The 1,083,725-nt window shown below is 46.5% G+C and overlaps 60 protein-coding genes, 5 long non-coding RNA genes and 1 other non-coding gene across 107 annotated transcripts; 29 read left to right on the plus strand and 37 right to left on the minus strand.

Annotated features, from left to right (window-relative positions):
- Positions 1-15,159: 15,159 nt before the first annotated feature.
- On the minus strand, positions 15,160-19,590 carry LOC135398234 (tetraspanin-33-like). The gene is made up of 5 exons (XM_064629657.1): positions 19,153-19,590; positions 18,514-18,863; positions 17,423-17,641; positions 15,842-16,157; positions 15,160-15,678 (listed from the first exon to the last, which is right to left on the minus strand). The coding sequence occupies exons 1-5, from the start codon at positions 19,445-19,447 to the stop codon at positions 15,560-15,562; spliced, it is 1,299 nt and encodes a 432-aa protein (XP_064485727.1). The 5' UTR covers positions 19,448-19,590; the 3' UTR covers positions 15,160-15,559.
- Positions 19,591-21,237: 1,647 nt separating this feature from the next.
- On the plus strand, positions 21,238-26,897 carry LOC135398235 (tetraspanin-33-like). Its single transcript, XM_064629658.1, has 5 exons — positions 21,238-21,726; positions 21,830-22,176; positions 23,859-24,074; positions 25,321-25,603; positions 26,703-26,897. The coding sequence occupies exons 1-5, from the start codon at positions 21,366-21,368 to the stop codon at positions 26,825-26,827; spliced, it is 1,332 nt and encodes a 443-aa protein (XP_064485728.1). The 5' UTR covers positions 21,238-21,365; the 3' UTR covers positions 26,828-26,897.
- Positions 26,898-27,605: 708 nt separating this feature from the next.
- On the minus strand, positions 27,606-31,962 carry LOC135398236 (chitinase-3-like protein 1). The gene is made up of 5 exons (XM_064629659.1): positions 31,663-31,962; positions 31,333-31,605; positions 29,152-29,685; positions 28,816-29,087; positions 27,606-28,700 (listed from the first exon to the last, which is right to left on the minus strand). The coding sequence occupies exons 1-5, from the start codon at positions 31,897-31,899 to the stop codon at positions 28,229-28,231; spliced, it is 1,788 nt and encodes a 595-aa protein (XP_064485729.1). The 5' UTR covers positions 31,900-31,962; the 3' UTR covers positions 27,606-28,228.
- An 18,232-nt stretch (positions 31,963-50,194) lies between these two features.
- Positions 50,195-55,708, plus strand: LOC135398700 (uncharacterized). The gene is made up of 6 exons (XM_064630085.1): positions 50,195-50,627; positions 50,758-50,773; positions 52,309-52,451; positions 53,311-53,346; positions 53,411-53,460; positions 55,439-55,708. Exons 1-6 carry the CDS (start codon positions 50,195-50,197, stop codon positions 55,532-55,534), a joined length of 774 nt encoding a protein of 257 aa, XP_064486155.1. The 3' UTR covers positions 55,535-55,708.
- Positions 55,709-57,353: 1,645 nt separating this feature from the next.
- LOC135397102 (poly [ADP-ribose] polymerase tankyrase-like) lies at positions 57,354-96,833 on the minus strand. Of its 4 annotated transcripts, none has more exons than XM_064628444.1 (37): positions 96,531-96,833; positions 95,035-95,248; positions 91,695-91,972; positions 90,374-90,496; positions 90,122-90,286; positions 88,594-88,674; positions 88,359-88,494; positions 87,618-87,729; positions 84,110-84,370; positions 82,741-82,878; positions 81,932-82,051; positions 81,257-81,679; positions 81,037-81,184; positions 80,105-80,313; positions 79,805-79,913; positions 78,224-78,348; positions 78,043-78,129; positions 77,680-77,952; positions 76,355-76,642; positions 75,086-75,243; positions 74,899-75,023; positions 73,474-73,835; positions 72,714-72,790; positions 71,865-72,012; positions 70,611-71,080; positions 67,514-67,784; positions 66,187-66,259; positions 65,683-66,112; positions 64,677-64,773; positions 64,313-64,482; positions 64,075-64,216; positions 62,290-62,469; positions 62,028-62,211; positions 61,739-61,846; positions 59,052-59,320; positions 58,866-58,992; positions 57,354-57,591 (listed from the first exon to the last, which is right to left on the minus strand). In XM_064628444.1, exons 2-37 carry the CDS (start codon positions 95,241-95,243, stop codon positions 57,464-57,466), a joined length of 6,804 nt encoding a protein of 2,267 aa, XP_064484514.1. In that variant the 5' UTR covers positions 95,244-95,248; positions 96,531-96,833; the 3' UTR covers positions 57,354-57,463. The 4 variants fall into 4 exon arrangements, with proteins under 4 accessions (XP_064484514.1, XP_064484515.1, XP_064484512.1 ...); XM_064628445.1 differs by having other exon boundaries at positions 90,164-90,286; positions 91,695-91,975; XM_064628442.1 differs by having other exon boundaries at positions 91,695-91,975.
- A 13-nt stretch (positions 96,834-96,846) lies between these two features.
- LOC135397104 (cyclin-dependent kinase 20-like) lies at positions 96,847-99,040 on the plus strand. Its single transcript, XM_064628446.1, has 9 exons — positions 96,847-97,479; positions 97,570-97,606; positions 97,698-97,883; positions 97,942-98,057; positions 98,171-98,233; positions 98,296-98,347; positions 98,432-98,503; positions 98,582-98,740; positions 98,859-99,040. Exons 1-9 carry the CDS (start codon positions 97,283-97,285, stop codon positions 98,937-98,939), a joined length of 963 nt encoding a protein of 320 aa, XP_064484516.1. The 5' UTR covers positions 96,847-97,282; the 3' UTR covers positions 98,940-99,040.
- Positions 99,041-102,071: 3,031 nt separating this feature from the next.
- On the minus strand, positions 102,072-128,850 carry LOC135397105 (protein lin-52 homolog). 6 transcript variants are annotated; one of them, XM_064628448.1, is made up of 6 exons: positions 128,778-128,850; positions 128,452-128,562; positions 128,353-128,387; positions 128,232-128,289; positions 128,031-128,114; positions 102,072-102,623 (listed from the first exon to the last, which is right to left on the minus strand). In XM_064628448.1, exons 1-6 carry the CDS (start codon positions 128,794-128,796, stop codon positions 102,469-102,471), a joined length of 462 nt encoding a protein of 153 aa, XP_064484518.1. In that variant the 5' UTR covers positions 128,797-128,850; the 3' UTR covers positions 102,072-102,468. The 6 variants fall into 6 exon arrangements, with proteins under 6 accessions (XP_064484518.1, XP_064484523.1, XP_064484517.1 ...); XM_064628453.1 differs by lacking the exon at positions 128,031-128,114; XM_064628447.1 differs by having other exon boundaries at positions 128,232-128,387.
- Positions 115,515-127,860, plus strand: LOC135397458 (uncharacterized). Its single transcript, XM_064629062.1, has 5 exons — positions 115,515-115,538; positions 119,326-119,551; positions 119,612-119,862; positions 120,097-122,793; positions 126,650-127,860. The coding sequence occupies exons 1-5, from the start codon at positions 115,515-115,517 to the stop codon at positions 127,643-127,645; spliced, it is 4,194 nt and encodes a 1,397-aa protein (XP_064485132.1). The 3' UTR covers positions 127,646-127,860.
- Positions 128,851-129,165: 315 nt separating the features above from the next.
- LOC135397106 (probable methylmalonate-semialdehyde/malonate-semialdehyde dehydrogenase [acylating], mitochondrial) lies at positions 129,166-133,785 on the plus strand. Its single transcript, XM_064628454.1, has 15 exons — positions 129,166-129,269; positions 129,940-129,984; positions 130,148-130,222; positions 130,297-130,458; positions 130,974-131,052; positions 131,118-131,272; positions 131,341-131,488; positions 131,570-131,634; positions 132,060-132,116; positions 132,192-132,251; positions 132,613-132,742; positions 132,942-133,123; positions 133,189-133,368; positions 133,458-133,556; positions 133,641-133,785. Exons 1-15 carry the CDS (start codon positions 129,234-129,236, stop codon positions 133,740-133,742), a joined length of 1,575 nt encoding a protein of 524 aa, XP_064484524.1. The 5' UTR covers positions 129,166-129,233; the 3' UTR covers positions 133,743-133,785.
- Positions 133,786-134,219: 434 nt separating this feature from the next.
- Positions 134,220-137,099, plus strand: LOC135397109 (splicing regulator SDE2-like). Its single transcript, XM_064628458.1, has 6 exons — positions 134,220-134,411; positions 134,521-134,638; positions 134,702-134,813; positions 134,881-135,050; positions 135,502-135,671; positions 136,913-137,099. The coding sequence occupies exons 1-6, from the start codon at positions 134,289-134,291 to the stop codon at positions 137,039-137,041; spliced, it is 822 nt and encodes a 273-aa protein (XP_064484528.1). The 5' UTR covers positions 134,220-134,288; the 3' UTR covers positions 137,042-137,099.
- On the minus strand, positions 137,058-139,402 carry LOC135397108 (uncharacterized). Of its 2 annotated transcripts, none has more exons than XM_064628457.1 (8): positions 139,213-139,402; positions 139,092-139,131; positions 138,962-139,035; positions 138,640-138,888; positions 138,513-138,576; positions 137,976-138,330; positions 137,462-137,622; positions 137,058-137,291 (listed from the first exon to the last, which is right to left on the minus strand). In XM_064628457.1, coding segments are annotated over exons 1-8 (969 nt in total). In that variant the 5' UTR covers positions 139,238-139,402; the 3' UTR covers positions 137,058-137,290. The 2 variants fall into 2 exon arrangements, with proteins under 2 accessions (XP_064484527.1, XP_064484526.1); XM_064628456.1 differs by having other exon boundaries at positions 137,472-137,622; positions 139,213-139,401.
- Positions 139,403-139,407: 5 nt separating this feature from the next.
- LOC135397107 (leukocyte elastase inhibitor A-like) lies at positions 139,408-142,894 on the plus strand. Its single transcript, XM_064628455.1, has 4 exons — positions 139,408-139,823; positions 140,405-140,915; positions 141,583-141,715; positions 142,602-142,894. The coding sequence occupies exons 1-4, from the start codon at positions 139,569-139,571 to the stop codon at positions 142,873-142,875; spliced, it is 1,173 nt and encodes a 390-aa protein (XP_064484525.1). The 5' UTR covers positions 139,408-139,568; the 3' UTR covers positions 142,876-142,894.
- Positions 142,895-143,631: 737 nt separating this feature from the next.
- LOC135397110 (uncharacterized) lies at positions 143,632-145,722 on the minus strand. Its single transcript, XR_010423592.1, has 2 exons — positions 145,634-145,722; positions 143,632-144,032 (listed from the first exon to the last, which is right to left on the minus strand). It is a non-coding gene; the product is annotated as an uncharacterized LOC135397110 (long non-coding RNA).
- Positions 145,723-145,758: 36 nt separating this feature from the next.
- On the minus strand, positions 145,759-149,719 carry LOC135398702 (crossover junction endonuclease MUS81-like). Its single transcript, XM_064630086.1, has 12 exons — positions 149,483-149,719; positions 149,273-149,345; positions 149,056-149,205; positions 148,825-148,976; positions 148,559-148,624; positions 148,402-148,490; positions 148,193-148,323; positions 147,417-147,483; positions 147,075-147,297; positions 146,682-146,894; positions 145,949-146,053; positions 145,759-145,890 (listed from the first exon to the last, which is right to left on the minus strand). Exons 1-12 carry the CDS (start codon positions 149,621-149,623, stop codon positions 145,759-145,761), a joined length of 1,542 nt encoding a protein of 513 aa, XP_064486156.1. The 5' UTR covers positions 149,624-149,719.
- Positions 149,720-152,405: 2,686 nt separating this feature from the next.
- Positions 152,406-154,148, plus strand: LOC135397113 (ataxin-3-like). Its single transcript, XM_064628462.1, has 6 exons — positions 152,406-152,831; positions 152,923-153,087; positions 153,284-153,420; positions 153,523-153,677; positions 153,740-153,880; positions 153,939-154,148. The coding sequence occupies exons 1-6, from the start codon at positions 152,808-152,810 to the stop codon at positions 154,028-154,030; spliced, it is 714 nt and encodes a 237-aa protein (XP_064484532.1). The 5' UTR covers positions 152,406-152,807; the 3' UTR covers positions 154,031-154,148.
- A 285-nt stretch (positions 154,149-154,433) lies between these two features.
- Positions 154,434-154,796, minus strand: LOC135398703 (transcription initiation factor TFIID subunit 10-like). The gene has a single exon (XM_064630087.1). It carries the CDS (start codon positions 154,794-154,796, stop codon positions 154,434-154,436), a length of 363 nt encoding a protein of 120 aa, XP_064486157.1.
- Positions 154,797-155,133: 337 nt separating this feature from the next.
- Positions 155,134-158,699, plus strand: LOC135397112 (galactosylgalactosylxylosylprotein 3-beta-glucuronosyltransferase I-like). Its single transcript, XM_064628461.1, has 6 exons — positions 155,134-155,328; positions 155,715-155,805; positions 155,897-155,967; positions 156,030-156,185; positions 156,408-156,692; positions 156,768-158,699. Exons 1-6 carry the CDS (start codon positions 155,320-155,322, stop codon positions 157,146-157,148), a joined length of 993 nt encoding a protein of 330 aa, XP_064484531.1. The 5' UTR covers positions 155,134-155,319; the 3' UTR covers positions 157,149-158,699.
- LOC135397111 (bifunctional lysine-specific demethylase and histidyl-hydroxylase NO66-like) lies at positions 157,742-166,514 on the minus strand. The gene is made up of 17 exons (XM_064628460.1): positions 166,425-166,514; positions 166,111-166,221; positions 165,930-166,013; positions 165,767-165,851; positions 165,567-165,660; positions 165,403-165,502; positions 165,203-165,316; positions 164,967-165,073; positions 164,101-164,208; positions 163,926-163,960; positions 163,708-163,802; positions 161,189-161,272; positions 161,030-161,134; positions 160,826-160,970; positions 159,751-159,865; positions 159,467-159,653; positions 157,742-158,784 (listed from the first exon to the last, which is right to left on the minus strand). Exons 1-17 carry the CDS (start codon positions 166,470-166,472, stop codon positions 158,704-158,706), a joined length of 1,698 nt encoding a protein of 565 aa, XP_064484530.1. The 5' UTR covers positions 166,473-166,514; the 3' UTR covers positions 157,742-158,703.
- A 2,271-nt stretch (positions 166,515-168,785) lies between these two features.
- LOC135398704 (homeobox protein unc-42-like) lies at positions 168,786-183,369 on the minus strand (the record flags this gene model as incomplete). Its single annotated transcript, XM_064630088.1, has 3 exons — positions 168,786-169,730; positions 171,596-171,780; positions 183,130-183,369. Coding segments are annotated over 3 exons (585 nt in total), but the record flags the coding sequence as incomplete, so codon positions are not given.
- LOC135399349 (U2 spliceosomal RNA) lies at positions 170,478-170,670 on the plus strand. The gene has a single exon (XR_010424243.1). It is a non-coding gene; the product is annotated as a U2 spliceosomal RNA (small nuclear RNA).
- A 30,860-nt stretch (positions 183,370-214,229) lies between the features above and the next one.
- Positions 214,230-218,776, minus strand: LOC135397114 (uncharacterized). 2 transcript variants are annotated; one of them, XM_064628463.1, is made up of 4 exons: positions 218,650-218,776; positions 217,763-218,131; positions 216,541-216,666; positions 214,230-214,843 (listed from the first exon to the last, which is right to left on the minus strand). In XM_064628463.1, exons 1-4 carry the CDS (start codon positions 218,661-218,663, stop codon positions 214,624-214,626), a joined length of 729 nt encoding a protein of 242 aa, XP_064484533.1. In that variant the 5' UTR covers positions 218,664-218,776; the 3' UTR covers positions 214,230-214,623. The 2 variants fall into 2 exon arrangements, with proteins under 2 accessions (XP_064484533.1, XP_064484534.1); XM_064628464.1 differs by having other exon boundaries at positions 218,390-218,776.
- A 170-nt stretch (positions 218,777-218,946) lies between these two features.
- LOC135397117 (peptidyl-prolyl cis-trans isomerase sig-7-like) lies at positions 218,947-220,822 on the plus strand. The gene has a single exon (XM_064628466.1). It carries the CDS (start codon positions 219,041-219,043, stop codon positions 220,496-220,498), a length of 1,458 nt encoding a protein of 485 aa, XP_064484536.1. The 5' UTR covers positions 218,947-219,040; the 3' UTR covers positions 220,499-220,822.
- Positions 220,491-232,211, minus strand: LOC135397120 (serum response factor homolog). Its single transcript, XM_064628469.1, has 5 exons — positions 231,723-232,211; positions 230,637-230,912; positions 224,105-224,207; positions 223,880-224,044; positions 220,491-221,372 (listed from the first exon to the last, which is right to left on the minus strand). The coding sequence occupies exons 1-5, from the start codon at positions 232,014-232,016 to the stop codon at positions 221,212-221,214; spliced, it is 999 nt and encodes a 332-aa protein (XP_064484539.1). The 5' UTR covers positions 232,017-232,211; the 3' UTR covers positions 220,491-221,211.
- Positions 232,212-233,301: 1,090 nt separating this feature from the next.
- LOC135397121 (uncharacterized) lies at positions 233,302-235,524 on the minus strand. Its single transcript, XM_064628470.1, has 4 exons — positions 235,383-235,524; positions 234,832-235,025; positions 234,685-234,741; positions 233,302-233,474 (listed from the first exon to the last, which is right to left on the minus strand). Exons 1-4 carry the CDS (start codon positions 235,427-235,429, stop codon positions 233,449-233,451), a joined length of 324 nt encoding a protein of 107 aa, XP_064484540.1. The 5' UTR covers positions 235,430-235,524; the 3' UTR covers positions 233,302-233,448.
- A 34-nt stretch (positions 235,525-235,558) lies between these two features.
- LOC135397119 (uncharacterized) lies at positions 235,559-241,286 on the plus strand. The gene is made up of 6 exons (XM_064628468.1): positions 235,559-235,944; positions 236,081-236,186; positions 236,257-236,354; positions 236,699-236,971; positions 237,851-238,115; positions 240,912-241,286. The coding sequence occupies exons 1-6, from the start codon at positions 235,822-235,824 to the stop codon at positions 241,130-241,132; spliced, it is 1,086 nt and encodes a 361-aa protein (XP_064484538.1). The 5' UTR covers positions 235,559-235,821; the 3' UTR covers positions 241,133-241,286.
- Positions 240,843-261,161, minus strand: LOC135397115 (thyroid receptor-interacting protein 11-like). Its single transcript, XM_064628465.1, has 17 exons — positions 260,943-261,161; positions 260,491-260,567; positions 256,478-256,576; positions 254,945-255,121; positions 250,273-250,338; positions 249,518-249,682; positions 248,828-249,449; positions 247,802-248,193; positions 247,206-247,724; positions 246,993-247,114; positions 246,581-246,744; positions 246,399-246,502; positions 245,897-245,996; positions 242,734-242,815; positions 242,556-242,670; positions 242,338-242,469; positions 240,843-241,921 (listed from the first exon to the last, which is right to left on the minus strand). Exons 1-17 carry the CDS (start codon positions 261,034-261,036, stop codon positions 241,631-241,633), a joined length of 3,321 nt encoding a protein of 1,106 aa, XP_064484535.1. The 5' UTR covers positions 261,037-261,161; the 3' UTR covers positions 240,843-241,630.
- A 176-nt stretch (positions 261,162-261,337) lies between these two features.
- Positions 261,338-265,448, plus strand: LOC135397118 (mitochondrial import inner membrane translocase subunit TIM50-like). The gene is made up of 10 exons (XM_064628467.1): positions 261,338-261,748; positions 262,026-262,057; positions 262,132-262,153; positions 262,282-262,340; positions 262,401-262,520; positions 262,611-262,718; positions 264,637-264,735; positions 264,821-264,977; positions 265,118-265,221; positions 265,291-265,448. Exons 1-10 carry the CDS (start codon positions 261,355-261,357, stop codon positions 265,384-265,386), a joined length of 1,191 nt encoding a protein of 396 aa, XP_064484537.1. The 5' UTR covers positions 261,338-261,354; the 3' UTR covers positions 265,387-265,448.
- Positions 265,449-266,192: 744 nt separating this feature from the next.
- LOC135397124 (protein PALS1-like) lies at positions 266,193-294,064 on the minus strand. Of its 6 annotated transcripts, none has more exons than XM_064628483.1 (15): positions 293,639-294,064; positions 293,411-293,572; positions 285,364-285,678; positions 281,528-281,688; positions 278,959-279,207; positions 278,363-278,576; positions 277,003-277,208; positions 275,912-276,151; positions 274,690-274,765; positions 273,095-273,273; positions 271,661-271,848; positions 269,117-269,259; positions 268,376-268,540; positions 268,094-268,296; positions 266,193-268,015 (listed from the first exon to the last, which is right to left on the minus strand). In XM_064628483.1, the coding sequence occupies exons 1-15, from the start codon at positions 294,033-294,035 to the stop codon at positions 267,716-267,718; spliced, it is 3,198 nt and encodes a 1,065-aa protein (XP_064484553.1). In that variant the 5' UTR covers positions 294,036-294,064; the 3' UTR covers positions 266,193-267,715. The 6 variants fall into 6 exon arrangements, with proteins under 6 accessions (XP_064484553.1, XP_064484549.1, XP_064484550.1 ...); XM_064628479.1 differs by having other exon boundaries at positions 269,117-269,273; positions 271,660-271,848; XM_064628480.1 differs by having other exon boundaries at positions 293,402-293,572.
- LOC135397127 (uncharacterized) lies at positions 289,449-292,699 on the plus strand. Its single transcript, XM_064628484.1, has 4 exons — positions 289,449-290,983; positions 291,057-291,282; positions 291,369-291,785; positions 292,316-292,699. The coding sequence occupies exons 1-4, from the start codon at positions 289,614-289,616 to the stop codon at positions 292,589-292,591; spliced, it is 2,289 nt and encodes a 762-aa protein (XP_064484554.1). The 5' UTR covers positions 289,449-289,613; the 3' UTR covers positions 292,592-292,699.
- Positions 294,065-297,777: 3,713 nt separating the features above from the next.
- On the plus strand, positions 297,778-307,105 carry LOC135397128 (uncharacterized). 4 transcript variants are annotated; one of them, XM_064628488.1, is made up of 11 exons: positions 297,951-297,989; positions 298,068-298,103; positions 301,463-301,687; positions 302,168-302,206; positions 302,276-302,323; positions 302,382-302,582; positions 303,292-303,527; positions 303,620-303,717; positions 304,183-304,444; positions 304,501-304,617; positions 306,482-307,105. In XM_064628488.1, exons 3-11 carry the CDS (start codon positions 301,657-301,659, stop codon positions 306,650-306,652), a joined length of 1,203 nt encoding a protein of 400 aa, XP_064484558.1. In that variant the 5' UTR covers positions 297,951-297,989; positions 298,068-298,103; positions 301,463-301,656; the 3' UTR covers positions 306,653-307,105. The 4 variants fall into 4 exon arrangements, with proteins under 4 accessions (XP_064484556.1, XP_064484555.1, XP_064484558.1 ...); XM_064628487.1 differs by having other exon boundaries at positions 297,953-297,989; positions 302,273-302,323; XM_064628486.1 differs by lacking the exon at positions 301,463-301,687 and having other exon boundaries at positions 297,778-297,989.
- A 1,784-nt stretch (positions 307,106-308,889) lies between these two features.
- LOC135397122 (muscle-specific protein 300 kDa-like) lies at positions 308,890-485,945 on the minus strand. Of its 7 annotated transcripts, none has more exons than XM_064628475.1 (165): positions 485,855-485,945; positions 478,320-478,565; positions 475,768-476,171; positions 440,514-440,575; positions 440,127-440,222; positions 438,059-438,142; positions 435,819-435,911; positions 435,191-435,411; positions 434,437-434,633; positions 433,072-433,463; positions 431,634-431,942; positions 431,202-431,453; positions 430,649-430,772; positions 430,327-430,532; positions 430,078-430,233; positions 429,846-430,007; positions 429,328-429,450; positions 429,064-429,264; positions 428,377-428,526; positions 428,155-428,307; positions 427,360-427,656; positions 425,956-426,155; positions 425,786-425,897; positions 424,377-424,601; positions 424,110-424,205; positions 423,613-423,789; positions 423,392-423,538; positions 422,218-422,529; positions 421,098-421,424; positions 420,871-421,023; positions 420,228-420,389; positions 420,008-420,121; positions 419,664-419,870; positions 419,375-419,602; positions 418,480-418,710; positions 418,214-418,396; positions 417,219-417,437; positions 417,018-417,125; positions 416,532-416,864; positions 415,515-415,832; positions 414,871-415,001; positions 414,612-414,801; positions 409,783-410,109; positions 409,097-409,249; positions 408,847-409,011; positions 408,368-408,585; positions 408,168-408,276; positions 407,889-408,029; positions 407,652-407,813; positions 407,179-407,505; positions 406,912-407,055; positions 406,627-406,791; positions 406,441-406,559; positions 405,739-405,940; positions 405,504-405,656; positions 405,201-405,365; positions 404,737-405,060; positions 404,361-404,513; positions 404,100-404,252; positions 403,877-403,978; positions 403,590-403,814; positions 403,354-403,506; positions 403,102-403,266; positions 402,708-403,031; positions 402,023-402,097; positions 401,321-401,473; positions 401,076-401,243; positions 400,643-400,969; positions 400,386-400,532; positions 400,111-400,275; positions 399,482-399,622; positions 399,204-399,386; positions 398,992-399,141; positions 398,737-398,901; positions 398,453-398,680; positions 398,219-398,317; positions 397,960-398,112; positions 397,737-397,901; positions 397,449-397,629; positions 397,190-397,338; positions 396,937-397,089; positions 396,711-396,875; positions 396,426-396,596; positions 396,191-396,364; positions 395,913-396,050; positions 395,650-395,814; positions 395,229-395,558; positions 394,721-395,074; positions 393,739-394,641; positions 392,753-392,905; positions 392,500-392,664; positions 392,078-392,407; positions 391,821-391,973; positions 391,593-391,760; positions 390,608-390,787; positions 390,378-390,536; positions 389,168-389,341; positions 388,921-389,097; positions 388,451-388,576; positions 388,211-388,375; positions 387,986-388,104; positions 387,699-387,906; positions 387,131-387,457; positions 386,930-387,053; positions 385,777-386,107; positions 384,840-385,026; positions 382,906-383,194; positions 382,497-382,813; positions 382,079-382,396; positions 381,339-381,962; positions 377,497-377,651; positions 369,422-369,596; positions 368,428-368,736; positions 367,390-367,539; positions 367,128-367,307; positions 365,734-366,042; positions 365,428-365,625; positions 364,796-364,927; positions 362,473-363,735; positions 361,546-361,657; positions 338,075-361,221; positions 337,793-337,966; positions 336,890-337,504; positions 336,625-336,798; positions 335,859-336,467; positions 335,597-335,770; positions 334,828-335,451; positions 334,549-334,722; positions 332,948-334,132; positions 332,671-332,844; positions 332,429-332,572; positions 332,068-332,343; positions 331,841-331,987; positions 331,355-331,603; positions 329,685-329,897; positions 329,531-329,629; positions 329,290-329,442; positions 329,047-329,205; positions 328,644-328,940; positions 328,256-328,555; positions 327,874-328,182; positions 327,404-327,745; positions 324,617-324,889; positions 324,394-324,527; positions 323,671-324,019; positions 323,525-323,593; positions 322,452-323,039; positions 318,342-318,638; positions 316,928-317,197; positions 316,600-316,760; positions 314,891-315,053; positions 314,619-314,806; positions 314,382-314,538; positions 313,307-313,612; positions 313,114-313,227; positions 312,486-312,548; positions 312,351-312,393; positions 312,181-312,272; positions 311,978-312,068; positions 311,662-311,870; positions 311,435-311,560; positions 311,134-311,346; positions 310,747-311,004; positions 310,220-310,269; positions 308,890-310,079 (listed from the first exon to the last, which is right to left on the minus strand). In XM_064628475.1, exons 2-165 carry the CDS (start codon positions 478,502-478,504, stop codon positions 309,860-309,862), a joined length of 59,340 nt encoding a protein of 19,779 aa, XP_064484545.1. In that variant the 5' UTR covers positions 478,505-478,565; positions 485,855-485,945; the 3' UTR covers positions 308,890-309,859. The 7 variants fall into 7 exon arrangements, with proteins under 7 accessions (XP_064484545.1, XP_064484544.1, XP_064484542.1 ...); XM_064628474.1 differs by having other exon boundaries at positions 332,948-334,014; positions 334,114-334,132; positions 338,075-361,657; XM_064628472.1 differs by having other exon boundaries at positions 331,364-331,603; positions 338,075-361,657.
- On the plus strand, positions 377,681-378,514 carry LOC135397129 (uncharacterized). The gene is made up of 2 exons (XR_010423596.1): positions 377,681-378,309; positions 378,379-378,514. It is a non-coding gene; the product is annotated as an uncharacterized LOC135397129 (long non-coding RNA).
- On the plus strand, positions 401,562-402,003 carry LOC135397130 (uncharacterized). The gene is made up of 3 exons (XR_010423597.1): positions 401,562-401,615; positions 401,719-401,799; positions 401,867-402,003. It is a non-coding gene; the product is annotated as an uncharacterized LOC135397130 (long non-coding RNA).
- A 668-nt stretch (positions 485,946-486,613) lies between the features above and the next one.
- Positions 486,614-494,869, minus strand: LOC135397131 (DNA mismatch repair protein Msh3-like). 2 transcript variants are annotated; one of them, XM_064628490.1, is made up of 19 exons: positions 494,809-494,869; positions 494,346-494,617; positions 493,829-494,172; positions 493,655-493,755; positions 491,400-491,560; positions 491,110-491,319; positions 490,830-491,024; positions 490,154-490,286; positions 489,902-490,089; positions 489,579-489,747; positions 489,456-489,520; positions 489,258-489,374; positions 488,820-488,927; positions 488,332-488,443; positions 488,083-488,237; positions 487,789-487,975; positions 487,592-487,703; positions 486,832-486,982; positions 486,614-486,734 (listed from the first exon to the last, which is right to left on the minus strand). In XM_064628490.1, the coding sequence occupies exons 1-19, from the start codon at positions 494,833-494,835 to the stop codon at positions 486,731-486,733; spliced, it is 2,811 nt and encodes a 936-aa protein (XP_064484560.1). In that variant the 5' UTR covers positions 494,836-494,869; the 3' UTR covers positions 486,614-486,730. The 2 variants fall into 2 exon arrangements, with proteins under 2 accessions (XP_064484560.1, XP_064484559.1); XM_064628489.1 differs by having other exon boundaries at positions 488,083-488,270.
- A 4,045-nt stretch (positions 494,870-498,914) lies between these two features.
- Positions 498,915-529,180, minus strand: LOC135397138 (two pore potassium channel protein sup-9-like). Its single transcript, XM_064628504.1, has 5 exons — positions 528,679-529,180; positions 501,554-502,241; positions 501,061-501,271; positions 499,400-499,544; positions 498,915-499,339 (listed from the first exon to the last, which is right to left on the minus strand). The coding sequence occupies exons 1-3, from the start codon at positions 528,959-528,961 to the stop codon at positions 501,163-501,165; spliced, it is 1,080 nt and encodes a 359-aa protein (XP_064484574.1). The 5' UTR covers positions 528,962-529,180; the 3' UTR covers positions 498,915-499,339; positions 499,400-499,544; positions 501,061-501,162.
- Positions 529,181-536,652: 7,472 nt separating this feature from the next.
- On the minus strand, positions 536,653-537,865 carry LOC135398237 (progestin and adipoQ receptor family member 3-like). The gene has a single exon (XM_064629660.1). The coding sequence runs from the start codon at positions 537,625-537,627 to the stop codon at positions 536,800-536,802; it is 828 nt and encodes a 275-aa protein (XP_064485730.1). The 5' UTR covers positions 537,628-537,865; the 3' UTR covers positions 536,653-536,799.
- Positions 537,866-539,016: 1,151 nt separating this feature from the next.
- Positions 539,017-541,469, plus strand: LOC135398239 (prolyl 4-hydroxylase subunit alpha-1-like). Its single transcript, XM_064629661.1, has 2 exons — positions 539,017-540,261; positions 540,745-541,469. The coding sequence occupies exons 1-2, from the start codon at positions 539,056-539,058 to the stop codon at positions 541,231-541,233; spliced, it is 1,695 nt and encodes a 564-aa protein (XP_064485731.1). The 5' UTR covers positions 539,017-539,055; the 3' UTR covers positions 541,234-541,469.
- Positions 541,470-542,676: 1,207 nt separating this feature from the next.
- On the minus strand, positions 542,677-543,729 carry LOC135398240 (progestin and adipoQ receptor family member 3-like). The gene has a single exon (XM_064629662.1). It carries the CDS (start codon positions 543,569-543,571, stop codon positions 542,744-542,746), a length of 828 nt encoding a protein of 275 aa, XP_064485732.1. The 5' UTR covers positions 543,572-543,729; the 3' UTR covers positions 542,677-542,743.
- A 4,982-nt stretch (positions 543,730-548,711) lies between these two features.
- On the minus strand, positions 548,712-564,811 carry LOC135397460 (uncharacterized). Its single transcript, XM_064629063.1, has 6 exons — positions 563,651-564,811; positions 563,110-563,579; positions 555,630-555,798; positions 555,499-555,582; positions 551,063-552,151; positions 548,712-549,328 (listed from the first exon to the last, which is right to left on the minus strand). Exons 1-6 carry the CDS (start codon positions 564,722-564,724, stop codon positions 548,840-548,842), a joined length of 3,375 nt encoding a protein of 1,124 aa, XP_064485133.1. The 5' UTR covers positions 564,725-564,811; the 3' UTR covers positions 548,712-548,839.
- Positions 555,307-557,746, plus strand: LOC135397133 (prolyl 4-hydroxylase subunit alpha-2-like). The gene is made up of 2 exons (XM_064628491.1): positions 555,307-556,446; positions 557,111-557,746. Exons 1-2 carry the CDS (start codon positions 555,319-555,321, stop codon positions 557,594-557,596), a joined length of 1,614 nt encoding a protein of 537 aa, XP_064484561.1. The 5' UTR covers positions 555,307-555,318; the 3' UTR covers positions 557,597-557,746.
- On the minus strand, positions 559,443-561,246 carry LOC135397134 (prolyl 4-hydroxylase subunit alpha-2-like). Its single transcript, XM_064628492.1, has 2 exons — positions 560,142-561,246; positions 559,443-559,957 (listed from the first exon to the last, which is right to left on the minus strand). The coding sequence occupies exons 1-2, from the start codon at positions 561,195-561,197 to the stop codon at positions 559,469-559,471; spliced, it is 1,545 nt and encodes a 514-aa protein (XP_064484562.1). The 5' UTR covers positions 561,198-561,246; the 3' UTR covers positions 559,443-559,468.
- A 5,514-nt stretch (positions 564,812-570,325) lies between the features above and the next one.
- On the minus strand, positions 570,326-761,766 carry LOC135397135 (sodium/calcium exchanger 1-like). 7 transcript variants are annotated; one of them, XM_064628494.1, is made up of 13 exons: positions 746,384-746,643; positions 746,239-746,287; positions 658,142-658,185; positions 623,626-624,719; positions 622,202-622,982; positions 584,847-584,938; positions 581,617-581,661; positions 579,332-579,474; positions 578,332-578,431; positions 577,056-577,121; positions 576,551-576,670; positions 575,502-575,660; positions 570,326-573,801 (listed from the first exon to the last, which is right to left on the minus strand). In XM_064628494.1, the coding sequence occupies exons 4-13, from the start codon at positions 624,596-624,598 to the stop codon at positions 573,425-573,427; spliced, it is 2,856 nt and encodes a 951-aa protein (XP_064484564.1). In that variant the 5' UTR covers positions 624,599-624,719; positions 658,142-658,185; positions 746,239-746,287; positions 746,384-746,643; the 3' UTR covers positions 570,326-573,424. The 7 variants fall into 7 exon arrangements, with proteins under 7 accessions (XP_064484564.1, XP_064484566.1, XP_064484563.1 ...); XM_064628496.1 differs by lacking the exons at positions 746,239-746,287; positions 746,384-746,643 and adding an exon at positions 761,495-761,766; XM_064628493.1 differs by having other exon boundaries at positions 746,239-746,643.
- On the plus strand, positions 714,675-754,108 carry LOC135397137 (carbohydrate sulfotransferase 4-like). 3 transcript variants are annotated; one of them, XM_064628500.1, is made up of 7 exons: positions 714,675-714,799; positions 750,060-750,164; positions 750,577-750,841; positions 751,594-751,918; positions 752,274-752,410; positions 752,473-752,709; positions 753,675-754,108. In XM_064628500.1, exons 1-7 carry the CDS (start codon positions 714,688-714,690, stop codon positions 753,919-753,921), a joined length of 1,428 nt encoding a protein of 475 aa, XP_064484570.1. In that variant the 5' UTR covers positions 714,675-714,687; the 3' UTR covers positions 753,922-754,108. The 3 variants fall into 3 exon arrangements, with proteins under 3 accessions (XP_064484570.1, XP_064484571.1, XP_064484573.1); XM_064628501.1 differs by lacking the exon at positions 714,675-714,799 and adding an exon at positions 748,734-749,004; XM_064628503.1 differs by lacking the exon at positions 714,675-714,799 and adding an exon at positions 748,949-749,004 and having other exon boundaries at positions 750,064-750,164.
- Positions 761,767-762,195: 429 nt separating the features above from the next.
- Positions 762,196-830,197, minus strand: LOC135397139 (putative epidermal cell surface receptor). Of its 2 annotated transcripts, XM_064628505.1 has the most exons (25): positions 829,733-830,197; positions 790,001-790,143; positions 789,688-789,793; positions 783,353-783,516; positions 783,122-783,257; positions 780,884-781,120; positions 780,203-780,376; positions 779,992-780,117; positions 779,319-779,656; positions 778,473-778,713; positions 777,449-777,700; positions 776,535-776,650; positions 776,225-776,453; positions 775,156-775,404; positions 774,087-774,353; positions 772,860-773,102; positions 771,741-771,983; positions 770,451-770,699; positions 768,080-768,394; positions 767,330-767,531; positions 766,805-766,947; positions 766,496-766,706; positions 765,268-765,407; positions 764,902-765,110; positions 762,196-763,013 (listed from the first exon to the last, which is right to left on the minus strand). In XM_064628505.1, the coding sequence occupies exons 1-25, from the start codon at positions 830,082-830,084 to the stop codon at positions 762,963-762,965; spliced, it is 5,136 nt and encodes a 1,711-aa protein (XP_064484575.1). In that variant the 5' UTR covers positions 830,085-830,197; the 3' UTR covers positions 762,196-762,962. The 2 variants fall into 2 exon arrangements, with proteins under 2 accessions (XP_064484575.1, XP_064484576.1); XM_064628506.1 differs by lacking the exon at positions 770,451-770,699.
- Positions 767,990-778,725, plus strand: LOC135397140 (uncharacterized). The gene is made up of 4 exons (XR_010423599.1): positions 767,990-768,188; positions 775,138-775,432; positions 776,190-776,312; positions 778,698-778,725. It is a non-coding gene; the product is annotated as an uncharacterized LOC135397140 (long non-coding RNA).
- Positions 830,198-831,041: 844 nt separating the features above from the next.
- LOC135397142 (actin-related protein 10-like) lies at positions 831,042-838,641 on the minus strand. Its single transcript, XM_064628508.1, has 13 exons — positions 838,483-838,641; positions 838,137-838,209; positions 837,970-838,049; positions 837,778-837,886; positions 837,600-837,707; positions 837,112-837,179; positions 836,971-837,050; positions 836,474-836,509; positions 836,003-836,091; positions 835,704-835,780; positions 835,534-835,615; positions 833,763-833,964; positions 831,042-831,262 (listed from the first exon to the last, which is right to left on the minus strand). The coding sequence occupies exons 1-13, from the start codon at positions 838,557-838,559 to the stop codon at positions 831,120-831,122; spliced, it is 1,224 nt and encodes a 407-aa protein (XP_064484578.1). The 5' UTR covers positions 838,560-838,641; the 3' UTR covers positions 831,042-831,119.
- A 73-nt stretch (positions 838,642-838,714) lies between these two features.
- LOC135397141 (uncharacterized) lies at positions 838,715-842,653 on the plus strand. Its single transcript, XM_064628507.1, has 2 exons — positions 838,715-840,084; positions 841,103-842,653. The coding sequence occupies exons 1-2, from the start codon at positions 839,362-839,364 to the stop codon at positions 841,685-841,687; spliced, it is 1,308 nt and encodes a 435-aa protein (XP_064484577.1). The 5' UTR covers positions 838,715-839,361; the 3' UTR covers positions 841,688-842,653.
- Positions 842,654-843,051: 398 nt separating this feature from the next.
- Positions 843,052-870,661, minus strand: LOC135397143 (ATP-dependent RNA helicase TDRD9-like). The gene is made up of 37 exons (XM_064628509.1): positions 870,166-870,661; positions 870,035-870,095; positions 869,501-869,710; positions 868,094-868,315; positions 866,516-866,638; positions 866,368-866,448; positions 865,410-865,568; positions 864,902-865,005; positions 864,734-864,789; positions 864,157-864,214; positions 863,980-864,064; positions 863,686-863,743; positions 862,688-862,792; positions 862,488-862,585; positions 860,858-860,989; positions 860,627-860,789; positions 859,495-859,558; positions 859,317-859,380; positions 859,131-859,235; positions 858,101-858,214; positions 857,884-857,988; positions 853,390-853,493; positions 852,894-852,971; positions 852,687-852,809; positions 852,007-852,094; positions 851,822-851,929; positions 849,463-849,570; positions 849,267-849,368; positions 849,079-849,201; positions 848,524-848,658; positions 848,305-848,442; positions 846,648-846,718; positions 846,372-846,578; positions 845,490-845,628; positions 845,307-845,428; positions 844,223-844,438; positions 843,052-843,598 (listed from the first exon to the last, which is right to left on the minus strand). Exons 1-37 carry the CDS (start codon positions 870,321-870,323, stop codon positions 843,436-843,438), a joined length of 4,350 nt encoding a protein of 1,449 aa, XP_064484579.1. The 5' UTR covers positions 870,324-870,661; the 3' UTR covers positions 843,052-843,435.
- A 14,335-nt stretch (positions 870,662-884,996) lies between these two features.
- LOC135397145 (BTB/POZ domain-containing protein 6-A-like) lies at positions 884,997-890,509 on the plus strand. Of its 3 annotated transcripts, none has more exons than XM_064628510.1 (4): positions 884,997-885,328; positions 887,568-887,718; positions 889,244-889,512; positions 889,790-890,509. In XM_064628510.1, exons 2-4 carry the CDS (start codon positions 887,701-887,703, stop codon positions 890,373-890,375), a joined length of 873 nt encoding a protein of 290 aa, XP_064484580.1. In that variant the 5' UTR covers positions 884,997-885,328; positions 887,568-887,700; the 3' UTR covers positions 890,376-890,509. The 3 variants fall into 3 exon arrangements, with proteins under 3 accessions (XP_064484580.1, XP_064484581.1, XP_064484582.1); XM_064628511.1 differs by having other exon boundaries at positions 884,997-885,324; XM_064628512.1 differs by lacking the exon at positions 884,997-885,328 and adding an exon at positions 885,848-886,382.
- Positions 888,697-892,078, minus strand: LOC135397146 (uncharacterized). Of its 4 annotated transcripts, XR_010423603.1 has the most exons (4): positions 891,989-892,078; positions 889,878-891,182; positions 889,325-889,536; positions 888,697-888,993 (listed from the first exon to the last, which is right to left on the minus strand). It is a non-coding gene; the product is annotated as an uncharacterized LOC135397146 (long non-coding RNA). The 4 variants fall into 4 exon arrangements; XR_010423604.1 differs by lacking the exon at positions 889,325-889,536 and having other exon boundaries at positions 891,141-891,182; XR_010423602.1 differs by lacking the exon at positions 891,989-892,078 and having other exon boundaries at positions 889,325-889,487; positions 889,878-891,982.
- A 5,595-nt stretch (positions 892,079-897,673) lies between these two features.
- Positions 897,674-916,625, plus strand: LOC135397147 (uncharacterized). The gene is made up of 11 exons (XM_064628513.1): positions 897,674-897,895; positions 898,271-898,322; positions 898,384-898,422; positions 898,544-898,585; positions 904,092-904,238; positions 908,297-908,472; positions 909,153-909,362; positions 913,143-913,261; positions 913,876-913,987; positions 915,846-916,121; positions 916,418-916,625. The coding sequence occupies exons 2-11, from the start codon at positions 898,313-898,315 to the stop codon at positions 916,577-916,579; spliced, it is 1,293 nt and encodes a 430-aa protein (XP_064484583.1). The 5' UTR covers positions 897,674-897,895; positions 898,271-898,312; the 3' UTR covers positions 916,580-916,625.
- Positions 916,626-917,482: 857 nt separating this feature from the next.
- LOC135398241 (uncharacterized) lies at positions 917,483-932,505 on the plus strand. The gene is made up of 5 exons (XM_064629663.1): positions 917,483-917,549; positions 923,541-923,676; positions 925,853-925,998; positions 926,723-926,855; positions 932,217-932,505. Exons 1-5 carry the CDS (start codon positions 917,504-917,506, stop codon positions 932,461-932,463), a joined length of 708 nt encoding a protein of 235 aa, XP_064485733.1. The 5' UTR covers positions 917,483-917,503; the 3' UTR covers positions 932,464-932,505.
- An 11,131-nt stretch (positions 932,506-943,636) lies between these two features.
- On the plus strand, positions 943,637-951,217 carry LOC135397149 (uncharacterized). The gene is made up of 5 exons (XM_064628514.1): positions 943,637-943,746; positions 947,834-947,975; positions 949,770-949,915; positions 950,224-950,353; positions 950,766-951,217. Exons 1-5 carry the CDS (start codon positions 943,641-943,643, stop codon positions 951,010-951,012), a joined length of 771 nt encoding a protein of 256 aa, XP_064484584.1. The 5' UTR covers positions 943,637-943,640; the 3' UTR covers positions 951,013-951,217.
- A 3,486-nt stretch (positions 951,218-954,703) lies between these two features.
- LOC135398705 (lysosomal alpha-glucosidase-like) lies at positions 954,704-957,730 on the plus strand. The gene has a single exon (XM_064630090.1). The coding sequence runs from the start codon at positions 954,704-954,706 to the stop codon at positions 957,728-957,730; it is 3,027 nt and encodes a 1,008-aa protein (XP_064486160.1).
- A 5,818-nt stretch (positions 957,731-963,548) lies between these two features.
- Positions 963,549-981,411, plus strand: LOC135397150 (mucin-6-like). 2 transcript variants are annotated; one of them, XM_064628515.1, is made up of 13 exons: positions 963,549-963,679; positions 964,696-964,808; positions 964,870-964,921; positions 964,994-965,023; positions 965,394-965,435; positions 966,283-966,811; positions 967,928-968,454; positions 975,315-975,841; positions 978,269-978,484; positions 978,705-978,823; positions 979,326-979,440; positions 979,634-979,900; positions 981,236-981,411. In XM_064628515.1, exons 7-13 carry the CDS (start codon positions 968,379-968,381, stop codon positions 981,389-981,391), a joined length of 1,476 nt encoding a protein of 491 aa, XP_064484585.1. In that variant the 5' UTR covers positions 963,549-963,679; positions 964,696-964,808; positions 964,870-964,921; positions 964,994-965,023; positions 965,394-965,435; positions 966,283-966,811; positions 967,928-968,378; the 3' UTR covers positions 981,392-981,411. The 2 variants fall into 2 exon arrangements, with proteins under 2 accessions (XP_064484585.1, XP_064484586.1); XM_064628516.1 differs by lacking the exon at positions 963,549-963,679 and adding an exon at positions 964,388-964,638.
- A 3,869-nt stretch (positions 981,412-985,280) lies between these two features.
- LOC135398706 (uncharacterized) lies at positions 985,281-986,358 on the minus strand. Its single transcript, XM_064630091.1, has 2 exons — positions 986,354-986,358; positions 985,281-985,982 (listed from the first exon to the last, which is right to left on the minus strand). The coding sequence occupies exons 1-2, from the start codon at positions 986,356-986,358 to the stop codon at positions 985,427-985,429; spliced, it is 561 nt and encodes a 186-aa protein (XP_064486161.1). The 3' UTR covers positions 985,281-985,426.
- A 6,282-nt stretch (positions 986,359-992,640) lies between these two features.
- On the minus strand, positions 992,641-998,401 carry LOC135397151 (uncharacterized). Its single transcript, XM_064628517.1, has 8 exons — positions 998,159-998,401; positions 997,958-997,998; positions 997,599-997,680; positions 996,203-996,231; positions 995,934-995,988; positions 993,283-993,326; positions 993,114-993,207; positions 992,641-992,815 (listed from the first exon to the last, which is right to left on the minus strand). The coding sequence occupies exons 1-8, from the start codon at positions 998,193-998,195 to the stop codon at positions 992,688-992,690; spliced, it is 510 nt and encodes a 169-aa protein (XP_064484587.1). The 5' UTR covers positions 998,196-998,401; the 3' UTR covers positions 992,641-992,687.
- Positions 998,402-1,000,049: 1,648 nt separating this feature from the next.
- On the minus strand, positions 1,000,050-1,002,112 carry LOC135398242 (uncharacterized). The gene is made up of 8 exons (XM_064629665.1): positions 1,001,971-1,002,112; positions 1,001,158-1,001,201; positions 1,000,987-1,001,074; positions 1,000,856-1,000,884; positions 1,000,727-1,000,784; positions 1,000,595-1,000,638; positions 1,000,378-1,000,471; positions 1,000,050-1,000,272 (listed from the first exon to the last, which is right to left on the minus strand). The coding sequence occupies exons 1-8, from the start codon at positions 1,002,005-1,002,007 to the stop codon at positions 1,000,154-1,000,156; spliced, it is 513 nt and encodes a 170-aa protein (XP_064485735.1). The 5' UTR covers positions 1,002,008-1,002,112; the 3' UTR covers positions 1,000,050-1,000,153.
- Positions 1,002,113-1,003,214: 1,102 nt separating this feature from the next.
- LOC135397153 (uncharacterized) lies at positions 1,003,215-1,019,909 on the minus strand. The gene is made up of 10 exons (XM_064628519.1): positions 1,019,660-1,019,909; positions 1,018,770-1,018,940; positions 1,015,777-1,015,867; positions 1,006,705-1,006,748; positions 1,006,507-1,006,594; positions 1,004,865-1,004,893; positions 1,004,405-1,004,462; positions 1,004,291-1,004,334; positions 1,004,136-1,004,229; positions 1,003,215-1,003,435 (listed from the first exon to the last, which is right to left on the minus strand). The coding sequence occupies exons 3-10, from the start codon at positions 1,015,790-1,015,792 to the stop codon at positions 1,003,317-1,003,319; spliced, it is 492 nt and encodes a 163-aa protein (XP_064484589.1). The 5' UTR covers positions 1,015,793-1,015,867; positions 1,018,770-1,018,940; positions 1,019,660-1,019,909; the 3' UTR covers positions 1,003,215-1,003,316.
- LOC135397152 (chymotrypsinogen B-like) lies at positions 1,009,743-1,018,976 on the plus strand. Its single transcript, XM_064628518.1, has 8 exons — positions 1,009,743-1,009,847; positions 1,010,382-1,010,418; positions 1,010,814-1,010,893; positions 1,010,979-1,011,062; positions 1,011,933-1,012,051; positions 1,012,433-1,012,677; positions 1,017,647-1,017,789; positions 1,018,781-1,018,976. The coding sequence occupies exons 1-8, from the start codon at positions 1,009,782-1,009,784 to the stop codon at positions 1,018,946-1,018,948; spliced, it is 942 nt and encodes a 313-aa protein (XP_064484588.1). The 5' UTR covers positions 1,009,743-1,009,781; the 3' UTR covers positions 1,018,949-1,018,976.
- A 345-nt stretch (positions 1,019,910-1,020,254) lies between the features above and the next one.
- LOC135398243 (uncharacterized) lies at positions 1,020,255-1,022,933 on the minus strand. The gene is made up of 5 exons (XM_064629666.1): positions 1,022,727-1,022,933; positions 1,021,998-1,022,133; positions 1,021,720-1,021,865; positions 1,021,490-1,021,622; positions 1,020,255-1,020,898 (listed from the first exon to the last, which is right to left on the minus strand). The coding sequence occupies exons 1-5, from the start codon at positions 1,022,827-1,022,829 to the stop codon at positions 1,020,634-1,020,636; spliced, it is 783 nt and encodes a 260-aa protein (XP_064485736.1). The 5' UTR covers positions 1,022,830-1,022,933; the 3' UTR covers positions 1,020,255-1,020,633.
- A 1,556-nt stretch (positions 1,022,934-1,024,489) lies between these two features.
- Positions 1,024,490-1,034,274, minus strand: LOC135398244 (uncharacterized). The gene is made up of 5 exons (XM_064629667.1): positions 1,034,116-1,034,274; positions 1,031,825-1,031,963; positions 1,031,605-1,031,750; positions 1,029,968-1,030,100; positions 1,024,490-1,025,198 (listed from the first exon to the last, which is right to left on the minus strand). Exons 1-5 carry the CDS (start codon positions 1,034,159-1,034,161, stop codon positions 1,024,931-1,024,933), a joined length of 732 nt encoding a protein of 243 aa, XP_064485737.1. The 5' UTR covers positions 1,034,162-1,034,274; the 3' UTR covers positions 1,024,490-1,024,930.
- Positions 1,034,275-1,037,000: 2,726 nt separating this feature from the next.
- LOC135398245 (uncharacterized) lies at positions 1,037,001-1,040,558 on the minus strand. The gene is made up of 5 exons (XM_064629668.1): positions 1,040,210-1,040,558; positions 1,039,445-1,039,580; positions 1,039,206-1,039,351; positions 1,038,374-1,038,506; positions 1,037,001-1,037,643 (listed from the first exon to the last, which is right to left on the minus strand). The coding sequence occupies exons 1-5, from the start codon at positions 1,040,307-1,040,309 to the stop codon at positions 1,037,391-1,037,393; spliced, it is 768 nt and encodes a 255-aa protein (XP_064485738.1). The 5' UTR covers positions 1,040,310-1,040,558; the 3' UTR covers positions 1,037,001-1,037,390.
- Positions 1,040,559-1,041,517: 959 nt separating this feature from the next.
- On the minus strand, positions 1,041,518-1,051,959 carry LOC135398246 (uncharacterized). Of its 2 annotated transcripts, XM_064629670.1 has the most exons (9): positions 1,051,880-1,051,959; positions 1,050,768-1,050,903; positions 1,049,656-1,049,801; positions 1,047,655-1,047,787; positions 1,047,017-1,047,583; positions 1,046,801-1,046,933; positions 1,044,336-1,044,481; positions 1,044,131-1,044,263; positions 1,041,518-1,041,888 (listed from the first exon to the last, which is right to left on the minus strand). In XM_064629670.1, the coding sequence occupies exons 1-5, from the start codon at positions 1,051,923-1,051,925 to the stop codon at positions 1,047,316-1,047,318; spliced, it is 729 nt and encodes a 242-aa protein (XP_064485740.1). In that variant the 5' UTR covers positions 1,051,926-1,051,959; the 3' UTR covers positions 1,041,518-1,041,888; positions 1,044,131-1,044,263; positions 1,044,336-1,044,481; positions 1,046,801-1,046,933; positions 1,047,017-1,047,315. The 2 variants fall into 2 exon arrangements, with proteins under 2 accessions (XP_064485740.1, XP_064485739.1); XM_064629669.1 differs by lacking the exons at positions 1,047,655-1,047,787; positions 1,049,656-1,049,801; positions 1,050,768-1,050,903; positions 1,051,880-1,051,959 and having other exon boundaries at positions 1,047,017-1,047,309.
- A 15,418-nt stretch (positions 1,051,960-1,067,377) lies between these two features.
- On the minus strand, positions 1,067,378-1,072,956 carry LOC135398247 (uncharacterized). The gene is made up of 5 exons (XM_064629671.1): positions 1,072,731-1,072,956; positions 1,069,175-1,069,310; positions 1,068,919-1,069,064; positions 1,068,475-1,068,607; positions 1,067,378-1,068,411 (listed from the first exon to the last, which is right to left on the minus strand). The coding sequence occupies exons 1-5, from the start codon at positions 1,072,774-1,072,776 to the stop codon at positions 1,068,159-1,068,161; spliced, it is 714 nt and encodes a 237-aa protein (XP_064485741.1). The 5' UTR covers positions 1,072,777-1,072,956; the 3' UTR covers positions 1,067,378-1,068,158.
- A 1,952-nt stretch (positions 1,072,957-1,074,908) lies between these two features.
- On the minus strand, positions 1,074,909-1,080,259 carry LOC135398249 (uncharacterized). The gene is made up of 5 exons (XM_064629672.1): positions 1,080,174-1,080,259; positions 1,078,725-1,078,860; positions 1,078,087-1,078,232; positions 1,077,118-1,077,250; positions 1,074,909-1,075,320 (listed from the first exon to the last, which is right to left on the minus strand). Exons 1-5 carry the CDS (start codon positions 1,080,217-1,080,219, stop codon positions 1,075,074-1,075,076), a joined length of 708 nt encoding a protein of 235 aa, XP_064485742.1. The 5' UTR covers positions 1,080,220-1,080,259; the 3' UTR covers positions 1,074,909-1,075,073.
- Positions 1,080,260-1,083,725: the final 3,466 nt, after the last annotated feature.

The following is a 1,083,725-nucleotide window of genomic DNA, read 5'->3' on the forward strand; positions in this document are numbered from 1 at the left end:
TTGGAAACAAAGAACCTCACTTTGGGGTGTCTACGTTGATTTATCCAAAGCGTTTGACACGATTAATCGTAATATACTCTTCGAGCCAAATTAAACCACTACGCACTTTAAAAACTGAACTTCACCTCATAGCACGCTTTGCGCCAACCATTGCCACGAATGATAGGGTTCTCGCTTCTGATTCGAAGAGAGAGGGGGGCGTACGCCTTTTTGTGTCAATTTGGATACATGATAATTGACACAAAAAGGCGTACGCCTCCCTCTCTCCTCGAATCAAAAGCGAGAACCCTATCATTCGTGGCAATGGTTGGCGCAGAGCGTGCTATGAGGTGAAGTTCAGTTTTTAGAGTGCGGGGTCCGCGGTTCCACCCTTCTTCTCTTTCAGTCCAACTTAGCTCATCGCTACCAGTTTGTCCCTAATAACGCTTTCGCTTCGGAGCCGCTCTGCATTACAACGGGGGTTCCTCAGGGCAGCATTCTCGGACCTCTTTTATTCCTCATCTACATAAATGACATCACTGCACTGCACCTAAACATTGTTCTTTATGCGAAGGATTTATCTCCCCTAGCTACTGGAGATATCACTGACTGGGCTGACCATAACCAGTTGTCCATAAATGCTGAGAAAACTGTCGCCACCTTGTTTGTTCCACGCGGGCAATATGTCACCTCAACTATGGATTTGTACGTGGGAGGGTCAAAAATACGATTCGCTGAATGCATTAGCCAGGTTCTCGGCGCATTAAGTAAGCTAAAATACATATTGCCCAGCTGGTGCAAACTTATGCTTTACCAGACACCAATCCATTTTGCACCGAAATGGTGTTGACATACACACAATATCCATTCGTGATTTAAAAAGAACATTTAAAGGAAACGAGCTAATGTTTTTATGGGAAACCCTATAAATAAATCGTGCACAATCGGTTATTACTTCATACTTATTTGTTTATAGGCTCTCTCTTCCCATGAGCACATCACCCTTCTAGTGACACTGTGTTCTTCGCAATTGTTATAGTACTAGCACTCGTAGATATATGAACTCTTAAATATGTAGTGCATATATGTTCAATGATGCATAGGCTATTGCATATGAATGTACACGGTTGCTGCTACTGTAGAAGATCCGAGGCACTCCTCAAGCCCTTCGGCTTTTAGCCTCGACTCCTCCCATCTACTGATGGAAACAAAACGTTTACGTATGTATGTAAGGTGGGGCAAGACGCGGCATTTTTTGCTCAACGCCATCTGTCTCAGGAACGCGTTGCTCCATGCGCTTGAAACTTCACTCATACGTGGCTCAGCATGTCCGCTTTATTGCACGTGAGAACTGTCCAAATTGTAGTATGCGTTGAAGAGAAAAAAGTCTTACTTCTGACTGAAATGTAAAGATTCGCCAAAAAAGGTGCAATTTTCTGTAGTCCGTTTTCTTGTCATCTCTGCAGCAGCATTTCGCAGGCTTATTCAGCCAATGTAAGTCAACATTCAATTTGTTTATTCATTCATCTTATCAAAACGGGCTAAAAATTGGGCCAGTTCGGTTTTTCAGCATCATGATTAAAAACGTTAAAACCCCAGCGCCAGGGAGCTAAAAAGACAGACACAGACGCATTGCACTTACTGACGAACCAAGAACTTCATTATGTTTCAATCCCGCTTAAACATGATCTTCTCGTATTCAGCTCCGCTTTCTTCTCAAGTCAAGAGTAAAGGCGAAGATCAGGCGCACCTCCACCAAACTGTGAGAGCTTTATTCGATAGGTCAGATCGCCAGGGATGCTGATCAGCAAAAACGAGCGAATCTCGCGCCGCGGGCTACAGGGCACCAGTCGACAATAGCGATGCGTCTGCATCTAATTCATTCTCACAATATTAATTTACAAATTTCTGTCTCATCTTGCCCCACCTTACACTACAGCTCTCGCTGTAAAACAAGGCGCGAGCTTCACTACTGGGTGGATATCGTGACGTCACAGGCTGACAGCCGACGGAATGAGCGTTTATAGTGGTTCTACTTACCTCGATACGACTGTATCTTTTGCAGCGACCAAAGATATTCCATCCAGAGTGTTTGCAATATGCAGTTCCATAGACCGGAGTCGTTACTACGGTTAACAAAAACGCACTGATTACAGCCTTCAATGGCACGTGGCCTTTCAAAGGCCTTCAGAGGCCGCTGCCTCAAGTATGATCGCCATTATCACGCCTTCAGTCATCACTTTTTGTTTCTCTCATAATGATCCCTTCGTGACGCTGTAACATCTTAACAGCAGAAATGCCAATGAGAATCAATGGAAGACTGTATAGGGGGTCTCCGGTGTCGAATGGGGGGTCCCGAGGGAACGAGGAGGAGTGGGGGTTCTACCTAATGCGTAATAAGGAGAAGGAACGCAGACTGTCGCTGCAAAGCGTACCCTGAACTCACAGCTCCGCCACATGATGTACGCCTGTATACAAGGTACGTGGACGTATGAGAGGTATTCTCCATTACTGACGGAAAAATTAATAATCCTAATAATAATGAGTGGTTCATTTAATAATTCATAAATAGTTAAATAATAAAGAGCCTGATAGATCTAGTACATAAATCAACATTGCCCTAGGTGTCGACATAACCTTTTTATCATGTCGGCCACCTAGGGCCATTCCATATTTTCAATAACCATATTTAAAAGAGCACTGAGGTAACCCCACAATTTCTTTTTCGCTTTTTCTTGGTGCAGAGTGTTGTTCAGCGTTGGTGACCTACAGAGCGAGCGTGAGTGCTCTGTTCCGCGCACCTTTGAGAAATCTTTCTCCTCGTGGAAAGAGCGCATCGCAGAAAAAGACACCGTCGTGACGTAGGCTACTCCCCTCATGTGACCAGTTACGTACAACGGCACAGATCAAGCATATACAAGCGCCGCGTGAGCTGCGAAGAAAAAACAAAGAAACAAGGCACGGAGCCTTCACCACGTCACGAGAGCATCGTGTCGGGCGTCCGCGGCTGCATTCTCCTACCATTTTTTACCATTTTTGCATTCTCCTACCATTGTGCTGTTTGGGGTTTTCCGACATACTTTCCAGGCGAATGTCTGCAAAGTTCTCCCTGAAGTCTGCCCAGGACGCGTACTAACCCCCTCTCCCCCAGTCCTTCCTGCTGTCCTCTCTCCATCTGTTCACGTCTGTACGCCGCTCATAGCCACGGTTGCTTCGCGGTGCTAACACGGAATATAAAAGAAAAAAAGAAACAAAAAGGGTTCGTCGGCGGCTAAAGATTTTTTAGAGTTCACCGCTCGAACATTCGTCTTCGCTTCCAAACACCAGCCTTACCATAGACAAAAACAGGCATCTCCGAAAGTCTACCATAGGCCAGACTAGTCCTTAGAAGGGACGTTCATAAGGCAAGAGCGCGTTTAGTAAAATAAATTTATTGCATTTCCTTGTCTTTTTTTCTTTGTAGGTATATATCTACAATCGTCGAAGATCGGATGGTGCAACATTCGTCGTGCCTGTACTTACCGAATTGTAAGGATGCCACGAATACCAGGACGAACGCGACCAGAACGGAAATCATGTCTGTTTCGGACTGCTGTGAGCGCAGTTTAGAGAAGTGTGATACATGTTTCGATTACGGTTTGAATATAATGTCAAAGGCGAGATGTGGCGACTTACACTTGCGATATCCTGCCAAAACAGTAAACATCCGGTAAACATTAAATGAGATCTTGGAAGCCTATTTTCTTCGAGAAGGATTTAATACCATGCGGAAGCAGAAGAATACGAAGGTCAATTAGACTATCGACGGCGTTGTGATATACATATGTCACCCACATGTATCACGAAATAATATAGTAATTGGACGCAGCACTGTGGTTTACGTCTGCTGTTATTACAACTATGATAAATAGCACAACGTATATTTCAGAAGTAATGGCAAAGGACAGTGTAGGGCTCAAAAAACAGACGTTGCCCCAGCTCGACATAGAGAAGCCTACTATACAGCGTGTCCCAGAAAAGGTGTCATTGAATTATAGTAGAAAAAACTGCACCACCTGGAGTCATGCGGTCAATAGCATTTGTTCTTACTGGGTTTTTGCCACCTCCTGATGCGAATGTCGTGTAACGTAAGTTTAATTATGTAAATTTTTGCGAGCTTAAGTCGGAAATTTACCAAGTAAGGGTCACTTTTTTACCCCACCAATGTGAAGAGCGTGTCTAATTTACTCAAATTAATGAAAATTGACAGGGATATTCAGGAGCTCTCCCAACGGAAAAAATAGCCGAACGGAGCTCCCACAGGGTAGCGCACGGTGAATTTTTCAGCGCAATCTTTGTCAGTCCGACGAAAGGAGGTTGGAAACCCAGCCCACCGCGGCATCGCAGGAAGAGATAACACAGGCATGGCTTATCGCATCCGACTTTCGTTAGGATAATGCTTTCCCTTTCCCAAGTTTAGGAACTGCTACTTTTTCTACTATCGCTTGTGGGATGGCTTTGGAACCTCTTTGACAACGGTTCCAGTTGACAGCTCCAGACAGCAGTAACGTCAGTGGAACGCTTGGTCAATGCTTCTCGTTCGTTAGCACTGATCCAATACTACCCTGCAGATATGGTATTGTGGAGTACCATAGCTGTGGGGCATGTGGGGTACCACTGATGCTCGTACGCTCTAAAAACAGAACTTCACCGCATAGCACGCTGTGCGCCAACCATTGCCACGAATGATAGGGTTATCATTTCTGATTCGAAGAGAGAGCTGGGCGTACGCATTTTTGTGGCAATTTGGATATATGAAAATTGCCACAAAAAGGATTACGCCCCCCCCCCTCTCTTCGAATCAGAAGCGATATTCCCATCATTCCTGGCAACGGTTGGAGCACTGAGTGCTATGAGGTGAAGTTCTGTTTTTGGCTATAGTCGTGACGATGCCCACTTGAGTGCGGCCAACAACGGCAAGCTACCTCGACCCCCCCCCCCCCTCTGTTTTTAGAGTGTACACTCTTAAAAATGACTTCACCGCAAAGCACGCCTTTAGCCAACCGTAATCTGGAATGATATCGTTATCTGCCCTGATCTGTTGAAAACGAGAGGCGTGTGCCTTTTTTGTGACAATTACCGTGTATTCACACGAGCGCCTTTTCTGACTGCGCAGCGACTGAAGGAGGAGAAGGAGGTATCAGCGTAATCACCCAATCATCCAACCATTCGGTCGCGGGCGGGGCTTATCGTACAGCAGAATCTAGGAAGCGCGCACATTCTTATCTTATTTTTGGCGAGATATGAAAGAGCCTTGTGCAACGTCACTGCGCTCGGCAGCTCCGTCCGTCAGAAAGAACCACGCGGATAGTTTGTTCGCGGGGCACAGAATCTGACGGCTGACGCGCAGAGCCTTCCGGGAGGACGAAAAAAAAGAAAAGAAGAAGCCACCTTTTGTTGCCAATGTGACAAGCTCTTTTGTTTTATCTAATACACCTGGTAGAGCAACGCTCGATTTGTGGAAACTTGCCGATGAGCAATACCGAAATGTACAATGGAAACATGCCATGTGAGAACAGATCGCTTTTGAAATAAAAAAGAGACACCTGGATGCCGAAGCAACAGTATGTATGTGCACCAAAGCACGTTTTGGGTCCCCATATTCGCGGCGTAGTCGTTGTATCAGTTAAGAATGCGTTAATTATTAATAACGAGTTGGCTGCATGCTCGCATTCCAAACCAAAAGGTATCGGCTCAGGATGCTGGTAGTTTCGTTTAAAAACGAGCAAATGTGTGAGCAGTATGTCGTACGCCAGGCAAGCCAAAGGGGCTCAAAATTTAATCCACGAGCCGGCCACTGCGGAGGTCGCGCATATTCATAGTGGTCTTGCATCATAAATTAACCGTGTAATGCTATAATATTTTAGGGCTGTAATTACACAAGCTTACAGGTAGCACCCTGTGTTCACCATCACGTCTTGCAGTGCACTCGCGGGAGGCCACCGTGTGCCATTGTGTCCTTACAAGCATCAACGACGACGAACAGTTGTAATAAACGGAGCCAGTTTTCCTCGGTTCCACTATTTTTGCGTGTTTCCATCCATCGCGCGGCCACAAAGTTTGGGAACTGCCACATCGCTTCAAAGTAACGTGTTTTAAATCTGGATAAAGCTAGTGCTAAAAATGCAACATATTGACGAACTTACGTTATAGCGTCTCGCTTTGCCATAGAATTATTTCGTAATTATTCACTGGGGGAGCTTCTTATATAACGCGATATGCAAAAAGTGCGAATTCGTAAATTTCGTTTTGTCCCATAATTTTATATGTATGTATGGGACGGTAACGTGCCCCCCCCCCCCCCCCCCAAAAGAGAAAAAGAAAGGAAAAGATCAGGAAAGATCCTAAGGGTTGTTTGAGTGGGAGAGGATTATTTCGAAGAGAAGTTCTTTTCCCGTTCTAATTGCACTACCAACGGTGCGGGTTTATGGTGGTGAACTTTACCTGGCTATGCCACCGGTATATGCGATGAGCGTTTTACAGCAATGAGTAGTATACGAAGGCAGTAGACACAAAAACATGGCCTGTCCAACGCCTAAAGCAATGGGGCCAATGAAACGCAGTAATTGGAAGCTCCCAGAGGAGGGCATCGTACCTGAATCATCCCATTTCTGCACTCTAAAAACTGAACTTCAGGGCATAGCAGGCTATGCTCCAACCATGGCCACGAGCGATAGGGTCATCGCTTCTGATTCAAAGAGAGAGGAGGGCGAACGGTTTTTTGTGTCACTTATCATATATCCGAATTGACACAAGGGAGGGGGGTTATGGCAGGATCGGCTCGCCGTTGTTTTCCACACAGGAGTGGGCGTCGTCACGACTTTAGCAAAAAGAAGAAAAGAAGCAAGCCGGATGGACGATAGAGGTGCGTAGAGGGTGCATGAGTTCGTCGGGGGGAGCAAACTGTTAGATGGGTCTTGGCAAGACCTGCCCTCTGCAGAAAGAGGACAAGGTTTCTTGCTTCAGCAGAACGTGCGGCAGAACTCCTATACACACACACACACACACACACACACACACACACACACCACTGAGACAAAAAGGTGTACGCTCCACTGTGTCTTCCAATCAGAAGTGAGCCAGGGCTATTATTCGCGGCAATGGTTGGCGCAGAGTGTGCTATGCGATGAAGCTGTTTTTACTGTGTTCTAAAGGTACGACCTTTTCGCCACAGCCGTCTCTGCTTTACATCACACTCATCACCGTCACACTGCTGCGGCGTCACGGTAGAAAACGAAGACACACAGCCTTCATAGCACTCTCTTCTACACTCTTTCCCGCTCAGGCTTATTTACGAACGCTTTATGCATTTAGTGGCATGTTTAAGCGCACATAATTCGAAGGAACCTGTTGCAGATGGGTTACGGAAAAACGATCACTGGCTAGTATAATGTCCTGCATATTCATCTCTATACTCTCCTTATGCGCCTTGCTATGCGGAGCAGAATGTATTCAAAGGCGGCCGCATACTTTCTCAAAACCTTGCGGTAGGCACATGGGTCCTCGTCTCGTAGCTCCCGTAGAAGGCTATTTTGCAGACCGTGCTCTTTCCTCAACACTCATTCTTTCGTCCTTATCTACCTTACCACTTCTTTTCATGGCAGCATTCACTATCATCAATGAGAACAGCAAAAGCCACCAATTTTCGCTTTATTTCGTCCATTGCGTACCAAGCGCCGTGCACATAAAATAATGCTGCAACCTTCAACCGCAGGGCGAACGTTATCCCCGGCATCTGAGCTGACAGCACATTGGAACACTATCTGTGTAGGCATTCCAGAGGGGCGTAGCCTCAGCGGATTATCATTTACCCTCTCGCTCCTTCAGTCGCTGCGCCGTCAGAAAACACGCTCGTGCGAATACACGGTTATGAACAGCATAAGTGTCACAAAAAAGGCGTACGCCTCTCGTTTTCAACAGATCAGGGCAGGTAACGATATCATTCCAGATTATGGTTGGCTAAGAGCGTGCTATGCGGTGAAGTTCATTTTTAAGAGTGTAGAATCCATGTCCACAGGCGGGAAAGAAAGATCGTATCTCGTTACGGCCAATAATCCTTTAATCCCCAAGTGTTACGGCCAAAATCTCAATACGGCCGAAGGTGTCTCCGTAGGACCAAAGGTAGTCTGATTTCGGCCGAAGGTGTCTCATCAGGGCCAAAAATCAAGATGTCTTTTGTAACCTATATTGATATGCAATGTTATGCAAAGCTATGCGAACGGAAGGTACAGAGCTCGCGAAGACCCACCTCGTCGTGTAGCCGAACATAGACGCAAAGACGAATGTCTGCCCAGTTCCCCATGAAGTCGGCCCAGGACGCACACTAACCTCCTTGTCCTCCCCTCCTTCCAGTTGTCCTCTCTCCATCTGTCGTTCTCTGTATACGCCGCTCATAGTGACAGTTGCTTCGCGGCGTTAACACGTAATTTAAAAAAAAAAACATTATCCTTCGCATGAACAGAACGAGAGATAAGCCGTACTACTCCTGGGTACGGCAGTAGCCCTCGCGCCAGTATACACGCATTAATGCAGATGAATACGGTTCGAGCGTATATCCGTCTTTCAAACGGCCGCTGTCACTCCAGGGGTGCTCATACACACACAAAGAAGATGCTCGTAGAAGTATACAACTGGCCTGCTCGATGGGCACATCTGGAGAGCCCATTTAGCGATTCTAGGAACCTCGCTTCCTAGGAACGTCACAACACTCAGGCCGGCAAAAGCTGTAAAAGATCACGGGAGTCGCCCACACTAAGTTCCTCGTGCAGCGAATAATGACGCAACGGCGGTTGGTAAAGGCGCACGGATCAGTACGGCCGAAAGTCCCATTGCGGCCATTAACCCTTTAATCCCCAAGAGTCTGATTGGGGCCTCAATCTGAACACGGCCAAGGGCAGTCTCATTTCGGCTGAACACAAGCTGGGATGACCATCCTCTTGTTTCTCCCAAGCTTGTGCCAAACCCACCTTGCAAACTGGCGATACGCAGTGTATCTGTATTATCTACACAGAAGTATGTAAACTATAGTTTAGGCAAATAGCTAACAAGTCACAGGGTGTGTGCACACGAGCTCCAGTGGCATTTCCACTGCAGTTATCTGCAGACATCCTGTATATTAAACTACACATTGTATATTTAGATACCAAAATTTTCACCTTTCACTGAATCAAATCAAATCAGTAAAAGCCTAAGCGCAGGGCCAAACATAAAAAAGGGGACTCAGGACACGGCACACTGTCAATTGCACAGCTTTAGCTGCCTATGTTGCCTTTACCCAGTTCAAAGTTGTGCCGTCTTTTTGTGTTGTCCTGCGCTGGAGTTTATAGTGGCTTTAATGCAGGGCCAAAGCAATTTTGAGCGCCCAAATTTTAACATCGTTCGACAAGAACGCACGTGCCTTGTGACTCATAGGTTCGCCCTGCAGGGGAATCCGAGAAAAGGTCCCCGGAGAAAACGTCCCCGGAGGAGTCTCTCCCGTGGAGTTATACTTTATCGCTCGAATCAGTGTCCATTAGAGCGCGAATTTTCACGTCATTTTTGTATTGTTGACATGGGACTGATTCGAAGAGTTCCGCAGAGATGTAGCAAGTGGTTGAAGAAGAAACAGAGAGAGAAGAAAAAAGAGCAGAGTGGAGAACTTTCAGCTACCTACTTCGGCACCCAGGAACTCGACACCATGTATATTTTCATGATTTAGATTTTAAAGTGCACTTTTATCTTTGGAATTTTTCGAGGCCTTATTTTTAAACTATTTATTTCAGCGTTATCTCTCGGGTCGGACATATGTTCGCTTCTCGCTGTTAGCTCTATCCGCTGAACCAGATCCCAACGGCAGGACGCTGCCCCGTCAGGTGTGTTGGCCATTGCCACAAACAGCATCATCAGTCATCCTGAAATTAGTGGACCAGCTTCGACATGTCATCCGAAACCTATGACCAGGGCATATTATCGCGGGCAGAACATACATCTTTTTCCTGTATTTGTATGAATAGCGTGTCCGCCCATTTCATCGAACGTTGTTTCATCGACGACATTTCATCGAACGCCTTTTCGTCAAACGCCATTTCATCGACGCCTGACCAAGGTTAGGTCAGCAGAGCCTTTTACGTATTTCACACGTTGGGGAGACTGACCAAGGTTAGGTTAGGAGAGCCTTTTACGTATTTTACACGTTGCCGCAAGAAAAAGCGGCGGCCACCGATTCGATGAAACGGCGTTCGATGAATCGGCGTAGGGGACCTTCTTTCCTTTCTTCAGCGCTGGCCGATGTTCGACGGAGGCTCTCCCTACTTCTCTGCTGCGCCTGCGCGCTCCTTCTGTTCGCGGCCTCTTTCCAACGAACAAGCTCTCTCTGTGAAACTCTGTGAACAAACAAGTCCCGACGCTGTCTGGCTTCTTGAACGTCTGACACATTTTTTCGACGGCTCAGTATTTCATTTCAGTTTGCTTATCCGTTTATCCTCAGATGTGGATCGTTGTGTGGATTGCAAGGGCGGATTCTACGGTGGATTGTGGTGGATTGTTATGTCGAGCCCAGTGTTATACGCATGCAATGTGGTTGCCGCCGTATGTGGCAGGAGTACGGATTCATTTCGAATACCTAATACAGTGTTGCCCGTAATCTTTAATTGTAATTTTCTAATTAATTGCACCGTCGATTGGAATGAAACTTGCGCAGTTTTTGTCCAGGTGGCTTGGACTATCGAATAGCCACACTAAATGACATTTGATCGGTGCTGCTTTACAGCACCTTTAAACTGGGTGGACGTCGTGACGTCACAGGCTGACAGTCGAGCTTTTCTGGTGGTTCTACTTACCTTGACTCGACTGTATCTTTTGCGCGCGACCAAAAATATCCCATCCAGGGTAATTGCAATCTACAGCTCCATGGGCCGGAGTCGTTACTACGGTTAATAAAAACGCACTGATTACAGACACTGATTACATGATAAATGCCTTCAAAGACCGCTGCCGCGGGTATTATCATCACCATTTTCACATCTTCACTCATTACTTTTTCTCAGGATCTCTTCCTCAGGTCAAGCGGCAATATCATAACTGGAGTAATGTCAATGAGAACCAATGGAAAACTGAATAGGATATCTTCATGTCAGTTGGCGGTCCCGAGGGAAAGAAGGAGTGCGTAATCAAGGAAAGGGAACGCGGAACATTGCGTTGGTGCTGCTGCGCACGAGCAAAACAAAAAGAGCTTCGCGTATTGCGCAGAACCACCACGCTATCCCTTACGTACGCTAATGCGACAGAGTACGTTATACTAAAACTCACTAATAACGCCAAAAGTCCGACACGCATTAGTGGAGTAGCATGGCAAGAGCAGACGCACGATGTTGAGAGTATGCTGGAATTCCCTCTCCGGAAATCAGAAAAAACGTCTCTCGGACAAGGCCAATCAGAGAGCAGCCGTGAGCCTTTAGCGGCAGGCAGCCACGCAGGCGTGCAGGTCCGAGGGCGTCTGCAGGGTGCGGAAAGTGTGTGATCGGCATGTGGAATGCCACCTCTGGGTTAGTGTCGGACGTGTTCGTACAGCCAGGAGCGTAATACCGTGTTCCACGCGGCATAGTCGTGTTAGAACTCGCACTGGTAGGCGAAAGTCAATGTATTTAACGATGAGTTTTCACTTAGTATATTGCGGTGTGAACGCGAAGCAGACGAGCTCGGAAACAATGGCCTGCACTGCGCTCCAATGCGTGTGCCGTGCTTACGTAGTCATGATGTTACTATCGCTGGGGCTTCCCTAGCTGCGGAGGAAGTGAGAATGGTTTATTTAATATGTAAGCTGTTTTCGGAAGAGAAACTTTGCCAAGTAGACTGTGAAGCAGTGCCGAACACTACCGTGTCGGTCTCATACACACGTTTCCGGATGCTATTGTCCCATGAATGTATACCATTGTCGGTCAAAAAATGAAAACACAGGCCTTCCAGAAAGTCTGCCATAGACTATTCACAGACACTAGTCACAGACTATTCCTTAGGAGAGACATTCATACGACAAGAGCACGTGTGATAAAGTGGGATTTACTGCACTTCCTGGTCCTTGCTCCTTGTAGGTGTGGATCTACGACCTTCGAAGGTATGAAGTTGCAACAATCATCGAACCTTTACTTACCGAATTGTAACGATGCCACGAAGACCAGGACGAAATTGACCATGTTGTAAACCATGCCGGGTTCGGACTGCTGCGAGCACAGTTTAGAGAAGTGCGATATATAGGGTGTTGATTTCTAGCCTTCATAGAATTTGTATACAAAAAAAGCTATGAGAGCAGCATAGATGTCGTTTTTGCATTTGAGTTCCACGGTCAGGCGGACATCCTCTCGAAGAAAGTACGCAACTACAAGATAACTAATTACCTAAAATGCATAAATTAACGTTTTCAATTAGGGAATTTCGGGCCAAAGCAAGATGGCATCTTGAGAGACTATCCTAGTTGCGCGCCGTTTCACGTTTAACAAATCCTGAAACACGCACGTGGGTTAAAATATCCATCTCCGAATTTTTATATCCAAATGAGCCCGAAACCGCGGCGACCGGGAACGCGCGGAGCACAGTGCTCATTTCACGTCAGAGGGCCACGTGATTTGGAGTGATGGAGATGATTGGAGTAGGTTCTGGTCAGCTGACCAGATAAACCACTTTCCGGCCCAGATAAGCCTCCGTCGGCGAGAGTAATGCGCCCCTCAGGCGCGCTCTTTCGGTTTCGGATCATTTGCATATCAGAATTCGGGGATAGATATTTTAACGCCCGTACGTGTTTCAGGTTTGTTTTTGTTTTTGTTTTTTTAAACGTGGAATGGCATTCAACGAGGGTAGTCTCTCAATCTGCTATCTCTCTTTTGACCTAAATTCCCTAATTAAAGAGTGAGTTAATGAATTTCAGGTAATTAGTCATATGGTACAGTCGACCCCCGTTTATCCGGACTTCATTTATCCGGATCCCGCGGTATCCGGACAAAAGGCACGGGAACGGATTTTCCTCCATGTATTTTGTTCTCGTTTATCCGGACTTCAGCTTCCGGACTCGGACAAGAATTCCAGGGAACGAAAGTCGAAAATTCTTGTAATCCAGCTTCAGTTATCCGGACTACGGTGAGTAAGAGGAGACGCTGACCCCGCTTCGTCACCCTTTTCGCTGTGTTGGGGTTGTTCCCGTTACACGTCAGGGACCTACATTCCTCCATAGGGGAGACAACTGTGGGCGATGACCCCCTTTCCTCTTTGTGTGCGTTGGGTCAGGTTGACCACTACAGTCATTTGGAAATATCTCGAGCAACTGTCCGGTTCTAGAGGGGAAAACTACAACCCGAGGGCCTGCTGCTTACGGTCCGTAGGCGGATGAAGACATTCCCCTAGCTGAGCTGCGATCCCTGATGCAGAGGTTCACTGCGACTGCCGTACATGATGCTCCGATTTCTGACTATGTTGACGTTGATAAGGATGATGACGCGTGTGCAGCTATGACTGATGACGGTGTGATTGCTGCTGTTGCCTCCGATGATGTGCAGCAAGACGGTGCCGATGACATCAGTGAGAAACAAGGCTCCGACATTGACACTTTGCGTCCGCACTGACATTCTTCGAGCAGCGCAACAGCGTGGCTCAACTCCATGCAATTTGCAAAAGTTTGCAGGAATCGAGTGCCCACACTACTATGTAACAGCTGTCATTGACGAGATTTCTGTGTTTTAATTAAACCTTGCTCTGTAGGACGTTTCTATTCGGTCGTTTCATTTATCCGGATGCCCCGGTATCCGGACGATTTTGCCGGGAACGGCACCGTCCGGATAAACGGGGGTCGACTGTAGTTATATACTCTCTTCCAGAGGATGTCCGCCAGGCCGTAGAACTCAAATGCAAAAACATCTATGCTGCTCTCATAGCTTTTTTTTTAATTGTGTAAAGGCTAAAACTAAACGCCCTGTATATTTGCATTGTTGTTTGAATATAATGTCAAAGGCAAGATGTGACAACTCACATTTGCAGTACTCTGCCATCCGTTAAACACTAAATAACCTATTGGGAGAGTATTCTGTACGAGAACGATTAAATACTATGCGAGTACAGAAAAATACGGAGGCCAAGTTGACAATAGACGAGTTCAGAAAATCCCGGTGTTCTTTGCGCACGCATTGCATCCTGTAGAGGAGAAATCGGAACGGCTTGGAGGCCACCCGTTTCTCTCGTATTAGTAAACTCCCACAGTTCAATGCGACGCTAAGCACTCTGGGATTTTCTGAACTCGTCTACTCGTCTGAACGTTCGACGGCGTTGTGATAGACGTCGCCCGCACGTATCACGAAATAAGATAGTAATTTGACTCAGATGTGTGGTTTACGTCTGCTGTCATTACAGCAGTGATAGATGCCACAGCGTGTTTTTCAGAAGTAATGGCATAGAGCAGTGTAGAGCACAGCTTGTGTTAATCGTCATCACACTGTCACAGACATCAGCTGGACATCGAGGAACCTACTATATACCACACTATGATACAGGGAACGTGTAGAAATGGGTGAGGCGAGCTTAGACGTGGCACAAATAGCAAATTATTTTAATGCCAACAGACGGGAGGCTGTAGACAGCAGTAACGTCAGTGGAATGCTTGGCATTGCTTCTCGTTCGTTATAGCCTGTCAGCATCAGCTTTGCAAGATTCATTTATCTACTTAACAATACTTCCCCGTAGATAAGGTACTGTGGGCTACCACTTATGCTCATAAATCCCGCCCACAGAGCCGGGAAAGTAACGTTTAGTATGACGTATGACCAAGCAAGCTTCACTACACCTTCTGTTCGTTGAAAGTCTCTTCGGGTCAATGAGGAGTCAAAGGTAGACAACAAGCAACATGCAATAATGCAACATTCATCAAGGCTATACTTACTGAACTGCGAACATACCAGGACGAACTCGACCAGACTAAACGCCCCGACTAAATGCCCCGTCTAAATGCCCCAATCGTAATCATGAAAATAAGGTTGTTTGCTCGAACAGAATAGCAGTCACATCTGGCTCGCTTTACTGTGGATATAGTTCCGAGAAGAGCTAAACGAAATAAGCATAGCGTTACAATAACAATACAATACATTGTTTGGATACAATGTAAAAGGCTCCACAAGATGTTGCCAAATGATATAGTGTCACGCATTCAACCGTAAAAGACGTGTTGGGACAATAGTTTTCGGCATGGAATCGTCTTTGTGGCAGACACTGAAGAAATTTCATGTGCCGTTTTGGACGAGCGTAAGGTTGCCACGTGGCAGGTATTTCACTGGCAAGGCCGGTTATTTTGCTTCTCTTGCCGGTTGAAAGGCAATACCGGTATTTTACAGCAGAAGGAATTTTACGGGGAAATTTCGTCAAAATTCCTGGGGTTCGTGTTTTTTTGACGTAGTAGTAGAACACATCGCACACACAGGTCAAGAGCTCAAATTGTATTCTGAATAGTTCCGAAGAGATACGTTGTGACTAAAGATTCATTACCACGCGTACGCGTGACATTAGTAATTTGACAAGGATTTCTCCAGAACTATCGATCTCTGTGCACAGCATAATAATTGGCATAAGGACCGCCTTGTCTTGCCGGCCCTGTAGGTCGTTGTAGTGCCACGTATCTTGGAACAGGTGACTGTCGCACTAAATCTGGACCTGCACATGGTGTACCACCATTAGTGGTGTCCCCCAACCGATACACAATCTGTCATGGTACAGGTGATGATGATGTGAAAAAGAAAAGGGGATGTGAGCAAGGATACAAACAAGCTAATAATAAAATGCTTCTACGGTCGGACTTGAAGCATGACGGCAATACCTCGTTTAGACGTCATCTTCCTCTGTTTCGCGTACACGCCTTTGAGTATCAGGACCGGATCCTTCTGAAGCCCAGCTTCCTCCATCTCCCGCAGCTCCTGGTAGCGTCGTGCCATGCGGGCTTGTCCCTCGTACACGGTCTTGTAGTACCGATTGTAGATGCGCTGAAGAGACCTCAGTTGTTTGTAGACATTGATTGACACGCTGTGCAGGACAATGAGAGTCAAGTCTAACAGGACGAAGCAGCAGACGATGGTGAGGAGGTTGCTGTACACAAAGTAGTACACTGCGTCTGCACATCCCGTGGTGTGGATCACCTGCGTGCAATACGCTAGTGAATCACATAATTCTATATATAGCTTTGGTTCGTTAGCAGCAAAAGAAGACCTAACGACGCCAAACGCGTTGTAATGCAAGCCTGTGAAGGGTACAGTTCAATTTCCCTGTAATTGATTGTTCACAAGTCCATGTTGCTGGTCTACTAATATAATTGTTAAACATGTCATCGTGGCCAAGATAGACGACCTGAGCCCCTATGTCATTGATTACGTAACGCCGCCGCGCAAAGCATGCTAGTGGGCACTATCAGCTTTATCAGCCTATCAGCCGACGCGTTTTTCTCGCTTCTTGTCCACCACAGCAAAATTAGGGTTCTTCATCTTCGGGTTAAACCCGATTGTTCACATTAGTCCCCCCCCCCAGAAGATTTCCGGTAAAACCCGATATCTACCCATAATCTTTCAACTTGTCGTTCTAGGTATACCATCGGAAAAGTATAATATCAGCAAAGAGAGCTACTTGTGACAACCTATTTGTCCTCTTTTTATAATCTCATCCTGCAGGAGTCAAAGACGAGTTTTTGTGGAGCGCGGGCAAGTGTTTGAATACCGCGGTCGTTCACTGCCCCAGTTCCGAGTGGAAATATAAAAATTCTTGTTTATCGTCCCAGTGTCACAATAGTGGCTTGTTTGATATGCCTTTTGTTTCACCCGAGACTTCCCTGATGACATAACAAACAGGGATCATAGCGCCCGTTTTCTGGCCGAATTCTCGTGTGTAAATAGCACCCGATTTCCGCACCTCCGAGTTTGAAAAATCGTAAAACACGAAAACGAAGAACCCTAAGCAAAATATAACCTCGAACCGGTCTTTTTCGTCAAGTCACATGTTTGTAAACAGAGGGTCGTCTATAGCAGTTTTTGGTAGCTACAATAACACCACCTAGACACATAAGCTTCTTGCTCATTCACCAGATGGAAATATGGAGTCGTGATGTTGTCTGCTTCAGCCAATGACAGCAGTCGATTTCAAACACAAGCTTCTTCTGGCTACCAGCGGCAGCCCATGTGGCTAGTGGCGCCTCGTTTCCATAGCTACGGCCACCGAAAGCACGATCGTGATTGGTGAATTCTTAACGACTACGTCACGTTGTTCAAGCGATCCGGCCTGATCCGGCTCTTTTTGTCTCGGTATCATTGGCTAGACTCAGTCGCTGCTGCAGCACCGCGCAGTTATAGCTTACATGAACCAATGAAAGATGTACATGACAAGAATGACATGACATACAAAGGTGTATGTATACCTTCCACGCGTCCTGTTCAGTAAGCAGAAGCACTCCTTGTCCACAGAGCTTCCCCGATGTCGCAGTAATATTCTGGCGGCAGCAAGAGAATGGAACACTGCAACGCTCCATGCTGGGGTTATCAACAGTGCAACGGAAATATGGGTTGGCGTTCCAGTCTCGATAGGAGCTCTCAGTGAGGCCACAGCACTTGAAGCCCTGCTGCAGATCGTCTACCACCTACAGAGACAGTCAAACTATGCGCATCCAAACCAAAGGCTACAGGAAAGCATCAACATGAGTCTGATATTGACGCACTTTGGCAGGACTTGAAAGCTTCAGAGGACACCAATATTTTATTGGATGTAGTTCCGTATCGGGACCACTCGTTTTTAAAAATTTGTGAAAACGTTAGGAAGGTAAATATTACATAGAAGTGGAAGAAGGTCATATACTGAATCTAAAAATGCAAGAATTATAAAATTCTGTGGACTAGACGTTTTTTTATATGGATTTCAACAACCCCATCTGATTCACTTTTAGCGCAGGAGAAACATAGGAATGCTAAGCCTAACCGACTCGAAACTTACCATCTTGCAAGAGGTAGGGTCGTTGAATTGGGCTAAATCACATCACTTTAGTGAGGTTAGTCTAGGTTAGGTTCTACAGATTGGGAGGAGTCTGGGGGCGGCACCCCCCAGGCACGCACTAGGGGGTGCTGGCGTCGAGACTCTGCCTCGGGTTAGATCAGAAGGTCCTCAGTAAAGATGGCGGATCGCCTTCAAGAAACGAGCTATAAAATTCAATTTTCGTACGTTTCACGCAATATGCGAGGGTCATTCCTGTTTAATTTCGGTACTAATTAGCTCCTCTTTCACGTCAAAGGGTTTGATTTTTGCTTGTATTCTTTTTTGTAAGAAAAAGCCAGTGGTCCCGATACGGAACTACATTCATTTTATTTTCTTCTTACATCATTTCTTGATGCAAACACGCGTACCTCTCTAAAGTATCATGCTTTTACTAAAAAAAATATATCTAGTGCCACTTGTGCCCCTAACGTCGTCTGTAGAAAGTATGTTGCTGCTGTTCTGAAGACAAAGACATGACAGTACCTTCTGGAAATCTGGATCCTCCCTGTAGTTCGTTATGTAGTCTTCCGTCACGTGTGTCTTGACGTACTGCCTAGCAACGTTAGGCAAGAAGGCAACGGCTACAACGAGGAGCGCTCCAAGGATGACGACCGCGAACAAGATGCGGTTGTAGATGTAGAGGAGCGTGGTGTTCTGCCGGAGAGCCCCGACCAGGCCCAGGGTACCCAGTGCAAAAATTAGGAAGGACATAATGAGTACCACGATGTCCAGATGCAGAAGGATCATGACGAAGTAGGTGCGGGACGAAGCGGTTGGGGATGGTTCTCGTGAAAGAGCAACATAGAGGGCTCCGCAGAACACAGCACCCGAAACTGTGCATTAGAAAAGGTAAGTGAGGGGGCTGCGATGTAATCTCTTGTAACGAAAGTCTAAATCGTGCATGCGGGAATACATGGTACTCTATTCCTCGCAATTTCAGGGTACATGTGAACCAGTGACTGCAGCCCCTGTGGGCACCACAAGGGATGCAGCCAATGGTCCACAATAGTTTTGGTCCATTGGTCCACAGGCCAATGGTCCACAATGGTTTTGTACGAGACTGTGTTGTTACCTGGGTCTTAAACAAGGCACGAAGGAAGTATTTGACAACATAGCTCGTACCTATCATGAGGATGCAGTTGAACACCTGCAAAGGCACCAGTAAGTAGGGGTGGATATCTAGGATGATTGTCGAAGATAATTCCTTCCCAGTATCGCTGTCTTTTGTCCGGCGTGAACTTGATGATTTTGTGCTAGTTGTTGAATACTGAGAAGGTGGGACCTTTAGCATAGCTCCCGCGGGCCTTGCAGATGGATTGTACGGTAGTCGACCGGCGGGAGCGCGAACCTGTGGGGCGTATCCTGGTGCATAAATGTTGGCAACCTGCACCGGGTTGTCACTGCGAGGTCTTGCCATGAGGATGGCTGGTGTTGACCAATGTGAACGCGGCAAAGAACACAGCTGTGAAATTACGCCTGACGAGCAATGGAAAGAGCTGGAAAGAGCGCGACAGCGCGAGCGGGTGTCACGGTCCTGTTGTGTCTAAACAGTACCAACTGCGCAGTCCCTCTGAGCATGCGCTGAACGCGCGTCATACAAGATGCGTATGGTATGTTCTCCTGCAAGGCCACTAGTTTACCACTACTTTGAATTTTCTACTGTCTCCGTCGCGGCGCATTGAAAGAATCATCACAAAATTCTGCTGCGAGGTATTCGTGCACGTACGCGGCCGTCTCCTGACTGCCCGCACTATCCGTGTGATGAGACAATGGACCACTTCTTTCTCCACTGCCTCTTTTTATTCGAGCATCTGGCTCCAATTATTTTTAACCAACCCCTTCCAAGTATTTTCCGTTCCCTTATAGAATTCTGTCTTTTGGTCTCGCATCGTAGACTGTTCTGTTCCATCAGCAGCCTTCCATGCGGTCGTATATCATTCATCTCGTCTTTTAATCTGCAATATTATCCCTTCATCCTCTCTTGCGTCCACCCATTGATCATGGCCTATTACATCCGGCTGACGCAAGTCTGGAAGGGACCATCTGCCAGAGACTGGGGAAGTAGAGGAATAGTTGACCTGCCTCCATTAGAACCGTCATTCCTGCATTAGTGCGTTCTTCTTGTGTCTTATCTCAGATTTCATCTCCCCCATGCGAAGCTCTTGCTCTTCGCAATGCTCCCTCGTAGCACGCCACGCCACGCCTTTCCTCTTGCGTTTTGCTTCACGGCTCTTTCCCTCGGATCTTACACCTAGCATTGGTCCGACATACCTCAACTTCCTTAGTAGATCCTGGCCAATCGCCCTTAGCGGATAACGGACACTAGAGCCCTGCGCGGATGAGATTTTTGGCATCCGCATCCGACCCGCATCCGCGCACACGTTATCCGCGTCCGATCCGCATCCGCAGCATGCACAACAGTTTACATCCGCATCCGATCCGCTGAACAAAACGCACCATCCGCATCCGATCCGCAAGATCCTCACGTTTCGAATGACGCGTAAATACCGCATGTTGGTATAATTTCGGATGTCTCCGTGCTCTCACGGAAGGACTCTCGACGACAAGCAAAGTAAAACCTTTCAACAACCGTTCAACAAACGCGATATGGAGAGACTTCTGGAACGCGTGGAACGCTATCTCGCCGGTGCTCGCGTGGTTCGAGACGCCAGAATGCCTCTTCTCCCGTCTTGTCCGTGCACGGTCAAAGGTGTACCCAAGCATGCGCTCGCTCTCGGCGCGCAATACCAATAAATTGCTGGTGGAAAGATTACAGCACGCGGTATATCCGCATCCGATCCGCTGCTTTCGCAACCGCATCCGATCCGCATCCGACGTCAAGCCTTCCGCATCCGATCCGCACACCGCAGAAAGTGCTAAATTTTCATCCGAATCCGCAAGTATCTTGCGGATATCCGCGGATATCCGCTTCCATCCGCGGATGGTGCAGGGCTCTAACGGACACTGCTCCGAGGACGAAGAAGAAGAAGCCATTCCTCAAGATAGACCTGCCTTAGTCCACATCATTACCGCACGGACATAGACAAACATCTCTCGCCCCTTTTGTCCTGGCCAATCTCCCTTAGTGGCTCACGGCCATTATCTCATTGGTAAAGAAGAAGAAGTAGTGCACGCGCTGTGGAACAGCCTTCACAGCCATAGTAGCTCACCATAGCCATAGTAGCCATAGTGGCTCACGGCCATCATCTGATTGGTTCAGGTTCAGGGGCGCCTAAACCCATTGGTAGAAGAAGACGACGACGAAAGAAGACGGAACCCTTGCATCGCAGTATCCCGCCTCGCCTGCTTGGTCCATAGAAAATATCTGTCGAACCATGTCACTACGTGGAGACGTCCACAGCCCGCGTCCACGAACAATCACAGTTCCAGGCGTTCCGTTCCAACAACGCGGCATCGACGCACAGCGCACAAGAGGACCCACCATCAGACATCCTGCTGTAACAACGGACAACCTGCATTACGAGCAGGCTGCGGCGTTCCCCGGTCACGGCATCAGGTCAGGTCCTCCACAAGTTCTGGCGCCGACGTCGAATCCTGGAGCACCGGAGGGGACGTCGTCGCTGCTGTCAGAACATAGAGTGCTTGACCAGAACGATCTGTCGTCCACTGTCATTCTAGGCATGAATCCAATGTATGTCTTACCTCTGGAGATCTGCAACTGTCTCTTCATGGGTGGTACGTACGCATGATCGCATAATCTGAGAAGGACCTATGTGAGTTTACATCAGTTCGATGGCGTTAATACATCTTGTTCATACATGTACACATCTACTCGCAGTGTCTGCCGTAATATTCTGCCTCGCTTTCTACGTTCTTTTGGCGAAGGAATCCACCGAAACGTCATCACGTACCTACGTCATCATGGTACTCATGCATCTGGACATCGTGGTGCTCATCTTATCAGCGATCGTCTTCGCCATCGCCGCCACCGGCCTCATAGGTTGTGTGAGACAGCACGTCACGTTACTCAACGTCTACAGCGTCCTGCTGCTAGTGGCAATTGTTGTCCTCTGCCTCCTTACTGTGGCTGTAGCGACCTTGCCCAATGTTGCCAGGAGCTATTTCAAGAAACACGTGACTGAAGACTACATCGTCAACTACAGGGAGAGTGCTGACTTTAAAAAGGCAAGCTACGATTTTGCTATGCTGCTCTCAACGCAGGCATTTGTAGCGCGATGCTTGAACTCAATCACCACTGATCAGTTCGAGCAACGTTGTACCGCTGCAACAAGGGCCGATCCAATGCACAGTGAGAGGTTTTCATATTGCACGTCGTATAGCGCTGCTCTCATCCGCCTGCATCGTCCCCATAAATTTTAGGAGACAAAACGCCTCTGTAGTAACGTAAAATGCATGACAAAAAAGATTTTGGAGTCTCAGTGGTGATTGAATTGTTCATTGCACAGAAATACTAATGCAATGTGCATTCTTGTACGGTCACGCGTGGTGTCTATACACCGTGCGAGAGCAATTTTGCAAATGCGGGCCACGGTGAAGTTTCAGGACTTCTCATAGCACTTCTGGCAGGCTACGTGCATTCGCGATTGCTTGTATCGTTGATCACAAGACTGCCACGCACTTTTCGAGAATCCTAGACTGCATCGATGGCATATCACGAACTTTCATCGAGTCGAAGAACGCGTCCAATTACCATTCAGTTTGACCGTCGTTCATTTAAAGGACCTTTCAAACGCCCATGTGAGAACGGTATATGTCTGGAAGCCCTGGTTTGCCAACTATACGGCACTCCGTTCGCGAACCAACACTAAAACCAGGGATGTTACCGGAAATACAAGCGAGAAACAGTTTCTACCTGAGTTCCATTGGAAACGAAAATAGAAGCAGACAAAAACATTTTCGAAACAGAAACAGAATAAGAATTCAAAGGTCAGCAACCATAACCGAATCGTATGTTCTGACCTCAGTTATTCCTGAATGGGCAACCAGATAAATTTATCCCTTCGGTATATTCACAACGTATTGCAGCCAATTTACAACCAAACGCATGACAAATGTGAGTGTTCATAACCGTTATGCAGGTGCGGTTCGTACTTCACATCCGGCTGTGAAGGTGCATTCCGGACGAGACAGTCCAATGCAATCCATGTCAAGCTGTATAATCTAGACAGTCGGCATCAGGCGCACTTATATTACGTCTATATTAAAATATGTGTGCGCGAGGAAGGCCACAAACCGCGTTGCCTCCGTCAGAACAGCCGAATTCGATTCGGAAACGGAAACTGAACCGGAAACAGAAATAGCTTAGAAACGAGGTATCTACTTCAAGAGCAGAAACAGAGACCGACACCAAAATTCGATCAGAAACGGAAACAGGAACAATGAGCTCAGATCTTCGGATATCAGAAACGGAAACATTATTATTTTCGGTAACATCCCCTGGCAAAAACAGCGGGTGCATGCTAAGGGAAAGTCTCTTGAAGCACTCCTACCTCAACACCTGAAATTCGGTTGGCAAACTACGATCCTACCTTTTGCACAGCACAAAATCGCTTACGTATCTATGGTTGCGTTGTCTGAATAGAGAGTTTTCATGGATCGTACGCTATCGCCGTTGCGTACGGAGGGGATAGCGTTCGTGGTTCCGCGCACGCTCACACCCAGAAAGACCTATCCCATTCTCACCGAAACTCAGTAAAACTCACTAATCTATCGTAGCGTACTACTATACCAGTTACTAGCATACTGGCATACTAGCATACTAGCATACTGGTATACTGGTATACTAGTATGCCAGTATGCTAGTATGCCAGTATGTTAGTAGCGTACTAGTATACTCTCCCTTCCAGGGTGTGGACGAACTACAGATGGGATTCAAATGCTGCGGCCTGACAGAAAAGTCGTACCAGGACTGGAACGACAATCCCTACTTCCACTGCAGCGAAAACAACCCTAGCGTCGACCGATGCAGCGTCCCGGATTCTTGTTGCAGACGGGAAAATCGCACAGTTAAAAGGCTGTGCGGTCGCTCTGTCCTGTTGCTAATGAGGAAGGACGCCATTGAAGTATGTTGAATATAGCAAATTGAATTTTTTTTTAGATTATGCAGTCATACTGTGCATGTGGCGACGAACAAGTTATGGGACGAATGAATTAGTCAATTTAAACAAAAGCGAAAAACTAGAGAGAACACAGCGGGATAACCTCATTAAAAAGGGTCATATTTCTATCGAGTTCATGACATGGTTCACGGTTCAACCTTATACGACACACCCCATATTTGTGTGCCAGGTATCGGTACAGGTTACCGTTTTGTACGGTGACTCACATCTTTAAAGGGACTATCGCATCCGGGAACGTATGTATGATACCGATAGGATAATGTTCGTCACCGTTTCAGAGTCAATTTTGCCAAATTTCTCTTCCGAAAACAGCTTATATACTAAGTAAACGAGTTTTAAAGGTCCGCATTCCATCTGCAGCCAACACGATGATGACGTAAGCCAGGCACACGAATGGGAGCGCAGCGCAGGCGATTGTCTCCGAGATCGTCTGCTTGGCGTTCGTATCGCACTACTACGTGAAAAGTCCTCGGTAAATATGGCCGACCTTCAGTTACCAGTGTGAGTGCAGACGTAACCATGTTACGTAAAACACGGCGTTCGACACTAACCAGAAACAACATTCCGCGAGCCGGTAACAGAGAAGACGCTGTCCCCTAGCATTCCGCCTCGCTCGCCCGCCCGCCTATCGGTCGGTTGCCAAGGCTACCAAGGTCCCTCCGGCCGCTCCGTGATTGGTATTCTCTATGTCAAAGGGCGCACAGTGATTGGCCTCGTCCGTGTGACATTTCTAGAGAGGGAATCCCGGAGTGCGTCGTCTGCTCTTGCGAAGTTTTATATTACACTACACAGGAACAACGCTCCCAATTCGCGTCGAGTTTTCGGCGTTATTATCAGTGATGAACGCGGAGTAAAACAGCACTGCAGTTTCGGAATCGACCGGAACGGATGTGATAGTCCCTTTAATCGAACGCTCGTTAACTTTGGACAGAGATCGGAGGTTGCTAAAACTTCAAGTTAACACTCAGTTCTTTTTTACAAACGTTAGTTTGCGACGCGATGACTGTTTCAGTGACAATAATTCCGTCTAGTCAAGCAGAGTTAAACGCTAAATTCAAGTTAAGGGATCGTTGATCTCCGTTCAAATGTTAATCGGCGTTGGTAAAACCGGGCCTATATAACGCAGCGACCGCATATTTCCTCTCTCTGTAATGCCTAATGACGTCATTCTGGTTTCTCTCTGCAACAGGTCGTCTACGACGTCGGCTGTGCAGACGCCGTGTACGACTACGTGTCTGGCAACATGTTCACCATCGTCTGCGTTTTGATAATCTTCAATTTGATGCTCATACTCATGTACAACATGAGTTCAAAACTGAGTTCCGACATCAGAGAACTGTCCCATATTTACGACCACTACTACGCTGCTCTCTATGAGGGTCAGAAGCACATGGCCAGACACCATCCCAGCCTGTTCGAGGTGAAAGAGGGCGGGAGAAAAGAACTTCATGGGCCTGGTCGTTATTACAACGGTATGTATGGGTTACCATACTCCTAGTCCCGGAAAACGTAAGAACTACAGTTACGTGCAGGTATACCTCCGCCAGCGGAGAATGTAGTCCGCTTACGAGAAGATGGCGGACACTAGGCAGAGGGGGAAGCTAATTCATTTGCAGTGTTAACGCGAATGTTTTACGTGTTTAGCTCATATTGATCTAGCAACAGTCTGAAGCATATGGACATATTACTCTGTTGCTCGGACCCCTGTCATGTGCCTAGCTTAGCCAATTACCGATGTCTTCAGATTTGTGGGCGCAGATGTAGGAGTTAACTTGTCCCGAGGTACACTGGGTGCTTTCACGTAAGCGCAGATGTCTAGGACATTACACCGCGTACAACCCGTACCAAATGCAGGCATGAAGAAAGACTGACGTCACTGAAAAGGTTAGCCAGCTGTAGGATTCGAACCCACAACTTCGGGATTGCCGGTCCAGGGCACTACCAATTGAGCTAAGCTAATGCGCCCCTCCAACCAGTTCCAAGGTTGCGTCATCTGAAGAGACAAACAACACCCACTCACTCACTCGTACCACTTTCACTCTTATGTGATTTCACACTCGCGCGCACACTCATACGACGGGGCGACGTAAACGACATCTGTTGAACACGATGGAAATTGATGTTCTGAGGCTGGAACACAGAAGAAAGGACAAACAATGAATGAAGAAAGACGGAAGTCACTGAAAAGGTTAGCCAGCTTTTCAGTGACTTCCTTCGTTCTTCATTCATTGTTCTTAGGAACTTGATGCATCAGGCGAGGTAAGGTGAGGCCTAAGCTAAGGCGCTTGAGGCCTAAGGATGGTGAGGCGGAAGTGCATCACCATCTATACGCCGTTCAGATAAGTCACCGTGTGGAGCTGTAACGCGCATGTCACATGCTGGAAGTGCTGGAAGGCGCAATCATTTCTTGTACCACGAACGCAGGTCACCATCCTACGTAGAATCTCTACAGTGAGAAGAGAACACGATTACGCGTTCCGTTCCATATTGACATGTCTCTTGCATTCCGCTAATTAGAACGCGTAGTTTATTTCATGCATAGCATTATATGCACCGTTTATTTATATGCAGATCCAATCCGACCAGGTGGACACATAACACTCCTTCCAGCGCAGCATCAAGTCGCCGTCAGGCCATCGTCAGTTCCAGGCTCCGGGCCTGCAGCACAAGTTGCCATCCATAGGAGACAACCATAACCTATCTCCAAGTCGCGTCCCTTCCTATAATATCCGTCGATTTCTACAAATGAATCCCTCGAATTTTGTACTCGCACTTATATCTTTGGAATCCTGTCAGTGCGGCATAATCAAAGATTGTGAACTCTCAAACTCAAATGTCATTTCTAAATTTAGTTTAGTTTTCCATTTATGTTGCGTGTACGTGTCCAACGATACAGCCGATTGACGCGGTAACCTGAACGATATTAAAGGTATGGTCACCCATAATCATCCTATCCACAGAGGTCATTTTTATTACAAAGGCCATGGACGGACTTCACATTGCCACGGATGGACGGATTCCTGACAGTCAGTCTCGTAGGGGTTTGAGCTCCTCAGCTTGCACGGACCTCGGCTCAGCTCAGTCCTCAGTGTGTCCTCAGTAGGTTATAGTATATACGGTAGACCCGAGCTACTGTCCTCAACGGTGCTCCGTCGTTTAGCTCCGGCAAAGCTACCGAAGACCACACTGAGGAGTTTTATTCAACGTTTGTGTGAGCGGGCCATTATCCGCATGACTTAGATGCAAAACACGAGCAGGTGTAGTTGATGTGCTGATGATGCAACCTCGAATGGCATGTCTTTCGTTTTCTCATCTGCACTGGAACTTTTCAGACTCTGTTTACGCATAAGCACTGCTTTATAGGGCTACGGTTTTCTAGACCGGATTATGCTGCCCGCAGCGCATTTTCTGCACAATAATTTCGAACCCTAGATTCCTTCTCTGCGCAACAGATATCCAGTACACTGTTTTATAACTGTATAAAGATGCTTACAAATGCTGTGTATGCTACGTTGTTTCTGCGGAAGGACAGTACGGGGGCATGTCAAGCTACAATGATGTGGTCTTCTTCCCAGACCCGTGAGTATATACATTCAAATAGGTACCTTAGTCTTTTGGTCTTAGAACCTACAAGGGTTGCGTGCAAAAGAGCGAGAGACCTTTGAATTTTGATCCTGCTTTAATTCTCGTAATAAATTGTTAGCGAAAACAACATTTGGACATTTTTAGCGAAAAAAAATGCGCAGATCGAGCCATTAATTTCAGCACAACATTGGTAGGGGAAAAAAGCCACCACTAAATGACCAAGAGGTTTACCTTTTTAGCCAAAAATAAAATGCGCAAATCAAGCTATAATTAAGCACATAATCAGCAGAAACTGCGCTTTAATTGCAGCGTTAAATTATCATCTCTTCCCGAAAGGTACATCAGGAACGATAGAATACGGTAAGAAATTCCGTAACTTTATAGCTTTTGTGAATCCGTGTTTACTGAACAAATTCTACCAAGCGTGGACAAAAAATTCCTCCGTGCCGTCTTCTTATATAATTTATACACTTTATCATTCTGCCAATCATGTTATTTTGGGTCACCAAAAATCAGCACGGGTTGCTGACGACCCTCTCAAACACCGCCTTGGTCAACGGAAAGTCGCCGTGACCGCACGTCCCCGTGAAGTCGTCCCAGTCGGAGTCCCATACGCCGAGGCAGTTGATCCCGGACGCCCTTTCGATGTCGCAAGCGAAATGTGGGAGGTCTGGCAACGCTGGGTATGCGGTCCACGTGTCCCCGCATACAGCCGCCTCCCCGTACTCGGTGCGCAAATGCGAACAGTTGTTGGCAACCATGTGGCAGCGTTCGTAGTACGCCAGTTGGCCTCGAACCCTCGTGATGGATCCTTGTAAACCCGGGCCTATGGACAGGGGCTCAGTTTCGCTGGGAGATGCGTTTCGTTGTAGCTGGAAAGTGAGCGCTCGTGCTGGCAGTAGGAGGCATGTCTTCTGCCGGAACGTCTCTGTCAGGTTGGATGTAAAGGTGGACACGTCGTCTATGGTGCCATTGGAGTAATATCTGAATGGGAGATACAAGGGGTACTCATAATGCCACAACAAGAATGTATTCCCAAGACACTCCTGGTTACCTAACATATACTAGTCCAAAACGGGACGTCACCAAAGAAGTTCACCTGAATGCGTGGGGCGTGTAGTCCTGCTCTGAATAGTGACGTGGTACAAGTATGATGGAGTCCAACACGGTTGCGATTGCGTCAAGGTCGAAGTAAGAGTACACAACGGGATCTTGCTCGATGACCAGTCCCAGGCGATGGCTCCCGTCTGCTAGGCCACGGCTGACTTCTTTCACGAGCTGGTTGAGCGCATACGTCATATTTGCTGGTGGAGATTTCCAGTACAGATATATGCCCGAGAAGTTGTTTCTCTCACACCAGGTGATAGCATTCTGTAATGTTAAAGAATTCGATAGACGCTATACTGATAACTAGGATCTCAGTTTTGATTCCTACCTTAATGAATGCTTTTCGCACTTTCCGGCGATGAAGCAAGCCGTCGAACAATCCATCATCCCCTGATGTTCCGCCTAAGATGGCGAACGGTCGCCCCCCAGCGTTTGCAGACGTCAGACTGCTGAATAGGCGGTAGGATGCAGGGTTGCCAGTCTGCGCTACGATAGTATAGTGGCTGGAGAGGCTGAGGCAGCAGTACAGGACGACGTGGCAGTAGATGGTAGGACGATGAAACAGGAGCAAGCCGTACTCGCTACCCAGAACGACGTGATGTTCGCTGCGGCTCTGGTAGACGCACACGGACCTGCGACTGCTATTGGAGTGGTCGGTATCAGTGGCGTTCTCTTCATGATTAATCGGTGTCCGCGATGCGTTCGAGATGGTGCTGGGCAGCCCGGTGCTTGTGGTGGTCTGCTTCTCTTCAGCAGTTTCGAGTGTCGTGTGGGTGGTTTCATGACTTGTCGTCATAGGAGAGTCGTGGGCAGTGGTAGGTGTGTCGGCCGTCGGGCCACTCGCTGGATAGAAGTCCCATGGCTGTAATGTATATCACTGCTTATAACAGGGTAGTTTATGCAGCATGGTGCATTACACGCGAGAGCGAGGAGAATATAACGAAGCAGACGACAAAAGCGAAACTACACGGAAACTTTGTCGTCTGCTTAGGATGTGGCGTACACACAAACTAGCTGGAGGACTAACTCCATCACACTTGAAGCCCGAGTCTAAGCGGGGCAAACAAACAGGAGTCTCAAGCATCTTGGCGTTCAATTTAGTATACTTATAGACAACTGCTTAGCATACTTAATTGCAGGTAGCAAGTGAGAGAGAACAGTAGCAGAGTTTTACAATGGGGAACCCAGCGCTTTGGAGCACCAATTGTGTGGTTTATGGCAGAGCATCTAGCTTTAGCAAGCATATGCAGTGCAAGCCTATAACAACCAATAGTCATAGTAGATATTCCTGTGATCACCAGCAGCACAAGCCTGAGCGATGATGCACTTCAGTCACAAGATGGACATAGAACTCCAAAAGTACGTATCACGAGAGAAATGCAGTGCTAAAGAAACTGTTTAGGAACGCTAAAACAAAAATACGTCAGCACGACACAAATTTTCATTCCGCAAAACTTTAGCGCTTTATTCCCAAGTTTTCCCATTTAGTATGCGGGGACGTTCAATCACAATTCGCAGACGACGGTGGTTCTTCTCCATGGCCACGACCGCTGAAAGCACGTTCGTGATTGGCTGCGGCCGTTGAAAACACGATCCTCATTGGCGGACTCTTAATTTCTACGTCCCATCAACGAGCGCGCAGGCTTTCTGTATCTAGGTGGTGTTGGGCGAACGCCGAGATGCGGCGCGACGAAGGGCTCGGAACGGAAGCGGAAGTAAGCGGGAGCGCTATGACGTAGAGCCATATAGAACGTCACTTCCCGGCTATTTCATGGAGCTGCTCGGCACCGCTTCACGCACGGTCGGCGGGGGCCTCGAAAATGGGACATTTTAAAATCTCGGTAGCATAAAGAAATAATAGGATGTGGGCCATTGCATACGAAGTGCAATGACGAAGTGCATACGAGAAGGACGTACATTCCCTCACAGAGAAGTGGTATCCGTGGAGTTTCTAAAAACCCTTTCAATGAATCTTCGAAACTGAAAAAAGGAAAAGCTCGTTCGTTTGTTTTCAATCCTCCTTCAAAAGAAAATCTCAGGAAGGCTTTCCTCCACTTCAGTACATCAAGATTACATTAATCAATAATTAGACAATTTTGCGTCTCCGCGCAACAACTTTAGATGCACACGATGGAAGCTGATGTTATGAGGCTGGAACACAGGAGAAAGGACAACGCACAAGTACCGAGTGTGTAGGGACAATAAAAGAAGGAAGTCACCGAACAGGTTAGCAAGCTGTAGGGCTCGAACCCACATCTTCCGGATTGCCGGTCCAGGGCTCTACCAATTGAGCTAAGCTAACACGCCTCCCCAACGACTTCCAAAGGTTATGGCATTTGAAGGGACAAACCACATCCACTCTTTCACTCATGATGGTGATGATTAGGTTTTTTTTTTATCTTTTGTTTTTTTTTTGCGCATCGACAACTATGGCCTCACTCACTCAGCTTCCAACCTTATCTGCTTACCTTCCCGGAGAGTGGCACTGTGTTCACGTATATGCCCTTACCACGTAATATGGATCCGAACGGGACGTATATTCAGTAGTGGTCGTTTCACGTGGACGAGACCTTGTGAGCCCGAAGACGGTGATGATGACCATCGTGGTCACAAGGAGCAGTAGAAGGGTCATCGTGCTACATTCCGTAGTGCACTTATCGTCGTACGGGCTCCGATTAGGTCCGCTACTGAGGAGTTCGCCCACACTACTGCTCTTCTCCGTCCACTGGCTCTGGTACACGTTTCGCAAGGGCGCGGCAGCAACCGGTTGCTTTTGGAGCATCTGCAAGAGACCATCCAACCTTGTCTAGGTTTAAGAGGATTCGGCAAAGGTCCCCACCTGCTTAAAGGGATCCTGTTGTTTCCTCTGGGCTTCAGCCTGGCCTGTCACATTGTCCTCCGCCACTGTTGTCTGGGAGGGCGGCACTGCACCTTTGGTTTCAAAGCTTTCGATGTCGCCCGAATACTTGTGATATTTCGTCGACACTGAGTAGCGGTAGAACTTCTTTCCAAAGTTAGGCACCAGCCGGGAGATGAAGTCTCTGAAGGTAGTCTTCGAAGTACCTTTGTCTGCCATGACGCGCCTTCTGGTTGTTCTGGTCTGCCAGCGGGTCTACTCGATGAGGACGTAGCAGTGGAATTGCACGATTCGCGCGTGTGAGGGTAGGAACTACTTCTTCTTCACGTGCGTCCACACGAGCCACATTCTTCAGAGCACTCCAATGAAGGATGCGCAAAATGTCATAGCTTTCTGCCGCTAAGTAGATGTCAAAGCTGATGTCTTTTGTGCTCTTCTAACCATCGTGAATATCCCGCGGTTCAGCCACAAGATAGGCCGTAGCAGACGACAGGGCCGACGGTGTCGTCTGCTATGCAGGGCGACACAGATTTTTCATTAAAAAACTATAAGGGCTATAGACATGCTGTTTTCACTTCTATCATCTCTTGGCCGACGCACGTTCTTGGCCATGTTGCTCGACCGTCAAATGATTAATTACTTAAAAATATTTTATTCACTTTTTAATTATAAAAGCTAAGTAGTTGTCCCAATGACAACATCTGTTCCTTTCGGTGACCTCATATCGTAGCCGTTTTCAGAACAAAAATCCGTTCGGTAGATCGCCCGCAAAAAATTCGTGAAGGAACACCATTTTTTCCTTTTTTTTTCTTCATGGCGCATCTTCGGAGACCCGTCTTTCCTTTGCCCCCAATCTGAGAGGGTGAAAGAGCACACTGTCCCCTCTTGCGTCCTGGAAAAGGATTAACAGAAAATGCAACACAAGATAAGGGCAGTTCCGACAGCGTCACCCAATACATGTGCTTTTGTTTGTAAGGAAAACGCTGTCACGGCGCACCATGCGGAGCACCATGTGACGGCGTTTTTCCTCCCCTGCATACAGAGGAAAGGAAAACGGGAGCGCTACTACTTGAGCGTCGAAAAACGACCACCAGATCGCCTTATTTCCAGGCCCTCCCCTCGTGCTATAACTGTCTCGATGTTTTTTCTGAAAACGGCAATGTTACCAGTGACCCCAAGGGACTCGATCTCCCCATTGGGTCAACAGCCTACCTTTCATTATTAAAAAGTTAATTAGCGAAAGTTAATTAATGCATGCCACACAAGCTTGCTTGTGCCCTCTTAAGGCGTGCCTTTAGACGTGGAGTGCATCGCCATTGGTTAAAACTGGGAAAAAGTGATTTTTCTATTTCTAAAAATTGCTTCTATAGTTATGGTGGACACCCTGTATATGACTTGCAGAGACCACACTTGTGACCGGGACGCCAAACACCGTGAACTCCCAGCCTTCCGGCCGTTATTTTTGCCCCCCCCCCCCTGCACCCCTCTAGACGCCGGCCCTGTGATGGAGTCTCATAGGTGGACTATCGCAACGACCGCGACACGCTGCTACCAGCGCTGTTTATGACCGAAAATGGCGCGGCGTCCGCCGCCGTCCCAACCCTCTCAACAACGACGAAGGAGGGGGAGGGGGAGAACGCGCATGCAGGTACCTAGCTAGCTGCGAATAAAGTCCGTACGACCATAATACGACCAAATACGCTCTGCAAGTAACTGAGCGTTCTGCGCATATCTCCTCTCCTGGTTACTCCACTCGGGAAGCCCCATTGGCTACGGCAGCGCCCTCCCTCTTCCCTCTCACTGCCTCCTCTCATACGCAGAGACGCACTTGCACAGCGTATAAAGTGGTACAACCGCCATGAAAGGTCCAAGGTCGAAGCGGCACGATGAAGGGATTCGCTGCGAGATCGACCTATAGGAAGCGACACTGTCACCATTCTAGTGTGGATAACACGTGGGCCTATGTTCGGAGTTGATGGTTCTTTTCCGTAATTCTTGCGTATATTCACGGGAAGATCAATTGTGCCGCGATGGTACGATACTGTGCGGCTCCCCAATGCTCCACCTACTGCACTGAACGCGGAATAAACGTGTAAAAGCAGACAACGCGTCCACACTGTGGTAGTTCTCTGTTCTCCGCAGCGCGCCGACACCGTTCGATCTCGGAGCGGATAGCGGTACGTTTCCCAATTCAGGAACTTTGGCCGTCAAAAATGCGCAGCGCTACGTGTCATGTGAGCAGAAAAGCGCTTTGATAGGAACGCAGTGGTCGAGCTAACAAGCGCTGCGTTGATACGGCATTCCTGCCGTGTTTGTGCTCGTGAGTGCATAGCTCAGTTGGCTCAGCGCTTCACTACTGTACAGAAAGACCCTGGTTCGAAGCAGTATCCCTCTGTGTGTAAGCAATAAGCAAGCAAAGGTGTAGGCGTGGGATAGCGCTAATGGGCAAGAAGGGGTGTGAATGGGCGAGATAAAAATGGGGGGGGGGGGTGTAACGGGCGAGGAAATAGCCTAGAACGGTGCTTAAGATAGGATAGTCGAGTTGCAGGGGGTGTAGCCTGTGGGGCGTATTCAGTAAGCCCCAACGTATCCCCTACCGACCCCCTGGTCTGAGGTTCGTCCCGCGGTGCCCTTTTCACAATGCCACTCGTATGCCACGATCTTCTCAAGAAAAACTCTCGATATTTTTCTGCTGCGTCTACAACATATCTAGTCAACCAGTTTCGACAGTTTTGCGTGACAACATGAGAGGTTTGCGGACTGATTGTGTTTCTATTCTGCAAAGTGGAAGAAAATCTTAGTGAAGTTAGGCGAGAGCGCTCTCTATGTTGCATGTGGAATTGCATAGGTAGAGGAACCTTGGAAATTCGGCCTCTGAATGCGGACTATTTTCAGAAACAAGCTAAAAGTGCGCAGAATCGGGAACAACTATGAACATATACTCGGTAGAAGATGGAATTGCAGGGGTATAGAAGAACCCTGCAATTTTGGCCTCCGTAAACATCCTTGTTTTTTAATTTTCAGCGAGAAAATGCTCAGAATGAAGTAGAATTATGCACCTATACTCCGAAGAAGGTGCTCTCTATTTTAAAGGATGAATTGCAGGGAAGAACCCAAATCGAAATGAAAGTAAGAACAGGTTAGGTTTACCTTTTTTGCCCGTCTTGGCGAAAAAATAAAAGCGCTCCGATCGAGCCGAAATTGAGCACAGATAATCAACAGGAACTGCCCTTTAATTTCAGCAGGAGAGTGGGTTTGAAATGACACCTTCGAATTTTAGCCTTAAAAAACACCAAGGGGTTAGGCTTACCTTTTTTTCCCATTTTTGGCGAAAAAATAAAAGTGATCCGATGGAACCGAAATTCAGCACAGAGGATCAGCAGGAACTGCCCTTTAAAGTCAGCAAGGTAAGTGGGTTAGAAATGACACCTTTGAATTTTGGCCTTAAAAAACACCGAAGGGTTAGGATTACCGTTTTTGCCAGTTTTGGCGAAGAAATAAAAGTGCTCCGATCGAACCGAAATTCGGCAGAGATAATCAGCAGGAACTGCCCTTTAATTTCAGCAGGTAAGTGGGTTAGAAATGAGACCTTCGAATTTTGTCCTCAAAAAACACCAAGGGGTTAGGCTTACCTTTTTTTCCCATTCTTGGCGAAAAAATAAAAGTGCTCCGATGGAGCCGAAATTGAGCACAGATGATCAGCAGGAACTGCCCTTTAATTTAAGCAAGAAAGTGGGTTCGAAATCAGACCTGCGAATTTTGGCATGAGAAAACACCAAAGGGTTAGGCTTACCTTTTTCCCCATTTTTGGCGAAAAAAATCAAAGTGCTCCGATCGACCCGAAATGGAGCACAGATAATCAGCAAGAACTGCCTTTAATTCCATCAGGTAAGTGTGTTCGAAATCAGACCTTCGCCTTCACCTTCACCTGCTTCAAAGAAACAAGACTTATATGTTATCGTAAACACCTAGTTGCATTGAAAGGCCGCACAGTGCTTTCATTGGCGAGTCTCTCACCCTGAAGGAAGGACATCACTTTCTATGTGACATTAATAAGGATAAGTAATGAGGATAAACTAGGCTGTGAGAACTACAGAATATACGGAGTACGCGGCTGCCGTACTATGATCTCAAATAAGAATTGTCAGTTGCTCTGTGGGGATAAATCATGGAAATTAGAAGAAAAAGCCCCGCTTGGGGGTTCAGGAGGCTATGCAGCGAGCGCCATCTGTTATGCCAAGAATTAATCTTCGCGATAGAGGCCAGGGGTTGCGTTGATAACCCTCAGTTGATAAGGAATTGGTGACACGGTTGTGCTCGTGGGTGGGTATAGCTCAGTGGGTTCGGCGTTTGCCTTCTGCACAGAAAGACCCTGGTTCGAAACAGGATCTCTCTGAGTAAGGTTCGGGGGTAGAAACTGGTTAAATGTGAGGGTTAGATGTAAAGGAGGGGTAATTGGGGGACAGGAAGAAGGAACCTAGGAGAGAGGGTGGGTCCGATAGGAGGAGGTGCGGCGGGAGTGCTCGCGAGGAGGCCCCGAGGGTGTGTTACGTGACCCTCGGGGCCACCGATGACCGGGTCCCCCCCCGGTTAGTTGCCTCATCCGGTAACTGGCCGCGGCGTCATTTCAGGGATTCTCACCACGGTTATGAAACCTGGTCGGCTCTTTCTTTCGCTGCAGAACCAGAAGAGACTGGACGCATAAAAGGACCAGACTACCTGTGTTTCTGGCTGCGGCGGTGTGAACTTGTCATGTACCGACTTCCCCAACTTCGGACCCTCAGTGACCAGACTACCGTTGTCTCCAGAGAAGCTTGCGAGAGCTGAATTCCAACATATCTTGGACATCAGTATCGCTCGTCTTTCCTCTGGAAGTATTTTGGCTGGCCGTATTGCTCCGCCTGACCACCAGATTCGACCACTTGCAGCACGATATAGTTGGCCTATTGCCACATACTGTTCTCCATCACTGTTCTCCATCCACCGTTGTCCTCCTCTGTACCTGCCACCGTTCTCCTCCAGCGATCCTGTGCTGTGTTCGGACAAGTTGGTCACACCCCATTGACCTCGGATTGGGACGTCAATACACCTGGATTTTCATCGATCGACCCGAAACTGAGAAAACACCAAAAAATACTCACACACAAAACACACCAAGGGGTTACGTGATGATCAGCAGGAGCTGCCCTTTAATTTCAGCAGGAAAGTAGGTTCGAAATCAGACCTTCGAATTTTGGAACGAAAAAACACCAAGGGCTTCCCTTTTTTCCCAGCCAAAAATTAAGTGCTCAGATCGAGCTAAAATTGCGCATAGATACTCAGCAGGAGCTGCCCTTTAATTTTAGCCCAAAATTTGTGCAGAAATAGGACTCTCGATTTTTGACCCGAAAAAACCCCAAGGGGTTAGGCGTACCTTTTTTTCCAGCCAAAAATTAAAAGTGCTCAGATCGAGCTAAAAATGCGCATAGATACTCAGCAGGAGCTGCCCTTTAATTTTAGCCCAAAATTTGTGCAGAAATAGGACTTTCGATTTTTGACCCGAAAAAACCCCAAGGGCTTACCTTTTTTTCCAGCCAAAAATTAAAAGTGCTCAGATCGAGCTAAAAATGCGCACAGATACTCAGTAGGAGCTGCCCTTTAATTTCAGCAGGAAAGTAGGTTCGAAATCAGACCTTCGATTTTTGACCCGAAAAAACCCCAAGGGGTTAGGCTTACCTTTTTTTCCAGCCAAAAATTAAAAGTGCTGAGATCGAGCTAAAAATGCGCATAGATACTCAGCAGGAGCTGCCCTTTAATTTCAGCAGGAAAGTAGGTTCGAAACCAGACCTTCGATTTTTGACCCGAAAAAACCCCAAGGGGTTAGGCTTACCTTTTTTTCCAGCCAAAAATTAAAAGTGCTCAGATCGAGCTAAAAATGCGCATAGATACTCAGCAGGACCTGCCCTTTAATTTTAGCCCAAAATTTGTGCAGAAATAGGACTTTCGATTTTTGACCCGAAAAAACCCCAAGGGGTTAGGCTTACCTTTTTTCCAGCCAAAAATTAAAAGTGCTCAGATCGAGCTAAAAATGCGCATAGATACTCAGCAGGAGCTGCCCTTTAATTTTAGCCCAAAATTTGTGCAGAAATAGGACTTTCGATTTTTGACCCGAAAAAACCCCAAGGGGTTAGGCTTACCTTTTTTTCCAGCCAAAAATTAAAAGTGCTCAGATCGAACTAAAAATGCGCACAGATACTCAGTAGGAATGGCCCTTTAATTTTAGCCCAAAATTTGTGCAGAAATAGGACTTTCGATTTTTGACCCGAAAAAACCCCAAGAGGCTTACCTTTTTTTCCAGCCAAAAATTAAAAGTGCTCAGATCGAGCTAAAAATGCGCATAGATACTCAGCAGGAGCTGCCCTTTAATTTTAGTCCAAAATTTGTGCAGAAATAGGACTCTCGATTTTTGACCCGAAAAACCCCAAGGGGTTAGGCTTACCTTTTTTTCCAGCCAAAAATTAAAAGTGCTCAGATCGAGCTAAAAATGCGCATAGATACTCAGCAGGAGCTGCCCTTTAATTTTAGCCCAAAATTTGTGCAGAAATAGGACTTTCGATTTTTGACCCGAAAAAACCCCAAGGGGTTAGGCTTACCTTTTTTTCCAGCCAAAAATTAAAAGTGCTCAGATCGAACTAAAAATGCGCACAGATACTCAGTAGGAATGGCCCTTTAATTTTAGCCCAAAATTTGTGCAGAAATAGGACTTTCGATTTTTGACCCGAAAAAACCCCAAGAGGCTTACCTTTTTTTCCAGCCAAAAATTAAAAGTGCTCAAATCGAGCTAAAAATGCGCATAGATACTCAGCAGGAGCTGCCCTTTAATTTTAGTCCAAAATTTGTGCAGAAATAGGACTCTCGATTTTTGACCCGAAAAACCCCAAGAGGCTTACCTTTTTTTCCAGCCAAAAATTAAAAGTGCTCAGATCGAGCTAAAAATGCGCATAGATACTCAGCAGGAGCTGCCCTTTAATTTTAGCCCAAAATTTGTGCAGAAATAGGACTCTCGATTTTTCACCCGAAAAAACCCCAGGGTTTTTTTTTTCAGCCAAAAATTAAAAGTGCTCAGATCGAGCTAAAAATGCGCATAGATACTCAGCAGGAGCTGCCCTTTAATTTTAGCCCAAAATTTGTGCAGAAGTAGGACTTTCGATTTTTGACCCGAAAAAACCCCAAGGGGTTAGGCTTACCTTTTTTTCCAGCCAAAAATTAAAAGTGCTCAGATCGAGCTAAAAATGCGCATAGATACTCAGCAGGAGCTGCCCTTTAATTTTAGCCCAAAATTTGTGCAGAAATAGGACTTTCGATTTTTGACCCGAAAAAACCCCAAGGGGTTAGGCTTACCTTTTTTTCCAGCCAAAAATTAAAAGTGCTCAGATCGAACTAAAAATGCGCACAGATACTCAGCAGGAGCTGCCCTTTAATTTCAGCAGGAAAGTAGGTTCGAAATCAGACCTTCGATTTTTGACCCGAAAAAACCCCAAGGGCTTACCTTTTTTTCCAGCCAAAAATTAAAAGTGCTCAGATCGAGCTAAAAATGCGAACAGATACTCAGCAGGAGCTGTAGGAAAGTAGGTTCGAAATCAGACCTTCGATTTTTGACCCGAAAAAACCCCAAGGGGTTAGGCTTACCTTTTTTCCAGCCAAAAATTAAAAGTGCTCAGATCGAGCTAAAAATGCGCATAGATACTCAGCAGGAGCTGCCCTTTAATTTTAGCCCAAAATTTGTGCAGAAATAGGACTTTCGATTTTTGGCCCGAAAAAACCCGAAGGGGTTAGGCTTACCTTTTTTTCCAGCCAAAAATTAAAAGTGCTCAGATCGAGCTAAAAATGCGCATAGATACTCAGTAGGAGCTGCCCTTTAATTTCAGCAGGAAAGTAGGTTCGAAATCAGACCTTCGATTTTTGACCCGAAAAAACCCCAAGGGGTTAGGCTTACCTTTTTTTCCAGCCAAAAATTAAAAGTGCTCAGATCGAGCTAAAAATGCGCATAGATACTCAGCAGGAGCTGCCCTTTAATTTTAGCCCAAAATTTGTGCAGAAATAGGACTCTCGATTTTTCACCCGAAAAAACCCCAGGGTTTTTTTTTTCAGCCAAAAATTAAAAGTGCTCAGATCGAGCTAAAAATGCGCATAGATACTCAGCAGGAGCTGCCCTTTAATTTTAGCCCAAAATTTGTGCAGAAATAGGACTCTCGATTTTTCACCCGAAAAAACCCCAGGGTTTTTTTTTTCAGCCAAAAATTAAAAGTGCTCAGATCGAGCTAAAAATGCGCATAGATACTCAGTAGGAGCTGCCCTTTAATTTCAGCAGGAAAGTAGGTTCGAAATCAGACCTTCGATTTTTGACCCGAAAAAACCCCAAGGGGTTAGGCTTACCTTTTTTTCCAGCCAAAAATTAAAAGTGCTCAGATCGAGCTAAAAATGCGCATAGATACTCAGCAGGAGCTGCCCTTTAATTTTAGCCCAAAATTTGTGCAGAAATAGGACTTTCGATTTTTGACCCGAAAAAACCCCAAGGGGTTAGGCTTACCTTTTTTTCCAGCCAAAAATTAAAAGTGCTCAGATCGAGCTAAAAATGCGCATACATACTCAGTAGGAGCTGCCCTTTAATTTCAGCAGGAAAGTAGGTTCGAAATCAGACCTTCGATTTTTGACCCGAAAAAACCCCAAGGGCTTACCTTTTTTTCCAGCCAAAAATTAAAAGTGCTCAGATCGAGCTAAAAATGCGAACAGATACTCAGCAGGAGCTGTAGGAAAGTAGGTTCGAAATCAGACCTTCGATTTTTGACCCGAAAAAACCCCAAGGGGTTAGGCTTACCTTTTTTCCAGCCAAAAATTAAAAGTGCTCAGATCGAGCTAAAAATGCGCATAGATACTCAGCAGGAGCTGCCCTTTAATTTTAGCCCAAAATTTGTGCAGAAATAGGACTTTCGATTTTTGACCCGAAAAAACCCGAAGGGGTTAGGCTTACCTTTTTTTCCAGCCAAAAATTAAAAGTGCTCAGATCGAGCTAAAAATGCGCATAGATACTCAGTAGGAGCTGCCCTTTAATTTCAGCAGGAAAGTAGGTTCGAAATCAGACCTTCGATTTTTGACCCGAAAAAACCCCAAGGGGTTAGGCTTACCTTTTTTTCCAGCCAAAAATTAAAAGTGCTCAGATCGAGCTAAAAATGCGCATAGATACTCAGCAGGAGCTGCCCTTTAATTTTAGCCCAAAATTTGTGCAGAAATAGGACTCTCGATTTTTCACCCGAAAAAACCCCAGGGTTTTTTTTTTCAGCCAAAAATTAAAAGTGCTCAGATCGAGCTAAAAATGCGCATAGATACTCAGCAGGAGCTGCCCTTTAATTTTAGCCCAAAATTTGTGCAGAAATAGGACTCTCGATTTTTCACCCGAAAAAACCCCAGGGTTTTTTTTTTCAGCCAAAAATTAAAAGTGCTCAGATCGAGCTAAAAATGCGCATAGATACTCAGTAGGAGCTGCCCTTTAATTTCAGCAGGAAAGTAGGTTCGAAATCAGACCTTCGATTTTTGACCCGAAAAAACCCCAAGGGGTTAGGCTTACCTTTTTTTCCAGCCAAAAATTAAAAGTGCTCAGATCGAACTAAAAATGCGAACAGATACTCAGCAGGAGCTGCCCTTTAATTTCAGCCCAAAATTTATGCAGAAACAGGACCTTCGATTTTTGACCCGAAAAAACCCCACTTACCTTTTTTTCCAGCCAAAAATTAGAAGTGCTCAGATCGAACTAAAATTGCGCACAGATACTCAGCAGGAATCGCCCTTTAAATTTAGCAGGTAAGTGGGCCAGCAGCAAGCCTACCCATTTCTAAACCCTTATGCTCATTTTCTCTTTATGGCATAGCATAGTGGCCGCTGCCAATGGCATCAGCTGCAATGGGTGTCTTGAAGGGATGGTACGACGAAGTCTCGAAGAAGTCTACTAATCGGAAACCTTACTTACCATTGAGTGGCAAATGCGAAGAAAGGACAACAAAGACAGTCTTTACTTTGTCCACTTTTATTTACATAATATAGAACGAAATATGTCCGGATTACAAACATCCGCTTGGTCCTTGGTCAGACATCTAGTCTTGATGAGTATAATAGAAAGGACTTAGATGTGTTCTCATATCCGAGAGCTATGGCTAGCATGTCAACACCTAACTGCCGTGTCACGTGCTATAACTAGAGTGCTCAATCACTTGCTATCTGTTGGATATTGGGACACGAGCCGTTCAACCAAGGTACGGCTATGCTCTCAGAAAAATGAGCAATGTCGGACACGGGTAAGCTGTCAAGTACAAGATCGACACATTCAAAGAGCTAGATTATTAAATCGTATATTTGTGCCCATTAGGACTAACATGGTGGCATATACGGGAAATCACAAGTACAGACTTTTCAGTGAATTAGCACAGGCAATGCAGACCCTCTAGAAAATTAGACTCTTGCGATTAATATTTTGCTATAATGTTTTTAATTTTGAATATATTAACTTTCTGATTAGTTTTCGAAGAACCTACTTTGCAGACACCTAGGAAGATCGCGAAGAAAAAAAGATGGCGGGTGGGAAGGGAGGGGATGCTAGAGGAAGTTACGAGAACCCCGGGGACTTTGTGTGTGCACACCTTTCATCTAGGGTCAAAGATAGGATAGGTGCCTGCAAAGCAGAAAACAAGCGCAACAGCAACAGCCTCGAATTTAGAAGGGTCAGCAAAATCTGTGCAAGCTAGCAGTTATACAAACCTACGTTGTTCCCGTCTAAATTTATACAATGCTAAGGCGGCGACTACTCTAACGGAAGCGCGCTGTGTTCCGATGATGGAGGGTCCAGCTTGGGGGCCACGGGGGTGGTCAGCCAGCCAGAGAGTAGGACCGAAGCCTATTGAGGAAGAATTGGAATTAACGCTTTGGCGAGTGGAAAAAGAAATCGTTGATCGCGAGGTAACAGCTAGGTTTTTATCGAGCTAGTCATGGAAAAAGAAGAGCGAGCAACGCACAAAGACTGCTTCGTCAATGCTAAAAAAAAGAACAATGAACTGAACTTCAGAGTATAACAGTAGACTAGTGGTCTTACTCAGTGGGGAATAGGGCATGAAATATTTGAGCTCAATTACTGAGACTGGAATAGGGCCCTAGGTTGCACTGTTGGTAGTTGACTTAATTTGCACAACTACCACACGCAGGAGTAATTCCAGCCCCATTTGCGATGTCTTAGAATTTATTTGGTGTGCTAGGGGAGTAAACATCGTCGTCATTGATCCACAATTTACTTTTTTTAGAGTGCTTGTAAAATTGGGGGTGTTACATTCACGGTATTGTTGTTTCCTCGTATCGGAAGCGAAACTATAAGATGAAGGATCCAAGACAATTCAACCGTCCGATTACAAGACTAACGCGAGGCTCTGAAATCGGAATACATCGAGTAATTAATGAACCACGATAGCTCGAAAGAGATGCGGCTCGTCACGAAAAACTCTGTTCGCATGTAGTACAGGCCACGGAAAGGCCCAGGCACGGAACACGCGAGCGGTGTATTTTCTCAATCTGCGCGGCACCCTAGCGGCAGGCGGACTTGTTCACCCGTTCAGAGGGGTGGATGATTGCGCCGGCAGAGACACCAATAGACCTCTACCCGAGAAACGTCGAACAGACAGACAGTTGTAGACAGACAAATCGAAACAAATCGGAAGGGGAGGGCCCGGTTCCACGAATGGGCTCTTGTTCGCTGCCTCCTACTGAAAGAAAAGTAGGACCGAAGGTCGAGTCCATTTCAGGGACCATCGGAATCCCCTCAAGACAGTGACTTCGTGCGCGACCTTGTCCGCCCCTCCCCCCCCCCCCCTCTAGATTCGAGCGTAGTTCAACTCTCGCCAAATTGGTGGCGCTGTCGAACAGTATGACGTCATTTGTCTAGAAACAGGAAGAGGTATATTCAAACCACTTTTCGAGCACATTACGATACTACCGCGGTGTGTCGCTACGAGCGCACTCGCTCACCCCTCTGAACGAGTAAACGAGCCCATTTCCGCTCGCCGGTGGGGTGTCGCGCACCGAGGAGATAATACACCGCTCGCATGTTCCTTAAACTTTTGTCAGGACGTCTACCATTTTTACTTTGAACACCGGCACGAACAGTCTTTCGCATGACTGCCCCAGTGGGGATAGGAAGGCAGGCCACGTGACCTCACCTTGGAAGGAGATCTTCGCGGAGACATTGCAGGCCTAGCGGAGTCCCGGATGTTCCAACGGGCTGTAGTCAGACCAGGCCAGAAGAAACTGCCGGAGGTCCCGCGGGAACTTCACAGGTCAGGAAAAAGCAGCGGCTTGGAACGGTCAGCACCCACCGGAACCTGAAACTAAAGAACTTGTGAAAGCAGGGGGGCCCCCCTATTCTCGTCAAAGTAATTGACCTCGATTACTTTGGCGTGAAGAACAGAAGTGAATGTCATGCGTCGTCAACCAATAGTCGATCTCTTGATCCTGCAGTCTTCGTGATAAAGTAGGCAAAGAACGAAAGAGTGCTGGATCAAGTGCTCCACTATTGGTTGAGGGCGTGCGACATTCATCTCTGTTCTTCACGTAGTGACCAATGACAGGCGGCACACGACGTAATCGAGGTGGATTACTTTGACGAGAATAGGGCCCCAGAATGCACAAAGAGAAGCAGGTGCGCACGTTGCAAATTCGTAACTGGCGTAAAAAATAAAAATTTGAAGCCTCCCTTGCAACGTTTTAGAGCAAGTTCGATGCAATCATTTAATAACAAAAATAAAATTGTGCTGATCTCAGGAACTTCAAATAAACGTTTACCTTGTCTTACCGTTTCCATTGCAGTTTTTCCACAGCCGAAAATTTAAATGCTCTCATACCTTACCATGGCCTTTGCACGTTTCTAATGTCGTATCTGAAAGCTAAAAAAGCGTCAGTGCTGCGGAACTGCGCAGGGCATATACTTACTGTTTTACACACGAGCGTGACAAATGAAAGCCATACACGGTATGGTACAATGTACACTTATTGCGAATTCGTACGACGAAGGTCGGCATTGACGCGCAAGTGGGTCTTAAAAAGGCCACCTCGAAAATGCTGAGCAAGCGAAACAGCGGGGGAAAAAAACACGTTGCAACTGTAAACAAGATGTACTTTGCGTACAAATTCACAGTTGTGACAGAATAGCGCGTTTGTCTGTGGGAGCACACGTTCGCATGGGCGCCCACAGCGCATATCGTATACGAAGAAAAGCAGAACTTCTCAACTACTTTTACAAGTCGGCGGGTTCTTGGGTAGCGGCTACGCAAGTCGGTATGTATGACTATAGTATACGTATTGAATACATGAGTACACATTACGTCCCCCCTTTTCGTAGAAGGTTGCAAAGCCCCACGACCCTGAAGTTCTAATGGAGAATCCAGGGAAGCAGAGTGCAACGATGAACAATCATTTAAGTTGAAATCAGGTACAGTTTATGGCGTGCAGTGGTTTATCCAGAATCGTGAGCACGAGGTGGGTGTTCCAAAATGGGGAGGGAAGACTTATTAGGACGGTAGACTATAAAAAGCTGAGTCAAAGGGTCTTCCACTAGGGGTGCACAGGAAAGAAAGGCAAGGGGGTTGTAGGATATCTGGATAAATCACTTGTAGTATGGCGAGAGCTTAAACTATTATGTCTCGTAGAGCTTAAACTATTATGTCTCGTAGAGCTTAAACTATTATGTCTCGTAGAGCTTAAACTATTATGTCTCGTAGAGCTTAAACTATTATGTCTCGTAGAGCTTAAACTATTATGTCTCGTAGAGCTTAAACTATTATGTCTCGTAGAGCTTAAACTATTATGTCTCGTAGAGCTTAAACTATTATGTCTCGTAGAGCTTCTTTAGAAACAGTAGAGGCAAACGCCAACAAGCAATCGTACTTTTTACTCAAAAGCGGAAGCCATGGTTTTCAAATTATTAGACTGAGGCCCTACATTTGGGCAGCACATCACACGGAAAACACTCTGGTCTCGGCATTAAGTCTTACTTAAACGAATCATGCGCCCAGGGTCTGTACCTCTACAGGGTCCCCTTACCTTGCAATGTGCAAGACTTTATGAAACCTTTAATTCCCTGTCTATTTTCACCGCTCCGCATCCAAAGGCGAACACCCGGACTACGATTGCCTAAGGCTAGCGCCCGTCCCTTCCTCACAGCTGATGATGATGATGGTTTTACGTTTTTGGATACAATAACATCGGAGTCCTCACAGCTGAGACTCTCGCCGCTTTTCACAACACCACTCACCTTTGACCACCCAAGCGTACGAGGCCCACAATGCAATCGTAAGCCCTCCCAACCCGGCCCTGTGTACCATAGCGCACCCAGAGTCTGCTGAATACGACCGATTCAGCAGAAAGTGAGTGCGTGTGTGTGTGAGGCGTCGGCATTGGAGGGCAGCGGTGAAGACGCGCGACGAAAGCTGAACTATCAGAGGGATGCAAGACATCGCGGTGGGTCCAGTGTGGTGTAGGGTGAACATAGTGTGAACAATGTTAACACTCGTCAATTCCCATCGTGGCCAACAGGGAAACAATTTGAACTGGTGGCAAAACCAGTAGAGGGCGACAACCGCCACGCGCCTAAGCTCCACCCATTGCAACGCGCTTAAGTCTACAGCTATAGAGACCAGAGCAAGTCTTGGACTTCGCGTGCCAGCGTGCCAAGGGTTGTATACGACATCTCATAGTAGCCAGTACGCAAAGTGGGAACGCGGCACGTTTTATCGCAAAATTCATCCTGATCGCTAATCTTCTGCTGAAAAGGTGACGTACGGTACAGTGGTCATACTAAACACGAGTGACGTCTTGGTCAGAGACGTGGAGCTGCTTGCAGCACAACCGCCGTTAATGAACAACTGGAAGACGACGACGTCGAAGTTCCGATAAGGGTCAAGGCGATGTGGAGTAGATAACCTAACAAGACTGCATTGATTAGAAGAGGATGAACGTTACGTGTCAGGCTAGGTGTTAAGACCTGAAGACTGATGGGGGAACGGACAGTAAATAGTCCGCACGCCAGAAAGACAGGTCCTGGCGTCTGTTTGGTCTCTGACCAAGCGCAGTTGCTAGACAATGCAAGGCTAGATCTGCGATAAAGTTTTGCGTGCAGCTTAGAATGTTCCCACATCGGAAGACCGACGGAATTTTGGAACGGTGACGGTTGCGGAGTATTAAAATCTGTGGGCTACTACGAAATGGTCGTGTCTATCCTGACAAGAATAAGCTAGCTCACTGACGAAATAAAAACTTGCTAAACCCTCGATTTAAAAAAAAAATTGAAGCTATAGCGCGAATCCAACTCAATGACTTTCTACACAGCGATAAGAGGCAGGTAACTATCGAACTTGCTATGAAGCAAGATGGAGTTTTTATGGCGCACACGCAACCAAGGGGGGATCAGTTAAGGGCTCAGTAGAGAATTACGACGTCACGAAGTCAGACTAAGTGTCGTGAAAGCTTGCATCAAACGACACGGTGCACCTATACCCTTTGGCACGCTGGAGACAAGAGAACTTCCCCCTGCTCTTACGGTTCCTCGACCAAGCCGAAATCCACACCCGTCTACAGGCCACGACGTTAATTCTAACCGGTATTCAGTAACAGCATTTCACCAGCTCCCTTGAGGGTGCGAGGAACCAGTCCGTGTTTGGCTATGAAAGAACTTAACCCCGCCTGACCGTCACCGGCGATCCATCGTAGGCAGAGTAGCTCCAACGACGTCACTGCGTAGTCTCCAAGGTACACACACAACACATCCAGCGAAGATGTCGCACACGCACACACTGACACACACACAGCACATCCAGCGAAGAACCACGTGGTAGCACACGCAGAAGACAAACAGAGAATCCTGAAAAAGACCAAGACTTTAGGCACTCCGAAAATTCCTTCAGCATTTGTACCGCTATGCCAAACAGGTGACCTCGGGAACGCTAAGTTGAAGTTACGATACGACATTCGTCAACACTTTGAAATAGGGACAGTTTTCTTTTTCCGACAGGCAAACGGTCAAAACACGCCGCGAAATTCTAGTAAAAGGCACCGCCAACAACCCAGTCCAGGACTGCCACACCCCCTTGAAGACTTGAGAAACGTTCGGGAAGAACAAAAGCGGGCATCAACTTACCAGGCGACAGCAGGAGAAAGAAGCCTAACGTCGGATGCGGCGCTTGATATACCCAGGGGTGTTCGACGTCACCAGCCTCTGAGACAAATTACGGTGATCGGTTAGGAATACGACGTGAGTCGGCCGAAGATGCAAAGTAAGGGGGCGTCTACGAGGGATTGAAGGAAAATTTTGAAGAAAAAAAAAAAGGAGGAACTGTTAGCGTTATCACGCGCGACGATCGGGCCATCGCAAGCGAGAGAAATGCTATCAGGACATGACTGTACCAATGTGTGTGTGCGTGTGTTAATTAATAATTGGGTGTTTACGTCGCGAGACAACTGAGGTGTGCGTGTGTGTTTCGCTTGGTAGCAATCTTGATAGCACATGGGAAAGCGTATGATGAAAACCAACTATGACGCGACATCTGCTAACAGGGAAAGCGGGCAGTCAGTTGGTCCACTTGAGTAATGCGTGACAGCGGTACAGCTCGAGACAAAGGTTCACGGAACACCGAGGTGTCGCATTTCTTCATTGGAGCGACGCCCTAGAAGCAAACAGGAGTTGCCACACATACTAAGGGATGGACTGAATTGCCGGTCGCCAGTTTCTTATTCGATATCTTCCTCACAGGTAGCAGGAGGCCGCTGCGATGAAGAAATACGCCCGCGTCGTACTCCGTAAACTTTTGTCCCAAGCTGTATTAGCGTGCGTTTCGAGAGCGTCGTATACAAACAGGAGCGAATCCAGGCGCTGACTTTGTGTGTGTGAGGGGGGGGGGGGGGATATAATGTTTAGCTTGATGATTGGGGCGATCCCCCTCGCCCCTGTATCCGCCACTGGGGACAACTAGCACTTTTTGAAACCGTAGAGGAGCATCTGAACTAAGGAGCGTTAACTTACATTCCTTGAAGCATGTCCAACGACTGTGATTCCCTCAGTGGACCTGAGCCTACATTCCTTTTCTTTTTTCTTTTTTTCCCGGAGGTGTACATGTGCTTTATAGCCAGTGGCATGAATTCCTGCTGAACGAGGGCACATAAGGGGGTAAGGAGACTTGCCGGTTCTGAGTTTGCTCCCTGGGGCTGCTCATCGTCGGCATTTGGAATGGTCACCGAGCCCGGTTAGTCAAACGGTTATTCACGCTGGAAACTATAGTAATTCGGAAGAACTATTGCTTCATATTACAATGTCAGTAACGTGGACTCGTCAAAAAAAAAAGTCAATGTAGAAAGTTTTGAATCGTCCCACACAGGCCGCGGCGTTCCGTTCTTCAGGTTCTAAAGGAGTCTAAAGGAAGAGGTTCTAAAGGAATATACCAGCGGCATGGCCGACGAGCGTCCCGGAGGTCGTGCTGAAGACTGGCAGGTGGTGGGTTCGAAGCCTACCGCCGGCTGTGCTGTCTTAGGCTTCCCCTGGGTTTTCCGAAGACTTTCCAGACGAATGTCGACACACAGATCCCTCTGAAGTCGGCCCAGGACGCATACTAACCCCCCGTCCCCCACTCCTTCCTGCTGTCCTCTCTCCATCTGCCCACATCTGTACGCCGCTCATAGCCACAGTTGCTTCGCAGGGCCAACACGGAATAAAAAAAAAACTAGTCACAGGCGAAGAAATGCGACTCTTCGCTGCTGTCCAAGGATTGTTAAATAAATGTGTCTCTCACTCTTTGAAGGAACGCGTTAAAATTCCAGCGGTGGTATAAGTCTGTAACCAACCATAACCATAACCATATCTGTCTGTAACCATAAGTCTGGTAGAAGTAACCAACCTCGGGCGCTTCTCAACTACCTCTGAGATACCGGTCTCCCAACAGCCTTTGTCGATAGGACGGCGGAAGACCTCTCACCCCGCATCACCTGTCTCTGACTACCTACTAAGGAACTCTTTACCAAGAAATAGCAAGCCGTCCGTTTATTATTATTAGGCCGTCCTTTCCTGCTGACTTTTCCCGCCAAAATAAATAGATTCACCCCTCCATATACAGACAACACCCTCAATATGCGGACGAACAAAATTACTACAAATCATTCATAAACTGTTGTTTATAAGAGTTACAAGGGCTAATGATAGGCGAGCACGCAGCTTCATTGTACTGTAGGCGACACGGTTGTCTATATTTACTAGAATTTCGCGGCATGTTTTGACCGTTTGCCTGTCGGAAAAAGAAAACTGTCCCTATTTCAAACTGTTGACGAATGTCATGTGGTAACTTCGACTTAGCGCTCCTGGGGTCACCTGTTTGGCATAGCGGGACAAACACTGAAGTAATTGCCTGCCCAATATTGATCTCTTCGTGAATGTCGGAAGGTGGAGAATGATATCTGTTCCATGCGGTCACGGTACTCTATAATAGATGAATGGAATAAAAGTGAAATAAAGTTGTTGTTGTTGGATGAAACAGCTGTGCGCCACTATTTTGAAGAAGAAGAAGCCAACTTTCTTTGCTGGACAAAGGCCATCTTTTGCTTGGACGACGACGAGGAAGAAGGAAGGCCACAGAGAGGGAGGTTGAAGAAGCCCTGGCCCGATCCGTGGCCAATTGCCTCGTGCTATGCGCCACTGCGGAGAAAGACGAAGAAGAAGAAGAAGCCCTGGCCGATCTCCCTTGGGGCTAATGGCCATTCTCCGTGGGACGAAGAAGAAGAAGAAGAAGAAGAAGCGATGTCACGCTCGGAAGGGCCCACACTGCAAAGACGTGCTTCTATAGCTCTTTTTGGAAATGAAGAAACGGAACATGAATCTGCGCCTCATGGCTCAGCTGGTAACGTTCCATCGCATTGTTGTATCGTTAAGAATGTTCCGCACTTAAGGCTTTAGCTCTCTTTAGTTTAGCAATTTACTTCAGTTGTTTGATTTCGTTCGATTTAATTGAGCTTTTCTGTATCATCCAGGCAAACGACGAACTATGTAAGTAGACACATATGGAATGCAGTCAGATTAAGCAATTGGAAGCCCACGCCAGTGGCGTAGCAGATGGGGGGGACAGGGGATGGGGAATGGCACGCATTGTAACGGGATCGACCCCAAAGGGGATGCAAGAGCAGTGTCAAAAGGTGTGTCTCGAAGGTAATGCTGAAGACAACAATGCTTGTCGGCATGGAATCTTACCAACGGCTTCCCTTGAGGTTTTCGCTAGGATTTTCCTGCAGACCTTACAGGGAGATGTGGGCACGGTTTCCCTGAAGTGGGCACGGGAGACGCCATACCTTCCGTCATGTTTCCCCTTCTGGCCCACCGAGGGAAACTCAAGACCTCGTTGAAGAGACTAAAGAGGTGTACGGAGGGGGCCTACCACATGGTCTGGGAGAGGGACACTCTCTACGAAAGCACAGCCTTTCATACCGAGTCATTTCTCACTTCTTTACCTCAGACCTGGAAATCATTGACGTGACGTCATTTCCAGTAGGTGAAAAAAAAAGGAAGAGGGCTCCGCACGCCATTTGAGCCAGCTGGGCCTTACCGACCTTCAGAGGGGAGTTTAATCGAGTTAAGTCTAGCGTTACTCGATTTTGTTTTGGAATGTCAGGTACTGACGTCGAGTAACTCGACCCGGTTTTGAAACGCCGCTCCGAGTAGAATGCTACTCCCGAGTTAACAGGTGGTTTTGGGAACGCACGTGGCCCTCTGACGTGAAACGAGCGCATATTCCTCGCGTTCGCCGCGGTTTCAGTTTCCGCTCACTTGCATGTCAAAATTCGGGGATGCATGTTTTAACGCACGTGCGTGCTTCAGGAATTTGTTAAACTTGAAATGGCTCGCAACTAGGATAGTCTCTCAATCTGCTATCTAGCTTTTGCCCGAAGTTCCCCTACAGGTACAAAATTAAAACGTTAACGAATTTTAGACAGTAGACGAGTTCAGAAAATCCCAGTGCTCTTTGCGCACGCATTGCATCCTGGGCGTTTGCTGAGCCGGGGAACGGAGAATGGTCCTTCACGTTTCGGTTTCGCTGACCTTGACACGTCGTGGACAATGGACTGGTAGGGGAGAAATCTGAACCGTTTGGAGGCCCACCCGTTTCTTTCGTATTAGTAAACTCCCACAGTTCAAAGCGGCGCTAAGCACTCTGGGATTTTCTGAACTCGTCTATTAGTGGTCTTGTACAGTGGCACACTTTCTTCGAGAGGATGTCCATCTGGCCGTAGAACTCAACTGCAAAAATGACATCCATGCTGCCCTAGTAGCGTTTTTTATAAAAATTCTGTAATGGCCAAAAATGACACCACCATTCACTGTTTGCTGCATTGAAATGCCTTTCACTTACCCTGTTGAGTGGTGCAGCTTTCTGAACGCATCCCAATACCTACGTGACACATATGACGCCAGGTTGGACACGAGAGGCATCTGACGTTGAACTTGCGATGGGTACCATAGCGTACATGTTTCAACTCTGGCGCACTCTGTAGTTTACCTGCTGCGTGTACATTGCGATTTTCATGCAGCACCTTTGACGAAGTGAAAGCGGGAACTCGGTTGCCGGAACCCCTCATGTCACCCCTTTCTCCTGCCTGGCTTGTCATGGTGGTGGCGTCTCTGTTCATTATTATTTGCGTCGTGCTTTCCCTCTCCTACTGGTACAAAAAAAGTGAGACCACATCTTGCATCCTGTATGTGTACGTATACTATGTGGGACCCTCTTCGTGTCCCACTGGTTTCCTGAAACGCCACCTATATAAGGAAATCCCGTGGTCGTTAACAGTCCGCCAATGGACCGCGTCTTCAGCGGCCGTAGCTATGGACGCGAGCCGATATCAGCCGCATGGGTGCCACTCGTAGCGCCAGGAAGCCCATGTTTGAAGTCGTCCGTGGCGATTGGCTGAATCCAGGCTTCATATGTCCACGTGGCGAAGGAGTGAGTGAAGGCACTAAGCAAGCCTTCTGTATCCACAGTGAACCCTCGTCATTATGACCATGGTCATAATGCATCAAATTTTGGTCATAATACGGAACTGTCATATTAACGGGGGGATTTGCAGAGGTTTCACTGCATTGTTCCCCAGGAGTATGGTCGTAAAACGGGTGTCATATTATCGGGTGTCATATTAACGAGGGTTCACTGTATGTGGTGCTTGTTTCCCGGGCTTGCCCCACCCGTGTCACCCAGGCCAAGAGAACGTTGGGTTGCCGACGTGTTCGTTCACCACAGTTCCAAGTGCCGTACATCCTGCCTGGAGCACCAAGTCCGGGCATGTCTCCCCTTGTGGCTCACCGAGGGAAACTGCGAATGCAATGCAGCCTCGCGGCTGGAGATACGAAGCAAGTTCAAAGTGTAGCGGAATTAAATCTGTTGCCGTGGCAAGCTGTGGGGTTGCTTGTTCTCTTGGCCTGGGTGACACCGGTGGGACAGGGCCAGAACCCAGTGGGACACAGATGGGTTCCCACGACTGTCCAATATGTACTGCAACTAGCATAAGCCCATAATAATAGTACTGCGTCTTCATCAGGCTCCAGTGATTTGCAGAAGACCTCAACTTACATCCGTAAGTTATGACGACAAAGAGGTGCTTCGGTGAAACTTACGATGCTGAATTTTTAAACGGGCAGATAAAGTGACGTTTCCACAGATTCCCCTCGAAAGCGCCGCCACGGCTACGGTGAGTGATCTTTCACTAGTATGTGGTTTCCCAAACCCTGTGGTGATCTGACTGAGGACCACCTTCCGAGACTGTTACGACACCAGATTCAGGCACAAAGTCACACCCATAGCTCAAAATAAGCCAGAGCCTCGGTAGTTGACCCCCTTCCCCGTTTGTCTTTGGTGCTGCTGTTTTTTTTTTTTTTTTTTTCCTTTCTCTTCCTGTCGTCGTTCAAGATTTCTCCTCAAAGTACAGGGTTTCGGTAAATTACTACATTTCTCCCCAGTACTGTAAAAAGTGCAACTGGTGCGGCACACATTTTAAACAATTACCATGACGTGTGGAGCATATACCAATGCATTTTTGGTGGTTCCAGATTTCTTTTCGTTATATTCAGGAAAAGAAAACTCTCTCGTAAAGAGAGTCTATTCCACAGTTTTCCTTGGGAATCACTGGTGTTTGGAAATGAAATTGCACATAAGGTGAAATGAAAGATCACGGTTTGCTCTAAAATTGTAAAAAGAGAAGCAGCGGATTAAATACGGCAACAAGGATCATGCTGCAATGATTGTGCAGGCTGGCTACTGGAAGTGTCACTGGAAATTTTGAAATTAGGTCAGCGACTTTTCAAACCCACCACAATTTGATAAATTGTGCTAGTTTTCAGATTTCATGGTAGGCATCGTTTGGTTTAAAGGAGGTAAGAACTCCTATCTGCATGTACTTAGTTACGGGTTTAATCGATGTAATATTGTTCTTCTACGCTTCGTAATTCTATTTACAATTTATCGATCAATTCTTCTCCTTCATAACTTGCGCAGCGTTAATACAAAAACGCACTCTCTTTCGTATTCGGGCGAGTATACGCACCGCCGTCCAGATACCTCTATCCATCGTTACATCATCTGAAGAACGGTATCACCCAATCAGACGCCAACGCGGAGGTAGACATAACGTTCTGCTCTCTCTCCCCTCTCTAACCCTCTTCAAGATGAACTTCACTACATGGCACGCTCCTAGCCAACCATCATCCCGAATGACAACGTTCTCGTCTCCGATTTGTTGAAAACGGGAGGCGTAGCCCATTTTGTAGCCGTGCATAATATATACATAATAGGCTCCGCCTCTCGTTATGAACAAATCATGGGCGAGAACGCTGCCATTCGTGAAGATGGTTGGCTAGGAGCGTGCTATGTGCTGAAGATACGCACCTATCAAATTCACCTATACGAAAGGTGTCACAGACAACACGTTGAAATCCCCGTTTGTCGGCGGGCTCGCTTGATACAGTTGATACCTCCTTTAAGCTAGAGCTGCGCGAACATTCGAAATTCGAAATTTTCAAATCTTTTTCGAACAGCACTGATGCGTACAGTATCACTACCGCCATTCTGTAAGTGGGCTTCGCCTCCTGACGTCCACGAGTTAGGTGAAGCCCACTCCACATTACTGCCATTGTTCTTTTGGTGTGTGGCTCAGTTCTCTCATCCATCCTGCAAGTCTGCTCATTGTCAGCACTGTACTCTGGGCATTGCAGGTTCCAGTAAGTGTACCCCCAACTTTGAGAGTTGTGTTCAGTAACAGATAGAAATAATGTGCAGTTTCTAAAAAAAAGTACAGTAAATTCACAATGTAAACATAGAAACAAGGAGGCGCACGCAAAGCAGGCTGCACGGAACATGTTGACTGACTCTCAGTGGAGTTCACCCCACTAATGCAGTCTACCATACACAACACAGAGGGGGCCCTTCTCTCACGATATGTTATGTTGGTTGAAAAGGCTCACATTTTTGTAGCAGAACATCATCTAATGAGATCAAAACACCAAAAAATATTTCACCCCAAGGTACTCGAAATTATTCGAATTGGGCCTTGGGCCTAGCTTGATGTTTAACATCCCTGCACTTTTGTGCTATATAGACATTCAAATTTTGCACAGCCTTTTTTGTAAACTCCTTTCACATGCACCTCATATTTATCTCGTCCTTATTTGCAGGATGCAAATTCTAGCACCCGAACACCAGCTTTCCAAACCTTCTTGCATCAACTGGCAGAAGAGACTTCAGAGCCCATAAGAAGAGACAACCGATGACATTTCAATTTCATTTTACGTTCACCACATCCATGTCCACAAAAATACCTACGATTGCAGAATGAACACTGTGACACCATCAGTGACTGCTGCAAAGAATCCACTTCTCAAGCTACGACTTCTTCTAAGACATATCCTCTTGTAGTTAATAATAAATATATATAGTAGTATCTATCCGCGATAGTATCTCATATATAGGGTTACGACTTTTCGGGGGGTTTCTTTTTGCAAAAATCTAAGGTTGTTTATCTGCATTTTTAAATTTTAAGAAAATTCCGGGTTTTAGGGGGTTCCCGAGGATTGGAACAGCACGAGGAATGGGTTGCTGGAGCTTATCGGGGGAAATCAGAATCGAGCATTAAAAACAACGAAACATCGCTGAACATGTTGTTTCGAAGCGAGATGCTCAGAAATTCTGCGGGACGCTTTGCCACCGCTAACGTTGAAAGTCACCCGGCAGATCCAATCACTAGGTTTTCTCTGGCACTTGAAGACACCCCTAATTCCCAGTGTTGCCAATGGACTCATTCACTTTTCAATGCAATAGTGGTCCTCCAATAGAGGTTCGGTGAAGGCTACCGCGCAATGACCTGTTTGCAGTGGTGAGCTATACTGGGCTGTCTCTATGGGGCTCAGTCAGAATTCTCCTCATGTACTGCATTCAGTTCATTCCATTCAGTTCTGAAACGGGAAACAGTCAGACCATGCGAGCCCAGGGCCGTTTAAGAAAAAATCTCGGGTCTGTCGCATAAATCCGAAAATGTTTACCAAAGTTTATCGGAAAAAAACTGAAAAGTCGGAACCCTACTTACATGCAGAGTGTGAGAAGATTTTCCGGACACATTTCGAAACGTTACTAAACATTTTACATAATAACAAACACAATGCAAATTTTCACAGTGCTGTAGCTCTGTCAAAAGTTTTATTTTAAGGTTTAATTTAGTTTAATTACTCCTCAACGTTCTACCGTCAATACGATAGGACTTACGAGCTGCAGAAAATCATGGGCCCATACATTTTCATTGGCCCATACGGCCGTCATGAGGCCCTCTCCGTTTCGTGCTGCATCAGGTGTTGGTGCGCCGCGTCCAAACCCGAAACTGACGTGTCGCGCCGTCCTGAGTGTGCGGGGTCAGTGTGTTCACCACAGTGTTTTATGGAAACACTACGATTGCGTTGAGGTTGCGTTGAGGTTGAGCGCACTTCAACGTGATGTCCGTTCAGACGAATGCACAACTGGAGCCCCTTGCAGTACTCCCCAAACGTACACAACAAAGCAGATGTAATGGGCCGAAATTGGAAAGCGCAGACAAGTGTACAAAGCAGACGACAGTGTCGTCTCCTAAGAGGACCGAGCGTCATTGCAAATTTTTTACGTATCGCTTGATTGTGCTCGGGCTGCAATGGTGTATTACATTTTTTACTGGGCATAAAAACTCCAAAGCAACATATTTAGTATCATTTTATTATATCTTCGACATTCGTTTTGGCATTGAATGTGGTGCTTCAACACCCGACGCAGCATGAAACGGACAGGGTCTAAGCCTAACGACGTCTGTATACGCCACTGAAAATGCACGGGGTCGGATTTTCTGCACATTGTAATTCCTATCATACTGACAGTAACTTCTGACAGAACTACAGCACTGCGTCAATTTGCACTGTGAATGTTACTATGTACAATTTTTAATAACGTTTTGAAATGTGTCCGGAAATCTCCTCATATCCTGTAATACAGCATTGCAGCTCCTGCATTAGAGCCTGGACATATTTCCTGAACACGTGGCTCCGAGGAAGTGATTCGGGTTTACGCACCAGAAAAAGGAGACCATGTTTTATTTTCATTTTCTGCATGGGGTGAGGGTGTGGGGATGAGGGTTGTATCAAACGTGCTTTCAGCTGTACATACGAGGATCAATGTGAGTCGTCTCAGTCCTCAAACTGCACCAAGTAGCGTATGCACACCTGGTCAGCCTTGTGCACCACATAACGGTGGAACGGTCGTCGGCCAGGGCGGGGCTCCGCTTCGTCCGTCGGCCCCAGGGGGACGTTGCAGCCTGGGACACGGATGATTGTGTTACGCACTCGTAACTGCTACATGCACACATGTACAGGGTTAGTCTAGCAAACGTTGCACATTTTGATCGCATCGTAAAAATAGAAGACTGGTTTTATCCAACACCAAAACTTTGCAGACTGGTAGCCATTTGTCTGAAGCTTTGTTGGAAATTTTTGTGAGCATTATGGTCGTGTAGAACAAAAATTAAAAATCGAGCAAAATTTCACTCTATGCATTTTCTATGGCCTATCTCACTCAAAAGTCGCCATTTTCTGCTGTGTGCACTTCATTTTCATTTCACCACACACAGGTGGCACCGGCATACAGAACAAGACCGGAACAAGAGGATTGGTGCATAACATCAGAATCGGCGTGTCACATCATTGCAGGCAGCGCTACCTGTGTTAAGTGATGTGAATGTGAAGCAGACACAAGAAAAAATGGCGGTGTTTGTGTGGGATAGGCCATTGAAAAGGCATGGTGCGAGATTTTGCTTTATTTTTAATTTTCTTTCTGCATGACCATAGCGCTTACAAAAAATTCGAATGAAACTTCAGATAAATGGCTATCAGTCCGCAAAGTTTGGGACGGACCAAACCTAGTCTTGTATTTTTACAACGCGATCGAAATGTGTAACGTTTGCTAGAATAACCCTGTAGGTGTCAACGCTTCTTAGGTGTGCTCCAATCCCTGTGCAAAATCGCTTCAAGAGTGGCTCTATCAACGCACGCCTACCTACTCACTCGATCAGTGCGTAGCGTACATTACTTCAATGTGCGAATTGTATCCGACGTATGTACAGCTCTCGTCAACCTTATTAATAACGCTGGAAAAAAATATGGTCTCGTTTTCCCGAGCGCAATTACAGCAATCCTTGGGGCCTATAAGGAAATCGTAATTGAACAAAATTATTACATTAGTTTTAACGTGAGGATTTCGTTCACTGAATATTACCCCAGTGGCCCCCAGAGTGGCTGCTGTCATGCTCGGAAATGAGACCCAATTTTTTGTGTGTGTTATTAAGGCTGACTGGAGCTGTACTTCAATGTGTTTGCACTCCCAAGACTTGGTACACAGAACGTCCCCTACCCCTATTACGCCTTATTATGAATACACAAGACCAAGGAACAATTATCCAACTTCAATACTTGGGATAAACCTCAATCTGCGGCACGACGTAAAAATTCTGAAGTAAAAATTATACACAAACAAATACATGTATTGAATTTGCGGCATTTGAAGCGCAATTTGAAGCTATGCAACGTGACTTACTGTGCCAGGACACCGTGCCCAGAGGGTGCGGCTGCCAGCGGCCGAGGAACTTGACGCTCTCACAGCCAGGGGCAGGGCAGCCTCCCTCTCGGTCTCCCTCCACTTCCTTTGTCTGACCCAAGGCCACCTACGAGAGGTTCAGAACATTCCCAAAGGTTCACAGACTCACCAAAGGGCCTCCCTTACCTGACACAACAACATGTACTTGCTCGAATCCTGCCCCTGCTCGGAGATGCAGTGGGCACGCGCAGCCTCGAACCGATCCGCCAGTGCTATGCCCTGCCCAGCGGGCCGAGGGCGCAGGCCGCTGGCGAACACGCCCAGGAGGTCAGCAGCGCCGAGGCCGTGCCATAGGAGCCAGTGGTTGGGGAGCTCGCACGACGAGAGGCGTTGTGCCTCGCCCTCGCGCGACACCCTGAATATCGTCTTCACCTTTGGCGCCCTCACCTGCGAGGCTGTACGACGGAACGTTTTGAGACAGAATGAAATGACCTTTTCAAGGGGACCCCCTCAAAATTGTCACATGGCTGCTTCACTTTATAGTAGAGCTGCGCAAATATTCGAAATTTCGAATACGAATATCTGATGCTATTCACCAGCCATGGCCAGTAGTTAACTACATGTAGTTAAACTACTAGTTAAACTACCTGATTGTAGTTAAAAAGTAGTTAACTACTTGCAGAAATGTAGTGGCAACTACTAGTTAAAGTACTATTTCGAGTAGTTAACTACAGTAGTTAGGTTACTGCAGGCGCCAACTACTTCCGATTTTGCCGCAAGCTTTACGGCAGGATTGCGCTTCCGACTTTTACCTTGAGCTACATGTTTGATGAGAACGGAGGTGCAGAGCAATTGAGTCGTGCATGTGTACTAAATCTTCACTTTTATCACTGCTTGTGACTCATATTTATCTATAACTATCTCCACCGAAAAATAGTTGAACTACTAGTTAAACTACTCCTACTAGTTAACTACTAACTAAGCTACTAACTAGCTACTAACTAGTTAACTCCTAACTAGTTAAACTACTAGTTAAACTAAGTAGTTAGTAATTATAGTTAAACTACTGTAGAAGTAGTTAGTGGCCATCATTGCTATTCACAACCTATTTTCACGCCATCTTGTTTACCATCCCCATTTGAGGATCAAAGACGGCTAACATCATCCTCCCCGTGGGATAGAGAAGCGTGTATGATTGTTGCACGATAGTCCATGTATTGTCCACCAGAGCATCCCGAGGATGTCACGGTGAGCTCAAGGCCGTCAACTGCTGCTTGCAAACGAAAGGAACATTTCACCCACGCACGATAGATGGCATCGTGCGCTAAAGTGCGCAGTGCACCCGCACGTGGGTGGCATGGCGCGGAAACAAGATGGCGCATGCTCGCTCTTGGTACTCAATGTCGATACTCTGAAGCGTAGCTTATTTAGCGACTCTAATTACATATGCTAGTCGAGTCTTGGGTAAAGCCCGCCTCACAGTTTTTACAGTATTCTGTCAGTTGAAGAATGTTAAAGGGTTGGGGTCAAGGTCCACTTGGCAGAAGTGACAACAAAATTATAAAACACCGAAGCTTTCCTCTTATGGTTACAAGCTTTCATGCAGTGGACTGCATTTCGTCTACAAAAACAACAGCATTGGAGTTACAAATATATATACACTCTGATGACACACGTGAACATACGAAAAGGGAGAGGGTAAAAGATATAAAGTAACAGAGGGATGACAAATACCACGTGGCTGGAAAAAGGGGAAAAACAGTCAGTCACTAAAGTCCACAAGTTCTGTGACCTCATGGTCAACACTGTACTCTGGGAACTGCAGGTCCCAGTAAATATACTCCTAACTTTCATAATTATGTTCAGTAACCGACGGAAATATGTGCAGTTTCTAAAAAAAAAGTACAGCAAATTCACAATGTAAACACAGAAATGAGGAGATGCACACAAAGTAGGCTGCATGGAACATGTTTACTAACTCGCAATGCAGTTCATCCCACTAATGCAGTCTACGATACACAACACAGAGGGAACCTTCTCTCATGATATGTTATGCAGGGTGAAAAGGCTCACAAGTTTGGAGCAGAACATCATCTAATGAGCGCAACACCGCAAAAATATTTCACCACGAGGTATTCCAAATTATTCTAATTGGGCCTTTTCTGATTATTCAAATTCGATTCGCCCTCCGAATTATTAGGATTCAATTCGCAATGAAAATTTTCTTATTCTCACACCTCTACTTTGTGAGCTTGTGGCTCAATCATGAACCTGACTAAGAAACTTCGGACTTCGATCCATCCAGAAGAACAGTCACAAAATGTATAGAGCCTGAAGTTTTAGGGTTTTACCCGATTCTTCCCCGAATTTGCACCCCGAATTGAAGGTCCACACTTTAGGGTGAAACCCGATTTTTACCCGGCAAATTCCCCTCACTGGGATGTCTGTAGGAATGCATTAACTTACTTGTTTGGCAGCAAATGCAGTTACATCACCGTTTGTACCAAACCATTACAGTTAGTTTGAGCAACTGAGCCCGATTTCTCCCAGAATTTAGCGTACCGGGAGTTTTTTCACCCAAATTCGCACGAATTTAGTGCAAGCTTGTTTACCCGATTTTTACCCCCCCGAATTTAGAAAAAAATATTTCCCGAAAACTTCAGGCTCTAAAAATGTATTATCGAAAAGGTCACTGTTCCCCGCAGGAGTCCGAATAATCGTCGTCCCAAAAATCAGACAGCCACCGTATTCGTATCCGATTCATATTTGAAAATTTCAACATTCGCACACCTCTACTTTCTAGCTATCAGCACGGAGCCAAGACGGAGCATGCAGCAACTTCACGTGCAGACGTCCCATTAATGCAAACCTACCAGAGTTGTGTATGTACTGAAGCAGAGTCTGTGCTTCCGGAGTATGTGTTGGAAGTGCTTGGATGTGGCACGGGAGGCTGCGATACACATAGTCCAACGGATGCATCGCTACAAAAGGACAATGAGCAAATGAACATCGTGGAGGAGCGTCAATGAGCAAATGAACTGAGCATAAGAACATCGTGGAAGAGCGTCAATGAGCAAATGAACTGAGCATAAGAACATTGTGGAGGAGCGTCAATGAGCAAATGAACCATGTTGTGGAGGAGCGTCAATGAGCGTAACATACCCTGGGAAGATTTCTGATTGTAGGCCGCAACCACAAGCTCTCCAGCCGTCTGGAGATGGGACAGGTGATGGAGCAGGGACAGCTGGTCGTTGACGTCTCTCACTTCGAACAGGGGCTCCAACAGCTCCCCCCTGTGGCCGTGCACGCCCACCAGGTGGTAGTAGCCCTCGCTCTTTTCCACTATCTGCGACGCGAAAAAAAAAGACTCCAGTCGAGACAAGTCGAGACTCGGAGGAACATCGACGGATCGGCTGGCACTGACCCGCATGAGCAGCTCGCAGAGCCTGGTTCCTTTGAGCGAGGATTTTTCTAGCACTAATTGGTGAACGTCTTCTAGGAGGGCCTGCGCCGTGGCCAGGGCCTCGCCCGACAGCGATCCAGGCCACACTTCTTCCCTCGCCCCTCGTGACAGGGCCGCTTTCCGTAGCATCTCGTCGTCCACCTGGCGAGAAAGGCAAAAGCATTCTTGGGATGGAAGATGTACGCGCCAGTTTGGGAACGAGGCTAAAGAGTGGGGGCGAACGCGCTCGTGGCGATAACAAAAGCGCGCAGCGTCGGGATATTGACGCTAACCGAAAGCTTGTTGCGGCGCATGTAGATGTAGAGAGTAGGTAATCTATGTACGGTCGCCGTTCGATTTTTCGGACTCCGCGGGGACCGCGCAAAAGTCCGAATAATCGAGCAGTCCGAAAAACGAATTTCGCTTCAAAATGAACTTTACTAAGCACTAGTAGGCTGCAAAAATTTGTCGATGCTTTCCTAACGCGCTTCCAGCTCAACATCGGCTTCTATTTCCCCCGAAGCGACATTTCGTCGCCGTACACTGACAGAGGCACCGCCGTCATCAAGTTCGCAAGTCGGCTTCACCTAACGCATGCGTGCTTTAGGCGAAGTTAGCTTTACAGCACTGTCGCACGATTCGCGGGCGTACAGCACGTGCTGGGCCTTTTGAATCAAGCCGTTGGCTTAAAAAGAACGTGCAAACGCGTTGCAACAGACCTCTTATACTCAGAGGAATGGAAAATTAACAATCGTTGCCTTTTTTTTTTTTGCTCAATATTTTAGTTGGTTGATTTCTTTAGATACGAATTTCTGTCACCCCAAGAGAGAAATTCGCTGGTTGGGCAAACAGAGTCCGAAATTTTGGACGGTCTTATACATCAACCCTGTGGGACCTGCGGCCGTTCCGCGAACGAGTTTCAATAATCGAGCATGTCCGAAGAATCTGGGTTCGAAACAACCACGCTGGCGACTGTAGTCGTCATGGGTCGGAGCATGTTGAATCTCTTTACTCCACCCTGCGCTCTAGTGTCGTTCCCATGTATTGCTGACAGAGCCTGAAGTTTTTGCGTTTAACTCCCGAATCTGCTTCCCCGAATTGAAGGTTGCCTCTTTATGGTGAAACCCGATTTTTACCCGGCAAATTGCCCAGACTGAAATTTCTGTAGGAATGCACACTAGGTCGTTTGACAGCAAGCACAATTACATCCAAGTAACGTAATGGTTTCGGCACGTCAGTAAGAACCAGCCATAGTTATAAGTGCAACAAGACAGGACAGAGAGAATTGGACACGGACAGTAGCTAACTTCCAACTAATTTTTATTATAATAAAAACTTCTTCCAACTAATTTTTATTACAATAAAAATTACTTCCAACTAATTTTTATTATAATAATGGGACATTATTATAATAAAAATGCTGACTAATTTTCCAACTAATTTCTAATTTCTACTAACTTCCAACTAATTTTTATTATAATAAAAATTAGTTGGAAGTTAGCTACTGTTCGTGTCCAATTCTTTCTGTCCATGTTTTGTTGCACTTATAACCATGGCGGACAATTAAATCACTGTTTGCACCAAACCAGTACAGTTCATTTGAGTAAAAGAACCCTATTTCTCCCGAATTCGCACGAATTTAGAACACAAGTTGATTTCCCCGATTTTTACCCCCCCCCCCTCTCCAATTCGGGGGAAAAAAATATATCCCGAAAACTTCAGGCTCCACTCATGCGTTATACCGAGACGTAAAAAAGAACTCCGTACCAAACTATGCAGCAATGCCTGCAGTTGCGGGGGCAGAGACGAAGCTGGCCCGTCCGGCGGTGCTGGCAACAACGGAGGCTTCCGCGTCTGAGGCCTGCTCAGCTGCACGGGACGGAACTTTTTCGGCTGGCACTTGAGGCTGCTGCGGAATTACGGAGCCAGGCGGCAATGAGAAAAAAAAACACGGCACGAAACACAAAAACCGACGCAACCTCAGGAAAAAACGCCGAGCACTTACTGCGCCCCGTCCTGCCAGGTGTTGCCGGTCTTGGAGCGGAAGAGGCGGCAGAACTCTCGGGACGCCTCCTGCGTGGAGGCGAAGGGGCTCCTGCGGTACTGACCCCGGTCCCCAACACGGCCCCAGCGGGTGAACAGCATCACGAGTCCGTTGTCTTTCCGTCGCAGCACCTGGAGCAGTGACGTATCGCCTTGTCTGTCATCCGAAGCCCTACACTACAGGTTTTCCCGGCGATTTTAATCAGAGTGCCAGCTAAATTAATCCGTGCCCAATAAAGTTTGCATGGCACACGGATTAATCTAGCTGGCACTCGGATTAAAATCGTCGGGAAAACCTGTAGACCTTTTGGTGGAACTTCTCTCACCTGCATCTTGTAGAAAGAGTACAGGGCAGTCGCATCTGGGTCCACCGCCGTTAACAGCACGTCGTACGGTGGTCCGTCGTCTTGCGCTACCACTTCCCTGCACACGAAGCGGTGGCCGTCAATGAAGGAAAGCTCTGTCCTAGAATACGAGCTATCGAATGTTAACGCGGTCATCTTTTAAATGCGAGAGCATTTCTTCGACCCACTATTGAGGCCTCGGTGTAGCAGCATCACCAAGGCCTCAATAGTGGGTTGAAGAAATGCTGTCGCATTTAAAAGATGACTCACGACAAAAGTCACGTCACGCTGGTACGGCCACAGCGCAGGGACTGCTCTTCGTCCGCTGTAATGCTATCGCATTTCGTACGCGTTTGGCAGTGAGCCAAAGGGTACAGTGAATTTTTCTGTCTCGTGTTCTCTGTTCACACGGAAGTGCCCCTACGGAATAAATATTGCGTATTCAGAACCCGAATTCGTGCCGTTGCAGATCGTATTCTCCCAAAAAAGCTGTTTCTCTACGAGACGCGGAAGTAAAACAAAATTGATTTCTAGTTTTCGGAAGTTGCGATGCCACAGTGTCCACAGTCTGCGAAAACGTCTGGCAACATTGCTCCTCCAAGGTCAATTCCTGTCTCCTCAACACAGCTGCTGGCAATCTTCCAGTGCACGGAGATAAGCAAGGTGTGCACGCTGATGCTAGGAGACACCAGAGCTCTCGATGACACCACCTATTCTTCGACAATCCCGAACTATGATCCTTTGCAAACTCTTTCAAAAGTTCGTGGAAGTATGTAATTGTTCATTGACAGCATTGATGTTTCGCTTCCTTTGAGTCCTTGAACAAGGTTGATAAAGAAAACAAATTATAAAAAAATAGCCCTTTTTTTTTTTACTCCAGAATGGCACTTCAAGAATGCACTGCTTAATTTTTTGTCCCTCCTTCAACAGCATATTATGTCGGAAGTATTCTATACAAATAAATTGAATTAACGCATCGAGGGCTCACCAAGGCTCCTTTCCTGCCCACTCATCTGGCACTGGAAGTACCGCCGCCGGTTCCGGCAGGGCAGACAGCACCGTTCGACAGTCCTCGCGGAACGCGGGCTGGGGCGCGGGCGGGAGGGAGTCCTCGGCAAGCGGCAATCCGTGCACTGCCACTTTGGGCAGCTGGTCGCGAGGTAACCGCAGCAGGGCCTGCAGTGCGAGGGAGAGGCTCTCCACACCCCTCGCTGCTGCCAGCTGCAGGGGTGTGACTCCGTTCAAGTCAGGGGTGTCGAGAGGAGCTCCTGCATGCGCCAGTAGTTGCAGCATTCCGGGCCACCAGTAAGTGCAGTCGGGCAGTGGCGCCACCGCGTGGTGAACCGCCGTCCAGCCGTAGATGTCGCGGTGCGTCAGGTCGACCGCGCTCGTCTTCTTGAAACCTGTCCGCTTACCATCTGTTGAGATAAGTAAGATAAGATAAGTTTAGTCATACTGTCCGCGAGTACGACCGAGCTGTACGGTTGCGTACCACCGTAGGGGTCTGTGTCCCTGTCCGGGTCGTAGCCACCATTCAGCAGCATCTTTGCCATGCGCATGTCATTCTGGAAGGGACAAGCAGATCTGGCTCGTAAATATACATAGGGCCCTGTGTGTTGGGGTAAAACCCGGAGAAACCTGTTTTTATCCCCCCCCCCCCCAATTTGTATCATCATCACTTGGGGGGAAAACCCAAAAATGAACTTGCAAGGCGCCAATTCGGTCGCCAATACGGGCACTTCAGAATGCTGAGCTTTCGACGCTCAGAACAGCTGCTCTGCATCTCATGTTCATCTAAAATGCAAGAAGCACTTTTTTTAAATTGCGCAATCGGAAAATCTGCATTTTTTTTTTCACCAATTTTTTTACCACCAATACCGGCTCTCGAGAATGCTAAGCATAGGACACTCAGCACAGCTGCTCCGCATCTCATGTTCATCTAAAATGCAAGAAGCATTTTTTTTTAATTTTGCAATCGGAAAATCTGCATTTTTTTTTTCACCAATTTTTTTACCACCAATACGGGCTCTCGAGAATGCTAAGCATTGGACACTCAACACAGCTGCTCCGCATTTCATGGTCATCTAAAATGCAAGAAGCACATTTTTTAAATTTTGCAATCGGAAAATCTGCATTTTTTTTCCACCAATTTTTTTACCACCAATACGGGCTCTCGAGAATGCTAAGCATTGGACGCTCAGCACAGCTGCTCTGCATCTCATGTTCATCTAAAATGCGAGAAGCACTTTATTTTTAAATTTTCCACCTGAAAATCTGCTTTTTTTAGTGTTTTATGGCTCCGGTAATAAAACCCATTGAACACCCCCCCCCTCTCCTCCCATTAAAAAAACATAAAACCTGAAAACACAGGGCCCTGCAAATACAAGTTCAACCTCGATATAGCTAATGGCAATTTAGTGGAATTCTCTATTTAACGCAAGATTTCTGTTTCACGTACGCTTCTTGCAGCCAATGCGTTCGGCACTCGATTTAACGAAGTGCCTTCGTTCTGCATGTTCTATTTATCGAAGCCTGCTGCACAAGAAGCCACACACAAAAAAAACAGCATTGCAGCACCGCATGCAATCGCATGCGCCGGTCCCCAAGTAAGAAAGAGAGAGGGGTGAGGGAGGGACAGTGCCTCACAACGTGTGAGCGAGAGAGGAGTAACGTCAACGTCACAGCGTGGCCTTATTTGTTGTTGACGCTGTCACGTGGAATGACGTAATCAGCAGATTGGGCATTCCATCTCATCCTTATCTCATTGCTTTTGCTACTCCACTTTCATGGAATGGAACTTCCACCAGAAAGGCACCTACCAACTTGACTGCATACATGAGAGCAGTACGTTGCTGCCCGTCCGAGAAGTTCGGGTTAACGCCGGCCCTCAGCAGCATCTTCACCACGGCGTAGTTCCTTTTGCACACTGCCAAGATAAGGGGCGAAAGGCGGGCCGCGGTGGCGCCCTCTACGTGCAGACGGTCGTCTTCCGAAAGGCACACCGTTCCAGGGAACTCCAGGTTTCGTAACGGGTAGCACGTGAGCAGGTCGGCAGATGCTCCGGCAGCCACGAGGGAGAGACACCATTCCCTGCACAGGTTCACAGACATCAAGGTGTACTTTTCACAGGTACTAGTGTACCACCATCGTATTCTCGTACAAAACGAGACTACGTTATTCTAGTGATGTCATTAACTTTTTGCGAACTCGTAAGGTTCGACGAACCTTCGAATTTCTTGTCAGTTTCGCGAAGGTTCGCAAAAGTTCGCAGCTGAATTTAGCTGATTTTTTAGCTGCTTTTTGACTTTGAGCGAAACGGACCAAAAAGTAAAAAAATCGAGCAATAATGAATGGTTAGGTGCGCCCTCCTGTGAGAGGTACATATTTCTGCCCACATGAGCAAGGCTGCGATAGACTGATGGTATAGTTGCATTTATTTATGCTGTGAGCTACAACAGAGAAAGCGGTTTCCTTTGCCAGTAAAATAGATGCTAGTAAAATAGGAATGCTAGGTGGCACCGTGGTACAAGTTTCTGTTGCTAGAAAAGTACAAATCGAAGGAAAGCTAACTGATTTATCGTACATACCGTACAGGAGGACATATTGTCTGATGTGATTAAGCCTAATTAGGCCTTGAGTGGCGTACGTTGGACTGTTTACGTTTCCGGGCAAGTCACGCCAGCGCATGTGCAGTGAAGTCGAACTTTTGCGAACTTTCGCGAATTTTTCTGAGAAAAGTTCGAAAGTGTTGAACTTTCGCGAACTCGAACTTTGCCAGGTTCGTGACATCACTACGTTATTCACAAAAATTGAGCCTCGATATGGCATGTGCATTTCAACTGGATGAGGGCTGCGCGAATAGTAAAAATGTTGAATACAAATTGAATAAAAGTACAGTCGCCGACCGATTTTTCGGACAAAATCGGTCCGAATTATCGAGCAGTCCGAATAGCTTGTTTATGGGCGCTTGTGCATAACCTCTCAGTGGTGCGCGCGTGCGTAAACTCCACCTCCGCGCGCGGTGAGGCGCGCCGTCAGCTAAGGCGATGAGAAAAAATTAACGAAAAAAAAGAAAACGCATATTTTTGGAGTCAGAAAAATCGGTTGGCGACCGTATTGCAAACATTTGACTTCGAATATCGAATCGAATAATCACTTCAAAGGGCCCCGTTTACTGCAATGTGCACATACGGCACACACAGCCACATTTTTATAATGATAAAAATGTGTAGGGAAGTATCAACCTATGAAAGGATTAGGGAAAAGGTTGCCACTCCCAGAAGACGACTGACACTGCCACAGTTTCAGGTGTCCAGTGCTGGACAAAAAGTTTACGGAACACGCCCGGCAGCGAATGGATGACTCGGTTACGTAGGCACACGTCTATAAGTCCGTGCGGTCCCATTCGCTGCTAGTGCGCCACTCCGAGGAAGGAAGGCGCCGGAGCGAGTTCCGTAAAACTTTTGTTCAGCACCGTACCACACTCACTGTAAAAGTTTCTCAAGGGCAAAAAGTGTATTTTGGTACAGTGTGACTGTACCACATTATGGACTGACGCCAAGTTGCGCACCGCATGCTTAGCAGCAACATCTTGAGCTTGTGGTGACGTTTATCACAAGGCCGTGAGTGACACCGAACGCAAGTCGCGATACACGCCGGCGGATGCGTGTGTCGTTGCACCCCCTGGGGGACGCAAAAAAAACCTCTACCGCGCAGGATGGCACAGCACTTCCATCACCGTTCCAGCTATCTTTTGCCTCAAAGCTTCTGCGGCTCTCTGGCACTGGAAGGACTGAAGGTACTTTTGGGGTTACTTTTGGGGTTACTTTTGGGGTTACTTTTGGGGTTACTTTTGAGGTTACTTTTGAGGTTACTTTTGAGGTTACTTTTGAGGTTACTTTCACTTTACAACAAACGTGATGGGTGGGAACACTGCTTATCATGTTCACAGACTACTGCTTTTGACCAACTTGCTTGAGATACTGGCAAAGGTATCTTTCAATATGGTTGTGCAGCGCAGATGCGGTACTTTGCTGGAGTTTGGAGAATTTCATGGCAAGCACTTCGGTCAGCACCGGCAAGAAGAACGTCTTTGCGTAAATTTACACGCAAGACACACAAACATAATTTCGGGCCTCTGCACAAATCTTGCTTTTTTCTCGTACCGCGAACATTTTAAAAAATCAGTACGCGTTATAATTAGGGCCTGACTTTTTCGGGTTTTATTTTTGGCCAAATTCGGGGGGTAAATATCGGGTGATATTTTTCATTTGAAAATTCGGGTGTCTTCGGGTTAAATCCCGTTACGGCATATTCTGTCGTCAGGAATTCGGGTGTATTCGGGTGATTTTTTTTTTAAATAAAAATATGTCTTAACATGGAACTAATGTTTAGCAATGTTATCAAACTTTATTTTAATGCACGCTTATGAGTGTGCCACGCGACCCGGATGTTTTCGGGTAGATTCGGGTTAAACCCGAATTTTTTACAGATTCCGTTCGGGGGTAAATATCTGGCGGAGACGGGTTTAACCCTAAAAAGTCAGGCCCTACTTATGATGTTCACAGGCTACTGCTTTTGACCAACTTGCTCGACAGACTGGCAAAGGTATCTTTCAATATGGTCGTGCAGCGCAGATGCGGTACTTTGCTGGAGTTTGGAGAACTTGACGGCAAGCACTTCTGTCATTACTGGCAAGAAGGTCTTTGCGTAAATTTACACGCAAGACACACAAACATAATTTCGGGCCTCTGCGCAAATCTTGCTCTTTCTCGTACCGCAAACATTTTTAAAAAATCGGTACGCGCTCTAATCGGGTCAATACGGTACCACGTACACAGGGCACCCAATCTTCCATGCTGCGGAAGATAAAAACAAAGACGTCGAAGTCTCAAAATGGCACGAGGAGACACGTACTGTATCGGCTGCGGCAGGGACGCCTCTCCGAGTCGCCAGAAGATTGCCGAAAAGGGCGTCCTCAGCGAGCGGTCGGGATCCGTACACGCCGAGGCGACCATGCCCATCTTGTCCGAAAAGAACTGACACAGCGTGTGGTTCCAGTTGATCGCGGCATACGTGAGCACTGAGCAACCGTGTTCGTCCCTTGCCATCACCGGCACCCCTTTGTCCACGAGGGCCTGAGCCACCCGCAGTTGAAGGTCCGGCTGCACACCACTGGACGCCTCTCGTGCCAGCAGGTGCAGCATCGTCTGCTTGTCGCTGTACAGGGTCCAGCCGTGCTTCACCCGGCCAATTAGCCGCAGGGCTAGTTCGTACGAAGCCGTCTTGAGAGCCGCTTCCAGGGCCAGGTTGACTGTCTTGCCCGTCGCTTCCAGTTGGTCCAGCATTAACTGCAGGACGCTCGGCCAGCCCCTGCGGATGGCTTCCTGCGGGAAAGGACGGTCCGGTTGATACTCGCGCTCTTTGCGTGAATTTGACGAGATAAAGGAAGCGTAAAATGGGTAGAGCCCGAAGTTTTGGGGTTTAACCCGACTCGTCCACGAATTTTTGCACCCCGAATTGAAGGCTGCCTCTTTAGGGTGAAACCCGATTTTTACCCGGCAAATTGCCCTCACTGAGATGTCTGTAGGAATGCACACTAACTTGTTTGGCACCAAACGCAGTTACATTACCGTTTTGTACCAAACCAGTACAGTTAATTTGAGTAACTGAGCCCGATTTCTCTCCGAATTTAGCATACTGGAAGTTTTTCCACCCGAATTCACATTAATTTAGTGCAAATGTTTATTTACCCAATTTTTACCACCCCCCGAATTAAGAAAAAATATTTCACAAAAAACTTCCAAGCTTTACAAAATGAGGCGCACACGAAAAGAAAACTTCACGCCGATGAGCACTGCTTTAATGGCGTTACAGCACTTCCACTGCAAATGTAAAGGTTTATTTACTGCAAATCTTTATTTATTTATTGTTATTTACAAATTTACAAATTACAAAATGTACAAATTGCTATTTATTTACTCGGTTTTTACCCCCCGAATTTAGCAAAAAATATTTCCCAAAAACTTCAGGCTGTAAAAATGAGGCGCACACGAAAAGAAAACTTCACGCTCATGAGCACTGCTTTGACGGCGTTACTGCATTTCTACTGCGTCATATTTTGCATATTACTGCAACATATTTTTGTCGGGAGCAAGAGGGGGCTCTCACCTGGAGAACTGTTGTAGCGGTGGGCTTCGTGGAACTTTGAACGTGCCTCCACTGCCAGTGTGCAGTCTGCTCAGGAGATTTCTCGCCTGAAATGGGTTGCAGCTCGGATGTGGCGCTGGCTCCTTGTTGTAGGAGAACCAGACAGCAGCTGCACGAAGTAAATGCAATTGAGGTTCCACAGAAGGGAGAAAAAAAAGGATTGGACTAGCAAACCCATCATGCCCTTATGCATAATCACTGGGGATATCCAAATCTAGGTTTTTTAGAACACCACAGCTAATAACTGTGTACTCGATTTGAATTATGAATTGAATATGAAATTCTGAATATTGAATTGATTTAAATGTGGAATATGGAAAGCCACAAGAGAAGGGGGGGGGGATATGTTTATTAAGAAAAAGAAAGGAAAGGTCAGTCAGACGAAGGTCGGCTTGCTATTCCAAACAGAAAAAAAAGGAAAAGAAGGGAAGAAGGAAAGAAAAGGGGACAAAAATTAAAGGAACAGAAGAAAAACAGGAAGAAAAGCGTCCATTCACAAGAGAAGGTATACAGCAGAGAGTGTATTGTATTAATCGTACATTTAGTTGCTTGCATTTTAGTTGCTTGCGTTTAACTGCCTCATTTAACTGATGTTATTAATTTCATTGCTTGTATGTTTAACTGCTTCGTATAATACTATGTTTATGCGAGATACATACATAGTTTGGTCACATAACTATTTGCTTCGGATATTTATCTATTTGCACAATATTGATTCTAGTCTTAAAATTGCTATTTCCACAGCCCTAAATAACAACCAGTGTTTAAGATTCATGCTTCTAAAACTTCCAACTTCCAAATATAACTTACCTGAGATGACCACGCAGGAGGGCAAGTCCAAGCGGCGTGTTGCCGTCCGCATCTCTTACGTCCGTAGACCTCATCTTCTGTAATGACATGTTTCTCAAGGGTTAGATATACTACTACAGACACCGTAAGATCATAGTTAGAGCCTGAAGCCGTAGGGTTTAACCCGATTCTTCCCCGAATTTGCAACCCCCGATTGAACGTTGCCTCTTTAGGGTGAAACCCGATTTTTACCCGTCGAATTGCCCTCACTGAGACGTCTGTAAGAATGCACACTAACTTGTTTGGCAGAAAATGCAGTTACTTCACCGTCTGTTCCAAACCAGCACTGCCAGTTTGAGTAACTGAGCCACATTTCTTCCTGAATGCAGTCAACCTCCTTTACAACGAAACTCAGGGGACAGCAAAAAAAATTCGCAGTAAAGGTATTTTCGTTAAAAAGGATGTCCATTATTGGACCTATAGGGCTCCAGCGGGACCGCAAAAAAATTTGCTGTAGTGGTATTTTCGTTAAAAAGGTGTTCGCTATAAAGGAGTTTGACTGTATAGCATACTGGATTTTCCACACAAATTTGCACTAATTTTGAGCACACGTTTATTTACCCGATTTTTACACCTCCCTCGAATTTAGAAAAAAAATATTTCCCGAAAACTTCAAACTCTAATCATAGTCTGCCGTGAAGTCCTCAGAGCACAACGATATCAGTTCAACAGGCACTTGCAGTCGAGAAGATGTTACTGTACCGAGCACAAAAGTTCGTACCTGAGCAAGCTGCAACGTGCACCCTGGCGCACCGCAGAGCGCCGCCCAGTGCAACGGGGTCCTCCCGAGCTCGTCCTGAACCTCCGCGCCTGGAGACAGTACCGGAACAACTTCGACGGGGTCTCCGTCCGCGTCTTCTTGCCCCACAAAGGCGTAATGGAGCGGAACGCGTCCCTGGACATCATGCGCCTCTGGCTTCGACCCACGCTGCACGAGGAGCTCTTCGACAGAAGCGGTGGCGCACCCAGAAGGGGCAGTCGAGTGTGCTTCCGCGGCGGAGTGAAGTGGAGTGCGTCCGGCAGCATTTGCAGCGTTGGCATCAGCTCCAGCATCCAACAGAGCACGTGCTGTGTCCAGGGAGTCTTGAATGACAAGACAGAGTGAGGTTACGTGTCGTTTTTTTTTTTTCTTTTTCTTTTTTCCTTTCTTTAGGGGATGTGCAACATAGTGAAAGGATATAAATAGTACAAAAATGAGGGGGGAGACTGACCAATGAGGCAAAAACATGGGGTATTGAAAGGAAAGGGGACAATCAGTGAATAGAGCCTGAACTTTTAGGGTTTAACCAGATTCTTTACCGAATTTCCACCCCGAATTGGAGGTTGCCTCTTTAGGGTGAAACCCAATTTTTATCCGGCAAATTCCCCTCACTAAGACGTCTGTAGGAATGCACACTAACTTGTTTGCAGCAAATGTGGTTACATCACCGTTTGTACCAAACCAGTACAGTGGGTTCGAGTAACTGAGCCCGATTTCTCTCCGAATGTAGCATACGGCAAGTTTTTTCATGCGAATTTGCATGAATTTAGTGCACATGTTTATTTACCCGATTTTTACCCCTCGAATTTAGAAAAAAATATTTCCTCAAAATTTCAGGCTCTACTTATAACTTATAAGCAGAGCCCGAAGTGAGGGCAATTTGCTGGGTGAAAATCCCGATGAATCCGGGTAAAGATCCCCCCCCCCAAATTCAGAAAAAAAAACTTCAGGCTCTATCAATGAAGCAGTGTATCGGGTAACTGCAGTTTGCACATTTGTGGTGTTCTTCACGAATCTACCCATAACTGTAATTTTTCACAACGAATTTGCAAAAAAGAAAAGAAAGAAAGAAAAGAGCCTCTAGGATAAACTTCTGGCCAGTTCTTAGGCTGTGAACGTACACAAAATGTACACAAAATTCTGACAGGAATACAACAAAATACAGCAATGCTTGCATGCAATGACAGTGGTAACCAAAACTGTAACGTATTCAGACAGTCCTCCGAAAGATTGAAATCAAGCATAAGTTGAGAAGCCGTCGGAGTTTATTTATTTATTTTTTTCTTCTTGTTCTTCTTTATTGTCACCGTGACGCTTTTTTGTCCCACACCGGCGACACTCTCGTAGAAACACCTATTTCAAGGAGCAAAACGTCCGTGCCCTCACCTGGATGCTGTAGCTGCCGACCAGCCACATAATGCAGGGGCGTATCGCCGGTCGTTGGATGCGAACACGCGGGGGAGGCCTTGTGTTTCAGCAGAAGACGCACAAAGTCTCCGGACAGGCCCTTCCTGCGGATGAGGTGAAACTGCTCTACAACGAGGCCTTCAGTCATCGCGGAGACGTTACTCACATGGTGACGTAAACGAGGGGCTTCAATGCGAGCCCTCTGTCGAAGAGCGGCAAGTTTGCGGACGCGCCAGCAGCCAAGAGGGCTTGTACGGTTCCGTGGTTTGCGGCAATCAGGGCCCTTCCCAGGGCAGTGCAGCCTGCCGCGTCCACTGCATCAACCTATAGGCCAGATTGCAGAACATAAGACCAGGGCTGATACTCCTAAATGAGTGCAGAGGGCCACCCAAAAATTTTCTAGATTAAGATGTCCGATGAAAGTGTGTGTGTCATTTTACCGGTTAGCACGAAAGATTTTGATGTGTGCAATTTGTTTCCCAGGAAAAAAAAAACTCACAACCCCCCCCCCCCCCCCCCCAACGTGGCTCCGCACGTTCACCCTTAACTCGCCACTGTGGGCGTAACAAGCAGAAGTATGATGCCACGTCACCGATGACGTTATAAGGAGAACTCGTTCTGATTCGCTGGTCAGTGGGGGTCAGTGCCCTGTCCCTCTGCCGCCGTAAACCAGTTTTGCCAGTTCCGCCGGAGAAATGGGGACAGAAGGAAAGGCCGAATCATGACCGAGCCAGGAGCAATGCTTTTTCAGAACCCCGAACAGCCGAGTAGCAGACGACAGCTGAGTAGCGGGCAGCATTCCTCTGGAGCAATCAGCGAGCGTGACCCTGTAGCGTCAGCGCGAGGTCCCAGGCAGATCGAAGGCTAGTACTGCTCTCCACCGCTGTTGCGCACGGTCGCCTTTTGCGGCGCACTTTAAATTCAATTTCTGCGATAATTATGGCTCTGTGGTGTGAATTACTTCTCATGGTGCATCTTACTGGCTTACTTAACAGTTTTACAGGAAGAGAACAGGGTGTTAAAAATAACTTCCGCGCTACTTTAATTTGCTAATTACCCTGCAGACAGATCAGCGGTGATCAAACCTGATCAGGCATGCATTGCGCGACGTCAGCTTGCCAGCGACAGTCAACCCACAGAGGGAGACACGGGAGAGGGAGGCAACCGACATAAAGTGCAATTTCTGCCGCAAGTGCAAGTTATGCATGACCCGCATTACAGATTGCCTCATTACTAGTGACCTAGATAAGGCCATTCACGTGAGTTTTGCCACATTGCTAGTGCATTGAGGTTTGACCGCACGGGATTCAAAATTAGCTTGTTGTGACTGTAGAACTCTTGTAGTACAGTGGACTCCCACTAAATGAAACTCGGTTAACACAACTCTCCCACATCTACTTACTCCCCATTATGGCTTCCAATAAAGGGTGCTCACCTGCGGGTGCCACGTTAACACTAGCTCGACAGCTTCTTCACTTGGAGCCTGTGCGGCAAGATGCAGGGCAGTTTCCTTATTTGATGTTACAGACGTGTCTGCCTTGTGCTCTTCCACGAGACGACGGACAAACGCCAACGTCTGCTTGGCCACTTTGACACTGCGTGTGCATGCAACAGAGGCCATTGCAGCTAGGAGGGGCGTACGCCCAGAGGCGTCGAGAGCCTCCACGGCCTCTTTCGCCAGGGGAGGCGTCTCCTTCTGTACAGGTTCCTCTCCAGTCGATTCCTGCAGTGAGGCAACAAAATCATTGGCCACGATAAAACGTTGCTCCGTGTATATTTCCAATGGGACATTGCAGCGTAGCAGAGTTGTGTCGCCCTACCACTGGGGGGTGCAACCTATGCAGGAGCTAAAGCGAAATCTGGTACGCCTAGTGGTAGCTAGACGCAACTGTGCCGTGACCGCCGTGCTGATTTCTGCGTAGGAAAATCGGAAGGCACAGAGAGCAACGTTTGCGTGGGTAACTTTTTTTTGTTACATAGAGTTTTAGTCACTACAATTTTTTGTTTTTTATTGTGCAAATGCGCAGTAACGCGCGCCATTGAAAGTTCTTACGTTGTGCAGGGAACGCCTGACAAGCGTAAGTGTGGGGCTATTTTTTTGCAAGTGCCGTAATTTCACGCGTATTAGCCATGGCTTATGCGCGATTTTTTTTTCTCACGGGTGCTCTGCAGCTTATCCACCGGTGCGGCTTATCTGATGACTATTTTACCCTGGTATTTTCCCCATACGCCGGTTTTAACGAAAGTGCCGACAGCGTCTCTGGAACAGCACTGCACTGCCAATGCACGAACAGTGCGTAACAGGCACGGGTCCACATTCGAGTAGATTGATCCTCCTGGTGCAATCCCCCAAGCAGCTTTAACAAAAGTGGTGACACTGATTCGCGTCTTCTGGAAGACCACTGACCCATCAATCCACGAAAAACGCCCAACAAGGGCACAATCCGATCTTGGTAGAACTCTAGAACTGACCTCCTTTGTTGTACACTATGCCGATCTCGGAGTATGGACTACAGGGTTTATGGCCTTCATAATGGTCTTCTTTGTCGCACAAATCAGTCGTCTTGTATTGCCCGTGGCTTATCTGAGAGTGCGGCTTATCTGCCACAAAATTTTCAAAATGTTCCTAGAAACATGGCCTGCGGCTTATCTGCGGTGCGGCTTATACGCGTGAAATTAAGGTGTCAGAGTGCAGCAAAGGTTCAGCCCCTTTCGGGACAAAAGAAAACGACTCTCAATAGTTCGTGCAGACGTCCGTACCTGCTTGCGTTTTCCACAGAGCGCGTCGAGGACTGGCCCCACGTCTTGGTGCCGGGACAGACGCACCAGAGCATGAAGTATGGCGCCCCAACTTGTCTCGTCCGTCGGCACCACTCCCTGGGTCAGCAGCGGACCCAGCATCCCCAGCGCGCCCCTGCGTAGCGCCAGGTCTAGGGGCGTTTCCAGATCTCTGTTGCAGGCGTCCGTGCTGCACCCGCTGCTCACGAGGAGGGACGTTGCCTGCTCCAGGAGCTTCGAACGCTCCTGCCACAGCTGAGGGAGAGGAGGGACTTTCCATTTAACCGTACCCTCCGAATGATCCCCCCCCCCCAACGCCAACGTCCCGTTTTCCATCCCGCTTACCTTCTCGAAAGAAGCATCTGCACGCTGCGCAACCTCGTCCTTGTTTCGCTCCCAGAATTCTGCGTCCACCATCACCAGGTGGTGGAGCTGCGGGCACAAATGCATCCCCTTTCCGTATATAGCAACTACAACACGAAAAAAAAAAAAAAAAAAGGAGGAGAGCAAGGAATGGCCAACTGACCGCATTATTCCCGTGGCTGTCCTGACGAGCCGCATGTGCGTCATGCTTCTCCAAGAGGAACTGCAGCCGAGACAGCACCGAAGCGTCCGTGCCCGCCCGCACCGTCCGCATGACGAGAGTGCGCCCTGGATGCCGTAAGTCGGTGGCATTAAAGATTCAGTGGCGATATAGCGGCAAACGCGAGAGAAATGCGTTAGAATTAAGCGCCTTTTCCGGTCTATACTTCATACCTGCCAACTTGGGAACATCCAAATTAGGGAGATTTCAAAAGCAAGGGGGGGGTCGGAGAACGCCGATGTTGGGTGGCTTTTATTTCCATATATAACAGGAGCACACTTCACCCCAGAAGGCTCATCGGGCACAAGTTTTGCAGCAACAGACTTTGCCCTCTCCGAGAAACTATCTGGGTGTCAAGCTGTACGACACTTTCTCAAAAGAACATGAGGACACAAAACTATGTCTCTGTTGTCTTTGCGAGGTCGAGGTTCTCTTTGCGAGGTACGCAAGGTCGAAACAGCTAGTGCAAAGGCACCTTTGTTGCCTGAAAACATGGAGGAAATGCCCGGAAACTAGAAGTGCTAGAACTAGAACCATGACCAGAACCCCTGAACTCCGTATCACAGAGGAAGCGAGTGATGCCGATGGCGATTGGGCTGGTATTGGATGGACGTTTTCGTCTATGTGCCCAGAGAAAAAGCAGGCGTTTGAGATATAGAGAGGGAAACTGCATTTTCCGGGAGATTTGCTTCTCGGCCGTACAATCGTACAAACCGGTCCGAATCCGGGAATCTCCCGGATGAATCGGGAGAGTTGGCAGGTATGATACTTGACTTCCGGTTGTTCACCTCCGGTCTATACTTGACATCCGGTTCGGCAATTTCAATTACTACATGTAAGTCCACTTAATTAACCCTTACTTGGCCTCAATTACTTTCAATCGCCCTTTAATTATCTAATGTAACTATAGGTTACCTGAGGTCATCTTGATTTTCATTTAATTTCCTTCAGCTAAGCTTACTTGCTTTAATTACCCTCAATTTCCCTTTAATTGACATTAATTACGTAAAAAATTACAATTAATTACCTGCGGTTACCCTCGGTAATCTTTAACCTCATTAAATCCTCCTAATTGCACACATCTTACATTCATTACCTTTATACTCAACTTTCTTACTTTAATTACCTCTAATTAACTTTAATTGCTCTTACTTCTTACTCTTAATTACCTTCAATTACTTCAATTACATATCATTTACCTCCATGTACATTTACCCTCTTATATACCCTTTACATGTCCACTTACACCTCTGCCACGGTGAGGCTCCACCATCTCATACATGGAAACACACACACACACACATACATACATACATTTTCGTTGACACTCCTAATGCTAACATATTAAAAACTATTTAACTACACGTTACAGCTAAGCTAGCTACATGAACCACTTAACATGGGCCGGGCACTTTATTTTTTTATAAATTCAGTCACAGAAGCTCATAGTGAAGCTCATAGTTGTGGGTGTGATTTGCAATTTACGCGGTGGTGCACTCAATCTTCAGAAACAAAGTGTCTCACCTTCTAAATCCGGAGCATCAACGTCGACCTTCACATTTGAAGGCTGGTCCAGCAGAAACTCTGCGATGCCGAGGTGTCCCTTCAAAAGCGCTGCCCATACTGGAGTCAACTGTACAACCATAAACGGGGTGATATAGTTTTTAAAAAAAATTTAATACGCAATAATGCCGCGTTTTTTGGGTTGAAGGTCGACTGCGCAACCTCGATATACAGGCAAAATATCAAATACTCCAGATACACTTGCACGGCCCCCCGAAGAGTCTAACCCGTGCGGAATTTGTGCCCGGCAAACCGACTCACCTGTCGTTTGTTTGGTCGATGGAGAGCAGCTCCCCCTTCGACGAGGGCACGCAGGCAAAAGATCCAACCGTAGGCTGCAGCATAGTGGACAGCAGTGTTGCCAGCTGAATCCGCCGCATCGGGGTCGGCTCCCAGACGCAGCAGCAGAGAGCAGACGTGCGTCTGACTGTTGGCTATGGCGCGCAACAGTGCTGTGCAGTTTGACTCATCTGGAATACGAATTTCTTACTCTTAGTCGAAACTGCTCAGCGAAAGATTCAAAGTCTTTCTGCCGCTATTAAACAGTCTCGTAAAAAACTTCCTTTCGGTACCAAATGTACCCTACCCGGGTAACTTAATTATAGCCACATTTTACAGTTATTTACTAAAAATTGTACCTAGCTACTTATAACTAGCGCCTGATGTCTTAGGGTTTAACCCGATTCTTCCCCAAATTTGCACCCCGAATTGAAGGTTGCCTTTAAGGGTGAAACCAGATTTTCACCCAGCAAATTGCCCTTGCTTCAGGCTCTACTTATAAGTAGAGCCTGAAGTTTTGGGTATGTAATTTTTTCTAAATTCGGGGAGTAAAAATCAGGTAAATAAACATGTGCACTAAATTCATGCAAATTCGGGTGGAAAAACTTCCAGTATGCTAAATTCGGGGAGAAATCGGGCTCAGATACTCAAACTAACTGTACTGGTTGACAAACAACAAATGGTGATGTAACTGCATATGCTGCCAAACAAGTTAGTGTGCATTCCTACAGACATCTCAGTGAGGGCAATTTGCAGGGTAAAAATCGGGTTTCGCCCTAATGAGGCAACCTTCAATCCGGGGTGCAAATTCGGGAGAGAATCGGGTTAAACCCTAAAACTTCAGGCTCTACTTATAACCCAGTTACTACCCAAGACCTATTTGTTGGTACTGCACATGGAAGGAGGTACCTTACCTCGAGCATCGAGCGTGGCACCAGCATCGGCAAGGGCACGGACCACTTCTAAGTGTCCATGCTCCGCCGCCAACATGAGCGCCGTCACTTTCCCCTTGGCAGCGCATTCCACGTCGGCACCCTCACGTAGCAGGGAACGTACCACCTCCTGAAATGACCTTTCACCCGTCAGCGGACGACCATTCCAACGTCAAAATCAAATTCAAAACGCCTCACGAACCAGCGCTCCGCGGCAGGCAGCCAGGTGCAGCGCGGTACGCCCGCGACGGTCCACAAGGTCGGCGGACCCTTTCGGCATCCGCTTCAACAGCAACTCGATGTTCTCGTGGCGACCGGCATCAGCCGCCGAATGCAGAGCCGTGAACCCTCGATTGTCACACGCCGTCGGCTTTGAGCCGCGCGACAGCAGCAGCTCCAGCGGAGCCGACCCGTCGCACGCGGCCGCATAGTGCGTCGGGGAGCAGCCGTCGTCGTCTCTGACTTCGAGCGCCACATTCCCCACTACAGCCGCTAATAAGTGGGCCAGGTAGGCTGGCCTAGGGTTGATTGAGGAGCAGTGGATGGGCGTCACGCCGTTGTGCGCTTTGTGGAGAACGGCGGAAGAATCGAACTGCCCCAGTGGTTCTGTCGTGTTCAGTAGAACCTGTAAGTGGATAGCAGCACGTTAATATACCACACGTCCCAATAATTTTTTACAAACACAATCAATTAAAAAATTCAATTAAATATTAGATATTAAATACTAAACACAATTAAATATTAAATATTAGATCTTAAGTATTACACACAATTAAATATTAGATATCAGATATTAAATATTAAACAGAATTAAATATTAGATATTAAATATTAAACACAACTAAATATATATATTTTTTTAAAAACACTATCTTACATCTTTATGAAGAGTCGTGTAGCCATATTTCCGTGCGTCGTCTCGCGACAACATTGCCCCTGCAAGGTGACGATGCCCGCAGCGTAGAGCCACGACAGCAATGTCCACGTCGTCCCTGGCCTAAACATAAAGACACGAGCATTTTATTTTCTGCAGAAGTTTTTTTTTTTAATTATCTATTAGTTATAGGTAGAGCCTGAAGTTTTCAGGAATTCATTTTTCTTTTAATTCGGGGGTAAAAATCGGATAAATAAACGTGCGCACTAAATTCATCCAAATTCGGGTGAAAAAAAACTTCCAGTATGCTAAATTCGGGAAGAAACAGGGATCATTTGCTCAAACTGTAGTGGTTTGGTACAAACGGTGATGTCACTGCATTTGCTGCCAAACAAGTAAGTTAGTGCATTCCTGCAGACATCCCAGTGAGGGGAGTTTGCCGGGTAAAAATCGGCTTTCATCCTAAAGAGTCAACCTTCAATTCGGGGAAGAATCGGGTAAAACCCTAAAACTTCTGGCTCTATTTATAGGTCCTACTGCCCTTGTCAGCATACCTAATGTGCCCTACTAAAAGACACTGCAGCCCGATGCACCTACGGCTAACAGTTTCCCAATATTACAGTGTTCACAGCAAGAGATTTCTTTTGCTCTAACATTTCCTTAACTGTATACTCTGCTAACACACTAAAGTTTAAAAGGTTAAAGTCTCTAGTGCTACAGCTACGTGCAAAGCAAAACTTCAGCACTGAATTCTAAATTTCATCATTCCTTCGTGCTTCTTTCTTTTGTATTCTGACATAGCAGAAACCTACCTGAATTTTGCTCTCTCTCCTGCATTGCAGAAGCAAGTCCAAGGTATCGTGCGAAACACCATGTCGCAGAGCCAGCTCCAAGGTGCGCTGCTGCTCTGCCACTTCTTCTGGCACTATTCCCAGGTACAATTCGGCATCCTGAAGTGTCAACAGTACACATGAGTCCATTTATCCCATCTATGTTGTTCCGGCCTCAAAAAGAAAAAAAGGGGGGGAACTGGTGTACCGAAGAGGGGAGCAAAGAAAGGGGGGGGGGGGGGGGTGAGGTTTCGAGCGAAGGCTCTTCTTCAGACTAGAGGGGCGGAATGTTTGGATTTTCGTTCTCCAGCCTCAGAACATCAGTTGTCTCATGTTCGACAGTTGCCGCTTGCGTCGATCCCGTCGTATGATTGTGCGTATGAATGAGCAAAAATGTAAGAGTGAAAGCGGGGATGGGTGAGAGAGAGTGGTTGATGTGTCCCTTCAGATGATGCGCCCTTGGAAATCGCTGGGGAGGTGTGTTAGCTTAGATCAATTGGTAGAGCCCCTGGACTGTAATCCAGAAGATGTGGGTTCGAGTCCTACAGTGTGCTAACCTTTTCAGTGACTTCCATCTTTCATCGTTATTGTTCTTTTAATATTCCGTCTCTCATATTTTCGTTTCCTCTTTCTCTACGAGACAGTCATGGAAGCCACCCGGGCAATGTTACAACGCAACACGGTATGGCTGTGTGAATAGCCATTTTAAAATTGGAGCTGATGTGCAGCGAATAGTTACACATTCGAAGCGAATACAAAGCAAATAGTTATGTAATGGAACAAATATGCAGGAAATACATACATATTGAAACCGAATACACATAAGTACATATACGGCATACGGCATGGTACAGTATAGTTATAGGCTCCAACTTTCTGTGGTGGAAAATTAATTTTAACTACTTTGTGTATATATAAATACATTTATTTATTCATCTATTGACACCCCAAAGGCCCTAGAAGGGCATGGGGGAGGGCATAGAGGCATTGCGTGCACAACAACATACATGACACAACTTGATACCAATCAAGCACACAATCACACAAAACACAGCAAATATGTCACAAGTGCATACGGATCTTTGTAGGAAGCAGTGCTTTGTTTTATACCTTCTCTCGCAGCGCTTTTGGGCTTATGATTGGGAATAACTGCTCCAAATCAAGAATTTAATATTCAATTCAGAATTTACATCCAATGCACTTTTTTGCATTCTTCCTAACTCTTTTCTTTCTTCTGATTCCTTCTAATACTCTCCTCCAAGATCTGACTCTTAAGCAGACTTTAAAAAAACCAGAATATTCGCGCAGATCTACCACAAAAGGGGGATCCATCAAAGCAAGGATTCCTCACCGCTAGCAGCGGCCCATTCCCGACGCCGCTCTGCGCCACCATCTTTGCCGCGTCGTGCACCGTGCTTCCGCTGACAGCCCCCGTCAGTCCCCCGACGAGGCCGCAGCTGTACTCCAGCTCCTCCCTCAGCAGCGCGTTGGCCGGCGGGTGTCCTGCCTGCGTCCAGTCGCGCAACAGCAGGCGCATCGCCCCGTGGTCCTCGCGCAGGACAGCGTAGTCCAGCGCAGTGAGTTTCAAGTTGGGACTCCGTGCAGCCCACACCTACAAAATCGGGTTGAAGAATCTTTGTCACGAAGCAGAAGATGAGGATGCTGAGACTTCTATAGTACTGTGCTAGATCGGCGCCTCCTAGACAAAAGGGGCTTGCTTCCTCTCCCTACTTCGCTACAAGTGTACCCAACTAACTTACAGGGTGTCCCAACAAATGTGTGCCCAAGACACTCTTTGCAAATGAAAACAACCCAATGTCATTAAGAGTCAGGTATCGCAGCTTCCAGTATTTGTGCCTAATTAATGGATTAGATAAGGCTAGTTAGGTACTAAAGTGGATTTTTAAGTTGGTTTAAGAGCTTATAAAATACTGGTTACACAGCAGAGGCATCAATTGGACAGTTATAGATAGACCCTGAAGTTTTAGGGTTAAACCCGATTTTTCCCCGAATTTGCACCCCGAATCGAGGTTCACCGGTTTAGGGTTAAACCCGATTTCTACCCGCAAAACTGCACCTAAGCTAGGCACCTCACGGCAATGACATACTAATTTTTCACAAAATACACGGTTGATCTCAACGTCTGATACTCTGGATAGGCTGTACAATGAACGTTTGTTCGGCAATAGAGCCTGATTTATCCCCAAATTCAGTCTGATGGTAATTTTTCCGCCCGAATTTGCACGAATTTTCGACATCAAGTGATTGACCTGAATTTTACCCCCCGAATCTGGAAAAAAATAAAACCCGAAAACTTCAGGGTCTAGTTATAGAGCACAGATTCTGATCTGATTAATTAATTAGGTACAATGAAAAATACTGGCAACTAGGAAACATGGCTTGCAAACAGCATTCAGTAGGGTGCTCTGCCTTTTTAAAAATCTAGGCTCATGTTAGTTCAGACTAGAGCACTGCACAGGCTCGGGCTTACCCGAAAGTCTGAGCTCGGATATAACCAGTATGGGCTCGGGCCGGGCCCATACATTGTCGGGCCAAGGTCGGTATCGAGCCAGTGTTACCCCGCTGTTAGTTAGCCACAATCAAATTTTACAGCCCGCTACACTGGGCAGCCTGTAAATATCTCAGGCTCAGGCCGAAGTGGGGCCAGGAAACCTAGAAGTGCTTCAGGAAAAATTTTGGGCCAGGTACGGTAATTCAAAGGAAGTCCTGGCTCGGTCCGGGCCTGAGCCGAAGAATGCGGCTGGTGCAGTGCTCCAGATAGGATACCCTGTGAAGTTGACCACGTTTTCCACAACTATAGCTTCTGAAAGCATGGCTGTGACTGAAGCAACTCCCAAGGTTTACGTCACCCAGGTGTAGGAAACTATCGGGCCCTGTTCAGCCTAGATGCCACTGACTCGATGCACAGGTGTTACTCTAGGGACCACAGCAACATGAATAAGGCCCTGGTTTTTCTGCTGCCGCAAATGTCAAATTCTGCATCAGTGAATCAGAAATTCTTGCAATTTTCCACGCAATGTGCTTGTACATCTAAGCTGATGGAGATATACGAACACAAAATCTTTATTAACTCGCATGACATAGCATTAAAGTGTCTACAAATCCAAAATAGAGTTATAGCTAAGCATTACATGGTACTTTGTTCCTGCTTTAACACTGGCGTAACATAGTTAACACTGTAACAGCAGAAAAGCAACTGGATGCTTTCGTCGAATTCCTCAGTACCATACTATATACAGTAGAATCTCGATGATACGATCACGGATGATACGAATTTCGGGATGATACGAATTCTTTTCCGGTCCCGGCCAGAATGCCTATTCTTCCCATGTATTAGAGTTCGGATGATACGAACGCGTTATCTTGCCTTTACGGATGATACGAATGAGCCGAAGATGCGACAGAGGTCGTTCCCCTGTGACGCGAGAGCGTGCGAGTCATGCTGCCGCGTCTTTCGAAAAGGGAGGGCGATCCTCACCACGAACTCCCTTACATCATGTAGCGCAATGCAAGCAATGACTTTCCTTTTGGTGGTGGTGGTGGAGATAAGATCAAAGCGATTGAACGGCCCGGAACCTTATCAACTTATCTCTGTTTTGACCTTTTTACCCCTCTCGCAACAATAAACCGCAAAGCTGCGTGACATTGCTCTGGCGGAAAACAGCGACAGAACCCAAGAACACGTGGAGGGAACATATCGGGACAACTTGTGGCAACATTACGCGTCACCATTCCGCAAGTCGGCTACACCTAACGCCTGCTTGCTTTAGGAGAAGCTCGCTTTAGATCACTGTAGCGCGACTCGCGGGTGAAAAGCACGTGCTACGTCTCTTGAATCATCTCGCGTGTTTGGGCAGCATTCGCCAAAAACTGAGACACAAAAGCGTTACAACCGTCCTCTTTCATTGACAGTCACTGTCTATTTTCTTGCCTCAATTTTCATTTTGGTTTAATTCGTTTGATACGAATTTTTTCCGCGACCCCGTGAGATTCGTATCATCGAGATTCTACTGTACTAACATTTGCACCCTTGTTTCCCAAAGTAAGAAGATTTAGCCATCGCACGCATCACCGTGAGGAACCCGCTAGATGGGATATCACTAGAGCCCGAAGTTTTAGGGTTTAACCCGTTTCTTTCCCCGAATTGAAGGTTGCCTCTTTAGGTTGAAACCAGATTTTTATCAGACAAATTGCCCTCGCTGAAACGTCTGTAGGAATGCACACTAGCTTGTTTTGTAGCACGCAATTACATCACCGTTTGTACCATACCAGTACAGTTTGTTTAAGTAACAGAGCCAGATTTCTGCCCGAATTTAGTATACTGGAAGTTTTTCCACCCGAATTTGCATGAATTTAGAGTACATGTTGATTTCCCCAATTTTTAACCACCAAACTGTGAAAAAGAAAAAAAAATTCCCGAAAACTTCAGGCTCTACATATCACCGGTGAGAGCAAAAGGGAAGTCATAAAGACAGGATTAATGTGAGTTTAACCAGTGTTGCCAACATGAGATGCATGGAACACGTTTATTTTGCTCTCAGTTAGGTGGCGCAGAAAAGGATGTCATGAGCCGCACGTACATCCATCTCTAGCACGAAAACTTTGTTCTTCGGTCAAGATTCGTAGTTCCACAAAATCCCATACAAAACTCCAAATTCCGCGACACATCCTTAATTCCACGCATCTTCGTGGATGCGCGGAAAAGTCGGGGCCTTAAACATGAACCTCTGCTGTCTTTCAACCTAGCTCTTTCACGTATTCTGTAATTCTGCAGAAACAGGTAATGTCGCCAAGCCTGTGAAACTGTTCAAATGAGAAGTTAACCAATGGCCACTCACCGTGCAGGTATTGTCCTTGAGTAACGACTTGAGCTGAGCGTGGTCAGCCAGCAACACTGCACGGATCAGCAATTTGCTTTGAACCACTGATGATATGGACGGCACTTCGGTTCTGGAATGTAACAGCACATCTTTACTTCAGCTACCAACATAAACAGGGATGAATGTTTCGTGCTCTACACAGTCGAGCCATGCAGAACCCATCTCTCCCAAGTACAAAGCATGTGTAATCAATAGAGCCCGAAGTTTTCGGGAAATATTTTTTTCTAAATTCGGGGAGTAAAAATCGGGTAAATAAACATGTGCTCTAAATTTGCGCGAATTCGGGTGAAAAAAAACTTCCTCTGTGCAAATTTCGGGGTGAAATCGGGCTCAGTTACTCAAACTAACTGAACTGGTTCAGTACAGATGGTGATGTAAGTGTGTTTGCTGCCAAACATGTTAGTTTGCATTCCTACGGACGTCTCGGTGAGGGCAATTTGCCGGGTAAAATTCGTGTTTCACCCTAAAGAGGCAACCTTCCATTCGGGGTGCAAATTCGGGGAAGAATCGGGTAAAACCCTAAAACTTCAGGCTCTAGTAATCAATCATAATCAATAAGAACTAGCTAGCTCAGTTCCAAGACTTGTTTTGTGATTGAGTGCTGTGCAAGTGATCTTGTTCAGAGAGTGACCGGAAAGCACACCCATACATCAATTTGATGTACTTCCCAAGTTATATTTAGAACAGCGAGCAACATACTCTGACTCGAAGAAGGTCTCCTTCTCTAGAAGGGTTACTTTTGGATTTGGCTTGGGTGCAGAGCCCCTCCCGGAAGAAGCAGACGACGAGGCTTTCCTAGATCCTTTTGGGCGGCCACGAGGCTTGGGAACTTCCTCTGCGTTGGGAACCGAAACATGTGCAGCCCAGTCGACAATGACGACTTCCAACTATTCTAGCGTAGTCGCTCGGAGAGAGAGAGAAAAAAAAATCCTACCCATCGAGGAGTCAGGCGAGGAGTGTCCAGCCGCGGCCTCGGCAGCCTCTTCCTCTTCTTGACCCACGAATGATACGTCCACTGGGCATAAAGGGTAAACAGAGGTGTGCGCGATATCGTGAGGTCGGCAACTTCAGCTGCGAGTGCTAGTTACTACAATGTGGCCAGCATTTTTACCTCAAAGCGGCCGAGAATACTCGCAAAGAGACACTAATGCATAGCACAGAGCAGCTCCCTTTCTTCTGATCGCATAATGGAAATGCAACTCACTCAAAACAGGCTTCTCGGAACATGCCGTTAGTAGTCAGCAGCCACATTTTGAGAGCGAGCCCAGGCGCCTACGGACTATGGGCTGGACTATGGACTATGGGACTCATGCGCAGTATGACATGCGGACGAGGCAGGGATCGGCTACCGCATGCAGCACTGGATCTCGACAATGACACACAAAAAAAAAGAAAAGGGTGGATTCCAGAACTCACAACACACAGCCTGCGGCACTCTAGACACGTTCTCAGTGCATAAAGCTGCGTTCAGGGATGGATCACGAGAACAAAAAACAATATGATTGCAATGCTGCTGCAACAAAGGGAACATGAAGCAGTAGCAGAAAATTGGATAGAGTCTACATGTAAGGAAACGGCAGAATCGCACGAAGGAAAATATGGATGAAAAAAAAAAAAGAACTTGTTTCAGTTCCCCAGGGCCCTACATAAAAGCCTGGTATGTCATAATTAGATACAGATACCCACAGATACCCATTTTAAAGACCTACACCCCTGTCACACGGGCATATCAACTGTCATGGAAATGAATGACGATTACCTGAACGGTCATTGGCCTTTGCTACACGGGCACTTGTGGTTACGGTGATTGCATGTGGTTAACATTCGGAAATTTACTCTTCTACTCTCGGCACCATGCACTGGCACGGTATCAATGCCATGCACGGTCGTACGAAAGTGCAAGGTAAATTTGTGGTTACACATAATGAACAATTTAAACACTATTAAAATTCCAAAATCGTCTCTACCTTACATTTTCCGTCACTATAGATGCCCTTTTCCCACTAAAATTTCTGTAGATGGATGATAAAGGGACAGGGAGAGACAGATGCACATAGTGCCCTCTTGTGTGTAACATGGCAACCTCTCGAGAAACATTGGATCGGGCTATGTGGCAGCGGCGTATTGTCAACGGTGATTGAGATGTTCAGCGCATTGTCAACATTGGCAGCGCACTGTCATTGTCAACAGCAGCACTGTTAACAGCAACATTGTCAACAGCACATTGTCATTGTCAACACTGCCAGCAGCGCATTGTCAACTGTGATTGAGATCTGAACTGTGATTGAGATCACATTATTCCCTCCTCAAGAAAACAAAATGGAACCACCACAGCCTCAGCATGGGCAGGCACTGTGCACACAACGGCGAGCCAACAGCTACGAGGACAGGAGGGAGGCAACCACTACTGCGTGGCAAGCAACAGCAGGGAGGGAGGGGCAAGCCAGGGGCATAGTACCCACCTCCGTCCATGGTTAGTTGGCGAGGGTCTGGAATAGCCATACCATTCTCAACGCTGAGTGCTCTCTGCAGGATGTTGAGGGTTCGCTTGTGCTCCTCGTCTGGCAGCAGGTAGCGTCCGCGATCCACTCGACGCATCCGCAGGTTTGTCAGGACGCACTCGAAGTCTGAGACGACAAAAGTAAATCTCCGTAAATCCGTCTACATAAATAAAATCTGTCTCACAGCACAAATGCGAGGGCCGAACAGCTTACCCGTGTTGTCGTAAAAGTCGGGAGCATAGATGTCTTGCTCGCTGTCGTTGTTCATCCACTGGATCTTGAAGCGGCGACTGCTCTTGTAGACGTTTTGTGCTGTACGGCACACGTAGAAACTACCTGTAAACCAGAAAAAAATAAATTTTGCTGTAATGCACCGGCACTGCTACGGTATACTAGTGCACCGTAAAAGCGCAAAATCTAAAGGCTAGTGCATCATCATCAGTGCACCGCATTTATCAGTCAGGAAGCCCCCGTTGCTTCTCAATGAGGTCTAGCAGGCACATTAGGCGGAGGCAGTAACAATAAAAGTAAACATCATATTTAAAAACTCTATGAAAAAAAAAAAGGAGACAACTATGTAAAACAACCTAACAAAGTTGACACTGTTAAAAGAGTGGTCAAACACACTTATGCACAAGGCTTAGTAGGTGGCACAGTCCATCGGAAATGTCAGCATTTTCTTAATTTCCACAATTTATCGGAACAGAGTCTGGCCAAATAGCAATTCTGATACGGTTTTAAGCTTGTAATACAACCTCCAATGCACGGCTTAACTCCAAACCAACCTTTTTGTATTTTATTACAAGTGCAATACAATGCCTTGAGGAAATCATGCTCAACTTTAGCCATACAGATCTCTTTTAAATTTTCCTTTTTGCCAATCTGTATCGATGACTGGAATACACTCCCACAGAATACAGCAGACAGTACAGTCGTAAATAACGTCGTAAATGCTCTAATAGGTGCTCATTATTTGTTTCACTGCCAATTTTATAGACTTGTGTTGCACTATGTGCTGAAAGTGTGCTTTAGATTATTATGATTTATTATTTTATTATTATTTATTATTATTTTATTAGATTATTTAGATGATTATTTAAATTATGTAATGTTGTCGTAGTACTGTAGCTAAAATGATGTACAGTGCAGGACTAAAGTTTACGGAACACGCTCCGGCGGATTCCTTCCTCGGAGTGACACGCCAGCAGCGAATGGGACCGTACGGACCTACAGACTAGTGTCTAGGTAACTCAGTCACCCGTTTGCAAGTCCGTACAGTACCATTCGCTGATAGCGTGTCACTCCGAGGTAGGAATGCGCCGGAGCGTGTTCCGCAAACTTTTCTCCGGCATTGTACTTGTGCCGTCATTCACGCGTCCGTGTATCTCTTGTCTGCCACCTGCTTGGGCCCAGGTGGGCTGGCAGTATTGTTTAAATTTTTAAAAAATCAACTGCGTACAAAATTAAACTCTAGCATCATTGTTTTTATCAAACTTCACCGTCAACTACGTGATCAGCATCGAAAAGGCCTCACCATTTTCATTCCTCACCGCCAGGAACTCTCCCTTCTGGAACAGCACCAGCTTGTCGTCTTGAGGTGGCGCCGATCGGCCCGAACGCATTATGGGAGGGTGCATGCTTGGTGGGGACTGGAACGGCTGGTACTGCAGCCTCAGGCGCTTGCTGGCCCTGCCGCTGTCTGCATTGGATTGCGGAGACGACGACGACGACGGCGAGGGCGAGGGGGATTCCGAGGCCCCTGCCGCTCCCCGTTTGCGGCCGCTGCCGCGTTGGCCAGGTGTGCGGGCCCCACTGCTAATTTAAATGCATTGGGGAATCTGTCACCAGGGCGGCGAAATTACGTACGTACGGCAAGCCGCATTGTAATAACCACACGTTTCTGGGCGAGCCGAGCGAAAACAAGAACGGCTTCGAATAACCCGGATGTCTCGGAACGGTGAGAACTACGAGAGCTGACGAGTAGAGGTTTCGTAGAGGTAAGTAAATTAGCCATTCACAACCAGAGGTCAGCACTTGTGCCTCCTGCTCACTCACAGCTCAGCTCCCTCCATTTGTTCACTCATGCTTAGGTTTCTTTTCGGGTTAAACCCAATTTTTCACGATAGTTCCCCCCCGAACAAGTTCTCAAGAATTCGGGTAAAACCCGATATCTACCCGGAATCCTCGCGGTCCCTCAACTTGTCGTTCTAGGTGGACCTTCGGAAAAGTGAATCATAATATTGGCAAAGAGAGCTATTTGTGACAACCTATTTGTCCTCCGCTTATGATCCCCTCCTGCAGGAGTCAAAGACGAGCTTTTGTGGAGCTCGGGCAAGTGTTTGAATACGCGGTCATTCGCTGTCCCAGTTCCGAGCGGAAATATAAAGGTTACTGTTTCTCGTCCCAGTGCCACAGCAGTGGCTTGTTTCATACGCCTTTCGTTTCACCCGAAGATTCCCCGGTGACGTACCAAACAGAGATCATAGCGCCCGATTTCTTAGCGAATTCTCGTGGGTAAATAGCATCCAATTTTTCCTACCGCATTTGAAAGAACACAGAACACAAAAACAAAGAATCCTACTCACGCTGAACTCATCTGCCACACTGAGCATGAATGAGCATGCCCGTGAGTGAGTTTTGCCGGGGTGAGATGTTTGAATTCGAAACTAAGGGATGCGAGCTTGATCCCCAGTTGGAAGAGAAAGTTCTCCTGAATTGGGGAGGGGTTGCTCAGGAGTAAGGGACAAGTAGGACTGAACGATGGTACAGTACGGCACACTTTCGAGCTGACAAAACCTCAGCCAAAGAATGTGTTCTAGATTCTCTAGGTTCAGTACACGAAACCTCAGAGAAAAATACCAGATGAACGGGCTTTATTTACCCAGTGTTGCAATGCTCAGTCTACATTTTCTCTAGCAGAGGGGTTAAAATTATCCTAAATTTTTAGCTTCTTAGATGTGACTTATGATATGCAAATGCACCAACATTGAACAACAGACGCAGACACACTAGTATGAAAGATGGAAGTCACTGAAAAGGTTAGCCAGCTGTAGGGATCGAACCCACATGTTCTGGATTGCCGGTCCAGGGCTCTACCAATTGAGCTAAGATAACACGCCTCTCCAGCGACTTTCGGGGTGCGTCATCTGAAGGGACGACAAACCAACCACTCACTCTCACTCACCCTCCTTTCACTCTTACATTTTTGCTCACTCATACACACATTCATACGACGGGAATCGACGCAAGCGGCACCTGTTGAACAAGTCCAGTCCAACAAGTCCAGTTTATGCATGGTCCATTGTGTTCTGCACCACCATTCACGAACTCACAACACAACACAACTTTTTGTAGCGATATAAGGCACTGATGCACCTTTTTGTGTAACCTAAGTAGATTTGGCTGTCACTGATACTTTCACATAGTTATGCTGCTGAAAAGCCGGCACATGTAGAGCGGTGACATAGACAGCCCTCCTAAGTGACATGTAGCAGATATAGCAAGGACAATGGGGAACTCCAGAGGTGTTGCCTGTCTCTACAATCACTATTAATCTCATGCCAATCAGAAGACTGGGAGAAAGGTTAGAGGGGTTAGAGAAAAACACGCAAGTGCCAATGTCAAACGTAGTAGACGTTATAGATGTTACATAGGCTTCCTTCCCGTCACTGGCACTGGCGGTCTGCACAATTTGCTCGCTACTGTCTACTCTGCAGCTTTGATCCTGCTGTTATCATTAACCTAATACCGTACATCCGCAGTACTGCGCAATAGCACACTTCCTGCTCACCAAGCTGCATGCATTTATCTGTTAAAGATCAGCGTACGCCATGAGAATCTGACAGACACAAGTAAATGCCACAAATGCTCAAAAGGAGCATCATCCTTAGTTTTTAAGTCGGTACACTCCAAACATTACATGAAAACCATTTTGGTAGGTTGGGATTTTGAACAAATTTTGTAACTGACTTTCATGAAAGAGCTTGCTGTGAATCATGGGAGAGGTGATGCATCTATTGCGTGTTAAAAGAATGTGACAAGCTGAAGTTCGGGGCCCACGTTATCTAAATGGTACATGCACGTGCGCATTGAACATGCAACACGTGCTATTGGTAGCAGCATTGTGCGTCGTACCCTATCACGTTCCAAAAAGTCCTCCACTTTTGGCAGCACCAGCCAGGGACACCACAGGGCAACAAACAGTGCTATCTTAAACTAGGATAAGATAATTTCTCCATGAGCATTTCCATGCATTAGCCCTCTAGACGCTTTTGTCGGTCTCGTACCGCTGACAATAACCAATTATTAGTTTCGGTCGAGGAGAGGATTCAAACACCGTTAACTGTAGTCTTGGGACAGTAAACCACAGGGAAGACAGGATTCAAGAGAAGAACACCACAGGGCACTTTCAATGGAGCTCTACCGAAGAATGGGATCAACTAAGTGTGCTGAAACACAGAGCAGGAACTTTGAAACCTAACCAGGCAGGAGTAACATTAGGTCAGGCAGGGCAATACGTCGCACATTAGACAAAAAGATAAAAGAGCATAAAATTGTACGCTGTCAAGTTACGCTGATGCGGTAACTTTTTTTTTTTAGTTCTGCAAATTTTTGCCACTTCCACGATCACCCTCAGAGCTCGGCGACAACTTATCTAGTCGTTCAGCTTTGACACACATCCGCAGTGTAGCTGCTGGTCCTAAAACTTGATTTGAAAGATAGGCAACACTCCTAAAAGTAGTACATGCGTTGTCTCGCATTATTTTTTGGTGCTGCGTAGGAATAAGTCCTAAAGGTACGCCTTTCAAGGTACCATTCTTAACAATGGCATTTTAACGCACCCCATTGATTTGTGACCATTGTCGTACACTCACCTAGGGGGCGTCCACGTGGACGCACGAGTTGCCCTTGTGGTGGCGGGAGGCGCAGAGTCTGGTGTAGCTGCCGCCGCTCCCTTGGTTCGCTCCGTTCCTCCACCAGGGCCCCCTTTCTTCTCGGTAGCTGGCGTATGATTGGCTTTCACTGGTGACGGGGTGTGCTCTTCGTCGCTGCACCCGTTGGTTTGGGCCTCGACTGCAGCCATTTTTCCTGCGTATTCATCGTTCACGTTGCAGATGTCACCTGTCACCCTTCATGCAACGCATGTTCTTTTTCGATATATATATATGTCATTATCGTAGATAGATTTGGACAGAACTTAAGTTTGAAGACAAACTTCCTGGTGTTTAGCACTTCCTCAGCTATGCTTTTGGGGCAGCTGCTATTCTCAGCACAGTCCTGCACCTAAAAAGTTTATTTCTTTTTTCTTTCTTTTTTTTTATGCTTCAGGTGCGCTTCAATGCCTTGCATATTGCCCAACAGTAACACAAACATGAACAAATATACAAATGAACGTGATTGTGAATTGCCCCATTATTCAGTACGCATTGTAACAGAATCGTTATACTGCAAAAAATAATAATAAGTAGAATCGAGCAGTAGTAGAAAATAGTAGAAGTATGAAAATTAAAGGGAAAAAATGTCCGTCTCGTCAGACATGACATGTCGTGGCATTTATTTCGCCATAACTGACGACAGCCTTCACACTTCCGCGTACGTCCTCAAAGCTATCGGTACGAAGGTGAAAGCAGACGACGGACACGTTTTCAGTGGATTTTACCAAGGACGGTCCCGAGAGCGTTGAACTTCCAAAGAAGTTATTTCCAAACGGTCATCACGTAACTTTTCTCCTCTGTTGCGTTTCTTCAACCATAACGTGTAACTTCGTCTTTAGACAACACTGTTCGCAACAGCCGAACATCGTCTGCTGAAGTATGTTACGAACGCTGCTCGTGCCCAGCGGCGCGTGCTCTACCGACAAAAACGACGATGAGTGAAGCATGCGGGAATGCTTCAAGGACGACGATTTTTTTTTTTTTACTGCAAAGCGTCCTTTTAAGACACCAAGCTCTGCGTTACATCAAAATTCATCAGCGCGAAATAACTAGCAGAGGAGCTCGCTGCGAAATGAAAACGCAGAGGACTCCCGTCAATCAGCCCGATGAAATGCAGCTCGCTTCAAATCGATAGCACAACCGGCGCTTTTACGGACTCTTGTCAACAACTCGAATCGCGTTCACAGCACGGCCCATCACGGTTCAAACTACGGCGCGTTCGAAGCTGTAACGCGAGCCAAAGATAAAATCCGAAGGATGCGACACACAACACCCGCTGCTCAGCAACAAAAAGCACTCCCGGGAGCGGCAGATTTCACGTAGTACGCGGCGGCAGAAAACCCCCCCACCGCGCGCGCGCGTCGGCAGCATGCAGCTGTTTTGCACGCCAACAATGAACGAACATTGCATTATCAAACGTTACAACGAGATCTCACCTTGCACGTGAAGGAATCGCGATGATGAGCAAGAGTGTTCTACGACGAGTAGACCGCTGTCCGTTCCTCAGAGCGGCCTAACTCGTCGGCCATCTTAGATGGAATTTTTGCGGGCGGCTTGCGTTTGGTGCCGAAAGGCACAGTCACTGCGATGCACCTGTGTACGACGAAATCGCGACGTCACTCGTTGTGTATTCCAAACGGCAAAGATACGTTCACAGATGCAGGATTTGACGGACGCTAAACTGTAAACTTGACACTTCCAGCGGTCCCCGGCTGGACGCTAGACAGCAAACAAACCAAGATGGCTTCCATTCATTGATTGGTTAAAATGAAGCCGCCGTCTTGTGTTGGTGGCGACATCTATCCTAGCGGTTTGTCGACGAGCGCGCGAATGCTGACTGCTGCATTTATTTTCCTTTTTATTATTATCATTATTATTTTGTTATTCGAGGTTTACTGTTCCGTAAGGAGGAAACACGGGAACGTGGGAATGGAATACCGTTGCTGTTTTCTGAGTTCATGTGTTCTCCGTGAACAAAAATGACTTCGACATTTGCTTTTTGCAACTCTTTGACCCAGATGGTGGGAAATATTAACCCTATGAGCACGGCATTATTACACCGCCGTTCCAGATTGTACCGCAACACACCAAAGTGCATTGTCCACACAAAAAGCACGCGCTGCTCGCTTTACTTTACGTACAAAGTCGCAGAAGTGATTGGGTAATAGGTAATAGTGCTCAAGTTACCATGACAACGAACTTATACAAACTCCGAAAACAAACTTCTACTGTGTCGAAAAGGATGGACGATTATCAGATTATGGGATGGATCGGGGAGGGAGCTCATGGTATCGTCCTCAAGGCGAAATGTAATCACACCAATCGCACTTTAGCCTTGAAAAAGATACCGGTCACTGCTGACAGTTTCTCTAGGTCGCTGCTCAGGTAATAGGATAATAGCTATCATTTTTAAGCGGGTTTCTGCTAGCGTATCACTATTGCACGTTTTAAAATCGACTTTTATCACCACTGCAGAGAAGTAATGGCGTTACAGCATCTGAGACACAAGAATGTAAGGCTCGCCAGCTTTTATTAAAGCAAAAAAAAAAAAAAAAATTCTGCCAACCAAACGATTTCTGCGAACAAAAACTTGTGAAACCCAGGTTGCCAGACTTGAGCGTGTTATCGCCGGAAGCGGTGCCCTGCTGCTAGCCATGGAGTTTGTCAGTGGACATTTGGGCCAACTAATTTATGGAATGCCACCTCTGGCCCAAGCCCAGATCAAAGGCCACTTGGTCATGCTTCTTCAAGGCATGGAACACTGCCATACACAGGGCATTCTCCACAGGGTAAGCCTCGTGTGATGCCTTGTGGAATGTCTGCCAGCAAATTGTCACTGGAACGCAGGACTTGAAGCCGAGCAACCTTCTTGTCGACAGCCGGGGATGCCTGAAGATTGCAGACTTTGGCTTGGCTTGTCTCATTCCTCAGGGAGGAGTTCGCAGCCATCGTGTCGCTACGAGGTACGCCTTTGTTCTTGGAAAGACTGCTCATGGGAGAATGTTTTCTGTAGCATCTGTAGCAGTGTTTGTAACACTATGTGATATATCTACATCGGATGCATTTGGTTCTCTAGGTGGTACCGAGCACCAGAGTTGCTCTATGGAGCCCAGCAGTACGGTATTGGAGTTGACCTCTGGTAAGAAGAAGTTCAAGTTTTAACCATTGTTAGTTTACTGAAGTGTAAATGTGTTCTTTCAGGTCCATAGGGTGCATCTATGCAGAGATGTTGGGGCGCAGACCATTATTCAAGGTTGTGTAATTACGAACATGAGCCTTGTGTCCAAAACATGCTGACTGTAATAACGAGTGGTTCTTAAAACAACTTGTCTCGCAGGGTGAAAGTGACATCGAACAACTATGCCTCGTGGTCAAAGCTATGGGTACTCCTACCGTAGACATGTGGCCCGTAAAGTACCATTCCAAGTACCCTAGTGTACAAGAGGTACCGAGCAATGCTTGTCGACACACTCTGAATTTCTTACAGGGTTTCAAGGACCTGCCAGACTTCAAGAAAATTCGATTCGCACCGCAACAAGCGCAACCTCTGAGCGAATTTCTTCCGGACTGCCAAGGACAACATACCTTAAGCCTCCTTAGCCGATTCCTAGTCTACAACCCAGATCAACGCATCACCTGCGCAGAGGTTTATGACCTTTCATCAACGCTGTCGAATTAACGTTTATATTTTTTTGCATGACACAGCCTGAAATACAATCAAAATAAGAATATAAGATTTATCTTATTATGTGTATCTCCCACAGGCCCTGAAACACCCCTACCTGTTCAGCGAACCCATGCCAACAGGTCCATCTCTGTACAGCACATCATCCGAGACAATATGATGCATTTTTGAGCATGCGAACAATATGTGTGCAGACGGCAGTCAGTTCTTCATAATAAATTGAATTCAAAATGTATTTTAAAAATTGCTATTAATTGTGATCTACAGACACTTTCCTCAATGTTGTATCTACTTCAAAATCGTGTAAAGTGACCTTCATATATTAAATTGTAAGTTATGTTTGTTTATAAGCAAAAAAAGTTATGTTATGTACTTTATATGAACATATGTGGTATGGAATTGATAACAGAAATGCATACATGCATTACATTCTGGATAAGGGTCATCACCATTGATTATGTCATGACGGGTATTCAATCAAACCATCAAGACGTAGTCATCGTTTGCTGCACGACCACTTGAGAGTTCCACCATGTCGAGGTTGACATATCGGTTGATCACAGGCCGCAAAACTTACTCTCCGTACCTCATTACGTTGTGTAATCGGAGGTTTTAAAAGTACCGCTGACGGAATATACCTTCCCGTTGGACGTGGTTTAACAACCGTAGTCGGCTTCGACGCCGCCATAGTTTCAACAGTAGGCTTGCGTTCGACAACTGGGTTCGCAACGCTCTGTTTTGCTGCAGAAGATGTAGTCTGTCTGCTATAGTTCACGTGAGGACGGCTTCTCATTTCTGCTACAGCTTGCCGCACCCTCTGACGTACTTGTAATCCTTGGAGGTTGTTGGGATCGCGGCTGATTGAGTCGAGCATGCTGTGAAGCTGCAACCCGCGTCTGTTATGGGCGTCGAGTTCCAAAGAAGCGTGTAACTTTGCTCGATGGCGAGATATGTCTTGAAGCAGACGGCGGACTTCGTTGACGTAGCTGGACTGGAACTGTTCTCTGCTGCTGCGCAAAGTTTCCGTCCTTCTCATGGCTGCAGTCGTTAGTGGGACATCATTAGGTGATTGTAGAAAATGCGTCGAAATTACGCACAAACAATAAGCAACCTTTCAAACGGACGCCATAGTTAGAATGGGCTTGGATTGGCTTGGATAAAGAAGCTAAATATTGGATTGCACAACGTGGCCGACAGCAGATGAAATCTGTCTAGGCGCGCGAAAACTAAAACGTCGTGGTTTACATTACCGCACAGTACCTCCCCTCCAGTGCTTCCCAGGTACAGCGGGCGGTCGTAAAGGGGCTCAGGAACTGGAGAAAAAGAGAAAAGGGGACTGCGACAGCTCCCGCTGATGTTGCTTCCCGAATTTTGGGCAGTGTTGGCAAGGAAGTATATACTTCTTCCCTTCGCCACGGCATACTTGTGCGAACTTGGCTTACTCCACCCCGAGACTGGGAGGTGACAAGGGTTCGAATCCCCGCACCAGCTGTCTGAGGTTTTCCATGGGTTTTCAGCAGGACTTTCCAGACGACCGTCGGCACAGTTCCTCCTGAAGTCGGCCCAGGACGCACACTAAAACCCCCTGTCCTCCACTCCTTCCTGCTGTCCCCTCTCCATCTGTTCACATCTGTACGTCGCTCATAGCCACAGTTGCTTCGCGGCGCTAACACGTAACTTAAAAAGAAAGGATTGGCTTACTCCGATGGCGTCGTTGAAAACAAAGTACAAGTCGTAGCTCAAACCGGAGCTACTAGCCGGAACTGAGACATGCTGTGCCCCTGGTGTCGTTTTGACAAACTGCAAACAAGCTCACTTTGAATCATTACAAACAGTCATACTTGCTGGCATGTGGCATGACAGACGGTGCAGAAAACAATGCTCTCAGCCTTCTTCTTCTTCTTTTTTTTTTTTTTTTATTTCCTAAAGCGCACGTGTCGCAGCCTCCTATCCAGGCTTATGAGGATACACTGGCGACTTCAAACTCCTTTCATTTCACACTACGCTGTCATGCTACAAAATGCATGAAAAACGATCCTGGAACAAATAACCGAGTATTTCGCCCGCGTTCTTTGACAAAGTGGAAAGTTCAACGGCCTCGTAAACTACCAGAACGGCGACGAAGCAAGCGACATGAAACGTGCGTCCTTCATTTTTTTTTTTTTTTTTCATTGAATCCCAATAGATGTCGTAAACTACGTTGTACAAATATCATTTACGGGCCCTCGTGGCCGATGCACGTCACCGTAATGGAATGAATGGTGCTTCGACATCTGTTTCTACAACTACACCGATCACATGGGGTCGACCCCCGACAGGTAGTTTTCTTGGACTACCCAATCCTAGAGCAAGAGCACACCCCTTCCCTCTCCTGTGCCACCATCATCTCTCCTCTCCCTCTTTCACCCCCTCTTCCCCTTCCCCAGGATGCACCGAGACGCCTCTACAGAGCAGGCTGACCGCACTTCCGCCTACATCACCCCCCTCCCCCCCCCCCCCCCACACACACCGACCAGGCAGCGGTAGAGATCCGCTCCTTTCCACACCAATGTCGGCACAGTTCCCCCTGAAGTCGGCCCAGGACGCATGCTAACCCCCTGTACCCAAGGGCGGATTTAAGGGGGACTGGGGGCGACCGCCTCCCATACGGCTGTGTTCCCTATGTAAAAACCCTATCTCCTGCACCTGGATGATGCTGTGCCGCAAAGCACGAAATTTCCTTTAGACACCCCCCCCCCCCTGACAGGCCCTTAAATCCGCCCCTGCCTGTACCCGAACCCCTTCCTCTCTCCATCTGTCCATATCTGTACGCCGCACATAGCCACAGTTGCTTCGCAGCGCTAACACGGAATTTAAAAAAAAAATCTGCTCCTGTCCCGATTTGGCTGGAAGACTTTTGATTCATAATTTCGACACTGGTCGTGAGGTTTTCCTTTTTTTTTCTCTCTCTCTCCCTCAATGTCGCACTCTGCAAGTGTGATTTACGAGTCACCGCTATGGGCAATTCGCACAAGACGTCGTCCCCACTGATGGCAATAAATTTGCTTATCCTTGGAATAAGGCGTGGTAGAACTGCAGAAATGAAACAGAGCCAGTGTCGCGGTTACAAATATTCAACTGCCATAATCTCCCCCGTTGGGCAATAAAACTTTGTGCCGCCTCAAGAAATCGTTTTATTGCGGATGGCGCCTGCGGTACTGCACTTTGGACTTCAATATTCACAAAAAAATAATAATAAAATAAAAATAATAAAATAGAAAAGGAAGGAGAAGAAGAAGAGCATCTAGACTGATAGATTTCAATCGTTTAATACAAATACAAAAGGACGCCACAAAACGGGGCCTAACAAAAACGGCGTCTGCTCCAAAAATCGCACAAAAACACGTGACACCGTCCAAGCCAATAGGGCTTCGTAACATGATGTCACAAAGTAATTGGGCCCATAGCGTTCTTCTTCATAGACATTGAGCTCTATGCCTGTAGGAGAATGAGATCACTTCATGCTACATGGCCCTCCGGCAACCATGGGTAAGCAGACGATAAACCGAAGTACCGTCCGTAGCCAAGATAATCCATGTCCACACTTGTTCGTCTGCTAAGCGTCCGCATATGAATATGTATATGTATTCAAGGTGGCAGTGGATTTGATAAACACGATCTATGTACACAAGGTGGGGGAGATGAGCAAATCAGTCGGGCCTCCTCGAATCTTGAGGCGTGTCGTCGTAGTGGACCATATTACTGAAGTCGTCGCTAAGCCTCCGCAGGATGGCACCCACTTGAGCCCACCGGACTCGCTGTTGAACCTGCACTTCTGCCAGTGGCACTACATCTGGTACCGAACCTGAAAGTAAAAACAACAAAGCGCATTTGAGCAACGAATACAACTGTGTGGTTTGGTAACCATAAGTGCGAGTAATCGGAATAAAATTACGAATCACGCGACACCCCCTGCAGCAGTTTCGTGACGGATGAGGACGAAAGACTGGATTCTGTATCCCCCTCTGCTTTCCTTTTTATTTACCTTGGTTCGGTGGGGGAGCACGTGAACAGATCCACTCCCTTACCCTATTATCACACGCTTTTATGATGGTTACCCCTGCCTCCAACCCCCATCCCCCCTCGAGCAGCTCCACTACAAAATTTAGGTCAGCGACTCTTTACTACCAAGGTCACACCTGTTTACTCTAGATGGCATCATAAAGCGCTGTAGCGACAGCAACCCCACACATACGCGTCCTCTCCACACCCCTTCCTCCTTATAAACTGGTCCTCGGAACAACGCCCCCCCGAAAAAAGAGACACCAGCTTGACCTTTTCACCCTTACAGAACCACTTTCAAAAACGAAGAACACACAAACTACCTTCGCAAGACAGCTCCACAACCAACCACACCTAACAAACCAGCACCCACAACATCAGATCACGTGACATATCCTTAACCCCTCCTTCTCTCTCTCGCTGTATATACACGCTTCATTAGAGAAAGCGCCACGACCGGCAATCAAGCTGTCCTCTCTCCCCCCTTCCCTCTTTCAGCCATCTCACTTGTTACACTAAGGGCACATACACACAGATTCTATGTTTTGACCGGTTTCTGCACAGGCTGTGCAGGGCGTGCATCGAGAGCAAGCTACCCCAGAGGCTAGAAGCTACCCTATCACCCTCATGTCGCAGTTTGAGGGGCATCAGGCAAGGCGCGTGCAGGGCGAAAGCAAGCAAGGCAACCCTGTCGCAGGGCCTCCGTGATCTTGGGGCAACAACCTCTTCCTCTGTGCCCTTTCCCCTACGTCCCCTCGCCCGTTCGCGACTCGGGGCAGCGCCCCCTGGCAGGCATCGCCCGCTCGCTGCTTTTTCTCGTCTGCTTCCCAAACAAAAAGAGCAGACGACACGCGAAATGCCATAACGAGCAAAAGCGATTTCACGCCGGCATCATCAACATGGTGGTGGTGTATGTCGGATGATGATTGCTGCCTTTTCCTTTTTTATATCCGCTGCCAAATTCAGAGAGCGAGGTCAAGATTTTTTTTTTGTTTGTTTGGAGCGTCTCTATCAGAAGTTGTGCATGTCGGGGCGCGTTTTCCGGGCGATATCCGATAGCCTCGATAAGGAGTCTGTGGGGGGTGGGTGGAGGTAAGAAGGTTGGGACTTTACAAAGTGTCGGTGCGCCCAATCTCAATGTCAATAGAGAAACAACACCTATGTGAACATGCAGTGTAGTGAGTTTTTACTTTTTTTATCGGCATCCACAGAATACTAATTGTGTTACACCAGTTTCCAATACCTTCGGGATGAAACTACGGAAACAAGACGGAATAAAAATGAATAAAGAAATGCGCGCCATCTGTATACCATTTAGAAACCTCGCTATCGTTACACTTCGAGCGTAAGAAAAAAAAAAATCGGTCCGGAGAGAGGGGGACGGGACACACCAATGCGACCTCCCCCAGCACCCGGCAAGTACTGCTAACCTGTCCCATTGCACAATCGGGGCTTAAAAAGCGCGGGCAAAGAGATCCCCTCTCTCCTTCTTTCACCTCCCCCGAGAGGATAGTGAACAAAGTACACCCGCCCCGTATACGCAAAGTTTTTTTTTTTTTTAAAGAAAAATCGAACGTATCTTACAAATTTTACTCTTGCGACGAAAAGTTTCTCGAGCTGATGCAATATCTTAGACGCAAAGACGCCGCACTTGCTGTACGACCGGAAATCGCGGCGACAAAAAAAGCCGCGCGCGACCAAGATTCTCGCTAAAAAACTTGAACATCCCGTTCTTTCTCGAATGGCATAAAAGGGTATCAAGAAACCAGATTAAATTACGCGGAATCGCTTAAAAACTAGAGCGACGGGATATGGATGTGGGTCAGAGAAATGTGCGACATATTTTTATACCTCTAGTTCCAGACATTTGTCAGCAGCAAAAATACAGATGATGGCTCAATATTAGGTCAATGCAAAAAAAAAAAAACAAAAAAAAAACATATCTGCATTTTAGACCTCCTATCGCCACGCAGAGTTGACATCCTCTCACCACTGTTTCCATTGTTTATCTCTTCCAATGTCACTTGCTGAGCTTCGGTCGCGCTCACCGCAAATACTGATAACGTATCTGGACATAGGCCAATGTTATTCTAGATACGTCACCTCACGAATAGGGCAAAATCTCTCTGACACACTGACATTCGTTGTATACGGAACCTCCGAAGCCCATATTTTAGTATTAACGACTTCAAAAAGAAAAAAAATATGTTTGCCGCTTCGGACACTATGGTGGAATTGTTGCCGCCTTGAATAACGTGTATTATGTAAACATAATGTGTTTTGCGAAAATATTAAATAAAGAAAAGAAATCGATTATCGAACATTTTTGGGTGAAGAGCAACATACACGGTGATCTCATCAACCTTCCGGTGTTAGGACCATCGTGTTAACGACCTCCCGTATGATGCCCCACGCGACATGTCCGCGCATGTTTCGTGTTGCGTCATGCTATGTGTGACATGCATATGACATGGCGCGAACTGCTTTTGACGTACGCGAGGGAACACAAACGAGCACAGCACATCCATTGTTGCTGTCATAGAATAAGCAAAGGCCAAAAAAGTGAGCTACTCTAGCCGCTTACAATATCACAACCCTAATTCCCATACTATCACACTTTGCCTCGCTAACCACATCGTCGAAAGCGTCGTCCACACTGGTCTCTACAACCTTGACCCTTCATGCAGTTAACCCATCTCGAACTCTAATCAACGCCAACAGACTGTCTGACGGCGCACGGCTCGGCGTGCTTGCAGACAACCGATGAGCCCGTCGACAAAACAACACACAGTATGCATGTACCTCACAAGGGAGAGTTGGAACTGTCGTCTGCAAGGCGAATGCAAAGCAGAAACTCACCCCCACCTCCATTCGTGTCCAAGGCGTCCCCTGGCCAGGTTTGCGTGGCGACTTCTGCTCGGACATCGTGTTCTACCGCCGTGCCATCCCACTGACGACCGATGACAACCACATCATTATCAGTCCCTGAAGGCTCAGGTTCGAAATCAAAGAAAGCTCGCGTGAAAAAGGCAGGCGACGCCTCGTATCCAGAGTCCGCATCACTTGGATGCTGTTGATGTAGAGGTTCGCTGAGTCGGAGGAGGATCGGCAGCGCTTCGTCGTCGTCTTCAACCGACGCCATGCCTCACGTCGTCCGTCAACAAAAGGCGACTTCTCCGCTCCGGGTCACCGTAGTCCAGTCACCTATACACGGCACTGCTTCCGTACGGTGTTAAACCTCAAAGTGTCGAGCTACCGACGCGCGCTGCTCCTCGGCCGACAATAACAACAACAGACGACGGCGCTGAGAGGAGGATGCCCGCGCCTGCCTCCTCCCCCTTCGTGGTCGCCGTGACGTCACTGCCGCAGCGCCTGTTGCGTCGTCTGCTTTCTGGACGGTGATCTTTCGGTGTCTCGTCCGGTTTTCTGGCTTGCCCGGTTTCTGCTAGGCGTCGGATGGGCACGAGACAACGGTGCATTATCTTCTGTTAGAGCAGAAATGAGTTTGATGACTTGGAGAGATAGTGCTTCAGATAGACGTTGCTCCCTGCAATTTGGTGTTTCTTTTTAAGCACGACCTGACATGAGTTTAGACTTTTGAACTACAATCGCACACTTTTGTACATTCTGCACCCCTGTGTGCCAAAGCACGGTCTCATTCAGAAGTATTGATAACAAGGGCATCCCACCAGGTATAATTTTGCCAAACACCGTCTGTTTTTAAAACACCTTCACCTTTTTATTTATTTTTTTCGGTCAAGCCAGAGGCATTCAATCAAACCTCGTCGAACCCATAATTAGCGTTTTCTGACAACCCACGTGCGACGGGTTCTCACGTTGTCAACTGAAAACAGTTGCACCGAGCGAACACCCCTAACCAACAAACCTCCTGACACCTGATCGATTGATGTCCTGTCAAAAGTGTGCAAACGCACGCGTACAAACACAGCAGAGAACAAAACCGTGACCACCTGTCTAAAGTGACAGGGTACAGACAAAACGACATCTGCAGTAAACAGTAAGCAGCTCGAATCAAGGAAAACAAAACACAAATCCTATTTAATGACACACAGGGCTGAGCGAAACTGTCAAATAGATGATGTCAGAAAAATTGACGAGGCCCGCGCGACGTGTCGTCTGCTGGAATTTAGATGCGTCGTCTGCGACATGATTTTTCTCTCTAATAACTACGAAATAGAGCTCGCGGTGAAAGCAGAAACTCTTCCTGCTCGCGTGGCTTCTGCGATGATTTGCTTTTCTTATACTCGTATTTATATTTTTGCACGTCGAGGCATCGCGAGACGCGGTCTTCGCAGGTGCGCCTTGATGGCAGGGCGGGAAATTTTTCCCCCCCACATGAGGTCTCCCCTCTCCCATCTCGGTCGGGTCTCCTGTAGCACGCGTCGTTCTCCGCAAACAATCCCCTTTCTTTCGACTGCTTTCGACGACGCGCTTTTGTATCTTGAGCATTCGGCAGCTCCCACGTCTGGCGAAAGAAATCGCTTCCTTCCGCCCGAGAAATGGAGCTTTTTCGAAATCGGTTTTCCCGAGCAGACGACGAGTTTCCTTTTTTGCGCAATGGGTCCGTTAGGTGGAGTTCGTGTTGTGATGCGTCTCCGATCGCGGAGAGATTACATATTGTTCGTATTTTCCAAGCTGCGTCGTTTTTCATGAAGTGAGCGACTTCTAGGGGGTTTTCTAAAGAGATAATGTAATGCAAACGTAAATGTTTGCGTTCGTTTTCACGGCGACGGATATTTTGTATACACCGTTGAAGAAAATTTCATCACATATCGTGCGCCTGCTTTCTTCAAGTGTTGTGCTACATAATGCCGGATAAGATGAATGACAAAGTATCAGTATCCAATAACACATTGCGGGAATAACCACAGACAGAAAGAGGCTAAAAAAATAACCGCCTCCACAACTGTTTTGAACAAATGGGAGAGGCGTTTCTTTTTTCTTTTTTTCGATGCTGCAACTTGTTCAAAACGGTGTACCTTCCATAGATCGAGAAGTTACCCGTCAGAAAGCACTCGTTACGGGTTAAGTTACCGCGTGAAAAATGTAACTAAGGTAGTAACGAAGTTCTTCAGCCTGAAATGTAACTCGCAGCTACGGAGTTACTTAAAAAAAAAAAAGAAGAATTGGTTACTTCCAACGGTTACTTCGGACACAAAATAGCACTACACAGGTGCAGCGCGCATGAACAGTTGAGTTAGACCTTGAGTTCCCTGCGGAGGAGTGCAACACGCTTATATCGTTCTCGTTTATGTCCAACAATTCGAACGCTTTGCATCTTACTCCCTGTGGGCGCACAATGGTTCAGCTTCATTTCAATGGCAGCGGTTCTTACTTCCTGAATAGAATACTGTCATTCATTGAATATCACGTTTTATGGCATAAAATACCATGAAAGAACCGGAGAGCAAGAAGGCAAACATGTGGACGTGAGTGAAAAGCGAATTAAAAGTAACTTGAAACTTAGCTTAAGTTACTTTGGCAAAGTTACCTGAAAGAGAAACGAGTTCCTCTGAAAGTTACCACGGCGCAAAAGTACCGAGTTAAGATACAAGTTACCAAAAAAAAAAAGGAACTTAGTTACAGTAACGAGTTACTTGTAACGAGTCACCTCGAACTCTGGTACCTTCCATAAGCGCTGCGCGTGATTCAACATGGTATGAACACGTACAAACTCAGCCGAACACACACACACACACACAGTCGCGTGCACGCTCTCGCCTAGGAAAAGACAACTGGGCCGAATGTAACGAGAACTCAACAACAATTTACATTGAACGACGCCTTCGCAGCGCTGTGATGGTTCCATCTACGCAACCTGCTGACCAAACCGCGTACGCTTCGGCTGGAACGTTGGATCACGTTTGCGTCACGTGCGCTTTGACGCGCAGTGGCAGCATACGAGACAGCAGGAATTCTGGAAAATCCGAGGTTTAACACTTCTTCCATTCAATACGCCTATTCTCTTCTTTCTTTTAGTCGAAGAAGGGGCGCTCGACAACATGGTTCCCAAAGGAATATAATTTTGTTTTCCCTCAAAGTGATGTCCGTTGGCCATAAGGGGCAAGGGCATGTCTGCGTAGCCACGATGTTGACACATATGTCGCTGTTTTTTAGGTTTCATAATCTCCTGCACATTTTGCTTGCGAATGTGTGTCGGTCCTTTTTGAAAAACAGAAGCGCAGCACAATTTGTACAGAAAACATGTGCCCGATATTCTTCCATCACTAGGGTCTTTTTTTTTAAACAAACTCTACAGATATAGTATCGTCCCTGCAAGCTATGTTGCCTTTTCCACTTTCGGGCGCCATCTTTCTCTCTGCGCGATCTCGTGTTCGATAATGTTATCACGGGCACACCCGAGTGAGAACATATATCTGAACACGACTCATTTAATGATATCGGTTGTCTCATGACGCATACCCAATAGTGAAACTGATCGTGTATTACAAAAATACCCCGGGTATTATGCCAGTCACTCCCCGCTATCTGTCAGTATTTCTCAAGGTTCACAAACAAACCATGAAAAATACTCGGCTACTGTAGGCATTAATAGGTTCAAAATCAATTCAAGCGCCTTCTGCCAACGCGGAGTCACGTTCGGTAATCGTGTTCGATAAATAATGAATTCGTTTATCCGAAAGGTGTGACAGGCTCCCTAACAAACGCTATCCGACGCTCCTCAAACTACGCACTTGAAATCCCAAACACCAAGTCTTGTGCAACAACCAAAAACCTTCATCCAACTTCCCGTTAGAGTATACCGCGCGCTTGTCTATACGATGCTGGCAGCAAAACCGAAACAAAACACAGCGCATGGTCAGCTTGATTATTCCCTTCCGCGTTTTTTTACACTTCTGCGGACGTATGTTTGCAGCTTACTAGCAGTTAGTTCTGCTAGACAGCGTTGCGTTGATAGTAACAGATCCTCCTTTCCTGTTTTCTCCTTAACGTGCCAACAATAATGGTTAGCTTTTTTTCTTTTCTGTCTTGTTTTTCAGGCTGAAACGCTACTCGGTCGTGAGCTGAGCATCGAGAGTGAAAGCCGGGCAGAAGTACAAGGTCACATCAACGACATCAGCGACGCAGAGCGTGAAAAAGGAAGAAAAACGAACGGTCGCCTGCCGCGGCGCCTAGCGACAGCCGCCAAATCGCACTGATTGGAGGAGGGTGGCGAGGGTGGACGAGGTCCCGTTCTAACACGGGAAGGATGGAGGGGAGATGCACGCACCTGCGCGCTGGACGACAGCAGACGACAGTGTATGGATATGGAAGCAGAAACAGATGGAGATAGAGAGAAGGGAGAGCGGCTTTTATTTGCTTTCTTTTCTTCCGCTCATGCGACAACTTTGAAGGGATAATATGAGAGGGGGTGTAGTGGAGCAGGAGTTGTGTTTCGATAGCACTTTGTGTGTACTTATGTTTGGGAGCAGTTAATTGGTCGTCTGCTTAATTATTTTATGGCGTTTTAAGATGGCAGACGATGTCGTTCCCGAAAAATAATGTTCTGGAAGAAGTGTGGTTATGTTATGAGGGAGTTTCTAGATGAGATGCTAGTTTGGTGTTTATGTATTAGATGATGAGATGAGAAGGGTTGTTGTTGTTCGAGATGTTGTTGCTATGGTGGATGTTTGCGGATCATGTGTCGTCTGCTTGATTGATTGTGGAAGTTCTTAATTTGCAAGACATGGTTGCAGCGATATTTTGATATTGGATACGCTGTGAAAAGTGCAAAGATAAAATTCTGACAATCCGTACTATGTGCACTATGTAAACAATGTAAATTAAAAAAGATAACAAAAACACGAAGTTCTAAATCGCGTAAGTAGTCGCCTTCGTTTAATCATCTGACATCGTAAAATACGAACTCCAAAATAAAAATCCGAAACAAGAAGACCATGAAACACACAAAAGTATACCGTGATGAACCCCGTAAATCCGTGAAGCGGAAAAGGGAAAAAAAAAAGTAGCATGTGAGGTACAAGGTCAAAAATATAGGTTTACTCCGGAATCAAACAAAAGTAACTACAAGAAAAAAAGAAACCGTGCCTTTGCTTGTTTGAGCGTGTCCCGGTGAGCACTGGAAACTACGATGGGGCCTAGGGGGAACCTATTGGGGGGTCTTCTACCTTATTCAAGGATAACTTCCGCTACTTTTGCTAGTTGAAGAGGCAACCCCTCCCCTGATGCGAGGGATGAGTCATGGAGGGGGGGATGACTGCACCTGTTTTCACCTGCCCGAAGGCAGTGGGGTGAACTTTGGGAACCTGTGCGGTGTGGGTTACTCTTGGCCGCTTTGCTTTGTTGTACCCCGTTTCCGGCGATGTTTTGGTCAAGTTCACAAACAAAAACTTGTTTTGCCGCTTCGGAACACTAGTATGAATCATCCCATGGTGTACAGCATCGAAATTTGTGAAGCTTTCAAGGACTATGCCACATGTGAAGGAACGCCGGGATTATAGTAATTGCAACTACAGGACAGCAATATTTCGTTACTACTACGGTAACTGGGGCAGCAAGGAAATTCGGTACCCATAAAACAACTATGACAATAATAATAACAACAACAACAAAACGTGATTATAAGATCGTTTCGTGACCACGATGGCTTATACCGTGGTGACAACCTGCAATGAAATGTATGTATACGGTTTAATGGCAACAACAGATTATTGCGCCGAGTGCATAGTCATTACTGATAATGGAAAATTAAATTAAAATTAAAGATATGAATGGAATCGACAGTGTCGGGCCTGAAGACTCCAATACCTGCAGACTCGGAAAATGCACTGGCTAATAAAAAGCAGGATAATGAACGAACAAAGAAATAAATGAACATCTATAGGGAAAGAGAAGACGTCCATGGCACAAGTCTAATAAATAAATAGTTTCTTATTTAAATTAACTAAACTAATTAATTGAATTAATACTCAACAAATACTTCAATAAAAACTTTGCGAAATCCCAGCAAAAGAAATCCATGCTAGAGGATAAATTAATGAAATCGAGGCCTAAAAAAGGGCCGCGCGCCCAGGGAGAAAGAGTAGAATAAAGAGGGAGAGAGAGTGAGGAATAAAGTAGATATCACAATATGTCCCCGATGCCACATGCATATTCACTGTCGTTTTTGCGTTTTAGAGATTCGTGCTTGCAAAAACATTAAGAGAAAGTCCCCTTCTTTCTCAGTAGAATGACTCTTTGTTCTCCAGTTTTCTGACGGAGGAAGAAATGATCCTGCAAAAGGCGTTTTCTACGGATTGGGTTGGGTTGGACCCCCTGTGGACCTTCCAGGGGGAATGACACAGCCACGCGTTCTTTGCTGCCTATATGACTCTGTACCTCTAATGGACCTAGGTCTATACCTGTGATCCATAAATAACACGGTGGATAAAAAAATAAATAAAAAAAAGATCGTGAAATATAAAATGAACACTTTGTACTTTGAACTTTTTGTCTTTCTTTCTGGAAGGTATTCGGGACTGACAGGATGTAATAAGAACGGGAGAGAAGGCAGTGATCCCTCCTTTCCATACTGCTGTTTCGATTTTTTTTAATGTTTCACCGAACCTATAAAAAATCGTATTAAAAAATCTATTTGTCGGAACATCATGGTGTCAACGCTGTTTATCACGGGGGAGATTTTGCCATTATTTCTGAGCGCTTTTATCAAATTCAATTCGCGCGAAACTTAATTTTCCCAATTGAAACCAGAAATCTGCCAGGTCATGCTCCGCCGACAATGTTCGCGCTTCAAAAACGACGTTTTTCGCTTTTTTTTTTTTTTTTTTCAGCTATATTACCAAAAGTAGCAGGGAATGTATTGTACGATGCAGTGGGGTAAATCCGACGTGGGCGTTCTGTTTCTGTAAAAAATAAAAATTAAATTTAAAAAAAACGTGACGTTGACTTCGCAAATTTTGGAGCACAATTAGGAAAATTCTGTTCAGACAAGTAGATTTTTTAATATGATTTTTTTTTCAAGTTCAGTGAAACACCCTGTATATCGTTACAGAAAAATAGCGTGACATCAATTGAATAGTCACAGTATCGCAGTTTAGAAAATTCACGCAAGTTATAATGTCAACAGAACAAACAAACAAAAAAAAAACATCGTCTCTTCGTGCACTTTGAGCGCGTTTCTACTGTTCGTATGGAAACAGGAAACGCATTGTTCAAAACACCAGGTGACCCGAGAATGTGTTTTTACATTTCGTTAACTTCCGGAGAAGACTGGGGAAAAGAACTGCAAAAGTACTGAGTACCTTATCCATAGTATCTTTAACAGCCTTAGCGCATTTTTTTTTAATTGGACATCTATAACCGTAACTCACAGCATTTAAAAGTACAAACTTCAACAACCCTGCTGACTCCGCAGTACCATATGCCTATACGATCTCGCCCATGTGCTGCCACAGCAGGGTACCGAGATGCACCGCAAGGGGTCGTGCAAAGCAGTTCCCCAGACAGCTTCATGCGTATAACGTGATCTGGCCATCAGGGCGCGCGTGAGGTCCTCGCTGTCATTTGAGAAGACCGAAACCATTATCAGCTTTGCAATTCTCCAACTGCCACACGGTGCACTGCATGGTACATACATCAGGTTGCTCACCCCCTTTAGGTCGTCATGGGCTACTATTGTTGTACTGTAATGGTCACGTTATGGTCAGTCAATAAGCACTGTCCTCTGTTATGGCCAGTCACTTCGGACTCCGATGCTGCACCCTGGCGGCAGTAGCCTGGGTAATTAAATTAAGGTAATACAGCGAACCCTCGTTAATATGACCCCCGATAATCTGACATACGTGCTTTACGACCATACTCTTGCGGAACAATGCTGTGAAACCCCTGCAAATCTCCCCCGTTAATATGACAATTCCGCATTATGACCAAAATTTTCGGGAACGACCATGGTCATAATAACGAGGGTTCACTGTAATCGAATCCGGGTAATTAAGTGCGCGAGCAACCAGCATTCTATGCATCGATAGTTACGATTCGGCAAAATGTAATTAAAGAAAGAGGGAATATATATGCTTTTGTCTCGCTCGTTCCCATTCGACAAGACGTAAAATTAATTTTCATAATAAAGTAATAAAATTAATACGGATAATACGGGGGTTCTGACGTCACACGCAGGGCAGGTAACTGGTGTCTTTTTTCGTTAGCGTTTCCATTTCCGTTACTGCAATAATAGTAGTGAGTTTCAGTATAACGTACGCTGTCGCCTTTGCCTACGTAAGGGGAAGGGTAAGCCAGGGAAGGGTAACGGACGTATTTTCGTTACTGTTTCCATTTCCGTTACTTTCGTTTCCGTTATCCGTTTCCTGTACCAGCCTTTCAATTTCGTTTCCGTTACTGTTTCCGGTAGTGGAAAGGCTGTTACAGAGGTGGCGGGAGGACAGCCAGTCCGGCTCTCTCAGCACCCTGTTTTGCCCAAGTGCTGCTTCGGTGTCACGCCTAAACACTACACAAGCAATTTTACGTCGTTGGCCGGTGCGCACATCTTGCAAGATTTTTTTTTTTTTTTTTTAATGTAGGAACATGTCTTCTGTCTTCACTCGCTCTGAGTCCAGCAACTCATCAAGATGGGCGTAACCTACATCCAATGTCGCATTCATAAGCTGATACTCTCAGTAGTAAATAATACTGCCAAAGTCACGGTGAAATGAAAAAAAAAAAAAAAATACAGACTAAAAAAATAAATAATTAAATATCGTAGGCTGTCATCCTCGTGCTATGGTGGAGTGATATCATGAAGTTATGAGGACTGGGACGATGTAAGCGAGGGATGCACTTTCTGGATCCAATATTGCGCTTTGTTTCCATGCTCACGTGTAGTATTTAGAGCACTACAGGGAATGGAGTCATCAAAATACAAACATAAAATAAAAAAAATCATTGAAATGTCATCGCACAACAGGAATAGCCATTAACCGAATTCAATACCGGACGATAATTTTCGTTTCCGTTTTCTGTTTCCGGTAATGGAGGACTGTGGTATATGCGTTTCCGTTTCCGTTATCGTTACCATCTCCAGTTTCGGTAATATACCGTTTCTATTTCCGTTACCGTTGCCGTTACCCTTCCCTGGATATAGCGTTGTGGTTCTGCGCACTGCGCAAAGCAGTGCTTGAGGCTTGCGCGTGCGCAGAACTTACGCACGTAAATGCGATAGCGTACGACGCACTAAAACTCTCTGTTTCCGTTTCCGTTATCCGTTTTCGTTTCTGATGCCAGCTTTTCCATTTCGTTTCCGCTGCTGTTCCGGCAATGGAATGGTTCTTACAGTGCTGCGGGGGTGGGCCCTTTGAACTCTGTCAACACCCAGTTTTGCCCAAATGCTGCTTCGCGGTGTCATGCGTACACACTATACAGAAGTAATTTCCCCATCGGTTTGATGCGTACATCTTGCAGGATCTCAAAACGAAATCTGTAGAAACATATGTGATCAGTGTTGTGCTCAAACTCTGAGCACAGTAACTCAATGTGGACGCGACCAGTGACCAGACCTCCTTCCCATGTCGCATTCACAGGCGGACGTTCTCAGTAGTGAACAATAGTGCCATAGACACGGCGAAATAAAACTAATAATAAATAAATAAAAATCGTAGGCTTGTGTCTTCGTTTTATATGTCGTGGAGTCTGTTGTGTATAGATCGCATGTGTCGGCGTCATGAGTTATGTGCACTTGGACGAGGTATGTGGAATAAGCGACGAGTGCACCCTCGAGATCCAATTTGGCGCTCATCCATGCTCTCGTGTAGTATTTCACATATATGACGGCGAATGGAGTCACCAAGATATATATTTAAAAAAAAAAGTAAGAAATGAATAAGGAAGCATTTGTATGTCATTGCACAGAAGGAATATAGCCACTACGAGAATTCAGTAAACCGGGCGATCGTTTCCGTTATCGTTACCGTCTCCAATTTCGGTAGTGTACCGTTTCTGTTCGGGGGCGGATTTAGGGGGAGAGGGTTCGGACCCCCTCAATTGCAGTCGTGACAGAGCTTCCATTGACCTTGGTGGTGGTGTAATAACATGCTGTCCAAGGCAGCCCCCCCCCCCCTCAGAAAAATCCTGGACCCGCGCCTCTGTTTCCGTTACCATTACCGTTCCCTACGTCACAGTACTGGCTATGGGCCTTAGCTCAAATGCCAAATGGGAAGAGAAAACATTGGACAACTGAAACCACTAAAGCCACCTACATCTTCTACGAGATCGACATGTACGGGACGACACCGTCACCTCTCTAGAGTGGATGACACGCCGGCCGATGTTCGGAGTTGATGGTTCTTTTCCGTAATTGTAGTGTATATTCACCGGAAGATCATTTGTGCCGCGATGGTACGATACTGTTCGGTTTCCCAATGCTCCACCTACTGCACTGAACGCGGAATAAACGTGTAAAAGCAGACGACGCGAGAAAGCTATCCACACTGCGGTAGTTTATCGTTTCTCCGCAGCGCGCCGACACCGCTCGATCTCGGAGCGAATAGTTGTGGCACCCTCGGAAGTTGGGAGCGCGTAAGATGACTCAGCATTTTACGAGATTGCGTTTTCGTGACCTTCGAACTATGGTTGTTATTTCCAGTAACCGCACAGAAGTTCCATGTGTTTCAGTATACACCGTCCCACCTGTCAGTCTCTCAGTGATAACTATTATCACTTATCACGATGATCACGCGCGACGCCACAGCGACTGATCCTCGGTGTCTCGGAAAAGAAGGTTCAAAGACCGCCACCCCTTCCAAGCCAACCGTGTTTACTGACAACAGACGCACGGCGGCGCTTATCACGTTAAACGATAGGGGGAACAAGGTCAGGCGACATCGTTATCTCCCATTGAAGAGATGTATGGGCAGGACAGGGCAGGGCAGGGGCGTCTAGGCAGTTCGTTGAGATTTTTTGCAGTTCATTCCGTTGGGATTGGAGTTTTTTTTTTTTTCAGTGAAGCGCAACAAAGGGAACAGCCCCCCCCCCCCCCCCCCGCCAATGCTGAATTGATCATATACACTCTTTAGGAAACAGAACTTCACCACTTCACCACATAGCACGCTCCTATAATTACAGCCATTAGAGAAACAAGTAAATGACGCTAGACGTGTTTGAAATTCAAAATTACAGATTAAGATGCATCAATCAATATAATCAATCATCGTTCCGACATCGTTCACTGTCTTGATTTGTTTAAAGGGAAGCGAACACCTTTTTGTTATACTTATGCAGTTTTGCTATATGCAGTTTTGCATATCATAACCATGCCCGCGCTCCGCACTTTCCATAAATTAGGAGCGATAAGGGCTTGATGGGACGGGGCACTAAATAAGCGCTGCGATTGGCCCTCAATAATACCAGTCAAGTGCCCTACTAATTCAGCCACACTGGTACTGCACTGCGATTGGACTTCACGGAGCGAAAAACAGAGCCCGTGACCAATCACAGGGCGGCGGTGCATTTATCACGTAATAACGAAAAGTTGAACATTGGGCCTGAGAAGACGTCGTGAGCGGTACGACGGTTTTTGGAAAGATACACCGGTATCGGTGGTTTGTTCATCAAGGCCACCAAGTTCCGTATAACGTCAACCAATTGTAGGGAATATAGACAAAAATGGTTTCTTGAAATAGAGGTTACGCAGCACGTAAGATGAATCACGACTCAGCTGAGCATTCGTTATCGCTCGGATGCATTAACCTACCGAGATAAGATAATAATAATATGATATCATCAGACATGAAGTAGAGTGTACCCATAGCATAGATAACAGAAATATGATTTTTGTCAGGAAGAAAGACGCGAGAATCGAGATGACTGACAACTGGTTCACGAGTTTGTGATTCGTGCCGCGAAACAACTGTGATCATATGAGAAGAGTTGTCACGAATTAAATTAATTTCGTTCGCGCGAGTTTGTTTCACACCACTGATCGAGCCTCGATGTCTGTCCATGTGATTAGGTCAACCCAATTGTAGGTTGGGATGCCTACAGCGAAATAGTTTTCCACGTACGGACCAAAACGTGTGCTCCCTCGCACGACTTTAGTCAAATCAATCAATTATCATCAGCCAATTAATCTTTTATCTTCCTTTTCCCCGTTCGAATTCCCACTGATAGACAGCGAAGAGCACTGGATATATACGAAGCAGACGACGACATATTTCAACTTTGCGACCTCACCAACTTGCGACATTGCGGGAAGCAGCGAAGTGGACTGGGTCAACGTGGGTCACTATCGCAACAGTGCTTTCGGTGGCCGTAGCTGTGGATACGGGCCGCCATCAACCGCATGGGCAGCCAATGGTAGCCACTGGTAACCACTAGTATAGTTCACCATAACACTCGCGTGCATGTGTTTCAAATCATCTGCGGCGGCTATACATGAAACCAGACTTGTATACGTATCTTGAGTACGTACTCAAAATACAGTATTCTGAATATTTTTTCCCGGTATTTTGGTACTCTACTCAATACTTTTTTGCGTCAAGTATTTTTAAAGTATTTAAAATACTTTTTCCGTTATTTGCTACTCAGTACTCAAAGTACTTTCCTTCCTCGTCCAGCCGTATCCAGCACACTTCCCCAGCCGTGTCCACATTTCCTTTCTTTCTTTTTTTTTTTTGTGAATTCGCGCATCTGTCATTTATCCTCCTATAAAATAGACTGGTCCCAGGCTCGGCCTTGCTTGTCAATAGTCCGACCCCTTCGTCAGAAAGCGATTCCTATTCATATTGCCAGGTGAATTCCCAGGGGATTAGGTACAAGAGAATCCCGGCATTTATTTCCTTGGTCACCAAAGCAATAAACACGCGCCAGAAGTTGAAAGACCCGAGCTGACATACAGGAGGGATTACGAAGTTTTGGGTCAGAACGTCAGAACATATCACCAATGCATAATGTAAAAACCCCGAGACTAGGGAACACGAAGGGACAGACACAACACGAAGTCTCATTTGATTGAGACTTTGTGTTGTGTCTGTCCCTTCGTGTTCCCTAGTCTCGGGGTTTTTACATTATGCATCATCTTCACCAGCTCGCTTGCTTCCTAGCCATTTTTTCATTGTCATATCACCAATGTTTACTTGAGTTCACCAAAGTTCACCAAACATCACTTGACGCAAAGACTTTGCAAATGAAAGATATGCTGAAGCATGGCAGATGAAGTTTATTCCTTTCATTTGTACGGCCACGTTCAGAACACGCGTTTCACTTACTGCTAACACTAAAGTACTTTAGAGAGTATCTTAAATACTTCTTAAAGTATTTAGTGCTATATTCAAATTACTTTCCAGTTTTGAGTATTTTGTACTCTATTTTAAATACTTTTTACGTGGAGTAGTTAGTATCTTATTTTAAACACTTTTGCGCAGTATTTTGTACATGTCTTCCTGAAGCAGACGACATATTGACTTTTTTTCGTTCACATATATGGCGAAGGAGAGACTGCTGGGTGACTTTGATTGGCTATATACGTCCGCACCCAGCTTCCCAGCGCGGCTTCTTTTTCGTCCGATCGCTTCGGCTATGAAGATAACTACAACCCTCTTGGTGACAAAAATGGAGAAGAAAACAAAAACGCAGTCACGGAGGATCCTCACGTGCAACGGCTGCGCTGGGGTCCGGACCCCGACGCGTTTCTTGAGCTTCGAGGCTTTCAACTGCGGCGGAGCTGCCTTCCGTTCTACGCCACCCTTTGTTGTGTGACGCTCGGTAACTGGCAGTGCACTTGACGGTGCGACGTCCCCGGATTACATGTCCATTGTCCTGCAGGTCTGTCATGGGCAGTGCTGTACGTGTGGCGCCCTCTCTGGCGCGTACGTCTTCTCTACGCCCGCTGCCCTCTGAGCATAGCGGGACATGTCACCGCACGCGACTCCTACGGCCGCTTCACAGTCCGAGCAGTTACCAGAAGTCGTCTGCGACTTCCCGCTGGACCTCGACTACCGGCTCGAGAAGTCAACGTAACCGCCTTCGAGCACCAAGGAACAGTCTTTGTTTGGGACGAAGATGGCGGCTTTCAGGTAACGCAGACGATCGCGCGTTTAATTTTGGTGGTTCTGTGATGGGTGTTGCACTGCACGATGAAAAATCAAAACCCGAGACGGAGGAACACACGGACGATCACAACAAATTATCGATGCTATGACACGTGTGCGTCGTCTAGCGGTGCAGACTGCGTTTATTTCGTATTTTTTTATGTAATGTGAAATAAACGGGCGTGAAAATGTTTTTTTTCGCTCTCTCCTGCACTATAGGAACAGCGTGGCTTGGAAAACCTCAAACTATCCTGTAAAAGCATCGTCGTCTGGCCCGGCTGGACGTCACAAGAGAGGTCTCAGCTCATAACACTCCATGGCAACAACGTCCCTATACTGCCAAAGAGGACAGGCGTCCCTATGTACAAAGCCTTCAAGAGTCGCCTGGGAAGACCTCAGTACGTTCTTCTCTTTATCGGCACCTTTCTCCACTTCTTAAGGTCGCGGCTCCTGAGCTTCTTACACGCCAGCGCAGTCATCCTCGTAGCCACGTTTCTGGATCTGTTCACTCAAGCACGCGCCAGGAGACTCGCAAGGTCTTACGTCGATCGCGTCGCCAGAGCGCAAGTCCGGGTCGTTGGTCTGGGCGCTGCTCCCGAAATCATTCCAGCAACCATGTTGGTACCTGGAGACAGATACGAGATCACGTCGGGCCTCGTTCCTTGCGATAGTGTCCTAGTCTCAGGGTCTTGCTTTGTGACTCCCCACCCTCTGTTGGCAGGACAAGCACCGTTACGCCGTGAGGCGCTGACGTCGAGGGAAGACGTCCTCGATTGCGATCCATCTGGGCCTCACCGTCAAAGTATGCTACTTTGCGGATGTGATATCTTACCCGCAGGACTTGAGGCCTCTGTCCCGCCGATTGCTGTGGCATTAAGGACGGGTGCGGCAACGGAACTGTCACGTACACTGAATCGACGTCTACATCCACGTCCAATGCCCATGACCGCTTTGAGAAGACTGCGAGCTATCGCAACCATAGTATCGTTCATTGCTGCCATAATAGTCGGGACGGTCTTATTCCTGTGGCTCGGCCAACCGCACAGCTTTACCTGGGACGAGGTCTTACTGCGTGCACTAAGCACAGCTGCGGTTGTGATACCACCTTCGCTTCCTCTGGCGTCTAAGATACTTTCTCAACGTGCCAGAAATGCTGTACCTGAAATTCAGTGTCCTTACGAAGCGACTGTCATACCGCTTTGGGGACTAACGACGACGGTGTGTTTGGACGCGCCTGGTACAGTGGCTCCCTCCGGGGAACGCTTATTCGGCGCTGTGCCGACGCTGTCTTGCGAGGCTCTAGGGCCAGTGGTTCGTCCAATAACTGCTCTTACACCGAGCGAGCCACTGCGAAGAGCCGCTGCACTGTGTCCCGATTTGTACCCTTTGGAAGACGGGGAACGGGCTCTAGGCGCGCCGTTAGACGTTGGAGCTTTCGCCGGTTCCCGCGCCGACCTCCTTGGGTCGCTGGACGAAGTGAAGCTACGAGAAGCTGAACCAGGCGATGACGTCCGATTGAGGCCGCTGTTAAACCCATTCTGGAGCACGCTCAGGCTCCGCGAGTTGGCGGCTGCTGCTGCGGCTGACGAAACTGCGGCGTGTTGTACACTGCGGCACTTATCGTTATCGCAAGTTGAAGAAACAGAGGAGGACATATCTCTGCCGGCGCCTCTCGGAAGAGAAGACACTCCCATACCGCGACCCCCTGTAAAGGCTTCTTTTCTAGCTCCAGCACCCGACGTTCCCGATATCTCATTATCCCCAACAGGAGACTACCAAGAACCTCAGCAGGACATAGTCGTTTCCAAAGAGGAAGTCATTGTCAAGAAAGCAGTCACCGTTACCAGACCAAGGCGTCGGAGGCTTTGCATCTTGTTTCGGGCACTGGCATCCGTTATCGGAAGCAGTCTAGGCAACTGCCTCAAGTACCTAATTCGCGTAAGCGACCCACACGACCCTCCTCCGGCAAGTTTGACACCTACCTTGCAATCTCCGTCCCTCTCATCCAGACAAACCTCACCAAAACCACCTTCGATATCACCACATACACCAGCTCCTTCTGAAGAATTGCCTTCCCAATCGTCACCAATCAATCAACAACTTACCCAGACGCAACCCCAGCCAGACGTCGGTCGCCCTGACCACCTCATCGTCACCCACCGCTTCACTTCCACCACAAACCAGCCCTGGAAGTGTGCAGTTTACCGGCAGCACGGGAGCCCAGTGCTACACGTCGTTACACTTGGAGACCCATTCGCCCTGCCCGATTTATGCCATTGTTCTCCTTCATCCCTACCAGGGACCGTTGCTTCCTTACGAGAACGTGGTCTCGCTGTAGCAGGAGTAGCAGAGGGTCAACCGAACGCAGACCCTAGCCTACCCCCGGAAGACGGTACCCTTCACCCTTCCGGTCTCCTTCTATTTGCCCCTCCAAGGCCTAGCCAAGACACTCTCGACACGATCAACGCCATGTTTGGAGCTGGCCTACGAGTGGTCCTTGTCAGCAGCCAAGACCTGTTCAGAAGCATCGCCTTGGCAGAGTCCTCAGGCATCGTACGACCAGATGAAGCACTGATGGTCATCGCGGCTAGGCCTCCAATATCCGCAGATCGGTGCGCGAGAATCGATATCAGACCCGCTTCTGGAGACATTATCCCAGAGAAGGTTCCAAGGATCCATTATGCCTTGACTATGGCAACACTAGACGTGCTTGTGCAAGACTACCCGGACCTTCTCGAGACAGTGAGGACGGATATAAGCGTGTATGCCGCTGCGGGTCCGAATGACGCCGCGAGGGCTGTGAGGGTTCTTGGTACGCGCGCTGCGGTGGTTGCAGGTGGTCCTCCTCTGTCTCAAGCGGTACGATGGGCTCCTGGTGCAAGCCTGGCGATTGCCCCGGAGCACGGCGGCGCAGAGGTGAGGGCAAATGTTTCCAAAGTGGAGCAACTAGCAAGACATGAAGTAGCAAAAGGTGTGTCGAGACAGAGGAACATACAGAGACTGCAGAGCAGGTTCTCATCCGTCGTTAGTATCTGTCTGGGCCGACATTCGTCTGAACAGTCTGCCGGAAAAGCCAGGGAAAACCTCAGACATCACAGTCGGTGGTAGGATTCGAACCCACCCACTCTCAGTCATCAGCACGACCTTGGCTATACCACCGATGAGCCACGCTGCTGATGGAATCTCGGCTGTGTTCGAGAACCTGTTACGTCGTCTTTGTATGTTCGTTTGTCTCGGGGGTTTCGTTCCAATCATGTTTCACCAGCTAGCCTAGCGTTTTGTGTCTCGTCCGTGTGTGTGTGTCGTACCCTCTGAAATCGTGTTATAAGTGTGGAAGGAACGACCGGTCTTCAAACGAAAACGGAGTCGAGAGTGAATGGGGCACAATTGTATGCTTCTTGTATACAAGTGTTTTCTAGGGACAGTTTATGTATACGGGCACGCTTGGGAGTATATGAGGGGGTTTCACAAGCATGCACCTGCATTTAAAAAGCGAATGTATCCAAATGAATGTTGCTAGCAGTCATCCATCATATAGTCGCCAGCACTGTTTTTCATTACGCCTTTAATTAATTAGGGGATGGGTATCAACTAGGAAACTGTAGAGCGACTTGACAAGCATCCGAGGTGTTTTCTAGTATGTCATTTGTTTTTTAATAACGGCACAAAAAGAAAGCCAGTGAAGAAAACAAGTGACAGCGCCCCTCCGCGCGCAGTGATTGCAGCGCGCGCTACCGCGGACATGGTCGACATGTTGACGGAACAGGCTTTGTAATATTGCAGTCCAGTTATTCAATGCACAAAGTCACACTTGTCTCTGGAGCGCACTGCTTTTGTAACAACATTTACAAAAAAACGAAAAAGCTAGATAGGCAGAGCGCGGCGCCAGACGGGGCATTTTCCCGCGGAGGGCAGACAGTTATACCATGGGAACAGGTACGCTTCGTACCTTCCAATGAAAACGCGCACACGTCGTTTTCTACGATGATATGTATTACACAGCGTTTTTTTATTCGTGCATATTATATATATATATAACGGCTATGAGAGCAGTATAGATAGCACAGGGGTGCATCCAATGTATTGCTCCGTAGACGAAAGCGTGCTGGGCGAACACAATGCATCCTGGACAGGTCCTGATCGCACGTCACAGCAAACGTCAAGGCACACGTGACCTTAAAGATGGCGGCGCCCGTGGTCGGCGGCCAAACCGCTTGTAAACAATGCGGTTGTTGTTTCTGGACGACGTTTTGGATGTTTTTCGATCACGGTAATTATTTTTATCCAGTAAAACGCGCAGTTTTACACATAAAGCCTCGTATTGTTGACAACTTCCAAAGATGTGATGACCGCGCGTTAAGACTTACCGAGCCGATACTAAGGTGAAATGGGCTACCATGTTGTGGAAGAAGCACCGCATAGTTTACGCTGGCAAAATATGGTCATCTCTTGGTGTTATGACGGTGAAAATATGTTGGTAAGCGGCAAAACGACATGTAAACAAACTGCCATGACCTCAAAATGACGTTTTCTATGACGTGCGACCAGGGCAAGATGGCAGTTTTGCCAAAAGCCCCCGCTTGAGGGTAGTTACAACAATGGCGGGTTTGTGTCACCCCTGTGGTATGTAGCTACTAGATGTATAATTACCTAAAATTAATTATAACTCTTCAATTAGTGGTTTTCGGGCAAAAGTAAGACTGTATAAAATGGGAGACACTCCGCGTTGAAACGAGCACGTGCGTTAAAAAATATCCGTCGCCGAACACTGCTATGCAAATGAGCCGAAACCAAAACCACGCGCCTCAGGAGCGCATGACGTTCGCTGTCGGCGGCTTATCTGGTCCGCCAAGCGTGCCGCCATGTTACACGCAAGGGTTGTCTGCCTATAGTATGGCGACATGTGTGGTCCGTAAACCGATTGATCAGCACCCATTCTCATCGCTCCTTATGCGCGCGGTTTCGGTTCGTTCGCGTAGCAAACCTTGGCAAACCGTGCTCGTTCCAATATTTTTTTTTCTTAAAAAGAGAATGTCCGCCTGGCTGTATAACTTACCTGCAAGAACGGAATCTATGCTGCTCTCATAGCTTGGTATACAGGTTGTGACAAAAGTTTACGGAAAGCGCGAGCGGTGTGTTTTGTCCCCGGCGCAACGCTCGAGCGGCCAGCGGAACCGGACGACTTCACATGTTCAGGGGGTAAGTGAATTGGGGTGCCTCAATACTAGCTCCCTCTGCATAGGGTGAAGACAACCGCGTCGTTTGTTATGAATTTCCGCCATACTGACTCCCACGTACAGCTAGCTCACGATACGCTCAGAAAAGTGAGGCGGTACGCTTAGCGACACACTGCATTTTAGAGTTGAGTAAATTCGCTGCAAAGGAGGTTTGAAAACGTTTGTGAAATCGGTACACAGCATTGCATGGTAAGCGTGGGAGTCAATATGGCGGCTTGGCGATATTCGCTTGTACCACGGCTTCTACAAAGGGTGACTCCACCCTACACAGAGGAGCTAATATTCAGGCACCCAGGCACCCTAAGGTGAATGCGCTGGTTGCGACACACCGCGGTAATTTCGGTATCGCTTGAATGTGCTTGCGAAGTGGGTTGCATAGGTGTCGCTACCGGCGCAGTCCTCTCCCGCCCCTCTGAAAGAGTGAACGAGCCCGCTTCCGCCCGCTACTAGGGTGTCGCACTCAGAACAAAAATATACCCCAGAGCCGTTTATTAGGAGAGTTTGGCCATTGGGAGGAGCCTCTCTCAAAGCTCACCACTTGACGTCACACGATGGGAGGCGCCAAGGCCAATGGCACCATTTTGGATCAGAGCTTTCGCCTTGATATCTCCCATTGCTCCATCTTGGAGCAGAAGCACAGCCTTGAAATTCCTCCGTGCCGCCACGGCTCGCCTTTCATCCCGTTCAAGTGGGCGGAGCGATGACGTCTCTGACGTCACAACGACTCCGAGCGGCAAGAGATCACAGAATGGCAAAACTCTCCTCATAAACGGCTCTGACATACCCAAAACATATGCGCCCTCTGGTTAGCGCACGGAGCCTATAAGGCTCCATGCTTATAAGCCCCGGGATACTAATCGCACGTTCCCTCAATGCCCGTCTTTGACGTCATGTCTGCTACCCAATAGTGAGGCGTGCGCTTTCTCTCTCTCTCTTTGCCGATGTATCTCTGACAAAGCGCAGTCGTGGTGGTGGTGAGATTGCTTGCCGTAGCTGGCCGCTCGCCCTTCTCCTTCGCCGTAGCAGACGATTCTCGGCAACCAATAAAACACCTCTATGAACTGACGTCATAACACTCCCCTGAAGGAGCTGGGACAGATCGCCGCAGCTCCGCGCGCTCTTGTAAACTAATTTTCTCAAGAAATGCGCGCCTCCCGAAGGAAATATTTTGCACGATAGTTCCTGAAGGTAGTAGTCCATATCGTGCTGTAAAAGTACACGTTCGAAGTGGCTTCCATACTACATTGAAACAACGGACCAAGAGTGCCATCACCTTCCGAGCAGACTGGAGCATATGCCAAGATTCCGAAAGCCTACAGGCCAGCGTACTGCGTTATTTTCGGAGCCTGTCGGGGCATTCTCATGGTCGTTAGTCCCAAGTACCCTTCTAATGTATGTACGTATAGTCAATTTCACTCCCACGCCTTCCAAGAAGAAACAATGTAACCAATAGGCTCAGACTTTCCGACTAGTGTGTTTCATTTCCCATGCAGAAATCTCTCCCATTCACCCACTGTCTTTCCTTCTTCTTCCAGGAACTCCCATCTCTTGCAGCACCCCTGGTGTCCACAACTATCCGCTCCATCCTCAACCTTTTACGTGTGGGCCGTGCCACCCTGGAAACCCGTGTGGCTTGCATTCGGTTTCTCCTTGTCGTCGGCAGCTGCCGCGCTGTCACGGAGCTCCTGTTGGGGACTGAACTGGCCGCACTGACTGACTCTCAGGCCGCCTACCTGGATACGACTACGTCTCTCGTCTCCCTCCTCCTCACGTCTCCTCGGCCACCATTGAGTCTCTCTTCCAGCCCCGTTGTGCCAGACCCTTGGCAGGTAGCAATCGCTGCCTTCGCACATTGTCTTGCCTGCGTTACATGTCAGGCGTCTTTAATGATCCATCTTCGCTACTTTCTGGAAGTGGACCATGATCCATACATCACCCGCTTCGAGTCTGCTTCCGCCCTTTTTGGACTCTCCGGTTACCAAACCTGCTTCCTGGCCATCTGGGCTCTCGGAGGACCTCCGAGACGCAGCACAGTTACCAGCCGCCACATCGTGTGCCTAACGACAGCTGTGGTCTTCCATACGGCGGTGATCCTGGCGCCAGTTGCTGTAATAAGCAGTCTCATTTCTCCGCCCTGGCTTCCAAACGGGTCTCGAATGAGGCAAGCCATGCTCATATGGGCTGCCGTATCGCTGCTGCTAGGTGCTACGCTGGAGCTCGTGATTTTACCAGGATCCTGGTTACGTCGTCTGCGAAGAGACTTTGTTGCAGACGACAACGTAACAGGAAAGAAGGCCGCAGAGACACGTCGTGTGCCTCTCTTTGGAACTCACGGACGCAAAGGAGGGTTTGAGGAAGAAGTCATGAGGGAACGACAAAAAGGGCGTGTGGATGGAAGAAAAGTAGGTTTTAATGTAAATAGAGAAGTTCCAGTCAGCGGGCTCCAGTCTCCTTCCGCAGGACATCCAAGAATCGACCGCGGGTCATCTCCTGTGCTGAAGGGAAAGCATACGCGCCAGGTCACGTGCTGACATCTGACATATGTTACAGCGTTGATGTCTGCGAAAGCATGCCAGGCATGTGCGCACGGATGGCAAAGTAGTACATGTCCAAACCAAGTGTCAGCATGTGTGTTAGAGACAGAGGCAATGGAAGCATGGATGACAGCATAGCATAGCATATAGCAGCAGTAACAACAGGGGGGGATACTGCATGTAGCTTTGAAGTCCATAAATTATACCAGATATTATGTAGTTGTTGCGGCTTAATCCAAGCATTTACTTGCAAACATTTCTGCCGCTTCCGTTCCGTGAGGATTCATGCCAGTCTCGTATTGAACATGTTCAACCGTAACAGCTTGTGACGTTATTACACCTCCACGTAAAGGATCCTCTAGTCAACAAAACATAGCCTTACCCTCCTCGATACCGAGTTTGTAAGCCAAGTTTTGAAGATCCTTGACTTTCTCCAGGAGTGCGGCTGCCGTTAAACTGCCTAGTTCTGTCAAACCGTAGAAACAGTACACTACACGTAAGCGAAAGCATATTGCCAAAGTGCAAACGTCTTTGCCTTGATCAAACATGCGGCAAATGAAAACTCGTGACATGCTGCACTTACCTTGCAACATGATCATGCCTTCACTGTCCAAGGCCCACTTTGGTTTAGTGTTGTGAACCTGATTGAAACAATCACTGTCATCCATAGGTTTCAACTTGACGTTCTTTATGTTTGCGCTCACCGAAAGCAGCGTGGCGAATTCTGATACCCCAGGCACTGCAGGAAACGAAGATACATAAACTCAGTTCAAAGTTTGAGAAACTTGTGCCCGTTTACGTACTCGGTTCGGGCCATAGGTCAGGGGATAATCTTCCATCGAGTTGTTCATTGCTCAGTAAAATACTGTCTGAGGTCATGTTGTCGCTCGGCGTATCTTGTGTTGCTGGTTCGTCTGCAGAAAGTAAAAGGAAGGTATTTACAACCAGTGGGGCAGAAAACACCACGCATATGAATTATTCGGCATACAAAGATGTAAAAAAAATACTGCCTCGTTTTAAATAGGTGATTTATTGAACAACATGCGAGTAAAACATTCCTAGATTGGCTTTAATGTTCGAAGTAGATCAAAATTTTCAAACAGTGCTCTTCTGCGAAAAGCAAACTTGCCTCCATTTGACGCCGCCATCTTGGTCGCCTCATTTGTGACGTCATCGGGTCATCGATACAAAAGTTAGCAAAAGGTGAGCACCACTGCATTACTTCAAACAAAAACGTATTTTTCAGAAAAAAAATAGTACTTATGTGAGTGCAAGGAAGATTACGTTTAGAATAAAACACCGGAAAAAAAAAGAAGAAAAACACCAGTACAATTTTTGTAGCATCCAATTTCAGTTTCGGTTTCGTTTACACAGCAAGAAATGAGCATATTGAAGTTTAATTAAACGGTTTCGTAGACGTTCCCCGGGCACGAAATTCACGTACACGAACTGCTGTGTTGGTTAAAACGTAATACGGTTTAAATGCTTGCTGTAAAAGGTAGCAACGTCATCAACTCTTCCACACGTGATTTGATTGGATTGATTAAGCTCGCCAAGAGTTGGCGCACTCCGCAAAGCCGCAAGCATGGCTGCTCGTCTGTGCTCCTCAGCGAAGTTTTTGGTAATAGATCTTCTGCTTTTATATGTATGCTTGATTTTGCATGATGCTTTGGATTGTCCCCTATTACAGGAGTGTTCATTTTTCTGCGCATTAACAGTGTAAACGTTTGCTGCTGTACTCTAAATCAGTCAATGATCTGGCCCTGCTTATGTACAGAGGGTGCCGATTTTGAAATTAAGTCGCACTTCTTTCGAGATGTCTGTCAGCGTTTGTGAAGCCGTGTGCACGACTGTCCGGGAAAGTTAGTTCAGTACAATTTTGCACGTTTGCTTATTTCTTTTGTACGACTGTACACCGGACAAATTTAAATATGCGTGCCGTCAAATTGGGATGAAAGAAAGAAAAAAATCGCAATTTTCGACAATAAAAAGCACATGTTCGGAAAATGACGTTGGGACAACGCAGAAACCGAAATATGAGGGGCCATAGATGAACCCATTCAGCTGTCGCATGTCGTGTACCCGGTGCGATCGCTTACGTCATAGGCATCTTGTTACAGAGACTGGTGACCTTGAATCGGTCCTTTCCGCTTATTTCTTTTGAAGTCTAGCCAACGACATGTCATGAGCACTGTAAATAAAATGGGAAAAGAGTACTGTCAGCACATGCATTGTAGTATGTGAACATCACACATCATCTGTCTTAACAACACATCCGCATTTTATTCCAGATTCCAGCCCGGCACCTAACCCGCAGCTATGCCTCCACAAGCGTAGTAAGCGCGTCATTAAATCCTCTGATCAGTCTTATCAGTCAGACCATACACTTTCTTTATAACTCCCTATCTCTATGAGCCTTATCAATGTCTGGTGTGCAACATGTACTCCCTTCTTTTTGCTGGTATCTGTTGAAATGTGATTTCAACTGTTGCTTTGTAGCCAACCACAAAAATGTTCATCAATGGACAGTTTGTAGACTCAAAGACAACAGCGTGGATTGATCTCAGAAATCCTGTAAGTGACATGTTCGAATATTTCTAGTTTTCCTTCTTATATTTCTTGCTTCCCATTGGTGGTTGTTTCTGTAGGCAACCAATGAGCTGGTAACACGGGTTCCAAAATGCACAGACGAGGAGATGCAGACGGCAGTGAGTGTTGCCAAGGAGGCGTTCAAGTCCTGGTCGCGGACCTCCATCCTCGCGCGACAGCAGTCAATGTTCAAGCTGCAGCAACTTATCAAAGAAAACATGGTGTGGATCATGTTTCTTGACATCTGGTTTTGACGATTCGCCGTGTTGCCACGTGCATATATTGTCTCGATGTCTGCTTCGGCCAGTCATCAAACACAGACTTTCTATGGCTACCAGTGGCTGCCCAAGTGGCTGATGGCTGCTAATCCTCATAGCAATGGCTGCCAAAAGCATTCCATTATTGGTGGACTCTTAACAACTATGTCACGGTATTTAAGAAATCAGGCTTTGTTAGTCAATGACGTTTTTCTAGGAGATTGTGGCTACGGGTCTCTATAATAGTTACTAATTTTAAATTAAAAATAGCTGAAAGTGTATTTACGGAAAATAGAAGTCAAAGACGCGACAACAAGCAGACGACAGTGTTGCACAGAATGGATTGGGTGTTGTCTTGTCTTGACTACTTGCTACATTATGGAGCATAGTTGTGAAAACTTTACAAAAAAAGTTTATACAATATTCATTTATGGTTATAATAATGGTTTCGTAAACTTTTATGCTCATTGCATTTGCAGAAACGTCTGGCAGCTAACATAACGGAAGAACAAGGAAAAACGTTAGCAGACGCGGAAGGCGACGTCTTACGAGGACTTCGTAAGTGTGCCATATAAGACAAACGTGAAAAGAGTGTTTAAAAAAAACTCGTTTTACACATTCAGAGGTTGTCGAGCATGCTTGCGGTGTAGCATCCCTCCAGCTGGGCGAAACTCTACCATCAGTCTCGCGTGACATGGACACAATGTCGTACCGTGTTCCTCTAGGGGTCTGTGCAGGAATTACACCGTTCAACTTCCCGGCCATGATTCCACTCTGGGTTTGTAGTCTAACTTACTTTTACCGAAAAACTGGAGTAACATTACGACCGGGGTGTCTGGTACGCAGATGTTTCCACTCGCGTTGGTCTGCGGAAACACAATGATCATCAAGCCCTCGGAACGTGACCCTGGCGCTACTCTCATCCTCATGGAACTCCTGAAGCAGTGCGACGTTCCTGATGGCGTCGTTAACGTCATTCATGGCCAGCACGAAGGTCTGTCGTGTCCCCGAGAGACAATCATGTGAATGTTTGCTGTCTGAATTTTTGTTCTGTAACGTCTCATTAATGTTGCAGCTGTAAGGTTCATCTGCGACCATCCCGACATCAGGGCCATCTCCTTTGTGGGCTCTGACACTGCTGTAAGTTCTGCTATGTATTATTCTGAGTAATATTGTGCGTTACACTAAAGAGAAACATTTATCAGACAACTATCACAGTATGTATTAACGTTCATTATTCGGTGCAGCTTCTTTAATATTTTGCTTAATACCAATGCACAAACAGTATGGAACTTAAAGCTTGGCATTTGCAAACAGATTGGAATATTGAAAAATATACGCATCCTGATGTATGCAGGTCATAACAACGGTATTGATAGCACTGATAGTAGTACTTAGAGGGCAACTATAAAGATCATCGAAAGAAGTGTCTGACCATAAGCTAGTCAAACTCTGAAGAACCAATCTCGTGTTCGAACCATTGACTGTAATATCGATAGTACAATCAATAACCTTGTGTCTCTCAAGCCAGGACGTGTTTAAACCACTCGTCTTATCATTTCCAGGGAAAGTTTATCTACGAGCGTGGCTCAAAGAATGGCAAGCGCGTGCAGTGTAACATGGTATGTGCTCCTTTTTATCTCCCTTAATGCTATAGTCTCGTGCCGCATTGTTTATCTATGCTTATCATTTGACAGGGAGCCAAAAACCACGGAGTGGTGATGCCAGACGCAAACAAAGAGTACACCTTGAACCAGGTAAGTTGACCTTTGACTAGGGCCTTTCCTTTTCAGGTTATCCATTTCTCAAAATTATGTGAACAGTACCTAATGACTGGAGAAGCTCAAGTCTTTCTTGAAACTATTCTACAGCTCTGGGTTCTTCAAGGTTGTTTTTATCTTAGACTAGCAGGTAACAGCACCGAAACTTAGTTTGAGAGCTCATACAGTCGTTACCCGTTTTTCACATTTGTTACAACATTTTTGAGAAAATGGGTGTAGCGTAACCTTCATAAAATTTCTTTGGGAAACATCTGACCCCGCTCAGAAACAGGGTCCCTGCCCGTCGATTGTCTTCTGCAACGCCCATAGAAACAGTGTTCTTGATTGTGTGTTACAGCTCGCTGGAGCTGCGTTTGGAGCAGCTGGTCAACGCTGTATGGCGCTGTCGACCGCAGTCTTTGTCGGCGAAGCCAGAAAGTGGATCCCCGAACTGGTTGAGAGGGCAAAGAAACTCAAGGTCACTGCTGGTGGGTTCGACAATTCACATTGTTGCAAAAGCAGCAAAAGGTTGCACAGAAACACTAACTCGAACCATAAATATCAAAGTTTTATTTGCCAGCTTCAAATTATCCGCTTATCTTAAAACTTAAATCTGAAGCGATACGTAACTTTGAATGCAACACCCTCCAGTACGTTTACGTGACGTTTATCTCGTTGAACGTGAAGGCCACGAGCCGGGAGCAGACCTCGGACCCGTAATCTCGCCCGAAGCAAAGAACCGCATCTGTGACCTGGTTGAAAGCGGAGTCAAGGAAGGAGCTAAGCTGCTCCTTGATGGGAGGGACATTAAGGTTCCTGGTTACGAAAAAGGGAACTTCGTCGGCCCAACCATCCTGGACGGGGTTCAGGTAGGGTTCCCACGCGCGACACAAAGGCGAAAGTTCAACAGGCGTGGACTTCTCTCTCTTTCCAGCCTTCCATGAGGTGCTACCAAGAAGAGATCTTCGGTCCAGTCCTCCTGACCATGGGAGCCGATACACTGGACGACGCCATACAGGTGATCAACGACAACCCGTACGGAAATGGAACTGCAATCTTTACCACAAACGGAGCCACCGCACGCAAGTACACGCAGGAGATCGATGTTGGACAGGTGAGTCGCATGTGCATGAGGAGACTCTTTTGTTTTAGGTTTACTTGATTGGTCAACTTTTATGGAATCATGAACTTCTTCCTTCTCAGGTGGGAGTCAACGTTCCCATCCCCGTGCCTCTACCCATGTTTTCGTTCACTGGGTCTCGAGGCTCCTTCCTCGGAGACGCCAACTTCTATGGAAAGGCTGTAAGCACTTTATTCTATTTGCGGAATAATGTTGGTCTTTGGTTCATTGTTGAAATTCCTTTTTTTGTTGTTGTTGTTATGCAGGGCCTGAACTTCTACACCCAACTGAAGACAGTGACGCAGCTATGGAGACAACAGGACTCAACGGATTCTCGTACCGCAACCGCCATGCCAGTCATACGCTAAACATCCCCTCATCTGTTAATAAATACATCTTGTTAGTTTTTCACTGTGATTTTTTTGTCTTTTACTGTATGACTGTGCTCTGAAAGAGTGCATGATATACAAGGGTGTTTGCTCTAACGTGTCCATAAATTATATTTAAAGCGAGCGATAAAAGAAAAGCATGTGGTACTTTTCTGCTACTTGAGTAAGAAACAGGTACTGCTTTACTAGTAGCACCCGTTTCCTCGTCAAGTAGCTGAAAAGTAGCGCTCGTTTCTCTGTTATCGCTCGCTTTAAATAAAATTTCTGGACACGTTAGAGCGAATACCCTGTATACAATAGGCATAGCAGCACCACGCATAATCCCAAGAAGGAAAGGTATTCAATAAAAACCAGAGCAGTACAATGTAAAAACTACACGAGTTTCATGGGCGAAAATTTAATTTGCGGCAACCGCAAGCTCTGCATCAATATCAATACTGCCCCATCGACATCGTCATCGCGCTGACGTCATCCACGTTGTGTTTTCGCAATCGCGTCTTGTGCTTCCGGCTTGCAGTCGCAATCATGCAAGTTTTAGTAACTTCCCTGTTTTCTGGGCGGACCCTGTGTTTCCAAACCAACGCAGACGACAACACAGCGACGAGCATCACGGTCGGACACATAAAAGACCTTTATGCAACCAGAGAGGTAAGGCCACTGGGTAAGGCCTATCGCATCTTTGCCGTCTCAAAGCCGAGGTCATCAATCCTATTGTCACGACCGTGGTGCTAGAACATTCCTTCCAACCGTATTTCAGGGCATCCAAGCAGAGAATTTCAAGCTAACACGTCACGGAAAGGTCCTGTCAGAAGACGATGCTGTCTTTCCTCAAGACACTTTACGCGCAGTATCATCCTTGCCTGGAGGCAAAGGAGGTTCGTTTCCGTCGTAAAACCCGAAGGCTACGCTAACTGACACAAAGTTGTTCTCATATATAGGATTCGGGTCTATGCTACGAGCCATTGGTGCTCAGATTGAGAAGACCACCAACCGCGAAGCCTGCAGGGACTTGAGTGGACGACGACTGAGAGATATCAACGAAGAGGCGAGGTAAACGCTTCGTAATACGCACAAAGTGGTAGCGACCCGCATATAACGATATTGTCGTACCATTCAGGTTAAAACGATGGATGGCTCAGCAAGAAGAACGGGAGAGAGAGCGTACAGAGCGTCGCAAGGCAAAACTAGAGCGACTCAAAGAGACACCGCAGCATAAGTTCGAAGACAGGGACTACCACAAGAAGCGCGAAGAACTGCCACAGCAAATAGCAGACGCTGTATCTGAGGGTAAGCAGAAAGATCGCGGTGATGTATTTAACCGAGTCACGTGAAAGTTGTGAGTACTTTGAAAAGCTGGCTAGTCACAACTGCATTTCCTCGATTTTTATATTTTTTACACACGTACCACACAACTTAGTTGCTCTGCAGTATCAAAATCCGAGTAAACGCAACATTCAGAACTTTATTTTAGCGCTTGTACTGCAAACTACAATTGTATCACATCCTCGTGATATTTAAATAGTTTTCTAAAGTTACCATCACTTTAGTTCCCCCCCCCCAATTCGTATTCCACATTAAAAAGTCATGTAATAGGACTGCTGGAAGGAATGCCCATATGATCATCTGTCCAAGTAACTGAACTAGTTATGTTTTACATTTATACTGACCCAGAGTGATTTTAAGGTTTCACTACTATGTGGAACACTATAATGCGAACAATATCACAATTATATCGTAGGCCTCACCAAAGGTGGCCCATCGGGACTTAAGCGACCCGCGAAGCCCGCAAAGCCCCTGCCGGCAAAGAAAGGGCTCTGGATAGATCCTGACCTGGGTTCCCTCTCGGAGTCTTCATCCGGCGACGAAGACACAAGTGAAGGCAGCTCAGCTTCCCGGCCGAGCAGAGAGGTAAGCACTGGGTGGCCCCAGCTATCATCTACGTATGCAGGCTTTTCTTTGGGAGTCGTAGAAGAATGCAGACGTTACAGCATATCTTATTACGTGCACTCTCGCACTGAAACATACCGGGTAGCGACCCGAAAAGGCTGAGCTGGGACACCATGTTGTGCGCAGCAGTTTTTGAGTTGTGTACGTATAGAGCTGCGTAGGCATTTCAGTCCTGGTGAATTCAGGAGTGATTGAGCATTGAGGCGAGTGGGTCAGTAGCGCTTCCATCCGGATCAAGCTGTTGTGCTCAAAAGTTTTGATTTTGTATCGGCTATTGGGAATTATGTTCCCAAAAGGGTGTAGCCCCGACAGAGTTTTACTTGTGCACAGTGTAACGTTACAAGATTTCTGTTAGGCCTGTACATTTACCGCTCGGAAAGACTCTTTGTAGAGTACCCTGATGGATATTAGTTGGGGCTGTGCGAATATTCGATGTTTGCACCGAATAACGGTACTGCGCTATTCGTATTCGAACGGAATAACATTTTATTGAATGCTCAAATATATTCGAAATTCCGCAGGCTGGCTTCAACTCATGCCTCTGAGCGTTTCGTGAAGCTTACCTGCACTTTTGTGCATGCAAACTTGGATATAACCTGCAGGTTGGCTTTGCATCAGGCCTAGTTTACACTTCTCACAGTGCTGTCGGGTTGCAGGCATGGTTTAAAAGTGTGACTTGACGGATCACTGAAAATTGCCACTTTTGAGAAATACTGTAGCAGCGTATTGGCAGGGAAGTTTAAGTTGGTTTAATTATTTTGAACTTTAGCTGGACCAGCTGTGTCACCATAGAAAGAGGGATTCTATCACACGGTCGACTGCGTTAAGTCTGGGCACTAGATTTCATCAGGGATCACAATTTTCGGGAGAATTCTAGCAGAAATGTATTCGTCAATGAAATATGTGAAACACACATTAAAGGTAGCATTGCCCTTAACAAGTGATAGTAAGTTTGAGTTTCCTGGTGTAGCATAGTTTGCAGTCAGAGTCTTACAAACTACAGCTGTGCACCTGGTTCCATTGCTTCTTCTTTTGCTTACTATTCAGCAATAAGCACACACTTGTGCGTGGTATTCGACATTATTCGATTCGCATTTGATTCGAATCTAAAAATCACTATTCGCACAGCCCTAATATTAGTGCATACCTTGTATAGCTGTTACGGTGGTGGTAACTGATCATAGCGGGAAATTTTGTGGCAGGATTCCGCCGACGAGACCCGTGAAAGTAAGGACGAATCGAGTACCGACAAAGACGACCTCAATGCTGCTCCAACAACAACAATGAAAGAACCTACGCTGCAAACTGCAGCTACTCCACTTGCAACATGAGCCACAGACAGAAGTGTGCAAATTGTAAAAGTTGTAAATAAACTTAAGTTCAATTCCACTACAGCTTCTGAACTGGCTACGAAAAAACAAAAAAGAAAGAGCTTCCGAAAAACAACATGAGCTGCCGACAAAAATGTCCGAAACGTAAAAGTTGCAAGGGCAGGGCTTCTGAACTGGCCGCAACATCTCCAAGGTCACTAATGGTGCTTAGATTTCTTTTTGTAGTTTTCAAAAATGACTTCCAGGATATCTGTAATTGAGAAAATAAAAGGAAGTGAAAGCCCAGCCACATATCCAAGCTTACACTCTGTTATGCAGAACTACTGTGGGTATCAGATCCGGACAAAGTACCAGTTAGAGTCGTCTCTCTTCTGATACTCAAAAACTCAACACAAAATGTTTTTTGCCATAGAGACTCACTATGACTTGCCTTGTGGCCGATGTTCCGGCCAAACCACCCGAGGCTGAGAGATATTTTCTACATCGACGTCGGGCCGTGCAGCTGCAACTGCCTTTTGCATGAATGTCAACTTTTTCTTGGAGTACTGCGTTGAATTCTCAGCTTCTCCTTGCACCAGTGCCTAATGAAAACATTCATCCAGCCATACAGTATGGGTACTTTAAAGGGACAGAGGGCACCCTAGATAAATAACTGAAGGTTTGTAGCACAAAGCTATGTAGTTCCTAATAACTCTTATTGATCTGGTTAATGACTGTGGCCCTTTTCAGGTCAGGGAGGTGGCCACATTGACACTGCTTTACTGGCTTTGGCATTAGTCGATGCAGTTTTGTGCGGAACTCTTACTATATTTCATACAAGCAACTGTCGCAGAGAGTATATCTCTTTGCCATCACCATGAAATGTTTAATTTAAAGCTAAAAAAAAATAAGAAGAAAGCTACTGTTCTCCTAATAGAATAAGCAGAGTGCTCACATTTTCAAGACTGACATTCTCCTTGAGTGACAGTGCAGATGTTCCGGCAGGTAAAGTGGCACAGTCCAGTTTGCTTACGTCCGTACGAGTTTTCGTATTGCTTGATTTGTTTCCCGTGTTGCTTGGCAACAACCCTGCACTCCTTTTCAAGGAAGCATTGGCGACATCTTTGAGCGCGGTTGATGCTGAATGTCGCTTGTGGTCTTTTGACCTCTTAGAGACATTTTGTTCTTGATGCTCTAGCTTAGCAGAAGTGCATTCTGACATCTGTTTCCTGCTTTTACTCCCTCTACGTCCTGGACGAGGATTAGGATCTGAGTGAGATTCGTCCAAGCTTGGAACTTGTGGAGGATCTCTGTGACAAATTTGACGTCTTGAGCGTACACGACCAGATATCTATTGCTAAAGGTTTATGCGAGACACTAAATTAAAATATTCTAGAAATGAAATTAGAGTTGAGATTCTTGATAAGCCATTGGCTACAGCGCAAGTGTGCAGTGAAAATTTCAGAAAATCCAGAAGAGATAAACCAGTTGCCTTTCAAACAGCGACTGTAGTGCCGGACTTGTAGCATTGTCCATTTCAATGGGCTGTAATGCTCCTGAAAAAGTATTCAGGCTTTAACATACAAGTGCTGTAGGTCCTTTCTCTGAACAAACCTCACCAACTGCATGTGGAAGAGCTTCGTTGAAGAGCTGAGATTCGTGCAAGATGCGTGGCGGTTCCACGGCATCGATTGGCAGAGCTCCTAGTAAAGTCGTGGAGTTTTTAGGCTGTGAGCTGGACGTATCTGGGCTATCGTCGTCCTCAATATAATCTAATTCATGATCGACAGCTCCCAAAATATCGCTGGCCACGTCGGCCTCTGTCGTCTCTCCACTTTCGCGCACTGTTTCGATGCTTTCGGTATCCCCTGGCAAGAAAACGTGGCACGTTTTTGCCTCGTACAGGCCTACTGTTAATCAACAACGCGGAAAGTGGCTTACAGCCTTGTCCACTGTCCCCTGTCTTCGGGTTTTTCTTTGCAGAAGCTCGTATTTTTCTAGCGTGAGCTTCAAACCTGCATTAATAACGTCGTGAATATCCTGGTCCTCCCCTTTTCAACGTAACACATACACGCTGAAGCCGGACACTTCTGGCATGGGACTGTCATTTCCTGCAAGATGCGGACAAGCCACAAAACATGAACTCCGAGACCTGTCATGCTCTCCAATTAAAGCAAGAACGTGACACGCACCTTGCCGTAGACGTCTGCCATACATATCCTCGTCGTGAATAGTGATGGCACGAGATATTCCAGTTTTCACTTAACAAAGGGAAAGTCAGTCAAAAGTGCTGACTCTACAACGCAGACGTAAATCGAAATCAGACCCAACAGCAGCAGAACACCACCTCCAACAGGAAATGACAACGTCGTGACGTCACGCGATCAGCTGGCAGAGAATGGACAACTTCCGGTGTTCTGTCACGGGCCGGCCTGCCGGTTTCTAGCGTGAGTTCGAAAAGTGGCGATCAGCACGGCTAAAGGCAGAAGAAAGCGGCGTTAACCGGGGCTACCGTGCGGAGCCCCGCGGTTTTTAAACATCGTCAGCCATGAGTCGGCCGGGTTCCCCCCTTGAAGCGCCGAAACAGGAGCATACTTACCCAGAGCATGACTTCCCGGTGAACCTATTCAAGGCTATGGAAAGTGTCCGGGGTGGATGCAACGTCCTGCTGTCACCCTTCAGCATTGCTCAGGCTCTGACCTTGATTGTAGTTGGATCGCAGGGACCGACGCACGATCAAATTCTGAAGATACTTGGCGAAGCGGACGAGGCTTCTTTGAACAAGAAATTCGACGCCGCTAAGGTACGCTTTCATTTCACGCGTTAATTTTCTTCCGCAAAATGCGTTCATGAAATTCACATTTTGTTAGCTCCCTTTCCAAAAAGAAAAAAAATCCACGATGATCTTTTATAAGGCATATAATTTTCGTTGCTCGTAGCACAAACTTGGTAAAAAGGAATCGGGGCAAAGCATATTGAAAGCGTTAAAAAGCAGGTGCAGGGGAACAAAGTGAGACAACACTACAGCACTAAACTGCAAAAACAATGAAATTTAATCCGAACAAAGCCGCACCCCTGCATACACCCCTGCACTGGTTTTTTAACGCTTTAATCGTGGACTACAAAATAGCTCGACTTCTTAATGCTTTTAAAGAAGAATCTTCTTCTTGTGCACTTAAAGTGCCGCAGCAGACTAAAAAAATTTTTTTGATATATATATATATTTTATTTTGTATTATAAATCAACTCCACTGAAAAACGTAGTACCACTTTGAAAGCATGCCTCGTGTATTTGTGAGGCACATTTGCATATGCTCTCTGGGCCAGGCAAGGTATGGGGCTGATAACGGTACACCCTTTGCAACGTCTAATTTTCCAAAATAGCCGGATGTACTTGGACACAAAATCCAGTTTCTGCTCGGCAACCGCCTGTATGCTCGTCCTCCGCACTCTGTCCTGAGCACATACGCGAAAGCCATCCAGTCCGTCCATGGCGACAGCTCCGAACTCACCCCCGAAAACAAGAAGAACGTCACAAACGTCAACGCCTGGGTCAGCGGCATCACGAAGCGCCGGCTCAGCAAGGCCGTCACAGAGAGCAGCTCGCTGCCCGACCTCTTGGTCATCAACGCGGTGTACTTCCGCGGCGTCTGGGCCAGCAGGTTCGAACGGGAGCTCGTGTTCAAGTCTCCCTTCTACGTGAAGGGCGACGAGACCGTGACGGTCGACATGATGTTCTCCAGACGCGACACGCCATTTCTCTCCGCGAAGGAGTTCGACTGCCAGGTCCTGGAACTGCCGTACGACGGAAACAACTGCAGCATGGTCCTGTTCCTGCCCAATCTGCGGGACGGACTGCACCACATGATGTCGCAGATTACGTCGGAAAATTTAGGTGGGCGCCCATTCTCTGAATTTCGCTTCGTGTCTGTACTGTCCGTACGTAAAAGCCGAAGTAATGCGTAACATAATACTGGTAGGTACGGCGTTGGAGCAAAGTTTACGGAACACGCTCCGGCGTATTCCTTCCTCAGAGTGAGCCGCGAATCGTACCGTACGGACTTGCAAACAGGTGACTGGGATACCTATGCACGTGTCTGTAAGTCCATAGGGTCCGTACCATCCCATTCGCCGCTAGGGCATCACTCTGAGGAAGGAATGCGCCGGAGCATGTTCCGTAAACTTTTGTCCAGCACTGCACCAAAACCGAGTGTCACTGGTGTACTTTAGTGCTAATCTTTCCCCAAGTCTGTATCTCACAAAACAAGGCACGTACTATTCACATAAAGTAAAATGTGATTGGAGAATGACAGTCTATAAGAGTAACCGAACTGCATACGTTTAATTGGTAACCCGCGGATTGCGTGTCAATGTGTTACTATGTGTAATACACAAAAGTATTAGCGTTGTGTGTAATATCTCAGAACCTAAATCTCTTACTTATTATAGTATTATAATACTGATTTCCGGCAGGCGTTATTGTATCGCAAAAATGGCTGTTACCTCCCAATCGGAGTAGCATGTGATGTTTTGACAGGCGTATGTATTTGCGCATGCATCAGGTAAGGCCTTGTCTAACCTCCGAAAGAAGGACAAGGTCGAAGTCTTTCTGCCAAAGTTTCACTTCAGCCAGCAGCACGAGATGGCCGCGGAACTCAACAAGTTGGGGATTACAGACGCCTTCGATCCTGTCAAGTGAGTAGCAGATTTTATGCTACATTAACTTTGGACCAATGTACCTATATTAGCGATCAGTACTTCGGGAAGAACTCAACGTGAGGAAAGCTACACAACGTTACGAACATCAGTCTCTCGAGTGTGCATCAATGTGCATCATAATTAGGGGCTGACATTTTCGGGTTATATTTTCCAGCAAAATCTGGGGGTACATGTCGGGTTATATTTTGCTTCGGTAATTCGGGTATAATCGGGTTGAACCGAACCAGATTTAGGTTAAATCGGGTTGGATCAGGCGTAAATCTTCGGCTTAATCAGCATAATACAGACGACACACCAGTAGACACAGAGCATCAATATTTAGTCTATGCATCTAAGAAGCAGCAGGGTGTCTGTTTCGACAGTTTGTATTAGCATATTTATGCTGTTACAACACAGTTTCCAAAGTTGTGTGTTAGTTGCGATAACTTCGGATTCCCCTGGTCCAGCAGTTTTCGGGGTAATACCGGTTTAAACCCTGTTTTTCCTGATTTCAATCGGGAGGTAAATATCGAGCATAATCGGGAATAACCCTAAAAAGTCGGGCCCTAATCATAGTCACTTCGAGTAGAACCCAAAAGGGGGAACTCTCCAAAAGTTAACGAAAGGAAAGTTAGGTAGCAAGCGAGCTGGTGGCGACGATCCATGACTTGAAAACCCGAGACAAGGTAGGTCTGTTGTCGTCCTCTACCTCGTCTCGGGTTTTCGAGTCACGGATCTCCAAAAGCGGAAATTCGGCCACACATACAGGCGCAGGAGATTTTACCGTTTTACAGCCGACATGACGTGACGTGACGTGAAAACACAACGGCGTAAGTACGTGCTGTAAAAAAAAAAAGATTCCTTCTGTCATCCCCCTATACAGAGCAGATCTGTCAAAGATGCTGAAGACCCCCACCGGCTCGGCGATAGGTCAACTGGTGCACGACGTGGCGCTGGAGATCGACGAGGACGGCACAGAAATCCTCGCGGCACACGCGGGCAAGGTACAGAGGAAGTCGACCATCTGCGGCCCAGAGTTCAGGGTAGACCACCCGTTCCTCTTTGTCCTGGTGACCAGGCCGGGCAACGTGGTCCTCTTCATGGGCGCCATCTGGAGGCCACCGCCTGCTATGCCCAGCGATTCGGAGATCTCATAAAAGTCATGTCCTTGTGGTTCTCGCACGTTCTCTTCACTCTCGGCGACCGCTTAGCCAACGCAACTTTGGGCATGTGTTATGGCGTACGATTAATATTTTTAGCATTTTGGTTAGATACACGAAAAAGAGGATTTATTTTATTATTTTATTTATTAGGATTTTATTATTATCTATAGCGTACAATTAATATTTTTAGCATTTTGGTTAGATATACGAAAAAGAGGATTTATTTTATTATTATTTATAGCGTACAATTAATATTTTTAGCATTTTGGTTAGATATGAAAAAGAGGATTTATTTTAGTATTTTATTATTATTTAGGATTTATTTAGTTATTTTACGGTCTATCCTCCTCCTATTTCTGGACTATATTTGCGACTTAACCGAACATACAACAATGTACAGCATAAATAGAGCCTGAAGTTTTCGGGAAATATTTTTTTTCTATATTCGGGGAGTAAAAATCTGGTGAATAGACTAAAAATAAACTAAATTCGTACGAATTCGGGTGAAAAAAACTTCCTATGCGCAAAATTCAGGGTGAAATCAGGCTCAGTTACTCAAACTAACTAAACTGGTTCAGTACAGATGGTGATGTAAGTGCGTTTGGCAGCAAACAGTTTGCCGGGTAAAAATCTGGTTTCACCCTAAAGAGGCAACCTTCAATTCGGGGAAGAATCTGGTTAAACCCTAAAACTTAATGCTCTAAACATAAAGGGGAGATGAGTAGAATAAGAAAGAACAGAGGCTACCTGGCATGCTAATGATTTCCATGTTTATGGAGGAAACATAGCTGGAACCACAAACGTTTTTTTGTTTCATGAAGACTTTGCGAAAGAGAGTACCCTGTGTGCAGCACAAATATGACAGAAAAAAAAAAGAAGTATTTGAAAACAATAAAGTTGGAAATTTGGAGCCAGTGCTGAGCATACCAGTTCACAGAATATGCACCCATTCACGTTTGCTGAACGGATTCTTGAGACTGCCCTCACAAGCACTTTACCAGCGGATCACTTTCACACGTCTACAGAGTAGTTTACACATTTACAGGAGTGGTTTGCAAGTCTTTGTTCTCAAATTGCTCCAGCTCATGCTTGGTCACACAGCCCTGCCATAGAGTTGAACCAGCTGTCTCGCTGTGCTTATTCCGAGGCTTCTGCAAGAGGCAACGAACATTTAGCAACTTCTGCAACAACTGAAATAACACTATGGCAGGCTTAGTTCCTCTTATGCATGACACGTTTACTCATCTATAGAGGGTGTCCCGTTTGAGCACTCTGCGCAAGTGAAGTCGGCTAAATGTTGTTCGCCGTCGTAGTCGCCAATATTGTTTTCACTGTGGCCAATTGATTTATTAGCCAAGTTTTATTGGCTTTTTTTTTTAGTCCAGAATAAAAAGCCACGCAAAGTATACCTTGTTGGAAACACCAGACTCGGGTGTTTGTTGAGGCACTTTACAACTTTCTAATCGATGGACCTCAAATCGTACTTATTTAGAAAACTGGCCAATTACTCTTATCTAATTCATTAATTAGGCACATTGAAAAACAATACTGCAAACTAGGACACACGACTGCTAACAACATTCATTCGCGTAGAGGACTCACTCTTTTTGACGTAGAATTTATGCCTTTCCGATTATTTGTGCGGGTGACACTTAAGAAATTTCATTAGGGTTAAATTAGTAGAATTATTATATTGAAATGAATTTTAGTTATTAAATAATGAACTGTCAATTGATTTTAACATAATATAATCAATGAATTCAATTAAGTATTGCCAAAGTAAATTCTACACTCAAAACCAAGAGAGGGCTCCCTCCCAAATTTTTTTCTTATCTTTGTGACACTGAGAGTTTGTTACAAGTAGAGCCACACTGTCCGTAGCAGATGAATTTTCAGTTGAGAAGCGAGGCCGTGTAGCTGCTTACTAGGGCGTTGATAGTATTGTGCCAGAGAGGTAGTACTGCTGCTTTTTAGAGGTGTTTTTGTGAACTTAATTGTGCAGTGACAGGACACGGTACAGCAAAAATATTCTGCATGGTTGATTCCAGATAGACCTTCTTCCTCATTTAAAGTACCTATGGTGATTTCCAAATGTGCACCCAATGTACCAAAATATACACCACGCATACTTTGCGTGTAATATATATGTAGGGCCTGACTTTTTCCGGTTTTATTTTTGGCCAAATTCGGGGGGTAAATATCGGGTGGAATTTTTCATTTGAAAATTCGGGTGTATTCGGGATAAATCCCGTTACGGCATATTCTGTCGTCAGGAATTCGGGTGTATTCGGGTGATTTTTTTGTTTGTTTAATAAAAATTTGTCTTAACATGGAACTAATGTTTAGCAATGTTATCAAACTTTATTTTAATGCACGCTTATGAGTGTGCCATGCAACCCGGATGTTTTCGGGTAGATTCGGGTTAAACCCGAATTTTACAGATTTCATTCGGGTTAAATCCCGTTACGGCATATTCTGTCGTCAGGAATTCGGGTGATTTTTTTTAAAATAAGAATTTGTCTTGACATGGAACTAATGTTTAGCAATGTTATCAAACTTTATTTTTATAATGCACGCTTATGAGTGTGCCACGCGACCTGGATGTTTTCGGGTAGATTCGGGTTAAACCCAAATTTTACAGATTTCGTTCGGGGGGGGGGGGGGGGGGGGTAAATATCAGGCGGATACGGGTTTAGCCCAAAAAAGTCAGGCCCTGTATATATATATGGAAGAGACAAACACTGAGACGTGCCTGTTGTTTGGTCCCTTCAGAGCAGCCAACTCCTTCTCCGCCTTGCCCTTTTCAGACGGCGCAAACGTGTCGAGGTATTGGATGAAGCTGTAAAGTGGAGTCATCTTTAGGAGTTCTTCAGGACGTTACCTTTCGTAATTCAGTGTCACGTGCCTATGAGGAGTGGGATGCGCTCGCAGGATGCAGGTGGCCTTCTCCAAAGAGACTCCCTTCAGCTGCAGGAGGTGCTTGCCAAACATTTCACGTACGCTCAGGTCCTGCAGTTACGTCTCCGTGTTAGGCTTAGAGGGGGCAAATTGGTGTTCAAATACGTGCTTTGTTCTTAACGGAGGATGAGCTGAACTCTTGGAAGGTGATGCAGTGGTTGGGCAGGGGGTTCTCCAACAGTTCCTCTCGGCTGCAAGAATATAATGTCCGTCCCTGCGGATGGAACATAATTTTAACTCACTAAACACCTGCGTTCACTAATGCTTTGCAGTAAAATGAAATGTACAAAGTCTCTCTGGAACGATTGTCCCACTTTTGCAGGAACCACGTTGATATCGTGTGACCCCATTTTCAGAATTACGGCACGCAGAAAATATGCTACTGCGAGAGAAGTGTTTTCTCTCTCTCACTCAGTCCCCAAACGATATGCAATTGCACTCTTTACGGAAAGGTACGAGACGTACCTGTTCCCATGGCAACTGTCTCCTCCTCTGCAGGAAAATACCGTGGTACTACATGGTTGCCATCGCATTCTATCTAGCTTTGGAAAGTTATTTTTTTTAATGTTAAAGCAACATTTTGTAAATGTTATTACAAAAGAAGGAAGCATATGCTCCAAGAGACAACAACAACAACAGCAGCTTTATTGTTGCACGATGAATGGAGAGTTTTATCTCTGGTGGACAAGTGTAGCTTTATGTATGCAACATATGGACTGCAACGGTACAAATGAATACACGCAGTTAGGGGTTGTTTCTGGTGCCCCTTTAAGTATATGGCTCGCTGTACATGACTCACAGCGTACATGTAACGTAACAAAAAAACAATAACGCGTACGTACCGCGTACGTTTCTCGTAGAATACTGGTCACCAAGGTGAGATAAGCGATGGTGTCCTTCTGGCAGCGTGTCACCTTGATCAGAAATCCGTCCGAGATCTGCGTGCTCGCAAGGGCCTGCTGCAAAGTGGACTCCGGAAGTCCGCTGCTGCCGGGACTTCCAAATTCTTCCAGTAGATAAACCACGTTCTGCGCTCCGCAAGTCCTCAGTCTCACCTGGATCCAACACAAAATCCAATCCAATCCAATCCAAAGCAAATAAGTGGACAGCTGAGAGCTGCGCTCCGCAAGTCCTCAGTCTCACCTGGAACCAATACAAAATCCAATCCAAGCCAATCCAATCCAAATAAGTGGACAGCTGAAAGAAAAAAAAAACGTATTTCCCCCACTTTGTACCTTTTGTTCCCTGAAGCGGCCATCTTTGATGCTGGAAGCCAGATCGTCCGTACGCTTGCGTTCCACCACGGGCCCCACCATCAACTCTCGACACGTTGGACCGTGTTGCCCGACTTCCTTTGCCATCCACGCAAAGTCCCCCACGCTGAGTCGGCGGACTTCGTGCTCGACGCCCATCCTCCGGAGCTCCCGTTCCACCTCAGCCTTTCGACGGGATTCCGGCCTGTTTGCGATCAAGGCGGACTCATTGTCGATGCTATTTCTTGTGACGCGGTAACGTTCTTCGAATCATCCTTGTTTTCGGAAAGAATCGCAGAAATAGCTTCTCGTGCCCACGCTTACCCCGAAATAGCTTCACAGCAGTCCACGATGAGAACGACCTCGAAATTTTGCAGAACTATGCGGTTTACTGAAACGTACCAAACAATTTTTTTTTTCAAAACTTACGTCCCTTTTACACTTTTTTGACAACGTACGACGATTAGAGCCTGAAGTTTTAGGGTTTTACCTGATTCTTCCCCGAATTTGCACCCCGAATTGAAGGTTGCCTCTTTAGGGTGAAACCCGATTTTTACCCGGCAAATTGCCCTCACTTTGATGTCTGTAGGAATGCACTAACTTACTTGTTTGGCAGAAAAATGCAGTTACATCACCGTTTGTACCAAACCGCTACAGATAGTTTGAATAACTGAGCCCGATTTCTACCCGAATTTAGCGTACTGGAAGTTTTTTCACCCGAATTTGCATGAATTTAGTGCACACGTTTATTTACCCGATTTTTACCCGCCGAATGTGGGAAAAAATATTTCCCGAAAACTTCAGGCTCTAACGATGATTTCTATGAAAGCACGACACTCCGTTGAAAGAAGAAAAGGCGTCTCGTCACCTGTTGTCTGGGAGTTATCTTTCTATACCATTAACATTTCTCACACGTTGGGTTCATTAAAATACTCGCACAGAATTTTATGCACATTCTACTTACTGATATCGATCACTGCCTATCCAGTGTACGTGTGATTTAGTTATGTGAAGCGCACGAATACAAGACAGGGTTGCAGCGGGGATTAAAAGGGAAATTATAATGTATAGAGAAGAAAACGCGCAACGTGAATACTCACTCGGTGCGGGAGGAACGTCGTCGTCCGATTGGCTAGAGTTGGTCGCAAGATTCGGGTCGTCCGAAGAGGTGCCTTGACTGGTGGCTGCCAACTTCAACGCAAGCTCACGACCCTCGTCCGTTAAGACGTGTCTGCAAGACCATTTATGAGTCTTAGTACTCCAGGACTTTTTCACTTTGTAAACGTTGCAGCACCTAGCTGGCTTTTACCTGTGAGGCCTTCCTTCTCTGTGTACGAGACCTTTGCTTAGCAACGTAGCCATCGATGACCAAGCAGTGTAATAAGAATCCCCCTGTGGCTATAGATTTATGTTAATTACAATCAACTTAACATTTTTCTCTAACCATAAGGTATGGTGGCACTTACCACTGTAAACGAAGTATCACACAGTGGTTGTGCTGCGACTATGAGATCTGCCTTTGTACACCCGTTCTGTTTGAAACATTTAAGCATGCACATTTTAGTTCATTCTGATACGAGATACAGAAACCGTACCAAAGGTAAGAAAAGGAAACATAATCCGAAAATTGGTTTCGTCGACTGCCAGAAACAGACAAACCGCAACATTTTCTCATTTACCTCTACAAAATGTTTTGTTAAGATTATGATTAATATTGAAAATATTTTTGCACCTGATTAGGATGTTGTAATAAAGCAATCAACATCGCGTGAGGTCCGCTCCGCGGCAGGGGTACGTAAGCACGTCTGCCTTTGGTGTTACCACCTTTAGCAGACGTGGTTCTTGCTGTCTTGGGTTGTTTCTTTGAGGTAGAGTCTGAGCTTTCTGGCGATTGAAAGGGGGCAGAGTATGTGAGTGAAAGAGCAATAAACATAAAATACGAAAGCGGTGAGATTACACTGACCCTGAGACACATTTTGGTTACTGCTTCCGCTCGCCTGACTCCCACATGCCGAAGCAGACGACATTTCTTCGTCGTCGTGCAAAGCGAAACCCGGATTCTCCCTTCGGTACTTAGCCAGTCGCTGGTCGAGCATTTCACAGATTTTATCGCCTTTAGAAAAGCAACATTATTCCAGAAATTAGTTTCACTTGCAGCTCCAAGTACTTCTGTGCCTTACCGAAAAACTCTAGCATCTTCGCTTCTTTGCCTGTCTTAAGAACAAGCGGGTACTTCTTGAGCGACCTGAGAGCCTATGGCAGTACGATAAGAATAAAGCGAAAACCTGACGTCAATATAGTCACGGTCTTTTCTCATGGCGCTGTAAAACACTTGGGTCTCATGTTCATGTCAGAGCAGCAACCGATTTCTAACACGTAATCAACCATACCCGAGCGTATGTGTGTTGTGTTTTCGAATTGCTTGCTGCAGCTTGATCTTTCCATTCTTGTAGCCACTTCGCAAATAAAGGGTTCGGATCTGGTACCACCTTCTTCACACGCTTTCTTTGGGGTCCTATGCTTTCTGCCATGCTCGCCGCTTAGTAATCAAAACATTTACAGAAGTAAATGACTGTCAATCTAGCGCCACATTATTCTGACACAGACTTGGATCGGATACGTCTGTGGCTACAGTATAGGATATGGCTATACGTTCTGCTAGCGAGGGCGCGAGGGAACGCGCGCACATCGATCAGCACTTTTGCTTCCCGTCTCTATTCTTATGGAACAACAATAAGCTTAATATATATTTTATTTCGACGCGAATAAATATAGAGATGTACAAATAAATATTTTGTCGCAACAGAATAGTGCAGCGGTAGTTCTTCGTTGTCCATTTAAAAAGCTGAGCATATATCACAGATGTGGTCTTGTGCTACAGAAGGAACAATTTGATCTTCATCGAAGTTCGAATTGAATTCTGTCATCATTGTGATAGGTATCGTAGGCAGTTCGGGGACTAAACCATCATCGCCGCAAAAGAGGCTCCATATGTCGACGTCGTTGTCCAAAATATCAATGTCAGGCACAACCAGATCCTCGGGTTCCCTCTTTTGTTCTTCGTTTACAATGCCTAAATCGAACGAAGTGTTCAAAGCATCTTCAAATGTGCCAAGGTATACGTCTTGAACGAATGTCATCCTGCCGTCCATTTCTGCCGTCACCTGGAAGACTTCAAGGGATGCCTCAGGAGCTTCAAAGTTCAATTGGTCGTCACTAAGCATTGTGTTTTCTTCTGGTCTTCTCTTGATATGATGCACCAAAAGATGTTTAGGAAAAGTAAAATACCTTGAACGGGCTATTAGTTTTTGACAGTAGACGCACGGATCGCATTCGGCAAAGCAGACGACAATTTTGCGCTGATTTCGCGCGCTGATCGCATACGTCTTCCCTGATTGGTTAAAATTCACGTAAGTCTGATTGGCCAGTGGTTCGCGCCTTATACATACGTCATCACATTGTACAACATAATTTTTTACCATGAAAAAGAACAAACACTACAAAACAGAAAAACACATATTCAACACGTAATAATTACACAATAAAAAGCATGCAAATAATTTGACACGACTTTGTCATGGCTGCAGCGCAATCCAGAATCCAATCCAATAAGTAACAGTTCATTCTGGTAAGTGTAAGTGAAGGTGACATGAAATTCTCACGTTATTTACCATTAGCACGTTATTTGTGGAGCAAATAACAGCACTTCACGTAAACATCGTGCAGGTCTATTGCCTATTTTAGCAGCAGGGCACGATGCATCTCCCCAAATATTGAAAACTCGCATCATCCTTCTCTCGTCTGCTTGAATAGTGAAAAACACGATACATATCAAAAGAAAGAAATACGTATCATGCTCTATCGAACTTGTCGAGATGTTTCTAAACATAGACAACTAATTCATTTACAATTTATCAATTGGTTTTCAGTGCATGGAAGTGAGGGAGATACCAAAGCAAGGCAACCCTTGGCTCCTTCGGTTGTGGCGCTACAAAGTCACGATCATCTTTCCTGTCTGCACCGCCTTTCTGATCTACGCCGACTACAATCAGACGCGTAAGTGGAAAGCGAGGAACGCACAGCAACGAGCCGCTGAGTAACACTAAGGTCAGGATACAAGTGAGCTTTTCACACAAAAGCTTGGTGTTGAGTTCCGTAACTTGAGTGCACGTTTTCTTGTTGTTGTTTTTTTGCAGGCAAACATGTCATCGGCAGTGGTTCGGATGTGCTGGCACCTACGCCACACACCTATTCTCATTATTCCCATGGGCTTCGGTTGGTACTTGGATCGACTGGAGACCCTCCACATGACACGGTTCCGCGGCAAAAGCAAACTCTATGGACGTGAATACGGACCAGACGAGCAGCCCCCTTGGCCCTAGTTTCCCTCAGAGAGTTTTGTGTGTTTAGTTTCAAGTAAAAATTGCAGATGACAGCCTGGAGTCATGCTTCCTCACGCTAGGATCTCCGACTTGCAGGATTCTGATTCTGATTAGAGTCAGAGGGGTGTTTCGTTGTCTCGTACCACATTTTTCTGATACTAGTTATCTAGGTGCTAGGATCACTGTAAGTCAATCTCTGTTAGGAGCATGATTTTAGAGTGCAGGAAAATGCGCCTTGTAAAAACTGTAAGCAGGTTTGGATGTTTCATGCGAGCCGTAGTCTCAACATTTTACTGGGTGACTGTTCTGCAGAGCACTGGAGTCTGCTTATGCTGAATAACATTTGGTGTATGATGTAGATGAGCATGAATCTTCACTGATTCTATAATACAATTTATGATACCATCAGGAGGAGGATAGAAGGGTATAAGGGTGAAAGAAAGGATCTGAAGGTGATAGTGGTACAGGAGAGGGAGGGATGTGCAGTCCTTGCTCTGGGATTCGAGTTGTCCTAGAGGTACTGACCACCGGGAAAACGTCTAAGCATCCCTCAGCAGATTTCACGATAGATTTCTTCGAGATATTCTCTGTACCAACAGTAACGGCGAGGATACTGTCGAAGTTGCTGAAAGATATTCGTCGAATGACGTTTAGCGTAAAATTGTGGAGTAAACAAAAGATAAGCGGTATGACCGAGGGATTTGTGCGGAGTTTTTCATTTCCGAAGATGAATGGCTGAGGTTTGGACTTTAGACCACCACATGTGGACGCGTGGACACATTGCAAGAAACGCTGACTCACTGCCCTTGTGAAAATAGACATCCTGTGAACGTAATAAGTTTGTACACACAAAAGGCCAAATAATGCAAATATCACGCGGAAACACGAAAAATCGCTGCAAAAAATCTGCGGAGTGCGCCCCCAGGCGGCCATTTTGTGCGACTCCACACATACATACACCGGCAAACAAAATTGAGATGTTGCGATTGCCTCATGTTTCTTATATCTGGTGAAATTTTCTGGTGACGTTATTCTCACTCTCTGTGTTAAAGACAGAACAACGAGGGCTACGACCAGCAGCGTCGCTAACCGCAAAATAACGCTGTCCCCCCGCCTCCAATGCCAAATAAGTCATCTCTCTCCTGCCCAAACCCATTCGACGGCTGTCATCGCTTATTAATTACGCAAAGAACGAAGAACCCTCACTGACTGCGACCGACAGAATACCTTCGTTGATCATCTTCGGTGAAATGTGTCGAGAGTGATGTGACTGACAGGATAACGCAAGTCGCGAAACGCCTTTCTGGGCCAGCGACTTCGAAAAATAAGGAAGATGGAGACTATTTTTCACGAGAAGGTATGGGCGTGGTTGAGAAAGGCTTGTATTGATCTCTCCATATCGATAGCTCGATACACATTGTACCATTAAAAACGTGTCTTAAATGCAGCAAGAAGGTTCGTTATGCGCCCAGCACTGCCTGAATGGACTTCTACAGGGCGAGTACTTCACCGCGGTTGATCTTGCAACGCTCGCTCAGCAGATAGACGAACAAGAACGTGAAACCATGGCAGAAGGTGGTGTACACAGCGAAGACTACCGGCGTTTCTTACACGTGCGTTACACTTGATCGTAATCTCGTTCTTACATTTTTGAAGTGCAGATAATGACAGATCTTCCGATGTTTCTCTTTTTATGTCGTCTGCTAGTTTAATAGTTCCTGCATTTTTGTCGTCTGCCAGAATGTGCCCGTTCCGCTCCCGTCGTCTGCTTGTTTCATAATTCCTGTTTCCATGTCTTCTGCAAGGTAGCAGCCTTCCAGCAACCTGGATGACAGTGGCTACTTTTCCGTACAAGTGATCGCAAGTGCACTCAAAGTATGGGGATTGGAGCTGGTTCCGTACAGCAGCAGCGATCCAGTAGCACAAGCTGCACAACGTGATCCGACGCAAGTCTCATTGCAAATTACGTCAACCTTTAGCCAATCAACATTGCAGGCGTAGGTGCAGTGACGTTACCTATAAACCTTTTTTTTTTATTTTTACTGCAGGAAACAGAAAGCATACATCTGCAACTACAAGGAGCATTGGTTTACAGTCCGCAGACTTGGCAACCAGTGGGTCAACCTTAATTCCTTGTTATCAGGCCCAGAACTGATATCGAGCACCTACTTATCCATGTTTCTGGTGCAGCTACAGCAAGAAGGTACAGTGTGATAGCAAACATTGTTATTCACTCCCATCCTAATTTTGGGTGTGACTCCATAGGCTATTCCATTTTCGTTGTGGTGGGGGTCCTGCCAGAATGTGAGGCAGACAGCGCCCTTGACATGCACATGGCTGCAGATGAGGAGGAACGCCAGCTACAAGAGGCTCTTCAACAGAGCTTGCAACTGCCCTCAAGTTCAGGTAAATTATTTAACGGTAACAGCAGTGTTGTTTACGCGTCATACAATCTCTTTTGCAGGCGAATCATTATCATCCCAGTCCCAAAGCGTGCCCGAGATGTCAGAAGAGGAAATGCTGCAGGCTGCATTGCGGATGTCCCTGGAATCTTGACGTCTGCCTAACAATTAACCCGTAGTGCTTCCAAAATACTTCTGGGTTCACATATTATTTCAGACTTTCCCAGTGCAGAGTCTTTATTTTCGACATGCTTATAAATTTTTGCACAATACATCCACTCTGGTCTCTTGAAATGTTAGTTTTTTGACGCAGACACGGTGTAGATACTACGCATGTCCACTCGAGAGAGCTGATAGAACCGCGGCTAGCTGGCGGAGATCCATAGCATAGTAAACCCCCCGAAGTTGAGGGAAACACGAAGAACGTATCGTGTCATTCTTCGAGTTTACCTCAAGCTTGGGAGGTTTTACTAAGCCAAGTATGTCCACATACTGTACACGGACTCAGACATTATGGCGCCTTACATTTTCTTCGAGCACAGCAACGGTTAAGTGGTTCACACAAAGTAGTACGGCTTCTTCACATTGATGCCGTGCTCGAGCAAGGCGGGGCTCAAATCCTCCATGGTAAGGGTGTACCGCTTGTCTTTGGTGGCCTTTTTGCTCTGACCGGCCCCGCGCATCTTGCAGTGTTGTAGAGCGTCGTTGGCAATGTCCGAGATAAACTTCTGCGCCGCGATCGATATCAGTCTCACCACACGAGGATCACTGGCTTCGAAACCTGCACGGTTGAGAAAATGTGACGTGACCGCATCGGGAATCGTAGGAGAGTAGTCTTCTAGTTGTAGAAGCAGGTCTGCCAAGGATTGTGAAGAACCACTGTTGGCCGCTGCACTGTTTTGGGATGACGATTCAGCCATTATTAAGCCTTTTCAACGAAAAATCACAACGCGATTGAAACGTGTTTGCTAACGCTCACAACAGAACAACAAGGGAACAACAACGCGGTCAGGTTGGCATTGGCTTGGATCTGGCTCGTTGCAGAAACACAAAAACAAAAAAAAAAAAAAAAAAAAAAAACACTAATTCTTGTCACCACCTGCTGGTGCAACTTGGAAACTCAACAGATGCAGACGATGGGAACACGAACAAAACTCCACCTTTAAAAATATTTGGACAAAATGGTGAGGGACCGGAAAAGCTCGAGACGAGCGTTTTTTCGCATATTGTTTTCATTTTTTCACGTTCCCTACTTTGGCGTTTCAGAGCCGCATCGGTGTCGCCATCAGCGCGTCTCGCTAAGCCTAACTAAAACGCGAACTTTGGCATTTGTTTTCAAACGATGTTTCCGTCGAATTATACCTGACCCTGTTGAAACATCATTAAAGCCATGCCATGCTGGGATCTTAAGAAAATCACCCCTGCACGAAGCATCGCGCAAAAATGTCCTTGGTAAGTTGTCACAAACGTGAAACACTCCGTTGGAAATCAGTTGCGGCGAAGGGAAAACCTTCCGAAAATATCATTACGAAGGTAATCAACTTCAGATGGCGATAGCTATATTGAACAAGTAACGTTGAACGAAGGAGCTCTCATGTTCAGATTAAGGCGACATGTAGCGTGGTCGAAGGAAAGAGCTGAAGGAGGAGACAAGCTACCTGACACCGTCTAAAGTATCCACACCTGCTTAGTCAGGATTCCTGTTTTTGTATTTTTATGAAACAGCGGTGGGGGGAATCGACACCCGCCTGTTGCCTCCTCAACGTATACTCTCCATGCTGCACATGACATGTGCTTCTGCCATATTCATGCATTGGAAACCTTGGCGTTTCTCACAGTTCATGTGCAGAACAAGACAAAGAAAATTCCTGGCTAAGATCGGACTGTCTGCCTGTGGGATCCTGACACTGATATGGGTCACCAAATACTGTATGTTCTGTTTTGGAGTTATGGATAGCTATTCTGATAAGTATAAAAGATATGATGGAAGTGTCTTTGAAGTGTTTCAGTTTGATTACAGACTTGGCCGGACACTACCCACAGGAATCGTGGGTAAACCGTCAAAGGTGGAACGGGTGTCTGCGTACTGTGGTACGTACTCTCTATGCGTGCCCACTGCCCATTTGTAAAACAATGTTCTAACGTGTCTACAGGTCAACCGGGCACGGAAACAGGACCCAGGTTGTGCGGAAGACATCTGGAGAAACTTGGGTGCGGATGATCTCCCAGTTATTTATGTGATCACGCCCACCTATGCCCGCCCCGTACAGAAAGCAGAACTCACGAGGCTCTCCTATACTTTTGCTTTGGTAAATTACTTTAATAGCATTGTACAGTATTTCATTGAACCGGTCGCCAGCGGTGCAGGAAAGTGTTCCATGACATGTACGATTTCAGCTCTTCGCATTTCAGCTTCAGTACCACATTTAAAATGGGCTTCAGCGCAACAAGAAGAATGTGTTTCCTTGAAACCACATCAGCAGTACAACATCAACAGCTTATTCAACACATTTGTAATCCCTCTCTCGCAGGTGCCAAATTTACACTGGATCGTGGTTGAAGATGCGTCCCAGAGCTCAACGTTGGTAAAAGGCGTGCTGGAACGAAGCGGGATGCCGTACACTCTCCTCAACACTTTGACGCCACCCGACATAAAGCCGAGACCCAACGATCCGTCGTGGGTTCGGCCCCGCGGCGTTGCTCAGCGTAATGCCGCGCTGCGCTGGCTCCGCAGTCACGCGGAAACGTTGGACCCACGAGCTGTCGTTTATTTTGCAGACGACGATAACACGTACGACGTTCGTCTCTTTGAAGAGGTACGCTTTTGGAATATATACTTTGTTCTACGGTCAAATAGCGGAAATGTGAGAAAGGTTTTCCCCCTCCCCCAGATGCGCTTCACGCGTCGCGTGTCTGTCTGGCCCGTCGGACTTGTCGGCGGTCTCTACGTGGAGCGTCCGGTGCTGGGGAGCAACGGCTCCGTAGTCGGCTGGAATTCCGTCTGGAGACCGCAGCGACCGTACCCCATCGACATGGCCGGATTCGCCGTGTCGCTACGGCTTCTTCTGCATCAAATCGAGGCAGAGTTCACGGTGCAAGTTTCACGCGGCTATCAGGAGTCGCACCTCATTGGCCAGTTGGTGTCTGGACTCAGTGAGCTCGAACCCAAAGCTCAAAATGAGGTGCTCGTGTGGCATACAAGGACAGAGAAGCCAAAGCTGAAGCAGGAGGCTAAGCTCAAGGTGCCTTCAAACTTTGGGATTGAAGTTTAGAACGTGTTATGAAACCCGTCTTGTGTAAGCCAAGACCTATTGTGGGTGTGCCATTACGGGTTAGGTCACAAGCACAGCTGTGTGAAGATCCTCTGTGTAGCTTTCCTCGTGTGGTTTCAGGTTTTACTTTGTTTTTTAATTGGTGGAAGGCAAATACTTAAGTGTTATTTCAGGAGCTGTAAAAAAAAAAGGGTCGAATCGTGCAATATTGGGTGGAAGAGTAGATTTTGGGCCTGACAAAAAGAAAGCTGTGCTGAATGTGCACTGCCTAGCATTTTCTGATGCCTTTATTGGTATAGATGAATTCACACTTTGCGAGTTTGTTTTTGAAATTTTTTTGGTCCTACTTAAGGTCTATACTTAACGTACTTGTCAACTTTGTTACTGTTCCTGCTTTTGCAGCTTGATTGATGAGTTGCACTAGAGCTCTGCACGGGCCAGCTTTTCCAGGCCCGAAAAATGGCCCGACCGGACCCAAAAATTCAGCAAATAGAGCTCGGCCTAGGATTTCCAGCCGTGACTTACGCGTCTCTAGAGCTTATCAAACAAATTTCTACGTAGATTTATAAGAAGAGAAGACAAGGCCACAAACATACAACAACTGGTGGTTTAACGCTGCAACAGCACGAGATCAAAGTAAATACAGAACGCACATCGTCACACTACAAGTTTTTGCGGAGGTAGAGGACGTTGTCGACAAACTCCTGCTCCCGATCCCTACCCCTGTCACTAAGCTTTGCGAACGTGATTGTGAAAGATACGAGGATTCAAGAAGAATGTGACGAGGCTTTGAGAAGGTTCGAGAGTGTCGACATCATATGTGTAATGCAGTGTCCTTTGCTTGTTTTTGCAAATATATGCGCAGGAATGATGCAAGCGTGTGATGGTATAAACTAATATAGTCCTGCATTGTGTGGAATTAGCTGCGTGACCCAGCCGAGCCAGGCTCTCGGAAACATGTTTGTCGGCCCAGGATCGCCCCGGAGCACAGAGCCAATAAGAAGCCCGCTACTTGCAGTTGCACTATGTAATTTGACTCAAAACTGACATCCATCATTTGCACAGCAGAGGATATTTCACCTGAGATGTGCCTCAACATTTGGTTAATTTGGGCAAAATCTCTTCATTGTCGCTGCAGCATCCTGGGGCATAAAGCACTCAGTGCCTTATTAATGCAGGGTTGCAAAAATATAACCAGGACAGCACAGAGATTGTCTGGCTATGTCGGCTAGTAACCATTAGTTACGCTACATGTAGGCTGTTGTACATATTGAGTGCCAGCAGGTGTCAAACTAGTCTTCCGTACATCCGTACTCGTTGAACATCATCTCGCATATTTCATATATGTGTATTCACACGTTGTTGTACAGCATCATGTGTAGTAGACAGCTTTACAAAGAATGAATGAATTAAAATAGCATTCCTATTGTGGTTTACACCGTCAAAACGCCAAAAGGAAATGTTTGTATATATCCTCATTTACTTTTACGGTTGAATGACTGAAATTATTTCTGTTACCTTTTGAAATAAAATACTGTGATACAGTTATGGCGCCTTAGTCGGAGTCTTCGTAGCTTTCAAGTGGCGTTCTGGTACGTAGGATACCTTTCTCGTAGAGCATGGATGCCACCTCGATCTAAAATGGGGTACAAAGCACGGATGGTGTTACGTGAAATGCACACTGTCTATGTAGCTAGCTAGACTCTTTCATTAACATTATTATAACTTATTTTTTAATAAGAATATTTTTGTCACAATTATTTCTATTTTTATATATTTTTCCACTAATATTTTTTCGCGGTTATTTTTATTTTTATATATTATTCTACAAATATTCTTTCATAATTATTTTTATTTCTTTATATTTTTTCCGCAAATATTTTTTCACAATTATTTTATTTTTATATACACAATTACATAACACATATACATAATTACAGGACGAACACATTTCTAGCAAACTCGTACGGCTAAAACAGGAAATCTTTTCTTTCCTAAACAAAGGGCTCGAGGTTTGCACAGTTGCTTTGTATGTGACAATGTGCAGTAATACCATACTGTATGCTGTACACCAGCACAGTAATACTGTAGTTGCCCTGTTATATGGGCAGTCTTCAATGGCCATTGAACATGCATGTAGCGCCACCGAGTGTGAAACGTGTAAACCATTCAAATACATACCATTGGATCCAATGGTCCCTGATAGGTTGACAGGTTCTACACTTGGTGGCGCTACACGATTGTTCAATGGCAATTCGTTTCAATAATCATTGACGACAGCTTGTATGACGGGTACAGTTTGTAACTTATTTACGTACCCTTTGTAGCTGCTCTTGCAGTGGTAGATCATCAATCCTGAGGTACTGTGGGTACGCGTGGAAGAGAGCCTCAATTGCGGGGGCGCTCTCTGCACCAGCTTCGAACCAGATGGGCTCGCGTTCGTGGTAGACTCGAGAGTTGTCAAACGAATGGTATACTCGAACTGAGTCTTCTTCCATGACCAGTCTGAAATAATTTGAATGAATAATTTTGAATAAAATGAAATAATAGGCTACATATCTATAGTACATTACGTGTCCGATTTTGGGTCTTTTCTACTAACCTTACGGCAGTTTTGCGGAGCAGCCTGACTTCCGCATCTGGGTCCAGTTCCTGGGCATTGACCACGCGTCCATCTTCCCAAAGCTCACCTTCGTGGATGCTGCAGCGCTTGTCGTCTGTTCGCGATAAGGAAGTCGGACAACAATGCTGTACTCCAGAAAAGGTGTTGGCAATAATTACTGATATTTTCTATTAGAATCTAAATGTACTGCTTGCGACAGACTTGTCTGGTATCTCCAGCCCCCATAAAAGCGGGTTACCGAACTAAGTTGCTGTGCGACCGTGGCCTTCACGTCACTTCCGTTCCCCTGGTGGCGGTGGGGCTGTGCAACGCCACCAGACGAGAGAGATGGCGATCCGGTAGCTGCGCGTCGTCTGCAAGGTCCAAATGCGTCGATGGGGCAGCGCATTCCTCGCTTATGTTTCAAAAACAGTAAACAGGAACAAAAGAAAACAGGTTACAATTCCCATTCCACTCTGCATTCCGAGGAAAGCGCTGCCCAGTCGACGCATTTGGAGCTAGCAGATGGCGCACGGTTATCGGATTGCCACCTCTCCCGTCTGGTGGCGCTGCGCAGCCCCGTCGCCACCAGGGGAACGGAAGTGACGCAAGCGCATTTATGAGATACCTCTGGGTCTGCTCCCATGGGCTTCCTGGTAACTCAGAATAGTGGGCACGGTGTGGCATTTATTTTGCAAATTTTTATGCCACTTCGCAACCCACAAATACAAATCCCGCAGCAGAGTCCCCTGGTGGAAGCCATGCAGACAGGAAAGCCAATTCTCACAGGTTTGTTGTCTGCAAATATTTTACGTGGCTCCTCTTAGAAGCATGCAAATCTGCTCAGAGTATGTCACCTTCGACCAGTGTTTCCGCAACATGACCAGCCTACAGGCATGTGGGCACACTACATTATGACTCGAAGGTGTCATGCACCAGCATAAGCCAATCACTGAAGTCTTTCGATTTGTGGGCGGAGTCGACCCGTAGGAATTAACTCGTCCCAGAGTACAGATTCCACTAAGATGAAAACAGCACTAACTGACCTCGTAAAATTCCTCTCACTTTCACTCACCGTCAGAAAGCACAGGCGGGAGGGAATCGTGGACGTAACCCTTTGCCATCTGATCGGCCGCTGCATCGATAGGGCAATACGTGATGACCTTTTCCATGAGACAGCGTACCTTCCGTAAAAATGCGTCTCTTGATGGATTTTCGTCCTGCAGAATGTCAAGGTCATCCGTACGTAATTCGGAACACACAGACGACGTTAACTCACGAGGTCGGAGTTGGCAACCCCCACCGAATGAAGGTAGTCCCTCGGAAGCGACCGTCGAAATTCTACGTCGTCTTCTATGGCAAGCTGCAGAGCTCGCGGAAGCATCTGCGGAAGATTCTGTCTGAACAACGGGAGCCCGGCAGAGTTAACGTAGTATACCTTCTCGAAAAGATCACCCCACGTATTCTTCTGGCAGGTGGACACAGTGATGTGCAGGGAGTGGATCGCGTCCGTTGTCTTCGCCTGCAAGAGTTCCGGAGTGTTCCAGTTTTTAATTTATAATCTCCGCATTAGTACAGTGCAATCCCGTTAACTTGAACTCGAAGAGGACCCGCATAGTCGTTCGAACAGGGCGGAGCTCAAACTTAAAGGGGCACTAAAATGCAAAAGCAACTTGCTCTCAAATGAGAGTCCGTTTTTCAATTTAGTACGATTCAAACAAAATTAGTTCACACAACGCTACCGTTTAGAAGAAAAATGCAATGAAAACACACCCGTCTTTGGCGGCAACGAATAGGATCCCCGAAAGGGAAAGATTGGCGGCGTCCAATGAGACAGCAGGAGAAGTGCGCGCGTACCTATCGTGGACGTGTGGATTTGGAACGGGTCCGATCGTAGTGTTCAGTATATTCATTTATTTATTTTATTTATTTATTTATTTATTTTACCCCAAGGGCCCTTGCGGGCATTACATGGGGGGTGGGAAAAACAGTTACAGTATACACACAGTTACAATTGAGAAACATAAATGCAGTATATAAGATATAAACAAAATACTGAACATTTGCATGATGAAAGAGAAAATAAAAAATAAAAAAAAAGAAAAGGAAAGAAAAAGAGGACGTAATACAAAGGAGTTAGTACACCAATGAACAACCCGAACATACTTAATACAATTTGCAAGTAATCTAAAAGAGAAAAGCAAAAACAAACAAAAAAATCAGTTTAGCGGACGTATCATGTTCAAAAGTGAGTGGTGGTCGTGGGTGGTGGCTATATGTCCTGGTAGATTATTCCAAATGACTATGGTGGAACAAAAGAATGACTTTGGAGAATGCGTTTGTGTTACAGTGAACAGTGTGTTACATATGTGTGGCATGATGCACATTGCTGCATTTTTCAATGCCGATTCACTGAATTGTAACCCATGACAGTTCTCACGAATGTTCCACTGACAACATTTATCTTCACTTCCTTCGGACAGCGACGCCAGTCCGCTTCGCAACGCGCACTATGTTTTTCACCGGGACCACTCCATGGTGTGGCAAGCACAGCATGGACTAAAAACACCGATGCACAAACTGAAGCGACATTCACTGCTTCGTATCGACGCAAGAAAGAGTCCGGTATAATTTTGATTGTAGCTTCGTAACGAAATCAGAGTTTCGAATTATGATAACAAGCACGAAATTAACATAGCGTGTAACGTAATTTGAAGTGAACTTGTTTTTGCATTTTAGTTACCCTTTAAGGGTGCCCTGCGCAGCGTGATATCAGAAATAGAAGACTCATTGATCGCAAAGTATTTAAGTACAGGCGAACATCTAAACATCTAAGAGTAGCAAATAATATGTTATACGTCGTTGCGCACATTCATACGTTCAAATTAACGGGTGTTTTCTCCCACTGAAATACACGACTTTGAGGGGGACCCGAGCATCCGTTCGAATTATCCGGAAGCTCAAATTAACAGATTTCAAATTAACGGGATTGCACTGTCACGTATACTGCGAAAAAGGATTTTTCGAGAAGCATGCACACAGGGTGCCCAATATTAGAGCACTGCACAGGCTCTGGCTTACCCGAAAGCCTCCGGATAAAGCCTCCTTTTTGTGGGCCTGGGCTGGGCTCGGGCTTCATATAATGGGCCCGGGCCGGACCCGGGCCTACACCGGACAGAAGCCCGCGTTATGCCACTTTTATCTAGCTGCGGTCACATTTTATAGGCCTGTACACCGGGCAGGACTGGATAGCCTAAAAATTCTTCAGGCTTGGGCCAGGCCCAGATCAGGTATAGATGACCTGCACCCCTACGTCATTGATTACGTAACGCCACCGCGCAACACATGCCGGTGGCCACTATCAGCTCTATCAGCCGACGCATTTTTCCAGCTTCTTGCCCACCACAGCAAAATATAACCTCGAACCGGTCTCCTCGTGACGTCACGTATTTGCAAACAGAGGGTTGTCTATTAAGTTGTTGGGCGGCTCGGGCGGGTAAGTCCAAAGAAGGCCGGGCTGGCACCGAGCCCGGGCCTGAATATTCGCCCGGTGCAGCGCTCTACCCCATACATAGAGCCTGAAGTTTTAGGGTTTTGCCCGATTCTTCCCCGAATTGAAGGTTGCCTCTTTAGGGTGAAACCCGATTTTTACTCAGCAAATTGCCCTCACTGGGATGTCTGTTGGAATGCACTAACTTATTTGTTTGGCAGAACAATGCAGTTACATTACCGTTTCTACCAAACCGCTACAGTTAGTTTGAATAACTGAGCCCGATTTCTCCCCGAATTTAGCATACTGGAAGTTTTTTCCCCCGAATTTGCACGAATTTAGTGCACACGTTTATTTACCCAATTTTTACCCCCCGAATGTAGGAAAAAATATTTCCCGAAAACTCCAGGCTCTACCCGTACACAAGCTCCCCCGAGATACTCTGGTACAGACTGAGGTGAAACTACCTGGTGGATGATGCCCCGCGGAAAATAGAGTAGATCCCCGGGCTCGAGGACAGCCGTCAGGATGGGTTCCCCGACTTCGCCGGCAGATAGGTTGCCTACGCAACAGCAATGAGAATAACACAAAAAAAGAAATAACAGCTTTCAGGTTCCCGAGATGACAGAGGGAGGCCAATTCGCGACCAAACTACAGCCGCGACAATAAAAAAAGTATAACTCACTGCTTGAATAGCGCGGGAGTTCCTCCGATGGTGTTCTGAAAGCGTAACGTATTTTGTTATTACGTTATTTGTTACGTTTGTTAAGTTATTACGGCAAGGGTGCCCACTCCGAGGCTAGGCCGTCACTGCCGTAAAACCGTTCATGCAACAGTGCAGGTATTAACGGAACACGTACCTCGGGGCATAGAGCTTCCATTCTTTCTTTCCTTCGAGTTGCAGAACAAACGCCTCGATGTCGTCGTAGTGAGGTGCAAAACCTTGCGAGCCCGCTGGTGTGAGGTATCTGCAAAAGAGGGAACCTCAGTCATTCTGCCAAAATTTCAGTCTTTACTTGTCTTTCTAAAGAACGTTTACACAATTTAAATGTATTCATTCCTGAAGTGCATTAGTGATATTCTCGAAGACTTTCATTAACGGGTTCAAACTTTTTTTTTCTTTTTTTGCAGAAGATTGTGTGTTACTTTATGATGATTCTTTGTTTGTATAAAGTATTGAATGTAACGTGAGTGGGTCAGGGCCTAGTCAAGCCACATGGCTTTTTCGCCCTGATTTCCAACACCTTGATTGTGAAATAAATTTATCTATCTACTTTATATTATTAATTTAAAAGATGAGGAAGAGTTTTTGATAGTCTTTTGATGAAATTTGTAGATGGCACAATGCTGGCACAATGGCACATGATGCTGAATTCATTGCGGTGCTAGACTGAACACAATATATGGTACTTTTTGTTTGGTTTACAAAAAAAAACTAGCAATACATTAGGAATAGGGAAACAATAAGAATATAGCAAATAAGGTGGCATGAACATTTCACTGGACATGTTTTAATGGCCTTCGAGACAATTTATTGACAGAACCGACACCAAAACCTTGAACCGGCAAAATGTTTAATTTACCTTTGAAAAATATAAGTTGTTCAGGGGGGGAAACAGTATAGTAAAAGCTTGTTAGTACAGACTCTCTTAACTCGAGATCCCAGGAAATTAAAAATTACTAAGCTTTAGCTTGAGGCTTTTCATACAAACGCACCGTTACTTACACATTCGCACCAACAAAACTGCCGAAGAACTCCTGGAGCTGCGAACAGAGACGCCAAACCCCACGGCTGTAGGTCTGTGGGTTCAGCAGTCGTATGGAGCAACCCCTCTATTAAAATATCACAAAACGAATGTGTACAATTCAACCATCAAGCTTTCAAACAAAAACAGCCTGTGCTAATCGTTGCAAGCAACTGGTTAATGTGTTTAAACAACTGTTATAATCATTTCACCAGACCTGAAAGGCATCCCAGACAGCCGCCGCATGTGCTCGACCTTCTGGATTATGTGTTTCCCTCTTGTCGTTCTCGTACGTTGTGACGTCAACGTTCTCGGTGAAATAAAGTACTTTCTGGAAGTGTCAACCCGTGCTCAAAGTTTGCCAATTTTAATCTCAGCTGTTGAATGAAAGCAGTTCAACGAAGACAAAAGGCTTACCTCCCGCAGAACCTTGTCAAAATAGGAACAGCTGAAAAGGTTCTTGTAATACTTTGCATTGTGTCGCTTCAAGAGCATCGGTTTCTTCTCCCAGAGTTCGCTGTGTCATAAGGAAAATGAAAATTGCGTACATTTGAAGAAAAAAAATGCGCATTTTTACGCACTTGAAAAATTGCTCCTTTTTGATGGGGTCGATGAGCCAGGCAAAGCGACGCTCTGAATGTTTTAGACCATCGTCTGTTTCGTGTTCTTCGTCATCTGTCACGAAGAAAACACAGGGTTTGTGGATTTACAAACGATTTCTGTTCATTTTTATCGAAGACTATTGTTGTGGACCAGAAAGCCCTGGTTCATCACAACCCACCTGAAGCCTGATGGACGTTCAGGCGGCTTGGCGACCTGCTAAAATCTACTTCCGTAAAAGAGTTCGTACACTCAGAGTTCCGTTTCTGCAAAACAGAAACCGAATATATGTGACAGGGTTTCTAAGGGGTTAATGTGAGGCTTTGTGACAGAGCATATCTTACAGCTTTTTTCTTTGGCCCATTCCTTGTTGTCCTCTTCTCAGTCAATGACTTCGTCGTGACGTTTGTGACATCGCCATTGATTAGCTTTAAAAAGTAAAATAGAGATAAGTTTTCGCTTTCGAACGTACTTCCGCGCGTACGTAAGTTCCACTTCCCGAAACCTATCTATCTTGTTACTTACAGTTTCCTTGAACTGTTTAGGCAATGACAACCTTTTCGATCGTGAAGCTTTGTTCACTTTTCCTGATGGTGTCCGCTCTGTGGCAACTTGTGTGAGTGCTTCTGCTGCCTTCTACCGTTTGTAAAAAGATGAAACTTTTACTCAAAGGCAACGGAGCAACTAGACACGCACAAAGTCTACCGAAAACAGCACTCGTGAACGTGCAGGTTTGTAGATCTCGCATTTGCAGACGTTCCAGAGATCGACACTTTTACAATCAGCAAAGCGAAACGTAAACATGCCTATTGTAAGTGATAACGTTGATGAGAACTTACCTTCTTCTTCTTGAAGACAGAAAATGCAGACTTCTTACCCGGTTTCATAACCACGTGTGAAGCACCGCAACTTCAAAACAAGACAGAAAACCGAAAAGGCTCACGGGATTACTTTTGCGCAGTGTTCCGAAACTAACGGTGACCATCTCAACAGCAGAGTGCTTCTTTCGGTTTCAGTTTCGCGTTCCTCGCCATTGAAATTTATTGATAATGGGTTTAAGTGTCGTAATGCTATGGTAATGGCCATAGTAATACACATGAAATCGTCTTTGAATGCTAGATAAGATATTGTCTATTTTCTGTTCATTTTTCAATGTTAATTGAGAAATTAAGATTGTCCCACCTGTTGCAGAAAACGGCCTTCCAAAAGCAGACGATGAAGCAGACAAGATGAGTAGAGTAGACTGACCGCCGTATTCTTGAACAAGCCTCGACTCGACGCTCCGCCTCGACTCCAACGAGTGGAGGAAAGTGGCGCTGCGCTGCTCCACTCGAAGAGCCCATGCGTTTCATGAACCCGCTTCGGGGATTCCTCCGCCAAGGCGCTCCTCGAGAAACAGTCCTCGAATAAAGCTGTAGTCTCGTCCCCAGCCGTCTTTCGGGACCACTCGAAAATGTTAATTATCGCGCTTAAAACACACTTATGGCACGAAAAATAAATGTAATTCTTTACTTTATTTCGACCAACGTGCATTACAAATACAAACACAAAGGTCTGCAAGTGTTTGAAGAAGGGTGCAGGTGTTTCGAACAGGGAAACAGACTGATAGGTTTCCTAGTTTTCTGGTCTGGCAATTACAACCACAACGGCAGCAGCTAGCTTAATGGTCACCTCGTATCAAATAATATGAAAGATGATGTCACTGCTTGTCACTCTTCTATTATGTTACAATATGTGGCGTGAATGACTGTTTGTTAGCGGATGGGTACGTTTACCCAACGCCTTGAGGGTAGCTATAAACAATCAAACAAACAAAACAGATTTTACAACAACATCCCGAGCAAAGAATCGGGGAGACCATTCTTGGGGAGTCACCGCGAGCATGTCGTACGAACTTTTATGGCCCTCAATCGCGCTCTGCCTAAACGGTGGAGCCTGTTATCCCACCCAACAAACGGAATTCGTACTATTGGAACAACAACTGCAAAAAAAAGAAAACGAGAGGAAAAAAAAAACATGAATGGAAGATTTGTTGAGCCGTTTAGGTGATAGCTGGAGCAGGGGTTGGGCCAGCTTGATACAGTATAAAGATTACGGAAAAACATTGAGGAGGCAGATCAGATGTTTATTTTTTTAGATCTACAGTCAATGCATTGTTTCTTTTTTTGCACCACTTTTTGCGTGAAAACATCCTTCAAATACACCTTCTTTGTGCTAAATAGCGCGACAGAAGGAAAATTTATTACACCTTGTCTTGAAAAGTGTGCTTGCGAGAAGGTGTGGGATTTTTTCCACAACGCGGCACACCGTCGTTTCTGACACATTCACAATGTCTCCCGTGGCAGTTCGAAAAGTCCTAACGCCATAAAATCACATGTCGACGGGCAGCTGTAGCACAGGAGGTAGAGGCAGCCCACGATTGCACACATTTTCCTCCACTGGCAATGTATCCAAAAGGCTTCGTACGGTTTTCTTCATGAAGCGGTACCGTATACCATATGAGGAACTCGTGATCATCAAAATGGTCAAAAGGAGTTTGATGGCCCCTTATTGAACGTTGTCGCCCAGTGGTAATGTTCTCAGCACCCAGTTAAATGCCATCGTGGCACAAAACGCAGTCGATAGACGCAGCGAACGACCCGTCTTCCGCCATGACACCAGCCAAACTCGAGTTGAGGAGCGTTCTCAAGGTAGCACCGATGTTACCTCGAGATTTTGGAGGAATGCACGGAGGAATTCCTCAACTCGAGGGGCGTTTCGAGTCAAGGTCGATTTATGAAGCGCAAAACCGCCCTCGAGGAGCAGCTCGAGTCGAGTTTCGAGTCGAGGCTCGTTCAAGAATACGGCGGTGAGGGAAGTGAGAAAATAAACGGAAGACAATGATATTGATATGCTTTTATTGAAGCACTGACGGAGGGCATACACGTCTAGACAAATTCGTTTCGGTTGCAATGAATTATTATTTACAGCAGCACGCGCGCAATGAAAAAACAAAAATCTTTGTTCGCGTCATCACGAAAATTGGGAAGGGGGATGTCAGCACATAGCAGCACCATGGCCGTGATGAGAATCGTGAAAACATGTCCTCCTTCTGTGAGCAGTCTTCTCGTGCGAGCAACTCCCCAAGGTGGAGACCCACCTCAATATGTACACTTTGCGAGCAATTCCGACCGAAACTATCGCGCAACGAGATTTTCGCGTTCAATATTGCACCCGTTCGCTGTCGCTCGTGATTTGTTTCGCTGTTTTGGCGACGCGCTTGCACATGGAAGTAAGGCTTTTTACTTCGCTCGATATGTGACAAGCTGATACTATGCCTGCCGACTTCACGATACTATAGTCAACAACATGCAGCCCTGTTCACTTCAAATTACATACACATTAGGCGTCGCTCATCTTACAGTCCCCGCCCCACACAAATTACTGTTAACTTCTTTATACCGGGTATGTACGCGAGTGACATTCCCCCAGAAGACTCCAGCCGAAGATGAGCAAAACGTAATAACTTTCTGCTGGCACGTAATCGGCTAACGTGTGAGTACCCTGCGGCTCAGCCACAAGACAGTCCGTAGCAGACGACAGGGCACATGGTGTCGTCTGCTATGTGGGCAGCACGCCCGTCCGTCCCGTAATGTCTTTTTTTTTTTTTTTACTTTTCTTCCACTAGAATATTCCGCGGGAATGTCGTTCGTGTGAGCATAGGGTTAATTTCATTCGGTCCACACCCAACGTATAGAATTTTCTATGTCACTTCACACGAGCAAGCCTTCGCCAAAAATAAACTTCGCATTAACCGAGTCTCGCATTAGCGAAACCTCCGATTAACTCCCCGTCTCGTCTGCTACGCGGAGTCACAGCTGCGACCGAGAGAGTCCCTCCATTCGCTGTTGTCGACGATGAGGGTATTATGTTGGCCGTATTCCCTGCTGGTCGTGGTGGTGGGGACGTTGCCGTCACGGAAGGAGACCGCACCCCGGACGTCGCACTAGGACTGGTACTGGAGCACTGGAGCGGCGGCGGCGTGGGACCCGCCATTCACACGCAGGGCCGAGAAGCTACGATTGTACCAGTCGTCGTCTAGGCCAGAACCCGCGGACGTCTGCGGGTGGGCGAAGGGTTGCGGGGACGCACCGTATGGTGGGTACCTGGGAGGAATTGGACGTGTTATGGAGAAAATCGTTGTCTGTACTCTCACTAAAGGGGGGATTTGAAAATAAGAAAAGCAAAAGAACGCACACCCTATATGTATAAATAGGTTACGCATATTTCTGTTTTTATGTTTGAAAAAGAAGTTGTTTGTTTCGTTGTCAGTGTTGGCATACACAATGAGGTTTGTGCAGTGACGTCACGTTTGGTCACGTGACATGGGAAAAACAAACAGTAGGAGGGCATGCCGTTAGCTGTATCATGCTGCTGCCTCATTCGGTCCACAATATGGCGCCTCTGACTCATCGCCATGGCCGTGTTTTCCCATGTCAAACGGCTCAAAGGTTACGCGTGACGTCATATGCACGAGCCTCATTATGCAAGAAAAACAACAACAACAAAGAAACAAGCGCTAAGGTGAACTACAAGCACGTCGAGCGCCCGTCTGTCATAGTTCCGGTTTTGGTCCGGAATGCGCACACGGGCAGCGGAGGGGTCGGTGGGGAGTGGGCGACAGCGTGAATAAGCTGGGATACTGCAAATTATGCGGTAAATCCACTTAGGTAATTTTGTATTGCCGAAACTTGAATTACAAACATGTGTTGTGGAACATGACGCTTGCCAGCGTAGCAAATCATACGTGAGATAGGTTCGATAAACAAAATAGTTCGACATACATTGTTCAAGACACCGTACTGTTATACTTCAGTGACGGGAAGGGCCCTGAAACCGCAGGTTTTTCGGGTATCGCTTCTCGGCCTTTTGGCTAAGATCATATGTGTAGTTTCTGTTCTTATCAGCCTAATATCTGATACGGGTTCCATCGGAACCTGCGATATTAACGCTATTTTTGTAACGCGACAGTGTGTACGAGGCTAGCCTCGCCACTGTCACGGGTTGTCTTGGCATAGCACTGCAGCCAAGTACAGTCCACTAGAAATGAATCAAAAAGCAGAAATAAAGGTTTAAGAATGTACTGGTGATTCAGTTAACAAAAACGGAAACAGTCACAGATGGCGCTGCCCGTTTTGCAAGTTGTTGTCTATTTGTCGTCGCTGCTTTGAATATAAAACCTGTTAAATTAAAGTCCCATGTCGATCTTGCTCACTGACTTCTACACTATTAGTTCTATACTAATGACTCTAATACTAGTATATACTACGTGGGTTGCGCATACAGCGCCCTCTTCAAAGGAGAGGAGTTTCGTCCAATTGGTCAACATCCGAGCGACGTCACATCCTGTTCTACATATCGTCTGCTCTACTTTCGCGGCTGCTGGGCCTAGCTACGGGACGGGACCTTGGTATTGCAATTTTCAGCAACCGTACACTTGCGACGATGAATGGGATTGCATGTCTCAATTTGGTATTGCATTCAATAGTCATCTGCTGTAAAGAAGTTCTGATAGCTTGATAGGCTTTAACGACGTGACGTAGTCAAGTCTGCCAATCACGACGTGCTTTCAGCGGCCGTTGCCACACTCTTAAAAATGAACTTCACCACATAGCACGCTCCTAGCCAACCATCACCCCGAATGACAACGTTCTCGCCCCTGATTTGTTGAAAACGGGAGGAGGAGCCTATTTTGTGCCGTGCATAATGGACACAAAATAGGCTCCTCCTCCCGTTTTCAACAAATCAGGGGCGAGAACGTTGTCATTCGGGGTGATGGTTGGCTAGGAGCGTGCTATGTGGTGAAGTTCATTTTTAAGAGTGCACGGGGACGAGCAGCATGGGCAGCCACAGAAAGCCTAGTTTATATATGTCCACGTGCGAAGGAGTGAGAGGAGGCAAAAATGAGGCTTTCTGTGTCTAGAAGTGACGTTGGCGGTAGTGTATACAGAGTGACTTGAGCTCGGTATACCTTGCAGGCGCGTAGGCTGTAGGGTAAGCAGCCGCCCTGTGTGCCGCGGGTCCATACATGGCTGCCGCTGGTGAACGCATCATGCCATTGCAGGCCGCGGCCGGCAGCACCGAGGGCGCCGCCAGGGCCTTCTGAAGCTGCTTCTCTTGCTTGCGGTACTTGGCACGACGGTTCTGAAACCACACCTGAAAGCAACATATCATCAGGGTCGCCGGGCAGTAATAGTGTACGTCCAAACACTGGTAAAGTGGGCAGGGAGCATCTTTACAAGATGCACTGTCATTGGCTATTAGTAGTGCTACAAAACCGATCGCAGCAGTCGTTTGGTGACCAGAAATGGTGAGGGGAGTGGTAAAGGATTCGGTTTTTGTATCCATCGCTGCCCTACACTCTTAAAAATGAACTTCACCGCATAGCTCGCGCCTAGCCAACCATCATCTCCAATGATATCGTTATCTTCCCTGATTAGTTGAAAACGGCAGGCGTACGCCTTTTTTGTGACAATTATCAACAGCATAAGTGTCACAAAAAAAGGCGTATACGCCTCCCGTTTTCAACAAATCAGGGAAGATAACGATATCATTTGAGATGATGGTTGGCTAGGAGCGTGCTATGCGGTGAAGTTCATTTTTAAGAGTGTACATGTGGATGTGTAAGGGGAACACTTCAACAGATGGCATGCGTACACCGTTTTGTGACGTTCTGAAACAAAGTAATGAAAAGGCAAATAGGGTGTATTCACACGACGTCAAGCGAACACGTTTGACTGCCATGGTGGTGTGTTCACTCTTTCGGCGTAGCTGCCGAGATTATCAGCGTTTGCTAGAAAACGAAGCCTAGAATGGTGTTTCGAAATCCGGTCGCTTCAGTACCCTTGTTTTATAAAAAAACAAAACAAAAAGCTTCGTAATTGTTCTTATAACGTTTTCTTTTAAGAAAAATGGTTGCCGCATCGAAAGAAATCGCACAGTTTGTCATCTTTCAATGCTGCTCGCACGAAAGGTGACCATCAGTGGGAGGAGCGTAGGTGAGGTGACGTAGGTGAGTAAACTCTATAGGCCCTACTGTCGCCACAAATCGGGAGTCAAAATGGCGTCGCTCTGATTTTCAGTGCAGCCTTGGAACGTTGTACAAAGATGTGGCTGTCTTACATACACTCTTAAAAATGAACTTTACCGCATAGCATGCTCCTAGCCAACCATCGTCAAGAAAGATATCGTTATCTACCCTGATTTGTTGAAAACGGTAGGCATACGCCTTTTTTGTGACACTTATGCTGTTCATAATTGTCACAAAAAAGGCGTACGCCTCCCGTTTTCAACAAATCAGGGCAGATAACGATATCTTTCTTGACGATGGTTGGCTAGATGCGTGCTATGCGGTGAAGTTCATTTCTAAGAGTGTAGTATTCGTTACTATGCGAAGCAATACGATAGTATCCAAAGAGACCAGCAGGACAAACATTATCATCATCACGGAAGCAACATTCCACCTTATGCACGACAGCTATCTTCTGGCATACATAAGCAAACATCAAGTCGACAACATCGTCTTCACCGCAATTCCAGCCCTTCCCCAAACACACACACAAACACAAACAGATTATCCCAACAACAACAGAGTCCAGCAACAGAGTCACCGGTACACACCGCCCGACGGTTTTACGCATCAAACAGAGTCTGCTGCTCCCGCACACGAAGGCGGAGCTCCTTTAGGCTCCGCCTACAGCGCTAGCCCCGCCCTCTTCTTTCGTCACGCCCACTTCGCTCTCCTTTTTCTCCCCCTCCCGGCTTCTTTCTCTCCCGTTTCGGGAATTGAATTTGGGAGTCTGCCGGGGAAAGCTAATGGGAAAGTACAGGAGAGAAACGTCTTGGCGTGCTCTCTCTGTGTACTCGACGGTGCCGACTCCATTAAGGGCGGCCATCTTGGATGGAAGACTGGGTGGAGGATGGGGAGAAAGTGCCTCGCGGCACTCGCATCTCTTTCTCTGTCTGCGCGCCGCCGGTAGTAGTGCAGATGCATGACGCAGCAGCATCTAACGCAGTAGCAAACACTGTGGCAGCGGCGGCGGCTTTTCTCTGTATGACGTCGTCTTCTGTCTGTGGCTTTCTTTTACTGCGTAGTGGCTGGATAAAGTGTGGTTTTAGGGTAGTTTCTTTCAGCGTTGGTGGTTTTTAGCGCGCAAAATAAAAAAATAAAAAAGAGAGAGAAAAGACGAACCGTGATGTTAGAAAAGACTTGAGCATTTTAGCTCGAAAAATTTTTTACATTTTCCTTCTTTTTTAATTTTCTTGGTACGTATAGTAATGTGGTACGCATAGTAGGAATAGATGGCGAAGCGTACGCCTTTTTAGGACAATTCGCATAAGGGCGTACGTGTCACAAAATGGCGTACGTTTCCTGTGTTCAATAAGAACAGTCTCATTTGGCATGATTGTTCGTTTGGAGCGTGCTATTCTGTGAAGTTTTGAAGCAAATTTCTCGTGGTGCTCGTGGCAGCGTTCAGAGTGACAAAATATGGTGAACGTGCTCTGTGCAAATGCTTATCGAAGTATGTTTATCATAGTCTTTTGGTGACAAACGACACACAAATCAAATCTGTTCGCGTCTTGTCCTCATATACTCAAGGAAATATGCTATACCTATACAACCCTGCTATACCTACAACCTACCGCTTTTCCCTGACTTATTTCATGTACGCTGTCGTATTTGACAAACTCTGCAAATAGAAACTCGCTTTATCGATCACAAAGCGAACAAGTCAGACGTTCATGTTTGCAGTACTTTACAACGAATATAAGGCAAGCAAGCGTGACCTCATATGCGCAGAGCGTAGTTGGAAGCGACACTGGAAAGTCTTCGGAAAACCCAGGGAAAACCTCGGACAGCACAGCCGGTGACAGGAGTCTAACCCGTCACCTCCCAGTCTCGGCTTGGAAAGCGATCATCCTAACCACTATGACACGAGAGCTGGTAAATCAGGAATCAAATGTAGCCACAATTTTCGTATCAAACGTCAGAGTTATTCGGTCTGGAAAAGTAATTAAAAAAATACAACACATGACAACGGTTAGCATCGCGTTTTCGCCCCCATTTTCAGTGTTTCAGAGCACAGAAACAGCACACCTTCCGAAGCGCAAGTCGCGACAGTATATACTACGTCTAGGAGTAATAGCTTGGTGGTTTGTAGCATAGTATCCATTCCAAAGAATTCAATTTTCGCAGCGGATCGATTTTTTTTCTCTCTTTTTTTTTTTTTTCGTGTGGACGGCGCCGTTGTGGCAGGTAAACGAACTAAGTGAGGCACAGCTTTTTTCTTGGGAGCTTTCAAGCCTAACGTCATACACGAAGGCCTAGATAATAGCACACACAGTGTGCCGCTATTTACGTTTTTCTTTTTTTTCTTTTTTATAATCGTGTCTGCATTCGGTAATGTAGGGTCGATATCGTGAGGCTATATACGATCGTCTGCAAGGCGACGAAGCGGCGACGTATACTTTAGCAGACGACATTGAAATTTTATTGAAACGTTGCGCAGGTGGGACGCGGCAGTCAAAACCTGTGGCTGTGTCACACGTCCTCGTTCAGCGCGTCTTCCACCTTACTGTCTGCACGACCGTTAGCAGTTGTCTGGGCTTCCTAAAATGCACACCACTTCTCGGATAGCAATTAGCGAAGCTCGTACTAAACTCGTCCGTCATTCGTTCATTCCCTTCATCATTTCCGCTGCACACCCAAAGCAGGGCTAAAGAGAGCAGGTTATCATGATCGCACGCACACACACACAAAAAAAAAGCACGCTACCTGTAAAGCTACTTTTGCCTCGGCATCGGTACTAAGGCGACAGAGTAAACTTTACAGGAGAGACAGACGGGAGCAGGTTACACCTGTAAAGCGTACTTTGCCGCGTTACTACCTCTATTGCTGGGAAAGTAGCTTTACAGGGACCTCTCTTTTTTCTTTTTTTTTTTTGTGTGTGGTGTGTTCTGGGTGAGAACATCGGAATCTATCCAACATCAAAATGTATAGTTTCGCACGGTTGTTTCGTTTTGTACCAAACAATACATCTTGTAGAACTGCATATGCTCACGTATCTGAGATGGGGGGTCTCATCCTAAATAATGTATAGTATTACGTGCATACGTATCTTTATTGTACACGATTATCGTAGCTCCAATGGAAGATTACGAAACACAATCTCGCCCAGGTTGTCGTTTTGCTATTCAAGTGTCGCTTTTGCTTTTCTGTCAGCGGGTTTCTTTAGCGTCACGTGATTAAGGTATATACATATACATGACGTCTTACCTGCAGCTGACACGTCACTAAGTCACGTGGTGTGAAACGTCACTGAGTCACGTGGTGTCATCACCTCGACAAGAAAATGAAAACCTCTCTACTTGACACGGCAGGGACTTCTAAACACTATAAAAACAAAACTTCCCCATGCACATAAGACGTGTTCTCCCACAATATCTCTCCCGATTCGAGAAGGGACCAGCAGGGGTAACGCCCCTTGAGGACAATTAATGCGCGTGTATCCAAACTTTCACAAAAAGCTGTATGCTTCCCATCTTAAGGAAATCACCAAAGATAACTATGTATATCATGCTGCACGACGGCTATGCTGCGGAGTCCCGTTTTTAGGGTGTATATGGACTGTACGTCTAGGGAGATTTCACCTACGTCACATTGTGACGTGGCAGTGACGTGGCACGCTCCTAAGATCCTCGCACCGGTGGTCACTTTTCATGCTAGTGCCATTGAAAGATGACAAACTGCGCTATTTTTCAATGTGGCAACCATACACTCTTAGAAATGAACTTCACCACATAGCATGCTCCTAGCCAACCATCATCCCGAATGACAACGTTCTCGCCCCTGCTTTGTTGAAAATGGGAGGCGGAGACTATTCTGTGCCCTGCATAATGAGTTTTCGTGCATGATGAGTGCATAAAGTAGTTTTCGTAGAAGAAAATGTGAGAACGACAATGACGAAGTGTCTTCGGGATAAAAGAACGGTACGGAAGCGACCGGATTTCGAAACACCATTCAGGGCTTCGTTTTCGAGCAAACGCTAGAGAATCTCTGCAGCTGTGCCGAAGAAGTGACCACCACGATGGGGGCCAAACGCGTTCGTTTCACGTCATGTGAAAACACCCTATAGGAATTAGACTCGATTGAATTGTAAAATAATTGTTCAGTTGTTGCAGCCGTGTTCCTATATTCTTCTCTATCTTTGATGTCTTATGTGAAGCGCCTGAGACGCCGCTATGCGTATAGGCCTGAGGCTCTCTTCTTTAGCCATCGCCTGCGCAGCGGATTCAGAAGCTGCGTACATGGCATTAGACCCACAAGCGGCTCCACGTACCACTGGATTCATGTAGCAGTCACATGGTAATACGACTTCTTTTTTTTTTTTTTCTGCCACGTCAGATACAGAAATAGGTAAGATATTTTAACAATCGTTTCAGTATTCATTGCTCAATGCGTGAGCGGAATGTCTAGTATAGTGCATATGCAGGGCGTTTCACCTATACGGTGTGTGCTATTAAACGTAACTTCTGTAAAAAAAAAATTAAAAATCGACTTGTCCGAAAAAGATACGGTCGACGGTATTTATCTTCCGGGTACTTTTGCAACGACCTGCGTCGGTTTTAATTCACTTTTTTTTTTTTTTTTGCGGTAAGTTTAATTTTCAGAATTGAACCCGAAATTTTGCCAAGTGAAGGCAACGTATTGTTATACCAGAAATAGACACCCCATGTAGGGCGGTTCAACCCAGTCAAAGACACGTTTTCTGTTACATTGGCAATTAACAGCTGAAAAAAAAAAAGAACACGAAAATCGTCTTTCTGTGACGTGCAAAGTGGCAACCTGTGCCCTCATGAAGCGCTGTGAGAAGGAGCCTTGCTCTACCCCATCACCTCCCCTCTCAGTGTCACACTACAGCCGTTGCCGCTGATAATAGCCCAATTACTGAAGGCAAAGGGCACAGAAGCCGGACATCCAAAGGTCGCACTGTCGCACAAATGTCGCACTGTCACGCAAACACAAAGGAATTGCGGACAGAGACGGAAGAAAGACAGATAGAAGAGATTGGCGTATTTCCTATACACGGGCTGTCAATTTCTGGCAAAATAACGTTGACTTCACTTTGCAATATTTCGAGTTCAATTCTGAAAATTTAAATAAAAAAAAAGACAATAATAACTGATGTAAGTCGAACCGGACAAGCATTTTTTTTTTCTTTTTACAGGAATTAATAACACGTTATAGGTGAAACACCCTGCATAGTGAGTTCTTCTTCCCTTTCATTCCATTTTGTTTTTCCTCGTTATTTTCCCGCGTTTGACGGACGTTTTCCTGCGTCATTTCGCTCCGAATAAACACATATTGCCTTCAAACTCATGAAGGGGGGGGGGGATGGAAGTCACTCGTCACGCATATCATAGACAACATATTCACCGTCACATCATAGAGAATGATGGTATGGCCTATGATGTGACGTCATATTGAAATTGATGTTGCGTGATGGTCCATGATGCGATGCGATGTTGAATGATTATGCTTTGAAGTTGATAGCTTGCGACGTTGATGCGATGGGCTGTGACCTGCGCGTAAGTCCTTCGTGATGATGAATTTCTAGAAGTTTGCCGAAAACAATGCTCTATATAGGAGACACCCACAGACGCGTTTCGTTCACATCCGCAGATCTAACCGTTTGGTACCCGGTTGTCTCCTATACTGTTTCATTGGGTGAAGCTCGAATGCTGCACGGTGACATTTAAGGAACGACTGGATTCTAATGTTTCACCTGTGCGACTCTGATTTCTAATGTACGTAGAATGCTGAATGAATTCCACATCGCGCTTGTGGCGGAGTCACTTCTGCGCAAGACAATAGAGAAAGTTTGTTCACACACCGCTCAGAAACGGCGTAAAATGTCGTAAAAACAGAAGCACTGGCGTGTTCTCCTTGCTTTACCCTCGTCAATGACACATTTTGTAGAATTCCAGGACTATCCGTTGATTTGTATTGAGCCCGAATTCGCAAACATTTCAGTGTGCGACACTCTATCGAGATGGCAGCCCATGTTCGAGACGCGCCAAACTTTATTTTATTAAAAATCAACGGCTCAACCTTTTTTCCCCCTAAAAAATACGTCATTGACTAGAGAAAAGCCAAGAGAACACGCCAGTACCAATCTTAAGACGATAGTTTCGAGCGTTTACATGTCTTGTGCGAACGAAAATCGCCCATAGATTTCTGAAGAAGTGATTCCCCCTTAACCAGCGTAAAGAAAACCGTATACAAGAAACTGTCCGAATGCTCTATAGGGCCCTTGTCCAGTCCACTTCATCAGGGAAGGGGGCCTGAATGCTCCGGCAGATTTTCTGCCAGGGACATATTGTAGGAAGTACACGAGACGAATCCAGAGACGAATCCACAATTATCCGAATCCGAATCCGAATCCAAGGAAGTCTCTGTGAATCCACGAATATTGCGAATCTCGAAGGCTTTCGAATCTTTTCTTTAAAAAATAGTGTAAAAAACCCGAGGGGAAAAAACACTACTACTGAAAATTGTTTTCAAGCAGAATTTCATATATCTTTGTTTAACGAAAAACAAATTAAATATAATAGTTCACTTTCAGGAGAAAAACAATATAACTCTATTATATACTTCTTAAATGTAATTTATTTAACACGTTGTTAATCGACTACACGAAGTAAATAAACTCTCGAGTCTGAATTATTTCCTTAAAACTAAGGAACAATCAAAAGCAAAAGCGTGTTACTTTTAAACTTGCGATGTAAGAGTTCCTGCCTCGTCGCCTCTTTCAGTCCAGAGCAATGTAAACAAACAAACAAACAAGAAAACACCCGGCGGCCAATCAAGCTTCCGGCGGACACCGGGAGCGCCATGCAACAACAACAAAAAAAAAGTGGTTAGTGGATTTGAACGATTCGATTTGCCGTTTTGGGCACTAGGATTTGGAGTCCCGAATCTCGAACCCCAGCCTAGGATTCGAGGATTCGGTCGGCCTATAAGAGGAAGTATAGACGGCACACTTTTCCATAGTTTTCATCCCTCCACGACTCTCTGCAATACATGGGTGACGAACTTTACGTCTGCAATCGTCCAAATGTTAGTGTGTTCATGTAGTGTGTTCATGTGTTCATGTAGCACTTTATAGAAGCATGCAGATGTAGCTAAATTTAGGTTCTGCATCACACGTACATGCTGTAATCTATATATGCATAAACATGATACCGAGCTCGGCTACACTGTTAAAAATGAACTTCACCGCATAGCACGCTCTTAGCCAACCATCATCTCGAATGATATCGTTATCTGCAATGATTTGTTGAAAACGGGAGGCGTACGCTTCTTTTTGTGACAATTATGAACAGGTTAAGTATTACAAAAAGGCGTATGCCTCCCGTTTTCAATAAATCAGGGAAGATAACGATATCATTCGAGATGATGGTTGGCTAGGAGCGTGCTGTCCCTGAAGTTTATTTTTAAGAAAAAAAAAATGAAAGCTTTCAGTTTTGGTTCATGCGTGGCACAGTGGTTCACCATCATTTTTAAGAGTGTAGTATTTACACAGTTTGCCCCTCTAATACTTTACTCATACAAGTACACTCTAAGGACAGAGCTTCACCGCATAGCACGCTCTGCGCCAAACATTGTTGCGAATGATAAGTTGTCGCTTGTGATTCGAGGATGGGGGGAGGGGGGGGGCCGTACGCCTTTTTGTGGCAATTTGGATGTATGATAATGCCTGATGGCCTAATGATAACGAGGGCGTACGCCCTCGTCTCTCTTCGAATCAGAAGTGATATAACCCTATCGTTCGTGGCCATGGTTGGCGCAGAGCGTGCTATGCGGTGAAGTTCTGCTTCTAGAGTGTAAGGATCCATTTTGTGAACACGTGAAGAGACAATAGAGAGTTTTTCCGCATCGTGCACTCTTGCCTTTGCGTACGTGAGGGGTAATAGCGTTGGTGGAGCTGCGCAAAACATAAAGAGAGCTTCGCGCAGTGCACAGAATCAACAACGCTATATCCCTTACGTTACGCGAAGGCGGTACACTCTTAGAAATGAACTTCACCACATAGCACGCTCCTAGCCAACCATAATCTCGAATGGTATCGTTATCTGCCCTGATTTGCTGAAAACGGGAGGCGTACGCCTTTTTTGTGACACTTATGATAATTGTCACAAAAAAGGCGTACGCCTCCCGTTTTCAACAAATCAGGGCAGATAACGATATCATTCGAGATTATGGTTGGCTAGGAGCGTGCTATGTGGTGAAGTTCATTTTTAAGAGTGTAGCGTACAAACGCGCTAAAACTCACTAACGACAGTCAAGAAAAACCAGGAATCCAGCCTCTGTCATTGAGTGCGCAACGGAAGGACCACAGGTAAAAGTATGAAGATCACAGCGTTATCTAGATTATCGCGTTGAACTGTCCGCACGTTATTCAAGATGATTAGGAACATACCCCACTTCGTATCCGTAAATCCCTGTCACGTGAAAAAAACCCACGCGGATACCTCTACGTGGGCGTATCGCTACGCACAACGCACGCGTTTAACCGGGAGGTCTTTTCGACTTGGCTGCCGTCTCTGCACCAGTTCAAGCAGGGCAGCACATCCGTAATTGATATCTTTTTCAGCGCCCTGTGAACTTTCGTATTCGCTTTGTAAAATTGAGCCCCTATACACTCTTAGAAATGAGCTTCACCGCATAGCACGCTCCTAGCCAACCTCCAATGATATCGTTATCTGTCCTGATTTGCTGAAAACGGGAGGCGTACGCCTTCTTTGTGACAATTATGAACCGCATAAGTGTCACAAAAAAGGCGTACGCCTACCGTTTTGAACAAATCAGGGCACATAGCGATATCATTCGAGTTGATTGTTGGCTAGGAGCGTGCTATGCGGTGAAGTTCATTTTTAAGAGTGTACTTCTGGACGCGTTCGCTACCAGCCTTCACTTGCTCGCATAGGAGGTGCGGTCATAAGGGCATCTAGGAGGGGGGGGATTACGCATGTCCTGCCCCTCCCCTCAATTCCTGTCGATCTATAAGTTTCAATCGACTGTAGGTAGTGCAGTAGGATGCTGTCCAAGGCAGGACCCCCCCCCAGAAAAATCCTAGATCCGCCACTGGATGCTGCAAGAATGTAACTTCACACTCTTAGAAATGAACTTCACCGCATAGCACGCTCCTAGCCAACCACCATCTCGAATGATATATACTTATCTGCCCTGATTTGTTGAAAACGGGAGGCGTACGGCTTTTTCGTGACAATAAGGAACAGGTTAAGTGTCACAAAAAAGGTGTACGCCTCCTGTTTTCAACAAATCAGGGCAGCTAACGATATCATTCGAGATGATGGTTAGCTAAGAACGTGCTATGCAGTGAAGTTCATTTCTAAGAGTGTGTATACACCGAGCAAAGACGAACATCGTGTAAACGACGTCACCGTCTTTCCAAAATAGTTGCAACACTATACTTAAGTATTACTATGGAAAGTATTAAAGTACTATTAAATGAAAGGCGAGCACTTAAAAACGAAAACGTACAATGCGGGCACAAGGAACAGCACGGTAGCGAGGACGCACACTCTAAATACAGAACTTCACCGCGTAACACGCTGTGCTCCAACCATTGCCACGAATGATAGGGTTATCACTTCTGATTCGAGGAGTGAGGGGGGCGTACGCCTTTTTGTGGCAATTTTCATATAACCAAATTGCCACAAAAAGGCGTACGCCCCATTCTCTCTTCGAATCCGGAGCGATAACCCTATCATTCGTGGCAATGGTTGGAGCACAGCGTGCTATGCGGTGAAGTTCTGTTTTTAGAGTGCAGAGTGCGGTGCTGTACGGACGAGAAGGCCTCGCTACACTCGCTCGTTCGTCTAAGACGCGACCCCAGGGGAGTTGAAGCTGCACGATCACGCGGCACCACCGTTAAAAGGCGAGTGCGGACAACATTGATGGTATCCGCGTCCACATTGTATCCGCGCATTTAAGATCCGTTACCGCATCCGTACCCGAACGGATATTGAGTAATCCGGAGTTGTAGTTGTAGAAAACATCCACACGACCAAAATTGGAAATAATGAAAACTTTTTTATAAACTGAGAATTACTGCATCCATTATGAAACACAGCAGCGCACATGCTTTTTACACATGTAACGTAAACTAGACCTGTATATACTGACTTCTAACGACTTGTCTTCAAAGCGACCAAGTTGATTTACATCGTTATTGCAGAGAGGCGTTCAACTGTTCAGTAAAATGCAACTAACGGCGCAGCAATGTACAGGATGAGATGGCACGCATCGACACCACTTTGGACATCGTGAAACTTTCCAGAACCGCCATATCGAAGAGACTCGACTACTCGTAGATCAATATGGCGCATGGCTATACATAGTTCGATATATCGAAATCCTAGCACCCCTTGTTAAGCGAACACACGTTTAAGTGAACCTGGACAGCAATGGCCTCTTACCTGAATACGTGCCTCGTTGAGCTTCGTGATCCTCGCCAACTCTTCCCTGCAGTAAATGTCCGGATAGTGACTTTTGGCGAACGCAGCTTCGAGCTCTTGAAGCTGCTCTTGCGTGAACGTCGTCCTGTGTCGTCTGCGAGCGGGCGTCGCGGGACAGGAAGCCGCCCCGCTAGCCGTCGTCGTGTGCCCCACACCGGAAGTCGCGAGGGCGTGAAGACCCGACGACGACAACGACGTCCCAACGGCGCTCGAGGAGCCAGAGTGTAAGAGCGGGCTCGTGCCTGGTTCGACTTTCAACTTCTTGAAGGCACCCTCTGCGTCATACAGTGTCACGTGATGAGGCTTGCGTCGCAATCATTGGTTGTCGGGGATTATCACAGGAAAATCGTCGTGTAAAGGCATAGACACCGAGAGTGGTAGAAAAAGAATCCATTCAATCCGTCCAGCCATGCAGAAGCGCCTTTAGCGATTCGAACGAGAAAGGCCTAACGTTTCGCGTATAGAATGGTATAGAAAATCCAGCGGATCGGCAAGGAAATGTTAAGGGAAGTGCCTCAGCACGAGACCCGCCGAGATTTCGAACAGGAATTACTGTTCTTCTTCTAGAACTAACGTTCCTTTGTACGTTCCAGAAGTCATACGGGCACATAGAGACACCGCTTGAGAACAAGCAAGCTCTGCAAAGAGGGTGATATCCAAAGAAGGTTTAAATCCCTTCGCCATTCTAAGCTCAGTTTCCACTAGGTCCTTCCAAACCCTATTGTAGACTTTATCCTCAGCCGTTCAAGAAGAAGACTTCGGCCACATTTCTAAGCCTAACACGTAGAAGATACCATCACTTCACCACTCTCATAGAACTATAGAACCGAACCTTTCAGCCGCACACGTTTTTTTACACATCACCACCACGTGATTAACGATAGCCACTCGACGTGTGTCTCCATCACCACCACCTTCGCCGCACTATACTCGAAGACACCTCGAAGCGTCCGGTCCGGTCTTTCTGGCGCCTGGACATGGAGTGCTAACGCTTTCCCGTAACCGCTTTATATTCCCTCGTTCGTGAAAACCCAATCACCTCCTATAACAAGCCACCATTAGGCTTCGTAAAGAAAGAAAATTAAATTTGATTCATCGACTCAATTGGCCCTAATGGCATTACCTCCACCCTTTATCAATAATCGCATCGATCCAAACATGGCGCCCGCCCGGCTGTCTCACCTGCAACATGCTGCGACGCGGCGTACAAGGCGAAGTCGTCGGGTCCACCTTTCCGCTTTTCGGAGGTCGACGTCGACGTCAAGACGTCCTGACTCGAGGTCGTCAGCAACGGCAGGCGAGTCGGGGGGTCATTCTCCGCCGACCCGCTGCCCCAAAGTTGGAACCGTCCGTCCAGTGTTCCGGGCGTCACGACCAGGGATAACGACTAGTGACTAACGAAGTTAGCGCTCCAACGCCAAATGGATCTCGACGCAGCTTATAAGGCAAGACTGGAAGCTTCAGCGAGCACCGGGTTCGAGCTCCGCCCAGGAACGCCTACGGAGTCGCTGATTGGTGGAACCAACCGTGTGGCAAGGAAATCGATATCTTGCCCATTTTGCAGGGGTCAGTCGCCCCCTTGGGGCTCTGATGATGGCGCTCTGGAGGAGTGAGGGGAGGCGAGGAGGGGGGGGAGAGCGCAGTCCCCCTTCCAACGTAAATTTCCGCGTAGTAATTTGGGGGGTGTAGATTGAATTTACGACGAAGGCGTACGATGGGTCCGGGGCCGTAGAGTAGCCAGCACACGACGGTGTTGAAGGTATGACGGTAGGATCTCTTCTCTTCCAAGAAGGTCTTCGCAAGGGTCGCCGTTGAGGTCTTCTTTGATTGGGAGGTAAGTGTGGGAGGGCTGTCCTCGGCGGCGTTCTTTGTTTACTTTGCGGTACCTTCTGGTGATGGTCGTGTTTAGCGAAAGATAGTAGACTGTTAATGATAGTTGTGTTTTTTGTTTTTGTTTTGAATAGCTGCTTGGGTGCGATCTTTCTTGGAACAGCAGTGTATCTAGTTTCGTTTCTTTTTTTCTTAAACACTTTCGCATAGTTTGAGTACGAGCGGAACAGATATGTCCCTTCAAGAAGTCGTCAGCAATCAATGTGACAGATCACACATACTGCACATCTCATCCTATATCAACCTATATCCGATATCATCCTATATCAACTATTTTCCAAAGAAGCGCGTCAGGTCCCTGTAAAGCGCGCTTCACACGACTAACTTGTGCTACGCGGCAGAGACCACGTCACAGGCACATTCTTCTGAGAGCGTAGCTTTGTGGTTTATGTTCAGATTGTTCTTTTTTTTTTTTTTTACGCAACTCTTTAAGGCAGGACAAGTTCAATGCATTCAGCTAATTCTGCCTAACACGAAAAGCTAGTTTGTAACGGGTTATACTGCGTTTTCGGGTTGAAAGCGCTCAGTTCACGAATGGAGCGTGCCAAGAAGGCTGGTTGTGAGCCGTTATTCTCCACTATCACCAGATGTCGCTTCTGAAAGAAATTCTCGATAAAATTTTCGTACCAATGACAAATAAATTTACGTCAAATAATACACGATATAGTAGAATACATTTATGTAAATTTAAAATGTACGATTTTTCCCTCGGTTTCATTGAACAGAATAAGAAACAACGTTTCTCATACAACATCTTGATTTGTGGCAGACGACACTTGTAGCAGACGACAAGAAGATGTTGTCCACTATTGGAGGACACGTTCTCGTCTGCTCAGACTCAAAGCAACAAACTTCGCCGCATAACACGTTCACGGCCTATTTGAGTTCTTTTTTTTTTCTCTCTCTCTCTCTTTTTTTTTTCGATTTCAACTTGATCTCTCTGATAGTAAGAAGTAGGTCTCGTCCCCTCGACAGTGCAGAAGACAAAGTGATGTAACTCTAACGCAGTGATTTGTCTCACGTGCGCCATGTAGTGAAGCGCAGTGTAGTGTTCCATCAAGCATCACCACCGCCTCTTTTTGGCAGCACACAGCAATCTGGCCTCGGAGGATTATGAAGCGCATCGTCCTAATTATACGCAATGTGTTTATTATGCAAAACACGTAATGCTACGCCTGAAAACTGCGGCTTATTTGCGAAACAAGGCTCGCTAGGGGCAGAACTGCGGCTTATACGCCGGTGCATTTTATCTGGTGGACCTCCCTATCGCGACGATCTGAGTTGTCCCCTGTACCGCGGGGAGTTTCCACTTATCGCAGCCACTTAAAATATCAAAGCACCCACTGGCGATCAAATGATAGGAGGGCGGGTGCATGGGGTTAGCATGGGGGTTATTTGTTGATTAATATCGTGCCGAGCGGCTTGGCACCTTATATTCAATAAAGCTCTATTCAAGAAAACCTGCTGATAAGACGAGGTGTCTTTATGGTCTCGGAAGTAACTAATGGGGTGTAGAGTGGAGAGGATCTCTCACCTTCAATCACCAATATAAGAGCAATGTAAACAGTCTACGTAAGAAATAGAGTACAGCGAACATAGCTGGTAGCACACGAAACGAGATTTTGTTCAAGAGTACAAGAAATCCTGTTCTGAATTCCGCTTCCGCGTCCTTCACTGGAATATCGCCAGATGGCGCAGTGAAAGCCAACTGTGACGTCAACAAGACATCCTCTAGGAAACCCTGTACTAGCTTAGTCCTGGTACATAAATTGTGTCCACCCAGGTAGATGCAGATAACTACTACGCTGTAGCTTCGTTTGCTTCCCTGCGAACTCCCTATTAGAAGCTGCAGGATGGGCCTGTGGTGAAATTTCGCTACGAGATCTCAGTTATGCATTGTATTGGCATCGGTGTGGTAGACCAGTCATAATGATTCTATTGTGTATTGGCACTAAAACTGAAAGCCCCTTTCGCGAGAGGACCTTTACCAGGAGTGGAGTGATTACATCACGTGCGTATTGTTATCAAGAACGGGGACATTCATATCGAGGCACCACCTTCCTATTGAAGCCTGGAGGGTAGACCAGAGCGCAGTGTCTGACCACCGAGAAGGTCCCTTTACACGTATTTCAAACCTAGCCTATATAGGAGAGCAACACGAACATTGCGATGTGTTGCACTGGCATCAAAGCTGAAGCCTGACCATGGTTCCTTATAACGTCCCAAACAGACCTCACGAACACAAGCTGCATATCAGCTCTCGTCCAGTAATTACGCCTTATCGGAGATTGATACACGCGCTAGTTTTCTGCGTGCTAGGGAAATGTCACTGGGGAATCAGCTAGCGGTCATCGTCATGTATGACCAATGACATTCCATCAACATCTGCAGCGGCGCCTTCTAAAAACACCACAGCCGGACAACTCACAAGGCGCAAGAACTCACAACGGACACCTATCGTGCAACGTATATGTGAAAACGCTGTAAGCGTTCATGGAATGGAAGGATGGCATGAGACAGCTCCAGCTGGAGACTTGCGGCGCCGGGAACCCAGACATGCAGCCTGCAGTGATACCCCGCCAGGCGAACTTCGCTGGCACCGCTGTGACTGCGGGACCCAAACAGCACTTCCTTGATGGTGGTCTAGAAATCACGGACAAGTGGCAAGTCATGGCAGTCATGGCAAGTGGACACGTAAGCGCCGCACTGTGCCTATATACACATGGAGCAAAATGACCACGAGGTATCTATACAGCTTGGCCGAGGCACGGGACTTCCATAGACACCTAGCGCAGCATACCCCAGAAAGTACTGAACTAACGCACGCAGGCTGGGTGATCGGAAGCACGCAGGGCTTCAAAGAGAACGCGCGACTGTAGAGGAAGGCACTTTTCTGGAACGGCTTGCTAGCTCACATCGATCAGTAGGGATGCTATAGAGATGCAAAATTTCCCGGAAAATTCGAATTTTTTTTTTAAATTGGAAAACAACGAAGATTTCACTCTTGCGCGAGTTAGATTAATTAGCGAATAAAACGGAACAGATCATATCAATTATAAATGTTTTATTTGTTTAGCACACAAAATGTAGAAAGTTTAGCGCAAGGCATGACAGGAATTAGCAAACACGTGAAGCAGCTATGTGGAGATGCAAAACGTCCTGTAATTTTGACTTACTGAAATGGAAGAATGGCTTTCTCGGATTTCCTCTCCGAGCGCCGAGCACTCCTGGCATGGGTGTAGCACACTCTCAAATAAAACACGCCAAAGAAGTGCTTAGTCAGGAAGAAGTCACTTATAGTCAAGAAAAAGTGCACGCTTAGTCAGGATTTTATAACCGCATGCCAATATAGTGGCCTCGTTTTCTGAACGGATCCTTACACAAGCAGACAAGAACTCCATTCCACGTGCCAGAGCATACCATTCCATACCTATGGAGGTGGCCCCTTTTTACGTATTCCATCTCTAACCTACATACTGGAGAACAAGTCCACCCCAACAGAGATTGCTGTGCGTACCCGCCAGACCATGCGACCAATCCAGAACCCAGGAAGAGTCGCTTAGGAGGCTATAGTACGGTCCTAGCTCTGCGACTAGAACATGGTCCCCCCACTCGCCTTGAGCATAATGAAAAATACGTGCGGAAAGCAACCACCGGTGATAGCACTCTATATAGGATTCCATACATGCTCTGCTCACGTCCCAGGTGCGCACAAACACCAGTACGGATGGCCAGAAGGAACACGCCTGAAGGAACGTTAAGCGACATCGGGTAAGCCGCAGTTGAAAGTGAATTTCCGTAACCAGCAAAGCCAACTGCTTCTGCTCGATCCGTACGACAGACAAAGGGTCCAAAAACCTCACTGTGGCCCAGTCAATGAAAGGCAGGACATAGAGTGCCTGTGTCCGGCTCTAACGGTGTACTGGGGTGTGAAATCGCAAAAAGGCATTCTCCGTGGTCTCAGATGCCCCACATGCTGGACAGTGGTCAAGGCGGCAAATGTTCAAGCGCGACCACGCGGGAAGCACACAGCCAGCCAGCGTTGCTGGAGACTTAGCGTATGGAACATCTAACCAACCGGAATCCAGCATCACTTAGAGGGCCCCTGGGAAAGGACTGGACCCGTGCCACGTTTAGTGACCTAAGTGCCGCCCATAAAAGTATCTTATATTTCCCAACGAGATGTCAGCTTCAGGGAATGTACTGCATACACGCGGTGATCTGCGATTATACATTGCCTACAAAACGATTGCTAGCTTTGACCCTCTGGCGTCATGATCTTGATGTTGAAATTGACCAATAAGAGCTGGCGTGAAGGTATCTTGCCCAAATCGTGGACGACGTCGTAGATCATTCCAGTCCTGAATCGATGGAAGTCTCCGCGAGGGCTGGGCTCCTTTCGCCCGGTCAGCCTGACGAGCTGTCTGTGCAAGGTATAATGGAGCGTTTAATTCGCAACAAAGTCGAATGGTAGTTGGAGTCGCACAGGCACTCCATGGCTGGTTTCCGGAAGTCCTGCTGCGCAATGGACTGCATACTCGACTTGACTACAAGCGTTGAAGAGGAGATAAATCTGGAAGTAAATGGATGTACAGATGTGTCCTGAGCCCACCGGTTTCTTTGCGTCATTTGAGATCGCTCGCTCTGGTGAAACATCAAGTCCTAAGCCTCAAGAGCATCATTGCATCATCATCAAGAGCGTCAATTGCATGTCCGCAAGACATGCAATTCCCCCCCTCCCCCCATATTCCACCTATCCCAGTTCTTCATAACCTTGCGGCGTTGTCGGAAAGGATGCTAGAAAGTCCGTTGGCTAAGAGCATCAAGATCTGCCTTGGTGTCCCCAGAGCGTCCAATGCAGCTGTTGCAGGTGAGTCCAAACAGCCCAGACTGCTTTTCGTCGGCACCCGCTGTCAAGGGCTATCTCGACACGAGGCTCTTCGAGGATTCATCGAGCCGTCATGCCGACCCGTGCTTACGTCCTCTGCCATAATTGCCTTAGCGCTACAACCTTCTCCGGACATTGGTACTGCATCGACTTTCGAGAGTTCAAGTGTTGTACTTGCACATAACTTCATTTTCGTATCTCACGTCTCATGTTTCGCGTGTAATGGGGTAGTGTACTGCTCTCCAGCGGTGAATCACCCCAGGCCATAGTCATGATCTATTTGTTGTTGTTGTTGTCCATGGGGGGGGCAAGGCCTTTCTTGCCTCCCCTCTCGGTATGCCCATGATCCCAGTGTATACGGCACCGGGAGTTCTCCGCCGTGGTGCAATTTTTCCGGTGACATTGGTGCGGACACAAACATTTGAAACTTTGGGGGTGGGTTCTGCTGTTGAGCTATTGGTCTGTATTACCTCATTTCCGTGTTTGTAATCGTTTCTGTCCGGTCAAATCATCACCACCATCACCATCATCGCCGTTCCAACAGTTTTTCACCAATGTAACTGGCGCAAGTGATGCGCAGTTGCTGGCCCCACACACTGGTGGAGCCGAAATCTCCATTTTATTTTTCCTAACAAATCAATAACGCGATTATACAATTCAAGAGGCACGGCTGCAGTACCCCTGCTCCGCGGCCCGGGGCTCTGGAGAGCCAGAAGAAACCAAACGGAGCGCCCTAAAAATAGTTTGGCACACGTGGGATCGATGTTCCGGTGAAAGCGATGCTGCAAAGCTTGTTCGGAGCTGTAGTGTTCGTCAGAGGGCAAGCACACCATGCCCGACAGCGTGACATAATCTGCGCCCTCGACATCGAAACAACGCATATATACAACAGATATACAAGTCACATGCGACTCAGGTACCATCAAGCATGCAACCGGGCTCGAACAGAGACAGACGAGTCAACAGATGCTCCAAATTGGAGGGGGGGGGGGGGTGATATATTTATTAGAACAAAAATAAAAAGGAAGAAAGGAAGAGTCAGCCAAACAGGACGTCGGCTTGCTATTACGCAAAGAAAAAAGAAAAAGAAACAAAACAAGAATAAATTAAATAAAACGAGAAGAAAATAATTAGGAAAATGATAAACTAACAAACGGTGAAACAAGGTTGAGATAGATTAAGGACAAAGATGACCCTAAAAAAAAAAAAAAAAAAGATGACGTTAATGCGTTGAGGGTGAAAGTCAACATGTTACCGCTGTGCTATATCGAGAGCAGCACCTAAATACACGAATCCAGTTGTCTTATTGGGCTACACCCCTAGATCACACCTATAATCACACAAGGTCACACCAATCATTTTTCGTTACGGGCACTGAAAGCCAACCACAGGGGCCAACGGACCACGCGCAATACCGTTATCATACCGGTCACAGAACGTTTTCCAGACGTGGCCTGGTGACGTGGTGATTTTATCATTCGCCGGTGTGTGGGGTAGCTTCCATTTCACTAGCAGCGCTCAGAGTAGGAAAGCACGCCACACAGAGCGCTACTTTCAACACTTTGATGCATACACATTCAAACCACGGTTTTTGTGTACGCAGTAGGTAATCACTGCCCCTTCCTGTCAAAATGACGTAAGGGTAGCTTCAATGTCACGAAGATTTAAGCTTCCAGCTCGAAGTTCTGCTGGAGTCGCACAGCGTCAGCGTGTTTTCAGAGTAAAAGAAAATTGAACTAAGAGATCTGGGCAGTTGTCACCAAATGCCGTGCTGTGTACTTACCACGTTGAATGGTGCGTGGCTGTGATGAAATTATAAACTCATAATGTGAAAAGACTTTCATTAAAGTCACGGTTTCGTTTCAAACTAGAAGGAAGCGACTACATGCGTATACAGGGTGTCCCAGAAAACGTGTCATTGAATTATAATAAAAAAACTACGCCACCTGGAATCATGCGGTCACGAGCATTTGTTCTTATTAGGTTTTTGCCACCTCCTAATATGAATGTCATGTACTCCAAGTTTAATTATGTAAATATTTGCGAACTGAACTCAGAAATTTGCCAAGTAAAGGTAACTTTTTTACCCCACCAATATGAAGAGCGTGCCGAATTCACTCAAATTCATGATAATTCACAGTGATATTCACGAGCTATCCCATCGGAAAAAATAGCCGAATATCATGCTTTTCGGAGCATCGGACCATAGCGCGCGATGACTTTTTGAGCGCAATCGCTCTCAGTGCGACGAAAGGAGGTTCCGAAGCCAGCCCACAGAGTGATAGTAGAAAAAGTAACAGTTCCTAAAATTGGGAGAGGGAAAGCATTATCCCAGCGAAAGTCGGACGTGATAAGCCGTGCCGGTGTTATCTCTTTCTGCGACACCGGGGTGGGCTGGGTTTCTAACCTCCTTTCGTCGGACTGACAAAGATTGCGCTGAAAAATTCATCGTGCGCTATTCTGTGGCACCTCCGTAGAGCATGATGTTCGGCTATTTTTTCCGATGGGATAGCGCCTGAATATCCCTGTCAGTTATCATTAATTTCACTAAATTAGACACGCTCTTCACATTGGTGGAGTAAAAAAGTGACCTTTACTAGGCAAATCTCCGACTTAAGGTCGCAAAAATTTACATAATTAAACTTACGTTATACGACATTCACATGAGGAGGTGGCAAAAACCCAGTAAGAACAAATGCCATTGACCGCATGACTCTATGTGGTGTAGTTTTTTTTATTATAATTCAATGACACGTTTTCTGGGACACCCTGTATGATCCCCAGGATGTAGAAGATTGCTGCGTAAAATTCGGCCTGTACATATCGTTGTATGAATACCATATCTGAAATTTTGCTTGTTATCTTCGTTATCTGAAACGTCAAATTGACCGCGTTGTAACGGAGCATTTCGCGCGGCAAAACATCACGATTTCAAAGCGCGCGCCGAACAAAACCGAAACATGCACGAAGTGTCACGAAATCTACACTTCGCCACAAGAAACGTGCGTGCGAAGTATTTGTTAAAGTTACTTGCTTGTCTGAGCGACAGACGTTCCCGCAGGCGAACTGGTCTTGGTCGTCGTTTCTACCAGAGTTTATAAAACTCTTGTTTTGCTCCAATTAAGCGAAACTAAAATTTCAGACTGGATTTTCGAAGTCCCAGCGTGGGTAACGTTACCTCTCAACTTGAAAGCCAACACACGTGTCACCCGCTTTCCCTATCAACAACCCAAGCAGCACAACATTTTGGCCCAATATTGTTCCACTATTGGCAATTCCGGCACAATATTGGACCAATATTGAACAAATATTGGCCCTGTATTGCCAATATTGGACCAATATTGGCCAAGATGTTGTGCTGCTTGGAAAGGCTTCCGTAATCTCCGGTTCCATTTGTTTCCTATGTCGTCCTCTAACCTTGGTGCTTTCATATATATCCCATCACACCCACAATACCTAGAATGTAAGGACATATTTGCTCGTCTGCTTTATTTGTTATTTTTATGCTCCCATTAAACGCGTGTTTAGGCATATCGACCCGTTTGTCCAATATAGGATCTGCCACGACCTAACGGAATTTCGTAAACCACGTGGTTTACGAAATTCTGTTAGGTTTACACGGTTTTTCTTCGCCGATAGAAAGCGTTGTGGCTCATATGGGGACGTCATTCGTCCTCTGACACTGGTGACTGGTGAAAATGTTAGTGAAAATTTCCGGAGCTATTATCCCCCGGCAGGTCAAATGAAATTTATCGTTAAGTCATCATACCACGGCGATTAGCAAGGAAGCCACTACGTACTGACAGTGTATTCTCGAAACAGACGAGAGTCTGCGATGGCGTCAGCACCAAGAAGCGATGAGACAGCTCATTCTATCACTTCTCTTTCAATTACCATGTCATTTTCCTTTTTGGATGCTCTTCCCCCCGAAAATCCCCTTTATTGCAGAGGGCAGGTAATTGAATTTCACGCACTCCTGCTACCCACGTCGTCATGTTAACCGGAAACCAGACGACGCACGCTGTATTCGCCCATGCTGAGCGTCCTGTAGGTGGAGCTGGCTGTCATCGTGAACGACTTCAAATTTGTGCGCATGCGCGTGCAGGTCCTCTACGGCTGGCTTACAAACTGTAGGCATCACTTTGTGTTGTGTTTCGTTCTTCCTCCGTTTTATGCTTTCGAAAAGGCACAGACGGTTACGATTGTGTAACGTGAATTTCAGCGGTAGCTGTTGTGTGTGGATGGACAAAACGACACGGCTTTCTGTCCAAAACGAACATACAAGAGAAGTAAATTGGGCGCCCATGTCTTTTCGTGCACCCCTAACCGTGGAGAGCTATCCTGCAGCGCGGCCACAGTGTACTCCGTAGCAGACGACAGGAAAAAAGACGTTGTCGTCTGCTAAACGCGCAGTACGCCAATCACGGTATTCCTGCACCATGCGAATGCATAACATAACATGCGGCGGAAATTCTATCCCACGCGCAGTTATTTGTGTTTTCTTCTTCTTTTTTTTTCATCCACTAGAGTATTCCGAAGGGATGTCACCCATGCGAATACATGATATATAACATCGATATCTTCGAAGATACAGTTCGTACCAAAGATGAATGCATCTTGGTACAGCGGGCAGACGAGCGCGGAATATCCGCAACTTCGGCAATGCAGCGAATCGTAGAAAGAACCTAAAGGCTCTCTTGGAAACCATGATTTAAAAAAGCAAAGTATTTTGGATCACATCTTGAAAAGTTGCAGAGTGTAGCAGAATACATGACTGCGAATAATTTCCACCACCTTCGGTAAAAAAAGACAAAAGAAGGGCAAATAGACCCCCCCCCCCCCCCCCCCCCCCACGTCCATAAAGACAAACCACGTTTCTTGCAGAGTAGCACAGAAGCCCGCTGATGCGACTTCCTTTAAAGCGTGCTTCACTGCAGTTGTACGCTTCCTGCAGTGAAGCCCACTTTAGGTTCGTCCAGAGTCACCATCCGAGAAATCGTATTGGGTATAACACTGACCACTTTTTTTTTTTCTGTGCTGCTGGGCTGCAACACTTTGCGTAGATACATGTCTTGTGGTTCATCTACCAGCATATAAAACATGGCACCACGACATTCCACCACGTGTCTTTGTTCTAGAAATATCGCGAGGCTACAATAGTCTGTACGTTTCACTCGTATGTTTCGCGCTTGCGTGAGAGGCTCTGAATCGCATCACGTTTTTGCAGACGTGTCCACGGATTCTTACGCAGTCATCGCTCATTAGAAATTGTAACTGCAATGAAACTGAGTTCAGAAGGAAACTAAATTTACCTTGCGATATCAGTGAGTAAGAACTTATAACACAGTTAAAATAGAAAACAGCGGTGAACTTCACTTCTACACTATGATATAGCGCCTCGAAATCACCACCTACATACATCTTCACCTAACGAAGTACCGCTTCCAGCATCATACTTTCGACCCGATATCCCTCTACGCAAACACTCTTCTGCACGATACATCTCCATTAACAGGCCCACCAAAAACCGCGACAGAGCAGGTGCCTTTTAACGCAACACACGCTCACAGAGGGCGACACGGTCGCATTAAGCGCGCACACGTGCATCTGTCAACAGATGTCGCGTGCCGGCAATTACACCACGGGAGGTCCCCCACATAGGCGAGGGGACCCCCACGGTGACCACTTCTAATGACTACATCATTTGCATGTGTGAGCAGCGTGTACATTCGGGGCGAAGTGACGCAGCAGGCGGCGGCGCCACCCCGCGGTAGCAAAGAGCAGAGAGCCCCGGATGCGCTCCTCGCGCCCTCCGCGGGGTGCTGCGCGTACTATGCCAACCTGTCGTCTGCTTCATTCTGTATGCATGGCTCGATGCTCACGTCTCCATTATGGGCAATGAAGAAAAGCATGATGATGTAGGAGCGGAGGACCCAGTGTACGCTTGATAGATTTGGATGAAGGGAGGCTGTGGAGAGTGTATCTTCTGCGGGCTCGAGTGCATTAGGCTTAGCGTGCTGTTCTTTCGTTTGTGACTGCGACATGGCGCTGTTTTATGTCTTTTTTTTTTTTTATCTGGTGGTGCATTCGTGTTTATGGTTATGGCGGCTAATCAAAGCGTCTTCTGGCACAGCTACAAAGGCGTAGAAAGACAGTAAATAAGTCTTGTTCCATGGAACATCAGATTGGAACATTTAAAATTCAGCTGTATATGACGCAACGTCCCGTGAGCAGACACACAATGTTAACGCAAGCTTCCCTTTCCCAGGGAAGGCCAAACATGTCGGTGTGAACCCCTGACTTCCGTATATCCCCCGATTCCTCGAAATCGTACAAGTAATGAGGATTAAAGGGTAGGGAGAAGTCCAGTAAGCGAGCCTTTGAGAATTCGTAATCGGACAACAAACATGTCGAATTTTACAGTCCAACGAAAAGTCGTCGACACTCTACAAACAGAATTCGGCACGGTAAAACATCAATACTGGCGCGCGCCATTGGGTACTGGAGGTCCCGTTATTGTAGAGCAGTAATAAGGACATACAAGGTTCTGGTATGTCGAGATCCTCGAAAAAAAAAAAAAAGACAAACACAGGAAGCCCGAAAGAAAACGTGCACGTAGACAATTTGACAGAAACGTATCCCATCGGCGGAGAAACAAATGCCGAACTACATGCAAACCAATGCGTCAACAAATAAATGAGTTACTAATCTCACTAAATTTCTAAAACCCACTCATGTCGTGGATAGAATGGAACGAAGAAGTTGTCACGCTACGGTGCCGGAGTATCGGGAGTGGCGTACTGCGCATGCAGACGACACCGTCAGCGTCTTTTCCTGTCGTCTGCTACGGAATACCTTGTGGCTGTCGCAGGATATTCCCCACAGTTAGCAGTGTGGCAGTGTAGGTGAAGACACGAGGTGGAGCCAACACCACCTAGATATAGGAAGCCTGCTTACTCAATGGCATGACGTAACAACTAAGAGTCAGCCCATTAGGATCGTGTTTTCAACGGCCGTAGCCAATCACGAACGTGCTTCCAGCGGTCGATGGAGACTAGCCACAGCCAACCGCATGGGCTGCCACTGTCGCCTGCAAGTAAACGTCCCCGCGTACTAAATGGGAAAACAAAATAAAGCGCGAAACGGTCACATATTTTCTTTCGTAGACTAATTTTCTGAAAGCAGTTTTAGTGTACAGGTTCAAATTTGCGAAGTTAGCGGCAAGTTCTTAAATTCGGCGAATCGCGGTACCAGACGAATTCTGACTATATGTCATGTGTCCACGTAGGGAAGGAGGGCGAGGGGGCATTAAGGAGACCTTCTGTGTCTAGGTGGCGTTTGTTGAGCGCTCGCGATCACGTGACAGCAGAAAGTTATGACGTTTTTCGCATCTTTCGCTGTAGCATTGAAGGGAATGTCCAACAGAACCTAGGTAGAGAAAGCCTGCGCATTGCCTCATCTCCCTCTTTCAAATAAGAGTCAGAATTTGTCAACTACTGCGCTTCATCGTCCTGCGAATTCCAGAACCCGCAAATGATTGCAGACCTAATATTTAGACAAAAAGTGCAAGACGCTTTCCAGAAAATCAGTTTTTTTTAGAAAGATTGGCACCGTTTTACGCTTTATTTCCAAGTTTTCCCATTTAGTACGCGGGGACGTTTAGTCACAACTCGCAGACGACGGTGGTTCGTTTGCATGGCCACGACCGCTGAAAGCACGTTCATGATTGGCTACGGCCGTTGAAAACACAATCCTCATTGGCTGACTCTTAATTGTTACGTCACGTCGACGAGCAAGCAGGCTTTCTCTATCTTGGTGGTGTTGGAATGACGCACCGTGTAATCACACAAAAGCAATTTTCCCCAGAACAAGCATGCCTGGGGAAGATGCGTACAACGTCATAGCTTTACGCTGCCACGTGAGCGCGTGCGCTCGACGTCAGGTCTTTTCGTACTCTTCTAATATACCATGGGAAATATCGTGCGGCTCGCCCAAGCTATTCCGTAGCAGACGACAGGGACGATGGTGTCGTCTGCTATATGCACAGTGCATCACTTCCGGTATTTCGGCACGGTGCGGATGCTCAACATGAGACGCGATGGTACTACTTCCACCACAAGTTTTTATTTTCATTTTTTTGTTTCCTTCCACTATATTCGAGAGACATACCTCATCCCATCCGTGCCACAGCTTTATTTGACACACTCTCTGGAAGGTTTCCCCGCAACGTCAACCCCAAATGAAGCAGAACGGATCAGCGATCACAAGAACACACGCACGACGTTTCCCCAAACAGCATGAAAGGATGGGCTCCCTCCCCACCTTGCCTCCACCAATGATCTCCTCTTGTGGACTAACTCCTCCCCTGGGGGGAGGAGCCCACTCTTGCGTGATCCCACGAGGATACCGACAACAATGGAATGCGATTCGTAAACAGCAACCCTGAACGAATACGGTATACGAACGTAACAGCGCGCGTTGACCCAAGTCTGACAAACTGCATTAAGAGTATTGTTTCAGCAACGCGCAGTGCCACGTATCAGGCGTAACATTTGTCACGTGATTTGTGAGGATGCTCATGATATTGAAACAGAACTTCATCACCATAGCACATTCCTACTCTCTAAAAACACAACTTCACTGCATATATTGCCACGAACGATAGGGTTATCGCTTCTGATTCGAAGAGAGAGGGTGGCATACGCCTTTTTGTGCCAATCTGGACAGTCATGTTTAGATGTCCGGAAAACTCGTTATCCGGACTACTTTCGCGGGAACCAGGGATGGGCATAAATACATTTTTGAGTATTTAAATATAGATACAAAATACTTTGTTGAAAGGGGTATTTAAATACTCTTCGTAAATACTTTTCAACATGAGTATTTAAATACAAAATATAAATACAGTATTTAAATACCGCAACTACTACCATAAATACTGTGAGGAAAATGTCATCTGGAATTACAGAAATAACGATGATCATAACGACAAATCAGCAACGAACAATAGCATTTATTTGTTAGACTTTCATGGTGATTTTAACATTAGAAGTTTCTCGAAGACAGCATCTTTTAGGCATATTCTGTTCGGCCGTACAATCAAATTCGTAAAGGAGAACAGCATCTCCACAAGTGCCGATGAAAAAATGCTTGAATTAAATTTGACGAAGATGCTTCGTACAACACGGTAATTGGGTAGCCGCGACCGTCTGTCCGCAACAACAGTGAAAAACTTGCCATCTAAAATGGTTTGTCGCATGCGCATGCTAGCGCAAACACGGCATAACTGCGCCCCAAACATGCCCTTCTTCCCGAAAGGTTTCTTGTTTGCTCTAACCTGTCCAGAAATTATATTTAAAGCAAGCGATACAAGAAAAGCAAGAGGTACTTTTCTGCTACTTGAGTAAGAAACAGGTACATCCTCACTAGTAGCTCGTGTTTCATAGTCAAGTAGCTGAAAAGTAGCGTTGGTTTCTCTTTTATCGCTCGCTTTAAATAAAATATCTGGTCACGTTAGAGCAAACACCCTGTGTACTGTATTTAGGTGTATTTATAAAGTATTTACAAGAATAAATACCAAAAAATTGGTATTTAAATATAATTATAAATACATTTTTCGAGTCTGTATTTAAATACAAAATATAAATACACGTATTTATATTTTAAATAGTATTTTAATTATAATGTATTTAAATACTGCCCATCCCTGGCGGGAACGAACCTGCCCCAGCAGCACAATGTACTGAAAGTCGAGTGCAATAGGGGTGGACGGGTAGGTGGAAGGCCTTGAACAGACTCGTAAAACTAAAGAACATTGATAAGGCACATACCGTCCACCCCCACTGGACTTTCAGTACATTGTGCTGCTTGGGTGCTACCACTGAATTTTGTCTCGGTTATCCGTAATTCGTTATCTGTATCCGTACAGCAAGTATACAGGAACCAATCTTCCAGGACCTATAGGTCATTCTGATTCGCTTATCCGGAAAAGTGTCAACGTCTCTTGTCGCTGCTATTGCTGTGTTCGCATTGTTCCAGAAAAATGTCACATCTCACTGGGACATTTTGTACTGTTTGAGTACCCTTTCTTCAAAGGTCACTCCCTTTTGGTGTGTGCGGACACACAGTATAGAGATGGTAGACGATAAACGGAAGAGGTACCCTGTACCCACAGAGCACAAGAAATCAAGAAATCCACATGTGACCGTCAATGTCCAGGCCATGCGAAAGTATCGCCTGTCTTTTGGCCTATGCCAGTGACATTTGCAAAAATGCAAAAACATGAGCGCGAGCCCAACTTTCTGAGACATTACCCTTCTATAAACAGAATTAAGAGTTCGAGGTAACTGGTTACTGTAACCTTTTTTTTTTTTTTTTGGAACTTGTAACTTAACACGGTACTTTTGCGCCGTGGTAACTTTCGGAGGAACTCGTTTCCTTTTCAGGTAACTTTGCCAAAGTAACTTAAGCTAAGTTCCAAGTTACTTTTAACTCGCTTTTCACTCACGTCCGCTTATTTTCTTGCTTTCTCTCCGGTTCGTTCATGGCATTTTATGCCACAAAGCGTGATATTCAATCAATGACAGTAGTATGTTGTGGAAGTATTGTGGACAATTGAGGAAGTAAGGACCGCTGCCATTGAAATGAAGCTGAACCATTGTGCGCCCACAGGGAGTAAGATGCAAAGCGTTCGAATTGTTGGATATAAAGGAAAACTATCTAAGCGTGTTGCACTCCTCCGCAGGCAACTCAACGGCGAACTCAACTGCTCACGCGCGCTGCACCTGCGTAGCGCTATTTTGTGTCCGAAATAACTTGGAAGTAACTCGTTCTTTTTTAAGTAACTCCGTAACTGCGAGTTACATTTCAGGCTGAAGAACTTCGTTATTAACTTAGTTACATTTTTCACACGGTAACTTAACTCGTAACGAGTTCTTTTTGACGGGTAACTTCTCGATCTATGTAGGTGACGCAGCGGGTGCCGTGGCTGTGACCAAAAAATCTGTCACACGCGTGCCCACTAATTTCAGGCAGCTCACTTCGCACGATTTTTTAAGAAACCATCTTTTCCTTGTTTCCTTTTCTGGAGCTTATAAAGAGGACTCCCAAATTTTTCGGGTTTCCCCGGAAATTCGCTTGGTTCCGGTTATCCGGAAACTCGTCGTCCGGACAAAAAGGGACGACTCCCGAGGTGTCCGGATAATCGAGACACGACAATTGACCTCTCCCTGTTTGTAAACAGATGACGTCATTGTGTTCGACAGCGCCACCAATTTGGTAGAGTTGAACTACGCTCGAAGAACAAGGTCGCGCCACCACGGTCTTGAGGGGATTACGATGGTCCCAGAAAGGAAGGCGACCTTCGGTCCTACTTTCATTTCAGTATAGGAGGTAGCCAGCAATTGCCCATTCGTGGAACCCAGCCCTCCCCTCCCGATTTGTTTCGGTTTCAGTCTGTCTACCAACGTCATAATGACATTTCTTGGGTGGTGGTCTATTGACATCCCTCCAACCAACACCACGCAACATTGTGGTCACGTGCCAATAAAGTGATGGGACGATACACATTCCTATCCCGATTTCGTTTCTTTCCTTTTTTTTTTTTTTTTACGTGACCTTGCACGGGAGAAAAATATAGCTCCACTTTTGCATGCCATATAAAAGATTGTACTATACCTCGAGATAACCACAAATCAAACGCCCGAGTCATCGGACCTCCGATTATATACGTTCCAGTGGTCGGATTCACAAAGAGCTCGTGCGACGGAATATGTCGTATCTCCGTCGTACTGGAAAGTTACGACGAAGTGTAGATTCACGAAGGGCGCGCGTCGCAAAATCTTCGCAGCTTACGGCGGAATCCTGCGAGAGCTCCCGAGCAGTCTTACGAAGAAAGATGGCGGCGTTATTTGGCAGCGGTGGATTTGGAGACGGCAAACGAAGACTCCGTACTACGCGCCAACGCATTGCACTTTGCCACAGAACCTTCGAGACCATCCCCGAAGTGACATTTAGGCACTTTTTTGCTTGGTAACCTTCAACATATGCTTCAACTTTGTGCTCCGTAAAATCGGGTCGCAGGGATTTTTCGAGCATCCCCTACACCCCGCTAGGACACCCCCAACACCCCTCCAAATTGTCTGCGAGAAAGGCAAAAGAAGCCATAAAAGTTACAAAACTGGGTGCCACACACCGCTTACAAAACACCCTCCCCCACCCCCTCCCCGAGACGAACATACTGGGAATATATTTGCTGTGTTACCGAACGCGTTTCGCCTGTGATTGCATGGCATCCATTATGGCTACCGAAAGACCGAGAGCACGTGCAGTAACAAAACATTTGGGGACGAACAACTTCGTCTTCTTCTAACGGGACGACTCTTATTGGTGAGATAACAAATTTTCGTCATCGTTACCATAGCGAAAACATAGTCTCGCACCCTTTGGCTGTTTCTCTCCGAGATGCACGTGACAGGAAGCGAGCAACTTCCTCTTCCCCGTCAAAGGGGGTACCCTCTCCACTACGATAGCTTTGTGAATCGCGCTTACGACGCCGTCGTATACGCGCGTCGCAGGCTACGACGTCTTAGCGCATCTTAGCGTAACTTACGATCGCGTTTGTGAATCCGACCCCAGAACCTTTTGTAGAACTCAACTCGTCAATGTCAGAGCATCTTCAAAGTTCGGCATTGAGGAGACATGGCTTGGTATTAGAGCCCTGCACGGGCCGACTTTTCCGGGCCCGGCCCGGGCGCATCGAAAAATGGCCCGACCCGGGCCTGGACCTTCATGCGGCCCGGCCCGGCCCGGCCGGGTGACTCAGCGCGTAGATCTCGGCCTAGTATTTCCAGACGTGACGTAGGCGTTTCTAGCGCTTATCGCACAAATTTATAAGGAAATTTATAGTGCCACGAATCATCTTCGAGAAACTTCCAGGGCAGGCAGGAAACCGTACATCTCATCCCGGCGCATGCTGAAGAAGAAAGAAGCTTCCAGTACTTCCAGACACATCGCCTGCTCTCTGGCAAACGCACGTGCTGTTTCTAGACCTTTCGGCGCGACGCTTAAATGCTTGTGCGCTCCAGGCTGGAGCATTCTTTCTTTGGACTCAGTTGTGTCCAGAGAGCTATCACTCTTGTGCTTTTGCTACCAAGTAGTTCAGCAAACCGTTTGCTGTTTATTCGACGACTCGCCGGCCCATTTCGCTTCGTGACAACAGGAACACAAGACACGGCCACAGCCATACAAGAACTGTCGGTTTGACACCACAACAGCACGAGACCGGTCAACGTTACACTACCAAGTTTTTGTGGATGTATAGACGGTTCTGTCGACAAACTCCTCCCAATCCTTACCCCTCTCAGCAAGCTTTGCGAACATGTTTGTGAAATACGTGAGGAGTCAGGAGCAATGTAAAGTGGCTTTCAGAATGTTCTAGAGGCTCGAATCATATACGCATAATGCAGTGTCCCTTGCTTGTTTTTGCAAATGCGATGCACAGGAATGACGCAAGCACATGATGATATGAACTACGTGTAATAGTCCTCCATTGCGTGGAATTAGCTGCGTGACCCGGTCCAGCCTGACTCTCGGAAACATGTTTGTCGTCCCGGTCCCGGCCCGCGGTGTTTGCGTATATTGTCGGCCCGGGCCGGCCGGAAGCACACAGCCAATAACAAAAGCCCGGCCCAGTCCGCGGGCCGGGTCGGGGGCCCGGGCCTGTGCAGGGCTCTAGCTGGTATACATAGTAGCTGCTAAGACCTCTCGTTGAGTGAGCTGCCTGGAGTCTCGGTAAGAAGCCGCACAACGCCCATGTGTTGCATACTTGAATGTCACACTTCCATTGAGGATGGGACAAGACGCAATGCTCGCCCACATCCGTAGGAAGAGAAATGTGTATTGTCACCAAGTATAGGGAAGAAGAGAGAAAACCAAACCATGTCTTGTCACCATGTATTGTCATCAGTGTACGAGAGCGTCACAGGGGCTGACTCCCTAAAATGTCTCAAAGGGACCTATACTATAACATAATCTGAATGCCCAGCTTTGGCCAGAACGTATATATATCTGCTCAGGGGTTGATGTACGTGCTATAGTTGTCCGTAGCATTGAAGGTGCGCAAGCGCTCGATGTCACCAGCCGCCGCACGAACTCCACCGCACCTTTTAAAAATGTCTCTCTCTGTAAATATCTCTGCGGATACCGGCGTCAACGAGTTGGATATCACCTCTGTTACGCTACGGGTGTTTTCCTCGTGCAGCGCTCCACAGCGCGGGATACGCATCCAAGAGTGGCGGAATGTTGCGTACGTGCCAACGGCACAATCTACATGGCCACCTAATGGTCAAGCACGTTAGTACCACCGGCATCTTCAAATAGGACCGCGACGACGTCTGCCACCGCCTATGGCAAAGTGCACAGCTCCGAGCACTGCACTCTCTCTGCGAAGGGCTCGGCGAATCCCTGCTATAGGACAAGATTTAGCACTTCTGCTAGTACGGACGTGCCAAAGACATTGTTGGGGTTTCCAATGTGGCTAAACAAACTTAAACTAAAGGAAAGCTGAAATGTATCACTAGATTATCTTAGAACAATCCAAAGGCACAGGCAAAATTACACCAAATAAGCCATAGGTAGCCAACAACTTTTCTTTGGGCAACAGGCAAAAGAAAGTCAAACCAAAAAAATGTCAAAGATGGTCTGTAGATTTTGTTTTGGCAACCGGCCAAAGAAAGTCAAACCAAAAAACAGCCAAAGGTAGTCTATAGATTTTGTTTGGGCACTGGTCCAAAGAAAGTCAAAGTCAAAAGAAATACCAAACAACCAAAAGGATGTCCAAACAATGTCAATTGACAGGCAAAGTTCATTTTCATAAGGGGCCACCCTGTGCTGCAATGCAGCGGGAAATCCACACGTCTGGTAATTGATCTGGACTGCCAGATGAAGGAACCATTACCTATCGCGATGCGGGACGGGAGGCAGGAAGAGAAACTGAATGACACTCCGCTGAATCCGGGGCACGCCAACCAGGACCTCAACTCCGTGCCACAGCGTATCGGGCACAAGGCAGTGATAAAACGCACGCTCCGCATGCAGTTTCGTGACAAGCGCGGAATGGACAGGAAGGAGTGGCAACTCCGAACCGAGACAGACGGTCCCGAAGCGGTAAAACGCCGTGTGCCGGGCGCCATTGTAGGCTAGCTCGACGGGCCTCCGCGGTGACAAGACGAAAAGCAACCTGCTGGGAAACGCCAAGATACCACAGCCGCCGGAGGCATGAGGAGTAGCTCCAAGAGGGACTTGTACAGGCGATTGACAGACCACGTAGATGCGTTCACCAGGGTAGGATTCACGCAGGCGTCACATGGAGGAGACATACTCTTTAAGGTGAGCTGCGACAAACTCAGATCGAGGCCTATACCCAGCGAAAAAGCAGTAAAAGAAACCTTGTTATAGAAACCTTATAAGGACCCAGGAGGTACTGCGACAGATCATGCGTAAGGGTGCTACGGCTCCAAGAGTGCATCAAAAATGAGATACGCGCATAGTACGCCGAATTTAGATAGCAAGTGATGAATTTAGGAAAACGAGCGCGTCAACGATGGAAGATGGAAGTCACTGAAAAGGTTAGCCAGCTGTAGGGCTCGAATGTATTTGTCCTTTCTATTTTGTTCCAGCCTATCAGAACGTCAGTTCTCTCACGAGCGCGTCAAGTTTAGCGGAATTGAGCAGAAAACGGAAGGCAACCAGTGATTTCCCCAGAAATTCACTACGGGGGGGGGGGGGGGGTGCCGAGCTTTCAACGGGGGGTCATTGTCGGTGGAGGTTCCACTTACGGAATTTTTCTTAGACACGGAAATAATCATGGCACAATGGTGACATTTCTGCACAGCTTTCCCGGTTTATTCGTACATGTTACTTTAGCACACAGTACATTAGAATAGAGATTCATTGTGAACGGCATTTCAACATTAAGATGCATAATCACACGACCGACAAACATAAGGGACCACCATCTTGTCAACCAACACCTAGCAGTCAACGGTGAAAACCTTAGAATACCTCGCTTGGTTGAGTTGGGCGCAAATGGCTCTTGATGATCCACATTGAGTTTGCGTGCCCGCGCGCATTTTTGCTCGTACATACGCGCAATATATGCATAGCACAGTCACTTTCAAATGATTTTGGACAAATGCATGGTACGATCATTTACATGACTGTGGTCCTACAGCCCAAGTTTGAGAGTACGGGATGTAATTCGCTGCGCCGGACTCACTACCGGAACGTGTTGGTGGCCGAGCTGGGTGGGGTCACATGAGAAATTTCAGGGGGGTGTTGCAAAAATGCAGGGAGGGTGTACACCCCCCCTGAGGGGGGTGTAGGGAAATCCCTGAAACGCATGGCAGCCCCCGTGTGGTCACGCTTTTTTTGAGCGAGTCCGACCCTCCTGCTGTCAAAAGCTTTTGTCTGGTCGAACGAGGCTAATACCGCTGTTAGCTGTCTCAGCTTAATTAACCATTGGATGGCGTCACGAATGGCCATCCTGTGGAAGACCGATGACCTGCTTATCTGAAAAGGTTTTATGCACAACGATTACTTCGGTGTCACAGATGAAAATCAATCGCCGCCTATTTACACGAGGGTGGCACGCTGCCTATATGTGTGTGTATTGGCATCGAGACGGAAGAACAGTCACAAGGACTGGCTCCCATATAACTATCTCAACAAGCTATAGGACTAAAACTAGAACTAGTGCAATACCAACACCTGCTTGTGAAATCACGTCACGTTAAGGATTGCTGTTCGTGCTTGTGTCGCCGTGCAACAGACCAAGACTACGGAGAGTTGCGTATACGGGATAACGGCACGAAGGAAAGTAATGCTTATGGCGAATTCGGGTGGTCATTTCGGAGCAACTTTTTTTGCCAGATCTCGAGCTGTCATGTTCGCTTGGTCAAAATGAAGCAAATCTCGCATGTTCGTGTGGCGCTTTCCGAGCGCTCGGAATTTGCTAGCTAGCACTTTTTTTGCCTGGTCTCAAAACGATCGAGCAGCAGGATGCTCAACTGTATCCGGTGTCGTCACATCCGCACTACAACGGTGGCGCGTGCCCTCATTGGCCCGCATGTTGAAATCACGTGGTTTAGCAGACGACAGAACTCGAAGACTTGTGACCGCGACGCCCCTAGCGTGATCCAAGTACCTAAAACCGCTAGATTCCTAGCAATCATGTTCGGTGGCAACGGTCACGTGATCCAGCTCGGTCGCCGACCTAGCAATTTCCGAGCGATCGGCCGTTTTGCTACGAAATGACCACCCGAATTCGCTATTAGTAGCGGACAACGTACCTTCCATGCGTTTCTTCGAATAGCACAGACGAAGTTAGCCAGCGTCTTCCGAACTCCACAGCACCAAGGACTGCTCTCTCCCTGTGTATAGAACTCTGCGAACACCCGCTCGAACGAGGCTTAGAACGTGTGACGGTCCCTGAGCGCGACCGCCGTGTACCGCTGGTAGTTTATCCCTAAGAGAATGAACTGCCGTCTATCCCGGATTGGAACGGGGAGGTTGAAGGAGCGTTTGAATGGTGCTCCAGCGAGTCTGTGGAACCCCATACAGCTCCTCAACTCTGTGCCACAAGACGTCGGGAACGGCACACTCATGAAAAGCGTGCTGCGCAGTTTCAGTGTGTATTGGCATCGACGCGGAAGACCAGTCACAAGGACTGGCTCCCATATAACTATATCTCAACAAGCTAGGACAGCAGTTTTAGTTGTATTGTCATCAAGCAGGAGAGGAGTTTTTCTTGGGAAAAATGTGTATTGTCATCGAGCAGGAGGAGGAGGTGTACCTATGGAGGTACAGGCTCGGTATGGAGTTTGTTTGGGAAACATCGTGTGTATTCGCATTGTCAACCGTAGGATGGGACAAGCTAGATTCAACAGTATATGGTTACCTAATCCACAGAAAATGTCCGGGAATGCGCTGCTACCTTCGTGACTTCTTCAGCTCTTAGTTTAGACGGTGTGTTGCACACAGCATTGGTCCTCGCACGCGGCCCAACCGCAAACGCCCATATGGATACACAAGACCTTCTTGAATCTCACAGGCTTTCTGTGACTGCCCAAGCGGTTAATTGTTATAGGTCGCGTCGTTCGTTAGCAATCATGCTGTGTATGTACAATGTAGTTTCATTGAAGCAGGTTGTATCGGATGCAGCTTATGGCTTCATGTTGTCGCAGACATTACGTGATGGAAAGGACGCCTCTCGGTATCTGCTGCTTGCAGAAGGGGCGAAACGGTTGGCAGTCCTGCATTCGAGACCGTGTCAAATCTAGCTATACATATTTAGAGCGTCTTTCAATAATAAACGCTGGAGTGGGATGTTATTGTGCGCAATTCGAGATGAAACTGTGCGTTGCGATATTGTGCAATTTGTGTTTTTTTTTATCATTCTTTCACTATGATCAGACAATTCCAACAAATGCCCGTTCAGCCGAAATATGAATAGAAATATATCAGCGGTTAAATTCGCGGGCTCAATAATTCGCGAATTTGTGAGGAGCCAGGATCAGGCAATTATTTGCGGAAACTTAAATTCGCGGTACTGTACCGTCTCTACCTTACTTATACCTTGAACTTCTAGGAACAAGTTAACGAAAGGTATCACAACTGTGGAATAACCCGTTGCATTTGTCTTCCTTTTGAGCCCGGGGGAAGAAAAGTGGGGGAAGTTATTTATTTACGCGTGAAAAGTAAAAAAAAAAAAAAAAACTAGCCATAGACACATTCTCAGGGGTCTAGATCTTCTGACCTGTAAATGCAAAACGGACGTAGCCGGTCTAAAATAAACATAGAACAAGAAAATTCAAAAATGCAGATTGTCTCATCTTGCCCAAACCCTCGGGGCAAAACGAGGCGTTGCGTCGGGCAAGACGAGACACGCCGTGGTAATAAGCTATACAAATTAGTTTTTGCATTGCGAGCGGACAATATCAAGCCCGTGGGCCCCTGCACAAGCCCCTTGAGCTTACCTCCTACAGGACGTGCAAATGAAACCACCGAGAACCCGGATATTTTGCTCTACCGTCCTTTGGAAGCAAGGCATCGCCAGTCTGATGTGTCGCTGGTCGGTCGCTTCTGCTTTGCTGGAAATATCCTAGGAAACGCAAAAATTTGCCGGATAATCCTAGACTATATGCAAAAAAAAAAAAAAAAGAAATGTCTGAGGAACAAGCTTAAAGCCAACAAATAGTTGACCTGTCCGTTTCTAAATTATATTAAATTGTCGCGTCTTGCCCCGTGCATTATAATCGGATGCATTAATTTTTTTCTGTTCAACACCGGATAAGGATAGCCAAGAGTGTCCATATTTTGCATATATCTAGATGAATGAATACAGAAATAGGGCGTGAACTTACGTTGACAGAATAAGTCTGCGAAACGCTGCTGCGCAGATAATAAGAAAAAGGACTACAGAAAATCGCGCCTCTTTGGCGGGTCTCCACATTCGTGGCAGAAGTAACTGATTTTGTTTTCTCTTCAGCGCATACGCCAATCCGGACAATTCTCACGTGCAATAAAGCGGACATGCAGAGCCACCTGTGGGTGAAGTTTGAAGCGCATGGAGCAACGCGGCTCTGAGACAGGCGGCGTCGAGCAAAAAATGTCGCGTCTCGCCCCGTGTCTCATCTTGCCCCACCTCGCCCTACTTGTTGAGTTTGTCCCTCTAAGGCATCGGCTTTTTTGTGAATTACTTGTTGAACTCACTTTTCTTTTCTTGTCTGGGTGTTTTAATTTTATTTCTTTTTTTCATATACCGGCACGGATAATTTTGTACAAACAACGAGAAAATGAGGAAAAGGAAGCTCTGCATTGCACCTCACACACACACACTCTCCCGCTTTTAATTAAAGCAAGTGGCATGTCAGAAAGCAACGCGAAGAGCTCGTAAATAAGCAGTCTCTGTTGTCTTGTCTGAAAGCATGCCTTTCACCTAGGGTTGCCACCTTTCGTAGTGAAAAATATCGGATGAGGGAGAGGAGGAAAGGCTCGCGGGAAAGGGAAGTGGGTGAGGGGTGGAAGAGCACAAACAGAAAACAGAGAGATAGAGAGAGAGCTCAAGATGATACGAGGAAACATATGTTCCTGTGTGTAATAATATTAATGAATAACTAAGGAAAAGACTGGTGACTGCGGAGTTGGGTCGGTCTATGCTCCAGATTTATTCGAGCTGTAGTGGAATGTTGAAGGGAAAACCCCGCAAAAGCCCATATGAAAGGTCTTGAGTCACAAATACCGGCAAAAGGCTGCCGGTATCGCCTTCCTACCGGCAACCGGCAGAGCGAGCAAATAACCGGCCGTGCCGGTATAGTACCGGCCTGGTGGCAACCCTACTTTCACCCCAAAGACTAGCACCAGGGTCAGTTTGCATAAAAGTTGAGCTCGTCTCATATACTCAATCTCCTTTGCTGGGCACTGAGCACGCGCAGCGAAGCCTAGTAAGAATGAGACTGACTCATACTCCTCTATTATGCAAACGGCCCAGATCCCTTCGCACTGAACAGTTGGATATAACTAGGGTTTGTGGTTTTCGGCATTTATTTTCAACCCATTTCGGGGGGTGTTTATCGGCATTTATATTGGGGACTATAAATCGGATTTTTTCGGCATCTATATTCCGCCCAAAAAATAAATGCCCGAATGCGGGCATCTGTTTATTTCGCATGAAGGAGAGCCTATTTTGCGGGCGAAGTAACAACGAACCGAAAATAAGTGAATTGATTCATGGTTTCATTAACAATGTCTTTTATTGCCTGTGCCAAACCAGCAAACAATGAGACTACCTCTTATTGTAATAGATGCAAGCGTACATCATCATGCTCGCATCTGTCATAGCGGCTCGCTCGTTGCGATTAATAACACGCAGTTTAGAGAACGCGCGCTCAACATTAGCGTTAGAAACAGGAATAGCCAGTATGCTTAAGGCGCACTGCAATAACAAAGGCCATGTGCCGGAAGGGGTCGTCCAAAACTGAATAGGAGATATATCCACCTGAGGGGCAGGGCATGCAGCATATTCGAAAAACTCGCGCTTTATATCATCCATACGAGATTCATCAACAGAGCTGAGGTCATCCTCCTATAAGCGCTTACGAACAACGAAACAAGGGCACAGCCTGAAGATAATGCCACGCACGAGAAATAGTCGACAAAGGGAGATTCCAAGGGGATTTCCCTTTGCGGTTCCAGGAATGGCAGCTGTCAGGATACGAGAGATTCGTATTTTTTCGGAATATTCCGAATCTGAAAAAAATCATTCGGGGGGTGTTTTACGGCATTTTTCGGAAAATGCCGAAAACCACGAACCCTAGATATAACTTAAGTCGTGAAATAGTAACAGTTTGCACACTAGACTAGGAGAACGCACGTAAATGCAAGTTCTCATTTCATCTGTTTCAGTCCTCCGTATTTATGAGTCAGTTGTAAACTAAGCTTTGCAACTAGCACTTGAAAAAAAAAAAAAGTCCGTTAAATATTTATAAAAACAGCGATCAAAACGTAGCTACCCTCCTCACTTTGTGCGACCACAGAATGTCAGCGATAAAAACTAAACTGGAAGAAGTATTACAAAGTACTCAGCCTAGTACATCACTTGCACACATGCAGTACGATGCGCTGTAGTAAGGTATACGCACGATGCAAGGCACTTGGTACTTCAGGGCCCATTTATAGTTTATAGCATATACTTTCGCAAATTGAGGCATCAACAAGCCTCATGACGAGTAATGTGCTTGTCATTTTACGCACACTTTTAGGCTACGGCTCTACGGCTGCCCCTCCTCCGAACGGTTCTGCTCTGAAGCGTGCAGAATGAACTTCGTATAATCAACAACAGAGCAGATATGCACCAATATTCCGCAACAGCTTCTTCTTCTTTCTTCAGACTCCCATACGAAGAATGAAAAGTAAAATAAAATGAGAAAAGGCAGCGATGCTCGCTCTGCATGCAGAGCGCGAGTTGGCGAGAGCCTCCCGCCACCCTTTTCTTCGCAGACGACTTTTTCAGCGCAGAAGACGCTCGTCGTGCCATCTTGTGTAGAGAGTAGCTACGATCGGTCGAAACAAAATTGCAGACGGAAAGCAGAAGCAACGCTGTTAGAAAGCATTATTACATACAGAAGAGCAAAGGCTTAGCTTCCGAACAACTGGGACTTTGTACAGCACGGGGCTACGGGTCTGTGTATCGACCGAGCACCGGTGCTGGATGATGGGCGGGGAAACTTTTAACGCGATTCCGCCGTTGCCACGGAGACGATCGAGCGTCTGCTACAAGGAACGATGGCAGAAGATGCTCCGGAACAAAGGCCACGCGAAACTAGAGATGCGAATCCTCGAAAAAAAGAAAAAAAATAGATAAGAGAAAAGTTATAGCAAAAAAAAGTTTCTTTTCGTTTTTTTCCTCAGCGTCGGAAAAATTGCGCAGTTTCCAATCTTGAAAATAACTAAAAAATATCAAGTATAGGCAAAATACGATGCATAAGGAAGGCCAACAATGCCTGTTTAGTCGTTCTAGTGAATTATTCTACGGTCTATTGTACTGTATATTTTGCATTTTTATTTATATGGTCAACGATCAAACTCTCATGAAACTTAGACAATTAAAAATGAAAAGTTAGTTTATCTCTTAATTTTTTCTTCTTCTGCTAATTCTTCCTCAAAAGAAAATCTGAGAAAGCCGTCGTCTCCCTCAATTTGTCAAAATTACCGGGAATTTTGCATCGCCATGTAAACAAATTTATGCGTTTGCTACTTCTAGTCCTTCGCGCTAATGGTTAGATTGGCTTAAACTTGTTGTATTTCGTATTTGTGTGCTAAACAAATAAAATATCAATAAAAGTTTGGTGATGATGATGGAACTGCTTGCCGTAAGACGGCCACGCTCACGCGGGCAACGTCACGTCTATCCAACACAACCTAGATTGAGAAAGCCTCCACACTCGTCGACGTGACGTAACAACTAAGAGCCAGCCAATCAGGATCGTGTTTCCGGTGGCCGTAGCCAATTACGAACGTGCTTTCAGCAGTCGTAGCCATGGAGACGAACCGCCGTCGCCTGCGAGTAGCGAGTGAACGTCCCCGTGTACAAACGGGAAAAACTTTAAAATAAAGCGCAAGACAGTCCCATATATCTTTCTCAAAAGCGTGTTGCACTTTTTATCCACAGATTTAAGTCTGCGGGTTCAAAAGTTAGGTGCGATCATTTGCGAGTTCTTGAATTCATAGAACGGCGAATCGCAGCTGTAGCAGACGAATTCTGACTTTATATGTCCACGTGGCGAAAGAGGGAGAGGAGGCAGTAAGCAGGCCTTCTGTTTCTAGGTGGCGTTGCGTCTATCGCAGGGGGAGTGGAACTATAGTGCCATTTCATTCCTCGTGGACCACTGACCACGCTATTAAAAATCCCACGCGAAAGTATGTCGTGTTTGACTGTTATTCGATGGAACACATGACAAGAGCAGACAGACGACCGGATGTTGAGAATATGTCGGAATTCCCTCTTTGGAAAAACGAGAAAAACGTCACTCCCTAAGGACCAATGATTGCGCCACCGTGATAAAAGGAATGCAGAGGGGCGCGATTCCTCCTCTCCCCTCACCTCCGCGCTCTCACTCCTCCGCTTAGGGAGTGACGTCACACCGCCGGGGCGTCTGAAGCCGTGCTGATCTTTAAAATTCGTTTATTTAATATCTAAGCTCTTTTCGAACGAAAAAAATTGCCGGGTAGATTGTCGGTCTGTATCGGTTTCATAGATGGTCTTCCAGATGCGACCTGAGGAAAGCCCAGGGAAAATACCCAGGGCAGCACTGCCATTGAAAATTTATATAACACTATGACGTGTCGAATCGAATTCGTGCAAGAGTGATATTTTGTCTTTTTTCGATTTTTGTAACAAAAAATCGGAAAAAATAAGACAACCAGCATGAACTACAGGTTTTCCCGGCAATTTTAATCCAAGTGCCAGCTAAATTAATCCATGCCCCATAAAGTTCGCATGGCACATGGATTAATTTCGATGGCGCTTCGATTAAAATCGTCGGGAAAACCTGTAGAATCACTGCTTCCCAGATTCTACTCAGACTGACAAGTAGTTCCCAAACTCGAGAAATAGTTGCTGCAAAGCTTTGGTGACGTGCGCTACAGTTGCCACCAGTGATGTGACACTCTTTGCTCGTGTCAACCCCCACAATCACAACATGCTTTTCCACACTGACGAAATTCCTCAGACTCTAAAAAAGCGCAATTTATTGATACGAAGAAAATTTAAATTAGTTTATCAGGTAGATCAGCCTACCCTACGGCATTATCTACAGCATAGATCGTGCTCTGAAGCACAACACAAGCACGCCAAGCAAGCCATCATGCTCGATTTGAAAGTCCCTCCCTTCGACAGCCCACAAACACACCCTCAGCAGAAGTTGAGGGATTACCAAGCCACTTACCAGCTTCAAATGAAACAAACACACCGTTATTTCACCCAGCTTCAAATCAAACAAATAGAATGATATTTCACCAGACTCCAGTACGCTGCATCTAATTCAACAGTGTGCCGCAATATTCGCTTTCGTACAACTTTGCTTCACCAGGAACGTTTCTACTGCAGGTCTTTCCATACTCTACAGATACGGTCCAGTTGCCTGCACTGGAAGCAGAAAGGCCAGCAGATGTCCTACACTGGCACCCAGGACACAGGGTGTTGGCCACTGTTGCCAGGGGCGATCCCAGTCCAAAGGCAGGGCGGCAGCCCCGGCCCACGCCCCTGCCACGGCAAACATGGCAGCACGCGTCAAGACGCGCGTTCGATGGTCCGCATTTGGGCCGCCTGGCAAGGCGCACCTGCCAGAGAAAATAAAGAGGGGACCAAAAAGTGTGTTGGCTAATTGCTGGATGTAGGGGTACTATTTTGGGGGTCAGTGCAGATATGTGCCTTTCTCAACATTGCATGTTTTTAGCTCCAAGGAGCCTAGTAGATATAGTTTGTTGCACCATGGCCAAAACTCTATTGCATGCTAAAACATCGGAGGGAAAAAAAAAGAATGATTTCTCTGTGTGTCATATTTGGTGAGCAAACCTCATTGGTTCCTGAAAGCACATGACTTCATGGACGCAGACGTTAATCATGACGACACATTCAGATGAGTTTTGCCAGGGATTTTACTAGGATTTTGATATCGTGGGTCTCCTGTAGGGGTGTGTGTAACACCACCGTTTGCTGTTTTGGCCTTTCTGGCAGGCATTTGGGGAGGGGTGTCACGAGAACTTCGGGGAGTATTAGCGGTGTGGGACAGGGTGGTGGAAAAATCAGAGTTTCCCTGTTTGCTGTGCCGATTTTCTATGCATCTATTACTCCCTTCACTGTAAAAGTTAAAATGCAGATCCACATCAATGCACATTACTGCGATTTGTATTTATCCAGCTTAACTTGGGGCAAAGTGTTTGAACAACCCTCAACAGAAATATCAACACGAAAGGTGTAACGTTCTGCAACGCACTGACACTTCTACCTCAGTTTTGTTGCCAGGTTGCAGGCCCTCATTACAGTGCAAGTGTGTCAGCATTGTAAAGAACAGGGATCGGAACCAATATTTTTTTCGGTGCACTTCGGGTTCAGGCATACACGTTCCGTTTGGGTTTAGCTCCGCTAAACCGAAATTATCAGCTTCGACCGGTTCAGGTATATTGGTACGGTTCGGGTTCGGCTCAGGGAGAACCCCACCCACAAAAACAGAAAAGCGGTCGGGACATTTACAGCGACTGGAGCAGTTACATTTTGCGGTCCTGGTTCAACCGGTTCATAGGCAGTAATTGTGCTACGTGACAAACACAAGACAAGTAATAAACACATTTATTATTCACCCAATATTTTACTGTATTGTACTCTTGTGGTCTTCTGCTGAAAATGAGAAGTGCCTTTTGGCAGAGCCCAGTCAGGACCCTCTTTTGCTCCGGCAAAAAACTGTCGTCACAAAAGTCACAACTTTAACTCGCATCTGGCATCGTACAAAAAATAAACAAACAAACAAACAAAAAAAAAGGTAAGTCGGTGATACAATTATTTCATCTCTGAACCGATTCTTGAACCGGTAACTGCATCAAATTTTTTCTGTTCAGGACAAGCAAAAGATTGTTCGGGTTCAGTTCAGTTCGACAGAGAATAGCGTGTTTTTTTTTTCGGTTTTCGGTTCGCGTCCAGTTCCGGTTCCGATCCCTGGTAAAGAATGAGCATCCGGACATACCACACTCAAACAATTGACCGTTTCCATGACCCATCTCTGATATTCAGATGAGTTTCTGGCAATTCAAATTTCCGATAATTCAAAGAAAAACCTGTGGTTCCCCGGAGTTTGCATTGATGAGGGTCCACTGCATTTCCCATTCAGTGGAAAAGTGAAACGTTCTTGCGAGTCACCCTCAACCACACTCAACATTCTCAACTGTGATAAGGCAAGCCTCCAAGTCGTAGCCATAACAACCTCTTGTGATAATTCAAGAAGCAGAATTCATACCTGTTTCAAAGCAGTGAGAGACCCTACCTGATGGAACCATCACCAAAGAAGAGGTTATGGAGTGCCTTCGGAGTTGTGTCACGCGTCACCACCAGGGGCAGCGTCGTCAGTGCGGCCAAATGAATGCTAAATAGCAATGTCTCAGACATTTGCCTGCAAAATCAAAATAAATAAGAGTACCAGAGTGAGAAACAATTTCCCCAAAATGTCTACGAACAACCATGTAACAAATAAAGTTCACACTTTCAAAGAGAACCCTTACACAATTTTTTTTTTTTACCAACTGGATAAACACAAAGTATCATGTCCAATAGGGATGTGCCAGTATTCAGATTTTTTAAATACTGAGGCAAATAGTTAATAGTTGAATATTTTATTCCAATTCTGGAACAAATATGGAATTTTGTATTCAAAATGCAAAACTGGCGGCTATGCGTCTTGGGGCGAAGCAGCCTTGCGGGACAACACTGGATGAGTGCGAGGGTGATCAAGTTCAACATTTTTTTTTGCTGCCGAAACAAAGTGTCTTGATGAAACTTTGTAAAATAAATGTTCAAGGGGCATACTATCCAATGGTTGAATATGTGGTAAAAAGCAATATTTCCAAATTTGTTTTGTTTTTTCTGCGCGCTCTTCCTAGTCTGCGTGCCTCAAACATTTTTAGCACGTTCTATGCCTCCTAGACAACAGCGCTAAACAGTTTAGATGACCCTGAAAAAATTCCAGTTCCGTAAAAATGGAAAGAGTTCTCGAAATTTTACAGTTTTCTCGGGGCATAAACTCTCGAATAAAAAGTGTCAATCAACCTTCAACGGATCTTGGAACGAAAGTATTATGCTCTGCCTTCACTCAGAAGACATTTGGTTGGAATTTGCGAAAAAGCTATTTTGTTAGAATTTTTGTTCCACCAAGTAGAGCACATGTCCCATCACAATCTCAGAGGCAGCCAAAGTGCGATTTTTTCTTCTTCTTTTTTGCGTCAAAAATAAGCCGGGCAACCATTGGCTGTATGGGAACAATCAACCGCAATTTATCTGAAAGAAATTGGGGAAAGTCGAGCGCAATGTCTGGGACGCTTGGCATGGAATGACCCCTTTGTATTTCCTCCAGGTACATAAACTACTCGCTTTGCACTTGCTGTGTGTGCATAACTATTCGTTACGGTTTTCAAATTGTTATTTGCGCAGCCTTAATGCAAACAAAAAAGGTAGGAGCATAAAACTACTATGAAGTTACTACAACATCTTACTCTGTGAGTGGAGCTCCAAAAAGCACCGCGAGAACGTAAAAGACAGCCACTGCCAGTGCAAACACTAGCACAATTCCTAAAGCTGCTTTCAGAGGCTTTTGTTCTGGGTGTCGTCTGAGTCTCAACAGAGACGTGGCTGGAGGGTAGAGCCAAATGACTGCAGCCGCCAACTGGATGGCTAGAGAGAGGACCACGAATAAGGGCACCCCTATCTGTGGGACATCACGAAGCCAGGGCCAGAGAAGGACGCAAAGGGCTGCCTCGGACACTGCAACTGTAACAACACGATACAGGGGTGTGGAGCCTCGGCGACGGTGCCCTCCGAGGCCTTCCCACCATAGCTGTGACGTCCCATCTGAAGTTGCAGCACTGCGACAGAATGGAGGTAACACGTGTTAGCAGCTTTTGGTCGTTTCGTGCGGAAACGAAACAAAGTTTCTCAATATTACACTTATGTTTGGAATGGTGCTCTGTCAAATGTAGCAAACAAGCTGTACTCAATAGAGGCACTAACAAACAACAAATCGAAATATGAAGTATGCGGTTTAAATGAAGATTAGAAATATTCCCAGCATCAAAGTGACTGGCGGCCGGGCCGTCAAAGAACAGTAAAATAGTGTTGCTCACCACATTCGATACGGTCTATCACAAGGTTGCAGGGTTCCAGATATTAAAAGCACTTGGTGCTGCTTGTGTGCTCAGCCATGGGACTCTGTTCTCATTGTCAACGGCCTTCTGACACGTAATGTGTTAGGAAATGCCAAGAATTGGCAACAAAACTTTGCAGATGCCTGCTGTTAGGCTTAACGACGCGCCGAATTATTGGAATTTCCACACGCACTGCCGAAGTACATTAGGTTTCATGTGCAAATAAACAATACACTTACTCTATATAGCTCATATCAACCAGCGGACTTCATGTATACCATCTAAAACACACGGAAAATCGATTGAATGGGACATGCGTTTCACCCGAGGCACCAAAAGGAGGAAAGAGTGCAGACAACGCAGACGACAAATTTCCCGCGAAGTTTCGTTTCGTCTGGTTAAAATTATTTAGTATTTTCTACATATACAACAACATTTTTGAAACATTTAGTTTTAGGCGTGTAATATATTCGTTCAAAAGTTTTGTGTTTTATTATCACACGCATGCACTCTCTGATCCAGTGGGAAGCCGCAGCGAAGTTTCATCATCAGACGACGCGATTTGTTTTAGTGCGTGTTGCGATTTCGTGACAATATTGCTAATATTTTCAACTCTGAGGCGAACTCGAGATGTCTGTTGTCATCGAAACAACCCTCGGAGACATCACCGTCGACCTCTACACGGATGAACGTCCCCGCACTTGCCAGAACTTCCTCAAACTCTGCAAACTCAAGTACTACAATCTCTGCCTTTTTCACAAGATCGAGCAAAATTTCATCGCTCAGTCTGGCGATCCAACGGGGACAGGTCGAGGCGGCGAGTCCGTATATGCTAAGCTTTACGGCGAGCAAGCCAAATACTTCGAAGCCGAAACAAAGCCGCGGCTGCGGCACACCAAACTCGGGACTCTTTCTATGGTAAACAACGGCGACAACATGCACGGTTCGCAGTTCTTTTTGACACTCGGCGAACGCCTCGACTCGCTTGACGGCGTTCACGGCGTCTTTGGTGAAGTCTCGGAAGGCGAAGAGACCCTCGCGCGTCTCAATGAAACTTTCTGCGATGCATCCGGTAGACCTTACCAAGATATCCGCATTACTCACACTGTTGTGCTCGATGACCCTTACGACGACCCTCCAGGTCTCGACCCTCCGGACGCATCTCCGAAAGTCACACCGCAAGCGTTACTCAGCGACCGCATCGGAGCCCACGAAGTCATCAACGACGCGGGTGGGAAGACCATGGAAGAAATCGAAGAAGAGATTCAAGCCAAGGAAGCCAGGGCAAGAGCCACAATCCTAGAAATGATTGGCGACCTTCCGGACGTGGATGTGGCGCCCCCTGATAACGTCCTTTTCGTCTGCAAGTTAAATCCCGTCACAACGGATGAAGACCTCGAGATCATCTTCAGCCGATTTGGTGAAATTAAAAGCTGCGAGGTTATCCGTGACCGAAAGTCTGGGGACTCTCTCCAATATGCTTTTATTGAGTTTGTGCGACAAGAAGACTGCGAGAATGCGTTTTTTAAGATGGACAACGTCTTGATTGATGACAGACGGATACACGTCGACTTTAGCCAGTCTGTGTCGAAGCTGCGGGCTGAAGGAAAGGGCGGCGTGCAGGAGGCAGCCGAGAAGATGCTCAAGGCCGCAGCGAGACCTCGGAGAGACGATCGCTACCAGTTGATCCTAAGCGATGGTGGTGATGATGGTGATAATGAAAAGCAGAAAAAGCAGAGTGAAAAGAAACATAAGAAGCCGAAGGAAGACAGGAAAGAACGACACGCGGAAAGAAAGAGAAGCCGTTCACCTCCCGGGAAACATCGCGGCCCTAGATACGAATACGACGAAAAGCGTCGCAGTTCAAAGTACGAGCACGACGACAGTCGCGGCTCTAGGGGGAGCCACAGGTATGATCCAAGGCATGAAGAAAGGCAGAGGTCAAGGTACAACGAGAGGCATTACGTTAAAGAAGACAGAAGAGACGACGGGCGCAGGCCGACGAAATATGAGAGCAAACACAGGTCAAGGCATGATGATGATGGTTATCGTCACACCAAAAAGGACTCCACTCGTCACAGACGGTGATGATGCACACACTTTATGACATCGGCAAAACAGATTATGTATAGAGTGAACAGATTCTTTGAGTCCCAGTCACACGGTGTCGTGGAGATCTCGGAGGGGAGTCGCAGCCATATTCGCAACCATTCCTTGGGATACCACAAAATTGGTGGTACCCCTTGGTACCTTTTTTGTTTTTTTTTTAATGTATAAGTAGTCACCTTTTGTGGTATCCCGTGGTTTGATTAAAAATATGGAAGTTGAAGCTCATGGAAGAACACTTGGTCACCAATACATATCCATGTGTTTGTACATACCGGGTTCATTAAAGCACGCAGAAACCTTATACATACTTTTGCCCCGCTTCATGGTTTCTTTCCTACGTCGTTTTTTTTCTTCTTCTCGTTTTTCAGCTAACTCTATGATTCAGGCACACAAGGAACTCAAATTTCAACAAAAAAAACGTCTTAGGCAAACAGTGCAGGCTTTTGGGCAAGGGGACTGGCCCGCGCCAAACATTACGTCTCGTATGCCGTCCTGCTCATAGATTGGCCTTTCACCTAAAAGATGGCACTAACAGTTTGTCAAAACATGGCCACTACTGCCACCTTGCTGCTAACCAACAAACTGACAAAAGAGGTTGGGCCTGTTCGGGTCGGCGCAGCAGTCCCGTGCAGGTGCGCACCGAGGGCAACAACACGCACGGCAATGTCTGTTCTCGCATCGTCTGTCGTCTGCTACAACTTGTCGGGCTGGCCGCGGCCTCCCGGCATTCTTTGGCTTGTACTTAGGGTGGTCGAGGTGGTGGTAGTTCCTGGCCAGGTGGTCAGCCCGCCGAGGACCTGCTGGGATTGGGATACCGCCACAGGGATGGTGATGAACTGTTGCGCTGATGAACCTGCAGGATACCGCAACGAGCAAATTTTACAAACTGTGATCCTTCCTTCTTTGTTTGTAATATTTGTAGGTGTAAAAAAAGCGGTGAAATGCCTCTCCACGATTTTTTTTTTTTTTCTGATCTGCGAACACACTACAAATCCTCCGCTCCTTCAGAGAGCATGTAACTGAACCACGACTCACTACAGGATTTCCCGGTGATTTTAATCCAATCGAAATTAATCCACGTGCCATGCAAACTTTATGGGGCATGGATTAATCTAGCTGGCACTTGGATTAAAATCGCCGGGAAAACCTGTAGATTATAACGACCATGTCATAGGGACCCCTTCCCAGCGGAAGCTAGCGGTGGCACTACTCATCCGCCTGGGTTATTTCTTCCTCATCTTCTACAATGCTTTGTACTTCAGCTTACCTCAGTATTTTTGTATACAAGGGAGATGCTTCTTTCTAAAGTTGATTATAATCATCATTCTACGCTTTTTCGTAGGAGCTGTTGCTGTCGTCTGCTACGGTAGCCTTACGTCTGCTTCTGCGCGATCAAAATTCAAATTTCCATTGTCCAATCATGATGTAGATCTCGCGGGCCAGTGAGTAGCGCCCCTAGAGGATCGTGCGGACAGGCTCCTTATAGGGGGGTTGCCGATTATGACGTGGTCGTTATAATCTTGTAGGTCGTCAACTGAACGAGGGTAGTCAATGCCGATCAGATGACTCTTGACGTTGGCCGGTGCCAGTGATTTCCCCAGATTCACTGCTGGGGGGGGGGGGGGGGGGGGGGGGGTAAGCTTGGTGAAGGTTCCACTTGCAGAATTTTTCTTAGACACGGAAATAATCGTGGCACAATGCTGACATATCTGGACAGCTTTCCCGTTTTATTTGTACATGTTATTAGGTTAGAACACAGTACATTAGAATACAGATTCATTATGAACGGCATTTCAACATTAAGATGCATAATCGCGCGACCGACAAAGAAAAAAGACTAGCGCCTTGTCTCACGAAGTTCAACGAACACCTAGCAACCAACGGTGAAAACCTTAGACGAAAAAAGCAGAATAACTCGCTTGATTGAGTTGGGCGCAAATGGTTCTTGATGATCCACATTGAGTTTGCGTGCCCGCACGCATTTTTGCTTGTATATGCGCAATATATGCATTGAACAGTCACTTTCAAATGATGTTGGACAAATGCATGGTATACGATAATCTGCATGTCTGTGGTCCTACAGCCCAAGTTTGACAGTACAGGATGTAATTCGCTGTGCCGGACTCACTACCAGAACGTGTTGGTGGCCAGCTGATTGGGGTCACCTGAGAAATTTCAGGCTGGGGTGTTGCAAAAATGCAGGGGGGGGAAATCCATGGCCGGTGTGGCCGAAACGCCATAGCAGACTAACTGTCGGTAATAGCCGACTTACAGCCACCTGGCCGTGCTGCTACCTTGTTTCTGCGTAAAATACACGATAAAAAAAGGGTACTAACATTTTGGTGTCAAAGTTGAAGGTGCATTAACTATGTCAGTAAATACTTTATCTGTTGCAAGCACATCTAATGCCCCCTGCCACACGGGCTAATTCAGTATCATTTTTGTGAAGTGCACTTCTCCCAAGCAAACGTCACTTTCACTACATGTTTGCTACACGGCTTAAATGAGTGTCACTAAGCGATGATGGCAATTACGACAGATAGGAATCAACGGCGGCTAAATTTTTAGGCGTGCGCCACAATACCACTTCCTGCAAATCTTCTTCCAACATCAAACAAATATACCTCAAGCACGTGCCACAACAAAAATCGCCGCCGCCAGATCCCGCACCGTTTTCACAGGCTGTTAATCAGAGAATAAGTGACACGTTTCTGCGTCACAGTGTCACACTGTACTAAAATGAAATAAACACACTGTTGAAAATACTTAGATAAGGTTAAAATCTGGGCAGGTTGGTGAACATCATAAAAATCGATAAAACCCTAGTGCAAGGGGAGATGTGCCCCTTGCCGAGTGCCACTAAAAGATGGTGTGTGACAGCGCAAGAATGATGCTATGTGCAAGTGTCACCCTGTGAAAGTGGCACTAAATTAGTCTGTCTGTACAGGGTATAAAAGATTCAAATTGCCGTAATTTCACGCGTACAAGCCGCACCGCAGATGAGCCGCAGGGCCCGTTTTTAGGAACGTTTTGATAATTTTCTGGCAGATAAGCCGCACGCGCACTGCGGTGCAGTCCCAGAGACACTATCGGTTCTTTCTTTAAAACCAGTGTTTGAGAAAAATACCAGGGAAAAATAGTGATCAGATAAGCCGCACCGGTGGATAAGCCACAGAGCGCCCGTTAGAAAAAAAAAATCGCGCATAAGCCACGGCTAATACGCGTGAAATTATGGTACATGGACTTTCTGTAGAGTATCGAGAAGTGATGAGCCACGCCCCTTTACACAGATCTCACTAACTAATTGTGTCGCCAACGTGCATCGTGCACCCTTTGTGCTGTTAGTTGCTTAATCCTTACCAGTGGAGACATCATGAGGTGCTGTCGTCTGCCCTATGTTGAGAAGAAGCGCTTCCGTAGACGCTGCACTCCCGGGTGGGGCATACACCAGTCCCCCCTGTGGGGTGTGGTACACCAGGGTACCCGCCGGTACCATGGGGAGGGTCACGGAACGTGCCCCCGTACCTGCAACCATTGTTGGTTCAATGGATAGTGGCCAATCGGGATAGAATGCTAATAACTGACCTTGCGGAGCCAGTGGAGGGGGGGAGGAGCTGTTGTGGCTAGAATTCTCGCTCTCACTGTCGTCATCGTTGCCAAGGAGACTGCCAAAGAGTGCCTTCGACTCCTGTAGAGAAAATAGTCCCCATAAATTATCTTCATGCAACTGCATAGGTGCTGGCACAGTGGCAATATGAGTTATCATACATTTCTCTGGAGGGCAGACATGGGCACGTTCTCTAATAACAACAATTCTTCTCAGTCTTCATTATTTGGCTGTTATTATTAGTTGTTAGTACTTGGTACTGATTGTTCTATTTTAGCTCTCATGTTTTCGTTCCCGTTTTTCCTGTTTCTTTTTGTTGTTTTTTTACCGGAGTAGTCCGTCTAGAGGGTTTGAAAAATGAATGTTCACAAACTTTTCCATTGCATGACGTCAGGACCAGCGTCTACAGGGGGGGGGGGGGGGGGGGGGCAATGGCCACCCCTGAACGCGCCAAAAAGACAGACATCTGACGGCAAGATTGCGGGGAGGGGGGACGCAAATTTCCCAATTGCCCCCCACCCCCGGAAGCGAAAAGTAGACGCCGGCCCTGCATAGTGCTTTTCTTTTTTTTCTTTTTTTTTTTGCAAATAAGTGACTGTGCTACAGTTGCCAGATGCCACAAAGGTGTGCGACCGATACTGAGGACTGTTTTGATATAGAGGGCGTCCTTCTGTTTTGTAGCGATAGCTGTACGCAGAGAGTCCACACACAGAGTCCGCAGGCCGGTGCGAAAAGGCGTGATTTTTTAATATCCTGTACGGATTTATTCTAAATAAAAGAAACTATGAGAGCAGCATATAGTTGACCTTTTTGCAGTTAAGTTGTACGACATCCTCCCGAAGAAATTATGTCCCTACAAGATCAGTAATCATTTAAAATTCATTAATTAACTCTTTAATTTGAGAATTTCGAGCAAAAGCGAGACATCAGAATGGGACACAATCCTCGTTGAAGGCCATTCAGTGTTTAAAAAAAATCCTGAAACGCGCACGTGCGTTGACATATCATTCGCCAGTTTTTCACATGCAAGTGAACCGAAACTGCGGCGACCCGGAGCGCAGGGAGCACGGCGCTCATTCCACGTGAGAGGGCCACGTTAGTCGCTTTCCGACCCAATCCAATCCAATCCAAGCCTCAGTCAGCGATGGTGATGTGCTCCTGAGGCGCGCTGTTTTGGTTTCGGCTCAGCTGCATCTAGCGAAACTCAGCGAAGGAGATTTCACGGCACAAGCTCGTTTCAAGACTTTAAAACAAGAGAATGGCTTCTGGCGAGCATTGTCTCTTATTCTGCTATGTTGCTTTTGCCCAAAGTTCCCTAATGAAAGACTTCTGAATTTTAGGTAATTAGTCAGCTTGTAGTTGCATACTCTCTCTGCAAGGATAGCGTTCGCATATAACTCAACTGCAAAAACGACATATATGCTACTCTCAAACATTTTTTAAATAAAAGTTCTGTAATTCTCGTCGCGGCTGCGAATATTGGCTATAAAAGTCAATTAGAAATAACTGGCTGCAAATTTAATTCAGACACTTTGCGTTGAGACTCTCAGCAAAAAGCATCTGACAGTGTTCGTACAGTTCTTGTTTGGGTCCCGGCCACGGAGCAGGTCGTCCGGGCTTACCTAGAACGTCACATTTCATTGTCGTCTGCGTCAAATGACCCACCAGGAAAATTTGAAAAAATGCGTACACGTCGGATGTAATAAACCAAGAAGGCAAAGGAAAAGAGAAATGCCGAAGAAGAGCTGCAACGCTGCAACGATTCCTCACTTGCACCTAGATCCGAAGTTTGGGGTAAATAAAAAGTTGTCCCCGCAACACTGTTCTCCATTCCCCCTTCGCATAGCAGACGACGAACTGTTGTCCAACTTGTCTTCCAGATGCGCAAAGGCCCGCTTTCTTCGCCCACCTGTTCCGCTTGCGAAAAGTAAAACTAAAGACAACACGAATCGCGTGTGATACATGTATAATGTTGGCAAACTTTCCACATCCCATGCGTAGCGGGCACGACGCCAAGGCAAAAAGCCCGGATGCCTCACTCAAAATGGCCGCCCTCTTAGCTGGCACAGCACCACTATCCACGGAGACCCCGATAGAACCACACACCACCACCCACAATGTTCGTGCGTGTCCAATCGGAGATCACGGCGAGATTATATCAATTATTCTCGTGACTAATTAAACATAATGACGGTAAAACAAACCTGGCACCGTGCCTGTACAAGCGAGTGAAAATTTTATATGTCGTTATCGCACGATTACTGCGGCATATTTTATGCAAGCCCGCCCCGTAAGGTTATTCAGTCGATATTTGTCGAGATCACCTTGAATTTTACACATCTCTATCCGATGTTGTAACCTTCGACATACCGTGCGACGTATAATTACGTTCGCAGGGGAGGAAGAAGACCATTTTTCATGAGGTGGAACAAAGTTATTATGAACGGAGCTGCATGCATGAAATCATTTCTGGGTTACGCTGCGGCATAGGTAAGGTTGTTTTGCAATTCATTTTCTCGCCGTGCTGTTGTTCTATGGGACATTAGAGAGACGTCCGTTAACTAGCTGAGGAGCTTTTAGAGACTTCTCAATGGAGTCGAGGTTTCAGTTTCATACTCATTGAATCCGAGAAGTGAAAACCATATTCATAACCAAGTTAAGCATCACCTTGCACACATTTATTTTTTATCACCCACCGCGAAGAAATCCTGCCATCAGTTCAATATCTCCTTTCTTCGTAAGTAATAAATAATTTTTTTTCTTCGAATAAACAACGAATAAATGTTGTTGCCACAATCTTCTCATTGAAATTATTTTTCTGATCATCCTCTGCATATATCACTGTTGGGTGAACCCAAAAATAGCTTCGGGACGAATAGATATAACGGCAATAAAATGTTTGTCCTTCGAAAGGTTCCCAACAATAAAATTATTTTAATAAACGACAACGTTCAGAAATAGCATTCTATCTCATAAGCAGTTAGCAGACGACACGCACTCCCTGCTGAAACAAAATCACGCTTGACAGAACAGACTTTCGCCCTAGCCAATGAGACACGTGCCAAGCAAATAACGTGATTATAATATTCCTCCAATGCCAGGTGAATCGGAGATTGAAATGAGAAAAGGAAAGGGCTCGACGGTCGCATAAAACGCAAGCAGAAGACGCGAGCTCCTCTAAGCAGACGACATTCTCTAACCATGGCTAGTGGGGAATGTCGTCTGCTGAGAAGGTCACATATTCAAAACAATGCGTGGCGTGCCAGTAAAGAACGAAATGATTACAATGTCAAATAAAAGAGATAAAAAAAAAAGAGGATAAAATAGAAAGCTCTCAGAAGACGGCGTCTCTTTCGTGCCCGACCGCATTCAGTACTAACAAAATTCACGCTTCATAGCGCACGGGCTTTCATTCCAGCCAATGAATCACGTGTCAGATAACCCACTCCAGAATGCGAGAGCTGTCAGACGACGTCAACCAAATGCTTCTGCATTGATTTTGTTCTTCTTCTTATTTTTTTTTTTTTTCTGTCGTATTTCGTTTTGTTTTACACCCCGACTGGTGTGACATCATCAGTCAACTAGTGGATTGCGTAACGTCCCGCCATTCGATTCTAGAGGGGTCCTGAAAGGCTTGAGGAGCTCGCGCTGTCAAGGTCTGTTTGCAAAAGACATGCGAGAGTGCCGAATGTCGTAGGTGTCATTCCTTTTTTTTTTTTTTTTCTGTGCGTGTTTGTTTTGCTACAAGCTTTTCGAGTGTGTGTCAGAGAATGAAATATAATAAAAAACGCAGGAGGGGTAGCAGATTTCGCACGCTAGTTGAAATGCGGCACGACAACTTCGACACCGATCTGTCTACGAAGAATTAAAAACCGAAGCGAATCTTTACAGGGAGATTACGACAGCAACTGGTCTGAAGTATTATTTCTGTAAGTACGAACCCGTCCCCCTCCTAGGGTCACCGAATGTCGCAGTGATGACTGATGACTAGTTATATACCCACAAGCATTCTTTCTTGGCGTCTGCGGAGGAGCCAACGCGGTATCAGAAACGACGACATCCAGCTCACCAGCGGAAGCGAGCGCTTGCCAACTATGATATTGCTAATGATGAGCAAACATAAACTTTAAACAGGCGAAACCACGATAATGCAAATACTAGCCCATCAGACCTTCCATCTACCGCCTGATACGCGCTATCGAAAGATATAACACAGTCCCTTCAGCCAAACCGGAAATTGCAAGTCTGTTGCCAGCATTACACCCCCTTTGAAATCTCTCCCCTTGAGCGAGGGAGAGAAAGAGCAGCCCCACTTCCGGAAATCATCCTCAATAATTTTTGCACTGCTGCGTGTCAAAAAGGGTGACGTCACTGGTGACCCCTTGAACCCCAAAGAGAGAGAGGGAAGGAGCGAGAGGGACAGAGCACAGCCTCCTATATCATCCGGGGGAAATCTCACCGGGGTAGAATGCTGGAAGGTTTCTGCGTTTTCTTCCCTCTGCTGCAGCTATGCGTTGGGGAGTTTGTTCCAAATCGGGCATAGCTAAGTTTGTCCTGGAGCCGACACCCGATTTGGGCACGGGGCTACGCAGCCGTATTTGGCCCCGACCCAGGGCCTTTTGCGGCACAGCTACCCGAGAAAAACATGCAGCTCAAGCATCATCACCGGAAACCAAAAATTTTTAATGGCACGCATCACGCTGCAGACGAAGTCCAGCTTCGACTGCAGCTTAAAATCCAGCACATCGCCAATAAGGCGAAAAAGAAAGAGCAATGAGACACTGCAGAGTGTTCTTCCACGAACAACAGCAAATGAACGTTCATAAAAACTCCCGAACCAGCGCTGCTTTTCGCACACAGCGGGCGTCTGGCAAATTATATGTCGTCTGCTATGAGCAGAGTCGTCTGCTTCCTTCACGAAACCGAAAACAAAAACTAACAAACTCCCGCTACCGTTCGTACTGTCGCAATAAGTAGACGCTTGTGTTTTCGGGCTTGGTACCATGAAAAGTCGAGTGGCGAATGTGGGTAAAAAATGGTCAGTTTCATAATAAGACGATGTGCGATCAAAAGATAACTCCAGATGAAGAAAAGCGCTGTAACACACACCTTCCGGGGTCTCTTCGGGATCTCATTGGCGAATCTTGTTTCCCCCTGTTACCTTTTCACTTTTGTATTTTTAGCTCTCCAATTTCTCATGCGTATGAACGGATATGAAAGGTGTTCTACTGAAAACACAAGAGTCCAGATACATGCGACTTTTTGCACACAACTAAAACACACAATGCCGCACACCACGATAACTCGTCTGCTAACCTTAGCTGCCCTCAATATTCGCAGATACTATATTTAAAAAATAAAAATAATAGAAAAAGAAACAGACATGGCCTGCCTGTAACACAAGAACATGACAGAATGTTGGCACTTGTTCAAATATTTGACGGAATGTCTGTTAAGTAGTCAAGCAAGCGAAGTCCTGCTTCGCCTATCCGAAAGGCACAAACACAACACTCCCCGGTCGATGTGCGACGTCCCTGTCGATGTCCAGACGGGGCAACCCAGCAGCCGTGTGTCGTGGCAGTGCAGTTCAGATCAGATCATGAAAAACGGGGGTAATTTCTCGTCTTCTTCGGGCATCAGGGCCAGGAGCTGAAAGGGTGTTTTACCGACGTAAAGGGTTGGGTCAAACACCGCCACGGCACACCGCCGCCCTGGCGATATCTTTTTTATTATATATTTTAGAGGGATGCTTACATCGTTCTGGCAGTGCAACAGCAACGGGAAAAAAGTAGGTTATCTACGAACGATATGCTGTCCCGTATGTACTCCTTCATGAAACAAAAACGCGCGATATGCATACTTGATAGGCAGGAGGCCTTCGAAGAATTCGTCGTCTGCAATTTTTTTGAGTGGACGACAAAAGCTGCACGCTAAAGTAAAATTTAAAAAGTAAGGCTGTCATCCTTACAATCATTATTATTACTAATCTTTCATTGTGATTGCCGACGGCGACATTGCGCCACGCCTGCTCTGATTCTATGTTATGCTTTCATAATGTGTTCGATTATTGGTCATCCATTCCGCGAATAGCTACTCTTATCGCGCGAGATTCTTTGTACTGTGCCATCTAAGATTCTCAGAGCAAGACCACACCGTGTTTGATAAGGGCGTCAATTTTACACTGATAAGCCGGTTGACATGGACATGTGATTCTGGTCTGCATCCTGCTACGCTGGATAAAACTTCCTGGAACTTCATTCAGAAGCAGACGACACAGATAATGTACAAAGCAGATGTCAGCTTCCCTACGAATGACATTCCCCAAATATGTTTACCTTTTTGGTCTGCTTGACCATTCGTGAAAAATTGAGGCTTTAATCCAATTAAATAACCGTAGGCCATCAACACCATCGTCCATCATTCAATAAGGAGACCGCCTCCATCTCCGTTGCTATATGCACCGCCAGCCAATGAAGCAGAGTAGGCTCTAAAGCAGACGACAGAACGCACCTTGTTTTCGCAGTCGTCTGACACGCTGTATGTGAGTTCTGTTTCTTCAAACCCAGTGGCGCTCATGCGTTGGTCAGTGGCGCCTGGTCCTGTGGCCTGTATCTGTCCTGACGCAGGCGGGTCGGGAGAGTTGAGGCATGTCTGAATGAGGGCCTTGCCTGCCTCCGACGTGATCATGGGCTGAAGCTTCCGCGTAGCGAACGTGTACACATGTCCAGTCTCGGACGCCACTAGAAGCATGACTTGCGTTCCCGTAAGTGTAGACAGCTCATAAGCCTGGTTGGTTAGAAAGAAGAGCTCGTTCGGGAACATTTGCAAACACCAGATAAGAGAGTAACTGATAAAAACAGAGCATTATTTCTGTCGATAGCGATACCTGCCGTGCAGCTACATGACGAAGAGTTGCGATACAGCTGCATGGCTTCTATGTTTTTGTGTGTGATTATGTTACATTTCAAAGTTCATTTTACACGACTCTACTTAGCAGACGAGCATTGCATACATCAGCTAGGGAACAGTCGGACTGACACTCAGTTGAGGTCTATACAGCTGCCTTCTTGATGTTCAGAACCAAACACACCTCGCAAGAACTAAAAGTTCGTCCCCTAAAGTTTGTCTAAAACATCGCACTATCAGTAATACAGCCTCAAACATCCATACCACGTGCTGAAATAGTCGCAAATTTACTCACAAGTCAAAACTTTGTGCCTTTTTATCGCAGCTGGCGGATGGGCCCATCCCACACCACCTGGGTTGGGCGGGTCCCCGCCGAACAAGCGCCCACCACACATGTGCAAGAAAAGCGGCCTAAAGCTCGATCGGACCTCCCTTTCAACATTTTACAAGCTCAAATACCTCTCCTAGACACCGAACAACATTATCCATCAGGTCAAACGCCCGTATCACGAGTGATAGGCTTTAAAATCAGCATCGCGACAACAGATGGCCAACTACATCTCCGCTTCCTCATCACAACGAAACAAAAACAGTTTAATGTGGATAACAAACGATACCCTTGCACACGCGCGAGCAATCGCAGACGACACAGAAATCGTAAAATATGCTTATCTAAAGCAGACGACTCACCTTCTTCATAATGCCGGTTTTTCGTTTACTAAACGTTGTATACCGCCGTAACTTATTGTCGATGAATTCCATCTTGATCTTGACGCGGCCTTTAGTTTTTTTGCCATTCGGCGGAGGGACTTTCTTCGGTGTTGGCTCTGTTAACTGTACGTCGTCTAAACTAAACGCAGCATCGTCGGATGTCCTTTTTCCGGACATGATACTGTCGAGCACGGAGGAATCTGCTAGGAGATGCGTGTCAAAGGGCGAAAATCCCAAAGCTTTGAGCTCCTCATGGTCACTGGTGGCTTGCATGTTGACGAGGCGACACTGTCAGTAGAGCAGATGCCGTCTGGGCATCTTTAGTGGGCCTCCGATTGACGGTCAAGCACCATCTAGCACAATTTACAGCGACACACACACACACCCACGTACAGCAAGCACACCAACCGCGCGATTCCCCTCACAAAAATCCCTCCTCGCACTCGGGCGCACTGTGTGTGCACTACGTTCGTCCGCCGAGTAAACTAGTTCTCAGCATATCTGCGCAATAGCTGTTTCTCAGTATTTGTACAACGTATTCTCGTCTCCACGAAGCATCGTTCCCATACAGTAAAGCTAACTAACGCAATATTACGTGCAAAGTGAATGGATTAACTCAGCGTAGGAATACAAGAGAGGTCTGTCAATGAAAGGAGATTCGCCATTTTAGGCCGAGGTAGCTGCCAAATATGGAATGAACTTCCAAATATGGGAGAGCGGCCATTTTGTAGCGTACGTTTGAATTCGTCTGCTGCTGCTCGGTGTCCTCGCTGTGCGTGTTTAAACTTAAAGTTGACTTTAGTGTGAGGCTTATTTCAACAACGAGGCTTTTGTCGTCGTGACACTTCCGTTCCTGTGCTTACAGAAGCGTGTCAGCCTCGGAACAGGGTCACGACGGCAAGTAACGCCAGCTCTTTGCTATTGCAGGCGGTGCTCCACGGCTGTGCAGCGCCAACGCGCTTTGCCGTAGACGCACCGACGATAAATTACACGTATTTCAATTACGCTACATCAAAAAGTGTCAAAATTCAGCATGCTAGTGCGTTCTATTTCTCATGCTGCTTCTGCCCAATATTTTATATTTATATGTATATATTTACTAATAAAAGACTGCATAGCACCAACTGGTATACATCAAGTTAAACACAAGGCGAGATAACTCTGGGGCAGCCAGCAATAAATTTTACATGTTTTGCACATATCACAGTACTCTTATAGCTTTTCAGCATGCACAAATTAAAATTGTGGTGTGTAGACGTACAGGAATTTTATGTCCTTGACGTCGAATCTGTGTATAGCACTCCAAGATGCGTCGACCACTGACCCATTTCGGTGCATTTTCTCGCACTCTAGCAAGTAGTGCAGCTTCCAAGTCGCACGACAAAATGACCTAAACTGCACGACTGGTTAACTGCAACACTTTCAGGTGATGCCATCCTCTTACAAGATGTAATACATATTAGAGCCACTGTTCCTCTTACACGGCAGGCCACAACGAACAATAATCATTGTAGCAGACCAATACAACTCACATTGTTGTCCCGTTTCTTTGACACTATAGAGCTCTAATGATTTATTTGTGTACTCAAACACACTAACTGCAGGAAACATTCACCTTGTGTTCAAAGCCAGACATTTCTTTACAAAGACTATTTATTTAGACAGCATATCTGGAGGTGGTCTAGTTTTCTGTACTTTGGGTGGCTTAGTGGTGGTGATGAGCTGCATCCTCTGCAAGGAATAAACAGAAAAGAGTTAAGCTTCGTAACACTTCCATAACACTCGGTAAATCACTGTGTACCGACGTGAGCGACATCTCGACAGAATATTCTAGTGAAAGGGAAAGCAAGCAAAAAGCTGCTCGCAGGGCGAAAGTTCTGCCACGTCTTATGCTGACATTCGCGCTGCATCGGAATATCGGGAATATTGCAGGGACGACAGGGCATAGCAGACGACACCATCGTTCCTGTCGTCTGCTAAGGAACATCTCGTGGCTGGGCCGCAGGATGTCGCCCATGGTTAGAAGAGCACAAAAGGAAACAACGTTGGTCGAATGTGCTCACATGGCATGTTCTGCTGGAGTATTCTGGAGAATTTTGCTTATGTGAATATAAGGTTACTGTACTGCAGTCGTTTCTCTACAGTACGGCAAGCTATGCCCCAGTCTTTTCTCCCTTGTCCTCTACCACTATTTATTATACAATGCAGTCAGTGATTTATCCAAACCCCCGTACACCCCCCAAATGTTTGGCGACGCCCCCCTAACTCTTTTACCCGTGCACACCCCTATGGGAAGGGGCTTGCTATTTCATCTTTCGACACACGGCGGAACGTTAAGCTGTAATGAAGTAAGCGTAATAATGACCTCCTCCCGTCCAAATTTTTTGCACCCTGCACACTTGGGATTATGGATAAACCGCCGATTATGCAGTTTGACCGAATGCCGTTATATTGCAAGCCAGCAGCATGTTGCACACCAGATTCCTCAGACAAGGAGGTCGTGAACACTACAATTTCTGCAAACGGAGCCTTTTGCCTATTGAAAAACGTTAACTCACCAAAGATAAATTAATTGGAAACAACTAATTGTACACTTATGCCAACCTCTTTCCGCCCACATATCTAAAGACGTCTGTGTTTGGTCTCAGCAGACAGATGATGCCTTGGAGTCACAACTCAGTGCGCCCGGATCGCTTCAAACTGTTGCTTGTACACCGCTCATGTTGCATAAACACCCGTCGGAGATGACGCACTTAGACCACATTTACATGCTTTTAGAGCAAACACATAAAACACTCGCGTCAACGAAACATGTGAATTGTCTTCCCAGCCTGCCTGGCCATCCGTTACCTTCTAACGTTCCCCGGGGGCATAATTATTTTTATTATTTCATAATACTGTTTGTCCCCGTGTTTGTGACATGTTGGAGTAATGGCAATACCTTCAGCCTGCTTGCGCATGGCTTCTTCATAAGCAGCATAGTTTGCCGGGGAGTTGACTGAAACACAAGAACAATTCCATTAAAACGGATGCACACGGATGAGGTCTGCGGTCTCAATAATGTCACACTTTGTGAAGAACTGCTTACCTGCCCTGTTCACTGGTATGATGTAGAAGAGGTACGTCAGCGCTAATGCTGGGATTAAGTACCTCACGAGCCACATGTTCTCATAGTGAAATCTATACGGGAAGTTTGCGATCTTCTGTGCATAGGTGTACGGGTACGTCAGACGTCGGGTAGGTCCTTTAGATCCTTTAGTTGCAGCCGTAGTAGCAGCCGACCTGTGAATTAAAAGAGATATCGAGTCAGACATTATTTTGCGAAATAACGGGACATTGGAGGAACTAGTGCATAGTGCAGCCAAAGAAAGTACTGCTGGTACGTTCGGTCACCAACAATTCGTCATCACAGATGTACTGCATGTTCAATGACTTCCCGTGCAACGTTCCGTGATGAGAAACATCTCTCTACAGCGTAATGAGACAGGAATATTGCACATTTCATACCATTCCTAATCAACGGATTGTTCAGCACTGTACCGCCGGCTGTAGCTAGTCCTAACCACAACCATTTTGCGTGTACTTTAATGGAGCAAAGATATACTGAAAGCGCAAATATCCAACTGATAATGTTCTTACCTCACACCAGAAGTCAAAACGCGCGTTATTAGCTTAGCAGACTGCATAGTTTGAGACGTGAAGGAGAACTTTCAAACGAAGGTCGATCAAAGACGGCCACAGAGCAGTCGACCGGAAGTACTACCATGCAACCGCACCGGAAAAAGAAACCGATCGCAACGCTATATACTAAGTGCGGTGCAAACAACAACTATGCTTCAAAACAAGATGCAGATTTGTTCCATAGTGCAACGGTAACAGCGGCTAAATAAAGTAACAGGAAATTTCACACTTTATTTATGCTGCTGTATGTACGATACTACGTAGCATAGCATCAATGTCTGCACTTGCACGAAGAAAGGAATGACGAAATGTATCGTCTGCAATCGCTGGACGTCTGTTCGCGTGCATAACTTACTCGTAATGCCATTCGTCAAATTTAGAAGTAGGTTTGTAAGTTATGACTGCTGTCTTTCACTGCTACGAGTTCCTATTGCTAAAACGACTTCAAGAAGATGAGAACCTCTGGACTGAGGTAACCCGAAAATTGTCAAACGAGAAAAGTCCCACTTTCGAGATCCAGGTTAGTAGCCTTCCATCGCGGTTTCCGACCTAGTGATTGTGCAATTATAATGTTGTGAAATGAAAGCACGTTTCTCCTCGTTTGAATCAAGGCAAGCTTGAAGTGTGTGAAGGAATGTGCGAAAACTATTTGGCAGGCGGAGCTTTGGTACCTGTACATCACTCTTGAAGGCACCGGAGGGCGGTTTTCAGAATTCGTACGCTACATTTCAAGCACTCCGCGCGTGCGTCTGGCTACAGCAGGTGCGGTCACCGATTTTGTGTAACTGTCACGTGTCTTACAAAAGTGTATTTGCCTTTTACCTTTACGTAGATTCCCTGCTGAAGACATATTTGAACCGGTACAACTTTGTTGAACTCAATTTGGATCACATCTTCAAATATGGTGAAGATAATGCCCTGCCTCGTGAGGTCTGTACTAGTCTGCACATGTGTGATGCACTCAACATATGTCAGTTGAATGGGCACTGGTGTTCCCGGAGAAATACACATGGCGAACAAGCTGATGGTGCACATACGCTGCTTTATGTAGTTTCCGCAGGGGGGGGGGGGCTTGCACATTTCTCCCACTTACTTAAAACTGTTCTGGTTCACTGTTATCACTCAGATTGCTCAACCATGCTCAATGTGGCAAATGAGCTGAGCATGAGCAGGAGGTAAGTGAGCATGTTCGTGAGTGAGTTCTGCCTAGGTACACTCTTGTACGACTTGCCCAAGTGTCGTAGCTCTCTCAACCTTCCGCATATCTATACCAGCTGTTCCACTGCCCGAGCGTCCGCGTCCTGTCCCTTCGGTCAAACTTCTTGGACCGGCTTCCAGCCGACGTGGGATGCTTACAGCATCTGGAGAGCTTGGCCTTGACCCACAACCGGCTCCACAACGGCAGCATCCCGTTCACGCTCAGTTTCTGCCGAAACTTGCGCGTCCTCCTCCTCGACAACAACCTTCTTGATGCCCTGCCGGGATTCCTGCTCGACATGCATTCCCTGCACACGGTGCATCGTCATGGCAACCATAACTATTTCAAGGTGAGCCAAGGCGACGTAGTTAGCTAAAAAAGTTGTGAGCAACTGAGAGAAATTCCTCTGACGAATCCATATTTAACTGGGGCATCGCAGTCCTGTAACCAAAGCTCCTACGCTTCTGCGGTGGACAATTAACATTTCCGCGAAGTGTGATTTACAAATCCGCGGGATTCCGCGGGCAAGGGAAACCAACGAAAAAAAGTGTTGCAGCATTCTCTCAAGAGCGCTTACCGACTCGTAGCATTCAGCAACTTTTTAGTGTGTGGCGAAACTTAGACTCTCTCACAAATTTCTCATACAATACAATACAATTTCAATCTTATACACTTTCAATATTTCAATTAGAATACAATACAATTTCAACACAATTCCTCAAAGGATTTTTGTAGCCTTCCATAACTTTTTAGTGTGCAAAGAAAATTAGACTAACTCACAATTTCTCTCCTGGCGTCCGTCTAGTTAAACTTTCTTCCGTCGTGACATGTTCAGCCGTGTGAGTGCCAGCAGTATTAGTCACATCAAGCAGCGGCATAGCCAGAGCCCATTTAAAGATCCCATAGAACCTGTCCCAAAAGGTCTTTCTGGCTACGCTACTGCTGTCAGGACCCCAATCGGGTTTAACCCACAAAAACGCCGCGGATCAATTGAAATCCTGTAATATCTCAAACATTCCAAGAAAAAAAGAAAAAAAAATTCTGAGGTAAACTGCGAGTTCCGCACGACATGGCCAATTCCGCAAACTTTCGTGGGTCCGCGGAAAGCTAGGGGCTCTGCCCATAAACAATAATAAATAAATTAATTTTAGTTTGATGAGTACTTTGTTACTTCGTTTTTTTCTGCGGTTGGCGACCATTGTTTTGCACACCACGATGGCCATTTCAGGCAACGTTCATGTGGTATCACACGGACATCAACAGTCGAATCTTGGCTGTGACCCCGTCCAAGGCCGAATCTCACAACGGCTTCAGGAACTCTCGCGTGCCGCTCACCCTCCTGGAGCAGTCGGCACGAGCTGTGGTGGCATCCAAGACCGATTTCTTTGCACCCGGGAAGCTCCCACCGCGGTTACGAGACTACGTCTGCGACCGCTACTTCGAATTCAGCATCTGTGGAAACTGCCCCACAGCCAAGTACATGGGAGAGCCAGGTATGTAGCGCTGTCATGGGCGATGAATAGAGCCTGAAGTTTTCGGGAAATATTTTTTCCCACATTCGGGGGGTAAAAATCGGGTAAATAAACGTGCGCACTAAATTTGTGCAAACTCGGGTGAAAAAACTTACAGTACGCTAAATTCGGGGAGAAATCGGGCTCAGTTATTCAAACTAATTGTAGTGGTTTGGCACAAATGGTGATGTAACTGCATTTTTCTGCCAAACAAGTAAGTTAGTGCATTCCTACAGACATCCCAGTGAGGGCAATTTGCCGGGTAAAAATCGGGTTTCACCCTAAAGAAGCAACCTTCAATTCAGGGTGCAAATTCGGTGAAGAATCAGGTAAAACCCTAAAACTTCAGGCTCTAGTGATGAACATTACAGTCGACGAGCTCTAAGATTTCTAAGCAGGCGTCTGTAGCTGTGTTCGACCTAAGAACAGCACCCTTGGACCTGTAAGTGACTATTTTGTCGTGTTCAATTTAAGAAGGGAAAGAAATCTAGTCCGTCAACTACATACGCCGTTGGAGATAAGGAGATGCAATAGAGCACCAGGAGATATACTGCAACGCTGCCATGCGCCATCGGTAGAGGAGTGCACTTTCTGCTGCAGTGTAGTGTCACGTGGCCAGTTCTAACAGCCAATATGGAAGCAGAGGCCAACCATCCTATCTGCAGTGCAGTGATGTTTTGAGAAATGACAGACTAATTTGTTTTCCTTAAGTTGAACAAGACTATAGGGTTTCTCATTTTCAATATTTATTTTCCTGAACATCAAGGGAGAGTTTTTATCAGCATCTATTTGGTTTCGAAAAAGTGGATTTATTCGGAATATATTTTGAACTGAAAAATAAATGCCCGAGTTTGGGTGTTTATACCGTTACCGAAAATAGCTTGAATCGGATTTAAAGGGGTTGCGAAACCATTTCCAAACTTTTGAAGAAATAACGCTGTAAATATTGTTTTATGTCCGCTAAACATGCACATCGAAATGGTATGCTTCTGCGATCCCACACCTCCTCGCCCGTTTCCGTGACAACGCAGGCAGTTGTAAAGAAAAAACAACCTTTGTTACGGTGACCCTTGGGTACTTCAGGCAAGCGTGCACAGCTAAAACGTTACTTCCCGTCTGTCTGCCGATGCCCCTAAGCGCTGTTCAGCACCACTGTCAGCGGTGGCTCGAAAAAATCGTAGTTTTAAAAACTCAACAGTTAAAAAGAACTGTTCAAATATGGTAATGTGAGACTTTGAGCGTCGAATCCATGGACTATAACACACGAAATGAAGCCGTGCATTTAGTGGGTTGCGTGTGGTTTCTCCACCCCTTTAATAAGATAGCAGCAGCACGCAAAGAAATATCGTATTATTTGTTGACGCTGCGAGGATTGCTATAAGGATAAATGCCTAGAACTTGCTGTAGTGCACATGTGTACACCATCATGGTTTCATCTGTCATTGCGGCACACTCTTTCCCGTTAGCAACACAGAGTTTTGAGAATGTAAGCTCGACATTTACGCTCGTAATTGGCATGGCCAGCTGTAAAACTGGCGTTAAGCGGAATGAAAGGACACAGCTAGAATGGAACACAAAAAAAGGTCACTGATCGCACTCAGTATCCAACCAGGGCTAACCAGCCAACGTTCTTAATGGTGTGAGGTCATCCTTCACTGAAAACACAAACAATGAAACAAGTCCTTCTCCCAAAGATGACTGCACCATGTAGGTTTTCAGAATGAGAAATGAGGTTGCAATTTTGAGGTTGGTTGTTTGCCCTTACAGGGCAGAAAAAGATTGCTGCCACTTTCAAACAATACTGATAGACTCCCTAATGAGTCCACAGCTTAACGCCATTTTCGGACTTTTTCTGGAATATGCTGATACAGTCAAACTCCTTTACAACGAAACTCAGGGGACAGCAAAAAAAATTCACAGTAAAGATATTTTCGTTGAAAAGGATGTCCATTATTGGACCTATAGGGCTCCAGCGGGCCCGCAAAATTTGCTGTAGTGGTATTTTCGTTAGAAAGGTGTTCGCTATAAAGAAGTTCGACTGTATATATATAAATATATAAACACCTTCGAGGGGGTTTTGTCAGCATGTTTCGGCAAATGCCGAAAACGAGAAACACTATTTATAACATGTTCCTATTACAATTTACCATGAAAACAATTGAAGGTTGATTAATATAATTAAAATGGTGGAAATGTGTTACCATTTGACATATTCTCTTATGGTCCGAACATAGTCTGAACGTGCCCAGGAGCGAAAGCCAACTACGTAGCGAATTTTGGCCTAGCGCCAACCTCTCGAACTCATCCACGTTACGCCCTTTCCATTCCTCCGTACACCGATGGACGACACGAGGTTTTCGTTCGCATGGCCGTTCTTATGCTAACGTGTTAATAAGTATTGAGAGACATCAATATGAGCAGAAAAAATGGCAATACGTTTCAAGTACTATACTGTGTTCTGGGGGGTTAAACATGGTGAGAAAAAGATGCACAGACGATACTATTCTTAAGTTGAACATTACTTTAGTTTGGAACTCAGTGCTGCAGAGCATTCAGGGGAGTACATACTCAAAAACCCCCACTTAAACAAAGACGAGACATTTATAGTTTAAATACTGTCCATCACTGTTCTGTGGTGCTTTTGAGGGTTTCACTAAACTGACAACTTGAAAGGAATCGTACCAATACCGCATCTACCCAGAAGCAAGGTGTCGGTAAACCAAACTCTTCACTTTATTTATTTTCCAGGAATGTCAGCCAAGGTATTTTCATTTACAGGTTACAAAGTGTTCACGTTCAAGAACCCCTACTTGGGAAACACGTGTGTGCCTTTCCAACACTGGGCCTGCTCTCTCGAATGTGCTCTGGCGATCGAAGTACCAGCGAGACGCGAACAGCTGTTGTCGTCACGCGAGCAGGACCGTCAGTATGCCCAGTACATCCAGCAGGCACAGGGGTGGAGTCCACCCCCATCACCCCCACTTTGTCTTCTTTCCTGACCCCTTGCCCCACCTGTTTAATCTTACCAAACTGAATCGAAGACGTATACATAAACCAGATTTATGCAAGTGCACCTCAGGAAGATGAACAATGGCAGTGTTGCGAGTTTAGGTGGTTAGTCGTTTTTATTATTAATAAAATCTCCATGAAGCAGTCAAGTGTGCCGAGTCGTGCAAAAATACTGTCTAACAAAGTCACACCTATCCTTATACGTATATATATATATATATGTACATAACACGGTATGTTTTTACATGGCGAAGTACGGTGACAAGCAACAGAGCTCTAACATCTCTACCGCTGAGTGTACAAAAAAAGGGGGGTAAATGCTGCTACAACGCAACATTTCCTTGTCGAGCGGGCGAGGGAGTCTGAATTGTCAAAGACTACCTCCGATTGGATGGAATGCTGTCGTCTGCACTGTTCCGTCGCCCCCGTTAACAATACTCCATCAAACACAACGTGTGTCACATTTCATGTGCACGCATACTTTGTGTTCAATTGAGCATTTGCTGCAAGAAAGCAGACTGGTTCTCCGCGACGGGTGCGAAAGTGGGTAGCGGGACCGGCTGGAGGAGCGGGTGGGCGTGGTTATCTCCCGGCGAGAGCAATAGCGGGGAAGTGAACTGCCCCGACTTGGAAGGCGTCGACGAGTTCCTGGCAGGAGGTGGCATGAGGGCCCTGGAAGGGCCCACGTTTGGTTGAGACATGGCCTCGACGGGCAGTCGGACGCCATGCTGAGGACGGGATTCTTCTTCTAAGAACTTGATGAACAAGGCAGAGAAGGACTGAAAAAAGCAGACACGGTCAAGAAATAACGGGACCATTACAGCCAATCCTATAGCCCTCGGAGGCTAACTGTTAAGACGTTATCACTTTTAGAAAGTGCGATGAAACCACCATCAAATGTGTGGAACTGCTGGTATACAATCTGAAAAGTTAACACTTCAGCACACATTTCAAGCTTTATCGAATTTTTTATAAACTCTCTTGTCCTGTAGAAACAAAAAAACGAAGCAATAAAAATTCAGACAAGTGCCTATCACTCAGCAAAGTCTGAGACGAGACCCCATCCTGTATTTTTACGACATGTTTGAAATGCGTATACTGCCGGCCAAATTCACCCCGTAGATAAAATAAAATGTGCTCCTAGGAACAAGTCTGAAAAAGCTGTTAACAGTACCCCGTTAAACAGCCTCAGTACCTGTCTGTTTAGAGGACGAGATATAGTCTCCGATCCCGACGGTGACCTGTTCCGCCACAGCAGTCCGGAAATCCAGCCCCCTCTCGCGGGACTGACCTGTTGATTATTGCTACTTCCAAAATGTATTCCTGCCTGAAAAAATAATTTAGAAACAGAAAACCTTTATTGCTAACACGTTTCATGGTGCAAAATAAATTCTGCTGCTGCAGCCCACGCACCTTTTCCATCTCTTCGCGATTGAAGTCGAGGATGCGAGCCAGGAGCCGGACAACCTCGAGCCGCTGTCCCGGCGGTGTCGAAAAGTAGCCCAGCACCAGGCTCTTCATTATCTGTCTGCAGCAGAAACACAGCTGATGTTAGCAACATCGGTGCCCTCGTTACTTGCAGGCTACGCACTTGTCCACTTTCCCTTCCGTCGTCGTTCGGACAACCGATGTCTCCTCCCTCGCGTGCCTCAGTTCTTCTTCTTTCTTGCGCACTGGTTTTGTGATTAAATGCGAGACACATACTGTAGACCATTTACAGTGTAACGCTACTTGCAGCCATTTTACGGAGCAAACAAACAAATGTTCACCGAGAAATTCAACGTTTCCAGAGAGACTGGTGCTCATTTTTTTTTAAATTTGTGCAATTAGACAAGATTTACATCCAAGTTAGAGAAAAATTATGAGTAACAGAGTACTGCGATGTCAATACTGCATATAAGTGTAGCACAAAAATGAGGTCTTTATGTTCTATACTTAGGGCCTGACTTTTTCGGGTTTTATTTTTGGCCAAATTCGGGGGGTAAATATCGGGTGATATTTTTCATTCGAAAATTTGGGTGTATTCGGGTTAAATCCCGTTACGGCATATTCTGTCGTCAGGAATTCGGGTGTATTCGGGTGATTTTTTTTTTTTCTAATAAAAATTTGTCTTAACATGGAACTAATGTTTAGCAATGTTATCAAACTTTATTTTAATGCACGCTTATGAGTGTGCCACGTGACCCAGATGTTTTCGGGTAGATTTCGGTTAAACCCGAATTTTACAGATTTCGTTCGGGGGGTAAATATCGGGCGGATACGGGTTTAACCCTAAAAAGTCAGGCCCTATCTATACTCCACTTGAACTAATCAAGGCACGTATATAACTTATGAACAGTATACAAAGCACTGCCAAATACACAGACAAGATTAGTTCTGACATTGAAAAATTAATAATTACTTTTTTTTTTTTTTGTAAATCTCTGCATCGGTCCACTGAGATACAATTCAGTACCACACGGTAATTTTTGCAACAGCGAAAACAATCCTGCAGAACAACGCCACAAACATTACAACCACCTAGTGTAATTTCTTATTTATACATAGTGTAGTTTCAAGGAATGTTTTCAATAGTGTTACACAAAGAACCCAAGCAGCACGATGAAACATAACCAAACGTCTCATGCCACTGACCATCGGAGGGAGGACGGGATGCTTAGGCATAGCCAGGCGTGAATATCACACAGATACTGGTACTGAGAGACAACGACCAGTACCTGATGTAATACTCACACCTCACCACACACTCATGCACGTAGCAGCCAAGCAAAAAATAAAAAAGAAGGATTCTTCGGACAGTTCTTCATTGCCGAGCTGGGCATTCCCACACGATGCACACCAAAGGAGGTCGTTAACGTTAACGCGATTCATGCCAGAAACTTGCAGTGGTACTTCCGTGTTTAGACATGCACAATGTTACATATACGAATGTAGCGACATTTCCACAGAATGTTCTAGTGGAAGAAAAAAAATGAATTGATGTTGTGCGTTCGCATGGCACAGGAATACTATAGGGAATGGTATACTACGTATCTGCTGTGTCATCTGCTACGGAATATCTTGCGGCTACATGCAGGATATATTCCACATGGCTAGAAGACCATGATAGTAGAAAGCTATGATGTTTTGCGCATCTTCCGCTGGAGTATTCCGGGTAATGTCGCTTGTGAGAATATACATGTACCCTCAAGATTCTTTGTATATATGGCACATGCATGGTAGAGTGAAATGGGTCAAGCGCTGTGCTGCTGCCATCAAGTCTTGTCGTGCCTAGCTTCTAGAGTAGCCAATGGGAAGTAAACTGGGTGAGGAGTTAGTGTTTTTATTAAATATAAATTTCCGATATTAACGTAAACAGGAAATGTACCAGCGAATGTCGTTTAGCGTGCACAATTTCTGCTTGATGGCACCACAGCACTTCACGGCGACCGAGTTCCGTGCAAGCCAGAAGACAGTCCTCTCGTAACCTTTGCTGAATCTCACTTCAACGTGCAGTCTCCAAAGTTTGTAGGTTACATATAATTTCACTCAATGCTACCTTGCCTCATCTCTCAAGCGTAAAACAAGCCCTAATACCATCTGAACACCCCTAGCCAGAGAACGGCCATCGACAAGGTACCAGAGATACCCAGAGCAATGTTTCACCTCAACACATGCATCACCGACACGAGAAGAGAGATATCAGGTACCTTCAGACTAAGCTTTATCACAAATAAGAGCACTACATGGGCAAGAGCAGTGAAGCACACGATCCAGCTCATGCAGTCCCCCAGCCCTTCTACAGTAGAACCTTGTCAATACTATACGTAGGTTTAAACGGCTGTTCCGCTCATAAAGTTGTGGCACTGAATCTCCAACTCATCAAGCTCACTGCATTTGCAAGCATGCTTACCACTATCACTGTCAGTTTCCCCAAGTTCGCCCGCGGTAGGACTTTCATTTCTCACATGTCGCAGCGTTCAGCGCTGTTATATATGTACGGCCGCAGCTTGGTTTCATTTAATTATACATGCGCAGTGGGTGTACCTTGTATACGTGCTGACCTAATGAGTTTGAGACTGCTCTTGTCGTATGCAAGACAAACTGCATGACAATCTGATCTGTGCCAATAAATGCGTTTGTGGTATTTTCCTGTTTTTCTTTTCTTTTTTTATAGCAGGTAAGCATATGTATGGTTCTCATTTTCTCATAAGTCATACTACCACCTCGTATGTACTTTCCATGCGTTCCCACCCAGTACCCTTCTTTAACAAGGTCCTACTGTGCATGAAACTGAGATTACGGCCACCCACCAAATTCACACCAAAGTCCAACTCTGTGTGCAAGTTAGATGTTCTTAGCCCATGCAGCGCTCTACCACAGAGTCAAAAGGAAAAAAAAAAAAAAGTGCAACCACAAGACATGCCCAAAGAGAGAAAGGGGAGGACCCCAGTGTGCTCGGAAGAACGTCTATAGGTGAAGTAACTGTGCATCCAACAGTAAAGGAAGAGAGCCACCAAAGTGAAGAAGACTGGGAGAGAGAATCACATGCAGGGCCACACCGAGGCCTCATCTCATCTAGTTCCCTGGACGTTACTTGCCTCCCCAGAGATACCAGATGAGATTGCGCCTCCGAGAGCCTTAGGGGTGCGCTTTGTGCAGGGCTCCCGGTCCTGGACGTGCCACGTCGCATGCAGTGTGCGTGCGTGTGTGTGCCCGCTGCTGCAACCTGGTGAGGGGAGGAGTCATCTTGTAGAGGGAAAAGCGAGTCTCACCTTCCTCCCGAAGGGAGCTGATGGCCTCCTCCTTGCTGTCGAGCTGCTCGCTAAGCCGCGCTGCGGCTTCCAGGGCGTCGGCCGTTTGGCTTAGTTGCTCCTGGACCGAAGTTAATTTGCGCTGGAGTCAACCAACCAACTGTGTAGTTGATGGAACAGTGCTGGACAAAACTTTACGGAACTCGCTCCGGCGCATTCCTTCCTCGGAGTGAATCGGAGCATACAGACTTGCAACCATGTGCCTAGGTAACCCAGGCACGCGTCTGCAAGTCCGTACGGTACCATTCGCTGCTAGCGTGTCACTCGGAGGAAGGAATACGCGGGAAAGTGTTTCTATTTATTTATTTTTATTTGCAGATACTACTAACGTCCTCCGGACGTCAAAAACAAGTCTTTCCGTGAACTTTTGTCCGGCACTGTACTATGATACCAAGAATGCTGCAGCAGCAAGGCATTCAAACGCAATGCACCTGGACTACCAAATTCCAAGGCCCACTCTCACCTCTTTGGTCCGTACCAACTCTGTCAGGTCCCTCATTCGTTCCCTGACCAGAGCCAACTCGCAGCCGTGCTCCTCCCTCATCACTTGCAACTCGCGGTCCTTCTCTGCGCAAACGAAACGTCGCAAAAAGGTCTTCAAACGGCCCGATTGCTAACACGGAGACACGATATACTGGGACGTACCTTTCTGAAACTGCTCCAGAACCATCTGGAGATTTGCCAGGGCCGCTGCATGCTCCTGCAGCTGGTCCTCCAATGAAGACACGTTCTCAACGGCGGCATCTCTCTGAGCAGTCACGCGTGACAGCTGCTGCTGCAGGCCGTCCACCTGTTGGTTTGCTTGTGTGCTGCAGTGAAGCAAAGCGGTTAGATTGTGGGAAGAGGTAATCAGGAGATGTTCCAACACCCCCCACCGCTACTATACCCCAACAACACCGGATATCCTCTGGATGTACAAATAATGTCCTAACGAGTTCGTACGCCCGATGGATGTCCCTCGGATATCCCTCGGACGTACGGCTCCGTTGGGACATTATCCGTATGTCCAGAGGACATTCCGTGTTGCTGGGGTAGTGGTGCTGTAACAGACACCCACCTGGCAGCGTGCACTGCAGATGACGATGCGTGTGCCCAGTCTTCCAGCTGCAGGATCCTTGCACGCAGGTCCTTCTCCCTCTGCTCAGCCTGCAGGGCTTCTTTGGTGTAACTCTCCTCCACCTGCAAGTAGGCGGTTTATCCCATAAATTAACATTTGCTTCCAATAGCCCACTTAAGTCTCTATCCTTCACAGTCAACGTGGTGCTCTTACGTGGAGTAAGTGGTGTCGTAGCCTCTCCAATTCCTTGGTCTGCTTCTCGTCTCTCTCCTGGAGCTTTTCAACCTGAGCCAGCAGGGCCTGGTTTTCCTCGCGACACTGCTCCGCTGACTCGTCGCTGTTCCTTCTTGCCTCTTCGATCTTCATGTCCTTTTCGTTCTTCAACTTCTCCAGCTCAACATGTATCCGCAGGCTCTCCTCCTTCGTCGCCACCTGCGCCTCTCGGAGGAGCCTGCACTCCTCCATCAGAGCCGCGCACCTATTTTCGAGGTCTGCCACACGCTGCTTCAGGGCCACGGTCTCGTTCTGAGCATTCCGCAGGGCCTTGTGTCGATCTTCCGCCTGCAGCCTCGCAGAGTCATGTTGGAGCTGCAGTTCCTGCATCCGCAGGGACTCCTGCTGAAGACGTTCGGCCAGGCTGCGCAATTCCTCGCGAGCAGAATCTGCTTGCTGTTTATCAGCATCCCTCTGCGTCTGTAGGGCCGCCACCTGGCAAGCCAGTTCTTCACGTTCCTACGGCGTAAAGTATTTTTGGCTTTAATAATCCGCAGCAACGTCCTCAACTCGCGCAGAGCAGGACGCAACCTCACCTCTAACAATTCTTGCATCTGGTCCCCGGTGACGGGTGAAGCTTGTTGGAGGAGCTGCAGTAACGTGGCCACCTTCTGCTTCTGCGCGTCTAGTTCGACCTCTCTGTCGCGGACCAGCTGCGAGAGCTTGTGCAGTGCCTCGCGCGCCAGGTCCTTGCCTTCCTCCCCGTCAGTCTTGCCGCCTCCGCGACGGAGTTCTACGAGTTCTGCGCGAAGTTTGGCCATGGCCTGCCTCTCCTGCGTCACTACTGCCATGAGGTGGTGTACCTCCGCCTTCAACGAGCTGCTCTCTCGAGACTTCTCGTTCATCACGGACAAGATTTGCTCTTTCTCCGATCGCAGGGTGCGCATCTGGCCCTCGAGTCGCGAATTCTGCAGCTTAATGAGCAGTCCTATTGCAGCAAATAAAAAGAATGAGTTCTCAGGTGAAAGTTGAAGTTTCAACAAGCACCATGCAGCCAAGATTATTTTGTTTAGTGCTAATTTTAGTTTTTAAATGCCATCATTCATGGCAACCAGTGGGATGCCAAAGCAGCAGAAACGGCAACAACCAATCGGGCAACAGAACGTGCGCTTGCGATCCTGTTGTAGCCCGTCCGCGGTCTTGCATCAGTATGTTTCACCATGCGAACTGTAGTGCTTTCGACAAACTACTCACTCTACTGCCATTCGTAATATTCATGGGAAATATTCAAATTATCAGCAATTCAAATTAACAGCAAATTATCTCTAAACCACTCCAGCAATATCAGTGACAGACGTGATCTCGCTATATGACGCACTATTTCGTTGAAGTGAAACAATTCGGCAGTGGGGCATGCACATCGGGCTCCTGACCCGCGGAGTGAAAGTAACGCTTGCGGAGTACTGCTGACACAAGGAGGAGTTTGGTACAATTTTGATTGTAACTTCGTTTACTGAATGGAAATTTACGGCGCTGCCTCTATCGTAATCTGAAATGAACTTGTAGTGGCTGTTTTGATGCTCGTTTCATATTTCAGTACTGTAAGTAACACTTCTGCTAACCTTCCTCTGCGCTCTCCTCCACCTCTTGCTTCCGCTCCGCCTGCATATTTTCTCTCAGCACCCTCAACTCTACTGAAAGCTCAGACACTTTTGCCTTTGCTTGCTCCAGCTCACACTGAAGTTGCCTGGTACGCTCCAACTCAACCCGCAGTTCTTCGCGGCATGTTTCTAACTCCTGCAGCACCTGCAGTTTTTCTTCTCGTGCCGAAGGTTCTTTGCTCGTGAATTGTGGGATATCCTTGCAGCCTTTCTCTGTTGCTTCGTCTTTCTGGTTCTCTGTACAGTCATCTGCCGAAAGATCAGCAAACTGTTGCGCCATGTCGGTCTGCGTCGCGGAATCTATCCTTTTCTGTTCTAGTACGATGGTTTGAACTCCCATTTCCGCAGTGTCCTTGGCAGGTTCTCGCAGGATGGTTTGAACTCCTATTTCCGCTGTGTCCTTGGCAGGATCTCTAGTACTGTTCTCAGAATCAGACAAAATTGGTACAGATTCCCTAGCTGGCTCGGCATTCCGAACGAGAGCTGCTTTCAGTTCTTCTTCGAGCGTACTTATTGTTTGTGCTTGAGATTTGTTCTCCGATGACAACTTCTCCTTTATGGTCAGCAACTGACTCATCGCTTCCTGTAAAGAAAGGGGAGAAGGAAATGGTCACCGAGCATCCTCACTCACGGAAGCACGTATTTCTGTACCTGGTTCTGCCTGTCAAGTTCAACGAGGCTCCTCTCCAACCTGCGATTCTCCTCCTGCAGCGCTTCCAGCTCAGAAGCCCGCGGAACTGCAGGCTTCCGAAGGCCTGCGGTCCCGTCCACCTCCAGCGTGCCATTGTGCAGAACGGGTTCCGAGCCATTATCCCCCTGAGAGGAAGATGCAACTTTCAGTTTATCTATCTACTCAGACAGAACCTACTTCCATTCCAGGTATACTGTCTTACTTGTACCATATCGCACTGTGCAGCTCATGACTGAATGCCTTCTTCCCACATAAAGGCTGATTTGCGTTTGTACTTCAAAGAACTACAAAGCGGGCTACACTCAATAACGCAGTAGCTTATGTTGCAAAGTGATATGCCTAACAAATCTATCAAGTTTGTGTGTATGTGTGCTTATTTGTCCACTTAGACCAATCAAATCTATAATAAAGCCATTATATTAGTAGTAATAATGTGGCGCTTTACATTGAGAGATGATTCCGATCAGAGCAATAGCCAGTGTTGCACCAGTCACCGAAATAATGTAACATGATGCAGATACTCGTTACGTAAGCAAAAAGCAGCAGATACCAATACACATGTAGAGGTATAACCCAGTTATGGCACAGTACGATGTGCCTCAGTTACATGCGCCACGCTACCAATTTGCCCGCATCCACTAAGGCTGCTGATCCAATAAACCTAATGGTACATCGAGGCAACGTTTATTACAAACCGTATCAGCGCAATACTCACATGCGCACTTCCATTGAGCTGTTGGAACTCTGCATGGATGCCTTGACCGCTTTCGTAAGTCCCAGTCTGTAAGGAAGAAACAAACCGAATTAAACAAAATTAAACTTTCAAGGACCACAATTTTACGGCCTGGCAACAGATGACAGCAGCTGTTGAGGACAGGGTTGGATAACCTGGGTGTAAAAAAAAAAAAAAAAAAAAAGAAAAGCACAGGAAACAAGGGAGAGGCCAGATAAGGGCGCACAGGGGAGTGGTCGGCAAACTTGACTACGCAAACACTACCCCTCCCTTTCCCTCTCCCGCTCGGTCCGTTAGTCGTGAGTCGCTTTGCATGCAACAGTTCTTTTTGCCTTCTTTTTTTTTCTTTACGCTGGCTCTCGCTGATAAAGGAGGCATGGCTTTGATGCCGCCATGAAGTGGCTCGATATCGTACAGTTTCATACTCTCCTTACAAGAGCAGTTAGTTCCATTCGTCGACACGCACAACCCCTCATATTTTTTTCTCATCCGCTCATAACTAACTTGCAGATCCCCCGAGCGGGATGTTGGAAAATGTGTCTGTCTGTTAGTGAACTGTGCGCCTTTAGCCATTACCTTAGACGGTGTACGATTAAACGAATCAGCCCGGCACAATCCCGTCCTAGTGAGTCTTCGGTGACATCAAAGTGAGAGAAAAGAATGGATTGACTACCGCATCTTTCCTTCACCATTTGTAAGATCACCGGCAGTGGTTCTTCCAGAATCGCAAGCAGAGGGAAGGGCCGCAAAGATCTTCGGGGGGGGGGGGGGGGGGGGGGCGCCATAGCAGAGTACTTGTATATACTTATATATATATATAAGACAGTGCCACTGTCGAAACGTCGACCCCTTGCCCATTCTACTTTTTAACGTCTCCCTATGTAATAAATATAGTGTTTGAAACATCCCTAAAATCTGTTTCCGAGTCTTTTTTGAATTTATATACAGTGAACCCTCGTTAATATGACCGCCGATAATCTGACATACGCGCTTTACGACCATACTCCTGAGGAACAATGCAGTGAAACTTCTGCAAATCCCTCCCGTTAATATGAAAATTCCGCATTATGGCCAAAATTTTCGGGAACGAGCGTGGTCATAATAACGAGGGGCCACTGTATATATAATACATAAGTATAGGTAATAATATAGGTATATATCGTATATAAGTAATATACATAAGTTATATACTTGTATACGAGGCGTGTATTTATTAAATAAGATAAAAACTGAGGGACCGCAGATCACGAAGACGAAGCGGCAAATTTCTCCGACACAACAAGGGCTTGTGCGTCCTACTTAATTGTCACACACGAGCTAGTCTGCGCCCTCTCCCTGCATATATTTCATCAGCATATATTTACTTTGTGAGAAATAAACTTGAAGAAACAACAAAGGTCCCCCCTGCAGGGGAAAGGGAGTGTCTGCGTGGGGGGCATCCGGATAAATCGCAGTCTACAGCAGCATTAGACAAAACAACCCACTCCACAGCGTGATGATAAACACACAAGACTTTCAGGCAGCCAGAAGTGTACACCGTACCTGGTAAGTCTTCGACGTGACCCACAGAAAGAAGAAGCAACGAGGAACGAAAAAGAAAGCGAATCAGGCAGCTCCAGAAAATCCCCTCTCGCACGGGACGACGCCAGAGAATCGCAAAGGGCAACGCCGTGAGGCTTAGCGGAGGAAGCCCCTACGTGGCCAATTTTACTGCCCATCTGCCGGGAGGAACACTGCGGGCAAGCCATCTGCGATAAGCCCAATCCGCGAAGCCCCGCCGCAGCTGCGGCCCACCTGTGCTGCTTCCCTCCAAAGTCCCTTCCCTTCCCTCCCGAGGGGGTATCTGGCCCCGTGCCAGGTATTTATGATGGAAGGCACTGCGTGTTGGCCCTGGCAGGGAACGCCATTGTGCACTTGCACTGTAGGTGGAAGGATTCTCCGCTGCATTGTTTCTAGGAAAAAGTAACATGCTGTGCGCGCACGACTGGTGCTTTCGTTCAGAGATTTATTTAAAAAATGGAAGGTCTTGAGCGCTACAGGAACTGCATCGGACCAAAATGGCGTGCACTTTTTGGGATCAATTTTTTAGTTGTATATTTTCTCCAAGTTTTTTGCGGACATGCTCGATTTGGTCCGTGTAATATTTTGTGCGATTATTTGTTGTGGTACCCACATTGCCGACAGGCAATGCAATTATAGACGGACAATGGTAACGCTTTGTATCAAGACGAGAAAATGTTGAGAGGTGTTCGGGCCCAATATTGGGATCTTACGATATGGACAAGATGATGTAAAAGCTGCCTGTAATGATTACCTTTGACGTGTTGATTTTTGATGCACTACGTTACAATTGAGTCTTCTCACTATCCTAACAGATAAAAACTGACGACTTTTTTTGACGATTTTTCTGAGACATAAAAATGTGTGAGAAGCAAGCGGATGCCATATTGCAATGCTATAAGCTTCCAAGCAGACTGTAAGTGACCAGTAAGTAAGACTGACCAGTGTTTGTAAACTAGGTAAAAACAACAATGCTATGAAACTTTAGGTGATGCAACAAAATACTACAAAACAAAAGGCCATCTCACTACCACATGGAAAGTAACAGCAGAGTGAGATATAAATATATATATATATATATTTCGTTGACCTGAACAAATGCGTTGTGTTCCGTGTACGCTTCAGATACCTCTCTCTGTTGTGCCTTTTATCTTGCAATGGCAGCTGCCACACATGTTGCAGCCAGCAACAGATGCTGTCGAGCTACCCTGAGTACACTTTGTGAAACGTGGACACAAAAATGCTCAACAAAGCATATGACGCTGTTGAGTAGGTCTGTCGTTTTCTCCAGCGAATCACTCTATGTCGAAAGTTAGGAGTTGGACTACGTTGAAAGTTTGGAAGGACACGCCTAAACACAGCAAAAACCAAGTCCTCGAAAAGCAAGAAAGGCTTCTTTCAAGCCTGTTTTTCACGTGTGCTAGGTCAATTTTGGAAGGCCAGACTATGAAAGTGCGTGCGGACATCAAGGAAAGAATGTGAGAAAAACTGCCAGCCACTACGAGATTGTTTTACGACCACAAAAGGCTGTCCTAAACTTTACGACTGTCTCCACGGATAAGCCGAAAGATTGCAGCAATACAGGTCGATACAGGGGGCGCCACTAGAGCTCACGTGAGACCTGAATCCTGCCACGGCTGACACCTGCTGCGGAAAAGTGTGCTGCCATTGTTTTTCACGCGTGAACGATTTGTCAGCCTTCTGCCTGTGTTTCTCGAGAACCTTTACATGTCTGCGTGTATCGGCACCGAGAAGCATGTTCTGACGTGAATGGCATTTCGTTTCACATTTAAATTGGAGAAGAAAAAAAGAATACGAATACGAGTCAATGCTAATGCCTGGATGCACATCTGTAGTTGTGAGGTCTCTATGTAGGAACAATTCACAAGGGTAAATTCCTTTATAACAAATATAAAAGCGATGAAACAAAATTCTGTACAAAAAGAACGGGGAATAAATGAACAAACATTGCTAGAGCAAAGGTGATTTTAGGAGGGACATTTTTTTTTCTCACCCCGAGCTTATATTTCGCTGAAAAGGCATTAAAAATGCTCCACTTTCAACATTTGTGGCAGCTTATAGTAGTACTATTTTCTGTGATCTTCCAAAGAACAAAAAACTGGGATCGCTACAAAGAAAAAAAGCAAGAAAGAGACATTCTATACCCGAAGCGTACGAAAAAAAAAAAAAAAAACTTCCGCCATCCGCCCACGCACTTGCAGAAATCGGCGAAATCACACGAATATATACCTCCAATATCAAACTCACTTCCAGCAGGTGAAAAATAATACCCGCAGTCGATGGGAAGACGGCAGAGTTCGGCGACAGGGTTGCAAACGGCAGGACCTGAAATCAGACCTGCTGCTCTGTGTGTCGCTGGTATACCCGCTCACGAACGCGACCCGAGACAACGCCTTTCCGGCCGGGAAAGGACGCCATCACAGAAGCTCTCCCGCGTCGACGCCCGCTGGTTTGCCGCGAACGCCCACCTGTTGATCACCGGCCGCTGGCTGCCTTCGCGTGTGGGTCCGCTAACTAGCGGCGCGCACACCGCGTTCCTCGTAAATGTTATTCGAACCGATAAATCCGAAAATATTTTAGACTGTTCCTTACGTTTTCTCACAGCTGTGTCCATGCAACCCATTAAAACATAAAATAAATCCATTCAATTCGCGTCGGTAACTCGCGAAGCAGACGAGATTTTACGCCGAACTGTCTTTTGGAAAATTCGACATCGTCTGCGACTGGTGAAGTATTTAAATGCTCGACGTATTTCTGAACATCCTCTTGAACTGATCCAGGAAGTTCAGAACAGCACGCGTAGCATTGACTCATAGCGTTATTTACGCTACGTGACTCGGGTTGTGTGAATACTGTGCATACAAAATCCTGCGCAGACACACCGTTGCAGACGTATTCCGCACGAAAGCTGATTTCCGGCAGACGACACCGTATGAACGTAGAAACAACCGTAGAACGATAACACCGTTTCTCAGAACAAGCAAACAAATCTTAAAACACGAAACAACCACACATGACCGCGACTCTGCGAGGAAGTCGGACCCCGTAAAAGGAGCAAGCAAAGTTTACCCACCTGAGGCAGAAGATACCTTTCGTCTGCTCCGCTCGCACGCAGACGACCGACTACTGCCGACAACCTGCGGATCTCCCGCTGGCAAGCGGCGAGGTCGCTGCTGTCGAAGTCTCCGTCTCCATGGAGACGCGACCGGAAGTCGTCCGGGTCTTGCCTCAACAGCCGTTGGATTTCCTCCTGCACGCATGCGTACACACGACAAAAAAAATTAACAACAAAGAACCGCAGACGTCAGCCCCCGCTAATTGTGTGTAAAGAAGAGGGACCGAACAATCGAACGCCCTCCCCGCCGACAGACAGAGCGAATCGTCACGCAGTCACAAGCAGCAGGGACACACAATGATGACAAGCGCGACACCTCTGTCTCTTTTGTTTGGCGCGCAGCAGAATGTCGCTTCAAAGTTCCCTCTCCCCTTCCACTTCAATCCAAGCTGCTCGCACACATCTAATAAAAACACCCACCAAAAGTCAAAGTTTACCAGCAGCAGGTGCGCTCGCGAGCGTTTGCCCCCAACGTCCCTTCGCTGATAACGCTCGCCCCCACAACGCGCGCTTATCGCCCGCGCGGCGTCGACAAAGTCCACGGTTCGAAGTTTTATTGAAGCGGCGGACTTTTTCTCTTTCTGTATTTTCCATCCCGAGAGTATGTGTGACGTTCGTACCGAACCAGCGAGCGGACGCGATATTACCTCGCGCTATAGGGTGATCCTTCTTTTTCTTTGCGTTTTTTCCTGCATTTTCCGTACGCGCGCTGAATCGACGAGTCCAAATTCCGTGCGCGGACGATGTTGCGTATGCGGAAGCACGTTCGCGCGTGCCTCGGCAGTAACTAATACCATCCCCTTCAACGGGTCCCCGTACACTGGCCTGTTGAGCTGTGCAACCAGCGATCGAGCGTTATATTATATCAAAAAAAGATACGACACTATAAAAGTCTTTCGGGTTCGATGTCCGCGCCTCGTGCGTTACCTCCTGCCTTCTCAAGCCGTTCAAATTTCGTGCGGTTTTCCAACTCGCTTAAACGTGGCATAAAAGTCAAGAGAACCTGTAGAATTTTATGTAAAGTCAATTGCATGGTCTGTTTGGTATTATTTTTTATGTTTGGGTACAAAGCTGATTTTTTAAAGCTCTTATCCGCTTCTACTATTTCAGTGTTCACGAGTTGTTCCACAACAATGTTCGCAGCCATGCAAGTCGGCACATGAAATCGTGTGCAATCGCGGAGATGGATGATATCATGTAGCCTACTCGTACGACAAGTGCCACGCCCTCTATGAGCACTCCTGTCACGTGCAGATAATTTTTTTTCTTTTTAGAAGTAGCTGACTGCCCCAAGAATGACATAATTTGCTCTTACTATCTCAACTCGTATCATCTAGATTAATTTTTTTCCCGACAACAATCAACAGCAGTGATGTTAGAAAAATTCCAATCATAAAAGGCAACTAAGAGAGAAAAAGGCCCCTGTCTTTTAAACAATTCCTTTGTAACATCTTGGATTTGTCCTTGGGCTTTGTAGACTGGGATGCTTACCTCCTTGAGGCGTAGCTCCTGTCGACAGTGAGCCAGGCGCAGCTCCGAGGCATGCTGCTGCTCTTCCAGCTCCACGTTTGTCGTACGCAGCTGATCCACCTGTGCAAAACAGCCCCTCATGTAAAAATAAAAAAAGAAAAGATGTGCACGTGCATGCATATTCACTAGAATTCACCTGTGAGCTCCCAAATACACTACGATTCAACCGACTGCTCCTGTCCTTTCGTCCAAGTATACCTGAAGTCCTGGACTATTATTGTGGAATGTGCAGCAAAAAATAATTAAGCTTCCATTAACGACAAAGCTTTAATTAACTAACGAGGATTATATTATTTTTGCATCACCTGAGTGACAGCAGTCTAGGTCACTGACTGATAAGCAGACTGATGGACTGGTGGATATCAGAGCAGCTACATGATGCGTTCAACAGTGATACCTAGAGAATGTGACCTTCCTCAGTTTTAGAATCAAAGCATTATTCAGTAACAAATTACCGAGTGGAACAGAATAATTAATGAGAGTAGAAAATAAGTAATTGTCAAACTATATACTTATTCGGCATTTCCTAATGACTTGGGCACCTCTGTAAAAATGTTTTTTTTAAATGACCAGCATGCACTAGAAAAGGACGATAAACTCACTAAATAGCTATTTATTTATTTATTAGTGCATACCAACGGACAAAATGGCTAACTATGGTTAATAATTAATGAGAGTAGAAAATAATTGTCAAACGGTATACTAATTCAGCATTCCCTAATGACGTGGGCACCTCTGTAATTTTTTTTAATAACTAGCACGCACTAGAAATGGACAATAAACTCACTAAATAGTTATTTACTTATTTTTTAGTACCCACCACCAGGGAAAACTGGCAACTATGGTTAACTAACAGCTCAGATATTCCTAAGCAGCCAGCTCCAATTATGTAATTAGTAAAAAGACATTAAGGGGTACAGAAAAAAAATAGCGCTCCATGAAGCCAGTGTGAAGGAACACCGTAGTACAGAGGTACTCCATTAATAAAACGATGTCCGTTAAAACTCTGCTGGTACGCTTTTCCACATGAAGACACCCTTTACCTGCCATTGACCTCAATTCCATGGCACACATTTAACCCCTACAGCCGTCTAAAAGGCAGCAGAAAAAAAAAAAAAAAAGCAGGTGGCATGCCTCCTCTCACACTCCCCCCCCCCCCAAGTTCTCACCCCTGCACGTACGGTGACCTCCCACGACCCCTCGATCCCCCTCCCCTCCCCACTGTGTCCTTCTCGCGGAGACACTTCGCCCCCCCAGGAAATGTAACTGTGGCAGAAAACAGTGTTTGAGACCAATCAGGCGTGACCCCCTGATGGGGGCCCTGAAGCGTGACCCTGTCCGGGAAATGCACCCATCCAGGCCTCACCACGAGCAGCACCACACAATGGGGGTGGAGTGCGAGGTTGCCTTATTAGTGCCCTCATTAATAAACTCATTATCATCCCTCATCCCTATGGATGCCCGCTCGATTTCTGCAGAACTGCAGCTGTCGTCTGCTGTGGGCCGTGCTTACGGGGGCGACTATGTTGCGCTTCCATGGTGTGACCTGCGCACGTGTTCGTTACCGGGTTGTCAATGGTTACGTTCCTGTGGAAATAGTTCTCGGGAGTGCGTGCAAGGCCGCTCTGCAGTGAAGCCGGAATAAAAGTAAACGGTAATAAAAGAACAAAAGAAAAAACGAAGCTGTTATGAGTAAGAGGTTAAAAAAAGAACAGAGAACAACTGAAGCAAAAAAAGAGATGGCTACGCTGAGCACTTGCAGTAGTTCACAATGTTGTGCAAGTAATACCTGCCAAGCCAGCCCAAACAAAAGGCAAGGCATCATGCAAGTTCCAACAAAGCCAGGTACGGATTAATTTTGAATTGCACAAAGTCCTAAAAATATGGTAAAGCCCTTGGTTTAGTAGTGCCTGCTCTTTATTGCGAAGAACATCTGTATTAAAATTCTCATTCATTTACGAGAAATTAATAAAATAATTTGTGAGTGCTGATGATGACATTACAGGTATATTTGTGTGAAAAAACTATCAGAAAATGTAGTGAAAATTTTCTAAAAAGACTGTCTGTTTGCTTGAAAAAAAAAAACACAGTAAAGGAAACAGACAGTCTTTTTAGAAAATTTTCACTACATTTTCTGATAGTTTTTTTGCTTGAAAAAAAAAAAAAAAAAACACAGTAAAGGAAACATAGCTTTGCCTAACGAGGCACATACCAACTCAGGTTGTGGTTGACCCCCCTTTCCCAAACCTGTGGCTCTTGTAAAGGGCACTCCATCATAATAGTTGATTGGAAAATAGTATATGCCGCGGCTTAGTTACAAATACTTGTCGTGTAAGCCGTAAAGAGCGTTACATGTTCTGTACAGTGGCTTTTAAGCTTGTGCTCGTGACCTGACTGTCCCTTTCGGTGGCTTAGAATGAAATTAAATTTAGTCAGTAGGGAACTGAATACATAGATGATTACTAATTTGATGGTAGAACAGACTTTCATCAAAAGTGATTTTTATATAAGGCTTAAATTGATCAAAGGCAGCTTTCAGCAATGTTTGATCAGCCACGTCTTATCCCTCAAGATTGAATCTGATCATCGCTGCTAGAGAATAAAAAAACGGTTTGATCGCAGGTAGTCTGCACAAAATATTAATATGTTAGGTACAGAACCTTGGCAATGTTCTCGGTTAAGTTGAGCCACATTGATACGGATTAAAAAAAAAAAAAACTCAAACATGTGCAAAATGCAGCATTGCTTTCACATCAAGGTGACTTCACAGACAAATGTGGCATCGCATAACCTAGTGACATCATGATTTCCTAATTTGTTTGTCCTCATCTCACTGTACTTGCCTGTCTCCAAAATAGTTTGATAGCATAATACAGTTTCCGCCGCCTCAGATGAGCTACAAACATGCGTGTCATCCAATGCGGGAAGCATAATGCACATCCTGGATGTTGCAAAGACGTCAGACACGTTATCACCTACGGCTGATTCAGTCGCGGATATAAAGTGCCCGAGCTGGTGATCACTCGTATCGAGCACAAATATTCTTAAGGACCCGAAAGACGGAAACACAGAGCAAAAGAAGTTGCATGTTTGGCCAACCCATGCGCTATTGTGCCAGAGGTGATAACAGCGCCAGTGATAATGGCTACTGGGCTGACCGTGACTCAAGGTGGACTTCACTTGACTTCTCAGTTGCGATACTACTGAGATTGCTTTCGTTTTCCGTTGCAATTAACGGTGTGGGGCGGCGGCAGCAGGTTCAGGGCCGAAGTTAGGCGAACACGAGGAAAATGTATGAAGTAATACTGGTGACACTGATAAAAACAAATATATTGGGTTTGTAGCCCCACTTTTCAATTTTCCCCAATGTTAATAGAAAAGTTGCACGAAGTGTAACTTTATGTCCGGCCATTCTCGACAAATTCTTCTTCGGCACAAGTCATTAATTTGTACATGTACATAGCTCCCCTAGAACATTAGTGGCAATCCTGGATTTATGGCATGAGAGCGTATTTTGTGATTTATTTCATTAGATTACACATTTTCTAAGAGAAAGAAAAAGAAAGAAGGTTAAATTTTGTCATATTTCCAGTCGTCCGAATGTCTCATGTTACATTTAGGAGGCTGTCATTTAGGAGGTAGAGTTGCATTGCATGACCTATGGGACTATGTTATCGAGACCGTGCTATTTGCAATTATGCTTGTTCCTCAAATAAAAACTGTTAAACAGAAGTACCTTTCCTAATCTTTGTACAGGCCTCCCTCGATATACAATGCGACCTGAACTTGTGCAGAAGTGCTACATTGATACACCATGGCCCCTACCTTCAGAGATCAAAGCTCACCTGGGTGACAGAACTATTCGAGGCCGCACTGTACAGCAGAGGTTTCTACTTTGTACCCACAGTGAATCATATCAGTTAATGATACAGGAAGGTATCAGCTTGGCATTCATCACAATACTGAAAGCTCACCTCTCTCCGCAAAGCTCCATTTTGCCGTTCAAGCTCTTTGACACGTTGCTGACTCAGTTGTAATTCTGCTGCTCGATCTAAGGGGGGCAAGATAGGATACGTGTTAGACTTTACGTCGTGCTTACATTAAAGACTACGTGGCTGCGGTACAGAGGTTTCTGATCAGAGTCCCTGTACTTGCGCCGCGCACCATGACAACGGCCCCTCTAAAGGCGGCTGCTTAGACTTAGACAATTTACATAGCTTCACGGCTTCATATGGGACTTTGGACAGCGTCAGCTTTTACAAACAATATTGTGCAGCAGATATGTCGTAACTAAAATATACTCAGTCTGTAAAAGGGGGCGTCTAAGTCCCTTCTGAATGAGCACACGATTTAACTGTTCGCTTCGAACAAAAACATATGATTGAGAAGAAAATTAGCAGTGCAACTGTTAACTTGGAACACCTACCATCCGTCTCTTCTCTGCCTTCTAATAGAACTTCATTCGTTAAAGTTGAAAGCTGATTGGTAAGCGTTGAAAACCTGTCTCCCAACCAAGACATGTTTAATCGATGATGTCAGGTGAAATTATACGTTTCATTATGGGGGTGTATAAGATCATTTTTGGAAGCTTTTTGCGAAAACGCAAGCGATTTCATGCCAACGCTGCAGACGACATCTTGAATCTAATCTCGCAACAGACTTTCCAAACCACTTCACTCAAATTAATCGCGTTTTGATTTTGAAATAAATGGTGCCAACTAAATTTCACATCGTTAATTGTACAGATATATGCGTATACGTTGTATAATTAGCGTTCCAATCTTACAAAATATTTACTTTCTCTAATCTGAGAGGGCGCCACAAATCAAATAACAAACATGGCGCTTCGTAATGCCAGCATGTGTTTATGTCGAAGCACAAGTAATTTTGCGCGATCCTCAAGACTAGTTAGTTCCTTTTCAAAGTTTGATGCCGCGCGATGGAAGAAGACACTTCAGACGAACTCTTTCGCTTGTTTTTATGGCGGTCACACTCAAACTATCGCTAGGTATTCCGTCTCTTCCACCTCCGGTAGCGGACCCGGCTTGGCAGACTCGGTTTTAAAGCAGAAAATCGCCAGTGAAAAAGGGTCAAAAGAAAGCGCAAATGTGCCACCAGATGATCAAGAGAAAAAGAAGTCGGATGAGTTCTCCAAAAGGGCAATGAAATACACTTTTATTGCCTTCGGAGCTATGTTCACCGGCACGGCAGGTTTCCTAATCCTCGAGTGGGGTTCGTATGACAGCTTTTACTCGCTGTATATATGCGCGAACAGAACTCCTACATTGAGCTAACAGCATAGGAAAGGAGCACAGAAACTGCAAGCGAATAACGTTGATAAGACAGTGGAAAACACTTACGTTACATCCAGCTCATGGTTAGGAGTTCAATTTTTTAGTTAATAGCAGTTATCCGGTTTATTGGTGCCAAAGGTTACGTAATCCATGAGAAATTTTTACTCAACTTACAGTAACATGCTGTGTCGCATAAAGCACCGTTTCTTTTCCAGGTAAACAGCCCGTAGATGCAGATGGAAACAAAGTAAGTCTTCCTGGAAGAAATCTTCCTAGTAAAATTTCGATAGAACTATACGAATCTACCGTTTCTTCCCACAGATTGAAGACGAATTTAGTCACAGTGAGTGTTACGTGCTTTATCTTTACTGTTAATGGTGGCTATTACTATTTATCCATTATTTTTGTTACTGTCATTTTTTTGTCGTTGCAAAAGTTGATGCAGGTTCTATGAATATTGTATACACGCAGTGCCAAGCTGGAAAGCCCATATTTACAGGGCGTACCGTGAAGTTGCCAACTACAACAAGGTAGCACATATAGCAAAGTCGATTCAAATTGTCTCTAACGAGTAACCAATTAATTTGCAGATGATCAAAGATCCATCACGCGAAAAGTTACTCCCGGATCCACTCACGGAGCCTTATTACCAACCTCCTTACACGCTGGTCCTCGAGATGACGGGCATACTAGTGCATCCCGATTGGACGGTAAGGAACTGTGTGCAACGGGTCGTTTGTTGCCCCCTAAATTGATTGTTTGGTAGTCTTACCAAACCATGGCTGGCTTCTATTCTGCAGTACCAGACAGGATGGCGCTTCAAGAAACGGCCTGGTGTCAACTTCTTTCTGCAACAAGTTGGACCTCCCCTTTTTGAAGTCGTCATCTACACTTCGGAACAGGGTTTCGTAAGTCATTTTAATTGGCTGCACCAAGGTGGGATACGGTTGGACGTGTCCACTAAGAATTATTCGGGAATAAAAAAAAATGTATCTGGATGGGAGCTGTAAGAACCTGATGAACGGCAGAGTGGTCGAAGAGGCAGTCGAGAGAGTTAGTACGAATGATTGTAATGAAAAAACAGAAGTTGCGGGAGGAGAGGTGTACTGAACGAGAAGCATTCTTGCATTGTCTCTACCACACAAAGTACACTGGTACATATAAGCTGTATAGCATTTATTGCAGGGGCGGATCAAGAACCTCGGTTTGGGGCGGCAGTTCCTTCGTCGGAGAGCGTAGTGGGGGAGGGGAGAGAGGGAAATCCAGTGTATAAACTGAAGGTTTTTTGGGGGGAGGGGAGAGGCGATCGCCCAGAAGTTCCCACCCTCCTCCCTGGATCCGCCACTTATTTATTTTGCTGCTACCACAAGCTAGCTCGAAAGGAAGTTAGAAACTTTCAAAAATTTTCTGAATATGTTGCCGTTACAAAATTTGGAATCTCAAAAACTGCACATACCACCAGCAGCACAGCCAGATAAATATTTCGGGAGGTGTTCTGTGGGGACATGGGAAAGGAGGATTTCTTCCTCGTTTCCCTCTCCCAAATGCACTACAAAAAGTACCATTTTGAGTGCGGGGGGTGGGGTGGGGTTTGAACACTGAGAACCCCCTGGCTATGCCAGTAAGGAAGACCTACATATGCAGGCATCTCTCGCTGACTCATACGTTATCGATAGAGCCTGAAGTTTTAGGGTTTAACCCGATTCTTCCCCCGAGTTCAAGGTCGCCCCTTTAGGGTGAAACCCGAGTTTTACCCAGCAAATTGCCCTCACTCAGACATCTGTAGCAATGCATGCTAACCTGTTTTCCAGCAAATGCAGTTACTTCACCGTTTGTAACAACCAGCCCAGTTCGTTTGAATAACTAAGCCTGGTTTCTCAAGTATTTAGCATGCTGTAAGTTTTTCCACCCGAATTCTCGCGAATTTAGAGCAGATCTTTATTTACTAAATTTTTACCCCCCTCCCCGAATTTAGAAAAAAAAAACTTCCCGAAAACTTCAGGCTCTAATAAATCTCTACACGAGAAATGTCATTATGACGTTAGTAGACAGAGTAAAACCGAAACAACTCGGAAGGGGAGACCTGGGTTCCATGAACGGACTCTTGTTCGCTGCCTCCTATTGAAAGAAAAGTAGGACAGAATGTCGCGTCCCTTTCAAAGACCATCGTAATCCCCTCAAAACCGTGCCTTTGGGGCGCGACCTTGTTCACCCCCTAGCTTTGCGTGTAGTTAGGGTTGCCACCTTTCGGAGAGAAAAATACCGGCTGAGGGAGAGGAGGTGGAATAGAGGGAAAGGAGAAAAGGCTTGTGGGAAAGGGAAAGTGGGTGAGAAACCTTGTAGCTGGCTCGACACAACCACCAACAGCTTTGCACAACCACTGCTCTAGTACCCTCCGAACACAAGATGTAATGAATAGCGATGATAATAATAACAACGAATAATAATAATAATGAATAACTAAGAAAACGACTGGTGACTGCGGAGTTTGGTCTGTGCTTCAGATTTATTGAAGCTGTAGTGGAATGTTGAAGGAAAAACTCTGTAAAAGACCTTATGAAACGTCTTGAGCCACAAATACCGGCAAAAGGCTGCCGGTATCACCTTCCTACCAGCAACCGGCAGAGGAAGCAAATAACCGGCCGTGCCGGTATAATACCGGCCTGGTGGCAACCCTACGCGTAGTTCAACTCTACCAAATTGGTGGGGCTGTCGAACACTATGATGTCATTTGTTTATAGACGGGGAGAGGTCTATTATCAGCCCCCTTCCTATTGATATATACCCACTTTCATTTGATTTTACTTTTTTCCCCTTCGCATGCAGACGGCTTACCCAATCTTAGACACACTGGATCCCCAGGGTTACATCATGTATCGCCTCTTCCGCGACGCCACTCGCTACATGGACGGACACCACGTCAAGGTATGACACAACTCGAAAACCCACTCTTCAAATCGCGGAGACAACCACGCGGAACGGCCCCGTAAAGCGACAACACCTTTTTCAGGACCTCTCTTGTCTGAACCGCGACCTGTCCAAGGTGATCCTCGTCGACTGGAACAAGGACTCCTTCAGGCTCAACCCGTCCAATGCTCTACGGTTGAAGAAGTGGGAAGGGAACGACGATGACCGTACGCTCGTAGATCTAGCAGTGTTCCTCCGAAGTGAGTCGAACCTGTATACTTACTAACCGAGAGACCGCTATTGGAGCTTCAATCCTGGGTGTCTTACCTGCAAGTGCATTTGTAATGCCATAGCAATATTAAGCAAGTAGTGATGAAGTCAATGAAACCTGCCATTACAGCCGTCGCCACGAGCAACGTGGAGGATGTTCGGACGGTTCTGGAGTATTACAGCGAGTTCGACGATCCTCTAGAAGCTTTCAGGGAAAACCAGAGGAAACTAGAGGTAACGTACAAAGTGACTCGCAGATTCCGCCGAACTTGCCGTCGGTATCAAACATGTTTTCGGTTGCAGGAGGAAAGGCAACGAATGGACCAAGTGCAACAGGCAACTCAAGACAGAAGTACGCTTGCGAAACCCTGGTCCGAGAGGCTCTGGAGACGCCGCTAGTCAAACTCGTAATCTCCATGTTTGTAAAATAGATGAAGTAAAAGTCTTTTTCCAAATTAAAACATCTCGAATGATACAATAATGCGATGACAGTGCGTTATGCACACCATTATGGTGATTAGTTCCTTACTCCTCTGGCAGAAGTATCGCTTTTGTGAGAAATGTACTTATAAGTAATAAGTAACTTAGCACTTAATGGTTCAAGCAACCGGTTCATGTGTTCAAATTACCGGGCGTTTTCACCCGTTGAAGTTCACGTGGCTTTGCTGGGACCCAGGTGTCAGTTCGAATTAATAAAGATATTTCGAATTAACGGGATTGCACTAGAACTGTCTTCAGGGTAGAAACTGAAGTACAAAAGCCAAGGAATGACCTTCTGAACACCATTTGTGCCAGAAAGCTATGACTCGCAAAACAAAAAAGATGTACAGTAGGAAAGTATTTGAATAATACCAACTGCATAAATTATATGCATTCTGAAATGTCAGCACCACACAGACTACACCACAGTGAGTGAAGTATGTTTTTTCATATGTTCACAGACGCTTGTAACACATAATACATGATGAAATGGAAAATTATGTTTCAGGATTCAATTGAAGCAAAATAATTTTGATTACTGGGATTCCAAGTTGGACAATACAAAGTTAACTGAAATTTGAAAACTGTAGTATACATTAGAATTAACCGGAGTCAAATTAACGAGCTTCCCCCATATACCTGGCATACATACTTTCAGAGAGGTTCGCTGTCACGGCTCTCGTAATGCTCCGTTTCGAGCCGCGTAAGAAGACAGAAAAAGTTCCTACTGAAAACTCTGGTTTATTCCACTTTTATAAAACCTCTATAGTCTAGTGCCGCTTTCAAATTCAAAACCACTGTGGATACACAATCTTTACAAACCAAGCCCAAAGTGGTTACATTAACATGTGGTCTCAACACTTGACACGAATCTATGTTTTGCAGCACCCATCTTCGGATAAAACGAACATGCGTATTTACACCACGGGAACCTACGATAGAAAAATGGGTTGTTTGCTCGTGAGTGAGGGATGTAGTGGTAGAGAGGGAAGGAGTTTTTATTTCTTCTTTCATACGGCATTCATTTTTTTGTGGCACTCTCCTTGGCACCAAGCACACCATCCTGTCTCAACCCCTCAGTGGCTCGTGAGGCAGAGACAACCGCGGCACGCGGATTTGCAAGCGGCGTTTCCGTCATCGCTGCGGCCAGTGGCATACGCTCAACTGTGCGGGATGGTCTTTTTCGCACATTTAAAAACGATACTTAAAGTCTATATATATATATATAAAGAAAGCAAAATGCACTAAAATCTACGACAACGTATTGTTGCTGCGGTAAAAACATGCACATAGCTTCGGTATGTGTGGTTCTAAGGGGAAGCCCTCTCGCGGTGGAACGTGGGAATGTTATTTGTATCACCAGTAAAAAAAAAAAGTGCACGTACGCCAGTGATGTAATCAACGATGATGATGTAAATAACGCTCTAGTTAAAAGCTAAAATACGTAAAGCCATTCTCGAAGATATCAACGTAAGCTGCCAGGTCGATTCCAGTTCAATCGCAGCTCATTAACCACTACAACTTGACCCATTCACAGACAAGTTCCGCGGTGAAAGCGTGAGCAGAAACAAAGTGCAATTAGCAGGCAGGGTACGCACGTGGAAGATTCCCTTGTCCATTAAACTCGCACGTTAAGACGTCTCCTTTGGCATGGTCACTTGCAGCTCCCAGTACGCCATTGGCTGCAGCAAATTTTCCGTACTTTTGCCTTAACAAACAAATGCTGGCATGAGACAGCAACCTCTGCCTATGTGCAAGCAAGCCTGTGAGTACTTTGCATCTCTTCTTCAGTGACGATAAAAGCACAAAAAAGAAAACGTCCCCCTCCTGTCCTACGTACGTCTGCTTTGCGCCTACGAGTCACACGCTCTTGCTTCTCTGTCTCGGCAACGTTAACAGTTCTAATGCATAGTACTCGAAAGCGCTAAACACAAAAAGAAACACACCACTCGATTCCCCTCGGAATGCGGTAAGGCTGTAAAGGTCCGAAGATCCCCCCCTCCGGGAATGACACTCCAGAGAGACTCCCGGACGTGCTCCGCGAGCGACAACCCTCCGAGCGCATGCGGCGGAAGACCGTCGAAAACGTCCATTTGTGGCTATCTCGTCATTGCACTCCGTGCTTAGGTACACGCGTATATATGGTACAAAAATATACTCCCCCCACTGGAGAGCAACGATGCATCAACGTTGCATCATGGGCACTCTTCCGCGGACTCTGAAGATGGCGCGCGCTCGTCGTCTGTGCTCAGCTTGCGTCGTTCTTGAGCCAGATGCTGGGCACCCACTGCGGTTCCCTCTCCAGGATGTTGATCTCGCGGAGCAGCTCGCCGTATGCCTTGTCAATGTCCGAGTTGATGATGACCATGTCGAAGTAGTGGCCGTAGTTCTCTTCCATCTGCCGAGCACGCTCGATGGTCTCGCGGAGCTCCTCTTCCTTGACGGGCACCCCCATCCGCGCCCGGTTCTGGCGAAGTTTTTCGAGCGAAGGAGGTGCAACGAACACGACGTACGGTTTCAAGTCGGAGTACTTGAGGGTCTTCAGCGACTGGTAAGAGTGATTACGGAGTGAGAACACGGTCCAGTTATGCAAGAAGAATTCTACGTCGAAACTAACGGGCCATACCTGCGGATGCAAGTTGAGAACACAGGTCTTCCCGGAGCTGACGACGGCGCGGATGGCCTCTATGCTGGTGCCGTAGTAGTTCCGCTCGTATTCTCCGTGCTCCACAAACTTTCCGGAGAGGATGTCTGCCTCGAACTGCGGCCGTCCGATGAAGTGGTAGTCCACTCCGTCGACCTCGGACTCCTTTTTGGGCCTGCTCGTGTCTGAACGCGTGCACGTTGTGAGTGCCACGTAGGTACGTCGACGAAAAAAACACGGGGACATTCGCGGAGAGGTACTTACGAGGCACAGCAGCCGCAAATCTCTGAGTGTCTTCCATCAACTTCTGCCGTAACTCGTGTCGGCCAATGTTTGATGGGCCAATCAGGACGATTGGCCGCTTGCAATTTGCCCTCGGATAATACAGGGCGACCTCCTCGTAAGTAAGCACCTGTTCCGCGTCAAACTCTGTACGGAAATGGACAAGTTAGGCATGCACAGATTCCTGCAACTTGCTGTAAAAACTACAAAGTTGAATGCAGGATGACATGTTTTGCGTAATTAGCGGCTTCGATGACGTCCCATCGAAGTCGGGACATGACGCGGCCCGGATGTGTTGCGGAGATCCATTGCCAATATACAGATAGAGCCTTGTGTTTTAGAGTTAACACCAGCAATACCAGTGTTCACCCCAAATTTGCGTAATCGACTGCATCGATTTATCAGAGTTTGCGATTCTGCTGCTAGATTTTTAGAAAACGTCTACAAACTGTTAGCGCAATAATTTTAATTTATTCGCGTAGTTTCTTAGTAGTTCAGCGAGTCAGCAATGCTATCGCATTACGCCTCGTTGCATCAGCAGAGAGACCGCCAAGCTCTTTAAAATTTTTCACTCGACATCGCTCTATTTCGCCCTGTTTTACAGCTCCCGAAATAAAACACGATTTTTTTCCCCCCGGATGTGCAAAAAGCATAACACTCGAAAACACGAGTGTTTGAGTACAGACAACCCTTACATGTTGAGTGAATGCGAAAAACAATCACCTTCGCTCGCTGTAGAACCCAGCCTTTGTTTCTGCTGTTTCTTCTTCTTGTGATGCTTCTTTGCACACAGGAACTTGCCCTTTTTTGATTTTTCCTTGTTGTTGCCGTCTCCTCCGAGCATGGACATTTTCACGGCCTCGCGCCTGCACAGAGAGAGCCCAAGTCGGCATATCCGCAGGTCCCAGTTAATCTGTTTCTAATGCTACTTCGTTTCACACACACATCGTTAGTGTGCTGTACTCTACCGCGATTACCAATGACGTACACACACACCATCATGCGCAAGAGATATCAAAAGTACAAAGTAAAACGTAACACTCGAAACGAGATGGGAAACAAGAACTGAAATCTACAATCCAGTGATCACCACTAACTACTTCTACAGTAGTTTAACTATAACTACTAACTACTTTGCGATGGAGTAGTTTAACTAGTAGTTCAACTACTTTTCAGAGGAGTAGTTAAAACTACTTCTTTAACTACTGCAATGTATTTTAACTACATCTATAACTACTTAACCTTGTGCGTCAACAACAATCCCTTGTAGTGTTCTTGGACACCTAAATATGAATCACCAGCAATGACAAACTTTGGCTCAAGCCATTGCTACGATCGTCCAATGCTTGCGGCGGGATTCTTTCTGTGCCTACTCGATAAACTAAGTTGCAGAATTATTTTACAGCAAATGAGGCTTCACTGGACCAGTAAAGCTTGCGGCAAAATCTGAAGCAGTTGGCGCCTGCAGTAACCTAACTACTGTAGTTAACTACACAAAATAGTAGTTTAACTAGTACTTAGTTGCCACTACATTTCTGCAAGTAGTTGATATGTACTTCTTAACTACATTCAGGTAGCTTAACTACATGTAGTTAACTACTGGCCATCACTGCTACAATCCTAACAATTCGCACCACAGCCAGCGTGGGGACACTCGTTAAAGGGGTTGTGAAGCCATGTCCAACCTTTTGAAGAAATAACATTGTAAATATTGATTTATGTGTACTAAACATCCTGCATTACAAAGCTGTTGCACTCTGAAGGTCACGCGGTGGGTGAGCTCCTTCGTCGCTCTCAACTCTTCACGTCCTCGGCCATTTTCGGAGCGACTAGAGATGCAAAATTTCCGGAAATTTTGGATCGCTCGAAAAAAAAAAAAACGTTTCTTTCCGTTTTTTTCCCCGAAAAATTGCAAAAAATGGAAACAAACGCGGTTATTGCTGAGTCGAGGCATCGCCGGCCAAGCCGCGGCATACAATGAGCTAGAAGCTTTAGTAGTGTTCATCCTCTAGGCATAAATGCAGAGCAGAACATCACATGAGGCTGCTGTCTACTCAGCGATATGTAATTGGAACAACCCCTCCACTCCGGCCAGAACTCAGACGTTATGCGGACGCGATGGCGATCGCTCGGAATAGCCAGACGGAGCTCCAAGTTGGTGGTTGTTGGCGGATTAGAGGCACCTAAGGCACTGGCGGCGGGTTGGAACGCATCGAAGGTACGAAAATTTATATTTTTGAGTTTTGTCGCCTGGTAATTTTGGTCAATTTTTCCAGAGACGAGGAAAAAACCAGAAAAAACTGTTTTTTCCCCCAAAGTTTCAGTTTGTTTTTTTCGGGGCTTCGCATGTCTAGGAGCGACATCTGTATCATGGCGAAAGGAAGTGCAGAATTTTCCATTCCCATGACGATGCAGGCGGTTGTAAAGAGGGAGCCACCTTCAGTATGGTGATATTCAGATGCACGGATATGCAGTGATATTCAGGTGCAAGCGTGCACGGATAAAACGTCACTTCCCATTTGTCTGCAGACATCTCTTAACGTTGTTCGGCGCCACCGCCAGCGGTGGCTAGAGCGTCGAACCGAAGCCGAAAGCCAGAATTAACCGTTGTTTTTAGGTGGAACTGAACTGTAATTACTAGAGCCGGAACCGAACCAATCTAAAAACTTCGGTTACCGGTTCGGGATACTGGTTCGGTTTGGTGTGTGGGGATTCCAGCGGCCTGTTGCTCGTGGAAGGGATGAAAGGGGGTCCCGTTGGTTGAAAAAAATAAATAAATAAATAAATGCATAAAAAACGTAACTAAGAGATCTTTTATCATTTTTAGTGGCTACCTATAATTTTGTAGCATATTAGAACCTCGAAACAGTTCCAAACCGGTTTACAGTCTCTGAACCAGTTAATCGAACCGATATACATGAACCACGTAGCTGAACCGGAACTGAACTTTTATGGTCGAACCTGAACCCAAAACATACAAAAAAACGTTTGGGTACAACGCTCTGGCAGTGGCACGAAAAAAAAAAAAAAAAAAAAACAATTTCCAAAACTCCATTGTTAAAAAACCGTTCAAATGAGGAATGTGGGACTTTGCGGGTCAAGTTCACGGACTACGACACGTGAAATGGAGCCGTACATTTAGCAGGTTGCACATGGTTTCTCAATTCCTTTAACTTTGTGGCCTCAATTGGCAACAACGAGGAGCTTAGCCCAATTCAAGCCCGTAACAGCCAGTACTGGTCCCATATTATTTCAACAGTCACTCACTGTTGCTGGAATGCTTTCGAAGGGATCAGACCAGCTAACGTCTGATCTTCCTCTCCTTCGCGATATGCTTGCCACCAGTTTGCATCTTCCTGGTTGATCACGTGCAAGACATCGCCCTTCTGGAAAGGAATCCCCAACTCTCGACACGGAATGTACAGGTCGTCCTCTGGCTCGTAGTCGAAGTGCGCCTGTATCGTCGAGAAGAAAGACACAATTTCAGGTAAGAAACTACAGCACAGTCATACACAGAGCCTGAAGTTTTCGGGAAATATTTTTTTCTAAATTCGGGGGGTAAAAATCGGGCAAATAAACGTGTGCACTAAATTCATGCGAATTCGGGTGAAAAAACTGCCGGTATGCTAAATTCGGGGAGAAATCGGGCTCAGTTACTCAAACTAACTGTAGTGGTTTGGTACAAACGGTGATGCAACTGCATTTGCTGCCAAAAAAAGCAAGTTAATGCATTCCTACATACATCCCAGTGAGGGGAATTTGCCGGGTAAAAATCGGGTTTCACCCTAAAGAGTCAACCTTCAATTCGGGGTGCAAATTCGGGGAAGAATCGGGTAAAATCCTAAAACTTCAGGCTCTAGTCATACAGTGTACCGGAAAATACGCCTCTTTTTTTTTTTAGTTGTAAACCTAGTTAAGGATAACTCCAAGTGGGCTTTGTTCATGGGGTAACTTCACCAATAATCCTGGCGGTTAACATGGTACAGGGAGCACCCCAATGAAGTCTGAGGGATGCTCGCTTGTTTTCCGTGGTGGGTAGTCCTCTCGGACTACCAAAATCCCAGAGCAAGAGGGTTAGCCCACCCCTCCCTCTCCTGTGCCACCATCATTTCTCCCCTCCCTCTTTCACCCTCCCCTGGGTGCACCGAGCCGCCACTTCAGAGCAGGCTGACTGCACCTTCCCCCTACATCACCGCCCCCCCCCCTCCCCCAGGGGGCCTGTTCAGTGTTCCTGCACCGTCGAAGCATTGTGCAAACGATATTTCGACGTGACAGCCTTCAGGCCACACGAATACTAGCTCCAAATAAAAAGGCAACTGCAGTGCGACTTGTTTACGGTGATCCAGAGCGTACTGGGGACGGTTATAATTGTATTGAACTCTACATATTTTTTTTAGTGCATATAGCGAATGCATTACCACACATCCTCCTTTGAATCATCATAGCTCCTTTGACTCTGTGAATGTACCTCATCTCTGTTCACAGATATGACAATGTGGCCACTGAGAGGACAAATTTCTTCCAGAGTCTGCGAGGTGTAACACTGTCCACGCTTTCCTTGTGTTTCAAATGCATTTTTCTGCTAAGCACTCGCAAAAATACAGCTAATGATGCATCAGAGCAAGGCCTGATCTTGCTCCGAAGCAAACCTGAAGACCCAAACCTGCTGTATCTCGCATCACAAAGCGAGTTTCCGCGTACCTTAACATGAACCATGGTCGTTGTGGGCTCCCGAGGAGGCTCGCAGTTCCCGCTCGGCACAATGAGGAAGGTCAGAGTGCCCGTCATGGTTGCCAGGAGGTCACACACTTCATTCACAGATTTCCCTCGCATTGGAATGCCATTCACTTCTAATATTTCGTCACCCTCATGTAGAAGCCCTACACGTGAGAACAAAAAGGTTAAAGCTCGTACTGCTTCTCTGCAAAGTTTGCAAACTGCTTGTTTGCAAAGTAGCATTGGCAAAGCACTGGCAAAGCATTGGCAAAGTAGCATTGGAATGCCATTGACTTTTAAGATTTCCCTCATGTAGAAGCCCTACAGGTGAGAACAAAAAGGTTGAAGCTGGTACTGCTTGTTTGCAAAGTAGCATTGGCAAAGCACTGGCAAAGGATTGGCAAAGTGGCATTGCTTGTTTGCGAAATGGCATTGGAATGCCACTGACTTCTTAGATTTTGTCAACCTCATGTAGAAGCCCTACAGGTGAGAACAAAAGGTTGAAGCTGGTACTGCTTGTTTGCAAAGTAGCATTGGCAAAGCACTGGCAAAGCATTGGCAAAGTGGTATTGCATGTTTGCAAAGTGGCATTGGGATGCCATTGACTTCTTAGATTTTGTCACCCTCATGTAGAAGCCCTACAGGTGAGAACAAAAAGGTTGAAGCTGGTACTGCTTGTTTGCAAAGTAACATTGGCAAAGCACTGGCAAAGCATTGGCAAAGTAGCATTGGAATGCCATTGACTTTTAAGATTTCCCTCATGTAGAAGCCCTACAGGTGAGAACAAAAAGGTTGAAGCTGGTACTGCTTGTTTGCAAAGTAGCATTGGCAAAGCACTGGCAAAGGATTGGCAAAGTGGCATTGCTTGTTTGCGAAATGGCATTGGAATGCCACTGACTTCTTAGATTTTGTCAACCTCATGTAGAAGCCCTACAGGTGAGAACAAAAGGTTGAAGCTGGTACTGCTTGTTTGCAAAGTAGCATTGGCAAAGCACTGGCAAAGCATTGGCAAAGTGGTATTGCATGTTTGCAAAGTGGCATTGGGATGCCATTGACTTCTTAGATTTTGTCACCCTCATGTAGAAGCCCTACAGGTGAGAACAAAAAGGTTGAAGCTGGTACTGCTTGTTTGCAAAGTAACATTGGCAAAGCACTGGCAAAGCATTGGCAAAGTGGTATTGCTTGTTTGCGAAGTGGCATTGGAATGCCATTGACTTCTTAGATTTTGTCACCCTCATGTAAAAGCCCTACAGGTGAGAACAAAAAGGTTGAAGCTGGTACTGCTTGTTTGCAAAGTAACATTGGCAAAGCACTGGCAAAGTGGCATTGCTTGTTTGCGGAGTGGCGTTGGAATGCCACTGACTTCTTAGATTTTGTCACCCTCATGTAAATGCCCTACAGGCGAGAAAAAAAGGTTGAACTGGTACTGCTTCTCCAAATGTTACACTCATCAAATGAAAATGCTTGAATATTAATAAGAGATTTAAAAAAAAATGCAGCCGGCAACTATGTGGTTTTACTCGGCTGACAGAGTTACCGATTGGCCGAAGCAGCCGGTTCATTTGGTTGACTGTACTTACCGCTCTTTTCCGCCGCTCCACCGCGGACTATCCTGCCAATGATCACAGATTCGCCGTCGTTCCGCACCGTAGCCCCCTGTTTGTGAAGAGTGAGCATAAATTTCAATGCCCAGGGTACCTCTAGTGTTTCATGTTGCACTCATTTGCGTATGCCTACAATCGTGTTAAGCCTAGGAGCAGCAGCTTGGGCCCTGCCCTACGTTTGTTTCTATTGGCTGCAACACCTAGTTCCATCAATTTACGTTTCGACAAGTAGTGTGACAACACAGAAACTATAGGGGCCCTATAGGTGGCGCTGCAGCATAATTTCTCCAGCAAAGTAACCGTGTCAGGTTTGATGGATTACATTCCATGCCGTATACTTAGAGCCTGAAGTTTTCGGGAAATATTTTTCTTTCTAAATTCGGGCAGTAAAAATCTGGTAAATAAACATGCTCTAAATTCATGCAAATTTGGGTGGAAAAATTTCCAGTACACTAAATTAAGGGAGAAATCAGGCTCAGTTACTCGAACTAACTGAGCTGGTTCGCTACAAATGGTGATGTAACTGTGTTTGCTGCCACACAAGTTAGTGTACATCCCTACAGATGTCTCAGTGAGGGCAATTTGCCAGGTAAAAATCGGGTTTCACCCGGCAACCTTCAATTCGGGGTGCAAATTCGGGGACGAATCATACATATGTATACTTGAACATGGGTATAGTAATACTAGTACCTAATGTACCTACCAAGGGTTCGTTTGTTATATCGATTCATCCTAAAGAGGCAACCTTCAATTCGGGGAAGAATCGGGTTAAATCCTAAAACTTCAGGCTCTACATATACGTAGAGCCTGAAGTTATAGGGTTTTACCCGATTCTTCCCCGAATTTGCACCCCGAATTGAAGGTTGACTCTTTAGGGTGAAACCTGATTTTTACCCGGCAAATTCCCCTCCCTGGGTTGTCTGTAGGAATGCACTGACATACTTGTTTGGCAGCAAACGCAGTTACATCACTGTTTGTACCAAACCGCTACAGTTAGTTTGAGTAACTGAGCCCGATTTCTCCCCGAATTTAGCGTACTGGACCTTTTTCCACCCAAATTCGCACGAATTTAGAGCACATGTTTATTTACCCGATTTTTACCCCCCAAATTTAGAAAAAAATATTTTCCGAAAACTTCAGGCTCTACATATACGTGGCTAAACATGGGTATAGTAATACTATTATCTAATGTACCTACCAAGGGTTCGTTTGTTTTGTCGATTCGCACAATCTTGATGCTGTCTTCCGTGTAATGCGAGGCACGGTCCAAAGCTTCGTGAGCATCTGAGAGTGGGGACGTGGCTGTGTCTGCAGCAACGTGGCAACGTGATGCAATGGCATCGTGGCTTTGTAAAAGGCAGTCCATTTCTAGTTGGCTGAGTATGTCTAGTAGCTGCGTTGCCTCGGGAGAAGTGCAGTCCTGAAGCAATCCCATGACCTAAGAACAAAACACGTCGGCGTGTCAATATGTACAAAAGGTTCTCTATGAGCCTCGTGCTGATGCACACAGAATCTGTATTTGCAGGAAAGGAGAGATGCTTAGAAATTGCTGATTTGCAAGGAGCTGCAAATGCAACACAATAAGAGAAAAGCAGCAATGCAGATCTTATCATACAACTCGATTAGACTTTCTGTCAGTGTTCCTAACGTGGGAATCAATAATTGACAAAATCTAGGCTGCGAAAACACAAACACCTGCAAGTTAAAAATGGAATACAGTCAAACTCCTTTACAACGAAACTCATGGGACAGCAAAAAAAATTTGCAGTAAAGGTATTTTCGTTAAAAAGGATGTCCATTATTGGACCTATAGGGCTCCAGCGGGACCACAAAAAAATTTGCTGTAGTGGTATTTTCGTTAAAAAGGTGTTCGCTATAAAGGAGTTTGACTGTACAAGCCCACAATACTCTATCTCAAGCTTGAATAATTTGAGCATGTACAACGCCCTAGTGTTTACCACAACTGGTACAGAAATGCATCAAATTCAGTACTGCTTTGACAGTTCATAATGTCCACTAGACAACCCAAGCAGCACAATGTACTGAAAGTCTAGTGCAATAGGGGTGGACGGGTTGGTGGAAGGCCTTGAACAGACTCGTGAAGCTAAAGAACACTGATAAGACACATACCGTCCACCCCTATTGCACTCGACTTTCAGTACATTGTGCTGCTTGGGAACTGTTGTAACCAGTTTTCGCTGTGTAAAAGCTGTGTAACTGTGCATGACAGGTCGAGCCTCTCTTTTCTAGACTCCTCCCTCTTAATACGTGGCTCCGGAACGTTCCTACCTCTTGCGCCACCTGGTGCGAGTGCTGGCAGGCAGGGGTGGGTGGCCGATTATAGCACCAGATTTCCTGGACCTTGTTGCTCACTGCCAGGGATTTGTGGAAGCCCGGGTCACACAGTAACGCAGCGACAGCGGCCATCTCGGGTGCGGGGACTCGCGTCGCCTCTTTCTCGAGCTTTGACAACGATTCCAGCAGCTCCTCCGAACCTACCATTTTCGAGAACATGGAAGATAAGATCATGCTGCTATGTCAACCACGACCTACTACAGGTTTTCCCGGTGATTTTAATCCAAGCGCCATCGAAATTAATCCACGTGCCATGCAAACTTTATGGGGCACGGATTAATTTAGCTGGAACTCGGATTAAAGTCGCCGGGAAAACCTGTAGATTATGGCAACCATGTCATAATCTGCAAAACCAATGGGGGGTCCACCATTTAATCCACCATTCCATTCCACCATTTAAGCGTTTAGAATAAACGCTTAAGAATAAAACATTCAAGAATAATCCTTTGAAAAAATACACGGTTAAAATATATCACCTAAAATAAACCGATTACTATCCCTGCTTAGAGATCACCGTTTAATAATCCACCATTAAAAATAAACTGTTTAAAAATCCCCTCACCATCTAGCACGGAGGAGGACTGATTGCAATTTGCGCCGGGTTAGGTTAGGTTAGGTTAGTTTAGGCTAGTTTGGTCCCGTGAGGTTAGTTTAAGCCGCTTGCTTGCAGTTCACCTTGGTTTGGGCCATACCACATGACTCTAGCAACTGTAGGGTGGATTTGGGGGGATTCTGAAATGATTTATTTTTAACGATATGTTCTTAACCGTGGATTCCTTAGCGTTTTTATTTAAACGGGGATATTTTGGCGATTATTTTGATGCATTGATTGTTAAGCGTATATTCTGGGAGATATAGTTTTAACAGTGGGTACTTACGCGTTTATTTTTGAAAGATTATTTTTAATGGTTTGAAACGAGATACACCCAAACCAATGAGGAGACTGTCCGCGAGACCCGTTAGGGGGCGCTAACCGTCGGCCCGCGAGACCTGCATTGTGATTGGACGATGGAAATTTGAATCTTGGAGGCCCAGAAGCAGACGCACGATTACCGTAGCAGACGACATCAACAGCTCCGACGAAAACGCGTCGAATGATAATGATAATCAACTTTAGAAAGAAGCGTGTTTTGTGGGACATCCACCGCTTGTACAAAAATACTAAGGTAAGCTTCCGGAAATTCAGGAAGCAATAACCGGGCCGATGAGCGGCGCCACCGTTAGCCTCCAAATGCGGCGCTGGGAAGGGGTCCGTACGACATGGTCGCTATAACATAGGGGGACGTGCACATACGGTAGAGACGCGTCGGAGGACTCTGCCGCTGTGGCTCCGCAGCTACCGTGGTGTCGTCGATCTCGAAGGCAGTGTTGTCGACACCTACAACCGGAAGTTCCGGCGGGTTCTGCTCCAGGGCACGCAGCTTCTTCGAGCCCCGTAGCGAGGATCGCAAGAATTCCTCCTCCTGTGCTTGTCGTTCACCCTCTTCTCTGCGCTGGCGCAGTTCATCCTGCAGAGACAATGTCTCAACCGGGGTGTCTACCAAATTGCAGAAACGAACAATGTCTCAACCACAGTGTCTACTAAACTGCAGAGACAAACAATTTCTCAACCAGGACATCTTCCAAATTGCAGCTAGACAAAGAATTTCTCAACCAGGGCACCTTCCAAATTGCAGCTACACAAACAATGTCTCAACCAGGCTTCACAATCTCACACATGGACACACACACAATGTCTCAACCAGGCTTCACAATCTCACACATGGACACATACACACATACACACACATACAGCTTTTTCCATTTTGACACTCCTAATTAATGAAACACTGAATTAATAAAGATACAGTGTGTGCCAGTGGCTAAATTACTATGCTCGTACTCACTGACCTGATATTTCCTAATGCGGTCGAGCTGCTCATCCGTCGGAACTACTCCGTTTACTCGGCCGTTCGTGAGGGGAGGTTCTCGGGCAGGCGAACTTCTGGATGAACCCGAAGGCTTTGGGGGTGGCACTGAGGGGCGAGGAGGGGGATAGCGAGGGGCAGTTTTGGCGACACCCACGAAGGAATCCGGGACGTCCACGGCCATTTCTCTGTGGGGGCCGCTCATTGTGCTTTCTTCGGGCGAACTAGGGCTCTGTTGGTGAGAGACATTGGTAAGTTTCCTTATTCGACAATGTAATATGCAAGAGCCAGTATATTTGAAATGATAAGTGTACCCCGAATGGTTTATCTTTAGAGCATGAAGTTTTCGGGAAATATTTTTTCCTACATTCGGGGGGTAAAAGTCGGGTAAATAAACGTGTGCACTAAATTCATGCAAATTCGGGTGAAAAAACTTCCAGTACGCTAAATTCGGGGAGAAATCGGGCTCAGTTATTCAAACTAACTGTAGCGGTTTGGTACAAATGGTGATGTAACTGCATTTTTCTGCCAAACGAGTAAGTTAGTGCATTCCTACAGACATCCCAGTGAGGGCAATTTGCCGGGTAAAAATCGAGTTTCACACTAAAGAGGCAACCTTCAATTCGGGGTACAAATTCGGGGAAGAATCGGGTAAAATCCTAAAACTTCAGGCTCTATTTATCTTCCTCTGTATTCGCCATCAGAAAGGTCATGCACTACATTTCTGCGCGTCTGGTTACGGATAATTATAAATATAGTACAATGGAAAGTAATTGTTCTGATGCTGGAACATACAAATGAACAAACACAAATATATTCTCAAGGAAGCCTCCGCAGGTCCTACGATAATTTATGGCTGTCTCTTAGTGATGCAAAACTATCGATAGTATGTACTACTGATACTATCGATAGTCGTATGATGTTTGATGTTTAGATGCAACAACATCTAAGGTCATAATGCGCCAAAGCTCTGTAAAGTCTAAGTAACGTAGTAAGTTATGCTTCGATAATTATATACATTAATTTGTGAGGCGCCCTATCACATGCTTCAGGAAAAGCTATAGTAGGCAGCAGGGATACAATGACTAATGCAATTACAAAAGAAGCATTTGAGCACAGCTCAAGCAATGCATTGCAACATGTGCGTTTCTGTGCTCTCTTGGCAAGTGAACTACCTTTTTTATAGTTGTATGGCAATCGAACTATCGATAGTCGGTTATCGAAAATCGATCAGGTAGCAGTTAAAAAAAAAAAAGCTTCACTCCTACAAGTTTTAAAATACAACTCATAGCAGTTTTCGCAGCAGTCCGTTTTCTTTGTCATTGTGCCAGTGCAAAAACGAAGACGGGAACAACAGCATCAATAATGACAACCAAATCTGGCTATTGATAATAAAGAAAAACAAAAGAACAGTACTACTGATAGCCAATTATCATAAAACTATTGATAGTTTTTCAACGCTATCGATAGTCCACAATCGATAGCTTTTACACTATCGATAGCACTAGCGATAGTCAACTCTCGATAGCTTTGAAAAAAATATCTATAGTACATTTTATTTATCGATAGTTTTGCATCACTTCTTTCGCTACATACCCCTCTCTAAATATACCCCCCCTCCCACACTTTCTCTTCTTTCTGTCAATTTTCATTTGAGCACTGACTGCACGATTGTGCATAAATACTAGCACTTTAGAAAATATTAGCTACTTTTGATTTCTTTCATACTTCAAATACTTTTTCTGTTAACTATATAAGCTACAATTCAGCAATTATAGAAGGTGAGCCACATACAATGATGTGAAGCAGAAAAGCCTCAGAGCTTCCTCAAGCAACCCTGGTATACCTTTTTTCCATATTCAAGTATGTCTGTGCAGGATGCACTAAATTGAATATACAGGGTTCGCCAAGATAAACTTCGGGGTTTCTAACGAAGATAAAACAAATAAGAACAGTGTCGGAAAGCTAAAGTAGACGTTAGAGGACGTATTATGCCCCCAAATTTTATGTCCATAACGCCGCCTAGTCTGTTACTCTGCGGATAAATCGTGAAAATTAAAAAAACGCCGCTGCCTAATCGGCTATACCTGTGTTTCAGCTCCTTCCCGTCAGATGGCGAAACGGTCGAACGCGGCGTTGCAGACGACATCGAAACCAAGTGAAGAAGTGGAACTGAATGCAGAGTCATACTCTGCAACGCCGCGTTTGACCGTTTCGCCATCTGACCGAGAGAAGCTTAAACACAGGTATAGCCGTTTAGGCAGCCGCGGTTTTTTAATTCTCACGATTTATCCGCAGAGGAACAGACCGAGCGGCATTATGGACATAAAATTTTGGGGCATAATACGTCCTTCAACATCTACTTTAGCTTTCCGACACTGTCCTTATTTGTTTTATCTTCGTTACAAACCCCGAAGTTTATCTGGGCGAACCCTGTACAATGATGTGAAGCAGAAAAGCCTCAGAGCTTCCTCGAGCAACCCTGGTATACCTTTGTCCATATCCAAATATGTCTGTGCAGGATGCACTAAATTGGATATACATCCACTCACATGAAGAGACTTGCGCGGTGTGGGAACCGGAGGCGATGCTATCATGGGATCGTCGTCCGAGATCTCCTGTTTCAACTCTAGTTCTTGGTCCGGCTCGCTGGACTCTAGGGACGTCTGCAGGCAAGCTGGCGGATGAGCCTCAGGTGCACCTTCCGAATGTCCTGTAAAGGGCGTCGTGAGACCCATATTGCACAAGAAGGCTTTTCCCTAGAGTGTGACATGACAAGTAAGGCTCATTCATACATAGAGCCTGAAGTCTTAGGGTTTTACCCGATTCTTCCCCGAATTGAGCCCGATTTCTCCCAAAATTTAGCATACTCGAGGTTTCTTTCACCCGAATTCGCATGAATTTAGTGCACACGTTTATTTACCTGATTTTTACCCTCCGAATTTAGAAAAAAAATATTTCCCGAGAACCTCGGGCTCTATTCATACATGCGATTCTTGAGGCGCCGCTGCGCCCTCTGAGACGCTTTTCAAGAACCGCTTCGTGCTGCAGCTTTGCAGCGCAGTTCCACAAATGCTTTTTCATCCAGCCAATCGGAGCGCTTGGAGGGGTGAAAGTGGAAGCGGTCCTCCCTCCCGATATTGCAATAAGATCTTTTTTCCTTTGTGTGTGTGTGTGTGTGTTTGGTGCTATTGTGTGAGTAAATTCATTGTCACCAATAGTTATTTGTGTCTCTGCTGTCAACGATGAGTTGGGAATTTGCGCAAGCCACAGAATCGACGAAAATAAGCGCATGTTGGTCGTCGGTAGGTAAACATGTGTCTCGCTTATTCTGCCGTTCCTTCTTTGCACCTGTGCTATAGGGCCGTTGCAGTGAAGTTTGCACAGCGCCATTTCGGGCCCAAACGGCCACGGATCCCAACAGTCGGTTGTTTCATTAGCGGGTTTTGCATGGTGTTTCAAACGGCATGGTGCCAAGGAAGCTACAAAACCTGTAGGAAATCCCCAGAAAAAGCGGTGCTTCTTCAAAAGTGCGAACAACTCGAGACCGTGTATCTGAAAGTGCTGCGTCGTCTGCTAAACTACCGCGCGTTGCACAATTTGGGGGCGCTGACGTTGCTGCTCGCTCGCACCACCTGGCCCAGAGAAACAGGTCTATATTGTGTTACGTCTGTCTTTCCAACGATTGATGATGACAAACGAAATGCTTCGCAATAATGGTAAAATAAATAACATGCTTTATAACATACAGATATACAGATATAATAACCTACAGATTTTTGTTTGATTTCCTGGAAATTCATCGTAAATATCTGTTGCAGGATGAAGTTATGGTTTGTTAGATAGATAGCTGTACAGGCAAAAAGACATTTTTGTCTTTTCCTCTATGAAAGCTTCATTATAAGACTAATGGGGACATACATAAAACATTGGCAAAAAAGGATTATTATGGATCATAACGGATTATTAAAGGATGAATTATGTGAAAGCGCCGTTCGAATTAAACGGCTTTTCAATACAGGGGAAACACAGCGGGCTAAACAATAATTGGAAGCGCGTTTGGATCAGTCAAAACTATGAATGATCCCAGTTCCAAAAGCAACAAACACATCAGCAGAACCTTATTGTGCTTGCTCAATACTTAATTGTTTGTTTCCTCCACTAAGTTTTGTAGCACCGATAACGTTGCGTACAAGAAGTACACTGCTTAGATGCAGTATACTTGAAACTCAACCAAAGTTCCACTGCTGTTGTAGGTTACGGCAAATCGAGGTTGATGTGTTGCCATGCATGGCACTGCTCGTTGTCAGACTCAGGTGCCAAAATTTATTCAGTTCTATGCAACACACCAACGGCAGGAGAAAAGTGGAAGGTAGTGGTGATAGCAACAACATGATGGCTTCAGATATTCTCGTATAAAAAAAAACGAAAAAACTTTATTTTGATGATGATGATAATGATTGAGGAGTTCAAACTGAATTGATTGGAAATTACTTTGATTCTCACGTACCACTTATCAAGTACGCTCTAAAAGGAGAAGGAATATCGTCAATATCACTTAGAATGATATAGTTCAATTTCCCCGATTGTTAAAAGCAGGAGGCGTACCCTTTTCTGCTACACTTCAGACATGTGCAAAGTGTTACAAAACTGGCGTACGCCCCTTGTCCACAGCAAATCAGTAGTAGAGTTATATTACTCTGGATACTGGATGACCTCAAGCGCACTATGTGGTGAAACCCTGTTTTTAGAGCGTAGAGGCATTTGGCACATGCCACGCTTATTAGGAAGGATAGAACAGAACCTGAAGAGACCCAGATAATCTGTTTATGGCACCAACCTATTTATGAGCTAGCGGTATGTCGCAGTCAGGCAAAAGACCCGGATGTTTATTGATAGCGCCACTCTAAAATTGTTGATAACCCCAATCTTGCCTTGAACACGAAGGGCATGATGTGCACGCTTCTCCGATGCCGTTGGAAATGGCATTTACTACTGTTAACGTACCCATCCTAATCAAGGCCGTACCGGAAGCAGTACGTTTCGTAAGTTTTACGTCAGTTCCGTTGTCTGTTCCATTTACCCGGTGGCGTAAAAACTATCCTTCAGTTTAAAGGGAAAATTTTTGCACTGCATAAATCCAAATCCAAACAACCTTGCCGGTGTTGTTCCGTAAAAGCAGCAATTCCGTTTACGCGAATTCCGTTTAGTGAGATTCCACTGTATATATAGGAAGTGACTTTTTCGGGTTAAATGCCTTTCTCAGATTCGGGGGGTAAAAACCGGGCGCTATTTTTGAATCTGTAATTCGGGGAGAAATCGGGCGATAATTGTGCCTTCCGGTGTTATCGGGTGATTTTGTTTCTCCTCTTGTCTATTAAGTCATTTCCTAATCTCTCTTTTTTGTTCTTTTGTTGTTGTTTTTGCGAGACCGTGACCTTCCAGCGGTAATCCCCGAAAGCATAGACAGTGTTGACACACTTGGGTGTATTGCTCGGAAAGTAAGTGACCCATTCTTACATGTGTTACACGTGACGACCTTTGTTCATCTTCAGTGGAAACATCACTTGAGGATTTCATAGTGAGCAGAATTCGGGGAGAAATCGGGTTTAACCCGAATTGGTCGGAGGTCAGTTCGGGGGGGGAATAACTGGGCGGAATCGGGTTTAACCCGAAAAAGTCACTCCCTATGTATATACTAGTACAGGGTGTGTGCAGAAAAACATGACCCGCATTTAGGCACATAGCTTGTTGCCTACCCAACTAACGAACTTCCGGTGGCGCACGATGGCGCATTTATGCGTGCGAAATCTGTAGAAAAATTGTGGAAGCCATACCCAGCTTAAAAAATAAACGGAACAACGAAAACGTCGGCTTCCGTGCATCAGAATAGGGCAACATGGTGGACAACAGGGTGTATGTGGAAGGGCAACATGGTGCACGTAGGAGAGTTGTGTTCAAGTACCGCTAGGGGAGCTATCGGTGCATAAATCGAAACGCTCGAAACGATGTCCCACATGGATGCTCATCGGCAGTACCCCTAGCGGTGCCTGCACATAACTCTCATGAGACCGAAATGCACTACCATGCACTGTCATGACCGCCCTATTCTAATGCATGGAAGCCCATGTTTTCGCGCTCTGTTTATTTTTTTACACTGAGTATGGCTTCCAGGATTTTTTTGTAGCTTTCGCACGCATAAATACGCCGTCGTGCGCCACCGGAAGTTCCTCGGCTAAGTAGACAACGAGTTACATGTAAAAATGCGGGTCATGTTTTTCTGCACACACCCTGTATATGAGCACGTTCGCTTCCTTTTAAAACGGATGCGATATCCACCAGGGGGTTCTCAACCAAGCCCAGTATCCGCTCGAACGAAAAATCGCACCTGATGGCATCCGTCGATGCTGCAGTCGATGCAGTTGGGGTACGGAGGTGACGTAGATGGGACTGGCCTCGGAACCGACGAGGACGAGTCCGTTGTTGTCCGAGCGCAGGGAAGAAGAGGAAGAGAGGGTGGGCTGGGGAGTCGGACTGGTGGCTGGAAGACCCGCGGCGTTCAGCTCCTGGGAGAGCTTGGTCATGTCGACGGGCTTGATCCTCTTGAGGGCCGACAGCCGCTCCAGACGCTCCCGCGCCTGTTGTTCCACGGCAATGACAAAGGCCTCTTGCACATGGCTGCTGCTCTGGGCCAAGTCCAGCGCTGATCGTGAGGGAGGAAAACGAGATAAGGATTGCGTTGAAAACGATGACAGGAAGGTAGGATGGGAGCAGTTCTTGAAAGACAATGTTAGAGGCTCATTAGAGGCTCATCAGCGTGTCTTCCTGTTAGGTGGAATTTGTGCAAGAGTACAAGGTGCAAGAAGGGTGACCTTGAAGCACTCCACATAACAGAAAGGCAGTGGCGTAGCCAGACCTCCAAGGTAGGAGGGGCTCTATACGAAAACCCGCCACACTCCCTCCTCCCCGCTGATCCTGGGTTCAACAACACACAATACTTGTGCACACCGCAGCATGCGGTTAAAAAAGAAAAAAAAACGAAAATAATTGATTTGGACATTCACAATACGATTATACTGTGATGTCCAATGAGGTGGTGGTGTCACGAGATTGGAAGGATTTTGAAAAGCTCATACTTTGGAAGCCATTCAAGTGTGCCGCTTAGATAGACGCCATGAACTGTAAGAGCTTTCGCGATCGTCACACTGGTCCCCCCCCCATATATTATTTTCTCCTCGGATTGGCACGATTTGCGTAGGTCGATCAGTGGCAGGTAGGGGGGGCTCGGGCCCCCCCTAGCCCCCCCGTGGCTACGCCACTGCAGAAAGGCCATTTAAAGTATCCGGTTTTGCATTTTTTTACCAATGTAACTATGGCTGTTTGAAGCGTGCCTTCAAACTGTGCAAGCGTGTTTGTGCAGGAAAGTGGTTGTAAGCGTTAAAACATTTTCATAGATAAGCGAGAAAAAAAACTGGAGATAGAGAGAGAGAAAGGGAGGCGCGCACTAAAATACCGGGTTGGTGTCCTCCGTGAGTGTTTTCATGTTCCTGTCAAACTCGTTTTATGTTCAAAGATGAAGCATCATTTTTCAAGCGTGGAGTGCGGTGTATCAGAAGGTGACCTTCTGGAATTATCCAGCTGCATTTCTTTCTGTGCCATTGTATACCGTGGTAGTGAATATTCATAGTGGTTGCACGGGCCCTGCAAGAGTCGTAATGTATTTCACTGGTATCATGTCTATGTATCATGTTGTAATTTACTTATTATTGTAATGTGCTTTATATGCAAAATTTGTAATTACAGTATGTGCATTGAATCATTACATGTGTGCACCATAACGGATCATAACTGACGTGTGTCATAACATGAATAAATTAAAAATTAAAACAATTAAAGCATCAGCTGTGTTTAAGACTTGTGTTTGTGTACATCCCTTTTTATTTATTTTGCCCTGGTCTCGGGTTTCCGTTAAGGATACGAACAATTTTGTATGTTTGCACGCGCAGTGTAACGATCCATAATGGAAACTTTTGTTCATAATTTACAGATGCATTTGAGGCAGTTGCCAATCTAAACCTTACAACAGATGAATAACTCAGTCTGTCTGTGTATGTGTGTTAGGAGAGGGGGGCGGGGGTATTTCCTCAAACACAAGTATCATTCCTGTTTGAAAACACTTTCCAAACAAGAAAATGAAAACTGTGATTACGCCTTCTTTCACACCTTTGGTCGCCAAGAAACCCACTTATCGAAAAATATCTCCTCCCTCCCTACCAACCACATCCACGGTCACAACTTATCTTCGCCCTCCCCTCAAAATTTCTGGCGGTGCGCCAAATGTTGGGAAAGTTGGGCGCCCCGTGACACCTGATACTTTCCAAACACCAACGCTGCACGATACACATACACCGTCCCGAACCATGCAGCACCTGCAGCACACGAGCAGCCTATCAGCTTCTTCTACGGTTGTTCACCGCCACACACGTTGACCTACACAACACGTGGACTCTGTTGTCGCACTTTTTTTTTTTCCCCCGACTCAAACATTTTGCCGATCGCACGTACGTGCATATCTCACGCTCCAACGCCCAGCACTTGCGTAAAATCGCACAACTGATAACCGCACCCAAGGAGGGCGGACCGAACTGGGCTCGCAACTTTTTGGCCGTCTCACAGGTTGTCGATGTCGTCAGCAACAGGTGAAAATATGCAAGTTAGGGCTACACACTTCACCGACTTACGTGGCCGATCTTTCGACACATTTCGCCGCGATCGTTGCACGCACGATCTAATACACATTCACATACCTGCGTCAGACGACGCCAATCATATCTTTTCGCGACACTGTGGCGTCTGTTTGTGTCGGCGGCACAGTACTGTCTTGCAGAGCAATATAATATCCCAGCCCCCGAGGGCTTCCTAGAAGTTGCCGCTTGGAATGTCCACAGCGCCGGGAGACTGATGGGTTCGTACAATGAAGCGAGGCGTCGCAAAGAGTCGTAGTGACAAGCCGCTGGTTTCAACTCGAAGGACACAGGTGGATCGTAGCAAGTCGCAAGCTTTTTTGTCGATTTGTTTCCCCAGGCACGCAGAACATGTCACGCCGACTCGCGTCACGTACGAGAACTAGCGAGAGTGGCGGCGGACGGCCGAGACGCGCAGACGGGTATCCGGTCGCACGAATCCGGAATGTTGGGAAGCGGGCGCGCCCTTAATCACGTAACTTTGTCTGTGAAGTAACATTTTAATAAGCTCATCATGAGGGGGACTCGGGTGCCAACGTTCTTTTGTTCGTCCTTAAACAATCGCGTTCGCACGTAAATTACGAATGCAGTAATAAAGATGCAGACGCACTTCTGCTTCGCGTGAGCAGACATTTCACCAAGGCTACTGCCGGGTATGCCAAGGGACGCTGCGCAAACGAACGTAAATAATCGTCATTAATAGCGGCCTCTGAAAGAGTACACGATCGCTTTGCGACGCGAAAATTTAACCTTTTCATCGCGTTATATTTGGAACCATTCACTGACCGGCGACACAACGACTGCGCTGCCGAATCCATGGGAAAACGTCGCGTGAAAGCGCTTCCGCGTTCGCAAATAATCAACAGGACGGGATGCGTATTTTGACTTTTTTTTTTCCTGTCCTTTTTTTGCGAGGGAGGGTAAGCATGCTTACTGAACTGCGGAAAATGAGATAGGAAATAATGTGAGGGCACCGTAGAGGTGGCAAAGTGTGCGACCGCGTCCTCTTTCAATTCATTGGCAACTTTTTGCAGACGACACACGAAATGCGGCCATTTTTGTAATGGTCCGTGGGGGCCATCAAGGCAGGATTATCTGCGAAGTGAATTTTACGGTCGTGGCAAAGCCTCCTCTCTTGGAAATGAAATCACCAAAAAGAAAGACAACATCAAGAAGGGAAGCACATAATTGTTTAACGCGGGCAGGAAGCGACGAAATGGAAAAACGAGAGGACAACGCCGATGTCAATGTAGGGAAAACGTTTGGCATAGGTTTGGGTATGTCTCGGAGACAAAATGGGACATCGTAAACCCGGTAAATTTTATCAATAAAGTCACGATACCTACGGCCTGATCGATACTTGGGCTACTATTTTCGTATTAGCCAATTTTATGCCTTGCATCTCTTTTGTTTTATCTTTTGGTTGCCCGGCAACGAATGAAGGGTTTAAATCGGGAGTAGATTAGCGTGTTCTTTCTGCATTTTTAAAGCGCGTTAAAAATATCACTGTGCGATGCGGTGCTGTCGAAGATGTAGCTACCAGCTAGGTTTATAGAGAGATAATCTCATATACATACGTATCGGAGGCATCAAGGAAAGCAGTCGAGTATCTATCGGCTCTCCATGACGAGACTCCATGACGAAACGTGACATTTTTTTTTTTACGTTCTCGGTGTTGGTTTCCATACAAAAGTTTCGACAACTTGTATTGATTTCAGTTCAAATTGCTACGCTCTGCACGAAGGTGCACCCGGCAGCGCGATGACCATCGACAGTGTTGAAATCGGTGCGTGAAATCATTTCACGAGCTTTCAACGAACGCTACCCCTGCCAGTCATACCATACCCAGCCGTTCCCCCAGCTGCAGTAGACAACGTCAGACGAGCTCACCATCATGCAACCTTCAAGGCGACCCGCCGTCCGCAGATGCAAGCACGAAGACCACCACCGGAAGCGTACCACGTCTCCGATATCCTCGCCCCACCGCCATGAGGCATCACCAAGACCCACGGAACGACCCGGTTTCGTTCCCACCCTTTCCCACCTCACATACACGCTACCAAGCATTGAAGACTTCAACGCCCCGCGTCCCCTTACAGCCTGCCCCACAACAGCAGTTCTTCCTGTCGCCTGCCAAGCACATCCACGTGCTGTCCACCCCTCTGCAGCAGTTCCACCAGCTGTCCTCCCCCCAGCAGCAGTTCCACCTGCTGTCCAGTCCGCCGCAGCACTTCCACTTACTACCCAGCCAGCAACAGCAGCAGCAGCAGCAGCAGCAGCTGGTCCACCGCCTCGAGATCCCAGATATGCTCTTACGTGGACACAGGTGATGGTCTGCCCGATCGCTTCCCTAGCAGTCCTAGCACTTGCTGCTGTCCTTGTCTACACAAACCCGGTGCTGCTGAAAATGTCCGATACGCACGTTACCGCGGCGCCCGTCAACGCCGCACCAATGTGGTCTGCATGTAGCAGTTCCTCTTGCAGACGACACGGAGAGTGGATTCAGAAGCAACTCGCTTGGGGTCGCTCTGATCCTTGCGCCAGCTTCTCAGAGTTCGTTTGCCCCCAAGGTTCGAAATCTGGACTAGATGACCCTGTCGAGTCTCTAGAACGACCTTTGCTTGCCCACTTAAAATCAGCTCAGTCGCCAGCACCTCTGCGGACCCTTTTTATGTCATGCCTCGACGAAGCCACTATACGTCACAGTGGCTGGGCGCCGTTGCGTGAACAACTTCTGCCAGATTTAGGCCTAGCTGGTTTTCCGTACCGTAGCGCGCCGGGAAGCATCCAAACTGTCTGGCGTGCTGCAGGACGTGCGTTACGCATCGCAGGAACCTCCGCGATATTGGCAGCCGACGTCTTGGGTGTACGACTGGTCTTGAGCCCTCCGCAGGTCGCTTTCAAGAACGTCACTGTCCGTAACGAGTACCAGGTCGCTCGCGCTTGCATGGCGCCGTTCAAGAGCCGCGGTACAGCGCTGGCGTTGGAACTGACGCAATTTTCATTACGGCTCGACCTGTTGGCGTCGGAGGCTGCCGACGACGTTAGGATTGTGCACCTGGACACGGGAGGACTGAAGGAAGGACCGCGGGCTTTTCTGGCGCAGCTGCCCGGGAACTGGTCGTCAGCAAGTGTTAGAGCACCATCATACCTAAGGACTGTCCGAGGCTTCATTCGGAGACGCATATCTACCGCGCTCAACTTCATTGCCTGTAGAGTTATATGGAAAACTGCTGCGTTTTTACCATCGAAGGCTCTGCAGGGGTGGGTTTATATTCGGGGCTTACTATAGCTTTATCCTCAATGCACAACCTCCAAGTCTGTCTGTTCCTTTCAGACAAGGGCCACGTTGGCGAATATGTCTACGAGCTGTGGAGCAAGCGTCGCCAATTTTGTTCCTCCACAGCGCCCTGGCCCTCGTATCCGACGAAGAACGCCTCCGAGCCAGCCAGCTCGCCCGTGACGTTCGTGACGTCCTCGCTAGTCGCATACGGTCTGCTGCCTTCCTCGACGCGGAAACCGCGCGCGTTGTACACTTCGCATTATCCAACCTAAGACTACAGGTTCGTCCTCAGCCATTGTCACAGAGGTCATATGTTACACACCGAGGTCCCTTGTGTACTAACTGGACCGTTCTTAACTACTGCAGATATTTTCATCCATGTGGCTGCTCCCCGGCACGTCTGACGCGCGGGCATTCCTCGAAGGTCTAAGCGTAGAGACGGGAGCGCTACGAATGTTCGCCATCCTAGCATCGCACGAAATGTCGTGGAGGCTTCGACGTGATGGCTCGCCAATCTCCAGAACTATTGTGTCCGCGCTGGAGTCGACATGCAAGCTACGACAGGGTGTCCTCTGGATTCCGCTAGCACTCTGGAATGCATCTATGTCGCGTGTCTCGCTACAGGACCCACTACAGGTCCCGGTTACCGGTGTACGTCTCGCGGATTGCTTGTCCAAGGCACTCCTCCGGGACACTGTGGGGCTGGTGTCTTGGAGCGAGACAGGAAAAACTAGGTTGGAGAAGGCGAGAAGGTGTATGGGACCAGCTGGCGCGTTTGAGGAGGTAAGTCTACCTTATACGACTATCCTTACTGTCAGACTCTGCGTCGAGAGGCCACTTGGGTACGCCCTGGAATCGCGTGAAATAGATCGCGTTTTCCGAGATTTACGAGCGTCTGAACTAGTGCATCGATGTTGACTGACGTCTTTCCATACTGCGGCGCTACTGTTAAGTTTCTTGTTCCGACTCTTATGATGTCAGAATCCTGCGTCTTTTGTTTGCCATGCCTGAATGGGTACACACGTCAAAAACAAGCAGGCGCGTGGACGCAGGTCCCAGGCGAGGGATGAACCAAGAGTAAAAGTACCGATAAAGCCGGTCAAACGAGTCCTTTGGTGTTAGAAAAGGGGGAGGGGGAGAGGCAACCATTAGAGCGATCCCTCCCATACGACCAAGGAATGGCGGGAACGGGTTTTCCCATCCGTGTGTGAACAGACGAGCAAGGACAGTAACTTCCGCTTAAGGACAGCAACTGGTAGCCCGAGACGGAGGGCTCTTCGACGTCAACTAACAAAGCCACATTTGCTTCGCAGGCCATGACCTTGCGCCCGTTGCTGGAGCTGTTCAGGCGCCGGAACACGGGAAACCTTCGCTTGGCCAGTGCTCCAGACCTGGCGTCCGACCACTTGTTCTTCGTCTACTGGGCCATCACGCACTGTCGAGACCTCCCTCCACGCGTCATCGATGTCATCCTCGCGAACGACCCAAACTTTCACGAGGTCTTCGCGTGTGGTCCCCACGACAAGATGAGAAGGGTTCACCGGTGTCTCATTTGGGGAGGCACCAGCGGCGCGAGCCATAATCCATAGCTTGGACGCTAGCGTTCATAAATACGCGCTGTATATGCTTGTAACAAACCCCACCTCAGCTTATTTGGGATAATCTTAATACGGGGCATAAAAAATATTCTAGGCGAATCGGCGTGTCATTGTGTTCATGTACTCGTGCATAACGTGCTTGCTCATCTTTTCCCAAGGGCACGGCTGTGTCTATGTAGAAAACTTGTTATTGGGTAGCACTGACGCAGTAAGTAGATAAAGGGAATGAAACCTCTGAGCACGAGACAAGAAACGGAACGTCTGAAAACGGATACGCAGGTAATGTGTGAACCCAAGCAGCACAATGTACTGGAAGTCGGGTGCAATAGGGGTGGACGGGTAGGTGGAAGACCTTGAACAGACTCTTGAGACTAAGAAACATTGATAAGACACATACCGTCCACCCCTATTGCACTCGACTTTCAGTACCCAAGCAGCAAAATGTACCGAAAGTCGAGTGCAATAGGGGTGGACGGGTAGGTGGAAGGCCTTGAACAGACTGATGAAACTAAACAACATTGATAAGACACATACCGTCCACCCCTATTGTACTCGACTTTCAGTACATTGTGCTGCTTGGGAAACTATGAAAGGAATATCTGGGGGAACGCAGAAGGCGCTACAGGAAGAGATACAGAGAAGGGTAATGTAATACGCGAGAAGGCGGAAAACCATGAACGCGGGCACATGAAATACGCAGCATTGGCATAAAAGATGCACAGCCATGGGCTTATGACGACCCTCATTCTTTCCTACGTATAACGCGACAATGGTGTCGTAAATAATTTAGTACATACATACGCAACTCACCGAGCCGCGCACGTCGCCGCACTCGTAGACATATCGTCCTCGAACGTATACACTGATGTATATGAGAAATGACCTCCCCGTGCGTGCAGTCTTCGAGCGATCGGCCGTTCACTTCCAAGATCTCATCTCCAACCTCCAGGTCCGCCCGATCGGCTGGAGAACCTGCGGTGGAGCGACGGTTAGCGCCGCCATTCGAGCAGGAGAGGGGGGGTGAGAGTGGGGACTCACCGTAGAGCCTGATCTTCCGCTCTGTGGTCTCGACCAGGATTATGACGTACCCGCCGAGGTCGACCATGGCGGTGGTGTGCGCCGGCCGTGGTCCCCCGCACGCGAAGTCAGCGGGGGCTGGGCGGCACGGGGCCCGCCCGGCCGGAATAGACACTGCAGCGATGCTTCCGGCGGTGGTGGCTAGCGTGGATGATGAGCGCCGGGAAGCCACGGAGGGCGTCGGAGGGGCGACGCGACGCCGGCGCTCCCAGCGGCACCAGCGACGGTGGCGCTTGGCCGATCGAAGGCGCAGGCGCCCGTCGGATGGGGGACGCGCGACGCTTGTGCGCGCGCGCGTGTCGACGAATGCTGGGTGGCATTGCCGATTATTAGGGGGGAATAGGTGGGATGGAGGCATCTGGTGGAGGGGGAATCTTTGTTGGCAGATCGCGAAAAATAGTTGAGCACTTTGTCGGTGTGGCGCTCGGCCTCATGTTCTTGTTGAGGGAAGCGAATGACGACGGGGGAAAAGCGGCGGAGTGAATTTTGTGCGAAAATTTAGAGTAATTTGTCGACTGCAGCGACAAAAGGTTCTCGTATTATTTCTGATTTTCGACAGGAAGGGGTATAACTCCGTATCCGCGGTAGAATAAGCCATTTAGCGGATTCCTGGAACAGCGGGTGTTGACAAACACATTATACTGGATGGAAATTGATGTTCTGAGGCTGGAACGCAGAAGAAAGGATAAACACACAAAGCCTCAAGTGCCTAAGAACAATGAATGAAGAAAGGAGGAAGTAACTGAAAAGGTTGTCACTGATGTCATTGGAGAGGCGCGTGTTAGCTTATCTGAATTGGTAGAGCCCTGGACCGGCAATCCAGAAGATGTGGGTTCGAGTCCTGCAGCTGGCTAACCTTTCCAATGACTTCTTTCTTTCTTCATACATTATACTGGGTTGTAGCAGTCCCTTGGGAAAACATTCAAGCTGTAACAATTTTATGAAATGAAAATTTTTGTAGTTCATGGAGTAAGTGAGGGGAGGAACGCGGAAAAGAAAGTCGGCAATATTTTTTCTTTCTTTCCGTTCTTCTTTTGCATGGTCTCACTTCCTATCGCATATAGACGACCCTCTGTTTACAAACATCTGACGTAACGAGAAGACCGGTTCCAGGTTATATTTTGCTGTGGTGGGCAAGAAGCCAGAAAAACGCGTCGGCTAATGGGCCGAAAAGGCTGATAAGGCTGATAGCTGCCCGCCAGCATGCTTTGCGCGGTGACGTTACGTTACATCAATGAGGTAGAATTGCAGGTCGTCTATACAGGGTATTTTTTTAATTCGTTACAGATTTTTTTAAAAATAAATAACCTTCGAAAGTACCAAAGATGCCATTTGTGCAGGCGGGATATGCGGCCGTGAGGACGTCCTGTCGGAAAGTGTTTGTTTCTACTGGACGATTAATTGGCTAAAATTCATTAATTAACTTCCTAATGCATGTTTTTTTTGGGGGAAATGCGAGATAGCAGAATTGGAGCCAGTTATTATTCAAATCCATCGTCCTTGTTGAACAGCCTGAGAAGCGAACGTACTTTGAGACATACATCGCCAAATTTTGCTATGCAAATGAGCCGAAACCAGAACTACGCGCTTCTCGAGCGCAGAAACGACGCCACCTTCGCCTTATGGGCGGGAGAGCCGTCTATCTAGCCAACAGACTAGAGCCTACACCAATCAGCTCCATCGCTCCAAAGCACGTGACCCTCTCATGTGGGATGTCACAACGTGAGAGGGTCACGTGCATAGCGAGGTTTGCCAATTATACCTCGAGGTACGTACGTTTCTCAGAGTGTTTAATAAGGACGAAGGGTATGAATAATTCTGCTCCAATTCTGCATGCTATCTCGCATTTCCCAGAAAATGTCGAATTAATGAGCTAGTTAATGAATTTTCGCTAATTAATCTTCCAGTAGTTGCATACGCTGTCCGGCAGGACGTCCGCCTGGTCGCATATTTTTAAAGTAAAAATTCTGTAATAATCATAATAAAAAACACCTTGCATGTAGGGTTCAGTGTTTCCGACACTTGCCTAAGAACAAATTTGGCAGATTTGAAAACGATTGAAATTTGGATCTAATGAGTTTGCGAAAAGCTTCTAAAATGTCAGTATTTCGGATGCTAAAAGCCTTCCCAGTAGTGATGCAAAAATACCAACATCGTAAAAAAAGAATCGCTAAATTTGATTAAAATATCGATATTTATATCGATGTCATATCGATACTTCAAAGGTATCGGTAACATCGCACACATAAAATATCGATGATAAGAATATATCGATATTGTTCCGTCCCTACTTCCCGGACCACACATGTGCTAGCCTATAAAAAAAAATTACAAATTCCGAAACTGCCAGATCTGGAGTTGACCATTAATTAACTAAGTAGTTCCTGTCTATTAAGTCACGTCATTAAGTAATTCCTGTCTATGCTCAACGAAACATCTATTTTTAAGGCGTATCTGCTGCCTCTTCCTTCGTTTCTGCAGTGATCTTGTAATCGTCGACCAACAACGCACTGAAACACATTATATATATATATATAAGAGACAACGTCATCTCTTGTGAACATTGCACACAGCTCCTCTCTGCTCCTGTTGGTACTGATCCCCCGTGGATTAGAGCTCTGCAATCGGCGACCGCGACGGACAGTACAAATATGCTACACAAACACAGACGCTCCTGCTTGTGTACAATATTTGTTCCGTACGTCTTCGTCTATTGAGCAAACACTTGAAGCCTTCATCGACCAGAAACAACGAAACTTCCTGTCTTTCCACGTAGTTACACAAAAATATGCTTTGATTTTTGCGCCAAGAATTGCTGGCGAAACATAATAGACTGCTGATCTCACTAACCAGAGCAGAATCACGTTTTCATGTGCTCTGGTCGGTATATGGGTCACGGTGCAGGAGCTCTATAAAAATCGACGCTGTAGTTGGCTACAACGCCCTCATCCCTCATTCATGTAAACACCACGCGACCATATTGTTGTGCTACAGCAGAACATAGAGTTAAAAGTGTACAAGTCACTTTGTAAACGACTGCGGCGAAAGCGTTATCTTCCTCGAGGATGCGACAAGCTGTCCACTACTTCCCTCCCTAGCCTGTCATTCGTCGTTAGCGCTATACCTTCCGTTCCGATGAATACCGCGGCGAGTCCTGTCCGACCGCCAACTGACCGTATAGTGCTCTACAGCCCTCTTCACGTATGCCAGCCTGGACATTACAACGATGAAAAACCTCTTCAGGGCTCTCTGGTCCTCTATCCAGGAGGGCAACACTAGGACAAGCAGTGTGCAGGCACTCCGCTAGCTAAACATCGAAGACAATGTACGCCAAAGCCTCGGCGGTTGCTTCCAACAGTACGTGTGCTTCCTGTGGTTCCTGTGCGGTTCCCGACATCGATATTTATGTTATGGTTGAGTGCTCACATGGTATATCAGGTGCAGATGTTATGCGGCTCAAGCAGTACCGTCGTTGGCATGCAAGACCGAAGATCTGACGGGTCCACGTCCGCGAGCCCTGGAGCTCACACAAATTGGCTTTTTCTGGAGCTACCCTACCACAACTCTCGTCTGCTGTAACCTTGCAGAAAAGAGTGGGAGTTGTTAGGTTCAAGGTTGCCCACATCTATCCAGGGTGAATACACGGGAGCAAGGCCTCTAGGTCCTCGCGCCTTGCCTTCCACACCGAGCTTGGGTGTGACCCTGGTTCGAATCCCGGCAACGACCGTGCTGTCTGGCAGTTTCTATTGGGATTCGCATCAGACGCGCTAATATGGTGAGCTACAAGGACTCAGCTTTTTTGTATGGACTGTATGGACGTATGGACTGTATGGACGTAGCTCACCATAGCGCTAAAGCAAATGACAGCAGTTTTCTATGGCTTCCTGAAATAAAGCACGATTCCCCTAGTGGTGGTGGTGGTGAAAGGTTTCGCCGTTGTCGGCCTCACAGAGGTGAGCTACGTCATGACTGACGCCCTGAGGGAACGTGGGCCGACTTTCATCAAGGGAACTGTGCTCCTGAAGCAACATGACGCGATATGACCACCACAGGACAATAAAAAGCCACTGTCGACAAAGCTGCGCTTGTCGTCAGCAATGAAAGACGAGGAGGCAGTGTGCGTGAACCGAGCTCGCGCCGTGAATCTCAGTGGCAGGCGCTATGGGCAAGAGTCGGTGACTGTCAAGGATGCCGGACCGGAAGGGCCTCTCTGATGTGTCTCCGGGAAGGAAATCGACCATCTCCACTCGCTCCAACAGTACACACGTCTCCAGGACTTCCTCAGACAGCGGACCAGTCGAACACTCCGGCTGTAAGTGCTTCAACCTCATTTCACGCTAGAAGGCTGCAAGAACGTTGACAGAAGGGATGACTGTTCTTTTTATTGCAGCAACTGCGGCGTTGAATTCCGACGTCGAGTCGAACAGTGAGTTGCACCCCTTACGCTGACCATCATCATTGTGTAGCTACTAACACCGGATTGTGGGTTGGTTGATTGGAAAGCGACATTGTCATTGGATGGAGCCCATATAACACATAGGACAGAAACCAACCAACCCACAAGCTCCGCTTTCAACAACCGTTGTTGTGACACAATAGTTGGAGCTTCTGTCCCGTGTGTTCCTTGGCTGGGCTTCTTAGTCTTAGTCTTGTAGTCGCATTGTGTAGCATACTCTCATGTCCCGATACGCGGGATTGGCGCGTGTAGCCATCTCATGCTAACTAACTAAACTAAATGAACGAAACAAACGAATGACAATAATCGTGACTTCATCCTTTCCTATAACTGTTGTTATGAAACGATAGCTTACATCACAAGTTCTATAGCACGCGTGACCAAGCAGATGACTCATTATAGCCAAGGAGGCAGGTCTTTATGAACGTGAAATCTCAAGACTAACTGAAACCGGCTAACTACACCATAACTCGTGAAGTAAGCATTTGCGGCATCCATCCTTACTCCGACATCGATATATAGAAGTTGAGAGCTCACGGCTCCAATTCAAGGTACTGAACTTATCCTCTCTACAAATTAAACATACCTGTTTGCAATGCTGATGCTACGCTTCAGGACTTCCTTATCGATAACTCTTAAGAGGGGTTGTGACACCCAAGTTAGTCCAAATTAATAATTTCAATTATTTCCATCGGTGCGAACCTCATTTCCAAGTTTTACAGCAGAAGAACGAATGGACGCGCAGAAGATCGTCACCGCATATCCGTCAGTCAGGCAGCGCGAGAGCGGTCACGTGCTCGCGACTACCAATGAGAATGGCTGCAGCTCTCACTCCATTATAACGTCAGAGCTAGACTAGTACACAAAGTACGACACTCTGTCGCGCAGTACAATGCCAGTATGATGTAACAAACCACGCACTTGTATATCCACAAACCACAATATCAAAGCAAAAATGATTACTGGCGTGGGATATGTGAAGTATCCACCTATTGATATTCAAGTGGCAGTTTCGCTATCGGGGTGCGTGGATTGGCTGCGTGTCGTCCGCATGAAGGCAGAACGGAAGAGGAAGCGGATGCCGGAAGGAAGGAAGGAAGGAAGGATTATACCTTCATTGAGGAAGGGACGTCGTCCCGCAAGGTCTAAAAGGTGGGCGAATAGCACGACTGGAACGCGAGGTGGAAGAGTGGTGTTGGTTGCTTGAAAAGGACAGGAACCACTCCAGCGTGCTCCTAGTAAGGCGCCCTTTTGGACATTGCATGTTTGATGTTACTGAGTGTAAATGCCCAGAAGTCAACGAATACATCTCTACCAGAGAAACGTCATCATGACGTTAGTAGACAGACTGAAACCGAAACAAATCAAAAGGGGAGGGCTCGGTTCCACGAATGGGCACTTGTTCGCTGCCACCTATCGAAAGGAAAGTAGGTTGGAAGGTGGCGTCCCTTTCAGAGACCACCGTAATGCTCTCAAGACCGTGGCTTTCGGACGCGGCCTTGTTCGTCCCTAGCTTTGAGCGTAGTTCAACTCTACTAAATTGGTGGCGCTGTCGAACACTATGGCGTCACTTGTTCGCAAACAGGGAGAGGTCTATACAAACTAAGGGAACAGCACGTTTGAGGCTTACGTGTCGTGTCGTCCCTAATTCTGTGGTCTGTCTCGGCCATTTCTCCTTGTTTATGTCCAGAAGAGCTTCAGGTATTTCGAATTTTATCAGGTCCGTGCATTAGTTTCCCGCAGCACGAGCGGTATGATTCTTTAATAGAAAGTTTTAGTGCATCGTACGGTATCGCCTTGACCTACGTAGGGAATACCGTGATGGTTCTGTGCAATGCAGGACGCTCTTTGTTTTGTGCGTGTGCAGAACCACCAACGCTATCTCTTTGAGACCCACGAAAGTAGGCTTTCCCGCGGAGGATGACCCATGCGCGACGTCTGTCTGGCAATAATGTTACGTTAAGAGGGCGGTCCGTTTCCCCTGCATCGAGATGCGGCCTTCCATCGTCACGAAGCAACGTCACGAAACGTCACGCGGCCCGACCGCCCCCTCCCGTAATATGCTCCTCCCCCGGCGCTTGGTCGCGCTGCCGCTGTACACAGGAAAATACCGAAAACTCTCAAAATACGTCGATTTCGAACGAAAGGGATTGACGGGGAATTGTTCATTGTCTATTGCACACGTCCAGCACGTTTTTTTTGTTTGTTTCGGTTTCGTTAGGGAGCGAACTACCCCTTCAAAAAGACTGAAATTTATGCAAGATTAACATAAATAGTGCCTTATTCGTCGAGTAAACTGTTTTTTAGAAAGGCGTACATAAGAGGCACTGGTTATGTGCAAAGCCGTAGCGCTGAGCGCAAACTTCCGAAGGGGTTCGTGTCTCCTGGTTATAATAATAATAAAAAAAAAAACTACACTACCTAGAATAATGCGGTCAACGGGATTTGTTCTTACTAGGTTTTTTCCAACCTCCAGATGTGAATGTCGTGTAACGTAAGTTTAATTATGTACATTTTTCAGAACGGAAGTCGGAAATTTGCCAAGGTCACTTTTTTTACCCCACCGATGTGAAGAGCGTGTCTAATTTACTCAAATTAATGATAATTCACAGGAATATTCAGGTGCTATCCCATCGGGGGAAAAAAAAAAAAGCCGAACATCATGCTCTACGGAGTTTCCAGAGGATAGCGCGCGACGAATATTTCAGAGCAATCGTTGTCAGTCCGACAAAAGGAGGTTGGGAACCCAGCCCACACCGGCATCGCAGAAAGAGATAACACAGGCATGGCTTATCGCGTCCTGCTATCGCTGGGATCATGCTTTCCCTCTCCCAATTTCAGGAACTGTCACTTCTTCTACTATTACTCTGTGGGCTGGGTTTGGAACTTCCGTTCGTCGGACTGACAGCGATTGCGCTCAAAAAGTCGTCGCACGTTATGGTCCGGTGCTTCGAAAAGCATGACGTTCGGCTATTTTTTCCGATGGGATAGCGCGCAAATATCACTGCCAATTATCATAAATTTGAGTGAATTCGGCACGCTCTTCATATTGGTGGGGTAAAAAAAGTGACCTTTACTTGGCAAACTTCCGAGTTCAGTTCGCAAATATTTACATAATTAAACTTATGATACGTGACATTCACATCAATAGGTGGCAAAAACTTAGTAAGAACAAATGCCGTTGACCGCACGATTCTAGGTGGCCTAGTTTTTCCTTATTATAAGTCAATGACACGTTTTATGGGACACCCTGTATACGTATAAACGTTACTCAACAGTCTTGAATATTCCATGCTTGAAATAACAACTCCGTCTTCCTCCGCCCACAGAAAGAAAGCCGTAAGTACGGGATGGATTAATAGGTGGATCGTTGTATTGAGACCTTTGCAGGTTTCTTGTGCGCGTGTCGTACACGCTTATCCGCAGATTCCGGGCGATCGAATCAGATCCCAGTTTCTTTGGATGTGGTTCCCTAGTGGCAGGATGTGTTGCTGTCATTTCCGTAGTCACTCTCATCAGCTTCATGCTCTTCACGGCTACGAGGCTCGACCCCCGTAAGTCACATTGTCAGTGTCTACAGGAACGAGTCTTAAGGCCGTCTAGGGTGGTGTAAGCATAGAGACATTCGGGACGTGAACGATCGTAGCCACGGAACCATTGGAACGCTAAAGGCATGTCGTTATGGCAAAGCATCTCTTGCTAGTGATGGTACAAAGGGTAGAGCTCTGTCCAAGCCAAGCTTAGCCAAGCCAAGCCAACGAGCGACCAAATAACCAAATACGCCGTCGCACATGACTAGCTGGCACCAACGTTGCTGGCACGCCGTCCGCGTATAGAGTACTAAATCATTGCTCATGGTTGTGAGCGCATAATTGCGGACAAGCTTCTGGAGCTAAATGAACAAAAATATCGTAGTCTGCTTCCTGGCATACACTAGTTCAACTGACTCCTGCGGACTTCTACGAGGAACAAAGACGTGCACGCAGCCTGCAGAAAACTGTATATATATATTTTTCCATTTCCGAATCTTTCAGGAGAGTATGGAATGCCTACAACAATCGACACCACTAACCGTAAGTAGTAATGATCGCGGCGTTCATCAATACAAATCAAACTGAAGACTCCACTTTCTTCCATAGCAGCCCACGAGAATGACACGACGAATGGTAAAACGCACAATGGCGTTCATCGTAAGCTGAAACTTCTTGGAGTGTTGATTTTTATTTACGATCTGATAAATCTTACCAGACCGCCACTATCACAAATTCTACAAGGGGCGCAAGAAGAGCACAGGCTCACCAGCACCTCATGAACAACATCGCGTCTTGGCGTGCACCGTGGACGCCGGTGTCACGGACAACCGGGTTTACCCCCCAGATGGTCTCTGCGATTATCTACTATTCCGGAATGTACTGTTTCAGAAGGGAAAATTCATAGCCGCCGATAATGGTAAGGACATCGTAATGTGCGTCGCTCGCGCGTACGTCCTCATCCGTCTTTTGCATCCCCTTATTCATCCCCGCGGAACACTCTCGTGAAAGAAAAAGCTAAACTGCTTCCGGGCGGAAGTTCCATCACGTGTTATGTAGAACATTTGCCAGAATTTCGAAGCTGGCCAGCCGAAGCTGCCAAGCCGAAGCTGCCAGGCGCCAGAATTTCGAAGCTGGCGTACTGCACACATAGCAGACGACACCATCTGCTGCTACAGAATATCCTGTGTCTGAGTAGCGGGATATTCCACATTATTAGAACACCACCTGGCAGCAGAAAGCTATGACGTTTTGTGCATATTCCGCTGGAGTATTCTGTGGCGCATGTCGCTCGGGTGAGCACACGGTTAGGTGTTTACAAGGTTATGTTATTTTCCAAAGTGGCGTACTGTAGCAGACGACACCATCTGCTGCTATTCCGTAGCAGACGGCACAATGTCGTCTGCTACGGAATATCCTGTGGCTGAGTCGCGGGATATTCCCCATGATTAGAACACCATGTAGCAGAAAGCTATGACGTTTTGTGCATATTCCGCTGGAGTATTCTGTGGCGCATGTCGCTCGCTTGAATACACGGTTAGAAGGCGGCCATCTTGCTCTGCGTCCATCACGGAAACTCAGTGCGATCTTCAACGCATTTTCCAAAATCTCGTTCCCTTCTTTTACAGAAAGCGCCAGCTTGTCAATGTTTAAGGAAGCATCACGTGACTCCAATGCGACAGCCTTTGGGTATGCACTCGACTTCGGAACTTTCGATACCGTGGCAGAGGGCAACAGACCGGTCGACATGAAGCCAGCTATAGTGAACGCAGCTGCACGCCATGCCATTCGTGGTATAGGTGTCTTGGACTTGACCAACGTCCTTCTGGACGAAGACATGAACAGCACTCAGCGCTTCTTCCAGGTATTACTATAGTAGGCCTTCAAAGCTGGACCTTGTTCAGATGGCTCCGATTTTTTTACGTTACTTTTGTAACTGATGACTAAATTTGGCAGGAGAACCGTAAAAGTTTGCCATCCGAAGGTTTCATGTTCATCGGAATCGAGGCACCGTCCAGCATCAACCAACTTTTACGACTGGCGCACATTGCTAAGTAAGCGGTGTAACTTTTTCCAAACGGTACATTTAAGACGTGATGCAGAACAGATAACCAACTCCCACTGTGTTCCTTGAGTCCACGGAGTTCCTTGAGGGCATCGGTACTTAAATCGGAACACCGCACGGGGTTCCGTCATACTGGTCCTATAGTTCTAACCACAAAAGTAGGGAAGTTGTAAGGCAATAGAGCCATATATACGTGGAACGGCGAAGCGCTCACGTATGAAGGACAGACCCATGTGGTAAGTATCCCAGGAGGCTGAAAGGCTAGTCACCAAAAATGTCCCATAGGAGTCTCTGTAAAGATGCAGAAGCAAAATACCGTCTACTGCTTCATCACTGATGACGGAGCAGTAGACGCGAACAATACTGTTTTCTGATGAATTATTTTAAAAGAGGGCCAAGAATGATAATTCTGCAAACACGGCAACGTTGAGTCATTTAAGACGTGTTCACACAGGGACGTTGACATCGCCATTCTGAGGACCCACGTGGAATTTAGCCCTGACTCCCCGTGCGTTGTTGCGTACCCCGGTGCTTGGGCTGGCCGAGGTCAACCCGGGCAGCGAGAGACCGTACAGATCCTGGGCAATCTCACCAATGACACGTCGACCGCGTGGCTGGTGTCCTTCCAGCTAGGCGTTCTTGCCTACGAAGGGTCCAGTCAGGTCCTCGACGTTGGCCAGAACTGCAGCACACACTATACCCTCGGATACGATGACGTGGGTGCGCTCAAATTGTCAAGTCATTGCTACAAGTATATTTTTTGTTTCAACAGGTGTGTCGGGAGCAACGCGACACGGTCGTTGATGAGCAAGCGCTCGTCGTCTTTCAGCAAGGCAAGGGAAGCGGGACGTATCGAACGTTCGAGACTTCGGAGACCTTGGAACGAAAGGTATATCTGACAGGACGATTCTAGGGAGGCATGGGAACAGTCCTGCGGTCCTCAGACAGAAGTGCTGAATGAGGCAGAGAGTTTCTAGGCGATAATGAAATAGAGGGATTCTCGGCTCCGCTCTGGCCCGCAATCTCGGGACATGTCCTTGAGGACGTGTCCAGTCGTTACCGCTCATAGTTTCGTATCTTGTGCGTAGGACTATAGATACTCTACCTTACTTAGGAGTGCTATGTAGAGCTTCCATTTCGCGCTCTCAGATGGTCGTGACAAAATTTCATAATGCGACTTTCGATGCAAGTCCATATCTCCTCTCGTCGTAGCCGGTGGTGGTCTCGAGCTTCATTTGAAGACGAACCTCTGACTCTGTGATGGGGAAACTTGTACTGGCAGATCACTTCTGACCAACGTATCATCGCATTCTTGTTTTATCTCATGGTTTTTAGTCGCGCCATACACAGCGGTTTCAGTTGGGCGGCGGCAGCCACCATCCCATTCCTCGTGCAATGAAGTAATATATTTCACAAATTATTATATTCTTTTTTTCTACGCTTTCACGCACCTTACTCGACATACTTAAGCTTTGCGAAAAGGGAAGTGCTAGTAGCTTTTACTTTGTTACGTCATGTTGTTCATATCATTCATTTTGCATTTCGTGAAGTTTACGCCCACTCCCCATGTAATGCCAACTGAGCCCTGAGGGCAGACAAATAATCCTATCAATCCTATAACAAGCCTATCAATAATATAACCTAGTAAGTAACATCAGAAAGGAATACTACTTGCCAGTGGTGGCCAGTAGTTAACTATATGTAGTTAATCTACTAGTTAAACTACCTAGTTTTATAGGTCAAATTACCTAGTTTTATCAACTACTTGCAGAAATATAGTCTGCAACTACTAGTTTAACTATTTCGAGTAGTTAACTACAGTAGTTGGAAGTATAGTTGCCGCAAGCTTTACGGCACGATTGTGCTTCCGACTTTTACCTTGAGCTGCTTGTTTGACGAGAACGGAGGTGCAGAGCAATTGTGCCGTGCATGTGTACTAAATCTTCGCTTTTAATGCTTGTCTAGTGAAAGCCTCATTTGCATGATTTGCATTGAAATCGCATAGGATGGCTACGTGATCGATCACCGTGGCTAAGCGAAAATATTTTACGGTCCACAGTGGCGCAATCGGCTCCCACCACAATATTTGTGCGTGGAAGATTCATCTGTGACGAAGGAGCCTGAGTGTAAATCTCGTACATGGTCCGTCGTATGTTGAACGTACCTTTATAGTGGAAGCTTTCATTCCATGGTAAATATTTCCGCAGCAAGCTCTTTTGTCAGCGCATAATATACATGAGACAGACAGTGGAATTTACGACAGTATGTGAATTAAGCGACGTAGGCACAAGAGTATATTTTAAATATCATTATCACTGCTAGTGATTCATATTTAGGTGGCCAAGAACACTACAAGAGATTGGTGTTGATGGACAACCTTAAGTAGTTATAGAGGTAGTTAAAATACATACAAAAGTAGTTAAATTTAACTACTCCCCTGAAAAGTAGTTGAACTACTAGTTAAACTACTCCATCGCGAAGTAGAAGTTGTTCGTGGCCATCACTGCTATTTGCTACTCTCTCAACACGAGGATTACTATTCCTCGAGTCGTGTTTGTGTCGGGTCCAATGATTATTAACTATGGGCAAATGACTCTTCACGCGCGAAGACTTGTATTTAAGGCTCGTAGAGGAAACCCTGCCCAAGGCTAAAGCAAGAACATGTATTACGCTCTGACACGGCAGGCGCTCTGCACGTGTTGCCATAGTATCGTAGTATTATCATCCAATTAACGTTGTCTTATCTCTTCTAGATCGTGCTCTTCCTGAACGCTATGGCGAGCTGTGGCATCCACGTTGGAGTGGCTTTGTTTGATATCCAGTTTGAGAACTACGAGACGGACTGTTCATCCGATAACACTATCCCTCGTCGTTTTAGCCGTCTGTCGACTACCAAATACGTTCTTGAACTCTATACCGTATGATTGCATTTGTTCTGACACAAATTCACTTTAATCATTTACTCGACTAGGTACATTTAACGCATTGCGCTTCTGCCAGCCGCACACGAAGGCCTGATTAAAGATAGTAAAGTCAAAACAATGGTTGCCTGGGCTCCATGCTCTCTTGTAAAGAGTGCATCGTGCTCACAGTAGGGCAATTTCATCCAAACAATATCAACACTGCTACAGAAGAAGGCGCACATCTAACCCGTCTCATATGTCCCGTTGAACTTGCATAAACACTGCGTTACTATTGGCTCGTTCGGCTGTCCAGGGGGCGCAGTTTCCTGCAGTTATTTCATCAGACATTGTAGATATTCTCCGACGTAGGTCGAACGCACGACCTAATTCGAAGACAAGACAACGTGTTTTCAGCATCGTTATCTACGCTTGTAGAATATATCGTAGAACGTGAAGAAAAACAATGTGAAAGTTTCCGGCGATTCAGAATCAAAAATAACAGACTGTTAAGAGCATCAACTGTTTACCAATACACGTTAAAAACCTTCGACTTTCGTGCAGTGGGCTGCACTACTTCAGTGCAGAATCAAAATAACAGACTGTTAAGAGCATCAACTGTTTACTATATACACGTTAAAAGCTTTCGACTTTCGTGCAGTGGGCTGCACTGCAGAATCAAAATAAGAGCATCAACTGTTTACTATACACACATTACTACATACACGTCCTCAAACCTGAAGAAGTGCAGCCTACTGCACGAAAGTCTCGTTTGTAATGTGTACGTAGTAAACAGTTGATGCTCTTAACCGTCTTTATTTGTACTCCGCCCGCCACCAGGGAAGAAAGCTGGCGCCAGTGTCGCCGTGCCAAACTCTAGCCGAACATGCATATAGCCTGGCGCGTTTGCTACAGAGAGCAATCAGGCTGACGAAGAAATTGTCGTATCCGGAAACGTCTATGAAACCGATACTACTATGTTCAGCGTCGGCCGACAACCTACCCAGCTATTTTTTTTTTCGTCCGAAAAGTGCTTAGATATGAAATAAACGAATTTTAAAGCTCAGCTTCCGCGGCCGCAGAAGCTTACCAAGCTTACCTAGTGGGTGCCTCTTCGACACGTGATGGATTGTGAGTGGGTTTGGAGAAAGCCTGCTTTGGGCTTAGACGTAGAACACCATCAGAGAAGATACATCGTGCACGCTGGGCAACATGGCAATGACGCCACCACATAGTTCCTACGCGAACATCCACGTGCTCCGCGCAGTTTGCTGATAAGGAACCTGTCTACAGTGCATGTTCTTGGAAGTGAGTGCAGATGAGACATGCGTCAATGATAAGGACTTGTATCTAAGCGTTGTGGGCCGTTGATAAAAAAAAAAAAAAAGACAAGCACTTTGAAGGTATTCCAGGAAACAGTGGATTTTTTGAAATAGGATATTAGACCAGAGGGAAATGCAATTCTAGTACGGAAGCCGCTTTGTAGAAATCTGTAGTACAGAACTTTGCCGTGTCTACGACAAATTAAGTGTGTGTAGTAGTTGCCATTGTTTCAGTCTGAAGCCATTACCTCCTACGTAGTATTATTTAATTCAGTGTTAGCGCCGCGAAGCAACTGGGGCAACAGACGTGGGCACATGGAGAGAGGATAGCAGGGATGGGTTGGGGGACATGGGGTTACTATGCGTCCTGGACAGACTTCCGGGGGAACCGTGGCGACATTCCTCCGGAAAGCCCAGCCGATGGTAGGATTCGAACCCACACCCTCCCTAATAATAATAGTAATAATAATCTATGAAATAAAGGAATAATCTATGTCCCTAACGTACACTCTGTAGCAGCCGCACGGTCCGTCACCCGTGCAGTCCCATCGTCATCGTCATCGTGCTCACGAGGTTTCGTTTTCGACTCGCGCTCGTCAGCAATCATTAAAAGTCCAGTTCCATTGCGGAGCACGGTCTGTCTACCTAGGCTCTACAACTCTATCCATTTAGTACGCGGAGACGTACAATCACAACTCGCAGACGACGGTGGTTCTTCTCCATGGCCACGACCGCTGAAAGCACGTTCGTGATTGGCTACGGCCGTTGAAAGCACGATCCTGATTGGCTGACTCTTGTTACGTCACGTCGACGAGCGCGCAGGCCTTCTGTACCTAGGTGGCGTTGGCTGTGCCTAGAAGGTACGCTCAGCAAGTGAAGGGGGGGGGAAATGTGGGAGCGCCCCTTAACACGCATAAAACGCAGACACACACATATCCGTCCTTTGATAAACTATTTATTTCTTTATCAGCCAAGGCACTCTTACAGTCTCTGCTCGAGCAATTTGTTTCTAGATAACGCAAAAGTGGTGGGCGCACCATCCTTCTATTATCACACACGAGTCGCAATTCTAAACATGTACCTACGCGTGATAACAGAGATAACGATACACAAGCTGCCGCTGAAAATATTAAACAACTTCGAGTGCACTTTACGGCCTCGATAAAAGGGAAAAAAGTATGAAAGAAAAAAAAACATTCGCCTAAATATTGACCCCGCCGGTCACCCCGAACAGTAACAGACTTCTAAAAGCACAGCTTAAAGTTAGCACAGCGAGCAGAAATATTGTATACACACTCTAATAGCAACCTGTATCGCGAGGCACAAGGTTCGGAAATCACAAAAAAAAGATCACAAAACTATAGCTACTTGCCACTCCCTGTCAGCCAAGTTCATCAATGTCTTTATGCTACGAAGAAATACATTACATCACAACGGGCGGTGGATCTGTTATCCCATAGATCCGATTGGCTGACCGGTTTTGCATCAATCGCGGGTCTTGTTACATCCTTTGATAAGGAGGGGGGGGGGGAAGGGAGTATATCACAAGCAAAGGCTGCCTCACGATTTGCTGAAGTTAAGGTGGCGATAAGGTATGGCACGAACTAAGGTAAGTATAACGTTCGAAGTCAATGGACGTTTATGAGTACTTTTTAATGTGCGAGCAGTAATTGTGCGAAAGAAACAACAAAGTAAAAAAGAAGACGAAAATATCGAGGAGCTTCGAAAAATACGAAAAATTAACCTGCTCCTTCGATGTCACGCGCCGTAATCGGAAACCATGCGAAAAACCATAACTCTCAAAATGTTTAAACGTATACGTAGATAAAACAAACTAAAAACTTGTTCTTTTCGTGAAATGAGATGAAATTTGATGAACATGCGTAATAACTCGATCGTCGTGTCGGTCTTATATCGGCGGTGGCCCGTTAGGGTACCGTAACATCGGGTCCAGAGAACGGGCGAAGTTATTCGTAAGTACGCAACTGAAGTCCTCCTCCGACAGGGGCAGAAGACTGGCGGCCCCTAGGAGAACCAGGAGCAAAAGTTGGATCGGTAGGGCTGCACGAGCAACCCGGCCCCAGAAGGACCCCCAGCTGCCTTCGTCAGTGTCAGATTCGGCGTCTTCCCTGAAACAGATGGTCGGGACTTGATGATCACGTACCACGTGGCGAGAAATTACGACGGTGCCACTGACAGTGGGTGAGACAAATAATGGTGTGAAGCAATAACAGTTGGCAACGCAATGAAAAGAAGATGGCATGCGTACTTTTCGGTATCGCTTTCCAAGTCCTGGTAGGACACCTCTGATGGTAGAGGCTGTGGGGGCAAGAATGGAAACCCATTAGAAAGTGCAATGCAGTGCTACGGACACAAGTTCTGGGAAATGGGATGCTTCGTATAAGGGCATGTAAGAAATCTCGGCGTGGAACCTGTATCACTGCTGCTGTATCACAAAAGGCCTGAAACTATGGAGCTCATATAAATAAAGGGTCTCGTTCCGTAGACTTTACAATAATGCCATTATCTACATGCCACTTGTTTGGTGAGTTATACCTCTTTGACGAAAATTGAAAGAAACAGAATAGAAGAAAGCGCAAAAATGAAGGCTAGGAACTTGAAGGAGGCCCAAAGGCAGACTCTCATGCAAACCAAGGAAGGGACAGGAATAATAGGGATATATACTTTAGAAATAGTTTGTACCACATCATAGGCAGCTAAGAATCTCACCTAAACTACGTCTTAACAATAACAGTTGCAAAGACACAATGGTGGCTCATCTACGCGTGTACTCACCAATGGCTGTCCAGTAGCAAAAAGGGCAGCCCGAAGTCTCGCTAGTTGAGCTTCACAGATAGCCTGCAATGAGGCCAACTGGTCCTCGGCTTGCTGCAGTGTTTCCTGCGGTTGCATTACATCTGCACCGTCCTCTTGTTTATCGGCTGATGTTTCATGCTGGTAGTCAGGGCTGACCTCCTCTGGAGGTGGATGAAGTGCCACTTGCTTCAGGGCACCAACCCGTTGGCCGCAGCGTCGTAATTCGTTGTTTAGTGCCTGGACAGTTTTTCACATGTTCCCATTATTAGATTAACTGGTGTACCATTGAGTTATATTGAAAACTAGTTGAAAGGTTGGCGATGGCCCTGCAAGGCACATGGGACTATATTATCTAGGTAAACGCACCAGGAATCGTCGGTATCGACGGCTAAGCCGCTCTGGCGTCTCGACCTCTTCCACTGGTACCGCAGATCCTACACGAGACTCGAGGACTTCCAGCCAAGCCAGGAGGCCACGCAGGGACAACCGGAACTCCTTGCAGTGAAGAAGGAACCAGCACAGGCGTCCCTGGAGCCCACAAGCCCAACGGCACAGAAGAGCCCACCGGTCCTTTGTACGCTACAGGCAGGATGGACGATGTTAAGTGACACATGGACACCGTTTCGGCTGTAGATATGGACGGCCAAGCAAGTGTGAATGCCTATACCTGTAACCTCACTGATGGATCTTCGCCCTGGCGTCCAGAGGCTTCGTACTCTTTCACGAGTTCATCCCGTGATGCGTCGAGATGGTCTAGGAGATTTCTGTACCGCGAGCATTCACGGAGAAATTGCTGAAGGAAATAGACGTGCATGAATCCAGTGAAACATAAAGTCCGTAAGGCGTTATCTCGTCCCAGGATCTGGAAACCGCCACAGTAAAGTGTATACTTACGCCGTGAGAATTAAGCACCATTTCGAGTTCTTCCAAGTTACTCGGCTGCTGTACTTCTTCCATGCGGGAGTCAGCGTCTTCCAACCAGCTTTCGAGTCGCGCTAACTTCGCTAAAAAGGGCGTGTCTGACGGGATCACATCGTCGTCCAGGGTAGCCACGTCGTATTCTTCAATTTCTGGCCGGAGTGATTCCCACTGCCGCTGTAACTCTAAAAGTAGGATTTAAAAAAAAAAAAAAAAAAAAAAAAAAAGAGGCAACGTGAACAGAACTGTTGGATGCAAAGTGCGGGACCGACATCGCCCGAACTACTCGTACCATCTGTTTCATCATCTTCGGAACTGTCGTGGAACCTCTTGAGTCTCCGTGCGTGGTCTGCGCTTGTGACACACGTCGTTAAGATGCGTTGCTGAAATTTTAATGGAAAATTGTTACCGTATTACTCGAGAAATGAACGGTGCACTTCATGGATGTTCTCGTACAGTCGTCAGAAAAAATGTAGAAGAGGCAAAATAACTTACGAAGTCTTGAGGAATTTCTTCGTGCTCGGAGAAAGTTGGAGTAACCCGTCCTTCTGGAGGACTGGCTTGAGCTGTTTGAGGCGCAGCGGATGCTACAAAGCGAAAACGTGTTAAGGTCTCGTCATAAGACAAAAGACAGACAAAAACAGACACAAAGGCAAAATGCTTACTTTGTTGCTGCTCTTCGGAAACAGTAACCTCAGGTTCTGCTTCCTGAAAGCGAACATTGAAATGTTACATACTCTGTTACAGTGCCAAAAACAAGAATAAGGAAAAAAAAAAAACAGTTGCTGGTCAGTACATGCCTTCCTAAGTAGTATGTCGAGCCGGGTTTCAATTTCGTTCCAGTACTGTAGCATCTCCTGCACCTGAGGGAAAACACACCGGTCATGCCACACATCATGTTTCTTTTGCTACAGTGATGATGGGTTTGTCTAATACTCTTGTCTGGTTACGCTCTTTGACAAGCCCCAATGGTCTTCGGAAATTTCACGTAGGTACGTGACATGCTCAGTTCAGGTTCAGCGACCTTTATCCACAATTCTGTGTGGTGTAGGAGGTGCAACAGAAAACTTCCCACACAAGCACACTTGATAAACAAAGGGCCTACACCAACGAAACACGATGCCAGTTTCTCTTATGTCAAAAACGCCATTGCAAAAGGCCATTTGCAAAAGTTCCAGGGGGCAGCGCGCGCCCTGGGAGGGCATGCCGGGAGATGCTTTGCAAAACTACAGCGGCGGTGCATACACCAGTACGACGACGACGACGACGATCGGAGACGATAGCGAATCGCTGTCGTTTTGCACAGCATTTCGCAGAACGCCCTGCTCCCTGAAACTTTTTCAAATGGCCTATTGCGTGATTGCACAGAGAAGAGGCCACAAACAAAAATTAAAGATTCAATACTAAACAAAAAGCCGTAGAACTCACTTGAGGTGCAGTGGTTGCCTTTGCTGATGGTCCGCAATGCTGGCACAGGTCTTCAGCAGCACCTTGCAGTTCTTGCAACTTTACCCGTTGACCGTTCATGTCGTCTTGCAGCTCCTGCAATATTTGTTACCGTTACACTACAGTCGGGTTGCGTCGTCGTTGCCGCTTGCGTGCATATCACGTGACTACTTACGTTCAAAGGCCTGGTGTTCGGTCCGCGGACTTCGTGCTGCGTCAGCGCCATGTCCATCTCAGCCAGCCACAACATCAACTGTTCGCGGCTGTTCTCGTAGGTTTCCCAGCCGCTCCACAGTTCGTGCACCTGCTGGAGATTACGCTGGAGAAGTCCTTGCAGCTCCATCCAGCGCGTGTACGCGTCGTGGATTGCCGTTCGGAGCTGTCCCGCTACGTCTGTGCTGGACTCTTGCACCAGCCGTTGGTACTCGTCGTGTATTGGCTGTAGATGGAGATGATCTTCTTGAAGCCTTCGGTGCAAGGCCTGAAGCGTGGATAATAATTGTGGGTAAAAAGTCTGCATAGACTAAACGTATAATGTACCACGTTTTATTTGCGCAGCGCTGAGATTGTCGCCTACTTCAGCGCGCGAGCCTGCACATATTTCGAAAGTTACTTTTTTCTCAGTCTGCAGTCTAGTAAATACACGTGGGTGCTCTTGCTCTCTGCATCGTATCAAAGTGTTAACTTTTGAGTAAAGTAATCCAGAGACCAACCACTGTTGATCGCTCACGATCGCGACGCAAAACAACAACTTATGTTCAAGTAATTAATTCTCTTTATTTTTGTCGCTTTCGCCAGCACGGGTTGAATCGGAAAGGTGCCATCTCTAGCAGATTCGATAACGAAACATGTTTTGCTGGTGACCTTCATCGCTGCCACGTGATTTACAGACGCAAGATCACTGTAGCAGCCCAAGCAGCAAAATGTACTGAAAGTCGAGTGCAATAGGGGTGGACGGGTAGGTGGAAGGCCTTGAACAGACTGATGAAACTAAAGAACATTGATAAGACACATACCGTCCACCCCTATTGCACTCGACTTTCAGCACATTGTGCTGCTTGGGAGTGCTTGTGCTCCCGGGGGCCTGACCTTATGGATCCTGCTACGTATGGCTCCTCCGACTATCAGTATTATGCGAATTGTTTACATACGAATCAGCCGCGTACTCCTGCGGGGTGGCATTCATGCACCACAGACCTAAGCGTCGAAAATTAACGTACAATAAGATGCTTCTCTGGCCACTCACATACCTCGAACCGCTGGCGTTCTTGTTCCGCGTCCTTGAAATCACAAAGTTCCTGGCAGTCTTTAAGACCTCTACGGACACGCTCTGTGTCGTCCAGTCTAGAATTGACAGCTTCGAGTCGTTCTCTTAATTCAGTCCAAGAGATGCCCGTCCCTTGAATCCTGCGGTGAATAAATTAAAAGAATTGCTCAACATGTTCTTCGTGAACGTCCTAGAAGAAGCAGAATATCAACCGTCTTACTTTATTTTTCTGTTGCTCAGCTCCGTGCACAGGAATTCCCACCGTCTCTGCAGATCTACCAGATGAAGCCTGATCTGTTCCAGGCGTGCCGCTGGAATGCAGTCGTGGTAATACTTGAGCAAGGAGTTTGCCGTTCGGTCAAGGGTCTCCAGAGGTTCGGAATGGTCTTGAGCATCTTGCAGGTTCATCTGGATGTAGATACAAAGGTACTTTGATGTCAAGTACGCTCCTTCGCTGTTACTTGGTGATAGCGGTGTAATTTTGTTTCTTACGTCGGCATTGCGCAGTTGACGCTGAATCTCCTCGTCGTGAAAGTTGAGGTAGACAACAGGAACGCGGATGGAGTTCTCAGCGTCTTCCAGCCACGCACAAAACTCTTTGTCTTGCACGTCCAGGTCTTCTAGAAGCGACTTGGCTTCGTTAAGCTTCTTCATTCTGAGGTAATCGTTAAACGACGGAAGTTAACATTGCGCATACCTAAGGGAATTATTGCGTCAGAATAGAACGATAATTACAGAAGTAGAGAAGGGTTGGTGTAGCAAGAGCGTGCGGTATTTCTACAAAATAAGCGCAGAAACATGTTGCCCAAAGCGTAGTTTGATACTCCCAATAGGAACTCCCAATAGCCCACCAGGTTGCGGGACCTATCATAGGTCACGTGACAATGATATAAATCACGGGGAACTCTATTCATTCTCGACGAAGCCCCCAAGATAAGATGACGTCATAGTGACGTCATCATAAGCCCGTTCCCCTCTTGCGCAGGCTTCCTCACCGGGTAACCAGAACCGAGGAGAAGAAGAGAAGACCTGTACAAGACAAGAACTGTACCTCGTCATGCCTGGGCCTTTTGTACATGAACCAAATTTCTGTACCGCAGAAATTGAAATAAATTGAAACTGAATCGAAAAAATTTAAATGATATTTCGTCGCAACACGATCACCGAAACTTCGTCACAAGGCAGCGGTTGACTTTCTTTGACTTTTTATACAACCAATTGACTGGGACAATAAGATTGGCAACGTGATAACGCTCCCGGCGGCTTACATACCCCACTTCGGCGACCATATCAGACACGGGTCGTTCGTCCGGGCCAGAAAACTGTACCACCACTAGGGACGCCCCGCAAACGGGAACCGACATCGGACGCCAAAGTGTGGCGCGCGAGACACGCGCAGAATTCTCCGTTTCTGCATGGTGAGCTTGAATGGAGCGGCGGCCACATTCCCCCGTGACGCGCATCAGTCATCACGCCCCTCAGAACGTTTTGAAACCATCTCCCTTTTCGCGTAGCCTTGGAGACGCATTTATGATACGAACGGAAGGAGTGAAAGAGGACAGTTATCGTGGCTCGTCCGTGGGATGATAAAATACCGGAAGCTTAGTGATGATCGCAGTCGCCGAAATAGAACACAGAACCAAGACGATACAAAAATGAAAAACAGCACTCGTAGAGGGGGGTTTCCGATGATAACATCGCATGTTGCTTCACTTTTTGACGCGTACGAGAAGAGCTGGCACTTTTTAATTCCGTGTAAGCACAGCGAAGCGACTGTTGCTGTAAGCAGTGCAGAGACGTGGACAGATGCAGGGGGGGGGGGTTAATACGCGTCCCGGGCCGACTTCACAAGGAACTCTGCCTACATTCGTCTGCAAAGTCTACCAGAAATCTCGAGAGACACCTGAGGAAAAACAGGGTAGACCCAGAAAACTCAGACACCTCTAAGACTTTAGCTACTAGGAACAAGAGGTCGTTGTCCTAATAGAAGACATTCACCAAACATACTCTTTTACGCTTAGTCATTGACTCGCAGAAGAGCGTTGAGTTGACATACGAGTTGACTCGACACGCAGTACGTATTTTTTTCCTGCCTTTTCACGTTAAATACCTGCATAGCATTTTATACTGGTATCGGGTGCAGTAGCAATTAGTGTTACCAATTCCGCTCTCGTAGTGTTAGTTACAAGACAATATCTTACCTCTGATTCAATTTATCCTTCAAGGTCTCCCAAGCAGCTTTTCCGTTCTTGGCTTCCTCTTCTGCCGAGTCATCTCTGCCCAGCGTATACTGCAGAACTTCGCCGTTGGAAGCCAGGATGTTGTACAATCCTCCTAAGCTCTCAACCTGCGGTTCCATAAGCTGCAAACGGAAACAACCGCAAAGATGAACCACTCGTGCGACATAAATCGGTACTTGTACTTCACCCGTCTTGTCTAACATTTCCGATCTCTTTCGTGCCGCGAGCCGCGAAACTGGAGCACGCCCACTGCACCCAAACGTCCCCCACTCCCGACAAGGGTACGTACCGTTGCCAGATGCTGTTCCTTCACGGCAGGTTCTTCGATAGGTTCTTCAGCCGTTAGCTTGTTTCCTAATTCCCGGCAGCAGGCGGCGAAGCGAGCCCAGGCCTCGCGAAGCCGTTCCCAACCGTCTTTAGGGGTCGCTGGTAGTGCTAACGTTCTGCGAAGTCCTCTTGCCAGCGACAGCGTCTGGTGAAGATCGTCCGCGTTACTGATGGCGAAGTCCCGTTCGACGCTGGTCAGGACTTCCTCTGTTGCTGCTATGGCGTCATCCAGCTGAAAGCACATTTTGAACGAATATAGAATAAAATATAATGGAAACGAAAATGAAATGAATGTGCCACGAACTCGTTGTCCCCCAGTCTTCCTCGCGTTCCGCAGCGACCGTGTTGCGCAGTTTAGTATGCGCATATATTTCTGAATGAAGACCAGTTTCATGGCACGATGTAGATGCGTGCCAGGAGTGCACATGGCTCGTAAGGTGTTCGAAAAGCCGAAAAATTGAAAATGATGACGGCAAACATACGCTGCTTTGCACTGAAGTACATTCGGAAAACGAAAACGAAACCGATACCGAGAGTGCCCAACAAGATGATGCAGTAAATAAAGTCTATCCGGATATTTTGTAGCGTTTTTTTTTTTTTTTTTTTAACTTTGAACAGGCGTCTTTGTCTTTCGTTCGTCTGCCTTCATGTTTCATCGTATTCCTAAACCATGAATATAGATCACCAACGTGCTGAATCATTATGATTAGGGAGTTTTTGTACATCGTTTTTGCGTCTGCGATACGATACCCGCTACGGCGTTGGCCTCATGGCGCATGCGCGACGCTATCAGAGCATGGCTAAAGTGTCGCAGGTACAGATCTCCTCTAGGGATAGCGTACCGTGTTATAGGAGATGTCACGTGGGTTGCGGGGCTTCACGAGGAGAAGAAGAAGACTAGGCAAACTACGTCAGAAGCAGGATGGCGGTGCAGACTCCCGTAGCATTTTTATGCTGCGCAAGGTGACTGCGAGTAACGGTTTCGTGGATGCAACGAAATGGATTGCAATAACAGTCGCGGTTCCGTTAGGACTTCACGGTTCGGGATTTGCCACGCGGGAGCGTTACGACATTAATTAACCGAACCGTTGCCTTCCAGGGTGTACTAAAACGTCAACAGCGTCAGTCTCCCGTATTCGCGATATCGTTTCGAATTATCGTACCGTTTACCGTACCGGGACGTTGCAAAGTGCTTTACTAAAATTCACTATTATTAAGAATAAGAGAGCTTCATCCGAATTTCCAGGGGGACCACGTAGAGTCCGTTACGAGGGAACACAGATAAGGCTACAGGGTATTCGATGAGGCTTCAATTAGACTAGGGGCCAATACAACGAGATCACCGCTCCATGCAGATAACTCTCGAATAAGAATACCTCCGCTAGTTCTCTGTCAGCGACTGGACGGGAGCTCCTAACTGCCGAGCTCAAGGCATCCTGAAGCTGTCGGAGCAGCTGCTGAAGGCGCTCCCATCGTGCGCAGAGCTGCGCCACGGCAGACGCTCGCTCCCGAAGCTTTACTAAGCGATGCTGAGAGTCATCTGCCTGTCGTTCCAGGTCTTTCAGCCACGTCCGTTCCTCCGCAGGCATTGCGGGCTGCTGTCGCAGCTCGTTGAGTTGGTGGTCTACGACAGTCCATAGATTCTCGGCTTGTTCCAGTTGTGGGGTCAGGTCCTGCAATGTGCAAAAAATGGTAATATATGATAACGTACAGTCGACCCGCGTTTATCCGGACTTCATTTATCCGGATCCTGCGCTATCCGGACAAAAAAGCATGAGGACGGATTTCAACCCATGTATTTCGCCCTCGTTTATCCAGACTTCAGCTTCCGGACTCGGACGAGAATTCCAGGGAACAGAAGTGAGTAATACCCAACAATCGGCTTCAGTTATCCGGTCATGGTCCAGGAATGACACTTGGCTCACAGCTACTCAAGCGAGGTCGAGAACCCTGATCGTGGCCTTCTTTTTACTGACACGAAGAAGGTGTTGCTCGGAAGAATTTCCTCCCTTTCCGACTTAGCACGTTACACAAAAGTAATCCACTGAGCAGTCCGGTCATTTCAGACTGAGAAGGTCCGCAACGAGGACCCCTGTGCTGCAATCATAGATGACGACATCGTCAGTGTCGTCGCTTCCGATAGTGTTCAAGAAGAATCTGATGATGGAAGCGTGGATGCACCAGCTGTGACGGCAGAAAATGCGCGGGCGGCACTGAGAACAGGGCTATTATTTTTCGAGCAAGAGAACAATATTTCGCAAGTCAATGCAATTCGCAAAGGTTTGCAAGAACTGGATGCGTATATTAGAATGAAACAGATGATAATGGATAGTTTTCTGTGTAATGGTCAATAAAGATGTCCTTTTAGGATCACTCTGGATTTTCGTGTTTCACTTATCCGGTTCCCCCGCTATCCGGACATTTTCACAGGAAACGAAGCCGTCCGGATAAACGCGGGTCGACTGTATTATATTAGGCATCGTTCGGGCAACATTAATGTGGTACTGCAGGACGCTCCGAGCTCGAGGGCAATGGGAGTTTTGTCTAACTTATTTGGCTAGTTTGTCCCGGTTGCAGTCTTCGTCAGACCACGATGAAAGCGCTGCATATCGTTCCAGGCACCAAGCTATAGAATGTTGTTGAATGGGCGCGTTTCTTGCATTTTGGTCAGCATACGGACGAGGGATCATTGGGACAATGGAGAGATCGTCGACAAACTTTCGAACTTCCTTGTATCGCTACCTGTGGCAGTGATATTCAACCAGTGCACCGTTTTTTCCTGCAAGTGGCTACAAGCAGCGAGCAGACCATGCTCGTGCGCAATGCGTGATCTGCAGTTGCCTGTGTGCACACACCCGCAGAACTGAATGTTAGTAAAGTCCTAACATTAAAATCAACGTGTGAAACCGCTGAACAGTGGATTAGTGGATTACATGATATAACTCTATGCGTGAGGGAGCCGGTCCTTCATATTTCGAGAAGGGCCCCTTGATAACGCGGTCTGCCCCCGGGTGGGCCGTGTCTTGGAATGCGCGGCCCGTAAAACGGTCGTCGGGGCAACATCGCTTGCGGTGTTGTTTCCGGGAAGATTTTTTCTAAAGATCTATGCGTGAGGTAGAACTCTGATACAGACTCGACGCAATCGCAATGCGATCCGAATGAAGGCTACTCAGGGATGTTCGGCCATGGCACTTCCCCGGGACTGCTTGCCTAGAAGTAGTTGATCCTGCTCTTCGTTTCTAGGGCGAGGGCAGTAGTATTTTTGAAATGTGCGATGTGGGCAAGCTTTCGCTTGTCCCATTCCACAGTTGGCAATAGGACTCGACGCACGCGACCCGACCCGACCTCGGAGACGCACCTATATTTCAGGCTGTCAGGGCAGGGCTTCGTAGCCACATTGCCCGTGAGGAAGCACTGTATGGTCTTGTGGAGTGCTCTCGCCGCTGGCTGACGTACGAAAAGAAAGGTCTCCTAGAGAGTGTTGTTACCTAGCTTGTAGGACTGTAACGTGAAGTTAGTGTCTGTCCAAAGGGGAGTAGTACCTCCATGGGTAGCCCTCCTGCTTGATGACAATACACAGCTACAACTCTATTTGCCGTCTAGTCTAGTAGAACCGTTGCCGGGTCCGCGCACTCGGCGTAAACAATTGACTTTTGTTAATTACGGAGATGAACTTTCAAATTTGGATCCGTCGTTGCCGGCTGGCTTTCGGTGGCCCAGACTTCGGAGACGCAGCTATATTTCAGGCTGTTAGGGCAGGTCTCCGTAGCCACATCGCCCGTGAAGAAGCACTGTACGGCCTTCTGGGAGTGCGCTCGTCGCTGACTGACGTCTACTCGACTTTTCCGTCACGTTCAGGGTGAGTGCCAAGTCATGTTCTAGCCAGCTTGCTAGGACTGTACTGTCCTTCGCAGCGACTCTCCCGTGTTTGGATTGTTCGCATGGTATGGGCAGTACGAAAAGCAAACACTCCTAGAGAGTGTTGTCATCTAGCTTGTGGATTTGTAACGTGCAGTGAAGGTCAGTGCAAAGGGGACTATCTCCATAGGTAGTTCGCCTGCTTGATGACAATACAAACTCTAGTGAAGTTAGTGTATAGTGTGTGTTAGTGTTTTTGAAATGTGATGTGGGCAAGCTTCCGCGTGTCGCATCCTACAGTTGGCATTACAAGTTAGTGTCCAAAGGGGACTACCTCCATAGGTAGCTCTCCTGCTTGATGACAATACACACTCTACAGTTGGCAATAATAAGAAGGAAATAAACGTGATGTGGGCAAGCTTTCGCTTGAACCATCCTGCAGTGAGCAATACGAAATACAAGTACAAAAGTCGCTTTGAAGGCTTAGGCATGCCACCCACGTGTAAATAGGCAGCGATTGATGTTCATCTGTGACACCTAAGTAATCGTTGAGGGCAGTACTATTTGTGACACGTGATACGGGCAAGCTTGCGCTGCTTGTGCCATCCTACAGTTCGCAATACAACAGTCGTCGGGGCAGTATTCATTGCGGCGCGGTTAACGGGAAGATTTTTCCCTAATATCCAGGCAGTTCTCCTGCTTGACGACAATGCACACACTCATCCAGTATTGGTCATAGAGTAAGCAGTCTACCCTTGGGAAGGGGCCGTTATCTGGTACGTAAGATAGAGTCTGCGTAGGGGACTAACTCCATAGGTAGTTCTCTTAGCGGATGACAATGCGCGCATTCAGTATTGCTTACATACATATTGCTTGCGGTACTGCTCCACGGAAAGATTTTTTTCTTAATCTTAAGTACAGCGAAACGGACGAGTTTCCCTAGAGGTGGGCGTTGCAATGACTGCAGTGGACGGAGATGAAGTAGTGGCCGCATGCTCTTAGCTTTCAGGGAGACGGCAGTACTATTTTTTTGAAATGCGATGTGGGCAGGCATTGCGGATGTCTTTTTCGGGAGGAGTTCGCAAACGTCATCGGTGCTCTTTGAAAATGCCAGAGGTACGCATGATATCCAATCCAGTTCTAAGTGGGTTTGATGGTTGCGCAGTCGTGCTGCTCGGCGGCGACTAGCACGTACGTAGGTCCTTGACATGCCGTGAGTTCTTGTCCATGAGTTGGTATTCCGCTCTAGTTCGTTGGAAATTTTAGAGGGAAAAAGTCCGCTTGACTTAACTTCCAATTTAATGCCAATACATATATACGTATATGTAGATGGAATGTCCCTCATAACGATGCATCTACGTGATTCTCAGAATAAATTTTTCTTATCACATGTCCTCAAGGGAGCTACCTCCATAGGGAGTTCTCCTTGGAGTGGACTACTACTATGGGTCTTCGACGTTGATGCCATGAAGAGCAAGAACAAGCAAGGTCTTCGACGATGATCTTGCCATGCGTAAAAAAATTATGCCATGACATTTCGCAGAAAAATCATTCCGTTCTATGGGAACTGCACCTAGGGTTTCGCTGTACGTCACGATATAACTGTAGGTTCAAGAGTGCCCTCATACCTGACGCCTGAAGAGGAATTCCACTTGGTTAGCATCCACCACAGGAGCTGACGCCAGCCGCAACAGGTCCAACTTTTCCGTACGATCCAAATGGGAATCAAGACTCTTCAAAGCAGAACGCGTTTTCTCCCAAGCCAGCACGCGTCGAAGCACGAAGACAATCCTCCACCTCAGAATGACCAGGAGCTGCTTGAACTGTTCTCGCGAGCGTCTAGCAGCGTCCGGTTGAGAGGTCTTCGCGATCGTTCTGTACACAGACTCTCTAGAAGCCAGCGTGAAACTCAGCTTGAGAAGTTGCTGCAGGTAGCGGATGGCTTCTTCGGGGTCATCGGGAATTGGTTGTAGAAGGACACGTCGTACTTCGCGGAGGAATCTAAGCTGATCCGAGGCCAGTGTCTGCGGCGGATCGCGACTGGCGAGCAGTTCTTCGTAGTTGTTGTGTTTCTGAACGAGTTGGGAAGAAACTCGCTGCCAGTGGTCAAAGAGGTCTTCCAGTTCCCTGGTTCTGGTTGGGTCTTGCGTCGATTTGGCTTGGTCGCGAAGGGAATGGAGTCGGAAACCCAACCAGATGATTTTGCTCAGGAGGTCCTGGAAGGTGAAGGACATGTCTCAGCAAGGTGACTATTAGGCTAAGGCTGACAGCTAAGTATCGTGTAACAAGGTAAGCATCAAACACTCTTCCGCGCTGTTACTAATGAGTTATGAACTTTGATAGACGTGGTTAGATGTGGCTCATTGTGTGCATGCGTTGTGCGACACGTCAGAGTACTAAGGATTTTTCTTTTTCTTCAGTTGCTTCGACCATTCCTATTAGTTCTCGAAAGCACGTGACCTGGTCCGAGGCCGCAAGACTGGCTGACATGCCTGCTGTAATGTCAAATGAAGTGTTCGTGGTGCCAATTTTCTGCACATCTAATACCCACCTTGCTACAAAACTTGGAGTGCAAGCCCACATAGAAGCAAGTAACGGGCCTTTAGCTTATTAAGCAGAGCTCGGAGCGAAGGATCACAACTTCTTCAAGTGGGGTTACGTTTTGCACCCGACATTCCAATCGCCGTTCGGAAGTACTTACCCTAGTACTGTTCTTGGCATTCACCAACTCTTCAACAGACAAGCCCTCGTCAACACCTGTTGCCACAGCCTGGGGAATGTAGGGTTCCACAAGTCAGTTGAAAGATTTCCGCGTACGTATATAGGCCTTCTAGAGATATACCTTACCTTATCTGCTTCTGTTAACGACGTGCGAATCTCCTCAATGTCCTTCGTCATAACGTCCTGTTCTAGTTGAGTATCTTTCGACTGGCCAGGTGCTGGCGTGGCCTGCTGAAGATGCTTGAGCCGAGTCAAGATGGGTGAAGTATCGAAGACCGTGCTCTTGAGGTCTTCGGGAGACAGTTTTCTCGCAGCTTTCAGGGCGGTATCTTCTGCCTTCGACCTCTCAAGGTCGTCATCAATTGCCTGAGCTGCTAGGAGTTCCTGTTCAACTGATTTGACGGTCTTCCATGTGGGCTGTAGCTTGCTGATGTCTTTCAGCAGGTCTGACAACCGTCTCTGCAAGTTCTGCCACCTGAACGGGTAAGGGGATTAAATGTCACGCGCGAAAATGGCCTAGACTGACGCTGGTGGTTTTAAATGGACAATGGTATGGTAAGGTTTCAAGGTAAGAAATCATTATATAAACTCGTAAAATCCACCTCTCGCTAGGGCAACAGAGCATATTTAAAACTTGATAGAGAAAAGACTTGAAACGTGAAGCGGGAAAGGCCACGCGATGAGAGAGTAAATGAGTTAATTGGGAGAAGGAAGGTGAACAACACAGGAAGTTCGTCGTCCTCTAATCTCGGGGTTTCTCCGCCCTCACCATGTACAATAAGCCGCACAGCGCTAGCCTTTTCTTCGAATGAGTCTAAGCTTAACACAGTGGTAAAACCATTAACACACCTCTCACGAATAGATTTTACTTGCTGATCGATTTCTGACTTGGCCTTCTTGCCGGACATCTTTTTCATTTTCTCCGCAGCATCCTCAACGGCAGATATGAGTTGCTGCCTATTGGACATCGTCTGTTGCAACGCCTAAAAGAATAATAAGAAGAAAAAAACATAATCATTGCCATCTCATGTTGAAACAGAACATTCTTTCAACCAGGTTTCCCCGCACGCACCTCCAGAGAGTGTTTGTGACTCTCATAAAGTTGAGGGTCTCCGTGGCTGCTGTTGTCCAGACTGTCTTCAATGTTGTCGACGAACGCGTTGGCCGCCCTCAGGGCAGCCTGCAAGTTTCCTGCAGCTTCAGATCGAGGCTTCATAGACGCCTGTAGATCTGCTGTTCTGCGGTGAAGTTCTTTTGATCTCTTCGTCATGTCACCCACATCGTAGTTCGCCGCTTTCAGTTTCGTTATGTCTTCTTCCAGTGCCTTGAGTTTTTCAATTTGCGCCTGCAACAATGAAGGAATGCGTCCATGAAAGGGTAGCAGTTTCTGTTTCTGTTTTCTTTTTTGTTTGATACGCGGATGGGACTAGAAAATATTTTCCACTTTTCTGAACCGTTACTGAAAGGTACAGAGCTGGGATTTTCGGGACATGCCCCGATTTTGAATAATGTCCCGATAATAGTGTCCGCCGTACAGACTACATATACCAAGGGTTTGCATCTGGTTTTCATCAACTTTGTTGTCCCGAATGGTATCGAATTTGTTTTGGGTGTCCCGGAAGGTTACAGGCAGTCCCGGTTGTCCAGACTTTCGGGATGTTGTTAGTTAGCAGACACGCCTGTAGTATAGACAATGTGGTTTTTACCAGTTTATAATACTTGTGCATGGAGAAGAAGCGATATTCGCATTTTTTCGTCATCTCTCAGCGTCATCTTTTACAGCGTCGGAATTTCCTGCACATGTGCTGGCAACTGCGGTACTGAAAGCGCGTGCCGCGTCGGCGCCATCGGCGCCAGTGCCAAAACGCCAAAACTGCGTCGCCAACGTGTTGAGTGAGCCGAGTGCGTCTCTCTCTCTCTCTTTTTTAAATACGTTCTTGCCAGCTTGCCAGTGAGCCGTATAGTATGGAAGTACGGATTTATTCCGAGCGTGATTGCAAATTAAGCTGGAAACAGCAGGGCGTCATGTGAAGCAAATTGAAATCGTGGACTTGCGGCGAATAAGTTTGAAGGTCCAGTGAAATACAGGTCCAGACAACAAGTTTCGTAAGTCGCTTGACATGAATTTTGATCTAAGGCGCTCGATGGATTATGACTTGCATGCAAAACGAGCACTCGGATTTTTGCCTCTCGTCTCTGTAGAAGTGACGCGATCGTTCTCCGACCTCAAGAAAAGGTACCTTTTAACATGCTGATGTACCGAGAGGCAGAGTCGTAGCCAGGAGGGGGGGGGGGGGTCTGGGGTGTGCAACCCCCCGAGATCGTACCTTTGGTAGTGCATTTGGGAGAGGGAAGCGAGGGCAGAATTCTCCTTCACCATGTAAAGTCCCCATAGAACCCCCACGAAATATTTTCTGGCTACCACACTGCAGATGATAGAGAGGTAGCAACCGAGCTGGTGGTATAAATCCATAACTTAAACACCCAGGACTAGGGGACAAAAAAAGAAAGAAAAAAGAAGAACCTAAACCCCGAACGCCCACTAAACCGCCGCGTGGTCCTACCGTTTTACCACGGTATTTCAGATGCCTTAGGAAAATTTGCAACCTCGCAAGGAATCGGAGTAGCCTACTCTGTTCACAACAAGCTGTCCACCCTCACACCCTTTATGAAATCTGGTCAAAGCCAGCGATGCACCACATCGTAGACTGCAAAAAGTCGTGCGTGTACCGTATACCCCTTCGGTGTGGGGGTTCCCACATTGACGAGAGTGGCCGTTGCCAGAACGATAGACTTCGGGAACATGCTAGTAATGTCAAAAACAAATCAAGTACTTCTGAACTTTTTCAACATCTGGAGGGCTGTTCCGGTTGTTCGGCAGACTTTCCCGGAACCAACTGTTTAATCTCCTGCAATGACAAACTGTCCCGCACTCTACTAGGGTCCTGTCTAATAGCAACCACAAAAGGATGTGTGAGCCAACCTAGCATTGTCCTCTCAGAAGGCTTGGTCACTCTCCTTAGCCCCGTTAGCCCCGGATAAATTCTTTAGTCTTGTATGTTTATATTTTTATATATTTTACTGTTACTGTTACCAATATTTTTACTTTTTATCGTCCTTTTTGCAATTTGTACTGCTTTGGAATTATTTTCCATTCTTTGCAAGCACACACGTTCCCTTGTGCCGTTATCGATGCTACCACCGCCCATTAAGAGGTTCGTATTACGCGCCTCATATTCACTTACGCTGAGACGCCGGAGTGTACACTTTCTTTTCACCCTGTCTCCCTTGCCCTCTGTGTATTAAAGCTTCATTGCTGGTTCGTGAGTCTATCGGTGCATCTCGTCCTGTGTTCGTCCTGTGTTTTCCCCTCAAACTCAAGGCAATGTTAATATCAACTCAACACCAGCTAGCTTGCCTGCTCCTGCTATGTTCAAGGTCTCTGTGTCTGTGTTGACAAGGCTGTACATGCGCTGCTGTACTGACCGCAGTATAAACCTCTCCCCGTTTGTAAAAAAATGGCGTCATAGTGTTCGCCAGCGCCACCAATTTGGTAGAGTTGAACTACGCTCGAAGCTACGGAGCGAACAATGTCGCGCCCGAAAGCCACGGTCTTGAAGGGATTATGATGACCCCTGAAAGAGACGCGACCTTCGGTCCTACTTTTCTTTCAATAGGAAGCAGCCAATAAGTGTCCAGTCGTGGAACCGAGCCCTCCCCTTCCGATTTGTTTCGGTTTCGGTCTGTCTACCAAAGTCGTGATGACGTTTATCGGGTAGAGGTCTATGGTAACTTTTGTTGCGTAGCGGCCCACTTCCACATCGAAGCACAGCCAATATTTCCCGAAAAAGAAACTCACCAGGAGGAAACGCAGCCAAGCAGCTCCTGCCACAGGGTCCCCCAGACCACAGTCCTTAGTGTCTCTATGCTGTTTGGATATTTCGTCAGCTGCTGCGTCTACCGTGTCCAATCCTTCCTCCACCCTTGTTTTTATAGCGTCAAGACCTTTGTCAGCCAAACCTCGCTTGCTCAAGTCAGTCACCAGGTTGTTATGGCGTGTCTGTATCGCAGTCAACCGACGCTGCAAATCACCGGTCTTGACTGTGGTCTCCAAGGCAGCTATGGGATCCTGATCCTTGTTGTGTTCCGCAGGCAATGCAGAGAGCCACTGTTCTAAGCGCGCCAACAGCCACCACCAAGCCTGTAAATTTTTACATGAATACGATTTTAGGTAACTCAGCAATCGATACGAAAACATACTCGCCTTTGGTTGCTGATTTGGGATTCTAGATTATTTATCACACATGGGCATTTTTTGAAAAGTCATACCTTGAGTCGTAGCAAAGTTTCTTTTGGTCCCGTCGTATCATCAGCTTCCATTTCGGAAAGTTGCTTCTCTACGTTGTCAAGGTGCTTTTCAAGTAATTCTTGAACCTCAGCGCGCGTCTTAGAATCTGCATCTGGCATTGAACCATTGAGCCTCTTTTCCACTTCTTGTTGCAGGTTATCCGCGCGTTCATTGTATTCGGAAACGCTTCTACGAGGAGGCTTCGAGGTTTGCTGCGGTGTTTCGGAGTCTCTGTCGGCTTCGTCAATGCTATCGATTCCCTGCCTCGCTGTTAGCAAGCTTGTGTAGACCTGCGTGTTTGAAACACACAACATGAGCGTCTCAGTGGTAGATCAGAACCGGCACGAAGACTGCAATACTCACGTTCGCGAGCCAGATGTACCAGGCGGCATCTTGCCTATCTGGCTCCGAAGACAATAATTGCTGAGTGTCCTTGAGTGCTGCTTCCGTAGTTGCCGCGGACGCGGTCATATCTCGATCACGTTCAACAGTGGCTTGCAAGTCTTGCACTCGTGAGATCAAGGTTGCCCGGTATACGTTCCATCGCAGAATTACTTCCACAATCTCGGGATCAAGAGGGATTCCCTTAGCTGCCAAGTCGGCTAACAGCGCTTGCAGATTGTCCACGCACGACTGTTGTACCTCTGCCTTTAGGAGGAGCGTCTGCGACAACACGTTAAAGATGTGGTCATGCAACTGCAAGACACATTAGCGCTACCGCTATGCCGCGAGACTATCGCTGTATACATGCCTTGTGATGGTTGAGGGATCGTTCCACAGCCTCCGGTTGGTCATCACGACCAGGAGCCGATGGAAGAGCGTTGTCTTCAAGCCATCGTTGGAGGTCACTCACAGCTCGTTCCAGCTGTGCCCTTACATCGGCCATTGAGCGCAATTCAGCCAACCGTGCCTCAGCCAACGCCACGGTGTCACCGGGGGACGTAAGGGATTCTTCAGCGTCCTCATCACTCACGTCAGCCGTTGCAACCTCCGTCGGCTTCGTTATGTTAAGCAGTGTGTCCAAGAGCTTCAGTTCTCGTACGCTCTCCTGGGTAAGACGAAGCAGGCCATTATTCGAAAGTCCGCGCTTTAATAGGCGTGCTACTTTATACTCCAGCTAATATATATCTCAGCCTGAATGTCTTCCAGCTCACCTTCAGCTTGTTCACTTCTCCTGTTGCTTGCAGTGCTGGTGGAGCTACAGTGAGCTGTGGCTGCAGAACATCAACATGAGTTTTTAATGCACGACGAGCCTGAAGTCGAAGCTCTCGCGGGTCTCTTCTTTGCCGACACCACCAGGCCCATTCCAGGATCTGTAAAGTTGTGCGACAACTTGTGCATAAGACGCCACCACCATCTCATCTATGAATACGGCATTCCGGTCTTCAGGCTGTTACCTTTTTACGCAGGCTATCCAGGGTAGCTCGCGCCGCAAGAATTTCCCGATCGGTGCTGCTGCGTTGACGTTTGTCACGTTTGAGCTTCTCTTCGATAGCATCCAATTGGCGACTGCCTGTGATCACGTGCGATAAAATCTGGTCGATGTCCTCCTATTGAAAGACAAAATTCATAATGGTCACAACAGGTTATGTGGTCACGTGATTCTGTCACGTCTGAAACGCAGAGAAAGAGGCATACATCACTTGGCAGTTCCTTTATGGAAAGTTGGCGGTCTCGACTTGCCAACTTGGGTTCCACGTCATCCCTGGCCTTGTTCACAACGGCGTCGATGTGATCCTGCAAACCGTAATCGCATTTATTAGAGACGAAGGGAGTGAACACTTCTGCATACCTTAGCCTCTTGAGTTTGCTTTTCTGAAGCGATGGTCTGATCTAATGTGTCCTTGAGAAGACTTTGCAGCGAAGCGACCTGGTGGTCGAGGTCGCTGATGCTTTCCCCTAGGGATCGAATATCCTCTTGTGGGAGTCGTTGTGACAGCAAATTTGCCAGAAGCCGCAGTTGAGTGACCGCTCGAAGCACGAGGACCAGTTCTTCATCTAACATCTGCGAGTACAATTTTAGTCTGTGGAGTACACAACGGACGACGTCGACAGTCAAGTCGATCCATCGATTAATACATATTCTCTTCTCGTATTCCAAGTGACCAGTGATGTACAGTGGATCTACAGGGTGTATTTTTTTTAGCCGTTATAGAATTTATATATAAAAAAAACTATGAGAGCAGCATATATGTTGTTTTTGCAGTTGAGTTCTACGGCCAGGACGTCAGACGTCCTCTGGAAGAGAGTATGTACCTACAAAATGACTAATTATCTGAAATTCATTAATTAACTCTTTAATTAGGAAATTTCGGGCAAAAGAAAATTTCGGGACAGCAGACTGAGAGACTATCCTCGTTTAAAAATCCTGAAACTGAAGCTGAGCTGAAACCGAAAAAGCGCGCTTGAGGAGCGCGTCATTCTCGCCGACGGATGCTTATCGGGCCAGCTGAGCGGCACCTACTCCAATCATCTCCGTCACTCCAAATCACGTGACCCTCTGCCGTGAAATGAGCGGTAGACTCCCCGAGTTCCCGGTCACCTTTTTTTCAGTTTCAGCTCATTTGCATATCAAAATTCGGGGATGGATATTTTAATGCGCATGCGTGTTTCATGATTTGCTAAACGTGAAATAGCTAGCTAGCTAGCTAGGATAGTCTCTCAATCTGCTATCTCGCTTGTACCCGAAATACCCTAATTAAAAAGTTAATTAAGAAATTTTTGGTTATTGGTCACCTTGTAATTGCACAGTTTCTTCGAGAGGATGTCCACCTGGCCGTAGAACTCAAGTGCAAAAACGACATCTATGCTTTTTATAAAAATTCTGTAAAGGCTAAAAAATACATCCTGTATAATTACTGCGCATTCTGCTAAACGCAGATTCTCATGCCGACTAAAACCGAAAAGTACAAGAGTAAAAGGATGATATTTCACAGAAAGTGAAGCATTTCAATGCATGTGAAACGGAAAGGTATAATTGCTTGCCAAAACAGCACACCGTCGATGCATAATTTGCATTTACGTTTGAAGGCAGTCAAGTGGGGCATCAGCTGAAGACAGTAGTAAATCTCAGCCAAACGTAAAAGCACGCCGTGCAAATGCATCACGTGTAAATACCTGTCACACGTTTTGGTATGGTATTGAGTCTGGTATGGTACATGAGTTTCTGTCTGTGTCAAATGGATTACTTCCATGGGGGACGATTACTCCAACGGGGTGACCACGCACAATCACAATATGTAGAGAAGTCATCTTTGAGTGACTGCCACGTAAATGCAAAAGGAAACGAGGGAGACATCGCTGAAAGCATGCTGATCACACATTCACGTGCATTCGCCATAGTAGCCATATGATCAAAAAGAGGACGTGCTCAGCGATTGATTGATTGATAGAGCTGGACACAGCCAGAGCACAGAACGAATAGAAAGAAACAAGGCAGAAAGAAGCGGCCGACACACATACCTGACGCACCTCATACACGTCCAACTGTGTCTGCAACGGCTGTCGCGGAAGTCGACGAACTCGGTCGTGCGCTGCGGTCACCCATCCGCGACAGGACTTCAGCAAGATGTTCCAGATGCGACGAAGTTCTGCTGTATCTGATGGAAGGTCACGGCTTGGTGTGTCCGCGTAACGTCCTATGATATGTTGCCACCGTCTTCGGTTTGGAAGGGTATGAGGTTCCAGACACGCCAGCCATGTTGGGAGTTCCTGGTATACACCAATAGAAAATGTGGACAGTTTTTTGTGATGATAACCTTAGCAAAAAAGAAAAAAGAAAAACGTGGATAGGACTCGAAAAGCACAGGGCCCCAGTCGGCAGTACAGACTAAATGGAGATATCTGCTATATTGGTGATAGTCATTGACTGAATAAGTGTATCGCATTCGGACTTGAGCTGATATTTGTCCACAGTTTCTGATCGAAAATAACCGCGATTTGCATTACCTCTGACGGCTCAGGCTCATCGGTGGAAAATGGTATCACCCATTCCACATCATCGTCATCTCCCTCTCCTCCACGATACTGCTCAGGCGGCTGTTGAAGTTGAGATAACAGGATTTCTTCGTGGGCGTTCACCACATTCTCTGTGTCCTGCACCGCAAGCAAAAACAGGCGTGTTATTTCATTCCTATACAACCTTTTTGCTGTGCTACGACAACGTCACTGCTAACCTGCAGCCATTGGGCTTCGGTGCTGGCAGCCTCAGAGTCAGCATCCGGACCTGATGATGCTAAATCTTGCAGGACCTTCCAGTTCAGGTGTTGCTGCTGGCGTTCTTGAAGAACGTTTGCTCTCGCGTCTTCCAGAGATTTTACGCAGTCTCCCAGTCTGGACCCAGCATCATCCAACTGTTTTTGTATTTCAGCAACATCGACATCTTGCAGTGCACCTTCCGACTTCAGTGCTTCTAGCTGACGCTTGCGGGACGGCAAATCGGCGATGAAACGCTGAGGAAAGAAAGAGTCCATGGCTTAAAGCTTCGCGCAACTATGGCTGAGCAGCACATGCAAAAGTCTTTAGCTTTGTCTGTACCTTAATGTCTTGTAAGAGCTTTTCCAGAAGACTTGGATCTTGGATGTACTCGATATCGATACGCAGTATGCACTGGAGCTGAATCAACCATTGGCGAATTGCTGAGAGCTGATCCCGAGTGCGCTTCTCGGCCTGTAATTTAGACTGCGGAAGTTTGCAAGTAGTAATTAGTGTATCACATACGCACTGCGTGGGTATGCCGACGTGGCAAGATATTTAAAAAAAGAAACACCATTACTTACGTCATGTTCCAGACGCTCACGTCCGAAGGCCTCCGTCAGTTGCTGGAGGTCGGACGATAACTGTCGGAACCTCTGGAATGACTCTGGCTTCTCATCGCCACGTGACTTCATCTTGTCACGGAGGTCAGGGTCTGCTAAAGCTGCTGTTACACGGTCTAGCTGTTCCTGTGCAACCTAGGATGATAAACGAAGACGGTGCATTTTCAGAAGAAGAGTCAAAAACAATAAAAAAAAAAATGTTCGCAGCGTATGGCAAGAAAAGGTAAACATAGTTTACCTGCATTTGCTGAGTCTTCTCAGCGTCAGGCAATGACCTAAGTTGTTCCAAGATCTGTTGGACAATGATGAGCCAACGAGAAATAAAGTCCAAGGTGTATTCCGGCGGCCGTTCCCTCAACATTGCTATATCTTCATCTGTCACAGGACGCGTGGGATATGTCGGCTCCTTTCTATCTGAATCACGATCCACAGCCTTCGCTGGACTGATGCTGGCTCGATGGACAACTGGAGCAGAACTCGGTTTTGATTCATCAACATCATGAGACTTGGTGCCTGGTTGTGCGGCCTGTTCCAGCTCATGCGACACCGTATACGTAATACTGTCACCGCTAACACCACCGTCTTTTTCGGACACTTCGGTGTCAACCTGTGGGTGTCCTACTTGTGCGCTGCCACCAAATTTCAGCCAGCTTGGCACGTACTGTGTCCAAGACGTTCCCCCGTCGGTGAGACGGTCCTGAGGCTCATCTTGTTTTATTGTTTCGACGCTTCCCGTTGGAAGCCCTTGCTCGAGATCGGTGGGTTCGTGAACATGTCCATACGGTTCCTCGGCAGGCAGCATAGAACTATCTGTGGCCAAGCTAATCGTCTGCTCGTCGGCTTTACCAACAACGGGCCCAACGGATGGCAAGGGCTCCTCTAAGAACACAGGAACGTCCTTCTGAGCAGCGGGTTCTTCATTGGAATCCTTTGTGGGATAAGCTGACCCTGCCGGCAAGACATCCTCTTTCGGACTTTTATGTCTTCCAGGTGGTGCTCGCTGTGGCCTTTGTTCCCCGTCTGGCGGAGATGGTGACTTTGACCAGAACCGTCGGCCAGAGCTGTCTGTCATAGACGACGAGATGACATAGGTCTCTCCCTTGAACCTTCTGGATTTCTTTGCTCCACCATGCTTTTGTTCTTCTGGAGCTGGGGTAGACGGTTCGACCTCAGAAGATGTGCCATGCATGGTGGCACTCTCTAGTTCGTCCTTAGTAGCCTCTTCTGGTAGGTCTGACGAGATGTGGTGCACTGGCTGAGGCATAGGCTTATCATCAGCTGGGGAAGGGGAAACGTCTGGCCCTGCTGCAAAGATATCGTGGATCGTTTGTTGTGGTGCCTCACGTCGGTCCGGTTCGTATGATGCTCGATGTGCCACGAATGAGCATAGAGAGGAGGACTGACCTTGAGAGTCGCGCGGTTCCTGCAAAATTTGTTTAGTTTAATTCTCGGAAGAAAAAAGTACCGCAGCGTGATATAAAAATTAAAAAAAAAAGAAAAGTGAAGAGGGTAAATTAGTGTTCAACAATAGGCTTGTGAGGCTTGCGCAGTAACGTCACGTTCGGTGAAAATATATTGCCGTCACAGTAGGAGGGCATGCCATGAGTTGTTGCGGTATGTATACAATTACGACACGAAATTGTAAAAACACACGCTGTTGCCTCATTCGGCGAGCAGTATGACGGCTGAAACACACCCCCATGTTTTTCCGAGTCACGTGACTCAAAGACGCTCAAACACTGCGCGTGACGTCATGTGCAAGTGCCTCAACGGTCACTTAGTGTTATGTCGTGCCAAAAGGTGGCAACACGGGAGCGGTGCTTCGACAAGGTGGCTTACTTGATGTTCCACACGTGCACGTCCCAGTGCTTCAGTAGCTTGCTGTAAGTCGGACGAAAGATTTGTAATTGTCTGGAAAGCCTCCGGATTCTCATCCGCATATGCCCTCAGCCTGTCGCGCAGTGTCTCGTCGGCCATAGCAGCTTTCAGGTTGTCCAGCTGTTCCTGTGCATCCTTGAGGGATTTAGAAGAGCAAACATGAGAACAACCGCACCAGCACTGAGAGCCCATATACCGCGTTTGAAACAGATTTTGATAATTCACGTATCGAATTCATACCTCCAGTTCTCGAGACTTCTCGCTGTCATCCATAGAAGGAAGTTTCTCCAGAGTCTGACGAAGTGTGATGATCCATCGAGTAATAAACTCCAGAGTGTACCACGGTGCTTGCTGACTGGAGGTAAGAATATATTCTGTCGTCACAAGGTGAGGAGGGGTATCTGTTCTGGGGGAAGAGATGCCGTGGGTTGCTCCCTTTACTCCTGGTTGCCCTGGTGGACCACTCTTTTCATCTTCTAGGCGTGGTGCGGACGGTTCGAACTCTTTGGTACCCGAACCAGTGCCAATTTCTGGTTGGCGTTCAGCAGCACTTGTTGATTGGTCTGGCGATTTATAATCATATGGCGTGTCCTTAAAGGAGACAGACTTCTTCTTTGCTGGTTTTGCGTCAGTAGGTGCTCCTGGAGCTTCAATGCCATCACGTTTTCCAAGTTGTTCTGAGCCTACTGGTAGTTCTGTAGTGGGGTCATGCATGTCGGAAGCTGTAATACTGGCTACTTCTGCCACGATGTCTGCACCTGCATCTCGGGATGGTTGGTCTGCTGAATATGGCGCCTGATGTGCAACCAAGGAGTATGGGTACAACGGTTGAATTGTGGCATCTTCTGGTGCGGGGAGAACAGCCTAGAAAAGTAGACAAGAGAGCTTCAGGAGACAAGACGAGCTTGCGCTGACAGAGTACATCAAGCCTTAACTTTGTCACAGAACTAAAAGCCGAAAGACGGCGGACGTACAAGGGGAAATGACTATCGGAAACAGGGTGGCTGACCTGGTTTTCTAGACGGGCGCGTCCCAAAGCTTCTGCTGCCTGCTGTAGGTCCGACGATACGTTTTCGAAGCTTGGCAATGCGTCTGGATTTTCATCAGCATAGGCCTTCAGCTTCTGGCGCAAATTCTCGTCAGTCACAGCAGCCGTCAGGTGGTCTAGCTGCTCCTGTGCATCCTTGAATAATTTATATAAGTGATAAGAAAGAGGGCGGTAACGCCTAGCAACAATGAATGACGAAAGCCAGAAAATGAAGAAAACTCACCTGTAGCGCATGTGCCTTCTCGCTGTCTCTCTTCGAGTGAAGCTTCACCAATAACTCTCGAATAGTGACGATCCACCACGAAATAAATTCTAATGTGTACCCTGGTGTCTCCATACCAGATGTTATAATATATTCTGTCGTCACAACGGTAGGACGAGCGCCTGCCGTAGGAGGGAAGAAGGCGTGTGGTGCTCCCTCAAGTCTTCTCGACTCCCTTGGAGATTCACCCCTTTCTTTTCCTGGGCATGGCGCGGACGGTGCAACCCTTTCGGTGTCCAAATCTGTTGCGAGATATGCTTCAGTCGTGGTTGCTGGTTTTTCGTCAGGCTTGGAATCGGACAGTTTCTGTTTAGGAGCGGCAGCTTCCCTCGAGACGCCAGCGGGTACTTCTGGAGTTTCAATCCCATCACGCTTTCCAGGTTGTTCTGAGCTTAGTGGTAGTTCTGTAGGGAGGTCATGAACAACAGCTGTGGTACTGGCAACTTCTGCCACAATGTCTGTCCCTGCATCTCGGGATGGTTGGTCTGCTGAATATGGAGCCTGATGTGCAACAAAGGAGTATGGGTACAACGGTTGAATTGTTGCATCTTCTGGTGCGGGGAGAATGGCCTGGAAAATAAAGTACATTGGTTTCACCAAAGATCTCACGAGACAAGATGAGCTTGTGCTGACAGACTACATTAAGCCTAAGCTTTGTCACAGAACTCAAGGCAGTAAGACGGCGGACGTACAAGGGGAAATGACTATCGGAAACAGGGTGGCTGACCTGGTTTTCTAGACGGGCGCGTCCCAAAGCTTCTGCTGCCTGCTGTAGGTCCGACGATACGTTTTCGAAGCTTGGCAATGCGTCTGGATTTTCATCAGCATAGGCCTTCAGCTTCTGACGCAAGTTCTCGTCAGTCACAGCAGCCGTCAGGTGGTCTAGCTGCTCCTGTGCATCCTTGAATAATTTAGATGATAAGTGATAAGAAAGAGGGCGGTAACGCCTAGCAACAATGAATGACGAAAGCCAGAAAATGAAGAAAACTCACCTGTAGCGCATGTGCCTTCTCGCTGTCGCTCTTCGAGCGAAGCTTCCCCAATAACTCTCGAATAGTGACGATCCACCACGAAATAAATTCTAATGTGTACCCTGGTGTCTCCATACCAGATGTTATAATATATTCTGTCGTCACAACGGTAGGACGAGCGCCTGCCGTAGGAGGGAAGAAGGCGTGTGGTGCTCCCTCAAGTCTTCTCGACTTCCGTGGCGATTCACCCCTTTCTTTTCCTGGGCATGGCGCGGACGCTGCAACTCTTTCAGTGTCCAAATCTGTTGCGAAGTATACTTCAGTCGTGGTTGCTGGTTCTTCGTCAGGCTTGGAATCGGACAGTTTCATTTTAGGAGCGGCACCTTCCCTCGAGTCGCCAGCGGGTACTTCTGGAGCTCCAATGTCACGCTTTCCAGGTTGATCTGGATCCTTCGGTGCCTCTGAGGGAAGGTGGTGCACAGGCTTGGACAAAAATTTGCCGGCTGTTGGAATGGAGGCATTCACGTCTCTCACAGGTGATTGATCATGTTCGTCAGGCAAGTGCGATACCCGATGCGCGACGAAGGAGTATCGAGTAGCTTGGTCACGAGTATCTTGTAGTGTCGGGAGTACAGCCTGCAATATATCATTTATTGTCAACGAATAATCTAAAAATTACCCCCCACAGAATCCGTATATCATCGGCTCCACTATGTAATGGTTCGCCAGTGCTTTTGTCGTGCTGACTCATTCTCAAAATTCTCGAACTTTCAACCTTGAAGAATGAGTTGCACCGGATGTGACTGGAGGAGAACATAACGTGGAACGCAACAATTTCAGCCTGGTCGTAACTCATAAATGTCTCGTCATGAACACAAAAAATGGGCAGACCTCGTGTCGTATGCGATGCATACGATGACTCACCTGGTGTTCCAGATGTGCACGTTCTAGGGCTCCGGTAGCTTCCTCTAAGCCGGACGATATATTTTGGATTGCCTGGAATGCTTCTGGATTCTCATCTGCATACGTCTTCAGCTTGTCGCGCAGGCCCTTGTCGGCCATAGCAGTTTTCAGCTTGTCTAGCTCTTGCTGTGCATCCTTGAGTATTATGGGCGGGGCATCATAAAGTGCACGTGAATACAACGGCGGAAACACATTTAGACATATTTCTAACATACAGCACATACAAATAAACAAAGCGCTTACCTGGACCCGTTTGGATTTGTCGCTGCCACTCACAGAGGGAAGCTGATACAACATCTCCCTGATTGTGATGATCCAATGAGTAATAAACTCTAGCGTGTGTTCCGGTTGGTCCAAGGATAGGAGACGCTCCGCCGTCACATGAGGACTGGAGCTCCTTTGAGGCTCCAGGAGTTCGGTTGTGGTGCCGGGTCGTGTGTCGTCACCAATCACAGGTGCAGTGGATGGTACTCCTTCCTGGTCCCGAGGGATCTCTTGGAAATCATATGATTCCTTTCCAGTGATGGGAAGACTACGAGCGACAGCACTCTGGTAGAGTTCAGCTTGTCCATCAGGTGTCCGTTCTGGTTGCGAACCACCGCCAAGTGTGAACCAACCCGTCACATATTGCGTCCAAGACGTTCCTTTATCAGACGGAACAGTTCTACCCTGCTCGTTTTCGTGGGGTGTCGTTAGTGTTTCGTCAGCCCCTGTTCCGTACGGTTGTCCAAGCTCGTCTGGCACTGTCTCTGGTGCACGTGTGTCATATGTAGGAATACTTGCGTAATCGTCGATGACCATGGTAGTATCAGCGGGTAGGGCAGGTTCGTCCTCCTTTTCCGTTATCTTTGTAGGCTGCTGAGCCTTTGGAAAGTCTTCAGTAACTGTAGTAAACGCGGCTTTAGTAAGAGGGACGTCTTCTTTGGGAGCTTTATGGTGGCCACGCTCTGTTCGGTGGGTCCTTACTGGCGGCGATGGAGACTTCGACAAAGAACGCCTGCCTGAGCTGTCAGTCATAGAAGAAGAAACGATGTAAGTTTCTCCCTTCAGCCGTCGAGACTTCTTTGGTGCTCCCTGTTTATGGTCTGTTTCTGATGGCGCAGCCCTTGGTTCAGACCTGCTTGTATCTGGAGCAACGACTGCCTCTATTTGTGCATCCGATGTGCTAAGTGGACTCAACTGCAGCTCAGCTGGTTGTGAGCACTCAGGCTTGATAGAAACATCTGTCTCCTTTAAATCCGTAGGTTGCGCTGGAGATGAAAAGTCGTCGGATTCCTTGCGTTGTTCCTCAGCATCCCTGTCACCAATGGGAGTGCCTTGTTCAAATTTCGGACTGGTCTCACTTCGATCGGATACATGTGGGACTCGATGAGCAAGGAAGCTGTACGAGACCTGAGTCGCTCTAGGCAGACTACTCTCGCCATCCTTAATCTCTCTTGCCTCCTGAGGATGTCTCTTTACGTCGGAACGACTGGGAAACTCTTGCATCTTTGCTGATATTGCAACAGCCTGCTGTTCGAGCTCCAGCTGCGGCATTTCCTCGGGACGAACTTCAGGTTTGGGAGCAGATACGAATGTCTTCCACTCCGTGATATTTGAGCGCACAGGTGGCGAAGGTGACTTCGAGGAAGATCTTCGATTGCCCATATCCCAGCTTAGACCAGAGACGACGTACGTTTCACCCTTCAGTTTTCTAGCACGCATTCCCTTGTCCCTATCTGGTGCTCCGGAGACATCGTCTTCGTCCTCGGACTGGGACACAAGCGGTGGTTTGGCATCATGCAGTGAACCGCCTTCAAATGGTTCAGATTCTGAGAAACCTTTGACCTCGTACTCTTTACATCCGGGGACTACGTGGGTTATGAATGAAGAATACCACGGCGTACCCTCTGTCTTGCGTTCAGGGGCAACATCCGTCACGGGCTGTCCTAGTGGGACTTCACCGCGCTCGGCAGCTGTCAGAACCAGTGACTCTTTTTCAAATTGTACAGGTATTTCCGGACATAGTGCCTTCTGAAGTACTTTGTCTTCAGGCACCGACTGTGTCGTATCGGATATCTTGTCAGCTCGACAAGAGGGTGAATCGTGACCGATATCAGAATGTGCAGATTTTAGATCTTCAAAGTCAGTCAGGGCCCGTTTAACATCTGCATCAGGAGTGGTTCCAGTCTTCATGGATTTAGAAGGTGAAGTTCTCTGAGGGATGGTTCCGTTGCCGTGATATCCTGGACCCCTTGGATCCGAGGGAACAGTTCGGCGAACTGGTTTGCCAACGCTTTCTTGGTCAAACGGTGAAGGAGACTTACGGGTGGAGCGTCCTTCACCTTCATCTTTAAGCCACGACGATATGCTGAATGTCTGTCCTTTAGTTCTCTTTCCCTTCTTTTTACCATGCTTATCACTAACACGCTTGTCATCCAACCTAGTTGCATCATCCGTCGCACTTGGTGGCTCTTGAGAGTACGGTTGTTCGAAATGATGGTCCGTGGAAGTTTCGTATGGTACGGCAGTATCTGATAGATCAGACGTCCTCTCCAGATGCTTGGGTGCCGCAGTTCCTGGTTGTTCCGTACTAGGGAAATCTTTCACATCCTCGACAAGTCGAGGTTCCATTTCCATAGCCCTGAAGTTGTCCTGAGCAGCCGCTTGCGAGGGCAACCCTTCGACTTTAGTCGGAGTCCCTGTTGGAGTTTCGCCAACGGTCTGTCCTATAGGGGGCAATGGCTCTCCCAGCTTGCCGACCTGAAAACTGTCGCCTATGAATTTTACGACACCACTGCCGGTGTCCATAAGTTTTTTAAAGATTGACAGTCTTTCGTGACGACCAGTGGCTTGCGTCGGCCGCTCGGACACCATTGGTAATTCTGATGAAAAGTATTCGTATTGTTCACCGGTAGAGATATCGGGTCCTCCACACACACTTGTCTGCTCTGGTTTTGGTGAAGGACCTGGTGTGTCTGATGTACCGCTACTAGGTTTCGTGACATGAGGGATTATATCGCGTGCATCTGCTTCCCAAACCTCCCTTGGTTCTCGAGATTCGTCCTGCGATGGTGCGAATTCAACCAACTCGGGTGCATGCGGAGTTCTCCTCGACTCGGACTTCTTAGTCCTGTGCTCTGTGATGGTGGTCGAGAACGTCACAAGCGATGGACTCCCTTCCTTTTGCTGAGGCTCGGTTTCCTTAGATGGTTGTTTCTCCGCATCCACCGGAGGTTCCTTGGCAGTCTCGGAGAGGTTCTCTTCAGGCTCCTTTGTTTCTGGGGATGGTTCCTTGTCTTTTCCCCGCTGGATGTCACGTTTGTCTTCGGGCTTCTGTGGTTCATCCTGTGAGGGCAATGATTCAAGCGACTTGGGTTCATGCGGAGCTTTCCTCGACTTGGACTTCTTACTCCTGCGTTCTGTGATGGTCGTCGAGAACGTGACAACCGATGGACTCCCTTCCTTTTTCCGGGGCTCGGATTCCTTAGCTGGTGGCTTCTTTTCATCCACCGGAGGTTCCTTGGCAGCCTCAGAGACTTTCTCTTGAGGCTCCTTTGTTTTTGGAGATGATTCCTTGTCTTTCCCGTGCTGGATGTCTCGTTTGTCTTCGGGTTTCTGCACTTGATCCTGTGATGGCAATGATTCAAACGGCACAGGTTCATGCGGAGCTTTCCTCGACTTGGATTTCTTAGTCCTATGTTCTGTGATGGCGGTCGAGAGCGTCACAAGCGATGGGCTTCCTTCCTTATGCTGAGGCTCGGTTTCCTTAGCTGATGGCTTCTTCTCATCCACCGGAGGTTCCTTGGCAGCCTCGGAGACTTTCTCTTCAGGCTCCTTTGTTTTTGGGGATGGTTCCTCGTCTGTTCCCTGCTGAATGTCACGTTCGTCTCCGGGCCTCTGTGGTTCATCCTGTGACGGCAATGATTCAATCGACTCGGGTTCACGGGGAGCTTTCCTCGACTTGGACTTCTTAGTCCTGTGCTGAGTGATAGTCGTCGAGAACGTCACAAGCGATGGACTTCCTTCCTTATGTTGAGGCTCGGTTTCCTTAGATGGTGGTTTCTCCTCATCCACCGGAGGTTCCTTGGAAGCCTCGTAGACTTTCTCTTGAGGCTCCTTTGTTTCAGAGGATGGTTCCTTGTCTTCTCCCGGATGGATGTCACGTTTGTCTTCAAGCTTCTTTGGTTTGTCGTGTGATGGCAATGATCCAATCGAATCGGATTCACGCGGAGCTTTCCTCGACTTGGGCTTCTTACTCCTGTGCTCTGTGGTAGTCGTCGAGAACGTCACAAGCGATGGACTTCCTTCCTTATGCTGAGGCTCGGTTTCGTTAGATGGTGGTTTCTTCTCGTCCACCGGAGGTTCCTTGGCAGCCTCGGACACTTTCTCTTCAGGCTCCTTTGTTTCTGGGGATGGTTCCTTGGCTTTTCCCTGCTGGATGTCACGTTTGTCTTCAAGCGTCTGTGGTTCATCGTGTGATGGCAATGATTCAATCGACTCGGGTTCACGCGGAGCTTTCCTCGACTTGGACTTCTTAGTCCTGTGCTCTGTGGTAGTCGTCGAGAACGTCACAAGCGATGGACTTCCTTCCTTATGCTGAGGCTCGGTTTCCTTAGATGGTGGTTTCTTCTCATCCACTGGAGGTTCCTTGGCAGCCCCGGAGACTTTCTCTTCAGGCTCCTTTGTTTCTGGGGATGGTTCCTTGGCCTTTCCCTGCTGGATGTCACGTTTGTCTTCGAGCTTCTGTGGTTCATCGTGTGATGGCAATGATTCAATCGACTCGGGTTCACGCGGAGCTTTCCTCGACTTGGACTTCTTAGTCCTGTGCTCTGTGGTAGTCGTCGAGAACGTCACAAGCGATGGACTTCCTTCCTTATGCTGAGGCTCGGTTTCCTTAGATGGTGGTTTCTTCTCATCCACCGGAGGTTCCTCGGCAGTCTCGGAGACTTTCTCTTCAGGCTCCTTTGTTTCTGGGGATGGTTCCTTGGCTTTTCCCTGCTGGATGTCACGTTTGTCTTCAAGCTTCTGTGGTTCATCGTGTGATGGCAATGATTCAATCGACTCGGGTTCACGCGGAGCTTTCCTCGACTTGGACTTCTTAGTCCTGTGCTCTGTGGTAGTCGTCGAGAACGTCACAAGCGATGGACTTCCTTCCTTATGCTTAGGCTCGGTTTCCTTAGATGGTGGTTCCTCTTCATCCACCGGAGGTTCCTTGGCAGCCTCGGAGATTTTTTCTTCAGGCTGCTTTTTTCCTGGGGATGGTTCCCTGGCTTTTCCCTGCTGGATGTCACGTTTGTATTCGGGCTTCTGTGGTTCATCCTGTGATGGCAAAGATTCAAGCGACTCGGGTTCATGTGGAGCTTTCCTCGACTTGGCTTTCTTAGTCTTGCGTTCTGTGACGGTCGTGGTGAACGTCACAAGTGGTGGAGGTCCCTCCTTAGGCTTGCGTTCTTCCGTGGAGGTCTCCGTGTCATCAACCGTACGTTCTTTGCCGTCCTTGGGAGTCGTTGACTTCTTTTCTGGTTCTCGGAATGATCCTTTTACATCAAATTCCCGGAGCGCGCTATCGCCGTCCGGTTTGTGAGGTGCATCGTCTGCTTGTGGAGGCTGCGTTGACACGGGTTCTTGAAAATGTTGTTTCGATTTCTTCAGTATCCGCTGTGTGGAAATGGTAGCTGATGTCGGTACTGTCCGGTCCTTCTTTTCAGGCTCGCGGTCTGATTCTTCAGAGGCTGGAATTTTCTCTTCTGGAGCAGGTTCCTTGACGCGACTGCGGATCTTTTCCTCACTCAACTTTTGTGTGGTTTCCCCATCAGGGTCCCCAGGTTTCCCCTTTTCACGCATACTGTCATCGGAAATCCTGATAACGCCATGTTTTTCCTTTCTGGTAAAAGGCGACGGGGACCTTGACCGAGATCGTTCTCGTGAGCGGTCCATGAGGAGAGACGAAATTATGTATGTCTCGCCCTTCTTAGATTTGGAGCGATCTCTTCGTCTTCTGTCTTTATCTCGGGGTTCCTCTTCGGATAGCAACGAGCCAGTGTGTTGGCGTTGCTCCTTCACAAGATCATGCGCTGCTCCGGTGTCCGGTGCTTCCACGACTATAATTCCAGGAGGCAGTGGCATTTGAGTAGGATGCGCGCCCTTCACTACACTCGAGAATGTGATCGGTTGTGTTGAAGTAGCGGTGCTCCAAACATTGTCAGCTGGTTTCCTCTCTGTACTCTCTGCGGTATCTGCTATATGACCATCGCTGGTGCCCTCGTCTAGGAAGCGCTCCGTTGAAAGAGGCGTATCTTCACGGTAAAGCTGGACTCCGGTAATGCGCGCTTCACCAGGCATGTGGAATTCCTGCGCGTATGGCGAGAGGTCCGAAGAAAAACCCCAAGGAATTTCTTCTAGATTACCTGGCTCCTTTACCTGATCATCTTTGAGCCTGCCAACAGTTGAAGGTCTTGCGGCACCTTCTCTGACATGGTCTTCGCGTCCTGGCAGATGTCCACCTTTTTCCTCCTTCATATTTCTGCCTTTCTCTTCCAGAGACAGATCTGATGTTTCTCGGTTCTCTTCGGCCATGTCAGGTGTTTCCAACGTGATCTCTGGACTTTCTTTTTCTCTGTCGGCATAATTCTTTTGGACGTGAGGAATCGGTCTAAGTTCTTGCCCTGAAGGAGCATGCTCTACTGCTTCCCTTGCAGTTCCGCGTTTCTTTTTCTTCTTCTTAAATCCTTTCATGATAGGCTTTCCATCGATGTCATGTATGTGCTCATCGAGGATTACGCTTGTGTCGTCAGGGAGGAAACGATGCGGTTCCCTCTCAGTCACGCCCTCTTGACTTTCAACATCGTCAGCATGAGTTGCAGTTATATCTGATGGCGGCTGACTAGGGTCAGCAGCAGTGGCATCACGGCGAATGCGAGCTGTTTCTTGGGGCTCTGTACAAGACACATGGTGTGTTCTATCGATCTCGGGTGAGGTTTTTCGTTGTCTTTGCACGAACAGATCATGTGTCGTCTCCTTCTCAGATGTGGGTTTCGCTGTTGGTTCAGCCGTCTCAAGGTCGCACAAATTGTCCGACATATTTAGTTTTAGTGCTTCTTCTTGTGTGGTATTATCAGTACTTCCCATTGAGGAAGGCGGCATTGGAGACTCGGTGACGCCCCAGCGGGCCCATGTGCCTGCAACCGTTTCAGCAGCCCTCGGCGGTGTCGAGGTTGCCTTACTTCGTTTTGTTCTTCGTTCTTTCCGCTGTGGTAAAGGCTCTTCTGGAACTTTCGTGACGCTATGTGGTGTCCTCTCAGGCTCTTTAAGTGGCCTATCCAAAGGCTCCTTCACTGTTGGCAGGGGTGAAGGTTCCACCTCTAGCACATCTTGAGGGGTTACTTCATCCACTGGCTTCACTGATTGGTCCCTCAATGATCCCATCAGTGACCCAATACCAGTGATAATCTCATACGGTGAAGTTCTAGTCGTGACTATGCGACGGGTAACCACGCGTCTAACGATGCCATCTGGTCCTACTTCCTCCGTGACGACGTTCTCTGGGGTGGATTCCTCAGTCGGCTCACCGTGCGGTGCCTCTAGCATTTGAACTGGCTCACCAGTCTTGGACAGCTTTGTGACATGGTGCTTGACACCATCAGGGCCTGTTTCTTCTTCTACAGTTACCTCCTCGTCCTCGGGAAGTTCCTGCCACTGACCATTCCTGAACACTCTCCTAATCACCCTTTGAACACCGGGAATGTCAGTGACCCTAACCACATATGGCAAAGTTCTTGTCGTGACAATGCGACGGGTAACCACGCGTCTAACGATGCCATCTGGTCCCACTTCCTCCGTGACGACGTTCTCTGGGGTGGATTCGTCAGTCGGCTCTCCATGCGGTGCATCTAGCATTTGAACTGGCTCACCTGTCTTGGACACCTTTGTGACATAGAGCTTGACACCGTCAGGGCCTGTTTCTTCTTCTACAGTTACCTCCTCGTCCTCGGGAAGTTCCTGCCACTGACCATTCCTGAACACTCTCCTAATCACCCTTTGAACACCGGGAATGTCAGTGACCCTAACCTCATATGGCAAAGTTCTTGTCGTGACAATGCGACGGGTAACCACGCGTCTAACGATGCCATCTGGTCCCACTTCCTCCGTGACGACGTTCTCTGGGGTGGATTCGTCAGTCGGCTCTCCATGCGGTGCATCTAGCATTTGAACTGGCTCACCTGTCTTGGACACCTTTGTGACATAGAGCTTGACACCGTCAGGGCCTGTTTCTTCTTCTACAGTTACCTCCTCGTCCTCGGGAAGTTCCTGCCACTGACCATTCCTGAACACTCTCCTAATCACCCTTTTAACACCGGGAATGTCAGTGACCCTAACCTCATATGGCAAAGTCCTTGTCGTGACAATGCGACGGGTAACCACGCGTCTAACGATGCCATCTGGTCCCACTTCCTCCGTGACGACGTTCTCTGGGGTGGATTCGTCAGTCGGCTCTCCATGCGGTGCATCTAGCATTTGAACTGGCTCACCTGTCTTGGACACCTTTGTGACATAGAGCTTGACACCGTCAGGGCCTGTTTCTTCTTCTACAGTTACCTCCTCGTCCTCGGGAAGTTCCTGCCACTGACCATTCCTGAACACTCTCCTAATCACCCTTTTAACACCGGGAATGTCAGTGACCCTAACCTCATACGGCAAAGTCCTTGTCGTGACAATGCGACGGGTAACCACGCGCCTAACGATGCCATCTGGTCCCACTTCCTCGGTGACGACGTTCTCTGGGGTGGATTCCTCAGTCGGCTCACCGTGCGGTGCCTCTAGCATTTGAACTGGCTCACCAGTCTTGGATAGCTTTGTGACATGGTGCTTGACACCATCAGGGCCTGTTTCTTCTTCTACAGTTACCTCCTCGTCCTCGGGAAGTTCCTGCCACTGACCATTCCTGAACACTCTCCTAATCACCCTTTGAACACCGGGAATGTCAGTGACCCTAACCACATATGGCAAAGTTCTTGTCGTGACAATGCGACGGGTAACCACGCGTCTAACGATGCCATCTGGTCCCACTTCCTCCGTGACGACGTTCTCTGGGGTGGATTCGTCAGTCGGCTCTCCATGCGGTGCATCTAGCATTTGAACTGGCTCACCTGTCTTGGACACCTTTGTGACATAGAGCTTGACACCGTCAGGGCCTGTTTCTTCTTCTACAGTTACCTCCTCGTCCTCGGGAAGTTCCTGCCACTGACCATTCCTGAACACTCTCCTAATCACCCTTTGAACACCGGGAATGTCAGTGACCCTAACCTCATATGGCAAAGTTCTTGTCGTGACAATGCGACGGGTAACCACGCGTCTAACGATGCCATCTGGTCCCACTTCCTCCGTGACGACGTTGTCTGGGGTGGATTCGTCAGTCGGCTCTCCATGCGGTGCATCTAGCATTTGAACTGGCTCACCTGTCTTGGACACCTTTGTGACATGGAGCTTGACACCGTCAGGGCCTGTTTCTTCTTCTACAGTTACCTCCTCGTCCTCGGGAAGTTCCTGCCACTGACCATTCCTGAACACTCTCCTAATCACCCTTTTAACACCGGGAATGTCAGTGACCCTAACCTCATGTGGCAAAGTTCTTGTCGTGACAATGCGACGGGTAACCACGCGTCTAACGATGCCATCTGGTCCCACTTCCTCCGTGACGACGTTCTCTGGGGTGGATTCGTCAGTCGGCTCTCCATGCGGTGCATCTAGCATTTGAACTGGCTCACCTGTCTTGGACACCTTTGTGACATAGAGCTTGACACCGTCAGGGCCTGTTTCTTCTTCTACAGTTACCTCCTCGTCCTCGGGAAGTTCCTGCCACTGACCATTCCTGAACACTCTCCTAATCACCCTTTTAACACCGGGAATGTCAGTGACCCTAACCTCATATGGCAAAGTTCTTGTCGTGACAATGCGACGGGTAACCACGCGTCTAACGATGCCATCTGGTCCCACTTCCTCCGTGACGACGTTGTCTAGGGTGGATTCGTCAATCGGCTCTCCATGCGGTGCATCTAGCATTTGAACTGGCTCACCTGTCTTGGACACCTTTGTGACATAGAGCTTGACACCGTCAGGGTCTGTTTCTTCTTCTACAGTTACCTCCTCGTCCTCGGGAAGTTCCTGCCACTGACCATTCCTGAACACTCTCCTAATCACCCTTTGAACACCGGGAATGTCAGTGACCCTAACCACATATGGCAAAGTTCTTGTCGTCACAATGCGACGGGTAACCACGCGTCTAACGATGCCATCTGGTCCGACTTCCTCCGTGACGACGTTCTCTGGGGTGGATTCGTCAGTGTCAGTCGGCTCACCGTGCGGTGCCTCTATCATTTGAACTGGCTCACCAGTCTTGGACAGCTTCGTGACATGGTGCTTGACACCATCAGGGCCTGTTTCTTCTTCTACAGTTACCTCCTCGTCCTCGGGAAGTTCCTGCCACTGACCATTCCTGAACACTCTCCTAATCACCCATTTAACACCGGGAATGTCAGTGACCCTAACCTCATATGGCAAAGTCCTTGTCGTGACAATGCGACGGGTAACCACGCGTCTAACGATGCCATCTGGTCCGACTTCCTCCGTGACGACGTTCTCTGGGGTGGATTCCTCAGTGTCAGTCGGCTCACCGTGCGGTGCCTCTAGCATTTGAACTGGCTCACCAGTCTTAGACACCTTCGTGACATGGCGCTTGACACCGTCAGGGCATGTTTCTTCTTCTACAGTTACCTCCTCGTCCTCGGGAAGTTCCTGCCACTGACCATTCCTGAACACTCTTCTAATAACCCTTCCACCAACAGAACGGCCTTCTGTGACCTGAGTCAAAAGCTCTTCGGGTGCCTTATCACCTTCGATGGAGCCCTTCAGCGGCTCAGCGTAAGGCTCCTTTTCCTTTGCATTCGGTAGAAATGTATTCACGATTTTCGGAAGCGCCGAGGGCTCTGAAGGTGCCTTCTTAGGTTTAGGCTTTCGTGATCTGTGCTTAGTGACCGTGGTAGTGACGGCCGCAAAGTCAGGGCTTCCGTTTCTGTCCTCAGTTGTAGGTTCCTTGTCAACAACAGGTGCCCTCTCACATTCCTTAGGCATCTTGTCATCAGGCTGTTTGTCTAGTGCAGGTGAAGGCTCTATTTTAGACGTAGGAATCACATAATCCTTTGGTTTCTCTGGATGTTCTTTCAATGGAACGGCCTCCTGGACATCGGTGACAGTGGAAGGCCCTGAAGGTGCCTTCTTAGACTTGGACTTTCGTGGTTTGTGCTCAGTGACGGTGGTGGTGATGGTCGTGAAGCTAGGACTTCCTTCTGTGACCTCAGGCTTAGACAATATGGTTGCCTTCTCATCAAGAGGAGTCTTCTCACTTTCCTCAGGCATCTTGTCTTCAGACTCTTTCTCTGGCGCAGGTGAAGGCTCCTTTTCTTTTTCAGACGCAGGGGTCACTTTATCATCTGGTTTCTCTGGATGGTCCTTCAACGGGACAGCCTCCTGGACTTCAATAACAGCGGAAGGCTCTGAAGGTGCCTTCTTGGACTTCGACTTCCTTGATTTGTGCTCAGTGACGGTGGTTACGGTTGTATAGTCAGGGCTTGCTTCTTTGACAATAGGCAAAGGCTCTTTAGTTGCCTCGTCACCAAGAGGCTTCTTCTCACCTTCCGTAGGAGTCTTGGCTTCAGGTTCTCTCTCCGGCGCAGGTGAAGGCTCCTTTTCCTTCTGAGACGACGGGGTCACTTTATCCTCTGGTTTCCCTGGCTGCTCCATCAATGGAACAGTCTCCGGCACTTCGGTAGCAGTGGAAACCTCGGAAGGTGCCTTCTTAGATTTCGACTTCCGTGGTTTATGCTCAGTGACGGTGGTTACGGTTGTATAGTCAGGGCTTGCTTCTTTGACAATAGGCAAAGGCTCTTTAGTTGCCTCGTCACCAAGAGGCTTCTTCTCACCGTCCGTAGGAGTCTTGGCTTCAGGTTCTCTCTCCGGCGCAGGTGAAGGCTCCTTTTCCTTCTGAGACGACGGGGTCACTTTATCCTCTGGTTTCCCTGGCTGCTCCATCAATGGAACGGTCTCCGGCACTTCGGTAGCAGTGGAAACCTCGGAAGGTGCCTTCTTAGATTTCGACTTCCGTGGTTTGTGCTCAGTGACGGTGGTTACGGTTGTATAGTCAGGGCTTGCTTCTTTGACAATAGGCAAAGGCTCTTTAGTTGCCTCGTCACCAAGAGGCTTCTTCTCACCGTCCGTAGGAGTCTTGGCTTCAGGTTCTCTCTCCGGCGCAGGTGAAGGCTCCTTTTCCTTCTGAGACGACGGGGTCACTTTATCCTCTGGTTTCCCTGGCTGCTCCATCAATGGAACGGTCTCCGGCACTTCGGTAGCAGTGGAAACCTCGGAAGGTGCCTTCTTAGATTTCGACTTCCGTGGTTTGTGCTCAGTGACGGTGGTTACGGTTGTATAGTCAGGGCTTGCTTCTTTGACAATAGGCAAAGGCTCTTTAGTTGCCTCGTCACCAAGAGGCTTCTTCTCACCGTCCGTAGGAGTCTTGGCTTCAGGTTCTCTCTCCGGCGCAGGTGAAGGCTCCTTTTCCTTCTGAGACGACGGGGTCACTTTATCCTCTGGTTTCCCTGGCTGCTCCATCAATGGAACGGTCTCCGGCACTTCGGTAGCAGTGGAAACCTCGGAAGGTGCCTTCTTAGATTTCGACTTCCGTGGTTTGTGCTCAGTGACGGTGGTTACGGTTGTATAGTCAGGGCTTGCTTCTTTGACAATAGGCAAAGGCTCTTTAGTTGCCTCGTCACCAAGAGGCTTCTTCTCACCGTCCGTAGGAGTCTTGGCTTCAGGTTCTCTCTCCGGCGCAGGTGAAGGCTCCTTTTCCTTCTGAGACGACGGGGTCACTTTATCCTCTGGTTTCCCTGGCTGCTCCATCAATGGAACGGTCTCCGGCACTTCGGTAGCAGTGGAAACCTCGGAAGGTGCCTTCTTAGATTTCGACTTCCGTGGTTTGTGCTCAGTGACGGTGGTTACGGTTGTATAGTCAGGGCTTGCTTCTTTGACAATAGGCAAAGGCTCTTTAGTTGCCTCGTCACCAAGAGGCTTCTTCTCACCGTCCGTAGGAGTCTTGGCTTCAGGTTCTCTCTCCGGCGCAGGTGAAGGCTCCTTTTCCTTCTGAGACGACGGGGTCACTTTATCCTCTGGTTTCCCTGGCTGCTCCATCAATGGAACGGTCTCCGGCACTTCGGTAGCAGTGGAAACCTCGGAAGGTGCCTTCTTAGATTTCGACTTCCGTGGTTTGTGCTCAGTGACGGTGGTTACGGTTGTATAGTCAGGGCTTGCTTCTTTGACAATAGGCAAAGGCTCTTTAGTTGCCTCGTCACCAAGAGGCTTCTTCTCACCGTCCGTAGGAGTCTTGGCTTCAGGTTCTCTCTCCGGCGCAGGTGAAGGCTCCTTTTCCTTCTGAGACGACGGGGTCACTTTATCCTCTGGTTTCCCTGGCTGCTCCATCAATGGAACGGTCTCCGGCACTTCGGTAGCAGTGGAAACCTCGGAAGGTGCCTTCTTAGATTTCGACTTCCGTGGTTTGTGCTCAGTGACGGTGGTTACGGTTGTATAGTCAGGGCTTGCTTCTTTGACAATAGGCAAAGGCTCTTTAGTTGCCTCGTCACCAAGAGGCTTCTTCTCACCGTCCGTAGGAGTCTTGGCTTCAGGTTCTCTCTCCGGCGCAGGTGAAGGCTCCTTTTCCTTCTGAGACGACGGGGTCACTTTATCCTCTGGTTTCCCTGGCTGCTCCATCAATGGAACGGTCTTTGGCACTTCGGTAGCAGTGGGAACCTCGGAAGGTGCCTTCTTAGATTTCGACTTCCGTGGTTTGTGTTCAGTGACGGTGGTTACGGTCGTATAGTCAGGGCTTGCTTCTTTGACAATAGGCAAAGGCTCTTTAGTTGCCTCGTCACCAAGAGGCTTCTTCTCACCTTCTGTAGGGGTCTTGGCTTCAGGTTCTCTCTCCGGCGCAGGTGAAGGCTCCTTTTCCTTCTGAGACGCCGGGGTCACTTTATCCTCTGGTTTCTGTGGCTGCTCCATCAATGGAACGGTTTCCGGCACTTCGGTAGCAGTGGAAACCTCGGAAGGTGCCTTCTTAGATTTCGACTTCCGTGGTTTGTGCTCAGTGACGGTGGTTACGGTCGTATAGTCAGGGCTTGCTTCTTTGACAATAGGCAAAGGCTCTTTAGTTGCCTCGTCACAAAGAGGCTTCTTCTCACCTTCCGTAGGAGTCTTGGCTTCAGGTTCTCTCTCCGGCGCAGGTGAAGGCTCCTTTTCCTTCTGAGACGATGGGGTCACTTTATCCTCTGGTTTCCCTGGCTGCTCCATCAATGGAACGGTCTCCGGCACTTCGGTAGCAGTGGAAACCTCGGAAGGTGCCTTCTTAGATTTCGACTTCCGTGGTTTGTGCTCAGTGACGGTGGTTACGGTCGTATAGTCAGGGCTTGCTTCTTTGACAATAGGCAAAGGCTCTTTAGTTGCCTCGTCACCAAGAGGCTTCTTCTCACCTTCCGTAGGAGTCTTGGCTTCAGGTTCTCTCTCCGGCGCAGGTGAAGGCTCCTTTTCCTTCTGAGACGATGGGGTCACTTTATCCTCTGGTTTCCCTGGCTGCTCCATCAATGGAACGGTCTTTGGCACTTCGGTAGCAGTGGGAACCTCGGAAGGTGCCTTCTTAGATTTCGACTTCCGTGGTTTGTGTTCAGTGACGGTGGTTACGGTCGTATAGTCAGGGCTTGCTTCTTTGACAATAGGCAAAGGCTCTTTAGTTGCCTCGTCACCAAGAGGCTTCTTCTCACCTTCTGTAGGGGTCTTGGCTTCAGGTTCTCTCTCCGGCGCAGGTGAAGGCTCCTTTTCCTTCTGAGACGCCGGGGTCACTTTATCCTCTGGTTTCTGTGGCTGCTCCATCAATGGAACGGTTTCCGGCACTTCGGTAGCAGTGGAAACCTCGGAAGGTGCCTTCTTAGATTTCGACTTCCGTGGTTTGTGCTCAGTGACGGTGGTTACGGTCGTATAGTCAGGGCTTGCTTCTTTGACAATAGGCAAAGGCTCTTTAGTTGCCTCGTCACAAAGAGGCTTCTTCTCACCTTCCGTAGGAGTCTTGGCTTCAGGTTCTCTCTCCGGCGCAGGTGAAGGCTCCTTTTCCTTCTGAGACGATGGGGTCACTTTATCCTCTGGTTTCCCTGGCTGCTCCATCAATGGAACGGTCTCCGGCACTTCGGTAGCAGTGGAAACCTCGGAAGGTGCCTTCTTAGATTTCGACTTCCGTGGTTTGTGCTCAGTGACGGTGGTTACGGTCGTATAGTCAGGGCTTGCTTCTTTGACAATAGGCAAAGGCTCTTTAGTTGCCTCGTCACCAAGAGGCTTCTTCTCACCTTCCGTAGGAGTCTTGGCTTCAGGTTCTCTCTCCGGCGCAGGTGAAGGCTCCTTTTCCTTCTGAGACGATGGGGTCACTTTATCCTCTGGTTTCCCTGGCTGCTCCATCAATGGAACGGTCTCCGGCACTTCGGTAGCAGTGGAAACCTCGGAAGGTGCCTTCTTAGATTTCGACTTCCGTGGTTTGTGCTCAGTGACGGTGGTTACGGTCGTATAGTCAGGGCTTGCTTCTTTGACAATAGGCAAAGGCTCTTTAGTTGCCTCGTCACCAAGAGGCTTCTTCTCACCTTCCGTAGGAGTCTTGGCTTCAGGTTCTCTCTCCGGCGCAGGTGAAGGCTCCTTTTCCTTCTGAGACGATGGGGTCACTTTATCCTCTGGTTTCTCTGGCTGCTCCATCAATGGAACGGTCTCCGGCACTTCGGTAGCAGTGGAAACCTCGGAAGGTGCCTTCTTAGATTTCGACTTCCGTGGTTTGTGCTCAGTGACGGTGGTTACGGTCGTATAGTCAGGGCTTGCTTCTTTGACAATAGGCAAAGGCTCTTTAGTTGCCTCGTCAGCAGGAGGCTTCTTCTCACCTTCTGTAGGAGTCTTGGCTTCAGGTTGTCTCTCCGGCGCAGGTGAAGGCTCCTTTTCCTTCTGAGACGCCGGGGTCACTTTATCCTCTGGTTTCCCTGGCTGCTCCATCAATGGAACGGTCTCCGGCACTTCGGTAGCAGTGGAAACCTCGGAAGGTGCCTTCTTAGATTTCGACTTCCGTGATTTGGGCTTAGTGACAGGGGTCGTGACTGTCGTATAGTCAGGGCTTGCTTCTTTGGCAGTAGGCAAAGGCTCCTCATTTGCCTTGTCACCAGAGGGCTTCTTCTCACCTTCCAGAGGAATCTTGTCTTCAGGTTCCTCCTCTGGGGCAGGGGAAGGCTCCTTTTCTTTTTCAGACGCAGGGGTCCCTTTTTCGTCTGGTTTCTCTGGATGCTCCTTCAATGCAGCCTCCTGGACTTCAATGACAGTGTAAGGCTCTGAAGGTGCCTTCTTAGACTTCGACTTCCGTGATTTGGGCTTAGTGACAGGGGTCGTGACTGTCGTATAGTCAGGGCTTGCTTCTTTGGCAGTAGGCAAAGGCTCTTCAGCTGCCTTGTCGCCAAGAGGCTTCTTCTCACCTTCCATAGGAGCCTTGTTTTGAGACTGTTTCTCCGGGGCAGGTGAAGGCTCCTTTTCCTTTAGAGACACTGGGGTCAATGTATCCTCTGGTTTATCTGGCTGCTCCTTCAATGGAACGTCCTCCTGGACTTCGGTACCAGTGGAAGGTTCTGAAGGTAACTTCTTAGACTTGGACTTTCGTGACTTGGGCTTTGTGACTGAGGTGGTGACGATCGCAATATCAGGAACCCCTTGTTTGATACGCGAAGGCTTGTCAGTTGCCTTTTCACATTCCGTAGGTGTCTTATCTTCAGTCAATGTCTCCGCATCAGGTGAAGGCCTCTCTTCGGTTGCTGACGGAGGTGTCACTTCATCCTTTGGAGTCTGGAACTCGTCCTTCATTGGACCAGACTCTAAGTGTTCCACGACTGTCAAAGGTTCCGTAGACACCTTGTTGGTCTTAGACATTCGTGACGTATGCTCGGTCACATTGGTGATAACAGGTAGAAGGCCCGGGCTTCCTTCTTTGACTTCAGGTACGGGCTCTTCAGCAGCTTCCACGTCGCCCACGGGTAGCTTCTTCTCAGAATATACTCTCTCATCTATCTTTTTCTTCGGCACAGATAGAGGCTCCTGCTGCGCGGCATGCTGTTCGGTTTGATGGTCACTAGTTGGGCCCTCGTAAATGGTTCGAAACACATCGGTATCTGGCGTATGGATGTGTCCACTTTCTTGCACATTAGGCTCGCTCTCTCGCGGTCGTTCCTTGCCCTTATGCTTCTCGTCAAAGAACCCAGGTTGCTCTAACTCTGACGACTCGTCAGTAGTGCTATGTTCACCAGCAGAAAATCGTGGCTTCCTCTTTCTACGCTCCGGCTTTGCAGGAGCCTTCTGATCCATCAGCTCATCAACAGCCTCCGGCTTCCTTTGTTTCCTTTGTTTTCTTCGAGGTTTCACAGGAGGCTCTTCTTCTGGTACTTCTGGGGTAATAACACGTGGCGACTGACACACGATAGCAGATTCAAGGATCTTGTCCTCGCCGTGCTCGCTGGGGCTTGTTGCTACATTATAAATCAATGTAACTGCTTCAGGTGTTCCTCCAGTTGGCTTCATATGTTTGTCAGAAATAATAGGGACTCTATGTGCAATCAATGAAACAGGCACAGATTCCGGATAGAGCTTGCATGGCTCCATATCACTATTGGAGCTGTCTACTTTTGTGTCCTCAGGAGCTGTTATAGGAACGACTTCCAGATGCTTCAAAGAGCCATTCTCCTGCTTAGGTTCCTTGGGTTCCTCAGACAGCTTTGTGTCTGTGGAAGGTAATAGCTTCGACACAGAGTCCACAACGCGCTGCAGTGCCCCCATGACTGTCTGTGGTTGTTTAGCACCTTTGTTCTTTTGTTTCCTTTTCGGACGCTTGAGACTTTCTGGTTCTGCCATGGGGCCATCAGTGCTGTCGGTGCACTCGGCAAGAGAAGATTCATCCTTTTCTGTTCTTTCCGGCTCCGTAGTGTCCAAAGAGTCTTGCCGATCGTATGGCTGAGTCGGTTCTTCTATTTGCCGGGAAGGCACTTCATCATCTAGTCCAGCTTGCGGCGCTGTAGGCTCAGGTCGAATACCAGGAAGGACTGTCTCGCTGTCCAGGGTCGATATCTCTTTCCGCGTGGTCACGCTGGGCGAATCGACCCTGAAACTTGCGTTCGTCGTGAAAGAATCAACATGGGGTGCTGATCTCATTTCTGAAACACCTTGTTCTTCAGGACTTTGCAAAGTCATTTCTTTGCCAAACTCTGGTAGCTGAAACGAGTACTGTACGACCTTATATTTCTCCTGAAATTTGAGTTCAATAGTCTTCTCCTTGTCCGTGTCTTCTACAACCCTTGAGGACACCAAGTTGAGCTTCTCCATTGGCATTTGTATTTCTTCGCGCACGAATTTCGTGTTTGGTTCTTGCATTTCCCCAGAAGCATCGCTGAGGAGGGACGAAACCATGTGTTCGAACTTCGCGTCCATTTCAGGAAACTTGGAGACCGCATCTGACGCTGAACAAACACCTCCTGGTGTCATCACTGGCTGCGCGTTTTCGAATGGGTCTTGACTGCCTTTCGGTTGCGCACCTTGCTTGGTTAACAACAAGTACGACAGGAGTGGAGGGGCCTCCGCGGGGGCCTCTACCTTCTCGATTGGCCCGAAGTCTAGTGGCTCGTGGTCAGGATGAGGGAATTCACGTTTCCCTTCAGTTGCATTTGAGTCATCGGTATTACTCGCGTCTGATTTGAAGGCATGGTCATCCCAGTTCGGCCAAGTTTTTGTGGTGTGGTCCTCGGGAAGTTCCAGCCACTGGCCATTCCTGTACACTCTCCTAATCACCCTGTCAACACCGGGAATATCAGTGACCCAAACCTCAGATGGCAAAGTTCTGGTAGTGAGAATGCGACGGGTAACCACGCGTCTGACGATACCGTCTGGTCCGACTTCCTCCATGACGACGTTCTCTGTGGTGGGTTCGTCTGTCGGCTCACCGTTCGATGCCTCTAACGTCTGCGGTGCTTCTAGCATTTGAACTGGCTCACCAGTCCTGGACACCTTCGTGACATGGCGCTTGACACCGTCAGGGCATGTTTCTTCTTCTACAGTTACCTCCTCGTCCTCGGGAAGTTCCTGCCACTGACCATTCCTGAACACTCTTCTAATCACCCTTTCAACACCTGGAATTTCAGAGACCCTAACCTCATATGGCAAAGTTCTTGTGGTGACAATGCGACGGGTAACTACGCGTCTGAGGATACCGTCTGGTCCGACTTCCTCCGTGACAACGTTCTCTGGGGTGGATTCGTCAGTCGGCTCACCATGCGGTACCTCTAACACTTGAACAGGCTCATCAGTCTTGGACACCTTCGTGACATGGCGCTTGACTCCGTCCGGGCCTGTTTCTTCTTCAACAGTGACCTCCTCGTCCTCGGGGAGTTCCTGCCACTGACCATTCCTGAACACTCTCCTAATCACTCTTTCAACACCTGGAATATCAGTGACCCTAACCTCATATGGCATAGTTCTTGTGGTGACAATGCGACGGGTTACTACGCGTCTGAGGATACCGTCTGGTCCGACTTCCTCCGTGACAACGTTCTCTGGGGTGGATTCGTCAGTCGGCTCACCATGCGGTGCCTCTAACACTTGAACAGGCTCACCAGTCTTGGTCACCTTTGTGACATGGCGCTTGACCCCGTCCGGGCCTGTTTCTTCTTCAACAGTGACCTCCTCGTCCTCGGGAAGTTCCTGCCACTGACCATTCCTGAACACTCTCCTAATCACTCTTTCAACACCTGGAATATCAGTGACCCTAACCTCATATGGCATAGTTCTTGTGGTGACAATGCGACGGGTAACTACGCGTCTGAGGATACCGTCTGGTCCGACTTCCTCCGTGACAACATTCTCTGGGGTGGATTCGTCAGTCGGCTCACCATGCGGTGCCTCTAACACTTGAACAGGCTCACCAGTCTTGGACACCTTTGTGACATGGCGCTTGGCCCCGTCCGGGCCTGTTTCTTCTTCTACAGTTACCTCCTCGTCCTCGGGAAGTTCCTGCCACTGACCATTCCTGAACACTCTCCTAATCACTCTTTCAACACCTGGAATATCAGTGACCCTAACCTCATATGGCATAGTTCTTGTGGTGACAATGCGACGGGTAACTACTCGTCTGAGAATACCGTCTGGTCCGACTTCCTCCGTGACAACGTTCTCTGGGGTGGATTCGTCAGTCGGCTCACCATGCGGTGCCTCTAACACTTGAACAGGCTCACCAGTCTTGGACACCTTTGTGACATGGCGCTTGACCCCGTCTGGGCCTGTTTCTTCTTCTACAGTTACCTCCTCGTCCTCGGGAAGTTCCTGCCACTGACCATTCCTGAACACTCTCCTAATCAGTCTTTCAACACCTGGAATATCAATGACCCTAACCTCATATGGCATAGTTCTTGTGGTGACAATGCGACGGGTAACTACGCGTCTGAGGATACCGTCTGGTCCGACTTCCTCCGTGACAACGTTCTCTGGGGTGGATTCGTCAGTCGGCTCACCATGCGGTGCCTCTAACACTTGAACAGGCTCACCAGTCTTGGACACCTTCGTGACATGGCGCTTGACTCCGTCCGGGCCTGTTTCTTCTTCAACAGTGACCTCCTCGTCCTCGGGAAGTTCCTGCCACTGACCATTCCTGAGCACTCCCCTAATCACCCTTTCAACACCTGGAATGTCAGTGACCCTAACCTCATATGGCATAGTTCTTGTGGTGACAATGCGACGGGTAACTACGCGTCTGAGGATACCGTCTGGTCCGACTTCCTCCGTGACAACGTTCTCTGGGGTGGATTCGTCAGTCGGCTCACCATGCGGTGCCTCTAACACTTGAACAGGCTCACCAGTCTTGGACACCTTTGTGACATGGCGCTTGACCCCGTCCGGGCCTGTTTCTTCTTCAACAGTGACCTCCTCGTCCTCGGGAAGTTCCTGCCACTGACCATTCCTGAACACTCTCCTAATCACTCTTTCAACACCTGGAATATCAGTGACCCTAACCTCATATGGCATAGTTCTTGTGGTGACAATGCGACGGGTAACTACGCGTCTGAGGATACCGTCTGGTCCGACTTCCTCCGTGACAACGTTCTCTGGGGTGGATTCGTCAGTCGGCTCACCATGCGGTGCCTCTAACACTTGAACAGGCTCACCAGTCTTGGTCACCTTTGTGACATGGCGCTTGTCCCCGTCCGGGCCTGTTTCTTCTTCAACAGTGACCTCCTCGTCCTCGGGAAGTTCCTGCCACTGACCATTCCTGAACACTCTCCTAATCACTCTTTCAACACCTGGAATATCAGTGACCCTAACCTCATATGGCATAGTTCTTGTGGTGACAATGCGACGGGTAACTACGCGTCTGAGGATACCGTCTGGTCCGACTTCCTCCGTGACAACGTTCTCTGGGGTGGATTCGTCAGTCGGCTCACCATACGGTGCCTCTAACACTTGAACAGGCTCACCAGTCTTGGACACCTTTGTGACATGGCGCTTGACCCCGCCCGGGCCTGTTTCTTCTTCTACAGTTACCTCCTCGTCCTCGGGAAGTTCCTGCCACTGACCATTCCTGAACACTCTCCTAATCACTCTTTCAACACCTGGAATATCAGTGACCCTAACCTCATATGGCATAGTTCTTGTGGTAACAATGCGACGGGTAACTACGCGTCTGAGAATACCGTCTGGTCCGACTTCCTCCGTGACAACGTTCTCTGGGGTGGATTCGTCAGTCGGCTCACCATGCGGTGCCTCTGACACTTGAACAGGCTCACCAGTCTTGGACACCTTTGTGACATGGCGCTTGACCCCGTCTGGGCCTGTTTCTTCTTCTACAGTTACCTCCTCGTCCTCGGGAAGTTCCTGCCACTGACCATTCCTGAACACTCTCCTAATCAGTCTTTCAACACCTGGAATATCAATGACCCTAACCTCATATGGCATAGTTCTTGTGGTGACAATGCGACGGGTAACTACGCGTCTGAGGATACCGTCTGGTCCGACTTCCTCCGTGACAACGTTCTCTGGGGTGGATTCGTCAGTCGGCTCACCATGCGGTGCCTCTAACACTTGAACAGGCTCACCAGTCTTGGACACCTTCGTGACATGGCGCTTGACTCCGTCCGGGCCTGTTTCTTCTTCAACAGTGACCTCCTCGTCCTCGGGAAGTTCCTGCCACTGACCATTCCTGAGCACTCTCCTAATCACCCTTTCAACACCTGGAATGTCAGTGACCCTAACCTCATATGGCATAGTTCTTGTGGTGACAATGCGACGGGTAACTACGCGTCTGAGGATACCGTCTGGTCCGACTTCCTCCGTGACAACGTTCTCTGGGGTGGATTCGTCAGTCGGCTCACCATGCGGTGCCTCTAACAGTTGAACAGGCTCACCGGTCTTGGACACCTTCGTGACATGGCTCTTGACTCCGTCCGGGCCTCTTTCTTCTTCAACAGTGACCTCCTCGTCCTCGGGAAGTTCCTGCCACTGACCATTCCTGAACACTCTCCTAATCACCCTTTTAACGCCGGGAATATCAGTGAGCCTAACCTCATAGGGCAAAGTTCTTGTCGTGACAATGCGACGGGTAACCACGCGTCTAACGATGCCATCTGGTCCGACTTCCTCCGTGACGACGTTCTCTGGGGTGGATTCGTCAGTCGGCTCTCCATGCGGTGCATCTAGCATTTGAACTGGCTCACCTGTCTTGGACACCTTCGTGACATAAAGCTTGACACCGTCAGGGCCTGTTTCTTCCTCTACAGTTACCTCCTCGTCCTCGGGAAGTTCGTGCCACTGACCATTCCTGAACACTCTCCTAATCACCCTTTTAACGCCGGGAATATCAGTGAGCCTAACCTCATAGGGCGAAGTTCTTGTCGTGACAATGCGACGGGTAACCACGCGTCTAACGATGCCATCTGATCCGACTTCCTCCGTGACAACGTTCTCTGGGGTGGATTCGTCAGTCGGCTCTCCATGCGGTGCATCTAGCATTTGAACTGGCTCACCAGTCTTGGACAGCTTTGTGACATGGTGCTTGACACCGTCAGGGCCTGTTTCTTCCTCTACAGTTACCTCCTCGTCCTCGGGAAGTTCCTGCCACTGACCATTCCTGAACACTCTCCTAATTACCCTTTGAATGCCGGGAATATCAGCGACCCTAACCTCATATGGTAAAGTTCTTGTAGTGATAATGCGACGGGTAACCACGCGTCTAACGATTCCATCTGGTCCTACTTCCTCCGTGACAACATCATCTGTGGAAGAGTCATCAGTCGGCTCACCATTAAGCTCGCCCAGCGCCTTGAGTAAGTGCACAGTCACGGGGTCTTTTGCATCGCGCAGCATGTCACCATCAGGCCCTATGTGTTCTTCAATTGGCACCCGTTGCCCGCCTGAAAGTTCTAGCCACTTACCATCCTTTAACGCAGATTTTCTCTGGATATGCTCTTGAGCTTCTGCGATGTGATAAGGTATCATACTTTTTTCGATCCTACGAGTCACCACACGCCTAATGGTGCCATCTGGCCCAACTTCCTCCCTAACAATGCTGTCCTGACTGGAATCGTCATGTGACTCACCGTCAGGTTTACCCTGCGCAAGTATCTGTTGCAGAGCGACGCTTCGCAGGGGTGCCTCTGTAATGTCTGCCCTTTGCGGTGAGAGGATGATATCGTTTGAATCTTCGCCTCCCTGTAAACCAAAATACTAGGCTGTTAGTACAGCGCAGGGTTTCGGTGGCGTGCATGAGTGCTGGCGTTAGGATCCGAAGGACGGGCGTGAGACAAATGCGGAAGACGGAAAACGGGATAACGTGACAGATAGAGAGATAGAGATAGATAGAGACACACACAAAGAGAGAGAGAGAGAGAGAGAAAGAGAACGACAGGTGGCAGTAGTGAAGTTGTATTTCGCAAAGGCTTGCAACACACAAATTAGAAATGCACTTTTCTTTATCGGAAGCACCAAGTGCACACATCATAGCAGTATAGGTAGTCATTATAAAAAGAGAAACAGACGACAGTGTGATTAGGTAAAGGCAAGAGATCTCTCGATATGCTACACCTGTGGTGTTAGTGGGTGGGCTAGTCCGGTTGCTTGGCAACCGAAAAGTGGTGGTGGTGGTGGTGGCATCACATGCGCTGAAGGCACACCTTTTTTTTTTCTTCTCAGACATACACACACACGCAGACAAAATACGTACAAACACGAGCAACATACATTCAGAAAAACCGGTAAGTGCCTGAAATTTTCTCTCATCTTGTTTCAGGCATTTACCTCAGCATCTAATTGTAAAAAGAGCAACTAAAGAAAGTGTCGTACAAGAGTACAAGGCCCACGACGACTGAAGTGGTTAGTCGCAGCATACACAAACTATATCAAGGCAAAATGGTATTAGTCACGGGTTCCCGGCGAACCCCACAGGAAAGCGAAGGGTTGCTCTAAATGCTAAGAAGTCTGCTACTGGTGGGGTCATCGCCATGCGGAAGATATTTTTCGCATCAAACCTTGGACGAAGAGTCAAGGCTAGGCTCTCCCCCATCCCCTTTGCGTTTTTTCTTGGCCTTTTTCTTGCTCGGCCCTTCACCCTCTTTCGGGGATCTGGGCTCGTCCGAAGTTCCGGCAGCCTCAGCTGCACAGGACTTCGAGGCCTCATCTGACATGCTATTTTTGTCACTGGCAGTTTTCTGCTCATCGGAATGTTCCTGCGAGCCTCTGTCCATTTCATCGGACGGCGGCTTACTTAAATGTTTGGATCCACCACTGCTTTCTGAACTTCCTTCAGTTCCAATGGGTGCGGGACTGACGGAACGTGCTACTTGGGCATACGTCAAGCGTTTCGTGTCTCCTGACGTGGCATGTACTTCTTCGAATGGCTCCACGTGACCCATAGTGCTGTATGAAACTTCAACAGGTTCTGTGGTACGCTTCGTGGTTCTCACAGTTGAAACTGTTCTGCGAGACTCGACTTGCTCTCCAGGTCTCGCTCCTGGTGCGGAGGAAACTTGATACGAGACAGACTCTGTACGATCCGTCACTTCAACGCCACCATGCGGTGTACTTGTCACTTCATGATGCTGGGTTGTGACCGTATCACCTTCGCCTGGTCTAGGGCTCATTCTTCCAGACAGGATTTCGGCGTAACTTGGCCTACCGGCGTCGCTGACTGGTGACGTCACAGGACTGGTCGTCGACGCGCTATCAGGTTTCTGTTTCTTATCAGATTTCTTCTGTTTCTTGGAAGTCGAATGAGTCTTCTTGGGCGGTTCTGACCGGTCACCGCTTGTGAACGTTTGAGTTGTGCTTGGAATAATTTCTTCGACAACGACAGGTTCTTCTGCGGGCATTGACTCTGTCTTTTCTTCTTTCTGCTGTGCAGGTGGAGCCACCAGTGTGACGACAGGTTCATCCGTCTCGGTCGCCCACGTCTCGTACGAGTAGAGTCCAGTACTGGGTGTTGCTCCTGGAAGCCGAAGGAACGCCGACCCTTTCAACACGGACTCGAGTGCTTCAGTAAGTTGGGTCGTGTGCGGCGTTGCGCCAGGTTCAGGGGTTGCTTCTCTTGAGGGGCGTGCGCTACCGCGAGGGGTGCGCACGTAGGGTCGGTATGGAGCTTCTGGTGGCTGAAGCTGTGCAACGTCCTCTGGAAGCGGTTCCACGTGGAACCTGAAGGGTTCCGTGTCGGGGAGCTGCCTTTGATTGAGTTTGCGAATGCGTTCTTGTACGTCGGCGATCTGGGCACGATACTTTTTGACCTGATCCCTCAGGGCCTGAAGGGAGCAGATGGCGAAAAACAAAAAAAGAAAGGAAAGAGAGAAAGAGAGAGAGAGAGAACCTTTGTTATGCTGAAATAGGCAACTTGCTACTTTTTGGAATGGGAACGTTTTTAAGTTGAAGTAGTGTCTAACGATATCAATGTCGGCATCCACACACGTGCTTTGTGCGTGTGCGTCACTGTGTGCTCCTCTACTGTACTACCGCAGGCATCTACTTGATGACTAGGTAACCCGTAGCAAAGCAAGGGAGCGATATGGGGGCCCGAGATGCAAGAAAGGGCGGAGGCTCAGGTCATAATTTGGTCGAAACGAAAATAAACGAAACTAAACGAAATTAAATCGAATTGCAGCTCCGTAACATACGTTAAGCTCCCCTTGTCCCATCCGCGCACCCTTGCTTTGCCACAACTAGTCATGCTCAAGTGATGACAGGTGGGCTTGAAATGCAAACGTGCAATGAAGAGGTTGCGATACTGTAGATTTTTTTTTTCTATGTGGTTGGTTGGTATGGCAACACACAAAACGTGCATCGCAGTTTTTGTCTTGTTACAAAAACAAGGTACCATACAAGATGAACAATATTTTGTTTCTCAAGGAATATTTTGCTTCCCCAAAAGGTAACAAATCACACACGTCAGTGTCGCAAACTTCTCCACAACGAGTGCTCACTGGGCGAATATTTTTTTCTCTTAAAACATTGGAATGTGCAAGATGTGATTGCTGAGCTGTGCCTGAACGGTAACCAAAAAAAAGGGTACACATGACTAGCATCCGCAGCAAGTTGGACACGCATCCCATACAGCCACACAAGCGCAAAGAATCGTCACGCAACCGACCTATCACGGTGGATCATAATCTGTTGCACGATCTAAAAGGTGCAACGTTTCGTAATCGTGATGCCACCAGTCAGCTGGAAATTCGGGACATTAAACCATGAAGACTGAAAAGTGTGCACCATAGCTGAAGATGTTCAGATAACGGAATAGGGCACCAACTGAAGTAACAAATCAGAAAAAGCCAGGCGACCTAAAGACAAGGCGAAGAGAGGGCATACCTCCTGGAGGCGCTGGTTCTTAGAGCGCTCCTCCGGAGTCAGAGGAGCTGCTCCAAGTGCGAGCTTGAGACGGTGTTCTGACTGTGACAGCAGGTGCCTCAACTGCTGCAGGTCCTGTGTGTACTGTTCCTCCTGGGTTCATAGAAAAAACAAAAGCATTCCTGCACTTTCTGCCTCTCCTCAGAGCAAAAACGAAGCTTGAGGAATGACCTTGGCTCACGTATTAGTACAAAAAAAGGAGGTTAATTGGGGAACAATTGCAGCGTTTATTCCCCTTGATTGCAATTAGTCCCCACTTTAGTCTCCAATCCTCGAAGTCTGCTACGTAGCACTGGAAATAGTCCCTAATTCCCTAAAATAGCCCATAAGGGACAGCGATAGTCGGTAAACTGGCCCAAAGCAAAACATTGTTCAAATAGTCCCTAAACGTCGCATAGTCTTCCGTGTATAGTCTTCGGTATATCCGTGCGTCTAATCCCCCAAAGGACTAAATTACTCCTTTTTCATTAGAACCATAACTATGAATTCCCAGTAGGACGTTGGACTGGATTGGATTAAAATGATACGGAGGTTGTGAATACGCAACTGCCATCAGTATTCAACAGTTGAATGTTCTTTTGCGTGTTGCGTACCTGAGAGAGGCAGGCAGAGAGTGCCTGACACTGGTCGTCGACCTGCTTCTGGAGGTGGCTCAGGTCCTGCGACAGGTGCTCACAAGTGCGCACCATCTCGTTCTCCCGGGGCGACCCGCGCGCCCGGAAGTGCACCTGGAGCTTCTCAAGCGCCATCGCCATCTTGGTGCGTTGTACCGAAATATCTGCCAACAGTTTCTATAAAAAAAAACACACACAAAAGAGCGTCCTTTCTTTATCGACCTGTCACACTCGCCATAGCATTCTACACGCAAAAAAAGCGAATCCATAGAGAGGCCTTCCTACCTCTCTGTGGGCAAGCTGGTCCCGAAGTGGCCTTCTTCGCAGATGTGCACCGTCCAATGCTGTCCTGGCCTTCTCGGCCCAGGTGCGACATTCGCGACACTTTCGCTCGCACTGTTCCCACTCTTCGACCATCTCCTGCAGTAGGGCCACTTCTTCCAGGAGCCTCGACTCGCACGAGCTCTCTTCTTGCTCGGCCACGTCGAGTTTCTCGAGCAGCTCTCCCACACTGCACACTTCCCCGATGCGGTTCGTCAGGGAACCCATCTCGGTCAGGTAACTCTGAGCGGTAGGAATGTCTCGCGCTGCCTCCTGGGGAGAAAAAAACGAGAGATCTGCGTACAGTACAACGGCAACTGCTGGTTTCTAGAAGCGATTTCTTTAGCCCGCTCCTGTAATGCCTCTTTTTTAAGTACGTCGTACTGGTTCGTATCAGTGTACCGGTTTCGGTACACTATAGTTGTGTTCGGTGAGACAACGTTCTTTATATTTTTTTACACGGAATTATGAGGTTCACGACTTGTGCGTCTCGAGCAAGCATGATGGCGGCGACGGCGGCGGTGATGATGATGATGATGATGATGATGATTTGGCGTCTTCTGGCGCAAAGGCGTCTATGGTTGCGATGTCCAAGCAATAGCAAAGAATTGGGCAAACTATTTCAAATTCAAAAACTTGTCAAATCTAAGTATCACACTCGAAAGGTTGTTGACGAAGCTCTCAAGCTGTTCATTACGCTGTATGAAGCTAAAGATCGACACAAAGTATCCGCTTCGTCGAATAATATAATTAAAAATAATCAATATCGTGTTAGAGTTGAAAATAATCTCCAACAGAACAATCAAATCGAACATGTAAGCCCAGTATTACAGATTTGTTGACCAATCTGTACAAAAATGTAGAACCTTTGGAAAAGTGCAAGTACAACAACTTTATTGCGAGATGATGAACTGATAGTTTCATCGCCTCGAAGTCCTATGGTGTCCCAAAAATGTAAAAGGAGCTTTGAGGGCATAGCGTTGGTGGGCTGGATTTAGTCAGGGACCAAGGAATTTCGAGAGAGAGAGAGAGAGAGAGGGGGGGGGGGGGCGAGAGTGCAAGCAGAACGTCACCCAGCTATAAGAAAAGAAGTTTGTGGGGTCACACCAGCGAACAAATATCCTGCTCCGCATGCTTTATTTGAAACCCTGATTTTATAGGAACAATTTAATTTAAAATTCACGCCAACGAAATGGAGCATAAATGGTTCTCGAAATTATAGTCGAGTAATAAAAATTAAGCAAGTAATGAGCAGTTCTTCGACAAACCTCATGCCCATAAGATCCAAAGCGGGATCGCGAAACATGTTCAACGCTTCCGGTGAATGTTGCGTTTGAACCGAAAAATGACGGCATTACCTGACATTCAGCGAGACGTTGCTTGGCGTCGGCCAACGTGCCCAGTGTCACCTGCTGACCCAGGAGAGCCTCTTTCTTTTCGATCCAAGCGCGTAGTGCCTGGAGAGCTTCGAGAAACTTGCTCCAAGCCAGCAGAGCATCTTCTACTTGGGACAGGCGTTCCTGGACCCAAGCGTCCACCTACGACAAAAACACGTGACGCCCATCGTAAGTCTCTCCGTTCCCTCTACTCTTGCATCCCCGAGGACTGCCCATTCGTTACCTGTTGTAATTGCTCTCCCAGGGATGAGACGGTCGTCCGAAGAGATTCTTTCTCTTGTGGTTTCTCGAGACAGCCCAGAAGGAGCTGGGCGCTCTTGACTACCCTTCGGTCGAGGTTAGCCCGAACTGAAGGCAGTTCAGATGTGAGGTTCTGCACAGACAAGGGAACAGATAGTCATGTAAAAGAAATCATATAACACCGCTTAGGTATCGCAATTGCAACAGTGTACAGCCTGTGTTGTCTAAGCCTGCCGATTTTCCAGTTATAATAGCAAGTTGGTAATTTATTGTACAGCTCTATCTAGTCTTCCTTAAAGGTAGTCTGGAATAGTGGACCGTTTTTGAAATTAAGGTTGTACTTGTATTCCATGCCATGTTATGTGGAGATGCCACGTGCAAGGTTCCATCTAGCAGAGTGTGATTGTGTTTTAGATAAAGAAGAAAAACCGAGGCATGTGTGCTTCCTGTTTCGGTTTCTCTCGGTGACGTAAGCATGACGTACCGCGCCCCGGACGACGTCACGAGGGTGTGCGACAGGAAAAAAATGGGTTTTCACGGCTGTTTTGAGGCACATGGTAAGGCGTGATTGACAAGTTTTGTCTGGAATCGATGGTTTGATTGCGCATGGCATTACATATGAAAAAGAACATAGAACAACTTTTCAAGAAAATTTGCTTCATTTTTGGGTCACTGCCAAACGCGCTCAAATGCAGTGCTTTCAGGCGAAACTCTTTTTAAACGCTATTAAACTTTCATTGAAAACCTGTTAATGTGTTGTGAAATCGTTTCGTTTCTAAATTTCATTGTTTCTGTGGTGGTTACGTAATTAACTTCAGCGTACGGCAAACACAATCTGGCAACCACGTGGCGAGTCACGGACGGACCTACGCTATGGCTGGCTCAATAAAGCCATTGCTTTAATAAACCAATAATGCCACGTCCTCAGGAAAAACCTTCAACTAGGCGGTACCAGCAAACAAAAACACCGTGCATGCCGCAATAATTCCACAAACAAAAACCATAGCGAAGCCAACCATACCACAAGAACTGTCTTTGTACGCTGCGGTGATGTTCCCTTGTCTTGCAGTTTCTCCTGCGCTTCACTGAGCCACTTGACGAGTGCTTCCACACCCGCAATGTATTCCGTCCTGGCGGTTCGCGCCCGCTTGAATTCACGTTCTTTGTCGTCCATGGCAGACACAACGGTCTCCGAGAGCAGTTCCAGTGAAGCTAATGCACGTCCCACTGTCTCCGGTATGCTGAGCTGACGCTGTCCATAGCGTTCGTACGCCGTTCGGGATGTTTCTTGCACCCGAGCTTCAAGACCTCTTACATTTTCCCGCAATTCCTGAAGAGGAAAAAGGTAATTTCAGAACAGGCCATGGACGCAGCTAAAGTAGGTGAACGGTTGCTACTCTAAGAGTGACAGTGCTGTGACATGGGAAGTCTTAAGTCCAGACTGAAGCAAGTTTTTGTACACATCTATGTACATATTGCAAAGAAGATCAGCAGAATATATTCTTATTATCTCTCTTTTGTTTCGGTCATCTGTGTTAGACAAGGACCAGTGAACCCTACTGTTCTGTTCGCTGACTGCGGACCGAGTGGTTGAAGCCGAATGGGCAGGCGCACGCATTCGGTAAGTCAGCCGTTTATTTCGTCCTCTTTAGAGGCAAAAACGAAACCAACCAAGTGTCAGCTGGGTTGAACAACGTCAACCAACTCTGTAACTCTGTGTTTCGACTCTGTAAGGGAGGTGCGAATTTCAGTTTGAAACAACTGTCGTTAACGTCTGTGTGCACGGCTCTGACTGCTATAAGGCACGAAGAGCAACATCAGTGTACGAAGCACACGCACTCAAGAACAACAGTTTGCGTTTAATGTCAAAACCATCCGTTTAGAAAACCAGCGCACGATGGCGTCCTTCACTAACAGCAGCATTGTCACATAGGAAGTGTCATCGCAGATAGGCATAGCGGAGAGCAGCAGTCCCCCACCAGTAAGTATAAGCGAGCAAGAGGAAGGCGACTCACCTGCAGAGTCCTCTCTAGGTCGTCAACGTCCTCTGCGTAGCAGCTGGTGGATGTGATTTTCTTTTCCATGTCAGTGAGTGCCTCCCGCACCGAGGCGATCTGGCCCAGAAGGGCCTCTGCGGCCGCCTTCTCTTCGCGCAGCAGACGCAACTGGTCTTCGATGCGGTTCTTCAGTCTGCGTGGGACAGACGTGTGATTTATGAGCAACAGTTCACATTTTCCGATTGTTGAAACGCGTGTTGTCTTTCCATTCGCTTCACGAAGTACATCCTGTCAAGGACGGTCAAGGGTGACGGTGACAACATCGGCCATGACGTTCTGCTGTCAGGCAATTACTGTTTGTAATGGTCGAATTTAAACAAAACCATTATTTGAATTGAATTCGTTAATTTATGGGCGTTGGGGGCTTACGTGTGTGTGGTGTCCCTAATTGTGGTCTGCCTCGGTCAATTCTCGTTATGTTTACGTCATTATTTGAAGTTCGCTACAGTTTCGAGTCTATACGCGGACCAAAAGATGCAAAGTTTTGTAGTCTCAAACTGTCGATAAACGAAATGACGGATCGACTAAATATTAAATAAAATCACGAAAGTAATGACCAAAAGTGTATTACTACAGAGTTCCGATGATGGAATCAGAATATACTTATTCGGAAACGCCAAATTATTGCTGTTGTAAGATTGTTGCGAATTCTGACGTCTATTTTATCCGCATAAAAACGGAAGGCGTACACCTTTAATAATAATTCGGGGCGTTACGTTGCGAGACAACCGCGATCGTGAGCGACGCCACAGTGGCCGGGTCTGCGTACACCTTTCTTTGACATTTATACAGTTATGTTGATTGTCCCAGAAACACATACGCCCTGTGCTATTCACAAATCGGCAGTGATATCGGCATCATTTTGTGCAATGGTTAGCTTTCGCGGCGTGTGATGTGGTTAATCCTGTACACTTAGCCTAACCTTTATAAAAGTTAGCTAATATATTATACACTGCAATACACTTTTTCGCCAAAGATTTTTTTTTTCTTTACAGTCTGGACCATGAAAGAATCAACTCCCAATAATAGACCCGTTCAGCCGTCCACATTAATCGCTAAAAGACACATACAGCTGCAAATGTTTCGTAATCCACGACCCTTCCCCCCAGCAACAGGCCAAGAAAAGACGCTCCGAGGCAACCCACGATTTCGAACAGCGCGCCAAACTACCGTAGAACCGCATTCACATTTCCCTGCCCCTCCCGTCACACGGGACCCCTTCCGGAATAAAACCCTAAAAGAAAGAACCGCTTACCTCCTTCAACCTCAAAACCCCTACGAGTCCCACACAAGATACTCCACCTTTCTACGTTACACCGTACTACTTCACATTCCTCTCACGGCGTTGTCGTCGTCAACATAGTGAGGCTCACACATTAACTATACACACATGCCACAGGCATCCAGCGGCAGCACGATTCACAAACCGCCGCTCCAACCGGTTTAGTCTACGCCGGGGTCCCGTAGTGAGAAACGCTGAGCACATTAACATAATTCCTCTACATTCTCCTTATACAATCTACGCACAAGAAACACGTGGGATGCGCATCACAACAATACACAACGCACGAAGATCGCACAAGTTACGACCTTCGTACCGGTTGTACGACGAGGCGACGCCGTCGAGCCTCGAAGCCGGCGTCCGGAAACCTTGACGTTAAACTTCCGCGCAACAAGGGCCAATACAGAGAACGAGATAAAAAGGAAAAGAGAAAGAGAAACATCTACCGTACCAGATAAGACGCGGAAGAACCGCCCGCGAAGGTCCGAGCGCCTCTGCACGAAAGGTGTCCACGCGTGGTCTCAAGACAACATGACTTGGAAGTCATAAGACGCTGTTTTGCATCCCGGCTAACTTCTCGCGTTGGAGTCCCGGCACTTTCTAAACTGTGTTACCGGAATAGTGTTTGGGGCGGGTTTATTTTTAGCTGGCGTTACGTGGCGCGCAGTGGCGCAACGCGCGCTGGCTATATCGGCAAGAGTTTTCAGCAGGAGATAAAGGCCTGCGTGAAGTTTATTGAGGCTGGAGTGTTGGGGGGGGGGGGGGGGAAGGGCGGCCTTGGATCAACAATGTTTCGCTTTGGCGGTTGCGAAAGATGGGAAGGATGGACGGACGGATTGTTTTGTGTAACGAACGTGAATGTTAATTTGGAGGGGTGGCTTCAATTGTGTGTGGGACGAAGGCGGTGCGATTAGGGATAATTTGTGAGCATGAGTTCCGGCCTTGAGCGGAAGGAGATGCAAGGAGACGGTGGGCTGACGAGAGGAGAGTGATGCTCGACGTGGTTGATGGTTAAGGCGTTGGATATGAGGTGTTTCAAGAAACGGAAAAGCTAATTCTTGTGTAATTAGACTTGTTACTCCTGGCAATCGGGGTACGTCGGAATGCAAGTACCGTAATTTCACGCGTATAAGCCGCACCGCAGGTAAGCCGCAGGACCCGTTTTTAGGGACGTTTTGAAAATTTTCCAGCAGATAAGCCGCACTCGCAGATAAGAAGCGGGCAATACGACGCGACTGATTTGTGCGACAAAGGAGACCATAGAGAAAGCCATAAACCCTGTGGTCCATACTCCGGGATCGGCATGGTGTACAACAAAGGTGGTCAGTTCTAGTGTTCAACCATGATCGGATAGTGCCCTTGTTGTGTGTTTTTATGGATCGACGGGTCAGTGGCCTTCCAGAAGACACGAATCACTGTCACCACTTTCGTTAAAGTTGCTTGGGGGAAGGCACCAGGAAGGTCAGTCTACGCGGCCCTGGGATGGACGCGCCACTGTTACGCATTGTTGGTGCATTTGCTGGTGGGTGCTGTTCCAGAGACATTTTCGTTAAAGCCGGCGTATGAGGAAAATACCAGGGCAAAATAGCCATCAGATAAGCTGCAACGGTGGATAAGCCGCAGAGCGCCCGTGAGAAAAAAAATCGCACATAAGCCGCGGCTAATGCGCGTGAAATTACGGTACGTTCGACACAAGTGATAGAAAAACGAAAACATTGCAACTGCTGTGTTTATTATGGTGCAGCGTTTCGTACCATCTCCATATTTTTATTTTTATTTTGCGATCAATCAATCAAGCTTTCGTGCAGTAGACTGCAATGCAGCCTACTGCATGAAAGCTTGCATCAATGTAGTCAAGCGCAGTAGTTTCAGTGTTTTATATTTTTATCACTCGTTACTGCAATAATAAGACAACGCACTGAGAGACGTGCTATTGTGTTAAGGAAGACTAGGAACCTAACCACGTCAAATAGAGATGGGATTTATCGGAAAGGATCCGTACCTGTACACGGAAACTGCATGGCTCGATTGCGAGAACAGTAATTTGGAGTTTTGTTTAGCGTTGCTGCATATTTCACGTAGTTACTTCACAAGGCGTGAGCGCGATTTATTTGTAAATATATTCTACACTCTACACATACACTGTAGTGTGATGCTTTTTTTTTCGCGTTACTGAGGCTACCGTCATCATCACGCTTGTTCATTCTCATTTTTTTTTGCAACAACTTTTCTTTCACACCCATAAAATCCACCGTTTCTTTGGTTTGTTTTTTTGTTGGTGGTGGGAGGCCCTAATCACTCCCGCGCGTCTACGTACATATGCAGCGCTTAAGTACATAAACAAAGTAAGTACAACCTACAAACTACTAGATAATTGGAATACGTGAATCTTCTCAAGCACGTATTAATTTTCTCTGATTTTTGAGAGTCACTATGTTGCACAGAATTTTCTTGAAGCATCAATGTGACGGACGTAATAATACGGAAACTCCTTGTTCATTCAATAAAAGTTTTACAGTGGTTTTCTAATTGGTTTAGTCACTGCAAAAATGAGTTGTTTGAGTAATACCCTTTGATAGATCTACCAATCACTTACATTCGATGTGTTTGTAAAAAAAGACGACGTATGTGCTGTGTTTGGGGAGGGGCTAAGGCCTGCGCGTTCCCATCGACGTGCAGTCGCCCCCTGTTGGGACCAGGGGCGGATCTAGAGAGGGGTGGGGGGAGTCCGGATGTCCTGACCCCCTCTTCAATTTCTGTCTTCACATAGTGATTAATTGGCCCTAGATCGCGCGTTTAGCCTGCTGTCCATGGCTGGAGCCCCTCTCAGAAAAATCCTGAATCCGCCCCTGGTTGGGACTCACATACCACTGCCAGGCGCTTCCGTTTCACTCCTCACCATACAGAATGTGTTTACGAGCACGAAGTAACGCGTGTCTACGAAGCACGCCATGTCTGCAGGCGGCTGCATGCTGCTACGTACGCATAAATAACGGCTCCAGTTGTTGAATATGATGACTCGGTTGTACAGTATTTGCAAGCACGTAGAATGTGAGGCAGGATGGATGAGTGCGGTATTCGTGAAACACGGAGTAGAATATGGAGTCGTGTGTGGATGGAGCGGTGATTGATGACCAACTATATCGCGTTTACGCAGGGCAACATCGCATAAAGACAACCGCGAAAGAATTAGAGAGATAACTGCATTAAAGAAAGAATACAAGAGGTCGTTCTTCCGCTACTTCACGACTGGCCTCCAGGACAATTTCTTTCAGGAAAGGGATAATTACGTCCTGCGATTATCGAACGAAAGAGAAAGGGAGGAAGAAGGACAGGGAAAGTAGCCGCAAAGAAACGAGCAATTTGGAACGCGGCTAACGTCAGACGAATCTGTGACTTCACCACTGAGCCACTGAAGCCGGTTATTCGAAGTACGATTTATCGACCGCAATCTCAGTGGCATAATTCCACGACACAAGCCTGCCAGGGGAACGCCATAGGTATCATGCCAGGTATCATGCCATAGGTCTTGCCAAAGCTAGAGCTACTGCTCTGTTGTATGGAATTGTATTGGAAATGTTTTGGCGTCGACCATAGAAAATGTACAACGCCGATTTATCAGAATTTACTACGATAGATACCTCGGAAGACGATATTTTTATGAGTATAACAGAATACTGAGTCATTGCAATTTAGAAACGTTGGTTGCGAGACGCAAAAGCCGAGACATTATATTTTTGTGCAAACGCGTTCATGCCATTTTCGGTAGCCACTGTTTGATCGAATCAATTAGTTTTCATGCACCGATGAGAACTTTCCGCCAGTGTCGTGTTTTTAATGTTCCGAGATTGAGCTCACTAGGTCCTCTGGCCCGTGTGCAGCGTCTTTATAATAATGAAATTTGTGACATTGACGTTTTTGATTGTACAATGTTTTACTAATTCATGTTCCACTGTCTTGTACTAACCATTGTACCATATTAGAAGGCCATCGCGCTGTTTATGAACAAGCTAATAAAACTATTATTATTATTATTATTATTATTATTATTATTATCATAGTTGTGTAGTGATTGCGGCAAAAGGTCTAACAGTTGGAAAACAAAGAGGACGACGATTGCAGAGTGGTGGTGGTGGTGGTGGTGGTGAAATGGCTCGCCGTTGTCAGCCTCACATTATGTGAGCAACGTCACGACTCACACCCTGGGGGAATGTGCGTCCTGGGCCGACTTCTAAGGGAACTGTACCGACATATGTCTGAAAGCGTCTGAGGAAAACCCAGGAAAAACCCCAGACAGCACAGCCGGCATCGGGATTCGAACCCGGGTACGCATTCGATCGCAGAGTTCAACTGCTTCAACTACCACTAGGTCCCTATGGATTCCCTTCACGTTGGTTTTTCTTTTGTTGCACCACGTACAAGTGGAACGCGTAAGACATTATAGCGCAGAACCACAGCAGAACCGACAGATCATCCGGGCGGACGCATAATACAGGGTGTGTGCAGAAAAACATGACCCGCATTTTTACATGTAACTCGTTGTCTACTTAGCCGAGGAACTTCCGGTGGCGCACGACGGCGTATTTATGCGTCCGAAAGCTACAAAAAAATCCTGGAAGCCATACTCAGTGTAAAAAAATAAACAGAGCGCGAAAACATGGGCTTCCATGCATTAGAATAGGGCGGTCATGACAGTGCATTGTAGTGCATTTCCGTCTCATGAGAGTTATGTGCAGGCACCGCTAGGGGTACTACCGATGAGCATCCATGTGGGACATCGTTTCGATTTATGCACCGATAGCTCCCCTAGCGGTACTTGAACACAACTCTCCTACGTGCACCATGTTGCCCTTCCACATACACCCTGTTGTCCACCATGTTGCCCTATTCTGATGCACGGAAGCCGACGTTTTCGTTGTTCCGTTTATTTTTTAAGCTGGGTATGGCTTCCACAATTTTTCTACAGATTTCGCACGCATAAATGCGCCATCGTGCGCCACCGGAAGTTCGTTAGTTAGGTAGGCAACAAGCTATGTGCCTAAATGCGGGTCATGTTTTTCTGCACACACCCTGTACAAGTAGCACGCTTTCCGAACTTACAAATCCTCAAACTTAGCTTCTGGACACCATGACACAGCAATATAAATGAAACGACCGCTCCTTAGCATAAAAACGTCGAGCACTGGTAAACCGTTGCGCGAAAATACGAAAATTTGCAGGAACGCTACCCACGGCGAAGACCGCGTTGGTCTATGTCCTACCTCCATTGCTGTCCCAAATATATTTAGCCTATTCCGAGCAAACGGCGAGGAAAAACAGTGCTGCGCGTCATCTTAGTCATGCTGTGTCTCGCCCAGTTCCTCTGGCAGAACTGGAACGGGGCTGCCGCCAAGCGGACGAGGACGGACTGCTTTGGACCCGTGCCCGGAGGCTAGCTTCGTCGATGCTATATTGAGGCCCATCTGGTCCGGACGTCCGGGTTACATAAATGCGTTCGAAGTTGCTGCCGTCAACAATACACTGCGACGTGCGGATCAACAGCAACTTCGCAGTGCTTCGAGAAAAAGCTTTTTCTCCGTCAGCAAAGTTGCGGCAAGTGCAAAATAAATGTCGCAACGTGCGGGGACTTTGCAAGAGGACTACGCGACGGTGTCTTAAGAGGTGGCATTTCACATACTTCAGAAACAGCAGTAGTACGTGAAGGGAAGTACATGTTTAAGTCTTCAATCAGGGACGACAGGCCCTGCGTCTGCGTATAACCGAGCGGATACGGTGCTTATACTACACGATTGTACGCTTACAAATGGTACAGGACTGGACACATTAGCTCAGAAATCCCCTTCTTTCTGGTACACTTTCGGAGTACAAAATTTCATGCAATCGTCAAACCATACTGCTAAATGAAATAGCTTTCGATCACGCTTAATTAGAAAATCTCAAACTTCCTTCAAGATAAGAACAGCTGTGCGCAGTGTCGTGGTCTAAGTTATGAAAATAGGTCCATATATTTCTGAGGTCATTGTTGAGGGGACTGCGAGCAGTGAACATTTTCGATTGCCGGGGGGCAGGTCAATCGACGACATGGTCGGCCTCAGGTTTTCAGTCGACGGCCTCAGGTCCCCTGCCATCAGCCGTGCAACTAAGCGTTCGCGAAATGTCTAGAGATCCCGTTGCCAGGCACCTCTACTTCTGTAGCTGAAATTCCTTTTTTTCTTCATAGGTCGAGGACAAGCCGAACTTATAACCCATTATACTTGCTCCGCTTCTGTGATATTTAAAATATTCGTCGACATTCACCTTTACCTTGCACAAAGACATTGCGGGTACTGCAAGGAACCTGATTTTTCGAAATATGTTCGAAGTGTTCTTCGAAACCAAACGTCCATCTAAGGGCTGTTTCACACGACCGTGTTTGTCGTCCGTTTGCTTCAACAATAGAACCTAAGGGCATTCGAGCCCAGTAGGTCCCAACGGGTCCGTTTTGGCTTCGTCAAAAACAACGGACGAGAAAAACTTTCGTATGAATCATGCCTAAGCAAGAGCTGGGGATTTCGTACCCGTCCCCAAGTCTACTGCCGCGTTACACCATTGACAGCGGCCACTACAGCGCCCCCCCCCCCCCCCCACCACCACCACGCCCCCCAAACAACGATGACGAAAACAGGCCAAGATCGCGCCCCCGCACACGCAGCCTTTCGAAGCGTCGCAGCTTTCGCGCTCGTCACGTCACAAAAAGCAAAGGCCTACTTACCGTTCGTGTCGGTCCCGCAAGGCTTGCACCTCGGTGCGGAGGGCGGTTGCCCCGGTCTCGGACGCCGCGTTCAGATACACAAGCACGTTCTCGGACTTGGCGCAGGCGTCCTCCACCCGGTCGCGCACGTGCGTCGTCGTGCGTTCAAGCACCGCCTACCGGAAAAAAGATAAATAGCATCAGGAACACCTTCAAGACATCAAGAGAGGCGCGACACAGACGTCCTTAATTTAGCAAGCTCGGACAGGAGCCAGGGCGAGCGTCAATGCAAAGCGCATAATGTATGAAGCTGCATCTCAACGGCGTGCACAGCTGGTAGGTGCATCATATAGGGGCAGACGGCATTGTGCGAATAATCCGTGAGCTTTGCGCAGTTTCTGTTTGCTTGGCCGGCGCCTTATACCCTTGGAGACCGTGAAGATGGTCGTGCGGTACGGTCGCTCAAACGTGGCCAATCGGTTGCTTGGCACGGACTGGAGGACCAGGTGCGTAGTGCGCGGGTGAGTTTTGAGTCAACACGGGTGTCCAGATGTCCAAGGTTGGGAGTGCGCGCTACATGGTGGACACTCTCGTGTAAAGATGTGCTCGCAATGCGAGACGTTCGACCTGTCGGTGAGACATATAACGTGAAGATAGGAGTTCCAAAGATGCAAACGGGGACTGAGTGCTTGTCTCGTCTGTAGGGACTTACAAACAGATGACTTGGTTACCTAGGTACACGTCTGCAAGTCTGTACGGTCCCATTCTCTGCTAGCGTGTCACTCCGAGGAAGGAATGCGCCGGAGCGTGTTCCATAAACTTTTGTCCAGCACTGTAGGCAGTTGTCTGTTGTTTGCATCTTTGGCACTGTACCCTGCACCTTTTAAGTGCTTGTATTTGCAGGAGGACGTCGAGATGGAGTGTTGCTTCCGTGCATTGCGGTAAGGTCATCGCAAGCGTGCAGTTAGAAAGCTACAAGACGCTTCGCGCAAATTTGTACTGTATTGTAATAAACAGCATATGCTAGAAATGTAATATACATATTTGCGTGATTTGCGTAAAATAGCTTCAGCATCCAGAATGGTTCGAGCACGAGTGGGGCAGGCACATAATGAACTCGAAACTCCGCTTTTTTATTGTATTTTTTTAAATTTGGTTATACGTCAAAGGCCCGTGATTGCACTGCATGACGCAGGCGGCACAAGCAATATTTGTACACAAAAGTGTACACAACATATAGAGAATACAACTACAATGCAATGCCGTACTAACACTTTCTTTTTACTTCCAAAGCTGGCTCCCCGAGGAAAAAAAACGAGAAAGTGCGACTTAATCGAGCCGGCAACTGTTTTTAATTGCGACACAAGTCTCCGAGTTTGCCGTTTACGCGTAATCGCGTTACCTCGCCACGGGTTGGTCAGCTCTGGCCGGAAGAGTACGGTCAAAATGTGGCCGACAACAACGCCGAAAACCCGACGCGAATTAGCGGAGTACTTTCTGTGCGATTTGATGTAATGCATGGCAAGAGCAGACGAGGTATGTTGAGGGTATACCGTGTTTCCTCTCTGAAATGGTCGAAAACGTCACTCGTACAAGGCCAATCAGTGAGCGCCCTTTGGCACACAGAAGTCCAATCCGGACACAGAAGGCCAGAGGGCCTTCGGCGACCGACGTAGCGGAGAGTGTGATCGGCTTGTGGAATATTGTTTCTGGTTGGCGTCGGACGCGTTTGTACAGTCAAAAGAGTAACACTGCTTTCCACGTGACATATTGGTCGCGTTAGAGGTCACTGGTGAGCGAAAGCCGGCGTATTTACCGATGCCTTTTCGCTTATGATGGTGTCTTCGACTGGTCGCCCAGATACTCCGAGCCGGAGCGGGCCAGACCACATCTCACTCCAACTCCGAGACTGAGGAATCGTGCACGAGCCGAACGTCACACGTTCGAGCTGAGGAGAGGAGAGGTAATGGCTTCCGGCGTTTCCCGCGAAGTCGAAACCAGGGTTGCCAGACTGGCCTACTTTCGGTTTCGTTTGGAGTCTTAAAAACTGAGTTGGCTACTTGGCTATTTTAGTTTTGGCTACTCTTCTGAGTTCCTACTGAGCAGTCTCGCATAACGCAAGGAAACGATATTTGCGGGTTTTTGAACTTCATCTCTTTCTGCTGCCCCCCCCCCCAAAAGAAAGAGAAGAAAAAAACCCGGCACGTCGACAGCCTCCCGGCAAGTTCAGCAGTGATGTACTTTACGGGGACGGAGAGTGCAGCGTACAACTGGAGGAACGTTATACACAACATCACGTCATATACAGGGTGTCCACGCTAAGTGTGAAAGATTTTTTAAAAATATATATAACGCTTTTTCCAAGATGAAATCAATTGCAATATAGCATATGCTGAAGGGCACTCCCTAGCAGGGCATTAGCAAAGTCCAAAGGCAATGTCTTAATTAACTTTCATTAATTAACCTTTTAATTATAAAAGCTACAAAGTTGTCCCAATGAGAACATCTGTTCCTTTCGGTCACCTGATATCGTAGCCGTTTTCAGAACAAAAATCCGTTCGATAGATCGCCCGCAAAAAATTCGTGAAGGAACGCCATTTTTTTTTCTTTATTTTGTTCATTGCGCTTCTTAGAAGACGCGTATTTCCTTCATCCCCAACGGGAGAGGGGGAAGGAGCACAGTGCTGCCTCATGCGTCGAAGATGAGCTTTAACTTGCGGAAACAAAACAAAAACAAATGTATCGGGTGACTCTATCGGAACTGGCATTATCTTGGGTTGCATTTTCTGTTTCCTTTTAATCTTTTTCCAGGACGCGAGAGGCGATAGTGTGCTCTTTCTCCCTCTCACATTGGGGGTGAAAGAAAGACGCGTCTTCTAAGAAGCGCAATGAACAAAATAAAGAAAAAATGGCGTTCCCTCACGACTTTTTTGCGGGCGATCTATCGAACAGATTTTTGTTCTGAAAACGGCTACGGTATCAGGTGACCGAAAGGAACAGATGATCTCATTGGGACAACTTTGTAACTTTTATAATTAAAAAGTTAATTAATGGAAGTTAATTAAGACATTGCCTTTGGACTTTGCTAATGCCCTGCTAGGGAGTGCCCTTTAGCATATGCTATATTGCAATTGAATTCATCTTGGAAAAAGTGTTATATATATTTTTAGAAAATCTGTTCACACTTAACGTGGACACCCTGTATACTACATGCAATAATCATGGATAGAAACCCTGGGACACGGAGAAAAAAAAAAAAAAAAAGAGGACGACATGTACACATAGAAGTTCTCAGTGTATCCTGAGCGTCCTTTTTTTCTTTCTTTTTCTCCGTGTTTTAGGGTTTCTATGCATGATGATCCTTCACTAGCTAGCCTCCGCCTTGTCCCTTCTCCATGTACAAGCAATAAATTCCATAACTCCATATATAGCGCGCTCGCATTCCCTGTCTAGATTTTGGGAGAAACCGAACCGGTGGGTCTTGATCAGTATTAGGAACGTGGCTAGCAGTGAGCAGCACTCGGAAACATTTCAGGCAGCTGGGCAGTCAAACACGTCACGAGAGGCAAAGTGAAAAAGCAAAGGTAGACGTCGTGGACCGTTGGCTACTTTTTGGCTACGAAAAATATGCCTGGTTGGCTACATTTTGACTAGTGCAGCTTTTATTATCTGGGAACCCTGGCAAACGACCACGACGCAAAACGCACATACCGTACATTCTCGTTACGTTAGCGTACGTTACCGTATCGGTCTCATACACATGTTTCCGGATGCGATAGTTCGTTTAAGAGAACATTTATAGCTGTTCAACTTAACCATACTTTTCCGAGTCGTGTTAGAAAATTACAACGCCGCAAACTCACCTGTAGGACCTTTTCAGCATCTGGCGACTGCAGCTGAACCGATCCAAGCGATTGCTCAGACTCTGCCAGAGCCGTCTGGGCAGCACCAAGGGCTTGAGCATACGCTTCCCACGTGCTCAGAGTATCAATGAGCGCTGCCAGACGGTTCTCGAGATCGGACAAGAGATCACGCCACTGCTGATTCACACTGTCCAGCTGACTGCTGACTAATTGTCGGGAACTGAGGTTGGCCCTCCGCTCCAAGACCCGTCCAGCTTCATTCAACTCGTTCACCAAACTCTGCTTCTTTTGGATCTCGCTGAGCAACTTTGAAAGACTCTGCGTTACACCACGAACAGCTCCCAGAGATCCTGGTCGCTCATCGATGTTAGGGACGCTGGACAAGAAGGCAACCGCGCGGTCGCGGAGACGGCAGTAACGCGTCCAGGCTTTGACGTCCTCCTGGACTTTGTCCAGCGATGTGTCCACGGTTGAAGCTAACATCTTGAAGCGGCGGTGGAGGGCCAAGAGGTCTTGCTCAAGAAGTGGGACGTCGGACTCGTGGAGGGTCGGTCTGATGCGGGAGACTGCGCTCTGAAGACCTCGGAGGTTGTCTTCGTAGGCGCTTGTTTCAGAGAAGAAATCCTAGAGACAGACATCGCTGTGTTACAGCTAGGGTGTCTTCCACCGATTATATGACAGACCGATATTCTGTATTCCATAATAGGTATTTTAATGAAAGGGACTTGTAAAAAACCTACCTTCAGTTCTCTGCAGAACTGCTCGATGTTCTCAAAGTTAACCCCGTCTTGGGGCTCTTGCAGTGTCTTCTCAGCCAGGTCGAGCCAGACTGTGAGGGCTTCTCTCAATGTCGTGTACTCTTGGCGAGCGGCCCGTGCGTCTTCGAGGTAGCGCAGGCGGTCCTGGAGTTCGGGCAACAAGGTTGCTTGCAGGAGTGCGAGCTCGCTGAGACCGTCCTGCACGTGCCCTGCTAGAAGCTCGGGTGGAAGCTCGCGGAAAAGCTGTTCCCGGAGGTCTTCTGCAGCCTTGAGGTCGCGCTCTACTTGTTCTTGCAGTGCCTACAGGATTACCAGAGTGGTACATAAATGAGAGGCTCATAAAAAAAAATCAGATACGGATTCTGCCCGATAGTGCAAGCTACGGTCAACTTAAACTTACATTATGTTTCTCGATTTCGGATCCAACACCAGCGGGTTGAGCGTCCAGAAGAGGTCGGGTGCGAATTGCAGCGTCGTCGTTCCGGAGTCTTTCAAGTGCGGCTTCAAAGTCGCCGATGAGTCGCGTTTGTTCTGCCACTAATGTCTCATGTTCTTCCTTCATCTTCTGAACTGCCTTTCGCAGGCCAGCAAGTTGGTCACGCAGCCTCTGCAGTTCTTCCAGAAGGGCATTGCGATCCGCGGACGAACCTTCACTGCCGATTGCTTCTCCTTTATCACGCGCAGTGGTCAACTTGCCCTCTGTCTCAATTATTTGACCTGAAGGAAGTAAACAGGAGTAACATTTCTGCACTGACAAGACATGCGTTCCAGGGCAAGTACGGTACACACATTCACACTGAAACACTTACTTATGATGTTCTCATACTGCGGCACCTTCTCAGACGCTGGCTTTTTGGTTTTTTCGACGGTATGCATCGTCTGTTCGATTCTTGTGATGGTTTCAGTGATCTCTTCGATAACCTGTCGGTAGTGCTGACGCTGAGCGAGAGAGTTTCTTGCGCGACTCAGAAGCGTTTCTGTGCGTCGACGAAGGTCTTCGAAGCGGGACAGCAGTTGCTGAAGGTCGTCCGCAGCTTTCGCGTGGGCTCTTAAGCTCGACAGCTTGTGCTGCTGTTCAGTCATCTCACGTACGATTTGCTGCAATGAGAAGAACACCACACCATAACGGATGTGGACTGGGGCTGATGGAATGGAACCGCCTAGTCCAGTGCCCGAAAACCCATATGAAGCGACATCGTAACTGTATGTTCACACGGGCGAAGTTCTCTAGAATGCCGCAGTGGAAGATGCGCAAAACGTCATAGCTTTCTGCTCGCAGTAAGCGCAAGTGCTCAACGTCATGCGTTTTGGTGCTCTTCTACTACCATCAGGGCCCATCCGCAAGATAATCCTTAGCAGACGACAGTGCCGATGGTCGGCACTGTCCCGGTGACGGCCCCTGTCCCGGCCCCGGTGACGACGGTTCGATAAGACTTTGAAAGTCATTAACAGTAAACTACAATCATATAAAGCCACTTTATTTCCCGTTACTTTCGCCGTGCATTGACCCGCGCAATCACCCGCTCTGCCTTCATCGGAACAAGTGTCAGGCTGGACACGGCAACCAGGAGCATGCAAGTGCCTTTCAGGCTGTCATAGCGGAGTGAAAAACAAGCCGTGAAGTGTCGTCCAGAAAACTCGACCTTTCTCCCTTTCTACAAAGCGTGCGATACTCCTGTCGAGCCGACCCAACGCGTTCGGTCTATTCTGTCCCTCGCACTCCGGCGCGTCTCCTAAACGTCTTCCAGAGCAACGAGCGCGATACGCGCACAGACGAAGTTTCGAAGACTGCTAATTGGTTTTCTGTGACCTCCCCATTCCTCTCTTTCATCACGGAGCAGAGCTGCACTTACGCACTCCAAACTGCGAGCTGGAGCCCGAGAGTTCATCGAGAGCGCAACGCTCCATAAAAGGAGCGATACCGTTTAATAAAAAGGAGCTCGCTCCCTGCGCTCTGGAGCCGCTACTTAAAAGAAGACTTCGCAAGGATTCGAAAAAAAATAATAAAAATTAGGTGAGCATCATGCTGAACACAAACCACGCCCCAGATAACGAATACAGCATTCACATTCATTTTGCGCGAGTAATTAATTCGTAAATAATGACAATTAGCAAACCGAAACCGAAACGCGAAGAGCAGAAACCCCACGGCGGTTCGTCCGGAGGAGGATACTGTGACGTCACCAAGCATTGTCGTCTGCGTTGAAACCTGCATTTTTCCTTGCCGGATGATGGCAGCAGTGTGTTGCTTTCAGTGCCCTCTCGCTTCGTAATAAATTCGTTTGAATAAAGTCTGCGCACTTTTCGAACGAGATATTTCGTACACATGTTCCTGACATTCTAAAGGTTACGGATGCACCACAGCCTTTGTGACGATTTTGTTGCGGAATCCCACTTTAACGCGCGACGCGTTATACTAGCTACATTGCTCGCAGACGACGCGATGAGTCTGCCAGGAGTGACGTGTGATGACGTATAGCACGCATGCAGACGGCTCGCTGCGACGGACGAGAACCAGATGGTTAGTGAACGGCATCGAGTAGCGTCACAGCCTTTTCGCCGTAAGCAAGAACTTTTTTTTTCTTTTTGCAGGATTGCAGCTTCAGTCTAGTTAATACTTCAGTTCAACTACATCAACTAAGTTTGCACCTCGGATTAGGTACCGCGAGGGTACGGCCCCTACTAAGACGACGGGTTCGTCTTTAGAGCCACCTGGGTACGCTCGAAAGATTGGCACACCAACCTGGACAGCATCCAGAAGCCCTTGTGCATCCTGCACAGCGGGACCGAGGGGCCTGTTGAGCTGTTCCACACGTTCTTGAAGACTCTTTAGGATAGTAACGCCTTCTTCGAGCTGGGTCTGCACTGTTTGTTGTTCTTTGATGGCATCTTCCAGGGCAGACAGGCGTTCTTGAACAAGTTTGTCCACCCTGCAAGATACAAGGCTCATTACGTATTTTGAGCTGCGTCCATGAAGTCATATCTGCACCTGCAGGTCGCGCTTTCTACAGTAATATAAACACGTGTTAAGAACGCGTCTTGTTTTCACAAAATACAAGTTCAGGATACTTATCGTTAATCTTAAGCCAGTGACAGTGCCCTCGACTCCACGGAAGATATAGCGAAACGTACAGCAACAGGTTTTACGGAACCGCTTGGTTACAACAAGCCACTAACAAGGCAAGAAATTACCGCGCGGCTGCTCCGCAGTGCTACACCTGCTTACGTTCGGATTGTGAAACCACCTGTACATAAAGTAAAGTAGGATCGCTTGGTCTTGCAGCTGCAGTTTGTAAAACGATCCAGACGTGCAACGATAACCTTTCGTTGCAACGTTGCAACGCTGTCTTTTTTGCTGTTTCGCTGTTTTCTTGCAATGCAGCTACAAAGAGAGCAGGGGATCTCGTTCGACCGCGGTGAACAGCGATACGTGCGTTACACAGGAGAAATGTTCCTAAATGTCGACCTTTCTTAAAAATATTTTTGAATTGCATTCCGGAATAACCAATTGACGTAATTGCACTTCGCTTTTTAACGAATAACGGCATAGCAATCACTAACGCAACGATCATAGCGCCGCGTACCGTTAGCCGATACACGTGCTAAACACCAGTACCATAAAAAAAAGAAAAAAAAAGTTCAAATGCGTTAGATGGTTCACAAGAGTGTCAGAGACATACCGCTTCTTTCGTTCCTCCATATGGTTCAACCTTCTCTCAGCATCATCTCTCGGTCCAAGGGCGCTGGCAAGTTTCCTGGTGCGGCCGAGATCGCCAACTAGACGTTGGCCACTCTCTTGCGTCGTAAGGTACGTTTTCTTCTGCTCTTCTAGTACTTCAATTGAAGAGGCGAGCAGCGGTTCTGGAGCAGCGGACGCTTCGATTTCTTTGAGGAGGTATTCTGTGGCTTCCGCAGCGTCTTCGTACTCTTTCTGTGCCTTCAAGAGCTTGTTGAGATTCTTCAACTTGTCGTTGACATTCTTCTTGAGTTCCTTCATCTTTTCCAGGATTTCTGTATGAAATAAGGTTTTTGGCGTTCGAGCTGTGACGTCCAGCATGACTTATCGACTACTCTACCAGTCTACGTAACGAACATAACAAGGGGAGGGTACTTTGCTGTAAACAGCGCTGTTTACTTATAAGCTTGGTACGTCAACGCGAGGAAACATTGGGGACACACCTTCAGCCTTACAGTACACTGTATTGAGTATACGTAATTTCACGCGTATTAGCCGCGGCTTATGAGCGATTTTTTTTTCTCACGGGTGCTCTGCGGCTTATCCACCGGTGCGGCTTATCTGATGACTATTTTTTCCTGGTATTTTCCCCATACGTCAGTTTTAACGAAAGGGCCGGGCCGACAGTGTCTCTGGAACAGCACTGCCCTGCCAATGCACGAACAGTGCGTAATAGGGACGCGCCCACATTCGAGTAGAATAACTTCCTGGAACATTCCCCCAAGCAGGTTTAACGAAAGTGGTGACAGTGATTCACGTCTATTGGAAGACTACTGACCGATCAATCCATGAAAAACGCCCAACAAGGGCACAATCCGATCTTGGTAGAACTCTAGAGCTGACCTCCTTTGTTGTACACTATGGGCCACAGGGTTTATGGCCTTCTCTATGGTCTCCTTTGTCGTTCAAATCAGTCGTCTCGTATTGCTCGCGGCTTATCTGCGAGTGCGGCTTATCTGCCAGCAAATTTTCAAAACGTTCCTAAAAACGCGTCCCGCGGCTTATCTGCGGTGCGGCTTATACGCGTGAAATTACGGTATATACTGCTTAGGTTAGTACAAGAACAACAATGAATAAATGTTTTGTTGCCTCTGTACCTTCAACGATACGCTGCAGGTTCCTCCTGTCTTCCGGTTCACAATGAGGTTCCAGTTCCTTACTGTGCCGAACCACCTCAGTCACTCGAGTTTCCTCGAAAGACTTCACATCCTTCTCAATAGCCTGCACAAAAAGTTTCACGAAGTTATACCAAATCGTAGTCTGTTCAGCGACAGAAATGCCCGCTCAAAATTATTCACCTGCGCAGCGTCCGTTTGCCTCTGTGTGTCGCTGATCCTGTCGACGTGCACCTCAACCCTCTGCAAGTCCTGTTCCTTTTCGCGGATCCATTGGCGAACAATCTCGAGCTCGTCGTCGAAGTGGCAAGTCTTGCTGAGAAGGTCGGACAGGTCTTGAGCTCGTTGCCCGAGGCCTCGAGCCAAGTTGTCGAATCGTGTGCGTAGGTTGTCCAGCATCTGGCTCAGTTGTTGAGCTTCTGGAGCATCCAGTTCAGGAAGAAGAGGCTGGAGGCGTTTGTCGAAGTCTTGCACGACTCCACGTTTGTTGTCTGTTTCACGCTGTTCTGACTGCGAATTCGTTAACAGCATAAACTTGGTTACCTGGCGTGCGTGAAAATTTAGGTTAGGTTGGGTTGGGTTGGGCTAGAGAGGTAGGCCAAGTTCAGTTTGACTGAGCTAGGATTACATTATGTAGTGGTCTGGTTAGAATATTTCATGTTGATTTGGAACGGTTTGGGATGTAATTGTGCGAGCTCGATTTTGATTAGACAAGCTGGATTAGGTACCAGAAGTCGGTTCCTATGCCTACCTTGACGTGTTGAAGAGTAGTTTCGACATTTGCGCTGTGGAAGCCTGGCCGAAGCGGACGTTCCAATTCGGTTGTTTTCTGTAGGAGCCATTCTTCGGTAGATGTCATCTCCTCTACGAGGCTGTCTACCGTTGTCTGTATTAGGTCCAGGCTCTTGGTTCTTCGTAGGATACGTTTGCGGAGTTCTTCACATTTCTTCTGCAGTGATCTGTGGGAAGCGTAACTTTACAGTTCTGTCTCTATGCTCTGCCCTAGCAGACATCTCTTCTGATCTACGAGACACTTACTTGATCTCGTCCTGGCACTTAGCCTTGTCATCTTTCTCTAAGCACTTTGACAGAGTGGCCGTCTTGCCCTTGAGGTCGTTCACCTGGGTCCGGATACTGTCCACGTCTTCTACCAATGACTGCACGCCAGAATTGAATCACATTATAGTACTGCACTATGGGGCCAGCGTAGACTTTATGTCCATATTCCGTTTTGAGCAAGGACTTAGGAAAGAGACCACGTACTTGCATCAATTGCAACCTTTGCCGCGCGTCACCAGCAGAGGGCTTGTCGGTCGCTTCGATGGTTGCTTCTACAGCGTCAAGGCGCGTCTTCACTTCTTCCAACAGGTTCTTGTACTCTTCAATGGCCGCCATCTGGGCGTTCCTTGTTGCCACGACTTTGCTCACCTGAATAGGACATTAGGTCATCGCATGCAACAGTCACCTGTAGATCCGATTACGAAAAATCTCCGCGATCAATACCTCATTGTCAAGGTTCCTGAGTCTGTCACGCAGTGCTTGTTCACCCGGTGCAGGTGATCCTGCACGTTCTTTGCGATCCAGGGCGTCCAGGGTGGCCATCTTGTCTCCGGCCTCTAACTTGATGTCCTGCAAGGTGACAGAAAGTTAATTTCACAGAGCCTTTGCATCAGCATGAACAGGATCGTCAAATTGCAGGTCGCAATGTAGACAGCTTCTACGGCACAACAGAATGCTTCGAGAAATAGCCAGTTGTGTCGTCGAACGACACATAAGTCATGGACCCAACCTTCAATTGTCTGCAGATTGTGAGTGACCTGTCAACACTCTTCAACGTATGCAGCGGTTTCAGTGGCGAAACGTCGGACACGCGCATCTTATTTCCATTTTGTGGACATTTCACTCCGCAATCAACGTCACTTTAGTCATCGTGTGACACGTGGCTCATTAACTCCCATATTGTGTTTCTTTACCTCAAGCTGCCTGACGTGACTGTGGAGCAGCTGTGGCTGCATGGGTAGTGGACTGGAGCCCAGCTCGGCGACTGTGCTCTGCTTCTCCTGGACCCACTTGTCCAGGGCGGCTCGCTGCTGAGACGCTTCCTCAAGTTCGTGCAGCAGCCCACTCAGCAGCGATATATGAGATTCCACCTGAAGCCAACCCCATAGAGAGTCATTTTTTCTCCTGGCTTTCAACCCGTGCTGCGCATCTTGAACCTACCTGTTCAATGCAGTCTTGTAGGCGGACCTTGACGCTCATTTCTTGTTCTCTCATCGGGAAGACGGCTCCAACCTCAGGGCTAGATGGCCGGCTCACTGAAGACACGGCCTCAACGCATCCTTGTATGGCAGTCTGCAGTTGGGTTCTAGCATCTGTCAGCTGAGACAGGACACCCTGAAGGAAATCAAATTACCAATCGAAATCATTAAATTTCACCATGCAACACGCGCCGATGGGAGCCTTAAAGGGACCATGAAACGATTTATTTCTCGTTTTTGTTTTCATGATTTCATGTTGAACACACAACTGTAGCTTTACGTTCGGCAAGCAGCGGTGTTCTCACGACAGAAGTTAACCGTACCGGCACCGAGAGTACCGACGTTATGCACTGGCGACGGGATACACCTGGCGACGCGCCATGGCGAGCGGAGGCGGGAGTTTCGTGGTGAGAAACTTGACCCTGTCACCGCTTTTCCCGAAAACGTCACCGAAGACGTCATGGCGTACGGAAGCGTACGCCCATGATTGGCCGACGCTCTTTTGTGCGCGCCGTGTGCGCGCCGTGTGCAAACCCAATGTATTTAGGGACCATTTCCCGCTCCGCTTTACGTTTCTGATGTTATTGACGTAATTGTACGTAATAAATAAAAAAAACAAATTCAAAGGAGGCCCACAGGACCACGCGTGTAGAAGTCAAGAATCGAGATGAGGAATATGAGAAAGGTGCAGGAACACAAGAAAGGAGAAGGAACATGAGAAAGGAGAAGGAACATGAGAAAGGAGCAGGAACATGAGAAAGGAGCAGGAACATGAGAAAGGTGCAGGAACACAAGAAAAGGAGAAGGAACATGAGAAAGGAGCAGGAACATGAGAAAGCAGCAGGAACATGAGAAAGGAGCAGGAAGATGAGAAAGGAGCAGGAAGACGAGAAAGGTGCAGGAACACGAGAAAGGTGCAGGAACACAAGAAAGGGGAAGGAACATGAGAAAGGAGCAGGAACATGAGAAAGGAGGAGGAACACAAGAAAGGAGGTGAAAAACGAGAAAGGAGAAGGAACATGGAGGAGAGGTCCTGAGGCGATTTGAGCGCGCGTGGTTACAAAATGGCACACTTTCATCGGGAAACTTTTGTGAAAGGAACCGTTTCCGGCAAAAACTTTATGAGACATTCGGGAAATTTTATGGTCCCTTTAAAGCGATGTCATCCATACCTCGCATGTTTCCAACTGAATTTTTGTTGCGTCTGCTGTCTGAGGACGACTGTCGCAGAGCTTGGCAACTTTGGGTTCAAGTTCGCTGAGAAGCTTATCGCAGGCGTCCAGCGTTGTTTCGTAGTTACGGAACTTCTGAAGGGCTGCTTCCAGACGATTCTGGTTTTGGAGGGAATCAAATGTGTCAGAGTACTGGAGAAGTACCCGGAGTACCCAGAATGCCGTATTACCTGGACGCGTGTAGCACCGTCAAGCAACGCATCGTAGCTCTCTTGGATGTTTGCGAGTTGCGAGGCGACTTGCGTTTCAAGTGTTGGAGACTCGCTCTTGTAACGGTCAACCAGCTTGTTGCCTTTGGCTTTGACCTCGTCAACGACGCGTTTGTACTGCTTCACTTCTGACAAGACTCCCTGGAATCATATGCACATGGACGCTTAAGTCGCTCTGAAAGTTTGTTTGGGATATTGGATACGACATCAGGAGCTCAGGTTGAAAGATATTTTGTGAAGATTTGAAGAAATACATTCTTGAAGGTCAGATAGTCCAGTTGAAAGAAAGAGTCCAGTTCATGTTGATGTTGGCAAAAAATAAAGAAAAACGAAAGAAGAAGAAGAAAGAAAGAGTCCAGTGTGATAAGGCATATAATAGGAGTGCCGGCATTAGGCAATTAGGCCGGCATTAGTGATGCTGTAGTAAGTTATTGCTAAGTACGAGAATGTCAGAGTGCAGAGCAAGCAGTGAAGAAAAATAACAGAAGAACTCTCTAAACTATCATTTGATTTATTGATTGCACAAGATACGTAATCAGGAACTGTCTCCAAGGTTATAGGGAAAAAAAACATCAACAAATGTCTTCAGTATAAACAGCAAAGTGGTACTTCAGGAAAAAAGCATAGCAGAGTAAATCGCAAAAAGGCCTCATAAATAGACATATAGCCAAACAAGAATGATCAAGCTGAGGAGCAAAGCAAAGTCAGGAACGTCCTCCTTGGAGGGGTGACCGTGAAAAGTTGTAAACTGTGCCTGTCGCCAAGGAAAAAAGGCTTGGGATCAGGAGAACGAAAGCGCGTGCGTAAGAAACAGCATCAAAGTAAAAAAGACAAGCTGTGCAACGTATTCAAACCATTAGACTGACTAGTCAACCTCGATGCGTCGAGGAACTACGAGGATGTTCTCTTCCGCATCATGCTTCTAAATAAGTGCTTCGTTGCTTACCCTGTACTTCTCCAGCTGTTCTTGTGTCTGCTGCAAGTTCAGTATCTGGACGGAATGTTGAGCCATAATCTCGACGGAGGTCTGAAGCAACCATTTCTCGGTGTCTTGCAGAGCCTTCTGGTAGCTCTGGAGCTGTTCCAGTTCTTGTTCCAAGCCATCCAAGATACCCTGCAGGAAAGCACGATCGCGTAAACCAGTCAGAGCTATAGAGTAGAAGAAACGTGCTACCTTGCACTTCGAGCGAAGTTGTTTCAACTGGTCGTTCATCTTGCGAAGTTGCTGATGTACGTCCTCGTCGCCAGATTTTTCAGCTAGTTCTGACGCTTCAGACTGTAGGTCGTTCAGTTTCTTGGCGTGGTCCTCAACGTCATTTAGAATGTGCTGCGCAAGTGCAAGAAACAATACATGTCAGTGTTGTTTGAGAAGCAGGCAGTGACATGCTAGACGCCATCAACTTAGCAACATCGTGATATTTGTGAAGTTACCTTGTACTGCTCGATCTGCGACCTGATCTGAACAGCATCTCCAGCAGTCTTGGGCTTGGACTTGAGACGATCTTCAGCTTCCTTGAGCCACTCCAAAAGGGCGTCGCGATGCGCCGTGAACTCCGTCCAGCGGGTCAACAACGCGGACAGACGTCCAATAGCTTCGCTCGTCTGCTGGCCAATGTCCGTAAGCTGGTCTTGCATGGCGTCTACTTGTGCTCGAACCACAGCGTGGCCAACGTCGGGAGAGGCGCCCATGATGCGTGTGGCGGATTCAGTGGCTACCGACATCAGACGCTTGCCCTCAGGGATACTGCTTGTGTTCAGCACCTGGGAGCGAAAAGTGCATAGTGGTAAATATACTTATGCTTCCAGCACCAGGTGAGTATGTTCGCAGTGAAGTAAAAGATATTGAAACTAACCCTGAGAGAATTCAGTCGCTCCTGGATGACTGGTACTTCTCCTTTCAGTTCTTTGTTACGTGATATGGTCTCTTCCACTGTTTTCAACCAGCGAGCAAAGTCATCCTTCGCCTTTGTAAATTCCCTCTCGTTGCTAAGTGTCTTTTGCAATTTGCCGATTGCTTCCTGAAAAATACAATGCAGCGATAGCTGTTCGCTGTATTCTGCAAAATGTCATATGTACTGGTGCACTCAAATCGTCTTGCATACTCACGGTGAGACCAGACAACAGAGAACTGTACAGAGTGGACAGCTTGACTACTTGGTCTCTGACGGATGTTTGGGAGCTTACAAGGAGCAGACGTTCACAGCTCTCATTTAGTTCTTCCATGTCAGGCTTGTGGAAGGATGCCTCTTCCAGCAGAGCCTGCAGTAACAAACTTGATTGGTAATACAGTTTTATCTAGAGATGGGACGGGTCCAGAATTTTCCGAATCCGAATCCGAATCCAAGGAAGGTTCTGCGAATCCACGAATCTTACGAATCTCGAATCTTTCGAATCCTTTCTTAACACAAAAAGTTTAAAAAGCCAGGGAAAAATAACACTTCTATCGAAAAGTGTTTTGTAGCAGAATTTGATACGTTTGTTTAACGAAAAGCAAATTTAGCTCACTTTCAGGAGGAAACATACCCATATTCTTCTGCTTAAATGTAATTTATCTAACAGGTTGTTCGTCGACTACAGGAAATACATAAGCTCTCGAGTCCGAATTCTTTTTATAAAACAGAGAAAAATCAAACGCAAAATCATGTGACTTTTAAACTTGCAGTGTAAGAGTTCCTGCCTGAACTCTCTCAGTCCAGAGCAATGCAAAAAAAAAAAAAAAAAAAAAACAGCTGAAAGTTTTGAATTTCAGCTATGATTTGTGTTCAAAAACACCACCATTCTCACCCGCTCAGGGTCCAGCCTACTGCGTTTTTTATCATCTATGACACCCGATGTGCTGAAGAGTCCTTCTGACATTACTATCGATGGGTGTGTGATGAGGAACTTTTTAGGCCAGTCAGGCTTTCGGCGGACTCCGGAGGCGCCAATTTTAAAAAAAGAAACAAACAAACGTGGTTGGTGGTTTCGAAAGATTCGATTCGCCGTTCTGGGCACTGGGATCCGGATTCCCGAATCCCCTCCTAGGATTCGCGGAATCCACTGGCCCATCCCTAGTTTTCTCGAATTTTATTTTCATGCTTATAAGTGCATACCTTCAGTTTCTCCAGATGTTCTGGTTGTCCGACGTCGGCTGCCAGCGCGGCCCGTGCATTGCCTTCGAACCGACCATGCAACCATTCAGACATGCGGTTGTGAATCTGTTCAAACTCCTCCCAGGCTTCCAGGCAGCGGCTCAGAGAATCATCGGCATCTTTAGTCATACGTTGTACGTCATCGAATTCGTTCTGCACTTCCTCCAGCTGGAGTTCCACTCGTTGTTTTCCGACTGGGTTCAACCTGGGTTTCAGTTCTTCTGTCAGCTTGGCCACTTCGTCAACCATCGCCTGACCGTGGCTCAACTCGGTCTTCAGCTTCTCGAGTTGGGTGTGCTTCTCGCGTACGACGGCCTGATTCCCGGAGACGTCGCTACATCTCTGCAACTTCAGCTTGGCTTCCTTGAGCCATATAAGAGCCTTAGAGTGTACAGCACGGTGTTTCTCAAGCAGCGACACCTGTCCTTCTAGCTCGGTCACCTTGGAGTCGACGGACTTGCGAAGTTCTTCGAATGAATTGAGTGCATCCGTGACTTCCGCGGTGGGTTGTGGCCGAGACTTGAGATGGGACGATAGGTCAGCGTGAGATCCAATGTCGGTTTGTAAGGCCCTGAACTTCTCGAGAAGACTCTTCTTCTCCATGAGGCCAGACACGTCGTCGGCAGATTGTTGAGCGACCTGTGCCTCGACATCGCGCAGCCAAGTGAGGAACTGTCGCAATTCTTTTGCACGTTCTTCGAGCTCGCTCAGCTGGTTGGACAGGGCCGATCGAGCGTCCGTTATTTCACGGCACAGACGTTCGAATTCGGTCACTGTGCTGTCAGCACCTTCACGAATTTCTTTCACGCCTTCAGGTGCTGTGGTCTCGATGACTTTCTCCGTCAACTCCACCATGTACCTCACCTGGAAAGTGATATAAATGCAAGCAGAAAATTACGCAAACTGAACCCGGTTTCATCATAGCTTCACCTCAACAGCGTACCTTATTGCGACCATGCTCCATAGACGCCGACAAGGCTTCCAGGCCGCGCAAGCGGGGTTCAGCATCTTCAGGTGATGCAGATGGCTTCTTGAGCTCCTTCAACCTCTCTTGGCCTGTCTCCAGGAACTCTGAGCACTCGCCGTGCATGCACTGTTGTTGCTGGTGCTCCTGGAAGTGCTGTTCCAAGGCGTGCATGACCTCCTTCGCTTGAGAGAGCAAGTTGGTGTATCGAGCGGAAAGCTGCGTAAATGCGTTGCACAGGCTGGAATCCGAATAAGTTTCCAGCAGTAACTGTGCTTTGACGTTGAGTGTGTCAAACGCGGACTGCCATTCGAATACCCCTTGCAGCAACACCTGGGAGATAATTTGTTATTTTTAAGGTAAGTTATGGTCATCAAGAAACGTTGCAGCAGTAGCGAAGGTCGATAAGAAAATCGATAGCAATCGAACCAGTTAATTGCGAGGACGCGGACACCACAGTCATAAGAAGTGTTGCACAGCACCGTACCTGGAATTCTTCGAGCTTTGTCCTTTTAGCGTCGAGGCTTGGTTGAAGCTTCTCGAAGGAGCGCACTTTGGGCTCCATCTCACTCAGCCATGCCTCACACTTCCGGAACTGCTCACTGTATTCATCCCATTTCACGAGGCCAACGTCCAGCGAAGTTTTTACGTCAGCAAGGTTCTGCCGCAGTGTCTCCAGCTCCTTGCGTAGACGTGCGGATTCGTCAGACACGTACGCTTTCTCTTCGGCGTCGTCCAAGAAGCCACGCGCCGTTTCTGCAAGAGCTTCGACGAGGGCTAACTTCTCTTCGCCTTCTTGTAGTTCGGACTCTAATACCTGAGCAGAAGGTCATGGAACCAGCAGCTCAGATGCCGAAGACACAGCGATAACGTTGACCTCTCGAGCATATAGTGGAACAACAACTGACCTTAACGATACCGTGTCTGGTTTGAAGTTCAGCGTGGTCACCAGTTGGTTGGGAGCATTTACTCAGTTTCTCTTGCGCTCCCTGAAGCCACGTGCTGAAGTCAGCACACGCGTCCGTGAACTCTTGTAGGTGACCCATCACTGACCGCTGCCTTTGGAAGTATTCCTGCAAACGAAAGTTGATCTGTTAGGCGTGTCCTTCAGGTAGCAGAACGCGTTGAATCAAGAAGCAAGAGACATGACACTTCAACTGTTGACAGGTACCTTAGCAGAGTCTACAAGGTTGGTATATTTTCCAGAAATGGTTGCCACGGGTGCAGCGCTAGTTTGCTGCAGTTCTTGTGCCTTGATGGTTATGGACTCAATCATAGGCTCAAACGATTCGATGTCTTGAACCAAGCTCTGTAGAACAAAAAAAAAAGCTTTATGCCTACACTGTCACAGAACTAACTCAACGGCACCCAGGATAATTGAGATGCGAAATAGCTATGTGGCTGAACGTACAAGCCCTCCAAATGATATTTAACTTTCTTTATACTTACGTTAGCACGTCGGAGCCGAGCCTTACGCTGTGCTAAGGACTCTTTAGCGGAAGCCTGTTTCTTAGGCTTCCTAACCTCCTCTAACTTCTGGTCGTGGTCTTGAATCCATTCCAGTAATCGCTGCTCCGATGAACTGTAGTCGGTCCATTGCAGTAGTTGCGTCTCAAGAGTGACCTACATGATTAAATAAACGCTTCAGAAAGAACGCATGTCATGAAACGTGTGTCCCACATACCTTAGTGTCAGAGAGCTTCAGCACCACTCGGTCCCACTGCTTCTGAAGATCTTGCATCTCCTGGTTGATAGCGTCCTTCCCGCTGGCATGTGTGCTTCGCAGTGTCTTTTCTCCGGCATTCAGGGCAGCGTGAACAAGGGAGTTCCCTTCGTCTTGCTTCCTTACCATATCCTGTAAGTAGGGAACAAACACCAAATTTGATCTAGCATCCACGTTGAACACAAGAGTAGAATTTTCATGAAAATCTGTTTTGTTCCTATTGGTTATCACACGAGTAGAACGTACCTGAATCTTGACCAAGAGCTTCTCTACGTCTTCCTTGCCCGATGTAGGAGCTGAGCATTCCTGCACTGCTGCGCTCATCTTCTCTATCCATTTTCGAGCAGCATCAAGTGCAGCAGCGTACTGTTCATGTTTCTCGTGCGTGTCCGTTGCCCGGTTAAGTAAGTCCTATGATAAGTGAGAAATATGCCCTTGGGTAATGTGATCATGAAACTACTGAACTATTTACCTTGGCCAAGTTCAGTGTAACCTGGTAGCGAGAGTTGAGGATGGTGAGCTGGTTACGAACGTAAGTATCCAGATGGGACGTTAGTAGACCTTGCGCCAAGAGGGTCACCTTGTCCACAGCTTCCCGTCCTTTCTCCAGCTCCTCTACAAGGCCCTGAACCGAAAGGTGCACGTTGTAGAAGGGACCCCTTACAGTGATACCGTGTACCGTATTGGAAGTTGTAGAGCGCACATCATCCTAAACACGCACGCACCTGAGCCTTCTTCAAAGCTTGATGTTTCTCTTGCTGCGTGGGCCACAACACCTGTCGTTGGCTCTTCACGTCGTCTTCCATGAGTTGCAGCCACTCTCCAACGCGTTCGTACTCTTCACGGAATTCCTTCAGCTGTGTGCAGGTGGTTTCTGAAATGGGGTATAAAAGTGTTCTGCACCAAGGTCATTACGCGCACGGACATTTTAGAGCACGTAGAGAGCACTGAGTCAGGAAGCACTGAGCTTCCTATCGTAGTTACCAAGCTTAGCTCTTGTGCCTTCAACTTCGCTGAAGAGATCTGAGAAATCTTTCTCCAGTGCTCCTGCGTCTGCATCGATCAGCTTCTTGCCGTTTTCTGAGCTGCGTTCCTTGGCCTTTTCGCTGGTTTGAAGCACCTCATCGAGCTTCAGCTTGCCTTCTGCCTTCTTAGACAGGAGTTCCTAGGGAATGAACGATGTATAACATTATGAGGCTCGTGTCCTTCGTCAACATCCTTGTAGCATCGCATCAGGTAAGGCAGGTCCAGTGCAGGTTGGAGGTCACTTACATCCATAACAGAAATACTGGTCTCGAGACTGAGGCGATCACTGAGAGACCGTGTGAAAGGTGGAATCTTCTCACGAAGTTGTCTCATCCACAACACCAGATCTTCGCAGGCGCTTCTAAGAGCTACGTGGTCCCTGTAGGCACATTCGTTTGCAGTCACTTGTTCCTGTCACGCAAAAGCAACCATTTCAGGAACAAGTTCAAAGCCATCAAACACGTGGTACCTTTGTCTTCTTTTGTAGGGTCTCAAAGCGTGAAATTACGCCCTTAGCACGAGCGATGTAGTCATTGTGCGGGTGCTCGTTAGAGAGTTCTGTGGTGCGAACCTTGAGACTTTCCACTTCAACTTGGCTTTGCTGGATCTTGTGTTCGAGGTTCTAAATGGAGTCGCGGATGTTAAACAACGCAGCGTGAACACTATAGATCATCTTATCATATGCATATCATATGCAAAGGCATTTTGTGAAGACACACGAAGTATACCTTGATTTTGTCTAGGAGAGCCTTCTTTTCTGATACAGTTTCCTGAAGTCGCGAGGCATCAGAAAGAGACGCCTCGGAGGTATCGACCAATCTCTTCAACTGTAAGAAGAAAATGTTGCCATCATTGACATCTAGACATCATTGTGTTGCGTCAGAGAAGATCACATGATGATATGCTATATCCACATGACGATCACTATACGGGGCTCGGACAGTAGGACAACAGTAACTTACCTGATCGACAAGTGCTCCAAAGCCGGTCCAAAGGCGAAGAGCTTCGTCCAGTGCCGAACGAGCTGCAGCAAGACGTTGGAGGAGCGTCAATTTGTCTTCCGTTAGTTGCTGAACAGTGTGGCCCAATGGGGCATGTCCAGCTGGTGCCGTCTCCCCGAGCACTGTCTGACACTGCTCCGTCGCTGCTTGCACACGGGACACTAGCTCCTCTTTGCCCTTGATCAGCTCCTTGAAAAGACCAGCAAACGTGAGCAGAACTTTCTAAGCGAGACACCTGGACATACCTCGAGGTTAGACAGCCGTTCTTCCAGATCAGGAACTGTGCCATCGGCTGCCTCGCATCGTGTGAGCTTCTCGTTCACGTCAGCAATCTTGTGCCGAGCTTCGCTGAACTGTTTGTCCAGTGTCTCGTGGTTGGAAACGTACTGTGTCCATTTGCTGACCGCGTCCTTGAATGCAGAGAACCGAATAATATAATAATATGACATGCACATTTCATTGTAGCATTCACTTATAGTGAGAAAGATGGTTCAACGTACCCTGATTGCTAAAAGTAACTGCTGGTAACGCAGTCCCAGGTCCGACAGCCTGCTCATGCGGCGTGCACCTTGGCCTCGCTGGAGCTGCTGCACTTTGTCGGTCAATGCATCGATCTCAAGTTCTTTAGACTCAACATCCTTCAATTTTTCCTGCAGAATGATAAATACTTAAGTTGTGTGGCATCCTTGCAAAGCACGTTAGTTAATCTTACCCGTAAACGGTCCAGCTGTGCCTGCTTCGCTGGCAAGCTGTCAGCCAAAAGTGTTCCCTGAACTTGAGCTTCCTGGTCTCGAACCCAGGCAGTCATGACTTCTACGCGTTCTTCCTGCTGCTTCCATTCACTGAGGAGTTGTTCCAGTTCTTCTTCAGTTGAAACCACAAAGTTGTACGTGTCCTGCATAAATATGAGCGTGTAGCTACCCCATGCGCTAATCCCCACTCAATCTACGGAGCACATTACGTTGCACGTGATCATACACTGCACATTACCTGCCAGAGGCTTTTCAGAGCATCAAGTTCGCCCTTGACGACGTTATGTCCGGACGAAGTGGTGCCCTGCAAGACTGACGGCAGTTGTTCTTCAGCATGTTGCAGGTCCTCTTCGTGTGCTGGGAAGCTGGATGTCAGTGCCTGTGCATACAGAGTATAACACGTCACTCGAGAAGGAGGACTCGTTTGTACAACTTCAAGACAGCAGTGATGCGCGTGATTATTAGGGGTAGTCTGGACAATGCTAATGGTAACTGACGGTAATGGTCCGAACGGGAATGATGAGATGGCCAACGATGGTCCAGTGGCACTAGTGGAAAGTACCATCGTCTATCTAAAGCGCTATCGTCCCAAAGACCAAAGGAACTACATGATTTCATTAAGGGCAGTCATGTGGTAATGGTGATCTGCATTTCATTGCATCATACCCTATGTGTCATCGTAGACACCCAGGTACTTCTTTCCTATCGAGGTTCCTACGCTATCACCCTTCACAATAATTACGCCAAGCAGTTCACTAGTGCAGTGGGAACACTATACGAAGTAGGAAGATTGACAGAAGCGCCATGGTAGGTAACCAGCGCACAGTTTCTTGAACCTTTGAAGTTTACGATTAAACCTCAAGATACCTTGATGCGATCTTGATTGGCGTAGAGGGCAAGGCGATCGAGGTTCCTGTCGGACAACGTGGTCGCTTGCTCTCGAGTTGCGTTCAGCCATTCCCGGACGTCCGTCTCCAGCTTGCTGAGACGTTCATGTTGGAGCACTGCGTCCTCTAGAGTGGCCACGGCATTCTGCACGCGGCGTAGAGTATTTATTATCCGCTCAATAACAACACGCATTACGTTCGCAATATGTGCTATAACTAACTTAATTAATTGATAACTAAAACTAATTAACTTACTTGAACGTTTTCAATGTGCTTCCGATGTCCTTCAACGATAGTTTTGAGGGCTTCTTCAGACTCGGCGTCACGGTCAGAGATGGCTTCGGCCTTCGCCACCAGGTCTTCTACAGCGGGCTGGTGTTCCTGGGCGTCCGCTAACAGTGTCTACGAAGAGCACGGTAAATCTCGTGTAAGCCTTTTCACGCATGTGACATTGCTCAGACAGACGATCAATGGCTTTAGATACACAGGATTAAAAGATTTCTCCTCCTCACTCTGTATGTACGTAAGTTGGTCCTTTTTTCTTCTAGCGTGGTCCCCAGACGGGGGGCTCCTTCCATCTGTCTCTGTGCGGCTTCAAGCCAATTCTGCAGTCTCTGAATGGCATCCTGGTACTCAGACCACAGGAAGAGGGACGCCTGCAGCGACCTCTCCAGTTGCTGCGCACCTTCGAATATGGTGTCGAAAGTGGACTGCAGCTGATGCAGGAGAGCCTGTGTCGCCTCCCAGCCCTCTGGCGAGGTGCCCACCTGAAGCTGTTCTCCTGCTTGAACAGTTGCGTTCAGGAGATTCAGGTTGCTGTTCTTCCTCTGCAACAGGTCCTAAAAGCAGGAAAGGCAGATTGCGAATGAAGCCTACTTAAGGTCCCTGAAAGATAACCACTATGACGGCTGTCCTTCAGAAATATTCTTTCGACCGTATAGATACCTTGATCTTGTTGACTTTCGTGACAAGGCTGTTCTTGTTCCCGCTCGAAAGAGAGACGATTTCCGCGTAGATCTGCTGCGCCTCACCGAGCGATTTAGAACACTCGTTGTGCTTCTTCTGAAACTGGAGGTGGTCTTCTACGTGTTGCTCGCACTTGCGCACCAGTTCCTGCAGTAAATAGGGTATGCATCACCTACTGCTATGGGACTAGTTGGCTTCGAATTTAGAAAGCCCTGGTTGAGTACCTTGCATGTCCCAAGGAGCGACTGGAACCTAGAAGCAAGTTGGGCGACCGCCATGGACAGCCGCATCTCACCACTGGACGCTATCAGCTCTTGAGACTTGTCCGATAAGGAATCAAAGTTTGGCTCGTAGGATCGAACCTCGGTCAGAAGTCCCTGTCGGCATTCGTGCATACCATGAGTGACTCCAACATATATGTAGTGGGATAAGTGCTAACGAAACGGACCATGCTACCGCCACCGTTTGAACAGCATTATGCAGGACGTAGGCAGAGAGGACGGCAAGGATAGCTATGAGGTCAGAGTCAGCCGATATTTGGAATGTCCATTGATTTTTCTTCTTTTTATTGAGAATAATATTAGCTTATATTAGGTCTTGTTCTCATTATCATCACCCAAAGGGAGGCGGCTCTTGACTTGACGCTTGACCCTTTGCCAGGTCTGGACAGGATATACTTGACTGAGATGTACCTGTACCCATTGTAAGTTTACGGATGTGCCCCAACGGATCTGTCAAGAACTCGCTCATGCATCAGATTCTCTTCGCAGGACGAACGGAAATTACCTTTATTGTTGAGAAGCTTCTTGCAAGGACAACTTATGCAGAAGTAAGCCGAGGAGGGGCAAGCCAGAACCAAGCAAAAAGCAGGAAATGAAAAAGCGCGGGCAGCAGCAAAGGAGGGGTGATGCTACGGGTGTCCTTACTTGATTCAGGTATACATCTAGTTCATGCAGTTTGGGCAGGGAGTGCTGTGCATCCTTTAAGTGGTCAAGGTGATGCTGTGGCCCAACAGAACGTGAAAAGGTGAATCATAAAAAAGGCATGAACTAAGAAGCCAGGTGGAGTCATTCACTAAACTGCGCTATTAATGCGTGTTAGAACTAAGTATTTATATTAGAGAAAAGTAGTGCAATAGCTGAATGAATCCTAAGTTGCTACAAGGATTAATCCAATTTTATGAGGACATAGGAATCAAACAAACCACACAATGTATAAATTTTAAACAGTGATCTTTTAGCAGTTACATAAGGCAACCTTATGTTACGCAGCACAAAAACTCATTTTGAAAATTAAATGTCGAATATTTGGAATTAAATGTCGAAAATGGAATATTTTAAACACAATCCTGTTGGCATGTGATAAAGCCATTTCATCAAGTAAGACGTGCCCTGAGAACCTCACAGTCCTCGTGCAATGTTATTCTCTCAGAAGTAGAAGTGAAGTGAAGTGGAGCTTTACTGGCTTAAACAAAAAACAATAACAAACCATAACTGAGAGGCTGAGGCAACCAAACGGCAAACGCCCATACACAAAGTGCTGGATGCAGGCCCCCTCGACTAATGCATAACAATAAAAGTTATAACAACTCCAATTAGCAGAACAAAGTACCTGGTACTCAGCCAGCTGGTCCCGTTTTTCATCGAGTGTGGCGCACAGCGCAAACTTCGACAGCGCCGCTTCGGCCCCTTGCAACCAATGAGCGAGTTGAGAGTACTGTTCCTCGTACGCGTCCCACTGACGCAGGTTGGCCTCGAGTGTGCGCTTAGCTTCTTCTACTTCCGTGACCAGTTGAGCAATCGCTCCTTCAAGAGACAACACTTCTTGTTCCATCGGTGCAGCATCTCTTGGTGACAGTCTCTGGGCAAGTTCCGTGGTGCGCTCCAGCAGCGTGGATACCTGGGCGCGACCTTCTGGAAGCTGGTTGTCGAGCTCCTGGTTGGGACCAAATACAGTGTTCGGTTATGAGCGATTACTCTTAAAGCAAGCGAGTCTGATGGCCGACCTCAAGCTTCTCGAGGCGAGCTTTGAGTGTGGGACGGCTTCCCGCTGAATCTCGGCAAAGCGCCAGACGTTCTTGCATCTGGTGCAACCACTGAGAAAGCCGGTCTCGTCTGTCACGCTGGTCTTGCAGAAGGGAGAGCAACTGATCCAGCGACTTCAAGTGTTCCTGGTAACAAGTAATATGGGTTGTCAGTGCAATCTTTGTTTCGGTTTTACACAGAAGGTGGATGTGAAGACAGGTCTGGTCACTCACTTTCAGGTCTTCGGAGAGGATACTAAAACGTTTCGTCGCGTCTTGCAATTGTGCAATTGGTTTTTCGTCTTTCGAAGGGACGGATCCACTTTGCACTTTCTCTTGGAGCGAGTCCAGTTGTCTTTCTTGTAAGACTGACTGTTGTTGTAACATCTGCGACAGCAGTTTAAAAAAAAACAAATTTGTACGTATATCTGAAGTCGATAATGTGAGACTTTTGCAGGGGGCCAACGTACCTTGCATGCCTGAAGACGTGCATGCAGGTCCTTTGGTGTCACTGGCTTCTCTTTTTCCTCTTGAAGAGATTTCTCGGTCACTTCAATCCAAGCCATGATCTGCTTGAGCGTGTCCGTAAATGCGTGCCAGTTTTGGCTCAGCATCTCCAGTTGTTTTTGAAGATCGACCAGCTCTACTTCAAGGGCGTCCCAGCGGTCCCTCACAGTCCGGAGCTCAGCGCGAACCTGCAAGCAGAACAGACGGCTTAGGAAGAGACCTCTCAGTTGTCTAAATAGGAAATACTGACTTTGTCACGGCCTGTAGAAGCTGTGTCTTGGTACAGACGTTCTCCAACGTGGGTTGCCAGTTGTACCTTCTGCAGACCTTGAGGACGTGCGCTGGATAGTGCCTGTATTATAAACGAAGTGGAAATGAACATCAAGAGTTTCGTTCCCGCTGGCTTCAAAGTTTCTAGAACGTCACCTAAACATCGATTTCATGAGTAATTAGTTGTTACTTTGTAGACTTACCCTAAGCAAATTATTCCTGTCATCCATGTTCGTCATGGCACGCAGATCTTGAAGTCCCTTCTCCGCGTTGTCCAACCAGGTAGTGCAGTCTGACAGAACCTTCTGGTATTCCCGGTGATCCTTGACTATGCCTTCCCAGCGCGACACTAACGTCTGCACAATATTACACGGATGTCGTTAACACATCTATGTTACTCCTTCCTTTATATGACTACCAGTAGTTATTACGTAGCTTCGGGCAGCTATGTGTTGTGTCCTTACCTTGGCTGTACCGAGCAATGTCTGATAGCGAGAGTTGCACTGCGCCATCTGTGACCGGATAACTTCAACTCCAGAAACTTGCAGTAAGCAGTGCGCCTCATCAACGAAGCTGTCCACTGTCTTTTGATGGTCAGTGATCTGGCTGCGAAGGTGCTGAAGAATAATCAAAGAAATTTCCTATCAGAAACGGTTTGAACTGAAATGAATTGCGAGAGAGAAAAAAAAAAGGTAGCTGACACACTACTCATTGCACTAACGTCACGCGCATGTCACGCATACGCTTGAAGAAGAGTAACAGCGAACACCACACACTGTTCTGAAGATCTCGACAAGACATCACCTGCAAAGCAGCGAAGCTTGACTAACTCCTACTGACCTTCAGACGGTTGTAGGTGGATTCTTTCTCATCGAGTGAGTTCGCCAGCTGAGGGCCTCGCAGTCCTTGTTCCATCTCTGTCAACCAGGCAGAAATAGCTGCCAAGTTGTCCTGGTAGGCTACCCATTGCTGAAGCGTATTGGCCAGGTTACGTTCTGCTTCCTGAGCGTTGCTACGCGACCGTTCCTGCAGTTCCCGCAGCTCTTGCACCTCTCGTGTGAGCAGGGCTCGTCCTGGCTCTGAGGAGTGGGACGCCACACGCTCTCTTTGCTCTTCGATCCGTTTCAGCATAGTCTCGCCTTCGTCCCACTTCTTCTGCAGCTCCTGTACCGTGAAATGAAACTCTCCATGTTAAATCGAGTTGACATTTCACCATCGCTCGACTTCAATTTCCAAATGGACACTCTTAAAGGAGAAAAGGTTCCTGTGGTCAACGCTCATGCACGCTATACCGTCTGACATACCGTAACTTGGTCAAGACGTGTCTGCACGACCTTCTGCTCTCCGCTAGTGTCTTTCAGATCTTGCAACTGGTCCAGGAGATTCTGTACCCAGTCTTGGAATTCCTTGACTAAGTCCAAGAAGCGCTGATGGTCTTCAACGGCCACTCCAACTTCGTCGAGCAATTTCTGAAAAATCACAACGGATCAGTTTCACCACCATTGCTCAGCGCACAGGTGTGGCCAGAGTGTGTCCGCAGGTTCGCGCTTGCTACGCGGACTCAGTACGGACTGCTACACAGCTGTGGTCTCAGGATCCATGCTCACCTCTGACATGGTACATGTCTCATCATAGCTCTGAACCAGAGTTTCGACATCACTTCCAAGGTCTTTGTCATCAGCCGCTCCTGATAACTGTGAAGCCCTCTCCCGAATGCTGTCAACCATAGACTTGTGAGAGAGGATGTCCTGGTGCACCACCTTGAAAAAATAGCCCGATCGTTAAAACAACTACTCCAGCGACTTGACAACAAAAAATATGAAGCGTAGCAGAAAAAAATACCTTATTTGTCTGAAGGCGAGCTTTCTTTTCTTGTAAGGTCGCCTTTGGTTCAGCAGCCAGTGTTGCTCGCGTATCCTTCAGCCATTGAGCCAACTGCTCTTTGCTCTGTGCCAGAGCTGATGCCTGCTGGAAGACGCCGTCCAAGGCTCCCAAGGCCTCGTTGGCTTCTTCCTGCAGTTTCTCCCACCGACTACGCACGTTCCTAAATTGATGGACTACTGTTAGACATTCTAAGGGGACATTCTAAGACTTTCTAAAAGCGAGCGCTGTTGTGAACAAACAGGTGAGCTTAGACTGGGTTGGGCACGTTCGGTACAGGTTATGGTACCGTAGACAGTGTGGGATTGATTTGCTTCAAAAGGGTACAGGTACAACGAGTGTAAGACGGAGAATGATAGTATGGCAAAATTCGTGTCATGTGTAGCAACACCAAAATAGATGGGACACACGAGATTATCTCGCAATTAACGTTGGGTTTGATGAAGCAAGAAGAGCATAAACATAGTAGTGTGGAAAACATATCGTGTCGTACGGCTGAGTACGGAGATTAGGTTAGGACACGTCCTGCAGGTCATGGCCGCGAGTCAGATATGGTGAAGGCAAACGAATGACACGGAGTAGGTGATGCTTAGGCTTGCATAAAAGGGAAGGCTTTCGGTCAAACTATAGTGAAGTGAGTTGAGTAAGGTTAACTGAACATACCTGAGCTGCTGTCGGACAGTTTCACGTCCATCAGGCGCCGTGTAGGGATAAAGCTTTTCCCCTGCTTCCACCAAGTCATCCACTGCAGTACTCTTCTGAGCCAGTTGGTCACACAGGGCCTGCGAAAGCAGATCACAACAGTTTTGTGATCTTCACTAAACCAGCACATGACTAAAAAGCAAATACCTCGAGCTGAGCTTTCTTCTTCTGCATAGCAGGAAGGTCCCCTGTGGGCCTCAAGACTTCCTTCAGCGCCTTCTCCGGCTCTGGTAGCCAAGCCTCAAACTCTGTAAGTCTACTGTCGAAAGCCTCGTGGTGCTTTGTAAGGGATTCCCACTTCGAGACTGCCTCCTGTCACGATGATTATGAGAGCAAGGAAGTTTTTTTCAGTTCCCTCATTTTATCCAGATTTAGGTAGCTATATTCCATAAGCTAGAACGTATGTGTTACTTGGATATACTGAATATTTACCTTTAGGTTGTTCTTGAGCACGTGGTACCGGCTACGTAACTTGTCAGCTCTAGGAGCAAGTACGGTGTCAGATGGAAGCGATTGCACTTGCTGAGAGAGCAACGTGAAATCATTCTCTCGGGCAAGCGTTTCTTGTTCGAGATCCTGGAAAGAGAGAAAGGTGATTCCTTTGCTCACAGCCAGAAAACATCACATTGCAAGTGGAAACGATTACGGGGAGTGTGACAACCCAACGACAGCCTGCGTAAAATCTCTTCCACTATATACCTGAAGACGTTCCAAATGCTGGCGTTTCGTAGCTGCAGAATTGCGAGGTGCCTGATCTCGCAGTTGAGCCTGTTGAGCATTCAACCATGCCTCGAGCGCTTCGAGGGCTTCCGTTGCTTCCTTTCGCTTCTTCAGGGCTTCCGCCGACGCGTCCCGTCCCTCCCGGCATGTTCGGAGCAATACTTCCCACTGCGTACGAGCAGCTTCGAGCTCCTTACGGAGGGCGTCGTGTCCTGGGCTGCTAGTTCCAGGGATGACGGCGTCTTCGAGAGCTTGTTGTAAGGAAGACAGGCGCCGTGTAGCCTCTTCTTCTGCGTTCAGCACGTTCTGCAAGTGTGGAGACGGCTGTTACCACTCTGACACCTGTACCATGCTTTTGATATACAGGGTTACGTGGTGGCACGGAGACAGCTAATCCAACAATTCTGTGATAGGTGCACAAGAGTCCCGAATATCGAAAAAGGTCTCCTCACCCCGAGCGCAGCCATCTTGGTTTCGGTAGCCTCAATATCCCCCTCTCCTGCTAGCGTGTCTGCTGAAGCTCTGAGAGTCGTCAGCCAGTCCAGGAAGTGGTCGAGGTTCTGCTTGTACGTTTCGTGCTTCGACACACGCTCTTCGCAAACAGATATGTTGTTCTGTGACGAAATGAACACAGCTGATGAAACTACCGAGTTTGGCCAATGGCCAATACAAATTGAACCTGGCCCTACCTTCATTCTTGTGCATAAGGAATCGTAATTCCCTTCGAGGTTTTGTACCTGCTGAGCAGCGCCCAAGTCAGGGAGCTCGTGGGCCTTCTCCTTCAGTCGGGACACCACGGATTGATGTAGCGTCACGTCTTGCGATAGGGCCTATGAGGATATTAGGCGTCATTATTTAAATCACCACTCACCATCATTCAAATAATGTTGTCGCTTGTTGTATTTCGGCGTCATTACTATTGCCCTGCAGAGACAGTGGTTAGGTTACCTATGCAGGGATAAGCGTACCTTGAAGTTCTGCAGCTGCAGCTGCTTTTCAGAGAGAGTTGGTTTGAGTTCGACGTCCGATCCAATCAAGCTGTTCATCTCTGTCAGCCAAGTTGCTACTTGAGTACAGCTGAAGAAGTATAGAGAAATGAAGGACTTTTAATGTAGATGTTTAAAAATAGGTTTGTAACCGAAGCCATCATTCAACGCAGCCGTCCTACCTCTCCTGGAAGCCTGACCAAGCCATGAGAGCCGACTCAAGGCCTTTGGCCAGGGCGCCGTGACGCTCCCACGATGCATCCCAGGCATCACGGAGGCTTCGCATTTCCAGGCGGACTCTGTCTCTGCCTTCGGGGCTCAGCGTCAGGTACATGTTCTCACCGTTGTCTGTCACGGAGTTCAGAAGAGCCTGGCCTTCTGGCTTGCGACTAAGAAGGTCCTGGAACAGGCATCACAATATTGTGGTTGTGTTACTTATTAACAAAACCAGTGCGTGTTGTATCAGCGTAGAAGCCTTAAAAAGGCACTAAAACGCCAAAGATGTCTCCTCGCGGAAAGAAAGATGTCGCTACCTTGACAGCTTCACAGCAATACAATATGAAAGGAACTCATCTGTTGCGTCGTTTGTGACTTAAGCTCGAAGGAAGGCGCGAATTTACGCTTTTGTTCCTCTCCCCGTCTCAAGGGAAGATATACGAACCTTAAGTATTTTCTGTTTCTTCTCAACTACAGCCTTGTCCCCAGTGGTGTCCTTGCAGGAGTTCATGGTTGTCTCCATGTCCGCAAGCCACGAGTGTAGCTCCTGTTTGGCACGTTCATAGTCGGCTTTTGTTTGTTGAAGCCGTTTCAAGTTTTCCATTGAATCCTGCAACATGGGTGCGCGTGTTTGAGCTTGACACTCGTTGCGCAGTGCGTTGGCTGCACGTGAGCATGGAGTGTACGTATCTTACCTGCAATGTCGTTTCCAAGTTGTGAAGACGCGTAGTCAATTGAGAGACCTGTCCAGCGACGTGCGAATCTGGTGTCTCCACAGCAATGCGAGCGGCGACATTCTGGAGTTCTTCCAATGTCTTGTGTTGCCCAACAACTTCCTCCTGCAGTTTCTATTTGAAAAATGGGAATTGTTCAATGTTAATCATAGTAAATAAACTACTAATGCACTAGGTGTGGACTACTGCACCGAACTACGGTGCTGACCGATAATCCGTACGGGTCATCAAGCACATATGGTCCGACAGGGGGCAAATGGTTTGCCTGCTGTGGTTATCGATTTGTAAGCACTCAAAGAAAGAGCCAACCAAGAAACTGTTATCGAAATAGGGTAGCCTCAAAGTTAAAAGAAGCTCGGAGTATGACAACTGAAATGTTGGTGCTGACATTCTCAAGCTATAACACTGAGTTACAGTCACAGATATAGAACTCTGAAAACGTGCACAAATGTACGGTCGAAAGCTGCTCAGCACATTAGAGGAACAGATTCATGTTTTAATATCAGGTTCAGATCTGAAGTTTCTGCGTCCGTAAAGGTCTGCTTTGGACATAGTCTCAAAGCAACAGGAGCGATACTCATATATCATTGATTGAAACACTGTTAAACCCTTCAAAAACCTTCTGTTTGTTGAACCGGAACTCTTACCTGCAGAATGGTCTGCTGATCCGGCAGCAAATCCAAGTCCCGTTGGCGCGAAGCCTCACTCTTAGCGCGGGCTTCCGCATCGCGCAGCCACTGTCCCAGGGAGTCCAGGATGTCTTCCAGACGACGCCACAGTGCTAGGCCACGTTCCAGACGATCACGGCCATCGGAGAGTGAAGACACCAGGTTATTCCACTCGGACTCGATGTGCTCGCTCTCTTCTTGCAGAGGCTGAACGCGGTCCGCTGGACACACCTGGCTCAGCAGGGACGTGGCTTCCTTGTACTGCTGGTAGCGCTGTTCGCCCTGCTCCAGGCTAGACTCAACCTCCTGAAAAGCGAAAGGAAGCCGTCATTTATACTGGTCGAGAAAAAGCACGTGGTTAGGGATAAAAAAAAAGTACGCGGCAATGCCTCATGCTGCCCCCATCGTCCGGCAACCACCTGACACGACGCGAAATATCCACTGGCGCTGTGGCGCAACAGTACTACGCAAAGCGCACTACATCGCCAACGAACGTCTGCGCTCGCTATCCGGCTGCTGCCGCGTCCGTTGCCCCGAACCCCAGCTGCAAGCCCAGCCGTCCCTTGTCCACGAGTCGCCGTCATTTTCTCCCTCACTTCACTCAACCGCAAGCACCGCTACACGTCTGAGGCGGGGGAGTGATGTGGCGCCCCGTGGACGACGACGGCATGGCTCTGCTTCCACGCGCTACCATCAGTTCTACCGGCACCGTCCTAGCCACGAATATCTGCCCGCTGGGACATTCCATCGTCGCCGGTCAGGACTCATATGGAGTCTGATCCATACAGGGAAAACGACGAGTGACCTCAGAGGAGATGTAACCAAATCAAGAGCGACAATGGAAATTACAAGGTTCGACCTTCTTTCTTAACTACCACAAAGGAGGACCTACTGCAAGTGTCCTACACAAACCCGTTTACAACAGGCTGGGTCGCGAAAGGGAACCTGCACCTAACGCTCGCTTCTCTAAACCGCAGTCACGCACATTTCACCTTCAAAGAAATAACTTTCATAAACTCTCTGGCCATGATGTGTCATCTGCATTGCAGTCCGGAGCATTTATGCTCACGATGGCTTAAGTTGATCATGGCTCTTAAAGGTGCATTGAGGCGACCAACTCTTTATTTCTTTTTTGGCTGTATTGGGTTGTGCAAGGAACAATTTGAGCTCCTGCAATATCACAGAATGAGAGAACATCGTGACTATCCTATTGTCCGGGCATGTGACTCGTGACGTAGCCAGACGGGGCTCAAGTGGGTATAAGCGGCCCGTAAACTGAGAAGAAAGAAACGATGAAGGCACGGGGACCTTTCGACGTCACGCGAGGAACGTGTTGGCTGCACGCGGCCGTTTTCGCCGACTGTATTTTGTAGAGATGGGACGAATCCAAGATTTTTCGAATCCGAATCCGAATCCAAGGAAGCTTCAACGAATCCACGAATCTTACGAATCTCGAATCTTACGAATCCCTTCTTTTAAAAGAGTTTAAAAAGCCAGAAGAAAAAAAAACACTTTTAGTGAAAAATGTTTTGCAGCAGAACATGACACTTTTGTTTAAACAAATTAACATTAATTAAAAACAAATTAAATAATGCTTCAGTTTCAGGAGAAAATATACCCATATAGTTCTTCTTAAAAGTAAGTTATTTAACGTGTTGTTCGGCGACTACAAGAAATGCATAAATTCTCGAGTCCGAATTATTTCCATAAACCTAAGCAACAATCAAAAGCAAAACCAGGTTACTTTTAAACTTGTAATGTAACAGTTTCTGCCTGAGCGCTTTCAGTTCGCAGCAACGTAAGCAAACAAACAGGAAAACGTCTGTCGGCCAATGAGGCTTTCGGCGGACTCCGGAGGCGCCAATTTGAAAAAGCAACAAACAAACCTGGTTGGTGGATTCGAAAGATTCGGATTCGCGAACCTCGAATCCCTGCCTAGGATTCGCGGATTCGCGGATTCGGTTGGCACGTCCCTAGTATTTTGTAAATTTCATTGCGCAGCGACAATACACCGCGCAGCAAAAATATTTTGCGCGGTGACTCCTGATGGACAGCTTGAAGAATGACACAATGTTTCGAGCCACGTTAAATGTCACATCTATGCTCCTTAAAGTCCAAAACTGAAGTACATGGTGCGAAGTCGTATTAGTAAGAACGTTTAGTTGGAAGTCATCGTAATCAGTTTCGAATTTACAGTGGTGGGGGCCCCGGGGAACTGTGTTGTGGGGGCTCCCTCGGTGTATTCTATGTCTATCCAATGTGTTATTCGGGGTCCATATGCGTGGACGGAAGCAGATTTTTACCAAGTTTCCGTTTCATGGATGCGTTTCAGGCATGCAAAATAGATTTCCCTTGGACAAGACCTTTACTGCCTGGGGCCCCTTTGTGGTGGGGGCCCCGGGGCAAGTGCCCCGTCTGCCCTCCCCTAAATCCAGCACTGATCGTAATAATACGTGAAATTACCGCAAAAGAACTTATTTGAGGACGAACGCAGGTCAAAATCATCCTTATTAGATGGACGCGTTAGCAAAATCCGTCAGTGTATTATACTGTAACACACTGACAGATTTTGCCAGCGTCCATCTAATAATGCTGATTCGCTGTTGACGCGTTCGCAAAGGCCGCCAGTGTATCATACTTAGGGCCTGACTTTTTCGGGTTTTATTTTTGGCCAAATTCGGGGGGTAAATATCGGGTGATATTTTTCATTCGAAAATTCGGGTGTATTCGGGTTAAATCCCGTTACGGCACATTCTGTCGTCAGGAATTCGGGTGTATTCGGGTGATTTTTTTTTGTTTAATAAAAATTTGTCTTAACGTGGAGCTAATGTTTAGCAATGTTATCAAACTTTATTTTAATGAATGCTTATACCCTACGCAACCCGGATATTTTCGGGTAGATTAAACCCGAATTTTGCAGATTTCGTTCGTGGGGTAAATATCGGGCGGATACGGGTTTAACCCTAAAAAGTCAGGTACTATAACAAACCGGCGGATTTTGCTAACGCGTCCAAGTATAACAAAGGTATGATTTATACCCTCGTTACAATGTCCATAAATCTTAATCGTTCGCTCAGGACCCGGACAGGCGACGGACCTGTCAAATACTTGCTGCCAGACAGGAGGGGCTGCTTCAGGAAGTAACCTCAACAGATATATGAGGTAAAGGTGCGGGTACAGACATTCATTCATAGAAAGTGCTATGAATGAAAGCCTTTCTTGCCCAGTTTCACATGGAATGCACAGCACAACACGACATCGGCCTTGTAGACTAACGACCACCGCACCCTCACACCAAGTGCACTCACACAGATGACGACGTGATCAAGAACAAAAAAATACGTCACCTCACAAAACACCACACCACTCATTTCACGCGATCCACCATTTGCCGTTACAAAACTTTTTTCCTCACGCCTGGGCACAAAGAACCTTTTCAGCACCGACACACACCGTCTATCCCATGCTACGAGCACCGTCGGCGCGCCTCGCCTTTGGCTGGCGGACAGAGACTCCTTCTCCCCCTATTCTTCCTCAAAGAAACACTAAAGAGATATAAAAAGCAGCCATGTGTGCAAAGACCCCATAAATACACCCCAATAAACAAGACGAAACTACAGAGTAGGCACTTTTGAAAAAGAGCGCCTTGATAGCTGAGACAGGCACCAGACAAGGCCAGAAAGTTCAACTTGTACGGTTGAGCGCCGATTTTGGCTCAGGGCCCTTGGGCGAGAACCGGGGGTCTAATTTTGACTCGGTTCACGTCACACGATCACGTGATCGTTGGGTGTGCTTTTAAATATCCGGACCTGTTGAAAAGTTTTCGCGCTTTTTCCAGCAACTGGTGGTCTGGTGGTCGTATGGCATCGTATACACTGGAGTGTGTTTGCGTACGGTGTCGGATACGAGGGGAAGGGATGATGAAAGACGCGCAAGGGGGTTTGCGTGTGCCAACGTGATTATATGGATGTGAGCAGGGTGTGTGAGGTGGATGGGAAGACGTGGCGAAGACTTAGACGAAGTGCACCGGCGGTCAAGTTGTTATATGTTTACGGAAGAGAAAAATACGAGCGGATACCACTCTTGCCCCCTTCGCTTTGTCTTCGGTTATCTTCATTTTGGCTTCCCAGCCATTAATACAAGCACTTGGCAGCTCGCAAAATAAAAATAATAATAATGGTACCGTGATGTTACACGTGAGGTTTGTCTGCCTAAGGTATTTATGCGGTCTCGCAGACAGAGGACGAAAAAACGTCGCTGCGGCATATGGCGAAAACATGAGTGGTCAGTAGGGTGCCTTCACAACTTTGCAGTCGTCGGCACAGCTCCCTGTGAAGTCGGAACAAGACGCACGAGCTCCCCCTCTGCGATAGTCGTGACTTTGCCCGTCTGAGAGTGGCCGACTACGGCAAGCGGCTTCATCACCGCCACCACCGCAATGGCGAAGTGACCAAAGAGGTTGGTCTTCTATTCGCTATAAGTAACTACCTAAATGTAAGACCGGTATGCCGTAACCCGAGTACATAACCTAACACAACACAACGTAACCCAAAGCGATAACGCCCACTCGAACTTCCACTCTCGAACCACCATGCCACACTTCAGACGCCGGGTCCGTTCATCCATAAATATATCCTCCACCCTTCTTGTCGAACATTTTGGCTCCTCTTCGCGGGTCTTTAACATTCCAAGAGCGAGTCAACCACCCCTAGTAGTTCGACCAGGCTCCTCCACGATGTCTTCAGCACCCACAACAACTGCCGTCACGATAAGCGTAACAGTACGCACGTCAGAATCACGTCACCCACCTGTAGAGTAACGAGCTTGGCCTCGAGGTTGAAGCGATCGCGGGCTGCGTCCGAGTTGCACCAGTTTACTTTCTCCGTGGCTTGAGTGAGCCACCGTTGGAGTTCGCTCTGGGCCGCCCTCTGATGGCGCTCCAGGACAGCCAAGAGATTGGTGCACGTTTTCGACGCTTGGGTCTTCGCTGCGTCCCATCTAAAAGGTGGAAAATGTACGACTTCTGTGAAGCTCCTACTTCGTAAAAAGGCATGTACAAAAACAGACCTCTTGTGCAAGTTGTCGACCTCTTTCTGAAGGTGGCGTAAGTCTATGGTCGGATGAGACTTCCTCAGTTCTGTCACCTTCGTTTCGACTTGGGGCAAGTCTTGGTTCTTCTGCAGCACGTCTTCTAGTTTCTGGTGAAAGAAGGTGAAGAACACATAAATGTAACACCGACGACGTAAGGAAAAGTTGTCCGAGTGCTGTCTTGAATACATGATAGCTATGCAGGTCGAGTGGCGACATTGCAACATAGAATAAGAACCACCTCCTCTGGCTGTTTATTTTCTTTTCATACTTAGGTTACCGTAGATGGCAGTGTACGCCATGTTTAGGTCACCACAAAATTAACCATACAGAAGCTCTGCAATTGAGTAAGAGCTTATGAGACATGGATGCTACTGCCTACGCCTAAACATGAAACAGAGTACATGAAGCATAACATTACCATATCTCTGGGCGTACCCTGTCTCTAATCGAAAATAAAACTGCCTGATGAGTTGAAGACATAGACGGCCACGATCAGAGCGCTCCATACCGGTACTAGCAAAGACTAGCTCCTCTACAGATACTCGCCATATCGCGATACACACCACGACACGCTAGGGCTGACGTCTCGTCGCCGCGAGAATACATTTAGATTCAATTACCCTGCATTCCTCCAGCCGTTGCAAGATGAGTTCGTCCGATCCTGCAGTTCCTTCACACCGTGCGAGGGAGTCACGCCTTTGCCTCAGCCATTCGGTGAAGCGTTGGAGTCGTTCCTTGATGTCAGTCTCGTCCCTCCTGACTTCGCCCAGGACCTTCTCCAGTTCTTCCGCCAGGTTCTGTACTTCCGTCATCTTGGAGCCAATTTCCTCGCGCGATGTTGTCAGGACTGGAATTTCCCTTCCCTGATTCAACTCCGCCAGGGAGTCCGTCTTCGTGCACATGTCGGTGTAAATGTTTTTCTGGGTATCCAATTCGATCTGGTTGGAAGAAGAAAGATGAATGATTTTAGCGGGTCGACGGAATCTTAGGACTTCGAAGACAACTTTGCGTTATCGTGCGGTAGCTTCATTGACGTGCCACTGTCGACTAAATCTCATATCCTAAAATTGTCATTTATGCTATTGACTGTTTATTTATTTAGTTTATTTATTTATTTACTAAATTTACGCCACTGCAATCCACACGTCTCTCTAATTTATTGTTCTCTATGATTTCTTAAAATATTGTTTCTCTATGTAAAACGGATGTAGCATGAAATTATCTCCTGGTTTTGACAGGTATAACGTCATAGTGAACGCAGTATGCCACCCGTCTGGCAACACTGCACATCTAAGGTCGATTTCCGTCTCCTCACCACTGCTGCTGGCAGTCTTCCAACGTGAGGCGGAGAGCGCACTGTAGCTAAGGGAAACAGACGCCGGAGCTCTTAATGTCGTCACATGCCCTTGGAGACATCGAAACTATAAAGCTTTGCGGTTTCTTTGGAAAATTCCTGGAGGCGCATAATATTCACACAGCAACCCAAACAGCAACCCAAAAGCATACGTTAGAAAAAAGTACTCAAAGAACTGAAAGCGACACAAGAAGACCTTTCATCTGCTTCCTATAAGTACTGCACTTGGGTCATTAAACTTGGTAAAGATGTTCACATAACGAAAAATTCGAAGCACACTTACGTAGTAACGATCAAGTGCGTTCCGTGTACGTTCACCCTCAGAAAGACCTTGGGCCTCCCGCAAGGCTGAAGAGACGTCATTCAGCCAGGTCTTCAGTTCCTCCTGCGCTGATTCCAACTGTCTCCAGAGAGCCAGTTGGGCCTCCAGGTCCTTAAGACGGTTGCGGAGATCTTCCTGGAGCTTATTCCATCGCTGCTGTCTGATTTCCAGCGCTTCTCTGACGGGAACAGCTTCGAACCCATCCAGGGCCTCCATTCGTTCGGCAAGTTCGCGGGTCTTGTGGACGTATGTGTCCAGTGTCGTACGATGAGTGCGAATCTGTTCGCTCGACACCTGTAATCGATTGAGAACGATAATATAAATAAATAAAAGACGACACTATTCATATCAGCCTTTAGGCTTCCTCTGCCCTGCATCATGTCATCTCCACCTCAAAGCTAACACATTCAGACACACCAAAGTAACAGTTCAACAAAACACGCATACCTTAACCTTCTCTGTCAGGGAGTTGGCTTGAACCAAATCCGTCGGAGTAACATTCGACGCTTCCTTGAGAACAGAATCAGCCTGCGCCATCCTCTGGTCAAGTTGATTCTAAGGTCAAAAGAGCCAAGCCGTACAGATCATTCTCACTATACTTTATTGAGGCATTCTTGCGCCTAATAGTGTGAGCACCACGCTACGTACCTCCAAGGCAAGGCATTCCTGCCAAAGCGCACGCGCGTAGGCCAGCAGCTTGTCTGCACGCGCGGCATCCGCGTTCAGGCCTTCCCATGCTTGAGCCAGGTTACCAAGGAGTGACTGGACTTTAGGGAACGACGAGGAGTCTGCCTCAATAAGCCCTTTGCCCAGTTGCTGAGCACGGTTGTATTGTGTCTGTTGCTCCGTCACGCTTTGCTGTACTTCCTGTTCAAGAAAAAGATTGTCACGCTAGATCTGGCTATACTTTAGCACTGTATCCCTGTCCAAAGTTTCTCTGGTTACAGAAGCCAATTCAGGTCACGCTCCGAGGGCTTTCTACCTTAGTACTATAGATACGTGCAGTAAACTCTCGTTATAACGAAATAGTTTTCTTCGAACAACAACAACTAAATCATGACTAGGGCCTGGGGTGATTCACCGCTTGAGAGCAGTACACTACCCCATTACACGAGAAGCATGAGATGTGAAATATGAAAATGAAGTTATGTGCAAGTAAAACTCTTGAACTCCCGTCCTCTGGTTGCGCAACGCTACGTCACACAAAAGGAAGAGCAAATTATCGCTTTGTTTGACCGAAATCTGTCTGTTTCGAACCCGATTGTTCGAAGTGCCCTGCAAGCCTGCAAAGGGCGAGCCGGTGGAAGCTCTTACGGCAAACCCAGCTTACGCTTTTCTCTCTTTTTCTCTTTATTTATTTTTTATATTTGCATACAACTTGAAAAGCTGCCAATGTGCTCCCCACCAAAGTTTGCTTGCTTGCTTGCTTGAATACCTTTCCAAAGCTCCCGTGGTGTTCCCGAAGCTACCATCACTGTACCTAATTCGCCCATATCGAATTCTCGCTTATATCGAATATTTTTTCGGACCCGTTGACTTCGTTATTACGATGGTCTACTGTAATTGATTCCTGTGTTTAAGCGCAGTGGACGGGGACGTCTCTAGCTCATTATGCCCGAATGGGGTCTGCGTTGCACGCTTACCTCAACGACGTCAATCATTTTCACCAAGCTCTCCATGTTGCTTGATTGCGGACGAAGATTTTTCAACCGTTCAGACGTTTCTTTGACAAAGGCGTGAAGCCTGTTGAGAAGTTTCTCGAAGTCGTTCCATTGGTTTTGCAGCTTGCTTGCTTCCCCTTGCTTCTGCTGCAGGACATCTTGCAGCTACAAAGAATAGGACACCCAAATTATGGTACTCGTCTGCTGCGAAAACAATTCCTCTATATCTGACCCACTCCAATCAATACCTGGTCATGAGGCACGCGTAGCTTCTCAGTTTCGCGGCGCAAAGTTGTGGTATCACCGGTCGTCTGTTCTTTCAGTGTTAGCTGCACTTCCATGACCGTCTTGTCGATACGGTCAGCTTCCGTCACTTTTTCGTCGAGTTGCGAGGTCAGGGTATCGCTGTCTTTCTGAGCCTGCTGCAGAGTGTCCGGCTCGGCCTTCTGAGATTCGACGTTCTGCTGCAGGAGCCGTACCTAAGGGTTCGAAAAAGAAAAGAAAAAAGAAGAAGAAGAAGAAGCGTTCATCATAGTGTTTCCTGACACCCGAAGTGCGAAGCCAATAATGAAATTTAGTAATATGACTGGAGGTTCCGGCGCTAGACAGAGTAGTCAGTAGTAGTCAGTAGTCAGCGTCAACAAGCTTATGGCTACATCTATAACGCCGTCCGAGCTCTCGCTCAGAACCCCAGCAGCAGCTTCTCAGGTAGTCAGCAACTGTAGCAACCTAGTCCAGCCAACAAAGTGACTATCCTTTCTGCACCTCAAACCTCCAGCAAGCTTCTCCATGGTTCCTCCACGCTTCAGACGTAGTACACTATGGCCGGTGGAAGCGACCGTGAGAGCGTCACCTATCGTCGCCATGGACAATCAAGCACCCAATACGCCCTGAACGGTGTCACCGTTGCGCTATTATCCCCGGCGCGTTTGTGGTAAATCACGAAGGCTCCATAGAGTTGTGTCCATAGACAATGTCAGACTCCATAGACAAATTTACAGAAGGTTCGCCATCACTACATAATCCAATTTGATATAGCGTTATTACAGCGTACAATCTATGCACGTGCGTTCCTGTGGGCGGTGGTATTGTGGCGACTGTACCTACAGTTCATATGATCCAGTAGTACAGGTTGTGACTTGCCTGCTCGATGAAGTCCCGTTGCCACGTCTGAAAGTCTTGAACCTTGTGCAACGTCTCTTCCCGCTTCTTAAGGAGGTCTTGCAGTTCGTCAAGAACTTTCTTGAGAGCTTCAATGTTCTTCAATATCTGCTCCAGATTAGCGGCACCGAGGGTCTCACGCATGCTGGCCACAGTCTCAATCAGTGTTTCCAGTTCGTTCTTCCGGTGGATGACGTCATTTAAGCTGGTCTGAAAGAGTGACATCTCATGTTATTACCGTGTGGGGCATGCGTTGCACATTTGATATCACCTGAAGTCGTCTTAGGCAGGTATCTACATGACCCAGATGCACGTCGCGTCCAGAATCAACTGCTGTCTGCAACTGCTGCAGAGCTTGCTGTATGCGTTCCAGACCGCGCAATGCTTCTTCCCTCTCGGATGCCGTAGCCGTCAGCTCGCTCAGAAGTTGCCGAATCTTTTCAGCCAAGGCATTGGCGCGTTTCTGGAGTTCTGAAACCTGCGGCGTATCGTAAAGAGATACATTATGTTGCTGAAGAGCGCATGTTGTAAAGCCCGTGCTGAACATTGCATGCGGAAGCATGCTATCGGTCGCATACTCTGAAGATGAGCACCAGGTCTGATGTACCAGCGTACCTGAGAATGTAGATTGCTCGATGCCTTGTGGGAAAGTGTGTCTTCAAATCGGTCGATGTTGCGCTGGAGGTCGCTCAGCACTTTCTGTTTCTCCGTTACCTCGTTGGCTAGGTTCTGCAAGAGACAAGCAGACGGAATGTGAGAACAAAACCATTGTTGTTCCCGCTGTTCCCGGGAAGATTTTTTTCCCTAAAAACCATTGTTTTCTCGGTACACTTGCCTTGAGGTCCGTCTTGTGAACTTCAATTTCTTCTGGCGCAGCTGTCTGTGGAACCTTGTCCAGATGTTCTTCAGTCTTCGTGGTCCACGTGACCAGTTCCTCCATTTCAGTTGTGACGGTTTCCCAGCGTTGGACTGTGGATCCAAGATTGTCTTTCCATGCCTGATTAGATATGCAAAATCGTGAGTTCTTATTTCATTACAGCGCAGTGAAGAAAAAAACATGACACTGCCTGTTGCTCTCGTATAAAAGATCTAAGATTGACACTAAATGCAGTCAATTTATTTCAGCATGCAACAAATTTCCGCTTAATTAAATTTATTTTCATTGCCTTATGGGCATTCATGGTTTCTCACGCTCACCCGGGTCACACAGTTTCCCGGTCACCACATTTTCATATTTGTTAATGTCTTCCCGCAAAATCATATCACCGTGATTTTACTTATGGTATCTTCAACTGGCTGTACCAACGCTCCAAGTCAGAACGCTCTGAGCTGGAGGAAGAAAGAAGATGGAAGAAAGAAACAACTGCCGAAGCTGTTGTCAGAGCTCTCCGTTTTGACCAGTAGAAGACAGAATGCTCTAGAGCGATCGGTGGCTGCCAGTCGAAGACGCCATTAAATTATTGACCTAGCGATCTCACCTGAAGCGCGCTAAGGATTCGGTTCCAACGATCCAAAAGCTCAGACAGACTCTGATAGAGGGCACGTCCGTCAGGCTCATCCTTCTCGGGCTCTGCTTTCTTCAGCAGTTGAGATATCTCCTTGATCTTCTTCTGTGTGACGTCATAGAAATCCTGCACGACAAGATGACGACAGGTTAGAAAGTTGTCACTACCGTATACACGCACACACTCCAGCAACTACTTACGTTGACCTCCTCCAGCTTTTTCTTAGCATCACCCAGAGTCGTCGGCTTTGGCGCTCCCTGTTCCACGGATGCTTCAGCTGTTTCGACAGCCTTGACTTCTTTCACGGTTTCTTCCCTGATTTCCATCAGGACCTTTTGCTTTTGGCTCAGGTCTTCTTCCTTTTGCTTGCCTCGTTGATCCAGTTCTGAAAGACGTGACCGGAGAACGGTCGTTTGTTCTTGCAGTTCGTGCAGGGTCGCCTGAGGACGTCGTGAGGACAGGTCTTGAGACTCGTTCTCGAGTTGTGTCAACGCTGACGTCATCTTGACGATTTCTTGTTCAAGGTCCTGTGGAAGAGAACAACGGCGTGTGGATGACAAGTCAATTTTTGTATTCACGTGTTTTACGGGAAGTAACAAATAAGAGGTACTGCGAGCGAACCTTACTGACGAAAACAATTGAATGGTTAATTTAGAGAACCAATAGTGTAGCGGTAATAGTAAGATGACATAAAATACTACTTGAGTAGCATTACGCCGATGTCTCGGTAGAAGCCTGCCAAAAAAATCTGGGGGTACTTCTACACTACTACAGGGTGTACTGGAGTACACTGGGGATGCACTACTGGGCGTACTGGGGGATAAATGTGGAGTACTTCATACACCACTCTTTGCCTCTTGCACTTGCTGTCACACATGACATAAGCTCGCGTACATTCACTGCTTCAATACTGAAAGACCCGGTGCCGATCTCCGCTAGGGACACCGAAATTTCAAAGGAGAGGAGAGCTGCAGGGAGGCGAGGAGAAGAAGAGAAAGACAGAAAGAGGAAGAAAGAATTTTGTCTAGACGAAGGTACGTACGGTACACTCCAGAACTGACATACCCCAGTCAAAGAAACGTATTATACGTTTGTTTTGACAATGGTGCGGTTGCACTGTACATACACTCGTAATTAAGCGCGGTGGATGTGTTGGAGTACCATATTTGAGATGCGCTATGGTACACTTCACCGAATTTACAACGGAACAGACGGTCAGAAGACAGTGAACACATATGCTAAGCCCAGGTAGCGGGCTATCATCTCTGCCAAGACAAGTACGTGTCTTTGTGGTCGCCACGACGTAAACACAACTCTTACCTTGACTTCTTCAACACGATCGGACACAGGGCCGTCGGGGGCATCGAGACGCCGCTGCAGGGAGTCAAGTCCATCAGCAATCTGCGTCGCCTTGTCCAGAAGCTCGCTGCATCGTCGAACGGTCGTTTCCATCTCGATGACGCTCTCACGGACCGTGGTGAGCACGGTGGTTGTTCGAAGTTCCGTCTGTTCCAACTGAGAGCGAAGGAGGCTCTGCTGCTCCGGACCTGCTTCGCGTGACAGTTCGTCCACGATAGAACGGAGACGGGCCAGCATTTCTTCGATGGATTCTTGCAGTTTGCGTGCAAGTTCCTGCGGAGTTGAGTTCGTGAAGTAACGTCGAGCACGTATGCTATAAGGCCGGACTACTAGAGGACCGGTCGGCTAGCTGGGATATCTGTCCTAGAGGTCCGACGTTGTGTGCTTTTACTTATCGTGTTCTTTTTCTTTTCGGACAGAAACCTTTCTGGGAACTGTTTATTGGTGCTTTCGTAAGAAATTTTACTACGAGGGGGGGGGGATATGTTTATTAAGAAAAAAAGAAAGGAAAGGCCAGCCAGATGGAGGTCGGCTTGTTATTCCAAAACAGAGAGGAAAGAAAAGAAAAAGAAAAGAAGCAAAGAAAAGACGCTACGAATGCTACGAATGTGGTCGTTGTGTCTATTATCAAAGCACAAGCATACCAAAGGAAGCACTTTCAACCGCTTTCCAATGCTATGTTGTTCTAAAATGGCTTTGGGTACTTTATGGCCAGGTACTTAAGTGAGAACCGTATTAGAGAATGGATAAAATACCCCAGTGCGAAGGTAAAACAATGGGACGAGACAAACACAGACAAAGGGACGACGCACAGCAGTGCTGTGCGTCGTCCCTTTGTCTGTGTTTGTCTCGTCCCATTGTTTTACCTTCGCACTGGGGTATTTTATCCATTTTAAAAGATGTCATACCAACCCGCCCAAATTTTAACCTTATTTCGTATTAGAGAATGCTCAAGGGAATGAGAAACCCTTGCTCAAGAGAAATCCTTGAAAGTGAATTCATAAAGTATTCATCCGCGTCTGTCGTTTCAATAATTTTAATCATCACCAATAAGATGACCTCTGTTTTCGACCCGGATAAACCACTTCCGAACGCACCACAGAAAATAATTGATGAACGTATTCGTATAACTCACCTGTTTTTCCCGAATGTACTCCTCCAATTTTCGTTGTTCAGCATCTGCAAGATCTCCCAACGACCTGAGTTCCTCTTCAGCTTGTGTCAAGCGTCGCATCAATTCTTCTCGTTGGGTTTCGAACTCTTGCCAGCGGTTGCTGTCGGTCTGAGAACGCCATCAAAGACACACATTTAGGCATCCATCAATTAATTAATTAATTAATTCCCAGCACTACTGACCGTCATTTTGTGGAGTCTGTCAACAGCTTCCTTGTAAACTTGTGTCCATTCTTGCTCCAACTGTTGCACTTCTTTGGACACGAATTCCGGGGCCCCCGCTTCAGCCTGCAGGGTCTTCCCGGATTCGATGCGTTCCTGCACACTGCCCTGCAGTTCCTCCAGCTGTCGAATAACCTCCTGCAGATTTTATTATTTGTTACCTGTCAGCCATTGTGGAAATGTGTAAATCTGAAGACAAACAAGCTTTCAATCGATACCATATTGCTGACGCCTAAGCGCTTCATGAGAACAGACTCGACTGTTCCGATGTCATCATACATTCAGCGTGAGTCAGCCACTTTGACAGTTGCCTTTCGTTAGACAATGAACCATTGCGGCCGAGGAGGTGTATAGGCTATCTATCTTGTATGAGAAGAGATATGGTCTAACTGAAGCGCCTTAGGGCGATTTATGGATTTATTGAAAGTAAATTTGTAGCGACAGAACGCTCTGCGTACCTTCTGCTGCTGCACCATCTCTTGTAGCTTTTCTGGGTTAGCAGCTGGGATTTCTGGAGGCTTCAGGTCTCTAACCTCACGTAGCAGGCGTGTCACCTGAAATACATCAAGTTCGCGACGTCATCATCAAACAGACTGGGTTAGGTGTTCTTTTTTAGTTTGTCATCTTGCATCAATATTTGAAAACGAAATCTCCGTGACATACCCACAGCGACAAATTACAAAGTCGACAGTTCACAAAAAGTATGTTGGCAACTATAAACTCACTTGGATAACCTCTTCTCGATAGAGGAAGCACTTGGAGACTGTTTCCGATATGACGGTCGTGGTCTCCAGAGTGGGCAGAAGTGCCTGGTATCGAGAGAAGAGCATCTCCAACCGATCCCTCTCTCGTTGGGCTTCTCTAGGTTCTAAGGTGGGCATCAGGGCTTCCAGACGCTCCTTCAGCCATTCCAGGTCACCACGTCTGCTTTCAACGTTCGCACAGATGTCCTGTAAGGGGAGGGTCACATTGACCTGTGCCTGAATGCGATAAACGCTTCGCAGTTATTCCAGTAGTATGTGGCGCCAAAGTACTTTCTACTTGTAGGTCCTTCGAAAGTATTGACCTTTTCGCTCGTATGCGCATTGAGAAACTAAAGAACTTTTCCATAAAGAACTCATATAAAAGTATTGGACCGTTCATAGGTCACTGTCACTGTTGCCAACTACACTATAGTACCTGTTAAAGGCAGCAACATTCGGCATTTTCGTAGCATTTGCACAGCTAGCGGTGATTTTCTTTTTTCGTGATTATTTCTAAAAATGACGCGAATAACATTTCCCACGAATTCGCAGGATTCGCGGAGAGTGTCCACACGCGCGAAATAGTCTTTGCGAAAGATACCTGCGAAATTATTCCTTCCACGGAAATATGTCACAAATACTAACTTCACGAGCAAGTGACCTCTTCTATAGACCTCTCCCTGCTTGTAAATGAATGACGTCATAGTGGTCGACAGCGCCACCAATTTGGTAGAGTTGAACTACGCTCGAAGCTAGTAGCGAACAAGGTCGCGCCCGAAAGCCACGGTCTTGAGGGGATTACGATGGTCCCTGAAAGGGACGCGACCTTCGGTCCTACTTTTCTTTCAATAGGAGGCAGTGAACAAGTGCCCATTCGTGGAACCCAGCCCTCCCCTTCCGATTTGTTTCGGTTTCAATCTGTCTACCAACGTCATAATGACACTTCTCGGGTAGAGATCTATTCGTTGACTTCTGGACATTTACACTCAGTAACATCAAACATGCAATGTCCAAAAGGGCGCCTTGCTAGGAGCACGCTGTAGTGGTTCCTGTCCTTTTCAAGCAACGACCAACACCACTCTTCCACCTCGCGATCCGGTCGTGCTATCCGCCCACCTTTTAGACCTTGCGGAACACGACGTCCCTTCCTCAATGAAGGTATAATCCTTCCTTCCGGCATCCGCTTCCTCTTCCGTTCTGCCTTCATGCGGACGACACGCAGCCAATCCACACACCCCGATAGTGAAACTGCCACTTGAATATCAATCGTTGGATTCTTCTTAGCTTATTTACGTTTAGCCAAGATTTCAAGCAACTACTGGTGGCTACATTTTGATATCTCGCAAGTCAGAAAGCACCCTTCGCCTTCGAGAAAAAAAAAGTCATTTTACCATGAACTCCGCCCTCGCAGCCTCATAAGCCTCTGCAGAGCTGGAGTCGCTCTCCACAAGCTTCTGGACGCGCTTGTCAAGCTCGTCCATCCATGCGTTCAGCTCGCTGAACCTGCAATTTACGACACGTTCAGCATCCAGCACAACCTCAACTTTCGCGGCGCACGTACCTCTTGGAATAGTCGGACCACTGCGACGGTCCGCGTCTCAGTACACGGTCCATGTTTACAATGCGGTCGTGAAGTCGTTCGAAATCTTCGCGACGCTTCTCCAGGTCCCTCTGACGGGCGGGGGAGTCCTTTGACATTTCCTGCATCTCTTCCAGGCAGTCTTGGATGCCGCCCATGTCCTTGGAGCTGTTGAAGTAAGTCTGGAATAGACGTGCAGAAAGGAAGTTCTCAGTCCCCGACGCGTTTCGCGCGCTCCAAATATTGCGCCGGTTGGAATAGTTTAAAGGAGCACTGAAGGCCCCCCCCCTTCCATAACGTTTTCGCTTTTTCCTAGGGTATATTACGCAACAAATAACATATGAACGGAAACTGACAGATATCGACAGAAACCGAGGGATACTCAACAGGAGACAACACGAGAAATTACTGGTACAGCAAAGTTTACTTACACGAGGCACAACCATATACCCAGAGAACCCTGAAGGGGTGGGGCTGAAGGGGTGGGAATAGCACAGGCGTATAGTTCCCATCAGTAGCTATTTCTATTAATTCTCTAAGTATACCTCCTCCGTTTCTTTAACCCCCTGGATGAGACCTTCTTTTGGGTCGCGCGCATGGTCTACCCATGGTCCAGATCACAAGGCAGCTCAATTTCTCCCGCGTTTCTTGGATCACCGCAAACTTACGATCTTTGACATGGCAGTGACCTTTCTTTTTTCTTTCCAGTAACAAACTATTGTAAACGTGCCAACTAGCGCACTTTAGCCGGAAGAGGAAAAGCACGGCGCCAGTTCACTGCGTGACTCAGAAAAGGCCCCGAACTGTTTATGTGGACCTGTGTACTTATACCCAAGCAGCACAATGTACTGAATGGGCGGGTAGGTGGAAAGCCTTGAACAGACTCGTGACACTAAAGAACATTGATAAGACACATACCGTCCACACCTATTGCACTCGACTTTCAGTACATTGTGCTGTTTGGGATCCTCGAAAGAGGAGCAGCATTCAAGAAAAAAAGATGCTCCCGAGCAGTCGTGTGTTTTGAGCCTCTAGACAAGCGAGAGATTGTCTACGCTATATACCCATGCTTGACTTCTAGAAAACGGTTAATAATACTAATAATTCATTATTAATCAAGAATAATAGGTCACAGGCTGAAGAATGTGGCAGTGTTCTAAATGGAATGGTACATGGATATTTTTTGTTGTTGTTTACTTGTGACTCATAATACACGACAATACGCGACAATAGGTATATGCCACACGAATTTGTAACATTCCCTAAATAACCGCGGGTAACTAAAAAAGTAACCTAAATAATCATTACTCTCATTTAATACCATTAGTGATCAACCAATCGCACCCGAAGACAACTTTCAACAAACTCACTTGAAAAGCCACGTACCTCATGTCTTTGCAGCAGAGCCTCCGGTTTTTCTCCCTTCTCCAAGAGCGTCTGTTCCTCCCTGAGCTCCAGGTCCAAAATGTAGATGTGCTTCGTGAAGGAGTCGCGCAGGGCATTGAAAGTCTGGTCGTCCTGCACTTGCGGAAGTCTATCCTGAACAGACTTCCACTTTTCCTTGACGTGCTTCACCCGTTTCTCGATGGGAGGATGAAGTTCCTCTGGCAAGGTTGCAAGCACGTCCTTGCCTGCCTGAATGACGCTCAACAGGATATGCTCGTGCGGCTTGCTGAAGAACGCCTGGAACGCAACGGTCATTGCTTGTGTTACAAGGATTTGTTGTCCAGGACCTGCAGGTCCACCATAGGTCGAGAGCTGCCGATATGTAGGACCCGGGTTTCACCTTCCTCCCAGTATGCATACGTTTACGCACTGTTCACGTCCGTCACTAAGTTATCTCGACAGCTTTAGGCTTGATTCACTTTCACTTTTTTTTTGCCTTAGACATTTCCTCTTGTAGAGCGTTACGCTACAGGGTACGACTTCAAAAGACATGGGAAAGTACAAGTATCCATGGCCCACTAGTGTATACTCAATCTCGGAGGTAACGGTAGCGAACCTGACCCATGACGCTAACGCGACAGAAAGTTGCGTCTTCCACGACAGACGTAAAGTCATGCGTTGCGAGAAATCGGCGCAAGTAGAACTTCCAGGTGAGCAAAGTTAATCGACCAATACAAGTGATTCACATATATCGCAGAGAGGTACGTCCTGGACGTCACAAACAAGATGTCTTACCTCAGATGCTTCAAGGTCGCGATCTGGAGCCAAATGCTTCTCAGCCTTGTTAAGCCATTCCAGCGCTCGGGATTCGGACTCGTTCAAGTGTTCCCAACGGGCTGCTGCTTCTTCCATGGCTCTCTCCCACTGATGTGCTAGAGTTATGGTGCTCTGAGAAGCAAAAAGAGCACAGAGTATGTCAGGACGACGCAGACGGCCCCTTTATCAACGCGTGTGTACCTCAAATCTGTCGTTAAGAGCGGCCATTCGTTCGTCGATTTCGGATGTGTCGATTCCAGCGTTCGCTCCGACTTCTTCACGCAGGTCGCGATGAAGTCTGTTCTTCTTGTCCAGGAATGATTTGTACTGGGGCGCTTGGCAGAAGAATGCCTGTAGAAAAGATTGGAAAAGGTGCCTTGTGGACTGGTATCGGGGTTATTAAGGTCGCATGGGCTACCTGTGTGCGGTCTGTGACCCTTGCTGACCATTCAAAACGCATAATTAGCTTTTTTTTGTAAAGTCAGTGCATGAGTTGGTGTTGCTGTACAAAGACTTGTACTAGGGCACTATGCTGAAGAATGTCTGTACAAACGATTGGAAAAGGTGCTCTGTGTACTGCCAAGCGCTACGGTGTACAGGTACAGCCCGCGTCAACCTTAATGATAACACTGGAATAAATTCGGTCTCATTTCCGAGCGCGATAACAGCCCCCCCTGGTGGCACTGGGGGATGTTAAATGAACAAAATCGTTGCGTTAAACTAACAGAATAATTTTGTTCAATTAACATTTACTCATGGCCCTAAAGGTTGCTGTAATCGCGCTCAGGAGCGAGACCAGATTCTTTCCAGTGTTATTATAAAGGTTGATGTGAGCTGTACCATCTGTATAGCGAGCCGCCGCGATGGAGAAGCACCATCAAAACCTACCCGATGTTTCTCCAGTTGTCTTTTCACTTGGTCCTGAGACGTTGGAGGGCTGTATGTAGCGATCGTATCTTCAGCACGATCAAGCCAAGTGTCCAGGTCACCGAGGTCCTTCTGGAGGGCATCCAATATCGTTTGGAGCTGCACAACCGAGCGAAGCCTAGACGCTGCTTTGGCTCCCACGCGCACAAGTGATTCCTTCTCCTGCAGCAATGCAACGGCGCAAGCCTCCGTAAGAGTATATTAGAGCGCCCACGAATACCTTACCTTCTTGAGATCTGCCATCATTGTTTCTACGTCTCGGCGACTAAGGTCACGTACAAGAGCTTGTGCCTTCTTGGCCGCATTCTTGTACAGTGTTTCTTTATCTTCGACTTCGCCTTGAAGTTTCTGAAATGCATATAAAGCACGTTTACTTGAAAAGCACGCAGCAGAACAGCTAAGTAGCGCAGCCTTACAACCACCGGCCTTCATGCCTGACTTCCCTGGCATTACCCCTACCTATCCCACCTGCCACATATTCCCTTACTCTTTCCCCTCTTAGATAGCAGATATCACCGTCCTCTTCAACGGTACTCCGCTCCACGCAAGGTGATTGATTCGTTACTACAAGTGAGGACTTTATTTAAGAATGATTTAGTTAATAAAGTGTAACTGTGGATGTGTTAAAGAACTTGAGTCACCTTTGTGAGAACTAGATTGACGACGTTTATGTACAGCACTTCAAAGATCGTTCATGCGCTATTGGAGCGCCCCGCGAGGTGCGAAAGTAACGTACTACTTACGCGTATTGCCTGCGTATGTTCATCGAGGTATTCACGCTTGCAAGGCACATGGGCAGACAGAAGGGATTCAGCATTCTGCAGCCAGCTCCGAAGGTGGCTTAAGTCTCCGTCAAACTCTTGCGAAGTCTGCATGGTTTTACCACTACTGAGGAATCCATGAACCTAGAACGTTACAAAACACAATTCGAGAACAGCTGCTTTGCCGATTCCTAGACTAGATGCCCGGGCGTACCTGCGGATATAAGACATCCCATCTCCGCTTTATTGACATAATCTGTGCTCTAAGAGGTGAAGCGACGTCGTCTCTGCTTGTGGCGACCAAGAATTCGCCGGATTCCACGACAGCGTTCTTCTTCTCGTTCCAGGACGGTAAGTCGGCAAAGTACTCCTGGTAAAAATGACCCGTCGAACATGTCAGGGAGACTTTCGAAAACGTTACACCAATTGTCTTCAAGGATATGTATGCGTAACTGGTCCTTACCTGGTGCTTCTCAGGCGGACCTTGAAGAATCATTTCAACTTGGTCAAGCCAGCTGACCAATGGTTCGTAGTGCGTGTCATATCGGTTCCAGTGGGCCAGTGCCTGAGTCACTGTGTTTCCAGCCGTTCGTAGCCGCGTGCTTAGCTTACTCCAGCGGTCGTGGACGTCTGACAGAAGCTTACCCATCTGGTCAGCTTCTTCAAAGTCTGCAATGACGTTACAGAAAGCTATTCTGAGTCTCTTGAGGCTTGGGCAGGAACGTGTTATGGGTCTGTTCATACTCGCACTGACACAGCCTTTCAGGAAAGAGCCAAGTTCTTACCGAGGGCACCACCTCGTTGGGAAGTATCGATCGAAAACTGGAACTCTCTGAAGAGGAGATCGAACTTCTCGAAGACTTTTTCTTTCTCGAGCATATCCTTGTAAAGTATCTGCAGTCCTTCGACCTTTTAAAGAGATTTATATTTTCCGGCATCAACGATCATGAACCACCTACACTGACATGCCACAGAACTGAATGGCATGTTCACTGCCATTAAATAGGACAGCGCCAGATCATGTCACCCCCAAACGGCTGTTTTGTGCGGAATACAGCTCTACTGTAGCGGTTTGTGTGCAAGACTATGTCTAGAGGAAAGGAATTTGTGTCGACAAGAAGACCACACGCGGTTTTCTTGTCGTCGTAAGACTCGGGTTTTCCGTTATGTATCTGTGCTCGCTTGAATTTTAGCCATGCTCTAATTGACGTTCTCTACTCCAAGGTTGCTTCAAAATGCGCGCACGACCACTGTACCCTCAGAACCCCATCCCTTAAACAACCACACAATCCCTTTAAAGCATCGCTACAGAAACGAACAAACAAAATGATGTCTTACGTCATGCTTGACTCCGAGCTTGGACTCGAGCCTGGAGACTTTATTTTCCACGTTACGAAGAAAGTCCAGCAGCTTCCACTTGGCAGCCTCCAGCAACAGCCGCAAATGGCGCTTGCGTGCAGTTCTGGACACGTGATCCAAGCGGATTTCCAGGTCTCGAATGTGGTGCGGAGAGACGTTCGCCGAGACTTCTGGTGAAGACTTCTGGGACGAGAACCACTGCCGAACTTCATCGAGGTCCGTGAAGAATACCTAGTAAAAAAAAAAAAAAAAAACGATAGGTGTTTGTTTTTATGTGGCGAAATGCAGTCCTAAACGAATGCTAAGACAAGCGCCAAAAAGAATCTTGCTGTAGCCCATGAACAGATAGCAAATAGTAGAGTAATGTTGCTGGTAAACACTAGCCAGAGCCTTAAGACACCGAAAACCTACATCGTATTCTTGTAGTTTCATTGCGACCACTTGAGACATATCTTCAGGACGTGCATTAGGCAGCAGTTCCGTTCGCAGCCTTTCTTCAGCTTGAGCCAGCCACTCGGCAAGCTGGGCGAGGCGCCCAGGGAGAGCAGCATCCAAGCGCAACTTCCATCTCCTAAGAGAATCTTCCACGTTCTGCCAGCGGTTTTCCAGCGCAGGCCAAGCTTGTGACAGTTCGGGGCGATCTCCTCGAGCTGCCCTGCGGTCCAGCTGGTCATGAAGACTACGATGACGTTCCAAATCTTGGCAGAGGTTCATGTATAGCTGAAAGTACCAAATATAGATCAGCCTAAGATAACACTGGCCAATCGCTAATACGCAGCGTGGACATGCAGCGCTATGGTAGCTGGGGCGCAGGCAAGAAAATACCCATAAACGGAAGGACATCAAGAGATTATACGACCTGCCTGGTCGTCATTACTTTGCTTGTCTAGACTTGACCACGAAGGAGTCTCCAGAAGCCAACACCTAGCGCAACGTTTTCTTCGCAGAGTTCCAGTTACGTCATGAAAGCGTGTGTAGTTACTCGGTGTTTTTGCTCGGCTACCTGCCTGTTAGCAATACACACTTCCCCAAGAGATCTCCCTGACTCGGTCTGTTGCCCCATACATCACCATCCCGTCCGGTAGCCGGTGTCGCAAACATTTTCATGAACAAGGGCAGAGGGAGCGCGGGTGCATGGTAGTCCAGAGCCGTGTATTAAAAGGGCTGCCCTTGTAAGAAACGCGGTGTGGCGAAGCATTGCGCTTTCTACCATCCTGCAGCCTTCAATGGAAGAAGGCGTGTTCTCTATAGTCTCCAAATGTTCTTTGGTCTGGTTTGTGTCTAGGTAAGTCTGTACATTTATCCACGTGGAGCAGTTTTGCACGATCGAGCACTTGCGCCCACGCTCGCTGACTGGTCCACGAAACAGTCAGCTCGATTGCTCTACAAGGTCCTTTAAGATATAGGATATACACGGCCTCTTAAGCTACAAGCGCCTCTCGTCTCTCTTAACCGCCACGTCTTAACGCATTCTACGAATCAGTGATGCCCTAGGGGTAGCAGTTGTGTCGATATCCTGGTGCTTGACTCCCTCTCGTAACCGTCGTCTTCCCATTTGTACTATTGGCGGAGAATGGAATAATAATAAAACACTCGCAGTAGTTGTAATAAAATACTGTTTCATCACCTTAAGCAAAAATACCGGCTTCGAGCGGGTGGCAAGCAAACAAGTGAGATTCAGCAGGATAGCAACGGATATTCAGCCTGTTCACCCTGGTTCCTAACAGTACGTCCACGAGACGACTGATTGGACGTTCAGCCAGTTTCGTCAACGACAATTGACGTAACACAATGCGTAACTGTACAGTGAACACACAACATACATAAAAAAGAATATGTGAAACCGTACCATGTACTCTTCTTTGAGGTTCGTCACGGGGCCACTCAGAACTTCCAACGTCTTCTCAGCATTGTCCAAAAAGATCCTCAACGCCGCTGTGTCATCAGGCGGCAATGCAGCTGCTGGTGGCTTTGGCGCGATCGTCGGTTTGGGTGCCGTTGGCGGCGGGATCACCGGGGTGATCACCGGCCGCTGAGGGGTCACCGCTGGAGCGAAGGTCATCGGAGCCTTGACGGGTGTGATAGAAGTGATCGGCACCATGGGTGGTACTGTGGCCAAAGGTGACGCCAGGGATGTAGTCACGGGCTCTTCGCCGGTCGAGTAGGTTTCTGGATACTTGTGCAGGAACTGCGCCACGTACGTCATGATGGACTTCTCGTCGGGCTGGTCCACATCCACATCTGTGGCAAACGGTAGAGTACGTTGAATGCAGGCAGCTTAGCTTTGTTCGTTAAGGCATTGAATACGTCACGAAATGCGGGAACGATCTTAATGGCTGCTAGAGGTTTTGACTCTCAAACTAACTTAATGGAATGACTGACTTTCGGTTGCACTGCACATCGATTCTGGCGACTCCAACGAGAAAATTATTATTTTTTCTGTAATTCCTTGCTAGAATATACTACGAAGCAACTGTGGCTATGAGAGACGCATAGATGGGGGCTTCAGGAAGGAGTGAGAGACAGAGGGGTTATTATGTGTCCTGGGCCGACTTCAGGGGAACCACACACAACTGGAAAGTCTACCGAAAATCCAGAGGAAACCTCAGACGGCACAGGCGGTAATAGGAATCGAACCCAACACCTTCCAGTCTTATGTGTGTATGTTCTATCGTGTTATGTTGAACATTCGCACGGTGCCCGAATATCGGAAGTGGAAGTACATAGCAGACGACACCATCGGCCCTGTCGTCTGCTGCGGAATGTCTTGCGGTAAACGAAAAAAACATGGCGGTGAGCGCGCGCGCTAACGTGAAAGCAGATAGGTACAACGTTTTTCGCATCTTCCGCTGAAATATTCTGGGAAATATCACTCGCCTGATTACTCTGGAAGGAACGGTAGAAGATTTGTTAGAAAACGAGAAGGATGGTGCTCAAAGCAATGCAGACGGCAGAAGCAGACGAGAAGGAGGGTGCTCAAAGCAATGCAGACGACACAAGCAGACGAGAAGGAGGGTGCTCATAGCAATGCAGACGACACAAGCAGACGAGCAGCGGAAGAAAGAGTATTCTGTGGCGAGAAGACGATCTTCCCGAGGAGCAAGACATACGCGAGGAGACCGTGGCGTAGGATTCAATTAACTCTGATCGCTCTACCGTCTCCACCAGTAATGTCGCTACCCATTCGCTTATTTGAAGGTCAAGAGAACTGTACCTTCTGGATCCAGCAGACGAGCAATGCCTAGGTGGTCTCGCGCGAGGTCGAAGGCAGTCTGGAGGCGCTGTCGGTTGCTCATCCGACGTGCCTCATCCATGTCCACCAGGCTGGGTTTGATACGCTGGACGATGGCCATGAAGGCGAGGCCATCGCGCCAGCTGGGACCGAAGTCGTTCACTTGGATGCCGAAACGTCTGTCAGGGAAAAAAAGAACATTTCGTCACATTCTGCGAAACACAAGCGATCGCCTCGCTTTCTTTCCTCTATTTCCGCGGAGAATTTCGTGAAAGCCAAGTACTAATACGTCTACAAACAGGTCCGCTGGCTATTTCTCGTACTATATCTGCGAAGTTTGTGGAGATTTCTGCTTTGTTATTCTATTGAGCCTATTGTTTTGACTGAATACTAAACGGACTCCTGACGAAATTAGAAGAAAAAAAAAGGTACGGAAAGAAGGACGAAAAGCCGAGCGAACTGGCAACCGGCAGCGAAGAAACACCAGGACTGACGGTAGAACCAGGACACAGGAGAACCACAGAAACAATTTTCGTTCTTGTTCCCCCTGTTCCATCGCTAACATCTCCCCACGTTTTCCTTTTTCATCTATTACGATTTAATGTGTTCCTAGTCTCAATTTTTCCTTCGTTATATCAAGTCGCACATAACAGACAACGCGAAGCAAAACGCAAAGCGCCAGCGCTTTCTTTCATGCGGTGACGTTTTCCTGCGAACCTTCAAGATGTATACTCACTGGCTGATGCTGTTCTTGACCCAATGTAGCAGTGCCTTGCGTGCCCCACCGCGCCAGCGTTCGAGCGGCGTTGCCCTATGAAGCGGAGAACCTGCCTTTGCTGCGGCTCTACTGCTCGGTACGGTCACTGGAGTAGCGGGGCTGGCAGTCAGGCTCTCCGTCGAGCTCTGCTCACCCCACGCTGCGGACTGTTCGCCCAGCAGTCTCGTGTTCTCTTCAATCTGTCACAACAACGAGCAATTTTAATACGTGTGCGCTACTTTTCCCATTTAAACGTAGACATACAAAGTTTTCAAACCAGCCTCACATACAAACACTAAGCTACACACTACATTTTGGAGTTGACTAAATACGTAGCAGAGGAGGTTTGGAAAGATGGGTGAAATCGGAAAGCAGCATTCATGCACGGTGAGTGTGGGCTTCAAAATGGCGGCTTTGCGGCGTTCGCTTCTGCAAAGGGTGACTCCACTGTACAGAGAGGGAGCTACTATTCAGGCACCTTGAATATGGCGGCGTCCGTGGGACAACGGTGTATAGAACAACCCATTCATTCCTATGCGCTGGTTCCTTTGGTAGATCCTTATGTGCAGTCAGGTTAAACGGAGAAAGGTTTGGATGATTACCATACCTGGAAATGTAGAATGATTGTCCAGATAAGGCCGAGTAAGATGGCGGGCTTGCCATCCACCACGTCCGTTGCATTGATGTTAACCAATTTGATCTGTGCAGGAACAGGGAATGATAACAGATAAGGTCGTGATTAATGATAACACGGGCGAGCCGTCGCTGCTATTAAATCAATGAGATAAAAACAGTCGAATCAAATCACCTACACTGTTAAAACACAATTACACCAATAGCACGATCCTAGCCAACTATCATCATTCCGAATGATGTATGTCATTTCGTGTCCTGATTTGCTGAAAATGGGAGGAGACGCCTACCTGGGACACATTATGCTTGTCCCAATAGGCTCCTCCCCCTGATTCGAACAAATCACGACACAGAATATCATTCGGAATGCTGGTTGCCTATGTATGCGGGGAAGTTCTCCCCATGTACTAGACATGAATATGTTTTGTATTCCACGGTTCTTGCCATCGCTAACACTGCTAACATCGTTCATGTGAAGACATGGATTTCCTCATGGGCTCATCGCTCAGAGAAATGATGAACTACCGTACACAGTTAAAACAGAACTTCGCCACACAGCACGCTCCTAGCCAATCATCATTCCAAATGATATCATACTGTATCCTGATTTGTTCAAAACAGGGGGGAGGCGCCTATCTGGGGCAAGCATAATGTGTCTCAGATAAGCGCCTCCTCCCATTTTCAACAAATCAATGCACAGAATGATATCATTCGGAATGATGGTTGGCTAGGAGCGTGCTATGTGCTGAAGTTCTGTTTTAACAGTGTAGTGTGGACAGCTTCCTATCGCGGTATGCTTTTACACGTTTATTCCGCGTTCAGTGCAGTAGGTGGAGCATTGGGGAACCGAACAGTACCGTACCATCGAGGGCACAAGCGATCTTCCGGTGAATATACACAAGAATTGCGGAAAAGAACCATCAACTCCGAACATCGGCCGGCGTGTTATCCACACTAGAAAGGTCACTGTGTAACCCCCTATTAGTCGATCTCGCAGCGAATTGATATCCAACCGGCATGGCACAGAGTGACGCAGCTTATTAACCTTCTGCTGCACTTAATTGTTACATGTATGTACATGTGGCAAGATAAGCAGCATATCCCTATAGTACAGCTCCCGTCAACCTTAATAATAACACCGAAAAAGATATGGTCACGTGCCCGAGCGCGATTACAGCAACACTTGGGGTCATGAGGAAATATTAATTGAACAATTTTTTTTTTGTTAGTTTAAGCGAAGGATTTTGTTCACTTAACCTTCCCCCAGTGCTCACACTGTGGCTGCTATCGCGCTCGGAAATGCGACCGAATTTTTTTTTCCAGTGTTATTATTAAGGATGACGGGAGCTGTACTATTGGGATATGCTGCTTATCTTATAACGCATTCATGATGTTGGCATTGATTGCTGTAGTTTCACAACATTTATTTGACAAGGTAGATAATATGGTACGTAAATATTTTTTGCTCGAGGAGGTGGCAAAGATGTATGCATTCTGTATGGACCCTCCAGAGGACCATTGAAAGAAAAAATAAACGAAACTAAAAAATGAATGGATATTTGAGCGTTGTGCCAAAAATAAATTCGGTTGCTTTACAGCCTTGCGATCATGTGGTGATGGCACTGTCACGTGGCTCACGGACGGACCTATACTGTGGTTGGTCCTAGAAAGAGCGCTTTAAAAAAAACAGATGTCAACACAAAAAGTAGAAGGTCGTCGTCACACGACAATGCGCCTATTCGACACACGTGTTAGCGCATCGTCACAATTGTCACGGCTGTCGAAACGAATAATTCTGCCTAAACCACCGACAAAGTGAGAAAGAAAGAAAAACGACGATGTCTCAAAGAACCAGAGAAAGAAAAGTTTGTGACGCGTCTTGACACTTCGTGTTTTGCCACCACAGCACGTTCGTTACGCTTTGACACATAAAAAAATAATCTAGAAAAATACGCATACATACACACATTTCAAACATAAGTCACTCTCATACTTGATTCTCTATTTGCCATCCGTCATCCGTACACTCACTCTCACAACACTCTACAAAGCGAAAAAGAATGAAATAAGAAAAAAAAAGAAGAGGACTCTTTCCAGACTGAAGGTGCACATGACGCAGACATATTCGTTTGGCAACTGTGTCTCTATTTTCTCACTCCGTTTGACCCTTCCTTTGGACGAAAGAAAATGGACGAAAGAAAAGGCGAGACTCACCCGTCGTTTTTCGAGGAACCTAAGGACAGTGTTGACATTGCTAAGGAAATGAGGTCGCCTCAGAATACGGGCACGTTCCCTTGGCTGTTGGAAAGCAAGAAAGAGAAAAACTTGAGTCATTTTCTTGAGAGACCCATCTCGCTTCCGCAGCCAAGAACACAGGCTTGCGCAACAGTCGCAGACAGGAAGCAACTGACAAAATGATGTAGCAAAAGTTTACTAACTACCTTACTTGTACAAAGTACTGCGTAAAAGTATTTAAAATAGAGTACAAAATACTCAAAACTGAAAGTAATTTGAGTAGAGTACTAAATACTCTTAAGAAGTGTTTAAGATACTCTTTAAAGTACTTTAGTATTAGCAGTAAGTGAAACGCGTATTCTGAACGTGGCCTTACAAATGAAAGGAATAAACTTCATCAGCCATGCATATCTTTCATTTGCAACGTCTTGGTGTCAAGTAATGCTTGGTGAACTTTGGTGAACCCAAGTAAACTTTGTTGATATGTTCTGACCCAGAACTTCGTAATCCCTCCTGTATGTCGGTTCGGGTCTTTCAACCTCTGGCACGTGTTTATTGCTTTGATGTCCAAGGAAATAAATGCCGGGATTATCTTGTACCTAATACCCTGGTGATTCACCTGGCAATATGAATAGGAACGGTTTTCGGACGAAGTTGGCTATTGACAAGCAAGGCCAGGCTTGGGACCAGCCTATTGTACAAGAGGATAAATGACAGATTTGCGAATTCCCGAAAAAAAGAAAAACAAGAAAAAGGGGGTTAAATTCCAGTGAGCTGAAAATCTCGGCACGGCGGGAAGCGTACTGGATATGGCTTGACGAGGAAGGAAAGTATTTTGAGTACTGAGTAGCAAATACCGAAAAAAGTATTTTAAATACATTAAAAATACTTGTCGCAAATAGTATTGAGTAGAGTACCAAAATACCGGAAAAAGTATTTAAAATACTGTATTTTGAGTACGTACTCAAGATACGTACAAGTCTGCTAACACCTTACAAACCAACTAAACTTTTGCTGGTTGAAGTCGTGTGCACGCGTCGTCCTTCTGTGTGCCACGACTCAGGGTTTTACATTATGGACAGGAAGCAAGTCTTCTAGTGCTGCGTGTGTTGACATATTTGAAGTCCACGAAAGAATGTTCACTGGCAAAAAGTAGTGTTGCCGAAACTACAGGGTACGCCTGTGCTGGATATGGCGCTGTGTTCAACTTCTTACAATACACACCTTCTCTATAGTAGCGTACACCTTCAACAGGGTACGTTCCGATAATGGCGAGTTCTAGTAGCTCGGAAGGTGTTCACGATAACGGATCCAAAACTATGATAAGCCAACTACCCCCGTTTCTTTGAAGCGAATGACATCACATCGCTAAGCTTGGATTTGATATCTTCCTTTATCGCATCGTTTTTCGTAGAGTTCTTCCGATGTACTAAACTACAACTAACTACCACTAAACTACTACTAAACAACTACTTTCGTACACCGGAAGGTGTTGTCGAGAATGGTAGGTTCCGAAAACATCACAAGCTAATCGCTTTGTTCCTTTGAACTGGCCGAAGTCACGTTAGGGATATTTGATTTAAGAGCTTTCTTTATCGTACCGCTTTCGTAGAGTGCTTCAGCTAAAACTACCTTAATACCGCAGCATAGACAGGTGTTACTGACCCCGATTCCTACAGTACCTGTCTTGTTTACACTATTTATGCGGCTTTACGGCCCATCACGTCTTAGCCATCGAGCTAAAAATATACGTATAGCCGCTGCGCACATGTTGAGCACGTTTACGAATATATTGGGCGTTGTGGAAAGCGGTAGTTGCTTGTGGAAGCCGTGCATATTATTGTCCAAACTACTAGCGGCTGTTCCGAGCCCTACATCTCGATGCGCTACTCAGTGCTAGGCTATTGGTTTGATATGGGTTAGTTTCATAATGTTTACAAAATAAACCAAACTTTCGGAATATAGATTAGATATACGAGGGATAGTATATAGATGATTTTGATAGTATTTGATGGTAGTACTTAGACAGATGAGTAATTCAGCTTACCAATACTTCGCCAGATAAGTACTCGAGCAGGGCCAAAAGCTTTGTTCCATCCCGGAGGTCTTCGATGAGGTTATCCACCCGCAATGGAGGCACTCGCTGTTCCACAAAAATGACGCATAAGTCACATGGCATGACGTCACGCTCAACGAGGTTTTCACATCTGCTACACGGAAATGCAGAATGAACCGAACACGACAGCCTATGATAACAAATGCGCCGCCTTTAAAGCATGCTTCTCTGCATGCATACACTTTATGTGGGAAAGACAACTTCACAAACATGACACAAACGTTTTGTCTAGGATGTCAAAATGCCTTATAGTGCTACTGTATTTTATTGCATATATATCAAATATCAAAGGAAATGTTATGATTGTGGTTAACGTACTTGAGCCAGGCAGTGATTAATCCAGTTTGTAAAGACTTTCTTCTGTACTCGTTCTTGTTCATCTGCAATAAAACAAACAGGACATTTCTTTAAATTTTTTGTTGTAATTTGAAAAATCATCACAAGTAAAAATAAAAAGACGCTTTGTCGAATTTCACAAAGAAGTCACAGTGTGTGCACATTGTATACATCTTCGCGATTGGTAAAATGTATGAAATTTCAACGCGGTTCCATCTCATCAAATATCATTCAGTAGACCCCCTGTCGACCGCCCTTCAAGAATTATGAAGATGATGCATCACCCAGAATTTTATGAACTAATAATAACATAGTATAGAACGCGATATCAACAAGTTACGAACAACTATTATGTTGACTTCCTGATAGTTTAAAGCTATTCCAAACCCGGCACTATCATCCATCGCAGCTAACCCCGCAGGTTCACTTCTTAACATTGTTGCAAAAATTGTTGCCACAAAGCCAACACCTAGTTTACCAGAAATTGCCTCGTATCTTCCCCTTCCGACCTTCTTCTCAAGGCAGCCGTTTATCCTACAGAAACCCACAAAAAGACTTTTGGCAGATGACTCAAGTCAACTCAAGTGAAGCTCAAGCTATGTCAACACTTTGTGTCACATATTTCCCGGTTGCAAACAACAGCCAAGGTTTCCGGCTTGCAGAAATTTTTCAAGGCAAAAGCCTTCTCTGTAAGCGCTCGCCTATATAGCGCTTGGGCAAAGTCGTCCGTACTCTATACATAGTAGGGTGACGCGCGCTCGCAGACCGCACTGTCGTCTGCTATTTCTAAAACGGCTCTGCACAGACGGGCCCCGCTGCACTTGAATTTGTTTCCAAAAGCAACGGTTTGAAAACTACGCGAGCTTCAAGCGAAACGGAAGCAGCTACTTTGTACATACAGCTGAAGTAAATATTGGCGTTGCATATAGTAAACCGAAACCAAAACCAAAACGCGCCACCTTGCGGTCATCTCGTCGTCGTCGCGCAATCTGAAACCCGAACTTAACATGCAATTCCAGCCTCTCCAATTGACCGACTTGTGATATTTCTGTGAAGCAGTGTGAGGATAATAATGTTGCCCACATCTTTCGCAAACAGAATCGTCGAATGAGGCTCACGTTGTCCGTACCCTATTTATAGCGTGCCTCTGTGTTGATTGATGGAAAGCCTAGAAAGCCTTTCCAGGTTGCACTGCTGCAGGCTATTTTCGACACGGTTTGCAGACTTCAGGCTCTCGTTGCGGTCGGGCTTGACATTATTCCTATTCGTAGTTGCTTCGTTTCTTTCGTAATTTGATTTCATAATTTTAAATTGGATGTTCACGTTGATTGCATGACTTCCATACCGTCGAGGAATCAGAAGCTCTTTAGTTTGATTTTTGTATATAACCTTGATCATCTAGCGATAACAGTTTGTTCTTTATGCAATAATAAATAATTCGGGGCTTTACGTCGCGAGACAACTGCGATCATGCAGTGGCCGGGTCTGTGAATTAATTAATTAATTAATTCTTTGCGTGAGCTCGCCTTTTTTATACATAAAGTCAATACATTCAGGTCGGTTCATGTTCATAAACTTTCACAATTTTTTCTCTTTTCGTCATAAAGAAGCCTGTTTTTCATTTCTGATATAATCGATAGACAATTTAATTCCTCAGTGCAATTCCAAACACCAGTTAAACCTTGCGAAGTTATATTATCGTTATATTACCAGCTAATATTATCATTCACGATAATTACTGTAACACGACATAGACTACATTCAACCTTGAATATTGATACAACTCTTTATCAACACAATCTGTGCTTCCCACAATTCTTGTCGCTCATGTTGATAACACTTTACGGCTCATGAAGTACAACGAACCTATACCAGATTGCTGTTACAGATATTGATATTTTTATTTCTTTTAACATTTTCAGATAAATCATAGAGAACATTATTTAAATAACTTTAGGTGATATTTTCGACTATGGCGTTTTTTACGTGTCATTGATCATGTCTGCTCTGATTCGTTGCATCCCACAAGTAGGCCTTGTGGCTGTTTGTGGGCAACCAATTAAAAAATAAATGAAATGAAGTGATAAAGGTTTTTTTTATAACGCACACACCACGAAACGTTACACATCGCCCCCCTGTCGTCACTTCCGTTACTGCACTAACGGAACTCTGCAAAACCAAGCCTGCACTTCTCTGTAAAGGACAGCAGCTGAAACAGTCTGTACTTTCTGTGACTTTGGCAAGCACTGCAGTCGAATGTCAGAGAGCCCGTGCATGTGACATATAGGCAAGGGGAAGGAGAGAGAGGGGGGTGGGAGAGGTTTCTCTGGAAGCCGCCCAGATTGCGTGTTCTCTAACTGGCTAGTCCTCCACCCAAGACCCCCCCAAGTGATGAGCACTTACCACGCCGTCCGATTATCCTCGCTCTAATACTGTTAAGTGGCGGGTCAATTCTCCGAATGCCCCAGGTAAAAATACACATATGCACGTGGTGGCAAATATATATTTTTAGTTTTCCAGTAAGCTGAGCTCGGCTAATTCAGTTCTCTGTATTTGTTGACCCCAGGAAAACAATGAGAAAAAAAAAACAAGGAGAGGAGAGGACTTACGCACAAAAAGAAGTAATATAGAACGCAAGTGAATGGAGTACGACTGTGTATTTAAATCACGCGTGAAAAAATAATGAAAAAAAAGACGACTAGGAGCAATACTAAAACAACGAATTTTTAGGTAACCAAATTTGCTTTGATGTATTATCCTTATACAACAACAACTTTATTTAAAGATGATGAATGGGCAATTTCATCGCCAGGGGCGACACTGTACCCCATTGCTGGTGATGATGCGAAGGACGAAACAATGAGCCCCTTCACAATAAGGACAAAAGTCCTACGGTGTCCAAAAAAGGTCAAAAGAGCTTTGAGGGCAGAGCGTTGTTGGGCTGCAATGTCTGCAATATCTACCCTACAGTGTCTGCCTGTATGCAACCTGCTTTTCCGGTGTATCTGCAGAAACATAAAGCGAATACTTTTTTTTTTCCTATCTCATAGTTACAAACGAGTTATAGTTATAGTTGGAAAATTTCGAAATTATCCGTCGTCCTGCCCTGCGGCACGTGAAGCACCATGAGCGCGACTAAACATTACCCCTGTCTCAGTCACCGTGTATTCATACGAGCAATATCATGCGAAATAGTCCAGCGGAAAACGCGCACATCGTCATAAAAGCTACCATGCCATATGAGCGCGAGCGTACAATGTCACGTCCTTTTTGCGCTCTTCTAACCACGAGGAATATCCTTCGACCCAGCCAGAAGATATTCCGTAGCAGACGACAAGGTCGATGGTGTCGTCTGCAACGTGTGCAGCACGCCATTCTCGATATTCAGACGCCGTGCGAATACAGAACAGAAGATAGAGGTGGAACGTCCGCCTCGCGAGCAGTTTTTTTTTTTTTTCTTCCGCTAGAACATTTCGAAGAATATTCCGTGAATATACACGGTCAGTCTCTGCAACAACGGAACAGAGAACAGTGCTTAATACCACAGCAAAACATGAAACTCCTACTAATCCACCATTGTCGACAGGGAGCAGTAACTGCTGCAGAGACATCCATTTCCCGTTCCCTGTATGCCCATTTATTTGCATACTTATTGAGCGTAATTAAACCGAAGAAGGCCACACTCTTCGTATGCTGTGTGTGCAATGCAGTGACTTCAGGTGTGTTCTCAAAAACCCATCAGCGCCGGTTGTGCAACAGACCCGTTGTCCTCGGCGAAGCAGGAGACCGTTAAAGCGAAGGGCAAAGCCCAGTGAGACGCTTCGAAAAGGACATTCCCGAACTGTCTGGAGGTCATCTTTTTCTCTTTTTTCTAGGGCTCTCGTTGTGTTTCTCATCATTAGTGGTTCACAATGAAGGATAGACCGATTTGGATAGACCGATAGACCGACCGATTGTTTGAAAGTGCTTTCCACGTGGGGAGTGTCGTGTATGTAGTACATTTCAGGCACATAAAAACACAAAGAGATAGCTGTGTCCTCGATTCTGTGCACGGGTCCGTGAAAGATATGAAGATATACGGCGGCGGTGATGATGATGATGATGATGAAACTGCTTGCCGTAGTCGGTCAGGCCCAGGCGGGCAACTTCACGAATATCGCAGGGGGTATCGTGTGTCCTGGGCCGACTTCACAGGGAACTGTGCCGACATTTCTCATAAGGAGTCTTAGGAAGACCCAGGGAAAACGAAAACGCCCAGGCAGCACGGATTCGAACCCGGGTCACCTCGCAGTCTAAGCTGTACGGCAATGGTGAGTGTGATCGGCCTTGCTTCTGAGTGGGGCGTTTCGGATTATGGTGATGATGATGATGATGAATGCAATTAAATCGATACAATGCATTGAACGTCCAAGTACACCCGGGTGGTCATCACCATTCCTGGAACTTAACATAGGCGCCGATGAGTTCTTCCAGAATGGTCCTTACGCGCTCCAACGTTACGTAACTCTGCGCTGATAAAGTTCCTCTCATAAGCACAAGCGGCACGACACTACATGCTCTATCTTATCGCTACACAGGTACCGAATTACGTTCTTATTCGCTTAATTTATTAACCTCGTGGCTGCAGTATTATAACGCATCGTTCACAAAATTTTCGGTGATTACGAAAATGGGCGGCGACTTTGTGGCCCTGAACCAAACGCGTTCAAATGCAGTACATTTATAGGGCTATCATTGGCGGAACGCTTTCTGTCACGTGGCCCCATGAACCTATGGACGGACCTACGCGGAAATTAGCCCCATAAAGCGATCGCTTTAAGAAACGAAACGGAAAGCCCTGATACAACAACACTACCTGGGATGGAAACCCCGATACAACGACGTAAATGTTGTTCCCTTTTACTTCGTAGTACGCGTCCTCGAATCACGAAGCAACCTTTCACGTTCGCTTTCGTCTCCCCTCAGTCCTTCGCGCACCTACGGATGGACCTACGCGGAAGTCAGCCCCATAAAGCGATCGCTTTACAAAACGAAACGGAAAGCCCTGATACAACAACACTACCTGGGATGGAAACCCGGATACAACGACGTCAACGTTTTTCCCTGTTACTTCGTAGTACGCGTCATCGAATCACGAAGCAACCTTTCACGTTCGCTTTCGTCTCCCCTCAGTCCTTCGCGCATCCACCTGCATAGTACTATAAATACAGATAGGCTCGTAAGAACGGGTTACACGGCTACCTTGAAATGGTTTTCTCCCTCTCATACCTGGATCACGCCTCGGGAATCATTGACCCCATCCTGTCCGCCAACACCACATGGTTACACGCGGCAAACCTGATCTTAACCACAGACAATTTTATTGTTGCTGGCTGTCGCTCAATGAATATGCACGCGTTCAGAGAAGATCACCACTCTCTAGCAAAGCGGACAATGCACGCGGTCTGGAGGCTACTAATTATGCTGTACTCTCTCCCTCCGCATCTTGAACGCCATATAGACTGAAAGTTCCATGGCATAGGGCTGATCGGAAGGTATCTTATGAGTGCGAGGTTTAAATTTTCGACTGCACGATGGATGCAGACACAACACGAAAGAGGAAACGTGTCCGTCTTCACGCTAGGGCATATCATACTTCTAGGGCAGCAATGTAGAACGAAACGAGATATATTCGACGCAATTAATCTGCGAATTACTGAATTACATCCTCAACTACTGAATTATCCTGAATTACGTTCACTATCGCAAAAAATAAAGTTGTATCCTCCATGACTGTCGACGGCCAAACCAGCCATGACTACACAGTGTCAAGCAGCCCGTCGGTCAGCAGTAGTACCCTTAACAGCAGCACCATGAGCGGTGGTACCCTCAACGGGTGGTAGGGGGTCCTTTACCCACTAAGCCGCCGGTGTCTAGACAGCCTGTCTGTGCTAATGGAAGGACGCTTGCACTGCTTGAACGTTCTGACAACACACATACCTTTGAACCTTTCACTCCTTAATTTCACGGACCCTTCGTTTTTCTATGCCGCTGATTTGACTTTGTGTTTAGATTTTTTAAGATTTTTATTATTTCTTAAACAGGATAAACAGAAAGCGAAACAATGCTTGTGGAAAGGAAGGGAAAGGGTGGGAGAGGATGTTACAGGTAGCGTGCAGACCGGTTAGGGTGTGGTCTCCAGTACAAAAGACGACCCGGGCTCCGCAGCGAGGGAAAGAGGGATGGGGACATGAAATATGCACGAGTACATTTAGTACAGTAGAGGACAGTGTGTGCTTGGGAGGACAGGTGTATCTCCAGGCTTCATTTGCCCGCTTCCTCATTCGTTCACTTTCCTCTCATTCCCCCACGCCTCGACTTCTGAGGTTAGCTACGGACTCAAGCAGCAGATGGCACGCTCTTTTGACCTGGCTTTTGTTCGACTCGTTGCTTTTCTCTTTTCTTGAAGTCGTGAAGCCCATTTTCACTTCCGGGTGTAGAGAAAAATGTCGTCTGCGTTTGAATGAACGACTTGAACGCCGGCGGCGCCACCGCGCGTCAATCTCCATAACAATGAACTCTGTTTTCTTTTTTTCTTTTTTTTTTATCACTGCGTAATAAGTAGAGAAGGACATGTAAAAGGGTGGGAGAAATGTGTGGAAAGGGTATAATATGCGGTTTTGTTGGATGATGTTTATTTTATGCGTGGATAATAATTGTGTGAGAGAGAAAAAGAAGTGGTACGCAATTTTTGATTGGAGCTCTCTTGAGATCTGTGCTTAATTCCGTGACGACGAGTGTGATGGATCAATGAATCGGGGATTTAGAACAGTCATCTCGTGACACCACGGATACTTGACGTCAGCGGCGTCAAAATATTTCGGGAGGGGTTCTATGGGGACTTACGTGGGAGAGGAGGATTACACCCTGGTTGCCCTCTTCCAAATGCACTACCAAAGGTACGAACCCGAGAAACGACTAAGCTTATTCTTATTTCTTTTCATGGCAAGTACGCAACAATGGCAACAGTGAAGACAAATAAATGCACTGAAATAAAAGGTCCTGAAAGACGAAACTGTCTCAAGCTCCGTCTACAAAGAGAGTTAATCTGCCAAGTAATGTCTAATTTGTTTGCAGAAAGCTCATGCCATAAATCTTGGATTGGATTGGATTGGAAAAGGAAGAAAAAAATGTGGAGAGGTTAGTCCATAAATCTTCATGAATATATCCACCATACCACACCACAGTGCTGTTTCAGGTCGCGCCCAACAACGTCTGCGTACTTCTCAACAAATATAATTACCCCAAACTTAAGAAGAAGGACGCTCAAGAGCTTAAGCCGAAAATTACTTATCTTTTCTCGTCCTAAATTATTCAGCTACCCACTTACAACGAACTTTTTTTTTTCATTTTCTTAGAAGACTTTCCTTCTTCTTAGTGGGTGTGGCTTGGTGTCAAAGGCCTCCCGCGTGCCTAAACAAGATCTCCAAGTTGCATGTACCCTGGTCAAGTTTTTTAGGGGACAAAATCCCCCTGAGTCCAGGCTACGCCTCATCTTCCACGTAGAACACGAGGTTCATGAGTTGCTGTGTGCGTGGCGTGCACTGTCTTTCCGGGCACAATAATTATCGATCACGTCAAAGGTCGATTTCCGTGGCGGAAAGATCTTCTCTACTGTCTTTTCTCTCTCACTCTCTCTTTTATTCGTTGTCTTTATACCGTTGACCTTGCGAGCAAAATAAGGAGTGTGATGTAGTGAGTGCTTTAATCGATACGAATCACATGTTGGTACTTGAGGGGAACACTTGAAAATGTGCGGTAGCGTTTTCGGAATAACTAGAGTTCGAAGGAGAGTGAAATTAGATGGTTGAATTCACCGATAACCATCATACATTAAGTGATGTAGAGCTGAGATTTATGCATTTATTTCGCAGGTTAAAAATGGTTCTGTAATGGAGGACGTTCAATAAACGCCCTTTTGTTGAAAACTACAGCAGCATTCGTGCAACAGTAAGATATCAAAAAACGAAACATAAACGAATTAACCGTCGCATTATCCGAATTAGCCTATAAACCTAAGTAGTGGAAGCTTAGGATTAGATTTTTTATTTGTGTACACAAATCAAGCATAACGTTTTAGAAGGACTACGTGGACATGCATGGCCTGATGAAATGAAATGAAATGAACGCACTCATTTCTGAAAAGAAAAACAAGAGAAGAGAAATTTAAAAGCGTGTACACGTATAAAATAAATGCGTAAATTCGAATTAAAGATAACGTCACCGAAGGACGCGTGCACGATAAAAAATATTTCAAATACAAGTGAAATGCATCTATGTTGAAGGAGAGACATCTGTATAATTCATCAAGCAACGCTGGCAATACGAATCAATATTGTCGACTCCTTTGAACGTCGCCGCGTAGATCAATCACTGCTACTAATCAACTAATAAAAAAACTTAAAAATCAATCAACCATCCTTATCCTTACCCCTCACACGCGTAAGGCATACATAAAAAAGTTCACGGCATAGTTACTCGTCGCCCATGGCAGGACTTAATTGGGACCCGTAAAACGGTCCGACCTTGTCCAAAACCGGATTTTTTTCCTCTTGCTCTTAACAAGATGCTTCACTACGCTATTACAGCGCCACCACAATGTGTTGCGTCACAAGACCAAAAGGGCAAGCATAGCAGGTGCGGAAGAAGAGGGACAGATGTCGAGAACATAGTTTACGAGCCCTCTGAACGTATGTTTTCATTCATGCGGAGTCAGCGGAAGAAAGGCAGTCACACTGGTCACACTTGTCGAAGTCATGCATAAAGAAAGCGCAGTCATCTTTTGATCACACCGCTGACAAATGAACGCCAAAAGGGGAACAAGGCACCAATAAGTGTTGTTGACACGCAAAACAAAATGCACGATAAGGAACACGTTTTTTTTTTTCCTAAATAGCCAACCGTTGAGTGAGAGTTTCTATAGGTTGCACATCTGTCCTAATTTTTGCGCATTCACGAACGCGAAAATCGAGCAGAAATTTGTTGTTAAACCGTGGAGTGATGATGATACATTGCTGTTGGCGCGGTTCGCAAATAAGCCCGGTGCTATTAAGCCCGTATTTAGCTTGCGGAACGCTTCCCTGCCTCCACCCAAGCAGCATAACACGTTGGCACAATGTTGGCTTGGTATCGGCAATACTGGACCGCTATTAGACCAACATTGCCAATATCCAGCCAATATTGGGATAAAATGTTGTGCTGCTTGTGAAGTTAATTCTTCAGTGCGTCTGAGTGCGTCTGAGGCGTGAGTGCGTCAGACGCTTTCAGACATACGTCGGCACAGTTCACTTAGAAGTCGGCCCAGGACGCACATCCCCCCAGGGCGTCAGTCGTGACGTTGCCCACCTCTGTGAGGCCGAAGACGGCGAGCTCTTTTACAAACACCACCACCACCACCACCATTCTTCAATGCAATAGCTCCGGTGGTGTAGAATATCGAAGTTCCATAGGGACCGCTCGTGCAAAACGAAATAGCACCAAAAACAAATTAAATAAATACAAATAAACGAGTACATACACACATCAAATATGCGTATGTTTGAATAGCGTAAATGCCATGTGGCTTGGATGCATATCACAAAAACAGAACGAAAAGGGGAATTTTATGAGATACACACATCTTCATAAAGGAGCCTCAGAAATATCAGTGTCAGTGTCTTTACGCAACACAGTATGTAGATATGACGTTACGCATACGTGTACTTCTTCCTGTTGATGTTTGTGTTGGGAATCTGCCCCTTGGATTCTTACCTATAATAAAACAAAGGTTTACAACCGCATCACGGTCCCCTCCTAAGTACCTGAACAGCGAAACTCTTATAAAAACGTGTGAAGACGAAGTACGCCCAGCTGATCGGGACGTCACAATGTTGCTCGAAATGGAAGCCACGCCTTTGACAAGAGTTGGCACCTTGTACACTCAGCCAGCGATTAATATTATCAGGAAACCATCGTGCTCGAAAGCCTATAATTTCGCGGCAATCAGTCGTGTACGAATCACTTGATTGAAGAACTGCGGAGTCATCTGTCACTCAAACGACTCTTTCATAGTGAAGACGTAATGTGGTGTTTTCTTTAGGGGATAATTGCGTATACACGATCCGCCTACCGATTCGCTTCATCCAAGAAAGGTATTCGCCCCGAGATCGAACGGTGTCGGCGCGCTGCGGAAAGACGATGAACTACAGTATAGTGTGGATAGCTTCCTCGCGTCGTCTGCTTTTACACGTTTATTCCGCGTTCAGTGTAAGTTTGCGGAACATTGGGGAACCCAACAGTATCGTACCATCGCGGCACAAGTGATCTTCCGGTGAATATACACAACAATTACGGGAAAGAACCATCAACTGCAAACATCGGACGGTGTGTTATCCATGCACACTAGAAAGGTGACTGTGTCACTCCCTACAGGTCGATCTCGCAGCCAATACACTGGAGGTTATCTATGTATACTACAGGCTATTTAATCCGCGCTATCTAGAAGACACACAAAAAGTTTTGCAGCGCATCTGTGAACGGGTGCTATTCATGAGTGGTGAATCCAAACGCTGCACTGATAAGTTCTCTGCTGGTCTACTTTATATGCACCTAGACTAATTATAGTATACTCTTAAAAATGAACTTCACCGCACAGTACGCTCCTAGCCAACCAACATCTCGAATGATATCGTTATCTGCCCTGATTTGTTGAAAACGGGAGGCGTACGCCTTTTCTGTGACAATTATGAACAGCATTCGAGATGTTGGTTGGCTAGGAGCGTGCTATGCGGTGAAGTTCATTTTTAAGAGTGTAGAGATGAGAGGAATCCGGGATTTTACGAATCCGCATCCGCATCCGAATCCACGAATCTTACGAATCTCGAATCTTTCGAATCCTTTCTTTCAAAAGAGTTGAAAAAGGCCAGGAAAAAAAAAACTTCTACTGAAAAGTATTCTGAAGCAGAATATGATACCTTTGTTTAGCGAAAACAAATTAAATAATAGTTCAGTTTCGGGAGAAAATATACCCATATAGTTCTTAAACGTACTTTATTTAACATGTTGTTCATCCACTACAAGAAATACATAAATTCTCGAGTCCGAATTATTTCCATAAACCTATATAAGCAACAATCAAAAGCAAAACCACGTTACTCTTAAACTTGTAATGTAACAGTTCCCGACTGAATCCTTTCAGTCCAGAGCAATGTAAACAAACAAACAAACAAGAAAACACCCGTCGGCCAGTGAGGCTTTCGGCGGACTCCTGAGGCGCCAATTTGAAAAAGAGACAAGCAAATGTAGCTGGTGGATTCGAAAGATTCGATTGGTCATTTGTGGCCCTCGGATTCGGATTTCCGAATCTCGAATCCCTGCCTAGGATTAGAGGATTCGCGGATACGGTGGTTGGCACATCCCTAATTTATAGTTTTGTATTGCACAAGATGCTACAAATTAAGTACGATTTTCTGACCTGTGTGCAACTTGGCCGTTTTCCGGCAGCTATACCAGTACTAACCGAATGCTGAATAACCACTGTGTTTTTTATCGACCGCAGTCGGCAGATACCAAAAGCACGTCCCCGTTCGTGTGGCTTCGACAAGGCTTAGCGCTGACGCCACGACAGCGCTATACGGTGTGCGTGTTACGCTGCGTCTCTAACGTTACGTTACGAACGTCAACGCCGCTGCGACCCTAAACGACAAGTCGCCTGCTGTTAGCGCGGACAAATTACATTAAAATCGAGGACGTCTGACGTGCGTATGACGTCAAAAGAACACTGCGGTCTCCAGGAGAGGTCAGCAATGCTGGCGTCGCCGCCCGCAGGCCTAAGCTGCTTGAAATCTAGACGGATCATTATGCTGAGAAAGGCCTTGGAGCGTTGGCGACAACGCGGCAGACGCCAGCGTCACGCCTATTTCGAGAGCAGCTAAACTTCAAAGACGCGAAGAGTGCGCGCGCAAAGGTGTGTGGTTAGAGTACGTCTCTGCGTTATCCCCCCTCAGGCGGTTTTCAAACTTTAACTCAGCTTGTGGACGTTTACTATTTACGTCGGCGAAGGACAAGGAAGTGTTGACGAAGGTGTTTGACGATCGTTCGTAGGAAGCGCGCCGCGGTGAAAGGGTGGTAGAATAGTGCGTTATTGCTCACGAAGTACACTCACAGGAAAAAAAAAGGGTGGAGTATAGTTACACCTTCCAGGAGGTAATAGTTGCCGCATATGTTGTGCCTAAAAGGCTGCAAAGTTCTACCTTCTACCTATACGCATGATACACTCTAAAAACAGCACTTCACCGCATAGCACTCTGTGTGCCAACCGCTGCCACGAATGATAGGGTTATCGCCTCTGATTCGAAGAGAGAGGTGGGCGTACGCCTTTTTGTGTCAATTATCGTGTATCCAAATTGACATAAAAAGGCGTACGCCCACTCTCTCTCTTCGAATCAGAAGCGAAAACCTTATCATTCGTGGCAATGGTTGGCGCAGAGCGTGCTATGCGGTGAAGTTCAGGTTTTAGAGTGATAAACGAGGGATAAGGTGAAAAGATATGAAGATAACAATGTAACGAAGAAGTTAAGTTAGAAAAAGCTAGGTAACTAATTAAGAAAATAAGACGATCTATAAAGACAAAGGCAACGAAAAATCTGCAATCCCCAATAAGAAACAACCACACCACACAACAAGGAGCGTGCTATGTGGTGAAGTTCATTTTTAAGAGTGTAAGTGCGCTGCCCCTCCTGTTCTTACACTCTAAAAACTGAACTTCACCGCAGAGCACGCTCTGCGCCAACCATTGCCACGAATGATAGGGTTATCGCTTCTGATTCGAGGAGAGAGAGAGGCGTACGCCTTTTTGTGTCAATTCGGATATATGATAATTGACACAAAAAGGCGTACGCCTCTCTTTCTCTCCTCGAATCAGAAGCGATAACCCAGTCATTCGTGGCAATGGTTGGCGCAGAGCATGCTATGCGGTGAACTTCAGTTCTTAGAGTGTAGGCGTTAAAATATGATAATTGGGAGGGATGGAATTTAGAAGAGGGTTTTACACCGCTATCTTTTAAGAAAGCTATCTTTTAAGAAAAATAAGATGAGTGGTGAAAAGAAGACGTTTGAGTTTCAAAGGATGGCGGAGAAGGCGAGAGAGAGTTAAAAAGGGAAAATAAACTATCCTCGTCTTGTAGTCGGCACCGTGTGAACTGCAGGCTCTCTGGGTCCTGTTGTGTTATTTCGAGTTCCACCCACATACTGATCCTGTCGACTGCGCCAATTGTAAAGTGTCTTCAATGCAACAATGGAAACAGACTCAGACGTCAGTCAAACCATCTTTTGTATTTCCGAGCTCTCGAAAAGAACCCTAAACTCCACGCGCCCCTCGTCCTCCTCCTCGGCGCCCCACAAACTATGAGGAAGGAAATGCAAAAAATTTGAGTCCCCCTCCGCCACCCACCACCAAAAAGCAAAATCCGCACAAAAGCATCATAGTACTATCTCTTGGGTAAACATTCTTTGCCATGCCGGTGCCACTTGACCCATTACAGAGAAACCCTATCCCAGCAACGCTTACGCAAGCAGAGAAGACCGCATTCAATTTCCTGCAACCCCGGAATACCGGCTTCCTCTTCCTAGAACGGCTGCCTACATCTGCTACCGCCCGTTCAAACAGTTCCATCACCAACATAACCCCTTCCATGCTGTGAATTTCCCGGTTCCTTCTCCCACCTTTAAAACAGAACCGGTTCTCAACGACTGGGCGTGTGGGTAAAGGGACAATTTATCTGCGCAGATTCATCGTTTCGCAACTCGAGCCGCATACTAATTTTAGTGTTGCGCAGATTAACAATGACATGGGCGTTAAGTTACACCGTTATTCCGCGTTACGTTGGTCTAGAGAACGTTTAGATATAGGTACATATACGTAATCGGAGGTTAAGTAGCAGGTTCAGAATCGTGATATCGCGGTTGTTGTAATTGTATCAGTGTGTAGCAAACAGAAGGAAGGTGATGCAGCTTGAATGTAAAGCCGGTATACGCGAATCGCTTGCAGGTAAACGCTTTGTATATTATCCCTGTTTTTGGAACCTCGTATTTATTTGGGACCGCATCACAGGCCTGCCCTCGCAGACCCACATTTGACTTTATGTGTTCATTATATAAAATAAAATAAAATATTTTGATTTGATTACAAGGGTACACACGGCTGCTTCTTTGGCTATGGCTGTTCTTCAGGAAGAACGATGTTCGGAATGCCATGGTCGAGTATCTGCTTTTTTTTTTTTTTTTGTCTCCCTCTGAACGCTACAAAAGGAGATTAGACGTATTGCTCGCCCTGGCATCAAAAAATAAAGTTGTTTTTGTTGTCCTGCCTGTTCCCCCTGTCTTTACCTTCTTCATGTTGCGTGTATTTTAGTGAGCTCTCCAATTCACGGTTCCCTTGGACATTACGTCTCTACGTCCGCGTGACGTCGCACAAGAGCTCGATTGATAGTATAGTGACGCATGCCTTGCACGAGCGCATCCTTGAAAACATTGCTATTAGCGTAGAGGTATTTTTTACGAAGTTTAGCTCCTCTTGCTGTATGTTGCACGTTGCTAACCAAAGCGCAATCCAGAGCGATCGCTGAATAACAGGCGGCTTTGAGGACTATGGAGCAGACAGAGCCGCAGTCGCGGAACTACCACCGCTATATATATACAGGGTGTTTGCTCTAACGTGTCCAGAAATTATATTTAAAGCGTGCGATAAAAGAAAGGCAAGTGGTACTTTTCTGCTACTTGAGTAAGAAACAGATGCTGCTTCAGTGGTAGGACCTGGTTTTAAGTCAAGTAGCTGAAACGTAGCACTCGTTTCTCTTTTATCGCTCGCTTTAAATAAAATTTCTGGACACGTTAGAGCAAAGACCCTGTTATGCCTTTAAGCATCCATCAGTGGATTATCCAGAATCCCGAGCACGGAGGGGTGTTAGAAAAAATGGGGAGTGGGTCATTATTACTAGTTACGTCATTACACCTTAACATATCATTACCAACATGTGTCTAAAGCTGGAAGTGCTTTAAGCTTTAATGCTGGAAGGAGAGGAAGTGCACTCATCAAACCTCCTCCCCGGCTCTAAAGAGTCTTTAAAGAAGTGTTTATGTGGGTACTATAATGTGCAAGCTGCGTCCACACTCTTAGAAATGAACTTCACCACATAGCACGCTCCTAGCCAACCACCATCGCGGATGACAACGTTCTCGCCCCTGATTTGCTGAAATCGGGAGGAGGAGCCTATTTTGTGTCCATTATGCACGGCACAAAATAGGCTCCTCCTCCCGTTTTCAACAAATCAGGGGCGAGAACGTTGTCATTCGGGATGATGGTTGGCTAGGAGCGTGCTATGTGGTGAAGTTCATTTTTAAGAGTGCAGCGTCTTATGACATGTTTTATATGTTTATTACGCATTATTATTCACGTATTTCTGCTCCCACGGAGTTGCGTTGTAAACCGACTCCCTTTTGTTATGCCTGACGGCCCTGGAAGTGTATAGATCAATCAATAAATAAACATAAATTGACAGAAAAAAAAAAGCATCCCCGTCCCACACACCGCCTCCGATGAAAGATGAAGATGGTTAATGCGACTGCGTTCTCTACATCATCATCTTCTGCTTTCTCTTTCTTCCTAAGATCACATATCATGAACTTCCGTGACCACTCTTTATGTGAACTGGTGCTCAACGACATATTGTATCCGGAAACTTGGGAGCAAACGCATGAGAGCCCGCCCGCCCGCCGGCCGGCACTATGCCAAGGTCACCTGGCTTGTGGCTGGCAGGGCTTCCAGCAGGCATGGTGATAAAGGGAGATAAAAAAAAAGAGAAAAGAAAAGAGAAGCATTTAAAAAAGCGAGCGGGCTAGTCGTGCAACAGAGTTCGCAATCACGTCGGCGACCGTCAAGGTCACGTGAAGTCTCGAGAGCATCGTGATGTCCCGTCACCGCCGCCCACTTGTAATGGACTTGCGTATTGTGGTATATGCAATCGTAGTCGTGTTTCGTAAAGATGTTGCGAAAGGTTGGACTTTATTTGTTTTTATTCATTTATTTATTTATTTTCAGGGCCGAACATTCACGGGCGAGGCTTCGATTGTTATGGCGACACTTTTTTTTTTATGATTACTATTCTTGTAATTTTTTTAATGGTCAGGGCCGGCATTCAGGGACATTTTCCTTCTTCGTTTTTTTAACGTCCATCTATTGCTTAAACTTTGGGCTTTCGTTCAATGAAATCATGCCAAGTTAAATATAGCTGTTAACGTCAGCTAATGGTTTAATGAGGTGAGATGCTCTCACAAATGTTTCGTATATAGATAGAAAGCTTAGAAATATTCCTTTATTGCAACACGCAAATTAATCCTCTGTACGCTGTAAGGAAATCAGTACCACGTACTTTTGTTTGTTTTGGGTTGTTTGCTTGTTTGTTGTTTTGTTTTGGGAGCAGCAGAACTAGTCAGGAGACAAGTTCAATTTCTCACTGTTTTTTTTAATAATCAATCAATCAATCAGTACCACGTTGAACCCTCGTTCATGACTCCGTGAAGGCGCATGATTTGTCTCCAGATAAGGTTTTCAAAACGTAGTGGAACCGTTGAAGCTACGCTACAATTGCTATGGAAGCACTGAGGGCTGGCTTGCTGAAGCAAACATTTGAACCGGTAACCGCTTCCGATTTATTTCGGTTCAGTTCCGGTTCAAAACGTAATAACTACGTTTAGCGGTTATCGGTTCGGGTTATCAGCTCCAGTTCCGACCCCTTCCCAGGAATGGCTTCCTTTGTATAGTTTCTGGCGCGTTTTTCATTCATTCTTTCAATGAATTGGAAACAAACGTGTACTGGATAAAACATTGAGGGGAGCAAAGAATGGACACGCTTTGAATTCAAGGGAAGGCTAGACTCGCGTAAACATCATGAACTATTTTCCGTCATGAAATGAGGTGATCTATATTCCACAGCTGCGCTGTTTTTGTCTGAATGCTGCATACATGAGATGTATATGCCATTCAGATCATGTGAGATTCGCTACGTGATCTAGACACCAGACAGTTATAAAATAAATACTGTCCTGTGGGACAAATCAGGACATCAGCATGTGAAAAAAAAAAAAAAAGCGATTTTCTTTTTCTTTTTCTTTTTTTGAAAATACTGTAAAGGCCAGTTTCATCGACATCATCCTACACTCTTAAAAATGAACTTCACCGCATAGCACGCTCCTAGCCAACCATTATCTCGAATGATATCGTTATCTGCCCTGATTTGTTGAAAACGGGAGGCGTACGCCTTTTTTGTGACAATTATGAACAGCATAAGTGTCACAAAAATGGCGTACGCCTCCCGTTTTCAACAAATCAGGGCAGGTAACGATATCATTCGAGATAATGGTTAGCTAGGAGCGTGCTATGCGGTGAAGTTCATTTTTAAGAGTGTAGGCATTTACCGGCTGTTCACGGGCACCTCAAAAATAAATTAATTGAAATTGAAAGTAAATTGAAATTGAGATCGTCACTGGCAGCTGACGATGGCGGTGAGACTGCCTTCCTAGTGGTGAAAGTTCTCCATGCCAAACCGGAATTTTGAGAAACGGAAAAGGTGTATGCCGCACAGACGTAACGGGACATTAGGTTCTCCCATTTTACACCTTGCAATGCAGCCAGCTGGCGAAAAGCGCATGCATTCGCCATCGTGTTCTTCCTTGGTTTTGGGCTTCTTCGGAACTGAGCCAATTATTTTGCACGGCTGAAAGCCAGGCTAACATCAGTGATACTACACTCTTAAAAATGAACTTCACCGCATAGCACGCTCCTAGCCAACCATCATCTCGAATGATGTCGTTATCTGCCCTGATTTGTTGAAAACGGGAGGCGTACGCCTTTTCTGTGACAATTATGAACAGCATAAGTGTCACAAAAAGGCGTACGCCTCCCATATTCAACAAATCAAGGGAGAGAACGTTGTCATTCGGGATGATGGTTGGCTAGGAGCGTGCTATGCGGTGAAGTTCATGTTTAAGCTACGGCAAGCTACCTCGACACCCCCCCCCCCCCCTCATGTTTAAGAGTGTAGACAAACTTGCTGAATTTGGACACAGTCACACTCTTGATACCTCGTTCCTCTACACTCATTCCGTGTTAGCACCGCGTAGCAACTGTGGCTATGGCTATAACTGGACTTGGCTAACATGACTGACTTAAAATAAAACCTGGACTTGGAAGAAATCTAAAACTGTAGAAAGTATGCATATCTTGGCACAATCAAACTCCCAGTAGCCTTGGGACAGCGTGCACAAACTACAACTAGGTTACAAAAAGAAACAGACGTATTATGTTACTAATGTCATGTCTCATGTTACTAATGCCATCAAGTCAATTTTTCATGTATAGTTTATGTAGTCTTCCCTTTAGTTGTTTCGTTTTTCGACCACACTCTTAGAAATGAACTTCACCTCATAGCACGCCCCCAGCCAACCAAAATCTCGAATGATTTTGTTATCTGTCCTGATTTGTTGAAAACGGGAGGCGTACGCTTTTTCTGTGACAATTATGAACAGCATAAGTGTCACAAAAAAGGCGTACGGCTCCCGTTTTCAACAAATCAGGGCAGATAACGATATATTTTGAGATGGTGGTTGGCTAGGAGCATGCTATGCGGTGAAGTTCATTTTTAAGAGCGCACGACTGACTTTAACATTTGCTGTTTTGTCTACTGTATTTGATGTGTAGCTTCTTTGTGTTTATGCGCATTTATTCTTATCTTTGCATTTTTTAATTGACTCATGTTTGGTGCACCATTTCCCAGACCTTCGGACTGTTTATGGGCACCTTATCAAAAATAAAATATTAATAATAATAATAATAATATTATTATTATTATTTATTAATATTATTAATAATATGATAATGGTAATAATAGTAATCTTATTATTATCATTACCATAATCATCATCGCTGGCACATTGTACACCATACTACTCCGATAGTAGATGGGTAGAAATCCAGCGAACCGGTAGAATGTAGGAAGGAGTTGCCTCAGGACAGAAGCCGCCGATATTTCGAACAGAGACTGTTCTTCTTCTGGGATGTCTACTCCGATGTCTCGCTAGAAGGGCAAGTCCTCTTACGAACAACTTTCCTATTCTTTCTTTCTTTCTTTTTTTTTTTTTTTTTTTTCAGATTGTCCGTACCTCTTCGCGTTGTCTTTCTTTGGGTATATGGCGAAAAATGATGTTTCAACTAACCTTATGAATGCGTGTACGTCTTGTATCCGTATCATCGTTTGTACATCTCATATGATCAGTCTATAATGTATGTATGGTCATATGTACATATGTACTTTCTCATCACATGTGCATCATAATTTACTTCATTTTTATTTAAATGTGTCCAAAACAGTATAGTAAATATAATCTAAAAAAGAATCCTCACACTCAATAAAGTAACCCACTCTATCACCCGTGAAACATACGAATAGGGCAGCCTTAAGAAATCAGGTGAAAAGGGGCTCCGCTCAAGAGGCACGTATAACATGCGCATAACGAAGATAACAGGTGCGTGGTCTAATCTTGAACAACAGGGCAGTTGATCAGGCTAGATAGAAGAAGCTCTTTAAGTAGTGCTCTAGCGTTGTCTAAACACGGTTCTTCCCTTTGGCAGACTGCCCGACGGAACAACCCACGTGCAGCTCTCAATGGCAGATGATCTAAGATGTTGTCCGAAAGTATGCGTCGTTTGCATTCGCTCGCATTTGCATGCGGAAAGTGCCACCTAGCAACGGAGCCTACACTCTTAAAAATGAACTTCGCCGCATAGCACGCTCCTACCCAACCATCATTTGGAATGATATCGTTATCTGCCCCGATTTGTTGAAAACGGAAGGCGTATGCCTTTTTGTAACACTTATGCTGTTTATTCTGTTTACTTATGCTGCTATGCTGTTCTCAACAATTCAGGGCAGATAACGAAGTCATTCGAGATGATGGTAAGCTACACTCTTAAAAATGAACTTCACCACATAGCACGCTCCTAGCCAACCATCATCCCGAATGACAACGTTCTCGCCCCTGATTTGTTGAAAATGGGAGGCGTACTATGGGAGGAGCGTGCTATGAGGTGGAACAACAACAACAACAACTTTATTTTTGACCTTGGAGAGTGGGGAGGTTCATCGCCACAGGCGGTACTCTACCCCATTGCTGGTGGGAATGCGGGGAATAAAATAACGAGCCCCTTCAAAGTAACGATCGAAGTCCGATGAGGTGAAGTTGATGATGAAGTTGAAGATGAGGTGAAGTTTATTTTTAAGAGTGGAAGAGATGAACTTTTTGTTTTGTTTTGTTTTGTTTTGTTTTGTTTTTATTCCCCGTGCGCTGAAAGATTTATTGAAAAGTGCCGAATGGTTTGAACTGGAGATGGGCCAACTCAATCCGCGAATCCTAGGCAGGGATTCGAGAATCGCGAACCCGAATCCCGAATCGAATCGAATCGAACAGCGAATCGAATCTTTCGAATCCACCAACCACGTTTGTTTGTTTCTTTTATAAAATTGGGGTCTCCGGAGTCCACCGAAAGCCTGCTTGGTCTGCGGGGCCCGGGGCGCAAAAAAACCACAGCATAAAGCTCCGACATTACAGATTTAAAAGTGACACGGTTTTGCTTTTCATTGTTTCTTAGTATTACGGAAACAATTTAGACTCGAGAATTTACGTATTTCCTGTAGTCGATGTACAACACGTTAAATAAATTACACTTGTAAATTATATGGGTATGTTTTCCCCTGAATGTGAACTATTATTTAATTTGTTTCTCATTAAACAAATATATCAAATTCTGCTTCAAAACACTTTTCGGTAGAAGAGTTTTTTCCCTGGATTTTTAAACTCTTTTTTTAAATAAAGGATTCGAAGGATTCGAGATTTGTAAGAATCGTGGATTCGCAGAAGTTTCCTTGGATTCGGACTTGGATCCGGATCCGGATTCGGCAAATTCCGGATTCGTCCCATTTCTAATTTGAACAAATCACACACTTCGGTTCCGACACTTCCTCCCAAGTTATATGATGGACAAATGTAAAACGCATTAATCTGCATCGACATGATTTGCCCTGTGGTTCATTTAATCCGATGTATCAATCAATAAAATCGATTTACGACACAGCAACATCACAGTCGATGCCACGTTTTACATGCTACGGCCTCTTTAATGAGTCTTCGTATTTTCTCTCCATCAATTTTTCTCGTGCAGTCTATTTTTCTCAGTTAGCCTCGCGCCGTCTTTTTCATCTTAACCTGCTTTCGGGTGTGTGCTCTGGGTGCTGCTATACGCCACCTTGGAAGGAAAAGGCGTGACTGTGCATGAGACAGACCCCAAGTGAGCTCAAAGGAAGGAATGAAAAGCCTCTGTACCAGCAAGTAAGGGTAGTCAAGTCAAAATCAGCGAGGAGTCGAGATCCAATGCACTGTGCTTGCTTTGCTTATTCTTTTTCTTATCTCTCTTTTAGTTTGTTTCCCCGTATTTTATATCAGTTGGTATTTCATACTTATTAGTGTAAGATCAGATGCTCCTGGTATTATTTGTTGTAATGCATCAGTATTATTTATTGTATTGCCCTTGTATATTCATTACGACGAGCTTTCGTTTCTCATGTGTAGTCTGGAATCAGATTGTTTGTTGTCATTACTTGTTGTCATCTGTATATATATATATATATATATATATATATATACAGAGGAAAAATAGCCGAAGCTCTGTGGCTGCACGTTGAGCATACACTCTTAAAAATGAACTTCACCGCATAGCACGCTCCTAGCCAACCATCATCTCGAATGATATCGTTATCTGCCCTGATTTGTTGAAAACGGGGGGCGCACGCCTTTTTTGTGACACTTATGCAGTTCATAACTGTCACAAAAATGGCGTACGCCTCCCGTTTCCAGCAAATCAGGGGACAGAACGTTGTCATTCGAGATGATGGTTGGCTAGGAGCGTGCTATGCGGTGAAGTTCATTTTTAAGAGTGTATGTTTACAATTTGATGGGCTCGGCTGGGAGTGCACGATCAAATTGTAAATATATATCTCGTCGTGTCTCATCATGTAACGCACCACTGGGGCCCTTGAGGTGTCATCGTCAATAAACAAATCAGTTCGATTTGTGATTGTATTGAGAGATTCCGCTTTGACTTGATTCGCCCGACTGCGTTTTTAGTCATTCATCATCATCATCATTATTGTTATTTCCAGACAATTTTTTCTGTAATTTTGTTAGTGTAAAATGGTCACGTGAATGACGTCCTGACGTGAGCTTTGCGCATGCTCTTGGCACTATCAGACTCATTATATAGTCTGTCAGAAAGGGAACGGACAAACACGACACAAACAAACATATGTTTATAAGTGCTCAACGTCGTACATACTCCACGTGCAGCCAAAGGACCTCGGCTAATTTTCTTCTTTTAATAAACAAACATAGGTTTTTATCTCCACCAAAGGAAAAAAAAAGCACGCAAATGTTTGAAACTAACACGTACGTACACAATGAATTATACAGACTTCCTGCCGCGTTGTCTTTTTTCTTTTTTTCTTTCTTTTCTTTTTTTTTTTTTTTTTTTACATGGGATACGGTGTCCGCGAGCCATAATTTATTGCTCCTGCCATGCGTGTGCTTGTAAAGTAGTTTCCCTGTTGAATATGCCACTGCTTTCTCGGTAGCAGGTGGTTCCCCGACTGTTGAAGATTACGCTGGTGAACTCTTTCACTACCAACGCATGAATTAAATATAATCAGGTGGGCTGACAGTTCACATCGAATTTAGATTAAACGCAGTCAGCACTCAATGCATAGATCTCGAGTGCCCGTGTGGTATTCACTTGACAAGTGCATAACTCCAGACATCAAATTTATCCTCAAGTTCTGCCAGGCTCTATCAGGGCAAACATATTCACCAATGTGACATTAATTATATATTTTCGCGGTCTGTACTGCGCCGACACATGAATACACAAAGATGCCTACAGGTTCGACCCAGAAATTGGGCATTTACATCACATTATATTTACGACAATACCATCACGATTCTACCTACACACCTTCATAAACGTGGGAACACACTTTTGCCAATCTGCGCTCTGTAGCCCACAACCCCCTCCTAAAAGAGGTCGACCCCTAACCAAACCACCTGTCATGCTCCCGATGACAACCTCATTTTCACCACCCCGAACTCCCCTCAGAACACTCCCCCACGATATCTTACCGGCGACGCAGAAGATATGTATACAAATATTCCCTGACCCGCACCACTGCAACCCTAAACAGACATACTGACCCATATTTCTCTCCTAACATCATCCGGACACCGGGCCGGACCGGACCGTCTCCCCACAACCCGCACAGTAACACGTTCACCATTTTTTTTAAATATACTGACCTCTGACTTTATGAATATGCTGATCGTACTGTCGTGTCGAAAACACCGCTACACCTTTCTGAACGCACGGAGGATGGTGGTATGGCTCGTCGTGCGGCAGCACACGCCGAGCACCTCCAGATCCTTCGGCCGGATCCATTTTACGCGCACCAGATCCGTTGCTTTTCACCACATCCTCATTTTGGAAGCAGACGACAGTTTGATTCGCGCAGACACAGCGCGTAAACGCAAACAGACAGAATCATACACACACACACACCGTGTGGCCTATATATCTGATGCTACGCTCTCACTGCTGTAAGTAGAATCTAAATTGCTGGAGCGAAGAGAAGGTGAGAAAGGGAGAAATGAAGTGAGAGGACGAAAAACACCGATCGAAGATCCGCGGTGAATAGTGTTCGGCGATGTGAGTGGTCAATTGCGAATGGGCGCAGTGATATGCCGCAGTATCCCTGCGCGCGTGTCGTCTGCGTTGGTCTGCGTCGTCTGGGCTGTCGTCTGCTAGCGCTCTGAAGACTTGCAAAGCGTTAACACGCGTCGGAATGACGGATGATGTAATCGTTATTGAGTTTGAGTGACTGAAATCCAAGAGTAAGGCAGAAACATTCGTTTTGCATACGTTTTTGTTTGTAAATGTATGTCGCATGCATGTTTCTCGGTTATGCTTGAACGAATCTGTGTACAATGCCACTAAAGACAACAACCTGCACCTAAGTACTCAGAACCTAAGAACTAACATCAACTCCAGAATGTTACATTACAAAGAGCATCGCATATTGGGGTCTTTCTAGAATCTCCGAAACTGTACCAAAATACGCAATTCAATAACTGCAAATAAAAAATCAACACAAAAGGCACTATTCACCAAGCACACATTATTTTTAGCACGGTGTTTGCACAGTCAATCGTAAATTAGTCTTTGAGAAATTATCTAGACACTTGACAACGCTGAGCGTGTGATGCGCAAGGTAGTCATCGTAGTCATTTCGCAGAGCAGCTCTATCCACTCGAATAGTAGGAGGTTTTAACGTGGTAAAGCGGAAGGCGGAAGCGGCTACAAGGTCGTTGCCTGTGTGGTTGCGCGAGAAAACATAGTGCGCACGACCGTAGTTTTGTTGTTTTGCTTGCAGTACGAGGAGGAGAATGGAGGTCGAGACCGAGACTGAGAGTATGCGTGAGGGAGAGAGAGAGAGAGTAAAGAGGAAAGGGATTGTAGGGTTACGTGAGCCGAGTGAGCACGATCGCATGCGTGACGATGAAAGGAGGAGTGACGTACAGTTCTTGGCAGGTGACAATGAATGAGCAGGCGTGCAGTTTTGATTGAAAGCTAGCGGGCCTTTCGAAAGTAATGACCGCTTTTTTGTTGAATTATGAAAGAGTTTGCGTGAGGCAGCTGACAAGCATTAAAAGTGGCGGCCTTTCTTACACCTCTAATAGAGGCCAATAACTGGTGCCTGCGGTCACCGCCACTAGAGTTCATGGAAGACGTATGTAAACAATGGTAAATATTGAATGTTAGAGAACATCAAATCAATATGTAAAAAAAAAAAAGGGAACACTCGAGAACTTACAGCAGTAGTACAAAAAGGTAGATGATCTCCTAAAAGAGCTTTGATGGCACAAAGGGTTCGTATTATTATGTGAGTTGAGCAATCCGTTTTTTCACTCTCCATCTCCATTGCAAGTATACTCTGCTGCATAAACATTCCACGGCAAAGTTCGCAAGACCAATCAGCTCGCTGTAAGTTTAACGAGAGTATTCCATTTCATTCACACGCCAGCCTACTCCGCTAATCTTCTAATCTAAGCTACATCCAAGCTAAAAGACATTAACACTGTGTGTTGTATCTCTTATCGGGTCTGAATCGAGCGATTGAAGTTGATTCCTGCAACGCTTAAGATTCCAGTCACACCTTCGCAGCAGGTTGAATGCCAAGAACAAGTGGGGCTGCTGCAAGGCCAGGAAAAGAAGGCCGCGTGTAATCTCGATGTTTGCTATATGGCAGATAAGCAACGTAACGTTCTCGAGTGGTATCGGGGGAAAAGCAATCATCACCTACACGCAGTGGCCAGCTTGAAAGCGCATTGCAATTGTGTGTCAGGTAAAGTCTGGATAATATCCGGGATGTGATGGAACTTATATAGTGTTATGTGATGTGTCAAGGTCATTAAATGGCATTCAGAGCAGTAATTCATGTATTCAATGCTCCACAACGAAAAACCCGAAACAGGAGACAGTTATAGGGATATTTGCCACCAGCTCGCTTGTGTTTTAACCAACCTTTCAGTGTCCTCCCATGGCCCTTCGTTGTATATCATCATTTGTAAGGAACATTTGTACGCCATGACATCTTTCTTATTCTTAAATCTTATTAGGATAGCTTTCTCATAACGTAAAAGCCCGAACTAGTATTTATATTATTAAATTAGGAGACTGATAAGATATAAGTTGATAACATACACAAAAGACTAATAATTATATAAGTAAAGATTTATAATACTGTCCCGGACTATTATTTGTACAGTGGATTGACTGGCTTTGTGGAACCACCGTCTCCTATTTTTTGTTTGTTACAATAATTGGTATCATAATTTGTTACAAATAATTTATAACGATATAATTACAGGATACCGTCGTCTTCGATATCACTTGGGGTTGCAGTAACGGTGGAGTGTCCTTCATGTTCCTCCGTTCGTCGTTATCGTCTCCACTGATTTATTTAGTATCATCTTATCTTCGTCATTATTACACCGTGTCACGCTCATGCCTTACACTACCCAGTGTTGCTTTCTCGATGACGCGTAACTCAAATAAGTAATTTGTCTTTATTTGTCGCCGGTTTCATACGTTCATTCTGCGTCTAGAAAATAAGGGTTCCGCTACTTAAATTTGTTTGTTTTGTTAATACTAACTGCTTCGTCAAATAAACCCGCTCGCGAACTAAAATTACTTTGTTTGTTAAGTAAACTTTGTTGCAACTTTGGATATTGTTTTTGCAGCCCACTTTGGAATGCTCCATACTCGTTCGAAGGAAGCTCTTTTTTTTTCTCAACTGTCGTCGTGGTATTTGAGGTCTGCAAACAAACGCTGCTCTGCAACATCGTTGCTAACCCCGGGTAGAAAAAAAAAGGGTTACGTATCAGCTTATAACGTTTCCGCTGGCTATGCATTAAACGGCAAAGGTATTAAACAAGCGCGACCCGCCGACGTGCAGCTGCGCTCGTAAGAATTGTTTGGGAGCGCAACGCTATAGATAAGCCATATCTGTGCCTAAGGCAACAAGAACACGAGTGGCTGTGCCAACATTGCGTATAAGAAGCAGTGAACTAGTTTGTTGTCCACTCTACCCCAACCAATCGTAACCTGCTAATGATATAAAGCAATAGTTCGAGTAACCAAAAGCAAATGACGGGTACTTCCAGCCGCGGTATGGGAGGGTACACTCTTAAAAATGAACTTCACCTCACAGCACGCTCCTAGCCAACCATAATCTCGAATGATATCGTTATCTGATCTGATTTGTTGAAAACGGGAGGCGTACGCCTTTTTTGTGACAATTATGAACAGCATACGTGTCCTGTTTTCGACAAATCAGGGCAGATAACGATATCATTCGAGATTATGGTTGGCTAAGAGCGTGCTGTGCGGTGAAGTTCATTTTTAAGAGTGTACACAACTATTCCAAGCTACGCCATCCGACTTTGCCCTCATAGGGCAGTTGTCTTCGTTCGAGCAGTATTCAGGATTGAGTTGGCTTGGATCATAGCTAAAAGTAATATGAAGCTTGTGGCTTCAGCTACTCCACCTCACTTTTAAATAATAATTATTTTACGTCGCGAGACAGCTGTGATTATGAGGTACCTTGTACCCTTAAACGGTGGTTGATTAATAGCACTGACCACTAAGGGTGGGCCGAGTTAATGAGGATGTGATGACACAATAAAGAATGAACGAGTGAAAAATGATTGTGAAATTTATTAAAGTAGTTCATGAATGCGCAAGATTTCCATGAGCCACCCTTATCCACTGTTTTGTCTTGAGGCGGCATACGTGAATGCGGTGTCAGTGTATCTGGCGTTACGACAGTTATCTGAAGCAGTTGTGATTATAGCGTAAACCCTCCCTCGATTAATGAAACGCTAATCTTGAAACGAAGACTACAAGATACCAAGACGACTCATCACACTCAGGACAACTTTCATAAAACCTCTTAAAACGATAAGTAAAAAGACAAAGATAACGGTGGACACCGGACACCCTTGAGATAATTTCCTTAGCAGCGATAGCGCTATCCTTTTATTAGCCCACTTAGCAGGTAGTGCGGCCGACACGGTGTATCTTATCGCATGGTTATGCGAGGCACGTCCGCTCCTGAAGATGCGGATTTCAGTGAGCTTGTTTACGGAAGATGCAACGTTATATATGTTGCACCTACTTTTGTCGCCTTGCTTGTGATGACATAGCTGACGGCAACTTAGACATCTGTAACAGCGATGGCAGAAAAGCCAGCAAATGGTCCCTATAGCCTTTGAGGCGACAAGGGTCAATACTTCTGGTTTCCTTTCGAGTACACCCGGGAACCCTGCCCAAAGCGCACATCTTGGCCCAATACTGGACCAATATTGGCAATGTCGACACAATACTGGGCCAAGATTGGACCAACATTGGCAATGTCGGCACAATACTGGACCAAGATTGGACCAATATTGGCAATGTCGGCAAAATACCGGACCAAGATTCGACCAATATTGGCAATGTCGGCCCAATACTGAACCAAAATTGGACCAATCAATATTGGCGGTCAGTATCGCCAATATTGGTCCAATATTGGACCAAGATGTTGTGCTGCTTGGGTTCCCTCTGGCTCGTCGTGTTGTACTTAACATTGTCTAACTGTATTACTGCCGTCAAATAAAATTTGAATTTGAAAGAAAAAAAAGTAGCAAAAGACAAGATCCAACATGCTCTAAGAATATGGCATTTCATTAAATGAAGAACGAATTATATGGCATTAAGACACTTTTGCTTACGTCAAAATTCTAGAATAATATCGCGCGGCCGTATATAAGGATGCTCTAGACGCCGCACACTTCACGTTGTTTCCGTCAGGGGCCGCTTTCCTCGCAAATCAACTTCACCGACTTTTCTACACACTTTGAATCCACGACAACAAATTTGTTTTGATGTGACTTTTACAGCTCAGTGGCGTTACCGCTTCAGACAAGTTGACTCTCCCAGATGCGGTCACTGCTGTGCTCTAGAAGATCTAGAGCACATTCTTCTTCGTTGCCCACACTGCCAACCTTCCCGAACCACACTTTCCGGATGTCTTGATCAGTTGGACTCTCGCCCCCTCTCTCTATATCAAAATTGCTTGGTCCCTGGTCAAATCCAGCCCACCAACGCTCTGCCCCCAAAGCTCTTTCGACCGTTTTGGACACCATAGGACTTGGATCCTTATTGTGAAGGGGCTCATTATTTCATTCCCCACATCACCACCAGCAATGGGGTAGAGTATCGCCCCTGCTGATGAAACTCCCCATTCACCATCTCGAAATAAAGTTGTTGTTGTTGGCGATCATGATGACTGGAGTGTCTTACTACTTTTATTTATTATTATTATTATTATTATTATTATTATTATTATTATTATTATTATTATTATATATTAATAATTAATATTATTATTATATTATATTTTATTTACTTATTTATTATTTACTACTGCACATTATCCAAACGGCATTGTATCTTACGAACGTGAAGTTGAAGTTGAGTCTTCCCACCTGCAATGCTTCCCTGGTTGGTTGGTCACGTGATCTGCCTGCCGCGCCACCTATGAAACCTTCATTTTCGGTACTTTTTTTTCACGCAGTCTTCTCCGGCACTGACACCTAGTGCCAAGTGCCAGTCGAGTTGTGTGGTACACAAAGCTGTTAAGTACCCCTCAGTCTTCCCATGATCTGGCAACACTCCCGGGTAACAATAGCGCCAGAGAAGAAAATACGACCCCTCTCGGTGATTGTCTGGGAAAGATGAACCGATGCTGACGGACCCCGGGATCCAAACTCGGGTTGAAAAATGGGTTGACCTTCATGGGCGAATTTGGAGGTGCGACGTCGGTTAAGAGAGAATGGAGATTTTATCTCTTGCCATATGACGCATTAAATGGTCACATGACCGTAATAGACCTCTGCCCGAGAAACGTCGTCATCATGACGCTGGTAGACAGACTGAAACCGAAAGTAATCGGAAGGGGAGGGTTCTGGGTTCCAAGAATGGGCACTTGTTCGCTGCTTCCTAATGAAAGAAAACTAGGACCGAAGGTGGCGTACTTTTCAGGGACACATCGTAATCCCATCAAGAGCGTGGCTTTCGGGCGCGACCTTGTCCGCCTCTAGTTTCGAGCGTAGTTCAACCCTACCAAATTGGTGGCGCTGTCGAACACTCCTCGCCAGAGCCGTATATTAAAAGGGAGTCTGGCCATTAATGGGTCATGCCTATACCTGAAGCTCCACCCACTTTTTCAGCTTTCTGACCAATAGAGCCTTGAAATATCGGGCGCTATCAATCAACCTATCCTCACTATTTGTCCCCCTATCCAACATGGGCAGCGCCATTTTGGGTGGCAAGTGGATTGGATGGGATTGAAATGGATACCTCTCGCTATCTGCAAAACTAGTAAATTTTTGTGCAAATTTGATGAACGCCACCTAGAGACCTAGAGTGCGTGGGGAACGTCGGGAGTTGTCGTCTGCTTCCGTCGTTGTACCGCTGCCGGCAGCTGGGACACATTCTGTTGTCGGTATGATTTTTAAACAAATCCACATGAATAGTTGGAATATAAGAGGCAAGAATGTTTATATCCATGAAATCCAGCAATTAAATATAAGATTGTACAGCACAGCGCCGTTTTTGTTATGGTTTCGTTGTGATCGCCGTGTTCACTAGGCATAACACCGGCGACAAAACGTATTGTTTTCAGTTAGATATCGAGGGATGAGCATAAGTTGAAACTGATTTCGGAGAAACTTATATTAGTATGTACATTTGCAGCGTAAAATCAGGTTAGTCTGTGAAATTTTTTGTCACGAAATCCCCGCTTCACTGCGTTTGTTTTCGTCGCCATTTTGGGTGGCAGTATGGTGTCATGGCGACCCCCTTGGTAAAAAGCAAACCAATCAGAGGAGCGAAACTGTGATTGACAGGTCGAGCCTCTTTTTGTGACTCCTCCCAATGGCCAGACTCCCTTTTAATATACGGCTCTGCTCCTCGCTGTCGAACACGAACGACGGCCTTTGTTTACAAACAGGGAGAGGTCTATTACAATGTCCCAGTGCAGTACAATCAGAAGATATGTTAACGAGGTAGCTGAAATGGAAACTGTCTGGAATCTGTACTGGGGAACTTGAGTATGGTTTATGCCACACACCAAAACTTGTCTGTTACTGCTTCCAAATAAACGCATGCAGCAAATCCAGACGCAAGATCCAAGCAAGAACGAAATGAACCCCCCCCCCATTGTTTTCTTCGTCCCTCATCATCATCATCATCATCAAGCAGGCGAAATAGACTGAGCGTGAAGAATATGGTATACAGTGAACCCTCGTTATTATGACCATGGCCGTCCCCGAAAATTTTGGTCATAATGCGGAATTGTCATATTAACGGGGGGGATTTGCAGAGGTTTCACTGCATTGTTCCCCAGGAGCATGGTCGTAAAGCGCGTATGTCAGACTATCGGGGGTCATATTAACGAGGGTTCACTGTATATTACAGGGAAGGGTAACGGGTATATTTTCGTTACCGTTTCCGGTTTCGTTACTGCGATATTTTCGTGTCCTTTATTATAATTTCCTTTCCGTTTCGTTTTGGTTACTGCTTCCGGTAATGGAACGGCGCTTAGAGAGCCGCGCGAGGAACAGCTGTTTCAGCTCTGCCAACATCCCGTTTTACTAAGTGCTGTTTCGATGTCTCGCGTGCGCACCACACAAGTAATTTCGCATCCGTGGGGTCCGTACATCTCACAGCATCTTTTTAAAAAAAGATATAGAAACATGTCTTCATCCCGTTAAGAGTGTCGTGCCCAAACTCTGAGTCTAGGAACTCAAGAGGGGCATGACCAGACCTCCTTCCAATGTCGCATACACACAGGCAGACGCTCTCAGTAGTAAACAATACTGCCATAACAATGGTGAAAAAAAAAAAAGAAGAAGAAGAAGAAAGAAAAGCATAGGCTCGCATTCTCGTGCTATGTCGTGGAATCTGTTGTGTAGGTCATATGTGTTGGCGTCATGAGTTATGTGGTCTGAGACGGGCAAAGCGACGCTGCATTGTGAAGATCCCATATTGTGCTTGCTCTTCTCTTGCGTGCTATTCGAGGCATATACAGGGTGTTCAAAATTAGGCTTTCACTAGCACTTTATAAATAGGCGAACAGAAGCAAAACTGATGCTATTTTTCTGTTCCTTGAGTAAGAAACAGGTGCTACATAATTAGCAGCACCTGTTTCTTACACAAGTAGCGTAAGGTTATCATCCGGTTTCCTGTCATCGCTGTGTTTGCGTATAGCGCTCGTGAAAGCTTAGTTTTGAACACCCTGTATTACTGGGAATAGTGTAATTAAAAAAAAGAAAGAAAAACCACTAATGCCATTGCACAACAGGAATAGCCGTAGCCCGAATTCCATACCGTAGTTTTTGTTTCTGTTTCCGGTAACAGCAGCACCGTGGTATATACGTTTCCGTTGTCGTTACCATCTCCAATTTCGGTAATTTTCCGTTTCTGTTTCCGTTACCATTACCGTTCCCTGGACTAATACACCAGGGTTGGGAATATCCCGCTTGCTAAATGACTGCCATTATGCTAGAGCCACAAAAAGGATCTTTTCGACTGGGAGCACCGTCATACGTAGTATATCTACAGTTCCTACACAACGAGAAATGGCGCTCCATTTTTGCCACACCCTTTAACTTTGCGGCAGAGCCATCTATCGCATGAATAGAGAACTGCGTCGACAGCCCCCGTTGGTGAGATGAGGCTCTGATTCACTTCGCAAACACAACTACTCAAGAGCGAGGGTCATGGGGGTGATGGGGTCATGATGATCAATACAGACTGGCTCCAATTCTGCCATCTCGCATTGCCAAAAAACAACAAAAAAACATCTAATTAATAAGTTAATCAATGCATTTTAGCTAATTAGTCGTCCAGTAGTTGCAAACGCAACCCTACAGGCTACAGGACGTTCACCTGGCCGTATATCTCACCTGCTGAAACGGCATCTATTTTGCTCTGCTAGTTTTTTTAATAAAAATTATGTAATGAATATATATACATATATATAAAAAAAACACCCTGAATCGTATCACATTCAGAGAATTTCCTCTTTCGTTTGCGCTTGTCATCTTTGTGTTAGGTGCGTCTCGTACAAGGTTTGTGTGTGTTTTTAGAGTGAGTATGTGTGTGTGTGTGTGTCTTTTTTCTTTTTGTCGTGTCTAAAGACAAAAATAAACTCTGCCAACACGCTGAGCAAACGAAAAAGGCTTTTAAAAGCGTTTTAAAATAAAAAAAGCAAGACTCGTTCAGAGCACTTCTATACCCACTAAAGGCAGTATTTTTTCGTGCACATGAACACCATGTATTATAACTTGTCATGTATTGTCGTGTCATGTATTATAACCTGTAGCGTCCTTAGTCAAGGAAGCGCCAATGTTGCTTACTGCGTGAGTAAAACTTTACTTCGTCATGAATAGCAGGTGAAAGATTGTTATGATTTTATTGTCCCATCGTTCCCAATGAAAGATTGTAATGATTCCATTTTTTTAAAGCCAAATAAGGACATTAAAGGGGCGATAAAGTGCAAAAAATCTCTAAGCGGGCTCTCATTGGTCCCCTCAAACGGTTTGCCCAATCAAAGCGGGAGATCGATTTAGGAAGCCAATCGGAGGCCTCTCCGCATTGTCGAGCTTCTTGAGAAGGAGAGAGAGGGGGGAAAGCACGGAGGGAAAGCGCTTTCTGTCGCTTACAAAACAACGGTCGAAGCAAGGAACCAACACCGTTCGTTTTGTGTCGGTGTGAAAGCAAACGGAATGTTTCATCCTGCCAGGAGAAATGTTTACACTTCAGTGCCCCTTTAAAACCAGACACTTCGCACTCTCGACCCTGAAGACCTGACGCATAAGTCGCACCAGCTTTGTTTTTTATATTCTTCCTGTATACCCACTCTGTGAGAACTAATTACCGATCCCACAGTCACTGAAAGCGCCCAGCCACTAAAAACAAACAGACAAAATAATCGCCTCGTGAAAGACTGCTGACGACCGTCAGGCTCCTCTGCGCACCATCAGCTCGAATAAACAACCCCTCACTCTTAGTATACGGAAAGCTGCCTATATAACTCCCGCATAGTATAGTACTACTAGTATTGCGGCGAGAAAACCCGAGGAGGAATTCCTGCTTCTAAAATTACCCCCTAGTGCAACGAGCCGGAGACGGGGGTCTCCCGCTCTTCCACTAAATTTAGGCGTCCGCCCGGCCCCTGTCGCGACCCTAGGCCCGCTGAGAACCCTGGAATAGATCGCGAGAATCTTTTACGATGTGTCTCTCGTCCAGGAAGGAAGGGAAATGTGCTGCTCACGTAAGACGAGTGATTGATGCGGCTGAGATGGAAAGGGTTGTGCGCGCGGGATTGACTGTTCTAGTTCTTTCTCAAAAATGTAAAAGACATAAGGTATACTTTGTTGCAACGCAGTACTTTTTGATGTACATCGCGCAACTCTTCTTCAAGAATGAAACTTTCGTCAGTACGATATCACGTGCGTCACTACAGAAATGATTTTTAACTGTTAAATAAGTTAATGAGTTGATGAACACATAAATATCTAATAGGGCCCGTTACTGAAAATGCGCCACAAACAGAGCAAACATAAAGATACAACAACAACAACTACATGAATGACGATGGAATTAGGTGTTTCAAACATTACGATAACAGTGTTTTTAATTCTGCAATAAAAGTGTGTTGCACACTTTTATTGCAGAATGTCGTCCCATATGATCTGCACCATTCAATGTTTTTATTTAGGCTTCACTTAGCTCTTTGTACTTTCATTGCTTCGCAATAACAATTACGTATACTACAACACGACGTCCATTTCATTATATTTTCTTTCCTTTTCTATTTTTTATTTTATTTTTTCAGAGCACCGTTTACTTTAATGCAATTGCTTATATCTCTCAATACATGCCTCTATATTCCGCGATATCTACTGTGTGGTTCTTATTCATTCATCGTGTTTTTTTTTTGTTTGTTTTTTTCATATTTTCCACACTATTTTCATTTTCCGCGACATCCTAAAGCATGTCCTAAGGGCAGGGCACATTGTGCAGCAGGCGTCGAGGGTCATTCCTGTATTTGGTCTCATTAATGTGGACTGTACAGTCTCATTAATGTGGACTCATTGATTAGTTAGCCCTTGTTGGTTTCTTGTTGTCTCTTGGACATCCGTGACGATGATGATGATGATGATGATTATGATAGATAGATAGAAGAAAAAATCGGGAGGTGAGTCACGACATCAGCGGTTGAATTTGTTTCGCGTTGTTCTTCTACTTTCTCCCCAATGTGCGTGTCCCGGAGTACCCTATCTCAACTGTGCCGAACTCATATCCCCACTTTTTTCTTTTTCAATCGAACAATCACTCATCCCATTAAGCGAAAAATGAAAAAAAAAAAAAAAAAAGAAACAAGCAAGCAACACTGACCTTGCAGTTGTTGAATGGCCAACTTGTACTCCATTTCTTTCTCGTCGACGTAGTCCTGAGACTGTGCAGCGATCACCTGAGCCGTCGTCAGACCCTGAGGATCTCGGTATTCCACAATGACCGTATCGGTCCACACATGTTGACCAGCAGACTGGGGCAGAACGTCACGATGGTAGCTCGAAGTCGTCGTCACGATAGAGCTCGAGGTCGACGTCACAGCTGACGTCACGGAGGATGCAGACACAGTAACCGTGTACGGAGCAGGCCCCTGGACCTGACTCGGGGTTGGAACCGGGGCCTGAGCCTGAGCCGCACCCTGGGTTGGAACCCGACGTTGAACTGTCGGCGATGGGGGCAAGTGCTCCATGATGGTGTGCACGGCTTGGTCGCGTTCCGCTGCACTCCTATTGGTGGATATTAAGGACGCAATCAATCGTAGGCGCGCGTAATGAGAAGTGTGTCCAACAGCAAGAATAATTAATAATATTTAGTTTCGCAAAAGGTAAACAAATATTCTACGGGTCCGCCAAACCCAAGGACTTTTTGTGCCGGGTGCAGAACCTACAGCATATGCAACAAATGTATATCATCTGTGTATGGAACAGCTTTATGAAGCAAACACGGATAAGGCAACGCGATAAGTAGTGCTATAGCCCTTACAACTACAGCTGCCGGAATAGAGGAAGCAAATAAACAAAGAAACCAAAGAAAGAAAAATGCATAAACTTGCTAAGTACTCGATCCATTGCAGTACATATTTTTGTTTGTTTAGATTACGCCTTCAACGGTAGCACTGGGTACAAGATGCTTTGACACGCCGTCTTCAGCGAGTCACGTATAGGACTAACCGTAACCCGCCATTAGTGTGCCTGAATAGTAGCTCCCTCTCTGTAGTGGATTTACCCTTCGCGGAAGCCAACGCCGCAAAACCGCCATTTTGAAGCCCATACTAGCAGACGACGCGGTTGTCTTCACCCTACACAGAGGGAGCTAGTATTCAGACACCTCCCCACCATTGTCTTTTAATACCACTATGCGCGGACCAAACCTCACGTCTTCAGAGTCATCCGATGTGAGGCGGAGAGCGGAGACGCGCGCTGTTAGTAGGCGACAGATGCCTGGGCTCGCAGGGACGTCACCGTGACTCCTAAGAAACTATCAAGCTTCGCCTGCCCTTTCGAAAACGCGTTGAATGGCGTATTGTTATGACTGGGCGCCACACCGGATGACACGATATCGACCCAAGCCAACGCATACGAGAGAACATGCTGCAGCGTAATCCGAGATATACACTCGAGTGCGCCAACGCACCTCCGCCGTCAAAGAAGCCGCCGGCTGGATGAAAGGAACGGACTCTGCTCTGCGCGAGAACCAAATGCTTTATATATTATGCCATATGGGTCGGCGCTGCTGGGCACCACAGCCTTTGTCTCTCATTCCTGACCTGACCTTTATGTGAATAAACTTCTGCGTCTTAACCTTCCCTCGCTTGAGTCTTCGTCGGTCTGCTAGCACGCCACGAGTCTCGCCGGTATGTAGTGTTCACTGACGGCATCTTTATTTTGCGTATTCAAACGTTGGGCGAGGTCCATATTGTGCGGAATCACAAATGAATTTATTTATAATTTTATTTTATTTTTTATTTTTTTGCGTTCCACTCTTATCTTAGCACAAATCAGGAAGGTCGTGCGAGCAAAGTCAAGTGACAGCGTAAAATAAACGCATAAAATGAACCATACGATAACGATGAACCTCCATTGTTTACATGAGTCTGAACCGAATAGAACGGCTCATCGTTCCGTCCATTTATTTCCTCGAGGATCGTATGTGTCGGGTGTCGTTTGCACAGCGGCGAGTGCCTGGCGAACAGTCGACCCTCGAAGTGTCCTGCGATTGACCTTGGGCTTCAATGAGGAACTGCGTGTTTTGGAAGTGAGTTGGCGTCTAGCATAAACAACATTCTCGGGTGGGGTGCCAGTAAGGACGACTCATGGAATGAACGTGAGCCGTCCTAATCGAATAGTGTTCGATATCAATAAACGTCTCACGCTGGGCCGTACAGAACGCGTTGGGAATCGGTGTGGCTGTCAATCGGGGTAACGTGCAAATGTACTCGTTATATATATCCGGCAACTAAACGGTATTTCGTTGCAGCCGTGATCGTTATATGCAGAGTAGGGCTGCGAAGCGAATACTATGTAGTCGAACCGAACAATTTTTTTCGCACATATACAGCAAATATCAGTGACATACGCACACGTATCTCCATGTGGAGCAGCACTCATTTTCTTTTATCGCCTCTCTCCGGCGCGTTTGCGATATTTCGTTGTAGCCGTGCGCGTTATATCCGAACTAAAAAAGCGTTTGTGTATCCTACCTGCCGTTGTCCGCATGTAGAAGCCGAAATCGTTCCGCATCATGAGTGCATAAGCGTGCTAGTCTAAGTCACAGTTAGACTAAGTCTAAGTTAGTCTAAACGTGTTAGTCTAAGAAAAAACCAACAGCAGCCGTGTATTTCGTAATATGCGAGATGCATGGTTGTGCCTTTTTACCTTGGCGAATGCGACGGTTGACCGTAAGTTCCCAACGTGAACATGGGACCGCTCGGAGACGGCTGTCGTTGCTGAAGATGCTGATGCGTTCCAGCCAGCTGCTGCTGAAGCCTGGCTTGCTGCTGAGCTTCCAGCTCTCTCTGTTGCTGGTGCAGCTGCTGTTGCTGCTGCTGCCACGAAGACATGCTGCTGCCCTTTTGAATTTAACTTCACCACTTTTGCTTCACCACTTCATTGTTGTTCGCCCTGCAAGCATTATGCCCAAAACTACAAATGTTGAACCAAACTCTACAGTGTTAAATCAATGCTAAATGTCACGCGGATTCCAATATTTAGGAAGCAAACACCTCTATGCAGGATGTGAGGTTTAGCTGTTACGTAACTTACACGCTCGTTGCAAAATTAGGTTTATTCACATGACGTCACACGCAGGGGGTCGGCACAGTCGCTAGCGGGTTTGCCGCCATGATGTCGGTCATGAGGTCCCGACCGTCCAGACCTTCACCCTCACCGTGCTCACCATTCGTTTGGTGCCTCTAAGCTGTTGTACGGTGTGAATATTAGTAGTATCATATTCCGATAACATATTCCCACATTTCCAACGTCATTAGTCTTCTAAAAAGCATACAGCAGCAAACGAAACCGAAACTAAGCTTCGCCGGACCCATATATCATGGCGGCGCTCTGGCCTTTTGCGAAGCTAGTGCCATCTACAGGAGCGACGTCATTGAATGAACTTTATAAAATACCCCGAAGCACGTGCACTAAAATCAATTAATAACGTGACAACAGTCAGCTTTATAACGGCAGAGAAACGTAAGAGTTCTGTGGAGCAGATGGCGCCCCACTCGTGGGGTCCGCAATCTCCTTTTTTTTTTCATTCCGTTCCAATCCAATCCTCGTCGCCAAACAACTGTGATCATGAAAGGCGTCACAGAAACCTTGTTGGTGTCGCGGCCTGGTTCGAACCCGTAACCTGACGTCCGAGCAAACCTTACCAATTGATCCACCGAAACTCGGTAAGAAATTTAGAACGTACACAATTGATTAGTGTGGGCAGCTGAAGATAATAATTTATGTAAATATGGAGGTTCCGAAAGAAAAATGAAAGTAAAAGTACGAAGAAGGTAGGAAGGCCGACAATGTGTGGGTCACGGTTGAGTAGGAAAGAAAAATGTCACTGCAACGGCTGAGTGAACAACAGAGTGAAACTAACGAGGAAGTACATCTCTTCAATGTCACCATATATTTGCAACGTGAAGAAATCAATTGTAAGTTCAGGTTGGTGCAACGATTACGAAAGATACTGCTGCAGCTCCACTCCCAGAGACGATATGAAATTAAATCGCGAAATTCCGTCCCATGTTATTTCATACAAATGTGAAGCACAACTATCTGCATCGTTGCGAACCTGCACTACAACATGAGATAACTGATGTTCTGAGGCTGGAACAACATAGAAGGGACAATCACATACAAGGCCTCAAGTTGCCTAAGAAATTAACGATGAAAGATGAAAGTCACTGAAAAGGTTAGCCAGCTGTAGGACTCGAACCCACATCTTCTCGATTACCGGTCCAGGGCTCTACTAATTGAGCTAAGCTAACACGCCTTCTCAGCGACTTCCAGGGTGCGTCATCTTTCATCTGCACTACAAGTTTTACAGCAAAGGGGACAATAGATGCTAGAAAATCGGCACGACGAATATCGAAACTCATCGAGCTCTGACGTCACTGCAGGCATCTCCACCAGTGAGGCAGCGTGGAAAATGTCACGCGCTTACGATAACCAATGGGAAGAGCTTAAAGAGTACGTGTATTCAAAGGTTTGTATCTCGCCGAGTACGACACGTAGGAAAATAATTCTCTTTTTTTTCTCGATACTTTCGCGTGCAGTAGTATGCGTACATAATGTAATCAGCCACACACTATATATCAAAGTGACGTAATGCCTTTTAAACTGAAATTTAGATGAGATGGTATCTCTCGAAAATGTGGCGTGGCTCATGTCCTTCTACGCGCATTCTGTCCGAAACCAGCCGTGCACGAAAGACGCCATTTTTGTGCACAGCAACTTTCGCGATTTGACACCATAGATCTGATAATCGCAGAAGACATCAAATCATTCACAGACTAGCTCACATTCCCGGGGACCAAGCGCGCACAGTCCAATAAAATTAGAAATATATATAGGGGCTACTTTCCATTGGAGGGGTCCGCGATGTTTTGGACGTAGAATTACTTTTAACGGCTCTCAATTTAATTAATTAAATTTGCTCTATCAAATTAGCTTATTTATTTATTTCACATATCAGATATTGCGTGCTCTTGATGAGCCCAAGCAGGGGTGAACACAGGAACACAGAGTGTCGTGCCATGATAATAATGTCCTATACACTCTTGCAACACAATAAAAAACTGCAATGGAACCAAACGAGCGCTACAACCACTATTCAACTACAACAAAAATTCACGACAACAAAAATCGGGAGCAGAAATTGTGACGAATGCAAAGCTTTCATAACTAACACCACACGACCACTTAAGTTGAGAAGTTAGTAGAGGCCGTCGAGTCGTAACTACTGTGTAAGTAATTTCATTTAACTATATACACTGAACGGTACCGTCAAAATGTTACATGAAATTCAACAAAGTTGCATATTCAACGTAAAAAAAAATAATAATAACTAAGGAAGCACCAAGAAGGCGATCACCGACACAGGTTGCAGCTTTGAAAGACAAACGCAAACAGATATTTTTTTTTGTGTGTGTGTATTTCTTCTTCGCTCACTCTGTTTAGCCAGATCTTGCCAGTCTCAACAAATATCGCACTTTTTGTGCCGGAAGTGGCCCGCAGTCAGTTTGCATAGCCGTCTTCGACAACGGGGACGCCGTCGCCGAAGTACGTGTTCAGCTTTCCGCTATTTTCATCGCGAGACTTATTAGAAGGCGCGAACCTTTGCCAGATGAGCTTCCATGTGTCACTGTCCCAAGAGTGGGTTAACGCTCGCCGGTGACTTGGTTAAAAGTATTAAATTTAGGAACGGGTAATATTTTTGAAAGGGTAGTATACCGACGTGTTAGAATATGGCTGCAGACGCCGGAATAAGACATTCACGGTGTGGCTAACAACCCCTTGATATGTCATCAACGTATCTAGGTTGCTAACGCGCGAAGTTGTGCGTTAATTGATGATGAGACTTCAGCCAGCTGAAACAACACCACCTATACACTCTTAGAAAGGAACTTCACCTCATAGCACGCTCCTAGTCAACCATCATCTCGAATGATATCGTTATCTTCCCGGATTTGCTGAAAACGGGAGGCGTACGCCTTTTTTGTGACAATTATGAACAGCATAAGTGTCACAAAAAAGGCGTACGCCTCCCGCTTTCAGCAAATCAGGGCAGATAACGATATCATTCGAGATGACGGTTTGCTAGGAGCCTGCTATGCGGTGAAGTTCATTTTTAAGAGTGTACACTCTTAGAAATGAGGGGGGGGGGGGGTCGAGGTAGCTTGCCGTTGTTGGCCGCACTCAAGTGGGCATCGTCACGACCAACCATCCTCCGAATGACAACGTTCTCGCCCCTGATTTGCTGAAAACGGGAGGCGGAGCGTATTCCGTGCCGTGCATAATGGCCACAAAGTAGGCTCCGCCTCTCGTTTTCAACAAATCAGGGACGAGAACGTTGTCATTCGGAATGATGGTTGGCTAGGAGCGTGCTATGTGGTGAAGTTCATTTTTAAGAGTGTAGATAGAGAAAACTTGCGCATTGCCTCCTCTCCCTCTTTCAGATAAGGGCCAGAATTCGTCTGCTACAGCGATTCACCGTTCTGCGTATTCAAGAACCCGCAAATGATTGCAGCTCACCTGGAACCTGCAGAAATAAATATTTAGACAAAAAAGTGCAAGACGCATTCCAGAAAGTTAGTTTTGAGAAAGATTGCGACCGATTTGCTCTTTATTTCCAAGTTTTCCCAATTAGTAGCGCGGAGACGTTCAATCGCAACTCGCAGACGACGGTGGGTCTTCTGCATCGCCACGACCGCTGAAAGCACGTTCGTGATTGGCTACGGACGTCGAAAACACGATCCTGATTGGCTGATTCTTAATTGTTACGTCATGTCGACGAGCGCGCAGGCTTTTTCTATCTAGGTGGTGTTGACTGGAACACGGTGTCCTTAAGCCCTCTCGCCATCACCATCACCACCTTTTCTTTCTTCTTTCTCTTCACCCTTACCCTTTTCTCTTGTACCATGTGACTTGGTTTTTGATATATGCTTCACCACTTGTAACAGGTCCTCAAACCTGAAGAAGTGCAGCCTACTGCACGAAAGTCTTGTTTTTTATGTATATAGTAAACAGTTGATGCTCTTAACCGTCTTTGTTATTTTTGATTCTGCATCGCCGGAAACTTGTACATTGTTTTTTCTTCACGTTCTTCTTTGAGCTCAGACTATTTCCAATGTTTCTATGGTGCACATTTCAATGGGAGCGTTTGATGGCACTGCGGGAAAAGTACATAAATGTGGGCGGAAGGAAGATAATTTACCCCATCATCATCCTTATCATCATCAACATCAATCGAAGATGAGTAACAGAGGCTTCGAAACAGTTCAAGCATCAAACACCGAATACTTTTTAGTCATAACTCCATTTTACAAAACGTAAAACGTAGCGTGCATTGGAAATAAAATATACTACGCGGTTTCAGTCGGTCGCTCATACTTATATTATCCTGGACTTACGACACAAAACATTTTTCGTGAACTTCACGTACTCGGCACGCGGACCATTATCTCTTGTTCTGTACGCGATCAGAGTCACAACACTGGACAGCTGACTGTCCCCAATTTCTAAATGTTTATGTACACGACAGTTTCCCAGTTTTTCCCTAAAACAACAAACAAGCAAGCACAAAGGATGCAATAGGCCTGTTTGGCCGTCCATCTCGCAAAAGCTTCTTGGGCGAGTTTCGTATGGGCCACAAAATAATGATTTTTAGTAGATCGAAAGGTGTTCACGACAACGGTTCCGGGAACGTTATTGTAAGCCAATCGATTAGACCTCTTTAGATTACTTGCAAAGTGTATGGAGTACGTTCGCGTTGCTCAATGGTGTATTAACTCTTTTTGTACTGTGACCTCTTTTCTTTTGCTTTCTACCAATTGCAGAATGTTCACCGTATTTTATTTTGCTTCGTTGATTCTACTGCAACTGTGCAATTACCGTACTGCAATTGCTACTCTGTTTTTCCCACCATCCTATGTTATAGCCGTATGGGCCCTCGGGGTAAAATAAATTAATAAATCGCCTTGTTCCTTGAAAGTTGCTCACATACCGTGGCTGTTGTTCTGATTTGACGGCGTCCGTTATCGCAACGCTGTTCGGGCAGTTACTTCGAATCAACTAAATCGCTCCGATAAGACACGCACGGGGATGCTTGAGTGGAAACACGGATCTGCTAAAATAAAAATAATAAAAGGACGAAGAAAGTGGATATGTGAATGGCCTCATTGACTCGCGTTAGGTCTGCATTGCTGCTGGTAAAAAAATAGAAAACGGACAGAAAAGAAAAAAAAATGTCAGAACTCTGTCCAGTTAATAGACACCATATACCTCACATCAATCAATCGGCACACAAGACTTCCGATCCCGGGAACTGTGACGTAAAAAATATCCACGAAGTCTGCTTCAATCTGATAACCCCAAACTGCAATAATAACTCTCACGAAATCTGAGTGCAATCGAAAAGACTGTGTATGCAACGTAGAGTATTCGGATTATTTATGGTAAGATAATCTATTTTGATTATGAGGACATTGCTAAAAGACTTGGGCTGACAACGCTGTGTGAACGTACAGACGTATAGACTCGATATACGATTTTTGGAAAGAGTTCTCGGTGTCGTGGATTGTGGAGAGTTATGCTTGCGTCTGTGAATTTCTTGTGCTCGCGGAGTACAATGTCTAGAGAATTCAAACAACTCGGGGAATTCGTTAATTTCTGGGCCTGTGAGGCTTCCGTGTCTGTGTCCTCCCTATAATTGCGGTCTGCCTCGGCCAGTTTTCGTTGTTTAAGGCCTGCTTTTAATCTGGCCGTTGTTTAATTTCTCTTACGTGGAGTTATCTAATATTCGCTCGCCGATGTTGCGTTTGCAATGCTCTTTTATAATACCATTGCCAACGATTGTGTTTCGTAATGAGTTGTACTTCGATCAACTTATGTTTTATTGTTTTAGCTCTTTTTATATCTAATCTTTGAATGACTTTTTCATTTTTTTTTCTGCTTTTTGTGCGAATGGTGACTGTACTGCGTACGAACAAAAAGGCCTTTGGCTGTTGGTGGGCACTCCAGATATAAATTAATTAATAAATAAATAATCACCTTCACCTCGCCAGTCATTTGATCACCCGATACAGCGCTGATAACCACCCTCTCATTCCTGCTCTGATAAGATAATCTCACAACGGAGCAAAATCATGGACGATCTCGTTCAGTCACTCATGCCGCTTTTGCTTCTTCTTTCGTTTCATTTTCGGAGCGGAGACGCTGGAGGTTTGTCGAGAGTTTGCCGTCTACACTTAGCCTCGCCCTCACAGGTCATTTCATGCGGTCTTTATGCTCACGCACAGCCGCGGGGCATGTGCTTGTAATTTAGCACTACGCGCACGAATTCATTATTACGAGGATTACTGCTCGTGTCTCGACAGCTACAATATGAAACGATGCACCTATTACACACTGTTGCTTCTAACACGAAGCTTTCGCCACGAACGTCTGAATGAGACAGGATTCTATTGAATGTGTTATTTGATTGATCCTCCTCCTACTGGATGAGGAAGACGTGAAAAGTTGAAATCTTTACAAGATGCCGCGAAAATATGGCGCACAATATTAAAGACTTCTAGGTGCCGGGATCGAGTCCCAATACCGGAGGGTTTCCCCGGTGTTTTTCTACAGGCTTTCTGAACGAATGTCGCCACAGCTCCTCGTGAAGTCGGTCCCTGACGCATACTAAGCTCCCTGGCTGGTCGAAGGACGAGAGAGTATGTCGTGCCCATTTCTCTTTCCCGACGGAACTTCATTTTCTTACAATTGTGAATAAGAAATTAAAAAGAAATCCCCAACGATGTTACATATTTACTTCCATACAACGATTTCCCCTACTGTGGCAATTATTTTTATTAGTACCATTCATGGAAGTGTAGCACTCCTCAAACCCTCAATCCCAAATCTATCAGCAGGACCTGATGACAAATCAAATCAATCAAGTTGCCTTATCTCCATCTCATTTTCTCCCGGACATCACTTTCCACGCAGCGCATACGGCACACTTTCCATGGCATCGTCGATAGTTATCGGCAAAAAAATATTGCCGCAATGATTATTACAGCGGGTCGCACCCAACGTTTTGCAGACAGAGGTACATGCAAGAGTATAGGTTGTCCAGCCATCGATATCCATTCTCATCCGGGGCCTCTCCGTTAGCAGGACGGGAGCAACAAGCATTCCGTCGCAGACACACTTACCTCTCCAATGCGAAAAATCCGACCGATATCTTCGTAGCTTCGTGTCAGTCGTCAATGTTGCTCTCAGCAGGACCAACCTTTTGAATCCAACTTACCGTCCTGAACGCTCAGGACCAAGTGAGTGCCATTTTCTAAATTTAAACACAGTAAACATGAGACGCGTTCACCATTGGATCGTCTGCTCCTGAGCGCAGACGATTCTTTCTTATTTTTTTCCTGTTGCCGGAAACCCGTTTCTCGCTGGAACGTTGCGCCATCTCGCGAGTAGCCTTGAAACGTCACAGAGTGTCGTCTGCTACAAGTTTCGAAATCAAAACTACCTTTGTGTTGCAAGGACTTATGATTACTCCTGAGAACAAATACTTAATGAGTCTTTTTTTCCTTTTGATTTTATTGCGCACAGATTTCTGTCTGACCCTCAGCTTGCTTTTGCAGAGCTATCCTTTGCAGAGCTGTAGTAATGGGCCAGCTACTGACTCTGTTTCTTGTTTTTTTTCTTTTCTTGACAGCGGCTTTTCGTTTTCTTTCACCGACGTAACGCTTCTTCTTGCCGCCATTCCCCCTTTTCCTTTTTTTTTACTTTTTGCTCTACGTAGGTGTACCGGGGTAGCCAGTCCGATCTCACCTCCCCATTTTTCTCTTCTATCCATCACCATCCAGTTCTTTATTCATGTTTTTGAATATGCAAGTGGTTCTGCTTTCAACGCTAAGTAAGAAAAGTTGAAATTACACAAATGAATTTCAATAAAACTGCATGGAGACCCAAGTTTTTCTTCTTTAATTACTATGTACATCTTGTATACAATCTCTGTTGCTCTTGTTGCACATTACGGTAACATAGAGCTTCAACATTTCCTCGGGTGTCCCTGCTGAAATTCATCTGTAATAAACGCAATTATTTGTCAAACACAAAGTAAACGATAAAGATGCTGCAATAACATATACAACCGAATTTAAAAAACGGGAGAGCATCGAACCTTTTGTTCAACGTAGCATCTTCCAATCGTTCAGCCATTACACGTGCTCTGGCAACAACACTGGGCGGGACACCGGCAAGTAGTGCGACGTTCAACCCGTAGCTCTTCTTGGCTGCTCCTGGTACCAGTCTATACAGAAATGTCACTGACTCTGAAAATAAATAAATATTAGTGGCGTACGGTATGCATGAAGAGAAGTCCACTAGCGCCAATGACAATTATTTGCTCGTCAATGAATAACGCTGTAAAAAATACCACACCGCTCCGTAACGAAGTTACGTTACAACTACAAATTATTATACGTACAACGGTATATTCATTCCAGACATGTGGAAAATGCAGAAGTCATGTAAAAATGAGTCCAGCAAATAGTTTAGAATTGGGAGCTTGAGTTGAGTGTCTATTTATGAATCTCCTCTTTATTATACACCATAGTATTAAGGAACACAGGAACGAAGCACTCTTTGAAATGAAACTTTAATATACACAAGCTTTCGTGCAGACTTATTGTGTTCCCACTGCTACCAGACTGGACTGTGTATTTTTTTTTTCCTTCATCGCCCAACTATAGTACAGTCAAACTCCTTTACAACGAAACTCAGGGGACAGCAAAAAAAAATCGCAGTAAAGGTATTTTCGTTAAAAAGGATGTCCATTATTGGACCTAATGGGCTCCAGCGGGACCGCAGAAAAATTTGCTGTAGTGGTATTTTCGTTAAAAAGGTGTTCGCTATAAAGGAGTTTGACTGTACTGACATACCTTCAGTGTCAACTTCGAAGGCGACGTGAAAATTCTTTATTTTCTCCGGATACGTGTCTTCCAATTGCGTGACCCGCAGGTAATGTGTGACAAATAACGTGGGACACCGTTTCTGAAAAGACACACCGAGTGCTCACAACAAAGGAATGTGGAACAGGGTTACCTAGCACGTCACTCAACCTACAAACAAAATGTACCTCCTCAACGAGGTAGCGAAGCGTTGCCACTGCAATCGCCGTTCCGTCGTGTGTGGCGGTACCACGTCCCAATTCGTCCAACACTACGAGCGAGTGCTCCGTGCAGCCCGACAGCAGTTCCGAAGTCTCCTGCATCTCGATCAAGAACGTACTTTTCTGACGTAAAAGGTTGTCTTCAGCTCCCATCCTACGAAACGTCAATACACGGAAACGGCTAAAAAAACATGTCCGTACGCCCTCAGACAATACGGAAAAAGGGAACAAAGGATGAATAATGCCGAATCGCCGCGTTACCTGACATAAACCCCGTCCAGAATGCTCAGCGTGGCCGATTCCGCCGGGACGAAAGATCCCAGCTGCGCCATTATGATGATCAGCGCCACCTGTCTTATGTAGGAACTTTTGCCACCCATGTTTGGGCCTGTGATTATGACACATCTTGCCGTATCCTTGAAGAGGTATGTGTAAGCTCTCTTAAATATCTAGTGTGCAGAGTAGTCATACTTCAATATTGACAAGGTGGGGGAAAATGTAGTGACGTACATTGATGTTTGTGTCGTTAGATACATAATTCAAGCCGGAGAGCTGGTCAAGAACAGGATGTCGACCATTTTTCACTTGTATGGTGGTTTGTTCTTTTGGAAGAAGTCGTGGCCTGCAGAGCAATGTTGGATATATTGCTGTGCACATTGTACTAGTACCATTGATGCAGGTCACAATTTGTTCACTTATTTTACAAATACTAAGTTAGCACTCTCAGTATCAGTATTATGGCCAGCCAGATAGCTATACATATGTATGCGACATAGCATCAGATACTGCTGGGCGATAGTGCTCACAAGAAGGAAGGGTACAAAGTGCACTACTACGAAAGCATATTCTTGTCAATGTCAGTTAGGACAAAACAGGACAATTACAAATCAAATCGTGTCACCTTGAGAAGCCGTCGGACAGGACAGCACAGCAGCATATCTCACTCCATACTATGTCTATATAGTAAATGCAAAAAAGAAATGTACTTTGAATGTCACCTGCAATATCCTGGTTGGCTCGCAACTTCTGCAAGGGCGAAATAACAATCCAGTGTTGCCAGAAGTTTCACAGCTCTTTGGAACCGATTGTAATTTGTACCTAGGTCACTGCACAGAGAGACAGAGTGTAGCATATGTACTTGTAGTACATTGTCCTCTGTAATGACTCACAGCATCAAAGCCTTTGTAGAAGAATTTAAACTTAATAATGTACACAGCGCCTTGAACTAACACAGAAGCATCACACACAGAGTGCCGTTAATACATTGACACAAATAAAATCCTAGGTCCCAGGTGTATTTACACAAAAAATAAATATCACACTGATCTGTCATTTCTACATGCTGTTTGTGTGTCACTCCCGCATTCTTCGCCCACCTATAAAGGAACCCTAACCCGAGCAAAATTTAATTATCTAGTGCCAATCTAAGCACATACCTTAAAAATGTCAGCCATGCTTTCTCTCCTTCCAAAACAAGCAGTTCCTTAGCAACGCAGAGGTTAGAATAGAGCTTATTCACTTCGGGAGATCGGAAACGTGATACTGCCTTAGTCCTGTAGAGAACACAGTCAGAGCATGTCAGTGCACTGGGCTTTCACTCTTTCCCCTCCATGAACATTTCTGCCATCACTTACGCACTCATCTTCAGCCAATCAGACGGAACGGATGAAACTCTCCTGTTGGGGACTTCGATGAGATACTGGAAACGGACGGTTCAAAGTAAGTACGGGTAAGTGGACATGGAGGTCGTTACGTACGGGAAGGCCATTCACAGTTTTGTAGTCGAAGTCCCGCAGACCTAAGAGGGCGGCAATGGAAATTCGGTGCTCTTGTAGCTCTGCCTCGGCCTTTGCAACTGCCTCTTTTTGGAGTTGCAGGCCAGGGTACGAGGCCAGGTCATTCAGTAAATTTGTGGTGTCGTTCTTTCTTGGTAACAGAAGCAGATTCATTAATCAATTAAGGAGAAAGCGTATTTTACAGTTACTGGTGGACATTACAACAGCCCCAGTTGTGAAACGGTTACACGTGGCATTCGCAGTCTCCTCGATTTTAGTTTTTTAGTAGAAAGTTAGTGACTTACTTCGCAGAATCTTCACTGAGCAGGTTTAAATAGTCGTCGACGTTTCTTAACAGGTCAGGAATGCCGAGCAAGCATTCCTTCAGTGCGGAGCTTTTCAACACCGCATGCAGGTCACAGCTCAAGACTCTTAGCATCTTGGATATCGAAGACAGTGACAGCAGGGTAAAAAACACATCACACGGTTTCACCTACAAAGTGAACGGAAATGTATCTTTGCTCCGAGCTCAACGAAATACGGAGGAACGGCCATACCTTCTTGTGAAGGATCGCACAGAGCCCCCTTTGAACATTCGGCATACGAGACATGAACTTTTTGAGCTCGCCAAAGGTCAGTGGGCCTAAGGTCAAAACCTCTTCCACTGCATTCTGCCTCTCCTCAAGGGTTCTGCAAAGTGATTGATGATTGCATTTCTGACTACTGCACACAGTAAATAAACCACTCCCAATTAAAATTAGGTTCTCTGCAGATATGTAGTTCAATTAACCCAAAAAAACTAGCGGTAATGTGTGTCAGGGTGAAGAAACAGCAAACCAACGTCCATAGTGGCAGCTTCCCTAATGCAAAACATAGAGACATAGCATGAACATCAGCAAGGAATGCTATGAATGACTTCAGAGAGTACTGTTGAATAGTTATAAACATTATAAGCACAACCCTAATCATGAACACTGCAAGGAAACGATGCAGAGTAGCACAATACAAATGATAAAATTCACTCAAAATGCAACCCATGCCCAAGTACAGGTTACAGTTGCATGAACAGTCAGCCACCTCAAAAATAGAACTCGCTTGACATAACTACACATAAAGGTAATTAATAATACCTATTTTAGTCCCATATACTAATCAGTAATGTGTGAGTCTACAAGAAAGTGAGATGTTAAGCGTGAAAATAAAATTCAGTCGTGCAAGAGACTCAGCGCTTACCCGATATCACAGAGCGGTTGGCCCAGCCAAGACTCTAAGAGCTGGCTGCCGAATGCTGTCACCGTACGTTTCAGAAACATGAATAAGCTTCCCCGCGCAGATCCATCTACTGAGTTGCGAAAAATCTCCAACCGCTTCAGCGCAGGGGCTGGGAGCAGCATCGTGCTGCCAGTTCGAGACATTGGGACTATACGACTGTAACATAGAGGTGCGAAGTAGTCTTTGTAGTAGTAGTTCGCAGCATTCGTTCTTAAAAAACTACAAATAATGGGATCCCTACCTGAGATCATTGAGGGCTGTTTCGAGGCGAAACGTCTTTAAGTAACTCAGCAGTGATCCGAAACAAGAAACGACAACCGGAGGAAGCTCGAAAAGCTGTTTCACGTCACATGACCTTTCGCCGTCTGCATAAAAGTCTATCAGCGATCCCAAGCAGGGTGAAAACTCAAACTCTGAAGGGCCGAGGCATTCGACACGTACACCTTCTCGACTGCGGTGGAGAGAGGTAAATTTAGTCATCCCCTATTTTGATATGAATGTATAATAAAACGTGGCAATATCCAAGCCTACCTCGAAGATTGGTACTGAGCAACTGTTTTATGCAGAGGGGAGCCCTCAGGCAGGATAACCTCGACAGGGCGCAGGAATTCCAAACGCTGTTCCAGTTCACTGCCGTAAGGATTTTCGTCGAAACAGTCATAAAGGACATCACCAGTAGTTGGCTGAACAACCTACAAATTATTAACCGTGGTTAACAAGTGCAGTGTTGTGTCGGGTCAATTCAATATACAAGGTGTCCCGGGATAAACTTTATCGGAGATTTGTGCAAGATTTCCATCTCAGGAGGAGGTGGGTGGGTAGGGGTGTGACACCTTTATCTGATGGATTCTGTGGCCTTTCTGGCAGGTGTTTCTGGGGGGGTGTTGTAAGATCTGTGAGGGTGGTGACGGTGTTAGAGTATGGAGGGGGGTGGGTGCTGAAAAAATTCCAGAATCGTACAGTTTTTCTGCTCTGCCTGCAATCTTCACACACCTTGCAATGCTCAAATGTAGGGGGATGTGGAAACGTTTTCTGATCGCCTTTCTAAATAAAATCCTGTTGGTCCTTTAGAAAATCCCTTCTTTTTACCTCTTGGTGCCTCAAATTATTGTCTTCTTGCCTTCATTTGCTTTATCATAATGCCATTTAATGCTGTATAATATATGCTACATTTATTATTGCTGTATTTTAGCAGTGCACCAACATCAAGGCTCTTGCAGTCGTCCTTGGACACTATAAAGTAATTCATTCAAATATTTCGGAATACCCTAGTGGTTGTTTTTGGGCACCTTAACAAAAATAAAGTTGTTATTATTATTATTAATATATATGTTGTGTATATCTGTATGTAAATACAGATAGTGTACAGTGTCCCTCTTGACACCCTGTATAATGGGTCTTCTAATGAGCGGATTTCATGTTTTACGAGGGCAATCCGAAAAGTAAGGTCTCCGAAACGTTGGGGATCCAGAGAAGCTGTTCGTGCGGCTGCTGGCCGCACTGCTGTGATTGGCGCGTCCTCCTCTCCTATCCATTCACGCACGCGTCTCACTAGGACGCACAGTATTGGCTTGGCGGCCGTTGAGAATGGAGCTCCCGCTGGACGCTACCGCGAAGTGCGAACTTCGCGCAGTTATTCGATTTTTGAACGCAAAAGGCGTTCAACCGATCGAAATCCATCGCCAATTGGTGGAAGTGTATGGAGGCTCATGCATGGGTGTCAAAAACGTCCGCAAGTGGTGCAGAGAATTTGCAGCCGGCCGTACTGAAATTTTACGACGAACAGAGGAGCGGCAGACCGTCAATTTCCGACGAGACAGTCACGAAGGTTGAGCAAGCCATGCGTGAAGATCGGCGTGTCACTCTGGATGATCTCAACATTTTGGTTCCTGAGGTTTCCCGAAGCACCATCCACAGGGTTCTAACAAAAAAATTGCAATATCGGAAGGTGTGCGCAAGATGGGTGCCACGGATGCTGACGGAAGACCACAAACGGCAGCGAGTTGATTCTTCCCGCGAATTTCTTCGCACCTATGCAGAAGAAAAGGACAACCTCCTGGACTCGATTGTCACGGGAGACGAAACCTGGGCGTTTCACTTCACACCTGAAACCAAACAACAATCACGCGAGTGGCGGCACCCCTATTCGCCCAAGCCGCGGAAATTCAAACAATCACAATCCGCTGGTAAAGTGATGGCAACTGTGTTTTGGGACCGGAAGGGGGTATTGCTGGTCGACTTTATACCTGCAGGGACTACAGTAAACGCTGACAGGTACTGTGAGACACTGAAGAAGCTCAGACGGGCAATTCAGAACAGGAGAAGAGGGATGTTGAGCAAGGGCGTAAGCATTCTCCACGACAACGCTCGCCCACACGTCGCCCGTCAAACCGTCGCTCTCCTGCAGGACTTCGGTTGGAAAATCATCACCCACCCACCATATAGTCCGGACTTGGCACCAAGCGACTACCACCTCTTCCCTAAGTTGAAAGAACATTTGGCAGGAAGGCGATTCAGCAACGACGAAGACGTGAAAGATGAGGTTCAACGCTTCCTCAAGGACAAGGCGGCGAGCTGGTACGACATGGGCATCCAAAAACTACCACAGCGTCTTCAGAAATGCATCGACCGAAACGGCGATTATGTAGAAAAATAGATAATTGCTCAAGCTTCAAAATGATGTAAATATCACAGAAAATAAACAGTTCTTTGTCTTTCAAAAAAATAGGAGACCTTACTTTTGGGATTGCCCTCGTACATCAATCTTTTCTTTTTTTTTTACTTACCACTATCCCGACAAGAACATGATTCGGAACCGGCGCTTCCGCCTGGCAAATGGACATGAGGTACCCTCCCGAAGTAGCATCTTCACCGATAAGGGGCAGATCTAAAGCACATTAATGTCGGCTAGATTAGTAGTAATTCTTACGAGTAACATCTAGCAAAGAGTTCCGATATACCTTCACCGATGAGTGTAGACCTCGTGAAAAGTGAGGATAGTTCACGAGAGAACACAGAAGACTTGGAGTCTCCAATGAGTTTCAGCGCGGCCGACTCGGTCTGCCGCACTACTCCGACCTTGTACCCTTTCTGCACGAGGCGCTCCAGGTGAATGTGGACCCGATGGCTGGGTATGCTCGCAGTCATGAAGTTGTGACTTAGATTGCACATGATGCGCAATTCTTTCGACGCGATTTCTGCATCTTCGCCAAAAAAGCGAAACCGGTAACCACATTCGACCATGAGAATTGTGTTTGGATGTCTTTGCTTGATAGCCATGACTTGCTTCTCTAGCGGAGTGTAGCTGCGCCAGATACAGTGGTGAAATTACAAATGGCAGCCCGTAAGATCTGTGGGGGGGGGGGGGGGGGAAGTGCAGCGGCGGATCCAGAGAGGAAGGGGGGCAATCGCCCCCCCCCCCCCCCAAAAAAAGGGGGTAAGGATCTGGATCAGCCCCTGAGGTAGTGTCACAGTTACCTTTGATTGCCCACTGTAGTATCATCCTTTGACGTCTCGTCGTCACAGCAGGCATCTTTTCTTTTGCGAGCTGTCGTTCTTAGTTTCGTGAACCTCGATTTCTGTCCAGCTTTACAACCTGTACTCGTTGTTTCTATTTCTGTAGGAACCCTGTTGGCTTTGTTCTTCTTAGCTTTTCTTTCAACCTTTGCAGGAACAGGGTCATCCCCCTTCTCCTTCGAGCTCGCCCTCCGTTTCGCAAAGTATACATTTCGTCGTTGCTTTCCCTTAACCTGCATTGAAATGCCTCATCACTCTGTCAACTCATGAACTGGCTCGTCTAGACACACGCCGAGATCGTAAGAAAAGCATCACCCCATGAGCTGCATGAACAGTTTAGCTCCAGTACTTCCGCGCAATTGCATACACTGCTGCATAAGATTATAAATAAGGCACATTATTCGAAAAAGTTTGTCAGACTTACGACAACATTCCCTTGTGCGCCTGCCATGCGAGGCACGAAAACACATTCAAATGGTGGTGGTGGCGCCATCTATTAGCGGAGAAAACTAGTTTCGGTTTCGATTTCCGACTACGTAACTTTCTACGTAACTCACCCGGAGTATGTGGAGGCGGGGTAGTTGGTGTACATTCATCGTGACTAGCAGTCGTCCTGTCTTTGTTCTTTGTCCGCGTCTTTGTGCTGCTTAGTCACGGTGGATGTAACTCTCCAAGTACAGTGCTAAAATACACGTTGTTCCCATTTCTTTGAAATAATTGTTCTTCGATAAACCTTTCCGCTGTGCGCTCTTCGCTGCGTCAAACGCCCAAATTATGGTTGGACTTCTTTCTTACCTGGAAGACCGGACAGTATCCAGGAACGTCAAAAACTTCTTGGCAGTCGATCAACAATTCAGACGCACCGATATTCAGAGAAGACAATTAGTTCTTAACGAATCGGTTTCATTAGACACCATCCAACCTCGACAGGAAATACGAGTACTTTACCCTCCTCTCCGATTGGACTCAGAAGATGGCCCCGGGTTTGCTACATTTCTCAAAGATGCAGAGCGACCTACTGGGAATCGCGGTGCAGTATCAAAGTCAGATGTTGATGCTTTTGAGAGAATGATTTTTACATTACCCAGATGGGCATTAATGTTTCTTTCAAGTTGTATTGAGATGCGTGCAGGACTGTAGTATGGCCTCCCACTCAAACATTTTCAATATTCATGTCACATTCGCATTTTGCGAGCGTCATGTGCCACGTTACCTGCTTCCTCTAGTACACAATAGATCTCTCCCTTGTTTGTGAACAAATGACGTCATAGTGTTCGACAGCGCCACCAATTTGGTAGACTTGAACTACGCTCGAACCTAGGGGGCGAACAAGGTCGCGCCCAAAAGCCACAGTTTTAAGGGTATTACGATCGTCCCTGAAAGGGACGCGACCTTCGGTCCTACTTTTCTTTTAATAGACCTCTGCCCGTTTGTAAACAAAAGACGTCATAGTGTTCGACAGCGCCACCAATTTGGTAGACTTGAACTACGCTCGAAGCTAGGGGGCGAACATGGTCGCGCCCAAAAGCCACGGTCTTGAGGGGATTACGATCGTCCCTGAAAGGGACGCGACCTTCGGTCCTTCTTTTCTTTCAATAAACCTCTCCCTGTTTGTAAACAAAAGACGTCATAGTGTTCGACAGCGCCACCAATTTGGTAGACTTGAACTACGCTCGAAGCTAGGGGGCGAACATGGTCGCGCCCAAAAGCCACGGTCTTGAGGGGATTACGATCGTCCCTGAAAGGGACGCGACCTTCGGTCCTTCTTTTCTTTCAATAAACCTCTCCCTGTTTGTGAACAAATGACGTCATAGCGTTCGACAGCGCCACCAATTTGGTAGACTTGAACTACGTTCAAAGCTAGTAGCGAACAAGGTCGCGCCCAAAAGCCACGGTCTTGAGGGGATTACGATCGTCCCCGAAAGGGACGCGACCTTCGGTCCTTCTTTTCTTTCAATAGACATCTCCCTGTTTGTAAACAAATGACGACATAGGGTTCGACAGCGCCACCAATTTGGTAGAGTTGAACTACGCTCGAAGGTAGAGGCGAACAAGGTCGCGCCCGAAAGCCACGGAATTGAGGGGATTGCGATGGTCCCTGGAAGGGACGCGACCTTCTGTCCTACTTTTCTTTCAATAGGAGGCAGCGAACAAGTGCTGGACAAAAGTTTACGGAACACGCCCCGGCGCATTCCACCTTCGACGTGACACGCCAGCAGCGGAAGGGACCGTACGGACTTTCAGACATGTGCCTAGGTAACCTGGTCACCGGTTTGTAAGTCCGTAACGTGATACTCTTGGACAGGAATACGCCGTAAACATCACACATCGTAAACATTTGACCAGCGCCCTACTGCTGGGTGATGACGCTCTTTTACCGTTTAGTAGAGTCTATAATTTTATTAGAGACACTGGTTTTTTAAACGCCTTGTAATTTTAACGATATTTTTCTGAAAACACAGTACTTGAGCTAATTTGTATCATGTACTGGTTTTAACCTTATCATTCCATTTTTAACTAGTGACATTTTTAACAATGTTTTGGCGCATTATAGCCTCCGTTGCTGCTGCGCCATTAAAATATTAATCATCATCATCATCATCATTTGACCAGCACTGTACCCATTCGGGTGAATTTAGTCTTGTAAACTCTTTAAACGGGTGTTCGTTTTCACTGTGCGCGGTAACAGAGCTGGAAGCGAGTCTGTTTCGGACGACCAGTGATGGCCAGTAGTTAACTACATGTAGTTAAACTACAAGTTAAACTACCTGATTGTAGTTAAAAAGTAGTTGTCAACTACTTGCAGAAATGTAGTGGCAACTACTAGTTAAACTACTATCAGTGATGGGAAGAACTTAAAGTACCAAGTACTCAAATACTACTTTAAGTACATTTCCCAGTAGTTGTACTTTACTTCAAGTATGTTTCAATTGGTGTACTTTGTAGTGTGCTTTAGGTACTTTTCTTCGGTACTTTCCTTTCAGGTACTCAAGTACCCAATTGGCAATACAGACCTCATAACATATAGGCAATACATACCTCACCTTGGTCGCAAAATCATTGCTTTCTGTTCATATTAATGAGTCAGCTGTGAACAATCCATGCTTTCTAACTAGCACTTGCCAAAACTGCTTGCTAAAAGCTTTCTAAGTATAACAGTCGAAACATAATTACCTCACGTTTTATCACTGCCAAGTGCTGAAACGTCCAGCGATACGATGTAACCTTGTAATGTACTTGATGAGTACTTTAAAGTACTTTTCCAAGGACTTCGTACTTTACTTTAAGTACATTTGTAATATGGTACTTTGTACTGTACTTAAAGTGCAACGTGTGCTAGGTACTTGATACTTTACTTTAAGTACAATCTTGAGGCACTTCGCCCATCACTAACTACTATTTCGAGTAGTTAACTGCAGTAGTTAGGATACCGCAGGCGCCAGCTACTTTCGATTTTGCCGCAAGCTTTACGGCACGATTGCGCTTCCGACTTTTACCTTGAGCTACTTGTTTGATGAGAACGGAGGTGCAGAGCAATTGTGGCCGTGCATGTGTACTAAATCTTCACTTTTAATGCTTGTCTAGTGAAGCCTCATTTGTTGTGAAATAATTCTTAACCTAGTTCATCACGTAGGCGGCAGAAAGAATCCCACCGCAAGGTTTGTATTTGACGATCGTAGCGGCTTGCGAAACACCTTGATTACCGTCCTGGTGTGCACATAACCGCATAGGATGGCTACGTGATCAATCATCGTGGCTACCCGAAAATATTTTGTCTGTCACGGAGGAGCCTGAGTGTAAATCCCGTACATAATATTTCCGCAACAAGCTCTGTTGTCAGCGCATAATATACAAGCGACAGGCAATGGATTTTGACGACAGTATGTGAATTAAGCGACGTAGGCACAAGAGTATACTTTAAATATCATTATCACTGCTTGTGATTCATATTTAGGTGGCCAACAATACTACAAGGGATTGGTGTTGACGGACAACGTTAAGTAGTTGTAGATGTAGTTAAAATACATTGCAGTAGTTAAAGAAGTAGTTTTAACTACTCCTCTGAAAAGTAGTTGAACTACTAGTTAAACTACTCCATCGCGAAGTAGTCAGTAGTTATAGTTAAACTATTGTAGAGGTAGTTAGTGGCCATCACTGCGGACGACACGTACAGTGTCAGTATACCGTCAGAGCGAAAGTTCAGGGAGGGGGAGGGGCGGAGCGAAAGCTCAGGGGAAGGGTTGATCTACCCCTCTGTCCACCCCCCACCCCCCTGAACACGACCCTGGTAGTAGGTTGTCTTTTTCACTTTTCAGAAGACAGAAAAGGTGGGCTTTTGGTTTGTCGTTGCCATATAGGAATTTAGTAATACGACATTGCAATTTAGACGCACGCATGTTTGGAAGCGATCATAGCAGACGACAATTGTGCACACACGTGATCAGACGCATTCCTTCGCAGACGACGACCGTTGAAAGGGCTGACCGGATGGTTGGTTGGTGCTACAATACTCCATAGAGCAAACGAAGAGAAGATTCACTGAAAATTTATGTTCTGACATTGAATGATGAACAAAGTGTTATGACCAGTATTCTTCTCCTGTAGTTTCGTCTGCCCCGGTGTTTGGCACAGATGAGATGGCGTCCAATGAGGTGATTCGGAAGAAATGTAAATATCTGAAAGGTACACTCCCCTCGTTTCGAGAGAACAAAGATGAGGCAAAACGCCTCCGAGCTAAGATGAAGCAAAATCGAGTTACAAAAAAACATCATGCACATCATGTCAAAACTATTTTACAAAACTGTTCGCTCGTCACAAAGCAGACGAGTATTTTGCACTAGACTTCCAGTCTTTGCCACGAAGTTAAGTTAATATGTCCAAGCGCACTGGGTGTCATGGATCGCTGTACCGCATAGCACTCTACTCTTCGTTATGAGTACTGGAGGCAGTACCACCTGAAATAAACAAATAAAAACATGCGTAAATGAAGGGCTCTGCACGCGCGCGTTTATTACCTTGTTCCGGTTTCGGATTGAGAGCAGACAGATGTGTGCTCTGGCAACACTGTACAGGCGATGTCGATGCACTGTCGATTGGGGAGCGTCATGGGCGGCGGCAGGAGAAGAGGTCGTTCACACAAGATCACAACCTTTCAAGACACTGCACACAGAGAAGGTCTTTCAGGAGGCATATTTGCAAATTACAAGGAATGACTTGCAACAATAACGACCTCGACTCGTAAGAGAACAAGCAGGCTGAGCCTAGAGTCACTAAATACTGAGCAGAGTAGCGACACTGAGCCACGCCGCCGAGCGAGCCCGCCATCTTGGTTCCGGCACGGCCGCGTCGCCTAGTAACGGGAAGCCAATCTCTCCCTTCTCCGCAAGAGAACAGCGCGCAGTCGAGCCAGCTCGCAACACAGGACACCGTGTTTTGGATGGAGGGGACTCAACATGGACGGCGCGTTCTTGGAAGGAGAAACCACGTGACTCGATCGGCCCAATCGCGGACACCGAAAGGCGGCTCTGGCGCGGAAAACGCATGCGATACTTTGTACTCCTATTTAGTGACTCTAGCTGAGCCGACCGCCGCATTCTCGTTCTACCCTTAGGAATCCCGTAAGACAAGTGCGCTTCAAGAAGATCTCTCTTACTGCTTAAGTCACGCCACTGTCACCGTTTTATAATCGGAATTGTCTTCTCTTAACCCAACGATGTTAACACTTAACACAAGCTCAACAACAATGGCGCTGCAGTTGTCATCTCTCTTTGAGGCTGACTCGGGACAAAGGGCTCCTGGAATGTGGTCCAGCGCGCCTTTGAGTGCACTATGCTCTAGGGATACCGGAGCGAAATTGCTGCGGTGAATCTCAGCCGCTTTTCGAAGGCCACTTCGTGTTCGAAGCTTCGAGGAAGTGCCCGGCTAATCCGCGCGTCAACGAAAGGCGGCGTTGACGCTCACTTCCCGTGGCTCCGTCAGCCACAACAGGAAGTGGCACGCTGGGATCTTCTGTTCGTTTTGCTGTGCCTAATGCGACCGTTCACGCGAACGGCGTATATAAGCAACTTTCTTTTCATTTACACTAACGGGTAGGACGAAAATAAATACGACTTCCCTTTACAGCTTAGACCATAAACAGAAACAGAGATTGAGGTCATGCCAATCGGCAGCCATAAGCCCTTCCAGGGCAAACGGAGATACAAAAAGGAACAGAGTTTACGGAAACCCAGTCTATTGCCTTCTATAAAACTGGCTACTACTCTCGACACCAGTCCAGGTGCGAAAATCCGAGCAGAAAACAAGCACTTTAGGGTAACAATTTAGAGCGCTGTTTGGACTACGGAGAATTGGGGAAATCACATTTATTGTGTAATGCATCACCATCACTCATTACAAGTTTTATGAAGTAATGCAGTATGTTACTCATTACTTTTTCATGCGTAGTAATGCATCACTAATGACATTACTTTGCGATTTATTTGTGGTACGGTACGGTTTGCGTACGGTAATACATTACTTCCCTCCTCTGATATTACGTTACAAGCTTATTTTGTTTTCATATTTGTATCTAACTACGTTGTTGCATGTGTGTTGTCTGAAGTTCGAAAACATGAATGCAAAGGTACTGTGCCCGGTACCGGCATGATGGAAAAACTGAACGTTTCAGTGCACTTACTCCTCGTTGGGCTGTGCTTGTCATTGTCGATCCTCATCTTTCCCACCAGTGATTCCTGTGGTGTGTTCACACCGACAGACGCCCTGACGACTCCCCCTTTTGTCAGACGGACAGACGCTTAGTCCTGAGAGCGTCTAAAGGCACAAGGACGTCGTCGTGCGACGGCGAGGAGGACATCTCCACCGGAGACGCCGAGTACCGCATGGTGTACCTGCGCGGAGGTCAACGTCATTGGACAGTTTTTCGCTTTGAAACAGGTCTTCATACAGTACAGACAAAGTGAATGTGGAGATTACAGAGCTATTGAAAAACCGTTAGCGGAAAGTAATATCATGTGCTCTTAGCAGTTGAGTCACTGGAGCAGTCATCGCTGCGAGATCGACCTATAGGGGGCCACCTATAGGAAATGACCACCCGAACTCGCCATAAGAACGGATCAAATTGATGACGAAAGCCCGTTCTATACAAGAGGCAGCGTCCACCAGGGCCTCACCTGTGCGCTCCGTTCCCCTGATGCGCTGCGGACGCCCTCCTTGGCCTGTGAGCATAACATGTACACGAACACACCGACGTGACGTCGTCATTGTCCGAGTGTTCCCCGCCACCGTGACCCGAGATGAGCGACCCGTTGGCCGTGATGACGTCACCTTCGAGTCTGACCGCCTCTTGAGCAGCGCACTGGGCCTCCGCCTCGTCCCTCCGCTCGTCCTCAGTGTTCATGGTGAGAAATCTCAACACCAAGAGGTTCATAGCTGCAGAAACGACGGAGAGGCCAAACAGGATGAAGACAAGACTAAACGCCACATATTCTGGCTTCTGCTTCAGAGCGCCCTCCTTCTGGAGGGCTACGTAGTCGCCAAAGCCGATGGTCGTAAGGGTTATGAAGCAGTAGTAGAAGGAGTCGAAGTAGTCCCAACCTTCGTAGGCGGAGAAGGCGGCGGCGCCGGTCGTCATGACGACGGTGGACAAGATGGATACCAGGCAGACGAGATTGGTCTCCGAGACGTCCGTGTTGCGCATGCGCAGACAGCGTTTTCCGTGCTTGAGGAGGTAGCCGACAAAAGTGTTGAGCCGTTCGCCGATGCTCTGGAACATGACGAGTCCTAAAGGGATCCCGACCAGTGCATAGAACATGCAGAAGGTCTTGCCACCCCATGTCGCGGGAGTCGAGTGGCCATACCCTGGAAAAGAAAGAAGGACGTTGAAGGAGAGGGAGATGAAGAAATGAAACGGAACTTATCTAATAGCAGGATTGAGCACTGTAGAAGCAATTCAGACGGCTGAGTGTTGTAGCAGCATTTATAGGGAACGCCCAGAGCTGCTACCACATGTCCAGGACATCCTAATGTCCAGATGCGCAACTGGTCCAAGTATGTCCAGTACTTTGGAATATGCAGTTTATATACTTATTAGTTATTCTTTTTCAATTCCAACGTGCTAGCATCGCGAAGCAACTGTCGCTGTGGGCGGTGCACAGCAGTGGACAGACGGAGAGAGGACATCAGGAAGAAGTGGGGCTAGGTTACGTTTGTACGCATCCTGGGTCGACTTCAGTTGTAACTGTGAGGATATCCGTCTAGAAAGTCCGCGAGAAAACAAAGACAAACGCTGAGAGAGCACAGGTGGTGGTAAGGTTCGAACACAGTACCTCCGAATCTATGAGCGTGAACTTGGCACTACCATCACCAAGTGGATACCGACGTCGCTGGGATATCCGCTACTCTGACATAATCTTAATTACCGATGTATGACAATAATCGATTAATGTTAACGATATATCCTTTTCGTCGTTGACCAGTTCGGTTAGAACCAGTGCAAGGAGTAGATCGACACATCGGTATAGCAGTAGCAGGTCAAACTTTATATAGGTCCTTCCCCTATTACCGACTTCCGTGACTTTTATTATGTCCTGCAATAACCGATCGTCTAACCCCCGGTTTCTTTGTTTTATTACGCATATGCGCCAATAAAATAGCCGTGACGGCCGCTCTGATACAATGCATCCCGGCTATACAGGCGAGAGTCTCGGGAATTCTGGAACTCCGACATGGTCTACAGCAATTTCACTACCTCTTTCACACTTCGGTCCTTGTGACGGATATTGCCTCAGCGCTATCATCAACGCGAAAAAGAGCCAAATTTTCTTGTCCGACAATTAAGTTTTCCAGACCGCAATATGTATACACTTCTCAGAAACACACACACACAAAAGGAGTAATTGCAGCTTTTAGTCCCCTAAATTGCAGTTACTCCCCATTTCAGTCCCCTAACCCCGTAATTTACTCCCCAGGACTGCAAATGGTCACCGAACTTCGCAAACGGTCCCCTGAATGCAACAGTATAGTATACGTAAATACGTGCTCTTCCTGAATTTGATTGAATAAGGTGGTATAACTTAGCTAACTTAGCAGTTTTCCATCCACACCGAGGAAGAAATAGCTAGCGGTTCTTTCTCCCAAAATTGTGCCCAATATTCATGTCGCAATATTTTATGTCACTAGACATATCAAGCTTGACGGTTTAATTCGAAGTATTTTCATTCATGCACACGAATTATGTACCCGGGACTGTTGGAAGAGAGCGTGAAATGCAGTCCCCCCCCCCCTTGTGACATTCATTTAGTCCAATGTATTTACTCCCGAAAGGGAATAATTGCTGTGGCAACGCATTTAGTACCTAAATGTACTAAATTATTTTTCCTTATAGATAGTACTTATAGGCCAATTTACGCAGCCATTTACCGCAAACCCAATGCGATAGCGAAGTCCTTGCGTTGAGTACAGGACATCGGGAGCATTGTTTTGTTTCTTTCATACTTCCAGGTATATGTATATGATTTTGTATTATTACGCAGTTATCAGGAAGATTTTTTTGTGTGTGTGCACAGAGGCGTCATGACGGTTAATGACGTCATATGGTTATGTGATAGTTAGCGGCAATCAAGAGATGCAGGTTCGATTTCTGCCGCTTTCGACCGATTTTTACGACGACTGCCATATTTCAAGATCTTCTCATGCGCTCTCTTTCTTTTTTCTTTTTTTTTCTTTCCCGCTTTATGGCCCATTCGTGGAGCAGCTTGCCGAGTGCTATATATACGGACGCCGCCATATTTCATTGCTCGCTTATTTTGTCATATCAGGTTGCGCGCAGTAATTGAAATCTGCTACCAGTTTCGCTGAGCCCTTGTAGACCAACCGCTGAGAAAACGCAGAGCTGTCCAGGGCACATCATTCGCTTCACTTCCCCCCCCCCCCCCCCCCCCCACCGTGTATCCCTCCGGCATATTCCGGGCGAACAAAATGACATCTACAGTTCCAGATGCCGTCTTTCGTTTCATTCGATTCATAACGTTCGTTTCATAATAATAAAGATTCGTTTCATAACGAGGACACGGAAACCTTGACGAAAAAGCGTTTGTCATGCTTTACTCTACTCATCTCAAAACGTGTCCCTTAGAAGGGACAAAAAGGGAAAACGAATCAAGCCTCGAATTCTACAACCACCAGTACAATTACGTCCTTTCCGGTTGGAGACATATGTGAGTCATTCAGTTCGGAGCCGACCTAAACGTAGAGAAACGCACCTACGGTGCAAAATATTTCGATTCGATTCGCAGCCGATTATTTTCGACTGAATTTTACAGCCACCGCTTTCGCTGCCGCGAAGCCACTGTCAGTGTAACTTCCGATTTCTGCTCTTCGAAGCAACCGTTTCGAGACAAAACTCGTTGATTACGTTTTTCTTCAGTAATGCGGCCGCGTGACGTCAGCCCAAATGATCATGCTTGCACCACCGTGAAACCGAAACCGAAAATGAACTTGCTGTTCCTCTTTCTAGTGTCTGGTATCCTTTTAGGGACTCGTATCCGACACCTTTTGCCTCTGTAAGGAAAGTATTTTCCACTAAGTACTTACCCCGCGATAGCTCGTTCAAAAATGTTCTGTTCAACACTCCAGAAGCGGAGGGAAAATTAACGCTCGAATTTCTTTGTGGACCATCCCTCTCTCTTCCCAATGAACAAATTCCGTTTTTGCGTCGGCCCTAGCGGCGGAATGTCGAACGTCGTGTTTTAACCCCAAAATAAACATGACGACGCTTTTCGAACTGTCACGTCGCGTGGGAAAGTAGCCGGAGAAGATTGCAAGAAGAATGCTGAAAGAGTGAAAGCGCATTGGAGCGATTACGAGTGCAAGGCGTCGTCAAGTGTCGGCCTCAAACGTCCGGCGCGCTTACAAAAGCTCACCGTTTCACTTGCCTCTTCTTTTGCAACTGCTTTATTTATTACATTCTTGGGCACTAATAAAAATCATTAGGACAGGTCGATCAAAGTCTCATTCTTTGAATTGGCTGAGGAGGTGAATGGAGTTTTGGCACCTGTCGAGACTGACGGTTAGGTCAGGAGAGCCTTTTACGTATTTCACACGTTGGGGAGTGGGTCAGTTCATGTAGAATATGCACCCGTCGAGAATGAACAAGGTCAGGAGAGCCTTTTACGTATTTCACACGTTGGGGAGTTGGCCAGTTCATGTAGAATATGCACCCGTCGAGACTGAACAAGGTTAGGTCAGGAGAGCCTTTTACGTATTTCACACGTTGGGGAGTGGGTCAGTTCATGTAGAATATGCACCCGTCGAGACTGAACAAGGTTAGGTCAGGAGAGCCTTTTACGTATTTCACACGTTGGGGAGTGGGTCAGTTCATGTAGAATATGCACCCGTCGAGACTGAACAAGGTTAGGTCAGGAGAGCCTTTTACGTATTTCACACGTTGGGGAGTGGGTCAGTTCATGTAGAATATGCACCCGTCGAGACTGAACAAGGTTAGGTCAGGAGAGCCTTTTACGTATTTCACACGTTGGGGAGTGGGTCAGTTCATGTAGAATATGCACCCGTCGAGACTGAACAAGGTTAGGTCAGGAGAGCCTTTTACGTATTTCACACGTTGGGGAGTGGGTCAGTTCATGTAGAATATGCACCCGTCGAGACTGAACAAGGTTAGGTCAGGAGAGCCTTTTACGTATTTCACACGTTGGGGAGTGGGTCAGTTCATGTAGAATATGCACCCGTCGAGACTGAACAAGGTTAGGTCAGGAGAGCGTTTTACGTATTTCACACGTTGGGGAGTGGGTCAGTTCATGTAGAATATGCACCCGTCGAGACTGAACAAGGTTAGGTCAGGAGAGCCTTTTACGTATTTCACACGTTGGAGAGTGGGTCAGTTCATGTAGAATATGCACCCGTCGAGACTGAACAAGGTTAGGTCAGGAGAGCCTTTTACGTATTTCACACGTTGGAGAGTGGGTCAGTTCATGTAGAATATGCACCCGTCGAGACTGAACAAGGTTAGGTCAGGAGAGCCTTTTACGTATTTCACACGTTGGGGAGTGGGTCAGTTCATGTAGAATATGCGCCCGTCGAGACTGAACAAGGTTAGGTCAGGAGAGCCTTTTACGTATTTCACACGTTGGGGAGTGGGTCAGTTCATGTAGAATATGCACCCGTCGAGGCTGAACAAGGTTAGGTCAGGAGAGCGTTTTACGTATTTCACACGTTGGGGAGTGGGTCAGTTCATGTAGAATATGCACCCGTCGAGACTGAACAAGGTTAGGTCAGGAGAGCCTTTTACGTATTTCACACGTTGAGGAGTGGGTCAGTTCATGTAGAATATGCACCCGTCGAGACTGAACAAGGTTAGGTCAGGAGAGCGTTTTACGTATTTCACACGTTGGGGAGTGGGTCAGTTCATGTAGAATATGCACCCGTCGAGACTGAACAAGGTTAGGTCAGGAGAGCCTTTTACGTATTTCACACGTTGGGGAGTGGGTCAGTTCATGTAGAATATGCACCCGTCGAGACTGAACAGGGTTAGGTCAGGAGAGCCTTTTACGTATTTCACACGTTGGGGAGTGGGTCAGTTCATGTAGAATATGCACCCGTCGAGACTGAACAAGGTTAGGTCAGGAGAGCCTTTTACGTATTTCACACGTTGGGGAGTGGGTCAGTTCATGTAGAATATGCACCCGTCGAGACTGAACAAGGTTAGGTCAGGAGAGCCTTTTACGTATTTCACACGTTGGGGAGTGGGTCAGTTCATGTAGAATATGCACCCGTCGAGACTGAACAAGGTTAGGTCAGGAGAGCCTTTTACGTATTTCACACGTTGGGGAGTGGGTCAGTTCATGTAGAATATGCACCCGTCGAGACTGAACAAGGTTAGGTCAGGAGAGCCTTTTACGTATTTCACACGTTGGGGAGTGGGTCAGTTCATGTAGAATATGCACCCGTCGAGACTGAACAAGGTTAGGTCAGGAGAGCCTTTTACGTATTTCACACGTTGGGGAGTGGGTCAGTTCATGTAGAATATGCACCCGTCGAGACTGAACAAGGTTAGGTCAGGAGAGCGTTTTACGTATTTCACACGTTGGGGAGTGGGTCAGTTCATGTAGAATATGCACCCGTCGAGACTGAACAAGGTTAGGTCAGGAGAGCCTTTTACGTATTTCACACGTTGGGGAGTGGGTCAGTTCATGTAGAATATGCACCCGTCGAGACTGAACAAGGTTAGGTCAGGAGAGCCTTTTACGTATTTCACACGTTGGGGAGTGGGTCAGTTCATGTAGAATATGCACCCGTCGAGACTGAACAAGGTTAGGTCAGGAGAGCCTTTTGCGTATTTCACACGATATTGAAGGTTTTTATGACCATGAAAATAAATGTTCCATTTTAAAAAAAGGCGGGCGGTGCGGTGAGCTTTTGACCAGCGAACTTTTGTCCGGTAAGCTTATGTTCGGGAGTCCAAACGTCCACGTAACCTTGAAACCGATTATCTCCCCCCAAATTAGCATGGTAGCCGCCTGCAGGTGGCCGCGCATGCGCATACGCTTACTCCGTAAAAGGCCTATTCTCCTGACTCCTCGCAGCTAGATAAAACGACGCAATTGATTTCTCTAGATGCAGGAACAAAACGTTAAGCGATGCGGCTACTATACAGCCGATACTCCGTTTGCTCACACATCCTACCCCCCCCCCCCCCATCTGAGACCCGGGCCCACAAAAGGAACTCCGGCAAACAGTGACACTCTGAGTTGACCAATGTCCGTCGATTGTTCTCGAACCTCGTTTCACCCAGGCAATAACATAGACCCTCGTGATCATCTGAGTGGGGAAGCTATTTTAGGACATCTCTCCCTCAAAGGGAGAGACTTTCGGACGAGAAGGGAGCGACTTGTCTGGCCATGTCCCTTCGCAACAATCACGGTTGCCTTGTTTCGTTCAGAGTTTCCCGTCTACAGGGAGAAAGGAAATGGTATCGAGTGTGTCGTCGTTGCAGTGTCAACACCGTAATCACGTTTCTCTCTTGCGTTATTTGTGCGTTTTCCTCCCTCTGGATCGATCAAATGCGGACCGTGGATTAAATGCGTGCGCCGTTGTTGTGCTCTCCGAGTTCAGCAGTGCAAAAGACAGGCCATAAACGGGAGGAGGGTAAAATTACATTGAATCTGAGGGCAACGAAGGGGGACAAATCGAGGCAGAAAGTCCCGAGTTCAGTGAGTCCATCGTGTCTGTTCTTTCTGTCCCGCTTTGTCCTGTGCGTTACCCTCAGACTCAAGACCATGTTATCCTCCTCACGTTTACACCAGCTTGCTTGTGTCCTACTTCAGTGTTCATAAGTGTGGCTATATCTGCTTTTTTTTTTAAACTGACAGCTTTTTTTTTTCTACTCATAGGTGCAGCGCGCTTCCCCTACGTCAAATGTGACAGTCTGCAACACTATAGTCGTGTTCGACCTAAGAACTACACGTTTAAGCCCCGCCCTATAACTTGTTCCTATTGGCTGAGCACCCAGTCACGTCGCTCTGCGTCGCGTAGTACGCCGGCACCTGTTCTTACTCGCTTTATTCGGCTTACTCAGTTTTTCCTGGGTTCTCCTCAGACGCTTTCAGACATATGTCGGCACAGTTCCCTTAGAAGTCGGACCAGGATGCACATTCCCCAGGGCGTCAGGCGTGACACTGCCCACCTCCGTGACGCCAACAACGGCGAGCCCTTTCACCATCACCACCACCACCACCATCATCATCATCATCATCTTGCTCGACTAGGCTAATAATCAGTTTCATCGCTTTCTTTTCCACGAATGAAGCTAGAAAGCATCGTAAATCAGAACCCCATCTCACTTCCTGCCTATTCATGTCGAAAAGCTAGATTTCAGTTTCGGTTTCATCGTAACACCTCCTGGGGTTCGTGACACGAACGCAAACCAAATGAAGCAGACGATAGCTTTGTTCGACATGAACAGACCCATGAAGCACACAAAGAGTGATTTTCATTGTTTATTATGTTCGTTCCTCAATCAGCAAAACAAAAAGAAATAATGAAACTTGTAGTTTCAAAGTAAACAACTATTCAGGCAGGATGAGATATAATCAATTGCCTCTCCAATGAAATGAAGTTTCAATGGAGTTGTATTGCCACCGGCGGCGCCCTCTAGAAATGAGCTTGCCTTTGCAATAAAATGTTGAGGGGACAGTAGACTGCGAAAATGTCTCCTCCCGAAAGATACCGCCAATTTGCGTTTCCCCTCTTCTTTCTTTCCGGAGAGTGTGTCTAATCATCGCAGGGGATCATTTGCACGAGCAAATGGGAGGCTGCGCCGCATTCAGCGAGGAGAAATCTGCGCACTTCGTGCCCCCTTTACATGGAAAAGAGAGAGAAGAAAGACGAGATATCGAACTGTCACCTAACTGCGACCTATGATGGGAGCATCACAGTTCATAGATTGCGTGCAACTCATTTCACCCAACATGTGGTTCCACGGCGGCCATGATAAGTGTAAAATAATAATCCAAAATCGTGGAAGCCACCCGAGAGCCATATCTGCCATATACAGATAGCATCCAATACAAAATATTCATAACAAATAGTGCTTTCCGTCTCGTTCATTGTTCTAATTCTCCACCAACGCAAAAAAGAAAAAAAAAAGAAAAAACCTGATACCCACTTCACAAACATAAATACATAGTAACCATTTTCGGACTCCAGACACTTATTACTTCCCAGAAACAGCCAAGTTTCATTTCTCCCTCGGCTTATCTTCATAACAACCCTCAAAAAAAAAAAAAAGAAACATCATGCCTGCGACCGGTTATAGCTAATCTCCTCCCCTCTTAATTCCCCCTCATTCTCGTTCCGGGGTGATAAGGGTCCTTCCTATCGCATAAAACCTCGCATCCCATAGCCACCGCTATTTTTGCCGCACTGGGCGCAAAGAGCGTGCCTTGTGTCCGCCTCTTCAAAAGGGGCGGCCATTTTCGACCCCCAAAACGCGGTGAATATTTTATGGACGCACATCCGCCTATAAGCTTCCTCTTTGCCTTACGAGATGGCGCTGCGGAGTACTTCTTTCTCTCTTTTTTTTTTCTCGTTCGTTTCACTACAGCTCGGATATCTCCTCGATTTTGGTGCGAATAAATGTTGCGGGCATCCATAAAAAGGAAGAAAAAGATGTGCCGTTTCCACCGTGGCATAGTGTGAACGAGGCTATATATGCCTGGGAGAGCGGTTTACGAGTTTCTGCTGGCCTTGGCGGTGTGCATCAGTTGCAGACGACAACTTTGGAGCTTCGAAAACAGTATCGTATTTTTTTGTTCTTCTTATTTTCTCTTCTTCCACTCTCGGGGCTGACATAAGAGACGATAAAAAGTTCGGAGAACGGTTCGAGAGCGCGTTGAAGTTGTGGCCCAGTTTAAAAACACACTGGCACTGGCACACGTATGTTATACTTCGCATTCGAACGTATGCGGTAGCTTTGCGTATTGCCGCAAGAAAAAGAACAAAAAGACGAACGGGAATATCTAGAATAAATAAATAAATAAAAATATAAATAAATAAATAAAATAATAGAAGCCGACAAAGGCGACAGCAGCAATGATGATAAATACAAGTCGTGGGATGCGCACGGTTTGTAAATGCTGTTAGTCAACGTCACTCCTTTCCTCTAGTTTCGGATTCTCCGAGAGTAGGTGACGTCACTGGAAGCTCCGTCGTCGGTCGCCTAGCAACAGCGCGCGTCTCCGCCTTGCGCCGGGCGGTGGAAGACTGGCAGCAGCTGTGGCGAGGAGACCAAAAACAACTTTCGAGGAGCAGTGTTGAGAGACGCATGGCAGATTAGTCACCCTATATGACATTGTACTAGTCAAAACTGTAACCGATACTTCGGGACAAGTCAACTCCGCAGGTCGCGGCCCCGTCCACAAGTCGAAAGACGCAATGTGATTGGCTTATGCGGGCGCGTGACGCATCCGAGTCACAACGTAGTGCGCACGCATGCTTAAAACCCTTAAAACTGTTGCTTATACATGTTGTGAAAACACACGTCGGAGACGACGTACTTTGAGCGCACTTGCATTCTTTTAGAGCAAACGCGTAAGAAAACACGCGAATCGGCTTCCACGTCTGCGTGGCGCCCTTCATCTTTTCGTATGCCCCATTTTAAATGTGCAGACTACATTCTTCGTTTGCGGAAGTATACCTCTGTAACTGTAGCTCTTGTGTTGTCTCGGAGTATGTATAATTTTTATGATACTTTCGCGTCACATAGGGATTTTTTTTTTTGAAAAATAAGGGCCAGTTCTCACTTGGCGACGCCCGACGCGGCGTCGTAAGCGGGCGGCGGACATAGACGCGCATTTCCGGAGTCGGGAGAGAAGAGACGTCCAGCAAAAAAAAAAAAATCTGCCATGCCGATCTTCTTTCACGACGTCGGCGAGAGCTGCCGAGAACGACAGCTGGCGACCAATTAGGTGACACAGAAAGGCCACGCCTCCTGATCTTCCGTCTGCTTTGGACGACCGAATGCCACTGTGGTGGGAACATGAGAATCGTGCGCGCTGACGGGGCGGCGGAAATGCGCGTCTACTTCCGCCGCCCGCTCACGACGCCGCGTCGGGCGTCGCCAAGTGAGAACTGGCCCTAAAGTGTGAGACGCGTGGACTGGAAAGGCATAATCTCTGTAGGATTCTGGTGACACGAGATTTAGTCAGCAACGGAGATTGGTCCGTAGTGGTACGTGACTGCTCGGTGCTGTCGACTGAGTCTGACATTAGGGTTATATTATATTTGATTGGAAGTTTTACGTGTAGTAGATACGAAATGCAAAATCTCATTCAGCATAGCATCGTAGATTCCGGGATAAACGTTCATATCGGTTTTGATTTTACGGTGACTGTAACCACGCGCGACCACGCTTTGGTCAGCAGCACCCAGAAACAAAGACATAAAGGAAAACATCGCAAGGATTCGAAAAAAAATTAAAAATAAAAATAGATGAGCATCATACCGAACACGAACCACCTCTTCGATACCGAATACAACATTCGCATTCATTTTGCGCGAATAATTGATTCGTAAATGATGACAATAGCAAACCGAAACCGAAATGCGAGGAGCAGAAAACGGAGCTCGATGCCATACTGTGACGTCAGCCAGCATTGTCGTCTGCTTCGCAACCTGCATTCTCCATTCCCCCTTTCTTTTGCTGGCGATAGTCGTGACGACGCCCACTCCTGTGTAGCCAGCAACGGCGAGCTATTTCGGCACTCCACCCTTGCCAGATGACGTCAGCAGTGTTGCTTGCAGTGCCCTCTCGCTTCACAGATGCGAAGCGCTCGCTTGGTAATAAATTCGATTGAATAAAATCTGAGCAGTTTTGGAACGAGATATTTCGTAACACGTGTTCCTGACATCCCAAACGTTACGGGTATACCACAACCTTTGTGGTGATTTTGTTGCGGAGTCCCACTTTAGACGACGTGACGTAACAATTAAGTTAAAACAAATCTTAGGACGTGTTGGTAATAGCTAAACATACTTAAAAGCGCTAAAAAAACCAAGGATGGACAACATACACAGACGTGCGCTACTTTCAACACTGTATTTCGACAACTCCTCTGTTGTCGAAGTGTTGAAAGTGGCGCACGTCTGTGTATGCTATCCGTCCTTCGTTTTTGTTTAGCGCTTATAAGTACGTGTAACAATTAAGTGTCCCCCCAATCACGACCGCGCTTTCAGTGGCCATATCTATGGAAACGAGCCGCCATCAGCCGCATGGGAAGCCACCGGTAGCCATAGAAAGCCTGCGCTTGAAATCGTCTTCGACGATAGACTGACGTCACGTCCACATGCGAAGGAGTGAGAGGATGCGTTGAGCAGGCATTGTGTATCTAGGTGGCGCTGTTGGCGTCACGAGGGTGCGCAGCAGTGATAAAAGCTGATTCAGGACTGTTGTAACTATAAAGTACGGCAAACTGCAACCAAATACTACCCAACTACAACCAAGCAGGTTACATACTAAAACTTCTGGAGTAGAAGAGGCGACCGAGCGGTGACGCCCGCGCGTCGCCATCTTTGCAGGGGCAAAAAAAAAAAAAAAAGAGAGAGAGAGAGAGAGAGAAAAAGCGAATCAATAAACACCTACTGACTAAGGATAGCTCTAGAATGTGTGCTTTTATGCTAAGATGCAAAATAATTACTTTAAAAAGGCGTTCGTGCCATCTGCCTCATTTCAATGGACCGTGAAATGGAAGTAGCTGGATAAAACACCCATAACCCCATGGCGAGCATCACTTACCAAATCAAAGATTTAGACATACGTCAGGCTGACCTGCGGTGTCAGTTTTTGCCCTTTTCAGTATGGCTGCCGGCTTCATCCGCCTGCTATGGCTCGTATGGGGGATCGCCCCTCCAGAACTTCTGGTACAATGGCAACAACCAAGCAAATTTTGTCGCAAACCGCTGGCTTGATTGCACGACAGAAGAAAGACCGGAAGCTACTGACGGTGACGCCATGGCAACGATAATTCCGATTACAAAATTCAATTCGCTGCGAATAGACCTCTACCCGAGAAACGTCATCATGGCGTCGGTAGACATACTGAAACCCAAACAAAGAGGAAAGGGAGGGCCGGGTTCCACGTATGGGCACTTGTTCGCTGCCTCCTGTCGAAATAAACGTAGGACCGAAGGTCGCGTCCCTTACAGGGACCATCGTAATCGCGACGTTATTTGCCCCCCCTAGCTTCGAACGTAGTTCAAGTCTACCAAATTGGTGGCGCTGTCGAATACTATGACGTCATTTGTTTACAAACCGGGAGAGACCTATTGAACGGGACAAAATGAGTACTGAAAATATCGCACAAAAATTACATTGCTCCAGTAAATAGCGTTTAAGGTCCGGCAAGTTCACCCGAATCATTTTCACGCAGTAACGTTATTTATCGAACTTCTCCGTGTACACATTCCCGGCTTTCCGTGGCTATCCGCTTTAAATGCCCCTTTTACGTTGCGCGGCATCCCACGCTTTGACAGTCGCAAAAGCACCACGTCTCATTTGCGCGCTACCGAACCGCGGTGACAGCTTAATTATGCGCTCTATTTTTGTCCTTCCTCCGCTATCGGAGAAATCAGAGAAATGCTAAACCTCCGCATTCGGCGTCCGTAAACATCCTTTCACTGTCGGCTATATTTATTTATTTATTTATTTATTTATTTATTGTATGGCCACAATACTTTTTTGAAACATTCGCGTACACGCTTCGTGCATTAATGGAAAGGGGACTAACCTAATCATGTGTGTCGAGGTTTGCTCAAACTTACCACTCAGTATAACTAGCACTATGCCCAGTGGAACGGAGAAGACAGAAAGAGAGAGAGAAAAGTATTTACGCTGCTGGTATTCTTGCGTCCTCGCCAAGAGAAAGCTCCGGAGAAAACAATATTGGGTTACCGCCCTAAAAGCATTTTGAGGGAGAAAGACTTTCATTGGCCCATTCGTTGGTTGCACGTAACGGATGATAACGTTTTGCGAGAAGAGGTTCTTCGCAAGAGTACATCGGCGTTGCTTTTGGCGAAAAGAAGGACAGAGTTATCCACGTGGAAGGAAGCGTCTTTATAGTGACCTTCGTGGAGGTTTTCAGGAAGAAACGCAAGCAAATGGGAACGTTGAGTCGTACTCCTTTCTCTAGCCGGAAGAAAAAAAAGTCGGCATTTTTTTCGAGCAGACGAATTCAAGGTGCCACGAACTATTTTGTGTGTAGCGGCAGTAAAGGGCATCGACAGCTGCTCCGTCATGTTTCAGACTAACGAACACGGTCTGCATCTTCTTGAGCTTCTTTCCTTATACATACACGTATGAGATGCACTCTGGCAATTCTATATACATACAGTGTATGTATGTTTATAAGTCCCAAACGTCGCCACACCAGCATTGGACAGCTGTTTCGGCCTTATTGGGCCTTCATCAGCAATGCGTAAGTGGGCGACGTTTGAGCGAGTGGCGTCGGAAGGTCACGTGGAACGTGACGTCCTCCCGTCAGGGTGAGTGACTCACCTCTGAAAGCCCAGTGCGAAGCCAGTAAAGTACTAAGTGAAGAAAAATAGCATAGGCTCTTTGGCTGCACGTTGAACATATGTTTATAAGTCCCAAACGTCGCCACACCAGCATTGGACAGCTGTTTCGGCCTTATTGGGCCTTCATCAGCAATGCGTAGGTGGGCGACGTTTGAGCGTATACATACAATGTATGTATATATATATATGCTGGAAGAAAGGGGTTCGGGAGACCGCGAAAATAATTAGGTACTAACAAAATCAGAGGCAGACAACGAAGATGTAGGAAGTAGGAAAAGGGGGAGTTATTTATTTACTAGTGTCAAGTTAAGGGGGAAGTCAACGTTGCGGCGGAGGCTCCGCCTTCGTCAGGACTGAAGAATGACAAATGGCACTTGGAGTTTTATACAATGCTACAATGACGTCACTATCGGGGGGTCGCGTCACCTGGCGGCCGTCAGCAGGTCAAGTGAACAACAGTTCACAGCCCTTGGATTCCATCCCACCTCCCGGACGATGACCTCTCCACCGGACATGACTCAACCACTTCCTTGTACTTGACCTGCTGACGGCCGCCATGTGGCGGGACCCCCCCCCCCCCCCGATTGTGAAGTCATTGAAGCATTGTATAAAACTCCAAGTGTCATTTGTCATTCTTCAGTCCTGAGGAAGGCGGAGCTTCCGCCGCAAGGTTGACCTCTCCCTTAACTTTCCACTAGTAAATAAATAACCCCCTTTTCTTATTTCCTATATCTTCGTTGTCTGCCTCAGATTTTGTTAGTACCTATATATTAGATAGTACCTGTTAGTACCTACCATGATTATCTGTTTCTCTGCGTGCAGCCATAGAAGTCATCTTAGTCTGTAATTTTGAATTTCAAACACGTCTAGTGTCATTTACTTGTTTCTTGAATGGCTATATATATATATATATATATATACTGAAATGCCAGAGTACACTACATACGTGTACGTATGAGGAAAAAGTTCAAGAAGACTCAGAGCGTGTTCGTTAGTCTGCAACGTGACGGAGCGACCTGTCGATGCCCTTTAGTGCCGCCACACACAAAACGTTTCGTGGGCCCTTGAATTCGTTTGTCCAATATATATAGAGAGCATATATACATATATATATATATACGTCCAAAGTACTGATCGTATTTTTACGCCTTTATGCCTCCCGAATTATGTATGGCGCCTCCCACACTGCACTTTCCTGAAAGCTTCCACCCACGTAAACTTTCATGTCAATCCTTTTATTCCGTGCTCCAGATTTGACGTCACAATGACGTCTTGACTTACGTCACAGCGGTCGACGTCTGGGCCAATTTCGTCCACCTTCGGCTCACAACGCAAACAGTTTAACGTCCGAAACTTGCACCGCGCCACCAAATTGCTGGCCATCCTCGGCCGGAATAAACCTGCAGTCTCGACACCTGTGAGCGTTCACGGAGTTCAGTTCACTAACCGTAATATAACGCTCTGACCCTGTTTGTTTTAATGACTCTGCAGCGTCGTAAACTTCTCGATGCAGAATGGTTGATTCTGGCTTGGCGTTCGTAAATATAAAATTGACCTTTAAGAGCAACGGGAAGTATTAGGACGTGCAATATAGTTCTCTTGTGTAACCGTGCCGTCGCATTTCATTCACTTAGCCTATACGTTGCTATACTCTAACCTGTGTACAAGGTAGAATATGCAGGATGCTTATTCACGCTAGAGTCTCTGAATAAGCTTATTCAGTGACTGTAGGATTTATTCACGTCCCCTAGAGGGAACTAGCGTCGACGAAGCGAGACCAGCGCCATCACGTACGCCTGCCGACGTGTAGTTTCGGTCTTCTTTCACTGGCTATAGCTGCTATTTAGACGATTATTAACCTTGAAAGAATGGAAATTACCGGAATAATAGTACACACAACATTTACACAGCACAAGAAGTCAGGAACAGCAGATCAGCGGGGAATAAGATGAGGGTGAAAGTCTAGACGGCCAGGACATCTGTGGATCTACACCGTGGCGGCAAACCCGCTGGCGACTCTTGAACTCCCCAGCGAGTGACGTCATATGTATATACCCAATAATTTACTTGTGCCCTACAGATACTAGGGATGTCCTACCCGTCTCAAACATAGTACACAAATAGCGGTTTTCCTGTAGTTTCACGGCAGACTTTCTTGCATGCTCTTGTGTTGTAGGAATAAAGCTAAAAATTCCCCAAACAATGTTGTCGTCTGCTACTTTTTCTTTATATTCGTACCATGACTCCTAGGTGGCGCAACGTAAGGACGAAAGCAAAACTCGCGTTACGACAACAGGAGAACTGGAAAGATAGGTAAGGTAGCACCGTCTAGTATTTTTGTTTATGCATGCGGATCGTTGATGGTTTCGGTGACTAACCCTGAATTTTTCGAAGATTGTAAAATTGAGGCTGTGTAATATTTCACAATACGGAACACGAAATCGTGTAGTACATACCGATTTCACGCAAATATATGAAAGTTAGCAATTAAATAAAATTGAAAAATGAGAACGAAAAAGGAGCCCGTAATACATACACGTGGACAAGCCAAGAAAACGAAACGCTCTTCCAATCATGCTTCCAAAAGGTGCCGGTGGCAGGTCAATATCGCTTATAGAACAAAAACCTCACAAGGAAGACGATAGCGGTCGATAGCTCAGTGAAGAAATGCTTTCTTTTCTTTGACATCGAGGAGAAGGTTAGAAAAAACAGCACAAGGCATACGCGCAAGTTGTTACACCTCCGAAGAAAAGAAAACGTACGCGAGAGGGCGCCTTTCCTGAATAGAGACGGCTGCGATCAGCGGCTGCTCCAGTGCCATCGTCATCGCATCGTCGTCTGCTTTTATATTTCCATTATTGCGGATTGGGCCTCATTTGAAGGTTCAGATGTTCGTTCTCACGTAGCCAGGCACTTAGTTAGACACTTAGGGCGAGACGAGGTTCCCCTCAAAGCATTGCACGTGACTTCGCGCTCTTAGGTAGTTACCTCGCAGACGATCTTTTCGTAATTGGGAAAGAGCGCCGTTTTCGGCTTAGGAAACGGGGCCAATGGTGCGGGCCATGGTAGTCGCTTCCACTAACGACTTTCCTTGACTTGCACGCGTGCGCTACTGTGCCAACTTGGTCGCAATTTCGTCCTTCTTTAGAGTGAAGTGTCACACATGTTTCTGCTGTCGCTGGCCGCGAGGTGGCGCGAGTGTATTACATGTGGCAGTGAAGCGTGACACTACCAGCTGTCAAATTATGTTGGACACGAGTGTTATTGAGCGAGTATTACGGGAAGTACATGTTGACTCCGTAAAGAGATGGCTCTAGTCTAGATGAAGCGATGTTGTTGCGCCCGTTTGTAAAGCAGTCATGTCTGCGTCAACAGAGATGCTGTTTTGTTTGTCTCGCGGATATGTGCAATTCTGTGTGTTACTTAGCCACCTATAATTGAACCTCTGTATGCAATAAGAGGATGGGTCGACTTATCCTCTTCTTACTATTTTGGCTGCAATGACATCTACATACCAGCATGTACCTGCCAATGAAAATTTAGGACCTTATTGCGATTTGTTGGCCAGCTACAGCATCGTGAAAAACGGGAAATGTATGTGTGTCGATGGGACGGACAATCAGATCAGGCCCTTTTTCTCGGTTTGCGGTTTTGCGACTTATCCCCTTATTGCATACAGAGGTTCAATTTGTGAAACCATAGTTCTGTTAGCGTCAAGCCATGTCCATCACATGACTCCATTATGTCAACCCTGGAAACAACAATAATAATCACAAACAGCGAAAAGAAAAATAAAGCCTATCGTTGTTAGTGGGCGTGTTGCTACGCAAGTTTTTGTAAGATAGATTCTACGTACAGTTTCATAACACCAAAACACAGCGAACTGATTTGAACCGGTACATATGTCGTCCTGGAGCTGTATCGGCACCGAACCTTTATGTATGAGCTCGAACCTGAACCGAACCGAAGAAAATTTCTGTCATCAAGTAGAACAGAAACATGCTATTCTCTGGTACACCAAAGAAAACGTTTTGGTGTCTGGGCTCATGTGACATGGACGAACAGGGGAAGTCTTGCCATAGCAAACAAACGAGTTCAAGGTAAAAGTTGCCAGTGCAAACGAAATCAAGTAATAATCCATTGTTCCATTCTTTTGCGTGTTAAAGCGACAGCTGGGGGCCAACTAGGGTCACTGCATAGCTTCGCTCAGAGTATTGCATTCCTTTTCCGGCCGACAGCCGTCTGGCAACATTGAGAGCGCCGCTCTCCCATTGGACAAAATCAGCAACTCGGCGGCATTTTGTTGACACGTCAGTGGAACTGCAAATCACGGGAGAGACCGTTGTCATTCGCGTTGATGGTTGCCTATAGGAGCGTGCTATGCGGTGGAGTTCGTTTGTAAGAGTGCAGTTTCTTTCCGCTTAGGTAAAACGACCGCATGCTGCGGCAAACTTATGTCACGTCGTGAATTGCAGCGCGTTGACCATAACAGCACGTGCGATTTTGTTTAGAGGGCCTCGATCCGTTGTCGTCAAGGGAGACGCAAAAGCGTGGTCGAATAAAGAAGAAAGAACGTCTACAGACGGGACCCGTCATTAACATAGCAGACGAACTTAACGAAGCCAAGATGGCGTCCCCACACGGCGCCCCCTGGCGTAGAACTTGCAGTTGTACATCAGTTGCAGTACTCTGAAGCTATTCAGTGACTCTAGGGCCAACCACCCGTGTAGGTCCGTCCATAGCTTCATAGGGCCACGTGACACCACGTGACAGCGCCGCCACCATGTGATCGTAAGACTGCGTTTGCGGTACGCTGAAATTGTGTAACTTGGCAGAACATTAACAACGCAAGAGAGAGAGAGAGAGAAAGGGAATAATTTAATAATTTCACAAAACGTTAAAAGTTTTCAATAACAGTTTTACTGTAATAATCATTGATTAATAATTTCAAGAAGAGTTTTCGCCTAAAAGTTACCGCCTACGCTATAAGGCCACCACATTTGAACGCGTTTTAGCGCAACGCAGCCATTTTTCTTTTATCTCACGTGTGCCTTGATTAGGGCGAGTTCGTCTTTTTGTACAACACCGCTTGTGCAAAAACATGAACTGCCCTTTAGCTTAATACCGGGTACCCGGGTAAGGAGAATCTCTGCAACATTTTCTTCGTATAGTCACGGAAAGAGGAAAATGTTATTCCCGACAGTCTTTACTAGAGCTCCAGAATCGAGCATAAACACGCACACACACACACACATATATATATATAAAAACATATCAAAGCCTCTATTAATTAGTGTTAGTTCTGCACGGTGATGTTTCTGCGTCGCTGCACACAAACGCAAGAAAGCCAGAAAGAAAAATACTCCTCAGCAGAACGATGATTAATTTCCTTCTAGCCAGTGTCACTACAGTTTCATTAGGTCGCGGCAGTTATAAATAGCATCATCGAGTTCTTCATGCTAAGAGCAACCTATATATCATGGTACGCACCCCACAGGAAGAAACACTAGACATGACACTATGTAAATTAGTCATTTCGCAGAGCCCTCTGACGGAGTTAATTGGCTCTTTCGTCATTTTCCTTTAACAGTTTTGATTGGTCAGCGTTCGGGATGAATATATCGAACGGACGGAGCGGATATATCGAATCTACAACGTCCTCTCTTTCTTGACGGCAACGGCTTTTAAGGTGGACACTCAGTTTTTAATGAGATAGCCGAAGCTAGCAAATGTGCTTTGAGGCCCGCATTATTAAAAAATTGACATCGTTTTTGATTGTTACTTTTTTTCGCGTATGGCTAGGCAATGGATGAGAAGATTAAATTTTGGCTCGAAGGATCTCCGATTTCTTAGAAGCACTGTAATAAATGAGGAAGAGATCCGGTCAGGTTGGCTAGTCATGCATGGCTGATGTAATAGGGCTGAATAATTTAGTTTATTTTTTTGTGAACCAAGACACCAATGTAATATAATTTTAATAAATGCCGTAGGCGTATTGGGTGAACCTCTGGCGTTCACTATCGAAGAAAGGCTACATTTTTTATCCTAGTACTTGAAAAAGGAGAGGAACACGTAGAAGATGAATTATACCGACAAAAAAAAAAAAGAAGAGAAAAGCCAGTATTACCTTTTAAATCCCCAAAACAGTTAAAAATGGTGTTGTCCTTAATGCGATAAAAAACGTTATTGAGAAGTCATATGAACACCAGATGCTAATAAGTTGTGAGTTACAGGTAGAAAAACTTCAAAGAGCAGAGTACCCCCGTACTTATATTTGCAAGATTATATAAGCAAGATTATATTATATAAGGGTGAGGGAAACTCGCGTAACGAAAGGAAACAGGAAGGCAAGGAAGCCGTAATCAGATATTCTCACAATGCTGGGCATCGACTGAAAAACTTGGCTGGACAGTATGAGGTGTATGTTCTGTTCAAAGCAGAGGGAAAGCTACCTCTTCTTCCAGGAAAAGTTAATGGAATTGGGGGGAAAAGCTGCCGTGTTCAACATCGAAATAAATACATACGTAGAGTGTAATACAAAAGTAGTTTACAAAAATTCATTTATCTTGTAAAAAAAACTCTATATTTTGCAGACGTCTAGGTGCTTAAAGGAGAACGGAAGGAACTTGGAACATATATCCTTTTACTCCGTGATATGAGCATACCTACCTTCAGAAACCGTGACGCAAAATATTTCATTTGGGAAGTGCGAATTTACTGATGGCGAATTCGGGTGGTCATTTTGCGGCAACTTTCTTTGCCAGAATCCCGCCTGTTCTCGCCTGGTTTACCAGATCTCGCATGTTCACGTGGCGCCGTCCGAGCGCCAGCAATTCGCCAGCTAGCACTTTTTTCGCACGGCCTCGAAGCGACCGGGCAGCGGATTGGCCAACTATATCCGGTGTCGTCACATCCGCATCGCGAGGGTGGCGTGGGACGTCATTGGCCCGCACGTCGAAGTTAGAAGTGAAGCGGGTTAGCAGACAACGGAACGCGAAGACGAGCGACCGCGACTAAAACCGCTAGATTCCTGCCACTCGTGTTCGGGTGGTAACGGTCACGTGATCCAGCGGGGGCGCCCACTTAGCAATTTCCGAGCTCTATAGGCCGTGTTGCCACGAAATGACCACACGAATTCGCCACGAGAAAATTGCTTTGCAGGAGAGCGGCAGCGGCGACAACCTCGCAGAGCGGCTCCTCGCGTCTCGTGACGTCAGATGGCGGAGCGTTTTTGATTGGCCACCAAAAATCATCTTCAAGCGAGAGCAACCAGTCAACACCACCTAGATAGGGAAAGCCTGCGCATTGCCTCCTCTCCCGCTTTCAAATAAGGGTCAGAATTCGTCTGCTACTGCGATTCATCGTTCAGCCAATTCAAGAACCCGCAAGTGATTGCAGCTCACCTGGAACCTGCAGACCTAATATTTAGACCAAAAAGAGCAGGACGCTTCCCAAAAAAAATCAGTTTCGAGAAAGATTGGGACCGTTTTGCGCTTTATTTCGAAATTTTTCCCATTTAGTACGCGGGGACGTTCCATCACAACCCGCAGACGACGGTGCTTCGTCTGCATGGCCACGACCGCTGAAAGCAGGTTCGTGATTGGCTACGGCCGTTAAAAACACGATCCTCATTGGATGATTCTCAATTGTTACGTCACGGCGACGAGTAAGGAGGCTTTTCTCTATCTAGGTGGTGTTGGGCCAGCCGAGACGCGGGAAGGGCGGTGCTGTAAAAAGAAAGAAAGAAATAAGAAGGCGCCAAGAAGACGCTGCAAGGCTGGCAACCGAGGAGAGCAGGTTTTCTGACTCGCGAGATTGAAAGCTCCCTTGCGCTCCATGGGTTCTGCGCTACACTCGCGCTTTTTGTGCGAATGTGTGCCCGGGGGCTCGTAATCCTAATTTCTAGTTGTCCCGACATATTTTGTTCTCGAGTCTTTCCACGCTCCTTTAGATATACGACTTCGAGAACACGAAACTGGCTCAAATTCAATATTCCACGTTACTAGAGCATACTTAAAAAATGCGATTGTTGTCCTTTGTTTCAAAATACGGAAGTAATGTTTTCTGGCAAAGGCGAGGGAAGTTTATTGTACGAGGAGGCACAATTGATAGATGAGGCAGGCGACACGTATAGGTACGTCAGCGTTCCTTCTGTCGCTTTTTCCAGGCCCAAACAACGTCGAATGTCCTCTGGATGTACGAATAATGTCCTAACGGATTCGTACGTGCGTACGGATTCGTACGTTTTGTGTTGTAACCCCGGTCCTTGTCTGTTACCGCCCTTCATTACCAAACACAAAGTTAGGCTGAGCTTCACGAAACGAAAGAGAAAGACGGAAATGGGAAGATATTATACGGAGGCCTTAGTAGGCAATGAGCGTTTTACGAAAACAATGCGACAAAGCAAAGCTATCAAATGAGATATCAGCGACTTGATATGCCAGTCACTTTAAAAGGAATATAAGACGATTGGCTTGTGTTTGGAAGCATACCATGTGGTCATCGTTATTCATTCATTTATTGTTGTTACGTTTTCGAAATCCAATTTATTTACCACGCGAAGAAAAATGGGCTTGCACACTAATCTCAAACCGACAGTTTGTGAAGATTGGAGTAGTTTATTGACCGCGTGGTAGAATGAGCTTCAATTTGTCTTAATTTACAAAAACAAGCTTGGAACACAGAGGGAACATAAAACATGCTCTTCGAGCAGCCCATATAGTTGTCGGACGGAAGTTTCGAAGCCCGCCGTCTCTCCCGGTAATTCTCGCAGCGCACAGGAAATTTCGTACCTTATCTCGCGTACGTCTCTATTATGCGGTCAGTTTGCGTGTACTTTGATTTTAAAATATGGCCGCTCTCTGCGTGGGCTGCAGAAAGTTTTCCGCAACGCGAAGCAAGAACAAAAACGCTCCGCCTTAGGACGATAACGAAATACAGGAAGGGACGTAAATCGGCTGCTTCCCAGACTGAATCCTTCGAGCCAAGCATTAAGATTGAGGAGCGTCTTCTGAAGTAGATACCAGAATCTCTATAGCGGCATCTAGCTCTATGTTACAAGACAGCGTCAGCCTGAACAGATACCCCGATGTCATTCCGTTCCAATAAATGTTAGATGGTCGGTCTGGAAGCGGATTATGTGCAGGTATTACGTATTTTTTTTTTTTTTTTTTAGAAAGGAACGTAAGCATGAATGATTTAGTTATCTGCATAAGAGGGATTACGTTTTTAGAGTCTTGCGGGTTCTCACAAGATGGTGTAATATTTATTTACTTTTCGTGATATCGAAAAAGAGAAAAAAAAAAAAAGAGAGCGAGAGAGAGAAATGAAATGAAATCGATATAACGGAATGACGACTCTGAGGCATTGGCATCGTCAGGGGTGTTGCATTTTTTTTGTTTTTTTTTGTTTTTAAAGGCACCTTCAAATTGGACAGTCGAGTTATGGATATCTGGAGATTTGTAGAGATTATTGTGACGGAGAGTAGAGCCATTTTATTTATGCCATTGATTTTATGTAAAGGCAGTTAAGTCATTACGCCATCAAAGCCATCACATTTCGGTGTTGTTTTGTCGTGATATGCTCCGTATCTTCTGAGGCTTCCCTGTAGAGTCCAAGTTAGGGTAACATAACTCAGATAATAATAATTAAAATAATATACTAAGATGTAACACGCTAGGCTATGTTCTCATGTTTTGCTTTAGGAGGAGCCTTCTGTATGATCTGTTTGTGTGTGTGTGATTATCAGACGCAGCAATAAAGCCAGCAAGGGTGATGCGGAATCATTTGATAAGAGGATGGGTTGCCTGCCAAACTTGATGCACAGAAAAAAAAAAAAGAGAGAGAGAGAGAGAGAAACCATGATAATCAATCAATCTCTTCGAAAGGTCTCCTACCTTTCATGATGACGCGAATATCCGTGTCGAGAATATATATATATATATATATATACCCATAGGAAGTACAAACGAATTTCCTAACCCGTTAAAGAAACAACAAGAAAAGTAAATAAATAAAGTAGAGGGAAGAAAGACTATCGGGAAACCTGATCAAGCTACAGGATCGAAAAAGTTGCTTCGGCTGGGTTTTGGTAGAAAAAGACAGAGACCGCCTTCCTTTGGTACAGACATACAAAGCAATTACAAGTGAGTTATGCATGCGCAGAACTTGAAATAAATAAATCGAGGAACCGAAAGTACGATCGAAGAAGTGAAACCTAATACAAAGGACACGAACTCCGTCGTGAAGTTGGCTTCGCCGCATTAGGTATAATGATGCAGAGAAGCACGCTTGCCGGTGCTATACCATACTGGTGCTTTCCGCTATACTGGTTACTTCTTGTCTTCAATATTGTCTTCAACGCTCAATCGAAAGAGAGTAATTTTGGAAGGCTCTCTGGCTGCACGGAATTATTTACCCGATCGAATAATAAGTAATGGTTACCATACTGCTCTACTGAACATTACTTCTGCCAGGAACCAACGTCTTTCCCGTGAAAGTCCAGACTTGTACACGTTACTTGAAAAATGGTAATTGATTACCGTTACTATTACTCAAGTGGCAAAAATTAATTTTTTTAACCGTTACAAATTACCCGCCTAAAGTTGTAATAAAGTAACGGCTAAAAAAGTAACGCGTTCCCTTTGACCGTTACTTTCGATAACGAAGTGTCACATGACTAATAAAAGTTCGCGAAATTACACATACCTTTTTCCCGCTTTCTGAGATTGGAGTTCGCGCCTTTGAACGGGATAGGAGCCACAACACTTTCTCCGGAGCTTTTCTTTATGTAAACACATTATTCATTTAAACAACACATTGTTATCGTCTCTTCTCTCCATCGCCAAGAACATTTCCCGAACAGCTGCAGCCATGACGATAAATCAGGACAGTTAGTTGGGCATGGCAGTATCGAAGAGGAAGGGCTATCGCAACTACAAGGTCAGTGTTCTGAACAAACCTCTACCAGGATCTCCTACAAAGGACTTGACCTTTCAGGTCTTCACAATAGAAGCGCTCAGGGGCAGTACATTCCGATTTGGAAATTCCAGGTTCCTACTGTACATACAGCAAAGTGCGGTCAAAAGGGATTAAGGTGTCTCCAAAACGCATGCGCGCAATACTATCACAATGACCTCCACTCCTGGTAATGGAAAGCAAAGCAGATAGGAAAGGCTGTGATGGAGTATGTGGGTTAGTTTCGTATATGAATAAAGCTTAGCTGAAGAGCAATCGATTACTTGTAACCGATTACCCAAAATTGTAATCAAATTACCGTAATTTCACGCGTATTAGCCGTGGCTTATGCGCGATTTTTTTTCCCACGAGCATTCTGCGGCTTATCCACCGGTGCGGCTTATCTGATGACTTTTTTTTTTTCTGGTATCTTCCCCATACGCCGGTTTTAACGAAAGTGCCGACAGTGTCCCTGGAACGGCACTGCCCTGCCGATGCACGAACAGTGCGTAACAGGGACGGGTCCACATTCGAATAGATTGGTCTTCCTGGTGCATCCACCAAAGCAGCTTTAACGAAAGTGGTGACAGTGATTCACGCCTTCTGGAAGACAACTAACCCATCAAGCCATGAAAAACGCCCAACAAGGGCACGATCCGATCTTCGTAGAATTCTAGAACTGACCTCCTTTGTTGTAGACTATGCCGACCCCGGAGTATGCGGACCACAGGGTTATATGGCCTTCTCTATGATCTCCTTTGTCACACAAATCAGTCGTCTCGTATTGCCCGCGGCTTATCTGCCTATCTGCCAGAAAATTTTCAAAATGTTCCTAAAAACGCGTCCTGCGCCTTATCTGCGGTGCGGCTAATACGCGTGAAATTACGGTACTTGAAAAATTACTCGCTCAGCGAAAACTAACCGATTACCGGGCAAAATTTCTCGAGAAAGTAATTCATTACCGGTAACGCAATTACTTGTAACGTATTACGCAGAAGTCTGCGTGAAACCGCACTTATCGCTGCCGGCACAGACTTCAACCTGCCTGAACAAACACCACTCCAGTTTCAACTGTGACGCAGCCGGTAGGAGAGAAGGTCACGCCGCATTAGCCTGGCTGCTCGTCAATAATTTAAACGGCCCACTCTAGGCGCGTGGTTGCAAACGGAGTTTTTTGAAACACGGAAATTTGTCACGTTGCATATGTCGCCAGAGCGCAACGTCAACAGAGTTTCGGAGTACAGCGTAATGTTGTGGAACGTTCTGGGATGCAAAATCGCTGCCGTGTGCCAACTCTCATTGGTGACCATACGTTGGTAAACTTCGCGTGGCGTTGAAGTGACATGTAGTATTGGGAGTATAAATGATTTTCTCTTGTACTGCGACGTAAACACTGAGCGACGCATCAAGATGCTGTGACAGAAGTCTGACACACCGAAAACCACGTTTCTTCACATGGATTGCTTAGTAAGTTAAGCGCTCGATAATTACGCTACTCACGAACTAGCGGTAAGTTTTGGATGTCCCACTTTACGTTTCGACTGAAAAGTATTTTTTCATATGTGATCGGGTAACAGAAATTAAACTAAATTCCGTCTTTAGCACTTCGAGACAAGAATGTCCGTGAGAGGTGTACTGACGCGACCAGATGAGCTAGAAGGAGGAGGAGGAGGAAACAGGGAATGGGTATTCGTCCTGGGCAGACTTCGGGGGGAATTATGCCGACATTTATGTATAAAATTCCGCGGGGAAACCCAGAGAAAATCTCAGAGGGCACGGCGGTATTGTAGATATCTACCTCACTACCTCCTGGTCCGAAAGAAACATGTTTCGCTTGTACTTAGTTTACGCCATCGAAGATAAAGTGTGTGTAATTATTACTACTCGTAGGAGTATCATAAATACTCCCGTGCGGTACTACTAGTTTTGTATTGCCAACTGTAGGATGGGACAAGCGTAAGCTTGCAGTTATTATTCAGTAAGCAGTATGCAGTTCAGTATGCAGTAAGCAGTTATTCTTCGAGCAATAAACCTCTTTCCTTAAATATCAGTAGAATGCATAGCGGCTTTCCGTGAATGCATGCGGAAGAAAACATTTAATCATTGATCAAGTTTACGGGTGTGAAGTGTAGCATTATTTACTCTTGGTGTTCAATATCAACGTTTCCGCTATGTCGAAAGTTACCGTTAGTTAGTTTCGATAGTTAGTTAGTTTCGATAGTTAGTTAGTTTCGAAGAAAGACACCGGCGTACTTACCTATAGTCGTTAGCACAGTGGTGGCAAAGTAGAAAGCCCCCGTGAATTTCCACTGCGTACCGGCTCGATGAGGAACCATCTTGATAACGACCGTCTGCCAGATTTTCCGATCATCCACGCTGATGTTGTACTTGTCGACGAGCATGTCTTCAATGTAGGTGAGCGACTTGCGTTGTTTGCCTTCGTGGTCGGATTCGAGGGCGTCGAATATGGCGGCGCCCACGAGCAGATAGGTGAACGTACAGACGATAAGAGATAAGGTGCGTACGTTCTGTCTCTTCATCTCTCACCGGCTACGGTGGCCAAATCATGCTCGCGGCGGTTAGCTGACGCCGCCGGCCACGACGCTGAACCGCCACGCTAGCATCCCGCGACGCGTTAACCCTACAGCGTCGTTCGAAGGGATGCTGGACGGGGCCGCCGGCTGCTCCGTTGCTCACGCATGGGTGGAGGGAGAGAGAGAAATAGGGAGGAGGAGAGGATGAAAAGGGATGGATGGGGGAGGCGCTGCGAGCGCTTCGGGAGCACGCGATCAGCGAGAGTAGAGACAAATTTCGATGGAGGGCAGCGGGCACGGCAGCCTGAAAAGTACCGTCGGAAGGAAAATGAATAAGAATGATAATATTATTATTTTTATGATAATAAAGAGAGAGGGGATTGGGGGAAAGGGAAAGGCATAATATACTGCGACGAAAAAAAAAGAAACGAGAGCTGTTACAGTGCGGGATGGAGGTACTTTATGCAGTTAGTAAAATAGTCAGAGTATGAAAACACAAAGAAATTGAACGATAAGTCGACTTATCCTCTTTTTACTGTTTTTGTTGCAATGACATCGACATACCGGTATGCACCTGCCAATGAAAACTTAGGACCTTATTGCGATTTGTTGGCCCTCTACAGCATGGTAAAAAACGGGAAATGCATGTGTGTCAATGGGACGGACAATCATATCAGGCCCCTTTTCTCATTTTGGGATGTTTCGACTTATCCCCTTATTGCATACAGAGGTTCAATTATTCCACCAAAGACGGAATGGGGGGACTGCTAAAGCTGAGCCAGATTTGGATGCCCTGTGTTTTGCTGCTTAGTTATTTGTTCTTCCTGAGGCTTGAACTGTATAACGTTTTACTAGCGCTCAGAAACAAACGTAATTACTGTATCAATGCCACGCGTAACTTGTGAGTTGAGAAAGCATATACAGTTTCAGTCTGGTGATTTTGTTTCTGCGGCGGCACCCCTGAAACACGTAAGAAACAAAAGGGTAGAAATATGAATAATACATTTTTCTCATGGCAATCCCGCATGTGAGGGCGAATAGGATATCCAACGAAGAAGCCCCATGTGTTACCATGGCAATGGATATACGCGTGCGATACGCTCTCAATGTCCCTTCCTCGTGATCTACGCTTGAAACACGTGGCCTTCGTTTCTTGTTGCTCGGTGCTTCTACGACGTCAGACGTTCAGACGTCTATGACGTCAGAAGTGATTGGCTGAAAAAATCGCTGTAGGGGCGATACTACTTTGACGTTTGCAACCGGTAGCGAAAATTGAAATTTGAACGTATTGCCTCTGGGGATGGAACGTCGCAGTCATCATCACCAAAATAAAGTTTCTCCTTCGTTGTTTTGAAATTTTAGAAAGAATGTCCACACGTACATCTGAAAGAACGCCGACACTCTGGAGGAAGCAGCGGTTATTGCGGGGTATATGGAATAATTCGACTTAAAAGTCACAGAAAGATACGAAAAAAATGAGTAAATTTGAATTTTGAAATGAAATTTAAATTGTGATAAAAGAAAAGCTCTCAGTCAACGAGTCATTGTATCTTAAAAGCAAAGCAGTTAAACGGAAAGAAACGGTACGAGTTTTGGAAAAACAAAAGCGTAGTCCGGATGTTCGCCGTCAGAAGCAAAGTCTTCCCAGTCGGTTGGACGAGATGAGGCAATCTGCAGAAATGCGACGCGACGGGCACTGCAGTTAAGGCAAGAGCAGCACCTCTAGGGCGACGCTGGCGCCACTGCTCTGATAGTTTAGTTCTTATCCAAACACTTTGCTCTGTAAGCCTCGATCCCTTCTGCCCGTGTAACTGACAGGCTCAATTTCATTCATCTTTCTCGCCAATCCTGTCATAGCCTTCATTGATGCTGAGTGGTAACTCCCAGGAATATACAAGTATTACACTCCGTGTCACTTCTACTTTCCCTCCCGGCAGACGCCGTCTTCGATATTCGCTGTCAGCTAGGGAACATTCGATTAGTGACACCTGGTTCTTTCTTGCTTAACACGAGACTTCCTGTTTCGTCTCTTTCGGTATTTCTTTTGCTGCCGCGCCGCGAAAAGAGTGACATAAAAAAACGAAAACGAAACTAAGAATCTTTGCCACGAATGCACGAAACATGGCGTGCATGGAGGCGAAGGTATAATTGTCTCTATTTCAGTCTCCGTGGTTACACATTTTCACTGCAGGCGTGAGAAGGCTATATAGTGTGTCAGGTCCTTTCTGATTTATTATACCCTCGGAAATGTATGTACCGGAATGTGTACTATGTACTAGAATGCCCAATACGCAATAGCGTGCGAAGATAGGTATTGAAATCCGAATTAACGTTCCCAAACCCGCTTTAATGTATGAAAATTCGCATTAACGCATAAAAACACGCATTAACATGCCTACGTCCGCTTTAACACATCTAATTGCTGCATGGCTGCGTAATCACGTTGCAATGGACACTGTACTGGCGGACAGATATCCGCCGACTGTTTATGACTGTTTATATATATGTCTGTATGCATTCCTGTTTGTCGGTCCAGGTACCTCGTCAGGCTCCGCCTTTTGTACCTGGACCTCATTTCTGTATTTTTGGAAATGAAATAAATAGAATAAGAATAATCCCCGCAGCGGGTGTGCCGTCTGGGTTTTCCGGTAGACTTTCCAGACGAATGTCAGCACATTTCCCCTGTGAAGTCGGCCCAGGACGCATACTAACCCCCTGTCTCCCACTCCTTCCTGTTGTCATTTCTCCATCTGCCCATAGCTGTACGCCGGTCATAGCCACAGTTGCTTCGCGGCGCAAACAGGAAATTAAATCAGTTAACACATCCAGAGCTACCGCATTATCATACTGAAATTCGAATTAACGTACCCGATCGGCACTATTACATCTAGATCAGCGTTAAAGGAGCAATTAAATGGTACTTAGCATTGCTCATAGGCCTGCTTCATTTATCAGGCAGTCTATTAGCACACAAAATATTTTCGCTGAACTCGTCACTGCGCAATTTAATTATATATGAAAAAGAACTCGCTAAAAAAACAGTCATGAACGGTGTGGCGAGGCAAGGATGCCCGGTCCGATCTCCTGACGTGACGTAATGAGATCTGTGTGACGTGGCAGCAGCGTAGCAAGCAGCCGCGATGTCTCATTTCCCACAAAAACTCGTCCGCTCAGATGTACTGTGGCGCTGCATGCGGCGTACTCTATACGTCACAGAGTGACGTCAACATCACTCATTCCCTTCCGGGCTCTCTGAAGGAAGGGAGAGTGGGATTCCTAGAGAGGGTGTGCCTCTCTAAAAGACTTCTCTGACGCCATCTTGGGTGGCAAGTGGATGGGATAGGATTCAAATGGATAGCTCTTGCAATTTGCTCTAGTGGATTTTCGTGTTAATTTGATGAACGCCACCTAGACGACGCAAGGCGCGTCGGGAATTGTCGCCTGCCATCCGCTGTTGTTCCCGTTGTTCGTTTACTATACTTACTATATAGTTCCACTGCCGGCAGAACCACCTGCTGGTACACATCCTGTCGTCGGTACGACTTTTTGACGTGAAAAGTTCTGTAAGTTCGGTTTGGTAGCCAGATCAAAATTTACAATGCAACGAAATTATGCCGCATTTCATGACGCGATAACTCGGTGAGTAATAACCCGACATCATCCAACCGGATAAATCCGGATAGCTTACACGTGTAAGATTCTGGCTAAAAAGGTCATTGCCGCGGCTGACGCAATCTCAGGGAGTGGCAGGCGCGTAGCGAGAGAGATGGAAATATAGGGGTACGCGTACCTTGCGGGCAGTCTATCTCGCGAACGCGCGAAGCTAGGACACCGATCGAGTTGTCGTTGGAAAGCGCTTGAGAGGCTGTGCATGGAACTGTAGCGACATCGGCTTCAACAACAATAATCAAAATGTTATAAATTTGCAAAGTTGAATTATCAAAATTTTGCATTAATGTCAGAATTTTTTAAACTAAAATATCATCAGAATAGAAGGAAACTGCAATCAGGAGAAAGGGTGGCTCGAGAGTAACCCAAAAAGCCCCCAAAGTGCAGCAACGAGCAATCCAGAGAGCTACGGGAGCGCCGAAGAAGATTAGTGGCGGAGGCAAATTCGACTGCCGGCGCGCACAGAAAGCCCTTACCCTCTACCAGCGGGACAACTTCGACTTGTGCGAGTGTGGAAGTGACCTACAAAGACGATGGAGTGCATCCAGAAAAGGGGGGGGGGGGACGGAGGGTCCAGAGATCGTGAAGTTTTCATGTCAAACACTACTGCTCGCACACGACTGAGTTTTTTAATGTTGCTTCGTCACAACGCACACGCTGAGCTCCAATGAAAGCGCACGAAACACACCATTGGTGCGTAAAGTTCGAGTAATGCGATATATCGTCCACTGCTTCACCAATGCAATCTCAACTTCACTTATTTACGCTACATTTACATTTTACGACACGTTTACATTTTGTTACGAACAAGACACGGCACGTCGCGTACTGCGCCACCGCTGGAACGTTTTATGACGTAATTTCACGCGTATTAGCCGCGGCTTATGCACGATTTTTTTTTCTCACGGGGGCTCTGCGGCTTATCCACCGATGCGGCTTATCTGATAACTATTTTTTCCTGGAATCTTCCCCATACGCCGATTTTAACGAAAGAGCCGGCAGTGTCTCTGGAACAGCACCGCCCTGCCGATGCACCAACAGCGCCTAACGGGGACGGATCCACATTCGAGTAGATTTATCTTCCTGGTGCATTCTCCCAAGCAGCTTTAACGAAAGTGGTGACAGTGACTCACGCCTTCTGGAAGACCACTGACCCATCAGGCCAGGAAAGGCGCCCAACAAGGGCACAGTCCGATCTTGGTAGAGCTCTAGAACTGACCTCCTCTGTTGTACACTATGTCGATCCCGGGGTATGGGCCACAGGGTTTATGGCCTTCTCTATGGTGTCCTTTGTCGCACAAATCAGTCGTCTCGTATTGCCCGCGGCTTATCTGCGGGTGCGGCTTATCTGTCAGAAAATTTTCAAAACGTCCCTAAAAACGCGTCGGTGCGGCTTATACGCGTGAAATTACGGTAGTCTTCAGTACACTAGATACGTACCAAAGATGCTTCCCACAATTACGCATTCTTTACTACCCTCATGGCCTATGCGATGATGAGCAATGTATAGCCAAATGCTGGACTCCAAACGCATTCCGCGGTGTGGACGCGATCACCAATTTTCTCCCGCAAACGCTTACGGGCGCTCGGAGCAAGCAAATAAGCAATTAACGTAAGACCGCGTTGCCGTGGAAAAAATGCGACGCCCGCCGGATTCTTCCCAAAAGCTCTCCTACCCCTATTCCCCCGGAAGTTAATGTATACGGTCCCCGATTTTAGTTGCCATGGGGACGAAATGACGTCACAAACGCAGCTCGCGGCCGCGCTTTGGCTCTCTGCGTGAGTCTCTGCTCAGCTTAGGTCAGGAATTGTTAATATGTATCTCGTCCGAGATTTTGATGTTCGGTCGCGAACGCGAAACGCAACGAAAAGACTGAGGAGGAGGAGGAGGAGAGGGCAGACGAATGAATGCGGTTTTAATGAGTGGAGAGGAGGTAGAAATTGAGGGATTTGGAGGTCAGGGATATAAGGAAAGGCAGAGAGATTACGGGGGAAAATGAGGAAGACGGGAAATGGAAATTGGGATGCGATGCTATTTTTAGAAGCGGCTCGATGGTTCGTCTGCTATTATTGGCGGTGGCCTTTGCGTTGTGGACATGCATTCAAAAGAGATTGCGTACGCGTGAGCTCGCTGTTATTCCTTCTTTCGTTGGAACAGGAATACAGCGAGATAAGTACTTAAAAAAAATAGAAAAGGCTGCGCGAAGTTGTTGACCCGCAGCGGGATTCTCATGAACCGACCTCTTGGCTAACCTCTCCTAAATATTCGCAAGAAAACATACTCTGGAAACTTGCATAATGACCATCAAGGCGCGCAGTTCGTCGCAGTTTAGGGTGAAGCTAGCCAAGACCGGGATGGTTTGCTACGCTTGCTGAACATTGTTGTTGCACTGTTGTCACGTTGTAGCGGATGAGGCATAGACAGACAAACACAAGTCTGACGATAACGCCCAGTTGCATATTGCATTCGGATTATGGCAGTTGAAGAAAAGGTATTAGCAGTGGGATTCGAACCCGCGCCCTCTAATTGGCGGTCAGAGGGTGTGGTACCCCACTGCTGGTGCCTTTTTTTCAACTGCTATGATTAAATCGCTGTTGTCCCAGGCTATACGACGTGACATTAGGCGTGACATCAAGCATGGTGGGATAAGTCCTGTAGCTGCTCTTGAGCGGATACAGATATACCGGGTGTTTCAGTTAAATCCCCGGGCTAAATAATTCGCGAACGGGTGCACCAATCGACGAACCTTTTTTACAATAACGAGAGGATAGAGAGGTAGCAAGCGAGCTGGTGGTATAGGTCCATAACTTAAAAACCCGAGACTAGGAGACAAAAAAAAAAAAAAAAAGGCAAACACAGACAAGTTTGTGTTTGTCGTTTTTTTGTCCCCTAGGCTCGGGTTTTTAAATTATGGATTTTTTACAATATCTGTCCGATACCACCTACAACCTGCGCACCGTGTGAATGAGTGGGAGGCGCTCATTATTTAAATAAAAATTCAAACGAGTTTCGTAAAAAAAAAAAAAAAACGGCTAAAGCAGGGCGCTGTCGGCATGAAAATGGCTACTGCCCCTTTTGGGACCTTCAGTGGACACCTTTTAGAGAAAAATGTGCCACCGAAGCAGGTCATTTGTTGCAGTAATTAATTAGTTTCGGTTTACATATTTTTGTCGCGGCTGATGGCAGCGAAGCGCAAAAGGGCGCTCTGCCACTCCCTTACCCACCAATGAGTTATTCCCTTACACCAATGAATTACGTCCTTTTGCGCTTCACCGCGACCAGTCGTGACAAAATATGTAAACCGAAACCAATTAATTACTGCAACAAATGACCCGTTTTGCTGGCAGATTTTTCTCTAAAAGGCGCCCATTTTAATGCGGACAGCGCCCTGCTTTAGAAATCATTTTTTTACGAAATTAATTTGAATTTTTATTTAAAGAATGATCGCCTCCCACTCATTCACACGGTGCGCAGCTTGTAGGTGGTATCGGAGAGATACTTGTAAAAAAGAAAGTTCGTCGATTCTGTACGTTGTGACTTTTGAGAAGCTTTTCAAGAACCAGGTCGTATGCGGGAAGAAAAGGTTGCTCGGCGTCCGCTGACCATTCTTGAAGGACGCAAAGAGGCTCTTGCATTAGTGAATGGCCCAGGGAAACTCGTGTCGCAACACCGTTCGCGAATTGTCTAGCACAGGGACTTAACTGAAACACCCTGTATACCGTGTGGACGGTATCGCGAATCAATACTCTATCGTACGCGCGCCACGTGACGTCCTCAGAGAAAGACCTGAAAGACGCTGAGGGCGCTTCATTAGTCTCGATCGGAGTCCTAATCTCGAAGCAACGGCTAGTGCAGCCGTTGCCCCTACACATGGCTCATGTATGGAGGTAACAGCCAAACGGTGCGTTTGGCTGTTACCTCTCATACATGAGCCATGTGTAGGGGCTGAATATTTCAGCTTATATAATGTGTCGTTTGTTACATCTCTGCTGGAGTCTATATTGGGTTGATGTAACGTAAAGCGCAAGACATTTGCCCATCTGCAGTATTTATACAGAAAGGCGTTTATGCATCAAGGCGGCTACACAGCCACCAAACTTTATTAGTTTATTACAGCCTATTAAAGATTTGGGCTCAATAAATTTGAAATTACGAGCGCCGCCAACCTATTGCATTATTCATCTGTAAGTTTCATATTGCACTTTACAAACTCCAAGGAAGTCTCATGCCAACACATGGTCAGCACCACGACCATGACGTGCCATATCTGGTGACTGGAACCCACGTGATCAAAGGTCCCTGGCCACGAGCTTTCCGGAATTTTTTTCTCAAATATCACGTACGTAGTTCCCGAAAACATAAACAGCGCTATAATCCTCGGAAACAGCACGTGACTACTGGGTGTCGAGAGGTAGAACCAATGCATGGTCGGTATCACAGTGAAGACAATCATAGCGCATAGATGTCTGGAAGGATCCGTCGTTAGTTTGGGCATAGCTGCGATAAAAATAATTCCTTCTATCGAAAGGTACAAAGCTTGCAGGTACGGATGACCGGAAAACGCCAAGTACAACCCCGACGCAACTGTAACACCGATGCTAGCGCCGACAGCGGCGAAGTCGTACCAGAGCAACACATCGTACACAGAGCGCGAAAGACAGTTGAACGTATGGTAGGCAACTGATACTAGCATCGTAGCCATGTAAACGCAAAGCACGCTAACGATAAGTAGCCTGTCCGTTATATCAGCAATGTTGTATTGTTTGAAGCGCACCGTAGTGTCGTAGGCTAGGACACCGACGAAGACGACAGCACCAAGGAGATGGGTCCAGATGTTGAGGGTCTCGTTGTTCCATTGGATGATGCTTCGGAAGCATTCTTTGACGGTGCGGCAGGAACGGTAGCCAGAATGGATGAAAGGCCTGTGCGGGATGTAAGCTGGCTTGGCGTCTCCCTGTGGTCCGTCGTCGTCACTGTGAAGTCTCTCGTGTTCCAACGTCATGCCCGTGTTCTTGGCAGTTGGAAGAAGGCAGAGCGTTGGATCGTGGCGCCTGCGTGCGGTTCGATCGGGCTGTTTGGAAGAAAATGGTTACGGGACTGCGGGATAGATGGCGATAAAGTGCAGGCTTTCACGCAAATGTGCGTGCTGAGGAGGAGCGCCGCCGCCGCCGGTTATTTTCTGTACGCCGCCGCCTTTTCCAAACGAGCCATACGAGCGCGTCGAGGGCCTCTTCGCCACTCTTCGCACCTGTTTTCGGATGCAAAAACGCGCATTGCAGCCCTCTCGCGAAGATGTCACCCGAATTTGCTTTTGTTGATGTCGATGACGGTAGGTTTCGTCTTGTCTACTTTTGTTTGTTCTCGCCGCTGCCGCCGGGTGCAAAAAAGGATATGACGCCGCCGTCAGTCAAAGGGTGCGTTGAATCGCGACTGTTGCGCTCCAACGGGAGTGACTCTGTCTAACATCACAAGGAGCCTCTGCTTAACGCTCCAAACCCTCGCCTGCTTGGCGAGGATCCACGCTCCCGCTCTCACCTATTTCCGCTTTGGAGTTTCGACAGACATTGCGGGCACGAAAATTGGCCCTGCGAACGGCTGAGTCGCTGCGTTCTTACAACACCACTAACGCAGGTGATCAGCGATGATAGCTTCCCGACGTGGATCGATCACTCGTATTTGTAGCGCAGCCCAAAAGACACAGACGAAGACAGTAATATGTGACAATTGCGTACTCTCAAATGAACAACTTTTATAGGTATTTACCAACTATCCCGCCTTTAGTGGATCTATCAACCGATAGATCAACTGGTTCTTGATCGATTTTTTTCAGCACCGTTCGTCCTTGGAAGTCGGTGCTGGTCAAACGAGCCATCTATGCACCAAAATACGTCTGCTATAGCTGGCGAAACTGCGTTCGCTTTCGTCCCGTCTCTTTGGCCCCGTGACTACGCGTCAGAAAGTTTGATTAGAGTTACGAGCACCGGAACTGCGCTTGGCCGTCCAGTGGAGAGAGCAATGACTCTCTTGACTCTGGGGCCGCCACTGAACGCACCCAAAGTTGCGCCGGCGCACACGTATAGGAAAGGAGGGTAACCACGTGATCGATGTTGATGTCCGTGAGTCGCGATGTAGTATGATAACATCGAGAAACCCAAGAGGGTTACGTACTTAACTTGAAACTACAATTTAACTTGAAACTTGATACACGCACGTAAACTACGCTTGTTGGAGTAGTTCAACGAGAATCCGCAAGGTACGCGACGAGCAGATGCCTAGTATGGCCACAATACTTCACCATGTCATCACCATCCTTCTAGCTCACCGTAACCAGTGGCGTATTGCATTTGACTGTGCGCCACGCCAGTTAGAAGAAGAAGAACTCCGTCATTCCACAGACTGAAGAAGACCCTTGCCAACGCCTCCTCTATAAATGGGGCATCGCCCTGTGTGGCTAGTGGCCACTGTCCCTAGTGGTGAAAGAAGAAGTAGAAGGTGTGGACACCAGCACCTGTCATCGCCGACGTTGCTGCCTAATCGAAGATCAATATCAGAAATAGACCCCAGCATGCCAAAGAACATTAAACAGTTCGTGCCGTTCATTGTCTTCGTCTACCAAGCTGCAGCAGAGCTCTTCACCGCCATAAACGACCTCAAACCTCTACTGTCTACCGACTACTTAGTCACAGCAAACGTACGCAACTATATCGACGCGGAGACTGCACGAATAGAACGCCTGGAGTCGACCTTAGCCAAGCTGAAGCTTTTGCAGTCAATGGAGGACACAAACGCCATCGCAGAGTTTATGGTCGCTAGCTGCCTCGCCTGGACCTGGGATCGAACCATTGGCTTAACCGCGCAAGAAGCAGAGCTTAACGCAAATAGTGCATTTATGAACGGCGGTGCAGTAATGCCCACTGACGAGGACCTGGACGGTGCTGCGGTAGGACTTTGCCGATTAAGCAAGACTTACCTTCTTACTGTTGAAGACCTTGCGGAGCTGCGATCAGATGGCGTGAAAGAACCATCAGCCAGCGATCTCATTGAAGTAGCCCAACGCTGCTCAGTCGGTAACGAATTCGAGAACGCTATCCTGTGGTACCAGGAAGCACTCGAAGTCTACGACGTGCAAGAAGACCTCCAGGACGTTTACATAAGCCGCGAGGATATAGTGGAAGATCTAGCTCGTGCGATGTACAAAATGGGTGACGTCAAAGGTGCACTCAGCGTTGTTAATGAGCAGTTGAAGATTACACCAGCCAACAAAGACTTGCTTGACTTTTGGTTTCGGTTTAAGTATGAAACGGAACTCGGGAAAGCGAAAGGTCAACACGGGCAGTGTATAAGACAGCAAGAGCCTTATTCGTTCCATAAGTTATGTCTTCAGTCTGGTGGCAAGGGTACGCCCAAATTGCACTGCAAGACCACGACGAATGGTGGGCATCCCCTGCTCCTGCTTGAGCCTCTTAAGCTGGAAGTAGTCAGCGAAGAACCACGGATTCTCGTATTTTACGACTTCATATCCTCGAAGGAATGCCGGACGCTCCGCAGTTTGGCGAGGACACACTTAGTGCGAGCGACCGTCTTCCCCGTGCGACAACAGCCGATGGGGGCAAAGTCAAACGCACGCATTGGAAAGGTGAGCCCGCCGCATGCTTTGAACAGCTGTATGCCTTAAATTGGATAGGAAAATTAGCAGTTCAACATTCACTTCAGTAATTCATTCAGTAATTCAACATCAGCCCATATCAGCATCTTCAAAACCTATTACGAGGATTTATCAACCCATCATTGCACGTCTTTGAACTTCAATATCATAAGTCCTCACTGCATTGGCATGTGTGCCATTGATAGCTTTCCTTTCTTTATGATTACACAAGTGATGTTTCTCAGCACGGCTGAAATCGAATCATGATTCGACTTCAACTTCAGCATCACATCACATCATAGATCACCACTCAACATCACATTGTTTTCCATACGGTGATAGTGAATGATCTCCGTGACGGAGACCATGAACGTATGTGCCGGCCTATGGTTGCAAGGTTATTTACTTGCATTAGTACGGTGTTTAGTGAAACCCTTTAGCACGAGCTGTAATATTGTCGTCTTACGACTCAAGGTTTCCTGGCTTCTGGACAGCGTGAACCCAGTCGTCGCACGTACTTCTCAGCGGATCTCAGCTGCCACAGGTCTGTCTCTCCTCTCGGCCGAGCTCCTCCAAATCGTCAACTACGGAGTGGGAGGTCACTATTCCCCTCACACGGACTTCCAGAAAAAACACGAACCATTACGAGAGATGACCGTGAGGAACGGAGATCGTCTGGCAACCTGGCTCATGTACATCTCTGACGTCACCGCTGGGGGCGCTACGGTATTTAAATGGGCACGGGTCGCTGTCAAGCCGGAAGAAGGCAAGGCGGTGTTCTGGTACAATCTGCGTCCCGACCCGGACTCTGTGACGTCACTCGGACAATGGAGGGAACTGCGTAGTGGCGACATGCGAACAGAGCATGGAGCTTGTCCAGTTCTTCGAGGATCCAAGTGGATTGCTACCAAGTGGTTTCACGAACGCTGCCAAGGAAAAGTACCTTATGATCGCCCAAGGTAGTAATCGGCGAAACCGCACAGGAGCGTTCTTCTAACCGGACCCATGTTTTAATTTGTAAATAGATTAATAATAACGTTGCCAAATATGCTCATAAACCGTGCGTTTTACACGTGTGTAGTAGAAGGTAAGCCGAAGATGATTCCCGATATCACCGTGGACACGCATATGCTCTTCGTCCTGACGGAATGAAGAGTGGGCCTCACTGCATTACACAGGAACAAATAAAGGTTCTGTTTCTCAATCTCTCTTCGGCGACATTCCGTTTAATTTCCACGGAAGACTCAACAGAGCGAAAACCCGTTTGCCTCATGTCATTACTCTGGCATGTATAGTCTAACCTGTCGGTTTGGGCTCGCGAGAAAGACTCATTGTAATGGAAGAGCTATATCTCGGGATACACTCGGAGATATTTCGTAGTGGGAGAGAGCTTGCAGGATATGCAGACTTTTTTTTATTACGCTAGCAGCAGGGTTCAATCAGGACGGCCTCTTTATCGACGTGAACAGCGTTGCTGCTCTCAACAGATGCGTGGAATGAACACCAGTGGCGTATGCGCCAGCTACCTGCGCCCATGGCAACATGGTTAACATGATGTCCTTGGGGATGAGTTTTCGTGTGGTCCGCACTAGGTTTCACACTACAACCTCCCTACTGGCGGGTGATTTAGATCATTTATGAATGTGCCAAGTTGAGTGCCCGACCTGGCACATTCACACCCGACCACATAATGGCGCCCCTGTTCACCTGGCGCCCATGGCACATGTCCACACCTGCCACACCCTAGATACGCCACTGATGAACACTGCTGTAGATCACAGGTGGTGGTGCAAGGGCTCGCCATTGTCGGCCTCACAGAGGTGGGCAACGTCACGACTCACTCTCTGGGGGAATGTGCGTCCTGGGCCGACTTCTAAGGGAACTGTGCCGACATATGTCTGAAAGCGTCTGAGGAAAACCGAGGAAACACCCCAGATAGCACACCCGGTACCGGAATTCGAACCCGGGTACCTCACAGTCTCGACGTGACATGGCCAGCACGCTAACCACTGAGCCACGGGAGCTGGTGTTGATCACAGTCGTCTAGCACCATCGTATCTTGATACCAGCAAAATACGCACCAATGAACGCAATCAAATATCAACCTTATCAACAGTATCAAGGGAATCCATGCGCACGTTGATGGCAATGGATGTCCTCGAGGAGTGACCTGGGGCGGGTAAAAAATATCTAGCAGGAAGAAATGTTTGCGCGAGATACACCTTGTATTGGTGCTGGAGAGGGAATTTTTCCCGTTTGTATAACTGTTTTCCCGTATGTGCCTTAGGTTTCTTCCCATACCAGTGTGACTCATTACTCTGTCAACGGCTATGATAGACTGAAGCCAAGACCGTCTCCGTCTTAGTTGATTAAAGCCCCGAACCAGAATTGCAACTCATAAGATCACTTCGCAGTTCGTTTTAATAGTCGCGTCGTGAAAATCTCACATTGTGAGGGGCACGAACATATTAGATTATACTGCAGTTATTTCCAAGTTGCACTTCACGAACTCCAGCAAAATTTCGTGCCACCACGTAGTCAGCACCACAACCATGACGTGCCAGATCTGGTGACTGGCACCCAGGCTATCAACGGTCCCTGGCCAAAAGCGTTCCGGAATGTTTTTCTCAAATATCACGTAAGAAACACCCAAAAACACAAACACCCCGACAGTTCTCGGAAACAGCACGCGACCGCTTGCCGTGGAGAGGCAGAACCAATGCATGGTCGGTATCAGAGTAAAAACAACCATAGCAAATAAATGTCTGGAAGGGTCAGTCGCTAGCTTTGGTATAGCGCCAATAAAAATGATTCCTTCTATCGAGAGATAAAAAACTCGTAAGTACGGGTGACCGTAAAACGCTTCGAACAGTCCCGACGCTACGGTAACACCGATGCTAGCACCAACGCCGACGAAATCGTACCAGAGCAACACATCGTAGACAGAACGCGAGAGACAGTTGAAGATATGGTAGGTGACTGATAGTAGCATCGTAGTCATGTAAACGCAAAGCACGCTAACGATAAGTAGCCTATCCGTTATATCAGCAATGTTGTATTGTTCGAAGCGCACCGTAACGTCGTACGCCAAGACAACGGCGAAGACCACAGCACCAAGGAGATGGGTCCAGATGTTGAGGGTCTCGTTGTTCCATTGGAGGGTGCTCCGGAAGCAGTCTTTGACGGTGCGGCAGGAACGGTAGCCAGAATGGATGAAAGGCCTATGCGGGATGTAAGCTGGCTTGGCGTCCCCCTGTGGTCCGTCGTCGTCACCACGAAGTGGCTGGTGATCCAACGCCATGGCAGAGTGAAGGCGTCGAATAGGAGTATGGCGCTGGCGACTTGTAGGAAGCCTGTTAGATCGCTTCGTGATAGCTGGCGAGAAAGTGCGCGCGGTACGTATCGAACAGGGATGATGGATCACGTGGGCGATGACGATGGCCTTGGCTTGTGAACCAGCGTTATGGTGAGCTCTTCTTCTAGCTCACAATACCAGCGTGACACTACGTTCCTTACTAAGCGACCATGGTGATAGCGATGTAGTTTGCGTTTGCGAAACACGTTGAAAAAGCTCTCGAAAAAGCTTGAACTCTTCGATCTCAAATGGAAAGACATTGATGACTGAATGGATTTACACATTAATGCCCCGCCCTCTTAGTGTTTTGATGACAGTGATGGAACGCGTCGCCTCCCACGACGCTGTCTCCGTAGCGCTTACTCGGAATCACACTCCGGTGAACTAAACCTAGGGAACTACGCCAAGGACAGGAACGTCTTCCCTGACTTTATGATCATCAACCGACTTTCGTGGACTTGGGTTCGAACCACACACCCGGCGACGCAAGACACCAAAGTATGTCTAACAATACAGTGAAACCTCTCTAGCGCGCACACCCACGGGACAGGGGCTCTTCTTCACTGGAAGGTGATGTCTGTATACGTGAGGTAATAGGAGTGAGAGCACTGGAGCTTGCCGGGGAGAAATGCAGCTCTGCGTCGCAGGAGTGTGTCCGTCTACGAGGGGATCCGAAAGATTTGCTGAATGGCCCCACTGAGGACGCTCTCAAATACGATTCGCTCCCGCCTGTTAACTAGTTCACCCCTGCACTTTTTCTTGCCCGAGGTAGCTATCCTATCTTATCTGGTATTGAGCGCTCCGTACGAGCCGACGAGAGAAGAGGCACAAGGAGAGATCTCTCACGCCGTAGTGATTACCATATTTATAGGATACAATACTGTAACAATGGCTCAACATGGACGGATAACGTAAGGAGTACTTTAAGTGCTTTGCGCTAAACACGTGTTCATTATCGCGCATAACATATCTAATCACGCAGTCTCCTACATGGCCGTTTTTTCATGATGACGCAGTTTTCCCAAGATCCATTTCCCTGGCCGGGTCAGTTCGTCCCGTATAATTCGCAGTAGCGACGTGTCGATCCCGTATAAGTGCACCAGTTTGTCGTATCCCGTAAGAAGAGACGCCATGATTATTACGATGGTTCCCACGCACTCCCAGAAGTCCGGGTGGGTGTCAAAGAAGATGATGTCAAAGACCAGAGAGAAGACCATCTCCGCGCTATAGTTGATCGCCGTAACGACCACGACAGTCTCCAGCTCCCAAGCCTTTCCGAGAAAATAATAGGAAGCGCAAGTCACTTCGCACATCATGACCAGAGAGCCGAGGAAGCGGCCGGTAAAGAGTTTCCTCATGTTGCCAGTCATGATGTTCACCAGCACGGCGGTGGTCAAGTACCAGGAGCCGACGTTGAATCCGTATGCACCGATGGAGTGAGTTGCCATGAACTTGGACATGAGTGTTCCCTGCACACCAGCCATGACACTCCCTAGGGCAAACAGAAGCCCGGCCACGTGGCTTAGGTTCAGCAAGCTGGTTTGGGAGAAACCAACAGGGTTTATGACTATGAGCACTCCCGTCATGGTCATTGCCATTGAAACCCATTGAAGAGCGCAAACTTTCTCGTGAAGGGCGAGCCACGATCCAAGGGTCACTCCAATAGGTTTAAGTGCTCCAATGGCGGCAACGATGGTCACGTGGATATCTCTCAGCGCCATTGCTCTGCACATGATGGAGGCCATGAAGAATAATGCGCGCAAGAGGAACAGCGGTTGCAGATGAAGAGGTGCGAAAGGCGGTCTTTCCTCGTGCATAAAGGACGGCATGCTGGATGTCATGATCACAAGTGTCGTGTAGAAGAAGATCTTCTCTGCTGGAACCTCCAGGTTTTTTGTCATAACGTTCGCTAGCACTGAGATCACGCTGTAGAATATCGTACAAATGACGCCGTGAATGCTGTTCTCGGAAGCAAAGAGGACATCCTTGAACTTGACAGTAGTTGCGTTGTAGGTCGTGCTAGGAGACAAGAACGTAGCAGAAGGCGAAAGAACACCCTGCGCTTCCAGCTCTATGACGTCTACGCCAAAGGGGTCAGCGACGCTGTATATTCCTCTGATACGTCGGGGTCTACATGGTGTTTCCTCACCTACTCCGTACGTGGCGAACAGTGTGAGGGGCTGCTCGCTACTCGCAGACTCAGTCTTTGGACGACGCTGAAATTTTACTGGGCTCGATGAACTCCTGGTGGACATAGGGTAAGAAGATGGTGGTCGGGAATTTGGGGCACCTGCAGGTAGTCGCGCTGGTGCCGCGCTGTCCTGGAACTGCTGCAATGGTTCTTGAAGCGTCAGCGCAGATTGCTGTTGTGCTGGTCTTGTATTGTCAGCAGGCAATAGCTCATGCGTAGGGCTGGTGGAGGAAAATGCGAAAACTAAGCTTGGGCCACCGGTGTCCGTGCTGGATGACCCTGAATGGATACCCATGAAACGAACTACTTGTCGTCCTTTCGTCACTCCCTCCCAACGTCCTGCGACTATTGGAACCCTGTCGCAAGCGGAACGGTCGTCTTTCTGTGTCGGCAGCGTTGTGGGACTACCGTAGTCAGGAGAGGAAAGCGCGGGCGAAACGGCTATATTAACTGAGCTTGATTGGTTCGGAGGAGCACTGCCGTCGACTGGTCCAGCTTCCTCGACAGCACAGGGTGATGGGTCTGACACAAGGTCGGAGAGACCCCGTACGTCAGTAACTCCAGATACCTTCGCAGTCTTCCTACGACTCTTTTTATCCTTGCGCTTCTTCTTTTGCTTCGGAGAAGCCACTGCAGGCTGAGCTCCTTCTTCCTGTGGTTCTGCAGGCTGAGCTCCTTTTTCCTGTGGTTCTGCAGGCTGAGCTCCTCCTTCCTGTGGTTCTGCAGGCTGAGCTGCTTCTTCCTGTTGTTCTGCAGGCTGAGCTCCTTCTTCCTGTGGTTCTGCAGGCTTTCCTTCCGACATTCCAGATGTGCGTGAAATAGTACACCTCAATCTGGGAATTTTTTTGGATCCTCGCTGTAGACGGTGGCTCCAGGTTATACGTCAGTCAGTTCGATCTTCTCCTTCATCACACACGCAGTGGCACGAGGAAGCTCAAGATATGGGTCTTCTACCCTTTTTTTTTTCACACGTAATCACCCACATAACGCAGCACTTGGAATCAGGTATGGGCATTATCTAAGCACATGATATTTGAACTACAAATACATGTGGTAGTGGATTGTATTTAGACACGATCAAGAAAACTGTATTATACAGGGATAGCCAAGACAATGTTCCGTATGTCGTCCGCTTCGTAATGACTAATGAATATACCTTTGGCACGGTACACGCTGGAACATTCGTCAATCACGCATGGAGTGCTAAACAATTGTGTCAAAAATTTTCAGCTTCCAGATTTGTTCCAGCTATTCATAAAAAAAAATTAGAAACCGTTCGTTTCAATACATTGTGAGTACCATTTTCTGCCATGTTCTTTAGTAGACGGGGATCTTCGGGGTTCTGCAATAAACTCTGGGAGGCATATTTTCTAATAGTGGCGCAGTAAAATTGCGTATAGACCTCTACCCGAGAAACGTCATCACGACGTTGGTAGACATACTGAAACCGAAACAAATCGGAAGGCTGAGTTCCATGAATGGACACTTCATCGCTGCCTCCAACTGATAGAAAAGGGGGGAACATCGTAACCCCCTCAAGACCGTGGCTTTCGGGCGGAACCTCGTTCGCTTCTAGATTCCAGCGTAGTTAAACTCAACAAAATGGTGGCGCTGTCGAACACTATGACGTCATTTATTTAGAAACAGGGAGAGGTGTATTATGCTTGGAGATTGTTTTAAAAAAACTACAAATTAAACATCGTAGCTTTTAGACTCCCATGAAATTACGCAAGTGCGCGCACACGCGAGGCATAGCAGCGGTACAGGTCATTGGAACTTTTAAAAGGGCAGCGTTTGCTATTCTAATTTTCACAGTTTCTTCACAAAGAATTGGTCCAAGTTAGAATTATCGTATAAAATTTACGCACCTTTCGTGTAAATCAACTCCTAAATATTATTAATTATATAAAATGTTAGGACATATTACGTCATTCAATGTGTAGCTCAGCTTCCAAACGCAGGGTGTCTTCATTTTGTCTTTATTTTATTTGAACTTTCCGCACCGGCAGCACAACACAATAAAGTACAGAAACTTGTTGTGCTACCGGTGCGGAAAGTTCGAATAAAATGACAAGCCCCGGTACTTGGAATACTTTGTCTTCATTAGAAGCCCTGTACCTAATCTTTGCGGGCACTGTACATCGAAGTACATTTTTGATTTGATTACATGATGAATAGAATGTTCTAGAATGTTTATTCATAGCGATGACCATACGACCGCCATCATCAATGTCCAGTGGCGACACCACAATTCCTCCGATATCTGAAACCATCGAACATCCTTTGGGAGGAGTGGTCAGCGGTACGAGAGACGACCTGTAGATTCACGTGTTTTACTGCGAGGATATCAGACAAAACTACCTCCGAAGGTCGAAATAAGGTACAAAACTAAGCACTGCTATGAGGGTGGGGGTGGAACAGCTTTCCGCAGTCCGCCCCACTCAGGCGTTCAACGCCACTATTATTCCAGTGGGGGACCGTGCACAAACGAAGGACATAAACAGAAATCGCGCCACTGATCATGGGCACGGCCATTTTTACGGTCGCCTGCACGCTGACGTTTGCAATCCGCGAACATTCAGGACGCACTAGGTTCGATTGGCACGGCATCATCCATGGATCGTTATGAAGTATAACACTCCCGTCCAACAGTTTCCTCCAATTGTACCGCCCCTTCGTAGTGTAGTACAACTTGGGGTACTTCTACCGTGACGTCGCTGTCCCTCACACGTCGCACTGTCGTTACATGGCCTCCGGACAGCCTGTATACTATGCCTAGTAACTGAATTTCAATCGCACGGTCTTTAAATAAGCCTTCAGCCACGCCCTTCCAAGCTCCAGAGAAGACATTTTCACTGGGTGCGCGCAGAGTCAAAAGCGAGACAGTGCTGCTAACTGCAAGTTTACTTTATTTACTAGGTAAGACTAGCATTGAAAAACAAACAAAAAAAAACAAAAAGTTTATATGTAGCGCAACAGTACCGTAGATATTTCTGCAAGGATATATTTTAAGCTGCTCATCGCTAAATCGGACGGTCATAGTGCACGTGTCCTTGACCACGCTCGCGAAACCACTTGGTGGCAATCCACTTGGAACCTTGAAGGACCGGGCAGGACCCGTGCTCCGTCCTCGTATCTCCGGTACGAACCTCGCCCCACCTTCCGACTTCCGTCACATGTCTGGGATCCGGAAGTAGGTTGTACCAGAAGACCGCCTTGCCTTCCTTCGGCTTCACTGTTAGACGGGGCCAAGTGAATGCGGTCGCACCACCGGCAGTGACGTCAGAGATGTACATGAGCAAAGTTGCTAGGCGACTCCCGTCCAGGTACTGCGTATCGTCTCGCGCATCAACTCTTGGTCTAGAGTCGTGGTGGGGTACGTAATGTCCGCCGACCCCGTAGTTGGCTATTTGTATAGGAACGCTTGCTTGATCCGACAACCCTGTGACCGCTTCGGCTCGGCGAAGAATGCGTTGGATGGCAGGGTCCTCCCAGCCTTGGAACCAAGTTACCTTTAAATGAATTGATAATGAGAGATCTGCGATACGGGCGGAGCGTTGGATAACAAAAACTAGCGTCTGCTATTCAAATACGAGTGAAAAACAACGTGGAAGGACAGTGACGACGAGGTGGTCAGTGAAACAGGCGGGTACGGCGATCTTCAGTTGGGCTCGCTCCACTGTAACAAACCGCCGTTAATACCTCAGGAGCGTCCTAGAACGGCAGTTCTCAACCTTCTTGCTCCACATACACCTTTTGTCGTCCCCCATATAAACTAGAAAGCAATAAACGCATAAAAATTTGAGGTACTTTATTGTTTCTTCAGAGTTTTTTTTTTTTTTAAGTATTGTTTTGTGCGAGCGACTTTCCCGCTAGATAGTCCTTCGAGTCCCGAGGGCACCCCGTCGTCGCGTTTCTGGCGAGGGAGATGTGCTGGGAATGATATACTACTATGACGCCTAGAGCACTGACAGTATATTCTACACAGAGTGCGCACAGGGGCCGATTGGAGGCGAATGTAATATGGTATCATTCCCCCTTTAACATTCACAAATTTCCGCACAGGAGGGAATTCCCTTTCCCCTTTGTCCTAGGACGTGGGCAGGAGGGGATCATTCTATCAATCGACTCTCTGTGTAGACGCTTGAACTAGAAAATATACAGTAAATTATTATATATATATCATCCCCTTAAGCCCCTTACCAACCTCGTGGCCACATTTAGCTATTTCGTCCCGAAGAAGGCGGAGCTTCTAACTTGTACAACTTTAAATAAACCCTTCTTGTTACTTTCCCTACTTTCGTCTTCTGTCTCCCATTTATCTCAACGTTCACTATATATATATGTGTATATAAAAGGCCAAAAGGGAAAAAAGGCCATTAAAGGAACAAGTACAGGACACTAGGCGCGTTTGAAATTCAAAATTACAGTTAAGATGGCTTCTATGGCTGCACGCAAAAGAACATACTCATGGAACGATGCGACAGCACCAGAGGACACGTGTTTCGCCGTGTTTGCGGCTCGTCAGCTCTGGGTAGCTGTGCATCGTTCGAAATTGGCAAACCAGGGGTCGCTCATCGAGCGATATACACCTGGGGGGGGGGGGGGGTGACTTAGCACTCCTCAATGCCACAGTGAAAGCCAGTGAACTATAATGAGGTATAAGTATAATAACTTTAATGGCTTTTTTTCCTCATTATAACTCACTGGCTTCCACAGTGGCATTGAGGAGTGCTCAGTCACCCTCCCAGGTCCCAAATTGGAATGGAATGGCGGAAACTGTCCTAGGAATGGAATGCGAATGGAAGTAGGCAGTCTTTCGCAGGAATGGAATTGGAATGGAATGGTCTGGGCGCCCCGGTGGCTGCTGGGCTAGCCAGTACGGTTATCGGTTCATTTTCTGTTATTGATGGAATTAACGGAATGGAATGGGGTTGCCAAGCCCATTCCAGGAGTGGGAATTGGCCATACATTTTCATTTCGAGGAATTGAAAGGAATGGAATTGGTGGCCCCATTCCACAACCCTGATATGTACCACAGAGGATATCGCGCACCAATATATATAAATTATGACATATTACATAATTTATAATATGTACACACACATATATATATATATATATATTATAAATTATTATTATATATGTAATATATAAATATAAATTTCTTTGTACTTTAAATCCAGTGACGCTCGCACCCACCCGTCGTATGTGGTACTCGTCCACGTTCCAACGAATGGTCTCACCTTTCCAATACGGCCGCTGTAGTGAACAGAGTCTATACCTTGATACACATACGCTCGGGATAACACCGGTGTCGCTAAGTATCGTAGCAATCGGCATTCTTTGGAGGTCAGAAAATCGTGGAGGACGACAATCCTGGGCTGGACGCTCACAACTTCCATCCTGAGAGGTTGGAGAAGCAACCAAGCGTGGCCACCATTCGTTGTGACTTTGCAATACAACTCGGAAGAAAATTGTTCGCGATCCCGAAGGCATAACTTATAAAACGAGGCGTTCGCATCCTCACTTCTACTGCTGGCCTTACTGTTCGTCAGTTCATTCTGGTATATGTTTCGCATTTGCAGTAATTCTTCGTCATTTGGTGTTAGGCTTAGTTGCTCATTAACGACTTGTAACGCCTTCCGCGCCTCGCCTGCAACGAATAAAAGCAGAGACAGATCTTTAGCTATCTCTTCCCGATTGATGTCAACGACCATGACGTCCTCGCTATTGTCGTAGTCTTCAATGGCTTCTTGAAACCATAAGGCAGCAGTCTTGAAATCACTGGCGGCATAACAGCGTTTTCCAACCGTTATGAGATCGGAGACTGACGGTCTTTCAACGCCAGGCGTCCTTAGGTGAATCATTTGCTTAACAGACAACTCGTACGCTGTTACCAAGCGGCAGAGTCCTGCGGCTGCTCCTTCAAGATCTTCCTCGGTTGCCGTTGGAACAGTGGCGTCGATGAAGGTGCCCTCTGCGTTGACCTGAGCTGCTTGTGTGGTGATGTCCGTGCCTCGAAGCCAAGTCCAAGAGAGTCTGCTGATGATCATAAACTCCGTCAAGGCGTCGGTATGGTTGAGGGATTCTAGTAAGGTTAGTTCAGCGTGGTATGATTCCATAAGAGCGATTCGGGTATCTTCAGCATCGAGATAACGTCGAATAATGATCGTCATAAAATTATCGGTCATAAGAAGAGGTTGAAGGTGAACGGTGGCTGTAAATACATCGGCTGTCGATTTGTGCGCGAAGAAAAATAAGAGACCTACTACGCAGGATCTGACAAAAGCCTTCGCCATATCGAATGTGGTGCCCATAGTGGTGCGAACGCATAGGACGCAGTACGGTTATGGTGAGTCCTCTTCCTCTTCTTCGTCCATTGGCCTTGATCCGCAAAGGGCAATTGGCCAGGGCTCGTGATACACGAAAACACTAGGTATCTAAGTAGTAAGTAGTACTGTGATGCTACGTGTAACATCACAGTACCATCACCATTGCTAAGTAGTATAGGAAGACGTCCACTTTTGCTCTTTGGACAAACCTGGACGGACTGATTGATACATAAAGTATAGAATGCCAGCGGCAACAGAATTACACCACCTCCTATTATAGGCTGCTCCGAAAGATAATACTGCCGGTAACTACACAGTAGCTCCCAACCCGTTAAAGGCGTGTATATGTCTGACGAAAGTGGTCACAAAGGGGACACTAGATGACCAGTGGTCGACGGTTTCGTCGTGTCCACACGCAAGGGATGAGTGCACTCCTCAGCGGTGTAGATAATAATTTAAAGGTAGAGCTACACTCTATCTTTAAGGAAAAAAAGGTAGAATTTCCTGCCCAAGCTGGTAGAACGACAGTACTTCGACCATTTCGGGCCAATCCACGCGCGCCTTCTCCTCCGCGGGTATAAGCGTCGGCGTCCCTTTCCCTTGCTCCTCTCTCTCACGTTTGCTCTAAGGGAAAAAGGGTAGAAATTCCTACCCAAGCTGGTAGAACGACAGTTTTTACTCTGTAGTTTGTTTCTACTCTGCAGTTATACCCAAAAGGTAAAATTGGTTTGAGTAAAAATGTGGTTGCAATACAGTTCTACCGAGATGGGCAGAAATTTCTACTTTTTTTTTCTTAGAGTGTAGGCATATAGCGGGTCATTGGTGATCGTAGGTAGACATCATGCTGGCGGGAGGTGCAGCAGCTCGGCTGCCACTTAAAAGCGAGATTTCTTATCACTGCCGGAAGGCGCTGGGTGAGCTCACCAGAGACGTATGGCGAATTATGATAGATGTAGCGAGCAATGTGGCAGGAGCCATATGTTCATGGCATTGGCTTAGGTCTCTCCTGCAGAGACCTCAGGAGAAACCTGAGATAATGAAACATATTAAAGACACCACAGGGCTTCATTATAGAAAGCGACGCCACGTTATCCACATATGTCGTAATTAGCAACCACAATCACCTCTAGCCCTGACAGTCATTACCAAGAAAAAGAAGGAAAGAAGGAAAGGCAGCCATCTTTTGCTTGAGTGCGAGCTCCTCTCCATGATACTGGCTCTCCGCATGGTCCCTCCTCAATTCTGCAAGGTTCTGCTCCTGTCAGACTCTCTGTCTGTCATCGCAGCTCTGTCGGACCCCTCTGCCGACGCCTGGAAGGCCCTGTCCCTTCTCCTCTACCTTCCTGTCCCTTACTCCGAGTCATATCACGGACGTCGTCTTGACGTGGATTCCAGGACATCGTGGCCTCTCTATCAACGAGTTGGCTGGATAACCTGACCGAGGCATCCCTCGCTGGGCCATTCATCGACCTGTTACCTCCATTGCTCGCAGTAACTCGGGCCAGATATAGGAGGCTGCTAGCAGGGTGTCGAACCGAAACGTTTTTCGTTCCGGTTTTCGTTCTGGTTACATCATAAACGATCCCGTACCGGTTCTGCTCCGGAGCAAAAAAATAACGGTTCAAACCGGTTTTTAACCGGTTCCGCTTCTGCTGGGAATATTCATCCCCACAAAAAACAATCAATGTTACAAAACGTAAACCCGTTTATTCCGCATACAGGGTATTTAATATCAATAGACAGCTGTGAAATTGGTAGCTCCTGGTTCCTGTAGGTTACTGTTTGTTCAAATGGGCTTTCTCCTTTATTGAAACGCATGCTACAAACGAACTTACTTGTCGTGATGTCATACGTAAAGTACTTTCTTGCTGGGTTAGAGCGATTGCGTCCCATCCGAATGTCTGTTGCTACTGTCTAGCCAGCAAGCACCACCGCAGGAGTACGACGCAAATCGAGGAACACCTTCATTCACAAACGCGCCCGATGGCTCCGTTTTATTTTCTTCGTGTCCTGTCCACAAAAGAGCTGCCACTTTCCATGGGCTTGCCCTCGCGTATATACGTAAATGTATTCAACTTAGCTGCTCTCAAACACGGGACGCGTTGCGCGACATTACCGATAAAGAAGCCGTTATGCAGCCCCCTTGGGTCGCTGTTTAGTTGAGGAGAGTTTAGGGGGGGATCAAATTAAAACGAACACAACGGCACATTACTAGAGAGTCACATGTACCTCGAAGTCTGTGTGCGTGCGCGAACTATAAACCATTACAAAGGGAGCCTAAGGGTCACACTATACCGACATACATTCCACCGTAACCGTAACCCTCGGATATCCATGACATGAATTCAGAGCACACGACGTCTGTTTCATTCGCCTATCCGTAGTCCAAACCGGCGAAGTTTTTTCTTGTACCGAAAACCGTAAAATATATTTTTCGGTTTCCCTGAGCGAAAAAAACGTATACGGTTTCGATTCCGTTCCGGTTCGCTCCGACACCCTGGCTGCTAGAGCTGTCAGGACGCCGCTTGCCTGACCCCCGTTACGATCACCTTTGCATCGCGTGGCACACTGACCGCTGTCCTTAGCGCCATGTTGAAGTCCTGCTGACGCGCCTTCGATGCCACGCCTTGCCTCTAAACTTTTACCTTCACCGCGCGGGTACCCATCCATCACCAGCGTGCCCTCACTGCGGGCAGGACGAGACCACTGAGCATCTGCTGCTGCACTGTTGCCTGTACGACAGGCCCCGCCGAAACCATTTCGTCCTGCCCTTTGCCAGACAAGGCATCCCTCTCTTCTTATCGTCCTTACTCTCCTTCAAAGCTTCACACACGGAGAAATGGATCTCCGAAGCGGCGTCCAGCGTCGTTGCCTTCTTAGCTACCTGCGGCCGCCTTTGAGACGCCCTGCCTGAGTAGCCTGACCACCTAACACCGCCCCCCCCACCGTCCCCGTCTCTGCAACGCCCGCCCGTCCCCCTGGAACTATTATCCCCCCTCATACTCCAGGCCAATCGCATTGTGTGGCTAAGGGCCATTTCCTTTGTGGCTGAAGAAGAAGAAGAAGAATAAGAAGAAGAACCCTGGCCAATCGCCCTGTGTGGCTTGTGGCCATTGTGCTTAGTGGTGAAAGAAGAAGAAGGAGAAGAAGGGTCCAGCTTGTGGCTAATGGCCATTCTCCAAGGGAAGAAGAAGAGGAGGTTGAACATTCTACTGACATTGCTTGCATCGGGATATCTCTGCGTTTTTTTGGACTCGTTCAACATGAAGTACACTTTTGTAACGCTTTTCCTGTCATGTTTCTTCGCGGACAGAGGAACAGCTGAACGGTACAGTGCCATAACGGACCTGGTGCCGCTGCTCGCCACCGATAATGCCATTGCCATAGTTGTTCGGCGTTACATCAACGAAGAATCTGCTCGCATTGCTCGACTGGAATCGTACGACGTTGAGCTAGCCAGGCTAGACTGCAACAGTACCGTCGTGACAGACTTTTTGATCGTCAGCCGACTCTCGTTGGCTTGGGTTCGAACCATAAACCTGACGACGCAAGAAACTAAAGTGAACGCGGAAGGCTTATTGATAGACTCCAGTCTTGCAATGCCAACAATTGAAGACCTCGACGGATCATCCACAGGACTCTGCAGACTGATAGAAACGTACAAACTGACTGTTAAACAAATGACACATTTAAGAACAGCTGGAGTGCGGGAGCCAACAGCAAGTGATCTCATCGAGGTTGCAGAAGGCTGCTACGCTGAAGGCGATCTGAAGAACGCTGCCTTGTGGTTTCGAGAAGCATTGCAGGTCTACGACAGGAGCAAGGACCTCATGGGCCTTGTTATCCGTCGCCAAGACATAGTGAAAGACTTAGCGGAAGCATTACACACAACAGGTGACGTATACATGGCGTTGGAAGTTGTGAAGGAACAATTAAGTGTGACACCGAATAATGAAGACCTGCAGAAAATGCGACACAAGTATGCAACGGAACGTCAGAAGGTGAATCACACTGCAGCTATCAATGACTCGTTCCACAATCTATGCCTTCAAGATGATCCACAAGGCTCTACGAAGTTGTACTGCAAGACAACAACGAATGGTGGACAGGCGTGGCTGCTCCTACAGCCCCTGAAGATGGAAGTTGTCAGCGTGGAACCCAGGATTGTCGTCTTTCACGAGTTCCTGAGCCGGGAAGAATGTCGAACGCTTCGGGATTTGGCGAGACCAACGTTGACCCGAGCGACTGTTTTTACCCCGACAGGACATGCAAACTCCAGCGACCGCATTGGAAAGGTGAGCCATGACCGAGTTCTTCACTCGTTTGGATTCCTGTAACTGCTAGATCATATGATTCGAAGCAAGTGTCACACGATTGACACTTGCTTTAATTTCAGTGTCCTTTAATTTAACCCTAGCCTTTTCCCGACATCTTCCGATGTCAGCATAAGGCTGGACAAGAATCCTCCTAGTGTACGCATGGTTTTAAAATATGTTTAAAATACGTTTTAAAATACGTTCAGGACACGTACTTCAGAAAATATACTTCCAAAGGTCTACGGTTCCCCCAGTCCGAGGCAGCATATGAGCTACGGTTACAGAGGTACATCTCCACCAGCAGAAACTGTAGCCCGCACATGCGGCATACGAGAAGATAGAGGACGCCGGGCGGACGGGAATTCAGAGTCGCGTCTTTTGTTAACGCCAATATCGTAGGCCTTTGCTTGAAATGCATGCAAATGTGCTCAAGTGCGTCGTCACTGACGAATGCTTTTGCAATATGATCAGTGTAAAAGCAAGAGTTTGAAAGAGCATGCGAGCGCGCTGCGTTCCGACTCGAAGACGTCATGCGCCTACCTAAACCAATCGCAGACATACGTCTTTAGATTTGTGGGCTGAGTTATCCTGTACGAGTTAACTTTTCCTGAAGTGTAATCAAACCTTAACGACTTCTCCCTAGGTATCCTGGTTTAGAGATGACGCAGACACGGTTATCCAACGGACCAATCGGCGAATCTCTTCGGCCACAGGGTTGTCCCTCATTTCGGCAGAACTCTTCCAAATCGTCAACTACGGAATAGGCGGACATTATGTGCCTCACTACGACTTCACGAGGGAGCGTGATATGGGATGCCAGTGCCGTGAAGAAGGGGAGCGTCTGGCAACCTTTCTCATATACATCTCTAAGGTCACTGCAGGTGGCGCGACAGTGTTTACCGGGCCACGTGTAGCTGTCAGGCCGCAGGAAGGGAAGGCTGTCTTCTGGTACAATCTGATACCAAGTTCAGTGAATGTAACAGATATTGCAGCGTTCGGTGAGGCCCGTATTGGGGACGTCAGGCTGAAACACGGAGCCTGTCCCGTGCTTGAAGGATCCAAGTGGATTGCCACGAAGTGGATTCGCGAACGCGCTCAAGGACAGGTGTCATACGACAGCCCGAAGTAGTGGTGCGGTCGTGTACGCGCCTAATGCCATGCAGGCTTATTTTAGAGAGTGACATTGGTACCTTATGTAATGTTATAGGTGGATGTAATGGATTAACTGCGGCAGACCACTTCTTTTCCCGATGCAGGAAATAAACCCATTGGACTGTGAGCGGTGGTTCGATTGTGGTTCAGGTTTCGACTCAAATCGATAGTTCCGCCTATAGACATCATGCCAGGGAGACGCTGGGTGTCAAGTGCTACAGAGAGTACACACTAAAACGAAAAAGAAGAAAAAAGGCAAGTGTACAACATCCGGCCACGCCGCACTCAACGACATGCACTTTCACTACGACTTCGTTTGTATGCAGCCACGCCAACAGGGGCGATTTGAAAATAGCTTGCCCTGCTGCTAGTGGTACTTGGGGTGAGATTACAAACGTAATCGCCTAGTGTACAAAATGTGAACTGGGGTATAACATCATCGGCTGAGCCCCATATGCCGTAGCCCTCCTGAATGGGTAGTCAATGCTTCAGGCTTGATGTCGATTTGACAAGCAAGTAACAACTTTCCTCCAGTTCTGGAAACTACAAGCGTAAGAACACTTAAGGTGTGTTTAGATGGTTATAAAGAAGCAGATGGGAGATGCTTCTGAAGCAATAGAGGGAGACAGGCTAATTATGAAGTGTATAGATTCCAGGAACTGCGCCCAGACGATGGCTTTTCCATCTACAATATTCTCTGACTGTCTTAAGACACTGATTTCTTTGCACACCTTCCTAACTTTCAGTGCAGTGTGTCGCGTACCCAAACAATTTCGTGATGGGACATTATTTTCATAAATCGTGCACACTGAAATCAGACACAAACTACAGTACATACATCCAACCTTCGTACTTCCCCTTCGTACCTTACTCTTCCCCCTTACAATGACAAACTCTATAGACAAATCACACTTGATGTCATAACATTAGTGCGCGACACATGTACGTTGTTATATTATGCGGAAAAAATTAGGATGATGAGAAATACCGCTCGGGATGCCATGCTATTTTTAGAACCTTCTCGAAGGTTCGCCCGCTATTATTGGAGGTGGCCTTTGCATTGTGGACACCTATGCAAAAGAGATTGCGCTTGAGCTCGCTGTTATTCCTTCTTTCATTAGAACAGATATACAGGGGAAGACATAATCCATTCAGAGTACGACACTTACGAAGTAAGATAATACTAAATCCCATCAACCTACTTGCAGAGGGTCTAGACGCCTGTGGAAGAGGAAGTCACAGGGAAGGAGAAAGGAAAGTGCGAGGAGGTCTTCTTTAGAACCAGCAGTCGCCAAGCAGTTGGGCCATTTGCTTGATCGTACCGTACAGTCACTCGGTTAACATCCCCAGCAGTTTTCCTCACCATAGCTAATCGTCCCTCATCAAACGATGCGTAGGAGCTGATTCAGTCCATCGATAGAGTGCATTTCGGATAAACAATCAAAGATAAGAGTAGACCGCTGCTGAAGTGAATTTCGAAGGACCGTACCTCTCGTGTCCAATCAACGGATAAGTTGCCGGGACGCGTGCGCTGTAATAGCTCGAATCCCGGTGTCGGCTGTCTTGTGATTTTCCTGGGTTTTTCTCGTGCGCTTTCAGACATATGCCGGCACAGTTCACTCAGAAGTCTGCCCAGGACGCTCATTCCCCAGGGCGTTAGTCGTGACTTTGCCCACCTCTGTGAGACCGACAACGGCCTAGCCCTTTCACCACCATGTTACCAAGAGTCTACTACGACATTCCTAAAACGTACCAGCTAAAATATGCACGCATCGAAGGAAACAAGCAGCAGTTCGCGTAACAGAGATCTATATATATTAGTATCAGAGCACAACATAATAATCCATTATTAATCCGGGCGATCATAATACAGCCGTGCTTGAGCACGCTCATGAAACCACTTGGTGGCGATCCACTTGGAGCCCCGAAGAACCGGGCAAGCCCCGTGCTCCAGTCTCATGTCTCCGGTACGGACCTCCCCCCATCTTCCGACGTCCGTCGCATTTTCTGGATCAGGCACAAGGTTGTACCAGAAGACTGCCTTCCCTTCTTTTGGCTCCACAGTTAGACGCGACCTTGTGAAAACAGTGGCGCCTCCGAGGGTGACGTCAGAAAGATAGATGAGCCAAGTTGCCAGACGATTCCCATCCCTCTTGTATCTATCGTCCTCCATTTGGCCTTTCTGTTTAAAGTCGTAATGAGATACGTAGTGACCGCCTACTCCGTAGTTGAGGATTTGTAGTTGTTCAGCCGAGTCAAGCGACAACCCCGTAACTGCGGTAATTCGGCGAAGAGTGCGTCGAATGACCTGGTGTTCGCAGTCCTTAAACCAGGATACCTTGGGAAGGATTATGAGAGCTATTAGGCGGCAAAAATTGAAAAGAAAAAAAAACGACCTTAAAACTACAAACTTAGATCGGCGACGTCGTTTCTGATAGCAAGCGTACTTCGACACCATCAATGATGTACTGAGCAATGAAAGTGGAAGAGCTGTAGAGCTGTCACCCAACAAGTGGCCTTACCTTCCCAATGCGACCGCTGAAGTGGCTCATGTTTACCCCTTTATACACATGTGCGCGGAACAATCTCGGTCGCGCCAAATCTCGAAGGGTTCGGCATTCTTCTGGATTCAGGAAGTCGTGAAATACAAGGATTCTCGGCTCAACGCTTATAATTTCCATCCTAAGAGGTTGGAGAAGCAACCAGGCTTGCCCATTATTTGTTGTGGTCTTGCAATAAAATTTCGGAGAGGATTGCCTTTCACTTCGAAGGCACAACTTGTAAAATGAGTCATCATCGCCAGAACTGGGACTACAAAATGTTTCTTTTCGCAGTTCCTTCTCACACTTGTCTCGCATTCTCAGCAAGTCTTCGTCATCTGGCGTCCTCCTTAACTGCTCATTAACGGCTTGCAACGCTGTATGCGGCGCACCTGCGGTGAATAATGCCTCAGCCATGTCTTTCACTATGTCCCCGCGGTCGATGTAAAAGCCAAAGAGTTCATTCTTTTTGTCGTAGGCTTCCAGTGCCTGTTGGAACCACAAGGCTGCATTCCTAGGGTCATAATCGGCAAAGCAACGCTCCGCTACCTCCAAGAACTCGGTGACTGACGGCATCCTGACCCCTGGCGTTCTTAGATCAACTAGTTGCTGAACGGTCAGTTTGTATGTGGTCAGCAAGCGGCAAAGTCCCACGGCTGCTCCGTCAAGGTCTTCCTCGGTCGGCATTGGAAGGCTGTCCCTAACCTTGATGACGTCCGCATTGACCTTGGTTTCCTCTGTGGTGGCGTTCGTGTTTCGAAGCCAAGTCCAGGAAAGCCGGCTGATGACCATAAAGTCAGTGCGGCCGCCGGTGTCGTGGAGGGATTCTAGTAGGGCTAATTCAGCATAGTATGATTCGAGACGAGCGAGCCGGGTATATTCGGCATCGAGATAACGTCGGATGATCATGGCGATGGAATTATCGGCCGCGAGAAGAGGTTCGAGGTGCACGATGGCGGTAAACAGCTCCGTGCGCGATTCTTGCGTGAAGAGGCATAAGAAAAGTACCGCGAATGATTGTGTGAGAGCGCTCGCCATGCTGGAAATGTGGCAAGAAATGATGGATGATGATGAAATATTGGTGATTGCGATGATGCTTAACTCCCTCGTCTCGCGTGGCGCTTAGCGAATAAATCAACTGATCATTATAACTGTTTTGTAGAATACGTCAATGTTAATACGTCAATTACGTGAATATTAGGGTATAAGGTGGGGCAAGATGAGACAGAAATTCGCAATTGAATACGAAATTATCGTTTTTCGTGTTTTTTAAAAATCTAGCCGCCGGCACACTCTCAGGGGTCCAGAGCTCCCGACCTGTAAACGGAGAACGGACGTAGCCAGTCTGAAATAAACGCAGAACAAGAAATTCAAAAGTGCAGATTATCCCATCTTGTCCCAATTTCCGGGGGCAAGATGAGGCACGCCGTAGTAGTGATCTATACGAATTCGTTTTTGCGATATAAGCAGACAAAATAAAGCCCGTGGCAACGTACACAACCCCCTTGAGCCCACCGCCCACATGATACGCAATAAGGCCACAGAGAACACACTTTGCTCCACCATCCTTTGCAAACAAGGCACCCCCAGTCTGTGTCGCGGGCCGCTCGCTTTTGCGTGCGCTTCTGTATTGCTGGGAGTATCCTAGGAAACTGAAAAAATTGCTGGACTATCCTAGGCAATATGCAAAAAAGTAATCTCTGAGGAACAACCATAAACCCACCTGATAGTTGACTTATCCGTCTCTAAATTACATTTAAATTGCATTAAACTTAAAGTACGTTAACTTGTCGCGTCTTGCCCCGTGTATATAATCGGATGCATTAGTTTTTTCTGTTCAACACCGGATAACCAAGTGTTCATATTTTGCACATATCTAGATGAATGAATAAAGAAATAGGACGTGGACTTACATTGACAGAATAAGCCTGCGAAACGCTGCTGCACAGATGACAAGAAAAAGGACTTCAGAAAATCGCGGCTTTTTGGCGGGTCTCTACATTCCAGGCAGAAGTTAGATTTTTTTTTCTCTTCAACGCTTGCACCAATCCGGACAATTCTCACGTGCAATAAAGCGGACATGCACAGTCACCTATGAGTAAAGATTCAAGCGCACGGAGCAACGAGTCTCTGAGACAGGCGGCGTCGAGCAAAAGATGTCCCGTCTTGCCCCGTGTCTGATCTTGATCCACCGTACCCTAATAACAGCAGGACGACAGCCACCAATATTTCGCACAGACAGTAACAACATGTCGACGAATCATGAGACTGCTGGGCAGTGGTCAAGTACCAGGAGCCGACGTTGAATCCGTAGACACGGATGGAGTGATTTGCCATAAACTTCGACATGAGTGTTCGGAGCTTCAGATGATTATTCTACCTTAGTGTTCACATGTAACCACCCATATCACACAGCATTTGGGTAGTCACACAGGTATGGGTAGTATTGTAACACATTGTAATGAACCTATATAAATACGTGTATCAGCACATTGTATTTGGCTCTTGAGCATTTGGCTAAAATGCTCTTCCGTTTTCATACGCCTTTGTGGATTACGTCTGCGAGGTGGAAGAAGACTGGTCGTAACCTTTCAATGTCATATCCTCCCGTGGCGGACGCATTCACTCTTTAAGAGCGTACCGATAAGACCAAACTACGCGAGCTCTACATAGTGTTGCACATGTGCCGCATTAATGAAGCTGTGCATGGTGATTTCTAACGACGAACAGGTACGCAACAGCAGACACGGGCACAAACTTCGGCGGACCACCTGAGAACACGTGCCCAAAACAGTTCTCGTTCTCCCATTCAGTAGCGACACGGTGGAACACTCCGTAATAACTTTATAGTTTATTGTTGTCACGTTCCTCTCGGTTGTCACTGTTTTCGCAAACAGAAGTATAAAAATAACATTAGTTGTGGATCAACAGATACCGCATGAGGATATGCTATCGTGGACCCCCATAGAGTATCTTTCCCTGCCCGTCTTCATGGAACCACCTGGTCGCAGTCCACTTCGATCCTTGAAGCACTGGACAAGCAGCGTGGTACATTCTACGATCGCTTTTTCGCATTTCGCCCCATGGACCAATAATGGCATCCTTATCCGGGTCTGGCTGCAGGTTAAACCAGAAGACCGCTTTGCCTTCCTCAGGCCGTACGGGGACGCGCGGGACTGTGAACACCGTAGCGCCACCTGAGGTGACGTCACTGAGGTAAGTAAGCCAAGTTGCCAAGCGCCTAGGCCTTGTCGAGTTGAATTCCTCCTCATGGTCGAGGTGGGTGGCATAGTGACCTCCGACACCGTAGTGCACGATCTGCAAGAGTTCAGCCGTATGCAGCATGAGACCTGTAGCGGCGGTGATCCTGCGGACTGTTCGTGTGACTACAGTGTGTTCGCAGTCATCAAACCATGCCAACTGCGAAAATCGAAACACGTAACGTGAGACTCGTGTAATGGGCAGGCAACACCAGTGGTGATATCACTTACCTTAGCGACGCGCGAGCCAGATCTTTGTTGTCCGCGTCCAGAATCCACTAGTGCTCTTTGTAGTAAAGGTGATGATAGGCCTCGAAGCTCCTTGCATTCCTGCTTGGTGAGGAAATTGTGAAACACGAAAATATTTGGCTCTTTATTCACTATTTCCATCTTGAGCGGCTCCAGCAACAGCAATGGTTGTCCACCGTTCGTGGTAAGCTTACACGTCAAAGTTGGAGGAGACGAAGGCCCGTTTATGTCATCCAGACAGAGCTCTTGGAATCTTTTTGCATCAGTAGCTGGTGGCTCCTGCCTCTCAGAATCTCCGTTCTTGAGCCTCTCGAGGTAGATAGCCTGTTTTTCGAGCAGATCATCGTTCAATGGAGTCCTGTGTAGCTGTTCTTCGATAACACGCAAGGCAGCTTTGAGATCACCCAGTAGGTATTTCGTATACGCAAGAGCCTCCGCCATTTCTTCGCGGCTTGCAGACGGATAAGTTTCTGTCTCAAGCCTTTTCATCGCCTCTTCAAGCCAGGACGCTGCGCCCTTGAAGTCGTCTGCGTCAAAACATCTATCTGCGATCTGCTTCAAGTCACTAGCAGAAGGTTCATTCACACTTGAAGACTTCATTCGTACCATTTCTTCAGTTGTGAGCTTATAAGCCTCTGCAAGTCGACATAACCCCACGGCCGCACCGGTGAGGTCTTCTTGAGCCGCTGTCGGCAAATTTCCGCCGACAGTCGCATCGTCCGCATTCACGCTGGATTCCATGAGCGTCGTGGTGTAGGTGTCCGTCCAGGACCAGGTCATACGACTGGCGGCCAAGAATAACCAAATCGGATGACTTTCGTACGTGATGTTTTGGCTTTGAAGTAGGACTAGGCCATCAAGGTAAGATTCGAGGTTTTTCATGCGTTTGATTTCGCTGTCGTAGTAGCCACGGACAGCTCTGGCTATGGCACGTTCAGTTGGGAGGAGGGCTTCGAGATGAGCGATTGCCGTAAAGAGCTCAGAATGGGTGTGGCTAACGCAGAGCACTAGGTAGACCATGATCGAGATAAAGAGACCTGGAATTTGTACTGCCATTTTCCTTTTTTGCGATAACAATGAGCACCTATAGAACACAACAGAACATATGTCTGCAACGGTGATGACATCTGCAGTGGTGATTCTGACGATGACAGTAGTGATGTGGATACGCTCTCAGTTGACACAAACCTAACCATCAGAACGAGAACACACATATACACATTGACGATGGGATGGACAAGCATCCAACACAGAGTACCAATGCAAAACAACCAACGTTTTAAAGGCAACATTCCTCATAAATTATTCTTCCTCACCAAAGTATGCCCAGGGCCAGGCGTACGGCCATCCTCAACTGTAACACTGGGAAAGAAGACGACACACCGCATACACCACTGTGCTCTGCGGAGTACTGTGTACTGTCCTCGGTAGCTCAGTCGGTAACGTGCTGGCTTACTGAACTCAAGGTCGCGGGTTCGATCCCGGCCGGTAGTAATGTGGGGGAGGTAAAGAATGCCTCCAGCACCCCAGGAAAAAGAACCCCAGGTGGTCCAAATTACGCGCTGTCCTACCCTGTGGCACGTGCAACATGTCGCCACACTCACAAACCTTCCGTGTAATATCACAGTACCATTACATTTTTTTATTAGATAGGAGAAACCTCTAGTAATGCACCCAGACGGCTTCATTATAGAAATCGGCGTAGTATAGAAACCCAGCGAGAACGAGCGTAGTTCCGTAGACGGGCTTATAAGCCTTTAAAAATTAGCCGGCGTGTTTAAAAGCGAAATAATGTACTGACGTGAAAGAAGGCTATATACCGAATATGCAAAAATAATTATAGAAATGTGTGGTACCTAAGAAGCTTTTCGATATGCGCTTGATCAACACCATCTGAAGCTCTTCTAGCGCAGGAGAAACAGCGCAATGCTAAGCCTAACCAAGAATAGTAATTGCCTTCACCACCTCCTCACCTTCACAATCACCTTCTCCACGACCTTGGCTTGTCACGTAGTCGGCTGCGTAGCTATGGCCAACGCGACTTTGTGGCTAGCGGCCATTCTACATGGAACAGAAGCGGAAACAGAACATTCTACAGAAGTTGCTTGATCTCTCTGCTCGATCTCTCTGCGTTGTTTCCAACTCTGTGAACATGAAGCACACTTTTTTTTTTTTTTCACGATTATTCTGTCTGAGGAACAGCTGAACGGTACACCGCCGTAATCGCCCTGGAACCGCTGCTCGCCACCGATAATGCCATTGCTGTAGTTGTTCGCCGTTACCTCGACGAAGAATTCGCTCGCATTGCTGGAATCGTACGACGTTGAGCTAGCCAGGCTAGAGTGCAACGGCAACGCCGAGGCAGACTTTATGATCGTCAGCCGACTCTCGTTGGCTTGGGTTCGAACCATAAACCTGACGACGCAAGAAACTCGAGAACGCGGACGCCATATTGATCGACTCCAGACTTCCAATGCCAACAACTGAAGACCTCGACGGAGCATCCGTGGGACTCTGCAGATTGATAGAAACGTACAAACTGACTGTTAAGCAAATGACACATTTAAGAACAGCTGTAGTGCGGGAGCCAACAGTAAGTGATCTCATCGAGATCGCAGAAGGCTGTTACGCAGAAGGGGACCTGAAGGAACGCTGTCTTGTGGTTTCGAGAAGCATTGGAAGACTATGACAGGAGCGATGACCTGATGGACCTTGTCATGCGCCGCCGAGACATAGTGAGACACTTGGCAGAAGCGTTACACGAGACAGGTGACGCGTACGGGTCGTTGGAAGTTGTTAAGGAAGAATTAAGCGTGACACTGAATGATGAAGACCTGCAGAATATGCTACACAAGTACGCAACGGAACGTCAGAAATCACACTGGAGCTATCAATGACTCGTTCCACAAGCTATGCCTTCAAGATGCCTTCAAGATGCTATGCCTTGTTATATTTTGCGTGTGAAAATGAATATACAATGATTTTGGGCGGTGATTTCAATATCGATTTGCTAGAACAGTCATCCAACGCCCATTTATTAAATGATATGTTTGCTTCGTATGGGTTTTGGAATAGCATTACTGTGCCAACACGAATCACTTCCGTGACGGAAACCCTGTTAGACCTTATGGTTACTAACTGTGACCGTTCTTGTGCTATTAGTGGTACAATAACATCCGATGTTAGTGATCATTTGCCTGTTTACACATTGATTCGTTCTGAAGATAGGCACAGAAGTAACAACAGAACAGAAATTACTCGCCAGTATATCACTACTGTAAGCCTAGAAAACTTTCGAGATGCTTTAGCAAACACGGACTGGAGTAACGTATACGCTCAACAGCACCCTGAACAGGCTTATGAGACATTTTTTACTACGTTCAAGAACGTGTATCAAAGTTGCTTTCCTAATCAAACAACACGTGTGCCTAAGAAAGCACGAAAACCATGGGTTACACAAAGGCTACTGCGCATGATTCGGAAAAAAAATCGCTTATATCGCAAATTCCTGAAAGATAGGAGTCACGACACCCTGAAAGCTTTTAAAGTGTTTCGAAATCACTTAAATACTGAACTGAGGCACTCCAAAATGTTATACTATAACACAATTTTTAATGAAACTTGCCTCAAAACACCAGATATTTTGTGGCAAAAATTAAATGATGTTGCCGGGAAAAAGACATCTAAGTATGCAGTGCAAGTGCTTGAGATTGATGGAGCACGCCTTTCAGGAGACGCGCTAGCAAATTGCTTTAATGACTTTTTATCTAGAATATCTTCGAGCATGTTGAACCCGGACAGTTTTTCGCTGAACAACAGATGCAAGGATTCTGTATATTTCGCTCCTACCGACGTAGGTGAAGTCCAGTCGGTATTCAGGAACCTTCGAAACAGTAAGAGCTGTGACATTGACGGCTTGCAGATCAGACCTATAAAATACACTATTGACATCCTTGCCGTACCGCTGGAACACATATACAATCTTTGTCTTTCATGCGGCATATTCCCTTCTAGAATGCAGTCAGCCAAGGTTTCACTGATACATAAAGGTGGCGAGAAAAACTGTCTGGAAAATTATAGACCCATATCAGTGCTGCCTGTATTTTCTAAAGGTTTAGAAAAAATTATATTTACGAGACTTGACAAATTCTTTGCTACACAATCACTCATTACGAACTCGCAGTTTGGCTTTCGCCAAGGCAGATCTACGGAACTGGCATTGCTTACAATGAAAGAAATAATCTTCCGAAACTTCGAGAACAAGTCACTGACATTGGGCATTTTTGTGGATTTTACGAAAGCATTCGATTTGTTAAACCATAGTTTACTTCTTCGTAAGCTTTTTGCATATGGTGTACGCGGCTTGGCCTTGAACTTAATGAAGTCCTACTTACAACACCGCTCTCAAAGTGTTGTTATAGACAATCATGTATCAAGCAAAGTTCCGGTTACATGTGGAGTGCCTCAGGGCAGCATATTGGGTCCACTCTTTTTAATATCTTCATAAATGACATAGTTGATATTGACAAACACGTTAAATTTGTAATTTATGCCGACGATACTAGCATATTTATCTCCGCTCCCAACACTGACGAACTAGTAACCAGTGCAAATGATGTATTAAGTAGTTTAAATTTATGGTCTTGCAAAAATGGTCTGCGAATAAATACAAACAAGACTAAAGTTGTTATATTTCGCCCTAAAAACAAAAAAATACGTGTGGAACAACCAATTTACTTGGCTGGAACACCGATTCAGTTAGTTGAACATGTGAAAATTCTGGGAGTTCATCTCACGTGTGACGTGAGCTGGAACACTCATGTGCAATACCTATGTACAACGTTGAGTCGCGTAGTAGGGCTGATGTGTAGATGTCGTTCAATCCTACCAAAAAGTGTCAAATTACTTATATATAATAGCCTTTTTTACTCACATATATGTTACTGTCATTTGGTTTGGGGAAACACAACTGCATCAAATATTGAACGTCTAACACTGCTACAAAAAAAGGTTATTCGTTGTGTTGCGAATGTTGCTTACACTGCGCATACAGAACCACTTTATAATGAATTCAGAGTAGTACGTGTTCGCGACCTTTATAATTTTCTTCTTACTAAAAAAATTCGCTTCTCGGGCGATGTATTTATTTCTTATGTCAATAGGTTAGCAGATGTACGAGAAACATCTACACCATATAACACGCGACAAGAATGCAGGTGGGTTACCCCAACAGTCAGAACTGAATACGGAAAACAGATGTTACTTTACAATATTCCGCGCATATTAAATACATACTTTTACGCCGGGTCAGCCATATATGTAATGCCACAGAGAGAACTAAAGAAATACTTTGTCACAGGGGTGAAGTAGGTCAGGATGTTACGCTTAAACATTTCTCTCTCTCTTCTTTCTTTTTTTTTTTTTTTACAGATGCAGTTCAGTTTCAATAAAACTGTGTACAAAACGTGCGCGCGCAGCATGTGGTGCATTGCCATAATATTTTTAATGCTTGTTGCGTAGATTGATATACTCTTGATTTGTATAGAGTGTTTTCTGTTGCTGTTACCCTGGTATCTGGGGGTACGGTTGCTGTCAAGCTGCCTCTGCAGCTTTTTTGCTGTACCTCCCTTTTCCTTTGGAAATAAATACGAAAAAAAAAAAAAAAAGACGATCGACAAGGGTGTACGAAGTTGTACTGCACAACGAACGGTGAGCAGGCGTCGCTGCTTCTACAACATCTTAAGGTGGAAGTTGTCAGCGTTGAACCCAGGATTGTCATCCCACGAATTCCTCAGCTTGGAAGAATGTCGAACGCTTCGAGGTTTGGAAAGACCGACGTTCACTCGAGCGACTGTTTTTAGCACGACAGGACAGGCAAACTTCAACGGCCGCATTGGAAAGGTGAGTTACGGCCCATTTTACGACCCAGTTACGACCCAAACGCTTACGCAGCTGCAGCGCTGATTTTTAAAATTCGTTTGTGTAGTATCTAGGTACTTATTGGACGAAAAAAAATTGCCAAGTAGGTTGACAACTGTCTGAGCAAGGACGACGACGATTGTCAGAGGGACTAAGGACTTACCCAGTTGGCGATAAGAAGATGCACTGATGATCGTTGAGGCGTTATTTCGGGATCAATAACGAAAATGAACTTAATGTGTAAGACAGCGCGCAAGGGAACGTCACAATTTTTGTAAGATAAGCCGTCAGGGTGAAGAGAAGGCTTACGTAAGTCACCACGTACTCACAGGAGCGACATCCCCGATCAGTTGCGCCTCGTCTCTGGACTTCTTCAGATCTGTCTCGTGCGTTCTCAGAGTGTTTCGCAAGCGGCTGAGTTAGTGTATCATATCGTGTGGCAGTTTAAACTGCAACGTTCTCCAATGGATCCCGGACCTTCTACTCGTCAAAATACTAGTCAAAGTATATAAAAATATGAGAAGCAGAAAAGAAGCATAAGAGAAGCAAGACGAAATGCTAACGCGTTGTCATCGCATTATTATCAATTAATCGCGTAACAATGAATTAATACTTACGAATACGGTAAGCGTGCAGCAATATTGCACGGCGACACCTCTTCTTCGATGCATTGCACCAGTGTGTGTTGGCATTTCTTAGTGGCCCTTAACCCTCACAAAGGAAAGCACACGTGACATGTTTCTTTCTTTCGACGATGTCTGTATATTTGTTTTTAGGAATCAACAATTTATTTCATACACTTTTCAGGAGGAACAAGGATTAAGAAACGAGCGAAACCACGGAAGTTTTAACAGTTTATAGTTGCTTTGGCAAAGTAAGGGTCGCTCTTCATTCCTTACCTCTGCACTCTAGCGTTTCCTAACTTTTGCACATTACGGTAAGTTAGGTAATGCTATACAAGTGCACAGGACTAGCAACAAGTGCACACGCCACGCTTTGTATTTCGCCACTTGGTGGTGCACTTGTCATGGCCAGGTGTGTCACAATATTACGCTACATTTCTTTTATGCGTTGTACTAAGAAGCCCATAAAGAAGTCCTAGTGACATCTTGATCATTTCGTCATACCTTATGTACGTATTAAATTCGATCCCATGGGCTGGGGGCTGTCAACTACGTTGGCGCATTTTCCACGGTGTAATCTGCAGGTTCAAGCCTTGCGTTACTACTAATATGTCCAACGCAAACTGGAAGTGCAATCTTGAACAATTTCTAAGGCATTCTGCTATAATGTTATGAACCTTTAGCACGATTCCGCCTCAGGGTTTACATGGCAGAGTTTTTGTCAACCTTTTTATGAATATGGGAATGCACACTTTCGGACACTGCTTATATTGCAGAAAATGCGCTATGTAGTTACACAGAATAACGCGCTAATCACTTCTTTTCCCAAAAAGGGAAAGAAACCCATTTGACTGTGATCGGCCACTACCTGGAGGGAGCGACGCACGTTCAGGTTTCGACTCAAATGCAACATTCCGAACGACTTCTTATGCACCATCACAAAACAAAAAGGTCTTCTGCGAAACTTGTCACGGTGTCCTACGAAGAACCCACGTCACAAGTGTCAGCCAATCACAATCAGCCGTCATCTATAATGTCGACCACACGTTTCTTAAAATATCTCTTCGCGAGCCGCTTACGGCGTTCTCCTATAGTGTTTTGACATGTGCTGAAAACGCATGCAGTCGCTCTGCCTGACGACCCGACGCTAGGCCTAACGTGGCTACCGCCACAAGTTTCGTTCTCCCATATCAGTAGCGTTCTTGTATTCCACCTGTTACTTCTACATTGTGTAGGCCCAGCAGATGAACAAGGAGAGGTACGATAGACAGAGGACACAGAGAACGAGAAGAAGGTTACAGGAGGAGAGGGCAATATTTACAAGTGAAGGAGGGAAACAAAAGGAATATGGAAGCTTACTACAGGGAACACCGCTGTACAGTAGTGTGCCACCTTGCTTCGATAGGCCCTAATGGCCAACATGGAACATACACGGATACTGAGAAATGGATGACATCTTTTTTAAAATAATCATTAAAAAATCAACGCTTCTGACGAAGAGACGGGAATTCGTTGCGCCTAGAAGATACAATGTACAATATGTCGTCGTAAAAATGGGTGTTACCAGCGTTATCTCTAACGACCTGGGAGACATCACGCCAGGTGTCAGGTGCTACAAAGAGCCGATACTACAACGAAAAAAGAAAAAAAGAAAAAGGCAAGTGCGCCACCTACGGCACGCCACACTCTACAACGACAGCCGCCATTTTGGTTCTAAACTGAAGGCACTTGCACTACGACTTGGCTAGTATGCAGCCACGCCAACAGGGGCGCTTTGAAAATAGGTCGTCCAGCTGCTAGTGGTACCTCGGGTGAGATTACAAAACTAATGGCCTAATGTATAAAATGTAACCTGGGGGCGTAAGATGAAACGAAAAGAAAATGTTGGTCGACTGAGAGTCCCAAATGCCGTAGCCATCCTGATGAATGGGTATAGCCAATTTTTCAGCCTGGATGTTAATTTGACAAGCAAGTAACATCATGTCTAGTACCTGCACCCTGTGGGACGTAAACTTTCCAATAGTTCTAGAAACTAGAGCGAGAATCCTTAAGAAATGTTTAAATGGTATCTGAGACGCGAAAGGAAGATGTTTCTGAAGCAGTGAAGTGAGACAGGCTAATTATAAAGTGTATAGGTTTTGGGATTCTCCGCTCAGACGACGGCGTTGTTTCCGTCTACGTTAATATTGCCTCAACGCCTTCAGGCCTACAATATTGATTTCTTTTGTTGCACACCTTCCTGAGTTTCAATGCAGTGTATCGCGTACCAAAAACAATTTCCTGGTAGAAATTATTTTTCACAAATTGCGCACACAAGTCCCGAGTAGTCATATGTAGCGCAAAACGCCAACTACAGTACACACTCCAAAACTTCGTACACTTCCCTTCCCCCGCCACAATGACGAACCTTTTCAACAACTCACACTTTGTCTCATAACATGCGTGCGTAACACGTGTACATTGTTACATCTGTAACATTAAGGGTAGTTATATACAAACCTGTCTCGTATAGCTGCACCACATATTATCGCCTGCGTGTACAAGCAGTCAACAATATGAACATCACGTACGGGAATGAAAAAAGTCAGTATTAGTCTTCAGGAATAAAACTGGGGACCAACGGAGAATATGGAAGCATTCGTCAGGGATGGAGGGAGCTCCAGGAGACAGAAAAAGGAGGGACAGGAATCATTGGAAAGGTACATGCAGGAATCACGCGACATATCGACGGCTGCACATTTCACTCACTGATAAGAGTTGAAGACAGACATGAGGCCGCTGAGCGGAGGAAATGAGTCATAGAATGAAGAAGGAAAGTGGGAAGATAACACAATCAGTAGGATCCATCATCGTTGTAGGGCACAACCACGGGGTGCTTTCTGGCAGAAGAATGCCCCGCACCCTTAAAATGGGACCCAGCTTGATTCCGTGGACTCGGTTTGTTCTCTCTCCTAGCATGGTATACCGCCTCAACTTGCGAAGCAAGCAGACTTGCTAACCAACGAACTCTCATGATCAGGTGGTCTTGTATTCGATGGATGGCTCTTCCTGGATGTGTCCAACGGCTGCACACTTCATTCAGCTTGCGTGGACACCCACACGTCCAGTGTTCCTTTACCTTCCCTTTAGCCTGGACCAACATAATGCAGGTCTTCTTCGGAAAGACCACCTCGGCAGGAAACCCGGTGTAGGACTGTACCATGTGCACCTTGTATTAGAAACCTTTGATGACGCCGTAGGCCTCCATGGAGCACATGGCAACGTAGAACAGCCATAGTCCCGCAAACAGTATGGTCGTGGGAAGTTTGTACCTCATGGGTCCTCCTAGCTCGCCGCCTACTAGTTTGTTTCGGCGTAGTAAGAGAACAGCACAGCAGATGAGAGCACATACACAGAAGATTGTGACTGAGAAGGCGAGGTTGCCCGGCTCCACCCTGAAGACGGTGCCCTTGGAGGCGTGGTAGATGGCAGCCATGGACCATGCCACTCCAATGCCCAGAAAAACGTTGACAGCATTGGAGCCTGTTACATTGCCGATGGAGGAATCGGCGTATTTGTCGTTCATCGCAGCCACTTTGCTGGCGAACGTGTCTAAAATAGAAAGAGGCAGAATTCCAGGTAAAGGATGTGCACGTGCACTTTCCATGTGGAGTAGAGCTGGAGGATGTAGCTCATGAAGACAATAATGAGAAAGTGATCGGTGTGGTGTGATGACCTGGATCCAGCAGTGATGGCCACTAACTACTTCTACAGTAGTTTAACTATAACTACTAACTACTTCGCGATTGAGTAGTTTAACTAGTAGTTCAACTACTTTTGAGGGGAGTAGTTAAAACTACTTCTTTAACTACTGCAATGTAGTTTAACTACATCCATAACTACTTAATGTTGTCCATCAACACCAATCCCTTGTAGTGTTCTTGCACACCTAAATATAAATCACAAGCAACGATAAACTTTGGCTCAAGCCATTGCTACGATCGTCAAATACAAAGCTTGCGGCGGGATTCTTTGTGCTTACGCGATAAACTAAGTTGCAGAATTATTTCACAGCAAATGAGGCCCCACTGGACAAGCATTAAAAGTGAAGATTTAGTACACATGCACGACACAATTGCTCTGCACCTCCATTCTCATCAAACAAGTAGCTCAAGGTAAAAGTCGGAAGCACAATCGTGCCGTGAGGCTTGCGGCAAAATCGGAAGTAGTTCGTACCTTCAGTAACCTAACTACTGTGGTTAACTACTTCAAATAGTAGTCTAACCGGTATTTGCCACTACATTTCTGCAAGTAGTTGATGACTACTTTTTAACTACAATCTGGTAGTTTAACTACATGTAGTTAACTACTGGCCATCACTGGTATCCAGTACATGATGTTGTTCCTAAAAAGCAGAGGGTACAGTGACTGCACAAGGCCGTGTGGGGTTGTTTACTTTCTGTAGCTTAATGGTTTGTGCACCTGACCGGCATTCAAGAGGCATGGATTAGATTCCTGCTGCTTTCTGGCTTTTAAGACGACTGGCATATTTGAATGTTTTATTTTGTGTCTACTTAAAGTGGAGTCTGCGAGGAACTTCAGGACATTTAATTTTTCTAATAATGGAATTAATGTCTTTGCAGGCTGTGTGTCGATGAAAGTATAGTGTCAGTGCATAATGTGCTCTCTATCGAATGTTATACATCTGCAGATGCCGGTCGAACGTAAGCGACGCCTTCATGTCGTGAGCAGCGCATCAAGTGCAGAAGTGCATGAAACTGCATTTACCAGACATCCTAGCGGTCTGTTAGAAGGTTGCTTGTATAACTTTTGTTTTAGTAATAACCATTGTATTGTATTGTATCGTATGAATGCTACTGAGCAGTGTTCGGAGTAACTCTTTACAAGTAACTCGTTACTGTAACTAAGCTACTTTTTTAGGTAACTTTTAACTTAACTCGTTGCTTTTCAGCTCCAGTAACTTTTTGACGAACTCGTTCATTTTTTTACTTTGTCAAAGTATCTTGGAGATAGTTCCAAGTCCTTTTGTTGTATGCGAGTGCTGTCCAACTGTAACGCGCAAGCGCGTGGCTCGAACAGACTCCAGCGCCGCCAAGCGTTGACTCTGGATTCGAGGCATTGGGTCCCTGTGCCCCATGTCACGAACTGAGCGCCAACGCATGGCGGCGCTGGCGTCTATTCGAGCCACGTGCTCGCGCGACATGGTTAAGCTGAGGACGTTGTTACAGGCCCACAACAGCATTAAGCGGCATCGGCTTTGCGGGTCAAGAAGAATGTTAGGAAGGCTTCACCTGGTATGCTGGTGCCCAGGGCGACCAGAGAGATAGCAGTGACCGAGTCTCGTAACCCGATTGTGCAGCCAAAGTGTGAGGCCAAGTCTCCGACGAACGCCGTTAGAACTCCGATCAGAAGGATGCTCGTCACGAAGCACGCCCATCCGCCCCAGTAATCTGCGAGTCAACAGAGAATTGCAGACATAAAACGCAGGCACAATTTTACATGGTTTTACGTGCTTTTTAGGCACCACTGTCCCATTCTATGACCCATTTCCAATGCTTCGTCATCATAATAGTTATATTTTAGGACTGAAACAGTTGTATGGTTGCATCAATATTCTTCATTGTTGCAAATCCTATTAACATTGGAACGAATCCAGGTCATTAAACACCAATTAAATGCGTGCAGTTATCGTCATCAGATAAAAGATAACTCATATAATGTGACGATGGAATGCACCAGTAAATTGTGAAATAGATGTATGCTTTTTTCAACAGCACATTGATTCGCTATGTTGGAGAAGGCAAATGCACACAAGGCAGAGTCAAAGTCAAGGTCTTTTACGCAGTCTGCTGACAGATCTCTCTTGTTATCGTTATTAACTGCGAACCCAGACCCATACCACACGACTGAAATTCGCGAAACTTCCGTGTGAATCACGAGGTAGTAGGGATTCATAACCGGCGAACTACCGTACCACGCATCGCAAAAATGCAAGGCTTCGCGATGCGCAAGTCTTCTCTTGTACATCACGGCATGCTGGGAAATGCGCGGGATCATGGTTCGTATCTGGACTGCTCGCCATACTACTACAACAGCGTCATGCAGTTAGCAGATTCGTGTACACAATTACGATTCCAGAGACTGCTGGTGAGTACGACCAACTCATTCAGCATGTAATTATTTTCGCTCACGTGTTTGATACACTAGTAACGAAATACGAATTTATGTGGGTGCTGCCCCATCCGAACTCCACGGTTCAGTCTGTGGTCATGAAGGCACACATATTCGCACATCTACTACGGAAGGGCGAAGCATGTGCTCTTGATGTGCGAGGGCTTACCAGTTGGCGGGACGAATGCGAAGAGCACCTTCCAGAAGACGGTGAAGAAATGCATGACGTAGTCGGAGCAGGAAGGCATCTTCACTTCCACATCTTCCCCTTCATCGTCCTCACCTTCGTCTGTGAACAAACACATGCCCAGATAGTTCCATCACAAACTGTTGTGAATTAGGATTTCCTGAGCTTTGGCTACAAATCGGGGTCTTAGCCTGATTTCGTCGGAATGACCTAACCTCGAGAACACAAGTTACTCTTTTGCATAAACAAGTAATCGTAACAATAAAAGACTGCGAAGCAGCTGCGCCAAGAAACATATGTCGAAAACCAATTCCTGATTAGGGTTTTTGTGGCGCAGCAGCGACAAGGACTAGAATGCGCCAAAACGACGTATTAACGGCGTAAAAACCCGTTCCATTGAAAGCACTTCTAAGAGCAACTTTTGTCCCTAAAAATCTATGCAAAATAGACGTGGAAAGCAGTTGCCACTTTATGAGACGCTTCTCACCTCTAAGTTTCTTCATTTCCGGTTCCGTTACTTCCAACTTGTCACCGTAGTGTTTGTCATTGTCCTCTGGCATGCAATCAGAGCCATGCAGCAAAACCAAAAATGGGCACAACACAATAACAAGCAAACGCGTTAGTGCATTCACACAACTCAAAACGCAGCTATACAGCTGAACTCAACATGAGCCAAACTAAAAGCACGACACTAGAACGCAATAACCTACTTATAAAAATTCAACACACGCCGTTACTTTGTGTGTTTCTTTTTTCTGTGTTTTTTTTTTTACAACAGTGTAGCCACTAACCATTCTTACATCGTTACGAGTGTAATGTTATTCAGCAAAGGAGGGTGCTTTTGCCTTCACGTTTAGTACCGATCAGATAAGTAGTAGACGAAACGAAAGTACGCCTGCCATCACACAGCACAAAAAGGTAAAGTGTAATATACGGGTTCGTTAAAAGATTACACTCGTGAAGGTGACAGGCAAAGTGACATGCGTTACTTAAAGGGGCGCTAAAGCGCAAAACTTTCGCCCCGCGTAATGAGAGATGCTGTTACCTTGATACCAACACGAAAGGAACGGGATTTGTGCGTTGCGTTGTTCGTGATTTGTGAAGAAGGCGGGATCTCATTGGTGCCCTCAAACGATTTGTCCAATCACCGACGAATATTTATTTGAGGCGACCAATCCGAGCTGTCTCTGCGTCGTCGCGCTTCTTGAGGAGGAGAGGAAAAGGAAAGCGAAAATTGTTTCCTTGGCTCGTCATAAATCACAAACGACGCAACGGACAGATCCTGTTCCTTTTGCGTTGATATCAAGGTAACGGCACTTGCACGAAAACTTTTGCACTTTCAACGCCACTTTAAACGGCCGAGACATCATCTGCAGCCATAGATGTTGAACGCGACGGTGACTCTATACGTCACATCAGGTGATTGGGCCGGCCTGGGAGATTTCTGGGCGCCGTTCGCCTTAGTCTGGACGTTTTCGTAAGTTTAGTTACGGGGAGGGCTGACAAGGCACCGTACAGCAAAAACACGCACTGCGCGCCGTGGCACTTGATGGACTTCTTGAAGGCTGAAGCAGGGTTTGAAACCATGTTAAATGATCACTTCCTTGCATCTTTGAGTACTATTTCCTCAGTCTTTGTGTGAGCAGCCCGAAGTTATCTTTTTTTTTAGTTGTCAGGTTCAGTGAGGTCAATTTGAGACAGGCACATTTATACATGCGAGACTTCGCGTGCAAAATGCATCGGATACTAGGTATTCATTTTACCTGCCACGACTGTAATGGCTTCCACAAACTGTTCCTTCCAAGAGGAGGTTCCGATGAGAAGGGAGGCGTTGGCTTTCTGGAACAGCTTGTCTACAGTATTCTGTGAGAGAACAAAATATAGGACAGTGGATTTCAGCAAAATGTACTAGATTAAACCAGTTAAGAACACAAGGCATCCATCAGATCGATAACTATTTTGAGTTTCAAATTGTGTGCCTGATAGGAAGTCGGTAATACTCTACACGAAAGTTTCTGGTTGAGATTTTTTATTTCTATAAATTGATCGAAGTTCACACACGCAGCAGTTGTGTATGCTTACCCATAGATCCTAGAAAGATAAGAGCATACTAATAATAGCAAGCTGTGGAAAGCTACAGAAACGGACCTTTCCCCTTTCCTTTTTTTTCTGCCAATAAATCCCCCCTTCTTACAGAAACGGCTCTTCCGGAGGAACCTAAAACGGTTAGTACGCAGGAAATCGGAACAGAATAAGAAAACAAAACAAGAAGTGAGCAGCGTCGCGGGGAGCGCTATTACGTCGTGGCTCAAGTTGGATTGGCTACCCGCGATGTGGTCACTTTGCTCGGGCTCTCTCCAGACGCCAGGTTAGCCATTAGCCAACAGCATCCACACAAAAGGACCGATCTACGCGCAAACGCGACATAACCTTTCAAAATTGCTTCGACCACACGCCACACTTTCAGCAGCCGTAACCGTGGAAACGAGTCGCCTCAAGTAGCATGCGTAGCCATTCGCAGCCGCAGGCGTTGTGTCGTCTGCTATGCCTGCACGACGTCTGTCGTCTGCGACGATTGACTGAAGCAGCAAGACGACGTTCACGTAGCGAAGGCGGGAGATGAGGCATGGAGTAGGGTTCCCTTATAGTTAGGAGGCGCTGGGGCTAACTCGGACAATTTACGACTTCACTTGTGGGTCTTACGCGACTTATATGTATGTGCTGATAATGTAAAGTCATTACGAATGAAGGGAACGCCTGTACCTTGAACTCTTTGCTCTCCTTAATCCTGATGGTGCACTTGGTGTTGTCACCTAGCCTTGGCCTGCCGAGCAGGGCGATCTTCTGCGCTTCGGTCATCTGAGATTTCGGTATGCCTTGTAAGCCACCTTGCTCCCGAAGAAGGTCTGCGTGCAACCACGTGACACAGTTAGGCCACACGTCACCAGCACAGACGCCACCTAGCGGATGCCTAACGGTTCGTGTTAGTACTGTTATTCTTACAGATAAGACCAAATATTGTGGCGATCCTTCTGGCAGTTTATGTAACGTGGTTTATGAGAATCACGACTATGGTGCATTTCTTCGCCTCCTTTCACAGTATGCGGGTCCAGCTACATGTATGCAGAAGACGCCGTGCACACCTGAGTGCTAACTGTCACTGAATGTCTAAACGTCTTTGCACTTCGGGATTTGTTACAGTATGTAGTCCACACGGATGATGACTGGTCAAGCGTCGATAACCGACGCCTGATGAGCGTGCGAGACAGAAGAGCCCGTTTTAGATGATCTGTCTAATTTCGCATGCGAATTAGACGGGAGGTGTCGCTATACGCTCTGTCAAAAGTTAGTGGAGAAGGAAATGACATTTCACAAGGATACTCGCGGGTCGCATATTCCGCGGGCTGTACTTTGTAGGATTGTCCTTAATCGTCCGTCAATAGCAGTGTATCTACATTCACAATCCCATAGATAATACGACGAAGACAATTGGCGTACTGCCCTCAGCTGCGGGTCACCGCACCAGGTGACGCCAGGCGAATATTTAAGCCACTTCGTTTTTAAGTCGAGCCAAGCCAAGCAAGGCTCGATAATACTTTTGTACACGCGCCACAAGACGTTTTCTTTCGTAACTTTGATAGTAGCAAACAGGTAGTCATTTATTCCGCACTATTTCAACCCCTATCCGAAAGAGACCCGTCACACGGACAAACAAACGAACAAATGCATTCTGTAGGCACACGCAAGAGAGCAACATGCAGAAAGCGTTCGCATACATGCAACAGGTTAGCGGGGTATGGTGCAGAAGGGACACACAAACAGAAAATGCAAAACAGCAAAGACGAACTTTCAGTTAGTTGTCATAGCAATGTGAATCTAGTGCGGTATAGGTGTCATAAGTGGGCATCTTATCAGGTCTCACTGGCTCTTCCTATAGAACAACTGAGGTTTGTGTCTCAAGTGGACTGCAATATGTTACGAGGCGATGTTGTATACGTGAGGTAGCGCAAAGATTTTAATAAACTAAAGCAAGACGCTACGTACGGGAATAGATTTAAGATTAGTCTTTTGAAAAGAAAAAAAACGTATTGCCACATTTCGCCGAAATATAGTGAAACAAGGATAGGGCGCCTGTCGCGGAAACGCGGATAAAACGCATTATCCGGGTAAATAGTTTAATGCATGAAAGCGTCGCTATCGCAGCGCTTACTTTGTAAAGGGGATAGTATATTTAAGATTAGACCTCTGAAAAAAGGTTTCAAGGTACACAGCAAGCTCAAAAGCTCGCACTGTCGTTCTTCGAATTATAGTGAAACCCGGATAGAGCGATAGTCAAAGAAGATACAGATCCGAGACAAGGGGAACTTCTTTATCTTCCTCCTCATCATCATGTACCAACTTGCCCTTCTGCCAGAGAGGTTGTCCCGGGAACGCAGAGCTAACGTATTATCCGGGTAAATAGTCTGACACAGGAAAACATCGCAGTCGCCGTGCTTTCTTTGTGACGTCGAGTTCTAATGATGATACCCAATTCCTTCATTCTCAAATATGGATTACCTCCTATCTTTACTTCGCACGTGACAGATGACGTCGAGGAATACGGCGAAGGCATACGTACGTATTATCCGGGAAACACTATGACGCAAAAAAAAGGGGGGGGGGGGGGGAAACACCACCAGCGTGGTGCTTTCTCGCAGAAGCTAAACTATAATTATGACACCTAAATCCCTCACTGTGAAACTTGCATTAGCTCCTAAGTTCTTCACACGTAACCGATGACGTCACACCACGTCATCACTGCCGCAGAAACTATACACACATCTCACCATTGTTATGACAATCCAGAAGTAACACAAAACAAAAAAAGCCACTTGTGCAAACGGCTAGAGCAGAGTGCGACACCGATAGGCCGAACAACACTGAGACAAAGATGGCTACCCATCCAGCATACAGCGACACTTAACGGCAAGGCATGGCAAACCTCAGTTCCACTCTAGTGAGGAAAATATGCAACAAATGGCTGTGCAAGAAGAAGCTCATTGGCATACCTGACTGTTCAATGGCCAACTTTCCTTGAATGTAGTATGGGTCGTCTATGGCAAAAAAGTAGCAACCATCGAGCAATAATTGAGGCCATATTTTAATGAAAAAATAAGTAAGAGGGCAATATATTGATGGAAGAGTCACAACAGGAATGGCTTTCCATCAACAGACTGTACACGCCTACGCAGAAACAAACTTTGTAATAAGCTGTCTAGTTTTCAACTACCGGCAGATTTACAGAACAAATGAAAATGCTACAATAATACAACCGCTAAGTAACGACAACGATTGCTAACGATAATTCACGGCGGGACTTTTTGCTTGATTTGTACTTTGATTTGATTTCGAGTATTTTGTACGAACGTCAGGTAGTTAACATACTGATGAACCACGCTGCTAATAAATATTCGCTCTTAAGTGGAAACAAAACACGACTCAAATATTAAAAAAAGAGGCGTCTTTATTAACTGATTTCAAGCGCTGTGCAATAAGCATGACTACTACTGCGTGATCTTCATCGCGGAAGCTCCTACTGAAGTCAGAAACCACCATCACAGTGTTTCAAGATTTCCGCACAGAAAACTCGGAAAATCAGCACCTGCCCACCTAGCCGTTCAGACGTGTGCTGCTATGCCTAGCTTTCCAAGGAACGACACCAGCTCGGAGGTATCAATAAAGGTTGTTATAATACTAATAATACTTTATATTTTAAGATCTTTTCATACTACGTAGCATTTGCTAAATATGATATTGTTTAACATCACGCGAGCTCAATTGTTGATATTCTAGCTAGTTCTGAACAAAGTTCCCTTTCCCGAATCTGAGGGCGAGGGTGTGCAGACTGCGCCTTTCACGACAAGACGTACAGGTACCGGTCTTCCAGAAAATACCCCCCAAGGACTTCTGGCAGTAATTTCCACCACGGAGCTCAGTATGATGTTGTCACCACGGTGGCGCAAAACACTACGCGATCACTAATAATAATAATAATAACAATAATAATAAGGACCTCTGCGCACTTGGTGTGAAGGACAATATAACGAGTGCACGAATGCCTCCGGCTAAGTTAATGTCGTCTCAGCACTGTCAACATGTTGGCATGTTGTGCGTGGTACGCGAGGCCGGTGTGGTATTTGGTATTTGTGAACATGGTGTGACCTGAAATGAGCATCATGTTAACATGAGCATGCACAACCGTCGAGAGTGTTAGTGGACGCATGAACTGCATGCTGAGAGGTGATACGCCACGTTGAGGATGTCTGAAAGCAACGTCAATTAACACAGGGGTTAATTAGCCAGTTAATTAGCACAGCAGCATTCGCTTGGCTAACAAGGTAGAATATAGTGTATGGAAATATGCACAAATTCGTCACAATTTCCGTATTAATAGCAAACTACTGTATGAAGATTCAATGCTCGCTTTACCAAAATGAACAGTAAGCCATGATTATTCTATGATTCAGTACAATGAAACCGAAAGCATCTCAGTATTATGTATTATTAAACTGTGGTAGTAAATGCGTTTTGCCTGCGCTCTACTGCTTTGTTGAGGGCAGGCCGTACACTACTCCGAACATGTTTCACCACATTGGTGACAGATGTCGCAACGTCGCTGTTAGCGCACAATGAAACCAGTTTCTCCTTACTGATATGTTCACACTGCAAGTGTGATGATAACACTGTGCTGACGTCATGTTATGATAAGGCTGTAAGGATCGAAATATAACGATGTCATGCAACATTGTACTTTCCTACAAACACCCGAATTTTCGACCACCTCAAATTTTCCGACCTTAGGCTTTTCATATAATCAAGTCATTTGTGTCACTGGTTTAAATCCTCGATTATTTACGCTATTTCGGGTCGCACATTTCTGCCAGCAGATGGCTTTGCGTAAAAAAAAAATCTAAGAATTAGATTTAATTCGTCCAGTCAACACTCGTTACCACTAACGCCATCTACGAGCACGCAATGCAATCCGAAGTGTTACAAAATGTTGCCGCGCAACATTTTCTATCCAACAAAGAGCATCAGCACCACCACAACGAAAACTGCACCGACAAACGTCATGAACACGTCACGAGATACGTCACTACCACGTCCACTAATACCAACTACCACTTTGAAAAAAGCAGGATGCAGCCAATTAGAGACGACTGTACGCCCAAGCACTCAGTACGATTTCAGACATGCATTCTTGACACACATATCATGACTCAACAGCGCTGCATCTTCGTCGATTATTATATCGCTTGATTATAAATCAACTGACAACCTTTAAGACAAAGACAGCGCCTGATTCACCCATCCAATTTCAGTTTCAACGTTTATTCTGCATAAAAAACAGCATACGTTCACACCTGCGTCTACCTTGCGTCATTGCGGCCGATACGCCGTTAGTGGGAACTAGACTTTACTTGAGACCACTTGCAGTACGCGATGGACAGCACGTAAACACACTGCCAGTACAGGCTGTCAAAAACGGTCATAACAAATGCTATGAATCTCCTGTTCAAGGCAATTTTGTTCAGGATTTCATTTTTCCTTTAAACTTTCGTCTTCAAAGCGGCAGTGGACTGGTCGTAAAGCAAGACGCGCAGAAAGTCGCCAACGTGATCTAGGCCAACATATTGTCATGGCAACGGTATACGGTAGACGTACTGCAAATTGGCGTCTCTCCAAGGCAATAAAAGTGAAGCTTGCAAGGCACAATTCTAAGGGACAGATATACGGGACAAACAATTTCGTGACATGTACTTCGTCTCAGACCAATCTGTGAGCTAAAGCTGCACTAATTCACACTCGCCAAATAACGTAATTGAAGCGGCAGAGAGTGAAATAATATTTGAACTGTCTTTACAGCGCCTTCAGGCGCGTGTGAAAGCGCGAAGGTAACAAAAAAAAAAAAAGAAAGGGAGAAACGCAGACCGTCTTTATGATCAACCCTTTCATAACACGACATAATGACCTGCACTTACACCGAATAATAATATAATATAATGCAATAACACCGAACGCACGACACAAAAGCGTATATCCCAACAACAGCAGTTACCCAAGCAGGACGTCAGAAAAACACAACAGAAAGATTCAACGAAACGACGCAGATACAAATAAATCTCGACGACTCCACATTTCGTTGCGTCGTAACTGTTACGAACGCCGTAAAGATAGGACGAGTAATATTGACAATAATAAAAAAAAAAGTGGGTAATAAAAAGAGACCGAACTTTACCTTCTTCCAGTTCAGGTTCGCCAAGTTCAACGCTGAGTACGGCATCCTTTTCGTAACTCTCATTGTCGATGATATAGAGAGAGAAGTCTTTGCTGTAAAAGACAGAGAGGTGGAAGGAAGCAGTTATAAAGTGCTGACGATGTAGGGAGGTTCTTATATAAATTTAAACAACACGTTCTGCGTTTTGTGTGTGTGGAATACAAGCCCGTTTCGTGACCGGGCCTTTGTATAGTCGTTCGCTGCTTTGTTGTCGTGTGTGTGTTCAGCTGTGGAAAAATGGTCGTTAGGTCGTCCCAGTGTTGTCGGGTTCCTGAAGCTGTATAGGAGCACTGCGTGATACTGGAGTCTTGAAAAAAAAAACGAAAAAAAAAACGAACCGCACACTTGTTAGTGTTCTTTTTTGTTTGGAGGCAATGGACATAAAGTAGACGAAATGTGGATAGTTTGTCAAGTAAACACGATCTTTTTGTATTTCCCTATTAGTTTATTAGTAGACCCTGAAGTTTTCGGGTTTTATATTTTTCCAAATTCGGGGAGTAGAAATCGGGTCAATAAATTGATGTCGAAAATTCATGCAAATTCGGGCAGAAAAATTACCATCAAACTGAGTTCGGGGAGAAATCGGGCATTATTGTAGAATAAACGTTCACTGTACCGTCTATCCAGAGTGCCAGAAGTAAGGGGCAGTCGCATTTTTATGAGAAACAAGTATGTCGATGCCTTGAGGTGCCTAGCCTAGGTACAGTTTTGCAGGTAGAAATCGGGTTTAACCCTAGATAGGTGAACCTCAATTCGGGGTGCAAATTCGGGAAAAATCGGGTTTAACCCTAAAACATCAGGGTCTATTTATTAGTAAGGTCGTGAATATTAACATCCGCATTTAATGATGCTGCATAATTTTCTTAGACGACTTGGATAGGGACGAGGACAGAAATACACCCTAAGGGGACAAGAAGAATTAGCAGCTTCACTGCTCCCCTAGGTGGCAATCGCGCTCTGTGTTATTCCTCTGAGCTGACATTTACTCCCAAATAGAGCCTTGCAACCATTCCCCGAACTCCTAATAGTGTCATTCATTTAGATCAGGGTTGCGGAATGGGATTACCCATTCCATTCCAATTCCATTCCGAGGAATGGATATTTGTGATAATTCCATTCCTTTCAATTCCTCGGAATGAAAAGGTATGGCCAATTCCCACTCCTGGAATGGGCTTGGCAACCCCATTCCATTCCTTTAATTCCATCAATAAAAGAAAAGGGACCGGTAACCGTGCTGGGTAGCCCAGCAGTGCTATAGAGGAGATTGATATTACCCAGCACGGAAAAAGCACAAAGATAAGGTTATTTCGCCTTTGACCGTATGGCACCCAGACCAGCCCATTCCAATTCCATTCCGCCTGCGAAAAAAAAAAAGCCTAATTCCATTCCATTCCGAGGACAGTTCCCGCCATTCCATTCCAATTCCATTCCGGGCTCTGCTAAATCTGGAATGATTCCGGAATCATTCCAACCCCGGACTGGCAACTCCACTACCCTGATTTAGATCCTCAAGGGAGTAATAATGGTTGATGCAATGCATCTATTCCGCGTTGCTCCCTAAACCAAAACGCCCGACTAAAATTACGCACTTTTCTTTTTTTTTTCTTTTTTTCTAGAAAGCAAGAACACGCCGGAAATAAAGTACTGGATTTCAATTGTGAGGAAAGTATCTGAAGCAGAAAGTACCGCTAAAAGCGTTTAAAATGGTCTTGGAATGCTCGACAAATACACACCGAAGACAAACAGGAAGTGACTTTAGTTCGGACCAGACGCGTTATCCCGATCGAAATGAATTGAATCTTCATCGAAATGAAATAAATAAATAAAAATAATGGTATGGGACTAACTGAATGTCACAGAGTCGGAGACCGCTTTGCCCTCACACTCCTATGTACGTAATATATGGTACGTTATACAATGAAAATACTTCCACCTTTAACTTAACTGATGTAATGATGTGAAATCTTGCCAGACCGATATGGCACAATTTTGTCAAGAACGAACAACTATTTCTTACGCTGTAGGCAGATAATTCCTGAATTATATTGCGGTGTTCCACTATATTCTCGCAGAGCGCTTTTTTTTGTTCCTTTTTTTTTACGTAGACAGTTGCATTCATGAGACCATTTGCGAAATTTACGGCTTGCGAGGGAATTTAGGAGTAGTTGCGACTATTTGCAGCGCCAGAGAGTAAAATTTCGGGGTCAGGGGACAAAAAAAAAAGGGGGGAACTGCAATCTAGGGCACTAGAAGCTGCGATTACTCCCCAATTCACTTTTTTTTTCTCAGACGGCACGCTTTCGTATGGAAGTGTTCAAGTGTCTTTTAAGCCCACGATCGTAAATTATCCCCGATTCCTGAAATTTCCTATATCAGCACAAAACAGGACACGAACAGATATCAACCTTTCCTTAAAACGAATGTAAGAAAACACCGAAAAAAAAAAATTAAAAGCAAAGGCAAACAGTGCCGAACACAGCAGAAATGTCAACAGGACTGACTGCCTTAAAGCCCTGCTGGCTATTCATCAGGCTCTTCATTAGCCTCACACTAATTGCCTAAACGAAGAGACCGTCAAAAAGTAGGAAATAGAAAACAACAACAACATCAGTCTTTCAGCTACCGGGTCACAGGCGAAGCTAGAATGGAAACAAAACCGCAGTGTGTCTTGCGCTACCGCTGCGGGCTAAATTGAGCGAGTAATCGGGTCTGACAACACTGGCTAGCAGACGACAGAAAGGAAAACAATAAAGCTATCGACCCAAAGTCGACTTTCGGAGTTGGTCACGCTATCAAACATTTGTTCGACCATTCCGAAACCACATATGGGAACGATTGACGGCGGTTTTCACTGATGATTACATATATTCGGCGCAGGAGTGGTGAACTGAAAACAAATAAATGAGGCGGCATTAAGCGAAGGGGGCCATTTTCAATTGAGAGAGTTGTTAGCAGACGACACGAACGGGGGAGACTGTCCGTTAGCAGACGACAAGATTGGTCGCGTTACTACACATGATTGTGAAACGTCGTAGTCTAAAGTGGCCAAGCTTCAATGTGTTAGTTAGTTAATTAGTGTGTTAATTAGTTTGAAAGTTAATGTGTTCCGTTTTTTTTTCATTCTTTTTAACTCTTGTTGAACGAAAAGGAATGTGCTGACATTTTACTTGCATATGCGCTGACATTATGTACCGTCAAATCTTCGGCAATATGACATGCGATGAAACATGGACAAAATCAATAATGTTCATCTTCGCAACAAATTAGGAATCTACGTTTTCGTCACGCACCCATGATCCACGTCATTGTTGAACTATGGTACAGTGTTCGTACTTGCCATTCAGTGCACCCGGCAATTACCGGTAAACAAGACGCGCTGGTACGATTCTGTCTGGCGTTATCGACGGCTTCCATATTTCACTCCGTCGCGTTCTTAGGTACCTTGAGGCTCGTGTTGTGTTTCTCAGTTTGTGTTCCACCCTTCTAAACAGTTCTTTCCATTATCTTCACCAGACATACCTCATTCATTGGTATTTATCAATAAATATTTGAAATAATACAGACACGCGACCGCGACTGTGCGTTCGCGTAAAGAGATATATGTTGCAGTCTCAGTATAGCCTTATAAGCCAGTCTATTACGTGCACCCAAGCCGACGTGAAATTGCACTTCGAAAAGTGACTTTAGACTTCCTTTCCATCTTTCGTGTTGCTCGTGGCAGCACCCCGTTAAACCCGTGATGGAAGATCCCAGCTCCTTTCAGAGCACATCGCAGCAGGAAAAGATGTATATTATTTTCGAACCTAGCATCGAAGGATGCGCAAGCACAGCACAAAAAATGAGGCTTCCTCTTCGACTGCACGGTGCAAAAGATATCCCAAGGGAGAGGGTCGTCACGAAGTTGGTTCAGAAAGCAAGAAAAGAGGCCGGCAGGATGTCTCGAAATGCATCATCCCTCGACCTATGTCGAAGAAAGAAAGAAAAAAAAAAAGTGGAACGAAGTTTTCCTGGTAAAGTTTCGTTCGAATTTGAAATGGGCATTGTCAGAGGACCGTTTCTTCACATGTAAAGCAGGAAAGATGGGATGGGATTTCCGATACTCCGGTTATACAAGGATTCAGAGCTACACAAATGGGATGACGTCATCCCCAACATCGTCAAGGAGATTCGAGTTCGAAACCATAGGAAAACGTGATAGATGATGTCGCTCTGGTGGATAATGTTTGCTTTTTCTGCTTTTTTTTTTTTTTTTTGAGGGGAACGCATTTGGTATTCAGATATGCGTCTGATGATGCGTCAGATAGACGTCTCTGTGTTCTCTTGGTCTCCAAACTCCACCTGATTCTCCAAGAACATGTTTACGCAAGGAAGGCAAGACGATAAGGGGAATATGGGGAAGCTGTCGTCGTTTTCGGAGCACGTAAATGTTTGGAACCATGGAAGGGCTTAAAGGAGCAGTGAAAACACCTGCCGTAAGTTTTGCGTTTTTCGTTGCAGTAGATTGTGCAACAAATAACGTGTCGTCTTTCGCAACCGCGATTAGCGGAGCTGACCTCTAGAGAGAGAGGGGTCTTTGAGAAACTAGACCTCGCGGCTGCTCACTATGCTGATGTCACGTCACAAGTACATGATTACGTCACTAAAGGAGATCGGGCGGGGCTTCCATGGACACGCCGCACCGCACTCTGCTGGTATTTGAAGGGCGTTTTTGTATGCAATTGCGCTGTGACAAGACACTCTTAACTATATAGAGCGCTGATTTTCATGCAAGTACATGTTTTTTATTTACTTTCTTTGTTTTGTTTTGTTTTTTTCTCTCTTGACATGGTTTCGTATCTGGACGATGAGGAAAACTCTTCTGAGACGGTTAGAAGGGTTATATGGTGCATATAAATGCATGCTTTGCACGTCATCGTATATTTAGGGTTCCGCGTTTTCGGTTTTAATCGAAAAACACCGAAAAACATACGCCGGGGAAATTTTTCCTAATTCGGTTTTAATCGAAAACCACCGAATACAGATGGACATTCCAGGACATGACAGAGATACATTGCTGCACACGCCCTGCAAGTTGTTGATGCGGATCAGAAAATCATGCAGAACCATACGATGGTTGTGAAAAATGTCCGTTTACTTTTACGTTAGCCGTAAAACGCCACCGGAGCGAACAACGCCATGTTGAATTAGCGTCGTGCGGAAATATTACGTTGGAATTTCTATTCGCCGATAACTGCCGGGCAAACCGTGTACACTCCAGGAAAAACGCCGAAATAAGCCGATTTCGTGAAAATCAATAAACACCGAGAAACGTACGCCGAATCCGCCCAAAAATAAAAACCGAAAACGTGGAGCCCTAGGTATATTCCTCATGAAAATGTGCACACATGGTCCATATTTTATCGTATTATTAAATTTAATTTTTAAAATAATAATAAATAATAATATAATATATATATATATATAATATATATATATATATAATATAATAATAATAATATAATATTATATAATTTATTTTAATTTAAAATTTAATTAATTTAATTAAATTATATTTCCAGATGGCCAGGTGCGACAGCTTTCTTTTTTTTTTTGTCTTTTTCATTAAGGCTTTGCTGGAGTCGGGGGGGTTTTGGGGCCTCTTTCGCGAGAATTTCCATCAGAATAGAATAGTTCAGATGCTTCCCGCAAATGGACAACTGACATTCTTTCTCTCATCTATTGCTGAGAAGAGTTGTCCCAACGCTCGCTTTTCGCATGCCACGAAACAACTCTCGTCAAGACGCTGCATTAATTCACCGAATGCGACTCGATGTGTTTTTTTTACAGCTCACTGGCGTTAACCGCTTTGAGACGCGATGATTGTCCCAGATGCCGTCTCTGCGGTGCTCTAGAAGATCTAGAGCACATTCTCCTGCATTGCCCACACTACCAACGTTATCCGATCGCACTCGCCGAGTCTCTTAATCAGCTGGACTCTCGCCCCCCTTCCCTTCTCTCTCTCTCTCTCTCAAAATTGATTGGTCCCTGGCCACATCCAGCCCATCGACGCTCTGCCCTCAAAGTTCTTTTGACCTTTTTGGACATCATCGGACTTATTAAATTTTGTCAAATATTAATCGGATGAATTGCCTTCATACAAAAGAACGATGACAAACATGGCACATATTCGCAGTTCTTACTGCATATTTCGAAGACTTTTCGTGCACGGCTACATGCATATTTCGGGAGTTTTTAGTTCATATTTATCCGCCCTCTACTCATAACAATTCGTTGGAATATATACGTAACAAAAATAAATAAATAAAATAAACAAAAGCACGCACACGCAGTTGCGATTCCCGTACTCCCAAAGTACTGGCGGAAAAATTCAATCGTGTTGTTTGTTGTTTTTTTTGTTCTTATTTTCTCTTAATAACTCTCTCAGGACTAAAAACGCAACCTCGTTTGAAGAGCGACGAAATACACGACAAAGCAACTGTGACACAGCAGGCATCCGCTTCAGAGATTGCAGAAACAGAAGATACGCTGAGACGACGAGATTTTCCAGTTCTGCTCCGCTGAGACCCACGCTTCAAGCGAGGGAATTTGTAGAGATCATCCGTCCTTCTCAACCAATGACAGCTCAATGAGCAAGGAGGGTGAAAAAGAGAGAGACTGAGTATAAATGGTGAAGTCCTGGGAAGAATGGAGAAGGGCTCCCGAAGGTGTTATGACAGTGTATCATCTCGAAATCTCCCTCAGGAAATTCCTTATCGCAAGGTTTAAGGGTATGGCGAAAATAAATAATTGTTTACTGGAAACAGCGCCATGAGAAAAAGGCAATTGCTCTTGCAAGTGGACATTCCTAGACGAAAAAAAAAAAGTAGAAGAAGGAGGAAAACGAAACTACGTCCCATAAAGTACTTCAACTCGTTTCTGCGTCCTATTTTTATCTTCTGCAACGTTTCCATTCACTCTATTTGTAATGCACAGCAGACAGAGACACAAAGGAACGACGCGTACAATTTTTAGTGATTTCAAATTCAAATTGAGAGTAGATTTAGTGATTTGTTTCTACTTTGTACATGCATTTGTTTGTAGATTACTTTGTATTATATTACTTTGTACAGTACTCTGTATGACATTACTTGTACATTGCTTTGTATTATATTACTTTGTACAGTACTCTGTATTACATTACTTGTACATTGCTTTGTCCATTATTCTGTATGAACATTCTGAACATTCGTGTCTCCGGTTAGATCGCGCTGCGCTGTCATACGTCGAAGTAACCCGTATTTATTTACTTGTTTGTTTGTTTGTTTAGCAGCCTCGAAGGCCCTAAGGCATTACATTAGGGGTGAATCCAACGCGAGGAAAAGATTCAACGAGAAAGAAGATCCACTGAGGTCACGCGGCTGGGCGAAAGAAGATGCAATGAGATAGACGATCCAAACGGGTGAGAAGTTCCAGACAGCAGAAACATCTGTAGGAAAAGAAGATTCACCCGTGGATGTTCTTTTTCAGTGGACATCTATTAGCATTGAATAAATAATGAAGAATTGAATTGATTGAATTAAAATAGTGAAGATATGAGACTGGTTGCAAGAAGAAAGCGCTACAACATTCGGCAGTGACACTTCGCTAATACGCCTTTAATGAAAGCAGCTGTCTTTTTATATCCCCTTTAACCTCCTTTCCATTTGTGTCCTCTTGCCCATTAGTATCCTTTATACGTGGGCAGAAAGAACGGCGAAAGAATGACAGTCCAAAGAGAAGAAAATTCGCCTTGATGGAAATGTCAGCCTCGAACGCCATTTCTTCCATCAGCGCCAAAACCAGATGCGGGATTGTAACGTCAAGGACGAAATGGAACGGAACGAAACAAGAGCTGCACGTTATAACACGAAAGCAATGTGGGCGTCCACGAGAACGGTGTCCAGCCGAATTTTCGTGAAATCTCGACTGTGCGTTAGCGAAGTGACGGCTGGTGAAAGTGATGAGAAAATAAGAGTGGCAGGACGAAGGATAGTGAAGGAGGCAGGAGGAAAAAGAGATGAAACGAGGGGGATGTCTTTTCTGTGTGTGCTTAATGAGAAAAAAAAAGTCACGCGAAACGAGGATACTGGCACGATAGGAAGTTTATTAAACTAAGAAGTACAAAGGAGACGGAAAGTGGATTAGTAAGAGCGGTAAGCGGACCGGTAGCGCCACGCGTGTCATTAGAATACAAATATGTAGCATTACTTGTTCAAAGGTTGTGATAGCTAACGTGACAGACGTCATTTACTTCACGACAAAAACAGCCATGCCGGAGCCGCATCCACATCCAAAACATTTAATGAGCTGCTTACCGCATTTAATGCAGACGCGTTGCTGCAGAACGTTTACAGACGGGGGATCTGCTAATCGAACTGCTCACTACACTGAGACATAGTACTACACATAGACTAGACATAGTGCACTAATAGTCCGACAATGGTCACAGTCAACCAAAACCCTGGCGACACAACAACTAGCCAAACCATCGAAAAGAAATCCATGTAAAAATTAATGTTACAGGCGACAAAGGCGGCGTGAATGAGAAACCAAGCAACAATCGAGGTAAACGAGCAAACGTATAAAACGAAACTAGGGCGAAACGCGCCTAAACAGAATTCACAAAAAAAAAAAACGAAAACGCTGCGCAGAAAGCAGACGACGCTAAACACAAAAGTGTCAGAAGCGCCACCGCGCGGCAAAACACAGAGGCTTTCCCCCAGGAGAAACGCACAAAAGAGAGGGAGATGTCAGAGGCGACGAAGTTGACATCGTCGCCACAATGACAGGTATGCAAAAGAGGCTTCCCGCATATTGCGACAGAGCCCCCTATATTGTGCAGTCGGCGAAAAGGCCCCAGAGGCTAATCCGCAAGATAAACATTATTTGCAAGCGGCGGCCGCTTCGCATGGAAATCAGGTGGACGTCAAGTGTTGGTGACGGCGCTTTTCTGGCTGAATGGATATATCGTGGTTAGCTCAAAAGTCAAAAGAGGACCTTCCGCGTGAAAAAGAGGGGAAAAAAAGGAAGAGGGAAGGGGCAGGAAGATGGATATCTAAAACGAAAGTGTTCTTTAACGAGAGGACAACTTTGAAGGTTTAAAGGAGAGGGTGACGGTGGAATTGAGGTGATAGCCAACGGAAAGTGTGCTTTTCTAATAATAGAGCGTTTTAGCTGACCGTTTTAACGTTCCGCTCCGCTGACGGTGATCCGCTGAGCGCGAGCGGAGCGGTGGTAAGAAAATTAGTTTTAGCAGCGCGATCATCCCGTTTTCCGTTTCGCACCGCTAACGGCGCTCTCTGTCTTTGTACACGGGAAGCAGTAGAACAAATGCAAGTGGCTAGGCTAAGCTTTTCTCCAGTGAAAGCAAGGCGGTACTGCTTATTAATATACCGTTTTCATTATATTTGAAAGTTCATTGACTATTTGCAGTCCTGGGGAGTAAATGTCAGGGTTAGGGGACTAAAATAGGGAGTAATTGCAGTTCTAGGGGACTAGAAGCTGCAATTACTCCCCATTTTACTCCTCTTTCTTAGAATGCACCTGAGCTTCCACCACCAACTATACTACGGTCATGCGCAGGGACCCGCGTGCCTGTGTCCCTCGCCTGACGCTGGCTTAATATATGCTGAAATCCAAGCCAATGTCACGTAGTTCTGGAAGTCGTTGTACCTATGTAAATCCGCGCAACGAAATTAGTTGCGCTGGCGGCCGTTTCCGGGAACGGTGAGTGGGCAACGTCCGTGACCCTCCATTTGATACACTGGGTCAGGGCAAATTCTGATCCCATAATTCAGTTAGAATATTCGAGCTCTACGACACGTACAATATACAGGGTTATTCTAGAAAACGTTACACATTTCGATCGCACTGTAAAAATAGAAGACTAGGTTTGGCCCATCCCAAACTTGGCAGACTGATAGCCATTTATCTGAAGTTTCATTTGAATTTTTTGTAAGCGCTATGGTCATGTAGAAAGAAAATTAAAAATCATGCAAAATCTCGCCGCATGCATTTTCAATGGCCTATCCCACACAAACACCGCCGTTTTTTCTTGTGTCTGCTTCACATTCACATCACTTCACACAGGTAGCGCCGCCTACAATGATGTGACATGCCGATTCCGACGTTATGCACCAATCGTCTTGCTCAAGTCTTGTTCTGTATGCTAGTGCCACCTGTGTGTGGTGAAATGAAACTGAAGCGCACAGAAAGAAAATGGCTGCTTTTGAGTGAGATAGGCCATTGAAAATGCATGGGGCGAGATTTTGCTTGATTTTTTATTTTTCTTCTACAGGTTCATAATACTCAGAAAAAATTCCAACAAAACTTCAGACAAATGGCTACCAGTGTGCAAAGTTTGGTGTTGGATGAACCCCGTCTTCTATTTTTATGATGCGATCAAAATGTGTAACGTTTGCTAGACTAACCCTGTATGTAGATGTGAACGTTCAATATGGCTGCGATATTTTCAGCTATCGGTTCCTATCTTGGTATCTCACACCTTTCCTAAATTGGATAATTTCTACGACTCGAGCCAACTATGACTGCAGCCAACTAGAAGAATACCTGCGTTTTTTGTTGTTGTTTTTTTAGTCTCGGTACGTTCGAAATAAGATAGCACGCTCCTCATCACTTATAATTTAAAGAAAAAACGCTATATTTCTTACGTGATCCGTATATCTTACACTACTCCCCCCGCTATGTAGACTTTTCGTGCACGTCCTTCCAATACTGGTCACATAGCTCAAAAGGAATTTTTGCCATCTTATAAAACAACCAAATACATCTTTCATATCTATACGGACAGACTAAAAACTAACACATCGCACGCAGAGTAACAAAGCATTGGACCCCGTCCAGGATGAAACTAGACAGAAACGAGGTCGTATCTCAAAGAAACAAGGAATTGGAGGCCAGTCGCAAAGTGTTCCTCCCACTGGAAACGATATTCTTTCTATTTGGAAAATGGCAACTAGAGCGTGGATGACATGCATGAAGATGGTGAGATGGAAAACGAGAAAGAGAAAAATATGGGTGGCATTAAAGTATAGGCGCTGCAGTTTGTTTTTCGAGGATGTCAGAACAGGGGGGAGCCATTGTTGTAAGTGAAAGGGACAACGTTCGAAAAAAAAAAAAAAAAAAACTATCGCTCGGAAAGAGAATTCTGCCGAGAACAATGCGAGATTTGCAAATAGGATGGAAAATCGAAAAAAGAAAAAAAATGAGAGAGAGCAGAAGAAGAGTGAAAGGGAGTTAGCGACTGACAACGAATCCATTTGTTCCCAGTATTTCGAGCGCCAGCTCTCCCTGGCGAACAAAAATATATTTTGATGTAATTTCTAGAAAGGAGCCACGGAGCATTAGTGTTCGGGAGGTGGGAACTCCCGTGGGAAATGTGTGTTCTGAAGGTGGCATTGATTTTTGATTTAGAGCGCTCTCTGTATTACGGGCTCCTGGCTCGTCTCCCCCTTGTGCTATACGACCCTACCCCCCTCCCGAAAGCACGGACGTGATTGGCGGACTCTTGATACTGACGTCACGTGGTTTAAGGGATCGGGCTCTCTTTATCTAGGGGAAGTTAAAAAAATTAACACATACATCTGTTGTTTATATAATGTGGCAATTTTGCTCCGAAATTTCCGCACTCTTGCTTCGAAACTTAATCGCTTGTACGTCTAACCAGCTAACGAGCGGCGGGAAATTCAAAAAAGTCGGGCACGTGACACATTGCGCGTGACGTATATGTTACGCCCTTCACGTATCCCGCGAAGAGCGCCGCGTGCACGCGTTTTATGACGTGCTCTTCTCGACGGGTTCCCCACCCATTGTTAGCTCGTTACGCGTGCAAGCGATTAAGCCCCAGGTCGGAATCACCCTCCCTCTTCCGCTTCTTGTCCCCCTCTCCCTTGTCCACGGACTCCTGGGTGTCGCGCATGCTCTCACGACTGCAGCTCCGAAAAGATCCTGCGAAACCACAATGCGAACTTGAAGCACGAAAGAAGATTGCGACCAATTCGCTAATGTGCGAAGAAAAAAAAAAAGAAGAAAAGAAGAAGAAGAAGAGGGGGAGAGAGAGAAAGAAGCAAACTGAAAAGAAAGATTAGGTTTAAAAAAAAAAGAACACCAACACACTACTTTAATGATGATGAGTTGGCGCGTTTCATTGCACCAAGGCTAAACGAAACTATACGAAGACGTTGCCCGATGGTCAAACTCCGGCCGTACCACATTTGCAAACTTTCCCGCTTTCAACTTTCGCTTAGGACGTTATTCCGACCTTATGCATAAAAAAAAAGTACAATGCATAATTAAGTCCCCCTCCCAGGGCGCGTCTTCTTCCCTAATTAACCTCAACGTCGGCTCACATCGCGCGTGCGTGCTTAATCGCGCATTCGCTAACGTCGCATCCGTGGCAAACCCTGCGAGACGAACTCATCTCGGAAGTATTCGGTCGAACAAACAAGCGTGCGCATATATAGAAGAAACGTCCCACTTCCTCTTCGAGACGTCATCGAACAGAATTAACGAGAAAAAAAAGAAAATAAAAGCCAGCTGTAACGCCATGGCAACCGGCTAGGGCATCCTTCGTTGCCACGGAAACACGAGGGGATAGCGGGAGTGGGAGGGCTTCAAGATGTGGAACGGAAGGACCTTCGTTGATGCGAGTCGGTATCTACGCTTGACGTCGTTTTCTGAAGAGGAGAGGTTCGGTAGTTTGAAAAGACAAGTTTTCGGGCAGACTTGGAAGAAGGGAGTTTCGAAAGTGGAGGATAATAGGGGCCGTAAGGAGAGGGGAAATGACAATGATGATAACACATACACAGCGAATGACCTTTGTGCAGGAAGTACCGTTGTCTCTTCCGTCTGTGAGGTCCGGAAGAGCTCGGGCTAAACTTCGTTGGCGTTAGGAGCACAGGGAGTTGGGAAAAGGTTGTTAACAGAAACTGGCGGTGTGCGGAGGGCACGCTTTGTTTCCCTCTTTCCTGCGAGTTTCTTTTATAGTGTTTACTTCTTTCTGGTGGGCCTGGGGTAATAGGGTGTACGCTACTGATTGTTCCGGAACGTTTCATGTTGCGAAACAATACACCTCTCCCTGTTTGTAAACAAATGACGTCATAGTGTTCGACAGCGCCACCAATTTGGTAGAGTTGAACTACGCTCGAAGCTGGGGGGGGGGGGCGAACAAGGTCGCGCCCGAAAGCCACGGTACTGAGGGGATTACGATGGTTACTGAAAGGGACGCGACCTTCGGTCTTACTACGGTAGCGAACAGGTGCCCATTTGTGGAACCCAGCCCTCCCCTTCAGATTTGTTTCGGTTTCAGTCTGTCTACCAACGTCATGATGACGTTTCTCGAGTAGAGGTCAACTGAAGGGAGGCATAGAGACTCAAGTACGGTTCTGACCTCACACTATGTGCATAATGGTGCCCTCCTCGTTCATTTTAAAGCGGTAGATGTTATGTACAGAACCTACCGCTATTTCCGTGACCCGCGTGCTCCGCACACAACAGCTAAAACTGTGACGCAAAAGGACAGAGAAAAAAAAAAAACGGATTGGGTGAGGCGATTGGAAAGGAGGCCATCACGCTAGAGCCGCTGGATTGGGGAAAGTAACGCAATCTTTTCCCTTTCCCGCCTCGACCTTGAAGCAACAATGGCGGCCGCAGCACGTGTTTGCAAGCTACGGCCGCCATTGTTGGTGCAAGGTCGCGGCGGCAAAGATCAGAGGATGGCGGTACTTTGAGCAATCCTGTGACTTTACATCACGCCACCGCACAGCGCGCAGACGCTGGAATTCGCGTTGCTGTCCTCGTAAAACACTGTTGCACTGTGCATCCTCCTTTAATGCACGATAGGACCGCCACACAGCATTCGAAGTCCCCGTCTGTGAAGATGACATCGGAGACATTGGTGCAGTGCAGATGCCCAGTGGACTCGTGATAGCCGTGTATTACTTCTCGCCTCGCGCCACGACGGAACGGATGCACGACTATGACCCGGTTACACCAACGCCGATTAACATTTGAACCGATATCAACGGTACCTCAATCTTGAATTTATTGCTTAACTCTGCTTCACTAAAGGGAGTTATTGTAACGGAAGAAGTGCAAGGGCGCAGGCGAGCTGGTACATGATAATACGAGGGGAACCCAGAGACAGGGGAAAGAAAAAACACGAAACACACACGATCTCAGTATGCTTGATCTCAGATCACACGATCTCAGATCGTGTGTGTTTCGTGTTTTTTCTTTCCCCTGTCTCGGAGTTATTGTCACTGAAACGTTCATTATGTCACCAGCTAACGTCTGTAAAAAAGAATTGAGTGTCAACTTCAAGTTTGAGCTACCCTTGATCCCGGTTCAAGGCTAACAAGCGTTGGTGAAACCGGGCCTATATAGTCTACGCACTCACACCTGGAATCCGCGTTACGGGGAGTCGTAACCGTCGTTGAATTTTCTTACGGGTACCACCGAAAAATTGCCGAAATTCCAGCGTGAAACGCATTTTTAATCCAGACGAAAATGGAAGCTACTTTGAAAAACGGCGGTACCAAGTATTCACATAACAGCATCCACCCAGCGGTAGCGACAACTTTTTTTTTTTTTTTCTGTGTTAGCGCGGTACGGGGCCATTACATCCAACGGGCTGTTACATCCATCGTGTCGTTACATCCATCGATGGACGTAATGGCACGATGGATGTAACAGCTCATTGGATGTAATAGCACGGTATGGATGTAACGACGCGTTGGACGTAACAGCAGGATGGATGTAACGACACAATGTACGTAACGGCCAAAAAATCTGCGTCGCCATGGGGGCGATGGGAGGTAAGAAGGTCGACGGTAGGAGAAGCCCGGATTAGAAATAGCAGGAGTGAACCGGTGACCTGTCTGTGTTCAAGACGACTACAACCTGCACGCGATAGCTGTGTGTGTGTTTCTTTCCTTTCTTTCTTTTTCCGTTTTCTTTTTATGGAAGGAATACGACCGGGGGACAGGGAGGTTAGTAGCGACAAGGTACCGGCAATACTTCGGAAAGACATAATCACCCTTCCTGTACTTCAGTGTTCCACGACAAGCCGTACAAGTGAGGGCTCTCAAAGATGTGTTTTGCTGCGAAGGCTCCACAGTTTTTTTCTTCTTTTTTTTTGCTTGATGTTTAAAGCGACAGACACAGACCTGAACGAAAGACGAACAAAACGCGGCCGCGAGCTTTCTATACAAATATTTCGATTAAATTCGCGGTCAATTATGTACGTTCGAATGGAGGGATCAAAAGAAGCAGCTCTTATACTGCTTCGCGTTAAAGGGCAAGAGAGAGAGAGAGAGCACGTATCTCGCAGGACAACAACACCACCACCAAAAAAGACCTCCAAATCTGCCGTTTTCTCGAGGTCCATTTCCTCGCGCAATATTGACCCCATCTTTCTTTTCCTGAAAAGAGCAAGAGGGAATCGGTGTACGAGAAGGAAGACGCGTGTTTTCAGGAATGGGCAACACACAAACAACACATGGAACGGTCAACTTGTGTATTCCTTCTGCTCAAGGAAGTGTTTTCCACAGCACACCGGCTCGTTTGCCTCGCTGTGTTGTCAAATTACCGAAATTTTGTTTTTCATAATTTAAAAGATTCATCAGTCAAAGTTAGTGACGTCACGAACTCGTTGAGGTTCGAATTCGCAAAATTTGAAAAAGCTCGTCCAGGTTCGACGACTGCACCGCGCATGCGCGCCTTTGAGTTTTCCGAATTCCGAAACACATGGTTTAGGACCCGAAACGTTGCCACGCATAGGTGTTATGACGCTGTAAATCAATTTAGTAAGTCAAAGTGTGTTCAGTTGAGCTTACGCTAGTTATATGCAAAACCTAGAGAATGTCTCTCGTTGGCATCACCCAGCGAGCTGTCAAACTGCTGTCGATCACCACCACCCACCTACCACCACCTTCCACGACGCAACGACGACTTAGCTCCAAATTTTCCTATGCCGAGCGGTACTTTCGGAACATTTGATTTCAACTCAATTTTGTCAGTTAGTTATAAAACCTATATCCATAACAATATTTCTAACCTTTGATTAGAAGGGTAACGTCCGCGAATCTTCGCGAATCCTGGCGAACCTGTCCAGAAATTCGAGAGTTGGTCGAACCAGCGGATTCGATGCGAACCTCGGGTTCGCAAAAGTTGTTAAAAGCTTTGAAGAAATGCACTACCAAGGGTCGTAAAGTGCGGTCGTAAACGGTAGCCAACTTGACCTAGTACTTATCTCAATTTATTGTAATTAAAAAAAATATTTCTTTATTCTATAAAATGTTGTCCATATAGTTAGCGCGGACGTTTCAATATCCACTATAAAAGAATCCGCTTTCCAACTTCAAACAGCCTTCCGAAAGATTTCCAATTTTACGGCTTCATCCTCACTTACCGCTCGATAACGCTTTTCAAAAATGCCAATGCATCTAGTATTCCCTTCCGTCCAACTCGCGCGAGCCGCCGCCAGTGAATGTTTGACGGAGTGTTCCCATTGAGATGAAAAGCGGGTGTGCAATTGCAGCCGCTTATGCAGATATACTTGCGGATATATTCACGAATAATGTAAAACGTTGCGTTATTGCCAAAAGGGGGGGGGGCGCGAACGTCGATTTGCGATCAGGTGAACGTCACTCTGGCCGTATGAGACGCGTGATAACGGCTTCGACCGGTTGGATCTCACCGTCGATCAACGATTGCTGCGACGTCTGAATGACTTCTTTTCATGGAGAGAAGAACATACAGGTACGAGCAAATGGCACAGACGGTTGGCATGGAAGCACACCTTTGTCGTGAAAGACAGCCTTTTGTTGTTGTTGTTGTTGCAGGAAAGTAGTACGGAGTTTCACGAGGAATAGTTGCCTTCGATCCGAACTTGGACGCACGAAAGGCTGCTGGGTATTGTAGACAATGTAATATCGGAAGCGTTATTTATGCTCCATCTTTTTTATGATCCACGTTTAAACGGGACTGTTTCACGTTCGTAATTTGTTTCTGACGCTGTGTCGCTTGTATAAGCATTCAAACCACTTTTCACATCGGATACATATAGCAGATAAAGAAAAAGAAAGAAAGAATACGTAAATGTACGTAAGGCTGCAAAATTGTAAATGCCATTGTAATGCTGCTACTACAAAGGCCACATTGCCTCTGTCAACATTATACAGTGGTATTCTCACAATATCGGAAGGTCTTGTGCAGCAAAAGTTAACGCCCTTACCATGCCTGCAGTCAAGCACATAGGGTGTTTTCACATGACGCCAAACGAACCCGTTTGGCCGCCATAGTGGTGGTCACTTTTTCGGCGCAGCTGCCGAGATTATCGAGCATTTGCTCGAAAACGAAGCCCCGAATGGTGTTTTGAAATCCGGTCGCTTCCGTACCGTTTTTTATCCCGAAGACACTTCGTCATTGTCGTTCTCACATCTTCTTTTATTAAAACTATGATTGTCGCATTGAAAAATAGCGCCGTTAGTCATCTTTCAATGCCGCTAGCACGAAAAGTGACCACCAGTGGGAGGAGCTTACGAGCATGCCACGTCACTGCCACGTCACAATGTGACGTAGGTGAAAACTCCCTCTACCGGAGTTCGTCTGGCTCGGTTTACGCGAGTTATAGTCAGTGATGGCGAGTAGCTTACTACATGTAGTTAAACTACTAGTTAAACTACCTGACTGTAGTTAAAAAGTAGTTATCAACTACTTGCAGAAATGTAGTAGCAACTTTTAGTTAAACTACTATATTGAGTAGTTAACTACAGTAGTTAGGTTACTGCAGGCGCCAACTACTTCCGATTTGGCCGCAAGCTTTACTTGTCTAATGAAGCCTCATTTGCTGCGAAATAATTCTGCAGCTTAGTTTATTCAGTAGGCACGGAAAGAATCCCCCGCAAGCTTTATATTTGACGATCGTAGCAATGGCTTGAGTCAAAGTTTATCATTGCTTGTGATTCATATTTAGGTGTCCAAGAACACTACAAGGGATTGATGTTGATGGACAACGTTAAGTCGTTATAGATGTAGTTAGAATACATTGGAGTTGTTAAAGAAGTAGTTTTAACTACTCCCTGAAAAGTAGTTGAACTACTAGTTAAACTACTCCATCGCGAAGTAGTCAGTAGTTATAGTTAAACTACTGTAGAAGTAGTTAGTGGCCATCACTGGTTTTACTAGCGAGCTGTTTTAGTACAGTGCTGGACAAAAGTTCACGGAACACGCTCCGGCGCATTCCTTCCTCAGAGTGACACGTTAGCAGCGAATGAGACCGTACGTACTTACAGGCATGTGCCTAGGTAACTCAGTCACGTGTTTGCAAGTCCGTACGGTCCCATTCGCTGCTAGCGTGTTACTAACAGGAAGGAATGCGCCGTAAACTTTTGCTCAGCACAGTACATCCGAACAACTCTACGAAAACGATACGATTGAAAAAGTTATCAAATCCAAGCTTGGCAATGCGATGTCACATGCTTCAAAGAAACAGGGCGATTAGCTTATCATGCTTTCGGAAACGTTATCGTGAACACCTTCCCATCTACTAGGAGTCCCTTCCCTTGAACATGTATCGTAACTTTACACCTCCTTCTTTTATCGCCTTATCATCCTATTGCGCAACGGTAGATATCCTCTTAGCTCGTTGACCCAGTGACCTAGATACTGAAGACCGCCTCCGGATCATTCCCCCTGTGCTGGCAAAAAAAAAGAAAAAAATCACTCTAACACGTTCCTATGTCAGAGTCGTGTGGCGTAAAAAAAACGGGATAAAAATAAAACACCTTAACACAAACCGAAGAACATAACGACCTCATATGAGCACCACTGAGCCCGCCTACAATCCCGTCATTAAAAAAAAAATATTGAAAAAACGAAAAAAAGACATGAAAGAAAACTCGTCCTCCTCACGCGATACTAGAGCCACTTCACCACTTTCCATCACCATAACAGACTCTCGAAACCGAAGTCCACTCGAGCGACAAAAGGTCACGGGTCGGGACACCGCCCTCGCGAAGACGCACACACGCGCGCGCGCAAAAAAGAAAAAAAAAGAAAAGAAAAAGAAGTACATCCGAAAGAGCCACACACACGCATAAAACTACATAAATAATGATCATGATAATAAAAAGACAAAAAAGAAAACGAAAGAACTTTAACACTGGACGCGGGGTGTGGTCGCAAGAGGAGCTGCAGCGCCCCCGCGGCAGTTTTCCTAGCGGCCGATCCCCTAACGATGCTCTCAGAAAAAGAGAGTCCCCGTGGACTTGCACGTCCTTTGCGAGGACGTGCTGTGAGATCTGGCAAAGCGCCATTGAACAATGTGTGCGCGCTGACGTTAGCGCACGTGTTGAACAACGCGTGGGTCGGAGAGTTTCGTAAAGGTCTATGTGAATGGATGGAAGCACGTGCGCTAACACACGCCGAGCAAGCTTTGACAGCTGGGGGGGTTATTGTCCATCATAGTACCATACTCGCAGCAACATTCGTAGGACATCATGAAGGTGTAGCCTCACTGATTATCACGTGTTACCACAGGAACCGCCTTGAAGACTCCTCTACAGACTAAATAGTAGATAAGATAGCATACACGCAGGCATGCTGGTGCTCCCCAAGCTCGGGCCTCTAGAGACTGTTTGATAATGCATTTACGTAGTGCGCGTGCAGATCATATAGCGGCCTCCAGCAAGCTTTTGCTGAAGCAGGGATCCTCGAAAAAGTCGATGTCTGCTAGGGTTCCAATCTGGACCTCTCATACAGCTCCCTTGGAATGCTAACCTCAGTTTGGTTGACTACTCTCATTTAAATTAATTTGTAAGCGCAGATTATTTTGTCTGCCTTCACGACAGAACTTCTGGAAGATGATCAAACTGGTGACGCATTGCAGCGAAGCATGCATGAGTATAGGATGGAAATTGATGTTCTCATGTTCCATCATGCATGAGTACTACATTACCGAAATGAGAACCATTTATTCCTTCTCGCTTGATTGATTGATTGGTTAAACCATTTATCCCTTTCTCGCTTCCTTTTTACCTTTTGCGTAGCACTAGCAGCTACCACTAGGGAAACTCTGTCTACTCAATCACGGCTCCAATCTTCATCGTCTTACAAGTGATACGTTATCCTTCACCCTATCCCTCTCGATTTCGCCACCAGTGTGAAGAATGGAAGGCATGTGGCAAACGATAGACGGCGCAAAATAAACCCTCCTTCCCCCCGTTATCCACCTCTTTATTAGACTGCGGTGATAAATAGCGCCGTCTAACAACAACGTCCCTCCGGTATTTCCACTCTCTATATGTTGCAGGCTATACAAGGGGAAAATTTAAAGACGGTTCTGAGGCAGAAATTTATCTAAATGTGTCGTCCGCAGAATGGGGTAGATCGCTCGCCACGCATTAAGGGGAGACGCGAACATGAGATACGATGCTATCTGATAAAGAGGCCAGCCGAAGAAGAGGGCGGTTTGCGAGTGTAGTATATCATATAGGAAAGAGGGTTGTATTGTGACGGGAAGATGTAGCGGTATCAAAGCGTCTTACTGATTGTGATTTGTCATCGTGGTGTCACGGTAGGAAACAGTAAGGTAAGTGTACTTAGTTGATGAATACTGTCCTTTCATCATGGATACAGATGTATACATGTACCAGGTTTCGCAATATTAGTCTACATCTGTAGCAGAATGTAGAGGATTGGGTCAAGGTCCACTTGGCAAAAGCAACAAGAAAAATATCAAACACTGAAGCTTTCCTTTAAGGGTTACAAGTTTTCATACAGTTGATTGCATTTCGTCAGGTACCTGACGAAATGCATAGGAAATGATCCACCAGGTGTGGTCCACCAGGAATGGAGATGTGGCGCCCTCTCGAATGTCGTCTGCTAATGACTGAAAACAAATGCACGTGAGGAGCGCTGCGGTTTCTGTGTCTTTCGTTCAAGCATACTTCGTGCATTCATTTTTTGAGTATCCATCTTACGCTTCGAGGCCTATTCCTGCTGCTTCTCCCTGTACAAAGTGTTAGTGTCCGTTTGATGTATGCAACATGACCCTGGAGCAAACCGTGTCATTCCATGCCAAGCCAATAAGCTGTGCACAACTGTTTTGACGAAGAGAAAGAAGAAGATTCTTGCGCTTGTTGAGTGCGGTGCAGTCATCCAGCACTAAAGCTATTCGTTACCGTTCCTGGGTCCTTTCATACATTTCTGGTGCCGAGAAGCGTAGCCTCACTCATTGACGGAAGCAATCCAGGAACGGGAAAATTATGTATAGCAGCGTTAACGTAGTAATGGCTACGGCTGTTTCCAGCTATGGTTTCAGCTATGGTTCCATTGTTTTAAACCAGAAGAGCAGAAGACACGGGATGCGCATGCGCACAGCGATCGCGTGAAAAATGGCCTGGAAGTTGCTTCGCAGCGCTAACACGCGCTGTAATTATACAATAAATGTTGACTCTGTTCGGCGCTGCCATGCGCGATAACACTTGTGTACACACATCCCCATAGCCGCTGTTTTCCTACCGGAGGTTCTGGCCTTTGTCAAGCAGCTCTGCTGCTCCCTGTCAGACTCATCGGCATTCATATATATATCGACCTGAAGGAAATAAACGATAAATGTCGGAAACTAAAAACATAATTCGAAGCTTGCTTTTTTTGGTCCAGTTCACTTACGATAAATCGTCAGAATTGCAAACAGGTGGCCCCTTAACAATTAAACTCGCCTACAGCCCCGTTTAGCCCGGTCTGTTTGCGGGAATGGTTAGGTCCCTAGCATCCTCAATTGTCGTCTTTCGGTGTTTCCTTTAAGCCTAACGTGCACGTTTATTGCGTATGCAGCACCCTAAAGCGCTGCTCACCTTGCGGGAATTCGGTGCACACTGTGAGGTTAATTATGATATTGTCACCACACTACTTCGAGTAACGGTCGTCTTTAGTAAATATGGCATCTAGAGCTAAGTGCAGAGTGACAACGGTATTATTGAGAGCTCGACGAAATGGCTCTACGAATTCCTCGAACACTCCTTGGTTGCCAAGTCCGCAAAGTCATGTGCTTCGCCAATACCGAGGCGAGCGACTTCTTTTTTTTTCTTTCTTTCTTTTTTTCGTTTCGCAGTCGCTTTTTTGCGCAGCTCATCTCGCGTCTCGATTGGTGGCTCTCGCTAGCAGATGATTCTTGGTGGCCAATGAAGAGTCTTCTACCACATGAAGTCACGAGACGCGAGAAGCCGCGGGGATTTTTTTTGTGTGTGTGTGTTAGCGCCGCGGAGCAACTGTGGCTATGAGCGGCGTACAGATGTGGACAGATGGAGAGAGGACAGCAGGAAGGAGTGGGGGACGAGGGACGGGTCGAGGTCGACGCCACTGCGCGCTCTATTGCAAAGCAATTTTCTCAGTAAATTCGCACTTCCGAAATGCAATATTTTGCGTGACGGTCCCTGAAGGTAGTATGCTCATATGGGGGAAGTATGCTCCCGAAATGCCACCGTTTAAAATCCCATATGTTCAAAATCCCAAACGGCGCTAGCGTAGCGTTGCGCGCATTTGTTTGTTTGTGTTTGGCTGTGTTTGTGTGTGTGTGTGTGCGCCCATCCTCGTTTGGTGAAAGTGGCGATACCTTTTTGTTATCAGCTGTCTATCTGATATAACAGGGGTCAGAGCGCTGTCAAGTGAAATAGTTTCACTTTTTGTCTCTGGTCCCTCCCTTTCTGAAATGGAAAGTCAAATGGAAAAACGAAACTTCAAAGTGAGCCCTTCTCTGTTTTTAGTGAAGCTCTTTTATTTGTCTTTCTCGCGCTCTTTCTGTTTCGTTGCCTGCTTCCTCCAACAGCCAGATTCGTAATAGCGAAACTTCGTAATATCGAAACTTCGAAATATCGAAACTTCGAAATAGCGAAACTTCCGGAAACTCGCCTGTAAACACATCACGGTCCGATGACGACATACAAAAAACAAACTAAACATCGACCTCGAACGCCACACTTAAACTAGGGAACACACACACACGCGCGTCAATACCATCTGCTTTCCGCCAGAAACCCGAGACGGCAGATTATCTATCCAGACTCAATATCTTCGCACGGAACGCGCCAAGTAAGGACAAAAGACGATTTGTTTATTTTGGCGCGATGCACTTTTCCCCATTCATGCCCTCCAGACCCAGCGGGGACACCGGATCTACTCCCTGCCAACACTTGATTTCCGAAAACGTTCAAAAGAGCAGCCAAAGTGGGAACGGGTAAGACGACCAGGACGACAGTAAAAGAAAGAGGGATGAAAGAAGGAAAGAGAGGTAAAAGCCACGAGTATTGGATGGTCAACTCCCACGGGTTTCCTATATAGAGTCCGTTTGTTGCGCTGTTTCTCATTTTCTTTTTCTTTCTTTTTTTCGCTTCTTTTAGTCCTCCGAGGGACCTTGTGTTATGTAGGAGATCCGTTCTGTCACGATCGATGCCAGGGTTGTTAGCAAAGTTTTCAATTTGGAGCTAAGTTGCGAAGGGACTTGTTCCGCAACTGATCCATTTAGTATAGCGCCACTATCACTCTCTGCCGTCGGAATAAATTTCTCTTCGCCCCACAACGGGGACTTGGCCCCGCAACACTGATCGTGATGCGAAAACACTCGTCGGAGACCACGTACTTGGAGCGCGTCTGTATGCTTTTAAAGTCAAAAAGCTAACATATTCCAGTTAAAAACAAACAAACAAAAAAAAAAAACATGCGAATGGGGCTCCCCCTACCAGGCTGAAACCATTTGAACCCACGCTGAAACCACCTGCCACCATTCCACGGTGACAACATCAACCCCTTAAAAGATTAACCACTCCTTTTTTTTTATTCCGCGTTAGCACCGCGAAGCAACTGTGTGTTATGAGCGGCGTACCAATGTACACAGGTGGAGAGAGGACAGCAGGAAGGAGCGGTGGACATGGTGGGTAGTATGCGTCCTGGGCCGACTTCAGGGGGAGCTGTGCCGACATTCGAACTGGAAAGTCTTCGGAAAACCCGGGGAAAACCTCAGTCAGCACAGCCGGTGACAGGATTCAATCCCGTGTCACCTCCCAGTCTTCTCACGTGACCTAGGCTACTACCAACGAGCCTTACCCAGCTCAGCCATGCCGCTGGCAAGAATAACCGCTCAAAACAAAGCAAAAGAAAAAAAAAAACTTTTCGCGGGTTACCCAGTTCAACGACATCTAGCCAGGGTTGGCTATACCGGAAACGGAAACGAGAAAAGGTAATTACCGAAATTCAACAGGAAACGAAAATGAAAACGGTTTCCACTACCAGAAACCGAAACGGAAACGAAATTCAAAAGTGGTGACGTTAACGGAAACCAAATTCGCAGGACCTTCCCCTCAGTGTTTTCGCGTTAATACGAAAATTGTGTATATATCCGCACTATTCTTCCCGTCATCATTCATTCATTCGTTTATTTTCGGGACTTTCTTTCGTGTTGAGCCCCACTGCGCAGCAAGATGGACGCGAAACTTTTCGATGACACGTTATTTTTGCGCACGAGCGGATACTTTTGAAAGTTAAAGGCATGTATTTCCGCAACCTAGAGAGAGGCATCTACTTGCGGTGCACAAGATTCGTGACGAACTTTGCATTAAAGTCTTTAGTGTTTGTATTTGGTGTGGCTGTCCTTTTGCATCTATAAATGTAACTAGAATATCTGACATGAAACACGAAAAAGCCAAAACCAGACAGTAGGAGTTCCGGATGAGAAACAAGGTGCATTCTTTTCGCTTGCACCTCCTGCACCAGATCTGAACTGGGTTATTTGCGTGCTGCACTTTCCTGTTGAAAAGAAAGACATTACTAATAAAGTTACTTTCAGCTGGAAAGTGCAGCTCCCGAAAACCCGTCTTGCGTGGAATCCAAGGTAGTGCAGTCCAGTGCAAGTGAAAAGAATGCGCTTACAGAAACCAGTCCCGAAATGAAACGGAAACAAAATTTTTAAAAGGAAACCGAAACAGAAACCGCTACCGAAAATCGTCCAGAAACAGAAACGAAAACGAAAAGCCGTTTTTTTTTTCTCAGTTCCCGGAACCGGAAACAATAATATTTTCGGTAACCAACCCTGCATCTAGCACACATGCAGCTATCGAATGGAACCTTCTTCTCATGCCATACACGCACACTGATTCGGCTCCTTCTTGACCTACATGCTAAACTAACCATTTTCCCCAACGTTCCTTACGCCACCAGTACGGCGAAGGGACCATTCGCGCGTATATAAACCCTAAATTCCATTACCTCTTCCCCCCCTTACCGTCTTCAAAGTGGAGAAAAGAGACGACAGCGTTGAAGAGCGGTCATTCAAGGAACCATATCGTTCGAATAGAATCCTCCCCAAAGAACTTTCTCACGGACGGCTGCCGCGTTGCAAGTCGAGCGTTCACCCGCGGACCTGCCTTTACTCTATGTTCTCGTTGGTTGCGCCGCCAAACTCGGAAAGAAACGGTTCGATTCGCGCGTCGCGCTTAATTACGCTCATCGCCTTCTATTGTGACAGTTGTTTATTGGAAAAAAAGAAAAAAAAAGAAAGAAAAAGAAAAAAAAGAAAAAAAAGAAAAAAAGAGAAAAAAGAAAAAAAAGTGTAGTTGCGTGGTTATACACTTTGAGTGATTGTTAATGGCGCGAGACGAGGTACCTTATTTTTTTTATTTTTTTACTTGGGAGACAGCCGATAAAATGTGTTATAAAAAGGGCTACAGTGAACCATCGTTAATATGGCCCCCGATAATCTGGCATACGCGCTTTACAACCATACTCCTGGGGAACAATTTAGTGAAACCTCTGCAAATCCCCCCAGTTAATATGAAAATTCCGCATTATGACCAAAATTTTCGGGAACGACCACGGTCATAATAACGAGGGTTCACTGTATATGTTTAGGGCCTGACTTTTTCGGGTTTTATTTTTGGCCAAATTCGGGGGGTAAATATCGGGTGATATTTTTTATTTGAAAATTCGGGTGTATTCGGGTTAAATCCCGTTACAGCATATTCTGTCGTCAGGAATTCGGGTGTATTCGGGTGATTTCTTTTTGTTTATTAAAAATTTGTCTTAACATGGAACTAATGTTTAGCAATGTTATCAAACTTTATTTTAATGGACGCTTATGAGTGTGCCACGAGACCCGGATGTTTTCGGGTAGATTCGGGTTAAACCCGAATTTTAGAGATTTCGTTCGGGGGGTAAATATCGGGCGGATACGGGTTTAACCCTAAAAAGTCAGGCCCTATATATGTTGTGTGTTGTAAACAAAGTTGTATGGTATGCGTTACAAATGGGCTATAAAAAGCGTAGAGTGTGGGTGTTATACAAAAAATTGTCGTTTAACACATTGCGCGGTAGGTGCGAGCTAAAAGGAAGCTAAATAAATGAATATGACAAGGGGCCTGCTGTTACGTTTGGGTACCGTATTTGTCACGTCGGTACCTTCTGGGCACTTCGTAAGACGGTAACTTCCAGCTGTAATTAGTTACTTTTGCAGTGACTAGTTACTTTTTACAAAAGTAACTTCTAACTGTATCTAGTAACCGCTTTTGGTTAAACTAACTGCAAAATGTAACTGTAATTAAGTTACCCAGGTGTGACAATATTTTCCGCCCGTTAGTTTCTTAGCGTCGTTCTGTTGAGGTTTCAAGTACACCGCCGTCTTTTTCTTTTTTTTTTTCTTTTTTTTTTGCAACCATGAATTCGAGGAATTTTGTCATCTCGCACGGGGCCAGGACGGCCTAGACTAACTCCCACCGTGTTAGTAAGGCCCACTGGAAATCGTCTGTTTATAACGACTATGCTAAGACACTACAAGTGCTACGACGAAGTTTTAAAAGTTACATTTATTCCCCCTTTTTTAGAAGGTAACTGTAAAGTAACCAAGTTACTTACTTTAACGCGGTAACTGTAGCTGTAACTATAGTTAATTTCAAAAAGAGCATCACCTTTAACTGCGTTACTACTTTTTTACTGGCTAACTGTAACCGAATGTTAGTTACTTTTTCTTCACTAACTTACCCGTGACTACATTCTACGTAATTGCCGTCATTGTTCTTAAGCCAGGTAATCGCAGGCAATCCAATCCAGGTAATTCTCACTGCCTCGCACCGCAGAAACAGTATCGCGATATTGTAAGCGGACAGGGTTGTTGCAGCGAAGTTTGCACAGCGCCATTTTTCTACCCAAGCGGCAACGGATCCAAACAGTAGGGAGTGTCATCGGCGGGTTCTGCGTGGTGTTTCAAGCGATACAGCGCCAAGGAGAGCTACAGATCCTCTAGGAAAAGGCGGAGAATCTTGCCAAGTGCGAACAAATAGAGACCATGTATTTGAAAGTGCCGCGTTGTCTGCTAAACTACCGCGCGTTGCATATTTTGGGGGCGCTGACGTTGCCGCTCGCTCGCGCCACCTGGCCCACAGAAACAGGGAGGCAATGTTCGTTCAGTGTCAAGATACATTCGGATATTGGGTCGGCTCGTGATACGAGCCGACCCAGTGTTGTTGCTTATGGAGTACTCAGCCGTGCGTTCGAATGCAATCTTTGAAATTCGATTACTCAAAGAAAAAGGGGATTCCAAAAGAAATATTTCATAACTGCGATGTACTCTTCCGAGGCTTTCATAAAATCATAACATGCGACGAGAAAAGTAATCGGAACCACGTAAAGGAGAATTGGCGGAAGCAGACCACAATTAGGGACGACACACACAAGTAAGCCTCAAACGCCCAGAAATTAACGAATTCAAACATTCCTGGCGTCAGCATCTCTTTTCCTAAAGTTGTTTGAATTCGTCAATCGGAACACGCTTATCGAGGAAACAGAAAGCGCCGTGCTTACTGCTGTTCAATAGGCCCTTTCCGATTACATTTCTCGGCGCATCAAGTATCTCGACGCTGAACGAACATAGCCCCCCCAGGTCTATAAGGTACTCGGAAGTATCGACTCTGTAATTTATCGTGAAACGACGAATCGCACGCCTTGTACAACACCATCGCATCGCGCGCTAAACACTGCCCGCTACAAACCTCCCAAAACACGCATCCACCATTAGCGCTTCGCGACCCAGTTTCGCTGTTCCACGTTGCAGAATTTCGAATCGAGCGCACAATAAAGAATACCGAAATCAAGCGCACGGCAGAGCATCATTGCGCTCATTTCCCGCTTTGCATCACACACCCGGTCACAGTAAATGGCTAAAAAATGAGTGAAGTACCCCAAAGGAACACTCGTGCGCGAACTACCATTTCCGGAGTCCTAAATGATGGCGGCCATGATGTATGCGCATTTCTACCGAGTCAACTGGGAGACACATCCCTATTAAGTCCACTTTTTTATGACTAATAAAAAAACGAAGAGAGAGAGAGAGAAACGCTTCTTTCGCTGCGATGTAAAAGGAAAGTTAAAAAGTTTCAGGAAATGACTCTTGGCGTGCATCTCGCAATGAAATTACAACTGCTTCTGCAGTTCCGTTTACCAGGAACGTCTATGCTTCGAGACCGATTCATTTTATTTATTTATTTTTATATCCTATTTTTTATTTTCCTTTTTTATTATTTTTGTGCATGTCGTAACTCAGTCACTCGTCGTTTCAGTTTCGACGGTGAAACTGCAGTTATCAAAATGGGGTCAAGATTCGGATTTTAGCTTCTATCGTGAATTGATGTTGCTCTGAAAGTCTATAGAATTCGCACTGTTCATTGAATGTTAAGTGGTTCAGAATGCTGTTAATTCCGGTCGTGAGTGAGTTGGTTTCGGAGCCACCGCGTTCGTTGGAGCCATTAAACTACAAGTGATAGCACAATGAGAGTGCTAGTGGTTGAGCTATAGCTATACCTGTCGTCAAAAGACGTCATTATAATAAATACCAGTACCAGAAATACTGAAAAAGCTTTTCCAAAGAGGTCTGGTTCAACTCAAGGCGACTTGCACATGTTTTGGTAAAACAGAGCGCATCACCCTGCTTAACTAAAATAAATCAAAAGTATTGCAATCGAGGACAGCATTAACATTAATTGAGGAGTGTACTAACATTATAGTGTTATTAATTTCGATAATTAGCACTTGTGAAGCTCACTACGCAAGCCCCGTTTTATGAGCATAATTAAGCCACCCTTTGCATGCTCCTGAAAAGCGTGCTTTTGCTGCCGAGCACCCAAGCTATGCGAGCAAGCCGAACGTCAAATTATTCATGCACAACCCTATCTGCGCTTCGCGTTTCACCGAACGCGATCCTTTCGCGATGCCCATTACTTTTTCATAATAATTCCTGCAGGCTTGGAGTGTCATTACGAAGGTCACGTTAGATACAGCGCTCTGAAGCCCAGCAGCGGAGCGTTCAATAGGTGCAACCTTATTATGAGCTTGAGTTGGATATTCCCCCTAGAAGAAACATCGGATAATGCTAACAATAGGCTTATCGCCATAGATCGAGAAGTTACCCGTCAAAAAGATCTCGTTACAAGATAAGTTACTGTGTGAAAAAATGTAACTAAGTTAATAACGAAGGTCTTCTGCCTGAAATGTAACTCCCCAGGCAGCACAATGTACTGAAAGTCGAGTGCAATAGGGGTGGACGGTATGTGTCTTATCGATGTTCTTTAGCTTCACGAGTGCGTTCAATTCCTTCCACCTACCCGCCCACCCCTATTGCACTCGACTTTCAGTACATTGTGCTGCCTGGGTAGCAGTTACGAGTTACTTAAAAAAACAACGAGCTACTTTCAAATTACTTTGGACGCAAAATAGCACTACACAGGTGCAGCCCGCTGAGCAGTTGAGTTCGAGCTTGAGTTGCCTGCGGAGGGGTGCAACATGTTTAGATCGTTTTCGTTTATGTCCAACAATTCGAACGCTTTTGCATCGTACTCCGTATTGGCGCACAATGGTTCAGCTTCATTTCAATGGCAGCGGTTCTTACTTCCTGAACAGAATGCTGTCCGTGATTGAATATCACGTTTTATGGCATTAAATGCCACGAAAGTACCAGAGAGAAAGCAAGAAAATATGTGGACGTGAGTGAAAAGCGAATTGAAAGTAACTTAGAACTTAGCTTAAGTTACTTTGCAAAGTTACCCGAAAAAGAAACGAGTCCCTCTGAAAGTTACCACGGCGCAAAGGTAACGACTTAAGTTACAAGTTACCAAAAAAAAAAAAGGTTAGTTAAAGTAACGAGTTACTTGCTTGTACAACTTCACGACAGATTAAATCTGAGAACTTTATGAGCACACTCCATTTCGCCATGCGATGAAGCGATGATTCGGACATGCCTTTTCCACTGCCTGTCAGGAAGCATCCCGTAATACATATGGCCTGATGGCGTGCGATTTTTACGGTTATAATGCGAAATATGTTCATACGTTATAATGGGCACATGATAATCCACATGACGGAACATGGGATCCCAATCATTGGTTCGCGTCAGGTTGCGCCAAGACGAAGCCAGAGTCGTGCTCGCGAGAGGAAGTAGTTTATGCTTGTTTGCGTAGCTTTATTTTATTTATTTATTTATTGATATTTTTATGGTGCCCATGAACACCAGTTGCCTAGGCGATGGTGCCCCCAAATTGAAACACAACCAACGACATAATAGAAACTAATAAAGGCAATAGTGGAACATCTAGAACACAGGGAATACTCAAGTACTGAAATACAAAGTCGATATGGCTTTGGATTCTCACATGAAGAATAGAAAATCGACAGTACTTGCTTCACATTAAAATTGCACAAACAGGTCTCGGAGTTTCGTCTTGCAGATAAAATGGATCATAAATAATTGAAAATTGGTCGCATCACCGTCAAACGCAATTTTGAGACACAATGAACACTCTCGAAAGTCCGCTCGAGAAAAAATAAATAAATAAAACGAGTCTCTAGAGCACCCTAATCAACCCGAAAGAAAATCTCGTACATATCATAAACTCTCTCCCTAAAAAAAAAAAGTAACGTTATCATAACACGGCAAATAGGGTTCATTTGCAGGAAAGCAGCCCAGCCCTTCTCAATCAGAGAGTAAATTATAGTAGCTGTAAGAGACACGTAAAAAAAAACACAAAAAAAAACGACAATGCAAAAATGCAGCGTTCAAACAATACGTCTATCGCGAAAACTCAATTACCTTTTTGCACATCCGAATACCGGGATGGTGTTTCATCGTAGTAAATGAACCCCAAACGAACTACGCACCATCAAACAAAAACATTTTCTGCTGAAAATGGGCCAACACAGTGTGACGAATGACGACGATGTTGAAAGAATGATTTCCTTCGGGAATAAAATGCACGGGGGAGTTATCATTGCGTATGCACGTGGATACTACAAGCGCAAGAGGGACCTACTGGATGTAATGAGAAAGTGACTGTCGTTAATCGACTGCATTTAGTCGTTACGAATTTAGTTTCTGGCGCACTAAAAAGTCATTTTCTCGACGGTACTTTTTTCTTTCTTCCTGTTTGACTCTGAGTAATGTTTAACGTGCGAACATAACTCATGCCGTAAACGAACTCGCGTTCGTTTTTTTCGTAACAGGTCAAGGGCAAGTTTTCTGTACATGAATATACAGTTTATACTGTTATCATTCATCATGAACTATTGCCTATAAGCTACAAGCATTCATCATGAGCTATGGCACATGTTCTACTAGCTCAATCTGCGTTTTTGCTAGCTGAAAAGAATGTCGTAGCAAAATACAGAGATCGGTAGTTCATGTAACACTTTTATACATCTTGTTTGAAGAAGGACATTGCGATGTGGAATGAAAGGAAGTTTCAGGAAATGACTCTTGGCGGGCATTTCGCAATGAAATCACGACTACTTCTGCAGTTCCGTTTATCAGAAACGTCCACGATTCAAGACAGTTTTATTTCCTTTATTATTTTTTTTATTTTTTTATTTATTATTTATTCATGTCGCAACTCACAGTCACGATACGTTTCAGTTTCGATGGTGAAACTGCAGTAATAAAAATGGGGTCAAGGGGAACAGTAGAGTAGCGTAGTCACAACAAGGCAGTTCAGCTGCCTGGTTGCTTTTACGTACGTGTCCTTGCGTGTTACTGCCCTTCTGGCTAATGGACTATTACGGACTACCCCGATTGAACACCTTTGTACGCTTCTCCATCACCGGATAAATTAGATCAGCTTTGTACTACTACAATCCGTGAAAGTATTGCAATAAACTTTCAAGACGTCGCCTGCGCAATAAACGGCCCCAAAGCAAATCACACACCCTAATTGGGACTCGTCGCACGTTCGGACGAAACGCGCTCCCGAGACTTAATTCCGCACCTAGATGGCGCACGCGACCTTCTTATCGGCTCTCGTAAGAAGTCAGGAAATCGATGGAGCTATATCAGGCTGACACTGCCAGTGTTTTAGTTTTTTTTTTTTTTGATTGGGTGTTAGCGCCGCGAAGCAACTGTGGCTATGAGCGACGTACAGATGTGAACAGACGGAGAGAGGATAGCAGGAAGGAGTGGGGGACAGGGGGGTTAGTATGCGTCCTGGGCCGACTTCAGGGGGAACTGTGCCGACATTCGTCTGGAAAGTCCAGTGTTTTAGTAGAAAGTCTGATTGGGTGGAAAAAAAGGAAAAGAAAAGGAAAAAGAAGGGGTAAAAAAGGAAAATAAAGGAAAAAAGGAAAAAAAAGGAAAAAAGGGGAAAAACGAAAAAAAGAAGAAAAAGGAACGCACAGACCCCGCGGTACGTGCAGCATGTAGTCACACAAATGTGGGCGGACTCACCTTACACGCAGATCACCTTACTATTATTATTATTATTATTATTATTACCGCATAGAGCTCTGACGTGTTACTAGAGGCGCTTGCGCACGTTGCCTGAGCGGTAGTGCCAAAGAGGCCACGCAGAGCGTACTTTTATTTTTAAACGCATTGGCCCTTAAAGCGATTTTAAAACTCAAGTAATTGTTATTATGTAATTAATTAATTAGGCACAATGAAAAAGTACTGTTGACTACGATACACGACCGCTGGGAACATTCAGTTGTTGGCGGCCCGGTGGCAGTTGTTTCTGACCCTGTACGTCCTATAGAAACCCTCAAGACCTTCAATGAATGTGTAAGTGAATGAGGGAAGTCGCCGTCACTTCATGACGTCTACGGTCCCGGTGGGAGGGCTATTCAGGTGACCCGTGACGTAGCAGAAGAATTGGCCAATGACAGTCATGCAGGGTGTGCAGACGTCAGGGGAGGAGATCGGTTTGTCAGATTCGATTGCACGGTGATAATACACACAGCACCGAGAAGATATTGCGCATGCTGGATCCTGATTGATTGATTGATTGATAAATGAAACAGGAGCCACGTTAAATTGCCACTTCCTTACGCTTTTAAGAGCAATGTGAAACATGCTCAAAAGAGGAATGAGAAAACTGGAGCAACTTTTTCTTTCTTTTTTTTTTTTCACCCCATTTTTGATGCTCTCCTTCGCGGCTCGGTCTAAAATGGGGAACCTTGTTTTGGCTGGCTTTTAAAAGCAGCTGCCCTTTCGGAACAGAAGGTCTTGCACTTTTTTTTTTCTTCCGCGGCCTTCCTTTGTGTTGCCATTATTATTATTCAGCACGTACGATGGCCATTATCGACTGCTCCCTGCATTCTTAAAAGGGCTTAAAGAAACGAAGGGCGATCCCCAAAGCGGGTTCCTTAGGGTGCGTCGAGGATTTTCCACAGCGCTTAAGCTTCTACACCACCTTCTTCGTTTTTCTTTTCTTTTCTTTTTTTTTTTCTTTCACAAAGCCCTCAGTAGATAAACAGTCTTGGTAAATCTGAAGCGATAAAGCGCACGGAAAGCCATTAAACCATAATGTATGACGTGATCTGACCGAAAGAGCGCTATCTGTTGTGAAATTTTAAAGAGGACTTTATTTTTGGGCTTTACGAGCTTATACCTACGTTGACGTCCATGTCATCGCACATATTTGATACTGTACACTGTGCACTCTTGATACGGAGTCTGATGGTAACCTCCATAATAATGGCGCTGGTTCAATGTAGATGGCAGCACATTCAGGGTGGTCTAGCCACATGACACATAACGTCGTCTAGCCTAGTGACGCGGATGAACTGGGCGTTCCATTGAAGCCGAACTTCGGGGATCTTTCGTCGGTAATTTCATCTCAATGCCGTTGCGACGCGTCCGAACTCGAGAACCGGGTTCGCGATGTCCATCCATAATCACGAAGCGTAGCAGACGACAAACAATGCTAGCCCTCATTATACCGTACTAAGCCACATTAAGATCAGTGGCTTGCGCTCGTCCTTCGAACCGTTGCCTCACGACAGATCCGTTTCCATTTCGCGGACATTAACCGTACACACAGCGTCTGAATTGCACAGTAACGACTTCCGCTATCAAAGCAGACGACATAGCCATTGCAGACGACAGAGCGTCCTATTTGAGCAGGCAAGCATAGTCTTTCCGCGCGAGCGCATAGACATTCAATAGCGGCAGGGCTACTTGAGGGTGTAATTTATTAAACTCTCGACATCTTCAATCTTCTCGTGCTTGAGTGACTTCTTCGCTCGGGATAATAAAAAGAAGAAATGCAGGGAAAAAAAAAATCATTCGGCTGACGATGTAATCCGTTCCTGTCACACCACGCTTTCCGTGTTTTGCGTGACTAGACAGATTAAAAAAAAAAAAAGAACTATCAATGAGCCCACCAATAGACAGATAAAAAGATTCAGGACGAAGAGGAGAAGAGTATATTTTCAGCTGCTGTTGGAATGTGTTGGAATGTGTGAATGTGAACATGTTTTATTGTCTCATGCTATGTATCTATGGTGGTGCTGTTGGTGAGTTTTTAAGGATAGAAGAATGAAAGGAAGAACAAAATGGCAAGGATGAAGGGACGTAATCCATTTGTTATATGCCGCATTACTAAGCAAGAAGTGAGAAAGAAGGGGAAAAAAAAAAAAAAGAAGCCGCGTTGAATGCAGCATTTAAAAAATATGCGTCTCTACTACCGTGCACGTTGATAAGGCAGTTATTTCGATATAGACAAAAGTCGTTGTAATATTATATTTCGTAAGAATATGGTATTGTGTAATTATAATCGTATACAAATATACAGTACGTAAATAATAATAATAATAATTAGCTACAGTAATTGGAACAGTGACAATGTCGACAGAGACACCTGTCGCCGTTGCACACCCCTGCTTTCAATTCATCGTCAATGGCAACCCGTGCTCATGTAACAGCGGAACATAAAAAGACGCAAAATACACGGGGTTGGGGGGGGGGGGGGGGGGAAAGGAACAATACGGGATCACAGAGTAATAGGTAAGCAAAGACGGGAAGACGGGGAACAAAATGGATTAGAGGAACATTGGGTCACGTAATTAATTTTGTGACCACTCAGAACAGCCACACCAGGCTTAATGCAATTTCCCAGCCACCTTACACAATAGGCTTTTGTTCTCTGTGTGCTACTCGTCTACAGAGTCACAGTGGAGTGAACGGTGTAAAAAGGGATACATCTGAGCTGATGAGGAAATTGGGAAATGGGGTTCAGTGCTCACGAAAGGAGAAGGTATGTGTCTTTTCCCCCCCCGCTTTTGTCACTGCAGGGTGAATTTCCTTTCAGTGTACCGTAGCTAAAGTCCTACGTACTTATAGGTATCAGGTGGGCAAGTTCAACAAAGGACGTTTCAAGGTTTAGCTTGACTATACCGGTGGAAGATGTTGAATAATGATTGAAAAACTCCTTCACTATAGACATGACTTCACTAGGTATGGCCTTGTAGCGACGCTTACAACACTAAAAATGTGCTTAGATGAAATGTATTTTTGTTCTATAAAGTTTCAATACTGCTTCTTTGGTAACAAGGACCAGACCAAATGTGAAGCTTAGGGACTGTTTACAGTGCTGGGGAGTAGACGTTTCTGCACGGGGACTAAAATGGGAAGCAATGTATTGAGAGGCACGCGCGGCCTGTCAAACGGTCGGAGCTGTTTCCGGGAAGATTTCTCCAAAAACTACAACCCAACGTCTAGCTAACCAATTAACTCGTCTTTTTTAAATTGTAGATTGTAGACTCGTCTTTTTTAGAGTGTAGATATGGGCTTCAGGAGAATTTCTATATCAATAATAATTTTTACATACTAATACGAATTTCTAAACAAATAAGAATACGGCAAAGCGGAAGGACAGTCTTACATGAAAATTCAGGGTGCAAATAAAGTAGGGATGGGACGAATCCAGAGTTTTCCGTATCCGAATCTGAAGGTTCTGCGAATCCACGAATCTTACGAATCTCGAATCTTTCGAATCCTTTCTTTAAGAAGAGCTTTAAAAGCCAGGAAAAAAGAAAAAAAAACAACTACTGAAAATCGTTTTGAAGCAGAATATATACATATATATATATGTATATGTTTACAGTTCAGGCGTGCCACAATCCCAGCTGTGGACGGCCGTTTCGAGCTTCTTGGCTCTCATCGGCACAGCGTAGGGATGTGACACGCTCTTGGGTCGGCACAAACACTGTGTCTCTGCAAGACATCAATGTTCCAGGGTGTTAGCAATACCTCTGGAGGCCGCAGTGCAAAGCCAGTAAGTACAGATTACAAATACAAAAATGAGCAAATGCTCCATGGCTGCACGTGAGGCTATATACATTTGTTTAACGAAAAAAACAAACAAATTAAATAATAGTTCAGTTTCGGGAGAAAATATACCTATATAGTTCTAAAGAAACAAGGGAAAGGGTGCAGGCTAGCTGGTATAGATCCACTACCTACGTGTGATAGAACCTACGTGTGTCGTCTTCTCTGTCCGTGTCTCTCGGTCTCTTCATGGACCTAATATAGTTCTTCTTAAACGTAAGTTATTTAACGTGTTGTTCATCGACTACAAGAAATCCGTAGATTCTCGAGCCTGAATTATTTCCATAAAACTAAGCAACAATCAAAAGCAAAGCCACGTTACTTTTAAACTTGGAATGTAACAGTTCCTGCCTGTTCCTCTTTCAGTCCGGAGCAATGTAAACAAACAAACAAACGAGACAACGCCCGTCGGTCAATTAGGCTTTCGACTGACTTCAAAGGCGCTAATTTGAAAAAAAGAAACAAAGAAACGTGGTTGGTCGATTCGTAAGATCCGATTCGCCGAATCTCGCTTCTAGGATTCCTGGATTCGCGGATGCCCTTGGCACCCCATCCCCAAAAATAAAACATTACTTTTGACACTAAAGGCTGCACTTTAAAATGTGCATCACGTCAATTAGAGCTGACAAGAGCAAAGAGAATCTCTCACCTCGTCTCGTTGTTCTCGAACATGACCGTGCCTTCGCATTCCTCAAAGTCTTTTCCAATCTTGGCCGTGCCTTCGACCGCCTTGTAGGGAAGAAAAACTCGGCCGCGCGCACCGCTGAAGCGATTCACTCGGATGCGGTACTCGCCCACGGCTTCGCTTATCTCCACCTGAGTCTCGGCGAGCGAGAACACGCCACTGTGGTCGTCGTCCAGAATCATCACCGTGCACACCGACGGCGTATCCAACTTCACCGCGGGCTTCCCGTCCGTGGAACCCGGCGGCGACCCGGGCGATCCGTTCATGGCGGCGTTCAGATGGCGCGGGTTCGACAACCGCACGTAGAAGTGCTCGTCCTCTTCGAACACGTCGTCGTCGATGACCTTGATGAAGACCTGCTTCTGGGTCTCGCCCGGCCGGAAGACTAGCGTCCCCTCGACGGGGATGTAGTCGCTTTCGGCGTTAGCGGTTCCGTCTTCGGTCGCGTAGTCGACGCAGACGGTAGCGTTGACGTCGCCGTCCCGGACGATGGTCACCGCGAATTCTCCGACGTTCTCGAAGACGGTGTAGTGGCCCGGATCGAAGAAGAGCCGGATGGCGTCGTCGTGAGGCTTGTCGGCGCCTTCTTTGGAGTCGTCCTTGATGTCGTCTTTGACGTCGGAAACGCGTTTCCGCATCAGGTTTCCGGCTCCCATGAGTCTCCGAGTGGCTTGGATGCGGTAGTAGGCTCGGCTCTTGGGACAGCGGCTGGTGATCTCTTCTCGAGCCATGGCTTCCAGTTCCTCTGCAGAGCGGAGTAAAACGAAAACGGAGTTAGGGATATTCGAGCGATATTTGATGTATTACTTTTGCATTGCCAACGTTTACAAAAAAAAATGCAGTTATAGTTGAGACTGGCGCGGTACGTACAGAAGTACAGCTTGTCTAGACGGTTACAGTACACTGGAGAAGACAGTACAGTACAGTACAGAACAGAACAGAATAGAACAGAACAGAACAGAACAGTAGAGTAGAGAAGTACTGATTGCTTTGAAAGAAGTACACAGCAATCATTTCTCATTTATCTACCATTTCTTGTATATCATTATCAGTACAATGCCATGCATTTATGATGAAGACAACATTTCCTTGAGTTTGAGGAATGAAAAAAATACAGAAAACATGCACTATACGTAAGAGACTCAAGACTGATGTCTGTTTCTGTATCTTCTTCTTTTTCGTTTCTCAAACTCAAGGGAAATGGTGCCTTCATCGAATGTCCACGAGCTCACTAACATGATCAACTATCGTTCGTCAGTCGCACTCTACAACCGCTCGCCCTTTTATGTTTCCTTTCCCCAACTACTCCTACGTCGATTCCTCAACCTTGATTTCGTTGTCACACAATCAATTTGCAAATAGTTAAAAAAAAACTACTACTAACTCACCCAAAGAGCTGTCCGGATGCTTATGCCGTAACTCCCTCAAGATCTGAATGTATTCTCTCCTGTGTTCTTCAAACGCTTTCGCCTCCGGACTCTGCTCTTCCTCAAAGCCTTTCAACTGAATCCCACCCAGCATTCCGTCCACCATGGATCCCTTCGGCGCCATCTCCACGTCCTCCCCTTCGCCGCCGACGATGACTCCTCTCCTGTTCACCCTGTACTTCTTGGACAGATACTTGTAGATGAGCAACCTCCTATCCGCGATGTACGCCGTCAGAACCGTGGCCGGGAAGAAGAGGAAGGTGACTATGCCCTCCCAGACCTCGATCCTCCCGTAGGACGAGTACGTCAGGATGATGTACAGCCAGATGTAGGCGAAGACGCTCCAGGTCATGGTGACGAAGAACACGCGGAGATGCTTTATCCTCCTCACCTCGGGACTGGGTATCGAGTACACGCAGATAGCGATGATGACGAACATATTGAAAGCTGCACTTCCCACGATGGTGCCGGGACCCAAGTCGCCGGCTTCGAATTTCTGAGCGTACACTTCAATGACGGAGAGGAGAATCTCGGGCGCGGAAGACCCCAGGGCCATGAGGGTCAGGTTGGAGACGGTCTCGTTCCACACGCGCACGTTTATGGTCTGCGTCTCGCCGTTCGGCTTTTTGATGATCACCTCTTTCTCCTTGGAAGTGATCACTTCGATGGCTGCCATGAAACGGTCGGCGATGATGGATATTCCGATGAACATGTACGCGAGACAGATGAAGTAGACGAGGCCTCGAGCGACGATGTCGCCCGTGCTGATGTTGTCCTGCGGGAGCCATATTGGCAGGATGAGGCCATCCTTGCAGGATTCGTTTTCGTCTTTCGACGCATTGGAGGCTCGCGATTGGTGAGGGAGGGAGAGGAGGAGGAGGAAGAATGCGGAGAGGGAGAAAAGAGTGCGCGCGGAGAGAGTAGAGTGCGCCATGGTGGTGAGCGGCGTTCACCTGCGGCCGGTGTGAAGGGTGATGAATCCGTTTATTCGGTGTGGATGGCTCCGAGCTGGTGATGGTGGCGGGAGAATGTCGGGCTAGATGACCCTGTCTCGCCTGTAAGAAAGAAGAGAGAGAGAGTGAACGCAATTATGCGGGAATCGAGCATAAAACAGCTAGGATTAAGCAACTTGTCTGGAGGGAACAGCGTTTAAAGGTGTCGATGATAATTAAAATACTTCTATGAGTCTAAGAGCACATAATATACATAAATTACATTAATCGGAGGCGAATAAAACAAACAGCAAAACAATTTCGAGTACAGTTTATATCGATATGTATGCATTGCGGTTTCATGCAGAACGCTCAAACTAACGGTTCGGCAGCTATGTAAGCAAGAACATTCCTAGATACGCTTACTTCCGTTGTAAAGATAGCACCAGCTGTAACGCAACGTTTCTCCCAGTCTGCCCCTAAGAAGACGCCGTCGTTGAGAGACGAGCTTTGAAGCCACCTGATGTGATCACGTCGAACTGGCGTATTTATTGGTACGATGCTCACAAGCAAACGTGCTTCGTAAGCGTTCCTGTAAAGCGTGCTTTGCCTGCAATACACCGCCGTATTGCGGAGAAGGTTCCCGCACTTTTGCTCGTACACGCTAGTTGAACTCTGAAATGAACGATTTTCAAGTGTGTTTATCGCGTCACTTTTCTGCTTGTTTTATAAAGGCAGCGCACGTAACAGGTTATTTTTTTTTCTTCTTTCGTTCTCTTTTTTTTTTTTTTCACAGAGATTGGTTGTGGTCAAAATATGTGTCGTTAACGCTCCACACTCGAGTACTTTCAGCGCTTACAGAAAGAAGGTGGTTGACAGGAGTCCATCGGCATTCGACGCGAGTGATGACTTTTCCCAGCAGAAAGCGTGATACTTCATCACCCTTCATAATTTTTTAAAACGTATTTACGCAGAAGGTAAAGGTGCAAAAACGTATCTACCCACACTCATTAATTGTTACTCGCTAGTCTATGAATATTAATCTCCGCAACAGTTATTGTCAAACTTGTTAACCCCCCGAGTATTCGCCGGAACAGAACCTATAATGCGGGTTCTATCCCATTACCGAAAACTGCGAAAGCCGAACTGCATGTTTGTGCCGTACGTAATCTGATGGCATTCGGCTGTTCCGCGTCCAACGTCGAAAGTGGAGTTACGAGTACATTAATGCCACTTCATAAAGATGCTCGTAAACACGGACACGTCGATATAAGCTTGATCCAACGTGTTTCGACGTCGACATAAGCTTCTTTCGACGTGATAATGGTGCGCTAAAAAGCTTGCGTCGCCCCGAAGAGAAAGTGCGCGGGAGAGCTGGATGTTTCTAACGGACCGTAACGGGTCTAAATAACGGGTGGATTGTAAGCGAAATTTCGATCTTAATGCGTTAGCATTGGGAGTGTCAAAATGGAAAAAGGTGTATGCATGTGTGTGTGTGTGTGTGTGTGTGTGTGTGTGTGTGTGTGTGTGTGTGTGTGTGTGTGTGTGTGTGTGTATATACCTGCTAACTTGGGAACATCCAAATTAGGGAGATTTCAAAAGCGGGGGGGGGGGGAGTAGGAGAAAACCGTTGTTGGGTGGCTTTTATTTGCATATGTAACAGGAACACACTTCACCCCAGCAGGCTCATCGGGCACAAGTTTTGCAGCAACAGACTTTGCCCTCTCCAAGAAACTATCTGGGTGTCAAGCTGTGACAAGGCTATGACACTTTCTCAAAAGAACGTGAGGACACAAAACTATGTCTCTGTTGTCTTTGCGAGGTACGCAAGGTCGAAAGAGCTAGTGCAAAGGCACCTTTGTCGCCCGAAAATATGGAGGAAATGCCCAGAAACTAGAAGTGCTAGAACTAGAACCATGACCAGAACCCCTGAACTCTGTAACACAAAGGCTCCGGGAAGCGGCAGCGATGCCGATGGCAACTGGGCCGGTATTTAATTGACGTTTTAGTCTGTGTGCCCTGAGAAAAAACAGGCGTTTGAGATATAGAGAGGGAAACTGCATTTTCCGGGAGATTTGCTTCTCGGCCGTACAATCGTACAAATCGGTCCGAATCCGGGAGTCTCCCGGATGAATCGGGAGAGTTGGCAGGTATGTAGCATGTGTATGAGATGGTGAAGCCTCACCGAGGCAGAGGTATAAGTGGACATGTATAGAGGATGTGTGAGGGTAAACGTACATGGAGGTAAATGTTTTGAAATTGAAGTATTCGAAGGTAATTAAGAGTAAGAGGTAAGGGTAGCTGAAGGTAATTAGAGGTAATTAACGGCAACTAACGCGAGAAAGTTGAGTTTAAAGGTAATGATTGTAAGATACATGCAATTAAGAGAAGGATTAAATGAAATTAAAGATTACCGAAGGTAATTAAACGTAGTATACGTCAATTAAAGGGGAATTAAGAGTAATTAAAGGAAGTAAACGTAATTAAAGGGAATTAAATGAAATTCAAGGTTAATTAAAGGGTAATTACAGGGTAATCGAAAGTAATTGAGGTTAGTTAAGGGTTAATTAAATGGACTTACATATAGTAATCGAAGGTATCGAACCGGAAGTCGGGTTTAGACCGGAAGTGGACAACCGGAAGTTGGGTCAAACGCGGAAGTTAAGTATAGACCGGAAAAGGCGCTTAATCCTAACGCATTTCACTCACATTTACCGCTAAATCGCTACTGAATTTTATGATCCGGCAGTCTTTCTTGGGCTTCGACACGTGATCAAGCCGACGAAATACTACCACGCACAATTAATCTATCAATCGACAACAGCTGTGTCGTTCATTATTCACAGTTGTCTTGCGACATTAAACAGTATATCATTGACACGCAATGTACCCTACAAATTGGACGAGAAATCAGAAAAAGGCTACCGTCCCTCCGTCTGTCCGTCCGTCCGTGGCATCTCCTTTGAAGCGTGCTTTCACTGCACGGGCATGGTGTACGCGGGAGAAGCAAGGACAGTGACACCAAATGTCACGAGACGACACGTTCTTTCGTTCGTGTCGTCTCATTTCTGTGCTTGTCTTTGGCTGCGTTCCAATACCCCGGTTAGTCGACTGCCTAGCGGTCTAACCGGAAGTGCCGCCATGTTAAGTCTCGTTCCAAATCTCGCCAAGTCCGCTATTCAGTCGGCTACCGCCTAGTGCGCATCGATGCAGTCTAGTTATACGCCTGACCATCTGAATGCCGGGATGGAGACGCGCGTTGACGGTACCAGCGTGCCCGCTGTTTCTGCTGGCTTTAAATGTAAAGTTGCACATAGTGGTATGTTTTTTTAAAACTGCGTAGAGAGTTGCAACACATGTTTAGTTGTGAAGGCGACAGTTTACGCACGATGTCCTACAAACTTAGCGCATTAGAGTCCTGCTGCGCTTGCGCCGTACGCATTTCTTGCGTGAGCAACGAGATGGCGCCACAGGCGCCTCGGCTTGGCAAGCCTGTTCCAATAGTGACAAGCAAAGGGGTCTACTCAGCTGCCTAGTGAGGCGGCTTCGCGGGCGCGAGGTATTGGAACGCAGCCTTTATGTTTGTTCGCTCTGCATAACCAGACTCTGCAACGCCGCGCTTCAACACCATGTAATACCAACTACCTATTTAGAAGGCACTGTTCAGAAGCAACCGAGCATAGTATGAGAAATGTCTGCATAACCAAAAAAGGCCTCTGCAAATTGCAGTTACTGCTACGCTACATACAGTGGAAACTACCGCTGTATCGCCATGTTATTATCCAGCATGTGTTTAAGTATTTTCTTTGCAACAAAAATGCCGGATGCCTCTGTTTGTTCTTTCGCGTGTAAAAAAGCGCCAGCGAATAACGTGAATCTGTGTGCATTTCCGAGAGAGACAGAGGGAGAGAGGGAACGTAGCCAGAGGAATACACAGCCCATTTTCATGTTGCCGTTTATATTTTTATTGTCATTATCGTTGCCACGTTTTCCTTTACAGCTTTTCCCACTTACGGCGCAGCGCCATCAACATGCAACGGGCGAAATTTTGTTCTCGGTACCGCCATAAGGCAGCGCCAAAACTGCGCGCACCGAAACAGGCCATCAAAGAGGACGCCCTGATTCATATTCGCAGACAGCAAAAAAGCAAGAAAGGAAAGAAAGAAAGGAAAGCGTCGGTGAAGAGGACATGAAGATGCGAATTACAAAAAAGCTCGGACTGCCACAATAGGGCATTTCGAAAAGGGACCATTAGGAGAATATGTTCCGGGGCTTTTACATTGCGCCTCGTGTATCACATAAAAGGATGCTTCGCATATCCCGAAAGAAGAAAGGAAAGGTGTTTACGGTCTCATAAGTCATGCACGGTATGGGATGACGTCTCTTCCGTCAAAGTACAAGGTGGAACTGCGCGTAATTTGTCAGAGGATGCGGTAATGGATGCTTACGGACTTACGGCGTCGTATTAAGATCGCAGCTTCTGAGATAGTGAGATAGAGGGTCCCCCATCATGATAATGACCCTTCTCTGCACCGAAGGTGTCTGTTCTCGTTTGTTGGTAGGAAACGTTCTTGATGTCATATAATAGTAAGCAGAGATGGAGAGTCTATAGTGGGCAAAAGGGGGAAAGGAAGGTACAGAAGTGACATGTCGTTAGAGGAAGAGTACTACGGTCTACGAAAAAAAAGAAAAAAGAAAGAAAAACGAGGAAGTTGGTAAGTACTTACAACTTATAGTCCCTTAGATTCTAATTACTCTCCATTTTATACCCGTAACCCTGACATTTCTTCCCCGGCACTACAAAGAGTCCCTATAGGGATAATTTGCACTATTTCACTTCAAGAAAAAGGATTAAGTTTAGTTCTTTTAGGGACTAGATGCATTGTCACAACCCTCAGTCCCTTCCGGGACTAAATGCACAACGGCCTATCGTAAGTTTAGGAATTATTTGCAGTGAAGTGGAGTAAGCTTCAGGGTCATGGGACTAAATCTAGGAGACTAGATGTTTTAGTTGCTCCCCGTGTACTTCCCTTTTTTTCTTAGTGTAAACTTCGCATAAACTTCCGTGCATTCAGTTCTGAAAAGGACTAGCAGTCGTGGCAATGTACCTAGACCCCAAAAGGACTAAGACTACTCATTTCTTTTTCTTATACCCCGGTCACACAGGCAGTCTTCAATTATGATTGAAACGAATGGCTATTGAACGTGCCCGTAGCGTCACCTAGCGTGTAACGTGCAAACTTATAAAAAAAACATTGGATCCAATGCTCCCGGACAGGGTCACACGTTACACGCTAGATGGCGGTACGCGTATGTTCAATGCAGGGTGCCAGAATACTAGCTCCCTCTGTGTATGGTGGAGTCGCCCTTTGTAGAAGCGAATGCCGCCAAGCCGCCATATTGACTCCCACGCTTACCACGCATGAGTGCTACGTACCGATTTCAACCACTTTTTCAAACCTCCTTTGCTACGTATTTACTGAATTCTAAAATGCAGTGTGTAGCTCAAAGTATAGATGCACTTTTGTGCACGCATCGCGGGCTGTGCGTGGGAGTCAATATGGCGGGGGAGTCAAATATTCGTAGCAGACGACACAGTTGTTTTCACCCTATGCAGAGGGAGCTAGTATTGAGGCATCCTAGTTCAATGGCCATTCGTTTCAATCATCATCGAAGACTGCCCTGTGACGGGGGTACTACCGTGTGTTCACACGAGCGCCATGCCTCAGAAGAGTACAGCGGAATATGCGATAAAACGTCATAGCTTTCTGCTGTCACGTGAGGGGCAGCGCTCAAAGTCTGTCTTCACGTACAGTGCTAACCGTGGGGAATATCCTGCGACACAACCACAAGACATTCTGTAGCAGACGACACGAAAGAACGCTGACGGTGTCGTCTGCTACGTATGCAGTACGCCACTCCCGATATTCCGGCACCGTGTGAATGTTCAATATGACACGGGACGGAACTTTTCTTCCACTAGAATATTCCGTGAGGATGTCGTTCGTGCGAATACAAGGTTAGAGTGTAGAGAACAGACAGTGTACATATGAGAGTTTTCACCATGATCAGGTTGTACGGGCTATCGTAGTCATTTTTGTGCATTTGATCTCGCCTTTTTTTTTTCTTAAAATGTTTATTCTAACGTCTTCTAATGTTCATTCAATTGTTTATTCTAGTCACGCGCATATTTCAATTCATGCTTGTTTCCATTATGCTTTCGTCGTTACAGCTTGGAAATAGAGACACTGCAAGATTATCTACAACTGTAGCATGGAAGAGATTAATATGGCACCCACGGTCATCGCTCCGCACCGCCATTATTTTTTAAGTATGGAACCCAATTGAAAAAGTTGCCTCGCTGCCTCACAACAAATGATGTGTTCGCTCGACTTTCGTATTTTCTTTTAAACGGACTTAACGCTACACAAACACGTCCAAAACATTAAAAACATCTTCCCACAAACACATTAGCCCGAAGAGAATAGGAACAACGAAACATCAACCTCTTCAAAGAAAGAAAGAAAAGACGACGAAGCCCGTCCAAAATTAAATCCCGCGCACCGATTAACATCGGGCTCAGCCCCAAAGTTAAATTTAACGTCTTCTTGCGGTCTGGCCAAAACAAAGCATAAAAATATCACTCTTACCTAGTGCCTCTTCTGAAACACAACAGAACCCGTCCTAGCAGACGACGAACCAGCACGAAAAATACCACATCCGACAAGGGCAGGACAAAACCGCGACTACGCGCACTTTTAAACAAAACTCGTACCAACTTTGGCCATCCCGATCGACATCGCTTCGTCATTTATGCTGATGTCTTCATCGCTGCGATCGCCCAGCCCCAAACAGGAGTCCTGACAACAAATAAGCAATCTGACAAGACAATGAAGCGACGTTGACTGACTTATGAGCGTCATCGTACAATAGTGGCGCCTTTACGACAAATGACGGGGAACGAGAATACAAAACAGAGACGTCGTCTGCCAAGAAATGCGCGACGAATAAGAGAGCAGACGCGCGATAGCGGTGGCGCTAGTGTACGGAAGGGAAAGAAGTGGAGGGGGGAGGCAAACGAATAAATGAGGAGTAATCGCGACAAGCCCGACTGCAGGTAAAGTGGCGAGCTGAGTTTGATTTTGATGGATTGCCTCTCAAAGGACGTGACGCTTCATATGACAAGCCGCACCGTCGCGTTGGACACATATTAATTTGGATTCCTCTATGTAGGGAGATGTTTTTTTTTTTTTCGTTCACGCTCCTCGAGCCCGTTCCATTCATTGTTTATTTTTATTTTTTAATATGTACTCCTGGCACTAGGTACCGTAGAAGGAGGGGCAAACAGGTGCTTGTTTTTATTTATTTATAATATATATATATATATTGAAAAGTTGAAGTTTGATCGGACGGCTACGTAATTATAGTGAACGTTGAGATAAATGGGAGACAGAAGACAAAAGTAGGGGAAGTAACAAAAAACAAAAGTCTATTGAAACTTAGTAATAAATAAAGTAATAAAACTTAGGGACGACGTCTACGTTACAGCGGAGGCTCCGCCTTCGTCAGGACGAAACAGCGATAAGAAGCCACTTTAGCTATTTCGTCCTGACGAAGGCGGAGCTTCCGCCGGAACGAAGACGTCGCCCCTAACTTCTGTAACTTTTAAGTTTTCATAAACCTTTATTTTTGTTACTTCCCCTACTTGTGTCTTCTGTCTCCCATTTCTCTCAACGTTCACTGTATATATATATATATGTGTGTGTGGAACGGAAACGTTTACTGACTGCGGAAGAAAGAACATTTTTCGGAATGGTACAGCTAGAGATCATTCGTGATTGATCGATGACTACCACAGCTGTGCAGACGCAGACATAAGGAAAGAGGACCGCATGAAGGGCTGGGAGGCGGAGAGCTTCCAACGTGCAACATCTGTTAGGAACGTTTGCCCGAAAATAGCCATAGCCATAGATGCCATAATAATCAAAATAGCCATAGATGAGACTTCAGCAGCAACCAGCAGCATCCACACTTTAGGGTGGCCTCGGATCTGCCAGCAACGAGGGGATGCTCTATATTTCCTGGTAGTAATAAACTCCCTGGTAGCAATAAACTCAAACGGACTTGTGTCAGTCCATATTGAACTCACATACCAAACAGTAGAAAAGTTCAGAAAGATTCCTTCTAAAATGACATTCCTGAGACGCTCCAAAAGACTTTCTGCAGGTCGCAATAATCATTTGTTATTGACTTTACTTTTCTTCCGTGTATGCATCACGAAACAATAAACGTTGTGATGCAGAGAGGTATAGACAGATGGTAAAAGAGCGGTTATTTTTGACTATGCTATAAGTTATAGGGAGTGACTTTTTCGGGTTAATTGCCATTCTCATATTTGGAAGGGTAAAAATCGGGCGCTATTTTTAAATCTGTAATTCGGGGAGAAATCGGGCGATAATGGTACCTTCGGGTGTTATCGGGTGTTTTTGTTTCTCCTCCTTTTGTTGTCTATTAAGTCCTTTCCTAATCTCTTTTTTTTTTTTTTCGGGATCGTGACCCTTCAGCGGTAATCCCCGAAGACATAGACAGTGTTGACACACATGGGTGCATTGCTGGGAAGTGACCCATTCTTACATGAGTTACACGTGGCGACCTTTGTTCGTCTTCAGTGGAAACGTCATATGAGGATTTCATAGTGACTGGAATTCCGGGAGAAATCGGGTTTAACCCGAATTGGTCGGAGGTTTAGTTCGGGGGGGGGGATAACCGGGCGGAATCGGGTTTAACCCGAAGAAGTCACTCCACAGCTATAATGCATACGTTCATAGAGAAAATAATGAGTAGCTTTATTCTTTTCAAACACTATATCCGTTGCCACAACCAGTCGTCCATTTAGAGGCCAAAACGAATGAGACTATCAGGAAGGGCTGCGCGAATATACGGATTTTTCGAATACGGTAGCGAAGAAGTATACCACTCGAATTCCGAATCGAATGACGCTTCCAAACCGAATATGGTATTGGAATAATTCTAAAGCTGCACGCGTATAGACACCACAACAAGATGAGCGTTAGTTTATGCGAACGTATGCATTACGTATGCATGCTGCAAATGTTTACGGGTCGGTTACATAACCGTTCACTTCGTATTGGTAGGTTACGTGTCTATTCGCTTCAGTTCTTAGTAATCTGGGAACCGATTCCATTCCATTTGTAGCGGTGGAGAAGTAAAATGGGGAGTAATTGCGATTGAAGGGTATAAAATCTGTATAACCACTCCCTTATTTTTACCATCTTTTTTTAAAACTCTCGTAGGCTGGTAGATCCACGTAGGTATAGACACGATATATATATATACCTTCTTTTTCCTAGCATTTCATATTCCAGTAACGGCAACGCCGTTTCGCAAACAGGCGGAGATTTAAGCCGCAAAACGAGCCCAATATTCACCTCCAGACACGAAGCTCGAGCACGTCCTCTTTTATATATGTATTACGCGTCACGACAGTGTCGTTCGGCCAGGACTGCTTGCGCGGCAGAACGAGCCCAGAATGCGAATAAGGCGCGCGGTATATAAAAGAAGGAAAGAGTCGCGCTCGCCTATGCCGAAACACGCGGAAGCTCGCGAGCGGGAAAAGCGATATATGGAATATTGGCTGCAGAATTCGTGTCCTAAAGGGCGTAAACACGTATTGCTTCCTAAACGATATTGATAGAAGGATACATTCCAAGTCACGCCCCGTCTGCGTGGGGGGGGCTTACGTTTCTTCGGGAAATATTTTTGCTCGCTACCTGGAGCCAGGTTTATCGTACTCGAGAAGAAAAAAAAAGGAGGTCACACTTTTAGACAGCGTTGTCAGTTTCGCTGCAGGAAGTTGTCGTGCCAAAGTTGTCAAAGGTTTGGACACGTTGTAATGCAGTTGAATCCGACAATGGAATTGAAATGGCCTATGTGCGTTGTCAGTTTAGCGTCAAGTGTACAGTATGTATGCAATACGAAGCGAAATGTTCCTGCACATGCGGACCATGTACAGTCAGTGATGGCCAGTAGTTAACTACATGTAGTTAAACTACTAGTTAAACTACCTGATTGTAGTTAAAAAGTAGTTATCAACTACTTGGAGAAATGTAGTGTGCAACTACTAGTTAAACTACCATTTCGAGTAGTCAACTACAGTAGTTAGGTTACTGCAGGCGCCAACTACTTCCGATTGTGCACGAAGGCAGGATTGTGCTTCCGACTTTTACCTTGAGCTACTTGTTTGGTGAGAAAGGAGGTGCAGAGGGATTGCCCTGTGCATGTGTACTAAATCTCCTCTTTCATCGCTGCTTGTGATCCATATTTAGGTGTCCAAGTACACTATAGAATGGGATTGGTGTTGATGGATAACGTTAAGTAGTTAGAGATGTAGTTAAAATACATTGTTGTAGCTAAAGAAGTAGTTTTAACTACCTCCCCTGAAAAGTAGTTGAACTACTAGTTAAACTACCATTTCGAGTAGTCAACTACAGTAGTTAGGTTGCTGCAGGCGCCAACTACTTCCGATTGTGCACGAAGGCAGGATTGTGCTTCCGACTTTTACCTTGAGCTACTTGTTTGATGAGAAAGGAGGTGCAGAGCAATTGTCCTGTGCATGTGTACTAAATCTCATCTTTCATCGCTGCTTGTGATCCATATTTAGGTGTCCAAGTACACTATAGAATGGGATTGGTGTTGATGGATAACGTTAATAAGTAGTTAGAGATGTAGTTAAAATACATTGTTGTAGCTAAAGAAGTAGTTTTAACTACCTCCCCTGAAAAGTAGTTGAACTACTAGTTAAACTACTACATCACGAAGTAGTTCGTAGTTATAGTTAAACTACTGTAGAAGTAGTTAGCGGCCATCACTGACAGATATAAACGAGTAGCATGTATACGAGACTGACGTGAACTTTGTTTTGCGCCCTTTCTTGCGCAGTTTTCGGCCTTGCGTGTGCAGCCTCGGAACTATTTGAATATATACACATTTGTTTGTTTGTAAGAAAGATCGATTCGATTCGAACTTCGAATAGACGCCGTATTCCATTCGGAAATCGAGCCGAACATAGAATATTCACTTCAGTATTCGAAAGAGTCAAATATTCGCGCATGGCGTCATTATCATTTTATTTATTTATTTATTTAAAAGTGCCCATCAACGGAAACTCATCCTAACATCATCATCATATTATGTCGTCATATCTGTCAACAGCAACACACAACCTTTCGTTGAACAGCTAGACGGGAGAAAGAATTCGAGGAAAGGTCACTCACGTGAACGTAGAAGAAAAAAAAACCGCAAGCAAACGCGAAATTGAATATAATTGAATTAACTCGTGACTTTAAGTTAGCCAATCATGCATTTTTATTCTGTGGTAGCGCCGCGAAACAACTGTCGCTATGAGCCGCCTACAGACGCGGACAGATGGAGAGAGGACAGCAGGAAGGAGTGGGGGACAGGGGGGGGGGTTAGTGTGCGTCCTGGGCAGACTTCAGTGGTAACTGCGGCGACAATCCCCTGGAAAGTCTGCGTGGAAATCCCAGGGAAAACCTCAGACAGCACCAGCCGGTTCGCGGATTCGACGATGCCAGGGGAGCTGGTATATAATATATCATATTTACGTCACGTGACATGCTTGTCCTACATTTAACTTTACACTCCGAAGCGTTCACACAGCAACGTCTTAACCCCCATCTCCATGTTTACACCACAACCCCCCATTAAACGATGGTGTCTATTAATTAGAGTTCGCCACGACAACCAATTATAGCCCGGCTAGACGCCATGTCTCGATCGTGCTTTGGTACACGAATTGCGACGTTACAGCACCGACATCCTTACGTATTCTGCACCAGTCGGAGACCACGTACACCTACAGCGATACGAGAGTGTAGAGCGAGAAATGAGGCGACCAGGCTCTACTGAGGTTGATGGGTTTAATGACGGTTAATGGCGATGAACCGAAAACGAAAGCTCGGGTCACGCGCAGTGCTGCGCGTAACCGATGGCGGTGCTGGTGATGATTATGACGCTGCTGCTACGGGGCTCCCCCCCGTGGCGGATGACAAGGCTGGCGAGGAGGGCCGAGGTTGGCGGAAAGGTCGGGCGCCGAGGCCAAGGAGTGCAGGAGCCGGACCCGAGGCGGCGGGCGGCTCGTAGTGTGCGAGCTGCGGCGCCCAATGCACTCGACGTGGAGGGGGAGGAATGCTGGAGACAGGAGCTGAGCACGGATGTAGGGAGGGCTGGTCGGGCGATACCAGAGGTGCAGACTCCAGGAATGCGGGCTTAAGCCTGTCGATGGCCACAGTGTCAGGTCCCCGTGGAAGATCGAGGCGGAAAAACTTCGCGGCTCGCGAGATGACCCTGTAGGGGCCGTCATAGGGAGGCTGCAAGCTGGAGCGCACAGAGTCCCGGCGGACGAAGACGTGGGTGGCTTGATTAAGGTCGGGGCTCACGAACACGCGTGTTGCGGGACCGGAGCGGGTAGGCGTGGGCTTGAGGTCCCGGAAGAGCTGGCGGAGACGGTCGATGTAGGAGGAAGGGTCGTGCACGAGCGGGGCCGATGGGGTGAAGAATGATCCGGGAAGGCGGAGCGGGCAGCCGTAGACCATGTGGGCCGCGCTGCAGTCATCCTGGCGGATCGCGGCGCGAAGGCCAAGCAGGACGAAGGGTAGACGCTCGGGCCAGGTTGTGTCGCCGTGGTCAGTGGCGCGGAGGGACGCCTTGAGCTGCCGATGAAGGCGCTCGACCAGGCCGTTGGTAGCCGGATGGTAGGCCGTGGTTCGGATGTGATGGGTTCCGAGGGCGCTGCACAGGTGACGGAAGAGGGCCGATTCAAACTGGCGTCCTCTGTCCGTGGTTACAGTGGACGGGACGCCGAATCGGGAAACCCAGGAGAAGAGGAATGCGTGGGCCACCGTCTCTGCCGTGATGTCAGGAAGCGGCGTTACCTCCGGCCAGCGGGTAAAGCGGTCGATGCACGAGAGCAGGTAGCGGTAGCCTTTGGCCGGAGGAAGCGGGCCGACCAAGTCGATGTGGACCTGGTCGAAACGTGCATCTGGCGGAAGGAACCGCGATGGAGGCGAGATGGTGTGGCGGTAGATTTTGGACCGCTGGCAGGCCAGACAGGCCCGCGCCCAGTCACGGACGTCGGCATTCATGCGAGGCCATATGTAGCGCTCTGCGACGATCTTTTGCGTGCCGCGCACGCCAGGGTGGGACAGCGAGCGTAAGTTGAGATGGTGGACTTGTTGACGGCCTGCAAAGCCAAGTCTGGTTGTCGGTGTCGTTTTTCTGCGGGGGTTGGTGGAACGACGCTCACGTCAGCCCCGGTGTCCACCAGGAAGCGACAGCCGGACACGCGGTCCGTGATCCGGAAGAGCCGGCTGTTGTTGCCCCCAGCCATGCCAGCCGTTAATGGTTGGGGGGAGCGTTTCCCGGCCACGAGCAAGGGGCCTGGCAGTTCCTTGCGGCATCGCCGAATTTTCGATGATACCAGCAGAAGTGGTGCTGAGAGGGCGAAGGAGACCGTTGACGGGATGGCGAGCAGCGACGGCAAAACGGGCGCCGAGGGGAACGTCGTCGCTGCGGGGGAATGGCGTCCACCCGGTTCACCAGGGCCGCCACCGTAGTCTGGAGTTGCTGGAGCGACGTGCTGATGGCATTGATTGCAACGTCCACCGGTGGAGGGGAGGTGCGGGGGGCCAGGGCGGCAACGGCTCCTGGTGATGGAAGGCCAGCAAAATCCAGAATACGGTCCGCGGCGGAGAAAGGCGGCAGGCGGAGCGGTGCCACAGAAGCCTCAAGCGGTGGCGGTGGCCGGCTGGGAGGCGAAGAGCTGGTGGAGTGCTGGTCACCGTTCATGATGGTGGAACGCTAAGACATCACGTCCGGGTCACCAGTTGTAGAGCGAGAAATGAGGCGACCAGGCTCTACTGAGGTTGATGGGTTTAATGACGGTTAATGGCGATGAACCGAAAACGAAAGCTCGGGTCACGCGCAGTGCTGCGCGTAACCGATGGCGGTGCTGGTGATGATTATGACGCTGCTGCTACAAGAGTATGCCCTTCCTGTACGTGGAGCCGTCACACGGGTTAACGTCAGTAGATTGAGGCTCAGACTGTGAATGACAGCACTGGCGCGCCGATTGAACAGCGTGACATTTCACGTTTTATTCAATGTCGCCTTCTGCGTCTTCGATGAATCGGCGGTATTCACAACTGAGACACCAGGTCCCCCAAACTCACCTCGGAAAAGCGTGCAACCAAGAAGGCCGCCACTAGATACCCCACTGTTGCCGTTCCGGATCACTTCAGCGCGCTAAGTTTAGCGGCAAAATATTTTTGTTGTTTCTGCGAATGAATCTAGTCTTTATATGTCCAAATAAAACGCGTATAACAACTTTCTGTGTCGTGTTTCACTTTTTGGTCCCGTTTTTAAACGTGTTGAGCGATCGGAAGGATCTAGTGCACGGCTGCGTGCATCACATAGCGTACCTGTCGTACCAGTCGCAATCGTCCATTTCTCCTTCGGTGACTTGGCCTGGCTTGGATTGTGCTTCAACTGGATCTTTAGCGCGCTACAATCGAACGCAAGCCAACGTCTGGTAACAATGGGGTATCTAAGGGCGGCCTCCGGCATTGCACGCATCCGGATAAGAACAAATACATGGGAAAATGGCGACTTTGGGGGACCTGTGAGACACAATAGAGAGTTTTGGTACATCGTGCGCTGTCGCCTTTGCGTACGTATGGGATAGCGTTAGTGATTCCGCGCACGTGCAAAACATAGAGAGAGCTGCGCGCATGCGCCAGAAGCACCAGCCTATACCCTTACGTTCGCGAAGGGGATAGCGTACGATGCAATAAAACTTACTAATGGCACGGCAAACGGCTTCGTGCAGCTCTGCGCGCTATAACAACCGTCATCGTATCAACCGTATTCACCGTGCTTTGACCACGGGAGAACGCGCATGATCTACGTCAAACGTATTTCCCTTTATCCCAAGCAGCACAATGTACTGAAAGTCGAGTGCAATGGGGGTGGATGGGTAGGTGGAAGGCCTTGAACGGACCCGTGAAGCTGAAGAACATTGATAAGACACATACCGTCCACCCCCATTGCACTCGACTTTCAGTACATTGTGCTGCTTTGGTATCTGAAGCCCAACCCAATGGCATCGCCCAAAAAAAAAAAAATTGGGGATATGAGGAAGCTGTAGGGATGCGCAGTCCCCTGACCTGTTTGCATATTCGACGGAAACAGTAAGCATATACGTCTGCCGACAGCGTATGCAGCAAACAAGGAGAACTGGCCCAGGCAGGCCCGAAATGTGAACGACACAAACATGCAAACATATATACAGTCTTTCAAAGACACGCGACAAGAAATATTACTTATAGCACGAGGGTTTTATGACATTACGTGGGAAACACGCACAATAAATGCACACATGTCGTCGTAGAAACAAAAAAAAAAAAAAAATACTGAGAGACAGATTAGAAAGGATAACGACAACAGCACATTTTCGTAGATTCCGGAGGCAATAACGACAAGGGTTTTGCACAGCACAAGTAATAATGGAACACGTGAAAGATCACACGTGCACGCCGTTAGCTGTTGGGGGCGTCCATGACTTGCATTACTAAGGAGTGACGTAGCGAGAGCCGTCACACAGTGACGTCATACGAATCCCTTGTGCGTCACGTGAAAAGAGAAAGTTCTCTCACAAAGCGAAAAGAAAAAAGTGTTGCATAGCGACGACAGAGACTCAAACTCGAACTAAATGAGTGAGGCAAACGGCATACTTGGGTACATGTGTAATAAAATACAAATTTAATATCAAACGGAATATGATATACCATAAAACTACGTAATACACACTGGCAGAAACGTAATTAACGAATTAAAATTCTTCGTACACGGACCACAGTACTTGGAACCTTTCGCGCTGACTTTCTCGTCGAAGATATCTTTTCTTCAACTCCACTAAAGACATTTTTCTCAACTTCTTTTTCCAAACTTTATTTCACACACAGCGTGCGAAATCCAAGGGATAAACAAACGAGAGAGCTTGTGAGCAGCAACGGGAGATTACAACCATACAGAGAACAGTATGCATGTCTACTGAAAAATATACCATGAACAACCATCATAGGAGAAAAGTTTCTTGGCGCCACTATTTGTGAGGCAAGAATGAGATTCTTAAGACGTTTTCGAAAAAGAACGAACAGCGATACGCATACAAAAATATTTTTATGGTCTTTTCAAAAAAAGGTTTTTATAGGTGCGAGCGACATTGTTGGAACTCTAACACCCCGCAGTCCATTCAAAGCTTAAAGGCTTTCATTGACGCCCGACGAAGGCATGCTTTTGCAGACCCGATTCAGACACAATGTTGCCCAACCGTATCCGAGTTATCAATAATCAATGGAAGTCCCCTGCCCTGGTAATGCAACAATGGCTCGTGTACGGATTTATTGCCTGTGTAATGGCCTCTGCCATCTCATCAGCAAAAGAGGCTGACCCGTTCAGCCGCAGACCCCATTAATAATTAGGGGCACTTCCTCGTTCAATACAAGGCTCGCAGGACGCCGCTAAACATGCAGAGAGTGCATACAGTGGCGTGTTTGTGACAGAAGAAACTAGCACCGCTTACTTGTGTATGCGGTTATAGGTTATTGTTTGTTTGTTTGTTTGTTTGTAAGAAAAAAAATGAGGAATTGCACTCGACTCCCGACTTGTTCTGCTACTTCTAACGTAAATTCTCCTCCCCCCCCCCCCCCGAAAAAAAAGATACTTCTCACGTGCTCTGACATGTCCGTTATTCAGAAGTCCACTATTCACATGTTTATTAGAAGTACACTATTCACAATTATCCCAAGATCATGCACATCACGAGAATCCTAAAAGGTTGCGTCCATCCCCACAGCTCTGAACAAATTTCACGAGTGCCGCACAAGGCAGCATCCATTATTGATTTCGGCCTTTTTTACACCTTTTTGTTTGTTTGCTTTTGAGATTGACACTTCAACGGGAACTACGCATAGACAACGCGACCTATACATAAACGAGACCTGATCGTTTAAACAGCGTGGCGTAGTAATTAAGATTCCGCCAATCATTAGCGTGCCTTTCGGCCGCCGCAACTATGAAAACAAGCCACCATCAGCCGCATGAGCAGCCGCTACTAGGCGCAGAAAGAAAGACTGTTGCGGCGATTGGCTGACACTCTGACTTTATATGTCCACGCGCGAAGAAATGAGAGGAGGTTAGCGTGCTGGCCATGTCACGTCGAGACTGGGAGGTACCCGGGTTCGAATCCCGCTGCCGGCTGTGCTGTCTCGGGGTTTTTTCCTGGGTTTTCTTCAGACGCTTTCAGACATATGCCGGCACAGTTCCCTTAGAAGTCGGCCCAGGACGCACATTCCCCCATGGCGTCAGCCGTGACGTTGCTCACGTCTGTGAGGCCGACAACGGCAAGCCGTTTTACGACCATTAAACAGGCATTCAGTATGTAGGTGGTGTTGGTACAACCCAAGCAGCGCAGTGTACTAAAGGCTTCAAGCGATTAAGGAACTAGGTGCACAGAAATCGGAAAGGGAGATCATAAAGGAACAGCTGAGAGAGAGAGAGAGAGAGAGAGAGAGAGAAATGAGGGAAAGCATAGGATTTGTCGAAGGGCGTCGCCCTCTCTCAATGTCGAAGTCCGGGAGTCGCCGTGGTAGATACGGCCAACTCCACCTAGAGATGTGGTGGTTTGTACGTAGATGGTGTGGCCATGCCAATCCAAGTTGTGCTTTTACTCTGGGCTTCTTGTGAGAAATGTCTCATCTGCTGTGATCGTGTGTGCTTGGGTTGCGCGTCCTCTTCCGTGAGGAAATGCTATTGTCTCGTGTGAACTTTCCTCTGCGACATGAGAGAGAACTTGTATAGGAAGGCCCGTTCGTAACACGCTAGGGCTACCGTATCTATCATGACGGTTTGCTTTTAAGTATTACACTCTAAGAAAAAAAGGAGTACTTTTACTCCTTTTGGGGACTAATTGCATTGCCACAAAAAATAGTCCCTTTCGGGAGTAAATGCACGGGAGTAAATGAATGTCACAGAATGAAGACCGCATTTCACGCGCTGTTGTAAGAATCCCAAGTACATAATTGGTGCGCATGCATGAAAATACTTTGAAGCAAACCTTCAACCGTGATATATCGAGTGATATAAAATCTTGCGCCATACTAGGGCACAATTTGTGAAGAAAGATGCGCTAACTGTTTCTTACTCTGTGTGGCTGGAAAATTGCTAAGTTGTCTGAGTTATACGGCCTTATATCGTTCAAACTGACCAAGCGCACATATTTACGTAGACTGTTGCATTCAGGAGGCCATTCGCGAAGTTTAGTGACAATTTGCAGTCCTGGGGAGTAAATGTCGGGACTAAATGTTGGGCTAGGGCACTAAAATTGGGAGTAATTGCAGGCTAGGGGGAGTAGAAGCTGCAATTACTCCCCGTTTTACTCATTTTTTTCTTAGAGTCTACGAGAGTTCAGTGGTTCGGCGTGAGTCTCACACGTTCTGTACATGATGCTGCTTTGAAAGATACACCTACTGATTAGCAGGGATCAGCCCTAAGGCCGAAGCTGCCCTCACCGGTTCCTGAACCAGCGATTATAGACAGGGGAAAGAAGGGGGCGTGAGATAGAGCGTGAGAGGGGAAACAAATAGGGACTTCCCTATATATCTCTCGATTGGTCGGAAACAAATCCGTTGAAGAAAACCTTCCGCAAGATACTTTCTAGTAAGGGTTAAAAACTGGGCTGTTCGGTTTCCTAGAATCATGATTAAAAGCGTTGCAACTCAGCGCAATGTGTCTCTGTCTTTGTAGCTCCCCGGCACTGGGGTTTTAACCCTCTTCACGACTCGATACACCTTTTCTGAGAAGGATCCGGGGTCTCCATCCTGTCACGGGCAACGTTTTGTCGCCTGCGTCGCATCCACCTCGTCCGAGGACCTAAAAATAACCCCTCGTGCTTTTCGGGGGCCAACAATGGTGGCCTATCAACGCCGTAGCCCCGAAGGCCGTCTCTCCCATAGCCACGAATGAACCTACCTGCGCCGAACTGCACCTGGATCGAAAAAAAAAAAAAAAGAGTGGTAGCAGCTGTAAGGGTGAAACGCCCCGAGTTGAAAACTGTGGTACGATTTTACCGATGTTGTTCGCTTGAAAGAAATGGGCAAAGTAATGAACCCTCCTATTCAGCGCCGCCCACAAATCGGAAGTAAACCACGACACTCTTTCTTACAAACAGCATAATTGTAACAACAGCGCCCTCAAAACGAAACCGAAAGTTCAAGCCCAGTTCACTGAGCCAGGCCACACGTGTCGTTCTCCCAATCTGTTGTAGCAGCCACCGTAAATTTGTGCAGTGAAACAGCGAAATAGATGACCCCCGTCCACGAACGAGGCACAGACATGCGCCCTCCCGCTAGTCATTTATTTTGCACGAAGTGTTTACCCCGCCAAAGTGATTGCAGACGACGTGGGAGGGCGGTGGCGCTGCAGTCGACTCCGCGGTCGGAAAACAAAGCAGACGACGACCCAGAAAATGATGAAATTCGAAGTAAGTTTTCCTTTCGATCGAAAAAGTAGCGATATTGAAAACATGGACCCGCATTTTCGATATCGGTCGTGTATACTTAGTGCCTTCTTAGATTGTGCCTTACGTAGTTCTAGATAATTTTAATTTGTTCTCGTATTTTCGTGTAAAGACGACATATTTATGTGGTAAAAAGGCATGCAGAACAGTTAAAACAGTTTAAAAAGGACGATTCGGAGTTCATACGGGTTCCATCATTAGAAATGACGCGCCAGCGTCAGCTCGAAAGTACTTATCAAGGGGCTGTAGCATTCAGGAAGTGACCCGGGGTGTTTGTTGGCAGCCATTTCAGTTTTTCCTTTTCTTCTTTTTAGCATGCCAGACTTCTAAATGTCCTCGTGCGCCCCAGCGACTCTCCCTGGTCAAAATAACTGGAATTTCTTTTGTGATGAAGGAATCAGTATGGACACCGAAAAGTCATTTTAAATTACTTTATCTGCTGTGCACGCCGGTGTGCCTTTTTACCACATAGACATGACCATTCCCGGCATTTGGATCATTTAAAGACGACATACTTCGCGTACATTATCTAAATATAGCGCAGAGAAAGCGCTAAGGACTGTTCCGGAAGTGAAAGGAACTTTCTTTGCGACAAATTAACAATGCGTAACTATAGTTAACACTAATCAATTAAAGAAATGAACGAGACTGCACAACAACTTTATAATAAATATGACTGGGCAGTTTCATCGCAAGGGGTCTCTAAGACTCTACAGCACGATTTCGTCAACCGATTTTCATTGCATACGATAACGTTTCCCGTCCCGAACTGTCGCACACTTCCCTTCCCTTATCTCACTTTAAGTAGTACTTCAACTACCCCAAGAGTAGTACCAACCAAGTAGTACAACCTTTCCCCGAAAGATCAAGTAGTACAGGTTGGGACAAAAGTTTACGGAACACGCGAGCGGCGTACTTTTTCTTTGGTGCGACACCCTAGCGGCCGCCGGAAGTGGATGAGTTCACTGTTTCGGAGGGGTGGAAGGGTGCGCTGTGAGTGAGCGACACACAGCGGTAGCTTCCACTTCCCAGACACACCTAAGCCCACAAGCGACACCGGAGTTACCACAGTGTGTCGGTAACAGCGCACGCTTCCACCCCTCCGAAGCAGTGAACTCGCCCGCTTCCGCCGGCCGCTAGGGTGTCGCACCGAAGAAAAAGTACGCCGCTCGCGTGTTCCGTAAACTTTTGTCCCAACCTGTACAACAAAGAGTAGTACTTCAAGACTTCGCAGTAAAAAGTCGTAAAAAAGTGGTAAAAAGTCGTAACAAGACGTGGCACCACGTGGCGCTGCGTGCATATCGACAAACCGCGCGACCTAGTTCACTTTGTCTACCGCAAAGCACACTTGTCAGGACAGGCGAACAGCAAGGACTGCGTGCTAACCGGCCGTCCTTTAAACAGGAACCGGTGTGTACACAGCGTTGTTCGTCGGAGGATGACATAACTGCACGGGCGGAGCTGCTGCGAATGGCGGACACATTGATTTTGCGCGTTGGAGCAGGTGTTTAGCGCGAAACGGGGAGGGATCTTAGAATAAGAGGCGCAATTTCAGCGTACCCAATAAACGGGTCACAAAACGAAGACAACACGAAGGATTTTTTTTTTTTAATGTTTGCGCACCGAAACCAAGAAATCGGTCAACGTGGGCGTGACGCGCCACCAAGCGACAGTAGTCAATTTGTGTACGAAATTCATTTTATTTGAAAAATACACGATTCATTGTTAACTATTTCTCCATCGCAGATACCTGCCGTGATTCGCAAAGAGAGATTAGCCAGGACTATCAGTATATATCAGAGTTATGGGGAATATAAAGGAGTGCTTGAAAGGAGGAGACAGCAAAACAAAAGGACTGCTACGATATCATGTATGTATGTGTATGTATGTATGTATGTATGTATGTGTGTGTATGTATGTATGTATGTATGTGTGTGTATGTATGTGTGTGTATGTATGTGTATGTATGTATGTGTGTGTATGTATGTGTATGTATGTATGTATGTGTATGTATGTGTATGTATGTATGTGTGTGTATGTGTGTGTATGTATGTGTGTGTATGTGTGTGTATGTATGTGTGTGTATGTGTGTGTATGTGTGTGTATGTATGTATGTATGTGTATGTATGTGTGTGTATGTATGTGTATGTATGTGTGTGTATGTATGTGTGTGTATGTATGTATGTATGTGTATGTATGTATGTATGTGTATGTATGTGTGTATGTATGTATGTGTGTGTATGTATGTGTGTGTATGTATGTGTGTGTATGTATGTGTGTGTATGTATGTGTGTGTATGTATGTGTGTGTATGTATGTGTATGTATGTATGTATGTGTATGTATGTATGTGTGTGTATGTATGTATGTGTGTGTATGTGTGTATGTGTGTATGTGTGTATGTGTGTATGTGTGTGTATGTATGTGTGTGTGTGTATGTATGTGTGTGTATGTATGTGTATGTATGTATGTGTATGTATGTATGTATGTATGTGTGTGTGTGTGTGTATGTATGTATGTATGTATGTATGTATGTATGTATGTATGTATGTATGTATGTATGTATGTATGTATGTATGTATGTATGTATGTATGTATGTGTGTGTGTATGTGTGTGTGTATGTGTGTGTGTGTGTGTGTGTGTGTGTGTGTGTGTGTGTGTGTGTGTGTGTGTGTGTGTGTGTGTGTGTGTGTGTGTGTGTGTGTGTGTGTGTGTGTGTGTGTGTGTGTGTGTGTGTTACACTACAAGTTCAAAAGTAATATGCTTTTGCTTTTGATTGTCGCTTTAGCTTTATGGAAATAATTCAGGCTCGAGAATTTATCTATCTCTTGTTGTCGATGGACAATATGTCAAATAAATCGACTATCTGGGTATCTGGGTATATTTTCTCCCGAAACTGAACTATTATGCTTGTTTGTTTTTCGTTAAACAAATGTATATCATATTCTGCTTCAAAACACCTTGACGTCCTGAGCGGTGAAGACAATGGGTTAATGCTGGAGCTAAGAATCGAGTGCTCTTTCAGTGCAGACTTCATTCTGTTATGAGTGGCAGCAGCTCGGCAGCCACGCAACAGCAAGATGTCCGTACCGCAGCGGAGGTGCGAACGGGAAAGATAGGGAAAGGAAGCTCCTATATTTGGCGCGCACTACTTTATGTTACGCTAAATCATGTGTGTTTTCCTTTAATTCTTTTCCGCTACTCTAGATCTATTGCTGCAGCTTCTAAGACAGATGAGAGAGTTACTGCCGCTTTCCCCATTGTCGTTCGTAAAGGAGAAACAGTTTCCGAAGCAAATGACAGAATTTCCGTCCTTTTTTTCCCCCCCCCCCTTTTTTCTTCATTGTAGCCTGAGGAAATCTTTCCGCTGCGACGTGCACGGAGTTCGGTGTACGGCTCCTTTAAAGCGTGCTTTGCCGCGCGCTCATCACGCATGAGGCAGAGCTACTACACAGGCAGCAGCTTGGTGCATATTTAGGTGCAAACACGTTCATGCAGTGCCATGCGCTACGCACGCTGCAGGTCATGCCTTCTGGTAACTGCATACATGCTACTTTCATACATGAAACATGAAATTACATGATCATTTCAGTCGATGTAAATTGCCGTTATTTATTTTTTATTGAGTCCTTCGTAGTTACAATACGTAATGACGTCTCAAAGACAAATCGAACACTGTGCTCAGCACACACCATCCAATAACCATTCTTCTCACTAAAGTGTGACGTCATAAAACATTGTTATGTCAGCGTAGCTCGTGAGGAGTTCGCGTGACAAGAAACAACCTACGAGTACCCGCATATCAACACGCCCACTCATACTTTCAATATATATTCCTTTGCTATGGTAAGTGGATCACTTTTGGAAAATAGTAGCACAAAGGCGTTATCGGCAAAAGACTTAGTCGACACCCTTCGAAGCCAAAATCGCACTTCGAAAACGACACGCCTCTTTGCCGTGCCCACAACATCTTTCCCTACGCTGCAATTAAAACTCCGCGCGCGAGGTCACGGAGGTCCGAGCCGCGCACGCGGGAACGGGTGCGCGTGCGCCGTGCCCTAGCGAGTATATCGACCTTCTTCCAATTATGAATCTTCTGGAACGCACACGGGGCACGCGTACGGGCGGTGCTCGCGCAATGCAAACGATAACGGTGTGTGTAATACGTGTTTTTAACTTATCTTATTTCGCCGGAAAACAGCACGGTACATGAGCACACTTTCGCTTTCTTCGGCCCTTTTCTTCTTTCATTTTTTTTTTTTTTTACGTTAAAGAAAATCGATACTGGATGCGGGCAGACGATGCACACATTGATAATAGCCATTTCCAATAAAACGGTTGAGAAGTTACGTCGAAAGAAAGACGCCCAGAAAGATCTTTAAAAAGAGGTTTGGCTATGTCCAACAATGATTAGAGAGATGCGTGAGAAGTGCTTGTATTGAGCCATTTTTGCGTTAAGCTACAAGGTCGAACTTTTAGCGCCGCTGTGCGGTGGCGTGAAATATGTTCTCGTCGTTGTTTTTCTTGGCGCTTTTAGCGCTGAAATCTGATCCATAGCTAGAGCAAAAGTTAGGGCAGATGTTAGGGGGAAAAGCGTCAAGCTGCACTAGAGCGAGTCGGAGGCAATGTCGGAGGCAATGTCGGAGGCAATGTCGGAGGCAAAGTGAGAGACAAACCAAGCGGCAAGCCCGAAGGCAGAGCTAAAGACAATGGGAAGAGGCAAAACTATGAGCAATGTCAAAGGCAAAGCAAGGTGGGGCAAGCTTCGAGGCACCTGCTCCCGTGGCATAGTGGTTAGCATGATCGCTTTCCACGGCGTGACTGGGAACGACAGGACACGGGTTCGAATCCTGTCACCGGCTGTGTTGTCTGAAGATTTCCCTGGGTTTTCCAAAGACTTTCCAGACGAATGTCGACACGGTTCCCCCTGAAGTCGGCCCCAGCTGCATACTAACCCCCCTGTCCCCCACTCCTTTGTGCTGTCCTCTCTCCATCTGTCCACGTCTGTACGCCGCTCATAGCCACAGTTGCTTCGCGTCGCTAACACGGAATTTAAAAAAAAAAGCTCCGAGGCAAAGGTAGAGGCAATGTGAAAGGAAAAGCAAGAGGCGAGCCTAGAGGCAAAACTGTGAGCAACGTCAGAGGTAAGCAAACAGCCAAGACTAGGGCTATAATGTCAGAGGCGCAATCAAATCGACAAACCTAGCGGTAAAGGTAGAAGCAACGCTTGAGGCAAAGGCAGAGAGGTAAAACTAGAGAAAGAGGTACGGGAAAGCAAGGAGGACAGTTTGAGGCAAAGTTGACGAAACAGTCCAGAGCACACTTTTTGCGCCACCTATTGAAAGGGATGAGCAAATTCCATTCTCACTCTTCCACCTTCCTCTGCGTGTTGTCCGTTACGTCACACCACTTTAGCAACGTGATGTGGCAGTGTGTTCTCCCATGGGAACTGAACGACTAAGACGCAGCTAACAATGAAAGTAATACGTATATACTTCCTGCACCAGAGCGAACAAAAGAAACGCAAGACCCTCTGGTTGCACATATCGCACCTATTTTTTTTTTTTTTTTTTGCAGTCCTATCAGCAAGTTTGTAACTTATCGATAATCCGGAATAGTTTGGGAGCAAAAGCAGCGGCGGAGCTCTGGTTGGAGCAAACGCTGAGGACCTTAGCGTAGCAGAAGTAAAAAAAAAAAAAAAAAAAAAGAATGGACATCTCAAGATCCATGGAACCACTCCGTACGTCCTCACTACAAGCGCCAGCTGTGTAGATCTTATCGTAGAAATACCGTCGTAGTTCGCCTCAGATCCCTCAGTAAGTTAACACGTGCCGCCTTTATACAGGACGTGTCTTTAATAGAACCGTATCGTGCCAACTTCCTGCGCCACCTAGTGTTGTTTTATCCCCGCATCGTTTCCCCTTCGATACCTTCAGCCTGAGCTCTGCCTTTTTTCTTTCAACGCACCTTCCAGACAATTAAACCCAACCCCTATCTTCCCTCGTATAGAGACTGTCTATAACAATCGACTCCAATCTCGCAGTGAACAAGCGCCCGTAACAACCGCTACTCTCGCTACGGGATGACGTGCAATCTCTGTTTCGAGTAGAGGAGGAAGTGGCTATTGGAAAGCGAAAAAAAAAATCGTTACCTGAATCGATCCCGCAGCATTACGCCTTAAGCAATGGATTCTCCCGTCTTCCTTAACGAGCGCTAGCAAATTCCTCCGAGAAATTTGCCGGCTTCGGCCAGCCATCCAGGAATGCCGCCTATAGGGTGATTTATAGAAAGTTAAGCTTGAGGCGGAGGAACGTGAGCTCATGCTTGAAAAAATGCAGCCTCCTTCGCCACTTTCGTAAGTATGCATCTATAACGGGACCAACTTCGTGGGCGTAGTTAGACTATATTTCTTTACGCGTTGCTCGAACTGTGTTCTTATGATAGGTAGGTCAATAGGTGGGGCCACTTGCGAACAAAGTTCCTGTTTCGTACGCTTCCGTAACTAACCGCTTTAAATGGGATTAGTACGTCCCGGCACCCGCTGATATTTTTCCTGGAACACTTTGGAACGTATATGCCCGCACACTGCCTCGTGAAGTCGTCCCAAGTCGTATTACCCGTCCCGAATAATTCCCCACCATAGAGGCAAACAAGGAGGTACTAAAAGGAAGACACCCCTACCCAGGGGCGGCGCAACGACTGAATTCAGGGGTACCCCAGATCACAATCGGCACCTCTTTCCATCCCCCACCGCCACCACGAATTCATGCCCCTTACAAAAATGAAAATTGACTTCTAATTGAGAATTAATTGATTTCATATTGACCGCATTGACTTTCTCCCTTCGTTGACTTCTAAATGAGAGTTTCCGCTTAAAGTCAATTGACATGATTGATACTATTTTGACAGAATTTCTATTGACAAAAAGGGCAATAAGCAGTCACTTGAAGTGTTCGCAAATATTTCATTTTTAATGAAGTGATCCTATTTCATTTCAAACACATTCTTTCGCATTTTTGTGTCTACCTGCTTAGTGTACCAATGCAGTAGTCATGATTTTATTCGGCATTTTATTCGCATGCGGCACCTGAGAAAACACTTCGGCGCCTCACCTCCGTGGGAATTTTGCGCCCCCTCACAAATTCAGGACGTCTACAGTAACCCCTGTAAACACCTTTTCCGCCGCACCGCCCCTGCCCCTACCCCTGCACATCCTCAGCTCTGCTGACTTTTTGTGGTTCGAGATAATATGCTAAAACATCAAGTACAGTGAACCCTCGTTAATATGGCCCCCGATAATCTGACATACGCGCTTTACAACCATGCTCCTGGGGAACAATTTAGTGAAACCTCTGCAAATCCCCCCCCCCCCGTTAATATGACAATTCCGCATTATGACCAAAATTTTCGGGAACGACCACGGTCATAATAACGAGGGTTCACTGTATATCACTTAGACCCCTTCCAATCTGAGCACCTGCAAGGAATATCACTTCCCTTTCCTCTTATTGTTCTTTTTGCAGTCGGTTCAAATTGCAATATTGCGCCGTCGGCGACTTCTCTACCGTCTGGCGGTAGAAGCACTAAAAGGAGCACGAAGCACGACCATCTGGCTTCCTCGCTGATCACCGCCATACCAAGAAAAAAAAAAAAAAAGTAGTGCCGGTTATTCTGTCGCAGAATCGCGTGCATCGTGGCCGTTAAGAGAACATCCCGCGGAAGCAATGTTCCCATTTGATCATCTGCGGCAAATACATGAACGTTTCCCTGTTCCGAATATTGGGTTCGCCATAAATCAACAAATAAATCTACCCCGATTATGGGGAACCGCACCGAAGCTTGCTGGGATCGAACATGACAATTACTTTCTACGGCGGAAGTTCTTCGTTAGAGGCACGCCGCAAATAGAGAGTTCCGAATGGCAGCGGCCTTTTTAAGTGCTCGCCAGGAGCTTTGCGGGAAAGACGAACAGAACGATTAGCTGAACAGAACAGAGCCGAGCAACGCAGAACTCAAAACACTAGGTACGGCCTGTTAGGCGTCCTCACTATGCCGATCGGCAAGGCCGAAACAAGGATTAGTAAACGTGGCTCAGGCAGAGATACTCCGTGGGTACAGCGGCAATTATATGACAGTCAGTAACAAAGAAGAGATCAATGGCGGCAAGTCAGTGTGAAAGAGTGCCGGAACATACGCTGTATTTTTTTACACCTTTCATCTTATAAACGGAGTTTTTTTTTTAAATTCAGTGTTAGCGCCGCGAAGCAACTGTGGCTATGAGTGCCGTACAGACGTGGACAGATGGAGAGAGGCAGGGCTTGGAACCGTTATTTTTTGTGGTTCGGTTCAAGTTCCGGTTCGAGGTTATTGGTTCGGTTCGGGTTTGGGTTCAGAGCAACAAGAATAACGGTTTGAACCGATATTAATCGGTTCGAACCGGTTTACGTGTGCTGTGCTGATCAGTGTACGACATGTGAGTGGTAATATCAGGTTCCGGCGATGGCTTGCTCCTCGTTCCATCCTCTTACTCCCTCATCTCTACACTTCATAGGTACGAAGAGCCATGATGCAGTTCACGACAGCAGATCATCCTTTACTGTACCGAAAAGTGCTGGGAAATGGCAAACAGTGTACCACTGAACTCCATTGCAAAAGGCTATCACTAATTTCCAAAGGGAAGAAAGCTGTCTCGTGGTAGATAGGAGTACCCCAGAGTCCCATGCGCAGGCCGGCACGCTGCTCGCCGTTGAAAAGAGGGAGAAAAGCCGCTCCTGTGTTTTCTTCCTCCATGCTCTGGACCACACGCCAACCTCTTTCCCGTGGTCGCTAGAGATCTGCGTTGCTTGTGGATATCACTGTGGACTATTAAAATTTACGTTGCCTTCACAACGCGACGCTGAATGAAAGGAAGCAGCCGAGGCAACGATGCAAAGTGTAGCTGTCGTGTAGCAAATCTTTATTTCTTTTTTTTATTTTTTTTACACCTCGAATCGCAAAAATGTACAGGGATGTCGTGAACCTTTTGGAGGTGAGGTTGTAGGAGGTGCATGGACTCACCACTTGTTGGTTTATCAATTTGTCCGCTCTATAAATTCGGCAAGATTCCGAGCGATGCAGGGAGCTGGTTGCGGCAGTCGAGTGGGAAGGTATAGGCGTTATTACCGTCTGGCGAACCGGTTACCGCATCGTATTTTTTCGGTTCAGTTCCGGTTCGTTCAAGGGGAGACCAAAGATGTTTACGGTTCGGTTGGGGTTCGGTTCGGCGAAAAATAACGTTTTTTTTGCGGTTTTCGGTTACGGTTCAGTTCCGGTTTCGACCCCTGGAGAGAGGACAGTAGCAAGGAGTGGGGGGCAGCGGGGGGGGGGGGGTTAGTATGCGTCCTGGGCCGACTTCAGGGGGAACTGTGCCAACATTTGTCTGGAAAGTCTTCGAAAAAACCTAGGGAAAACCTCACACAGCACAGCCGCGACAGGATTCGAACCCGTGTCACCTCCCAGTCTCGCCATGGAATGTGTGTGTGAGAGAGAGAGAGAGAGAGAGATTATGGTTTTAATGGCACAAAGGCAACAAAGGCCATAGAGCGCCAAAACTACGGTGAGTATGTGAGAGATGCTTATGGGAGAGATGATGTGAGAGTGTGTGGTAGTTAAAAGCTATCTACAGGTATGAGCGATGAGATGGACCAGGATAAGAAAGAGAGGAGGGTGAACAGGCTAACGTGCTTGGCGGACGATAACAAGTGAGTATCTACAAGTGTGAGCGATCAGGTGATCCAGGATGAGATATTTACATGAGGAGTTCGGTGATATTGGATAAAAGCGGAGCAATACTTAACATGGAATGTAAATGGAGTGTTTTTGTACGTAAACACCTTTCGTTATTCCGCTTATTCAACTGACGGTTGCGTAATAACAATGTTTGAAAAAAAAAAAAACGTTTGCAAGAGAACCATTTGCCATTCGCCATGTTTTGTGCAGAGTATGCCTTTTGAATTGGCGCTGTTTGCAGGATTTAGAAGGGTGCTCTACAAAAAGAAAAAAAAAATCTTCTGTATGGTACGGAACTTACGTCGCAGACATGCGTGTCATAGGGGAGGACACTTACACGAGAAACGTGTAAAAGACAATTACTGCGCATTACGAGTATAGTACAAACCATAAAGAGTATAACTTTAAATAGTATAATCAAATTACCCCGTCGCACGGGCCAATGAAGCAGATAATAATAATAATAATAATCCTTTATTGACAGTATGCCTGCAAAGCGATAAGCCTCAGTAGCAGTGCACATTCAGGCTCAGGTGACGAAGCTCCTTCCGTCTAAAACATTTAAAAGATGGATAAAAAAGGTCAAGTTGATCCGATATAAGGTTAAAAGCAATTTGAGTCCGTCTAGTAGGTGGTTCACGCGCGGCAACGTTATCCACATAAAATAAGGCAGGACGACGAATGGAGCAAGTCGGAGCATATGGAAGCGAAGTAATTCGATCACAGATGGGACATCGAAGATATTATATATGTATCTACGTTTCACAACATTCAAATAGCGCTTGAGGATACTATGGCCCACGAAGCTTTACATGACTATACCGGGTGTTTCAGTTAAACCCCCCGGCCTAATTAATTCGCGAATGTGTGCACCAATCGACGAACTTTCTTTTTTTCAAGTACCTGTCCGATACGACCTACAAGCTGCGCACCGTGCGAACGTGTGGGAGGCGCTCATTATTTAAATAAAAATTCAAATGAGTTTCGGTTTACATATTTTGTCGCGGCTGGTCGCGGTGAAGCGCAAAAGGACACTCTTCCATTCCCTTATTCATCAATGAATTATGTCCTTACATGAATGAATTTCACCAATGAATTACGTCCTTTTGAGCTTCACCGCGACCAGCCGCGACACAATATGTAAACCTAAACCAATTAATTACAGCAACAAATGACCCGCTTCGGTGGTATATAGATTATTCTCTAAAAGGTGTCCACTGAAGGTCCCAAACGGGGTAGTACCCATTTTAAGGCCGACAGCGCCCTGCTTTAGAAGTTCTCGTTTTGTTTTGTTTTTGTTTTTTACGAAACTAACTTGAATTTTTTTATTTTAACAATGAACGCCTCCCACTCAATCACACGATGCGCAGCTTGCAGGTAGTATCGGAGAGATAATTGTAAAGAAGGAAGTTCGTCGATTGGTGCACACGGTCGCGAATTATTTAGCCCGGGGATTTAACTGAAACGCCCGGTATACGAAAGCCCTGAAATGGCAATCGGTTCGGCATTCGACCATTCAAAGTGCTCCCTCTGTATCAATCGCCGTGTAAATAGGTGAGCGTGTTCTGTAAGATGTAATGGAAACAACCGTTGCGTTTCTCCCTTAAAGATTCAATCCCGTGTCAGTAAAGGACACTCCGTCTGATCGGGACTCTTCTTCAACGGGCCTAATTTAATTGGTGTCGCCGGCCATGAAAGAAGGCTGCTATGCAAATGGATTCCGTCAGAGAGCCCGGAGGAATGAGAGAGAAAGAAAAAAAAAGTGTATTCTCTCACGGGAGATGTTTCTTCTTCGCTCTTCCTGGAATGTTCCTCGACATGAATACTTCAGGAGAATAAAATGTCTCATCAACGGTGCTTTTATGCAAGGTCGCTTCTACATCGTTCCTTCCATTTCAGTACTTTTTTTTTACTTTTTGGGGTAGTACTTTCATTAGTCATGCATGTCGACAGCCTCCATTATGAGGCTTCCTATGGAACTTTCTAGCTTTGTTAAAAATTTAGGCTGCGTGACTTTCTTTCGCGGACCGATAGGTCTCGATTTCGCATCACTGTGGTTACTCTGTGGTTCCTCTGTGGTACCTGTGTGGTACCCCTGGCATCACTGTGGTACCACTGTGGCATCACTATGGTGTATTATGTGGTATTCGTCCGTTCAGCAGAGTCATCGATAACTCCAACGAACTTCCCAATCAAGCAGCTGCGAGCATCTCAATTCTTTCAGTTTCCAAGAAAAAAAAAAAAAAAACAGAACGTAATCTTTTCTCGAACGTGATAAAAACGCCAACGATGCAGAACTATGTGACACACGTGTACTGAGGCAAGTTGGATCACAGTTCCTGCTCTCGTCACTAGGGGATTAACTTTTCACGGCTGCAACAACGAAACGAAGGATTGCGCGCGAGTAACAACAAAGATGAAGGAAATCTGCCCACGCGAACGTCTTGAAATTTTCCCAGCGCCACGACAGTTTCCGTTCCCTTCCTCTAGCGAATATACGAGCTTCTGGAGATTTCCCCAAATAACAATTAAGCTGTCTAGCGGTCTTTATTTGTGAGCGCCTTACCGGCTATCCTCTAACCATTAGCTGGGCTCATGTAATGCCCCGCTTGACATGGCCAACACGTAGAGCAACAAATCGACGCCATTTAGCTCCGGAAGCGCAGAGGGAAAGCACCATCGACAGCGTGATCGATTGCTCTGCCATCGATGCATCAGCGGCCAGGTCAAGGACAAAGGAAGATACAGCCTGAAGATATCTTTCGCCATCGGAGTGATATCGATACGCGTTGTTACTGCTAGACGCGTTAACGAAAGGGATACAGCCCAGGCAGCAAAGTGTACTGAAAGTTGAGTGCAGTAGGGGTAGACGGGTATAGGTGGAAGGCTTTGAACACACTCGTGAAACAAAGAACATTGATAAGACACATACCGTCCACCCCTATTGCACTCGACTTTCAGTACATTGTGCTGCTTGGGAGAAGTTGTGATACGGGGGAGAATGTGCGATAAGACTTGTGCCCCCGTCTGATTTTGTGGGAATGCTATGATCGGAAAGGAATGTGATTGCTTTGGCACGCCGAATAAATCCATCCCAAGCAGCACAATGTACTGAAAGTCGAGTGCAATAGGGGTGGACGGTATGTGTCTTGTCAATGTTCCTTAGTTTCAAGAGTCTGTTCAAGGTCTTCCACCTACCCGTCCACCCCTATTGCACTCGACTTTCAGTACATTGTGCTGCTCGGGATGGTACTTGGGTCTTGCCCGTGCGCAGAACCACCAAAGTTATTTATTTATTTATTTATTTAGCTTACCTTCGAGCGGCCTTAGGCCATACAAAGGGGGTGGGGCACTCAAAACACACACACAGAACAAAGAAGAAAACACACTGATACTAACACTACATACGGTCAAAATGAAACAAATAAATAAAGCACACTTCGATCACATAATAAATATCGATACCGCTACTACACAGAGCCAAGATGATACATAGAATAGAACTCAGGTCTACTGCGTAGTAAATGTTGAGAACTATATGGTTATGCGTGTGTGTTGGGGGCAAAATATGATGTACTCGTAATAGCGGTGACAAATTGGTCGTGATCAGTGACGGTCGCCAATGTTGGATGGCAGCTTTTTCCATTCCAATGCGTAAGTAAGAGATAGCGGCGGTGGTTGTGCGCATGCGCAAGACACTGATATTTGCGCATTGCGCAGAATCAGCACGCTATCCCCTACGTACGCTGTTGCCATCGCGTACCTACGGAATAGCGTGGTGGTTCTGCGCAATGCGCGAAGCTCTATGTTTTGCGCGTGCGCGCAACTTCCAACGGTGTCCGTTACGTACGCAAAGGCTCTCTAATGATTCACTGGAGTGCTTATGAGAAAAAAAATGCTTTCTAATGTGCCCTATAGAGGCCCATGTGAATACCAGAACATAATTTCAATTACGGACTTTATCATTAGATGAACAATTTAATGTATCGAAATGCTGCGAAAGTGCTGTTACAATTTCACTTGTGGATGCACGTATTTTGTGGTTAGTTACTCTTACCATGTTTGTAAGGGGCGAAACATGAATCATAATTATGTGTTATACTTACATGATGGTGATGATACTGGCCGCGAAAGTGCTGCCCTCTGCAACCTGAAAGTCACAATAAAAGTGCTGAGTAAGGCTGCTAATTGCGTCTCCCGGTTTGGCAGGCAATACAATAATACAACATTACACCCAAGTTCAAAAACAAATCAATCATTTCTTTTTTTCTTTTGCCAATATAAATATCTGTTGTCATTTCATTATTTCTGTTACTTTTCAGAAATGTCCTCTATACAAGAAGTGGTGCATTTCTTTTGCTTGAATAAGCTTTTGCTTTGCTTCAATTTGCTTCCGCTGCTTCAAATAGCAAGTAATAAGAAACACGTAAGCGCATCATTGCAGATGAACAGTGAGGAAATATTGCTGCGTTCAGCGTGTTTAATGAGTAATATTCTTATTACTCACAATTCTGATTAATAATGAATGAAATACATTTAAGAATTACTGAAAGAAAGTTCCGAAGAGCGTACCATGTAGAACGCAAACTCCACGATTGCCAATCAATTATATCTGAAGGAGGGCGGAACTCGTGGTCAAATAAGTAACTACGGCCAAGCCAATGCACGTTACCTAAGTCTGGAGAGGAGGTTTCGCATTGTCTACTTTTGTAATTTAGGTCGAAAGACAAGCTCGCAGGCTATTTAGCGTTTCGCCATTTTGTGTATTAATTTACTTTTCGTATTACTCATTGTCCTTTATATGTACTTTACGTCAGGCTTTTTACTGACACTACATTCATTTATTGACCGAATAAATATATTTGGTATCGTGATTAGAGTCCGTTATCATTCTGCCCTGTATTCATCCTACTTCTTTTGGATTCCGAACACAGATTTGTTTAATGGTACTTTCTTCGACGTCAAGTCTCTTTTTCGAGTCCGTAGCTTACAGTTTGTTATTTGTGTCAGCTCTAGTGCAGTCTATAAGGTGTCTAGAACGTAGTTTCTTGTACACGTTAAGTTGTTTGTTATTATTAGTTCTTTTCATAAAAAAAGATAAAGCACTGAAACTTCTTATTATAGTAGCTTGTTGAACATCAGGTGCCTGGTGAAATAAGTTCACTGCATGAAAGCTTGTACGCTTGCCCCATGGGCGCTGTGGGTGAATAAATACATAAATAAATAGACAGAAGTTTCAGTTCTTTAATCCTTTTATCACTTGCGTTTACCGTACTTGACTCACCGTTCCCACATTACCCGATTGCTACTAGTTCTTACGCATTGTTACGGTATACCTGCTGTCTGACTACCAGCACTGTATGTTGAGTATTCAGAATAAAATTGAACAGAATTATGTTGGTCATATACGATAAAGTTACTGTTTCATACAAGCTACCAGGTTAGCAAAGTAACGCAATGCAAGTGAGCTGGTGTAACGCAGTTGAAAGTAGCATTACTTTGAGCTCGAGGACGACGGAACCGCACGGAGACACGAAGAATTGCAGTTACCTCGTCCTTTCCCCACTTCGCCGTGTACCCGTGCGTTCCTTCGGCCTCAAACTGAAGGAAACGCTACCCCGAGTTACCCACCCGATCGAACCACAAATCTCTCGGTAACCAGTCACACCGAGCCAGCGCAGTCTCGAGCCCAGCTTTGAATTTCTCCACCTGTACCCCATCCAATTAAAACGAACCTCCTTTCACTCATCCCCCTCCTCCTTTCTGCAAGCGAGACTTCTCCCTCAGCACTTTTTCGCGAAGCCCGACAGGGCATCGCCAATTACATCCTTCCTTCCTTCCTCCCCCTTCGTCTCCCCCTGCCGCGTGCGTAACGAGATCCATTTCAATCAGAGTTGCCAGACTCTTCGAACTAGTTAGCTCTATATCTGGCAGCTTCGCATTCTCGGGTAAACGTCAGCACGTGCATTACCACGGGAGAACGGATCCCTCTCGCGCGCGCGGAACGTGCTTATCGCGGATGGGAACGCGATACCCGTTAAATCCTGCGTTCTAAAAGCGCATCCAAATGCCCTGCCAGTGAAAGCGAAGTAGGAATTAGCGTTAGTATTTAGGGCAGAATTTTAAGTTAATGCGCACGAGAAATTGGGGCGCTGACGGGATCGTGATGAACACACATTTAGAGAGCTTGCTCCTAAATAATTTTTTTCCGAAAGTCACTGTTCCCTGTTTTCGGGGGATTGCTTTGACGTCGGAAAGGAGAGATAAGTGCTTTAGAAAAGGGGGGAGGGGAGGGGGTGTATTTAACTCGTTGAAAGAGAAGCCAGCAGAAGGACACCGTGACAAAATGTCCCCTATGACTAGTCTGCGACATGGAGTATTCCTTATCTTATTTATTTTAATAAGATTTATTTTTACACAATTTATTTTACAATTTATTTTAATTTTTTATTGAATTTAATTTAAACAATTTATTTAAAAAATGGTGCAGGAATGCCTTCGGGTTCGATACCATTCATTATCACCGACGGAGAAACTCGGTTAGGGCTGTTTCCCCTCAATACTTCCGCGACGTGCGAGTAAGCTATCCTCCGAAGCTCGTCGCTCTTGATTCACAATGACGAAATATTTGATAGCGTTGTGGGAGGTCGAGTACCACCCAGAATCCCAGCATGCTTCGCAATACCGAAGACAACGCCATCCGTAGGAGTGCGAAGGAAAGTGCGATACCCGAATCCCGTGCAAAAAATTGAAGAATGCTTCGAAGATGATTGGGCGGGCAGAGTTTGCGCTGCATCTGCGCTTCGTTTAACAGCACCTTTTATCAGCCCTGTCAGCTTATCAGTTTCCCACCTCACCTTATGCTTAACGCATATTTCCCTCAATGTTTCACAGCCAGTAATTGAGGTGAATAACACACACATTAGGTAAGGTGGAAGCATCTACGCGCCACGAGAAAAACGTTATTATTGTTGTTTGAAAAGTTAATTTTATTAGTTCCATTACAGATTGTTTTACAAAACTTGCTTTCGACATATTCCAAATACCCGGGTGACGAGGCTTTCAAATCACATGTTTCTCCTGCCCTTCTATCCTATTTATCACAAACAAATGTGACATTCCCTTTGAATACAATCAGACAATTTCTCAGAACAGTTCAGACAGCACAAGCTCCGGTCTACTAACGTAACACTGTTACAAATTCATCCTCATGCATCAAAACCTGAAACACCAATGCTGACTGCACTCTATCAAAATAACGGAAGGATGGAGCAAGGATACAAGCATGCAAACGCCAGAAAAATCCCCTCCCCGCATTTTACACTCCCGGTCCTTTCCTCTGCCATTTTTTATTTGTATTTTATTACTATTCCTTCCTTTTTCTTTTTTTTTTTTCACACCGACACGGTAGAACGACTGCCAAAAGAGAATGAACAAAACCAAAGTAGCCGCAAGCCCGGCGTACGCGGGTACATATTTTAGACCCTTATCGCTCTCAATATGACAGCTCCCACTGCCCGGTACTCATATGTAATACCACGGTCCGTGGTAATACGAGAAAGACAAAAAAATAAAATAAAAAAAAACACTCGAAAGTGGAAAGCACGGCCCGGCGGTTGCAGAAGACGCGAGGCATGTTTCAGTCTTCATGAACTATACCGCGGAAAAGCAAATAGGAGAACATAAAATAAAAAAAGAATTGGATAAAAAGACATAAAAAAACGGGGACAAAACGGGAGCGGCTCTCGACAAAGTGTTTTATCATCTCAAATGCCCGACTGCTGGGCTCATGAGTATGCGGCTTTCTCTCTCTCTCTCTTTCTCTCTCTCTCTTTCGCTACGCTGTTATTACCGGGTCTCAGAAATGCGGAGTTTTACGTGAAATATTACACCTGCGAAAGAGATAAAGACGATTTTTAGAAATATTATTATTATTATTATTAGATTATATGTCTTTTTTTCTGCAGCACTGGGAGGCAAAAAAGAAAAGAGTGGTAAAAGAATATAGAAAACATGCACAAAGTGAAATTATGGTAGGAGCGGCAGTATTTTGTGATAAGAACAACGTTTCAGGTAGGCCCTGGCGTCCCTGTCTAGTTTCAAAGATCGCTTACTTATTAATTTATTGGGTTTTACTATTTAGTCGCTTCGGGGTGGAGTCGTGACGCAGTGAATTGGCTCGCGATGCCTGGGGTTAGGCATCCGACCGATATTCTTAAAAAGTGAATATTTACAAATTTGAAACTTAGTCACCGTCGAGGTGGGTTCAAAAACTACACTCTTAGCACAGCGTTGTTACCACCGTCCGAAACGTTTTCGGAAGTCCTTTTAGGAAATAGCAAAGAGCTGTCTCGTCGCATTCGTTTGGATCTCTCATATACCTTCTACAGTATTCCTTAAACATCGCAACCACATTCTTAAGATTTGTTTCTTTTTTCTGTATTTTCATTGCGGAAAGAACAAGAAGGCTTACAAAGGGGAGTAGCTGTGCGGACTCGAAACCTGAAAAATCAAGATGCAACTGAAAAGGGAAACATTAGGAGGTTCAGGAAGGTCAAACGAATGTGACGAGACAGCGTCTAACTGCTTCTAAAGGAGGCTCCCAAAAATCGTTTGAAAAAATTGTAACTGCGTTGGGCTAAGTGTGTGGTTTTTTTCAAACGGGACTACCTCGACAGTGACAAAGTTCAAAATTTGTACGCATATTACTTTTTTTCTTTTTTAATCCGTTCTGATTACTTTCGGGTGAGTCTTCGTATGTATAAGTAAACTCGGGAAATTTCACCCATCACTATTATGACACCGCAGACGAAGCTTCGACGTCCATCACGAGAAAGCCTGAACCAATAAATGCAGAAAAGCTTCGCTGTAGTTATGTTTCGAGTGTTTTTGCCATCGCGGACCTGGCTCTTCGTTTTCACCGTTCTCCGCCAAAAGAGGCGCGGAGAAAGGCACAGGATGGTGGCTTCTCCTGCGTACAGCGTGTCAGCGCAGCCAAAGCACGCTTTACAGGAGGCCACCACGGACGGTTGATCGCGTACTTCCACATCAATGCCTGTCAATCGAACGTCTTCTTAGCTGAAAAGAGCGCAACTACACAACACAACAACGTACTTCTTGTTATCTGAGATGATGAATGGGGAGTTTCTCATCGCCAGGGGGCGATACTCTACCGCATTGCGGGTGGTGATGTGGGGAATGAAATAATGAGCCCCTTCGCAATAAGCATCGGAGTCCTGTGATGCCCAAAAAAGTAGAAAAAGTCGTGTTCTTCTGTCGTCGTAGCGTTGCCGGCAGAACCATCTGTCGGTACACATCCTGTATTCAATACGATTTTTTAACTTATCTATATGAATAGTTAAAAAAATAGAATCAAGAATGTTTATATCCATACGACTCAGTAGTTAAATTCGTAATTGTGCAACGCAGCGCCTTTTTTGTTATGATTTCGATGTGACCGCCGTGTTCACTAACACTGACGACCAAACGTACTATTTCCGGTTAGATATCGATAGCGATGCAGCACTTGAAACTGATTTTCCAGAAACTTATATGAGAATGTACATCTTCAGCGTAAAATCAGAGTAGTATGCGAAAAAAATTTGTCACGAAATTCCCGCTTCACCGAGTTTGGTTTCGTCGCTAATTTTGGTTCGCAGTAAGGCGTCACGGCGACCCCCGTGGTAGAAAGCAAACCAATCAGAGGCCCGGAACTGCGATTGACAGGTCGAGCCTCCTTTTGGAACTCCCCCCAATGGCCAGACTCCCATTTAATATACGGCTCTGGCTTTCAGAACATTCTTTTACAAGGTTCTTACACCGGCTCGGTGACTACATTTGGCAATGCGTATAAGTCTCACAAAATAAACGTTCGTTATACCTGGTGTGCATAGAGAACGAAAGCTGTACAGCAGAAACATGGATTATCTTTCGGATGCGTTTACAGGAGCATAGATTTTGCACGGTGAAGACGTGTGTACACGTAGATATATAAACACTTGTATAGATGCGATGATGGATTGGTGAGTGGTAGCTAAAGCATATACGACTATATACACGAAGTTAAAGCTCCCCAATTACCATCATAAAATAAAGATGTCGTTGACACAGTCGTCGGTCGGTGGATTGATTCTGCGCACCACAACTTTTTTTGTTTTGTTTTTTTCGTGCGCCGGGAGAAATATGGGAGCGGTAAAGTGGGAGGAGCGCCTAGGAGAACAGCACCTGACAAGAACATGGCGGCGTTACTAAGTCGAGCCACTCGGTCACACTTTTTATCCGTCGTAAAGGCGTAATGTGTATTTAAAACCTTCCAGTACACAGTGAACTCTCGTTAATATGACCCCCGATAACCTGACATACGCGCTTTACGACCATACTCCTGGGGAACAATGCAGTGAAACCTCTGCAAATCCCCCCCCCCGCCCCGTTAATATGACAATTTCGCATTATGACCAAAATTCTCGGGAACGACCATGGTCATAATAACGAGGGTTCACTGTACACAAAAACGCAATTCAAGGGATGGGCGCCGCCATTGGTGCTGCCGCCCGGTGGTAGTCACAGGAACTGCGCACGAGTTCCTTCACTTTCCCGCGTGTTTTTTCGTTCATTTTCTTGTCCGTTCGTGTTCATTTCGTGCCGGTTTTTTTTTATTTTTTATTTTTTTTTCGCATCGGCCAGCACTCCGCACGCGTATCGCACGCGGAAGCAAGCAATCTTTTTCCTTTGTCTTTGTAACGTTGATACGCTACTCGGGTGTTTACCGGACGACTAGTTACAGTGAACCCTTGTTATTATGACCATGGTCGTTCCCGAAAATTGTTGTCATAATGCGGAATTGTCATATTAACGGGGGAGATTTGCAGAGGTTTCACTGCATTGTTCCCCCAAGAGTATGGTCATAAAGCGCGTATGCCAGATTATCGGGGGTCATATTAACAAGGGTTCACTGTATATGGAATGTTACGTCATCGTCAGTGACACTCATTAAAGACGGCCGTCACCAGTATTCACCCCAATGGAAAGGGCGATTTTAGGCAGTCCACCCCTGTTGTGTCGTCGCTGGGAACGAGGCTATAAAGAGCGCACTGGGACTAGTAGTTCGAGAGTAACGCGACAAGGTCTACAGACGAAGAAAGTAAAAAAAAAAAGCAGCCACGGTAGATACACTCTCATGGAAGTTCCCCAAACATCAGGTCACTCAAGGAAATTCGCTCAGTTCTCTGAGAACCAAAAAAAGAAAGAAGAAAGACGCCACTCCAAAAACTACAAACACAATCGACCTAGCCTATCTAAACAAAGGCCGAAATGTCAACGTCTCCATCACCGACGAACATAGAAAAACACACACACCTGCAACCGAAATGGCAGGCCAAGCGTTCTCTACACAACTCGAGAAAACAAACACACAGCATGGGGGGGGGGGGAGCACACCATGCGACACGTGGCAGTGAAAAGAAGAACCTTTCGAGCGGAAGAGAACAAGTGAACGAGAAGCAGGATGAATGCCAGCCATTTTTCGTGTTACCACATCAACGCACTCCGAACAAAGCCGCTGCTGCAAAGCAGACGACAAAAACAAATGGGGAGACGGAAGATATATTCCCATTGGAACAGTCCGGTAATCCCGATAAAGTTTTTTGCGGTGTAATACAGCTGTACTATCGACGGATGCCTCGAAGCGACACACATTGTGGCAGACTCTTTTCCCAATAAAGTAGACGACATAAAAACGCATTTTTAATAATCCTCTTTCGGTTCGCTGCCCCTAATGTCTTCGTTAAGGTTTTAATATTTAATCGTGGGTTTGCCTCGTGCTGCAAACGTCTTCGTTCTGGTTTTGGAGACAGCTGCGATGAATCGGCTTGCTAACGAACGATTTGTTTTATGTGCGGTTTCTTGGTTGGCCGTCCGTCTTCCAAAATTATTCGCTTATCGATTAATCGATCGAGAGTTCATTTTTTTTTTTCGTTATATCTCTTGCGTTGAAACGAAAAGTTCGGCGTGAAAAACGGAAAAAAAAATCGTGAGGCAGCGTTGTTTTAGAAGCCGTTTTGTTCGTTTTGCTTGGCACTATCTGCACAAAATCGGTATCTTTCGGTTGATTTTTTTTTTCTGATTCCCTGCTGGCGGTGCGAAGCAGCGGTGACTACGAGCGGGGTACAGATGTGGACAGATGGAGACAGGACAGCAGGAAGGAGTGGGGGACGGGGGGGGTTAGTATTCCTCCAGGGCCGACTTCAGGAGGAACTCTGGCGACATTCATCTGGATTCGAACCCACCAGCTGCGAGTCATCAGCACGAGCGGGACGCCTTAACCCTCTCGGCCATGCCCCTGGTGGCGGATATGTTCATCCCGATATCGTGCAAAGGATCTTGGCAAGTTTTTAGACTGCGAAGTTAGTTTCCTCTTCTCCACGCAAAAAAAAAAAAAAAAAGAACGTAAGAAACGGGAAGACAACAAACAGTTCTAAAGTAAGGGGGAAAATTTAGTACCCAAGAAACGGGTCCGCATGGCGACCGTACACAAAAAAGCAACAACAACGACTTTTATAGAATAGGGTTTCCCAAGCGCAATCCAAAATGCAAGCACCTTGTACCTTGCTGCAGCACCAAGCGGTAGTCACATCATTATTTTGAGTACAAAATTAATTTTAAAAAAAATTCAAGCTGCTTAATAGCTACCATCCCCATCCGCTCCCACTTTCTACACATCTCGTTGTATTCTCACCCTTTATCTTCCAAAAACAACCAACAACAACAACAAAAATCTCGCTCCGAAACAACAACGAGGTACTTTCTTGCATATCATCAAAGTGAAGATCGACCGGAAGCCACCCTCCCACGCCAAGCATCCCGCGAAAGAGCGACTACTAATGCCCCCTATCTTCGTCCTCCAGAAACTTCCTCCCGTCGCAACGCTTTCTATTAGCCTTATCAGTGACAAGCAACCATGGAATAGCGTGAAGGACGGAAAGGGGGAATAATGCCTCCCTTGCCCTTTCTGCGCCCACTCAAATCCTCACCTTCTCCATCCTCACGGGCTGTCCGAAAAATCTGCTAACGATCCCACTTAACGCGGGCGAACAGGCACGGCAAAGCACCGAATAATTGCAGCGTTTTAATCCGAGTTTGTCCCTAATTCAATCCCGAATAGGGAGTTTTGGGGCGACACCGTGCTCGGATTCCGCGTTTCGAATGAGCCTTTTGCGTCACGCCAAATCCGCGTATGGTACATGTAGAAGCGAGTGTAGAACTCAGTTGTAGAGGAAGGGGGCTGGATGTACATGTTTACTCGAAAAGTAATCTACAGGAAAGGTCAGTCAACAACAACAACAACAACTTTATTTAAATGAACATGAGTGGGGAGTTTCATCGTCTAGACTCCATTGCTGTCGGTAATCTGGTGAAATTGATTCATGAGTCGCCTCACGGTGAGACCCGAAGTCTTACGGTGTCAAAAAAAATTAAAGGTGCTTCGAGGGCAGAGCGTTAGTGGGCTTGACTTGGCCATGGACTAATCAATTTTGGCATAACAAGAGGGCGCAGTGGTTTACCCGGAATTTCGCGTCCTTGGGGAGGGGGGGGGGGGGTGTCACTGGGCGGGAGTCCAAGTGATTTAGAGACACTCAAAGTGTGGATCGAGAAGGTTGGTAGCGCGGGCAATGAGGGAGGACGTGCCCAGAACTTCCACATCACCGCAGTGACAGCAGCATCTAGGAGAGTTAAACTTGTCGCACTGACTCGTAAAGTTCAGCCAAACGGAAGGCCGATTTGCGATTCCAAGGAACAATAGAAGAAACAGAAAGAAATGGAACGAAAGAAACGAAAAAGAAAAAAAAAAAAACATTTGTCTCTATGCTCCAGGACAAGCCAACTCAAACCTACAGACATCTGTGATTGGCTCAGGCGGGCGCTCGACGTATCCGAGTCATAACGTAGTGCGCACCGACCTTGTTGAGAAAACACTCGTCGGAGATGACGTAGCTATAGAGCACACTTGCATGTTTTTAAAAGCGATCACGTAAAATATTCCCCCTAAAAAAAAAAAAAAAACATGCCAATCGGCTTCTCCGGCTGGCAGATATACACCTTTGTGACTGTAGCATCTACAGGGTGTTTTTGTTTTTATGCGTTACAGAATTTTTATTAAAAACTAGCAGAGCGAAATAGGTGCCGTTTTTGTAGTGGCGTTATATGGCCAGGCGGACATTCTCTCGGAGAAAGTATGTAACTATAAGATAACTAGTTACCAAAACTTCATCAATTAACTCTTTAATTATGGGGTTTCGCGCAAAAGCGAGCTAACAGAACGGGAGATATTCCTCGTTGAAAGCCATTCCACGTTTAAAAAACCCTTAAACGCGCACGTGTGTTGAAATATCCATCGGTGAATTTCGTTATGCAAATGAGCCGAAACAAGAACTACGCATTTTTCGAGCGCAGAAAGAGCGACAGGCAATCCACGTGAGAGGGTCACGTGCTTTGGAGCGATGGAGCTGATTGGTGTAGGGGCTAATCTGATGGCCAGATAGAACGCTCTCCGACCCAGGGCGAAGGTCGTTTTATTTCCGAGCTCGAAAAGTACGTAGTACTTGTTTCGGCTCGTTTGTATAGCGAAATTTAGCGATGGCTATTTCAACACACGTGCGCGTTTAAGGGTTTTTTAAACATGGAATGGCTTTCAACGAGGAATATCTCCCGTTCTGCTACATCGCTTTTGCGCGAAATCCCCTAATTAAAGAGTTAATTAACGAACCTTAGGTATTTAGTTATCTTGTAGTTACATAGTTTCTTCGAGAGAATCTTCACCGGCCATATAACTCAACTGCAAAAAACGGCAACTATTTTGTTCTGCTAGTTTTTTAATTAACAATTCCGTTACGAATAAAAAAAAACACCCCGTATATGTGATCTTGGAGTACAACGGTTCGTCACTAATCCAGACACTGTTATAATCAGCTCCGTATCTCTCAGGAAATGGAGTACTGCCTTTGCCACAAACGCCACTGTACTAAATGCCGTATATAGGCCCGCGTAATGTCACCAGAGCAAAATGTCGTCCCATATCAGCCAAGCGCAAGTCCGAAACTGTCACGAGAAGCGATGTATCGTTGACAGTTTAATAGGACATGTGGCGTATATCTACTTCCAAAGCGCCGTTGCGACAGTTCGGAGAGTTTAGTGACGGGTTTCATGTGATGTTGAGTCGCTGGCAATGGACGATCGATTCCTCTCTTCGAGATAAACGCCGCTCGGCAACAAAAGTCCATCGTCCGGTCGATGGACCGCTGAAACGTGTTGACCCGAACGTCTTCCCCGTAAATCGACGTGTGTCACTCCCCCAAGTACGGAAACGAAGTGTCTGCGGGAGGAAGGAAAAGGCGAGAGATACATGCAGAGCGATATAAGGACTGACGTTGTGACATGTGCCACGCGCTGCGTGCAGGATGTGCTCTTGTCACTGTACTCTGAAACAACGTTCTTGTCCTTCATATTTCCGTGAGGCAACTGTGGAGCGTTACAGCGAACCCTCGTTATTATGACCATGGTCGTTCCCGAAAATTTTGGTCGTAATGCGGAATTGTCATATTAACGGGGGAGATTTGCAGAGGTTTCACTGCATTGTTCCCCAGGAGTATGGTCGTAAAGCGCGTATGTCAGATTATCGGGGGTCATATTAACGAGGGTTCACTGTATAAAAGAGTCGAACTTTTGTTCAAAAACGCACCTCTGAAAGTTGACCCTCCTCTCGTACCTGGTATCTGGCAGAGAGACTACAACAGTTCCAACCATAACAATGGATGACGGATACCGCAACGTTTGTTCCAGCCTCAGAACATCAGTTCTCTCATGTTCAACAGTTGCCGCTTGCGGCGTTCCCGTCGCATGAACGTGTGTATGAGTGCGCAAAAAAAAAAAAAAATGTAAGAGTGAAAGGAGGATGAGTGAGTAGACCTCTACCTGTTTGTAAACAAATGACGTCATAGTGTTCGACAGCGCCACCAATTTGGTAGAGTTGAACTACGTTCAAAGCCAGTGGCGAAGAAGGTCACGCCCGAAAAGCCACGGTCTTGAGGGGATTAGGATGGTCTCTGAAAGGGACACGACCTTCGGTCCTACTTTTCTTTCAATAGGAGGCAGCGAACAAATGCCCATTCGTGGAACCCAGCTCTCCCCTTCCGATCTGTTTTGGTTTCCGTCTGTCTACCAACGTCATGATGACGTTCCTCGGGTAGAGGTTTATTGGTAGAGCCCTGGAACCGGTAATCCAGAAGATGTAGATTCGAGTCCTACAGCTGGCTAACCTTTCCAGTGACTTTCATCTTTCATCGTTAATTTCTAAGGCAATTTGAGGCTTTGTACGTATTCGTCCTTTCTATGTTGTTCCAGCCTCAGAACATCAGTTCTCTCACGTCCGACCTTTTTCTTGTTCGCTTTATAAGATACCCCGGAGTACACATCCCTTAATACTACGACGTTCTGTTGTCCTTTCCAACTTGCACGCAAAAACGAGTAGCGGAGGTCGGCGCTAACATGTACGGTACGTCAGCAGATGGAGGGATAACAGCGGAGGGCAGATGTAGCAAACGCGCCTCCGGGGCAGACTTCACGACGAACGACGCGCTATATACTACAGCAAATAAGTAGTGTCACGGAAAGAAAAAACTGCGATGTCCAGCTATCTCACAATGTTGTCACAATGCTATGTCACTTCCCATACAGGTCCTTTCGAAGGAACTCGAATAAATCAAATACCGCTGTATGACAGCGAAAGTGAGCGCCACCTCTGGGCTGCGCGTGGAAACCTGCCGTTAATGTTGCGTCATAAATCAGGAACCGATAGAAACGGGTCCATAAAGGGCTCTTTCACGCGCAGTTAACACTTCGATCTGAGCAGCACAATGAACGAGCAGCGAAAAGAATGTACAGTGATTTATTGCGCGGCGAAAGGCGTTAGAGTGAAATCTGAAACGAGAGCCCGATATGGACGGCGAGCACCAGACCGTGGCTTTCTCGGCGCGCGCCGCGTTTGCGGCGTTCACACAGGTGCCGTAGAGCCGCTCACACTGAGGTAGGGCGCGCGTTAACACGTATACAGGGTGTCCCAGAAAACGTGTCATTGAATTATAATAAAAAAAACTACACCACCTAGAGTCATGCAGTCAATGGCATTTGTTCTTACTAGGTTTTTGCCACCTCCTCATGGGAATGTCGTGTAACGTAAGTTTAATTATGTAAATTTTTGCGAGCTGAAGTCGGAAATTTGCCAAGTAAAGGCCACTTTTTTACCCCACCACAATGAAGAGCGTGCCGAATTCACTCAAATCCATGATAATTCACAGTGATATTCACGAGCTATCCCATCGGAAAAAATAGCCGAATATCATGCTTTTCGGAGCACCGGACCATAGCGCGCGATGACTTTTTGAGCGTAATCGCTCTCAGTGCGGCGAAAGGAGGTTCCGAAGCCAGCCCACAGTGTGATAGTAGAAAAAGTAACTGTTCCTAAAATTGGGAGAGGGAAAGCATTATCCTAGCGAAAGTCGAACGTGATAAGCCGTGCCTGTTTTATCTCTTTCTGCGATGTCGGGGAGGGCTGGGTTTCCAACCTCCTTTCGTCGGACTGACAAAGATTGCGCTGAAAAATTCATCGTGCGCTATTCTGTGCGACCTCCGTAGAGCATGATGTTGGGGAATTTTTTCCGATGGGATAGCTCCTGAATATCCCTGTCAATTATCATTAATTTGACTAAATTAGACGCGCTCTTCACATTGGTGGGGTAAAAAAGTGACCTTTACTAGGCAAATTTCCGACTTAAGCTCGCTAAAATTTACATAATTAAACTTAGGTTACACGACATTCACATGAGGACGTGGCAAAAACCCAGTAAGAACAAATGCCGTTGACCGCATGACTCTAGGAGGTGTAGTTTTTTAATTATAATTCAATGACACGTTTTCTGGGACACCCTGTATATAGGCGGGACGCATATGTTACCTTCTGCGAAGTAAATGGGTGCTTACGTGTAATACGCATTACCAACAGCATTGGGTGCTTTTGCGTGCATATTTACATTACCACACCACACCACACCACCACCTTTTCCTTTTTTTTGGCTATAGTCGTGACGATGCCCACTTGAGTGCGGCCAACAACGGCAAGCTACCTCGACCCCCCCCCCCCCCCCCCCACACCAAAAAGGAGTAATTTTAGTCTTTCTGGTGACTAGATGCATTGTCAGAACCATTTAGTTTCCTTTCGTAAATATATATACGAGACAAGACAAGAAAATGCATAATGGCGGGGCTTGGTCAGTCCTGTCGCGTACGTTTTGTTCGTTTGAAGTTGAACAAGTGCAGCTTTAAAACGCAAAAACATCGAAACAGCCAGTCATCGGTACAGGAAATAAGCGACAGAGACAAACAGGTATAGCAAAGAAGTCATCGGGTTTAAAAAAAAAAAGAAAAGAAAAGGATACCCTATCGTTATTTTCGTGTGAGCCTGTTGACCCTCAGGCGCGACTCCGTCTCCTCGGGACACGAGGAACCGTGGCACACTTGGCACAGCAAGAATGACTTCTTTTTTCCTTACACACAGACTCGTTGTGGATTTTGAAGCCTTGGCTCCGGGGTGTTTTCTGAGCTGCGCGTGCCTTGGGGGTAAAAAGCGGCAACCTCCTTTAATTCTTGGCACCTCGGCGGGGATCGTTCCTGGCATCGGTTGTTGGTGCACAGCGTTGGTAGTGAACCTCCGCTCACTTTTTGATGTGCGAATCATGTCACATGTGAAAAAAAAAAAAAATAGCTGCTCCTTTTCTTCTGCTTAGCAGCTACACTTGACGAACAAATGTTTCTTATATGCACCGCGATGTTTATCTCAGCACGCTCTTTTTCTTTTCTTTTTTTTTCTTATTTGTCGCATTCGTTTTCGCATAACGTTTTAATGAAAACCCGCATGAAAGGATGCGAACTTTTTTCTTCTTAATACGCTAATAATAATAATAATAATAATAATAATAATAATAATAATAATAATAATAATAATAATAATAATAATAATAATAATAATAATAATAATAATAATAATAATATTATTATTATTATTATTATTATTATTATTATTATTATTATTATTATTATTATTATTATTATTACTATTACTATTATTATTATTATTATTATTATTATTATTATTATTATTATTATTCCCTTTTAGTGCCATGTACTGTATGTATCAATGTGAATATCTTCCTGTTAGGTTCCTGTTCCTGAATATGTCCTGAATATGTTATGTTCTGCCTAATCTGTATATGTATGTGTATATATGTGTAAGTATTGCATTGTATGCATTGTCTACGTGCGCTAATACCAAGGCTTCGGCTGTTCCCGTGCACGTTAATAAATCTTTTTTTTTAGCGCTCTGCGAATATTACATTCCAGCGTCATTTATCCCTTTACCACCAGACTCCTTGGTTTCTACAGCTCAGGCTATGTTGTATTCATTGTAGATAGTATGCAGCAAAAGGACAGGGACACACGTAGATCGAAGACACAACACGATGACCGCAAACTTACAACTGCAGTCATCGTGTTGTGTCTTCCTCTATGTGTGTCCCTGTCCTTTCGCTGCATACTATCTACAATGTCAGGTTACCAATTACCCCAACTATCAACAGTGCTATGTTGTATTGAATATTTTTCTATATGAGTAACTTCCGTTGCTCCTGCTCTATGGGGTACTGTGCTCCGTTTTCGTCTAGTTGCGTTCCCGTTTGAATAGTTTGTAACAATACTGTCTCGTATTTTGGAAAGTCTCTTTCAGCGAGCCACTTTGCACGCTGTCTTACTGCCAACTCCAGCCCCCCCAAGACTTCTCGGCTTAGGCGGGCCAGCATTCTTTCTCCTCATTGTCCTCATATTATTGTGATATAGTGAGTATTACATATCTCTCACCTCAATCTATGACTCTTACGCAGCGTTAAAAAGAATGTTGCACTTCGTTGTATGCAGATATGTATAGGAAATACTACAAAAAGTAAAATACGTTACTAAATACTGAGCGCAAAATGTATTTAAAATACGGTAAAGGTAGTTAGAAATGAAAGTATCTAGAGTAGAGTTGTTAACACTACGAAAAGTACTTAATATACTTATAAGATACTCAAAAAATATACAGCCACGTACAGAAGTGTCAAAATATGTCTGCAAATTAGGCATATGCTTTATTTGCACGCTGTAGTAGCTGCATTTCAAAGTTCTCATCCGAGAACCGTCCTCTCTTACTTTGAAAAACGTTTCCTGAGAGCCCAGTTTAAGGTAAGGACACACGTGGTGTCTCAAGCCAAAGGATAACAGCATGGACTTTCTTCGAAACGGCCTGAAAGGTCAACTGTTGTCAGGTGCGGGGAAAAAAAAGAAAGAAAGAAAAGAAGAATGCCCACCTTAATATTCGACAAAAATGAAAGAGTAATTAGAGTACTGAGTGCTAAATACTGAAAAAAGTATTTGAATTACAGTACAAATACATTTGACGAAGCGTACTCAGTACGATACTATAAGGTACGAACGAAAGTATTTAAGATACAGTATTTAGAGTACGGTACTCAAGATACCTCTAAGTCTGGTTGTATGTGTCTGGACGCCCATTTGGTTTCCTGATGCTATGTTCAGTGTGAATTCTGATATTTTGGTGCGTTATAGTTTACAGTTTTTTTTATTTGTGTCGGCTGTTGTGTAGTTGCAGTGAAAATATCCGGTTCCCAATGCAAGATACAGCTCAAGTTGTGCAAGCGGTTGTCCTTCGTGTAGGTTTCAATTATACCTATATTTATTTAAATAACTTATACTTATACTTATTTTCAATATACAAAAATGTGGCTTTGTCGGAAAGAATTGTTTCACATCTTCGGAACTGAGAATACGGCTGAACTGAAATTGAAACTGAAGATTAGTATAATTATTATAATTATTATTGCATTATATGATGAGAATTGGGAACAGAGTAGGATCGTCATTATTATCCACGTGCCGCACACAGAATCGCTCGTATAGACTTTTGCTATATTTCTTTACAGTGGTCTGTGCATAATATATACCGCTTGTGTAGTGACGGCTAACTAGCTCACATCCAGTCAAGTTTTTGTGTACAATTCCTTCCTTTTGCTTGTACGGTCTACTTCAAGGTGGAAGATTGTTACAGGAAACATTTTGGCTGTTCATGGGAAGTTAAGCCAAAGACATTGTTGGGGTTTCCAATGTGGCTGAACAAACTTAAACTAAAGGAAAGCTGAAATGTATCACTAAATTATCTTAGAACAATCCAAAGGCACAGGCAAAATTACACCAAAATAAGCCTTAGGTAGCCAACAACTTTTCTTTCGGCAACAGGCCAAAGAAAGTCAAACCAAAAAAATGCCAAAGATGGTCTGTAGATTTTGTTTTGGCAACCGGCCAAAGAAAGTCAAACCAAAGAACAGCTAAAGGTGGTCTATAGATTTTGTTTGGGCAACCGGCCAAAGCAAGTCAAACCAAAAAACAGCCAAAGGCGGTCTATAGATTTTGTTTGGGCTGCCGGCCAACAGAAAGTCAAACCAAAAAAAAGCCAAAGGTGGTCTATAGATTTTGTTTGGGCATTGGACCAAAGAAAGTCAAAGTCAAAAGAAATACCAAACAACCCAAAGGATGTCCAAACAATGTCAATCGACAGGCAAAGTTCCTTTTCATAATGTGTCTTTTTATACAGATTTCTCATTAAAAAAAAAACTATAACGGCTATAGACATCCTGTTTTCACTTCTATCATCCCCCGGGCCGGCGGACGTTCTTGGCCATCTGTTACTCAACCGTCGGATGGCTAAAAATCTTTAATTAACTTTTTAATTATAAAAGCTACGAAGTTATCCCATTAAGAACATCTGTTCCCTTCGGTCACCTGATATCGTAGCCGTTTTCAGAACAAGAATCCGTTCAATAGATCGTCCGCAAAATTTGTGAAGAAACACTTTTTTTCCTACTTTATGGTGTTCATGGCGCATCTTCGGAGACGTGTCTTTCCTTCACCTCCAATGTGAGAGGGTGAACGAGCACGGTGCCGCCTCATGCGTCAAGGATGAGCTTTAATCTGCGGGGGGGAAATGTATCGGGTGACGCTATCGGAACTGCCCTCACCTTGGATTGCATTTTTTGTTTTCCTTTAATCTGTTTACAGGGCGCAGGAGGCGATAGTGTGCTCTTTCACCCTCTCACATTGGGGGTGAAGGAAAGACGTGTCTCTGGTGATGCGCAATGAAGAAAATAAGTAAAAAAAATGGTTTTCCAGCACGAATTTTTTGCGGACGATCTGTCGAACGGATTTTTGTACCAAAAACGGCTACGATATCAGGTGATCGAAGGGAACGGATGTTCTCTTTGGGACAACTTCGTAGCTTTTATAATTAAAGAGTTAATTAGCGATTTTTAGGTAATCAGTCATTCGACGGTTGAGCAACAGATGGCCAAAAACGTCCGCCGGCCCAGAGATGCTAGAAGTGAAAACAGGATGTCTATAGCCTTGTTTTTTTGTTTTTTTTTATGAAAAATCTGTATCGAAAAAAAAGACACCCTGTATAATAACATAATATAATAATAATAACACTTAAACAAAAATGAAGTTATTGTTATTATTATTATTATATACCATCCACGCATAAAAAAATGCATTATCGGTGAGACCTTGACGGCCGAACGCAGCTAAAAGAGCCAGTAGTTTCCTCGCGCACACAGAGGCAAACCACGAACGGAACCGACTCTAAATAAAGGACCAATAACCCGGCAGTCACTAATAAAGGAGCATTGTCGGCACTTTCAAAGATTCATGGAGCGCAATTTGCATACGACCCCCATCCATATACCCGAACGGCCAACTCTCAACTTCGAAATACGCGGCGCGGCGATTATTTTATTTTACGGCGTTCCATTCGACGCCTTATTATTGAACCCGCTCTATTTGCCTTCCATCTTTTGCTTTAGTATTTATGGATATGCGGTCCTATTTCTGCTTTGTGTTTTCATCGAACTGCAAATCAGAATACCGAGCACATGGGAGTGTGGCTGGCCATGCTTTTTTTTTTTGCACAAAACCAGGAGGGAAAAAAAAGAGAATAAAGAACGCTAGAAAAACAAGGGGTGGGAGATAGGAGAGGAATGCAGCGCCAGTTCGAATCGTTCAACCGGAGATAAGAGAACTTTTTGCCCAATATACGTATTTTTACTTTGGTCAAAGTGACTGGATAATCGACCGTCCCGCAGCCCGGAGGAGAAAAAGTGAACGAAAAGGAGGAAAGGATGCCTGTTTGGGGACAATAGGCAGGCGACTGATAAGCACCGAAGGGAATCATGGGTAATAGATAGGAGGAGAAAGGTGGAGAAAAATGTCCGAATGGAGGCAGCGAAAGAAAGCGGGCTATGTAGATTCACGTAGTGGCAGTTGTAATTTCGATTTTTCATTCGCTTGTTTGCGTTTACAGGAAAGAAATTGATGCAAACGACATAGGCCTCCTGTAAACCTGGTTCCGTGTCCAATATATTCACGCTATGCATATATCAACGGTAAGTAATGCAGCGTCGTGTCCAAGTTCAAGTAATATTCAATTACTATTCAAAATTCAATTAACTTTGTATGTGTTTCTTCTGTTTCTTCTAAGAAAAGTGAAAGGGAACGAGCAAAAAGCTTCAGAAAGAAGCTTCACAAGTCATGCATGAAGCATGTCGTAGCATTGTATTGTAGCATGCAGTATTGTGGCATGCATGTAGCCTTCAGTAGTGTAGCATGCTTTATATAGCTTTAAAATGTTCACATCGACTCGGTTAAGAGACAGGCCCGCACCAGGAACGGACGAGAAAAAAAAACTCGCTCGCAAAGTACCTCAGCAAAGTATCCTCCATCGACTATACTTAAGCCCCTCCCACGCCTACACAGTTATCCATAGCCTAACATCTAGCAACTCCTCCGATCACCAATGGCAGATATCAGGCCCGGGAATGTTACCCTCTGCTTCTCCGGCTTATTCGTATGGAAACGCAATCGATATCCTCACGTGTGGTTCCCGACACGCGCTTGGCCAACTATGTGCTTGCACGCGCACAAAGGCCACGAAACATTATAGGGAAGAGCTTGGCACACGCATATATTAATACGAAATGAAGAGGCCTTCGCTGAAATGCCACAGTACATCAGATTCGTCAAAGGCACGGCACGGGGCGCGGCACGGCACATTTGCGTTTTGAATGACCTCTAGGTGGCGCATCTAAACATCTCCAACACACAGCCGTTTACAGGGAGAGTTTGGCCATTAGGAGAAGGCCTAACTTGAGCCGCGTCATGCGACGTCACGGCTAAACGACCTCTCTCGTCGCACTCTATTGTTGTCCTGTCGTCAACCGGTCGCCGACGCCACGTTGATGCAGGATTCGCTAAATAAGCTTCGCTTCAGAGTATCGACACTGAGATCCAAGAGGGAGCAGGAGCGCCATCTTGTTTCCGCACCACACCGGTACCATCCCCATTTGAGGATCAAAGACGACTAACATAATGCTCGCTGTGGCATAGAGAAGCGTGTATGATTGTTGTGCGATAATCCGTGTATTGTCCACAAGAGCTGCATAGAGAGGACAATACATGGATTATCGCACAACAATCATACACGAAGATGTCATCCGAAGATGTCGAAGTGAGCTCAAGGCCGTCAACTGCTGCTTGTAAACGAAAGGAACATTTCACCCGCGCACGATAGATGGCATCGTGCGCTAAAGTGCGCAGTGCGCTTGCGCGTGGGAAGCGTGGCGCGGAAACAAGATGGCGCATGCTCGCTCTTGGAACTCAGTGTCGATACTCTGAAGCGTAGCTTATTTAGTGACTCTAGTTGATGCAAACCGTTGTTGACGATGCAAGGGCGAAGACGCGTACGTACGGCGTCCTTCGAGAACCCTGCGTCCCTGAATCCTTGGTAACTAAATCCTTGGTAAGTTTGGTAACAAAGCCCCCATATCACAGGCGCCTGCGGGTCATAAGCCGGCGACAAAAGTACCTGTCGACCGGTGGACTCCATCAAAATGGCGCCTAACTACTGGCTGATAAGTGAATTTCGCTTGGATTCAGGCTTTCTGTGCGGTGCAACAGCGACTCTGACGTCACAATAGGCTCCGCCCGTGCAGCGGCAAAAGATCAAAAGATGGCCAAACTCTCTCTATATACGGATCTGCTACGACATGGCAGACGTATAGAGGTTGTCGCTGGGTTTCGATTTTGAAATTTCTGAACTGCAATGTTAATTTTCGATGCATTGAAGGCGAACGAGTGTTAAGCGCTGCTCATATATGTACTTCTGGCAGACGTAACCGAGTTGTCCAAAGAGAAGGCTATAGTTGTCGCGTATTATTTGCGAAAATTCCGGCGTGTCTGATCAACCACACTTCGTGGAGGTGAATTATTCCGCATATACCGGCTGCGAGGCCGAAATAGCAAGCAGCGAGAGGCCTGCGCTGCAGGAATGTCAGAGACACGCAAGCATACGGCAGCTGTGCTGCTGCTCTCTTACAGGTAAGATCTTCTAAGTGTGTGTAACGCTGGTACCACTCTTATAGCAGTTTTGATGAGTCATGGGTTAGAGAGAAAAAGACAAATCGTAAGTGTTTGGCGGAACCCGAAACCAACAGTCATGAAGGCCGAGAATATTGAAGGTTGCACACTTAAGAAAGAAAAAAAAAAAGAAGAGGAATTTAGTCTTTTAGGGGAGTATAAAGGCGTATACCACATCTGTTAGTCCAATTGAGGATTTTTCTTAATAAACATATCCCCCCCCCCAAATTGAGGAATAAATGGGTGGGACTTCGTGCAAAATTAGTCAACCTTAATAACAACACTTGAAAAAAAAATATATAGTGTCGTTCCCGAGTGCGATTACAGCAACCCTCGGGATGCCATGAGGAAATCTTAATGGAACAAAGTGTAACGCAAGGTTTCTGTCCACTTAACCCCCCCCCCCCCCCGCCCCCCAGTGCCCCCAGGGTGGCAGTTATCGCGCTTGGAAATGGCTGTACTTTTTTTTTTTTTTTTTTCATTGTTATTATTAAGATTGACGTGACTCGTACAGATGCGCAAGTGTATTCGCTCATTTGACGCACTTTGGCGTACTATGGCCGGAGCTGCTGTCACGCCATTAACACCCAAATTATTCATCGTCATCATGATCAGAGTCATGATCAGAGTCGCATTATGGTGGGCTAGAAACGTTACACGCGGGTATACAGGGTGTTTCACCTAAGGTTATAAAAAAATTCTAACTGGCTACGTACGCGCCGGAGGATTGTGAGACTTTCGGCAGTTACCTTCTGGAAACTTTTGCCACGATCGAGGAAGGCTTTGGACGATTTTTAATTGCGGGAAATTTATTTTTTTCAATTGAACTTTGAAGATTGCCAAGCGAACCTTACTTCTTTTTTTTACAGAAATATGTCCTCCACGCATAACAACAGATCCAACCAAAGCTATGCACAGCATCGCAACAGAAATAGTCTAAAAAAATTAGTGAAAATTCGGCTTTAGCCCCCGCCTGCTCAATTGTCGCAAAGAAAAGCGCAAGGTATTTGCGCCGATAGGAGGAAGTGTTCCCGCCTCTTTTTTTTTACTTTTCTTTTCCCTGGTTGATGGTGACAACCCTCTTATCACAAAGAAAACAAAACAACCGCTTTATCACAAAGAATCCAAGACAAACGAAGGCGGGGACACTTTCTCCTCTTGACGCAGATTTCGCGCACGCTTCTGTGCGAAAATCAAGCAGGCGGGGCTAAAGCGTAATTTTTACTAATTTTTTTAAGACTATTTCTGTTGCGATACTGTGCATAGACATAGTTTTGGTTGGGTCTGTGGTTATCCGTGGGAGACTTCATATTTCTGTAAAGACCTTCTGAAAACTTTTGCCTCTATTGAGGAAAGCTTTGGACAATTTTTAATTGCGGGAAATTTATTTTTTTCAGTTGACCTTTGAAAATTGCAGCGGGAACCTTACTTTTTGTAACGTTCCCGCGGCAATTTTCAAAGGTCAACTGAAAAAAAAATAAATTTCCCGCAATTAAAAATTGTCCAAAGCTTTCCTCAATGGAGGCAAAAGTTTTCAGAAGGTCATTGCCGAAAGTCCGACAATCATCCGGCGGGTATGTAGCCAGTTAGAATTTTTTATCACTTTAGGTGAAACACCCCGTATAAATACAGCGTGCGTGAGCTAGCAGCACAGCTAATAACAGTAACGGGCACGCAATTAAACTGTGGTTTGAATCTGGCCCAGCGTCCTAGCACTTGTTTTACTTTATTTTGTTTGTCATTCGGTACACATTTTGCTCGCGTAGAACGAATACTAGATTTAAAACGAAATCGAACACTGAAAGGACTGCTAAAAAGCTAGCGAGCTGGTGACCAGAATGCGTAAAGGTGACACCCGCGAGACTAGGGACGACGACAACGGAAACACAACACACCGACGAAGACTCAATAGAATGGCTCCAAACTTCATCTCCAAAGAAAGACTTGTTTGTGCGTGCCGTCTCCCACAACGCGAATGCAACGCGGAGTCGTATGACGCAAACCGAAACTAAAAATCAAGGGGACGACAGAAGGCTTTCCACCGAACGACGACGCGTACGAAAAGAAAAAAGAAGGAGAGGAAACTAAAACGAAAAATCGAAAGACGAAATGTCCGCTTCCACCAGGGGATGCCGAATGGCATCAGACGAACAAAAGAAGACAAATGACAAAGCCGAAGTCAAAGCCAAGACTGAAAAGCAGACGACGCACAAAGGAGGCAGAAGACGTTATGACGAGGAGGAGAACAAAATTACGCGCTTCAATGGAGGTCCGTAATGGAAATAGCTGGATCCAGCTGAATTCGTGTTCCTCACGAGCCAGGCAACAATGACTTATGGTAATGGCATCGTGTATTACGGGGAAGAGTCTCTGTGCGCACGAAATGTGACCACCATGCGGTGGGACATTCATGATGTTTCTGTCGATAGGTCCCTCAGTGGCTGACCTCAGAGACCAACGCGGGTGACTTAGCAGATCGTTGTTTGTAGGAAAGAGCTTTGTTCGGCCTTGCATAAAATCATCACATTTTACGGATGAATCGTTCCATAAAGGTAACCGTTTTATTAAAGTGCCACTGCTGACTAAAAAAAAAAAAACATTTTACTATTTTAAATCAACCTGTCTCAAAGACTCAGAACGCGAAATATAGATGCTGTCAGTGATCGTTGACCGCTCCGACGCATTTTCGGAAGGACACGCATAACTACATAGTTTCGGATTCTCCAAAAGTAGACGACGTCACGACGACCTCTGGCGTTTGTCTCCTCGCAAAACAGCGCACGAGCCATCCCCATTGGTCCGCTCTCCGCCCCACGTTGGAAGACAGTCTGCGGCTCTGGTGAGGAGACAGAAAGCGACCTTGGAGAAGCAATGTTGCCAGAGGGATAGAAGATTGCGTATATTGTGACGTCATACTTCTCAAAGCCAGTATTTAATTTTATGATACTTGCGCGTCACATGGAGTAAACTTTTTTTGCCAGGACATAATTACGTGAGACACGTAGACTGGTATGACGTAACTTAGATAGGATTCTGCGTACCATAGGTCGTTATATATCCACGGCCTTCAGATACACAGCATCGTTCTATGCGGGCTTCAGACGCACATTCACTACAAGGGCCCAAATGGGCTCAGTAGCGCGGAACTTTTTAGGACCACAGACATTCCGGGCGTCGGGAGACGTGGGTCTTTTGTTTTGCCCGAGACGGATGAGACGAGATGTTCACAACGATAGCGTAGCACCAGGAGCGAAGGACGAGGACCTCGAAATAGGTACGAGACCTGCCCCGTTATCCGGCTTCTTTGCCTCACCGTGCGCTCTCTGGAATAGCAGTGCGTAGAAGTGTTCGCTGAACCGCGGCAGACAGCGGGCCTGTTGCATGGAATGACTGGTATACAGTCAAACTCCTTTACAACGAAACTCAGGGAACTGCAAAAAAAAAAAAAAAAAAAAAGCGCAGTAAATGTATTTTCGTTAAAAAGGATGTCCATTATTGGACCTATAGGGCTCCAGCGGGACAGCAAAAAAATTTGCTGTAGTGGTATTTTCGTTAAAAAGGTGTTCGCTATAAAGGAGTTTGACTGTATAAGAGATTCTTTTTTTTTTTACCCAAAACTTCGTTAAATGAACCATTATTTACTGAGAGGACTGAGTAAGCTCTATTTGTTCCCTAACGATTGGGGGAAAAAACAGCGCGAAAACTGGACAAACAGGGAAGATACGTACACACAGGGTGTCCAGTCCGTCCTCTCTGTTTGTCCAGTTTCCGCGCAGCTTTCTTTTTTTTTTTTTTTTCAATCGTGATGTACCAACTTGCCCAAACTATTGCCTTAACTTTGTTCCCCAACTCCGTACTGTCCTGTTGTGACCTTAACGAGGTTATTGCTTTGTCCTAGTATTATGCCACCACACTGTGAGAAGAAAACGGTGTAATTTTAGTCATGTTGGTGACTAAATGATTTGTGACTATTATTGGTTCCTTTCGAGACTAAATGCGAATAAGTTTATGCGAAGTTCATGAACTGTTTGGAACGTTAGGAAGCAAATTTCAAGGTCAAGGGACTAGAATGGAGTGCAACTGTAATCAAGGAACGGGGGCTGTAGCTGTTCGTCGATAGACCTCGCTGTATTCGATTAATCGTGTTCAATATGAAACTAATCGACCCCGATAATGACTGTCTCAAGATCAGAGTTAACTTATAGACTGCACAAAACTCGGCTGCTTTGTTGAAATGCACAACATCGCTTACTCAGGTATGCAGTTACCCTAACCGATGGCCACCAATTGGTTTTTATTTATTCGTGTATCCTTATACGTGCACTGTACTGGCATACATAGATAAGAGGAATAGATTACAACACAACCAACCAGAACGCATCACAAGGCGTTGAAACGTTCAGATTACAAAAGCCCTTTCACGATATTATGAAGTGCGCGCATGATTTACTAAAATTGACAGCACGTGCACGTGCGATATAATGGGACATTTACACATTGCAGAGACAGAAAAACATAGTCTGTTAAAAAATGTCACATATTAATTAAGATTTAACGATTTCTTTTTTACTTTTTACAAAGTTGCGCCTTTAAAAAAACAAGCAAATGATAACCTCTTTACCGATATATATATACTTGAAGATTGATTCTATAGTTGTCGGGAGCCAACCAGAAGTATATCTTATCGGCATGACGTTCATGGACTCCAAGAAGCTACTCCCACTTTCCTCTTGAGATAATTATTTCTTTCAGGCCGAGCACATTCGTAAGCCATATACAGAACTGGCTGCGAACGCTGCAGGCGAGACTGCACGTCTTTTAAGTTCCTAGTCGTAAACGAACCCGTTCTTCCGAACGTTCACCACGATATCAACAAGGAACCCCTAGCGTTCCGCAAAATTTACGCATGCCTCAATTCACACCTTTGGCATCCAATCAGCCTATAACACTATGGGTGCACTAGCAACAAGAAGAAAAAAAATGACTGAAGACAGGAAGAAATGCCGCAAAGAAAGACTTCCGACGGGGAGTTTCGGCAAAGAGTCCAAAAATACATCCGCCCCGAGCTGATGCGGCTGTACCCGCATCAATAAATGAACTCCCACGTGAGGGGTCGGGGAAGTTCCGGAATCCCGAGATGGCGCTGCTTTCTTCGTTGCTTTCTTGAGAACGAGGCTTCCGCCATGACTTACTGTCCTCCAAGCAATCAATAGGGCTTCGTCACGTGTACCCAGACAGAAAAAGACCGCTGTGGCAGCGCATGACACACTTAATTAAACGAACGACAGGGGGCGGGCTCTTACGCGAACCGAAAGTGAGCAACCGAGAGTGTGAGCGAAGTGGACAGCTGATTGGGTAACTGACCTTTTCTGAAACTGTGCCGGCGTGCGTTGACATCTGTTAGATGTATCGTACCATGTAATATACTGGTCTTTACCACGTACCCTAGTGATTCAGTTCGGAAACCGCGCATTTTCACCACTCCGTCATATACCAACGTTTGATGTCGTCTGCTCGACTGTCGTCCGCTACAGCCAACCGTCGAAGACGATTGGAAACACGCAGGCTTTCTTTGGCTACCATTGGCTGCCCATACAGCTGATGGAGTCTCGTCTCCATAGTTTCGGCCGCCTTAAAGCACGTCGTGATTGGCTGACTCCTAATGACTACGTCACGTCGTTCAAGCTGGCGTTGCCCTAACCATGTTCAACAGCGCCCTTACTTTACTTTAAAACGCGCACAAGCCATCTATTTCGTATCAAAACTTGTCAGCACATCAACGTCACCCTCCGCTGCTTCATCATCATCACCACTGGAAACAAAGCGTGTTTCTCCGACGCTGATGGTGATGAAGTTGTTAGGAACAAGGCGCTCTCCTCTTCCCTCTGTTTCGCCGCGCTGCCCCAAATTCGGAAGCAGACAACATTAGGAGGCGCATAGCAGACGACAGTGATTTTCGAAGCAGGAAGGGAAGGAATAAACGAAATTGGCCGTGTCGTCTGCTGTGGAGATAGAACATGGCGGTTGCGCGTGACGCGAGTACGTGTTATATATTTCAAAAAAAAAAGAAAAGGAGAGAACCGAATAACGTCGCAGCTTCGTAAAAGTGAGAAAAAAAAAGAGAAATACGCAAAGCTGGTTCGGCACTTTCTGACGTTATTCGTGGTTAAGCCGCATGTTAAGGATATGATAATGCAAGTGGATTGGATTGGATCTGGGCTAACAGTGACATGGAGAAGCTAAAATAAACGTGCACTGTCATGCAGCCGCAAACCTCTATCGTAATGGATGTATGGGATTGCTAAGTGCCATCCTCTGGCAACAGGATGCTTCCTTTTGTTGTTTTTCCCTTTTCTTTATGTTCTCTTCGTCGGTGGCACCCATAAGCTTCATTCGTGTGGTGAAACCATGAGTGCATTTCGAAAAATTCAAAAATACTGCGTATTACTACTTCTACGTTCTTCCTAAAGAGTAACCTTCGTTCGCACTCAGAGAGCACGGGTGCCGCAATCTTTCCTTAGGAAAGAACACAATCCTTCCCATGAATGCAGAGCAGCAGGTCCTAGCCTCTCTCTCTCTCTCTATCTTTTCTGCTTTTTTTTTTTTTTGCCACGAACGTCTAAGCATAACATTTTCTATACATCCCCCCCCCCCCCAATCCGGTAAAGTGCACACAGACTGAACTAAAGCCAGTACAAGCTATACTCCGAAACAACTCAAGAGCTGCGGGCACGGAGGTGCATTTCCACCAGCGGAGAATGCACTACGTACTTCGAGAATGGGTCATGCAAGACGGCTCTGGGGCATATACGAGAAGGCGACGGACGGGGAAGACGATCGACATAAAATTTTATTAGCGCGAATATTTTACAAGCTGGCTTTAATTAAAAGAATGCAAATGTGCTCGAAGTACATCATATCAGACGGGTACTTTCCCAACATGATCAGTGCACTAGCAACAATTTGAAGCATGCGTGCACACTATTGTCTTGTGTCTCGGAAGCCTTGTGTGCCCACCCAAGCCAACCACGGATGTCGTACGATTTGTGGGCGGAGTTTAACCTGCAAGAGTTAAACATTTCCCAAAGTATACTTCTGTATGTATCGCGAATACAGGGAGTATAGGGGGGAAGTTCCTTTCAGGGAACAATTCTTTCATCGACTACAAAAGATGTGAACCAGAACACGCAAGCGTGGAGGAAATAGCGGGGAACCGCCTTAGCCGAGAAACCGAAAACTGTTTCTCCGTCCGACCAATCTATCGCCAAGTCTAGCGAGCCAATCGGCCTTCATGAAGGTTTCCTGTCACGTATCCATCGATCCAATCACAACGATCGACCGTTCCGTTGGCCCAAGAAATGTTTATCTTGACCAGGGCCCACGAAAGGAAGTCCGGATCCTGACGAGGTCCATGCATGGCATCTCTGCTACAGCCTTCCAGGTTTTGAGTCATTCTTTACGGCTGCCTGGGTGTAACGGTGTTTGCGGATGACTTTATCAAAATGTTTTGCGAACGATTCGCTACGTGATTGTCTTTTAACGATACTTTCTACTCAAAGAGCACTATATGCCGGCATTGAAGAAGGGAAGTCACATTCATAGTCGTGTAATTTGATCAGCGCTAACTCTATACTGAACTTAGAAACTGTTTCACGATCGTATGGCATTTTTAAATAATGTTAGTGGGATGGACGGAGATGTACCGCGTGTTTTTTTTTTGTTTTTTTTTGCGATACAGATGTTTCCTAAAAAAAACTATAAGGGCTATAGACATCCTGTTTTCACTTCTATCATCTCTGGACCAGCGGACGTTCTTGGCCGTCTGTTGCTCAACCGACGAATGACTAATTACATAAAAACTGTAATTGATTTTTAATTCTAAAAGCTACAAGGTCGTCTCAATGAGAACATCTGGTCCCTTCGGTCACCTGATACCGTCGCCGTTTGCAGAACAAATAATCCGTTCGATAGATCGTCCGCAAAATATTCGTGAAGGAACACCTTTTTCTTTTTCTTTCTTTATTTTGTTCGTTACGCATCCTCGGAGACGCGTCTTTCCTTCCCCCTAACGTGAGAGGGTGAAAGGGCACACTATCGATGGCCAAGGACGTCCGCTGGCCCAGAGATGATAGAAGTGAAAACAGTATGTCTATAGCCCTTATAGTTGTTTGAATGAAAAATCTGTATTAAAAAAAAAGAAGACACCCTGTAGAGCACTTTTTTGTTGTATAACGCGCGCGTTATACACCGGAAAATACGGTAATTGGGTGTTTACGTCGCGAGACAGCTGAGACGTGCTCCAAGTAACGGACAAGGATTCAGCAAAGGTATACTGCGGTGCTTGTCTAGCTCATTAAAGCTGAGCAGGTTGACTGCGCTGCAGAAGCAGCTCTCTTGACGGAGGCGGTCGAGTATAGCGCTGTATAAAGAGACGACCGAACATCCTTTCTTAGCGGCTTAATGGAACTCGTGGCATCGCGCCCAGTGGGCACCTGACACTTCTTTAAGGGATCTTCCTGTATCGGACCTCTCATCCTTCCAATCTGAGTCGGTGTTTCTTTTTTGGCCTCCTCATTATCAAGGATATCTCGTCGGAATCCTTTCACATCCACGCTTGAAGAAGTTGATCCAACGCTCGCTCTCCGGATGAAACGAAATATTTCCCGTCAGGATGCTGCGTGCTAATTGGATGCCACTCAATGTCACGCTTACTCCTAAGTCGGTTACGGCGAGCCCTTTCATCAACACTACCACCACCTAAGTTGGTTACCGACCCTACAAGCTGCCGTCACTCTTGTGACTCGCAAACTCTGTAACATGTCCTTATCCATTGTCCACCGTTACAATCGTTGGCATGCACCTTCGGCAAGCCCACCGTCACTGTTAAGCCTCTCCTGAGACCACGAATACGGTCCGAAGGGACGAAACCGAGAGCCGATCATACTGTTTCGTTCTCATTCTGGATCGTACATTTCTCCCGGTCATCGCCTTTCGTCTCATTACAAACAGTCCAGAGCTCTGATATAACCTGTCCCCGGTCAATGTTGTGAGCAACAGTGTACCACCGTCCTTTCAGGACCACACACAATACCGTCTTCCCTTCTTTCTGTCGCAAAATAGTTAAGAAAAAAATGTTCTAAAGGGATACTACTCGTCTTTCTGGGTAGTGTGACTACTACCAGCGGACCCCTTCCACTCTCTCTCGAGAACAGGGGAAAATCGAGGACAGCCTCCCGGAGTCCCTCTTGGCCACCAACCCCCTTCCCACGGCGCATCGGCTATTTAAAGGGACGGTCTGTACCCCCTGACTCTTTCATAAAGTGTACTATTCCGATTGCCCTTTGTTGAAAATGGAACACCGCGAATTTACCAGACAAAGCACGTCACGGTTATTAAATAAACGAATTAAGCGGATAAAGATTGCGCAACATAACGCAATCTGTGTTGCCAACAATAAGAACGGCTACGACGCCCTGCGGGAAAGTCCGTGATTGGATGCGGGAATCGTCTGCTTTTGCGCGCGCGCGCGCTGGTGCACTGGCGTGAGCAGACGACTTCCAGAAGTGACTGGGAATTGACTTCCTTTTTTCTTCCTTCTTTCCTTAGGCACTTGAGGCTTTGTGTGTTGTCCTCTCTTCTGTGTTCCAGCCTGAGAACATCAATTTCCATCGTGTTCAACAGATGCGGCTTGCGTCGCACCGTCGTGTGAATGTGTGTGTGAGTGAGAAAACATTAAGAGTGGAATGAGTGATCGAGTGAGTGGATGTTGTTTGTCCCTGAAATGACGCACCCTTGGAGGTCGTTGGCGATTTCAGATATTGCCCTTGTGCTCCGCACGGGGGCCCTGCGTCGCCCAAGTCACGCGCATCGCGCAATGCGTCGTGGGAAATGGTTTACATTTGTGCTCGTCTGCGGTCTGCCTGTTGCTCGAAGGTGCGGGAGGTGAAGGAGAGAGAAAACCGAAACCGTTTGCGCTCTTCTTCTTCTCTCTGACTCATGAAAACTAAATCCCAAGGTGCAGCGGGGCTTTCGCAACACGGCGCTCTCTGGTGGGCCATCCATGCAATTTCTGAAATCGTCTATTGGTAGAAACCTCGACCGGCAATCCAGAAGATGTGAGTTCGAGTCCTGCAGCTGGCTAACCTCTTCAGTGACTTCCTTCTTTCGTTGTTATTAGGCATTTGAGGCTTTTCTGTGTTCCATACAGCCTCAGAACATCAATTTCCAACGTGTTCGAGTTTACTGAAACAACCGCGCAAACAACATTGTTTCTCCCTGTATCTGTACCCAAGAGTGGTGAACAAGTTGAAGGAACTTTCCAATGACACCCATGGTCAAGAGGGGAAAATGGCTTATCAGAAGAGGAGAGCCGTCCGTATTTATCTCGCGTCCGTGCGTCACACAGTCAACAAACTTGAAGCTGACCAGCAGAGAAACACGCTCATCAGTTGTTATTCAACTGTGGTAACGCATTATATAAGGGAAATGCCAACCTACTTTACACTTTATTAGAGATGGGACCAATCCAGAATTTTCCGAATCGAAGGAAAGCTCTGCGAACCCACGAGTCTCGAATCTTTCGAACATTTTCTTGAAAAAAAAAGAGTTCAGAGAGCCTGAAAAAAAGAAAAGCTTCTACTGAAAAATGTTTTGAAGCAGAATATCATACCTTTGTTTAATAAAAAACAAATTGAAGAACAGTTCAGTTTCAGGAGAAAATATACCAGTGTAGTTAGTCTTAAACTTGTTTTATTTAACGTGTTCTTCGTAGACTATACAAGAAATACATAAATTCTCGGGTCTGAATTATTTCCAGTAAACTGAGCCACAATCAAAAGAAAAAAAAAACACGTTACTTTTGGACATGAAATGTAACAGTTCCTGCCTGAACTCCTTCAGTCCCGCGCAATGTAAACAAACAAACAAACAAACAAACAAACAAACAAACAAACAAACAAAACACCCGTCAGCCAGTGAGGCTATCGGCGGACTCCGGAGGCGCCAATTTTAAAAATAAACAAACAAACGTGGTTGGTGGATTCGAAAGATTCGATTCGCTGTTTTGGGCACTGGGATTCGGGTTTCCGGATCTCGAATTCCTGCCTATAGGGTTCGAACATTCGGTTAGTACATCTCTACATTTTATGCTTGATTTGATCCCATTATTTTATTTATGCTTCATAACGCTGTTCCACAATACTGCCCAACGTCGAAGTCGTCATGGACTGACGGGAAACAAAGACCGTGCTAAATACCAAGAAATAATCACTCCAAATCAATACACGCCGTCCCGGGGAAATACGCCGGCTGCATATTTGGGCATTCTGCCAAACCCGTTTAAAAATGCGGTACCTTTAGAGACCGCCTTTGATCAGGACCGCTTGCACGGATGTTTAGTACAGTTCTTCCTGGTGTCCTCAGTAGTTTCGGTAGAGTAATTTTTGCCCGTGTTACAATTCTCACACATTGCTCGTGTTTCGTGGAGCGGTGAGAAAGCTACTGAGCCCACAGTCGTTTTGGTGCCATTGTAAATTCTACTTGCTATTACTTTACTGTTACCGGGGGATACGCGTTTATTCGAAGAAAAAGAAGGTCAGCTAAACGCGAGCTATTCCACTGTAAACAGAGGAGAGACAGAGAGAGAGAAAAAAGGGGGGACAAGGAGACAACAAACGAAAGAAGAAAATGACTCGCGGGTTCGTCACTGACGTCTGATTCGTCCGATTCATGAGCTGCAATATTTTTTTTAAACACGACGTACCTTTGAAAGTACCCTGTCCAATTCTCTCGCAAAAGTGAAATCCAATCTTGGGGAACAGATCCACGCAGCACAAGATGCTCGAAAACAATATATGACACCTCGCTCACTTCCACGAGAAGAAACCACGGATTCACTTGGAGCCAAGACGCATTCAAGCGCACTGTCCCCGATATAGCACTATCACTGATAAGGGACGGCCGAGACAGACTCGGCTGTTATCTCAACGTTCCTGGTGACGTCTGCCTTTTGTTTTCTAACGAGAGATTCAGGGGCTGCCCAGAGATAGGGCGTAAAATACCTCAACAACCGCTCCCGCTGGGCACTTTGGAGATTACAATGTGCAATGAATAGTAGCGCAGATAAATGTCGCGTGGCGTGCTTCTTTGTGATGCTGAAATAGAAGCTCTTTTGTGCACAGCGTCATTGCTCAAAGAGAGTGCAAGAAAGCGAGGTTGTTTCAGGTCTTTGTATGCGGTACAGTTCCTTCGGTACAGTTCCTTCGGTACAGTTCCCTTCCCACTGATAGATTAATAAATCTACTGGTAAAAGAGATAGCGCGCAGACTAACTGAGAACTCTTGTGCTTGTCTTCGTGTCCCGTGTCTCTCGGTTATTCGTTCCTTCATCATCTACTGGTAGTTCTGACAAAACGTCAGCAAGGCCCACGCCGCCATGCCATAAAATGACTATATCTTTGGTGGTTTAATTTATACTTCATTCTATGATTTGTGGTTTCCGCCACACTGGTGATGCAGCCCGCGCTCGTTGACAAGGTTTCGTGGGTTGTAAGGTAAGTCCAGGTAAGCAAGAAAAACTATATCGGCTCTTAGAACTTATGTGTGAGAGGATGCCCCAGACGTTTTCGATGATGTTTAAGTTCGGGCTCTGCGCAGGCCATGTCAGCTGCATTCTACGCTGAGGTCGTCGAGAGGACGCTGCTCCCCTATGCTCTGGACGGGCCGTTCCCGGATGGGTGCTACCATTACCAGCATGGTGGCAGCTCCGTCCATCGTAGTAAAACTGTCCAACGCCTACTCGACTACCTCAGCGTAACGCAGCTGACATGGCCTGCGCAGAGCCCGGACTTAAACATCATCGAAAACGTCTGGGGCATCCTGAAGAATAGGATGAGCAAGACACGGACACCTACAAGCGAGGACGCACTCTGCGAATTTATAGAAGCAGAGTGGTCCTTGGTACGTGAAGACGTGGACCTTGTCCGTCGACTATACGCTTCCCTTCCTGTGGCCTCAGTTATTGCTGCGAAAGGGGGGCCGACAAAGTATTGAGACATTATCGCCTCCCCCGCCTCTTTGTGTGTGTGTGTTCAAGGGTACACGCTCTTTTCTTCCGTTTTTGCCTAATAAAAAAAAAGAAAAATACTAGGTACTGCAGCCCGTTGTCACCTCAATTCATCTTAGCGCCCTGTTATCTCTCCGACAGCGGAGAGAGTTCCTTCCCGCGATAGCTACTCGCGCTCGGTGCAGTAGACCGAAAATGAAACCATTTTGGCGTTCGTCACACTCGAAATCAAAGTTACCACTACTACCACGGAGGGTCGCCACAAGCGCACTCTTCCATCCCCTCTGAGCGAGTGGACTCGCCGGCTTCCGCTCGCCGCTAGGGTGTCTCTGCCCAGAGAAAAATACGCCGCTCGCGCGTTCCGTAAACTTTTGTCCAGCACTGTACGTCTGCACTAGAGTTACTACTAAATTGGGATACAGAGTATCGCGTTTCATTTTTCGCACCAGAGTCGCTGTTCGGATTCTGTGATTGGGCCGATCGTGTGACGTGGTTTCTCCTTCCAAGAACGGGCCGTACACGATGAGTCACCTCCATCCAAAACCGATTTCCTGAGTTGCGAACTTGCGAGCTGGCTCGACTAGGCGTTGTTTTTCCCCCGGAGAAGGGGAAGATTGGTGTCCCATTGCTAGGCGAAGCAGCCGCGCCTGACTCAAGATGGCGCGCTCGCTCGCCGGCGTGGCTCAGTGTCGCTACTCTGCTCCATATGACTCTGTGAGTGACTCTAGCCTGAAGTAGAGCCGCTAAATATGGCGCAGAGTAGCGACACTAAGCCACGCCGGCGAGCGAGCCCGCCATCTTGAGTCAGGCGCGGCTGCGTCGCCTAGCAATGGGACACCAATCTTCCCCTTCTCCGGGGGAAAAACAACGCCTAGTCGAGCCAGCTCGCAAGTTCGCATCTCAGGAAATCGGTTTTGGATGGAGGTGGCTCATCGTGTACGGCCCGTTCTTGGAAGGAGGAACCACGTGACACGATCGGCCCAATCGCGGACACCGAACGACGGCTCCGTGCCCTCGCATTGCGACCGTACTCGGCTGGGATCGAACGCGCGATCTTGAGCTCCGCAAGCTAATGCGTCAGCGACTCAGCCACCGAGGGCGGCAATGCGTACTTAAAATACAGTAGGCTATGCAAATCCCGGTTCACACTATACTGCGCGTTCCAATGCGTACATGCGGCTGCGTGCGTATGCGTTGGCATTGTTCATCTTCTACCTGGAGCACGGCCTATAATGGCCTGTGACACGTGCGGCGACGCACAGGTTGGTTGCCACGGCAACCCGCACGCGCACGCATTGGAACGCAATAGTGTGAACCAGGCTTTATAAGAAGCGTTTACGTTATGCAGACTCCGTGCGAACTTTCCATTTCTCATTTTATTTCTCTCTCTCTCTCTCTGTGTTTCTCTCTGCGCGTGCTGAAGCTCAGTCTTTTTTTCGCCACGTAAAAGAAATTTCTGCCTGTTTTTCCTTTCGAATAAAATCCACCGAACACTGCAATCTCAAATTTTAAGGTCAAGTGTTGCACCGTTTGCCATTCAACCCGAAAATCCCGTCGCTATTCTTAAAACGCCTTCCACTACTAAAACACACACACACTCGTTCACAAAAACACGCGAATAAAAAAAAATGCAATAAAAACCTCGTATGTGAGTTTAAGAGGCGGCAGACGATCCGCGTACGTGACTACTAAACGAAGCGAAACCAATAGTCATCTTGAAACACCGAGTATAGACTATAAGAAGAAGGGGGGGAAAAAAGCCTTTCGCTTAGCCCCCTTTTCTGTTTTCACAAGAAAAACCAGTGAACTGTAAACAACAGAAGCCAGGAAAGGCCATTTGCTGCCGGGCACGTTCCCTGGCCCGCTTAAAGCACTCGAGCGCACGAAACTTCCACGAGGATGAACAAGAAAGACCCGGAGACAATGGAGGGCCACGTCTCGGAGACTTTCATCGGAGCGATTCCAACAAAGACGCGATGGACGCCCCCCACATGAAGGATTTCCATAGAGTTCGTTTCTCATTCGCTATATAGCGGGACGCCCGCTTTAAAGGTCTCGGTTGAAAGTTTGATTACTTTTTATGACCAGCGGCGACGCCTAAGAGTCTGGCGACATTACTGGTCACGAAAACGCTCTTGAGGGGACCCCGGAAAGAATCCTCAGCGCCGGCTTTGCTGCCTTATATTAGATTTTATGCGACGTCATTCTGCGAGACTGGCAAGACGGGCACGGTACATCCTGGTGCAGGCCCAGGATGATGATGATGATGATTATGACAATCTTGATCACTTGATATTCCGCGTTATAAACGGTCGTACACTATTGATTCTGTGTTGTGAAACTGCGTCACGTTTAAAATATGTGTCAGATCAATGGGTACGTATTTAATGTGCCTCCCTCGGCAATGCCGCCGAATACATATTCTAAAAAAAATGTGAACGAAACGCAACAAATAACATTTATATTCCTTCCCCTCCCCCCCCCCCCAAAAAAAGAAAAAAAAAGTCGAACACTTCTCTCGTCACACCGGTTATTCGCGCTCGTAGTGTCACTATTAGCAACGAAATTCCCACTTTCTATATACCACCAAGGCGTGTATACACCAAAGCGCACCCACATAAAAAGAATCATGGCGAGATCAAAGCATCCCTTATACGATTCAGCGACATAGACTCTTTTCGGGCAGTTCCTCAATAGTCAATACCGAACGTCCCGAATGTTGATGAGTCGTCTCTCCGCGCGGAATCCGAAACGCACTCGGCACAGCTGCAAACTGCAAGCTTCAGTAGGCAACACTGCTTCTTCGCACGCCCCGCCACGTAACGGCGGGAAGAAGAAATAAAATAACGTTACTACACTAGAAGCTACACAGAGAGGGAGGATCTTTGCTGGCGACAGCTGCGGCAGTACGTTCCTGTAATTGCCGTTTCTGGAGTTGTTTTTCAAGGTGCCTTTACCGCTGGATATTAAAACATCTGGCGTCACCGTGGTTGGTTGCTGGTACTCGTGACGTAAGTGGTGCGCAGAGGAGGAGGAGGAGGAGGAGGGTATTTGCGGCGCGTGGCACTGTTCTGAGAACCGAACGAGGTGGGGATACGGTTGAAAGTAGAGGAAGATGTCGGTGGGAAGTGTTATCGAGAATGCTGCCGAGGTTCTGGCAATATGTAGAGATAAATCTAAAAGCGGGAATAACTCACGTGCTTGAACGATGTGCTTTCCACGTGTCGGTGGTGGAGGTTATGGGCAGAAAAAATATACAAAAAATTATAAAATAAAATAAAGACAGATTTCATGTCAGTAAACAGGCCAACTACCAGTTCCCGTGACAGAGTGGATAGGATAGCAACTGTGCTGTCTGGGGTTTTCCGTGGGTTTTTTGCAGGCTTTCCAGATGAATGTCGGCACGGCTCCCCTTGAAGTCAGCCCAGGACGCATACTGACTCCCCTGTCCCCCCCCCCCACTCCTTTCTGCTGTCCTCTCTCCATCTATCCATGCATGTCCGCTCATAGCCACAGTTGCTTCGCAGGCGCTAACACGAAACTTAAAAAAAAAAACAGATCAACTTCGTAGTTAAATAGCGCCCTGAGTTGGCCCCCATAACTTATTTTTGTTTTGTTTTTGCCTGCGGCGTGCTCTTCAACAGATAAAATGAGCTCTCGGGAAAGAACGACAACCTGCAGGGCGCGCCGGAGTTTGTTTCGCACACCTTCCAAAAACCTTCCACTCACTGAAAGAGCGTGTCGGAGAACGAGGGAGAGAGAGGAGGAGGGTATGTCGTGACGTCACCCATCCCCCTCGCAGAGACGATCGTGCGCCTCAAGCTGGTGTGTGCGTCGCGTGAACCGAGGAGAGAAGAAAGGCGCAGGGATCGTTGCGGCCGTCCGCGGCTGCTTTCTCAGAGTACTTTTTTTTGTGTGAATCTGGCTCCGCAGTGACAATACGTCGCACAGCGAAAATACTTTGCACGCGGTGACTCCTGTGGAGGAATGAAACAGTGTGTGGAGCCACGTTAGCTCATTGCTTCTTTAAAGCGGTTCCGATGCTTCGTCATAAGCTACGCGAAATCTGTTTAAATTACAAGCAGTTGCATCGATAGTGAACTCACGTCTCAAGTTTTACAGCAAATGGGGTCATGGAAAATCGGCGAATACCGAAACTTCTCCGGCTCTAAGATCACTGCAGCCATCTTCACCGGTGAGACGGTCACGTGCTTTCGAGAACCTATGGGCATGGCCGAGGCTGTGGTCCCTCCTCTCCCCCACCCGCCACCCAACGTCGAGGACTTACGCGTACGTGCGTTTACATGTATATCATTGTCCTCAATAATCTGGCATGCAGTACAATGCGTACACCATCTAATGTACCATACATATCAAAGTGTCATAATGCCCTTTAAGTCGCACATTGTTCAGCGTATCACCTCTAGCCTGTCCACTTTATTTCGTAACTAGTTTCAACACCGATACGACGAATGTCGGCACTGTTGCCCCTGAAGTCGGCCCAGGACGCATGTTGAGCCCCCGTGTCCCCCACCCCTTCCAGCAGTCCTCTTTCAATGTGTCCACGTATGTGCGCCGCTCATATCCACAGTTGCTTCGCGGCGCTAGTAAGCCGGCATATTATCGAGCGATCCAACGAGTCTGGGCGATCATCCAACAAACCCTGAGGAACCGAAACTCACCGAAGGAACCATACTGGACCGTGGCGCCCTCTGTGGGAATGTCGAACAGGGAAATACGACTTAACCTAACGCCACCCGGTAGTCATAAAATCTGTTGTGTGACGTGACTTGTTGAGGCGCACGAACACGCACAAGTCCGTTTCTCGATGTTCACGCTGCGCATCGATCCATCCCATGTGCGTAGGCGCCCAGACACACGTTCAACGCCGTACGTGATCTCCTACATTATGAACGGGCAACGGATGACGTTGTCAAGTCGCATTCATACCGGGGAGGGATCCCCGTTGGACGGAGCTGTCCGCTGAGTGCAAGGGGTAATAAGGGCTACGAGTACATTAGGGGTAGTTGCACGTGACCATCCTGCAGGAAGCGAGTGCAGGTAATTTAGACCACCATTTTGTTGGAAAAGTACTCCAGTCAGGGGGAAGATTTACATACTCCGAGACAACATAAGAAGTACAGTCACGGAAGTATACCTCCGCCAGCGCAGAATGTAGTCCGCACATTGAGTGTGCGGGGACATACGAGAATATGGCGGACGCCATGCAGACGAGGAAGCTGATTCGCATGTTTTTTTTAACGGGAACATTTTAAGTGTTCGTTTTTTTAAAGCGCGCAAATGTGCTCTGGATACATCGTCTCCGACGAGTCTTGTCGGAACATGGTCAGTGTAGTGGCAACAGTTTGAAGCCCCGCGGGAGGACTACGTTGTGACGAGGAGGTGTCATTGGCCCTCCAATGCTTTCAGGTTTGTGGGCGAAGTTTACTGTCTCAAAGTATGATTGGATAGGCGGACGACCGTATGTCCCTACTAATCTTAAGGTAGCGAGTCCGAACGAGGCCACGCTCGCCCAGCAGCTTTTACCTTTTGGGTCATGGCGTGGATGTGGACGGTGTGCTTTTGCCACGCTTTTTCTTAGGTAGTTTTTGTTCTTTGCCAAAGACCAACATCCCTTATAAACGACAGCAGCTGTCTTAATAAATTTCCACTAATTAACTCTTAAATAAGGAAGAACAGCAGGATGCGCGCGAGGACAAGCTTTCCCTGTTCGATCCTGGACCAACTGGGCTCGTGTGCAGGAATGCTGAGGAAACTCCTCAGTGGTGTCCTCAGTTGGTTCCGTACTGCTGTGGACACGAGCTACTGTCCTCAAAGCTCATCTGTCGTAGAGCACCGGCTATGAGGACGGTACTTATGAATTTCCTCAGCTTTCGTGCAAGCTGGCACTGGACATCCAGCGGTTCCCCCTCGTCCATGAAGAAGTACAGGGTTCGCCAAGATAAACTTCGGGGTTTGTAACGAAGATAAAACAAATAAAAACAGTGTCGGAAAGCTAACGCAGATGTTAGAGGACGTATTATGCCCCAAAATTTTATGTCGATAATGCCGCTTCGTCTGTTTCTCTGCGGATAAATCGTGAAAACTAAAAAACCGCCGCTTCCTAATCGGCTATACCTGTGTTTCAGCTTCTTTCCGTCAGGTGGCGAAACGGTCGAACGCGGCGTTGCAGAGTACCCCCCCCCCCCCCCCGACTCTGCATTCAGTTCCACTTCTTCACTTGGTTTCGATGTCGTCTGCAACGCCGCGTTCGACCGTTTCGCCATCTGACGGAAAGCAGCTGAAACACAGGTATAGCCGATTAGGCAGCGGCTGTTTTTTTAATCTTCACGATTTATCCGCAGAGAAACGGAGAAAGTGTCAGTATCGACATAAAATTTTGGGGCATAATACGTCCTCTAACATCTACTTTAGCTTTCCGACACTCTTCTTATTTGTTTTTATCTTCGTTACAAACGCGGACGCTTATCTTGGATAACCCGGTACATTAGTGCTCTCTCAGTTTCTTTTCTGAAATAGGTTATGCAGAACGGAATTGATTGCTAGACAAATTACGATTTATATTTGGGATTTACAACCCGTCGCTGGGTAAATAGAACATCCGGCGCAGCACTTTTGTAGAAAACGTTACACATAAATATATCGAACGTTCTCTCTCTCCCATTAACGAATAAACAAAGAGTCGATCATGTTTTCCGTGAGCTCGGCTCTCTCCTGTGCTGCGTCTGTACCGTGAACGCTATGTGGGCGCAAGTACAAAAGGATATAAATATGGACGATATCGTTACGAGTGTGTTGTTATTTTCGGAACGCTGTTTTCCGCGTCGTAGCGCGGTGCATCTGGCACGTCGAAACCGTTGTTCTTCATGGCTTCCGCGTGTTTGTCACACTGCGTTACGACCCTGGAGAAAGTGTGAGAGATATATGGAAAGGGAGTAAAATACGGAGTTGTAATGTGGTGGGCAATGTGCATGCTGTGCTGATTCATATGTACAGGGTGGTCCACCAACCATGATAGAAATTCATAGTAAAAAACGTAGGCCGTGGAGAGACATGCGGTCAAGAATTTTTTTTTTCTGCCAATAACTTTTGCCACATATTGGTAACATTTTATTTCATTTCAGTTGACGGAAAGTTAATTTCTTGAATTGAACTCCGAAATTTCCCAAGGCAGTCTAACGTTTTCTTTGCGGAAACGGGTTCCCCGTGGTCATTTTACTCAGAATAGCACATAATCCCACTCGTAATGCAATGGCAATTGCCGAAATAAATTCGCCGAAAATTCGTGGAAATGAGCCCTTGGCTCCGCCTCTTTTTTGACGGCTCGTAGTTTGAGCGCAAAGCTGCGAAGAAAGGAGGTTACATTGACACGCCACACGAGCGGGGAAAGGGTAACAAGCCGTCGGGTGACCTCATTTTTGATAAGATAGCTCTGATTCCCGCACTCACCGCGCGTGTTTGTTTCGTCCATAAGGCTTGTAACGCTTTCCCCCCTCGTGTGGCCTGTCAATGTAACCTCCTTTCTTCGCAGCTTTGCGCTCAAACTACGAGCCGTCAAAAAAGAGGTGGAGCCAAGGGCTCATTACAACAGATTTTCGGCGAATTTATTTCGGCAATTGCCATTGCATTACGAGTGGGATTATGTGCTATTCTGAGTAAAATGACCACGGGGAACCCATTTCCTCAAAGAAAACGTTAGGTTGCTTTGGGAAATTTCGAATTTCAATTCGAGAAATTAACTTTCCGTCAATTGAAATGAAATAAAAATGTCACCAATATGAGGCAAACGTTATTGGCAGAAAAAAATCCCTTGACCGCATGTCTCTCCGGGGCCTACGTTTTTTACTATGAATTTCTATCATGGTTGATGGACCACCCTGTATATATAACATGGAGGCTTTCGCGAACACTCCTTCTATTTCACTCTTATTTACATCTGTGTTTCGGCTTGCTGCTAACTTATTATAACTTCTTTATTATAACTAAGTTGCTCGAAGAGTATGACCAGCAGGTCGCAGTAATCGGCTGCCGCGCCTCGCATAGCATCCGCGTCACGTGACCAATAAGATCCCTGTCCACCCTCCATAGCCCCCCCCCCCCCAATAAACATAGCCCCCCCCCCCGTCCACCATTCTCTCTCCTCCTCTTCTGTGCCGCAAGAGCCGTGTGTTTTGATTCATTTTATCCGAAGGCAGAAGTGAGCATAAGAAAAGCGAACGAAATGACCTCAACGTAATTCATTTGCTTCATCGCACCTGCGCAACAAAGTCTCGAGGGAGTATCGCGTTCACGTACGACTCCCAACCACAGAGGGGAGGAATATCCAATCGGTGTGCTCACCCCTTCAAGGAACCTGCACTCTTAAAAGTGAACTTCACCGCACAGCACGCTCCTAACCAACCATCATCTCGAATGATATCGTTATCTGCCCTGATTTGTTGAAAACTGGGGGCGTACGCCTTTTTTGTGACAATTATGAACAGCATAAGTGTCACAAAAAGACGTACGCCCCCAGTTTTCAACAAATCCGGGAAAGATAACGATATCATTCGAGATGATGGTTGGCTACGAGCGTGCTATGCGGTGAAGTTCATTTTTAAGAGTGTGCTCCTCCATGTCGAAAACAAACAGAGGGATCACTCTAAACAAACGTCCTCCCGTATTAGCATTCACAACCTTCAAAGGCGATTTTAATTCTTCGTCGTCCGCGACGATCGGATCGATGCTTCGCACGTGCCCATCCAACAAAACTGGCTCTGTCTCTCGCTTTTTCCCGTTTTGAACGAGACGATTTTCTGGCACGCCCTCGAAGGCTTTCGGAAAAGAGATACGTGTACCCGCATACATTTTTCTACAGTTTCAAACACATCTCCCTTATGAAAACTGGATTTCAAAGGCGAGCAAAGTACACACGTTCAACCTTTGTGTTTCTTCTTCTTCTTTCCTCCCCCCCCCCCTATCGCTCTTAGAAATGAACTTCACGGCATAGCACGCTCCTCGCCAACCATCATTTCGAATGATATCGTTATCTGCACGGATTTGTTGAAAACGGGAGGCGTATACGCCTTTTTGTGACACTTACACTGTTCATAACTGTCACAAAAAAGGCGTGCGCCCCCAGTTTTCAACAAATCCGGGAAGATAACGATATCATTCCGTCCGTTATCGCAATTGCCGAAATAAATGCCGAATTAAATTATGCTGGATAATTGCCACACAAAAAAGGCGTCTAGTTGTGTAGGTATCTACAAGCTCCCAGGTCATCTCATTTCTTCAAAACCTCATCAACATCATTGTACTCTTTTTCTTTCTTTTGTACGGAACAATACCTTGCCATATATCGCGCAATAAAAAAAAAATATAATACTCCTGGCTACATCGAAAGCGCATCAAATTCCATTCCTGAATGCAAACGAGTTCTCCGCTTCATTCTCGACATTCTTACAATGTCTTCGAACTCCCACATCCACATGCCGTGATGAGAGGACGAATTCAGAATCCCCCTACCATGTGAAATCCTTCCCATATCTGAGCCGCCTGAAGATACACCGATGCCTTTAACAAAAAAATTTTAAAAATAAAAAAAAACTACATTCTCTCGCGTTCTCTGTCTCCATCCTCCGTTGCCGTGGAGACGGAGAAGAACAAAACGCCGTTGCTCCCGAGGTACCTCCTCCTGTAAGAATTTCGAGTTCTCGAAAGAAGAAAATAGACTGCGACAAGTGTTGACTCAGGATCCTCTCGTGAAGATAACCTCGGTGTTAATCAATTGTTAGCAGTATAACTAACTAGCAGCTAACTATATTAATCAATCAGGCATTCTACTCACTGCCGTGCCACGCCTCGCACCTCTTTTGGTCTCTAGCACATTTGACCGGCCATCGCAGACGCGTACACTCTTAAAAATGAGTTTCACCATAGAGCACGTTCCTAGCCAACCATCATTCCGAATGACAACGTTCTCGCCCGTGATTTGTTGAAAACGGGGGGTGGAGCCTATTTTGTGAATATTATGCACGTGCATAATGGTAATTTAAACATTATGCACGTGCATAACGATGCAAAATAGGCTCCACCTCCCGTTTTCAACAAATCAGGGGGCGAGAACGTTGTCATTCGAGATGATGGTTGGCTGGGAGCGTGTTATGCGGTGAAGTTCATTTTTAAGAGTGTAGGTTCGAACCCCGTCACCACCTCTCGCAGACTTGTCGCCAACGGCGGTCTTTCAGTTAATGGCGAGGGTTAACTCATTTAAAGAATTGCTCCATTTTAAGGAGGTTGTGACACTAATGGATTTATTAATTGCATATATCAAAACTGGAATATAATTTTACGCAAATTTATCCAATCATAATTATCAAAATAAAGTCGTTCCTGTCGTTGTTGGGTGTAGTATTAGTACAGACGAACTACAGTATGTTTTGTTTAGTTCATGTTAACTCGGTATATATTTTAGTTTGGGAACGCTCAGGTGACGTTAATGGTTCACATAATGCACACACTTAGGTTTAGTCACGTGCACATTCACGTGGTTTCCGCAACAATGGAAACATTTTGGCATCTCTTACTTCTTGAACGAATCGTATAGTACATGATTTTTATTTTTATTTATTTATTTTTTCATTAAATGAAGAATATACTGGCGGCTTCGATACATTACTGCTAACAATATTACGATGGTTTACTTTGCTTAGCACGGAGCGGTCCGTCTTCTCTTGCCATCACGGTGCATGCGAGTTGGTACACACTGCACGCACGCTGACAGCTCTACGAAGCATCCTCCGTACTCGAAACCTTTCCGTTTCCATACATCCTTACATAACATCCTTCCAGCATCCCAGACCACACGCACACACACACACATTACTTCCTACCACTCACCACCGCCTCCAGCTATAAACCTCCTTTCGTCATAAGCCTCCTCTTTCTCCCCATACTTCCCGTCGTCCATCCCTTTTCCTCCGCGGCTGCACTTCATCAGAAGCGAACACCAGTTACAGTTCTCCTTTTTTTTTTCTTTCCCTCATTCTATCCATCTCCCTCTTTCGTGTTTGTTATCTTTCTCTTATCGCAATTCGTTTCGCAGGATCCGGTAACACTGTCGGCGACAGAACCCTCTTTTCGCGAGCTAACATTATTAGCGCGCCTGGGGGGTGTGAGATGATCTCCATTTCGCTCGCACTAAGAGAGAAATAATAAAAAAATAAAAGGAGGAGAAAAAAAATATGCGATGCAAAAATTAAATTTGCGAACAAGCAGAAACGAGAGGAAAAAAAAGAAAAAAAAAGAAAAATAGAGCGAGTGGTGTATCGTGCAACCACGCTATGCACGAGAATACGTGGTTCCCACTGAATTTTTGAACAAAACTTTAAGGGCCTTTCAAGGACCTTTTAAGGCTCCGCCGTCATTTCGTCTGGGATGTAAAACACATTTTTATAATAACCAGGGCTCGAATATTTCACAAAAAAATATTTATAGGCGACAGATGTGACACGAGAGCATACCCAGGAACTGTACAATAGTGATCCATTCACAAGAGTGGTTGACAACACCTGAATCTTAAAGATCATAGGACAGAATTAAGGAAAAATGATGAATATAACGGCAGGGTGCCGTCACTTTCTTAAGGCGGGGTCCCATAGCCTCGATTTGAGCAGCAGCACAGCAACAGCAGCGGAGCGGCAGAGCTGCAGCGACACGAGCGGTCCCATAGCTCTGGGCGAGAGCAGCAGCGCTGCCGAGCTGCAGAAATTCCCTGTTGCTCTCGTATTCAAATTTTTGGTTGCTGTGCTGTCCTGTTGCTCTGCAGCCTGAGCAGCCGGTCTCGCAAGCCAATCAGGAGGTTGGTTGGTATTGTTTTCGTTCGTACGGTGTTTAGGGTTAGCAGGGCGGAGAGTGACGGCAGACGAAGGTTTGTGTCTGGTTGTTCTGTGATTTGTTTCTGATGACCTGGGCACGCTTGTGATTGCCAGTAGTTTGAAGCGAGTGTTCAATCATCGGGACTGCGTGAAGTGCGCTTTCAGGACATAATTCAGCTCATAAAGTTCAATGAAGTGTTCGACTGAACCTACGTGATACGTACGTTGTGTACCAGAGTTGTAGCTAACATGTTCGCTTGTTTTCTGGAAAGTACTTCAAAACCCGTGACCTGGTAACGTATAAGCAAATTACGTTCACGTACATGCTGTGTGAAAACCATACCGACCACATTTCTTGTGATGGTCGACGACTTGCGAGCTAGGTTGTTGTAAATGAAACTGACTCTTGAAAAGTGTTAGATAGAGATAGACAATGTTCAGGCTACAAAAAGGTTCGGTAGAGATAGACAATGAACTCGTTACTTTATGAAAACAGGCAGAAACTAGTGATGACTAGCAGAAGAGGCCTTTGTTTTCGTTAGACAGCTTTATTTCACTAATGACGCATTTGACAGTCCCAATAAATGAAAATATCGAATCATAGTAACGATCGATATCGAAGTAAGTAGATATTAATACGACAAAATCCTGTAGAAGAGTCTCCGTACAACCGCAGAGGTGCGAAAGGACGAACCTACATTGGATGTCACGATACTTCCTACATATCAGCGAAGAGCCAATTAGATAATATCATTTCACAGTCGACTTGTGAGCTACAGATCCATAATATATCCCACTCATATCAGCCTTTCACCTAGAATTGCATTCCTACGTGTGTGTACTAAAAGGCTGAGCTACTGCGTACGCATTCGGAATGTTCGAAACGTAAACAATGCCATAGTTGCCAACACGTTTTGGACCTCCTACGCCGCTGCTGCCGCTAATTCAAAACGAAACTATGGGGCGCCTCTAGCAGCAGAGCCGCCGCAGCACAAAGCTGCTCTGCTGCCATGTTGCTGCTGCCGAACCGCTGCTGCTTTGCTGCTGCTGCTCGCATAAAGCTATGGGACCCGGCGCTTACTGCTGACACCTACTACGAGGAGCGCTATAACTCCTGTAGTTTCCAAATTGTGGTTTATAACAGTACTTATACAGCACTTACAGTAAACAGTACTTATACACATGCCACGGTCTTGCAGACCTTGAAAATGGCATTTTCAAATTCCGGTGCACTCGAGGGTTTAAAGGTCCAGTGGGAACCATGGAGAGAATGCGGAAGAAGCAAAATGAGATGCGAGCATATCGAAACCCGAATGTAAGCTCGCTGTCGCCGAAGGGGTCTGCCAGTTTCGTCGACGACTTTTTGTCGCAGAATCTCTCTTACTCTTAAAATTATCTTTCGGCAAATGATGATCCGATGTCGCGCATGTTCATCTGTGGAACGTGCCCATTTACACCCTGAGAAGAAAGAAAAGAGAGAGAAAAAAAGAGCAAACTAGGGAATACCTACGACTTTTAGTCCCCTAGATTTCAATTGCTCCGTACTTTACTCGCCGACCATAATATTTACTCCCCAGTGCCGCAAGTATAGTCCCTAAAACTTCGCATAATCTCGCGTGCATTCAGGTCCAGAAAGCTACGAAAGCATGGTTCACACTGCTGGGTTTTATAGCGTGCAGACGCCTGCGCAGTGCTTATACGTATGCGTGCGCGATACAAGACGTTCGCCAGCGTGTTCATATACGTGAAGAAGTGCATGGTAGCCAATACGCGTCTTCCGTGACCCCTTTGTCCACGAAACCTTCTACCAGAGAGCTTTGTGTCCACGTTTGAGTGTGGCGTGACAGTAGCTACTCTCAGTTTGATGGAAATGTACTGAATCCTGCATCTTTTCTCTTTTTTTTTTTATCCTCCGTGTTGCGCTCCATATTTACGGCGACCATGTTGGTCTCGCACAGAGGAGAAGCACCTCAACCTCAACGCGCACGCGCGGAACATGGCTATTGGTTCCCCGCGTGCGGCTAGGTGCGTCGGAAAAAGTTCAGCGATTGGGCGAACTCCTTGCGTTCTGCTCCGGAAGATCTCGCACGCATGTGTTGACACGGTGAAACGAATGTTCGACTGCAAAAAAACGCAGTGGTGTGGACGCAGTAGTGTGAACGCTGTAATGTGAATGCTGTACTGTGAACGTTGTACTGTGAACGTTGTACTGTGAACGTTGTACTGTGAACGTTGTACTGTGAACGTTGTACTGTGAACGTTGTACTGTGAACGTTGTACTGTGAACGTTGTACTGTGAACGTCGTAGTGTGAACGTCGTAGTGTGAACGTTGTAGTGTGAACGTTGTAGTGTGAACGTTGTAGTGTGAACGTTGTAATGGTTGTAACAATGCCTCTCCTCCTCAACTTTCCTTTTCCCTTTCTTGTTCCTTTCGGCGTATGAAATCATCGTTCCACGAGACACCCGATAACTGGTGGAATGCCCTTCGACGCAACCGCCAATTTTCGACGAACATTCTCTCGACGAAACAATTAACTTACTTTATTACAAAAAAAAAAAAAAAACTCTGGAAATGAACGGAAACAGTCAGGCATGTTCTATTCAGGTGTGCGTCAACATGTTGGAGAAACTTTTCGTTTCTTTTATCCTCTTTACGGAAAACAAAAGATCAAAAAGGTATGCTCCAATCACATGGCGAAGCGGCGGAAATTACGAGTACACGACGTACCGCCATATTCCTATGTTCAAAATGCAATTAACTTCCAGACAGGATACGCCGCCGTGATGCGATTGCCGTTCGTGTGAACAGTTCTTCGACTTGCGTCTCTTATAGAAACGTGTTCCCCTTCTTATTACAGTTTCAATTTCCGTTATGTCTGACATCATTTCCGGTATGCAGATTGGTCGACATTCCCTCGGCTTCTGCAACCGAATTACCCGCGTCCGCGGCTCTGCTCTCAAAGGAAGGAAGCAAGCAAGCCAATACAAAGCGGTCACGTAAAGCTGGCTTTTCCGCGCAACTGCAGAGCCCCGCGTGGGGCCAACTTTACAATTACCCGCCCTCGAGGCAAAGAGCTGTCGAAGTTGCCGTAGAAGAAGCAGGTACAAACATAGACACAAATATAGACGAACACAGAAAAAAAAAAAAAACTCCAGTAAACATTCCAAGTAATTTCCTACCGGTAGTTGTCTGTTACGTTACGAGTTTCATACGTGGTTGACCACAAAAGCGTTATGACATTTATCGTAAAATTATTATGGTCATTATCTTAAGACGATGACGACACTGTCCCTTAAATTATTTCCTGCAAATGCCACGTGCAGATAATGAGACAAAAGAGAGCAAAAAAAAAAAAAAAACACGTCACTCTCACCTGCCGACCGAAGACAATGGAAAAGTTTAGCTATAGGTACGGTTTCCTCTCCCGTAAAACTAATTTGTCCGTAACTAACCGGAACAGATGTTTGCTAACACGACTGTAACGACAAGGTTACAAAATATCGGACAAAGACAAGGTCACAAGACAAGAGACAGAGATTTAAAGCCGGACAAAATACCTGTAGATGTGTACAAGGTAACAGATTTGGCAGCTATACCTCACAGATAATGTTCCAATGACTTTTTTTACCAATACTGTAGGCCTAAGCTGTTATACTGGTAATATGAAATTATAATACGAGAAAGTTAAACTACCTTTGTCACCTGACCAAATGTCTATTTAAACCGATACGAAAAACGCTCACAATGCAAGTACCTGCACATTACACGAAACAGCATCTAAAAAAGTGCAATTAGTTGATTTGAAAATCGTTCTTTACTGAAATTAAATTATCGAATAACCCAAGCGACGGTTGTAGACTTGGTGAACGACCAGAGAAATTAGATAACCCAGTTATGCTGCTAAATGGTCCTGCTTGAGGTCTGTACCACGGTGCAGTCCTTCACCAAACTCATTCCCGTTTAATGGTCTCGCAGACGGCATATTGGCTCGCGGATATGGCTACAGGCTACGAAACCGTCTAGATTCCGCAGGAGAAATTTGCCGACCAAGAAAGTGATTTGTAACAACTGCAAAAGTAATAGTGCAGTCTTAAAAATGAGTTTCACCACATAGCACACTCCTAGGCAACCATCTTCCGGAATGACAACGTTCTCGCCCCTGATTTGTTGAAAACGGAAGGCGGAGCCTATTTTTGTAACATTATGCACGTGCATAATGAATACGAAATAGGCTCCGCCTCCAGTTTTTAACAAATCAGAGGCAAGAAGAGTGCATAAGAGACTAGAAAACAACGTCATGTTCTCGCCTCCGTGTTTCACGAGTCATGAAAGCGGCAGCGTTATACACCAGCCACCCCTCCACACTGACCGGCCAGAAACTCCCGAAAAATGACGTCACAATCACGTGGTCGCTGTACAGTGTAGCCCCCTTTACGCAGGTTTGTTCAGAATTAGACTATTTCAAGGCCGGAGATCTCGCTACACTCGTGGCAATTAGATCCCGAAATATGCCGGGCTCTGGCGCGGGTGCCGGCGCCCGAAGGTCCGGTTAAAAATAAACAACTCCCCAGACGAAGTGGAAAAGAATGAAGAGAAGGGAAAACGGTTCTCTGTCTCTGTTACGACCCTCTCTTAAAATGATTCACCGAAGCGGCCCCCACAAGGTAGGAATGAACGCAGTATGTGTCCTCGCTGGATCCCATAACGGCTGTGTCTAACAGCTGCTCAGCCTATTTCCAAGTATCACGCAGATGACGTATTGGGTTCCTTTACGTAACCCAGGAGTGTAACAGTGTTCCATTACGTATACGAGCTTTCTTGCAGTAGTCGGCATTTGAGTACCATATTCGCAGTATATTGACGAAACGCAGACTACTGCAAGAAAGCTCGTACGTTCGTAAACAACTGCCCAAGCAGCACAATGTACTGAAAATCGAGTGCAATAGGGGTGGACGGGTAGGTGGAAGGCCTTGAACAGACTCGTGAAACTAAAGAACATTGATAACACACATACCGTCCAGCCCTATTGCACTCGACTTTCAGTACATTGTGCTGCTTGGGTGCAGTTTCAGAGTTTTTATCTTTTTTATCACTTGTGTCGACCGTGCTTGACAAAGCTTCTACGTTCCTCGATCAATCCAGGAGCGCTAGAACATTTTCAGTGAAGAGACCGCGTTTGTTTCGCGGCGCTGATACGCGATAACAAAGCGCGGGATACAAAATTTTAATGAAAAATGCGTCGGAAGTCGTTCCTGTACCAGTGCGCTCCTAAAATCGAATATAATTCTTCTAGCGCAGTAGTTTTAGGAAGTATATAGTGCGTGACAAAGCAGTGTGTGCGTCACTACGCTGCATCTCTTCCTCATATCTTCGACACTCGGCAATCGAAGAATGCGGTCAAGTGCGGTCGACACGAGTGCTATGAACGTTTATTGACGTACAGCTCCCGTCAGAGTTAACTTGAACACTTCTCCAGTCTGCGAAGCGCCTGGAAAAACGCCTGGCGCGACAACGCCTTCATAACATGGGTCACCCCTCTGACTGGTATGACCATCCGCCGTTGTTTGTACTAAGCACCACAAGGGTTCGCAGGCCAGAATGGCGTTCAAGATAACCATGATGCAAGCTGTTCCTGGTTCCCATGTGCATCCTCCCCCCCCCCCCCACCCACCCACCCCCACCCCATGTTACAGCCTTTCAGAGGATAAAAGTATCGTAAATAAAGAAAATGTCCAAGACATATCCGTTCTCCTTTTAGCAACGGTATGGCCGAGCGGTTGATTTACGTTGATTTTAGCCAAGGTCGCACTGAAGACTCCGAGGTGGTGGGTTCGAATCTTACTACCGGCTGTGCAATCTGAGGTTCTCCACTGGGTTTTCCAGACGAATATCGGCACGGTTCCCCCCCACTCTAAAAACTGAACTTCACCGCATAGCACGCTGTGCGCCAACCATTGCCACGAATGATAGGGTTATTGCCTCTGATTCGAGGAGAGAGGAAGGCGTACGCCTTTTTGTGTCAATTATCATATATCCAAATTGACACAAAAAGGTGTACGCCTCCCTCTCTCCTCGAATCAGAAGTGATAACCCTATCATTCCTGGCAATGGTTGGCGCACAGCGTGCTATGCGGTGAAGCTCAGTTTTTAGAGTGCAAGAAGGCGGCCCAGGACGCATACTAAACCCCCCCTGTATCCCACTGTCCTCCCTCCATCTGTCCACATCTCTATGCCGCTCATAACCACAACTGCTTCGCGGTGCTAACACGAAAAAAAAAAAAAGTTATCCCTCCTCCGGGAACAAGAGAATAGTTTTCTTTCGAAACGTCTCGATGCACGACAACGACGCTTGACCTTTATTCAGACTTTCGCCAAAGTAAGACAAACCTGTTTCCAAAACAATCCTGCTTCTTCGGCAGCTCATGAAAAGCAGTACGCCATACTTTACCGGCAAAGTCAAAAGGCGTCGTTTATATTGATACAGGTCTGACTGCCTTCAAAGAGCCCCTGAAACGCCGCTTCAAACCTGTCAAGTGGAAGGCACAGCGAAAGCTCTCTGATGCGATTTCTTTTGCAGAAGACGAGACTAACTCCTTACGACAGCCAATCGCCTCCACTACACAGTCGGCTCCACTATTCGTCGTCATGGCGACCGCCTTTAGTCCACTTCAAACACGTCGGAATTGAAGGAAGATCACGCTGGCTCCCTTCGGAAGCGGATACACTGAGGAATGTCTTCTGCCTGTCTGATGGGACATTTTTGCGTTACCATAGCGAGACTCGCAGCTCTTTCGCAGCGCCGCATGGCGTCGCTACCGGAAGAGACTCTTTAGTGTGTGCTTCTTCTGTAAAAGAGCTTGTCTAGATGTTTTCTTATTTTTGCGCATGGCGTGTGTATTGTCATAAAGCAGGAGATCCACACGCTTAGAAATGAATTTCACCACATAGCACGCTCCTAGCCAACCATCATCCCTAATGACAATGTTCTCGCCCCTGATTTGTTAAAAACGGGAGGCGGAGCCTATTCTGTGCCGTGCATAATGGCAACAAAATAGGCTCCTCCTCCCGTTTTCAACAAATCAGGGGCGAGAACGTTGTCATTCGGGATAATGGTTGGCTAGGAGCGTGCTATGTGGTGAAGTTCATTTTTAAGAGTGTACCTACCATACAGTTAAAAAGAATTTAAAAAACCCCAGTGCGGGGTATAAGGACAAGGACAGAGAATAAAAACGACAAGGACCGGCACTGATCGAAACGGCACACGACTTTTTATTCTCTGTCCTTGTCCTACCCAGCACTGGGTTTTTTTAATTCTTTTTAATTGAAACATGTACCAACCAGCCCAACCGCTCGCTCCGCTACCATACAGAACCACATTCCTTTTCTGAAAAGCTTTTATTCACAACGATTACTTAGGTGTCACAGATGAAAATCAATCGCCGCCTATTTACACGAGGGTGCCATGTCTCTGCCTTCAAAACGACCTTTCTCCTCGCCTTTTTTTTTTCTCTCTTTTGTACGATGTATACGTTCGCAAGTAAGTTCGCAAGCACTGAAGTTATGCCATTCTTGCTAGAGAGTTTCACCCGGGAGTTAGCAACCTCGATTATGTTGACACAGGTCCACGCAGACGAAAATGCTGTCTCACCCATCATCAGCAACTGTCTTTCGAGATACTGCCTCACCACACTTCCAACACGGTCAACCAACATCATCACGGAGCACCACTGCCTAGACTGTATGGTGTGCAAGCATCGGGCCTTCCAAACCGCTTGTTCTGCAACTGCTGTGAACAGAACCTGAAGCTTGCCTTCTCTTGTACCGTACGCTTTTGTCTGGAGCTCAGCAGGAAGCCGCAAGCGATATACTTTCGAGATAGTCTTGACCATACTCTGCGGGCCACAGGGCATTCACGGAAAACATGTACTGCGGACTGTTCCTTTCAGCATCGCACGCAGTGGATAGTCGAGGAACTCCCCAACGCCGTATCCAAGACAGGGTTCACCTTGAATGCGGGCCGTAACAGGCGCCTCTGATATTTTTGTTGGAGGCGTTTCTTTGGCATCGACGCCTTCTAGGCGTTGTATTATGGAGTAGTGATAACCGCGATAAAAGCGTAATGAGCAGCCGGCATTTCCGCTTTAGGCGAAAGAAAAATTCTTTCCCGGAACAGCACTGCAAACGTTACTGCCCCGACGACCTTGTTATCGGCGCGCCGTTCAAAGACACGACCCACCCAGGGGCGGACCGCGTTATCAAGGGGGCCCTTCTCCAAATATGAAGGACCGGCTCCCTTTCGCCTCCCTCCAACGCGAAAGATCAGTACGCGGATTTGAAGGGAGAGCAGAGCAAAATCCTGAAACTTATCCTGAACACGACCCACTCTATACTAGAGACCGGACACCTGGCGATCCCCTATGGGAGAGACGGGTCATGGTTTAGTTACGCTAGTGACCGCTGCGAGCGCCACATAGCATTATTGGGGAGAGGGAATCACTCTATCATCCTTGCCACAGTCTGCTACACAGGGATAGATACACAGGCTGTCGCTAAGCACGCGCTATTCTCAATCTTATACTGCTTCGTCGTTGTCAACACAGCCCAACAGACATCGCCGCGGTTTCGACAAGTCACGTGGTAACGAATAATGCGAGAAAGCGCCAAATCCCCATAGCCAAGCGGCGATTGCCAAAACTACTGCCCCGGTGCTGGGAGCATTGCGGATGTCCAGGTCTCTAGTATAGTAATCGTATTGCCTTGTATCGCCAACCAACGTGATTCTTCTTTAGAAAAAATCTTCCCGGAAACAACGCCGTGAGCGATGCTGCCCCGACGACCGTTTTACGGGCCGCGCATTCCAAGACAGGGCCCACCCGGGGGCGGACCGCGTTACCTGAACTTCGAAATCCTGAAACTTATAAGGTCGAGCACTTTTGCAAATAGCAGCTACTAATGTCCCTCCTCTGTCAGCGTTCAGTTTCGCTGGTGCGAAAGATACGCCGAGGGCACGTGAACCCTCTTTCGCTACACTCTTTATACTCACGAAAAGACGAACAAAAATGCCGCTATGCAAGCTATATCCGTCGAACATGACCCTCTATACCGAGCACAGCTGTCTCGTGGACGCGGTTTAAAAGGGTGGCGTGGCCGGAGACATCGCTAATGGTGTCACTGCAGACGCCACTGAAGAGAGCCACCAGAGCTATCATATAGCTAGGAATGGAAAGGCTCGAGAAAAAATATTCCGGAAGAACTAGAAATTGGGATTACAAGCCCTGGGACACACATTAGCACAAAAGCTTGAGTGCAGGGCATAATCCTGGAGCGCGAGAGAGCATTCCACTTCGCGGGTCAGAAAACGCAGTGGGTGGCATCCAATGTATTGCTCCGTAGACGAAAACGTGCTGGGCGAACGCAATGCATCCTGGACAGGTCCTGGTCGCACGTCACAGCAAACGTCAAGGCACACGTGACCTTAAAGTTGGCGGCGCCCGTGATCAGCGGCCAACCCGTTTGTAAACAATGCGGTTGTTGCTTGTGCGTGACGTTTTGGATGTCTTTCAATTACGGTAATTATTTTTATCCGATAATCTCGCAGTAAGACGTCCAGTTTTGCATCTAAGGCCTCGTACTGTTGACGATTTCCAAGGATGTGATGACGACGGCGCGTTAAGACCCATTCAGCCGATGCGATGCACTAACCTAAGGAAATGTGGGCTACCATGTTGCGGAAGAAGCACCGCATAGTTTACGCCGGCAAAATACGTTCATCTCTTGAAGTTATGACGACGGAAATATGTCGGTAAGCGGCGAAACGACATGTAAACAAAGTCACATTACCTCAAAATGACGTTTTCTATGACGTGCGACCAGGACAAGATGGCAGTTTTGCCAAAAGCACCCGCTTGGGGGTAGTTACAACAATGGCGGGTTGGTGTCACCCCTGTGTCAGAAAACCTGCTCCCCTTGGCTGCCAGTATGCAACGTCATGTGCCTCTCCAATACTGAGGCGAGCGCCTTCTTTCTCTCTCTCTCTCTCTCTTTGCAGCACCGCCCTCCCGCGTCTCGACTGGTTGCTCTCGTTAGCAGATGATTCTCGGTGGCCAATCAAAGGCGCTCTACCTCCTGACGTCAATAGACGCGAGGAGCCGGTGGGTGAGGTCGACGCCGCGGCGCGCTCTCTTGCAAAGCAATTTGCTCAGTAAGTTTGCACTTCCCAAATGGACCATTTTACGATTCGAACGTGACGAAGAATCGTTCATCTCCAAATGTATTTCGATGGATTTTAGTATGGATCGTGGGGGATCATGTTTTCCTGTAGCAAATATGGCACATCGCAGTGCACTTTCAGACTTTCCCTTTGATGAACCAGGATTATGTATAGAAGGCAGTTTTGCTTTGAAAAAGCGAAGCTCGTACACCCGTGTGCGAGCTTCGCTCGATAGTTAGACCAAAGAGGGAACGACACACGGATGATCACTTCGCATAGCTTTAAAGGGACTATGAAATTTCCCGAACCCCCATACTTTTTTTCGATGGAAACTGTTCTTCCCGCAGAGAAACTAATATGCCACAAATTTTTCCGGACGAAATCGCTCCACTCTGCGAGGAGCGCGCGCTGGAAATGTCTCTTCCGCGTTCCTCTTCTCTCGCGCATATTTCCCTGCCGATGGTGTAACTGTACGGACCGCTCTTCGGTTCCCCGTTACGTCACCGGTGTTGCACAATGGCAAGTACTGCCGCGAGCTCGCGCTGTGGCTGCCGCCACTGCCGATTCCTCGCCTCTGCAACACGTCACGATGACGTGTTGCTGAGCCGGCCGTGGTCGCGTCAAGTTACCCGTTGTGTCTCCGCTCGGCAGCTCGTCACGGCGCGGCGCCAGCTGTCCTCCCTTCGCCGCTCCGTTTAAATTCGCTCCCGAGAAATCCGCTCGCGCGACGAAAGTAAAATTTCGGTTCTAGACTCAGAAAAATGTCTTCTTTCGAACGAAACGAAGAAAAAAATTGTTTCATAGTCCCTTTAATGCGCCTCGCATATACAGGGTGGGTGCAGATAAAGTAGTCCCACATTTATGCACATGTGGCGTTCCCTGCGCATGAACCGCATGAACTTCCGGTGGCGCGGGATGACGCACATATCGGACGAAAACGAACAAAGAAATCGTAGTAACCAAACGCCACGTAACAAAAAGGTTATCCACGCAAACAATGCTCTCCGTGCATCCCGATTTTCCTATGCAGAAGTCAATATGGCGGTCACGGCACAGTCGCTTCTAGCTACCGCTAGGCGTACCAGATCTCGTTTCGTTTCTGCCTGAGCGGCACCCCTAGCAGTAGGGCGATGCAACTGTGCTACACTGCCATGTCCCATTGGAAATACACGGAGCGAAGTTTGCGTTGCATTTTTTTTTTCACTTCTTTTGCATTTTTTGCACGATTTTATTGCGCAAAGTTTGGTTACCACGCTTTTTTTTGTCTATTTGCACCGCATAAATACACCGCCGTGCGGCGCCGGAAGTTCGTGCGCTATGTGCTGAAAACGTGGGGCTACTTTATCTGCACCCACCCTGTACAAAAAAACTTTCTCACACGGACCACATATTCTGACGCCACAACTGGTAGCTGATGCGTGCGAAACGCTGGAATGAATACGTCGTTACATCCAACGACTTATCGCAGAGGATATACATCGTCAGCACCAGTAAACAACACGCAGTTCCACTGCATCTCCGCTACTATAAACAGCCGTCATCTTGCTTCGCGATCTCAATCAGTCGTGCTCGCCGAACAAAGCGACACAGCGTGACGACTCAGCGTGAGTGGGTCGTTTGTACGAATATCGCGCTCTCCACGATTCATAATGCGCATGCGCGGCACTCGAATCGGTCGTTTCGTTCATGCGAAAACGACTCGCGAAAACTCCCTATTACAAAACCGAAACCGAAATGAGAAGAGCAGAAACCAGATCTCCATACTACGACGGTCGTCCGGAGAAGGATTCCGTGACGTCACCCAGCATTGTCGTCTGCTATATACGAAGCCGGCATTCTCCCCCGCCGGATGACGTTTACAGACGATGACATTGAAGGACGAACACGAATACGTAAGTCTATCACGCTCAAAGATAAATGAAATCAAACAACTCGAGGGGAAAAGGTGCTGACGCCAGGATTCGTACCCAAGCAACACAACGTACTGAAAGTCCAGTGCAATAGGGGTGGACGGTATGTGTCTTATCAATGTTCTTTAGCTTCATGAGTCTGTTCAAGGCCTTCCACCTACCCGTCCACCCCTATTGCACTCGACTTTCAGTACATTGTGCTGCTTGGGTACCTGGGCCTTCTGATTTCCGGGCTGTTATGCTACCGCTACACCGCGACAGCAAAGCATTCACCCGAGTTAGAATGCCTCAAGCATATACAAGGGAGACGGACAACCAGACATGCTGCGCATGCGTGAACGCATGTTCCAACCCAACTGCCAAGAAGGAATGTGCATCTTCATTTGTAGAAAGTTTTTTAAATGACAATTTGGGTATTTATAGGGTTCCAGTGTAGTACGCAAAAGCTTCCGGGGTCAACATTCTCGGCACCATAATATCTCTGCATATTTTGCGCACATTTAGACGTTTCCCGGCGGATATTTGCACGCATCTTTCGAATGATTTATGCGTTTAAAGTCCCGGGCCCGGACCAATCATTCTATGGTCCCCGTCAACACCTTCCTCACGCCCGTGCGTATTTCCGCGAGAGCCATGTGCAGTGTTGGGTTCTGACGCTGGCGAAGTCCGCGCGCCGACAACCGCGAGCGTTAGGACTTTGCCGTTTGCTTGCACCTGTCGAGGATCGTCGTTCGGCAGCCACTCCATCACATTTTCTTTTAAGAGAGAAATAAACTTGTTCTAAAGACCGTCTCCTTTTTTTCTCACTCTTTCACTCTTTGAAGAATTCCTCAAATTCAAGATATGATGTGGGAAAGAAAGGTTTACCTCCAGCCTGTGTTTTCACTCTTTCCGTACATTATCCAGTGGCTTGTTTTGGTGAAGCGCCAAGTCTGCAACCTGTCAGGCGATTGCAGCAGTTCATTTTTTTTACCTTCTTTGCCTTTCATAAATGCTTGTCTGACATGTTGTCTTCTTTTTCTTTTTTTTTTTACGCGAAGCGGCTTCTTCCGAGAGGCGTCAAGACATGACTTATTTAGTTCCTGTCCGTGGGACTTTGTGCCTCTGTTGTACACGCCCTGCAAACATGATGGATATAACCGGCCAGCTACACAATAACCGATATGTACGAGGGGGGGAGCGTGTTGACGGATTCGAAGACTGCATCTATGCGTCCTGTTTTCCATGCGTGCATGTTGGTGCTTACATACGTGCACGTCCTACAGTCTAAGAAAAAAAAAAGTGATTTTAGTCCTTTTCGGGAGTAAATGCATTGCCAGAAAAATTAGTCGCTTTAGGGAGTAAATGCATTGCCACGAAAATTAGTCCCCTTGGGGAGTAAATGTATTGCCAAATATTAGTCCCTTTAGGGAGTAAATGTATTGCCAAAAGTTAGACCCTGTGGGGAGTAAAAGCAATGCCACAAAAATTAGTCCCTTTAGGGAGTAAATGCATTGCCACAAAAATCAGTCCTCTAGGGAGTAAATGCACGGGACTAAAGTGAAATGTCGCGGAGTGGGGACTGCATTTCGCGCTCTGTTGTAGTAGTTCTAGGTACGTAATTCGTGCGTATGAATGAAAATGCTTCGAACCGTCAACCGTATCGAGTGACATAAAATCTTTTGACATGCATAGAGAAAATTGCCTTATTCCATCAAATTCACGAAGAGCGTATATTTAGACTATTGCAATCAGGAGACCATTTGCGAAGTTCAATGACCATTCGCGATCCTGGAAAGTAAATTTCGGGGTTAGGGGAATAAAATGGGAAGTAAGTGCAGTCGAGGGGACTAGAAGCTATTACTTACTTAAGCTATTATTTAAGAAGAAATTACTCCCTGTTTCACTCTCTTTTTTTTTTTTTTTTCCTGAGAGTGTACGTTTCTACGTTCATATGCGTGCATGTTCGCGCTTTAAGCCATTCCCACTTCTAAAACACAAGCAAGGCGAACGACTTGAGTTGTTTACGGGAAAGAAAAAGGCGCAAGTACATGATTGAACATTAGAGGAACGGAACTGTTCGTCGTTGAGCGGCGGGGTGTGGAAAATGAGGTCCGGTACCGAAAAGCACACTAGACCATACCAGTCCGGATTGTACCCTTCTCCTTGATGCTGCCAAATACATTGGATCGAGTTGGGTACAACGTAATTACTTTGCCAAATGGACGGACACAAGGATTGTATCGTAATTGGATAGAGGTACTTTATCGAATAGACTGTACCGGATCAGATAGAAGAGGTACTCTGTCGAGTGGATTGGGTAAATACACGGATTGGGTCGGATTCTGTAGCAAAGGTACTCTGTCGAATGGAAGGATGGATGGATAGTCAAACCATCACCACTTCACCCTCCAGTGGTACCTCGACACCGGTCTCTCATATTTTACTCTAGAGGCCTGCCCCCAAAGGTATAGAATCACACCCTGTGAGCAAGGTACCGTTTCTATCCGTACGCGTCCTCCGATCTACGCGAGTTGGGAAGGCAGCCATTTTTAGCCGGTCCACATTTCAGTGAGTGCGCTCTATTTCAGAACACCCGGACCATCACGCGAGGCTTTCCCCGCAGAGAGCATTGCTAGTATATTCCGTCGCACCGTCGTGTCGTCCGGTGATGACACGAACGCACGCCACTCTTCGGGGGCGGCGGCACCATATGGTGGGACACGTACTCGATCACGCAGCAATTGTTACGTGAATGTGACGCAGAGCCATTCGCCTCCTTGGATGCGAGCAGGGTAAAGGGCGATGCCTATAGCCTGTTTAGCTTCGAGGCTCAAAATAAGGTCGCCGATTCTTCCACTTGTCCTAATAGGGTGTTTTCACGTGACGTCGAACGAACGCGTTTGGTCGCCGTGCACTCTAAAAAAATGGTGTACTTTTACTCCTTTTGGGGACTAAATATATTATCACAAAAAAAATAGTCCCTTTCGTGAGTAAATGAATGTCACAGAGTGGAGACTGCATTTCATGATTTGTTCTAAGAGTGCCAGGTACTTAATTCGTGTGCATGCATGAAAATACTTTGAATCAAACCCTCGACAGTGATATATGTCGAGTGATATAAAAAGCTTGGAACATACATCAGGCACAATTTGCGAAGAAAGAAGAGCTAACTGTTTCTTACTCTGTGTGGGTGGAAAATTGCTAAGTTTGTTGAGTAATAGAGCCTTACGCCATCAAATCAGCCAAGAGCACATATTTAGGTAGACTGTTGCAAGACCATTTGCGAAGCTCAGTGACAATTTGCAGTCCTGGGGAGTAAATGTCGGGGTTAGGGGACTAAAATGTGGAGTAACTGCAATCTTGGGGGACTAGAAGCTGCAATTACTGCCCATTTTACTCCTTTTTTCCTTAGAGCGTGGTGGTGGTGGTGGTGACTTTTTCGGCGCAGCTGCCGAGATTATCGAGCATTTGCTCGAAAACGAAGCCCTGAACGGTGTTTTGAAATCCGGTCGCGTCCGTAGCCTTCTTTTATCCCGAAGACACTTCGTCATTGTCGTTCTCATATTTTCTTTTACGAAAACTATGGTTGTCGCATTGCACAATAGCGCAGTTTGTCATCTTTCAATGCCGCTAGCACGAAAAGTGACCACCACTGGGAGGAGCTTACGAGCATGCCACGTCACTGCCACGTCACAATGTGACGTATAGGTGAAAACTCCCTCTACAAGGTGTTCAGCTCAGTTTGGGGTTGTTTACACTGTAAGAAAAATATCTGTAATTTTACCGCACAAGTGACTGCTAACTCAGTTGCCGGCATAAGTGCCGTAATCTATATACGGCACAACATGTTGGCCCAATGTTGGCAATACATTGGGCCGACATTGCCAGTATTGGTGCAATATTGTGCCAACATGCTGTGCTGCTTGGGACAAAATCCGTTTGGAGTACCACACTGCACAGTTCCGGACTGGGTTTTCGCAGTTTAATACCCCTTTAACGCAAGTGGCTCTCGTTTCGGTTATGGGAGCTGTACCAGTGTGCACTCCGAACAATTTTCTTTTTTTTTTTTTTTGCCATGCTGTTTTTTTTTCTTTTGTAATTTTTAATTTTTTGCTTTACGGCACATATTCCGGCAACAGAGTTAGCAGTCACTTGTGTCTAAAATTACAGATTTTTTTTACAGAGCACGAACCAAAATATGTTTACCATTCTACCTGATTCCTGAAATTTTCGCATCCGAAGTGGTCGGGTTCAGGAAATGCCTCCCAGACAAAAGACCTCCCCCACCCTATTCCTGTTCGTGAACGTGTAAAATCGCGGTTCGTCCAATCACGCCGCAGATTATTTCAAATGCAGAACCCTTTGTGGTTACGAATGGCTTCCCATGGCGGCTCGCTTCAGTGGCTATACGGCAACTCAAAGAGAGGGTATGATTGGAGGACCTTTAATGGCTAGTTTGATCTGGTGATATGATTGGAGTACTTTTAATGGCTACTTCACGCCGGCAGGTCTCCTTTAGTACAGCTAGACTTCGTTCAGCCCGATTTTTTTCACGACTTTAAACACGCAATTGTAACAAGTGAAGGAACAGTAGCACCTTGCACAACGCACGTGCATTATATAAGGGGCCACGGACTACATTTATTTGCATATATGAGGCAATAGAAGTTCAAGTGGGGGTGTGCCCTCGTCAAGCAGCAGTCTTGCTGCTTTTAGGCCATCCCTTGTACATAGCCAGTGTAATTTACATTCGCATAACTAGAATAAATTCAAATTCAATTCAAATTCAAAATTCAAATACAACACTAATAGTGCTGTACTCCCGCCGTGTAACAGCATGCACTATGTGTCCCAGAGTACAACACTTACGGGCAAAAATGGGAAAAGTCTAGCACTCGCAAGTGAATAAGATATTTAGAGAGACTGAAACAATAAAGAGAAAGAGAGAAAAAAAGAGAAAAATAAATTATTTGAACGTTTCAAATCTTTAGGTAGAACACTTGTATAGATGCATAACGGGTGTACAGGTTCTAGAATACAATACGTAATGACCTAAATAGTGTTTTAGATCGGTTATGAACCCCCCCCCCCCCCCATTCATCATCTTAAAATAAAGTTGTGGTTAGACCGGTTATGTAACGACAGTACGGGTACAAGCAGTTGTAAGTTTTTTGCACATCACCCCTGTATATAGAACACCGATTTCCAGAATCGAATATGCACACACATCCACAAGAAGTGGACGTACGTGCATATACCTGTACATTCCCATATCTGTCCATTGCGCACCTGAACCACAAGTGTCGTATTCTGGAACCTGTACACCCACGTGCATCATCCCTGTATAGAAACCAATTTCCAGAATCGAATATGCACACACATTCACAAGAAGTGGACGTACGTGCATATACCTGTACATTCCCATATCTGTCCACTGCGCACCTGCACCACAAGTGTAGTATTCTGGAACCTGTACACCTACGTGCATCACCCCTGTATAGAAACCAATTTCTAGAATCGAATATGCACACACATTCACGTGAAGTGGACGTACGTGCATATACCTGTACATTCCCATATCTGCCAATTGCGCACATGCACTACAAGTGTCGTATTCTGGAACCTGTACACCAAGTCTGCATCACCCCTGTATATAACTCCAATTTCCCGAATCGAATATGCACACACATTCACAAGAAGTGGACGTACACCCAAACCTGTACACCCATTGCGCACCTGGAAACTGTACACTCATCCATAGAAGTGTTGTATTCTGGGACACACAGAGCAGGCTGTTACACGATGGGACTACCGCATTATTCGTGCTGTATTTGAAAATCTACTGCCGCATATATGCAATTAGAAGTATGCCGTACGCTGTACCTCATAGGGTACAGCTTGGGACAAAAGTTTACGGAACACCGGGGTGTCGCATTTCGCTGTTAGGACCACACCCTGGCAGCCAAAAGGAACAGACACACATACTGGAAGATTAACAGAATAGCCGGTCACCTGTTTCTTGTTCGATCTCTTCCTAATATCTAACAGGGGGCCGTTCCGATGAAGAAATGTGCCAGTGCCGTGTTCCGTAAACTTTTGTCCCAAGCTGTACGTGCGTTGTGCGAGGTGCTACTGTCCTTTCACTTTTTTTTCTTTTTACTGCATTTGCGTTTTTAGAGCCGTGAAAAAAATCGGGTTGTATACGAAAGTAAACTACACTAAACGAGACCTCTCGGCGTGAAGTAGTCATTAAATGTCCCGCAATCACATTATTGAGCTCCGACGCGGGCGTGCGGCTGCTTTACTCTCACATACTGCGGCCTTAGCGCAATGTTTACCAAAAACGTCTTTCTACATTTTCCATGTCACAGCCTAAGTAGCGTCTGGCTGCGAAAGAGGACACGATGTTTCCTTTGTTTCATTATTATTATTATTATTAATAACGGGCACGCGGGCTGGAGGGTAGCTTCCCAGATTTCCTGCTTCTCAAAGCCAGTGCGAAAGGACGAGAAAGTGCCCTGCAATACCAACACGTTCGCGCATACCGACCAAGAAATATTTCGTCCCCCGAAATAGAGGAACCCGGGCTCCACGTTTTGCCTGAATGAGGAGGAGGAGGAGGAGCCGTTGAATGAGTAAAAGGCTACGAATTCCTCACGCGGGCGAATTTCCCGCATAAATCACACACACATCCAGGGCTCGCGCGCTTAGCGCCAGATGACGACGCGCAAAACATCAATAGGGCTCAGTCGCGCAGTGCGCAGAACCGGCACGCTATCCGTTACGTACGCAAATGCGATAGCGTACGATGCACGAAAACTCACTAGAGAATAGAGAGTTTAAGCAGACCGTTGATAGCGTGGCTTGCGTCGAACCGTATCAACCGGAACCAATCAGTGGATACGATTCTGAGTCACGTAGGGCTGCGATTGGTTCCGATAGGCACAATAACCTAATCAACGGTATACTAAAACTCACTAATTTTAGGGAAACATACAAGTTTTACGATAACATTTTCGAAAACACTAGCCACGATATAAGCCAACTGCGTGGTTCCTTTGGAATGGGTGACATCGCGCTGCTGATAAGAAGTTTTAGGAAAATCGTAAGCAGCCTCCGATCCCCGACTCCGTGTCGCTGTTAGTCAGTCAGGTATATCTGCAACGTGACGTCAGTCACTCCAAAGGAATCAGGCGATTGGTGTATCATGTTTTCGGAAACGTTATCGTGAAACTTCTACGTTCTCCTAAAACTCCCCGATATCTGATGGACCGACCGCGATAGGGAAGATGTCTACGAAAACGATACGATAAAGGAAGTCATCAAATCCAAGCTTAGTAGTATGCCGCTGGTAACGCCATCGTCAAGTTACCGTACCTACCGGAACCAATGACAGCGTGCGCGACTCAGAATCTTATCTGTTGACTGGACGCGGTATAGACGCGGTAGCCTATCGGTCTCCCAGTAGGATATACCTTGCTGCATGCGCCGTTGGAGATAAGGAGACTTAATAGCGCGCCAGGAGAAATACTGCAGCGCCACCACGCAGCGTAGTGTCACGTGGCCAGTCTTGACAGCCAATTCGGAAGCAGAGCGGGTATGACGGATTACGTTATCTGGCGGACGAGCGAGCGTGACCGCTCTGTGTCCAGCCATCCTATATCTGCGGCGCAGTAATATTTTGAATGCTGACGGACTAGATTCCCTTACCTTCTTAAGTTGAACGCGACTACAGTATCTTCGAAATTTCTGATGGTTTCCGAACTGCAGGCAACATAATTCGGTACTTTGCGCAGCACGCTCCATTTGCTTCACAAAGAAGAAAGAAAGGAAAACTAGGAGAGGGAGGCAAAGCCTGTCAACCGGCCCGACGCGCTACAAGAGCTGGAATGTCACTACGGTTTAAAAGAGGAAACTTTATTTACGACGAAGATATTGCCTTTTTTGCCTTTATTTACGAGCTCCCTCGTGCGGTCACTTGAAAAAAAAAATGAAAAAAAAGAAGACACGCAGCATACAATACAACTATTTAAAAAAGAGAAAGAGAGAGAGAAAAGTTGCAAGCGCGAAACCAAGCGTAGAATCCTACTAAAAGCTGAGCTAATATATATATCCCCATTAGTGTTCCACACATAGTTCCGGGTCTAGCCGCATGGCGGCTCTTCCGTTGACATGGTCATTAAACTGGCTGTCGAAACGAAGTCGCTTCTCTGACACGCTATTATAAAGTCCCGCATCCTCTCCATTATTACGCTATGCAAATGAGGAAACAACATACAGGCCGGTTTAAATGGGTTGACAGCGTGTGCTAGCGCTGTCCTCTTGTACTCCGCATTCAGAGCGGAAAATCGGAGGGCGGCATCGCCAAGATACCCAACGCAGGTTGGTTCATTAGGAATCGTTATCTTTTTTCTTTCGTTCGCGGATTATTATTATTATTATTTTTTTGCGAGTGCGTTTATTAAACGCGCATAATAAATTGCTCCCAGTCAATAGTGCGTCTTCCAGATAGCGAAGCTTCCTTCTATTCCATTAATTATCCGGGAAAGGACTCAGCTGCCTCACGTACGTGCATAATTAATGAATTGAATGAAAAATTATTTATAGACCAATAAATAAAGCTCTTGCGTCCACAATGTCGAAGGTTCAGTCCGGCGTGTCTGAGGATGGATTAATTAGATGATGGGTGGTTCGAACCGGATCGAACATTCCAGCAACGCAGTGGTCAACATTCATCATTACGATAGCGACCTGAAAAACATGTTGCGGTCCTTATGTACAGACAACCCAGACATGCGCACGTACCTGTCGCGCAGTCAGCGAAACACCGATTTCGATATATCTCCGATTTCCGCGCACGCCAAAAAGCCGTCTGATTTGCTTTTTCTTTAATTTTTTTTATTCTGCAAAGCTAGGATAAATTCAGCACATTGGTCGCTACGTTCTAACTTTCCCAGGGTCCATTAACATGCATTAGGCTTAGCTTCCTGCGTTTATACGGAGTAACAGAGACGGGACGCGAGCGATGGAAACATACTGTATCGTGTAACCGGGCTCGAAATTCATTCGCCGAAGCGCCATAATTAATTTTCGTTTCAGTCGGAAGACCCGCTGAAAGCTTTTACGAAATTGTGTGTGAACAGCATACCTTGGGTAACGAAAAAGAAGAAAAAGATGTGGGAGTGTGGAAAGTATTCGGAGTACCCGCGGTTGCGGAGCGAAATGAAGGTGTCGCACACTATGGTACACTTGGGGATTGAACACTTAGGGAACTCTTGTAGGTACGCTAAAGGTACTCGACGTGTATTCGTGATTCTCACAGGTAAATTTTCAATTTTATCAGAAGGCCTGTATCTCTGCGGTAATTGTGAATGCTTCTGCAAAAGCGAAGTTTCTTGAAAAATGGGGAATCCACAGCATAGATTTGGGATCTGCGCGTGCGCAGTGACGACCCGCAATTTCATAACGCGCATAAGGAGCATATAGAAAGGAGATATCGTCTTGTAATCATTACCATTATCCGTACCTATACAACAACAACTTTCTTAGGAGATGATGAATAGGGAGCGTTTCACCGCCAGAGGGCGATACTCTACCCCATTGCCGGTGGTGACGCGGGGAACGAAATAGTGAGAAGGATCGAAGAATAAGGATCGAAAGGGTACCTATTAGTACCCTTCTTTCTGTGTCTAAGCCACCTCTCGTTCCTTATAAGTTATAAACTTGCCTAGACGAGACCGAACAGAGTACCAAAAAAAGTCATCGTACCGTTCATTCCCTATCATATAACATTATACCACCAAAAAGAATTATAGAAAAGAAAGAAGAAGCAAGAATTATACCACAATCGGACAATACGGAAACATTCACACGAGAGTAATTACTTGTGCTTTCGAGAAGACGAAGAAAGAAGAAACAAACAAGAACAAAAAGGAATATATGAAAACAAGCATTCCGGTCTTCAGGAGTGGAACACCATTTTTGTACCTCAACAATGAATTCAAGTCTCTCGAGATCGAACACATGAGAAACATAATTCCGCTTCCAGACGGAAATGACAAATACTCCGCGAGTTGGCTTCGCAGAAGATGGAATTGCGTATACTCACGGGGCAAAAACGTTTGTCAGAGGGGAGGAGAAAAAAAAACGCTATTCAACCCAAAGATCCGAAGGGAGCAAGCTAGAATAGAAAAGCAGCAAAACGATGATGAATTAGGATGAGAGAGTTAGATGGATGTGGAACACTTGGGAACCAAACTGCTCAATTATGACTTGCACGTATGCATACGGCGAACTTTCGACGCTTGAACGAGGTTTGCCCAAAGAAAGTACGGGATGTGTAATCAAGATAAAAGGAACGGAAAGATAAACGGAACGAAAAGTAGTATTCGGGAGCTAAAGTATACTTTTAAGCAGTCTTGGATGGTAATTCTAAGTTACGAATAACCTGTAAGTGTAATTAGTTACTTTCTGCAGTAGCTATAGTTACAGTAATTAGGTACTTTTATGCAAAGGTAACTTCTAAGTGCAACCAGTTACCACCGTTTTTTTTTTTTTTGGTTAAAGTAACTGTAAAATATAACTGTGACTAAGTTACTCAGGTATTGCAATATTTTCCACGCGTAAGTTCCCTAACCGCGTTTTGTCGGGGCTTATTCAAATACCGTGGCGTGTTTCCCAGCCAGGAATTCCACGAATTCTCATCATCTCGTACGCAGAGAGGAACATCTTAAGACTACAACTCTCACCGTGTTGTTAGGGCTCATGGGAATTCCTCTGTAACACGGTGTAACCATACTAGGACGGTACAAGTGCTTAAAGTTTTTGAGAGTTCATTGATTCCGCCTTTTTTTTTTTCTTTACTAGAATGCAACTGTATACAGTAAATGAGTGAATTTTACCGGTTTGCATTTAAATCAATTAGTGAATTTGATTCTTCATTTTATTCGTGAATTTAATTAATTAGCGAAATTAACGTTTATAGCTGTAACTAGTTGCGTTTCAAAAAGACTAACCAATTGTAGCTCAACTGCTTTTTGTTTTTGATTCCGCGTGAGCGCCGCGAAGCAACTGTGGCTATGAGCGGTGTACAGACGTGGACAGCTGGAGAGAGGACAGCAGGGAAGGAGTGGGGGACAGGTGGGTTAGTATGCGTCCTGGGCCGACTTCAGGGGGAAGTGTGCCGACATTCGGCTGGAAAGTCTTCGGAAAACCCGGGGCAAACCTCGGACAGCGCAGCCGGTGGTGGGATGCGAACCCACCACCTCACAATCTTCAGCACGACGTTGTTATGTTATGTTATATATAATTTTTATTTATATATAATTGTCACTTAATTCACTTCCTCGCGAATAAATCTTCAAATCGTTCTTACGTTTGTAAAACGAATTTAAATCTTTTAAAAAAAATTTGTCGGCGCAAAAAAAGGGGTTCCGAAAGGCATACTCCGGAAGCGTTAAAAATAAAAAATAAAAGACTGAGACGAGCGGGAATCCGCAGCAGTTACGTCAGGGAGGCCCGCGATGACTGTTCAAGTCTACAAGTTCATCAGCGAGAACCAATCCATCTGAAAGTATTTAAGGTTGTCCGTCAAGCAGCCTTGCCCTAACGAAGATAAATACACACACACACACACGACCATTACAGAAAGGAACAGTTCGTTCAATGCCCGGTTCGAAGCGCCATTCTAAATTTGTTCGTCGTCTCGTTCCGTTTTAAAGCTTTCACTGGCCGTTCGCCGCTGCGCGAAAGACAGAAAAATGAACGCTGGTTCCCGTAAACAGTTTACAGTTTCGGTTCAGGCAGTCGATTGCTGCAATGCCGTTTTGAAGAGGACGTCCGCCGGTTTACGGGGGCAACAATTGGAGCGAGATTACGAATTAAAATAAAGTAATTCAATGTGTTAGTACTGGAGGGGGCGAGATTATTCACTGATTTCATCCCTGTAGTTCAGACCCCCCCCCCCCCTGCGTATGGTTTAGTTTCGGTTTCCCTCCTCTACCTCTAAACGGTTAGCTAAACCAACGCCACCTACCGCCGGTTAATGAGGCAACAATTGGATAGGGATTACGAATTAAAATGAAGTAATTCGATGTGTTAGTACTGGAGGGAGTTCTTCTAACGTATCGAGATTATTCACTGATTTCATCCCTGTAGTTCAGAACCCCCCTCCCCTCCGCATGGTTTAGTTTCGGTTTCCCTCCCCTACCTCTAAACGGCTAGCTAAACCAACGCCACCTACCGGCGGTTAATGAGGCAACAATTGGATAGGGATTACGAATTAAAATGAAGTAATTCGATGTGTTAGTACTGGAGGGAGTTCTTCTAACGTATCGAGATTATTCACTGATTTCATCCCTGTAGTTCAGACCCCCCCACCCCCGCGTGGTTTAGTTTCGGTTTACCTCCTCTACCTCCAACCAGCTAGCTAAACCAGCGCCACCTAGATACAGGAAGCCGGAGACGATTTCAAACACAGGCTTTCTCTGACTACGAATGACTGTTCAATCGGCTCATGTCCGTAGCTATGGCTACAATGGCCGCCGTGGACCGTATACCCGACTTTGTTTACTCTAGGTGGCGCTGGCTAAAAGGTCGCATTCGAGTGGTAGCTCCACAAGCCTTCGTGTCACCAACTAAAGTCCCATGTGGAGTTATGGTGGAGTTCATCTTCTGTTGACCTCAAACGGAACTGTGTAGATATCTTTCTGAAAAAAAAAAAATTAAAAAGAAGTGTCCAGACAATCAGAGGAAACACCCGATCGTGAGCTTCGACTCATGACCTCGCGGATTTTATCGTCACCTTGGAACTATACCAACCAGAAGCGGATGCGGAATCTCCTTGGGCATTTATAGACGGGACAACTCTGACAGCAATTTCGAACTTCCGCTCCATTTCTAAACCGTAACAGCCTACAAGCAACTCCACGCAGACGCAATCTGCTGAGGCAAGAATATGTAAAAGAAGAAAAAGAAAAAACTGCGAAGCTGTTGGCAAGCTGCCAAGGAAAAAAAAAATCACCGACATTGCATGTATTGCGCACTCATTTGAATATACGCTCGAATAGTTAGCCTTAATTGAATATCTCGGCGTGCAACTCCTTAATTATCAAAGCGCGCTCCTTCCCAAGACGGCCACTTTCGTAATTTGTAGTTGCCGCATAATTGTACTTGCCTATTAAAACGAACGTTTAGTCCAGGGAGGACTGCTTCGAAAACTTTCGCAAACTAACTGAGCGGAACCATTAGCGTGCAGTGTACGTGCTTCGTGGGCGTGTTCACTGCAGAGGTAGGGTTCGAACCAACTTTGGTCGTTGGAGCTTCGTGACACTTTTTATGACACTTCGACCCCAACTTATTAGGGACAAACTAAAATTTCGGCTTTTGGAATTGACGTTGAACCTGCTTTTTAAGACTTTCACTCAAGGCGGTAATGGAGGCGGAGAAAAATCACACCGCGAACGCCGAGACCCGTCCGACGGTAACATCACGGCCAGGTCCCCCAAGGTCGCCATTTTCCCATGTATTTGTTCCTATCCCGATGCGTGTAATGCCGGAGGCCGCCCTTAGATACCCCATTGTTACCAGACGTTGGCTTGCGTTTGATTGTAGCGCACTAAAGATCCAGTTGAAGCACAATCCAAGCCAGGCCAAGTCACCGAAGGAGAAATGGACGACTGCGTCTGCGGCGCCACTGGCGGCGCCTGGTACGACAGGTACGCTATGTGATGCACGCAGCCGTGCACTAGATCCTTCCGATCGCTCAACACGTTTAAAACCGCGACCAAAAAGTGAAACACGACACAGAAAGTTGTTATACGCATTTTATTTGGACATATAAAGACTAGATACATTCGCAGAAAGAACAAAAACATTTTGCCGCTAAACTTAGCGCGCTGAAGTGATCCGGAACGGCAACAGTGGGGTATCTAGTGGCGGCCTTCTTCGTTGCACGCTTTTCCGAGGTGAGTTTGGGGGACCTGATCACGGCAAGCGACTCTTCCAGCGAGGAGACGCGGGAGAGGTCACATGCTTACGGGAACCAATGGGAACGGCTTCGCTCCTCTGACCGTCAGAACTCGACGCGGGAGCGCGTGCGAGGGTTTGTATCTCGCGAACTACGACAGGCAGAAAAATAATTGGTGCGTATTATAATATAAAACCAGTGGCTCCCAAACTGTGGGTCGAGGGACAAAAGGGGCTCAGGAACTTGAAAAAGGAACAGCAAAAGTTTCCGGTGACGTCACTTCCCGAATTCAGGGTTAGTAGGAAAGTACGCGCTCTTTCGGCGATGAAACTCCCGAGTCATCATCATTAAAATAACGTCGTAAAGGTAAAGTAACGGTAACGTTGTAACAGTAAAATTGTAACAGTACAAATATGGCAGTCGTCGAAAACGCCACATAGCGGCGGGATTCGACGACCGCCATATTTGTACACGGTTCACGTTCTAAGGCATTGAGGCCTGCGTTGTGTTTGCCTGTTTGTGTGTTCAATCCTCGGACGTTGTTGTTGTCTTGAGTACTAAAGTCACGAGGATCCTTCTTCCATTTGCCACGACATACTTGGCATCGATGAAAACTAAGTGCAAGTTCGAGCTCAACATCGAGCCGTAACTGAGAGTCGCTGCGTCCAAGCTCCGCCCCCGAATGAGGCTTGTGCACGTGACGTCACGCGCAGCCTTTGCACGCCTTGGAGCCACGTGACATGGGAAAACATGGGGATGCGTCACAGGCGTCTTTTTGCGGGCCGAATGAAGCAGCAGCGTGTGTTTTTGCAATTTTATCTTATAATTGCATGCATACCGCAACAACTCACGGCATGCCCTCCTACTGTGACTCCGGTATGGCAATATGTTTTCTAATGTCACGTGACCAAACATGACGTCACTGCACAAGCCTCATTGACAAACTGTGCTCTAGCGAACGGGCTCACCTTATAGTCATTAGGAAAGGTCATTCCCGCATGCATGCATGCATGCCTGCGTGCGTGCGTGCGTGCGTGTGTATGTGTATGTAAGTGTGTATGTGTACGCATGTATGTTTTTTTATTCCGTGTTAGCACTGCGGAGCAACTATGGCTATGAGCGGCGTACAGAGTGTGGGTAAAACGGGCTACCTCCATAGGTGGTTCTCTTGCTTGACGACAATACACACACAGTTATATGGGAGCCTGTCCATGTGGCTGGACTTCCGCCTCGATGCCGATACATAGGATTTGGACACCATAGGCGGAGAGTTTTCAATCTGCCGGAGGGGGCCGGGGCACAACGCCTCCCCCCTCTTTCATGCCCAGTTGTCGGGCAGGGTGTCCGGAATTCCGTGTAGCGACTTTGTGAGGCAAATTTTTTAAGGATTTTCATGATCACTCGCATGAAACACCCGATTCTTAGGATATCCCCCGAAACTTCCATCTTGTGTGTCAGCTGCTGGGTAGAGTTTCCGGAGGGGACCTGCCCCCCACCCCGCACTCGGCGCCTATGATTTGGACACCACAGGACTTCGAACCTTATTGCGAAGGGACTCATCATTTCATTCCCCAAAATAAAGGTGGTGTTGTTTGCTTTCTTGCATATTCGCTTTTGGCGTATAGACTGCCACCTGACAGGCAGGATGACAACTGTTTTCTCGACATAGTACAGACCATCGATTATGAAATAAAGCAAATTCTCTTATTTTGTGGGATTATCATACGTGTATTTTCAATGTATTTGAACACGCTTATGCTCTCCAAGGATATCGCGTCTCTTACGCGGCTAGTGGGAAACCCGCATCGACATCATCGTGTTTAATGCCAATCCAATCGGACGTGTAGCAAGATTATATCGTGAGAAATGGCATTCGGGACCTGACTGACATTACACGCTAATGTCGTTTTTTCTTTTCTTCTGTTTTTTTTTTTTTTTTTTTCTGTGATCGCCCGCTCTACAGATATCGGTCCTCGCACGTGCGTTCCGTTACGAATGTTGCGTTTTTGGTCTTTGTTTCGTTTTTTTTTTTTTTTTTCGCACACGCAGCACGTGTCGGCGTCAAAACAACTCTCGTAGGAGCCACACGACGTGCTCCATGTATAGGTGGCAACGCCCTCTGCTGGCACATTTCTTCCTCATTATAACGGGGGGGGGGGGCTCAAAGCTGTGCCACCGATAATACAGCCTCCTGTCACGAGATACCACGCTGGCAGCAGGTACGTATAATATAGTAGGGCATTATCCCTCGAGGTACCTCACGCAGCGGGGAGCGTTCAACTCTGACTGCCATACACTGTATAGGGACAACAGTGCCACCTGTTGGTGCGAACTCGGTTACGTGTATGTATATACATGAAAACACCGTGGGTGTGGCCTCATTCAGGTAGCTTTCTGAAATAGTGCACCCCCCATCCCTTGTTTTATTTTTAATTCAGTGTTAGCGCCGCGAAGCAACTGAAGCTATGAGTGGCCTACAGACGTGGACAGATGGAGAGAGTACAGCAGGAACCAGTGGGGGACAGAGGGGTTAGTCCTGGTCAGGTTAGGGATTACGTCCTGGGCTGACTTCAGGGGGAACTGTGCCGACATGCGTCTGGAGATTCTTCGGAAAACTCAGGGAAAACCTTCTTCATCCCTTGTTTCTCCAAGAACGCTCGATTGGGAGATTCGGTTACGACCACAGTACAGAACCGTCAATTACGGTTCAGTTCCAGCTAAAAATTCCGGTTAATTCCGGTTTTCGACTTCGGTTCGGTTCAACCCTCTGGTACTTAGTAGTTTCGGCGAGATTGTCGCAAACAATATCGGCACAGCTTTGAGTCTGCTTCCTAACTTTTTACACGTTAATAGACTCCCATCTCAAAGAACCTACAAAGTTAGCTGCAATCTTCCGATAAGACGACGTTCACACGTAGTGAATACAAAGCCTACGTTACGTAAAATACGTTCACACGTAGTGAATACAAAGCCTACACGAGTCAATACGGGACAGTTGCGTTCCAAGCATTTCTCGCGTGATAGTTTGCACTTTTTTGAATTGCTGTCGCGTGCTAGTTAAACCCGAGAACCCCAGCATAAGTACTGCACAACGTAATGCCTGAATAAAGAGATGGAAAAACTCCCGCACAGAAAAATAGATGGCCCCCGGAAAACGCACGGAAAAACTCCTGCATCCATCGTCGACTATACAGGGTGTTTGCTCTAACGTGTCCAGAAATTATATTTAAAGCAAGAGATAAGAGAAACGAGCGCTACTTCTCAGCTACAGGCTTAGAACTGAACTTCACCGCATAGCACGCTCCTAGCCAACCATAATCTCGAATGATATCGTTATCTGTCCTGATTTGTTGAAAACGGGAGGCGTACGCCTTTTTTGTGACAACTATGAACAGCATAAGTGTCACAAAAAAGGCGTACGCCTCTCGAGGTCAACAAATCAGGGCAGATAACGATATTATTCGAGATTATGGTTGGCTAGGAGCGTGCTATGCGGTGAAGTTCATTTTTAAGAGTGTACTTCACTAGGAAACAGGTGCAGTACCTGTTTCTTACTCAAGTAGCAGAAAAGTACCACTTGCTTTTCTTTTATCGCTCGCTTTAAATATAATTTCTGGACACGTTACAGCAAACACCCTGCATGGTTATACTCTTGTGTTTTCGGGTTTTACATTTTTTTTTAGCACTGTGTGGGGCAGAGATCGGGTTTCATTTCAAGAGCGATAACATAGGGTAAAATCGGGAGATATCTGGTTGAAAAGCAGATTTTCGGGAGGAGAATATAACACCACCACCACCAAAAGGGAATAGCACGCTTCTCGCATTTCACATGAGCACGCCGGGCTGCTGAATGCGCATGCGCTTGCGTTCTCCGCTGCCCGTATTGGCACTCGTATTCGCCCCATCACAAGATCGATTTCGGGGGTCTTCGGGTTTTACCCCAAATGAGGGCGATTCATATCAGGGAGTAAAAGCGGGTTTTACCGTGTTCAATCCTATAACACACAAAGCTTTAAAGGGAGCATGAAATGATTTTCGAGGATTCCGAGTACTCTGCGGGAAACCGTTCTCATGATCCGTCACTATCGTACACACATCGACTTTTAACTGTATTCAGTACAACGGGGGCGCAGTTATCAGACAAAAATAGCAGGGCGTGACCGCTGGATATATGCCTTCGAAGTGGGCTTACGTCATCGCCATCCAATCCTCTCAGCCAACTGTGAACGACGAGGAAGACACACCCCGCCGGACCACGTGGATGCATGGTTTCGGTTTGGACAACAACGACGTCGTATATCTCCCGTCGAAATCACTTGAAATATGGCGAAAGGCAAATTATCAGCAATTGAGGAAGAGCTTATGCGACACATACAGCGTCTATGGATCGTTCGGTACGCAGCAGCTCGTAAAATGTCACCGACGAAGGTATGTTCTGACGAAGAAGAAGTTCAAAGAGGAAAACTATGGCGGAACCTGCATGCTCCGGTAACCATGCTGACAGTCAACGTATGGTCAACGGCTATATTACATTTCTCGTAGGATTCTGTGTCAACGGTTAGTTACATTCGTTTCTGCAAGTCAAATTAAAACATATTTCATGACAAAGTATGCAAGCTTATTTGAAAATTTTGCACTTTGCTCGCAAAAGCCCGTCCGCGAATCGGCAACATGTTCTGTGTATGATGTCACGGCCAGTTCGCCTCGGAGGCGGGCCGTAGCAGCTGCCGTTCACGCTTGCGGTAAATATAGAATATTTTCGCTATTTGTACGATTTTCAACTTCATATTTCACAGAGTGAATGCTTTAGTACAGGGGAACTAATTAAAAATGATCGTGGGCTTGTCAAAAATCCTTTCATGGTCCCTTTAACACTACCCCACCAGTGATGGATAAAGTACCTCAAAATTGTACTTGAAGTAAAGTACCAAGTACCTAGCACCTGTTGAAGTTTAAGTACAATACGAAGTACAGTACTACAAATGTACTTAAAATAAAGTACAGAGTCATTCGCAAAGTACTTTAAAGCACTCATCAAGTACATTAATTACAAATTTACATCCCATCGACAGACGTTTCAGCACTCGATAGTGATGTAACGTTAGTAAGCTTTTATTTATTTTTTATTTTTTCGTGTTAGCGGCGCGAAGCAACTGTGGCTATGAGCGGCGTACAGATGTGGACAGCTGGAGAGAGGACAGCAGGAAGGAGTGGGAGATATGGGGGTTAGTATGCGTCCTGGGCCGACTTCAGGGGGAACTGTGTAAGCTTCCACCTAGCATTTTTGCCAAGTGCTATAGTTAGAAAACATGATATATAGTTTACAGCTGACTCATTAATATGAACCGAAAGAAATGATTTCGCGACCAAGTTTTGCGTCTGCATTGCGAATTGGGTAATTGAGTACTTGAAAGGAAAGTACCGGAGAAAAGTACTCAAAGGAGTACAGAGGGCCATCCAAAAAAATCTCACATTAAGACGTCTAATGAAAGTGTGTGTGTCATTTTACCGACTAGCGCGAAAGGTTTTGATGTGCGCAATTTGTTTCCCAGCAAAAAAAAAAAAAAAAAAAAAGAAAGAACAAGAAAAAACAAAGATGGCTCAGCGCGTTCACCCCATGCTCGCCATGCACTCTGGGTATAACGAGGATGAGAAGGTATGATGCCACGCCACCGATGACATTACAGGGAGAAGTCGTTCTGGTTCACCGGTCAGTGGGGGTCAGCGCCTTGTCCCTTTGCCGGCGTAAACCAGTTTTGCCAGTTCTTCCGGAGAATTAGGGATAGAAGGAGCGACCGAATCATGACCGAGCCAGGACCAACGCTTTTTCAGAACCCCGAACAGCCGAGTGGCAGACGACAGCGGAGTAGCAGACAACATTTCTCCGGACCAATCAGCCAGCGTGATCCTTGTAGCGTCAGCGCGAGGTCCCAGGCAGATCACAGGCTGGTACTGCTCTCCATCGCCGTTGCGCACGGTCGCTTTTTGTGGCATATACTTTAAATTCAATTTCTGCGATAATTACACTCTTAAAAATGAACTTCACCGCATAGCACGCTCCTAGCCAACCATCATCTCGGATGATGTCGTTATCTTCCCTGATTTGCTGAAAACGGGAGGCGTACGCCTTTTTTGTGACAATTATCATAAGTGTCACAAAAAGGCGTACGCCTCCCGTTTTCAGCAAATCAGGGCAGATAACGATATCATTCGAGATAATGGTTGGCTAGGAGGGTGCTATGCGGTAAGTTCATTTTTAAGAGTGTACACTGTTAAAACAGAACTTGACCACATAGCACGCTCATAGCCAACCATCATTCCGAATGATATCATTCTGTGCATCGATTTGTTGAAAATGGGAGGAGGCGCCTATCTGGGACAGATTATCTTGTCCCAGATAGGCGCCTCCCCCCTGTTTTGAACAAATCATGACACAGAATGACATCATTCGGAATGCTGGTTGGCTAGGAGCGTGCTTTGTGGTGAAGTTCTGTTTTAACCGTGTATGACTCTGTGGTGTGAATTACTTCGCGTGGTGCATCTTACTGGCCTACTTTACAGTTTTATAGGAAGAAGACGGGGCGTTAAAAATGACTTCTGTGCTACTTTAAAGTATAGTACAAAGTACACAAGTTGCAATGTACTTCAAGTATAAGGTACAAGTACTGAGAAACGTATACTTAACGGTACCTCAAGCACTCGCCATCACTGTACCCGAGAAGCGACGGACATTATATAGGAAAACCTTCCCGATCCCACCCACGTCCTTCAAGCTCTGCAATCAGCATAGAAGCACCCGTTCGACAGAAGCGTCACAACACGTCATGTCCAGAGAACAACCCGAATCCCCTCAGAGAAAGGGGCGGACTGTGTGTGTGTGTCGGAAGCGTCTGTGCTATAACGAGAGCAATTCCGCCATTGTGAGGGAAGGCGAGGCCGCAATTATGGAGGAGAACAAAATCACATCCGCTAGAGTATAAAGGCTTCCGCCACATAGCTAGCTATTCAGTGCCGGTGGCTGCATGTCAACGAAATACATAGGGCACTAATTAGGTTCTCTATGCACCTTCTTGCATACAACACACGCAATGCATTTGAAGGTCTTATTGAGAAAATTGCCGGGATGTATGGAATAGACGATTTTTCGAGCACCGAAGTATGCATATTTGATTCGAATTTATCGAATCGATGTCTCTCCCTTATTTATTTATTTATTGTTGATACGTTAAAAGTCCGAAGGCATTACATAACGGAGGAGGGCACACGGTAAGGATACAGAAAAAAAACAGAGTGCGCGATAAAATGGATATTTGACGAGATGCAGAAAGCAAAATGTACAGTATACGATAAGGCATACACATATAAACGGAATACACAACAGCTAAAGATACAAAGATGCAGTAACTCAAGAAGTCAGGATACCACAAAATACAAAAACCTTAAATACAAGTTTGCGCAAGGAAATACCTTGTAGAACAGCTACAGGTCGCTTAAAACGGATTGGGTCAATCAGGGTAACACAGTCACCGGGGAGGTCATTCCAGAGTCGAGATATGCGAGGGATGAAGGATTCGTAATAGTAATTCCTCCTGGAGGAATGAACTTCGTCTTTGAATTGATGATCTAGACGTTCTGAGACGTAAGTTCCAATACTTTAGTTCCGAAAGTGCATCCGTAAGCAGAAAAGAGACCAGTGTGTGCTCTGCTTCGTACAAAGATTCGGGTGCAAATCGCGTACACGTATGCAGACTTGTGCGTAACGCGCTACTAGTAATTGCGTTACTTGTAACCAATTACTTTTTGAGTAATTTTTCGAGTAATCAGTTACTTTACTGTCAAAGTATTTTTTCGAGTACTCGATTACCTAGTAATTGATTCCTTTTCCGGCAGATATTAACTTGTCTTTCGGATATTCAAGCCCCAGGTCAAGGCCCTCGTGCCGTCAGCCTTTGTTGGGCCGTTCTGGTCATTGTCGTAACGTTCTGGAATTTTCAGGGTCTCCCTCCCTATAATCTTCCCTACGACACCAGTGTGATGGTACCTGAAGCTTTGGAGGTTTAGTGAGTCATGGAGGAGTTCTACTCAATGTTCTTCCCAGGCGATAAATACGGTCGACGTATACAGATGTACCTGTCCTACGTGTTTTTGTTTTTCGTGTTATTTCAGCTGTTCCGCTGTTGAGCTTTTTTTTTTTTTTTTTTTCTGAGGCACACAAAGACGGGTATAATTTGCGTGAATGCAGAGTAACGACCGGAGTAACGCATTACTTTTCTACTCGTTAATCAATTACTTATGGAGTCGAGTAACTGGTAACGGTAATCAATTACTTTTTGTGTAGAAGTAACGGTAATCAGTTACTTTTTTCGAGTAACGGGCACAAGTCTGCACGTATGCTACACAGGGATCAGAACCGATATTTTTTCCGGTCCGGTTCGGATTCAGGCATATTGGTTCGGTTCAGGTTTAGCTCCGCTGAACCGGAATTATCAGCTTGAACGGGTTCAGGTATACCGGTAACCGGTTCGGCTCAGGGAGAACCTTCCCCTTCCCCACCCCCTCCGCACATACACAGACAAAGAAAAGCGGTCAGCGGTCAGGACAATTACAAGGATTGGAACCGTTACTTTTTTCGGCCCCGGTTTAACCGGTTCATGGGCAGTAATTTTGCTACATGAAAGGGAGCTTACGCTCCCCGTACCCGGTTGAGAAAGGTGTGAGATAACCGTTTCAGGTGAGTCAAGAAAAGGTCGGTGAGTAGTACAAATATTTCACCTATGAACCGATTCTCGAACCGGTTACCGTGTGATATATATATATTTTTTTCCGGTTCGGTTGAGGACAAGCAAAAAAACTGTTCTGCTTAGGTGCGGTTCGGGTTCGTCAGAAAATAACGTTTTTTTTTTTTTTCGGTCTTCGGTTCGGGTTCAGTTCGATCCCTGATGCTACATATCCGTACATATGAAGCACGCGTGTTCGATTCGGTTACATATAGCTATTCGCGTCGGCTCGTTGTATAGAGCCCTATCCGAGAGGTTTGATTGCCGTCTAGAAATTCAGGTAACATGATATCTGCTACGTACGCTTGTTACGGAATAGGCAGTATATCTGAAATCGCGCGCGAGGATGATAATGGTACTGAGTCGCTCAACATGGTATTTACATACAATGTGATGAACATTTCGACACAAATGCGTGTTGTTGGGCGGATGATGCAAATAGCAATAGAAACCGCAAACCAATTGGACGAAAACCAATTGGAGATGACAAGCTGGCTAAGAAACGTCGGGACACGTTTTTCTTTATTTTTCTTTCTTTTTTTTCAATGTGATGAGTTCGTGGGATACGAACTTCCCGCCCAATCGCTATGCGTTTCATTTGTTCGATATACAAGGATTCGGACAGTGGACGTTTGTTTTGCAGTGTTAGCCTGTATATAGGGTTCTATTCTTGATGTCCTTTTTCAGAGAATTATAGCTACTACGGGCAACAGGATAAAGAGACGAGGTAAAAGAATACGACAACAGAATACGGACTAGAGATGATTGTCCACTACCTCCGGTACAAATTTCCTCCCTCGGATGCGCGTACTGGCGGGAATAAGCTATGCGTTTAGTGGGCGAATACGGTATAGTCTGTACCGGTTCATGTACCGAGACGGAGACGTCCAGTACAGCGTCACCCTACACTCTTAAAAATGAACTTCACCGCATAGCACGCTCCTAGCCAACCATTATCTCGAATGATATCGTTATCTGCCCTGATTTGTTGAAATCACGGGGCGTACGCCTTTTCTGTGACAATTATGAACAGCATAAGTGTCACAGAAATGGCGTACGCCCCCCGTTTTCAACAAATCAGGGCACATAACGATATCATTCGAGATAATGGTTGGCTAGGAGCGTGCTATGAGGTGAAGTTCATTTTTAAGAGTGTACACTCTTAAAAATGAACTTCACCGCATAGCACGCTCCTAGTCAACCACCATCTCGAATGATATCGTTATCTGCCCTAATTTGTTGAAAATGGGGGGGGGGGGCGTAGGCCTTTTTTTGTGACACTTATGCTGTTCATAACTGTCAAAAAAAAAAAAGGCGTACGCCTCCCGTTTTCAGCAAATCAAGGAAGATAACGATATCATTCGAGATTATGATTGGCTAGGAGCGTGCTATGCGGTGAAGTTCATTTCTAAGAGTGTAGGAGCGGGGGGTTGGGTAACGTTGTGACGTAGGGGCATATGGGCGCAGCATATTCTCAAACGTAATTATCAGTGAAAGAGGTATCGATGAAAACGAATAAGATGTCGCCGGCATAGACAATTAATGACGTTTCCGAATCAATGCTGATTACATCATCAGAGTTATGCGAAAGTGCGTGTCTTCCCAAGTTTATTTAATCACCCTTGCTAGGCCCCCTTTGTGCTTAAATAGACTTAGGAAGACACTTTCGCATAACTCTGAGGATGGAATTCACGCGTGGATTCACGTCATAAATTGTTTTTGCTTTTAAACCGGTGCGTATGCCTGCGTGCATATTACTCTATATACTACTATACTCCACTTTATATACGATTAAATATGACTATTCCCGGTTTGTGGACGTTTTAACATCAGGAATCTACGGCTGCGAGAAACATCAACGAAGAACCACACCATTAATATGCAAGCTGACAGTCAGTTTGCGTGTTCCTTTTAAAACAGGGCATACTTTTCGCAGAAGTAACCACAATACAAACAAAATGGTAACGCAACTAAAACAGAGAGAGGGGGGGAAGAGAATGAAAGAGGAGGTGATGGAAGCGGCCGTTCACAGTGCGGCGAGCTGAGGAATATACTGCAGGGAAGCCTTCTGCATTCCACACTAATACAAATGACTCAGTGCCGGAAGATGACAGAGCGGTCAGAAACACCGCGACGCCCTTTTTTGGGGACGTCATTCGTCGTTATTGCGAATTCCGCTGGTCGTCGCTATGCAGAAAAAGTTGCACTGGCTCGATAGGGTATGTCACACGCTCGCTTCAATCCAACGTGCGTCGGGTTTTTCTTTGTATCGGGTTTCGCTCTTCGTTCGTTTCTTCGCAGAACCCGCACTGGCACACCACACTCTAAGAAAAAAAACGAGTAATTTTACTCCCTTTGGGGACTAAATGCATTGCCACAAAAAATAGTTACTTTCGGGAGTAAATGCACGGGAGTAAATGAACGTCACAGAGTGAAGAGTGCATTTCACGTTCTGTTCTAACAGTTCCAGGTACATAATTCGTGTGCATGCGTGAAAATACTTCGAATCAAACCGTCAACAGTGATATATCGAGTGATATAAAATCTTGAGACATACATAGGGCACAATTTGCGAAGAGAGAGGCCCTAACTGTTTCTTACGCTGTGCGGGTGGGAAATTTCTAAGTTGGCTGAGTTATACAGCGCTATGCCATCAAATTCACCAAGAGCACACATTTACGCAGTCTGTTGCATTCGGAAGACCATTTGTGAAGTTCAGTGACAATTTGCAGTCCTGTGGAGTAAATGTCGGGGTTAGGGGCTAAATTAGGGAGTAATTGCAATCTAGGGGCTTGAAGCTGCAATTACTCCCTATTTTATCCCGTTTTTTCTTAGAGTGCGCTGCGCTGCATGTCGACGACCAGTAGAATCAGCATGCTATCCGTTTTCACTCTATCATGCTCCTTACGGTTTAGTACTGGAGGTAATGTTATCATTGGGGCCCGTAATCTTATGCATTTGCCTATAAATGCCTATAAACACCTAAGTGCTACATCTTTGGGGTTGCCTGCCTCCTTATCGACTCTATTGAAGTGTAGCCTTTTTGAACATTTGCCGTAACAACAGCCTTTTTATTTTTATTTTTTTATTTTCTCTTTTTTAATGTGAAAGTGCGAGTGCGCCATTCAGTCTCATGCCGAGTGCTGCGTTTTTACTTTTTGTTTCTGCGTGATTGCTCCTTCAGTTCCCTTTTTCTTTTCTTTTTCTTAATCTTTTTTTTTTTTTTTTATTTACTTCAGTAGCTTGGTTTGCTAGAAAGGGTTCATGTACATTTCATCAAATGATTTGGCCGTCCTTGTTCTTTCGAGATCTTCGAGGGCGGAGAACTAAAAGTTGTATTCAATATCACGTGGTTCTATAGGCCGCCTCAGAGTTCGTGTACAAGAAGTCAAAGCTTGAACAGTATCGCATCATTTTTTTGCTGGATGGAGCATTCTGAAGCACCAGCAAAGCCGAGAATGTACCAGATTAACGTACCCATTTTTGCATTTTATTGCCCATCTTGCCGTTTTGGGAGGCCTAATTGCCTGCCTCTATTCCCATCGTGTTTAGGGCCTAGATTTTCCTGCCTTGTAGTTATCATCTACCAGCGCCTCCTTCATAGTTTACGTAACTTCCAATGGTCAAATTCGATAACAACAACAACCTTATTTGGTGGTGACGAATGGAGGGTTTCATCGCCAGGGGGCGATACTCTACCCCATTGCGGGTGGTGATGTGGGGAATGAAATGATGCGCCCCTTCATAATAAGGATCCAAGTCCTATGGCGTCCAAAAAGGTCAAAAGAGCTTCGAGGGCAGAGCGTTCGTGGGCTGAATTTGACCAGGGACCAAGCTCAAACTCGATTTTAAAAAAAAGAGGGCCTTCCGCTTCTGTACGAGTGTAAGCAACAGCGAGCGAGTTGCGATCCTTGACTTTGAGCAAGATGCTACGACCGATCTCGATATTTTTACTTTAAGCTAGGTGGCGAAACTTACCGGCCGTTACAACTGCCTCTTTGTAAACACATGGCGTTATAGTGTCCGACAGCGCCACCAATTTGGTAGACTTGAACTACGCTCTAAGCTAGGGGCGAACAAGATCGCGCCCGAAAGCCATGGTCATGACGGGATTACAATGGTCCCTCAAAGGGACGCAACCTTCGGTCCTACTTTTCTTTCAATAGGAGGCAACGAATAAGTGCCCATTCGTGGAACCCAGCCCTCCCCTTCCGAATTGTTTCGGTTTCAGTCTGTCTACCAACGTCATGATGACGTTTCTCGGGTAGAGGTCCGGTACGTACAGCCGTAAGCGTAACACGTTTTCATTTACTGTGCTGAAGGCGGAAGCCTCGTATACAAGCCTGTCCTATTGGTCGAAAACATCCATGGTCTTACGTCTGTTACACATTTGGCTGAAACGTCAACGAATATCAATGCGCAATAAAATATAAGAACAGAGAAATTTGTCGAATTACTTGCGACTGCACACAGAACAGATCCTCACCTTTCATACATCACCACGGATGTCCCGACCAGTTGAAGCACCGCTTCACCAGCTCCGACTAAATATACCATTCGCAAATGCGTTTCTTCGTGAAATTCACGCCGCAAACTCGCCAATGTGTTCAATATGTGGCATGGGAGAAGATCCGCAGCATATTCGCATAGAACGCGATCGCTCTTGTACAGCCAGCTGACACTCCGAAGAACTCCTGGACAGAGTTGCTATAGAAGACCTTGTTGATGTCGTGAAAGTTTTTGGGAACTGCATGGCCTGCTCTCCATGCATAGAGTATAGACAACAACTTTTAAGAGGCATACAGGAGGAGGATTAGTCATTTTAAGAACTAGCGAAGTGTTGTTACATAATCACTCTGGAGTGGCTGGTCTTACACTCTTAAAAATGAACTTCACCGCATAGCACGCTCCTAGCCAACCATCATGTCGAATGATATCGTTATCTGCCCTGATCTGTTGAAAACGGGAGGTGTACGCCTTTTTTGTGACAATTATGAACAGCATAAGTGTCACAGAAAAGGCGTACGCCTCCCGTTTTCAACAAATCAGGGCAGATAACGATATCATTCGAGATGATGGTTGGCTAGGAGCGTGCCATGCGGTGAAGTTCATTTTTAAGAGTGTACCACTCTGGTGGAAAGTGGGGCCCGCCATTTCGATATTTTTCTTTGCTGCCACCACCATTATCATCATCAATGGGACATACAACAGCAACTGCCATTGTTTGCCCACTGACCAAGACCGCTATTCTGTTGCCCCTTGAACAATGTAACTTCCTTGCTTACGTCATCGTATAAACTTCGCAAACATCTTTGCACATTTCGATCATGTTTCATACGAATGCGACTCTGCCGAACACGTTGGTACTAATTGCATCGTCGAAATTCGAGAAACAAAGTATTACGTGCCTACTGCTTACGCAATTACGACTGTCTCGAGTAATGTTCCAGATATTTCGGACTGTCCAACCTTTCCGAGGGTCTCTCGCGTTCCGCTGACGTTCGCGCGCTAATTGTGTCCCCTTTGGGGACGAGGTGGTCTGCCACGAGCATTAGAATACTTTTGGGGGGTCTAAATGCATGTTTATGCGAAATTCGGGGACTATTTCCAGTGCTCGAAAGTAAATCTCATCTAGGTGAACCTAGGGGATTACCATGATGAGTAATTGCAAATTTTATCGGATTAGAAGCTGTTAATTTATTTATTTATTTTCAGTACCTCAAATGCCCTCCTGGGGCAGTAATTCATCCCGAATTACTTTTTTTTTTCTCTCTTTTACCCCGTGTCATACGGGCAGCGGTTAACGCGTCAATCTGTCAGAGAACATTGGTTCAACTGAATTCTCATTGAGAAGTTAACCCGTTTGACGCTTGATGGCACTCCGCGCATGTTCCGTTGCAATTGGTTTCGGTGAACATTGTAGACTCGGTGTGACAGGTGCTTTAGTGTGTGGGAAAACTTTATATAAAAAAAAGAGTTCTCCCTCTCTCTCTATTCCATTTTTCGTTTTCTTTTTTGTATCGGCTTCTAAATACGGCGTTACACTAGTATTACAGAGTACCGGAGGCAGTATCACATTACAAACACCGAGACGCATGATTCATCCGCGACATTAAAAAAAAAAAGGGTTGTCATTCACCTTGACACGTCTGGTTGGCTGAACCGCCTCGACGAACAGACACTCTTTGTGCAACATCACGTCGTTCGTGTTTCGTCGGTGCACAGATAAGGCTATACCGTCAACTTCCGGCTTTCACGCAGCATTTCTAGAACGGGTGCATATGTCAAAAGAGCACGCGAGATAGATATGTTACATTTATAATGCAGGATGGACGTGCATCAGGCAGCCCAATGTGTTGTGATCGGTGCTTTTTACTAGAGACGTTTCTGCGCCCCAGTAGAGTATCGCGTTTGTTGTAATATGACCACCTATTTCGGTTATTCGTTCGAATGTGTTTACGGACATATATAGTGTGCTTTGAAAGCTATATTACTCCGGCAGAAATCAATCTCATGGGTTCTGGCTCAATCTTTAGGAGACCGGTACTAATTTCAACGCACAGAAAAGAGTCCCGTTAAAAAATAAAGATTAGTTCGGGAGGTGTATCGTGCGCGGGATGAATTCTTGCAGAAAGGCTCATATCCAGACGTAAAAACTGACGACGCGAACTTCGCGTAACCCGATTCCACTTTATCCCTTTCGCTGCTCATTTTCCCCACGACATGCTAGATTCATGCGTAAATATTGGTACCCACAACCAAATGCTCACGAACACATAGATAAAAATAACCTACCAGTAGAAGTAGTGTCAGGAGTACGCAGACAGCTGGAACTACACTGCACCTGCACCACACGCAGTATATCCGAAACAGCTCAAACGCGACGCTTTCACCACAAAATTGCCTCTGTTTGCGGAGAGACAGCCGTTCAAAATCCCACCTGCTGCTCAGCTTTGCAGACGACCACGTAGTTAGCAGAAACACAACAACTCAATCACACTTCTTCAACGTTGCCAGCATCATGATCATCTATCCCAACTACCGCCCATGATCTTCGCGATGCATCGATAAGCACGCTCTTGATAAGACATCGATGAATGAAAAAGCAGAATTTTTTCCCCTTCTGCAAAGCGAGCGCGACTTCTGCGATCGCTTGCGCGAGCACAAAGCTCCGGTCACGACACCGTCTGCTTCCGTGACTGCGGTTTCGCCCGCAGCGTGGAGCCAGCGTCGGAGCGCTGCTGCGCTGTGAATGGCGGGATCGGAAGAGCTTATTATTCGAACGCGGGGTTGGATGGCGGGACAAAAAAGAGAGAGAAAGCGAGAAAAAAGGAACGTTACGCGTGCGAATGAGAGAGTATGGTAAATGGAATACTTGATAGCTACATGCCGGTGAAGGCTGTTGAGAATGAGGAATCGGTGACGGAAACTGTGTTGCGTAATTGCTCTTTGCTCTGTGTGACGCTGGCGTTATTCATTTTTGATAGATACATTGCTGTGCATGCTATCCAACGTCGGACACGAATATATCTTATTAGTCGGCAACTGTGATGAGCAGAGTAGAAAGAGAGAGAGAGAGAGAAAAAAAAGAGCGATTGCTGGTGGTATCTCCAGGATCATGCAAAGGACTGCACTGCACGCCTTTTTTGTGACACTTATGCCGTTCATAATTGTCACAACGAAGGCGTACGCCTCCCGTTTTCAACAAATCAGGTGGTTTAATCGCTTCATCGTCGTTACGGTCGTTACAAGCTAACGAGTGGCGGGAAATTCAAAAAGGTGGGCACGTGAGACATTGTGCGTCACGTGTACCACGGCCTTCACGTATCGCGCGAAGAGCGCCGTGCACGTGTTTTATCACGTGCCCACCTTTTTTCAATTTCCCGCCACTCGTTAGCTTGTAACGACCGTAACGACGATGAAGCGATTAAGCCCGGCAGGTAACGATATCATTCCAGATTACGGTTGGCTAAGAGCGTGCTATGCGGTGAAGTTCATTCTTAAGAACGTGGGATCTGTCAGGAATCGAGCTCCCACCCTTGCCTGAAATATTCCCTGGGTTTATAATGTACTAATTTCCATGTTTTCGTGTTGTCCTTTCCTCATCTGTTCACGTTTGTACACTGACTATACATAGTTACAATTGCTCCGCGGTGTTCGTCAGTAATCGAAAAAAAAAATCCAACGCAAAGCCTCTAAGACAAAGGGTGCCAGAACGCTAAAGAGATTGCGCTGATTCTTCGATCCAACGGCTAATTTTAGGACTTTAGGTCGCAAGATAATGTTGTGCCGTGAGCAAGCCAATACTGTCAAGCGACCAGATATATATAAACAGAATGCTGGATCGTTCCCCCGTTGGTGTCAATCGTTGTATCAGTACTTCGACCACAACGCCCCCCTGCGGCAGGTGTGCGTATTCTTCTCAACATCATTCATCCCCATAGTTTCTTCACTTTCTTGAAGGACGTGTCTCTCTTCTTGTAATCAATCTAGGAGCGAAGGAACCGTCGGTGTTCCACTAATTAATGAACACGAGTTCATTAGCGTCACAGCTAATTAACCACGAACGCGCTCATGCAACATGCACGAGCACCAGGTTCTCGCTGTCGCTCTCCAGTGTAATCTTTGGTATCCCCCTAGAAATAACGGTGAAAGTAGTTCATCTCCTACTTAGCGTCATATTAGTCAGCTTAGTACAGCACATTACCGCATTAACCTTGGATTTGCTAACTTCCTTTAGGCGTATGGTTTTCGTAGAGTTCTTCCGCTGTACTAAAAAGCTCGAGCTATTATCTTCGCAACTTCGTTGGTTGGTTGCCTGGTCGGTAGCATGAAACTGCCGACCGGTCTGCTGTCTGGGGTTTTTCCTGGGTTTTCCTCAGACTCTTTCAGACATATGTCGGCACAGTTCCCTTAGAAGTCGGCCCAGGACGTATATTCCCCAGGGCGTCAGTCGTGACGTTGCCCACCTACGTGAGACCGACAACGGCAAGCCCTATCGCCATCGCCACCACCACCACCGACCGGTCTGCCTGCCGCGGTGCGGCCGCATATGTTGCTCGGGGAGGGGGGGATCCAGCGTCCTTGGCCGACTTCACAGAGAACTGTGCTGACAGCGCTTGAGGAATGCCATGGGGAAACACCAAGAGCAGCACATCTGATGCCGGGATTCAAACCCGGGTCACCTCCCAGGCTCTGCGAGGAAGGCGATCATCTTAACAACTAAGCCTTAGAAGCTGGCATCGTTGCGACATCATTGTCCTGACTTCCTCGTGGGTATTGGCTGGGAATTTGTTCTCTAGCGCAATACCTCATGTCTGGTTCATGCACCGTTCCCTTAGAAGTCGGCCCAGGACGCACATTCTCCCAGGGCGTCAGTCGTGACGTTGCCCACATCTGTGAGGCCTACAACGGCGAGCCCCTTCTGCACCATCACCACCACCTTGTCTGGAAGCGTGCATGACGAAGGCGAAGAAAACGAAGTCCGAAACGGCATGGCATCGCCATTGCATTTTCAGCTCCCGTTTCCCAAAAGAGCACCCGAGTCATTTAGTGTCAAAGGTAAGGTCGTTTTACGGAAGCCTTGACGCGTGCGTCCACAGCTTTGTCTATATGATACGCACAAAACAGGAACTCAAAGAAGACAAGATACCTTCTCCTGTGTCGTACACCGTGAATGCAGAGCTGTTATAGTTCCACAGTCCCCACCACAGAAACTATTTAGATGTGTCGAACGGGACAGAAGCTTGTGCCTCAAACTCTGTTCGCTGTTTACGAGTCAATATGAGCCGAGGCTGCGCCTGTTATCAATGAGCCAGTTCGCGTTCTCGTTCCCCATATGTTCCATGGATTCCATGCTCCCCTAAAGGCCCTACCGTTTCTCTCACATTTTTGGCCGTCATCGCGTAATAGCTTTTGGTGTTGTAAGCAGCATCAAGTACTAGCATATTAGGCATCTTTGTTCTGGAAAGCTTCCCGGATGTATCGGCTGCATATAGGCCGTATCGAAAACGTCCCAATCACTTTCGTGCTTTTAGGTCGTGTTTAGGTGCTGTACGTACCAAATACATACCAATGCGCAGTTCCACAGAACTTTAGTCTCAGTACGACTTCGTACTCAGTAGGACACCGCAGGACACTGCAGGACTACGGTCCTCACTATGAGGCGACCCCGGATTATTCCATTTTGAAGACTGGGAGGTGGAAGGTTCGAATCCTGCCGCCGGCTGTGCTGTCTGAGGTTTTTCCCCGTGTTTTCCGAAGACTTTCTAGAAGAATGTCCGCACAGTTCCCCTTGAAGTCGGCCCAAGACGCACAGCAACCCCCCACTCCTTCTTACTGTCCTCTCCCAATCTGTCCACAGCTGTACGCCGATCACAGCCACAGTTGCTTCGCGGCGCTAACGTGGGATTTAAACAAAAATATTATTCCATTTCATCACACGACCACCAGCAATGGGGGTAGAGTATCGCCCCCTACCGATGAAACTCTTCGGTCATCATCATTAGAATAAAGCGTTGTTGTTATAGTCTCAGTGATTAAGACACAGTACTTTGCATAACTTCCTTGGAATGTGTTGTTCGTCATTTACCATTTGTTTCATTTCTGTGTTGAAGGTAGATACATCCAAGAGGAAAGAATGACTTCTGCAAGAGTGGTCGTACTCGTGTCTCTTCTCTACCCGGTGATGTTAGGGCGGGACAGCAGCGTTGAAGCCCGCGGTGAGCGTGTGCCGTTACGTGTCCGGGGTTCGAAGAACCTCCGCTACTTTTCCTTTCTTTAATGAAGAATGTCCATTGCGATTTGAAATCTGTATTCTGAAGAGCGAAAGTCAATGAAACTCTATACATTGTTTTCTTCGAAATCTGTTAAAGCAGCAGCGCGAGAGCCTAGCAGCCTAAATACGCGTGCTTGTCCCGCAATGGAGCATCATATTCATGGCAGTTACGTGCTTTCGTAAAAGCGGTTCGGACTGGGACTATGTCCTAAGAGTTGAGATTGTCCATCGATTGTGCGAGTACCAACAGAAGGAATGACGCTCGAAGTACACTTGCAAAGTAAAATCTGGAACGGATACAGAGGCCGGACTAAACCCTGTCCCTAACCATCTGTCTCTTTCAAAACAATTTTTAGAGCTCAAGCTCAGCAAGAGAACAGAGAGAGAACAGCGACAGGTTGCCCCGCAGACACCCGCATATAGGATGTCCCAAAGTACAACAGGAGCCATCAAACAAGAACAGGAGGGCTGGACCGAGGGCTGGACCATTGATGATGCCCATCTTGCCGACGAAGAGCCATCGGCGGACATCCTAGGTGGAATTCTACGTCGAATCAACAGCACGACCCCTTTGGTCCCCAGAGATTCCGTGCAGAAGATCATCATCGTTTCGCACTTCAGGTGTGACCGCCCTAGCAATGTGTGGACGTCAATGGCACTTGGCAACACTTTTCCAGACGGCAATGCAGTTAACAATAAGACTAGCATTAGATGCAGCCTTTCCTTGACTAATTACCAGACGAGTTGGAGTGGGAGTCGGAAGTCTCGAGACAAATGTCACCACAGAATACGGTGAACTGAGCCTATGGCATAGATGCACATCAGCTGGTGGGCAAACTGTATAATGTGAAAAGTCCATGAGTGTGGGCAATGGGGTACAGGACGAACACAGTCGTGTGTTGGTACTCTCCCTCTAGTTTTACAAATGAACATCATGAGCTTGGTGAACATTATACGCGCTTCCAGGAACTTTCCAAATGACCCTCAAAACTCCATAGTTTCGGATTCTCCTAGAGTAGGTGACGTCACCACAGCGCTGGCGTCTCTCTTCCAGCAACAACGCGCGCAGCTCACCCGTCCCCGCTCTCCGCCTCACGTTGCAAGACTCTCGGCAGCTGTGGTGATGAAACGGAAATGGACCCTGGAGGAGCAATGTTGCGAGACACATGTTGCCATGACGTCACACATCTCAACTCAAACTAGAAATTAATTTCACGGTACTTCCGCGACACCTAGATAAACAATGCTTTCGGGAGAATACATCGTGAGGGACGCGGATTGCAATGGTCTAGATTCCGTCAGATTCTCAAAGACTATAGGAAAGACGGACAGGACAGATATGACGCGCAATCATTGCGCTCTCTGCCCTTCAGGTCGGGATCAAGCTTTGTCGGTCGGCTGCTGGAATCCATCCCTGGAACATTCTACTTCGACGAACCCTTGCGGCTCATCAGCCGGAAGGCCGCACGTTTCAACGACAGCGTGTTCCAAGAAACGGGAAGCGGTCTGCTACAGGAGCTGTTTCGCTGCGCCTTCAACACGCATACACCCCTCGATAAGCTGCACGACATGCAACTGGTGCCGTACATGAACAAGAACAAGTTTCTACGCTCCTTGTGCGACACAAGATGGCGACTGTGTTTCAGAACTGAAGTCGTCAACAGCGTCTGTCTAAGAGCTAAACTGCAAGTCATGAGGGTGAGCGCTTCCTCTGTACCTTGATGACTTTCAGGGACTACCATACAGTACCGCGCATATTGCGTTGAACTGTGCTAGAGTCACTAAATAAGCTACGCTTCAGAGTAGCGACACTGTGCCGCCATGTTGTTTCGGATGACCTCCAGCGCCATCCATTTAGCGCTCTTCGAAGTGTCGTCTTCTTCCACTGCTGAACTTCACCTTCATCTATTTCTACTGCCAAAATAGAGGTGGGGCTGGAGGTCATCCGAAACAACATGGCGGCTCAGTGTCGCTACTCTGAAGCTTAGCTTATTTAGTGACTCTAAACTGTGCAAAGCGTTGTAGATACGCATCTGTCGTACTCTCCGTGCAGGTGCTCCGATTGCACATGAGCCAACTCCACCACTGGGTGAAAGCCAATGCAGACCTTGGACCCTTTAAGGTCCTCCACGTGGTCAGAGACCCAAGAGGAACCGTCGCTTCAAACTACAGACATTCCACTTGCAAAGTGTAAGCAGCCTGAGGCTCGTGTTGTTCGGCATTGTAAGTCATTCCTGTCTACGTCCAAACAGGTCCAAATGCTACCGCTACAAGACGCTCTGCGAACACTTGCGGGAAGACATCAAGTCGTATGACAGGCTCAAACGCAGATATCCTCAGAAAACGTTCAGGATACGTTTCGAAGACCTTGCCCTCCACCCTTTCAAAGAAACGCCCGCGTTATTCGATGACCTGAACCTTCCTCTGTCGGAGTCTGTGGCGAAATACCTCCGGTCTCGTAGCAAGAAGGGTCGCATGTCACACTCACAGTAAGTGCCGCTTAGTCATTAGCGTAGGGCGAACAGTATGCGACATATAGCAGCTAGGTCCGAACAACTATGTCGTAAATGGGTCGAAGACCTATGACGGACCTAAATGGGACTGAGTAAGGAACCGCCAATGTTTCGAACAGAGACTCTCTCTGTTCCAACTCTCCGGGTCTCTTCACTCTAAATGTTTTCACACCTTTAAAGGTGTACCAACGTGCATGGCGCACGCCTTTTTAGGTGTAATTTTGGTAACATCATAATGGAGCACGGTTTCGCACAAATTTTCTTTACTCGAGTGTTGTCTGCCCTCCAAAAATTCAGTCTTGCAACATCCCAACATTGTTCAACAGTATTGTAGACACTTGCGCGTGCTCGATTATCGATAGCGATGCATATATGCATTAGCTCGTACCTACGATATCCAAGACATAATGAGAGCAAGATTTGCACTGACACTTGATCTTTAGTAATGTTTTCCAAATTTTGTAAAATATCATCCTGGAGATGCAATGTTACGCAACCAGGTTGAATGTGCATAGCGCACACCTTTAAAGGTGTGAAAAAGTTTACAGTGTTTGCTTCAATCTTTCTTCACTGGATTGGATTTTTCACTTTCTGATGACGCACCTGAGCAGACTGTACCACGCCACCATTGCCACAAGACTACGTCATTGGGACATGTTATTTACAGAACAGGTCCTCAAAGGTTGTGCCTTCTGCGTTGCACATAGATTATCTGCATACGATTCGTTGGCATCCATAACATTGTACATCTCTTAAGGAGCGGTTCCCGCTGTTCGCAGTTCCCTTCAATTCGGGTTCAAGACAGCTGCAGATGTCGTGAACAACAATGCCCTCCATTCGTATGCATGTCTTGGCCGTCCGCGAGCTCTTGATTGATTTTGGTGCCACCGATTGTTTAGCCTACTCATAAAATGTAAACAGGCTCTGAAACCTATTTTCAGGCACCGTTCCGTGCGGTCCCCCTTCCACTGGACAAAGCTGCTGTCCTTCCCCAGCGTGTCGAGAATTCAGAAGACCTGCGCAGACGTTCTTAATGCGGTGGGCTACAAGATGTTTTCAAGGAATGAAGAAATGCACGAGGCAGTGCCCATTTATCCGGGACCTCATGCCGCGACTGAGCCTATGCCTCTGACAACCAGTTCGGATCCAGATTTTGAGGACCACGACGATGGAAGGCTTCTGGATTAAGACCTTGTTTTTGTTTTTCTTCTCTTCTTCTCTAATAAGTTCGATATGATTATACGTAGTCAGCTAATTTTCGCGTTCACTTTCAGTATGTATTCTTAATAATGTAACTCAGTGAGTACTTGAGGACGGCACAGATAGTAGTAGATGAAATAAACCGCACTGTTGCGATTAGTAACAGAAAAAGACAGACATAACATTGTAGGGATATTGTGACGGGAGATTTGTGACCGAGAGTTTTCGCGGGTTTCAGTGGTACGCGAAATAAATTGCGCAGCTGCGATAAGTAACAGAAAAGGACAGACCTAACCTTGTATTGTGACGGGTGATTTGTGACCGAAAGTTTTCGCGGGTTTCAGTGCTACGTGAAATAAATTGCGCAGCTGCGATTAGTAACGGAAAAACGGCAGACATAACCTTGTAGGGATATTGTGACGGGTGATTTGTGACCGAGCGTTTTCATGGGTTTCAGTTAGTACATGAAATAAACCGCACTGTTGCGATTAGTAACAGAAAAGGACAGACCTAATCTTGTGGGGATAGTATGACGGGCGATTTGTGACCCACTGTTTTCACAGGTCTTAGTAGCAGATGAAATAGACCGCACAGTGATTAGTAACCGAAAAGAATAGACCTAACTTTTCGCAGCAGAGTTAAGCCTAAGTTTTACCTAAGCCTAAGTTTTACGCAGCTGAGAGACAAGGAAGGTGAGCCTGTCCTTGTCTCACCGCTGCGTAAAACAAGTATGGCTTATCAACTACAGCGTCTCTCTACCTTAGTAAACAGACCTAACCTTGTAGGGATATTGTGACGTGTGATTTGTGACGGAGATTTTTCACGGGCTATAGGTATACTAGACGTGCCCACCGAGAGCTGTCTCGGCTCAAAAGAACGCAACCTGCGCATTTCGTGTGTCGTTGCCCGCGTCTGTCACGAACCTGCAGCTGTTTTAGACCGACAGACCGACCGACTAGTTCGTCTTGGCCGCAGCTGTTGCCTACGCCGTCGCGATTTAATCGAATTGGCCAAGATTCCTCATCGAGTACCCGCGTCTCTCGTTGTATAGACGTACGTGATGGTATAGGCATACTCTGCGCACCTGCTTTCTCGCGTAAAGAAGCCGCAGACGGAAATCTAGTTAGTGCATACATTGTGGTCGAGCGTTTGATGGATGGCTGCGACCCGTAAATTGGCGCTGCAGCATTAGTGGCTGCGAAGAATGGATGGAGAAATAATGTTCCGATGCCGCGTATCGAGTCTTAGTGGTTGGTAACATTCGTCTCAGGAGGTCACGTAGGACAGACATAAACGAGCCATGGAGTTTCATTCAAATAAACCTCTACACAAGAAACGTCATCATGACGTCGGTAGACAGACTGAAAGCGAAACAAATCGGAAGGGGGAGGGCTGGGTTCCACAAATGAGCAATTGTTCGCTGCCTCCTGTATTTAAAGAAAAGTAGGACCGAGGGTCGCGTCTCGCCTCCCTTTCAGGGACCGTCGTATAATCCCCTCGAGACCGTGGCTTTAGGGCGCGACCTTGTTCGCTCCCTAGCTTCGAGCGTAGTTCATGTCTACCAAATTGGTGGCGCTGTCGAACACTATGACGTCATTTGTTTACAAGCAGGGAGTGGTCTATATGTGTACGATGGAAAAAGGGGTGATGAGGAAAAGGCACGCCGTAGCTTCTCTTCTACCGGCGTTCTAACCCTTCTGTCCTTCCTGTGCATGTCCCGACTTTATGGTTTAACGCTGCCTCGTTCATTTGTTCATGTCCCCTCAGACCCCGGGAAATGTTACCGACAACTCGTCGTCTCTTCGTCCTACAGTGTATCGGACATCGAGTACACGCTTGTCACACTCTGCGTTACGTTTGTCCACCTGCGCAGTGTTCTTTTTTTTTTTCTACACCTTTGGAGTGTAGACATCTTGTGCTATAGCACACACCTCTGTTGTGTAAATTTCACATTATACGGAAAGGTGCACTGTAAAACATTCTCCTGAGCAGTGTATTCTACAGAAAGCACCACATTCTACCGAACGTTAGTGCGGAAATTCACATAAATTGCTTCGCGCACGCCGAGAAAAAAGAAATGCTAATATTAGTCCCACTGGAAACTATACATGCAGGACTTGCCACAACCAATTAGGACGAACTCTACGGAAGTGTATGGGAATAAGTTTAGGAACTATTTGCAGTATTCGAGAATGCGTTTTGCTTTTTTTTTAGTCCTTGTTAGCGCCGCGAAGCAACTGTAGCTATGAGCTGCGTACGGTCGTGAACAGATGGAGAGAGGACATCAGGAAGGAGTGTGGGGGGGCATGGCGGTTAGTATGCGTCCTGGGCCGACTTCAGGGAGAACTGTGAAGACATTCTTCCGGAAAGTCTGTCGGAAAGCCCAGAGAAAACCTCAGACAGCACAGCTGCTGGTGAAAGGATTCGAACCCGCATCCCCCCCCCCCCCTAGTCTCGACGTGGAAGGCGATCATCCTAACCGTTGTGCCACGGGAGCTGGTTGGGGATTTAGATTAGACGGGGGAGATTTCAGGGTGAGAGGGAGTAAAACAGGGAGTAACTGCAACCTACTCCTTTTACTCCGCGCAGTCTGAGAGACAAAACACGTCGATCCACCGACGTATAACCCCATTTACATCCAGCTTCTTTTTTCAGACTTCGTACGCAAGTACTACGGTTAACGCAGTCAATGACTCTCATCAATATGCAATCCCGGGAGATCACCGTTAACCAAGTGGAGCGATCCCTCAACTAACGCCGACCCTATTCCCTGCACAGCTTCTTTTTTTTTTTCCCCGAGTCGTTATTGGCTCTTCAAAGAGACGGCCTCGTTCACCTCCGTGCTTGCGGCGGCGGGTTATCAATATTTACAATCCCCTTTGAGAGAAGAGCGCGCAGAAAAAGCATCCTCCATCACTGGCAACCGTGGGACGTCTCGCATAATCACGTACACGTAGCTACCGCCGGCGGAGACGCTATTTCGAAGAACACGTACGTTATTGAGGGCCATGGTTGCAGGGCCCGTGGTGGTGACGCGAAAGAGTTTATCGCGTGATCTTGGTTGTCAATCGGCACGTAGCATACTGTAGCACATAACGAAGCGTAACGGAGGAGAGATTAGTGAGTTTTAGTGGATCGTACGCTATCGCCTTTGCGTACGTAAGGAATAGCGTTGGCGGTTATGCGCACGCGCAAAACATAAAGAGAGCTTCGCGCACTGCGCAGAACCACTACGCTATCCCCTACGTACGCAAAGGCGATAGCGTACGATACACTACAACTCTCTATTGTGCGAAAGGAATTCTCCGAAAAGGGAATCGAGAGAAAGACACAACTGGAAGACGTACAGCAACGAACTCACCCAGGGATTTGCGAGAGATTTCCGTCACGAGGGTGGTGTCGGTATTCCGGAAATGAGGGGGGGGGGGCGGTACCTACACTCTTAAAAGAAAGCTTCACCACATAGCACACGGAAGAATAACAATTGTGCATTGTGATACCTCTACACTCTTGATTTGTAGAAACCGCGGGGCGTACGCTTTTTTTTTTGTGTGTGTGAGACAATTAATATTTCTGCATAAGTGTCACAAAAGGACGTACGCCTCCCGTTTTCAACAAATCAGGGGAGAGAACTATGTCATTCTGGATTATGGTTGCCTAGCTGCGTGCTATGCGGTGAAGTTCTCTTTTATAAGAGTGTATGCTAGCTTTTCGGTATTTGTTTGTTTTATGACAGTTTTTTCTTTTTCGTTTTGTGTTTTTTGTGTTGCAAGACCTTTGTGGGCGGTGCTGGGGGAGGGGAGGAAGGAGGCTGCTAAGAAAATTCCTCGACTGACTGGGCAGCAGAGCTTGGACCACCAGGAAATTCAGCTTATCTTCATTTTCCTTTCATTACGTATTAGCGCCGCGAAGCAACTGCGGCTGTGAGCGACGTACAGACATGCACACATAGAGAGAGGACAGCAGGAATGAGGGGAGACAGGGGAGGGGTGGAGGGGGTTAGTGTGCGTCCTGGGTCGATTTCAGGTGGAACTGTGCCGACATTCTTCTGGAAACTATTTCCCTGGAACTTTTTTCTGGAAAAATTCCCAGGGAAAACATGAGACGGCACAGCAGGTGGTAGGATTCGAACCAGCCACCTCCCCAGCACGACCTTTGGAACAAGAACCAACGAACGGAAGCTCTTATCCACACGGCCATCCCGTTGGTGTAGGATATGGAGCAACAAGGACATTACTCTCTCGGAAAAGGAAGCAAGACGAGGGAGTCGACCCAGGCCCGCACCACACGAGGTATCGCAGGCCTGGACCTCTGAGAGAAAGAAAAAGCTAAGGACAGAGAAAGAATCGTGGTGGAGTTACTAGAAGGAAGACTGGAAAGCAACAAGGACAGTAGTACTAGTAGTATACCATAATTTATTACTAGCAACATTGCCAATGCGCACAAAATGTAAGGAGAGCGTTAAAAAAAACATTACGCCATAAAACATAAACGCCATGAGAGTAAGATACATGCCCGCCTGTATATTTGTTGACCAACAGTACTCACGCACTAGACGAGCAGGTGGCAAGTCGTAAGAATTAGACATAGACAGTAACGGTGATTCGAGACATTAATTGGAAGAATAAATCCGAGAGTAATGAGTGCGGAATTCTGTAAGATCCATCGAAACTCAATTAAAATACTCAGCTTGTGCTTGTTAATAAGACATAATGGTGTATAACGCTGGTATATAAATGTCGTTGAACGTGTACCGCTTTGGGGGTGGTGATAGAGCTGCTTGTTTGTAGTCGGCCTCGCTCAGGCGGGCAACGTGATGACTATCGTGCGCCCTGGGCCGACTTCGCGGGTAACTGTGCCGACATTTGTATTAAAACGTCCGAGGAAAACACCCAGACAGCACAGACGACGCAATGGATTCGATCCCAGGTAATCTCCCAGTCTCGGAATGGGACATGCCATCACCGTATACTTCGTACATCATCGTAGCATCGCGCTTTGCGTCTAGGTGTCTCTCCCCGTTTTGTGTTGCGTTTGCGGTAGCGCCTTACCTAGAAGCATACATACACTCTTAAAAATGAACTTCACCACATAGCATGCTCCTAGCCAACCATCATCCCGAATGACAACGTTCTCGCCCCCAATTTGTTGAAAACGGGAGGCGGAGCCTATTCTGTGCCGTGCATAATGGACACAAAATAGGCTCCTCCTCCCGTTTTCAACAACTCAGGGGCGAGAACGTTGTCATTCGGGGTGATGGTTGGCTAGGAGCATGCTATGTGGTGAAGTTCGTTTTTAAGAGTGTACTTCAAAAAGTACGCCCCCTTCCTGTATCACAATGCTAGCGAGGCGTGCGAGCTCTCCTATGCTCCGCAATCCCACGTAACCCCGCGGCACTGTGGAGGGCCGCCTTTTGCTACCGCACCACCCACCGACAAATTTGCTCCGTCGTTGCTTTAGAAGAGCACCCAGACACAGAGAAGACACGACAGTGAAATAAAGCCGAGCAATTTGGTGGGGTGTGCCGGAATAAAATAGCGCCCTAACCGCGGCAACGAGCCTTTGGAATCAATGAGACAAAAGGGGACTTTGCAAAGGCCTGCTATTCCGAGACACACAGCAGCGGCCCTAAAAATAAACACCCGCAGCGCCACCACCGACGGCCCTGGGCTCTGGGCCAGGCAAATAACTATACAGGTCACCGCAGCCTCGACAAAGGGGCTACAACTCCCGTCTCACGGTACGCGTGCAAACGATTGCAATATTTGCAGGAGTATATACTATCGATGTCTTCAGTATCAACATATGTCAACACCGCGATACGGCCTCGGCAATATCATGGGGGATCAGAGTTCACAGTGTTTTCAATTTTTGTGATTGAAGCGACAGCTTTCTAAGGTCAGCCGCCGTGTAAGTCCGTCAGTGGCTTTATAGGGTCACGTGCCATCACCACGTGGTCGCCAGAGTATGTTTGCAGCGCGTTGAAATGTGTAACCACCACAGTAACAGCGCAAAGAAAAACAAATGATTTCACTAAATGTTTAAATACTTTCAATAAAATATTTAGTAGAGTTCCAAATTGAGTCTGATCAATTTGATGTTTTGTGGCGCAACAACAGTCAGAGTTTCGGAAAAACATTTATCGCCAAGGGTGACCCTACAAAGCTACTGCATTTAAACGCGTCTTGCACAATTACCAAAAATTCTAAAGGGGCGTAAGGGGATGAAAGGGGCGTAATGGGGCCAATGGGGCGTAATAAAACGGCACACGCTATATGCAACGCGGAATAACTCGGGATGTGGCAAACAGCTTCTTCCATTTACAGCATTCGGTTAATTAGTTAATTAGAAAATGACTACTCTTTATCTCTGTGTGAACAAGTGTTAGTTGTGCCACGGGGTAGTCAAGGTACCGGATAATATAAGTTCATGCAAAGTAATCGATTATCCTTCGTACGTGAAAGAAATTTTACCTGCAGTTCGAAAAGTTTACGCAAGTGAACAAGTGCATATCCTGAAAAAAACAAAAATAATAATAATAATCTTTCTTACAGGACAGCTACGCTCTGCACGATCTCAGGCATGAAAGACGCAGCCTGCCCCCGTTGCCCCACTTCCCCACGCTCTTGGGCCGATACCACCAATCCGAGAGATAAAAAGATGAAATCCATCACGGGGGTTCTGTCCCTAAAGCTTTTGATTATGTTTTTTTATGAAAACTTGATGGTATATACAAATCCATATTAAAAAAAAAACAGGAATACAGGTAGCAAACAGGATAATTGGGGACAGGATAACTTCTCAAGTGTAGGCAGACCTCACTCTGCTTCCTCATCTACGACTTACTACCACCACCAGACATCTTCTAGAGAGCTTCAGGTGTTTCGCACGCAAGGAAGTAGAGCGTGCTCAACTCTGTGCGCGTTCTAAACGCAACTCAACGTTAAGCGCATGCGGAGTCCGAGCGTGCCCTCGCTATTCTCTGAGTACGCAGCACAAAACTCTCTGTTACCATGAGTGCTCATGAGTTTTAGTGATGAGAGTTTTAGTGCATTGTACGCTATCGCCTTTGCGTACGTAAGGGATAGCGTTGGTGGTTCTGCTACACACGCAAACAATAAAGAGAGCTTCGCGCATTGCGTGGAACCACTACGCTATACCTTACGTGCGCGGAGGCGATAACGTGTGATGCAATAAAATTCACTGTTATGATTATTTTGCTCGCGTAGGGATTATATAAGGTGCACTGAAATATAAGCACCTCGCGTTTAACGTTCTTCAGGCCGTACAACAGCAGGGCTCTGTTTGGTAAGTCAGGATATATACTCGCAATAACTATTACATTTGATGACTGCTATCTGAACACCCCTTGCAGATTCAATAGTTTGCATTCACGATACTTATTTGCGTCATAGTCCTATTCGTGTATATGCAACGTATCTGATGCATGCATCTGCATTTGACGAACAACAACCGAAGCACCGCTAACCAACAGCCACGCGGGGAGCGCGGGTATATGTCCTTCAAACCAACTCAGCTTATAAAACGTGAAGTCACTTACCGGTATGTCGTGTCGAGCCCCGTGTTTACAGTCACACCATTGAACGTTAAGCCTCGTTTAAAACACATCACTGCACGTTAAGCCCCTTGTTGACATGACGCTGTCACATTAAACACGATGAACGTTGAACACTGGCAAGGAACACACGTCACAAACACGTTGCAATGTACAGTATATAGTCACTAAACAGGTAGAAAGACAAAGAACTGTCATTTTCAAAGACATTTTGGGAACCGCGCCGAAATTTTGATTGCAGAACAGCTGAGAGCGGCGATAACGACAGTAGTGCCCCCTGTGGGAGGCAGTGCTTACTACGTTCAACGCAGACGACGCGGACGAAGCTAGGTGAGTTTTGTGAGAGGATATTCCACACTGCAAGCGTTAAAACTGGTTTTGGTTTTTCGCGTAGGGATATCTATGTACTTTACCCGTTTAAAGATTATGTGTTTGCTACTGGAAAAAGAGGAGACGATACAACTAGCGTGGTCAGTTTTACACTACAGTTTCGTTTTCGGTTTGCGCACAACTTTCAAATTACATTATTCTTTATTACTTATGGACGTTTTATATTCTTTTATATGTTTATATGTTACGCCCAGAAATTAGCGAATTCAAACAACTCAGGGGAAAGAGTTGCTGAAGCCAGGAATTGAACGTGGGTCTTCTGATCTCCACTGAGCAAAGAGGTAGCACCATGTACAAAAGCTTCATAGAAATTTATTTTATACAAAAATACACAAACTACATATACACCAGAAAATAATTTTGGCATCTCTCGACATGACGTTTAAGAATCCCTAAACACGTTCACACTATCTTTAAACAATCACTTCAGTTCGACACGGAAAAGTGTCACATCAAAACTAGCAACTTGTGACGTCTTTTTATAGTCAACTGCGACTACCTATTAGTTCTGTTATCAACCTAAGGTTGTCCTAACAGTGCTAGTATTATAAAACAAACTGGCAAGAAATAGAAATATACATAACCATCAAGGCACCATTGTCAATCACTGACGTTCCATATCGTTATTAGCTGCACGTGTGACTTCATATTTCTTTTGCTCTGAGCGTCAAATATATGAAATAACAGAAAAGCTTTTACACACACTGCATATTATTTAAGTGTCCTATAGAATGTGACGTCTTCTCCAACAGAGAGAGAGAGAGAGTCCCTTTACGACAACAAAGTCAGAAATGCGACAACTTGACTACGTCATCGTCATAATAAGTTATTCGTATCACTTAAGTACACTCCAGATGAAAAAAAAAAGGAAAACATGGCACGCATACCTTCACAATCTCCAGCACAATCACGCAGCAAGAAAGGAAATTTAGCTCAAACCTCATTCGTGTTCACGCATCCATCCGTTCAGTTTTTAAGTATGTATTTACAAGGTATGTGCAGGAACACTGTATGAACATTATTTATACTAACACTATATTACAATATAGGCCTAGAGTCGCTATCACGCTTGCACGTTGCCGTTTTTCTCCTCCGGCTTCTCCCCGTCGTATGTCTGCAAAAGTAACAGATAGGGCATGTGTTACAGGGTCCAAATAACTAAAACGTAACATAAAATTTTATTCACACTCAATTATTCACTACTAAGAGGTGAAGAAAGGCATTTTTATAGTATGTTAATGGAAAGCGCAAGGAACAGTAGAGGCTCACGGAACAAATTTACGATGAAAGCGTTTATTCCATCGTTATAACAGGAGTTCGTTACATAAAAGTTCGATATGTGTGGTCGTTCGCTGTAACCGTTCTTACTATTGCTCTGGCTGGTTTAGAGTCCGACGTAGCCTTCGCACGTCACCGCCCGCATTCCGCTCCGACGGCTAGCGTTCGCTAGGACACGCTTCCTCGTCCTACCGGGATCATAGTCTGAGATTTTCACATTTCGTAGCGGGAATGCACTCATATCTGGCAACTGTACCCGCGTGTTGGAGTCCGATTAAAGACAATCCATGTTCCCATCGTTGGGACTGTTTTGTTTGTACTATTGTAATACGGTTGGTACCCCCAAACCTGGGCACTGAATTGAAGAAGAAAATCGCACGTCTTCTCAGCTGTTCTCATTCTTTTGCTCGTCTCTATAGTCCATCCGTAGCCTATTATATAGGCACAGGTGTTTCTTAACAGCTTCGATCAAAAGCTCAATAGCCGACGTCATGTTAGGAAATGCGAGCCCGCCGGAGCCCACGCCGTGCACAGCTCGCTGGCCACCATCAGATGTAGAGCATTGCTCAACTCCCCCGACGGCGGCTGACGTAGTCGCGCGTTGCCGCCTGCTGCGCTTCGCCGAGTGTCGTCGAACTATGAATTCACCGGCGGCGGCCCACGGTGCGCCGCGGTGGCATACGCGTCGTTACGCACCGCTCCGTCGGACTCTTGACCAGCGTTAACGCACTGCCGTATCGTAAATCATCTGCCAGAAGACGGCTAGCGTCCATCCACTCGAGACGTCAGACACTCGACAACACCATGCGTCAAACAACAAACTTTTTTTTTCTCCTTTGTTTTTGACGGAAGTGATATTCGTGAGCACACAACCGAAGTTTCACGTTAGACAAACGAACCGTACCGAGGTTATACGATACTATGCGAAGTTACCCGAAGCTCATACACCTAGCGAAGCGCCACGGCGAGCTGCGGTAGGAGTGCCGTGGGGTGGAACTTGACCATGTCACCGTTGTGCCCGACAACGTCATCGACGACGTCACCGCTCACCGAATGGAACGCCCATGAGTGCAGACGCTCCTTTATGCGAGCCGTGTGCAAAGTGACGTAAGCAAGTCCCCAGGACCACGCGCGCAGTAGTCAAAGTGAGAGAGGAGGGACGCGAGAGGAAGAAGGAACGTGGAGGAGAGATCCAGAGGACGATTTCAACCGCGCGTGGTTAAAAAACGGCCCACTTTAATCGAGAAAAAATTCCGGTCTTCGAATTCTCATCAGAAACAGTAGACATTTGATGGGGTATTCGGAAAATATCATAGTCCTTTTTTTTTTTATTCCACGTCAGCGACGCGAAACAACTGCTTATGAGTGGCGCACAGATGTGAACAGATGGAGTGGACAGCAGGAATGATAGGGGTTTGTATGTGTCCTGTGCCGACTTCGTGGGAGGAGGGGGGAACTGTTCCATTCGTCACGAAAACAAACCGGGAAAATCTCAGACACATAGTCCCTTTAAGCCATGGACTACCGTAGACAATGGCGTAGCCGGAAAACTATTTCGGGAGCGGTTCTATGGGCACTTTACATAGGGGAGGATGATTTCACTATCGTCTCCCTCTCCCAAGTGCATTATCAAAGGTACGTTTTCAGTGGGTCTTATCCCGCGAAACCTACCTCTTTCTACACCGCGGCCGTAGCCAATTAAACGTTCGTGACGTTTCGCTCACCTTGTAAGTAGGATTGTCGTAAGCTGACTCTGACGGATTTCTCGTAATGGGAGCCTTAGCCGTTGACTGTCTTTTCAGCAGCATCACCAGTGCTATGGCAAATGCAAGGCATGCCACAACGGCCAGAATGGCGACGATTATTAGGGCAATGTAGTACGTTTCGGTAGTCCTCTTGTCTTCCGTACTATGGAAGGCGACAGCTTTGCTATCTGAAAAGATAATATTACTTTGTCGTTTCTCATTGGCAACAGATCTGTTGTAGCACGAAGTGCGGTGTTAGTAACAGTGTGTGTGTGTGTGTTAGTAAATTGAAGTATCAACTATACTGAGTGTTAATCCGTGTAATAATGAACTGCGGAAACGTACCCTCAATCTCGTTAGATTCCGTGGTGGTAGTAGTGGTAGGTGGCGCCGTAGTCACTGGGCCAGGCTTCGTGTGGAACTCCAACACGTTCGACGATGTTGTTTTTCCATTGGTGAGGTACGCATCAACCCAGACTTTATACCTGCGTTTTGGAGAATACACAACCTTGAGCCGACCAGGCGCCTTCTCAACGATGCACATACTCGTCGTATACCGCTCCAAATACACGTCAACGCAATCAAAGTCTGTGTTCTGATCCATTGTCATCAAGTAAGATAATTGTATATAGATAGATAGATAGAATTGTATATATGTCCCTTGACAGAGACAGTGTTGTTAGCCAATATGAGATATAGAGCATCTCTCGTGTTGGGTAGCACGACACCGAAGGGGATATTGGGGAACAATCCTCGAAATTCGGAAGAGTTGCTACCGAAGGCATTAGACGAGTCGGCAAAGATTTGTTGTTGTTGCAAAGGTGTGTTGACGGTTGTCAACCAACCAGCCAGTGGTGGAGCGGTCCCTTATCGGCGATGTCGGGCACGAAGGAACTGTACCAATACCGTCCCCGATGGGAGGCCGCGCTCAATTAAGCAGGGATGGCTAGCCAAGGACGCCCAAGTGTCCGATGATTATCGCTCCCGACAGGTGGCGATGCATCGCGCAGTGTTGATAGGGAGCCAACATATGCGACTCTGCGTATGTAGGCTCCCTACTCCCTACACAGTTGACCTTTGAGCACGGCCTCCCCTCCAAAACAGAAGTGGTGCGGTTCCATTGTGCGCGACACCGCCGCTAGGGGACCGCTCCGCCATGGGCTGGAGATTTCAGACATCCGTGTCGAACACAGTACAGCTGTATACTGTGTGTACAACAAGAGCGTTACGTTAATACGGAGATCACCGGGGTGATACAACGTGACCCTAAGGTTCGATCGTATCTGCTGTACGTTAACGAGAGATTGGTGGTTCTACGTATGTCACTTATTAAACCTAAATTATCAAGCGATACGTACATGATCGAACCCACGGGAAGCAGCAGGGAAACCATTTCCATCGTTTATTACACATTAAAGAGAAACTACTCAGTGTCATCAGGAGGAGTGAGGATCAGGCCACAGAGTCAGGTCCCGCGTTTAATGCTACTGGATAGATATATCCGCTGTTCGACAACGAATACAGAAGAACATTCCTAAACGCAATGGCAGCGTATAAACAAACAATGGCGAACCTTTGCGACGGCTTCAAGTTCTCAAGCACCAGCTTCGGCTCCCTCAGCACCATGAAGTTCTGCGACTGTTCGATGGCTGCATCGCTCTTGTACATCACCTTGAAGACATTGACGTACTTCGCGATGGGCTCCGGAATACCTTCGAGCACAAACGATGCCGAGAACGGTTCCGTTTTCTTGAGGTTGATGATCAATTCGAAGACGAAGTCATCTGCAACAGACAGCATACCACAGTCTCATCCCATGTCCGTTCTACACTGGTCTTGGAAATAAGCCCTCTGGAATTACTGCGGAAGTAGCCGGTCATACCCTTCGGTGGATGGGCAGTCTTCATCTCAACGTGATGAGCCGACTCGATGTGAGTAGGCAGACCTTCTGGTACCGTGAACTGCATGTCAACCAAGTATGACGCATTGGGTTCGAGGTCTTGTAAAAGGTATGACGTGCGGTCCCTGCGCAACGAAACGGTAGCAACCGAATTAATTAACCAACTTTTAGACAATAAAATGTGAAAGTGCTGAAACATCCAATGTAAGAAAACAGAAAAAAAAAAGTGTAAACCATCACTTAAAGCAAACGAAACCTGATCTCTTAAAAGACGTGGCTTATAGTCATTCAGGCGTCTACCAATCACTTTTGTGCTACGGCTGCCGTAGCTATGGCGACGAGCTGACATCAGCCACATGGGCAGCCACTTCTAGCCACATAAAGCCGGTGTTTGAAATCGTCTATGGCGATTAGCTGAATCAGATGACACCCCGAGACTACGTGTCCATCATCACCACCACCACCACCACAATGCTAACTTAAAATCAAAACGAAGACGTCACATACCTGTGAATCATAGGCGTTGTCTTCCACGGCATACTGTCGTGACCAACCAGTTTGTAGCGAACCTGAAGTCCATCCACGTATTTCTTCTCGCGTGCATCAAGTGGTCGCCAGGACACCTTGGCTGTGTGAGGGTCAATGCTGTTCACCGCCATCATCATGTCCAGGAGCAGGAGAGGTGGAACAGTTGTTGTGGTGGTAGGTTCTGAAAAGGTTGTCATGCAGTCTGCTGTGATTATGTAGTCTTGTGCTCCGGACGAGGATGTAATAAAGCAGTGGCATTGAGCATTCTATAGATGGCTTGTGCTTCAGAGGGACGTTTGCACTCGAAGCGCCCAACATGATCCTCAGTTAACTAAAGTGTCAGTGTGCCCACAAATGATCAGCCACGTCTCGTTTGTAATATTTGAAGGTTATGTAGAGGTCATTTGATGGTCAGTCGGGCGAACTGGTTACGGGATATGTACATGGCCACATTCGCACCAAAACTGCAAAGACAAGCAAGAACATGGGGAACAAAGAAACCCATAAGGGCAAGAGAAAGAGAGCCCGACAACCTGCTTTTTTTCTCTCTCTCCTTCTTCACTGTCCATGTGGTTCCAGCACTCTGAACACTTTCTTACAATCCCCTGCCGTTTGCAGGTCACATAAAGGACATTGACGGACTTACAGCCAGCATAATTTTGTCTGCCCCGATCGACTACCTGTAGTAACGAGTTCCTCTGGACCAAAACAAGGCGCTTCGAAACATACCAGCAGGCAGGAGGAGCTTGTAGACATCGCTTTCGGGTCCAGACTGGAGTTCGTCTATGATAATCCTAATCTGGAAGAAGTACGTCGTTTCGGGGGTCAATCCGGACAGGTAATACTCGATGTTGGGCGTGTCGAAAAGTCTCTTCGGTCGAGCGAATTTCTGCGTGCTCCAGAACTCCCGAGGCAGGGTGGCATCCGTCGTGTAGTGGAGCTCCGCGTGTCCGACCAAGCCAATCAGGACTTGGGAGAGAGTGAAGCGTACGCGGATCGTAGTCGTGTTCACGGCAACCACGCTGACGTTCTGCAACTCTTTGCCTACGTGGGAAAAGAGACCAGCGTATAACAAGAGCTCGGGGTGCCTCCCAGAGAATGATAGTGGGCTCGAGAGTAACTCTGGTCCCACTTTGCATTAAATGGACTATGAAACGATTTTTTTCTTCGTTTCGTTCGAAAGAAGACATTTTTCTGAGTCTAGAACCGAAATTTTACTTTCGTCGCGCGAGCGGATTTCTCGGGAGCGAATTTAAACGGAGCGGCGAAGGGAGGACAGCTGGCGCCGCGCCGTGACGAGATGCCGAGCGGAGACACAACGGGTAACTTGACGCGACCACGGCCGGCTCAGCAACACGTCATCGTGACGTGTTGCCGAGCCGAGGAATCCCGCCAGGACCATGCGCCGTAGGATCCCGCGTATGCGTTCATCGGGAGTGGAAATCTCCATGACAGCAGCTTTCGCGCGATCGGCAGATTTCGGCAGTGGCGGCAGCCACAGCGCGAGCTCGCGGCATTACTTGCCATTGTGCAACACCGGTGACGTAACGGGGAACCGAAGAGCGGTCCGCACAGTTACACCATCGGCAGGGAAATATGCGCGGGAGAGGAGGAACGCGGAAGAGACATTTCCAGCGCGCGCTCCTCGCAGAGTGGAGCGATTTCGTCCGGAAAAATTTGTGGCATATTAGGTTCTCTGCGGGAAGAACAGTTTCCATCGAAAAAAAGTATGGGGGTTCGGGAAATTTCATAGTCCCTTTAAACGTCCCAGTCTTCAAGATCTCAACTAATGTATGTAACCTAAGTCAACGTGACTTGTGTTGCATTTTTGCAAAGCGTTATTTCTATATGTGTCACAAGTATGTTAGGCGGACATGCGAAATGCAGTTGCTGTTCATGTGAAGAGGTGTTCCTCTTTGGGTAGTTCCCCCACTTAAAGACATTACAAATTATGGTCAGGTGGATGAGTTCGGAGGGTGTAGTAAGCGTGCTAAGCCTGCACTAATCATTGACTACTGTTCAATCTCAGGATTGTCGGCACGACATGCACGCCGGGGGACCCCTTGTATGATACATATTCATTACATATAGCTCGAGACAGTTAACAAGATTTAGGCTCCCATCCAAAAAGCCTGTTACTGACCACATTTATGAACTGGCACACAAAGCCCAGACTAAGATAGCCTGAACCATAGGCACTTTTTTAAGGAATACCAAGCCGATCGTGGTCTGGCTAACCTTTCCTATCATATCACAATATGAAGAAGAAAAAAAGACTACACGACACGAAGGCCGAAACCAGCAAAAGTGTTCGTGTTGTGTCGTTTTTCCGTTGTGCCCATAGCTCAGTCCATCTTAGTATGGACTTTGTCCATCATCTTGCCTTCCCGTATGGTATCTTATCTGGCACACATAGGTACCCACATGAATTCCGGGAAAGTGCCTGGTACTAACGCCTATACACTCTAAGAAAAAAAGGAGTAAAATGGGGAGTAATTGCAGCTTCTACTCCCCTAGTTTGCAATTACTCCCCATTTTAGTCCCCCAACCCAACATTTAGTCCCGACGTTTGCTCCCCAGGACTGAAAATTGTCACTAAACTTCGCGAATGGTCTCCTGAATGCAAAAGTCTACGTAAATATGTGCGCTTGGTCAATTTGAACGACATAAGGCTGTATAACGCACACAACGTAGCAATTTTCCAGCCACACAGAGTAAGAAACAGTTAGCGCATCTTTCTTCGCAAATTGTGCCCTAGTATGGGGCAAGATTTTATATGACTCGATATATCACGGTTGACGGTTTGCTTCAAAGTATCTTCATGCATGCGCACCAATTATGTACCTGGGACTCTTACAACAGCGCGTGAAATGCGGTCTTCACTCTGTGACATTCATTTACTCCCGTGCATTTACTCCCGAAAGGGACTATTTTTTGTGGCAATGCAATTACTCCCCAAAAGGAGTAAAAGTACTCCTTTTTTTCTTAGAGTGTAGGATTCCACCTATTTTTTCATTGTCGTCTCATAGAAGGTGATGATCTTGATAATGATTAGTTCCGGAAAAGGTTATTCTAAAGATGTCAACCTGAACATAGTTACCTGACGGCGTGTGGCTACACACAATGTAGGGACACACAGAAGGGTCGTTCGGAGTGACCAACACCGGTCGCGGGCACTGAGGGTTGGGCTTTTGGAAGCGGTCAGGAATAGGCGGACAGCCGCCCGAGCATTCCACTTCGGGCTCTCCCGTTGGGAGCAGTTTGCATGAGCAGAGGCGCCGTTGAGGGCCCTTGGACGCCTCCCACTGCTCATGCACCTTGTAGCGCTTCCCTTGGAAGACGCAGTGCACTGCACGGGGATGACGGTCCCGAGTTTAGGCATCGTTTAGGCTGACAACGCGAGATGGTGGAAGGTATATATTTTCGAAAATCGTTTTTTTATGTTCCGAATTTCTCATGAAATCAGAGCAGCAGCATTATAATTTGTTCTAATTTAAATTTGCTATTGATCATATTATCACGAAATACAGTTTTCCATTATCATTATATCAAAATAGAAGTAGTCAATTATCGCATTATTGCAAAATCAAATTAGCCATGAGCCACATTGTTGTAGTAGTTGAAATAGGGTAATCACACCATCGCAAAATCGAATGAGCCACTCATCGCATTATCTTCATATCATTTAGCCATCGACCGCATTGTCGTAGTTTAAATTGGGCATCAATAGCACAGACGAATTAGCCATTAATCGCATTATCGTAGGTCTAATTAACCACAGTTAACCACGTATCTAGATTTTTCGAAATCCAAGCATCGAGTAACTGCTCTGCCTAGTTTTTGCGCATTTTGCCTTGAAAGAACGCTAGCTTGAAGAAACCAAGAAGTGCAAGTACTACCGAATGCGCAATTGCCCACGAACCTTTTCTGCTGCGAAGAGCATGATTTGCCTCCTAGCTGAATTCGATAGTAAATCGCCCGGACAGGAACACGAGATAACTATTTCATTGTATGAACTAGCGCCACTGTAATTATTTTCAGAATTAAGCCTTCCACCATCCGCACATACGTATGTTTAGTGCAAGTTTAGTCAACGTTGGAGCAGCAAGAAAAATGCTCGAAAATAATGCATTCATTACGAGCTTTTTAGCAAAACTGCCTGGGATATTTAGGATACACATTATATGTGCATTATATTGTTAGTATCATTCTTTACCCGCATTGCAAGGTTAAGAGAGAACGAATATTATGCCTGAGCCATGCGTCGACACGATCCTGAAAACCCCAGCTACCAAAGTAGTTTTCCAGCTTCTCTTTAAAAAAAAGAAAAAAGAACACTTCCAGAATAAAACACGACATCTTTGTGCCTTCAAGGAGTAAAATATCTTACCAGGCTTCTCGGGTTCCCGGCACATCCAATGTGTACAGCATTCATCCCCTGGCAAATGGCCCCTGTAGGCTTGAGAAGGATGGCAAGGCAACGTTGGCGGTGGAGAGCTGTTGAGTGGCGGGCAACGGTTCTCGCAAGACACATTGCCGTTCACACAGACGCAACGCTTGCCGCAGTCCACCATGTGTTGCGGAATGAGTTGGAAGTTGCGGAACTTAATGCCGTTGAAGAGGCAGGCTCCATCTGTTGGAAGCCATGGAAATATTCGTTCCTGAGTGCCAAATCTGGAAGCATTTCTTATAGTATATGGTTTTCGCAGTATTCTAGCCTTCTAAAATACGGAGTAGTCGACTGGGGATGTTGTTCAATAGTAACAATGTTGTGCCGCGCAAACTAAGGCACTCGGTATAAGTATTGGTAAAGTAAAGGTAATTGGTGCATGTTCCACATGGAAACCAGCAACGGTACTAATATTCTGGGTTGAACGGTTCGAAAAAAAAACAAAAAAACATACTCTACACTCTAATATTCTATTATAATTCGATAAGATATAATAACATACATATAACATAATATATATATGTATAATAATATTCACTAATTCCATATATGTCGCAAAATTTCTCATATGCGACATTTCATGCATGACTAGTACAAAGTGATGGATTATAATTAGGGGTGACTTTTTCGGGTTAAATGCCTTCCTCCGGTTCGGGGGGGGGGGGGGGATGGGGCGCTGTTTTTAAATCTGTAATTCGGGGAGAAATCGGGCGATAATTGTGCCTTTTGGTTTTATCAGGTGCTTTTGTTTCTCCTCTCTTCTCTATTAAGTCTTTTCCTATTTTTTTTTTTTTTTTGTGTGTGGGTGACCTACCAGCGCTTATCCCCTAAAGCATAGACAATGCTGACACACATGGGTGTATTTCTGGGAACGTAAGTGACCCATTGATGTGTTACGCATGGCGACCTTTGTTCGTCTTCAGTGGAAACGTCACTTCAGGATCTCATAGTGAATGGAATTCGGGCAGAAATCGGGTTTAACGCGAAAAAGTCAGTCCCTAATTATAATGCGACAGACTCTAGGGTAGATTCTGCTAGTGTACACGATTGACGTACTACCTTTCTTGCATTTCGTAGGCGGACAGCAGTTGGGAGGCTCGGGTTCGTGTGTGGGGTCAATGTCCCATTCGAGGCATTCACTCAGATGGTGATTGAAGTGGTGAGGGCACTCGATGAGGGCGCAGTTGACACGCAGGTTGCTGCCACAGTGGCACACTTCCACGCACCCGTTGTAGAACTCTTCGTTGACGTTGTAGAAGCGTCCGTCGTACTTGCACATGGGAGGAGCTGCGTCAACGGCGGCTGAAAGAGTGACGGGGGTGAAAGCTTACACGTCGTATGTCCTGGTGTTACGAGCGCCATGTTCTGGTTTGGAGAGTTACCGTGTATTCACACGAGCGACATTCCCCCAGAAGCGGAAGATGCGAAAAGCGCCATAGCTTTCTGTTGTCACGTGAGCACGAGGGCTCAACATCGTGTCTTCATGTATACTGATTCCGTAGCAGACGACAGGAAAACACGCTGGCGGTGTCGTCTGCTAAGTGTCGTCTGCTAAATGCGCAGTACGCCACTCCCGATATTCCGCACCGTGTGAATGCTCAATATAATACGGGACGAAACTTCGGCTCTGTCAGCAGTGTTTTCGCTTTCTCTTCCACTAGAATATTCCGTGAGGATGTCGCTCGTGTGAATACACGGTTACTGAAACGGAATTCGAACTTCGTGGAAACACTAGGTCTCTCGTGCAAAGTCATGAGGTTGAACCATGTGACTGAAGTAGACCAGCAGAGCACAGCAACGCGGGCCGTACCACAATGCGATTTTGCTATAAGGACGTGCCTGCTACATTAGAAAGGGGAGGGCCTTTGGCTGACGTTATTCGTTCTTTTTGCTGTTAGCCACCTGTTTCTGGCTGCATGTAACTCCATTAATTTTTTAAAGCCGTAGCTTTGTAGGGCCCACCAGCGTCTACAGCCGTGTAGGTCCGTCAGTAACAGTTGTCGAGAGACAATGAGAGAGAAGATGTTACAATGGCGTCGGAACGAGTGCGCACGTCCGGAGATCACGATCCGAAGATGGCCTGTGAAGCTATAGCATCTAGACGCGATTGCCAGAATGCCCAAGATGGAGCAGTTCTGTTATCTTTGTTAACTACCTACCACATGAAGAGCATGCGGCTCGGACACTCAATCACAACTAAATGTTCATTAAAATCCTATCTGGAGTCTTATATAGTAGGGCATCCACTCGCGCAATTCGAAACCGTCTACAGAGGCTCACCCTTACCACTTCGAGCTCCATTGCACATGATGTAGGGACAGACGCAGGGATCGTCCGGCTTCACAACAATGGGCTGTGGACACTCGCTGCTAGGTACAGGCAGGAGTTCAGACAGGGGTGGGCAGCCCCCGACACATTCTGAGGTGGCAGTTCCATTGGCGAGCATCACGCACGTGCAGACACGACGGGTGCAGCCTTGTCCGTACTCCCACGTGTCTCCTACGGGATGCGTCTTTCCAGAATCATCCAGGCACGTCTGAGGTCGTGGTGTCTCTGTTCAAAGGAAGTCGCCATTTCAGTACAAACACGACAGGGAGCAAGAGGGTTAAATGCAGAGAGGGTTAAAGAGGGTTAAAGAGCAGAGCTGTCCATAACGGACAACCCTCACGGGATCCGACGCACGTCCCTCCGGTACCCTCCCCTCACCACTCTCTGGTTGATAACAAACCAACTATTTGCTTTGACTGAAGAAGACGCCTAAAGTCTGGAGCGGCCTATATTTGTTAGCCGACTCCGTTCGAAATATCGACAGCTTCGTGCCTGGGGCTTCTGCTTCAATCCGAGTTCACCGGATTCTTGAGTTTTCTACTATTCCCCTATTTGCCGTGGTCGCTATAGTGCAGCGATACTCGCTCAATGAGCTCATTTAAAATTCTTCAATATTATATGAACGGATTACGGGGCCTCATCCGGGGATTCCTTCAGCCAAACCGAAACGTCGCAAGTCGAATGTCTTCGGCGCAAGCAGTCTGACAAGAGAATGAAGCCAGAGTAGGTTGGAGCGACCCAATGGAAGCTCGTACGAGCCCAACAAGCATCTTCATTGGACGCCGCAGCGCGAGATTAGATTGGATTGCATTAGATGTAAGAAACGAATGGAGATTTTAGTCCAGACGCGGTCAGGACTGGCAGCATACCTGATGAAAATGCCCTCTTTTATGTGTCGAGAGAAATTACCTAAATCTTCCAATGTAGTTGTCTACCTTATACTTTGAAGATAACCAAGTTAGGCTGTCCATTGTTATCAGCATGACACATGCGTTTCATCTAACCCTAGATTCTTGTAGACGCTTACCATTCGATTTCCGAGGTACGGGTGGCTTGCCGTCGCAGAAGGGAACCATGCAACAAGGTTCGCCAGGAGCTGGCCCCCAATGGCAGTCCTCGAAGCCGACCGTGTCGATGTACACTTCGCACCTGTCCTGGCATTCGATGAGTCCTTCTTCGTGGCAGACACACTTGTGGTCACAGCCGTCGTAGAAAACTTCTCCGGCTTCGTATGTGCGGTTGCGGTGGACGCAGCCTTTGAACGACGTCTTCACCACTGTCCGGAAGAAACAAAAATTAAAGTAGTACGTATAATTCTACTAGTAAGAAGGTGTGTGCTGTTAATACGTTGATATGACGTCATTTGAATCACTGTAGTATTGTAGTGTCTTGCGTCACTGAAGTGAAAACGTTACGATGTTGAGAACGTGGCTATGCGAGGGACGCTGCGATTCCTCGCATTAACCTGAAGTACCGCATGCATAGTACCGTATTAACATAACGGCACCTTGTAATAATGGCGATGCTTTGTGACAATACGATGTTATGGTAATTTGTGCCTATATGACAGCAATTTATAACAATTCTTGTATAATGGACCTTTTTCACACTCGCGTCGTATCCTAACGACTGTCAAGCCAAACAAGATCTGCACGTACCAGGGCGCAGCCGGCTAGGGTGCCTCGATACTTGCGCCCTCTTTGCAAAGAGGGCGCAAGTAGCACAAGTATCGAGGCACCCTGCAGCCGGCGCCGTAACGTTCACAGAGCATGCGGAGAAGCGTTGTGAAGAAGGTCCCCTGTACGTTGTAAATGCATTCGGAACAATGCAATACTGGTTGCAGGTGACACGGCGTCGTCTTGTTAATACGAGGCAGGTGGATGATTGCGCTTATCTGGTACGAGCAGGTGATATGGTGTCAATGCGACAATGGCAGATGTCCTGATAAGTTAATGCGACTAACAAGTTAATGCGATTCATTCGTTAATGCGAAGGTTAGTGTGGTTATACGCATTGACAACTATACTCAAATGATGAGTGAAACGTACTGTCCTTTCAAAGTGCATTGCAACGCAAGAAAACAACGTCGCCCGTACCTGACGCAAAGGTCCTGACTTTCACGGTGTTGCTGGAAGTTCCAGATTCAGAATCGCCGTCTTCTCGAGGCGGCCGCACAACCTTGAGGTAATAGTCGGTTTCGGGTCTCAGGTTTCCAAGGAGCATTTCGTAAGTTGATGAATGTACGGTGCGCATGTCGCTCAACTTGTATTTCTGCTTCATCCATTGGATGCCGCCATTGCCATCTCTCGCCTCGGCGTACCACACCTTAAGCCATGAGAGCATATTTTGTGAGACGGTTTTGTAAGCACGCAGCTGTAGTGTGCAGATTGGTGTTATCATGCGTACCTGTACCATGGTGTCAGAGGAATCGTGTGTCGTTTTGTCAGCGTCCGCCATAGTCCAACGAATTCTGACGGTGGTACCGTTCTCAGCTTCGGCCGAATCAAGCAGCAGCTTGAGGCCTGTAGTCAAGACGTGCGTTGTTATTTCAATGGTGTCCTCGCACCCATTAACGACTCAAGACAAAGCCAATGATGAACACGTCAAAGTGTATCATATATAGCGCTAGGCAAGTCGCATCGCGTCGGTAAGGAGTATTCAGTTTTTTCATGCCTTCTGTTTAGTGTTAATTAGCCACTACACTAACTGTGCTCTGAAGATGTCGAATATTGCACTATCAGCACAACAGGACAGGATATTCAACGCGGTTGCTCAATGTGGATGATTCGGTTGTACCGTTAATTCGGCGCTTTCAATAGAGTAAACACAATATTTTCTTATTCATATCGCTGCAATCATGAACGCAAGTTCATAATCAGCGTGCCCCATTTGTGTACATGCGCTCGGCAAGCTAAAAAAAACAACAACAAATTCCTGCCACTGGTGTTAATTGTCCGTTCGAAGCCGTGGTTCAAATTAGCTGAAACAAAGCCTCTCGTCCCCCACGGGTATGGACAATCCCAATGTCAACGCAAAAGTAATACCGTGTTTTCCATGCCATTCTATATGGTACGTTCCACCTGGTTAATGCGATTTTTGCGTTAATTCAACATTGTCGTTAATGCGATGTGAGCTTCTGGATCATGGAGTATTTTCCAAGGGCTACAGCACCAAAGCTTTTCACGTCATCAAAGCTGATACTTTTTCCGTGATGAATGCAAATTTGTGGGGAAAAGAACGACTCTGTCGTTAACGTGGAGCTTCTAGACCATTTAGCATTTTCTGCAGTGTCGGACACTGTACTGCAATGGTATACGAACCTTCCACCCCCGAGGCAGCGATGGTGTCACCAGGTGGCGAACAGACGAGCAGTTTGCAGCAAGAATCGTTCGGATCAGCTACTTCCTTGCAGGTGTCCCCAGGCGCAGCATTCATCAGACTGCATCTCGGGACGCAAGACAAATGGCCTTTGCCGCTGCACGTGCATTTTGACTCGCAGCCATCAAAAAACTGTTCACCGGCACCGTAAACTTTGCCTCCGAATTCGCAGCCATCCGATCTATGGGGCTTGCCTGTATGCACGAAGAAAAATCAGGAAACAATATATTACTGGGTCAGCATGCAATACTGCAACTAGCGCGACCAACCACGTGGTACAGGCAAATGCTTCATATTGACATTAATGTATCACGGTAATACGGTCACTTGAAAAACATCATAATGGTATGACACTTGAATTGTATACGTGACAGGTTTGCTATGCAACGCATTGAGTTCGAGGCATTACGGTGAAACTGATGCAGTATCCGGTACTCCTCAACTTTCACACAGCATCAAACCTCGTTTTGCCACATGGGTCGAACGAAATCGCTGGCTAATACGTTTCGAAGGCTGCGTTGCACTTGGTGTAGCAAAAGGACAACATGATTTCTCAATATTGTAGCAGACAGACAGGGTTTTCAATGTTTCAACTGTTTTCAATGCATTACAGCTAATACGATTTTTTGATAATGCGATGAGTAGTTATCCTAGCGCATTCCTCTCATAAGTTCATTGAGCCACACTTGAGCTACTTTATAGCATGTCGTGGTCAGCAATACGGCACATGATAGCGCGGTAATTCGGTATCGTGATTAATACGCGGAAAACACACAGGTAAATAGCGCAGCAACCTCCATATTTTTTGCAAGGGGTCTTATTGTTCACTGCATGACACCTGTGATGTCTGACGTTTACCGTTATATATGTTTACCGTTAATACGATGTATCGGTTAATGTAATGAAAGGATAATGTGACAGTTGATTAGTACGCAGAACAGCACGCAGCCATAAGGAGCTACTCACCAATAATACGAGGCGCTCCCGTGTCTGTAATGTTGTTTCCTGCGACCGTGACGTTGTTCGTAGACTGTTCTTCGGCCGAATTATCAAGGGGGCTTTCTGTGCCTTCCAGCACGTTCACAATGGTAGTCATGCCGGTGTCCACAAGCATTTTCTCAGTTACCGTTTCTTGACGATAGACTATTGTGGTCGCCATGTCATCGTCGACAAGAGTCGTATTCCCCACAGGAACTGTCGTCGTCACCTGAAAAGTGGCCACACAAGACGAGGTTGGATACGAGACCGCGAGTTTTCTTGCTAAGTCGAATGTTTCGGTAATATGATTTATCATTTAATACTTCTTCTTGTGCGCATATTTTGATGGTTAATTCACAAACCGGTTGTAAGTTCAAGCTATGTAGCAATACCGGTTACTTGGCATATTAAAATAAAATTACCAGAGACATTACGGGTAATTTTAATTTAATTTAATATAAACACAACACACATATTAATAAGTTAATATGAACACAAGTCAAGTAGAACAGAAAATCGGCTACAGCTTTGGGCATTGTGCGAAACGCGTTCAAATGTGGTAGATATACGGCCACCGTTCGCCGAAAATTTTTGGTCACGTGGTCACTGTCACGTGGTCCTATGAAGCTACGGACGGACTTACAAGGTGGCTGGCCCTGTAAACTTATTGTTTTAAAGTGTTTGTCAAAGCGGCTCTTCGGGTGTTCCGGTATCACCCCAATGCTTGTAAAAGCGAGTTCCTTTTTTTTTTTTTTTCGCGAGATAGCTATGAAGTTATAATTAAAAATTAACTTTACAGCTGTTGCAAACTATTTGAAGTTATCGCATCCTCACCTCTACGTCGTTATTTCTCACCGACGTGCCCTTCACCCCTTCAACGCCATCTTGGGATGAAGTCTCGTTCTGCATCGCCGTGCCATTAAGAGACGTATCGCAGACCAGGATATTGCAGCAACTATCCTGAGGATCCCCAACTAATTCGCACATGGGATCCACTTCCACGGGGATGCTGCTATCCGCTGGAAAGGCACACCTCTGCTGGCATTCCACCTCACTCTGCGCCGTGCAGTGACACTTAAGATTGCACCCGTCGTAGAAGACCTCGTTGATTGGATACGTCTGGTTGTTGTACAAGCACACTTCATCTGGCTTTGCAGAAACCACAGCTGGACCTGAATAGCGATAAGATAACGGTGCATTAAAGTACCACTACGAACTAAAAAAAAAGGATTAGTTATTTTATTTCGTAATATAAATCAACCTCGCCCAAAAGACTCGGTACGTAAAATATAAATGCCGTCAGTAAATAATACGCGCTTCTACGAATTTTACAAAGAAAACTTCATGGTTTCGGATTCTCCAAACGTGGATGATGTCAACAGAAGCTCTTGCGTCCGCATCCAAGCAAGTCTTCAATGTCTTCTTATTAGCTTGTTCGTCAATTCCCCACTCTCGCCTTTCTTGATTGATCTCCTTTTGGTTGATCTTAGCGATATCCACTCCTTACCTTGAACACAGCCGGAAGTGACGTCATTGGGGTCGCCGCTGTAGCCTTCCAAACAGCGACAGACAGGTGTGTTCTTCTCCATGATGCAGAACGCATTGGTGCCGCAAAAGACGTTTTCACATGCGTCTGCAACCACAAAAGGAAGATGAGCGTCTTGCGAATACACAGTACATACGATCAAAATGACAAACGACTGTATACGTTTCCTGACCTTTTCCCGAGAAGGCTTCCACGCAGACAGCGCCACCGCAAGAACTTGGACAGCACTTCAGGGTACCGCTGCATTCGAAATCACTCTGGCATTCCGTGGAGCAGGAGTCCGGATCAGTGCTCTGGTCTTCGACAATCTCGGGACAATTGCCCGGCTTTTCCGAATATGTTTTGCCTGTAACACGTATACGAAAGAGGTTGTCATATATCTCGAGGCGCTGCACTATATAGCTAATCAACGAAGTGAATTTAGCGTCTGGTTGTGATCCCATTCATCAAGGCGTTCCCACCTTTTAACTCGAAAATAGCAAATTCATTTTGATGATGATCATTATGCTTGGAAGTGTTCACAATGCGCAGTAATTTTCTCATAGTGAAGAGCGACAGCCTAGCTGATTTGAGACACCGCAAGTGTGGTACTGAGAAGTTGGTAGTGTGGGCACTAGAGGGGATCTGTTCCGAAGCTTCCGAGACACCACAGTGACGAGGATCATGGAGAGATCATTTCTCGCGAGCGGCAACGCAACTCATAGGGGAAAAAAAAACGACATTGATTCGCGTCCACTTTTAATTCTGCTACCCAGCTTTTAGCCACGTTTCCAATGCTTGACAGACATGTCGCCAATGCTGCCCCAAGTGTCCGTTAGTGGCGCTTTAGAACAAAAATCCCACCAACACGTACCTTCAGCGTCGCCAGTCTTTCCCTGGGCGCAGCGCACGCTGACACAGCAGGGGTCGTCCGGCAGCTTCTTCTCGTAGCAGAGAGGGTCGGAAGCCATTGTTCCCACTTTCATGTAAGGTTCCACACATCGTGGCTTGCAATCGCCCTGGTCGTTCCCGCGGCAGAGACATCGCAAGTCGCATCCTTCGTCGAATTCTTCGCCAACGCGGTACGTCTGGTTGAATCGCACGCAGCCGTCTGCGACAAAGAAAGAGTATCGTTACACAGTATATTTTGTAGGGATAACGAATTGAGTGGTTAATACGATAATAACAAGGGTAATACGTAATGCGGGAAGATACAAAATTTGGATATAAATAACTATGCTCCGAGGAAACATGAGAGCTACAGTCAGAGAGGTATACCTGTGCCAGTGGACAATGTAGTCCGCACATTGAGAATCAGGCATCCGTGAAAGTGGGGGGTGCACTAGGTTGTGACTTAGAGGCGTCATACCCACCTAAGCCAATCACAGACGTCATTATCTGGCCACGGTGACATTCCTTGAGATTGAGGGACGAGAAGGGACGGATATGAAGCTGTCGTGAAAGTGACACTATCGTCCCTCAATCTCAATGAATGTCACCGTGTCCAGATTCTCATCAGCTCGTTTGCATTTTACTTTTATGTTCAAACTCCTTTATGTTTGTAGGAGGCGTTGACCTGTAGGAGATGACCTGTCACGAACAATAGAAAGCTCCTTCCATCATTTTACTGACAAAATAATGATGAACCCGTACTTAACGTCACAAAACACCACCACCATGTACCGAGACATCGTGAAACCTCTTCAACGTGCTCTCAAGTTCTGTCTATGGGAAAACTGTCTACGCAGTATTCGACCACGCAACTTTGAAGTCAATGACCAACAGAGCTACAGCAGAGGCATGTCCCTCGAAGTCGGCGCGGACAAGTCCCGAATCGTGTGGGAAACGCGCATCTGTATTCCATTCCCGTCCAACGACAACACAACAGACATCGTTCTCTCATCTCTGTGACGGTTTCCACAGTAGCCTTCACTAAGTCGTCCTAATTATCCCTTAGCGCGGTCCGTCATACAGAAGTCAAAGCCACTCCTGACTTGATAGCGTTTGATTGCACGGAGGCCATTAACTGACGCCCTTTCTTTCTCGTCATGCCTTCCCCCTGCTGCGTTCCCTGGCAGGCTTGCACGCACGCAAGAGTTTGACTGGCATATCATTGCAATTTTACCGCCTAGCAATCACGTAGGGTCTCCCTAGGAGGCAACGGAACCCCATTTCAGTGACTGACACTCTCTGTTGTAAGGGACCGTTCCGCGTCGGCTTATAAATAATATATCACGGGTCCAGCAGAACCGACACTGTCCGTCCGTGCAATGCAAGGTCTTTCCTGATTACATTGGAGGAAAGCTACACGAAGTTACACAGGAGGAAAGCTACACTCACGTGTTGCAGCATTTCAAAGCTGCTATACAAAGACATTCTGAATGATATGTCCAGTCGTTGCATTTCGTAGAAAGATGTCTTGTGTCCTCAAGCGATTTGGAATTCCAATTATTCTGGCCAACGAACTATACGTTGTAATTTGAAACGAAGAGAATGACGTAAAACGTGACGTCAGAGTTGGGCCCCGCTACAGGCCTTTTGTGTTTGTTTTCTGAAACGTATCTCCGTGCTAACACTTGCTGCATTGTTATTTGCTTGCACGCGTATTTGGAGGAATGTGCAGAAGCGCTCCACAGTACTTCCCCAATCTCGCCTGGGCCAAATAATATGACATCCGAAACCGACCCTAGTGTCGAAACAATGGCGAGGCGAAACCGAAACCGAAACCTTCAAGTTTCGAAATCACGTTTGTTAAACGGCACATAGTATTGCCCAGATCTATGTTACGCGAAAGGGGCAGAAATCACACCTTGTCAGAAAGCCGCAAACTTCCTGGACCTCCTGGACCTATGTCCTTTCTTGCAAGTACACCCGCAACGCGAGAACAATGCATACGCGATGATAATACGTTCCAAGAAAAGTTGCCAGACACATTACCGCAGAAAGCGTTACCGAATACGACGGCAACTGATTCATTCACAACTGTAACACCGGCCTCGTGAACTACGTCGGTCGGAGTCAAATCAGGTTCTCCAGCAATCCCCACGGAGCTGACGACCTTCATAACCGAGAGAACTTCCGATGCAAATTATTGTGACTGCCTTCTTCTTACCAGTCGTGAAGACCGTGAGTACCTCGGACGTGGCTCCCAGTTTCGCCGTCTCTTTGTCTTCCCAGACGGAGACCTTGACCTGATAGGCTGTCTGAGGCTTCAAGTGGTCCAGGATGGCCAAGGGTGTGTTGTCCAACTAAAGCAAAGGAATGAACTTAAGTAATACGTATTTTGAATGAAATAGATTGGGAATAGAGCTACACATATCAATAGGAATTAAGGCGAATATACCTGAATGGTTTCCCAGGACTGATCGTTTTGTGAAGTCATTAGTCGATACTGGAGGACGTAGCCGGCGTCGTAGCTTGGAACCTTGAAGTCATCCCAAGCTAAGACCAGGGAACTTGGGCTTGAACTCGTGACCAGGACTTTAGCTGCTGCAGGAGCTGGTGCTTCTGCGGACACAGATATAAAATAGGTAACTTTTATAAAATTGTCTTTCAGTGGTTACAGCAAAGGGTCATCATCAAGTAGATACAGCACCAGTTCGTTACTGCCAGAGTCGCTGGAAAAGCTAGGAGGCTCGAATCCAGCACCAACTGTGCTTTCCTGGAGTTTAGCCTGTGTCTCCTGGCAGACTACCCGGACGGACGACAGCATAAATTCTTCCTGAAGTCGCATCAGGACAGATACTAACTCCTCTCTCCAACTACTCCATGTTGTCCTTCTTTCCGTCTGTCCACACGCGTACGCTGCTTATAGCGACAGTTTTTGCGGTGTTAAAACGGAATTCTTTAAAAAATCCATGGCTAACATTAACCTGCCTATATAGAAGGGTAGAAAACCCATCGAACCGGTAAGGAAGTATGAAGGGAAGTGCATCAGGACGAGAGCCGCTAATCTTGCTATGGCTTGCTGTTGTCCCTAGAGCTCCCTTGCACCGTTCTTCGTTTATATTGCGGGTTCGCATTTTTTTGCTATCACCTACGGTGTCTGAATGATAGGTCACCTAGTTGTAGTAGCTAGTACCCTATACTATCACCTGTATACCAGCGCCACCTAGGTACAAAAAGCAAGCTTTATGCCTCATCTCACTCCTTCGCCACGTGAACATTACAGAACCGCGATGTCATCTTACATCAGTCAATCCAAAAGAGGCTTTCTGTGGCTACCATTGGTTGTCCATGCGGCTGGTGGCGGCCCGTCCCCATAGCTATACCAACGCCACCTAGGTACAGAAGGCCTGCTTATTGCCTTTTCTCCCTCCTTCGTCTGCTACTGCGATTCGCCGTTCTGCGAATTCAAGAACTCGTAACTAACTTGGAACCTGTAGACCTGAATTGTGTAGACAAAAAGTGCAACACGCTTTTCAGAAAAGTCAGTCTTGAGAAAGATATGGGACCGTTCTGCACGTTATTTTAAAAATTTCCCATTTAGCACGCGGGGACATTCAATCACTACTCGCAGACGACTGTGGCTGCGTCTCCATGGCTACGACCGCTGAGAGCACGTTCGTGATTGGCTACCACCGTAGAAAACGCGATCCTGACTGGCTGTCTCTTAGTCGTTACGTCATGGCGTGACGTGCTGGCCATGTCACGTCGAGACTGGGTGGTACCCGGGTTCGAATCCCGGTGCCGGCTGTGCTGTCTGGGGTTTTTCCTGGGTTTTCCTCAGACGCTTTCAGACATATGTCGGCACAGTTCCCTTAGAAGTCGGCCCAGGACGCACATTCCCCCAGGGCGTCAGTCGTGACGTTGCAAACCTACGTGAGGCCGACAACGGCAAGCCCTTTCACCACCCACCACCACGTTACGTCACGTCGACGAGTAAGCGGGCTTCTTCTATCTAGGTGGTGTTGGCTATAAGGTCTCCGTGCACGTCGTGATTGGTACTCTTTAACTACTACGTCACGTTGTCTAAGCGATCAGCCTTTGTTTACTCTGCATTGCGTGGCTTGTAAAGCGCAGTTATGCAAGTAAGCATTGTTACCGTGTCACGATTAGATGCAGATCTAATCCAGTTTCATAGCACACTCCAACAGCAAACCACGTTCTAAAGACAGGGCTTCACCGCATAGCACGCAGTGCGCCAACCATTGCCACGAATGATTGCGTTATCGCTTCTGATTCGAGGACAGAGAGGGGTGTACGCCTTTTTGTGACACTTTGGATATTGTCAATGGCTGGCGCAGAGCGTGCTATGCGGTGAAGTTCAGTTCTTAGAGTGAATGATAGGGTTATCGCTTTTGATTCGAAGAGAGAGAGAGAGAGGCGTACGCCTTTTTGTGCCAATTACCATATATCCAAAGTGTCACAAAAAGGCGTACGCCCTCTCTGTCCTCGAATCAGAAGCGATAACGCTATCATTCGTGGCAATGGTTGGCGCACAGCGTGCTATGCGGTGAAGCCCTGTTGTTAGAGTGCGTGTACTTCAAAAGCAAACGCCACGAATAGTATAGAAAGACCAAGCTGCGAACATGCAGACGCTGAATAGTTGCTCTTGTCTATCACCTTATGAGTGACGACAAAGAAAATTTCGGCATCGCGCCGGAGGTGATGACCAGCTGTCAGTCGTGCTTCGCCAAGCGTGGCGGGCGTCTTTTTGCTTTCCAAGAATAGTTTGGACAATGTTTCCCCCCTCATTCTTTTGATGTATGCAAACACTACACTTATGTGTATGTAGCCGCGACGCTTCGATGGAGCCGCATACCAGACTCTTTGTAGCGATTACAGGTGAAAGCACGCGCTATGGGCAGATTGTAGGGGCGGTGCCACGTTGCCAAATTGTAGCGTTTCGCGACCTTGACAGCGTTTTGCATGTTTAGGCTCCTTTTATTTGCCAGGTTGCTCTACACTGAATTTTCTCTGTTGTTGCAGCGCATCGAAGGTTCTAAATTTTACATTTTGCGCGTAATGCCAGATGTTGTATCAAGTCGATAAGCGTACGTGTTTTTCATTATTTCGGGCTTGCCCTTGCAGTCACGTTTTGTACTAGTTCTTTTTGCATTTTGTAATAAAGAACCTTTTCTTGCACCCTAACAATTACTTTTCGTGTTTTTTTTGTTTTTTTTTGTTTTTTTGCTTTAATAATGGGCGCAATAAAAGTAAGAAGGTGGCCCTCTGAGCGGGCTATTATATTTTACGCAGTAATTTTTATACCTCCGCAGTATTTTTTTAATTTTCACATCTCCGCGTAAAAAAAAAGGGGGTATTTGTAAGTAAACACCCTTTTTAATACTCTTTAATACCCTTAAGGTGTAATAACAGTGTTGAAAATTGTGTTGTTTTTTTTCCTTCGCCTTAGCGCCACGAAGCAACAGAGGCTGTGAGCGGCGTACAGATGGAGAACGGACAGCAGGAAGAAGTGCACTCTTAAAAATGAACTTCACCACATAGCACGCTCCTAGCCAACCATCATCCCGAATGACAACGTTCTCGCCCCTGATTTGTTGAAAACGGGAGGAGGAGCCTATTTTGTGCCGTGCATAATGACACAAAATAGGCCCCTCCTCCCGTTTTCAGCAAATCAGGGGCGAGAACGTTGTCATTCGGGATGATGGTTGGCTAGGCTAGGAGCGTGCTATGTGGTGAAGTTCATTTTTAAGAGGGTGGGGACGGTGGGGGGGGAGGGGGAGGTTTAGTATGCATCCTGGGCCGACTTCAGGGGGAACTGTGCCGACACTCGTCTGGAAAGTCTGCGGAAAACCCGGGGAAAACCTCAGACAGCGCAGCCGGTGGTATAGGATTCGAACCCACCACCTCCCAGGCCGAAGTTTGCAAACGGTTTAAATAGAATCGCCCATCTGAATTGGTGTTCTTCGTAGAATATGCCATATTTAAAATGTTGCTTTTTATTGAATGCATCATTTAGAAGGGTGTTTTGCAAAGCGCCCTTCTTTATGATGTGAAACTTGCACCGCAAAGGTGTGTGCTATATAGAACAAGGCATTTACACTCTGAAGGTGCAGAAAGGAAATGACTGCGCTATATTATTATGTATAGTATTAGGATTCTGTGCACTTACGCTTTATACGCACTCAAGTATTATGCTGTGGGTTCAGTACTGCAAACTGCGAAGTTCCACTATTTTGTAATACTTCCGCGATACATATTTTGTAATGTAGATGCATGTTTTACGACATCTTTACATGCCGCCCAATTTTTCTCCCTCAACTGGAATTCAAAATTGTATATTCCAAATGTTCTGCACTGTACCCATTGCAGTACACAGCACTCAAGCCTCCAACGCGAACGTAACATCCTTCACGCCACATTTCACCCCTGTAGGTGATATTGCGCGGCGCCGACAGGCACGCCTTCACTTTAACATTAAACACCAAATCAAAGCCCAATCAAAGCCCAATCAAAGCCCAATCAAAGCCCAACCAAAGCCCAACCCAGAGCCAAAATTCGTCCTTCCAGCCGTATCAAATCAAACGGGCACCTGGATTGCATAGCCGATTCATGCGAACGCGGAGGCCTCGGACACGCATGCGCACAAAGGACATGGGCTCCGATGTTGCCCAGCTGAAAACAGTGTCCGGAGAACAATGGCAGGCAGCTGCTATTATTCCGGCCGACCGGTCATTACGGACTGCATGTGTGGGAAGAATCACTTTCCTTCACTATACCGCTGTGTACAACACACTCTTCAATGGGGAGGGGAAGGTCAAGATAGACCGGAATGCGTTCAGCCACCTCGGAATTCTCACGATGCTGGCCTTTTGTGTCCGAACGATCGCGTGTGTTTTCGGAAACGCTCACAACGGGAGAGGCCGTTGTCGAGTCCAACGCGTTACATATTGCTTCTTTTCGTAGCTCTACTGGTCGTATTCATAACGTGCCAGCTTGTTTATTTGGGTTACGTGTGCTACGAAGCGATACGCGAAAGAGACCATGAGAAAAAAGCCACACCGTTTGGAATAGCAGGCGGCCAAAAAAAAAAAACTATTGCCGCATTCACGCTCCGTCCATTAGGTATACCTAAAGCCTATAGTGCACTTCAAAAGGCCATCGCTTTCTGTCATATTCTCGATCCGCCTTCATGGGTTCCTCTCTTGTGGTGCGAGATTTTCTCTTCGTCCTCAGGGATCCTTAGATCCTAATGTTCTTCGTGGGGGCCATCACATTCTCCCATGTTCTCGCTCCGTCCTCAGGGGTCCCTGTACAGACATGGCGTTCTTCAAAGGGGCTCTCCCTTTCTCCATCTTCTCGCTCCGTTTTCGGGGTTCCTACAGTCTAGTGTTCTTCACGGGGGCTGTCACTTTCTGCAATGTTCTCGCTCCGTCCTTAGGGATCCCTAGAGTTTAGTGTTCTTTAATGGGCCTTCTCTTCCTACCAGACTATCGCTCCGTCCTCAGGGATCACTACTGTCTGTAGTGTTCTTCCTGCCAAATTTTCGCTCCGTCCTCAGGGATCTGTACACCATAGTGTTCTTCAAGAGGGTTCTCACTTTCTGCCATGTTCTCACTCCGTCCTCGGGGATCCTTGCAGCCTAGTGTTCTTCAAGGGGCCTTCTCTTCGAACCAGGTTTTCGCTCCGGCCAGATGGATCCCTAGAGCCTATAATGCACTCCAGGAGGCCCTCTCTTTCTGACATATTCTCCCTCCGCCTTCGTGGCTCCCTAGAGCCTATAGTGTCCTCCGAGGGGCCACCTCTTTGGTCCTCGAAGCCCGCACTAACGCAGCGCCGTCCCTTAGCCGTTCCCGCCACTCAAGGGCGTGCTAGTCCACCTTCCAGGAGTCCTTGAATGTCCCGAGTGAGCTTCAAGAGAAGCGGACGAATGTGGCGACATTTTTGTTGATGTTGGGTCTCCAGGGTATATCGTTAGATTGTAGTTTACTTACCCTGAAGCACACTTGGATGTAGGGATCCCTGAGTACGGAAGCAAGACAATGGAAAGTTCCCGGAAAAGCCACCAGGCGTCAGCGGCAGGACGCTAGCCTACACGTTGATTGTTCTCATTGGCTGTCCTTACACTGCCATAGGCATCAACTCAGCAAGAGCGTGAAGGTGTACAGTTCAAAGTATTCTGCGGAGTACGTCTCTTGTTCAAACATTTGCTTTGACAAGCGAGCGACATCTGGTGCGAGGAACTGGAACTACGCCGGACACAGGCAAGTACGACCAGTGAAGGCCGCAAGTTGAACAAGGTTAAAATATGGGCAGGTTGACGTCTCGTCCTCTGTCACTCTTTTAGGCCGAGCACTGGAGGTTTTATTGCGTTTAATGACGGTAAACGCCGTTTTCCTGATCATCGAGCACGGAGCTATAGTAGCCTTATGCACCTAAGGCCGTACGGGGGTGCAAGGCATCCAACGCCAAAGTAACCACAAGAGAGCGGATGGTGGCTGGTATAAGCTGCGTCTCGTTGTTACTTGGGCTTAAGGGCACCAACAGTTTGTGCTGTACGAAGCACAGCTGTTCACATATATGTATTTCGTTGCTCAGTTAATTTCAATATCATGCACCAGATGGTGGCATCGTCTCGTCAACCACTCAGGAGTGGTTGACGGGGCTTCGAAAAGTTCCTTTGGGCTTCGAAAAGTATCGAAGCACGACGGCCAGTAGACCAGCGTCATCACCCTGAAGTACATACACCACAGAAGCAAAATGCTGACCTACCTTTCGTCCTGAAGAGAGTCATTTCTTGAGTCCCATCCTGCATGATTCGAACCACGTACTCTGTATCTGGCCGAAGGTTCTTCAAGGTCACTGACGACTCGTTCGGCTGCAATAAACAGAGGTAATTAATACAATATATTACAACTCGAAGCAGCAAAAGAGGCGGACAAAGACAATTAGTTGACGCTTCAGCTTCTTGTCTTTGTCCGAGTCCTTTGCTGCTTCGATTTCTAATATCAGTTTACCAACTACCCCCAATTTCATACTCTTGCGTATTACAATATAGGAGGGTATACGAAGGTAGATTCCATACCTCAGCGTTGGTCCACCTTGTATCCGATCCGACGTAGCGAGGCGTGTAGAAGACACCGGGGATCGGGGTGGGGTATTGCCTCATCTTCCATCGTAAAGACGCTGTGTTGTACGTCACCTCAATCTTTTCGATTTGAATTTTACCTGTGAAGAGATACAAGGACAGAAACGTAAGCACAAATCAATGAACATTTTGAATATTACACGCTCTCGAAGCACTGCAGCAAGCGCGTTAATTATATTACGAGCCCCAGCCGAATACACCCGTGTTCAACCTAAGGACCATCCTCCTTGTTTTTAACCTTGGGTCCTGTCTCCTTGCTGCAGGTTTTTTTTTTTTTTTTTCAGTATGCAATGGTACCAACTACCCCGCTTCAGCCCAATAGTAACTTAATGACGGCACGAAATGTGGATCGTGAACCCTTCCTCTTCTTATTTTTTTAGTGTTGAGGGAGGTCAGCCAGTATTTGGCTTGCAACTATTTAAAAAACTTCACCCGGCCGAAGAAAACAACTCACACGCACAAAAAAAATCACAAACACAGGAAAATGGAAATGCGCGAAAGCACACGTGTCACAAGTCCCGCAGGTTTGCGGCCTTGAGAAATTGTAGCAGGTAACCTGCCGCCTTGTGTCAACTCTACGCCGGCGCGGTAGGCGAAGCAACACTGGAATGAAACCAGGGACCCTATATTGAGCACCGTATATATTTTCGCTGTCTGCGCGCTACTTGCCGCGAAGTAAGATGACGCGGCTGGCTCTTGCTGCCAATAGGAACGAGCGTAGGGCGGGACACAAATGTGCCGTTGTTAGTTTGAACGCGATCATATAGCTTGCAAAGAAACGTTCCGAGAAGGATCTGCAGTAATAACCGATGACATCTGTCCGTGGATTAATTTTCGCCCACCTGGTGGCGCTGAAAACGTGTTCAACGTCCCTCAGAGGACGACGTGTCTGAAGAAGTTGTATACATCCGCGGCATCCCTGGTGGCCCTGGTGCGAACCTTGCGATCAGTAAGCGAACAGGTTGTCAACCGTTCCACCGAGGTCGTTTCAGGGATGTCAGGGATGATTTTTCTTTAGTTCATGCCTCTGTACATTCCAAGATGTATTGTTTGGTCTGTAGTGGTTAAGACAATGAGACGTAGACGGACGAACGGAATATTTAATCCTCGCAACGGCCATTTACATACTTCGGTTACTGAAAAGGTACCAGCAGTGGGATCCGAACCGACACCCTCCAATTTCCAGTCAGAGATGCCATCAGTTCCGCCATGGCAGCTACTCTCTCATCAACGTATCAAGTGTTTCCTAGCTTGCCCTGGTACGCTGATGACAGGGTATAGCTATCATGCCGTAACTCAGCAACTCTAACCGTAAATCCGGAGGTGTCGGTTCGAGTCCCAGTGCTGGCGCGTTTTCATCAACCGCCGTTCAATAATTGAGACGGATTGCTGTGTACAGCTTTCTCGTAGTGGGCTAGTGAAAAGTAGGTGTCGTGCGCTGGTGCCTGGCTCGAAGAATCCATGGAATGGAAACAGAGGAGTCCTCTATAAGAAACTACACGCATGAACCTTGAACCTCTATACAGTTGGAACGAAGCAGTAATGCATAGCTGAGCATAATGCACCTAATGGTGCTCGTGATTGGTTCACAGGCGGGCATTGTTTCGACCCTTTCGTTCCATTGTTACTTGGGGGTTAAAGATCAACGCTTAATTGCTGTCGCACAGAAGTATAGGGCACAGACAAAATGCGTTTGTCCGTGCAACTTCCATCCCCTTGACATTACAAGCAGTGGAGAACGGCTATACAATAGTGATGGCGGGTTTCTTACAGGTACTGTACAGCACGGCAGGCAAGCTGTTAATATTGACAACGGTATTTGAAAGCTTATTCCGAAAGAAACCCACAATGCAAATTTTATGCGCGACAGAAAAGTCGAAGTATTTTTTAAATCGCGACTGAAATTGCGGTGAAACAGAGCCGTTTATAGGGCTCTATAAATGGCTCTGCGGTGAAAAGACGCGGGGCGACGCCTGGTGGGAAACAATCGCACATTCGTCGAGCAACAGTGTTACATGTCCCCAACCTCTGTATCGGCTATATCATGGGCTAAATAGCCGGCTTCATTAACTTTATTTGAAAAGTTTGTTCAAACGAGGTACTTCCTGACATATATTCTCTCAAAATGTACGAACATTGGTGCATCGTGGAAATGAGTAACAAACTGACAGCAGATTCACCATGAGCGTCACCTACGCAAAAATGCACCACGTCCGGCAAGCCGGCGTGGTGATGGTAGCGGTCCACAGATGTCGCTGTACGCTCCCATTGTTACTGGCATGTTAATGTTCGCCGCCCTACATGGCGGGAACTACGGAGTTCGTGTCGGCTCTTAGACACAAGGTTGCCCGTAATATTAAAGCTGAATTTTCTAAAAAAAAACTACGAGGTGCATTTGAACGAAATTTGTGGCGTTTGTATATACCGAGCACCCTGGCTGTCAAATGAGCCAGCAGCGTAAAATTCTATGCCTGCTGCTTTACAGTACCTTTAAATATGCCCACTTGAACGGATGCGATGCATCGGTGATGAAATATGAGGTAAGGCGGTGCAAATGCATAATAGTGAGCTGGTGATCCCATTCTTTGAAGTTCCATCATTGAACCATCAACATCTACGCAATATGACATACACACTGTTGAGAATATGTCATGAGTGACGTCTTGTATGAGCGGGCGTTGTAGGTTCTTATTGGTGTTATTAACTCGACCGTGCCTTGTTGTTCGTGACGTCTTGAAGAGGAAATACGTATAGGCCATGCGTCCTATAAAGTTGTCTGTCTGCACGATTGTGTACCCGTGTTGAACTTAAGAAAAGCACGAAAAAGAGTTCATCAACCCTAACAGTATTACTCCGCCGGAGAAATTATACTGAAGCACAGGGCCGGGTGGCCTGCCACGGACGATAGCGTGAACGTAGCGTAAAACGCAATGCATTCTGGACAGGTTCTGGCAAGACGTCACCGCAAACGTCGTCGTACACGTGACCATAACAATGGCGGCGGTTGTACCGTTTGTAAACAAAGCGACAGCCGTTTCTTTGCGTCGTTTTGTAACGTCTTTCGATTTATACCGGTAAGTTTCATCCTATATGCTTAGAGTTAAACAGGTCGGCTTGTACAAATGGCCTCGTAGTGCTCGCCATTCGCAACGATGTGACAACGACACCAGTGCCAGTGCTCACGCAGCCGATGTGATGCACTGACAATTCGCAAGAGCAAACAACTACGTCGAGTAAGAAGCACCGTGCAACTTACACCGGCAAAATAAGTTCACATACTGATTTTATGTTGACAAGGAAACGTCGGCCAGCGCGAAAACGGAACATAAACAAGGTCACGTGACCTCAAGATGACGTTTCCCGTGACGTGGGGCCAGGACAAGATGGCGATTTTGCCACAAGTGACCGCTTGAGGGTGGTTACAAGATCCGAAGTGAATACTGAAGCGCCAGCAGGTGCCGCGTGTATAGGGCTCCTATAGAGTTTATTCACTGATGTCATCCCTCCAGAGGGCACTAGCCTCGAAAAAGCGAAATCGCCGCCATGATGTATAGGTCCCTCGAAGTTTGGTTCCGGTTTTCTTTTGCTGCCATGTTGCTATTTCGAGGTTTGTCAACATTAAAAACATGGAACTTACTTGGATATGGTACAAATAATATTCACAGAGTACAATAACTTTGAATAGCCAAATGTACGGCAAATGCGATGTGCGTGAAGCTGGACAGTGAAAACCTGAGGGACCTACATATACTAATGGCGGCAAATTTGCTAGCGACAGTGGGGCTCTCCTGCAGATGACGTCACATGTGAATAAACCCTATAGTTTCAGTGTGAGCGTACTACTTGTCGCGACGTAGAGTGACGCGGCTAGCCGTTGCAGCTAAAAGGAACAAGTGTGGGGCGGGGCTTTAACTGCCATTCTTATAGACTGAACACGACTATGGTTGATGAATAGGCACGGTCGAGTTGAGACAGAGCCACACGGTCCCTATGGATTCTCACATGCGAAAACAAAATACCGTTGTCGGTAAGGCGGACATACAGGGTTGGCAGACGCAGTTCGACTTGAGCCGCTGAGTCCCGTGTCATATGGAAGGGATAGGACAGCATGTTTCCTCAGTTACGGCGATCTACAGCAGGCGACCTTTATACGACCTTCCCGCCTCCTTCGATAATTACACAAGTGAACTGGAGTAGCCGACTAAACCAGGATACTAACTTTGCATTTCACTTCATTTTCCACGAAAAAAAAGGGGTGCGCACCATCAAAGCCTTATAATTAGCGCCATGATCATTTTCATACTCGAGCTACCACCCAACCCCCCGCATGCGTTTTACTCTTGATTTCTTGGTGCCGCGGAACTCGTCTGACGTGCAGAGATGGACGGTGCAGTGCATGCAGGCGTTGACTCACTGCAACCGTAGGCGTTCATGCGTATATGCAGAAGAGAAGTCTGTTCCTAGGCGTTACCTGTTTTTCGTGGGACGTGAACTTCGCTTAACTTACGAGCTCACGTGCTCTTGAACTTTCAAAGGAAGTGTTTGTGTGCGCAATGGATGGGAACGAGCAATGTGCAATGCAAAGAGGGGGAGAGATGCACTGAGGGCTTTGCTGTTCGAACGGTCGCTAGGGTGGTGTATTCACACTTTCACGGAATAAACGAAACAGAGAAAGCATGTCCCGAAGATTAAGAGTGCTGTCGACAGTTATTGACTCCTATGAGGTAAAACGCGTATTTCGAATCCATTGGCGTGCGTGAGCTCTGTAGCTACCCTGTAAACATTGAGATATTGGAAACTTTGAAACCCTTGTAAGAATATATATTCATGATGTGCGCAAATTAATTCCCTTTCTCTGTTTTATGAACAGTTTGCTCTAGTTTTCGCTTTGTTCCACGATCTAATAACAGTGTATTCACACGAGCGACATCCTCACGGAATATTCTAGTGGAAGAAAAAGTGAAAACACTGCTCACAGAGCCGAAGTTCCGTCCCGTGTTATGTTGAGCGTTCACACGGTGCGGAATATCCGGGAGTGGCGTACTGCGCATTTAGCAGACGACACTTAGCAGACGACACCGTCAGCGTGTTTTCCTGTCGTCTGCTACGGAATATCTTGTGGCTGTGTAGCAGGATATTCTCCACGGTCGGCAGTGTACGTGGAGACACGACGTTGAGCGCTCGTGCTCACGTGACAGCAGAACGCTATGACGTTTTTCGCATCTTCCGCTTCTGGGAGAATGTCGCTCGTGTGAATACACGGTAAATCGGTAGAATTCGTGGTTTTTTCCATCGCGATACAACTGTTACCGTGAGCAACGCCACAGCAGGGATTTTCCCAGCACACCCCATACATCCCTAACATAAACCTAAAGATCTCGGCCCCTACGGCATCCCGTAGTTTCCGTCCCTCGGACAACGTCGTCTGTAGACCGTACCCATATTGCAACCATAAAGGCCAGAGACCATGAAGGTCGTTACTGTTCCGGTGCGCACGAGAAGGTGGCAGGTGCCCTGTCTTGGAACTGCCTCGATGTACAGTACGACGAAGACTTAAAGCGAGCATGGATGTATACCTAGTGAAAAATACCGCCTGGGGGAGAGGAGGTGGTATAGAGGGAAAGGAGAAATTCTCGCGGGAAAGGGAAAGTGGGTGAGGGGTGGATGAAGACAAGCAGAGACAGAGAGATAATACACTCTTAAAAATGAACTTCACCGCATAGCACGCTCCTAGCCAACCATTATCTCGAATGATATCGTTATCTGCCCTGATTTGTTGAAAACAGGGGGCGTACGCCATTTCTGTGACACTTATGCTGTTCATAATTGTCACAGAAAAGGCGTACGCCCCCTGTTCTCAACAAATCAGGGCAGAAAACGATATCATTCGAGATAATGGTTGGCTAGGAGCGTGCTATGCGGTGAAGTTCATTTTTAAGAGTGTACAAGAGAAAATACGTTCCTGTGTGTGGCTGAATCATTGATGTTAGAAAGTGCTATATAAACAGGCATGAACGGTACACTGGATCGTATTGGAGCAACCAGATTGTTATTTGCTCTGAAAAACGCATCGATGCCCACAAACACTTCTTTGCAGGAGAAGATCTCATGATGGTTGTATACTGTCTGGCTCGACACAACCACCAATAGCTTTGCACGACCACTGATCGTGTCCCCTCCAAACGCAAGACTCGATAAATAACAATGATGATAATAATAATGACAATAACAATGATGATAATAAAAATGACAATAACAATGATAATAATAGTAATAAATAAGAAAACGACTGGTGACTGCGGAGTTGGGACTTTGCTCCAGATTTATTCAAGCTGTAGTGGAATGTTGAAGCGAAAACCTCGCAAAAGCCCCTGTGAAAGGTCTTGAGCCACAAATGCCGGCAAAAGGCTGCCGGTATCACCTTCCTACCGGCAACCGGCAGAGCGAGCAAATAACCGGCCTTGCCGGTATAATACCGGCCTGGTGGCAACCATAGATGTACCAGACTCCCATGTGTACCGGACCTCTTTGCACGCCGCTCTGTCTTCTGCATTCACACACACACACACACACCTAGAGCGCCACCCCTCTCCCCTCTCTCACTCCACCCAAAACAAGCACCGTCTTCTCTCTTTCCCCTTTACATTCCAGAACGGTGCCTCAACCATCCAGCAAACTACGTACTTTCCCGAGGCACAACGCAACAGAAAGCATAAGAAGACCTGTCCATTTTCTCGAGTAAGAGGTGTGTCGAGCAAGAGCATTCCAGTGTTTGGCCCTGCCCCTGCCAGGGGCAGCACCTGCCATCCGCTCCTCTCGTCTGCTTCTAGCAGAACAAAATAAACGCCTCTTACAGGAGTCGCTACCTAAATTTTGTTGCTCTTGCTCCGGGCATCAGGTTAGTGAAAGACTGCGAGGCTGCTGACCCGTAGAGTGGGCAGGGTGTGGATGTAGTCATACTGCAATAATAGCAGCAAAGAGAGAGAGAGAGAGAGAGAAAATAATAAAAGATGCAGACAGTAGCCGAAGCAGGAGCTCTTGTGTGTGTGAGAGAGATAGAGAGAGAGAGGGGAGGATAAGCAGAGGAGGGAGGAAGAGTATGCAATTACGCGCAGTCACCTATCATTATTATGACGTGACACGTGCTATGCATCACAAAAGCGAGATTCTTGGGCAACCACGCGTATTACTGCGTACATGTGCGAGTCAGCACGCGAGCCACCTCTATACTGGGTTTTGTCGTCGTAAGCGGCAGGTATATGTTACGGACACCATGCGAAGCCAAACTGAACGCCTAACGTTGCAAACTGTTCAACCTCTACGGTGTCTCCTGATGCAGCTGAAACTGTGCTTCAACTTTGCGCAAACCGTGGATGTCAGCCGATGATGTCATATCAACGATGCCGCGGTAGTTCTGTTCTCTGAACAGGCAGCAGTAGATTCGACTCTCGTACGTCCCTTACGTCATGGAATCTATTTCCCCCTACACCTCTTAAAGGTACTGCAAAGCAGCTGGCATACAGTTTTGTACTGCTGGCTCATTTGGCAGACTGGGTGCCCAGTATACAAACGCCACAAATTTCGTTCAAATCCACCTCGTAGTTTTTTTAAATGGAAAATTCAATATTACGGGCAACCCTGTATTTAGGACCCGACACGAACTCCGCAGTTCCCGCCATGTATAGAGCGGCGAACATAAACATGCCAATAACAATGGGAGCGTACAGCGACATCTGCGGACCGCTACCTTCACCACGCCGTCTCGCCGGACGTCGTACATTTTTGCGTGACTCTCACGGTGATTCTGCTGACAGTTCTATTACTCGTTTTCACGATGTTCCGTTTGTTCTTGCATTTTGAGAGAATATATGTCAGGAACTATCCCGTTTGAACAAACTTTTCAAAGAAAGTTCAAGCGGCCGGCTACCTAGCCCATGACTTAGCCGATAGAGGGTTGGGGACACGTAACACTGTTGCTCCACGAATGGGCGATTATTTCCCACCAGGCGTCGCCCCACGTCTTTTCACCGCAATTTCAGAGTTTTACGTCGCACATAAAATTTGCTGTGTGTGTGCGGGGGGGGGGGGGAGGTTCTTTCGCTGTCCTCTCTCCATCTGTCCACGTCAGTACGCCGCTCATAGCCACAGTTGCTTCGCGGCACTAACACGAAATAAAAAAAAAACAAGGTCCTAAACTTTGTCGGGCCGCTATGCCAGCGTATTCTTGCAACCAGACGCCCCTACGAATATCTTTTACTTGTTTGATAATGTGGACTTCGGTCTCGTGCGCCATATTAATTGCACCACAGACATGTCCTTTCTTTTTCTTTTTTCACTGGGAGAACTACAGGGCCTCGATATGGGACTGACAGCACCAGGCATGCCCTGCTGATTCTGTCTTGTATGTTTCGCACACAGTACGCAGGGAACAGCACATGGATTTGAGGAAAACACTTAGCCTTAAAAAAAGTAGGACGCTAATTAAAATCACAGCAGCAGCCAATATGTTTAAAATGGATGTGTTTTGGAAACGGCGATTGAAATTTCTCACCCACTGAGTCGCGCTATAAATCTTTATCCGTATTTCGCCACGTTTTCCTCCACCTCCACTCAACAACGGCTGTATTGGACACAAAAATAAGCGACCTCATTTCCCGCTTCACTGCCAGCTCCAAAAAAACTCTCTTTTCACGGCGCAATCATTATCGACATTGAAAGAACTAATCAAAACCGAAACTACAGGGTGTGTGCAGAAAAACATGACCCGCATTTTTACATGTAACTCGTTGTCTACTTAGCCGAGGAACTTCCGGTGGCGCACGATGGTGTATTTATGCGTTCGAAAGCTACAAAAAAATCCTGGAAGCCATACTCAGTGTAAAAAAATAAACAGAGCGCGAAAACATGAGCTTCCATGCATTAGAATAGGGCGGTCATGATATTGCATGGTAGTGTATTTCGGTCTCACGAGAGTTATGTGCAGGCACCGCTAGGGGTACTGCCGATGAGCATCCATGTGGGACATCGTTTCGATTTATGCACCGATAGCTCCCCTAGCGGTACTTGAACACAACTCTCCTACGTGCACCACGTTGCCCTTTCACATACACCTTATTGTCCACCATGTTGCCTTATTCTGATGCACGGAAGGCGACGTCTTCGTTGTTCCGTTTATTTTTTAAGCTGAGTATGGCTTCCACAATTTTTCTGCAGATTTCGCACGCATAAATGCGCCATCGTGCGCCACCGGAAGTTCGTTAGTTAGGTAGGCAACAAGCCATGTGCCTAAATGCGGGTCATGTTTTTCTGCACACACCCTGTATATAGCAGACGACACTCCGAAAGAAAGACCCACTCTACACATTTCATACCAGTCAGCCCCAGCAGAAGGCGCCTTCCTCCCCCGACAGAAACGAAATAAAAACGACTCATACGATAGCAGACGACAGCGCGAAAACCGGACAGCCGCCGCAGGAAGCCAAAGCCGTGCATAATAGCTTTCCCCTTAAAGCAGAGTTGTTACCTGTCCTCTCAATACAGTGACCGACACTGTTTTTTTATCCTTATTATTGTTTGTTTCACCTATTCCCTTTCTCGTTTTCGTTCAGGCCTATAATGAAATGCATGAAGCCGATCGTCTGCTGTGTATGTAAGCCGGCTCCGTAGCCCGAAAAGAAGCCAGCAAACAAAGCAAAACCGCCTGCGGAGAAACGCGGGAGGGTTCAGATAAATGGCTCGGCAGATAGGAGCTATAAAAAAGCACGCACCTTAATTATGTGTTACGCGTATTACGGTTTCGGCTTTCGATGTGTGGAGGAGAGCAATTTTCCCCCTCGCCCTCGACTCCATTATGGTTTGATCGTTCATGTAGGCAGGTTACAAAGTGTCTCCGTTCGATCAGGGTTGATGCACCTCACACACATCCACAGACTAATTTCGAGGAAATCGTTTCGCGTGTCGAAGACCGTAGTTCCTCCTTGCAGTGAACTGACGGGGAACAGTGCTTTCAATGTAATTTCGAAGGCAATTTCAAGTAAACTTTCAGTTCAGTATAAGTTAAGACAGGCCACCATGAAGTATTTGAGAACTGGGTGTGTTGGTTATATGACTTACACATACGGGCACCAGCGCCTGGTTGTCAGTCCTTCTGTTTCATATTTTAATTTGTGTTATATCGTTTTTATACACCCTTAACTGTCTTAAAAGACGTTACGGTAAATAGAAGTTGAGCCAGGCGCGACCCTTCCTAACGTAATTTCGTGGAGTACTTTTATACTGTAACCTCTGTTGAGCACTTCTGCAACTTCAATTTCACCAAACAACGAAAAAGGTAGCAAAGTGTATAAAAATGCAAAAGAGTAAAAACGCTAGGATATCCCATTTTCAATTACAAAGTTAAAAGTAGGACGTGTGACAGAGAGCGCTATAAAATATCACAAGATTAGAAGATTAGATTAGATTCCTCCGGCGAAGCTAGTCGCCTACCTCTTCGTGGAAGGGAATACTTGCCAGTTCTTTAAAAGGTTACTAGAACACGTTCATTAGTAGCATTTGAGGGACAAAAAAGAGACACACAGAGACGCCATTAGGAATGAGGATCCAATTAACAGTGTTTACCACCTTGCCGATATTTTCTCAGTTTGATTAGCATTCATGTTTCGTATACTGAGTCTCTAAGTTGCTTTTGAGTTGTTTCATAATACGAGAAAAAATAAATACAGTCAAACTCCTTTATAGCGAACACCTTTTTAACGAAAATACCACTACAGCAAATTTTTTTCCGGTCCCGCTGGAGCCCTATAGGTCCAATAATGGACATCCTTTTTAACGAAAATACCTTTACTGCGATGTTTTTTTTTTGTTTTTTTTTGCTGTCCCCTGAGTTTCGTTGTAAAGGAGTTTGACTGTACAACTTTTTTGAGTCCCCCCCCCACAGCGTTTTTCTAAACCGGAAAACTCATCTTCAAAGACATATGCAGCAATACGCGTAGAACGCGCATATTTTCGTGAACGCGTTCCCGCCTCTGATTCTCTCCTTGTTTTGATACACGACAGAGTTCCCATCTCGGATAATGCACCGCATTGCTGCACGAACGAAGGGTTAAATCTCACACTGCGCGCGTGACATTCTAAAGGAAGATGGTGTCACGCACTGACTTCCGTTTCAGCTGTGACATTATTTCCCCCGTGTCGTATAGCAGGCCAGTGCGTGGTATATAGATGACCCTTCTGGCTGGTTCTTCCGAACGTGACACATTACCCTTCTCCGAAGAAGAAAATGTTAAAACAGAAACTAAAAAACATACTCGTCGTGCGAGTATATATCTTTGAATGCGAGCTCTTATTTTTTCTTTTTTCGGTGTCTCTCGAAGGCAAAGTTCGCATCAAAATTTGACTGACCTGGCAAATCATGGGAGGTCCACGTAATCTTCCGTTCGCTCTTTACGGGATATAATGAGAGGTTAGCCCAGCCAAGCTGGCTTGCTACTCCTGCCTGGGCCTTACCTGAGACAACCATCGGCAGTTCTCTCAAGCGAAGAAATTGATTTTTTTTTTTTTTTTTACAGAGTTGAATGATAAGAATTCTGATTAAAATGCTGACCTTGTTCGCAAAAGAAGGGGGGGGGGAAACAGAAGAGTGTGGTGTGCGTTGTGGGCCTGTGTCACGACAGGCTAGCCGCTGTGTATTTCCTGGTGGATCAGTGTTTATTCATAGAAAACCGACGTGCTATATCTTTTGATGCTTGTGTCCCATAAAAACTCAAATTATCATCCCACTCCAATTATCCTTATTATTAGCCCAATTACCCAATTATCATAAGTCCAATTACCATCATTATCATCGGTAGATCGATTTGAGATTACAGCGTGCCCTGAGAACTAGTACATTTCGTCTAACGACGAATACTACGATTCCTATAATCTGACATCACGTTATGTGTTTCGAATGTTCCGCGATGCGCAACCGAACGGGCAACATTGACCGCAATGACGTACTATAGGGCCATCGTACACGGCCTACACCACCACTACCCTCCAGTCCTACACAAAAGTCGGAGCAATCTGAGTGCAAATCGAAAACGCATGGTTCCGACGACCGCTAACGCAAATTTGCTCCGCATTTTGAAGGCCGATGCGTGGGTTACGTCCATCGGAGAGCAGTTTCTTCGGGAGGGGAAGTACAAGGGTTCTGGGTCACTTCCGCAAAAGGTACAAGAAAGAAACGAGGCTATGGAGCGTGTAAATAGACTCCGAAATCGCGTTCCAGGATAGCCATTGGCGGTCATCCATAATGTGTTATGCTCTTTCATGCTCTGTCATGCTCTGTCAACAGCGGCTACGCAGGAATGCTGCATCTGTTCTGCCTGTCTGACAGGAGCGCTTTCGCATGTTGAGAATTCCGCACACCCTTGTCTTCGTCGTTTTTTTTTCTTTCCTGTGTGTACACGCATCCGTCTATCTATATATACTGCGGTTCAGGAACGCTTCAATATGCACAAAAAATTACGCAACAAAATAAGCATTATTGTTGTTTTAATATTAGGTATGGTATATATATCCATTTGTTATTACTATTGAATGCATTATGTAACTGTAACACAGTATATGTTCAGAATTCCCTCATGGAAACCGCTCTCCAACGCGTCGATCAACGCCAGTTCGACTTAGCCAAAATTCTCGGGCCATGGTCACACCCCTCACATCTGATGCAAGGCCTACGAGCTGTTGCTGAGTTCCTCTCCAGCACTGGACTAATGGACGAACTCTATAATAGGACACCTTTCAATCATGATCGCTTTCTAATCCCTTCCACAAGCGCAGTGAGGCAGTGTACCGCCATAACGGCAGAGAATGACCCACACTCTTAAAAATGAACTCCACCACATAGCACGCTCCTAGCCAACCATCACCCCGAATGACAACGTTCTCGCCTTAGATTTGTTGAAAACGGGAGGAGGAGCTATTTTGTGCCGTGCATAATGGCCACAAAATAGGCTCCTCCTCCCGTTTTCAGCAAATCAGGGGCGAGAACGTTGTCATTCGGGATGCACCACATCATCATCCCATTTAAGTGTGTAAGTGTGCGTCAGAATTGAGAATAAAATTGGATTGTATTGTTAGTAATATTATTTCGTGATACTCTGAGTCAGCCATGGAATCGCGGTTTTTAGTTCCTCTTTTGCATTTCTTTCGTGCACCTATAAGGTCTCTCTCTCTCTCTCTCTCTCTCTCTCTCTCTCTCTTTCTCTCAGTTTTGATACCGCTGTTTGATCTTTTTATGTACTCTTTGCTTCTGTTCCCTTCTTTCTTTTCTTCGTTCGCTTCCCTCCTCTATATTTTTTACGCCCCTCGAGTAGTCAGCCTTTATATTTCAAAACGTAACGCCTCCGTTCTATATACCGCATAAATAACTAAAAACGGAACTCCTCACTTTAACCCGATATAAAACCTTAACCCGAAATAGCTTTTCACCCTGAATTATGAGATTTAAAAAAAAAAAAAAACATAGCACCCGACTTTGACCAACGAATATATGGAAGCCATATTTGACCCGAAAAGATCAAGCCAACTAAAGTACGAGGACTAAGAGCAAAGAGAGACGATCACGCAACCCGCGCAGGCAAGCCCGTCCTGCTCACAATGTTTATGACCATATAACAGCCCCGAGACATTTTCTAAATATCCGTAATTGTGTTGAATTGAAGCACATCCTGCAGACAGCTCAGAAAAAAAAAAAACCCGCCAAGGGGTTGCCAGACGCACGAATTCGACCCCCCGGCAGCAGCAGTAGTTATACCATCCACACACGACCGACGGGTCAAACGTTGGCAACATGGGTCAGGGACTTGACAGTCGGTAGAGATAACTCCGTACATCCGGAATTGAGGTTTTACATCAAACTTCCTGGATCTCCGTCTGCTGTCCCGTCTTCTTGTGTGTCCTGTATCGTCGCTGCAATTAACTTTCTTTTATAGTTGTTATTATACGTATACCCAGCCATTGTTCTCTTTAGTTCCGTGCGTCGTAGATTAGATTATAACGAGGAACGTTATAGTACACGGTTGCCTCATCGTCTTGTCGCCAACTAACTGTAGGATGGAATAATATGCGGTTGAATATACGTGTACTACTTTTTCGTTTGTAATAGGTCGAGTCTCTAAATACGTGCTCGGGAAGGAAAGTAGTGTTGTAGATGTGGAACCACGCATTTCTGGGCATATCATCAAAATAAATAAATAAATAAAAACGGCTTATGTAAATTTTTTGCGAAACTCTTTTGGAGATGCTATTAAATGTTTATTGAGTATCACGTGACCCTATCAAGTCACGGACGGACTTACACGGAGGTTCAGCCTATAAATAGCCCTTCCTGCTCTTATAGGTACACGCTCGGGCACGAGACCTTTATTTGTTTTTTTTTTTTCAGTGTTATTATTAAGGTTGACGGGAGCTGTACCTGGCATCTTCCTCTCACCTATGGTTTTCTTCTCACTAAAACTATGAAACGTCCGTATTATGCATCCCACGTAGCCAACCCTAACACCAACCCACTTTCGACCCGCAGCGCCCCCTATAAATCTCCCCCCCCCACCTTTCACTTCCCTCCCCCCTCCTCTTCTAATAACGATCACCGACGCGACGCTCCGCCGACACTATATGCAGTTTTCCCTTCTTAGAAGCTAAATTCTAAGTGCTAAGAAACAGAGAGAAGTAAAAAAAAAAAAAAAAAAAAGGCAGAATATGTAGGAATACCAATTACCACATTCCCTCCTCCGGTAAGAGAGAGAAATCCCTCTCTCCCCCCAACCGACGACACTCGTTCAAAAAAACGAGACACTGCCGAATGGACCACGCCCTCCTTTCCTCTATCGCTTCCGTTGCTTAGATTGGATGATAAAGGGAAAGATAATATATACACTCCCCTCCCGGGTGGGGGGGGGGGGCTTATAGAAACTGTCACAGCCTTTTATGAACCCCTTTTCTTTTCTTTATTTGTTTTTTCTTAAATTATAATATAGAAAACGGGGCCGTCCGTAAGGCTTATAGGTACTTTCGCTCGGCTGATTGTGTCGCTTTTTTTTTTTACCTCCGCTTTCTTCGTTCCTTTTATGGTCAGCGCTGAGTCGCGGTGCAGAAAAAGTGAATATCAATGGGGAGGGCTTTAGTGTGTCTGGAAGTGATATTTCCTTCGGGGAAGGTCAAAAACCTGAGACGAGATCCATGTAGGGACTTTTGTGTGTGTGTGTGTGAACATAAAGACGTCACGAAAAATACGCATAGTGTCATTCGAAAATCAACGCTGGATATCCAGTAATGAGAGGTCACGTGCGTTTATTTATTTATTTATTTACGTGGCTGTTACTTTCAACGGAAGAGGAGAGAGGGAGTTGGAATGGCGGGCTGCATTCATGGCGTGCCAGTTACCCAATCTTTGTTCGCGTGCCACCACGTGGAATGAGGTTGTATTTAATATAGGAAGTTGAATGGCAAGGGAAGTTATTTGGTCGTAATAGGCAATTTAATAGCAGTAGCACATGACCTCCGTCGCTGTACTTTTTTTTTTCTCCGTGCTCGTACTCCGGCAATCTCCCCCACGTGATCTCGATGCCGAGTTTTTGACTCCCACAGAAACCAGGAAGACGCGTTGCTCTAATTACTATAGAGAGCTAGAAAACGTTTCGCTTTTTTTTTAATCTTTTTTTTTTAATGTTATAAGGGCGAAGATACAAAAATAAGTATGTCACAGAAGATAGTATATACGCAGTGTGTTCGCATAAAGGAAGTGAAGCGAGTGAAAACAACGTATAGAAACAACGGTATGCAGAAAAAGCAATTTTTTTTAAATTTCACGTTAGCGCCGCGAAGCAACTGTGGCTATGACAGACGTGGGCAGATGGAGAGAGGTCAGCAGGAAGTAGTGGGGGGCAGGGGGTGTTCGTATGCGTCCTGGGCCGACATCAAAGGGAACTGTGCCGACATTCGTGCGGAAGGTCTGACGGTAAACCTAGGAAAAACCTCAAACAGCGCAGCCGGTGTTGAGATTCGAACCCACCACCTCGCAGCCCTCAGCACGACCTTGGCTACCACCAGCGAACGCTGGTAAATTTAAATTGTATACATTTACCGCCATATGGTATGGTATATTACGGTATGGTGGGGAGCTTTACAATAGGGGACCCAAGCGTATTGGGGCGCCAAAGAAATAGTAAATTGCGAAATAGTAGAAATAGTAAATTGTGTAAAGTAAAGTAAAGAAACAGTGAAGTAAAGCAAAGTAAAGTAAGTACAGCAAACTAAAGTAAGTGCAGCGAAGTAAACAAATAGTAAATTGCTGAGGGTGATTGAGCATTTAGGACACACACAATTGCAACACTCAAGCCTCCAACGCGCAAGAAATGATCTGGATGTTTTTTTCGTCTGTCGTACTTCCATTTTTGTACTCACGTAATTGTGACTTTCGTTCACTGCTGTATTCCAGAAACAGCGTCGCGTGTCCACTGCGCATGCGAACACAAATCGCGCTTTGGGTTTTCGGTGCGCACGCTATTTTTGCGGAGGTGCTTGCTGTGCCGTCACACACGTGCGAGTGTCAGTACATTCCCAGTGCCGAATTTTCCCCGTTCGCTGTCAAAATACAAGTCGATACAGATGCAAGTTAACATCTTTTACATGCATTCGAGATAACTTGAAACGGAGAGTTACAACCCCTTTCCCCTTTTAACGAGCTTACATGTTTCGTGTCATTTAAGAGCTGGTTGCTTGTAAATACGTTACAACATGACGCAGACATCATAAGTCGCTCTAAAAGTTTGAATCTATAGTGTCGAAATTGTAATGAAATTGGTCGGGGCGACTCCCGGTGAGAGACAACCTTCATTTTAGCGGGCAACACTGGCGCTCATGTGTCCAGCTTTTTCCTGTTGTTGTTCTTGTGATGTTGGTGACCACAAGGTAGGCGTCACTGTACGCGACCCAGTGTTACGTGCGTGCATTGTAGTTCTTCCTCCATTCTTGACGGACAATGCGAAGTTGGTGTCCACTTCGACCCTAGTGTTGCACACAATTGTCAATTTTGGTCTTCTAGAAAGACTGAGTGTGACCCTGACGAAAATTGTGACGTTATGGTCCTGGGGATTTATGTTCTTCAATGTACTCATGTTATGCGATTGCACTTCAACAGCTCGCACCATGTGCCCATATGTTCCCTGGCGTCTTCCACTGGGTTCGAAACCTTGGGATAAGTAAGGAACACGACCTACTAGATTATAACGACCATGTCATCATAGGCACCCCTTCCCAGCGCCGCGGTTGGAAGCTAGCGGTGGCGCTACTCGTCGTCCCAGTTATTGCTTCCTCAACTTCTACAATACTTTGTACTTCAACTTACCCTAGTATTTCTGTACAAGCGGTGAATGTCCCACGGGGGATGCTTCTTTCCAAAGTTGATTATCATCATCATTCTACGCGTTTTCATAGGAGATATTGCTGTCGTCTGCTACGGTAGTCGTACGTACGTACGTACATGGTGGTGGTGGTGGTGGTGATAGGGCTTGCCGTTGTCGGCCTCACGCCCTGGGGGAATGTGCGTCCTGGGCCGACTTCTAAGGGAACTGTGCCGACATATGTCTGAAAGCGTCTGAGGAAAACCCAGGAAAAACTCCAGACAGCACAGCCGGCACCGGGATTCGAACCCGGGTACCTCCCAGTCTCGACGTGACATGGCCAGCACGCTAACCACTAAGCCACGGGAGCTGGTCGTACGTACATATACGCTTCTGCGCGTTCAGAATTCAAATTTCCATCGTCCAATCGTGATGCAGATCTCACGTGCCGATGAGTAGCGCCCCTAGCGGATCGTGCGGACGGGCTCCTCATAGGGGTTGCTGATTATGACATCGTCGTTATAATTTAGTACGTCGTGGTAAGGAAAGACGCCTCACTGGCACTTATTTCAGAGTGTCGCCGAAGTAGTGGCTTTGCCAGTGTGTGTGTGTGGGTCAACCTCCGGAAATCGTACCTTTGGTAGTGCATGTGGGAGAGGGCAACGAGGGAGTTATCCTCCTCCCCCATGTTAAGTTCCCATAGAAAACCTACCGGAATATTTTTCTCGCTCCGTCAAAACCTGTCGACATGTCGAGAGCAGTCCTGCTATGATCACCCTGCCAAACTACAGCTCCCGAGCAGATGCATCGAGCTTTCCTCTTCACAAAGAGCGGGTGATAGTCAGATCAAAAACCAGTTTGCTACAAGTATATTTATGCGGGTATTCCTGTCCTTTTATGAAGCAAATCCTCCTGGCCACGTGCGACCGTATATTTAGCGGTTGTTGAAAAAAAAACAAAAACAAAACTAGCCGATATATGACCCAAATCTTCCTTCGTTTTCTGCTAAAGACAATACACGCGTCTCCAGACTGGGTCACGTTCTTCTCCGCAGTCAGAAGAATCTGTTTTACCCCCGTTTCGTTAACAAGTCTATTGTCGTGGTAGCTGAAAAAAAAAAAAAAAAGTATTTTCGTTTTTGAAACCGAAACCGAAAATGAATTCGCTTGTCGTTGCCTGACTTGTGGTCGCAAGACGCGCTCGTATTGCGTGCACGGTATAAAATTTGCATGATACAGTATTCATATACCTGATTCCTATTAAGCTACTCGTTGTGACCAATCTTTCAAGGTGGTTACTAACTTAGTATCCTGCCTGAAAGGATGAGCAAAAGAGCGTGCTGTTGATGCTAATTGGGCTGCCTCAACTAAACTGCTGCGCCAGCATTTTTGTCTCTGTCGTATTCTTTGGTAGTGAAGCACACCGGAGGCCCCGCCGTGTTTGTTGACGCCTCCATTAATAAATGTAACGTAGTGCAAGGACAAGATGATGTCGATTAATCTTTAATATAACACGAGGATAACGCACGAATGAAGAAATCCGAAGTCCGTCGGTAAATACGTTACAATAACTAAGTATTGATGCCAACCGTACATCGATGACAGCTGTAAACATAAATGACCAGTTACCCGCAACAATACAGAATATGAAAAGTGTTAAAAAATATGAAAAAAAAGTCTATGTGTCGCCCTGCATTGGGGTTTTTATCGATTTTAATACAAAATATAACAACTACAAATGTTTGGGTAATTTAAGGGATAATAAAATCGAACAAGACGGACGTTAAGACCTGGCGATAACTGTAGATATAGACATTGAAATAACCGCATGGCTGTTATATATAGTTAACCATCTATCTGTATTAATATTACCTATAACACACGAACCAATAAATTAGATCCGTCGATCGTGTAATCAATAATCACAGCCAAAAGTTACTAACGAATGAAAACGTTTTCCAAACAATCCCTTCATCTTCGATCACATCATTTTCGAAACAGACAGGAAGTCCCTCCAAGCCCTATAAATGCCCGTAACAAAGTTGACAAACAGAAGGGGGTGTACACGCCGCTGTATTAATTACTATGGCACTCATAATACGGTACCGTTCCCGTTCTAAAAGTGGAACGGTCGGGCCCACGGGAGCAGGATTGACTTTGGCGGCTATCGGTAAGATGTCTCGACCTATATATCTGCAGTGAGCACGATATGTGTATTAGGTCGGTCGTTAGTTTAATTCTCCCCCGTTGCCCGTGATTCATGAAGCTTGTCCCGTCGTGTGCATTTCTTTATGCCTTGTTTGGCTGCTATGACATTTTGTAAGTAAGCAATGTTCGCATCCCTGCCTGTGCACAACGTTGATGGGATGCAACGAAAGATGGTAGTCACTCAGTGATGATGAGTGCGTGCAATGACCTTATGCAGCGACCTCAGAATACATTTTTCTGCTTTGCTCTCGTAGCGTTTTTCTTAATCGGTATTTCATATTGCGGTGTTTGCTATAATTCGACAGCTTCTATAAGCAGCAACAACAACTTTATTTGGAATGCCGAATAAAGAGTTTCTCTATAAGCAAACGCTCCTCTATAAGCAAAAAGAAGTGTATTGGGAAGCAGCTACAGCATCTACTCCCCTGTATCTCCCAATTACTCCCCAGTTAGTCCCCTGTGTCCCTGAAATTTTCTCCCTCAGCACCGCAAATGGTGCATAAATTGCGCACAATTTCCGTGCAATGTGTATATATATAGTCGTGTTCAACTTAAGAAGGATAAAGGAATCCAGTCCGTCAGCTCTCAAAATATTACTGCGCCGCAGATAGGATGGCTGGATGCAGAGAGGTCACGCTCTCTCCCTGCGCCAAATAATATAATCCATCATACTCACTCTGCTTCCGTATTGGATGTTAAGACTGGCCGCGTGACACTACGCTGCGGCAGAAAGTGCACTCCCCTATACCGATGGCGCATGGTGGCGCTACAGTATTTCTGCTGGCTCGCTATTGGGTCTCCTTATCTTCAACGACGTATGTAGTTGATGGTCTAGAGTTAGTGCCGCGTGGTAATGCATTTCGTCCCTCAAAGGACTAAAATTGCTCCTTTTATTTTTTTCCCTTCTTTTTGTCGTAGTGTGTAGCTCGTATAGTACAACTGAATGACGCCGATAACTGAGTCATATCGATTTATAGTACCCGCCAACAGTGCCACGTAGCATTGCAGCTGGTATAGGAAATGGTGACCTGTGAGAACATCCATAAGGCGATGTTCTGAAAGCTCGCCTTAGCACGGCGTACAGTCCTCAACGTAGCTGAGTTTGCTCGACTGGACGTACCGCAAGACTTCGCGATACTGGGCTACAACTGCACCTTTACCCTACTTTCATAGGGTGTTCCTACTACCTGATGTGACATTTGCCTTTGCTTACGTTCCCCTCAAAATTTTGCATATAACGATACCCTGTTATAGCGATCGGATTCCGAGCACCTGTCAACATCGTTCTCAAATGGCTCATATATCGGGTTGTTGTGTCAGACATTTTGCTACAGCCCATCTACATTAACCGTACACAAACAAATTTCTTCATCTCAAAACATGTCTAGTGGCGACATAAAAAGCAGCGCACGTATGTTCTCACATCGCCTCACTCAGCCACAAACACACACTACCGGTCTCGAAACCGTAACTAGACTGTAACTTGCAAATAAAGCGAAAGCGAAAGCGAAACCAAAACCAGAATCCTCATCGCCAGCTTCTTTCAGTAAAACTTCAGCCTTGCAGAACTGTGTCAACAATACGCCGGTGGTCCCTTCTTATTCTATTGAAGCTAAAGACCGTGAAGCAGACGATACAAATATGCACCTTTCCCGTGTCAAAATTCAGGAACCGAAACACGTGACCTAGTCCCACCATGGTTGCTGGGACCCCAATGTGGGACCCCGCCCGATTAACACGCACGAACACCGTGGTCCCGTGACCGCTGATGAACACCTTACGGGTCTCGTAACTTAGACGGAATGTTCGATGGAATCCGGAACAAAAGGCAATATTACGCCAATATCTTGCGCTATCTATACTTGTTGTGTTCCAAAGAGATGTAAACAAAGCTACGTCTGATTTGTGTGACAGATGATTTACTGACTTCGCGCGTGCACTTGGGGATTGCTTGGTAAAAAAAATTTGTAAACATGCTAAAAAACTGACTAGAGTTCCATAAAAAATTCAAAAAAACATCCAAAGCAGTGTCCGACATTCGTTCATTTTCATGCATTAATTTCTAATACGTTTGTTCAGCTGTCGAGAAACGTAAATTGAAACGAGAAACGAAAATTGCCGAGCATATGACATGCCTATATGAACGACACATCGTAAAAGGTTGGCGTCTTTAAGAAAAAAATACCGTTGAACTGAGAAAATGTTCTGAGCTCACCGTTTTACAGCACCTTAGTGTTAATGAGTAGCAGAGCTACTGGGTAAGTATATTCCGAAATTTCCCCAAATTGATGATGTCATTACCCCACTGGGAGCCGATATGCTTTTCTGAAATTCCACAGCTAACTGTAGCTCTTCAGCGACTAGAAGGATTTTGCGCGCATTATCGTGTTCCCCATATATATTTGTATTGCCAACTCTATAAGGATGGGATAAGTGCGATACTTGCCCACGTTATGCTTCAAAAATAGTACTGCCCTACGCCCTAAAAACGAAGAGCAGGTATGCACTTTGGCATTTTTTACGAGATTTTTACTTGATTTTAATGGGATTTATGGGATTTTTTATATAGTATGGGGATCTAAGTACCGTCCTGTGTTTGAAGATGTCTTTTACTAAAATGTTCTTGTTACCCTTCAAGCTCAGGTCTACTGGTGTATAATTTGAATGGGCTGAGAGTGGTTGCTGCATCTGAGCTTCCCCTGGAACAATGCTGGTCCTTGAATGCAATAAGTACAATATAAGACAGTGATGTAAGCATTCGATGGTATAGTGTCGGTGTGCGCGCGAAGTGGGTCGGGACATCATCGGCCATGACGGCCCTTCCAATGAGATCATGACAGATACACAATCAGTAGGGGAAAGGTTACGTCGGAGTGTCAAGGAAGATGGGACATGCCAGTGGTATTGTAGAAGTGTAAGATGGACAGCGAGAAGCCATTGTTGTTACACAAGATGACTATGGACGATACTGTATGTCGTCAGTCAGTAGAGAGCAAAATGTGCATTTTATGTATTGATAAGCGTGCTACGTGCATTAGCAGTGAGCAGTCGACATTAGGGTCCTTGAAACGAGATAGGACACGAGGAAGACAATACAACAAATACTAATCAAAGTACTAGAAATCCTCGTACCATTCTCAAGTGCATGCGTGTTTAACACTTCGGTTGCAAAATTTGATGAAAAAGAAAGACATCAATATATTGGCAGCTAATTCAGTTTATCGCGTGAGTTCTTAAAAGAGACGGCAGCTAGCAGAAGCGTTGAGAGAGTAACGAACCACCGCCGCTGATGTACAATACCTGCTGATTTGAAATGCAAAATTCCGCCAAAAATAGCTTCTTTTCAGAAACGTCGTCTGCGTACGAATAACGTAACGGATCCTTGAACAGCGCAGACGACAAAAATAAATAATACCGGAGAAACCGAGTGCTTTCAGTTAAATGACTCTTTAGTGTCAGCACTCTAGCGAGACATCTCTTCAGTCGTGTATGGAGGTCGTCTTTTCACCGCTTTTTTTCTAAGCAGAAGAAAAGAATAATCTCGGGACTAGACAGGCGTGACGAACTCACGCCTTTGTCTCGTCATTTGTACGTACAGAGGGGAAAGCACTATTTGTAAACAGTGCCTCGTGTTTTAATATGGGAGGCTTCGTTAGCAGACGACAGTAGAACCGAAACAGGAAGTTCGTCTAGCAACCGCGAAGCGTCGTCTGCTTTGAAAGACAAAGTGTTTTCTCTCTGTTACATACGGCTCTTCAGCGGCGTTTCAACAATAATTATTTTATTTAGAAATCGAATATATTCTCGAGAAATAGTTAAACTGTTGCTTCAGTGACTGTCAACCGAACCGAACCGAACTCGACACACTTCGATGACGAAATGGAATGGAAGCGCTACTTTCGATGTACTGGAACCGAAAAGGAAGTGCGTGCGAAACAGACGACAAGGAAACGATACTGGTATTCATCGCAGACGACACGAACTGACAAAGAAGAGTATGAGAGACTCTGCAAAGGTCGAAGTTCTCAAGGAATTCTTGTAACGACAGTGGTGTGGCGATGGTATAGAGGACAATGCTACGGGAAGAAAGCATCGTCTGCTTCTTTTTTATCGTCTCCTTCGCAATCTCTCGAATCCCAACGGGTTATTCGTGTGCGTTTTTTTTACTTCATGCGGAAGAGAAAACGCACTGCAGCGCAGAGCTAGATTCGGTGCGTGCGTGATTGACGATGGGATTGTTATAGACTGGAGGCCTCAATCATATTGTCACGAACGGTGCTCGTACGTTTTGTAAAGTTCGCCCGGAGCGGTGGCCTCGGTTTGAAGCCGAGAACTGCAGAGAATGCGATATACGCGGTGACAGCGTGATTCCGCTCAACTTCGCGCAGCTGTTCATGCAACTGACAAGCAGACGACAGACAAGCAGACGACACCACCGTCATGTAATTACGTGACACCATTTCCTCCCCCTGCGCCTGGCGCCAAACCTGTTCGGGTTCAGTAGTACACACAGTCAAACATGTTATTAACCGGGACCATTTGTATACTTCTTCATTTCCGCTCGAAGGAATAACACTTCCATTCCAGCGCCTGCATACCTGCCATGCAATATTGAGTCATGTCAGAGATCACACGTATAACAGCGAAGAAGAAGAGAAGACAGGAGAGGGAAGAAAATGATGAGGGAGGCAGAATAAAACATACTCTCAAAAGGAATGGGCCTGCGTTGCCTTGTCTTCTCATGATGAGTTCGTACACTACATAGTGTATGTACAAGTTGCGCTACCGCTAGAAAACGATACTTTAAGATGGCAAATTTCAAAAGTTTAATTTAAAAAAATCAATTTAACTTAGCCCCATTAAAATTTGGTGAAATTACCCCGCAGTACACGACAGTAGTTACCCTTTGATAAATACCGCTCACCCCATAGTTACCAGACAAGTACATACTTCAATAAGCGGCTTTTGAGACACGTTCGGTGAAACACCCTGTATCTCTCAGGGCAAGGCATGGTGCTAACGTGAATCTATAGAGCGTTGATCCAGCTCCGAGCCGCTGCGAACCATCCACACGAATATCTGCGCGTCCGGATTAAGGATCCTCTTTGCGGTTCTTGAGACGTCATGAGGGCGGTGAACCCGTTTTAAAAACTTGTTGTCCCACATCGAGACGAAAGCACACCGCCACGTCGGTAGCCCACTTGCCGGCTCTGCCGTCTATCGCTCGACATCGGACACGATATCTTACTGAAAGCGGATATCGCCCGATTTCAAACCTAACCTGGATTCCTTCTGTGTTTTTTGCAATAAATAACCTATGCAACCATCGCGTATTTAGCCCTGTCTGTATTATGTTCGAGATGTTATACCAGGCGCCAGGATACATATGTGCGATACCAGGATATATCCAGGGTGTTTTTTTTTAAGCTGCAACGAATTTTCATAAAATGGGGAGTTAATTACCTTAGGACGCTTTTACTTTTGTCATTGGAGTACTCGATGTGGCTGCTACTAGGAAACCGCATTTTTTCTCAATTAGGGGACTAATTAACGGAGATATATCAATCAACTTATTAATGATTGACTTTGGGGAGCACATCGCATTTGCGATATTAAAGCCTGAGCTTCACATGATCCGCTCGAGTGACTGGCGAAGCACAAAAGTAATCGCAGCGCGCGCCCCGGACCTTAACTATTTCAGCTCTGCCGTCTGCTGCAAACCGTAAGTGATCGGCGAAAGAACGACAGCGACGTCGATATCTCCGCCCTCACTTATAACGTCACAGAAAAACGTCATACGCTATCCATTCAAACCCTCACCGCGGTATGTTTCACGATCTTTGTCGCGCATGACATTTTATTTATTTATTTTTTTTCCCTAGGGTGGAGACATCGACGTCACTGTAGCTCTTTTCCCGATCACTTGCGGTTTGCAGCAGACGGCAGAGCTGAAATAGTTAGGCGTGTGGCGCGCTGCTATTACTACTGTACTTCGTCAGTGCTTTGAGCGGATCATGTGAAGATCAGGCTTTATTTATCGTAATTGCAATGTGCTCCCTAAAGTCAATAATTAGAAAGTTGATTAAAATTAGTCCCCTAACTGAGAAAAAAAATGCGTTTTCCTAGTAGCAGCCCCGTAGAGTAACCCAGTGACAAATGTAAAAGCGCCCTAAGAGAACTCCCCCTTTTATGGAAATTTGTTGCAGCTAAAAAGAAACACCCTGTTTATGATAGGTGGATATACTGAAACTTGCAAATGCTGCCTGAAACAAATGCAGAACTGTAACACGACCCTGGCGGCGTCTAAATCTCCTAAACAACGTAAACCTCACGTAATCACGTTTTCTCGTTTACGGCAAGTGCAACAACATCCTACGAACACTGCGTGTTACGTTACCAGTTCAAAAATTCCCACTAAAATCACGCGCTATGTACAATGCAGACGACATCGATACACAAAATATAAGCAGACGACGAAAACTCTCGGCACCAACGAAAACAAATACATATTTTTGTGCGTCCTCCCCCTCAGCCTGTCATCTAGGTGATTGATGACGTAAGCTCGTGCACGGTTCTACAAGTAGACAATCATCGCGAAGCGCCGAAAAGAACGCCACCTGCTGAGTCTGAAACGAACCACACCAACGTGTCGTCTGCTACGAAAAACTTTCCAATTTAAAGCGATGACGATGCGATTTTTCTTTCTTGGACGTATCGGAGGTATTGATCTGGAAACAATGTGGCTCGTTCAAAACGGGTCCTGACACCCTGTTACAGCGATACAGAGTTACTGCGGCCGATATCGAACACTAAATAAACGTCGAGTGTCGGTAAATTGTTCCATTGTTTCAGGGCGGAGACGACTGCATGAAACAGCGTGCACGGAGGCGTAGTTCGTGTCCAACCTCATTGCAGACAATAAAGACTGACTCCAAACACAAACAGTCCATAAGGGAGATTGGTTCGATATTCATTAGATGACCTTGAACGCAAAGCCAGAGTTGTTTACGTAGTACACTATCGTACTACAGCTGTCGAACTGAACCGCGCTCATCAATAAATTGTGGCCGTTGTCAAACTCGAAACAAGTCGATGAAATGTCGCTCACGCGAGGTACACGAGCTTCACTTTGGATTTTGTAATGTTCTCGTTGGCATATGCACATGATATGCCATAAATGATTACGCTGAACATAATGCGAAATGAGTTAAATTTGGTGAAGCCTTCCTGCGAAATTAAACAAACGTAACCTATGTATGCCTATTTCGATAAGCTTCTATTATTTCCTTCCTTTCCCTGTGTGTGTGTGTGTGCGTGTGTGTGTGTGTGTGTGTTTTGTGTGTGTGTTTTGTTTTTCATAAAAGTTGTAACTTCTGGCACCAGCGTGCATAAAGCTCGTTGTGTGTCTCCTTCCAATCGTCTCGTTTTTTCGCCTCTTTTCGTCTTTAGTAATGCGTATCTTACCCCACCATGTTTCACTGTGCAATCGTCTAAGAACACTTTGGCTGTTCTTTTCTTTCTTTCTTTTTTTTCTGCTACACGCATCCTGCTTTTCACTGCGTACACATTTAGAAAAGAGATCTCAGTAGTAAACCAGTAGGTAAGGAACAAGTAAGATTGTAAGCCGAAGCCAATTCACATCAGGCTCGAGTGTAGCTGACACTTGGGATATTAATGTATATACACGCTTGTCTGAAATCAACACCCCCGTAGTTTATTCCATCTCTAATCTCCATGTGTTTCAGTACTATTTCTTTCGAGTAACAAACATGCGCAGCATATGGTCCACCATAAATAGGGTTTTCGGAGTTTTCATTTTGGAAAATTCGGAGGGTGTTTATCGGAGTTTTCAACTTTTCGGAAATTCGGAGTTTCTCTGAGGATTAAAAAGTCTGAAAAATGAACGGCGCCAATTTCGGAGAATTGCGGAGCAGTCATCGCAGAGACAATGCAAGGAAATGATGTGCAAAAGTGACTGGGACCACACGATGTAACGCACGGATGTTTTAATACCGAGAGCTATATTGAAGTACAAACAAGTGTATCTGCACAAATTGTGAATGGTGCCCAGACTCAAAATGAGTAGCAGCTGTGACGGACACAGGACTATTATGTGCCAAACTAGCCCAGTACCTGGGGTCAAGTAGAGTCACTAGGGTCGAGGATACATAGAACAGATGGGATAAGTGTGTGTTGTATCCTCCTTTTGGGCCATTCATGCGTCCAGCGACCCTGAAGGAGGCTACCACTTCTGACCTTTTGTTTTTAGTTGTGAATCAGTTTGAAGTCGAAATCTATAGGTGTGGAAGAAGGGAGACAAAGGAAGAAGGAAACGGGAAGAACCTTAAGGCCGCCCCGTGGGCGTTGGAAAAATCGGAGTTTATCGGATAAATCCGATGTTTTGCAAAAAAAAAATATCGGAGGGAGTTCATCGGAGTCTATCGGATAAATCCGAAAAGTCGGAAGCCTACACTCTTAAAAATGAACTTCACCGCATAGCAAGCTCCTAGCCAACCATCATCGCGAATGATATCGTTATCTGCCCTGATTTGTTGAAAATGGGAGGCGTACGCCTTTTCTGTGACAATTATGAACAGCATAAGTGTCACAAAAAGGCGTACGCCTCCCATTTTCAACAAATCAGGGCAGATAACGATATCATTCGAGATGATGGTTGGCTAGGAGCGTGCTATGCGGTGAAGTTCATTTCTAAGTGTGTAACCATAAAATACAATATTGGCACAACGCTTTCAAGCGCAACGAAGTTAATATGGGCTGCGGAACTACTGACTGGCGATTTCAGACAACCGTGTCGCGGGCAGTACTCTAGGCGTAAATAAACTATATCCACGTAATTACAAAATACATTCAATTAAAATGCGTATCAATGAACGGGAAGAGGATTTGATTGTTCGCACACGCAAAAAGTACGACATAACGCTTCAGAAGCCCCCAGAACAACGTTGATAAACACTTTCAATATAAATTTCAACACCATACATCGAATTCTGACAAGGTATAGCTAACGGCCATGCCGCACTGAGAGGGTGTACACACACACACCGATTTGCAAAGCAGAAATTCGATGTACACAAATTCTATATACACAAATTCGGTGTACACAAATTCTATATACACAAATTCGGTGTACACAAATTCTACGTACACGAAGCACGGCACTCTTTTGACTTTGCCGTCGCTCCTGTGACCTGACAGCGACCACTTTCGCCGCATAAACTCAATAAAAAGGAAGAGCCCCTCCGGTGAAGCGTCACATGGCATCTTCTAAGAACAGGTTGCCTCTCCTTACCTGCCCCTTCGAACGGCCTTGAAACTCCAAATGCCCCACCTGACGGTCAGACCAAATTAGAGAACAGCCACAGGAAACGGCGACCGGCTGGCAAAAAAATTAAAAAAAAAACAAGGCGAAGAATTCGCTCGCTCTCGGAGCATACCTAGGAGCATGCCTGCTGCTGCTGGCGCATGTGTGCTGTCTCACTTTTTTTTTAATGACTAAATGAACGAGAGAGAATATCAGCGAAGATGACGGTAGCTGTTCAGATGGTGTCTAATAAGCCATAGGGGGACGATTAAAAGATATTATTATGTGTACAGCGGATAGAAGATGGCTGGGAAGATGGTTTACATGCAGGCTTCGCGAGGACTGTAGAATGCGGTTGGATGCTTCGGAATCTAGGCCAGGGGGTGTTTTTAGGGGAAAGTGAGGATGTGAGCTTGCCTGCTTTCGTAATCCTGCTAATTTTTCGGCAGTTGAGTACGCTGAACGCAAGGAGGAAGTTTTGTGAAAGTTTGTTACGTTAAGGACTTTTGTTTGCATTTGAAAGTGACGATTAAGCCACAAATTGGCCCGGTTTCACCAACGTTGGTCAAATTTGAACCGAGACTAATAAGGCTGCTAGAACTTAGTACTAGAAGTTAGTACTAGATTTTCTTTTACAAACGTTGGTTGGAGATGTGACGAATGTTGATCTTGGTTCAAACGTTAATCAGCGTTGGTGAAACATTGCCAAAGTATACCGTCTTGGGTCCAATAACAGCGTTATTCCTTGTCAAGAACAAAAATATTTCGAAGGTGAACTGGTGTAAATGACATATAAAAACGTGAACGCAGATACCTTTTTAAAAAAAAAACACCACCCACACATAAACCGACACTACACTCGCAAATCGCTTGGAAAATTAATTTTATATTCCAATTCGAAGTCAAGACTCGGCCCTTCTGTGACACTACGATACGCTGTCGACGCTGTTTTTCAACTTATTTCTCTTTCCGCGCAGCCGCCATCCAAGTTTCAAGTGAGCAGAAAAAAGAGATGACCTCTCCGAAATAACTTCCTCAATCCACAGCAGCTGTGCTTCAGTTCGTGCAGTGACCACGACTCACGCTATAGAGAGTCATGGATTATTGTTTGCCGATTGACCAGCTGAGAGCATCACGCTTTCAACCGGCACGCCGAACGGCCGGGACTATCGTAATGTATACACTCATGTGACGGAAGTCTCATCAATCGTGGTGGGAAAATGGACTCTTTCGTGCATGCGTAGAGTTTGTGTCCTGTCCATTAAGACGTGTCGTCGGGTCGATGTCCAACATGATGTCCAACAACATGTCCAACGGCCAGCAGTCCGCCCTTCCAACCTGTTCATCCGCAAGAGGCCCCCTGGAAAGGCGTCGGAAAGTTGCGCCAGTATGGCGTAATTTCTAGCACACTTGACCGGTAACGAAGATCTGTGGGCTCGATACCAGCTGGTTGCGCCAACAACACCGAATATCCTCTGAGTGATATCCGAGGGACACCCATCGGACGTACGAACTCGTTAGGACATCATTCGTACATCCAGAGGATGTTCGGTGTTGTTGGGGTGGTGGAATAGCCAAGGTCGTGCTGAAGACTGGAAGGTGGTGGGTTCGAACCCTGCCACCGCGGCTGTGCTGTCTGAGGTTTTCCCTGGGTTTTCCGAAGACTTTCCAGACGAATGACGGCACAGTTCCCCTTGAAGCCGGCCCAGGACGTATACTAACCCCCCTGTCCCCCACTCCTTCCTGCTGTCCACCCCTGTTTGTAGTCGCGTGTAGTAAGTAAAATTACTACTAAAGCTCCGTGTGTCAAATTAGTCAAAAAAGTTACCTCGATACCGCAGTGCCCTTAAGCCTGCCGCGCAAGACTCTTGTATATCGAAGTTTTTCTTTTATATCGAACGAAAGGCGATAACTCAGATTTAATACGGAGTACACTGGTGCATTGGTAGCACTGTTACTATAGAAACTAAGAATACATTCTTAACTCCTTTAGTTCCGCGGCGAGCCGGCTGACATCTCCATATTTTTTCTCCTACCATCATCATCATCCTTTAAACGCACAACATAAGGTCAAAATTCGTTAGAAAGTAACAATTTTATGTCGTCGCAGCAGCGTAGTAAACTGCGTCACGTTTCTTGAGAACGGACGATAACTTAACCGCTACCCTTATAGCGATCATAATGCAAAGAAGTATTCTCACGCGCTTCCTGTACAATGTACGGTCTTCATCAAATTAGTTTTAGCGATGGGATATAGACGCAACGTGATATTAAACGTAGCGTGAAAGTCATTCACCAGAGAAGACGCAGGTAACAGAACAGTCTATGCAGTTGAAAGTGCTCCGAAAGCACTGCCGACAGCACTCGTTTAGCTGAGAACTCTTTAAATACTCTACCTTATACACTTTACGATCTTCCTAAGAGCGAACCCACCTTACAGCATGCCGAACAAAAGAGGAGCCGTTTAGCAGTACATAGCCCTCTTGAGCGGAAGTTATATGTTCCTTCCATATTTCCTCCGCATCTACATTCCTGGCGAAACATTACGACGTTCGCTTCCACCATGCAGGGTCATAAAAAAACTGACTACCGCCATTTCTGAGGGCAGGGGGGGCTGAGTGGAACGAGAACAACAAAGCCATTCTCAAAATGGTCTTATGTACAGCCTGTGTCTGATGTAAGAGAACGGCATTCTTCGGGATACGCAATGCGTCGCGAAGGCGACAAAGTGTGGTACATGAGCGATATTTCGGCGTGTATATCGCTCTCGCTCGATGATCGTAAAAGGGGTTTTAATGACCGCTTGTGTACGCGTGTAGCACATGGTGCAAGATGTTCCGTGCGGGGCCGGTGTGCATAGCGGAAGGTTGGCGGCAAGGTGTAAATATGCAGAAACACATCCTCGGTTGAAGGGGGATTCGTTTGACAAAACTGCTGGCCCTAATACAAGACAGTGAAAGAAGAAATTACCCAATGAGAAATAAATTCGTATTACGTGTAATTCTACTCCTTGCGATTTAATTGTGTTTGCTTTGTGCCCTTCGAAAAAAAAAAAAAAAGAAGAGAAAGAAGAAGGTTGTGTCGGGCCACCGTCTACTAACATCGTCTTAGGACATTTGCTATGCCTGGTTCGTTTTCTATTTCCTCTTTTTTTTTTGTATATCGAACTCTTCGGAGCGTTAGATGTGCCTGTATGTTATAGTTGCGTTTCGGAACGTCGAATTCTTCGGAGTGTTACAGGTCCCTATAATTTTGGCTGTTGACTTCCGACATAACGAACTCTCCAGACCGTTACATGAGCCTAGATTTTTTAGTTGCGTTTCGGCATATCGAACTCTCTAGATCATTACATATGCATATATTTTTGTATTGACGTTCGACATACCGAAATCTCCATAATGTTACATGTGCAGGGTTTCTTCAGTTGAATATCGGTACGCCGAAATCTCGAGAGCGTTACATGTGCCCGGTTTCTTGGATCGACTTTCGGTAGAGCGAACCCTCCGCGTCTTTCTTTCATGTTTTTTTTTTCTTCGCGCTATTTCCCATAGATGAAGATGGCGTCCGGATATTACGATCCTATACGAGACAGCTCATGACTGAATGAAATCGCTTCCTACACTTAACACACGAAAAAAAAAAGCACGATAAAATAAAGCACCGAAGATGTACATACAAGTTCATAAGGTTCATCTTCGAACACATTTTACACACGAAAGAGGTGCTTACATATGCAACCAAGCACTAAACAAATCAACGTAACTTTAAAAAGAACGATCCACTCTCAATGTATTTACAGCCAGCCATCGTGTTGAGACTTCATTTCCTGTTTTTGACATCTCGCGTAGCAAAATCCTCTTCAACATGCGCTTGCACGTTGCCGAGACGCAGTCTGCAGGACAAGGTTGCGGGCGCAGGAAATGTTAGGCACACCCATAATGCCTCATATCGGGGCGTCGAAGCATACACTTACGCGAGCTTCTTTGACAGCGACCTCCCCCGCCCTAAAAAAAAAGAAAAAGTAATAAAAAAGCACTTCCTTTTTCATATGCGTTTTCACGGGAACCACAACTGGCAACCTTGTGAAAGCGGTACTTTTACATCTGCTAGAACTCGACGATATCGATATGTGACATGTGCGGGTGACTTGCGTTTTTGCGTGCGCAGCTTCATCAAAATAAGGTGCCGAGCTGGGGGGGGGGGGGGGGGGCATATATTTATTAGAACAAAGAAAGAAAAAATACGGGGAGGAAAGGTCAGCCAAACGGCACGTCGGCTTGCTATTCCGCAAAAAATAAAAAAGGAAAGAAAAGAGCGAAAGAAAAATAAATAAAAGTAAAATATAAAGAAGAGAGACGAATTGGGAAATAAAGGCTAAACTAATAAAAGGTGAAAGCAAGATGAGATAGATTAAAGACAGAGATGACTTTAAAAAAAAAAAAGGATGAGGGTAATGCGTATGAAGGTGAGAGGTGAGGGTGGGGCAGTGAAGAATGAGATATGGCACGAGTTGAGTTCACAGGCTGTTCATGAGACCTGTGTCGCTGAGGAACTTCAAAAACTGTTTTTGTCACAAACCGCGCTGTGCGGGATGTCGTATATACTGGGCCGAGCAGAGTGGCCAGAGAAAAGTCTGTGCACCGCAGCTCGAGTAGGCATCGTCTGAGCGCGGCTCGAGGGGTATCGAATGTCCGGCACTTGAGGAGAAGATGTGGAATATCAGCTTCAACAGCGCAAATGGGGCCTTTTTGGAGGAGTGGAGAAGACTCGTTTGATAGAGAAGCTGAGGTGTATGACATTTATTCAGAGCTGTACGTTGGAGTCAGTCTATTAGGACCGTGTGATTCATCGTGAGTAACGTTAACCAATGATTTGACCTTTGGCAGATTGTTGTGAAAATGGCAGGTTTTTCTTTCTATCTCTTTTGTTCCTTTTTTGGGGGTGGGGTGGGGGTAGGGTCTGGTTATGGGAGGAGCCGAATTTGTCGTGTGACGAATTCAATCCCTCTCTGGTATTTTGTTTGTTTTTTCGGCAACATCAACATCAACATTGTACATAATAGGCTGAAGATGCTTATCAGTTATCGCACCTTACCGGCACCTCGCGGCACTCCCTTGCATCTCTAAGACGTATAGGTAATTCAGTCGCGGAAGTACAAGATTGTATAAATACAGACGTGATTGGTGTTGGTAAACTCGTTCGTGACTATACCTTGCTTCTAACGCGACGTTGCACACGGACACTAGTTTGGAACTCGAAGTCCACTAGGGGGCGGAATTAGCGCCGAGTCGGACACGGTCAAGTTATAATCTGCCCCGCGTTATAGGCTAGCTTTGTTATGGTAACAAACCGTTTCGGTAGTGGACTGGAAGTCTCATATTTAATGCTACATAGCAATGATATACGTATTATATACTACTATTCCTAAAAAGAAAAAGATATAGGCTGTAAGACATGTGGTAACGTGTGCACTGCTTCTAGTGTAGCTGAAGTTGCTCAGTTTTCACTCAAGCGCTGTTTCTCGTGGAATTTCGACTCACAACGTCGAAGCAGACGTAGCAAATCACGGAGCCATCGACACCCGCAAACTATTTCGAATTAGCAATTTCTTCAAATTAGCAATTTAATCGAATTAGCAATTTATTCCAATTAGCAATTTATTCCAATTGGCAATTTATTCCGATTGCGTGAACGCCGCCACTGAGAAACATTTCATGCGAGAAACGTCTGGGACATTTCAAGCAACCGGTATCTCCGACACAAACTGACGGAAACAGGTTTCCTGCCTTCAAGTTCACAGAGGTTAGACCTAGTGGCCGAGCCACACGTAACCTGCTGCACGAGAAAGGACGAGGGTGACAAAAAAGCGACTATTTAATCCGTAGCAGAAGCCGTTATCCTTGCGGCCGATGTGGTCGACCCTCATTGCAGACGACAGCCACACGACGCCGCAGGTCTAATCCGTGTCATAAACACGGGTAATGGGGCGAAGTAACCGGATCGTGTCCCGTGGCTTATTCGGCTGAAAGAGGCTGAAATCGATGTTGCAACGATGACAACATTGGGTGGATACTTATTTATCTCGTCTTATTTTTTTCCTCCGTAGGTTACTGGTATAGGTATGTTTGTTTCTGTGGAGGAATTCAATGGCCTTGTGCTGGCCTAAGCTCTTTACGCAGTTTTCTGCGCGAATTGTTCAGAATGTTTTTCACTTTCACAAGAAAGAATGTTTCACTTTGTAGTCGTTAAGCCTGCGGGCCCCAGTTACGCTAAGCAAAGAAGAAAAAAAAGAGATACACAACAGACAAACAAATAAGAACACTAAAACATCTTAGGTTTCGTGGATGTCGCGGCCCATTCGACATAGCTATTTTCCCCTTCTTACACACACACATTCCATGCTTATTTACTTTCATATATGAGTGATATTTAGTAAATATCAACCTCTCATATTTTCCTTCCGACGGTTCCCGACACAAGCCTACAAGCTGTCTTTACATCAAACCCCTAATATCGAACCTCCTTTTTTTCTTTCATTACAGATCCTAGACGGAACTACACCGCGGAACGATATACGTCCGGACGCACTACTTTCACCGCCATTCTTGAGAAACCACCGCCGCGACATAACCTAATCCACAAAACCAAATTCCATTCACAAATCGGCATCTCGCCGTGGCCACTACAAAGGCTTCGTATGCACGGCAATCATTAACTGAGCCCTACATCACGACTTCAACCATGTAATCACGTTATTCGTCGGAAATCACTTCGGGGTGAACTATGAACAAGCGGTATGGCGCGGGGGAAGCAGCTCGCATTCTACAACAACGGAACGTGACATGTTCCTGTGGACACCTTTGACCTCCGCGAAGACCTCTTGATCTCCGACATGGCTCAACTGTATCGCGTGGAGCAGCTGAGTGTTTTTTTGACGGGCAAGGTATTCTGATTTGATGGGGGTGTTATTAGAGGGTGTGGGGGTCTGTTCTTGAGAGATGGTGACGTTCGATACCGAAAAAAATTGCGCCGACTTCGGGCAAAGTGGCGCTGCGGGACGAAGGAATGTTGGCTCGATTTAGAGTGCAGATTAGGCTTAGGAATGTGCGAAGGTGAGCTGATTGTGCAGGCTGTATATAGGGTGATGTCGGGTTGTTGTTCGGGTGTGCGCGGAATGCGAAGTATAGGGAGATGGCTTTAGTATTGTTGGTAGTACCAGATAAGACAGGACGTTTTGGAAGCCGTGTAACCACATCCAAAAGGTGATTCCGATACCTGATATAGGTAGCTGACAACTGTGAATCCTGATGAATCGAATTTCACGAGGAGCACCTTTCTTTTTTGTATGTGGAGCTGAGATACGAAAATAACGCGAAATTTTACGGTTGAAATTTTTGTTGTGAATCTTTTTTTGATACGAGCGGAATGTGACATACTGTGGAAAGCATCTTCACCGCACGATTCGTCTGTGCTGTGGAGAAGCTATTTTTATTCCTGTGGTCTAAAAAACATTCGGGGGGATGCGTTTAGTGCTACTGCTTGTTTTTAATGTGCAGATTTATGACACGCTCCAGCAGTGCACCCCGCATGTTGTTCTACTTTTTTTTTTTTTTTTTATCGCCATAAACTTAGGTCTAGCAGCCTCCGGTGTTGGTTGCCTCAACGAGCCGGTCCAACGGCAACTTTTGGAGCACATCAGTAAATGAAACAATAAATAATAAACAAATAAATAAATAAATAAAAATAAATCAAAGCGATGCTGCAGGATAAATCCAACACAATGTTTTGGGAAACGCGGCGACGCACACAACATAACTTGGGGGCCCTTCGAAATTTCTAGGTACGCCGACGTCTTACTCGGATCCCAAACGTTTCCACATGTGTCACATTCTCCTTGATGGGCATGCGTCACCTCCCATTAGAAAAGCAAACGCCTCTATATATTTGCAGGGTGGGCGTTCACCCAGCACACTACCTTGAGCACACACACACACGCACAGGAGCCCGAGAAACAAAGCAATCGTGGTACAGGCGTGGGTAGGAGGGTTTGCCCAAGAAACGTCAAAGTCTCGGGGCGCGGTTCCTCGACGAAACGGGCTAGACCGGAGGCTTCAAGGCGGGGGAGTCTTCAGACGGCACGTCTCGGTACAGGGGCAGAATAGTGACAGGTGTCTATATGGACTGGAATGATCGCTTCATTATTATGGTGTAATGAATCCGGGCTAGCGTACACACGTTCGCTCCGTTTGGTTTCACTGGGGAGGTGGGAGGGGGTGCCAACACGTGATGGGGGGGGAGGGGGTTATTATAGGTACAGAGCGTGTGCGAACCAGCGGCGTATAACCAGAAAAATATTTAGGGAAGAGTTCTACGGGGACTTTACATGGGGGAGGAGGATTCCTCTCGTTTCCCTCTCCCAAATGCAGTACCAAACGTACGATTTCGGGGGGGGGGGTTGAACTCCCTAACCCCCCTCCCCCTCTGGCTACGCCAGTGGTTCGAACCAAGAAATTGCAAAACAAACACATGAACGAATAAAAAATTGCAGTATTCCTGTGATTTGGTTCAGGACTACAATTTATCTGTACTAAGACTATTAACTGACTACATAGCAAAAGAGAGAGAGAGAGAGAGAGCGAATAAAAGCGAGAAGGAAAATATGTGAATCAGTGGAAATGAACCATAGATTGAGTAAAATACTACACTGTTAGAAGAAGAAAAAAGCGCAATTTTAGTGCTTTTACGGTTTCGACGCTTTGCCATAACAAATAGTCTCTTTTGTGAATAAATACACACGGAGGTTTATGCGACGCTCAGGAACTATTTGCTGTGCGGGGGCTAAAAAAATGGGGGTGATTGCTACCGAAAGGTACCAGAACCTGTCTAATTGCTCCACAGTTGCTTTTCATTTCGATTTCTTTTTCTTTTTCTCGAGTGTGTAAGGGTGTAATAAACGAGTGCGAGTTGCGAAGAAACATGGCCGATTTCTGTACACTAATGCAAAACCGGAACAGAAACTATATTCACGTTGCCCACGAATCTGTCGCACACGGCATTTTATTCGCAGAGAAAGAAGTAAAAGGCGAAGGCCGTCCGCCCTCCGAGACCTTGCGTAATGCCTATTACTAGCGACGTCTACTTTGACCGCGCTTCTCAAAGGGCAGGAACCTTCTTGATATGAACGCAGAAGGAAAAGTGGTTGCCCCCCTCTTCCACAGTTGCCTGCCCAACTTGCGCTTCAGCCAACTTTGGCCAGCGTCGTTACGGAGTCACTGCTCTTCGCGGTGGTGCTTCGAGAAAGGGGAGGGAAGGCCCCAAATTATTATTATTGCTCAAGAAGAATCTTCTGGACCTGCGTAGCTCGTTTTCTTTTTGTTTTTAGAAAAAAAAAAGAAGAAAACAAGAACGCGAAAAGAAAATGAGAAACGGGAATCGAGAGATTGTGGAATGCTAATTTGTCTGCTGCTTTGCTTTCTTTCGTAGCAGACGACAGCGATGCGTGCGAAGAAGGTCGTCTGCTTTGTGTGACTTGCTCGACTTGTGTGTGCAGTGCAATGTAGGGGTGAGGGGGAGATGATTACATAGGCGATGGTAATGGATGTGCCGTGTTTTGCTCAGACATCTTCAGGCAAAGAAAAACAAAAGCGACCAATTGGTGTTCGGGAGCCTTGCAAATAAAGGAAGTGGAAGTATGCTTTTTTTCTTCTATAACTCGTGTCAACGTGTTGAAATTGGGGACTACTTACGTGTTATGTCAAAACGATTGTTTACTAGTGTACAAAGTAAAGAGGGCTACAAAGCAGAGTTAATAGAGTTATGACCACGTCACGAATACTTACAAAATAAAGTCCACGTGTAAAATTTCTCACAATAAAACATTTTTCGAGACACGTTCACAGATTTGACCCTCCCGTTACTATAGCTGTAACATGTGACTTTTTTTTTTTTTTTTCGTACAACATGTTACGCGTACTCCCAGACACAAATGTTCTTGTCTACATTCTCAAAGAGAACTCGATGTATTAGCTCTATTTATTTTTATGAACTACATATGTTTGCTCGCGTTGTCTTTCTGTTCCGTTCTATACATTGGAGTTTTCTGCGTAATTTATTTTTTGTGTATATGTTCAAGCTGTTTCTATCTTAACCAACAGAAAAAGGTTGTATATATCCAGCAGAAAATAAATAATATTCCTACTGCTCAGTAAAAATTAACGAATTCCAGTGATATCAGAGGGCACTACTACTCAGCGTGGTATTGTGTTGTCTAATTGTAAAATTCCAATCACGTCAACGATTCATTCCATACCCGTAGTACGTTGACACAGTTGACAAGTTACCAACCGGCTACTGAGCATAGATATCTGTGAAAATCAGACCCAATACTGTGTTGTTTATCACACTTGGGTTTCGTGACAACGACATTACCTTATCGGTGATAACTGACAGCTTGTTGACCGGCGAAACGCCGAGCTGTCACCACTACCGCACTCATTCACACAGAAAAAGGGGGAAAAAATAAAAAGCAGCAAGGAAAGGCGTTTTTCGTCGCACCCTCATGTCATTTCTCCACGATGTTGCGGTAGCTTATCGACTACCTGCACCACCTTTTTTCTTGAGGCAGAATCCTCGAACATGACAGCCTTGCTCCAAATACGCCACCCAACCCGCCCACATAAAAACCCTGTTTCCCAACCGACTCAAAACAAAAGGGGCCCACACGAATTTGACACGTATCGTCCTGGCTGACACTCACCCTTGCAGATAAGGCCGACGGGGTCGCAGGACAGTCCGAACTCCTTGGCACAGGGCTCATCCGACGAGCACTTTTCACCCGTTAGCCTCGCGCACATCAACCCACACGGACACTTGGTTGTTTTTGCAGTCCTACCTGCGGGACAATCGCTAACGTCAACACCACAGGCACATTTTAAAACCGAAACCCCCGCTTCATTGTCACTTTTTGTCGCAGACGAATTTTCGTCAAGCGATGACACTGGCGATGAGGGCGCCGCGGCTGAACCCGTCGTCGGCAACGAAGACACCGGCACAAGCACAAAGACGACGACTAAAGCTGTGGAAATCAACAGACGCCTATTGCCAGCCATAACAAGGCCGGTTTCCACGGCGTAGAACGCCAACAGAACACAGCAGAAGACGTTCCAGAAAGCGTGCAGAAATCAAAGCAGGTGGTCGTCTGCTGCCATCCGGCTTTGAGCGTGGCCGGCCCTTGACTAGCGATTCCGTGGGATTCCTTTGCAGAGGCGAGGGGGGCCGGGAAACAAGAAAAACGACTCAAGGGAAGAGCGACCCCAAACTCTCTTTCCCGACCGGCGATGTAGGATTGAGGGGCTGCCGTTGGAGAAGTGCTAATTTTTTTTCTTTGCTTATCTACTTTGCTCTTTCTTGTGTGTAATTTGTAGCGTTGTTTCGTCGTCTGCGACGAATGAAAAAGCAGAAGACACTGTTACCACTTGCTTATTAATGTTAGTTTCGGTTTCGACACTAATAATCAGGTTACGGGCAGGAAATTATACGGGTCATTTCCAAGTCACCTGATCCTGATTTCGATGTCACTCTCGCTTAATGATGCCTATGAACTGTTTTCATGAAGTTCGTTTTGTTTTTCTCTACAGCTTCTTGCGCGGCGAATCCGCTAGGTCTGTTGATCCGCGATTCAACGATGACGATTACAAATCATATAACGATACGGGTTACAGAACGCAACCTTTATATTTTAAACATGCATAAATATTCCCACACACCTCGAGAGATACCGACATAGTTATTTCTAAAGGTGAAAGTAAATAACGTACACAGAAGCATTTCCCTTTTCCTTATTTTATTATCCTCATTTCCAAAATAAGTTTAACAATCTCAATAAACGTTACATTCTCAGGCACAGTATCTTAACTTCAATTGTCGTAACAAGTTCAAATGAATAAAACGCTTGCGCGAATTAAAATAACCGCACAAAGTAATTCAAATACCCACGGAATTATGCACAAAATAAATTATGGAAAGAAAAAAAAACTAACTTAGTGGACGATACAATACACATCAAACAATGTGTTCTTTTTTTTTCATGAACGGCAGCGTGTAAAAAGGGAAGAAAAAATAAACAAAAAGAGGCATAATCAGCTTTATGCTGATTTGCTGGACTTGCTGACCGACATCTTCTGCCACATTTGGTCCGACCAATCGGGAATGTGTTTTCCGTTTTCCTGGAACTTATCCTTGGTGATGCACTGCAGGTTCAGGGCATCCGTAGATCCGTAAATGGACGCTGAATGCGAGGGAGAAGATTTATAAGCCAAAGGGAGGTGTGGTTGGTCAACAGGCACAATCGCTCTCTATGCTCCCACCAGCCATCGAAAAAACACGCAAAAATTGACCCAAATCTTCACTTATCGAAAATAAAAATATAAAGTTCTGGGGAAAAAAAACAAAAAATAAACGTGGGCTAAACATTGACGATATATGTGGCCTTTTGAGTCAGACCGAATAACAGCTATTCCACTTTTTACTTACATATGTTGCATATGTGTTATATTTACGTATTTTGCATATGTTCGTACTCTAAAAAATCTTAGTCGCTGGATAACGAATTTGCACTGGAAACTACTTTGCAGGAGATGTGAAATCTCAGCAAAATGCATCTGTCTGTCAGCATGAGCCCTCAGTACTCGCAGGATTTTAGAAAATGAAAGTTGAAAACGACGGGCAACACTGTGTCGAAGGTACCGCTACCTTCGCATTGCTACGTCAGGAAAAACTACTTTGAATTCGCATAACAGCGGGTACGAAACAAAAAGAAATAAAATGCAGGCTACGTTTCGACTACATAGTCATCACGAGCTCGCAGATCACACGGGAACATAGAGCACTGTTGCTTGACGAATGGCGAATTATTTCTCACCAGACGTCGCCGCGAGCCCTATCACCGCAATGAACCTTTTTCATATACGCGTTGTATCCTATCGGCTCTCCAGCGAACCACGCTCGGCGCGAGCCAAAACAAGTTCACGTGGGCAGCACAGAGGACCAAAACCGATCCGGAGAGGAACAGACGAGCTCGCGCCGTTCGTGCGGTCCCCCCACTGGTCCCCACTTCTGTCGTCCCCATACTGCGCCATCTAGTGAAGACAGAGGGAACCCTGTCCGGCGCCTCAAGGTCATGCGCATATGCCGTTGTGAAAAAAAGTCAGAAAAGAAAGGTAAACATATCAAGAGTGCTCTATCACATGTGTATTCAGGCACCCTAGGACACGGAATTTGCACGCGCCACCTAGCGAAAAACTGCGTACCACATGACACCGCCTCCCATGTCGTCAGCAATCTCACGACTAATAAAGGCGTATAATTTGAAAATATTATTAACAGAACTAAAAAGAAAAGCGAAAAACAGCAAAGCAGGAAGTGGAACATTCGTACATATCTTCCTGGCGCTGGTACTTTACGCTGGCGGAACACGAAACCGAAAACGAACCGCCGAACGCACGAAACGAAACGAAAACCAAAAACGCTCTAGTGCACTGGCGTGAGCAGGCGGCTTTCAGAAGTGACTGGGGACCGTGGGAACTCTCGCGGGAATTCTAAGAAGTGTCCTACTTGCTGGTTTAGAACAACTATGTCCATGTGTATGACAAGTTAAAAGCCGCACGCCAATCCCACACACAAATATGAAGTCGTCAGTCTTTGGCGGTCGCATTACAGCTCCGACCAAAAATATATTACGCGCCTCCATTACACTTCTCGTTGCACACTGATAAAAGTTTCGAAATGAAGTGTCGCTGACGACGTACATGAGGGAGGAGTGCGTGTTTATTTAAAAGCCGCATTGGATACTCACGGAAAGAAAACACGTGACTTAGCTTCCACGTATCCGATTATGCGCCACATTCTCGCAAGCCCCACAGTCATTGCACGGACTACATCCTCGGCTCGCGGAGATATACGTCTGTGGTCGCAGCTCTTATGTTATCTCTGACCGTCCCCATTTCGAGAGCAAAGGAGAGCTTATGGGGATGACTCCACCCACGATCATTCTGCGAGTTGCAACTGCCATGGCAAACAGCTGATTCGCTCGTCGCTCAACCAATTGGGCGACATACCCGCAGGCAGATGTCATGCGTGACGTTGCATGAGGGTGAAGCGCTGCTTTCGTCGTCTGCTATTACGGAACGTTTAAAAACATTCCTCGAAAACGACTCCGTTATTCTGAATGAAACTTTGACGGTTGTATGTCTACAGTACTCGTGAATAAAGTCTTGGCTAAGTTTCGGAATTGCCCCGGCTGTACGAGACCGTCCCTTTATAATAAAGTTGTTGTTTTAACGACGAATTTGTTATATGCGAATTCTTTAGGCACGCGATTTATACTGCGATTTAACCATAGTTCGAGTCAGTGGCGGATCTAAGGAGGGAGGGTGGGGCGATCGCCCCCAAAACGTCACTTTATACATTGAGTTTCCCTCTCTCCCCTCCTCCACTACGCGCTCCGACAAAGAACCCCCCCCCCGCACACACACACACACACAAACAGAGGGCTCGGGATCCGCCTCTGGTTTGAGTTCAAAGAAAGTGTCTATCCTGTCTATCATTGTACTGGTGGATCCAGATGGGGAGGGGGAGGGGCGTACGTGGCAGTGCTGCCCACACAGCGACAGGTTTTCGCTAGACAACCCTGCTCATATCTGATTCAATGTTAATCCCACGAGGTGTCCTCTAGTAGGAGAACCACCTCTAGCCGCTCATATCATCGATAACACGCGGACGAAACGCACCTCCGAGCCACGCAGTGTAGTTCTCCTTGCATGGCGGATTGTGGAACTTGAAGACTGAGATCTTCATTCTCCTCTTGTAGTCTGGGTCTTTGACAAGCTGGTGCAGCTCGTTGAGCAAACGATGCCTGAATCCCGGCAGCATCGCCGTGCCACCCATGACAACAATGTTCTCCGCCAACTTCTTCCGCGCGTCCATCGGAGCCTGGGTTTGAAGCATTACGTGACATACCGAGACACCAACTATGAAGGTGTCTTTGGTCTTCGGCTTCACAACACGTATGTGTGTTTCATGAAAGGACGTCATTAAAATTCCTAATAATAGGTTTCACTAGAGAAGATTATGAGACTACATGGAATACACTCATACAGGCTTTTGCAACACATTGAGGCCATTTACTCAGCATTAATGAAGCTAATTTTGTTCACTGAACTCGTAAATTACCCAAGAGAAGGTAGCATTTTGCTTCATGAATTCGTGAGCCTGTGGTCATCAGACACTATTCAAATCAAAATCGTGTTTTTTTTTAATTTTTGCCAATACAATAAGATTTTTTACAAGATTTCTACAAGAATTTGACAGCCGAAAATCCGTCATTGGGCAAAGTGTGCTCGCAGATATTTACGTGTGCGGAACTATTGGCTCCATCCAAATTCCTTCACTCCTATGCAAGAAAACAAACCACGCCACAATCATACCTTTCACCCTTATCAACGTGTCTGTTGTCAGCCACTGATAATGACCAGTTGTGCGACAAGGCCCTTGATCAGAATAAGATGTGTCTCTCTTTCCACTTCGCATCGATAAAGGTGGAGCCAAAAGTTCCGCAAATGCAGGTTTCACTGAACATGCTTTGCCCAGCGACGGATTTTTGGCTGTCAAATTTTTGTCGAAATTTTGTAAAAATCACAGTGCTTCTGCCTGGAATACTGTGTTATGCCTATAGGGTTCCAAATTCATGATGAAAAATGCTACCTTTTGCTTGGACAATTTTTGAGTTCAATTAGCAAAATTAGCTTAATTAATATATGACACGAATGCAAATGGCCTCAAACTGTGGCAAAAGTTTGTATCAGTGTATTCTAAGTAGTTTCATAATTTTCTGAAGTAAAAGCTATTTTTAGGTTTTTAGTTTCTTGTTACGCCCGATAACTGTAAAAGATACATAGTTTTCATTGATGTGAATGTGCGTGTCAAGTCTTACAGCCTTGTGTTCTACGGTTGAACTTGGTAAACTCCACCGTGATCTGCCCTCACTGTCACTTCGGGTAAAGCATTAAAAAAAACACCCTGAGAGTTGAACTTGCCAAAGCACAAGCACAAGTGAGCACAAAGTACTTTGCCCTTTCCTCTGCCTCTTGCCACCTCGTTCCTTCCACCAATTTCTTTTTTCCTCCCCAAAATCTGCTCCTTGACACGATATCACGCAATTTCGCCCTGTTTCACAGCTTCAGACATAAAACCCGATTTTTATTTCCCAACCTGGGAAAAAAAACAAAAAAAACAACTGAAAACAGAATGATCTAGTGAATACACAGAAGGAAAATCAGAGAATAGAAAATCAACACCGACAACAACGAAACTCCTCCAACATCATGCACATCAGCTATCGGCATATCATATCAAGTATATCTGCAAAACAGCCAGTGCAGTGCACAGGAATCTTAGGCCAAAGTATCTGTAGGCACAGGTACGGCTGTACAAGAGTACAGCCAGGTTGCCAGGCCGTGTTCCATCACAACATGACTTTCAAACGACTCGCAAAAATACTACCTTTAGGATGGAGTCGAGCAACAACGTGGCCACAGATTTCATATCTCCATCCAGCTCAAAGAGCACCTCTGCTGCGTACTCTCTGTTTGCAAAACATAGGATAGAAATAAATCAGTTACTCATCCTGCTTCGTACCAAAAAGTATTTGATGAGGAACTACAAGGACGTACCTCAATGTTCCCGGAACGGTAACCACCATGTCCCCATCCAGCGGAAACTCCACTTCGGGTGGTGGCTTCGGGGGCTCCTGATAACAAAAAACAGTTCTTCATCTACGAAGTATACACTTAGGAGCCTTGTATCTTGGGGTCGAACTTGGTCAAACCCATTTTTGCAAACAATGAGAATTGGCAAAGGTACAGAAAAGGAGCTTCCTTGCTACTTCCTGTGTTCTCGAAGGTCCTCTCTACATACACACATCTAGCAAAACAAAAACTATGTGACAAAAAGCCCGCATGGGGCAACTTACATGGCCCGCTGACTCCCCTTGACTGCGACACAGTCCCCAGATCTGAAGCTGCTGACCTCTCTGCATTGTTGTCACAAAGCAAGTTCGAGCTGGAAAAAGTACGCGGAGGGTACCTTTTACCAATCATGTACCTGACAGAGTTCAGTCTAGTTTTCTTTGCGCACTGAAAAGTTACAGAAGGCTAGAAAAGCGTGCTGTACAGGTAATTGTGTCTGCTGTCGAGACTAGCCATTTCTTTCTGGGTTCGAGAGTTTGGGGGTCACAGAGACTTGTCGTTTTTTGCACCAGTTTCTCCCTGGTTTCAATGCCGACATCTTGCGTGACCTCAAGCTCGGCTTTTGACCTTAATGTGCCTGTCACACAAAGCAAATACTCTTGAACTTTGTCCATTTCTTTGTATTCTTCCAAGGGAATGTGTATCTCAAACCGTCCACATCCACAGCAGATTAGATGCTAAAGGGTCTACCTTACCTTTGATGTCTTCCAAGACAGGTTCCTTCAGCTGTTCTGCAAATTGATTGAACCGTGTAAATGCCACTTTCGAGTTTTGTCCTTTCGCTTCTCAAATTGAAACTACAAAAGATGTTCCGCCAACTTTTAGACGCAGCTTGTCACACAGACTCATGTATCCAAGACAATTAGGCTGTGACAAAGACAGAGTCAATATCTTTTGCGAATCAGACGGGTAAACTAATGTGACATTTTTAATTATCAGTTTCCAAACTGCTAATCAGTAATCATTTCACTGATATTCCAAGCACCAATGTTTATTAGTTTTTTTTGTTTGTCAACTGGGCGATAATCTGAAGAGCATCATTCTGCGAATACTAATACAAAAAAAAGATAGTACGTATTATGTTTAAAACCTGTTTTCAATGTAATTATTAGCCCTCCATGCACTTTTACAGCTCAAAATGTTTGTTACTTTGTTTTTTTGCAGCGCACTCGATGGTTTTGAGCCAACGTACCTTGTAGAACGTCTTCTAATCTACATCGCCGTCTCCCTGGTCCCTGAACTGAAGCCTCACTAAGTTCGCTTTCTATCCTCCTGTAAGAAAAACAATCTGATGAGATAACGGAAAAAAGAAAAGTCAGTATCATCCACCCACCTGTGGATAGCTGATCCACCGAGAGGAAGAGCTTGCCATGCGCTCAATATACAAACCCCTTCAAATACGTGCACAATCTATTGTTAAGGAATGACACGTAAATGGCTCGCTGAAGCGAAAAAAAAAAAGCACCTCACATCAAAAAAGTCAAAATTTCTTGGATTTGAGAAAGCTTCTACCAATAAATAGTTTGACAACCTCCACTTTCAAGTCTTCCCATGTCCCTGGGATGAGCGGCGTAGTCAGAAAAATATTTTGGGAGGGGCTCCATGGGGACTTTACATGGGGGAGCAGGAGTTCCTTCCTTGTTTCCCTCTCTCAAGTGCATAATCAAAGGTACAATTTTGAGCGGGGTTTAACCCCCCCCCATTTCTGGCTACTCCAGTGCCTGGAGTATATCTTCAGGCGCAAGGTATGGTACTACTGTTCTGTAACCATAACACTGTAAATTTTTAGTTACGCCTCAGTTTGTTACACAAACAGGATATGGGAAGGCATATGCTTTCGAAGTAGCCACAATCCAAGACAAGGGCACTGTTGATCCCAAGAGTGTACAATGCCATCAGGTGAGAAGGAACAAATACGACACCTGGCACCTGCAAAGTGTGCGAGTGTATAATTTATGTTCGTGGTCGCTTGCGCTATTGAGCAGTAGCAAGAACCAACCTCGAAATGCTCAAGAAGAACCTGCGCAATCGTGTTGCGGAACAGTGTCGGACATAAAACAGACTCCACAATGACGACCTGACGATCCTTTGGACTGACTGCAAGATATCTGTGTGAAAGGTTGACGATTACAGGTGAGGACGTTTTTGTAGTGAGCACTGCAAAATGTATCTGTTTTGCTGTGTCACTTACTTGAAGTATAAAATGTACATAAACTCTTTCAAGGTCGTGAACAGGTCGTCAGCTCCAACGTAGTTCCATATGTTGTGACCCTGGACGCAGAAGAGGTTTTTGTTAATTCTCGCAGCCCTTCATGCTTCTGTGACAATGTACTCAGGCGTATTATTTCTGCTACTTGCCAGATCGCTGTCGGAGATCGGGATTGTGCTTGGTATAATTATCCTTGGACTTTGTTCTCGTGCAAAGCCACACCTGAAATCGTGAAGAAATTATATTCGCAGCTGTCCCACTAAAAACAAGCGTCTCATTTTCTTAATCACAGGAGCAGTTGAATTAGTCACCCGTTCAGTTACAGATAATCAAACACTGTCACAAAGAAAAGGGGCATTGAAGTACTGGGTATTATGTGAGATATTATTAAATTGTAATTTAATTCGCAGCCCCTCCATCGCAACGCAAGTGTGTGGAGACTTCTCGACAAATTCGTCAAAGATCCTACTATCTGCACATATATGTCATTTTTACTTTGTGTAAGCTCGCCCGAGGTCCAAGATTACGGAATTCTTCTCTGCCGCAAAGCTGATGCCTTCGTACAGCGGCATTTTTCAGGCACAAAAGTTGTGTACTTCGGGTATCATAACATCCTTTCACGGCACAGCCACAGATGAATTCTATTTTAGTTCTACGAAATAGGTCTAGGTGTCGCCACACAGTATGATTTACAGCGTCATCTGTCGCTTTCTCGGGTACTTTGTTTTGTTTATTTTGCAGTTTGGTAAAAGTTCCTGTTTTGTGTACCAAATACTTGTCACTGATGTGTCCGAACGTGTTGCTTCGAGCGTCGTTCGTTTTTCGCTTATGGTGAAGATAAACGAGGAAATGAAACCACGGTAGCTTTAGCAGACGACATAAAAAAACGCTTGGAACGTAACTCTCATAAGATAAAAGGTGGAAGTCACTGAAAACGTTAGCCAGCTGTAGGGCTTGAACCCACATCTTCTGCATCTCTTAAGACGACGATGAAGGCACGTAATATTTGCCATGCATGCGGGTCAACAACCATAACAACTGATCGAACAGGACGTGCGAACACGAGAAGTAGAAGTTCTAAGTTGACGAAGTTCATGACGAGCCTATGCTCACACCATGTTTTTCTCAATCATCTCCTACATATCATCCACTCAGCCAGTTTTTCATAGTGTGCTAAATCCTCGCGCTTAAATCACAAACTGCCAGTAAGCGCCAGTTTTGACGAAGAAGAAGAGGAAGTGTTCCGCGTGGAAAAACGCCTGCAAGGCACGTGCGCGTGCATTGCTTGCCTGTTTTTTTTTTTTTGTTTCACTAGTTTCACGTTCTTGTCGCATACAAAGCGACAAAACGTAATCGCCTCCGTCTTCGGCAGCCATGGCTACTACGAACAGCTGTCAACGTTTGAAAGATATCTTACAGGGAAAGACCATAAATCCTCGAAGGCCCAAATCCGACTCCAGTAATATTGGTAACCTAGAACACAAGCTACCAGCACTTACAACCACAGTTCAACAGCTCCCAACAGAAATTTTTCCCAACAAAAACTCTACTAAGGCTAAAGTGCTTCGCCTGAGGAACATTTTACACAAGGGTGACGAAGTCAGTGATTTGATACAGAAACCTGCAACGCAGGTGACAAGTCCACCAGTAGCTTCACGTGAACCACAACCTAGTCCTGACGCTCAACCACAGACGGATCCGCTGCTATCAAGGCCTAATACACCTGACGTGCACGTGACAAATTGTGAACCAGAAGAGAACAAACCCATCCGGTCACCCACGGTCGACAGACTGAAACGGATTTTAGCAAAGAAAGGAACTCCACGGGTCTGCAAGTCGCACGACGTAGAAGCAACCACCGAGAAAGTCTGCAACGAAAATGTTGCATCCGGCGATAGCAGCAGCGGAACTATGGGAAACTGCGAGACCCTCGACGTTGGATCTGCCGCCGAGGTAGTTGTCAGCGAAAAGGTGGATCCCACATCCTGTGTGGAAGGAGCAACGAGGTCCGACAAGCGAAAGCGAGCGTCGAAATTACGTGTCACCTTCAGTGAAACCACGTCCATTATTCCAACGTCTGGCAGCAGCACGCCAGAGGTCAGTATAGTACCTAACCTGTTTCAAAGCAAAACACATACGTGGAGGGTCATAAAAGTTGCATAGGTCATGCAAGTGTAACGTAAGCAGACCATTTTTTAGGGTGGAACCAGTTTCCACCCCCTACCTGCACCATTGTGCAACCAAACTCACCGAAGTGCAGGTCCAGCCGTGCAAAAAGACACTGGACAATCCCAAGTGCTCCGCACTAAGCACTGTAGCACAGCATTCCATTTGCGTATAAAGTGGGAGAGGAGATTTTTTTCTTCATAATCTTTTTCACCTGAAATTCTGCGATTTCAACGACGTTGCCCCAATGTTTCACCCCATTTCACAGCTCCCGAAATAAAACCAAACTTTTACGCTCCCCCCTCCCCCCCCAAAAAAAAAGTATTTGGCCTCCATATTTTCCCGTGCGTGACACAAAAGGTGGTGAAGCACATTTATTAACGATGAAAGATGAAAGTCACTGAAAAGGTTAGCCAGCTGTAGGACTCTAACCCACATCTTCTGGATTGCCGGTCCAGGGCTCTACCAATTGAGCTAAGCTAACACGCCTTCTCAGCGACTTCCTGGGTGCGTTATCTGAAGGGACACACCAGCCACTCTCTCTCACTCATCCTCCTTTCACTCATACATTTTTGCTCACTCTCACACACAGTCTTAAAAATGAACTTCACCGCATAGCAGGCTCCTAGCCAACCATCACCTCGAATGATATCGTTATCTGCCCTGATTTGTTGGAAAACGGGGGCGTACGCCTTTTTCGTGACAATTATGAACAGCATAAGTGTCACAAAAAAGGCGTACGCCCCCCATTTTCAACAAATCAGGGCAGATAACGATATCATTCGAGATGATAGTTGGTCAGGAGCCTGCTATGCGGTGAAGTTCATTTTTAAGAGTGCACATTCATACGACGGGATCGACGCAGGCGGCAACTGATGAACACGAAAGAACTGTTCTTTCACATTTATTAAGCTGTCGTCGCGCATCACTGCTCCACGTTCTGTTGCAGCCTCAAGACGTCCCCAGCCAGAGACAACAACGCAAGATAGCAAAACGTCACCTGCCACAAAGCACCCGCACCGACGTAGTCGTCGTCGGAGTTCGCTCCAACTTCATATACGTTCAAGAAACTTCCATGCTCCGCGAACTGGTGAACACGATGCAGGCCCTGCAATCCGCGATCCCCGACGAACCGCAAGTCCCGGGCGTCCCGGAACCGCACACCTACGTCGCGGCGCTACGGCCGGAAGACGGGACGTGGTACCGGGCACGCGTCGAACGGGAGCGGGGTGCCGCTGTCGAAGTGTTCTACGTCGACTACGGAAACAAAGGAACAGTTGGCACGGAAAATTTAAGGTCGCTCCCGGCACCGTTCCTCGACGTTCCCGCGTTTGCGATGTCCGTCAGGCCGCAGGGGGTCGACGAGGTCGACGCGGGCATCATCGCTTATTTGCGGGGACAAGTTTTCGTTGCAGAAGTCGTCGAATGCGTCGAAAAGCAGCGTGTCGTGAGACTGTACGAAAAAGAAAGCGGGCAGTGCATCAACGAATTGTTGAAAGACCTGATAGAAATATTGAAAGAAAATTTGGAGTGATGCGGCGCTGTTGTGCTGCGTTGCCGCACGATTTTTAGTGTGGATGTGTGAAATGAGTTTCACAAAGTTCAATGTAATAATGAGCCTGTACTATGTTTAGACCCTGAAGTTTTCGGGTTTTATATTTTTCCAAACTCGGGGGTGGGGGGGGGGGGGGTAGAAATCGGGTCAATAAATTGATGTAGAAAATTCGTGCAAATTCGGGCAGAAAAATTACCATCTAACTGAGTTCGGGGAGAAATCGGGCATTATTGTAGAATAAACGTTCACTGTACCGTTTATCCAGAGTGCCAGAAGTAAGGGGCAGTCGCATATTTTGTGAGAAACTAGTATGTCGATGCCTTGAGGTGCCTAGCCTAGGTGCAGTTTTGCAGATAGAAATCGGGTTTAACCCTAGATAGGTGAACCTCATTTCAGGGCGCAAATTCGGGGAAAAATCGGGTTTAACCCTAAAAACTTCAGGGTCTAACTATGTTTTGATTAGATAACGAGTGCAATGGCATGACGAATTTTAGGGGGGGGACAGCTTAGCTGTAGGGTGGTGAACATCAACCAAGATAAGTGTCAATGAACTGGAAGTCTAGCATATGTCTGCCTAGGTTTGTGCATTTTTCACAGCTGTGGGCTTTAAAACTGATGAAAGCAGATAAGGATATAATGGATTTAATTTGTGTCAATCAAGAAGCTCTGTTGTTATTGCATGCTTTTCCTGATCCTGTCAGTTTTTTTTTTTTCTTTGTCTCTGTTTTGGAAATATTATCACGTTTGTTATCGTGAAATAGTTGAAATATGTATTAAAGATTTCCATGCCTTTAAGTCATGTTGACTACAGGCTCTCTACACTTTCTATTCAAACATAAGGTGCGTGCATGTTAGAATCTGCCAACGTTACAGTGTAGGCATTTTATAGAGCAAATTCATTAAAATTAAATTGAATAATTATAATTAAATTCATTTTAAAAGGGAGGGTTGTCCTTTCTTAATTGTAATTCATTCATTGTAATGCTCAGTGTCACTGTGCAAATGTATATCAAAGGTTGCAGCCAACTAGTAGTATTGACTATTGATGAATCTATAGCTACACTCTGTGAAGCATCAAAAGCAGAGATTCGAAACAAAACTTGCTAAATACATTCTAGCTAACCTCGAAACAGTCCTCGGGCGTGTCAACTGCAACGCCCTTGACGTGCACAAAGCAGTGGCGACGGGTGTTTACGGCACGGCAAAACAGGAACCGCAAGAGCTACTACTGCTCTGTTGAACACAAGTTTCCGTACGGGACATGCAAATACATAACTCGCACACAAGCACAGGTCTAATCTCGACACCAGTCGACCGCCCCGCTTCAGAGAATGTAACACTGGCAATATTCTGTGCCATCGTACAGCACGGATTTATTACGCACATTCACATTTTTACAAATTTAACCTATATGTGTCGCAATCAAGCTCCCACTGCGGCTTGGCACCATCCAAGATGCCATCTTGTTTCTTGTCTACGAATTGATGGGAGCGACAGAGCAAGCATCGTATTTACAGCTCTTTTACAGCTCGTAATAAAATAATGAGACTTTCAGTTTATGAATAGAACGTTCCCAAATGAAGGAATAATCGGTGTAAGCACTCGTACACATGGCGGTAACTTGCAGCACTATCACAAACGCAACTCTTTCGATTATTGTTCCTGAGAAAAAGCACTCTTCCGAGAGGGCAGACGAAGATGATTGATTTCTAACTGGATGGCTGCACTCAACAGTCGTCCTCGTTTTCCAGCACGGCACAGTAGTCGAAGACTTCGGCCTCTTTCTCCATGTGGCTCTTCGTCTTCAAGTGGTGCAGAAGGTCGTACGGATTGACGGACATCACGTTGCAGACTGGGCACAGCATCATGTTCTCCGCTGCCGATCGACAGCTGGAAGTGATTTGAACGACGCGTATTAGGTTAGCATACAACATGGAAGCCGATGCATAGAGCCTGAAGTTTTAGGGTTTTACCCGATTCTTCCCCGAATTTGCACCCCGAATTGAAGGTTGCCCCTTTAGGGTGAAACCCGATTTTTACCCGGCAAATTGCCCTCATTGGGATGTGTGAAGAATGCACTGACTTACTTGTTTGGCAGAAAAATGCAGTTACATCACCGTCTGTACCAAACCGCTGCAGTTAGTTTGAATAACTGAGCCCGATTTCTCCCCCGAATTTAGCGTACTGGAAGTTTTTTCACCCGAATTTGCATGAATTTAGTGCACGTGTTTATTTACCCGATTTTTACCCCCCGAATTTAGAAAAAAATATTTCCCGAAAACTTCACACAATACACAATGACACAATACACACAATGACACAATACATTGCATCATAAACACAATCCCAACTCGCAAATACTGTTTCGTCAGCTCGATAGTACTGACTTAACGGAATTTTCGATTTGTGAATCACTCGATTTATGAACGATTTTTCCGGGAATGGAGGGTGTTCATAAATCGAGGGTTGACTGTTAAATCCATGCGCGCAGCAGCAGCAGAGGATCCCACTTACTTGCTGGCCATCATGTGGAGTTCTTCCAGCTTGTTTTTCATGGCTAACATTGTGCTGGTGGAAGTTTCTAGCAGCACACAATCGTGAGGCTCCAGCACGGTCCCCAGCCCATTGTCTTTTGGGGGCTTCAACCGACACTCATCGTCCAGCAGCCCCCAGTAGTAGCGTCTCGGGCACGGCTGTGGTTCTCTCGGCTGTCGTTTGCGGTTCAAGAGGCTGCAAGTAACGTGAGGGTACCTTTTGACTCAAAATACTACTCGAGAGGAGGAAGTCCTTTGCGCTTTCCTCAAGCACGGTTAATGCCGATGTCTCCTTGAAGCCCAAGGGCTTCTCAAGTGGAGGACGATACAAGAATACAGCTTTAAGTCTCACTTTGTTGCTCCTTGAGCATTCCTTCCGTTCTGCTTCTATAATACGCTCTGCAAGTAACCGAGCGTTCTGCGCGTATCTCCTCTCCCGGTTACTCCACTCGGGAAGCCCCATTGGCTACGGCGGCACCCTCCTCCTTCCCTCTCACTGCCTCCTCTCATGCACAGAGACGCACTTGCACACCGTATTATATCTACAGATAATTCCAGCTAGTGTTGAGCTCCGATCATGACTCAATTAGCGAAAGTGAACCACTTACATTCCCCAAAATGGGAAAAATCTAGCACTCGCAAGTGAATAAGATAAGCATTTAAAGAGATTGAAATATTTAAATAATTTATTTTACTAAAGAACAAGCTTTCGGATGGAGTCCATCCTTCGTCAGGTGTGATAGCAATACATTGAACACTTGGTAGAGATGTTTACACTAATGCGCATAAGAGAAAGTATTAGTAAAATATTAGTATAAATATCTATACCAAGTGTTGGATGTATTGTTATCACACCTGATGAAGGACGGACTCTGTCCGAAAGCTTGTTCTTCAGTAAAATAAATTATTTAGATATTTCAATCTCTTTAAATACTTATCACTTACCTTTGCCTAAGAAAACATTTTGCACCACATTTTGCACCAGTTGTTTTGCACCAAACAATTCCCTGAACGAGTTGTCCTTAAAAGTCTTGCCGCATGCTAAGAACTAAACGGGCACTTACGACATGAGATATTTCCTAGCTTTATCTTGCTTGTCCAACAGACCCGGTCCATCCCAGTCGATGACTGACCTCCCGGGGTCAGTTTGTAGGATCATGTTGATGAACATGCGAACCACATTTATCTGCAACGATACCCATGTTGTCAATGTCTTCCTCGTTCTCCCCCCGTGGCTGTCACCCCACCATGAACATGTCGTCCTGCTCCATAGAGATGTCGAAGACGACCTCAATGTCATGTTCCGGGTACACGGGCAGGTTAGACCTCCGGTCATAACCAAGTCCACAGAGGGCGCCGGTGTACTCTGTTCTTTCTCTGTTGGCCCTGAAAGCGACAAAGGTGGGAGGTGTTGCAAGAGTCGCGCATTTAACCCAGTAGTAAAATCGTCGTGGTGTAAGTGCCGTCCTGCCAGGCCTGACAAAAGTCCCTGCTGCAAAGTATAGCTTAGTACAAATATTAGGCAGGTTACGACATTGCCATCTAGTTAACCAGGATATTATCACCCGCATGACACGCTGTCCAACCAGCCACGGATCATCATGACCACAGCCTTGCATCATGACTGGATAGTTGGAATTTGAGCAGCAGAAGCTGGCACACTGCCGTAGCAGACGACAGCGATGGCACTTGTCATCAGCATGATCTGCTGCCCATCGAGCCGTGGAATCTGGGCCCTCAGTCGTGACTCAATAGTTGCAGTTTGAACAGCAGAAGCTGTCGTAAGCAGACGACAGTGACGATACAACTCCCATCAACGTGCGTAGAATGACAACGATTACAGAGTTATAACTTCTGAAACGGCATATACCCCGTGGAACATGCACTGCGTGTACAAAAATTCTAACGTGAGCTTGAGTACAAGGTGCTGCAGTGATTAAAGAAGCAATAAGCGAGCCACTACACTCCGATGTTGCCTATGGACTCGCACCTCTTCAAACTACGTGCTCTGCCAGTTGCATCTAAAGCAGCCGCAAAAACCTACCGATATCATAACCGCTAGAAAAAAAAACAGACTTGACAAAATAATCGTAATCCTGGCAGGACAAACCGAGCAAAAATATCCTCACCTAAACTCTACGTATGGTGAGAAGAGAATAGGCATGAGGCAGTGCAACCCCGGAATGCTGGGCATGAGGGTGGTGTTGCGGAGTGTGACGTTGTCGCTCGTCGCGCTCTGGCTCACATGGCTGGCCACGACCATGCGGGGGTGAGGGTTCTGAGGTTCAGGGTTCAACACGACAGAGTTGACGCTCGTCCGCTCCACGTGAACTCCTCTGCATGGAAGGTGTTGTTCCCACGGTCAAGTTCTCCACCTGCAATCACCACTAGTCAGGATATCGTACCTGGAGTCGCACAGCCTGGTGACGCCACACAGTTTGCACTCGAGCGGACTGAATGGGCCGTGGAGTCGTGCCTGCAAAGAGGTTCGCATTGTATGCCATTGTACAGTCGTGGCGCTCTGTAAAGGCCTATCGAGGTAGCTAAAAGGTACGCCTCAGCTAAGGCCCTCGACTGTCTGCAGTTGCAAGCAGATATCTTATCTATAGATACATCAGCATACTTGAGGATTCGGGTGAAGTATCTAGAACCTAAAGTTTTCGGGAAATTTTTTTTTTTTTCCAAATTCGGGGCGTAAATAAACGTGTGCTCTAAATTCGTGCGAATTTGGGTGGAAAAACTTCCAGTATGCTAAATTCAGAGAAAAATCAGGCTCAGTTACTCAAACTAAGTGGTTTTTAGTTACACATGTTTAGCACACAGGTTTAGTACACATGGTGATGTAATTGCGTTTGCTTACAAACAGGGTAGTGTGCATTCCTGCAGATGTCTCAGTGTGGGCAATCTGACAGAAAATTTGGGTTTTGCCCTAAATAGGCGAGCTTCAATTCGGGGTGCAAATTTGGGGAAGAATCAAGCTAAATCCTAAAACTTCAGGCTCTAAGTATGACTAATCTATACCATTGCAGTATGTGGATATCAACAAAGCAGATAGGCAACTGTCTGGACACAGATAAACTACACAAAAGTGCCAGAGTTTTGTTGACACTGTGCACGGCTTTCATATTCGGATGCTGGGAGAGGGCACTGCCTCAAAAATGGTTAAAAATTGGGCTGTTCGGCTTTATCGCTTTTAAAGGCACTGCCTCGCCACCAAATCCTTTGCTCTTCCCCATTTCGGTTTCTCCCAAGTTTCTTCTATCGTCACCCTTGACAACTTTTATGTCTGAGATGTCTTAGCAGCAGCATCTCCGTCCGGCTTTTACAGACACCAACAACCAACATACAGACAACACTGCGCCTGACATCTACAGTAGAATCTCGATGATACGATAACAGGTTATATGAATTTCACGATGACACAAATTAGTTTCCGGTCTCGTCTAGAAAATGTCATTCTCCCAACTTGTTCCCCTCATTCGTACAGGTGTCATTCCCCTATGACAAACGCACGTCGGTCGTGATCCTTCTGAGAACACCCTGGGGGGGTGCCACGTGCCAAACAGAAATACGCACACGTGCGCTGCCCAATTTCAAGGCAATTACTGATCGAACTGTGGTCCATGAAAATGTCTCTCAAAACGCAAAGCTGTGATGGATGATACGAACGGGCAAGGCGTTGTGTAGCATCTCCTGTGCTGAGCTGGCGCTGACAACAGCGGAGCGGCACTGACAACAGCGCCGCTCCGTAACTTAGCTGTGACTCCTTTAATTCGTTTCCGAGTAAACCGCATGCGCGGGATTTTATATGCGTCTACAGGTCAGTATTGCAGGTAAGATAAAAGTTAAAAACTTCAAGCTAACTTCCCTGATTGCGGGCAGAGAGAAAATATATAGCAAGTATGGATTTCTTGCACACTGGCGTGCATCTACTTCATTTCTGATCGTACGAATATTTTCCGCAACCTCGAAAGATTCGTATCATCGAGATTCTGCTGCAATAGGCTTTGATAGGATACGTGAAGCACACTGAAACAGGTAAGAGAAATATGAAGAGCGTACTCTTCTCGAAGACGCTTCGGGAACCCCAAAGTTGAGCTTGGATGCATCCACTTCCCCACAGCCTTGGCCTCCAGACTCCCTCATGTCACTGACAGACTGGTAGTAAGATTCTACACGCTCTCTCAACTGGTGATCCCTCTAGGGATAAAAGAAGAGGTTGAGTCACACGTTAAACAATGTGGTCTCCATGGTGCAAGCACCATTTTTCCCGTTGCTCACCACAGAGTGAAGGCTCTCTTCCGCGTCGTCTGCTAGTCCGAGACGCACCAGCTCCTCGTTCACATTTAAGGTGCGACCGTCCGGTTCTTTGACAAACAAGTGAACGTGTACGACATTGTCCACAACGGAATATACCTGAAAAAAAGAGAAAAAGAAGGGCGTCCCCGGCCAGGTTCATAGGCAGAAGCTTACTCGACAGCCCATACACGTACAGCTTGCTCAACACCTAGCTTGAACACGTAAGTACACGTCTGTTGCACGACATGAGATGCATGAATAATCAAATGCTGCAATCACTGCTGCAATCTGTGCAAGGCACATATAGTTAAGCGGCGGCAGCTCTTCTCATCAGAAGATCTGTACTTGTGTCGTCTGCTTCAAAAGGCTAAAAAGTCGGAAGCGCCACTGGCACCTAACTGCATCGTGGTCAGGCTGCAGTGTTGAGAATTTAGATATGTTCCTCCATTTCTGCTACAAATGGATTCGTACGATCGGTAAACAGCAAAATTGCTCTATTTTGTCCTTAAACCACGCGCAAAACCACTGACATCTTACCCTAGCAATGAGATGTCTGTCCATAACCATCTTCAAGAACGTTTCGTTTGCCTGTCCCGTCCACTGCTCTTGCGCAGACCTGAGCACCGACGGCTTTACTTCCGCCAGCTTGCACTCAAACGCCTACATGGAAGGCCAACACATGGTTAAAAGGAGGCACGTTGCAGTAAGGCTGCTATGCCACAGACCTGTGCTGGAGTGATCAAGGCGTCGAGAAGCGTTTCGGGATCTATCTCCCTCAGCAGCATCGTTTTCACTCTTGCCATGTCGCCGTAGTCGACGAAGAAGACCTGGGCACCGAGGACGCGTGCATCAACAAACAATAAACTTCTGCGAACGCTTGGAAGGTCAGGCTTTGCACATGTAGATGCTTGTTACAAGTACCTGAGCGCTCCCGTCCTGCGGAAAGACTTCTTCGATTCTTGCACGGTAGTAGGCACCCTTGAACGGGGCCAACACCAGCATGTTCGACTTGACGGGACCGACAATGGGCTACACCAACAAAAATGAAAAAAAAAAAAATGAAAGTTTTTGGGAGTACAGTAGAATCTCGTTAATTCGAAATCGCTTAATTCGAACCTCCGGATAATTCGAACTCTCGTCCGAGTCCCGTCTAAAGCACATGTATTTCAATGGGGAGACACTCCCGCTAATTCAAACAGACGAGCGTATACACCGCATAATTCGAACAAACAGCGCTCGCGCGTCAGACAGGAACGGGTCACAGCGCCCCATATCTCCCTGATTATTGACCTTCCGTACGCTTCCCGTCCTCTTTCCGCATTTTGCGCTGTTCAAGGACACTCTCCCCTCTTCACGACAGCAAGAAGTTTACGCGAACGCTTGCATTGTCCTTCTCCTCTTTCTCTCTCTTCCTTTTGAGACCCTCGTGAGGGTGGAGGAGGTGTGTGCGCGTGCCGTCACTCATTTTTATGACTTCGCGACTGTCAATATCGTTCTACAACCCGTTCACTGACATCGTTTATTTCCCTAACGTGCACCATGTCAGCAGAGACGACGGCGTGGAGACTGGGCTCTTAACTGACGCGGACATCATCGACACCGCATGCGCCGGCGGGTTCAGGCGACTCAAGTCACGAACCTGTCTCGCGATCCAGTGCCTTTACCAAGTGCATCTGATGTAGCATCGGCGCTGGATATGACAGTGCGCCATTTTTCTTCCGAGAAAAATGCGGATGCCACTCTTGAACTTGTGTCCGAGTCAAAGCGATGCTAAGAGTCCCGCTAAAAGAAACAGTTGCAAGAGCGAAATACTGACTGCTTTCAACCTTAAGTCGCTTCATAATTTCTGTAAGTGAATTCTTGTGAACATATAAGTCCTGTATTTCCTTCAAAGTCGCAACGCGCGGCTGTGACGCTCTGGGAGTTTTCTCCGCCGTATCGGGAACGTAACGACGGTAGCGGCGGAGTTCGGCAGCAGTAACGATTTGAATTACGCCAATATAAATGCGTCTTGAAGTGACACCGGTACCGCGAACGTAAAATGCGACTCGAAGTGCGTCGCGACACATCTGCATGCGCTCCCTGCGCCCAAGCCCCCTTCCAGGAGAGCGTCTCCCGTTAGTTCGAACTCCGGTTTATTCGAACAAATACCGCGGCCCCCTCGAGTTCGAATTAACGAGAGTCCACTGTATGTTTTTTTTCTAAAATTGGGGGTACGAAGGCAGAAAAATAGGCGATGTCAAGTTGCCGGTGGTGAGTAAATCAAAGGGTGATATCAAACGGTAGGAGCAACTTATTTATTTAGACATGGTAACGAGACTTTCGTGTGCATGAAAGTCTCGTTACCGTGTGTAAATAAATAAGTTGCTCCTACCGTTTAATATCACTCTTTAAAACTGGGGGTAAAAATCGGGTAAATAAGCATGTGCCCTAAATTCATGCGAATTTGGCAGGAAAAACTTGCAGTACGTTAAATTCGGGGAGAAATCGGGCTCAATCGTTCAAACTAACTGTACCGGTTTGGTACAAACGGGTATGTAACGGCATCTGCTGCCAAACAAGTAAGTTGGTGCACTACTACAGACGTCACAATGAGGGCAATTTGCTGGGTAAAAATCGGGGTTTCACCCTAAAGAGGCAACCTTCAATCCGGGGTGCAAATCGGGTTAAGTCTATTTATCACACACGTATATCGACTGGAAAAGATAAACAGCACTTGTAGTGCTTCGTCGTAGCTTGCGTAGAAAGAGTTGCAACTCACCAAATTTGATAACAACAGAAATGCAAAAACAAATTTTAAGGGGCTCTAGAGAACAAAAATTTCTTCTCGTGGAATGAAAGATTCCATTACCTTTGACAGAAATGTAATTCCATTACCTTTGACAGCAATGTAAAAGGAACGGGGTCCATCAATCGCATCGTACATGATATTTGAGTGGGAAACACCGCAACTCACGCTTTTCCTCTCTTCCTCGAGAAAGTCAACAATGCAGAGCAGCTTCCCATTGGCCTCCTCAAACAATCAGCCCAATCATCGCGGGGGATCGTTTGAAGGGACCAATCCTTGAGAAGGAGTGTGACAGAAAGCACAAGCTTTGGCGTCTTGCACTCATAAATCGCGAATGATGCAACTGATGAATCTTGTTCCTTTTGTACTGCTGTCAAGGTAACGGCACCTTTCATTTTGCAAGGATAAATTTAAATCCAACTTAATACAAGTCTTTCGTCACTCCTCAAAAACAAACAAACACACGCACACACACTGCAAGTTAGATGTTACCTTAAGATGCTTTCCATTGTTATGGTTGATGGCAGCATTCATGTGTTGCTCTGCCAGTTCGTGAGACTGTTCCGAATAGTGCGCGTAGAAATGGCCACAGGTCACGACCTGCAGTTCGAAACCAAGCCGTGAATACACCCCACTAACAGAGACGGTGGCCGTTAGGTCGCATATCCAGGACATACCGACGTGCAGTAAATGTTGACGGTCATCTGGTTGGTGCCGGGCAGAGGAACGCTCTTTATCGGGTTTATATTTGGCACGACGACCATTCTGAACAGGGAAAAGAAAGCAAGGCTTCGTAAAACGGTATTACTTGAAACAATTTGATCGAGATACCGAGAAGATAGAGAAGAAAGCAAAATAAATCATATTAACAAAAAGCCAAGTAATGATACAAAAAAAAAGAAGAACTGTTCAACTTGAGGTCACTATCACAAAAAAAAGAAAAGAAAACTCAAAACACTCATCAAAAAGCAACCTCCAGAAAGCATCCTTATGTTTTGAAATGGGCCACTGTTAAGCCATTATAGGGCAGGAAAGTCACAAGTTCATACTGCTGTGTGGAAGAGAAGCCAGCACTTGGCTGCGCAGACAAGATATCAACGTACAAATCGAAATCGGACTCATTTGCAGATGTTCAACGTGCCCATGCGCTTCAGTCAAACTATCTAACTCGTACTGCTTCCATTTTCAAATCAACAAAGTTCGTTGTCAGCATGCATAAAAGCATGCACCTTTAAAGGTAAACGAATGAAATTAACGGAAGTTAATTTTAACGAATCTCAAAATATTGTTTCATCACTCGCATTTCACGCATGATGCTTTGACATGATCAAATAAAGCAGCAACCGTGGCTTATCACCTGTTTGAGCGCAGTCTTCCAACCGTACCGTTCTGCTCGGCGCTCAGCTTCAGCAGCCGCTCCATTTTCTCCTTCGCCTCGTCCGGTTTGAAGAGGTGCAATTCCAGTGGCAGTCGCAGCTGTCTGTTTGGTGGGGAAGCGCACGTTAAAGTTCCCTGCTCGTGCTTTTTCAGAGCAGCGCGGGGCACCCTGAAAGCTGTCACTCACCTCATCTTGACAGCGTTGTAGACTGCCGGCAAGACACCGACCTTGTGACGATTTGTCGGGATGAATTCTATCGTGGCCCTTTCGTACGACAGAGAATCTGCATGAGTGCACTCATCCACACACGAGTTAGGTTGCGTTAGAGCACTACATGGGTTTCGGGCTTAGCCGAAAACCCGAGCTCGAGCCAGGCCGGGCTAGGCTCAGTAGTTTGACCATTAGTGGCCCGGCCCGTTCATTGCCCGGCCTAGGTCGGGCTCGAGGCCGAGTTATCCGTCTCTTAGTTAGCGACGGTCAAATCTTACAGCCTCATACAGTGTGCCGGGCTCGGACAGGTAAGGTGGCCTATAAATTTCTCGGGTTTGGGCCGGGTTTGGGCCGGGATGGGTATGCAGCCGTCGCATCGGGCTCGGGCGGGTAAATCAAAGGAAGGCTGGGCTCGGGCCGGGTCTGGGCCTAAAAATACAGCCCCTGCAGTGCTCCAAGTTGCGTGTCTCACCTGGTTTCTTCGAAGTGTATTTTCATCTGCTCGCTGCAACAGCTGAACATTCTACGAAGCGCGTGGTCGTACAAGGGTCCCTGGTTCTGAGGAACCCCTCCGAGCTGAAAAGGAGGCTGAGGTTTAAGATTCTGTGCAGTGTCAACACAGGGTCACAAAAGGCCACAGCAAAGGACACTTTGAGCAATTCCAATCGTAATCTATCCTATGTTATCTATCTAATCTTAATCTAATCTATCCTATCTTAAAATTTATCTCTAGAAAAAGAGAGGAAGGAGTGTCAAAACACCACAATAAGAAGATTGGCTCAAATAGTGACGTCAGGCACTTTTAGTGCATTCTTTTATCCTTACGGGACTATGAAAGTCTGTTTACGTGTCATGCTTTCGTACAATCTAACCGATTCGTGCCGTAAGTGCCAACAGGTTGCCAGCAGTAACAATAATAAAATAAAAGTGCAGTACTATTCTACAACCCCCAATCACGCAGGTCCTTGACTTCTAATCAAACTCCATCCACCATGTATTTCATGTCCAATAATTATGGCACTGACAAGGAACTTTCAATGATATAGGATGCTATTTAGACATCTAAGAAAATACAGTTCGCTTAAGGGGGGAATCACTTCTTCAGAAGTCTATGGGTGATTTTCGTTCGCACAAGACACGTGAGTGCTCTAAACTATCATCTCAAGATTGGTACTGGCGTGTTCTCTTAGCTTTTCTCTAGTCAATGACGTATTTTTTAAAGGACAACGGAAACGAAATTTGTCCATTGCAAAAAGGGGACCGAACAAGGTGTAAATATTATGTAAAATTATGGTGCCACTAGTATTTTGCAAGTACGCTGTGCGGATGGCCATATTTCTGACGATTACGAGAGCGCTGGGCCGCCCACTCGACACGATCGCCCATGGAGCGCGCCAAGCATTGCGGGAAAATCTGAGGAGCGCGTGACGTCAAATATCTCTCGCGCTCCATGTGCGACTGCCCGGCACAAACACGGCGAATTCTGAATAACGCCTGAAGATGTTTGATTCGGAGATCTTGTGGAAGTCTGAAGACAATATATCCTATGAGAGATGGGTTCGTACTAGGGGTGTGCGAATATTCGAAGTTTCGAATACGATTCGAATAGTTCGCGCTATTCGAATGGTATTCGCAAATGGTTACAACTATTCGATTTTTTCGAATATTTTTCGAATATTACCGGAAATTGCCGTGACTGCCCGTTCGTGAGAGGCCGCAGATAGAATTGTGTACAGAAAACCAAAAATGCGCGTAAAAGAGGCCGGATTCCGCAAAATTGGTACTCCATGCGCGCAGGTTTGAGTCCTAGAAGTCCCCTGCACTTCGTTAAGCGTGTTTAGCGCAAACCTAGTGCAACCATATCGCCATCGTCACCGTCCTTCCTTCTCCTCCTCTTCTTCCTGTTGACGCATGCTACTCACGTGCGCGAGTCGAGCTGTAAACCGAAACTTTGGAAGTGCAACTGGTGCCGCAGTCTTCACGCCGCTACGCCGTTCTCCGGCACAATGGAAACGCCTGACGAATGCCCGACGAAGAAAAAGAAGCGCAGTGCAGTGTGGAAGTACTTCGAAGAATCTGCGACAGGCGGGAAGTGCAAGACCTGTGGCGCGTCCCTTCAGACGCCAACGGGGACGACGACGGCTCTTGCTAATCACTTGAGACGACACGTGTTGGTCTTCAAGGAATATCAAAATGAGTGTCAGCAGCTGAAAGACGGTACGCAACGCAAGGTAACAGACACGATGAAAAGGCAGGACACCATATCCTCAGGAAGGAGGCTCTTGACGCGAAGGTGGCAAGAATGATTGCCGTCGATCTTCAGCCGTTCTCTATTGCAAACGATCGTGGTTTTCGGGAGCTGATGACAGAGGCTGTCCCGGGCTACACACCACCATCAAGAACGTCTCTTTCACGGACGATCATACCTAAGTTATATGACGACACGAGAAGGAAGGTGCAAGAAGAACTTCGCGCAGCCTTTGAAAACGGTATGGAAAGTATATCATTCACATCGGACATGTGGACTTCATGTGCTAACGAAGCCTACATAAGCCTGACTTGCCACTTTTTGGACTCAGCGTATTGCTTGAAGCACTATCACCTAAATATATCGTATTTCTCGGGAAGGCACACCACCGCTAAGATCGCGTCAGCCCTAGAGGAACTGGTAGCGGAGTGGAGTATAGACACTCATGCGTGCCCTGTGTATATCGTCACCTATAACGCCCGTAACATGAAGGCAGCCATCAGAGAACTAGGTTGGTGTTAAAGGTCGTGTATGGCGCATACACTGCAGTTAGTCATAAGTGATGCAAAGGACTGCACACGCGGCATTCAAGAACTCTGTAAGAAGGCGAGGGCAGTAGTGGGACACTATAAGCACAGCACTCAAGCTCAGGGACGACTGGACGAATATCGGCGAAAGTCTGGAAAGGCTCCACTCCACGTCAAGCAAGACGTAGAGACTAGATGGAACAGCGAATTTCTGATGCTAGATCGTCTGCTTGAGTTAAAAGAGGCGATATGTGTGGACTTTGCATCTCATGATATGCCTGTGGATGGATTAACGGCCTCCGACTGGAGGCAAATGAAAGAATATGTTGGCACCCTTAAGCCCCTGGCAGATGCAACGACAACTGCAGGAGGGGACAAATACCCAACTTTGTCATCCCAGATACCAATCCTGTATTGTATTTTTGAACACTTGAGGTGTGCCTCAGAGAAAGAAGACTCAGAGTTTGCCCAAAACCTGGTCAAGAGTCTAAAAACGAGGTTTTCTGACTACCAGCTTGATGTGGCCGCCAGTCTAGCAATGTTTATTGATCCCAGGTATAAGACTCTCATCTACAAGAGTGTGCCGGCAAAAGAAGTATGGCTAAGGGATGTCGTATCCAAGGAGCTAGAGAAATTAGGACCAGATGAATGGCCTTCCTCGGTCGAACTGACTCCTCATCAAGAACATCAGTGTCAGTCAGCTAGCATAACACTTTGGGACAGTTTTGACCTGCTTGTCAAGGATCAAGAGTGTTCTGCCTCCCAGCCACAAAAAGAACTGGAGAACTACACTAGTGACAAACCAGTGAGTCGTGATGCTGACCCATGTCAGTGGTGGTACACCACGGGGCAACACAAATTTCCCCAATTGGCAAGACTTGCACGGAGGTACCTACCTATACCGGCAACATCAGTGCCAAGTGAACGCGTTTTTTCTTTGTCCGGCAATGTTGCATGCACACGCAGGACCCGTCTTACACCACGACATGTGGAACATCTTGCTTTTTTGCATGATAATTTGTAGCCCTTTCATATGTGTGCCACCTTACTTTGAAATGTGAACTTCATCAAGTTTTCTTTGCTTCCAGTCTTGTATTAAAACTGATCACCTCAGATTCCAAAGCTATCGATTGCATCTGAGTAAAGTGCATAATCGTCCACATGTACATGTGCCACACGAAACAAACTCAGGGCTGATTGCACAAATCAACGTCTTGGCATGCGATGCGGAAGTCTGCATAGATATGATGACAGCCATGATCTTGTCAGGCCACCCATTCTTATGAGTGAGCCAATTATTTGATTTAGTATTTCCAAACTATAAAGGTGAGATATTCGAAAGGTATTCGTTTCGAATGTTCCGTACATATTCGAATTCGACTCGAAATGGTGCCAAATTATTCGACTTCGATTCGCATTGAACATGAAATATTTGAAATCGATTCGACATGGGAATTTTGCTATTCGCACACCTCTAGTTCGTACATGCTTCTTCGTCTCCGTTCGTTCCCCGTAGCAGGAATTAGACGTACGCCGAAACACCAAATGAAATGAAGCGAAATGAAAGACAGGAACTCCAACAGGAGAGCCAACGTGCGTCACTTCCGTGGTCTGCTACGGCGGCGCGGCGACGCTCACCAGGGGCTCAGATTGCTCCACGGCTGAATTTTATATCGCGATTGTGGCGGCGTTTCAACTCATATACGCAAATCTAAGTCGAATTCCGGATTGTTTTGGTACACATCGCAATATGAGGCAAATAGCTTTGCAGCCTATTTTCGTTTCCGTCGTCCTTTAAGGGACATCGTTGAGCCATTGATTTTTAATAAATTAAAGTTTGGTGCATCTCGAACATCTGCTGCCATCTCGTTAGAGTGTCGCACACTAAAATGTTTGCGAATTCGGGCTCAATACAAATCAACGGATAGACCTGGAATTCTACAAAATGTCTCACTGATGAGGGCAAAGCAAGAAGAACATGCTAGTGGTTCTGTTTTTACGACATTTTACGCAGTTTCTTAGCAGTGTGCGAACAAACTTTCTCTACTGTCTTGCGCAGAAGAGATTCCGCCTTAAACCACACCACAACGAACTACCGTGCAAATGAGCTCAAATTACACTGACAAGCATGTTCCTTCAAGCCAGACAAACCGCACGAAAGAAAGCAGAAAAAAATCGTTAAACAGCTCACCAGAACCGTGCAGAGTGGATCTGTTGCCAGTTTCCGAAAGTTATCGTAATCAGCCACGGTGTCGTGGACGAAGTAGTGAGGGTAAAAGGCACCGCAGATCACCAGCTGTGAACAGTCATCAATCGCTGCTGCTGGTCACTTTTGTTTGTACAACTCACAAAATTTATTCAACTTCTGTAGGATGCACGATGAATATGATGCCCAAAACATTTCTTACCCTGAGGAACTGAAAATGCTCGTCGCTGTCGGTCCTCCGCCGGTTCGGTTGTCGTGCCGTGCGGATGTTGAAGTTCTGCAGTCGCTTCGTGATTTCGTCGATGAGCCGCTCAATCTACGAAAACGGACGACGCGAGTGTCAGTGCCAAATAACGCAAAAATTAAAGTGCCCCTACGGACTAAATCTTGTGTCCTCAGGATCCTAGCAAAGATATGCTTCTGAAATGTACCTGCCTCACTTTACATAATGTAAAAACCCCCGAGACTAGGGAACACGAAGGGACAGACACAACACGAAGTCTTGTTCGTGTTGTGTCTCTCCCTTCGTGTTCCCTAGTCTCGGGGGTTTTTACATTATGCATCATCTTCACCAGCTCGCTTACTTCCTAGCCATTTTTTCATTGTCACTTTACATTCCTGCAAAATATTTTGGCTCTACGTGGCGCGAAAGCTAGAGAAAATTAGTGTTTATTTTTGAGAACTCTGACGTTGGGCTCCGACAGAGCGCCTGGCTCTCATCTGTGTCTTCATCTCACCCACGTCTTCCGGGGGGGGGGCTCACTTTTTGCACTCCGTCAGCGGAGCCCCACGTGACATATCGTCCGACCTTCGAGAAAAGACATTCGAGGGAGATGACATCTCCCCCATGATCAGCCTCACATGACTTCTCCACCACATGACCCCTCCCGGACGCCGCTGTCGTTGCTTGGAGACGAGCGCCCTCTCCAGAACATGTCGTCATTGCAATTTATGGGCTCATGATTACGTCACCCACTCCTCGCGTCGTCGAAACTTGCGGAGGCTCGGCAGATGTTCAAAAACTGACAGAAATGTACAGCTTTCGTGAACACGATCGAAATTTCGCGTATAGAATCCTCGAGGCACCTTCTTTTCATGGAATAAATAAAATAAATGCCGTTTTCCCCCCTCCCGAGTCTGGAGTGGCACTTTAAATGATGAATGAAAATTTTAATTAAATGAATTAAATTAAATTAATGAATGAAATGAATGATTAAATTAATGAAACGAACCTCTCGTAGGCGACGAAGCTGCAGGAAATTGTGTGAACACCAGGCCTTCTCATTCAGCCCACCACGGCGATCGAAGTGGGAATCATGTTTGATGCTTTTCCAGGTCTGGGAACAAACGAGGCATCACTCACGGCCACACACGCTCACAAACTGACATGGCACAACTAGATATTGTGCCAGCTCTACCTTGTACGCGTGCAACATCGCGAGGCAATCGCTGAAAGAACCGTCGGCCCAGGCCAGCCGAGACCTGTTAAGAGATGTCTCAGGGTGTGAGACTGCTTACGTTTCAACATGCAAACAGACTAGTGGAAGCCACACAGAGGCAATGGCAGAGGGGATAAAACTACCAGGATGCACTCACTTGTAGGCTTCCAGAAGCTTCTGGAAGGGCTTCGAGAACATGGACTGAACTGACAAGCATGCAGCTGCAAAGAAAGCGTACTGCTCAACGCTTCCGCAACCGAGATATGGCAGCACGCATGAAGCGAACATTATTTCGTGCGACCAAAACTACCGCTCAGGTATCGCAGAACAGTTATCGTCTGCTAGCCATTTTTAAGGAATTTAATAATAATTTTAATAATTGATTTTTAATTTCAACCTATTTTATTTTTATTTTTAATTTTAATTAATGTCTTTTAATAATACTTTGCGAATAATTTTTCAGGAACAGAAAAATTTGCAAATTTTAGGGGCACTCAAAAAATTTCTAGCAGAATTGGACACCTCAGAAACTGTGCTGAAATCACAGACTTCACAGTTCGCTGTACAGGATACTGCTAAGCATTTCAACTGCTTTGCAGCACAAGAATGCGCAATATCGCTTTTATGAAACATGCTACAGGAAATCTACTTCGCAAGGATGCGCAATAATGCCTTTATTACATGTGCTACGGGCAATCTACAGCACAGGAATGCCCAATATCACTTTTATGAAACATGCTACAAGCAATCTACAGCACAAGCACGCGCAATATCGCTTTTATGAAACGCGCTATGGGCAATCTCGGACTGGCCAGAAACTCAAACAACTGGGCCACAAATTTAAGCATCCGAAAATTTTTTTACACAGGTTACCCAAAGTTTTACACAGGGCCCTGTGTTTTCGGGTTTTGCGTGTTTCGAAAATCCGGCTTTATTTCAGGAGCTGTAAAACAGGGTAAAATCAGGTAATATCGGATGGAAAAGCATATTTTTTAGGGTCTAAAGAAAAAAAAAGCACTTTGCGCATCTCAGATTATCACGAGACAGCTATGCTCACTGTGCAGTGCTTAGCATTCGGCAGTGCCCCTACTGGCGGCCAAATTGGCACACTGCAAAGTTAGTGCACCCCACCTCACCCCTCGTTTTCGGGTTTTTCCGGGTTTTACCGCAAGTGATAATGATGCAAATCGGGGGGGGGGTAAAAATGAGTTTCATGAAGTTTTACCCTAAAACACAGGGGCTCTAGTTTTACAGTACACACAGGTCCAAGGTGAAGATCAACGCCTTACCAATGATGACACAATCCTCGAGGCAGTTGAAGACAAAGCCTAGGATGATCATCTTGCTGACACGTACGTCCAAGGGCAGGTTGGCCATCACCTTCCCAAGGAACGTCAGGTCGCCGTCGTACGGGTTGAACTCTCCGTCCATGATGGTGGTCAGAGCGCTCACCTGGTTCACAAAGGCATTCGCTCCAGAAAGAGACGCAACGACAGGATTACGGCAAACTGAAAACGTACTTCTTTCAGCGCTAGGATGGCCCTCTCGATGTCTCCGAGATCCGGAGGGTCGAGGCACAAGGCCAGGATGGCCCTGGGTTCGCCCAGGTCCAGTTTCTTGGCCTTCAGCACGGTCAGCTCTAATGGACACCTCTGGTAAACGTACCAAAAAAAGTTATTCGGTATTTTTCATGCAGATGCTACGTTGCCTATACATTGGGTGTGGGACATATGATCATTAGAGCTTGAAGTTTTAGGGTTTAACCCGATCCTTCCCCGAATTTGCACCCCGTATTCAAGGTTGCCTCTTTGAGGTGAAACCCGATTTCTACCCGGCATATTATGCTCACCGAGGCGTCTGTAGGAATGCACACTAACTTGTTTTGGCAGCAAACGCATTTACATCACCATTTGTACACAGCTAGTTCCATTTGTTTGAGCAACTGAGCCCGATTTGTACCCCAATTGAGCCTACTGGAAGTTTTTCCACCAAAATTTGCATGAATTTAGAGCACATGTTTATTTACCCGATTTTTACTCCCTGAATTTAGAAAAAAATATTTCCCGAAAACTTCAGGCTCTAATGATTATGGATGCCAGTTGGGGACAATGACGAGCGGTTTTGGTTCCGGCGGAAGCCATCGCAATATATTGCCCTTAGTTCATTGTGATATATTCCCAGATTTCTGTCTCCAGAGCATGTCTCATATGTATGTACTATATCAATATTTGCCAATATTGCCATATCAATAATAATGCAATCTTTGCCACTTGTGATTACCGTAACTCTGGAAGGAGAGTTGCATCGCTGTGATAGCTGAGCATTCACTGTTCTTTGTCAAGCCTTTTTCTGTTTCTTTTCTTTTCTTTTTTTTTTTGCTAGCTGCAGCATATATGCCTTGTGATTTTATGTTTTATGTGTTTTTTGAAAATCAGGGGTAAAGACCGGGTGTTATTTCAGCAGCCGTAAAACCGGGTAAGACTGGGTGATATCGGGTGGATGTCGGGTGGAAATCGGTTGAAAGTCGGGTGCTTAATGTGCAGTGCTTAACGTTCCCCAGTGTTCGTATTGGCAACTGAACTTGCACATTGACAAGTTTGTGTTCGGGGTTCTTTGGGTTTTACCCCGAGTGACGATAATGCAAACAGGGAGAGGGTAAGAATAGGTTTAACCCTAAAACACAAGGACTTAAGCATATAGGCTCAGTGCCACTTGCTTCGCACTTGTGAGTTAGAATTTTGCAATTTGCAAGACTGTCACGCAGCATTGGGGTGATGCATAGCCGACTGAACATGACACTGATAACTTGACTGTCATCTGACTCCGACTGATTGCTTTGAGTGTCATGATAACCGCTGCAAAGACAGAACATCGTAAACCCTTCCCAGATTTTCCAGAAATACTTCCAAGATAGACGCACGCCTCAGAAACTCAGAACAATGCCTTAAAAAAGAAAAAGAAAACCAGTACATCGTTCCAGTAAAAAAAAAAATTCGCCGATGCCACAGACAAGGATAACAACAAACACAGCCGTCATGCATAAAACTACAACAGCCAAAATTCAGAGACATCATCTGTTGACAACACTGTAATTTAAGAAACGTGCTGATTTTTACACCTATTTCTGCTAGGCCAGGAAGCAAAACCCACCTTCATTTCAGGAATGCCATAGTCTGGAAGCACGTTCTCGTAGAAATCTTCAGGCACCATCCGGTACAGCCTGCCTTCGGACACACGACCCGCACGTCCTTGAGGTGGGCAAAGAGTGGGCAAGGAGTGGGCAAGGAGTGGGAAGGAGTGGGCAAGGAACGGTCAAAGGATTACCGCGACGACTCGTCACAATTAGTTACCTTGCCTCTGTTTACAGTTAGCCTTGGAGGCCCACTCCAGCTTCAGACAGGAGTAGTTTGTGTCCGGGTCGCATATCAGACTCTTTGTGAGGCAAAAGTCAATCACTGCAGAAAGCATTGCATTAGCAGTTGTAACAACACGAAAAAAACGAACAAGGGGCATTCAAGCCACTGAGTAAAAGAGTATGAGTAGAGCCTGAAGTTTTAGGGTTTAACCCATGGGCGTTCACAGGATTTTTTCCAGGGAGGGGCAAAGAGGAGGCAAGGGGGGGGGGGGGAAGGGCAGAGTGCAAACCCCCCCTCCCTACCACATCTTTTTCCGGAGGCGGACGTTGCGCAATGTGTGGGTGTTCAGAGGTTCCTATCATTACATCTTTGAATAATCATTACGATCTACAATTAAAGAGCGCACTATTTTCACAAGCGATCTAGGAGTTCCAGGGGGGGGACACGACCCCCCCCCCACTTGCCCCCCTCTCGATACGCCCATGGTTTAACCCGATCCTTCCCCGAATTTGCACCCCGAACTGAAGGTTTGTCTCTTTAGGGTGAAACCCCAATTTATACCCGGCAAATTGTTCTCACTGAGACGTCTGTAGGAATGTGCATTAACTTGATTGGCAGCAAACGCAGTTAGATCGCCATCTGTACCGAACCTGTTCCGTTAGTTTGAGTAACTGAGCCCGACTGATCCCCAAATTTACTGTACTAGAAGTTTTTCCACCCGATTTTGCATTAATTCAGAGCACATGTTTATTTACCCGATTTTTACTCCCCCGAACGTAGAAAGAAATATTCCCCACAAAACTTCAGGCTCGAAGTACGAGCAGTGTGCCGAGCCTGCAGATATGAGTGTTACCCCCCACTGCTCCCACCCCTACTGAGATGAAAAAAAAAAAAAAAAACTTAGCAAATCTGCCCAGCATGAAAAAATGTCTTCAAGGCGGCAAAACCTACACACTGCTTTCCTTCTTTATCTCTAGCTTCTTGTTACTCACCATACTTGATGTCAGGTACAGTGATGGAGCTTTCTGCAATATTTGTAGACAAAATGATCTGGAGAAGACGAAGATAAATGCAACATTAATGGGAGGTGCATTTCAGTTCAGTTCAGTTCAGTTCAGTTTATTATTATTATTATTATTCTGAACCAAAAGATGATGCTGGGGTACTGGGCAAAAAGCAACAGAAGTGTGCTCGATAAGGCCCAGCCTCTCTGCAATATCAGATTTCAAAAAAGCGAAAACAACAACAACAACATTTGTCCGTACAAAAAGAAACATGCAGCATACCTTCCTGTGACCTTTCGTAGGAGGAAGAAACACAGACTGCTGCTCTTGCTGGGTAACCGTTGAGTGAAGTGGCAGTACAGACCACCTACGGACCAAAAATTACACTGAAAACATTAACGCTGGTTCACTAGAAAGGAACTTTAGACCATCAACGAAAAAATAAGAAAAAGTGCCCACCGCAAAGAAACGCAATCGTCACGTAGTATGTTAGTCAACGTAGAAATTTCTTCGTATCCTGAAAGGAACAGTCAGCATCATTTAGTCTGTCGTATGCATGCACGAAGATTTAAGAAAAAAAATTTCATTTCGTATTAGCGAACGATTAACACATACGAACAAGTGTGCAAGTGCATGTACGTGAAGCAGATATCCATAATACCACTGCACCTATAGAGCCTGAAGTTTGCGGGAAATATTTTTTTCTAAATTCTGGGAGTGAAACTCGGGTAAATAAACGTGCGCTAAAAATTCATGCGAATTCGAGTGAAATGACTTCCAGTATTCTAAATTCAGGAAGAAATCGGGCTCAGTTACTCAAACTAACTGTACTAACGGTGCTGCATTTGCTGCCAAACAAGTTAGTGTGCATTCCTACACCGCAGCCTCAGTGAGGGCAATTTGCCGGGTAAAAATTGGGTTTCGCCCTAAAGAGGAAACCGTCAATTCGGGGTGCAAATTCGGGGGGGAAATCGGGTTAAACCCTAAAACTACAGGCTCTCTGCGTCTACATCAACCTAAACTGCGTTTTTCTAACCTGGCAGGAACACCAGCACCGTCCCACGAACAGGAGCAAACCGGCCATCCTCTATCCTAGGAGCAAAAGCAAATGTCCTTATTTTGCAGTTTCGTGCGAGAGTACACTTTAAAGCACCCAGCAATAGAGAATCTGTGAACTGAGCTGCTCGTCTAGAATCCTACTCACTCTTGCTCGCCTCGTTCGATCCTGTCGAACACCTTGATCAGACGATGGGCGAGGACGAACGATTCTTGCGGGACGTACGGCTCCGATGCGTCAAACTGTGGAATCTGAAACAGCGGATTCCCACTCAATCAGAAGCCAATATGCACAATATTTTCGCTGTACGTAACCACGTCACTGCACAGCTTAGTTTACAAGGACACCCTAAAAAAAAAAAAACAGCCGTGAGTTGTGCCACATGACACTGGAGGCCCGGGCAGATCAGGTCTGCTGTCAGGTCACTGTAGCAAGCAGCCGCGAGTTCTCATTCCCCACTGAAAAATCATCCGTTACGGATACAGCCAACGCCACCTAGGTACGAAGTCTGGCTTAAAGACTCCTCTCACTCCTACGCAACGTGTAAGGTCAGGATGAAGTGGTACTAAAGTGCATCTAAAAGCCACACAGCTACGTTCCATGTGAAGCACTGACCCAACCGCTGTTTGCCAAGAAGAGTGGGACGAAGACTAACCTCTCCGAGCGTGTGTAAGCTTCCGATGTAGTATTCCTTGACAGATTTCATTTTACCGGGTATCTCTATCACTGGTGCAGGCTCTAGCTTGTTGAGGAAAGAGGTCGAAAAGTATTCCGTGAAGAATGCCACGTCGATGGTTGCAGACATGAGGATGACCTACAACCGAAATCACACACAGGCATAACAGTGAGTATTTAGACATTGGTGCTTTCAGCAGTGAGGGCCACATGCATGTCATGTGACAATTTTTTTGCACTACTATAACATATGAAACTTTGGAAAGCTCTGAGCTTTGAATGGGTAGCCAGTAGAGTCACTAAGTAATGATCATATATGCGACGGTCACACAATGATCAGTAGAGCCGGAAGATTTCGGGAAATATTTTTTTCTAAGTTCGGGGGGTAAAAATCGGGTAAATAAACATGTGCACTAAATTCATGCTAATTCGGGTGAAAAAACTTCCAGTATGCTAAATTCGGGGTGAAATCGGGCTCAGTTGCTCAAACTAACTGCAGTGGTTTGGTACAAACGGGTGATGTAACTGAATTTTTCTGCCAAACAAGTAAATTAGTACGTTCCTGCAGACATCCCAGTGAGGGCAATTTGCCAGGTAAAAATCGGGTTTCACCCTAAAGAGGAAACCTTCAATTCGGGGTGCAAATTCGGGGAAGAATCGGGTTAAACCCTAAAACTTCAGGCTCTAATGATCAGTCACAACAACCATCACTTCAGTACCCAGGACTATGGGATGGCACTATTTTCTTGGTGTCCAGTTCCGTGTCCTGTCCTTTGTGTCCTGCAAAGAGCTGATGTTTCCTGTTCCAGCACACCTCAATGATGACACCTTGACACAAAAATCCTCTACAGCTGACTTTAGGAACTAACACCAGTGTTACTCACTCCTCAGCTAGAAGGGTCACATTTACCAGCCATAAGCATCGCGGAGGAACCAACCTTTACTCCTCTGGAGTTGCTCCGCAGGAACTTGCGCACCACTAGGAGCAGGAAGTCTGTTTCTTGGTCCCTCTCGTGAACCTGAACAGCGAGACGCGCGTGAAAATTTCTTTTGAGCTTTCGATTCCCGTAAACACAACTGACGCACCTCGTCGATGATGACGTGGGTGTAGGCGTTCATCTCCTTCTGTCCAATCAGTTTCTCCAGGAGAACGCCCGTCGTCACATAGGCTAACCGTGTGTCGGCTGAAGTCATGTTGTCCAAGCCAACCTGTCGATGAGACAGATATCGGTTTCAACGTAGGGGTGTGCGAATATTCGAGTTCTCGAATTCGAATCGAATATCAAACGCTCGAACTATTCGATTCGCGAATCGAATATCCGATATTCGATTTCTTCGAATATTCGACTATTCCACGAATGTAAAAAGGACACAACCCGAAAGTGGGCTTGACCCGATGCTTCCGTGCATGAGGTGAAGCCTGCTTTACGAAACTGCCCCTGCTGCAGGACCAACACAGACGGGACGGTGTTTAGTTTAACATAACGTTATCCAAACTTAGCTTTGTAGACATCGTCTGTGGAAAGGGTGCCGCTACCCCTCCCACATGCAGTTTAGCGTTGGCGATGGGGGACCTTGATTTGATGTCTGTGAGGTTGCCTTTAAAAAGTTAGGGCTCTCGAATAATGACTACATCTCACGAACAAGAAGGGTGTCTTAAAGATGCAGTTTACGTCTAAAATTTCAGTAGTGCAACTTCATAGGGCGAGTGCAAAGAAACTAAAGGGTGTTCATGGCAAAGCTGAGGCAGGATGCCAATTCGTTTGTTTGACAAATGGCCTGTGGTTGTCTGAAACCATTACAACATCATCTGTATAACATGCTACTGCCTGACATAAAATTTTGAAATTAAGGTAACCACTCCAGTACACCAGTAAGTGTAGGCTCACCTGAAAAGCAGAAAGCACTCTCATGTAAAATTAAAGAGTAGGGGCTTTAAACAGAAGAATTGCGTGTCTCTCTTGTGACAGTTAATGCCAGAAAAATAGCACCAAAGCCATGGGCTACAAAATGAAAACTTTTAGTGCGAAGGTCTCATATTGTAAATTTTGCACGAATATTCCATATTCGATTCGGTATTCGGAATTTTTTTTCTCCATTCGATTCGATATTAGATTCGACTTAAAATATTCAGATTCGCACACCCCTAGTTAAAATATATACTGAATATTCTGAAGGAAAAAAAAACGGACGATTCTGCGGGAAACGGTATGTTCCGCGAGTCGTGGCCAATTCCGCAAAATTTTGCGGAATCGTTGAAATCTAGGTGCTCTAAGCATAACCGTTCCACGAGTTCTAGCACACCGTTATTGTGATTTGTTCCTCGTGTCTCTTTGCTCAGCCACAAGTATTGCTTTTAAAGGTAATGGTCGTATAATTATACTAAGTAAACTGAACACGTTCGTATGAGTAAAACGTTGCACCCACTCATATAATTGAATTACTGGTCCACTAATTGACACACACAACTTTAAGCAGACACGCGCACGAGTTTTAACTATCAGGAAGTTCAAATTAAGAGATTACGAGTTAAGAGGATTGCACCGTAGCGAAATGGCAACAACAATAAAAAAGAAACATATACGAGCACACAACGCTGACTAGCAGTCCTAGTATCACAACCGCAGGGACTAACAAACATGAAAACCGACACAGCGCCCTCACCTGGTAACCAACCACAGTGCCCAAGTTCCACTGCCGTTCCTGGCAAACTCTCTTCGCCACGCTGATGGCAGCGATGCGCCTGGGCTGCGTCACAACGATGTTGCAACGCTTGCCCCGCGACGCGGAGCTGTCGAGCAGGTACTGGGGCACCTGCGTCGTTTTCCCGCAACCGGTGGTACCCTGGATCACCACTACGGGGTAAGTGTCCACCATCTTCACGATCTGCAAGAAAGACACAAGCGTTAGGCCAGGGGGACAACTTGAATGTGAGCAAGAACGACAAAATGGACGACCCTCTCAAAGCCGAAAGAATGGCTTAAATACGATCTTAGCTCCAAATCAAATTAAAACATAGTTCGTGGCGATGTTTGCATTGCAAATTTTGCAATATGTTCGCGAAAGACCATCCGCGAATCGGCAACGCTTAGAAGCCATTCTTTCGGCTTTGAGAGGGTCATCCATTTTGTCGTGTTTGCTCACGTTCAAGTTGCCCTCCTAGCCAACGTTGGCTAACCTTCGCTGGCTAGGAGGGCAACTTGAATGTGAGCGAGCACGACAAAATGGACGACCCTCTCAAAGCCGAAAGAATGGCTTCTAAGCATTGCCGATTCGCGGACGGTCTTTCGCGAACGAATTGCAAAATTTGCAAGCAAACTTTGCAAACGTCGCCACGAACTGTGTTTTAATTTGATTTGGAGCTAAAATTGTATTTAAAGTAGCACAGAAGTCATTTTTAACACCCAGTTTTCTTCCTATAAAACTGTTAAGTAGGCCAGTAAGATGCACCATGCGAGATAATTTACACCACAGAGTCATAATTATCGCAGAAATTGAATTTAAAATACGCCGCAAAAAGCGACCGTGCGCAACGGTGGCGAAGAGCAGTACCAGCCTGTGATCTGTCTGGAACCTCGCGCTGACGTTATAGGGAGAACGCTCGCTGACTGGCCTAGAGAAATGTCTGCTACTCCGCTGTCACCTGCTCCTTGGCTGCTCGGGGTTCTGATAAAGCCTTTCTCCTTGCTCGGTAATGCTTCTGCCGCTCCTTCTATCCCCAATTCTCCGGGAGAACTGGCAAAACAGGTTTACGGCGGCAAAAAGACAAGGCGCTGACCCCCACTGACGGGCGAACCAGAACGAGTTCTCCTTATACCGTCATCGGTGACGTGCCATCATACCTCCTCATCCTCGTTATAGCTGGAGTGGCGAGTTAAGGGTGAACGCGCGGAGCTACGTTTATGTGAGTTTTTTTCTGGGAAACAAATTGCACACATCAAAACCTTTCGCGCTATTCTGTATAATGACACACGCACTTTCATCAGACGTCTTAATCTGAAATTTTTTTGGATGGCCCTCTGTACTCCTTTAATCTAGAGCCAGACCCCCAAGATCTGAAGAAGAGCTCACTTGGTCTTTGCAAGCAGCGATGGGAAGTTCGCCGTTGTGCTGATGGGTAGTGCCGAAGTATGTCGCGTATATGCGTTCAGTGTCCTCGGACTGCAAGTCGTCCAGGCGTGTGGTTTCCAGGCCCATCGTAACTGCAGTAATGGCGTCAACATCGCTGGCTTGCCTCGAGGGACCAGGAAGGTTGAGTTTCGACAAGGTGCTGGAACATTCCTGAAAGGTAGACAGACGACATGTGTGAATGGAAAGATGGCTAAGATGCAAGTGAGCTGGGGATGTTGATGCCTAATGAAAAATCAAAGGAAAAAAACAAGGAATATACACAAACACGAAGACAGTTCGTGTTTGTGTCTGTCCCTCCATGTTCCCTAGCCTCGTGATTGTACATCATGCAAACGACATACGTGTTTCGAGACACCAGAAGACAGAGATCAGAATAAGGATGACAATGGCCAGTGCATGCACCTACTTAGCACTCAGTAGGAAGGAATAAAACTTCAATGAACACATCTAACGTATCTAGGTGCAGAGTCTTACCTTATTAACGGACTTCAACTCTTCCAGCTGGTAGCGTTTTGCGTAATCGGTGCCTTGGGAACTGCAAGGGTGGTCCAAATGTTATGCGCTCGTCACGGCTGCCAAATATCTTACACAATGTTTTTACTCACAATGCTCTCTTTGGTTGCTCCAAAGCCTTTATTTCCTCCTCAGTTGCTCGAAGCGCGAATACAGGCTCGTAGGAGGGTTGTACTGTTTTCACCTGCTTCGTGCTACTGAACACGCTCAGGATGTCGTCTAGAGTTATGTCTGCAGCAGTTTTCGCCATCTTGTGTGCAGGTAGTCAGTGCTTGATGTGTGAGCACGTTGCAGTCACAATAGAGAGAACATAAAGTGCAGTTCGAGGAGCTCGTCGTCCGACATGAAAGCTTGCGTTCCAAAACCACGCGGTTTGTATGAGACACTGTTCTCAGATGTGTCAGTTGTCATGGCATTTACGACAAAAATTTGTCGAGGTTTTGCATGCTGTACAACGTACGTACATGTATATCTAACCTGAACTGTTCTCAAAAGATAAACATGAAGGGAACGCCAATACAAGGCAGAACAATCTTTCAAGCGCTTTCACGCAAGCTCGCTAAGCGGAACCGGAAATTGCCCCGTTACTACCTCATCCCATAGTTGTTGTTGTTGCCCCGTTACCTTTGAACGACTACAATGCATACATCTAAATGCATCTAGAGTGTTGGAAGCCGTGGTTGAAAGAAGTAACTTTTTTATTAATTTTCCTACTGACGAATTTATTTTCCTAGCGGTTGGTACATGAACTGCACTGAGCTGCGCTGTGAGCTGAAGAGAAGCAGTTTCTGTTTCACTTCTGAGCGCGTGCGCGTGGGTTACGTGACCTACATAGTTGGACCTTGATGAGTTCATGTTCTTGATATTCATGATGCATTGATAACGCAAAAATTACATTTGCAGCAAGTTTCTCCCTCTCTTTTTTTTTCTTTAGAATCTGTTGAAGTGTTGTTGGTGGCAAATCTAGATGTGTTCAACCACCCTCTTCCTCACCACCACCACTGTCATCACCAAATCGTAGCGCACTTAGGAGAGGGGAAAACGAGAATGAAGAGAATTTCAGTGCCGTCGTTGCACATGCGTTACAGCAATTAAGCAGTTAAGCGTTCGTAATTTTGTAATTCCGACGCGAACTAATGCGGTTGAGGTACATTTGGGCAGAACTGCAATGCCAGTGCGATGAACTTGAGAGGAAGCCTCACGCAGCTGCACGTTAATTCGCACAGAGAATAACATATACAGGGCTCCCACAGTTAACAGCGCGGTTTCACGTTGCCTCCTGGGATTTATGCAAGTCGTCTATACCAGACGACATCGGCACTGTTACGTGGGATTTTTCGTACTTCATTTTCAATCGTGTTTTCTGCAGCTGCGTGGGAAAGTACGAAATCAAAACCAATAAGCAGAAGCAGTTACATTGCTCTCTCATTATGCTCCGTCCCTGTGAGTCACCGTGTCACGTACTGTCAGTTGGTTTTTAGCCCATATGCCATGGAAGTCATCGATTTGAGACAAAACTTGCTAAATAGGTTTCACCTTACCTCGAATGAGTGCTGCACCACTTTTAGTGCACCCATGTGACGTCGGGGATGGATTCAGACCCCCATTTGGGGGAGGGGGAGGTGCCTCTTTGTCCAAGCCTTTGCCCTTTTTTTTAGGGGGGGGGGGGGGGGCATCGCCCGACCGCCCGGGCCCCCCTGGATCTGTCACTGTATGACATCCAGCAAGGTGTGCAGCTCATGCTTATATGTTGATGCGAAACGGTAAACGGATGTGAACGTTTATTTCAAAAGCTATCACGCTCTGCGGGATGAAATTTTGCACGTGACGTCAAGTCGAGCGCAACTCTAATCTCAAAATCAGTTGGACTTCCATATGACATACGTTTTGTTGATATAACCAGAGGCGGAGAGTTTTCATTTTCCCGGAGGGGGCAAGGGCGCATCGCGAAGTAAGTACTCTGGCGGGGGGAGGAGGGGGGGACATGTTTATGAAGAAATAAAAAAAAAAGGAAAGGAAAGGTAAGCCAGATGGATGTCGGCTTGTTATTCCAAAACAAAAAGTGAAAGGGGGAAGTAAAAAAAGGCAAAGAAAATAAGAAAATAAAAAGAAGGAAAGAAAAGTAAAAGTAAAATGAAGAACACAAAACTAAAGCTGAAGAATCACACACTCTTGCGGGATCCTATGATGTATGCAGAACTGGCAGAGAAATAAGAGGAAGGAAGAACAGAAAAAGCAAAACAAAAGAAAAAAACAGAGAGAACGTAAACAGTGAACATGTGCACAACTGAAGGCATTACGCCTTTGAAAACTAAGTGCAAAAAGAACAAAATGCATTGAATCATCGGTGTTTGACTCGAAATGCGCGCAAATAATGAATATGGTCAAGAAATGGAGCAGCAGGAGTTGAACCCGCTCCCAACGAATATGCATTCCGAAGATCCTACCGTTACACCTCACTGGCAGCTGCTGGTACCTTTTCTTCGTTTCATTGATCTGATTGCTTTGGGCGAAATTCAGGCTATGTGTTGTGTCATCCTCTGTTTCTTCGCCTCACCTTCTACAGTGATAATGAGTATGGTGGGCGGATACATATTTTACAAATTGCAAGGTGCATTTTTGGGTTGGTGCCTCTTCGCTCTTTTGACCTGGGCGCGCCGAGCCCCAAAGGTTGGTGTCAGTCTCTTAGCGGGACTTCCCGGGGGAGGCGCTCCCCCCCCTAGTTCATGTTCCGGGGGGGGGGGGGGGCAAGGCCCCCCCCCCCCCCCCCCCGCAGTCGGCGCCTATGGATATAATTAACACTTAATTTGAGTGGACTTGTCACTAAAGTCAACTGCCAAAGAGCTATGCGCAGTTTCCCATGCATCCTGAACATCTCCCATTATCATCTTCGTACACCATATCGCAGCGCAGGAAAGGAGGAAGGGAAGAAGCGAGATGAGATGAGGAGGGAGGATGGGAGAGACGCATAACGCACATTGTGCTCCTGCGCGATGGAAAGTAGACCGAAACATAGCTTGTGTGAGGCAGAATCATCGCCATGACCATCACTGCATCTTAGCGCGAGTTGCAACCACCCGCATTCATTCTTCCTGCCCTCATTAAACGGCTCTTCTCTCGCCCTTTCGCTATCTCACATTTGGTGGAGGTGCGACTTCGAGATCCCGACTCTCCTGACTACGCATTCCCCAATTCCCGTTGCCTTTTTCTACCTGTACGCTGGAGCTGCGCTCCGGACGTTCCCTTTCGTCTATGGCTTCCCCCAATGTTGCAACCGGCGACGCCGAAACGGCGCCTGCGAGACTGCCTCAACCTCCAGCAGCACGTCAACGAGACCCGCCCATATTTTCCGGCACCGGTACGTCCGATATTGACGACTGGTTGGCTGGCTACGAAAGGGTGAGCAAATTTAATGCCTGGGATGACAGCTGCAAGCTCACCAATGTGGCGTTTTACTTGACGGACCTTGCGAAAACTTGGTTTATAAATCATGAAACGGAAATCAACTCCTGGTCAGTATTCCGCTCGCGTGCTGTTGATTTGTTTGGACGACCTGGACTCCGGAAAGCCGACGCCGAGCACAGGCTGACCCAGAGGACACAATTGCCCGACGAGACCTTTACTTCTTACATTGAAGACATCCTGTCCCTGTGCAACCGTGCTGATCCGACGATGTCAGAAGAGGCCAAGATCAAGCACATCCTGAAAGGGATCGCGCCGGATGGACGTCCTTTATGGACGTCCTTTCCTCATCCTTACAGACCACCACGCATTATGTTGGTTGACTACTCTCAAGGACCCGTCGGGACGCTTAGGCCGCTGGGTGCTGAGTCTCCAACAGTTCGACTATACTGTGAAGTATAAATCCGGGCGTAAGCACCGTGATGCTGACGCACTATCTCGCTGCCCTTTGCCTGCCTTGACTCCTTCCGCAAAAGAAAGTGACGCGACAATCAATGCTCTCTCTCTGCAACCTGTCGACCTTCCCCTCCTCCAGGAATACCAACTTCACGATCCCGACTTCACAGAGATCATTCGCCACCTCGACGGCACAGCCCCTTCCTCCGACCGCAAATTGCAGCGTAAATGTAAGAACTTCACGCTGCTGGATGCCACTTTGTACAAGCGTAACTACGATCCTGAAGGCCAACGACTCTTACTGGCTGTGCCTCGGCAGCTCCGTCAGCAAATCCTCAACAGCTTGCACGACGACCCCACCGCTGGTCACTTGGGATTCTATAAAACCTACGACCGTGTACGAAAGCGCTATTTCTGGCCCAGAATGTACTCCAGCGTCTACAAATACGTCTCTTCCTGTCTTCCCTGCCAACGCCGGAAGCCGCCTGCATCCCCCTCAGCCGGTCTCCTGGAGCCTCTTCAACCCCCCCATGCGCCATTCGATCGCGTCGGCATCGACTTGCTCGGCCCTCTTCCTACCACGCCATCTGGCTACAAGTGGGTTGTCGTAGCGATCGACCACCTCACACGCTACGTCGAGACCGCTCCGCTTCGAACAGGTTCTTCCGACGAGATTGCCAACTTCTTCATCCACTGCCTCCTGCTCCGCCACGGCGCTCCTAGAGTCCTCCTCAGTGATCGTGGCCGTCCATTTCTTGCTCACCTCCTTCAAGATATTCTCAAGGCATGTTCCGTCGTCCATAATCTAACCTCCGCATACCATCCGCAAACCAACGGTCTTACTGAGCGGTTCAACCATACACTCGGCGACATGCTGTCCCTTTATGTGTCGTCCGACCAAACAAATTGGGACACCCTGCTGCCCTACCTCACATTCGCCTATAATAGCGCCATCCAGTCCACAACTCAGTTCTCCCCTTTTCGTCTGGTCTACGGTCGAGATCCTATCTGCAACGTGGACACCATCTTCCCCTATCATCCTTCCACCGACCACAATCTCACCTTGGCCGATGCGACATCCCGAACCGAGGAATGCCGCCAACTTGCCCGGTGTCGCACATTCGGGCAGCAGGCCACGGCAAAGCACCGCTATGACGAACACCACAAGCAAGTACATTACGAAGTGGGCGACCTCGTTTGGCTGTGGGTCCCAATTCGCAAGCCTGGCCTCTGCGAAAAGCTGATTTGCCGATACGTCGGGCCCTACCGTGTCCTAGCTCGGAACTCTGCCGCCAACTATGCCATCGAGCCCCTTCAACCACCTTCCGACCGCCGCTGTCGTTCCCGCGAGAACGCACACGTTTGCCGCCTAAAACCCTACAAGGAACGTCATCTCTCAGAACAGTGTGAAGCCAGGATGGCTTCCCCTTCGCCACGGGGAAGATGTGAGGCAGAATCATCGCCATGACCATCACTGCATCTTAGCGCGAGTTGCAACCACCCGCATTCATTCTTCCTGCCCTCATTAAACGGCTCTTCTCTCGCCCTTTCGCTATCTCACACTTGGTCCAAAAATCTGTCGGTTAGAATCATGGTTAGAATAAATTTTAGTTGATAGGCATGTCCTATACTCTCGGCTACTCACACATGCTCTGGAACAACTTGCAGCTTTTCTAGATCATCGCTGTCTGACTTTCCGAACCTCCTTCCCTCTCTCTCGATGTAGCACTCCTCTCACGTGGAGGGACTGATCCGGGAGGGGGAGTTTCGGTTTGTGAACATGCTGTGCTGTGTCTTTTACTCGGTAGCCTACAAGCGACGCTACTAGCAAGATCATCGCAGTGGTACGTAGGGCAGTGCCTTAGCCGTGATGTGGTGGTGTCATGACAGCCTTTCGAATTTTCCGAACCGCAACGCGCACATACGCGTTCTTTCGGTTTCTGTTACCAGTCGCTAGTTGGTCTAAAACGTCATGGGCTCTGGACCTTTGTTTTGAACGGTCTGGAGTGTTATTTTGAATTGCGTTTCGCGTTTCAGCCGACTTTTTTGCTGTCCAATCAAACGCAAGCGGTTATATATGACATATAGCCCTTGTCATATTCATTCGCGAAGGCAGCTTTCATGCCACTTTGATGTCTATGTCGGCAGTAGGTATCATAAGGTCACCCTGTGCCCTGTATTTCGAAGAAAATTTGCCTTTTGCCAAACTATCTGGAAATTTTCTCGAGGTTTCCTTTCCCCTTTTTGCGAACACGGCATGTTTTTATTGTCAAACAAGGTTTCATAGCTGGCTGTGCAGAAACCCTGTTTTTTTCTCGTTTATACTTATTTATTGCGCGTGAGCAGGGGCATAGGAATTCCGTCACCGAAAAGGGGGAGGGGCGGGCCAAATTCAGAAGCCCTGGCGCATTGCGACTGGATTTCATTGTGGTTAGTTGACCGTATAGTAATTCAGCGTGTTGGTTTCACAAGTTTACGCTCTCGCACATAACGCGGTACATACGGTAGAGCGGACAAACATTATTGATACCTCCTCGAAAACACATACAATTACCATGTTTGTCAAAAAAAATTTATTGGCACAAGATAAGGCATCCAGACCGTGCGAGAAAAACAATTGAACGTATTAACTCCAAGGGGAGGAGAGCGACCACACACACCTTCCAACGCCCCTGTGTGTGTGTGCTTGTTGCAAACGGGTGCGGGAAAAAATGGCCCCACTCATCAGGCCATGAAAAAATGGCCCCACGCCCCCCCAAGGGCGATCGATACACCTGAAGAAAGCGGGAGCAAAGGCTTTCTTAAGAGGGCAAAGAGCTCAATAAATAGACATTAGATAACACAATGGCGACACTGAAAGTTCCGATATGCAGCGGATCTTGCGGGCGAGGTTCAGATTACCATGACGACCTGTGTGTAAAGAGCCCCCCCCCACCCCCCCTCCCCGGTACATCCATGGTGCAGGGAGCCCTTCACAAAACTCATCGCTTCCTGCTCTGAGAATTATAAATTTTACAGATGAAGTTACAGCTTAACGAGTTGCGTTTTAGCAGCAAAAATGTTTGTTTTAGTGAGTAACGTTTAAAGGGGCACTAAGGCAGACCCCCCTTTCCCAGCACTCGCTTGATTCCCCATAAAAGATCTTGCAGCCTGTTCGAAATATATTGCAAAAATGGAATGGGCGGAATGGGATGAAGAATGCAAATGCTTCCTGTCTTAGTGCAAGGAAATCTTGAGCCCGAGGACACTTTTACTTGGACGTTTATGTTGCCTCAAGCTCAAGGTTTTCTTGTACTGTGAATCTTCACCAGCTAGCTGCCATCCTCTCAGTTATCTCAGCTTCCCGTCTTGCAGCGAAAGAGAGAGAAAATTTGCAGGAATGCTGTCTCATGCCTATATCTGATTGATATTGCTACTGGTCGCACAGCGGTTTCTATAACTGACATTGTATCATTCTTTGACATATAGGCGAACCACAAGTTCAACTGCTTCTGCTTCAACAGGAACAGATTTCTGACTTTGCTCGTCAAGGATTTGCCAAGCGAAATGTCCATCAACCAGGTAAGCTATACTCTTGAGCCCTTAACAGGTTTTTGAGCAGGCTATAGCAGCTGTCTTTCATAAGTGTCACCTTCAGGAGAGGCCACAGCCCATTTCCACATACTCTCAACTAAAAAAAAAAAAAAATGTTTCCCTCCAGTTACTCTCTCAAAATTTGTGGTACGCACTTCATTAACTGCAGGAACATACAATAGCCATGAGCATCAAAGCAGGCTGCGCCTGCATCAAGCCCACTACCGCTTTCTTTGAAAATTTTGGAGTGGGTTCGAATCCCATCGCTGGTGCCTTTTCTTCAGCTGCCATTGTTCAGTTGGTGGTGGCTTGCTGCGTAGTCGGCCACACTTAGGTGGGCAACATCAGGACTATCGTTGGGGGGGATAGTGCATCCTGGGCCGACGTCACACCGCCGACATTCGCCTTAAAGTAGCACAGAAGTCATTTTTTTACGCCCAGTTTTCTTCCAATAAAACAAAGTAGGCCAGTAAGATGCAACATGCGAAGTAATTTACACCACAGAGTCATAATTATAGAGGAAATTGAATTTAAAATACGCCGCAAAAAGCGACCGTGCGCAACGGTTGTAAAGAGCAGTACCAGCCTGGGATCTGCTTGGAACCTCGCGCTGACGCTATAAGGAGAACGCTCGCTGATTGGCCTACATAAATGTTGTCTGCTACTCCGCTGTCGTCTGCTACTCGGCTGTTCGGGGTCATGATAAAGCCTTTATCCGTGCTCGGTAATGCTTCAGCCACTCCTTCTATCCCCAATTCTCCGGGAGAACTGGCAAAACAGGTTTACGGCGGCAAAGGGACAAGGCGCTGACCCCCACTGACCGGCGAACCAGAACGAGTTCTCCTTATACCGTCATCGGTGACGTGGCATCATACCTCCTCATCCTCGTTGTAGCTGGAGTGGTGAGTTAAGGGTGAACTTGCGGAGCTATGTTTATGCAAGTGTTCTATAAAGTGTTCTCTATCATGTATCCCTCTCTGCTGCTGTGTCCTGTTTTCTACCTCCAGAAATATGGTCACTTTATGCATGGCTTGTGTTGCAGGCAACTATAGAATACAGCCTATAGAACAGCGATTTAATGCTAGCTGAAATGGAGGAAGGCAGCCTAGTGAAGAATCCGCTTTGAAGTACAGCATTGTGGAATACCCTATTTCAGCGCGCAAATGCAAACGTTGAACAAGGCGCTCTGCAATCGCTTAGCGGACGAGCGCTGAACCTTCTGGAAAAGAGACTGTACGTGGACGTCCAGTTCGTTGTAGGCCCTGAAGATGGCAACAGCGGTGATACACAGACCTTCGAAGCACACAAGTTGATTTTGGCAATGAACAGTGAGGCCTTCGAGGCCATGTTCTACGGTGACCTCGCGGAAAAGGGCAGAGTACGTATCGTTGACTTGGATCCTGATGGATTCAAGTATTTCCTCAGGTGAGTTTGATTTTGAACAATATACACCTCATGAATATACAAAGCCGTTTCAGTGTGGTCGCGACATAACAATGTTCGGCTTTGAATGGTGTTACCATGGCTTGACACTTATTTTCACTGAGAGGGAGAAAGGACGAACTTTGTACACATTGTTATACATCTACATTTTGTTACATCTTTCCATACAAAAGGAAATGAAAGATATCATTTTTGTTTTGTGCGAGCACTTTCTCATGCCAGTGAATGACTGCCATCATTCACCAAGTGCTACAAGTCGTAGCAGACGACGATCATAAGTTGGGAGAGCCTGCAGACCAATTTGATTAGGATATGTTGGGATATTGTGGAGGCCTCGGGTTTAGTGGGTGACGTTTTGGGCCATGTGTAGGAACGTGAAGTAAAATAACCTAAAATGTGTACTGTCTTACTGTGCGCGCAACATAGGAAAATGTTTTTAGGGTTTCCAACTACCGTAATTTCACGCGTATTAGCCGCGGCTTATGCACAATTTTTTTTTTCTCTCGTTGGCGCTCTGCGGCTTATCCGCCGGTGCGGCTTCACGGATGATTTTTTTTCCCTAGTATTTTCCCCGTACGCCGGTTTTAACAAAAGGGCCGACAGTGTCTCCGGAACAGCACCACCCTTCCGGTGCACTAACAATGAGTAACAGGGGCACGTCCACGTTCGAGTAGCCTGACATTCCTCGTGCCTTCCCCCAAGCAGCTGTAACGAAAGTGGTGACGGTGATTCATGTCTTCTAGAAGGCCACTGACCCGTCGATCCACGAAAAACACGCAACAAGGGCACAGTCCAGCCTTGGTACAATACTAGTCGTTTGTTCTACACCATGCCAACCATGGAATATTCAACACAGGGTTTATGGCCTTCCCTACGGTCTCCTTTGTTGCACAAATCAGTCGCCTCGTATTGCCCGCGGCTTATATCTGCTGGAAAATTTTCAAAACGTCCCTAAAAACCGGTCCTGCGGCTTATACGAGTGAAATTACGGTATACTGCGTGCATACCCCGAGAAAGCTTTGCTCAGTTGCTAACGAAATGCTGCAGGTTTCTTGAGATTCAAATCTCACAAATGAAGACCGCTGGTCTTTTCAGGTACCTCTACAGCGAACGGTTAGAAGTAACAACCATCCTACAGGCACTGCATACGAGAATGGTAGCGGAAAAGTACTTGGTACCTCAGCTGGTAACCATGTGCACCGAATACATCGGCAAAAAACTCAGCCCCAAGAACGTCTGCAAAGCGATGGAGCACTTGGCCCTCTTCCAAGAAACCAGATTTGATGACAAGATCAAAGCAATAATCAAAGATAGAACACAGGATGTTCTAGAGTCTGAAGCCTTCATAGAAGCCTCGGAGCACACAGTTTATGCTATCTTGCACATTAATCAACTGTGTGTTTCAGAGGACGATCTGATGTGCGCCTTGTACGCCTGGGCTCATGCCAGGTGTTCAAAGAAAAGCAGCAGTGTAGGCGGTAGAGATGTGAGGAAAGTTATGAAGCCGTTCTTTAGAGAGATTCGCTTCTTGGCTATGACAACTCGGCGGTTCCTCGAAGGGCCGGTAGCTTGGAATATACTTTTGCCTGACGAGGCGTTGAGTATATTGGCCAACCTGATGAAGCCAAATCTCATGAAACTGCCAGATTTTTGCACGCAAAATGCGTCACCCCGTGTGTAGCACATAGTAAAGTCACTATACACTGTAGCGTGTATCGGTTAGGTTTATATATGTTCAGTTTCGTTTTCGATCATTATTTTTTTTCACTTGAGCTAGTGAAACACAGTTAAGTAACGGTGCACATATACGGAGTGAATGAAGGAAAGTAGTTTGCGAGATATGCGAACCTAAAGACGGTTGAAAATGTGTAAATTGATTCAGCTTCTTGAAATAAAGGTGTTGAGAAATAAAATGTGTCCACGACAGGGGTGGGCCGGAAAGGTACAAAGCAGAAAGTAGAAAAAAGAAAGAAAGACAGAAAGAAAGAATGAAGCAAAAACAACACAGAAAGGTGCAACACTTGCCAGTCACGTACAATCCAAAAAAGCCGAAAGCAAATAAAGGGTGTAACTTTGGTTCGTGCTCGACGTTGCAGAATTTAGCACTACATGTCACGGCTGCTGCCCCGCAACAGTACACATAAATCGTCACCCTTTGAAGAACTCGGGGAAAAAGACGGTTCATGATGGCATCCACCGTGTCTCTCGTTTTTCCAACTGCCAACCTGTTTCCATCGAGTCTTGGTGCTGATGGCCATCCTGATGCTGCAGTCGCATCTGCCCGTACCCGCCAGCGAGTTTTCGCCGAACGGTGTTGCAGTTCCTCAAATTTCTTCCGAGGATCCTCAATGTATGCCAAAATCAGTGAGCATAACACACCGTTGTCTTGTCAGCATACCACTGGCATGTCTGACAGGAGAAGCAATCTCCTCTAGTACGTTAATTCTGTGAGCATTTCTCATTCAAAGTTGTCTCCCCGAAACTGAGGATAATGACACTGTCCATCAGGGTTGCGGAGTTGGAATGATTCCGGAATCATTCCAGATTTAGCAGAGCCCGGAATGGAATTGGAATGGAATGGCGGAAACTGTCCTAGGAATGGGAATGGAATGGTCTGGGTGCCCCGGTGGTAGTTTTGGTTTCAACGTGCTGGTCACCCTTTGCACCACACCTGCATACGGTCAAGAGTGAAATGACCTTGTCTTCGTGCTTTTTCTGTGCCAGGTAATGTCAATCTCCTCTAGCACTGCTGGACTTGCCAGTATGGTTACCGGTCCTTTTCTTTTATTGAGGGAATTAACGGAATGGAATTGGGTTGCCAAGCCATTCCAGGAGTGGGAACTGACCATACCTTTTCATTCCGAGGAATTGAAAGGAATGGAATTATCGCAAATCTCCATTCCTCGGAGTGGAATTGGAACGGAATGGGAGATCCCATTCCGCAACCCTGCTGTCCATGTGCTTAAGTGAGCGATGTACCCCAGAATACTCCAATGGAAGATGAGTGCAAACAGTCAGAGTGCAAGTGCGATATCTTCTCGTGCTCCTCTAGTTATGGGAAATATGTATTCTGCAGCTCGGCCACAAGATATTCCGCATACCAGCAGACGACAGAGCCAAGGAAAGCCAACGGCGAGAAGGACAGGAAACCGGTTGAGACGCTGGTTGAAATGGGTAACAGAGGCATCCAAAGGGGGCCAGGAAAGATGTCTATCAAATGAATAACATATAGAAAGGGACAATACTGATCTTCATCATTTTCCGTGAAGCTTTGGGATGCTACAGATGTCATTCCACCTGTGGAATGACCTACCAGATACAGTGGTATTATTCCGCAGCTGGTCAGTCGCCCGTGTGATGACGAGGAATCAGTTTCAAATTCTCCTCGCGCCTCACGTGCTGAACCGTTGGAATATTCCTGTCTGCAGAATGAGGCATTTCCACTGCCCAGTTATTCGTAGCCGCGCTCAAGATTCTGTAGTGTTTCATTTAACTTGTGTGAATTCTTGTGCGAGCTCCTTGTAATCGAGTTGTTTGGCAATATGCTAGGGAAAGCCGTGTGACGACACTTCCACTAGTAGTTAGGTACGCGCTCTGTGATATATGCGATCTATGCTTCTGCTTTCATAATGCTATCAGGACTACTAACAAAAATGCTTCGTATCTCGAAAGGATGCCACTTTTTAAGTTCTTTGTCCACGTTGATGTGGTTAATAAGCGGGATAGTTGCAAGCAAAGCACACACACAGCAGTCACAGAGATATAAAATTATGTGTATGGGCGATGGTATGGGCGGGTGACGTCCTGTACTGTGTGCAATGCGGGTTTTGTTACACATCATCACATGTTTGCAGAATGTACAACGTGAGCAATGTCTGACAACGTGCATTTGCTCACCGCGTTTTCAAATGTGTCAGCTTCATTGCATGTGCTTCAGAAATTTGTGGAGTTTTTGGATGCTATTTAACCTGAATAGTCCTCAAAAGATGAATACAGAAAATACCAGTACAAGCCAGAATGTAGAACTACAGGAGAACTACCTTTCACACATATGCTTTTCAAACTTCCAAGCACTTTCAAACAAAGCGGAACCGGATATTACCCGTTTCCGTTTCGATTACACAGTACTTAAAAATTTCATGAACATCTAAACGCATTACCAACGTTGGAAGAAACAATTGCTGATTAGTTTCTAGATGGAAGAACTGATTTTCCTTTAGCGGTTGATCCATGAACTTTACGTGACATCGAGGCGAACATACTTTCGGTTTCGTTTCTGAGTGCGTTTGTTACTTCTGGTTGTTGCTGGGCGTACTTGGTTCATGATGAGCTAATAATCATATTTACTGCTCGTTCTTCTTTTGAACATGATGGGAATTGATGTTCTGAGGCTGGAACACATGGAAAGGACAAATACATACAACGCCTCAAGTGCCTGAAAAATTGACGAAAGAAGGAAGATGTGGCCGTTCGAGTCCTACAGCTGACTACAGTGCTCTAGAAGCTCTGTTACCCTTCTAGAACACTGTAAGCTGGCTAACCTTTTCAGTGACTTCCTTTTTTCATCATCACGTTCTTCTTTGCAATGTTTTAGTTTTCTCATTTACAACGTATAACAAATGAATTGCTTCGAGCTTCAGTGTAGCAAGGCATGGGAACACCGAGAGGTCCATGAACAACGTGAAATTAAATGCGCTACGGGTGGGTTTGACACTCCGTCCCAAAACCAAGCATGCGGCCGAGGGTCGAGGTCACGTGATTTCAAGAACCAGTATAGGAATGGCCGAGGATCACCATCCTCTGACAGCAGCTCGAGCGTTGTATCTAACCAAACACGACATGCAGGAAAATAATTATTGTTTATTCCTCTGGCACGCTGTGCAATACGCGCGCATGATGCTATACTGAGGAAAGCTCGATGTCTTTTCACTACGCGTTCTTCGCCCCTACACTCTTAAAAATGAACTTCACCGCGCATATGACACGCTCCTAGCTAAGCATCTCGAATGATATTGTCACAAAAAAGGCGTACGCCGTACGCCTCCCGTTTTCAACAAATCATGGCAGATAACGATATCATTCGAGATGATGGTTGGCTAGGAGCGTGCTATGCGGTGAAGTTCATTTCTAAGAGTAGAAGGAACAGCCTTCCACGAGTCGTTCTATCATTAGTTTAACTGGTAGTCAGCAAACGTCAGTCCGAAAGAACTCTTCGATGGAAATAAAATCAAAATTTATTGTTAGCGAGAGAAACAGATGCAGAGCCTGCAGAGCTCTTCACGCGCCATTAAAATTGTAAGATTACATTTCGAGTTGATATTGTGGGCGTAAAAATATTGAGGCGTGTATTTAGAGGGCATAACATAATTTTGAATGTTGTTTGCATTCAGTTTCTACGTTCTATAATTTTAAAGAATTTCCTGTCGTCTGCATCGTCCGCTGATCAGTGGCGTCGTCTGATTCCCTAGCGGGCAACTAGTGCACTACAGATGTAAACAAAGTGCCGCGATGAGAAGGGCGGCCTTTATCGCTGGGTCAATTTTAAAACCTACTTTACTTACTACAGCAACTGGGCAAGTTGGGCTACAAGCACTTAGAGCTTCTCAGTTAACATGTTATTCCGCACACATCGATACGCCTTGTGTCAACGTACGAGGATCTTACCGCTCGCTGTGTTCTGAACGATCAGGAACATCGTCGGGGATAACTAATGCTGAGGTCAAGCACGCTGTGGATCACATCGCGGATAAATTCGCCGAGGCTCTGGCACAGTTGGCTGACGCTGTAAGCTTCATGCTATTTATGTTAGGCAGCTTGCTTTACGCAGAGCATTGTATTTACTTTCAGAGGAGCTCCGTCGGCACCATTTATTTCAGCGAAGATGCAAAAGACGCCGAAGATCTCGTGCAGGAAACTTTGAGGGATTTCCAGAAATTGCTCGACAGCCTCGACGATACGCAGCGCACTGGTGTCACCAGAGCCATTGGACTTAAAATGGAAGAGCTGAAAGCGCAGATGAAGCTGTTACAGGAACTCGCAAAAGACACGAAGTGAACGGTTAGAATGTGAATGTAATGACACGCAAGTGTTCAGAAACCAGAAAGGACAGGCGAATTAAATTTCCGAGCGTCTGCTTCCGATGTTTCATTCGCACTGTCGTGCTTCCTCCGACATTGAACCCTTTGATATTATTATCTGACTTCCATTTCCGCTGCCGAGCGCTGTCCGTCTCACATAGCTGCCAGACGTTATGCATACGGCACTCTGGCTCCCATATCAGACGTGTCATAACTGATTGCGTATTGTGAGCTTGTGAACACCTGCTCTTCTCAGTCACACACATCGAAGAAGATATTTGTCATAATTTTCCTGTGCATGTAGGTACGTACGTGTTATATATTGACACCATAAGAGAGTAGGTTTGCAACGAAAACAAGTGAAGCGAATTAGCAGACGACGTCGTTCAGAGTAAACTGCCGATACCCTTACACTACGTGTGGAGTTCGGGAGGAGTAAATCGAAACTATGCAGAATGCCACGTGAGCAGTGTCAAACTTCTTTTGTGACAAAAGCACGTCGTCAAAGAAATTGTAAAAAGACAAGGGCGTGTTCTATTTTTTTTTTTATATAGCTATTACGGTTCTCGATTCAAAAGGGAGGCGTCTGAGACGTACATGACAAAATGTTATCCGACGTACACTCTTAAAAATGAACTTCACCGCATAGCACGTTCCTAGCCAACCATCGTCTCGAATGATATCGTTATCTGCCCTGATTTGTTGAAAACGGGGGCCGTACGCCTTTTCTGTGACAATTATGAACAGCATAAGTGTCACAAAAAGGCGTACGCCTCTCGTTTTCAACAAATCAGGGCAGATAACGATATCATTCGAGATTAGGGTTGGCCAGGAGCGTGCTATGCGGTGAAGTTCATTTTTAAGAGTGTACTCTGACATAGCATGAGTTTGAGTACACATGTGTGTTTGAACTTGACGCGCCGGCGCACACTATGCTGGTCTGACCGAGGCTGTCTCTTCAAGTTTTTTGCTTCTTTGAACTTTCCTCTTCCCATCTTCGTCGTGTCATTTCCCTGAGAAGTCGTTGTGATTTCACACAAGATTTTAGAACACGAACATCTCCAACGTGTGGGAGTCTGGCACCATGTTTGCTTTTCTTCTCATAGTTCCCCCTTTCGCGATTCCGTGTATTCGCAGGAGCGACACCCCCACGGAATATTCTAGTGGAAGAAACAGCGAAAAACTGCTCACAGGGCGCAAGTTCCGCTGCGGCTTCTGTTCTGCATTCGCACGACTCAGGAATATCGGGACTGACATACTGCGCCTGCGCATATAGCAGACTTACACCATCGACCATCCCCGGATCCCCAGGAACAGCCGCAGCGGAGCCGTCGCGATGTCAAAGTCCGCCTGGCATGGTCAGAGCCGTTTATAGGGAGAGTTTGGCCATTGGGAGGAGCCTATTTTGAAGCGAGTCGTTTTACATCACTCGGCGGGCGGAGCAAAGTTCCAGCACTGGCGCCGACGCCATTCTGGATCAGTCGCCAGTGCGCTAGCGCACCTTATGCTTGCCCGCGCAGGCTCTATAAACGGCTCAGGGGGCTTAATCGCTTCATCGTCGTTACGGTCGTTACAAGCTAACGAATGGCGGGAAATTCAAAAGGGTGGGCACGTGACACATTGCGCGTGACGTGTACCACGGCCTTCACGTATCGCGCGAAGGGCGGCGTGCACGCGTTTTGTCACGTGCCCACCTTTTTAACTTTCCCGCAAGCCTTTTTGAATTTCCCGCCACTCGTGAGCTTGTAACGACCGTAACGACGATGAAGCGATTAAGCCCCCTGGTCACGGTAAACCTGAAGCGCCACCTTGCCCTCGCCTTTCTATACTTCAGACCACGAACCGAACCGGAACCGAACCAAACCGAACCGGAACCGAAAACTGTAAAGAACCGTTATTTTTTGCCGGTACCGAACCGGAAACGCTGCCGCCATTTTGGAGCTGAACCGGAACCCAACCGATTTAGAAAATTTCGGTTACCGTTTTTCTGAGTAACCGTTTCATAGAATAGCGTAAGCGCAGTCTACCTGGTGGACGAAACCCATGACGAAGCAAGCCTAAACATATAGGCAGCACAAAGAACACCAACAAACGTGAATGTTCGTGTTTTTCGTGTTGCCCATGCTCATGCTTGTTTCGTCATGGCTTTGAGTTCGGCACTGCATCACGCCGATTGAAATGTGAACGCCGCCCGTCGTCGTAACGGTAATGTGTGGGTAAGGTACGGGCTGAACACGACACCTCAACCCACCGAAACGCGGAAAATATTCCATTCCGATCAGAATGTTCGCGAAAGACGACCCGACGCAGTCCCGGCAACCAATCGATGGAAAAAGAAGTAAGCTGAAAATACGGCAAAATATGCACTTTTCAGGCATTTTCATGCGATATATGCCACAACGTGCAAAACATGCATTCTGCACCATAGAACCCTTCTGATTGGACCCAAAAAGGCCAATAGTGTATTTTCATCGTCCAGATACAAAACCATATCGAGAACAACAACAACATGCATTTGCTCTATAATTCTTTTGCCATATTAGGTGAAGCTCCCTGCACGGTTTCAAGTTCTCGCACAGTGGATTAACTGTCGCATTCGTTCACACCTTCGGTGAACTTGCACAAGATCGCCAGCAACAGACTTCTGTATTATACTTCGAGAATTTTGCAAAAGAGATGTCAAAGAACAACCTGGTAAGTCATATACTGTTCGGCGTATGAATTGAGCATTTGAGTCCTCTAGCCCTCCGCAAGCGCAAGAGATCTTCGCCAACGGAGGCCATTCCTCGTTTCCAGATTATACTGTCAGCTGAAAAAAGAACAAAAATGAAAGAAAGAAAGAAGAACAAAAGAAAGTGAAGAAGAAAGAAAAACAGGCGAAATAAATATTATGGCCGTGAATTTCGCGCCGATAGCAAAAGCTGCAGCGAACTTGCTACTTTTACCATAACGAGAACATGAAATTTACCGAACACTCCACAAACGTTTTGCTCAAAACGATTATTCCCCACGACAAACCCGCAGGCCACAAATTATTCCCAATTAAAGTGCGTCGTTTATAGCCATCGTGTGGTTGAAATCGCCTCTGCACTCTTAAAAATGAACTTCACTGCATAGCACGCTCCAAGCCAACCATTATCTCAAATGGTATCGTTTTCTGCGCTGATTTCTTGATAACGGGAGGCGTACGCCTTTTTTGTGACAATTATGAACGGCATAAGAGTCACAAAAATGGCGTACGCCTCCTGTCTTCAACAAATCAGGGCAGATAACGATATCATTCGAGATGATGGTTGGCTAGGAGCGTGCGATGTGGTGAAGTTCATTTTTAAGAGTGTGGATCTCGCCTCCACCTTCCTCTCGTGTTCCTCCTCTCGCTCTGTCTTGGGGCCTCCTTACGTTGAATTTGCACGCAGCTCGCACAAAAGGGTGTCGGCTAATCATGGGCATACCATTCGATGACGTCGTCGGTGACGCAGCAGCACAGAGTTTAGTTTCTCCGCAGTACATTCCTGCCGTCGTTCCCCGTTACGCGTCGCCACAGCTTCGTCTAACTTCTGTACTTCGTTTAAATTCCATATCCGCTGGCTCGCCCAACGTAAAACTTCCGTTTTGTGTTCGCGAACACCCCTTCTGTCACACAAAAAGCCAGAAAAAATCGTTGCATAGTCCATTTAAAAATTTCCGGGAAGCGCTTTATTACTCGCCATAAACATTTGTTGACCACACAAAAGCAATCTGTGTCGAAGCAGACGTTAGCCGTCTTGTTGAGCGTGATGTTTCCTTCAACAATTTCCTGTCACTTTTGCTGGCTCCTGACCGATTGCTGAATGCACTCCGTGCTCAGATGTGGTGTCTTGTGGTGTCGAGAGTCTGGAGCTGAATTACTTACGCGTTCCGTGTAAAAGTAGCGGCACGAAACGCTGGCGGCCATTTTGAGAAGGGTCATCCCCTTGTTCCTCCTGTATCCTGTAGGACGGTAAATGTAGCAGTTAGGACGGTCACGTCAAAGGCAGGTGCCGATTGGTTAGCGCGGGAGGTGAGCTCAAGATCAGCATCTTACTTTACTCGTTCTCTGAAACGGCTTGCAGAATGGCAGTGGTATTGCGTGCTAGGTGTTCGAGCGCAATTCTTTCGTAAATTTACTCCGAACAGAAAAAAAAAAGTAGCCTAAGATGAAGTTGCTTTGAAGTAGAGCACTGTGGGATCTCTATTTCAGCGCACCAACGCCAGCGTTGAACAAGGCGCACTGCCATCACTTAGCAGACGAGCTCTGAACCTACTGGAAAAGAGAACGTACGTGGACGTCGAGTTCATAGTAGGTCCTGAAGAGGGCGAGAGTGGTGAAACCAAGTTCTTCGAAGCACACAAATTGATCTTGGCAATGAACAGCGAGGCCTTCGAAGCCATGTTCTACGGTGACCTCGCAGAACAGGGTAGGGTACGCGTCGTTGACTTGGATGCTGTTGGATTCGAGTACTTCCTCAGGTGAGTTCTTACACCTGACAACACCTTATGAATACAAAGCCTCCTCAGTGTTGTTGCGACGTAACCATCTGAGGTTTTTGAGCGGCAGAATACAATGCGACACGCCTAGATGCCAATGACGCAAATTAGATAGAATTCTGAATAGGTATACCGCGAGATTTAGTATGTAATGAACACTTTAAAAGAGACCAGCAAGGCAGGACTTAATGTGGTCGATACCGGAACCCGAACAACAAGTGCAGTTCAACCTACCAAACCAACTTGTTGTTCTTTTCAGGTACCTCTACAGCGAACGCTTAGAAGTAACAACGATCCTAGAAGCTCTGCAGACGAGGCTTGCCGCAGAAAAGTACTTGGTGTCTCACCTCGTAACCATGTGCACCGACTACATCGGCAAAGAACTCAGCCCCAAGAACGTCTGCAAAGCGAAGGAAGACCTGGCCCTCTTTCACGAGAACAGATTCGACGACAAGATCGAAGAAATAATCAAAGAGAAGACGAAAGACGTTCTAGAGTCTGAAGCCTTCATAGAAGCATCAGAAGACACCGTTCATACTATCTTGCGCATGAATACACTTACCGTTTCAGAGGACGATTTGATGTGTGCGCTGTACGCCTGGGCACGTGCTAAGTGTTCGAAAACAATGAGCAGTGCAACCGGTGAAGATGTGCGGACAGCTCTTGAGCCATTCTTGAAACAGGTTCGGTTCTTGGCCATGACAACTGAACGGTTCGTCGAAGGGCCGGTAACATGGCGGATATTCTCGTCCGACGAAGCATTAAGCATATTGGCAAACCTGGTCGTGCCGAAATCGATGAAACTGCCAGCTTTCTGCACGCAAAATGCGTCACCCCGTGTGTAGATGTTTCGAAGGACATGAAGGTTCCATGTGGACCACTATCTTAGAGCCACAGAGGATTTTCCCGTAACATTTCCTAGATAGTGTCACAAGAGTTGATACATACTAAACTTTGAACAAGAAAATTGAAGGAACAACTAGGCTTGTGTGTTTAATTTCGTCTTCTATCCTCATTTTCACCAGTGAAGACCAGCTAAGTAATGGTACACAGATGAGAAGTTCATGAAGGAGGGTAGTACATGAGAGACAGGTACTATGTGGTAGTAGTACTCCCGGAGAATTGGGGATAGAAGGAGCAGCCGAATCATTACCGAGCGCGGAGAACGGCTTTTTCAGAACTCCGAACAGCCGAGTAGCAGACGACAGCGGAGTAGGAGACAACATTTCTCTAGACCAATCAGCGAGCGTTCTCCTTATAGCGTCAGCGCGAGGTTCCAGGCAGATCGCAGGCTGGTACTGCTCTTCACCACCGTTGCGCACGGTCGCTTTTTGCGGCGTATTTTAAATTCAATTTCTGCGATCATTATGACTCTCTGATGTGAATTGCTTCGCCATTATGCCCGGCACAAAATTGGCTCCGCCTCCCGTTTTCAACAAATGAGGGGCGAGAACGTTGTCATTCCGGATGATGGTTGGTTAGGAGCCTGCTATGTGGTGAAGTTCATTTTTAAGAGTGTACAATTATCAGCAACGTTCAAACCTCCGAATCTGGTCGCCGTTGCTTCTTGAAATTCCTGCGTTAAATTCTCGGGCCGTAACTGTGTTTACCTGCTGGTGTATCTCCAATCGGACCTTGGGACTGACTGGACTCTGAAACAGTGAGTGACAGTGACGGTGACAGTGAAACTATAAGCGAGACTCTCATCCCAAAAGAGGTCGCACGTTACGTTCTAGCTGTAACGCACGCACGACTATAGCTAAGTGCAGGTACAGTTAACCCATATATGCGCCATTAAGGATCAGTGAGAAAAAAAATGCCCATATCCATCCCAGACATCCCGGACATTGAAGACATCGAGGACTCTGAAAATATGCAACAAAGCCTCGTGCATAGTACAGAGAAATGGAATGACGTTTCACGTACACCTTCGCCCATCCTTGTGGATTCCTTTCTGTGTGGCCGGTAATATAATAATAATATAATAATAATAAATAAGGACCTGAAATCGGCGAGCACCAATCGTGAGTACGGAATCCGGGAGCTTCATTATCCTCATTGTCATGGTTTGAACTCCCGTGGTTCAATCAGATTTCTACCGGCAATACGCAAGCACAATAATACTGCCAACCATTATTTCGACGCAAATTCGAGGGCCCACGTCGGTATGTGTACAACCATGGGGAGCATTGGATGCCCGGTCTGCAATTCAGTTACTCGTTCGATGTTGCTTGGCTTTGCGCTATTTAAATGCACGCAGATGGACACCAGAGTCAAAGGTAAGCCGATTCCAGATACGAAGCACTTGCACTAATACAGTTGTGAAAGGAGAAGTTACGGACCACATAACATACAGGGCATACCTATAGGTATTTAGTACAGGGCTTTTACTGACAACGAGACTACAAATCCTGAACAAGTAAATCACAGCAAGTATATGATCAATATACGTTCTCACCTAACAATGGTTGGAAGCTCACATGTGGCCGCGAATGACTGACCATAGCTATGGACTGACTGACTGACTGACTGCGGAGGTGACTACTTCTTCTTCTTCTTCTTCTACCAATGAGATAATGGCCGTGAGCCACTAAGGGAGATTGGCCAGGACAAAAGGGGCGAGAGATCCTTGCTTGGGCGGGGACGTTCTTCCTCCTCTTCTGGGTGGTACCCGGGTTCGAATGCCGGTGCCGGCTGTGCTGTCTGGGGTTTTTCCTGGGTTTTCCTCAGACGCTTTCAGACATATGTCGGCACAGTTCCCCTAGAAGTCGGCCCAGGACGCACATTTCCCCAGGGCTTCAGTCGTGACGTTGCCCACATACGTGAGGCCGACAACGGCAAGCCCTTTCACCATCACCACCTCCACCTCCACCACCACCACCACCTTCCTCCTCTTCAAAAAGTGGCTCACGGGAATGAGTGAGTGAGTGCCAAGCAGGGGGTCGAAACCGGAACTGAGCCGTAACCGAAAACCGTAAAAAAAATGTTATTTTTTACCGAACTGAACCCGAACCAAATCGTAAACATTTTTTCTCTCCCCTTGAGCGAACCGGAACTGAACAAAAAAAAAAAAAAAATGATGCGGTAACCGGTTCACCCGACAGTAAAAGCGCCTATACCTTCCCACTCGACTGCCGCATACTAGCTCCCTGCATAGCTCGGAATCTTGCCGAATTCATAGAGCGGACAAATTGATAAACCAAGAAGTCCACGCACGTCCTACAGCCTCACCTCGGAAGGGTTCACGACATCCCTGTACATTTTTGTGACTCGAGGTGTAAAAAAAAAAAAAAGACGTGCTACACGACAGCTACACTTTGCATTGTTGCCTCGGCTGCTTCCTTTCATTCAGCGCCGCAGTGTGAAGGCGACGTAAATTTTAGTAGTTCACAGTGACATCCACAAGCAACGCAGACGTCTGGCGAACACGGGAAAGAGATGCATAATGTAAAACCCCGAGACTAGGGAACACTAAAGGACAGACACAAACACGAAGTCTTGAGACTTCGTGTTTGTGTCTGTCCTTTCGTGTTCCCTAGTCTCGGGGTTTTACATTATGCATCATCTTCACCAGCTCGCTTGCTTCCTAGCCATTTTTTCACGGGAAAGAGGTTTGCGCTTGCTCCAGAGCATGGAGGAAGGAAACTCAAGAGGCCTGCGCTTGGGACTCTGGGATACTCCTATCTACCACCGTGACTGCTTTCGCCTCTTCTTTTTCTTTAGAAAATAGCGATAGCCTTTTTTGCAATGGAGTTCAATGGTATGCTGTACGCAATTTCCTAGCACTTTTCCGTACAGTAAAGGATGATCTGCTGTGAACTACATGGTTCTTTGTATTTATGAAGTGTAGAGGGGATGGAGTATGAGGAGGGAAGGAAGGAAGGAAGGAGCGAGCCATCGCCGGAACCTGATATAACCTCTTACGTGTGGAACACTGAATACCACAGCGCACGTATAAACCGGTTCGAACCGATTAATATCGGTTCAAACCGTTATTTTGGTTGCGCTGAACCCGAACCCAAACCGAACCAATAACCTTGAACCAGAACTGGAACCGAACCCCCAAAAAATAACGGTTCCGAGCCCTGGTGCCAAGAGGAGGTGGCTCACAGGAATGTCCCAACGGTTCGGTACGTGAGGCATGAGGAAAATTTGAAACTTCTTCTTCACGTGGACGAGTGACCAACTGTGGAATAATACCTGTGGAAACAAGAAGAAACCCAGTGCAGCAACTGAAGTCCTTGCAGCGGCCGTTGCCGAGTCTATCCTTGTCGATGAATAACCTTCGTGTCATCCAACGGAATTGCTATTCGGTCCAATCTGCTTTGCCCGACTTACGTACATTAGTTTCCTTCTTTTCCCCTGATATCATCTTGTTGCAAGAAACCTGGCTAGCTCCATACAGATCATTCTCGCTTTCAGGCTTTCATGCATATCGTATGGAGAGGTCCGCCGGGAGAGGTGGTGGCTTGTTATCTCTAATCTCTGCCAGATTAGTGCATTCGTCTCATGTATTGTTCCAGGTCATGTCATCGGTGTGCGAGGTGTTAGCGGTGCAAGTTACTCTGGCAGGAAACCGGCCCTTTACCCTTATAAATGTGTATTGCCCTACGGGTTTTCAATCAGCTTCAACGTTTACTACGTTGGTCTCTAAGGTATCTGGAAAGTACATCGTAGCGGGTGACTTCAATTCGCACCACGTCGCGTGGGGGAACAAGATTGATGCCCATGGGAACGCGCTGTGGAGTTGGATATGCAGCCACAATCTCTCAGTTGCCAATGATGGCTCAGCCACTTTCTTACGTGGTGTTTCCAGGTCCGTCCTCGACCTCACGCTGCACTCCCCTCATGCACGGCCGTCGTCATGGAAGACTGTAGACTTCACTACGTCTAGTGACCACCTCCCTATCATCTTCGGGGTGCCTTTTGCAGCATCACATCTCTCTGTTGTAACGCGCACTAACTTTGTTCTATGTAGGAAGAAGCTCGCCTCCTTGCTTCACGCTGGCAGCGGCGCGGTGGATGCTCTCTCCAAGTCAATCGAGCAGTCATCCTTTCAGATACAAAAGCGATCGTTATCGGATCGCGCTCCCTGGTGGAACGCCGCTTGCTCCCGGGGTTACCGGCGCCGTAAAGCGGCCTGTGGAAGCAGGTATACTTTGCAACACCTGCCATGCAAATTGAAAGCGTTCCAAAAGCCACGTTCGAAAGAGCGGTCTCTGCTGCCAGACACGTGCACCACAGTGAGCGCAACTCTTTCCTGTCGCATTCTAGGCACCGGAAAGCCCTCTATCGTCATATTGCATCAATCCGCCGCCAAACTTCTCCCCCTGCTTCCGAGCTTGCTATACCCTACCTGACGCGGACGCACGAGTTACGCCTCGAAGGCCTCGCTGTAGGACCTGCTGCTCGATCCCAGAACGCTGTGCCTCTTCCACTCACGCTGCCTCCACAGGGGACACCGCACTCTGATTTCGTCGCTGTCACACGGGAAGAGTTGGAATGCGTTGTCTGCGCCCTATACCTGCGACGGCCCCTGGCCCGGACGCCATCACATCTAGGATGATCAGACACCTCCTGGTCTTCTCACCCTCGCGTCCTGCACGACATCGTCAACACTTCTCTAGCGTCGTCCTGGCTTCCTTCTACCCGAAAAGTGGCGAGAATCATCCTGCTAAAAGAGATGGCTTCGAAGGGTTTGGCGAACGACAACCTATGGCCTAGAGCGTTGACGTCAGTCCTCTGCGAGACCGTAGAGCGGGTCATACATCGCAAGCTGTCTGATTTCGTGGAGTCCGCCGGCGTTTATAACTCCAGTCAAATCGGCTTCCTGTCGCGCTGCTCCGTTTGGATGGCTCACCTTAAACTTGAGAGCCAGACCCGCCGCGCTTAAGAGATGGGTGAGGTCTGTGCACTTGTTACTTTGGACGTCGCCCAGGCATACGACAGCGTTGAACATCGCATCCTGCTGTAGAGACTCGCTGCTATCACTCCGCCAGCGTATATTCTGTCCTGGATTGGGCAGTTTCTGTTCGGGAGGTCATTCTACTGCTCTGACCGTCATCTCGTCTCCACGTCCCAGCTCCTATACCGAGGGGTGCCGCAAGGGTCCTTCCTGTCCCCGCTCTTATTCAATATCCTAATGAGCTCCCTTCCTCTGGACCCGAACATCGTGACCATCACTTACGCCGACGACGTCGCCTTCTTTGCTTCTGCTCCATCTCTGCAGATGTTGTACGATAAATTGCAACGGTACCTCGACACCTTAATTGGATGGACGCGGGATATACACCTCTCTCTGAAGACCCAGAAATGTGCCCTTTCGGTTCCCCGGGAGCCGCCACCAAGCGTCGAGTTACTGATCGGAAATACACGTATTTGCCAGTCACACGCCCTGAAGTATCTAGAGGTATGGTATGATGATCACTTATCCTGGGGTCACCACATCCAGTACATCAGGAAAAAAGCAAGTGTCGCTTTAGACTGCATTCAACGGTGCTCCAGCGCCAACGTCGGGATGCGCAGGGCTGCCTTGCTGCTTGTCTACAAGTACTACCTGCGTCCCATCCTTGAGTACGGATGTGCCATTTTCTCCCATCTCCCCGACTATCGTCTCACGAAGCTCTTTGTCATCTAGAAGAAAGCTCTTCGACGGTGCTTGGACCTTCCGAAGTTTACGGCTAACGATGCGCTGTATCTTGAATCCCGCCCACGGTCTGCCGCTGAAGACCCGCTTTCGCCTTCTAACCGTGAACACTCTCCTCTCGCTATTACAGCGTCCTCTTACATCCATAGGCATAACGAGTCTCTGAGAGATATGAGATCTTGGCTGCGTAGGCGGTGGCGGAAGTCTAATATCCCGCAGCTTCTCTTTGCTGAATCTCTTCTAGCCCCTCTGAACGTTTCCCTTGTGGACATAGTTGCACCAGTGCTCCCGCCCACACCCGCCTCCATTCAGGTCCTCGATATCTTTGGCCCCGGTGCTAAACACGCCACCTTGCGTGGGATCTGCAGGCGGAGTTAACAGATCACCTCTCACGGTTCACTGACCATCTGGTCATTGCAACCGTCGCGTCTATGTCAGGCGAACGAGCTGCTGTGGGTGTCGTTATTTCCCAAATCGACTCTCACTTCTCTGTTCGCCTTCCGGACTACACGCCCGTGTACGAGAGAGTGTTCCTGGCGATGTTATTGGCGTTGCGGAGAGTCCCCACGTGCTTCAGTAAGGTCCTTGTGCTATCTAACTCTTCATCGGTAGTATCGGGCTTAGATAGTCACACCAACGCGTGGTTTCATGCATTGCTGTCGCATATTCCTCGTCATATCTCTCACCTTGTCATTACTTGGGTCCCTGGCCATCGTGGTCTCTCGTTCAATGCGGCTGTCGACGCCTTGACGAAGATGGCCCTGGCTGGCCCGCTGATCAATATTCTTCCGCTAATCGCCGACGTCGTTCGTCGCGCTTTAGACGCTATGTCACCCTCTTTCGACAGCACTCACCCCGCCCTGGGTATGAACACCTATCCTTCTCCTGGAACCCGAACCCCTGCACCTCTCGCCGAACCGAAGTCTCCGGTGCCTTGCCCTCCCGCTGAGTTTCTACCTCCATCAAGCTGGGGTGCTATCTTCACCAGGGTGTCTACACTGCGGTCATGATGAAACCGTGCAGCATTTCGTACTCGAGTGCACCCATTATCGCAGTCTACGCTCTCCATCTGGTCCTGGCCGATCGCCCTTAGTGGATAACGGCCACTGCCCCAGGATGAAGAAGAAGGACATAGAAACGGACAACGCAGCTAAACTTGGAGGTGGAAGAAGGTGGAGTTACTTGGATCTGACCTGGCCTTAGTCCCTATCATTACTGCACAGACATAGACAAACATCTTTCGCCCCTCTTGTCCTGGCCAATCTCCCTTAGTGGCTCACGGCCATTATCTCATTGGTAGAAGAAGAAGGAGGAGGAGGCCACGGCCAGGTTCAGGTTCAGGTTGCCTAAACCCTTTGGAATCAGGGCGGGCTCCGCACGGGCCATCATCTCATTGGTAGAAGAAGAAGAAGAAGAAGAACTTGGACGTTGGACGGCTAGCGGCCAAGGCCACTGCCCCCCCCCCCCCCCCGGGCTGAAGAAGAAGAAGAACTTGGACGTTCGTTGCCCATGTCCGCGGTGCGGCGGTATTATTCCACAACTGGTTAATCCTCCAGGTGAAGAAGAAGTTTCAAATTCTCCTCGCGCCTCACGTACCGATCGTTGGAACATTCCTGTGCGCCGCTTTCGAGGAGAAGGCAGAACATCCCCAACCGAGCAACGAGTCACCTCCACTACCCAGTCATTCGCTGCCGCGTTTGAGCTTCAAATTCCTGTTCGGTAAGAACGTACCTTGATCATTTGCTTGATGTGAATTCTTGTTCAGGATTGGTATTCTCATTGTCAGGGAAAGCTCTATACTAAATAGCTTGGTACACCCTTTACTGAACATAACACATGGAGGCAAGCGAGCTGGTGTGAAGATGTAGACGGCAACACTACCTTGAAATCTTCTCAAGGAAATGTTGCCTTTTACGTCCTTTATGTTATGTGGTTCGTTTTTGGTTGATCGTTTGCCTCGGTGCATTTCACCATGAGTAATATTGCGGGTACGTATCGCTGATGAATTCTGGTTGCACCAGGGTTCAGACTATGAGAATGAGGATAAGGAAGCTCCCGGATTCCGTACTCACGACTGGTGCTCGCTAATTTCAGGTCCTTATCTATTACCAGTCACACAGCAAGGAATCTACAAGGATGGGCGAAGGTATGTGTGACGTCATTTCATTTTTCTGTACAATGCACGAGGCTTTGTCCTATATTTTCAGAGTCCGCAATGTCTTCAATGTCTGGCATGTCTGGAATGGGTACGTGCACTTTATCGCCATATGAGTTAGCTGTACATGGCACATAGCTATTGTATAGCTGGGAAGTAAAGTGCGGTGTCTTTCGGGATGAGTCTCTCTTATAGTTTTGTCTCTGTTTCAGAGTCCAGTCAGTCCCAAGGATCGACTGGAGATGCTCCGGCAGGTAAATCCCGAGAATTCAACGCAGGAACTTTACGAAGCAACGACGTCCCGTATCGAACGCCATTATAAACGCACGTCTTAGAGAGACCGTCGAAGAGATAGGATCGCGTCCGCAGAAAAGCCGCGTCACGGAGTGTAACCCAAGCGATCGAGACACATTGTACAACGGCAATCTCCAATACGCTGAACTGCTATTTCTGTCATTTTTCTTGGTACATAGATTGGAAACGCCCAGCTCAGGCCTTGTGGAGCGCCATCAACCTGCTAAGCTTATTGTGGATGACACGCCACTTTATGCAGAATCCAGAAAATCCTTGGGCCTTTAAGCGGTCCACAAACGCGATCTTGCCATCGAACGATCGAAAATTTATTCCGAAAATTTCACGCGCGTATCTCATTTTGCGCGGGAGCAATCGTTCGAAATCTGGACGTGGGTGAAATTTTACAGCGTCGGCTGAAAACTCCTATCACGTGACTCCCGCAGAGCGTAACCCAACCAGGAATACGAAGTGGGGTGCGATATTAGGAAGGCTCGACTGGCCAGTAGGCATCGCATGCCGACAAACCATTTCAACCACTATTGTCAGAACCATTATTAACACGCAGGTGAAGCTGAAAAGTGCGGTACAATAGGCCATTTGCAAAAGTTCCAGGCAGCAGCGCGCGCCCTGGTAGGGCATGCCGGGAAATGCTGGGCAAAACGACAGCGACGGTGCATATACACCAGTACGACGACGACAACGATCGGAGACTATAGCAAATCACTGCCCTCCTGGCTGAAGAAGAAATCACTGTAGTTTTGCGCAGCATTTTCCGGCACACTTAGCCAAGGCGCGCGCTGCGCCCTCTAAACGTACGCAACCGTGCCGTACGACGAAAAATCCATATTGTAGCTGAAAGTTATCTGTTGGCCTTACAGCAGGTGGAGGCGGGTAAGTGTTTTGACGGCAACCTAAACGATTACTCGGCGATGAAGTTATCTGGTCTCATGATGGCCCGAGCAGCAGTGGAGATTCTAATTTCCGCTTTTTGCAGAAACACTGCAATAATTGTTACTGGCGTCGTCGTGCTCCTCGTCGGGGTTGGCATCGGTGCCTTTCTCCTCCTGGGACAAGGTCAGCCCTCTCTTCGGCATTGCCAAATTAGTATGTTAAGCACGGGCGTGGCTGCAAAAAACGTTTGGAGTGGACATGGGGGATGCACTGTGGTTGAGATTCGCTGGATGATGGGAGAAAACCCGTCGAGGCTGGTAATTGCAAATTAGGGGGAAGACCTCGAGACCTGGAGGAACGTGTGAACTGCCACCTTGCCGTGGACAGTAACACTCACCCGATACAGCCAGGGTATCTAAGTGGGTACTTTCGCAGGCTAAAGCCAAAACTTTTCCTTGGGCTTCGTGGACTCTCACGCGTTTGATTGCCTGCGCACGCGGGTGAACGTTGTTCACCGTGGGCACAGATTCCGCGGCAGAACGCGACAAGTTCGCCAGAGCTGTACTACGTTTTCGTCGAATGGAGGGAGGAAGAAAAAGTTTGGTTACGTTTTCTTCGAACTGGCAGCCGTTTCTGTGACGCCGGACTCAAACATGAACAGTTTTCTGCCGTAAGACTTCGTGGACTCGGGACACGTAGCACGCGATACTGCCTCCCACTTGTGGTGTCCGCGTCACGACCTACTAGATTATAACGACCATGTCGTAGGCACCCCTTCGCAGCGCCGTATTTTTGGAAGGTCGCGGTGGCGCTACTCATCGTCCCAGTTATTGCTTCATCAACTTCTACAATACTTTGTACTTCAGCTTACCTTAGTATTTCTGTACAAGCGGTGGATATTCCACAGATGTTTCATTCTGGAAGTTGATTATCATCATCATTCTACGCGTTTTCATAGGAGCTATCGCTGTCGTCTGCTACGGTAGTCGTACATACGCTTCTGCGCGTTCAGAATTTCCAACGTCCAATCGTGGTGCAGATCGCGTGCCAATGAGTAGCGCCCGTAGCGGATCGTGCGGACGGGGCTCCTCACAGGGGTTGCTGATTATGACATGGTCGTTATAAGTGTAAGTGTAAAAGTATAAGTAAGTTATAAGTGTAAGGTCGTAGGTCGTGGTCCGCATGTACGTCGCTTGGGTCGAACGCATGTGTACGCCAACATTTGCACGCTATGAACAGCACTGGTGTGAACCAAGCTCTAGCCATCGTATTGTAGCCTTTGGTTTCCGACGCTTTTCCCAATCCCGCGGTATATAATTAGCTCGGTAAGATCGCGAGTTCTGACCATACTGATAATTTGCTCGCTACAGCCCCCAGTATGGTATGCATAGTCTATGCTCCCTGATGTAAAAAGGTAACCAGCGGTAAAAACTGGACAAGAGCTGGTTACCTTTTTTTTTTACCTTTCACGCTGGTTACCTTTTTCCATTACTATGTACCAACAGGCCCAAACATTCACCCTTCTATGCTCCTTGCCATCCTCGGTGATAATTCTTTCGCAACTGCAGTGGCAAATTGGCTAGTTATCTGTTAATGTCAGCAGGAGCGTCGCGGTCCTTCCGTCTCCTTCCGGTCATTCCCTGCAGCACACGTGGTTGCGAGACTACTAGCAGACTACTCTGTCAGGAGAATCACCCGAAGGAACCCGCGAACGCAGCGGCGAAACTTCTGTCATATAAAATGATAAACAGGTCAGACGACTTGGATAGTATAGCAGGTCAGACGAACTAGATGTCGTAGCACAATGGGTAGATTTTCCTTTTTTTTGGGGGGGGGGGGGGATTCCACAATACCCAAAATCCCAAGTATCCCAACACGCTCGCGTGGGCCGACTGGGAGGCTCCCAGAGCCAGCAGTGCTGCAGTCTAGCGTTTTTTCCTGGGTTTTCCTCAGACGCTGTCAGACATATTGTCGGCACAGTTCCCTTAGAAGTCGGCCCAGGACGCACATTCCCCCAGAGCGTTAATCGTGACCTGACCCACCTCTGAGGCCTACAACGGCAAGCTGCTTCAGAAGCACCACCACCGCACGCGACAGGGCGCGTGCGCAATGCTTGCAGTTGCTTTGTAAGAATTGCCTTGCATTGCCTGGTCTTCCTCTAGTTCTTGTCTCGTCTAGTGCTTGTCTTGTAGCGCTCTTGTTTGCTAATGGCTATCACGACTCCCGTATTGCGGGTGATTTGTTTTTGTACCGAAATGTAGATGCATGGTTGTAATCTATGTGCGATCGTGATGTGACATTTGGATTTGGATTTCTTTTTATTACCACATAAATTTTATACATGATACTGTGATAGGACCGCGAGGTGAAACCTGTTGTGTAACCATTGACTTACAAGAGCTTATAAACATTACAGGTTCAGGTAAGTAGTTCCCGCAAGTGGAAATATTTCTCTGGCTTGAGTGTGTCGACAAGGTACTCCAACAGCTTTCACAGAAGTACGGAATATAGACAGACAGACGTCCATACTGATGTGGACCTCGTTACCCTAGTAGCGTGGAGCTGAGAGCCGCTTTGGAATATATTCCCACAAACGCCTCACGGCACGTCTCAGAGACGCGAATTAGAACTCTGCGTGTATGTGTTTGAACAATCATTTCGGAGACACTCCGGCACTGAATAGTAATGCCATATGCCACTGTCATTCACAGAAAAGCTCGCACTGAGCATGCAGGAACAGGGGGGGGGGGGGGCGGTTACAGACCGGCACCTAAAGAAGTGCCGTATAGATACCACAGCGCATAAGCGTGGCCATGTAAAAGTAGTGAACGAAGTACTCAGCATGGCAGTACAGCGCTGGAAGTTTACGGAGCCCGCTCCGGCACATTCCTGCCTGAGAGTGACAACACCAGCAGCGAGTGGGACGAACCCAGTTTCAGCCAGTAACGTTCCACTCACCTGCCACGTTTCACCGCTAGCATGTCACACTCAGTGAGGAATGCGCCTGAGCCTGTCCACTTTTGTCCAGCTTTTTGTCCGTGCTAGCTGGACGCCTTTTCTGTGACACTTCATAATTGTCACAGAAAAGGCGTACGCCTCCCGTTTTCAACAAACCAGGGCAGATAACGATATCATTCGAGGTTATGGTTGGCTAGGAGCATGCTATGCGGTGAAGTTCATTTTTAAGAGTGCAGGGATGGGCATAAATACAAAATACTTTTCAATATGGAGAATTCAAATACAAAATACCGTAACTACTACCATAAATAATGTGACTAGATGGCATCTGGACTTACAGAAATAATCATGATCATAACAACAAATCAGCGAGCAACAATAACATTTATTTGTTCGTGACCACTTCGAAGTTCCAAGTTAATGTAGAATCTTTTAGGCATCCTATGTTCGGCCGTACAATCAGATTGGCAAAGGAGAACAGCATCTCCACAGGTGCCGATGAACAAAGGCTCGTACTAAATTTGACGAAGGTGCTTCGTACAACAAGGTAATCGGGTAGTCGCGACCGTTGTCCGCAACAACAGTGAAAAACTTGCCATCTAGAGTGGTTACCGCGTGCGCATGCTGGCGCAAGCACGGCATAACGCGCCCCAAACTCGTCCGTCTTCCCGAAAGGTCAAATGCAGTAAGTTTTAATTGGCATTTAAATATAATTACAAAAATACAAAATATAAATACATGTATTTGTATTTTAAACAGTATTAATTACAATGTATTTAAATATGCCCACCCCCCAGTTGGACCATATGTTTTCTGGCGCAGGGAAGCTTATTCCAAAACTTGCACGGTTTTGCTTTTTTCATCCCCGTGCACTGCGACGCCAGGTCACGTGGTACCACCAGAAATACCACCCAGAGAAAATACACGTGAGAAATTCATGTTCCGAGGCTGGAACACACAGAAAGGACAAATACATACGAAGTGTGGTTGGATTGTCCCTTCAGGTGACGCGCCCTTGGGAAGTCGCTCGCGCCTTTTTCTAATGGCCTATGCGCATGCGTATGACCTTGAGGCACCGGAGAGGGTTATCTCAGTCTTCACTAGATGGCGCACTACGGGGACAACAGAAGCGGGGAACACTGGGGAGACCGCACGAATGGCGGGAGTTCGTTGGCCCCACTCTGGACCGGTTTTGGTCCTTTGTGCTATCCACGTGGATTCCTTTTGACGGGCGCCGAGCATGGCTATCTGGAGAGCCACTAGGATACGACGCGTATGTGAAAAGTCCATTGGTATAGCCCTGGACCGGTAATCCAGAAGATGTGGGTTCGAGTCCTATACAGTTGGCTAACCTTTTCAGTGACTTCCATCGTTCGTCATTCTTTCAAAATGCACGTGTTCGAGTTCGACCCCGACGGTTTCGAGTTACTGAAACCGTTGGAATATTCCTACGGTTTCAGTAAACAGGAAGGGGGCTTGAAAAGGTCCCCGAAGGAGTGAATCCCGTTGAATAGCCTGAAACCACGGCCCAAACACAACAGAATATCTAACTTTACCGCTCCCACACTGTCAAGTCTGGCAATCTACAGGATTACTATGGCACGATTTCTGTCTTAGGAGGAGGTGACGTCGACAATGACGATGACAGCGTCAGCCCTGGAGGTGGAGGCTCATCATCGTCATCATCATCATCTTCACCAGGGGGCGGGTCTTCTGACTCGAATCCATTTCCCGGTCCAGAACCACCGGCGCCAACGCCAGAGCGTGAGTATGCTGATTTGGTGGTCTCCCCTAATGCTCGACACCAGATCAATGGTGACTCCAATGTTGTGAGTCGTCCTATAGCATAAAATGAGTAGCTGTCTTCGAGGTCATTAAGATACGTTCGTAGCTGGCGGATTGCGGTCAAAGGATGCCAGTCTTGTACCACCTAGAATACCAGAGGACAGAAAAATATTCAATGGAAAGTGGGAACACGTGGGGGTCTCAAATCCACTATACAGGGTGTTCAAAATTAAGCTTGCACGAGCGCTACGCAAACACAGCGATGACAGGAAACCAGATGACTTTACGCTACTTGTGTAAGAAACAGGTGCTGCTAATTATGTAGCACCTGTTTCTTACTCAAGGAACAGAAAAATAGCAGCCAGTTTTCTTTCTTTCGCCTATTTATAAAGTGCTGGTGAAAGCTTAACTTTGAACACCCTGTACAAAGGAGTTCGTGACGCCATGAAGAAACAAAGCCTAGTTGCGTGAACTAGGTGACTCCAATGAGGATCATGCAGTGCCGACCGTAGGTATGGCGACGAGGAGTTGCCCGGGCAGCGATATGTAGCCGGAAAAAGCCTCCATTTGAAATCCTTTGCAGCGATTGGCTGACATGCGAAGGAATGCTGGCCGTTGGTTTGGAGGTTGGTCTGGTACTGTGAAGCAGTGTTGCCAAATTTGGGGAAAGTCGCTAAATTTAGCGGATTTCGAGGTCTGTTAGCGACAAAATTTTGTATATGGGATTAGCGGATTTTTTGGTGACTTTCTGACATGTTCATCGACTGTTTAGCGACAAATATTCCTTCATGAAGTCAGGAAGAATCGCTCACATTTCAGTGGCCGACAAGCTCTAGCGAAGAATAATATGAAATCGCGCCACTTCTCGCTGGCCCTAACTCCTCAGGGCCGATCACCTGTAACGGAGATCTCTCAGCGTGCTCCCTGCAGGTGCAGTTTCGTAGTTTCTTCGCAGCGCTAGTTTCTTTGAGCTGTTTCCAGTTTGCCCCATTGCTGACGTGCCACGTGGCCTAGACGCAAGCGCTTTCCAAAATACCGCATCAGAAATACCGCAAGAGCTGTGTGATGCTGCCAGTATTCAAGGGATAGCTTCGTCCAGTCAGACTGACACAAGGGTGCTGTGCACCTATATTATAAGCGTGAGATTTGTGCGAGGTTGTCAGACAAGCAGGTCGGAACAAACCATGTTCAGTGCCTCCGGTGACAAAACGAGAAAAAGTTCTGCAGATGATGTTCAAGATGGCGAATTTCATTTACTTTCTCTCATTTCATTCTCTTTCTCTTTCACATTTCTTCATGTTCTCTCTTGGCCATCCACTACGCTCATTTGCTGAATCATCTTGGTAGGGCTGTCACCATATTGTTTCATAACATGCAACGAACAAAAAGGAAACAATAGCGGCAGCGACTTTTTTAGCGACTTTGTTTAAATTTCGACTTTTCGGGGCGCCACTAGTGACTTCTTGCGAATGTGATTTGGCGACACTGCTGTGAAGCAGCAACCATACAATTTCAGACTGCTGGCTCGTTTGACAGCCCGGGTGCTCAGTATACTAACGACACAAATTGGGTTCAAATACAGGCAACCCTGTGTCCCCACACGAACTTCGCAGTTGTCGCTGTGTAGGGCGGCGAACATGAACATCCCAATAATGGGATCACACAGCGACATCTGTGGACAGTTACCATCACCACGCCAAGGCTACCTACTACTACTACTACCTACTACCACGCCAGACGTGGTGCATTTTTGCGTAGCTACTTTTATAGGGATTCTGCTGACTGTTCCTTTACCCATTTCAACGATGGACAAATGTTCTTGCATTTTGAGAGAACATATGTGAAGAAATAACTCCAAGAAGCCGACCACTTAGAGGGTTGGGGACATGTAACACCGTTGTTTCCCACCAGTCGTCGCTCCTTGTCTTGTTTCTGTCGCACGTGATTTCCAGCGCGGGTTAAGTTCGGAATAAGCTTTGAAATGCCGCTGCCAATAACAGCTTGCCTGCTGCTTTACAGTACCTTTAAACCTCCAAAATCCCGGGCCACGGCACCGTCCTCTACGTGGTTTCAGATTTACGGACAGAAATCGTTTAGTGAATAGTGAGTTTTAGTGAATCGTTTTTCCTCAAACGGTTCGCGAACGCTTTTGTGGATGGCCATTGAGGAGGGGGAGTGACGGACAACGGGATCATCCGACTGCTTTGTGGCAAAACCGATCGCGAACCGTTTTGAGAGGAAACTGTTCTCTACAGCTGGCTGTTATCGGAGCAGCACATTTCCGGAGGCCGCGACGTACTGGGACATAACGGAAAAACCTACGCAATAGTATATGGAAGGCAGCATTTCCGAGAGCATATCTATACAGGGTGTTTCAGTTAAATCCCCGGGCTAAATAATTCGCGAACCGGTGCACCAATCGAATAACTTTCTTTTTTACAAGCGGCGAAGCGCAAAAAGACGCTCTTTCACTCCCTTATCCATCAATGAATTACACCGATGAATTACGTCCTTTTGCGCTTCGCCGCGACCAGCCGCGACAAAAATACGTAAACCGAAACCAATTAATTACTGCAACAAATGACCCGCTTCGGTGGCAGATTTTTCTCTGAAAGGTGTCCACTGAAGGTCCCAAAAGGGGTAGTACCCATTTTAATACCGACAGCGCCCTGCTTTAGAAGTTACGCTTTTTTACGAAACTCATTTGCATTTTTATTTAAATAATGAGCGCCTCCCGCTCATTCACGCGGTGCGCATCTTGTAGGCGGTATTGGACAGATACTTGTAAAAAAGAAAGTTATTCGATTGGTGCACCGGTTCGCGAATTATTTAGCCCGGGGATTTAACTGAAACACCATGTATATGCTTTCTTTATTTCGGAGGGTTTTCAATGCGCTGTAGGGAAGTCTAACTGTGAACCTTACCGGCCTAGTGCTGCTTCGGTGTCACGCGTACGCACTACACAAGTAATTTTACGTCGTTGGGGTGCGCACTTTCGTCCAATGTCACATTCATGGGCGGACGCTCTCAGTAGTAAACAAGACTGCCATAGCCACGGTGAACTGAAGAAAGTAAAAAAGTAAATCAAAATCATATGCTGTCATCCCTGTGCTAAGGTGGAGGAGGGTGCGTGAAGTCTATGTCGTGTCGTTGTCGTGTCGTGTCTTGATGTCACGTATAGGTAGGTAATGTCAGAGTAGGTAAGCGGATGATGCACCCTCGATATCCCATATTGCGCTTTGTTTCCATGCTGTCGTGTAGTATTACAGGGAATGAAGTCATCACAATAGAAAAATAAAATGTCACTGAAATGTCATCACACAACAGTAATAGCCATTACCGGAATTCAATAGCGGACGATAATTTTCTGTTTCCTGTAATGGAGGACAGTGGTATGCGTTTCCGTTATCGTTACCCTCTGTAATTTCGCTAATATACCGTTTCTGTCTCCGTTACCATTACCGATACCCTTCCCTGGTAGAAACCTTCTCACTAGTCTTTCCCGCGTTTCATTTCGCCACATATTGGCTTACGGTTTGGTGACGCACGCATTCGGACGCAGGTATGTGAGCAGCGGAACGGATTGCTTACAACTCACGCATACGCACGCAGCAGAACGCACTAGTGTGAACCATGCGTTAAGCATGTAAACACATACAGAGGCATATGTAAAAATATTAACAATTTGCTCAGTAAAACATGTTCGAATGCACAACAGTCTTTTCCGTACACTATTCCCTACTAAAAAGAATAAAATTTGCCAGTAATCAAATCTGTAAGTTATGTTACGGTTTAGTGTAACTTGGCACAAGCTTGGCACAACGCAGGCTGGCCAACGCTTGGCAAGTCATGCCGAGCGCCAAGTTGGGTGGCCAAGCACTTGCCTTGCTAGGCCAGATCGGACAGCAAAGCAAATTCCAGCTTTTCTCACTATCACAATGTCGCTTGGGGTACGTTGGGGCGTCTTTCAGGACACATGCTCTTGCTGGTGGTAGACACGTTACGCTTATGCTCAGTAGCACTAATCGTCTTTTCAGCACCACCGAAGGAGCCGCCGAAGAACTTTGTGATGTGCACTGTTGGCGTACGCTTCAGGGACCCAGGGAAGTACAAGGACGTCCCGTGCGATTACATTATATTCGACAACATGGTTGTGATTCCATCAGGGATAATTCCCTCTCAAGATTTCATTGCATGGCAACACTTCCTCGAGGTAAAGTAGCGGTAATAACTGTACAGCAGCCTAGTACAAGCAAAAGCAGGACGCGCTCTCGACACTGCGGCATACTACTGACGTACGTGCGCGGGTACAAAAAAAAAAAAAAAAGGTACGATTCGGTAGAGCTGCATTGCAACCACATTTCTACTCCAACCAGTTTGAAGTACCGTCCCGCTGCAACTCTGGGTATAGGAAATTCTACCTTTTTTTCTTTTAGATTGTACTTGCCATCGGTAATACGTCATTGAACTGTGTTACTAACGGCTCTGCACTAACGGCGCTTCCAACGAGCCTACATGTGACCTAAAGGCCCATTCACACATGCGTTTTCAAAAAGCGGCGCCGCGCGGCTGAGAGGAGCCGGTCACACTTGCGTTTGCCACCAGCGTGCAAACGCGTTTCCTTGTTGCTATCCCAAGATTGTATATAATTTCAGCTTGCATAATCAATCGTCGAATCGATAGACATTTAGTTTCCTTCTTCTGAAGCCACCTGTGAAGACCTGAAGAAGAGCTGCAGTTGAGGCGAGATACATGTTTACCTGCCGACGACCACGATGAGCTGACACAATTGGGCACCGCGTATCACTGCAGTGCGCAGGCTACCCTATTATCCACAGAAATACCGCCTATGTACGGTCGCTGCTTGACATTATAGTCTTCTCTTCCTTCTAGTTTATTGCTGCGGGATCAAAGCAGCCCATGCCTGGTATCTCACTTATGGGGGCCCACTTAGATGATCCAAAATACGATGTCCCAGAAGAAAAGACCTTGACGAGCATGGCTGACAAAGGAATCGTCGCCTACGGCATCAGCTCACTATCTATGCCAAAGGCAAGCACGGACCTGCCCAAACTAACCAGCAAAGTAACAAGCTTTTTCAGTGTAAGTACGCGGAAGTACCTAGTGCGGGTATATGGTGTGCCCTTACCTCATGCTCAGTTCATATCGACGAAGGGGCTCTAAAGCGTGGAAAGCGGGTGGTTTCATCTCGGGGTGGAAGGATATGAACTCATTTGACTTGTCGCGAGGATGTCTTTTTCCTTGCGAGTCACCTACAGGGTAAATATTGAAAAATCTCTCCCACGCGCACCGCGGATCCAATGGATTCTGCAGCACGCGACAGGTTCCATGCATGTTCATGAGACGTGACCCGAAACCGAGAGATTGCATTTTTACCTCCCCTACTTGCGCCCCTAGGAATAACTGCGCGTGTTAAGGGACAGGAGAGCTGAGTGTTCTCCAGAATACCCCCCTTGTTCCTCGCTACGAAAGAATATCCGCGTAGTCTTGTCTGTAGCCAGGGAAGTGGAGAGAGACGCTCCGAGGGGGAGGAGGGCGCGTAGAGCGCGCGCCGGCAGAGTACACTTTACTCCCGTAGACTGCAATTACTCCCCATTTTAGTCTCCTAACCCGACATTCAGTCCCAACATTTACTCCCCAGGACTGCTAATTGAACTTCGCGAATGGTCTCCCGAATGCAACAGTCTACGTAAATATGTGCTATTGGTCAATTTCGTGGCATAAGGCTGTATAACTAGCAATTTTCCAACGTAGCAATTTTCCAGCCACACAGAGTTAGAAACAGCGCTTCTTTCTTCGCAAATTGGCCGAGCAGTCCCCTATCGGCGATGTCGCGCACGTGTAAGATAGTCTCCGAGGTAAGGCCACGCAGCGCTACCTCTCGGGAGAGTACCATCGCATTCACAGCGTCGTCTGCTATAGGGAGAGCAGTTCAGCGCGGCCTCCCCTCGGGGAGGGTATTGGTATAGTACCTTCGTGCGCGACATCGCCGATAGGGGATCGCTCAGCCGAGGACTGGAGGACAACAGTGTCCCCAACAGTACCTGGGACTCGTGCAGGGCGTGAAATGCAGTCTCCACTCTGTGACATTCATTTACTCCCGAAAGGGACTATTTTTTTGTGGCAGTGCATTTAGTCCCAAAAAAGAAGTAAAATCTCTTCCTGAGAGTGTAGCGCAGAGAGCCGAACCTGAACCGAAAGCCGTTATTAACCGTTACTTTTGGCCGAACCGGAACTGAACCGAACCGAAACAGCTGACGCCATCTTGGAGCTGAACCGTTAAAAAAATACCGGTAACAGATTCAATTAACGGTGCATACGGAACTAAGGGCGAAAAAAAAAACGAGAATTGGCCGAGGCAGACCCCAATTAGGGATGACAGACAAGTAAGCCTCAAACGCAGGGAAAGGTTCGAATTGGTAAGGGCGAAACTTTGCACATTTGAACATAAACTACTTTTTCTTCTTTTATTAGCTTCGTAGCCTTAATGTTACTTGCCGAAAAAGTCGTGCCGTGCAGGAATGCTCTAGATTTGCTGGAGTCGCGAAATATATACAAATATGACTATTAACGTCTAGGACATATACATGGATGTATATAAGGAGTAGGGACCATCGACAGCTGTGGATAGCATTCATGAAGTCGCATTGATGCATATTAATGTAAGCATTCATGAACGCGCCTTTTTACATAAAGGCCCTGGGCTCAGAATGGCATCGTTCCATGGGCCAATCCAACTACATACCATGAAGTGTCGAAAGAATTAAACGTCGTGTCATGAAGTAACGGCTACCGAATGTAGCTCTGTCATGAAATGTCATGAAGCGTCGTCCTCTGCTTAACGTGTATTCGCGTCTACTGACTGGTAATCAATAATTTGAAGGAATTAAAAGACTTGGGCTAAGAGAGCAGGCTTGGTTAATTGACTGCTGTATTCCTGCCGAGATTCTGTAAGCAACCCGGTGGGTTAGTTAACTGCAGGAAACCCAAACTGGTAATTCATGGTTATGCTCCTATCGGGACCACTACTAATCATGTCAACGGAAGCGTGATTTAACATGCCTGTTGTGCTTTATTCCCACGCGTGGCCCAAACCGGTTCGAACCATTATAGTTGCCTTCCGGAGCTGAACCGGAATTGAACCTTTTGTCGACGAACCTAAACCCGAACGGAACCGATAAACGTTTCGGTTCCGTGGTCGACAGGTTCAGATGTGTCTGTGTACGCGCGCCATCAGTTATGAAAGCTGTGTGGACGAGCGGCGACGAAAGAAGGCTGAGGCTGCGAGACGCCGCGACAAGCCTGAAAGGCTCGTTTGGCTGAGGGTGTTGCTGCAAAGCGACGAAAGCGAAGCACAGGGGGCACGAAAGGAAATCCGCTTTATGCGATGCCGCAGCGCATGCATAATGGGAGAGACGTGCATGTGCCCGACGCCGAATGCCCTTTCCCTCATTATGCGCTCAAGAAGTGCGTGGACGTGCTTCGCTTTAGGATAAAATAGGTGAAAAGAAAAATTGTAAGCCAGGAAGTACGAGAGAGTCTCGTTGTGGAGGACGAGGTATAAAGTCGTGTTCCACTGGCCTGAGCATGGAACTTTACACAAATAATGGCTCTGTCGCATTCCCTGGAAGACGTCTAATACGCGTCAGGATGTCCGCCTGGCCATATAACCCGCCTACGAAAACACCATCTAGGTAGCTCTCAGTCGCAGACCCGTCTTCTACATCGCTCTTCTACGTACTACGATGCACTATAAACTAAAGCACCTTTTCTATCCTGCAGACTGAAGCAAAGTGTGCAAGAGCATTACTATAGGTGCCATATCGATATGAGGTGTTGAGAGGTGTTTACCGTCCAATACACCTTTGAATTTGAACTGGAAATATAGTGTTAATTCGTGAAAGAAAGAAGTAATCACATTAGATGATAACCTGAGTTTGACAGGGAGTTTAAGTGATAATTGCAAGAACGCATTCCCGTCACCTTTATAAACGTTTTGTGCTCCACTACACTTCACAAACGTGTCCCAACGAATTGCATTTCAGTATATGATCTATCCGATACGTCAATATAGGCTACTTCGGCACTTTGGCTAGGTATTCGAGCTTGTAGGATCGCAACGTGAAGTTAGTGTCTGTCCAAAGGGGACAACCTGCATATAGGCACACTTACCACAAGCCATACCACACTAGTCCCCCAGTGTTACCAGGCTAACGAGCCGTGCCTGTGACTCACTGCTCTCCTGTTGGGTGGAAGTGTGCCGTGTTCAGGGTGGTGTTTGCCATAGAAGCAAGAACGTCGAACTGTATATGTGACCGCATGCTGCCGCGGGAGCTTGTATTATACACTAGCTATTTGAGAGGGAGTACTTGCCAGAAGACTCCATCCTAGGGGTGTGTATTGGGGGGGGGTTGGGTTCAACCCCTCCCATACATTCGGAACACCAAAAGGTGTGCGCCGTGGAACAAGCCATTTACACACAAAGTTCCATGTTCGAAGCGTGTGTGGACAAATTCTATAGAGGATAAACCGTCCACCTGCTGTCCCCCGTGCTAGAGTGCCACTCGTACATTATGTAAATACACGCCTACTCCTACACTCTTAAAAATGAACTTCACCACATAGCACGCTCCTAGCCGACCACCATCCCGAATGACAACGTTCTCGCCCCTGATTTGTTGAAAACGGGAGGAGGAGCCTATTTTGTGCCGTGCATAATTGCACAAAATAGGCTCCTCCTCCCGTTTTCAACAAATCTAGGGCGAGAACGTTGTCATTCGGGGTGTCGGCCAGCTGCCGGACCTGTGGCTTCGTAGGGCTCACGATGTATGCAATGTTACCATAGTCTTGTTTTCTTTGCAGGCCCTGACTGCCGCGAACTCTACTATAGCAAAGAAAGGAGGGTACATGACCATGTTCTGCCTTGTGGAATTTCAAAAAGATAGCAAGGCTAGTTTTGAAGACTTCCTGAAACAATTCACGTAAGTTTTGCGTCGTTATGTTTTATGTGGCAGTGCAGCCCATCACGCAGAGAGGATAGAGGCCCAGCGACGTGTGTTTGTGTGTGTGTGTTTTTGGTGAACCAGGCAAGGTTTAAAAAAGGGAAGGATTGCGACAAGCAGCAAAAGAGTACCGTACCATATGTGGTGCGAAATGCTTTCCGTGGGACAGAATGAGTGGCTGAGAGAACCAAAAGCAAGCCGGAAGGTTCCACTAGGTACGGGGCTATGTGGGGGAGTGGTAGGGATATCGTGGAGGCCGGATGATAATGAGGCAAGGGCAAGTCTTGTGAGCTACGAGGAAGTGTGGTGAAGAATGGTGTGGTGAGTGTCAGCCCTCTCTCACTCCTCTCCTCTTCCTTCGCGCGAAAATCGGTTTGGTTAGTCCAGCCAGGCTATAGGTTTCGTGCAGCGCAGCCCAACGGACAGATGCTATGGACATGAATAGGGAATATTGGTACCTCTTGGCGCGCACGCGTGCATGAATGTTTGTCACATTTCCCTGCGTACGTACGGTATGTTATTTGCGGCCGTATTGTAGTGGCTCTATGCGATGGGAAATTTCTCGTTTCTTGATCCAATACCTTATTTCGCAGCGGGAACCTGCTCGTGGTGAAGACTCACAACATGGATCCGCCCGCCATTTTCCCGGACAAGTGCATCTTCTATCATGCATCAATGTGGAATGACCCTAAGGGTTTTGATTTCGTAAGTACTGTCTCTACTCCCGGCACGGCACGTGCTTAGTTCCAGGATTTGGAAACCTTGTGACCCTCGTATACCTGAACGCTATACCGCCGTTATATTCGTAGATTGATGCATCCACTCTGTCGCAGTCCAGCCCTTTTTTGTCGTAACGGGGAAGGCGTTCGTACATGCACCTGCATGTGGCGAGCAGAGTAGACGAGGTTTCCGAACGTGAGGAACGTCCTCCCAAACATTGTGGTCCACAGGTCAAAATCCTGGAAAGTCTCTCCGGGAAGATAGACAAAAAGTAGCAGATTTACGTCGTACGTAGCAAATTTTGCAAATTCTGCGATGTGTAGTCACCGTAACGACGATGAAGCGATTAAGCCTCCTGATTCGGTGAGCGAGGGGGGCGTACGCATTTTTGTAGCAATTTGGGTATATGATGATTGCTTTTGCCACCCTGTTACACCCTTTATCAGACGCTATGTTGGCTGCGCACTGCCACTACTGGCCTGGTGGGAGCCATAGAAGCTACCACCTTTTCGCACCAGGAAGTTTCACGGTATAACGTTTCCGAAAACGTGAAAGCAAATCTCCTTTCGCCCATCACCTTTCGCCAGTCGCCACTCTTCACTCTTTGTGTGGCTGACATCATGTGTGATTGACTGACAGTGATTCGAAAGTGTCCGTAAGCGTCCTCAGCTGCTACTGAGCGTTCGCTATAGGGTTCTGGCGACCACATGCACACTCTCAGACAAAAGGGTGTGAAAAGGTGGTAACTTCTATAGTTATCACCTAGGTCAACATAATCCAAGAGGACTCGCTGTTGGGCACGTTGGTGACTATACATGAAGATCCAAAACACAGCGCGAGAAGACACGACGGAAGAAGAGAGGACAGGACAGGCGCTGTAGGTCATGTAGGTCAACATAGCGTCGGAGAAGGGGTGTAAGGGGGCTTATACACAACGACGATATAGCAGGAAGAGGACACCGTGTCAACGCGCGCATTTACAGATCGTAGAGACATACGTGACACCACAGCTTAGTACAACTTCTCCCGCCACACATCGGCCCAAGCCGTAACACACATGTACAACGTTCCCTGTATGGAATACTGCTGGGTGTCGCCATTGCATAACCTGTCCGTCCCTCTGGTGCTTTATCGAAAGCCGCCCTATGTACGGTAGATACAGCAGCGTCGCGCTCGAGATGACATGCCGTTGCTGAGGCCTACGCGAGGTTATCTTGACGCACAGCAGTGCCCTAGCGTTCTGCTGTATCCTCAGCATCGCTCGTTGTACACTCTAAAAGCAGCACTTCACTGCATAGCACACCGTGCGCCAACCATTGCCACGACTAAGAGCGTTATCGCTTTTGATTCGAACAGACAGGTAGGCATACGCCTTTTTTGTGGCCATTTGGATATATGAAAGTTGCCACAAAAAGGCGTACACCCCCGCTCTCTCTTAGCGATAGCCCTATCATTCTTGGCAACGGTTGACGCACAGCGTGCTATGCAGAGAAGTGCTGTTTTTAGAGTGTAGATGCTCGTACGGACGTTGCTCCGTTGCTGGTACAGCACCAGTATGACTTTCCATGGGGTACACTCTTGCACGCTCCTAGCCAACCATCATCTCGAATTATATCGTTATATCTGCCACGATTTGTTGAAAACGGTATGGGCGTATACGCGTAATTGTCACAGAGGGCGTACGCCTCCCGTTTACAACAAGTCTGGCCAGATAATGATATAATTCGTGACAGTGGGTGGCACAGAGCGTGCCATGCGGTGCAGCTCATCGAGTGTAGGCACACAGCAATCTCATCGGTCTGAAGCAATCGCATCGGAAATAATACTGTCCTTGTCTGTTCAGGCGACTGTCGAGGACTCCTTGAAGAGTGTGAAAAGCCTCCCATTCGCTATCGGGGTGACTTTCAGCATGGCTGTCCAGCTAGCTGCTTTCAACAAAACAGGAGCACCTACGGACGCAAGTGCTATATCTGCGTGCGTCTACAGGTCAGTGACCAGCTACGACGATTGGTGCCCGTTAAGAAGTTCTGAAAAGTATGACGCAACGACGATGGCGGTGGTAAACGTTGTCGATATAGTTGTGGTCACCTACAACACCGAACCGTCTGCGAAGGCCTTGGTAAGTGCTTGCGTGCAGTGCAGCGCTCTGTGTCGAGCAAACAGCCTGGTAGCTTGTTTGAACCCCCTTGCCGTATATGCACTGTTCCTTCTCGGTTTTATATGGCTAACACGAAAAATAGTCGCGTTAACAAAAGGTGTAAGGAGTAACTTAGAAAAGCTGTGAATCTGCTTTCCGAGCAGCGTGGCCCCACTATCCGAGAGTGAAAAATATGCCTCCGTAGCTCCTACGTTGTCTCAGCGAAGTTATTACTATCCTGGCATTACGACCACTTATGGCGCTTTCTCTTGTTCCAGATAGCGAAGTTCAAGCAAACTGTCAAGTTGACGATCGGCGTGCTCCTCACTGATATCCAGTTTGATATCATAGAGACTTCAAAGTGTACAGAGAAGTCTCTGTCCAGGGTAAAGAGTATCGGCGACCTGATACGCGGCCAGGGGGCAAAACCCAGTCCGTAGTCAGCCGAGAGGAAGTGCCACGAGTAATAAACATATCTGAAAGTCGCCCCGTTGTTCTGTCGATGCTCACTAACTACACTCGCTACAGTGCCAGATTTACAGTGGTAGGGGCCCCGGGGCACTGTGCTTTCAGGCATTGCTTTTACCCTTGCCCGGCACAGTGTTCTCCCTGGCCATGTCACGCCGACCATACGAATGTGAGCGCTTCATGGGACTAATCAAGTTACGGACACAGCAACCTGGCCTTCGCATGCACTTTGGTAAACTACCACTATGACTTATTGCCAAGATTAAGTTAAATAAACACACAAACAGTAGAAACTGAATAGTTCTGTAAAATGACCTCTACACGGAAAGCGATAATCCTAACCACCATGCCACGAAAGCCACAGAAAAAAAAAAAAGAAAAACAACAAAAAAAGCTCCCTCATTCACAGTGCAGACGTATTTTACTATTTGTACTACTGCCACCACCTACAATTTGCGTTATGCTACATGTTTGGTGCCCTAATGTTCGCTATAATAAATCGGAGCCGTGCATGAGTGAAAATTTCGTTTTTTTTTTCTCCCGATTTTTGCACAAAAAGTTCATACGAGCAGTCCTTTTCCGGCAGTTCAAAATTTGCCGAAATTCTTCGTCTCCAGTCACACGTGCCCGTGGATTTCGTCGGTAAACAACACCGCGAAGAAAGTTACCACGGAAAGTTTGTCTGCTTTGTCGTCTGTTTGCTATTATGCGTGTAGCCTACATTTTGTTAACATGGCCTTGATGGCCATCGCAACCTCAAGGTGAAGCTCCAGAAAGAGAAAGTGGTTCAGAGTCGACGTTTCCACGACCAATGGGAGGTCGGCTAAAATGTAGGACGCTCTCCGTCATTCAAGAGTGGTCTGCAGCGCTGTTAGTGAGGTTAGTTTGGAACGAAGATGCATGCAACACTTGTGATCGTGGCCGGAACTCTGCTCCTCACGGGTAAGTCGCTGGTTCATTCTTCGAGATCAATCTTGCACATGGGTTTCAGGGTCCCTCTGTTTAAATAGCAAAGTAGAAAAAAAAAAATAGACAGACGATGAAGAAGAACACAATGCCAGTTTTAAGTTTCAGTTTACGCACCATCTGTGTGCCTGATTTACCACTCTTATCTTACTAGCGATTTCGATATCGATTGAAAAAACTCAGTGCAGGGTAAAAAAAAAAAAGGAAGAAAGGGGGGGGGGAGAGAAGAATGTTTACTAACCACGAGGAAAACTTCCTACAAACCAGTCCACATGCTAACCTTGATTCAAGGTCTACTAGCAACATACGCAGTTGAGCGTACAGAAATATCAAATAATTCCGCAACGATGAGCACGCCCAGAAATTCCCAAGCAGCACAATGTACTGTAAGACAGAGGTGGACGGGTATAGGTGGAAAGCCTTCAACAGGCTCGTGCAACTAAAGAACATTGATAGGACACATCCCAAGCAGCACAATGTACTGAAAGTCGAGTGCAATAGGGGTGGACGGTATGCGTCTTATCAATGTTCTGTTGATTCACGAGTCTGTTCAAGGCCGTTCACCTACCCGTCCACCCCTATTGCACTCGACTTTCAGTACATTGTGCTGCTTGGGACATGCCGTTCACCCCTATGGCACTCGACCTTCAGTACATTGTGCTGCTTTGGGAATGTCCAAACACCGACGGTGAGGGGAAGGGGGACACTTTCGGATTGACAAGCCGTGAACCAGAGTGTTGTACTTCTCGTTTCTTTTTCTTCATTCTTTTCTTTTTTTTTCCTCTCATTTAAACCATAAATATGCGTTCGCGAAAATCATTTCCTCAATCCTTCGCGTTCCTTCATGGTTTTCGCTCTGTATGCACGCCAAGGCTTAGGATGCGCAAGATACTATTGAGTAGCCTATTACATATGTAAGCCTTTCAGAAAGCTTCAGCACAAGCAACCTCAAGAAGTTCCATTACTTTTTCCTCTGTTTTGAATTCAGTTTTTTTTTCCCCCTTAACTTCCTCATACCTGCTTGCAATACGCCGCGACAGTTTGTTTTCTGTACAGAGGGAGAAGTTATAGAGCTTGGAGAAAAAACGTGACGCAGTGTCCGTAACAGTTTTTAAAGCGAAGTATCTGTCCACACACAAGGCACCAAGAAGAGGGTACTCGTAGGCCAGCATAATTATCCGCATGGGTACGCAGAAGAGTCCACATTGAAATGTGCCCCCCGTATTTGGGAGAGGTACCAGTAAGGTACCTCTTATACTGTTAAAAAAAAAACAAAGAAAAAGACAACAATTCAGTGCGTTTCGCTGACGAATCCTGGGGAACGGAAGTACGATACTGAAAAATGCCATAACGTCGTTTTTGAATACTTGTTGTGGACACCCGGAGTCCCCTTTTGCTCCTCAATTTTCTTTCTTCTTTTTTTTTTTTTTCACACCGGCACTCTCAAAGCAGAAACTCACCGCATAGCAGGCTCCTAGCCAACCATCATCCCGAATAGCACCTGATTTGATGAAAACGAGAGGCCTTTTTGTGTCACTTATGCAGCGACTTCAGAAACTCCCAGAGTGCTTAGCGCCGCTGTGAACTGTGAGAACTTGTTTATCGGAAGGAAAGGAAAGGCTTCCAAACTGTTCCGGCTTGTTTCTCGACTCCTCTTGGTTGAACCCATTCACTCTTAGAAATGAACTTCACCGCATAGCACGCTCCTAGCCAACCATTATCTCGAATGATATCGTTATCTGCCCTGATTTATTGAAAACGAGGGCGTACGCCTTTTCTGTGACACTTATGCTGTTCATAATTGTCACAAAAAAGGTGTGCGCCTCCCGGGCAGAGAACGATATCATCAACGATAATGGTTGGCTAGGAGCGTGCTATGCGGTGAAGTTCATTTCTAAGAGTGAATGGGTTCAACCAAGAGGTATGGTAGATACACTCTTAAAAATGAGCTTCACAACACGGCACGATCCTAGCCAACCATCATCTCGAATGACGGCATTCTCGCCCTAGATTTGTTGAAAACGGGAGGAGGAGCCTATTTTGTGGCCATTATGCCCGGCACAGAATAGGCTCCGCCTTCCGTTTTCAACAAATCAGGGGAGAGAACATTGTCATTCGGGATGACGGTTGGAGGTGAAGTTAATTTTTTAGAGTGCGCGTCTTGTCAAGGTCAGCGAAAACGAAACGTGAAGGACCACACTCTACAAACAGAGCTTCACCGCATAGCACGTTGTGCGCCAACCATTGCCAGGAATGATAGGGTTATCGCTTCCTCCTCGCTCTTCGAATCGGAAGCGATAAACCTATCATTCGTGGCATGGCTGGCGCAGCGTGCTATGCGGTGAAGTTCTGTTTTTAGTGTGTATACAGTCATCCCCCCCCCTCCCATGACAATAAGCGCAGAGAATGCAACTCGTACACTCTTAAAAATGAACTTCACCACATAGCACGCTCCTAGCCAACCATCATCCCGAATGACAACGTTCTCGCCCATGATTTGTTGAAAACGGGAGGAGGAGCCTATTTTGTGCCAATTATGCACGGCACAAAATAGGCTCCTCCTCCCGTTTTCAACAAATCTAGGGCGAGAACGTTGTCATTCGGGGTGGTGGTTGGCTAGGAGCGTGCTATGTGGTGAAGTTCATTTTTAAGAGTGTGGGATTTACTGAAATATTTACCATTCTCACAAAAAGGCGTACACGTCACGCGCTTTCCACAAATCAGAAGTGATGACGATCATAATGCGCTGCGCAATGGTTGATCTTCACCGTGCTATGTGACGAAGTGATGTGACGGACTTTTTCCCTCTCTCTCTCTCTCTCTCTCGATAATTCACGCCCCCAAAAATCTTGCGACCTGGGCGACCGCGCCTGCACTCTAAAAACAGCTCTTCACCGCATAGCACGCTGTGCGCCAACCATTGCCACGAATGACAGGGTTGTCGCTTCTGATTCGAAGGGAGAGGTGGGCGTACGCCTTTTTGTGGCAATTTCGATACATGAAAATTGCCACAAAAAGGCGTACGCCCCCTCTCTCTTCGAATCAGAAGCGATAACCCTATCATTCTTGGCAACGGTTGGTACACAGCGTTCTATGCGGTGAAGTGCTGTTTTTAGAGTGCACACTCTTAGAAGTAAACTTCACCGCATAGCACGCTCCTAGCCAACTATCATCTCGAATGATATCGTTATCTGCCCTGATTTGTTGAAAACGGAAGGCGTGCGCCTTTTTTTTGTGACACTTACGCTGTTCAAAATTGTCACAAATGTCTGCACAAATGTCACAATTGTCACAAATTGGCAAACAGGCGTACGCCTCCCGTCTCCCGCCTGTCTGACGCCCCTGTTTCGCACTCTCCCTGTAGTCCGCGAAGCGACGTCATCGTTGGTTGTCGTCCCAACGAAGGTGGTAACAGCAAACAGCTTGAAGATACTGCAAAGCAGTATCGAGCTGGAATATCAGAAACGTTATACTCGATAGCCTCAGCCCTCAGTACTCTCATGTCACAATTTTCATCCCAAATGCGCTCATAGCTTTTTAAAGAAATTAAAATTGAAAATTAAGGGCAACACTGTGTCGAGTAGCCAAAAAAGTGCACATTATACGGCAAGTACGGCGGCAAAACTACATCGCATGCGCGTGACACTGTGTCTAAAACAAAAGAAGTTGGCTACGTGTCGACCTCGTAGCCATCACGAACGGCAAGCCAGTCGGGAATAGGGTGCCTCAATACAGAGGGAGCTAGTATTCAGGCACCTTATTCGGGAACATAGATCACTGTTGCTTGATTGGGGTTTGGATGAATCGGGGATTATTTCCCACAAGGCGTCACCCCGAGCAGTGTTATCGCAATTTTACTAGCAAATTCAGAATATTCAGCGTTCCTTGTCATACTTGTGCAACTTCTTGTGCTGGATCAACAAGCAAGGCGAAGCTGTTAAGCGATGCCGGTAACACATGCTGTCCGTCCATCTGCTGTTCAGCTGGTTGCTTTTTTGTATCCATACAAAGAACCATGCTGGTCTACGAATACAGTACCCTTATTGCTGCCTTGTGAGTGGTTTCTATCCCTGTGGAGCAGTGCAGTTAGATGTATGCTTTCCTTGCGTCGTACTGCCAGGGTTGTTAAGTAACTTAGTAAAAGTATCTGAGTACGTGTACTTAGATACTTTTTGTGTATCTTGAGGAAATATTAGGTACATTTTCAAACACGCACTTCTAACTGTAACTTCATTACTTTTTTCAGTAACGTGTAACGCGTCTTCTAAGAAGCGCAATGAACAAAATAAAGAAAAAAATGGAGTTCCTTCACGAATTTTTTGCGGGCGATCTATCGAACGGATTTTTGTTCTGAAAACGGCTACGATATCAGGTGACCGAAAGGAACAGATGTTCTCATTGGGACAACTTTGTAGCTTTTATAATTAAAAAGTTAATTAATGAAAGTCATCTTTCATCTATACTTAAAGTCTTAATTAAGACATTGCCTTTAGACTTTGCTAATGCCCTGCTAGGGAGTGCCCTTTAGCATATGCTATATTGCAATTGATTTCATCTTGGAAAAAGTGTTATATATATTTTTAAAAAATCTGTTCACACTTAGCGTGGACACCCTGTATGTAACTGTAACTTAGTTACTTTTGAAAAGTAACTTTAACAACCCTGCGTACTGCACAGGAACCCTAGGCGATGTGACCAAAACCACTAAATGACATTTGCTGAAAGCATTGCTGAAAAGCTATTGAGCAGAATTCACGAAAGTAAATCCTCGAGACAATAGAGCACTGATACACAGGTTTAGAGCCTCTCTATCGTGTAGTCCTTTGCGTTCTCTTCAAGTTCTTCAAGATTCCTGTGCAACATAAACATCTACCAGTTCCCCGACATACTTTTTTTTTTTTTTAATCTTCTCCGTCTGTGTAATGTCGTTTTCCTTCTTTTTCTCGTGCGCGCATAACCGGCGTTCTTGAAACATAAATGCTATTGTCCCGTGTGATCCCGGGAGTATACTTATTCAACGCTTATCGGGATCTGTCAGTGGGACCAAGCAGTGGCGTCACTTGAGTACGCGTCACCCAGTGCATGATCTCTTTCCATACCGGACGATACACGATAAACGTAACAGTATCATACCACACGGAACCGAACCGCGTGTTCGTTCTGCGTCATCGCGCTGTAGAAAAAGTTAGAGTCACTTGACTAGAAAAAGACAGGAAGCGACGACACCGGAGCGTCGCGTCCCCTGGTGTAGACCGCGCCTCTTGCACCCGTCTAGTGACGCCAGTGGGACAAAGTTGAAGTTGTATCGTCTCTCAGTTAAATTTTTTAAGACTATAACTTAACTCCAACCTTACAGAAACGTTAAAGGGCAAAAACTCTTGAAACATGCCATCACCTTAAGAACAGTACAAAAGGTAGGCGATACATCCGTCTTCTCGTTGGTCGCGATTTTAGCGACAAGGAAACTGCAATTCGCGCTTTCCCTCTTGCCGTCTCTTCGCGTTGTTTTTTTTCTTTTTTCTTAAATTCTCTCTAACAATCCCCCACGAAAAAAGGAAGAAAAATGGCCATGCACTTAGGTCCTACAATTATCCGTAGAGTACGTTTTGTAGCAGCGCGCATAGCGGTACCACTGCTTGCTTGAGGTTTGTGCTCTAGTATCTGTATTGTTGACGCAAATTATACAGGGTGTTTGCTCTAACGTGCCCAGAAACTATATTTAAAGCGAGCGATAAAAGAAAAGCAAGTGGTACTTTTCTGCTACTTGAGTAAGAGACAGGTACTGCTGCACTAGTATCACCTTTCTTAGTCAAGTAGCTGAAAAGTAGCGCTCGTTTCTCTTTTATCGCTAGCTTTAAATAAAATATTTCTGGACACGTTAAAGCAAACACCCTGTATACGTATACATATACGCAGTGCTGGAAATAAAAGTGACAAGTGTGTTGTTTCCGAAACGGACTCCCCCAGGCAACTGCCGGGCGCAGTTCAAGAACATCTCAGGTTGTGGCGACGAAGATATCGACGCATGCGGCACGGACTTCGTCGTCTTCTCGAGGTCGCCAAGACTTCCTGAGGACCCCGTCGAACTTAGCAAGGCTTGCGAGTAAGTTCTCCAAGTGCAAGACTACGTGTTCTTCCTGATGCGTTCTTATGGACCATACCAGAGCTCGGGACAAAAGTTTAGGAACACCATGGTGTCGTGCTTCTCCGTTGGAGTCACTTTCTAGCAGCAAACAAGAGCGGACACACATACTTAGAGATGGGAAGGATAGCCAGTCCCTCGTTTCTTAAGGCGGAGTGACCCCAATGTATTCTCTGTGGGCATTGCTTTGTCCAGTTCATCTCAAAAACTACTGCAGTAATGAAGCAGTACGCCGAGCTGGTAATACATGGGTAAATTCTGCACGTCCTGACATATTTTTTTATCGGAATACAGCAAATAGGCGAATTTATACGATTTTTTTTGTTTCTGTGAATCCGGATACATGGAGTCCTATGGGAGCAGCAGAAAACACTTCCTCAGATCTCTCAGCGATGAAATAAACGCCTGAAAAAATATGAGTTGAAAGCTGGTTGGCAGCTTGGGACAAAAACTCACGAAACACGGCACTGGCGCATTTGTTCATCGGAGCTGTCCCTACCAGGCAGAAACCACAACCTTTCAATGGTGCTTAACATGTTCAACGGTAATTGGCTTCAGTTATTATTGGAATGACAGTTTGACAGGAAGCAGCTGTGGCTATAAGCGGCGTACAGACGTGGATAGATGGAGAGAGGACAGGAGGAATGAGTGGGGTTTAGTATGCGTCCTGGGCCGACTTCAGGGGGAACTATGCCGACATTCGTGTTGAAAGTCTTCGGAAAACCCAGGGAAAACCTCAGACAGCACAGCTGCTGACAGGATTCGAACCCGTATCACCTCCTAGTCTCGACGCGGAAAGCGATCCACTGTGCCACGGGAGCTGGTTTGACTGTATTCAGTTCAGCATCCGTCAGGGTGCCTGTGCCACTCACACAAAAACAACATTAGTGGGTTTTAGTGGATCGTACGCTATCGCCCTTGCGTACGTAAGGAATAGCGTTGGTGGTTATGCGCACGCGCAAAACATAAAGAGAGCTTCGCGCACTGCGCAGAACCACTACGTTATCCCCTACGTACGCAAAGGCGATAGCGTACGATACACTAAAACTCTCTATTTTCTGAGAAGTTTAGCTGTCGGAACGTTAAGAAGACATCGCAGAAGGGCGAATAAATGCCTTCAAACTTAATCGCTGGAGATCCGGTAGCAGACAAAAAGATAAGATACGATAAGTTTAATTGGGGGTGTGATGTATTGGAGTCATCCGTGGCTGCCCTAAGGGCGCCTGCAGCTCCAGTTCTTACACGCTAAAATATAATAACTGGGAGTGATGGAATTTAGAAGCGATCTTTTATACCGCTGTCTTTTAAGAAAGCGCAGAGCGCTTTCCTTTCAGTGCTTTGGATTGTTGCAGACAAAAAGTACTTGATCAGCACGAAATAAGGCGAGTGTATGCACACTACACGGTAAGATCATTGTGTGGAAACTGACGGAATGAAATTACTGATAACCTGATTGGCCGATACAGCAGTGGCGCTTACTCGACGTGTACAAGGTTCAGTGAGTCAAAGAGAGATATTTATTCGAAAAATGATTTCTGTCTGCATATGGCTATTTTGAAGCGTAAGCAACCCGTAAGGGAATACATTGTTTCTACGTGAACCTGTGGTTTTCCCGCCAACATCTTCCACGATTAACTTCACGCTTTCTTCATAACAGATCAATCACAGTTACAGCTTACCTTTCTGACATTCACGCATACTCTTAAATTATTTCGAGACAGCCCATCAATATTCAGATCACGCACTTACTGAAAGAAGTGCAAGTCATTTCGATAACATACAGAAGTTATTTATCCAGTTTAGGTGGCACACACTCGGGGGCATCAGTAACACAACAGACGAGGCAGTTGCATAATGCACTCAGTCACGGACGACAAGTATCGTTAAAACATTTAAGCTCGAGGGCTTTGAGAGGATGATTTATTGTGACCTTCACGCGTAAGTGACTGCTACTAGTGACTGCAATTTTAGATAATTGAAGGACCATAACTTGAAGGACCGTGCATTGCTTCGTGTATCGCCTCTTCATTTCTCGCTAGCAGCGGTATTATGACTCGGTCAATCAATTAATCAATTGCCATTCATGCGTTGCTACTAAGTATATGCTATCAGTTTAAACATGCTTGGCGTTTTACAGAATAGAAATGAAGAGTCTACTGTGTGCTAGAGACTACGCCGTGCGTTGTCTGGAAGGACTGGCTCATGGCGCCGCCCTGGTGTCCATTGGAACCATTCAGGAAGAACAAGAGAAGAAATGTAATGCAGACGGGCCTGGACAGCGAAGTAAGGTCAATCTCCGCGGTGTGGCGGTAGCACCGGGCTTGTGGTGCAGTTAAATGGCGTGACGCAATGACAACGCAAAAGTACTCTCTTTTCAGATGTGCCGTACACAAGTTTTACTTCTGTTCACAGTAGACGTTCAAAAACCAAGGCTTCAGAGCGCTGGACAAAAGTTTACGGTACACCGCTCCTGGGGTTACCTAGGCGCATGTCTGTAAGCCCGCACGGTCCTATTCGCTGCCTGCGTGTCACTCTGATGACGTAAACTTTTGTCCAGCACTGTACATACTTGAGAACACAAGCGCTAAATTCACGTGATGTAGGCTGGTTTAAGTAGCTGTTCATGATACTTATGTCAGTCGTGCCTAGGGGAAATACCGTGTGTTCGCAGGAGCGACATCCCAACGGAATATTCTAGCCGAAGAAAAAGGAAAAAGAAAAAAATCTCACGGGGTGGAAGTGGCGCCTTGTCTTATACGTTGTCGTAGCAGACGACAACATCTACCCTGTCTAAGGAATACCTTCTGGCTTGGCCGTCGGATATTCCCCATTGTGAGATGATCACGAAAAGACACGACGTTGAGCGTTCACGGTCACGTGGCAACAAAAAGCTGTGACGTTTTGTGCAACTTTCGCTTTTTCGGAGCTCCGAAGGGAACGTCGCTCGCGCCCTCCCAAATACACGGATATTGGAACATTCTTTGTCACTTATCGTTATCTTTTGCAGCATACTTCGAACACGTCCAGTGCATGAATAAGGCAGGAGACGAGCTCCACCAATGCGTCAGGACATTCCAAGAGTCTCTGGTGAAGACTGCACGCTATGCGCCTTCCAAGCAGAGGGTTGCCTACTCGTGCTGGTGAGCAAGATGAAACCACATAATCAACGAAGTTTGCGTCGCTAACCCTCGTAAATTACTCCTCTAGTTATGTGCACAGTCATGCTGGTGAATGGGGTGAAATTTTAGTCCTGGTGGGGACTAAATAGATTTCCACAACGATTAGTTTAGCTCAGTTCAGTAACTATTAGGAGCGCAAGGGAGTGAGTTTGAGGCTCTGGTAAGTAGAATGGAAAGTAGCTGCAAACTAGGGGACTAGACACCATAATTGCCCTCCAATTTACCCCCCATTTTCTTGTACGAACGTGTACAAAAAAAGAAAAAAAAGCGCAACGCGTTTCTAATACGGCGCGTTTTCTTACGCTATGAAACGGCGCACACAATTAATTAACCGTGGCGGGCGAAAAGTTGCAACAAAAGACGCGCACCGTGAAAGGTTCCTAATAAACACCTAATAATAATACACTCAGTAGATTACATGAAAAAAATAATAATAATAACGTACCCTATGCAATACGAGAAAAACAATTGCGAATAATACAACCTATCGCAATTTCTAGCCGAGACCTGCAGCAGAAAGCAACATCCTGCCTTATATTTGGAACATTGCCTATGCATACAACACTTTTAGAGAATGAAACACGAACAATATACCCACTAGAAGAAACGAGACAGAAACACACATTTACATGTAGTTTATATGCTAATCACATTCCATGCGGAGAACCCACTCCTTGTTCTCTGCATGGTAATTGTCGTTCTTTCAATGCAGCAGTACAATACAGCCGCGGAACATGTTGACGAGTACTAATCCTTTGGTCGACTCGTAGACAGGGTGCTATAAACAAATCGAATCCACGAGAGCCTGCACAAGGCCGTTTCTTGCAACGCACCCAAGCGCTATGCTTGGGGATATCGCCACGCCAAAACAGGGTTGTTTGATGACATCAGAGTCTCTGTGTCACGGCGACCCAGTGGCGTAATTTTCCGCAAATCGTAGTGACGTGTGCTCGCGTTCCCTCTCACCTTCGATAACATCTCTTTTCGTGCTTTGCGCGAAACAGCGATAACAGGTACGCAACGAACGTGCCTTGTGTGTTAGGCAGGCAAAGAGCTCGAGGTAATATATTGACATCGGGCGTATTATTGCTCGCTCTTTGAAGCCTCTTATTGGCTGTCGAATTACGTTCCCGCGTGTTCGATGACGTCACGCTTTGATTTCTTGTGAGTCACGTGTAATGACCCTGACATTTCGGACTTTTATGTTTAGTTCTGGGTCGGGTTCTATAAGCCTTACATATTCCTTACGCCAGCTCTCGTAGCGATGGTATACGGACTCGGTTATCGGTTCGAGGATGCGGTAAGTTCGGAAGCCCGATACGAACTGCTTATGGCGAATTCGGATGGCCATTTCGTGGCATCTTTTTTTTTTTTTTTTGCCAGATCCAGAGCAGTCCAGATCCAGAGCGGGGCGCTTTCCGAGCGCCAGACATTTGCCAGCTAGCACTTTTTTTTTTTTTTCGTCCGGTCTCAAAACGATCGAACAGCGGGCAGCCCAACTATATCCGGTGTCGTCACATCCGCATTGCAACGGTGGCGAGTGCTCTCATTGGCCCGCACGTCGAAGTTCACGTGGTTCAGCAGACGACGGAACCCGAAGACGAGCGACCGCGATGCCCCTATAGTGTAATCCAAGCGACTAAAACCGCTAGGTTCCTGGCACTCGTGTTCGGGTTTCTACGGCCACGTGATCCAGCTCGGGTGCCGATCTAGCAATTCCCGAGCGCTAGGCCGCGTTGCCATGGAATGACCACTCGAATTCGCCATTATAGGGTCATAACTGGTGGACAGAACTCCTTTCATTTAATCATTTTAAGGTTTTTGTTACGTTTATTGGTAACGCTAAAATTGCGCCCCGTATTCACAAATTCCGTAACAGTGCTTCGGGGTCTTACACCGCGAGACAACTATAGCCATGAGTGGTGGACGAATACTGCTCGCCCGAGAATTCTTTAACATGCAGTGAAATTTCAGCCCATGGTACACCACATTGAACGTCCCTTGCCCGACCCCAGCAACCTTGGTGTCAATAAGTGGGTTCTTGTCGAATGTACCATGCTGAAGTGCACGACACGAAGAGAACTTATTGCAAGTATGTACATGTGTCGACTCTGTACGCCACCTTGCGTGTACCTTTCAGACTGGTACGCCTTGGTGCACCTCGGTGGACCTCGGTGCGCCTTTTGTGTACATTGGTGAGCCTTTCAACTTGGTGCTCCTCGTTGCACATAAGTACGCATTTGGTGTACATTGGTGCACTTGGTGGGCCTGTTAACTTGGTGTGGCTTAATGTGTCTTTGGTGTACCGACGGTGTGCCTTTGGTAACCTTGGTGCAGCCTTCAACTTAGTGCGCCTTGTTGCCCCGCAGTGTGTTTTTGGGATACCTCGGTGCGCCCTTGGTGTGTCTCTGTGTGTACCTTGTGTGTCCTTGGTGTACCTTAGTTTGCTTTGCAACTCCTGCAAAAACTTCCAACCCCCGAAATTAAGAGACAATGTCTGACAACCTATTCAGGTGATGCCAATGGTTTTCAATTGCTCAATGTGTGAATTCTAGGAGAGTGTAATACCCCTGTCACACGGGCATTTTCGGTCCTGCTCGACCGAACCTGTTTGAACCCAATGCAGATCGGATGGGGGGGGGGGGAATATAGGTTTATTGCAAAACAAAACAAAAAACACGAAAGAGGGGAAAGGTTAGCCTGGCTCCAGCAGCCGACTTGCTATTCCCGCTTACAAAAGGAAAAGGGAGAAAAGGAAAAATAAAGAGAAAGAAGAAAAAAGAAAGACAAATCGGAAAGAGCGAAAGAGGCGGCGCAGTCACAGGCTCAGCGCGAGCCCTGTGTCGGTAAGGAAGCGTACGAGTTCCCTTCCGACGCGCCACTGAATGGGGCGTTGCAGAGGGCCCAGTAGCGTTGCCAGCGTGACCTCCCTGAGCCCTAGGGCAGCTAGTCGCTCCATCAGAGCGGCACGGGGAGCGGCGAACAGGCGACAGTGGAGGAGTAGGTGGGAAGTGGTGCCCTCGGTAGAGCAGGCTGCACATGTAGGGGTGTCAAGCGTGTTGAGTTGGAAGAGCCGTGTTGGCGTTCGAGCCACGCTTAACCGAAGACGGTGGATAACGGACGCCTCTCTCCTCGTGATGTTTGGGGGAGGGACGTACTGCATTTTTGGGTCGATGGAGTGCAGAAATGTATTGGGCGAGATGGCACGTTCTGTGAAATCTTGGACGCAGCGAGAGCGCAAGCGACGTATTTGGAGCAGGCAGGCAGACATTGAAAGCGGGATGCTGAGACTCAAGGCAGCCGTGGTATGGGCACGTTTCGCAGCAATGTCGGCACGGGTATTTCCGGGCAACCCGACGTGACTGGGTACCCACTGGAGCCGTACACTGTGGCCGGAAGCCAAGAGCTCGTTGTATCTGGCGATTACAAGCGTGCGGAGATCGCAAATAGCACTGCACCGGTACGACGCCAAGGTCTCCAATGCTGACTTGCTGTCCGTGAAGATGGACCACGAGTCGGCCTGTGAACCGGATATGGCGTTGAGCGCTTCATAGATGGCTGTCAGTTCCGCTTCGGTGGATGAAGTTTCATGCGGTAGCTTGAAAGTCTGCGTAGTATCGCTGTGAGGTATGTAGAAAGCTGCAGACGACGCGCCGTACACAACCGAGCCATCTGTGAAAATTCCTTTACGCTGACCGTGGACAGAGTTCAAATGGTCAAGAGCAAACTGTCGCGCAGCGAGGACAGGAGTGTCGTTTTTGCGGGACATGTCGGGAATATGCAGGTCCGTCGGAGGCAGCTCGAGGGTCCACAAAGGTGGAGCGTATAGCAGGCGCGATGGAGGGGGCGGAAGAGACTGTGCCAGCCTGCAAACAGCAGCCCCGAAACCTGAGCTTTCATAGAGTATGTGAATGTCCCGTAGGTAGTGGGCAGCATGTCGTGTGCGGTACCGCGCACATGCGCGCAGGGTCTCCATGTCGCGTAGGACGTGGGCTGGCGTCTCCTTCGCCTCAGCCAAGACCAGGAAGGTGTCGGTCGTTTTGGGGACACCAAGGCACACTCGAAGGCTTCGCGCCTGGATGTTCAAAAGTTCGCGCTCTGTCGTTGAACTTAGACCGTGCAATACCGGTAAGCTGTAACGCAGGAGCCCTAGGACGAGTGAGGTATGCACCTGGCGAAGGTCAGGGTATGATGGGCCCCAGGACGAACCAGAGATGCGGCGGAGGACGTTCACGATGGTAGTCGCCGCGGTAGACAGGGCCTTGACGTGCTTGGACCAGGTCAGCTCCCTGTCAATGGTTATGCCCAGGTACTTGTGATGACGTACGAAGGCGAGCTGTTGGCCGTCAACGCGGAGGGGGAATTTGAGGAAGGATCGGCGGGTGAATGCCATGGCAACAGTCTTGCTAGGTGAGATAGAAAGACCACGGTCGGAGAGGTAAGATACGATAGTGTCCAAAGCACCTTGCAAGCGACGCTGGATTACATCCCGACGGGTGGAGGAGGCCCAAATGCAGAGGTCGTCGGATGGTGCTACACGGCCGCTTCCAAGCAGGATCGAACTTAGATCCTGCTTGACTCAAGACAGTTCCCATAACAGGATTGAGAATTTCAAGACGGCTCGACGGCCGCCATTTGCATCCTCGATCCCGGTGAACTGTCATAACTTAAGACGGACATGCGCGCGAAGCTACAAATGATGCTTACACCGGTATACGATAAATTACCACTAATATCGCTGTTATATAGGAAACGCGAAATTAATGAGTTCCGTTTATTCATTTGCACAGGTCAACTATTCAATGCGCATTGCAAGTGGCCGTGTAGCAGCGTCAAAACTCGAGCGTGCTCGGGAAGTTCGATGCAGATCGGTTCGAGAAGGATCGAAATGCCCGTGTGACAGGGGTATTAAGAATAGTCCATAGAATATAATAACCCATGGCACAATAATGACCTGCCCTCGAATATTGTCTAGCAGAGTACAGGGTGTCTGCGGATAAACTCCACAGCTGTGAGCTCCTTCCTTCTAATGGAATATTCCTTGCTAGGAAACCGAAAGTGACTTAGATCTTTTACGTAAAGGTTTTCATAACGCGTCATAATTTTTTAACTACAGTTCCGAGCTTTCAATAGACGATACTCGTTTCAGTATATTGTTCTTTAACCTTTCCAAAAAACCCCAGGCAATAAGAGCCGCACCCCACTCTTGCCAGCCTCCTATGGGTTTCGACGCAGACGTCCCGATTGTCGACCGGGCGACACTTCGCGTATATACCTTGGTGACATTCTTCAGTTTCGCCTTTCTGCTCTTACACATTCTAGCCAATACGCTGACTTCTACGACTGTACGGAACGAGGCCTGACGGACTACTGCGGAAGGCCGGATACAACTCAACACGTCATGGAAACCATCGACAACTTGTTCGGCAACATCCTGAGCCTCGTCTGCGGTGCATACCAGAAAGGCTCCAAGAACTGTCTCCAACTCAAGCCTCTGCCAAAGATCAATGGGAATGAGAAGCTTCCTGTTGGGTTTCTCTCACCCTTGAAAGACATCGTACGGGTGTAAACAAAATCAATCATCGCTGTCGTCACCTTCATAAACATTTTCATCTCATGGAGTAGTCACTTGACCGTACCTCAGCTATACGAGATTAACCACACTTTTAGCAGTGTCATGTTTGTTTTCCAACGGGAAAGTTTTCCGTTGTGATGTTATGGAAGGGCTTGTTTGTGACCCGCTCCTGCCCTTGCATGTATACCAAGAACAACATTCGGGAACATTCATCCTTCCGGTACAAAACTTCTGAAACACTGCTCTGTCGTGAGTGCTGTGCATATTTTCATTCTTAGGTATAGGAAAAAGAAAAAGTGGATAAGTCTTTTAATATTTAATTTTTAACACAATAAGATGCACAATAAGTAGGGCTCCGGTTTTTGAATGTATCAGAAAGAAAAAAATCGAAACACGTACGCGGGTAAAAATTTAAACCAATTCGGATTTAGCCGAAAATCTCCGCATATTGGGGTTCCTGTTACCGGGAACTCAGTTCACCAGTTCCTGATGACAGGTTGGCTGAGTTGGTTTCCTTCTGTGTCGGCATGAGCTGACATCGCAGGTTAGCAGCAGGGTTGCCAGGTCAAAATCGTGAAAGGTCGCCAACGTTCCCCTTAGAATGTAGCCAAACGTGGCCAATATATGGCCAATAAATGTAGGTAACGTGGCCTTTTACGTAGTCATATATTTGTCGCCAGTGGTGTACCAGGTATCCCGAATGAAGCTCCAATCCAATCCAAGCCAATTTTACCTCGAATGCAGACCTGCCATTTGCACAAGTACATGTGCAGTACTGGTGGCCCACGTCATTGTGGCTCGAAAGTTAAAATCTGGATGACAAGTTATTTTCTTTTCTATTCCGTGTTAGCGCTGCGACGCAACTGTAGCTGTAAGCGGCGTATAGATGGGACCAGGGGTGGGGTGTTAGTATGCGTCCTGGGCCGACTTCAAGGGGTGAACTGTTGCGATATCTGTCTAGAAAGTCTGCGAGAAAAGCGAGGAAAAACCTCAGACAACACAGCCGCTGGTAGGATTCGAACCCATACCATACCGCAGTCTTCAGCATGACCTTGGCAACGAGCGGATGTTTTTTTTTTACCCCTCGCCCTTGCCGCTGGTGTACAAGTTCTTAGTGTACACCACATCTTCAGGAAGAGTCACGTGACGAGGGGTGTGGATTTGTCGAAACGCGTGCGCATGCGCATGGAAAGGATCTTCATGGCACTGCTTGAGAGCTGTTTATTCTACGGAACTTACTCCTGGTGGATCTCTGCACAGTTGTATGCCACGCATATACACTCTTAAAAATGAACTTCACCACATCACACGCTCCTAGCCAACCATCATCCCGAATGACAACGTTCTCGCCCCCGATTTGTTGAAAACGGGAGGCGGAGCCTATTTTGTGCTCATCATGCACGGCACAGAATAAGCTCCGCCTCCCGTTTTCAACAAATCAGGGGCGAGAACGTTGTCATTCGGGATGATGGTTGTCTAGGAGCGTGCAATGTGGTGAAGTTCATTTTTAAGAGTGTAGGACCTTACGGTGTCGGTTTCTGCCTCTTGGTGAGGAATTTGTTACAGAGATCGCACTTCCTTTTCAAGTTCTTGATTTGAAGACTGAAGAAGTTACAGTGGCAGGTGGTGGTGGTGATGGTGAAAGGGCTTGCCGTTGTCGGCCTCACGTATATGGTCAACGTCACGACTGACGCCCTGGGGAAATGTGCGTCCTGGGCCGACTTCTAGGGGAACTGTGCCGACATATGTCTGAAAGCGTCTGAGGAAAACCCAGGAAAAACCGCAGACAGCACAGCCGGCACCAGGACTCGAACCCGGGTACCTCCCAGTCTCGACGTGACATGGGCAGCACGCTAACCACTGAGCCACGGGAGCTGGTACAGTGTTCAGGTGGTACAGGCAGGTTCATTATATCTTTGCGTCCTTCGAAAGTCACGACGGAACTGATTGGCTCAAGTTTCCGCGCCAGTGAGAGCGCGATTCGGAATTTCGCACAGAAATTTCTTAAGGAAAAGTATTCAACGAGGAGCATTAAATACTCTTTAAAGCAACTGGATTTTTCCGAGATATACTTTGGCGTCACAGTTGGAATTGGATATAGTATTAAAGTGCCACTCCGGACTCGGAAGACCGCGTTTATTTTATTTCGTCCACGAAAAGAAGGCGCCTCACGGATTCTACACGAGAAATTTCAATCTCGTTTACGAACGCTGTGCATTTCTGTAAATTTTTGACGGTATGCTGAGCCGCCACAAGTTTCCATGACGCGAGGAGCGGGTGACGTCATCATAAGCCCACAAATGGTAATGACGTCATGTTCTGGGGAGGGCACTCGTCTCCTAGCAACGATGCCGTCGTCTGGGGAGGGTCACGTGGTGAAGTCACGTGCGCTCATCGAAAGAGGGGAAAACGGGAGAGATGTCTTCTCCCTTCTTTGAGTTTTCTCAAAGGTCGGATCAGTCGGATGATGTCTCGTGGGTCTCCGCTAACGGGGTGCAAAAAGTGAGCCCCCCCAAAAGAGGCGAAGGGCAACAACGTTGCCAGATGAGAGCCGGGCGCTCCGTCGGAGCCTAACATGACGTCACAGTTCTCAAAAATAGAAATTAATTTTCTCTAGCTTTCGCGTCACGTAGAGCCAAAATCTTTTGCAGGGATTTAAAGTGATACAAGAAGATTTCAGTAACATAACTTTGGTAGGATTCTGAAGACACGAGATTTAGTCCGCAGTGGCACTTTAAAGAAACACGAAGACCATTACCAAAAAGCTTTATTAGCTCGCAGGAACAAGTGCAAGTGCTTTCCAAAATTACTATCCGATAGCCTGCCCCGTTTTTTAAGGCATTCCCCCAGTACTGTACAGGCGCTCTACGAATGCGAACGATTGCTCTACAGAAAAGACAGGATTTAATGTCGTCTTTCTTCTCGTCGTTGCTTTAACCTCATGAAGAATTTTTTAAAAAATATTTTACGTGACCTCTCTCGCTACGACTTCCGGCACGGTTCTTCTATCCTGCATGACAGGGTTCTCGACGGTTTACCTGCATAACCTTCAGGACAACACATCGCCTCATGGGTGCTCCCAAACCCGAGGCGCTGCATGCTTGCCCTTCCGAAAGAGTGACGTGGATGTGTCGAATGTTTCAGACGCTAAAAGTATATGTACAGCACAGGGAACTATCTGCAAAGTAACTTGGAAAATGAGTAGAGCTCATTGAAAAAAAAAAAAGTCTAGTTAGATTACTAAATACTGACCTGTAAAAGTATTTGCAAGGTACCAAGTTACTCGCAATAGTATTTTAGATACGTACCTCAAATACTCTTCTCAAGTTACTTTACAACTGTGTTCATAGGTATCACCCTCTCGCTGTCAATCCCGCTTGATTCACAACATCTTGTGAAGCTAGGCGGTCCGCTCGCAGAATGGAGTCTCCGTAAAAAAAAGAAAAAGAAGTATCTACTAAGTAGCCACTAAGTAGCCACGAAGTAGCCAACTTGTAGCCAACAAGTAGACAACGAAGTGGCCAACAGTATAGGAAACTTGACTCAGAACATTTTATGAAGCTTTCCGATCCGGTGCCTTACAGAATGGACTCTCAGTAAAAAAAAAAAAGGCAAAAGAAGTATCCACAAAGTATCCACAAGGTAGCAACGAAGTAGCCATGAAGTAGCCAACTCGCTGAAATTTTGACGCCACGACGAAGGTAGCCCATTGGGCGCAAAATAGTCAAATATAGCAACCCTGGTTAACAGCCGGGAGGTACCCGGGTTCGAATCCCGGTGCCGGCTGTGCTGTCTGGGGTTTTTCCTGGGTTTTCCTCAGACGCTTTCAGACATATGTCGGCACAGTTCCCTTAGACGTCGGCCCAGGACGCACATTCCCCCAGGGCGTGAGTCGTGACGTTGCCCACATACGTGAGGCCGACAACGGCAAGCCCTATCACCCCCACCCCCACCCCCACCACCACCTGGTTAACAGCACCCTGAGAACGTCCTTGTCCTGCCCTTCTAGATGTGGTTAGAGTCACTAGTTGTGCCCAGCTTCAGGCCTTTCACATCATGCAGTTTGGGGTCCTCCAGCTGGTCTGAATCTATGCCGTACTGTTGCCTCGAGGCACATCGCCATTGAAGTCACTGAATTTCAGTCACCTTATTTACTGACACTACTAGACATTAGGACATCTAGAGGTCATTTAAGCCATTCTCCAGGTTGGAAAGCGTCCAGCACGTTTAGGGTTTTCCTTTTTCTGTGAATCATATGCTCCCTCTCCTCCTGAAAGTGAAGAAGGAAATACAGATGACAAACACATTGTTTTCTTGAAAGAGCAGCATAGTTGTTACGACGCTGATATAGCATGATATGGGACGCTAGCGAAGCGGCTGCGGTAACGATTATGTAGAGGAATATCAGGATTTCGAGATGTTTGCGTCGGCAGACGATCGTGGCGCAGATGTCATGGCCTGCAAGTTCTGCACTTCGATTGCTTAATCGCTTAGAAAAAGGAAAAAAGTGGAGACGTTTGTCTTTCGCAATGCAGCTCCTCATTCTCTTTCGTTTCACAGTCATGGCTTTTTTCCCCCACACGTATTTCGGATATTAACATAGCTGGTATAATTAAACGACGAAAAACTCCGAATTCTCGGAAAATATTAACTCAGAAAAACGTGAAATCCTCCGCATATAAGAAAAAAAAAAACTAGCCCCGAAAAAAGCTGGATCCATATGAATAAGGTATAAGTGCAGTGTTCGTCCTTGTCTATTGCAGGTCGGGTGCGTTTGTAGAGATATCGTTAGGCATATATAGATATCGTATAGATATAGATATCGTTAGACTCATCGCTGCATGGACATTGTTCCATGCAGCGATGTTCCCGATGTTCCCGAACCGAAACACTGTTTCGGTTCGGGATATGCGCAGTGGCGGTTTCTTATTATTTGGGGCCCCATACCGCTTGAGTACTAGTGGTGCAAAACTATCGATAGTACTACCGATACTATCGATAGTCGTATGAGAATCGAACTATCGATAATAAGGAAACAATCGATAACAATATCTATAGCTGACTATTGATAGACTATCGATAGTACTATCATATTGGACTGTCGATAGTATAAAAACTACCTATATTACTATCGATAGTATACTATTCATAGTCGGCTATCGGAAAACTATCGGGAAGCAGATAAAAACAGAGAAAGAAAATGCCTTACCCCTACAGGTTTACAAGACAACTGAGAGCAGCTTTCCCTCTGAATTTGAACATTGTGCTTCTCATGCCTCTCAAACCAACCGCAAGGTCATGTGGTATACTCTCTGTACTAGATTGACTGGCATTGTATTCTCATGGGTAAGCGTACGATTTTATGATGATCATCTTCTTTCACTCCTTGCAATGCATCATTCATACGTTGCAGTTCATAGTTACAGCTAAACGGAAAGAATTTGTGTCGCAAGTGATTCTGTCTTCGTTGACACTGTGCCAGTGGCAAAACCAAGACGGAAACGTATGCATCGATAAGGACAACCAAATCTAGCGATAGTACTTACTATCGAGAGTCAACAATCGCCAGTCTTTACACTATCGATAGTGTAGTAATATCGATAGTCGGCTATCGATAGTACTATCAACAGTCAGCTATCAATAATTTTTCAACGCTAGCGATAGTACTGTCGCCTGTCAACAATCGATAGTTTTTACAATATCGATAGTACTACCAGCAGTCGGCAATCGACAGTGTTTCGATTCTTTCCGATAGTAGGCTATCGAGAGTTTTTCGACACTATCGATAGCGCTATCAACAGTCGGCTACTGATAGTTTTTCGACTCTATCGATAATCGACTGTTGATAGTACAATCGATAGTACTATCGACAGTCGGCTTTCGATAGTTTTTCGACATTATAGATAGCGCTATCGGTAGTCGGCCATCGATAGTTTTTCGACACTAACGATAGTACTATCAATAGTCAACAATCGATAGTACTACCGATAGCCAACAACAGATAGTTCTTACACTATCGACAGTACTATCAACAGTCGGCTATCGATACTTTTTGGACACTATCCATAGTTTTGAAACAGAACTATCGATAGTATTGATATAGTCAATTTATCGATAGCTAGTTACTACTATGATAGTTTCGCAACACTATTGAATATCCGCTTCTAAATGTTAAGCAATTTCACTGGCAATTTTACCAAATCACGCAAGAGGGACCATCAAAGATGTGGCGAGTGATTTTCCTCTACAGTGTGACGCCAGCACGATTTCTTGCGTTGAACTTCCTTTTATCGCCGACGCCGGGGATATTCCCGACGCACCCCCAAGACCTCCCAGAAGCCCTACACATCCATACCCACCCAGTGTCCCTGTCCCTGATCCACAAACAACACCGAGCATTTTTGTCAGAATATGGCTGCCAAGCCTGTCGAAACCTTTGTCGTCTGCTAAAGCATGTTTGTCGTCTGCTATCCCGACTAGCCACTTGCATCTCGCGTGACGGCTTCACTCAACCTTCGAGCCATTTACTCCCCCCCCCCCCTTACCTGTAATGGCGAGCACGCCGCATGATAAATTACCGACCGTGAAATGAGTCTTGTAAGGATGCCAAATGAAGGGCTATTCTTGCGACACGCTAAGTTCATGAGCGACATTACGGGGTTGGACGCGCGCGTCTCAAATGGCGTCCTTTGCGGAGGACGACGACACGCGTTGAAATTCAACTATGCGAGCTCATTGACATCACCGTATACGCAGTAATTGCAGGGTTTTTCCTTTATCGATGCACTTTAGTTATCGGAAACATCTCAGCTATCTCAAATATCTCAATCATCAGTTTATCCCTGCTGTCGTAATGCGTTGAGCAATCTGCCGCTAAAAAGGATGTCCGGTACGTGCTGTAAGACTTTATTCTCGGTCCTTCCACTCGAATACGCGATTTTATGTATACATGTAAATCGCGGAGCAGCGAGCTTGCGACATTTATTTTAGGACCCCTTCGCCGAGGGTGTTCTATCACCACATCTGTTTCTGGAATCGAAGTCCCGGAAGGCTTTGACTCTATCAAAGAAACTTCGTTATCACACATGCTCATAGGGGCGGGTGCATGATTTTTCTCGGGGGGAGGGGGGGGTGCCTTGGAAACAACAACTTTATTTTGACTTTGGAGAGTGGGGAGGTTTATCGCCAGAGGTGATACTCTACCCCATTGCTGGTGGGGATGTGGGGAATAAAACGACGAGCCCTTTCACAATAACGATCGGAGTCCGATGGTGTCCAGAAATGTCAGAAGAGCTTTGAGCGCAGATCGTTGCTGGGCTGGATTGGGCCAGGGACCAAGCAATTTCGATAGGGAGAAGGGGCGAGAGTCCAGCTGACGAAGAGACTCGGAGAGCGCGGTTCGAGAAGGTTGGTTAGTGGGGGCAGTAAAGAAGAATGTGCTCCAGATCCTCAAGAGCACCACAGTGGCAGCAGGTGGGAGAGTCAACTTGTCTCAAGCGGTAACGCCACTGAGCTGTAAAGGCCACATCGAGGCGCATTCGGTGGACTAATGCAGCATCTTGACGAGAGGTGTTTCGTGGCATGCGGAAAGCGAGCGTTGGATCAACTCTGCTCAACATAGATGAGGGGAGAATGTCTGCCTTGGAAAACATGCTATTATACTACCAGGGTCAATTCATACTCTGTAACGACGGAAATTTGTGGTGCGTGCGTGTGTGTGGGAGGGGGGTCAGGACATCCGCCCCTGCACCTGCGCCCACCCACCCCTCTCGCGAAAGAAACGGGGTTGGTTAAGCAGGCACTTTTCCTGCACCGCACCCTTTGTAGTCCCTTAACACCCCCAAAGGCCTGCCAAGATACGAGTATCGCACCCCGTTATGCAATTTCAACCTTCCCTCCTCATCCCCCCCCCCTCGGGAGGAAAAGGCTCGCTATCAAGAGTGAATGTTAGTACATTGGAAGAACTCAGAACCATCGTAATCCTCTCAAGACCGTGGCTTCCTGGCGCGGCCATGTTCGCCCTTATAGCTTCGAGCGTATAGTTCAAGTCTACCAAATTGGTGGCGCTGTCGAACACTATGACGTCATTTGTTTACAGTCAGGGAGAGGTCTATCAAGAGTGTTTCAGAGCGTTTGGCCGAAATTGGTTGCCCCGCAGAACTTCTGGCTACATGCTCTCGGACATGCAACGCTATTCGTAACGCCAAAACGCTAAATGAAAGTGACATGAAGCCACGTAACAAAGCTCGGAGCATACAACCTTTATCTTCTTGCACATTTATACTGTCCATGAAGCGTTGCTCTTCTTGGCACAGGAAGTGCCACTGAAGCTGGTTCTCCTGGAGGACGACGCACAGAGAAAAACACGCCTGCGCAAGAAATTTCATGCGTTATGTCAATCTATTTGACAGACGTGACAGATCGCGCCAAATTACCTGTGCAGGTCGCAAGGTTGTCTATACGTACAACACTTTATAGTCATAAGCTACTACATCATAAGTTGCTGCCAAGGCGGTAAAAAGAAACAAGCGTAAACGGAGTGTTTTTCTGTGACGGTCGACTTCCTTGACAGATGATGGTACGGTCACACACGTGAGCACATTTTTTTACGGTATAATCCTTCCTGTTTCCTTCTTCTGCGGCAACAACCCCTCTCCCGGGCCTTCACAGTATTGCGCAATGACATACTAATAATAATAATTGGGGGTTTACGTCGCGATCATGAGGTTCTTTAACGTGCGATGAAAGCTCACCACACGGCACCCCCGTATTTAACGTCCCTCGCGTCTATGCAACTTGTACCCTGCCACCAAGTTGCTGGCGTCCTCGGCCGGGTTCGAACCCGCGATCTCGGGATCAGAAGGCGAACACGCACCGACTGAGCCACCGAGGCCGGTCGCAATGACATCCTGTTTAAAGGATATATTCCCTAGTAGCCCATCTAAGAGAGTAATATTGAAGTAAGTCCTATATCACCTTGCGAGACGCAGCGACGATCACGATTTCTTTGAAAAGCTTGTGATACTGTGGGCAACTGCACATATTTCTTTTTTTTTTTCTTGTTCTAGGGAAAGCGTCGTGAAGTGATGTTTTCCCTCACTGCACATGCTGCTGGATGCATGATGTGCATTTTAAAAATGCTATCGGTCTTCGTCTTCCACAGTTCCCTCTTCATTCAAGAACATACGTATTGGAGGCAAGCAAGCAAGCTGGTGTGAACTTGAAGATGAGAACATATCCTTGAGTCTGAGGAAATATGAAGAAGGGGATGAACACGGACAAGACCGATCAAAAACCAACAATAACACTTTTAACGGAATCACAAACAAGGTACAGCAGTTGGACGAAGCTATAAGGAACAGGACACCTCTTCCTGCAATACTGTTTTTCACTTACCGTACGTTTCACAAAATTGCAGTACACATGCAGGAAGCTCATACGTATGACATAGTCAGAATGCATGACAGAGATGTAGGGCTTTATGTGTTCCTGAGTATCTGTTTGTTTAGGGCAGTTCAATTGCGCCCTATGACTTTATAGGTAACCGTTCTGACATCTGTACGAAAGCACTAAACAAGAACATAGGGGAAACAGTGCAGTGAGTGTCAGAATTCAAACACTGCACACGTTTCAGGGCTAGCGATTTATTGCGGCATTGCACGGGACATTGCGAAACCTTCCACTAGGGGCGGCTTGAAAACTTCGCTTATCGTATAGATGGAGCTGCTAAGTGCCTGAGGCGCCACTGTACGGTGTCTGTTTCAACGCGGACGGGCGTTATTGTGCGCTTGTTGTGTTACACGTACTAGCACGTGATTTTTCCGTTCAGTTTATTTTACAGTTCTTAATCACAGCTATCGCGCTTCTAAATTTTGTTCACTACGTTAGTCCAACGTCAACGAATGTATCTGGCGGAACTATAACAATAGTGATTTTTAGTATAAAGTGCGCTATCGCCTTTGCGCACGTAAAGGATAGCGTGGGGGCTTCCGCGCATGCGCAAAACATAAAGAGAGCTTCGCGCACTGCACAGAATGAACCACGCCATCCCTTACGTACGCAGAGGTGATAGCGTATACGATGTACTAAAACTTTCTAACGAAGCACTATTCTAGCACTTTTTACGTAATGGCGCTGCGTACGTCACGGACAGCGTGCTGGTCCTGCGTAGTGCGCGAAGCCCTCTTTATGTTTCGCGCGCGTGCAGAAGCCCCAACGATATCCCTTACGTATACGTAAAGGCGACAACATACGATGCAGTATCACTCTGTAATGGCGGGTGACCATCCTCATGCACAAAACGTGATTCTGCACATAGTGTTTGTGCAGTGTGAACACGTACACAACTCCCTTTCACACACTACAACTAAAACGCTCTAAACACTTTGCTGCCAAAACGATGCCAGCGCACCTACTGCCAAAACGCAGAACGAACAACTCACCCAACAGATAAGAACATAGTCGAGTGGCGATGCGGGGTAATTGGCTATAGTCGATGTACGTACTTGTTGATTCACCCAAGAACACACGTACAACATGGAAGATAGGATTGCAGTGTCCTGTCCTGTCTTCTACGTTGTCCCTGTCTTCTAGGCTGCACCAACAAGAATATATAGATAAGGACATCCACAACGTCAGTCCATCCTCGAAGCGTCGTGTAAAGAAAATGAGTACCCCCCATCACGTCACTCGCAAGGGAACGTCTGTCCTCTCCCCAGAAGGCTACATTATACAATCCTTCTTCCGCCATACTACAGAAAGCGTCAACGGCATCGTTATCGGATTCACTTTCATCCTTGCGGGCCAACGAAAACAAACAACGCTTCCGTTAACATGGGAGAGCACATTTAAGCAGATCCCCATGGACTCGGCAAAACTAGCGAAGCGAAACAACGAAACTGACATCAAGGATTAGATAAGAGGTCATCCGAGATGACCTATATTGAAACAGTCGGCTGCTTTTTCTAGTGGAAGCAAGGATATATGCGCGCGGCTAAACTACATCCCGACCGATATGTAAATGAGCGAGCGGAGGCAAAGGACGTTGTCGCTTTGTAAAGGACTGTCTCAAGGGCTTCCTAGCATCACGTGGGCAGCCCAAGGTCGCCCCTGGCCCGAGGCTTCACGTGTGGCTGTATAGGGGGCAGTAGCATCGGACGTTACGGCGCTTCATGAATATAAGAAGTCTCGCGGCAAGATTGGAAGTCGAAGGGATTACAGTGTTACATCCGGTGAGAATGGGAAAAATAAGCCTGGCGGTCTTTGCCGTGCTCTTCGGTGAGTACTAGTTATGCGTCGTACTCCCGAGCTAGCCTATAAGTATACTTCTTAATCGTATAATAGGGAACCTCGGAATTATATATGTGAATATACTGAGCCAAGTAGCTGATAAGTGTGATGTAACAAATTGATGCTTGGTCCGTGCGTGCATGATGATAGGTGTTCTCCGTTGTCCCTTGCTGATCATGGGGGCATAGCGATGTCCGAGGGGATTTTCGTAGAATCTTGAGAAATGCTCGTGAAACATTACTGCACTATTAGTTTGGTCACTAATGGTATGTAGTGGTCATTGGACGAGGACTGACCGTGTTCATTGTCTCGACGTGGCGTCGAGGTCCTCAAGTGAGGTTTGTGTGTGTGCGGGGGAAGGGGGATTACTGCACCTATAGGACAGACTTTATTCACAAAGAAGTGTAATAATTTTTACGCGCTCTTAGGATCTATTATTTATTTTCACATTCTCAGCTCTCATTTTTGTTACATAGACTTGGAGATTGAAGCTCGCAAATACAAATTTAGGCTAAAATATGCAAAAAAGCGAACAAACAAACAAACAAACATTATATCGAAAAACGGTGAGGGTAGACTGAAGCAGGCGCCTCTGTTCGGCAGCTATATTGAGCAGGAGACCATTCTTACAGCCTGTGATCGACACACCTTATATGAGCCTTCAGCTTCAAACAAAAACAATGTCCCATTTTGCCCTCATCCCTCGGAAAGGAAGTAACGAAACTATATCGTGTACTCATATTGAAGGGCGTACTTCTTACGTCTCCGTATTCCGGCTACCTGTGTGTGTCAAGCACGTTGGTCCCTCCTTTTGCACGCATCGATATCCACACGGATCACGTGTGTCGAAAAGTGAACGGACGGATGACAGCGAGGTAATACGAAGTAAACATAAACGACCCGCCAGATAGCGAGAGTCAATTGAAAGGAAACTTATAACGAGATGTCGTGACGCAGACTTCCTCGTCTGTTGCTGTTGTTTATGTTTACCTGCGTTCCAATGTTGTCTGGAGGCCCGTCTACGTTGCACCGCGTGGAATTTTAAGTATACCTTTCCCATATTATATTTATGTTCACACTTTTGCTTGTTGCTATTGCTGGTGTCTTATCGTGTGGCTCTTGCGCTATAATCGGGACCTCCGCAAATACTGTTGCCTGCGGCCTCCACAGTTTTACGTATAGATATCCACTCAGATATCCGCGCATATTACAGGCGTGCTACGATTAGGAGTGTGACCGCGAAGCGACGCAGGTATAAGGTGAACCGAATGCGGAAAACGGTAGTTGGGACAGTAGCGAAAATAATTATTACAAACTTTAAGCAAATACTATATATATGTAAACTATTTAGAGGTGCGCTAGAGGTTATATCGACGCTGTCTTATACCGACAGTTCTATTAAATACTTCTCCTAACATTTTTTATATAGTTTATCCGTTTAGTTTTGTATAGTTGTATAGTTTTATAGCACCTGTTTAGTTTGTATAATATAGCTTATCCGTTCGTGAACAGTTTACTCTGACGAATGCTCCTGTAGTCTGTTATTTTATACCGATAAATACACGTGCATGCATCTATCGAATCAGCGCCGCATGGTGAAACAGAAAAAAAAAAAAAGAAAAAAAAGATAGAGAGAAAAGAAGAGCAGGAACATTTGGGGTAGCCACGAAGTGAAAAATTTAAACGAACGAGCGAGAAGTATAGACCAAGTTGAGTTTGAGCTTGAATGAACGTACATGAAAGCATGATATTAGGAATGTACATGACTTCAAGTTATGTGTAGATAGGTTACTTACACGATATACGGAGAGCCATATCGATGGAAGTTCCTCCATATCGAGGCCCAGAAAGATAGTAGCACTCTCAGGTCATAAATTTATTAGAATCTAAGTGTCTGTCCACATTTATATCACAGCCTCCATATCACAACGTTCAAGATCTCAGATCTAAAAAATCCCAAAATCGCAATATCAAAGCTGCGAGGTCTGAGAATGACCGTATTTCAAAATATGATATCACTGAGCAACGTGTCAGCTTCTTGTGTTTTTCGGTGTCCGTCGAAGACATTTTGAGCGAATGAGGCGCACCTTTTAACGACGATTAGGCTTAGCAGGGCGGGCGCGCTGAAAAAAAAAAACCCACAACGAAACGTCGATTGATTAGTCCACGGTTAGGTAAGACTAGGGTTGCCACCAGGCCGGTATTATACCGGCACGGCCGGTTATTTGCGCTCTCTGCCGGTTGCCGGTAGGAAGGTGATACCGGCAGCCTTTTGCCGGTATTTGTGGCTCAAGACCTTTCATAGGGGCTTTTGTGGGGTTTTGCCTTCAACATTCGACTACAGCTTGAATAAATCTGGAGCACAGACCCAACCCCGCAGTCACCAGTCGTTTTCTTAATTATTCATTATTATTACTATTCGTTGTTATTATTATTATCACTGTTATTCAATAAGTCTTGTGTTCGGAGGGGACAAGAGCAGTGGTTGTGCAAAGCTGTTGGTGGTTGTGTCGAGCCAGCTACAACGTATCCTCACCCACTTTCCCTCTCCCACGAGCTTTTCGTCCTTTCCCTTTATTCTACCTCCTCTCCCTCAGCCGGTATTTTTCACTCCGAAAGGTGGCAACCCTAGGTAAGACCTATATAAGTGACTGTAATGAGGCCTAGGTTAGTCCAAGTCTGTTATGTGCAGGGCCCGCTTGCGCGGACGTTGAGGAAATTCCTGAGTGACTTCCTCCGTAGCCTTGGCGGTGCTTTACGTACGTGCAGCGTTGAATACTGTAGCCCGCGCCGAAAGCACTACCGAGGCCACTGAGGACACCACCGAGGAGTCTCCTCAACGTGTCTAGTAGTAGACGGTGTCGGCATTAGGTTGTGTCTATATTTGAGACTTTGTACCTGTGGACTTCTAACTGTGGGATATCAGTTAGTGGTGTCCCTAGTGGTGTCCCTAGTGGTGTCGTGGGATATAACCCTTTCCCTCAAATCTCGAACCATTCTGCCGGACCTGTTGCGTCCGTTTGTCGTTCGTGCGCTTCGCTTTTCCGCTCTCTGACTTTCGCAGCCACGAAGGCGTGACCCTTGAACATTTCCTTTACCGAACCTAGTTTTCCGTTCGCGCAGGCGGACAGGCCGGGAGTCTCTGTCACACGATTGCGTCATATGGAGTCACGGAAGATCGATGGGGATGGGTAGATTCGTGGCAACGTCACGCAACCTTGTGACGGCGGTGAAATGTAGATATTGGGGTATTCTATAGAATAGGGCACCCGTAAATGGCGACTCCTTGTTTCTTCATGTGGCCCCATAGCGCTTGGGTAGCAACCCTAACACTGAGAGAGAGAGAGAAAAAAAAAAGGATAAAGAAACGTTTCCAGCGTGCATCGCTTCCTCAGACGAAACAATACAGGAGCTGGGCGGTGTTGAACGTGCATGTTTCTGTGGTCTTATGTTTTGTGTGCCCGGCAGCATATTGGGAATTCGATGTACGATCATGAGTCAAGTCACATGCGCTTGGTCCAGGAATTAGTTCTCTCTCTCTTTTTTTTTTCTACACCTGAGGTAACGTCGTCCTCAGTGTTCGAACACAAAGTCTCACGATAAGCTACCGGACGTCTTACCATCTGGCCTAGACATGTACAAGATAACAAAGTATCTAACACGCGATCTTAAATATGGACAGCAGAACGTAATTAAGATTCTGCAGAAACACCTGGAAATGAAAGCAGTTAGCTATTACCTAAAGTATTTGAAATACGTAACACTTAAATCAGCCTGGATCGTCAAAGAGATTGCGTTTTATATAACAACAACAACAACAACTTTATTTTATAACGATGAATATGGAGTTTCATCAGAGACGATGAAATATTACATCATTGCTGGTGGTGATGTGGGGAATGACACAACATCGGAATGAGGAATTTCACGATGATATTTCACCTACGCTAACCCTTACGTACGCAAAGGCGATAGCGTACCATGCACTAAACACTCACTGGTGACGTCACCATCCACGCATATGACCGTTTCGTGCAGAAAATCTTTGGTCAATGCAATTCCATTAATATTTCAGGCACCCTCAGCACAGCATCGGCGGCTCCACGAAAACCAGGCTGTGAGCTCGAGATCCTGGACAAGTGCGGCGGCGAGCTCTTCGTTTTCGCTACCTCCGAGAAGATCGCCATCAACGCGCAGGAACTCGATGAAGTTTGCGCGTGAGTTAGTCTTTATTCGTTCGTCTACTCTCTAGATGGCGGTAACGTTTGTCTATACGTAGCTTTTTCCACGAAACATTCGACAGCCTACTTACGACACCCCATTGCCGTTATCTATTTACCTTTATAGTGTCGGTCGTATTGACAGCGATGCCGGAACGCGTTTCCGCGAAGTCTCGCTAGGAGCCCCTTTGCTGACCATCAACTCCAAGGCCGTGCTAAGGTCTGAGGCTTCCCTTTAGGGCTTCCGGCATACTTTTCTGGTGGATGTCAGCCGGTGACGCTAACTACTACCACTCCTAACTTTTTCTCTCTCTCGCACTCCTTCTTGCCCTCTCTCCATGTCTGCACACCGTTTGGTAGCTACGAGGTCATGCTGAAGACTTGGACGTGGCGTGTTCGAAACCCATATACCACCGGCTGTTCTGCCTGTGGTTGTCCCTCGATTTTCCTGCGGTCTTTTCACACGGATGGGGGTCCAGCTTCCCCTGAAGTCGGCCCTGGATGCATGCTATCCCCCATGTCCCCTACTCCTTTTTACGGTTCTCTACCATCTGTACTCCGCTCATAACCACATATGCTTCGCGGTCGGTACGAGCAGGAACTCGAAACAGAAAGAGTATCCTCGCTCACTTGGAATGCATGTGAATACGGTAGTCGCATTAGGAAAGCGCCTGTTTATCTTTACTCTCTGGGAAATACGAACAAGAACCGGCCGATGCCGGTCAGAGGATCTTCCATGGTCATCTCAGAAAGATCGTATCGTATTTTGTCAAGATCAAGATACGACTCGCGTTATTTCCATTTTATGTAACGAATAACATAAATACCGAACAAAATCTGAAATCTTGAAACGTTTCCGAGTAAGATTTTCATATTCATATTCTCAACTGGCAAGCTTCCCGCGCGCAAGGTTAGGCTGAAGGTCCGACTATTCACCGAAATGAGAAGAACCAACTAAATGATTGGCGATCGTTCGGATAATGGTTATGTTTTACCTCGTACAGTTTACTGTATTGCGAGGGGATGATAGCATCGCCTTCGATCTGATATAATCCGATAAGGACTGCTGCCGTCCTTTTTCTCGGAATATCCTCCTTGATTCCCACCTGCTTGTTGATGTGAGCCACGTATACGTGCGACGCTCGAAAGTGCTTCCGACGCCGTCTATTCGATGACTACATGAATCGCCATTCCTCTTCATGGTATAATCCAGGCTGAAAGAAATGATTGAACTAATGAAGGTTTAACATGTATAGGTTAATGCACTGGCCTCCTTCATCACTACTACAGCCTCCCGTTCCCGTGGCCTGGCTCGGATAATGCGCTGGCAGGCAACGAGGAAAGCGCTGTTGGGCTCCTCGAGGACCCCAACAGCACCGAATGTCCTCTGGATGTACGAATAACGTCCTAACGGATGATTGATATCCGAGGGACATCCATAGGACGTACGAACTCGTTAGGACATTATTCGTACATCCAGAGGATATCCGGTGTTGTTTGGGGAGGTGCTAGTGAGGACTAGAGCATTTATCTGCGCCATTCCGCGGGGATCGCATTTGCTCCATACTTATTCTGGCGCTTATCTTACACAAAGCTACGAAGACTCCCCATAACTAATCGGTTGTTGCTAAATATTCGGTCTGATTTGTGAGCGTGGTCGTAGGCAATTGTTGGACCATACGTCCCGATTTAGGCGGGACAGGTCCATAAGGTATCATAATTGGCTTTTGATCTTCAGCGCATCTTAAATGGCTGCGTTCAGCTCACTTGCGCTTTTTACGTTGATTTCAGTCGTCAGGCAGAGGCAGAGGAATGTGCCCGCGATTACCTGAAGAAATGCACGGAGAGTATCGTTCAGGGCATCGGAAGTATCTTCCTGGATGACGTTAGGGACGAAATCGAAACGAGGTGTGAGAAGGACAGCGAGTACCAGAAGCGTAAGTAGCATTCATTCTCTCTTCCATGTCACGTCATTCATGTCGTGCCACCTACCGCACGTTTCCTGAACTAGTGTTGTGGCGGCACATGCGCAGTACTATTTTCCCCTGAGTGTGGAGCTTATATGCAGAAGTCGACTCGCACGTCACTAAGTGACATCCGAGAAACGTTGAAATCATCCTTTCCAACCTTTAGGACAATGACCAGATAAACTGTGAGGCACTGAGATAGGTCAGGAAGTACGCAATACGTTGTGCTCGTCAAATCTCGGACTGTTCTGTAATCGCTCATGACGCGGACGTTACAGGTTACCTCGAACACGCTTCATGCTTGAACAGCATTGGTCCTGGCCTCCATCGTTGCATGCGAAACCTTACCCTTGACCTCGACACTGCCGCTCAGCTTCAATCTAAGCACAGGATAGGCGGTGCTTGCTGGTGAGTAAAACAATTCTTTGGCAGACTTATTTGCGTGGAATCGTGAAAGTAATAGTGTATTCACACGAGGAATATCACGCAAAATACTGCGAAGGCACATGTCTGGAACGTCATTGATATTACCGGTACATCCACACCATTTTGGGTCAAGAGAAGATCATGAACGTCTCGTGCGGACGACCGTCACACGACCATCATTGTAGTAGACGACATTTCCTGCACAGTGTTTTAGATCTCGACTAAATATGATATAAATAAATAAAATGGAACAAGCTTCTTGATGAAAGATGAAAGTCACTGAATGTTCTTCACACTTTCATGTTCTTTCAAGCTTCCTGAGGCCATTTTTATTGTACTGTTCAGCAAAATATTTTACGTCTGAATAAATCATAATTGACTTCATTACTTGCAGCAAATTTAACGTCTTTGAAACCTGCTTCGAGAACGCCGTCAAAGGCAAGTGTCCCAGCGGAGCCGAGGACCTCGCCCGTAACTTTGTGCAGAAATATTCCGGCGAACTCCTTTCTACCGTGTGCGCACCATACAGAGGCAATCTCGACAAGTGCAAGTCTATCGTCTTCGATGACAACCTCAGGGGAGATCCTAACATCCGATCTGCTCTCACCCCTCTGATCAAGGTCGGAGAAGCTCTCGGCTAAGTCACGTGCCCTTGCTGCGAGCGATATTTACGGTAGTCTCTGTAAAATACGTCGATTTTATCGTGTCATCAATGAAACAAAATGAGTCGCAGAAGACGGGTGATAATTACGTGAATTTACGTGTTTGAAAGTGATGGCGTCATACTAAAATGCTTCATCTATTGTCGCACATGTTCTCATCTTAAATAAACTATGTTTGACGGTTGTTCAAGAATCGTAGTTGTTCCTCACTATGTCCCATACCTGCCAGCTTGTAAGTCCAACACTATACCGGGTGTTTCAGTTAAATCCCCGGGATAAATAATTCGTGAACCGGTGCACCAATCGAATAACTTTCTTTTTTACAAGTATCTGTCCAATACCGCCTACAAGATGCACACCGCGTGAATGAGCGGGAGGCGCTCATTATTTAAATAAAAATTCAAATGAGTTTCGCGAAAAAAGATAACTTCTAAAGCAGGGCGCCGTCGGCATTAAAATGGGTACTACCCCTTCTGGGACCTTCAGTAGATACCTTTTAGAGAAAAATCTGCAACCGAAGCGGGTCATTTGTTGCAGTAATTAATTGGTTTCGGTTTACATATTTTTGTCGCGGCTGGTCGCGGTGAAGCGCAAAAGGACGCTCTTTCACTCCCATGTCCACCAATGAATTACATCCTTACACCAATGAATTACGTCCTTTTGCGCTTCGCCGCGACCAGCCGCGACAAAAATACGTAAACCGAAACCAATTAATTACTGCAATAAATGACCCGCTTCGGTGGCAGATTTTTCTCTAAAAAGTGTCCACTGAAGGTCCCAAAAGGAGTAGTACCCATTTTAATGCCGACGGTGCCCTGCTTTAGAAATTAGCTTTTTTCACGAAACTCATTTGAATTTTTATTTAAATAATGAGCGCCTCCCGCTCGTTCACGCGATGCGCATCTTGTAGGCGGTATTGGACAGATACTTGTAAAAAAGAAAGTTATTCGATTGGTGCACCGGTTCGCGAATTATTTAGCCCGGGGATTTAACTGAAACACCCGGTATATAGTTGCCGTCTTCTTGTTTCTACATTGCCGCCCCATTTCATATTTACCTATATGTCAACAACATACGTACGAAACGCCAAGACTCTATACGGGCAGAACCGATTTCAATATATGGTTCGACCAGTAGTTTCGAGCTCTAAAACAGAGACACTGAAGAAGGTCAAATGATGAACCATGCACGTCATCGAACAGGAAGGAAGGCTACCACACCCTTGTACTGTTAAATCTGAGAGCTACGTCCGTTTATGCCCGTTACAGCCTATGTCGGTTTATGCAGGGCGGCGCGAGCAGTTCGCAAGTATAGTTATGGTTAATAACTAGTACACGCGACATGCAAGGAAGACCCAGTATTGAACGCATCGTACCTTAATGAGACAAATTAGCTCTAGAAGAGGCTATGCTCTATAGCCTGGGCTAGAGGATTGGTTCTATGGGGTTTCCGAAAACGCATGCGCAGCTTCGGGATTACGCACACAAAGCAGCTTCTAGGACCTCTGACCTTCCGCATGAACGGCGAAGGGCATCTGAGGTTCAAAGCGTCTGCGCATGCTCTAACCTTCGTCATCTCGGGTTCCCATGAAAGAAAGCAGAGAAGGAGCCGGTACATCCCAGGGAAAGGGAAAGCGTGCTGCAAGTGACCTGTGGATAGTAGTCACGTTACCTGATGGCGAATTCGGGTGGTCATATCGTGGTAACTTTTTTTTTTTTTTTGCCAGATCCCTCCTGTTCTCGCCAGTTTTGCCAGATCTCGCATATTCACGTGGCGCCTTCCCAGCGCCAGAAATTTGCCAGCAGGCACTTCTTTCGCAGGGCCTTGAAGCGACCGGGCAGAGGATTGCCCTACTATATCCGGTGTCGTAACATCCGCATCGCGAGGGTGGCGATAGGGACCCCATTGGTACACACGTCGAAGTTCACGTGGTTTAGCAGACGACGCGGCGGAGCCTGAAGACGAGCGACAGCGATGCCCATAGCGTGAGGCGAAGGACAAAAACCGCTACACCCCTGGCAGTCGGGTTCGTGTGGCAACGGTCACGTGATCCAGCTCGGACGCCGACCGAGCAATTTCCGAGCGCTAGGCCGTGTTGCCACGAAATCACCACCCGAATTCGCCACGAGAATGTCAATGAGGGGGCTTTGCTGATGGTACGTCAATCTTGACAATTCGCGGGCGCATGTACAGAGGAACTGCAGAAACAATCTTCGAATGGTCTGTACGACAGATGGCGACAGATGCATGGCGGTGTCGTCGCATGACTGGCCACTATAGTTTCAGCCTCACTGTTCGCGGTAGAACAGTGTCCTTTTCTCATTCCTTCCTCCATGCTAGAACCAGGTGGCGCTGAGCACCGGGCAGCCTAGATGTCTGCCTACCAACACGCGCGAATGACAGCAAGTATTTTTTTGAGCAAGTCCGCGTGGTGGCGGTGTCCATATGCTACCGAGCGCTCTTGTGAGCCGACGCGGCGGCACGCTGTTGGGAGCGGTGGCTTTGTGTCCTTGACACTGAGCCACGCTTCAGAGGACCATAAGCCGTGGCTACATGAATCGATAGAAGCGTATCGTATCGAGTATTCGCACTTCATGCACCTAATATGACCGGCGGATTGGCGGATGTGGCTCTGTCGGAGAGGATTTGTTGCGATAACTCGATACGACACGCTTTCGTCGCATTTATGTAAACACAGCTCATGAAACAAATGGAATGCAGATAACGCCTGAAAAATTCAGCTAGCGCCACCTACACTGTCTATGATTATGACTGCATGGTTGCCTCTAAGGTGCCTCAATGCTAGGTCCCTCTGCACAGAGGGAGCTAGTATTCGGGCACTCTAGTGCCAGCGCCACCTACCCTGTCTGTGATGATGACTGTCATGTTGCCTTTAAGGTGCCTCAATACTAGCTCCCTCTGCACAGAGGGAGTTAGTATTCGGGCACACTAGTGCCAGCGGCACCTAAACTGTCTGTGATGATGACTGCCATGATGCCTCTAAGGTGCCCAAACACTAGCTCCCTCTGCACAGAGGAAGATAGTAATGGTTCACCCTCGTGCCAGCGCCACCTATACTGTCTCTGATGGTGATTGCCACGTTGCCTCTAAGGTGCTTCACTACTAGCTCCCTCTGCACAGAGGGAGCCAGTATTGGGGCACTCTAGTGCCAGCGCCACCTACACTGTCTGCGATGATGACTGTCATGTTGCCTCTAAGGTGCCTCAACACTAGCTCCCTCTGCACAGAGGAAGCTGGTATTCGGGCACTCTAGTTGCCTCTCCGGCACGCTCCGCCGCAACCTTTTTACAACAAATTATGGTCTACAACATCCTTCATCACCGTCATCGTCGGGTGCCGAATTCAATTTTTCAATAGTTTTTTTCGTAATTTTCTTATCAACTTATCAACCACCGTCGTTGTCTTTTTAACTCTTGTCTGTGAATCGACTGTCTGTATACGTTGAAATGGCTTTATTAATGTTGAAAGGTTCTTGATGAGCCCACCAGACTTGTCATACCTGACTCGGCAGAGTGCAGATGTAATCATTATCACCATCGCCATATTATCAACGTCTGCAGCGTCACGTGACGGGTGCGCGTGACGCTTGAGATCTCGTCCGCCGTGCAGCTCGTGTGTCACGTACCGGAGCCCTTCCATCCTTGTTAATATGGACGAACGCGGAGCGGAAACCGATGTCCTGGCCCCGAGCACCGACAGCGTCGACAAAGCTTCTCGTAAGAAGCTCATTCTAGCGGGCACTCTCTTCGGTATCATCCTTATAGTCAGTTCTCTTGTAACTGTCGTCTGTAACGTCTACATGCTCTTCAAGCCACAGACTAGCCCAGTACGCTTTCCGATACTGCCGAAACCAGAACCGACCATGACCCTCAAAGTACGCGTGGCCGACATGGAGAACAACTTACTCTCGCTCCTCAACAAGAACGGTACGCTGTTCAAGGATGCGGAAGCTCAGCCGCCGCCGCCGTTGCCGCAGGCCAGGGCAGACGATCGACCTTACTTCGCTGCACGAGGACGTGTCCTACCGGTAGATGCAGAACGCCAGATGTACAGTGAAGGTAACCACGCCAAGGAACTGGTGATAATCCCAGCTCCGGAGTGTGGCCAAGTGTGGGAGAACCATAGGATCGACTGCCACCCTGACCGTCCGCCCTCGCACCAGTCTTGCCTGAGACGCGGTTGTTGCTACGAGCCCGTTAACGTCACTGGGGCCCCGCCTGATGCAGGGTTTATTCTTCCACCCGCGTGCTTCTACCCGTCAAATTACCTTGGCTACAAGGTGGAAGCTGTCGAAAACAGCCTATTCGGAACCATCGTCAGAGCGAAGCGAGTTACCCCGTCGGGATTCCCGAAGGACGCCGACTCCATTGTAATTGAAGTGGTCAATTACGATGACTTTACCGTGCGGATACGAGTGACCGACGCGAAAGTAAAAAGGTACGAGGTACCATTCCCAAAAGTGCCTGACCGGAAGAAGACGCACCCAAAATTTTATGACGTCGTGGTTGCCTTCTGCGGGGAACTGCAGGTCGTTAGGCAGTCTTCCAGGAAGCCCGTCTTTCATACGAATATTTCCACACTTGTATACGCAGAGCAATTCCTGCAGCTGTCAACTCGACTACCGTCTCGGTTCGTTTATGGAATCGGGGACGTGAAGTCGCCATTGCTTCGCAGCACAGACTGGTACAGAATCATGCTCTTCAATGCCGGCCGCTCGCCGACAGAAGGGAAGAACTTGTACAGCTCCCACCCGTTCCTCCTAACGCTCGAAGAGAACGGCGATACCACAGGAGTGTTCCTTCTGAACAGCAATGCAATGGACATTGTTCTCCAACCGAGCCCTGCCGCGACGTTCCGGACAATCGGAGGTATCCTGGACTTTTTCGTCTTCCTGGGTCCAACACCGCAGCACGTAGTCCGACAGTACACTGCTGTTGTGGGAAGGTCATTCATGCCTCCTTATTGGAGTCTGGGATTCCATCTTAGTCGATGGGGGTACTCAACGATTGAGGAGGTTCACGATGTCTGGAAGAGGAACTTACGAATGGGCATCGCCGTGGAGGCCATATGGCTCGATGCGGATTACATGGAGGACCTGAAACCGTTCTCCTACGATCGGTCGCGGTTTGCGGGGCTTCCGGAGTTCGCGCAGGACCTCCACAAGCGAGATACAAAATTGGTCCTCACTTTGCACCCTGGTATTGACAGCAACCGTGGCAGAGGCAGTTATCTTCCGTTCGACGAGGGTGACAGGCGTGACATCTTCATCCGAATGGAGAACGAAGAATATAACCACGGTTTGATTGGCAACAGAAGTGGAATTGTTTTTCCGGACTTCACGAATCCGCTCTGTCAGGAATATTGGAGTCAAATGCTGTCTTACTTTCACCAGACGATTCATTTTGATGGTCTGTGGTTGGACCTCAACGAACCGTCGTCGCTTTACACTGGTTCGGAAGTGGGCTGTCCCAGTTCATCGTTCGAAAAACCGCCGTACCTTCCTGGAGATGGTCAAGAGGTTCTCTCAACGAAAACCCTCTGCATGACGTCCAGACTTTTCTCCTCTATGCATTACGACGTCCACAACTTGTACAGCTACGCCCAAACCCTCCGGACGTACGAGGCACTCTTCCAAATCACGTCCAACCGACCTTTCATCATCTCCAGGTCCACCTTCTCCGGGCAAGGCCAGTACTCTGGACACTGGAGTGGCGACATCGAGTCAGACTGGGATTCGTTGCGATATTCAATTTCATCTATGCTCACATTCAATATTCTCGGCATGCCCATGACCGGCTCTGACATTTGCGGCTTCTGGGACAATGCAACGGCTGAGCTCTGCCATCGCTGGCACGCTTTGGGTGCATTTTACCCTTTTGCCAGGAACCACAACGCGAGAGGAAGCGTTGATCAGGACCCTGCAGCCTGGGGAACGCAATTCTCTTCCGCGACTCGAAAGATCTTACGAGTACGTTACAACTTCCTTCCGTATCTTTACACGCTCTTCTACCGCAGTCACGCCTTCGGGGACACTGTAGCACGGCCACTGTTCTTCGAGTTCCCGAAGGATATCAGCACGTACTCCATCGACACGCAGTTTCTCTGGGGAGCCTCGCTTCTCATTCTTCCAGTCGTCGAACCGAACACGACAGAGATAAAACCTTATCTCCCGCGTGGTATCTGGTTCGACACCCTACTCGGCACGCCGTACCGTAGCGCAGGTGAAGACTTCGTTATCACTCCCCAGGCAGACCTGGTCTGTCTAATGCTCCGAGGGGGCGCTGTGATTCCAACCCAAGAAACAGCGCAGACGACAGCAGGAAGTCGGCTTAAGCCCTTCAGCCTTCTAGTCGCGGAAGACAACGAGGGCGTCGCCATGGGCGAACTTTACTGGGACGATGGCGAGTCGATAGGATCGTACGAAAGAGGAGAGTACAACCTGGTCGAGTTCAATGTGGTGCACGGTCAGCTCAACGGGTACTGCGTGCACTGTAAATACGATACGATTATGCTTCTCAACGCGGTCGTCCTCTACGGGTTGAAGCAGAAGCCGCAATATGTTCGTTTTAATAATCATCCGGCGAACTTCACGTACAATCACGAAGGTCAATTTATGAAGGTCGCTGGACTTCATTATCAGATGACTAAAGGATTCTCCCTGACGTGGACACACTAAGCACACTGCAAGTCTCAGAGGTGAAACTGGACTGTTCCAGTCAAAAGTATCTGAGCAGCGTTAACGATGAAATTTACGGTACGTTGCGAGGCTCTATTAAATATACTATAGTAAAAGTGTGTCTCTGTGCTTTCACTAACCAGCAAGCTACAGCCAACGTTTCTTGATGAAAAGGGTAAAGGACACTCGTAAACGTAAACTTAACTTCAAGAGTCGCTCTGCTACTGAATTTCGGACAGCGGCATGCCCGCGTAAGCAGATCCTGTGGTTTGCGAGCAAAGTGAGCCGCAGTACTACCCTACAGGTGTTGATTTGGCAATTTCCTTCTGTGGCAGTTCAGTGCAAGCAGGACTGCTCGATGTGAGCTAGCCTTAGATACAGGGGGGGGGGGGGGTATGTAAGGGGAAGGTGCGGTCAGCCTGCTCTGAAGTGGCGGCTCGGTGCACCAATGAAGAAATACGACACCGCGGTTTTCCGTAAACTGTTGCTCCAAGCATGCTACAAATTAATATTAACGTGAAACGCAGAGCACACAGAGTCCGTTTAACACAAATGTAACGTCAGCAACGTCGTCTGCGTCACAACAGCACGTCACAAGCAGGCTCCATCCAGCAGCTGCTACGGCCACAGACACGGTTGACTTCAGGACACCACCAAAAAGTCAGTCCACTAAGGAGCTAAATCTGGTGCCTTCCACATCCTACCGGATCTACAGAGTCTCACACTGTGTCCCCCGAGAGGATTGTTTCTCTAAACGCGTTCACACACGAGCGACATTCTCACGGAACATTCTAGTGGAAGAAAAAAGCAACGAACTGCTTACCAGTATCGGTATAGGTAATTGGAAAGTGGAGTAAATTCACGCGTGAGGTGTGTCAGCCCTGTGTGGCACGACATGCCGCCACGTGCCGCAGGGTAGAACTGCGTCTAATTTCAACCACCTGCTGGGGTCCTTTAGACGTGCCCCAGAAATCTCAGTCCCACGGTGCTAGGAGCTTTGTCTCGTCTGCTTTGGAATGTCATGTCTTGTGTCTGTGCCACAGGATACATTCCCCGTGGTTAAAAACGATTAGACGAGCACGAAAACGGGGGGGGGGGGGCATGACGTTGCGTGCTCACGTGGCAACAGAAAGCTATGACGTTTTGCCGATTTTCCGCTGGATTATGCCGGGAAACGTCGCTCGTGTGTGACACGAAAATATCACGAAATTTCTGGTTTTAGGAAGTTATTATATCACGGGGTGCCCAGTCTATCGAGGCGACTGTCAACTTTTCTCCTCCCTGGTCAACTTCCGTCTCCCCACCAAGCCGTTGGCAGTGTTCCAACACGGAGCAGAGAGGGGAGACGCGTGTTGTTGCTAGGAGACATGTGCCAGAGCTCCCGGTTGCGTCACCTACTCTCCGAGAGTCCGAAACTAGTAAGTCTTGAGAGTTATTTCGGAAACTCGTGGAAGCAAGAAATGCTCAGTGACGGCATTTCTATTTTACTTACGGGGTCTTTCAACGAGGTGGATGTATAACACGAAATAAAATAAACATCATTTATTCAGTCCGCTGTGACATTTTGAGTGCAAAGGCAATATGAGACAGAGTCTTAGAAGCAGCTTCGGTTGTTGACTTTAATGTGGAAAGTTGAGGGAATCGTTTATTCCTGGTTTCTCTGACTCATCGAATAAGTCAACAACGTAATGAGTTCTAGTCGGAACATAACCACCTATAGTATATAGGAAGCAATGGTCGGAATACGTGGAATGTGCCACGCGAATTTCAGCGATAAAAGTGGACGCATGTTCCAGGTAACCGCTCCAGAAGGCATCTGTGCCTCTCATACGTCATACACTTTCGCATGGTGCCTCGTATTCGTCCTGCAATACATATTCTACGTTGCACATCGTACCCAGTAATCGTACATAGTATACCTAGCGGACAAACTATGTCCTAAAGATGTCCCGGGGACCTACGGCATTTGACACTTCAACGTCCTGGGCATGTTCGAGAATATCCTGTTTACACCCGCGAGATGTCCAGTGGAACACACTTACTTCGTCACTTGTCACGTCGCAATCCAGGGAACGTCAAAGGGATGTCTATGGTGGACACCCGGATGTCAATGGGACGTTATGGGACTTTACGTGTGAACAAGTGAAGATTAGACGCGGACATGTGCAGTAATTACGCGTTTATTTGAAAATGAAAATAAGTAATCAAAAGTTACATTTAATAACGTAAAATATAACAAATTATTTGAGCGATGATTCCCGCGTACAACCGAAATCAGAGCCCAAGCGTCATTTGCACCCATAATTAACTCTGCAATACTATGCGACCAGCGTAAATGCCCTTATTTATTGTTTACTGGATACAGACAGCAGTTTTAGAAGCCCATAGGAAGGCGCAAGCGTCGCCCCGGTCGAAGGCCGTACTCGAGTTGAACGTGAGGCCTGAGAGCCCTTCTCCACACCTAAGAAGATGCGATCAGTGAATACAGCCTACTGGCCGATAATATCCTATACAAGTGGATCAGATACGACATGTCTGATACCACATGAGACGCAAAATACGCATCGAGAGTACGCCTTGCGAATGCTTGTAGCTCTCGCGTTCTGGACGCATCTAGATTGAAGGTTAAAAGCACCACTATCTTATTTAATCCACCACTTCCTCGATGTCCACGTTGCATACAAGACAGCTTTTTCTGATTCATTCAATTGTTCTGTAACAGGAGTTACAAGGATATCCGGACTCGCCGAACAAATGATGCACACTTCCTACTACTGTGTTACGTAAAAATAAAAAAAACGAAAAAAAACGCGTGTTGACGGTCTGGTACCTTCACTAATTACTCATTATGCATATGAGACTTTATAAACAACCATGAAGTCTTTCGGTACTATAGCTAACATTGGCTGATGTTCTACGATAGTCTGACGCCTTCCGGCTTCCCACTAGTGACGCAAAAATATCGAAACATTGGATGTCGATGAATATGAACATCGTAACAAAATAATCGTTTAATATATATATATATATACAAATGGAAAATAGCCGAAGCGCTGTGGCTGCAGACCGTGTCACCTCCTTACGCCGGGCTGACGAGTCCCAAGTAGGATGAAACAGCTGTACTCGGCTGGGAGTGCACGGTCAAACTGTAAACACACACGCACGCACGCACGCACGCGCGCGCGCGCGCACACACACACACACACACACACACACACACACACACACACACACACACACACACACACACACACACACACACACACACACACACACACACACACACACACACACACACACACACACACACACACACACACACACACACACACACACACACACACACACACACACACACACACACACACACACACATATATATATATATATAGGGTGCGTCATTAAAAACTGACCAGAATTTTTATAAAAAAAGCTGTGAGAGCAGCATAGATGTTGTTTTTGCAGTTGAGTTCTACGGCCAGCCGGACACCCCTCTGGAAGAGTGTATGTAACTACCAGATGACTAATTACCTGAAATTCACTCATTAATTTTTTAATTGAGGAATTTCGGGCAAAAGAGAGGTAGCAGATTGAGAGACTATCCTCGTTGAACACCTTTCCACGTTTAACAAATTCTGAAACACGCACGTGAGCTAAAATATCCATCCCCGAATTTCGGTTTTGCAAATTGAGCCAAAATCGAAACCGCGGCGAGCGGGAACGCGGGGAGTACAGCGCTCATTACACGTCAGAGGGCCACGTGATTTGGAGCAGTGGAGGCTGCCGCTCAGCTGGGCAGATAAGCCGCTTATCCGGCCCAGATAAGCCTCCGTCGGCGAGGGTAATCCGCTTCTCAGGAGCGCATTTTCGGTTTCGGCTCATTTGCACATCAATATTTGGGGGATGAATATTTTAGCGCACGTGCGTGTTTCAGGATTTTTTTAAACGTGGAAAAGTATTTAACGAGGATAGTCTCTCAATCTGCTATCTCGCTTTTACCCGAAATCCCCTAATTAAAAAGTTAATTAATGAATTTCAGGTAATTAGTCATCTGGTACATTACATACTCTCTTCCAGAGGGTGCCCGCCTGGCCGTGGAACTCAACTGCAAAAACAACACCTATGCTGCTCTCGCAGCTTTTTAAAAATAAAAATTCTGGTCAGTTTTTAATCACGCTCCCTGTATAGTCGCGCATCGTTAATATGGACACTTTCGTTCCTCGATAAAATTGTCCATAAAGTGAATCGTCCATAATAACGAATCGTCCAACATTTAGTACCATTTATCACGAAAGAAACTCAATAATCACTGCTCGCTTATGCGCATACCCCGTGGAGCTCAAAGTCGACAGAATTTTAGCAACTTTGATTGCTCGAGATCTGTCCTCGTTATCTTCGAAGAACTGGAGCGCCGTTTGGAGCCCTGCTCGAGCCATGTGATCTGTCCTCGATGATCAACTCGGGAGAAACTGAAGTCACATTAGGGGGGTCCCCTTACTCTATATAAAAGCTAAGACGACATGCTGCCCATTCCAGAAGCATCCCCCGCACTACTGCCAGCCTCCCTTTGACCTTTTAGCAAACGCTCTTTGGTTGCACGTTGAACATGTGTTTAAAGTCCCAAGGCCGAAACAGCTGTCCAAGTGACCCACAAAGGGCCCGCGAGGCCTCGTCACACACCTCGAAAATGTCCTCCACTCGTGAAAACGTCTACCATAGCATCGGAGAACAAGAACCTCGAGCATGTGACTCGCGACGTAGCGCGGCACAGCTCGACATGTCAGCTGGAGTGGAGGAGGTGAAACACAGAGCCATTTATAGGGAGAGTTTGGCCATTCTCTGATCTTTTGCCGCCTCGTGGGTGGAGCCTATTTTGACGTCAGAGTCGTCGTTGCGCCGCCCAAAAAAACTGAATCCAAGCAGAATCCGCTTATCAGCCATCTGATGCACGCCATATTGATGCTGTCTGTCAGCTTTGTTGTCGTAGTGAATGCAGTCTACAGGAATAACCGGCTTATGACCCACAGCCGCCTGTGATAAGGGGGGGGGGAATTTGTTGCCAAACTGAAAGAGTTCAAGGACGAAGGGCTTTCGAAGGACCCCCCCCCCCCCCATTGTACGCACGTGTCTTCCCTCCTTGCATCGTAAGCAACGATCAGCATCAATATGGCGTCGGCGACCGGCTGACAACGGCACAACAATAGAGCACGGCGAGGGAGGTGGCTTAGCCGTGACGTCGCATGACGCGCTTCACGTTAGGCTCCTCCTAATGGCCAAACTCTCCCTATAAACGGCTCTGGTGAAACATTGCTTCTAGCACCGCCTATCGGAGATTTCGGGCGAACGTCAAAAGAACCCCAGGGGGTCTAAATTATCGGCAGTCCTACCCTGTCGGCACGTGCAACATGTCTCTACGCTGAGCAGACAAACGTGACGTGTGACATCACGGTACCATTATTATATTATCTGTGGCGATTTGCACGCATCCCGACTTTGTGTCCACGTTGCTGAAGGAGTGAGGGGAAGCACCGAGAGGGTACCCGGGTTCGAATCCCGGTGCCGGCTGTGCTGTTTGTGGGGTGTTTCGTGGGTTCTCCTCAGACGTTTTTTCGGACATATGTCGGCACAGTTCCCTCAGAAGTCGGCCCAGGACACAGATTCCTCCCCAGAGCGTCAGTCGTGACGTTGCCCACATATGGGAGGCCGACAACGGTGAGCCCTTTAACCATTACCACCACAACCGGAGGCACCATCATCATCATCATCACTAAGCATCCAGGTGGCGTTAGTAGTATTAGGTGGTGGTCAATCCACGCGAAGCCGAGAAGAAGAAGTTTCGAATCGTGCATGCAGCTCGTGCCCCGACCATCCGAACCATCCTGTCTACCCCGCCGATCAGCATATTGACTGCGCATTCTCTGCTGCATTTTGTACCTTCCGATATCTTTGGTGAGGATTGCCCTTCGTTTATCCTATGTTGTTTAATCCTTTAGTCTATGCGCTAATTGCAGTGCCGGGAGTAAATTTTGAGCTGAAAGGGGACCAAAGTGGGAATCAGTGCAATCTAGGGAAATAAAAGCTGCAATTGCCCTCCACCTTAATCAGTTGACTATTCTTGCGTTTGCTGACCAACAGCGAGGGAGGCTCCGCCTCCTGGATGCCGTCCAATAGAACGCGGAGGGCAGGCACTTCTCAAGCCTCTGCTCTCGTCTATGAGATAGCGCAGTCTTACCGTTGTTTCGCGTGTCGCAAGGCTTCTTCCATTGCGCACTCCGCATTGCGCCGTCCGTTAACCAGCAACTGCCACTGTTTTGCCTGCCATAAGATTTCTGCAATGGCGCACCAATCTAACCAGTGGCTTCGCCGTCCGTTAACCGGCGTACGCGCGGCTCCCGCTTGGCCTCGTTCTCATGTTGACGGACGGCAAACCCGTTGGTTAGATTGGTTTGCCACGGCAGAAGCCTGGCGGCAGGCAAAACAGCGTCAGTTGCTTGCTAACGGATGGCGAAGCAGTTGGTTAGATTGGTGCACCATGGCAGAAGCCTTGCGACACGTGAAACAACGGTAACGCTGCGCCATCTCATAGGCGAGAGGAGAGGCTTGGGAAGTGTCTGCCCTCCGCGTTCTCCCTCGCTCTTGGTCAGCAAACGCAAGGATAGTCCCAACACACCCTTCTAGTAGAGCCGCTACTAGACAGCAACAGTCAGAATTTTTAGTAGATCCTAAGCAGTTTATAAAAACAAAAAACTTGAAAGGAAGACGTCAAATCAAAGATTAGGAACGTTAGGCTCATTTCGCACTAACGTTGTTGTCGCCCACTTGCTTCACAAATAAAACCTAAGCGCCATTGAGTCCCGCAGCTTGTAGCAGGCCGTTTTGGCTCCGTGAAAGTTTGGGGCGAGAAAAAGGTTAGTGTGAAAAATGTAAAGCCATTCCGATGACTTTGAATTCACTGACGTTTACAGATAAAAATAAATGTTGAGAGAAACACATCAAGCAAGCAAGTACAGAGCAACATATCCTGAGCGGCACATAAAACCGTACTGAACTGAAACCCAACAGCTTATTTACCATGAAGGTACTGAATGGGCGCGTTGACAGCTTCCCGATATCTTACTCACGATCCATCCCTGTTTCAGAGCCGTAGCCCTTACCAGTCAAATATAATGTCACGGTCAATGATGGGCGAAGGTATGGGTGACGTCATTTCATTACCCTCTACTGCATGTTACGTCATTTTTATAAATTTTATTCCTTTTTCAGGATCTTCAACGATGGCACTGTCCTTAGCAGGTATGTCAGTTTACCCGCTATGCTTTAGCTCACAGCTCCTCACAGGAAACAGAGACAGAAACTCATTAGCTACACGCGCATAATATAACTCAAACGTCGCCATACCAGCAGTGGAGAGTAATGTGCAGGTAGGCAGTGTTTGAGTGGATGACGTCACAAGGTCACATAGAATGGGATGCCCTCTTGTCAGGGTGAGTGCTCCAGTGCAAATTTTTTTTCCAAAATGTGATACGGAAGTGTCTCTTCGCAAATAAGTAATAAGTAAGGATAATAATAATGTGGCGCAATCATAATAAGGAAAATAAGAAATAATAGGTCTTATCGATAATTTTAAGAAGTCATTGATGATAACCTATGGCACTTATTTCAGAGTCCGGTCGCCAGCAAGACGAGGATGAAGCGGACATTTTAGGTAAGTGCAGTTTGTGTCGCGAACTACAGATTGCAATGAAGTAGTATTCTCCCATATCGAATCCTACAGAAGCTTCCTGACAACATATGATGCAATATTTTTGACACAATAGTAATGGGGGAACACTATGAACATTAAAAATTAACAACCGTTCAGTAGTTTGCCTCCTTTTATGCTTGCCATCACTAGAATCCTGCACGGGTTGGAATTTCTCGACTTGCATCCGACCCGAGTTGCACCCCTGCACCCGCGGCGAGACAAAACTCCCGCTGCACAAGGTTTTGAAATTGAGTGTGTTCTTATCCAACCCGTGTCTGACCCGTTGCCCTCACCGGAATCAAGAGTGACCCCCGAAACGCTACCCGCACAATATAAAAAATCTGGATCCGCACCCGCAGTTATGCGCAGGTCACGCAGGACCCACGACATGGCTGGATATCTTTGGTCTCGCACAAGTTCACATTGGATGGTTTCAATGCACTTGACTGACTGATAGCGTCCATGATCACGTATTTTGGAAAGCCTGATCCGCGTGATGGAAATGATAGGTGACGCTGCCAATTACGTGAACTGCGGCAAGATATAGCATGGGGTCGCGTCTTACACCCCTGTCGCAAGGGCAGCCTTTAATGACCATATTCGAACCAATGGCCATTAAACATGTACACAGTGTCATCCAGCGTTTGAACTATGTCGACCTGTCACAGTGCATCGGATTTAACGTTCACGTCAATGAAGACTGCCCGTCTGCGACAGCCTGGGTGATACGCAGTTGTGCCACCATTGTACTCGTGAACGACATCTATTTTGTATCTGTGTAGGTAAACCGTATTTGTTTCTTTTGCAGGCGGGGATATGTAAGCATTTCAGCTCTCTTGTCTCAAGAATCCTGGCAGGTCTAAAAAACAAATCACTCAGGAACAGTACACATTCCAATTACAACAAATATTCGCACGAGAAGTAAGAGCGCAGCTCGTATAATCTTTGATGCGCAAGAAAACATTATATTTCGTGGGTCAGAAAATCACCTTCCATTGGCTGCCAGCCTGTGACGTCACCGCGGCTGCCCAATAGTGAGACTTTTTCTTCTCCTGCTTCCTCTTTTGCGGTTGTATTTGGCGCCGTCCGTACCGCGCCTTGATCTCGTGCCGTAGCAGACGGTTATCGGTAGCCAATGAAAGTGCTCGGCTGATCTGACGTCACAACACAGCGGAAGCAGACAGGAGAGATCACTGCCGCTGCGCGCACTATTGTAAGCTAATTTTCTGCCACTGTGTGCCTGATGTGTCTGCTGTACAGGAACATGATACTGGCCGTTATTGCGGCGCTGCTGCTTGCCCTCGCAATTGGACTACTCATCTTCTTTCTGGCGAGAGGTTTGTGCTTCCTTTATTTGCATTCAGTGGGGGTTCACAGGTAATGGGCAACTAAATCGTGCCAGTGCAAAATTAGTGCTGACAATCAATCGCCTAGGGAATATTTAGAGGAACAGTTATGTAGAAAGGTCCAACTTCCTTACATGACACTTTGTATTGGCACAAACGCTCAGAGGGAGCGACACCATTATTTAGGACGCCTTACCATTATTATTAATGATACGTTTGCATCGTATGGCACTACACTGTTAAAACAGAACTTCACCGCATAGCACGCTCCTAGCCAACCATGATTCTGAATGATATCATTCTGTGCATTGATTTGTCGAAAATGGGAGGAGGCGCCTATCTGAGTCACATTATGCTTGTCCAACATAGGCGCCTCCCCCCCTGTTTTGAACAAATCAGGACACAGAATGACATCATTCGGAATGATGGTTGGCTAGGAGCATGCTATGTGGTGAAGTTCTGTTTTAACAGCGTAGTTACCTTTTGTAGAAACGAGCATGTCTTGCGGGGTGAAATGACCAAGCCATTTTTGTTGACGATGAAACCCAGAATATGCATGATACGTGCAAGGTACCGAGCTGCTAAGCCTCTTTTACCGCCAAGCATCGTGTTGAGTCACGACTTCCTCCGTGATGCTTGAAGAACGCTGCGTTGTTTCACCTACAGTGTTCGGCGTCATAAGCACTAAGCCTATTTGCTAACATTCATGCAGTACAGTGTGCCTCTGCAGACACCGTCGCGAGGTTCTGGTAGTGACCGCCAGGAAATTGTGTCTGGATTTTGTGGTATTCAGTGAACATATTTCACATACAGAATGTCTTTGCTATGCGGCTTTGTGATGCCATATACGGAAATTGAGTCATCGGTTTTGGTAAGGAATAGTTATGCCAGATCTTGCATAACTAATAGCTTGAATGTTCCGCAAGCAATTGACTATTACAGCAGTATTTAATTATGGGTATACATCACATCGCAAAGGCGATTGTATGGCATTCGCTGGATATTTCACGCGCGAAATGTCTTTGCTGTGGCAGTATATTGATCTTGTTGTACTATGCGGCTCTATAAATCGATCTAACCAAACTTTAATATGTATTAATGTTTCAGGTTCAGGTAGGTTACTCCCAGCAGTGGGAATGGCTCCATTCTAGCGTTGTCAGTGGGAAGTCTGCTTGACGAGGAAGGAAAGTATTTGGAGTACTGAGTAGCAAATACTGAAAAAAAAAAGTATTTTGAATACATTAAAAATACTTGTCGTATTGAGTAAAAAAGTATTGAGGAGAGCACCAAAACAGCGGAAAAAGATTTAACATACTGTATTTTGAGTACGTACTCAAGATACGTACGAGTCTGGTTCTCCGTTAGCGTAAATACGCAACTCTGAGATAGCAGCTTTCGTACCCCAGTACGAGAGCCCGAGTACCCGTGTTGCTCGTCTAGTTCACGAAGCCAGAATGCGACGCCATACACACAAGTTTCTGAAATGTCAATTCCTATGGGGTAGTATGGTAAGAATATTTCTTTTTAAGGCGTAGACAAAGACGATGAAGTTCCCGGCATGCCCCTGACTATCGTTCCTGTCAGACCAGTACCAGTTCCCTCCGTACCAACGCCAAAACACCAAACGCCAAAACGTAAGTAAACTGGACGTTGGTCCTGAGGGGTCCAAACGAACGGCGACTACATTCTTGTCATAGTGTGAATATCGTGGACTATGCGGTGAAGTTGTGTTTTTAGAGTGCACACTCTAAAAACGGAGCTTCACCGCATAGCACGCTGTGTGCCAAGCACACTCTTAAAAATGAACTTCACCACATAGCACGCTCCTAGCCAACCACCATCCCGAATGACAACGTTCTCGCCTCTGATTTGTTGAAAACGGGAGGAGGAGCCTATTTTGTGCCATTATGCACGGCACAAAATAGGCTCCTCCTCCCGTTTTCAACAAATCAGGGGCGAGAACGTTGTCATTCGGGATGGTGGTTGGCTAGGAGCGTGCTATGTGGTGAAGTTCATTTTTAAGAGTGCACTGCCACGAATGATGCGGTTATCGCTTATAATTCGAGTAGCGAACGGGGCGTACGCCTTCTTGTGGCAATTTGGATATATGAAAATTGCCACAAAAAGGCGTACGCCCTCCTCTCTCCTCGAATCAGGAGCGATAACCCTGTCATTCGTGTTTGTGGTTGGCGCACAGCGTGCTATGCGGTGAAGTTCTGTTTTTAGAGTGTATATAGTAGTAGCACAGCAAGCAGCCCCAGCTACCTCTTTCTCTCTCTCTCAATCTTGCACTGAATCGGAGGGAATTAGGAGGACGAAAACTTGGTCGAAAGAAACAAATTGGACGACACAGCCGCAACTTTGAACGAGACCCTACACTCTTAAAAATGAACTTCACCACATAGCACGCTCCTAGCCAACCATCATCCCGAATGCCATCGTTCTCTCCCTTGGTTTGTTGAAAACGAGAGGCGGAGCCTATTTTGTGCCGTACATAATGGGCACAAAATAGGCTCGGCCTATCGTTTTCAACAAATCGGGGGCCAGAACGTTGTCATTCGGAATGGTGGTTGGCTAGGAGCGTGCTATGTGGTGAAGTTCATTTTTAAGAGTGTACTTGCTGAAACACAGACGCACTGTGATTCAAGTGGGGTGTGGAAACATCCCTCGCCCTATTAGCTGCAATTATCAGAACGATAAAACTACCCAAATCATGTCGAGCTCGCGATAAGAGCGCGTCTCTATCGCTTTGCTGACACACTTTTCTTTTCTTTGTTTTATCTTGGTCGTTTCGATCACGTGCCGGAGGTGCGGATTTTTCGGCACCGTAATTATTCATGTACTTTAGAAAATAGGGACACAACCGCACCGGTCAACGGCGAGTACATCGTACGCTGTCGCCCTTGGCGTACGTATGGGATAGCGTTGGTGGTTCTGCGCACGCGCAATGCGTAAAGTGCATTGCGCAGAACCAACGCGCTATCCCATATGTACCCAAAGGCGACAGAGAACGTTATACTAAAAGTCACTAATAGTGAGTTTCAGTATATCATATGCTGTCGCCTTTGCGTATACGTAAGGGATAGCGTTGGTGGTTCTGCGCAATGCGCAGAACTCTGTTTACGTATTGCGCGTGCGCAGAACTATCAACGCTATCCCATACGCACGCAAAAGCGATAGATTTCGATATACTAAAACTCACTAATATGCGCTGCAAAATGGGAACTTTTGGTATCGTTATTAGAGCACTGCACAGGCCGCATTTTTTAGGGCCGGGCCTGGCCCGACGGCTGAATACCTATCCCGGTCCCGGCCCAAGCCCAGAGGATTTTAGGTTTCTCGGCCCGAGCTCGAAGGAATTCTTAGGCTACCCAGCCCCGCCCAGTGCATCAGGCTGTAAATATGTGACCGTGGCTAACTAACAGAGCAGTAACACAAGCTAGGGCCCCATCTAGGCTCGGGCCGGACCCGTTATGGTCAACTCCCAAGACCAGCCTAGGCCCACAAAAAAAGAAAGCGGCTTGGCCAGCGGTTTGAATATTCGGGTAAGCTCGAGCCCGTGCAGAGCTCTAATCGTTATTCGTGACTTTCCCGGTGACACTCCTCTTGTGACGTTTAATAATGTCATCCAATTTTTGACCATGTGTGGGTTAGTCAGATGTAGATGTTAAGTATTGCTCCGCTTTTATCCAATATCACCGAACTCATGTAAATATCTCATCCTGGATCACCTGATCGCTCACACTTGTAGATAGCTTTTAACTACCATACTCACTTGTTATCGTCATCCTCCTCTCTCTCCTCCTGTCTTATCCTGGTCCATCTCATCGCTCATACCTCTAGATAGCTTTTAACTACCACACACTCTCTCTCACACATCATCTCTCCCATAATCATCTCTCACATACTCACCGTAGTTTTGGCGCTCTATGACCTTTGTTGCCTTTGTGCCATTAAACCCATTATCTCTCTCCTATATTGTATTATAGCGGAATTGAATAAACTACGCCTTTGACACATTCAACTTTTTTATCTCTGTGTCTTACCCTACAGGCAAGTGTGTCGGGTGGGATCTCTTTCTTTTCCGCTTTTTTTGGGAAGTGAGCTTAACTTGACCTTAACTCAAGGTTGACACAAATCTCGTTATTTCTGGACAGTCTTCTTTAACCTGTGGGTTAGGTACTTTGTGCATACACGCCATTAACAATATTTTCCTACCTGACAGTCAGTTCTTCGAACTGTTTCTTTTTTTGCACACCCAAGTCGTTTTATTACACCCCTTCAGAAGGTTTTAGTTCACCACTTCTCCTTCCCTTTCTCGTTGTTCAATCGTGTCGCCCCCCCCTCCCCGCGTCACGGAATGACACCATTGAGTGTCGGAGAGATGGCTTAGCTTTGACCCGGGTCTCTGAATGAGCTGAAGGCATTGTCCGGAGTACCGTTCGGATCAAAGACCTCTGCGCGGTTTACAGGTCGGCTACAATTATGGTTCTTGTGCAAGAACGCATGGAACTTCCACAACAAACGAAAGCAGCCAAAAACAGACAACATATGAGGAACATAGCATAAGGAGGGAAGCAAGCTGGTGTGAATTCTAAACTCACATCATGGAGGAAAGATACGGAACACACACGAAGAGAACAAGAGAGAACCGGTAATCCATAAGATGTGGGTTCGATCCCCACAGCTGGCTAACCTTTTCAGTGACTTTCATCTTTCATCGAAGAGAACATGACTGTGTCCTGTTTGTCCTGGACTGCGTTTGTCTTGTCCACTTTGTGCGTGTTCGTCTCCTTGTTCATCCTTCCTTAGACAAAAGGTTATGTCGCACTCTTCGAACAATTTGTGGAAAGGACCTTCACTGCTTCCCGACAAACCTGCGCAGAAGAGGAAATGATGACGCTTGCAGCGACCCCTCTGCCATATGCGGGTACGCCCATGCGATTTCTACCTACTGGGTAGAAACTCAAGAAAAACAAACTTTGGGGATAGCCCTTTGTCATGCTGATTGGGGTAAAACTTCGTCCCTCATAGGCTTCGTGGTTACGTGCACGTTCAAGGGTGAGACTTGACGACCCTTCGTACTCGTAATGCCTGATAGCCGCTATCATCTCTCTCTCTCTCTGCCCTTGCCATCGTCATAATCACTAGAGGCAAAACATGGCATTCTACAACTGGCCGCTAGGGGTGTGGAAGACGAGACAGCGAGGCACGTTGACCGTATGTTTATTCCCGCGAATGAGATAAGAATGACATGAGCGAGATACTCGTCACATGACGGGGAGGCAAGTGATTACGGATCATTGTAATCTTTAGCAATTCAGTCAATTGGGGTAACTCGTGCCGAAAGTGGATCATTATGCTGCAGTAGTTCTAATCTTAGTTCTGTAGAGCGAGAAATGAGGCGACCAGGCTCTACTGAGGTTGATGGGTTTAATGACGGTTAATGGCGATGAACCGAAAACGAAAGCTCGGGTCACGCGCAGTGCTGCGCGTAACCGATGGCGGTGCTGGTGATGATTATGACGCTGCTGCTACAGGGCTCCCCCCCGTGGCGGATGACAAGGCTGGCGAGGAGGGCCGAGGTTGGCGGAAAGGTCGGGCGCCGAGGCCAAGGAGTGCAGGAGCCGGACCCGAGGCGGCGGGCGGCTCGTAGTGTGCGAGCTGCGGCGCCCAATGCACTCGACGTGGAGGGGGAGGAATGCCGGAGACAGGAGCTGAGCACGGACGTAGGGAGGGCTGGTCGGGCGATACCAGAGGTGCCGACTCCAGGAATGCGGGCTTGAGCCTGTCGATGGCCACAGTGTCAGGTCCCCGCGGAAGATCGAGGCGGAAAAACTTCCCGGCTCGCGAGATGACCCTGTAGGGGCCGTCATAGGGAGGCTGCAAGCTGGAGCGCACAGCGTCCCGGCGGACGAAGACGTGGGTGGCTTGATTAAGGTCGGGGCTCACGAACACGCGTGTTGCGGGAGCGGAGCGGGTAGGCGTGGGCTTGAGGTCCCGGAAGAGCTGGCGGAGACGGTCGATGTAGGAGGAAGGGTCGTGCACGAGCGGGGCCGAGGGGGTGAAGAATGATCCGGGAAGGCGGAGCGGGCAGCCGTAGACCATGTGGGCCGCGCTGCAGTCATCCTGGCGGATCGCGGCGCGAAGGCCAAGCAGGACGAAGGGTAGACGCTCGGGCCAGGTTGTGTCGCCGTGGTCAGTGGCGCGGAGGGAAGCCTTGAGCTGCCGATGAAGGCGCTCGACCAGGCCGTTGGCAGCCGGATGGTAGGCCGTGGTTCGGATGTGATGGTGTGTCCCAGGAAGGTAAGGGTGGTAACGCCAAACTCGCACTTCGCGGCATTGATGGAGACTCCGTAGTCCTCCAGGCGCGAGAACAGGGCGCGCAGATGGGCGCGATGAGCCTCCGGAGATGGACTTGCGACGAGGATGTCATCCATGTATGCGAATGCGAAGTCCAGGCCGCGGAGCACTTCGTTGATGAATCGTTGGAATGTCTGCGCAGCATTACGCAGGCCAAAGGGCATCCGCACGTATTCAAAGAGGCCAAAAGGGGTGGTTATAGCAGTCTTCGGGATGTCAGGGGGATGGACGGGAATTTGGTGATAGGCTTTGATGAGGTCTATCTTGGAGAAGATGGTCGCTCCGTCAAGATTCGCGGTGAAGTCCTGAATATGGGGAAGCGGGTATCTGTCCGGTACCGTGACGATGTTGAGTGCACGGTAGTCCCCACATGGGCGCCAATCACCAGGTGTTGCTTTGGGCACCATGTGGAGAGCGGAAGACCACGGGCTGGAGGAAGGCCGAATGATCCCCAGTTCGAGCATGTGCTCGAATTCCCTCTTGGCAATGACGAGGCGCTCCGGAGCCAGCCGTCTGGGGCGAGCGAAGACAGGGGGGCCCCGTGTCACGATGTGGTGAGTGACGCTGTGGCGAGGTGGGCAAGAGGCGTGCGATTGGCGCAGGACAGCGGGGAACTCCGTGACAATGTCGGCGAAAGCAGTGGGCAACGGTAGCCGTATGGTGGGACTAATGGCGGCTATATGCGCTGGGGCTCCATAAACGTGCAAAGAAGTAGTGTTGTCGACGAGGCGCTGGCGTCTAATATCCACAAGAAGGTCGAAATGGTGGAGGAAGTCGGCGCCAAGGATTGCGAAGGGGAGGTCGGCGATGGTAAAAACCCAACGAAATACTCTGCGCAGGCCGAGGTCAAGGGTGACGGAGCGTTGACCGTAAGTTGAGATGGTGGACTTGTTGACGGCCTGCAAAGCCAAGTCTGGTTGTCGGTGTCGTTTTTCTGCGGGGGTTGGTGGAACGACGCTCACGTCAGCCCCGGTGTCCACCAGGAAGCGACAGCCGGACACGCGGTCCGTGATCCGGAAGAGCCGGCTGTTGTCGCCCCCAGCCACGCCAGCCGTTAATGGTTGGGGGGAGCGTTTCCCGGCCACGAGCAAGGGGCCTGGCAGTTCCTTGCGGCATCGCCAAATTTTCGATGATACCAGCAGAAGTGGTGCTGAGAGGGCGAAGGAGACCGTTGACGGGATGGCGAGCAGCGACGGCAAAACGGGCGCAGAGGGGAACGTGGTCGCTGCGGGGGAATGGCGTCCACCCGGTTCACCAGGGCCGCCACCGTAGTCTGGAGTTGCTGGAGCGACGTGCTGATGGCATTGATTGCAACGTCCACCGGTGGAGGGGAGGTGCGGGGGGCCAGGGCGGCAACGGCTCCTGGAGATGGAAGGCCAGCAAAATCCAGAATACGGTCCGCCATCTTCGCCAAGTCATCCAGGCGGGAATTTTCGCCGGCGGCCAGGATCATGCGTACGTTGTGGGGCAAACGTTGTAGGAAGAGCTCGCGTAGTAGTGAGTCGTCCGTGGTAGGGTTGCCGGCGAGGTCGCGCATGCGGCGTAGGAGCTGGGTGGGCCGTCGATCGCCGAGCTCTTCCCTGTTCAGAAGCTGCTGCAATCGCCGCTCCTCCGAAGCAGACGTGCGGCGGATTAACTCGTCCCGTAAGGTGTCGTAGGGCAACTCGGGGTGAGGGTGGATTATTAGGTCACGGAGTTCCGCCGCAGCTTCGGGAGGAAGGTTTGCGATGGCATAGCCAAACCTTGAGGCTTGAGAAGTGACGCGGCGTCCGTCGAAGAGAACCTCCGCCTGCGCGAACCACAGCTGAGGATCGGAGATGGAGAAAGGCGGCAGGCGGAGCGGTGCCACAGAAGCCTCGAGCGGTGGAAGTGGCGGTGGCCGGCTGGGAGGCGAAGAGCTGGTGGAGTGCTGGTCACCGTTCATGATGGTGGAACGTTGGATCACGTCCGGGTCACCAGTTGTAGAGCGAGAAATGAGGCGACCAGGCTCTACTGAGGTTGATGGGTTTAATGACGGTTAATGGCGATGAACCGAAAACGAAAGCTCGGGTCACGCGCAGTGCTGCGCGTAACCGATGGCGGTGCTGGTGATGATTATGACGCTGCTGCTACAGTTCCTTTCACTTTTCAGCACCACCACCGCCAACAGCAGCACCACCGTCAGCACCACCAACACCACAACCAGTACCACCACCAACAAAACCAACAAAAGCACCACCAAAACCACAACCAACACCACCTACTCCACCACCAACACCACCTACTCCACCACCAACACCACCAACACCGAAACCGAAACCACCACCAACTCCGAAACCGAAACCAACACCACCAACACCGAAACCAACCCCACCAACACCGAAACCGAAACCAACCCCACCAACACCGAAACCAACCCCACCAACACCAAAACCAACACCACCAACACCAAAACCAACACCACCAACACCAAAGCCAACACCACAACCACCACCAGCACCACCAGGACCGCCAGGGAACCTCAAAGACTTCGTCATGTGCACGGTCGGCGCACACTTCAATGAACCGGACAAGTACATCAACATCCCGTGCGATTACATCATACACGACAACATGGTAGGGACTTCGAAAGGGATTTTTCCAACTCAGGATTTCACAGCTTGGGAAAACTTCCTCGAGGTAAGTCAAGGACTTCGGCATTACTGCTCGGAGCAGCAAAGTAGCAAGTGCGGGCTCATTTAGCCAAAACAGTTAAAACACAGCTAAAGACAGCTAAAACGGCAACGATGAGTGTCATGGGCGCAGGTGTTCATGGTGTTCATGTCCCGCATCTTCAAATGTTTCTTGCAACTGCCCCATTACAACCCCATCTCGGGGAGTGCTTGTCTTTCGGCTGCCGTAAGGTAACTTTGGATCCACCATTCGGGTCGGTGGCTGGAAAGTTTGTCCCGAAAAGCGTCCGAATTCATTCCGAACCGAATTCGGGACCGAACTTTCTTCAGAGAACAGAATTCAGAGTTAAATTCGGCTCCATCTGACCAAGCCAGATTTCCGCTCCGAAATGGGAAGTGACGCCAACCGAAAAAGCAGCAAGCATCGAATGGCAATTCAGCCAGAAGCAGAACCATAGCAACAATGAGGTAGCAATCGGGTCGACTGTTGGCGTGTGTTCGACTTCTACACCTATGAATACAGGGATCATCTCGTTGAACACAAGTAGAGTAGACAAGCGAGCTGGTGTATGCGGTTTGAACGGAAACATCTCCTTGAGTCTGAGGAGCAACCGAAGGGGGGAAAACTACACAGGACGGACGCGGGACAAGAACCGGCAACGACGACTCAAATGACGACTTTTGAGTCGTCGTTGTCGGTTCTTGTCCCGTGTCCGTCCTGTATAGTTCCCTCCCCCCCTTCGTTTGCTCCTCAGACTCAAGGAGATGTTTCCGTTCAAGGGATCATCTCATTGAGCTCGATGGTTGAAAGGGGATGTGCCCAAAGGTCAGAAGTCTTCGGCCGAACTTTGGCTTGCCATTCGGGACCATGCGGTGATGCACGAAAAAAAGTTCGGTCCCGATTTCGGTTCGAGCAGTTTCCGGACTGTGTTCGTTCCAGAGGCCTCCACGGGCCCGGGTCCCCGACCCGGCCCGCGGGCCGGGCTTGTTATTGGCTGTGTGCTCACAAAATATGGCGGCGCCGGGCCGGGCCGTGCCCTGGCCGTCAAAATACGCCACCACCGCGGGCAAGGCCGGGCCGACAAACGTGTTTCCGAGAGTCAGGCCCGGCCGGGCCACGCAGCTAATTCCACACGATGGAGAGTTCATATCATCATGCGCTTGCGTCATTGCTGTGCATGTTTTGCAAAGACAAGCAAACACACTGACACAAGACACTGCATCATGCATATGATTCGACCCTCTAGAACATTCTCAAATCCACTTTACATTGCTCCTCACTCCTCACGTATTTCACAATCACGTTGGCAAAGTTCGGTGAGAGGGGAAGGGACTGGGAGAAGACGTTTGTCGACAGCATCCTCTACCTCCGCAAAAACTTAACGATAACGCCCATGCCCGCGTGCGTTCTGGATTTAATTTGGTCTCGTGCGGTTACGGTGTTAAACCGCCATCACTTGTATGTTTGTGGCCTTGTCTTCTCACTTTATAAATTTACTTATAAATTTGTTTGATAAGCGCCAGAAACGCGTACGTCCCGACTGGAAATACTGGGCCGTGATCCACTCGCTGAGTCACCGGGTCGGGCCGGGCCCTATTTGCTTAGACGCCTTGTCGGGCCGGGCTATACTCACTGGTTCACCGGGCCGGGCCGCGCCAGGCCGTATAAAAATATGAAGGTCCGGGCCCGAGTCGGGCCTGGCCATTTTTCGATGCGCCCGGGCCGGGTCGGGCCCGGAAAAATCTGCCCGTGCAGGGCTCTAGTTCGTGCCATGTGGTTCAGCTTTTAGTGGAGTTCGAAGAAGGCGCTTCCCATACGAGGATGGGTGTGTTGTACTTGTTGGCATTGACGCGCTTTAAATGCATCACTTCGGCCCCGTGATTTGCCAAGAGCACTTGCGCGAGCCTACCAAATGTGCCCTGTGGAGCGCGCTATGTCAGGGCCCCAGAATGAAACGTCAGACTGAATAGCTCCCTAGGACATTTGGCCCTTCCATCATCACCAATCAGGACCCATGTACCATCTCCTCCATCTCCTCTACACACTTATGCCAGTGTAGCTGCGCCATCTAATCCTCGTTTAGAACATCAACATAGCTGCATTGTTTCTGCTCGTTCTCTGGTACGGCACCGGCACATCGCTTCCGTAAGTGGGTCTTAGGTCACTGCCCACTACAAACGTAGATCGTGAGAATTTATTGCGTATCACCGGCTGATCCAGTGGAAGCCTACGTGCGGAGTCACAGATAGAGACGGGCACCTGTCGCTCTGTTGTGGCTCCTTCTTGTATCTGGGTGCGTAATGAGGGAAGGTACAACGTGGCGTAATTTGATGGAGACGTAAAAACTGTGTTCTTACACGGTGCGATGTCGACATGGACACAGCGTTGTTTTTGTTTTCCACTTTTTACACCGGCGTTCTTTATTCCCTCCAGCTTGTCGCCAAGAAACCGACACCAGTGCTTGGCATCTCTTTCATGGGTCGGTTCTACGAGGATACTGCCTATGGTTGGAATACTGCAACGGCGAAAAAGGACATGACGAGACTGGCTGACATGGGGATCACCGCGTACGGCATTTCAGGAATACCTCTGCCAAGTGCTACGGCTGAGGTGGACACCTTCGTTGCACAAGTAGCGCACTTTTTCAGCGTAAGTCGTGTCTCTGCATGGAAAGCTACGCAGAATAATAAACCAATCAATTAGTGACAGCAGAAACAATTGAACCAATGACATTGGTGTGTTTCTGATGTGTTTAACGGTTACATTCTGCTGAATGGTTTTCCCCTAATGATGCACTAAGTCTGACGTGCTTGCGGTTTCGTAACACAAGATGCGCAATCTCATCAACGCATTTTACTTTTCATGTCAGGGCTTGGCAAGTGCAAACTCTACGCTAGTGCAAAAAGGGCAGCAGTTCACCACCTTCTGCAGCGTAAAAATTAACGCGAGAAGCGCTCCTAACCTTGAGGACTTTATGAAGAAATTCACGTAAGTTGTTGTTGAACCTACCGACCAGACGAGGCTGTCCTATAATAATATATAGGGGTCTTACACGACCGTATAGCCCCGACCCGTTACTCTATGGCACGGAGTCTTACCCTAGACCGAGCGATTTCGCCTTTTCGTACCTAATGCCTTCTGAAACGGAGGCATCTATAAATAAGCACTACTATAGGTACATTGTGTCCATCCTCTAGCGAATTACGATGGACGATTATACAGCGTGTTTCACGAAAAATTAGCCAAACAATAAAAAGGAAAGCGGTGTATCGAAAACCAAAAAGGCGCTGCGTAGTGCTGCCAGTGGTGTGAGGATACTGTTTTTTTGTTTTGTATTTCAGTGAAACAGCCTGTATATACGATCTCCAAGCCTGAACCAATAGCATTTCTTGTACTATTCCTCCCGTGTTCTTTGATCATTCAATGTCTGTGTGTGTCCAATATCCTTCACCATTTGCGGCTTAACGCATGACCCCTCTCATTTCCCTAGAGGGGACCTGGTCGTCGTTGTAACGCACAACGCCCTTTTGCCGGTCGCTCCGAGCAACGTGAGCCACTGCAGCTTAACCCCCGCATCATCTTGGAATCAAGGGGGCAACGAATTGGTAAGTATGCTACAGGACTGCAAATATTCCTACCTACAGTTCAGTCTTATGCCTACCGAACAGTCGGAACACACTGGGAGTATGTACTGATGGATATTGTTACAGGAATCCTGCATGTATGTCGGCCTCCAGAGCCGACGTCGTACGCGTTGTATCCGAATGTTCTTATCTGTGTGTTCTCTTTTACGTGCAGGCCGTAGCTGAGAGCGCCTTGTCAGGAATGACTCCCCAGATCTGTGTCGGCGTTTCTTTTACTATGGCTGTTCTGTTACACGCTTACAATACCACGATACCTGCAAACGCGCCGCCGGCCACGTGCACGTACAAGTCCATGGTGCGCTACGGGGATTGGTGCCCATACAGAAGTGGGGAAGCGTACGATAATACGAAGCTGACGACGACCAATATCATTGGCCAAACTGTGGCCACCTACAGCACCACAAAGAGCATGGAGGACTCTGTAAGCAACAACAACTTTGTTTGAAGGATGCCGTAATTATAGACGATTCGTAATGATTCCTGGCTTTAGAATGCGAGAATGACTTTGTTGCGCAAACGTCGTCACATTCGTCCAGTTCCCAAGCAAAACAGCAGCACTCGCAGAAAAAAGGGGGGAGCAGTCACACCGTATTGGAGGTAATAGTTGTCGCATATGTTGTGTCTAAAAGGCTGCAAAGTTCTACCTGCTACCTCACTCTCTGCCACGAATGATAGGGTTACCCCTTCTGATTTGGTGAGCGAGGGGGGCGTACGCCTTTTTGTAGCAATTTGGATAACTTCTTTTACCACCCTTTACACCCTTTGTCACACGCTATGTTGACGTAGGTGGTAATTATAGAAGCTACCACTTTTTACACACCGCGTCCGGTGCATACCCCATTCGGGTTGTAAGAGGTCTCTTTGCCTACAGCGGCAACACGTCATGTCGTGTAGCAAGTATCTTGGTGCCGGTAGCTTTCGTACAAAATGGAGCGGTCTTGCTGTCTCAGCTCGGCATGCCTATGCCGTGGCATTTTTGCCGTATTGCATCTATGGATTCTTTGATGACTGCTTCCGGTCACCCTTAGTTCTATGAACAGAGACTGACATGAACGCTGCCATTAGAATTCTGCACAAGGATGTGCCTAAAGCCGCAACACTGTCGTGCCATGTTCCTCATGTTACTTCGTGCAATATTAGATGCAAGGCAGAGTGGTCCCGCGGGGAGAAACGTTAGCGGCACTCAGTGAATGCAAATGCACGGCAATAGGCTTGGAGACCGGAGTACGAGACCAGTGGCACCGGGAAACCAGATAAAGGGCGGTTTTTGGTTTGCGAAAGCTCTAGCTGCACGTACCCACTGGGGCACCACTGCCGAATTTTCTTCCCATAGGACACTCCACTTAATGTCCCGTGCTTTTATTCATAATGAAACTACAGTGATAGACGACGACAAAGGGTTCAAAAAAGAAGTGACAGGACACCTGCTTCATCCTTCAACCTTTGCACTACTTCATCTTAACCCTTTATCATCGTCTATTGCCGCAGTTTACAGTGCTGAATAAAAGTTACGGTTACACGCTCCGGCGCGTTCCTTCCACAGAGTGACACGCTGCCAGCGAAATGAACCCTTCAGATTTACAGGCATGTGACTAGGTAACCCAGTCACCGGTTTGCAAGACCGTACGGAACCATTCGCCGCTAGGGTGTCACTTTGGGCAAGAAATACGCCGGAGTGTGTTCCGTAAACGTTTTTGCAACACTGTGAGGTACCTCCCTACACGCACTGCCCGTTGATTGCCTTCTGTTATTCCAGATCAAGAAATTGACGAACACTGTCAAGTACCCATTTGGCGTGATGCTTCATGATATCCAGTTTGATATGCTCGAGACTGACGATTGTAAGCCAGAAGAGTCTCTGGGAAGGGTGAAACACGTAGCTGGCATAATACACGGTCAACCACATGGATAATAATAAATATGTCAAACATCCCTCTGTCTCAAGTCGTTATGGGTCACGAACCCACAAACCAGCGGGGGGGGGGGGGATAATGTTCACTAAAGTGAAAAAAAAAAAACAGCTTGTCTCAATTAGTGCAATTAAAACAAAATTAGTTCACGCAACCCTACCGTTTAGAAGGAAAACATGATGAAAACAGCATTCTTTGGCAGCAACAAATGGGATCCATAGGAAGGAAAGATCCAATGAAACAACAGAGAAGCGCGCGTGGACGTGTGGATTTGCGCGGCATGATGCGCACTGCTGCATTTTTCAATGACTCTTCACTGAATTGTAGCCCACAACAGCTACACACACAGCTTTGTGCTCGCGCACTTTGTGCTCCATGGTGTGGAACGCGCATGCATACGCAGCGTGGACTAAGAACGCCGATGTATGAGCTGAGGGTCCTTCACTTAGCCCCCAGGCAAGCAAGCAAGCGTCCAGTACAATTTTGTTTGTAGCTTCGAAACGGAATCAGTTTCGAATTATGATAACAAGTACAAAGCCAACATAGCGTGTAACGTGGTTTGAAGTAAACGTGTTTTTAGCGTTTTAGTGCTCCTTTAAGAAAGACAGCAAGTGATGTCCAAGACCAGTGATATATCCAAACCCCCTACACTGCACTAGCATCCACCCAAATATTTGGGGACATCCCTCTGCTCTCCTTTCCTGTGCATACCCTGTCCCTTTTGTTTTTCAGCTGTAGACACCAATGGGCGATGATGCATGAAATAGTGAACCCAGTTTCCCTCACCTGTGCTCACGATTCTGGATAAAAAATTCCAACAGGCCATGATGACGACTACTACTACTGTCACCACCACCACCACCACCACTACTACTACTACCACCGCCACCTCTACTACTACCACCGCCACCACTACTTCTACTACTAATACTAATTCTACGACTATCCACCACCACCATTACCACTACTACTCCACCACTACCACCACCACTGCCACTACTACTACCACTATCACTGCCACCACTACTACTACTACGACCACCAACACCACCACCTGCGTTTCTGTTTCTGTTTGTCTCATTTCCCCAGCGGAAATTTCGTCCTTGTTGTGACACACAACGCCCTTCTGCCGGTCGATCAACGTGAGTCACTGCAGGTTAACCCCCACGTCATCTCGAAATCAAGAAGACAACGAATTGGTATGTTACAGGCAACAAATATTCCTTCAGTCCTATGCCCACGGAGCAATTTTAACACCGCTTCGTACTGGTGCACAACCTGCCCGGTACAAGAGAACACTGTACGTGCTTCATCTAGTGAAGAATCTTTGCGAAATGAATCTCTCTTATTCGAATCTGGTTCCAAGGGACTGTGGAACGATTTTGTCCTTGCTTTTGTTTGGCAGAAAAAAATGGACACACAACCTATGTATTACGTTCGGCAAGCCAGCGGTTTTCTCGTGGTACTGAAGTTATACGAAGCTTGTACCATGGGAGTGTGGTGCCTTGGGGAACACGTGTGTTGTAGTGAAGAAGCGAGTGAAAGGAGGAACACGAAGGAAAGGAACGGGAGGAGGTGGTCGGGATATTATAGAAAACGTTACACTTTTTCTGATCCTGTGTTACAGCCGCGAAGCAACTGTAGCTATGAGTGGCGTACAGATGTGTACGGATGGTGTGGGGACAGCAGGAAGGAGTGGGGGACAGGGGGGTTAGCATGCCTCCTGGACCGACTTCAGGGGGAACCGTGAAAACAGCCGGTGGTAGGATTCGAACCCACTTCCTCCCAGCCTTCAGCACGACCTTGGATGCCACCAGCGAAGGGGACGCTTGAACGTGACCAGGGGACGCTTGACCATGAACATCCCAAGAATTGGCATCAGTTATCGAATACGTTACGGTCGCAAGCTGTTGGTTAGAAATGCGGCCGCCCGGACCAGTGAGGACGCCATATTGGACTTGCCGGACTTACCAGATGTGTAATTAGAGGGGGGAAGTGTGGCAATATGACCTGTTTCGCGATAACCGTCAAGCATAGCAAGCGATATCGCCGCCACGGTGTCATAACGTCCGCGCGCAAACCCTCTCTCCTGTAAAGGAGCTCCATAAGCAGTTCCGCAGCACGAAGAGGGTCTTCTTTGCTTGGCTGCGTTTGAGTGAAGGCATGATGGAGACACGGTCAGAAACGGAGAAGACAGTTTGAACATGTGAGAATAAATATTCTTTCTTATTGTTAGTTGCTGTGCTTGTCTTCTTCGGGGTTGCGGCGGGTCGGATACGGAACCACCCGGGTTTTTGGGCCGCAGTTCCCACAGTACAAGTCCAATTTAAAACAGAAATGGAAAATAAAATTAGGCCTCCGAGGGGAGGGTGGGTCTGTTTATTTTGGCAGGAAAAGTCAGCCAGAAAGAACGGCTTCCTGTTCCTTGCTAAAGCATTCCTTAGTATGTAGTCAAGTTACTGGGATAGTTAGAATCAGGCGACGTGGAGGCAGAGGTCTTCTGCGTCCGAGGGATTGGATTGGAAAGAGAAAAGAAAAATATGGAGAGGTTAGTCCCGACCTAGTCAGAACTGGCTACTCCAAAACGCGTTTGTGGGTGAAAAAATAGAGCCCGAAAAAAGAGAAGAACAAACAAACGAACAACGGGCGTTGTGGGGTCAGAGGTCTTCCTCTCCAACCGAGGCAATTTTGTCCAAATACACTTCCTGCTTTTTAAACGAGACTGGGCTAGCGCTCATGTATGAGAGTATGGCGTCCATTCCGTGCAGGAGTCCCCGGTTCCTCTCTTGGACAGCAGTCGAAGTCTGCGTCGGCACAGCGAGGGGGTCAAACAGGGGTGCTGGTGTCCTGATCTGTGTAGCGTGCTGGGTGAAACGCAAGAACTCTAGGAACTCCGTGAAGTTCGGGTGGCTGGACGTGAAGCGGCTGTGTAGGCCGTTATGCCAGCCGTTGACCATGTTCGTCGTCCTGAGTCCCCGGTTGTCAAATTGTCCCCAACGGTCCCGCAGTAGGGCGTTTGAGAGCCAGTAGTAGCGTTCCCTGTAGTAGCGTTCAAAATGTTCCACTCGTGCTTCATGTTCATTAAAATGCAGGTGGTGGTGGTGGTGGTGGTGATAGGGCTTGCCGTTGACGGCCTCACGTATGTGGGCAACGTCACGACTCACGCCCTGGGGGAATGTGCGTCCTGGGCCGACTTCTAGGGGAACTGTGCCGACATATGTCTGAAAGCGTCTGAGGAAAACCCAGGAAAAACCCCAGACAGCATGCAGCAGAGCCTGGTTTCCTGTTGACTTGCAGCAAAGAAGCGTACAGCGAATCCCAAGACCCTGGCTTGCGCTTTAGATTTTTATATCCACTTTTCCAATTTTTCCCGCAGTTCACAAAAGGACAAAGATAAAGCACTTTGCGGCTGGGCCCAATATTCTCAGTAACAAACTTCAGTTCTGGCATAACGTGGGGACGGCTGACGCCAATGGAAACAAAAGTACAAAGACAAGTCTGAGTCCTGCGTATACCCTGCATTTTGGGGTTCAGGTCAATGAACGTGACAGGTCAATGTTTACTGGGAAGCACGGTCATAATATTTTCCCTCACGTCTGTCAGTAAAAGAATAGAATAAATTGATAAGGGTTGGGGCCAATGAACAGAACACGACAAAGACAAGTTTTAAGCAAACCACGGTTCTTTGTAAGTTGAGGTAAATATTCTTGGTAACAAGCATCTGTTCTGGCATAGCGTGTTGACGGCGCTTCGGACCCATGAACATAAAAGCGCAAAGGAAACTTTAAGCCCTGGAGGGGGACTGGCCGCTGTAACCTACAGCACAATCTCAGGTTTTTCTCGCTTACTTGTGTGTGCGTGTGTGGTAAAAAGAGAGAAAACAGAAAAATCTTCACTGTTACCGGGCATATTGCTTTCTAACTTAAGCTACAGGGCAACTGTTCTGCAATGAACACGGTAATGCATAGGCCTTTTCTGACGTGATCCGGTGATCCGGGGATCCACTTTGACTCGATTGATCTGTTGATCGGGTTGGATCACTTGGTTTTCCTGTCACGTGACCTGTTGGATCTCTTGACTGGGTTGGGACTCTTGACTGGGTGGGAACTCTTGCCGGGTGTGGAGTTGTTGACCGGTGTGGAGCTCTTGGCCGATGTGGAGTTCTTGACCGGTGTGGAGTTCTTGACCGGTGTGGAGTTCTTGACCGGTGTGGAGTTGTTGACCGGTGTGGAGTTCTTGACCGGTGTGGAGCTCTTGACCGGTGTGGAGCTCTTGACCGGTGTGGAGCTCTTGACCGGGCTGAGGCTCTTGACCGGGTCGAAGCTCTTGACCAGCTCGAAGCACTTGACCGAGTCGAGGCTCTTGACCGGGTTGGGGCTCTTGACCGGGTTGGGGCTCTTGACCGGGTTGAAGCACTTGACCGGTGTGGAGCTCTTGACCGGTGTGGAGCTCTTGACCGGTGTGGAGCTCTTGACCGGTGTGGAGCTCTTGACCAGGTTGAAGCTCTTGACCGGGGAACTCTTAACAGGGTTGGAACTCTTGACTCGTTGGATCTCTTGACCAGAAGCGGGTCTCGACCAAAGATGCCAAGAGCTTGGTAGCGAGATACAAGTAGATCAGATACTTCGCCGCACGCAAAAGAACCATTGGGATGGCAAAATAAATACACAGGGCGACCAGTGTATAGCATTGGCCATTATCATACTAGTGTTCTCGCGGCTTAGACAGACGCATTAATATCATCTCTCTCGATTAAACCTAAGTATCAGAACTTCTCTCAGTATCATCTCTCGTACTCGACGCGTAACCCGGCATCAGTTTCGCTGAAAAAATAATGGCATTCGTGCATTAGTTAACAACAACTGCACCGACAAATAAATAAGTGCTCAGTCGATCTCGAGAGTTTGGAGACAATACAACCAAATGCAAATGTAGTCCATTACGTTTAATGTGAACAATCGTACTTCATATAGCACATCTGCTGGGAGACAGCTAGGATCATTTTACTTCAGCGAGTGGGTCCTGTCATAACCTGGAAATTTTAATGTCTATAGGCAGGCGGAGTGGCACGAGCCTCGCAAATAATGGAATTGGAATGGAATGGAATTGGAATAATGGAATGCGATCCCATTGGTATTAGAAAACCATCACTTTTCGTGCTGTGCGGTACGAGCACAATTCAATTCTTGTTTCCTGCCGACTACATCGACATCGACAACATCGAATCACTGCAGATGCGTTCGTCGAAGCACGCTCCTCTTCCAAGGAACTTGATAAAATATGTTCTCATGTGTCAAGCAGAACCCTGCAACCTTTCCTGTCGACTAATTGCACCGACTGCCTGACGTACATTTTAGTACAGTTCAAGGGGGTCGTTTTCATAAAATAATCTTACAGTATTTGACGCTTTCGCAGTTTGCAGAAGACGAGAAATTAGCGTGGCGAACACACCGTTCACCTCTGGAGCAGTCTGAATCCTGTAATAATGAGAAGAACAGTAGAGATTGACGTAGGTAACAGCTCAACACAGGAAAAGAAGATTACGAGAAACAACGTGAGAAAACCGTAAACAAATACTTGCAAGTGACTCCCCTTCTGTAGCCAACTTATAGTCAGCCACAGACGCCTATTTAACAGCATAGCACTTTTATTTTTCATTTTTGCACTCTCAGCTGGTTTTAAAGCAATGTAAAACAGCACAAAGACAGAAACAGATACTAAATGAGCTGCAACAGTTCATTTCAAGCTGTCACGAAAAAAATGTCAAATGCACTTATTTGCACTGATGTCATCCAGTATTCCAATTTTTACAGCAAAGGGAGTAATAGACACAGAAAAATGCCATCAAGAATATCGAAGCTTGTGAAGTTTTGATATTCACTGCTACAATCTAATTTAAAAGGCGGTAGTTCACACAAAAGCCAACGGGCAGAGCTACCATGTACCCGACAGATGTTTGCTATCCAGACAGATCCCAGTCGCAAACGAGTCATGGTAAGCGTTTCTGCCAATGAGGAAGCGTGCGAGAAGTCACATGCTTACAGACTACCAATAGCAGTGACCGGAGCTATGATGTCAGAGCCCAAGAGCTTAATCAGAGCTTAATCTCGCCAAGAATGACACGTAGACAAGTAGAAAAAAAAAACCTTTTTTTTTTCGTCAACACTCTGCAGCCGTGTTCAACGTAAGAAGGAAAAGGAATCTAGTCTGTCAACTACATACGCTGCTGGAGATAATGAAAAGCACTTGTGTGCCAGAAGAAATACTGCATAGAAATACTCCATACCATGAGCCATCAGTAGACGGGGTGCACTTTCTGCCGCAGCGTAGTGCCACGTTACCAGTCTTAACAGTCAATACGGAAACGGAGTGAGTACGATGGATTACATTATCTGGCGCAAGCAGGGAGCGTGACCTGGCTGTGTCCACCCGTTCACGCCAAAACCGCACCAACGTAACAACAACAGTTCAACGGTTGAACGACACGGATTGGATCGGATTGGATGATGATGATGATGATGATACTGATGATCTCTTTGGTGCTGTCGCTAGCGATGGCCATGCCGCCAGACAGCGACGCGGCGATGCTCCCACTTTCTCCAAGATTGTTGTCAAAGTGGTTTCAGTGTTCCTGATGGGGCCGTCTAACCCACTTTAATTCTCGTTTTATCACCAAAATATAGCCATATTGGACTAAAAGTGGACCCTGTCAAGTCTACTTGCTGGCAAAATGGAACCATTTCATTCCTTCATGGTACCCACTTCTATTCTAGAGTCACTAAATAAGCTACGCTTATTTAGTGACTCTATTCTATTCAAGTGTAGGTTTAAGGGAACCAGTCGGGAACCACTAAGTGGTTCTTAGTGGTGGCTTAGTGGTTCCCTACTGGAACCACTTGACTCTGAAGTGGGTCCTGTTCAGTCCACTTCAACCACTTTGGTAGTCAAGTGCATCCACTTGGGATTCCAGTTCCAATTTCCACCTGGGCATGTTGCTCGGAGAAGTGATGAAAGGGGTTGGGGGAGGGGGGTTTGCGAAGAGGAAGGCTGAAAATTAAAAAAAAAGGACAAAAAGGAAAGATACTCACATTTTGGCACAACGATTCAGCCGAGGCCGACGCAACTACCACTGAAAAAAAACAAACAAGAAAAGAACGATTTCAAAAGCGTTGCGTGAAAACTACACCGGTCAGTAAAAACAGCGGCAGCGCAGACCAAATCGACCTGCGAAGAGCTCTGTGCTAAGAAAGGACGCTTCGGTGAACTGCAACAACTGAACAAGATCACTGAACAGGCTTACCGGCACTGAAAAGAGATACTGCAATAAAAGACCACATCTTCTTTGGCCTGAGTAACCACACTGTCCTACCGAGCCGCGAGACTTGCCCGATGAGCAGCCAGCCAGGTTTTAACGGACAGTTGTCTTCCGGTTCCTGTGCTGTCATCCGCGGGTGTATCTTTTGCAGATTTCACCCACGCTTTGAAAGACATGCCGTTGTTTCCTCCGTCTACACGACAACGGAAACATAAAACAAGTGCAAAGCTTTTTTTTCTTTTTTTTTTTCTCCTTCCCTTTCGGAAAAAGGTGGCGGTACTGATTTCTTATCTACGGTGTTCCAGGTTGCCAATAACTGGTTCCTGGGCAAATGCCGTCTGAATATGTCGGATTTCCACATGCGCCGAAGAGTCATAACCTGCCTCCCGTTGATGCAATTCACTAGTACTATTATTAATCTTTCATGTTGTAGGCCAAGGGCGCAGTCCACGCCCTTCAATGCCGATGATAATTGGTAGCACCTCAAAGGCCACAGTGATCGGTCTATGACCAACTAGTTTTGTCCACCAGGGTGTAAATATAACATGCTGATAATGATGATAATTCGAGTTAGTTCGAGTTTTTCTTCTTTTTTTTGCGCATCGACAACAAAGGTGATAATGCGCCAAAACCTGGGTAGCGATGTGACTAGTTAAAATTAAATATAACAAGTGAGCAAGGTGTCTAAATCTGTCCATCTAAAACTACAGAACGTTTAAAATACCAATTTCTGTTAAGAAGTTAAAACAGGAAGATGTCTAAAACTGTCTATCTAAACCTACAGGAAGGGAGTTGCCTCAGCACAGAAGCCGACGATATTTCGAACAGAGACTGTTCTTCTTCTGGGCACCGTCCTGATGATGATGACCTCATGATGAGGACGGTGCCCAGAAGAAGAACAGTCTCTGTTCTAAATGTCGGCGGCTTCTGTCCTGAGGCAAGTCCCTTCCTACATCTCTACCGGTTCGCTGTATTTCTACCTATCTAAAGCTACAGAACGTTTACAATTCCAATTTCTGTTAAGGAGTTAAAAACTCTGCTATAGGGGATGATTGTCTCATCACCAAGCAATATACGGCTGTATGAAGAGGTAAATGATGTGTATAAAACTGTCTGAAGTGAACGAAAGTTTTAACTATGCACGGTTTTAGGAAATGGACGGTCCAACAAGCCGCTCACGTTTCACGTCCATACGCACGAGAAAGTTTCCGGAGTTTTAGGGAAAACCCATCAGCCGTGGCTTGACCAAGACCCAGGCCGCCACCGCGCAAGGCTTCTGCCGTTCACCTTAAATCCCCTCGGCACGGTACGGATAACCCCTTGGGACTGGGGGCCGTTTTTTTCTATCGATTATAAGTCATGGACGACCCAACTGACGAATCTCGTTCCTCTTGTGTTCATACCAAAGCAACGGCGCCTTCCGTCCTGTGACGGCAATTTTTTGTACCTTAGGGAAACATCCTACATCATCATCATCCGTTCATCTATGTTGTTGTTGTTGTTGTTGTACCTTAGTACCTTCTTAACGGTCATTCGTAAACAACAGCAAAAGAACGATTTGTTTGTTTTCGTGCCTTCGTTAATTAGCGCAGATAGCAAGTGCCTGTCTAAGCTGCTTTTTGGGTTTACAAGACAGGAATTATAAACGACGAATCGTCAGAATTAATGTGGTTATGGAAGCGTGAAATATATCACCCAGACAACACGAAACGTAACTCGGACGTCCCAAAAAGATCCGAACGTCCCAGGTTCCAGAAGCCGCGTTTCTGGGACGTGTCCCTTGTAAAACGCGGATGTACTTGTTGTTGTTTTTTTGCTAAGGAAGTCCCAGAAATGTCGGTCGGCGTGCGAAGCAGCGGTGGTAGCGATCTCCTCTCTCTCTCCCTAGTTGTTGAGAGAAAGAATAAAAGAGCAGGCCCTGAAACGTCCGCGCGACAGCGGATACGAGACGCCATTTGATGAGAGTTTCCATCGCATTTCCGAGTAGAATACGTAGCACCGCTACGGTTGACATTAGTCTTTATCGTGGATGTTGTTTGTGGTAATAAATCGTGGCGTTTGTTTTCGTGATCAGGATTATGACGAATACAGACGTGTAGCTTGCTGAAACTGATCTTTGAAACTGGCGGGAAGGCAGATTTCCGTCGACACCTTGTCCTCCATGTTGGCTGTGTGCGTGCCGGCTTAGCTTGTGAAGTACAGACGAGAGCACTGGGTGGCGAATAAAGTATGTAGCCGATTCATACATTCGAATTACATAAATGTGGTGTTATGTACTGTCCTTTAAATGAGCCATGACCTGGACGTTCTGCACAACATTTTTTGCCAACTCAGCGCGAGTGCTTGCCTATGTGGGACGGCGTTTGGTTGATGGGACAAGATTCCTGGAATACGCAACGCATGAATTGGGTGTAGATTTTGCTAATATTTAGAGTATTTTTGCTTTCTTTCCAGGCTACTTGACAGAAAGTGTGGGTGCTTCTTCGATGATGCCACCCTTGAAGAAGTTCAGCAAGCGACAATGTCATGATTGCTCCAGGCAGGTTGCCCCACGCACCACAAGTCGTCAGAGGGGGAGTGCAACGCACAGTGAATCGGGAGGAAGACAGGGATGTCTTTTGTGTGGATCGGATATTTTTTCGTATTACTTCCTGGTAGGCATTTAGTGATGGAATATTCATTGTGTGTGTTTAAAGTAGTGATCTGTGATGAAGTAGGCCAATAGCAAGCTACGCACTTGATGCAGCCCTGGTTTTACACTCTGGTTAGTGCAGTGCGACGGACCTGAGGAAGGGACGGTTGGGCCATCGCCACCCCCAAAATCTCTCGTCACTCGCTCGCCACAGTGTCGTGTCGTGCTTAACGTTCCAGAAACATCTAACGTTCGAAAGTATCGAAAGGACGTGTGGAGCTTACCGGTGACAAATATGGTTTTTGTGGCATACTACCAGAGAAGCGCACAGCACGAGACAAGGACAGAACAGACGAAGGACAAGCGCTACTTACAAAAAAATAATAGAAAGACTTCCACGGAATATATGCAGTCACCACCACTCGAAAAACAGATCACGATCTCAGAAAATGAAGTTTTTTTTTTTTTTTGTATATGAAACCAGGAAGCAATTGCATGAGTACACTTTAATGGGGGACCGTTGTTGGTGCTTATACGGCTTTCATTCTTCTAGGGAAAATACTACGTGATGCAGTAGGTGCCAGCACCAAAATGGAGGCGCTTTGATATGCGTAAATAATGGCAGATATACTATTAAACTTCAGAAATGCCATTTAACACTGTTTGTAAATGCTTTAATTCATTACCAGCGCTAAAAACAAACAGGTATATAATCACACGGAATGCGCACCGCAAAGTTGAGCACACAAGAACATCTATGTTGAGCTGTGTGTGCGCGTCTATGATGTGCGTGAGCACAGTTTCGTCGGCCGAAGATGAGGTTGGCAAACTGTTGAAAGTAGCCCTATGTGACGAGAGGGCTGTTCATAAATTTCTAACCTTTAATTGATACGATGAAAGCACACCCAAAACAGTCACCGGCGTCAGAACATGATAGAAATACACTGTAGCCTATTCATAGAAGACGCGTTGTTTCTGAAGCCGACAACGGCAAACGCCAGCCTACCACATGATCTGCGGCGCTGCAGTACTATGGATAGTGCACAACCAACGTGCATGACTGCACCAGAGGTCAAAGTGCACGCAAGAAAAATTATATCCCAACAAACGAGATTTATTGTATGAATATCCATGTAACATCCCGTACTGGAGGTTCGGATATACCTGAAAAGTGTAAGGATGTCCATGGTGGATCGTGTGGATCATGCTCAACCCGTAAGCAATGTCCGCAAGAAGATCCAGAGGATATAAAATTGCGGAAGAAAGGATGTACACAGGGGATTAGTAAACACTTATTTGTTCAGTACATAGTGTAAACGTTTATTTCGAATGTACACATAATAAAAAAGGACTATCTTCTTGGCGAAGGTCCAGTGAGTGCAGTGGTTTCAGACGCGCAAGGGACGCAGGTATAGGAGTTGCCTTGGACGAAGACCATGCTACGAGGTGGACAAGGAACTCGAGGATCCCTCTTCACGCCTACAAATTACACAATATTCCTGATGTACACTCGTGTTACTGCACATTACAGTCGCAAGGCATGCCTTTTCATTTACTGTATAGCAAAAAAAAAGTACTGTATGATATAGCAGAACGCATACGGTACATAGAATAAATCGAATACATTTGAGATCTTTAAAGCGGTAACTGTGTAGGTACCACCAACGTTGACAGCCGTGGTCTGTAATAGTTATGGTGAGAGAGAGAAATAGGTACCTATGCAGCTACTGGAAGGTAGGAGGAGTCATAAGGAATGTTAGGAATTAGTGTAACTCACATTTCGCAACATGGGTACCATAGCAGGGACACTTGATGCATACAAGACCTGTGGCTTCGTAGCCACAAAGCTCGTTGGACCTGCACGCGGTAGCCTGAAGAAAGAAACGAAACTCAATACGATAACAAAAGAGGCAGAAGGTATTAGCGTAATGAAGAAAGATTATTACCACGCTCCAACCGCATCTGCTGTTGCGGTTTTCAATATAATTGCCTGCAGACAAGAAGAAAAAGACATAACTATGCGAAACTATTGAAAGCTGGAGCATCCACTGGGCGCTTTCGTGTTTGGTACGAAAATAACAAAGACGGTTAAGAGCATCAACTGTTTACTATATACTAGGGGTGTGCGAATCGAATATCGAATCGAATGAGGGAAAAAATTCCGAATACCAAATCGAACATTAGTGCAAAATTTACAATATGTGACTTTCGCACTAAAAATTTCCGTTTTGTAGCCCATGGCTTTAGTGTAATTTTTCTGGCATTAACTGTCACAAGAGAGACATGCAATTCTTCTGTTTAAAGCCCCTACTCTTTAACTTTACATGAGAGTGGTTCCTGCTTTTCAGGTGAGCGTACACTTACTGGAGTAGTGGAGTGGCTACCTTCATTTCAAAATTTTGTCAGGCAGTAGCATGTTATACGGATGAGGCTGTAATTGTTTCAGACAACCACAGGCCATTTGTGAAACAAACGAATTGGAACCCTGCCTCAGCTTTGCCATGAGCACCTTTTAGTTTCTTTGCACTCGTCCTAGGAAGTTACACTACTGAGATTTTTGACGTAAAGGACATCTTTAAGAAACCCTTCTTGTTCCTTGGGCTGTAGTCATTATTCAAAAGTCCTAACTTTTTTAAGGCAACCTCACAGACATCAAGTCAAAGTCCCTCGTCGGCACTGCTAAACTGCATGTGGGAGGGGCGGTGCCCCTTCCACAGACGATGTCTAGAAAACCAACTTTGGATAACGTTATCTTGAACTAAACACCGTCCGGCCTGTGTTGGTCCGGTAGCAAGGGCAATTTCGTAAAGAAGGCTTCACCTCACGCACAAAAGCATCAGGTGAAGCCAACTTTCGGATTGTGTCGCTCATATTCGTGGAATAGTCGAATATTCGCAGACCCCTACTACATACACATTAAAAACAAGACCTCCGTGCAGTAGGTTGCACTTCTTGAGGTTTGAAGACCTGTTACAAGTGGCGAAGGATATATAAAAAAATCAAGTCAAATGGTACAAGAGAAAAGGGTGAGGGTGAAGAGAAAAACAAATGTAATACTACAAGTATAAACAAAAGCAAAACGCAATCCATAGGAGGTGGAAGGACAAGGACAGACATACAGAGGGGTCGGAGGTGGACGTGAAGGAAACCGATGCACATCCAATGAATAGGCACAACAGCCAGTTGGCAAAAAGAGCTTTACAATGCGTACGGTGAATTAGGGCTCAAGGGCGAAGGATTGAGGACACGGAGCCATCAATGTGTTCTGTGTCCTCAATCCTTCGCCTTTGAGCCCCAATTCACCGTCCCCATTTTAAAGCTCTTTTTGCCAACTGGCTGTTGTGCCTATTCACGTGATGTGCATCGGTTTCCTTCACGTCCACCTCCGACCCCTCTGTATGTCTGTCCTTGTCCAGCCACCTCCTATTGATTGCCTTTGTTTATATTTGTATTGCATTTGTTTGTATTTCTCTTCACCCTCACACTTTTCTCTTGTACCATGATACTTGTACTTGTTTGATATATCCTTCACCACTTGTAACAGGTCCTTAAACCTGAAGAAGTGCAGCCTACTGCACGAAAGTCTCGTTTTTAATGTGTACAGTAAAACCTCCAAAGTCGGACACCTCCTTACCTCGGACAACTCCCCATGTCGGACAAGATTTCATTGCACGGGCAGGCTCCCATTGAAACTACACGGGGACGAAATTCTCTATGTCGGACACCTCCCTATCTCGTAAGTAGGACAGGGTTTTCCCTGCTAAGTCGGACAAAACCCTGGCCAAATTACCGGCCCATATTGGCCCATCTTTGCACCAAAAATACCCAAAACGAGCCAGTGGCCTTGACTTTCGCCCTTTTTTTTCCCTATACTGGTCTCAGAATTTTGTTGCTTTAGTTTTTCTGAGTCCAAAAACAAGTGCTGTCAGTGTACATCGTAATTCTTTGTGTGAGCACTTGTCTTCGGTTTGTCTAGAGCCTTTGAACGTACAATGCACCGAAGCAACGAAAAGTGGGCTGACGCTTCAGAGACAAGTCATCGCTGCTCAAAAAGCTCCAGAGGTAATGCCATTGAGTGGAATCTGAACAGAATTGAATCTACTAAAATCAGTAATAATTATCAGTGAACAGTGGGTAGAGGTACCACTGCCACCAGGTACCACTATTAGGCACCACCACCAGGTACCACTCAGGACCATAAATTGAAGAAGGGGGACATTTCTGGCAACACAGCTGTGATCTTTTCCATTTTTTGTTTCCCTCATATTCTGTAACTCGGACACCTCTATAAGTAGGACACGCTTCTGCTGCACCGCAGGTGTCCAACATAGGAAGGTTTCACTGTATAGTAAACAGTTGATGCTCTTAACAGTCTTGTTTTTGATTCTGCGTCGCCGGAAACTTGCGCATTGTTTTTCTTCACGTTCTTGATACGAAAAGGAAGATTTGACAAGAAAGTACCGTGAGGCCGCAGCTTCAAAACCAGCATAATTTAAGCAGTATAAAGACAGGCAAGTAGATATGCCAACTACGCAAATTTGCTAATGTTGAAGTATGCAATAGTAAAGGATGTCCAAGAAGCGGTCTGCATACTCACATTCATATCGGGACCTTGGACAGTCCCTCACCCGACAGGTGTATCCACTTGCGCACTGAAGTAAAACACATGTATTGTACACTTGTATTTACATAACAGATGTTACTTATACAGCAAACTTAATGACATCTGTTATAAAACGAACTGCAGCAATGGGGTAGAGTATCGCCCCATGGCGATGAGACTTCCCATTAATCGTCTCTAAATAAAGATAATTTTGTTACAGCAAACTAGTAGTGCGAGCAATTAATAAAAGTCTTTATACGCACCTCGCAGGAATCGCCACGTACTGATATGCCTGCGGAAAAAGATAACCAGAAAGAAGGCTTAAGATACACTCGCTTCGTTTTTGGGATCCGGACAAAATGTCCCCGGACGAAATGGTCCCCGGGGACATTTTGTCCTACACCCTTATTTTTACACGGTTCCCGGTTCTTAGCAAAACGTTTACGATAGGGGGGACTACTGATCCCAAGGGGATTAGTCTCAACGAAAGACGCCGGTGGCAAGACACAAGTAACGCACAGACTTCGCCGCACGCAAAAGAACCATTGGGATGGTAAAATAAATACGCAGAGCGACCAGCGTATAGCATTGGCCATTATGATACTAGTTGCCTCCTCGTAACTTAAACCGACGCATTAACATAATCGCTTGCGATTAAATCTAAATATCCGAACTCTATCACCGCTCGTATTCGACGCATAACCCAGTATCAGTTTCGCTGGAAAAATAGTAACATTCGTGCATTTATTAACAACTATTGCACCGACAATAAGTGTTCAGTCGATTTGAAGGGTTCGGAGACAATACAAGCTAATGCAAACGTAGTCCATTAAGTTTAAGGTGAACAGTCGTATACTTCACATAGCACATCTGTTGGGAGACAGCTAGGATAATTTGTTCATGAGATAGATCAATTGTGCCAAAGTATGCATGTAAAATATGCGCTATAAAAGTTGCGATAAAAGATGAGATAAGATTCGCGCAATGCATCCCAGGTGTTGCAAACCTAATTTCTACGCCTTCTGATGTACGTAGTATTTTCTTTCGACTAGCTCTATGCTGCTTTAAAATGTTTGCAGTAATTCAAAGATATATGACAGATACATAAGACTCGGATACATCGATGTGCATCAGCTGTCGTAATTTCAGCAAAGCGGGCTATGGCTATATACGCAATATTGAATCTGATGATACTGCGACAACGTTGGCCGGAAAGTTATCGCGGCTAGATATGAAAGACTTGTTCCAAGTTTTACAGTCAAGAGGCCAATAGCGGCGAAGGAAATTTTATTGTATTTATTATTGCCATGGAATTTTCATGTCTTTAGGCGGTGTGGCATGAGCTTCGCAAATAGAATTTGTGATCCCATTGAAGTGAAATTGATCCGCAATTTCACTTTTCCTGTCTATGGGGGCACGAGTACGATTCAATACTTCCCTGCTCTAGCATAGACTACATCGAATCATGCGAATCAGAAGTGTTGCTGGAGCACGTTCACGTAAGGTGACTGCCCAACAATGAGTGCGACAAAATATGTTCTCGTGGGTGATGCATAACCCTGCAACCTTTCCCGACGACTAATTCGACCAACTGCCCGACATAGTGTTAACGAAGTAGTAAAACAGTTCAAGCTGACAGTTTCCATAAAATACGCTTACAGTATTTGACGCTTTCGCAGTTTGCAGAAGACGAGAAATTAGCATGGCGAACACACTGTTCACCTCTGGAGCAGTCTGAATCCTGGAATAATGACAAGGACAGTAAAGATTGACGGGGCTAACAGCTCGCCTCAGTAGAAGAAGATTACAAGAAATAACGACACAAAACCGTAAACAAGTATAAGACAGAATCACTACCCATACATATTAGTATATTTGAATCGAATTCAGTTGCAATCCCAGAAGCACGGAAAAAAAGGATTGCCGATCTACGACATTATAATGTTTTCGACTAGAACATGACCTCGTGTGGGCTGAAAAAAAAAAAAAAAAAGAGAACAAAAATGAAAGACACTCACATTTTGGCACAACAATTGAACCGAGGCCGACGCAACTACCACTGAAAGAGAAAAAGGGTTTCAAAAGCGTTGCGTGTAGAAAAAACTGTGCCAGTAAAAGCAACGGCAACGCAGACCAAACCGTCCTACAAAAAGCTCGATGCTAACAGAGGCCACTTCGATGAACTGCAACAACTGAACAAGATCACCAAACAGGCTTACCGGCACTGACAAGCGACACTGCAATAAAAGACCACATCTTCTTTCGCCTGGGACAACCGCACTGTCGTACCGAGCCGCGCGCCTTGCCCTATAAACAGCACATCCAGCCAGCCACGTTTTAACAGACAGTCGTTTTCCGGTTCCTGTGCTGTCATCCACGTGTGTCTCTCTTACAGATTTCGCTCGTGCTTAGGAAAACATGCCGTCAGCTTTAGTCCGGCGACACGACATCGGAAACATAAAACAAGTGCAAAGCTTTTTTTTTCTTTTTGTCCTTCCTTTTCGAAAGAGCGTGGCGGTGGTGTTTATCTTATCAAGGGCGTTTCAGGTTGCCAATAACTGGTTCCTGGGCAAATGCCGTCTGAATATGTCGGACTTCCACACGCGCCGCGAAGCGTCTATAAACATCCCTCCATGTTGACGCAATTGATTATTTCAATTATTAATCCTTCATGTTGTAGGTCAAAGGCGCAATCCACGGCCTTTCAATGCCGATAATAATCGGTAGCACGTCAAAAGCCACAGTGATCGGCCCATCACCAAATAGTCCTGTCCACCTGGGTGTACACTGATATGCATCCAAATCTCAGCGCACAATGCATAATGTCATTCCTTAGGATCACTATAACCAGACACATTACCTCCTCACCCACATGGATGTGGACACGCAGCGCATCCCATCCATTCTACATGCAGTTTCAGTTTTACCGAAAGTAGAAACTTGGGAACCTCGTCCACTTTGATCCTGCATCAGCGCACGTGCTGTTTTCATGTTTTAGCTCGGCGCGACAGTGGAGTTTTTTTGTTATCTTACCACCAGTGTAGTCTGTTGCTTCAGCACTGCCGGTGTTTTGGCACAGTCGGTGTTTTGGCGGCGGTCGGTCTCCTCGAGACGCTGATAAGTGTTTGTCTGATAAATTCGGAAGCGGCTACGATTGACGTAAACATTTATCTCCGTGCGTATGGCACTTGCCTTACTCAGTCGAGAACATGGTAAACATGTCCCTTACTTCATACGCGTATCCTGTTTTGATGCCGGTGGTAAAAGGGGCCCCACTAAAGCGCAAAAATTTCGCCTCACGGCACGGAAGGTGACGTTACCTTAACTCCAACACAAAAGGAACGAAATTCATCGATTGCATCGTTCGCGATTTATGGGCGAGAGAAAGCGCAATTTATGTTTTCCCTCTCCGTCTCAATAATGCGGACAGACCTGGGATTGGTCGCCGTAAATATATATCCCGCGACGATTGGACAGATCGTTTGAGGAGACCAATGGGAGCCCGTTCCGCATTGTCGGCCTTCTTGAGAAGGAAAGCATCAATTCTATGGATCATAAGTCACGAACGACCCAACCGACGACGACGTTCCTCTTGTGTTCATGTCAAAGCAACGGCACCTTCCATCCAATGAGGACAATCTTTGTACCTTTCTACCTTCTTACCGGTCATTTCGTGAACAACAGCTATGTGATAATTGCTAAGTTTGGGACTAATATGACGTAAACTTGAATTTGTGCCTTCGTTAATGAGCGCAGATAGCAAGTGGACAGTAATTATAAAGTATGAACAGTCAACATGAATGTGGTTATGGAAGCCTGAAAACATCGAAGGTGGCCCAGCACATTGCACCTTGGTCGTATATGCCGCGAATTGCTTCGTGCTAACGAAGAAAGAAAGAAGTCACTATAAAGGTTAGCGAACTTAATGGGCTTTGTGTGTCTCTCCATTCTTCGGTGTTCCCCCCAGCCTCAGAGCATCAATTTATCTCAGTCATGCTTAATGGTGGTTCGCCATATACGTAGACATGTCTGACAGATTGAATCTGATGATAATCTTTCGATAAAGAAAGTGGCTATGCTACTGGATAGCAAGCAGGAAAACATAGAAAGTGACCGGGCTAAAAACATCTTTATTATGAAAGGAGCTGTTAACCAGATATGATCATAACAATGGTCAACATAAAATATGCTACAGAATTCATCCATTTAACGAACTAGGCATCTGTCAATACATCAGTGGCGGAAGAGCAGCCATTACAACTGTAGGTACCATTTTCAGCAGCAATGACAATGCTGTCGGGACAGGTGCCTTTTTTGGGGTCTTCGTCAAGACCTGCGAAAAGCGCCATTATGTTCGATGTGGCATTGCTACCGATACATACACAAAATGCATTACTGGAATAGATGTGATCGAATTATGAGAGGCAGTATGACTCACATATTGCATAATGAGTGCCATAGCAAGGACAGTTGTAGCAAAACAACGTAGTTCTTCTGTAAGCACAGATCTGGTTTTCAAGACACGAAGTGGCCTAAACGAGGTGAATGAATGGAGCACAGCCAAAGTCAGTTGTTATGTGAAACGCAGTCATTTATCATAAACCATGTGCGACGTTCTATCTGTATGGAAGCACGCAATAAATGATGTTGCCTACCTTGTCTCCACCACACCTAGTCTCCTGGTTGTCCACTACTACACCTGTAAGAAGCAACAAAAGCAGGAACCATAAATGAACCATTCTCACGCACGCAGTCACATATGCGCAGGAATCGATACGATACTTTACATTCAAAGGACGATTCCGTGCAGTTTTTCTTCCGGCATTCAAAACCGTCGCGTAGGCACTGCCAGTGAAAAAGAAAATTAAACAAAAAACTTGTAGCTAAGATGACCATCAAGAACGATGTAGACATACCGTGCACTGGTTGTCAGACACGGAAGCGCCTGCAAAAGACAAGTTTCTAAAGCCACATAATCATCGCATAAAAAGGTATCCCAGTGTCTTGTACAGAGGTTGGAAAGGCACGACGTCGGAACAGCACTCACAGTAATGAGTAGGCCTGCATTGCCCAGGGTTGGCCTTTGAAAAGTTGTAGTGTGGCACACATGACGCGCCTTCCACGCAGTCCGCATCCTGAAGGGGCAAATGCAAATTTACCATTGGACACTGAAGCAAATGTTCGCTCAATGTGAAGTCTGCAACGTTGGAATGCTTACACCACTGCATGTTCTTGCGGGAGAGCTTGCGAATGCACCAAGCCCTAAGGAGCATAGCGAAGATAGTAAGGCTACACCAGAAGAGTGATATGCATTTGGTACTAAAGGCATGTGGAGCTTACTAAATAGTGTCGTGTTCGGCGATTGATGTACAGTGAACCCTCGTTAATATGACCCCCGATAATCTGACATACGCGCTTTACGACCATACTCCTGGGGAACAATGGAGTGAAACCTCTGCAAATCCCCCCGTTAATATGACAATTTCGCATTATGACCAAAAATTTTGGGAACGACCATGGTCATAATAACGAGGGCTCACTGTATATGCCATCCGAACACATAGCAAACTGTACTAACAAAGAGGGGTAGAAATCCAGCGAACCGGTAGAGATGTAGGAAGGAAGTTGCCTCAGGACAGAAGCCGCCGATATTTCGAACAGAGACTGTTCTTCTGGGCCCAGAAGAAGAACAGTCTCTGTTCGAAATATCGGCGGTTTCTGTCCTGAGGCAACTTCCTTCCTGTACTAACAAAGAGGTTATACGACATGCATTCTGTAGTATAGCTTTCATAGCTTGTTGCCAAAGGGCAGTCTGCCTCGGGAATTGAAGAGGTGTATAGATGATCGAAGCCCTAATCATGAAACTAGAAATAACACCAGGCTAGTAAGAAGGCCACTCCTATACGATGAAGTGACTTCACATGCACCATAAACAAATGTACCGCTCGCGCACAGAACCCACACACGGGTTTTCTAACTTTCCTTCGTGAACCCCAGCCTTTCTTAGCTCAGAATGATAACACCAACTTACCAAACACAGCAACCGCTGCAAGAACAACGACTAGCATTTTCACCACCTTCCACGCAGCCTGTTTCGGGGATTACTAAAGGAAGAAGACCTAACAGGCAGGTTTTATAACCCAACCTGCCGAAAGGTTGGAAACCACCATTCCTCGTTCAAGGTTAACGTGCTCTTCGGTCGTCAAGATATCATTGTAGATATCAAGGTGTCTGTCTTCAGGTGATACCACGTCACCTGCGCGTTGTGGGATGTGAAAACAAGCGAAATGTGTGACTCGTATTTTTCACGTGTTATGTCTCCGGCTCACGAGGTGACCTCTGCCGTTGGCTTCAACTAGCGTGAATATTTGTGCTATGTTTCAATTAGATGACTCTCACGAAACGAAAAGACCCTGAAAAAAAAAAAAAAAATAGTGCGATGACAATGCGTTAGCATTACACGTTCGTCTTGTTTCTAATTGCTTCTCTTGTGCTTCTTTTCTGCTTCTTATATTTTTATATGACTGATATTTTGACTATTCGGAGGTCCGGGATTCATTGGAGAACGTTGCCGATTAAACTGCAATACGACATGAGACACAAACTCAGCTGCTTGCGAAACACTCGGAGAACGCAAGAGACACGTCTGAAGACGTTCAGAGACGAGGCGCAACTGACGACAGCTCCAGCTGATTCGCTCTTCTCTGTCGCGTGCCGTGCTGTACACGGACACTAAGTAACCCCGCTACGCGCCGGCTTTTCTTCACTATGGGGCTTCTAATCCTAACGCATTAAAAAGTCAATGAAACAGGTATACCTTCCTAACAACAGTGAGTGTGCCGTTGATACCGTGGTTTCCGAAGTACCGCATCCACCGCACCCTATCAACTGATACGATTCTGAGTCATGCACACTGCCATTGATTCCTGTGCGTTATCAACGGCCTGCTAACATTACCTAATGAACGGCCAAAACTCAATGCTACCGGTCCCGTAAAATACGAACTTGACTAGTACCAATTATCGGTTCAAACTTCAAAGCCTTTTCAGTGCTGACAGCGAACAGTCCTCTCAATTGTTGGAGCTTCACCTTCCACTACTGCTGTCTAATAAAGGATCGGAACTCAATGCTACAGCGTCCCGGTAATACGAACTTCAGTAATGCGAATGGTTGGTTATTCGAACACAGCCTTCCAGCATCCGTGCGCATTTCGAACGGTCTTCTCATTTGCCGGCACTTGTCCTATACTGTAAACCAAATGGTCAATACCATTAGTCCTGTAGATTTCGCTTTATTTATGTTTACTTCAAGAGGGCCAAGAACATTAAGCATGCGTTGACTGGTCCGGATGGCTGCCTGCCTTGCGCGTTCTGCTTGTCAGGGCCCCGTTAAGACGTTGACGATCGTTTCGCAGCCTTCACAGGTGTAGCTGCCGTCGTTGTTGATGATAATGATGCTGTCGGGGCATGTGCCTTGGTCAGGATTCACGTCCACACCTAAAAGAGTGTGATCCTAAATTATGGTCTCTTTACAGAGAGGGTTGAAAACAGTTTCTTCATGACACGTTCGATCACGACCACGCGACACCGAGGCTATGGAAAAGAGCCGGCTCGAACCCGCCTGCGCAGCCATGCGTAGCCGCAGGCCTTTTGTTTTTGCAGACGACAGCGCCATCCAGGCAATGAAAGACGTTCATTTCCAAAAGATGGCTTCCGGAACTCTTTCATTAAGCACTCTATACTACTAAGTATGTAATTAGAAGTTAAGAGTAGTGTCATGCAGAAGACAGTTAGTGCTATAGCCGGACAAACACGGACAAAAACCGATCAAGAGGAGTTGGATATGCATAGGACAAGAAAGCCATCGACAGTGCAGGAGAAACTTCCATCGCTCGCGAATGCAGTCATGTCATTGGATTGGATTGGATTGGAAACTGGAATGCAAAGACTACCCGTGCTCATTTCTTTTTTTTTTTTCTTTTCCTTTTGAGCTATTAGCGATGCTTGGAGATCCTCACTTCTTCAGTACACGGATACAACAGGGTCTTGCTTTATGTTAACAACGTGCAGCGTCACGCGAGTGTATTTATATAATTGGTGGGTTTACTAGCTTGCGGTATAGTATTAGTCTATCATCGACGTATAAGACAAAAAAAAAAACTTCCCCGATGATTATAAATATGTGTGACATACTCACATTCAGCGACATGGGTACCATAGCAAGGGCAATTGAAGCAATAGAGTCCAGTCCTCCGGTACCCACAAACTTGGTCTTCTCGGCATCTTGGCCCCTGTAAGTCGCCTGAGTAAGCTGGTTTCAAATGCAAATCACACACGTACTAGAGTTCATACCTTAGATCCGTCGCATCTTGTGTCCCTGTTGTCAATTACCACACCTGAAATACGGCGCATGTTAGACACCCGTTGAGACACGCGAATAATTGCGCAAACAAAGTTGAGGTTTACATTCGAAAGGAGAGCATTCACAGTCCTTCTTCCTGCACTCGTAACCCGGACTCGCACACTAAAACGAAAGTGGAAACACCGTAATTAGGGATAGAAGCACCATGGATAAAGATATGGACATCGCTGCGCTCATTAGCAAACTTACGGAAGCAGAAATAGAACCGACAGCGTGCAGATTTAAAGCTGTTCAGTTTCTTTTTTTTTCTTTTAACGAATATTACGTGGTTGACTGCACTTCAAAGCAGTTTTTATTCGATAGTAAGCTCCCATTGTAGATTAGCCGCAGGTCGAAGTCAGCGAGCGTATCAACCGTACTCAAGCGACGTGACTGTGACCAATGCAAGTCGATTCCCCACTAGAATATTCTTTGCGAATATCTTCCTGCCATACATAAGTGACGCCCCGTCTTCTTCCACTGCTCTTTCCTATGGGAACGACGAGTAAGTAGTGTTGTACGTACCGCACAATCGTCGTAGGACACGGGTACACCTGAAAAATTGGAGTAGCGCTGTCATGCATGCTACATGTCAGTGTAGCATCGACAAAAATGTAGCGGTTAATGTATAAGGATTTGTTTCAAGCTCAGGTCTGGTTTATTTGCGTCAAAAGTGGGATGGTGGGTGGTGGGCGGGTAGGTGGTGGGCGGAGACTTTGGCCGTTCTTTGATTTTTTCTTTTTCCTTTTTTTCTTTTTTTGCTACGAGGGAGGAGCTTGTTGACGCGTCATCAATCACGTCATCTTTCAGACGATAGGCAGAACCACATAGAAACAAAGACTGATCGCTTCAACCACGTGACGTGACAATTAAGAGTCCGCCAATGACGCCCGTGCTTTCTGCGGCCGTAACCATAGAAACGACCCGACATCCGCCACTCGTAGCCACAGGAAGCCTCTGTATGAAACAATCTTCCGCGATTGGCTGACATTCTGACTTTATAAGTCTACGTGCGAAGGGATGAGAGGACGTTTTTAGGAGGACTTCCGTGCCTAAGTGGCGTTCGTCCGGGTCGGCAGATGGCGACTCCATTTTGTGACTTTTTGGTGACATGCGGGTAGCGTGGTTGCAGGTGCGTCTGGTGTGTCTGATGGTGATAGAGGCTATACAAGTTCGTGTTTCATTTCCTCACCTGATCACTGTTAGTGTAGTGTAACAGCGAATGAACTGTCTGTGTGTCGGAGGGTATGTTATGTTATATGCTGTGTGAAACAAGATTCGTACGAGAAAAAGAAGAAAAAAAAACAGAAGCCGAAGCTCTTTGGTTGTACCCTACCTTTGGTGTAGCGTTGTTGTTTATTTCGTTGTACGTAGTGTATGTGTTTATAAGTATACTCAAACGACGCCATACCAGCCCTGGGCAGCTGCAAGCTGGACACGCACTGGTGACAATGGCACAATAAGTTCAGAACAGTTGTCCAGTGCTGGTATGACGACGTCTAGTTCATTACTAGCTCGTTGGTTGTCCTTTCCACACAACTTTATGATACGCGCAAGACAAGCGACATCAGTTGGCGTAGTTCTGCCTACAAGAGACCCCAAGCAGCACAACAACTTGGCCGAATATTGGATCAACATTGGCAATGTCAGCCCAATATTGGACCACCATTGGGCCAGTATTGAAAATATTGGTCCAATGTCAGACAATATTTGACCAACATTGGGCCAATATTGAAAATATTGGTTCAACCTCAGCCCAATATTTGACCACCATTGGACCACCATTGGGCCAGTATTGATTATATCGGTCCAATGTCAGCCCAGTATTTGACGAACATTGGACCAACACTGGGCCAGTATTGATTATATTGGTCCAATGTCAGCCCAGTATTTGACCAACATTGGGCCAGTATTGATTATGTTGGTCCAATGTCAGCCCAATATTTGACCAACACTGGACCAGCATTGGACCAAAATTTTGCCAGTATTGAATATTCTGGTCCAATGTCAGCCCAGTATTTGACCAACATTGGACCAACAGTGGGCCAGTATTGCCAATATTGTCCACTATTGGGCCAAGATGTCATGCTGCCTGGGATATGCTATTTAACCGAACGCTGAGCTTTACGTCAGCTGTGGCTCATTGATTCGCTCATGCATATCTTACAAAAATACATGGGTCTGCACTGTCCAGGGTTCGACTTGGAGTAGTTGTAGTGGGGCACGCAGAGTGTGCCTTCTACGCAGTCTGCATCCTGAAAGAGCAAGCAGAAGATTACTTTCAGCGCTTTCTTCTAAAGAAAGACAGTTACTGCCTCCGTCTGCTACAATACGCAGGACACTGGACGCAGACGATTCAACCTACACTGACGCATGGTTCCGGAGTATAGGAAGCTTGAACGACGTGTCCTGCAAGAGGCATGGGAAAAGAGGCTGTTATTATGCTCGATTTTGTCTCTCAGTTATGTCCAATCACAAGAACACAAAGTGCCAATGACATCATGAAGTTGACATCAAATGATAGAATGACATCGAATAAGAGAAGAAACAGTCCCGACAGAGTGTTCACTTTCCTGTTACCGTCGGCCCAACAGACATAGCGCACATCGCCAGCCTGTATTAAAAATAAAGTACTGTATTGCCGTCCTATAGCTGCTAACTGATGATGAGAAAGGAAAACAAGACTAAGATAGAAGAAGAAAATTAGCCCATGCTCTTAGAAACTAAAGACTTATACCCTTGTCACACGGGCAGCCTTCAATGATGATTGAAGCTAATGGCCATTGGACATGCGTGTAGCGCCACCAAGCGTGCAACGCGTCAACCTGTCAAGTAGCATTGGACTGAATGCTTCCTGATAGGTTGACGCGTGGCTCGCTAGCTGGCGCTACACCCATGTTCAGTGGCTATTGACTTCAGTGGTCATTGAAGACTGCCCGTGTGACAGGGGTATTAGACAGAGTTGCCTGTAGGTTCGTCGTTTCATGTGCACGGAGGAGGGGGAGCTCCGAGAGACTCCGCTGTTTGGCCTCCCCTGTCAATATGTATCCCAAACTAACTCGTCCTGTGCGCTTTCTGTGGCATCAGTAAAGACGCGGAATTAACATCGCTTCTCTGCTACGTTATTAACTCCTACATTACATGGACATCAACCGCTCCTTCGTGCTCCTTCTCATAACCAGAGGGCAGGCTTAGCGTCTCCCACATGTAATACCCGTGCTTGATACACGAGCGTCTTGGTGCCCTCTTGGCCAGATCCCTGAACGGGACATAGGGAAGAACTCTCTGCATGGGGAAGAACAACGAGAATTGACTGCCTCTAACTAGGTCCACGGATACGCAGTGCCCTTTCTGCCTTCACGTGATCGTACACAATAAGCTTATTGAGGTCGTGGACTATGGCGTTACGACCAAAGTGCAATACATTGCCTACAAAAAAAAGAAAAAAGAGAAACATATCACTGCCTTCTCAGGCCAAGATCAGCTCGGTTAGAGGAGGAACCAGGCTTTAGCTGAAGAAGGCACACCCTAACCACAGCCTGCGATATAATAATTTCGCTCACCCATTGTGGCAACGATGATGGCGGTGAAAACCACCGTTTTATCCTCTATCAGTTTCATGGTTTCCAACAGTCGAATATGGACCACAAATTAAACACAACTCCTGAGGCGTTATCCAACACTACTGGTAAAACTCATAATGCGGATTTTATGCGGAGTTTCCCGGTCCCGGTGTAGGTGTTACGTGCCAAGCACGTGTGTGTGCCGTTGAACTGCGATCTGGGCCATAGCGCATGCGCGCAAAGGTCTCGGTGAAGCACACATATGCAATGTTGTCAGTCGAGGCAAGTTGAGCGGCCTTGGTTGCCAGAGTTCGACGGCACAACGTACAGATGTTCTGGCGCCCCCATTGTTCCGCATAGTCCAACTTACAACTGGCCTTTAACGAAGCAGACAAACAACGCCGAAAAGTGGACCGTTGTCGATCGTTTGTTGAACAGTCGATCCGATTATTTGTTGACTGAGGCATGAAACTGGGAGCAGCGGATATATTTCGAACAGAGTCTGTACTGGGCTCTGCGGTGCACGAAAAGACGGACATTCACGAGGCACACACAAGACAACGCCTCCTAATCCTAATCTTCCGATTCCTAAATCAGGTAAATCAGAGAACTGACTAACGAGGAAAACAAATGTCTGCTAATTGATGGTCAGAGAGCGCGTGTAACAGTGTGTATTGTCATGAAGTAGAAAAACTACGTATGGAGCTAGTCCCGTTAACACCGACGGTATTACATCAAGGGATGAAGACAAAGTGCTACACACGGACCGGCTCCTTCTGAACAATACATTTCAAATGGACTAGAACACAACTAGCTCAATCCCATCTCCTGAACAAGAACGCACAGCAGGTGAAGGGTTAGTGCATGTCGTTGCCAAGCAGCAGTCCAAAACTGTGTGTGTTGGCATCAAAGTGGAAGTCCAGGCACATGAACTGGCACCCTGCAACGTAGCGTGTATTGTCATAATGTTCACTGACTCCCTGCACCGCAGCGTGTATTGTCATCAAGTTCACTAGCTCCCTGTAGCTTAGCATGTATTGTCATCAAGTAAGAGAAGTACTAATGGATGTAATCCCCTTTACACGGACGGAACCTACGCCATGTACGCACATACATGATGAACGTTTGCATTGCAAATGTCAATACTGCCAGCAATGGGGTAGAGTACGGCGACGAAACTCCCTAATCACCATCATTAAATAAAGTTATTGTAGTTCTTTGCCCATATATGCGCACATACATGATGGCCGTTTGTATTGTCAACTGTAAGACAGGAGACAGGACGCAATGCTTGTTGATGACGTCTAACGTAGACGCTGAGGTCCAATGTTTGTATTGTCACGCAAAAAGTTTTCGCTGCGAGCAACCCCAAAACATTATTTTGATAATACAACTGGAACAACAAAAAAAGAAAAGAAAAAAAAAAAGAAAAAGACACACTCTAAAATGAACCTTAAATTTTAGGTATTTGGCGCGTCGCTGAATGGAATCCATTCGTGCGAAGACCTGTCTCAACAAAGTCACAGCTATGGTGGACGTTACCACGTGCACTCCGGACAAAAATATGCATACACTCGTTGTGCGTTTCGTTGACGTCACAAGTGTGGCGGGCAGGTTTCGTTTTCAGTAGGGCGTCTTTTTCCTTTTTAATGTCTATAGTGATCAATTTACTCGACTGCATGCTTGTAAAACAGAGTCGTAGTTTAGCATGATCCGAGATCAAGCTATAAAAAACAAAGGGATATATAAAGAAAAACAGTTATTACAGCAGCTGAAGGACCCGTATCAATCCACGGTGACTAGTCGAACAGAAAGGAATTTAATTAGACGCCGTAAAAGTTCACGTGCAGCGTGGAACCATACCTTGTTTCATTCCAAGATGGCGCACATGAATGCTTTGCTGTGCTTCGTGATTTTTTTGTACATTTTCAATGACGTCATTGGGGTAAGTTTTTGTGCCGTTTTTGCACAACGTATTTTAAGCGCCTTTTGAAGCATTGAACGCGATAGGGTATGCGAAGAAATATATGGTGGTGTTGCTGGCCGGATCCATGTAAAACGCAGTAGCTCCTAAATATTCGTGGGTTTGAAAGCAAAAATACTGCTTACAGAGATAGTATGATGACACATGATTATATGTCAACTGATAAGCCTATCTTTTATGTTTCAATGCTTGCGGCCTGAGTCCGTGGCTGATCTTTTGCGTGCTTCACCCCATATGGCTATGTGGTTACTCCAGTGATTTACCCAGACCCCCATACACCCCCCTAACACCTCCCGAAATTTTTCACCTTTGTACCCCCTACAGGGGGTGCCCTTGCGATCTCAGTTTTAGACACATGTCGGTAATATGTGAGGCTGTAATGACGTAACTATAATAATGACCCCCCCCCCAATTTTTTTCAATACCCCCTCCGTGCTTGGGATTCTGGATAAACCACTGGGATACTCTACAGAAACATTCTGTACTGCTTTATAGGTTGCACTCAAGAGACCAAGAGCGGAGTCTTCCCGGCGTAAGTTCATTATGTTTCGAGTTATCTATACCCAGTAAGGCGAGCCTTCTGCCATTGACGTTTCGTGAGTACGATCGACGCCATTTTGTTTCCGCTCCTCCGGCGCCGCCCGCTGCGCCACCTGTTATCGTCACGCCTCTGACACTCATTCACAGAGTGTTCCACTAGGCGTCGTGGTGAAGACAATTTCTAATGGTCTTGAACAATTAATGACATTGTTGCCGTGTACGAAGCATGTACTAGACTTCGCACACAATATGTCTAATCTGTGCACGTTATTTTAATGAGCACGCAATTTAGGGGGACGTGACGTTATCCTGTCCCGTCACTGTCCTGCATTTTTATCTATTCATCAGCGATGTTCCATCTATCCATCTGCTTAATTCGTTCTACAGGGCGAACTAGCTGCGGCAGAAAGTCTGAAAGAAAAATTGTGGATGGAGACACACTTATTTCAAATAAATATCCTTGGATCGTAAGTGTACCCCGACGTCTTGTACGGACTGTGGTATTCTGAGCACCCCTCTGGGATGTTTATCATTCTACTTCATCCCATCCAGGTTCGCATCTCGGCTTATTACCGACCGATTCAAGGTTTCCAAAAGAACAGTTCCACAGCGTGTTCCGTCGTCAAAACGAGCCAGGTACTGTAGTAGGTAGAAGTACGCGAAACATTAGTACAGCTTGGGACAAAAGTTTACGGAACACCGGGGTTTCCCATTTCGCCACTGGAACGACACCCTAGCAGCAAACAGGAGCGGGCACATATTCTGAGAGATGGATAGAACATCCTGTCACCCGTTTCTTATTCGACCTCTTCCTGATAGCTAGCAGGGGGCCGCTCCGATGAAGAAATACGTCAGTGGCGTGTTCCGTAAACTTTTGTCCCAAGCTGTACCCGCTTAGGGCCTGTTTGGTCCGACGAATCCCGCAGCGTAGTTCTAATTGCACGCTTATGAGAGTGCAAAAGTTTGAATTAGAAGTAGTGCAAGAGGCATCTTTAGTCGGTCAGTACGTATTTCCAAGTGGGATGAACAAGAAAAGTCCCAGCTAGAAACGGGTATATAGAACTGCATAACTGCGACAGAAGAAAGGCAGTCTCGAAGTTTTGACGCACTGCACGTGTGGAATGTCTTTCAGCAAGCTTTGTTTGTTATTTTAAGCATTATTAGTGTTATCGATATAGTTCGAAACACATAGAAGCATAGCTTATAGATGAAATATAGCATACTTGGCAGGCGCTGCACCAGCACGTGGTGCGGTATCGAAAACATACGTTGATGGACGGACTTGGCGTAAAGGACGAGCGGGTTCTTTCGTTGCCGTGACAGACAGATGGGGAGAAAATCAACTGTCTAATCCTTTATGGCGAGAATTCTCGTCCAAAAGTCACACGTGACAAGCGCACAGAGCTGTGACGTATGTAGCCACACGGCGCAAACACGAAATAATAAAAATAATCATGTAACGTATATATACTCGCAGTCATACATCAACAATGGTCTCTCAATTAGGGCAAGCTAAAGAGTGCTCGGTACGTGGCTAAAGATCTTCAAACTGTGATGTCACTCTGCGGCGGATCTCTGATAACACCGCGACATGTGCTCACAGCTGGACACTGCCTGCTTCCAGAGTAAGCCTCAAAACGTTTGTATACACACCAAAGAAAATACCGTAACCTCTTGTGAAAGCGTGACCCTTGTATTCGGCACCATGACTTGCTTTTGAAAACTAACTGTGCAAAGGAAACTTTCAAACAACTTTTTTTTTTCTCTGAGCCGTACATTGTTTGCCAAAAGTGCTGCAGAGTTTTCTCCACACTTTGAACGTCCCAAGAGTACAGTACGATTCTTGAGAGTTCAAAATGTGAAAACAGCATGCACACTAAGTTATACGAGCATTCACCATTTACACAAACGAGCAAGCGTTAGCTTCCTTAGAGTTCAGAAGGACAGGACTCGTAGCTATACCGCTGTGCTTCACCTGTCCTTCTTCCTGTCTTGTCCTTGCATAGGGAGTTCTACCCACGCTACGTGGTGCACTACGGATCTGCGAGCGCCGCGAAACAATCGACGGCATTTGTATCTCATGTTTACAAGCATCCCAACTGCCACCTAGTGAACCAGGACAGAGCAGTGGACGATGTTGCGGTCATGGTCCTCCGAGCGCCGGTGCCCTTGTCACCAGTATGCCTGCCACGTGCTGGGGCTCCACTGCCTTCGGAAGTCACTGTAGCTGGGTGGGGAAACACTATTCCAAGTAAGAAAAAAAAAAGCAAGAGATGCCATGGCACCTACGTGAACGAGACAGGGTGACTGGGCCCGTAGAAAGATTTATCAGTGCATGCTTCAAAATTAAGGAGTACAGAGGGCCATCCAAAAAAATTTGAGATATAGACATCTGATGAAAGTGTGTGTGTCATTATACCGAATAGCGCGAAAGGTTTTGATGTGTGCAATTTGTTTCCCGGAAAAAAACTCACATAAACATAGCTCCGCGCCTTCACCCTTAACTCGCCACTCCAGCTATAACGAGGATGAGGAGGTATGATGGCACGTCACCGATGACGGCATAAGGAGACTCGTTCTGGTTTGCCGGTCAGTGGGGGTCAGCGCCTTGTCCCTTTGCCGCCGTAAACCTGTTTTGCCAGTTTTCCCGGAGAATTGGGGATAGAAGAAGCGGCCGAAGCATTGCCGAGCAAGGAGAAAGGCTTTATCAGAACCCCGAACAGCCGAGTAGCAGACGACAGCGGAGTAGCAGACAGCATTTCTCTAGACCAATCAGCGAGCGTCATCCTTATAGCGTCAGCGCGAGGTTCCAGGCAGATCACAGGCTGGTACTGCTCTTCACCACCGTTGCGCACGGTCGCTTTTAGCGGCGTATTTTAAATTCAATTTCCGCGATAATTATGACTCTGTGGTGTAAATTACTTCGCATGGTGCATCTTACTGGCCTACTTAACAGTTTTACAGGAAGAAAACTGGGTGTTAAAAATGACTTCTGTGCTACTTTAAGTGTTAGCGAGGACAGATGTACCTGTCAACTTTCTCTGTCCTTGTCCCGTTCGCGTCAACTGCGAGCGAACTAGCCAATGATCTTTTTGTCAGCAATTCAGTACTTTGAAACCCTGTAATGTTGGTTAGAAGGGTAGTTAGTTAAGACGCACAGAATCGTCAAGTGTTGTCCATATTCTATAGCAGCAGCTAGGCTGTTTTGTTTTTCCGTGTGCAGCTCGAGTTGCACGTAGCTTTTGGTCATTAGTTACCTGGTTATCGTAGTTTACTCATATGTGAGCATCATACATGGGTGCAACGAACAATGTTTGAAACAGATATGAAAGGCTCCCAACTGCAAACAAATAATAGATCTGGAATTCAGGGGAGCACAGTCTAGAAATAGCCAGCATTGTGAGAGGTAAAGCCTGTATATAGGCTTCGCCACTACGCAAGAGTAACATACAATGTCAATGTCAATGAATAAACACCCTCATTTCATACCCGCAATCTGCTGATCTAGCACATCTGTCCAGCACAACAAAATTATAGTTCGAGGTCACTACCAGTAAGTCCGTCTGCTTTGTCCCTTCAGGATTGCTAGAGAAAAGGCAACCTGCAGAAACCGCCGTAATCTGATAAACGAATAAAGAGTCTGCCTCATAAAAGTAATCATTTTCTCAATACTTTTGTACTATGTCTTCGATCGATTCTGTGAGCCGTGTTTGCACCGCGTGGTCCTCTCACAACCGACAGGGTCAGCTTCTAAACTGTCACGACGCTTTTTCACTTGTTGGAATATCGCCATTTATTGCTGCGTAACCAGAAGAGAGCAAATGAAAACGAACGCAATTTGTGCCCAGATTCCCGAAGGGTAATTATATAGATATCGGTCCTTCGGAACAAACTGCATCTCGATGCCTTGTGTTGGAATGCAACAGTTGTACACAGTCGTGTCCACACGTGTGTTTATCCGCTGCGAGAAAAATATCAAACGGGTAATTAGAGACGCCGCTTCAAACACCCGCTGGGCATCTGGCAAGACTATCGAAACGAAAACAAAGAGAAAATATCCTACTATGCCGTGGATTAAAGGGAACTCGTTGCTTCTCAATGACCCTGTTCTGTTGCGACGTTCGCGTGAAACTCCACGACGGCGCGGTCTATTGCACAAAAGACGATTCTGCGAAGAACTGAGGCCACTTAGATAACCGTAAACATACGTGGTGTGTAACCGTACGTAGAAATGGCCTGATGTACTTGATGTACGTATATGGTAACTGTGATCACTTCTGGCTGGAAATCGAGCGTGAAATTATGTGTAATGTACAATAATGTGCAATTTGTTTCTGCCTAATTTGATTTGTGTGCTGTAACACATGTTGTTCTTGTTTATCTGAACGCTTAAATTGAGTGGCCCTCGCTGCGAAAGTAACTTGCGTAATCGTGCTTATAACCGAATATATTGAGTGTCCCGTAATTATACACTCTTAAAAAAAAAGGGTGTACTTTAACTCAGTATTTTGCCACATATATATAACACCCTTTTGAAGAGTACAATTACGCTCAAAAGGGTGTCTCCTCACTCCCTCAAGGGAGTAGCATAACACCTTCTCCCTGCAGGAGAGCAATATTACTCCCCAGTAGGGAGAAGGTGTTATGCTACTCCCTTGAGGGAGTGAGGAGACACCCTTTTGAGCGTAATTGTACTCTCCAAAAGGGTATTATATATGGGGCAAAAAAAAGTGAATTAAAGTACACCCTTTTTTTAAGAGTGTAGTGCGTGGATGGTGTAAGTCAAATGAACTTTCGAGAGGAACGCATTGATTCATTTGCTAACGTGTCGGTTTACTAGTATCTCCTAGGTTACGGGTTTAAACGTGACCGATGGGGGCAGCTACGAGGTGGCGTTTGCTGAGGCAGGTCGTCGAGTGACGTAGAACATACGGGCTGCAATGTGCCGAGATTTCAGCGTACGCTAACCACCGCGGTATCGCTACAACCACAAAGTTAAATGTAAATGTTTTGCCCTATGCCGCAAACACACACTTTTGGTACGTTTCACGCCATACATGAGAGACTTTCTGGAAGACGCCTCTAAATTTCTTGACGCCATTTCTTGAGGCGGGTACATCTTGTTCAGATGGGGTTTCTCATAGCACCTTCCACAACCGGCTGTTATTACGCGTTTCAGTTGAGTCCACGGAATAAAAAGAAACTGCCTATATTTGCGAAACATCCTTTTTGCACACTAAAAGAAGTTCGAAGGCTTACTGTGTCTCGCGATGTAAAACTCCGATATATCGAATTATCGTATCTCCCTCCGAGATGACGCCATCGTTGTATCGAGCTCGTTATGACATACCTGTCGTCATACCCATGTTATGCAAATCGGAAGCTGCGTAGCCGAGTTCCGGCAAAGCTAAAGGCCATGCTGACGCCTCTCTATTCTGTATCTGCAATGTGATGCAAGATAGAAGGAAGTCACGTGCCAAAGGGTAAGAGCAATATCCCTGTCGTTGAAATAGATCCCTAGTTGAAACATACATTATCCTTACATAGCTGTTAGTTTCACGGAGTTTTCTATTCGCTATAGCTTTGCATGTTAGCCTGATACCCACGTTGAGGTAAGAGCGGAAGCAATATATAGTCGCTTGCATCGGTGCTACATGCGCAGCCACCGCTGGACATTTTCTGCGCATAATAATAATAATAATAATAATAATAATAATAATAATAATAATAATAATAATCATAATAATGTTTTATTGGTGACCAAGAACGGTCACCAATTGACGACCACACGACCACGATGTTGGCGCACACAAATACAATACAATGCACTACAAATAGGCACAATATACATACAAATACAGTAATACAATATGCACTAACAACAAGACCCGGCTCCAAAGGCTAACTTTCAGGTTTGAAAAAAAATAAATAAAATGAAATAAAAACGACGCGAGACCTGCCGCAGACGTGCGATGAATCATTTTCTTAAAACTTTTTTCGCTCTTTTTTCGTGAGACACCCTGTATGTATGTTTGTAATAGATAGAAATATTAGCATTATGTGTTACTTGTTAGTACGGTAATACTGATTTATGGCAAGTACTATAGCGGGTGTCTCAGTTCGCGAACCGGTACACCAATCGAAGAAATTTCCTTTTTTTTTTTTTTTTTACAAATATCTGTCCGATACCGCCTACAACCTGTGCACCGTGTGAATGAGTGGGAGGCGCTCATTATTTGAATAAAAATTCAAATGAGTTTCGTGAAAAAAAAAAAAAACGTAACTTCTAAAGCGGGGCGCTGTCGGCATGAAAATGGGTACTATCCCCATTTGGGACCTTCAGTGAACACGTTTTAGAGAAGAATCTGCCACCGAAGCGGGGCATTTGTTGCAGTAATTAATTGGGTTCGGTTGAGATATTTTTGTCGCGACTGGTCGTGGCGAAGCGCAAAAGGACGTAATTAATTGGTGTAAGGATGGTATTAATTGGTGGATATGTGAGAGGAAGAGCGTCGCTTTGCGCTTCACCGCGACAAAAACATCTAAACCGAAACCAATTAATTACTGCAACAGATGACTCGCGCGGATGTTTCTCTAAAAGGTGTCCACTGAAGGTCCCAAAAGGGGTAGTACCCATTTTAATGCCGACGGCGCCCTACTTTAAAAGTTTGTTTCACGAAACTCATCTGAACTTTTATTTAAATAATGATCGCCTCCCAGTCATTCACACGGTGCGCAGGTTGTGGGCGGTATCCGACAGGTACTTGTAAAATAGAAAGTTCTGCACCGGTCCACCGGTTGGCGAATTATTTAGCCCGGGGATTTAACTGAGACACCCCGTATAGTTTTATAATAACACAACAGAATGAGTGCTACTCACCGCTGCGCGAGTTATGTATTGAATATAACATCGGCCGTAGGATCACACAAAAGAAACATTATTGACTGTCAACGAGCGCCGACCTGGCAGATGAAATAAAGTTGTTGTTGTTGTTGTTGTCTGGTAGACGTGCGGTCGCCGCAAAGAATCTTCGCAGTATCCTCATCTCGCGCTCCTCTTCAGGCAGGATAACAGCCCTACTTCCTGCCATAGTTCTTGAAACTTTCTATCCGTCTTAGTGTACGTTTTCATAGACCGAGAACGCCGTGTTCATTTATACATGTGTTAACAACAATGCGTGTCCCCAAGTGTCAATTGACTTCTTAACACTTCATCGCAGGCATCGATAGCCTACAGCTGCCTGAGCTTTTGAAAGAAGCCCATATGCAAGTCATACCGAAGGAGAAATGCCAGGAGGAGCATTCTTATGCAAACCTTCAACATCAGATCTGCGCTGAACCGTCTTCAGGATTCCCTGGCGTAGTAAGATATATTTCTTACCAGTAAAACGCACGCTATGTATCTCACAATTCGCTCTGGGGTATGCTTGGAAACCTATATATGAAATATTTTTCCCGAGTTATTTGAATTCTATAAACGTGTCCGGACGTATATTATAAAGTCCCTTCCGTTCGATACTATACCACAGTGCTATTGTTTCTCTTTACGCCAATGGAATGGTTCCCAGTTGGTGTTCCCGTTGCTGCGTATAGCGTTGACTAGTCATCTGAGTGCGGAATCAACCGTAACGAAAGGCATTGAGGACACAGCTCAGGATACTGTCGTTATAAGAGAGTCTCAAAAAGCGTTTGTATCTCTATGGGAACTATCGGATACGGACTTATAAACTTCGATGGTCTCTACTAATAACAAAGCAATCAGAACTCTGAGAAGACTCGTAGAACGAGATGTACGGATCCTCAATGGACAACATGACGAGTACTTAAAACGTCTATCTGGGACTGTTGGTAATCTGGGAACATGGCGAACATGGGAACATGGTTTGCGAACCAGTCGTTGCGTCCAAGTTGTAGTAAAGACCATAAAGTGTTATCTTCCCGTAAAAGCGATAACGCGTCGTCCATTTGCTGTCTCGAACCGACAAAGCAATTAACGGCTGTCCTCACGGATCGTTACGATGGCCTGCACTTCATTGTCTTAGTGATCGTGCAAGAAACCAAACCTATTCCTCCCTTTCTCTCAATCGACCGTATCCCTTCGACAATCGACAATCGATAATCGATAATCCCTTGTGCATCCTCTTTCAGTGTGTATTGCATACCCCCATATGAGTGTGTCCAGGAGTTCCAGGAGCAAGGTGGGAAAGGCACAGTGCCACCGCAGGAGAATATATGGCGGCTTAGCGAATATTAGCATTCGTTTCTGGAAATGAGGATGTTGAAATAATGTTGCAGAGATCCGATTTTTATCGCTGTTAACTAAGTAACCGCCGATTCACCTACCTCTCCAACAGGGAGACTCTGGAGGACCTCTTATGACTCAAGAAGGAAACGGAGGATGGACAGTCGTCGGCGTCGTGTCCTGGGGAAACGAGACCCGTTTCAGGACGTCACCCTTCGTTTTTTCCGATGTCACTTCCCTTCTGACGTGGATTCAGGACATTGTCTCTCTACCTGTTTGATTAAATCACTCTTCGTTTCTCTGTTCCAGCGCTCGTGTAGTGTTGGAACTGTTGTAACAGCTATGATAACGTGAACCCCCAAAATGGTTGCGTGCTGGACTGTAAAACAGAGCCTTTTTTTTTTACATTACATGCTGTTGATCGGAGCTGGGTTATGGCGAAAATATGTATGTGGACCATAGCAGGGTTTGCATTTCAGGGTGTTTCAGTGCACTATGTGCCTCGTCAAGAAGACAACCATGGAAGTGTGTGAACGAATGTGTAAAGAAATGCAGTCATTCAACTCAAAATAGTACTGCACCGCTGAGAGGATGGCTGGCCACAAAGACTTCACTCTCCCTCCTCCGCCAGATAATGTAATCCATCACACTCATTCTGCTTCCGTATTGGCTGTTAAGACTGGCCACGTGACACTACGCGAGCCCTTCCCCATGGCGGCGCTGCACTATCTCTCCTGGTGCGCTATGGTGTCTCGTTATCTCCAACGGCGTACGTAGATGACTATTTCTACGTACGTAGATGACGTAGGCGACTAAATTTCTTTTCCTTAAGTTTCGAGTACAGTTTGAAACGTGAATGCATCCTGAAGTATTCTCGAAGAGGATCCTAGTAATAATGTGGTGCCCCTACGTTGCAAAACAATTGCGATCTAAGCGGTTCTTGCGGACTAAAATTCATGCAGTAATAAAGTAATTTTTTTACGAAACTCACCTGAATAACTGTTGGATGATCACACTGTGCGTGGAGAGCATGTCACTAAACACGAACTGCAGAATGCTGCCGCATCGTAGCTACTGACTAAAGCAACGACGAGGGCAACCTGTGGGCAATAACTAGCGTCGTGACCAGGCATCAACTCCTTGTGACTATCGTCTGCCGTCGCGCTGAAAAAAAAAAGAAAGAAGAAAAAAGAACTACAACTACACCCGGGCATGGTAACACCGCCTTCGCTCGCATCATGGTCTGACTACGATGGTGCCCTGCACGGCGAGGATCTGATAATCTAGGCTACACGTGTTGATAACCGCTGCACAAAGCTTTGTCTGCAACCCCGCAATCTTTGGCGATACGCATGATACAGCTAGATAGGCACGATTCTGCTCTCGAAGCCGTATAGGCTAATAAAGTGCTCATAATTTAGACGACTTGTGTTAGTGTTTGAAATTGACATTATTTTCCAGTATCAGTTAGGATCTAGTAAAACAATGTATTATCACACGGGGAGGCGCCATCGGCCGCCAGGGAGCATTCGATAATTACGGCGTAACATATTTCCTTATTTATCATGGAATGAACGCATGCTGAATCGTTTATTATGTATTTTATTTGAAAATAAATATACCAGGATATTTGAACCCAGCGCTGGCACTGGGTCCCCTGGTTCAACCTTACATGAGAGTGATTATTCACAACAGACATAAAAAATGATGGCATAATTACATTCGATACACACTATTGCAGTACGATTACAATCACAGCAGTATAAAACGAGTGACCAACCAATATGATCACCATGATTAAGAGCAAGAGGATATCCGTCACATGATTACTACGACCTCCGTCGGCCATCATAAATGGTCCGGCTCGCATAAACACGATAGTTGCATGGTGGGCTTGCCCTTGAACAGCTATCTACAAAAGATGTTTTGGTAAGTAGGTTTCATACTGCAGGCGCAGCTGGACCCTCATCTGCCTCTTGACCCGAGGGAATGAACAATGTCCAGCATAGGTTCCACAAAGTTCTTTGCTTTGGCCTTCACGGCTTCGCTGGGTGTAACTGGCTGAATCCTTCTGCAGTTCTCGGAGCCTTCTCTGTACTTTCCACAGGCTACGCCGAGAAGCTCGCCAAAGATGCGTTCCATAAACCCGTGGAAGAACTCTTTCACCTCAGGGTCGGGACACTGTTTGCTGATGATAGCCGCCGTATCGTGAAGAAATTCGGGATACAAGCTGCAAATCAGACATTAAGCAATGATTGCTGAGCGATACGTTGCGGAAAGTTAATAATTCGGGACTTTACGTCGGGAGACAACTACGCGATCACGAGCGACGCCACAGTGGTCGGGCCTGTTATTGCAGAAAGACACTGTACTGTGTGTAGACGTTAGTGTGACCCACATAACAGACGAAAACAGGCAGTCTGCAATGAAAGGAAGCAGACGACAAGTCGCGAATCATCGTCTGCAATGAAAAGAAGCAGACGACAAGTTGCCAGTCGTCGTCTGCAATGAAACGAACGAAGCAGACAAGTCGCGAATCATCGTCTGCAATGAAACGAAGCAGACGACAAGTCGCGAAACGTCATCTGCAATGAAACGGAGTAGACGACAAGGAAGTTATGCTCATGTCATATCCATACTTATTTCATTGAGTGATCGAAAATGTTTCTGAGTCTTGTCTGCGTAAAAACAACCAGTAGAACAGAAGAAAGATTGCGACGTATGTTCAACGCTCTCCCTAGCTATGTCTCTCTTTCTGAATAGCTGACCAATTGTGTCTCGTCAGCCACATATTAACATATTAGCTCATTATCGTACGTACCAGCAAGCGTGTCCAATCTTCTCCCGTGTACGGACAGTTTCTTTGATGGCGTACAGTCTCTGAAGAACTTTATTCAAGCGCTCATTGAGTCCCTTTCCAGCCTTGTTCAAGCATTTCACGTGTACCTTGTAACCTGTGAATTCGAAGCGAGAAACTGCTTGATTCCTGTCCGACTAGTTAAATCAAAATAGAGAGAGAACAACAAAAGAAGTAAGTTATAATTAACCTACTTTGATACAAGTCCGTGGATAAGTCGCAACTTTCCTCGTAGAACTCTTCAGCAGACCTGAGGCCCAGCAGCGCCACCGCTCGGGGAAATCCAGAAAGACAGCGTCGACAGAATGCTATCGAACAGGAAAGTTGTTCCAATATAAGTCTGCAAGTGATCAAATAATCATATTAGTCACTGTAGCAGATACCATTCACGGACACGTATAGACCATTTCAGAAAGCTCTGCCCTCGGAACACAGGCGTTTGTCGTATTGTGGTATTCGTGGTACGTCTTACCTGCACTGTTGGGTGAAACTTTCCCCTTCAACTGGTAAATTTGTGGTATTGGCGTATATGACGTAGTCAGTTCCGCAAGCTTCCAATTTGTCGATGGTACATCCGGGAAGGCCGTTCAGCTGCGTTTCGCAACAGCCTAGGTACGAGATTATGTTGTGCAAACTGTAGATTTAATGGTTGCCAGGCAGGTATTAACGGCATTGACAGAACACAGAGTGAGAGTGCGTTTTGCAACCGACATGACTTCCCATAGTTAGAACTAACCCAAACGAAAGTCGCGTCGCCTTCGAGTCATACGGACATATTCGATTATTTGATGTCAAGGCACTTGGTCCAAACATTTTTTAAACCACTCTTTCTTAGGATGCGTCCACTAGCAGGTTTTTAAACAAAATAATATGCTTTCTTGAGTGTTATATTGTTCTTAGTATATCGTTTAGCACGAGAGCCACACAGCATATCAGGGTCGTTATCTTGCCGACATCGCAAAGGTCATCACCAACAGAGGTCAACCTTTAAGAACTCCACCGTATGTGGGAATACAATAAGGGAGGGACGCGAATCAAAAGATGCTGAAGGAACTGCTCATTCCCAAATAAAAAAAAAGCCCTCTTATTTAACACCCAACACAGCGTTCTCTACAAACGCGTTCGATTACTCCTAAAAGCGTCAAGAGGTTGGCACAGAAAGAAGCAAGAACCACAAACAGAACAGACCCAATATACTCACCTAAAGCGCAGAGAGCGAGCAGAAACAGCGAAACCGCAAGTGTTCTCATGGCGAGGGAACGCAAAGAAATTAAACTCCGCTCTGCACGTGACACAAGCTGCATTTATAGCTGAGAACCAGAAACAGAAAGGAGGAAGTGGCGCCAATGCCGGTTCCGTTCAATGTCAGAAACCTCAGTATAGGCCTTGGTAAACACGGATACGGAGTGAGAGACACGCGCGGACGAGAAATACTATACTTTCCACCGATTTCTGATTCCCAGACGTTTCGTCCTCAAGGTCGACCTGTGACTGACCCGTCACCTTGAAGGTGGTACGCTGCATAATATTATAGGTGTCTACTTGGGAGTTCGTGATTCATCCATCAGCCGTACGGTTGATGGAAGAGAAGGAAAGTCGCCTGCTAAGTGGCGGTGTCTGCCAAGTGTCGTCTGCTTCTGCTAGTTCTGTGATGATAGGCGTGTTTGCGTCCTATAACGCTGTTTGCGGTGCTGCTTTTCTAGTTGATTGAGAGTGTTTTCAATTCGTTGTTCGGTGCCTCACTCGTTTGTGTCCTTGTCGTTTGTGTCCTTTCTGTCCTTGCTGGACTCTCGCCCCCACTCTCTCTCACAAAATTGCTTGGTCCCTGGCCACATCCAGCCCACCAACGCTCTGGCCTCGAAGCTCTCTTCACCTTTCTGGATATCACTAGGACATCGATCCTTATTGCGAAGGAGCTCATTATTTCATTCCCCGCTTCACCACCGGCAACGGGGTAGACTATCGCCCCCTGGCGATGAAACGCTCCATTCATCATTTCGCAATAAAGTTGTTGTTGTTGTTGTTGTTTGTGTCCTTGTTTGCATGTGGTTTGTTGTAGGGGCCTCGTAGAACAAATCGCAGGAAAGTGAAAGTAACCTCACTTTCGGAATATTCGTGCGCGTTTCTTTCCTTAATTCTGTATCGCAATCATTTCCCTTGTTGTCAGGAGCCAACCGAACGTCAACGTTAGCACGCATACATCGCCGAGCTATCCTGGGTCGGATCTATGTCCCTCGCATTAGTTAATTTATATATAATATACTTACAGCGGGAGCGAGTAACATAAACCTATCCAGTGAGACGCTGTACCTCAACTTTGAGTATCTAAGTAGCTGCTAAAAACGCACTTGCTTCTGCTACGTGTCTCGAAACAACGCTCTGGGCGCCCCGTTTTTCTTGCCTCTACCAGCCAGAATATTCCATAAATACATAAGAAAATTTCTGTGTCCTGCAGCATATTCCCTTCCAAGGACACCGGAGCATTTTGCAAAACATTGCGTAACCATCCGCTCGCACTCTCTATGCAACGGTAAGACGGTATCACGAGACCTCGCGAGATGTTATCGCGCAGGAAACTGGCAGCATGCGAAAGCCGCACGCGACCAGGAATAGAGTAACGTTACGCATTCGCCTTCCCAATGCGTATGGCCGCAATTAAAGTTGCATTTCTCCAGTCATTACGCGACTCATTTGCTTGACCTTAAAGATTAGATCTGGGGACCATCCAAGATATTCCCATGTGAAGTAGTTAAGAAGTGGAGATGCGCGTTCATGCGTAGCTATCACTGGCCTTCCAGTTCTGTCGTAACGTGTCTCGTTATAATAATGCAAGCGAAAGTCGCCGCGTAATAGAAGGTCGGCTGAGAACTGCCGCCACGTCCTGTTACTGAATGCGCATAATAATATTTGAGCTTGGGAGTCTTTCTCATTTGCATGAATACAAAGCACTTTCAATGCAAGGACTGACAGTCAAAACTGATATATTTTATTTTGCAATACGGACACAAGGAAAATGTTCGGGGAACTCCTCTCGGATTCCTTTGTGCACGCGCTTATTTCGTGCACTCCATCAGCAATGTCAATATACCAAGTGTCCAGAAAAACAGCATTAGTTCTGTTGGTGGATATGGTAAAGACAGATCCACAGACTGCCACCCGGATGAAGACAGCTACGAGTAGTTCACTATGAAATCTCTCGGCCCTACAGAACTGGTCATTCGATGTCAAAGAAATCGTTCTTGAACCGGGACTGTCTTTTAAATAATACATGCCGCACGAGACACTTGATATGTCATAGGGCAACAGCCCTAGTGGATGAACATTGGCTGCTATACGTACAGCGCGAGTTAATGGGTCTTATCCCCTTATGGTAGACAAGATAGGAGGAATAACGCCGCCATCTGTTCAGGCAGATCTGTGAGTCAGCGAATGAATAATGTCAATCATAGGGCCGACGAAGCTCGATGCCTCTTCGGGTGTCAGTGACTCCGGCGGGACGACTTCGCCAAGTTCTCTGCATGCCCTTGAGCCCTGCGTGTGCTCCCCACAGGCCAGGCCTAACAGTTCTCCGAAGCTTTTGTCCATCAGGGATGAGTAGTACTTTTCCACTTCTGGCGCGGGACACTCGGACTTGATGACGTCCCCCGTGGCTTGTCTGAAGTTGTAATAAGCGCTGCGAAACAAGAGGGCTTCCATTATATAGTGTACTTGTATATACGCGCTTTGATATTCATACAGGTGGGTACACCCAGAACGCCTTGTCATTCAACACTAGTCGCTTGGGCTGGTTCCCCTAAGACCCCAGGAACCTATATCCATGAAGGCAGGCACATGTCTACTCCAGCCTACAAAGTGTGTCTTAGTATAGGGACAAGCCAGAGGGTGCAACTATGTAGCGACGCGTAACAGAGCTGCGCTTCCACAGGGATTCCCAACCTGTGCCGAGTTCCCCCTGAGGGGAACCTGGGGAAGTCAAGGGGGCAATGACACCATGTAACATTCGTCACCAATCTGCCCTTGCGCGCACCTTGCGCAGGGCATCTTCCTCGCCGTGAACGACTCGACGGCATGTCATGGACTCATAGGTCTGCGTGAGTGCGGATATACTCGCGTTTTCCCCCGCAGGACGTGTGGGTCCCCGGACTATAACCGCATCCATGGTCGTGCGTGCAATGGTAAGACCACGAGAAAAGTGTTTCCTTCGTTAGCAGGAGATGCTGCAATTGTACGCAGTACCTCCCTGCATCGAGTGCGCCTAGTGGATGGTCCTTTTGTATGGCTTGGGCATATTCCCCAAGAGAGGAGGACAACGCTCCAGCCAACGGTAATGGACGATATACCTTTTTTCAACAACTTTCGGAGCGTCTTGTAATAATTTGATGTCCGTTTCTCTCAATAATTACGCGTGCATTTAGACGTGCCAGTTCACGTTCACAAAAAAGTTCACGTGCGCAGACACTTTCGTGCATTTCTGTGTTTTCCTGCGGTATTCTAAGCTGTGCTGCTCGGCTGGACTCCCATGTGCGGTGCTGCCCGACGACGCTCAGTCACTGTATAGCTCGTTTCCGTTACTTAGCTTCCTGTGAGATGCTCCTGCTGGTTCAGCCAGCACCATCTTAGCGATCGAGTGTGATGACGCAGGAAACGTGACGATTCCCACAACAGTAGATCGCCCCCCATGGCGACCCTGACCGCCCCTGGTGATAAAACTCCCCATTCATCATTTCAAAATAAATTTGTTATACTTTCCCGTTACGCCGTGTCAATCTTATTTCCAACTGGCGGTGGCCAAGTCAAAAGCTACGGTGGTTGACAAGCTTTTTCTCGTTTTTCGTCGAGCAGTTTTTTCTCATGAGACAATTGATGTCCTGTGGCTGGAACACATAGGAAGGACAAATATACATTCAAGTGCCTAAGAAACTAATGATGAAAGATAGAAGTCACTGAAAAGGTTAGCCAGCTGCCTTACTGCTGTCTAACCTTTTCAGTGACTTCCATCTTTCATCATCGGTTTTTTCTCGTTCGTGTTTTCAGGCCAAAACGGACCATCGGAAACCACCATTGAGGCTTGAGTGCCCTTTGCTTCCATTTTTGAAGCAAACGGACAGCAGAAGCGTGAAAGAGTCTTTAGGTCCATTTCACGACAACGTTTTTTGTCGTTCGTTCTCTTCAAAAATAGGAGCTAAGGGCAACCGAGCACCAGTGGTAAGTTCCAATGGGTCCGCTTTCCCTCAACACGGACGAGAAAATCGTTCGTGTGAAACAGGCCCAACGCTCAGCAAGGATGTAAGCAAGTCGCTACGGCAACTGGTGCTCATGAAAAAATGAAACAAATGTCGAGGAAGGATGCTCATGATTTGGGAATCAATATTTGGGGAACATGATAAGCAGATTCTTTTTATAGAGATTTTAGGTTGGAAACTCGTTGGTTGGACAGACCAGCACTTGCGATGCGCCAGGTCGCGCTGCGTGAAAGGTCCTAACTTTGTGCAAACTGTAATAGCGCGCAACCGTTTCGTATTGCCAACTGTAGGATGGGACAAGCGTAAGCTTGCCCACATCACGGTTCAAAAATAGTACTGCCCTCGCCCTAAAAACGAAGACCGTTACTAGAGAAAAGTTGCCACGCCGTGCAAACAATCCATGATATACGGGAAGACCAAACATACGTCAAGCCTGAGGGAGGCAGGCAGGCGAATCACACTCTGTATTGGCATCAGAGCGGCGAATCACACGCACACTTCGTAGTTTTATCAACTATTCTCGTCATCGACGACGTGGAAGTGTCCAGCTGACATCGCAGTTTTGTCCTCACGTAATTTCGATGGTGTGTCCTGATGAATGACCACTGCCAACGCCATCTAGGTTGAACGAGGTCTGATCACCAATCGATGTCACTTAGTTCTGCCATCCGATCCGCGCTTTCAACGGCTGCAGTCGTGGAAATGAGCCGCTAGGGTCCGTACGGGCGGGCATTCGTACAACCGAGGGCATTCCATGTTTGAAATCAGCTGCGGCCATCGGGTGGTAGGACACAATAACGCAATATTATCTACGTCCACCTCCATCACCGTTCACGTAGCGAACGAGGAGCCTTCGAGCGGGCCTTCTTCACTCTGGAAGGCAATTCCACTGCTTGGTAGCATCTTCGATATACTGCAAGCGTGCACACTGATGCGCTCTGGTGCGGCAACCCATCTTCCATAAACCGAACCGGTGCGCACCAGATGTATTGCAGACTAACGGAGTGCACCCCCTGGTGCTCCCCCAAGTTGCCCCGAGTTGCCCCGACGCACACCGAGAAAATCGGCCCGGCGACCAAGTGCAAAGGCAACACCAGCAGACGTTGAAGACGTTATGGCATTCGTATGAAATGACGTGGCCATCGCAGAGCGATCACGACGATCCATTCGCGATAATCCACGATAATAAGTGGGGAGGACCAACTTTGCAGCGATCAATATCGCAAAAATGGCACTCACTACTCATTACCTGGTTTAGCCGATCGTTAGCCGACGTTCTCTTCCGTCTACAATAGTGTCAGCCATGCTCATATTCGCGTTGTCACCACGTGTTGCTGCGTATAACTGGGGCACGCAACACGCTAATGGAAACGTCAGAACCAAAGGTAGAAACTTTTCAACGAAAAAGTTTTCAAGTTCTCCGCGAAGCATCAGGTGCCGTTCGCTACGAGCGCCGCCGTAGTGCAGAATTATCGTCGATATTGCCCTTGCTCTATAGGTGACACCGATGTGGAGAATTGCACATCCTGCTGGTTACGCGGCAACCTTGGTGCGGCTTTATCGAATATGCTATTGGATAACGTCGCACACGCAGGTAGCTCTCCTGCTTCATGACAGCACATAAGCGAGACTTCTTAAGATTACTGAGAACTCTTTTACACTAATTTCGTACTCAGATCTTTCTCTTTACGAAAGCAACTGCTAAAGGATTGCGCCATGCTCGTAAAAGGGCGTAAAATATATTTTACGCCAGGCAATAAAATTATCAAGCATGTCATAATTTAATTTTCTTTTTCAGTGCTTTTTTGTCAGCCGACGTCACTGCTTGCTCAGTCACGAGACGGCCCCTCACGTAACGTCGTCATCGCCTCTAATGTCACAGTGGGCACGAGTTCACGAGGTACAGAGTTTTAAAAGAATGTGAGATTGAGCAACAGTTATTTGCACTTCCAGCCCATGTCACCTACGCGAATTCGGGTTGTCATGTCATGTTAGCACTATGTATTGCTACGTCGGCGCCTGCGCTGAGTCACGTGACCTTTGCCACCCGAACATGAGCGCCATGGAATCTACTTAATCACGCTATGGGCACCGCGGTCACCCGTCTTCGGGTTCCGTCGTCTGCTGACCCATGTGAGCTTCGACGTACGGTTTGCCACCCTCACGATGTGGATCCTAGCTGGCAAATTCCTGCTTCCGGAAACTGCCACGCGAACATGCGAAACCTGGCAAAACTGGCGAGAACTGGCGGAATCTGGCAAAAAAAAAAGATAAAAAAATAGAAGAAGTTGCCACGAAATGACCACTCGAATTCGCCACTAGATAACAAGGCCTGCGCAATCTCTCCATAACGTTACTCACCTGGACCGATACACATATACATTTTCAATTAGGAAGCTGTTCTCTTCTTCGCTCTTTCGGCGACGTCATATCTGTCTATTGCCGACAGCGACAGTTGGGTTAGATGCGTGGCGTCTGCGCAGGCCTACCGTTATCTAGGTGGCCTTTTCCCAGCCAGCTCTTTCTCTTGGTGGGATAACAAACGGCAGGTGACCGTGATCGAATCCCAGCCGCACCTGGGGTATATGTTCTCTGATGTTCTAAGGCACATGACGGCACAATCGCTCACGAAGGCCATCCGCGGTCATCACTAACCATCATATCATGAAGGATGATGCGATGCTGAGTGATGGGTGGTGGTGGTGGTGGTGATGGTGAAAGGGCTTGCCGTTGTCGGCCTCACGTAAGTGGGCAACGTCACGACTGACGCCCTGGGGAAATGTGCGTCCTGGGCCGACTTCTAGGGGAACTGTGCCGACATATGTCTGAAAGCGACTGAGGAAAACCCAGGAAAAACCCCAGACAGCATGAGTGATGGGCCGCGATATGACGTGATGTTGAGTGATGACCAATGGTGTGATGTGACGCTGAAGTCGAATGATGGGTTTTGGAGCTGATGCCCATCACGGGTTATGATGTTGATATCTTATGATGGGTTGTCGTGCTGACGTGGTGTGATGGACTGTGAGTAATGCCCACTATGATGTGATGTTGAATGAATATCTCGAAAGGTGCCGGCCTATATGCACAGTTCCACGTGAAGTCAACCAATTCATCATTTCTTAAATGTTGTAAAAAAAAATTCTGCATTTGTGCACCAAACCGCGAACTTTCTTCTGCCGTTCTGAAAACTACTTACCAGCAAGCGTAGTCCACCTTTTGCTTTGGTGGAATAGTCTTGGTAATGGTGTGAAGCCTAAGACGAATGTCCGTCACGCGCTCGTGGATTTTAGCTCCTGCTTCGTTTAAGCATCCAATTACCTTCTGGTAGTCTGTAAAGAGGACGTCCAAATATAGCGTTTATTGCATTTGATTAGAAAGTTATTTGACAACGCATTGCAGAATGCTGCGGCAAGCAGACAAGGCGACTCTGCTTCCCGGTCAGCACATGCCCTTGTTTGTCTTCGAGAGATCCTATCTTCTGCTTGCGTGTATAACTAGCTGCCGGCTACACCTTTTCCACTGCAGCTATAGGAGGAGATTGCATCAGGTTGAGAGCCGACGATATTTCGAACAGGGACTGATCTTGGGCACCGTCCTCATCATTGGCACGATATTTAAATAATTAACGATGACGTGATAAGGGTTCATGGGCACTGTGGGTCAACAGTCCGAGTAGAAAAAATCCGTTCCACCGTTTACGAAAAGAGGTGAACGGACTGCGTCCATAACTGTGGCTTCGTTAGAGAGATCCTAACAAAGCCATTTAAACACCATGGCAACGATGAGGACGGTTCCCAGAAGAAGAACAGACTCTGTGTTCGAAATATCAGCGGCTCTCGTCCTGAGGCACTTCCTTTCACACTTCCTAACCGGTTCGCTGGATTTTGTAACCTTCTATGCAACAGAACGAGACTTTCAAAAATCCCCGTAGACTCAGTAGCTGACTACTAAAGTTTCAGCGACAATTATCTTTTGGCTTTGGCTACACTTTGTCTTTTACGCGTGAAAATAATACTGGTCCTTAAACTCCTCGCACTATGCAGAACACTCACTCACAAACGACTTACTTCGGCATTCCTTTGGGAGACGTCACCATTTGAAAGTTGGCTTCACCTAATACTTTCGCGTATTGCGGGCAAGCCCACTTCAAGGAACACCGAGCTTTGCTGAAATCTTCATTTCCTCGCTGTTTAGCGTGATTTTGCTTTGGTACCTCCATGGTTGGTACTAACCAAGTTGATGATGTCTTGGGTTAGTTTACTGAAGTTAGGTTAGATTAATTGAGCCATGGCAGCTTCCTTTGCCCCCAGATCCGCTTCGATAATGAAGTCGGGAGGTCGTGGCAAGCTGCAATAGCCGCACTAATCTAACCTAACTGATCACTAAACAAAGCCTATGATGTCTTAGGTTAGTTTAGTGAAGTTAGGTTAGATTAATAGGGCCATGGCAGCTTGCTTTGCCCACAAAGTTGCTTCGATAATGAGGTTGGGAGGGAGATTGAAACTGCCACAGCCGCACTGATCTAACCTAAGATATTATTAAACAACGTCTATGATGTCAGGTTGAAGGTGGCTTTCCCGCAACATAAATAAATGAATGGAAAAGTTCCGCAAAATTTACAAACATACAATTCCGCAACAGTAAGCGTTCGTTGAAGTAGGCTTGCCCGCAGTACACTAAAGTATTGGGTGAAGCAAACTTTCAAATGGTGACGTCTACCAAAGGAATGCCCTTAGGGCTCCAATATTGCGCAAGAGTTCTGCAGGAGCTCTATAAAAGTGACAAGATCCTCAGAATGTATTCTCTTTATGTTCAGATCGCAGAACTTATTACCTTTGTACAGAGGTGCCCCATCTGTGCAAGATTCTTCGAAGAACTCGTGAGCGTTTCTCAGGCCCACCAGCGACACTACGCGGGGGAATCCGATGAGACAGCGTGCGCAGAGCTTATCTGAGCACGTCAACTGGTCCAGGAACAACCTGTGGTCAGGAACCAAACGTAACTATGCTTTGCATCGCTTCAATGAAAACCACAAGGAGACCCACGCGCTCACTTGCATTGCTCTTTGAGTTCTTCTCCTCCGGTTGCTAGATGCGTAGTATTCGCATAAACAACGTAGTCTGTTCCGCAGGCTTCGAGATCGCTGAGGCTACATCCTTCTAGGTCTTTGAACTGAGCGTCGCTACAGTGCACTGCGAGGAGATTACGGAGATGATAAAGAAGAGAAAAAGGGTACCGTTTGCATTCATAAGCAGGCACTGCAACGTCACGTCAAATCGCGTTGATATCATATTCGTAGCTTGTGATTGACCCATAGACACAGAAGACGACACGTGCACGGGATGACACGAGAGTCCGACTACACCGCACACCACACCACGCCACACCACACTACACCGCACCACACACAGCAAAGATACAAGAATCAAATCTGGGAAGAAGGTTAAGTTGTGTTCATGAGAACAGCCAGAGAAACGGGAATGGCAACTCGTTTATCCGGGGTTTAACCGGGTACCACGGGAACCGGTGGGGTATGACTGATAGTGGCGAATTCAAGCAATGTCCGTGGCATATCTTTTGCATCCTATTACCGGTGTGTGCTACCGATCCACAACTGTTCTATATAGTATTCATATCAAACCGTCTACAACATAGTAGATATTTATTTATATAGAAAATCTAACCGGTTCTTTTCACCCGCAACGTATTCGCTTCACCTTGTCTGGCGCCGAATCAAGTTGAGTTCACCACAGTCGACATGTTCAAATTCCAAGGCCACCAGCAAACTCTTAGTTACCAATTTTTGTTCATGTATGTGCTATATGTGCTACTGTGTTCATGTATGTGCGTTATGTTGCGTGCTTTATCACGGTGAAGCGTAGATTTCACCTGGATAGACGGCCTTCTCTCAGACTTCTCTGTGCTATGGCAGGAATGTGATAACAACGAAACTCATGCGTCATGGGCTATAAGGTAAACACATTCTAAAATCGCGTTCCGTGAAATGTAGCGTTTGAGATAGCTATAATATTCCGAAGGAAATTAGCCCTTACATTTATGTATTAACAAAATATACATGGTGAACTTCTGCAAGCTTACGCCGTAATTATCATGGCACGAACCTATTCTGAAGTATGATCCAAGTATGACAAATTAGTGCTTCTCTTTCTTTCTTTCCCTCTTTCTTTTTAACACACCACCATCACCATCGGGGCTCTTAATATAGTAATCGTGCGTATACTTCTGACGCATTAAAATCGCCAAAAGAAATATTAGACTAAAATGGCAACCTACTTATTTAAAATCGCGCATTTCAACTTGTCAGATAATAAAGGACTTGAAGCCATAAAGGGTAATTACAAGGTGTAGAACTGTAATGAAAACATTTCCAAGTCCGTTCACACTACTCGAGCACGAACGCCCGAAAGAAAAAAGCAATTCTGAAAACAGCACAAACACTGACGAATAGGGAAAGGAAAATAGTGTAATATCGCTTCGAAGAAGTTTGTCTAATATGTGTAGGAAATACAGTATTATAACAACGTGCACGTCCTTACGGAACAGAACATATACAATCACGTCAACGCCCCTCCTACAAACACACAGAGTTCCAGGTAACTCGTTACTGTAACTATGTAAGTAAGTTCCTTTGCTTTTTTTCTTTTTTGTAACATGTAACTTAACTCGGTACTTTTGTGCCATGGTAACTTTCAGGGTAAAGCGTTTCTTTTTCAGGTAACTTTTCCAAAGTAACTTAAGCTAAGTTCCAAGTTACTTTTAATTCGCTTTTCACTCACGTCCACATGTTTTCTTTCTTGCTGTTCGGTCCTTTCGTGGCATTTTATGCCATAAAACGTGATATTCAATCAGTGACAGTATTCTATTTAGGAACTAAGAACCGCTGCTACTGAAATGAAGCTGAACCATTGTGCGCCCACAGAAAGCAAGATGCAAAGCGTTCGAATTTTGTGGACATAAACGAAAACGATATAAGCGTGTAGCATTCCTCCGCAGGCAACTCAAGGTCTAACTGAACTGCTCACGCGCCCAGCTCCTGTGCAGTGCTATTTTGTGTACGAAGTAACTTGGAAGTAACCCGTTTTTAAAGTAACTCCCGTAACTGCGAGTTGCATTTCAGGCCGAAGAACTTCGTTATTAACTTAGTTACATTTTTCACTTAGCTTTCATTTTTCACTTACCGAGCTCTTTTTGACGGGTAGCTTCTCGATCTATGCACATATGTATAGACATACACAGAATAGATGATACGCAATTATTGCCCACTCCATCAAGGATTGCCTTCTAAAACCCGAATTGGTAATTATTCTAAAACAAACCACTCACCGATAAGCAGAACCGCTATAAATCCAGATAACGTGGGTGCCTTCATTACGATAACCTCGACCGTCTTGCACGAAGACACTTGGCAGTACTGCGAACTTTTACAGGCTCCTATCGCCTTTCATGGGTATCTGCATTCACTTCCCTTTAATATACGCACATTTAACCTCGGTTGAAGGCACGCGCTACTGTACCAGAAGTGACGCCGTGTTGTACAGCCAATCAAAATTTAGTTGTCCGTGTCTGATTGGTGAACATCGCACAGAACGAGCTCGAGGTATGTAAGCATACCTCTGGCAACTTGCCAGGAATTGATCTTTTCTGTTTCGTTTTTTTTTTTTTTTTTTTGTTTCCTTTGCCGCGCCGTGTTTCCGTATGAGGAGTGATCAATCTCATTAACATAGCTTACTGCGCCGATTGCACGTGCATCTGAATTAGAGGTAGCTTGGTTGTGCACCCGATAGGCTGACTGTACTGCTTTTGGCGTGTTGGTGTTTATCAACAAATGTCCTTGGGTATCGAAATGCGTTACTATATATTGGCTCAACATTATCTTCCATCGATGTTTAGTGGGGGTTGGGAAAGTATAGGGAGTTATTCGGTATTTGGTGCTAGCTATTCTTCTTGACTTCGACAAAGATTCGATCAATAATAATGTAAACATTGTCGATTTGTTTATTTCACGCCGTGTGTATACGTTATATTTCGTTTGACGGCCAAGCACATGGAAGCTGACTTCCGCGACCTTCCTTTGTAACGTCTCTTCTCGTTGAATGAAGGGAGCCACTGAAACGTAAGCCAGCTGTAGGACTCGAACGTACATCTGCTGGATTACCGCACGCCTCCTCAGAATGCGTCATCTGAAGGGACAAACCAACCAGTCTGTCACTCATCCCACTAAAGGCTGAGACACATGTACGACGAAATGTGCGACCCGTCGTGCGACGCGCCGCAGCGCAAAGCATCCTGGGACTGATTCTGGAGAAATAGGTCGTCGCAGCAGCGCGCTGCGACAAGTCGCAGCGCGACAAAACTGCTCAGATATCTCCGCTCCCGTCGGTGGGTTGTCGTGCGGATGTAGTGACGTCATGAACCAAGCAGCCAATGATGCTGCCTCTCTGGTAGATGCGATGGATCCGAGAAAAAATGGCGGACAGTGTGTGTTCTGAATGCAAACAGTGGCTGACTTCGTCGTGTTGCGCCTTGAAAGACACGTGAAATAAGGAATGAATTGTTCTCGTTTACTGTGAGCTCATTTGGTTATGTTAAATAAAGTGTAAGCGAGTGTATCTCTGGCCGCGCTGTTCTAGCAACACGGCGGTTCAGAGCGACATGTCGTAAGGATGTCGCAGCCCATGTGTCTGTTGATGCAGCACGCGACAACTCGTGACACGAAACTGTGCGACTCGTCGCACGACGGGTCGTGCATTTTGTCGTACATGTGTTTCGCCCTTAACACTCTTACATGTTTTCTCACTCATACACACATTCATACGACGGGGTCGACGCAAGCGGCATCTGTTGAACATGATGGGCCATCGTGTCTCTTCTCGACTTTGTGACGGTTCTTCGATGTTTAATAAATGACGCGATTTATTTCGCACGGTATAGATTAAGCTCTCATTCAACGTTTAAAAAAATATAACTTTTCCAAACATTGTTCCAGAAAAGTCATGGAACCGGTACATTTGAGGAAGCCTCTATAGTTGACTTGATCAAGATTTCATGGTCCCCTTAATCAAATTCTGACGAATACTTGATGAAATGTGTTTAATTGACGGGTATAATGAAAAAAAAAGAAACTGACTGCCGGCTTGCTCAGTCTTTTTCTCATTCCCCCTTCCTCTTTTTCTGTTCAACACCCGACTGTAAATACAGGAAATGCATGTGTCGCCAAGATGAACCGATATTAAACTATAATACACCTTGTCTATGAGCCTATGTCAATTTTTGGGTAGAAATCCAGCGAACCGGTAGAGATGTAGGAAAGGAGTTGCCTCAGGACAGAAGCCGCCGATATTTCGAACAGAGACTGTTCTTCTTCTGGGCGCCCAGAAGAAGAACAGGCTCTGCACGAAATGTCGGCGGCTTCTGTCCTGAGGCAACTCCCTTCCTACGTCCACTTTCTGTTTTTCTATATCCATCTATCCATCCTTCTTTCCATGAGCCACATTATGTGCGCGTCGTTCAGGTTTCATGTCCAGTATATGACAGCCTGAACACATTAAACCGACATGAACCGCACAAAGTTCACCGTTTGATCCTTTCATTCGCATTTCGTTGGACGGCGCTTCCTAGAACATCTACTACATTTTCCTACTAATACTTTTGAGTGTTCTTTTTTTTAAAATCTATGTTAGCGCCGCGAGGCAACTGTGGCTATGAGCGGTGTACAGATATGGATAGATGGAGAGAGGACAGCAGGAAGGAGTGGGGATAGGGGGTTTAGTATGAGTCCTGAGCCGACTTCACGGGGAACCGTGCCGACATTCGTCTCGAAAGTCTTCGGAAAACCCAGGGAAAACCTCGGTAGGAAAACCGGTGGTAGGATTCGAACCCACCACCTCCCAGGCTTCAGCACGAGCTTGGCTACCACCAACGAGCGTGACGTCTTTATACCCGCTCGGCCATGCTGGCGGATTGAAGTGTTCTAAATAAGAATCTTAAAAAACAAAAACAAAAAAACGCAGTATGTACCAATCAAACTATCCAACGGACAGATCAGTGATGTGCACCAAACATTAACTGATAACATGCTCGTACACTGATAAAAAAAGGTAGCAGGGTTCGAACCAAAACCTGACTGAGACCCGCCGTCCACGGACAGTGGCGTATACGACGACGATTGTTATTTCGACGAAGCTATCTCGCCACATGAAACACACGAATTATATAGATAAGCTTTTATTTCTTACGCTTTTCACGTTCATACGTATACAATCTCCTCTTGATTCTCGTACTATATTTCATATCACATCAAGTATCACATTCACGTCACATCAACACGTGATTCGACAGCTGGTCTGAAGTGTCCCACCAAAACAATAAACCTTGCGTGTTTGCTTTCGAGACAACAAGGCTGTCATTCATTTATGACTAATGTCGCAGCAGTAGCATTGCTTCTTATAGAAAAGAAGGCGAAATCACAGATAGGCAAGGCACCAAAAACATCACGATGCATATTGGTTGCATGAGCATAAACTGCCATTAGCAGTTCTTTCATAGGCTCGGGATATATGGCTTTCGGGCTACATGGGTACTCATCGTCATTCCAACCATCATCCCAGCGAGCGGACGATATCTGCCAAAGGTTCGACAATGTTGATTGCTCCCAAGGCACTGCTGTCGATCTTTTGCAAAGGCCGTATGGTCTTGCACGCCTGCGAGCCGTGTCTGTATGGCCCGCATGCCAGTTGGAGGAGGTCGCCGAAGACGTGGTCCATGATTTGCGTAAAGAACTTGATGACATCTTGTCTGCCACATTCCGACTTCAATGCTTCGGCTGAGCAGTCTAGGAGGTCATAGTAGTAGCTGTGGAACAGAAAAGGGTCACTGTACTGTTCGATGTGATCTTAATAACATAGCGATGGCTGTAGTGTGGATGTAAGGTCTTGTTAACATATTCTGTGATCAAGAAGCCTCTCGACTGAGTAGGGAAACCTTTCCACATTTTTTTTTTACACCAACAAACCAACAGACAAGACTGAGGGGGACCAGTAACGTGAATTTCTGGTAACTCTATGCGAGGGTGCAGACGTGTTAATGTGAACTTACACGTGGGTTTACTCTCTGGGTTTAACTGTTCAGTTGGAATAATCATGTTCAGGATTCCACATTACGTTCAGTTTTATCTAAACATGTCGCTCCGTGATTATTTCTTGAAGTGCGTCTTTTTTATTTTTTTTTATTTTTTCTATGGAGATATTGAGTTGCATCAGTGACTGCTCAGTCCACTGCTCCATTTCCATCAGAATCCCGATTATCGTTGTAATCATTTTCATGATTACTAGCCATTATTAATCATTTCTGTTACACATTGTGAGAAGAGTACTATGCCCCTCAATTTATCTCGCTGGTCACAATGACCTGAAATTGTGGATTCAGAAAACGGTTGCGTTCCTCGCGCCATCGTCATTGTACTTAATCTACGCACTTCGACCTTGGCCTTCATAAACGTTTACGTTCGCCGCGAGCGTTGCGAGGTTCGCCCCGCGAACGTTTCCTTGCGCTACTATGTCGTATAATACGTGACAATACTGACCAACACGCGTAGTTGATCTTCTGCTTCGAAGGGGCTTTCTCCACTGCTGTTTCAAATGAGGCGAATGCGTCGTTAATGCAGCGGTGCAACCTGGGTCCCGCCTTGTTTATACACGCTATGTTGTTTATATACACTGGAAAGGAAAACAAATACGAGTGTTACTTTCGGCGTTTGATGGTGGCTGTTCAAGACAACAGCGAGCGACAGTATATAGAGTTGCTTTTCAAATAAAAAGTGCAGGGGGACGAAGTAGGGGAATTACCAATACCTAAAGTTACAAGTGGGTGTTTTACTCAGGATATCCATCTCTATATACTGGTCACATGATACCACGTGACCTGTTGTCTGTGTTTGCGGTACGCTGAAATTCTGTAACCACCGCAGTAACACTGCTAAAGAAAAAGTACTTCAAAAAAAGTAAACTTCACAAAACGTTACAACGATTTTAGAGATTTAATATAATTTCGAAAAGAGTTTCCCCAAAAATTCCCACTAATGATGGCCCTGTAAATGATGATAGTTGGTGTATTTACACAGCGAGACAACTATAGCCCTATATAACGCTACCGCGTTTAAATGCGTTTCGGACAGTGGCCAATCATGCATTCTTTTTTCCTCAAAAACTATTACGTTCCGACGGATTAACAGTTTAACACAGTCGGTTACCCGTAATTCTCAATCGCATACTATGAAAATCTCAAAACCAGTCGACGGCTTAACATTCCCCCTCTGGTCAACGTGCGAAGTCACCCGGAACTCATCAGGTACCTCACTCATGCGACGCGTCCCTGTTTTTCAACTCAAAATTGCGTGACAACGTTCAATTTTTCACCTTTATAGTTCGCAGAAGTGTGATTGCAACTTTCCTCGTAGTCTGCCAGCGCTGCGCGAAGTCCCAGCAGCGCCACCGCACGGGAAAATCCTTGTAGACAACGAAGGGTGAAGTTTTCGGCGCAGACGACTTGGCTTATGTACAAACTGAAAGGTTGTTATGGAATACAATCGTAAGCTAAAACTGCTTTTATGAAGAGCAACTTCAAGTTCAAGCTTCTGCGTTGAAGGGCCGCGTACTTGCACTGCTTGGCGTATCCTTCAATGTCTTCTGCTAAGTGTGTGGTGTTGTAGTACGGTATGAAGTCCATCCCGCAAGAGCGAATATGGCCAGTCGAGCATCCCGGAGCGTCATTAAACTGACAGAGACACTGACCTGTAAAAAGCGTACATTTTTTTAAAGTTCCGTACTCCTCTTTTGATAACCGGTTAATGCATTAGAATAGTTACAGTGTAATTAGTTGACAGCTGAACAGTTGAGGGTTGAACTCGAAAACTTGTTCCAGCACTTAGCTATATATATACCGTGTCTATAAACAGAGGATTTTCCCATTGCCCACGTAAAATCCTCAGAGAATTTTCCATGGGTCCCAGCACCACGATGTGAGTTAATTTAAGGTCATTCTGCTGCACGTGGAATGCCAATTCTCGGTTGGGAAGAGCGACTGGGTAGTCGAAGTCCCGGCAAAATGACTCTCTAGGAAACTGGGGTGTGCAAAATATTGCAATACCTGCGTAGCTTATCTACAGTTACCTTAACAAAAAGCGGCAACTATAGTTACTGTTACGTTTATAGAAAAGTGTCTATAATTACCGCAAGAAGTAACTAGTTACAATTACGAGTTATTCCTAACTTAACTACTATATCAAAGACTGCAAAAAAAAAACACTTTCTAACTTTCACTTTCTCAGGCGTTAAGTGCTTTCCAAAGCACTTTCTGGTCTGCCTGAGAAACTGCACAAACAGACTATGGGAAACGATAAAGGCTACAAGAAAAGACTCACCTGACCCATAGACTAGCAGAAGGGAAAGCAACGCCACGAATCTCATCTTGCTGGGCTTCAATAGCGTGGAACTGAATCTTGTTCTGGTCTGCAACTCCATTCGAAGCTTAAATCCTCTTTCCCGCGCAACTTTCCACGTGATCCAAGCCACGTTCTCAACACTATAGGGACCTTGACTTTGAAAGATGAACCGTTTAATTTCTAGCCGCAGCCGCTTTACACTTCCAAATTGTGAGGGCACGAAATTAACGTTCGAAGGTCGAAGGTGCGCTTTGGGGCTTAACGACTTCCACGTGATGTATACCTCTGGCGATTTCTCGCACTTATTATGGCGCCCCGAACAGGGAGCCTTCAGTCGGGGTTTCATAACATAATGTATAATGCAGGAAACGCTACATCTATCACATCCGTCGCATGACTTCGAGACCTTGGTCAACGCATGACTCGGCCGTCGTATTAACTGACAGGTCTGATCTATCGTTACATACTATACTTCGAGATTGAAAGGCGTGCAGGCACAGCATAATGTTAATGTGAATGATAGCTAAGTGCGAGCAATTAACCCTTTTGTCTCGGATGGTTTTTGAGGCGACAGCACTTTGTGTCACATTAAGATTAATAGCGGTGTTCCCTGTGTTTTCCGTAACTTCATTTTTGTTTCGTTAGGTTCGTTTCACTGAGAGGGAAACCCTATCAGCGAACCCGCTGGGCGCTCGCACACTGCGTTTCGTAAGTTCAGAAGGCCACGAAGTAAATATAGTTATGAAGGAATGAAACGCAAACACCGAAGGTAGGGGAAGCAAAAAAATGGGAAATTTATTACAATTTAAGCTATTAGAGAGTAATAATTTTTAGTCTAATAGTGAAAGGTGTAATAGTTTTCTATAATAGCTTACGTTATAATAAATCACCCCCTTTTTTGGTTCCCCTACACTGTTAAAACAGAACTTCACCACATAGCACGCTTCTAGCCGACCATGATTCCGAATAATATCATTCTGTGTCCTGCTTTGTTGAAAACAGCGGGCAGGCGCCTATCTGGGACAAGCATAATGTGTCTCAGATATGCGCCTCCTCCCATTTTCAATAAGTCAGTGCAGAGAATGATTATCATTCGATTGGCTATAGGAGCGTGCTATGTGGTGAAGTTCGGTTTTAACAGTGTACCTTCGTTGTTTGCCTTTCATTATTCCTTCATAACTTCATGCGTGTGCGTGTATGTGAAAAAATCTAAAATCAAACCCTCAGGTGGGCAAAATTATTCCGCAAACCGACCGCAACCTACCCAACCAAACTGCTCATTCACACTTCAAGCAGGGGTAACTTTATTCCCTCTCTCCCAGACAGCAACCTCTCCCTCGCAACCAGATGTTATCAACGTCTTCTTGGCCACGCGTTGAGAGAGGAGAACGATTCAGGTGTACTTGATCTCCCACGACTTGAGGATATCGTGGATGGGACCTGCGAGGCCCTCGGTTTGTTTTGCATCCACAGTGGAGGATACCTGGGGAAGGGCCTTGCACCACATGGTATCCCAGTCGAATCCAGCACACGCGGGCATGATTCCGCGCCCGACGGTTTGATTGAACATGTCGTCGTACAGACGCATGGCTTTGTCGTCTCCGGGACACTCCTTGTTTACGACGTCCATTGCCTGTTTACGAAACGTGGAGTATGCGCTGGAAGAGTGCAGAACATGTGTTTGAAATGAGTAATTGGACCTTCCTGTGGTGCATCGTAACCAGGGTACACTCTTAAAAATGAACTTCACCACATAGCACGCTCCTTGCCAACCATCACCCTGAATGACAACGTTCTCGCCCTAGATTTGTTGAAAACGGGAGGAGGAGCCTATTTTGTGCCATTATGCACGGCACAAAATAGGCTCCTCCTCCCGTTTTCAACAAATCAGGGGCGAGAACGTTGTCATTCGGGATAGTGGTTGGCTAGGAGCGTGCTATGTGGTGAAGTTCATTTTTAAGAGTGTAGGGGCATGATTTAAATACGTTGTAATTAAAATAGCATTTAAAATGTAAATACTTGTTTTATATTTTGTATTTATGTACAGACTTGAAAGATGCGTTTATAATTATATTTCAATACCAGTTTTGGTGTATTTATTTTTGTGAATACTTTATAAGTGCTCCTAAATACGCAAGATACCGACTCACATCTTAAAGTTACCCTGGATTCTACGGCCGAACGGAAGATACCTGGAATATGCAGCATTCGAGAAACTTCTAATATTAGAATCGCCATCATAATCTAACAAATAAACGCTATTGTTTCTTGTATTTCTTGTGCTTCATTTCTCGAGTTCCAGATGACATCTTCCTCACAGTATTTATGGTAGTAGTTACGTCATTTAAACACTCCTGTCGAAAAGTATTTATGCAGAGTATTTAAATACCTCTTTCAACAAAGTATTTTGTATTTGTATTTAAATACTTAAAAAATAAATAATATATACTCGGAAAGTATATCTATGCCCATCCCTGATCGTAACTAAGCTTTTCAGATTAGCCGCAGCGTTACGCAGACGTTACAGCTGTCGGTGCAGCGTTTACGTAACTCAACACATAAATGTATGTATTACATGATGTATTACATAACTGTACCAGGAAAGCGTTGTTAACCAGAATTGACTTTAATTGGCAGTGACACGCTGGGGTCTTCTATCTGAACCACAGATACCTCGTTCGCGATACCACTCAAAAATTGCAACGATCGTTGCCTCGAGGAAGAGTGTACAACCATTCACTTGCTGTGCCCGAGGCAGGTGACAGCACTGTCGCCTGTTTCGTCGTTTTCATCAAAACGAAATCGTCCTACGGTGCATAAGCAGCTGTAAGCGTTCTTTTATGCAGACGTGACGTTTTTATACTTTCATATACGGTCAAAGTGGAAATTATGTTAAGCTACTACATACTATTACACCAGCTACAACTGCAACTGCAACAGATACGTTGAGGTTTTACAGGCTGCAGTAAACCTCTGTATTTTGTCCTTGCATGTAAAAATTTTATGTTAAAGGGACTATGAAACGACTTTTTCCTCTCTCTTTTTTTTTTCCTTTGACAGGGGAGATGTTCCCTGAATACTAACACGAAATTTTACTTTCGCCAATCGAAAGGTTTTCTCGCGCGAAACTGTAAAGGCGAAGCACCGAAGTTAAAGAAGGCTGATACACCTGGCGGCGCACAGCGGCGAGCGGCGGCAGAGGAGGTGTTATCACAGCTGCGCCATATGACGTCACCGCTCACCACACGGTACGCCCATGACTTGACGCGGCGCTGCTTCCTCCGAGCCGTGTCCAATCACAATTCAGCAACAAAGTTTAGAAAAACCACGTGACGCAATGTCCGTCCACTCACAATGCAGCATGGAGGAAAGAAGAAAAGGGGGCGCCCCAACGGCTCTTCGACAGAAGAGAGAAGCGTGGTGCAAGTGACGTCAGGATAGGAGATGACCTGTAGCTTATTTGGAGCCACGCGGGGGTCACGTTACCTGAATAACCCAATGAGGTCGCTTTGCACACGCCACTTTGGGAGCCACTTCGGCGCGCCGCCACCACCACACTTCTCCAAGTATTCCGAAACTATGCTTTGGGCGCTCCCATAGAGATGTGTGTAATCGAAACAGGAAAGCAAGCTGTGATGTCATTGGAGTGGCCCCCAACCTGGGCTTCACTTCTCAGAGCACATGGGCCCCTCCTGTCTTTCCTTGCAAGGCAGCAACAAGGAGGTGCTCGTACACCGGCATCGGTCTACAGAAGAGACCGGGTTCGCCTCAGCTTTGAAATATTACCCCGTCGCTCATTCAGAGAGGGACCAATGAGGTCGCTCCAGGGGCAATAGGGGAGAGAGGGAAACTACGGAGCTGTGTAGACAGCTGTACGTACTTGCATAGCGTATCCCTTACCAGCAAGCGTAGTCGATCCTGTCTTTGTAAGACACATCTTTGGCCACCGAGTGGAGACGCATCCGGAAGTCCTGGGTCTCTTTGTGAATCGAGGGACCTGCCTTGTTGAGACACCCCGTGGCGTCCTTGTACACTACAAACGACCCAGAAGGGTTCTTCAGCAAGGTCTAACTACTACACGGTGACAATTCACTATCATACTTACGTTGATTGAGAGGAGAACCAGAAGTGCATGTTCCGTCGATGTAGGTAAATAAGTCATGCAGAATTCTGGAGACGATAGTGCTAAAGAGCAGACTCCAACAGGATTTGACGACCTGGTTCGTGCAAGTTATTTGATCCATGAACAAACTGCGTGACGAGAGAAGGACAAGGGTGAACATGAAGGTTTCTCTGGATCGGGCTTTCACAACAGCAGCTACTTTATTTTGGCGATGGTGATTCGTATGTTCCGTCGCCGGATGTGGATACTTTTCCCCCATTTCCCGCTGTAATTTGGTAAAAACGTGACGATGGGTTGCACAGTGAGGGCCGAAGTCCCACATTGTCCATAAACGTTACTATAGTCACACTCTTAAAACTGAACTTCACCACATAGCACGCACCTAGCCAACCATCATCCCGAATGAGAACGTTCTCGCCCCTGATTTGTTGAAAACGGGAGGAGGAGCCTATTTGTGCCGTGCATAATAGACACAAAATAGGCTCCTCCTCCCGTTTTCAACAAATCAGGGGCGAGAACGTTGTCATTCGGGATGATGGTTGGCTAGGAGCGTGCTATGTGGTGAAGTTCATTTCTAAGAGTGTGGTTACATAAGTCAAAGGTTACATAAGTCATACACTTGCCTCCGCCTAGAGCCCTGCGCGGATGAGGTTTTTGGCATCCGCATCCGACCCGCATCCGCGCACACGTTATCCGCATCCGATCCACATCCGCACCATACACAACAGTTTACATCCGCATCCGATCCGCTGAGCAAAACGCACCATCCGCATCCGATCCGCAAAAATCCGCACGTTTCCAAAGACGCGTAAAGACCGCCGGAAGCATGTTGGTATAATTTCGGATGCCTCCATGCTGTCACGGAAGGACTCAGTCATGACGACAAGCAAAGGTAAACCTTTCAACAAACGCGATATGGAGAGACCTCTGGAACGCGTGGAACGCTACCTCGTCGGCGCTCGCGCGGTTCGAGACGCCTGAACGCTACCTCTAACCGTCTTGACGCCGTGCATGGTCAAAGGTGAACCAGAGCATGCGCTTGCTGTCGGCTGTCGTCGCGCAATACAAATAAATTGCGGGTGGAAAAATTACAGCACGCGGTATATCCGCATCCGATCCGCTGCCTTCGTATCCGCATCCGATCCGCATCCGACCTCGAGCCATCCGCATCCGATCCGCACACCGCAGAAAGTGCTAAATTTTCATCCGAATCCGCAAGTATATTGCGGATATCCGCGGATATCCGCTTCCATCCGCGGATGGTGCAGGGCTCTACCGCCCCCACGCAAGAATCGCTCCGCGTGCGCGAATGTAGCGCGGCGGGGCCAACTGGGGACAGGGGAGATAGAGAGAGAGAGAGCAGGCACTACATCGCGAAACGGGGGCGTCGTGCGAAGGCTGGTAGCCAATCGCATGAGCCTTCCACGGATGAGAGAGGGCGGTTCCAGTTGTACGGCTTAAGTTGTCACTAACTATAGTGCCTTCAGGCCAGATAGTTGGTGGGCTGTATTCGAACACAGACCAAGTAATTTTTGAAAAATGAGGTGCGTTAACCAAGCGGTTAACGTGTCAACTTCTGAAAGAACGCTTGGTTCAATACTCCCTGGCAGGTTCACACTTTGCACGCTTGGTGCCGCTACGCGAAAGTTCAATGTAGAGCCGTTTATAGGGAGAGTTTGGCCATTGGGAGAAGCCTGTTTTAAGGTGCGCCATTGGAAGTCACACGGCGCAAAGGCCATTGCCGCCATTTTAGGGCGGAGCTACCGCCTTGAAGTCTCCCCGTGCCGCCGTGGCTCACCCTTCATTCCGGTAAAGTGAGGGGAGCCATGTCTGACGTCACTGCGGGCACACAAAAGATCAAGGAATGGCCAAATTATGTCCATAAACAGCTCTGGTTCAATGGCCGTTAGTCTCAATGACATTCAAACTCTGTCCTTGCTACAGGGGTATACTTTGGTTCTTCGAGCTAGAGTCACTAAATAGGTGTACAGAGTATGGCATTCCTTTTCCGCGAGGGAGCCGCCGTTCGGTGTCCGCGATTGGGCCCCCCGGTCATACCACGTGGTTTCTCCTTCCAAGAACGCGCCGTCCATCTTGAGTCCCCTCCATCCAGAGCCGGTTCCCTCGTTTGCGAGCTGGCTCGACTGCCCGCAGTTCTCAGGCGGAGAAGGAGGACATCGGCGTCCCATTGGCGGGCGACGTAGCCACGCCGGACACAAGATGGCGGTCTCGCTCGCCGGCGTGGCTCAGTGTCGCTACTCTGCCCTCTATTTAATGACTCTTGTTCGAGCAAAGGAAGGACGGAAGGGTGACGACATCTTGAAGGGGGCCACTTGTCGCAAGCGGTAATGGCGCACAGGCTTTCACATCTCTTCATATCTATTCTACGCGGGAAAGCGTATACAGTACCGCAGACACAGTACGGTTGTACAACGATTTCTCCGTACTCGCATTGCTTCTTCGTTTCCATATCTCCCGTAGCGATCTTTTCCTGGTGATTGAAGAGGAAATAATCTGAGCCACACTTGTCGAGAGATTTCGGTAAGCACTTGCTGTCGTCCTCTTGAGCTCCGGAACGAGCTGTAACAACAGGAAGTGTCCAGCTACAAATTCCGACTACTATACCGCTGACTACTGACTAGTAATTGTCAAGTGCTGCTTACGAATTGATAGACAGACAACGAAGAGCGGTAGGTACAACGACCACACGGCAGACATGTTGGACTGACTCGAGGCTGCTCGCGTGAAATCGTCGTCGTCTGCAAAAAAAACAAAAGGAAGAAATACGCAAGACGCAGCTGATACCTTATTTATTTTTGTACAAGTACTGGACCTGCGGAGATCATCCCTGAAAGCGCCGGATGAAACGTTAGTTGCCGTTTGTGGTCGATAGACGGCGAGACTCACCGTCCCGACGACGCCTAGACAAATAGAATATTTACACACAATACATTCCATAGCATCAACCGGAGCCCAGTCCCAATGAATGTATAATATCGATCATGGGCCCGACAAAGCTCCGAGCATCCTCCGATTTCAAGCCTTCCAGAGGTGTCACTTTGCCCAATTTTTTGCACGCCAAAGAACCTTGCGTGTATTCGCCGCAAGCCAAGCCCAACAACTCGCCGAAGCTTCGTTCCATCAAAGTCAAGTAGAAGTTCCGTGCCTCGGGATCGGCGCAGTGCGAGTCGATGGCGTCAGCTGTCATCTTGTGGAAGTCGTAGTAGGTGCTGCAACGTCAATCAAGGGGCTCCGTGAAAATATGATCACGGTATACATATATATGATGTCGGCAACGTACCAGCATGCGTAGTCTACCTTGTCTCTGCCCGATATGGTCTTAGTGATAGTGTAGAGTCTCAGGCGGACATCTGTTACCTCCCGGTGAATCTCGGGGCCCGCTTTGTTCAAGCAACTTACAACTCTAAGGTACTCTGGAATGATAAAATACATTTTCGCTGAGAAGAAAATCACAGAAGTGTCCGGTCCACAAGTGGGGAATAACAAACAAAAACGAAAACGCTGGAGACTTGCAAAAATTTGATAAGGTGCACCCAGAATCGTGAGAACAAGAAACGACATCGGTTTCCGATGTCGTTTCTTGTTCTCACGATTCTGCACTCTTAAAAATGAACTTCACCTCATAGCACGCTCCTAGCCAACCATTATCTCGAATGATATCGTTATCTGCCCTGATTTGTTGAAAACGGGGGGCGTACGCCATTTCTGTGACACTTATGCTGTTCATAATTGTCACAGAAAAGGCGTACGCCCCGTGTTTTCAACAAATCAGGGCAGATAACGATATCATTCGAGATAATGGTTGGCTAGGAGCGTGCTATGAGGTGAAGTTCATTTTTAAGAGTGTGGGTGCACCCTTTTTCATGCCAGCGACGGATTGGAGGTCAAGTGTTGATATCTTTGTTACTCTCTCAGTTTCTTCCTTTCACCACGTGACGGGTTTGTCATATATACGTATTGCTGTGTTGAGTACTCCTTGTACCTGAAGAAGCGCAGACTCTGCGCGAAAGCTTGTACCTTATTAAATTTTTGGAAGTCTCCAGTGTTTTTGTTTTTGTTTAAGATACATTTTACTGAGATCCGTAATGTGCTTGTGATGCGGTGCATCCTTGACAATACAAAGAACGCACGGAAGGCAAACATGGTGGTACCTGACGCACTAAACTCTTGAGCATTTACGGATGAAACGCAAACTGCCCCAAGTCGCCACCATTCTCTCGTGATATAGTGCCACGTACCTGTAAATTTTGTTTTCCTGCCACGCATGAGAGCATTGCATGTAGGTGCACCTAGCGGCGGGTAGCCCTCACATGCTGAAATTTGTTTTGGATCTGACGAAGACTCACATTCCCCTCTTTTGTTGTGTGTGTGTGAGAGAGAGAGAGAGATAGAAAGAGAGAGAGAAAGAGTTGGGAATGTATTACTGACTTAAAGAAAGCCTGTTGAGGTTGACGGGTTTCTAAGTACTGCGGACCCCTTCTTTTTGTTATGTTCTCTTGGACACAGTTCACACGGGTATTGTGTGTGGTATTTGTGGAGTGGCAAAGAAAGGAATTGGGGCCACTGCTACGATAACCACACATGTTCCCGGGATATCCACTCATGAACATCTACCGGATATTTGTTGAACGCTTACGATATACCGTACACACTCTAAGAAAAAAAAAGGAGTACTTGTACTCCTCTTGGGGACTAAATGCATTGCCACAAAAAATAGTCCCTTTCGAGAGTAAATGCACGGGAGTAAATGAATGTCACAGAGTGCAGACTGCATTTCACGCGCTGTTGTAAGAGTCCCAGGTACGTAATTCGTGTGCATGCATGAAAATACTTTGAAGCAAACCGTCAACCGTGATATATCGAATTATATAAAATCTTGCGCCATGCATAGGGCACGATTTGCGAAGAAAGTTGCGCTAACTGTTTCTTACTCTGTGTTGCTGGAAAATTGCTACGTTGGCTAAGTTATACAGCCTTATGCCATCAAATTGACCAAGGGCACGTGTTGATGTAGACTGTTGCATTCAGGAGACCACTCGCGAAGTTCAGTGACAATTTGCGGTCCTGGGGACTAAATGTCGGGTTATGGGACTAAAATGGGGAGCAATTGCAATCTAGGGGAGTAGAAGCTGCAATTACTCCCCGTTTTACTCCTTTTTCTTTTCTTTTTTTTTTTTTTTCTTGGAGTGCACCTGAAACCACCAGGTCAATGCCACAACAACATTACCGACAGAACCTCTCCGAAAGACTCGCGATAAAGGGGCTCGAATTTGCTACTCACGCCGATGTAGTTCGGATGACTCGGTGCATTTCTCTTCAAAAAAATCGTACGCAGACCTGACACCCAGAAGCGCAGCAGCACGGGAGAAACCCAGGAGGCAGCGGCTACAGAACTCGTCTGCACATTCGAGTTGTTTCAGGTGTAATCTGCGGACGAATTGAAAAAGTAAGCACATCTGAACTATATCAACGGAGAGGGCGCCCTGAAGAAGAACAGCCCGTATTCGGCGAAATCGGCCGACATGAGGATTTTCTGTCACCATAGAACTAGCCTTTTCGTTCTTTCAATGGGTTACCGCTATTTGCACACTGTGATACCTAAAGTGCGACTCAGAGTGACTCTGGCTCAAACCACGGTCTCCAATTCCTCTCCCTTCGAGAGCGTTGTTATCTGGTATGTGAGATATAGAGTCAGTGTAAATGGGGCTACCTCCATAGGTGTCTTACTTGATGTCAATACAGTGAACCCTCGTTATTATGACCACGGTCGTTCCCGAAAATTTTGGTCATAATGCGGAATTGTCATATTAACGGGGGGATTTGCAGAGGTTTCACTGCATTGTTCCCCAGGAGTATGGTCGTAAAGCGCGTATGTCAGATTATCGGGGGTCATATTAACGAGGGTTCACTGTACACAATTCCTCTTTGTGCGCGTGGTAGAAATTAATCAAGCGGAGGCTGGTATACACAAAGACAAGCACAAAGTCTCTAACGTTTGAGAACATTGAAAGATTCAAATAAGGCAGTCGATGAGAAGTCTAGACAGCAGCGAGAGTTGAACTCACACCTCTTGGTTGAACCCACATCGGCAATGAAGAGGTGTTGGGTTCAAATCCCACCGCTGTAGAGCCTTTTCAGAATCCCCGCGTTCCGCGAGGAACAACAAAAAGTTTGTCCAATGAACTACTAAACCGTAAACTCGGATGCAAGAAAAAGGAGGGAAATGAAAAGGGCGGTTAGAGTATATACACACATCCAGTCACCCTGGCTGTTCATGGAAATACGTTTGACTTGGTTGCCCGGTTCCTTACCACATGCGTTGGTAAGCAGCTCGCGGCGGTGAATGACAGCGGTGTGTCGTTTGACTACAATACTTTACAAAGCTTTACTTACTTGCAGCTTTCTTTGATCTTATCGCCATCTTCAGCCAAGTGCGTAGTATTTGCAAATAGAACAAAGTCTGTGCCGCAGGCTTCCAGAGCCTCCTTATTGCAGCCGGGCAGATCTTTGTACTGTGCTCTGCAATGTGCTAAGCGGGGGCAAGACCTGGTTTCTCAGTACACAAACAATCAGCGTCTTCAGTCAAACTAAACATAGTGCTCAATTTAATCTATAATGAACTGCATATAGACGATAGAAAGACCTGATGTGGCTAATACCAGCGTGACGAAGCGTACACTCTTAGAAATGAACTTCACCGCACAGCACTCTCCTAACCAACTATCATCTCGAATGATATCGTTAATAAGTGAACAAAAAAGCATACGCATCCCGTTTTCAACAAATCAGGGCAGATGACGATATCATTTGAGATGATGGTTGGCTATGAGCGTGCCATGCGGTGAAGTTCATTTTTAAGAGTGTGTACACGGAGTTTTACAGGACGCTGAATGTCCCCACTACATCTACACTCTTAAAAATGAACTTCACCGCAGGGCACGGTCCTAGAGAACCATCACCTTTAATGATATCGTTATCTGCCCTGATTTGTTGAAAACGGGAGGCGTACGCCTTTTCTGTGACAATTATGAACAGCAGAAGTGTCACAGAAAAGGCGTACGCCTCCCGTTTTCAACAAATCAGGGCAAATAACGATATCATTAAAGATGATGGTTCGCTAGGAGCGTGCTGTGCGGCGAAGTTCATTTTTAAGAGTGCACAAAACGAAACAAAACGAGATACGAAAGAGCCGTCACGCTAAACATCAGGAAAAGTGTAAACAAACACTGTACGGGCAGAGACGCCACCCACGCCAAACAAAACCCTGCGTCCCAGAAACTAATCCAGCTCCGTCGTGCAGCAGGTGGAGAACCGCAAGAGGAGCCTTGGCGGGGACAAGAGACGGGCAAGCCTTACAGAGGCAAGCCCTTTCTAGCGAGCACCTTTCCAAGAGTCCCTGACTGTCATCGTACCGTAGTCACAACACTTCCACTGCACACGAACACTGACTACTCGTGACATCCCATTCTCTGCAAGTGCCCTTTTTGCGTTACAAGATCGCTTACCTATTAGAAACATGAGAAGAAGCGCGTGCACCACAGCTCCGTCCATGATGAAATGATACTGGACATCGAGGACTGCATTACCTTTTATGTTAAACTATACGAACGCACAGACAGCCGGTTTCGTCGCATCCCCGAGTTTTCCCCTACTGCAGCCTTGCATGTACTATCATTATACCCATTATGTAAAATTAATAACAATAAAAAAGAAAAAACGAGCGAGATCTACAGATTAGATGTGACGTAGTGACCTTGCTGCGTCGAACACGTGTCTAGGTATAATTGAGCTTTTATATAGAGATACATAGCATAGATAAGAAGCTGCAGGATAGTCACTATAACCTGGAATATTAGCGTTGTTATTAATTCTGCAGACACATCAGTACCGATAAGGCGATCTAAGTTTTATTCAATTTATCGCGTCTTCTCTCACCGATGGGACGATACGGTTGACCGTGATCTTGTTCAAGGACCTCGCCTGGTGGATATAAGCCAGAACAGTAAAAAGATTCACTTTTCTTATCACGTCGTCATTGCGATCCTTATCGGGCTTTATCACGCCAATAACATCACGGGAATGCTAAAAGAGCACACATGAAATGGAACGTTGTTATGAATCTCAGTCTGGCACAGTACCGCGAAACGAGTGCCAAGAAATTCTGAGGCCAGGAGGAAGATCGTGAGGGCCCTGGTGGCCATCGCACGACGAGCATTTGGGTGCTGTATAGGTGTAATCCGTAGAACTTTATACATGTGCGCATTACAGTTGTTAGGAGGTGGATAATGGGTCTTGAAGAGTGTCCTCTTGGTTGACTAGTAACACACGAATGTGGATTTGTCGGTAGGAATACGTCAGACTGGCACACCAGGAGCCAAAATAACGCAGACAGAACACAGTGAATAAGCACGACGACAGCTTCTCAGTTGACGATTCTTCACAGCCCATTGTCAAGTGTCCGTACGGAAGACTTTCATCGGGCGAGATGTACACTCTTAAAAATGAACTTCACCGCATAGCACGCTCCTGGCCAACCATCATCTCGAATGATATTGTTACCTGCCCTGATTTGTTGAAAACGGGAGGCGTACGCCTTTTTTGTGACAATTATGAACAGCATAAGTGTCACAAAAAGGCGTAACAAGGCAGATAACGATATCATTCCAGATGATGGTTGACTAGAAGCGTGCTTTGCGGTGAAGTTCATTTTTAAGAGACGGCAAGCCCTTTCACCATCACCACCACCACCACCACCTCATTTTTAAGAGTGTAGATCGCAGAAGTTGAGAGGGGAAACACGCCCCAATAAGATATCGTGGGAGAAATGCCAATGAGCAGCAAGACGACGTTGGAAGAAACTACAGGTACAGCTCCAAAGTTCAAATGACACATCAACCCTGCTATAGACTTGCCCGTAAGAGGTCATCGTTGCGGAGGCGATCTAATATACACGCGACTCCCGGTCACTTAATAATGCCTTGGCAGGTTGTGCTTGAGAAGGCGCACAAGGTAAATGTCGCTCACCTTGGCGTTGTGCAGCTGTGATTCGCGTTGTATCCAATTATTGTGTATCATTAAGAGCTCGATGAATTCTGTTCACGAGGGCACCTCTTAAGAAGTCATTGACACATTCACGAGATTTGTTCACGTAATATTTAATCGAGTACCTTTATTCGTAGTCATGACAATCCACACAGTACAGAAACTACATTTTCAGGTACCAATACATTCGAAGGTATCAATATATACACACTGTCAACAACTTTTGGGCGAAGCCAAAGGACAGAAAGTATACCCGTAACTATTACAGTTCTTTAGAGTACCAATTACTTTCTCGATGTCTTAGGCAGAAGTATAGGGCATTTCTGGTACGAGAAAAACAGTGAGTTTCTGACAATAACCCGTATTTGCTCATGATTGAGGGGAGTGGCAAACACCATTTTGTGACCCGGTCAGATTAAGCGACGTCCGGTTAAGTTAAGTTAGGAAGGCAAAACGAGATTAAAACGTTGGAGGCTTAGACAGGATATTCGGCTGACATTGGCTAGTCGGCTGACTTCCTAATGACACATAGGCTAGTTCCTCCCATTCTATAGATTGAAAGCTTTCACATTTTCACAAACTTTAACAATGTGCACATGGCAAAACAGGGAGTATAGACAACATCACGCTGGCAGGCTCCCGGTCATGTCAGGAACAAATGCATTTACAACATTCATGAGTTCCATGATGGCACATTATTACATAGTCTTTAAAAAACATATATATTCCTCTTCCCGTCATGCAGCGGGTTTGTGACATTCATGCTCATTTGTGGCCGCACCTGAAGATACACATGATACACACCGCAGATACACACCGCGCCTGAAGACACACACCGCATGCGTTGTCGTCACAGAACTACACAACGGTCCATATGTCACACTTCGCAAGCGTCACTTAATGCCTTTAACTTGACTTAATGCATTTAACAACTTGAACATACAGACTTAACAATTCACTAGATCAGAGGGACACCGTCTCATGCGCCTATCCGAGAGAATTTACCAAATCCGTTAAGGTCTCGACGATATTGAGCGCCTCGGACGGGTCTTTCTTTGCGATGGGCAGCGGAGGAATGGACCGACATCCGGCTGAGTCTTTCCTGTACTGTCTGCAAGCAAGTTGAAGCAGGTCACCGAACACCTCGTCCATGATCTTCGTGAAGAATTCCAGCACTTGCGGTCGGTTACACTTGGCCACGAAAGCGTCGTGGAAGCAGTCCTTCAGCTTATAGTAATAACTGCGAAATGGAATATATTCAATGTTAAGGCGTTAAAGACGAATATTTTCTGCGGAAGTCGTCTATTCTCAAGATTGGATTGGATTGGATTGGATATGCAAGCAAAATATGGAGAAAATCTTGTACCAGCAGGCGTAGCCAATCTTTCGCTTCTGCGGAGCCTTTTTGGAAGCCGTTTGAAAGACGTCCAGTGCGGTGTTGATGCATTGGTGCAGTCTTGGACCAGCCTGGTTGATGCAGGCTATGTTGTCCATGTACACTGTAAAAATTAATATTGGACTGTTTGACTGCGTTTCATTCTACCTTACCAGCGCGATGCAACTGTCTCTATATGAGTGGCGTACAGACGTTGACAGAAGAAAAGAGTGGGGGACAATGGGGTTAGTATGAGTACTGGGCCAACTTCGGAGGGAAGTTTGCAGGTATGCGTCTGGAAAGTTTGAGGAAAACCCCGGATAATCCTGAGACATGAGAAGGGGGTGCGATTCGAACCAAAAACCTCCCAGTCTTGAGTATGACCTGGCAGTACAGCCACTAAAGAGCGAATTAAAGCGCCAACGAATTAGCGAAAGCGAATTAGCGCCACTAAAGAGCGGCCATGTTCCTGGTGTGTAGCGATCAATACAGGGAGGTGCCAGGTATTCCGCAGTATGACAATCGTGCAAATCCGACTGACACCTTGTATACTGAAATCTAGACGATAGTTCGAACTATTTGACAAAGCATATAGTGCTAAGGGTTGTAAATATGTTTATTATTTGACGGCGTCGACTACAATAGTGTATGGCGGTGTTGAAACGAACCGCCAAACCAATAAAAATTTACCGCACTGTTAAAACCAGGACTTTACCGCAGAACACGGTCCTAGCCAAATCCCTGCCTTCCCTGCCGTCATTCCCTGATCCGTTGGAAAAGGGAAGCCTACGCCTCCGTGTGGCACTTATGCAGTTACGTTAATTGTCACAAAAAGAAGTACATCCCTCGCTTTCAAAAAAAAATCGGTGTCATTCTGTGCAATATTTGGCCTTCGGTGCTTTCGCTTGACTTACGGGCACAGGTTTTATACGCTATATGCTACTGTACAAAATATCAGGAAACTACCACCTAAACAATAAATAGTAACAACTTATAGTCGCTCTCAAGTTTTCTGTAAACCTCTCACCCTTGTATCTGGCGGATTTTTTGTCACAGATGTCCTTGTAGTTGGTGACCGCTGCTTCAAGACCCAACACCGCAATGGAGCGGGGCAGTCCTCGCAGACAACGCACGCTGTAGCTGTTGGCGCAACTGGCTTCCTTGAGGTACACCCTGAAAGGACAATCAGATCTGGCTTAACACGGTTATTCGGCTGGCTACACTATCCCTGTATTCACACGAGCGACATTCCCGCAGAAGCGGAAGATGCGAAAAGCGTCATAGCTTTCACGTGAGCGCTCAACGTCACGTACACTGCTAACCGTGGGGAATATACTGCTACACAGCCACAAGATATTCCGTAGCAGACGACAGGAAAACACGCTGACGGTGTCGTCTGCTAAGTGTCGTCTGCTAAATGCGCAGTTCGCCACTCCCGGATATTCCGCACCGTGTGAATGCTAAACATAACACGGGTCGGAACTTCGGCCCTGTGAGCAGTGTATTCGCTTTTTCTTCCACTAGAATATTCCGTGATGATGTCGCTCGTGTGAATACACGGTATGGGTCGTACTTCAAGAAGAACATCGTATATGCTCACCTGCATTGCTCTTCGAATTCGGCTTCGCTTTCGGCTAAACGAGAGCTGTTATAGAATGGAACGAAGCCCATCCCACAGGCGCGGATGTCATTCGGTGAGCAGCCCAACACCCGCGTTACGCCTGAACGAAACAATCATTTAGGCTTAATTTTATTATGCGCTTCGCGTGCCATAAAGAGCCACACTATTGAGTTCAACTGTCGATTATTATCTACACTCACCTGCACTGCAGGCCAGCAGAAGCCAGTAGACCACAGTGTACCTCATCCTGTCTCTCTATACCACAGGTCTGATCCTTCTCCAAACACCTAGTTCGACTCTCAGATATATATAGATGCCTTACATCTCGCTATGCCTTACATTAAAAGTAGGCGTGTTTTATCTTTCTTTCCTCCTCTGCTCTCTACAGACAAATTACCGATTAAAATAAAACACCTACAAAATGAAGGTACATTCGGCTGTCTATACCTTTCCCCTGTACGTCATCAGCGCCTTATGATTGAGCTCTCTGTGATGGAAGTCACGGTAGCAGAGATCTGTTGACGACATTCTTATCAGAGGGAAAAAAACGTTTTAGCATTAGAACCCATTGGTTCATCATAAGTGGATGACCCGGTGTCGACGCAGTCGTGAGGGAAGTTTTATCCATGTTCGCTGAAAGGGCTGGCGCCCCGTTCGTGTCTATAAATTTTCATGAGCTGGCAATGTCACCTCAAGAAGTTCCATATGTGACGTACATGAGAGATATTCCGACCTATTAGAACGATCTGCGTGCGAGTGAACCATGGCTTGTGGGTTGCATACACAAAGGCTAGACTTATCAACAGAGCCTGATGTGATGACGCCATTCAGGAAATTATCTCGCGCCCTGTGGCAGTTCTACGCGGCCGTATTCGTTTAGGCCAAGTTTACTCATATTATAGTCGCCGAGAGGTAGAACATGTACTTCGACGATTTATTCTCCTGCTTTTTTGCAATTAACTTAGTCGGGATATGTGGCATGGTTCTGGCACTTTCAGCTGTCGTTGCGCCAATGACATTTCACCCCAACTATATATAGTTGGGTGGTGTTTCGCGGCAGCGCGGAAAGTGTACTACTTGTGATAGAACACCCTAAAGCAAAAAAAAACATGTCTCTGAAAAGCAAGAATGTCGAGCTGCGAGCTACATCCCATCGACAACTATCACGTGACAGCATCACGTGATACACAAGTTTAACCCAACGAGGCATGGAAAGAGTCGTGAGAGCCGCAGCGAACTTCTGTTCAGCTAAAGTGCCTTTTGGATGCTCATCTACCATTGACTATGGTTCACCCCATATACTGATTTCAACGGTAGTTGAGATCCACGTTAGTACACCGCGTTAGTACACGTCTTGTGCCGACTTCAAGGGAGACGGGACCAACACATCTTTAAAAAATAATCAGGACAAAATTCGGAAGAAAAAAACTCCGACAGCACAGCCTCTGAGGCGATTCGAACCCACCATCCTCCAAAATTCACTATGATTATGAGGGTACCGCCTGTGAGAGGATGTTGTGTCCATTCGGGGCACTGCTACTGTTATATCGTTTTCGTTTTTAAAAAAAAAAAAAGAAAACTCGTAATAGCGTACCCTAAATAGTTTTTAGTTTTTCATTCGTAATAACCGTCATTTTATTCCATCTGAGTACCAACGAAGCAACTGCGATGCATCTTCACGTGGACAGAGACACAGATATAGACATGGAGCTAGTCTAGGCGCAAGGGGCCAGTGGTGAGCGTCCTTACCAGAAACTTGAGGATGCATCCTCGTGCGTAGTAGTTTCATTTATGTTTTCACCTTTCGTTTCAGTAAAGGGGCAGAATGTGCTTTGTCACTTCCCTCGAAAATTCGACGTATAAGCCTTTCGGGAAAAGTGGGCTCTACACGAGCATTTCGACGGCAAGCCACCCCTCGTCAACCGGTCACAGCGAATAGAAGACTGCAGTAAATCCCAGAGAGCTTAGCGTCGCTTTGAACTATGGGAACTTGCTGGGAAAAGGAGGAAAAGGAGGAGAAGGTCTCCAAACTGTTTCGGTTCCTTCTCTCTGGACCGATTGTCCACGAGGAGTCAAGGTCAGCGAAAACGAAACGTCAAGGACAGTTCTCCCCCGCGTATTCCAGTACTCTCCCAGGATGCAACGCGAGCGCATGGAGCACTGGGATTTTCTCAAATCGTCGAACAGTCTAGAACCCAAACTTTGCGCACTGCCCCCACGCCCTATAGAAAAAAAGAAGTCATTAAACGTCGAGTAGTGGCTCAATCAGCGACTCGAAAGATGCAAAATATGTCTTATCGCCCACGACTGTCGTCTGCTCCGATCGTCCTTGTGAACGAAGCGACGGCACAGACACGAACCCTCTATTCGTTGTGTCATCATACAGTTGGAGTTATTACGTTCCCCGTGACAACACATTGAAAGAGCGGCATTCCCGGCATTCCCGCTTAGTAACCGCCACAGCCAGACCCACTGACACCGCACAACGCCGCTCCGTCGATGAACTTAAGCACGTGACTTGAAACCTGTTATTAGATGTGGCTACGTGCACATCAAGAACCGCGACAGTGCAGGTAACTCCTATTCGTCCTTGGTGTAAAACAAAAAACAGAAAAAAACGATGTCTATCATATGAAGCATAGATGCTTCATTAAGAGGTCAATGAATTGGACACGGTAATTATACCGCCCCTTTAGATGCGGCGTGTACGCTGTTGAGAAGATTGGTCGTATATTTTGCAGAATTTGTTGAGCCCCTCGATGACTGGGTTGTAGTTCCGAATATGGGCTACAGGTGTCACCTATTTTGTGGACAGGAACAACAAGAACCACACCAGCACGTCATTGTCGTCTGATGGCATTCGGGTCTCAAATGACATTACTTACGAAGCTCGTGCTACACGTCATTGCCACACGGCCATGGTGTCGTTTGGCACCTTCGCTATCAGAGATCGATAGTGAGATGTATGAATAAGACCACCGCAGACATTATTGACAACGAAAGATAGCCGAATTTGGAACGTCTTATGTCGTCAAAACTCCGTCTTTGGCGCTGTCTCATAAGGCCGTAATTAAAATAAGTCGTATTAAAAAAGCGAATTCAGCTGATTGTTTTCCCGCAGAAAAAGTCGCACTGGGGGGGAATATGTTTATTAACAAAAAAGAAAAGGCCAGCCAGCCAGAGGCCGGCTTGCTATTCCAAAAAAAAGGGGGGGGAACGGGAACAAAGAAAAGGAAACGAAAAATAAGAAAGGAAAATGATAAGAAGGACAGAAAAGAAAAGGAGAAGAAAAAGAAGAAAACAATAGCAAAAGAAAAAGAAGCCAATTCGTTTTTTCACACCCAGAGATAGCGTTGGATGCACCCAGCTGGATGCAGCCAGTGCTGGATGAGCCCTCGGCCATCCGCCGCTAACGGACTTTGCCAATTTACCGCCATCGTAACTCATCAAACTCTTCGTCAAATCGTTTGTTTCCATCCACAGCCAGTGCTGGATGAGCCCTGGTCCAATAGCCGGTAACGAGAGTTTGCCATTTTTTCGCCATCGTGCTCTTCAAACTTTTCGTCAAATCGTTTGTTTCCATCCGCAGCCAGTGCTGGATCAGCCCTCGGCCATCCGCCGCTAACGGGACTTTGCCATTTTTTCGCCCATCGTACTCCTCAAACTCTTCGTCAAATCGTTTGTTTCCATCCGCAGCCAGTGCTGGATGAGCCCTCGGCCAATCGCCGGTAACGGGACTTTGCCATTTTTTCGCCCATCGTACTCCTCAAACTCTTCGTCAAATCGTTTGTTTTCATCCGCAGCCAGTGCTGGATGAGCCCTCGGCCAATCGCCGGTAACGGGACTTTGCCATTTTTTCGCCCATCGTACTCCTCAAACTCTTCGTCAAATCGTTTGTTTTCATCCGCAGCCAGTGCTGGATGAGCCCTCGGCCAATCGCCGGTAACGGGACTTTGCCATTTTTTCGCCCATCGTACTCCTCAAACTCTTCGTCAAATCGTTTGTTTTCATCCGCAGCCAGTGCTGGATGAGCCCTCGGCCAATCGCCGGTAACGGGACTTTGCCATTTTTTCGCCCATCGTACTCCACAAACTCTCCGTCAAATCGTTTGTTTCCATCCGCAGCCAGTGCTGGATGAGCCCTGGTCCAATAGCCGGTAACGAGAGTTTGCCATTTTTTCGCCCATCGTACTCCACAAACTCTCCGTCAAATCGTTTGTTTCCATCCGCAGCCAGTGCTGGATGAGCCCTGGTCCAATAGCCGGTAACGAGAGTTTGCCATTTTTTCGCCATCGTGCTCCTCAAACTCTTCGTCAAATCGTTTGTTTTCATCCGCAGCCAGTGCTGGATGAGCCCTCGGCCAATCGCCGGTAACGGGACTTTGCCATTTTTTCGCCCATCGTACTCCACAAACTCTCCGTCAAATCGTTTGTTTCCATCCGCAGCCAGTGCTGGATGAGCCCTGGTCCAATAGCCGGTAACGAGAGTTTGCCATTTTTTCGCCATCGTGCTCTTCAAACTTTTCGTCAAATCGTTTGTTTCCATCCGCAGCCAGTGCTGGATGAGCCCTCGGCCATTCGCCGCTAACGGACTTTGCCAATTTACCGCCATCGTACTCTTCAAACTCTTCGTCAAATCCTTTGTTTCCATCCACAGCCAGTGCTGGATCAGCCCTCGGCCATTTGCCGGTAACGGGACTTTGCCATTTTTTCGCCATCGTACTCCTCAAACTCTTCGTCAAATCGTTTGTTTCCATCCACAGTCAGTGCTGGATGAGCCCTGGGCCAATCCGGTAACGAGAGCTTGCCATTTTTTCGCCACCGTACTCCCCAAACTCTTCGTCAAATCGTTTGTTTCCATCCGCAGCCAGTGCTGGATGAGCCCTCGGCCATCCGCCGCTAACGGACTTTGCCAATTTACCGCCATCGTACTCTTCAAACTCTTCGTCAAATCCTTTGTTTCCATCCACAGCCAGTGCTGGATCAGCCCTCGGTCATTTGCCAGTAACGGGACTTTGCCATTTTTTCGCCCATCGTACTCCTCAAACTCTTCGTCAAATCGTTTGTTTCCATCCGCAGCCAGTGCTGGATGAGCCCTCGGCCATTCGCCGCTAACGGACTTTGCCAATTTACCGCCATCGTACTCTTCAAACTCTTCGTCAAATCCTTTGTTTCCATCCACAGCCAGTGCTGGATCAGCCCTCGGCCATTTGCCGGTAACGGGACTTTGCCATTTTTTCGCCCATCGTACTCCTCAAACTCTTCGTCAAATCGTTTGTTTCCATCCACAGTCAGTGCTGGATGAGCCCTGGGCCAATCCGGTAACGAGAGCTTGCCATTTTTTCGCCATCGTACTCCTCAAACTCTTCGTCAAATCGTTTGTTTCCATCCACAGTCAGTGCTGGATGAGCCCTGGGCCAATCCGGTAACGAGAGCTTGCCATTTTTTCGCCACCGTACTCCCCAAACTCTTCGTCAAATCGTTTGTTTCCATCCGCAGCCAGTGCTGGATGAGCCCTCGGCCATCCGCCGCTAACGGACTTTGCCAATTTACCGCCATCGTACTCTTCAAACTCTTCGTCAAATCCTTTGTTTCCATCCACAGCCAGTGCTGGATCAGCCCTCGGCCATTTGCCGGTAACGGGACTTTGCCATTTTTTCGCCCATCGTACTCCTCAAACTCTTCGTCAAATCGTTTGTTTCCATCCACAGTCAGTGCTGGATGAGCCCTGGGCCAATCCGGTAACGAGAGCTTGCCATTTTTTCGCCATCGTACTCCTCAAACTCTTCGTCAAATCGTTTGTTTCCATCCACAGTCAGTGCTGGATGAGCCCTGGGCCAATCCGGTAACGAGAGCTTGCCATTTTTTCGCCACCGTACTCCCCAAACTCTTCGTCAAATCGTTTGTTTCCATCCGCAGCCAGTGCTGGATGAGCCCTCGGCCATCCGCCGCTAACGGACTTTGCCAATTTACCGCCATCGTACTCTTCAAACTCTTCGTCAAATCCTTTGTTTCCATCCACAGCCAGTGCTGGATCAGCCCTCGGTCATTTGCCGGTAACGGGATTTTGCCATTTTTTCGCCCATCGTACTCCTCAAACTCTTCGTCAAATCGTTTGTTTCCATCCGCAGCCAGTGCTGGATGAGCCCTCGGCCAATCGCCGGTAACGGGACTTTGCCAATTCGTTTCTTCGCACCGAGAGATAGCGTTGGATGCACCGCAGCTCTGCCTCCTCTAGGCACGACGGCAAATCGTTATTCCGCATCCAGCGAGGGTGCTGTCAGTCAACATGAGCTACGCTAGTAAGGTGGGCTCTGCGTGCTCAATAGGTCGCCTTATATACTATAGTAAAATAAGATGCTTAGAGCTGCATAAGCACTCGAGCGTCATCATACGGGATTTTACCGTAAAATCGCTTTGCACCCAGAACATAAACGCGCTGTATGTTCACTAGGGTATTGACGCTCTGTGCGTGTGGCTATATGACTTTTGTTGTACTTTTTTGTTCTTCACGGCACTGTGCTCTGATATTTGCGTGCAATGTATTAATTGTTATGCCAAGTGCAAGTTTTTCAGTACTAATTCACGTTACAATGTAAGCTTTGTGTAACTGTATGTCGTTGTACTTTGAATACCCTTTTAGCGTGGGCAAGCGCTGAAGATATGTCGTGCCGACATATCTTCAGCGCTTCATCCATTGCCACGTTGCTTATGTCGATACCCAGCTTGCTGATCTGAGATTCTTATCTCTTGTAATATATAGTTTAATGTAGACAAACTCGATATGGTTTGTATACTAGCACCGAAAAACATTCAAATGAATGATAGTGTGACTAACTTCTGCGAGCTATACATATAGTTCAGACTGTAAGATCATCTGGCGCGGGAGCATTTTTTCGAACCCTGACACCTCTTCTGGCTGGGATACAGAAGCATACGCGATAACTGTTTACCGTATAGCCTTTGTGCCCCGTCCTGGGATAACCACCGACCTTGTGCGCACTGACTCATGTAACGAAGATGATCCCAGGAGCGGTCGTGGCAGTTATCTTGTGTACTTACCGTCCATCACGAAATGTGTACCTCTATCGGACTGTAAGACTCTTTTAGGGATTGGACAGCACAAACATATTGACCATTCCTCGAATATACCGTAATAGCCTTCAACCGTTTTGCTCCGCTGGTAAAGCCACTACACATTTCAAGCAGAGTGCGTAAACTGTTGAAGAACAATGACACTTCAAATACTGCACAGATAGCGCGATCCGGCCACGTGTAAAAACGGGTCTCGGGTTCTGCGATTACCTATGTCGTAAACAAAAATAATTCTAAGTTCAGATCCAAGCAACTTCAAGGTAGACAACAAGAACCCCCCCAGCAGCCAGGGCGCGCGAACAAAAAAAAAAAGAGAAGACAATAAAATAAAAAAACTAAACAACCAAGAAAGATGATTGTGCAAAGGTAATGCTCCCAGCATTTATATGTGAGGTACATTGTGTACATTAATCTGTATACGTTAAATACGAAATGTGTATCTCAAATATCTGAGATAGCTGGTGCATTAGCGGCTGGGAGTTGTGGCGCGCTCCTGTAATCCAGCTACTTGGGAGGCCAGGTCTGGAGGACGACCTGAGGTTGGGGTTCATGTCTCACGCCTGCCCATGTTGATCGGGTGTCCGCACTAAGATGGACGTCAACATGGTGGTCCCGGAGGAGTCCGGAACCACCAGGTTGTGTAAGGAGGGGCGAACCGGCCCAGGGCGGAAACGCAGCAGGTAAAAGTTCCCGCGCCCAGCAGTTGTGGGATCGCACCCATGAATGGGTATCGTGAGGCAGCCCAGCCAACAAGGCTGAACCTACACCTTTTTATGTTCACTTTGCCTGATATTGTTGGTGAACGTCGAAGAAGTGATTTTTTAAAGTTCCCTGTGGCATCCATGAATAAATTTCGTACAGGATACGGTGCCATTATTATATCGTATTCGTCGTCATCTTTCTCTTTGCCATGCGCCAAGTAATCGGAAGAATACAAAACGGAATACATGATCAATTGCTCCTAGCAGGTTAATAGTTCTCAGAATGGCCTGGCCATGAGTCCACCCGTTCCGCGATTACCTAAGTCATGATCCATCCAAGAAAGTCCCAGAGCCCATGGCAAAACCGAAAATTTTATTTCTATATTGTCACAAAGAATTGTACGAAAGAGACGTATTTTAAATGGGGCTTCTGTATACCTGATACGTACTTACATGTGGTCAGTGTTCTAAATCCGCGTAAATATTAAATACGAAATGTATGTCTAAAATACCTAAGATATCTGTCCGCACTTACGATGGACGTCAATGTGGAGGTCTTACAGAGTCCTACACCACCAGGTTGCCTAAGGAGGGGTGGAAACGCAGCAGGAAAAAGTTCCCGCGTCCAGCGGTAGGGCGATCGCACCCGTGAACGGGTAACATGAGGCTATCCAGCCAAAACGGCTGGACCCAGACTTTTTGATCACAGTTCGCAAAATATTTCGATCCTGCTTGTGTCCGCTAAAAAAAAGAAAAAAGAAAAGAAGAAATATGTTCGTTATTTCCATGGAAAAGAATTAATTAATTTCAAGCTGTTTTCTTCCTTCTCTTTGCTTCGTATCAGTCCAATGGGATGGCCACTTTATTGTACCTCGGATTATTATAGCTATATGGAATACCTATAAGGGATACCTATATGGGATATGTGATTATTATACCTCGACTTTTTCCTGTCTTGGTCATCGCTTGCCTCGATTCCCAATGTGAATAGATGTTATCGCATATCCCAGTGTATACACCAAGGCTGCCAAATGAGTTTCTAAACAGTCACAAAGGACTGTGCAAAAACGACGTATCTAAAAACGACGTTTACATATCTGGTGCACACATCCGGCTCATGTTCCCAGTTCGTGCGAAACACAACAACTGGAGGGGTCACTGGGCTCAAGATCGCGGGTTCGATCCCAACCGAGGACGCCAGCCGTACGGGGCAGGTAAACATTGCTTCCAACTCCCTGTGTCGAAGATTCGTGGTGCACGTTAACCCAAGGTGGTTGAAATTGCAGTCCACCCTGCAGCATGTCACCACGCAAATGCAGGCTGACTCGCCTTACGTGAAAATACTTTGCCAACTCGTATCGTTATTATTCACATTTGAGTTTATTTAATGAAATGGTTATTGAACATACACATGAAGCACGAGGAAAAAGCTGTTGCTAGCAACAGCTTGACTAGCCTTGCCTAATTTATTTATTAATAAGAATAATACCTCTTTGGAGAACTGTTGGCAACTACTCATCCGCCAATGATACCTGCGTTCAACATTGAATAACAAGTATATATCCTGCAAATATGCGAAACACGGGCTTCGACAACGAGGCTGAACCTGTCCCTTTCAGGGACAGGTGGAGGAACATTTTAATGATTTTAATCTTCACTGAACGCATTAAAGTAAAAAAATAGTTCTCCGAACTGTTCTGACAACAATGAATAAACTTCGCTAAAAGAGTTTTTCAGAATTATGATATCGTCATCGTCTTCTTTGTTCTCTTTGACACATACTGGTCAGTCGGGACGGGCACTTCTGGTGTAGTGTCCATCTTTCGGCTTCTCGTCTGACACGGATTTTCCCGGCAAGCCCCAGCGCCCCCTGTACCCCCAGAGAGTCTTTACAGCATTCCCCTCTTCCTCTGCCCCCACAAAAAAAAATAATAATACCGAATAAAAGGCTTAAAAAAAGCAGAAAAGCCAGCAGATACCAGATATGGCTGTCGCAGGCCCCCGTGTACAATTCTAGCACACCCTTCTGGGCTAATACCTGTCTTGAGCCCCGCTTATCTAGGTTCCCAGCATGCTTATCACATATTATCATCTCGGATTTATATCGCTTAATGTCGACAAGATCGATATGGTTTATATACTAACAGTGAAAAAAAAAAACATTCAAAATAACAATACTGAAACAAAATTGCGCGAGCACTTTCCGAACAGTTCCGATTAAGATCATCTGGTCCAGGAGCATTCTTGCGACCGCTGAAACCTTTTTCGGCTGAGGGACAAATCCATGCGATAACCTTTTGCCCTAGCCTTCGTGCCCCATCTCGGGACAAGCACCGACCGTGGAAGCACAAAGGAGATTTGAGGTGCACAGTTATGCGCACTTACCGTCCACCTCGAAATGTGTCCTCTAACGCAGTGCTTCCCAAACTTTTGGCGGTAACGGACCCCCGGAAGCGATGAGAATCAATTCGTGAACCCCCACACCGTCACAGTCAGTGCATAACCAGCAACCTCGTCAACTGCTGCGTGCTTTCGATACAGCTTCAGAAACGATTCCGGACTGGTTTCTTCTTCTTGTTTGTATGTGGATGACGCGGACAAACGTGCATTGCAGGACTTTTCTATCAGAAATTAGAAGCTAGCCGTTGAGGCATGCTTGTAGCAATTTTGGAAGTTCTGGGTGTTTGGAAATCGGGAACATGTATGAGCGCGTGTTTGTGGGGACGAAAATCCTCACTGAAACGTGAGAGACGGTCGCGGACCCCCACGGACACTCTCGCGGACCCCCAGGGGTCCGCGGACCACACTTTGGGAAACACTGCTCTAACGGACCGTTAGGCCCTTTTAGGGATTGGACAACACAAATGTATTAACCATTCCACGAATATACCGTAACAGCCTGCAATCACTTTGCTCCACTAATAAAGCCGCTACACATTTCAGGCAGAGTGCATAAACATGTTCATAGATGAACAGTGACACTTCAAATACTGCATACATACGGCGGTCCAGATGTACGCGGGACACGGGTTCTGAGATTACCTGCATCGTAATTTTAAAAAAATTAGTCAAATCCAAGCAATTCCAGGGTAGTCAACAAGAATTGCCACAGCTCCCAGAGCTGGCGAAAACAAAACACTACAAACTCTAAACAATCAAGACGGATTGTGGAAACGAAATGCGCCTTTAATGCAGCATTTACATGTGTGGTACATAACGTTAATCTTAGCGAACATTAAATACGAAATGTATCCCTCAAATATCTGAAATAGCTGGTGCAATAGCGGCTGGGAGTTGTGGCGTGCTCCTGTAATCCAGCTACTCGGAGGCCAGGTCTAGAGGACAACCTGAGGTTGGGGTCCATGTCTCGTGCCTGCCCATGTTGATCGGGTGTCCGCACTAAGGTGGACGTCAACATGGAGGTCCCGGAGGAGTCCAGGACCCCCAGGTTGTCTAAGGAGGGGCGAACCGGCCCAGGGCGGAAACGCAGCAGGTAGAAGTTCCCGCGTCCAGGAGTTGTGGGACCGCACCCGTGAATGGGTAACATGAGGCAGCCCAGCCAACAAGGCTGAACCTAGACCTTTTAGTACACCTTGGTGCAAATTGAAAAACACGCGAGGTCCCTGGCATCCATTATAGCTCACTATACATCCATGAATACGTTTCGTCGATGCCATTATTATGCCGCCGTCGTCATCGTCGTCGTCTTTCTCTTTGCCTTGTGCCAATCAATCGGGAGAATACAAAATGGAATACCCTCGTTTCATTCTTAACATTAACAGTTATCATAGTGTACCCTTGTAGCAGCCTTGCCCGGTGCACCGGTCCAGCGATTGCCTAAGTCTCATAATTCATCCAGTCAAGCCCAAAAATTCGAGTAGCACCAGGGTTGCTAGTGGAGATCGCCTATCTCGCGGCGAGCGTCAAGCAAGACTTTAGACGCCAAGGTAAATTAGCCAAGAGAATTAACAACATCCTTGATGGTTTCGACGATGTTCACTGCTCCCAAAGACAGGTCCCTGTTGCGCGGCAGCGGAGGAATTGTTTTACAACCGGACGAACCGCGCCTGTACCGTCCACACCCAAGCTGAAGCATGTCACCGAATACATGATCCATGATTTCGGTGAAGAAATTCAGCACTTGCGGTCTGTTGCACTTGTCTCTCAGAGCGTCTCGGAAGCAGTCCTGCAGCTCGTAGTAGTAACTGTAGAAGTAATTTTCACGTCAGACGGAGCGCTTGAGCAGAATGACTTTGTGGAGCACTCACCAGCAGGCATAACCAATCTTTCGTTTCTCCGGAGCCTTCTCTGTGGCCGTTTGGAATATATCGAATGCACTGTTGATGCACTGGTGTAGTCTTGGACCAGCCTTGTTGATGCAGGGTATATTCTCGATGTAAACTGCAAGCATATGTTAGTTCCGTCGAAAGAACAGCAGACCCCCAGATTAGCCCCTTCTGAACTGATGAATGCGCAAACTGTGTTCGTGCCTTCAAGGCTGTGAATGGTACTCTTTTGCGGGATGGTTGCATTCAGAAATCCACCTGTGAAACAGATACCGCTATGCTCGGCATTGGTCGATAATCTGCTTGGCTATATTTGTCGTCCAAAGAGTACTTATATATTACATGAACGAATTTTAATGATCAGCGCTGCTTCCGCGGCTGCGGAAAATGTGTGATACAGTGTTGCCAGATGACGTGTTGTTTTACCTTTATATTTGGCAGAGGTGGCGTTGCAACCTTCTTCGTAGTCTGCCAACGCTGCTTGAAGTCCCAAGAGCGCCACCGCACGAGGAAATCCCTGCAGGCAACGACGCGTGAAATTCTCCGCGCAGGAAACTTGCGTGATATACAACCTGGAAGCCCGAGGAACTGATGCTTAAAAGTGTCAGTAAAACTGAATGCTACTTCTAATTCGACGTATAGCAAGCGAATGAATAAAGAACTTGATGTAATTTCTCCTCACTTGCATTGAGCTTCAAGGCCTGCTGCGTCTTCTGCCAAACGCGTCGCGTTATAAAATGGGATGAAATCCATTCCGCACGATCGGATGTCCTTATCTGAGCATCCTGGACCACTCGTTACCGTGGACACAAGGATACCTAAATGAAATATTGGGTATTTTAATTGTAGTGGCGACCGTAGTGCGGCAAATGCATGCAAACGCGTGTCTGGAGGATGCCTTGTGAATGCCTGGAGTGATCATACTTTAGTACACCACTCTCACCCTCAAGGCATTAACCTCATGTGTGTTTTTTTAAGTAACCTTTTTCTGTAATCTATCTCATCCTTCTGTCACCGTTGGTTAGTCATTTTTTGCCATCTTTGTCTTTAATCTAACGCATCTTTATTTCACCCATGGAGGAAGGAAACACAGGAGCGGCCCTTCCAACTTTTTGCCATCGGGACGAGCGTGCCAGCTTCGCAATGCTTTCTGGGATGCTCCTGTCTACCATGTGACCGCTCACGTGACCCCCAAGAGCATGCGCAGGCCAGCTGTCACAGCAGACGACGGGAGTCGTGATTGTCTTGCAGTTCAGATATGTGCATTGTGATGAACGCCGCACGTCCAGCTTTATTTGTGTGTGTTCGGAGGTTTACTCTTGGTTTACCCTTCTACTACAAGACCGGTCAGCGTCTGCAGGACAACCACGTAGGACTAGAAACATCATTCGTGGCAGCGATGTTTGCATGGCGACGTGGCCACGTTTTGTGTGTTTGTTGCTTGCCAGTAATGAAATTTGTACAACGATGAAGCAAATCAATTGAATCTAGCTGTAGCACAGCCACAGCTTGCAAAGGAACGATTCAAGATGACTCTCTTACAGACAGGGGTACGAAACAACCAGACAAGTACGTGCTTACGAATGAAACGTATTCCCGTGGCAGAGCTGTTTTCTGTTGAACCACAGCCGCAACAGCGGTAGGAATACGTTAACACTACGTTGTTTTTGCAGCGATGTTCACATTTTAAGAGTAAATGACTTTGGAAGAGCATAAAAGCACGAAAAGCAGCGCGAGCAACAAAGCGTTGCCAAATCGAAACTTTAGAGAGGATCACGTGGCGGACAGGAAGGAATGGCGGTTTTGACAGGAGCGACCGCCAGAGGGTTCCCACGGAAATCTGCTCGAAACGGCCGCTCCTGTGTTTCTTTCCTCCATGATTTCACCGTTGTTCCTTTATTTCCAAATTATTTTCTTTTTATTTATTTTATTCTTCTTTTATGTATGTCTCTTTTTCTTTTTTTTTTGCGGAATAGCAAGCCGGCTTCCCGTTTGGATGACCTTTCCCCCTTTTTTTTCCTTTGTTCTGATAAATATATCCTCCTCCTCCTCCCCCCCCTCCTCCCCTGGAGGGACATGCCCGTGTTCGCTTGTAATTTACAATACACACATCACATCGTTACCGAAAGTATGAGAAAGCGTTTTTTTTTTTCCTTTTTTTTAAGAAATAACGAAGAATCTGGTCTGGTGCCGCCATCTATGCACCGAGTAGCGAAATGTACGCCGATGCATCAAAGCACGTATCACAGAGGTCAATGCTCGGATTCTGCTTTGCACATCATCGAAGCATCGCGTGCTTCAAATACCCAAAGTGGGTTACGAACCAACGGCCGGGAGTTGTGGCGTGCTCGAGCACGCCACAACTCCCGGCCGTTGGTTACAGGATTACAGGGTTTACAGGGTTTACAGGGGATTACAGGTTACAGGGTTACGTTGGTTACTGGATTACAGGATCCTGTAATCCAGCTACCTGGGAGGCCAGGTCCAGTGGACAACCTGAGGCTGGGGTCACTGTTTCATCCTTGCCCATGTTGATTGGGTGTCCGCACTAAGATGGACGTCGACATGGAGGGCTACGAGGAGTCGTGGACCACCAGGTTGTCTAAAGAGGGGCGAACCGGCCCAGGGCGGAAACGCAGCAGGCAAAAGTTCCCGCGTCTAACGGTAGGGGGATCGCACCCATGAATGGGTAAGATGAGGTAGCCCAACCAAGATGGCTGAACCTGGACCTTTTTAGCGCGTATTTTAATCGTGCGTAATTTTAATTAATGCGTGTGTGCTTCAGATCTATCTCTAAGGCAAAGAATAAATTTCGCCATAAGATTTTGTGTCTTCTTCTTCTTCTTCGTCTTCTTTCTCTTTGCCTATTTCATTTTGTTCGGTTGGTTCCACTTTTTTGCAGAGCGATATCTGTCTCCCAATATGGTGGTACGTTACGTGGCCGCCTGGGGCCTACTTCACGGGGAACTATTCGACATTTGCATTACGGCATCTGAGGATAACTGAGGGAAAATGTCCAGAGAGGCCGGTGCAATGATTTGGAGCCGGATCCTTTCCCAGCCTCGGTGTGACTGTCATTCGGGGCTGCTTGCTTCGCTTCCGAGTGTGGTCACCAGTTGTTACCAGTGGTTACCAATTATTATATCGTATGCCGACGGACTTGATATGGTTCCTTTCGAAACTGAAGAGCTCTAAAAATACCAATACTGTAACGGAATTCTGCAACTACTCCAGACTCCACAGCCTGTCCAGACTGACAGCCGTAGCTACCACACGCCAGACAACGACATCCTAAGTCCTCCTCACGAACGATTGATAATTACCGCAGAAAAGTTAAAGAAATCCAGCAAACCGTTGGGGAGATTTAAGGGAAGAGGAAGGGAGCCGATATTTCGAACACAGACTGTTATTTTACTAGGCGCAGTCCTAATCAATGGCAGTCTATTTAAATGGTCGAGAGATATATGGGTTAGATAACCGAATAACACTGAGGGTCAACTCCCGCGCTGACGAGAAGGTGCCAGTGGTTAGGTTCTCCCGAGAACGCAAGAGTTGACCTACCATATGCCCTACGCTTCCTCAACACGTCATTACAGTAAAAGAACAACCTCTGTTCGAAATATCAGCATCATTCTGCTTCAGCGAACCTCGTGGTGCCTATTTCGAACACATTGCCGCCCAGCTGAGACGACCCACCGCGTGGCCTTTCTCCAACACGCGTCTCCTGTCAGAATGGTGAGTTGGAAAGTAGAAAATACCAAAGAGTTGCATGCCTCATATCTCAAGCACGACAAGCAGTACAAGGAGCTGTCATGCTAGGCACTGCACAATGTCATTTTAACTAGACTGAAGCAGGATTAATCCGACTTGGCCGACCTCAGCTTGGGCATAAACACTGACTTCCTCTTCAGAATATGTTCGGCTAGCAGCTTCCCGCGTGAATGCTGCTGTAACCCGAGTTTTTCACAACAGCTTCGAGATGAATATTGCACAGTTCCTCATGAAGTCGGTCTAGGGACCACCAGGGAGCCAGCCAGTGATAACAAAATGTGCCACCACGCGCAACCGTGACCTCCTGATCTGTTAAATTCCCTATTACTCTTACGCTTCGTAACCTCAAAGCTATACACTGAGATCTGCAGCTGATGACCTCAGATGATCTGATGGCGTCAGATGATCTTCGCGAGTGTATTCCCGCAACGCACCGTCCCTAAAGGCGTGAAGCGTAACCTACTTACCTGCGCCATAAGCCAAAAGTAGCAAGTAGACCACAGAGTACCTCATGTCGCCTCAGTTTAATTCTGGATCCCATTACACTGCGCTTGCAGGCGATATTTATCTTGTTCCGTATGTTATGAGTAAACAACCACGTGCTCCCCCTCTCCACAAACAGGCTTACCTTGAGACAAAATACTGCCTCGAAGATGGATGTCCGAATATCGTAGCTCCGATCGTAAGGTCACATCGCGGTACAAGTATTTCTGCAATGTACGCTCTAATACATATATATATATTGCTTATGTAATAGACTGTAATAAGCAATATGGAGTGGAAGTATAGCAAACATACGGGATCGAGCTGTATGGCCTTACGATCGCAGTAATGATATTCGGACATGCATTTTCGACGTAAGCCTGGCTCTATACAGCTTTACCAGCTGTGACATTCGCCGTCCTATGCCTGGCATCAGTCCAGAAACGCGGAAAATAATCTGTGCCGTGATATCTGATGCGGCGGAACATCATTTAAAAGGACAGTTGCTATGTAAGGAAGACGTGCGGCTAAACGCGGAACGTCAATTTCTCTAATCAGATGTGACATACTATATTATAACGACCATGACATATAGGCACCCTTTCCAGCGCCGCATTTGGAAGCTATAGCGGTGGCGGTACTCGTCGGCCTGGTTATTGCTTCCTCAATTACTGCAATACTGTCTACTTCAGCTTACCTTAGTATTTTTGTACAAGAGGGCAATGCTTCTTTCTAAAGTTGATTATCATCATCATCATTCTACGTGTTTTCATAGGAGCTGTTGCTGTCGTCTGCAACGGTAGTCGTACGTCCGCGTCTGCGCGTTCAAATTCAAATTTCCATTGTCCAATCACGACGTAGATCTCGCGGGCCGATGCGTAGCGCCCCTAGCGGATCGTGCGGACGGGCTCACCATAGGGGTTGCCGATTTTGACACGGTCGCTATAATGTAGTAGGTCGTGAACACGACATGAACTGCTTGTGAAAGAGCAGTCGTTCATCAAAGGCCACCGAGATAATCAGAAAAATATTTGCAAGGCTTCAGGAAGCTGCATGCAGTTCCTGGAAACTGCAATAGTTCCGGTTTCGGGGCGCAAAACGGTGATCATCAGGGACGCTATACAGTTACCGCTACACCCTACGACAAAATCAATCAAACTGTCGACCAATTACAGCTTTTATTCATTTATACTGCAATTACTGCTCCACCATTTTAGTCATCTCATCCCGAATTTACTGCTCTTCACGGCGAGTATAGGCTTAAAACACGAAAGCGTGTTTGCGTACTTCGTCCCAAACATCTTCTCCTCGAGTGTCGCAGATTCGACACTCCTCGAGCCACGCTCGGACGACGCCTACTCGAGCTGCGGTGCACAGACTTTTCTCTGGCCACTCTGCTCGACCCAGTACGACATCACACACACAGCTGTATGTGACCAAAGCAGTTTTGACATTCTTGAGCGATTCAAGTCTTATGAACGGCCTGGTAACTCCGGTCGTGCAATCTCATTCTTCAGTGCCCCGCTCTCATCCTCAAAGCGTTAACCTCATGCTTTTCTTTTAAAGTCATCTGCTTCTGTAATCCATCTCATTCTTCTTTCGCCGTTTGTTAGTTTATCCTTTATTTCCTAATTCTTTTTTTTCCCTCTTCCTTTTTATTTATTTTATTCTTCTTTCATTTATTTTTCTTTTTTCTTTGCGGAATAGCAAGCCGACGTTCCGTTTGGCTGACCTCCCCCCCCCCCCCCCCCCCGAAAGGAGACCTAATGCGTCTAGCAATGCTAGTTCCCCCGAGAGGACTAAAAACAGTTCATTTTCTCTCTGAGAGTGCCATGAGAGTGCCATGTCATGTCGAGACTGGGAGGTACCCGGGTTCGAATCCCGGTGCCGCCTGTGCTGTCTGGGGTTTTTCCTGGGTTTTCCTCACACGCTTTCAGACATATGTCGGCACAGTTCCCCTAGAAGTCGGCCCAGGACGCACATTTCCCCAGGGCGTCAGTCGTGACGTTGCCCACATACGTGAGGCCGACAACGGCAAACCCTTTCACCACCACCACCACCACCATCACGTCTGCACGTCGTAGTCATGGTACACGATCGCACATTTTAAACGCAACTTCTGAACAGAGGCACAATTTAACGTACGTCTGGAGCACTGAGAGTAAAAACGAAACCGAACATTTATTAACTCGTCACGTCCACAATACGGCGCTAAAAACGGAACTTCGGATGTCACCGTTTCCGCACACCAAGTCCTTCTATATTACACGGAAAGATGCCGCGGCTTTGTTCAAATCCCGGCGGATGCGACCCACACGGAACCACGATCAACCAAACGACTGGACGAGGGCCGCCAGCGGCTCGACGATGTTGACAAGGCCATGTACGTCACTTATCGGCAGTGGAGGAATCGACTTGCACTCCTGAGATCCGCGTTGATACGGGCCACAAGCTAACACTAACAGGTCGCCAAACACGTGGTCCATGATCTCCGTGAAAAAGTCCAGTACGTCAGGCCTGTCGCACTTGTGCTTCAGGGCGTCCGTAAAGCAGTCTTGTAGGTCGAAGTAGTGGCTGCGGTGATAGATGCACAATATATATATAAACTAACAAGAAACAAGAAGGAGCACAGAGGGAGAGATGAAAATAGGAGCAAGTATGCGAAGGAACCTCACGACGACAAAACAGCAGGGGACTTAAGTGGCGGGAAATTCAAAAAGGTGGGCACGTGACACATTGCGCGTGACGTGTACCACGACCTTCACGTACCGCGCGAAGAGCGCCGTGCACAGTGGCGTATCTAGGGTGTGGCAGGTGTGGACAGGTGCCATGGGCGCCAGGTGAACAGGGGCGCCATTATGTGGTCGGGTGTGAATGTGCCAGGTCGGGCACTCAACCTGGCACATTCATAAATGATCTAAAGCACCCGCCATTAGAGAGGTTGTAGTGTGAAACCTATTGCGGACCACATGAAAACGCATCCCCAAGGACATCATGTTAACCATGTTGCCATGGGCGCAGGTAGCTGTAGATACGCCACTGGCCGTGCACGTGTTTTATCACGTGCCCACCTTTTTAAATTTCCCGCCACTCGTTAGCTTGTAACGACCGTAACGACGATGAAGCGATTAAGCCCCCTGGGGGCTTTCATATTAACCTATAATGGTCGCCATTCAGCATCTTTACCATTTTTCCCACAGAACTCTCCCAGTATATTTAGAAAACAAGGTAGCGCAAAGTCTCTTAGCATCCACGATAGCAATGAGACTACTAACGTCGTACGGACGTCATTTCATTAGAGGCCCAGAAGGCCGGATGTTAGGGATTTTAAATAAACGTCGCGGTTAGCCTTCACGCGGGGGACTCGTGGAGAATAACGTGGGGGAAAATCGCGGTCTGGGTCGGATTAGATACCAAGGAGCACCGCACGTTGCTAACAGTTTCTCGAACTCCGCTAACTCTAGCGTCAACATAACGCTGTCACAGCGGAGGCACAGTGTCCGCCATATCGAACCCGGACATCGGGGAAAGGACACCGCTAGCTAGTCATCGAGATGCTACGTTTAACGCAGGGTTATTAGGTACGCTAGCCACATGACATTGCACCCAATATGATTAGCTGGATGAACGTTGCGGTTGAGTGACCGCTGCGATGGAGAAACCATGGCCTGCTACAGCAAGCGTCTTTGCGGATAAGGAGGCGAAACAAAGCGGTGACGTGGTGCTCAGATGTCTACAATGCGCCCCGGTGAAAAAGCTCATCTGTGAGCCAAGGAAGTCAACGTCCAATTTTAAAAAGCACATCGAGCTATATTTACTAACTTCTCGTTCTGGGCAAGTTCTTTTTGTAACAAAGCTGTAGAACGTTTTAGCGATAGGCTTGCTTTGTGATTTATTTGTTTTAAGGGAAGAGAAAAAGATACGCAGGTATCGACCAAAGTGGCTTTTAGTAAATCTGTAAAAATTGTTTTCCAAATTATAGCCTTGAGGACCTATACGTGTAACCTCCAAAAACTGTCGTGCGATGTTCGTCCTCTTAACGACCGCGTTACCAGCGAGCCTTTCACGTAACTTTTTCTTTCCTAAAAAGTAGCACATTAAGTACCGTGTTACATTTTATGCGTAACCGCAGCGGTATTCCGCTACTTTTAGAAACCCGTACCGATATCGGGATTTCTTTACTTTTTGCCCAGGTAGCGCGTATCGGTATTACGCTACCTTTTTCGGGTAGCAAGTACAACACTGGTCTGGACGAGGTGCTGGTAACGTTGACGAGAGGGCCATGTCAGCGTGGTGTAATGGTAGCATGCACAGCAGACAATGACGGCCAAGACGTTCCCGTCAACTGAACTTGGTTCAGTGTATACTCACCAACAGGCATAGTTCACTTTCTCCCTCTCTGGTGCTTTGTCAATGGCTGTCTGAAGAGAAGCGAATGCATGGTTGATGCAATGATGCAACCGAGAGCCAGCCTTGTTGAAGCACGATACGTTTTCGATATACACTGGAAAAGCAGCGAAAGTTAATACTTTTTCTCCGTGTTGACGTCATGCCCGATGGTTTTCCCCCTTGTCCTTTCCTTTCTTTCTTTCTCATACTTCATTGTTTGCAATTTTGTGCGCAATTCTCCGTGGGAAACACTTACCGCCGTTTAACGTTGCATCTGTCTGTATATAATTGTCCAGGTTTGCAGCCGAAAGAACGGTTGGCAACATCTTTTGCAACCTGGCAAGCCAAGGAGATGTACGCTGCTACCCATTGAGGCCCCGTATCATAATTTGTGTGTGGACTTTCTTCTGTGCATTAAATTGGCTGTGCATTAAATTAAATGTGCAAGTGTGGCTTCTTGTTGTGTCAAAGGGGTTTCTTCTGTCAAATAACCACAAAGATCCTGGTTGCGATACGAGATTAGAGACGTTCGCATGAATACACGTCGCCATGCGCTATATATATGGTTACGGAGTATGTAATGATTATTATAGTAGCATCATAATCACGGCACACCACGTGGTATATTTCTATGTGATGCAGGGCACTTTCATACATACTGTATGCCTACTTGGGTTATGCCTTTCTTACGGGTGCCCACAAATGGGTATGAAGTGAAATGCATAACGAATAAAACATAGAATCTATTTCTTACACAGAGGTCCCAAGTTTCCCACAAACGTCATATCGTGATGGAACTCATATCCCAGTAAGATCATGCTCTGTTCTTTGCTACTGCAGCGAAATGTCCAATTCATTCAACATGACATGCGTCTGAACCCGCCCCTGCATGCGTGCTGGTCCAAACGCCGATAAATGTCGATCGCATATTCGGTGTCGAACAGTATTCACCTTTGTATTTGGGCGAAGTATGGTTGCAACTTTCTTCGTGGTCTGCCAACGCTGCCCTCAGCCCCAGTAGCGCCACCGCGCGGGGGATACCGTCGATGCAATGTAGCGTGTAATTTTCAGCGCAATTCACTTGGTGGATGTACAACCTGCACGTGGATGTGAGGATTAGCTCAAAGTTGCTTGATGAGCGTGCAATAGTTTACGCTTCAAATATGAACCCAGATACAAACGTAACTGTGTATTCACACGAACGACATCCTCACGGAAGATTCCAGTGGAAGGAAAAGCAAAAACACTGCTCACAGAGACGAAGTTCCGTCCGGTCTTATGTGAGCATTCACACGGTACGGAATAGCGGGAGTGGCGTATATACTGCGCACTTAGCAGACGACACTTCGCAGACGACACCGTCAGCGTCTTTCCTGTCGTCTGCTACAGAATATCTTGTGACTGTGTTGCAGGATATTCCCCACGGTTAGCAGTGCACGTGAACACTGGACGTTGAGTGCTCGTGCTCAGAAAGCTATGACGTTTTTCGCGTCTTCCGCTTCTGCGGGGAATGTCGCTCGTGTGAATTATCCGTTCCGCAAGCCTATTCTGTGCTCGATTGGTTAGGCCGAAGTTCTTTCCATACTCACTTGCATTTCTCGGCGTACTCTTCCCGTGTTTCCGGTAAATGGGAGTTGGTGTAGTAGGGGACGAAGTCCATCCCGCAGGTGCGAATACGTTCAATTTCGCATCCTGGCTCGCGCTTTATCTGACAGAGGCACAGGCCTAGAGCAAAAACACGTTATATCCTGTCAGATACCACATAATCCAATCCAATCCCAGGGCGTCCAAAGGGACGTGTGCAAAGGGCTGAAGCTGTAGCCGTGTGTTCGATCCAAGATCGGCATCAAATATAGCCCGTCAACCGAATGTGAATTAGGCACAGTGCACTTGCGCGCGCGGGGGGGAGCGTCCAATAATTTAAAAAGAAAGGTAAGGTGCGCCTGCTCAGCCAAGCCACTAGTGCACAAGGCAAGTGCACTAGGAATTCGGGTGCGTAAAATTACTGGCACTTTCCACGTCACTGCCTGCGCCGTGCGGCGGCATACAACGGCAATATCGAGCGCACATCTGCAATTTTTGCACCCACGCTTTCGAGATATTGCTCTGCTTAGGGAGTGTTTGCGTGAATAAAACGACTTTTTTTTTAATTTGGTGTTAGCGCCGCGAAGCAATTGTGGCTATGAGCAGCGTATATATAGACGTGAACAGATGTAGAGAGGACAGCAGGAAGGACTGGGGGACGGGGTGGGAAGAAAACAACCAGATTGACATTCTATGATTCTTCGTACATTCTTGAGACATCTTCTGCATGTTCTTCTATTTTGATCTTTATATTCTTTTAGCTTCAGAGTATAGGAAATGATCTCGAAAATTGTATCTCCTGATTATCTGCTCCTATCCGTCGCCAACTGTGACTAAGTCGCGACATATTTGCACCGGTGGATATCATACCAATACTGTAAACGCACAGCAATCGTTTTTTTTTTTTTTTACACCTTTCGTGTGTAAAACGGGTGTAAACAAGCACGCGCTTTAGGCTCAACTGGAGTGTGTAATAATGGTGGTGAAAGAGGTGTCGAAAAAACACCAATATGAAACAGTGTTTAAAACGGAATACCCCCCCCCCCCCTCCCCGGCATCAAATGGCGTTTACTGCAGAATATGCAAATTTCAAATTGAGCTTCTAGCAGGGTACGCGATGATTTAGAAAGTGTTTTACAAAGCACGCTTCTGTACGGTGTAAAAATTTAACCTCGGAACGTATGTGCTACAGGACAAGGCATATACTCGCGCATACGAAATTTATTGGTTCGTGTTAATTCAATTTCAGCATTGACCAACTACAGTACGAATTGCGGTTACATTATTCGAAGATGACGAGGAAGTACTTAGTCATACGGATATATACCCTCCCGCTCCCAGAACACGTCGTTCGTGACAAATCCCAGAGCCATGTCATGAAACTGCCGTGGTTGGTCCACGATAAACAACATATTTATCGAATGTAATAAATGCACTTTGGCTTTGACGCTTACCTGTGCCATAGACCAGGACAACCAATAAAAACACCAAATTCCTCATGTTCTGCCACTTTCACGAGTGTACCTGAGCTTTTCTTCGCTCAACGTCCAACGCTTAAATCCTAGCGGTTCTTCCTTCCTCGTGCGGGGATCTCGAGAATCACGTGATGCAAACCTCCTTTCTCCAAGATCCTTCCCGAAGAAAAAACTCCAATAATGTTTATTAATGGCACCCCACAGTAAACGAAAACACCAATAGGCGTTTGCTCTCCTTTTGCTGGAAGGGTTCAGCGGCTTTCGGCAAAGGCGTCATCCTGAGATAGACTGCGTTCAACTTGGCCTTGAACGAAAGCCGAACGTCAACGATGCGCTAATGCAACTTTGTGAGGCCTGAAGTTAACGCCAAAAACGTATATATGCACCTTCGTCAAGGAAAGCCGGATATCAAGGTCATCACGCGATAAAATATCATATCGGGCATTATATATTGGAATGGCAGTTGTCCGGTAGCGAGAAGACATAAAAGTAGCCTTCGCGGCGACCCTCACAGCCCTTGAAAGCAGTACGTTTTAAAAAAGATGAATACTTTTTAAACTGTTCGATTATTTCGGATTTCGATTATTATAGGGGGAAATTTTCAATTCAACACGCGGTTGTTTTGAAGGGCCACCATGCATGACGACAGTTTCGTGACAGACCCTGCGCGAAATCAGATTCGGTGCGTGTTAAAGAACACTAACGTCGTTCATGATCATAGTTCTCTCGCAGCGTGAAGCCCCGAATTACTTTTTTTAATTGTTTAATTCAAATAACATACGAAGAGAGTCAGTGGAAACTGTGGAGGAAGCAAAGGAAGGCGGTGGGTATTAGGTGAGCAAATAATCAAAACGCAAGCAAGCTGCTGTATGGATGTGGTCGGTATCATTTCCTCGGTGAGCATGAGGAGATGATAGGGTAGAAGGGGTAGACAGGGGGTAAGGTGGTAGACACAAAACACGACAGCATTAGATGCCCAAAAATGAATGGCGAAAAGAGTGTGCGAATACAGAGATGAGATGAACCTCTGCGGTTGCCAGAGCGCTTTGCACACCATGCAACCGTGTGACGTCACATGCGAGACACGCCTTGCTGAACATAAAAGAGTGTACCCCAGAGAGTCGGTTGTACTATGTACTGTTGTCGTGAGCAGCATATCCCTCAGATTTGGCGTGTAGATAAGGGAACAGAACACAGAAACAAACAGCACAGCAGCACAAGAAAATGATATCAATTGAATTTTGTACTGGACCTTTGTTCTCCGTTCTTGTCTACTCCTCAGACATCACAATTACGTCAGCTACCTACAATGGAGTCATGGAAGCGGTGCCGCCAGCTATTAAGTTCCATTATGCACTCTAAGAAATAAGGGTGTCCTCTAACACCCTTTTGGGGTGTACTTGGATGTCGCACATATGACACCCCTGGGAGTGTACTAGTACACCACGCCACAAGGGTGTTCTAGTACACCCTGGCGTGGAGTGTACTAGTACACCCTGGCGTAGAGTGTACTAGTACACCCCGGCATAGAGTGTACTAGTACACCCCGGCATAGAGTGTACTAGTACACCCCGGCATAGAGTGTACTAGTACACCCGGCATGGAGTGTACTAGTACACCCCTCATAGAGTGTACTAGTACACCCCGGCATAGAGTGTACTAGTACACCCCGGCATAGAGTGTACTAGTACACCCGGCATGGAGTGTACTAGTACACCCCTCATAGAGTGTACTAGTACACCCCGGCATAGAGTGTACTAGTACACCTCGGCAAAGTAAAGAGTGATACTACACTGCCTGGTTTCTGCAAATTATACAGAAACTCTTTCTCAGGACATTTTGCGCCTGCAGTTTTCTATAGTCAACCGAGTAATCACACTGCCTGAGGGAACACGCAAAATATCGTATTGAACGACATACCACAGTTTATGCAGATTAACAAGAATTTATTATGCACATATTTATTTACACATACCTATAACTGCAGAATAATGCACAATAATATTAATAACAACAACATTAATAACAATAAGACTTATTCCACATGTATATCCGCTGGAATAATAACACATATTGCACAAGTACACGTTTAAAAAATCTTCACCACGGAACATGCTCAGAATTAACCGTCATTGGGAATAATAACGTTACCTATTTTGATTTGTTTGGATATGGAACAGATATTCTGTATCACTTTGCATAATAAATAATAGTTTCCTCTGTTCTCAAGAAATAAAAAATATAACTTTTCCATTCTCAGTTATGGTTGTTTGTAACCATGCTTTGTGGTGAACCTAGTTTTTGAGTGTGCATGAAAACAGGAATAATACTAATACATTTTATCGGACATGTACACTTCCTAATAATATTGGTAATATTAACTATTGCAGTTTTAAGACTTCTGGAGTGATACCTATTGTGTATCATAACTAGTAGAGGGGCCTTCTGTATCTAAGTGATGGTAGATGGTAAGATAAGAAGCTAGCTAACATGGTACAGTAAAATGTTCTCTGAACAATAACAAAAATGATTATGGGCACACACATACATACAAAAGAGAGAGAAAAAAGTATGAGGCACTTACGGACTGAGTGCCGTTATGAATGATACATAGTTGGAGGGACGTTTCCTGAGTGTACTCCACACCCATCATCCTTTCAAGCACATACAGAGTGTGTTCGTTCTTCAGCTTGGATGTATACTGAATGTTAAATGTCCAGTAGCTGCAGAACAAGAGTGACACCGATGATGTCACATCGACGACATCGATGGTGAGCCTTTCTGCGGTGACACTGACGCTGTCTGTTGTCAGTGGGTCTTTGCAAGCATATGTTATTTCGGGTTTGCATGCGCCTGATTGGGATCCTGTAACATAAATGAAACCAGCTGTCAGGTTCACTGGCATAGGAGTACGTATTTCAGACACATGGACCTAGAGTAGAGAGTATAGGCTATGCTCATAGATATATCTTCTCTAACCTCCAAGGAATTTAGTACCAACTTAGTATTTTTATCACTTCTACTGTACCTCAGACTACAACGTGGGATAAAAGTATGCTTAAAGTGTAGAATAAGAATTAAAAGACAAGCAGAAAGGGCGGAAAAGAAATAATATATTTGAAGCAAATGGAGAACTTATAATAATGATCTGACTAGTGCTGTCATGCCAAACGAGGGAACGGGCTTGTCATCACAAAAAAAGGAAAAGGGGAGGAAAAGGAAAACGACAGCAGAAATGCATGGGGCCCTACCTCCGTCTGTGTTGAACATGTCGCTCAAAGAAGGAACGTTTATTGCTTCCTGTTGCTCAAGATCCCCATTTGTATTTTATGACCCTGTCCCTCTTCGTGGGTTGCGTTACACCAGGGGAAAGAGGCAAGAGCTAAAATTACACACACACACATCGGCCTATGTACAATTTTGACGTTGAACTGAATCATATTACTGTTTACCGTAATTTAACTGTTGATAGCACCACAGAATACAATAAAATCGACGATGCAGTCCAGTTCAGAAATGAATCGGACTTTA

Source organism: Ornithodoros turicata, chromosome 6 (genome assembly GCF_037126465.1).
Source record: "Ornithodoros turicata isolate Travis chromosome 6, ASM3712646v1, whole genome shotgun sequence".
In the NCBI taxonomy this organism is placed as follows: domain Eukaryota; kingdom Metazoa; phylum Arthropoda; class Arachnida; order Ixodida; family Argasidae; genus Ornithodoros; species Ornithodoros turicata.

Bases quoted from the DNA above. Each gene is read 5' to 3' on its own strand.
- LOC135398234 (XM_064629657.1), bottom strand. From the start codon at position 19,447: ATGGCAAGACCTCGCAGTGACAACCCGGTGCAGGTTGCCAACATTTAT. The intron at 17,642-18,513 runs GTACTGTCATGT...CTGTCTCTGTAG, and splicing joins AGGATCCAGATTTCCAGAAG to GTGGTAGACGATCTGCAGCA. The intron at 16,158-17,422 runs GTATACATACAC...TATTGCACGCAG, and splicing joins CTGAACAGGACGCGTGGAAG to GTGATCCACACCACGGGATG.
- LOC135398235 (XM_064629658.1), top strand. From the start codon at position 21,366: ATGTCACTACGTGGAGACGTCCACAGCCCGCGTCCACGAACAATCACA. The intron at 24,075-25,320 runs GTATGTTGAATA...TCTCTGCAACAG, and splicing joins TGAGGAAGGACGCCATTGAA to GTCGTCTACGACGTCGGCTG. The intron at 25,604-26,702 runs GTATGTATGGGT...ATTTATATGCAG, and splicing joins GCCTGGTCGTTATTACAACG to ATCCAATCCGACCAGGTGGA.
- LOC135398236 (XM_064629659.1), bottom strand. From the start codon at position 31,899: ATGGCAGACAAAGGTACTTCGAAGACTACCTTCAGAGACTTCATCTCC. The intron at 31,606-31,662 runs GTGGGGACCTTT...GGTCTCTTGCAG, and splicing joins AACAGGATCCCTTTAAGCAG to ATGCTCCAAAAGCAACCGGT. The intron at 29,088-29,151 runs GTAGGAATCAAA...TTAACATTACAG, and splicing joins TGCGAAAAGCATTCATTAAG to AATGCTATCACCTGGTGTGA.
- LOC135398700 (XM_064630085.1), top strand. From the start codon at position 50,195: ATGCGGTCACGGTACTCTATAATAGATGAATGGAATAAAAGTGAAATA. The intron at 52,452-53,310 runs GTGAGACCACAT...CGTCTTCATCAG, and splicing joins CTCCTACTGGTACAAAAAAA to GCTCCAGTGATTTGCAGAAG. The intron at 53,347-53,410 runs GTAAGTTATGAC...TTAAACGGGCAG, and splicing joins GAAGACCTCAACTTACATCC to ATAAAGTGACGTTTCCACAG.
- LOC135397102 (XM_064628442.1), bottom strand. From the start codon at position 95,243: ATGGCTGCAGTCGAGGCCCAAACCAACGGGTGCAGCGACGAAGAGCAC. The intron at 73,836-74,898 runs GTGAGGGCACGG...TTGTCATTCAAG, and splicing joins TCGGCAGCTACAGCATCCAG to ACTCCCTGGACACAGCACGT. The intron at 64,217-64,312 runs GTAAGTGCTCGG...GTAATTCCGCAG, and splicing joins ACCTGGCAGGACGGGGCGCA to CAGCCTCAAGTGCCAGCCGA.
- LOC135397104 (XM_064628446.1), top strand. From the start codon at position 97,283: ATGACAACGAACTTATACAAACTCCGAAAACAAACTTCTACTGTGTCG. The intron at 98,504-98,581 runs GTAAAGTACCAT...AATTTCTTACAG, and splicing joins CTACCGTAGACATGTGGCCC to GGTTTCAAGGACCTGCCAGA. The intron at 98,741-98,858 runs GTTTATGACCTT...TATCTCCCACAG, and splicing joins AACGCATCACCTGCGCAGAG to GCCCTGAAACACCCCTACCT.
- LOC135397458 (XM_064629062.1), top strand. From the start codon at position 115,515: ATGAGTTATGTGCACTTGGACGAG. The intron at 119,552-119,611 runs GTAACTGGCAGT...ATTGTCCTGCAG, and splicing joins CCTTTGTTGTGTGACGCTCG to GTCTGTCATGGGCAGTGCTG. The intron at 122,794-126,649 runs GTGAGGGCAAAT...TTCTTCTTCCAG, and splicing joins CGGAGCACGGCGGCGCAGAG to GAACTCCCATCTCTTGCAGC.
- LOC135397105 (XM_064628447.1), bottom strand. The intron at 128,388-128,451 runs GTACGTAAACGG...CGTTTCCTGCAG, and splicing joins TGACCTATGGCCCGAACCGA to TGCCTGGGGTATCAGAATTC. The intron at 102,624-128,030 runs GTAAGGCTATGT...TTTTACTTTCAG, and splicing joins CAAACTCGGTATCGAGGAGG to GTTCGGTACCAGATGTAGTG.
- LOC135397106 (XM_064628454.1), top strand. From the start codon at position 129,234: ATGGCTGCTCGTCTGTGCTCCTCAGCGAAGTTTTTG. The intron at 130,459-130,973 runs GTGTGGATCATG...TTGCATTTGCAG, and splicing joins AACTTATCAAAGAAAACATG to AAACGTCTGGCAGCTAACAT. The intron at 131,273-131,340 runs GTTTGTAGTCTA...TCTGGTACGCAG, and splicing joins CGGCCATGATTCCACTCTGG to ATGTTTCCACTCGCGTTGGT.
- LOC135397109 (XM_064628458.1), top strand. From the start codon at position 134,289: ATGCAAGTTTTAGTAACTTCCCTGTTTTCTGGGCGGACCCTGTGTTTC. The intron at 134,639-134,701 runs GTTCGTTTCCGT...TCTCATATATAG, and splicing joins CTTGCCTGGAGGCAAAGGAG to GATTCGGGTCTATGCTACGA. The intron at 135,672-136,912 runs GTAAGCACTGGG...ATTTTGTGGCAG, and splicing joins CTTCCCGGCCGAGCAGAGAG to GATTCCGCCGACGAGACCCG.
- LOC135397108 (XM_064628456.1), bottom strand. From the start codon at position 139,237: ATGTATGGCAGACGTCTACGGCAAG. The intron at 139,132-139,212 runs GTGCGTGTCACG...CGCATCTTGCAG, and splicing joins TGGCAGACGTCTACGGCAAG to GAAATGACAGTCCCATGCCA. The intron at 138,889-138,961 runs GTAAGCCACTTT...TTTTCTTGCCAG, and splicing joins AGGGGACAGTGGACAAGGCT to GGGATACCGAAAGCATCGAA.
- LOC135397107 (XM_064628455.1), top strand. From the start codon at position 139,569: ATGAGTCGGCCGGGTTCCCCCCTTGAAGCGCCGAAACAGGAGCATACT. The intron at 139,824-140,404 runs GTACGCTTTCAT...TTTCCAAAATAG, and splicing joins AGAAATTCGACGCCGCTAAG to CCGGATGTACTTGGACACAA. The intron at 141,716-142,601 runs GTGAGTAGCAGA...CCCCCTATACAG, and splicing joins GACGCCTTCGATCCTGTCAA to AGCAGATCTGTCAAAGATGC.
- LOC135398702 (XM_064630086.1), bottom strand. From the start codon at position 149,623: ATGGCAGAAAGCATAGGACCCCAAAGAAAGCGTGTGAAGAAGGTGGTA. The intron at 146,054-146,681 runs GTACGTACGCGT...TTCCATCCGCAG, and splicing joins TTCTACGAGAAACGTACGCG to GGACGGACATTATATTCTTG. The intron at 145,891-145,948 runs GCACGTATTTGA...ACGTAACTGCAG, and splicing joins CATCCTCCGTTAAGAACAAA to GACCTGAGCGTACGTGAAAT.
- LOC135397113 (XM_064628462.1), top strand. From the start codon at position 152,808: ATGGAGACTATTTTTCACGAGAAG. The intron at 153,421-153,522 runs GCAAGTCTCATT...TTTTTACTGCAG, and splicing joins GCTGCACAACGTGATCCGAC to GAAACAGAAAGCATACATCT. The intron at 153,881-153,938 runs GTAAATTATTTA...TCTCTTTTGCAG, and splicing joins GCAACTGCCCTCAAGTTCAG to GCGAATCATTATCATCCCAG.
- LOC135398703 (XM_064630087.1), bottom strand. From the start codon at position 154,796: ATGGCTGAATCGTCATCCCAAAACAGTGCAGCGGCCAACAGTGGTTCT.
- LOC135397112 (XM_064628461.1), top strand. The intron at 155,968-156,029 runs GTACGTACTCTC...ACGTGTCTACAG, and splicing joins ACGGGTGTCTGCGTACTGTG to GTCAACCGGGCACGGAAACA. The intron at 156,693-156,767 runs GTACGCTTTTGG...CCCCTCCCCCAG, and splicing joins ACGTTCGTCTCTTTGAAGAG to ATGCGCTTCACGCGTCGCGT.
- LOC135397111 (XM_064628460.1), bottom strand. From the start codon at position 166,472: ATGAAACCGGGTAAGAAGTCTGCATTTTCTGTCTTCAAGAAGAAGAAG. The intron at 166,222-166,424 runs GTAAGTTCTCAT...TACAAACGGTAG, and splicing joins CTGTCTTCAAGAAGAAGAAG to AAGGCAGCAGAAGCACTCAC. The intron at 163,803-163,925 runs GTGAGTTATACT...GCTGTTGCGTAG, and splicing joins ACTCCCGCGCTATTCAAGCA to GCAACCTATCTGCCGGCGAA.
- LOC135397114 (XM_064628463.1), bottom strand. The intron at 216,667-217,762 runs GTAAGATGTTGT...TTGATTTTGCAG, and splicing joins TTTGGAGCTCCACTCACAGA to GCAAATGTCTGAGACATTGC. The intron at 214,844-216,540 runs GTAGGGTCTCTC...TTTCTCTGGCAG, and splicing joins TTTGGTGATGGTTCCATCAG to GTGCGCCTTGCCAGGCGGCC.
- LOC135397117 (XM_064628466.1), top strand. From the start codon at position 219,041: ATGTCTGTTGTCATCGAAACAACCCTCGGAGACATCACCGTCGACCTC.
- LOC135397120 (XM_064628469.1), bottom strand. From the start codon at position 232,016: ATGCAAGCCACCAGTGACCATGAGGAGCTCAAAGCTTTGGGATTTTCG. The intron at 224,045-224,104 runs GTCAGTTATTAG...CAATGGTTGCAG, and splicing joins CCCTCCACTGGCTCCGCAAG to GTACGGGGGCACGTTCCGTG. The intron at 221,373-223,879 runs GTAAGGATTAAG...GGTATCCTGCAG, and splicing joins ACCTCATGATGTCTCCACTG to GTTCATCAGCGCAACAGTTC.
- LOC135397121 (XM_064628470.1), bottom strand. From the start codon at position 235,429: ATGCAGTCTGCTAAGCTAATAACGCGCGTTTTGACTTCTGGTGTGAG. The intron at 234,742-234,831 runs GTAAGCAGTTCT...CTTGTGTTTCAG, and splicing joins CATACCAGTGAACAGGGCAG to TCAACTCCCCGGCAAACTAT. The intron at 233,475-234,684 runs GTATTGCCATTA...TATTCCTTGCAG, and splicing joins CATGCGCAAGCAGGCTGAAG to AGGATGCAGCTCATCACCAC.
- LOC135397119 (XM_064628468.1), top strand. From the start codon at position 235,822: ATGACTGCTGTCTTTCACTGCTACGAGTTCCTATTGCTAAAACGACTT. The intron at 235,945-236,080 runs GTTAGTAGCCTT...ACTATTTGGCAG, and splicing joins GTCCCACTTTCGAGATCCAG to GCGGAGCTTTGGTACCTGTA. The intron at 236,355-236,698 runs GTCTGTACTAGT...TATCTATACCAG, and splicing joins ATAATGCCCTGCCTCGTGAG to CTGTTCCACTGCCCGAGCGT.
- LOC135397115 (XM_064628465.1), bottom strand. From the start codon at position 261,036: ATGTCTTGGTTGGGAGACAGGTTTTCAACGCTTACCAATCAGCTTTCA. The intron at 256,577-260,490 runs GTGAGCTTTCAG...TGTTTTGCACAG, and splicing joins ATGGAGCTTTGCGGAGAGAG to GTGGATCAGCTGCGTACGAC. The intron at 246,503-246,580 runs GTACGTCCCAGT...TCGTTTGCGCAG, and splicing joins TCTGGAGCAGTTTCAGAAAG to AGAAGGACCGCGAGTTGCAA.
- LOC135397118 (XM_064628467.1), top strand. From the start codon at position 261,355: ATGGCGCTTCGTAATGCCAGCATGTGTTTATGTCGAAGCACAAGTAAT. The intron at 262,341-262,400 runs GTAGCACATATA...ATTAATTTGCAG, and splicing joins AAGTTGCCAACTACAACAAG to ATGATCAAAGATCCATCACG. The intron at 262,521-262,610 runs GTAAGGAACTGT...TCTATTCTGCAG, and splicing joins TAGTGCATCCCGATTGGACG to TACCAGACAGGATGGCGCTT.
- LOC135397127 (XM_064628484.1), top strand. From the start codon at position 289,614: ATGCAACCTTCAAGGCGACCCGCCGTCCGCAGATGCAAGCACGAAGAC. The intron at 290,984-291,056 runs GTGGGTTTATAT...TGTTCCTTTCAG, and splicing joins CCATCGAAGGCTCTGCAGGG to ACAAGGGCCACGTTGGCGAA. The intron at 291,786-292,315 runs GTAAGTCTACCT...TTTGCTTCGCAG, and splicing joins CAGCTGGCGCGTTTGAGGAG to GCCATGACCTTGCGCCCGTT.
- LOC135397124 (XM_064628478.1), bottom strand. From the start codon at position 294,035: ATGCCTCCATCCCACCTATTCCCCCCTAATAATCGGCAATGCCACCCA. The intron at 279,208-281,527 runs GTGAGTGGATGT...TCTCACCAACAG, and splicing joins CACCGCGCAAGTCTCTTCAT to AGCCCTAGTTCGCCCGAAGA. The intron at 274,766-275,911 runs GTAGGTACATTA...CTTCACAAACAG, and splicing joins ACAAAACAAACGAACCCTTG to GGGGCTACGGTGCGGAACGA.
- LOC135397128 (XM_064628485.1), top strand. From the start codon at position 297,866: ATGCCGGACCGGAAGGGCCTCTCTGATGTGTCTCCGGGAAGGAAATCG. The intron at 302,583-303,291 runs GTAAGGACATCG...CTTCTTTTACAG, and splicing joins ATTCATAGCCGCCGATAATG to AAAGCGCCAGCTTGTCAATG. The intron at 304,618-306,481 runs GTATATCTGACA...TATCTCTTCTAG, and splicing joins CGGAGACCTTGGAACGAAAG to ATCGTGCTCTTCCTGAACGC.
- LOC135397122 (XM_064628471.1), bottom strand. From the start codon at position 478,504: ATGTCTTCGTGGCAGCAGCAGCAACAGCAGCTGCACCAGCAACAGAGA. The intron at 421,024-421,097 runs GTAAGTAGTTGC...CTTGTCGTGCAG, and splicing joins AAAAGCTGGAGGAGGTCAAC to GATTTCTATGACGTCACACA. The intron at 399,142-399,203 runs GTAAGATTAACT...ATCATTCTGCAG, and splicing joins CACAGCTGGACCGTTTACGG to GAAAAATTGAAGGATGTTGA.
- LOC135397131 (XM_064628489.1), bottom strand. From the start codon at position 494,835: ATGGCAGGCGCACAAGGGAATGTTGTC. The intron at 491,561-493,654 runs GTAAGTAAAAAA...AATAATTTGTAG, and splicing joins ATGTTCTTGTCGGGATAGTG to GTTGTTCAGCCAACTACTGG. The intron at 488,444-488,819 runs GTGACATTCAAA...ATTGCTCTGCAG, and splicing joins AGCCAACCAGGATATTGCAG to GCCACGACTTCTTCCAAAAG.
- LOC135397138 (XM_064628504.1), bottom strand. From the start codon at position 528,961: ATGAAGAGACAGAACGTACGCACCTTATCTCTTATCGTCTGTACGTTC. The intron at 502,242-528,678 runs GTAAGTACGCCG...TTTCTTTTCCAG, and splicing joins CACTGTGCTAACGACTATAG to GGTATGGCCACTCGACTCCC. The intron at 501,272-501,553 runs GTGAGGCCCTGG...ACCTCCGCGCAG, and splicing joins CAGGGGAACGGAGCGCACAG to GTACACCATGCGGTACTCGG.
- LOC135398237 (XM_064629660.1), bottom strand. From the start codon at position 537,627: ATGACGTTGGAACACGAGAGACTTCACAGTGACGACGACGGACCACAG.
- LOC135398239 (XM_064629661.1), top strand. From the start codon at position 539,056: ATGGGGCATCGCCCTGTGTGGCTAGTGGCCACTGTCCCTAGTGGTGAA. The intron at 540,262-540,744 runs GTGAGCCCGCCG...TTACGACTCAAG, and splicing joins CAAACGCACGCATTGGAAAG to GTTTCCTGGCTTCTGGACAG.
- LOC135398240 (XM_064629662.1), bottom strand. From the start codon at position 543,571: ATGGCGTTGGATCACCAGCCACTTCGTGGTGACGACGACGGACCACAG.
- LOC135397133 (XM_064628491.1), top strand. From the start codon at position 555,319: ATGGCCATTCTCCAAGGGAAGAAGAAGAGGAGGTTGAACATTCTACTG. The intron at 556,447-557,110 runs GTGAGCCATGAC...ACTTCTCCCTAG, and splicing joins CCAGCGACCGCATTGGAAAG to GTATCCTGGTTTAGAGATGA.
- LOC135397134 (XM_064628492.1), bottom strand. From the start codon at position 561,197: ATGGCGAGCGCTCTCACACAATCATTCGCGGTACTTTTCTTATGCCTC. The intron at 559,958-560,141 runs GTAAGGCCACTT...ATCCTTCCCAAG, and splicing joins TCAGCGGTCGCATTGGGAAG to GTATCCTGGTTTAAGGACTG.
- LOC135397460 (XM_064629063.1), bottom strand. From the start codon at position 564,724: ATGGCAGTACAAATTCCAGGTCTCTTTATCTCGATCATGGTCTACCTA. The intron at 563,580-563,650 runs GTAAGTGATATC...CGATTTTCGCAG, and splicing joins CTGGCTCGCGCGTCGCTAAG to TTGGCATGGTTTGATGACTG. The intron at 555,799-563,109 runs GCATATCCTCAT...CGTTTCTATCAG, and splicing joins CTCTATGGGGGTCCACGATA to TCTGCAGAGTCCTGTGGATG.
- LOC135397135 (XM_064628496.1), bottom strand. From the start codon at position 624,598: ATGGCGCACTCTACTCTCTCCGCGCGCACTCTTTTCTCCCTCTCCGCA. The intron at 581,662-584,846 runs GTAAAGTTCGGT...TTTTTGCCATAG, and splicing joins CGAACCTGAACTGGAAGAAG to ACGACCCATACTACATTCAA. The intron at 577,122-578,331 runs GTAAAATGAATA...ATTGCATGCCAG, and splicing joins AGCCATTACAGTCGTGGCAG to AGGACAATGACAAACACTAC.
- LOC135397137 (XM_064628500.1), top strand. From the start codon at position 714,688: ATGATTCTCGGTGGCCAATCAAAGGCGCTCTACCTCCTGACGTCAATA. The intron at 714,800-750,059 runs GTAAGTTTGCAC...TCTGTGTTGAAG, and splicing joins CTTGCAAAGCAATTTGCTCA to GTAGATACATCCAAGAGGAA. The intron at 751,919-752,273 runs GTGAGCGCTTCC...CTCTCCGTGCAG, and splicing joins CTAAACTGCAAGTCATGAGG to GTGCTCCGATTGCACATGAG.
- LOC135397139 (XM_064628505.1), bottom strand. From the start codon at position 830,084: ATGGCTGGCAATAGGCGTCTGTTGATTTCCACAGCTTTAGTCGTCGTC. The intron at 765,408-766,495 runs GTTCGCCATTGT...TCCAAAACGCAG, and splicing joins AACTTGAAGCCGTCGCAAAG to GTATAAAGTCTGGGTTGATG. The intron at 763,014-764,901 runs GTGAGCGAAACG...TTACTTTTGCAG, and splicing joins ACGACAATCCTACTTACAAG to ACATACGACGGGGAGAAGCC.
- LOC135397142 (XM_064628508.1), bottom strand. From the start codon at position 838,559: ATGCCGCTGTACGAAGGCATCAGCTTTGCGGCAGAGAAGAATTCCGTA. The intron at 835,781-836,002 runs GTAAGTTGCCCC...TTTTGTTATCAG, and splicing joins AAGGGGAGTCAGCGGGCCAT to GAGCCCCCGAAGCCACCACC. The intron at 831,263-833,762 runs GTGCGTTTCGTC...CCTCGCATTCAG, and splicing joins CTACACTGCGTGGCTCGGAG to CGTCCATTTACGGATCTACG.
- LOC135397141 (XM_064628507.1), top strand. From the start codon at position 839,362: ATGGCTACTACGAACAGCTGTCAACGTTTGAAAGATATCTTACAGGGA. The intron at 840,085-841,102 runs GTCAGTATAGTA...GTTCTGTTGCAG, and splicing joins CTGGCAGCAGCACGCCAGAG to CCTCAAGACGTCCCCAGCCA.
- LOC135397143 (XM_064628509.1), bottom strand. From the start codon at position 870,323: ATGGCGAAAACTGCTGCAGACATAACTCTAGACGACATCCTGAGCGTG. The intron at 859,559-860,626 runs GTAAGGCGTTGA...CTTTCTTTGCAG, and splicing joins CGAGGATTGTGTCATCATTG to CTGCATGCTTGTCAGTTCAG. The intron at 852,095-852,686 runs GTGATAAGCCAC...TTCCCTGTTCAG, and splicing joins GGAAGACTGCGCTCAAACAG to AATGGTCGTCGTGCCAAATA.
- LOC135397145 (XM_064628510.1), top strand. The intron at 889,513-889,789 runs GTGAGTTCTTAC...TGTTCTTTTCAG, and splicing joins GGATTCGAGTACTTCCTCAG to GTACCTCTACAGCGAACGCT.
- LOC135397147 (XM_064628513.1), top strand. The intron at 913,262-913,875 runs GTAAGTTTTGCG...CTTATTTCGCAG, and splicing joins GACTTCCTGAAACAATTCAC to CGGGAACCTGCTCGTGGTGA. The intron at 913,988-915,845 runs GTAAGTACTGTC...TTGTCTGTTCAG, and splicing joins ACCCTAAGGGTTTTGATTTC to GCGACTGTCGAGGACTCCTT.
- LOC135398241 (XM_064629663.1), top strand. From the start codon at position 917,504: ATGCATGCAACACTTGTGATCGTGGCCGGAACTCTGCTCCTCACGG. The intron at 917,550-923,540 runs GTAAGTCGCTGG...GGACTCCCCCAG, and splicing joins CGGAACTCTGCTCCTCACGG to GCAACTGCCGGGCGCAGTTC. The intron at 926,856-932,216 runs GTGAGCAAGATG...TACACATTCTAG, and splicing joins AGGGTTGCCTACTCGTGCTG to CCAATACGCTGACTTCTACG.
- LOC135397149 (XM_064628514.1), top strand. From the start codon at position 943,641: ATGAATATAAGAAGTCTCGCGGCAAGATTGGAAGTCGAAGGGATTACA. The intron at 943,747-947,833 runs GTGAGTACTAGT...TTAATATTTCAG, and splicing joins GGTCTTTGCCGTGCTCTTCG to GCACCCTCAGCACAGCATCG. The intron at 950,354-950,765 runs GTGAGTAAAACA...CATTACTTGCAG, and splicing joins AGGATAGGCGGTGCTTGCTG to CAAATTTAACGTCTTTGAAA.
- LOC135398705 (XM_064630090.1), top strand. From the start codon at position 954,704: ATGGACGAACGCGGAGCGGAAACCGATGTCCTGGCCCCGAGCACCGAC.
- LOC135397150 (XM_064628515.1), top strand. From the start codon at position 968,379: ATGCCCCTGACTATCGTTCCTGTCAGACCAGTACCAGTTCCCTCCGTA. The intron at 978,485-978,704 runs GTAAGTCGTGTC...TTTTCATGTCAG, and splicing joins AAGTAGCGCACTTTTTCAGC to GGCTTGGCAAGTGCAAACTC. The intron at 978,824-979,325 runs GTAAGTTGTTGT...TCATTTCCCTAG, and splicing joins GACTTTATGAAGAAATTCAC to AGGGGACCTGGTCGTCGTTG.
- LOC135397151 (XM_064628517.1), bottom strand. From the start codon at position 998,195: ATGTGGTCTTTTATTGCAGTGTCGCTTGTCAGTGCCG. The intron at 996,232-997,598 runs GTAAGCGTATTT...CTTTTTCCGCAG, and splicing joins CTGCGAAAGCGTCAAATACT to GCATATCAGTACGTGGCGAT. The intron at 992,816-993,113 runs GTGAGTTACACT...TGTAATTTGTAG, and splicing joins TGGTACCCATGTTGCGAAAT to GCGTGAAGAGGGATCCTCGA.
- LOC135398242 (XM_064629665.1), bottom strand. From the start codon at position 1,002,007: ATGCTAGTCGTTGTTCTTGCAGCGGTTGCTGTGTTTG. The intron at 1,001,202-1,001,970 runs GTAAGTTGGTGT...TATGCTCCTTAG, and splicing joins TGCAGCGGTTGCTGTGTTTG to GGCTTGGTGCATTCGCAAGC. The intron at 1,000,785-1,000,855 runs GTATGTCTACAT...TTTCACTGGCAG, and splicing joins TGTCTGACAACCAGTGCACG to TGCCTACGCGACGGTTTTGA.
- LOC135397152 (XM_064628518.1), top strand. From the start codon at position 1,009,782: ATGGCGCACATGAATGCTTTGCTGTGCTTCGTGATTTTTTTGTACATT. The intron at 1,011,063-1,011,932 runs GTACTGTAGTAG...TCTCTCAATTAG, and splicing joins CCGTCGTCAAAACGAGCCAG to GGCAAGCTAAAGAGTGCTCG. The intron at 1,012,678-1,017,646 runs GTAAGAAAAAAA...ACTTCATCGCAG, and splicing joins GTGGGGAAACACTATTCCAA to GCATCGATAGCCTACAGCTG.
- LOC135397153 (XM_064628519.1), bottom strand. The intron at 1,004,230-1,004,290 runs GTATGAACTCTA...GGCGACTTACAG, and splicing joins CAAGATGCGACGGATCTAAG to GGGCCAAGATGCCGAGAAGA. The intron at 1,003,436-1,004,135 runs GTGAGTATGTCA...ACACTCTTTTAG, and splicing joins TGGTACCCATGTCGCTGAAT to GTGTGGACGTGAATCCTGAC.
- LOC135398243 (XM_064629666.1), bottom strand. From the start codon at position 1,022,829: ATGCAGCTTGTGTCACGTGCAGAGCGGAGTTTAATTTCTTTGCGTTCC. The intron at 1,022,134-1,022,726 runs GTGAGTATATTG...TCTCGTACCTAG, and splicing joins GCTCGCTCTCTGCGCTTTAG to GCTGTTGCGAAACGCAGCTG. The intron at 1,021,866-1,021,997 runs GTAAGACGTACC...GATCACTTGCAG, and splicing joins AGTTTCACCCAACAGTGCAG to ACTTATATTGGAACAACTTT.
- LOC135398244 (XM_064629667.1), bottom strand. From the start codon at position 1,034,161: ATGAAGGCACCCACGTTATCTGGATTTATAGCGGTTCTGCTTATCG. The intron at 1,030,101-1,031,604 runs GTAATAAGTTCT...TCCTCTTTACAG, and splicing joins TGGGGCACCTCTGTACAAAG to ACTACCAGAAGGTAATTGGA. The intron at 1,025,199-1,029,967 runs GTAAGTAGTTTT...CTTGTTTCGCAG, and splicing joins AAGGTGGACTACGCTTGCTG to CGCTTATTACAACTTCAGAC.
- LOC135398245 (XM_064629668.1), bottom strand. From the start codon at position 1,040,309: ATGGAGTTGCAGACCAGAACAAGATTCAGTTCCACGCTATTGAAGCCC. The intron at 1,039,581-1,040,209 runs GTGAGTCTTTTC...CGCTTTTTACAG, and splicing joins TCTGCTAGTCTATGGGTCAG to GTCAGTGTCTCTGTCAGTTT. The intron at 1,037,644-1,038,373 runs GTCAGTATTGTC...TCTGTTCCACAG, and splicing joins AAGATCAACTACGCGTGTTG to CTACTACTATGACCTCCTAG.
- LOC135398246 (XM_064629669.1), bottom strand. From the start codon at position 1,047,071: ATGTCTGCCGTGTGGTCGTTGTACCTACCGCTCTTCGTTGTCTGTCTA. The intron at 1,046,934-1,047,016 runs GTAAGCAGCACT...CTGTTGTTACAG, and splicing joins CGTTGTCTGTCTATCAATTC to CTCGTTCCGGAGCTCAAGAG. The intron at 1,044,482-1,046,800 runs GTACGGAGAAAT...CTCGTCACGCAG, and splicing joins GAAACGAAGAAGCAATGCGA to TTTGTTCATGGATCAAATAA.
- LOC135398247 (XM_064629671.1), bottom strand. From the start codon at position 1,072,776: ATGAGGTACTCTGTGGTCTACTTGCTACTTTTGGCTTATGGCGCAG. The intron at 1,069,311-1,072,730 runs GTAAGTAGGTTA...TATTTCATTTAG, and splicing joins ACTTTTGGCTTATGGCGCAG to GTATCCTTGTGTCCACGGTA. The intron at 1,068,608-1,068,918 runs GTAAAACAACAC...ATATGCTTGCAG, and splicing joins CACCTCTGCCAAATATAAAG to TTTACATCGAGAATATACCC.
- LOC135398249 (XM_064629672.1), bottom strand. From the start codon at position 1,080,219: ATGAGGAATTTGGTGTTTTTATTGGTTGTCCTGGTCTATGGCACAG. The intron at 1,078,233-1,078,724 runs GTGAGTATGGAA...ATCCACGTGCAG, and splicing joins GAGTACGCCGAGAAATGCAA to GTTGTACATCCACCAAGTGA. The intron at 1,075,321-1,077,117 runs GTGAGTATACAC...CTATCACCGCAG, and splicing joins AAAGTGAACTATGCCTGTTG to CCACTACTTCGACCTACAAG.